General features: G+C 39.0%; 5 protein-coding genes and 3 non-coding genes across 16 annotated transcripts; 6 read left to right on the top strand and 2 right to left on the bottom strand.

Annotated features, from left to right (window-relative positions):
- The first annotated feature begins 10,561 nt into the window (after positions 1-10,561).
- Positions 10,562-18,749, top strand: RABGGTB (Rab geranylgeranyltransferase subunit beta). 5 transcript variants are annotated; one of them, XM_065910863.1, is made up of 9 exons: positions 10,562-10,589; positions 11,599-11,706; positions 12,349-12,546; positions 13,740-13,845; positions 14,663-14,715; positions 14,797-14,907; positions 15,593-15,718; positions 17,463-17,612; positions 18,165-18,749. In XM_065910863.1, the coding sequence occupies exons 1-9, from the start codon at positions 10,587-10,589 to the stop codon at positions 18,303-18,305; spliced, it is 996 nt and encodes a 331-aa protein (XP_065766935.1). In that variant the 5' UTR covers positions 10,562-10,586; the 3' UTR covers positions 18,306-18,749. The 5 variants fall into 5 exon arrangements, with proteins under 5 accessions (XP_065766935.1, XP_065766918.1, XP_065766926.1 ...); XM_065910846.1 differs by lacking the exon at positions 10,562-10,589 and adding an exon at positions 10,685-10,708; XM_065910854.1 differs by lacking the exon at positions 10,562-10,589 and adding an exon at positions 10,685-10,708 and having other exon boundaries at positions 17,463-17,616; positions 18,169-18,749.
- LOC136156424 (small nucleolar RNA SNORD45) lies at positions 11,358-11,436 on the top strand. Its single transcript, XR_010660978.1, has one exon. It is a non-coding gene; the product is annotated as a small nucleolar RNA SNORD45 (small nucleolar RNA).
- On the top strand, positions 11,979-12,061 carry LOC136156426 (small nucleolar RNA SNORD45). Its single transcript, XR_010660980.1, has one exon. It is a non-coding gene; the product is annotated as a small nucleolar RNA SNORD45 (small nucleolar RNA).
- On the top strand, positions 12,695-12,766 carry LOC136156425 (small nucleolar RNA SNORD45). The gene has a single exon (XR_010660979.1). It is a non-coding gene; the product is annotated as a small nucleolar RNA SNORD45 (small nucleolar RNA).
- A 2,028-nt stretch (positions 18,750-20,777) lies between the features above and the next one.
- Positions 20,778-110,391, top strand: MSH4 (mutS homolog 4). The gene is made up of 20 exons (XM_065928287.1): positions 20,778-21,015; positions 31,995-32,177; positions 39,079-39,239; positions 40,541-40,651; positions 43,226-43,341; positions 44,249-44,422; positions 50,238-50,410; positions 55,755-55,822; positions 65,213-65,287; positions 68,179-68,243; positions 69,310-69,479; positions 74,810-74,946; positions 75,944-76,047; positions 77,270-77,394; positions 79,104-79,304; positions 84,185-84,303; positions 85,818-85,946; positions 97,877-98,051; positions 104,487-104,575; positions 107,880-110,391. The coding sequence occupies exons 1-20, from the start codon at positions 20,778-20,780 to the stop codon at positions 108,069-108,071; spliced, it is 2,805 nt and encodes a 934-aa protein (XP_065784359.1). The 3' UTR covers positions 108,072-110,391.
- A 5,559-nt stretch (positions 110,392-115,950) lies between these two features.
- Positions 115,951-130,972, bottom strand: ASB17 (ankyrin repeat and SOCS box containing 17). The gene is made up of 3 exons (XM_065928273.1): positions 130,572-130,972; positions 118,525-118,804; positions 115,951-116,157 (listed from the first exon to the last, which is right to left on the bottom strand). Exons 1-3 carry the CDS (start codon positions 130,970-130,972, stop codon positions 115,951-115,953), a joined length of 888 nt encoding a protein of 295 aa, XP_065784345.1.
- Positions 130,973-320,520: 189,548 nt separating this feature from the next.
- ST6GALNAC3 (ST6 N-acetylgalactosaminide alpha-2,6-sialyltransferase 3) lies at positions 320,521-934,705 on the top strand. 5 transcript variants are annotated; one of them, XM_065910807.1, is made up of 5 exons: positions 320,521-320,684; positions 571,210-571,404; positions 676,720-677,129; positions 911,818-911,925; positions 912,985-915,290. In XM_065910807.1, exons 1-5 carry the CDS (start codon positions 320,667-320,669, stop codon positions 913,169-913,171), a joined length of 918 nt encoding a protein of 305 aa, XP_065766879.1. In that variant the 5' UTR covers positions 320,521-320,666; the 3' UTR covers positions 913,172-915,290. The 5 variants fall into 5 exon arrangements, with proteins under 5 accessions (XP_065766879.1, XP_065766885.1, XP_065766892.1 ...); XM_065910813.1 differs by lacking the exons at positions 911,818-911,925; positions 912,985-915,290 and adding exons at positions 849,262-849,355; positions 855,158-856,936; XM_065910820.1 differs by lacking the exons at positions 911,818-911,925; positions 912,985-915,290 and adding an exon at positions 934,548-934,705.
- A 41,529-nt stretch (positions 934,706-976,234) lies between these two features.
- LOC136148245 (MLV-related proviral Env polyprotein-like) lies at positions 976,235-978,175 on the bottom strand. Its single transcript, XM_065907722.1, has one exon. It carries the CDS (start codon positions 978,173-978,175, stop codon positions 976,235-976,237), a length of 1,941 nt encoding a protein of 646 aa, XP_065763794.1.
- Positions 978,176-1,153,433: the final 175,258 nt, after the last annotated feature.

Here is a 1,153,433-nt window from a genome sequence, read left to right as displayed (position 1 = left end):
ATGTATACCTATGGCTGATTCATGTTGACATATGACAGAAACCAACAGAACTTGGTAAAGCAATTATCCTCCAATTAAAAATTAATGCTGATGAAAGTCACTCATTTGTTTACAGTTATTTGCGACCCCATGGACGGTAGCCTGCCAGGCTCCTCTGTCCATGGAATTTTCCAGGCAAGAATACTGGAGTGAGTTGCCATTTCCATCTCTGAAAAGAATGTTTAAAAAAGATTAAAAAAAAAAAATTAAGCTATTAGCCACTGTAGTCACTGACCTTCAACACAACCTGAAAGGAATTAGGACAGAATGAAGCACTCTATGCTTTGGGAAAACTGCCAGAACAGACCTTCAGATAGATAGGTATTTTCAGGAGAAATTTTTTATGATCCTGGGTTCTTGCATCTTTTCATACTTAGAAAAGCACTAAAGCCATTAACTAAGATATCTGTTCCTCATGACTAGCAGCAATTTTCTATGGAGATGTGTGCTTGGTTGCACATACCCCTTTCACCAAAATAACATGTATACTGACCTTCCTCCTTACCCCTTCAGAACAGTTTCTCAGAATTATTTGAGAGGCTGTCATCTAGGCTATAGTCCTCCGTAAGACACTGAGTAAATTCAACTCACAGCTTTTTAAAAAAATTAATTTAATTGGAGGATAATTACTTTACAATATTGTGATGGTTTCTGCCATACACTGACATGAATCAGCCTTGGGTGCACGTGTGTTCCCCCATTCTGAACCCGCCTCCTACCTCCATCCCCACCCCATCCCTCTGGGTTGTCTCAGAGCACTGGCTTTGAGTGCTCTGCTTCATGCATCAAGCTTGCATCGGTCATCTATTTTGCATATGGTAATATACATGTTTCAGTGCTATTCTCTCAAATCATCCCACCCTTGTCTTCTCCTACAGGGTCCAAAAGTCTATTCTTTACATCTGTGTCTCTTTTCCTGTCTTGCATATAGGATCATCATTACCATCTTTCTAAATTCTATAAATTCCATATAATATACTGTATTGGTGTTTCTCTTTCTGACGTACTTCACTCTGTATAATAGGCTTCAGTTTCATCTACCTCATTCGAACTGACTCAAATGCATTCTTTTTAAAGCTGAGTAATATTCCATTGTGTATATATACCACAACTTCCTTATCCATTCGTCTACTGATGTACATATAGGTTGCTTCCATGTCCTAGCTATTGTAAACAGTGCTGCAATGAATATTGGGGTACATGAGTCTCTTTCAGTTCTGGTTTCCTTGGTGTGTATGCCTAGCATACAACCCAGTGGGATTGCTGGGTCGTATGGTCGTTCTATTTCCAGTTTTTTAAGAAATCTCCACACTGTTCTCCATAGTGGCTGTACGAGTTTGCATTTCCACTGACAGTGTAAGAGGGTTCCCTTTTCTGCACACCATCTCCAGCATTTATTGTTTGTAGACTTTTTGATGGTGGCCAGTCTGATCAGTGCAACTCACAGCTTTTATGTTGTATGTTTTTTTCTGTTGACACCATGAACCAAGTGGTTTAAACAACAACTTATTTCTCACAGTCCTAGAGGCTAGGAAGTCTAAGATCAAGATTTTTGCCCTCTCTGCATTGCAGACAGAATTCTAATTCCTTGTATCTTCACAAGGCAAAATTAGGGTGAGAGAGCTCTCTGGGGTCCCTCTGATAATGGCACTAATCCCATTCCTGAAGACTCTACTCTTATGACCTAATTACCTCAAGGCCCCACTTCCTAATATTATCATACTGGGGATTCAGATTTCAACATATGAATTTGTGTGGGGACAGAAGCATTCAATCAAATACCAAAAACCAAGACTGAGAGCTACAGTTAATTACTATACCCAATAATATAATCAGATATGTTATAATCAAATATATATAATATAATCAGATAGTAAGACAATAATCAGAATAGAAATTAGTGAAAATCTTTACAGTGCATAACTATTTCATAAGAATCTAACCATTACTCCCCCTGAGGGAAATAAGAGCATTGACAAATCTCCAGGGCCTTCTCAATTTTGGACATATTTATATTAATAATATTTTTATTATTTTTATTTAATTTTTATATTAATAACATTTTACCTAGACAACTTTAAGCTGTGGAAGGCTGAGTTGATCTGATATACTTACAAATTTTTCTATAAAGCTCCCTGAGTATGGTGCTGGTAAATACAAAATATGGAGCATATGAAATAAACTTAATTATTTCAAATATCTTTTTTTTTACGAGGTGAAAAAATAAATTTTCTATTTTCCAGTCTCCCAACCCTTCTCCTCCAGGAAATTTCAAATATACATTGAGATGTAAAATATATCCTGAAAGTTTTATTTTTGTAGATTCAATATTTAAGCTTGAAGGCAAAATCAAGAGATGTATATATTTTGAGAAGACAAAATCAATAGATGTCAGAAATGACCTGATTACTTAAGATAGGCTTATAGGTACCTGAGAAAGAACTTGTGTACCTATTTGGTCAAAGGGGAAATAAATAATAAGTACAGAAAAATATAACATGATTGTATGGAACTTTGTTTCTCAAATGAGGAAACTTCATTTCCTTTTTAAAAAACATAAGTAAGACATTAAAATTTCAACATATAGAACACAGAAAATGTATTCTGGTAAGACAAAATCTCTGCTATCTAGGAAGAAGGTAAAGAGGAATATTTTATTTTCCTAAGCAAGTCCCATAAAACCGAATGAACTTTGCCAAAATTTTAGCACCTTTCAGTGTTTTTCAGACTTAAGTATTACACACCAAGGCAAATAAAATTCACAGTCCTGAAGTATGTCTTTCACTATGCATTTTCATATTCAAGAACAAATTCTTACTATGTAAACATGAATTTTTTTAAATGTTTTTAAGCTAGTAGTTTCTATCACAATGATAGTTTTCCTTTGAAGTCTATCTCATGCAAAGCACTACAATTAAAAAATTTTTTCTGTTAATCTGGGGACTAATCCATTTATACAAGTGCCTATTTATCTCTATAAACCAATCAGAACAGAGTTCCTTAATCTGAGGAATAATCTGATTTATTAGTTTACACTGCCCAGAAGTGGGAAGGTACTTCATAAATGTGCAATAAGAGGTCAAAGCCTTCCTCGATTAAATGCATACACATTGAGAACTTAAAAGTTTCAGATTGACAGTAACTTCAGCCACAGGCCAAAAGTAAACTTACCAGTCCAGATCTCAAAGTTGTTGTTTACCTTTTTCTGGGCTCTAAATTCTTATCCGATTAGCTCTGCTTTCACACACAGACAAGAGGGGATAAACAAGGTTCTCTGTTGTCTCTCATCCATGAGAAAATAGGCTTCTATAGAGTAGACCGAGATGAATGGGTCATAAAAACTTTGTCTCAATCATTGCTACCAATGAGATTAAATTATGAACTATGCCTGAAACAGAAACAAAAATAAGACATAAAAGCAGTAAGGCAGGCAAAACCTACATTAAGGTCCAAAACAGTTAAGACCTTATTGCCACATGGAGTGGCTGTGAGAGCCAAGAAAAGAACTGCCCTGGCTTAAGTAGATCTTGAGGTGCCATTCTCAAGCAATGCAGTTTACTTGGCTTTATATGTTCAGTTTACATGGGTATCAAGGCAAATGTATAATTTTCAAAATAGCAAAATCATGATATATATAAATGTAAGATGAACACATCAAAATTTTTATTCAATTATTAATAAAGGAGGGAACCAATAATATATTAAAACTAATTTCCAGCATTCAATTTAAACCTTAAAACCTAGATGTCTCAGTATTTCTTCTTTTATAATTAAGGACAGGATTTTACACTTTTAAATATTTCATCTCCAACTTAAAAGGCTTCTCTTAAATAGCTCCAGAATTCTAGTCCTTATACACTGCATCTTTCCTATCCAGAATTTCTTTTCTTATTGGAACTACTTAGTTAAGAAGCCCTGCAATTTAAAAACTTTAAACAAGATTTCATTTGCTTAAACTGAATCCAAAAAGGGGGGAATAAGAAAATCAGGGATGTCATAAAATGTATACAAGGTAATAAAATTTTGCAAGTGTAATATGGAGCCTGGAGCATGTAATATTCTAGTTCTACATTTGCTATTTCAGAAATAAATGACTCATAGCCAAGACATAGAAGCAACCTAAATGTCTACTGACAGATGAATGGATCAAGATAATGTGCTATACATACATACATGTATATATATACACATACACACACACACACACACGCAATGGAATATTGTGGGCATGCTCAGTCAATCTCATGTTCAATTCTTTGTGACCCCATGGACCATAGCCCTTCAGGATCCTCTGTCCATGGGATTTTCCAGGCAAGAATACTGGAGTGGGCTGCCATTTCCTACTCCAGAGGATAGTCCCAAGCCAGGGATCCAAACCCTGTCTCCTGTGTCTCCTGCACTGGCAGGCGGATTCTTTACCGCTGTGGCACCTGGGAAGTCCAGTGAAAGAATGAAGTAATGCCACTTTCAAGAACATGGATGGACCTAGAGATTATTATATTAAGTGAAGTGAGTCAGACAAAGACAATTATATGATATCACTTATATGTGGAATCTAAAAAGATACAAATGAACTTATTTACAAAACACAAACAGACTCAGACACAGAAAACAAATTATGGTTACTAAAGGGGTAATGAAGGAAGGAGGTGGTGGAGATAAATTAGGAGTTTGGGATTAACACATACACACTACTATAGCACAGGGAACTATACTCAATATCTTGTAATAACCTATAATGGAAAACAACCTGAAAAAGGATATACATATGCATATATATATATATACATACACACATATAAATGTATAACTGAATCACTATGCTGTAGACTTAAAACATTGTAAATAATTTATACTTCAATTTAAAAAATGAACAACGCAGTTACTATGTTTCATTGATTCCAAAGGCATATTTTAAAATTTAATATCTCAGAAATCTGGATAAATTTTGTCACTAACCATTGGCTATTTTTTTTTCTACATTTGATGTCTTGGCAATTGGGGTGTTTCTTATAGTCAGTGAAATCTTAGGTAAAATATGATACTGTTGTTTCCTCGAAACGCTATTCCATGACATTATAAAAACTAGAAACAGTTTATATATTGAGTGCTAACGAAACTATGTCCATAGATGCACCTGCATCTCCTGCGTTTCCTGCATTGGCAGGAAGATTCTTTACCACTAGTGCTTATGTACATGTGTGTATATGTGTGTGTGTGTGTGTGTGTGTGTGTGTGTGTGTGTGTGTGTGTGTGTGTGTGTGTGTGTGTAGACTTCCCCTGGTGGCTCAGATGGTAAAGAATCAGCCTGCAGTGTGGGAGACCTGGGTTTGAGATTCTGGATTGGGAGATTCTGATAATTGGGAGAATTTGATAATTGGGTTGATATACTGGGTTGGGAGATTCTTTGGAGAAGGTAATGTCTACCCACTCCAGTATTCTTGCCTGGAGAATTTCATGGACAGAGAAGCCTGGCAGGCTACAGTCCATGGCCTTGCAGAGTTGGACGCCACACTTTTCTTTGCAGGGGAGATATTTTTACTTTTGAAGAGGTAAAACATACAAAGTTTCAAAAGTATCAGAGTATTCAGTGAAAAATGAAAGTCGCTCAGCCTTGTCTGACTCTTTGCCACCCGGTGGACTATACAATCTGTGGAGTCCTCCAGGCCAGAATACAGGAGTGGGTAGCTTTTCCCTTCTCCAGGGGATCTCCCCAACCCAGGGGTCCAACCCAGTTCAGTGAAAAGTTTTCCTTAAATCCTGTCTACAGCCACACATTTCTCCTCCAGTAGGTAACTCTTTGGTTTGTGCTTTCCCAAATATATCCACACATTTCCCCCAGTTGCCCACACAGGTAGTAGCAAATGGTACATTCTGGTTTTGTTTTCACTTAACATACTTTGTATATCTTTCCAGAACAGTGTTTGCAGAGCTTCTGTATCATTTTTAATGGCTGCATAATGAATACACCATAGTTTATTTAACTTTTGATAGTTAAAATATTTGCAGTTTTCTGTTATTACAATGACTGCTGCTATGAATATTTTTGCACATAAGTCACTTCACACCCAAGGGAGTATATCTTTAGGATAAATAGCTAGCAATAGAATTGCTGAATGTAATTTCAAGAATTGCTAGAACATACGCTCCCTACATATATTTCCATGTTGCTCACCATTGTACTCCCAGAACCTAGAATAATATTTGGCACATTCTATTTGGCACAATACATATTTGATGAACGACTTTGTAAATAGGAAGAGGGTCTTACTTTTCATTATTTCAGCAGTTATTGACTTGATCTGAATGTTACTTTTTGGATCTGATGCTTGTGTTATTCTTATACTGAGCATTGCTTTTCCCAAGAGATTTGACCTCCTCCTCTCTCCCTTGGTTTCTCTCACTCTAGAACACTCCTCTCTGATCTGATTTAGAGGCAAAAGAAAGCTAGAGAAATTACATTACTATTGTGAAATAAAATTCATATAATATGGCAAGACAAGAAAATTTTAAACATAAAAAAATTCTTTGTCCTTTGGCCTCTTCTCTCCTCTCATTGTGTTGTGCCTGTGCATTATGCATTGACCAAACCTCCCCGCCTTAGCAGGCATACCTGCTCAGCCATAAAGAGCAACATTCTCCTAGCATCAACAAGATGACTTCTTAAAAATAACGTTTCCTTCTTGGTCTTGTAAGGGGATCACATGAGCTACCACAACTATGGGTAGACTTGGGTTGAGTAAACTGTCAATAATGTCATTTGCTGGACAGTCATTCATCTCAAAAAAACTTATACAACTGTGTCTAGACTTCTAGCTGAGAAATAGTTCTCAAAGTTTTCTGATATGCTCTTCCTGGGTTGTAATTTGTCTTGAATAAAAATCTCCATAATTAATTTTTCATCAGCATTATTTAACCAAGGCTTCTCAGGTGGCACTTATAGTAAAGAACCTGACAATGCAGAAGATGCAGGTTCCATCCCGGGGTTGGGAAGATCCCCTGAAGGAGGGCATGGCAACCCATTCCAGTATTCTTGCCTGGGAAATCTCATGGGCAGAGGAGCCTGGCAGGTTATAGTCCATTGGGTCTCAAGAGTTGAAACCATTTGGCAGGTATGCACACTATTTAACAAGGCAGACTTTTTAAAATAAAAAAATATTAGGGGTAGAGACAGCCATCACTTAATGAAAAAAGTCTCAACTCATCAAACTTATATGCATTTAGTAAAGAACCCTCAAACTATAAATTGAAATATCACCAAATATCAACAGGGAGAAATAACAAACTCTATTATAACAGTAGATTCAGCACTCTCTCAGTTATTGATAACCCACATATGTCACTGTGTCAGGAACCCTTCTCCAAATCATTACTGAATGAAAGAAATTTTAAGGATGTGGGGGTGCCAAAAGTGCTTAAGTATGACAGTCGTGAGAAACAAGAATTGATAACAGCTGTATGATCACACCTAGCAAAACTAAATTCTGTGGAAAGCTCCTAAAAGGAAACTGGGTGTTTCTTTGTTGAAGGTAAGTACCAAATATTTCAGATACCAGTACCTCCTAAAGAAGTGGGAGGCGTAGGTGAGAGACTCAACTGTAATGGCCAAGGCAAACAGGAGGGGAATGTGAACATTTCATGAACATTCACCCCAAAACATTTACTGAACACTTAACTACAAGATGAAAGTGAAAGAGGAGAGTGAAAAAGTTGACTTAAAGCTCAACATTAAGAAAACTAAGATCATGGCATCCTGTCCCATCACTTCATGGCAAATAGATGGGGAAACAGTGGAAACAGTGGCTGATTTTATTTTTCTGGGCTCCAAAATCACTTCAGATGGTGATTGCAGCCATGAAATTAAGAGACGCTTACTCCTTGGAAGGAAAGGTATGACCAACTTAGACAGCATATTAAAAAGCAGAGACATAAAACAAAATAAAATAAAAAAAAGCAGAGACATTACTTTGTCCATAAAGGTCCATCTAGTCAAGGCTATGGTTTTTCCAGTAGTCATGTATGGATGTGAGAGTTGGACTCTAAAGAAAGCTGAGCATGGAAGAATTGATGCTTTTGAACTGTGGTGTTGGAGAACACTCTTGAGAGTCACTTGGACTGCAAGGAGATCCAACCAGTCCATCCTAAAGGAGATCAGTACTGGGTGTTCATTGGAAGGACTGAGGCTGATGCTGAGACTCCAATACTTGGCCACCTGATGAGAAGAGCTGACTCATTTGAAAAGACCCTGATGCTGAGAAAGATTGAGGGCAGGAGGAGAAGGGGACGACAGAGGATGAGATGTTTGGATGGCATCACCGACTCAATGGACATAGGTTTGGACAGACTCCGGCAGTTGATGATGGACAGGGAGGCCTGGTGTGCTGCAGTTCATGGGGTCACAAAGAGTTGGACAAGACGGAGCGGCTGAATGGGACTGAACTGAACTAACTACATGCAACTCTGTTAATTACTGTCCATTTCAGATCTTCAAGGAGTCTCAAGTATAAACGAGTTCTTAAAAGTTATTCCACTGTTTAAATATTATTAGCTTAGTCGCTTCAGTCCTGTAAGACTCTTTTAGACCCTATGAACTGTATGGGATATCATAATGAGATATGAAAGAAATTAACTACTTCATTCTCATTAGTAATGATCATGACCTACTTAAAACGTAGGTCACCTCTGTCCATGGGCTTTCTCCAGGCAAGAACACTGGAGTCAGTTGCCATGCCCTCCTTCAGGGTATCTATCTGACCTAGGGATCAATCCCAGTCTCTTGTTTCCTGCATCAGGCAGGTTCTTTACCACTAGTACCACCTGGGAAGCCATGTATGTATATGTGCTAAGCTGAGTCAGACTCTTTGCGAGCCTGTGGACTACAGCTAGAAAGTCTCCTCTATCCATGGGATTTTCCAGGCAAGAATACTGGAATGGGTTGCCATTTCCTTCTCCAGGGGATCTTCCAGACCCACTGATCGAACCCAGGTCTCCCGCATTACAGGCAGATTGGGAAGCCCCTCAATTCCTGGTAAGTAAGTGTTAGTTGCTCAGTCCCATTCAACTCTTTGCAACTCCATGGACTGCAGCCAGACAGGATCTTCTGTCCATGGGATTCTCCAGGCAAGAATATGGGAATGAGTTGCCATTCCCTTCTCCAGGTGATCTTCCCAACCCAGGGGTGTAACCTGGGTCTCCTGTATTGCAGGTGGATTCTTTAAAGTAGTATTTCCAGTTCCAGTTCAGTCACTCAGTCATGTCCAACTCTTTGTGACCCCATGAACCGCAGCACACCAGGCCCCCCTGTCCATCACCAACTGCCGGAGTCTATCCAAACCTATGTCCATTGAGTCGGTGATGCCATCCAACCATCTCATCCTCTGTCGTCCCCTTCTCCTCCTGCCCTCAATCTTTCTCAGCATCAGGGTCTTTTCAAATGAGTCAGCTCTTCACATCAGGTGGCCAAGTATTGGAGTCTCAGTGTCAGCCTCAGTCCTTCCAAAGAATACCCAGTACTGATCTCCTTTAGGATGGACTGGTTGGATCTCCTTGCAGTCCAAGTGACTCTCAAGAGTGTTCTCCAACACCACAGTTCAAAAGCATCAATTCTTCCATGCTCAGCTTTCTTTAGAGTCCAATTCTCACATCCATACATGACTACTGGAAAAACCATAGCCTTGACTAGATGGATCTTTATGGACAAAGTAATGTCTCTGCTTTTTAACATGCTGTCTAGGTTGGTATTAACTTTCCTTCCAAGGAGTAAGTATCTCTTAATTTCATGGCTGCAATCACCATCTGCAGTGATTTTAGAGCCCCCCCAAAATAAAGTCAGCCACTGTTTCCCCATCTATTTGCCATGAAGTGATGGGACCAGATGCCATATCTTAGTTTTCTTAATGTTGAGCTTTAAGCCAACTTTTTCACTCTCCTCTTTCACTTTCATCAAGAGGCTTTTTAGTTCCTCTTCACTTTCTGCCATAAGGATGGTATCATCTGCATATCTGAGGTTATTGATATTTCTCCCGGCAATCGTGAGTCCAGCTGTGCTTCCTCCAGCCCAGCGTTTCTCATGATGTACACTGCATATAAGTTAAATACGCAGGGTGACAATATACAGCCTTGACATACTCCTTTTCCTATTTGGCACCAGTCTGTTGATCCAGGTCCACTTCTAACGGTTGATTCCTGACCTGCATACAGGTTTCTCAAGAAGCAGGTCAGAGGGCCTGGTATTCCCATCTCCTTTAGAATTTTCCACAGTTTATTGTGTAGTATTTAGCGAAGCCCTAAATATTACTTAAAACTCTTAAAACTGAGGAGATAATGAGAGGAGAAAATTGGCGCCAGAGACTTTCGGCGCAGGCAGCGAGGACAGCTATGAGCAGTCGATGGGGTCCTAGGGCAGGCGCGGAACTGCTGCTTCCTTCAGGCAAGAACGGTGGTCAGCTGTGTCGGGGCGGAGAGGGGGCCTGAGGAGCGCTTCTGCGCAGGCGCTTGCCTCCTAAATCCGCCCACTGACGAGCTAAGTTCTCTTTTCGCTCTCAGTCATGGTGAGTGTGGACGCGTTTTGTATTGCTGTCTAGATGTGTCCGTAGGAGAATGTATAGGGTAGTATTTAGGCTCTTTAGTCACTAGTGGGTTGTTTTCTTAGTGTTGGAGAATGATTGGGGTAAGACACAGGCCTTGGAAGGTAGTTTGAGGGCTCAGACGATGTGAAGTGTTACTCAGCGTTTTGTGCTGATCTCGCGGGTGCAGTTGCGGCCGGACTTCCTGCTATCGGGCGGGACTCGGTTCGACGACCTTATTTCTTAATCCCACCGCTCCCCCACAAAAGCCGGTTGGTTTTTACCTTCCGTATAGCCATGTATATATGGCTCGAAATCTTTGGAATTGTTGATGGTATGGTCTCGTTCCAGTAAGTTTTAATGGGATATGAAGGAAATTAACTGCTTCATTCTTATTGGTAATGATCTTGAACTACTTAAATGTAGCCTCAGTCACAAAGATGTAGCTGAGAAATGTGCCGAACTAGAGCAACAACAATCATCACCCGGGGGCTTGTTGGAAATACAGAAACTTAAGACTAAATCCGGAAAAGAATCGTTAGCTTGATAAATAACTGTTGGCGTGCATGGAAGGTGCTTTGAAACCTGAGTTTTTAAGATTAATGAAATCTCACTAAAGAACTGAACTGCAAATTATGGGACAGATAGGTTCTTATTTAATGCTTTATCTTGTTTTCTGCCACGTGTAAACCGTAAGTTGAAAATTTTGAGTCTGTTTTACTTTTCACCCGAGACGAGGACGGTAGTTTTTTGGGTCGATGATGAGCTGGCATGTATTCTGAATCTAAAGTTGATTATTACTACTTTAGCTCTAGAATTACTCTGAGACCTGAAGAATACCTGAAACTATGAAAACTTTAGTTCTTTTTAGTCAGCTACTTTTAAACTTGAAAGCTTCTATATATGGCAAGATGAAATAAGATGAAATTGAAATGTATGCTCTGGGGTCAAACATTAACAGATAAAAATTTATGAAATGTCTTGTGTGTGAAAGGGTACACCGCAGAAGGATGTTATCATTAAGCCAGATGCACCTGACACCCTGTTACTGGAGAAGCATGCAGATTATATTGCATCCTATGGCTCAAAGAAAGATGACTACGTATGTATACTTTTGTGTTGAAAAGTTTTTATTTTTTAAACGTGTCAAATTGTTTGGTCAGGATGGTTTGTATTTCTTAAAAATGGTTTCCAACTCCTGCATACCAGGAACTGATGTCTGTGGTTGAGCAGCCATGGGAGTTAACCTTGATTCTTACCAATAATTATGTAGAGGCTTTGGCAGACAAAGTAGATTACCTTCCTGGCCAGATATATAAGAATTTTGAGGTAGCGAATAGATTTCTATTTTTGTAGTTGAGCTAATACTTTCAAGGTCAGTGATGTGTTGGCATGTATTACCTGAGTTTATGGTGATGTGTAATAACACTTAAGCTCTAGAATTAAGCTGAGACCTTGAAAAAGTTTTACCTTGAAGAATGTTCCCAGTTTTCATTTCTCGGAACCTTAGGAAAAACTGAATTAAGCAGCTTAATTAGAAGTAAATATTTTCCCCTATAGTATAGAAAGAGCTGAATTATTTACCATGTTGGGAAACATCTCGTACTAATGAATTCCCATAAATAATTGGCAGCTATGGAGTTGTTAGAGCCATATGACAGTATGGGTATTTAGCTTCTGTGTTGCGTATCTTTAAACTGATATCAGTTCAGACTGACGCACTAAAGTAATTTCTGTGTTTTAGGAATATTGCATGTCTGAATATTTGAGAATGAGTGGCATCTATTGGGGTTTGACCGTAATGGATCTCATGGGACAACTACATCGCATGAATAGAGAAGAAATTCTGACATTTATTAAGTCTTGTCAACATGAGTGTGGTGGAATAAGTGCTAGTATTGGACATGATCCTCATCTTTTGTATACTCTTAGTGCCGTTCAGGTAAATACTAATGAAAATTCAGCAGTCTTGGTAGTGTAGTCTCTTACTTGAGAAAGAGAATTGAAAATAGGGATCAGAAAGGTGACAAAATCCCTATCTATGTAAAAAATTATCCATATGTTTTCAAATGAGATCTGTTTCAAAGCAAGGTCAATGATGTGATGGCATGTATTAGCTGAATCCAAAGTTGATGTAAATTCTAAAATGGCACTGAGACCTTGGATGGTAAAATGTTTATCTTACGTATATGTAAATGTCTGGAAGTCACTAAGTGGAAGATTTTTTTTTTTTGAGCAAGAAAAATTCTTTTGGTGTTAAGGCACTGAAATTTGATTTATTTATTGTACAGCATGACCTACCCTATCCCAATAGATTTGTACCCTATCCCGATAGAAAACATGTAAGTTTTAACCTGATGATACAAAACATTTTTTAAAGCAGGTAGGATATTCTGAAGATTTGTCACTTGGAACTTACTCATTCAGAGAACAGTACATAGCATAATGGATTATATAAACTGCTCGAAGCCTGTGTACAATATGTGTAGATGCCTCCATTCACCTTTTTTTTTGTATTGGTCAGACTTCCTACATGGCATTTGCTTTCTTACATGGCCTGGCCATTTCTGCTCCCTTTGGTTTCATCTTCTCATCTAATTTCTGGAAATGCCAAGCTGCCTTTGGTTCCCTGCTTCTACTCTGCCATTTCATGACTTTGCTCTTTACTATGGAGTTGACTTTTTTCTTTTTTTTTTTTGGAGTTGACTTTTTAAAAATTAAAAAAATTATTTTTGGCCTCACTCTGGCTTGTGGGATCTTAGTTCCCTGACCAGAGATTGAACCGGGGTCAAGGCAATGAAAGCACTGGATCCTAACTGCTGAACCACCAGGAATGTCCATCTGGAGTTAGCTTTGATTTTGATTATTTGTAAAGATTCACAAATAAAATCCTTAAAGTCTATATAAGTTTCATAAATGAGTCTCAGTGTTAACAATGGTTAAAGACTTGTTGGTAATACCTATAATTTTACTCCGTAATAGAATTGCATATTTGAGAAAAGTTTTCAAGGTGTGTAGACAAAAGGACATGCATGCTTGACAACTTAGAAGAACATCATTAGTTGAGAACATCATCATTAGAACAAACTGACCAGTGGCGAGGTATCTGCTTACCATGGTTTGTTTCTGTTACAGATACTTACTCTCTATGATAGTATTAATGTTATTGACATAAATAAAGTTGTGGAATATGTTCAGAGTCTACAGAAAGAAGATGGTTCTTTTGCTGGAGATATTTGGGGTAATGTCATTTTAATCCATGGCACCTAGAATACCAATATAAAAATGGTTTGCTTTGGTGTTTATTACAGTAATAAGCTTGGTTGCAGGTTTTAAAGTATAATGAATTGGGGGCTTTGCTAATAGTTTATAAGGAGATTATAAGTTTTTCATTTTTTCAGGTCCCACTAAGCAGCTGGTCTAACTGGAATTAATGGTCTGCTGGAAGTTCCAGCATGCACTGTGCTAGTTATAGCAGCATACAGGAGTACTGGAACAGAGAGGGCAAGTCTAAAAGATAAGGTAGGTGAAACTTTTTTCCCCAGTATTTGGTGGCTTTGTAAAGTTTTTTAAAAACTTAACTGGCAAGGGGAAAATAATTTTTAAAAAAACTTTACAAAATTACTGAATATTTGAGTGGAGGGGAGGGAGTAGTATTTTACTTGATAAATCTAGATAATCTCTGCTTTAGGGCTGAATACAGTGCAGGCCGGAGAGACCAGCTGCTTCATGGGATGTGAAAATCTACCTTTATATAATAGGGTAAGTTTATCATTCTTAGAAATTGACTAGTTACCTTATCTTTCTGGGCGCTCTGTAAGCAATTAGTTCATAGTACTTTTGACAAAGCCATTTTTAGTACTTAGTTTCCTTAGAAGTAAAGTTAAGTGAATATATACTTCAGATGTAGTTTTCCTCCTGGACAGTCGAAGTACATGTTAGGCATGAACTTTTGGAAATACTACTATGGTAGTTGTACAGAGATTTTTAATTAACTTTATGTAATATGACTAGAAGCCTCTGATAACACATAATGCTTTGGTTTTCTTTATTTTTAGGAGAAATTGATACAAGATTCTCTTTTTGTGCGGTGGCAACTTTGGCACTATTGGTAAGTTTCAAATGTTGTATTGGAAATGATTAACTTTTGATGATTATTCTGGAACTTAATAGGCATGTTTTCTGTTTACAGGGGAAGTTGGATGCTATTAATGTGGAAAAGGCAATTGAATTTGTTTTATCATGTATGAACTTTGATGGTGGATTTGGTTGCAGACCAGGTTCTGAATCCCATGCCGGGCAGGTAATTCATTAATCCAGATTAAAATGGAGTGTCAGTTTTGAAGGGGATGACCGGTGTAACTGGAAAATAGCAAGTTTATTTGACTGAATGTAGAAAATAAGAATTGCTTAATTGCTGCTTGAGGAAGGCATTTTTACAGTTGCTGACTTTGAGTCCCCTGTTGGTGAAATCATCTGGCCAGATAAACATAAGTAGTTTTGTAATTACCAGAAATATATTTTGATTTTCTATTAGTTCTTATGTGTGTGTGTTAGTCACTCAGGTATGTCCAACTCTTTGCCACCTCATGGACTATAGCCCCCCAGGCTCCTCTGTCCATGGAATTCTCCAGGCAAGAAGACTGGAGTGGGTTGCCATTCTCTTCTTAATTTTAAGCAAGCAGATTAAAAACATTCTGTATCTCCCTATCCCGAACACCTGTGTTAGAGGATGTTGTATATGTAAATGATTGTCAAACAGTTTGCTCTTAGCCATGAAAAAACTGATGGTAGTCTTTCATTGCAGAGTTGGATCCTAGTAGTATACTTCAGATTTGTTCAAGTAATTATGTGATGTTTATGTTTGCTATTCTTACTGTCAGCAAATTTTTAGATAGAGAATGGAGCTTTAATAATTAAAGTTTTTTTTAATCAGTGTTACTGTTGAAAAACTATTATACACATGTACTTTATGTCTGTAATTTTAGATCTATTGTTGCACAGGATTCTTGGCTATTACTAGTCAGTTGCACCAAGTAAATTCTGATTTACTCGGTTGGTGGCTTTGTGAACGACAGCTTCCATCAGGCGGACTCAATGGAAGGCCAGAGAAGGTATTGTTTCTTAAGGTTAATCTTTATATTTTATAAACTTGAATGAGGACTGCTTTTTTTTGCCTTTTGTTTTGTAATATTGCTCTTACAAATTGATCATGAGGTTTTTTACTTTAATACTTTGCAAAATTTAGTTGTACCTTCTAAAAATGCTCTTGGCAAAAGTAAAACAAGAGTTGAAATTCCTATTAATCCTGATGTCCATTTAAAAGACAGTTGTGAAAAGGTTGCCTGGTACTTTTTGATTTTCTTTGACAAATACTCTGGACTTTAAAATGTGTTTGTATTCATAGTATAAATTCTTAAAATTTATACTTATAAAATTCCTTCTTAAGGATTCCTTCAGAATTTTATTTATAAAACTCCTTCTGAAGGCCTTGTATTTTTCACCTACATGAAACTTTTCTTCTTTAAACTATACCAGGGACTCACAGTCGTGCATTATGCATATCTGGGAATCAAAGGCCACTATTAACACTTGGATCTTGTATAGAAATCTCCATGCTCACTTACAGATGGGAAAGGATAATGGATTTGCCAAAAGAAAGATTTCTTTTAAAAAACTGGATTACAACGTTTTCATTTAAAATCTTTATTTTTAAAGAAAAACTCAATTCTGTTTAGCTCTCAATGTACTCTAAATTGGGTCTGTAAAGACCAGATAGTATTTTTACCTTTGCCCTATTGGCTTGTTGCAACTACACTGCTGCCCTGAACAACATTGTTGCCAGACAGTAAAAAATGAATGGGTGTGGTTGTATTCCATTGAAATTACTAATGAATTTCATAATGGTTTTCCTTTCACAATACTATTTTTAAAAATCATTTACAAATAGTGAAAGCTATTCTTTGGTTTGGGCCCTTGAGCTAAAATATGATAAAGCATACTGATGCTTTTATTCTGGGTCATTGTATTTTTATGTAATTTTTGTTGCTTGTTACTTCTGAATAAAAACCACGAGTGGTACCTAGTTAAGATCCACTGAAAAATCTGGGCAACTTTTCAATAATTAGGAAATGGGTGAGGGTGGGGATAGCACTTAGAATCTAGGACAGCTTTTAATGTTCTTGGGGATCACCCTGGGATCTAGTTGAAATTCAGTGTAAGGTGGGGTCTTCTGCATTTAAGTTATGATTTAAGGAGCAAGGGTGATTTTATTTTTTTAAACTAAGTTGTATACTTTCCTGGACAGCACTTATTGACAATGCTACCCATGGCAGTGGAACGTATATTGCCATAGTTCTTACAAGCCTTACTACCAGTTTCTTGGAAAAGAGACTGATGTAAGCATTCATTTCCTATATAAATTAAGGTGGATAGATGGTTATCAGTGAATAGTGAAACTGAAACATTTAGCATGGTTTTCTGTGAAATCAAGAATCTGCCTGCAAGGTAGGCAGCACAGGAGGTGTAGGTTCAATCCCTGGCTCAGGAAGATCCTCTAGGGAAGGAAATGGCAATCCACTCCAATATTCTTTGCCAGAAAATTTCTGTGGACAGAGGAGCCTAGTGGGCTACAGTTCATGGGGTTGCAGAGTCAGACGTGACTGAGCATGCCTGCATACTCATTCTAGTTCTGTGGAATGAAGCATTTGATCTCTTTTCCAATGATTATCCTTTAATTCTAAGCAGTTTTTGGATTTCAGTGTTTCAAACACTGCATTGTCAATATATCCCTTGATTCCCCTCCCACCCCAGGTATTTAGAAAACATTTGTGGCAACTTCTGGCTTTTTCCTCCTAGTTACCAGATGTATGCTATTCATGGTGGGTGTTGGCTTCCCTAAAGATAATTGGAAGGCTTCATTGGATTGATAGAGAAAAACTCCGCAGTTTCATCCTAGCATGTCAAGATGAAGAAACAGGAGGATTCGCAGATAGGCCAGGAGATATGGCAAGTATATTTATGACTTAACATAACAGTTAAAATTTTCAGTGTTGTTTTATTCTTAAGAGTCTAAGGGTTCAAAAACTAGGAATTAGTGGGGAACAGATAGTATTTTCAAGTGTTAATTTGAAAGGATGCTTCTAAAATGTCATTTAAAAGTGTACTAAGGTGCTTTTCTGGTGGCTCAGATGGTAAAGAATCTGCCTGCAATGCAGAAGACCCAGGTTCAATCACAGTATCCTTGCCTGCAGAATTCCATGGACAGGAGCCTGGCAGGCTACAGTCCATGGGGTCGCAGAGATTCGAACGTGACTGAGTGACTGACACACACAAAAGAGTATGAAAGATCTGAAACATTTTTACAGTACTTACTGCTAAGAAATGAGTGTGTGCGCCAAGTCCTCTGTTTAAAAGTGCAGTTTGAAACCATTATTTCAGAAAATTTTAAGATAATATTTAAATACAGAGTGCAATGGCCTCCAGTATAATCATTGTTCAAAAGCAGGGTTTTAGAAGTTGTCATTTTGTAATATTCTGTAAATTCTTATTTTTTAATAGGTAGATCCTTTTCATACTCTGTTTGGAATTGCTGGATTGTCACTTTTGGGAGAAGAACAGATTAAACCTGTTAGCCCTGTTTTTTGCATGCCTGAAGAAGTACTTCGGAGAGTGAATGTTCAGCCTGAACTAGTGAGCTAGGTTAGATCCCTTGATGGAGAAGTTGGTTAATATAGTTTTTATTGTGTTTTAACATTGCAGTAGTTGAAGTGCTTAACAAACTTAGTGACTCCCATGTTAATATTTTGTACATGAATTGTGTTAATTTTAATAAATTATATAATTATACATATTGTAAATTAAGATCTTTATTGTATCTTTCCTTCTGGAATGCTGTTATTCTGATTTTTTTTGTTTATGCTTCAGTGTATTTGTTTTCTTGTATGTCTTCATAACAGCAAACTTGAACTCTCTTTAGCTGAAGTCTTATGTTCTGATTTTCCTGGGTACTCCCTTGATATGTTATATATAACTACAGTTAATGTAAATTGGTCTTTGTCAGTGAGAATGTTACTGATAAAGAATTGATGAACTGTATAGGAATTAAAAGATGAAACAAAAATAAATGGCTGAAATTTGGGAATATTTCATGCTTGTGGTTAATGAGTTGGGTTCAGAGTGGTTTAGGTAAATGATGAGAATTCACTAAGATGAGGATTGCAATCAGGACTATACTTTACTCACTTTTTAACATTTTATGTCAGAATGCCAAGGGATTGTTGGCATTTTTTTCATGCCCAGTAAGGAAATACAAGCTGATACTTGCCACAGTGTTCATGTATAACCTGTTTCCACAAAGATTAGATCACACTAATGTTTGTGTTCTTGGTGAAAAAGTATTTTAGTGAGTGTTTTTCTTGATGGACGTTGAAATGTGCTGAAGCAAGTTTGCAATAATAACCCTAACAGTAAACAATTTTACATGTGAATAGTGATTTCTCTTAACACATTGAGCAATGTCTGCTTTTATGTTATTGAAATGTCTGGCATTGTTTCTTGACAGTTCATTAAGTTTGGGTTGAATTACCAGTGTTTCTGAAAGTTTGGAAGTCATTGGATGGAACACAATGGTATCATTGGAAGTTTTGAGTACTACAGTCACTGCACATGGGTGACTGCAATGGTTTCATATTCTATATCTGATTTCACAATTGAGTGAATTCAGCAGTGGACATCTAATGGTATCTAGAGTGTTTTCTCAATCCTGGTTTCTCTACCATGTTGAATTACTGTGTCTGTATTTAAGAGACCCATGGCATCTGGTCCCATCACATCATGGCAAATAGATGGGGAAACAGTGAGAGACTATTTTTTTGGGCTCCAGAATCACTGCAGATGGTGACTGCAGCCATGAAATTAAAATATGCTTACTCCTTGGAAGGAAAGTTATGACCAACCTAGACAGCATATTAAAAAGCAGAGACATTACTTTGCCAACAAAGGTTCCTCTAGTCAAAGCTATGGTTTTTCCAGTAGTCATGTATGGATGTGACAGTTGGACTATAAAGAAAGCTGAGCATAGAATTGATGCTTTTGAACTGTGGCATTGGAGAAGGCTCTTGAGAGTCCCTTGGACTGCAAGGAGATCCAACCAATCCATCCTAAAGGAAATCAGTCCTGAATATTCATTGGAAGGACTGATGCTAAAGCTGAAATATTTTGGCCATCTGATGTGAAGAGCTGACTCATTTGAAAGGCGCTGATGCTGGGAAAGATTGAAGGCGGGAGAAGGGGACGACAGAGGATGAGATGGTTAGATGGCATCACCGACTCAAGGTACATGAGTTTGAGTAAACTCTGGGAGTTGGTGATGGACAGGGAGGCCTGGCATGCTACAGTCCATGGGGTTGCCAAGAGTCGGACACGACTGAGTGAACTGAACTGGGAAATACTAGCACAGAATGTCGTGCGATAAGAGAAATAAGGTGTAGTGGGAATAATGAAACTCCCAAATTGTATTTGGAGGAAGAACTTGCAACATACTCCAGTATTCTTGCAACTTCCATGGAGGGAGGGCCCTCCCGGGCTACAGTCCATGGGGTCACAAATAGCATGGGGTCACGACTGAATACAGACACACACAAATTGGCCCTGAATTCCATTTAGTTGAGGGGGTCTACCTCACATTATGAAAGCGTTAGTTGCTCAGTCATGACCGACTTTTGGCTCCTCTGTCCATGGGGTTTTCCAGGCAAGAATACTGGAGTGGGTTGCCATTCCCTTCAGGGGATCTGGACCCGGGGATTGAATCCAGGTCTCCTGCATTGCAGGCGATTCTTTAGCATTTGAACCAGAGAAGAGATTAAGCTAGACCTCGTATTAAGCTTGACCAAATTCAGCAGTTGACGGGACCGGAACACTTGAGAGTACATTCTCCAGTGTTGTCTTTAAATCATTTTAACAAAAGAAGCATTTAATCACCTGTGTGCCCGGTCGCTCAGAACTGCCCAACATTTTGCGGCTCCATGGATTTGTGGTTTATCAGGGATAAAGGTGGGTGGGCGTGATACTGTGGGGCTCTGCGCCTGCGCATTGCGACTCTGCGCGCCGCGCTTTCGTATTTTCCCCGCGTCGCTTTGCCCCACAGCAGAGTTGCTCTGAGTGTCTGTGAGGATGCTGCGGCCTGACATCTCACCAACGTTTCCTTCTGTCCCTGTGGCTTCCCCCTGCTCACCAGAGGCTCGGTCCCAGGGTCCCCGCTACAATTTCGAACTCCAGGAGACTCCTTTGAGCCGCCCTTCAGCCCAAGCCGCCTCTGCGTCTTCCCCACCAGGCACGTCTGGAGCCGCGGGTGACAGGAGCGGCAGCAGTAGCCTAGCTGGGCACCCGCTCAGCGCCCTTCCGCCTCAAGGCAAGGAGTTGTGTGAACTTCTGGAGGTTCGGGGAACCGTGGTCTCTGGTTAACATAGAAGTTTCAGTTGGTGTCTGTTTGGAATTTGGGAGTGGGGTGCTCTACGAATTGAGTGGGTCTGAGAGATTTAAGGGCTGGACTCCTCCTCACGTTGGTTTTCTTACAAGGCCGTGATGGCGGATGGCTCAGTTTTGAGGCAAGCTGTATTCATATCCCGGGTAATGTGCCTCCCGCCGCGCCCCATGACAGATGAATGAATTTGTGCACGAATTTAGTGATTGGAGTGGTAAACCTGGAGTGGTAAACCACTTGGCTCCTGAACTTACGCCTCCAAGTCCTTCTAGGATGTCTTGAAAACAGATAAGCTTTGAGAACAGACCAGATTTAACATTTTCTTTAATTGAGGTGAATAATACATTTAGTGTGAAAAATGCCCTTTAAGGAGTATTCAACTCGTTTATCTTATAGTCAGTTACTCTCCGTGACAAAACCGTCACCTTTTGCCCACACAGTTTTGCCACTCACTGGTAAGGTAACAAATGCCAAATCCGGAGGTCACTTTTCAGTTCATCTTATGTAAACTTCCCACTCTGTTTAATGTTCTTCACCAGTCTTGTCTTGAACTGTCTTAATTTGATTTCCTTGATTCCACTCTTCCCTGTTTTTCACCTACCTTCCACAGAAATATGCCTACTTTTGTTAGTTTACAAATTATTGACTTGTCCTTAGAGGTTTTTTCTAGGCTACTTCTATCTGATTGTGATTATCACTACAGCCCAGATCTCATCTTTGCCCCCAGATTCCTGTTTCAGACTGTCTTCTGAAGTTTCTAGTAAAGAACGAGTGGACATCCTCACACTCACTATATGATTAATTGAATTCATCTCTCTTCAGCTCCTCAACCTGTTTCTCTTATCTCAATCATTGGGTTTTAAAAATCTTTAGGAGACTTCAATGATTCAAGTATTCCCTCACTCATAACTTCCAAAGTTAACAAGTTCTAGATTTATCTTTTAAATAATTCTGTCCTTTTCTCTGTGCTATTACAGGCCCTTTTATGTCTGAATTATTGCCTCAAACTCTTAATGTTTCTTTCTTCTAAGCTTATTTACAGTGTCACTAGAGTTATATGGAAAATGAAAATCTATGTCCCTTGACACTTCAACCAGTGACTCTATTTGCAGGTAAAAAATTGTACTCTTTAGCAGGATATCCAAGTCCATTTGGGATATGTTTTCAGTCTTTGCAGTCTTATATCTCATCATTTCTTAATAATTACCCTACTTTCTAACTTAATTGACCTACTTGTTCTTCCTCCAAGGCAACATACGTGTTTATCAGTATAATCCCCTTCATAAAATGTTCTGTCACCTATTTATTTTCATCAATAATAACATCCACTAATTAATGAGTGCTCCTCTGTTCTAGCTTCTTACTTAGCAATATCTCTGATCCTTACAGTAAATCTGTAAGATAGATTTTTCTTTTGTCCCAATTTAAGTGGGAGCCAAGACCCAAATTGATGAAATAGTTACCTTAGGTGCTCAGTGCATGCTCAGTTGCGTCTGATTCTTTCTGACCCTGTGGACTGTAGCCTGCCAGGCTCCTTTGTCCATGGATTTCCCAGGCAGGAATACTGGAGTGCGTTGCCATTTCCTGCTCCAGGAGACCTTCCTGACCCAGGGTTTGAACCTTTGTCTTTCATATCTGCATTTTAGATTGTTTACCACCTAGCCACCAAGGAGCTGAGTTATCTTAGGAGCTGAGGATAATAATATTCTGTGCTCTCAAAGAACTTATGGTTCAGTAGGGAAGATAGACTTAAACATCTATAAACAAATTTTTAAAAGATAATTATTTTGAGTTATTTACAGATATTGTGCTTAGTTGCTTCAGTCGTATCCGACCCTCTGCAATCCTAGGGACCATAGCCTGACAGGCTCCTCTGTCCACAGGATTCTCCAGGCAAGAATATTGGAGTGGGTTGCCATTTCCTTCTCTATGCAGATATTGAGGTATTTAATAAGTAGGGGAACAAAGTAACAAAAGAAATTTTGCAGAGGAAATTCAACTTGAGTAAGTGTTGAAGGATAAGATTATGTCAACTAAAGGGAAAGAGGAGAAAAAGAATAAACTTTTCTTTCTCTCTTAAGAAAGAAAAATATGTACAAAGGCGCAGAAGTATGATATAGCATGTTGTGTCTGTAGACTACAAATAATTTTGTTTGGTAGAGCAGTAGGGTGATCTATTTTGTTCTTCCCAAGATAAACTTGGAGTATTTGCAGGTATTTAATCTGGGAGGCAGATAGGTTTTTTTGCCATGCCAAAAACATCTCTGGCTTTGGTGATTGGAATAGATGGTAGCACTTTTTCCTGATAAATGGAATCTTGTAGGAGAAGCAACTTTTAGAGGGAAAAATGGTGAATTCTTCTGTGGACATGTTGAGTGTGAAGAAACTTTGGGGTATCCATACATTCATATTGAGGTAATTGAATATATGAATCTAGGGCTAAGAAAGAAGCCTAGGATAGATATAAAGTTGAGGTCAGAGGGGAGAAGGTAAAGAAAATATAGGAAGATAGAGGTGAAGGAAATTGGAGAAAAACTAGGAGAAGTAAGTTTAAGAAGAAGATTAGAGTCTGAAAGTAACCTGAGATCAAGAGGTTTGTTTGTCTCCAGTCCTGTTTGTCTCCAGTTTCTAGTAACCATCTCCTTTCTTAGCTCCTTTAAGCCTAGGGTTAGTCTTGATTCTACACATTTCTTTATGATGATATTCCATCTACCCCTTTGTAAATATTCCCTTTATCAAACACTCTTCAAATTATACTAGTTTGAATGTTTATCTTTCTGGAAACTATACAAAAATGTTAGATTTTATCCTATGGTGCATATGGGAGACACTGAGAAATTGTCAGAAAGGGAGACATGGTGAAATTTCTTTTTCAGATAGATCACTAGTGATGGATGTGAAGAATTGATTAGAGAGGCATCACGTTTAAGGCAAGGAGAATAATTCAAAGACTTTTGAAAAAGGCCTGAAGAAAATATGTGCTTAAAACTGGCCAGATAGGAGTGAAGATGGAGAGAAATTTTAGTGAGATATCTATCTATCTATATAATTAGATTTGGTTACTGACTGGGTGTCTGGATTCATGAAAGAGGAGTTAAGAGTGACTTCTAAGTTTATGACTTGTATGAAAAGGTGCAAGATGATGTAGTTGACCAACTGGTAGTAAAGAAAGGATAAATTCTGAGAAGTTAATGAGGTTATTCACTTTTAGATATTTAACAGTTCTGGGAAAATATCTAACGGTTTGTATCCAAAAAGTAGTTTTGGATATTTGTATCCAAAAATATAGGGATCTAGAGCCACCCTATCTGTTAGAACTCTCTGTAATGATGGATATATTCTATATTTGTGCTAATATAGTAGCCACTAGACAAGTGTGGTTTTTGTGCATTTTAAATGTGGCTAGTGTGACTGAAGAACCAAATTTTAACTTTTATTTAATTTAAATAGCCACACGTGGCAAGAAGCTCCTATACTGAGCAATGTAGCTATAGATCTAAGAATGGTTTTTGCATTTTAAAACGGTTGGAAAAGTAAAAGAAGAAATTCATATTATAGTATCCAGAACTAAATATCGGAATATCCACTGGAAGTACTGATGCTGAAGCTCCAATACTTTGGCCACCTGATGCAAAGAACTGACTCATTGGAAAAGACCCTGATGCTGAGAAAGATTGAGGGCAGAAGTGGGCAAAAGAACATAAGATGGTTGGATGGCATCATTGACTCAATGGACATGAGTTTGAGCAAATTACAGGAGATACTGAAGGACAGGGAACCCTGGTGTGCTACAGTCCATGGGGTTGCAAAGACTTGGACATGACTGAGTGACTGGACAACAACAAATCCAAAATGAAAATTTCATTGAAATACAGTCACTTACTTATTGTCTGTTGCTGTTTCCTGTGATAATGTCAGAACTGAGTAATGGTAATAGACAGTATGACCCACAAAGCCTAAACTAACATCTGGCTCATTATTTTAAAGCTTGTCACCCTACATTTTATAGTGTTGGAGAGGAGTTAGGGCTGTATATGAAGGTTTGAGAGTTTCCAGGAAATAGATATTAATAAAAGCCAAAATAATAGATGAGATGTTCAGAGGAAATGTAGAATTTTGATTTGAGAGAGAAAGTAAAAATTTTGGAACCATTGGAAGCTAACAGTTAAGAGGCAGATAGAGGAAAAAGGACCTGGCAATGGAAAAAGGTAGTTTAAGGAGAATCAAGCTAGAGAGTTGTTATGGAAATCAAGGAGGAGAGGCAAAAAGGGACCCAGGATTTTTTTTAAAGAACTCCTAATTTAACTTAAAATCTTTTGCACAGCAAAGGAAACTATAAAGAGATGAGAAGATAACCCTCAGAGTGGGAGAAAATAATTGCAAATGAAGCAACTGACAAAAGATTAATTTCCAAAATATATAAACAGCTCAATATCAGGAAAACAAACCACCCAATCAAAAAATGGGCAGAAGATCTAAACAGACCTTTCTCCAAAGAAGATGTATAGATGGCCAATAAACACATGAAAAGACGCTCAACATCACTTATTATTAGAGAAAGGCAAATCAAAACTGCAATGAGGTATCACCTCATACCAATTATAATGTCCATCATCAACAAATCTATAAACAATAAATGCTGGAGAGGATGTGCTTGAGAAAAAGGAATCTTCCTGTACTGTTGGTAGGAATGTAAATTGATACAGCCACGATGGAGAACAGTGTGGAGATTCCTTAAAAAACTAGGAATAAAGCTACCATATGACCTAGCAATCCCATTACTAGGCACACACCGTGAGAAAACCAAAATTCCAGTGTTCATTGTAGCACTGTTTACAGTGGCCTGCACATGGAAGCAACCTAGATGTCCATCAACAGATGAATGGATAAAGAAGATATGGTACATGCTGGACTGTGCTTAGTCGCTCAGTTGTGTCTGAATCTTTGTGACCCATGGACTGTAGCCCACCAGGCTCCTCTGTCCATGGGGTTTCTGCAGACAAGAATACTGGAGTGGGTAGCTTATCCCTTCTCCCAGGGACTTTTCCTGACTCAGGAATTCCTGTACTGCAGGTGGATACTTTACCAGCTGAGCTATTAGGGAAGCCCATAGTACATTATACAATGAAATGTTACTCAGTCATAAAAAAGAACAAATTTGAGTCAGTTCTAGTGAGGTGGATGAACCTAGAGCCTGTTATAGAGTGAAGTAAGTCAGAAAGAGAAAAACAAATACTGTATATTAATGCATATATTTGGAATCTATTGATAGAAAAATAGTACTGATTAATCTATCTGCAGGAAATGAATGGAGATGCAGATGTAGAAAACAAACTTGTGGACACAGAAGGGGAAGGATATGGAGGACAAATTGAGAAATTAGCATTTATGTATATACTTTTATCATGTGTAAAATAGATAGCTAGTGGGAAGCTGCTGTATAACACAGGGAGCCTGGCTTGGCCCTCTGTAACAGTGGCTGACTTTATTTTTTTAGGCTCCAGAATCACTTCAGATGGTGACTGCAGCCATGAAATTAAAAGACACTTACTCCTTGGAAGAAAAGTTATGACCAACCTAGATAGCATATTAAAAAGCAGAGACATTACTTTGCCAACAAAGGTCTGTCTAGTCAAGGCTATGGTTTTTCCAGTAGTCATGTATGGATGTGAGAGTTGGACTATTAAGAAATCTGAAGAATTAAGATTTAAGAATCTGAAGAATTAAGAATTAAGATTATTAAGCGCTGAAGAATTGATGCTTTTGAACTGTGGTGTTGGAGAAGACTCTTGAGAGTCTCTTGGACTGCAAGGAGATCCAACCAGTACATCCTAAAGGAGATCAGTCTTGGGTGTTCATTGGAAGGACTGATGTTGAAGCTGAAACTCCAATATTTTGCCCACCTGATGTGAAGAGCTGACTCATTTGAAAAGATCCTGATGTTGGGAAAGATTGAAGGCAGGAGGAGAAGGGGACGGCAGAGGATGAGATGGTTAGTTAGATGGCATCACCGACTCAATGGACATGAGTTTGGGTGACCTCTGGGAGTTGGTGATGAACACGGAGGCGTGATGTGCTGTGGTTCCTGGGGTCACAAGGAGTTGGACATGACTGAGTGACTGAACTGAACTGAATGACCTAGAGGAGTGGGATAGGAAAGAAGAGGAAAGCTCTAGAAGGAGGGGATATATGGATATCATTATATATATATATATATATATATATATATATATATATATATATATATATAAAATGATGGCTGATTCGAGTTGTAAGGTAAAAACCAACTCAGCATTGTAAAGCAATTATCCTCCAATTAAAAAACGTACACTTATTGGAATCCCTGGTGGCCCACTATGCAGTGGATAGGAATCTGCCTGCAGCAATTCCTCCCTCTTCCTGGAAGATTCCACGTGTCAAAGAGCAGCTAAGCCCATGTGCCACAGTTACTTAGCCTGAGCTCTAAAGGCTATGCACCACAACTACTGAGCCTGTGTGCCTAGAGCCAGTGCATCACAAAAAGAGAAGCCACTGCAGTGAGAAGCCCATGCATTGCCATAAAGAGTAGCCCCTGTTCTAGTAGCCCCTGCTTGCTGCATTTAAAGAAAGCCTGCACAAAGCAACAGAGACCTCACACAGCCAAAAAGACATAAATAAATAAAAATGAACTTAAAAAAATAATGTCTGTGTGCCCACAACATTGTAAATCAACTATATTCAATGGAAAAAAAAAAAAAAAAAACAAAAGCCTATGTGCCTAGACACTATGCTAGACTATTTATGTACATTCTGTCATATTTTATGACAACCCTATAAAAAAAAGTAGTATCTTCACCATATTAACAAATTGATAAAAACCACATGATAATCTCAATAGATGCAGAAAAAATCTTTGACAAAATTCAGCACCCATTTATGATTACAACTCTTCATAAAATGGGTATAGAAGGAACCTACCTCTACATAGTAAAGGCCAAATATGATAAGCCTATGGCAAACATTATTCTCAATGGTGAAAAACTGAAAGCATTCCCCCTATGATCAGGAACAAGACAAGGGTGTCCACTTTCTCCACTACTATTTGACATAGCTCTGGAAGTCCTAGCTACAGCAATCAGAGAAGAAAAAGAAATAAAAGGAATCCAGATTGGAAAAGAAGAAGTAAAGCTCTCACTGTTTGCAGATGACATGATACTGTTCAGAGAAAACCCTAAAGATAGTATCAGAAAATTACTAGAGCTAATCAGTGAAATATAGCAAAGTTGCAGGATACAAAATCAATACACAAAAATCACTTGTATTTCTGTATACTAGCAATGAAAAATCAGAAAGAGAAATTAAGGGATCAATCCCCTTCACCTTTGCAACAAAAAGAATTAAATATTTAGGAATAAACTTACCTAAGGAGACAAAAGAACTGTGCACAGAAAATTATAAGACACTAGTGAAAAAATCAAAGACAACATAAACAGATGGAGAGATATTCTGTGTTCCTGGATAGGAAGAATGGATATTGTGAAGATGGGTACACTACCAAATGCAATCTACAGATTCAATGCAATCCCTATCAAATTACCAATGGCATTTTTCACAGAACTAGAACAAAATATTTCACAATTCATATGGAAACACAAAAGACCTCGAATAGCCAAAGCAGCCTTGAGAAAGAAGAATGGAGCTGGAAGAGTCAACCTTCCTGGCTTCAGATTATACTACACAGCCACAGTCATCAAGACAGTCTGGTACTGGCACAAAAGCAGAAATATAGACCAATGGAACAAGATAGAAAGCCCAGAAATAAACCCATGCACCTATGGGTACCTTATTTTTGACAAAGGAGGCAAGAATATACAATGGGGCGATGACAGCCTTTTCAACAAATGGTGAGGGAAAAACTGGACAGCTACATATAAAAGAGTGAAATTAGAACACTTCCTAACAGCAAACACAAAGATAAACTCAAAATGGATTAAAGGCCTAAATGTAAGACCAGAAACTGTAAAACTCTTAAAGGAAAACAGGCAGAACACTCGATGATGTAAATCAAAGCAAGATCGTCTATGACCCACCTCCTAGAGTAATGTAAATAAAAACAAAAGTAAACAAGTGAGACCGGATTAAACTTAAAAGCTTTTGCACAGCAAAGGAAACTATAAGCAAGGTGAAAGACAACCCTCAGAATGGGAGATGATAATAGCAAATGAAACAACTGACAGAGGATTAATTTCCAAAATACACAAGCAGCTTATACAACTCAATACTAGAAAAACAAACAACCCAATCAAAAAGTGGGGAAAAGACCTAAACAGACATTTCTCCAAAGAAGACATACAGATGGCTAACAAACACATAAAAAGATGCTTAACATTGCTTATTATTAGAGAAATGCAAATCAAAACTACAATGAGATGTCACGTCGCACTGGTCAGAATGGCCATCATCAAAAAGTCTACAAACAAATGCTGAGAGGGTGTGGAGACAGGGGAATGTTTTTGCACTGTTGGTGGGAATGTAAATTGATACAGCCACTATGGAAGACAGTATGGAGATTCCTTAAAAAACAAGGAATAAAACCACCATATGACCCAGCAATCCCACTCCTAGGCATACCCTGTTCAATTCAGTTCAGTTCAGTCACTCAGTTGTATCCAACTCTTTGCGACCCCATGGACTGCAGCACGCCAGGCCTCCCTGTCAATCACCAACTCCCAGAGTCCAACTCCACTGAGCCGGTGAGGCTATCCAACCATCTCATCATCTGTTGTCCTCTTCATCTCCTGCCTTCAATCTTTCCCAGCATCAGAGTCTTTTCTAATGAGTCAGTTCTTCGCATCAGGTGGCCAAAGTATTGGAGTTTCAGCTTCAGCATCAGTCCTTCCAATGAATATTCAGGACTGATTTCCTTTAGGATAGACTGATTGGATCTGTTTGCAGTCCAAGGGACTCTCAAGAGTCTTCTCCAACACCACAGTTCAAAAGCATCAATGCTTCAGAGCTCAGTTTTCTTTAGAGTCCAACTCTCACATCCATACATGACTATTGGAAAAACCATAGCCTTGACTAGACAGACCTATGTTGGCAAAGTAATGTCTCTGATTTTTAATATGCTGTCTAGCTTGGTCATAACTTTTCTTCCAAGGAGTCTTTTAATTTCATGGCTGCAGTCACCATCTGCAGTGATTTTGGAGCCCCCCAAAATAAAGTCTGACACTGTTTTCACTGTTTCCCCATCTATTTCCCATGAAGTGATGGGACCGGATGCCATGATCTTGGTTTTCTGAATGTTGAACTTTAAGCCAACTTTTTCACTTTCCTCTTTCACTTTCATCAAGAGGCTCTTTAGTTCTTCTTTACTTTCTGCCATAAGGGTGGTGTCATCTGCATATCTGAGGTTATTGATAATTCTCCTGGCAATCTTGATCCCAGCTTATGCTTCATCTAGCCCAGCATGTCTCATGATGTACTCTGCATATAAGTTAAATAAGTAGGGTGACAATAAACAGCCTTGACCTACTCCTTTTCCTGTTTGGAACCAGTCTGTTGTTCCATGTCCAGTTCTAACTGTTGCTTCCTGACCTGCATACAGGATTCTCAAGAGGGAGGTCAGGTGGTTTGATATTCCCGTCTTTTCATAATTTTCCACAGTTTATTGTGATCCACACAGTCAAAGGCTTTGTCATAGTCAATAAAGCAGAAATGGATGTTTTTCTGGAACTCTCTTGCTTTTTTGTTGATCCAGCAGATATTGGCAATTTGATCTCTGGTTCCTCTGCCTTTTCTAAAACCAGCTTGAACATCTGGAAGTTCATGGTTCACATATTGTTGAAGCCTGGCTTGGAGAATTTTGAGCATTACTTTACTAGCGTATATCCTGAGGAAACCAAAATTGGAAAAGACATATGTATCCCATTGTTTATTTTCTGCACTATTTATGATAACTAGAACATGGAAGAAACCTAGATATCCATCAACAGATGAATGGATAAAGAAGTTGTGGTACATATACACAATGGAATATTACTCAACCATAAAAATGAATGCATTTGAGTCAGTTCTAATGAGGTAGTTGAACCTAGATCCTATTATACGGAGTGAAGTAAGTCAGAAAAAGAAAGATAAATATCGTATTCTAATGCCTATATACGGAATCTAGAAAAATGGTACTGAAGAGTTTATTTACAGGGCAATAATGGAGAAACAGATAAAGAGAATAGACTTATGGACATGGGGAGAGGGAAAGAGAGGGTGAGATGTATGGAAAGAGTAACATGGAAACTTACATTAGCATATGTAAATTAGATAGCCAACGGGAATTTGCTGTAGGGCTCAGGAAACTCAAACAGAGGCTCTGCATCAATCTAGAGGGGTGGGATGGGGAGAGAGATGGGAGGGAGGTTCACAGGGAGGGGATTTTTGTATTCCTATGGCTGATTCATTTTGAGGTTTGACAGAAAACAACAAAATTCTGTAAAGCAATTAGCCTTCAATAAAAAATAAATAAATTTTAAAAAAGAAGGTAGTATCTTATACCAATAGGTAAGTAACTAAAAAAGGAACTGAACCCAGGTAAGCCTAAATTCTCTTTATACCAATTGCCTGGGAGGAGAGAGTTTCAATGAAGAAGTCAACAGAAGAAAAGAGGTATAATTACTATACAAAGGTGTATTTGAAGCTTAGAAGGTAGTTTGTAATTACCAAGAGTAATCTCAGTGAGCTTGCATAAGAAAAAGCTATATTAGTGAGCACTTTTCTTTATATTTTAGTACGATGTTATTTATGTTAACTTTTTCATAATTTGTTATATTAAAAAATCATTATCAGGTGAAGTTTTTTAGTGATTATAGAGATTTTATACCACACTGCATAATTCTAAACTTTAAATTGATATTAAATTTTTTTGAATTTAGGTTCATATTTTAGAAACAGAAGATCTTTTGCAGAAAACACACATGCATCAAATATTATGCTTGGTACAAGCTCATCCTCTGCACAAGATAGTAATTATCCTCAAATACTAAAATCTCCATTATGTGCTGGAAATCCCCAGAGATCAGGTTGTAAAAGTTGGACACCACAAGTGGGATATTCAGGTAAAGTAAGCGGAATATTGACTTAATTGATCTTTGAAACTTTTAAAGTTTTATAAATTATATATTAGGGTAATTAAGGTAGTATGAAATTATTTGAAGCTAACATGGAAGACAATAATAACTACGTCAGTTTAGCCATATCTGCAATTTGATGCTAGATTAATAACACTACATAGTTTATGATATTGTTTGTTTAAAAATGCAGGTCTAAGTTTTCATCATTCTGACAAAAAAAGTACAAGAAAGAGAAAGCCCTTCCTTTTATACATATTTGCTTAAATCTAAAGTTGGTCCTGTAATACTGTTGAGTGTTTTTTAATATTTAAATTTTAGTATTTACCTAGATTTAGATTTTCTTGAGGGGAAAATGGGCGAAGTAAGTCTACATGTGTAAGCATCATTTAGTTAACGGTATATGGCTATATAATACAGGGAGCCCAACCCTGACCTCTGTGACAACCTAGAGGGGTGGAATAGGGGGTTGGGTGGGAGGGAGACTCAAGAGAGAGGGATATATGTATGCTTGTGGACAATTTTAGTTGTTGTATGGCAGAAACCAACACAACATTGTAAAGCAATTATCATCCATTTAAAAATTTAAAAAAAATTTAATTTAAAAAGGCATATGAATGTGTAGATTTACAAAATAATGACAAATTATTTTTCTAAGTGATTCTACTAATGTATACTCTTACTGGCAATGTATGAGTGTTCTTGTTGATATATATCCTACCCAGCATTTGGTACTGTCAGACTCCTTAACATTTAACAGTCAAGCAATTGTAAAATTCCCTGATAGCTCAGTTGGCAAAGAATCCACCTGTAATGCAGGAGACCCCGGTTCGATTCCTGGGTCAGGAAGATTCCCTGGAGAAGGGATAGGCTACCCACTCCAGTATTCTGGCCTGGAGAATTCCATGGACTGTATAGCCTATGGGGTCGCAAAGAGTCAAACACGACTGAGCAGCTTTCACTTTCACCTAACTATAGTCTGAATTAGCATTTTCCTGGTTATAAATAAGGTTGATTATTTTTCTTAAAATGTGTATCTTCTTTGCTGGACTATAAACTCTATGAAGACAGAGACTGTAGCAGTTAAAATCCAATCTGAAGTAAAACTATACAAGATTTAAACAGGAAAGATTTAATATAAAGAATTATTAAACTGTGATGAAAGAATAACTATAGGGTATAAGAAAACTCTGTGAGGCACCCTAGGGCTGAGGGGGCTCCTAAGAGGTCACACTTGGAAGTGACCCTCGTCTGGGTTCCATTTCCAAGACTGGAGTACAGATCTCTTTGGAGAATGTGAATACTGAATGGCAATTTCAGTAGTGCCTGCAGATTTGCCAGGTCAGAGCTGGTCTGCTGTCCAGGGTGAACAGGAGGCAGGTGGGGTGGATGAACTATAGCTGGTGGCTAGCTATGTAATGGGAGTGGGCTCTGGTGTGGGTTGGAGGCCTGGAGTACACAGTCTCCCTGTTGGGAAGGTTGACATCAAGAGGACTGTGGGAGGCAGACATGAGGAAAGAATGAAAGAGCCAAGGGAATTAGTATGGGGAGGAGGCCTGGAGTGCAGGATATGTGTATTCAGAGGACTGAGGGAAGGTTGTTACTCTGCCATGCTGTAGCTGTGTGATGACCAGAGTACAGCACATTCTGGATGTGTAACTGGGCACATCACCACCAGATGTCCTCATATCTACACTGCTGACCCACCATACTGTAGCGGAAACTGCAGGAGAGCCCGTCATCCTGCAAGGTCCCTCCAGTGCCCTCATTTGAGAAAACTTAACATTATGCACACTTTAAGGGGAAATACTTACAGCGATTCTGTCCATTATTGTAGAACTTATATTGAAGTGTGAATTTGGAGCTGAGTGACAATAAATTGATAGCTGCCATAACTCCTTTGGCTATAGAGCTTTTGTATATGTCATTCTACACACATCTGGATTTTTTTTATAACAACAAAATTACTTTATGTTTCTACCTAACAGGATGTGTACATCTGTACTTACAAGTGAGGGGGTTCTCACTCTTTTCCAAAATAAGAAAATTCGTAGTCCCAACAGTCATTGCATATTAATTATCTCAAATTCAGTCACGGTCCTACGGAATATTCTGTTACTTAAAGACTAAACCTCCATTAACTTGTGAATAAACTTTTTAAAATTGAAAAGAGAGAAAAAAATGGTTAGTTTGTACAAATAAACATGCATATAACAAAGCGTAGAGATAATATCCAAAGCTACTGCAGTTTTTGTTTCTGTAATTGGTCATGATGTTACAATTGATATATTTGGTTTTTTTCTTCCACTACCCATTTTGAATTTCCCTAACTTTCAGCAGTAAGGGTGGAATGACCCAGACCTTCATTCCTGAAAGGTCTGAGTCCTTAGTCATTCTGCCATTTTTGCTTGCTGTAGTTTTCCATTAACCTTTAACTATTGGAAATACTAAGACTTCCCTGGTGGCTCAGACGGTAAAGCATCTGCCTACAATGTGGGAGACCCAGATTTGATCCCTGGGTCGAGACGATCCCCTGGAGAAGGAAATAGCAACCCACTCTAGTACTCTTGCCTGGAAAATCCCATAAATGGAGGAGCCTGGTAGGCTACAGTCTATGGGGTCGCAAAGAGTCGGACATGACTGAGCAACTTCACTTTCACTTTCAAGGGGTGCCTTAGCAAATCCCTGGGGTTCCATTCATAGTCCACTTTGCCTTCTTTGTGTATAGCAGTATAATATTCCCTTCGCAATTAGGATCGACCAGACCATTCATAGATAACTCCCTTTTTTTCTTATTGTTTCAGTAGCATAAATAAGGAGCCTAAAATGGACAGGTGACAATCTCATCTTCCAGTTCAGTAGAATCATTTTTAGGTTACATGGTGGAGCCAATAACCATATGGAGACTAAGATCTCAAAACCAACAGAGCTCAACGTTGCCAGAATGGGATACAAAAATTCTTTGGGTGGGTTGGTAGGCATAATAGAGAGAGTAGCCACTCCTACTTTCTCACATTGATTCTTGAACCTGTGTATTCTAGTTATGAGGAATACAGCATCTGTGATTCCAAGTATAAACTGCATCCTGTAAGAGAGAATCCTATTTACAGGGTGTTGCCTCCCAAATGACATTGAGTCTTCAGTAAGTTATTCTGCCTTGAGATTAAGCCAGGCATGTCTGGATGATGGGTTATGTGGTATGCACAGTTGATTCAATGGGCTGTAGCCCACTGATACATTTTTTTCTTTTGCTGTGAAGTGAGTTCCTTGATCAGATGCAATACTGTGCAAAATGCCTTGATGGTGGATAAGGCATTCTGTGAGTTCATAGATGGTGACACTGGCAGAGGCATTGTGGACCATTTCAAAATACAGAAAACAAATGGATTTTTAAGTGAAGTTCAGTTTTGATAGTAATTTTAAAAAACAAATATTTAGGCCTCAGTTCATTAAAGCAGATGATAGTAGTAATAAAAATAACAATATATTGCAGGAATTAGTAATGATAAGGATTCAGTAAGATTGGTTTTTCTCATATACTGTTGATAGAATTAAAAGTTGGTACAATTATGAAAAGAAATTTGGCAATATATGTGACATCCTTTAAAAGTGGTGGCTTAGCAGAGTCGCGCAGCGGGAGCGTGCTGGGCCCATAAAAGTGGTGGCTTTCCTTTGTTCCATCCAGAAGTAATTTGACTTCTAAGGAGCCAATTTAGGGAAGTAGTATGAGACCCAGAAAAAAGCTTTATGTACTATGATGCTCATTTTAGTATTACTTATATCAGAGAGATAACAGTGCAAATGTTTTTTTAAAGTTTAAGGGGGATGTCTTCTGAGTGTACTGAATTTCCAAGTACTGAAACTTGATATATAGTTTCCAGTTAAAAATGAAAAGATCGTATTTGATCGTAGAACTTAAACTGACTTCTGTAGATCTAATATAAACCCAATCACCAAGGATAACAAAGCCTTCATGGCAAAAAAGGTTTTGAGATTTAGACACATAGATTTTTAAATGAACTCTTAAGTCAACTACTGACTAAGATAGCATAAATGTGTAAATAATTTTGTAAGTGTTATAATAGAAGAATAGAAAAGAAAAAAGGATTCTAGATTAGAGAGGGAAAGGAGGGAGGAAAAGGTACATTGAAAGGTTTAAAGGGAATAAAATACAATTTTGCTTCTTTGAAAAAAAATCTTAGATATGTTTAGTAGTATGATATTTTTAATCCATGAATAATGACCTTATGATTCCATATGCTTTAAAAAGCTGTTCTGTATTACATTGAATTCTTATAACAACTTTGTTTAAAATGTTTGGTATTTAAAAAGGCTAAATTACTTACCTGAATATTTATGATCTGTGAGGCATAAATTTCAAAATCAGTAATATATGTAGTGGTTCAGAGCACCAGGTCTGGATTCAGGCCAGTGTGTACAAATTCTACCAGTTCCATTCAAACTTCAATCTCCTTAGAAGTAAATGGAGAAATTAATTATATCTATTGATAGAATCAAATACAAAAAAGGTCTTAATCATCCAGATAACCTCGATGGTGTAGTCACTCACCTGGAGCCAGACATCCTGGAGTGGGAAGCCAAATGGTCATAGGAGGCGCTACATAAACAAAGCTAGTGGAGGTGATGGAATTCCAGCTGAGCTATTTCAAATCTTAAATGATGATGCTGTGAAAGTGCTGCACTCAATATGTTAGCAAATTTAGAAAACTCAGCAGTGGCCACAGGACTGGAAAAGGTCAGATTTCATTCCAGTGCCAAAGAATGGTAATGCCAAACAATGTTCAAATTATCACACAATTGTGCTCATTTCACATGCTAGCAAGATAATGCTCAAAATCCTTCAAGCTAGGCTTTAGCAGTGAACCAAGAACTTCCAGATGTATAAGTTGGGTTTAGAAAAGGCAGAGAAGCCAGAGATCAAATTGCCAATATCTGTTGGATCATAGAAAAAGGAAGGGAATTCTAGAAAAATCTACTTCTGCTTTATTGACTACACGAAAACCTTTGACTGTGTGGGTCACAACAAACTGTGTGGAGAATTTTTAAAGAGATGGGAATAACAGACCACATGCCTTGCCTCCTGAGAAATCTGTATGTAGGTCAAGAAGCAACAGTTAGAACTGGACGCTGGTTCAAAATTTGGAAAGGAGTATGTCAAAGCTGTATATTGTCACCCTGCTTACTTAACTTCTATCTGAGTACATCATGTGAAATGCCAGGCTGGATGAATCACAAGCTGGAATCAAGACTGCCAGGAGAAATAGCAACAACCTTAGATATGCAGATGATACCACTCTAATGGTTGAAAGTGAAGAGGAACTAAAGAGCCTCTAGATGAGTATGAAAGAGGAGAGTGAGAAAAGCTGGCTTAAGACTCAACATTTAAAAAACTAAGATCATGGCATCCAGTCCAATCAATTCATGGCAAATAGATGGGGAAAAAATGGAAACAGTGACACACTTTATTCTCTTGGGCTTCAAAATCACTGCAGACGGTGACTGGAGCCACAAAATTAAAAGACCCTTGCCCCTTGGAAGAAAAGCTATGACAAACCTAAACAGCAAATTAGAAAGCAGAGAGATTACTTTGCCAACAAAGATCCATATAATCAGAGCTGTGGTTTTTCCAGTAGTCATGTACGGATTTGGGAATTAGACCATTAATTAGAGGAAGGGTGAGCACCAAAGAACTGATGCTTTGAAATTGTGCTGAAGAAGACTCTTCAGAGTCCCTTGGACTGCAAGGAGATCCAACCAGTCCATCCTAAAGGAGATCAGTCCTGGGTGTTCATTGGAAGGACTGATGCTGAAGCTGAAACTCCAGTACTTTGGCCACCTCATGTGAAGAGTTGACTTATTGGAAAAGACTCTGATGCTGGGAGGGATTGGGGGCAGGAGGAGAAGGGGATGACAGAGGATGAGATGGTTGGATGGCATCACCGACTCGATGGACATGGGTTTGAGTATACTCTGGGAGTTGGTGATGGACAGGGAGTCCTGGCAAGCTGTGATTTCATGGGGTCACAAAGAGTTGGACACAACTGAGCAACTGAACTGAACTGATAATGAAACTGAAGCTCCAGTACTTTGGCCTCCTGATGTGAAGAACCCAACTCATTGGAAAAGATTGATGCTGGGAAAGATTGAGGGCAAGAGGAGAAGGGAGCAACAGAGCATGAGATGGTTGGATGGCATCACTGACTCAATGGACATGAGTTTGAGGAAACTCTAGGAGATAGTGAAGGATAGGGAAGTCTGGTGGGCTACAGTTAATGGGGTTGCAAGGAGTTGGAGATGACTTAGTGAATGAACAGCAACAATTGAAAGAATCATGGTGACAAAGCATTCTTAGCACATTAATAAAATATCCAACCTTATACAGATATCTGGTTACTACAGTTTGTAGCTGTATGTTTTATACTACATAAAATACATCTGTGTATATTATCCCATTTGATCCTTTCAGCTACCTCTTCAGTCAGATAGGGCATTTATTACATTGTATTTTGTGATTTTTGATTGCTTATTATGAAATAATTTGCTCAAATTCCTATAGCTTTTAAATGACAAAATAAGATAAATCATGTTTTCTTATCCCAAATTTATTGTTTCTTTATGCTATCATTCCAGTAAAATGCAAAATAAGACAATATGGAATTTATTATTTCTAAATGTGAAGTTAAGTTTTGGCAACATAGAGAATTAACATTTTTATTTGGTCTGGATGTGGAAAGATTTTATTTTGATGAGGAAAACAAGATTTTTTCTTGGATGTTAAAACTCTGCCCTTGATTTGGTGCTTTGAGAGCTTATGAGAAAGAACTACAAAGTATTATGTTTATATATTTTCTTTCAACAATTTTGACAGCTACATCCTCATCTGCAGTTTCTGCACACTCTCCTTCAGTTATTGTAGCTGTTGTTGAAGGGAGAGGACTTGCCAGAGGTGAAATAGGAATGGCAAGTATTGATTTAAAGAGCCCACAAATTGTATTATCTCAGTTTGCGGACAATACAACATATGCAAAGGTAAGTATCCTAGAAAATGGTTCATCTAGAGGGTACTTTGAAGATTTTCAAGGCATTGCTTCTGTAATTTGTTTACTTTTTGTTAGAATAATGGTTATTCATTATTGCACCAATCTAGGTACTCTGGATTAAAAGAAACATTTTTTTACATCTGATTTTAATTTTTAAATATTATTTTGTTCTGAAATAACATGTTTTGCTGTTACTTGAATATTCCAAATTACTATTAATGTTTCTAAAATTAATATCTTCTAATAATTCCTGGACTTATTCCAAAAATAGCATGTGTCATAATGCTATCTCCAAAGGGTTGTTTCCACTGAAATGTATTTTAATTTTATTTTCTAGAAGTAAGGGAGACTAGCATTTTAATTCAGTGATAATTTAGTCCCTCAACTTCTTGCCTTCACTTCCTATCACTCATCATTAGTTTGGGCCACTGGTCTGTTGTCATGGGAATTTGTGTGACTTGTCAGGTACAGGTAGTCTATTCCTAATCTCTATATTCTAAAAAGTTATTTGACTCAAATTCTGTTATGAAAAAATATTAAATACTATGTTATTTTTAATGTTTTATTATTCTTTATTTCTTTCTCTCATTCCCCTTTTTGGTTCCGTAGTATGTAGATCTCCTTTCTCTACGTAATAATTAATTTTTTAATATACTTAACAACTTAAATGATATTAGTACTATGTATCTGGTTATTTCACATTTCTTTGCAATTTAAAAATGATAGGATAAAAGTTTTTTTTTTTTTTAGACTGGAATGTTTGACATATTAAGAATTTTTGTGTCTAGAATAGTTCTAATAAATTTGCCTTACACTATGAAAAGCATCAGTCATAAAACAGATGTTTCTCATCTATGTTTCTGTACTTTTCAGTTTCTAAGCTATACCAGTGTGGCCATGCTGATTGAGTCACCATAGTTAGCTATTGAATGTTTATGTTTTTCATGGAGATGAATAAAATACCGAGTAGATGATTTTATTAAAAAAATTATTTTTAAGGAATACATACTCAATAACTTCAAATTATTTGGGGGCTTACAGCTGATACAAACTATTGTGAGTAAAATACAGCCTATGTTTATGATAATATATTTACAATTTTATAGAATGTATGTTTAACATAGCACCATTAGAAATATGTTTAATTAAAATATATTATTAGGACAGTTGTGATTTTGTATGTCTCTGAATTAATTATAAGCACTTATCTCTCAGAAAAATATGAAACATTTTTGGTTTTAGAGACTCCTAAGCCTACATTTAAGAGATTATTTATTCAAACAATTTTAGGTGATCACTAAACTTAAAATTTTATCACCATTGGAAATAATAATGTCAAATACTGCTTGTGTTGTGGGGAATTCAACCAAGTTGTTTACTCTTATCACAGAAAATTTCAAGGTAAGTGATTTTTTAATTCTCAATAGTAACATTCAAAATCTTCATATTTTTAAAAATCCATTTTATAATATATTAAAGAACAATAATTTGAGTAACTTTATATTTACCATAAAGTACTCACTAAGTACAAGTCCTAAGCTAAGGGACTACTAATACATATAATTAGTAGTGGGAAAGATTGAAGGCAGAAGGAGAAGGGGACAACAGAGGATAAGTTGGTTGGACGGCATCACCGACTTGATGGACATGAGATTGATCTAGCTCCGGGAGTTGGTGATGGACAGGGAAGCCTGGCATGCTGCAGTCCAATGGGGTCGCAAGGAATCAGACACAACTGAGCGACTGAACTGAATACATGTAATAAAAATGATGAGGAATTCACTTATTTAATTTGGTACTCTTGATATGCTTTGAAAAAAGAAAAATGTTTTAGGTAATAAGGGACTTTTCCAGAGTATACACGAGGCAGAAAAGTAACTTCTTCCTTCCGGTGTCCATATATGAATTTGAGAGAAGGACCCTGAACTGTTACTGTTTTGTTCATGCTCCCACATGTTATATTAATCTCTGTTTCTGGGGGTAGAAGCACTATGATTGATTAATCCCTGGTCATTGACTTTTTGCTGTGGGGCACAGAGTACTGTAATTGGCAGTCCTAAATGGACAGAACAACATAGACTGTAGGATAGATGAATCCTCTGAAGGTGAAAACAACATATATCTACTACCCTTGAGATGTAAGGCAATATAGCCTTGTGCTATATGAGCCAGACTGTTGTGGTTTCAAATCCTGATTCTAAATGACTGTATGCAAGTTAAGTTACTCAACCTCTTTCAGTTCAGTTCAGTTCAGTCTCTCAGTCGTTTCTGACTCTTTGTGACCCCATGAACCTCAGCACCCCAGGCCTCCCTGTCTATCACCAACTCCCGGAGTTCACCCAAATCCTTGTCCACTGAGTCAGTGATGCCATCTAACCTCTTTAAACTTCAGTTTTTATTTGTCAGTAAAATAGGGACGATAATAGTATCTACCTCCTAGAGAACTGGTGTTTTATATCTGGTTATCAGAAATAGTCTCATTGGTGAGGTTTCACTTGGGCAAAGTCCTGAAAGGAGTAAGAGTGAGAGAGCCATAGAAGTATTGCATGTACGCTTAGCCACTGAGTCTTGTCCGACTCTTTGCGACCCTGCTGACTGTTGCCTGCCAGGCCCCTCTGTCCATGGGATTTCCCAGGCAAGATTACTGGAGTGTGTTGCCAATTTATTCTCCAGGGTATCTTCCTGAACCAGGGGTTGAACAGTTGTCTCCTGCATGTTCTGCATTGGCAGGCAGATTCTTTACCACTGAGCCACCTAGGAAGTCCTATAGAAATACTGAGTTGGCCAAAATGTTTGGTCAGGTTTTTCCATAACATGAAAAATCCCAACGAACTTTTTGGCCACCTCAATATTTTTATGAAAGAATCATAAGCAGAGGGGAAAAAAAAAAACCCAATGTTATTATTGTTGTTAACATTATTATCACACTTACCATAAAACGACCTCTATCAAGTAAGCAGTATGAAATGGAAGAAACATGAACTTTGTAGTCAAAGAAATCTAAGTTCAAGTCTGAGCTCTGGCATGTGTCAATTCTTTGATATTAGAAAAGTTACTCAGCTTCTCAGAATTTGACTTAGAGGAAAATTGTAGATAAATATGACTTATGTGATAGAGTTATATTGGGAAGATTAGATGAGATAACTGTTCAAGCAGTCTTGAGACCTATCAAATTCCATACCCGCTTGTGACTTTTTCAGTCTTACAACTCTTTCAGAGTCCATTACTAATATATTGCCTTTTTTACCTAATACTTCTCTTCAAAATAAGCAGATCTTTTATTTTGCAACTGCATGCTTTTTTTTAAATTTTCCTCTTTTTTAAAAAGTTTCATTATCTCCTTTTCTTTATTCTATAAATTAAATTCACCTCAAGTAGATAATATTTCATAGATTTGATATCTGGAATTGGTATTTTTTGCTTTCCCAACTAGTATATTATAATATTTACCCTCCCTCAATTATGATAATATATTGAAAAGTGAAAGTCACTAAGTTGTGTCCGACTTTTTGTGACCCCATGGATTATATAGTCCATGGAATTCTTCAGGCCAGGATACTGGAGTGGGTAACCTTTCCCTTCTCCAGGGGATCTTCCCAGCCCAGGGATTGAACCCAGGTCTCCTGCATTGTGGGCGGATTCTTTACCAGTGGCGCCACCAGGGAAGCCCAATATGATGCTGAGTGTAAAACCTTTGTTGTTGCTGTAGAATAAAGTTAGTAGTAGTCAAAGACTCATGTTTTTATTATTGTACTTAAAATTTCATGTGAGTATAGATTAATAAGAGCTACAGACTACTCAAATTCACTTAGCAAATAACTAGAAAAACTTATTTAACTCTAGAAAATAATAAATAATGAAAAATAAGCTTTGCACAATATTTTAAGCCACCTACCCATGTATGAGCATGTGTTTAAGAAAGCAGTTTTGTGCATGAAACTTAAAATCTATTTTGAAATTAAAAATTCTTTTCAGAACGTTAATTTCACTACTATCCAAAGGAAATACTTCAATGAAACAAAAGGACTAGAATACATTGAACAGTTATGCATAGCAGAATTCAACACTGTCCTAATGGAGGTTCAGTCCAAGTAAGTTAAGTATAGGGGCAAGTAGTAAGTCTTTAGTGTGTATTCCAGGAAGGAAATGTCTTTTGTCTGTTTTGTTCTTTGCTATATCCCTACCACTGAAAAAAATGCTAAGAAAATTTCATAAAGCACACTCAGTAATTACTGAATCGTAAAGTATTAACTGAAACTTATACACAAGGCATATTTTGCTGACTTAATTTATATAGAATTTCTCCAAATTAGTCATAATCTATTGCCCTAATCATTGCTGCTCACTTTACTTTGAAATGAAAAGCTTAAGTAGCCAGAGCTACTAGAAATGTGAGGGCACAGAAGTGAAACACAGGTAAAGCTGTGTTCCTGTTACTTCACACCCTTACCCCTTCGAAATGAAACAGGAAATGATACTTTTGGAATGGATATTTTTTAGAACATGCTGAACAGATACTTTCCTTGAGCCAGGTTGGACTATTTGTTCACTAAGTTAATCATGATGACTTTTCTCACCAAGATCCTATACATTTTAGGATGTATATAGGAATGAGGTACATTCCTATACATTATGATCTCCTGACTATAGCTTTTAAGCCCTCAGACTTTCTCAATATTATTTGATGGTACTTAGAATGGTACCATTGAATGTTGAATTCTAACGTGACTTACTGTGAATCCATTTTTTATTCTTTAAACTTATTCTTTAAGTCTCAGACTTCAGAAAATTGTCTGTTTTTATCAACTTTTATGCTTTAAAGATAATTTAACTAGTCATCAAAAATGAGGAACACTTGGAGTGCTTTTTCCCTTTGAATTTAAGCAATGCTATGCAAATATTTATAATTTTGCTATTAAAAGTAAAATAAATGTTTTCCTTTATAGCAATGCTTTTATTACAGAGATTTATAGTGATGTATCATCGGTTACCTTACAGATATTACTGCCTTGCAGCTGTTGCAGCTTTATTAAAATATGTTGAATTTATTCAAAATTCAGTTTATGCACCAAAGTCGCTAAAGATTTGTTTCCAGGGTAGTGAACAGACAGCCATGATAGATTCATCATCAGCCCAAAACCTTGAATTACTAATTAATAATCAAGATTCTAGGTAAGATTATCCATTTTTTATTAGGAAATATAGCAGTATATTGTAGTGTCATATTTTTCTATGAATAATTAATTTATATTTTTTAAAGTTGTTTAGTGGAGAAATATTGAAAATAAATGTTTTTAATACTTGTACCATTGTTGCTGAACTGCTCAAATGTTTTCACCAAGATCAAATTTTAAAAAGATATTTTATTAAATAAGAAAAAAAAAAAAACCTGACAACCATTTCAAAATTAAGCAGAAGACTTGAGCAGACGTTTCTCCAAAGAAGACATACAGAGGTACAATAGGCAAGAGCCCAGCATCACTAGTTGTTAGGGAAATACATGTCAAAAACACAGTTATCACTTCACACTGTTAGTATGGTTATAATCAAATAGACGGAAGATAAGGATGGAGAAATTAGAATCCTAATCCATTTATGGTAGGGATTTAAAATGGTGCAGTCACTTTGAGAAACCATGCGGTGGTTCCTCAAAAAGCTAAATTTGGCATTACCATATGATCCAGAAATTCTGCTTCTTGGTATACACCCAGAAGAACTGAGAGTGGAGATTCAAAGAGATACTTGCACACAAGTATTCATAGCAGCATTATTCACAGTAGCCAAAATGTGGAAACAAACCAATTGTCCATCAACTAGTGACTAATAAAGCATATACAAATAAGATGTATACATATAATGGAATATCATTCAGCTTTAAAAAGGAATGAAATTCTGCCACAAGATGTAGGAACCTTGAAAACATTGTATTAAGTGAAATACGCTAGACACAAAAGGTGAAGTACCTAGAATAGGCAAATTTATGGCAACAGAAAGTAGACAGGTTATCAGGGGCTGGGGGAACTGGGGAATGGGAGAGTTATTGTTTAATGGATTCAGAGTTTATGTTTGGGATGATGAGAAAGCTCTGGAAATGAATAGTGGTAATGGTTGCACACTATTGCAAGTATACCTAATAGCACTGAATAGTGAGCATAATATGGTTAAAATGGTAAAATTTGTGTTTTGCATGTTTTACCATAATAAAAAAGAAGTTACTGTGTGCAGAATACTACAATGCTAAAATAACCAGTTTTGTTTTTTTTTTAAGTTTTTTCTGCCATTTTATTTTTTTTAATTTTTTAATTTTTTTATTTTTCAGTGGGTTTTGTCATACATTGACATGAATCAGCCATAGAGTTACACGTATTCCCCATCCCGGTCCCCCATCCCACCTCCCCCTCCACCCAATTCCTCTGGGTCTTCCCAACCCACCAGGCCCGAGCACTTGACTCATGCATCCCACCTGGGCTGGTGGTCTGTTTCACCACAGATAATATACATGCTGTTCTTTCGAAACATCCCACCCTCACCTTCTCCCACAGAGTTCAAAAGTCTGTTCTGTACTTCTGCGTCTCTTCTTCTGCCCACCGGAAGGGCCTGTAGATATTAAAATAACCAGTTTTAAAAGCATTAAATACAGGAAATTCAAGGGGCTACATAATCGTTTGAGAAGTTGAAGTAGTTGAAAATGATAAAAGTGGTCTTTGTGTATGACTGGATTGCTGGTTTTATTGGTTTATTATTAGCTTCAGTTAGATGAATATTGATGGTAAACATGAATGAAAAGGAGAATGGGAGATTGCTCATGTGTTTGTGCATATGTGTGTGTTTCTGTGCACATGCACAAACACACTATAAACATGAGGTTTTTATAAGATTTCATAATGGTTGAGGTACCTAAATTGGAATCAAAATGTCATTAGAAGATAATGTGATTAACCTGTGGTGGTGTTTATAGTAGGGATAAACTACATAGTTTAATATGGGTTCAATTTGGTACAAAGAATTAGTGAGTAATGGTTTATCTCCTTGAGGAATTATAGTCTAGAGGAGGAGACATATAGTATCATAGGTCATTAACATGTATTAAGTACATCAGGCCCTCTGTAGCTGAGGGACCCACAGTTGGTTGAAATCACAGATATGGAACTTGTGGATATGGAGGGCCCACTGTAGTAGGCCATTTTATATAAAGGACTTAAGTATCCATGGATTCTGGTCTCCGTTAGAGGTCTTGGAGTCAATTGCCTATAAAAAGGGTTGACTGTATGGTAATGAAAATTTGCATAAAAATTGATGGGATCATAGCAGAGAAGGTTAATTTGTCTTAGTTAAGGAGTAAAAGAATTATTATAGAAATAGTTTTATAGCGGGGTTAATACCTTGACTTTTTTTTGTTTTTTAGCCCTGACATGAGTTTTGAAATATAAATAGAAGTTATCCAGATTAAGGAGTAAAAAAAATAGTAAGAGAGTGAATAAAAAAGTTTTGAAGGCATGATTTTCAATATAGTAATATGGTATGTGCAAGGAAACTTAAGCTATTTAGTTTGGTAAAGTGCAGGTTGGGAGTAAGTAAGCTTGGAGTAAAATCACAGCTTTTAGTAATTAATATATTGAAAACCACAGGTATCAATGAAAGGTATAAACTTAAATACAAATTTTATGTACATCTGTGTCTCTTTTTCTGTTTTGCATATAGGGTTATCATTACCATCTGTGGGAGAAGGCGAGGGTGGGATGTTTTGAGAGAACAGCATCGAAACATGTATATTATCTATGGTGAAACGGATCACCAGCCCAGGTTGGATGCATGAGACAAGTGCTCGGGCCTGGTGCACTGGGAAGACCCAGAGGGATCGGGTAGAGAGGGAGGTGGGAGGGGGGATCGGGATGGGGAATACATGTAAATCCATGGCTGATTCATGTCAATGTATGACAAAAACCACTACAATATTGTAAAGTAATTAGCCTCCAACTAATAAAAATAAATGAAAAGAAATACAAATTTTAGTATCAAGAGTATTGAATAGAATAAAGAGTGCTTTAGACAATTGAAGCCTTAAAGTGCTTGTGCCAGTTTCAGAGCTGCAGTGTTTAAATATTTCTGTTGCTTTGTGCGTTCTTATCTTATCTTGGCTTTACTTTCCACTATATGAAATCTCCAGACATATCTTATTTTGTTTATTATTTACTTCAGTCATCAAGAACAGTTTAGATCTATCTAGGTACTGTTGGTACTACTTTTAGTAACGTAGGAATATTACTGTATATAGTACTTTTTGTCATCCATCAGTGTAGTGACCTCTGTACCTTTGCAGTTCCACTGGATAATGGTGATCTAAAATTATAACCTTTTAAAGGAGAATGTAGTTAATAGTAGTTTTTCCTTTCCAGCTTAGTGAATAAGTAATATTTTTTCTGTTGCCTGGAAAAAGATAAAATAATATCTGAATAAACTACTTTGTTGTTGACTTTCTAAGTTAAAATAACATAGGGTAACATAGACAGTCAATAACTAAGGCCAGTAATTATTACAAAGGGTTTTATACTCAGTTTTACTTTGGCACATTTCATAATCATTGCTTGACCATTGTCACCATCAAACATTGCTTGAGTTTCTGCTATATATTAAGTGATAGGCTATTTGACCTCCAAGAGTTCATATTGTAGTTGAGAGGAGAAATTGAGGTCTTTTCCCTGATTTAAACCAAAGAATATTAGGTTGACAGATGAGCATGCTACCTACTGAACTATCTGAATAGCTCTAATGCTTCTATGGACTTATCACTTGTTCAGTATAGTTTCCACCATTGATTTCTATAGCAAATGGCAGGTTAGGTGTGCTTCCTACTTCTCTTGTTCCTGCAAAAGCAAGTTCTCAAAATTGTACCTGTGACTTACCTATGATAACCTTCTCCCGACTCCTAGCCAGGGCTTGATTTGAGTAATTTCTTAAAAATGCTTACATTGACATTACCAAAAATTTGATAGTCTGGTAATTTAAATCATTGTTATTTCCTTTCTTCTCTTAACCCAAATTCATTATGTCAGTAAATCCTCTTGACTCAGCCTTTAGAGTACATTCATATTCTGCGTCTTGTCTTATAATTTCCAAGTCTACAAACTTAACACCATACTTTTACTGCTCAGTTGCTCAGTTGTGTCTGACTCTTTGTGACCTTTTGGATTGCAGCCTGCCAGGCTCCTCTGTTATGGGATTTTTCAGGCAAGAATACAGGAGTGGGTTGCCATTTCCTCCTCCAGGTTATCTTCCCAACCTAGGGATTGAAGCTGCATCTTCCGTGTCTCCTGCATTGCAGGTGGATTGTTTACCTGCTGAGCCACCAAGGAAGCCCCCACAACCCTAATCCATACCTCCATCATTTTAGCCTGGACTACTATATAGTATAATAGCCCCTAACTTGTCTCTCTGTCTTCTTCCTCTCCCTACAATTAGTCTGTTCTCAACCTAGTGGCCAGAAAGTGATCCTTTTAAACCAGAAATTACATCTTGAAACTTTAATGCTTAAAAGTCTTCTAGTGCTCCCATTACCTTTAGAATGTAATTCAGACTCTTTACCATGGCCTACAAGGACTTCTGTGTTCTGATTTCTTTCAACTTCTTTATTCATTTCCCTTAATTCTTACTTTGCAGTGCTCCACCAACCTTGATCTTTCTGGTTCTAGAGCCAGGAAGACGGGTGGTGGTTTAGTTGCTAAATCATGTCCGACTCTTTTACCACATGGACTGTAGCCTGCCAGGCTCTTCTGTTCATGGGATTCTCCTGGCAAGAATATTGGAGTGGGTTACCATTTCCTTCTCCACCAGGAAGACTACCTGGGCTTAAATTGCTGTTCTGTTTTGCCCCTTTAAACTGATAACTCTTTGATTATTGTTGTTCATTTATTTGGAAACCTCAGGCAAATTACTTAATTTCTTTGTGTTTCAGTTTCTTCCCTTATAAAATGTGGTTAATAATAGTATCTAGCTCATACCATGGTTATTAAAATTAAATAATATATGTACATTTCTTAGAATAAGGCCTGGCATATACTTTGTGTTCAATATATTAGCTATTCTCACCATCATTGTCATAATTATTCCCCTCTCATCATCATCTTGGTATGTATGTCTTAATTCAACTGTCAGTTATAAATATAGGTCTTTCTCAACCAACCTAACTAAAGCAACCCTTCTTGTCATTCTCTGTACAGTCCTGTTTGTTTGTAATAGTTTCTGTACCTGATATTATTTTCTTTCTTTCTCTTTTATAATTCTCTAACTTCATAAATTAGAACAGAGTGATGATATAAAATACATGTTTTATCAGTGTAAAGTTCTCTTCCCCCTTAAGTATGTATTATTGATATCTTGTTATTATTGATAGCATGCCATGGACTAGAACATTTTATATTAGTGTGAGTCTTGTAACTGGTCTATGAAAAAAAGTCCTTCACTAATGCAAGAAGATGCTGTAGATCCTGGTTAATCAAAGTGTGCTTCACTGACTGACAGCATACTTGAGAGTTTATTTAAATGTAGATGATCAGACCTCATCAGACTGAATCAGAATCCTCATGTGATTTGTATGAATATGAAAGCTTGAGAATCACTATCGTAGATTATAGGATTATTTTAAAACTATGTGGGAGAAAGCAAGGGTGGGACAATATGAGAGCATAACATTGAAACATGTATATTACCATATGTAAAATAGATGACCAGTACAAATTCAATGCATGAAGGAGGGCACCCAAAGCTGGTGCTCTGGGACAACCCAGAGGGGTGGGGTGGGAAGGGAGGTGGTAGTGGGCTTCAGGATGGGGGATGCATGTGCACACATGACTGATTCATGTTGGTGTATGGCAAAAACCACAATATTGTAGAGTAATTAAAATAAATACATTTAAAAAAATTAAATTACAGTTTTATTGGTTTCTCCTTTGTGTACTTAATGAAATTTTCCTAACTTGTGTTTTTAAAGGAATAGTCACACACTCTTTGGTGTTCTAAATTATACTAAGACTCCTGGAGGAAGTAGAAGACTTCGTTCTAATATATTAGAACCTCTAGTTGATGTTGAAACCATTAACATGAGATTAGATTGTGTTCAGGAACTGCTTCAAGATGAGGAACTCTTTTTTGGACTTCAGTCAGGTAAATATCATCTACTTTTACAAATGCAAATTATTAAAAATATATGTCTTTCTAAAATGATACCAGTCCTGTTGGATTAAGGCTCATCCTAATCATGTTATCTTAATTTGATGACATCTGCAAAGATCTAGTTTCCAAGTAATGTCACATTTGGATACCAGGATTTGGGATTACAAAATTTCTTTTGCGGAGATGCAATCCAACTCATGAGGTAATAGAATTGCCCTTGGCACCTATTCACTGGCATGGCAGTGCAATTTTTTTGTTAAATCTTTAAGTGGAAGGGCAGTTTATCTGCACTGATCCTAGTCTAGTTTCTGGATTTTAGCCACTTGATTTGTCTTCTGTATCCCCACTATTGTTCTGGTGGTTTAAACTAAAGTACATGAAAATCTAGAAGGCATTTACAGTCTTTAGGTTTCTTCAGTCCAATTCTAAATATCTTTTAATTAGTATAATTTCTTCAAAATTCTGACATTATACTGACTGTGACTGCAATTCCAATGTTGCTGAGTAAGTTCATTTTTTTCTATGTATTCCTGTGTATTTTGTGAGGCTTTGGAAAAGGTGTGAAAAGGCTTATTTTTAACTGGTCACCCTTGTGGTCTACAGCAACATCTTATCGCTATTCTACCATTCATCACCTGTTGAAAAACAAATTTTATGCACATACTGTCTTCTCTCATCACCTCATTTCAATCAGTCTTCTTTCTGTGCCCACTACTGTACTGAGACTTCTCTTGTCAAGGTCAGTGTAGCAGACATTGTTGGTTTTCTGTCCGTATCCTCCTGGGTCTCTCTTACTTTTCTCTGCGCTCCTTTCCCTGCTCTGTGTTCTTTGCTGCTAATGGCCTGCACCTGGACTCTCGTTAGTAGTCTACCCTCAGGTACTGGAGGGCTGTGCGCTAAGCAGAGAGGGTCAAATGTGCCTTGTGGGCCGTCAAATGACTGAATAGTGTGGGAATATGAAAGCCTAACTGCCTCACACTGTTTTGGCAATAGCCATGAATGTAACTTAAAGTTCAGAAGTTCTACTACAGCATGAACTGAAGTTACCTTCCATAGAATTTTGCCTGAAATTATGCTTTTGCTTGGCTTTTTTTCCCTTCCTGTCCTCTTCTCTATTGGTTTCTCATGGAAGCAAATTCTTAATCTATTACTTGCATATAAATCCTCATTTCAGAGTCTCTTTTTGGAGAACCAAGCCTAAGACATTTACCCATAGTCTCATTGTTGTTAAATTTAATGGGCACATATTAGTTCTATTTGGGGCTTCCCAGGTAGCTCAAATAATAAAGAATCTGCCTGGAATGCAGGAGACCTGGGTTCTATCCTTGGGTCAGGAAGATCCCTTGGAGAAGGGTGTGGCAATTCCCTCCAGTATTCTAGCCTGGAGAATCCTGTGGACGGGGGAACCTAGCAGGCTGCAATCCATGGAGCCGTAAAGAGTTAGATATGACTGAGCGACTAACATACACACAGTTCTATTTGAAATCCAACTTCTCTGGTACTGCCAAAATCTCTCCTTATTGAATTACTGCCTTTCTTTGCTTCTGTGATTATACAATTCAGTTTTCCTCCTACTTCTTTGGAGTTTCCTTTTTTTAAAGCTCTGTCATACACTTCTTTAAAAAGTTTATGACTGTCCATCTCCCTTGTAATGTTATCTTTATAATTTACAAATAGACTGTGGGACGGTAGACTGTCTTGGAATGTCTTTAGAAAGTTCTGTCATTGCTCAGGTAACAGAGTGAAAACCCCAGAGTCCTTCCTTTCAAATGGAAGGGAGAAAGATTTCTGAGTCTTCTTTTTAGGCTTGTTTTCCTTTACTCATTCCCTGAATGCTATGGTGCTTCAAAACTATGTCTTAGGTTGCCTTTTTACTTTGTATTTTCTTATATGATTTACCCATCTTCTTGGTCTTATAATTATCATTCAGTTCAGTTCAGTTCAGTCGCTCAGTAGTGTCCAACTCTTTGTGACCCCATGAACCGCAGCACGCCAGGCCTCCCTGTCAATCACCAACTCCCAGAGTCTACCCAACCCATGTCCATCGAGTCAGTGATGCCATCCAGCCATCTCATCCTCTGTCATCCCCTTCTTCTCCTGCCTTCAATCTTTCCCAGCATCAGGGTCTTTTCAAATGAGTCAGCTCTTCACATGAGGTGGCCAAAGTATTGGAGTTTCAGCTTCAGCATCAGTCCTTCCAGTGAACACCCAGGGCTGATCTCCTTTAGGATGGTCTGGTTGGATCTTCTTGCAGTCCAAAGGACTCTCAAAAGTCTTCTCCAACACCACAGTTCAAAAGCATCAATTCTTTGGTGCTCAGCTTTCTTCACCGCCCAACACTCCCATCCATACATGACCACTGGAAAAACCATAGCCTTGACCAGACGGAACTTTGTTGGCAAAGTAATGTCTCTGCTTTTAAATATGCTATCCAGGTTGGTCATAACTTTCCTTCCAAGGAGTAAGCGTCTTTTAATTTCATGGCTGCAATCACCATCTGCAGTGATTTTAGAGCCCCCAAAAATAAAGTCTGACACTGTTTCCACTGTTTCCCCATCTATTTGCCTTGAAGTGATGGGACCAGATGCCATGATCTTAGTTTTCTGAATGTTGAGCTTTAAGCCAACTTTTTCACTCTGCTCTTTCACTTTCATCAAGAGGCTTTTTAGTTCCTCTTCACTTTCTGTCATAAGGATGGTGTCATCTGCATATCTGAAGTTATTGATATTTCTCCCGGCAATCTTGATTCCAGCTTGTGCTTCTTCCAGCCCAGCATGTCTCATGATGTACTCTGCATATAAGTTAAATAAGCAGGGTGACAGTACACAGCCTTGACATACTCCTTTTCCTATTTGGAACCAGTCTGTTGTTCCATGTCCAGTTCTAACCGTTGCTTCCTGACCTGCATACATTCACATACCTGTAACTTCCAAATTTACATTTCATGCCCAGATATCTTTACAGACCTTCAGCCCCAAGTATCTTATTGCCTACTGAGCACTTATTAGATCTTTCTTAATCACCTCAGATTTAATGTATCCAGACTGTGCCATCTTTCCTTCTAAATCAGTCCCTTTTGATTTCAAAGGATAGCTCTACATCCAAGCTCTTAACCAAACCAGATGACCAACCAGAAGTCATTCTTGACACTTACCTTCTCTGAAAGTAATCATCAAATTAAAGTAATCATCAAATATAAAGTCTCTTTTCTATATGTTTCTTATAGGTATTAGCTTCTATTCCCAGTGCTGCTGCTCTAGCCCAGGGTACCATTTATCTATAATCTGATTTATTTCTGCAGCCTTCTATTTGGCCTTGTCCTCCAGCTTTGTTCTTTATAGTCTTTTCTCTATATTGGAGCCTGAGTAATCTTTTGAAAATATAAATGTGAACATATTACTCTTTATTAGTTTCTTCCTATTGATGTAACAAATTACCACAAATTTTGAGGCTTAAAACAGCATAAATTAATTATCTTATAATTCTGAAAGTCATAAATCATTTTTACTGGATGAAAGTCAATTTGTTAGTGGGTCCATTTTTCTGGAGGCTCTGGGGCAAAATTGTTCCCTTGCCTTTCCCAGTTTCTAGGCCTTCTACATTCCTTGACTCATGGCTCTTCCTCCGTCTTCAAAACCAGGAGAATAGTTTCTTCTCTATTTTCTAGCTTCCGCTTTTGTCGTTATATCTTCTCTCTTTGACTGATCCTCTTGCCTCTCTCTTAGAGGGACTCTTGTGATAGATTACTTTGTGACAAACAAATAATCCAGAATAATCTCTCCATTTCAAGAAGCTTAAACGTCATCTCATCTTCAAAGTCCCCGTTACCAGATAACATATATAAAGTTTCCAGGGATTAGAATGTGGAAATCTTTGCAGGGCTACCACATACCCACTTGCATAAAATCTTTCAACCTCTTCTATTGCTTTTAGGATAAAACCCAAACTCTTCTGGATGGCTTTCTTTCTCATTTCCCAAAGCACCTCTTGTTACTTGTCACTTTTCATTCTGCCCTCTTCTAGTATAATTGAACTTCTTTTAGTTACTTGAACATATCATATCTCATGTTCTGCTTTAAAACCTTTTTAAAATTTAAGTAGTTAATTAAATTTTGTGGCATGCAGGATTTTAGTTCCCCAACCAAGGTTGAACCTGTGCTCCCTGCATTGGAAGTACGGAGTCTTAACCACTCTACTGCCAGGGAAGTTCCTAAATTTAATTTATTTTCAGAGGGATATGGTTGATTTACAATATTAGTGTCAGGTGTGCAACATAGTGATTCAAAATTTTCATAGATTATACTCTGTTTAAAGTTATTACAAATTTATGGCTATATTTGCTATGCTGTATAACATATGCTTTATAGCTTACTTATTTTGTACATAGTAGTTTGTAGCTCCTAATCCCCCATCGACCTCTTTTCCCTCCTCCCTACTCTCTCGGCATTGGTAACCACTAGTTGGTTCTCTATATCTGTGAGTCTGTTTCTGTTTTGTTATATTTGCTCATTTGTTTTAGTTTTTAGATTCCACATATACCTATTTGTCTTTCTTTGCCTGATTTATTTCACTAAGTGTAATATCCTCTAGGTCCATTCATGTTTTCACAAATGACAGAATTTTACTGTTTTTTTATGGCTGAGTAGTATTCCATTGTGTGTGTATACATGTATACGTGTGTGTGTGTGTGTGTGTGTATCACAACTTTATTCACTGTCTCTTGATGGACATTTAGGTACCATATCTTCACAATTACAAATAATGCTGCTATGAACATAGGGGTACTTGTATCTTTTTGAATTAGTATTTTTGTTTTCTCTGGATATATACCCTGGAGTGGAATTGCTAGATCATATGGTAGTTCTATTTTTAGTTTTTTGGTGAGCCATCTCATCTTTAAAAGATGAGAACAGCTAAAGTTCAGAGAAGTTAGGTAGCTCCTGGAAAGTTACATGGTTAGTGGTTGACCGATGCTTTTAGACTTTTAATCTTACCTTTTAAGTATCATGAAGAAAAGTTAGAGATAAAAAAAGTGGGAAGAAAATTATGATAAGCAACATCTATAAGTCAGAGAAGTAGAGTTTCAAGAAGGAAAGGGGTGATCAAAATTTGAAGTGTCAAAATTTGAAGACAAATTCTGAGTAATCAAAGTTAGGAAAAGAACACTAGAATTTATTATTTTATTCCTGGTAAATGTAAAATGGATGAAGACAATTAAAACTGGTATTTGAAGGTAAAATTGTGCTATATTATTATTTGGGGATAATACTTTATATACTCTATATATTAAACTGTAACATAAAGTTTAACTGCTCATATTTTCTGTTTATTTCAGTTATAGCAAGATTTCTTGATACAGAGCAACTTCTTTCTGTTTTAGTTCAAATTCCAAAGCAAGACACAGTATGTATACATGTTATTTTATTATATATTATGTGATATAACTTGTCTTAATATGATGTAACAATTGGAAAATATGAAAGTCTTTTGGAAAAGTACTTAGTCATTATTATCTGAAATATTTTTATGCCTTTTTAAAGGAAGCTTTTCTCCTTAATGTGTTATCATATATGATATACTTAAAAGTTTATTAATTGAGGAATTGACATATTTCATTTATCAAATATTTATTTAAAGAGTTTGGACATAGTTTTCAAAAACCTTGGATTATAAGACATTTGCTTAATAAACTAGATAAAAATTATGTTAGTTCCAAGGTCCTTTAAAAGATGATCATTATGTAAAGTTTGATTAGTTAGTTTTCCAGTATGCTTAACCTTTAAATATGAAACAAGGCTTTGGATTTTTACAAATTTAAATACTTAGTGCCTATAGGCACATTCTATAAAGAAAATAATAGATGATTTTCATTTCTCTTTAAAGTGAATTGAGAAATATTTACTCTAATGAAATATATTTACAGTTAACCCTTGAACAGTATGGGGGTTAGGGCAGCCTCTTCCCCAACCCCAGTGCAATCGAAAACCAGCATGTAACTTTACAGTCAGCCTTCTGCATCCAAGGGTTCTCCGTCTGCAGATTCAGCCAACTGGATTGTGTTGTACTCTATTTATTGAATAAAATCCACCTATGAGTGGACCTGCACTGTTCAAACCTGTGTTGTTCAAGAATCACCTGCATATTTTTGCTCAGGTGCTTAAAAAGGAAAGAAGTCCTGTATCAGTAGAATTTTATTTGAAATTTGATTACTTTGCAAAACCATTGAAGGCTTATCTATATTTAGGAAACCTTTTCATATTGTAGAGGAAATACTCTTAAGGTTCATTTATAATAAAAACATCATTATATGGAAAAGTTTTGACTGTTGGACAGGAGGAGAATTGGGAGTTTCCTTAAATAATTGAAACACTTTAAAATTCAATATATACAAATGACAGGTAACCTAGAACAACTGAAATCTGAAACAAAATTAATCGATACCATACAATGAGGTTAGAGGCATTCCTTCCCCTTCAGTTTCTCATAGTGTTTGTATATAACTCGTGTTAATATTATTTCTTCCTTAAATGTTTGGTGGAATTCACAAATAAAGCTGTTAAAACTTGGAATTATTCTTTGTAGGGAGATTCTTGAGTATAAATTCAATTTCTTAAATAGATATAATGCTGAATTATTCAGGTTACCTGTTTCTTCTTGAATGAACTTTTAATTAAGGTGTTTATTTCATTTGTACTTAATGAGATTATTGGTATGTTACAATTTAAATCTGCCGTTATGGTACTTTTTTACATTTATCTCACCTATATTCTCTTTTCCTTTTCTTCTGCCTTCTTTTGGTTTAAATGGATATTTTTATGCTCCATTTTACTCCTCTGTTGATTTACTGGCTAAGTTCATTGTTTTTTTATTTTAATGGTTGTTTTCAGGTTTATAGAATATAACTTTAGCTGAATTTAGTCTACCTTCAAATAATATTGCATCACTTCTCATGTGGTATAAGAACCATAGAGTAGTGGCAACAAAAGTAAAAATAACACAAGCTGGGAATACATCCAATTAAAAAACTTCTGCTCAACAGAATATATAGAGAGGGTTCTTCACTTTACTTCTGAATATGTTCTTGTTAACATGTGTCATTAACCTTTATTTTTTAACCTCTGTACTAGTTTAGCAGTATTTTTGGAGCCATCAAATATTTTCAGACTTTCAGAGATTTAAAAATGAGTAATCAATTAATATAAACCCAAAGCACCAGTTAGCCCTTATGATCTTTTGCCAGATGTCCTGCTTTGAATGGTATTTTCAAATGAAAAGTGTCTTAAGTAACAGTTTTACTTATGAATGACATGTTTTAACACAGAAAAAATGCAACTCAATATAGGAATAGGAAATGGCTACTCTGTACTTACAATTAATATTAGTTTCTTGGGCCTGCTGAAACAAATACTATACCCTGCATGGCTTAAAACACTATAATTTTATTGTCGCAGGTCTGGAGAGTAGAAGTCTGAAATCAAGATTTTGGCAGGGCTATGTTTTCTCTGAAACCTGTAGGAGAATCCTTTCTTACCTGTTTCTAGCTTTTGGTGGTTTGTTGGTAATCTTCAATGTTCCTTGATTTGCTGCTATATACATTTAATCTCTCTTTTCTTCATGACATGGTGGTCTCTCTGTGTCTGTGTCTTCACATGGCTATCTTTTTTTTCTTATTTGTTTATTATGTTTTTGGCTGTGCTGGGTCTTTGTTGATGCACTCAGACATTTTCTAATTGTGGTTAACAGGGGCTACTCTTTCTTGTGGTGCATAGGCTTCTCATTGCAGTGGCTTCTCTTGTTGCAGAGCATGGGCTCTAGGGTGTATGGGCTTTAGTAGTTGTGGCTCATGGGCTTAGTTGCTCCATGGCATGTGGGATCTTCCTGGACCAGGGATCAAACCCATGTTCTTTGTATTGGCAGGTGGATTCTTAACCACTGGGCCACCAGGGAAGTCCTTCACATGGCTGTGTTTTATTTGAAACCAGTCATATTGAATTAGGAGTCTACCCTATTACAATATGATGTCAGCTTAACTAGTTATTTCTGTGACCCTAGTTCCAAATAAGACTGCGTTTTGAGGTACTTTTTATCTTTTTTTAGAGGGGGATACAGTTCAACTCTCAGCTGTATGTAAGCAAAGACTTTGTTTCAGTTTTATTATAGGAAAGAATTAATTATCGGTTATGCCTGAGAGCAGTCTCATTGTTGTCACATTGTGTAATGTGTAATGTGTAGCATTACATAGTCATACATATACATGCTTTAGTGTCACTAGCTATAAGAATTAGTAATACACAGTTGACCTTTGGACAACATCACGCTCAGGGGTGCTAACCCCTCTGCACAATTGAAATTCCTCATATAATTTTTTACTTCCTCCAAACTTAACTATCCCTGATAGCTCAGTTGGTAAAGAATTGGCCTGCAATGTGGGAGACCTGGGTTCGATCCCTGGGTTGGGCAGATCCCCTGGAGAAGAGAAAGGCTACTCACTCCAATATTCTTGCCTGGAGAATTCCATGGACTGTAATAGTCCATGGGGTCACAAAGAGTCGGACAAGACTGAGTGACTTTCACTTTCACTTAAACTTAACTATTGATAACCTACTGTTGATTGGAATCCTTACTGATAACATAAGTAGCTACTTAATACATGTTTTGTGTACAGTATGTTTTTATACTGTATTCTTAAATAAAGTAGGCTGGAGAAAAGAAAATGTTAAGAAAATCGTAAGGAAGAGAAAATACATCTCCAGTACACATATGTGTTTATTTTAAAAGATCCGAATTTAAGTGGATCCATGCAGTTCTAAGCTGTGTTGTTCAACGGTCAGCTATACATATTTTTTGTATTAGATCATTTCTGGTTTTATTAAGAAAGGAGTATCATTTTAGCCAATTAGCTCTCTGGGAAATATCTGTGATTAACTAACCAGCTTCTGTAATCAATTTGACTATCAGATTTTAGAAAAGCCAGGGGGTTTGGTATAAGGTAATTCTGCACACTGAGAATCTAAAATCTTTCTTCTTGTCCAGAAAAGGCAATCTGTAACTAGCTCCATAAGGTTATTAAGGGCCAGTGTTACTTATCTTTTTTAGTTTTGGGGGGACCAGTCATAGTTGTAAATTTTTCCTAACCAGCGCATATGTCCTTTGTGGAGGTTTTTTAAAAAAAATACTTTTCAGATGAGATTTACTAACTTTTAAGGAAACTTATGCAATATATTGACTTCATACATAATTCATAAATTTCAGTCTTCCTTATACTGTTTCTCAGTTGATATTTTTCTAACCATCTGGAGATTTATTTAAATGAGACTTTAAAGTAATTTAATATAAGCATCTATATCTTAATTAAACACAATATTTACTAAATTAGTTCAGACTTTTGCTGGCTTAATGGCATGATTTGCTTAAACTTGTGGATGAACTAAGTGTTCTGTTGGTTGAATTTTATGATTGACTTAAACTTCTGAATGAACTCAATATTCTCTGAAAATTTTCAGTGTGAAATTTTTAACCCAAGATGAATTCTTATATTTTCTATTAAGAACATTGATTTTTAGAAAATGCATATTTTCCAATCATAAGTATTTATTGAAAATCAAACTTAAACTTCTTATTTTAATTAATCCAGATGTCTTTTCTTTTTATGTAGTCTTTATAACCTTACTGTTTAATATATTTCATTAAGAATGTCTGTATTTTCCATTATAAAACATCCAAAGTACTTCCTCCTACATTTGAAAACTTTGATATTAAATAATTTTTTCAAGTTTTACCTAAGTTTTAATTTTTTCCCATTGATTTCAGACTGCCGTAAAGAGTATCTAGGTCATGGCTCTTTCTTTAATTAATTCACCAAGTTATTTTACCAAGCACTGTGGTGAGTGCTAGGGAAATAATAAGAAGTAAGTCTCTAATCCAAAGGAATTTAGAATTCATTTTGAGATTTTGTTGTTGTTGTTTTTAAAAGCAATTGCATCATAGTGTTATCAGGAACTGTAAGGGATATGATATTCTACCCTACTTCCAAAGTGATAAGTTAGCCTGACACAGTTTGATAAATGCTGACAGAAGACACAGACTCCTAGATCAGAGAAAAAGGACTTTATACTCATAACAATAGCCACAGCCAGAATATCAACATTTTCTTGCACTGGTTCCCCAAGCTCCATTTCCAACAGGGTGATGTGAAGAGGGCTTTGTGACACCTGCACATGCAGTGTTTTACAGGAGAGAACTGCTGATCTTAGGGAACCTGAATCTTATGGGCAGTAAGCATGTGTGCTCAGTTGCTCAGTTGAGTCTGACTTTTTGCAACACCATGGGCTATAGCCCGCCAGGCTCCTCCGTCCATGGAATTTTCCAAGCAAGAATACTGGGGTAGATTGCCATTTCCTGCTCTAGGGGATCTTCTTAACCTAGGGGTTGAACCATATTTGCCTGGTATTCTGCAGGGAGGCCCTTTATTTTCAAGAACCATGAGCAAACCTGCTCTTTGCCCTAGAAGTAGACAATATATCTTTCAAGTCTATTCACTATACAAATATCCTTGAAAAGTCTATGTTGAACAAAGGCAGTCAGTACCTTTCCTTTGCTCATTAGATGTGCAAAAATGCAAAAGACTAATAGAGAGTTGTCTCCCAATTCTCCTTGGTGAGACTCCCTTCTTCGCTTTGAAAAAGCAAACTGTAAAGAGACTGTATGTGTGTGTGTAGTTGCTCAGTCAGTAAGTTGCTCTAACTCTTTGCAACCCCATTGACTTAGCCCACCAGGCTGCTTTGTCTGTGGGATTCTCCAGGCAAGAATACTGGAGTGGGTTGCCATTCCCTTCTCCAGGGATCTTCCTGACCCATGGATCAAAATTAGTGTTCTATTGCAGCATAACAAATGACCTCAACTATAGCAGCTTAAAACTATACTAGCTTAAAACTATACATATTTATCCTCTCAATTTCTGTGGGTCAAGAGTTTAAGGTCTTACAAACTGCAGTTAAGGTGTCATTTGGAGCTGGATACTCATCAGGAGTACTCACGTAGGGAAGGGTCTGGTCTGCCTCCCTGCTCATGTGGTATGGACAACATTTAGTACCTTGAAACTGTAAAATTTATAGCAGTTTACTTATTCAATGCTATCAAGGTTAGGAGCTATTGAAAAGAGACAGAGAAAGAGACAGAGAAAGAGAAAGAAGAAGCAGTGACGTAAGAGGTTGAGAGAGTACTTGTATAATGCAACTCCTCTACAGTAGAATTTCTCAACTTTGTACTATTTATTTGTTGAGATGCTAATTCTTTTACTGTTCTGTACATTCTAAACATTCTAAAATGTTTAGTAGTATCCGTAGCTTCTAACCACTAGATGCTTCCATGGTAGCTCAGACAGTAAAGAATCCGCCTGCAATATAGGAGACCTGGGTTTGACTCCTGGTTCGGGAAGATCCCCTGAAGAAGGAAATGGCAACCCACTCCAGTATTCTTGCCTGGAGAATCCCATGGGCAGAGGAACCTGGTGGGCTACAGTCCATGGGGTTGCAAAGAGTTGGACACGACTGAGTTTCTAAGCATGGGCCATAGCTTCTACCCGATAGATGCCAGTGGAATCCAATTGTTACAGCCAAAAATGTCTTTAGGTATTATGAAAGTGAACATTCACATGATGACCAGTCAGTGTTCTGCCGGTGCTTCAGAAACTCCCCTTCTGGGCTTTCCTGGTGGTCCAGTGGTTAAGAATCACCTGCCAAGGCAGGGGACAGGGATTTGACACCTGTTCTGGGAAGACCTATAGTCCATAAGGTGACTGAGCCCATGTACCACAACTGCTGAGCCTGAGAGCCACACTGCTGATGCTTACGCAGCCTAGAGCCCATGCTCTGCAGCAGGAGAAGCCACTGCAGTGGGAGACCCAGCACTGCAGCTAGGGTGCAGCCATGTGCAGCAGCAAAGACCCAGCGCAGCCAAAAGTAACAACATAAAAACAAAACAGGGAACTCTCCTTCTGCTTCTTCCTGTTCATTATTTTCTACCTCTTTCTGAAAAGAAGCCACTTTTTACTAATTACTCTTTAAATTAATTTTTCTTCATAACTTAGTTTTACCAGTTCTTTAAAAAACTTTACATATAAGGAATTATTCAGTGTATATTATTTAAATCTCTGGCTTCTTCTATCCAACATTATGTTTGTAAGATTTAATCATGTTGTCACATGTAGCCATACCTCATTTAGTTTCATTGCTATATAATATTCCACTGTATCAATATGCCATTATTTATTTCAGTTGTTGAACTTCTGAGTTGTTGGCAGGTTATGGCAATTAGAGATAATATTGCTTAACAATTTTATATCTGTTTCTTAATAGAATTTTGGACATATTTTTATTGGGTACCTAGGAATGGAATTTCTGAGTCATTAAGTATACCATCAACTTTAGTAGATAATGACAAAATATTTGTCAAAATGTTTTTCAAAATGATTGTATCTACTAATTTACACTTCCATCAGGAGTATATGAGAAGTCTTATTGTTCTTTTTCCAAACCTGATCTTGTCAGTTTAAAATTTTAGCTATAGTGGTTGGTAGATAGTAGTATTTCATTGTGGCTTTAATTGGCATTTTCTGTTAATGAGGTTGAATGTGCTTTCATATGTATATTGACCTTTTGAATATCTGCTTTTGTGAAAGTCTTGCCCATTTTTCTATTGATTTATCATTGTTTTTGATTTGTAGAGTTCTCTTTATATAAACCTGTTGTTAATTGTGTGTGTTGCAATATCATTTCCCATTTTGTAATTGGTTTTTTTTACTTATTATTGTGGAGTAGGCCTTGTTGGTGTGCCACTTACATCCTCTTGGTACTCACTTTTGTGTAAGGTAGGCTTCTTTCTGCAAGTAGCTAAGACTTTCTACCTGAGGACTTTTCTCTGGTCCCAGGGAGACTAGTGAGTAATCAGCTGTTGCCTCAGTGCCCCAGTGATAGGTCTTGACCAGTACCAAATAGGAGTTGATGAATAAATACCCTATTTTCCTTACCTTTGGAAGTAGTTTCTTTTAAAAAAAAAAGTTTATTTTCTTATCTGGATGCACCAGTCTTAGTTATGGCCCTCAGGATCTTCGGTTTTTTTTAATAGCATGCAGAATCTTTAGATACTGTCAGTGCAGACACATTTGAGAAAGTGGTGGCCTTCAATAATTATTTCTGTTCTTTGTGTTCACTTTTTTCTTTTGAAAAACTCCAAAGGCTTGTCTTTTAATGCATGGTGCTAGGTCTTCATGTTTCGAAGCAGTTTTGAAGGTTTCATGGCTTCGTTGAATAGCCTGTTGCCACATATTATACAAAGCAGACTTGGAGAATGAATCACCTGTTGCAATGAACAACAGAAGGACTCTTGGTATTTTAAATGCAGCTTTTTCGGTTGGCAGTCTTATTAGAGTCTTCGGCTATCTCATCATTGGGTCTTAACCGTTTTTCAAAGAAGCTCTTCAGTGGGGTTTGCTTTTTCACTCATCTTGGCTAGGGTTAGCTTGTGGGCTTACCAAAACTGTGATCAAGACAAGTGCACAGTGTGGAAAAGAGGTGTCGATGGAAGTGGTAAATAAAATAATGTGGCCCATGCTTGGACTGAAATAAGAGTTGGATTCTGACTTAGAGCCTGCCACCAGATACAGCTGTGCAATTGAAGTACATCAACTCATTTGCCTCTCTAAAACCTGACACCAGATGCAGCTTGTTGCTTGCTACTCAGTGATAGGGTTTTGATGAATATGCAAGCAATTGATTTATTATGGTGGTTTCCCTGGTGGTTCAGATGGTAAAGAATCTACCTGCAATGCGGGAGACCTGGGCTTGATCCCCGGGTTGGGAAAATCCCCTGGAGAAGGGATAGGCTTCCCACTCCAGTACTCTTGCCTGGAGAATGCCATGAACAGAGGAGCCTGGTGGGCTACAGTCCATGGGGCCTCAAGGAGTCAGACATGCTGCTGCTGCTGCTAAGTTGCTTCAGTCATGTCCGACTCTGTGTGACCCCATAGATGGAAGCCCACCAGGACCCCCGTTCCTGGGGTTCTCCAGGCAAGAACATTGGAGAGGGTTGCCATTTCCTTCTCCATTGCATGCAAGTGAAAAGTGAAAGTGAAGTCCCTCAGTCGTGTCCGACTCTTCGCCACCCCATGGACTGTGGCCTACCAGGCTCCCCCATCCCTGGGATTTTCCATGCAAGAGTACTGGAGTGGGGTGCCATTGCCTTCTCCGAGTTGGACATGGCTGAGACTAAGCACAGCGCATCATGCTTGCTTCATATCATAGATATATCTTCTCTGCAGTCAAACCTACCTGCCAATGATAATCTATATTTGTTGCCATTTCCCAGGGCTAACATCACCACCTCAGCCCTTGCTCAGATCATCAGGCATTGAAATTCTTCTAAAGAGTGCACAACCTAGATTCCTTATACTCGTATTTCACAGTGGTGAACTCCTATGAGAATCTAATGCCACCGCTCATCTGACAGGATTTAAAGCTCAGACAGTAATGCAAGCAGTGAAGAGTATCTGTAAATTCAGATGAAACTGCTTGCTTACCCACCAGTCACTTCCTGCTATGTGGCCTGGTTCCTAATAGGCCATGAACTATTAGTGGTATGGGGCCCTGGGATTGGTGACCCCAGACCTAGGTGGTTTTCCTGCTTCAATTAATAAATAAAAATGTTTGGAAAATGTAGGTGTAGAATGTTCAAAAGGAAAATTCATTCACATATTAAGTATTTATGGTGTCCACTTTTGAATTTTTGTCTGAATAGGTTAATGCAGCTGAATCAAAGATAACAAATTTAATATACCTAAAACATACCTTGGAACTTGTGGATCCTTTAAAGGTAATTTCTGTGTGTGTGTCTTACACAGAACATGTCTAGCATCAGTTTTTTAAAAGTTTTTGTTTTGAAAAAATTTCACATTTAGAGTGTTTTAAGAATAGTATAATGAATTCCCATCTTCTCTGTCCTTCTACACACAGCCCACACACATATTATCTTTATTTACTCTTAATGAACAATTTGAGAATGAATTGCATTCTAAAGTGCATACGTCCTAATGAACAAAGATGTTCTATAGCATCACTACTATATAATTAAAAAATTCAGGATATTTAACACTGATACAATATTTTTGCAGTTGACTGTTCATCATGAGGGTCAGGGCACCAACCCTCTCTGCAGTTGAGATTCCACCTATAACTTATTGTTGCTCTTTATATACTCAGTCCCTTACTGTCCACAGTTCCTCCATATCTGTAGTTCTACATCTATAAATTCATTCAGCTGCAGATCATGTGGTACTATAGTATTTACTACTGAAAAAAATACACCCATGTTGGAGCTGCACAGATAGTTCAAACCTGTATTGTTCAAGGATCAACTGTAAACTATGTATAGCCTATACTGTATTCATATTTTCCCAATTGTTCTAATACTGTTCTTTATGGTAATTTTTTTTTTCAGCCTGATCCAGTCAAGGACCAGGCGTTGTATTTAATGTCATGGTTCTTTATACTTCTGAAAAGTTTTTCAGGCTTTTTTTGTCTTTCATGATACTGACATCTTGAAGTGTAAGGGTCAGTTGTTTAATAGGATATTCCTGTTTGTGTGATTGTTTCTTCATGATTAAATTTGGCTTATATATCTTTGACAGTAGTACTGTGTGAGCAATATTGTATCTTTCTCAGTATCAAGAGGCACATGTCACTTTTTCCTTCCTGGTGATAGTAACTTTGATCAATTACTTCACTAAAAAGTTATAAGTAATCTGTGGAGAGATACCTTGAGACTGGGTAAATTTACTGTTCCTTGTCAAACTTTCACTCCTTGATTTTGGCATTTATTAATGACTTACCTGGCGTAACTGTGATGATTACAAAATGGTGATTTTTCTCATCTGTTTTTAAATTCTATATGGTGTAAGACATTTGAAAAACTTTGAATAAAAAGATGAATCACTTTTTTTTAGAATCACTTTTTAAAAATAAAAAATAATGAAAAGTGTAGGAAAATTTTGTTATAATCTTTATTCTACTACACACACATACAACAATTTGGCAAAATATTTCAAAAGTATTGTCATCTTTCTTAGAATGAAAGAAGTATAATAAAGTATCCCCCCAAACTGATACTTGATGAAACACAAAATTTCAAACTTTGGTATGTCTAAGGCAAAGTCAAAATGACAAAGTTAGGAAAATTTTATCACAAATGACAGAAAATCTTTCTATTATCATAAAACTTATATAATTTTATGAGAAAATACTGGTGTGCCAATGGAAATGTGGAAAATGACAAAAAAATGGAACCAAGTAGTTAACAAGTAGTATCAAAAAATGTTCAACCTTACTACTAGTCAAAGAAATGCAAAAATTATGCATACCTTATAGGAATGCTTTATGACATATATATATATATTTTTTAATATTATTTTATTAGTTGGAGGCCAATCACTTCACAACATTTCAGTGGGTTTTGTCATACATTGACATGAATCAGCCATAGAGTTACACATATTCCCCATCCCGATCCCCTCTCCCACCTCCCTCTCCACCCGACTCCTCAGGGTCCTCCCAGTGCACCAGGCCCGAGCGCTTGACTCATGCTTCCCACCTGGGCTGGTGGTCTGTTTCACCATAGATAATATACATGCTGTTCTTTCAAAACATCCCACCCTCACGTTCTCCCCCAGAGTTCAAAAGTCTGTTCTGTACTTCTGTGTCTCTTTTTCTGTTTTGCATATATGTTTTGATGCTGTTCAGACCATCAGACATCAAAACATTCTACAAATCTATTCAAAAGAACTGTTAAGAAATTTTGACCAATATTTATGTCCAGTGATGGTCATTGAAGCTTTGTTTATATTACTGTACATGGTGTAGAATTCTAATAATTAGGGGAAGTGACTATTTGCTTTCCACAGGTGGAATATTATGACTTATTAAAAATTTTTACCATGAAGGGTTTCTAATGCTTATGATGTAGTATTAAGTGGTGGAGAAAAGGATCATATAATGATGTAAATTTTTGATATGAAAAAGTGACAGGGTATATACCATAATACTTGTCTTTGGAGGTATGATAGAATAATAAGTGTGTTTCTTTATGCTTTTATGAATTACTTTTTTTTGTTGGTATATAAATATTATTTTTCTATTAAAAACCAAAAAAGTTATTATTGCCATTGTCTCATAGAAAACTAAAATAAGGTATAAATCAGATTATCTATATTTTCTACTGTTTTCTGCTTATTTAAAGAGTGACCACACATAGTTTCCATTAAACAAAATAAGAATCCCTACTTTTGTCATATAAGAATGGAGAAGTTGCTCTGTTTACCAACATACAAAACACTTTTTTAGTTTAATGTACATTTAACCTGCATTTTGGTATTATACATAGAATACTCAGAATATATAATGATAACTGTTTAAGTTACTATTGACAATAAGTAGTTTAAAGTTAATGATTAGTTAGGAGACAAGAAAAATAAGTCATAGTAGTAAACCAGTGGATGGTAGTGTTTAGCCATGTGCTCTTTATCTGGAAAATGGACCAAATACAATCTGCTTTCATCTACATACATAAAATATCTTTTATGAGTATATAAATGAGAAAATGAAGCAAGTAAGTACTTGGTAAAATGTAAAGTACTAAACAAGTCTAAATTTTTTGTTTCAATAATGTCATAATTTATTATCCTTAACTATGTTTATCTTATTCTTTAATAGATTACTCTGAAGAACTGTAACACACCTTTATTAAGAGCTTATTATGGTTCCTTGGAAGATAAGAGGTCTTTGTCATTCAACTGTTAATAAAATAGCAGATTATTCCTTTCTTCCTGATCTTTACTGATTTTAAGAACTCTATTTGTATTTTGTAGGACAATTATTTAAGCATTGGTTAACAAAAACTTTAGACTATTTATTAAAAATTTATTTATATATTACATTTTATAAATAACAATCGATAGGGTAACAGCATAATTTTTGTTAGTGGACAATTAGAATAGCATTAAAAATTGGAATCATACAAAATTTTGATGTTTCTCTTTTAAGCTATTCTCCATGGAAAAACTTGCAAGTATAAAAATATATTAGTCTCTTATGTTAAATCATAAGGACCTAATGTAACAAAAATAGTTATATGAATACTGAGTAATATCTAATTACAGTTTAATTTTAGTATTTCATTTAGCAGTGGCACCTTCTTTCTTGACCAAAAAGACTTACGATACTTAAAAACTGTTATTCAAGATTCTCACCTTGTGTGAGGTCACAAAATGAGGTTAATAATATAACTGAATTATTACAGATAGATATAGAACAGAATAAAATAAAAGATTAGGAAAATAGATATTACCAGACTTACAGTTTGCATGATCACTATAGTAAGTTGTTATACTGTCTCACAATATGTTTGGTCTGTCTTGTCCCAACTGAGGGCAAGGACCATATGTTAATTCTTCTTTGACTCCCTGCGCCTGACACAGTGCTCGTGGTATAAGCAAATGTTAATTGAGCCAATGAGCATGAAGCCAGAATTTTATAATGGTGATTCAGGGATATATTTTTATATTTACACAGACAATTAGTATGTATAGTTTGGGAGATCTATTAGCCATTGTAGGATTATCCTTGGTGATGTCATTTTTTTTTTTAGGAAAGTAGTTAGGATTGACAAAATAGTTTAAAATTGATGTAGTCAGAGTCCTAACTTATGTAGTTTCATATATATATATTGGTTATTTATTTGCAAAATAATTTTTAACAATAATTTTAAGAAGATATGGTATTTGCTATCATTAACATATTCAAATTGCAAATTAACTGACTTATTACCTATAATTTGATTTTCAGGTTTGGAATCATACTTGACAAGATTAAAACAGTAATTAATGATGATGCAAGATACATGAAGGGATGCCTGAACATGAGGACTCAGAAGTGCTATGCAGTAAGGTCTAACATAAATGAATTTCTTGACATAGCCAGAAGAACATATACGGAGATTGTAGATGACATAGCAGGTAGTTTAATTACTTGAGCACATGTTTTCTGATTTTTAAAAATAAGGCAAACTGTTTTAGGACATGCTTTTTTTTATTATAATATTAGCCAGGTATATTTTAATTTTATTTTTGTTACCAAAACAAATAACAAGATAAAATGTATTATCATCTTAGGAGCCTTTTAAAAAAAATAAAGATCTCAGAGTGTTAAAATGTATCACTTCTTTTCTCCAAAGTTAAATATAGAGTGTCTTCAAATTTAAATATAGGGTTACATGAAGGCTTGGAGAGTAGTTTTTTACCTTAGTACAATGTTGCATATAAATTACATGAAAAATACTGTCTATCAGTGCTAATGGGTTTCAGCAGAGGAAGAGATATTTTTGTCTGGGAGAGGTAGCATTTGCAAGCTAGTACAGTAATTCATTTAATGAATTTATTAATCTCTGAGTAAATATAGTAAAAAATCCTAGTAAAATCTAGTAAATCTCTTGGTAAAAAATCTCCTAGGTACTGGGGATACATAGTGAACAGAACAAATTCCCTGTCCTCATGAAGCTATAATAATAGTAGAGACAGGTAATAAACACACACATATATATGTATATATATATGTCTGTCCATATTGCTATATAAGGTATATTAATTATATATAGTATATAATTTCACATAGATGTAAGATAAATGAAGGAAAAATAGTAGATTAGAGGGATCAGAGAATGACTGGGTCTGGAGGCATAGAGAATGGAAATGTTTTTAGTACATAAAATAGCCTAAAAAGGAATTCCATCACCCCCCCCCCTTTTTTTGTACTTTATTTTTACTTTAGTTTAGTACAAATTAAAGCACAATGGCCTGAAGAAACCTTAAGGGATGAGTGAGGAAATTTGTTAGGATGGAATAAGGCATTTCCTTACAGAACTAGTAAGAGATAATATGATCAGAAATGTAAACTGGGGATCAGAATTTAGCTTTTGAAGGTCAGTTTGGAAGTTTTCCCCAAGGAGAATGTAGAAGCAGTGAGATATTTTTGCTCTGTGGAGTGAACTTGATCAGGAAGATATGTTGAATGAATTTGAGTGGAGCAACAGAAAGAAGAACTATTTTAAGCTACTACAAGTTAACACAGCAGGTGTATATGAGAAAAGAGAAATACGAAGGTTAAAGGAAGAATTGATAAGAGTTAATCATTGAGTAGATATGGCCATGGTAAAGTAAAGAGAAATGTAGCCACTGGTGCTAATTGAAATGATTAGCTTGAGAATGGTGATACTACTGGGAAAAACAGGAAAAATCTTGGAGGAACCATTTTGAGGAAAAAAGATGTTAGTTTTTTCAAGTAATATTCAAATAGTTAATGGTCATCATGTTAAAAATATAAATTTAGAAATTTAGAACTCTGTAGTGAGTATGCAATTGATAGGAAGATTTGAATGCTTTAGGAATTTTATGTGATAAAACACCTATTTCCTTTTTGGAATATTTTGGTGGGTAAAGTATGTTTTTTAGAGGGAATTTCTTATTGTGAATTAATTATTGCAATAATTTATGTAACTTTTTCCTTTTATTTTCTTTCTAGCTTTATTGAGATAATTTACATACAGCACTGTATAAGTTTACAGTTTACATAATAATTTGATTTATATACCTCATGAAATGATTATCACAATAAGTTTAATGAACATCCATCCTAATATAAATATAAAATTAAAGAAATGATAAAATAATATATTTTCTTGTGATAAGAACTCTTAGGAATTACGCTGTTAACAGCTTTCATAGTAACATGTATGTGTGTCTGTGTATGTCCGTGTGCTCAGTTGCTTAGTGGTGTCCTACTCTTAGTGGACTGTAGCCAGCCATATAGAGCAGTGTTAATTATGCTTATCGTGTTGTTCATTGCATCTTTAGTACTTACTTATAACTAGAATTTGTGCTTTTTGACTGCCTTTGTCTAATACCCCCTCCCCTTACCCCTGCCTCTGGTAACCTCAAATCTGATCTCTTTTTTTCTGAGTTTGTTTGTTTTAGAGGAATAATTGACTTACAACATTATGTTAGTTCCTATTACACAAAATAGTGATTTCAGTATTTCTATACATTTCAAAATGATCACCATGTCTAGTTATGATCTGTCACCATACAAAAATATTACATAGTTATTGACTGTATTACCCACAGTGTACACATTTCACGCTTGTGTTGCACCTGGAGATTTATACCTTTTAATTTCCCTCACTATTTCTTTCCTCTCCTTCCCTCTGGCAACCATCTGATTGTTCTCTGTAGCTATAACTATGTTTCTGTTCAGTTATGTTTATTCAATTGTTTTGTTTTCTAGATTCCACATATAAGTGAAATCATACATTATTTGTCTTTCTTTGTGTGACTTATTTCACCCACTTAATACCCTCTAGGTCCATCCCTGTTATCACAAATGAAAGATTTCATTTTTTTATGGCTGGTGTTAGCCAGATGATAGCATTTATATATATATATATATTCCTACACACACACACAGGCTTCCCTGGGTGGTTTAGTGGTGAAGAACCCGCCTGCCAATGCAGGAGATGAGGGTTTGATCCCTGGGAAGATTCCTTGGAGAAGGAAATGGCAACCTACTCCAGTATTGATTCCCTGTGAAATCCCTTGGACAGAGGAGGCTGGTGTGCTACAGTCTGTGGGATCACAAAAAAGTTGGACACGACTTATCTACTGAACAACAACAAATACACATACCCACACACCACTTCTTTATTCATCTATTGATGGGCAATAAGGTTGCTTTCATATTTTGGCTATTGTAAATAATGCTGCAACAAACCAAGGGATGTGTCTATTTTTTTTTAATACCCAGGAGTTGAATTGCTTGATCATATGGTTAGTTCTATCTTTGATTTTTAAAAATATTTATTTTTATTGAAGTATAGTTGATTTACCTATTTTTAATTTTTTGAGAACCCTCCACACTTTTCCGTAGCAGCTGCACCGATTTACATTCCCACCAACAGTGTACCAGGGTTTTGTTTTCTCCACATCTTCACCAACACTTGTTCTTTGTTGTCTTTTTTGGTAATAGTCATTCTATAGGTGTGAGGTGATAATCTCATTGTGATTTTGATTTGCATTTTGGTGATGATTACTGATGTTGAGCATCTTTTCATGTGAGCTGTTGACTGTATGTTTTCTCTGGAAAAATGTCTATTGAGATCTTCAGTTCAATTTTAAATGAGTTTTTTTTTTATATTAAGTTGTATGAGTTCATTGTATATTTTGGATATTAACCCCTTATCAGATATATCATTTGCAAATGTCTTCTCCCATTCAGTAGGCAGCCTTTTTTGTTTTGTTAATGGTTTTCTTCACTGTACAAAAGTTGTTAGTTTGTTATAGTCCCATTTGTTTATTTTTGCTTTTATTTCCCTTGCATGAAGAGACACATCCAAAAACGTATTACTAAGACTGATGTCAAAGAGCTTACTGCCTGTTTCTTCTAGAAATATTATAGTTTCCAGTTTTATATTTAAGTCTGTAATCCATTTTGAATTTATTTTTGTGCATGGTGTGAGAGTAGTCCAGTTTGATTCTTGTAGCTGTCTAGTTTTCCCACCACCATTTATTGAAGAGGCTGTTTTTACACTATTGCATATTTTTGCCTCCTTTGTCGTAGGTTAATTGCCCATATTATTGTGCATTCATTTCTGGGTTCTCTGTTCTTTTGATCTATGTGTCTGTTGGGCCAGTACCATACTGCTTTGATTACTGGAGATTTGTAGTATAGTTTGAAATCAAGAAACATGATACTTCCAGCTTTGTTCTTCCTTTTCTAGATTGTTTTGGCTATTCCATGTCTTTTGTGTTTCCATACAAATTTTAGACTTATTCTGTGAAAATGGCCAGTGATATTTTGATATGGATTGCAGTAAATCTATACATTTTTTTCAGTAGTATAGTCATTTTAACAATATTAATTCTTCCAATCAGTGAACATGATATATCTTTCTATCTATGTTGTCTTTGGTTTCTTTCATCAGTGTCTTATAGCTTTCTAAGTACAAATTAACAGATTTCTATATATTAATTTTGTATCCTGCAACTTTACTGAATTCATTGGCAAGTTCTAATAGTTTTTTTTGATAGAGTCTGTAGGGTTTTCTATGTATAATATCACACAAGTGAAATAAATATTAAGTAAACTCCAATATTCCTAATATAGAGGTTATGCTCTAGTTTTGGTTTTATTTTTTATTTTGGTTTTGGCAATTTCTTTTACTTTCAGAATATTTATCTGAATGACCATCTTTTTACTATAGTGTTTTTTTCTTAAAAGAATACTTAACCACATATTTTAGATGTTAAAATTGTAAAGAGTTTAAAAGTGTAACAAAGGAGACCTCATACCCTGTTGGTGGGAATGTAAATTGGTGCAGCCATTATGAAAAACAATATAGAGGTTCCTTGAAAAAACTGAAAATAGAGCTCCCATATGATCCAGCAATCATACTTCTGGATATATATCCTGGAAAAAGAAAAACTCTAATTTGGAAAGATATATGCACTCCAGTGTTCCTAACAGCATGTTCCTAACAGACATGGAACAAGCACAAGTGCCTATGTAGCTTAAGAAGATGTGGTATATATACAATAGAATATAATTAAGCCATAAAAAAGAACAATATTGCCAGTTGCAGCAACATGGATGGATCTAGAGAATATTAACCTTAGTGAAATAAGTCAGACAAAGGCAAATACTATATATCACATTTATGTGGTATCTAAAAAACAATACAAATTAATCTGTATGCAAAATGTGAGCAGACTCACAGACAGAAAACAAATTCATAGTTACTGAAGGGCAGAGGGAAGGAGAGAGGGACAAATTAGGACTGTGGGATTAGCAAACTACTATACATAAAATAGATAAGTGGTAAGAATTTATAACACAGAGAATTATATTCAATCTGTATTAGCCTATAATGGAATATAACCTGCAAAAAACCCTACTGAATCACTATGTTGTACACATGAAACTAATGCAGTATTTAAACCAACTGTGTGTGTGTGTGTATGCACATGCGTGTGCGTGTGCACTCTCTGTTGCTCAGTTGTGTCTGACTCTTTGCGTCCCCATGGACTGTAGCCTGCCAAGCTCCTCTGTGCATGGGATTTCCCAGTCAAGAATACTGGACTGGGTTGCCATTTTCATATTTCAGTTAAAAGAAGAGTAATAAGAGCTTCCTACTTGTATATAAAATAACAAAGAAAAGTTAGTGATTTTTTTTAAACATGAAGAGTAATTTATTCACAAAATTGTTTTTGTTTTTGTTTTTCTTGTTTCTGGCCACTAGGAATGATAACACAGCTTGCAGAAAAATATAGTCTTCCTTTAAGGACAAGTTTTAGCTCTGCTCGAGGATTTTTCATTCAGATGACTACAGATTGTACAGTCCTACCCAATGATCAACTTCCTTCAGAGTTTATTAAGGTTCATTTTAGAATTCTGGTTAGGAAATTATTGTTTCTGATTTTACAGAATTGCACTTACATATTTTCAGGCATTTATTGAGTATTACATGATAGATTTCTGACTGTTCTGTATATTACTTATCTTACTTCTACCCACCCGCCTAACAACTTTACTAATCTAAGAGTGATTGAGAAGAGTTTTTAAGAGAAATACCAAACACAGTGTTTCCCATAATTGTGGGAGCTTGATAAGGGTAGTAAAGGAAAATGAAGAAAGAAAATCCAAAAGGAATTTTTGATCAAAGAAGTTTGAAAAGTACTGTACCATTTCCTGTTTTAGGTTGTTATCAGTGCACATCTACCTATTAAAGCTTTAAAAGTCCTAAAATAAAGAAATTTGCTCAATTTTTAAATATCTAGTATTGCCAAATCTTTGGACCAGGGGAGTATTTTATATATATATGTATATGTTAATTCCTCCACAGGATGCCAGTTTGGGGAAGTCTAACCCACTTTAATCTTTCTCTACCTGCAGGGAGTACCTTATGACAAAAACAAACCTTTCAGATCTTTAAAATATATACTATATTATCCAGTAATAAGGGATGGATAAAGTAAAAAAATGGGTCAAGAATTAGTAAAGGGGTTAGAGACTGCGTGAAGTTTGGTTATGAAGTAAGGGCTATGACAGGGGTCACAGATGGAGTGAAGGTTCCTATCTACCATACATATCATTACTTGGTAATGAAGTGTAATATTTTTGTTAACATTTCTACATGGCTACTTTAAGAGCTGTAAAAATAGTCATGTCAGACAGACTAGGTTAAAATATTCTGCTTTAACTTGAGAAGTGATCTTCTTTTCTCTTCTACAAACATTACTTGGGACTTTTTTGATGATACAATTATCTCAAGAATTAAAGTGCTTAACCTAAGTACCTATAATTCTATTGTTTAAAATCCATTTGTTTTACTTCATAAGAGTATGTGTCTTCATTTTTTTTAATCTCCTAGCAGATTTCCAAAGTGAAAAATTCTTATAGCTTTACATCTGCAGATTTAATTAAAATGAATGAAAGATGCCAAGAGTCTTTGAGAGAAATCTATCATATGACTTACATGTAAGAGCATTTGAAATTTTTGAATACTGATTTAAATTGATTTGGTTTGAGATGCTACAATACATTTCATTAACTGACTTTTTTTCTGCTTGCATAAAATTGTAGTTATGAATATTATCAAGGAAAGACCATTTCCTAGAAAAAACAGTTAAAACTTTAAAGTCTGTCATTGTGATTGAGATCACTAAGCCTCACAGAACATTCAGGGCAAATCTAATTACAACTCCCCCCCCCCCCAAATAAATCCATTATGCTGGGTTATAGAAAAAGCTTGATACCCAGCCAAATATCCACATTTCATCAATACTTCACTCATCCTTTTAATACAGTTTTAAGAAATGTCATAATGACATGAGCTTGAAATATCTCTAGTATCACTAATACTTCTGTAGTGTATACTCCATCATAATGTAGAGGTTGGCACATCCGGGCTTATTTGGGACTTCATTCAGTTTATTCTTTTTCTTTAGCTTGTCCTCTCAAATTCTCATGACTTAGTACATATATAACAACATTATAATAGTGCCAGTCTTGTTGTTCATAAAACAGCAGCAATGTGTCTAGAAATAAGAACTAGGAAATTCAGAATTGGTGAGCTGAGGTGATGAAGATAAATGTTGGATTTTCAGAACAATTTCAGAGCATAAACCAAAAAGATTATAAGATAGAGTAAGTTGCAGAACATATTTTCCCATGTAAGGGAAAAACTTTTATATTATGTCACAATATGGTAACTGCCACATGAAAGCATAAATAATTATGTAGTTAGGGTTGTGTATGAGAGAGAGAAAGAGGGAGAGGGAGAGGATGGGTAAGAGAGAAAATACATAATTGCTTTTGTGTTAAATTTAACATTGCAAAAGCAAAATTATTAGTAGATGGGATCTATTGAAGTATAGTGAGGCCTTCATTTGACCTATATAAAATATTTCTATACTAAAAATTTATTTTATTAATATATAAGAAAAGCAGTCTTTAAAAAAAGCTTGGTCTTAATATACCAGAAGATGGATTCTCTTCTACTAAATAACTGTGACCTTGATTATGAACTTCAGTTTCCTCACCTCTGAAATAAGACAATAGAACAACAGACTTTATCTAATGTACAACTCAACTGTCAATGTTATTTTACCTCAGACAATGAATTTTATATTGTTTTACAATTATGTTGTATGCCCCTCTTTTAAAAGCACTGTTTCTCTTATCAAACATGTACTTTCAGGATTGTGTGCAAACTGCTTAGTGAGATTTATGAGCATATTCATTGCCTATATAAACTGTCTGACACTGTGTCAATGCTGGATATGCTACTGTCATTTGCTCATGCCTGTACTCTTTCTGATTATGGTAAGTTATTTTCTTTGGAATAAATAGGTTGCATACTGAAACTTGTATTCCCTTTTATACAACAATTATGAATGTTTTATATTTTTTTCCCTGATATATAGTCTCTTACCTATGATTCTAGACTAAGATTCAAAATATATAAAGTGAAATTACCCTTAAAATTTCTTTTAGAAGTCAAAAGATTATTTACTGAGAAATTAGAAAAAAAAAATACTGCAAGAAACTTTAGAGTCTTTCCTAAAATAAGAAAGACTATAGAGCTGTCTCTTTGGTGAAAATAATGATGATCCAAATTTGTAAATTTCAAGTCTGAAGAAGCAGTGTGATCCTAATATTAACAGACATGACAGAAATAAAGTCTTGAAAGTGAGCAGATGTGAGCATCCGAAGATCAATTATATCACTTATTTTTGTGTCCCAAGTCTATACACAGGTCTTGAATATAAATGTTAAGCAATTTTTTAATGTTAAATGAATACTTCAAGTTAGCTCCCATCCCTTGAAATTTCTTATCCAAACTATCAGTATGCAAATTTGCATAATTTGTATATGACAATTCAGTTGAGTAATTATGAGCTTAATAACATTAAATTTCTAGTTAAAATTAATAGTAGTATTTCCAAAACATTCTGTTAATTAATTTTTATGATGGAAAAGGTATTTTAAAAGATTTTTTCATTTTTGACATTTCTTTATTTCTTATGGAAGTATTAAATTTTTCAGTTGGTATTGTTTAGGCCAAAACTTAATAGTTTTCTCAACTATTAAGATATTTGAGGGATGGGATGGGGAGGGAGGCGGGAGGGGGGATCGGGATGGGGAACACATGTAAATCCATGCTGATTCATGTCAATGTATGGCAAAAACCACTACAATACTATAAAGTAGTTAGCCTCCAACTAATAAAAATAAATGAAAAAAAAAAGATATTTGATGATGTTCCATGTTGAGAAGGACTACCCTAAAACTCCAAACTTATAAGTAGTGAATTTTTGGTATTAAAATGATTTAAATATAGTAGAAATTTTTTATTTACTAATCAACCTCACTTTTATAATGAATACTTTCAAATTTATTCATGTGTTTCCTCGAGAGACATGTAGCATTTTAATTTTTACTTGTCTCTCACCTTCTTTCTCCTCTCTTGATCTTAGAAAGCATCTATAGAAACCTGATCATTATTTCTTTCTACAAATTAACAAAATCTTTTGTGTCTGTTTTTTTCTATCATCTGAGAATACTTTTTAGACAAAATTTCTATAAGTTTGGACATAAAATTGTGTTTTTATTTGGTTTTGCTCTATTTTCAGACCTCATTAGAAAAGCTAAGTATGCCAAATTTGAAATAATGCTTAAGGCGAGGATTAAGTAAATGTACAATTTTAGAGTCTTTGAAATTAATTATTTTTAAATGGCTGGTTGAACCCTTTTAATTTATGCAAATCTGAAAATGTTATGAACTATTTTGGAGCCCTGCACAATGACAGGACCAAAATCTTATATTTTTTCTGAAAAAAAAATGTAAGTTCTGTTGTGATTAGACTATGCCAGTTATCATTTAGAGAGACTGAAGATAAAATAATAACTTAATGATATTGTTCCAGATTGACCCTAGTAAAGTCACTAAAGTATAAACAGTATGTACAGACCACAAAATCTTTAAGTATAAATATATTAATCTTCCAAAACCATTTTATTTTTCTCTTTAGTTCGGCCAGAGTTTACTGATACTTTAGCAATCAAGCAGGGATGGCATCCCATTCTTGAAAGAATATCTGTGGAAAAACCTGTTGCTAACAATACCTATATTACAGAAGGGAGTAATTTTTTTATCATAACTGGACCAAATATGAGTGGGAAATCCACATATCTGAAACAGATTGCTCTTTGTCAGATTATGGCCCAAATTGGTAAGTTACATGTTTACTTTATGGTTTCTATTCTGCTCCCCATTTAAAATATTTCATTCCCAGTATTTTAGATCATATGTATATATATATATATATATATATATATATATATATATATATATATACCATAACTTTTACAATTTGGTATTTATTAAGCACCACCCAGTTTGGGTTACAGTATACTGAAATCTTGTGGGATATAATAGAAATAGAAACTTCTTTATTATAGTTATTAATGTTGTATCAACTATCACTAAATTGAATTTATAATTATCCTGGATTCAAAAACTTTGTTGAGAGAGAAAGTGGTACAAGTAGCAGAAACTACTGCCTTTAATTACTCATGTAAGGTTTTTCCCAAAATTGTAACATTGGGCACAGGAACATTTCCCTTACTTAATTTAAAGTTTACCAATAACTTAGTTTTAACAACTGCTGTGTTACACTTACGTGTGCATACAGTTCAGTTTGGTCGCTCAGTTGTGTCCAACTCTTTGTGACTGTGTAAATGACTGTCACTGTCCCAACATTGTTATGGATTTCTTGGCATCGAGACACAACTCACCCCTTATCTCTGAATATTGGGTTCCTTGAGACTGATGTGAATCAGAGACCAGATGATTTTTCAGTCTGGGATGATTTTGGTTCACCTCTCCCTCTGGAATTGGCAATGTCTGGAGACATTTTTGGTTGTCACAACTGAAGGGAGTATAAAATCCAGTTCAGTTCAGTTGCTCAGTTGTGTCCAACTCTTTGTGACCCCATGGACTGCAGCACTCCAGGCTTCCCTGTCCATCACCAACTCCCGGAGCTTGCTCAAACTCATGTCCATCGAGTCAGTGATTCCATCTAACCATCTCATCCTCTGTTGTCCTCTTCTGCCTTCAGTCTTTCCCAGCATCAGGGTCTTTTCTAATGAGTCAGTTCTTTGCATCAGGTGGCCAAAGTATTGGACCTTCAACTTCAGCATCAGTCCTTCCAATGAATACTCAGGACTGATTTCCTTTAGGATAGACTGGTTTGATCTCCTTGCAGTCCAGGGGACTCTCAAAAGTATTCTCTAATACCACAGTTCAAAAGCATCAATTCTTCAGTGCTCTGTTTTCTTTATGGTCCAACTATCACATCCATACATGACTCCTGGAGAAACCACAGGTTTGACCAAATGGACATTTGTCAGCAAAGTAATGTCTCTGCTTCAGTATGTTTTCTAGGTTTGTCATACCTTTTCTTCCAAAGAGCAAGCTTGTCTTTTCATTCATTGCTGTATTCACCATCTGCAGTGATTTTAGAGCCCCCCCAAACAGTATCTCACTGTTTCCATTGTTTCCCCATCTATTTGCCATGAAGTAATGGGACCAGATGCCATAATCGTAGTTTTCTGAATGTTGAGTTTTAAGCCAGCTTTTTCCCTTTCCTCTTTCACCTTCATCTAGAGGGTCTTTAGTTGCTCTTTGCCTTCTGCCATAAGGGTGGTGTCATCTGCATATCTGAGGTTGTTGATTTTTCTCCCAGCAGTCTTGATTCCAGCTTGTGCTTCATCCAGCCTGGTATTTCACATGACGTACTCTGCATATAAGTTAAATACGCAGGGTGACAACATACGGCCTTGACATACTCCTTTCCTGATTTGGAACCAGTCCATTGTTCTATGTCCGGTTTTAACTGTTTCTTCTTGACCTGCATACAGATTTCTTTGGAGGCAAGTAAGGTGGTCTGGTATTCCTATCTCTTTAAGAATTTTCCATTTTGTTGTGATTCATGCAGTCAAAGGCTTAACATAGTTAGTGAAACAGAAATAGATGTTAATGGAATTCTCTTGCTTTTTCTATGATCCAATGAATGTTGACAGTTTGATCTCTGGTTACTCTTGCCTTTTCTAAATCCAACTTGAACATCTCCAAGTTCTCGGTTCACTATTGTTGAAGCCTGGCTTGGAGAATTTTGAGCATTACTTTACTAGTGTGTGAGATGAGTGCAATTGTATGGTAATTTGAACATTCTTTGGCATTGCCTTTCTTAGGGACTGGAATGAAAACTGATCTTTTCCAGTCCTGTGGCCACTCCTGAGTTTTCCAAATTTGCTGGCATATTGGATGCTGCACTTTCATGGCATCATCTTTTAGGATTTGAAATATCTCAACTGGAATTCCATCACCTCCTCTAGGTTTGTCCATAGTGATGCTTCCTAAGGTCCACTTGACTTGCTCTAGGTGAGTAAGTGATCACACCATTGTGGTTATCTGGGTCATTAAGATCTTTTTTGTATAATATCCAGGGATGCTGCTAAATATTCTACAATTCACAGGACAACCATCTTCCTTTACTCCCCTCCCCTGCCTCAGCCCACACACATGCTCAAGAAAGAATTATGCAGCCCTTGATGTGATTGAAAAAGCTTGATTTAATGTAATGGATTTTAAGGGAAATGCAGAATAGTAATATCGATCATATAGTGCAAATTTCCCTTACTACTGGGAAAGAAAATCAGAAGTGAGTGAATGAATGAATAAATAAAGGGTATATATTTTATTAAATTTAAAAGGCTATCTTAGATAACTTCCCTTTCCTTCTAAGAATACTGATTCATATCTGAGACGAAAATCTTACTTCTGTTTGAGTAGTTATGAGTTCCGTCCTTTAAAAAACAGGCTGTCTAATTTCTGTGTGGTTATAATTGTTAAAACATTCATTATACTGATTTAAAATTTGACTGTATACAACTTTTCCTCATTAGTCCTAATTCTTAACTTCTGTGCATTTCAGAATAATCTATTATATCCTGAGAACAGGCCCTCAGATATTTGAAGAAAATTACTATTACTCTACTTCTCTTGCCACGGTCTTTGAATTCCTAAAAGTATATGTAGTATGTTATAAACTCTGATTATAAAGGAAATAGTAGGATTCGAAAAGCATGGAAGTTGAGAATATAGGCTTTGGAGCTAGATCTAGCATTTGTAGTTACTGGCTATGTGATCTTAGGCAAATACTTAACCTCCTTAGTTTTACTATCTGTAAATGAAAAATATAATAGTACCTAAGTCTAAGAAGTGTTGTAAAGACTAAACTATTCTTTGTTCTACAAAGCCTCTGGACTCCTTGTAGCTCCTTAGGAATATCATGCTGTTTACACACACACACACACACACACACACACACACACACACACGGCTTCCCTGGTGGCTCAGATGGTAAAGAATATGCCTTCAGTGCAGGAGATCCATCCAGGTTCGATCCCTGGTTCTGGAAGACGCGCTGGAGAAGGAAATAGTAACCCACTCCAGTATTTTTGCTTGGAGAATCCCATGGACAGGGGAACCTGGTGGGCTACAGTCCATGGGGTCGCAAAGAGTCAGACGTGACTGAGCGACTAGCGCTCATACATACATACATACATACATATATACACACATACACAATGCTATGGTCTTAAGGGAAGGGTATGAGAGAAAATAGAGGTAAGAGCATATTCTAAAGCACAGGAGCAATAAACAGCGTGATATTTCCAAGTAGCTACAAGGAGTTCAGAGACTTAGTGGTTCTTTTCCTTTGCAGAATAAAGAGTGACTGTGAGAAGTGTCAGGCTTAAAGCTGGAGAGATGGGCATGAGTCAGGTTGTGAAGGGCCTTAGGCATTTAATGGAGGAGAGAGAACCTTATCCAGATATCTATAGGGAGCTATAGATGTTTTAGCAAGAGAATGGCATAATTGGATTTGAGTTTTAGATAGATCACTCTGGCTATTGTAAGGTTAGAGAAGAGCCAGATTAGAAGCAAAATACCAGCCAACAGGCTTCTGTCATATGATAAGATATGTTAAGAGCCTTTTTGGTGGAGGTAAGAGAGAAGGGAAAATATGAACCATATGTACTATATACGCTATAGTCTATACTTGGTACTTTCACATTTATTTTTCTTATGTGATAATTTTGGCAGTCCTGTGAGAATGTTGTATTTATTTGCTCTCTGAGATGTCATCATAATTGCTATTGTTATTATTATTATCTGCATTGATATTAATATTATCTGAACTTTTGCTTTCTCTTCCTGTTATTCTTTATTATGCAAAAGTAGATCCTATTTTTCATCCTTGTCTTTGTTTTAAATCCTGGAATAATCTGGCTTTATTTCTTCACTCCCGTTATTTCATATTTTGTCTATACAGAGTTCTGTGTATTTGACACTTTTTTCATTTAACTATTTGTATATTTTTATCTTCTTATGGTTTTAGAATGCTTTTTGTATCCCATTTTGTATAGTGATAGATATAAATAATCAGATTGACTTGTTTTCAAGAGATGACTATTTTAGGTTAGTTAGCCTGATATTTCTCACATAGAAACCATCTTGTGAATAAAAATTCACCTTAATAAAAATTTTAATGTTTTGCATTCATTCTAATTGTGGATGGTTCTGTACTTTTCTAATAACAACTATTTCTTAATATACCTTTCTATAATGATTTTATCAACTTGAGCTTCATAAGTGTTTCCTTCAGATTTTCATATTTTGAATATTCTATATCATCTGACTATACTATTTAACAATTTTTATCAAATTTATAGCAAATCTTTCTTATGTACTCAAGTATGTATTATCTTTTTTCCACTCCCAAATAACTTTGTACAATAGTTAGGGTAAGCGTTTCCATTTTATATGTGAGGAAGATGAAGCTGAGAGAATTTAAGTGCTGTCCAAGGTTTTAAAATAAATGACAGAGCTGGGGCCATGCCTTCTAATTCCATATCTTGTGGTCTTTCCACCACATTAATCCTTAGATAGGCTACTAAATAATCTGAGTTGGTGGAAAGTGCAATGTGTTTGTAGTGTTTATATTTTATAAAAGCATCTCAGTTTACTTTGACTTATATTTTACAGGATCATATGTTCCAGCAGAATATTCTTCCTTTAGAATTGCTGAACAGATTTTTACAAGAATAAGTACTGATGATGATATCGAAACAAATTCATCAACATTTATGAAGGAAATGAAAGAGGTACCTGATCTCAGCTTTCCTTATGTTAAAAACATATTGAATTATCCTATTAATGGTCAATTATAACATAAGAAAATATTTTTATATTAAAGCTTGCAGATGTGTTTATACTTCTCTACAAGAGCCAGAGGGCAGTCAAAGACAGCTTCCTAATTTCTGTCTTATGTGGAAATGGAAGTAAATGTTTTATTGAAAAATACAGCTTTAAAGAAAAAGCTAGTGTTATTGAATGATAAAAACATGCTTTCATGTTTTTATATGGAATATATAAAAGACTTCAGAAAGCAATGACCTGTTCAGAAACATTTTGCATAGTTGGGCTTGATTTTAAAAGATCACTGTGTTAAAAGGTTTTTTAAAAATCACTTTTTGTGCTCTTGTGGAATTTTCACTTCCTATGCCAAAGTATGTATCAGTACCTATTTTTGATCTGAGCACATGTCAAATAATCTTGAAGGGTTAAAGGAATTCAGTATAGCTCTTGGCCTATCTTTAGTAGGTATGGGTTATTGGATCATTGTACTGTTTACTAACTTTCTTTAGATAGACAGGGAATAAAATGATCATTTGCCCACCATATGTGATATTTATATAATTATTTAGTATGTATTAAATAATGATGGAGGAATATAGCAATAGACTAGGTGCTTGAGGCATATTTTTAAATGGCCCTAGCTCTCAAGGAGCTTAGTCCCATGGAAAGATAAAATGGCCATGATTGTTAACAGTTGTGTCATAACATAAGTCTGTATCAGGCATGATTTAAATATGTTTTACTCAGAAATCAATGGACTTAGATGCTTTTTTCTAAATATTTCTTTTCATTTTTACTGGCTATAGAGATGTTAACTGAGAGATAGTTTAGAGTGTTTATGACAGCAATTGATTCGTCATAGCTCAGTTGGTGAAGAATCCACCTGCAATGTAGGAAACCCTGGTTGGATTCCTGGGTTGGGAAGATCCACTGGAGAAAGGATAGGCTACCCATTCCAGCACTCTTGGACTTCCCTTGTGGCTCAGCTGGTAGAGAATCTGCCTGCAATATGAAAGACCTGGATTCGATCCCTGGGTTGGGAAGATCCCCGGGATAAGAGAAAGGTTACTCACTCCAGTATTCTGGCCTGGAGAATTCCATGGACTGTATAGTCCATGGGGTCGCAGAGTCAGATACGACTGAGCAATTTTCTCTTAAACAAGAAAATGACCATCTTTGTGCTTTATTTAAACATTTAACTCATTGCTTTATTTCACTATATCTGATTCATCAATATTTTAGATAATGGTTATTTACTCTATGCATATGTATATTTATGTACACATCAGCTCTTCTATTGGAATTATTAGTAATGAGATTTTTAGAAAGAAAAGCAATGTGTTAGTTTCTGCTCAGCAGGTTTTCTCTGTCAAAATATATTTCAAATGAACTAATAAAGGAACTGGATTTTTCTTCATTTTTTGCTATAATACTGACAGCTGTTTGGTTGCAATGGATAATTTTGGAATTATATTTTCAGATAGCATATATTCTACATAATGCTAATGACAAGTCACTCATATTAATTGATGAACTTGGCAGAGGTACTAATACAGAAGAAGGTATTGGCATTTGTTATGCTGTTTGTGAACATCTGCTGAGCTTAAAGGTATTCCTCTCTATTTATTTTAAATACACTAATTTTGAGTCCTTTTTTTTTATTGAAAGAAAAAATTTTAAAATTGTATAGTGCCTTACAGTTTTCAAAAGTTTCACACAGATGATTTCATACAATCCTGTAATAACTGCTTTTGTTTTCCCTCTGCCTGTATTTTGCCTCTGCCTCCTTCCCTCTTCTTACTAGTAACTACTAGTTTATTCTCTGTATCTGTAAGTCTGTTCTTTTTATTTACTAATCTGTTGTATTTTTTAGATTTCACATATAAGTGATACCATACAGTATTTGTCTTTGTCTGATTTCATTTCACTTGGCATAGTGCCCTCTAAGTCCATCCATATTGTTGCAAATGGCAAAATTTCATTCTTTTTTCAGACACAGAAAAAAAATTTAAGGTTACCAAAAGGAAAAGTGGGGAAGGGTAAACTAAGAATTTGGAATTAACAAATTAACACTACAAATACAGAATAGATAAAAATAAGGACCTATTGTATAGCATAGGGAACTGTATTTAATGTCTTGTAATAACCTATAATGGAAAAGAATATGAAAAAAGAATGTATATGTTCTCTTGCTATACATCTGAAATATTATAAGTCATCTGTACTTCAATTTGAAATCTTTCTTTTTTTTATGACTGTGTAGTATTTATTTATATATTTGTACATATAAGCACACACACACACACATGTATATATCACATCTTCTTTATCCATTCATCTATTGATGGACACAGGTTGTTTCCATACCTTGGCAATTGTAAAATAATGGTGTTGAGTCCTTTTTTAATGTATCCATTATAGATTTATCTCAAGTGAATTTTCTAGTCACCTGTAGATAGCTCTTTAAACATGTAGATAATAAAAACATATCATAGCATTTATATTTTTGTTACTTTTTTTCTGTTGGAAACAGAAACACTTAATATAATAGTCGTGATATAGAAAAGGAAAGAAAGAAATCAAGAATTAACAATAATATCAAAACTATTCACTTGACTTTAATGAAATTAAATAGCAAAACATGAAGACATTTCAGTTGACTCCATGTGTAATAACATTGACTGTAATGTCACAGTATGAAATAAACTAGGTGTCTGAAGTCACTTTATGGAAAATCTTTACTTAAGATTTCATTCCTTTAGAAAAAATGTTTTTTTCATAAATCAGTTGTGTAAAGCAGACTGTGAATTTTGCTCTGTTAGTAAGGTAATTTGTAAAACAGTGTTTTAGATGATCAATCAAAATATATATTGATATGAAAAAGCTTTAAAATATTTTTATATATTTAAAGTACCTTAAAATATTCCTAAGATAAGTTTCTGTACCTTAAGAGTCCACAGTGATTTATTATATATAGAATGAGAAAAATCATATTTTTTGACTCTGTTTTCTTTTTAAAAACATTTATTATTATTTTTATTTTTAGAACTTTTGGACACCCAGTACGGTATGTGGAATCTTAGTTCCCTGTCCAGGGTTGGAACCCATGGCCCCTGCAGTGGACTAGTGGTATGGTCCTAACCACTGGATCACCAGGGAATCCTCCCCTTTCAAGATTTTTTTTTCTTTTTAAAAAATTTTTCTTTTGGAACTTATGTGGTGGGTTAGTGGTTAAGAATCCACCTGCCAATGCAGGGGACAAAGATTTAATACCTGGTCTGGGAAGATCCCACAGGCCGTGGAGCAGCTAAAGCTGGGCACCACAACTACTGAGCCTGTCGTGCTCTGGAGTCCTGCTCTAAAAAGAGAAGCCACCGCGACGAGAAGCCCACGCACTGCAACTAGAGAGTAGCTCCTGCTCACCCCAGTTAGAGGAAGCCCTCATGCAGCAAAAATAAATTTTAAAAAGTCCTTTTTCCTTCTTTTTTGGAAAAAATCTTATTTCATATGTGAAAAAGTTATAAGTTAAAACTAATGTTCATAGATAACATTAGCCTTTGTAATTCTGAATCTATTTCAGTTGATAAGAATTTTTCATATAAATAAGATGTATATATTACTTATTGAGATTAAAAGCTAATTAGTAATGATGATGCTTAATTTTATATGTCAGTTTGACAGGACTATGGAGTACCCAGACGTTTGGTCAAACACTTTTTTTTTTCTGGGTGCATCTGTGAGGGTGTTGCTGGATGAGATTAGTATTTGAATTAATAGTAGAATGAGTAAATCAGATTGCCCTTTCTAATGTGAGTAGACCCTATCCAGTCTCTTTTGAGTGGGGCCTAGTTGAATGCCTGAATACAACAAAAAAATTAGAGTATGAGGAAACTCCTGCCTAACTGCGTCTGATCTGGAACATCAGTTCTTTCCTGCCTTTGGTTTTGAACTGAAACTTCAGCTCTTTCTGGGTCTTGAGTCTACTAACATTTAGACTAGAACTACACTATTGGCTCTCCTGGTTTTCAGGCCTTTAGACATGGAGCAGAATAACATCATTAGCTTTCCTGAATCTCTAGTTTGATGATTGCAGATTTGGGGACTTGTCAATCTTCATAATCATGTGAACCCATTCTTTATAGTAAATCTTTTTCTTTCTCTCTACAGACAACATACAGATACACAGACACATACACACACGCGCGTGCACACACACACACACACACATCCTGTTACTTCTGTTTCTTTGGAGAACCCTAATACAGATTGTTATCAAGAGTGATTCTAGGGGAACGAATATATAAGAATGAATGTTTTGAGTCTGTTCTAGACTTTCTGGAATTGACATTCTAGTATTATTAGATTTTAACACTAATGACTCCATTTCCAGTAGTAGAGAAAGCACTGGTAACCCATAGTGTAATCTACCAATACAAATGTGCAAAATAACATCATGGATACTCTTAATCAATGCCTTACAAGAAACAAGGAGGATGACTTTGTGAAATGAGGACTATTATGATAGGAGAGACCAAATGGAAGCCACCAGTACTGTTCCTGGATAATAGAAAAAGCAAGGGAATTAAAAAAAAAAAATCTGCTTCTGCTTCATTGACTATGTTACAGCCTTTGACTCTGTGGATCATAACAAACTGTGAAAAATTCTTAAATATAGGAATACTAGATCACCTTAACTGTCTCCTGAGAAACCTGTATGCAGTATAAGAAGCAACAGTTAGAACCAGGCATGAAACAACAGACTGGTCCAAAATTGGGAAAGTAGTATGTCAAGGTTATATATTATCACCCTGATTATTTAACTTATATGCAGAGCACATCATGTGAAAGGCCAGGCTGGAGGAAGCACAAGCTGGAATCAAGATTGCTGGGAGAAATATCAACGACCTCAGATATGCAGGTGATACTGCTCTAATGGCAGAAAGCAAAGAAGATCTAAGGATTGATGAGGGTAAAAGGGGAGAGTGAAAAAGCTGGCTTAAGACTCACCATTTAAAAAACTAAGATTATGGCATCTGGTTCCATCTGCTGCTGCTAAGTCACTTCAGTCATGTCCAACTCTGTGCGACCCCATTCCTGGGATTCTCTGGGCAAGAACACTGGAGTGGGTCGCCATTTCCTTCTCCAGTGCATAAAAGTGAAAAGTGAAAGTGAAGTCGCTCAGTCATGTCTGACTCTTTGCAACCCCATGAACTGCAGCCTACCAGGCTCCTCCATCCATGGGATTTTCCAGGCAAGAGTACGGAGTGGGGTGCTATTGCCTTCTCCGCTGGTTCCATCACTTCATGGCAAATAGATGGGGGAAAAGTGGAAACAGTGACAGACTTTATTTTCTTGGGCTCCAAAATCACTGAAGACAGTGACTGCAGCCACGAAATTAAAGACACTTGCTCCTTGGAAGAAAAGCTATGACAAACCTAGAGAGAGTCTTAAAAAGCAGAGACATCACTTTGCTGACAAAGTCCGTATAGTCAAAGGTATGGTTTTTCCAGTAGTCATGGATGAATGTGAGAGTTGGACTCTAAAGAAAGCTGAGTGCTGAAGAATTTATATATTCGAATTGTGGTTCTGGAAAAGACTCTTGAGAGTCCCTTGGACAGCTTGGAGATCAAGTTAGTCAATCCTAAAGAAAATCAATCCTGAAGATTCATTGGAAGGAGTGAGGCTGAAATTGAAGCTCCAATACTTTGGCCACATGATGTGAAGAGCTAACTCAACTCAGGAAAAGACTCTGATGCTGGGAAAGATTGAGAGCAACAGGAGAGGTGAGTGGCAGAGGATGAGATAATTGTATGACATCCCCGACTCAATGGACATGAGTTTGAGCAAACTCCAGGAGGTAGTGAAGGACAGGGAAGCCTGGCATGTTGCAGTCCATGGGGTCACAAAGAGTCAGACATTACTCAGTGACTGAACATCAACAGTATTGTTCTTATATAGGAAAATAGTAATCCAAGGCAGGACCCTATTCCTAAAGAGATTGGAGAGATTTGTGCCACCACCAAGGACTTGCAGCTCTTTCCCATTTAATGCACTGATTTGGCCTATGCAGAGGAAAGATGGAACTTGGATAATGACAATGAATAATTTTAACCTTAACCAGGTGGTGACTGTAATTGCAGCTATTTGTACCAGATGATGTTTCATTACTTGAGGATATTAACATATCCTCTGGTACCTGGTTTGTGTGGCTAATTGATCTAGCCAATGATTTTTTTCTCCATATCTGTCAATAAAGATCACCAGAATCAGCTTGCTTTCAGCTGGCAAGGTCAGAAATACCCCTTCACTGTCCAACTTCAGGGGTATATCAACTCTCCAACTGTGTCATAATTTAGTTTGTAAGGATCTTGATTATTTTCCTTCTGACAAGATATACTGGTCCATTACACTGGTAACATTATTCTGATTGGACCTAGTGAGCACGAAGTAGCAACTACTCTAGACTTGTTGGTAAGACATCTGCATGTCAGAGGAGGGAGATTAATCCTACAAAAATACAGGGGCCTAAAGACCTGTACTCCAAAAACTGTTAGCTGTGATGAAAGTAATTGAAGATGACACAAACAGATGGAAAGATATACTGTGTTCTTGGATTAGATGAATAAATATTGTTAAAATGAGCATACTCCCCAAAGCAATCTGCATATTCAGTGCAACCCCTATTAAATTACCAGTGGCATTTTCATCGAACTGGAACAAAAATCTTTTAAGTTTATGTGGAAACCCAGAAGACCCCAAATAGCCAAAGCAGTCTTGAGAAAGGAGAGCAAAGCTGAAGGAATCAGACTCCCTGACTCCAGGCTATACTACAAAGCTACAGTAATTAAAACAGTATAGTACTGGCACAAAAACTGATTAATGGAACAGGATAGAAAGCCCCCAAAATAAACCCATGCACTTATTGTCAGTTAATCTATGACAAAGGAGGCAAAGAATATATAACGGAAAAAAGACAGTTTCTTTAATAAGTGGTGCTGGGAAAACTGGACATCTACATCTAAAAGAATGATATTAGACCAGTCTCTAACATCATACACAAAAATAAACTCAAAGTGGATCAAAGACCTCATCCTAAGGCCAAATACTATAAAACTCCTAAGTGGAAAATGTAGGCAGAATACTCTTTGACATAAATCATGGCATTATCTTTTGGGATCTGTCTCCTAGAGTAATGAATATAAAACCAAAAATAAACAAATGGGACCTAATTTAATTTAAGGGTTTTTTTGCACAGCAAAGTGTCAAAGTGGTAGTTGCTCAGTTGTGTCTGACTCTTTGCAACTCCATGGACTGTAGCCTGCAAGGCTCCTCTGTCCTTGGAATTTTCCAGGCAAGAATCCTAGAGTGGGTTGCCATTCCTTTCTCCAGGGGATCTTCCTGACCCAACGATCGAACCCATGTCACCTGCATTGCAGGCAGACTCTGAGCTACCAAGGAAGCCCAGCAAAGGAAACCATAAACAAAACAAAAAGACAACCTATAAACTGGGAGAAAATGTTTGCAAATTGATTCAGTTGACAAGGGCTTAATTTCCAAAACATACAAACAGCTCATCCAGCTTAATATTTAAAAAAAAAAAATCAAAAAAAGGGTAGAAGATGTAAGTAGACATTTCCCCAAAGAAAGCATACAGATGGCCACCAGGCAGATGAAAAGATGCTCAATGTTGCTAATTATTAGAGAAATGCAAGTCGAAACTGCAACGAGTTATCACCTCTTACCAGTCAGAATGACTTATCATTAAAAAATCTACAAACAATAAATGCTGGAGAGGATGTGGAGAAAAAAGAGCCCTCCTACAGTGTTGGTTGGAATGTAAATTAGTGCAGCCACTAAGAACAGTATGAAGGTTCCTTAAAAAACTAAAACTAGAGTTACATATGACCCAGCAATCCCACTCTTGAGCATATGTCCAGAGGAAACTCTGTAATGCTAAAACTTTTAAGAAAGATATGCACCCCAATGTTCATGGCAGCACTATATACAATAATCAAGGCATGGAAGTAATCTAAATGTCCATTGGCAGATGAATGGATAGAGAAGATGTGGTGTGTGTGTGTGTGTGGGTGTGTATATTTTATACATACATACATACAAATGGAATACTACTCTGCCACCAAAAGGAATGAAATTATGCCATTTGTAACAACATGAATGGACTTAGAAATGATCATAGTAAGTGAAGTGCATCAGAAATAGATGTGTCATATATTTATATGTGGAATCTAAAAAAAAATGATACAAATGAGTTTATTTACAAAAGAGAAATATACTCACAGACATAGAAAACAAATTTATCGTTGCCAAAGGGAAAGAAGGGATTGGGGGAGAAATAAATGAGGAGTTTGGGATTAACATATACACACTACTAATATAAAATAGGTAAACAATAAGGACCTCATTTATAGCACAGGGAACTATCCTCAATGTCTTATAATAACCTATAATGAAAAAGAATCTGAAAAAGAATGTGTGTGTGTGTGTATGTGTGTGTGTATATATATATATATTTAGTTACTAAGTCATGTCTGACTCTTTTGTGACCCCATGGACTGTAGCCTGCCAGGTTCCTCTGTCCATGGGATTTCCCAGGCAAGAATACTTGAATATATATATATGTATAATGCAATCACTTTGCTATACACTTGAAACTAATGCAGCACTGTAAATTATTGTTGTTGTTGTTCAGTCGCCCAGTCATGTCCCACGCTTTGCAGCCCCATGGGCTGCAGCACACCAGGCCTCCCTGCCCCTCACCATCTCCTGACATTTTCCCAAGTTCATGTTCATTGCGTCAGTGATGCTGTCCAGCCATCTCATCCTCTGACATCCTCTTCTTCTTCTGCCCTCCATCTTTCCCAGCATCAGAGACTTTTCCAATGTCGTCTGTTCTCATCAGATGATCAAAATACAGGAGCTTCAGCTTCAGCATCTGTCCTTCCACTGAATATTCAGGATTGATTTCCCTTAATATTGACTGGTTTGATCTTGCTGTTTAAGGGACTTTCAGGAGTCTTCTCTAGCACCACAGTTCAAAGGCCTCAATTCTTTGGTGTTCTGCCTTCATTACAGTCCAGCTCTCACAACCACACATGACCACTGGGAAGACCACAACCTTGACTATATGGACCCTTGCCGGCAGAATAATGTCTCTGCTTTTCAGCACACTGTCTAGGTTTGTCATCGCTTTCCTGCCAAGAAGCATTAGTCTTCTGATTTCATAGCTGCAGTCACTGTCCGCAGTGATTTTGGAGCCCAAGAAGAAGAAATCTGTCACTACTTCCACCTTTTCCTCTTCCATTTGCCATGCATTAATGGAGCCAGATGCCATGATCTTAGTTTTTTTAATATTTAGTCTTAAGCTGGCTCTTTCACTCTGCTTCTTCCCCTCATCAAAAGGCTCTTTAGTTCTTCTTCACTTCCTGCTGTTAGAGTGGTATCATCCGCATATCTGTTGCTGTTGATGTTTCTCCCGCCTTTCTTGTAACTCATCCAATCTGGCATTTCTCATGGTGTGCTTAGCATATAGGTTTAACATAGTGACAGCAGACAGCTCTGTCATACTCCTTTCTCGATCTTGAACTAATCAGTTATTCCACATAGGGTTCTAACTGTTACTTCTTGACCCACATACAGGTTTCTTAGGAGACAGATTAAATGGTCTGGTATTCCCATCTCTCCCATCCCTATCTCTTATATATAAATTAATTATGCTTCAATTTAAAACAATTTTTAAAATGAAAAAAGTACAGGGGCCTTCTTCCTCAGTGAAATATCTGGGAGTTGAGTGGTGTGGGGCATGTTGAGATATCACTTCTAAGGTGGAAGATAAGTTGTTACATCTGGTCCCTCTAAAAAGACGCAAAATGCATTGTTACCCTCTTTGGATTTTAGAGGCAACCTATTTCTTCTTTGGATGTGTTACTTCAGCCCATCTACCAAGTGACCTTAGTGTGATAGTCTATAACAGGTTCAGCCTTGCAAGCTGCTCTTCTACTTAGGCCATATGATCAAGCAGATCCAATAGTCTCTGAAGTGTCAGTGACGTATCAGAGGTGCTGTTTGGACTCTTTGACAGGTTGTTTGTAGGTGAATTGCAGCACAGGGCATTAGGACTTTGGAGCAAAGCTCTGCCATCCTCTGTAGATAACTACTTTTCTTTTGAGCAACAGCTTATAGACAGCTTCTGTGCTTTAGTAGAGACTGAACGATTAACCACAGGCCACCAAATTATCATGTGACCTGAGCTACCCATTATGAGCTGGATGTTAAAGTTGGGCATGCACAGCAGCACTCCATCATCAAATGGAAGGGGTATGTACACGACTGGACCAGAGAGGCCCTGAAGTCACAAGTAAGTTCCGTGAAGAAATGGCCCAACTGCTCATTCCTGCTGCACTGCTTTCTCTTTCTCACTTTGTACCAGTTGCCTCTTAGAGAGTTGACAGGGGAGGAGAATTGCCTTGTTTACAGATGGTTTTGCATGACATTCAGGTGTCATCCAAAAGTGAACAGCTCTAGTACTATAGTCCCTTTCAAGTCCCCAAAAAGCACTGGTAAAGGAAAATTGTCTGATTGGGCAAAACTTCAAGCATTGTACTTGGTTGTTCATTTTGCTTGTAACGAGAAATGGCCAGATATGTGAGTATATATAAATTCATGGGCTGTGGCCAGTGGTCTGACTTTAAAGGAACATTTTTAGAAAACTGGTGGCAAGGATATTTGGAGAAGAGGAATGTGGATAAATCCTTGGAATAGATTTAAAAAAGTAAAGATATTTATTTCATGTGAATATTCACCAAAGACTGGCCTCAAGAGAAAAGAATTTTAATAATCAAGTGAATAGGATGACTTGTTCTATGGATACCAGTCAGCCTCTTTCCCTAGCCACCCTGCCATCACCAATAGGCTCATGGACAAAGTGCCACAGGGCATGGATGGAGGTTATCCATAGGTTCAGCAACATAGATTTCTACCCACTGTGGCCAGCCTGGCCACAGCCATCCCTGAGTGCCCAGTCTGTCTGCTGCAGTGACCAAAACTGAGCCTCTGATACATTGCCATTCCCCAAGGTGATTAACCTGTTGCCTATTGGTGGGTTGATTATGTTGGACCACTTCCACTGTGAAAGGGGCAGCAGTTTGTTCTTACTGGACTGGGATACTTATGCTGGATACAGATTTGCCTTCCCTGAATGTATGACTTCTGCAAAAACTGCAACCCATGAACCTAACAGAATGCTTTATCCACTGTCATGATATTCCACACAGAACCGCAGAACTGCTTCTGATTAAGGAACTCATTTCATAGCAAATGCAGTGCCCTGGGCTCATGTTCATGGAATTCACTTGTCTTACGTTCTCCACTATCCTGAAGCAGCTGGCTTAATAGTAAAAATATAATTACTGCTACTTACTTTTAAGGAGCTTAAAGTTAATTATTATTTTCCTAACCTAGTATCTTTACTGCCTAGTACACTTTTTGCAATATAAAGGTTCTGAATAATTATTTGTTAAATCAAATTAACTTGAAATAGAATTTATGGAGTTACTATAATAGATTGATTTGATATATAAAATTTAATAGACGAGGATGTAAGAGCCCCTCTTATGGGGGTGAAATACAAGTATGTCACAGGAAAAGTGTGAGGATTCATCTGGTCGAGGATGTGTGCAGAGCAGGACCCAAGACCAGGGTTGCTGTCAACAGGCTGGCATTTCTTAGAGCAGGCAGCAAAGTCGAGGTGATAAAGCCAGAGGGTCTGATTAAACAGCCCACAATGCTACTTTCCAAAGGGCTGTTGCAGCTTATAATGCCATCAGCAATGATGAGGGAACCAAATTTACTGTCTTAATAAAAAAAAGATATTGTAGTATCTTTAAGATGATACCTCACAATTTCTTTAATTTGCATGTATCTGATTAATAGTATGGGCCTCCCAGGTGGCACAGTGGTAAAGAATCCACCTGCCAATGCAAGAGACACAAGAGATGTGGGTTTGATCCCTGGGTCAGGAAGATCCCCTGGAGTAGAAAAAGGCAACCCACTCCAGTATTCTTGCCTGGAAAATTCCATGGACAGAGGAGCCTGGAGGGCTACAGTCCCTGGGGTCACAAAGAGTTAGACACGATTGAGCAACTGAATATGCATGCATAAAATTTGAGGACATAATTGTTATTATGAACATTGTCTCTAGCTTCTAAATAGTTTACTGGGTTTCTGAATATTTTCTTGGGACTAGCCTGGTTTTCTAGTGGTTAAGAATCTGACTGCCAGTGCAGGGAGCATGGGTTTGATCCCTGGCCTGGGAAAATTCCACATGCTGCAAGATGACTAAGGCCATGCACTGTACCTTCTGAGCCTATGCACACTAGAGCCCGTACTCTGAAACAAGAGAAGCCACTGCAGTGAGAAACCTGTGCACGGCAACTAGAGAGTAGCTCCCACTCACCACAACCAGAGAAAGCCGACAGGCAGCAATGAAGACCCAGCACGGCCAAAAATAAACTTCTAAGAAAAAATTTTCCTGTTGCTTTATAAATTTTGTTTGTTTTATACCCCCTTTTGATTTAATAGTTGAGATTTATTACATATTCTTCTGTCATACACAGAACCATTCCTCCCCTTGCTAACTCCTTTCCATAACTGATAGTCATTTGCCAGTCAAATATTTTCTTCTTAATGTTTTACTATTTAAAATTTCCTCTAATCATATATTTCATTTCTCTCTGGTGTCTTAAAACATAATTAGTCATATCTGCTTTAGGAACTCTGAACACAGGGCAGGAAGCCACTGTGCTGGTCTTAAGTCACTTGAACCATCTCCATCAAAATCACCTAAAGTGCTTAGGGAAAATGCAATTTCCTGGGGCCCTAAGTTACAGTTGCTGGTTGAGAATGTGAGGGGGATAAGCATCAATAATTTGCATCTTTAACAAGCTCCCCAGGGGATTACTAAAGTTGAAGAATCATTGTACTAAGCAGTGTTCTCAACCTTTTATTCCCCCTGTATAAGTACCTAACCCTAACATAAAACAGATATAAAAGCAAAAACCTATGCAGTTTCAAATACCTAAGATAATCCACTGATTTCACTTTCCCTAAACTACTTATATGGGAGGAATTTACTTTTAAAGTAAAGTTTTTCTAAAGTGAGGAAAATGTTATGATTTTGTTTGTGGGTAACTTCTCTAATAAATGATTACCTCAGTTAATAGCTATATTTCTGGTAAACTTCATCCTTTCAATATCTTCAGATTCTTTCTTTTAGGATTTTTGCATTTGTTCTTTTTTCCATAATGTAACATACATGTGTTTGTGTAAACATCATAAGTGTTTCCCTCATTGAACGTAAAATTTCAAAACATTTTTAAGATGAGTTGACCACGTTAGCCTCAAAGTTCACAAGTTTCATTACATTTCTGCGAAGCTAATTAATAAGTTAAAATAAATTTTATGTTTAAATAGTTAAAAATTTCTAGTGCATTTAAAAATACTGATATTCATTATATATTCTAGGCATTTACACTGTTTGCTACACATTTCCTGGAACTGTGCCAGATAGATGTTTTGTATCCTAATGTAGAAAATGTGCATTTTGAAGTTCAACATGTAAAGAACACTTCAAGAAATAAGGAAGCAATCTTGTATACCTACAAACTTTCTAAGGGACTCACAGAAGAAAAAAATTATGGTATGCATATAGAAATTTTATATGTGTATACTATATATATATGTGTATATACATGTGTGTATATGCTGAAATACTATATATTCTTATAAGATAAACTTTCTTTCCTGTTTATTTGACTATCAGTCTAAGCAATTTTATCTTTCATTCTTTTGAATGCTTACATGCTCTAAGACTGTATTTTCTATGTCAAATTCACATTTTTATGTATTAAGCTTGTTTCAAAAACATATTGACAGTAACTATATAGAATTATAATACATGGGAGCCCCAGAAGTATAGTTTCTATACTTAGGAAAATGTAATTTAGTTATACTTGAAAGTTATATACCGAATTGGAAAGTATATATTTCTTAGACACTCTTTTAGTAACAAGGTCCTTCCTCGGTTTTCTTCAAATTTGGAGAACTTGATAATTAAATCTTAAGTCTTAAAATGGAATGTGTTAGCAAATTATGTGTGTTCATAAAATTGGTTAGATATTTTCTATCTAAATCATTGTGATACATGTAAAGTTGACAGATTCAGGGAATTTTCAGTTGACTTTTACATTTGTTGTTGTTCAGTCGCTCAGTCATGTCTGACGCGGCACACCAGACTTCCCTGTCCTTCACCGTCTCCTGGAGCTTGCTCAAACTAATGTCCACTGAGTCGGTGATGCCATCCAATCATCTCATTCTCTGTCGTCCCCTTCTCCTCCCACCTTCAATCTTTCCTAGCATCAGGGTCTTTTCTAGTGAGTTGGCTCTTCTTATCAGATGGCCAAAGTATTGGAGCTTCAGCTTCAGCATTAGTCCTTCCAATGAATGTTCAGGATTGATTTCCTTTAGGATTGACTGGTTTGATCTCCTTGCAGTCCAGGGGACTATCAGGAGTCTTTTCCAACACCACAGTTCCAAAAATATTAATTCTTCAGAGCTCAGCCTTCTTTATGGTCCAACTCTCACATCCATACATGACTACTGGAAAACCATAGCTTTGAATATACAGACCTTTGTTGGCAAATTAGTGTTTCTGCTTTTTAACATGCTGTCTAGGTTTGTCATAGCTTTTCTTCCAAGGAGCAAATGTATTTTAATTTCATGGCTTCTGTCCCCATCTGCAGTGATTTTGGAGCCCGAGAAAATAAAGTCTCTCACTGTTCCCATCTATTTGCCAAGAAGTGGTGGGACCAGATACCATGATCTTCGTTTTCTGACTGTTGAATTTTAAGCCAGCTTTTTCACTCTCCTCTTTCTCCTTCATTAAGAGGGTCTTTAGTTCCTCTTAGCTTTCTTCCACTATGGTGTGTCATCTGCATATCTGAGGTTTTTGCTATTTCTTCTGGCAAACTTGATCCCAGCTTGTGCTTCATCCAGCCCAGCATTTCGCATGATTTACTCTGTATATAAGTTAAATAAGCAGGGAGACAATATACAGCCTCAATGTACTCCTTTACCAGCTTGGAACCAGTCCATTGTTCCATGTCTGGTTCTAGCTGTTGCTTCTTGACCTGCATACAGATTTCTCAGGAGGCATGTAAGGTTGTCTGGTATTCACATCTCTTTCAGAATTTTCCACTGTTTGTTGTGATCCACACAAAGACTTTACCCTTGTCAATGAAGCAGAAGTCGATGTTTCTGTGGAATTCTCTTGCTTTTTCTATGATCCAGTGGATGTTGGCAGTTTGATCTCTGGTTCCTCTGCCTTTTCTAAATCCAACTTGAACATCTGGAAGTTCTCGGTTCACGTACTGTTGAAACCTAGCTTGGAGAATTTTGAGCATTACTTTGCTAGCATGTGAGATGAGTGCAATTGTATTGTAGTTTGAACATTCTTTGGCACTGCTCTTCTTTGGGATTAGAAGGAAAACTGACCTTTTCCAGTCCTGTGACCACTGCTGAGTTTTCCAAATGTGCTGGCATATTGAGTGCGGCACTTTCACAGCATCATCTCTGAGGATTTGGAATAGCTCAGCTGGAATTCCATCACCTCCACTAGCATTGTTCGTAGTAATGCTTCCTAAGCCCGCTTGGTTTCGCACTTTAACATGCTTCCTCTAGGTGTGTGATCACACCATTGTGGTTATCTAGGTCATTAAGATCTTTTTTGTGTAGTTTTTTATGTATTTTTGCCACCTTTTCTTAATATCTTCTGCTTCTGTTAGGTCCATACCATTTCTGTCCTTTACTGTGCCCATCTTTGCACAAAATGCACCCTTGGTATCTCTCATTTTCTTAAAGAGATCTCTGCTGCTTTGCCATTTTGTTGTTTCCATCTATTTCTTTGCATTGTTCACTGAGGAAGGCTTTCTTATCTCTCCTTGCTATTCTTTGGAACTCTGCATTCAGATGGGTATATCTTTCCTTTCCTCCTTTGCCTTTCACTTCTCTTCTTTTCTCAGCTATTTGTAAGACATCCTGAGACAACCATTTTGCCTTTTATCATTTCTTTTTCTTGGGAGTGGTTTTGATCACCGCCTCCTGTATAATATTCTTCAGGCACTCTGTCTATCAGATCTAATCTCTTGAATCTGTTTGTCACTTCCACTGTAAAATTGTAAGGGATTTGATTTAGATCCTACTTGAATGGCCTAGTGATTTTTCCCTACTTTCCTCAGTTTAAGTCTGAACTTTGCAATTAAGAATTCATTATGTGAGCCACAATCAGCTCCCAGTCTTGTTTTTGCTAACTATATGGAGCTTCTCCATCTTCAGCAACAAATATAATCAGTCTGATTTTGGTATTGACCATCTGGTGATTTTCATGTGTAGAGTTGTCTCTTGTTTTGTTGGAAGAGAGTGTTTGCTATGAACAGTGTTTTCTCTCAGCAAAACTCTGTTAGCCTTTGCCCTGCTTCATTTTGTACTCCAAAGCCAAACTTGCCTGTTACTCAGGTATCTCTTCACTTCCTACTTTTGCATCCCAGTCCCCTATTATGAAAAGGATATCTTTTTTGGGTGTTAGTTCTAGAAGGTCTTGTAGGTCTTCATAGAACTACTCAACTTCAGCTTCTTTGGCATTAGTGGTTGGGGCAAAGACTTGTATTACTGTGATATTGAATGGTTTGCCTTGGAAATGAACAGAAATCATTCTGTTATTTTTAAGATTGCACCCTAGTACTGCATTTTGGACTCTTGTTGACTATGAGAGCTACTCTATTTCTTCTAAGGGATTCTTCGCCACACTAGTAGATATAATTGTCATCTGAATTAAATTCACCCAATCCAGTCCATTTTAGTTCACTGATTCCTAAAATGTCAATGTTCACTCTTGCCAGTTCCTGTTTGACTACTTCCAATTTACCTGGAAACACAGGCCTAACATTCCAGATTCCTAAGCAATATTGTTCTTTACAGCATTAGACTTTACTTTCACCTCTAGACACAGCCACAACTGGGCGTTGTTTCTGTTTTGGCTCAGCCTCTTTATTCCTTCTGGAGCTATTTATCACTCTTCTCCAGTACCATATTGGGCCCTCCTGACCTGGGAAGTTCATCTTTCAGTGTCATATATTTGCCTTTTCATACTGTTCTCAGGGTTTCAAGGCAAGAATGCTTAAATGGTTTGCCGTTCCCTTCTCCAATGGACCACATTTTATCAGAACTCCCCACCATGACCTGTCTATTTTGAGTGGTTCTACGTGGCATGGCTCATAGTTTCATTGAGTTAAACAAGTCTGTGATCCATGTGACCAGTTTGGTTAATTTCCTGTAATTATGGTTTTCATTCTGTCTGCCCTCTGATGGATGAGGATAAGAGGTTTGTGGAAACTTCCTGATGGGAGGGACTCCCTGTGTGGAAAACTGGGTCTTGCTCTGATGGGTGGCACCATCCTCAGTACATCTTTAATCCAGTTTTCTGCTGATGTGGTGTGGTTGTGGTCTCTCCCATAGTTTGGCCTCACGCCAAACTATTGCAGGAGTAATGGCAGTTATGGCGACCTCCTTCTAAGGACTTACCCCAGTACAATGCCGCTCCCAGGACTGTTGTGGTCAGTGCCCCTGACCCTGTGGCAGGCCACAGTTGACCCACACCTTCATCAGAGACTGGACACTCACAGGCAAGTCTGGTTCAGCCTCTTACAGGGTCACTGCTCCTGTTCCTGGGTCCTGGTGCACCCAAGGTTTTGTTGTGCCCTCGAACAGTCTGTTTCCCCAGTCCTTTGGAAGTTTTGTTATCAAATCCCTGTGGCCTTCAAAGTCAAATTCCCTCGGGGTTCTCGGGCCCTTTGCCAGGTTCCCAGGTTAGGAAATCTGTTGTGGGCCCTAGAACTGTGCAACAGTGCGAGAACTTCTTTGATATAATCTAAATCTAAGATAGTGGCAGAGTATATCGTGAGAAACACTGGGCTGGATGAAGCACAAGCTGGATTCAAGATTGCCGGGATAAATATCAATAACCTCAGATATTCAGATGACACCACGCTTATGGCAGAAAGTGAAGAACTAAAGAGCATCTTGATAAAAGTGAAAGAGGAGAGTGAAAATGTTGGCTTAAAGCTCAACATTCAGAAAGCTAAGATAATGGCATCCGGTTCCATCACTTCATGGCAAATAGATGGGGAAACATTAGAAACGTGGCTGACTTTATTTTTTGGGGCTCCAAAATAACTGCAGATGGTGATTGCAGCCATGAAATTAAAAGATACTTACTCCTTGGAAAGTTATGGCCAACCTAGATGGCATATTAAAAAGCAGAGACATTGCTTTGTCAACAAAGATCCATCTAGTCAAGGCTATGGTTTTTCCAGTGGTCATGTATGGATGTGAGAGTTGGACTATAAAGAAAGCTGAACACCGAAGAATTGATGCTTTTGAATTGTGGTGTTGGAGAAGACACTTGAGAGTCCCTTGGACTGCAGGGAGATCCAACCAGTCCATCCTAAAGAAAATCAGTCCTGGGTGTTCATTGGAAGGACTGATGTTGAAACTGAAACTCCAATACTTTGGCCATCTGATGCAAAGAGCTGACTTATTTGAAAAGACCCTGATGCTGGGACAGATTGAGAGCAGGAGGAGAAGGGGACGGCATTACCGACTCAGTGGACATGCATTTGGGTAGGCTCCAGGAGTTGGTGATGGACAGGGACGCCTGGTGTGCTGCAGTTCATGGGGTTGCAAAGAGTCGGACATGACTGAACAACTGAACTGTACTGAATGGAAGATAGTGGAGTGGAAAGAACTGCACTCATCTTTTCCTGTGAGAACACCAAAATTGCAACTAGTTGCTGAACAACCATCTATAGGAGAATGTTGGATCTCACCAAAAAAACATATCCTGTATCCAAGGGCAAAGTAGAAGCCCCAACAAGACGGCAGGAGGGATGCAATCATGTTTTAAAATCAAATCTCAGACTCGCCAGAGAGACTCGGAGGGAGTGAACAAACCTTGTATGTACCAGAACCCAGGAAAAGGAGCAGCAAATTCCACAAGAAACTGAGTCAGACCTGCTTTTTGCGTGTTTGAGTGTCTACTGCGGAAGAATGGGACAGCAGTGACCTGCCACAGGTACAAGGGCTCTGGCTACAGCAGACCTGGGGGGCATAGTGTATGGCATAAGTCCTCTTGGAGAAAGTTGCCATTAGCCCCACTATAGAGTCGCCATGCAGACGACCCACAAACTGGACTTTTACAGATAAATTTCCCAAAATTATTTTAGCTATGACTGTTCTTTGTGAGAGTGAAAAAAACATCTTTGCTTTGCTATTTGAAATGGGAAAATCAAATATATAACTTAATTTGTATCAGATGTTTAATCTTTATAAGCCTCAGCTTCATCTATTAAATGGTGATATATGTGGATTTGTGAGGATTAAATGAATTATCAAATATGAACTGGTTACCACAGTGCCTAGCAGTTACTAACTTCTAAATAAATGTTGATGTTGCTTCTATTGCCTCTAAAGCAATAAATAAACTATTAGAATATAATAGAAAATCTGTGAGACACTGATACAATAAAAATCTAAGAGCATGAGAATATTACTGGTATTTGAATTTCCATGGAGTAGTCACTTCTGAGAAATTCCTCTTTCATTGATCTACTAAATATATGAGTACTCAGCTGTAAGCTTATCTGTGACTACACTTTTTTCTATTCTGCAAAACCCATTATGTCCTTTGAGTTATAAACCAACTGAATGTGTAGTTGGAATTTCAATGTTACTACTATTATCTGATTTTCTAATTACCTTTTTCTTTCCCTTTCATGTTTTCTGTCTCAGAGGTATCTTGAGAGGTAATTGATATTCTAATTTGTCTTACATGTCTTAACAAGTTATTAAATCTAATAATTGGTAAATTGTCACTCAGAACTTGGAAACTTAATTTTAAGAAGTAGTTCATAAATACCTAAGAAAGAATGTTTAAATCTGTGAAGAAAAGTTTAATACTGATTAAACCAACATAGCAAAACTACAAGTAATAATATTGAAGTCCCATTGTTTATAATTTTAGGATTAAAAGCTGCAGAGGTGTCATCACTCCCACCATCAATTGTCTTGGATGCCAAAGACATCACAACTCGAATTACCAGACAGATTTTGGTAAGGAAATTTTAGCAATAAGAATTATTTTTCAAATTAAGAAAATACTTTTAGTGTACATGTTTATTATGATCTTGGATCTAAATATATAATAAGGAATAATTAAAACATTTAAAACAAAAACCTATTTCCTAAATAAAGGAAATCCCTTTTACTTCTCAAAACCTTTTTGGTTTGATGTATTATAACTGTCCCTAGAAAATCTACTAATAAGATAGGAGACAAAAGTTAACAGTTCAGTTCCTCTGGTCCTTATTGCTACACTGACTTTATGATAAGAAAAGAAATCTCTTTAAATAAGCATTAAAAATAAAAATCATGGTACTTCTCTGGTGGTCCAATGGTTAAGGCTCCACAGTCCCAATGTAGGGGCCTGGGCTTGATCACTAGTCAGGAAACTAGATCCCAACATGCCACACTAAAGATTCCACATGCTGCAATTAAGATTTGGCACAGCCAAAAAAAAAAAAAAAAAGAAAGAAAGAAAAAAAGAAATACTATGCACAACATTTCATATCTTTAAAAATAGTTTTCAAAGCTCTTGTATCCACTATCATATATAAGCCTCATAATTCTTCATGAAGTAGTTAGGTTTAATTAAAGATAAATAATAAAGTTATCATTTTTACTTACATTTTTACAGCTGAGGTTCACAGAGATTAAGTGATTTGCTAGGAAGCAGTAAATCCAACACTGAATTTACATCTGGTAACTGAAAATTTGGAAATCTTTTATTTTTTTTTTTTTTGCATCAGGTTGCTTTATATTGTTTTAAGAATCCATCATATTCAGTAAATTAAATTAGGTGCAGTATAAATTTTCTTCAGTATTAACCTTTCTTTTATCATTTACTCTTTCTTAACCTGCCTTCAGTTTTTTTTTTTACATCCATCAGTCTTTAGATCTCAACTGCTTTTATGACTTTACTTGCCTAGTTATTCCACTGGAATTTTTCACCAGTGATTTTGGCAGTGGTCCAGTTCTGAAGAGCCTCTTATTACCTAGTTCTTCAGAATTCCTCTTGCCAAATTCCAATTATGGGCAACCTCTCCAGTAGTCTTCCAGTTTTTAGATTTCCTGATGCTGCTCAAAATATATTCAAGATAGGCTAGCTTTATCCACTGCAAATTAATATAACCTCCCTTTAACTGAATATTTTACTGAGTAATTCTCATATTTCTACCTCTTTGGTGATGACTTCTTTCCCTTCTTCACTGGTGCTTTCTGTTATTCCATCTACCAAATAGAAGTATTCCTAAGATTTTACCATTTCTTTGTTTAGAATTCTATACTCTTGGTGATTCTCATCCTTTCCTCAGCTTCCACTTTCATTTCTTTTTGACTCAATCTGTATATTTTTCTCCATATTTCTTCTTAAAACCTTTGCTTATATTTTCTCTTCGATAGGTCCAAAATTAAATTTCTCATCTTTTAAAAAACCTTTTCTTCTCTTCACTTTCATATCTCCCATGGATGCTTAAGAGTCTATGAATTCTTCTTCTTAATTACATCTCATTAGGACTATGCAGTAGGTTCCCTCCCTTTTCTACATTTCTGCCACATTGAGTTACTTGTCATTTCATCATTTTGACCTGATCGTGTATCACATTTTCTAATGTGTTTGCTCTCTCTGTTTCCTTCATCTGGAATATCTTTCCTTCTAGGCTCTTCTACCCATCAAGATTCATTTTATTTATTTATTTATTTTTTCATTTATTTTTATTAGTTGGAGGCTAATTACTTTACAATATTGTAGTGGTTTTTGCCATACATTGACATGAATCAGCCATGGATTTGTATTCCCCATCCCGATCCCCCCTCCCACCTCCCTCTCTGCCTGATCCCTCTGGGTCTTCCCAGTGCACCAGCCCTGAGCACTTGTCTCATGCATCCAACCTGGGCTGGTGATCTGTCTCACCCTAGATAATATACATGTTTCGATGCTGTTCTCTCGAAGATTCATTTTAAATAGGGCTTCCCTGGTGGCCCAGACAGTAAAGAATCTGCCTGCAATGTAGGTTGGAAATAGCCCCTAGAGAAAGGAATGGCTACCCATACTTCATCCTACTGAAGCCTTTCTTGACCCAAACTGGAAGTGAATTTTCTTTCCTCTGAATATTTTTGTATCTCCCTTATGGAACTTTTCAAGATTAATCAATTGCTTGTAAACATGTATGTTTCAGTGTAAGACAGGTTTTTGAGTTCCATTGTCATTTCAGGATGACATTTTTGTATCCCCTGTAGTTGTAAATACAATTTATGGGGTCCGGAATATAGATAATAATAGCTATAATTATTGTTTAAATGATAAATGGATAGTTGATCAATCAGTATATCAGATAGGTGGATGGATCAATGTTCTATCTCATGGAGTTGTATGCAGTTTTTCTATAGTGACAGTAAGAGAGAGAATTCCTGGCTATTGAGGAGTTCCTGGCTACCTAAAATTCCTGGCTATGTAGAAGGAGTTGAAAGGATTGTATTTCCCTTAGAGAACAGAAACCAAGTCTTTACCTAAAAAGTTAATATTGAGAAAAATGCTGATTTCTCTGTCTAGCTTAGGCAAAAAAGTGAATGAAGAATTTTCTAGTTGTACTCCCAACCCTGAAGGGAGGTATTCAAGGACTGAATATCCAAAGGTCTTCCAAAGTATTAGAAGAGTCCCATTTTAAGCATTATTTCTTGGGTATCCTTAAGTATAATTTGTTAAGAATTAAGGGATAATTTTAACTAGCTATTTATGTTGCTTATTTTAAAAATGTAATTTACCCCTGAAGCAGTATTTTCTTTTAGACTCTAGCAATTTCTATATATGAACTCTCTTGAGTGACAGTTTACTGATGACACATTCTGTCCACCAGTTTATCTGCTGGGGAATTAAAGTAGGAGATAGCAGAGTAGTACTCTGAGTGACATTTAAAATTATGAACACTACATAGTAATGAGCAGAATGTTATTTTCCCATAACTTTTCAATGATAAAGTGTTTGTAAGACATAATTCTGGTGGATTTTCTATTACTTTTTGGTGTTGTATTGAGAAAACTTGAACTATTTAGCAGTTTTTTTTTCATTGAAAAATGGTTTTCAAGGATTAAGGATCTGTCATAAAGTAGTAAATACTCATGAGAAATTTTATTCTCCAAAATAATATTTATTTTTTCTGGTATATTATTTGCTAGTTGGATGGGACTGATTTATCCAAAAAAATTGGTTAACCATTGAATTCTTATTATGAAAGGATATAGAATATTCCCAAAATAAGAATCATATTTTAATTTTTATCTGTATTTTTTTCAATAACAGCAAAACCAAAGGAGTACCCCTGAGATGGAAAGACAGAGAGCTGTGTACCATCTAGCTACTAGACTTGTTCAAACTGCTCGAAACTCTCAATTGGATCCAGACAGTTTACGAACATATTTAAGTAATCTCAAAAAGAAGCATGAAGCAGATTTTCCCAGGGCTGAACAAGATTCAGGAAAGACTGAAGAATAGTAACAATTCATGTCTTACACTAATGAAATAATGTCTTAATATGAGGAAACTAGAATTCATTTTTCCTGTGAGCAAAAGAAAATATTTGCTAAATTTTATATTTTAATCGAAAATTACATTATATTAGCATCAGAATTATCGTCTATATATTCTGTATAAGAAAATGTTTGTTATATAACTTAAGAAAGAAATGAGAACTATTTAAAGAACTGATTTTTATGTTAGAAAAAATCCAATGTGACACTTTTCTCTTTTATGAAACTTCATGTTATAAGTTATGGTTTCACATGTTTTCGTATATAGTTTAGCTAAAAGAAATCTTTCTATGTGGGCCTGGAAACTTATGCGAGGTTTTCTTTTACACTCTTATTTGGAACCAATATTTCTTTTGCATTCTTATTATGACTCAATAATTTCTTAATTAATGCCATCAAATTCCAACACTGGATACATCTGAAGTTTGTTAGAATAGCATTGAGAGTTTTTAAGTATTCATTTTGGCATTCAGTATAGTTCTAAAGGTTGAAATTCAGCAAATAGATATTTCATAACGCAGAGAGTATTTCTGGAAGGAGTAGTTATCTAATAGCCAGGTGTTCCATTTTCTACTCACCAACCCCTTCCCTTTTCGAAATTTTCAGTTTTGACCATCTTTTTTAGGTGAATAACCAAGGCAGCAGAAAGATAATATTGATATGTTTGCCTTAATTGTTGATTCACAAGGAAACATTATGAAGAATTGTTTTTGCACAGGCATGTGGCTCACACTACCTTTTAGAGTCTACCCAAAGTTTATTCTATACATGGACAAAAGAAAATGGAAGACTGTCAGTTGTTCAATAACTTCAAAGAGCTTCTCAAAGACCTTATTTCTGCAGTTCCATCTCAATAAAAGACTTCATCACATAATCTCAACCCAAAGGTCTAACATGGGGAAATTGTTAAATAATTTTAAAGTATTTTTGTTAATGTATGCATATTTTATTTTACAAAATGTAATAGTTTTGACTTTATTAAACTCTTGGTATTCTAATTGCATATTAATATCCAGGTATGCTGAAAAGTTATAATCTGAATGATACGTGTTCTTTTTTTTAAAAAAAAATTACTGTAAATTAGTGTTAGTACTTACATTAGATATATCTTAAATGTCCTTTTAGACTACTTATATTTCCTATTATCATGTTTTATAAATAGAGCTCCACAGTATTTAAATTTGACTATTAGCCACATTTTAATTCACAACCTTTGAGATGAATTGTATTTTGTGTGGTCATTCCTAAAAGCAGGTAGATAATTTAGACTTGTGGCAAGTTTCTAGGAGGCATTGAGGAGCAAAAGGGCATCATACACTGTTTAGGAGGGCAGGGAAGAAAAGGAGGAAGCAATAAAAGTCAGAAGGGGAGCAGGGCTGTGGAAGAAAAGCAGGCAGCAGAGACAAGTGCAAACTACTAAATATGCTAGATATCATTTTCTCAGATGTATTAGCTTCCCTTTACATTTAATGCCAAATTAAATTCCACCAGACTTTTAAGAAATTGTTCATCATTTAGAGCTTTTGATGCGAAAACTGTAGCCAACTGATTAATCCGTTTTATTTTAGATTTGAAGTACTGAAATAAAAATGGGTTTATATCTTCTTAAAATTAAATTGCTTTTTGTTCAATCATTTTGTGTGTAGCAGAAGCACATGAAAAAGCAAGTCAGATGAAGATAGAATTATTAAGTCATGGTGCTATAGGACAGAGGTGAAAGGTAGGGAGGCGATCCATTCTTTAATTTTCAGGTCTATTTGCTCTCCTCTTTAGTACCTCTTCGCCTTTGTCTTTCTCTAAAATTATAGATCATTATCTCATAATCCAGTCTTTTAAGATAAATATTCATAATGTTGTAGCAAACTCCTTGATAATCCACCTCAAAGCCATTCTTGTCTGCTCCACCTTTCTCCTCACATAAATTAATCTTTCTCAAGTCTAGGGCTAAGGTACATGGGAGTAGAGAAAAAAGGCAGCTAACCCTCATGCCTGGGAAGTAACATGTATATTTGTTTATTTTTTAATTTACATACAATAAAATTAAATTTTCATTTTAGTCTATTATTTTATGAATTTTGGCACATTTATGAATTTGTGGAACCATTACCACAATCAAGATACAGAACAGTTCAGTCACTACCAGATGATTTCCTCAGTACTAACCCTTTGCAGCCAAATTCTTCCCTGACCTCTGTCTTCAGTGGGAATGGTTAAGGATTTCTTCCCCTTAATTTTGTTTTTACCAATCAGGTAGCTTGTGACCTTTGGAGACTGACTTCTTTTAGTGAGCATCATGTACTTTAGAATTTATCCATTGCTAGTTGGTATTCCATTGTTTGTATTGACTATGTACCATGGTTTATTCACTCACTCACTGAAGGACGTTTAGGCATTTTGTTTTTGACGATTATGAATAAAGCTGTTATGAACATTTGGATACAGATTTTTGTGTGAATGTTAAGTTTTAATTTATTAAAATTTACTTAATTTAGTTGACTGGCTCTGTCATATTGTAAGTATATATTTAACTTCATGAGAAGCTGCTAAACTTTTTCCGAGAGGGTTTATACCATTTTGCATTCTTACCAGCCATGTATGAGAGGTTCAGTTGTCCTACATGTTCTTTAGCACTTGTCAGTTTTTGAAAAAATATTAGCCATTCTAATAGATGTGAAATGAATAATGCATTTAAGATATTTTAAAGTTATTCTGATCATTCTTTCACAAGCAGTGATTTTTAAAACTCTTTTTCCAAAATTATTTTTTGGAAAAAAATAATTTTTTTTGTTTAACCTCTCTTGGTAGCACATTAAATGTTTCCCTTCAAGCGAAAGTTTCAGAGTAAGGTTTACTGTAAAAAGAAAAAAACTACTGAAAAATCTAATTCAATAATATTTACTATGGAACAGACAACATGCTGTGCACTAGGTGCACAAAAGATGTCTGACCGTGAGGTAGACTTCAGGTGTAGTTAAGAGAAAAAAAGCACACCTGGAAGGGTTGGAACACCATGTGGTCAGTACAATAGTAGAGGAAAATAAGAAGGGTAATAGCACCAAAAAATGTTTGCAGTTCTTTGTGGCTCAAGGGAGTTTAAGGGTAGTAAAATATGTCAAGTGCTCAGGAACAAAGAGCATTTTAGTTAAGGATCACCAAATGTAAAAGCAAAAAGATGTGACACCAGAAGCAGTTTTGTTTATCTGGGGGATAGAGTGCATATGAGAGTGGCAAAAGGTTGAAGAAGGTGCTTTATGTAGTTTCTCCGTTAGATGACAGAAGAGTTTCCTGGAGAGTAGAAGAGGATGGTGGTGGTAGAGGAATAACATGATTAGATTTTCCTTTTGAAAGACCATCTGGGTGATAGCATAAATGGTAAGGAGATGTGTGGTTCAAACCAAAAAGATGAGATAGTTTAAGAATATTTAAGTAGTGCAGAAGAGAATTGATGATTAAGAGTAGAAACAGTGAGAATGGAGTGAGAACAGGTGTGTGTGTGTGTGTGTGTGTGTGTTTGTGTGACAGAATGGAGTGAGAACAAGTGTGTGGGTGTGTGCATAACAGTGAGAATGGAGTGAGAACAGGGGTGTGTGTGTGTGTGTGTGACAGTGAGAATGGAGTCAGAACAGGGGTGTGTGTGTGTGTGTGTGTGTGTGACAGAATGGAGTGAGAACGTGTGTGTGTGTGTGACAGAATGGAGTGAGAACAGGTTGTGTGTGTGTGTGTGTGACAGAATGGAGTGAGAACAGGTGTGTGTGTGTGTATGTGTGTGACAGAATGGAGTGAGAACAGGTGTGTGTGGGTGTGTAAAGGAGGAGAGTGGAGATGGTGGATGTCTGATGGAGTAGAGAAAACATTGATTTGAAAGATATAAAGGTGATTTTGTGCTGATTAACCAGATTAATGATTCATGACTTATCTGATTTTTTAGTGAGGGAAAGGTGTTATTGGTTGAAGTGTGTCTTTTTTAAAAAGAAGCATTAAATGTTAACCCCCTGTACCTCAGAATGTGACCTTATTTGGAAATAGGATCATCTCAAGTGTAGTTAGTTAAGATGAGATCATACTGGAGAAGGGTGGGCCCCTATATGACTGGTCCTTAATAAGATTACTATGTGAAGACAGAGACTCGGAGAGCACCATGTGAAGATAGAGGATTGCAGTGATACATCTACAAGCCAAGGAATACCAAAGATTGCTGGGAAACTGCCAGAAATTAGGAATAGACAAGGAAGGATTCCCCTACAGGCTTCAGAGGGAGTGTGGTTCTACTAACACCTCAGTTTGGACTACTGGGCTCCAGAACTGTGAGATAATAAATTACTGTTGTTTTAAGCTGTCTAGTTTGTGTACTTTGTTATGGCAGCCCTAGGAAATTAATACAGGGAGGAAGAGTTAAATATGATTCTAGGTGGTGATTCCATCAACTATGTTGAGAAATATAGAAATAATAATTCCAGTAGAAAGAAATTTCAAGGAATTCTCTTGTGGTCCAATGGTTGGTACTCAACCCTCTGACTACCAGGCTCTCAGATTAGATCCCTGGTTAAGGAACAAAAATTCTGCAAGCTGCATGACCTGGCCAAAAAAGAAAAAAGATTAAAGGTGATTATTTTTTTACTTCATATTAGCATGTATTTTCAACCAAAAAATTACCTGTCTTATATGCTACTGGTAAAATTTTCAAATGTGAATACATTGTGTGTTGTTTGAAGTTCCTGTATATTTATTTATGAGCTTAAAATATGACCAGTCATAATTACATGTAGTTTCAGTTCAGTTCAGTCGCTCGTCGTGTCTGACTCTTTGCGATCCCATGAACTGCAGCACGTCAGACCTCCCTGTCCATCACCAACTCCCGAAGTTCACCCAAACTCATGTGCATTGGGTCGGTGATGCCATCCAACCATTTTATCCTCTTTTGTCCCCTTCTCCTCCTGCCCTCAATCTTTCCCAGCATCAGGGTCTTTTCAGATGAGTCAGCTCTTCGCATCAGGTGGCCACAGTATTGGAGTTTCAGCTTCAACATCAGTCCTTCCAATGAACACGCAGGACTGATCTCCTTTAGGATGAACTGGTTGGATCTCCTTGCAGTCTAAGGGACTCTTCAAGAGTCTTCTCCAACACTACAGTTCAAAATCATTCTTTGGCGCTCAGCTTTCTTTCTAGTCCAACTCTCACATCCATACATGACTACTGGAAAAACCATAGCCTTGACTTGATGGACCTTTGTTGGCAAAGTAATATCTCTGCTTTTTAATATGCTATCTAGGTTGGCCGTAACTTTCCTTCCAAGGAGTAAGCATCTTTAAATTTCATGGCTGAAATCGCCATCTGTAGTGATTTTGGAGCCCCCAAAAATAAAGTCTCTCACTGTTTCCACTACTTCCCCATTTATTTGCCATGAAGTGATGGGACTGGATGCCATGATCTTAGTTTTCTGAATGTTGAGCTTTAAGCCAACTTTTTCACTCTCCTCTTTCACTCTCACCAAGATGCTCCTTAGTTCTTCTTCACTTTCTGTCATAAGGATGGTGTCATCTGCATATCTGAAGTTATTGATATTTCTCCCAGCAATCTTGATTCCAGCTTCTGCTCATTCAGCCCAGTGTTTCTCATGATATATTCTGCATATAAGTTAAATAAGCAAGATGACAATATAAAGCCTTGACATACTCCTTTTCCTATTTGGAACCAATCTGTTCCATGCCCAGTTCTAACTGTTGCTTCCTGACCTGCATACAGGTTTCTCAAGAGGCAGGTCAGGTGGTCTGGTATTCCCATCTCTTTCAGAATTTTCCACAGTTTATTGTGATCCACACAGTCAAAGGCTTTGGCATAGTCAATAAAGCAGAAATAGATGTTTTCCTGGAACTCTTTTGCTTTTTCAATGATCCGGCAGATGTTGGCAATTTGATTTCTGGTTCTTCTGCCTTTTCTAAAACCAGCTTGAACATCTGGAAGTTCACGGGTTTAAGTATAATAAATAAGCATTTCTATAATTCAACCCTGTGATGCGGTTAAAGGATTAAAAGTAAAATGAGAGTAAAAGCAAGTGATCTCATTATATTGTTACTTTGCTATTTCTATTCTGTTGTTAAGAAACTTAAACAATTGTTTTATCTTACTATAAAACTGATATAATACACTTTTCTTATGAATTGTCAAAATTTTGACAGTTCCCAGATTGCAGATAGACACTGAGAATGGATACTGTCTGCCATATCTACTGAAATGGATCTAAATGCAGTGATTAGGTGGGGAACAGGTTCTCATTGCCAAGGACTGTGAAGCACCTAAGATTTTCAACTTACATGCAAACTAGCAGTTTAGTTTCCCGTAGTATCATGTTTGCCGTCAGAAGACAAAAGACTGGGTCGGACAAAGGACTTTATTCCTAGTGGTGAAGCATGAGCTTCTTGTTTGTGTTGGTTCCACATACTCCCATCATCAGATGTGTAGTTGTCCAGGTAGATATGCACACAGTAGATTGGTGTTATAGCTGAAGAACCCCAAGCTTTCAAAACTCTAGTCCTTTAAAATGTAAGCACACCTGCTTGACCATTTATTTCCCCGGAGGAAAACATTGCCTTTATTACATTAGACACCGATCAAACCTGCCCTGTGCTCAGAGCGCCAATCAGTTCCTCTACTCATAACATGAGAGACCTGTGGAGAATTTTCTCCAGTTCTTATCTGCCAACAGTTGACTTCTCTCTAGTTATATAAAGAAGGGTCTAATACTCCAGATATTAAAAAAGCAGAGTGCTAAAAACTGTCATAGAATACTTTTTTTTTTTTTTAAGATAACAAGTTCCTTTCTTACCAAAGAGTATGCAGATTCAACTAATGTGATGCTGGGTCAAAATGGTTTCTTTATTTGTATTAAAATGCATATAATTTGGGGGTGGATGAAATGGGTGAATATGGTCAAAAGGTGCAAACTTTCAATTATAAATATGTCCTGAGGATGTAATGTGCAGTGTGGTAGCTATAGTTAATATTGTATTGCATATTTCAAAAATGCTAAGAGAGTAGGTTTTGAGTTCTCATCACAAGAAAAATTGTAATGGGAGATGATGGACGTTATCTGGACTTATTATGGTGACTATTTCACAGCATATAAATTTATTGGATCATTATGTTTATACTTGAAACTCTTTAATGTTATATGCAACTATATCTCACTAAAAAAACTACTGCTAATATAGTATTCAGAGGTATCATATACCAAAACACTCAAGCTCCATGTTGTAATTTAAAGCTAATTATTTCCAGACATAATACATTTCTGTCATCCTACTCCTAGCACTTTAGTTGACTAATTCTTTGCCTTGTATTGTTTGTGACCATGGCTACTACAGAATTATAAATTCTCTCATGGAAGGGATCACCTATTAATTTAATTAATTATTCCCTACTACCAGGCACTGTATTTTATTTGCAAAGTAACTCAATAAATGTTTGTTATTATGAATACAAAATATAAAATAATATTTACCTAACCTAGGACAAACTGATAGTAAAAGCCTCAGAACTCAGAATAGTAATATAACCAGATTTTCCATGAGTAATAAGAATGCTCCAAGGCCAAAATAACTTTTAAAAATGGAATAAAAGAGTAAACCTAAAATTTTATAAAAATGCATATAATTTGTTCCACCATATAGATAAGTAATGGGTACAGCCATATACTGATTTAAAAGTGATTCATTTAGTATGTTATGTGAAAATATATTTTCTAATGGAATGTTCAGTGCAGTAAAAATTTGTGTGAAGTTAATAGTTTATTAACTTCTAAACCATACAACAGTGAGCATCCTTAAAGAATGCCAAAAAGATGTGCATTAGCTTTCTAAATTCAGATAGTTCTGTAGACGGACAGGAATTAGAAGTGAAAATATTCCATTTGGGAGCATATTGTTGGTTAGTAGTTGAGCCCTGATGGTTATTCTGCAAAGATGTAATAGTTCACATGGATCTTCGTATCTTGTTGAAGGAATGTAGTCCAGCCAATTTGAAATAATTGGACGTCCTCCTAAACTTAGCTCCATCTAAAGAAAAGAGAAATATTTTAACTTTGTAATATTAATCCCTGGATTTGTCCAAATTATAAACATTTTAATTCAAAAAATTGTATCTTAAGTTTATTAACCCTTATAATGCTTTTTTCCCCCAAAACATTTTTACCTGACTCAAGAATTTTTATACCCATTTTATTCACAGAATCACATATAAAGTTTAATGTCTTTTGTGTCTAAGGACACAAAACATTATTTCTTACAACAGTGAATCTTTTTTTAAATTTTAGACAGATCATATACTTATGGTTTATTAGCTTCTCCTCTAGAGTGTTGTCAATTTGACCATAAACTGAAATTATCTAGGAGACTTTAGAAAGTATCAATGCTGAGGTTCTATTCCTAAATTTCTGATGTAGTTGGTTTGGGGTCCCAGGAGGCTCTAGCCAATGCAGTAGATATAAGAAGATGAAGGTTCGGTCCCTGGGTTGGGAAGATACCCTGGAGGAGGGGACTCTGGTATTCTTGTCTGGAGAATCCCCATGGACAGAGGAACTTTTAGAGGCTGTGGTCCTTGGGGTCACAAAGAGTTAGAGATAACTGAAGCAACTAAGCACGCACACACAGACGACATAAACCTGCCAGGTGATTCCAATTATTGTGATGTAAAACTTCACACTGCTGAATCACAACAAGATCTTACAAGAGGTCCATTCCCTGGAAGATGACTTTTTAAGGTTTAGTTAAGGTAACCTTTTAAATATTTAGTTCTAGAAAACAAATGTTATTAGCCTAATACAGAAGTAAAAGACATCTGCTGTATTACTTCTCTACAGATTGTATGACACTAACTTAAATGATATATAATTTTTCATTAGTAAATAATTTTTTAAAGAATATCTTGTGTCTACTCAGCAGTGAGCTTGGTGCTTAGGATAATTGCTAGGCTACACAAAACAGACAGTCTCTGGGCTCATAGAACTGTGGTCTGGAAGTAAAGATATTTATATGTATATTTACAATAAAACTGGGAAGTGTGATAATGCAAAGCAGGTTATTTGAAGTGTTCTTTAAGCTTGTTTTTATGCCGTCTTTCACCTTCTTGCTCAATGCCGCTTCACTTATGAAACTGCAGTTGACTGGAATCCAGCTTTAACTTTGCCATTCAGGCAAAGATTTTGATCAACTCATTCTATCCTACTACTGATACTGTTCTATTTTGAGTGTACTTCAGGAATAGCATTCACAGAGATGGCTGAGAATCAAATGTCCTATAATAATGGTACAAAACTAAGACTGGACAAGGGCAAGCAAATTCCTAAAATTGGTTGCCAACATGGTTTAAAATTGATTGCCAAAATGGTGGTGGTGGTTTAGTCACTAAGTGGTGTCTGACTCATGGACTGTAGCCTGCCAGACTCCTCTGTCCATGGGACTTCTCCAGGCAAGAATACTGGAGTGGGTTGCATTTTTCTTCTCCAGGGGATCTTCCCAACCCAGGGATCTAACCCCATCTCCTGCATTGCAGGCAGATTCTTTACCAACTGAGCTACAATTTGACTAATTTGCCCTCCTTACAATTGGCCCAGGGGTGTTTGATTGATATACATAGTTGAGGCTTAAGAAAATTAAAGATGCAACAGAATTATATTTCTTAGGAGTTCATTTCTGAAGTCACACTTTTAAAGACAAGGGGGATTGCTAGATTCTTTAGTAATGTGACTAGTTTAAATTTATAGGGCTACCTTCTTTATCTTAAGCAGAGTTATTTTTTGAAACTAATAAACTTGATACAGTTTGACGCTAAAACTTGCAGTTCATTTTGACAGGGTGAACATGCCCCGTTGAATGGTTTGTTTGTTGTTTTTTTCCCCTAAACCTTATCAAGGAGAAACTCTTCATATTTCTGAGGGATAGATATTTTCAACTGAACAAATATTTAAAGTCTTTATATTTTCATGCTTAAAATTGTTCAGGAATTTTGAAAAGCAAAATATGTTTCTTGGTATGTGATTTTATGTGGGGAGAAATGCAATTTTCATTTTAAAATGTTCTATAGGAAAATAAGTCTGTTAAAAATTTAATTTGTTGTGATTTTAATAGATATAGAAATCTTAATAAACAGGTTATCATGTAATTAGGATGTAATAATAACATACATCAACTTAATAAATGCTAAAATAAACTATAAATTTAACTTTTAAAAATTATTTCATATTTAGAAGATATAAAAGTATGAACTAAAAAAGTTAATGTTCAAGATAATTTATAAGCATATACTCAGTGATTAATTTTTCACTGGATCCATAGATTAAAAATTAACTTTATTCTTGCCTCACAGTTCTGTCTTAAACTTGATCAATAATTGAGTCAAAATACAAAGTACAATATTTTCCTTACCTCTATTTCCCTGATTGAAATGACAGAAAGCACTCTGGAACAGAGCACTAAACATGTTTTGGCTTCTTCCTGGATGTCTACCAGTTCATGACCAACCTTTATTCTCTCTCTTGAACGGTAGAGCAATATTGTTAACACAATGTCGATAGGGTTTTTTTCTCTTTCTAAGATCCCATATTGCAGGAGTATTTTTAAGATATTGGATTGTCTCGTCTGAGCGACATAAAGTAGAGGCGTGATGCCACTTAACGGGTTTGGACGGTATACTGGAGTGAAAGTTCTGTGGACCAGACAAACAAACAAGACCTCCGTGAATGTAGGATTACGAAATGCAGTAAAATCTTTGTCTTCAAATCATAGTATTATCTTAAATAATAAATATCTTAAATAACTTTAATGGAACTTTACCTTTATATAAAGCATGCCTTAGAAAGAGTTTTCCACTCTGAATCTAGGCCAACTTGAAGGTTAAAAAATAAGAAAGCTCCTACTACATACTTAAAACCCCTTTACACTTGTAAAAACAGATTTATATTGTGTGGAAAATATTTAACTTTAGTGATAGCAATTCTGTTTCTCATTTGAGAAATCCTTACTGATTAGAAGTAGCATTATGAAACTGATATAGCTCTAGAAAATCTAAAATGGAATGGAAGGACAGACTTTTGTATTTCACTTTTCAATAGAACAGAATTATGTGACCCTTTTGATATCTTTTTGTTTTTGTTGTTCTTGATCATGTATCAGGCTTGGGACTGAATTGAGTTTGAAAATTAGACTGAAAAGGAAAAGAGTGTAACTACCTTAATTCTATTTTTTCACTTTAAGAAAATTAGAATTGATATTTTCAGGTTGAAGAAATGTAAATTATGATGAGGGCCATATCAGGCCTCTCAAGGAAAGAATTTAATTTTCCTTCTTCAGTAGAGTTTTGAGAGTTCTCTGAAATCTTGCTTTTCCTGGGGTACTATATGGTGGCTGGACTTGAAAATTTATGCTCCATTATGACAGAAATGAAAATTTTATTTTTTCTAATTGTATGTAGTTCTTGCAGTCGTTTCATTTCATGGACATTTATGTTTGCTATTAAATTGGTCAAAATATGTAGATAGGACATGGTAGAATCAACCATAGGGGATTGTTTTAATTAATTATCCAGCCTTGATTCGTCCAAGTAAACATGGATTTTAGGACTAAAGAAAAGGAAATTTTACTCATAGTTCTGTCTCTGGAAATCTCTCGATTGGCCTAATAAAATACTGATATAGTCCACAAAACCACATACAAACTATAAATATTAGTTTTATACAATTATGCCTATCAAGGAGAGCATTATTCAAAAAGAACTTTAGGATTTCAAATAATTAAAATGATATAATGCCAAAAACAGTAGAAATTTAAAAGTTCTAGTTTCTAGGTTTCAGTTCTCCTAACAAGATGTGTGACATCGGGTAAGTCAGCCTCTTTGAGTCTCCCTTTCCTCATGCATTTATTTATGTGTTCATTTGTTTAGGCATTCATTAGCTAGTTTATTTAACGCTTGTCCAGAGTGTACTAAGTACTATCTATGCAGAGATGAAAGATGCTTATTATGGTCTAGTAAGGGAAATAGGCAACTAATTTTAAAAACTTCAATGCAAGATGATAATTGCTATGATAGAAACATGCTTAAGATACTGTAAAAGCATTGAGGAGAGGCACCCAACTCTACCTAGAATACTCATTGCCTGTAGGTTATCCTGGAGCTAAGACTTGAATGATTAGTGGATGTTTGGCAATGAAAAGATTGGAAAGAATATTTCATTTACAGACATAAACCAACTTTGGAGTATTGTTATGCAAGAACTTGCTATCTAAACTGTATGTTCTGTATTAGATAAGTTCTCTTGTTGATGTGTATTTGGGGTCCTAGAAACCTCCCCTGTGGTTCTTGTCAGGAACTCCAAAAAGCACAGCGTGAAAATTACTAGACCAAAAGTCTATCTTCAAAGCTTCACTGAGCTCTGAAATGCCAAATTTTATGATTAAAAAAAAAAAAGTGCAGTGCAGAATAGCATTTTGGAAATTAAGAAGATTTTAATACTCTGCCAGTGATACTATATATATCCTTTTAATTCTATATATAGTATATACAAACTCTCTCCTAGAGTCATCTCCAGATCAGTATTGTCCTGAACATCTCATCTTTTTCACAAATACTTCTAATACATATGCAAAATTCAATTTCTAAACTACCTCTGTATTCTTTCTCTTGATTATTGGTATTCACTTTCCCAAATCACAGCTGCCTCCAACTTTTCTATGTTTCTTAGATTTGTGTGTTCTTCCCTTCCACTTTCAATTCTGGGACAAGTCTTGCTGATTGTATAAGACTCTGTCAAACAAACTCTTTTGCAAAGTCTTCTTTGATTGCCTGATTTTGTCTTACTCCTTATGGCTCTTTGTACATAGCTCCTTTAAGCCCTTATCATTTTGGACAACTTGCTTAATGTCTCTAATCTTTCATTTTCTTATCTTCAAAATAAATGGGTGGGCAAGGTAAACTATAAAGTTTTAAGTTGTATGGGGCAATGCTTTTTGTCTGTTTAGTATGCTATTATATCCCTAAATGCCTAGAAAAATACTTGGCCCACAGTAGATACTCAAGTATATGTTAAGTGATTTTTTTACTATTATCCTGAAAAACAGTATTAATTTTTAATTAATTAAAATTAAAATATTTAATTTTAATATTATTAAAATATTATTAATTTATTCTACAGCTTTGGACCTAATAAGATTTTTGGTAAAGTGCAATCACTTAGAAATTTCAAGAACAATCTCATTTATTCATCTTGCTAACTCTTAAGATATTTGACTTAAGAGTCTTATAAGTATGGGAATTCGGGGTACTTAGGGGGCAAAAAATACCATAAGTGGCCCTTTTTAAGATTTAGAGATATTAGCTGATTTTAAGATGTTAAGATTAAGATTACCTGTAGAAGATACTTTGGAACAAAAATGTTGAAACATAACTAAAACTCAAATAGGTTTAAAATGAGATTTGAAAGTCTGGTCTGTACCCAGATGGCATATGTTTAATACTCACGTTTAAAAAGCATGTTATCGTAAACCAGAATTTGCTTAATTTGTACTAACAGTTAATTATAATAGTACTTATATGGATGGAGGGAGGCAAGCAAGTAAAGAATCAGTTTTTAAATGTGAGCTTAATGAACTAAACCCTCTGTATCTGAAAACCTGTCATATACACAGTTACAAAATGGGATATAATATTTCCATAGAGATATGCAGAGAATGATTCCATTTTGCAGCTATAATAATTATTTCTAAAATGTTTCCTAATATTTCTCTTTTGGTCTGACTGCCAATTCAATATATGTTTCTTCACAATAATTTTATCTCTGATATTTGACACAGTTGACTTTCTTGAGATATTTTCCCATGGCTCAGTGGGACCATTCTGTTTAAGATGCAGTTACCTCTCAACCCTCTTTCACTGATCCCTCTTTCTCTGCCCTTAACATCTAAGTAAAGTAAATGTGGCCTTTTGACTAATTTCTCATCTGACTAACTGTTCTAAGGCAATTTCATCTGTGACAGTAACATGAATTACTGTCTATTAATTTATTCAACAAATATTTATTGAATGCATACTGTATGCCAGACACTCTTTTGGGTACTTGGGATATATGAGTGAACAAAACAAAGATACCTCCTTCCTTGCTAACACAGTAGTGAGGGGAAACAAACAATACAGAATGAACATAGCAAACAAAATAATTTATAGTATGTAAAAGTTCTGATAAATATTGTGGGGAAAAAGAAAAAGTAAGGCAGGATAAGTATGGAGGTGCTGAGAAGGTACAGTGAGGGCATTTGTCAATGTTATTTTTAATTGAAGTGTGGTTAACATGCAATATTATATTGGTTTCAGGTATACAACATAGTGGTTGATACTTAAATACATTATGATATGCAAAACAGAAAAAGAGACACAGAAGTACAGAACAGACTTTTGAACTCTGTGGGAGAAGGTGAGGGTGGGATGTTTCGAAAGAACAGCATGTATATTATCTGTGGTGAAACAGATCACCAGCCCAGGTGGGATGCATGAGTCAAGTGCTCGGGCCTGGTGCACTGGGAAGACCCAGAGGAATCGGGTGGAGAGGGAGGTGGAAGGGGGGATCGGGATGGGGAATACGTGTAACTCTATGGCTGATTCATATCAATGTATGACAAAACCCACTGAAAATAAATAAATAAATAAAAATTAAAAAATAAATACACTATGAACTGATCACTACAATTCATCATCTGTTACTGTGTAAAGTTATTACAGTATTATTGACTATATCCCCAATGCTGTAATTACATCCCCATGACTTATTTTATAACTTGAAGTTTGTACCTCTTAATCTCCTTTACTTATTTCTCCCAACTCCTAACCCTGCTGCCCTGGAACCAATAGTTTGTATCTATGAGTCTGTTTCCTTTTCTTGTTGTTGTTGATGTGTTTTGTTTTTTAGATTCCACATGTAAGTGAGATCATATAGTATTCGTTTTTCTCTATTTAAATTATTTCACTTAGTGTAATATCCTCTAAGTCTGTTGATGTTATCACAAATAGTAAGATTTTATTCTTTTTTATGGATGAATAATAATCCATTGTATTTATGTGTATATACACAGACATGACTTCATTATCTACTATGGTTACTTACATTACTTCCATATCTTGACTCCTATAAATAATGCTGCATTGAACATAGACATGCATATATCTTTTTGAATTAGTGTTTTCATTTTCTTCACATAAATACCCAGAAGTGGACTTGCTGAGTCCTATGGTAACTCTATTTTTAATTTTTTGAGGAACCTACATACTGTTTTCCACAGTGACTGCACAGTCTACATTTTCAGCAACAGTGCACAAAATTTCCCTTTTCATTAACACTTATTTGTTATCTTTTTGATAACAAACATTCTGACAAATGGGGAATGATCTCATTACAGTTTTAATTTGCATTTCTCTAATATGTGTGCTATGACCAGTGCATTCTCTTGGCAAAACTCTATTATTTGCCCTGCTTCATTCTGTACTCCAAGGCCAAATTTGCCTGTTACTCCAGGTGTTTCTTGACTTCCTACTTTTGCATTCCAGTCCCCTATAATGAAAAGGACATCTTTTTTGGGTGTTAGTTCTGAAACGCCTTGTAGGTCTTCATAGAACCGTTCAACTTCAGCTTCTGTGTTACTGGTCGGGGCATAGACTTGGATTACCGTGATATTGAATGGTTTGCCTTGAAAACAAAGAGAGATCATTCTGTCATTTTTGAATTGCATCCAAGTACTGCATTTTGGACTCTTCTGTTGACTATAATGGCTACTCCATTTCTTCTAAGGGATTTTTGCCCACAGTAGTAGACATAATGGTCATCTGAGTTAAATTCACCCATTCCAGTCCATTTTAGTTCGCTGATTCCTAGAATGTCGACATTCACTCTTGCCATCTCCTGTTTGACCACTTCCAATTTGCCTTGATTCATGGACCTAACATTTCAGATTCCTATGCAATATTGCTCTTTACAGCATTGAACCTGACTTCTATCACCAGTCCCATCCGCAACTGGGTGTTGTTTTTGCTTTGGCTCCATCCCTTCATTCATTCTGGAGTATTTCTCCACTGATCTCCAATAGCATATTGGGCACCTACTGACCTGAGGAGTTTATCTTTCAGTGTCCTATCCTTTCGCCTTTTCATAGGCAATGCCAAAGAATGCTCAAACTACCTCACAATTGTACTCATCTAACATACTAGTAAAGTAATGCTCAAAATTCTCCAAGCCAGGCTTCAGCAATATGTGAACCATGAACTTCCAGATGTTCAAACTGGATTTAGAAAAGGCAGAGGAACCAGGGGTCAAATTGCCAACATTCACTGGATCATCGAAAAAGCAAGAGAGTTCCAGAAAAACATCTATTTCTGCTTTATTGACTATGCCAAAGCCTTTGACTGTGTGAATCACAATAAACTGTGGAAAATTTTTCAAGAGGTGGGAACACCAGACCCCCTGACCTGCCTCTTGAGAAACCTGTATGCAGGTTAGGAAGCAACAGTTAGAACTAGACATGGAACAACAGACTGGTTCCAAATAGGAAAAGGAGTATGTCAAGGCTTTATATTGTCACCTTGCTTATTTAACTTATATGCAGAATACATCATGAGAAACGCTGGGCTGGATGAAGCAGAAACTGGAATCAAGATTGCTGGGAGAAATATCAATAACCTCAGATGTGCAGATGACACCATCCTTATGGCAGAAAGTGAAGAAGAACTAAGGAGCATCTTGATGAAAGTGAAAGAGGAGAGTGAAAAAGTTGGCTTAAAGCTCAACATTCAGAAAACTAGGATCATGGCATCTGGTCCCATCACTTCATGGCAAATAGATGGGGAAACAGTGGAAACAGTGACAGATTTTGTTTTTTGGGGCTCCAAAATTACTGCAGATGGTGATTGTAGCCATGAAATTTAAAGATGCTTAGTCCTTGGAAGGAAAGTTATGGCCAACGTAGACAGCATATTAAAAAGCAGAGACATTACTTTTCAACAAAGGTCCATCTAGTCAAGCCTATGATTTTTCCAGTAGTCATGTATGGATGTGAGAGTTGGACTATAAAGAAAGCTGAGACCCAAAGAATTGATGCTTTTGAGCTGTGGTGTTGGAGAAGACTTTTGAAAGTCCCTTAGACTGCAAGCAGATCCAACCAGTCCATCCTAAAGGAAATCAGTCCTCAGTGTTCATTGGAAGGACTGATGTTGAAGCGGAAACTCCAATACTTTGGCCACCTGATGGAAGAGCTGACTCATTTGAAAAGATCTTGATGCTGGGAAAAATTGGGGGTGGGAGGAGAAGGAGACGACAGAGGATGAGATGGCTGGATGGCATCACCAACTCAATGGACATGAGTTTGGGTAAACTCCAGGAGTTGGTGATGGACAGGGAGACCTGGCGTGCTGTGGTTCATTGGTTCACAAAGAGTCAGATAGGACTCAGTGACTGAACTGAACTGATTGAATATGTGTGCGCACATGCACACATGCTGATATTAGTGATTTGAGCCTCTTTTCATGTCTATAAACCATGTGTATGTCTTTCTTCGAAAAACACCTATTGGGTCTCCAGCGCTTTTTCAAAATTTTATTTTTATAATATTGAGTCCTTTATGTGTTTTTGATATTAACCTCTGATTGGATATATTGTGCATATCTCCCCTTACTCAATAGATTGCCTTTTCATTTTGTTGATGCTTTCCTTTGCTATCCAAAAGCTTTTTTAGTATGATGTAGTTCCATCTGTTTATTTTTGCTTTTGTTGCCTTTGCCTGAGGATATGTATTTAAGAAAATATTGCTAAGACTGATGCAAAATTATGTACTGCCTATGTTTTCTTTTAGAATTGTTATGATTTCTGGTCTCATATTTCAGTTTTAAATAAATTTTGAGTTTATGTATATAGTGTAACAATGTGGTCAGTTTGTGTAGCTATCCTATTGTCCCAACACCATTCATTGAAGAGGCTGTCTTTTCCCCATTGTATATTCTTGCTTCCTTTGTTATAGATTGATTGACCATAAAAGCATGGGTTTATTTTTGGACACTCTATTCTGTTCCATTGATGTATCTTTTTTTTTTTAATGCCAGTACTATACAGTTTTGATTACTATAGCTTTGTAGTATAGTTTGAAATCAGGGAACAAGATACCTCTAGATTTTTCTTCTTTATCAAGATTGCTTTGGCTGTTGATGGTCTTCATGGTTCCATACAAATGAACCAAGGAATGTAGGCAGGCCTTAGAAGTTGGCAAAAGCAGCTAATGCCTCTAGCTAGAGCCTCCAGAAGGAATCTGCCTTGTGACATCTTGATATGAGCAATTGTAGCCTCATTTTAGACTTTTGATCATCAGAAATATAAAATAATAAATTTATCTTGTTTTAAGCTGCTAAGTTTGTGGCAGTTTGTTACAGCAGCAAAAGGAAACTAATACAATCATCAACCAGTCTCAAAATATTTATAAATCTGAAGATTAACTCTTCTTCCTCTTTCATTCTCTACTTCTGATCGCCTACTGTAATTCTGGCTATTCTGTTTAGTAATATCTTTTCTTTTCCCATTGCTATTGTTTCAGTTAAGTCCTTATTATAATTTACCTGGACAGTTGTGATAACAAAGGGTGGTGAGGGGCTGTGTGTGACTTGGTGGTAGTAGAGCAGAATTAGTTCTTCCTCCCAAATTATTATAAATACATGTGTAATCTTAGTTAGCATACTGGGCATGCTGTGCAAATTCAACTTCAAGCAACTCCTCTAACCACCTCCCTCTTTTCAATCAGATGTGTCCCTCAACCTTTTCTACATAGAAATTCTGGAACTGCTGTTGTACGGAGTGATTGAGCAGTCTGCTCACTGGTCTGTCAGCTCCAGCTGCAGCCTTCCTTCCCACAGTCCGGTCTTCAGATGGAAGTTGATTAATTTTTTCATACTACAATCCCGATCTTCACTGACTGGGCATCACCCGTGGTGTAAATTGTAGATTTCTTTGTGTGGCCTACAAAATCTTTCATAGTTTCACTTTTAGGCCTTATTGCTCACTATTACTTGATTTCCATCTCATTCTCTAGCAGTTGCTGAGTTGTCTGTAGTCAATGGATAAAATGTGTTTGTGTCTCTCTTGGCTTTAGTCAGCCTCTCTCTGCCTAGATTACATTTCTTCAAGGGAAAGACAGGGAAGACTCCTTTTTATCTTTTAAAAATCAATTTAAGACATCACTTCTAAAGAGCCTTCTAGATATCTGCTCCTTCCCAATAGTGTTAACAATGTCCTATGTTCTTTCTACCTGTACATATTTCTGTTTCTGAATTTATACTGTAATTATTATTTTCATGGTCTGCTTACTAGTCTATGAGCTCTCCAAAATCAGGAAATATATCTATTTTGTTTTTGTATCCCCAACAAATAACACAATGCCTAGTACTTAGAAAATGCTAAATACTTGCTATTATTTTAACTGAATGATATTATCTCTCTTTAACCACTTACAGTCTGTCATACAGTAGCATTTATTTTTGCTATAATAAATAAACAAAAATAAAATGAACAAACTTTAAGTTCCTTTCCCTCACTAATTCTGTCTTTTTTTTCCCCAGGGTCCTATTTATACACTTTACAATTATATTAGGGAAATTATTAAACTGAAGTGTATACAAGGGGAGGTGACCAAAGAGTGATACTGTTATAAAAATAAAGAACAACAGATAGTAAGAAACTTAAGATATCCTTTATGGGGACATAATAACTATGTTCAAATATTTGAGGGCTTTTCATATAGGAGACAGAATGAGTAGACTTTGTCCTTTATATTTCTGGGGGCAGAGTTAGAGAAATGGAGACAGAATTCAGTGCATTATGAGAAAGAAGAATCTAATAATACTGTATAAAAATTCACTTTTCATCTAATGCAATCTTGATTAACCACTTGCTATGTATCTGGATAGTTCTAGGCACTGAGGATTCACTGTTAAAGTAGTAGTCAAATTTCCTCCTTTCATGGAGCATATTTTTTTTTTTTTTGCCACACCACATGGCATGTGGGAGCTTAGTCCCTCAACCAGGGATCACACTTGCACCCCCTGCATTTGAAGCACAGAGTTTTAACCACTGGACCACCTGGGAAGTTCCTCCTGGAGCTTACTTTTAGCAAGAGTATATAGTGGACAACCAATACATGGTTGGAATATAGTGTTCAAGGAAGAGTGACATAAGAACAGATTTGGGAGGTTGGATTTAGGGATAGATTGTATGGGAATTTTTAAAAATGGATATTGATTTTGAATTTTTTTCTACTGGTAGTGGGAAAACTTTGGATGATTTTAAACATGGGTGGTATGACCTATTTTACATTTTTAAAAGGTCACTCAGGCTGCTGCCTCAAGAATGGATTGTAAAAAGGAAGAATGGAAGTTGGAAGATTTCTAGTAGGAGTCTTTTGGAGTTATCTAGGCAAGAAGTAATGGTGGCTTCACCTAGGTTAGGAACGGAGGAGATGAAAAGTATAACATGTTGGGATATGTTTTAGAGATAAAAAGATTTGCTGATGTGTTGTGAAAGAAAGAGGAGAAACAAGAATAAGTCCTAGATTCCTGACCTGAGCAACAGAGGCTGTCAATCTAGTGGAGAATTCAAGAGAAGGCGCAAGTTGGCAGGCAGAGGGTAACTTAGATCTATACTCTGCTTTGTTTCTGTTAAATTTCCAATGTTGAGCCGATAGCCTAATAAGAGGAGTCTGGGACCCAGAGGAGAGGTCAGGGCTGGAAATAAAGATTTAGGAGTCATTGACATATGATCATACTTAAAGTCGTGGGACTGGGTAAAATCTTTGAGAGGTAAGTGGATAGCTAGGACAGAGAGGGTCCCTGGTAAAGGAATGGTTTGTCTCAGGAAATAGTTAACTCACTGCTACTAGCATTGTTCAAGCAGAGACCAGATGAGCAACAACCAGATATACATTATGGGAGTTGTTGTCCAGGAAGAGAGGCTGGGGGAGGTTTGTTAATGAATTCTTAGGTTCCATTTGAATTTAAAGTTCTGTGACTCTGAAAGATCCAAATATCTGTGGTACATAGAATTGGTCTGTAATGTGTTTTACCTTGAGGATGCATCAAGTCACAACATATCAATCTTAAAACGATTTATCAAAACAGCTGTTAATGGCACACTCTTAATGTCCCACTGTTGTTTCTTTCTCATTTGCTGTTCTTTCTTTTCAGTTTTCCCTTCTTGCCCCTCCACTTCCCTGTTAACCTTTGTTAAAAACTTAATCCTCTCTTCCTCTGTTTCATTTCGTTTTTCTCTCCTATGGGCCTGTGAGGGATCCACAAAGGCATGACTTAGTCCAGTTAGTGATGCTCATTGTTCGAAGCTGCTGATCTCTGCTATAGTTACATGTATAATGGTCCTTAAAACAAATGAAAAGTGCTATTTTGGAGTTTTATTTATTGATATTGCAGAATTCAGCTCTCAGTTTTTGTACTTGGGTTATTATTGGTTATTATTAAGGAAAGTAATCTAGTAGTTCTGTAACACCACATAGGTTCACATAATTCACAATCAAGAAAACAACTGCTACAGGCAGAATTGAAATTGGTTTGGTCTTAAACTGATTTTATCTGTCTTATTTTTCATTACATGCATAGTTCTATCATTGTGCTAAGTACAGTGCCTCATATATAGTAAGGTGATACATATTTTGTTGAATGAGTGAACATATGCACATATATTCTGTTCATTAGATATTCAAATGAATATTTAAAACCAAAAAGTAAATTGGAGTTAGTGCAAACTAAGTAACTTTAAAATATATATTACAGACTATAAAGAGGTCATGTTAGACATTTTATTCTGATAAGATCCTCAGTAGTATTCATTAGCTAGATTGCCATGTTTAGATTATGTGAAAATGTGATTCCATAGCAGATTGAATCAGGTATTTGACTTTCATTGTAGTCAACACCGGGGATTTGATGTCAAATTTGCCAATGATGTTAACATAAAAAGAATTATTATGTTTAATAAGTATTACTAAGTGAATATGCGTTTATACTCCGAATTATACTTTGGAAGTCAGTTTATATACATGATATTACAGGTAAACATTCTCAGTATTCTCAAAAAGAAGACAGCACAGCATTACGAAAGCAATGTCTTTGACTAGTTACAGAAATCTAGGTTGTCTAACATTGCATTATCTTGAGCACTAACATGTAAGCTCTATAGAGCAAACCACTAGTAATTTATTGACACATAATAATGTACATATAGGCAAAATTCTATTGAATAAATAATGAAGAAATGAACAAATGAATGGATAATCAAATCAGGATTCCTTATATAGTCACTATGCATATACATTTTAGAGAAAAAGGAGTAGTATAATCCCTTAAAGAGAAATTTTCTCCTTTTATGTTGAAAACATAAGGAGATTATTACCTCCATATCAGTGCCAGGTCACAACTTCTGTCTTGAACATAGTCTTTTGTCTTCTTGAGAAGCAGCTCCACAAAATCAGGATTACCTTTTCTGGCGAAAACCCAGTACAGAATTGTATTCACACATATTTCATTAAATTCAAAGTTAACATTTAGTTCGAAACGGTATCCTGATTTTTCCACAAATGCAATATAATCTGAGAGTAGTATGTCAAATCCTTCCAGGTCGACGTACTTCAGAATTCTTGCCAGTGTTCTATAAATCCTGGGCTCATAGCAGTGATATCCCCACTGACGCAAAAACTGCAGGGATGGTCTTTTAAGGGTTCTGTCAACGAGACTACAGAATATATTGCTTCGTGGGCAAGAAGTCTTACAACATAATTTAGAAGATTTACTCATTGCTATTTAAGGCAATGATATAGAAGTAAAATCACAGGAAGTCATACTGTAACCCTTCAGTTACATATTTTCTTAATATGGTAGGCTTTACTTCACAAACAGGAAGTGACCTTTAAACTGTAGCCAGAGGAAAAAAATCATGTGAAATATTACCATCAAGTACTGGATGACATCACAATAGATGGAGATCTGTCATCAGTACAGGTCAGAAATTTGGGATATTAAATGTAACTGATGACTTTTGAGAAAGACATATTGGACAGAAATAGCGTGAGGGAGAGGTAAGAGATGATATTTTTAACTTTCTAAGAATTCACTTCAAGCTAATAATAGGTTTATCAAGTGCTAAAACACAGTCTACACATGAGACAAAATAGTATTAATGATCATATTGATTATTCTTTTTAGGCTATAATATAGCAGACAGTGATAGAATGAAAAAGTTCAGTATTATTGTTCTCATGTTCTGCATGAGGACTGCATATTCTCACAATCTTCATGGAATATTTTTCCCTATTTTATAACTGAGGAAGCTAAGGCTAAAATAGGTTAAGAGATCTGCCAATAGGTTCTGTACTCTCAGAGAGAAAAGATGTCATACAATATTAAACAAAATTTGGAAACTTTGTTTTAGAATTATAAGTTTATAGAGATCATTCCTCTATATATTATGTAGAATATATACAGTGGGGAGCATTAAAAGTACTTCGGGTGTATTTTGGCATCCTTGTCTCAGTAAAGCAGAAATATGTTAAGATTGTTTTGTCATTATTTAGTAGTTAATACTTCAGCCACTTTTCTGTTGAATTTAACAACTTTGGGTGTATTTACTAACAATTTTAAGGGTATTTAAGTGTTTTCTTTTTCTTTTGCATATTTTTCTTTACATAACACAAATGATGTCTCTTTAGTGAAGGAAATTATAACTTTAGGCTTACTATTATAATATCTTCCACTAATATTGTATTTTGTAAAATCCAAACTCTCTTTAGCATAAAAACCTAATAACTGTTATCATCTTTCTAAAAACCAAGAGTTTTGTTGTTTTCCTCTACTTTCTTTTTCTTCTTTTTCCTACTTCAAAAAATACATTTTTAACTGAATATTTTTTATTTCTTAGTAATACTACACATAAAGATTGTATTAACTAAAAATTAAAACATTATAGAGCCAGTGAAAGTCCCTCAAGATAAACATATTAGCAGTTTTATATGGAGCTGTTTAAATGTTTTTATGCTTATGTATATAAATAGATGTATTATTATATACTTTGTTTTTTTAATATGGGAAATATTATGTATAACTGGTTCTATGAGCTGATTTTTATTTATATAACAATATATCTCAGGTATCTTTGTAAGACCATATATAATAGTTAACTTTTATGTTCTTGTTACTATGTATTAGGTGCTATTTTAAATACTGTCTGTATTAACTCCTTTAAGCCTTCTAGTGACTGCATTTCACAGATAAGGAAGCTGAGATGTAGTGCTTAAGTGACTTACCCAAGATGTTATGTCTAGTATGTAGTAAATCTGGAATTTGAACCCAGACAAGATTGGGAATGGATTTCTCTGGTGACTCAGATGATAAAGAATCTACCTGCAACACAGGAGACATGGATTCCATCCCTGGCTCAGGAAGATCCCCTGAAGAAGGGAATGGCTACCTATTTCAGTATTCTTACCTGGAAAATCCCTAGGACAGAGGAGCCTGGCAGGTTACAGTCCATGGGGTGGCAAAGAGTCGGACATGACTGAGCAACTAATAATTTTTCACTTTCAAGATGGGAATAGAGGCTTCACTTCTTTCTCCCGCTTCTCCAAAAAAGAGAACTTCCTTTCCATTTTCATGGCAGATTCATGAACAGAAGTCAAGAATCAAGAGCTCTGCAGTTATATATCAAAAAAAATCAATAAACAGTTGGTAGATCAATCCTGCTTTGTAAATAAGTGTTATTATTAAAGGAGTAATGGGTCAGGAAGATTCCCTGAAGAAGGGAATGGCTACCCACTCCAGTATTCTTGCCTGGAGAATTCCGTGAATAGAGGAGCCTGGCAAGCTATAGTCTATGGGGTCACAAAAGAGTTGCGCACAACTTAGTGACTAAGGAAGGAATAATGTATATCTCTGCATGTATAAATTTTGAGTGATTTTTTCCTTTATAATTTTGTTTATGGTTTGAATGTCTGATTATGTTTTTTATAATAAAAAAGTAGTAAAATCATTTTCATTTTGAATGTAATAACCAGACATATTAAGTCAAAATTGATGATGAATTAATTTAAAAATATGTTTAATTATAGCCACTATTAATGGTAAACATCAAAAACAGGTTCAGTGTGCAATCTACTGATTAATAGTAATATTAATAAATAGTATTTATTGAGTTTTTATGTACTTAGACTATACAAGTGCTTTACATGCATTTTCCCATTTAATCTTCCTGGTTCTGTGTTATTTAATCTCTATTTTAAGGTAGAGGAACCTTTGATTTAGATTGGTTAAGCTACTTGCCAGAGTCATGTAGTTACTGAGTAGCAATGATTTGAACCAAGAATGAGTCCACAGTCCATATCTTTTGTCTCTGTGCTCGGCTGCCTTTAGACTTGAGTATAACATCTGTGCCAGAGTATAGCTTATATGTTCTCATTTTCAAGGCAAATCCCTCAATAGAATCATTAGAAGTCAATGACACCGAAAATATGCTCAACAGCTTTTATAAATGTCCCGATTTAAAGAAAAATGTTCCATATGTTATGCACTAATGATTGAAAACTTGTGAGTTTCCAATAAATATCTTACTGTTTTTCATAGTACCCTAGACTTAGATTGCAAGTTGACCTCTCTGTGTTGTGAGTAGGCCAAAAGCTCATAGATCTTAAACGCTACCTAAAACTCCTACTCTGTTTTTCCTTTCGATTTGTACACTTCAGAGCTAGATGTTATCTAGAAGGCTTGGACTTGAAACTTATCACTCATTAATCCTTTAAGTAAACTCATTGTTATTAGATGCCAAGCCTTTAATCTGGCCGGGCTCAAGGCAGCTATATTTTGTCACTTGGGAAGCTTATCTAGAAAATCTTAGAACTATAGATTAAGAATTGGCAAAGCACAGAGAATGTAACACAACAGTACTGGATAGCCGAGAGGTGACTAAGGAGAGGTGCCAAGGACAGACTTGGTCTGCTAACCAGTTTCACCAGAAATAAGTTCTACAGGTAAGTCATTGGTGCCCTCTGCAGTGGAAGGGCATGAATCCAGGTCTTCTGCTTTGTAGGCAGATTCTTCACTGTCTGAGCCCCAAACCAGAGATCAAGCCAGGGTCCTACCACCAGATTCTTATCTGTCAGTCTTCTGATCAGCTATGCAAGGCTCTTTCAGATGAACATATCTAATCTAATTAACATATTTAATAGTACATTAAAATCAAAAGTATACTAAAGTCCAGACTTAACATTTTTGGATGGAAATCACACGAGCTTACATTCCTAAGAATATAAATAAGGATCTTAACTTCCCCTTCTGCAATGGAATGTCACCTCTGCCACTTTTGTGTCTTTTTAAGTTTGTTTGTTTTCCTATAACTTATTTATCTTACTGACTATGCCAAAGCCTTTGACTGTGTAGATCACAATAAATTGTGGAAAATTCTGAAACAGATGGGAATACTACACCACCTGGCCTGCCTCTTGAGAAACCTGTATGCAGGTCAGGAAGCAACAGTTAGAACTAGACATGGAACAACAGACTGGTTCCAAACAGGAAAAGGAGTATGTGAAGGCTATATATTGTCACCCTGCTTATTTAACTTATATTCAGAGTACATCATGAGAAATGCTAGGCTGGATGAAGCAGAAGCTGGAATCAAGATTGCTGAGAGAAATATCAATAACCTCAGATATGCAGATGACACCACCCTTATGGCAGAAAGTGAAGAAGAACTAAAGAGCCTCTTGATGAAAGTGAAGGAGGAGAGTGAAAAAGTTGGCTTAAAGTTCAACATTCAGAAAACTAAGATCATGGCATCTGGTCCCATCACTTCATGGCAGATAGATGGGGAAACAGTGGACATAGTGGTTGACTTTATTTTGGGGGGCTCCAAAATCACTGTAGATGGTGATTGCAGCCATGAAATTTAAAGACGCTTACTCCTTAGAAGGAAAGTTATGGCCAACATAGACAGCATATTAAAAAGCAGAGACATTACTTTATAAGCAAAGGTACGTTTAGTCAAGGCCATGGTTTTTCCAGTGGTCATGTATGGATGTGAGAGTTGGACTCTAAAGAAAACTGAGTGCTGAAGAATTGATGCTTTTGAACTGTGGTGTTGGAGAAGACTCTTGAGAGTCCCTTGGTCTGCAAGGAGAGCCAACCAGTCCATCCTAAAGGAGATCAGTCCTGGGTATTCATTGGAAGAACTGGTGCTGAAGCTGAAACTCCAATATTTTGGCCACCTGATGCAAAGAACTGACTCATTTGAAAAGACCCTGAGGCTGGGAAAGATTGAGAGCAGGAGGAGAAGGGGATAACAGAGGATGAGATGGTTGGATGGCATCACCGACACGATGGACATGAGTTTGGGTGGACTCCAGGAGTTGGTGATGGACAGGGAGGCCTGGCGTGCTGCGGTTCATGGGGTCGCAGAGTTGGACACAACTGAGCGACTGAACTGGACTGAACTGATTTATCTTATAACTGAAAGTTTGTTCTTACTTATCTTATAACTGAAAGTTTGTACCTTTTGACTGCCTTCATCTAATTCCTCCTTCTCCTGCCTGCTGCCTCTAGCAACTACAAATCTGCTTTTTTTCCTAGTTTGTTTTTGAAGTATAATTGACCCACAACACTATGTTAGCTCATGTAACACAAAATAGTGCTTCAGTATTTCAGTATGTTTCAAAATGATCACCACAATGAATCTAGTTTTGATCTGTTACCATAGACACATACAACAGAGTTATTGATTATATTCCCCATACTGTGTATTTCATACCCATGACTCATTTATTTTGCAACTAGAAGTTTGTACCTCTTAATCTTCCTTTCCTCTTTCTTTCCTTCTCCCCTGCTGGCAACAACCTGTTTGTTCTGTATCTGTAACTCTTTCTGTTTTGTTATGTTTGTTCATTTGTTTTGTTTTTTTAGAATCCACATGTAAGTGAAATCATACAGTATGTCTTTTTCTTCCTGACTTATTTCACTTAGACTAATACCCTCTAGGTTCATCCACACTGTGGCAAATGGAAACATTTCATTCTTTTTATGACTGAATACTATTCCATCATGTGTATAATGTATAGTATGTGCATGTATGAGTGCTCGGTCATGTCCAACTCTTTGTGATCCTAAGAACTGTAGCCTACCTGGGTCCTCTGTCCATGGAATTCTCCAGGCAAGAATACTGGAGTGGGTAGCCTTTCCCTTCTCCAGGGGCTCTTCCTGACCCAGGGACGGAAACAGTAACTCTTCTGTTTATTTATTTTTGGCTGTGCTATGTCTTCATTTTATTTTGTTTTCTATATATTATATATTTTTATTTTGATATATTAAGATAGTAACTTTTGTTTCCTTTAGTTTTTTGGCTGTGCTATGTCCTCATTGCTGCATGCTGCAGTGAGTGGGGGCTACTTTCCCATTGCAGTGTGTGGGCTTCTCATCGTGCTGGCTTTTCTTGTTGTGGAGCGCAGACCCGGGCAAGTGGGCTTCCGTAGTTGTGGTACTCAGGATCAGTGGTTGTGGTGTTTGGGCTTAATTGCCCTGTGGCATGTGGGATCTTCCTAAACCAGGGATTGAACCCATGTCCCCTGCACCAGCAGGTAGATTCTTAACCACTGGAACACCAAGGAAGTCTAGAATTGGCATTTGATAAGGGATTGCATTGAAGCAGTAGATTGCTTCTGTTGGTATGGACATTTTAACAATATTGGGTCTTCCAATCCATGAACATAAGATGTCTTTCCATTTATTTGTGTCATTTTAAATTTATTTCAGCAGTGTATTATAGTTTTCAGTGTACAAGTCTTTCACCTTCTTGACTAAATTAATTCCTAAGTATTTTATTCTTTTTCATGATATATTTAAATGAGATTGTTTTCTTAATTTCCTTTTCAGATTTTTTACTGTTAATATATGAAAATACTCTTAATTTTTGTATATTGATTTTGTATCCATCAGCTTTACTGACTTTATTATTTCTAATTTTTTCTTTTATGGAATCTTTTAGGGTTTTCTATATATAAGATTATGTTATCTGTAAGCAGCGATAATTTTACTTCTTCTTTTATAATTGTGAGGCCTTTTCTTTTCCTTTCCTAATTGCTCTAGCTAGCACTATATAGCACTATGTTGAATAGTAGTTGTAAACAAGCATTTTTGCCTTGATCCTGATTTTAGAGGAAAAGCTTTCAGTTTTGTACCATTGACTATGATCTTAACTATGGGTTTGTCATGTAGAAATTTTATGATGTTGAATTAACTTTTTAATTTCCAGTTTGTTGAATGTTTTTATCATGAAAGGTATTAACTTTTGTCAAATATGACCAATTGACTTTTTGTACTTTGTTCTATTTATGCAGTAAATCATATATATATATATATATTTTTTTTTTTTTTTTTAATGTTGAAACATCATTCTATCCCAGGGATAAGTCCCACTTGGTCATGGTGTATAATCCTTTCAATGTGCTGTGGACTCAGTTTGATAGTGCTTTGTTGAGGATTTTTACATCTACATTCATCAGAGATGCTGGCCTGTAGTCTTATTTCTTCTCTTTGCTTTTGGTGTCAGGGTAATGTAGACCTCATAGAATGAGATTGGAAGTGTGCTCTCTGAGACAGACCAGACAGAAACTATCTTTTGGGCAGCCCCTGGAAAATCAGAATGCTGGACACAGCCTCCAACTTTTCCCCTCCCCTAGAAAAGCTAGGGGTTGGGAATTTTCTCCTGATGTTGCTGTGCCTGGGGCAGAGGGGCTCTGGAGAGTGGGTGCCGTGAATTTTTTACTTGATTTGATACAACTGTTTTCAAGCTTTCCTGTGGCACAGGAGCCTCTTAACTATTTTTTGTTGTTGTTGTTTTCTCCTAAAAAGAATTGATCCATGTATTGTTGTTAATTCTTTGTCAGTATGGGAAGGAAAGTCTTGAAGCTTCCTAGTCTACCATCTTGCTCAAGTCACCCCCTATTTCTGTGATTTATATCAAGCATTTAACTAATAAATTAGCATTTTAGAGAATTCAAACATGAGATTATTGGGATCCAGCATTTAACCAGTTGTCAGTTGAGAGCTGATGTTTAAAAGAGAAAAATCTAAGGGACAAATTAATGATCCATTCTTAGGTTATGCTAATGTTATTTTCACAGTCTTAGATTATTAGGAATTAAAGTTTCCAGATCTTTTGTTAAGTTACTTCCATGTGACTCCTTTTGATAATGGACAGTAAGTAGCATAATGCTTAAAAAATATTATTTTTTTTAAATTCAGATATAATTAATATGTCATAATGCTCTTTTAAAATATAATGAACAATGTTTTTGGCTAGAGTTTTGTAACAATCCCCAAACTTTTCAGTGGATATTTCCTATATTATCCTTTTCCCTTCAATTCTCCAAAAAGAAAAGGATATGATACTTATTGATAATTTAATAAAGATCTGTCTGTAACAAGCTTAGACAATATTCAAGTACAGTTTTTTGCAATAAAGCTGAATAACTTGGAAATACTGCCAGTTGCTAAGAATTACTTTGGGGATCAGAACTTTTTTTATAGCCTCTGTGTTCCTGTGTTAGTAACAATTGATTTTAAGTGTTAAAATGTCTTTAAGACTGTTATCCTTCTATTTGAATTATTATTTTGCCTCTCTGTCCTATCTTAATATATGAATCTTCAGTTTGAACATGCATCATATAGAATTTAAACTTCAGTAAGTCGAAGGATATGTGTAGTTTAATTTTTCATTCTTTAAGGTATCATCATTCTTTTGATATTAAGTTCATAAATATCTTTCTTTTCTTTTTCTTCTTTCTTTTATTCCTGTCTCTCTTTCTTTTCTTTCTTTCTTGTTTGACTGTTGATAGTTGGATCAATGCAAAATACAAATGTGAAGTGAAAAAAAGGTCTTTGAGTATCAAAGAAGGAAAAGAGAGCCATTTGTAAAGCTGAAGTACTTTAAAATAGTGGAAGACCCCTAACTTATTATACATAGTGCTAAGGCTATTGAATTAAACTTGGTTATTTGATTTTTTCTCAGGTAATTCTCATGATTGACCTGTTTCTCCAAATTGAAAATTAAATTAAGGGATAGAAGATGAAGTCAAGCAAGTGCCACTGGAAGGTGGCACTGGAAGGGTCTGCTTATATAGGTAGAGATGAAGTAAGTATGTTTCCAATTATTGGAGAGAGGGATTGTTCATTTTGGAGGAAAACACAATTATATTGAAACTTGAGGCTATTTTATACTTTATAATAACTGACATTTATCAATATAATTATATAGGCTCTTTTTGGCAAGTAGGTACATTTATAATTTTGTTATACATTTATAACTTGATTATAATATTAGTTTCTATCAAAGGAAAGGTATAAAGAAAAGGAAAATCATCTGTAATTCTACCACTCAGAGATACTCATGAGCATTTACATATCTTCTTTTTTTTAAAATTATTTGTTATTTTTGGTTGCACTGAGCTGGTGGACTGAGTCTCACTGCTTGTGGACTTTAGTTGTGGTGAGTAGGGGCTACTCTTCATTGTAATGCGGTGATGTTCTCATTGCGATGGCTTCTCTTCTTGCAGAGCACAGGCTCTAAGTGCACTGGCTTCAGCAGTTGCAGCTCGCAGGCTCTAGGGCTCAGTCGTTAGGGTGCGTGGGCTTAGCTGCTCTGCAGCATGTGGAATCTTCCTGCATCAGGTGTCATCTGCTCTACCACCAGGGAAGTCCCCAGATATATATCTTCTTAAATATTAGTATTTTACTATAAATGTATAGTATACGTGCCTGACAATAAGGTTGTTTTTTGGGGTTTTTTTTGTAGTGTAACCACCTGACATTGAACTTTTGATTGTTATGGCATCCATTTCAAAGGCATCCACCTTGAATCAACTTACTGTCAGCTGTATGACACAGCTGCTAGCAAAACAATGTCACCACTTTTCCCTTTCTGCACCCTAATTCCTGCTCTTAAGTTATAAATCTTATGAAGAGTCAACCCATAAACCACTAGAGAACCCATCCTCAACCCCAATAAAGGCAGAATCCCAGATGTACACTTTCTCCCTCTCTTTCTACCCACAGCTTCCTTGTGTGGATCCTCAAGTGTGTGCCGTGTACTCTCCAAGAACTGTGAGTAATAAACCTTATCTTTCCAAAGTTCCCTGATTGCTGTTGCTGGGGTGTATCTTACAGTTATAATAAGAACCACAAGGCAGGTCTGGGCACAGCATTGGCTCTGGTGGGGGAAAAGTGTTGAGGAGAGGGCAAGGCTGCGTTAGTACTACCATGTCCCAAGCAATCCTGGCTAAGAGCATCACTGTCAGTAAGATGAGACTAACGTGAAACCATGTGCATTTTTTTGAAACCAGATGTCTTACAAACTATCTTATTAGTTTTAATCTTTTCTTTTTACATTTCTTCTCTTCTATTTTTTAATTGGATAAGAGTATCATTTGAAAATAAAAATAATTTTGACCCTTTGTGTACAATAGCTATGTATCATATTTTGATTTCTTATTTATTGTACTAGGTGGACATTTTTAGTTAGTGTTTAATAACTGTTTCTAATAGGCTTTCTTGCTTTGCTATTGAGTTTAAAGGAAATGTCTGTAGTGCACCAAAGAGGACTTTCTTATCCACAGTAATCTGTTTTTTTTTGTTGTTGTTGTTGTTCCTTTTTCTGCCTCAGGGCACTATCATAAACCATTTCCTCAAACCGTCTCTTCTTTTCGCCTAAATAACACTTAACAAATCTTTAGAGGTCTCAGTTAAAACATTTCTTCAGAGAGGTTTCCTTGATGCCTGTATGGCTGTTTAAAATCTCCTTAATATCTGTTCTTTCCTTTTCCCATTCTTAATTTTGTGTATTTGTAGTTCTTTTCTATTCATGAATTAAAATTTCTGGAAAATTGTATACTTGATTGTATTTTCTCCCAAGACTTCTTTTATTCATTTATTTACTTATGCTTTCATTTAACACAAATGTTCAAGCTCTCATTATATGAAGATCACTATATTGGGCACTAGAGGTTCAGTGTTGAGATGGTTAGTTATGGTTCATGCCTTTGTGATGCTTATAATCTAGCAATGAACAAATAGTGTGTAATAAGAAATTAGGGAGTGTGGATGCATATGAAAGTGAAAGTGTCAGTCACTCCGTCGTGTGTGATTCTTTGTGACTCCATGGACTATAGCTGGCCAGTCTCCTCTGTCCATGGAATTCTCCAGGCAAGAGTACTGGAGCGAGTTGCCATTTCCTTCTCGAGGGGCTCTTCCCAAACCCAGGGATCTAACCCAGGTCTCCTGCATTGCAGGAAGATTCTTTACTGTCTGAGCCATGGATGCATATACAAGAAGGATTTAACCCACATAAGTGTCAAAGAGACCTCTCTGAAGAAATAAACTGAGATCTCTAAAGATTTAGTAAGTGTTATTTAGATGAAAAGAAGAGACAGGTATTATTGCAGTTTGAGGAAACAACTTATGAAAATGCCCAGAGGCAGAAAAAGGAAACTAAAAAACCACCAGTATGGATGATGCATAGACAAAGTCCTAGTGTTTTCCTTCACTAATCCTTTAATCTCTGCATTTATTAATATCATTACTTTTTTTTTCATTTTTAAAGAGCTTCCTGTTAATTTTTATCTTCTTTGTTATCTCTTTAGTTCATTTTACTAAAAATATTCAAAGCTATACTTTTTTATGAAGTATCACTTTAGTTAGTTAGTTCAGTCGCTCAGTCGTGTCCTACTCTTTGAGACTCCATGAACTGCAGCACGCCTGGTCTCCCTGTCCATCACCAACTCCTGGAGTTTACCCGAACTCATGTCCATTGAGTTGGTGATGCCATCCAACCATCTCATCCTCTGTCCTTCTTCTCCTGCCCTCAATCTTTCCCAGCATCAGGGTCTTTTCAAGTGAGTCATCTCTTCGCAGCAGGTGGCCAAAATATTGGAGTTTCAGCTTCAACATCAGTCCTTGCAATGAACACTGAGGACTGATTTCCTTTTGGATGGACTGGTTGGATCTCCTTGCAGTCCAAGGAACTCTCAAGAGTCTTCTCCAACACCACAGTTTAGAAGCGTGTTATTTAGCCTCCATATGTTTGAATTTTTAATAATTTTTTCCCTGTAATTGAGATCTAATCTAATTGCACTGTGGTCAGAAAAGATGACTGGAATGATTTCAGTTTTTTTTTTTTAATTTACCAAGACTAGATTTATGGCCAAGAATGTGATCTATTCTGGTGAAGGTTCCGTGTGCACTTGAGAAAAAGGTGAAGTTGATTGTTTTGGGGTGAAATGTCCTATAGATATCGATTAGGTCTAGCTGGTCCATTGTGTCATTAAATTTGTGTTTCTTTGTTAATTTTGTTTAGTTGATCTATCCATAGTTGCGAGTGGGGTATTAAAGTCTCCCACTATTATTGTGTTACTATTAATTTCCTCTTTCATACTCATTAGCGTTTGCCTTACATATTCTGGTGCTCCTATGTTGGGTGCATATATATTTATAATTGTTATATCTTCTTCTTGGATTGATCCTTTGATCATTATGTAGTGTCCTTCTTTGTCTCTTTTCACAGCCTGAATTTTAAAGTCTATTTTATCTGATATGAGTATTGTGACTCCTGCTTTCTTTTGGTCTCCGTTTGCGTGAAATATTTTTTTCCAGTCCTTCACTTTTAGTCTGTATGTGTCCCTTGTTTTGAGGTGGATCTCTTGTAAACAGCATATATAGGGGTCTTGTTTTTGTATCCATTCAGCCAGTCTTTGTCTTTCGGTTGGGGCATTCAACCCGTTTACATTTAAGGTAATTATTGATAGGTGTGGTCCCGTTGCCATTTACTTTGTTGTTTTGGATTAGCGTTTATACAACCTTTCTGTGTTTCCTGTCTAGAGAAGATCCTTTAGCATTTGTTGAAGAGCTGGTTTGGTGGTGCTGAATTCTCTCAGCTTTGGCTTGTCTGTAAAGCTTTTGAATTCTCCTTCATATCTGAATGAGATCCTTGCTGGGTAGAGTAATCTAGGTTGTAGGTTTTTCTCTTTCATTACTTGAAATATGTCCTGCCATTCTCTTCTGGCCTGAAGGGTTTCTATTGATAGATCAGCTGTTATCCTTATGGGAATCCCTTTGTGTGTTATTTGTTGTTTCTCCCTTGCTGCTTTTAATATTTGTTCTTTGTGTTTGATCTTTGTTAATTTGATTAATATGTTTCTTGGGGTGTTTCGCCTTGGGTTTATACTGTTTCGGACTCTCTGGGTTTCTTGGACTTGGGTGGCTATTTCCTTCCCCATTTTAGGGAAGTTTTCAGCTATTATCTCCTCGATTATCTTCTCATGGCCTTTCTTTTTGTCTTCTTCTTCTGGGACTCCTATGATTCAAATGTGGGGGCGTTTCACATTGTCCCAGAGGCCCCTGAGGTTGTCCTCATTTCTTTTGATTCTTTTTTCTTTTTTCCTCTCTGTTTCATTTATTTCCACCATTTTATCTTCTACCTCACTTATCCTATCTTCTGTCTCTGTTATTCTACTGTTGGTTCCCTCCAACAGCAATAAGGACCTAGAAGAAATAAAAAAGAGTCAATTAAAAATGAATAATGCAATAAATGAGATCAAAAACACTCTGGAGGGAACGCCACAGTTCAAAAGTATCAATTCTTTGGCGCTCAGCTTTCTTTATAGTCCAACTCTCACGTCCATACATGACCACTGAAAAAACCATAGCCTAGACTAGACAGACCTTTGTTGACAAAGTAACATCTCTGCTTTTTAATATGCTGTCTATGTTGGCCATAACTTTCCTTCCAAGGAGTAAGTGTCTTTTAATTTCATGGCTGCAATCACCATCTGCAGTGATTTTGGAGCCCATGAAAATAAAGTCAGCCACTGTTTCCACTGTTTCCCCATCTATTTACCATTAAGTGATGGAACCGGATGCCATGATCTTAGTTTTCTGAATGTTGAACTTTAAGCCAACTTTTTCACTCTCCTTTCTCACTTTCATCAAGATGCTCTTTAGTTCTTCTTCGCTTTCTGTCATAAGGGTGGTGTCATTTGCCTATCTGAAGTTATTGATATTTCTCCCGGCAATCTTGATTCCAGCTTGTGCTTAATCCATAGGCTATAGTAATTTTTAATTTGATGCATTTTTAAATTTCTGAAATGGTTTCTATTTGTAGTCTTGACTTCCTTTTTGAATTAGGAAATATTTAGTAAGTAGTATAAGGTAATATATGTATTATAATGGCTTCCCAAGTGGCTCAGCAATAAAGAATCTGCCTGCCAGTGCAGGAGATATTCAGGTTTTTTGCTGGATTAGGAAGATTCCTTCGAGAAGGAAATGGCAACCCACTTCAGTATTCTTGCCTAGAATACTGAAAGTGGTATTCAACAGAGGAGTCTAGTGGGCAACAGTCAATGGGGCCACAAAAGAGTCTGCCACAACTGAGCGACTAAATAGCAACAGTAGCGGCTGAGAGGACAGATAACTCTGGCTGCAGGTAGTGGTAGAATATTCAGTGGTGATATCCCTGACAACACCTGTTGTTCCAGCCATTTGTGATATGGTTTGTGCTACAACATTCAAGACTCTCAAGACTACTAGGACTGAACACACACACACACACACATACACACATGCACACACATCTCCCTTAGATAATCATTAACTGGGAATCTTCATTGCTGTCAGTGAAAATTATTTTTATCATACTAATTCATACATATGCTAATATTATACCAAATTATATCAATTATTGGATAACTTTGCAAGTTTTTAGATTTTTTTCAGAGAAAAATTTCATTAAACAAGGTAAATATAATGGACTGTTATAAATATATAAACCATTTTTTCTTTGTTAAATAATACTAAAATTCTTTTCCTTTTTCTATTATAGATGAAAAGAGATGACTTCAGTAACTTTTCTATTATAATTCAGTGTGAAGCTGGCTTTAAGCTATGTTTAAATACAGCTCAATGTGATGTGCCTGCCTGAGGCAACTGACATTTCAAATTGTGATTCTTTTCACCCCAAAAGCAAGAAGTTCTGCTCTTTCCTGTAGTTGGAGCTATTTAAATGAAATTAGCTTGAGAGGTCAGAATCCAACTGTGACTTCTTAGATTCTTTCATTTGCATTACAAATCATTTGAAGGGAATGACGCGATTGACTAAAAAATACTGAAGAAAGACAAGAGTAAAGTATTAATTTGAATTCTCTCAGTTTTGAATATCTGATCATCTAGGCATAAAGAATAAAAGACACCTGGAAAAATAGTTTACAATGGAAATCAATAAGATTTTGTTGTCGTTCAGTTGCTGTCATGTCCGACTCTTTGTGATTCCATGGACTGCAGCATACAAGGTTCCTTTGTCCTTCGCTGCCTCCCAGAATTTGCTCAAATTCATGTCCACTGAGTTAGTGATGCTATCCAACCATCTCATTCTCTGTCAGCCTCTTCTCCTCCTACCCTTAATCTTTCCCAGCGTCAGGGTCTTTTCCAAAGAGTTGACCCTTCACATCAGATGGCCAAAGTATTGGAGCTTCAGCTTCAGCATTAGTCCTTCTAGTAAACATTCAGAGTTCATTTCCTTTAGGATTGACTGGTTTGAGACTTTTTACAGGAAAGATTAAACTAGTCATTAGAACAAACTTTCTAATCAGTATTGGTACCTGAGAAGTAAGTACCAGTTACATGATGCTCAAATAATTTTGTGACTTACAACTCCACCTTTTTTTCCATGCCGAGGAATAAAAGAAGTGAGTATTGGTTATTTGGTCTCAAGCAGTTGTTCTGATGGTCAGCATCACTGCTTTAGTGGAAACTTGAAACCAGATATTGCATATTACTCCCACTTCAACAAAGTGTTGAATTTCATTAGCTAAACTTAGTTCCAAACAGAAATGCTATATTTTGTTAAAATAATCTTTGTATCCACACAACCTTCTCCCCTCTGTATCTGTATGTTAGTGTCTAAATTTTCTTCCTAGAAGGTTATCAGTCACTGGAATACCCTTAGTCCATTATGGTCTTATTTAACTTGACTACATTGATGAAGATTCTATTTCCAAATAAGGTCATTTTCACAGGTACCAGAGTTTAAGACTTGGACACACATGTATATATTTTTAGGGATACAGGTCAGCCTGGAATAGCACCCACCCTTACCTTTCATTTCTTCGACATCCCAGTATCCTTCCTGTTTAAGTATATTCCTCTCAAATGTGGCCTGTTCTTTCTTCTTAGTGACCTTGTCCCAAGTAGCATTTTCCTCTCATGTGTTTTGTAACTTCATCTCTTTTCTGGCAGTTTCTCATCATATAAACATAATTAAGTTATGTTCATCCTAAAAGAAACTACAAATCCTACTTACCTCAACCCTATATTTCTTGTACCCTACCCCTTCTTCCTATAGCCCTGAACATGTGTCTTATATTCATATTTACTATGTTTCCTCTTCAGTTTTCTCTTCAATCAACTGAAGTCTGGCTTCTGCCCCACTGAGACTGCTCATTTTTATCAAGATTTTTAATGCAATTTTTGATATTAAATCAATGGACAGATCTTAATTCTTCTATTATAAAACTCAGTGCCTCATTGGATTTTTTTCAGCACTCTCAACTTCTTCAAACCAGACCCTGCAAATCAGATCCCTTGAGTTCCATGGTATTTCACTTTCCATACGTTTCCTCTCTCTATGAATGCTTAGTTTTTTTTTGGAAGGCTTTTCTTCCTCTATTTACTTTATAAATCGTGATGTCCTCCTAGGATTAATTTATCTTTCTTCTCTCACTTTATAGTCTTTTCTTGGTTAGTTTTACTCCTTGCATATCTTCTGCATCAACTATATGATACTAACCTCCCAAAATGTATGTCTTCAGCCCATATTTCTTTTCTGAACTCTAATCATATATATGCATCTGCCTGTTACACATCACTCTTGAATAACTCACAGGCACTTCAGATACAACAAGTTAAAATTACTCCTACATTTTCTTTCTTAGTGAGTGGCACTACTACCTGGCCAGTTACCATAGTGAAAACCCTTAAAGTCATAGTATTCCATTTTCTCACCTTCACACCAGATTTGTATGTGTGTGTATATATATATTTATATATATATTTTTTTTCCATTTGAAAGACCCTGATACTGAGAAATACTGAAGACAAAAGGAGAAGGAGGCAGCAGAGGATGAGAGGGTTAGACAGCATCACTGACACAAGGGACAGAAATCTGAGCAAACTCCAGGACAGTGAAGCGCAGGGGAGCCTGGTGTGCAGCAGTCCATGGGGTCTCAGAGAATCAGACATGACTTAGTGACTGGCAAAACAATCACCTCCACCACACCAGTTTTCATATATACTATGTCTGTTTGTAATGTCTTCCAAAGAATTCCTCTTTTCTCCAACATCACTTGAGCTGATTTAGGTTAGGCCCCATGGTTTCTTCCTAGATTCTTTAATTGTTACATTTTGTCCAGTCCAAACCATTTTCCATATTGTTGCCAGCTTGATTTTCCAAAGTGCAAAACATAATATTCCATTAAAGAATATTTTTGAGTTTAATCATAGTCTTCAAAATAAAGTAACAAACTCCTATATGTCTATTCTTTACTAATATTTCTCAGTATTTCATCCCTGTGAAAGTCAGTATCAGTTCAGTCACTCAGTAATGTCTGACTCTGTGAACCCATGGACTGCAGCACACCAGGTTTCCCTGTCCATCACCAACTCCCAAAGCTTACTCAAACACATGTCCATTCAACCATCTCATCCTGTGTCATCCCCTTCTCCTCCTGTCTCCAATCTTTCACAGCATCAGGGACTTTTCCAATGAGTCAGTTCTTCCCATCAGGTGGCCAAAGCATTGGAGTTCAGCATCAGTATCAGTCCTTCCAATGAATATTCAGGACTGATTTCCTTTAGGATAGGCTGGTTGGATCTCCCTGCAGTCCAAGGGACTCTCAAGAGTCTTCTCCAACACCACAATTAAAAGCATTGATTCTCCAGTGCTCAGCTTTCTTTATAGTCCAACTCTGACATTCATACATGACAACTGGAAAAACAATAACCTTTATTAGATGGACCTTTGTTGGCAAGGTAATGTCTCTGCTTTTGAATATGCTATCTAGGTTGGTCTTAGCTTTTCTTCCAAGGAGTAAGAGTCTTTTAATTTCATGGCTACAATCACCATCTGCAGTGATTTTGGAGTCTGTCTCTGTTTCCATTGTTTCTCCATCTATTTGCCATGAAGTGTTGGGATCGGATGCCATGATCTTAGTTTTCTGAATGTTGAGCTTTAAGCCAACTTTTTCACTCTCCTCTTTCACTTTCATCAAGAGGCTCTTTAGTTCTTCTTCACTTTCTGTCATAAGGATGGTGTCATCTGCATATTTGAGGTTATTGATATTTCTCCCAGCAATCTTGATTCAAGCTTGTGCTTCATCCAGCCTGGCATTTCAAATGATGTACTCCTTATATAAGTTAAATAAGCAGGGTGACAACATGCAGACTTGTTGTTCTCCTTTCCTTATTTGGAACCAGTTTGTTGTTCAATTTCCAGTTCTAACTGTTGCTTCCTGACCTGCATACAGATTTCTGAGGAGGCAAGTCAAGTGGTCTGGTTTCCCATCTCTTGAAAATTTCCCACAGTTTGCTGTGATCCATACAGTCAAAGACTTTGGCATAGTCAGTAAAGCAGAAGTAGATGTTTTTCTGGAACTCTCTTCCTTTTTCGATGATCCAACAGGTGTTGGCGATTTGACCTCTGGTTCCTCTGCCTTTTCTAAATCCAGCTTGAACATCTCGAAGTTTATGGTTACGTACTATTGAAGCCTGGCTTGGAGAATTTTGAATATTACTTTCTAGCGTGTGAGATGAGTGCAATGGTGCAGTAGTTTGAACATCCTTTGACATTGCCTTCCTTTGGGATTGGAATGAAAACTGACCTTTCCCAGTCCTGTGGCCACTGTTGAGTTTTCCAAATTTGCTGGCATATTGTGTGCAGCACTTTCACAGCATCATCTTTGAGGATTTGAAATAGCTCATCTGGAATTCCATCACCTCCACTAGTTTTGTTCATGGTGATATTTCCTAAAGTCCACTTGACTTCGCATTCCAGGGTGTCTGGCTCTAGGTGAGTGATCACACCATCATTGTTATCTGGGTCACGGAGATCTTTTTTGTATAGTTCTTCTGTGTATTCTTGCCACCTCTTCTTAATATCTTCTGCTTCTGTTAGGTCCATACAATTTCTGTCCTTTATTTTGCCCATCTTTGCACAAAATGCACCCTTGGTATCTCTCATTTTCTTAAAGAGATCTCTAGTCTTTGCCATTCTGTTGTTTTTCTCTATTTCTTTGCACTGTTCACTGAGGAAGGCTTTCTTATCTCTCCTTGCTATTCTTTGGAACTCTGCATTCAAACGGGTATATCTTTCCTTTTCTCCTTTACATTTAGCTTCTCTTCTTTTCTCAGCCATTTGTAAGGCTTCCTCAGACAACCATTTTGCCGTTTTACATTTCTTTTTCTTGGGGATGGTCTTGATCACTGCCTCCTGTACAGTGTCACAAACCTCTGTCCATGTTTCTTCAGGCACCCTGTCTGTCAGATACAATCTCTTTAATCTATTTGTCACTTCCACTGTATAATTGTAAGGGATTTGATTTAGGTCCTACATGAATGGTCTAGTGGTTTCCCTACTTTCAATTTAAATCTGAATTTGGCAATAAGGAGTTCATGATCTGAGCCACAGTCAGTTCCCAATCTTGTTCTTGCTGACAGTATAGAGCTTCTCCATGTTTGGCTGCAAAGAATATAATCAATCTGATTTCGGTCTCGGCCATCTGGTGATGACCACGTATAGAGTCTTCTCTTGTGTTGTTGGAAGAAGGTGTTTGCTATGACCAGTGTGCTCTCTTGGCAAAACTCTGTTAGCTTTTGCCCTCCTTCAGTTTTTACTCCAGGGTCAAAATTTGCCTTTTACTCCAGGTATCTCTTGACTTCCTACCTTTGCATTCCAGTCCCCTATTATGAAAAGGATATCTTTTTTGGGTGTTAGTTCTAGAAGGCCTGGTAGGTCTTCATAGAACCATTCAACTTCAGCTTCTTCAGCATTACTGGTCGGGGCATAGACTTGGATTACTGTGATATTGAATGGTTTGCCTTGGAAACGAACAGAGATCATTCTGTCATTTTTGATATTGCATCCAAGTACTGCATTTCGGACTCTTTTGTTGACTATGATGGCTACTCCATTTCTTCTAAGGGATTTTTGCCCACAGTAGTAGATATAATGGTCATCTAAGTTAAATTCACCCATTCCAGTCCATTTTAGTTCACTGATTCCTAAAATCTTGATGTTCACTCTTGCCATCTCCAGTTTGACCACTTCCAATTTACCTTGATTCGTGGACCTAATATTTCAGTTTCCTATGCAAAATTACTCTTTACAGCATCGGACTTCCGCCACCAGTCACACCCACAGCTGGGTATTGTTTTTACTTTGGCTCCATCTCTTCATTCTTTCTACAGTTATGTCTCTACCAATCTCCAGTAGCATATTGGGCACCTACTGACTTGAGGAGTTCATCTTTCAGTGTCATATCTTTTTACCTTCTCATACTGTTCATGCTGTTGTCAAGGCAAGAATACTGAAGTGGTTTGCCCTATCCTTCTCCAATGGACCACATTTTATCAGAACTCTCCACCATGACCTGTCTGTCTTGGGTTGCCCTACGTGGCATGGCTCATAGTTTCATTGAGATAGACAAGGCTGTGGTCCATATGATCAGTTTGGTTAGTTTTCTGTAATTGTGGTTTTCATTCTGTCTTCCCTGTGAAGGGTAAGGATGAGAGACTTATGGAAGTTTTCTGATGGGAGAGACTGATTGAGGGGGAAACTGGGTATTGTTTTGATGGGTGAGGCCATGCTCAGTAAATCTTTAATCCAATTTTCTGTTGATGGGCAGGGCTGTGTTCCCTCTCTGTAGTTTGACCTGAGGCCAAACTATGGTGGAGGTAATGAAGATAATGGTGACCTCCTTCAAAATGTCCCACGCAGGCACTGCTGCATTCAGCACCCCTGACCCTGCAGCAGCCCACCCCCAACCCACACCTCCACCAGGGACTCCTGGACACTCACAGGCAAGTTGGATCAGTCTCTTGAGGGGTCATTGCTCCTTTCTCCTGGGTTCTGGTGCACACAAGGTTCTGTTTGTGCCCTCTTAGAGTCTGTTTCCCCAGTCCTGTGTAAGTTCTGGTGGCTCTCTTGGGTTAATTGCGACCTCCTCCATGAGGGCTTATACCATACCCAGGTCTGCTGCACCCTAAGCCCCTGCCCCTGCAACAGGCCACTGCTGACCAGTACCTCCACAGGAGACACTCAAGCACAGTTCTGGTTCAATCTCTGTGGGGTCTCTGGGTCCTGGTGCACACAAGGTTTTTTTGAGCCTTCCAAGTGTCTCTGGCAGGTATGGGGTTTGATTCTAAACATGATTTCGCCCCTCCTACTGTCTTACTGGAGCTTCTCGTTTGCTCTTGGATGTGGGGTATCTTTTTTCAGTGTGATCCAACGTTCTCCTGTTGACAGTTGTTCAGCAGCGAGTTGTAGTTTTGGAGTTCTCGCAGGAGGAGATAGGCACATGTCTTTCTACTCCACCATCTTGTAGTCGACAAGGATTCCCTGCTGGCTCAGACAGTAAAGAGTCTGCCTGCAATGTGGGACATCCAAGTTCGGTCCCTGGGTTGGGAAGGTCCCCTGGAGATGGAAATGGCAACCCACTCCAGTATTCTTGCCTGTAGAATCCCATGGACAGAGGATCCTGGCAGGTTACAATCCATGGGGTCGCAAAGAGTTGGACACAACTGAGTGTCTTCACTCTGAATCTCATCCATGCTGAAATATTTGTACCTGCTTGAATGTGCCATGCTGTTTTTTTCTACATGAAAAATCTCCAAATCCTCCCACATTGATAGGAATTATTCTTTTATATCTCTTAAGGCAATAAATTTTCCCTGATGCTAAATCCTTCATATGATTTGGATTTGGTTTCCCTTGATGAATCTTTTATGTGCTCCCCTAGATTATGTGTTAACCTCTACACAACAACACAGATGAGATCTCTTTTTAACCCCTAGACACTGGCACAGTGTTTGGCACATAAAATCCACTCAAAATTTTTTTAAACAAGTCATCAGTATGTACAAGATTAATACAGAGTAATAAGATAAGGTGGCAAAGATTGGATCTTCAGGGAGTATTTAAGAAGTAGGCAGGGGAAGAAAGGGCAATAGAAACCAAAACGTGGTCAAAGATTCTCCAAAGAGAGAACCAGAAGAGAGTGGTAGTACTTGGTCATATATACTGATTTGTCTAGGATAGCACTGAATTATACCTCCTATACTGACTCTTGTCCAGTTTAATTTTGTTCCAGGTTTTTCATGTTTAATGAGATGTTATGAGTATTTTCATTGAGATAAACTTGGGTGTATTTTTAGAAGTAGTCGGTACCAAGTTATGCACCCTGATTCTTCCAGACCAAAGCACTCATCTCTCCAACTGCTGGTAGTGACTGGCAGCAGGCAGGTCTCAACTGGATTCCTCTCTAAATGCTTAAAATTTGTGATCTAGTCATTTAATTCCAAGACTTGTCCTCAGGTAGAACCACATTATCTCATTTAATGCCTGATAAATGCAAGGAGTAAAAGTCCTATCCGCTTCCAATTTTGGACACTTGTAAGATCCACCCCAGCTCCAGAGCTCCCCATGAGAGGTTAAATTTATTTCCCAGGTGGCTCAGTGGTAAAGAACCTACCTGCCAATGCAGAAGACACTTGGGTTCAAACTCTGGGTAGAGAAGATCTGCTGTAGAAGGAAATGGCAACCCACTCCAGTATTCTTGCCTGGAAAATCCCATGCACAGAAGAGCCTAGTGGTCTACAGTCCATGGGGGTCACAAAAGAGTCTGACACGACTTAGTGACTCAACAGCAACAACAGCAGCTGAGAAACAGATAACTCTGGCTGCAGGTGGTGGTAGACTATTCAGTGGTGATGTCCCTGACAACGCCGGTCATTCCAGTCATTTGTGACATGGTTTGTGCTACAACATTCAAGACACTCAAGTCTACCAGGACATTGGTCAGAGTAGGCAGAGTCAGTGGGAAACAAGGAAAATTATTGGTTGGGTGTGCATAAAATATGTAGAAACTGTACATGAAATATGTAGACTATGAAAATAGAAGCTGAACACTCCTGTCCTAGGGTACATAGGATATATTAAACGCTCTTATTTGAATTATTTTATCATTTATTGTACAATGAAACTACTGTATAATTTGATTAACGGTATTGTGTTTTCCAATACTCATTTTCAGCATTAATGATCTAAATAAAGTGCATGCTTTACTTAGCAAAAATTTTTGTTCAGAATTTACATTTCTCAAAGAAATTGATGAGCAGAATGTATTTTGCTTAAAACACTTGGATCAGTATTGTGATGCACATGGGGACCATATCTGGTCACTTGAAAACCAAGAGACAAATCTACTGAAAAAGCAGTACTGTTTGTTTCAAATTAGTAGTTTTTTGAAGAAGACTGTGTCTAAAGTTCATAATTTTACAAATGTACTTTCAGAATATATTATACATCACAGTAGAAGGCATGATTTTTTCATCTAGATCAAAAAATAATTGCTCATTTTTTAATTCAAGCTTTTCATGTGTAGATATGAAAAGTGAAGTGTTAGTTCATTTTATCATAAATAGAGACAGACAAGCAAGAAACTGGGCTTCCCAGGTGACACTAGTGGTAAAGAACCTGCCTACCAATGCAGGAGATGTAAGAGAAATCGGTTCGATCCCTGGGTCAGGAAGATCCCCTGGAGGAGGGCATGCCAACCCACTGCAGTATTCTTGCCTGGAGAATCCTATGGACAGAGGATCCTGGCAGGTTATGGTCCACGGGGTCGTGAAGAGTTGGACATGACTGAAGTGACTTGGCTCACACTCGTGCAAGCAAGAAACAATTGAAGAATGTGAACACATTGGCTTCATCAGCAGAACGTCACAAACAGTCAAGTGTTGCCAATTTTATATTTGTGTCATCAAATGATTCAAAGATAAAATCAGTTCATTCTATTGATGGCTCCATTTTTCATTCAATATATGGAATCACAGTAAAACTTTGGGGAATTTATTATGTCAAAGGTGAATCAGCTAATATTTTGAATGTAATTATAAGTCAGTAATAAATTTTCTCACTAAAAGAAAACTATTGGGTTTAGCAATGATAATATGAAACAGATTTTATGAAGAAACAGCTCTGTGATAAAACAATGTTCTTAGTAAATTGAGACCTATGATATAGAAATGTACTAAGAATTCTGTCTAGAATACATATGATGTACAATTGAATGCAAACAGAGCTCTGATATTTTAAAAAGAAGCCAGTCTTAATAGAAGCTTTGGTTATCAATTTGTAAACATATACGGACAATTGACTTACAAAGTTAATTGCAAAGTTAATTCAACAAAGAAGGTTATGTTGAATTATAAAACATACTTCAGAAAGTATATACTTTCTCCCTTTATCCATAACCAGTCAGACTTTAGAAATACTTGAGCCTTTGAAGAACTATTTTGTAAGTCAGTTTAACCTACCAAATGATATTGGGCTATTTTTGGAAACAGGTACTCCAAATTTTTGTTGAATTTATTCAAAAGTAGCTTGAAATTTTTAATGAAAATATTCAATGAATGGAGCAATCAACACCTCCAGTTTTTAAAACTTTTAGAAAATTTTAATTATTAAATAAAAAATTGCACAATGGAAGATGTTGAACTTTTCCTCACAAGTAAGGGAAGTACTGAATAAATTAAATAAGGACAGGCCATCATATGTGCTTTGGTTTCCAAATTCTCTAAATCTACCTTGTAAAATTCAACTTGAAAGAACTTTTAAGTGGGTAGACTTAAGTTATGTCTGGAATGAATAAAATTTAGCAGACAGTTTTACAGCATCTAAATTTGGTGAAACATTGAAAGGAATCATAGGTGACTTATTTGACAGTTGTAGAAAGGCCTCTGAATGTTAGCCAAAAAGAGTATTTGTGGAAGTTTGGGCTGAAATACTTACATGTTGGTGGTGGCTGTGAGATATGTCTGGCAGCACACCAACCTCAGCTTATATCTCTTCCACCCAACGTTTCTTCCTCTCTCCCTCAGCATTAGACTACCATTGCAATCTGACTAACTTTCACTCACAGTATTTCCTTAAAAAAATTCCTCTCGCATTTAATCCTATGTTGGTGTCTGCATCTCAGAAAACGGGGACTATCACATGACATTTTTGAAAAATTTATATATTTAAGTTAATTTTTATTGGCGTATAATTGCTGTACAATACTGTGTTATTCTCTACTGTACAGTAAAATGAATCAGCTATATGTATACATATATCCCCTCTTTTTTAAATTTACTTCCCATTAGGTCACCACAGAGCACTGAGTAGAGTTCCTTATGCTGTACAGTAGGTTCTCATTAGTTATCTGTTTTATATATATTGGTGTATATACATGACATTTTGTTTTTAAAAATAGAATTGAAAATATCCTTCGCTTAGTATAATTTGCTTTTGCTCTGAGCTTATCAGGTACTTCAGCATCCTTAGAGTAATTTTCCAATTGATGTTATTTTGGCTTTTCTTTTGACTTTTTCTATAAAAAGTCAACCGAAGTTGTCAACATTTCAAATTTCTTAACACAAAATGCTAATTTTTACCCAGATCAGGAGACATTTGACAATGAACAGAAATGCTAAGATTTATATAAATTTTGAGCTTTTTATTTGTAAATGAACAGAGTTCTATCCAAAATTTTTATTTCAAAGTTAAATTCTTTCCAAAAAATATGGAAATAGCACATATTGTTTACATGAAAGCAGAATTATGTCATGAAAGGCCTTTATGTTGAATTTGTAACCTTTATTGTGGTATGAATGATTTGAAAAATATTTCACACATTTAATGTATATATTCTGATGTGTTCACACATATGCATGATACCATCAAACAACCAAGGTACTGTACATATCCATCAGCTCCAAAAATTTCCTTTTTTTTTTTGGTAAGAGCACTTACGTGAGATCTCTCCTCATTATATTTTGCAATGCAGGACACCATACTGTTAACTACAGGTACTATGTTGTACAGCAGATTTCTAGAACTTACTCACTTTGCATACCAGAAACGTTATATCCATTGAAAAGCAATTTCCCATTTCCCCTTCCCCCAAGTCCCCGGCAAACCACCATTCTATTTTCTTTGACTATTTTGGACGGATGTAAGTGAACCATGTGGCATTTTTCATTTAGTGACTGGCTTATTTCACATAATATAATATCTTGTAGATTCATCCATGTTGTCATAAGTGGTAGGATTTCCTCTTTTTTAAGGCTGAATAATGATTTATTGCACATATAGACTACATCTCCAAGAAAAAGAAATGCAAAAAAGCAAAATGGTTGTCTGAGGAGGCCTTACAAATAGCTGTGAAAAGAAGAAAAGCGAAAAGCAAAGGAGAAAAGGAGAGATAGACCCATTTGAATGCAGAGTTCCACTGATAAGATTCCTCAGTGATCAATGCAAAGAAATAGAGGAAAATAATAGAATGGGAAAGACTAGAGATCTCTTCAAGAAAATTAGAGATACCAAGGGAACATTTCATGCAAAGATGGGCTCAATAAAGGACAGAAATGGTATGCACCTGACAGAAGCAGAAAATATTAAGAGGTGGCAAGAATATGCAGAAACTGTACGAAAAGATCTTCATGACCCAGATAATCATGATGGTGTGATCACTCACCTAGAGCCAGACATCCTGGAATGTGACATCAAGTGGGTCTTAGGAAGCATCACTAAGAACAAAGCTAGTGGAGGTGATGGAATACCAGTTGAGCTATTTCAAATCCTAAAAGATGATGCTGTGAAAGTGCTACACTCAATATGTCAGCAAATTTGGCAAACTCAGCAGTGGCCATAGGACTGGAAAAGGTTAGGTTTCATTTCAATCCCAAAGAAAGGCAATGACAAAGAATGTTCAAGCTACCACACAATTGCATTCATCTCATGCTAATAAAGTAATGCTCAAAATTCTCCAAGCCAGGCTTCAGCAATATGTAATCATGAACTTCCAGATGTTCAAGCTGGATTTAGAATAGGCAGAGGAACCAGAGATCAAATTGCCAACATCCACTGGATCATCAAAAAAGCAAGAGAATTCCAGAAAACCATCTATTTTTGTTTTGTTTATATGCCAAAGCCTTCGACTGTGTGGATCACAATAAACTGGAAAATTCTGAAAGAGATGGGAATACCAGACCACCTGACCAGATTTCATGAGAAATCTGTATGTAGATCAGGAAGCAACAGTCAGAACTGGACATGGAACAATGGACTGGTTCCAAATAGGGAAAGGACTACGTCAAGGCTGTATACTGTCACCCTGCTTATTTAACGTATATGCAGAGTACATTATGAGAAACGCTGGGCTGGATGAAGCAGCAGCTGGCATCAAGATTGCTGGGAGAAATATCAATAACCTCAGATATGCAGATGACACCATCCTTATGGCAGAAAGTGAAGACTAAAAACTAAGGAGCATCTTGACAAAAGTGAAAGAGGAGAGTGAAAAAGTTGGCTTAAAGCTCAACATTCAGAAAACTAAGATCATGGCATCCGGCCCCATCACTTCATGGAAAATAGATGGGGAAACAGTGGAAACAGTAAGAGACTATTTTTTTTTGTGGGGGGGGGCTCCAAAATCACTGCAGATGGTGATTGCGGCCATGAAATTAAAAGATGCTTGCTCCTTGGAAGAAAAGTTATGACCAACCTAGACAGCATATTAAAAAGCAGAGACATTATCAACAAAGGTCCATCTAGTAAGGCTATGGTTTTTCCAGTAGTCATGTATGGATGTGAGAGTTGGACTATAAAGAAAGCTGAGTGCCGAAGAATTGATGCTTTTGAACTGTGGTGTTGGAGAAGACTCTTGAGAGTCCCTTGGACTGCAAGCAGATCCAACCAGTCCATTCTAAAGCAGGTCAGTCCTGAGTGTTCATTGGAAGGACTGATGTTGAAGCTGAAACTCCAATATTTTGGCCACCTGATGCGAAGAGCTGACTTATTTGAAAAGACGCTGATGCTGGGAAAGATTGAAGGCAGAAGAAGAAGGGGACAACAGAGGATGAGATGGTTGCATGGTATCACTGCCTCAATGGACATGATTTTGGGTAAACTCCTGGAGTTGATGATAGACAGGGAGGCCTGCCGTGCTGCGGTCCATGGGGTCACAAAGAGTGGGACACGATTGAGTGACTGAACTGAACTGAACTGACTACATTTTATTCATTCATTGTTGATGGATATTTAGGTTGTTTTCCTGGATTCATTGTCCTACTTGGATATGAATGTGGGATTGCAGAGACCTCTTCTAGATTCTGATTTCAACTCTATTGGGAATATACCCAAAATGAGATTTCTCAATTAAAACCATAGTGATTTATAACCTAATGCCTATTAGGATACTTCCCAGGTAGTGCTAGTGGTAAAGAATCCTCCTGCCAATGCAGGAGATGCAAAAGACGTGGGTTCAATCCCTGGATCAGGAAGATCCCCTGGAGTAGGAAATGGCAACCCACTCCAGTATTCTTGCCTGGAAAATTCCACAGAGAGAGAAACCTGGCCGGCTACAGTCCATGGGGCCACAAAGAGGCGGACACTCCTTAGCACACCTATTAGGATGGCTATTATAAAAAAATTTTTAAACTGTTGATTGGCTAGGATATGGAGAAATTGGAACCCTTATATACTGTTGGTGGTAATATAGAGTGGTTCTGACATGACTGAAAATAGTATGGAGGTTCCTCAAGTATTTAAAAATAGAACTCCATATAGTGATTTTTGAACATAAAAAAGGCAGAACAATTATACTTGATATATAGTCACATTCTTCAGTAGTTTCTGAGACTTGTTTGTTGATGATACAATGTTGCTGATAGGTGTTTAATGATAACTATTTGTTCATAGCCGCCACCCAGAGCCCTGAGGGTTGTAGTTGTGGTTCAAGGGTTAGCATAGGGTGAGACAGATCCAGTCGGATGTATCTGGGGACCTGTTCCCTTGTAGTTGAACTGAAGTATCCCACTTCATGTGTTTTATGTACTGTTCTCTTACAATATTTCCTTTTGTAAAATAAACCTGGCTAAAAATATTTGAAAACTACTGGCCTAGTGTTCTCTTTCTTTAAAGTGAGAACAATGTCTAAAAATATTCTACCACTTATATTTTCAACTCTTATAAATAGGCTGGTTTTTTTTATTCTTCTTTTTTACTTTTTTTACTTATTCTACTTTTTTACTCTTCTTTTTCTGAATTAGTTTTGTTTTTTGTACCTACTTAAAGTGCAGGAAGAGGGCTTTGAAATGGCTTTATTAGGGTGGAGACTTTTCTTTTAAAAATAATAATGTGTATTTTAAAATAAGAATATACGGATAATGAAAAGAAAATATGTACCCTTGAAAATTAGCATAGAGACCTATGGTAATATTATTGATACATTCTACCTGAAGAAAATGGCAATACTAAAAAGGAAACAGGCCATAATGTTTCAAAATTTTGTCAAATTCTAATTTCCAAAGTGTTTAGAATAAGAAATGACCTCTATATGCAGAACATTTTAACCAAGAGAGAAATATAATCACAATTAGAATTTTAAAGGGTGACAGGAAATAATGTGAGATTGTAATAATTTTGGTCATAACATTCATAAAAGATCTCTGCTACATAAATTATATCATAGTTATAACTTAAATCTCTGTATTTATAATATAGAGATTACATTTGTAATGTATTTTCAAATATGCTCTTATCTTGTAAAAAAATTTTAATCTTGATTATTTAATAGAGTAACATTTGAATAAAAAAGTCACACAACTTAAAAAAAACCAGCATAAACAATTCAGTCTATATTTTAAAAAATACATGTTGCATATATACATGAATAAAAATAACTAGTAAGGTATATATAGCAAAATGTTAATACTAGATATTTCTTTTTAATATGGTATATGATGATTTTAATTTTCTTTATTGGTTTCTTTGCTTCCTAAATATTTGTCCAATGCCCATGTGTTTCTTTTGTAATCAGGCAAGAAAAGCCAAATTTACTTTTGAAATCAGAATAGTAATTTTTTGGTCATACTGTGGTATATAAACAAATAGAACTGAGGTTAAAATGATCAGCAGTGTCTAGGTGAAGGTAGGAAGAAAAAGAAGTCAGGAAAAGATTGGCCTGGTAGATAATGGGGATTGTATTGCTGCATGGCCAAAGATTAGGTGAAGCAACAGTGAAGAAGAGATCTGGCAGGTCAGAGAGTACAGTATTAACATTTAATGTATCTGAGGTGGGGAAGTTCTTTTGAAGACAAGATCCACATTAGAGCCTGGGAGGAGAGTTAGACTTATAGCAGTTTAGGAGTCCAGCAATTTTATGACAAAGTCATTATATGAATTGCTTCTGTATATGCATAAAGATTGTAAAAGTTAGGGTAGATAAAAAATGTGAATAAAATCCCATAAACTTCATTGATTAAGGAGGTGGTGGCAAGTCTACAGATGATAGCAATGAAAAGTGCTAAAAAGCTTTGTAGTGGAGTGGCTTAAGTTTTAGATGAGTTGATTTGTCATGATATATATATATATATATATACATATATATATATTTATTATGTATAATTATAAAACTTATGTTTATATTATAATATATAACATATACAAATAAACCTCATTTTACTTGTTTTATTTACAATCCAATTTGTAAAATATAAAGTGTCTATATAAATTGTGCTTGGTACAAAACCTTAAGGAAAATAAAACTTACTATTTTGAAATTTAAACTAATCAAACCAACATGAGTACTACAAAATATCTCTTAGGTCCATGAAAAAAAATTACTTGATTGTTGCTTAATCAGTGATATTAATACGTATTTTAAAACTCTTGCCAAAAGCATATAGCCAGCATCTGAAAAATCACACTTTACAGAAACACATAGCAATGAGCACTGAGCATTTTCTAGAGTGTTTTAAAATTTGAATTACATGAGCATCAAGGTCTCTAGGGTCTTTTCTAAGGGACAGGAACTTTTCATCAGATTTCATCAGACTATGTTCCTTGCATAAATCCTTTCTTTGCTCTAATTCTGTGTTAAGCAATCAATTTTCAAACTACAAATTCTCCTTTCAAGTAGTCAATTCTGATACAACACCTGGTTTGAAAATGTCAGCTGATTCCTACATAGTTGATAAACTAAGTAGCAAACTGAATTTACTGTGCATTATGAATTTCAGATTTACTTGTGTGTGATTTTATCTATGAGAACCACTAGATCCACATTCTGGCCACCTTCTGGTCATAATTCACATCCGTCTCATGTGCAACATTGACTCATCTCCTCTCTTAGGATCCCTCTAGTGTTATCTCAGCATGGCATCAGCTTAGCTCATGATTCTTGCTACCTAATCAGGTCCGGGTTTAGATAAGACTCCTTAGGGATGTTTCCCTCTGAAGACTTGTAAACAAAATTATTTATATCCCAGACATGCTCAACATGAAATTGTGGAATATACATAGGGGAACCCCTTATAGATAAAGGAGGAAGATAGTCACTGGTCTACAGCAGTTCCAAAACCCAGCAGGCACATGTGGCCAATTCCTTGAATAGGCCTCAGTCCTACTTCCTAGAAGCTGTTTTCCATGACTATTGGCTGTGCTTCTGGAGTCATGGCTCCACTCCTTCTGCCTTTTAAATCATCCTTCCTTTTCCATAAAAAGTTATCTGTGCTTGCAACAGAGTAAACTTTGCCTGCAACCACTAATTTCTTTTTTTTTTTTTGCTACTCTGGGTCTACACTGATCTGCACAGGGTTTTTCTAGTTGCAGCAAGTGGGCACTACTCTTTGTCACAGTGCTTGGCCTCTCACTGCGGTGGCTTCTCTTCCTGTGGAGCATAGACTCCAGGCATGTGGCCTTCAGTACCAAGCAGGCTCAGTAGTTATGGCACAGGGGCCCAGCTGCTCCGCTGCACATGGAATCTTCCCAGACAGGAATCGAACCCTTGTTTCCTGCGCTGGCGGGTGGACTCTACCGTGCCACCAGGGAAGTCCCACTAGTCTTATATGCGGTGTTTTGAAGCTGGAATTCAGGGATTGGTGAACTTTCACAGGTGTAAATGACATCTGTGACATCATCTGTACAAGTAGGTGCTGGTACTCCAAACACCTTTTTTATTTCTGTCTCTTTCCCTTTCAAGCAAAGCTCGTAAATCCTTTTAAAAACTTTACCGACTTTTTAATGCATCAATTTATAATACACTTATTTGGAAAAGTGGGCTTCCCTGGTAGCTCAGTTGGTAAAGAATCTGCCTGCAATGCAGGAGACCCTGGTTCGATTCCTGCTCTGGAAGATCCATTGGAGAAGAGATAGGCTACCCACTCCAGTATTCTTGGGCTTCCCTCATGGTTCAGCTGGTAAGGCATTGAACTGCAATGCGGGAGACCTGGGTTTGATCCCTGGGTTGGGAAGATCCCGTGGAGAAGGGAAAGGCTACCCACTCCAGCATTCTTGCCTGGAGAATTGTATAGTATAGTCCATGTATAGTCCATGGGGTTGCAAAGAGTCGGACATGACCGAGTGACTTTCACTATTTGAATAAAAGCCACAAATTATTTTAAGATAATCCTTACTTTGGGCTCTTGTGAGATTGTTATGGGGAAAGCACTTTTGACTTTAACCTGGAAGCTACTAGGATTAGAAACAGCTTTATTTTTGAAACTAGTGAATCCTAGATCCTTTATATTTAACAGCTTATTATTTAATTAACCTCTTTCCTTTCATATTTTATTATAGTGAGAAGTCAGGTAGTACTTTTAATATTCTGCCCAGAAATCTTCTTAGTTTTCTTTATTAAATTCCTTATATACATTTTCTATTGTCTTTGTGTAGGGGAGGAGCAAGTTAGCCAAGATGGTGTGATCAGACTCTCTTGCCCCACGTTTTGTAAACAATGATTATGTAAGAGCTGAGCTCATTTATAGCACTGCGCATGCGCGCCACGAGGAACTCACTTGGTCACGGGCTACTTTGTGCGGTGCGCCTGTATAAGCGCCATCAGAGACGGCCTTGCGGGTGTGTTATGGCTACATTATGGCTGTGTCTGCTGGGTGAATCACAAGAGGAGAGAATACAGCGTGTCTACTGCTATGGCTGCTGCGCCAGCCAGGAGAGAATTAATGCATCTACAGTTCCTATGGCTCCTTGAGTGTTCTTCCAGCTCCCTGCTCACACCGTGCCTACCCTGGGTTCAGCGAACACTGTGAACAGCACGACGCTATGCTGCCAAACTTCCCAATAATACATAGAAAGAGTTCCTCTCCTCCAGATCACTGTAACATTTTCCTTACTACCCTTTGGGCAATCATTAAAAGCCTCTTTGAAGCACTCTAGGCTAACTGTCCTCAAATCCATCCAGCTTTTGCTTGGTGCCAAAGTCAGCAGCACATAGTTTATGTTTTTGGTATGAACATCTCCACTTACAGGCTTTAAATTTTGTTCTCCTTATCTATTACTGCATAACCCGCCCCCGCCCCCCCCCCCCCAAAAAAGCCAAGCCTCAATGATATAAGATAACCACTTTGTTATACTCATGAATCCTATGAATCAGGAATTTAGATAGATCACAATTTTTTCTAGATAGGTAGATCACTAATTTAGATAGATCACTGCTATTTAGATAGTAGATGTGGCCTTTCTCTGCTCCTCACTGTCTGAGGCCTCATCTGAGAAGACTGAGAGTGCCTTGATGGTTGAGGACTGAAATCGTCTGAAAGTGTCTTAACTTACATGTCTGGCACTTGACGCTGAGTGTTGGCCAGCAAACCTACACAGGGTCTCTCCCCGTAGTCTGGGCTTTCTTACAACATGATAGCCTCAGCTGTCTTAGATTGTGGCCTAGAGCTCCAAAGGAGAGTGTCTTAAAAAGACAAGTTGGAAGTGAGTGCCATTTTTATGATTTATTTTGTGAAGTCAAATTGTATCACTTTTGTTGTATTTAGCCGATCAAAGCCATAATGCAGATCTTCTTAAGTTCTAGGGGAGGGGACATTGACCCATTACTTGATGGTAAAAGTGTCAAGGTCACATTGTAAGAGGAGCATGTGGGGTATGATATCTATCTGTAGTGTTGTGACCATCTTTAGGAAAATAAAATCTGTCACACCAAGTCAGCCTCAATGAGGGGAAATATGTATATTTATAGCTCCTTCTCTTTCTCCCCAGTCACTTGCTCCTGGGTCCCTTGAGCAGACATAGAAGTGGTTGGGGGAAAAGAGTGGCATATGCCGAATGTCATTTTGTCAACCTGACTATTGGGAACCTTCTCTATAGTGTATGTCCTTTGGTATGCATTCACATAGGATACACATTCACAGTGTTACTATTGCTAAAGGTCTGTTCATTTATTTCTTTCCCAAGCTTCCTTATGGATTAATCTTCTAATCTTATTTCTTTCAGTTCCCTGACAATAAAATCGAACAATTAGCCATTAACTATGAATAGTAGATAGATCTGTATATATGACAATTTTTTAATCTGGATCAAGTGGATAGAACAATATTCAACGTTTTAGCTCACTGGGAGAATATTCTTTCCTCACTGTTCCAGAACACTCCCAAATGGGCTTGTACCGCTGTGAAGGCCCACCTTTTGTTGGTGCTGGCATATTATGTAGAATCACCTATAAATCAGACTTGAGATTCTTTTCCCTCCTAGTCAAGTAGTCAAGCAACGTACCATGAGGACATAGATGTTGTTAAAGGATGATGAGAGCATTATTCAATATTTGGAATAAAAAGACAAAGCTGAATTGATGGCTTACTTTACTAAGAGAGAGTTTGCTGGTCAGTCTCTCTGAGTAGAGCTTAGTTACTTCAATAAGAATGTTGTTGACTACTTGGCACTTATGGGTGAGTTTATTGGAGTCAGTCTATCCCTGATAGGCTGAATTCCAAAAGCAAGGGACTTTCCGTGATTGGCTATATGCCACTATGTTTGCAGAACACTCAGTTTTTTTCTAAGAGCATGAGAACCTTTTTATTTCCTGTTGCCCTTTTAGGTCCTCATTCAATAAAGTTGCAGGAGAGACCAATGAGGATTGTCTGGAGTTTTATACACTGTTGTTGATTCCCCAGATAATTTTTTGTTATGTGGGACTGTCCTGCATTGTAGAATGTTTCACAGTATCTCTAGCCTCAACTTATAATGTCCACAGCTGTGGCAATAAAAATGTCTCTAATATTGAATGGATAAACCACAAGGTCCTGCTATATAGCAGAGAGGACTATATTCAATATCCTATGGTAAATCACAATGGAAAATATATGAAAAAATGCATATATATGTATAAAACTGAATTACTTTGCTATTGTAAATCAATTGTACTTCAATAAAAAAATTTTTTAGAAGTCTCCAGACATTGCTAGATGTCCCATGGGGGACAAACTCACCCCAGTTGAGAGTTACTGACACAGACAAACTTATTAGAAACAAGAAAGCCACTTTAACTGGCCAAATAATATTCTTTTGGACATTATCTTAGATTCCTCAACCAAGAAGAGGCTAGAAAGGGGCAGACTATCAACAACCTGACTATTGTTGACCCCACAATATGGACTAAACAAAGTGATCTTTCACAAATGAAGAAGACAAGTTTTGGAGAGAATCCAGTGAAAATATTGATGAGTTTGTGGAAATGTATCTTACAGAACAGCAGATAAGGAAACAGCTTGTTATAAACCCCTCTGCTTGTAAATTGCCTTTACTAATTAAGCCTACTTTAGTTTTTTTTTTTTTCTTAATTGTATACCCTCTGAGGCTCACATAGCCTAGGTAATATATATCACCAGACTTCTTAACTACCTCTATCTTATGAGTTATTATAATAATGGAGGGGGGATTAAGTTATTTTCAAGGAACCTGGAGTTGGCTCCTTCTCAGTTCAAGTTGGTCAAGACTGATTGGGACCATCCCAAAATTGGGCCTGTGCTGGTATCCTATGAGAGAACTTTTGATATTAGAGAGCCCAAAACTCCACCCTCAGATCATGATACGTGCCAGTTTTTGAACATTTATCCCACGAAGAAGTGTGTAATCCTGATACACCTGAATAAAACACTGATTATGTTACCTTTTCCCTTCCCCCAAACCCCTTTCCTCAAGCCTGAGACCACCCTGCTTCTTTATCCCATAAATATCTCAAGCCCCTTGCCTTTGGGGAGTCAGATCTGAGGCTGTTCTCCCATCTCCTCGCTTGGCTGCCTTCTGAAAGAACTCGTTCTCAGCTACAAACCTCCATGTCTCAGCATTTGGTTTACTGTGTGTTGCGCAAACAAGCCTGTTTTGATAATAATTGCTTGGCATTCAAAGAAGGCTTCTTGGAATCTCTTCTGGACTAGGTGACGTTCAGAAGGGTTTGCAATGCATATTACCATTGATCCACTGAAAAGCTTTAAACTGGTTCTGGTGGCTTCTTGTCACTTCCTGCCTGCCACTCTGTGACAATTTACTTGCCATTTCCCTTAGGACTAAGTCCTTTCTACAAATTCTGAATTCCTCCAATTTTACTGATAAGAAATGTTATCTGTAATTTGCTTCAACACTTTCACCACTTAACACAGATGGGCAGCCATCCTTGCATCAAATCCTAATCTATAAGCTGATATACCACAAAGGATCGGATCATCAAATCATACTCAGATGAATCAGAGATCTTGCCCAATGTCAGGCTTTACTAATAATTTCAAGGACAGAGAATCAAGAAGCAGGTCTGTCATGTGGAAGTTGACTCCTGCTTTGTGAAGAAACTTCATAAGACCTCATGGCTGACCTCTTCTGGATCAGAAGAGTTGAAGGTGTGCTACAGGAGGAAAGTATCTGAGAACCATCCTCAAATATATAGTTTTTCTTTTTTGATTTATTATTGTGGAAAATATTTGAGTAAATTTCTAATGATTGGATTATCTTTGCTTTGTGATGGTATTTTAATATTTCTAAGTGTTCTAAGTTTTGGAATTAAAAATTATTTCTGGATTTATTGTATATTTGTCTGAGAACACGACTCATTCAGTTTTTGCCTTCTGAAATGTCTTTATATCTTTTATTAGCTATATTATTGGCTAAACAATATTCTATTGAGTCACTTCCTTGCTTTGGTGATATAATATATGGCTTCAGATTTACATTGTTGTTATTTCTTTGCAGTATTATCAATGTTATGTAACACTTTTATTTTTAAGTGGTTATCTAAAGCATTACTTCATTTCTTTCAAGTTTTTAATGCTTTACTATCATATTTTCAACAACTATTTAGACAATACATATTTAGCTGGTTTTGGTGCTTTCCATAAGTCTCTTTATATTTTCTCAATTTTAATCCCCCCCCAATCCCTTAAATAAACTTTCAAGTAAATATTTTTTTAGGAAGGTAACTATAGGGTTATATATTCTGTATCTTTGTATAACTAAAAATATTTTTCTCTTATTACACAAATAACAATTTGGTTGTGTATTACATAATCTTTCAAAGTTTGGTGAACGCTAAACAAGTTGTCCTATGGCATTACTCCTGCAGAAATATTTTAGATCAAGTTTTTATTTATTTTTGTATTTTAGTTTTCTAAACATTTGTAGGATTTCTCCTTTATCCTTGAAATTTTAAAATATCATTGAATTATGTCTAGATGGTTCTTTTTTTTTTTTCTATTTTGCCTGATATCTGGTAAGCTCTTTGGATTTGAAGAAACATATCAATTAAAAACATTCTTCTGTTATTACTTCTCTGTGAATGTGTCTGTGGTCTCTTAATGAAGCCTTTATTATATATCTCACTTTTTCCCCTACAATTTTCCTTTTGTTCTAGATTTTAAGAATCTTCGTAAGAGTGCCCTTCACTTCATTTTTTGGTTGAAATCAATCCTCATTGAGTGCCAACTATTCCTCAATGTACTAGGCTTTAAAATAGAATGAGTAAAATAGATATGATGCCTCTTTCCTGGATCTTCACTCTGGGGAGGGGAAGTGTAGAGATGCACAGAGATAGTTCTTTTTTTGCATCTTAAAGATGCCATGTCCTTTAAGGACATGAAAGTAGAATTGGGTCTGATTATTTTACAGTTCTTCTGCTCATTCATTTGTTCTGCCAGGAACCCATTCACATTTTGATTTATTGAAATTCTTCCTGGGCTTCAGCAGACCATAAAGCATCACTATCTTCTTTGTTACTTCATGAAAAATTGGTTTGGGGCGAATCTGTTACTTCTAGCTAACTTTAAACTTTATATCTAAACACTCTCTTACTCCAAAATAATGAGACTTTCCCATATTTTAGTTCTGTTACCCAATGTTCTTTCTTAGTGGATTTGATAATTGATATTTTCATCTCAGTAACAAAAATGAGAACAACTATGATTTGGTATGGCATATCAATTAGATATGACATGTCAATGGCATATGGCATATGATTGATATGACATATCAATCATATCAAATACCTGGGATTCAGCCACGATATGAGAGGCTAAATCAAAAGACAGATTTATGAGATAAATGAGAAATTTAAATATTTGCAAATCTATGACTAATACTCTGAGAATTGTTTATAAAGCCTGTATATTATTTAGACTTCTTGTTTTCTCTTTTTCTGTTTCTCCAGGGCACCTTTAGAAATTCATTGACTATCTAGCAGAGAACATAAACTAAAATCAATATTTTTGGATCCTTTCTTAAAGCTAATTTTGTTTTAAAAATAAAATATTTGGTCAAAAAGTATAATGAAATGAAAAGTTTTTGTTGTGGAATATCACTGCATTTTGTCAATTCTTATCATTTCAGCACATAAATGAGAATTGATCATATATATTTCTAAGGATTATAAACAATTAGAGCTTTCTTTCTCTTTCAGAACAAGCAACTGAGAAAATAAAAATACAAGTCAGTACTTAGTAAACAAGCTTATCTACAGTTCTAGTCAGTCCTCTAATAAAACGAGGGAAGAATTAGAATTTTGTTAATTGTAGTGAACTTTTTCCCCCTCTATCTATGTTTGAATAAGTCTGGTGTGCTCTGAGTATGTGTTCACGTACAAGTGACCATTCTCTCAGTATTGAAGAGAATATCAACTGTGAAGGGAGATAAAGAGACAATAATGGACCTAAACCACAGGAGTTTTAGGCTGTGGATTATTGTCCATCTCTGTTCTTGTTCCAGCATTTCATCATATTTGTATTTCTCTGGGAGGCAGCAGACACTTTTATATTTAGGAGGGACAAAATAGAATCCTTTGTGCTTTCTACTGTGGTTTTTCAGTTGTGGTTTTAATTGTTATATTGGTAGGGAAAAAGAAGGCTTTTAATTTAATTCTAAAGGATTGAAAAGGCAATGAGCCATACATGGATGCAAAAAGATTGGGGCTGGAGACGCTTCCCACTGAGGGAAGAACTAGTCAGTCCTCACACATCCAGCAAATTAATAAACTTCGTTGGTAAAAGATATCCAAGAAACAGCCTTTCCTTACTCCCTGTAGGGTTAGTTATTTTTTTGTTTTCTCGTATAACAAGCAAGATATCTGGAAAATGAATGTTATCCACACAATTTCTAGGTTCTTCTCAAGCTTGTCTCCCAATCACCTGATGCCTAGTCCACACACAGATTTCCCCAAGTCCAAGTTGTAAACTATGTTCTCAGAGCTTTTTCTAAAATATGAGTCCATCAGAAATTTATACCTTGCATTTAATTTTTTGTTTCTGTTTTTTTTAACTTCGGAGTAGTTCCCAAACTCCCTTCTTTCATGTTATTTCCATAATAATTATAGACTATCCTGCATTCTGGGTTTGTGTAATTGCTTGCTCCTACTGAGATTTAACTTCCTTATCTTTTAATATTTTCTATAATCTAACTTCATTATACTCAGTATAACCATTTTTGACAAGATTTTTTAAGTGATACTAAAGTATGTTTTACATCATAACAGAAGGAACCTTATTATCAGATTGTCCCACCATTATTGATGCAAAGTTTGATCCTCAATTATGATGGTATTATAAGACCACTCCATTTTTTTCTCCTCTAGTTCTTAAATTTTATATTTCTTTGACTATCAATGTGTTTATTAGGACTTTTTATACACTGTTGGATTCCCTAAATGTACATGCACCCTATCCATAGTTGTCAAATAGATGTTCTAATCACTTTCAATATCTCCTTGGATCAAGTACTCCCAGTTTTATTATAGTATCTAAAGTCCTTAACCTGATGGTCCCCAAACACCTTTTATTTTACCATCTCCCAGCAAGCCCCCGTCTGCTCCAACCAAATTCATTTTCTTCTGTATATGGCCCTGTCATTCTCATCCTTTCCTTCAGTATCCTATTGCCTTACTCTGGAATCCTGCTTATGATTTGCCCCTAACTTATATTTATCACCCTTTATGGTTTACCTCATGTCACTATAATCATTCTCTTATTCAGCTTTTCTTAGTGATCACATATTAAATTTAAGCATACACTTTTGAAATCTTTGGTACAATTTTTTTTCAACTGAAAGTAATAGTTTTCCAGGACAGGTATTATGTTGATTTAAAGTTATAGTCATTGAAAAAGTTGAAAAAAGTTTATATCATGTGATAAACTTGTTTAAAGAATAACATTTTTCTTTTTATGCCTACAGCCATCATCTATTAGATGAGAAAGTGAGTCAGCATAATAATGGTGATTGAAAGTACTGCTCGTTATAAAGTCAAGGAAGCCACCCTGTGAAACTGGGCTATCATTCAACAGTGTTGTGGAGTTTTCCCATCTAATTTCAGGTAAGCTATGATTTTTATGTGGCCTGTATTTCTTAAATTGGGCAGTTTGTTCCAGATGGAGTTTTTATGGCTTGCTAGGAAATGCTGCCTTGCTTGCTGATCATTCATTCACTGATAAACTGAATTGACTTTCCCATGGACTTGACTCAGTGTTTCACTGCAATGTAGTGAGATGTCGCTGGATTTGGAGTCAAAAGACCTGAGCTCAAGTATCGGTTCTCCTACTTCCTGTGTGATTTTGAACAAACCTTTTAACTCCTTTGAACTTTAATGATCTTATCTGCAAATGAACAAAAATCCTATTATGCCTACTTCATAGGGTTGTTGCAAAAGGTAAATTAGGTAATGTGAAAAATTCCTGGTGACTTCTGAAGCAGCATCCAATTGTAATGGATTATTATTTATGTTTTTCAACTTATTACGATATGAATACCCTCTTGTAGGGAAAAAGTTCTTCTGTCTCAAAATCGTGTAATATTTTTCTTTTTGTCTTACTAGAAAAGGAAGATGTATTTTTAAAAGCATTAAGATTGGAAAGGAAGAGGAAAAGTGTTTTCTTTAGATTCCTTTCTAGCCATATATTTCAATTGCTTTCTCTGTTATGTCCATTCCTTCTACAATATGGTATCATGTCATTTTGGAAATGTTCAGTAATGTCTTGCTAATTTGCTTTTACATTGATCCTGGCTTCAAGGATAGCTTTACCTGGTTGAACAAACCTCTCTATCCTTACATACTTTTTTCTTTTTGACATTTTTGCTGTTAAGCTCAACTGATCAGTCACTCATGCACCAGTATTTATGGCATACCTGCTATAGAAAAGACATTCTTCTGTTAGTAACTTAAAGACTTAAAATGTATAATACCTCTCCTGGTTTTCATTCTTTTGGATAGTAAACACTTTTATCTACTATATAATTAGCTACTTATATTCAAGATATTTTATGGTCATATATTAATGACTCCTATTCTCAAAATGTCTTCATATTATTCTGGGAGACACACAGAAAAACAGTCTCAGCAATAAAATTGTGGCTATGGAGAGGAGAGATGAGGAATTTACAGAGAAGGGGTTATTTATGATGTTGTCTCAAATGAAGGGAGACTATTTATTGTACTGTGTGGTACTTTCAGTTACAGCAGAACCTGACTTTTATTCAGAGAGCATTAGAGACAGTTCTGTGGCGCTACTTGGGATAGAGATTTGTCATCTATTTCTGTGTAACAAATTACCTCAATATGTAGTAGATGTCACGTTTTATCTCTTCTGCTATGTTCTATTGATTAGAAGGCAGTAGCTAAGTCCAACCCACAGACAAAGGGAGGGGAATTGGGCTTTATATTTCTTTTTTTTATTTAAATTTTGTTTTATCTTGGAGTATAGCCAATTATATAACTGTCAATCTTAAAGGAAATCAGTCGTGAACATTCACTGGAAGGACTGATGCTGAAGCTGAAACTCCAAAACATTGGCCACCTGATGTGAAGAACTGACTCATTTGAAAAGACCCTGATGCTGGGAAAGATTGATGGTAGAAGGAGAAGGGGATGACAGAGGATGAGATGGTTTGATGGCATCACCGACTTGATGGACGTGAGTTTGAGTAAGCTCTGGGAGCTGGTGATGGACAGGAAAGCCTGGTGTGCTTCAGTCCATGGGGTCGCAAAGAGTTGGACATGACTGAGCAACTGAACTGAACTGTTAGCTAATTAACAATGTTGTGATTGTTTCAAGTACACAGCAAAGTGACCCAGCTCTAAGTTTTGAAGACAGGAGTATGAAAGAATTTATAGACCTGTTTTAAAACCACCATAATCTGCTTTCCAGCCAAAAATTATTTACTTTCTTCTCACATGCAAAATATACTTAGTTGCTCCCAAGAATCTCCCCAGTCTCATCCTTTACATCATTGGCTTAAACTCTAGCATCACATCATCTACATTAGAATGAGGTGTAGGTGAGGCTCCTCTGGTGTAGTTCCTCGAATACAGTTCTTCAAATGTAGTTGCTCTTGACCTGAAGATGTATGAACCAAAGAGGCAAGTCATCTGACCCACAAATACTTCCCACAATATGCAACGGTGGGATAGGCATAACGTAAGTGCCAAAGACACTCCCATTCAAAAAGGATAAAAACAGGAGGCATACAAGAGTCATAGGTCTATAGAAATTAGTATAGCAGAGCATTAGTTGGCAGTGCCTTGATTGGGACTCAACCCTTGGGAATAAGTCTCTGTACCTCTTAACTCTGCACGCTGGTCTCTTGGTTGCACCTTCTGAGTTATCCTTCATTTTTCATGAAAGGTAGCCAAGGCTTATAGTTGAGTAGTCTTGTAAGCCTGCTTACTGCCTGTAGAAGTTTGGAAGCCCAAAGATCTCTCTTCATTTTGTACTATATTATTCCTTTCAGTCCAACTGGATGTGTTCCTACCATGCAGTTCTTTTTTAAAACTTGTGGGTCTCCTGACTCTTATTGAGAGTTCATGTCATTAAGCCACACCCATGAATATTTTTGAGGTCTACCCTTCCCTACTCAGGCTTCTGCTGAGACTACTGAGAAAAGAAACCATAAACTTTTTGGAAGTCTTATTTTCTAACTAAAAACTTTTCTGAGACACCTTCCTTCATCTTTCTGAGATCTAATCAAAGGACTTTATAGCTACTCCTTCAGTGGTAAAGAATCCTCTTGCCAACGCAGGAGACAAAAGAGACTTGAGTTCAATCCCTGGGTCAGGAAGATCCCCTGGAGAAGGGAATGGCAACCCACTCCAGTTTTCTTGCCTGGAGAACCTCATGGACAGAGGAGCCCCATGGGCTAAAGTCCATGGGGCTACAGGAGTTAGACAAGACTGAGCAACTGAGCGCACATCAGCTTCAACCTTACACATTTCTTCTGATAGTGTTCTGGATTTACTGGGGTCTCTACCTGGGGACATTTCTTAATTTTAGCACAGTTTGACATCTGGAGGGGATGGGAATTTTCCAAACCAACAAGTTCTGACTCTTTTATGTAAAATAATCCTTTCTTTAGCTTATTTATCTTCTCTCATTTGATTATAATCAGTCTGAAGAACGCAGGTGACACCATCAGCAGAATTCCTGGAAATTACCTTAACTAGATAAACCAATTCATTAGTACATTTTCAACTTTCCATGTAGCTGCAGGTAACAGTGGCACTAAGCTTTCTACCGCTACATAACAGGGATTTTCTGTCTTCCAGTTTCCAGTGCCATCTTTCTTACTTTCCTTTGAGATCACACCAGTGGCCTCCTCAGGCTATCAAGATTCTGCTAACACTTTCCTTGAAGTCCTTTCAACTTCCTCTCATTTCTTGGTTCTAAAGCTTCTGCCATATTTTAGGTTGATATTATAGCGTCATACCATTTCCAGTACTAAAATCACCATTAGTTATCTACTGCAGTATAACAGTATCCCAATGTGAAGTAACTTAAAACAAGAGTAAGCATTTATTTATTATTTTCGCACTTTCTGTGGGTCAGGAATTCAGGAGTAGGTAATTCTGTCTCAGGGTCTCTTATGAAGTTGCAGTCAAGATGCTGGCCAAAGTGATATACATGTGAAGGCTTGACTAGGGCTGGGGAATCCATTTGTGAGTTGATACTGGTTGTTGGTGTGAAGCTTCATGTGCTTCCAACGTGAGCCTGTCCATAGGTTGCTTGAGATGATGGCTGACCTCCTCCAGAACGAGCAATTCAAGAAAATAAGGTGGAAGTGAAGATGCCTTTTAAGACTCAGGATTGGAAATCACAAATCATCACTTCTGCCATATTCTATTCATTAGAATCAAGTCACTCTGTCTGATACAAATTCAAAGGGAAGAGAATTAGGCTCCACCTTTTGAAGGGAGAGTGTCAAAAGAATTTGTAGATATACTCTGAAACCACCACAATCAGAATCCTTCTCTTGACCAATAACCCCTCCCAAAGGATCTCCAAAGGAAAGGATACACACACACACACACACTCATCATACCTCCCACCCCGCGCCCTCCGCACACAAATGAGGATACAAGGCAAAGCTGAATTTTTACCCCAAACCTCAGTATATAACCCCAGGTCTGTGGAGACGTTTTTAGCTGAAGTTGGATGGATCTGAATGAGATAACACAAAAGCAGGCCAGAAGCCTCTTAGGTACGCTGCCACTCCAAGACTAATTAACCCACTCCAGTGAGAGAACAGTGGAAGGAGCACCTATGAGGGAGGACAGAGGAAAGCAGGGAGAGCAGAGAGACAAGGCGGATTTCCTTTAGTTCTTAGAGTTGCTTGCATCAAGTTGTTCTAAACATGGGAGTAGCTCCAGGGTTTTTTATGTTTCGGAGAAAAAATCTGGAAAAATGGAAGGAGAAATTATGGAAGTGTCTCAGGGCAGCTGTAATATTCTTTTTTAAACTTCAATTGGTGGATAACTGCTTTACAATGTTGTGTTAGTTTTTCCCGTACAACAATGTGAAGGCTTTCCAGGCGGCTCAGTGGTAAGGAAACCCCCTGCCAATGCAGAAGCCACGGGTTCAGTCCCTGGGTTGGAAAGATCCCCTGGGAGAAGAAAGGGCAACCCACTCCAGTATTCTTGCTGGATAATCCCATGGACAGAGGAGCCTGGCAGGCTATAGTCTATGGATGGGGTTGCAGAGAGTTGGATATGACTGACTGCATGCGCATGCACGTACAACAACATGAATCAGCTATGTGTGCCTGTGTGCTAAATCACTTCAGTTGTGTCTGACTGTTTGTGACCCAATGGATTGTAGCCTGCCAGGTTCCTCTGTCCATGGGATTCTCCGGTCAAGAATATAGGAGTGAGCTATTTATTTATATTCCCATGCCCTCCTTCATGAGAATCAGCAATAAGTACACATATATCCTCTCCCTTTTGAGCCTCTCTCCCACCTATAGTATCCTTATTACTCCAGACTTGTGAAAGAAATAGAAGGAGTGGCCACACATATTTACCTTGTGATGTTTAATTAGCAAAGTGACTCTACCCAAAAATACAATAGTCTGTTGATTGCCTTCAAAACTGACCAGATCATTTCCCCTTTCAAAATGTAGCAACCTAGGGGCATAATATTAGTATTTCTCAAGTTTTTTTATTTTATCCTTTAATCTAACTGATTTAACAAGCATACTGACAGTCAGTCTAGAGTGTGATGGTGGCTCTCTTGGGGGAAAGATTAACGACACATTATATCTGCTGTTTATTCCTTTTGTGGGACTTTAAAAGCAATCTTTACTGCTGCAACAATTGAGATCTAATATAAGGGTGGTTAGCCCCAAGTTTCTTTATGAATGTTGTAATGTCTCTCAAAGTTGCTCCTAGAAGTTTCCAAGATGGATAAAGTCTGGAGATGCAGGTTATCCCATTGCCATCATGTGCACTAGACTGAAATTTCATTCCTCAGTGAAATTCTTCATTCCCTCCTGCCATCTCAAAGATGCTCAACTGCATTACCTAATGAAACAGAGTTGTTAAAAAGAGTACCATGTAAAAACATAGCCCCAAACACAATTACAGGGTACAAAAATTCTCCATATTTGTTGCCTTCATATTAAATTTTAAAAATCTCTTCTCACAATCAATTATTAATTATTTTGTTGCATAGGGCCAGTTTTGAGGGAGCATTTGTACTGACCCACAGGAGAAGCCTAACCCCAGATGTTCACTAGCCAGTGGCAGTGGTCAAGACAAGCCTCAAGTTTGAAATCATAAGATATAATAAGTAACAGTTTAACCAGCAGGTTTAATCAGGCTTTCCTACTGCATTACACAGAATGCCAGCTTCCCAGCTGCGGTCAAGGGGAAACTCATTGTCCACATCTGTCTTTGACTGAGCCAGTCCCACACATCACACATAAATGAGCATGCTTAGTCACTTCATTTGAGTCCAACTGTTTGTGACCCCATGGACTGTAGCCCACCAGGCTCCTCTGTCATGAGATTCTCCAGGCAAGAATACTGGAGTGGGTTGCCATGCTCTCCTCCAGGGGATCTTCCCAAACCAGGGATCGAACCTGTGTCTCTTACATCTCCTGCATTGGCAGGCAGGTTCTTTACCACCGTGCCACCTGGGAAGCCCCAGTCACACATATTAGGATATGTCATTTTTAACACCCCACTGCCAGTTACCTATTTCTATACTAATCAAGACTCTTGATTGCAATTCAGAACCCAAGTCATTGGTGGAATAAGAAAAGGGAAAGAAAACAGAGTTGCTAGTTAATTATACCTGAATCCAGTCCTAATCCAGTGACTGGGAGTCTAATATTGCTTTAAGATCTTACTTTCATCTCAGGTAAATTTTCTATCCTTACCCTCTGATTAGGGTCAATAAAGGCACGATAGGATGCAGCCACCTCCCCCTCCATCTTTCTCCTCCCTGCCTCTTATGCTTATGTCCCTCCAAGGGATGGGATAGGGAGAGAGAGGAGTCCACTTGGGTTGCTGCCCACACCTTAAGGATAAGGAGGTGAATTACTTTTTTTTGTTGGGTAATTTTGCTTCTCTGTCAGATGCTGGTGACATATAGAGTTGCTCATATCTGCAGATCATATCTCCACCTGGATGCAGTGGGAAGTAGCCTACCCATTGTCTGATTGACCTTTGTATAGGTGATGTGTACTCTCGGCTGGGCTCCCCTGATTCAGCTTCAGGCCAGGGAAGCCCGCAGAGGAGGATGCTGCCCTCACTTCAACCTCCCTTCAGGAGAGAGTACCATATACCCTTTCAGGTTGTGGTTTCTTGTTAGGTGAGCAGGTGTCTCAAGGTAGCTTGATATCTCTCTTAACTCATCTCCAAACCCTCAGCATCCAATAACATGGAAACCCCTCTATATTTCCTTCTTGTAGCTACAGCATACTCTGTATGCTTTCCATCAGCTCTATGATGAATCAGTGCTCAGCAGCAACTCCAGACAAGGAACAGTGATCTCAAACCCTGTCTCAAACCCTAACAGATGGTTCTCCTGGGGCTTCCAGTTTTTCCCACAGTGAGCAGGCAGGCAGGTGGGTCATCTTCACTTTTCCACAATCCCCTCTACCACTGGGACAGTGGCAAAATGGAGAAAGACCAAGTATCAAGTTGATTTCTTTCCCAACTCTCTTTTCCCTCTCCCCATTTCTAGCTCTCTGTTCAGGTGATAAAGGAAGGACTGTTTATCAAATAGATTCTGTTAGAAGACCATAGTACAGCAAATCACGTGTAACAGACTAGTGCACTTGAAAGGTGAAGGCTGTCTTTTGTTCTAAGCAATGAGGTGGTATCAAAGCACTTTGCATCATCATGTTGGATTAATATAAATGCTTTATGTTACCCGTCTAAATTCCTGTGCATTACACTGAAGACCCTCCATAACCAGAGCACCACCTACCACTTCTGTGCGACTCCCTCCACTCATCCCCTATGTGAGTCATAAGAAGTTTCTATCTGCTCCCTACACATCGTGCTGTTTCTGTGCTTTGGTGTCTTCTTCAATATGTTCTCACTCTCCCCAAGACTCCTCTTCTCTCCCTTTCTCCTTTCTATCCACCACCATGACCATGTTGTTGTTCACTCTATCCTTATCCTCTACCTTGAGATGAATACTTTTTCCTTTTATCCTCTGCATTGAATGGAACCTAGATTGTGACCTCTTTGAGGACACAGAGCAGGTCTACAGTGCCTGGCTCAACATAAGTGTGGAATACATAGTAAACTGAAATGAGGTTCTGAAGGCAATTTACCATATTGTTCATTGCTCTTGTGAAGACCCCTATATCTACTCTTTTATTTTTACTTGGAAGATTCATTTTGGGAACAGGTCATTTAAAACACCTTCCATCGTATTCTCTCTGTATGCTCTGATTGCCTATCTTTCACAAGAATATTTTATAGACTAATTATCTTGTCACTCTTATAATATAGGTTCATATTATTGTATTGATTGAGTCTTGTATTTATTGAACTGCTATTTTTCTCAAAGATTCTCTTTCTTTCAGAAAAAATACACTTTAAAAGATGAAAAGCCTAAAATATCCATATAGGAGGAAAGTCAAGGAAAAAGAAGTAAATTCCTAATGCTGTAATAAGCCAACTTTGATAGCATTGATTTAATAACTAACCCAAAATAGATCTTAAAATCAGCCAGTCTGTGGTTCCTTTAAAACAAATAATTCAACCAGCAAAGGTATATAAAATGAATGATAAGCAAGGATGATCAATACAGTTGTATTTATTCTGGGTTTTGAGTCCAAGAGAACAACCCTGGGATGTGTTGACTACACAAATGGGCTAAAAAAAATTGCTATGACAATTATTAGAGAGGTAGTTACACAGTGGTTTGTGCTGCCCTATACTGAGCACTGTACTCATTAAATACTTTATTTCATTGTAGTAATTAGATCTTACTACTCTATTGTATTAATCAGAGCTCTCCAGAGAAACAGAACCAATAAGATATATACACACAGAGAGATTTATTGTAAGGAATTAGCTCATAGGATTATGAAGGCTGGAAGTTCACAAGATCTGCAAAGATATTTGGCAGAGGCTCAAGCCACAGGAGAGCTGATATTTTAGTTTGAGTCTGAAGGCAGGAAAGAAGCCTGTGTCCAAAGGCAGTCAGGCAGGACAAATTCCCTCTCACTTTGGGGAGAGTCAGCTTTTGTTCTTTTCAGTCCTTCGACTGATTGGATGAAGTCCACCTACTTTAGGGAGGGCAATCTGCTTTAAAAAGTCTACTGATTTAAATGTTAATATCATCCAAAAACACCCTCACAGAAACACCTAGGCAGGCTCATATTTGACCAAATATCTGAGCACCCTGTGGTCCAGTCAGGTTGACACCTAAAGCTAACCATCTAAGTATAGTAGGTTCTATGACTGTCCTGTTTTTTAGGTGAACCAAAAGAGAGAAGTGATGTAACTCTTGTCATATGCAACTGGTAAATAATTGCATCAACCCAGGTCTGATCCAGTGTTTAACAAGTGTTGGAATGCAGATAGATAGACCTGGGGTTTTTGTGAGAATTACATTTTTTAAAAAATGAATATAAAAGCATATATCGCTGGCATATAGACTTATTGCATGTACTAACATTATTAGTATTAGTAGTGGTACTATCATTAAGAGGATTATTATTAACTTGTTACCATGAGTATCTGTCCTCCTAGAATACTTGGCAGTGAGAATGCCAGAAGGGACTCTGGCATTTTAAAGAAGAGACAAAGGTGTCTTTTGTTAAGTTAATAAGGTGACTTTTGTTTGTTTATTTTTTGGCTGCACTGGGCTTTCTCTAGTTTGGGTGAGCAGGTGCTACAGTCTAGCTACAGGACATGGGCTTCTCACCGTGGTGGCTTCTCTTGTTGCAGATCTCAGGCTCTTGGGTATGCTGGCTCAGTAATTATGGCACATGGGCTTAGTTGCTCTGCAACATGTAGACTCCTCCTAGAGCAGGGATCAAACCCCTGTCCCTTGCCTTGGCAGGCTGATTCTTAACCACTGGACCACCAGCGAAATCTACCAGAATGGACTTTAAATTAAGGAAATTTGACTAATATTATTTTCCATTCTTCTCTTCGGTTTTGTGATATAAAGATTAAAAAGTGTTAAGTTGCCAGATGGTTAATTTCTCAATAAATTCTCTTACAAAAGTCGTATTTCCTTTGGGAGGCATGTAACTTAGTCCTGCTGATGTCATTAGAAAATGGCAAGGTCAACCAAAGTGAGAAATTGACAGCATCTCTGTCTTTCTTATGAAAGACTAAGATGATGAAAGTCAACATCTTTGACTTTATTTTTTGGGGCTCCAAAATCACTGCAGATGGTGACTGCAGCCATGAAATTAAAAGACGCTTACTCCTTGGAAGAAAAGTTATGACCAACCTAGACAGCATATTAAAAAGCAGAGACATTACTTTTGCCAACAAAGATCCATCTAGTCAAGGCTATGGTTTTTCTAGTAGTCGTGTATGGATGTAAGAGTTGAACTATAAAGAAAGCTGAGTGCCGAAGAATTGATGCTTTTGAACTGTGGTGTTGGAGAAGACTCTTGAGAGTCCCTTGGACTGCAAGGAGATCCAAGCAATCCATCCTAAAGGAAACCAGTCCTGAATATTCATTAGAAGGACTGATGTTGAAGCTGAAACTCCAATACTTTGGCCATCTGGTGCAAAGAACTGAGTCATTTGAAAAGACTCTGATGCTGGGAAAGATTGAAGGCAGGAGGAGAAGGGGAAGAGAGAGGATGAGATGGTTGGATGGCATCACCAACTCAATGAAAATGAATTTGAGTAAACTCCAGGAGTTGGTGATGGACAGGGAAGCCTGGCATGCTGCAGTCCATGGGGTCGCAAAGAGTCAGACATGACTGAGTGACTGAATTGAACTGAACTCTCTTGCCAGTTCTTAAGTATTGTCAAAAAAAAACAATAATCTGATTTGAACTTGTCTTTGAAGTGACTTTTTTAGAAGGCCTCCTTGCAAATCTAATGCAGGATCAAAAACAATTGGGAAAAAGAAATCACTTAAGTATGCTTTCTTACTCTATTCTATGTGATAGGAATAAAATACTTACTCACTTTCAATGGCTCAGGTGCTGGTATATTTGTCTCCTTTTCCTAGGGTGGGAGGGTATTGGTAAAGGGAGCTCTAATGAATTAACATACCAGATTTTCCAATGTGCAAATAAACTACATCCTTCTAGGGAATAAATAGTCTTTAAAGACTGTCCCACAGAATACCCAGCCTCATTTACAGAGCAAGACTCCAGGCAGAATTGTGAATTTAGTTGTATGTATTTTTTTATTCTTCCTCTTCTGTCTTCGTTTCCTATCTTCCATCCAAAAGCCTCATGTTCTTTTATTTCCACATTTTGTGTGCTCAGCAAAGGATGTGGTAAATGCATAGCCATTAAGATGCCATAATTTATATAAATTTTTGTGTTCTTTTGACTAATCTTCTTTATAATTTAGCAAGCTTTAATTTTAGGTATCAGTGGGATTGAGGCTTTTACTACAATCAGAGGGCCCTTGCTGGAGTTGGTAAAATCACAATATGTGGAAAACAGGCTCTCCCTGCTTTCTTAGACATTAAGGGCAGTCTTGCCTTTATCTCATTTTCTAGGTAATATGGGCCTAATTCCAGGCACGCTAATCACAGTGCTAGTCACCTTCACCTGATTCATACTAGCGCTTTCTCTGTCCTTTTTCTCCCTTTTTTATTTATTTATTTTGGCCGTCATGGGCCTTCTTTGCTGCATGGGCTTTTCTCTAGTTGCAGGGAGTGGGTATTCCTTGCAGTGGCTTCTCTTACTGTGAAGCACAGGCTCTTGGTTTATGTGTGTTTCTGTAGTTGTGGCACTTGGGCTCAGAGGTTGTAGTTCCTGGGCTCTAGAGCACAGGCTCAGTAGTTGTGGCGACAGGCTTAATTGCTCCATGGCATGTGGGATCTTCCCGGATCAAGGACTGAATCCGTGTTTTTACCGCTGAGCCACCAGTGAAGCCCTTTATCCTGTTTCTGTGCAGTGTATCAATGCTATTGTCTCTGCTTAGAATGCCTTCCACTCCCCTCTCAGGCAATCCATGTTCCTTACTTTAAATGAGCCCAGCTTAATCAAAATTCTCCTCCATTCAAGGAGTAAATAATTGAAAGGAAGAAATCATCCTCCAAAGAAGCAACTGAAAGCATACAAGAAAATATACAACCATTAGCCATTTGTGTTTGGGCTGCTGAAAGCTTCATGAGTAAAACACGATTCTGACCCATGAGGAACTTACCTTCCTGTAACGGACACAGGCAGAAAAGTATAATACCATGAAGAGGCTGCAACAGCAGCAACAGTCACAGATGTGAGGGGACAGAGGAAGGAGGGGACCCTGTGTGAGGGTACGCTGTTGTTACCGGGTAGCCCTTAGGAGCTGCATTCCTTCAGGAGTCAGGCCACACAATTTACTTTCTCTGACTTTGCCTAGTAACCTCTGCATCGCAGTTATAGAAGAAAACATTTTAGTCTAAGAGAACCAATGAAAACACCCATCAGAAACAATGGTTCTTACAAAGGGCAGTAGGCAGACCATGAGCACTGCTAGATCCTCAGCGTTTCAAGCTCAGTGACGAAGGGGCTGCTGGATCACTTTCCTGGTTACATGCATCCTGGCTTCCCTCTTCCTGGTTTGGAAAGGTGCTTACAGAAGATTCTTTCATGCTAGCAAGTCAACTCCTTCTGTATTTGGTATATGTTTGTCTGTAATAGCAACCATATGAAGGGTGTTGAAATTCCTAAGTCATTGAGAGATTATTGGAAAGCAGTGGTTAAGAACCAGCCTGCTGAGGTTTTAGTCCAGGCTCTATCACTTACTAATGGTATGGTTTGACAATGGGAAAGAGGCTTCAATTGTTCATGCCTCAGTTTCCTGGCACATACAATGGGAATAGCTTTACCTCATAGAATTGATGTGAGAATTGATGAAATAATAAAATTAAAGTTCTTCACACTGCACCTGAAACCTTGTATATTAGTTTCCTAGGCTTATTGTAACAAATTACTATAAACTGGGTGGCTTGGAATGATATAAATTAATTTTTTTTTACAGTTCTGGAGATTATAAATCAGAAATTAAGATGCCATCAAGGCCCTGCTCCCTCTGAAGGCTCTAGAAAACACTATTTTGCCTCAGCATCTGGTTGTTGCTGGCAATCTCTGGTGATCCTTGGCTTATAGACACAACACTCCAATTTCTGTCTCTCTCATTGCACATTATTCTCCTTATCTGTCTCTCTTTGTCTTTACACGGCCTTCTATAAAGATACTATTAATTGGATTTAAAGCCAATCTTCATCCAATATGACCTCATCTTATTTTAACTAATTACATATGCAAAGCCCCTGTAAGGTCATGTTCATAGGTTCCAGGTGAACATTAATTTTGGAAGAACACTCTTCAGCCCAGAATACTTAGTAAGCATGCAGCAAGTGTTAGTTAAAACACACTGGGGGCTTCCTTGATGGCTCAGATGGTAAAACATCTGCCTGCAGTGCAGGAGACTCGCTCTCCTGGTGAAGGGAATGGATTCCCACTCCAGTATTCTTGCCTAGAGAATCCCATGGACAGGGAAGCCTGGAAGGCTACAGTCCATGGTGTTGCAAAGAATCAGACATGACTGAGTGTCTAACACACACACGCACATGCACACACACACCCAAAACACACTCACCCATTTTACCACCGATACACACAAACACAAAACACAAAACACATCCTTACTCCCACACACAGAAGGCATTCTGGGAAGATGGTGGCTTCAATATCATTTTATTCCTCTCTATTCCCAACTCTCATCTGTCCATTTCAGAACAGAGTAGTTGGGACTTCACAGAAGGCTCTGAGTGTGGACTGGAGGTTGTTGGATGTTACTGGTGAAGAGAGAGCTGCACTCTAGGCAGTTCCAGCAGAGAGCTGCTCTCAGAATACAGTTTTCCTGGACCCTGAGGAACTGAGGAGTAGCTGAATCCTCTACTCCAGAGAATGAGCAAATGGGAGGAAATTGGGTGCAGAGCTGATAGGATGATAGCCTGACTGGTGCTGTAGCACCTGCCCCAAAGAACAGAGAACAGTATGTCTTAATTTTCAATCTTTGACCGTTTAAGGTATCCAGCAGCTGTATCTCAGCTTCAATGTTTTGGCAAAGGAAAACGATAAGGTCCACCAATGGGCCAGGTAGAGACAGGAGGCTGAGTATGACTCTTGAAATGAACTATTGAAATATAGTTACTGGAGAAGATAAAAAGTAATATGAATAAAACAGTGAAAAGAGCAATTAAGGATATAAAGAGAGCATGAAACAGACTATCTGAAATTAAAATGTCATTTATAAATGGAAACATTCAGTAGATAGAGGGAGAAGAGCATTGATTGTCCTTCCTAGTCAAGAGTTGTGTGCTGGTCTGAAAGATAAAATTTATTAAGACACAGAGCAAACTTTCAAAGAGATGGAACTCATGATGGGAAAGAGAACAGACTTGGAGGAAAGATCTATGAAAAACCTGAGAATTACAGGAACTTTTCCAGCTAAAGGAAAAAAAAAAAAAAAAAAAAACACAGAGGGATGAGAATGCTGAAGAAAGATCTGACTACAGTTTGAAAGTGTCCCAGGAAAGACTGAAAAGACTTATCTGAGCATATCCTGGTAAAATTCCTGAATGGCAGGATAGAGAGAAATCTCACAATTTCAGGTGGAAAGAGAAAGGCGGTTACAAGGGCAAAGTGATCAGACTGGCTTTGGATTTCAGCAGTATCTGAAATGGTAAATTACTTTGAGAAAAGGACTAAAACCTAAGGGTCCAAGCAGAGGCAATATACATAAATTCATGGGTCAGGGTTAAAGAGACATATTTGAGGCTGTGCCCCGCCTAAAGAAAATACATAAGAAGGACACAAAACAAGCAAAGGAACTGGGACAGAGACTTCAATATAAGGAAAGGTGAAGAAGAGGGAAAAGTGTTTAGAAATAGGGAAGGAAGTTTAACTGGTGATACAAAGAGTCTAGGTAAAGCAGAATGTAACAGTTTGGTGATAAATTTGAAAATCTAGAGGAAAGAGATGTTTTCCTAGTAAAGTACAAATGATCTAAATTGGCATAGGAAGAAGTATAAAATCTGAATAGACCAATGCCTGTAGCATATGTTGGGAATATAACCAAAAATCAACTGTTTAAGATCCTGTAACGAACAGTACCTTTTTGTTCTTCGTCAGAAAAGATCAATTTGATGACGGTATATGACAGAATAGTCAAAATAACAGTGGCTTAAACATGATAAAATTTTAACTTTTCTTTTTATAAAAGAAGTCAACAAGAAGGTTGGCGGGGTTGGTATGATGATTCCTCTGAGTCATCAGGGACTTGAGCTTCTTTCAGTTTTCTTCTCCATTATCCTTTGGTATGGACCTCATCCTCACAGTCTAACTGCTGAAGCTCCAGCACTCATATCTATCTCTAATAGCAGGATAGAGAAAGAGATATAGAAAGAAGTACATAAGGAACAAGTCAAGTATATTTCATAACTGTTTTTGGCTGAAACAGGTCTTTGTTGCAGTGTACCAGGTTCTTTTTTTGGTGCCCAGACTTCTCCAGCTGCAATGTCCTGGCTTCCCTTGTTGCAGAGCACAGGCTCTAGAGTGTGTGGGCTCATTAGTTGTGGAGTGCAGGCTTAGTTGCCCCATGGCATGTGGGGTCTTTGCTTCCCAACCAGAGACTGAAACCACGTCGCCTACATGGGAAGGCAGATTCTTAACTACTGGATCACCAGGGAAGTCCCACCGACTATATTTTAATGTGGTTTCTCTGAAATTGGCAGACAGTGGTTTTTGTAGCTCACTGGTATGAGGTCAGCTGCAACTGGCCCTGTGCCCAATTAAAAATCAAAGGTTCAATTACATAAGAAGAAGGAGAGAACAGTTCTCTCTTGAAATAGAGAACTAGCCATCTCTGTGCTGTTTCTTTGGGCAAGAGCAACTCTTGGTCTGTAAGAAAGCAGTATCTTAAAGTAGTAGGAAGAATGCCTTCCCTCCTATGTTGTTCCTTTGTAATGCTAATGTTCATATAATGCTCCTGATTCACATCCTAAATAACACAGTCCAGAGGGAAATCCACTTCTATATGGATGTCAAAAGGCATTTCAAACCTAACATCTATAAAACAGAACACTTAAATCTTTTGGCACTCCCTCTCCAAACCTGTCCCTTCCCCACTCTTACCTGTCACAAATGATACCATCACCTGCCCAAGTGTTCAAACCAAAAACCTAGGAGCCATTTTTGATTCCACTCTTGCTTTCATGATTCCCTCACCCCCTACCATACAATACATTAGCTCTACTTCCATGTCTAGGCCACATCAACTCTTGCTTTGTTACCAAAATTCCTTACCTGGCCTTCCAGTTCCCACACTCAGCACATGGCACTCTCTTCTCCAAATGTAGACTAAGTGATCTTTTTAAAATTAATTTTTTCCATTTGCTATTTTTCAGGTTAAAACTAATTTTATCACATGAAACAATACTGTGCAGATGTGCATAAAGACAAATCTGTTCATTTCCTCTTACCCACACCCACTGAATAATCTGTTTTCAGCCTGATTTGTTTTTTTCATTGCCCAACTTCTAGTAACATAAAGCATAAATGATACAAGCAGAAATGATAGATAGATGGATAATTAGATTTTATTTATGTTTTCACTACTCACCTTGTAAGCTTTTATTTTTAATATAAATTTTATCATGTTAGATTCCTGCTTAAAAACTCTTCAATGGCTCCTCATGATAAGCCTCATGGCCCCTCCTTTAGTATAGTTTATGAAAGGATCACAGAATATTTACTTAACTTGGCAAGTCATTCAGAAATTGTGGAGATAGATTTTCTACCACATCATATATATTCAATTTACTTAAAAAAAAATACTTATCTTTCACTGACGTTGGGGCACATTGTGTTGAGTACTTCACATTCATAAATTAATGCATTCAGCCCCATAATAGTTCACTAAGGTTTGCCCCATTATCACTTCTGTTTTACAGATGAACTTCTGTTTTACTGAGGTTTACAGAGGATGAGCAACTCACCAGGCCTGCAGAAGAGTCAGGCCCTTCAAACCAGCATCTCACTGTGTGACTCATTTCTTGGTCCTTTGGGGAAGAGATGATCTTATTTCTCTTATCCCTGACTGTGCCATTGCAGTTCTTTGAACATATTTAAATACTAGGTAAGTGTTTGTTGGAATGAATTGGCTGAGTGACACTTTTTGTTTGCTTGAAGGGAGGGAGGGAAAGCTTGGGCGTGTTTCAGGGTGTCAAATATGGTCAGTGTAGTTATTGAAGATGTAATGTAGAGGGAGGTATTAGTGTGGATTCAAGGTCAATTAATCAGTTAAGTTTATTGCTTCCTTTTCCTGTCTAGGATATATAGAGAGAAGACAAGGGGTACAGACCTCATAGATAGGAAAGAGTAAACTCCCCCAAAAGATGGATATTTCCCCCCTAAGAGGACAGTGGGAAATAAAGATGAAGAAGTGTGGACATGCAGAGATAAACTGAAAGGCAGGGGAGATGAGGGCCTGCCTACCTTATTATCTGAACTCAGGGGAAATAATTGGGGAAATATTTTCTATACTGTTAAACTATATCTTTGCAATTTAGAAAAAACAGCAACTGAAAAATCTACCTGCTGACAGGACTTTCACTTACAGCTGAGGTCTGGGGCCAGGAATTGATCTGACTAGGCCCTTGTTTTATTTGAACAAGTTGGCTATTCCATATTGGAGTTCATTGGTAGGACATATGCATATAAACCAGCCAGTTTCCTAAACTTTAAAAATGATCGCTGATCTAGAAATAGAAGCAATGATAGCTGATCTGGATAAAGAGGTAGATTTGGAAGTGGTCTGAAAGCCAACAATGAAAAATACTCTTTTTGCTGCATGAAGAGATCTGCGTGACTGTCCATTAGCTCCCCTGGTCATTTAGTGAAGCTAAGCTATTGCCAGTGAAGCTTTCCCTGCAGGGTCTATAGAGAAGCAAGCTGAAAGTTCTATATGGCTGAATGAACTGAAGAGTAGAATTGCCATCATCTCCATGTCCCAATATAATCTGCAATGTCCAGTTTTCCACTTGACCACACAGAAAATGGGTTGGCTATAATTTATTGTTTTAGTGTCAGCAAATAAAGTTATCATGGGCCATATTTCTTTTATATTGGATAGAGAATTTTAAAAATTCTTTGCATGGTGTATTTCTTCATTTTCTTTTTTCAATAAATGCTGGAAGCTTAGAATTACAGCAGCCTCCTTCTACTTAGCCTCTTCTTTTAGAACATTTCCAATTTCCTGCTGCATTTCGTGAGAGTCCTAATATCCTAATCTATTTGCAGTATAATGATTTTCATTTATAGGATAAAATTGTACCCACAGCACCAAATTAAACTCTTTTCAGATGAAATTAGTGATTGAAAACATTAACCCCCTGAACAATAAAAATGTACATTTACTATGTATGTAACAGCTAACATATATTTAATAAATTGTAGTTTATAGGACCTATTTGTGTACATTTTAAACAACCATCACTACAATTCTGTGATGTAGGTGTTATTGTCTTCTTTATTTTGAAGGTAAGATTTGGGTCTCAGGAAGAATAAGTGACTCACCCACAATACATACCATTACCTGGCAGAACTGGAATCACACCTGTCCTCTTTTCAGATTCTAAACGCTGTCTTGTCTCCTCGGATGAAGGGTCCAGTATTGAGTCACTCGTTGTTCATTTATTCACACATTCTACAGACATTTATGAACACAGTGTTGGCAGTGTGTTGGCTCTTGGAATGCAGGGGAAAATGGAACACAGTCTCTGCTCTGATGAAGCCTACGGTCTAATGGGGTAAGATAGTTAAGTAAACAGGGAGGAATGGTACAGGATGACCTGTGCCTTGTTAGGGAAAATGTAGGGAATGATGGGAATCCCATTAGGACAGGGAGAATGACGGGGTGGTTAGGGAAAGCTTTCTGGAAATGAAGTGAAAGTTGTTCAGTTGTGTCTGACTCTTTGTGTCCCCCTGGACTATACAGTTTATGGAATTCTCCAGGCCAGAATACTGGAGGGAGGTAGCTGTTCCCTTCTCCAGGGGATCTTCCCAACCCAGGGATCAAACCCAGGTCTCCCACATTGCAGGTGGATTCATTGCTGTGGATCTTCCTGACCCAGGAATCAAACCTGGGTCTTCTGCATTGCAGGTGGATTCTTTTTTTTTTTTTTTTTAAATTTTATTTTATTAGTTGGAGGCTAATTACTTCACAACATTTCAGTGGGTTTTGTCATACATTGACATGAATCAGCCATGGAGTTACTTGTATTCCCCATCCCGATCCCCCCTCCCACCTCCCTCTCCACCCGACTCCTCTGGGTCCTCCCAGTGCACCAGGCTCGAGCACTTGTCTCATGCATCTCACCTGGGCTAGTGATCTGTTTCACCATAGATAATATACATGCTGTTCTTTTGAAAGCAGGTGGATTCTTTACCAACTGAGCTATCAGGGAAGCTGTCTAAGATGAGACTGAATAAATAAATAGAAATTTATGGGTGGGGACTAGGGAACAATGTTTTTGACTAGAGGAGCAGTATGTGCAAAGGTCATGAGGCAGGACAAATCAGGGTTTGGAAGAAGAGTGTTAAATAGTGGCCTACTAGCTTAAATACTGAATGTAAACATGAGAATCATGAAAGAGTTAGGGGAAACCTAAGCAAACTGGGTCCTGAGCCCATGTTAAGGAGACCAAAGATTTCCAATCTGGAAAGCAATGCGTTGGCTTTACCACTTTAAAAAGATTACCCTTGAAGAAGTGTGGAGAACTGATGAGAGGAAAAAGTGAAACTAACATAAGGAAGAATAATTAAGGGATTATAAAGAAGGGCAGATAAGGGATGATAGTAATATAAAAAGTAATGGATGATAGTGATCTGAACTGTTGCCTGGTGACCACAGCTGGTCACATGGGTGACTGTGGCAATCCCATTTGTTAAATGAAAGGCAGGCCTGCCTGAGCACTGTCTAAGGCTAGTAAAGCAATAAAAGGACTCCAACACTTATAAACAATGACAGTAACTATCATAGGGCCGCATGTAACCAGTTGACAGGCTGGTTAATTTGTCCAGTCTTTGAATTGCTTTACCTCCTCCAAATACAGGCTCACTTCATGGTATTTTCTTCTGCTTGGTTAAAAGCATTTTACTGATATGTGGTGGACATATCAGTACTATTGACTGATTTTACTTGATTGAGCTACTCTGACTGGTTTTATTTGATTGACTTGTGGTTATCTGGGGATTAGACAGATGTTGATTTATGTCATGTTCCATGCCTTGGATTCTTATCTAATAAAAACATTGCCAAAACATTGTCTCCTAAGGTGAAATTACTCAGTGAATAAATCATAATGTGCAACTTTCAGGTAAGCCATACTTAGGAAGTGAAATTTAAGTAGGAGAAATTTAAAAAGGGATAGGGCAAATGATTGTTATTATAAGATAATCATTTGTACCCTCCTGGTATTTGATGTGAGATAGCAATGTAGCAAATAGAAGGGAAGTTAAAATTGAGAGTCTGTTCATTTAAACAGGATATCATTTGTTGATATTTATACTGGATGAAGTCTAACCTCCTCAGCATGGCATGCATGGCCCTTCAGGATCATCTCCTGCCAGTCTGTTCAGTCTCCTTTTCTTCCCACACACATTTCCCTCTTCCTGGAATGTCCCCTTCTTTACCTGTGGGTCAAATTCCTGTTCCCTTTATGTCTCTGCTTGGGCATCACTCCCTCTTTGACTGCTTTTCTGCCTCCTTCCATCCTTTTTCACCAAACTCTTGCCTAGAAACTTTTGTATGTGATCATTTGTTTTTTTAATTGTTATTGAAATATAATTGATTTACTATGTTGTGTTAGTATCAGGTGTAAAGTGATTCAGTTATACATATGTATGTATATAGATGTGTATATATATTTTTTACATTCACTTCCATTATAGGTTGTTACAAGATGTTGAGTATTTTCCTCTGTGCTATACAGTAGGTCCTTGTTGGCTATCTATTATAGATATAATAATTTGTGTATTTTAATCTCAAACTCCTAATTTATCCCTCCCCCCACTTTGGTAACCTTGTTTGTTTTCTATAACTATGAGACTATTTGTTTTGTAAATAAGTTCATTTGTATTATTTTTTAGATTCCATAAATAAATGATATGATATAGTGGAGTATAGCCAATGAACAAAGTTGTGATAGATTCAGGTGGACAGCAAAGGGACTCAGCCATACATATGCATGTATCCATTCTCCCCCAACTCCCCTCCCATCCAGGCTGCCACATAACACTGAGCAGAGTTCCCTGTGCTAGACAGGAGAGCCTTGTTTATTTAAATAAAGCACTGGGCACATGCCAATCCTGAACCCCCATCTCTCCCTCCCAGCAACCATAAGTAAGTTCTCTGAGTCTGTGAGTCTATTTCTATTTATTTGCATCATTTCTTTTTAGAGTCCCCATATACAAGAAGTCATATGATGCCTCTCTCTCTCTGTTTGATGTACTTCATTTCATATGATATTCTCTAGGTCCATCCATGTTGCTGCAAATGGCATTATTTCTTTATTTTCTATGGCTGAGTAATATTCCACTGTGTTTATGTGCCACATCTTCTTTATCCGTTCATCTGTGGATGGACATTTAGGTTGCTTCCATGTCCTAGCTATTGTAAATAGTGCTGCAATGAACTCTGAGGTGCATGTGTATTTTTGAATTATGGTTTTCTCCAAATATATGTCCAGGAATGGGATTGCTAGATCATAGGTAATTCTATTTTTAGTTTTTTTAAGGAACCTCTATACCTTTCTCCATGGTGGCTGCACCAGTTTACATTCCCACCAACATTGCCCATAAAATTGATATTTCCTTCCTCTATGCTTTCCTCGGACCTTGTCTGTGATTCCATTACAGCATTTGCACATTATCCATGTATACACAGTTGATCTTTGTAATTCACAATTCCATATTTGTACATTTTTCTACTTGCTAAGCTGTATCTGTGATCCCCCAGTCAACACTTGTGGCATTTCATGGTCACTTGCGGATACAACTCAGAAAAAGATTTGGGCCACCTGTCATGCATGTTCCTCGCTGAGGTCAAACAGGCAGCCTTCTTGTTTTAGCTCTCACACTGTGAACAGGTGTCCTTTTTGTGGCCTCTTTCAGGCTACGCTTTTCACATTTTTGTTCTTTTTGTTGGTGATTTTGCTGTGTGAGATGTCCACCCCTAAGCATAGTGCTGAAGTGTCATGTAGTGTTCCTAAGTGCGAGAAGGCTGTGATGGGCCTTACAGAGAAAAATACATGTGTTACATAAGCGTTATTCAGGCAAGAGTCACAGCACTGTGGACTCTGAGTTAGATCTTAATTAATCAGCAATATATAATAAATAGTTTTGAACAGAAACACACATAAAATCTATCTATTGGATGACAAAAATGTTATGACTGGAGGCTTGCAGGAACCTAACCCTATTATTTTCTAGAGCAGTGGTTCAGTGTTTGCTAATTTAGCACTTGTCGTGATTTAACAGAACATAACAATGGTGAATTGTGAGAAATGACTATATTGTTCCTTCCTCAAGGAATTCCTTGGGACATGGAACCATCATGGAACCTAACACCTGGAATAATGGTTAAAATTAGAACATTGTGAGTGTTTCATATTCTTGACATTAACAGCAAAGGATATTTCAAATACTGATTTCTTGATAATTATGTATTCTTCCTTATTCCAGGTCCACCAAGGATGCCTGCTTAAAGGTCAGATGATTATAATTCACTTTTCAGTATTAGCCCAGGCATTAACTCCTAAGGAATTGTTAATGGTCTTAAACATTTATTGACTTAAGGGGATTGTGGGATTACTGTGTTGGGAGTTATGTAACTCTAGGAGAAGTCAAACCATATGATGTAGCACACCCAGACAGAAATAAGGCTCCTTTAGACAGAATTTTGCTAAAGTCATGAGTTTCAGTGGTATGGCCTCAGGATTTGGGTTTTTAATAAGGACACTAGTGATTCTGATGTAATGTGTTCACAAACCACATTATGAGAAATACTACTATTCTAGGTGTTCTCATCTGGTTATCCTTTCTGAGGATCCCTAAGGGGATTGTTAACTCAGTTTTTTGAAGATGAATAAAGTATTTTTTTGACAAATGAGTGACTCCATAAGCTATATATCTTTTACTGTGTATGTGCATTTATAATAAACTCTATTGTGTCTACTTTGTCTCTTCTTCATTAAAGAGTAGGTGCTGATCAGTTTGGCTAATGATGAGTTCAGGTTCAAGTTCTTCTTAAGGTGTTTCCCATTGTCCTTCTAACCCTTAAAGTCCAGGTGAGCTTCAAATGTCAGGGCTCTCATAATGCAGAGTTTTAGGGTATGATCAGGATAGGCTAGGTTATGCTATTGTAACAAACCGTCAAACTCTCTCTGTTTAAAATGACAAAGGTTTATTTTTTCTAATACTGTACATCTAACTTGTATTAGTAGGGGGCAATATTCAACAATGGTCATTCAGGGCCTCAGACTGATAGAGGCTTTATCATCTTCAGTTCAGTTCAGTTCAGTTGCTCAGTCGTGTCTGACTCTTTGCGACCTCATGGACTGCAGCACGCCAGGCCTCCCGGCCCATCACCAATGCCCGGAGTTCACACAAACTCATGTCCATTGAGTCAGTGATGCCATCCAACCATCTCATCCTCTGTCACCCCCTTCTCCTCCTGCCTTCAATCTTTCCCAGCATCAGGTCTTTTCAAATGAGTCAGTTCTTCACATCAGGTGGCCAAAGTATTGGAGTTTCATCTTCAACATCAGTTCTTCCAATGAACGCTCAGGACTGATCTCCTCTAGAATGGACTGGTTGGATCTCCTTGCAGTCCAAGGGACTCTCAAGAGTCTTCTCCAACACCACAGTTCAAAAGCATCAATTTATCCCCTTACAGCTTTGCCATTTCAATGTAGGTATTCAGGGTTTGCTGTGACTGAGGAAATAAGCATGGATGATCATGCACTGGCTGCTAAATGTGTCTGCCCAGAAGTGACACATCAGTTTTGTTCATATTCCATTGGCAAGTGCAATCCATTGGCTATGCCTGACTTTAAGAGACATGGAAGTGCAAAATTCTAGTATCCCAAGAAAAAGAGGGGTAGAGAAATATTTGGGAGTAACTTGTAATGACTACCATAATCTGGTAACAAAATGTTAGGTTAATTTTTTTTTCCCTAAACACAGAATATGGTCCCTACCCCCTGTGTCTTAGTCCATTTGGACTGCTATAATAAAATACGAGAGACTGAGTAGTATGTAAAACAATAGATATTTATTACTCATTGTTCTGAAGTTTTGAAAATCCAAGATCAAGATGCTGGCAGATTTGGTGTCTGCTGAGAGCCCATTTTCTGGTTCATGTATGACATAGTTTTGCTGTGTCCTCACATGATAAAAAAGGGAGCTTTCTTGAGTCTCTTTTATAAGGGCACTAATCCCATTAATGAGGGTTCTGCCCTCTTCAACTAATCATTTCCAAAGACCCCACCCCTTCATATCATCACCTCAGGGGTTAGGATTTCAGCATATGAACTTTATTGTTGTTTTGTTAGTCTTTCAGTCATATCCAGCTCTCTGTGACCGTGGCCCATCAGTCTTCTCTATCCATGGGATTCTCCAGGCAAGAATATGCGAGTGAGTTGCCATTCCCTTTGGGGGGACAGAAACATTCGTACCATAGCATCCTGCAAAACAGTGAGCCCCAAAACCTCATGAAACACTGTGAACTATAAAAGCAAATCATCTGTCCCTCCCTCTTGCTCTCCCTATAATGGGGGCAGGATAGCTTCAATAAACATTCATGTTCTGTAAGAGGAAGGATGGGAAACGCAACAGTTCTACAAACTTACTGGCATATGATAGTTCCCTTCCTTGGGAGAAGAGAATATTCCTAGATGGGGCTCCTTTCTGAACCCTAGGAAAGCCTTCAAGCCTGTCAGTCTCCTTTGCCTGGCTTTCCATGAGGTCCTTCCTTCTCTATTATCATCTTTGGTCTCATATCTGAAGTGGGCATTTGGGTGATACTTCCATCTCAGCATATGTTGTCAAGCTTTGCTATGGCAGAAGTGGAGAGGTGCACTTTGAATCTTAAATGCTTCTGCTATGAAGTATATTATGTCATTTCATTGGCTTAAGTAGATCAAGACTAACTTAAATGGGTAGGGTCATGTAACCCAACTGTGTGTTTGGAAGGAAAGAAGAACCCAAAAACACTGGTAAACTTTGGTGGTGTTTGTGCTGTGTGTGCTCAGTTGCCCAGTCATGTCCAACTCTTTGCGACCCCATGGACTGCAGCCTGCCAGGCTCCTCTATCCATGGGATTCTCCAGGCAAGAATACTGGAGTGGGTTGCCATGCCCTCCTCCAGGGGATCTTCCCAACCCAGGGATTGAACCCAGGTCTCCCACACTGCAGGTGGCTTCTTTACATCTGAGCCACCAGGGAAGCCTTTGGTAGTGTTTATCACACTTCATTTCTGTTTATGTACTTGTTCAAAGTACCAAGTTCCAAACTGGGTTCAAGGCTGGCTTTACTTTTCATGAGACCTTATTTAATAAGACCTGTTTAATAATCCTCAGTTTTCTTATCTATAAATTGGAAGAAGAGCACCTTCTTCCCTGGGTGACTCCAAGGGGAATGCTTGTCAAGTCCCTAGCCAAATGCTTGGCATATAGTAACTGCTCTCCAGTGTTAGCTGTGATGTTTGCTATCTTTGGAGCCACAGTGTTCTGTACTGGGAATGTTCTGGAAACTGCATTCTTTTTTGAAGAATATGGATTCTCTGCAGTGGGGACTATAACCCCTCTGCTGGGATATCCTTGAATGTGGCAGAATGACAGAGAAAGATTATAGAAGTCCTTTGGTGAGCAGACTCTTTCTGAGAGCCCTAACTGTGTAGCACGTGGCACTTGCTGCGTGTCATCATTAAACATCTTCCTAGCGTAGTATTTGGGGAAATTCTGTCCATTTGCTTCATGCCCTGTGTCATGAAGGTCACAGATTCCTTCTAGGTACCTGCATTTCATTGCTTGAGTCATTGTACACAGTAGGACAACACACAAAGATTTATGAAAAATGGGTGAATTTCAGTAAATCAAGAGAAATTAAAGCAATGTGTTAATAACACTGTGAGGGAAAAACTCTGTCTTGTGGACATTGTCCTTTGAGCCTTCTGAAAGCTGCTAATGACACCTCTTCCCTTATTATCCAGAAGGAAGATTTCATAATAAAGAATGGTGCTTAATTCCTTTGCACCGATGGAAAAACATCTGTTTTAACTCAGATTGTTATAGAAAAATACCACAGACATATGATGTAAGCAACAAATATTTATTTCTCACAGTTCTGGAGGCTGGAAGTCCAATGTGAGGGTGCCAGAATGATTGGGTGAGGGTCCTCTTCCTGGTTTGCAGATGGCCGCCTTCCTGCCATATCCTCACAAGTTAGAGAAAGAGAGTTCTAATCTCTGCACTCTCTTATAAGGGCCAGTCTCATCATAGGGCTTTTGTTTTCATGACTTCATATAAACCTAATTACCTCCTAAAGACCTCACCTGTAAACACACTGAGGCTTCACAATGTGGATTTGGGGGCAGGCATTCAGTCCATAGCTACATCCAAATGATTCCCACAAAGCACTGTGGACACCCACGTGGTGCCAGGCATTATACTCATTACTGAGTGCATAAGATGTAGTTGTTGCCCCAAGTAATCCCCACTGGGTTGGGTGAGCTGAAAATTCCATACAACATATTACATACTCTCCCATAGAAGAACAAATAAAATGCAGTGGGTTCTCAAATGTGGGAACAACTTAGATCTGCCTGGGGCGTTAAGATCTAGTTTAGTTGCCATGGTAAGTGGGCTGAACTGATCATCAAAGTAAAGTTGTTATTTGTTTTCTGTGACCTACTTATACACCCAAATCATGTTCGCTTCAGTATCTTGGGAATTAAGCCAACCAGATTTTTGGTTCCTGTCAGATTTGTCTTTGTTTTGTTACCTTTTATAACAGTAAGGTGGCCTGTTATTCCTTTTGTTTTGTTTTCTCTCCTGGCTCTGTGTAAAGAACTGTATATAATATAAAATACTCAATTGGTTTTTATATTGGCATCTGGGCACCTCTGATCAAAGACTGTTCATGATTTCACATTTTTAGTGTCTCTCTCAAGAACCCCAGAGATGGATTGGTTAATGTTATCTTTCAGTCTGCCTTTCTTTTCATTAGAAATATAGAAATATATATCATTTTGACATGCTGAATTTGACCTTTTCCAGACCAGTTGTTTTATCTGTCTGGGACAAAGGAAGTAAAAAATGGTTTAAAAAGAGGTCAGAGAGGAAGATTACTGATGAGAAAGAAAGCCTGATTCAGAAGGGAGGTGATGACATTCACAGTGTTTTTAAAGTACTTAAGATATTGTACTCTCTCAAGAGAATCTGTCTTCAACAAGCAAAAAAGAATGTCAGGAAATTGTATAGCTCTTGAAAATAGCTCTCCATCAAAGGGTGATAAGAGAGTGCTCTGAGAGCATGAACCTTATGGAGTGGAGAGCCTCAATAATACCAAGACTATCATCCAGCAAACTTTCTGAGACTTTGGTCATTATCTCAAAGTTGACAAAAAGTAGCTTGAGTGTAGAATTAAAAACAAATCTGGGTTAGAGTCCACCTGTCAGAAAATAAGACAAATATAAGCCTGGTATCTAGTTAGACAGAAGCATAAACTACACCTGGCCAGTCCAGGCTGTGTGGCCACACGTGGCTATGCAGGTTGTCTATTGCACAAAGCATCACATCACAGAGGACATTGTCCACGTCAAAGGTATGGTAGACTGGTGCAGTTATTATTTTGGGGCAGATGGCAATAAGTATCTTATTCTACACATAGGAGGGCAATTTTCTGATAGGTGTATATAGCTGTTTTAAAAAGGGGTTTCAAATTTGAACACACTGTATTGGCAGCAGCAGCTGCTTGTGTAGAAACAAATGAGTTCAGACATATTCCTCAGTACTCTAATGCTTGAGTCCACTCTGACTCAAGGATTGTGCCAGTGGATCTCATCCATTTATTCATTCAAACAAGCAAACAGTTAATTGGACATCTGTCACATGGCAGCCACTGCTATAGGCAGTGAGTCGCAATGGAGAAAAAATTCCCTGCCCTCACAGAGCATTCCCTCCAAAGTGAATTATGAACTAGGGAGTTGGGAAGGATACAGGTGAGGGAAATTTGGTGCAGAGAAACATGATAAAGCTCTGAAGGGGAAAATATCCAGTATTTAGTCCCAGCTCCAGAATGGTGTGAAACTGTGACAAACCTAAGCAACATATTAAAAAGCAGAGACGTCACTTTGCCGACAAAGATGCATATAGTCAAATCCATGGTTTTTCAGTAATCATGTACAAACATGAGAGTTGGACTGTGAAGAAAGCTGAACACTGAATAAATGATGCTTTTGAATTGTGGTGCTGGAGAAGACTCTTAAGAGTCCTTGGATGCAAGGAGATCAAACCAGTCAATCCTAAAGAAAATCAACCCTGAATATTTATTGAAAGGACTGATGCTAAAGCTGGTCACCTGGTGCTAAGAGCTGACTCACTGGAAAAGACCCTGATGCTGGGGAAGACTGAAGGCAAAAGGAGAAGAGGCAGCAGAAAATGAGATGGTTAGATAACATTGCCAACTCAACGGGCATGAATTTGAGCAAACTCTAGCAGATAGTGGAGGACAGAGGAGCCTGGCATGCTGCAGTCTATGGGGTCACAAAGAATCGGACATGACTTAATGACTGAACAACGACAATGGTGTGGCTTTGGGCAACTTGACTCGCCTCACGTTAGTGGTCTACAGAAACAGTTAATAATATTTTCCTCATTGGATTTGTTGGAAAAGTTAAAGATAATATATCAAGAAAAAATTTTAGTGTGGAACTTACGACATAGCAAGTGTATGACTGATGGTAGTGATGGTTATTATTATTATTGTAATTATTATCTAAGTATGGATAATAGCAGGGACAATCCAACCCCTCATCTACCCCCGGACAGTAACATCTGATGCTTGTGGTTGGCCTGAGATGGAGTGAGAGTGTCAGAATGAGAAGTCTCTCTTCTTGTGAATTTACTTCTCTTCCCCACTGTATAAAACTAGTTTTCCTAACCCAACTGAATAAGTCCAGTATAGTGAAAACAGACAGACCTCAAGAGCTATGTAAGAAAAAGAACTTAGAAAGAATTAAGATTATAATAGCCTGTGTGGGAAATGGCCATTGAAATGAGATTCATCTGAGATGGCAAGGTCATGCTTAATTATGTTTCTATATGTTTCCAGACTGGATGAGTTTTACGTGAGAAAGAAATGGAACCAGAGGTGGTCACAGGTCATTTCTGGTTCTGGGAGGCTGACTCTGAGATGGAAATTTGTATTCATGAGGCTTGCTCTGTGTATTCCCAGGATGGGTACCTGAAGGAAGAAAAGATAGCGGGACTGGGCAGAGAGGAAAATTAAACTGTGGTGCCTTGAAATAGAGGTTTCAGTTGAACTTAAAGAAGCTCTAGATCTGGAGTGACCCTTCAGACTTGACCAGAATTGGGAAGAGGGAGCCAGTACTTCATTCCCATTCCCCATCATTGAACAGTCACTGCTTACAGGCTATCTTTGGGAGAGCAGTGACCTTGAGTCAGGTGGTTCTGTTTAGCAGAGGGCGAGAGCCCCGTTGAGGGACTCAGCTAAGAGCTGTCAGCTGTCAACACCCCCAGCAGCTCTGGAGACAAGTTTTTCTGTCCTGGAGGGAAGATCTGAGCAGGATGTCCATGACAAACTCAGGCCACCTCCAAGACAGACCTATCCATAAAGAAACCTGCAAATGAGTTGCACAGCTAAATGGCCACTGAAATGAGATTTGCATTCTAATCTTTTCTTCACTGCAGAATCAAAAATACTATCTTTATATCGCATTGGGATAAATAGATTTGGCTGCTTGTGGCCAGAGGTGACAGGCTCAGGGACTCCAGCTGCCATATGCTCACCTGACAGCCTGAGGCTCAGGGAATTAGGGTTTTACCAAGTTTATTAATAAACCTGAACCTAAGCACACTGCTTGGGAGGTGCTGAATTAAAATCATAAGGGAAGGTTTTGGTGGGTACAAAGCAGGTAGAAAAGTCAAATGATCACTGGTCCACATAAGAAGTAAAGCATAATTCTTCCTGTCACATTTGTATGTCTCACTCTTTGAGTACCTTAATTGTTAGAAAACCAAATCCTAGGCTCGAGCTCACAGGGCCTTCACTTTGAACCCTCCCTTTCCCAAAGGGTTTTGAAATCAATGGAACCTGCCCGGGTCCAGAGATATGAATTTAGTTTCTCTGGGGCTGCCTGTTACTTTGGGACCAGAACACCTCATGGTTATATAGCTCCTCTGTCCATGGAATTCTGCAGGCAAGAATACTGGACTGGATAGCCCTTCCCTTTTCCTGGGAATCTTCCTGACCCAGGAATGGAACACAAGTCTCTGCATTGCAGGCAGATTGTTTATGGTCTGAGCCTCCAGGGAAGCCCTTGCCTGATTGAGGTGCCCCTAATATACATTATTGATTCTTCTTCTCTTTCCTTTTCTACCTAACCAGGAAGAGAGAAGCAAGTAATATTGTGTAGCTTCCATTCAGGATTCATGTTTCTGTGCTGCTCATTATAATATGATGGAAGCCAGAGGGTCGTAATGTGAACAATGGTCATTATCTGACAGCTGCTGCACATCACAGATTCACATATCAGTGCCCTGTTCACACTTATGTTCTTAACCAACATGTCACACATCACAAACTGGGGTTCAGATGTGTTTCTTTTGTCCCTTGTAGCGTTAGTTCATATAGTGTGTATATATTTATTATATATGTATAAAACATGTGATTATATACATATGTATATGTATACACCCATCTGAATGCAAAGTTCCAAAGAATATAAAGGAGAGATAAGAAAACCTTCCTCAGTGAACAATGCAAAGAAATAGAGGGAAACAGTAGAATGGGAAAGTAGAGATACTTTCATGCAAAGTATTTTGCATGAAATTTTCATGCAAAGATGGGCACAATAAAGGACAGAAAGTGTATGACCCTAACAGAAGCAGAAGATACTAAGAAGAGGTGGCAAGGATACACAGAAGAACTGTACAAAAAAGATCCTAATGACCCAGATAACCACGATGGTGTGCTCACTCACCTAGAGCCATACACCCTGGAGAGCAAGGTCACGTGGGCCTTAGGGAACATCACTGTGAACAAGCTAGCAGAGGTGATGGAATTCCAGCTGAGCTATTTCAAGTCCTAAAAGATGATGCTATTAAAATGCTGCACTCAATGTGCCAGCAAATTTGGAAAACTCAGCAGTGGCCACAGGACTGGAAAAGGTCAGTTTTCATTCCAATCCCAAAGAAAGGTAATGCTAAAGAATGTTCAAACTGCTACACAATTGCACTCATCTCACATGCTAGCAAAGTAATGCTCAGAATTCGCCAAGGAAGGCTTTAGCAGTATGTGAAATGAGTACTTCCAGGTGTTCAAGCTGGATTTAGAATAGGCAGAGGAACCAGAGATGAAATTGCCAACTTCTGCTGGATCATCAAAATAGCAAGAGAGTTCTAGAAAAACATCTACTTCTGCTTCATTGACTATGCCAAAGTTTTTGACTGTGTGGATCACAACAAACTGTGGAAAATTCTGAAAGAGATGGGAATACCAGACCACCTGACCTGCCTCTCGAGAAATCTGTATGCAGGTCAAGAAGCAACAGTTAGAACTGGACATGGAACAACAGACTGGTTCCAAATAGGGAAAGGAGGTTGTATATTGTAACCCTGCTTATTTAACTTATATGCAGAGTACATCATGTGAAATGCCAGGCTGGATAAAGCACAAGCTGGAATCAAGATTGCTGGGAGAAATATCAATAATCTCAGATATACACATGACACTACCCTTATGGCAGAAAGAGAAGAGGAACTGAAGAGCTTTTTGATGAAAGTGAAAGAGGAGAGTGAAAAAGTTGGCTTAAAGCTCAACATTCAGAAAACTAAGATCATGTCATCTGGTCCCATCACTTCATGGCAAATAGATGGGGAAACAATGGAAACAGTGACAGACTTTATTTTGCGGAGCTCCAAAATCACTGCAGATGGTGATTGCAGCCATGAAATTAAAAGATGCTTACTCCTTGGAAGAAAAGTTATGACCAACCTAGACAGCATATTAAGAAGCAGAGGCACTACTTTTGCCATCAAAGGTCCATTTAGTCAAGGCTATGGTTTTTCCAGTAGTCACGTATAGATGTGAGTGAAGTGAAGTAGCTCAGTCGTGTCCAACTCTTTGTGACCCCATGGATTGTAGCCTACCAGGCTCCTCCCTCAATGGGATTCTCCAGGCAAGAATACTGGAGTGGGTTGCCATTTCCTTCTCCAGAGGACCTTCCTGACCCAGGGATTGAACCCAGGTCTCCCTCATTGCAGGCAGACGTTTGAACATCTGAGCCACCAGGGAAGCCCATAGATGTGAGAATTGAACTATAAAGAAAGCTGAATGCCTAAGAACTGATGCTTTTGAACTGTGGTGTGGAGAAGACTGTGGTGTTTGAGAGTCCCTTGGACCACAAGGAGATCCAACTAGTCCATCCTAAAGGAAATCAGTCCTGAATATTCATTGGAAGGACTGATGCTGAAACTGAAACTCCAATAGTTTGGCCACCTGATAGAAAGAACTGACTCCTTAGGAAAGACCCTGATGCTGGGAAAGATTGAAGGCAGGAGGAGAAGGAGACAACAGAGAATGAGGTGTTTGGTTGGCATCACCAACTCGATGGACATGACTTTGAGCAAGCTCTGGGTGTTGGTGATGGACAGGGAGGCCTGCTGTGCTGCAGCCCATGGGATCACAAAGAGTAGGACACAACTGAGCGACTGAACTGAACCAAATAAATTACTTGCCAGCATAAAGAAAAAAAAAGGAGATTTTTGAAAAAGTCAAAGAATTTGGAATGAATGTGTCCTTGTTTGTTCCCACATGGCAACAATTGGTTGCCAAGTCCAGCTGAGTTTTGACTATTCCTCCTTGCACAGGGGCATGTGCTTTCTAGTTTGCCTCAGTCCTCACCATGTCCTAATGTCTCCCTATTCATTTTCTTCAGTTATTTATGATTCCTACTGGATTTTCTAGGCATAAGAGTTTGATACTTGATTTGTATAATTTCAGGGCACCTCTTGGAATTCATAAAGGGCATGAAGGAGAATGGTCAATATTAGTTTGGGGGCCAAGATAGGTATTATAATTTGGGGTACAACTTTTATTGATCAGCTAGTGTAGAGCACAGTTCTGGCCATGGGGGCCTATAGGTGTTGTGCACATGAAGGAAGAAGACAGCCAAGTGGCAACTGTTAAAGGAAGATGGCTTTGGAAAAGGTGAGGTAGAGTCATCCTCTAGTGATGGTCAGCCGTGGAGACCCACAGTCAGAAGCAGGAGAGGGACAGGCAGCTTCTGAAAACTCATCAGGAGATGAGTTGAAGCTGGGTTCTAGGAACCAAGAACAAAAGGGAGTAGAACTTGAAAGATACTGCTTGCCCCTGAGGGCCAGGGGCTCCCAAACATCAGTCCTGTTTCCCTTCTGTGGCAGACTCTGCCCATGGGTTTTTTGTTTTTTATTTTTTTAATTTATTATTTATTTTGGCCATGTTGGATCTTTGCAGTGGCATGGGTTTCTCTAGATGTGACATGCAGGCTTGGTTGTGGTATGTGGGATCTTGGTTCCCCGACCAGGGATCAAACCCAGGCCCCCTGCATTGGGTACTTAGAGTCTTGTCCACTGGACCACTAGGGAAGTTCCTGCTCATGGTTTTTAAGAGAACATGGATTTAGCTTCCAACACCACAAGGGAGTTATACAGCTGGCAAACAAAAACCATTTGAAAACCAACATATTTGTTCCAGATAGTATTTCATTCCTTCCTAGTTCAGAAAACTAATTTGCTGACTTTTAATGACCAAAGCAATCTGTTATACATGTAACTAGTATAAGCACAGGAATACTTTAATTTAAAAAAAAATAGGTCATATATGTGATTGGATAACCATTCTAGAACAGCTATGAGTAGAAGAATGCATCAAATCAACCCATTTTCAACACAAATCCCATCAGACTCTATAGGATGTTTGGTGCCCTATTTTTCTTTCTGTACAGCTCTGTGCCTTCCATGAACATAGGAGTTTTAAGTCATGCATTAGGTGGGAATCTGTGAAATTCATAAAATTGGATAGTTTTGCTTTTTACACAAGTCTGCCATTGCTACAAGATGACTCTATACAAGAGGAGTGGGTTCCCTATGTTGGTTCCTTGACAAAGCTGTTACAGAGAGTTTTGTCCTTTATGTCAGTTTTCTGGATGCTCTTTTGTATAAATATGGTCACACTTCTGGGCTCTCTCCCCTCATTGTTTTCGGTCTTCTTTTCCATCTTGCTCTTCCCTCACTAACTCCCCTCCCTTCCTTCTTCTCCTGCTAGTGTTCACCTTCTCTATCTCAGCACTGCCAAAGGGAATCTTCCCCTTTCACTTTTCCTTTCTTTGCTACACATATCTTTGACTGGCTGGCTAGTTTTTGTTTATTTTCTGGACTTGAAGATTCCCTGCTATCCTGTGACCCCCTCTCTCTGTTGTATTCCTTGGATGGAAAAGTCAGCTCTTTAAGTCTCTGAGGAGTTGGAGGGGCAGACACTGGAGTCCTCTCCTCACCACTCTTTGGGGATAAGGAACTTCATCTTTTCTGTGGTCTCCTCACCCCACCTGAGTACTGGGAACCTGTTGCTGGAGTTTTGTAAGATTAGGCTAAATCTGCCAAGTTAGTTATGTTTTGAGCCATTTAGACTCACCATTTTCAGGGAAGGCATGGCCCAGAAGCCTGGGTCACCAGTCATAATGCCCTGCCAAGGGGAGAAGCCATGAGGCTAGAGAGAGGCTGTGGGAGTTTGAAGGATGACTCCATTCCACTGAGCCGACATTCTTGTTTGTATAAGAATCAACAAAAACAAGGTAAAAACAATTTGAGAAAAACTGGGCATAACTGTGAAGTTAAGCGAGAAAGCAAGACTCTATACAGAATGAGAACTTATTTTGAAGAAATTTTGTGGCCTTCTGAGCAAAAGTAGTTCCTGATGTTCCTTCTATTTGTCAGCTAAAAATGACCTTAATGAGAGTAAATAAGAACAACTCCTGATTCACAAGAATAAAGAAAAAAGAAGCTACGATTGCTCGAAGTGTAGATGTATATCTCAAATGATTCCAAGCTTAGCTGCCTATGTGTGTCAATGAGCTTGTATTAGTACAAATTCCCGTATCTCTTTGGTTTCATGCCTGGGGTCCAGTGTGCAAAGTCCTGCCCCACCCACTCGCCCATTCCCTGCAGGATATACAGGAGCCCCCAAGTCTTCCATGGGACAAGGACTGCTATCAGCCCTGGCAGCCTCGCTGACTGAGCCACTTCCAGGTTCCTCTGATATCTTTGTGAACCACTGTGTCTCTGGGAGCAACGCCAGTGCTGGCACAGAGGGCAGATTTGCTCAGTCTTAATTTAGGAAAGCAGGCTGCAGCTCCTTTCCTCTATGATATGTCTGTGTGTGTGTGTGTGTGTGTGTGTGTGTGTGTGTGTGTGTGTTGGAGCCTCACAAAACAGAGTCACTTGGATCTAGGAAAATTACCAGGTTTCATGAAAGAGCTTATACACCAACCATCTCCATCTCCCCACCTGGATGGTGGAGCTGCCAGGGACCACACTGCATTCATACGTCCAATTGCTTCATGGCAGGCCAAGCCAGACTCCTGCCCCCAGGAAGGCCCTAGAGGGTCTTAGTTCTTTTGCTCTCCTCCTCGCCTCTAGCCCCAGCCCTGTGCATGCCTAGTGCTTGCTACCCTCTGTAGGTAGACAGGGTTCAAGTGTTCTTCACTGAAGATGCTCAGCCTCTGTGAAATACGGTGGGTACAAACGTAAACTTGGAGGATTTCCTGACATATCTAGTTCGTATCTAAGTCCTGGCCTTAAAGAAAAGGGCCAGTGGTCATCGTATTTAACAGACTTGAAGAGCAACTTGAGACCCCTTCAAAAGATTCTTGACAAAAAGTATCCATCTAGTTCCCACCACTGTATCTGTGTTTTCACTCAAGCACCATAGTTACAGAGAAAGATTTTAAAATCTGATTTTTCCTAATTTATGTCTTATTTTATCAGCTGAGCAGAATAAAGTAATATCTTAAGGGAATATGGTAGATTCACAGATTTTAGCCTATTGCTTATGCTGTTTGGGTTTAAAAAATTTGCATGGAAACCAGTCATCCTTCATAATATGTGTCAGAAAATGCTCTTGAATTTCCAAACTTACAGATGACTTAGTTTTTGGTAATTAAAGACTTGGTAAGAAAACTATTTAAATTAAATGCAACAATGACACCTAGTCTTCTAGAATGTATGTGAGGAGAGAAAATATTCCCAAAGAAATTTTTTTTCTTTCCAATCTTTAATTTCTCCCTCTCTTCCATCAGTTTACCAGTCTCCTCTTTCCTTAAGAACAAACCAAAACAAAAAAGGCTCTGTCTTAGCCAATTCTGGCTGTTATAAGAAAATACCATAGACAAGATAGCTTATAAATGACATACATTTATTTCTTACAGTTCTGGAGATTGGAATGTGCAAGATCAAAGAGATAGCAGGTTTGGTGTCTGGTGAGACAGCTTCCTGGATCATAGATGGAGTCTTCTAGTTGTGTATCCCCATATAGTAGAAGGGGGAGAGGGGCTCTCTGGGGTTCCTTTAATAGGGGCACTAATGTCATTCATGAAGCCTCACCCTCATGACCTGATCTCCTCCAAAAGGTCTTCCTCCCAAAACTGTCACGTTGGTGGTTAGGTTTCAACACATGAATTTCAGGGGACACAGACATTAGAGTCTATAGCAGACTCTTTGTGATTCTTTGCAGTAGAAGTTCTTATTCCATCTCCTATCTTTTGCTGCTGAACTTCCAGACAGTGGCATCAACATGCACTGTTTCCACATCATCACTTCTTACTCTCTCCTCAACTTCTTGCAATCTGATTTTGCTCTCACCAGTCTATTGAAACTGCTCTTTGAAAGATCAAAATGACTTAATTGCCAACTCCACAAATCACTTCTTATCATCCTCAGCTCCTTGAAGCATTGAAGACACAGTGTTCCTAATTTGTCCTATTTAAATTCCCACTTTTGATTTCCCTGCTGTTGTGCTCTGCTGGTTTTCCCCTTTTATTTTTATCTCTGACCTTTTTTCCTTCCCTGGGTTATTTTGCCCCTTAAGTACAGGTTTTTAAAAAATGAAGTATGTCATACATATGGATAGGGAATAAGAAATATAAAGAATACCCAGCACCCACCATTCAACCAAAGAAATAAAATGTTACAGCTGTAGCTGAAGTCCCCTGTATATGCCTTCTTGATTATTTTCCCCTATTTCCCCATCAAAAGATAACCAGTGTCCTAGACTGGGATTATTTTTCTCATGCATGCTTTTTACTGTTACTAAAAATGTTTGCTATGATACTTCCTTGTCCACTTGAGCAGTGTATGCTTGCATGAGTTTAGTGAGGCTCTGTTTACAAAAGTTAAAGTAGAGACAGTAGTTCCTAAAACTGTGCAGTAGACAGGATGCACAAAGGGAGATGCAGGATATTAATTGTTTTGCCTATTTGAGAGTTTATTTTTATAAATAGTATTGTACTGAATGTGTTATATAAAACCTGATACTTTCCCTGAACATCACTGCAAAATTGGAGGAAAATATACCTTCATTTCTGATACCAACTGCAAATTCAAGGAATCCTCTAACCACCTTCACACTTCATAATTCACAGAAAGGTTGACTGAGCACATTGAAAGTTGTTATAATCCCAGTTATGGCTTAGTATAAGGAAAGCATACAAGTTACAATCAGCCAAGGGAAGAATGCAGGGCCCAGATCTTCTAGTCTTCTTCTCCTTCTGGAATCATGGATGGAGTTACTTTACCAGCAAAAATGTGTGATAACATGTATGTGGTGTTGGCAGCCTGAAAACATCACTCAAGCCTTCGTGCCCAGAGTTTTTATTGGGGCTTCACGGTTGACTGCCCATGTGGCTAGCTCCTAGTCTGCAGCACCTCCAGAGCAAAGTGGATACTGAGTGGCCCAAACCCCACCACAAATACCACCTTTTTTTAAAAATCAGCTTTTTGGTTTTTTATTTTTAATTAGTTAATTAATTTTTGCCTGTACCGGATCTTCGTTTTTGCAGTGGACTTTAGTTGTGGTGAGCAGGGGCTGCTCTCTAGTTCCAGCGCAACGGTCTTCTCATTGCGGGGGCTCCTCTTGTTGCACAGCACAGTCCCTAGGGCAGGTGGGCTTCAGTATTTGCAGCTCTCAGGCACCAGAATGTGGGCTCAGAGGTCGGGGTGCACAGGCTTAGCGTTGCTCCAAGGCATGTGGGATCTTCCCAGACCAGGGATTGAACCCATGACCCCTGCACTGGCAAGCAGATTCTTAACTGCTGGACCACCAGGGAAGTCCATAAATCATACTGTCAGACTGTCTGATAGCCAAGGCTTCTAGGCAAAGAAGGACACTTGAATCACGTATGACATTCCAAAGCCTGGAGATCAACTCCACTAGCCAAGGGCAAAGGACAGGGGTGTCTTTGAGTAAAGTTAATTCTTCATTACTTATTTATGCTTGGGAGATTTTTATTGATATTGTTCCAAGAAGCAGAAATTTGCCCCTTTTCCTCTTGAAACACATTTGGGTAGTTTCTAGGTTTGAGCTGTTAAAAACAGTGCTCCTCTAAATATTTGTGGCTCAGTTGGTAAAGAATCTGCCTGCAATGCAGGACAAGTGGGTTCGATCCCTGGGTTGGGAAGATTCTCTGGAGAAGGGAAAGGCTACCCACTCCAGTGTTCTGACCTGGAGAAAACCATAGATTGTATAGTCCATGGGGTCGCAAAGAGTTGGACACAACTGAGTGACTTTCACTTTTCATGAATATTTGTATATGTGTATACTGTATATTTGTATATGTGTATGCTGTATATTTATTTGTGTTTATCATGTATTTATTTGTGTTATTTATTATTTGTGTTTATTTGTATTTATTATTTATTTGTATATTGTATATGCATATTTGTATATTGTATATTTGTATATGTGTATCCTGATACACATATGCAAGAGTTTCTTTTGGGTATGTATACATAACTAAGGAGTGGATTGCTGAAGCATAGGATATGGGCTTCTTCAAATTTATTAGACAATGCCAAACTGTTTTCCAAAGTGGATACCAATTTATACTTCCACCAACTGTGTATGAAAGTTACAGGTGCTCATGACATCTCTATATTTGCTATTGCTGGATTTTTTTTGATGGGTATGTAATGGTATCTTTTGGTTTCAATTTGCATTTCTCTGGTTACCAGTGAGTTTTTAAGAGAAAGAAGACAATTTTGTTATTGAAGAAGTATTAAACCAGAATGTGATGTACATCACAGGCACTCTGCTAAGAGATTGCAAAGACAAGAGGAAATCTCACCATTTTATGTAGCTAAGTGGATACAACCCATTACATTCTTATTTTCAATATTTAATTGCTCATTTTCCCACATCTTTAAGACTAGAGGTAGGATTTATAATTTGGAGTCAGGTGACAGCTGACAAATTTCCAAATGTCCCCCAGGGAACAATACTGGACCCGGTGAAGTCCACACTTAGGAATGAAATTGCCAAGTGAAATATGAACTCACCTTCAAATCCACTAGGAAAAGTAATGGCTCTTCAAGTAGTCCTGGACATGGATTTACCCTCCAGTTGCTCAATATCTGTACATTCGTGAGCTACTCTTCATATGTTATTGGATTGTCTACTGGGTTTCCTTTTATAAGGATTACCTGTTCATATTCTTGCCTTATTTTTCATCTCAGTTGTTTCTCTCCCTCCTTTATAAATTTGTGTGAGTCTTTTACTATTAGAGTATTATGGACACCACACTTGTGTGATTCTAGGCATTGCAAATACATTTGGATAATCTGTCTTTTCATTTTGGGTTTGTAATTTTTATGTTTGTGTGAGAATCACAAGTACCTGTGGTCAATATATTGTAACTTTCTTGAAAGTTTGGTTTTTTAAAATTGTTTTTTAATCATTTAGAATTTAGTTTTGTTTATAGTGTGACATAGAGGTATACTTTCATTTTTCTGCACAGGGAAAAGTCAGTTCTTTTAGCATGAATTTCTTAAAAAATTTATCTAAGGACTTATGATGCTACATATGTTCTAGATTAGGCTTCTGTACATTCATGAGTCAGTTTCAGGGTCTTTATTTTGTTCCATTGGACTTTAAAAAAAAGTCTGGCTAATATTACATTGTCTTAATTACCACAGATGGGTAATGAATATTGATGTTAGGGAGGACAAATCTGTTAAACTTATTCTTCTTCTTCAAATTTTTATGTTCACTTTTGGTTGTTTCCTTATACATTTTAAAATCAAGACAGTTTTCATAACATTAGATTAATTAATTTCAGGAAAATTGACATCTTAATAATTAGTCTTTTTATTCACAAACCTTGTGTATCTCTCCATTTATTTGAGATATCTATAATATCTTTAATATTAAAGACTTTTTCTTTCTAAAAGTCTCTGTACCTTTAATTTGAATTTATTCCTCATTATCACATACATATACATGGTATGAGATATATATGTATAATGTCTCCATTATATATGTATATTTGTGCTATTATAAATTGTACCTTTTAAAATACATTTTTATGTTGAAGATGTTTAGAAATATAATTCAGTTTTATATATTTATCTTTTATTTTACAAATTTGTGGAAAATTTTATTGTAAGTCATTAGTGACCTATGCATTTTAAACAATTTTGCTATATTTCACATTGTTTGAGAATAATATGCTTATTCTTACTTTATGATCCTTTTATTTCTCTTTCTTGTCTTGCTACACAGGATTAGACCTCTAGGGAAATGTTGAAGAGAAATATCAATAGAGGCTATTTTTGTCTAGTTTCTAATTTTATAAGGTATGTTTCTTTTTTTCACGGCCACTGATTTTTATTATTATTTTTAAATTGGAGGATTGATTGCGTTACAATGTGATGTTAGTTGCCGCTGTACAACAGTGTGAATCAGGTGTGTGTACACATCTATCTCCTCCCTTTTGAGCCTCCCTCCCACCCCTCCCTCATCCCACCCCGGTGCGACAGAGCACTGACCTGAGCTCCCTATGCTATACAGCTGCTTCCCACTAGCTATCTATTTACACATGGTAGTGTGTATACATCGTGCTACTCTCAATTTTCTCTCCTCCTTCCCGCAATGTGTCCACAAGTCCATTTGTTATACCCTGTGTCTCCATTCCTGCCCTACAAATAAGTTCATCAGTATGGTGGTGGTGGTGTGGCCCTAAGATGGTGGAGGAATCGGACGGGGAGACCACTTTCTACCCCCCAAATTCATTGAAAGAACATTTGAACGCTGAACAAATTCCACAAAACAACTTCTGAATGCTGGCAGAGGACATCAGGCACCCAGAAAGGCAGCCCATTGTCTTCAGAAGGAGGTAGGACAAAATATAAAAGATAAAAAGAGAGACAAAAGAGGTAGGGATGGAGACCTGTCCTGGGAAGGGAGTCTTCAAACAGGAGAAGTTTCCAATCGCCAGGAAACCCTCTCACTGGTGGGTCTGTGGGGAGTTTTGGAATCCCAGAGGGCAACATAACCAGGAGAAAACATAAATAAATAAATAAACAAAACCCACAGATTACGTGCCTAATCGCAACTCCCAGCAGAGAAGTAGCCCAGACGCTTGCACCCGCCACCAGCAAGCGGGGGCTGAACAGGGAGGTGTGAGCTGCATTGTTTAGGGTAAGGACCAGGTCTGAATGCACTGAGGGCAATCTGAGGGAACTAATGTGAGATAGCAACCCAAGCTGTGTGATAGCCAGAGACAGAGAAAAAGAGAGAGAGAGAGAGAGAGAGAGAGAGAGAGAGAGAGAGAGAGAGAACTATCCTGTGAAAAGCCCTAACCTAAACACTGCTGGCCCACTCACGGAAAAAAGGGCTGAGCAAATACCAGAGGAGAGCTAGCTGGCTGTGGACTGACCCATCCGCCGCTGGAGGCAGGGAGGCAGGCAGGGGTCAGCCAGCACCAGAAAGGGGCAATCTTGACCCCAGAGATGGCATCCTCCACCAAACTGCATGCAGGCTCCTAGTTGCTAACCAAGACTTCTTGGAATTCTGGATGGTTGACATCCACCGGGAGAGTCGCAGCCAGAGATCAGCTCCCCAGAAGAGATACACAGCACACCTGAGATGGGCGTGCCCACTGCCACCCAGGAAACCAAGCGGCTGGGACCGGGGAGGTGATGAGATTCACCCCCCACCTGGAGAGACTGTGCTTCCCAAGCACCTGCTCGCCTGAGCTGCTCAGACCTGGGAAGGGCACAAAAAGCAGACCCAACAGAGTCTGCGCCTTTGTGGAGTACCCGAGAACCTGAGCGGCTTAGACCTGAGAAGTGCACGCAATCCAGGGCCTGCCTCAGACAGTTCCATGGCAGAGCAACCTAGAGCCTGAGAAGTGTAGACTGGGAAAGCACATACGCTGTGAGTGGGGGCAAACCCAGTGCAGCTGAGACACTGCGAGCACTCCCCACGCATGCCAGTGATGTCTGTCTGCAGCGTTCCTCCCTGCCCACAGCACGACTGAACAAGTGAGCCTAAATAAGTGACCACCTCCACCCCCTTGTGTTAGGGCGGAGCTTAGACACTGAAGAGACCTGCAAACAGAAGAAGTTAAAATAAACAGAGGGGACCGCTTTGGAAGTGACAGGTTCAACAGATTAAAACCCTGTAGTTAGTAGCGACTACATTGGAAGGGGGCCTATAGATCTTGAGAAGTATAAGACGGATCAAGGAACTATCTGAAACTGAACTGACCCCACATTACCCACAACAGCTCCAGAGAAATTCCTAGGTATATTTTTACTATTATCATTTTTTAAATTAAAATAAAAATTTTGTTTTTAAATCCTCTATTACTCCTTTAATTTTCATTTTTGTAATCTATTATTACCTTGCCAAAAAAAGACCCTAGTTTTAAAGCAAACGTCATATATATATTTTATAATTTTTGTGACATTGGTTTTTTTAAGACCATATTTTTGAGAGTCTAACCTCTACTGTAGATTTTTAATCTTTGCTTTTTGGTTTTTGTTATCAATTGTGTACCTTTAAGAATCCTATCTTCAGTACCCATTTTTACTTAGGAGTGTGGTTACTGGCTTGATTACTCTCTCATCCTTTTGACCCTCCTTTTTCTCCCCCAGGTCATTTCTGTCTCCTCCCTCCCCTTTCTCTTCTCTACCCAACTCTGTGAATCTCTTTGTGTGTCCTGGGCTATGGAGAACACTTAGGGAACTGATTACTGGCTAGATCTGTCTCTCTCCTTTTGATTCCCCTTTTTCTCCTCCTGGTCACCTTTATCTCCTTCTTCCCTCTTCTCTTCTCTATGTAACTCTGTGAACCTCTCTGAGGGGTCCAGACTGTGGAGAGCACCTAGGGGATTGATGATTGGCTAGCTTGCTCTCGCCCTTTTTGATTCTCCCCCTTCTCCTCCTGGCCACCTCTATCTCCCTCCCCCCTCTTCTCTTCTTTATGTAACTCTGTGAATCTGTCCAGGTGTCCCTCACTGTGGGGAATCTTTTCATCATTAACCTAGATGTTTTATCAGTGGTGTTGTATGGATGGAGAAATCTTGAGGCTAGTGTAAGAATAAGACTGAAAACCAGAGGCAGGAGGCTTAAGTCCAAAACCTGAGAACACCAGAGAACTCCTGACTCCAGGGAACATCAGTCAATAAGAGCTCATCCAAAAGCCTCCATATCTACACTGAAACCAAGCACCACCCAAGAGCTGACAAGCTCCAGAGCAATACATACCATGCAAATTCTCCAGCAATGCAGGAACATACCATGAGCTTCAATATACAGGCTGACCAAAGTCACAACAAACCCATAGACATCTCAAAACTCACTACTGAACACTTCATTGCACCTCAGAGAGAAGAAATCCAGCTCCACCCACCAGAACACAGATGCGAGCTTCCTAATCAGGAAACCTTGGCAAGCCACCTATCCAACCCCACCCACAATGAGGAACCTCCACAATAAAGAGGAACCACAAACTGCTGAAATACAGAAAGGCCACCCCAAACACAGCAATCTAAACAAGATGAAAAAGCAGAGAAATACTCAGCAGGTAAAGGAACATGATAAATGCCCACCAAACCAAACAAAAGAGGAGGAGATAGGGAGTCTACCTGAAAAAGAATTCAAAATAATGATAGTAAAAATGATCCAAAATCTTGAAAACAAAATGGAGTTACAGATAAACAGCCTGGAGACAAGGCTCCTTTTTGGCAATAGGGAGTTCATGATCTGAGCTGCAGTCAGCTCCTGGTCTTGTTCTTGCTGACTGTGTAGAGCTTCTCCATCTTTTGCTGCAGAGAATATTATCAATCTGATTTCAGTGTTGATTATCTATCTATCTATCTATCTATCTATCTATCTATCTATCTATCTAGACCTATGTATAGAAAACTATAAAACACCGATGAAAGAAATCAAAGAGGACACAAATAGTTGGAGAAATATACCATGTTCATGGATTGGAAGAATCAATATTGTCAAAATGAGTATACTACCCAAAGTGATCTATAGATTCAATGCAATCCCTATCAAGCTACCAATGGTATTTTTCACAGAACTAGAACAAATAATTTCACAATTTGTATGAAATACAAAAAACCTCGAATAGCCAGAGCAATCTTGAGAAAGAAGAATGGAACTGAAGGAGTCAAGCTGCCTGACTTCAGGCTCTACTACAGAGCTACAGTCATCAAGACAGTATGGTACTGGCACAAAGACAGAAATATAGATCAATGGAACAAAATAGAAAGTCCAGATATAAATCCATACACCTATGGACATCTTATCTTTGATAAAGGAGGTAAGAATATACAATGGAGAAAAGACAATCTCTTTAACAAGTGGTGCTGGGAAAACTGGTCAACCATTTGTAAAAGAATGAAACTAGAACACTTTTTAACACCATACACAAAAATAAACTCAAAATGGATTAAAGATCTAAATGTAAGACCAGAAACTATAAAACTAGAGGAAAACATAGGCAAAACACTCTCCGACATAAATCACAGCAGGATCCTCTATGACCCATCTCCCCGAGTAATGGAAATAAAAGCAAATTAAACAAATGGGACCTAATTAAACTTAAAAACTTTTTTACAACGAAGGAAACTATAAGCAAGGAGATAAGACAGCCTTCAGAATGGGAGAAAATAATAGCAAATGAAGCAACTGACAAAGAATTAATCTCAAAAATATACAAGCAACTCCTGAAGCTCAATTCCAGAAAAACAAATGACCCAATCAAAAAATGGGCCAAAGAACTAAACAGACATTTCTCCAAAGAAGATATACAGATGGCTAACAAACACATAAAAAGATGCTCAACATCACTCTTTATCAGAGAAATGCAAATCAAAACCACAATGTGGTACCATTTCATGCCAGTCAGAATGGCTGCTATCCAAAAGTCTACAAGCAATAAATGCTGGAGAGGGTGTGGAGAAAAGGGAACCCTCTAACACTATTGGTGGGGATGCAAACTAGCACAGCCACTATGGAGAACAGTGTGGAGATTCCTTAAAAAACTGGAAATAGAACTGCCATATGACCCAGTAATCCCACTCCTGGGCATAGAGGAAACCAGATCTGAAAGAGACACGTGTACCCCAATGTTCATCACAGCACTGTTTATAATAGCCAGGACATGAAAGCAACCTAGATGTGCATCAGCAGAGGAATGGATAAGAAAGCTGTCCATTACATATACACAATGAAATATTACTCAGTCGTTAAAAAGAATACATTTGAGTCAGTTCTGATGAGGTGGATGAAACTGGAGCCTATTATACAGACTGAAGTAAGTCAGAAAGAAAAATACCAATATAGTATACTAACACAAATATATGGAATTTAGAAAGATGATAATGATAACCCTATACGCTAGACAGTAAAAGAGACACAAATGTATAGAACAGTCTTTTGGACTCTGTGGGAGAAGACGAAGGTAGGATGATTTGAGAGAATAGCATTGAAACATGCATATTATCATATGTGAAACAGATCTCCAGTCCAGGTTTGATGCATGAGACAGGGGGCTCAGGGCTGGTGCACTGGGATGACCCAGAGGGATGGGATAGGGAGGGAGGTGGGAGAGGGGTTCAGGATGGGGAACACATGTACACCCATGACTGATTCATGTCAATGTATGGCAAAAACCACTACAATCTTGTAAAGTAATTAGCCTCCAATTAAAATAAATAAATTTTTTAAAAAAAGAAAAGGGAAAAGGAAAAGGCAAATGGGGAAAATTGCCGCAATTGGGCTCCTGGCTCCACCTGCAAAAAAAAAAAAAAAAAAAAAATAGTAAAGGACTGAGTGTGCCTAAGGCAGAGCTGAGCTGCCCCTCAATTCCCACTGCTTCCCCCTAACTCCATCACCATCCTTCTACCAGGATAAAGACTTTCTCAGATTTTTGGAGGGGGGTGGGGAGCCACAACACTGGATTTTTTTTAAAATAGGAAAATCGCAGTCAACTCATCTCATCCTTTGGGAGAACTGCTTCCACACAAGGCTCAGAGCACACTCTAACACTGTGAAGGGACACATGGTAAAGATCTTGATTGTCCGAGTGGTTCTCTTCACTGTCTTATCTTCTGTCAGCCATTGACTCCTCTTCCTTCTTTCTTCTGGCAGTCACCCTCTTGACCAGTCTTCCTTGCTTATGAGTATTCCTTTAATTATTTAATTGATGCCCCCATCGACTTCCAAACTATGCTGATTTTTGTCATTTATGATCATAAAACTATAAAGTAAAATCCAAAATCTAAATAATAAGAAAAGTTTATCAATACCATTATAAGTACCAAAGTTCCTAATGATATACTAGTATGTTTGCACTAGATATTCTTTATCATGTTAATACATGTCTTTTCCTAGTTTGCTAAGTTTTTTAAAAAGCATAATGAATGGGTGTTGTGTTCTATAATTTTTTTTCTGCATTTGTTTTTTTCTCAGTTAAATTGATAACATAGTACATTGTAGACTTTCCATTGTTAAGCCATCTTTCAACTTCTTGAATAAATCTTAGTTGATCATTTTGTTCTATCTGTTCGTATCTGTTTACCTTTTTACACGCATACATTATAATTAAGATTTGCTAATACTATATTTAGGGTTTTATGTTTTCCTTTTTGATTTCTTAAGTTTTTTCATATTCCAAAGTGAGACTGGCAGGAGGGCATTTTGTCCCTCACTCTCATGTTGCTCTCCAGATTCATCTCAGATCATTTCTTCTGAGTTTCAGGCCACACATAGTAACCTGAATGGTTCATTTGTATTTGCTCAAAGACCATCTCCCACCAATGCTTACTTTTGTTTTTCTAATTTCCTTAACCTAAAAATTACATTTGATCCCTCCTCTTCATTGTATCCAATATCCAGTAGTTTCAGTGGTCTGTTAAATTCTGCCATGTGACATACCTTTTATCCATCTCTTCATTTCCAGCCTGACTGTCACAATCCAGGTCCTCCTCACTGCTTGCCTTATTTTATTGTAAGAGCTCTCTAATTAGTTTTTCTCCCTGTAGATTTGATTCCCTATCCCTATTCTCTCATTTTAGTCCACACGCTGTGCCAGATGATGTTTAAAAAGCACATATCTCATTGTGTCAGTCTTCAGAGCATACTGTGGCTCTTGTTTATACGACAGTTAAGTGCTTCCTGCTTCAGCCTTAACAAGTGTCTCTAGTCATGCTTCCGATCAGCCCCCCTCAGAACCTATCTTTTAACCATACTTCTTGTCCCTAACATGTCCTGCATTTCCAACCTCCAAACTTTTCCCATGTTGTCATACAATGTTTCTCACACAAAATCCTACATCACCATAGCACATAGCTAATTTTTCCTTAGCTCTTATTATGTTCCAGGTAATGATCTAGTTACTCAATGTACATCTCATTTAATCATCACTTCCCTGGTGGCTGATTGTAAAGAATCTGCTCTGCTTGCATTGCGGGAGACCCAGGTTGAATCTCTGGGTCAGGAAGATCCCCTGGAGAAAGGAATGGCTACCCACGCCAGTATTCTTGCCTGGGGAATCCCATGGACAGAAAGGAGGCTGCAGGGGTCCACAGGATCACAAAGAGTCAGACATGACTAAGTGATAACACAGTCACAGTGCTTCTCTGATCATAAAGATGACTACCTTTACTGAATGCTTGCATATTCTAGGCACTGTTCTAATTGTCATCTTGTTTAATCCTCACAACAACCCTGTCAGATAAATTCTGTTATTGCCTCTATTTTACAAATGAGGATATGAGATACAGAGAGATAAATTAACTTGCCCAGGGCTGCACAGCTAAAGAAGGTGTGCAGGTGGCCAGCTTCTAGAGACTCCCTTCCTTACCATTACAGCTGAGGAGACCTAGATGAGGAGAGGCAGAATAACTTGTGCATCTGTGCCAGAGCTTTAGGTACATTGGTTAAGTAAGTAAGTAAAGTCGCTTAGTCGTGTCTGATTCTTTGCGACCCCATGGACTGTAGCCTACCAGGTTCCTCTGTCCATGGGATTTTCCAGGCAAGAGTACTGGAGTGGGTTGCCATTTCCTTCTCCAGGAGATCGTCCCGACCCAGGGATTGAACCCTGGTCTCCAGCATTGGAGGTAGACGCTTTACCGTCTGAGCCACCAGGGAAGCCCATTGGTTAGTGACACTTAAAATTTTTTTTTTATTAATTAATTTATTTTTGGCTATGCTGGGTCTTTGTTGCTGTGCATGGGCTTTCTCTCTAGTTATGGTGTGCCACCTTCTCATCGTAATGGTTTCTCTGATTTTGGAACACAGACTCTAGAGTGCTGAGGCTTCAGTAGTTGTGGTTCCTGGACTAGAGAGCACAATCTCAATAGTTGTGGTGCATGAGCTTAGTTATCCCCTTCCCCCGCATGTGGGATCTTCCTGAACCAGGGATCGAACCCGTATCCCTTGCATTGGCAGGCAAATTCTTAACCACTGAACTACCAGGGAAGTCTGGTTACTGACTCTTTCTCTGATTGTCTTATGTCCTCTTACAGATCTATACTTCTGCAGCTCCTCCCCTATTCTGTGGGAAGTTTAAGTGCTCAACTAAATCCTTTATCCCATAATATTCACAATACTTTGCTTTTCAAACCAAACCCTGACACATTCACAAACTTTTGAGGTTACACATAATTTTCATAGGCATGATCTCATTTACCTCCAAGCTTTCCTGAGAGTCAAATTATTTTTTTTTAATGAGCCTACCTAAACTAATCCTAAACCTCGCAAGAGTGAAAACGCTAAGAGATGAGAGAAAGCGATCTTCCTATAGTGCTCTCAAAAGTCTTAAGCAAGAAAACAGATATGAAATACTGGAGTCACAGTTCACAAGTTTGCCAGATGAAAGTAATTCTGAACTTCCAGATGCTTTTTTAAGAAGGTGGAGGTTTGCAAGTCTGGAGGACAGCTCCTGGAGAGTGAAAATAAATTCTGCCACTTTCCAGGAGAGTTTTATTTCCTCCATATGTTTATACATTTTCTTTCCTTATGTTTGTGATTCATCTCTGGCCCTAGCCCCGTCTATGAGTGGTGCTGGGGAGATTGATGACTAGGAGGGCTGCAGGAATGGTGAGATTGTTGCTACAGTTATGTGATGCAATTCTTGGCATTTGCACAATGATGGAGAGTTCAGACAGCCACAGAGTAGTGGAAATAGCTCTGGGAACCCTGACTTTTACCAAGAAGTCATCTGTTTTTTGCTGTGACTCAAGAATCACAAAAAGAAGACTGGTAGCTAACTTTTATAATGACTTGGAGATAGCCTTGTGTGTGAGGAAACACTTTCACTAGTAACAGCGAGGGTTTTAGCCCTTGGTCAGGCCAATGATGAAGCTCTCTCCTGCTTCTTTCTCCTCTGCTTTCACAGCTCTTGATTAAGAAGATTATGTCTTTCATGGTATTAAACCTCCTGAGTTCTTTCTCAAAAGCTACTTCCCACAGATAACAGAAAGGAGAGGCAGACACTCTAGGTTTGTATAAGGTTTGAATGAAATAATCTATGTAGAGCATTCTGCACGATGCTAGGCTCAAGTACCTAATAAAGTGCCTGCTATGTAACAGGCCCTGGTGAACACAAGGTTTTGTTTGTGCCCTCCAAGAGTCTGTTTCCCCAGTCCTGTGTAAATTCTGTAATCAAATCACACTGGCCTCCAAAGTCAAATTCTCTGGGAGTTCTCAGTCCCTTTGCCAGATCCCCAGGTTGGGAAATCTGTTGTGGGTCCTAGAACTTTCTTCACAGTGCAAGAAGTTCTTTGGTATGATTGTTATGCCATTTGTGGGTGGTCTGCTCGGCGGCTCTCTGGTGGGGTTAATGGCGACCTCCTCCAAGAGGGCTTATGCCACAGACTGCGTGACCAGGTAGCTGCACCCAGAACCCCTGTCCCTGTGGCAGCCACTCCTGACTCGTACCTCCATAGGAGACTCAAACACAGGCCTGGCTCAGTCTCTGTGGGGTCTCTAGGTCCTGGTGTGCACAAGGTTTTGTTTGAGTCCTCTGAGTGTCTCTGGTGGGTATGGGGTCTGATTCTAAATGTGGTTTTGCCCCTCCTACCATCTTACTTGGTCTTCTCCTTTGCCCTTGGACATGAGGCATCTTTTTATGGTGGGATCCAACTTTCTCCTGTCGATGGTTGTTTAGCAGCGAGTTGTAATTTTGGAGTTCTTGCAGGGGAAGATGAGTGCCCATCCTTCTACTCCACCATCTTAATTGTTGTTTTACTTGGGTGTCCCTACATGGCATGGCTCATAGTTTCACTGAGTTAGACAAGGCTGTGGTCCATGTGATCAGTTTGATTAGTTTTCTGTGATTGTGGTTTTCATTCAGTCAGCCCTCTGAGGGATAAGGATAACAGGCTTATGGAAGCTTCCTGATGGGGAGAGACTGACTGTGGGGGACACTGGGTCTTGTTCTGATAGGCGGGGCCAAGCTCAGTGAATGTTTAATCCAATTTTCTGTTGATGGGTGGGGCTGTGTTCCTTCTCTGTTGTTTGACCTGAGACAAAACTATGGTGGAGGTAATGAAGGTAATGGCAACTTCCTTCAAAAGGTCCCCTGCACTCACTGCTGCACTCAGTGTCCCTGACCCTGGAGCAGGCCACTGTCAACCCATGCTTCTGTCAGAGACTCCTGGACACTCACAGACAAGTCTGGATCAGTCTTTTGTGGGGTCATTGCTCCTTTCTCCTGGGTCCTGGTGCACACAAGATTTTCACACACAAGTGTGTGAACACTACTTGAACTGTTGTTCAGTGATTAACTGGTGATTTGCTTCCATCAATATGCCAGCAAATTTGGAAAATACAGCAGTGGCCACAGGACTGGAAAACAGTCATTTCCAGAATGAAAAACAGGACAGTTTTCATTCCAATCCCAAAGAAAGGCAATGCCAAAGGATGTTCAAACTACCACACATTTGCACTTATTTCACATACTAGCAAAGTAATGCTCAAAATTCTCGAAGTTAGACTTCAACAGTACATGAACTGTGAACTTCCAGATGTTCAAGCTAGATTTAGAAAAGGCAGCAGAACCAGAGATCAAATTGCCAACATCCACTGGATCATCAAAAAAGCAAGAGAGTTCCAGAAAAGCATCTACTTCTGCTTTATTGACTATGCCAAAGCCTTTAATTGTGTGGATCACAACAAACTGGAAAATTCTTCAAGAGATGGGAATACCGGACCACCTGACCTGCCTCTTGAGAAGCCTATATGTAGGTCAGGAAGCAACAGTTAGAATTGGACATGGAACAACAGACTGGTTCCAAATAGGAAAAGGAGTATGTCAAGGCTGTATATTGTCACCCTGCTTATTTAACTTATATGCAGAGTACATCATGTACTCTGGATGCCAGTGTGGATGAAGTACAAGCTGGAATCAAGATTGCTGGGAGAAATATTAATAACCTCAGATATGCAGGTTATTCTAATGTCAGAAAGAGAAAAGGAATTAAAGAGCCTCTTGATGAAAGTGAAAGAAGAGAGTGAAAAACCTGGCTTAAAGCTCAACATTCAGAAAACTAAGATCATGGCATCTGGTCCCATCACTTCATGGCAAATAGATGGGGAAGCAATGGAAACACTGAGAGACTTTATTTTTCTGGGCTCCAAAATCACTGCAGGTGGTGACTGCATGAAATAAAAAGACGCTTGCTCCTTGTAAGAAAAGCTATGACCAACCTAGACAGCATATTAAAAAGCAGAGACATTACTTTGCAACAAAGGTCAGTCTAGTCAAGGCTATGGTTTTTCCAGTAGTCATGTATGGATGTGAGAGTTGGACTATACAGAAAGCTGAACACTGAAGAATCAATGCTTTTGAACTGTGGTGTTGGAGAAGACTCTTGAGAGTCCCTTGGACTGCAAGGAGATCCAGCCAGTCAATTCTAAAGGAAATCAGTCCTGAATATTCATTGGAAGGACTGATGCTGGAGCTGAAGCTTTGGCCACCTGATGCTAAGGACTGACTTATTGGAAAAGACCCTGATGCTGGGAAAGGTGGAAGGCAGGAGGAGAAGAGGATGACAGGATGAGATGGTTGGATGACATCACCGACTCAATGAACATGAGTTTGAACAAGCCCCGAGAGTTGGTGATGGACAGGGACACCTGGCATGCTGCACTCCATGGGGATCACAAAGAGTTGGACATGGCTGAGTGACTGAACTGAACTGGTATAACAGGCCATCTGCAGATTAATGGCAAACCCAGAATTAATACCAAGGACATCAACGTCTATCTGATTCCCTTTCCACAATAGCTGTTTTGGTTTTTTAACCAATTAGTTATGTTACACTATGTTTATCCATATAGGGCTTTCATATTCCATGTGGTAAAGCAGATACATGGGATGTAATGCCTCGTGTTGTCTGAGCCTGACTTCTGCTTCTATTCATTGCATTCCAACTATTTGCTTATCCTTCAGACTCCCTTCAATAAGACAATTGGTTGTGCCTGCTTGATACAGACACCAGGTGGTGCCTGACCTCAGATTTGGAGGCGGTTGTCAAGGGAACCCACCCTGTGCCAACTCAGGAGGTGGGCTGGCTTTTCCCCTCTTGGAAAGCTAGTCTAGAAGGGAGAGGTGGTTGTAAGCTGGATGTACTAACTATCAAGAATTTTCCCTTCCTTGTCATTTGGAAAAGAAGGGAATTTTAATTTTTTCAGAAGATAAAGTCTAAATTTATAAGAAAGTTTACTCCTAAATAAAGTTCTATGACACCCGGTTGCCAAGTAATCCAAAATTGATAGCCTCTTGATGTGCATCCAAGGCCTTCTTTGGGAATGACATTTCCAAAAGGGCCCACTTTTGTGGCAATAGGAGGAAGCAGAACATAAGCTCTAATAAGAAAAGCAGTTATTCAAAGGTGAAGAGACTCCAAAGGGAGCTGAACTGCAGTTTTGAATGGGAAATAGTACCATATTTCATAGAAGCTAAGATAGCATCAGTTGTAAGTCTCCTCGCCATTTTATTTGCACTAAGAAATAAATGAATCCTGTCAATTCAATTAAATCATTGATAGTAAGGCCCAACCTAATTCTAGAGATATTAAAATGCAAAAAATTTCATGTCTTTGAATCAATGGAATACAGTAAATCTGAGAACAGTATTCAGAACCAGTTGCCTGATAGATGTCTTAGCCTTCTCTACCCTACAGCACCAAGAAAATGGGATTGAAAACAATGAATGGTACCAGGCTGCCAGGAAAATGGTTCTTGGTTTTAATGAAATTAAATGTAGGCTGATTTGTCATAGTTCATTTGGCCTGCTATAACAGACTACCAAAGACTGGGTAGCTTATAAACAGCAAACTGATTTCTCGCAGTTCTGGAGGCTGGAAGTCTGAGATCATCCTTTTTGAGGTCACAGACTTCTCCTTGAATCCTCACATGGATGAAGGGACTAGGGAGCTTTATAGGGTCTCTTTTATAAAGACACTAATCTAATTCATTTTAAAAACTTTTTATTTTATATTGGAATACAGCCAGTTAACAATATTGTAATGATTTCAAGTGGACAGCAAAGGGACTCAGTCATATACATCCATGTATCCATTCTTCCCCAAACTCCCCTCCCATCCAGGCTGCCACTTGACACTGAGCAGAGGTCCCTGTTGTATTCAGTAGGGCCTTCCTAGTTACTCATTTTTAATATGGCAGTGTGTACATGTGAATTCCAAGCTTTCTATCTGTTCCCACCATTCTTCCCCCGGCAACCATAAGTATGTTCTCTGAGTCTATTTCTTTTTCATAAATAAGTTCATCTATATCATTTCTTTTCAGATTTCCCATATAAGGGATGTCATATGGTATCTCTCCTCTGTCTGACTTACTTCACTCAGCATAACAATCTCTAGGTCCATCCATGTTGCTGCAAATGGCAGCTTCCTTTTTTTTTTTATGGCTAAGTAATATTGCATCGTGTATATGTACCACATCTTCTTTACATTTCTCTGTTGATGGACATTTAGGTTGTTTCCTCTGATCTCATTCTTAAGGGCTCCATCTGCATGACCGAATCACCCCCGAGGGTCCCACCTACTAATATCATCACCTTTTGGGGGGGCTTAGGATTTCAACAAAGAATCTGGATGGACAAAAATATTCAGATCATAGCAGGTTCTTTCCAATTCTCCTTGGAGAGATAAATCAACTTGTAGAGTTAGTGGTGACTCACTGCAGCCACTAGACCAACAATTGGCAAACTGGCTGTTGGACAAATCTGGCCCACTGCCTGTTTTGTAAAAATTTTTATGTGTGAACATTTGCTATCAATTTGATGATAGGAAGCATTGATTATGACCCCAATTAAGTGAAATTTTACCCTCCAAAAAAGAATTTCATCTTTGTTACTAGTAGATTGATATTATAAAAGATTATATTTAGTTATTATCATTACATTTTGAATTTCATCAATGCTAAGTAAGATCCTGAATTTTGCTGCTTGGTCCTTAAGGTCTAAAATATTTGCTATCTTGTCCTTTACAAAAAAAAAACAAAAACCAAAGCTGGTGGACGCTTTTGCTAGATCAATGGGAAATCATAGCTTATTATTAACAGAAGTGCCAGGATATCCAAGGAGAAGTTAGAGTGTATAAGCCAATCAATTCAGTCACTCAGTCATGTCTGACTCTTTGCGACCCTCATGGACTGCAGTACATCAGGCTTCCCTGTTCATCACCAACTCACGGAGCTTACTCAAACTCATGTCCATCGAGTCGGTGATGCCATCCAACCATCTCATCCTCTGTCGTCCCCTTCTCCTCCCACTTTCAATCTTTCCCAGCATCAGGGTCTTTTCCAATGAGTCAGTTCTTCTCATCAGGTGGTCAAAGTATTGGAGTTTCAGCTTCAGCATCAGTCCTTCCAAAGAATATTCAGGACTGATTTCCTTTGGGATTGACAGGTTTGGGATTGAATCTCCTTGCAGTCCAAGGGACTCTTAAGAGTCTCCTCCAACACCAGAGTTCAAAAGCATCAATTCTTTGGTGCTCAGCTTTCTTTAGAGTCCAACTCTCACATCCATACATGAATGTATAAGTCAACTTGCTGCAAATGGCCAAACCCAGTCAATTGAAACATATTAAGAATGTGGCAATAAAGTAAGGAGATTTTAAAACCACTGGAATTTACACATATAATATCAGAACTATTTTACTCAAAGTAGACACCTAAAAGAGACTGTGATTATTCTAAAATTCTCAGAGTGCTCTTCAGAACTAGTTTATGACCCATGCAATGAAATCTATTATCCATTCTGACTAGCATTTCTTGAGAGAGTGCTAGTATTAGACTCTGAAAGGAGTAGAAGATGAATAACATATTCTGGCTAGAAATTTATAGTCATATTTCAGTTTGACCTCAAATAATATTTACCCAATTTTAATCACTAAATTTAACTCTAAATGACTTAGAACACATTTCAAAAATAATATATACCCTCAAAGTTTATAGATTCACCACAAACTAAAGATACTGATATGCTGTGATCACAAAAAAGAATTGTGAAGGAATTTCAGAAATATCTGGAGCAGTGGCACAATTGCAGTCTCCCAATATGATTGGAAGGAGACACTCTCTAAAAACTCTGGAGCATGTGCAAGACTTATATTTTTGATAAAAAGTTTATTCTGATATTTTTATGATCACATTTCATTTACAGTTTATACTGTATATACAGAATATACTGCACTGAACATTTGAAAGGTAGTGAAAAATTTTACTGCTTCAGAATTAATGGTCTTGATTATTTTTTAAAAATAAATTTTATCTTTTAATTTTTATTTTATTTTTGGCTGCGCTGGTCCTTGGTTGCCGCATTTGACTTTCTCTATTTGCAGCACGTGGGGGCTCCTCTTCGTTGTGGTGTGTAGGCTTCTCATTGTGGTGGCTTTGCTGCAGAGCAGAGACTCTAGGCTCATGGCCTTCAGTAGTTACAGTGTGTGGGCCCTCGACCACGGGCTCAGTAGTTGTGATGCATGAGCTTAGCTGCCCCTCGGCATGTGGAATCTTCTTGAACCAGGGATCAAACCTGTGTACCTTTCATTGACAGGTGGATGCTTAACCACTGGACCACCAGGGGAATCTAGTCATGATCATTTTAAATCCCCCAATCTCCAAATATGATTTACAGCTGATTTCCTTCAGTGCAGTTCAGTTGCTAAGTTGTGTCCAACTCTTTGCAGCCCCATGGACTGCAGCACGCCAGATGTCCCTGTCCATCACCAACCCCCAGAATTTACTCAAACTCATGTTCATTGAGTAAGTAATGCTATCCAACCATCTCATCCTCTGTCATCCCCTTCTCCTCCTGCCTTCAATCTTTCCCAGCATCAGGGTCTTTTCAAACGAGCCAGCGCTTCACACCAGGTGGCCAATGTTCAGCTTCAAAATCTGTCTTTCCAGTGAATATTCAGGAATGATTTCTTTTAGGATGAACTGGTTGGATCTCCTTGCAGTCCAAGGGACTATCAAGAGTCTTCTCTAACACCATAGTTCAAAAGCATCAGTTTTTTAGTGCTCAGCTTTCTTTATAGTCCAACTCTCACATCCATACATGACTACTGGAAACACCATAGCCTTGACTAGATGAACCTTTGTTGGCAAAGTAACATCTTTACTTTTTTATATGCTGTCTAGGTTGGTCATAACTTTTCTCCCAAGGAGTAAGCATCTTTTAATTTCAAGACTGCAGTCACCATCTGCAGTGATTTTGGAGCTCCAAAAAATAAAGTCTGCCACTGTTTCCACGGTTTCTCCATCTATTTGCCGTGAAGTGACGGGACCAGATGCCATGATCTTTGTTTTTTGAATGTTGAGCTTTAAGCCAACTTTTTCACTCTCCTCTCTCACTTTCATCAAGAGGCTCTTAAGTCTTTCTTCACTTTCTGCCATTAGGGTGGTGTCATCTGCATATCTGAGGTTATTGATATTTCTCCAGGCAGTCTTGATTCCCGATTGTGCTTCATCCAGTCCAGCGTTTCTCATGATGTATTCTGCATATAAGTTAAGTAAGCAGGGTGACAGTATACAGCCTTGACATACTCCTTTTCCTATTTGGAACCATTCTGTTGTCCCATGTCCAGTTCTAGCTGTTGCTTTCTGACCTGCATACAGGTTTCTCAAGAGGCAGGTCAGGTGGTCTGGTATTCCCGTCTCTTTCAGAATTTTCCACAGTTTATTGTGATCCACACTGTCAAAAGCTTTGACATAGTCAATAAAACAGAAATAGATGTTTTTCTAGAACTCTCTTGCTGTTTCAATGATCCATGGGATGCTGGCAATTTTATCTCTGGTTCCTCTGCCTTTACTAAAACCAGCTTGAATATCTGGAAGTTTACGATTCACGTCCTGTTGAAGCCTAGCTTGGAGAATTTTGAACATTACTTTAATGTGAGCATGTAAGATGAATGCAATTGTGTGGTAGTTTGAGCATTCTTTGGCTTTGCCTTTCTTTGGGATTGGAATGAAAACTGACCTTTTCTAGTCCTGTGGCAACTGGTGAGTTTCCAAATTTGCTGGCATATTGAGTGCAGCACTTTCACAGAATAATCTTTTAGGATGTGAAATAGCTTAACTGGATTTCCATCACCTCTACTAGCTTTGTTTGTAATGATGCTTCTAAGGCCCACTTGATGTCACATTACAGGATATCTGGCTCTAGGTGAGTGATCACACCATCTTAATTATCTGGCTTGTGAAGATCTTTTTTGTACAGTTCTTCTGTGTATTCTTGCCACATCTTCTTACTGTCTTCTGTTTCTGTTAGATTTATACCATTTCTGTCCTTTATTGAGCCCATTTTTGCATTAAATGTTCCTTTGGTATCTCTGATTTTCTTGAAGAGATCTCTAGTCTTTCCTATTCTGTTGTTTTCCTCTATCTCTTTGGATTGATCACTGAGGAAGTCTTTCCTATCTCTCCTTGCTATTCTTTGGAATGCTGCATTCAAGTGGGTATATCTTTCCTTTTCTCCTTTGCTTTTTGCTTCTCTTCTTTTCACAGCTATTTCTAAGGCCTTCTCAGACAGACATTTTGCTTTTTTGCATTTCTTTTTCTTGGGGATGGTTTGCTCCCTGTCTCCTGTACAATGTCACAAACCTCTGTCCATAGTTTGTCAGGCACTCTATCAGGTCTAGTCCCTTAAATCTATTTCTCACTTCCAGTGTATACTCATAAGGGCTTTGATTTAGGTCATGATTGAATGGTCTAGTGGTTTTCCCTACTTTTCTTCAATTTCAGTCTGAATTTGGCAATAAGGAGTTCGTGATCTGAGCCTTGATCTGAGTCAGCTCCTGGCCTTGTTTTTGCTGACTGTATAGAGCTTCTCCATCTTGGTTGCAAAGAATATAATCAATCTGATTTTGGTGTTGACCATCTGGTGATGTCCATGTGTAGAGTCTTCTCTTGTGTTGTTGGAAGAGGGTGTTTGCTATGACCAGTGCTTTAATTTCCTTAGTGGAACCCATATCTGATAGACTGCCCAGGAATCATTAGACAAGTTAATTTTGACTTTTGCAGATCGTGTTTGAAAAAGGAGTGAGAGAGAGATTGATGGCGGGAGAGCAGAGGAGAGAGATACACATACGGGTAGAGACAGAGAGGGGTTGAGAGAGTAGATTAAACAACAACAGAACCCACTGTTCTCAGCAGATGTTCGAGTCAGGAATTGGATTTAAAGTTGAATAAAAGAAAATGGGAAGGGCACTCTACCCTCCCAGCCCTCCCCATTTATCCTTTGTACATAATTAGATAAGCAGCTAGGGATGTAATGGTTTACATCACTGTTTATGTAATTTGACTTGACATACTGATCAGACTCATTTAATTTCTTTCAGTAATTCTCTGTTCTAGTTTCTCTTAAAACTGTGTTTCTGTTTGGAGCAAGGTTAGTTGTACATTCAGGGACCTCTGTAAATTCACTTTTGTTAATTATTGGTTAGGATCTTACTGTCCATAAGCTTGGTTTCTTGTGGCTTTAGCTCAGATGGTAATGTTCTTAGTGGTCTCTGAAATTTCTGTTTTGAGGGTGGGACATATCTATAGAAGATATCAGTATAGTTATATTAAAACAAAGAATTTTGCCAGGCAATTTTCAAAATGATGTTTTGTCATTTATATCAATAAGGACGCTTTTCTTAAGCTTGTTTTTGTCCTTCTTTTAATGAACTGGTGCTAAGCAAGGTCATTTACTGCAAAATCTTATGTTGGTAGATGAAAAGGGGCTAGGAAAATCTTGAAGAGTCAGGCTATGGCAATCTTCAAACCAAAGAGGATTCCTTGGTAAGAGGCAGAGATCAGCTAGTCTTCTAATGCTTTGAGGAACGTGGTGAGATGAATTATTTCAAGGGCTGTCAAATCTTTGACCTTTCTTGAATTTTCAATATGGCAGTATAATCAAGATGCAACCTGGATGAAAAGAGTGAAATCTTGCCATTTGTAACAGCATGGATGGACCTGAGGGCATTATGCTAAATAAGTCAGACAGAAAAACACAAATACCATATGATCATACTTATATGTAGAATCTAAAAAAGAAAAACCTCAAAAAGCAGTCTCATAGATAACAGGAATAGTTTGGTAGTTACCAAGATGGGAGGTGGTGGGTGGGTGGGTGAAAAGGGTACAAAAATTGAAATTTCCACTTATAAAATATATAAATCATGAGGATGCAATATACAGCATGGCAACTATGGCCACCGTATGTACTGCATATTTGAAAGTTGCTAAGAGAGTAGATCTTAGAAGTTCTCATCACAAGAAAAAGAAGTTTAACTATGTATGTTGATGGATATTAACAAGGCTTACAGTTGGTGATTATTCCCAGTGTATACAAATAATGAATCATTATGTTGTATACCTGAAACTAATGGAATGATGGCAAAATATCATTTTAAGCCAGCTTCCATGGGAAGACCCACAATGAATTGACACTAGTCATAAATGAAGTCAAGAAATCTTGTATGCATCATTCTTTCTTTTGCCTTCAGCAAATTCATATTTGGATACCAAATTTCACCAGAGGCAGATTTCATGTCTTATAGCCACCCAAAAGGGTTTCCTGATAGAAATTAATGCTGAATATTTTGTCTTGTGTTTGACTTGTATTAAAAATGTTCTTTGTACAGAGCTGTCTGGAACTGATTGTTCAGTGAAGCATTTTTTTTACATGTTTTTAATGTTCATCCAGAAGATTTAGCCCTGGCTCACTAGATAAAAGATTCCACACACTTATGCATTCAGAATATTTTAATTTTTGCAAAATACAGTTGAAATACTTTTTTTTTTTTTGATCAAGATGCTGATCTGTCATTTTTAACCTGGGAAAACCTTGGATGGCTTTGGTTTTCTAATTGCACATGGATTCTGTACTGTGCCTTCTGTCTGCATGTTACTTGTGATTGCAGCCCCTGGGAGTGGGTGTTGGAGAGTATAGATGTAGTTGGGGCTGCCCCTTGGAGTATCCTTCATGAATGATGAAAAATACTATTCTAATGGATTTGACACTTTTAAAATAAGACATTTTTACTGAAATTGGCATGCAAATGCTTCTGATGACACCTGCAAATGTTAACAGCTATAGAAGACAGAGGAATAGAAGTATAATTGTGGCCATGATTGTCAACTTAGAATATGAAATTATAGCTTATTCTTTTACAAACTATCCATAACCTACCAGCACATTTAAACCTTTTCCCTAATATCACTGTGGAGGAAAGAGAGCTTCATAGTACCATGAGTTTCTTCTTTATTCATATTTCATAAACCATAAAGGAACTTTCTATTCATAACACATAACTATTACTACATGATATTTATGTATATAATTTATTGATTTTGTAGAATCTGCCAGCACTGTTCTAAATATGTTTTTGTTTGTTGACTTTTTTAACCCTCACAATAACTGTATGAGGTATACATGTCCTTTTCCTTCCAGAAAGACAGACACTAATACCTAGTCACATATTGTGTGTGCTCAGTCGTTCAGTTGTGTCTGACTCTTTGCCACCCTATGGACTGTAGCCTGCCAGGCTTCTCTGTCCATGGGATTTTCTAGGCAAGAATATTGAAGTGGGTTGCCATGTCCTCCAGGGGATATTCCTGACCCAGGGATTGAACCTGTGTCTTTTGTGTTTCCTACATCAGCAGGTGGATTCTTTACAACTGGTGCCACCTTTACCACTAGTCATATGCTGCTGCTGCTAAGTCACATACTAGCTAGTGCTAATAACCTCTGGATTTTACTCCTGTCTGGATTCATATTTTACTTTCAAACTGTGCTACTGTGGAGAGGACTCTTGGGTATTTTGAGAGGTTAGTGAGGAGACACAGCAGAGGGACACTCTGGCTATTCTGGAACCTCATCCTCCTCCCTGTCACCTTGGCCATGCACACTGACATGGGTGCATATTTCCTGGTGACTTCAGAGGGTCCCAAACCCTAGCAAAAGCGCTATCAAGTCAAATGCAGCATTTTCTTTGGTTCTTATGCACTTTCATCACATTGCCTATTATAGAAATACTGCTAGATATGGGAAATAAGCATTGCCTACTTCTGTAATTTTTTTGGTAACTTTTTATTGTTTGAATAAAGGGGGCCTTGGAGGCACATAGTGTTAGCATTTCCTGTGATTCAATAACTATGCATTTTATTTGACTAGCGCAGCACTAATATTTTATATTTGGAAGCTAACTATTATTAGGGTGTAATTTAAAATTTTCTAAAGGGTAAAAGTGGTCTTAATGGAGACCTCATCTGCAATCATGTCTATCAAGCAAAAATCATCTCATTCCTCGAGGTCTATTCACGTATTTGAAAATTATACAGGTGAGCCTTATAAATCAATTGGGTGTGTCATGTATTGAATTTTTCAAAGGAAATATACAATCTTTCTTCTTAAGCTCATATTAAGTCAAGACCCCATCTGACAGATGCCAGAAACTGGGTTAAAACAAACAAGCAATTTAACAAATTGTAATGGTAAGAATGGAGGCGAGAAATGTAGACACAGAAGAATTTTTTTCTAAAGATGCTTATTTTGTGAAAGGAAAATCAGAATGGAATGAGTATTGCTAAGAGAGCTCACTACAATGGAGCAGGAGGCCATTAAGGAAGTATGATTTATGCAAGTCTCAGACTGCATGAAATGTGACCTTGGGAGGTTAGATGAATTCATCCAGGATAACTTCAAGACATTCAAGATACTTATAGGAAACTTATCCTAGAGTAACTTATGACAACCCATCTACTTGTGAATTCCTACCATAAAGCAACCTATGACTGCTTAAAGACAGATATTTGCTGTCTTGTGTCAGAGTCAATCACAGTGTTCACCAGGCAAATTTTACCAACCTTGTGGCTTTTTTTTGTTTTTATAAGCCCCTGACTCTTCCTTCCTGGGAACTCTTTTTCAGGGTTACCCAAATCCACGTCTTCCATGTTGCAATTCTTAAGACCCCAAATATACTTTTCTTACTTGTAACTCCCTGCATTAATTTTTTAGTTAACAATTTAAATAAGACAATTAAGTAGTTTGCCTTAAAGGCCACAGTCATAAACATAACTAACCCTTCTATGGTTGTTGGAAACTGAGACTGTAGTGTTCTGAAGAAATAACCATTTTGTTCTTTTGTAAGAAAATGCGTGCCGTTATCTATAAAGGAAAACTCTCTATGTAAGCCCTTCGGTTTTTATAAAAATGCTGTGGTTATTCCGCTAAATACTTTTTGAAGTCGTTTTCCCTTTACATTTTGGACTTTCATTTTTAATTCTCCCTTCCCTCAATTTTACTTCATCCCCTCTTGCCCTGCTGGTGGAAAGGCAAACATTTGTTTATTTCTAATTTTAATGGGATCTTGCTTTCTTAATTTAAAAAAGTAGTTGCTTATGAGTAAGACAATGGAAAGATACAATTTCCCCCCCTCAGGGTAATTTCAGTCACTTCCTTTCCCAATTAAGGTTGAAAGTTCTGATGAAATCTTACTATAAATCAGCAAACTATTTGGTTTGTTATGGGGGGAGGAGGGGGGCAAGCTATAGAAAGTGCTGGTCTGAAGAACTTCTCATAACCCCTAAGATAATTCTAAGGAAGTATTTTTGGCTCTATCTTAGAGGGATGAATGCTACTGGAAATAGCGGTTAGGATATTGATCTCTGGAACTTTAATACCTTAATTTTGTTGTCACTTTATTGCTAACTTTCTTCTGGGCATTATTTTGCCCAGACACGGTGATTCACCCTTCAGTCAAGAAAAATTTAAGATAATAGTTTTTGTAAGGGAAGCAACTTGTTTCCAGGAGGTTTTTTTTTTTTTTAATCATTTTGATTTCTTTAGCTATTTTCAATGGATAGGAAGTGAACAGTATGCAATTTCACTTTCCATCCATTAAAAATAGTTAAAGAAATCAAAATGGTTTAAAAAAATACTTTGAAAAAAAAAATTACTTTGGCCACTTGATGCGAAGAACTGACTCATTTGAAAAGACCCTGATGCTGGGAAAGTTTGAAGGCGGGAGGAGAAGCAGATAACAGAGGATGAGTTGGTTGGATGGTATCACTAACTCAGTGGACATGAGTTTGAGTAAACTCTGGGAGTTGGTGATGGACAGGAAGGCCTGGTATGCTGCAGTCCATGGGGTTGCAAAGAGTTGGACACAACCAAGTAACTGAACTGAACTGAAAATTGTCAATAAAAATAAAAGAAGATTTGCAATCTGTGGTTTTTTAACTGGATCTGACCATTGCTTAGATAGGAGAGATTACTGAGAAAAGTCTTAGGAAAGCCCATTGCATTGTATACAGTTGTTCACTTGCACATCTTTCTACCAGATTATAGCCACTTGAAGGCAAGAATTGTGTTTTATTCATATTTGTATTCCCAGAGCTAGTGTAGTTTTTAGTATCTACTGGACACTCAGCACAGGAAAAAGAATGAGTGAATGTTGAAAGAAGTCCTGGATCATTCTTCTAATTCTGAATAGGACTGCATCCAAAGCATCTAAGGGACGTGATTATAGCCTATCTTAGAGTTTAAGAGTCTTTGGAAAAGAGCAGTCTGTAGAAACATATGTAACATGTGGCGTATTTACACAGTGGACTTTCCAAAGCACTTACATTATCACTTCTAATGATTAGGCAGTGTGGAATCGATCCCACTTAGGCATTGCACATAGCAGGCAATGAATACTTGTTGAATGAGTGAAGAGCTAAAAAATTTAGCAGATGAGGGAACTGAAACATAACTAGACTATGGCTGACTTAATGTCGCAGAGCAAGTTAACATTATAATTTGGACTAAACCCCGAGTCTTCTACCTATAAACATATCATGCTGTCTCTTAGTTCATCTCTGACCTTACATAAATAAAGTGGCCACTTCTTCCAGATACTTGTAAGTTTTTTTGAAGCTCACTAACAGCTTCATTTGGAGGAAGGTCAATATGCGTATGTGTGTGTGTGTGTGTGTGTGTGTGTGTGTGTGCGTGCTCAGTTGCTCAGTTATGTCCAGCTCTTCTCAATCCCATATACTGGAGCCCACCAGGCTCCTATGTTCATTATCCTATGTCCTGGATTATCCAAGCAAGAATACTGGGGTGGGTTGCCATTTCCTATTCCAGGGTGTCTTACTGACCCAAGAATTGAACCCATGTCTCCTATGGCTCCTGCATTGGCAGGCAGATTCTTTACCACTGAGCTACCTGGGACACCCCAAGGTTAATATGACCTACTATAAAATTAGAAGTATGACATTTTAAAAAATGAACTTTAACTTTCTTCATTTGGTTTTCAGGGCATGACTTTCTCAATTTTTTCCCCCACTTTAGTAGTTGAGCCTTTTCAGTCTTCTTTGCTGAGTTGCTGTAGTCCAAGGCTCAGCCTATGATCCTATTTTCCTCTCAATGTGCATTCACTCCCATGGTGATCTCATTCAGTCTAATTGCTCTAAGTACCATCTATATGCTGATGACTCCTAAATTTATATTTCCAACCCAATTCTTCCTCCCAAACTATAGACTTGGACAGCAAATTGCCTACTTATCTCCACTTGGATGTTTCATGGACATCGTAAATTTAATGCTTCCTAAACTGAGATTCTGACCATACTTCCCAAACCTGTACCACTTGGAGAGTCCCCACACCAAGGGAACTTCCTGCTTTCAGTTGCTCTTTCCAAATACTTGGTCACTTCCTTGATTCCTCTCTGGCTTTCAAATTTAGAGAGTCTATATAATTTTTTTTGCGCAAACCAGGGTACTTTCAGAATAGAAGGAAACACTATTACTGATTTGTCCCAGACAACAGGGTTGTGTGTGTTGTGTGTTAGTGGCTCAGTTGTGTCTGACTCTTTGTGACCCCATGGATTGCAGCCCACCAGGCTCTTCTGTGCGTGGAATTCTCCAGGCAAAAATACTGAAGTGAGTTGCCATTTCCTTCTCCAGACAACAGGGTTAGACGTGGAATTTTCCAGGGCAAAGCAGACTTGTGACACCCTGCTTCTACCTTACATCTAAATCATCAAGAAATACAAGTTATATCTTTAGAATTGGTCCAAAACCTACCAATTTCTTACATCTGCCTCTACTACAATCTTGCTTCAAGCCACCTTCATTGCCTCTTCCCTGGATTACTGCAATAACTTCCTAACTGGTTTCCCTGTTTCCAGTATATTAAGTCCCCTACATGTGAAGGACTTCCATTCTGAGAACACATATGTAAGTCCAGTTTGTTTGTAAATCCAATAAAATCAGCCGAGATACACAACTAACACAGTCGACTACATAGTACTGTATTGTAATAGGTTTATAATACTTTTCACACAAATAATACATAAAAAACAAACACAAAAAATAAAGAAAACGTTTTTAATTTTACAGTTCAATATCTTGAAAAGTACAATAGTACAGTACAACAACTGGCATACAGTGGCTGGCATCAAGTGAACAGGCAAGAGAAGTTACTGACTGGAGGAGGGAGTGGAGGTGGGAGATGGTAGAGCTGAAGGATTGTCGATAATAGGAGAGGGAGGGCAAGCTGCAATTTCACTCACGCCTGACATTGATGAAAAAGGTCTAGCAGTTGTGGCTTCTGGGTTCTGGAGCACAGGCTTAATAGTTGTGACACATGGGTTTAGTTACTCTTGGGCATGTGGGATCTTCCTGGATCAGGGATTGAACCCAAATCTCCTGCATTGGCAGGTGGATTATTCACCATTGAGCCATCAAGGAAGCGTTGGAACTTTTTTTTGAGAATGCCCTTCTGTGTCAAATATCCCTGCTTTGTAGCAAATTTCTACTCTTTGAAAGTGAATTTATTTTTAAAAAATAGTTCAAAGTAATTTTGAATTAAGTTTGGTAAATAAAACTGTAACCATGCTGGTTGCTATTTCTTTAAATAACCACAGACTCAGGCAAGACAAGGTAGTTGTTACCAGAAAGAACTGTAAAAAACAATGGCTTAGCTCACTCAGGTTTACTTCCTATGAGCATTGCTTTGATCTGCTATTGAGACAGCTGCACTGGTTACTTTGAAGAAACACAGAGGCAGGAATAAAAAGAAAAGAAAACATGTATTGGTGACTGTCTTTGAAGGGAAAGCCCCAGCTCCATCCTCATCAACATCGCCAATAGTCAGTGAACAATTCTAACAATCTGACTTTTGTTGGCTGGGAGCATTCTATAGAGTGTAGAAAAAACTCTCCCTTTCAAGAGTATAGGAAAAAGTGAATTTAAATTTAAGGGTCATCTCTACTACTTACAAACTATGTAACCTCCATCTAGTCATTCAATCAACCTGAGTTAGGTTTTTCATCTAAGAAAAAGAAAACCTACTGATCTCATAGGGAAGCTGTAGGACTGTATCAAAATAATCCATAGGAAGTTCTTTGTAAAGATCAGATCAAATGTTAGTGGTTAGTCATGAAATTTTATTATTTTGATCACTAGAAAGCTAACACTATCATAATTATTAACAATGATAAATGTTTGTTGTTTATTGTTCAGTCACTGAGTCGTGTCTGATTCTTTGTGACCCCATGGACTGCAGCATGCCAGGCTTCCCTGTCCATCACTATCTTCTGGAGTTTGCTCAAATTCATGTCCATTGAATACCTATTATATTAATAAAGTTATTTGAATAACTCTGCTCAATACTAAATGAATTAAAGAAAAAGTATCATCTCACTCTACATTGGATAAATTTGTACCATTAAAAAAAACCTCTTATTCACATAACCTATTTTTTCTCACACATCCTTTGTAAATTTACTGTTACTAACATATCAGGCCTAGGTAAGACTTTTTATGAAGTTTTATGCATTTTCTACATTTGGATTCCTTTTAAAATTCACGTGTATGTTAGTTTTCTATTCATTTTCTAGGGTCTGAATCATACCTTCATTTATTCACATGATTTTTAAGAGTAGGATAATTTTGTTTACCTTCTTATATGTGTTTTTATCATATATAGTATATATATAGTTTACTATAAATTTATTTATTTTTATTTAACTTTTATAGTCTTGAAACATATTTCAAGTATATGAATTGTTGTAAGTATATTATTTTCATTAATATTATTGTATATGTTGATTTTAAATGCCAGGTATTATCCTTGGCATTTTATATGCTCAGCCACGCAGTTGTGTCTGACTCTTTGAGACCCTTTGGATTGTAACCAGCCAGGGTCCTCTCTCCATGGGATTTTTCAGGCAAAAATATTGGAGTGGGCTGCCATTTCTGAATCCCTATCTCCTGTGGCTCCTGCATTTCAGGTGGATTCTTCACTTCTGAGCCTTGGGGAAGACTTTACATATGTAAATTAACTTAATCCTCACAACGGCACACTTAGGTTGGTTGTAGTAGTATTCCTACTTCACAGATGAGGAATTTGAGATACAGAGAGGTTAACTCATTTGTCCAGCTCCCACAGCTGCTGAGTGGAGGACCTGCCTGGGCTTTACAGCTGGCTCTAGGCTGTTTCTCTAACCAGTATGTAAACTGCCTGTGGATTTCACTCCCGAAGTTACAGAATTCCTTGGGTTACAGAGGAAGATGCGACTGAACACCCAGAAATTCTCTTAGATTCTATTTGGAAGCAAGTATCCTTTTTTTCCTCTCATATCTTCAGAATGGAAGTTAACAATAACCCTCATTCCAGGTGGATTTCTTCTACTTTTGTATCCATCACAAAACTGCTGGTAGTTGTTCCAAAGAGGCTCAAGAAAGGAATAAAAAGAAAATCTTAGAAAAAGAAAAGCAAATATTATATACTAACACATATATATGGAGTCTAGAAAAATGGTACAGATGAACCCATTTGCAGGGCAGGAATAGAGGCGATGTAGAGAACGGACCTGGACACATGGGGAGTGGGGGAGGGGAAAGGAGAGCCCGGCAGGAGCTGAGAGTAACATGAAGGTACATACATTCACTGCAATGCGTACAACAGCCAGTGGGAAGTTGCTGTATGACACAGGGAGCCCAGCTTGGTGTTCTGTGAGGACATAGTGGGTGAGATGGTGGGGAGGGAGGCTCCAGGAGGAGGAAATGTGTGTGTACTTACAGCTGATTCATCTTGTAGTACAACAGAACCTAACACAGCATAGGAAAGCAACTGAACTCCAACTTAAATAAATAAATAAAATAAAGGTCAGTTTGGGGAGAGTTGATATCAGAACAGCTTTCAGTTTTATAACCCAGGAATACAGAAAAAGTTGACATTTATTTAGATATTCCTTAACTTCTCTCAGCAATGTTTTATAATTTTCAGAACAGAAGTTCATCACATAATTTATCAGATTTATTCCTAAAAAGTACCTCGCACTTTTTATTCTATTATAAATAATGATATTAAAATATTTTTGCTTTCCAATTACTGGTTTTTAATATATTGAAATACAGTTGATTTTATTATATTGATCTAAAGCATTTTGAAGCCCTGCTAAACTCACTCAGAAATTCCAGTAGATTTTTGTAAATTCTATTAGCTTTTCTATGTAATAGAGCTTGTTGAATGTCAATAAAGACCATTTTAACATACATATGCATATATATATAAATTATTGTTATATTGGTTTGACTCCAAGACAATATTGAATAAAAATGATGAAATTTAAAAAGAAAAATAATAAAGTCTTCCAGGTAGGGCCTTTCTAATCAAATCAAGCAGATGTCAGCAATAAATCATTGCCATTTTCCTTTTCATCCTCTACCCTTCTAGGCTGGTCTGAGAATTAAATTGATAAGAAACAGAGTTACAGGAGAAAATCAATCAAAAGTTTAATAACATGTAAACATGGGAGGTGGTGCAGTGATAAAGAATCCACCTGCCAATGCAAGAGACACGAGTTTGATCCCTGGGTCAGGAAGATCCCCTGGAGAAGGAAATGGCAACCTGCTTTCAGTATTTTTGCCAGGGAAATCTCATGGGCAGAGAAGCCTGGCGGACAACAGTCCATGGAGTCGCAAAAAGGTTGGACATGACTGAGCAGTTGAGCATGCACACACACCCAAACATGGGAAAGACCCAGGAGAGCTGAGTTTCTTCCCCAAATGGCTGAAACCCTCACTTTAAATGCCATCTTCAGCTAAAGACAAAAGAGGATGTTGGTGTTGTGGTTTGGAGCCTCAAAGGCAGGAAGGCAATTCACACAGAGACAGAAAAGCAGATGTTTGGTAAATAAATACTTGTTGCGCTGTGAAGAGATGATGGGACAGAGAGAAATTTTAACAAGTAGACTTCTTGTTACTCAAGCTTCACAAACCTAGTTCATACAATAGTCATCCATGCTGATGGCTGCCTTCCTGGAACAGGTTCTCTATTTTATTTAGGCAGTTGTGGGGGAAGGTCAGTTTCTTCCTGAATCTTTTGGACCTTGATTATTTTCAGCTCAAAATCATATGCACGCTAAAGAGACATTCTGAGGGTGGCACGTTCTGAGGGTGGCACGTTTTGCTCCCCTGCACTCCAAATCATCAGGGCCCGGATCCTTCCATGGCTTCAGAGTCTGTGTTGAGGCCAGAGGTGCAGATACAGTAAGGTCATAATGAGATTTTCTCTTCTGATGTTAAATGAATGAGAAAATGGTGAGTGGGCTCCAGTGGCAAGCTTAGAGGCAAACGTCAGATCTTGAAATTTTTACCATTGAGGGATATTTTGGACTGACAGAAAATGGTAGAAGCTAAGTTGTGCTTAGTAACAAGATATATCCATTATTGGGTCTATTTTCTAAGCTTGGAAAACTATCGACTTGTCCAATTTCAAGCCAGCTCAGACATCTGTCACCAATAGATAAAACTGATGCTGTGCAATGATGCTGAGTGATGCTTCTGACTTTGGAATTTACTGTCTCTTCTTGGAAAATGTCCCTCGCTCTTATGCATATGTCTTTTAATCCTCCATTTGGCTCAGTTTTGCAAGTGGTAACTTCAGCTGATGATGCAGAAATTCCAGTTATCTCATCCTTAACTGATTTGCCAGTAAACAGAATGATCCTGAGTGACTGCCATGATTTTGGATAGTGGCAGTGGCTTTAAAAAATTTTCAGCAGTCCCAGAGTAGGTCCTGAGAAGGCCTTTTAATTTCTGTTTTTATTAATGAGCTTTGAACTTGAAATAGGCAAGCAGCTGTACTGAATGGAATTTGGCCTATTAAATTTTAAAGGAGGTCTGGATGACATGGTTTCTTGACTTTCGGTTTGTGTCTGTGTGTACTGCAAAGATGTCATTTAGGATCTTCCCTGGGGTTGCATCATGGCTCACCCAGGATCTATACTTTCCAGCCACTATCCACAGAGAGGTTCACATCACCAATTCAGTTGATATTTAATAACACAGTCTGGTACTTGGTCATATGAGACATTCACAGTGTCTCAAACAAATATTTGGATCAAAAAATGTTGTCCAAAAAGCAGTCCTCTAAAATCTGTATTGTGAAGACCTGTGAGAATAAAATAAAGAAGAGCCGTTTTTTGTTTTTGTTTTTTTTTCCCCATGATGAAGCCATGGCCAAGAATATAAGTAAATTTCCCCCCCTTATACTGGGTAAAATAGGATGCTGATAAAGTGCAAGCTAACAGAATATTTCTGCTGAATTTTTAACTAGTTGTCCCTAGCATTAGAAAAAGGGCAGCAGGAGAATAACTAGCTTATATAAAATTCCCTGTCCATATGGCAGTGCGGGTTGTTGATTTGGATCAGAAAGAACTGATCATCCTTTTACAAAGGAGAAAATGATGAAGGCCTAAGTGGAACATTCAAGTAGCCATGGAGGAAGTCTTATCTGTGACTTGAAGCCCATAGAGAATCGGGTTGGATTTGTTTATTTCTTTGGAAGCATCTCTGTACATCCAGCCAATGTTCAAGTGTGCTTGGAGTAGAAGACTCCTAAACAAAATCTCAGCTCACCAGAGGATTTCTCCTGGGATGCTTCAGGTCACCTCAGGCCTCACAGGAGATGCTTTTGGATCCAGTACTCACTTAGCATCCTCAGGGGCTTTAAAGGGTTTGGATGAACCAAATAAATCCACGTGGCAAATTATCCACTGAGGTGCAGGTCTGTACAAACTGAATAACACGAATTGTGAATTGCCATGTTTTCAACCATGCTTCTGATAGAAGAAATTGACTGCAGTTTTCAGCATCAAAGCAATAAAGTACATTAAACACTTGGAGTCATGCCATGACTCCTCCAGATGCTTTGTGGTTAAGGAAGATTCCTCAAACAGCAGGGTGGGAAATCAGCACTCCCACCTGTCAGAGTCACTTCAGGCGCTGGCCAACTTCAGTGTATTAATTAATGCCTTCTTTCACATAGCCTTAGGGCTGAAAGAAGACATGGCCTCTCTTTTCAGAGACAGACTCAAAGAATTCTTCTTAGATACGGTTTTGTTGGAAATAAATGGTGAATCTCAACAAATATCTACAAATAAAACAATTAGATGAGCTTGGGGTTACAAGTCCACAGTGTGGATGCTCATCAATTGAAACTTGAGAGAATTACAGTCTAGGGTCTTACCTAGAAAGCACCCAATCTTACCTGATCTCGGAAGCTAAGCTGGTTTGGGCCTGGTTAGTACTTGGATGGGAGAGAGAATTGCAGTTAACCAGGACTAAAAAGTAATTCCTATATGGTCCTAAAGTGTTGTGGATACCCTGGTTGTCACCCCCATTTCACTTTCCCCCTTCTGCTCCAACCGTGAGGGCTGGGAAGTTGATCTTTAGCTAAAGTGATCCCATTCTTCCTTTCCACAGTTATGGGTTCAGGGTTAGGTAGGTCTGAAGCCAATTCAGGGCAATGAGACAGGACAAAGAATCTTCTAGAGGCTTCTGGGAAAGAATATTGAGACAACACTTCTGGAAATGGCTATCTCTCCTGCTGGATGTGAAAAAAACAGCATGGTAGCATTGCTACCAGTCCCATGAAGAAGCCTTAGGAAGAAGCCAACTTTGTGAACAGGAAAGTGGAGACTGGGGACAGCAACCTGAGTCCTTGATGACATCATTGTGGTCCCTGGATGAATCAATGCTTTGGACAGGGATCGAGAGAAATTAGGGATCTTCTTGAATAGGTCATCAATCAAGGGTGGGCAAAACTTTTAAATTGCAATATGTGAGATTTAAAAGAGGACATAAATGAGTCACCTAGTGTTTAAACATGATCTGGTCTTTGCACAGGAGAGGTGTTTGGTTACAATTAATTTCTGATGTAGTAGGACTTGTAGTCTAGGAACCAGACCCCCACTGTATGCAACTGATGATGGAGAGAGTAGTGTAGGAAGTCTGGTGAGATGTCACTAATTTAAAAATATCCTATTCAACAGGACTTGGGAATAAAGATTAAGGTTGTGACTGACTTGGGGAGATTTGTACATGCAGTCTGGAAAATCTGTACAAACTGGGGAAAGAGGGAGTCACTGAAAGTTCTCCATATGAATACTATTTAGTCACTAGGCTTGCTTCATGCCTGTTCTTGAGTGAATGACACCAAACAATGATCTAATATTTAGGGATGACATGGATATATGAGATATTTGAGCCTATTTATTGCAAAGACTTCTTTTCAAAAGTAGGAAGTGCCAAAAAAGGTTATACCCTTTGCTGGCTCACTCTCTCTCTCTCTTCCCTTTTCCCCAATCTCACTCTCCCTTTTTGTCTCCCTCCATCCCTCTCTCCTTCTGATTTCAGGTGCCTCTCTTTGTTAATCTTTCAGATTCTTAGTTCTCATTCTAGTAATAATGTGGAAGTGAGCAATGTGTATTGATACATTTAATTTTCTTTTCTTTTTATGCTCGGGAATTTTCATAGCATGCTGATCTGATGCTTTATGTAAGACTCTTATTAAATGTTGATTAAATCTTGTGGATTTTCCTGACTCCAGATCAAACCTTGTTAAATTTAGTCATGGTTTTTTGCTTCCAAGGTGAAAACCACTTGGACAAAGTGCATAGGGCCAAACTCCTAGAAATCTTCTCAGTAGCAAGGGGCCAGAGTAGTCAGTGCTCTTGGGTTCTTTCCTTCTTTTTCTTTTGTAAAAATTAGCTCCTTTCCTTTGCTTCTGTTACTTACTGAGACAACTGACTCTTGGTAACAGGAATGAACCAACAAATCTTCTGGATGTTTTAAGACAAAAGCCTTGAATGTTTGCTACTAGGATTACAACAAAGCAATGAGATTATTTTGCAAAGCTCAAATAAAGTTGAAATTAACATTGCTGGACTTTTTCAGTTATTCTGTCCATCTTGAAGCTTTCCTTGAATCTCCCAGTGGTAATTAACCATTTTCTCCTTTGTACTTCTCTCTCATACACCTTACCAGAATCTCTCATCAAAGATCTACATAATTACGATTTGTAATATAGGCTTTGGGCCATATTTTATTTATCTCCATATGCTAGTACCTGGTTTAGAGCCAAATATATAGCACATGTTGAGTTAATACATAGCTATAAGGAAATGGGACATTTAGATCTCGCTTATCCAACAAATATTGAGAATTTACTCAGTACTAAGTATTGTTCTAGGTATTGAATATATCGTGATAAGTAAGATAAGATAGTGAAAGTTTCTGCCTTCCTGGAGGTTTCACTCTAGTGGGAGAGATGACAGTATACAAAGACTATATAATATAATGTCAAGCAGTGAAGTGTTAGCAAAGAAATACAGAATGACATGACATGGTGATAAAGAGGATGAAGTGGGAGGGGGTCGGGGCACAATTTTTAAGAGAACTTGGAGGAGATGACAGATATTTGAAGTAATAACACTCAAAGCAGAGTGAGCAACATGGGCAAAGACCCTGAGACAAGAACAAATTAGGCTTAGCCCAGGAACTGCAAGGCCAATGTGACAAGCAAGAAATGGTTGGAGCAAACGTTGGAATTGGCAAGATCAGATCACATGGGGTCTTGTAGGCCTGCAAAAGCTTTTATTCTGTGTGATGAGAAGCCAGTGAAAAGTTGGGCAAAAGGGAGATATGATCAGATGTGCATTTTTAAAAGATCACCCTGGGTGCAATATCCAGGATGGATTGCATGTGGTACAAGTGAATGCAATGAAATAGACTTGGAGAAAATATCTCCAGTAGGTATAGATTAGAGTATAGGTGATGAGGGTACTGAGATGTGGTTAGATTCTTCATACAGTTTGCAGTTCAGGCTATCAAGATTTATTTTGACATATTAAAACTATCCCATGAGTATGGCTCAGGAAACTCTAACAGGGGCTCTGTATCAGTCTAGAGGAGTGGGATGGGGAGGGAGATGGGAGGGAGCTTCAAAAGGGAGGATATACGTATATACCTATGGCTGATTCAGGTTGAGGTTTGACAGAAAACAATAAAAGTCTGTAAAGCAATTATCCTTCAATTAAAATATAAATTAGTTAATTAAAAAAAAACCTCTCCCATGAAGTCTGTACTTTACGGAAGTGACTCAAAAATGAAGACTGATATTTGACTGCCCAGGCTATAATCTAACACAATGTTTCTCGAACTTTTCCATCTGAAAGTTCTTTATACTCTTAAAAATTATTGAGGACTTCAAAGAGTTTGTTAATATGGATTAGATCTATTGATAACTGTTTTAGAATATGCATTTGTTGATTAATTTTAAAACAATAATAATCAACCTAAAACTAATAAACCCATTACACATTAATAGAAATAACCCATTTTTTGGGTGAAAGTTAACTATATTCTCCAAGATGAAAAATATTTAGTGAGAATAATGCCACTGCTCTACATTAAAAAAATTCGGGGGGACTTCCCTGGTGGTCCAGTGGTTAAGACCCTGTGTTTGCACGGCAGGGGTCACAAGTTGGATCCCTGGTCAGGGAACTAAGATCCTACGTATTGTGTGGGGCAGCCAAAAAAATAATTTCTTTAAAGTCACTTAACAGAAAATAGGGCTTCCTTTGAGGCTCAGCTGGTAAAGAATTTGCCTGCAATGTGGAAGACTTGGGTTCGATCCCTGGGTTGGGAAGATCTCCTAGAGAAGGGAAAGGCTACTGACTCCAGTATTCTGGCCTGAAAAATTTCATGGACTGTATAGTACATGGGGTCGCAAAGAGTCCGGCACGACTGAGCGACTTTCACTTTCACTTCCTTTTCACTTTCAACAAAAAGATAGATAACTGGATTCTCATATCTACTTCCGCATTCAACCTATTGTAATATCACACAACATGTAGCCTCTGGAGAACTCCACTGTACTCTTGTAAAAGGATAGAATTACATGATCAGTAACATCTTTTTTTTTTTTTTTTGGTATAGCCATTTTATTAATAACACTGAAGATGTAAGAAAAAAGCAACATTTTTGGCATGTTATGCTTTAGGATTTCCAGAAAGGCAAAAATGCAACTAAAACGCAAAACAAAGATTTGTGCAGCGTGTGGAGAAGGTACTGTGACGTATTGAATGTGTCAAAAATGGTGTGTGATGTTTTGTGCTGGAGATTTTTCAATGGATGATACTTCATGGCTGAGTAGATCAGTTGAAGTTGATAGTGATCATATCAAGACTTTAACTGAGAAGGATCAATGTTATACCATGCAAGGCCAGTAACATCTTAGTATTATTATTTTTTAAATGCTGATCTCACTGACTCTCTGAAAGTATTTCAATGACCCCCAGAGTTCCTTAGACTACACTTTGAGAACTGCTAATCTAAAGGTGAACAACCTTGGACTACACCTCTGTCTAAAAGAGATATTAGCATTAATCTCATTGAGTTAGATGATGAAGCCATTATAGAATCCCTTTATCACCTGTAATTACTGGCATTGAAGGTATGTAGAAAACCGGACCACAGTTTAAAAACTGCTTTGAATTGGGGGTCCACAACCTTTTAAATCCTGATAACATTAATAGGGTTAAATGTGAAACAGCAAAGATTTAGAGAGAGCACAAAAAAGCAAGGGAAAAAAAGAAGGAATAGTGGTAGACCAATGAGAAGACAGAACTGATTACATAGAAATGGTATACATTGCAGGAACAGGAGACTTATAATAAAAATTGCCTGCTCAGTGGCTTCAGATACCCATTTAACCATTCTGATCTAACCAGCCGACTTTGTTTCAGCCATCAGTTCCAAATGGTGTGCCTGAGACCTTCCTCACAGATGGGCCCAAAGGTGGAGACACCACGTCTCAAGCCATATGTTGGTCTAACATTACTCCATAGTGTACAAAAACAACCTCTGCTTAAGCTTTTCCAACTCAGATGCCAACACTCCATTTCTCCAAGTGAGACTCTGGCTTGAAACACCATTACTGCCATATAATCCACTGTAGGTGAGTGTGACTGAGTGTAAAACTACCCAGCGGCTCATTTGCCTAAATTAGAAAAGGATACAATCAGACAATACAATGAGTGAGAGGAAAAGGAAAAACTTACTTCCAAACCAGGCACCAGGCAAAAAACTCAGCTTCTCCTTCCAGAAAATACAGTGAATCAATAGCAGCATTCATAACAAAAACTACATTAACGCTCAACATTTCTCCATAGGAACCATACGAATCCACATCATTACAAGGCCTTGAACTTCAAGGTGATGTGGGAGACAGAACAAGCTTGAAGGCCAGGCACAAGTTTCCAAAGAACTCCCGAGTCCCACTCAGCCTCATAGAACATAAACCCAACTAATGGTAAAAGCAATGTAGCTCTGAACTTTTGTACCAGGTGAAAGGTAACCCAAGGTTTTAGTGACCTGCTTACTCCTGTTGAGGGCATGGGGTTGGTATTCCGCCATATGTGTGACACCATTGAGAAAGGTTATTTAAGCCCATCGGGAATGCCGGAAAAAAGTCTAAATTCTTACCTGCTTGTGGTTAGAACAGGTGCACCTCACTGGATTATCATAGGGTTATATGGAATCAATTAGATTTTTTTTTAACCTGAAAACTTCTTCTTCTTTTTCTTTTTAAAAATGCAAATGAGAATAGCAATGATGTCTCTGGGCTTTGAGGAGCAGAGGCTGTCTGTTGTGCTGTAAGGCATGACTTAGGGCAACCAGGGGTTAGACGGGGGGGTGTGGTGTCAAGAGTGATGTATTGTCAAGAACAGGGTGTAAATCTGTGAATTCATGACTCCAAAGGCAGAAGATAATCACCACTCATTTCTAACAACTTGTTTTTTTGACACTGAGGTCATTTAAGTTTTTGTAAGCTTGAATAGAGAATGATGTATATAGATTGGTTTCTTTCGGAAAAAAGCACGTCTGAAGCATTCCCGAGATTCTTGTAGCAGTTATCACTTCATCTTATTTGCAGTTCCAGTTTAGCACAAAATAAAACTTGGACTGTCTGTGTGAAGATTTTATGTCAACTTCGTCATCAGGTAAAATTTTGTTCTAGGTTGTGAAAAGAGGCAGGTTGAGAGTCATTAGTCACTGCTGGTGTTTTATCTGTTGTTTTTTTTTTTCCTGATTCACTCTAGTAGCGTTAGAGACAGTAAAATAGGCTGCTAAAACCCCTTGTAGGCAAATTTATAAAGTGTAAAAGAGATTCTCTTTGAATTATTCTTCCTTAAAGACAGTGGATGATGCTGTAGTAATAGTAAGAAGAGTTAATGCCATGGGCTTTGCAATTAGAGAGATCTGTTTCAATTTCTTCATTCAACAGATATTTATTGAGTACCTACCAAGTGCTAGGCTCTGTTTCAGGCATTAGGATGCAGGAGTGGGGAAAAAAGCAAAACACAGTGCTCACCTTCTGGTGGGAGAGGCAGGCTCTATCATCTAGGTGACAAACTCAAGGTTGACTCAGCCATAGGCTGAGATGGTTGGGCAGGTGTCACCTCTCAGCTGCAAATGCCTTCTTTCACACATCACTCTGTGGGGCGGGCTGGGATTCTGACAATTCTCCTTTGCCAGCTGGCTTCCTGTTGTGTGCAGGCTAAGTCGCTTCAGTTGTGTCTGACTCTTTGCGACCCCATGGACTGTGGTCCGCCAGGCTCCTCTGTCCATGGGAGTCTCCAGGCAAGAATACTGGAGTGGGTTGCCCTGCCCTCCTCCAGGGGATCTTCCCAAACCAGGGATCCAACTCCGTCTCTTATGTCTCCTGTGTTGGCAGGCAGATTCTTTAGCACCACCTGGGTTAGGGCCTGCAATCAGGGGCAGCAGAGAGACTGCAAGGATGGAGGAAGGGCCTTTCCCGCCCTGTTTTCCTGTTGCTCCTCTCAGCATCACTCCAGCAATGGCCTTTGTCTGACAGCCGCAGTTGTTCTGGTCTGCAGTCTCCCTTGGCGCTCTCGGAACCAGCCCTTGGGCATGTTCTCAGAATGTCAGCAGCAGCGGGGTCATCCCCTCCTCATCTCTGCGGGGCTCTCTCTGAGCTTCTGAGCTCCGGTAATTCCAGCCTCCTCCCTGGATAGCAGCTGCTCCGGCTGTTGTGTATCAGAGTCACCGCGGTGACCCTGTTGGCCCATTCAGTCTTCTACCATCTGCAAAGCCAATTCCCTGAAGTAATTTCATGTTAAAATTTCCTCCTGTGCTTTTTGTTTTCTTCTCTGGATCCTGACATATATACCATACCAATTCATCTTAAGATTTGTTCCAAGGGTACTGAGGAATACTAATTTATTGATTATGAAACACATCATCCTGGCATAGTCACCATAGTCAATAATGAAAAAAGAGTGAGTGCTTTTATTTGGTTGAATATTTTGTGTGGTTTCAAAGAGGAAGAAGTATAAATGTCAACATTTACTTTCAACAGATCAACATTGAATCTTTTTTAGGACTAGAGGAGAAATAATTTTGTTACTTTTTACCAAAAAATAATTGGCATTGTAAATATATATATGCATGCAGGGCTTCCTAGGTGGCACAGTGGTAAAGAATTTGCCTGTCAATGCAAGAGACGCAAGAGATGCGAGTTCAATCCCTGGGTTGGGAAGATCCCCTGGAGTAGGGCATGGCAACCTACCTCAGTATTCTTGCCTGGGGAATCCCAAGGAGAGAGGAGCCTGGTGGGTTACAGTCCATGGGATTGCAAAAAGTCAGACACGACTCAGCTACTGAACAACAACAATACTCACTTTTAAGCTAAGCCCTTACTGCTTCTTGATGTTAATTGCTAAGTATACAATGAAATGTTCCTCAGATGCAATCTAGTATGTAATGTATTGGACTTTATTTTTTTTTAATTTATTTATTTTAATTGGAGGCTAATTACTTTACAATATTGTAGTGGGTTTTGCCTTACAGTGACATGAATCAGCCATGGGTGTGCATGTATTCTCCATCCTGAATCCCCTCCCACCTCCCTCCTCATCCCATCCTTCAGGGTGTATTGGACTTTAGAAAACCAACTTCTTCATTTAAATAGGATTGGTGTCTCCTTTTCAGATATTGATATGCTTGTTCAGTTCTGTCATATTTCTGTCAACTTAAGAATCTTCAACTATGAAATGAAGATAATGTAGTCTATTTTTAGAAATTAACATCAAGTATTTGTCGTCTATTGGGCTGGCCAAAATTTATTTGGGTTTTTCTGTAAGATGCTACAGAAAAATCCAAATGAACTTTTTGGTCAACACGGTATTTGCCATACCCTTTTAAAGTTGCTTTGATATATTCTGTAAACGAACATTTGGCAAGAAACTATAGATTTGTTCACAGGCCATGATAAAACAAAAAGCCTAAAGTGTACAGGTTCCAATTTCACCTAATTTTAAATTTACAAATAAGGTGCCTCTTGTGAAAGCGAAAGACTATAATGAGTTGAGTTAATAATAAAAATGCTCACTTGATAAGTCTCTGTAAAGCAACTCTATTTAGCTAGAGTTCCCAGGAACTGAAAAGTGAATGGCTTTAATCCCTCAATAACATACTCTTTTACAAGGCAGATTGTTTTCAACTTCTTTTTATCAACAAAACTGAAGAGGACCCCTTTGAATTGTCAGATGAAAGATCATGAAAAAATATTTTTTAATGATAGATCACTGTGTGATTTTTGGCATTTAACTTAGGAGATCAAAAATTGAGTAACACTACTCTGAAGGAACTCTGTTCATTTCCACTGAATGATTCCTCAGCACATAAATGTTGAAGTTTAAGGATTAATAGGATTGAACTGATGTTGAATCATGTTTCATTTCAACACTAAATAATTTTCATTCAAGCTTACATAAATTAATTGAGAAAAAAATCTATTGTGTTGAGGTATATTCCCAGTAACATTTTACTTGTTGTTGTCCAATAATTACTTTTCAGAATTGAAAACATAGATATATCATTTTAATCAACCATCTACAACTAATAATTTTAAGAATAACACTATGAAAAAGTAATTTAACACTTAGAGCTTCATATTTGCAAAAGAAATAGGTTCTTTGTTAATCAATAAAATTTCTTCCAGCATAGCATAAACTTCACAAGGAAAGAAAATGTTGTGAAAATGTCCAACTATCAGAGTGTATTCACGTATCTTTTAAATAGATGATAGTGGGTATCAAGCACTTTGGTATTTAGATTCCATTTTATTTATTAAAAAATGTAATGAAACAATATTAATAAATGCAAATATTTACAATATGCTAGAGATTATGTCTTTGCAACTATTTAAACTAATATTTAAACATTTAGGATAATGGTCAAGAATATGTAAAGGGATAGTTATTTTTTTCATACTTTAGGTTAGGGGACACATGAGCCAGAAAATGTGAAGAAAGACTACTGGCATTAAAAGACCAGAAAGTAGCCAGTTCAGAGTGGAGCATTCAGTGCTTTTGATACCGCGTCTAGCTGCAGGAACGATATACCCATTTGAATGCAGAGTTCCAAAGATTAGGAAGGAGAGATAACAAAGCCTTCCTCAGACATCAATGCAAAGAATTAGAGGAAAACAATAGAATGGGACAGACTAAAGATCTCTTCAAGAAAATTAGAGATACCAAGGGAACATTTCATGCAAAGATGGGCTCAATAAAGGACAGAAATGGTAAGGACCAAACAGAAGCAGAAGATATTAAGAAGATGTGGCAAAAATACACAGAAGAACTGTACAAAAATGATCTTCATAACCCAGATAATCACAATGGTGTGATCACTCACCTAGAGCCAGACATCCTGGAATGTGAAGTCAAGTGGGCCTTAGGAAGCATCACTATGAACAAAACTAGTGGAGGTGATGGAATACCAGTTGAGCTATTTCAAATCCTGAAAGAAGACACTGTGAAAGTGCTGCTCTCAATATGCCAGCAAATTTGGAAAACTCAGCAGTGGCCACAGGACTGGAAAAGGTCAGTTTTCATTTCAATCCCAAAGTAAGGCAATGCCAAAGAATACTCAAACTACCACACAATTGCACTCCTCTCATACGCTAGTAAAGTAATGTTTAAAATTCTCCAAGCAAGGCTCAGCAATACGTGAACTTCCAGATGTTCGAGCTGAGTTTAGAAAAGGCAGAGGAACCAGAGATAAAATTGCCAACATCTGCTGGATCATCGAAAAAGCAAGAGAGTTCCAGAAAAACATCTATTTCTGCTTTACTGACGATGCCAAAGCCTTCGACTGTGTGGATCACAATAAACTGTGGAAAATTCTGAAGGAGATGGGAACACCAGACCTCCTGACCTGCATCTCAAGAAACCTGTATGCAGGTGAGGAAGCAACAGTTACAACGACATGGAACAACAGACGGGTTCCAAATAGGAAAAGGAGTATGTCAAGGCTGTATATTGTCACCCTGCTTATTTAACTTATATGCAGAGTACATCATGAGAAACACTAGGCTGGAGGAAGCAGAAGTTGGAATCAAGATCGCCAGGAGAAATATCAATAACCTCAGATATGCAGATGACACCACCCTTATGGCAGAAAGTGAAGAAGAACTAAAGAGTCTCTTGATGAAAGTGAAAGAGGAGAGTGAAAAAGTTGACTAGAAGCTCAACATTCAGAAAACTAAGATCATGGTATCCAGTCCCATCACTTCATGGCAAATAGCTGGGGAAACAGTGGTAACAGTGGCTGACTATTTTTCTGGGCTCCAAAATCACTGCAGATGGTGATTGCAGCCATGAAATTTAAAGATGCTTACTCCTTGGAAGGAAAGTTATGACCAACCTAGACAGCATATTAAAAAGCAGAGACATTACTTTGCCAACAAAGTTCTGTCTAGTCAAGGCTATGGTTTTTCCAGTAGTCATGTATGGATGTGAGAGTTGGACCATGAAGAAAGCTGAGTGCTGAAGAATTGATGCTTTTGATCTATGGTGTTAGAGAAGACTCTTGAGAGTCCCTTGGACTGCAAGGATTTCCAACCAGTCCATCCCGAAGGAGATCAGTCTTGGGTGTTCATTGGCAGGACTGATGCTGAAGCTGAAACTCCAACACTTTGGCCACCTGATGTGAAGAGCTGACTCATTGGGAAAGACCCTCATGTTGGGAAAGATTGAGGGCAGGAGGAGAAGGGGATGACAGCAGATGAGATGGTTGGATGGCATCACCGACTCGATGGACATGGGTTTGGGTGAACTCTGGGAGTTGGTGATGGACAGGGAGGCCTGGCGTGCTGCGATTCATGGGGTTGCAAAGAGGCAGACACGACTGAGCGACTGAAGTGAACTGAACTGAACTAGCTGCAGGGGACATCTCTTACAAGATTCCCTGCTGGTTTAGGGTACAGGATACCATTTTTCAAAGGTGGACTACTGCATAATCATGAAAACAGCTATAAAATTACATTTAGTATTTTTCTTGCACATAAGTACATTTTTTTGAGAACTGAAATATTATTTGGCATTCTATTTTTAGTATTCTACATTTTTTTCCTGTTGCACTACTAGTGTTGCAGGGATCATCATCTTGGTGTACTATTTTAGTCTAACTCATTGGTGAATTCTTTGTTCTTTGCTTGGCATGCAGAAGATAGCCAATAAATGTTGAGTTTAATTAAAATTAAATAAAATAAAGGCCAATCAATGCTTTATTATTTAAAAAGGTGAACCTTTAACATCAATAAATAAATTTAATTCCAAAGACATAGAGAAAACTGGTGTGTCATTCCATAACTACGACACCGTAATAATGAAGGAAGAAGTAGTGTGCCCACAGCATAGAAAATCAAATTCTACCAGTGGGTATCTGCAACAAAGAAACTTTCCAGGTCGCTCAGTGGTAAAGAATCTGCCTGCAATGCAGGAGATGCAAGTTCAGTCCCTGGGTCAAGAAGATCCCCCAGAGAAGGGAATGGCTACCCACCTCAGTGTTCTTGCCTGGGAAATCCCAAGGACAGAGGAACTTCGCAGGCTACAGTCCATGGGTCACAAAAAAGTTTGACATGACTTAGCCACTAAACAATAGCAAAGGGGTTATTACAGGGCGGTGAGCAAGGGAGAAGGAGACAAGCCTCAGATCCACTCTGTCTTGGTCTTTGAGTTTGCAGTTTTTAAAGGGGAACAACAAAGGAGATGATGAACTATGAGTAAGGTGAAAAGACAGCCTTCAGAATGGGAGAAAACAATAGCAAACGAAGAAATGGACAAAGAATTAATCTCAAAAATATACAAGCAACTCCTGCAGCTCAATTCCAGAAAAATAAAAGACCCAATCAAAAAATGGACCAAAGAACTAAACAGATACATACAGATGACATACAGATGGCTAACATCTGCCATACAGATGGCTAAGAAGACATACAGATGGCTAACAAAGACATGAAAAGATGCTCAACATCACTCATTACAGAGAAATGCAGATCAAAACCACAATGAGGTACCATTTCATGCCAGTCAGGATAGCTGCTATCCAAAAGTCTACAAGCAATAAATGCTGGAGAGGGTGTGGAGAAAAGGGAACCCTCTTACACTGTTGGTGGGAATGCAAACTAGTACAGCCACTATGGAGAACAGTGTGGAGATTCCTTAAAAAAACTGAAAATAGAACTGCCATACGACCCAGCAATCTCACTGCTGGGCATACACACTGAGGAAACTAGAATTGAAAGAGACACGTGTACCCCAATGTTCACTGCAGCACTGTTTACAATAGCCAGGACATGGAAGCAACCTAGATGTCCATCGGCAGATGAGTGGATAAGAAAGCTGTGGTACATATACCCAGTGAAATATTACTCAGCCATTAAAAAGAATGCATTTGAATCAGTTCTAATGAGGTGAATGAAACTGGAGCCCATTATACAGAGTGAAGTAAGCCAGAAATAAAAATACCGATACAGTATACTAACGCATATATATGGAATTTAGAAAGATGGTAATGATAACCCTGCATGCAAGACAGCAAAAGAGACACAGATGTATAGAACAGTCTTTTGGACTCTGTAGGAGAGGGCGAGGGCAGGATGATATGGGAGAATGGCACTGAAATATGTAAATTATCATCTGTGAAACGAATTGCCAGTCCAGGTTCGATACATGAAACAGGGTGCTTGGGGCTGGTGCACTGGGATGACCCAGAGGGATGGGATGGGGACAGAGGTGGAAGGGGGGTTCAGGATGGGGAACACATGTACACCCATGGCAGATTCAAGTCAATGTATGGCAAAACCAATACAATATTGTCAAGTAAACTAAATTAATTAATTAATTAAAGAAAAAGATTAACCATCATCTTGTGACATTTCTATGACATTTCTTTACCTTAGTTTTGGGAGTCAGGATGTCTCAGGTTTATAATTCTCTGACCAGGTGGTCCATGGCTGGGAGGTCTCTTAGGTCATCTTACCCTGTAGAAATAATCTGACTTTGTACATTAACAATGATATCTTTAGCAGCAATCTTGGTACATTAACGATAATGTCAAAAGCAGTGATTTTAGTATGTTAAAGGTGCTATCTATAGCAACAATTTTAGTTGCTGACTCTGGTTGTTCAGTCAGCATAGGATTGAGGTCAGAGGACATAAGAAATGGAATAAAACTGTGGTTAGAGAGATTAAGCATAAACTTGGTAAGCAGGTTTTAGGTGAACTTGATTTCAACAGTTTACAGCACATCTCCAATCTGGCTATATTTGGTTGGTCAAGGTGGGAAAACTGGTTACCTGTCACTTTTCTGTGCCCTGATTGAAAAGACTTGTATGCTTGGTTCTAAATAGGACTTTTCAAGTCTACAGGGTTTGTAGGTTGCTCAAGTTCATGCCAAATGTGTAGCCTCTAGACATAACTATGGATTTTAAGATCTGTGATTATTTTGAGATGATGTGAAGCATGTGAAATTTTGAAATTTCAAAGCATTTTGAAATGCATGTGGAGGTGGAACAACCAAAATTAATCTTGCAATGTATTGAAATGTAAATGTCAACATATCCTCAATTGGGTATGAACATTCACAGACTTGTGTTCAAGCACTGGGGGTGTCTGGAACATTTGAAAAGCAAAATCCTTACTCTAAAAAGCAAAAGCAAAAATGCAAGCCATTTCTTCCTCTGTTTACAAATGTGTTTAGCACAAGTTCCACCAAATCCTTGCTCAGAGAACCCAACTTGAGTCATTCTGTTTAAGTAAGCTGTCAGTGTCCTAATTTTCTACCAAGAAGTGACTGTATCCTTGAAACTGCTGTTATACAAGATTTTTTCCATTTCCTACCTCCATGCACTTTTGCCCTAAAATTGATTCCAAACAGTAGCCAGAAAACATACCCAGGGAAAGTGTATTCTGTGCCAATCCAGCCTTCCTAAAAGCAAGCAATCTCTGTGCTCCCGCAATTCTGTATAGCGACACCATAAATAACCTGCTGCTGATGCCAGTGTGCTTTTCATTTATACTTCTACAAGGTTGGTGAAGCTGCTGTTTGTCAAGATAATTTCACAAACTAGAGGGAGGGGGCCGGGCAGGTCACAGTTTCCTGAATACCTGTCAAGGTGTCTCTTAGTTTTGTATCTAGAGTTAATTCTTATTTTTATTTGTGGTTGCACTGGATTCATAATGCTATGCCTGGACTTTCTCTAGTTGCAGTGAGCAGAGGCTACTCCTTGGCCTTCTCATTGTGGTGGCTTCTCCTATTGCGGAGCACACAGGCTCTAGGCCCATGAGCTTCAGAAGCTGCAGCACGTGGGTCAGTCGTTGCAGCCTCTGGGCTCTGGAGCACCGGATCAACAGTTGGGCACACAGGCTTAGTTGCTCCGTGGCACGTGAAATCTTCCCAGACCAGAGACAGAACTCGTGTCCCCTGCATTAGCAAGCGGATTCTTATCCTCTATACCACCAGGGAAGTCCTAGAGCTAATTCTTCATTTAACTAACACAGCCAAGAAGGGAGTCACAAGGTATGGTAGGAGAAGTGAATACCAAGTTATTTTGTGAAAATGAGACACAGTCAAAACTTTGGATTTGTCTCTGTCTTTTTACGTGCTATCTGGAGAGAGTTCTCTCAAAAGCATCTTTGTGAACACATCCGCTTTCCCAGTACAGCTGAAGGTAGGGTTTAATAAATAGCCTGAATCCAGTACCACTGGTGCATTCAGTAACCTCTATATTCAAGTAACACGTTTCAGTAGACATGTTAGCATTGTTAGAAGACCAAAAAGGGGCAGAATTTCTAGCCCTAAGAAGATGAGAAGAACTCAGTGTTTTTACAGATATATATGAATGATTTTGAGTTAAAAGGTAGAAGAACTGCTCCTTTAATTTACATAACCTCTTGAAGGCATCTACAGGTATACATAATAACTTATGTGTGTTCAATTGTGTCTCTTTTGTGACCCCATGGTCTGTAGCCTGCCAAACTCCTCTGTCCATGGAATTTCCCAGGCAAGAATACTGGAGAGGGTTGCCATTTCCTCCTGCAGAGGATCTTCCCACCTGGGCTCAAACCTGCATTTGGCAGGTGAATTCTTTACTACTGAGCCACCAGGGAAGTCCTATCTATGAGTGTATCTCCTTCTAAATGTTTTACTAGCCAAATTAGAGCATTCACATACACGTTCAGTAAAAATGGATTTTAAAGTCAGTCAGAAGTTCACAACTGTTAATGAGTCAGTTGCAAGGTAATGGAAATCCTTAGCCAGTTTGGTCTTGTTTAGTGAGGAGGTCAGATGCACCGAGTGACCCCCTCTTCAAACGACTGTTAAACAGTGGTAAGATGTATCTCTGAGGGTCCCTTCATTGCGTGTGAGGCCACCAGGAGAATCAATCAAGACTGCAGGCCCTTAACATTTGCTATTTCATCACATGGAGGCTCTAGGAGCTAATAGTTTAAGCTGCTCATCCACTGTGATGAGTTCTGAGTGCTTGAAACTTCTTCGGAAAAAGAAATATTATGGGCATTGATCACTGTACTAGTGAAGAGGAGCATGTGGTTGTGGAGGTCAGAAGAGTTAACAATCTGCTCTGTTAAGGGGGAAGGGATAATAAATTAGAGAGCACTTAATATTGGCACTGCTGGAGGCGGTATGGGAATTGACAGGTCCTGGGGGAAGGGAAAATCTTGTGCCACTACTAACAAACCCTTAATCTTAAAGCTGTCATCACAGAAAGCTTCATGTTTTATGTCTTGGCTGGACACTGGTTCATGCCTCAGTACAAGACTGTCCCTTGAGCCCTGTTCAGTATGCATACCGCAAGTGGAGGGTTGGGGTATACATTAATGTTCCCCATGCACCCCGCTACCACTTCACACAAGCATGCATCTACTCTGGCATAAAACTCATATTCTGGGCAGGTTTACACCAGTGTATTAGTGACCACTACTGATGAAGCCAGAATGTCATTCTGCTAATTCACAGACGTCTTTAGCTTTCGCTATCATTCTCCATGTCAACCCCTGCCGTAATCGTAGGGTGTTTCAGGGCCCTGAAGGATGGGTGAATCAGCTCCCATTGGACCCTCACAAATTCCCTGAACTTTCTAAACTCATTCCACTTCAGCCACCTAGGTGGAAACCTGTGCGCTCTCCTTGATTCTTTCCTCCCTACATCAAACTTTGCCTAATTACCTCTTGATTCTTATATCCATCCTGACAACCATGCCCTAGTTCAGAGTCTGAAGCGTTTCTCCACCTCCTAATATTTTCATCGAATCCCTTTTTTACAAAGTTACCAGTGTGACATATTTTATTCAAATATAACTATGAAAGTGTAAGTGAACGTGTTAGTCTCTGAGTCGTGTCTGACTCCTTGCGACCCCATGGACTGTAGCCCTCCAGGCTCCTCTGTCCATGGAATTTGCTGGGAAAGAATACTAAAGTGGGTTGCCATTCCCTTCTCCAGGGGATCCTCCCAACCCAGGGATCAAACCCTGGTCTCTCACACTGCAGGCAAATTCTTTACCATCTGAGCCACCAGGGAAGCCAAAATATAACTGTATCAATGATCTATTTAAATGCTCCAGCTGCATTTTCTATCAGTCTTCTACAGGATGAAATTAAAAATCCTTATTGTGACATACCTTTCTGGGCCGCTTCCTGCTTATCTCTAGTTTCCTCTCTTCATGTTGCCTTAGGCCTGTAGGCTGCAACACTGAAAAGTTTGTAGCTCCCTGCATGCACTGGCTTCCCTGCTTTTACTGACACTGTTCCTGGCCCCTGGACTACTCTTCATTCTCCATCTTGCTGAACTTCCATTTAGCCTTTAAGACCTCCCATGTGATACTCATTAGGTAGCCTTCTCCCACCTTATGAGTTAGATACTCTTCCTCCAGGCTCTCACACCATCCTGGGCATTTCCCTATCATTGCACTCATTACTTCTGTTCATTCACTTGTTGGAATTGTCTGCTTATGTTTCTCTCTCCCCATCTATACTGAGTTTCTTGAAGTTCTAGTAGCTGCTTATTCATATTTCTATTTCAATGCTTTGCACAAAGTGAGAAATAATGGTGAAAATAGTGGTAATACACTGACAGTCCCTTATGTTCAAGGCATTTAATATGCATCTTTTCTCATTGAGGAGCCTGGCAGGCTACAGTCCATGGGGTCACAAAGAATCAGACACAAGTAAGCAGCTAACACATCTTATTTACTCCTCACCACAACTCTAAGTGGTGGTTATTGTGAAGTCTATTTTACAGTGAGGAAACTGAGATTCAGAAAGATGGTGACTTGGCAAGTGAGTAGCAGAATTACAATATGAATCTGTTTGTCTGATTCCAGAATACACATTCTGTTTACAACAACCACAAGATGAAGGTCATCCTGGAAGGGTGCTCTACTGTCTGAATCATAATGAGATGAAAAAAAAAGTGAAAGCCACTGATAAGAAAGTTAGTGTATTAAGTGTCTGGCTGGTCCCCTCACCCCGGGCAAGTACAGAATGTCCTCATCCCTGCATTTCCAATTTCCTTACCCCGGTCAATCGTGTGGTTGAGGACACTCAGAAATGTTTTACAGAGTGATTTACTAAAGTAAAATAACTTACCATAGAGCAAAGATTGACATAAAGAATATGCCTTTCAGGTTTTGGTTATACAAAGAAACTGAAGGCTTTACAGAAATACAGTACCCCCAGATGCTGTTTAACTCAGTGTTATTTTTTCCATTTGTATGAAAAAGATTTGTATGAAAAAAATCTTAAAAGTATATAAAATAAAGTTACCAACGTAATTAATTACAAACATTTTGAAAAAAATAAAAATATATGGATTGAAGACCGTACAGAAAAGAGAAAATATGAGCATTGTATTTTATGAACCATCCCAGTGTAGTTACAATAAGTATAACATAGATGGCATCTATGCATATTTGAAAACCAAATATCTGTGACTTAGATTAGCATCTGTTGTTGTGACAGCTGCAAACGATTCCCGAAGCTTCTTGTCTTTGTGTGGGGACTAAGCCAGCCTATTAGTCAGCATCAAGTCAAAATCTTTCTCCATGATGTCAGCAAATGGATTTCAATAAATCGAGAAAATTCGACAAATATCTATTGAACATCTGTTGCATAATCTGAGTCAGGCATTGTGTAGGATACAAAGATAGTACATCTCTCCCTTAAGACTCTTACAAAATCATTTCATATTAAAAGTTAAATCAGAATACAAGGTATTGTATTAAAAATGAGTGTCACAGACAGTGGATATTAGAGACTCCCTCATCCTGCTTTATATTTCCTCATTGCACTATTTCCTGGAATTAAAAGATATTAAGTATATCTGTGAATATATAAATGTATATATATATATATATATATATATATATATATATATATATATATAGTTGTTGTTGTTTAGTAGCTAAGTCATGTTCAACTCTGCTACCCCATGAACTGCAGCACTCCAGGCTTCCCTGTCCTTCACTATCTCCTGGAGTTTGCTCAAACTCACTTTCATTGAGTCCATGATGCCATCCAACCATTTCATCCTCTGTTGCCCCCTTCTCCTGTTTCCTTCAGTCTTCCCCAGTATCAGGGTCCTTTCCAATGAGTCAACTCTTTGCATCAGGTGTCCAAAGTATTGGAGTATATATATATACACACACACACACAGAGTGAGACAAAAATTATATATATAATTTGTTGTTGTTAACCCTGGTCTTCTCCACTAGGATTTTAAGCTCAGTAAGAGTAGGAACTTGTGTGTCTCCCTCACCATTGTATCAAAAGCACCTATAACAGTACCTGACTGATGGTAGATACTCCATAAATATCTGCTGAATGAATTAATTTGGAAAATAGGGAAATTGCTATAAGCAGAGTTGACTGAAGAATGAAGTTTGATATAATTCTAAAAGAATGAAGACAATGTGCATAGAATCAGAGAGGCATTTCAGGAGCAAGATTTAAGGATGGCAAATGTTTGGAAGTGATAATAAACTTGCAGTAGATTTGCCTGGGTGGAGGGTATGTTTCCTATTGTGCATGATTCCGCCATAAAATGGGTTGGGGTCGCGTTGACCAATACGTAAAGAATTTCTTCTGGAGCATAGGCACTGGAACTATTTGGGACGCTGAGTCACTTGTGTCAAAGCAATTTCTGTTTTTCTAAGTATGTGGCAGTCTGTCTGTGCTTGTAATTACCCGTTCGCTTCAGCTATACGGGACCCCATGAGCATTGTCTTCTTGCCTATAGCAAACACTAACAAGGCCCGTGTTGAGCCGGCTGTCAGCACTGACAGCCTCAAATGTTACACTCCACTGAAAATGACAGTTCTCTACCAATATACTTTGCAGAAAAATCCTTCAGAGCAAGGACACTGGTTTTTCCAGTATGTTTTAATTCCTATAGTCCCCCTTACCCCCACCCACGTGCTGGAAGATTCATCTATCTTGATTTTGCTTCCGAAGCACCCACAAAGATTGATAATCAGCGATTCAGAGTTCAAAACCCCAGCACATCCCTTATCAATCCTCCAGATACCTCTGAATGAAGACTCTCAGAAGTGTGCCAAGCTGAGTGACTTTGTCATTGAGGTCATCCTCAGTGGGGATACGCTTGGAAATTCTAACTTTGGGTAATCCAAGTAAACTGTATTTCAATATGGAGTGTTATCTAGAAACCAAAAATTATTAATTTCCTGAGTTTTTTACATTTTTTTGACCCTTGGAGTTTTATCAAATTTGATTTTTGCCTCACATTCTTCCTCAAGTTTTAAAAATGAACGGCAGGAAAAGTCTATATTTTACTTATGGAGATAAAAAACTAAATTCCCAGCATTAGGTCTTTGGTTAATTTTTCTTTAACAGAGCCTCTTGCTAAATCCTCAAAGTATCTCTAAGGTATAAAAGAGGAGAGAGCAGCTCTGATTAGGGAAAGGGACCCAGGGCGCCCCCTCCTGGTCACACGCTTTTCTGCCTCTCCACCCTCACCTTGCATGGCGGTGGTTTAACCTCTTAAGTCTTGTCCGACTCTTGCGACCCCATGGACTGTGGCCCACCAGGTTCCTCTGTCCAAGGGATTCTCCAGGCAAGAATACTGAAGTGGGTTGCCATTTCCTTCTCCAGGGGGCATGGCAGGCACCATTCGTGATCTCCACTGAACACAGTTTGATAACCACTGAATGCAAGTGATACGCAAGAATATTTTAGCTGGACCGCTGTAAGAACAGTCATTAATCAAGAGCCCCCTCTGTATTATAGTCGCCCCGATTTACCCATATTCCCTGATGAATTATGCCACCAAGTGTTCTTATTCTTCTGGGAAACTCTTCCTCACTCGTGCTTATTCGCTCAGTCAAGTCAGGCTCTTTGTGACCCTTTGGATTGTAACCTGTCAGGCTCCTCTGTCCATGGGATTTTTCAGGTATGTGCTGGGAATTTAAGCTGATAAAGTACAGTCTGCGTTATGTTCTAACTAGACACAGAGCACTGTTACAACAGTGTAAATGATTATTGTGATAAAAGAAACGTGCAAAATTCTTTAGGTTTTGCATGAACTCTCCACATTTCCGTTATTTAATAAAATTTCACAGTCAGTCCACAAGATAGATGGTGGATCTGAGTTGTGAAATATTAACACGGCATTTTGATGGTCACTGGGAGCTCTATGATAACCTTTCGTTAACATTCAGAACCCCTGTTCATTAGTGATGCTACTCCGACTCCTGCGCAGATGGTACAGTGTAGCTATGCAGGATGCTGTGAGGGGACAGGTCACATCCCAGGCATGGGATAGGCTTGGAGTTAGGCTTGGCTCTTACCCTTTGATCCTCTCTAAGAGTTGTGCTCCTTTCATGTCACCTACAACTGAAAAGTAGCCAGTGTTGCCTGGTGTTAATTATATTTGGAATAATAAACCCACTTGTAAAAATACTAGTGCAAAGTACTCATAAGAATTTACCAAGACAGTATAAAATTAATTAAATTTGCCAAAAGGCAGCCTCAGTCAGAGGCCGTGCATAAGTTGCAGGGGTGTACAGGAAAACATATTGAATGTGAGAAGAAAATATTAGAAAATATTTAAATTTTATAGTATTTTATAATTTTCCTACTTTTATATTTTTTATAAAGCACACATTAAGGTATTATGACCCCACAAGTACATAATTTATGAATCTATACATGTTTAGGTATTGAAGTGTGTGCTGGAAAGATTTTGCTAATAGGATGTGAGAATTACTTCCTATCCCTTTCACAGCAAAAAAGTTAGTGCATCATTTTATTTTTTCAATAGTTCAAATGAATAGAGATCCAAAGAGAGAGGTATAGGAGACAGAATGAAGATTTTGCTACCAAGAGGTCCTGAGTTCAAATCTCAACTGATCACTTACCACCTTGGTCATCTAGGACAAGATTAAATCTCTGAACATCAATTTCCTAATGTGTAAAAAAAAGGATAACAGCCCCCATTATTTTAAATGAGGTAATTTGTTTAAAGTGCATAGTAGATTGCTTGGCACAATAGATAGTACCTATTATCGTTTGTGAACTCCTTTATTCAAGTTGTCATCCTATTTGTCACATTTTTACATGTGTTAATGGAACATGGTTACATTAAAAGCATAAATAATGTCTAGTCCCTTGGGCTAGAGAGAGATAAAGGTTTTCTTGTCCTTTTCAACTCAATCCGTAAAGTGCACACCCTGCACTTATCAATTTGTGCAAGAGCCCTTGATTCTTGTCTTCATGGGCTCAGCTCTGCTCAGCCATAACTGGATTAATGCATGTCCACGTCCACATTACAAGATTCATTAAGAAAAGAAAAGTCAGCTCACACTATGTGGTTAAGGATAATGGAAATTTGCTTATTAGAAGTCTTCCAGAGAGAAAATTTCTTAATTACTTGCTTTCGATTAAAATGAAGGTAAACAGAAGCAATTCTGAAGTTAACCTTGTGATCACGTTTTCCTGAACACAGTGTGGAAGTCTGACAATTAGGAAGCAATTTCCTGCAGTTCTCTTACATTTGTCTGAGTCTCAGACAGTTTGCAATCAAACAAATAAACAGGAGAGTCACCTCACATACTTTTTGGAAGAGGGTGATGTGGAAGTGTGGAGTTTACCAAGAAAAAATTTGCATCAGATCAGCCTAATTCTTTTAAAGGAAAAACTAGACCAGTTAGTCAAGGGACTGCCTTTAGACACAATGTATCTGATTTCCAAAAAGCATTTGCAAGGTTTATTGTGACAACTCAGTAGCCAACATGGGATGTATGGTCCTGACCACATGGTGGTTAGGTATGTAGGATTGTAACCCAGTGTATACATGACAGGGAGTGATTAGGCAGTAATGCCTTGAGTGATTGTTTAGAGGGAGATGGTTAATGATGTAACATTTTTGCACAATAATGGAATTCATTTTTAGTGGATTGGACTATAAGAAGAAAGTGATTCTTCTGATATTAATATTTAAAATGCTCCTCAAATGACAACAGGTTTCAGAAAACACTGGTTGTTTCAGAAACAATGCACACATACAGTGTAGACAAAAAGAGTTCCAAAGTTATGTTGTCATACAACCATTTTATTTCCAGAGAGCAGAGGATCAGATTCTCTCATAGTAATCAGTTGGTAAAAAAAAAAAAAAAATTACCATGGTCAAGAGTGTGAGCAGACTATTAATATTTTTCTAATTAGTGAGGAAGGTCTTTAAGAATGGTGTGCCGGTGAGTGTTTAACAATGTTTGCATATAGATACCACAGAAGTAAATAACCACAAGGTCACTATGGTGGTCACTAATAAACAATCACTTTTATAGTTAATAGTAAAATGTAGTAAAACTGGGAAGTGACATCTTAAGCATTTATTGCCTTTTCAAAAACTTTTTTTTGGAAACTTTAAAAACTTTTAATTTTGAAATAATTTTAGATTTATAGAAGAGTTGAAAGATAGTTTAGAAAGTCCCCACATACCCTTCACTCATCTCCCAATGTTAACATGTTTTAGAACCATTGTATATTTATCAAAACTAAGGAATGAATGTTGGTAAAACTCGGGCTTTATTTGGTTTTCACCAGTTTTCCCACTAATGTTCTTTTTCTGCCCAGGATCCCGTTCAAGGTACTGTGCTGCATTTATTTGTCATGTTTCCTTAGTTTCCTCTGGTATATCATGGTTTCTTAGGCTTTCCTTGTTTTTCTATGACAATTTCAATATAATTCACCTAATTGTCAGTTAATTTTTGAGTCAGTTACTCATAGGCTCATAACTTATTGAAGCACAATACTAGAGTGTGGTTTAGTGGATCAATGTCATGTGGACAGAGGTTGCTAGGGACATAACCACAAGGATTTGTCATTGGTCTTTGCTCTTCAACAGTCTTAATAATGCCCTGAAAGAGACTGTTGCTTCCCTGCAAATTATGGCTTCCCTGGTGGCTCAGGCAGTAAAGAATCCACCGTGCAAATCATATTGGCATGTGATACAGATGCGGGAATGTAACAAGTATGTTGGATTATAGTATAGAACCACAGAGATTACAACATAATAGACAAATTTAGCAGCATAAAATTTTATAGAGATAAATGTATTTTATAACATAAATGTAACCAACATTTGTGTACCAAAAACCACTTCCGTAAATGTGCCTAGGGAGACATGATTTAACAGAAGTTCATGCTAAACACGTGCTTAGGGCTTGGGCTTTGTGGACAGAGTGGGATCCCCAGGACCCAGCAGGAAGTGACTTGGAGGCTTGGCTTCATTTCAGGGGCATGATCTCTCCTGAATGTGAGGAAAATGGGAATATTTCCAGGGACACGTCCATCCAAAATCACATAATTTGTCTCAAATGTGTCATGATAAGTGTGATGTAATTTTCAAGGGAGAGTGTCCAGAATCACAAATAGCCTCTGCCCAGTGAAGGCACTGTGAAAAGAGACCTGGAAAGGTGAGGTCAGGCAGAACTACCCCAGCTCATGATCATGTAGCCAAAGAGGCCTTGTGTAAGGTTCCCGTGGCCAAGGGCGAGGGTGTGCCCTCAGGCTTAAAATGTAGTCTCTTGGTAAGGGCATGGGTGGCTGCAAGTGCTGAGCCAGCGCTGTGATCTGATCGCCAGAGCTTATTCTCTTGCTCTGCGTCTGTAGAAGTACAGTGTCTAGCTCAAATGAGCTAATAGACTCGCTCACGTTTACGTTGTTCAGCCAAATCAGGAGTATTATGGTCAGTTCTGGACATCAGAACTCTGAGCATTTTAAATGAAGGTAACCTGAGTGGTCAGAGACTGCTAACGAATGCCATAGAAGGAGCATAAAAGAAAGTGGGGGATGCTTAGCCTGCTGAAGAGAAGATGTAGGAGAGTGAAGATTACTGTTTTCCAATATTTGAAAAGCTCTCTCATGCAGAAGCACAATTAGACTTGGATAAATTGCTGCACATGAGAGAAGGACAAATTTTAGCTCAACAGACAGAAGAGCTTTTAATTATTAGTGCTCTCTAAAAGGGAGTAAGCTACCTCAGGTAGAAGTATTTAAGTAGAAGCAAAATAAACACTTGGTAGAAATGTTGACTAGAAGATTGTCTATTTTGCTATGACAGTTGTGTGTTTCTAAGCGTGACTTAGTTCATATTCTGTTGGCCACTAGCATAATGCTATCAGTATGAAGTGGGATGTTGTGTTGGATCATTAATGGTTTTCATCAGCCCTTTGGTGTTTTGCACCATCAAGCAATGGTGCAAAGTGCCCTCCCACTGCTGACCGTGGCGTTTCAGCCATGGAGGGGTGCAGTGCAGTGTCCAATGTGACCACACTCCATACTGTGTATTCCAGTTTAGGAGTACATGTGTACTCTCCCCAGTCTTTGTGATTTTCCCCATCAAACATCATCTTTTTTAAGGTTAAGTATTGCTTACTCCTTGGAAGAAAAGTTATGACCAACCTAGACAGCATGATAAAAAGCAGAGACATTACTTTGCCAACAAAGGTCCGTCTAGTCAAGGCTATGGTTTTTCCAGTGGTCATGTATGGATATGAGAGTTGGACTAGAAAGAAAGCGGAGTGCCGAAGAATTGATACTTTTAAACTGTGGTGTTGGAGAAGACTCTTGAGAGTCCCTTGGACTGCAAGGAGATCCAACCAGTCCAGCCTAAAGGAGATCAGTCCTGGGTGTTCATTGGAAGGACTGATGTTGAAGCTGAAGCTCCAATACTTTGGTCACCTGGTGCGAAGACCTGACTCACTTGAAAAGACCCTGATGCTGGGAAAGACTGAGGGAAGGAGGAGAAGGGGACAACAGAGGATGAGATGGTTGGATGGCATCACCGACTCAATGGACATGGGTTTGGGTGAACTCCGGGAGTTGGTGATGGACAGGGAGGCCTGGCATGCTGCGGTTCATGGGGTCGCAAAGAGTCGGACACAACTGAGTGACTGAACTGAACTGATTGTATAATACACATATCTTTTCTGAAGATGTAACATTTTAAAAACCATGCTAGTGTTTTTCTGTTACTTTTCTGTTGTTACTACTTTTGTTAATGCCCTGGTTATCAAGTTGCAGGTGTTTTCTGTGATCTGCCTCTGTATCTATTTTGCCTATAGCTCTGGAATTTTTAGGGTGTTATTTGGAAGAATAAATGGCAATAGGACAGAATTGTTTCTATTGAGTTTGGATTTACAGCAATTGTTCTCAATCCTGACTGTACATGTCAACTCGTGCTTGTGTTCAAGTGCTCAATCATGTCTGACTCTTTGCGGCCCCACGGACTCCCCACCAGGCTCCTCTGTCCATGAAATTTCCCAGGCAAGAATACTGCGGTGGGTTGCCATATCCTTCTCCAGGGATCTTTGCTACCCAGGTATTGAACCCGTGTCTCCTGCATTGGCAGGTGGATTCTCTACTGCTGAGCCACTTGGGAAGTCTTCCTAATCAACTAGGGAGCCTTAAAAATTCTAAATTCATAGGGCCCACTATAAGATCTCCCAGGGGCAGAACCTGTAACAATGTGTTTTTAACAAGTTCATTGCAGTCAGCCTGGAACCAGACAAGAAGCTTTGCTTTGTAATCACTAGACGGATAACTCTTAGCTCTGTAATTCTGCCCTCACCCCCACCTTCCCTGCCATCTATTAAGACAAGACAAATGCTATCCTTGAAATAATGAAGTAGCAAAATAAACATTTCAATGTGGACACGGACATCTGCCAGCACAGCAGCGAACTTTAGGTGTCCTACACAGGGTGTATGTTAGAACCATGGGAATTTTGCAAGATAAGCATCTCTGGTTGAAATAGCCTTCAAATCACAACATTTTTCATACCACTAAAGTTCAGCTCTCAAGAAGGTTGTGTTTATTAGGTTATTTTGAAGGTGAGCTTATCTTTCAGCCAGGCAGTCAGGAGTTTGAACAGATTAGCATCATTATGAGATCAGAAAGCAAGTTGAAAGTCGGATGTCAATTTATGACCATTGTCATCCCAGTGAATTCCCCATTGACTTGGGACATTTTGACATAAATGAACATTTCCACTTGTGAGAGGTGTTATTAGAACAGGAAGGGTGGAGCAGGGAAGCATGGAGGTTTGTTAGCTGTGCAGCTGGTCATTCACTTGGGAGCTGCTCAAATCAATTTTATGGCCACTAATCTCAATATTGCAATTATAAAATATACTTCAAAGGCCATATGTATGGCATCTGCTCCCCATTTTGAGCTTGTCTCTCCCCCTCCGCCAATATAATTCCATAGTGACTGCTTAACAGTTTTAAGCAGGCAAATCTTGAACTTTACATTTGAACTTTAAATTTGAACTTTACATATCAAATAGGGATCTAACTTTCTAGAAAGTTATCTCTCATGGTAAGATGTTTTTCTCAGACTTGGATTAAGCATAAACAGGCAGCTGAGCTATGAGCCCATTGCTGTCGAATCTTGATAAGAGAGATGCCAGGAGGCTTGAAGAAGAGGAATAAGAAAAACCTGAAACAAAGCTGTGCTTCAGTACCCTAGCAAATTATGGCATATTTATAACCCATCTGAGTTGTCTGAAGTGCAAGCAGGCGTATTGCAGCAGAACAGAGATTGCACCCTCCCTTGCGTACTTCAGCTGTTTGGCAAAACAGATTTAAAGCAAGAAGCTTCACTCACAAATCAAAGGTGGAAAAGAATTCATTTAAAAAAAAACCTCGTTTTCTTGAAATGACTAAGCCTGTTCAGCAACTGCGCTCCACGGCCATTGAAGTAGAATCATTTTAGAATGGCAAGGGACACATTTTGCAGCCAGGAGCCTACACTTTGCAGCTGTGGGCCTCGGAGTCATTACTACTCGCCCTGGTTTCTTGCGCTTGTCTTTACAACAGTCAAACCAGAACAGCCTTTCTTCAGTCTTGTTCTAGAACAATGTGGGTACAAAATCATACCTCACAGGCCAGAGGGCTAGAGATGTAGACAGCTAATTCAAAATAATGGTAATAAGAAGAAAGGAGTGAAAACAAGCCCCCAGTAGAAACTGGAATCCCTGCTATCCTCCACCCTAAGCAAGAACATGAGGTAAATGCAAAATTTTTTACTGAGTCCCAGATTCTCTTAAATGAGCAAGACTGAATCAAAACTTTTAATAGTCTCTAGGTTACTTAAAAAAACTTTTTTAATATATTTTATTTTTTAAAGTTTTTATTTGGCTCTTTATTTTTGGCTGCGTTGGGTCTTCGTTGCTGCACACGGGCTTTCTCTAGTTGCAGTCCAGGACTTCTCACTGTGGTCCCTTTTCTTGTTGCAGAGCTTGGGCTCCAGGGTGCATGAGCTTCAGTAATTGTAGTGCACAGGCTTAGCTGCTCTGCAGCCTGTGAATCTTCCTGGACCAGGGACTGGACCTGTGTTGCCTGCATTGGCAGGCGAATTCTTAACCACTGCACCACTGCCAACGAAGTCCTTATTTTATTTTTTTAATTGAAGTATAGTTTGGAGAAGGAAATGGCAACCCACTCCAGTATTCTTGCTTGGAGAATCCCATGGACGGAGGAGCCTGGTGGGCTACAGTCCACGGGGTCGCGAAGAGTTGGACACGACTGAGCGACTTCACTTCACTTCACTTCACCTCACTTCATAGTTAATTTACAATGTTGCCTTAGTTTCAAATGTACAACAAAGTGATTCAATTATATATATATGTATATTCTTTTTCAGATTCTTTTCCATTATAAATTATTATAAGATATTGAGTATAGTCCCTTTGCCATAAAGCAGGTCCTTTTTGTTTACTGTTACATAGTAGTGTGTACCCATTCCAGTGTTCTTGCCTGGAGAATCCCAGGGACATGGAGCCTGGTGGGCTGCCGTCTATGGGGTCATACAGAGTCGGACACGACTGAACCAACTTAGCAGCAGCAGCAGCAGTGTGTACATATCAATCCCAAACTCCTAATTTATCTTACCACTTCTGCCTCTACTATTCCCCTTGTTAAGCATAAATGTGTTTTCTGTATGTGAGTCTGCTTGTTTTTTTAAATAAGTTCTTTTTTATCATTTTTTATTTTTAATTTTTTAAAATATTTACCTTTATTATTAAACAAAAATAATTTGAGAAATGTAAGAGCATCTCATTTCAAAACTACAAAGTGTGAGGAAGAGATAGAAAAAATGAATTAATCAGAAAAATATAAAAGATTCTATAGAATCTTTTATGTATCTTTTTTTAGATTTCACAAATAAGTTACATCATATGATATTTGTCTTTCTCTGACTTACTTCACTTTAATATGATAATCTCTAGGTCCAGCCTGTTGCTGCAAATTGCATTATTTCACTATTTTTTATGGCTGAGTAATATTCCATTGGGTATATATACCACATCTTCTTTATCCACTCATCTGTTTATGGACATTTAAGTTGTCTAGTCTACTTCTTTGTTTCTCTGGCCATGATGAGGGCTCTGCAGGATCTTACTTCCCTGACCAGGGATTGAACTGGGGCCACTGTAGTGAAAGTGGCAAGTCCTAACTATTGGACTAGCAGGAAATTCCCTAGACGACTACTTGAAGGAGAGACGCTAAAGAGGAGCAGTCAAAAGAATGACTTTACAAAAAAAAACCCTGAAAATATAAGCAAGAAATAAGAGGAAGAATTGAGAGGAGGAAAGAGAGAAAGAGAATGGATAGAGAGGAGAGTACTTGGTGTGCTGGGTATGGCAACGTCTTAGAAACACCACTGGGAAATGACCGTTTCTTTTCCAGGAAGTTAAATTAAATATCAAAACATTTGGTTTTTCCATTTCTACTTTAGTGTAAACTCCTCTATTGTGATTCATTTTCTTTCAGAGTATTATCACACACCTAGCACATAGTGCCTGCTCAATTAATTGTGAAAGAGGGAAGGGGTAGCAGGTTAATATTTGCTTTTTTATTTTAAAATTTATTTTATTCTACTTTTGAATAAATATTTTATTACAGATTGAATTGTACCCCCCACCCTCTGCCAAATCCATATGTTGAAGAAAGGTCTTCCACTTTCTTCAACATTGAATTATACCCCCAAATGTGACTATAGATAGGGCCTTTAAGGAAATAGTTAAGGTTATTAAGACGGGGCCCTAATCCATTAGGACTGATGTCCTTGTAAGAAGCAAAGGAGGTAGAGAAGTGCATTCACACCGAGAAAAGGCCACAGGACGACGCAGCTAGAAGGCAGCTGTCTACAAGGCAGGAAAAGAGATATCAGCAGACACCAATCCTGCAAGCACTTTGATACTGGGCTTCCAGCATCTAGAACTGTGAGGAAATAATTTCTGTAGTTTTAGCCACCCAGTATGTAGTATTCTGTATGGCAGCTCAAAGAGACTACTACAATATGGTTCAAAGATTAAAAGATGAAATGAAAAGTCTTCCTCCTACTCTTGCCTCTTTCCCAAATACCCTTCCCTGCCTTTAAAACAGTAGGAAGAATATTACTGGACAATTTTCTTACTGACTCATGACTAATGGGTCTATTAGTAATACAGTGGTCCCTAATGGCTTGTGGGTAGTGATGTCCTTATGATATCACAGGTTATACAGGGCTTTGAATACTTAGTTTGAACACTTCTTTTATCCTCACCTTGTGGTAACTTCCAATATTTTTTTATTTTTTAAGAAAGATTGAGGAACAATCTCTTTGACTGGTTACCAGCAGTGATTGGAAAAGTTTATGTGCTTATCACTAGTATCTGCTCCACTGATGGGTGACTACCAGTTCTGTTAACATTGTTTATAGAATAGGAGTTAGTAAGAGCTGAACAAGAGCTGAACCTTCTTGGATGAGGAAAGCACACAGGCTTTGATCTTTCTTTTACCTTTTCAGAAGTGCTTTGAATTTGTTATCTAGCTTCTGGCTATGTTCTGGTAGTTGGGGTTGCTAGAGAAGTAATTTCCAGTTAGCATTTTGTATTCATAAATGACCATCTGCCTCTAGGATTTCAGTCTAAAATTAATGGCTTTGCCAGGAGCTAACATTGCTTTGCTTGAGAGCTTAGTTATGGGCCTCCCAGTGCTTGCCTGTGAGAGTTTCAAAAAGTCTACCTCTTCTTAACCTATAAATTCATTATTATTCCCAGTCGATGTAAGAGGTGTTACAGAAAACTGGTTAGAGCAGTATATTAAAAACGAAACAAGGAACCCTTTACTTAGGTAAAAGCATTTCCACTAGACATGCATGTGATGTTCTCTGGAAAGTCTCACTGTGGGTGGTGCTCAGGTTGATGGCTAGGCTTTGAGAGCTCCTCTGACCTGCCGCCCACCAAGCATCACCAGTATCACAGATTAAAACAAGAAAAAGAAAAATTGCTCTTTAATACTCTCTCCTAGTATAGGAAGGGAGCAGATCCTTTCTTGCTTCTTAGGTTAGACTTAACTATACAGTAAAATATGAGAAGTTCTCCATTCTTAGTCCATTTAGGAGAAACAGCCTGGCCTGTATGTACCATTAGTTCTTGAGACACATAAGTCTGGAGTCTGATGAACCTGAGTTCAAATCTTGATTCCAGCACTCACTGGCCAAATGACAATGTTCAAGTTTCTTCATGTCTCCAAGTCTCATTTTCCTTTAACGTAACATAGAAATATTATTAATGGCTACCTCATAGGATTGATATGAGGGTTAAATGAGACAGATGGGCAGAGGTTTTTACTGGGGATACTATACTCAATAGTTGTGTTTCATCAGTCCCTCAATATAATCAACCTAGACAGCATATTAAAAAGCAGAGACATTATATTGCCAACAAAGATCCGTCTAGTCAAGGCTATGGTTTTCCAGTAGTCATGTATGGATGTGAGAGTTGGACCATAAAGAAAGCTGAGCGCCAAAGAATTTATGCTTTTGAACTGTGGTGTTGGAAAAGACTCTTGAGAGTCTCTTGGACTGCAAGGAGATCAAACCAGTCCATCCTAAAGGAAGTCAGTCCTGGGTGTTCATTGGAAGGACTGATATTGATGCTGAAGCTCCAATACTTTGGCCACCTGATGTGAAGAGCTGACTCATTGGAAAAGACCCTGATACTGAGAAAGATTGAAGGCAGGAGGAGAAGGGGATGACAGAGGATGAGATGGTTGGATGGCATCACCAACTCGATGGACATGAGTTTGAGCAAGCTCCAGGAGCTGGTGATGAACAGGGAGGGCTGGCATGCTGCAGTCCATGGCGTCGCAAAGAGTTGGACACGACTGAGTGACTGAACTGAACCCCTCAGTGTCTGTGACCAGCATAGATTCACCAGAGGTGAGCGATCTTTTGGCGCACAGACCAATTTAGGACGTATTGAATATTTATGAGCCACTTTAAAAATGGAAACTTAAAATATTTTTAAGTCCTCTGGAAAGAATTTATATCCATACAAATTAAATTACCTACTTTGTTTAATAGACGAGTGATGATAAGAAAACAGCACTACTTATCCACAGAAATTCTGTTATCACGGTACCACTCTCTAATCTTTCATCCTCAAATTAGCTTAAGGGCCAAAAGGGTCCATTAGATCTTGGAACTCTGGAACAATGCTAATAGCTGACATATGATTTGACTAACTTGAATGACCCATTTTTTTGTCATCATCAATAAATTAATAAGTAGGACATAAAACCATACTGTGTATATTCAATATTGTTGTTTCAATTCTCATCCTCTTCTCAAAACACAAAGTATTTTATTTAACAAAATCTGTATCCTTTTTATTAAATGAGTCTACAAGAAATGTCTTTAAAATGGTGGTCTAAGACCAGAATCGCACAAGGTTGTTAAAATGCAGATTTTTGAGGCAGGGCTGGTCCTGGGAATATGCAACATGAAGGTTCCAAATAATGCCAAAGTTAGAGAATTGTTGCCCTAAAGCATACAGAGGTTGGCATTTCAAGCCTCCCTCTTGAATTTTCTTTCTTTTTTCTTGGCATTCAGTACAGAGGAGCCTGGTGGGCTACAGTCCATAGGGTCACAAAGAGTTGGATACGACTGAAGTGACTTGGCATAGCATGCACAATGTTAAGCTAGAACAGTGAATTCAAACTCCAGGCCCCAACTGCTTTTGCTTTCAAAGTGGGATTGAATATATGGAATAAGATTTAGATCATTCTGATGTTTCTCTAGGAACCACTATTTTGGAAATTCTGACTGGATCAAAGTTTTTGTGATTATAAACTAGCTCTTCTGACTATAAGGCAAATATCTTTCTTTTGTTAATTCCTTTTTTCAAAAATAGATTACAGTAAGTTTTATCCTACTGTGACCATAAGACACATCTCAAGTTTTTATCTGATGGAGTACTTAGCACTCTGAACAATAATGAAACATTTGGAACTTTCAAGAACAATCTAGAAATTTCAGTTTTGCAAAAGTTTCTTAATACTCTAGGATCTGGATAAACATATCCTTTTCTCTAGGCTGACTTAAATCAGATAACTCTCCTAATGCACTAATCCAGATAAGTAATTTATGGCCCTGTCTCATTTTCAAAACCAGAGCTTTGGAGAGGCACATTCTAATTTTCCTCAGTAAAGTTTCATCTTTTCCCACCTGATGGAGGGAGCCATCCTCCTTGGCTATCACCTCAGTTGGTTCACTTATTTTTTAAGTTAAATGATTTGGCTTCTCTGTAACTGGAAGGGGCTCAATTATCTTAAAAACTTCACTGGCTTATTATTGAGTATTTTCAGCAATGACATACATTTGGACAAAAATACTTCTCTGAAGAGCCTCAAGAAGGTAGATCTCTTTTTGAATCACCTAGGGCTCAATACTCAACTTCTCAGCAAGGATAGGTGTCCTTCCTGTAAGTGGAAAAGTCAATAGTCAGCAAATGTTCACTGAGTTAGAGTCTGAGGTCTCAGGGAATAAGAATGAATAAGGCCTAGGGCTTTGCTTGAAGTCATGAGTGGGAGATAACTCTTGTTTTAGTGGCTGCAATAGAACACAATAAGGGTCCTCCTAGTAGGTGTTGAACCAGGAGTCATGGGAGCCACACGCAGGAAATGGTTAGTCTGCCTGGGAGGTGAGAATGTGGTAGAGGCTCAGAGCAAATGTAACACGGGAGATGACAGCTGTATTTTGGTTGCAGATGCGTCCCCATGATTGAAAGCATCTTTTTTGTTTCATATTGTGGGGTGAGGGGGAAGGTGTGGTAGGGAGAGAGGTCTACCTGTTCATTTTCCATCTTGGGTGGAGTATTTGACTTCTGGGAGTTAAAAGTTGGCATTTCTGAAGTGACATTTAAGATTAGTCATACGGTTTTCATTTGACAATGATGTGAGACGTCAAATGATCTCTTTTACACTTTGGTTACATGATAATTCAATAGCTACTATAAAATGGTTAAACCACTTGCCAAATTTGAAAAGCAGACCATCAATCCAAAGGAAGTGACATTGAATTTATATACAACCAAGAATTGCAAATGCAATTTCAGCACCGGCTTCTTCATCTAAGCGATTTTCCAGACCCTTTGCATAAATCAATAGTTAAGATTATTTTTAAAGTTCCCCAGTGATTTAATGATGCCACTTTTCCTGTTATTGATTATACATAGACATTGGTAATCTACACAGAGTCTAATCAATTTGTCCAGTTTATATGCTGAGACCCCTAGAGAAGCCCTGGAATTTTCAGAGAAGGGTTATTTCTTTCACTTTCTTTCTCATGTCACCAGATAATTCCTTATGAACTCTATAAGGGGATAATCTATGTGCTCTATCAGGTCTTTTATCTATTGTATCTTGTGACAAAATAACTCTACTGGTTCTGCTCTGAATCATTTTCTGTGAGCTCACTTAACACAGACATAATTCTTTCCCCCTCGAACTGAGAAATGCTCTAAAACTTTCTTAATCACTCCAGGCTGCTATTACTTTCAGGAGAGCACCAGTATATGTGTAACTGTTGCCTTCATGAATTCTGGTTTATCACAGTGGGTATGCAGCAATAACCACCTTTCATGGAGTGGACTGCAATTACCGTGTTTAATGTATACCATTTAATTTGATCTTGCTCTTCACGGATGGCATTGAAACCACAGTGCAAGGGCAGTAGCCCAAGGTTACTAACCAAGTGGGTAGTAAGATTGGGATTTTAACTAGCCTTTGGTTCCCAAAACCTATTTTGATAAAACTCATAAAATAATTATTTGGTTTCACAAAATCCTTTACCTATTTATATTGACCACTTAAAATTAATTAAGTTTATTAGTTAAACTTTTGTGACGGCTACTGATAAAAACCCAACTCAAACTAGTGTAGTCGAAAATGGGAACCTCTTGGGGTTCAATTGCCTGTGGGAGGAAGCAGTGGTGCATCTGAGCCCAGACAACTGGGGCCAGGGACTCCTGCTCTGCATTGCCTCCCTTTCTCTCCATCTCTTTTTTCTTGCACATCAGATAAAAAAATGCTTGTAAGAATATAGAGAGAGCTTCCCTGATGGCTTAGCTGGTAAAGAATCTGCTTGCAATGCAGGAGACCTGGATTAAATCCCTGGGTTGGGAGGATCCACTGGAGAAGGAAATGGCAACCCCCATGGCAACCCCCACCGGTATTCTTGCCTGGAGAATCCTGTGAACAGAGGAGACTGGTGGCCTGCTGTCCATAGGATCGCACAGAGTTAGACACGACTGAAGCGACTTAGCATGCATGCATGCATTGGAGGAGGAAATGGCAACCCACTCCAGTATTCTGGCCTGGAGAATCCCAGGGACAGAGGAGCCTGGTGGGCTGCCACCTATAGGGTCGCACAGAGTTGGACATGACTGAAGCGACTTAGCAGCAGTAGCAACCCACTCCAGTATTCTGGCCTGGAGGATTCCATGGACTGTATAGTCCATGGGGTCGAAAAGAGTCACCCTGCTTCCTCCCACAGGCAACTGAACCCCAAGAGATTCCCATTTTTGACTACACTAATTTGAGTTGAGTTTTTATCACTAGCCATCATGAAAGTTTAACTAATAAACATAATTAATTTAAAATGGTCAATATAAATAGGTAAGGGACTTAATGAAGCCAAATAATTATCTTATGAGTTTTATAAAAATAGATTTTGGAAACCAAAGGCTAGTTAAAATCCCAATCTTCCTACCCAATTGTATATTGTCACCCTGTTTATTTAATGTATATGCAGAGTACTTCATGAGAAACACTGGGCTAGATGAAGCACAAGCTGGAGTCAAGATTGCCAGGAGAAATATCAATAACCTCAGATATGCAGATGACACCACCCTTATGGCAGAAAGTGAAGAAGAACTAAAGAGCATCTTGATGAAAGTGAAGGAGGAGAGTGAAAAAGTTGGCTTAAAACTCAACATTCAGAAAACTAAGATCATGGCATCTGGTCCCATCACTTCATGGCAAATAGATGGGGAAACAGTGGAAACAGTGGCTGACTTCAGTTTTCTGGGCTCCAAAATCACTGCAGATGGTGATTGCAACCATGAAATTAAAAGACGCTTACTCCTTGGAAGGAAAGTTATGACCAACCTAGACAGCATATTAAAAAGCAGACATTACTTTGCCAACAAAGGTCTGTCTAGTCAAGGCTGTGGTTTTTCCAGTAGTCATGTATGGATGTGAGAGTTGGACCATAAAGAAAGCTGAGCGCTGGAGAATTGATGCTTTTGAACTGTGAAGAGTTCAAGAAGTTCTCTTGAACTTCTCAAGAGAAGACTCTTGAGAGTCCCTTGGACTGCAAGGAGATCCAACCAGTCAATCCTAAAGGAAATCAGTCCTGAATATTCGTTGGAAAGATTGATGAAGCTGAAACTCCAATACTTTGGCCACCTGATGTGAAGAGCTGACTCATTTGAAGAGACCCTGATGCTGGGAAAGATTGAGGGCAGGAAGAGAAGGGGAAAATAGAGGATAAGATAATTGGATGGCATCACCGACTCAATGGACATGAGTTTGAGCAAACTCCGGGAGTTGGTGATGGACAGGGAGGCCTGGCGTGCTGCAGTCAATGGGGTCACAAAGAGTTGGACACGACTGAGCAACTGAACTGAACTGAAGAATATGGAGACAAGGAACCCCTTGTACACTGTTAGTGTGAATGTAAACTGGTACAGTCATAATGGAAAGTAGTAAGAAGTTTCCTCAAGAAATTAAAAATAGTACTATATGATTCAGGCTTCCCAGGTGACTCAGATGATAAAGTGTCTGCCTGCAATGCAGGAGACTCGGGTTCGATTCCTGGGTTCAGGAAGATCCCCTGGGTAAGGAAATGGCAACCCACTCCAGCATTCTTGCCTGGAAAATTCCGTGGATAGAGGATCCTGGTAGGCTACAGTCCATGGGGTTGCAAAGAGTCGTACACGACTGAGCAACTTCACTCTCACTTTTCACTATATGATCCAGCAATCCAACTATCAGGTTTATATCCATAGGGAATGAGAACATTATCTTAAAGGGATATCTGCACTCCCGTGTTTATTGCAGCATTATTTACAGTAACTAAGGTATGGAAACAACCTAAGTGTCCATCAAAGAATAAAGAAATCAATAAAATATAGTGTATATATGTAAATTTACATGTATACATAAGGGCCTTCCCAGGTGGCTCAGTGGAAAAGAATCCACCACCAATGCAGGAAACACAGGAGACTTAGGTGTGATCCCTGAGTCAGGAAGATCCCCTGGAGTTGGAAATGGCAACCCACTCCAGTATTCTTGCCTGGAAAACCCCATGAACACAGTAGCTAGGTAGGCTACAGTCCATGGGGTCACAAAGAGTCAGACACAACTGAGTGACTGAACGTGCATGCACATGTATATGTAATATTCAGCATTTAAAAAAAAGATATCCTGTAGTTTGTAATATGCATGAACCCAGAGAGTATTATGGTTAAGTAAAATAAGCCAACAAAGAAAGACAAATACTGCATGGTATCACTTACATGTGGAACCTAAAACAAAAGAGAAAGTCAAGCTCATAGAGTATAAGAGCATTATCAGAAGCTGCAGGATGAGGGAAACAGGTAGAGGTTGGTGAAAAGTTAGAAGCATTCTAAGTTGAATAAGATCTGGGCGTCTAATATATAACATATCAACTATAATTGACAACACTGTATTGTATAACTGAAATTTGCTGAGAGAGTAAAACTTAAATGTTCTCACCAAAAAGAATAAATATGTGAGGTAATGAATGTGTTAAGCAAATGCAAAATGACTTCCACCTCTTGGTCGGAAGCAAAGTCTCCAGCAGTATCTTTGCCTGGTTTGGGTCACATGCTCATCTTTGGACTTGGTCAACTGTGGCCAAAAGAATGGGGTCCTACCACATGTAGCCCTCATTAGAACCTCTACATGTGTGAAGTCATGGAGAGAGAAGTTCCCCAAAAGAAGGAAGTTAGCATTCCCAGAAGGAGGGTGGTATGGCTCCCATGCTGGGAGTCTTAAGTGAGATTACTAAATAGGAAGCTTCAGCCACCTTGTCCCTTTTGGTTTTTTTTCATGGTGTTTTTTTTTTTAAAGAAATATTTTTTTTTTTTTATTAGTTGGAGGCTAATTACTTCACAACATATCAGTGAGTTTTGTCATACATTGATATGAATCATCCATGGAGTCACATGTATTCCCCATCCGGATCCTCCCTCCACCCCTTCTCCATCCGATTCCCCTGGGTCTTCCCAGTGCACCAGGCCCGAGCACCTCTCTCATGCATCCCACCTGGGCTGATGATCTGTTTCACCATAGATAGTATACATGCTGTTCTTTCTAAACATCCCACCCTCACCTTCTCCCACAGAGTTCAAAAGTCTCTTCTGTACTTCTGTGTCTTTTTCTGTTTTGCATATAGGGTTATCATTACCATCTTTCTAAATTCCATATATATGTGTTAGTATGCTGTAATGTTCTTTATCTTTCTGGCTTACTTCACTCTGTATAATGGGCTCCAGTTTCATCCATCTCATTAGAACTGATTCAAATGCATTCTTTTTAACGGCTGAGTAATATTCCATGGTGTATATGTACCACAGCTTCCTTATCCATTCATCTGCTGATGGGCATCTAGGTTGCTTCCATGTCCTGGCTATTATAAACAGTGCTGTGATGAACATTGGAGTGCACGTGTCTCTTTCAGATCTGATTTCCTCAGTGTGTATGCCCAGAAGTGGGATTGCTGGGTCATATGGCAGTTCTATTTCCAGTTTTTAAAGAAATATCCACACTGTTTTCCATAGTGGCTGTACTAGTTTGCATTCCCACCAACAGTGTAAGAGGGTTCCCTTTTCTCCACACCCTCTCCGGCATTTATTGCTTGTAGACTTTTGGATAGCAGCCATCCTGACTAGCGTGTAATGGTACCTCATTGTGGTTTTAATTTGCATTTCTCTGATAATGAGTGGTGATGAGCATCTTTTCATGTGTTTGTTAGCCATCTGTATGTCTTCTTTGGGGAAAAGTCTGTTTAGTTCTTTGGCCCATTTTTTGATTGGGTCATTTATTTTTCTGGAATTGAGCTTCAGGAGTTGCTTGTATATTTTTGAGATTAATCCTTTGTCTGTTTCTTCATTTGCTATTATTTTCTCCCAATCTGAAGGCTGTATTTTCACCTTACTTATAGTTTTCTTTGTTGTGCAAAAGCTTTTAAGTTTCATTAGGTCCCATTTGTTTATTTTTGCTTTTATTTCCAATATTCTGGGAGGTGGGTCATAGAAGATCTTGTTGTGATTTATGTCGGAGAGTGTTTTGCCTATGTTCTCCTCTAGGAGTTTTATAGTTTCTGGTCTTACATTTAGATCTTTAATCCATTTTGAGTTTATTTTTGTGTATGGTGTTAGAAAGTGTTCTAGTTTCATTCTTTTACAAGTGGTTGACCAGTTTTCCCAGCACCACTTGTTAAAGAGGTTGTCTTTTTTCCATTGTATATCCTTGCCTCCTTTGTCAAAAATAAGATGTCCATAGGTTCGTGGATTTTTCTCTGGGCTTTCTATTCTGTTCCATTGATCTATATTTCTGTCTTTGTGCCAGTACCATACTGTCTTGATGACTGTGGCTTTGTAGTAGAGTCTGAAGTCAGGCAGTTTGATTCCTCCAGTTCCATTCTTCTTTCTCAAGATTGCTTTGGCTATTCGAGGGTTTTTGTATTTCCATACAAATTGTGAAATTATTTGTTCTAGTTCTGTGAAAAATACCATTGGTAGCTTGATAGAGATTGCATTGAATCTATAGATTGCTTTAGGTAGAATAGCCATTTTGACAATATTGATTCTTCCAATCCATGAACACGGTATGTTTCTCCATCTGTTTGTGTCCTCTTTGATTTCTTTCATCAGTGTTTTATAGTTTTCTATGTATAGGTCTTTTGTTTCTTTAGGTAGATATACTCCTAAGTATTTTATTATTTTTTTTGTTGTTGTTGCAATGGTGAATGGTATTGTTTCCTTAATTTCTCTTTCTGTTTTTTCATTGTTAGTATATAGGAATGCAAGGGATTTCTGTGTGTTAATTTTATATCCTGCAACTTTACTATATTCATTGATTAGCTCTAGTAATTTTCTGGAAGAGTCTTTAGGGTTTTCTATGTAGAGGATCATGTCATCTGCAAACAGTGAAAGTTTCACTTCTTTTCCTATCTGGATTCCTTTTACTTCTTTTTCTGCTCTGATTGCTGTGGCCAAAACTTCCAACACTATGTTGAATAGTAGTGGTGAGAGTGGGCACCCTTGTCTTGTTCCTGATTTCAGGGGAAATGCTTTCAATTTTTCACCATTGAGGGTGATGCTTGCTGTGGGTTTGTCATATATAGCTTTTATTATGTTGAGGTCACCTTGTCCCTTTTTTATAAGGGTATCTCCTCATATAATTTTGACTTGCATCTTCATAAGGATGGAATGCATTTACCATGCCCCTAATTCTTATGTCCTAACCACACTTCTTTATGTTATATCTCACCTAGCACGATGCCTAGCACCCAGGGGATGTTCAGCCACTATTCTTGAACGTATAAATGCATTTCACCCACTTTACCTTCATACCACTGCTTCACTTGCAAAATAATGTATTTGACACTATTACCCCTCTAAAAGGGCACGTCCCAGGTGGCGCAGTGGTAAAGAATCCGCCTGCAATGCAGGAGATGCCAGTTCAATCCCTGGGTTGGGAAGATCCCCTGGAGTAGGAAATGCCAACCACGCCAATATTCTTGCCTGGGAAATGGCGTGGACATAGGAGCCTGCTGGGCTACAGTTGACAGGATCATAAAGAATCAGACATGACTGAGAGACTGAGTACACACCTCTCTAAAATAATATGTTAAAGTGGTAAGAATTCTGTGGTTTTTCCCCAAGAAAACAACAGTTGTAAATCTAGTTCTAACCCCAGCTCTGCAGCTTACAAAATGACTTCAACCTCCTGACACTGTGGATGACAAGATGTGTATGTAACAGGAATAAAAGTCAGAGCAAGGAATTTCATAGAAAGAACTTTAATCCATCAAACAAAAGTAATTAAAAGCAATTCATATCTTTACTGAAGATTCTTAGAAAATATATAAGCAGATCTAATTTGCAATTCTAACCATATATACTTTCTTCATTCCTGTTGTTCTTAATTATTGAACTGTACTACTAAATGTCCCTATGTGTCACACATGCTTCCAGAGTAGACAAAGTTCCAATGCCCATAAGAGCTTGTATATCTTCCATGCCTCCCCTTGCACTCAACTCTCAACCTTAAACTGCCTGTCCAGTGCAGCCAGATGGGACCCTTGACTTCCATGACCTCTTCTTCCCTTTCAAGATCTGCTTTAATTCTGTGATTTTTAAAACTTTTTTTTTTTTTCCTAACAAGTACCTTGATCTTTACATGTGAAATCTAGTGACTCATAGGCAGTTCTTATCCTCTCTGGGACTTGGTGGGGATGAGGATGGGCAGGGAGAAAGAACTGACCCACAAAGCGCGGCTTTTCCTTAGTACATGGAGCAGGCTGCAAACAGTGTAATAGATTTCATTATCTTTCCTGTTTACTGCATGGCATTTCAAAAAGCATTTTTCTATGGAGAGTGAAGAAAGCGAAACATGAGTTGGGGGAAGGAAGAGGAAAGGATCATAGACAATAAAACAATGGTTGGCCACTGAGGAAATGAGAGCGAAGAGATTCCAGGTAACCTCTCTGCCTCCTGCCCTCTCTTTCAGCTCCCCAAGTGCCGTGTGTGCCAGCCTTCCTCTTCCACAGGCAGCTGCTGTCAGCTGCTCCTCCCACCCCCCTTTTCTCTTACTCCTGTCTGCTGTTGACAGCACAGAATTTAGTTTTGGAAAGACGTAGAGTGGGAGAACAAATGCAGAAAAGTGGCTGAATGCGAAAGGAGTCATAGGAGTTAATCAGGAGAATGTCTTAAAATAATATTCTGTGCTTTGAGGTCATTGACATTCTTCTCTAATCTGTAGGAACCTAATCTGGTAACTGCGTTCGGCTTTCCCAACCAGGCATCTCTTCTCCAAATATACCAGAAGAAAGGAAATTGACAACTTTCAAATGATCAGCTTTCACGTATGCTGATGAAATCTATAGGCTTCACTTCTTGAGGTCCAAGAGTACATATATCAAAAGTACTTTTGAATTCTTAAATGGAGTTAGCTTGTATTTGAAAGAAATACATGTTTAACTTGTTTCAGGGTTAAAGCAGAACTGTCTGTGAGCTGCTGCTAAAGCACTGTGAGAAGACCATGCATATTTTCAAATAAACTTTAAAGAATTCATGAAAACTGGAAGGGGTGTAATAGTACACTGCTTACAGCTGAGCCTCACAAAAGCTTATCACAGGGTTAGAAGAAATTGATGTAAACTCACATGAACATCAGAAGTTTCCTTTTATTGGGAAACTTTTTTCAGTTTGGGAAGTCTTTTATCATTTAAAGACCTGAGTTGTAGTTTAGTTAATAGACATTTAAATCTGGCACTAGAAGTAGTTGAGATTTTACAGTATCCTTGCTAGACCCTCATCACTAGAGTTTCTGGATACCTTCTTATTTTATTTTTGACAGTTGCCTCACTCAAACGGGTGCAGTCTTTTAAATTTCTGCCTAAATTGGACTGGCGTCTTCAGATATATTGGCAGCATTTTCTTTTTTTTCTTTTTTATTTATTTACTTATTTTTAATTTTTTTCATTTATTTTTATTAGTTGGAGGCTAATTACTTTACAATATTGTAGTGGTTTTTGCCATACATTGACATGAATCAGCCATGGATTTACATGTGTTCCCCATCCCGATCCCCCCTCCCGCCTCCCTCTCCATCCCATCCCTCTGGGTCTTCCCAGTGCACCAGCCCTGAGCACTTGTCTCATGCATACAACCTGGGCTGGTGATCTGTTTCACCCTTGATAGCATACTTGTTTCAATGCTATTCTCTCAGAACATCCCACCCTCGCTTTCTCCCACAGAGTCTAAAAGTCTGTTCTGTACTTTTGTGTCTCTTTTTCTGTTTTGCGTATAGGGTTATCGTTACCATCTTTTAAAATTCCATATATATGCGTTAGTATACTGTATTGGTCTTTATCTTTCTGGCTTACTTCACTCTGTATAATGGGCTCCAGTTTCATCCATTTCATTAGAACTGATTCAAATGAATTCTTTTTAATGGCTGAGTAATATTCTATTGTGTATATGTACCACAGCTTCCTTATCCATTCATCTGATGATGGGCGTCTAGGTTGCTTCCATGTCCTGGCAGCATTTTAAAAGCAACTTATTTTAAAGAATATGTGGATTTGATTTAAAAAAAAAAAGCATAGTATATGCAAACTCTTGAATCAGAGTGTTTGGATATGTTCTATATATAGCATTTGGCAGATACCTAGCTGTCACTCAAAAAAAAAAAAAAAATAGCTAGCATTCAGGTTAATCTAAAATACCTACCTGAAGTCTGATTCATTTTTTCCCAAGTTGGTCTGATAACTAAATAGTTTGTATTGATGTGATGGGAGGGAGTGGAATGAAGGAAGTGTTTCCAGTCATTTAATTTAATTGCATTCACAGTGAACATTAGAGTTCTTTAAGCAAATGTTGAATATTAGCCTGCCATTTAACATTAGATTTAATGTCCCCTAATCAGATTGATGCTAAAAAGTACAACAGTCATTCTTAGTAGTAATCAACTCAGGCCCAAATTCATCTTTATTTTGGCCATGAATAATCAAATGCTGATGACCACCTGTGCTGATTGAAGTGGTTATCTTATTCTCTTTGGGTTGCTACAACAAAATGTTAGAGACTGGGTGGCTTATAAACAACAGAAATTTATTTCTTACAGTTCTTGAGATGAGGGAGTCCAAGATGGAGGTGCCAGCAGGTTAGACGTCTGGTGAGGGCCCGCTCTGGTTTGTCCATGGTTGCTTGTCTCTGCACCCTCACATGGTGGAAGGGACTAGGAGCTCTATAGCATTTCTTTTATTAGGACATCAATCACCTCCCAAAGACCCCCATCTCCTAATCCCACCACATTTGGCATTCAGTTTTCAACATGAATTTTGGGGAGATATAAACATTAGACCATAACAGCTATGGATCAGAAGTCAACAGGATTTAGGGGTTTTGAGAGAGAGTAGTTTTGGGAGAGTTTGTAAAAGTCTTTCATGGGATTAAAGCAGAGCAGGGATTCACATTCTTGGTGCTTGAAATTTATCCTTAGTCTATACATGGGGGTTTAGGACAACTGGCTGGAATGGACAATGTTGATTGCCTAACCTGGACATTTTCTTCTTCTCCCTTTTGATCAGAACTTTGATTTTGTTTGGGTATTTCTTCCTTCCCCATATAGTCTTGTGTTTCGAGAGTAGCTGACCCCAACCCTAGCTCTCGGGATGGGCCTCCCTGGCTGACATATCAGCCTCAGTCCCTTTGTTAATAATCTGGTTCAGTGATAGACATGTGGCTCAGCTGTGGACAATGAAACCAGAGGCAAAGTCTGCTTGTGAGGGTAGGAGAGGAGTTCTGAGGAGCATTCCTAAGAAAGAGCTATAAAAAATGTTCCTCTAGTTCTCTGAATGTTATTGTTTCTGTCTGTGATGCCTGGAACAGCTGCAGCCATTTTACAACCATCCTGAGGATAATGCAATACTGAAAAAAACACAGGAATCAAAAAAGAACTTGGGTCTTTGATGACAATGATAAGCCACTGAATCAACTAACTACCTCTAGACTTCTTCCTTTGTGAGATGATAAATTTTCCTATTGTTATGCCATTGGGTTTCTTTTACCACCAGCCAAACAGACCATGACTAATAAAACCATTCAAAGGGAGCCTTGGTTGGAGTCTTGGCTGATTCAGTTGCTGAAACAGCTTTTCTAGTGCCAGAACTTAAAATAATGTAGGCTCTAACTATTCTATCAAAGATGAAAGTTGGATAAGACAGCTTAGTTGGAGTATATGCCATTTTGAGTAAGAATCAAAGCTAGTCTCTGTGATCCGAGGTGATCCAACAAACTTCATTGTCAATTAAATTGGGCTAAAAGCACCTCTATTTCTCAAGAGTGCTTTCAAGATAAATTAAATTATATAGTTTAAAAGTGCATTTAGAAGAAAGATACATCATGAATTCAAATATGATAGCCCTTTTTCATGTGTCTTTATATCTACATAGGAATGAAGGCTTATAACATTTCCTCTCCCGAGCCTACAGGGTAATAATCATACTTGCATGCTATTGTAATTTCAGTGGTAACAGTGAAAAAAAGACGAAGGATGTTCTACAAAAAACATTTTTAGAGATGAACTCCCCAAATCCAAATATCCACACATATATAACACATAAGTAGTGAAAAAAGTTGCCATGCTTTTCTCCAGGGAATCTTCCTGACCCAAGGATTGAACCTGGGTCTCTAGCATTGCATGCAGATTCTTTACTATCTGAGCCACCAGGAAAGCCCCACATAACACATTAAGCATATAGAATTCAGTGCTAGAATTCTGACACACTAGTTGAGTACTCATTCTTTGATATCATATAAAAATCCATAGAATATTTCTGAGGCAAGTTTGAAGAAGTTAAAATTCAATTATTTTTAAGAGGTGAAACATGATATGCTTATGAATTGTTGTTTAGTCACTAAATCGTGTCCTACTCTTTTTGACCCCATGGACTATAGCCCACCAGGCTCCTCTGTCCATGCCATTTCCCAGGCAAGAATACTGGAGTGGATTGCCATTTCCTTCTCTAGGGGATCTTCCTAATCCAGGGATCAAATCCCCATCTCCTGTTTTGGCAGATGGATTCTTTACCACGAGCCACCAAGGAAGCCCATGCATATGGATAGAAGGATTCAAATTGAAACATGCTAAATTTTTGTGAGCAGAAGAATGAATGAATATGTTGGAATATTATATAGCAGGGAAAATCAACAGAATTTACATACATTCACATAAAGAGACTACATACATATATAAGTATATACATATATAACCATGAACAGAAAAAGCAGGTTGCAGAATATATACAATATGATAGTATTAATACAAAGTATAGAGCCATATAAAATGAAATTATTCTTCAGGAATACATACATTTATATATTGGGCTTCCCTGCTGGCTCAGTGGTAAAGAATCTACCTACAAGGCAGGAGACATGGGTTCAGTCCATGAAATGAGAAGATCCCTTGGAGGAGGAAATGGCAACACACTCCAGTATTCTTGCCTGGTGGGCTACAGTCCATGGGGTCACAAAAGAGTTGGATACGACTTAGTGACTAAACAACAATATTTATACAGCAAGTATTAAAAGACTCTCATATTGATGATAATCACATCATTTAGGATAATTGCTTCCTCTGTGTATTAGGAAACGGAATGTGATTGGAGGGAGAGGCATTTGGTACTTCAAGCTTTAAATTATATTGAACATACTTTATTTCTTAAGTTGAATAATGAATTCATGAGTCTTCACTCTATAATTTTTTAAACACTTTTTGTCTGAAATGTATAATATATTAAAAAAATAAAAATCTCAGCTTTCTGCACAATGGGAGTGCTAACAAATTTCCCAGCTTTGTGAGGATAGGATTCTCTCTGTCTAGAAGATTCTAAGTTTCCCATTCGCTGTAATGTTTTCTAACTATATAGGAATGGAAGCTTCTTAGTATCTATACAAGAGAAGTAGACAAACATGCAAGTTTAATCAGATTATCTGATTGATATATCATAATGTATTATTTTTCTTTTAATACATGTCTGATCACTAGATACTATTGTAGCAGGAAGGTGATACTATTTGAATACTCGTCTCCTGGCAAGATAATTAAAATCATCTTTATCTTTTGTTACTATGAGTGCATCATCCCACTGCATCTTGCAATAACTTCTTCAGACTGCACACTACACACCTCTCTTCCACAGCAGTTATATTTATTTGTGTGATTATTTTGTCAAGGTCTGTTTTCCAGACAGGATTGCAATCTCCAAACAGCAAGCGATTATTAGTTTTGCTCACTATTATATTCCCAGAGCTTAGTAAAGTATCTGGCACAGAATAAGTGTCCAATATAAACTGGTTGAATGGATTGAACAAAATAGAACTGCATCACTTTTCCTTTCTCACTGTAGCCTACTAACATTAAGACCTTCTCAAATTTTTCCCAAGTGAGAAAATGGTTTACTATCTTGTTTTTCACCAAATCCTTCCACGTTATTTTTTTTTTAAATAATTCATATCATTACTTAACTATTTTATTTTAGGTTTCCCCAAGCTAAAGCCTGACTTGGGTACAGATGATACCAGGAAACATAGGAAAGACCTGGGAAGAATGAGGCAGCGAAGAAGAAAAGCCAGGGAGGGAGATTGGAGCAATATCTGGACCTGAGGAGAAGGAGCCTGGAAATTTATACCTGCAACGGACACGCTAGTCCTCATTTCTTGCTATAAACTGCATGGGAGAATTGGGAGAGATACTGGAAATTAAGCCAGTCAAGTCAGTCAGCCACTGTCTCATAGCTCATATTGGTTCTGGGGACACAATGTGGCACAGAGGTTGAGATCTCGATTATAGAGTCAGTAGCCAGATGTTTTACTCTTGCCTCCTCCACTGCCTTGGGTTGGGAGATCTAGCTCCCTGACCAGGGATTTCCCCCAGGCACCCTCCAATGGGAGCATGGAGTCTTAGCCACGACACTGTCAGGGAAGTCCCGAGGTGATTCATCCACTTTTTTCCCCAACTGGTTTGAAAAAAAACAAGAAATCTTGGTTCTTTGCTTTTTCATTATCCCTGGTGGTTCAAATGGTAAAGAATCTGCTGGCAATGCAGGAGACCCAGGTTCGATCCCTGAATTGGGAAGATCGCCTGGAGAAGGAAATGGCAACCCACTCCAGCATTCTTGCCTGGAGAATCCCACAGACAGAGGAGCCTGGTAGGCTACAGTCCATGAGGTCAAAGTCTTGGATAGTAGGAAATTCAGGTCTTCTGACAGGATAGTGCAGATGACAATTTAAGCTGGAAAAAATTTCAGTGCCATTCATTTCTAAAGTCTTACGTGTCCATGCAGAGAGTGACCCAGCTATCTGAAATGGTGGGGAGCTAATGGCATTGGAGGGAGGCTTGAGAGAGATGGGTTAGAACTATTTTATTTAACAAACCCTGGATTTACATGGATTTGCAATCAATGTTATTTGAATTTGCAGTTGTATTGATGTTACACTGAATGATAATATTAATTTAGAACCACACAATTCTGTGGAGTAGTCCACATTAAATCTCATTCATGTTGTTTTTATTGAAGTAAGTTGCTCTACTAGATCTGTTCCTGTAGCCCTTGGAAAGGTGTGTCCACTGTATGGGTACTTATAAGTCATTAATCAGAATTTACAGCTATGTAATGGAGGGTGTGATAGTGGGAGGTGTGATTAAGTGATGAAACTAACTTTATTTATGTAGCTTATTGAGAACTATATTTCTTTTATAGCTTTGGCATATAAGAGAGTTAGCTTTAAATTCTTAAGGCTAAAGATATTAAAACATTTTTCTTATAAAAATAATACCTTCATCTTAAGAATCTAGAAAATACAGAAAACAATAAGTAAAAAAGTTGAAATTATCACTAATACCACTAATATTTTTATCTTAGAAAATCTCCCTGTATGTACAAATATAAAAACTAAGATGTTTAAAATTGTTTTAAGCTATTTGGATTGTTAATTTTAACATCTATGATATATAAGGTATAGATATCTGTAACATATACATCTTAATACACATACATTCATCTTTAAGATGCATCTGTATATATATAAATCTCATAAAGTGTACTAAAACACTTTGACTTTTATTTACATTTGGTTAGGTTAGTCAGACAATTTTTCCTTATTGGACATTTTATCAGATTTCTATAAACATTGTTTTCCAAAAAGAAATTAATATGAACTATATATACATTTTATACATTGTATCGACATCTTTGTTTAAATGACGAAGTTATGTCTTTTACCTACAGGTATTAAACCTAAAAAAACCAAATTTCCTTGCAGTAGGGTTTATGTTAAATTGATAGTACTTGTTTTTTAAGAAGACTTACCTGATTTGAAATTGAATGTTTGTTCTCTGGTTTTGCCTTGGGTCATTTGATGTTGACTTGGAGAATAGCTTGCCTGGAGCTTTCCTAACCCACATTGAAACCATTTCTTCATCTGGCGATTTTATGTCAGAAAAGTTCTCTGAACTTGTATAACATTTGCTCCCTGGCACAATGTTACCGTGTTACCTGGGGAGAATGGTAAATTGAATCTCTTTAAACAAAATATAACTCCTAAGCCTAACACTGCCAAGAATATGAAACTTTAAATCCCTAGCCTGTGTAAATGTGTAATTATCTGTGAAACTAGATTTTTTTTTTTTTTTTTTTGAGTCAAAACAGTTTTGTCCCCATCACCTGTGGGTAATTAGTTGGGATTACAGGGTGCATCTGGCCATTCTTTTAGAAATCAGTCTCTGTTGTGCAGAACAAATAAGGTTTCTGAGCCTGGAAACAGCCCCCTACTAACCTTGGTGAAATAGCAGTAGCACTCACAGCAGCTCTGCCTTGATTAAAAATTAATGGTGATGTGAGCAATGGGAGTTAATTATGAACTGTGAAATCTATGTCTGATACATTTAAGAAAAAATGAAAGCTATGGCTGCTCAAAATTGACTTCTTTCAGTACATTTTGAATGTTTCCTTCATACAAAAGAAAAATGTTTAATTGATTTAATAGTTTTCTTCTCTTAACAATGTTAACTACATGTTTTTTCTATGATTTAAAGAAATCTCAAATAATATTTTCTTCCAAATAATTCTTTATAATAAAATTGGCAATGCATTCTTACTTTTGTTGGCAATTTGGGTGCAAGAATGTTTATATCTTATTGAAAGCTTAGGATAATGAGAATGAAATCAGAAGAGGTTTGCTATTTGCTATTCTCTGTTATTTGTTTAATATCAGAATTACATGAAGTATATTTTGCATGAAATATTTCAGTATGAAGGAACAGATGCTGGGGAAGATGTAAAGCAATCTCTTTGCCTTGGGAATTTTTTCTCCCATTTTTCTTGATTTGGTATTTGGTGCTCTTCCAAGGTATTCTAGATACTTAATGAGGTCTGGGAAGAATGAAATGACAGGCTTATTGGAAGCGGTAATTTTTACAAATGGCTTCCTTCAGGATCTGCCCTCCAGATTTCACTACCCTATGTTTTCAAAATAAAATCTTGATGTAAGTTACCTAACTCTGAAATATTTGGGGGGTACACTTTTTTCTCCACCCCCCTTGCCTGTCTGCCTTCCTCTTTTCTCTCCTTCCTCCCTTCTGTTCTTCCTTCCTTCCATGGAAAGGGAATGTTGCCTATCATTTCAGTAAACAGGGAATGTTGTCTGCCATCAGGCCACGAACCACTGCAGTGACCAAATGTGTGCCCCGAGGGGAATTCAGGATGAAGAAAACCAGGAAACATTTGGTGCTCTGGATATTGGCCCTAGATATTTAAGATGCATATGTAAGGAATAATTTCAATAAACCCAGACTCTTGCACCTTCCCATACATAGAAAAGCATGAAAATCACTCAATGGAGATGTCTATTCTTTATGATTAGCAGTAATCTTTTAATGTCCAACTACATGTTTTTTTCAACTACATGTTTTTGTTTTTTTCAACAAAAACTCCTATATATCATCCCGGCTCCTCCCTTATCTCTTTGGAGCAATTCCTCAGAGCTATCTGAGAAACTATCTCCTAGACTATACTTTTCAGCAAGATCCTCAAATAAAACTTAAACTTTAGATTGTGCCTTTTTCTTCAGTAGACCCTCCCTTCTTTCCTTCTGTTCTTCTTCTCCTTCATCTATGTATTCAATCATTTATTCATCCTTCATTATTGATTACCTTCTCGATATTCATTATGTTTAATTCTCTGTGGAAAGTGATCAAATAAAACAAAGCCTCAACTGAGCCCTTATTTAATTCCTCTAAAAACCCTATGTTTAAGGTTATTATTATTCTTGACTACTTTGAAGAAATTGAAGCTTGGAGATATTGTCTTTTTTGCCTAAGGTCATTGAGCTAATGAACAAAAGGTCAGGGTTTTTTCTTCTGTCATTTCCCACATTGCAGCAAACCTTCTCCCAATATATCAGAGATGACTCTACCCAGATCTGTCATTTTCCAGAATGAAAGCTCATTATGCTACACTATTCTGCATTCAGACATAAAGACAGAAAAATGTGTGAAAGAGAAAGTGTTGGCGGCTTTAAACAGAATCAACTAAACTTCAGATGAATCCATGATGACAAAAACTTTGGGAAACAAGAATAACTACCATTTATTGAGTGCTGTTACTGTTTCCATTATTTCCCCATCTGTTTGCCATGAAGTGATGGGACTGGATGCCATGATCTTAGGTTTTTGAATGCTGAGTTTTAAGCCAGGTTTTTCACTCTCCTCTTTCACTTTCATCAAGAGGCTTTTCAGTTCCTCTTCACTTTCTGCCATAAGGGTACTGTCATCTGCATATCTGAGATTATTGATATTTCTCCCAGCATTCTTGATTCTAGCTTGTGCTTCATCCAGCCTGGCATTATACAGAATGTACTCTGCTTATAAGTTAAATAAGCAAGGTGATAATATACAGCCTTGACATACTCCTTTCCTAATTTTGGACCAGTCTTTTCCACGTTCAGTTCTAACTGTTGCTTCTTGACCTGCACACAGGTTTTGCAGGAGGCAAGTAATGTGGTCTGGTATTTCCATGTCTTTAAGAATTTCCCACAGTTTGTTGTGATCCACACAAAGACTTTAGTGCAGTCAATGAAGCCGAAGTAGATGTTTTTCCGGAACTCTCTTGCTTTTTCTATGATCCTGCAGATGTGGCAATTTGATCTTTGGTTCCTCTGCCTTTTCTAAATCCAGCTTGAATATCTGGGAGTTCTTGGTTCATGTACTGTTGAAGTCTAACTTGGAGAATTTTGAGCATTACTTTGCAAGTGTGTGAGATGAGTGCGATTGTGTGGTAGTTTGAACATTATTTGTCATTGTCTTTCTTTGAAATTGGGGTGGAAACTGACCTTTTCCACTGCTGAATTTTCCAAATTTGCTGGCATATTGAGTGCATCACCTGAACAGCATATCTTTTAGGGTTTGAAATAGCTCAGTTGGAATTCCATCGCCTCTACTAGCTTTGTTCGTAGTGATATTTCCTAAGGCCCACATGACTTTGCCCTCCAAGATTCTGGCTCTAGGTGAGTAATCATACCATTGTGGTTATCTGGGTCATTAAGATCTCTTTTGTATAGTTCTGTGTATTCTTGCCACCTCTCCTTAATATCTTCTTCTGTTTGGTCCATACCATTTCTGTCATTTATTTATTCTGTCCTTTATTTTCTTGGGCTCCAAAATCACTGCAGATGGTGACTGAAGCCATAAAATTAAAAGACACTTGCTCCTTAGAAGAAAAGCTACGACAAACCTAGACAGCATATTAAAAAGTAGAGACATTACTTTGCCAACAAAGGACTGTCTAGTCAAAGCTATGGTTTTTCCAGTAGTCATGTATGGATATGAGATTTGGACCATAAAGAAGGCTGAGCGCCAAAGAACTGATGCTTTTGAACTGTGGTGTTGGAGAAGACTCTTAAGAATCCCTTGGACTGCAAGGAGATCAAACCAGTCCATCCTAAAGAAAATCAGTCCTGAATATTCATTGGAAGGACTGATGCTGAAGCTGAAGCTCCATACTTTGGCCACCTGTTGAGAAGAGCTGACTCCTTAGACAGGACCTTGATGCTGGGAAAGATTGAAGGCAGGAGGAGAAAGGGACAACAGAGGATGAAACGGTTGGATGATATCACCCTCATGGACATGAGTTTGAGCAAGCTCTGGGAGATGGGAAGGACAGGGAAGCCTGGTGTGCTGCACTCTATGCGGTTACAAAGAGTTGGATGTGACTGCACATCTGAACAACAACAACAATGAGTGCTGTTAGGTTCAGGAAACTTTCACATTTACCTCCAATTCTTATAGCAGTTCTACAAAGGTTGCCCCCTTTACGGATGGAAAACTAATTTAGAAAGATTATCTTGCTGAAAATCACAGTTTAGTAACAGGTTGGGGATTTGAATCCAGGTTTATTTGATTTATGTTCTTTCCACTACACTACATGATGTTCGGAGAATGAAGTCGGAAGGATCAACTAGGTACTCTCAGACATTTTCTCTCTCTTTTATTTTGTACTCTTTTTAAAAATTTTTTTTTTTAATTTTATTGGAGTATAGTTGATTAACTGTTGTGTTATTTTCAGGTGTATAGCTAAGTTAATCAGTTATACATATTCATATATCCACTCTTGTTTAACATTCTCTTCCTATATAGACCACTACAGGGTATTTCATCAAGTTCCCTGTGCTATACACAGCAGGCTCTTTTTAGTTATCAATTATATATATAGTAATGTGTATATGTCAACCCCAATCTCCTAATTTATCACTTGCCCCTTACTTCCTGGTAATCATGCTTATTTTCTACATCTGTAACTCTATTTCTGTTTTGTAGGTAAGTTCAACTGTACCTTTTTTTCAGTTCCACGTGTAACTGACATGACATGATATTTGTTTTTCTTGTTTGGCTACTTCACTCGGTTTGAGACTCTTCAGATCCATTCATGCAGCTGCAAATGGCATTGTTTCATTCTCTTTTACAGCCGAGTCATGCTCTCTCATTAAGAGCGCATTGAGCTAGTGCTGCAGTGACTGTGGACAAATTCTTCCCTCATGAAAACCTTCTCTCTAGTCCTTCTCATACTGAAGCCAAAGTTGTCTTTAGCCCACTGTCTGTGACAACATTTCTTACGTGCTTATCTATTTTGACTAAAATGGTGCATAAAATAGGGCCACATTTCTGAAGTTATTAATTAGGAGATTAGTTTTCTGTTTATATGAAGGACAAATGTCTTTTGTAAAGACAGGAAAGAATAGAAGTTCAGTGTTTATGGAACACTGCACACTAACCATCACAGAAATGCAGGATGGAAGTCAGCTTTGGTGTGGAGTTCTCAGTTTTCAGTGTTTAGTTAAAAACTTTCTCCTAGTTGTTATGATTACATTTTATTCACAAAGGGGAAAGAGTAAAGGAAGTGACCTAAAGAAACAGTAATAAAAAGCCAACATTTGCTGAGTATTCACTGCATGCATGCTAGGTACAGTGTCAAGTACATACACAGAGAATTTAATGTAAACCTCACAGCAACTCTAAGTGATAACCTTATAGCCCCCATTTCACAGAGGAGAAGACTGAAGCAGAGACAGAGAAGTCTCAATATGGCCAAGGTCACACAGAAGATTGGGAATTTCAATCTAGGCAGTTGATGATCAGGTTAGTTAAATTCACTTAACAATTTATCATCTATCCTTTTATTTTGGTCATGGAAACACAGTATCTCATTCATTTCATTTAATTCAACTGATAGTTTTGCTCTAAGCCCTCTGCAGTATCATAATTATTCACAGTCATAACTATTTATTTAGCAACAACCTCATGCTTGGTGGCCAACATATACAGTGTTTGGTAAAAGCTAAGGTTCACCCTTATGGCAGAAAGTGAAGAGGAACTAAAAAGCCTCTTGATGAAAGTGAGAGAGGAGAGTGAAAAAGTTGGCTTAAAGCTCAACATTCAGAAAACTAAGATCATGGCATCTGGTCCCATCACCTCATGGGAAATAGATGGGGAAACAGTGTCAAACTTTATTTTTTTGGGCTCCAAAATCACTGCAGATGGTGATTGCAGCTATGAAATTAAAAGACGCATACTCCTTGGAAGGAAAGTTGTGACCAACCTAAATAGCATATTAAAAAACAAAAACATTACTTTGCCAACAAAGGTCCGTCTGGTCAAGGCTATGATTTTTCCAGCAGTTATGTACAGATGTGAGAGTTGGACTATAAAGAAAGCTGAGTGCAGAAGAATTGATGCTTTTGAACTATGATGTTGGAGAAGTCTCTTGAGAGTCCCTTGGACTGCAAGGAGATCCAACCAGTCCATCCTAAAGGAGATCAGTCCTGGGTGTTCATTGGAAGGACTGATGTTGAAGCTGAAACTCCAATACTTTGGCCACCTCATGCGAAGAGTTGACTCATTGGAAAAGACCCTGATGCTGGGAGGGATTGGGGGCAGGAGAAGAAGGGGACAACAGAGGATGAGATGGCTGGATGGCATCACCAACTCGATGGGCATGAGTTTGAGTAAACTCCGGGAGTTGGTGATGGACAGGGAGGCCTGGCGTGCTGCAGTCCATGGGGTCGCAAAGAGTCGGACACGACTGAGTGACTGAGCTGAACTGAATGTTGTATCTCTTCATATTCTTTCTGTAGAAAATGGCAAGCTTTCTACAGAATACTAATGAGTTCTTTTTATTCTTGTGTAAGACATAATTAGATTATGGAAAGGGCTGTTTTCATTAGACAAAGTTTAGATCAGTTAGCACAAGCATGTGGGATTCATTCAGGTTCTCATTTTTAGAGCTATCTAAAATCAGTAAGAACTGAAGTATGTCTTGCTTTAAGTTTTTTTTTTTTTTATTTTTTTTATTTTTAGCATTTTGTCTTATGAGATGATCTAGAGTTGACTAAGAATCAAGAAACAGGAAGAAAATATCCATGCCAAGGCAATGCAAGACATTGGCTGTTTGGTTGTGGGCAATCAAATAGTGCTTAAGAAAGGACACGGCTCAGATGGTAAAGAATCCACCTGCAATACAGGAGACCTGGTTTCGATCCCTGGGTCAGGAAGATCTTCTTGAGAAGGGAATGGCTACCCATTCCAGTATTCTTGTCTGGAGAATTCCATGGACATTAGGTCCGCGGGGTTGCAAAGAGTTGGACTTGATTGAGCAGCAAACACAAACATACAAGCGCGCACGCACACAAGCATCACTGTAGCCACCTCTGGCAGCAGGGAGCCAGGTCTACCTAGGGCTGCCTCTTTTTCGGCCATTCCTCATCCTTTGATGTGCTGTGTTGGTGTGCCAGTCCCAGCTCTGATCTCCAGCATTTCATTGTCAGCCATGGATATGCACCCTGCTGCTTCTCACTTCCATCCCAAGGCCAGCCCCAGGCAGACTGTTTAAAAAAATAGCCTGTATTGCTTCTCTGCAGATGGGATATTTGCATGAGAAATAATCCAGCTGATTCTTTTCTCCACAGTTTGAATAAGAATGAACTGGCCTGTGGTTTAGTAGGGATTTGGGTCAGGAATGAGCTATGCTGTCAGAAGAAAAGTCTGTTAAAGATGGGAGTTTGTGAACTCTTTGTTTTGAGTTCCAAATATTGATTTAGATGTAAGTTCAAGAATTTAAGACCCTATACTGTTGTTTATTTACCACCTCTGAGTCCCAGTTTCTTCTCCCATGAACTCAAAAGTTAGTCCAAGAAGTAAAAGAGATGATGCATACACTCTGTTTAGCATATGGCCTGATACGTGTTGAGTGCTCAATTTATGTCTTATTAGTGCTGTTGTTTTAGTTTTTATTTCATGGAGAAGGGAAAAACATCCAACCTCTGTTTTCAAATCTTACCCAGAAGTATGGTCGCCTGTCAGTCAGTCAGTCAGTTCAGTTGCTCAGTCATGTGCGACTCTTTGTGACCCCATGAATTGCAGCACGCCAGGCCTCCCTGTCCATCACCAACTTCCAGAGTTTACTCAACCCATGTCCATCAAGTTGGTGATGCCATCCAACCATCTCATTCTCTGTCGTCCCCTTCTCCTCCTGCCCCCAATCCCTCCCAGCATCAGGGTCTTTTCCAATGAGTCAACTCTTCGTATGAGGTGACCAAAGTATTGGAGTTTCAGCTTCAGCATCAGTCCTTCCAATGAACACCCAGGACTGATCTCCTTCAGGATGGACTGGTTGGATCTCCTTGCAGTCCAAGGGACTCTCAAGACTCTTCTCCAACACCACAGTTCAAAAGCATCAATTCTTCGGCACTCCGCGATGGTCACCTGTACAAAACAGCTAACAATGTTAACCCCTTCACACCAATCCTGTTCCCAGTGAGCTAAGTGACTGTGATTTGCCATATAAGTGTTTAAGACTGTAAAAGGCCCTTCAAATAATGAATGACTTTTTCAGGGAATCCTCCTTTGGCATCTTATTGTAAATTTCGACCCTTCCTCTTTCTCCATCTTCCATATGCTTCCCTACTTTTGGCTGATGATATATCCATTTTCTGAGAGACATGCCTTTTAAAAATTATAGTAAATCCATGGCTGATTCATGTCAATGTAAGGCAAAAATCACTACAATATTGTAAAATAATTAGCCTCCAACTAATAAAAATAAATGAAAAAAAATTTGTTTAAAAATTTAAAATTATATTGTGATGGTGCATTTTAAAGTTGCTCTTGATAATTACATCCATTTTTTACATTAGATGCTTTGTGTTTATATTGCCAGAAGCATGAAAATTAATACTTATATCACTTTCTTGGTATAATGTGCTTCTTGTCATCATGTAAAGTCTCTCTTTACCCTACTGGTACTTTCTGACTTAAATTTTCTTTTGCATGAAATTAATATTAAAGCATCAATTTTCCTTTCTGTAAATGGAGCATTATTCAGCACTAAAAATGATAAAATTACACTTGATAGGGATGAGTCTCAAAAAGATTAAGCTGAATGAAAGAAGCCAGATAGAAAGATTAAATGTAGTAGAATTTATAGAAAATGTATAGAAAGTTATAATTTATAGAAAATTAGAAAAATTCTAATTTATAGTGACAGAAATCAGGTCAGTGATTACTAGGGGACAAGTTGGTTGGAGAAATTGACTGGGAAGAGACATAAGGAAACCTTTCACAGTGAGGGAAACGTTCTGTACCTTGACTTGTAGTAGTAGCGACAAGTTTATAATTATTTGTCAAAGCTTATCAAACTATACTCTTAAGTGTTGTTGCTGTTCAGTCGCTCAGTCATGTCCGCCTCTTTGTGATCCCATGGACTTCCGCATGCCAGGCTTCCCTGTCCTTTACTATCGCCCGGAATTTGCTAAAACTCATGTCCATTGAGTCAATGATGCCATCCAACCATCTCATCCTCTGTCACCCTCTTCTTCTGCCCTCAATCTTTTCCAGCATCAGGATCTTTTCCAATGAGTCCCTCTTCACATCAGGTGGCCAAAATGTTGGAGCTTCAGCTTCTGCATCAGTTCTTCCAATGAATATTCAGGGTTGATTTCCTTTAGGATTGACTGGGATGGCTTTTATGGTATATAAAATATGTTTTAATAAAGTTGAATAATATAAAAAGATCTGATTTGATGATTTCTGTTCTTTACAATAGGAGCTTTTTTGCCTTCATTATGAATGTTGGTTTAGTGCCACGCAGTTTTATGGGTAGATAGTAATTTTCCCTCATACTTCAGATGTGCTATTCTATTACCTGCATATCATTGTTGAGAAGAACTTAGTCAGTCCAGTTGCTATGTCTTCTTTTCCTTCTTCCAATAGCTTTGAAGATTTATATTTTGCTCTAGAAATTGTACATTTTCACTAAGATATATATAGTTGAGGATTTGTTTTTTAATTACTGTATTTGAAATTTAGTTTGATCCATAATAACTTACTTTTTTCTTCAATTCTAGAAAGTCCCTGGACATTCCTTCTTTGCATATTGGTTCTTTTTCATCTTCTCCATTACTTCCTTCTATAATTCTTATCAGATATACATTAGACTTCTTATTTTAAATTTCTAATTTCTTAATACCCTTTTCACTTTTCATATTTTGGGTACTTATATCTCTTTGTGCTACATTACCCAGAATGGTTCTCTTAGGCCTGTCTTCCACTTCAGTAATTCTCTTTTCACCTGTTAAGGACTTTTATTTCAATGAAGGATTTTTATTTTACTCTTAAAATGTCAATTTTTAATACTTTTCAAACCTGTCTGTTTGTTTTTCTACTGTCCAGTTCTTGCTCTGTGTTTTGTTTCTACCTTTATCTCCTTGCACATTTTAAATGTGTTTATTTCTAAGTCTCTTCATTTTCCTTTATTATCCAAGGTCATATTGTGCCATTTCTACTCTCTGCTATGTCTACATCCTGTTTCCCTATATGGTCTGTGATTTTGGATCATAAGTTGATTTTCAGAAGGGTTTGTTTAATGTGTGCATCCCATAGGATCTGGAGTGGTTTCGAGTTTGCCTCTGTGAGGTCCCTAGGGATTTCACTGGTCCTGGCCTAATTTTTAGGTTTAACTTCTTTGCTAGATTGTGTTTCCATAGAGCATCATGACAGTATCTTCCCTCCCACAGGCTCTTTTATAAAGTGCTCTTGCCACTTTATTTAGTTCCCCTTTCCCTGATACCAGGCTGCCCTGTGGCTGGCTGTAACTAATATAATGTGGTGGAAATGACATTTCATAACTTCCAAGACTGGATTTTAAGAGATCCCCAATTTGTATCATCACCACTTAACTTGCTCCCTCTTGGAGGCCAGTCATCATGTTAGATGCCTAACTACCTTGAGACTACCATGCTGTGAAGAAGTCTGTGCTGTCCACATACAGAGGGAGAGGCTGAGAGAAAGAACACCAAAGCAATCAAACATATGAGTGAAGATTTCTTGAACCTTTGCCTCACTCTAGCTGAGTCAACAGATAGATGCAGGCAAGTAAATGACCCAGCCTCAAGTAGAACAGAACCATCTAGCCAAGTTTGACCTGAATCCCTGACTACAAGATCATAAGCAAATAATTTCTTTTATATTGAATTTTAATATTTGAAATAATCTGAAACTATCAAAAATCTTCATCTACATAGTCACATAGAAATGACCAAAACTCCAATTTTCTGTGGCTTTTATATTTCACAATTCTATTTTAAAGCATATTTGCTTTTTATTTTGTTTTTAAGTTGCATTAAACATTGATCAAGATTTGTAGGATCAACTAACCTAATAACAATAAAATTTTCTTCTTGTTTCAAATTTCAAAATAGGAGGTCCCTGGTTGTATCTTTTCCCCTCCAAATTTGAACTCTGCATTAGCAAATAATTTTAATACACCATATATCTGCAGGTTTCTGATTCTTAACTGATGCTTTTTCACTCATTAAGTGTTATTCGCTCAGTCTTGTCTGACTCTTTGTGACCCCACGGATTGTAGCCACCGTGCTCCTCTGTCCAAGGAATTCTCCAGGCAAGAATACAGCAGTGGGTAGCCATTCCCTTCTCCAAGGGATCTTCCTGACCTAGGGATCAAACCCAGGTCTCTTGCATTGCAGGTGGATTTTTTACCATATGAGTCACCAGGCAAGCATAGTATAGGTAAATGGCAAGCTATCTTACCACTGCCTTAGTCTAGTGGATGTAGCCTTTCAAGTCCATCTTTCACTGAGGCCTTTCTATGTTCCCCACAATGACTGGAAATGCATCCTAGCTCATTACGACGATTCTCAATCCCTCTAGGATGACTTACTCTGATCGTCATCAGGAAAAATGAATATTTCCTCTCTCATGCTATTCTTCTACCTGCAACATATAGTAGTTACTAATTTTTTTTTTTTAAATAGGAGGAGATTTTATTTTTTAGGTCAAGATATTTTTATTGAGGACAATCCCATCTTTTCTGTCTCATTGGCCTTTTCCACTTAGGTATATCTCAGTCACACAGAATTGCCTACTCTTCCTGTTCATATCCCATTCTGCATCCTGTTTGTGGAATTGCTCATGCTGTTCTCTTTGTATGAAATACCCAACCCTCTGGTGCCCATAAATAGATCTAACCAATCTTTCACACCCTGCTAAAGTGCTTTCTCTTCCACAAAGACTTTTTTTTGATAGTTCAAGCTATAATCTCTCCTTATCTTGAAGGCCAATGTTTCAATTGGTCTGTAATTGTCTGATTCCTACCTTCTCAGGACTTTAAAGCATAATGGTTTAAAACAGAAGTTGGTGAAGTACAGCTCACCACACATCCAGTAAACTGCTGGTTTTTGCAAATAAAGTTTTATTGGAACACAGTCACACTCATTCATTAATATACCATGTATCGTTACTTTGGCACTGCAATGGTAGAGTTGACTAGTTGGAACAGAGAACGTTAAACCCCAAAAGTCTAAAATATTTACTATCTGGCCCTTTACAGAAAGATTTTTGCCATCTCTGGTTTAAAGCATGAAAACTAGACTTTGTATCATTTTTTAACATTTATCAACTATTTGATCCACAGGCTTGCACTGGAGGTCAAATGATAAAATGAGAATGAACTATTTTGGAACCTTTACAACGTGAACATAGAGTATTTCTATTGCTGTTACCTTTGCTTTAACTTAGACCATATTATAATTTACCTCTAACTAAATAAATCCTTCTCATGAAGAAATGAAAAGAAAGTAGAAAGATCATGGTGTTATGACATTATTGCATTCTTTTCATACTATACACACACACACACACACACACACACACACACACACACACACATGCACACACATATGTGAGGTGCTCTAGATATGAGCTTCACTAAGCAAATAACTAGATTAAGCTTAGAAAAATAGAGGAAAAATTTTCCTTTGTAAGCTCTAATGAGGTATGTTATGACTGCAAAACAGACCAGCACATCTTTGGTTGTTTGTGTAAAATGTCCATCTCAAGATATTTAGAGAGTGAGGAAGTTGATGTTGCCATTTCTTGGCATGAAAGGATCCTTCAGCTTTTGTGTTCTTGCAGAGCCAGATTTTGGAAAATAGAATGTCAAAGATGGTTTATCAGAATGGATAAAATAAGTGAAAGGTCACTGTCAAAAAAATAACCAAAAAATGGATAGCTCCACAATGATGGTATAGGGAGCCCTTTTTTAAAGAAAAATGTACTAGCCAATGGTATTTTAAGAGAAGGAATTATGTTCCACCAGGAAGTTTTGCTTCCTTATCCCTTCTGAAAAAAAAATTATTAAATTTTTTTCTAGGAAGGAGACCCCAGTAAACTATAAATTGTTTTCTTCACTGTTAGTGCAGTGAAAATAGCAAGTGGGAAGGAGTGTTTAAGGAGCCTGGCATTCCACAGAGCATCAGGGCCTCTTTAATTAAGAGAGAGGCTCTCAGAGAAGATGGACAAAGTTCCCTTTGTGAGAGCAACACAGTGTCTTTCAAAATCATATTTGTTTTTAAACTCAGTGGATTTGCATACAACCATGATGAGAAACAGTTTAGATGCTGCAGAAGAATATGAATAAGAGATGTTTGCCTTAAAAAGTATAACAAATAATGATACAGGTCTTGAAAACCAGGAGTTGCAATGAAAGAGTGCTATAAAAAGTTTACTCAAACTTTGAAATTTTCTGGTAAATGAGTTATATCGGCTTGAGGGGGACTATAATACACATGGATACTTTGGATACGAAAATGGAATCAAAACTATTCTCTTTTGGCAGTAAAAGTAAATTTTATGACAGTGGATTCATACCTTTTTTTTTTCTTTCTTGGACTTCAATTTTATGTACATTCATGCAGTAGTAAAATGATATAGATAGTGAAAACTTTAAAACATCTAGAAATCTCTTTGACTCAGACAAAGAAATCAAGAGGGTTTATTGTTTCCAAGTATGTTAGTGATACCAGATTGTCCAAGAAATTCTATCTCTGAGACAAATGGTCTATTATGGCTGGCTACTTAATAGTGTATTTATACCTTAATGAGGTATTTCCTTTAAGAGAAGTGCCCTGGGAATCAGAACCAGTTATTGAGATTCTGCCCAGGTCTCTGTGCATATAAAATGCATTTGTAGTGTTTATTTTTCCCAATGTGCTTTTATTATATGCAATGCTAGATTACCCAGAGTATAAAAAGCAGCAACAAAGTAGGGACATCAAAAAAGAAGCAATTTGAGGTGGACAAAAAATTGATACTGTGTGTGGATGTGCATGTGTACATGTATATTTATTCTTCATCAGTTCAGTTCAGTCACTCAGTCATGGCCAACTCTTTGTGACCCCATGGACTACAGCATGCCGGGCTTCCTTATCCATCACCAACTCCCGGAGCTTGCTAAAACTCATGTCCATTGAGTCAGTGATGCCATACAACCATCTCATCCTCTGTTGTCCCCTTCTCCTCCTGCCTTCAATCTTTCCCAGCATCAAGGTCTTTTCCTGTGAGTCAGTTTTTCCAAAGTACTGGAATATATATTATTCTTCATATATATATGTATATATAAAACAGCAGTTAAAATGAACTAAGAGTTACATAGAGAACTCTTTTGCCTCAATTCGTATGGTTAAAAATATTTCTAAATATGCTTGTACACTTTATAAGAGCAATATTGCAAATAGAGTTAACATTTCTTTGAAAGCTGATATTTTTCAGGGTCACACTTAGCAATTTTAAGTGACTTAGCACACATATATATATATATGCATATATATATATATAGCATCAAAGTAATTTCCATAAAAATAAACAAGAGCTTTGTTGGACTTTCAGCTAATTTGTGTTTTAGTAGGGTTTCTGTGCTGAATTATATGTTGAGGGAAGGGACACCATAATATTTTCAATCAGGACATGATTACATGTCTTGCATCAGACTGGGCCTTTTAGAGGAAATTAAAGATGCTGCCCTTTTCTACAAGGAGCTTGTTACTTATACAAGCATGAAATATATCCAGGAAACAATTAGAGTCCTAGTTATAATTATATTTGTTTGACATTTATTTATTTTGATTATGTTGCTAACTATCATATTGATAGAGTCCCTTATTAAACTGTTAAATACCATATGTCTGAAATCTGAGTAATTTGCAGTTACTGATTAAATACCAAGAGAGATAATCCATCACACTGCAGGTAGATGATCAGAGAGCATCTCTCCATAGTTGAAGTTTGCCCAGCTGTAGCCTAGCAGACTGAAAAGTATGGGAATAAGCTTCATGGGAACGCAGCTAACTGGAACCTTCAAATAACTGAATTTTTCCCCTTGCACTTAGGCTTGATGAAAAAGAAGCAATGCTAGGACAGTAACCAATGAGAGGAATTTTTTCATTGAGTTCCTGAGTATGGTTTTGAATCACTATAAGTAAAGCCCAATTTACTAGCCCATCTCCATGTGTAGTTCTGCTTAGTGAAAACAATTATTGCTGAGTGGCCTTGAAAAACATCAGCTTTCAAAGGAATAATAATTCTGTTTGCATATTGCTCTTGTAAAGTGGACAAGCACATTCAGAAGCATTTTTTTAACCATAAGAATTGAGGCAAAAGAGTTCTCTATACAACCCTTAGTTCATTTTTACTGAAATCACAGTTTTATTTACTTGGCTGTATTCTACCATTGAGGTAACTAAGTTTTATGTGTCTGGAAACGTGTTCTGTGGCCTGACACCCTTCCGAGGGTCTCTAAGGATGGCAACATCGCTAATTAGATCTATTAAAAAGATCCATCAACTAAGCTCACAATGTAATGAAGAGTATCCCAATTACCACATGAGTCAGAGTTACAGGAAAGTCTATAATTTAAGAGAGGAGTTGAATGTTGCAGGTACTTTAGGGCCAGGAATTGTGTTTGCCTTCTTCAGGGCTCCATGTCTAATGCTAGTAAATTTGTTGAATTAAGTATTTCCTATTAGAATGGTCATCATATAGATTGTAGCTTTTGAATTGGTCATTCAGAGATGCTGCTACGAAGAGAAAGAAAGACCTTCTAGGGGAAAGAGTGAGTGGTGAAAAAAATGCAGAGGTGGAAAGAAAAGTGGGGAGTGAGGAGTGGAATTAAAAACTTCATTGAGTTAGAAAAAGTCATTTAGGAGATTATTCAAGATACAATATCAGCTTTAAAGAAATATTAATTCTGTCTCATCTAATGCTTAGACTTGGTGGTGGCATTAGAGAGGTATCATTTTATGTGTGTGCAGTTTTATTCTTCTATACATCATTCTTATCTGTTCCTCCCCTCCCTCCCACACACATTTAAATTAGAAGAAGGATCACTGCTTATTGCTAGGGTCAGCTTGGGTTTTAGCTTTGAAACACCCTGAACAAAATTGTCAACTGAGCATGTCTGCACCCCGAGGTGCAGAGCTAAAAGAAAGTTTTGCGAGATTCCAGAAGTATTTCACTTGACAGCATGTTTTCACTTTCATTCAAGATGAACTCTTGGCTAAATCTCATTATTTTGCTATTCCTGAGTCCATAAAGAAGCCACTGAAGTGTCCCTGAAGGATAGTAGTGTGTTGATTGTTAGCATGGCTGAGTTGGTGCATGAGGCCTTTGGCACTGTGTACCCTGCGGAAATGCCATCTCAAATGCATCATTTTGCTGAGTGCCTCTACTCAATGCCAGCTCTGGTTTATCCTCCGAGTAGGCGTGCTTCCTAGAAATTACCCTTCAGCTGACCCCACAGCGCATCACACATTACACGGTTAGTGATGTCACTCCCATTCCCAGGCTGCAGACAAGAGACGTCTGAGAAGAGGGGGAAGCTTACCATTGAAGGGAAGTGGAAAATGTTTATTTTATGTCTCATCAGAGGCTCGCTGCCAGACACACATTTCAGGGTCCAGTATTCTGGACCTTCAGATGCACATGGACACTGGAGTGTGGAGAATACAAGTGGAATGCAAGACCAAAAAGACATGGGGAGGTCAGAGTGGTGTGTAATGACTTTAATTTGTTGCAAGGAAAATGTCAGTTTTCACATAAAGGAACACGTTGGAGAGATTAGAAGTATTGGAGCTAAGTACCCCTAAAGGATGGTGTAAAATTTCCTTTTCAAATATGACAGATTTTCTCATTTCCGAAATGGATTAAATTAGCACAGTCTTGCCTGAAAACAAAGGGTTAATTCAGATGCTGGCTTAAGACATTTGTGCATCAGTCAGGTCTGTGTGACCGCTTCATGTCATTCAAAAATACAGTGACTCAGCAAATAAAAGCGTCCTCCTATACTTACTTCCTTTAATTCCTTTCTGGGGTGAGCAATATTTGGGTTTGCCGAAAATAAGAAAGAAAGAGAAAAGAAATGTGGTTTGGTGGGGGACTCTATTTAGTAATATGAACACCTTGAATGTTTAACAGAGCATCCATTACTCATCAGTAATTCAATCACCATTCTCTGCATAGCTAAAGCTTTAATGACATTTTATGTAATCTCTGTTTACAAGAAAAATAGAAAGTGTGTGTTTGTGTGTGTGTGTGTGTAGCAGGAAAAACAGAAAGACAATAAAATAAAAGATATTTTTGAAGTCAGTGGGTAAATATTTCATTTTAAAGCATACAGTGATAGAATGTTGATAGAAATATTTGGGGTTGGAGGAGGAATAAATATTTTGAATATGTGTATACTCTAGAATTAGTTAATATCATTATATTTTTACAGACTTTGCTTCCTAAAAAGTTATTTGAAGTAGCTCACATTCATTCAACAAGCATCACTGAATGCCACATAGTTGTCTATATTTGTTGAAAATAGGTAAGGAGTGTCAAATCAGACAAAATTCATAATGCCATGTACAGTGAATGTAATTACTAATAGGAGACAATTCTCAATTTGGTCTTGTAAATTTACGTATATCTTGCCTTAGGGTTTCCCTGGTGGTTGTGATAAAGAACCAATGCAGGAGACGCAAGAGATGCGAGTTCAATCCTTGGGTTGAGAATATCTTCTGGAGAAGAAAATGGCAACCCACTCCAGTGTTTTAATCTGGAGAATTTCACAGACAGAGGAGCCTGGCTGGTTATAGTCCATGGGGTCACAAGAGTCAGACACGACTCAGTGACTAAGCAACAACAGCAGCATACCTTGCCTTTGTTCTGAATTATCTTTTCAAGAATGTTTGTACAGCTACCAGTCTCAGGAGACAAAGAATTTTCTTCAGGAGCAAAAGGTCAGCATGCTTATTGTCTATTATAAAGATCTGAGTTTCCTAAACTCAAGGTTCTTCTACTATTAATAAAGGTAGCCCACAGTGGGTGAAGGTATGTGGTTTTTAAGTTATGTTGTAAGATTTGGGGCTTGGGGATTGGGTGCAAATACTGATACTCTGCCTGGAGTAATTGTTGTGAGTGCTAAATAGTCCTCTTCCTGTAAATTACAGTCCTGTATCTCTGGTCCCAGGATCTTGGCCTTTAGTCAAGAGCCACAGCTATGTACAGATACTTCCTTAGTTTGCATGTAGGGTAAAACCTCAGGCCCTTCACAAATCTTATCAATTACATTAAGTATTTGCACTTTACTCAAACACTTGAGCCAAACTAGTACCTTCTCAAGGTGAAATATCTTCCTTGGTTTTTAATTTTCTTGTTAAATTTAAACTGAAAAACATTCTCAGGGGAAAAAGGGTAAAGGATGTTGCAAACGAAGAAAGAGGTAAAATGGGGTGATGGGAATATAAAAAATAGTGGAAAAAACAGGTCAAAGAAAAGAGCAGGGTGTAGGTATGAAACATTTTTGTAGGTTTAGACAAATGTAGTTTTTAAAAAAAATTTTAGGTTCATCCAATGGCTGTAACTAATAGACATACTTTTGTTGAAAATACAGAGAGGCTAGTTTATCAGGAGAGAGGTGGTTTAATAAATTTCACCTATTTTTAAATGTCAAATTTTAATTACAATTAAAAAATGGAGAAAATGGTAACTCATTTAAAATGTAAGCTGATAAGAGATAAAGGAAGTGATAGTTTTCTAGTGTTCTAATCATGCCATGCTTGTCCTGAATACTGCTGAATTCACCACTTGGAAGAGAAGACTAATCTTATTAGGACTATGTCATAATTTAGAATATGACTTCTTACTATTTCTTAATTACAAAAGTGTCAGTAAAAACTGCAAACTCAGTTATTTAAGTATTTGATACCTTTGAAAATCCAGATCTCTTCATCTATTAGACAAAATGAATTTCTTTATAAGATCTGATTCTTCTCATTTTAATAAAAATAAAGATAAAGTGAAATGAACTGGAAAGAATAATAGTATAAGTCAGAAAGTAATTTTTAATGAGAATAAATACTGGATAAACAGAATGCATTGTGACTGATTAAAAAATACTGTACATAGTGATTTTTTAAAAAGTATCATGATGGAAATAAGGCAGCTTTCATTTAGAGGAAAAGCTTCACTGATTTCTTAATCAACTGAGAACACCCACAGGGGTAATTATAGGCCACTCTTGTCATTAAACATGGACTGCAAAATTCGTCTAAATCAAGTAATCAGTCTGTTGATTAAAAAATAAAAAAGACTAAGATTATATATGTCTTAAAAAGAAATATAAAATGATCTGAGAATATCAAACATGGTGGAAGGATTACTAATACATGCAAAATTCTTTTCTCAAAATCTTTGAGTAGTGTCCAAAATGGTAGGACAGCCTGATTTTTCAGGCTTATAAATTTGGGGCTGTTAACACTTTCTAACTTGGCATTCTTCATTATCTTTTCCTAGTTGCTGTGTTTCCTTGTTTGCAGCACAGAGAAGTGAAAGATGCAAAGAAGAAAGAAATAAGTCAGGAAGCTTGTGATCTATTTGGGAAGTAAGGCCAAGAATAAAAGTCAAAATAGAGATTCAGATAATAGGACAAGTAAATGTTAGAAGAAATGCCATGAGATAGGATGTGATTAACCAACAAAGATTTTTGCAAATTAATTGCTAGAATTCAAATAGGAAAATCTTTGGTAAACTAGGGTGTCCAAAAAGTCACCAATTTGATTCAGTCGTGAAGGATGGTAAAAACTGGCTGCATGAAGAGTACAAAGATTAAGATGTGGTTGACAAACCAGTTTTGGGCTAAATCTGCCTGGAGACTACTTTATATAACCTGTAGAACCAAGAACAAATTACACATTTTTCAGTTCAGTTCAGTTGCTCAGTTGTGTCCAACTCTTTGCGACCCTATGGACTGCAGCATGCCAGCCTTCCCTGTCCATCACCGACTCCCAGAGCTTACTCAAACTCATGTCCATTGAGTCAGTGATACCCTCCAACCTTCTCATCCTCTGTCATCCACTTCTTCTGCCTTCAATCTTTCCCAGCATCAGGGTCTTTTCTATTGAGTCAGTTCTTCGCACTAGGTGGCCAAAGTACTGGAGTTTCAGCTTCAGCATCAGTCCTTCCAATGAATATTCAGGACTGATTTCCTTTAGTATAGACAAGTTGGGTCTCCTTGCAGTCCAAGGGACTCTCAAGTGTCTTCTCCAATACCACAGTTCAAAAGCATCAATTCTTCAGTGCTCAGCTTTCCTTATAGTCCTACTCTCACATCCATACGTGACTACTGGAAAAAACATAGCTTTGACTAGATGGATCTTTGTTGACAAAGTAATATCTCTGCTTTTTAACATGCTGTCTAGGTTAATCATAGCTTTCCCTCCAAGGAGCAAGCGTCTTTTAATTTCATGGCTGCGGTCACCATCTGCAGTGATTTTGGAGCCCCCAAAATGAAGTCTGCCACTGTTTCCACTGTTTCACCATCTATTTGCCATGAAGTGATGGGACCAGATGCCATGATCTCAGTTTTCTGAAAGTTGAGTTTTAAGCCAACTTTTCACTCTCCTCTTTCACTTTCATCAAGAGGCTCTTTAGTTCTTCTTCACTTTCTGCCATAAGGGTGGTATCATCTGCATATCTGAGGTTATTGATATTTCTCCTGGCAATCTTGATTCCAGCTTGTGCTTCATCCTACTCAGCATTTCACATGATGTACTCTGCATATAAGTTAAACAAGCAGCCTTGATGTACTCCTTTCCTGATTTGAAACCAGTCTGTTATTCCATGTCCAGTTTTAACTGTTGTTTTTTTAACCTGCATACATATTTCTCAGGAGGCACATCAGGTGGTCTGGTATTTCCATCTCTTGAGGAATTTTCCACAGTTTGTTGTGATCCACACAGTCAAAGGCTTTGGCGTAGTCAATAAAGCAGAAGTAGATGTTTCTCTGAAACTCTCTTGCTTTTTTGATGATCCAGTAGATGTTGGCAACTTGATCTCTGGTTCCTCTGCCTTTTCTAAATCCAGCTTGAACATCTGGAAGTTCTCAATTCATGTATTGTTGAAGCCTGGCTTGGAGAATTTTGAGCATTACTTTGCTAGTGTGTGAGATGAGTGCAATTGTGTGGCAGTTTGAACATTGACTTTCTTTGGGATTGAAATGAAAACTGACCTTTTCCAGTTCTGTGGCCACTGCTGAGTTTTCCAAATTTGCTGGCATATTGAGTGCAGCACTTTCACAGCACTATCTTTTAGGATTTGAAATAGCTTAACTGGAATTCTATCACCTCCACTAGCTTTGCTCATAGTGATGTTTCCTAAGGCCCACTTGACTTTCCATTCCAGGATGTCTGGCTCTAGGTGAGTGATCACACCATCATGATTATCTGGGTCATGAAGATCTTTTTTGTATAGTTCTGTATATTCTTGCCACCTTATGTTTGAAAAAATTAAAAGAAGAATATTCATAACACTGAAAATTTATATGAAATTTAAACTTCAGTGTCCACCAATAAGGTTTTATTGGCACACAGCCACTATCCATTTGTTTATGTCTATGGTTGCTTTTGTGGTGCAATGCAGACTGTACAATGTACATGTGTACCACAGGTACAGTGTGGTACAATGCCAGAACTGAGTAGTTGTGACAGAGAATAAATGGCTTAAAAAGTCTAAAATATTTACTATATAGATGATTACTAACAAAGCTTGCTGACTCCTGATGTAAGAGAAGAATGGGCAATGATAATGGAAAGGAATATTGGCATGCTTATAGTACACCCAGCTTGAGATGAAAAGGAACCCTTTTTGAATATAGGTTTTGAATATAGGAGGAAGCCAAACTGCCTCTGATTCCTAAACACATCACCTGTGCCTACAAATGTTTGTTAAATCAGAAAAAATGAACAAGAGTGTTTCAGATTCCTAACCCCACTGTTGTTTAGAAATGTTGCTCTTCAAAAGAATGAATGCCATTTCAGCAAAGGCCATCCATGTACCCTGACTCTCTGAGGTTGTCCATCCTAACCTCCCACAAGTGTGCTGTGAGCAACTCTCACTGATTTTGACATTGTTTGATGTGAAACAGTACCTTGTGTTTTGGGGCTTTTCTAAGAGCGTATTTAGATGACTCCTCCCTTTCTTTTCTGGATTGTATGACATTATTTGTCTTCTACTTTTCCTACATAGCTCAGATAGAGCTACAAAAAGTGAGAGTTTGCACTGACACAAAGAATTGACCAAAAAAGCAAACTCTCTCTAGAGGGTTTGTGAGAGCCAGGTCATTAGAGAAAAAGTGGTTCAGGCAAAGACACACTGCAGAAGGAAGCCAAATGTTAGACTACTCCTGTGGGTGTTTGTATCAGATCCACCATGGATTCATTTCAAATACCAAATTTCCTCTAATATTTTAAGGCAGCGTGTCACCAAGCCTTGCTAAGGGGTGAAATATAAGAAGAGTGTAGAGAAACACATGGGAAGAACCTCACCATAAAAAGAAAACAAACTCTGGGAAATGTGGTTAAGAAATATCAGACTCAATTAATAGTGGAGGCTTCAATAACCTTAGAGAAATCCAATACAAACCAAATTCAAATGACATGCCAGTGCTTCTAGCCAAGTTTGCTTTCAGTTGACTATGTTTTAAAAAAAATCTTAGGGGGAATTCTTTAAGGAAACCAAACCTAGTTAAAACCTACATTTTTCTAGGTAATAAAAATTATGTAAAATACTAATTTCACATTTTTCTCTTTTACTTAAAAACAGATATTTGTAAATGAGACAAAAATTTTTTTTGAGAAATGATGGGAATATCATTTCTCAGTAGATCATTCGGTAGAGTAGAGCTGAGATGAAGTTAAGGGAGAACATTGAGAATGAGAAAATATATAATATTTTAGAAATGCAGTTTAAAATAAAAATGCATAACTTGTTTTGGAGCTAATCCCAGATAAGTATGACTATAGTCAGGGATAATGATGAAATCTGGATTAGAACTGTGTAAAGCTTTGAAAAAGCAGTAAGTTCAAGTGTTGGGAATGTAAAATGGGTGAAATTTTGGAATGATCTTCTACCTTAAATGGAGAGAAATAAAGCTTAACTCACAGGCCAATATAGTCTCATAAATACTCACCTGGAAGAGACAACCACAGGATACTTGGATACAAATACAGATGCACACACACACATGGACATGGACAAATAGATGCGCTTTAGGGTATGAAAAAGTTCCTAGGTCAAAATTGTAACAGTGCAATGCATTCTAGAAAAAAAAAATTATTTCCTATCTTGGCTGCGAATGTAAAAAAATGACTTCCCCACAACATTGTATAATGGATCTTCTAGCCGCAGTCTCCTATAGAAGCATAATTTATGTAGTGGATGACAAGAAGAGTTTTATGATATCTGGAATTCATTTAAAAATTTTAGATGGGAAAAACCGAGATCCAATTAAAACCTTAATAAATGACTCTGTGTTGAATACAAATATATTAAATTAATATGTGTGCAAGATGAAATTGGAAAAGTTATGGGAGTCTGAGTTTTAATTCTATTTCTATCAGGAAACATTATAACTCAGAGAATTGCATGGTAATGGGACTGTTTACAATGAAGGCAAAACTGAATTTAAATAGGACATTTTAGCCTATGACTTGTCATAACTTATAAAATCTCAGCCTTAAGGCATATTAAAATTAAGGTGAAAGGCTGGTGAGAAAAAGGCAGATGGACCATTAGAACCCAGAAGAACCCACAGGAGGCTGATGTAACAATAGGGCCAGTTCCCAAGGATCTTACCATGGAGGAAAGCAAGGGCTGGCAGGCTACTATACAGCAGGCCCCACCCACATCATACAACGATGAGAGATACAGCAGTGAGTCTTTGATCAGACGAAATTCTCATGAACAGAGGGTGGTAATAGCTGGTTTTATGGGAAACCTGGATGGGATATGCAATGTCTTTGTTAAAGTAGGACCCAGGAACTAGGGGTTGATAGATACAAGTGAGTATACCTATCCTGTATACTTAGAAAGATAGAACGTATCTGCTTCCCACATACTTACATATTTGCTCTAGGTTTTGTATCCTAATCTGTATCCTGCACGTGGCACGCGTGCGTGCTAAGTTGCTTCAGTCATGTCCAACTCTTTACAACTCCATGGACCATTGCCCACTAGGCTCCTCTGCCCATGGGATTCTCCAGGCAAGAATACTAGAGTGGGTCGCCATGCCCTCCTCCAGGGAATTTTCCCAACCCAGGGATCAGACCCCTATCTCTTACATCTACCTGCATTGGTAGGCAGGTTCTTTACCATTAGCGCCACCTGGGTAGGTCCCAGTATGTATTCTAGAGAGGATATATTCTTACCCTTGGTTTTCTGACTATCAAATCTAAGACAATTAGATTAAATTTGAATGGTGTCAAACGATAGAGATTGGGCTCCTAATCTACCTGGGAGCCAAGTGTAGCAGTTATGAGGGCAGACACAGAAGTCCAACTATCTCGGTTCAAATCTCTGTTGCCTGCTTACCAGCTGAGAATGACAACATTCATATGGACGTCATGAGGATCAAATGGGATATTGTATATAATTGCAGGGTGTCTATGGTTGGTTATTATTATTTTTGGAAACAGGCTTTTGGCTTTAAGTCATGTAACTTGAGACTTGGAAAATTATGCTATATCTATGGACTAAACTAAGCTATTCCTATAGTTTGGCCAGTTTTAAAACAGACAACCAGTACCCACCTGCATATCTGGCTGTGCCTTCATTCCCTAATAGGATTAGAATATGCTTTTATTGCCATCCAACTGCTTTTTTTCTCACCCAACTTCTGTCCAGCTCAGAGTGACTGTTAATATTGTTTTGTAAAACTTTTGGTCCAGACTTACTTTAGAGTTGTTTGAGTTTGTTTTTAGGTTTTTATAAAATATGACAATTCCTGCCCCTATTTAGTTTTAATTTAGGAATGCTAACAAAAGAATAACATTTTGGGAAGTGTGGATATGGGTGGGTGGGAGTTTGAGAGATCCATACACAAGACTGAGGGAGCTAGTGAAACCCTCTTGGCGATGGACCCAAGCCATAGGATGCTAGTTGTTTGCCTGCTCCATATTTGTTTATTTTTCTGAGACACCCAAGAAGAATGGAAATCATCCTATTCTTACTCTCTTTAGTCAACTTTTTTTTTTTTTTTTTTGCTTTAGAAAAAGAGCTACCATTTTGAGAATGTTCATAGTGCCAGAGACTGAGGTGAGTGGATTTACAAGCATTACCTTATTTTTCACAAGGAATTACATATTATTAAATAAATGAAGGATTCAAGAGAGGTTAAGAAACTTGATCAAGGTCATCCAGCAAGGAAGGGCTCAAGGGGGTTGCTCGCTGGAGTCCACTGTGTTGTCTCCCAGAATGGCAAACTTTCTGGATGGAGAAAAGAGAGCTCTGTCTGCTCTTGCCCTTCCCACCTGCCACCCTGTCAGATTCAGTCTCTCCTTATAGCTTTGCTTCCACTTTTATAAAGACCTTGTTGAGTTAGTCACTCAGCCATGTCCAACTCTTTGTGACCCTTGGACTATAGCCATCGGACTCTTTTGTCTATAGGATTCTCCAGGCAAGAATACTGGAGTGAGTTGCCATTCCCTTCTCCAGGGGATCTTCCCAACCCAGGGATAGAACCTGGGTCTCCTGCATTACAGGCAGATTCTTTACCGTCTGAGCCATTAGGGAACCCTGGTTAAGGACCTTATCACATTGTATTATCATATACGTCTTATCTTTCCCACTTGACAAAACCTGAGATAATGTTAGAGACCACAGAAATCATTCTCTCATCTCTGATAGGTCCGGTAGTACTTCAATAAAAGTTTTCTCCTCCAGTTAAAGTTAGCTCAAAAAAATTTTTATTCTTCTAGTAGCATCACAATAAAAGTTTGTTGAATACATAAACAGATGAATTACTGAGTGTTCCTGACCCACTGCAGACCATGAGAGAAAGTGGTGGTTTAAAACATGCAGTCAGGATCAAAGAGTTCTTCCTTGAAAATACAGCAGATCTCTGAAACAGATGGAGGGGTTGGGGGAAGGAGTGGGAGAGTAGAGTCTCCCTCAGGGAGACTAAAAAGAGGAGTTTCCCTTGGGAGCAGGCCAGTTCCTCCACAGTCTCAGCTTCTGCAACCCTTTTCCGAGGTTCCTCCTGCTCTCCCAGAATTTTTCATGCTCTCATCAAGAAAACATCAAATGCCTTGAAAGCCGGGGTTTCTGCATTATGGTTTGTGAGCCAATCTCAGATGTCACAGTCACCACTGGCAGCCCACAGTGCTTTTCCTGACGCCTTGTAGGGAAGCTAGACTGGGCTTCCAGCAAGTGAAACTTATTTTGGGTAAATATCTTGGGCCTAGTTTTAATATTTCTCTGACAGACCAAGTGGTGGAGATCTGTGTATATACACAGGTTGGTGTCTCCCTTTTTCTGCCATGTGTGTGATGTTACTTTCCTTGTAGAAATAACTGTTTCTCTTAGTGAATTCTGGATGGGGAAGTGGGCTTTCCTTGTTGCTTTTCAGTCAACAAGGAAAGGGGGCTTGCTGAAGAGAGGTGGAGAGGGCCCAGAACATGTCTTCTCCCAGATCACCTGCTTCTTAGGTGGAGCTGCTATACCTCACTGTGTTTTAACATCAGAGTATTCAGGTTGGATGGTGAAAAATGGCCTCTCTGGATTTCCAATGCTAATAGAGGACAGTTTAGATCTAACCTTGTTACTGAAATTGCAACAAAATTGTCAAATTAGTTAATGTATATATATGAGAATATACTATATTTTCATATACACATATATTCTATTTACAGTGTATTTATGTATACACACATTTTTCATGGGTTTCCCAGGTGGTGCTGGTGGTAAAGAACCTGCCTGCCATTGCAGGAGATGTAAGAGACACAGTTTTAATCCCTGGGTTGGGAAGATTCCCTGGAGAACCGCAGGCAATTCATTCCAGTATTCTTGCCTAAACAGGTAAGGTTAAAGCAGGAAAGAGCAATGCATTATCAGTTCAGTTCAGTCGCTCAGTTGTGTCCGAGTCTTTGCGACCCCGTGGAATGCAGCCCGCCAGGCTCCTCTATCCATGAGATTCTCCAGGCAATGAAATATCATCGAACCCGGTCTCCCGCATTGCAGGCGGATTCTTTACCGCCTGAGCCACGAAGGAAGACCTTGTGTACTTGGAAACAAAATATATCCTACATAGGCTCCAGTTGGTTGCATCTTTCCCTGATTGACATTTGCGCTCTCTTTTAATGGCAAATTAATATTAGATAAGGCCATCACAGGGTTTTAAAGTAGAATGAAGGCTCTTTCCTTAACCAGCTTAGGGAGAATTTTGCTACTTTTGAAGAATCCTTTGATGTACCCAAAGCCTGGAGAGACATGATTCCAAACCCACTAAACTTCTTTAAAAGTGTGAAGTGTCTGCTATGAGTTCTCTGATCTGTTAGCGAAGACCGAATCGAGGAGAAGAAAAGGCCACTTTCTCTCCCCAGCGGGACCCATCTGAGCTCCCAGCCTGCTGCTGAGCGGCATTATATACGATGAACAGACAGAAGTTTACAGAAAAAAACAGAAATGAAAAAGTAGCAAGCAACGAGAGGCAGCCGCAGGCGCCAGGGCCGGCACGTGACCTGGGGGCGGGGCCTCGCAGGCCGCGAGCCAGTGGACGGGGCCGGGGGCGGGCCCACGACCCGAGGGGCGGGGCCTGTGCCCGCGCAGCCCTCACCGCGGTCCCCTTATTTGGATCTGCGGGAATGTGGGCTGGAGCGGTCCTGCAGCGGTACCAGCCTCCAGCCTGTCGCCGGGACTGCCCCTGACCCAGGCGCGCCCGCTGCTCGGTGGCAGGAGGGCCGGCGGAGCGCCATGGCCTGCATCCTGAAGGTAACGAATCGCATCTATGGCTCGGACGCGTGGTTGGCCAGCCTCTTGCTGCTCAGAGGCGCGGAGTCAACCGCGGTCCCACCGCATCCTCATCTCAGTTGTCTTTTCCTGTCGTTTTTTCTTTTTGTTCCTTTGGCAAATGCATATGGAGGGATTTAGAAACATGTAGCTGGCACGACTTCTCTTCCCACCATTCCTGCCTGCTCGCGCCTGCATTGAAGGAACTGCAGACTGTTGGCTCCAGGGGAGAGCAGTGCTGTGTGCCGAATAATGGGGATGGCAGGGAGGGGAGGGGTGTTCCAGCGAATCCCGCGGCCCCATGCCTGAGGCCTTTCTGAAGCCACGCACAGTAGAGCAAAGGCTGGCCACGGATTATTGGTGCTGAGGAGTAGAGCGCTTTTGAATGGGATGAGAGTGAGCAGAGGGAGTTCTACCTCACATTTGATCATATGAAGACAGAAACTTCTGAGTTTATAGGTAGTCCCTTAGGAATGAGTTTTCTGTGAGATCAGCTAACTCTGTGTGCCCAAAGTTCCACTTCGGAAAAGTTCACAAGAGGATGTATTTATTAGTAGAGAATTTCAAGCCTAACTTTGGCTAAAAAATTTAAACAGTCGAACCTTTCTTTTGCTCACAAACAGACAAAATGTTTTCACTCCCTCTCAGTGTCTGCTCAGGCGCCCCTTCTTTGTTGAGTTTTCTTTCTCCACGTGTGTTCTTAGCCTGGAGTGAACATCTTTCTAGGTTCACAGCCTTGTAGCATCAGGTGGGAGGACTTGGGGTGAGTGCCTCACCTGAGAACTTTTTATTCCACAGGGAATTTTGTTTATTTTTTTCAAATTTTTTCAATTTGTTTGTTTTTTCATTTTTCTGCACGATTGTTTCTACTGGTGCCTAACCTGACTCCTGACTGTATGAGTCAAAAACATTCACAGCATGAAAGTTTCCTGGGCCTTGACTGGAGAGTGTAAAGGCCTAGTCGTTCCAAGTTTGGGGAAGCTGTGTGTGACAGAGGAAAAACACCAGAAATCAATTTGTGTGTGTGTGTAAGTGTGTAAGAGCAATTGTTTTTCTGTGGAGTGATTTGAAGCCAATACTGCTATATTAGTTACCTGAATCCTCTTCCAACATGCCTTGGTGTTAATGATTCAAAAAAGAGGCTAACCTAGTAGAGTTTGTTTCCATTTCTTATAGTTAAGGAGATGAGGTATTTCCTGTGACTTCTCTGAACTTCCTTTGTTTGATTTCGGAACATTATCTGGGAACGTAATGGTAGCAAGATCAAATAATACACTTTTATTATTTACATTTGTACTACAATGTGAGATTTTTACCTTGGAGACTTCTAGCACAAGGACCGAAATATGAATATGAGTCATCTCTACTATTTAGTGGGTAATTAGCCTAAAGGGAAGTTGAATGTGACATTTATTGTTGGCTGTCTTTTTCCCTTTTGATTTCTCCCCTATCTCATCTTGCACATGTTCCAAACATTTTTAAGACATCTCAAGCTACAGATGAATCTGATTCAACTTTGCCTTTCCAGCCCCTCACACTGACCTCAGACATTTGGAACATATCTGATTATTCCTTATTTTTTCTCCACTGAAACCAAGCTGGGGTGCAGACAGGTAAACTGCAAAGAGCAAAGGCTTTGGACTCAGGAAGACCTTGGTCTGGACTCAGGCTCTGCCAGATGCCACCTGTGTGACCTTGGACAAGTCACTTAAAACTTCGCTTAGTCTCAGTTTCCGCAATATAAAATTAAAGTAACAGTACCACAAGGTTGTAATATTCCACAGGGTTGCTGTGGGGATGAAATAATATATGAAAAATATTTCATGGAACAGGCATTCAATATGTTCTAGTTTCCCTCATAAATAATAATAACTGCAATTTAATTAACCTTTAATATATCCTCAGCTCTTTTCATATAACTGTTAATCTTATGTCAAGCCCTACAAGGGGAGTATCATTGTTTAAAACCTCATTTTACAGATGAGGAAGCTGAGGCTCCTGAATTTCAGAGATTTATCCAAGGGAACAGGGTTTAAGGGCAGGGTGAGCCTGGTCTTAGGTTCAGATCTTCCAGCCTTCTTTATATTTTAACTGTGTTCTCTCTACTTTCCCATGTGATGACTTTCTAAGTTGCCCTAAAACTATTCGAGGTCCTTACCACCTTTGAGAAACAAAGTACCTTTTGCAACGATGGTCTTGATGGCCTGTGGTGGGCCTTTTCTCCTTGTCTTTGAAGGACCATGTGTGGTGCAGTGGACAGTCCATACACCTGGATTCCATGCAAGCTTGATCTCCTGCATATATTAGACAGTCACTGCAACTTGGAACCTCAATTTGCCCAGTTGTAGAATGCCTGACAGAGTTTTGTGAGGATAAGATGGTATACTGTTTTTGTTGCTTTTGATGAAATATTTTCTGCCATATCCTGGCCCTGGGCTTGCTGTTGGTATCGCAAGATGTATAAGCTATTGGCTCCATTCTCAACTGGCTTCCAGTACAGTAAGGGGGATAGAAAAGTAAATGAATGTTTATGTTACAATGTGAAGTGTGATAGGTCTGTGGAAGGCATGAAGGAAGCATGGGGAGAGAAAGCAATGAACTCTCTAACTGGACAATCAGGATGGACTTCTCACTAGTATATGAATGGAACTGTAATTTGAAGATTTAATATGATGCAGGGTGATGAAACTTGTGTTTTAGAAGGATAACTTTTGAGGCAGGGTCAACTTCCTTGGCAAAATATAGTTTTCTCAACAGAGTTTAGAGGTAGATCTTATTTTCCATTTTTATATATGAGAAAACTGAGATACAAAGAGGTTGATTAACCTATTGCCTAATAGGCAATACAAAGAGGTTGATTAACACTATTGCCTAAATAGTGACCCTAAATAGGAATCCTTGACTAGCTAAGAGGAGGAGCCTATACTGTCGCAGCAAATGATGGTCTTTGGGGGCCATACAGATTATTCCTTCAAGCTGTTATGCTTAGTAAGGGCCCATTCTGCCCATGTGTAAAGCTGGTTCTCATAATGGAATAATGATTACCTTAGTAATCATTTAATTGTGCAATATAGTAAGGAATATAGTAAGTAACTCCACACTGCATGGACTTTGAAGAAATATGTGGGTTTTGTTTATGGCTCCACCACTTACTATTTGTGCAACCACTAATAAGTTTCTTGATTTCATTGCCTCAGTTTCTGAATGGAGATGATCATGCATTCCTCAATGGGTTATTCTACACGTTAAATGGGAATATCTTCACATTAGTTAGAATAGGCTAGTTTACTGCAGTAAAAAAGTCTTAAACAAAACAAAACAAAACAAAACAAAAAAACAGTCTCAAGTCTTTGTAGGTTCATTTCTTGCCGTGCTCCTGGTTAGGCAGCTCTCCTGGGGAGTTAGGCCATTGTGAACAAGCAAATCAAGGGCCACTCTCTTTCCATAGGGTGTTTTAAAAGTCTTTGAAATTTGGTAGACAAGAAAGATATTTACTTAGTATTTATTTGGTTATTAGTGAAATAAAACTTTTAAATTTATAAAAGTCATTTGATTTTCTTCTTTTATAAATTACAGATTCGTATTGCTATAATGAAAACCTATTCATATTTTCTTTAATGATTTCTATCTTTGGCCAGCAGTTACGTCTTGAGAACAGTATCATGTATACCTTTGAGGTTTAACATATATTTAGTGAGTTGTGTTAAGGGTCTTTTTTGGGATTCTGTGCTGAAATGTTCACTGAGTGGACATGTAGACACAGGACACTTCTTTCTGCCTTGGAAAAGATTATGATTTTGCCAGGTTGCTGAGACTTAGGAACTTGAAGCAGTTAGACAATAGCACAATAGGTGCATGACTAAGCTACTGCTATCTTCTCTACCTGTCACCTGTCCTTGTATGACATTGATCTTTTTTTGGAGGGCCCTGCTGTGAGGCATGTAGGATCTTAATTCCCTGACCAGGGGTCGAACCCATACCCCCTGCAGTGGAATGGAAGCTCAGAGTCTTAGTCACTGTACCACCAGGGAAGTCCCTACCTTGATCTTGATTGATGGGATATTTGATGAGTGTTGATATCCAGTTATGTATGGGCTTGGTGTCTTCTCATTTACTCTTCCCCCTCTGCTCCAGACCTAATCCTTCACCGTGCTGCATCAATTCTGTCTCAGGGAAATCTCTCAACTCTGCACATTATTCTCCATCCCTGTCACCTCTGTCTTGTCCAGAACCTCATATTTGGTCTGTGTTTTGAAATAGCCTCCTTTCCTTCGGGCTCCTCATAAACTCGCCCATCTTCCACATCACTCTCAGATTACTGCGCTGAAGCACAGTGCTCATCAAGCCATTTGTAGGCTTAAATGCTTGTCTTGGCTCCCCAGCCCCTGTAGGATAAGCCCAGCTATTTAGCTTGGCATTCAGAATCCTCCCGAATCTGGCCCCCCTGCCTGCATATCTGGCCTCACTACCTACTACTCCCTTGCCCACGATCTAGATACTTATCTAGATGAATTCCAGATCTTCAGATATACCTCCTTTCATGGCTCTGTGCCTTTGTAGTATAGTATAGGGGTTGAAAGCCTGGTCTCTGATGTCAGACCAACCTATTCCAGCAGTGAAATCTCTAAGCCTCAGCTTCCTCATCTGTGAAATGGGAGCAGAAAGAGTGCTTACTTCTTAAGGTTAAGAGAAATAAGTGAGCTAACTTCTGTAGAATAGAACCTGACACATACCAAGTCCCTGATAAGTGTTTGCTATTAGTTGTTATCATACATGCTGTTTTCTCTGCAGGAAACTCTCTGCTATCACTTTTCCTCCTCTGACAGAGTTCAACTTATCTTTCAACTCCTGTTTTGGTGTCACATCTACAGTGAAGCCCTCCTCTGCCTCAGCAGACTTCCTTTGTGGCCCCATGGCTTGGTTTTTGTCTCTGTAGCGGACAAGTATTACCCTGCAGTGTGAATTAGCTGTTTATATGCTCAACTCTTTTACCATGAATTCATAAAGCCCAGGGACTTTAGTAGGTTGATCAGCTAGTGTTTCCTAAGCATATTGAGGGTTTCCCTGATTGCTCAGTTGGTAAAGAATCTATCTGCAATGCAGGAAGCCCTGGTTCGATCCCTGGGTCAGAAAGATCCGCTGGAGAAGGGATAGGTACCCACCCCAGTATTCTTAGGCTACCCTTGTGGCTCAGCTGGTAAAGAATCTACCTGCAATATGGGAGACCTGGGTTCGATCCCTGGGTTGGGAAGATCCCCTGGAGAAGGGAAAGGCTATGTACTCCAGTATTCTGGCCTGAAGAGTTCCATGGACTGTGTGGTAAATGAATACTGTTCTTGCTGTAAGTAAGACTATAGACTCAGTGAATAGAAAGGAATACCTAGGGTATAGGAATATATGAGTGGTGGTGTTGGTAGTCATGTAATTGAATATTGGGGGCAAGAAAGGTCTTGTCTTATTCAACTTGATATCCATAACAACCAGTCTGATTCTTAGTAAAGAGATTCCTAAATGTTGAATGGGCTTCCCAAGTGCTCAGTAGTAAATAATCCACCTGCCAATGCAGGAGACACAGATTCTGTCCCTGGGTTGGGAAGATCTCCTGCAGAAGGAAATGACAACCCACTCTGGTATTTTTGCCTGGGAAGTTCCGTGGACAGAAGAGTCTGGTGGGCTACAGTCCATGGGGTCGTAAAAGAGTTGGACTCGACTTAGTGACAAAACAACAATAACAATATATTCACTGTGTAAATGACATAATTTTTTTTGAGATGCTAATTATAGACAACAGTCTAACTTGGCCTCTTCTAGGAATAGCTGAATTCTTTCTAGATATAGCGTGGATTTTTCACTCTAACATAAGCAAGTAGGTTGTAGTTTATCAACTAGTTTTCTTCTTAAGTTGCTTCTCAGTTTTGTTTCTTTTAGATCTGTAATTGCTTCTCATATAAAATCTGGAGCCAATTTGAAATCTTCAGGGAGGGAGAACAGAGACCTGGACTTGAAAGGAGAAAGAAGGAAAGTATAGGAGTGACTTATCTCAGGTTATGATCATTTTGGTTCTCTGGGTTAAAAGAAACAATAAAAGCAAAAAACAAAAAACAAACCCTAACATTCACAACCATAATTTTGTGTTTCTCAAATTATGAGATATCAAAGGAAAATAATATGGGTTCACTGAGGCTCGACAGCCACAGAAACGTCACAGGTACACAGGTTGTAACCCTGAATTTCTAAGGTAACCCCAGCATATGGAATAGATAAGGCACTTTGTTTAATAAATCTGCTTTATGACATTTCTTTCTGCTGCCCAAGGGATGCTAAAGTCTCAGTAGCTGCCCGGCCTCATTTTTAGGCTTATGGTGTCTGAGCAGGTGCTTTTGCAACTTCCATCAGCTTACTTTGGGGAATGAGTTGCTTATGTAAAAGCTTTGCTCTTTGGATGAATTGAGAACAACAGCAGCAATAACAGGTGTTCTTTATTGAACACCTAGAGTGTTCAGCCTGGGTCCTGGGCTGCCTGCTTTTCATATATCATCTCATGTAAACTTTTACTGGACTTTCCAGGTGGCTCAGTAGTAGAGAATCCTCCTGCCATTGCGGGAGACACAGGAAATGTGGTCTGATACCTGGGATACTGAGGCTCAGAGAAGCTAACTAACTTGCTCCAGGTCCTATGGTTAGTAAGTGGTGAAGGTCGGGTTGAACCTGGCTCTGGTTGGTGACATAATGTGTATTTTACCTTCAGGGCCTATTCGGTGAATGTTCACAGGGGCTTTAAGTTTATTTCCATCCTCTGAATCTACACAGCTTCCTAACATACTCCTGATGGGGCTCATTTTTAGCTGTGTTATTTTAGTAATCCCTTCCTCAGAGTTTCCTTTGTGACAGAGGAACTAGAGGATATAGGGGGGCCACAGAGAGTGTGGAAATAAGGTTCTAACTCTGCCTCTATCATTAATAGCCTTTTGACCCTGAGCAAGTCGCATGACCAAACACCCCCACTTTCCTGAGAAACTTCTATGTCCCTTTGAAGGTGAGAGTGAAGCAGAGGAATATTAGAGTTGGATTTACTGTTAGGCCAAGCTTCAGGACCCTCCCCCCGCCCCCACTCCCCACCCCAAGGCTCTGAAGAGGTTCTGACATTTTTATATTTATAATATTATATTCATTTTCTTAAAGAGGACCACAGATTATATAAGCTTCAGGGTTCCCAACCAAGATCCCCCTTGGGGTGGTGTTGGAATCCAAATGAGATAAAGCTCATGAATGTACTTTGAAAAGTAGAATGTGCTGTACACATAGGCAAAATGATTATTAGTATTATTAATAATTAGATAACAGCTTGAATCAAGGAAACCTATCTTGGGGACTAGTAAGGGAAAGGGGAGTTTAGATTTGAGGAAAGCAGAGGGAACCCATTAAGCTTTCTGGCAGAGGTCTGAGGAAAGTTATGGTATCTCCTCCCCAGGAGAAAAATTTTTATCAGTTTGTGAGAATTTAACACATACTTATCCCCAGGGTTGGAGATGGGATGAGTCCTCTGTTTTCTGGATTCAGCAAAAAGTGGAGGAAGGCATTTTTCTAATTGAACAGAGTAGATTTAAACAAGTGTTTTCAGGATCCCATTACAGAAAGCTGCAGTTAGCTCCTGGTTATTAAAAGGCTCATTATTCAGTTTGGGGATTAGCCAGACCCTGTTGGTCCCTGGCCACTCTGATCTACACCTTTTATGCGTTTCAATGCCAATTAGCACTCCCTCCAGAGCCTGGAAAGTCAGAGGAGCTAAGCCTCAAATTGGTTCATTCCTTTTCCTGTTAGCAACTTTGTCAAGGTTTGTCAGCAAGAAGGTAAAGAAAAGGACTCAGATGCGGTGAGGAGATTATCCGTGATTTCACTATTGTTTTCTTTCTCCCTCAGCTGGAGAATTATAAGTACGCTCTGGTTCTGATTTTAACTTGATTTAAAGTCACTAAATCAGAGATCTTGGTCTAGGGCATCCAGAGCCTCAGGGTAGGTAACATTGTCAGAGAGCCTTTTGTCCACACCCCATATCTCCAGACCTCTGTCTCATTTCCTGTGAGATGTGGAGGGGTAGGGGCGCACAACTTCTGGTATTTGGGAGACTGGGAACAGTTAACTCCTAGAGAGATTGCTCAGGGGCCAGGAAAAGAGATTCCTTGTCCTAAGTCATTCTAGTGTTTGTGTAAAAAATATGTGTCTCTACATACACATAGTAAATATAAATAGAAATGGGCACCCCCATTTATTCAATCATGTCTTAATGTATCTTGAGGTTTGAAAACCCTTGTATGTAAGATCCTTTTCTGGAAGGGACTTCTGTCTGACATCCAAATCTGTTTCCTAGGGAATTTATTAGCTGTGTATTTACCAGACACAAAATAAAAGGTTCGGTCAGTTCTGAAAACTCTTTTTGCATCTTGCTCTGAAAGATCACAATCACAAAGGAAACTGGAAGTAAAATGTATATGTCCTGCATTGGGAATGGGTTGTAATGTGGGCTTCAACTGTGCATGAGGAGCTCATCTTAGATTTTAAGGATTGGAACGAGCAAACCACTGTCCTTAAACAATTCCCCTCCTTTGGACAAGAGGAGTACACAGCTGCAGAGGGCAGGGCTGTGATTCCTGGTATAGTTGTTTGGTGTTCTTGGCCCCAACAGTGTGCCTGACTTTGACGAAAGAGATAAGAAAGTCTCTCTCTGTGAAAGGTTTGCCTGATCAATCAAGGAAAAGGGTAACCAAGAAAGAAGAGCTGTTCTCTAGGGTGTGGACAGGAAAAAGACCATGCTACACAGACTCCAAGTCTGATTCCAGTTTTGTGATGAGTTTGAGTAATGGCAATAATACCTTTATTTAATATTCTGCAGCAGTACTGTCCAGTAGAAATATAATGCAGGCCACTTAGGTAATTTTTTATTTGTAAGAGCCACATTAAAAAGAAAGCAAAAAGAAGTAGGCAGAATTTATTTAATAATATATTTTATCTAACCCCAAATATTCAAAGCATGTTAATGTTAATTTGGAGTCAATATCAACTTATAAATAAGCTATTTATACTTGTTTCATAAGTCTTCATGTCTGTGTATATTTTGCCATTGCAGAATGTTTTAATTTGGATGATAAAGTTTCATCACAAATATTTGATCTCTATTTAGATTTTATAAAATGTTCAGTTGAAAAAGTAGATTCACATGTCTAAGTTGCTCCAAAGATGCATTTAAGCCTTTGATGAGCCCTTAAAATTTCATCTGAAATGGAGCCCTAAGCTTTTTCATATCCTGAGGCCGATTGGCCCCCCAGATGTTGAGCAGCTGTGAATTCTCCCAGGAGAGGGATGCTTTGGTCTCAGTGAGGTAGGGTGAACTCCTGAAGGCTTTGAGGTCAGAGACAAACTTTATGCACTTTTATTTGAATAGTTCCTTTGCTCCAGGAGGGCGGTACACATATGGCAGCAATTTAGACATACAGAATAAACCACATGTCTTCTTTTAAGTCAGGAGAGGAAGGTGATTGGAGTTCCTTTGTACAGTTTGCTTAGTTTTTGACTGTTTATTTGTGTCTATAAATTCAGCAATATGCTAATAGGTGTATGTCTGGGGGTACTTAGAGTAAATCACTTTGTAAACCTGCAGCGCTGTTTTACTTGCCTGCTCTGAGTTGCATTCCTGCCCGGTTCTGCTAGACTTCCTGCATCATAGAGTGTTAGCATTTTCTCATGCGGAGAATGTTTCATTGTCATAACGACAGCAGGTGCCATTTGTTGAGTACCTTCTCTCTGGCAGACAGCCCGCCAGATATTTTACAGATATTTATTATCCCTCAGCAAGATTACAGGATGGGTATTATTACTTTCATCTGACAGATGAGGAAACTCTAGTTCATATCGTGTAACAACTTTGTTAATGCAAGAACACTAGACCAAGGTCTGCAAACTAATAGCCCTTGGGTCAGATCCAGCCTGGTGCCTGTTTATATGTAGTGTGCAAGTTCAGAATGGGTTTTGTGTTCTAAAATGGTTGAAAACAATCAAAAGAAGAAGATTTAATGATGTGAAAATGTTAAGAAATTCCAATATCGATGTCCCTGAATAAAGCTTTACTGGAATATAGCCATGTTTGTTCATGTCTTTTGTGCTGTAGTGGCAGACTTGAGAAGCTGACATGTAGAGTCTGTGGCTTGCAAAGCCTTAAATATTCACTATCTTTCTCTTTACAGATAAAGTGTGCAAGCCTATGCTGAGCTGTTGAGTTCTTACTCTAAGAGCCAGGGTCAGGGGCAGTCAGGGTACTCACACCTGGGCCTCACATCATGAATATCAGGGATATTTAGTGAATATGAAGCCAAGAACTCCATGTGAAAGAGGAAACTGAAGCCCAGAGAGGATAAGTAACTCCCCAAAGTAATATAGTGGGACTGGGATTCAGACTCCAAAGCTGGATCCCTAAGTCCATTGCTTCTCACAAATAAACTGACCACACTGCTGCTCAACTTGAACTACAGGACCTCCTGAAGGGCTTTTTACACCAGAGATTTGTAAGCCCCACTCCCAGAGTTTATGATTCCATAGTTCTGGACTGGCATCTAAGAATCTACATTTCTAACAAGCCTCCAGGTGATGCTGCTTGATGCCAGCGGTGCTTCAGTTAGCCCTATCATACTACATCCTGCTCAATAAATTACTGTTGAGTTATGAATGGCTTCAAAGCTGTGTGTGTGTTAGTCATTTAGTCGTGTCTGACTCTGTGACCCTATGGACTGTAGCTCACCAGGATCCTCTGTCCATGGAATTCTCCAGGCAAGAATACTGTAGTGGGTTGCCATTCCCTTTTTCAGGGGATCTTCCTGTCCCAAGGATTGAACCTGGGTCTTCTGTGTTGGCAGGCAGATTCTTTACCATCTGAGCCACCAGGGAAGCCCTCAACTACAAGTTTAAGTCAAGTGCATTCTAATGGCCTTTGCAGGCATTGTGATCGTTTGATTTCTGCCTACATTGTTCTCATTAAACCCTAAGCTTTCTGATGCTGTGGGACTCAGGCCACCATGAATGTTGAAATGCTTGTGCCTCTGTGTCTGGTAGCAAGGGACTGGGTCTGAAATGAATCTGTCACTGGTGCCATGCCTCTTGCATTTCTAGAAACTCTATTTCTTTCAAATCAGTTTCAAAATCAGTTTATGATGATTTATAAACCAGGAATTTGGTTCCTGCTGATTATATGTCAAGCACTTTCTCACATTGTGACCCAAGCTTCTCTGCGGCTAACAAGAAGACCTGGGGGTGTAGGAAACAGCTTCTATAGTCAGATTGTCCTGACTTTGGTAGTGGAAGTTAATGGGTTAGTGCTAGAGTTCACTTTCTTAATTATTGACTTAGTCTCATATTTAAAAAGTCATTATTTTAGAATTAGGAATGGGAAAAATGAAGCCTGGTGAAAGATGATAGCTTTTGTTTTTTCCATGTTGATGATTCATAGCCTTGTTTGGGACTTTAATAAGTAACAAAAAGCATTGGAAACTGCTGATTTAATCTCTTATAGGCTTATATTGGCATAAAAAATAAAATAAATCTCTAAATGTTTGCCTTCTCCTGGATCTCCATTTATGTGCCTTTATTGTGGAGCCCATTTTTCTGATTTTTCCACTTTCATCTTTGGCCTCCTAACCTGTCCCTAGTACAGGTGTTAAAGAGATCATTATCAAGTACAGCTGGTATCCAGGTATCCGCCTGTCTCCTGGGGATTGGTTCCAATGCCCATGGTGATACCAAAATCTGAGGATGCTCAAGTCCCTTATATAAAGTAGCGTCGTGTTTGAATGTGACCTATGCACATCCATCCACATGTTTTAAGTCATCTTTCATTGTGTGTTAGTCACTCACTCCTGTCTGTCTCTTTGGGACTGAAGCCTGCCAGGCTCCTCTGTCCGTGGAATTCTCCAGGCAAGCGTACTGGGGTGGGTAGCTGTTCCCTTCCCCAGGGGATCTTCCCAACCCAGGGACTGAACCCAGGTCTCCTGCATTGCAGGAAGATTCTTTACCTTCTGAGGCACCAGGGAAGCCCCATCTTTGAATACTTACACTAATACAATGTACATTTTATGTAAAAAGTTGTAAATACAATGTAAATAGTCGTCAGCACAAGGCAGATCCAAGTTTTTGCTTTTGGAAACTTTCTGTGATTTGGTGGACAGCAGAACTGGGATGAGCAGAAGCCGCAGATGGCAGAAACTGGAAATGGCCAAACTTGGGGATGCAGGAACTTGTGGATGGCAGAACCTGAGTTCAGCTGGCTATGTCTAAAGAACCATCATCTCAGCCTTGTATATCTTCGCTGTACAAAGGAAGCCTTATGGACCTCTGTTTGCCAAGCAAATGAAATATCTTGCAGAGTGAGTTCCCAAGGTTAAAACCATTCCAATAGGAATTCTTTTCTGGGAAACCTGAGTCTTTTCTGTGTGTGCTCAATCGCTGTCGTGTCCAACTCTTTGTGATCTCATGGACCATAGTCCACCAGGCTCCTCTGTCCATGGGATTTTCCAGGCAAGAATATGGAAGTGGGTTGCCATTTCCTCCTCCTGGGGATCTTCCCCTCCAAGGGATCAAACCCTCATCTCCTGCATCTCCTGTATCGCTGTCAGATTCTTTACCGCTGAGCCACTGGGGCTCCTGGTATAGAATCAGTGGTGTGGCATTGATGACAGCTGATGGATGTCATCCCACACACTTTTGCCATGGCCTAGAGGCTGACTTTGCTACTACTTTGCTTTTTTATCACTGACTTTCTCCACCTTGTCCTCCTTTCTTTCTCCCTAGTTCTTGAAGAAAATTCATCCTCCAGCAGTAACAGGTACCTGAGCCAACGACACCTTATGATGTTTTCTTATTTATTCTTTACATTCTTTCAGCTGGGAGTTAGAAAATCTCTTTCTTTCATACCCTGGTTTATGTCACTTAATTATTTGCTCCTCGGCAGGTTTAATATTTATTTAATTCTGCTTGCTGTTTAACCATAGTGACCTGGTTGATGACTTGAACTGAGCCAAGATTTCTACATGTGACTTCTAACTTATTCGTAAATTGGAATTTGTTTTCTTCTCACCCATTTTGTACCCTTGATATTCAAATTTTACTTAAAGAAATGACATCTGAACCAAATACCTCTCAGAGTTCTGTATTGGAGCAATTCTAATTCACTATATATGTTTCCAGATTTGTATAGGTTAAAGGGGTCTGTGTTTGACCTTTCCCCACCCCTTTTTTCTTCCATAAAGAGGAAGTTTATTACCAAGCTGTTAGAGAGGAGTCAAGTACTATGGGTAAGAGGAGGGGCAAAGGGAATGAAGATAAAACAGAAGCTGAAGATTTTAATTTTTTTCGAAATTATGGCCTGTATGAAAAATAGTAATTGTAACAATAATCTACTTTTGTTGTTGTTCAGTTGCTAAGTTGTGTCTGACTCTTTGTGACCCCATGGACTGCAGCATGCCAGGCTTCCCTGTGCTTCACCGTCTCCTGGAGTTCGCTCAAACTCCATTGTGTTGGTGATGCCATCCAACCGTCTCATCTTCTGTCGTCCCCTTTTCCTCCTGCCTTGTCTTTCTCTGCATCAGTGTCTTTTCCAATGAGTCAGCTTTACTGAGTGCTTACAGTTACTGTGTTGGGGCTTTATAGCTTTGTATTATCTCATTTAATCCTTTCAAGCTCCTAAGATAGGTACTATTGTACATTTCCCATATAGATGCGGAAATTGAAGGTTGGAGAGATTTAACTTAAGCTAAGTGACCTCCCCAAGATTGTACCCTTATTAAAGGAGAAGGTAGAATTTGAATTCAGGAGTTCAGTCAAAGAAAATATTCCTATAGCCATACATGGGCAAACCTATTTAAAACTTGCCCACAATAATTTAATAACCTAACAAATAAAATAACATCAATACGCATTTTCTGGGCACTTTATGGTAGACACCGTGTTTAAGGCATATATATGGTTTCCTTTAATATCCAAAAGTCCTATTAGAAAAATACTATTATTATCATATCTGTTTTACCTGGGAGGAAACACTGATGCTTGCAGAAAACTTTAGTTCTTTGCCCCAGGGTCTTTGGCTAGTGAGTGTAAAATTTGTGTAAGCATATTATTTTATAATTATTTGTATTAATTAGCACTTACTATATGCAGTAAGGGCCAGACACTGTTCTCAGCACTTTACACTTATTGAGTCATTTAATTCCTATTTTTCAGATAAGGAAACCAAGGAACAGAGTGGTTAGGTAAGTTGGCAGTAGTGAGAACTGAGCCCAGACAGCTTGGCTCTGGTGTCTGTATACGTACCAAGCGTGCACAAGACTACAGATCTCTTCCCCCGCCCTGCCCCACACTTTGGTGTTCTACCTCCTAATGCAGAGAATTGCTTAGGACTATTGAAATCCACTCCGATATAAAATCATCCCACTTCAAAGGAGCTTGTGGAGATTTTTAAAAACTTTCTTGATGATTGATTGGATAAACTAAACTAAAAAATTCTTTGAGGTGTTTTATTTTATGCCTTTGAAGAATTTTGATTCAGATACATTTAGAAGAGCCACTCGATCAAGTCAGACCTGGTGGCGTTAGTTTCCTCGTGGAGGTGGAATTTCTAATTGAGCATGAGACTGTCATTCTGACTAGATGAGGGACGCCAGGCAATTTTTCCTCTTGACTGGTCTCCCTGTCCTCCCTTCTTCACCTGTTTCCTGGAATAACTCCACAGGGAAACCAAAGTGGTTTTTAAAAAGTAAATCAGGTCATGTCAGTTTCCTTATCTAAACTTTTTGGTGGCTTTCCATTTCACTTTGGATAACAACTCCTTTCCAAGGCTCACAAGTGCACATGACCTGGCTCCTGCGTAATCACCTACATATTGGTCCCCTGATTATTTTTATTCCATCCAGTTCTTGGACCATGCCAAGTGCCTCTGTGCTTCAGAACCTTTGAGCTGTTATCCCTCTGCCTGCCATACTTTGGGCCCAGGTTCTCCTTGAGGCTATTTCTTCCTAACTTTCATGCCCTTAGTTGAAGTTTACTGCTTTGGACAGGCCTTTGCCTGTCCAATTTATATCAATGAAATATAACTTCATGATATTCCCATTATGCTTCCCTATTTATTGTGTATTTAACATTTTCTTAATATATGAATACATGCATATTTGTTTGTCAGTCAAAAGACTGAAAGGGCAGAAATCATGGTTATTTTGTTTGTCACTGTATTCCTAGCATCTAGCATAGTATAGTCAGGAAAAGAATGAATGATTTAATGAATTAATTTCAGGCGAAAAACAGTTGTAGGTGCAAAGATACAGTGGCATGAAGGAACAGGTCATTTTGGGGAACAGTGAAAAGTTGTGGACGATTATCACTAACTTGGTTTTGGGAGCCGGAGGAGGTGATATAGTTGGAGTTAGATTGTGAGTGGTCATGTCGGTCCTTCTAAGTAGTGTGGACTTTTATCCTTTAGAAACGGGGAAACTAATGGGATTTAAATAAATCATTAAATGTGGTAGAGATATTGGGTCAGAGAGAATATTTTATTGTCTTATTTTAGAATACTTCAAGTCCTTGAAGTGACTGTGGTCATTGTCCTTCATATTTGGAAATTACTTGTCCCAGTTATGATTTTGCTACAGTGATTACACAGGCAGAATTTCAAATAGAATGCTGGAAATGTAAATGTGCCAAAGATTTAAGTGTGCTTGTTTATAGCAGAGCTTGGAGTTTTATCTATGAAATAAGAAAAAGCCAATAACAGAATTAAACTAAACATTTTATACAAATAAATTATCAGTTGTTCAGGTTGTTGAACTTTCTGTTTAATGAAGGAATCTTAGATTTGGACATTATCTTGGGTTGTTTAAACTCTGTGTGGTAGAGCTGACTCATGTTCAGTTGAAACTATTGCTCTATTTTTTTTTTCATTTATTTTTATTAGTTGGAGGCCAATTACTTTACAATACTGTAGTGGTTTTTGTCACACATTGACATGAATCAGCCATGGATTTACATGTGTTCCCCATCCCGATCCCCCCTCCCACCTCCCTCTCTACCCGGTCCCTCTGGGTCTTCCCATTGCTTGAGACAAGTGCTCGACACTACTGCTCTTAAGGAAGATGTTAGGTCATTCTGCCCTGTGGGTGATTTTGTAGCAACAGTCTTCCAGCCCTGCCTTGGAAGGACAGTAATACTGTCCTGGCCGCAGTTGTTATTTACTGAACACTGAGTGAATCACCTTACATTATGTGGGGGAAACTTTCCAGCATCTGTTTGAGGTGTTTGTATTCCCATTTTACAGATGGAGAAACAGGCGCAGGAGAGTTGAGTAAATCTCCCAAGTAGGGAAGTGAAGGAATTAAATTCAGATTTGTGTGACTCAGAATGCCCTGCGTTTAACCCTTGGCTTTCCTACCTCTAGAGGAGAGAATCATATAGGACTATTGACAAAACATAACTACCCTTTGAAGGAGCTTTGGAAAATAATTTTGATCTGAGTTAAACTGAATATAAAAAAGTCAAGGAATTCCAAAATAATTTTTTGATTGGAAGAGCTTTTAAACTAGTTTACACTTTGGCAGACATTTATTTAAAACGCTTAGCCTAATTGAGCCCTAAGTTGAGCAGATACTTGAACAGAATCTTGATGAATAAACATGAGTATTATCAGGCAAACTAGCTGGGATGGCCACATTTTATTCATCTGGGCGTTCAACCAGATGTCTCCTCTTCTTCACTTATCACTCTGGAATCAGTTCTTTGCATAGCAGCTAGAAGGAACTTTAAAAAATACATATAAGATGATTTTATTTCCTTGCCTGACTGGTTGTATTCTGGGAGAAAATATTTACAAATCATATGTCTGATTGGTTAGTACCCAAAATGTGTAAAGAACTCATTCAACTCAATAGCACAGCAAACAAAAACAAACAATCCAATTAAAAAATGGACAGAGGATCTGAATATTTTTCCAAAAAAGATGTATAAATGGCTGCCAGGTACATAGAAAGGTGCTCAACATCACTAACCATGAGGGAAATACAAATCAAAACAGTCACGCAGTCTCACCTCGGAGCTGTTAGAATGGCTCTTATCAAAAAGATAAGAAATCACAAATGTTGGCAAGGACAGGGGAAAAAAAGAACCTTTATGCACTGTGGCCACTGTGAAACACAGTATGGCTGTTCCTCAAAGAACTAAAAAAAGAAGTACCATGTGATGCCATGATCCGTGTCTGAGTATTTATACATGGGAAATGAAAATACTGATTTGAAAAGATATCTGCACCTCCGTGTTCACTGAAGCATTATTGACATTTGACATTACTTGTTCCAAATATAGTAGTCTTAATGATTACACAGCCAGAATTTCTATTAGAGGGGTGTAAGATAAAATTTGGCAGTGTCATTTCTGTCCCTGGGTGTGGTGCAATCAGTTACATTTAAGATACATGTTCCCTGAAGTCAAGGAGCTAGACTGGGATCTGGTACTGGATCCATTTTATGTGTTCATGCTTTAATGAGAGTGTGACATCTGGAAAATCTTTAAACTTTGGATGAGCAAATACACCAGTCCATTTGAAAGTGCTAATAAAACTAAAATATTATTGGCAAATGAAGCTGCTGAAATCTTCATTTAGCCTGGGCAGTCATAAGTTTTCAGTTCAGTTCAGTTGCTCAGTTGTGTGTGGCTCTTTGCAATCCCATGGACTGCAGCACTCCAGGCTTCCCTGTCCATCACCACCTTCTAGAGCTTGCTCAGATTCATGTTCATTGAGTCAATGATGCCATCCAACCACCTCATCCTCTGTCATCTGCTTATCCTCCTGCCTTCAATATTTCCCAGCATCAGGGTTTTTTCCAATGATTCAAGTTTTTCGCATCAGATGGCCAAAGTATTGGAGCTTCAGCTTTAGCATCCATCCTTCCAATGAATATTCAGGACTGATTTCCTTCAGGATTGACTGGTTGGACCTCCTTGCAGTCCAAGGGACTCTCAAGAGTCTTCTCCAACACCTCAGTTCAAAGGCATCAATTCTTTGGCACTCAGTTTTCTTTATAGTTCAACTCTCACATCTATACATGACTACTGGAAAAACCATAGCTTTGACTAGACAGACCTTTGTTGGCAAAGTAATGTCTCTGCCTTTTTAATATGCTGTCTAGGTTGGTCATAGCTTTTAGCCCAAGGAGAAAGCATCTTTCAATTTCATGGCTGCACTCACCATCTATAGTGATTTTGGAGCCCCCAAAATAAAGTCTGTCACTGTTTCCACTGTTTCCCCATCTGTTTGCCATGAAGTGATGGGCCCAGATGCCATGATAATAGTTTTTTCAATGTTGAGCTTTAAGCCAGCCTTTTCACTTTCTTCTTTTACTTTCATCAAGATGCTCTTTAGTTTTTCTACACTTTCTCCCATAGGAGTGATATCATCTGCATATCTGAGGTTACTGATATTTCTCCTGGCAATTTTCATTCCAGCTATGCTTCATCCAGCCTGGCATTTCTATGATGTACTCTGCATATAAGTTAAATAAGCAGAGCCTTTAGAGCCTTTAGAAACAGAAGATATTAAGAAGAGGTAGCAAGAATAAACAGAAGAACTATACAAAAAATCTTCATGACCCAGATAATCACAATGGTGTGATCACTCACCTAGAGCCAGACATCCTGGAATGTGAAGTCAAATGGACCTTAGGAAGCATCACTATGAACAAAACTAGTGGAGGTGATGGAATACCAGTTGAGCTATTTCAAATCCTAAAAGATGATGCTGTGAAAATGCTGCACTCTATATGCCAGCAAATTTGGAAAACTCAGCAGTGGCCACAGGACTGGAAAAGGTCAGTTCTCATTCCAATCCCAAAGAAAGACAATGCCAAAGAATGCTCAAACTACTGCACAATTGCACTCATCTCACACGCTAGTAAAGTAATGCTCAAAATTCTCCGGGCTTAACCAATAGGTGAACCATGAACTTCCAGATATTCAAGCTGGTTTTAGAAAAGGCAGAGGAACCAGAGATCAAATTGCTAACATCCGTTGGATCATCAAAGAAGCAAGAGAGTTCCAGAAAAACATCTATTTCTGCTTTATTGACTATGCCAAAGCCTTTGACTGTGTGGTTCACCACAAACTTTGGAAAATTCTGAAAGAGGTGGGAATATCAGACCACCTGACCTGCCTCTTGAGAAATCTGTATGCAGGTCAGGAAGCAACAGTTAGAACTGGACATGGAACAACAGACTGGTTCCAAATAGGAAAAGAGTACATCAAGGCTGCATATTGTCACCCTGCTTATTTAACTTATATGCAGAATGCATCATGAGAAACCCTGGGCTGGATGAAGCACAAGCTGGAATCAAGATTCCTGGGAGAAATATCAGTCTCTTCAGATATGCAGATGACACCACCCTTATGGCAGAAAGTGAAGAAGAACTAAAGAGCCTCTTGATAAAAGTGAAAGAGAAGAGTGAAAAAGTTGGCTTAAAGCTCAACATTCAGAAAACTTAAGATATAGCATCTGTTCCCATCACTTCATGGGAAATACATGGGGAAACAGTGGAAACAGTGGTAGACTTTATTTTTCTGGGCTCCAAAATCACTGCAGATGGTGACTGCAGCCATGAAATTAAAAGATGCTTACTCCTTGGAAGAAAACTTATGACCAACCTAGACAGCATATTAAAAAGCAGAGACATTACTTTGCCAACAAAGGTCTGTCTAGTCAAAGCTATGGTTTTTCCAGTAGTCATGTATGGATGTGAGAGTTGGACTATAAAGAAAGCTGAGCGCCAAAGAATTGATGCCCTTGAACTGTGGTGTTGGAGAAGACTCTTGAGAGTCCCTTGGACTGCAAGGAGATCCAACCAGTCAATCCTAAAGGAAATCAGTCCTCAGTGTTCATTGCAAGGACTGATGTTGAAGCTGAAGCTCCAATACTTTGGCCACCCGATGCGAAGAACTGACTCATTTGAAAAGACCCTGATGTTGGTAAAGATTGAAGGCATGAGGGTAAGGGGGTGACAGAGGATGAATGGTTGGATGGCATCACCGACTCAGTGGATATGATTTTGGGTAAACTCCAGGAGTTGGTGATAGACAGGGAAGCCTGGTGTGCTGCAGTCCATGGGGTTGCAAAGAGTTGGAGATGACTGAGCAACTGAACTGAACTGAACTAAACTTAGAGCCCTTAGAGCATTGACTCTTTTGAGCCATTAGGGCACTGATTAGGTTCAGCTACTTTCTGATACTGGTGAACAATGAGTGCTTGTAATCTTAAACTGTAATTTTGGATGAGTGAGGTACTTCTGGCCCATTGCCCATTAAATGTCTGCTGTTTCCAGGGCCTGACTTAGAGTGTGGTTTCATATTTTTGCCTTTGAGGCACCTGTTCATTTGGTAATACTGAGCTCCAGGGTCTTCCCTGGTGGCTCAGACGGTGAAGAATTTGCCTACAGTGCAAGAGACCGAGGTTCCATCCCTGTGTTGGTAGGACCCCCTGGAGAAGGAAATGGCAACCCACTCCAGTCTTCTTGCCTGGGGAATTCCATGGACAGAGGAACCTGACAGTCCAAGATTTGGATACAACTGAGTGGCTGAACTGAACTGAGTGAATCGCACACACACCTTGAGCTCCAGACATCAAAGTAAGCTCCACATATGTGTACGTGTCAGTGAAAGCTTCAGTATATCTGGGATTCTGTTTTGTAGTCTCCGTGTGAATTTGTATTGTTGATGAGGAAATGTGGATTTAGAGAAATTGCTTGAGGTCAAAGAGTTAGTAGATCTCAGACCAGGGACTCCAACACCGTTCTAATTCCAAAACCCATGCTCTTAACCCCAGCCCTGTCCAAGATGTAAGGTTGTCCTTTAGACAGATCAGGATGTAGGGAGGAACAGAGAGAGATGTCCTTTCCTATAGACTGTAAATAAAAATGTCTTTCAAGCCATTTTGTCTGAAGCCAATTTTCTGCCTTGGGTTCATGTCTCTGATTAGAGATGCTTTGTTTTGCCTGATAAATATTGCAGGCATCAGTCTTGTAAACTCAATCAGAGTTAAATAAAGAAATCTGCTATTTCAAGGATTAGTTAATCCCTTGGTAAAGAATATTAATATTGAATTTACTGTTCATTATTAAATTCAAATAAGATTCATTAATACTGAATATTAATGCCTTAGTTATTCTGTTTTATAACTTGACTCAAAAGAGTAACAATGGCAAAAGCTGATATTTTTTGATATGTACCAGGTTGTCTTATAAGCCCTTTTTTCTTATATGGGATTTTCTAATTTGATCCTCACAACTCTGTGAGGTGGGTGCTATTATTGTGCCAATTTTTCAGAAGAGGAAACTAAGACACATAGAGGCTAGATGAAGGGACAGCTTCATGGCATGTGACATGTATGATCACAAAGCCTCATGCTAGAAGGGCCTACACTTGATTTAATGCTCTGCAATTGCTGTCTAAAAATTCTTCATAATTTTGAACAAAGGGCCTCACATTTTAATTTTGCACAGGGTCCTGCAAATTATACAGTTGCTTCTGCCTAGATGAGCTGTCCAAGGTCACTCAGTGGTCAGTGGCAGAGTTGGCATTCAAACCCAGACTGCCTGGCCTTAAGCTGACACGATTCCATTTACATTCTCTAGTTTCCCATATCTCATGTTTGTAAAGCAAGGTCCCTCCTCCACCACCTTTTTCTTTGGGGCTGTCTTCAGAGGCAGGCGGTTTGATTCATCTTTGTGGAATTCTGTGGATTTAAACTTTGCTGGGCTGAGTGTCTGGTACATACAATTTCCCAGTTAGGTTTGTAGAAGAGCAGTAGGGAAGATCTGAAGATATGGCAAGAATTGTGCATCCTTGCCATAGTGAAAAAATCATAGCCTAAAAATAAATAGGAGTAATGTGGAATTACTGTAACATATTTGTTTTGTATTAATAGTTTTCCTCGGGCAGGAGAAAAGATAAAGAAAAGATAAAGAAAAGATAAAGAAAGCCCTGGTATAGAACAGACTTTTGGACTCTATGGGAGAAAGCAAGGGTGGGATGATCTAAGAGAATAGCATTGAAACGTGTATATCATCAAGCATGAAACAGATCGCCAGTCCAGGTTGGATGCATGAGACAAGTGCTCAGGGCTGGTGCACTGGGAAGACCCAGAGGGATGGGATGGGGAGGGAGGTGGCAGGGGGGATCGGGATGGGGAACACATGTAAATCCATGGCTGATTCATGTCAACGTATGGCAAAAACCACTACAATATTGTAAAGTAATTAGCTTCCAACTATTAAAAATAAAGGAAAAAAAAAAAAAGAAAGCCCTGGTGTATATGAAAGGCAAGCTGTCCCTCAGCAATGCTGATCTGCATGAGATGCTCTATGGACTGGCAACACTTGATTACCCCATACAGTTTTATGGACTGTTTTATGAGAAGCTACTTTTTAGCCTTTCATGGACTACTTTAAAGGGAAATAGAGAAAGACAGAAGAGGACTTCTATCAATTTGGTAAAAATTGTACCTCCATGATCTATGCCTAGACCTTGAGACTACCTGAATTCCCCTCTCAACATTTCTTGAAAACTTTCTTTGAAGAAGTAGAGGCCAATGAGACACCAGTGCTTGGAGATGGAAAAAAAGAGTGACTTTGCGTAGTCACCTTAGGGTACCTGGGGCTACAACAGAGGCAGGCATAGCCACAGGAGTCCCAGGAAAGCAACTGACAAAGTCAAAAGTATGAGAAGCTCAGGAGAACTGTCCAGGTGGAGAACTGAGAGAGTGTTCTAGACAGAGGGAACAGTAAGAACAAAATCGTGGCGGTGAAGGAGAAAATAGGGTGAACTGCAAGCATTTGGCCTTGGCTGGAGTGTTAGAGGTAATTTTGGACAGGTAGGTGAAGACCAAATATTGATGAAGTTTGTATGGTAAGTTAAGGAGTGTGGATTTATAGCCCAGGGTATTAGGGATGATAATGATAATAGCCAACATTGACTGAGGGCTTCTTCATTAATTATAACTCTCTGTGTGGTTGCTGGTAACGTGTGCCTGTTTGAGTGATGCGTGTGCACGCTCCTTGGTCACTTTTAGTACATGAGATGATTGTGCACTCAGGTCAGTTAGGTCCTCACTTTACTATTTACAGCCGTTGGATCTGGGAGCAGGCAGCAAATGTTCTTGAACCTTTGTTTCAATCTCTAAATCATATCTGGTTTACTAATAATTGCTGGCAGGAACAACGTGAAGTAAGACCGCATACTTTGGATAGACACAGTTTATTGTGTAAATTGTCTCTAGGGTAAGAAATTTTATTTACTACTTGTACTTTACTTTTAGGAGGAGTATCATTCATGGCAGCTTTATGTATCATTTCAAAGCTGGTGAGTTCCTGGTTCTAGAGGTGGACTGTGGTTAACTAGTTGCTTTTCACTAAGACTGGGTGAGTCATTGATAAGTTTCCTTCAGGCAGTGGGTCAGACTTCTCACTAGAAGTCTGGGGCATGTCACTTAACCTCTCTGAGCTGCAGTTTCCTTTTGGAAAATGAAGACAAAGCTGCCTACTTAAAAGGACTATTGTGAAGAAGAATAAGTGAGATATTGGACATAAAGTGCTTGACACATAGCAGGTGTTAAATAGTAAATATTATTTTTTATCCCTGAAAAGAAAGGAGTTAGTGGTTCAGTGTTGAGTGCTAGAAGAGCAGGGCACAGAGTGTAAGAGGTGTTGATATACTTTCCTTCCTCTTCTCCCGGTTGTCCCCTCCTCCCCTCATCTCCAATCTTTTTCTCCCCTCAAGGTGGAATGAAATTAGATGTCTCATAAATATGGTGCAGCCTTTGTTATAGTGCCCTCAGACATGCCCTTCTAACATTTGGACAAATGAATCAAAACGTGAACAGCCAAGGGCGGTTGGTTGAATTTTCTAACTGTTCATCCCCTCACGAGCGAGCTGGGTTAGTGCCAACACTGCCTGGCGATCTCAGCCCAGACAGATTGAAGGAGCTGGCACTTCTGGGAGAGGGCTTGGTTACCTAGGAAACATTTACCTGTGCTGACAACAGAGGGGCCCTCCCCGCCACCTGACTGTGCGGACGTGTATCAAGTTATGCGGAGATGGAAAGAAACAATTTTCTCTTGAAATGAGGTGGATGCAGGCATTAATTTCTTTTGAATGGCAGCTAACTTTTTGTTTTCAGAGAAGCAGGATAAAGCTTAAACTTTAACTTCTGGCTAAAAATACTCAGCTTGTGAACCTGGCAAGGCCTCTTAAGGGAAAAGAAAAAGCAGTCCTGGCACTGGATTGTTAGGCTTCCTGTCTTTCAGCAGCTTATTGCATTTATTTTACTGCTTTGGGGGATTAGAAAATAGTCTCCAAAGGCCATTTCTTTAATGACTTGGAATATTAATGTGGAAAATCCGCTTGTTGGATAATACAGTGAATGCTATAGTTTTTGCCTCTAATTGGCTATTGGGTCTTTCACTCCCCAAAGTCTTTTCTTCTTGTTTAATGTTTTCTTTACTGTGAAAGATAGCGTAGACTATGAAAAGTACATGAAACAGTAAGATAACCTAATGATTTATCATAAAGTGGATATCTCTGTGGGGCTTCCCAGGTTGCACTAGTGGTAAAGAACCCACCTGCTAATGCAGGAGAAATAAGAGATGTGGTTTTGATCCCTGGGCTGGGAAGATCCCCTGGAGGAGGACATGGCAACCCACTCCAGTATTCTTGCCCAGAGAATCCCATGGACAGAGGAGCCTGGTTGGCTACAGTCCAAAGGGTTGCAAAGAGTTGGACATGACTGAGCAACTTAGCATGTACACGCGAATATCTTTGTTAATTAAAAATGTTACCTGCCATATCAGTAAACAAAGGATGTCACAGTCATCAAGCCATCACATTTCAGCCACCCCTGAAGGTGAGCCCAGAAGGGACTTGAGGATGGAAACGGGATGCCCACCATCAAGCCATCAACAACTGCAGCCTTTCCCCAGCAGGGCACCCTGAGGAAACTCAGGGCAGGAAAACACAGCAGACTGGCCCCAGATGCAGACTGGCCCCTTGAGGCTGCACATGAAAGGAATGATTTCCATGAGCCCAGCCTTTTGCATCTTTCTATACATAGAAAGTACTTCCCTGGTGTCTCAGTGATAAAGAATCTGCCTGCCAAGGTAGGATGTGTGGTTTGATTCTTGGGTGGACAAGATCCCCTGGAGAAGGAAATAGCAACCCAGTCCAGTCCTCTTGCCTAGAGAATCCCCATGGATAGAAGGGCCTGGTGGGCCACAATCCATGTGGTCACAAAAGAGTTGGATATGACTTAGTGACTAAACAACAGCAATAAATACATAGAAAAGTGCTAAATTCACTAACTTGAAATGTCTGGTTCTTTAATTAACAGTAATCTTTTGCTATTCTGCCTACCTGTTTTTTTTTTTGTTGTTGTTATTGTTTTTTGGCCACAAAACTCCTATTATCCTGACTTCTTGCTTCCCTCTTCAGAACAGTCCCTTAGAACTATCTGAGAGCTATCTCCTGGGCTTGAATTCCTCAGAAAGTTCACCAAATAAAACAAAACTTTCAACTTTGAGGCTGTGCATTTTTTTTTTTTTTTCAGTCGACATGCTTATGATTGTCACTGGTACCGAGGTGTTTTAGAAGCACTCCTCCTATTACTTTCTCTCACTCCCAAGGAGATGACTGCCTTAACTTTGTAAAGAAAAGCAAAGAAATTATTACTAGAAGTTTTGTCACCTAAATGTATATTTCTAAACACTGTGGTTTAGTTTTGTGTTTGTTTTGAATTTCATACATGTGGAGTCATACAGTAAAATATTGTTTCATGTCTGGCTTCTTTTTTTCCCCAGCGTTATGTATCTGAGCTTCTTCCCTCTTGTGCTACATAGCTGTTATTCACTTGCTGAATTTTATTATCTGAATATACAATTTCTTTATCCATTTGGCCATTGATGGATGTTTGGGATGCTTCTGGCTTTTAGCTATTGTAAGTAATGATGTTATGAGCATTCTTGCACATGTCTCTTGGAGCACAGATGCACATGTTTCTGTTGGTTGGGATTGTTGGAGCATAGAATATATGTATATTGGGCCCTAGTGGCATTAAAGGATACTTTTTCTTTAAAGTAAAATCATTACTATGATACAAATATAAAATGAAGATGTGTCAAAGATTTCTTTTGACACATCAATTAATGATAGAACCAATAAGATATTACAACTGGTTACAACTGCTTCAAAGGAGAAGACCCACGCATATATAGGTAACAAAGGATGCTGAAATGAATTTGAATAGATGAAAAATGAGTCTGTACATAGTATTATCATCCATTGAAGTCTACCAGACACAATTCATTTGCATTTATATAGATAAGAAGCATTGTGTTATTAGAAGTTTTGTATAACTTAAGTAGATGTGGAATAGCTCAAAGTCCATGAAAGGCAGGATAACATGAAAGGGCACTAGTTTTGACCCTCAGTGTATTTTTTTCTCCTATTCAAAGTCTTTCACGATTTTTCCTGGCAATAGATAATACCAAATTGTTTTCCAAAGTGATTATTTCAAATTACTCTCTCACTAGAAGTGTACCAGAGTTCCTATTGCTCCATATTCTTGACAGCAGTTGGTGTTGTCAGATTTTTAACTTTTGCTGTTTGGTAGGTGTTTAATGGTGTCTCTTTGTAATCTTAATTTGTATTTCCCTGATAAGAATAAGATTAAGTATTTTTCACGTCTTTATTAGCTATTTGACTATCCCATATTAGTGGGACTATTCCAATCTTTTTTTGCCCATTTAAAAAAATGAGTTACCTGTCTTTTTCCTTTTTTATTTGGTAGGAATTCTTTATATATAGTCTGTACATTAATATGGGAGAAGGCAATGGCACCCCACTCCAGTACTCTTGCCTGGAAAATCCCATGGACGGAGGAGCCTGGTGGGCTGCAGTCCATGGGGTCGCTGAGAGTCGGACATGATGCTGAGCGACTTCACTTTCACACATTGGAGAAGGAAATGGCAACCCACTCCAGTGTTCTTGCCTGGAGAATCCCAGGGATGGGGGAGCCTGGTGGGCTGCCATCTACGGGGTCGCACAGAGTTGGACACGACTGAAGCAACTTAGCAGCAGTAGCAGCAGCAGTACATTAATATATTATATATTTTCCAATTATATGTGTTGCAGAGATCTTCTCCCACTATTTGCTTGCCTTTTTCTTCTTTTACTGGTATGTTTTAATGAACAAAGCAATTCTAATACAACCCAGTTTATTACTTCTATTTATGGTTAATGATTTTTTAAAAATCTCTTCTTAGGACGTCTTTGATTACCTAGATTTCTTGAAAATATTTCAGTGTATTAACTTTTAGAAACTATATTATTTTGCTTTTCAAATTTAGATTAAAAAGCCATTTCAAATTTATCAGTTTGAATCAATTTGAAACCAATATCAAATCAATTTGAAATAAAGTATCAATTGCCCCTCCCCCAATTTGGTACCCAATTTTCCTGGCACCACTCCTTAAAAAGAGTGTTCTTCCATTCCCACCTAGCAGAGGCATCTTGGTCATATACCAAATATTCATATAAGTTTGGGCCTATTTCTGGGCCTTTTTTAAAATCCCATATATTTGCTTGACTGTTTTTACACTGACACCACACTGTAGTGTTTTCATAGTAAGTTTTATAATGTGTTCTTTTTCTAATAGAGCCAGCCTTTCTACATGTTCTTCTTTAAAGCTAATTCTAACCCTTATATATCCTTTTGAATTTTAGAAGTAGTTCATCAAATTCCACAAAAACTGTGGAATTTTATTTGTGGTTTTTCAGACTGCATTGAATCCCCAGAAATTTTACTCCTAGGTGTTTATACTAGCGAAATGAAAACATATGTCTATGAAAGAGTTGTGCATGAATATTTATAGCATTTTATTCAGAATTTCTCAAGACTAGGAAGGACCAGTGTGTTTGTATAAAACTACCAACAATGAAACGGAGGGAGCTTCTGATACACCCAACAATGTGGGGAAGTCTCAAAAACAGTGTTTTGAGCAGTAGAAACCAGACCCAAGAGTACATATTATGCAACTACATTTGTAAGAAGAGCTAATCTGGTGGCTCAGATGGTAAAGAATCTGCCTGCAATACAGAAGACCTGAGTTTGACCCCTGGGTTGGGAAGATCCCCTGGAGAAGGGAATGGCAAACCACTCCAGTATTCTGGCCTGGAGAATTCCATGGACAGAGGAGCCTGGCGGTCTGTAGTCCATGGGGTCCCAGAGAATCAGACACAACTGAGGGACTTTCACTTATAATAACCACAACTACTCTGTAGTGATAGATATGAAATCAGTGCTTGACTGGAGTGGAGAATGGAGGAGACTGGTGAGGGGAATGAGCTGCACAAGACATATGGGTGCTGACTCTAGAGATGTCCCTTTAAAAATTTCTGACATTGGTTTTTCCTAATTAGTCATTCCAAGGGTTTATCAATTTTATTAATCTTTTTAACATTTCCCTTGGTTGATCCTCTGTATTGTATTGTTGCTTTTATTTAGTTTAAGCTTGCTGATTTTTAAAAATGATTTCTTGAAATGAGGTGCTTTATTCATTGATTCTCAGTTTTAATCCTATTATATATATTTAAATAATAAATTTCACTTTAAACATTTTTATTGCAAAGTTTTATATGAAATCATTTTATTATCATGAGATAATTTCTAATTTCTAACATAATTTCTAATTTCCAACATAATTTCTAATTTCCATGGTCTTCTAGCTATTATTTATTATTGATTTTTAGCTTCATTGCATTGTGAGCAAAGAACATGCTCTGATTTTAGTACTTTAAAATGTGTTGAGACTTGTTTGGTTTCATAGCATATGGCCCATTTTTGTACCTGTTTGCTGTGATCTTTCAAATGTGTATTCTTTAGTTGATAGATACAATGTTCTGTATGTTTATTTGGCCAACTTTACCGTTTATGTTGTTCAACTTTTCTCTATCATCTACCCATTTTTTTTTTCTTATTTGTCCCATAGGTTTCTGAGAGAAATGTGTTCAAATCTCATACTTTGATTATAGATTTATCTTTTTTCTTCTTGTACTTTTATTAATTTTCCCTTTGTATATTTTGGAACTATGTTAAATAAATTTGAAATTTGTAGTTGCTATATCTTCCTGATGAACTTTTTGACACTACAAATTGACTCCGCGTACACCAAAAATGGGTTTTTGCCATACATTCTACTTTGTTTGATATTAGTAAAGCCACACAAGCTTTCTTTTGGCTAATATTTGCCTAGCATATCTTTTTAAAAAATCCTTTTAGTTCCCAAATTTCTGTATCCATATGTTTAAATGTGTTTCTTGTATTAATACATACAGTATATTACTGGATTTGACTACTTTTGTCTTTAAATTGGAGCATTTAGTTCACTCACTTTTAATATAATACACACAAAGTTCGGTTGAAATTGCTATTGTATTGAAAAAAAACACATTATAAAACTTACTATGAAAACACTACAGTGTGGTGTCAGTATAAAAACAGTGAATTTCTTTAGTCCTGCTTGTTTCATGTTCCTGTTTTTTTTTCTTCTTTTGGATTGAGTTTGTTTACCATTCCACTTTTTCTCTCTGTTAGCTTGGAAGTTTTACATTCTTTTATTATTACTTTAATGATTACATTAGACATTTTAGTATGTATTCTTGATTTAGGCCTTAGAACTTTTTAATATAATTCATATCTCTCTTGTCTCTTATTATTATGCTGTATTTTCCTTCTATATATTTCAAATGCCCAAGATACTGCTATTGTTCTACGCAATCGTTTATTCCAATTTACTCATATATTTGTTTTTCTCTTTGCTCTCCATTTATTCTTGTATCATTAATCTTCCATCTGGGATCACTTACTTTTTGCCAGGAGAAGAAATGTCCTTTAGTATTTCCTCTATTGTAGGTCTGCTGGTGACAAATTCTTTCAGTTTTTGTTTATCTGAAATGTCTATTTCACCACCATTCTTAAAGGTATTTCCTCTGGGCATAGAATTCTAGGCTAGCAATTAGGTTCTTTCATCACTTGGGTGCACCTGGAACATCTAGGATAAACTCCTCCTTGCAGCACCTGTATTTAATCATACCTTTTACCACATAAGGTTATGTTCACTCCTTTGCCATACGAAATAATATCCACAAGTCTCAAGAATTAGAACATGAATGTATCTTTTAGAGGGAGCCACCATTTACCCTACTGTACCATTCCATGCTGAAATTTTCAAGTAAACTTTTAACAGAAAGTTTCAAGTCATTCCAGATATGAAGCCCTATAGATCTATTTCTATTTCTGTTGTTTCTGCTACTTTGTATTTATATCACCTTATCTTCTCAATTGCTGGTTATTTTTAATTGTGTGTGAGATACTATATTTGCACAGTTGTTTACAGATATAATTTGAGGTCTATGTTATCCAGCTCTAGACGGGATTATATTTGCATCTGTGAGTACTTGGAGCTTAGTACTCTAGAAACAGCTTATTTCAGTTTCAGAGGCTGAGGTGGTTTGAAGATAAGCTGCAGTCCTGTAGGGACCTGTTAGCTTTCTGTTCTTCCTTCCTGCTAGAGCATATCTCTTTGGAGATCCTAACCCAAAGCAAATGATGTGCTCAGATCTTTTTACCCTGTTTCCAGCAGACTGAACATAAATCTCTATTCTCCTGGCTCTTCAAGCATCTGTAAAGGGAAAACAGGTGCAAAATGCCATCCCTTTTCTCTGGACTTCCTTTCTTCTCTTGATTCTTATTTAAAGTGCCCCCCCCCCCCTGCCCCGCCATCTTGTTGACTGGGATATTTTTAAGTGTTTCATAAATATTTTGTCTATCTTTCCTTCTTGTCTTTGGTGGAAAGGTTTATCTGAGAGATCTGGCATATCTAGTGGGTCATTCTCAGAAGCAAAAGTCTCCCTGAAGCTTTTCTCATCTATCTTGAATTTTTGTGATGAAAAATTTCTGACATCACAAAGATAGAGAGAATAGTACAAAGAACTAGGGTCTGTACCACCACCCCAATTCAACTATTTATCAAGATTTTGTATGTTTGCTTGGATATGTTCATAATGTATAAGGAGAGAAAATTAGAAAGCAAGGCAGTATTTAAACCCTGACTCATCCCTTTACCTCTTTGTTGCATTGGTCGCTCATGTGTCTGACTCTTTGTGGCCCCGAGTCTCCTGGATTGCATACGACTGTTTACCGTCTGAGCTACCAGGGAAGCAATTTAAGTCCAGCATCAGACACAGCACTTCTGCCCTGGTTACTGCTGTTCTCTCAGCTCCTAGCACAGGCTAAATCTGGTGTATATGTTGCAATTTGTGAGCTCCTGTTGAATGAATGAAATATTCTGTAATACCACAGGCTGTTGAAGCTGCAAGAAGCCTTCACTTACCATAATGAACCTCAGTTTATAGAAGGAGATGCCGAGATCCTGAGGTCTGAAGGTGTGTTGAAGGTCATGCAGATGCATAGTAGAGTTAGGCCAAGGTCCTATAGCTCGGGGCTCTTTACAAATTCTGTACTTCTTCCTTACTTTGCTAGCTTGTTTAACCACCACTTTTTCTTCTCTTCTGATAACACTGAAATTTAAGGGCATTTCATTATAAGTATGATGATATAATATGGCATTAAGACACGACAAGGCAAGTTTTATTGGCCATTACTACATGCCTCAAGTGAGTGGTGAAGCCTTTGACCACTCAAGGCGTATATTAATAGCTCCATAAAATCCATCCTGGATTGCTAGTGCTATTATCATCTGGCTATTATATTTCCTAAAGTTATTGTACAAATACCACTTTAAAGAATTTTCCTTTTTTTTTTCTTTTTAACTGGGAAGGTTAGCCTTTTTTTATGAGGGACAATTCTTTATTGCTTAAAGAAACTAGAATTGTCAGTTAACTTGGAAATTTCTGAGTATGAGCTTTAGAGTCAGACTTGTCTGTGTTCATATACTGCCTTCTTATTTACTGGCTCTGCAACATTTAGGTAACTTTGCTAACCTCTTTGAGCCTTAGTTTTTTCTCTCCCGTCAAATAACAACAAAATACCTATCTTTTAGAATTCATATGTGCCAAACACCTAATACAGTTCTTTGAACATACTAAGCAGTCAATAAGTCATATATTGTCATTATTATGATGTTTAATTATATGATGTGATGATGAATGCAAAAGAGAGTTTTTTCCTTTGATTAGTCTATTTGTAAGATTAAAAAATGTCTCAGAGCAATAGCATTAACTTTATTTTAATTTCTTATCAATAAAAGAGCTAATATGAGTTGAATATTTGCTCTGTTCCAGAATATGCACCAAGTGCCTCTGTACACTGTTTAATTTGATCCTGGCTTTATGAGATAGATGCTGTTATTATCTTCGCTTACAGGTGGAGAAATTTAGAAGTTAAATGATTTGTCTGGGATTTTCAAACTGGTAAGAGACAGAGCTCATGCTAAGCCTGGCATTCTCCTTGCTTGTGATCTTAACTATTCGGATGCACTGCCTCTATCCAGGCCATCCTGAGCTCACAGTGATTCTGAGGAGTTCAGTGAAAAGAAAACACGTCTGAAAAAAGTGCAAATTGAGTGGGGAGAACTGGATCAGGAAAATGTTGCTAATGCGAACAGCTCTTGTTAATTCAATGGACATGAATTTGAGCAAACTGCAAGAGAGAGTGAAGGACAGAGAAACGTGACATGCTGCAATCCATGGGGTCTCAAAGGGTCGAACACAGCTTGGTGAATGAACAGCAGCAACTTGCTAATTTGGAGGCTTGTAATTGTAGGGCTTGGATCAAAGTCTACACTGGTGCTAATTTTGAAGGTAGTCATGGTTAAATAAATGAATCATGTGAACAAAAGAAATGTTCCTGTTTAAGTAAATAGATTTTTCCCAAGCATTTTACCACCTTTATACATGCAAAATTAAATGCAGTTTGTCCTAATGTGCTTATGATTGTAAATCCTTCATTTGTTCTCTGCTTGGTACACTTTTGGACATTTGTTGATTACTTTTTTGTAATATCCACCTTCTTTTTTTCACAGCACCTAGATAATTCTTTTGGGGACCACTTTATACCTCATTTAGTAGTAGTCACTTAATCTGGGAAGAATGGATTCTGATTGGCAAGACCCATCTTTCAAATACCATCCTCTTGAGGGGTACTGGTCAATCATTACTCAGTCAGTGCATAACATTTTCCCTATCTATGTTGATGAGTTCAGCACTAGGCATGTGATCTGAATTGGATAAGTTGGTGTGATGCCTTGAACTTTTGTTTGAGAAAGAGAAAATTGTTGTTTCTCAGGATGGTTTGGGTTGCCCATGTGAGGCCTGGTGCTGCTGCAGCTATTTTGCTTCCATGAGGGAAAGCAGCCTAAGGATGACACAGACACAAGGAGTAGGGAAAAGGTGAAAGAAATGCAGAAAAGCTTAGCTAGAGCAATGATCAAATGACCTCTAAGGTTTTTCCTGCTGCAGGACTTTTGTTACATGAATTAATGTTTCCTTTGTTGTCTAAGCTAATTTGAGTTTCCTGTTTTACGCACTTGACATTTTATTGCATTGTATATGTTGTTGTTGTTCAGTTGCTAAGTCTTGTCCAACTCCTTGCAACCCCATTAACTGCAGCACGCCAGGCTCCTCTGTCCTTCATTATCTCCTGGAGTTTGCTCCAATTCATGTCCACCGAGTTGGTGATGCTATCCAACCATCTCATCCTCTGTCATCACCTTCTCCTCCTGCCTTCAATCTTTCCCAGCATCAGAGCCTTTTCCAATGAGTTGGCTCTTGGCATCAGGTGGCCAAAGTGTTGGAGGTTCAGCTTCAGCCTCAGTCCTTCCCCTGCATTGTATATATACATTTCCTATGATTTGGGTTTTTATGGTAATAGAGATTGAATCTCTCTATCACTGATTGGGATAAACAAAATTTAACTATTCAGGCAAAACTCCCTGGCAGAAAGCAATGCTGTCCATGTTCCTGAGGGCCGTGTAACCTCTTGAGATGCCTTGGCAGGATTTTAGATGTATCACATTATAGATCTTCTCTGTAAGCCTGTCTACTGTGGGTCAATTTCTTCTTTACCCAGTTATGTGATATCTCTAACCCTCACTTTCCACATTTCTAAATTCAGGATAGTAATAGTACCTAGCTTATTTGGGGGCTGTAAGGCCTAAATGAGCTGATCTGTCTAGCATAGGGTCTGTCACATAGTGAATACTTAATCAGTGTTAATTGTTTCTGTTATTGGTATTATTGTTGTTGTTATGCGTTTTCTTAACACTCTCTTCCAGAGCAGTCTTTGTTTCCTCTGTAGGCCTAATCCCTGAAAAACTGAACTGAACAGTGTTGATTAGAGCAGAGGGGCAGACAGAACCATTTTGCAAAGTCTATAAAATGACCTTGAAAACTGTCAGCTGTCTTCCTATGCTATGCTTCTGAGACTTGGAGCTCTGTGAGTGAGTCCTGGCCTGTGCTTTGACCTCAGGGGTATGCCTTGTGCTTGGGATGCTGTGTCCTCCATGTGATTCTGCTGATGGCCTGCAGGGCTCTGGGCAGGGATCATGGGACTGCCAAGTTCTTCACAACCTGACCAGCCCTGTTACTTGGTGAGATGGGGCAGAGCAGTAGCAACGAAATACTTTTTTTTCCTTTTGAATTAAGCAAACAGAAAAATCCATTATTCAGATATGAGGAATGTTAATTTTTAGATGGTCGAAAGTGGACTTATAATAACAACAGCAGTCTGGGATAGAGAATGATGACTGAAATCAGAGGGCCGGAGTACATAAATAAATCAGATAGTGGCACTTCCTGAGCATCTTTCTTCCCACAGGCTCACTGCTGCTCTCATGGGAAAGACGTGTGTGGCAGCATTCACTCTGAATTGGGAACACAGATATATGTATATTTCCCTTTGTCTGAGATGTGTACATTCTAAAAAGCCTAAAGATGATTTTTTGCTATCTTCCTGAGAAATTAACTTCTGTCTTTCCCTTCCTGTGAGCGAGAAGAATAGTCATCACATGCTACCCACTCATGACTTAATGGAAAGAAACACAGGCCTCATTCAGAGTCCTCAACAACTGGCAAGCGTTTCATTGCTCATAGAGGGAATTTTCTCTGCTGTCATGCACACACATTTCACATCTGAGTGGAGTTGGCCGCTCTGCTGACTAACTTTCTTCTCTGACTAATCTCCTGAATACAATGGCTAATAAGAATAAAAACAACTATTGCTAATTAAGTATTCATCTAATACATTATCTTTAAAAGCATTCTCATTTTGTCCCATAATAATCAATAACCTAGTGTTGTTATTGGGTTAATAACATTACTAACCCAATTATATTGGGTTAATAACAGGACAGGATAAATACCTGTCCTGTTTTTATCCTCCTTTCACTGAGGAGGGTTTAAACAGAGGCTTGGAGGGTTCAATAACTTGCCTAGGATATGATCTTAGGAAGTGCAGCTCTCTGCTCAACTCCAGATTGGTCTGACACTCGAGAATGTGTTCTTAACAACTATTCTACTCTCCTGTGATACCATGATGATTTCCTTGCACTGTAAGTATTCTTGCATGTAGTGTTATGCTTGTATTCTTATTATTCTTGATGTAGAGGCGCCTTTATGCTTGCTCCTGCTCCCAGTTCCTTTCTGTTTAATCAATATGCACATCTTTGTGACTGAGCCTCTTTTTCCTCTCACCCTACTCTCTAGCCCACCTCATGTTTACAGACAGTCCTATGGGTGGGCAAGAGTGGGTAGCCCATGCACACAGGCTCTCAGGGTGATGCACTGTGGAGAATAATGGAAGCTCCAATGGCAGATCTAGGTTCTTTTTTCTACCTCCTCCTTCTTTCTGCACCCCAGTGTATTTACTGTCTTTGTCCTTTTGCACCCATATTCCTTTCCATTATCTTTGGAGCTCCCACATTCTGACATTCTCTCAGGAGACATTTAGATCTCCTGGCATCTAGGTTACAAATCCCTAATACTTGAAGCAATTTTCGAAAGTGGGGAAAAGAGCTATTATTTTTAGCTGTATATTTGGACTGTCTGTAGTTGACAGTCATAAAGAGTAAAACAGTGTTTGGTAAAAGAACTGAGGGACAGAGCAGCAAGTCGGTCAGAGCCTGGCTCTTACATATGTGATAATAGCTCAACATCCCCAATTTTCTTTCCACCATCTTCAAGTGCTTCCAAAGAAGGTTTTATCATGGGAGGGTTATAACCAGTAGTAAGCTGGTTCTCCCTGAGTTCATTTATTCAACGATGAGTTATTGCCTGTTCTCTTTAAGTTTCCTAAATTTCATTGGCTCACTAACCCTTTTATCAAAAGCTATGGATTCTTTTCCCCTAAAAATCCACAGCTTTGCATGTAGGACTTGAAGTGATTCATGGACCTTTGAAGTCCATCTGAAGACTCCCAGCTAGGAACCCCAGCTTTGTGATGTACCACCTTTCTGGTTTAATCGCATTCTAATCTCCACATCAAGTCCTTCTTCATGTATGAATATTTAGAGATATTCAACCCAGATTCTTAGATGGCACTGTCCTCAACCAAGTCCTGTTTGTTCATCACTGAAACTTTACAAGGCTGTTAAAAAAGAAAGGAAGTAATTGTGCAGAATTGCTCATAATCAAAGCGATGTCCTTAGCAAAGGCATCATCTTCATCTAGTCAGCCTCCTAAACCTTGGTATGTAGGGTCTCTAAAATGTTTTATGGAGAATTTAAACACTTTGATTGAAATAAAGACCCTAGGAGAGTGGAAAAAGAAAATCTCAGTTATGGTTAGACATTGTGGGTTAGGTAAGTCTCAGTCATTTTGAAAAAAGCAATACCAATACAATGAGTTCTCAAATCTGTAGATGTGTGTGTGTGTGTGTGTGTAATGTCTGAAGAAAATGATAATTTTTATACCAAAAAGAAAAGAGCATCTTCCTTTGGGGTTCCTTAGTCCACAGTAGTATGACAGCTAATCAGAAAGCTGCCACTCTGTGAGGGGTTTCATTGACTCTATTTTCATATTATTTTGCTGGATGATTTATAGTTTCTCTGACAGGTCTGCTGCAGCCTTTGCGTTCCTAGGAGAAATCATATATCACTCAGAGTCCTAGAATATAGGAAGAGAACAACAGTGCCTGGGCTTCATTGCTGCCTTGGTTTACATTGACTTCCATCATAAACAGAAGTTGACTGATTACAAAAAAGCAAATAGAATTTTTTGCTGACTTTCTGGTTACACACTTACTGCTCCCTCTCCAGTAAGCGTAACAGGAGAATTCTCAAGCTGGAATGGTATTGTGTTTCCCATACAGAAAACCAAAACCTCCTATAAATTGAGATGAGGTGGAAAGGGCATGAGATTCAAGGGCTGGACATTTGTCTTCCATTATTAGGCTTTCCACATTTCCACATTATACCATATATCATATGCTATGGTATAATTGATCAAAGGGGCTCATTATCTAGAACTTCCCATCCATCATTCTGGAATGTTCCACTCAAAGGAGAAGACGCACAAGTCCCATCTTCACTGTCTGGTCAATGGGTAGTGTGTTCTGCTCAGTACCAGAGTAACTTGCTGTAGCATTTTTGGAGAACCCGGATTCCTCTCTGGCCTGGCAGATCCCATCTTAGGCTGAGCGCAGAGAGGCTGCGGCCATATCTGCATCGCTCGCCACGGCACCACGCAGAGCCTGGGTGAAGTCACTCTTCCCTGAAAACCGAGCCGGGAAATTTCTTCTGACATATCGGAATTGACTGAGAAGGTTAAGAAGAGCCTAGCTGAGAATGAGGCTGAGGAAGGTGTTCTTTCAAGTTTAGAAAGGGATCACATTACTCTTAGGTCTATAGTTTCCTCCACTAAGAAATTATTAAGATGAATTTCCACTGTAAAAAAAAAAAAAATGGCCATTTGAAAGTATTTGAGAATGTGCTAAATTAAACATTCATTTTTAAAACTGTAAGGCACACTATGTATGAGATCAGGCAGTGCACTCAGGATTATCATTGAAGTTTAACTTGTCTGTTTGCTTATGGGTATCTGGATGGAAATCAGTGGGGCTGGCCATGCTCATTTCCTCTTTCTCTACCTTCTTCCCAAAGGGCCTCATTATAATTTCCTTTTTGTCCTCTTAGTTCCTTCATGTTCTTTTCTCCACATCCTTTTCTCCCATGGAATCTCACTCTCAGGAAAGAATCTGATCTGTTATCTATACCTTATAAACCTTAATGTGAATGCAAACGTGGAAACTGATACTCCTGGGGGAATTAGAATGATGTCACTTGTTGTGAAATAGAAGACTTGCTTCTTTCATGAAGGAGCTAGTGACCGGTACCTAAATACATTTCAAAAGTAAACTTGAATATTTACCATGCAGGGGAGGTACCATGGTCACAAGGTAGTTTTCCCATGGTGAGGCTCATCCATTACATTTGGATGTGCTGAGCTGTCTAGTTTCTCCCAATTGTGAAAAACCCAATCGCATACTTTGTCTAAATTAATGCCGAGTGTAACAGAGATACCAGATGTGGAAATAAAATCCTGTAGGCGGAGTTTGACCAACAGAACATAATCACATATAGAAATTTGCAGAAATCTAAGTGAGAGACTTGTATTTCTATTGGGCATGGAGTTGAGGGGGTTTCTAGCCAGTCTTGAAGATCTGTCTAGATCTTAAAGGACAGATCAGGTGAAGCAGTTCCCAAATGACATTGTTATAAGATCTTATCTGTAAACCTAAAACTCTGATAAAGTCATGGTGGGGGAACAACTTATTAAGACCGTAGAAGGAAGAAGAAGAATCTGAAATGTGTTCAAAATTTCTGCTTCTGATTATACCTTTTGTATTATGTGATGACCTCATCCAACAGTCAACAATGGCTTCCTTTTGACCAGAGGTTATTTGACTGTTTCAGAGAGACCTAGAAAACAATTTTTTGGTTTCTTCTGTGACCATTTGCGACTCATTGATGGCTACTGTTGTTTCCTGGGAATTCTTAGGGAAATTCTGAGATGGATAACTCCTTTGTCTGTAGAAATTAGCTCTGGAAATGACAAATGAAATTTTTATCTTCAAATAGTACACACTAATCCCAACTGGATCAAAATGTATGTATATTTACCAGTTTCTCTGAAAAAGTATAGGAAGCCTTAGCATTAAGATGTTAACTAGAGTAAGGAGTCCTCCTACAGTTTTCATAGCATCCTATCCTGTTTTTTGCCTTGTAGCATTTATCAAAATTGCAGTTCATTACTTGTGTAATGGTTGGTTATCAATTCCTTTCCTCAGACAAGGACTCTGTCTTATACCAGGCTCAGAGTAGTGTTAACTAAACTGAGTGATGGAATAAGAGGTGCTTATTTTCTAGTTTCTGCTTTTCTCTAGTTTTACAGCTTCTACTGTGAGCATACTGTATTCCTCATTACAAAATGCAAGTCTTACTAAAATGAAGGGTACATAATTAAATATTCTCTATTACTTTTAAGAGAAGATATTTCTGCAGCTGAAGAAGAAACCTACATGGAAAGGACTAGCAAAGAAACGGACACATTGAGGAGTGTGTGGAAATGGTAGGTTTCCTCCCTTGGATCTGAGAGCTTGTTAAGTAGAGGAGATATCCTAAAGAAAGCACAGAGTATGCCAAGATCAAGAGAAGTCCATCCCCACAATAGCAGATAATTGACCTGGTGGCTTTATCTTCACTTAAAATAATGACACAGTTCATATTTTGTTCTTTACCCTTTAGCATTGGGCTTGCTTTTTCAAGGAAAAAAAAAAACATGAGACTGTTACTGCAGAATCACTTGTTAGATGTATTCTGTTTCAGGATACATTTCTAGGCACTTCATGGTGGAAATTTGGGCCTTGGAGCTTAGGCTTGGTTTTCATCTATTTCCTACGTCAGTATATTTTAGTATGTCTTTAAGTAAACTAGGTAGCAAACTCTCACCCCCAATAATTTATGACTGATCGGAATAGCTACAACTTTTTTTTACTGTCAGAAGAATTTAAATTTACTACATGACAGTCATATTCCACAGTCGCATTTAGTATATTAAAACCACAGGAGAAGTTATTTACACAGAACACGGGCAGTAGGTCTTCAGCAATGGTCGTTTGATAATGTATCTTTTGATTTTAGGTTGAAAAGAACCTTGATGTTTTGGGGTTTCTGATTTTCAGATGAGTGGCTAATAGCCCATTTTCAGAAAAGCATTGGGGACAGGAACATGTACTTGGCTTCACTGAGTGCAGAGACTGCTTCTTGGTGGACCACGGTCTGATTTTGTGTTCAGAGTTGCTTTGGTAGAACAACGCACCCTTTATGCCTCCGCAGTTGTCCTTGCCAGCCATCACCTGCCAATTGGTTCTTGTCTATGGAAGTGTTCTGAGTTGGAAAATGAGGTGAGAAATATTTTATTTAATTCTAGGCTACTCCTACCTTTTGGATACCATTACATTTGAAAGTTTAGGATTTGGCCTGGTTCACTTGCTCATTTTTTCACTTGAAAATGTGCATTAACTCATTTTTGCTAATTTGCTAACTAATTTTTAAATTTGCTATCAGGGTACTATGCTAGGCACTGTGGAATTAGATTCAGAGAGGAGAGAGAGGCTGTGTTCTCATTAAGTTTACAGAATTAGAGACATAAAAACATCAAATGAAGAGCTACTCAGTCTTTTAATTTTTTTTTAAATTTTAACTTGGAGTGTTGTTAATTAACAATGTTGTGGTAGTGTCAGGTGTACAACAGAGTGATTCAGTTATACATGCACATGTTATCTATGCTTTTTCCAATTCTTTTCCCACTTAGGCTATTACAGAGTGTTGAGCAGCGTTCCCTGCGTCCTACAGTAGGTCCTTGTTGGGTAACTGCTTTGACTAGAGCAGTGGCTACACAGCCTTTTAATTGCAGCTGTGATCTGGTCTGCTGTAGGTATTATGAGGAAGTCTAAGTGGAAGATAGGAGTTATTCAGAAGGCCATGACTTTATGTGAAGGCCTTGCAGTAAGAAGGCGCTTCTGTCATCACAGAGACGCGGTGGCTGCCGCTCAGTGTGGGAGGGTGAGTGGGCCCACAGAGAAGATAGAGCAGAGGTCAGGGGGCAGGTCGTAAGGCTCCTACCCACGCTGAGAACTCTGGACTCTGAGCTCTGCGCTTTCAGCTTATTTAAATGTCTCCTTTAGGAAGGATGTGTAGGGAACCCATTTCATTTGCATGTAGTTTGGCCACCCCTCCATTAGCCCCCTCGCTGTTTTGGAAGTTGCTTGCCTAGCGTTCTATCTCCATGATTATCATGGAGACAGTGGTGTTGCATTAGACCCACTCTGTGTCTCAGCCACAGTGGATTTATCCAGGGGTTTTTCTTATTTGATCCCTTGGGATATTGGAATTGACTCTGAGAATGAGAAGTTAGTTTCTTTCCTGATGGCTGAAACAGTGGACCACAGTGAAACACTGTTAGGAGGCTGTGTTCTATTGGGTGGCCTGAGACCAGAATGTAGGAATGGAGAACTGGAGGTGAAATCAGAGGCAGAATCCATTCATGACTCCCCCACATGCTCCAGGCCCTGATTCTCGACCTTTCTAGAGAAAAGCAGAAACAAGAAAATAAGCATCTCTCATTCCATCTCTCAGAAGTTTAATTAACACTACTCTGAGCCTGGTGTAGGACAGAGTCCTTGTTTGAGGAAAGGAATTGATAACCAACCATTACACAAGTGATGAATTAGAATTCTGATGAATGCTACAAGGAAAAATATAGGACAGGATGCTATGAAAACTAGAATGGAACTCCTTACTCTAGTTAAAATCTTGGTGCCAAGTCTTCCTATATTTTTTCAGGGAAACTGGTAAATATACATATACTTTATCCATTTGGGATTAGATAGTGCATACTATTTGAAGATAAAAATTTCATTTGTCATGTCCTTTAGCCTTGGATTCTATAACATAATAGTATTCCTCTAAAAAGTCTTCTCACCCCACTTTGTGTTAAAACTAGCCAGAGTTAGTTTCAGTGACTAATGTAAAATTATTTTTTTTCTGTGTATGAAGATATTTATAGATGTATTACAATTTTGCTTTAGGCCCATCTTCTGATTGTAAGTGGGCCTCAAAGCTTGTTAAGTCATGGAAAGTCAATTATCCTCTAGTATAGTTTGAGGATAGAAGGGAACAAGAAAAGTTCAGTTCATCTCACATTTCCCAAAAAGGAAAATGTGTTCCAAGGAAACTCTGCTGCTTAAGCAGAAACACTTTAACAGGATAATTTATGGATCTGAGTGTAAAACCTTAATAAGAAATGATATTTTACCTGTAGTATTCTCTCTCATCTGTGTCTTTACAGCTCACTCAGGTCTTATTTCTTTTTGAAGGTGATATAAACAGCAGTACTATTAGCATAAATTAAAAATGTGGTTTATTTATAAGCATGGCCAACTGCATTTTCTGATTTCTGTCTTTGCTGCACTCTCAGCTCTTGGAGTGAGCAGCTTTGCTAATGGAGGGTCACTCGCATTGGTCTGGCTTCTGGGTCTGCTGGTTTGAACGAACAGCCTCTGCCAACCACTGCTGAGATGTGAGAAAATGCTACTCTGAAAATAGGCAAATTAAAGACAATTCTGCCATGGTGTGATTACCAGTTGCTCCTCTTACCTAGTTACTGAGCTCACTGTGAAACTGTACAGAACAGTAGAGAAGAACGGGATCTGTGGATTCAGGTCTGTGTGGAAACCCAGCTTCTGCTTTTCTCACACTGAGTCATTTCCAGCAAGTTACCTAATCTTTCTAAATCTCAACTTGCTTATCAATAAAATGGGTTACTAATAGTACTTACTGCATCAGAATTGCATGCTTCAGTAAAATAATACTTATGAAGCCATAATAAACTTTTAGGTACTGCTGCTGCTGCTAAGTCGCTTCAGTCGTGTCCGACTCTGTGCAACCCCATAGACGGCAGCCCACCAGGCTCCTCTCTCCCTGGGGTTCTCCAGGCAAGAATACTGGAGTAGGTTGCCATTTCCTTCTCCAATGCATGCACGCATGCTAAGTCACTTCAGTCGTGTCTGACTCTGTGTGACCCACATTGACTGCAGCGCACCAGGCTCCGCTCTCCCTGGGATTCTCCAGGCAAGAATACTTGAGTGGGTTGCCATTTCCTTCTCCACTGCATGCATGCATGCTAAGTTGCTTCAGTCGTGTCCGACTCTGTGTGACCCACATTGACTGCAGCGCACCAGGCTCCTCTGTCCATGGGATTCTCTAGGCAAGAATACTGGAGTGGGTTGCCATTTCCTTCTCCATTTAATTACTAGTATTGCTCATTATATTATGACCGTTATTATGTAAAGCAGTTACCACCATGCCTAGAATTTGATAAATGTTGTGGCTCTTTTATTCTTAAAATGTACATATCCATATCTTTAAAAGCTCAGTGAGTAAACATCTCACCTGGCCTTTCTGTCCCTGCATAGCAGGTGAAGAATCCCTGACTCATTCCAACATCTCATCTTATAGGCAGAGAGGCTGAAACCCAGAAGTGTGGCAGTTTCTTAAGGTCAAGCAGTGCCTGGCAGAGCGGGTCGTGGAACTCAGGGACCTCTTCCTTAATTCAGTTTTGTACACACAACGCCGCCTATTTCACGTACGGAAGATAGCACATTCTTTGGCTTCCTTGATATGTATATGGAGGGCACATGACGTTTGTGAAAGACACTGTTTGAGGCCATCCCAAACCTTCAGACTTGTGAATATGGAAATGTTAATATAGATCCCTGTTTGTCCCAAATCATATTTCTGTTAGAGATCACTTGTTTCCTGTGCAGAGCCTTATTTACTAAAGTATCTTCCTTGGCTTGGTGGCAAATTTTCATAAGAAATCTGTTTGTAATCTTTTCGCAGGTATTATTGCACCCAAGGACAAGGAGGGAATCTCCAGGTTTTATTGCTAGAAAGATGCTGGGCACCTGGATTCTAAATGATTGTCCCAAACACTGCTTGCATCATCCCATGAGTTGTTTGTACTTCAGTGAAATCTTACACTAGAACATGTCATGCATCTTTGGGATTGCTCATGAATAATTGAAGCTATGATTGTTAAGTCCTTTAGTTCCAGACATTTACTCTATGATGATTCTGTTATACTTGACATTGGTCAGACTACTGCGTTGCATGGAAGGCCATATTTTAAGAGGACTGCAGCCAAACATAGTACACATAGGAGCAAGCAAAGAGGATGGGAAGAGTTCTAGGAGTTGAGTTCTGTGAGGGAGGGTAAATGAATTGGGTTTATGTGACCTGGAAGAGAGGTGAAGAGGGGTAAAAAATCTGCCTTCAAGTAAGTTCATCTGCATCACTCTTTCTAGAGTCCACATATAAGGGATGCCATATGATATTTCTCCTTCTCTCTCTGATTTACTTATAGTATGACAATCTCTAGATCCAGCTGTGTTGCTAGAATGGCCTTATTTCATTCTTTTTAATGGCGAAGTAATATTCCATTGTATATATGTACCACATCTTCTTTATCCATTCCTCTGTTGATGGACATTTACATTGCTTCTGTGTCCTGGCTATTGTCAATGAACACTGCAGTGAACATTGGGGCTGCTTGTGTCCTTTTGAATTTTTGTTTTCCCTGCATATATGCCCAGGAGTGGGATTGCTGGGTCGTATGGTAGTTTTATTTTTAGTTTTTTTTTTAAGGAACCCAATACTGTTCTCCATAGTGGCTGTATCAATTTATAGCCCCACCAACAGTGCAAAAGGGTTCCCTTTTCTCCACACCCTCTCCAGCATTTACTGTTTGTAGATTGTTTAATGACGGCCATTTTTGACAGTGTGAAGGGATACCTCGTTACAGTTTTGAGTTATATTTCTCTAATAATTAGTGATGCTGAACGTTGTGTCATGTGTTTGTTGGCCATCTGTATGTCTTCTTTGGAGAAACGTCTGTTTGAGTTTTTTGACCTAACAGAGCTCCTGATTCCTATTCCTTCCCCAGTGCTGTCTGTCTCAATAAATGGCATCATAGTCAACTCAGGTATATGAGTTTCCTATTGCTGGTGTAACAAATTACTACTAACTTAAAACAACACTAAATTTACGTCACAGTTCTGGAGGTCAGCGTTCTAAAACGGGGTGACAGGGCCACGTTCCTCCTGGAGTCTTCGTCTCATTGCCTTTTTCAGCTTCTGGAGGCTGCTTGTATTTCTTGGCTGCTGGTCCTGCATCACTCTGACCTCCGCTTTCATTGTCACATCTCCTTGTCTGACTCTGACCCTTCTGTCCCCATATTTCCTTTCTGAGGACCCTTCGGATACATTAGGCCCACCCAGATAACCCAGGATAATCTCCCCATCTCAACATCCTTAAACACATCGGCAGGTTTCTTTTAACATGGAAAATAACATGTTCACAGGTTTGGAGATGAGAATACAGATAACTTTGGGAGCCATTATTTGGCTTACTACATCTTCCCTGGTGGGTCAGATGGTAAAGAATCTGCCCACAAGTGCAGGAAACCAGGTTCAATCCCTGGGTCAGGAAGATCCCCTGGAGAAGGGAATGGCAACCCACTCTAGTATTCCTGCCTGGAGAATCCCATGGACAGACGAGCCTGGTGGGCTGCGGTCCATGGGTCACAAGGAGTCAGACACGACTGAGCGACTGACATTTTCACACCAAGTTCTAGGGCCATAAGTAAGGTGCTTCCCTCTGTTTTTCTTCCATCCAGTCCACCAACAAGTCCTGTTGGGATCCCTACCATTACCCCCTGACCCAGCACATTTTCTCACCTGCACCATTGATGCCTGGGCCTTTTCATTGATTCCCCTTTGTCTGCCCTTGCCTCCCTCCTGTTTGTTCTCCTCACAGAAGCCAGAATGGCTTTTAAAAATGTGGGTCAGGTCACACCACTCCTCTGCACAAGCCCTCCAGGAAGTTTATATTTTACTCAGAAAAAAACATCCACATCCCTTTCCATGGGTTATGGGTCTTACTCTTTGGCCCACTCACCCTTGCATTTCTGACCTCCTGTCCTCTCTCTGCCTCGCTCTCTCTGCTCCAGCCACACCAGTTCTTTTGCTGCTTTTTAAACTTGCCTGGGACATTCTTCCCTCAGATATCTGCATGGCTCCTTTTCTCCCTTCTTTCATGTCTCTGCTCACATTTTACCTCCTCAGAGCACTAAGAAGCATTGCTGTAGGGAAGTAACAAAGACGGTAAGCAGATAGTTACTGTATATAGCTCTGATGAGTTAAGAATGGGCAGAGTGGGAAGTACCAGCTGCCCAGGGAGGGGCATCAAATCTGAGTGAGTGTGTGAGTGTGCTTCAGTTCAGTTCAGTCGCTCAGTCGCGTCCGACTCTTTGCGACCCCATGACTCGCAGCATGCCAGGCCTTCCTGTCCATCACCAACTCCCGGAGTTTACTCAAACTCATGTCCATCGAGTCAGTGATGCCATCCAACCATCTCATCCTCTGTCGTCCCCTTTTCCTCCTGCCTTCAATCTTTCCCAGCATCAGGGTCTTGTCAAATGAGTCAGCTCTTCACATCAGGTGGCCAAAGTATTGGAGTTTCAGCTTCAACATCAGTCCTTCCAATGAACACTCAGGACTGATCTCCTAAACGATGGACTGGGTGAATCTCCTTGCAGACCAAGGAACTCTCAAGAGTCTTCTCCAACACCACAGTTCAAAAGCATCAATTCTTTGGTGCTCAGCTTTCTTTCTAGTCCAACTCTCACATCCATACATGACTGCTGGAAAAACCATAACCTTGACTAGATGTTGGCAAAGTAATGTCTCTACTTTTTAATATGCTGTCTAGGTTGCATATATATTTATTTATTTTTGGCCGTGCTGGGTCTTCGCTGTTTTCTGTGCGTTTTCTCTAGTTGCGGTGAGTGCAGCCTAGCTCTTTATTGCTTGGGCTTCTCATTGCAGTGGCTTCTCTTGTGGAGCACAGGCCCTAGGTGCATGGGATTCAGTAGTTTTGGCACACAGGCTCGGTAGTTGTGGCTCTTGGGCTTAGTTGCTCCGTGGCATGTGCAGTCTTCCTGGACTAAGGATAGAACCCATGTCCCTTGCATTGTCAGACGGATTCTTATCCAGTATGCCACCAGGGAAGTCCTGTGAGTGTGTGTTTACGTGCGGCACTAAAGGGTTTGGTAGAGTGGCACTGACAAAAAGCCAGCAGAAAGAGGTAATAGCTTAGGTAAGCTTTGAGGAAAGGAGCAGGGATTTTAAGAAAAATAATCATAGCTACCATTTATGGTAGTATGGCATTATTACACACCTGTAGTGGTTAATCACAAAGAGTCGGGCATGACTGAGCAACTATCACTTACTTACTTAGTGGTTAATAAGTAATAGTGATCACTTTTTCTTCTTAGCGTGTTTCAGGGCCAGTGGTACTCATTTTAATTTCTATTTCACTTATTCAGTGCATTACCTCATGTTAATCCTCACACATCTCTGTGAGGTTGGTATGGTTATTCTCCCCATTTTTCAGATAAGTTGTAGAGGTCATTTGCCAAAGGTGACACAGCTAGCAAATGTCAGTCGTGAAATTTGGACTTTTCTTCAAAGCCTAACCTATTAACTATACAAACACTATTCTGCCTCTCCTCTTAAGGGGGGGAGGTGCATGTATGTGCGTGAGAGGGAGGGGGCCCACCAACTGTGTGTTACTATTAAAGTATACAATAGGAGGTGGGGAAAATAAGGACATATGAGACACAAGGCTGGCAGGGTAGGCATGGTTCTGCTTCCATTTCCTAGATTTAAGTATCAGGCTTTTCCTTTTTCCTCTTTCCTCACCCCCCAGGGGTGAGAGTTTCTAAGTAACAACTTTTGGAGTTATCCAAAGAGAAAAAGAATGCTCTTAGTTTCAGGTGCAGCTGTGAGGCCTCAAAAGCTGAAGTGAAGCCAGCGAGTTGAGCTGGGCTCCTGACTGTGATTGCTGGAGTGCTAGGAGATCCTGAGCTGGGCAATTCAATTCACCTCCATCCACCCTTCCTCTCAGGGGGCCTGTCTCACTGATGATGAGCTCGGGGTGGGAGGAGAGCCCGAGCTGAGTCCCGTTGGTGTTCCTGTGATGAAGAAATCACGCGCACCCTTTCAAGGTGATGTGAAGAGGCGGCTAAACAATTTTGAGAAGCTCCAGCTGGAAATCTGATTAGATGACATTGACTGGGCCAGTGAGGGGTTGGTTGCAGTCCCCCACACCTGACCTTGCATAATGTAACATGTCTCCGGATGGTGACGTGCAGTACTCCATGTACTGCGTATCAAAAAGCTGTATTGACTTATTCCTCACAAGGAACCAGCTCTGACCTGCATTTTACAGCAGCTGTCTGCTGCACTGTTCAGTTTCAAGCACGAGGTCAGCCTGTCCCAGCGTCTTTTCCTTTTGTGACAGTGTTAAAAAAAGAAAACGTTCCTTAATTGTTCCCATTCTCCCTCATCTGGGTTTGATATCCTGCTTGCCACCTAGGCCTTTAAGAGAGCTCCTGTTGATCACACCCTTCCTCAGTCTTTATTTGTTTAAATGAAATATGGAGAAAGGTAAAGTGTGTGTAAAGTGCGAACCTGCCTTGTCCATTATGGCAGCTGCTAGCTACATGTGGCTCAAGTGGCTAGTTCAAGTAAGATCTCCTCTAAGTGTAAGATACACAGTAGATTACAAAGGCTCCATACCACAAAAAAAAAGAATGTAAAATACCTCATTAAGAATTTTTATTTTGATTACTTAGTGAATGACAATATTTTGCTTTATTAAAGTCTGATACTAAAGGGTTTCCCAGGTTGTGCTAGTGGTAAAGAACTTGCCTGCCAACACAGGAGATGTAAGATGCGGGTTTGATCCCTGGGTTGGAAAGATCCCCTGGAGAAGGGCGTGGCAACCCATTCTAATATTCTTGCCCAGAGAATCCCATGGACAGAGGAGCCTGGCAGGCTACAGTCCATAGGGTCGAAAAGAGTCTGACATGACTGAAGTGACTTAGCCTGCAGATGAAACTAAAGTTTATTTCCCTATTTGTTTTTTTACTTTTTGAATGTAACTATGAGAAAATTTAAAATTATAAGTGTGGCCTACATTTGTGGTTTGCAGTATAATTTTGTGGGACAGCCCCTCTCAGCGTAACGAGATATCTGTCTGCTGTAATCCATTCTTGGAGCAGAAGATCAAGTGAATTAAAAATTTCCCATCCTCTCCTCACCCTTTGACTTTGTGGTTCTGGATCCACTAATTAAATCCTGTTCAGGTATTAGGCACTGGGAGTATTGATCACCAGGTGGCTGCTAGTTGATACTTGGCCTCATTTTTACCATCCTCAGGCCTTTCTCTGGGCTCCTCAGCAGACTATTTTCAATCTGCCAGCCCTAATTGTGAGCCATCTCACAGGTTTGACCTCAGCCGTCTTTCGCTTCCCTCCCCTTCTACACTTCTCTTGGTTGATTCTGTCCATGTTCATTGTCTCATTTACCATCTTCACACTGATGATATACAAATTTGTGTCTTCTGCCCCAACCCCTCTCCTGACATCATTAATTCAGCTGCTGGATGGATGACTGCAGTGAGTTGCCCTGCAGGTCCCTCAAAGCTCAGCATGTCCTCAGTGGGACTCTGACTCTTTGTCCCGTGTTTGTTTCTGTCCCATTTTGTCTTCAAGTCTTAGGAGTCGTGGTGACATCCATCCATTTCTCCAAGGCAGGTACCCAGGCAATAGCCACCTTGGTGCCTCTCTCTTACATCTCTACGTCTAGTCAATGCCCAGGCTCCATCAGTTCTGCTAAATCTTTTTGGATCCACGCTCTTCTCACCACATTCTCTGCTACTGCCGTAGCTCAGGACACTGTTTTCTGTCTATCTCTGTGTGCCTTAGTTTCCCCACTTCCTTCCTCTTTGCCTCTAGTCTTGCTTCCCTCCAGTACAACCAAGATGATCTTTGTAGGACACAAAAGTCCTTGCTTTTAGGATCAAGTCATATTCCTTTATATGGCCTACAAGGACCTGTGTTTTCTGGATTCTGCTAGCCTTTCCAGCCTCCTCTCTTGCTTTTCTCCCCACCAGCCTCAGTTGCCTATCCACTAGCCAAACCAGACTTTATAACTCACAGGACTCCCTCCCTTTCTTTGCTGGCTTTCTCAGTTTAGGTTAAGCATCCCCAATGTGCTCCAGGCTTCCTCTCCCACTGTTCTGAAGCTGCTGCCGGACCATAACTGTTGCTTTAATTGTCTTTCCCTACCCTTTAGTCTGTGAATCCAGATCAGGGAGTCTGTCTTTCTTGTTTATTTGTATCACAAGGGCCTGTGCAGTGTCTAACTCATGCCAAGAACTTCAGTAAATCTTTGTGGAGTAAATGAATAGCTAATTCAACTGTTGGAGGTGGTTATAGCATTGGATGAACTTCCCAGGTGAATCAGTGGGTAAAGAATCTGCCTGCAGTGCAGGAGATGCAGGTTTGATCCCTGGGTTGGGAAGACCCCCTGGAGGAAGGCATGGTAACTCACTCCAGTATTCTTGCCTAGAGAATTGCATAGACAGAAGAGCCTGGTGAGCTATAGTCCATGGGGTTGCAAGGCGTCAGACACGACTGAAGTGACTGAGCATACATGCATGCATAACATTGGACAGGAAGTGGAAGTTGAACTCGTATCCCTTGGCTCCTTGCCTGTGGGTGGGGTATGGGCACAGCCACTCAGAACAGTGCTGGCTGGCCACCACGCTGGACTGGCTTCTCCTCCACCTGCTAGCTGTTCACTGTTTAGTGACTGGATTGTGGGGAGGCACAGAATCCTAGCAATCATTTGTGAAGTAAAGTGAAAGTTCAGTTGCTCAGTCAGAGTGGGTTGCCATTCCCTTCTCCAGGGCATCTTCCTGACCCAAGGATTGAACCCAGGTCTCCTGCATTGCAGGCAGATTCTTTACCTTCTGAGTCACCAGGGAACAGGCACATACTGGTGAAAGATCTGGTGGGGGAAAGAGTTCACATTTAATGACTCAGAATAATTTTTATTTGTGTCTGTGTGTATCTGGGACCTTCATTTACCTGTTTTGCTCTTACCTGATCTTCCTAAGACCCATTGGCAAACTTGGAACACTTTATGATTGAAATGTACATGGGATAAGATCCCCGTGGGAACCCTTCTCTTCTGTCTGTGCAGCATTTACCTGGCACTCCCAGGAAGGTGTATTTAATTTTCAGACAGTTCCAAGCAACAATGGCCAAGTGTGAGATGGAGATAGTTACACAACATGAAACATATAAATGGGCTTTGTTTCTCACCTAACAGTGTACTTCACATCTCCTTGAAGATGTGATTTAGAGGTGTTCTCTAAATTAAATAAACATTTAGTGTCCAACCCATTCTCACTTCCTTCCTCTGCAGGAAGACACAGGTGGCCTCTCACTGTGCTTCTGGGCTGTGTTTGCACTGCGTCTGCACTGCATCCCACCCAGTTGCTCACAACTTTGACACGTTCTGAGATTTGACAACGTTTAGGTCTGGATACAGCAGAATGATGAAACAGGGAGTGCTGGTGATCAGAATATGCGTGGTGGCTTGGGACTCAGCTTCACACTGAACCCCTTTCCACTCACAGTGCGAGAATCTGTGGTCCACCTGGAAGGAGCCATAAAGCTTCTTTTGTCATCTTGTGTCAGTACCTAGAATACATTCAGAAGATCAGAAGTGGGTTTCTCTGTACAAAAAAACATGTGTTTCCCATCAGCAGACAGCAGACTCCTTTGTAGCTGGATTCAGAATCTTTGTTGTGGATTGCTCCTGGCATTATCTCAGCTTTTGCAGGTCTGGGGGTGACTCCTTTTCATTTCTCTGCCTTCTCTTTAACAGCAAGATCTGCTTCATCCTGATATATTTTTAAATACCAGTCAGGGTGTGACTTGTTCCCTTGCGAAGGTGTTCACTGATGCCCACCACCCCAATCTCCTACTTTAATTCCCAGTTTATGTGTTAGAATGTTATTTAGATAGATGGAGCCAATTGAGTGGGCCCTGCTGAAGAGCCATGTTCAGTTAGTGTAAATCTTCCTCCTGGAGTTGGAAACAGCAAGGTCTCCTGGGATTTTGTTGGGAAATCTTATTGGATTTGCAAGACTTAAGTTAATATAGAAACCCTCCCCAAATACTAAAGGGCCTCATTTCTTTGCCTTGAAAGATGTTTTCAGAGTCTGTCTTAAGAGTCTTGTTGATAAGGAAGTTACTTCTAATATTTCAAGAAAAACAGAACACACAAAGCCTTCTATTTTCTTAATACTTTGCCTCTCCATGCCCTTCATCTCTTTAGTGTCATTTTTATGCTTTTACTCTACATTTCTTTCCCTCTTTCTCTTACTCACTCATTAACCTTAGGCCTCTGTTTCAAATGGACTTAATTGGTAACCCTGAAACTTGGTAGTAATGCCCTTAAGGGAAAAGTCTTTCTTCTTTCATTTTATCCCCCCTTTGGCGAGCAGTGAATGTCTCTTACAGATGTAAGTGAATATGTTTCATGATGAAGTATGTTTTTTCCTAATCAAGTGAGCATCTCCTTGCTGATATAAAGGGTACAGTTCTGTTGCTCTGAGAAGCAGCATCTAACAGAAGAAAGAGTGTTGACTTTGGAGTCAGAACCATTTAGAAGCCCTGCTCCACCTTTATTTTGAGCATATTATATCACTGCTCGGTATTTCTATTAATTTTTCTGTAATACAGGGATAATAATATCTACCATGCCATGTTAACAGTTAAGAACAGTATATATACTATAATAAGTACCTAGCATACAGTGGACATTCAAATGGTAGTTCTAAACAACTGCAGCCAGGATCTTTGATAAATATCTTCTTCCAGCCTTCTTGAGTCCAGGGGCCTTTGTAAACCTTCATGCCTTCAGCAAACTATATCTTGTGTTTCAAAAACTCAGACATGTAAAACAGTGGTTAAAACAAAATCCAGAGTTTCCCAGGTCTTCAGTGATGTTTTTAAAAGGGAAGTTTTGAGGCAGGAAATAGATTTCTGGAATCATCTTTAAGATTTTTGTGTACTCATGGTAATTAGCTTCATAAAATGCATGTCCTCAAAGATGTGGGTGGATGTATAAACAAGGAAGCTGGTGTTACAGGAACCCACGCATCATGGAAGGCCCAAACGACTCCCTCTGAGGAAGAATGTCCCTGGGACTTGGGCTTTAATCAACATGAGAAGCGATCATGGGGGCCCAGGCCATTAGTAATATTTCTATTGGCGGCAGAGTGATACTGTATCTGCTTTGGCTGAAAAATAAGGATTTTCTACTCTCTTAGTAACAGATGGTGGTGAAGGGGTACATAGTGTCTGTTATGGACTGCATGTTTGTATGCCCTCCAAAATTCATATGTTGAAACCCTAGTCTTCCGTCTGATGGTATAGGGGATGGAGCCTCTGGGAAGTAATGAGATCTGAGGGTAGACCCTGCATGATTAGATTAGTAGCCTTATAAGAAGAGATGGGGAGGGCGTGTTTCCTCGCTGTCTGTCTCTCTTTCTGGCTTTATCTCTCTGTCTCTCTCTGTCCTTTGTCTCTGTCCTCATCTCTGTTTCTGTCTGTCTCTCTCCTTTTTCTCTTGGCCCTGTGAGGATCCATCAAGAAAGTGGCTCTCTATTCACCAGACAACGGATCTGCAGCACCTTGGTCTTGGATTTTCCAACCTTCAGAACTGTGAGAAATAAATATTTATTTAAACCACTGGTCTATGTTATTTTTTTTTTAGCAGCCCAAACTGACTAAGACAGCAACGAAAGGGGCTGTGGCAAGTAGTATGTTATTCAAATAAAGTATGTAGACTTTATTGCAAATCTGAAATGGAAATAAAGTCAAGAGTCTGCATTTATTTATAATAAACTTTGTGTGTTAATGGGCTTTTCTGTTCTCATGTTTTACTGTGTGTTGAAATAATAAACATTTATGATATTATTATGGCTTGTATTATTTTCACCATTTTATGTGGATTATCTTATTTATTCTTCACCATGGTGCTGAGGAAGGTATTATTATTTTCAGTAGCATCAAGAGGTTAGAATAAAGATTCCACAAGGGCACTTGGTAATGTGTCAGTGGTCTCTGTCTTCTGAGATTTCAGTATTTCAGTGATAAAAGGCCTGTCTGCTCATTCAGGGAGACAGCCTCCTGTTAGTGTTATGAGCCATGGATTGTGTGCCTGGGATTCTCCACACAGGTAGGTGACCACATGCACACCTTCCAGCTGTTCCCATTATCTTAGAACATCCACAGTCTTTATCACATCTGTAAGACCCTGTATGGTTCAACTTCATCTTTTGTAATTCACCCCATATCCATCTTTTTCCTTAACCTGCTTTGTTTCCGCATAGCAGGTGTTGCTATGTTTAGAACAGGAAGATCCAGCTACAAGCGCCAGGTGAGGAGTCTTACCACATGGATGATGGCAAAGAACGTGACAATGCCAACCCACAGACCTTAGCTCACTGCAGCACCTTTGCGTTCCAAGTTTCCAAGGAGGACTTAATACACAGAGTTCTGGTTGGAACAGTGCTTTACTTAGAAAGGAGAAATGATGCAGCAGAATCAGCATCTGTGGCGTGTCCTTGTCTCTCATGGCCAGCGAGTCACTCCTGATAAGTGACACACAGGATGGACTGCATATGCCCCGCTGAAGTTGAAGACCCCATTCTCTTCCCGTGGAGAGGGCAGAGGGCAAATACACTGGTGGAGCTCGCCAGGTGCTGAATAAAACACATGCTTAGGCAGTACAAGGAAGTTCACTGCCTCCCAGAACAGGGGATGATTTCTCCTAATGAGGAAGACTGTCAGGCCAAGTAGCAGCTTGGCACCTGGCCTCCATGTAAGGGACTGTTCCAGGCCCAAAGCACCCACTGGCAATCCTGAGGAGAGGATGCAGGTCATGCAGTGGCTGCTACCCCAACAATCCACCCCCTGCCCTCAGCGTGATGCTAGGAAAAGCAAAGCTTGTCACACTCAGCAGGATCATTGGCCAACCTGCGCATGAGGCAGAGAGATGTTCTGTGTGGTTCGTGCCCCACAGAGCCCCACAGAGCCTGCCCAGTGGAAACAGCAGGTGGTCAGGGCCACTAACAGGAGCTTCTGAGGTGGTCAGATTTTTTTGGGAGTATGACACTCAGCCAAGAGCCCCAGATGTCAGAGTTTAGCCAGCTGGAGAGGTCAAAGTGAATGTAAAGGAAACTCTGGATTTACTGATGATAACCATCTGCTTTGGCATGATTTTTCTCCACCTCGTTCTTTACTTTCCCCAAATTGTTGATGTACATGCAGCAAGAGGTGTTGGCTAGAACACCCTGTTCTGCCAGCAGGTGACCTCACAGTGATCTGGTTATTCATCGGCAGCTTGGCTGGTGAGTTCAGTAAGCCCTGTTGGTCCTGAATGGCCTGGATGGTGGAATTAGCCATTTCTGCCATGGTCAAGGAGAGGGTGGGTATCATCATTTCTAGGGCCTGTGTGCTATCCTGGTATTTAATTTCAGACAGTTGAGTGGAACCAACTGTCTTCCCCTTGGGAAGGATGTCACCTGCCACTCTTCGATGGGCCAGCAGAGTGGGACCCTCTAACCTGATATGCAGCTACGCACCCAGATGGTAGGTCTAAGACCCTGAGGCAACAAGACTTCTCCAGGGGAAAGGCCACAGCCCATCAAGAACCACAGAGAAGCATATCTCAAGTGAGAGCCACTGACTCACACTAGGGAGTGGTTGTTATATATCATGGACTAATGCACTTATACCTTGTCTCTGCCTCGTGTTGCAGTTTGTGGCTTGAAGAGACAACTTACCCTCTGCCCAGAGCCTGTGGCTCCCTGCAGAGTCCTTTCCAATTGTTACAGGTGCCATTAACAGAGGACAGTGGAGTGATCCTGCATCTGAACTCGGATCAGTAGAGTCACTCAGCGGACAGATCCATTGATGGCCCATGTCCTTAAGTTTCGGCCAGGCCACCAAGGTGGGAGTCTGAGGCAATAGAACCCTCAGTCCTGGGTGGCAGATACAGCTTTGTTTCAAGGCATCTTCCTTGGCCATAGCAGTGCTGACTTTGATGAGGGTGTTGTCAATCTAGGCATCACCATGGGTCTTGGGAAGGAAGAGAGAGGTCAGTGTCCCAACCCCTCAAACCCCATACCTCCCAAGGCAGGAGACACTCCTTTTGTCACTTGAAGCATGGAGTGTCTGGGGATGGCCACTCAGGCTGTCTGTCCTAACCCAGGGGCAAGTACTTCCTCAGGAACCTATTGTTCTTGCTGTTGCCTTCAGTCCTTTCAACCCATCATTCAGTCCAGGCAATGAAGTTATTTTCTGTACAAACTTGGCGTGTCCTATAGCATCACCCGTACAGAGGGGTTGGGAGTTCCTGATGCTGCCAGGGAATCCCAGTACTGTGGTATTCTGTGACCACTGCCCACCGCCCTCCCCCACCCCGCCAAACACCTTTAAGAGCCCAGGGCACTCCATCAGCTTTCAGTTTGGCAGAACCATTGTTCAATCAGTCCATGCCTTTGGAGGTGGTCCCTGGGTGGCTAGGGGAGGGGCCAGGGCATCCCTGCAGACCACTCTGTTCACGCCCTCATGGTGGCTACCTGCTCAGGTCCTGGCTTGGCTTGGTTTGGGATGATAAATTGGTAGAAATAGGGTCACATGTCCTTCGATGGTGAGAGATTTCATTTTCACCAGAGTCCAGCAGCAGTGAGAAGCTTCAGTCCAAAGTGTGTGTATTGGGCAGTGGCTTCAGGCAGCTTGCAGGTCAAGAGTCCAAGAGACTGGCACCCCGTGTGGTCGCCTGCTGCCACAGGTTGCAGTCAGCAGTGTGTGTGGGTGTGTGGGCATTGAGGCCACCTCAGTTCCACAAACCTCGCAAGCCCTGTGGTCACAAGGCCAGCCCCTGGCCTCAGCTTGTTGAGCAGCTCCCAGTGCTTGTTGTTGAGAGGAGTCCTATTCTAAGGCGGCTTCCAGAAGGACACCCAGAGGGGGTTCATGCTGTCCCCAGTATCTGGAGAGGCCCTGGGCTTCCTCTTTGTCAGTTGGTGCAGCCAGCGACCATGACCTCTTCGGCCTTCTCAGGAATACTCCCCTGACTCTTGTTTGTGAGCTCCTGACGATGAGGTGTGGCCACTGAACTCTGGCTGTGGTTAGTATTCTACTGGCTGCCTCGAGAAAGTATTAGTCTGTGTTCATGTCATAAAAACCACCCTGCTTCAGAAACACTGTTTCTTTAAAGAAACTCTGAGTCTTAGTAAGTAACTTTGAACTGTGGTGTTGGAGAAGACTCGAGAGTCCCTTGGACTGCAAGGAGATCCAATCAGTCCATCCTAAAGGAGATCAGTCCTGGGTGTTCATTGTAAGGACTGATGCTGAAGCTGAAACTCCAATACTTTGGCCACCTGATGTGAAGAGTTGATTCATTGGAAAAGACCCTGATGCTGGGAGGGATTGGGGGCAGGAGGAGAAGGGGACGACAGAGGATGAGATGGCTTCATGGCATCATCGACTTGATAGGTATGAGTTTGAGTAAACTCTGGGAGTTGGTGATGGACAGGGAGGCCTGGTGTGCTGCGATTCATGGGGTCGCAAAGAGTCGGACACGACTGAGCGACTGAACTGACTGACTGACCTGGTGGCTCAAATAGTAAGAATCTGCCTGTAATGCAGGAGACCTGAGTTCAGTTCCTGGGTCGGGAAGATCCCCTAGAGAAGGGAATGGCAACCTACTCCAGTATTCTTACCTGGAGAATTCCATGAATGGAGGACCCTGGTGGGCTACAATCCACGGGGTTGCTAAGAGTTAGACACCACTGAATAACTAACACTTTTACTAAAACAGTAAAATTTTGCCATTATAAAAGTAACATTTTCTTCTTTAAAGAAAATTTGGGAAAAGAGAGAAAACTTAACTCATAATCCCTCCAGTGCAAATATAGAATGGTTACAGTTCTAGTACATTTCCTCCTACTCTGTTTTGTATATTTGTTTGCTGCATGGCACAAAGCTGTGTTTATATTAATGCTTTGCTTTTTGAACTTAATATATTTTCCATGTTGTCACATGACTCGCTTTAAAAATGAATCGAATATTGAGTATCTAGTGATAAGACAGAGAAAAAATGTGAGTTTCTATATACTTTACTACAGCATCTAATGAGGTGGATATCACTGTCCTTATTTTGCAGTTGAGGAAATGAAGGCTCAGAATGTTTCCATCACTTGCCCCAACTGTAGAGCTAACAAGGGCCAGCATCAAAATTCATCTGACGTGGGACTGACTCCAGGAACCTGTGTTCTTTTGAGACTTCCCTGGTGGTCCAGTGGCTAAGACTCAGTGCTTCCAATACAGGGGGCCCAGGTTCGATCCCTGGTTGGGGAACTAGGTCCCACATGCTGTGACTAAGAGTTCACCTGCTGCAACTAAAGATCCCTCGGGCTTCAACTAAGCCCTGGTACAGACAACTAAATAAAAATATTATAAAAAGAGCCTGTGTGCTTTAATGGCTATTAAGTATGCTATCTGATTGTACTGTGTTGTGAAACTGAACCAGTGAGAACCATGGTAAGGCTACCTGCCACCTGAGACATCCCTCCTCTTTTTGGGGAAAGTCTTGTCTTCCAGGCCCAACCCAGCACATGGGCATGTGGTAGAAAGGTGACTACTTTCCTTCCTGGTGTAGATGTCTGTCCATGGGGCTCTGCTGTGTTCTTGGGCACATCTGATTGGTTCCAGGTGTCACACATGTCCCTAGTTGTGTTGTGGCAAAGGGGCCCCCACAGTAGTGTTCTTGAAAGGCTCCACCCCTTCCTAGAGTTGTACCCCCGAATCTGTGACTTGGTTGCACACCCCAGACTTTTCTGCTTCCATTTTCTGGTTCCTGGAGCTCTGTGTGTGGAGTGGGCTCTTGTGGGGTCAGGCCTTTGGTGGTGGCTTGTCTGCAGTCTTCTGGAATCCACTGTACATGGATGGGAAGCAGCGCTGCCTACCACAAACAGGCTTGCAGTGGAATTTCATTACAGGTGCTTTGTCTGAGAAGTTTATATCTTGCATTGTAAAGAGCTAATAAAAAGAGACAGCTATATGCCATTTATAGATGTGCTTCTAAAAACAAAATTCAGAGGGTTTACTAAAAGGCAGGAACCTGGTCAACAGCTGTTTTAAATGCATTTACTTCTGTTGGGAGGCAAACTTTCTCCAAAATAGCTTCGTTGTCAGTAGACTCTTCCTTCTTTGATGTGTGCCTAACAAATACATTCATTCATTTGTAGGACTTGCTAATGTGTGAGGGTTTTGAAATTAGTGGTAAAATTGCAATCTATAATGTATCATCTAGTCATCTTTGATAGACTCAGTTTTATTTTCTTTCATAGGTTCTACATTTTTGTTTGTTTCCATGTGCTATACAATAGGATGTAGGATCAATTTTGAGTGGTGTCTTCTCTGATTCTCTGTAGAGATCATTAAGCTAATTCTATTCTACTCGGTTTTCACAGGAGAAAAAAATCCCCAAGAGGACTGTCTACTAAAGTGTGTGTGTGTGTTTGTGTAAAATACTCTTTTTAGATGAATAAGTCCCAGATGCTTGGTACTAAATAGCTTTCACAACTGGGTAAGCAGCAGAGGTGGGAAGGCCTGTGACTCCTGCATGCCTATTTCAGAAACCTTGTTATTGTTTAGGAAAGTTTGAAATATTTGGGAAGTAATGTCTTTCTTTTCAATCCCATGGTTAGGATGGCTTGGAATCGTAATCTTGGTCACTAACCCTTTGATGAGATATTTCCCCCAAAGTCTGCTGAACTCTGTAGGCATTAGAAATTGCAATTCTCATACACATCCTGGTACTTACTGATGCTAACCATTGTTTATCCAGTGTCAGCTCTAAGTGCTTGAAAAGTAACATCCTACCTAGTTTTATAATAGCTTATGAAGCTGATATTTTTAACTTACTTTTTTGATTGGAAAGCCAAAACTCAGATTTGTTCAGTAACTTGGTCAGAATTTTACAGCAGGAAAATGACAGAGGAGAAATTGAAAGGGAGGTTTGCCTGTCTAGGAATCTGTTTTCAGTTCACTCTATTGCCCTATCCTCTGCCACCCTGTCTGTTTAAGCAGGGAAGAGGTTAGTGCAAGACTAAATGACTACCTGGGAGAAAACTCTGTGAAGCTGGTTCTTTCTATTATATTATATCTGTCTGGGGAAGCCTGAGGATTTACTGTATTCTCAACATTTTTTTAGGCATCCTTAGCTCCTAGCTGTTGTGTAGATCTAATGTTTGCCAGAGTTTTGGGGAACTAACAATCAGTTGTGTGAGAATAAGATGATTTTTAAGACCTCCTCCAAATAAACATGCTCAGCAGTTGAAGTGGTTTGGTAGAAACATGTTTCTGGGAGGCAGGTGATCCAAGTGATAATGGTCAAGAAGTATGAAATAGACAGAGATAGGACCCAAACAAATGCAATGAAAGTTCATGTTATTTTGTCCAAAGTAGAAATTTCCAGTGGAGAATGACCTTGCCCTCCACCTCCATCAGTGCAGAAAATTTTGACTTGATAATTGTTTATGTGTAATCTTCAGCATGTGAGCTCAGTCATGTATGACTCTTTGAGGCCCAATGAACTGTAGCCTGCCAGGCTCCTCTGTCCATGTGATTTTCCAGGCAAGAACACTGGAGTGGGTTGTCATTTCCTTCTCCAGGGGATCTTCCAAGCCCAGGGATCAAATTCACATCTCTTGCATCTCCTATGTTGGCAGATGGATTCTTTACCATCAGTATATTTGAGCAAAAGACATCACTGGCTTTCTTTCTCATCCAGTTAAGGTCATGTCCCCACAGGGGAAATTGTGGGTTACTGTGGGCCCCATGATGGTGATTGTCTAGGCTAGAGATCCTTCTAAAGGATTCAGTCCCTTATCTAGGGCCAAACTACTTGTCTGGTTCAGCAGGAAATGTCTACTTGAATATGCTTTTCTAGCTTTTAACTGCTTGTGACTCTGAATTCACTGGTGCCCTGGGGAAGTCTTCCCCAAATCTTTGACCCAATACTCCTTGGTAAGCCACTGGCATGGCTTAAATGATTTGAGTCATGTTGTAAATACTGTTGCTTCACCCTAAGAACAAATCTTCATGCTTTTGTGGTAAAACTTGTTTCTGTGGTATTCAGACATATATTAGGTAATATCTCAACTCAGTTAAACATATGCTGTGCACCATGGCAGGTTAGGGATATGGAGGAAGAAATACATGGTCTTTGCTCTAAAAGATTGTGCAGTCTAGCGAAGAAGACTGCAGCGTCAGAATGTAAAAAAGTGTCAATTGAAAAGACGTCACTTTTTATTAAACATAAGAAAAGGTAAAATCATTTTCAGAAGGGCTTGTGAGGGGGAATTTTCTGGTGCTTTAGGAAGACAACCCATTGATGGTTGTCAATGAGCAATGGTCCCCAACCTCTGGGATCTTATGTCTGATGATTTAAGGTAGAGCTGACATATTGATAATAGAAATAAAGGGCACAATAAATGTAATGCACTTGCATCATCCCAAAACCATCCTCCCCGTACCAGTCCATGGAAAATTTGCCTTCCACAGAAACGATCCCTAGTGCCAAAAAGACTAGGGACTGCTGCTTTAGAGGGGGGCCAAAGGAGAAGGTCCTGGGGTGATGTGTCCTCTTTCAAGCTTCTTCGTGAGGGGATAGTGTAGAGTGCCTCCTGAGGGCAATATTGATATTGCCAGTCTGGTCATGTGGAGACCAGTTAGGAAGTTTCAACAAATGCATTAGCCATGGGGCCAGAGTTTGTTGCTTGACTCTTTGTAGCCCACATCACATGAGCTCTTATGCTCTTTGTGGACACCTCCCTAAATTGGTCATCATGCGTAGATACAAACAACCTTACAAGTAAAATACCACTGTTTAGCTCAATGAGTTTCTGTGTGATTTCTTTCTAAAATGGAGAGGAGTGAAACCTAGTATTTGTTGGTTTGGTGTACCATTGCTGCTGCTGCTTCTTTTTCTTTTTATTATAATTCAATGTTTTAACACATTGAGTTATAATTAGCATTTAATTGTATAAGTTTGAGGAATACAGTGTATTGGTTTTGTACATTATATATTGCAATACAATTACTACAATAGCGTTAGCTGACACTTTTATGAAGTCACATAATTATTGTTTCTTTTTTTGTGTTGAGACCTACTAAAATCTAGTCTCTTAGCAGCTTTTTGAAGTTTCACATATTACAGTATTGTTGATTGTAGTCACTATGCTGTGCATTAGATCTCCAGAGCTTTTTAACCTGTTGGTTTCAAGTTTGTACCCTAAAACAAATCTTTCCAACTTCCCCATCTCCCAGCCTCTGGTAACCAACATTCTCCTCTCTAGTTTCACAAGTTCAGTTTTTTTAGATTCCACATGTAAATAATACCGTATACTAGTATCTGTCTTCCTTTGTCTGACTTATCTTACTTAGCACATTGTCCTCAAAGTCGATTCATGTTTTCACGAATGACAGCAATTCCCTCTTTCTCTTGGCTGAAGAATACTCCCTTCTATATATTTCACATCTTCTTTATCCATTCACCCATCACTGGGTGCTTAGGCTGTTTGCATATCTTAGCTATTATGAATAATACTTCAGTGAACATGGGGTACAGCTGTCTCTTCAAGATATTGATTTCAGTTCCTTCTCATATATAGCCTAGGAGTGGGATTGCTGGATCATATAGTACTTCAAGTTTTTTTGAGAAACTGTCATGCTGTTTCTCGTAATGACTGTAACAATTAACATTCCCACCAACAGTGTACATGGGTTCTCTTTCTCCACACCCTCATCAACATTTGTTATTTCTTTCAGTAAAAGCTATCCTAATCATAGCTTCTCATTTATCTATATCTATATATATGTGTGTGTGTGTGTGTGTGTGTGTACATTTCTTCAGGCTTTTATTTGCTCTTTAGTAACTTTTTCCATCTGCCAAATACTAAAAAGGGCTACTAGACAGGTTATCCGCCAGTAAGTATCCAGTGAGAGAGATTCGTAGTTTTGTAAACACAGCCCAAACCAGCAGAATAAAGACTCCTATTTCCATTTCCTTCTCCTCCCCTCCATGATTATATGATAGAGTTAAGAATATATACATAAATATATGCATATTTACATATGCGTGCATGCTTAGTTGCTCAGCTGTGTCCGACTCTTTGCGAGCCCATGGACTGTATAGCCTGCCAGGCTTGTCTGTCCGTGGAATTTTCCAGGCAAGAATACTGGAATGGATTGCCGTTTCCTCCTCCAGGGAAACTTCCTGAGCCAGGGATTGAACCCTGCTTTCCCGCAATTACATATACACACAATCAAACTTGTAATCACATATATATGCACACTGCTATAGACTAAATGCTTTTGGTGCCTCTCAAATTCTTATGTTAAGTCCTATTACTCACAGTGATATTGTTTGGAAATGGAGCCTTTGAGAGGTGATTAGGCCCTGGGGGAGTGGTGGAGCTGTTGTAAATGGGATCAGTACCCTTGTAAAAAAGACCCAAAGGTCCCTGTCCCTTCTACCATGTGAGGACACAGCCAGAAGACAGTCATTTATGAACCAGAAAATAGGCCGACAGCAGACAGTGAATCTACCGGCACCTTGATCTGGTACTTCTAGCCTCCAGAATTGTGAAAAATAAATTTTTGTTGTTTATAAGCTACCCAGTCTATGGCAGTCTGTTACAGTAACCTAAGTGGACAAATACATGCAAATTCACCAACGAGACCGTCACACACACACACACACACACACACACACACACACACACACACACGTTCACAACTCTTAGACACACATATGCACATATATAGCACTGTTGCATTCACACACAGATGCAAATACACGTAAAAACATATGCATGTATATACACATCTAAAAACACACATGTACGCTCTCATGAATGTCTTCTGTTTCCTGGGAGGAAACATGTATTTGGTGACAGTGGTTTTTTTTTTGTTTTTTTTTTAGTGTTTGCAGATCCACTCCTTGGCCTTCATCCCTGTAGGAAGCCAGGCTCAAAGCTTTTAAACAGGGACAGCTTTTGTCCTCATAGCTATGTTTTTGTGACATAGATACTCAAGAGAGAGGTATTACAGGAAAAAGGTCTCTAAGTAAAACATAATCTTTCCCAAATAAGTACTTGTCTAGTGTCAGGCTTCTGGGCTCAGAGTGGATTAGTGGGACAAGCTCTTGAGTGAGTGTTCAGGGCCTGAGTTCTAATTCCGGTTTTGTCACTAACCAGCAGGGCAAGGCACTTACCTTCTCTGACCCCAGATTCTTTTTTTTTTTTTTTTTAATTTTATTTATTTATTTTTTCAGTGGGTTTTGTCATACATTGACATGAATCAGCCATATAGTTACACATATTCCCCATCCCGATCCCCCCTCCCACCTCCCGCTCCACCCGATTCCTCTGGGTCTTCCCAGCGCACCAGGCCTGAGCACTTGACTCATGCATCCCACCTGGGCTGGTGATCTCTTTCACCATAGATAATGTACATGCTGTTCTTTTGAAACATCCCACCCTCACTTCTCCCACAGAGTTCAAAAGTCTGTTCTGTACTTCTGTGCCTCTTTTTCTGTTTTGCATATAGGGTTATCGTTACCATCTTTCTAAATTCCATATATATGAGTTAGTATGCTGTAATGATCTTTATCTTTCTGGCTTACTTCACTCTGTATAATGGGCTCCAGTTTCATCCATCTCATTAGAACTGATTCAAATGCATTCTTTTTAACGGCTGAGTAATATTCCATGGTGTATATGTTCCACAGCTTCCTTATCCATTCATCTGCTGATGGGCATCTAAGTTGCTTCCATGTCCTGGCTATTATAAACAGTGCTGCGATGAACATTGGGGTGCACGTGTCTCTTTCAGATCTGGTTTCTTCAGTGTGTATGCCCAGAAGTGGTATTGCTGGGTCATATGGCAGTTCTATTTCCAGTTTTTTAAGAAATCTCCACACTGTTTTCCATAGTGGCTGTACTAGTTTGCATTCCCACCAACAGTGTAAGAGGGTTCCCTTTTCTCCACACCCTCTCCAGCATCTATTGTTTGTAGACTTTTGGATAGCAGCCATCCTGACTGGCGTGTAATGGTACCTCATTGTGGTTTTGATTTGCATTTCTCTGATGATGAGTGATGTGGAGCATCTTTTCATGTGTTTGTTAGCCATCTGTATGTCTTCTTTGGAGAAATGTCTGTTTAGTTCTTTGGCCCTTTTTTTTTTTTTTTTTTTTTTTTAGTGGTTTACCTATTTTTAATATGCATAGGAAAAATATAACTAAGCACATCAAAAGTGTGACTTCATAGATGTTTCTGCTTCAAGTTGATTGAGGTGTTAGGCTCAAAACAATTTAAAGAAAAACATCACAGAGATAATAAACTGCACTGGTAGACAGTCAAGTAGGGAAACAGGTCTTCCGCCATCCTGGGCTCACTCTGGGGGCAGATTAAAGCAAGCAAGAATAAAAGGAAAGGATGAAACAGAAAGAAGGGGGAACGGAGGAAGCCAGAGGAACAGCAGAGGTGCAGAGTCCTGCCATGGTCCCCCCAGGTGACTCAGCTCCTGCACAGGGACCCAGGGCCCTGCAGCGGAGGACAAAGCGCCTCCTCCCCCCGTCCAATCCCCCCACTCCTGTCGAGGTGACCCAGCCTTCGCTACACCCCAAACATGCTAAGGTCCAAACACCAAGTGCCAGCCCAGTCGGGGGAGTCAAGGTCCTGCATCCTATGGACCCCCCATTCAAGAGACTACTGTCAAGGTGACCTCCCTGTTCCCTACCCCAGAGCCAGCTGTCAGTGTCTGAGCCTTTTCTCCCCTCGATGACGCTCCTTTCTCCTCTGCTACAAAAGCCCTCATTACCAGGCTGCTTTGGTTTAAAGAACAATTCGGGTTCACGAGTCTCCACGTCAGCATCAGAGGCTCGGAAGAGCAGCCAGAAGCAGTGCAGGGCCGAGGTGCCCCCCCGAGTTCCATCTCTCCCCACCCCGTGGGTCTGATGACTGGGATTCTCGTCTAAAACTGCCAGGGAGGGACTTCCCTGGTGATCCAGTGGCTAAGAATCCACCTTCCAATGCAGGGGGTGTGGGTTCAATCCCTGGCTCAGGAACTAAGATCCCACATGCAACTAGGACCCCAAAGAGGCAAATCGATAAATAAAATACAACACACAGTGGCCCATTTTTTGATTGGGTCATTTATTTTTCTGGAATTGAGCTTCAGGAGTTGCTTGTATATTTTTGAGATTAATCCTTTGTCTGTTTCTTCATTTGCTATTATTTTCTCCCAATCTGATGGCTGTCTTTTCACCTTACTTATAGTTTCCTTTGTTGTGCAAAAGCTTTTAAGTTTCATTAGGTCCCATTTGTTTATTTTTGCTTTTATTTCCAATATTCTGGGAGGTGGGTCTGACCCCAGATTCTTCACCTGTAGATGAGGGACTGGCCAGGTGATCTCTAAGATTTTATCTCGGAAATTCCATGCTTGTCTCTTTCCCAGTGATAGAGGAAGTAAAAAGCAGAATAGGATGGAAATAGTATGTGACTAAGATCTGAAGATCTGAATCCCCACAAGTCTTGAGGAGGAATAAGATCAGTCCTCATTCCAGAATGAGAGATCTTCTGTACTTCCTCACTGCTGTGCTCAATGTGCATGTTAGATGTATCTGTCAGTCACTGCTTTATACAGGTGGTGCCTCTCACTGTGAAAACTAGGCTCTTGAACGATGTAATTGATCTAATTTTGGTGTTCTGATGCAGAAGTAGATGCTTCCCCTGCCTGTCCCTTGTCTCAGCTTTTATTGATTTTGATGGTGAAAGGGATTCATCTGATGCTCTGTGAAGTAGCTATCAAGATTCTTTGAGCAGATATATTCAAGTGGATAACCAACAAGGACCTACGGATAACGCATGGAACTCTACTCAGTGTATGCCAGCCAGGATGGGAGAGGAGTTTGGGGGGAGAATGGATACATGTATATGTATGGCTGAGTCCCTTGGCTGTTCACTTGAAACTTCTGTGACATTGTTAATTAGCTATACCCCATTACAAAATAAACAGTTTAAAGTTAGAAAAAAAATCCTTTGAGCAGAGAGTTTTGCCTTCTGCCTGTTTGGCATCTACCAGGTATTTCCTTCATGCTGCGGGCAATTCATGCCCCTTTTACATTTGGCTACCCTGCAGTACTGGTGAGGTTGGGAAGGCCTGCTTCTTGCCAGGTGAGGAACCAAAGAGGGGTGGCTCCAACACCCACCTGGGGCCTGATGGGCATTGGGTCCATCTCAGGGCCCCTGGTAGTCAGATGGCCCCCAGCTTACCTGCCTGTCCTCGTCTCTAGTCGCTCCCACAGGTTCCTGCACTTCCTTTAGCATAGTGCTTCTCAGATTATATTGAGATCTGTTTATTTCTGCCTCTTTCAGGACTGTGAACAACCTTGAGGCTCTGTCTTATTTCTTATTGTATACTCAAATGACTTGCCTATAGTAGGGACTCAACTCAATAAATATTTCTTGAAATCGTTAATGACGTGTTAATCTGGATGCAAGCGGAAGTGAATGGAGGAGGGGATAACCTGGAGACTTGGTTATTGGGGGGTAGCCTGGAGACTTGGTTTTTGGGTGCAGCCTGGAGACTTGGTTTTTGGGGGGCAGCCTGGAGACTTGGTTTTAGTGCCCCATGCTGGGATGTCCCTGGCAGCTCCTACTGAGCTGGCACCAGCCAGTCTCCTTTGTGGCAGGCCTAAAGCATGTTTTTATTGGCCAACCTGGCCTGTTTTATAATGCTGCATTGAAACACCCTGCATAGCCAGCAGAGACAAGTTTTGAGAGCTGTCCCATTCCTGACTGAGAGAGTCCTCTTGTCTGTAGCACAGGGAAGAAATGAGCTTGCACGTCTGTCTACCTCTGGATAGCCTGAGAGGTGACCACAACTACTTGAATGCCAGACTGAAAGAGTCTAATATTCCAGCCAGACTCTGAAGCAAATAGCTCCTCCTGTGTCCCCCATGGCCCCTGTTCAAGCCGCTTGAAGAGCTAGAGAATCCAGGTCAAATCTGGGGAGTCAAGATTCAACAAAAGATAGCATTCATTTTTTTTTTTTTAAACGTGAAAGACTGAAGCTTATCTTTTATGCAGATGGTCAGCATCATGTTTGCTTGTGGCAGAAAAAGTCTGGAAAATATTTGGGGATATTTGTAGTTTAAAACATTTATTAAAATTGCTATTGCATGCCAGTTCTATAACCATGTTTTGGGAAAAATAGCATGTACAACTCATCTTGTCTGGAGATGAAATGAAGTAAAATTCTTCAGGCATCTTCATCATAATAGATATTTTAGGGTGCTTCATTCTTGTCAGAAGGTCTATTCCTTCATGTCTTCATGGGAGGGGAAATGTGGTATTTTAGGCTTTTCTAATGAGCGCTGAAGAATTTATGCTTTCGAATTGTGGTGTAGGAGAAGACTCTTGAGAGTTCCTTGGACTACAGGGAGATCAAACCAGTCAATCCTAAAGGCAATCAACCTTGCTATTAATTGGAAAGACTGATGCTGAAGCTGAAGCTCCAATATTTTGGCCACCTGGTGCAAAGAGCCAACTCATTGGAAAAGACCCTGATGCTGGGAAAGATCAAAGGCAAAAGGAGAAGAGGGCAGCACAGGATGAGGTGGTTAAATAGTACCACTGACTAAATGGACATGAATTTGAGCAAACTCTGGGATACAGTGAAGGACAGAGAAGCCTGACACTCTGCTGCCCATGGGGTTGCATAGAACTGGATACAACTTAGTGACTGAGCTGACTCAAGTGGAAAAGAGTTTCCGTGCAATGCAGGAGACCCAGGTTCGATCCCTGGGGTGGGAAGATCCCCTGGAGAAGGAAATGACAACCCACGCCAGTATTTTTGCCTGGAGAATCCCATGGACAGAGAAGCTGGGCAGGTTACAGTCCATGGGGTTGCAGAGAGTCAGACACAACTGAGTGACTAATGCTTTCACTTTCACGTTAGTGACTGAACAGCAATAAAAATACACTGTATTGCCCCACTCAGGGAGTGATGAAGGGATACATTCATGAAACAAGTAGGTTCCATTCCAGTTAGTACCTGATCAAGTGCCGAAACTTCAGATTCAAAGGGCAACAGAATCTCCAAGAAAGAGGGATCTGTTAGTGGAGGAATCTGTAGAGGGGAGAGAGGAGAGTACATAGCCCTTGCAGGATGAATACATTTGGTCAGAAAGAGGATGCCCCAATCAGGGGCAGGTGTCCCCAAGAGCAAAGACATGGAGATGGGAGGGAATGTTGGGAAGGCTGGAAAAATTCTATATTGGTTGGGAAAGAAGTTCCAGATGAATGAATTCATTAAGGGAGAGGGTAAGCTATTGGAACAGAGATTTAAAAAGTCAGGGACTTAAATCGAAGTTTGTTTCTCCTTCATGAGACAGTGTAAGTGTAGCTGGGTGTCTGGAAAGGTTAATTAGCTTTGTGCAATATGTCTTCCAGACACAGGCTTCATTTATTTCGGTGCTCCACCGTCTCTTAGAGCGTTATCTAAGTGCATGTGGTCACGTCTGGTTTGCCAGGGCTTCCCAGGTGGCACTAGGGTAAATAACCTGTGTGCCAATGCAGGAGACACAAGAGACGCGGGTTCGATCCCTGGGTTGAGAAGATCTGGAGGAGGGCATGGCAACCCACTCCAGTATTCTTGCCTGGAGAATCCCATGGACAGAGGAGTCTGGTGGGCTACAGATCGTGGGGTTGCAAAGAGTTTGACATGACTGAGTGTATTTGCGTAGTCATTGGGAAGAGGAAGAAAGGCTTTTCATCCTTTTCATGATAAGACATGAAGTTATATGGCATTCTGAAGCACAGAATTAAGCTGTCTGGCCGTGCCTACCTGCAAGAGTGATGATAATGCAGCCTCTAATACGGTAGGGGGACAAGGTCTGTTGCTAAGAGAGGAAGGGAGACAGTCATCTCGGCCACTGTGCAATAAGTAAGATGGGAATAAAAACTGTGAAAGACTTTAAATGCCTTATCACAGAACTTGTAGTCGTTCTAAAGATATTGAAGAATCATGTTTTGAACCTTTTTAGCCAGTGAAGGAGCGGCCAGCTTTGGCTTTAAGCCGTCTGGTGAGGGCAAAGGGCAGAACTTGCTGGTAGTGGCCATACTTCACTGTCTCGAAAACCTGATTTTTTTCTTTCCTGAATTTTGCATCTACTTCTGGACTACATTACTGCAAGCCACATCGAGTCAATTCACATGGAGGATTAGACCTGAGTACACCATGTCTTTTATTTCTTCGGCTTTGTTCTATTTGAATATGTTGGCCTGTAGCCAGAGCGGGGAGAGGATGTGGGAGAGATTACTTTCCTATCACAAGGAAATCAGATGCCTAAACTTGTGATACAGTAATTTTTTAAAAACCAGTTCTCAGGAAAATTGAACTACTCTGTTTACCCTTATGGTAGGCTTTCTGGGTGGTGGGGAGGAACCTATTTTTATTTCATGAAATCCATCTTGGCAGTAAAAGGTTTAAAACTAACTTTGGATTTATTTAAAAAGTAATCTCCTTACCACTAACTTGTCTTCTGTTCTTAAAGAGAGGAGAATGTTTTCAGTGCTTACAGAAGATGCAGTTCCTCTCCAGTTGTATGACAGTCTCATTAGCAAACTCATCTGTCAAAGCCTTGTTAAGTGATAATGAAAATACTAGCCCAGGACCCAATCAATGTGGACTTTTAACCAAGCTGTGTGTGATCTTTGTACATGTGTGTGTGTGTCTGTTTATATGTAGGCATATGTATGTCAGTGTCCAAGTATATGTGTGTGTGTGTCTGTCCATCTGTTCCTGTGCTTATTTGAAATGGGGTGTTTATTTAGGACATGGTGATGAGATAGATGTACAGTATCCATTTTTTGCCAAGTAGTCCCTCTGATAAAAGGCTGTATCCAGAAGAGGACTTAAAAGATGTGAAAGAAAAAGTAGATTGAATGGTTTTGTTAGAGTATAATACCAAACACTATGGCTTTTTTCCCCTTGCCTCTTCATGTTGGAGAATGCATAGCAGTTTTCAGACAGTTCAATAAATTACTCTTCAGTTCGCTCCCAAGTTGAGATAAGAACTTCTGGGGAGAGAAGCTGGTATCCAATAGCAATATCGAGGCTTCCTTTGAAAAGAAACAGACTGCCTTTCCTCCTGAGGCAGATGGGATCACTGCCCCTCATGTCAGGTATCAGACACGTACTTGAGATGAAGACTGTGAATCTGAAAGTGTGATGTCCAGGGCCTGCATGCAGTGCAGTATGGTTTGATTTTGGAGTAAGGTTAGGAGAATGGCTTCTACAGACAGATTGCCCAGGTTTTAAGCTCACCTGGCCACTTCCTAGCTGGCTGACCTTGGGCAAGTCCCTAGCCTCTCTGGACCTCAGTCTCCTGGTCTGTGAAATGGTGTGATGTCCCCTTGCACAGCTGCTACGAGGACTAAATGATTAGCACCAGTAATGTGCTCAGAGAAGTGTCTAGCACATGGAAGCACTCAATAAATGAACCAGGTTTTTACAACTCCAGAGCCCATGCTTTTCTCACTTTACCACCATCCCTCCCAAGAAACAAGGGCTTGGGAATATAGTAGGCTCTTGGGCACAGAATGAGAAGGTGAGGAAGCATCCTGCTCAGCCCAATGGATGGAGGAGGGTCACTAATGTTTACTCAGAGACCAAGAAAATGGAGGGGAGAGGAACAATCAGAACATCAAATGTCATTAAGCAGGAAACTATAGCTTTCTTTCCAAAGTATTATTAAGAAAACAGATCTTAACTGCTTGTAGTCAGGGACTTTATCTTATTTATTGATATTTTTACATCTACAGTGCTTGGCCCCTACTAGGAGCTCAATAAATGATGAAATGTGTTGGCCTCTTCCTCGATCATTCATTTATTCAGTCAATAGATAAATATTTAAGTATTTATTATGGACTAGGCACTGCTTAAGGATCTTGGTGATCAGCAGTAAGGAAAAGAGACAGGGACCCATCCCCCTGCCCCAGTGGAGCCCTCATTCCAGCTGGACAGTGAGCCTGTGTTGGCTCCTATGTTCATCACTTCTTTTAGTAAGTACGATAATCCACTTTCCTTCCCCCACCCAATTTTGTTAAGCAAACTAGTCTGCAGTTCCTGATATTTTTATTTCTTGAAAGTTTGACATCAGTGTTTATCTCAAATGTTGGTTACCAATGATGGTTTGGGGCTCCCCTTGGCATGTTGTATAATTTAGAGGAAAGAGCTTCTTTTTCTTTGGTGTCAGGAGACCTCCTGGAGTTGAATTCTAGCTCTGTTATGAGTTGGGTGGACTTGCATATCTTCTGTGTTTCCAGTTTCTTTATTGCAAAATGAAAAGAGTGCTGTGTGTGTTAGTTGCTCAGCTGTGTCTGACTCTGAGACCCCATCGACTGTAGCCTGCCAGGCTCCTCTGTCCATGGAGTTCTTCAGGCAAGAATACTGGAGTGGGTAGCCCTTCCTCCTCCAGGGGAATCTTCCTGACCCAGGGATTGAATCTGTGTCTCCTGCATTGCAGGTGGATTCTTTACCAGCTGAGCCACAAGGGAAGCCCAAGAATACTGGAGTGGTTAGCCTATCCTTTCTCCAGGGAATCTGCCCAACGCAGGAATCGAGCCCAGGTCTCCTGCATTGAAGGCAGATTCTTTATTGTCTGAGCCACCAGAAGAATGCTTGTCTCCCAGTAACTTATCTAGAACTTGTTTGGTCCTAAGAATCAGCTGAGAATTTATAAAAATCTGAATCTTATACATTAACCCAGACTAACTTAAGAATACCTCTCGTTATTATTCTCAGCAGCTCAGAGTGCAGAGCCTTGCACCAACACCACACTATAATTATTCAGTTCAGTTCAGTTCAGTTCAGTCGCTCAGTCACGTCCGACTCTTTGCGACCCCATGAATCTCAGCATGCCAGGCCTCCCTGTCCATCACCAACTCCCAGAGTTTACTCAAACTCATGTCCATCAAGTCGGTGATGCCATCAAGCCATCTCATCCTCTGTCGTCCCCTTCTCCTTCTGCCCCCAATCCCTCCCAGCATCAGGGTCTTTTCCAATGAGTCAACTCTTCGCATGAGGTGGCCAAAGTACCAGAGTTTCAGGTTCAGCATCAATCCTTCCAATGAATATTCAGGACTTATTTCCTTTAGGATGGACTAGTTGGATCTCCTTGCAGTCCAAGGGACTCTCAAGAGTCTTCTCCAACACCATAGTTCAAAAGCAACAATTTTTCGGTGCTCAGCTTTCACAGTCCAACTCTCACATCCATACATGACCACTGGAAAAACCATAGCCTTGAACAGACGGACCTTTGTTGGCAAAGTAATGTCTCTGCTTTTTAATATGCTATCTAGGTTGGTCATAACTCTCCTTCCAAGGAGTAAGCGTCTTTTAGTTTCATGCCTGCAATCACCATTACACTACACTATTATTTCATGTTTCTCCTTTGTGTTCTTCCAAATTTTTCACATATGATTTTCTAACCAGAGCTTTCTGAGTCTAACCAAACAGAAGGGGAGGCAATATGTTTATAGAAGGTTCAACAGAAATCCCCAGGCAAACCAGGAAAACAATTCAGTTGCTTTTACCCAGCTTAATTCATCTAACTACACTGCCTCCCCTTCAGCCTCAGCCCTGGAAGATGGTCCATTCACTTGTCTCTCAAAGAGTCCTGGATGTACAGCATTACAGACATCTCTGGAGTTAGTTAGACATGTGGAATCCCAGACCCCACCTCAGACCTACTGCATCAGAATCTGCCCTGTAATAGGCTTTTCACATTACTGTTTGAGAGACACCAGTCTGTTGAATACCTCTGGCTCAAAATACTCTTCAGGTATATTGTTCTTTTTAAATTATGGTAATAGTTAGTGACTTGAAATTCACTACTGATGTAGGATTGCATGGCTCTTGATTTTTATTTGGAGCATTTGTTTTAGAAAATTTATTTATTTATATGTGACTGTACTGGGTCTTTGTTACTGCACATGGGCTTTCTCCAGTTGTGGTACGAGGGCTTCTCACGATGATGGCTTCTCTTGTTGCGGAGCTCAGACTCTAGAGCACTCGGACTTCAGTAGTTGCAACTGGGGGGCTCCACAGCACAGGCTCAGTAGTTGTGGTACACAGGCTTAGTTGCTCTGTGGCATGTGGGATCTTCCTGGACCAGGGATTGAACCCGCGTCCCTTCTGTTGGCAGGCAGATTCTTAACCACTGGATCACCAGGGAAGTCCTGCATGGCTCTTTGAATAGATATATCTTTATAAAAGCTGTTGCAATGACATCACAGAATTGCTGGCATTTTATGAGCTAGAGAGTAAATTCTATATGTGTTGAAAAATTAGATAAATTTGACTTTCACATGCATAATAGGGGCTTTAAAATTTTAACATGTATAAATTAGCTTCTGCTTTCTCAATGGCTTTCCTGAATAGTGGTATCAGAAAAGAAATTTATGTTATTCTGAGGTGTTTTTTTTTTCTTCTTCAATGTAGACTTGTAAGTGATTAAGTGATTAATTTACAAATTTGTTCTCTTATTAGGTGGTGACACTGATAATCTGGATCTGTACTGGTTTCCTAAGACAACCTGGTACATAAACAGAGATTGCTTCCTACGTCTTTGCTGTTTAAGACTTATTGCCATCCTAAAGGTGTAAAGGCAATTTAATAAATACAGACAACCTGCTAAGCTGCCGAGGAAAAGGAGATGCTTAAATTATACATGTCTGTGTGAGTGGACAAGATGTGCTTTTCAAGACTGATGATTTAAGATGTTCTTTACATCCGTAGCCTGATTAAACAAGGTTTAATTCTAAACAACACTTTCTTCTTTTCTTGCTTTTTCAAAATGCGCTGTCCTTCTCCATCCCTTCAGGATTGATTGCTGGGGTGATCTAGGATGTTGCCTGTCTGAAGCCATAACTGACTTTTTCTAAAAGGAAGATTACCCCTTTCTCAATTCCTTGTTTTCATTGCTGTCAGATGAAGAGCTTTCAGAAGAAGTCAGTTAGCATTCATAGCACCTTCCCAGAAGGTGGCTCAACTTTTGATTGAGATGTTCTTGAGGATTCTGTTTTAGTGGCATCTTGGCCTCCTCCTGTCCTCTTTGACTTTGACGGCTCCTCCCTCCCCCTCCTCCCTGCTCTCCAGGCTACTTCCAATCAGATGTTTGCCTTGGCCTGTCATTCAACTCCTTCTCTCCCTTTGCAAATCCATCCTTTTAAACGCAGTTCTGTTTGTTGATTGAACCACAGGACAACTCAGAACCTTTAATATGCTTCCAGATGGGGGTTAAGTAGTTGGGTGTCTTAGTCTGAAATTTCTTTCCTGGTAGCACCCTCTTAGGAAATATTTAGCAAGACCAGTACTCAGTGAAATGTACTTTGGGACCTCTTTGGTATTTCTCCCACGTACCTCTCTCTAGCCTATGCTATGTCTAATGACTGCATGTGCTGCTGCAAATTTAGTATTCTCGAATTTATCTCAGTAGCTAACCTCTATTGATCATTGATTTCACTGCCAAGACATTACAAGCATTTTCTCAGAAAAGCTCCTTTGCCTCTTCAGAGTCTGTGAAATCAAATTCAAATAACTTAACCTGAAATTCAAGACCCTCTGTGCTCTCGAACCAACCAACTGAAAACCACACTTCTCCTTCCCCTAGCGTCCAGTATCCTCCATGCTTTGTTTTTCTTTTTAGTCCTTTGTTGTCATTGTTGTTTAATCACTACGTCGTGTCTGATTCCTTTGCGACCCCATGGACTGAGCCCGCCAGACTTTTCTGTCCATAGGATTTCCCAGATGAGACTACTAGACTGGGTTGCCATTTCCTTCTCCAGGGGATCTTCCCCACTCGGGGATCGAACCCAGATCTTCTACGTGTCTCCTCTTTAACTTCTGCTTCATTGGGGTAGCCCCATAATAGACTGTACCTTTCATTTATTTAGTTCATTGCCTATCTTCCTCAACTAGAACATGTGCTCCATGAGACTAGGATATTTGTTTGGTGCATATCTATCCCAAGTACCCACAAGTGTCTAGTAAGTGGTAGGTGTTGGTAAATGTTTCAAATTATGAATGATGAAGCATTCATCTTAAGCCTATGCTCAGTGTTGATTCTCTGCTCTTTCCTCATTCTTGTTCACTTCTTTTAGCCCATCGTCTTCATCTGACATCATCTCTCTATCCCCTTCAGAATCTACCTCTCTAAGTACTGTTTCTTCCAAAAAGTCTTCTCTAATCATGGCCCTTCTCTCATTGTAAGGATCCTTCTCTATGGAATGCTGTTGTTTATACCTGTCTTGTCAGTAAATATAGTCAACTTTTCGGTAAAGTTACTTTTAAGCTGAAACACGATCTTGGGGTATTCCCGTTTTTCCTTTTACAGCACTGTGGAACATGCTCAGTAGATTTACAAATGAAGGGAACAGACCCCAGCTTGTGCTTCTTGTAAGGTGAGCCCTGTTCGTGTCTGGGCTGCCCAGGGTGGGTGCAACAGTGTTCGCACGCCTGCGTCCTCACTTGAGCCTTCCACGTGAATGCTTGACATCCTCAACAGTTGGTTAATGGGAAATTTTGCTTCCCCCAAGTTTATTTTTCCCTAAAAGACTTCTCTTTGGTACGTTATAGAGCTTGCGTTGCAAAAATTTCAATTGCTCATCACATTAGGAGAGGATGGTCTAAGAACTGAGAGATGGGGAGGTGGCGAGGGGCTGGAGTTTATTTTCCTTTTAGGTTTCATTTGCCCATTTCATTCATTTTTCCCTCTTTGAGGCAAACAGGTTTCCCACTTCAGGGCAAAACTGTTTAAATGTTTTTATTTTTATCTTTATTTCTCTGTGTCTTTGTTTCTCTCTCTCTTGTTATTTCCTTCCCCTCTCTTCCCTCAGAGAGAATTCAGGCGCTCCCACAATGTATAAACAAATGCTGGGAAACTGCACTGCTCTTTTTCACAAAGTACATTTTCCTAGGCAGTGCTCAGCCCCGAGTGTGTTCTAAGGCTGCTGACACGGGATTTCCACTGAGCCACAAGAAAGCGTGTCATTCTTTCTCTTCCACAGAGTGTCTCCTATCCCCAAGGCACTCAGCGGCAGCCAACCCATAACTTGTCCTCTGGCTCATCAACCCTCTCTAATCCCGCAGGCCTTTTCTCATATGGCTTTTCCATTTATTCATGATCACTGACTTTAATTTGTTCTGTTTCAAGGTGGGGGCTAACCAAATGAATGAATATATGTGTTTATTTGGGACATGGGATAGCAAAGGCTTGGAACCAGGCAGACTTTCATCCTCAGATTCTCATGGACTAGTTGTATAACCATAGTTATTTTCCCTTGCTAAGCCTCAGTTTCTTCATCAGTGAAATGGGGTAGCATGCCTGCTTTATAAGTGTTGTGGCAAGAATCAGATGAGATAATTCACATGAAATTTGGAGCACGGTGTGTGGCACCTGGTAGGTACTCTCTAAATGGCCAGCGTAGGGGACTACCCTTGCGGTCCAGTGGTTAACACTTTGTGCTCATTGGGCGCTCAACGTGAAAGCCAGCCCCCCAGGAGGTGACTCCTCATTGGGAAACTAAGATCCCACATGCTGTACAGTGCAGTCAAAATAAATAAATAAGCAAAAACAAATTAAATGGCCAAGATATAATGCTCTCAACCTTTCTGGCGTCTAGGGTCTTAGGGCCGGAACCCTTTTCAACCTCTATGCCTGACACATAATAGTCAAAGTGTTTTTGTTTCCAAGAAAAACACCCAAGATTTTACCTTCACAAGCCATTCAACTAAGTAAAGTGAGGAACAGGTTATGGGTGGCTCAGCCTGTGGTATGCAGGCATTTAAAGCGGAGGCTCGTACATGAAGCACAGTGGAAAGGTGTTTATTTCCTGGGAGTCTGGCTTCCCTGTTAGTCTGTAAGCAGACCTGTAAGCAAAGGAGGGCCTTTATGAGCTGTTTAGTATTTGGGGTGACATTTCCTGGATGATATGGTGAGATTCTTAAGTAGGAATCTCGTTTTGTTCACAGATAAATGAATGGAACAAACACTGGGGTCCAGTAAAGCAAGCCCCATTTGTGTCACTGGCTGCGCAATGTCAATGGCATCAGTGCTCCCCAACTGTCTCGCTTGTGCCTTTGAGATGAAAGCTTGATGTCCTTCCCTGGAGTGTGGAGGTGACCTGGCAGAGGTGCTGGGAAGAGCTCTGCTTGGGAGAAGGGGGTGTTCTTCCCATTCCTGCACACAATCCTGCAGGCTTCTGGGTTGTACTTCCTCCTCCAAAGGATGAGGAGACTTGGCTAGATTATCTCTAGGATCTTCTAGCACTGAAGATGACATTTTTCAGGCCCTGTTAAAGAGCTTCTTTATATTTTCTGAGGGCATCTTCACCAGTCACCTCCTGGGGGGCTGGCTTTCACGTTGAGCGCCCTGGTGTGAAAGGCATACAACTTTCAAGCTGACCTCAAGCTTTCCTCTTTCACCTTTTCTGTTCCTGCTTCCACTCTTCTTTCAAGGTGTCAAGTAAAGCCAACAGCGATGACTCAGATTTCCTCTTCTTTTGGGGATGTAGAATCGGTGAGTGGAGAGGTTTTGTCTGGTCTCAGTGTAAGTAGACTCCGTTCCGTTCTCGTGGCCATGTTTCCTTTAGATGGTCCATGTCTCCCTTACTGAAATTTCCTTGGAGTTTGAGCATATTCTGTCTTCATCATGTCTTTCTCTTTGTGGTCTAAGATTTTCTGTAGATAGTGCCATTTTCCTGCAACCTGCCATGGAAAGTAACTCTGCTTGAATTCACAGGTTTGAGCAGATCCCTTGGGAGTGTGGCTTGTGCGGTGGTGATGGTGATGGTGGGAGGTGATGGTGGGATGCTGTGAAGCATCTACAGAGGCATGAGGATGGAGATGGGTAAACAGTGATCACTCACCGCACGGTTTCCATCTGTTGTATCTAGACAACGACAGCGCCTCAGACTGGGTGCAAAGATTTCTCCAGTGATAGTCAAAAGGTGGCCTGAATATCCAGCAGGTTGGGACCCAGAGGGACTATTTCAGCAGATCATGGCTTCAGCTGAGCCTGTTTCTGCCAAGCCAGGGGCTGTCTTGGTTTCAGTGGATCTGGGACTTTTGTAGCATTGTTATAGCTGGGGCTGTGATCCTGACATTTTAACCTCTTGGACACTGAAGGGTGGTTGTGCCTTGAGTCTTCAGCCACAACTCTCATTCAGCTTGCTCTGTGACCTGACATTTCTGACATTGGGGCCCCTTTCTAAATGTATAATAACACATCGGCGGTCCCTATCAGAGAGGGAGCAGTGAGGGTGGGAAGTGGGGTAGAGGCCCTATGTTTTGATTCCTTTAGATCATTGACCTCTGTCTTTGTTGGGGATTCCTGGGTTAGGACCCCTCAGTATTGGGAGGAGCCATCAGAACTGCCCTGAGTTGTTAAGGGCAGATTCACAGCTAAGCTGTGTCACCTTCAACTTTTGTATTCCTGTCTGCTCTGGAGAAAATTGCCTACCTCTTACATCAGAAGGAAAGAGTAACCATTTAAGAAAGGCCATTTGCAGGGACTGAGGCCCTGATAGAAAGATACATAAACCCCTGCTCTAGTTTGAGTTTCCACAGAAGCAGGACTTGAGACAAGAATTCCAGGTACATTAGTACGGGGGGATTATGCCAGAAAACAGTGCTGGGGACATGAGGAATGAGATAGGAGAAAGGATGTGTTAGCAGACAAGCCATCCTTGTGGACAATTGGCAGTGGATCCCACAGGGGAAGTGGGAATACAATGTAGCACAGACAACTTTGGGTTATTGTACCTCAGGTGTGAAGGATCTGCTGGCCAGATAGCTTCGGGGAAAGAGATGAAAGGGCGCAGTAATAGAGGCCATGGCAGCTCTGTTCCAGTTGTTATCCCACATTCACCTTCCAAAGGATCATAAACAGGAGCTTAGTCATTTTCTTTCTTTTTTTTTTTGGCCTCACTGTGCAGCATGGGGGATCTTTGATCCCCAACCAGGGATCAAATCTGTGGCTCCTGCCTTGGGAGCACAGAGTCTTAACCATTGGACTGCCTGTGAAGTCCCTCATTCATTATCTTCACAGAGAATGAATCCAAAACTCAGAAAAGTGACTGAACCCCAAGGTCGCAGAGCCGGTTCTTGAGATTCAAGGTCGCAAGGATCCAGGTTTCCTGACTCAGGCTCTAGTGCTCTCTCCACTTGGCTACTCAAGGTAGAATTCTAAATTTGTAATGATTTATGAGGTGTATGGTATCTGATTAATGGAACAATATTCTCTTTCCATTGTGGATTTGTTAGTCTTCTTCTAAGTGAAAAATTGTCGGGATTCAATCCTGAGAGCCAGAAAAAGAGCAAAAAAGAAAAAAAGCCTGAATGTGTAAATAAAGTCTCCCAGGAAGATTATATTTTTGAAGGCATTTATTATTCATGTCTCTCTGTCACTGTCATGTCTTAAGTGTTTACTTGGGCTTCGAGCTTTTTGCTTTTCCAAGGACACGGATGATCCATTCTAGAAAAGCCTGAAAGCCATCACCTTAACAATGGCTTATTAATATCCAGCTTATTTAAGACACAGAAGAAATACTTATCACAGAAGAGCAGCTTCTAAATATGTCCCACCAGGTGCGATGACAAAAGTGACTCGTGCATATCACGCACTGTGGATCTCCTCTGATTGAAAGGGTCGGGATTGTTTATAAAGCATCGTGCTAGGTGAGAATCGGCTCACTTTTTGAGTCTGAAATGCCCACAAGCCTTTGGTAATGCTGACAGAGTGAAGCATCTATTGATTCCCAAGGCTAAACCAGAGGCTTTAATTAGCCTGCACCGTAACCAGCTCCACCAAGGGGGACACATGCTGAGGATGCTGGCCATGTCCTCGGACAGAAACAACATCCCCAGCAGACTGGAAGTGTTTAAATTGTAAACAAAATGCCTGGGTATAACTCTGAATCCATGGGACTAGCTAGAAACATGAGCTTTGGGCTGAACTTTGGGCTACTCATGGGGTTAGCAAGTGATGGTGGTAAAGTGGAGAAAAGGCTTGGAGCTTCCATCTATACTTATGTCTAATTCTTGGATGTATTTTGGTTGTTGAGTTATGTCTCCATTTTCTTATTTATCTGAAGCCAAAAGTTTAATGCCCATTATGTGGTCATTTATAAACTTTTAAAAAAAGGGATCTTTCATATTCAAAAAGCTTGTCCAAGACTTCCTTTAGAATTCCCGGAAGGAAATTGCTAGGTCTTAAGGTCAGCACATTTTTTAAGGCATTTGGGCGCATCTGGTGTCCAGAAATGGGGAGACCATTTTTATACTCCCGTTTCTAGTGTGTTTTGTTGTTTTTGGTTATCTCTTCCCTTAGATCATCTTCAGTAATGAATGTGTCATTCTTTTTAATTTTGCCAACCTGATAAGAAGAAAATGATAGACCATCATTGCTTTAATTTGCATTTCTTTGAATATTATTGTGACATTTTTTTCTTGTGACTATTGCCTATTTACATTTCATAGGAAGTTGCCTAGAACTTAAAGGACACTGATAATGCTCTCCTTCTCTGCTCTACCCTTTTCTGATGCAAGGATAACTTCAGCTAAGCCAGACATTCCATTGCTGCTTCCCCTGGGTCCATATAAGCTATAGGCTAGAGGGCAACTGGGAGCCCCTGGGGAGACGGACCACCCACTGGCGCTGCTCCCAGCGCAGGGCATCACCCACGTGTGTGTGAAATTAGACCAAATGGTAGCATCTGGCTGACAAACCTGTTTGGCCGAAGGGCTTTCAATCGAGAATTGGATAATCCTCATTCTCGTCACTAATGCATGGAATGAGTCCAGGTAAGGAAGTCCACTTTTTAGCCTCTAAAGTCAGACCTTCCTGTATTTTGTTGTTGGTGTAGCTTGTCCCATGTTGCCACCGTTTGAACACAAACTGTGTTTTGTTTAAAACAATAAACATGGCTTTCTTTGAGCGACTTGTTTTTGCCTTCTAATGAAGTGATTGGACGGAACAACCATATTCACTGTAAGGACTTTTACTTATCATTTTCCTCTATCTGGGATAGTGCTCTGGGATGCTGTTTGTGAAAGTCTGTTAAAGTGAAGAACACCCTTGATTTTCACCCTTGTGGTGTTTGCCCAGAATTGGGCCCCTTGGAAATCATCAACTTTTCCCATTTGGATGTTTCTTTAAGACCTTTCCTACTGGTTTAACAAGTTGGCTCCGTCATTATTAGGGGTGATGAGATGTCAGCCGTCGGTGTTAAAGATGTAAGCCAGTGTAAAGATGTAAGCCAGGTAGATGCTGGCTTTCGTCAGGAGAGAATTGAAGCTGAACCTGGCCCCATCCACCTGAAAACAGGTATATTTATTTCCCCCAGGAATTTTCTTGTGTATGGGGATGACCTATTCTCTTGGAACACCACCACGATAATGAAAAGGAGAAAGCAAAGCGCAGGAACCAACAGCATGAACGGCAACCTGTAGTGACCAGTTTATCGAGATGTCTGGACAGGCTTATACCCTGCATGCAGGACTCTTTCTATCCCACTAGAGGGCACTCTTGTCGCTCTTAAAGCGATAGTACCTGGGAAAAACTAGTTTTTCAGTTAAGAAGTCCCCAGAAACACATTGCATTTAAGATGCTACTCTTTGTCGCAGCTTCCATTCTCAAGGTATGTTATGAATATAACACTCTCCAGCCCAGAGAGGAGTGCCAAGATTAGTGTCTGGAAACTTTTGTGAAAAATTAAGCACAGTCCCTGCTTATTTGTGTTTCATTAATGAAATGTGATTGCAGCCCTGGGGCTTTTTGACACTTGCAGAAGCAGCATCCACATTTGAAGTGCTGTACATCCAGTCTGCTCTTCTCCTTGCCCACCTACTTGGTATAAACGTGACTGCAGCAGGTCTGTGTGCAGGTTGGCGGAAGATGAGGACTTGGTCCTCTATGTCGATCCTGTTTATTTTGGGAGAGATGGGGAGTGCCCATGGTTGGTGTGGGTCAGCCTGACAGGAGATTTTCCATTTAGAGAGGACTTAGAATTTCAAGCAAGAGAAATCCAAGTCATACTTCACTCACTCAATGCATCAGGGAGCACTACCATTGAACAAAACCACCGTTCTGACTTCTGGGGTTTCTAGGTCATCTGGCAGCTGCTGTGTGGAATTGGTTCCTTGATCTTTGGTCTGAAGTTCTTCTGGTTTACAAGGCGTTTCTTTATTGACATCTTTGCATTTCCACCAGTCTTTTTTTTTTTTTTTTTAATTTGTCAGCCTTGGAGGAGGTGTGAGGTGATCTGCCCTTTATTTGCAGGACTTGGGGGGGTGGTGGTGACTCCTCCCTAGAAAGCCACCAGCATTAATCCATAGGGCTGCTGGCAGTGCTCTTCCTCATGAGGGTGTAGGTTTTGGGAGGGGCTGTTACTTGGTGACTAGCTTAGTGACAGCTTATTTTCTGGATCCTTTAACCTGAATTCCCACAGGAAGAACATAAAGGACTCATATAGCAAGTATTCCTGCGCTCTACCCACCGACCCATAACTACTGCTACCGGCGTCATTCTGGTGGTTCAGTTGCTAAATCATGTCCACCTCTTTTGTGACCCCATGGACGGTAGCCCACCAGGCTCCTCTGTCTATGGGATTCTCCAGGCAAGAGTACTGCAGTGGATTGTCATTTCCTTCTGCAGGGGATCTTCCCAACCCAGGGCTCGAACTCGGGTCTCCTGTGCTGTAGGCGGATTCTTGACTGACTGAGCCATCAGGGAAGCCTCATCAGCACTGTCAGTAGCTAATAATTACATAACATTACTGTGCCCCAGCATGATTTATTTTTGTTTATTTTAATAAACTTTATGTTTTAGAACAGGTTTAGATTTACAGGAAAACTGTGAAGACAGTACAGAGAGTTCCCTAGCGCCCTATACTCAGTCCCCACCCCCGTTTTTAAATTAACAACTTAAATTAGCATGGCACATTTGTCATAGTTAATAAACTGGTGTTCAGTTCAGTTCAGTTCAGTCGATCAGTTGTGCCTGACTCTTTGTGACCCCATGGACTGCAGCACGCCAGGCTTCCCTGTCCATCACCAACTCCCTGAGCTTCCTCAGACTCATGTGCATTGAGTGGGTGATGCCATCCAACCATCTCATCCTCAGTCATCCCCTTCTCCTCCTGCCCTCAATCTTTCCCAGCATCAGGGTCTTTTCCAACATGTCAGTTCTTCGCATCTGGTGGCCTAAGTATTGGAGCTTCAGCTTCAACATCAATCCTTCCAATGAATATCTAGTACTGATCTCCTTTCAGGCCAAGGGACTCTCAAGAATCTTCTCCAACACCACAGTTCAAAGCATCAATTCTTTGGCACTCAGCTTTGTCTATGGTCCAACTCTCACATCCATACATGACTACTGGAAAAAGCACAGCTTTGACTAGACAGACCTTTTTTGGCAAAGTAATGTCTCTGCTTTTTAATATGCTATCTAGTTTGGTCATAACTTTCCTTCCAAGGAGTAAGCATCTTTTAATTCCACGGCTACAGTCACCATCTGCAGTGATTTTGAAGCCCAAGAAAATAAAATCTGTCACTGTTTCCATTGTTTCCTCATTTACTTGCCATGAAGTGATGGGACCAGATGCCGTGATCTTAGTTTTTTGAATGTTGAATTTTAAGCCAGCTTTTTCACTCTCCTCTTTCACTTTCATCAAGAGACTCTTTAGTTCCTCTTCACTTTCTGCCATAAGGGTGGTGTCATTTGCAGATCTGAGGTTGATATTTCTCCTGGCAATCTTGATTCCAGCTTGTGCTTCATCCAGTGTTGATACTTTGTTATTAACTAAATGCCATACTTCATTCAGATTTCTTTGGTTTTGACCCAATGTCCCTTTTCTGTTCCAGGACCACATCATATTAATTGTCATGTCTCCTTAAGATCCTCTTGGCTGTGACAGTTTCTCAGACTTGACTTGCTTTTGATGACCTTGGCATTTTAAGAATGCTAGCCAGGTATTTTGTAGCATGTCCCTCTATTAGAATTTGTCTGAAGTTTTCTTATGATGAAAGTGGGGTTATGGACTTTTGAGAGGAAGACCACATTCTCATCACATCCTATCAAGGACACATATCGCTCACATGATTTGTCATGGTTGATGCTGACATTCGCCACCTAGCTGAAGTAGTGTTTGGCAGATTTCTTCCCTGTGAAGTTACTAACCCCATCCATACTGTACTCTTAGAAGACAGTCACTGTGTGGCGTCTACCTGGAGGAGTGGGGAGTTATACTTCACTCTCTTGAGGGCAGAGTAGCTACACAAATTCTTTAAAGTTTCCTGCCTTTTGTCTCTTCTCACCTTTATATTTATTTATTCAATTGTTTATTTACATCATATGGATTCATGATTCATTGTATACTTTGGGTTATAATGAAAGACTACTTTGTTTCCCTGACTGTTCCAGCTTTGGCCATGGGGAGCTCTATCCATTGCTCTGTATCCCTTTGACCTCCTTCTCTCATTGTGAGATGGTGGTGGTGGCGGTTTTGAGTACTGTCTTATTTTCTGGCACAAGATACTCCAGGCTAATCTTGTACATTTCCTGCCCTAGTCCTCAGTTCGGTTCAGTTGCTCAGTCATGTCAGACTATTGGCAACCCCATGGACTGCAGCATTCCAGGCTTCCCTGTCCTTCGCCAACTCTTGGAGCTTGCTCAAATCTCATATCTGTCGAGTCAGTGATGCCATCCAACCATCTCATCCTCTGTTGTCCCCTTCTTCTTCTGCCTTCAGTCTTTCCCAGCATCAGGGTCTTTTCCAATGAGTCAGTACTTCGCATCAGGTGGCCAAAGTATTGGAGTTTCAGCTTCAACATCAGTCCTTCCAATGAATATTCAGGACTGATTTCCTTTAGGATGGACTGGTTGAATCTCTTTGCAGTCCAAGGGACTCTCAAGAGTCTTCTCCAACACCACAGTTCAAAAGCATCCGTTCTTCAGCACTCAACTTTCTTTATAGTCCAACTCTCACATCCATACCTGACTACTGGAAAAACCATAGCTTTGACTAGATGGACCTTTGTTGGCAAAGTAATGTCTCTGCTTTTTAATATGCTCTAGTCCTAGAATCAGTCATTTCTCCAAAGATGGTATTTGAATCAAGATCTGGACACTAAGCATCCTTGTTGGTACAGGGTTGCTGTTGCATATAGGCTCTCTCAGAGGACAGAGCAGGGAAATATATGTGTATGTATTAATTTCTAAGTTTATATGTGTTTAACCATCTGTATCTGTATTAAGCTACACATAAGCATACAGATGTCTCCCAATCAAATTAATATCCACATGAGTCATTTTCACCTCCCCGCCTTGGGGATCTGTGATTGCTTACTCCCAACAGTGGGGTAAACTTGGCTCCCACCACATGCCATGTATTTACCTAATCATTCAGTTCCCGTACATGTGTACAGCAGTGTCAGAATTTTCAACCAGACCCCCATGGAAAATAACTTTGTCCACTAGAGTAGAGTTTCTTATGTAAAATTTCTTTTGCCTTTAGTTTTACAGACTCCTCATTTTCAAAGTTACTTAGCACCTTTTTTTCCCCCATTACTTCAGTGAGGTTGTTTCATATATTTATAACACAGATTGTTTTGTCACATTCTGCATTTCATCTTGAGATTCCCCTAATCCTTTACATGATTTAAAAAATTGCATATCTAAAGATTAACTCTTTGTGCTGTATATTTCAGTGGGTTTTGACAAATCCAGGTATCCCCATTACAGTGTTATAGAGAATAGCTTTATCACCCTATGAACTTTCTGTTCTTCACCAATTCACCCTATTTGACCCTCCCCTAATCCACTGATTTTTAATTATCTCTGTAGTTTTGCTTTTTCCAGAATGTCGTACCATATAGTTGTAATAATATAGAACATAGCCTTTTCAGATTAGCTTCTCTCATTTAGCAAAATGCATTTAAGATTTCATGTCTCTTCGTGACTTGATAGCTCATTTCTTTTTACAATGTTTCATTCTATGGATATACTCCAATTTGTTTATTCATTCACTTATTTAAGGACATCTTCCTTGCTTCCAATTTTTGGTGGCTATGAATAAAACCTGCAGGCTTCATTTGCCTTCATTTGCCTGCAGGTTTTTATGTGGACATAGTTCTGAAGTCAGTTGGGTAAATACCTAGGCAGGTGATTGCTGGATTACATGCTAGGACTATATTTAGCTTTGTAAGAAATTGTCAAACTGTTTTCCAAATTGATTGTGCCATATTTTATTCCCACCAGCAAAGGATTCAAGTTTCTGTTGGTCTTTTTCCTTGCAAGCAATTGGTATTGTCAATTTTTTTTAAAAAAATTAACCATTCTAATAGGTATGGCTATTAGGTATGCTGTGATATCTCATTGTTTTTTTTTTTTTTTTGTAATTTCTTAATAATGATTTAAGGCTTCTCAGGTGGCTCAGTGGTAAAGAATCCACCTGCTAATGCAGAAGATATGCAGGAGATGTGGGTATGATCCCTGAGTCAGGAAGATTGCCTGTAGAAGGAAATGGCAACCCGTTCCAGTATTCTTGCCTGGAAAAATCCCATGGACAGAGAAGCCTGGCGGGCTACAGTCCATGGGTCACAGAGTTGGACATGACTGAGTGACTGAACATGCATGTAGTAATGATTTAAAACTTTTTTTCATATGCTTATTTGCCATCTATATGCCTTCTTTGGTGAAATCTTTGCTCAGATCTTTTGTCCATTTTTATTAGGCTTTCTTATTGTTGAGTTTTATGAATCTTTGGATACAAAGTCCTTTGTTAGATATGTGTTTACAAATGTCTACAAATTTCTGTGGCTTATCATTTTATTCTTTTAACGGTGTCTTTTGCAGAGCAGATATTTTTAATTTTAATAATGTTCAATTTAGATCATGCTTCTAAAGACTCATCTCTAAACTTATGGTAAACTGGATTTTCTCCTTTGCTCTACAAGTTTTACAGTTTTGCTTTTACATTTAGGTTTGTGATCATTTTGAGTCAAATTTCTATGAGAGATATAAGGTCTGTGTTTAGCTTGCTGTTTTTTTTTTTTGTTTTTGCATCTGGATACCTAGTTGTTCAGCACTGTTAGTTGGAAAGACTGTCCTTTCTCCATTGAATTGCTTTTGCCCATTTGTCAATGGTCACTTGACTATTTGTGTGGATCTGCTTCTGGGCTCTCTGTATTCTGTTCCATTGATATATGTGTATATTCTTTCATTAATACTATGCTATTTTGATTAGTGTAGCTTTACTGTAAGTCTTGAAATCATTTAGTATGATTCTTTTAATTTTTTTTATTCTTCAGTATTGCGTTTGCTAGTCTAGGTCTTTTGTTCTAGGCATGGTTTTAAGTCCTTTACATATATTAACTCACAATCCTCATAGTAACTCACTAAATGACCCAAAGGAGTTGAGAGCCCTGTTAAGAATCACAGAGCTAATAAGTGGAGGATGCAAGTCTGGGTGGTATGGCTGCAAAGGCTGACTCGTAACCACCCAGCAGATGGCCTCTGAAGGTAATGAAGAAGGAATCCTTGTTTATTTTGGACAACTTAGTGATAATACATATGAGGCAGTTTCCTAGACCCTTTTGTTGGAAAATAGCCAGTATAGTGGGGAGTTTCAGAGTTCTTGCTTTAATATCAGAAACTTAGGTTGACACCTGACTCCACCAGTTATAAGCCCCAGCTGGACCTTGAGCATACAAGGCTCCAAGGTTGGAGTCTTTTCGTATAAAATGAGAACATAGTGGACACATTTAATGGTATCCCACTGGCTTACTAAACAGTTCTCTTTCTCAGCAGCCATGGGGTGTCTGTGCAGTGTGGTTCTGATCCCTGGTCCCAGCAGCTGGTTGAGTCAGGCCAATTAACTTCTCTAGTCTAGGAGTCGGAAACCCAGGAACGGGGATTTTTGGTGTTCAGGCACCTTTATGCAGTCTAGAGAGCAGGTCTGTCAACATTCACTGTTGCAGTCTCCGAGGTTGCCCCTGGTGTCTACCCGGCCTGGGCTGATTGCTTTGTGTTTGAGTCATTATTTGAGCAACTCTAGTGCCTTAAAATTTTTTCTTTTTAATTTTCTCCTCTTCTCCTTCTTCCTCTTTTCTTTCTTTTAGTTTTTTAAAACTTAAGTCAGGCAGAATCAGCTCCTTTTGCTTACGCGTACCGTAGTTAGTACAGGAATAGTGGTAGCTATCATATTGCTTCAAAGGATTAAATAAGATAACTTACAAAGTATTTAGAAGAGGGCCTGTCAGTAAGTACCTGGTAACTAGCAACTTTTCTGTTATTTAATAATAACTCTTGATACTTACCTAGTGCTTTATAATGTAGATTGCATATTCTTTTGTTGCTTTATTATTCTAACAACTGGGTGGAAATGACACTCACATTTGATGGATGAGAAAATGGTGATGTTGAGGAGCATTCTTAGGATCTTGAGGCTGGCAAGTGGCTGAGCTGGGAACCCTACCAAGGTCCTTTGCTGGCAAGTGCAGGGATCTCACCATTGTTTCAGGCTCCTTTGTGATTTAAGCAGGGACGAGTGATGATGGAGTGGAGAGGTAGTTTCCTTTCCCACTTCCAGGGAGTAAGCATGAATATGGGAAAGCCCAGACCTTTCTAGCAGACAGGGTAGAACACTCTAATTGAAGATGGTGTCTCCTTCTGTGGTTATGATGAGCTGGGTTGGGGAATTTAGGCCTGGAGTCCTTTTCTGAACTGCCTTCTGAGCCATGGTCAGTGCCTGGAGTCAGCCTGTTTCTAGCTTCATCCATCTATATCCTGCTGTACTTATTGAACAATCATTTTATTTAGTGCCTTTCATGCACCAGACACATGTAGTAGGGACAGAGATGAAAAGATAAATGATACTCATTAAAACTTCTATCTTTTAAAAGCTTACAATATATTAAAGAAATCAGACATGAAAATAGTTAAGCATTATACAATATAGAATCAGAGAGATGAAAACAATTGTCTGGCAACACAGTAGTTTTATGGACTGTGCATGCATGCTAAGTTGCTTCAGTTGTGTCTGACTCTTTGTGATCCTATGGACTGTAGCCCACAGACTCCTCTGTCCATGGGATTCTCTGGGCAAGAATACTGGAGTGGGTTGCTACGACCTCCTCCAGGGCTTCTCCCCAACTCAGGGATCGAACCCATGTATCTTACATCTCCTGCATCGATAGATTGGTTCTATTGGTAGTTCTATCGATCTACCACTAGCGCCACCCGGGAAGACCAATTTATGGAATACTTACTATTAATATATGGGAGGCATTGTGCTAAATGCTTTACATGAGTTAGTTAACTTAGTCTTCACATCAGTCCTGTGAAGGAAGGAGTCATTGTTCCTGTTTTACGGATGGGGAAGCTGAGGCAGGAGATGTTAAATAACTTGCCCAGGTTTATACAGATAGGAATTATGAAGTCAAGTTCCAGAGCCTGCTCTATTTATGGCACTGAACTGCTCCCACAGAAGGTCTGAATGTATAGTTCTTTCTGGGATAGTTGTTGAGACCTTCAGAGGAGGCATTATGTGAATGGGCTATTAAAGGATGAATTGGAGTTTATAGATGAATTAGGGAAAGAGTATTTCAAGTAGAGGAGACATGGGAGTTAAAGCATAGAAGGATGAAAGTATGTAATGTGTTCAGGGAATGCTTAGTAATCTCAGGGGTCAAGGGGTGGCAGGGAATGGTTGGCGATTAAACTCAAAGGGTTAAAGCTAATGCAGCAAGCCTTGGGGTGCTCTCAGAGGAATTTAAGCAGGGGAGAGTAGTTACCTAGATATGTTTCAAAAAGTTTCCTGTAGCGGCAGTGTGGAGGCTGGCTTGGATGTGTGTCAAAACAGTTTGAAGACAGGGGCACCTGCTGGAAGGCTCTACAATAGTCTAGATAGGACAGTGCGTCAGCTCCTGAATGAGACAGTGGATGTGCCTGCATCTGGTGGTTTGGGGAAGTTGTATTTCACCGAGTGAAGGAAGGATGTTACAGGTTCATTTGAGTCCCTCTGGGAAATGCCACCTTATGTTCTTGAAGTAGCCCATCAGGGAACTGTTTATTACTGTTCAGACCAAGAGAAGGGACTTGCACCAGGATGTAAATCAATGCATTGATTCCTTCGTTCAGAAAGTCTTGGTGCACACATGTGTGTGCATGCACTCACACACATACATACACACAGTAAGCTTCTTGTGTGTGCAATGAACTCTGACATAATCAACTTATGACAAAGTTGATTTACCTTCTAGAGCAAGCTTCTATCTCCTAGTAGCCTGATAACAATTTGTAGACCTTCACTAGACCACAACTGTAATTAGAGTAATTTGTTATATAATCAATTTATGATATTTCTTATATGTAGGTATTATCCTTTAAGTCTCGTTTTCTCTATGGTCAAAACTTGCATGTAGAAAACATGGTTTCAGCATTCTAAGAGTCTTCTTTTTATTCTATAGGCAAGCCGCTTATGTCAAGGACTCCTCTTTTTTTGGAACCTTACATGATCACTTAACCTCAATTGGTAATTAATAACTCTCTTCGTAGAGATGGGCTCATGACCTCTTCCTGTTCTCCAGTACTGTTAAGAGCTAGTTGCTGTTTAGACCTCAGGTTTTCTCCAACCTTCAAGACTTGGGTTATGATTCCTCTCCAGGATTTTCAGAAGTGATAGAGCCCTAGAGAGGGGCTGGGAGTAATGGTTTCTCTATCACTTGAGTGTAAGGCGTAAACTGAATCAACACTTAGCAGTGACGTAATTAAAGATATTGAAACATCGGTAAAGTATCTGAATTCACAGACCTTAAAGATTCTTTGTGACCCTGAGATTTTTGACTTGACTAAGGTCACAGAACTTATAGCAGAATGGGGCTGGCATCTGGATCTCCTGACCCCCTGTCACACTGCTTCCCTGCTTGATTCCGCGTCTCCTCCCTTCAGTCCTTTACCAAGAGCAAGAGAAGAAATGACAGGCTCCTCAGAGGATGAAGCAGTTGCCAAGGGTCTTCATTTAACCATGGGAGCTTTGGAGGCTTTCTTTCTACTAATTAGCACAGCAAAATGATTTACATGCTTTGTGTGTGTGCTAAGTCGCTTCAGTTGTGTCCAACTCTCTGTGACCCTATGGACTGTGGTCCACTAGGCTCCTCTGTCCATAGGATTCTCCAGGCAAGAATACTGGAGTGGGTTGTCATGCCCTCCTCCAGGGTTTACATACTATATTGAGATCTAAATTTAGGTAGCAGATGGGCTGACATTGATGTTCTGAAGTACACATTGGGAAGATAATTCCCAGTCTCCTGAGGAATGAGGTGTCAAAATCAATTTTACTGAGGAGCTTATCTATAATTTGGCTCTTCCAACGCTGGTTTGCCCTAGCAATGAGCCACATAATTTGCCTTGGAAGGCCACCCCTTGATTTGAACACAGTCTGTACAGATGGCAGCTTAACAGAGTGCCTAATCTTGATTCTCTGCATTTTTATTGGTTTGCCTTTTCTAAATTCTATTTAATTATAGTGGTGCCCATTGTTGTTTCAGTTAAATATTATTGGACTTTCATCATAAACCCTTAACTGAAGATCAGAGTTGTTCAGAAAGTTTTTGGAAACAGATATTTGTCAGTGTCAGTTCATCAAAGGCTTAGCACTTAGTTTGGGGTACAGGACTGGGGTTAAAAAAGAACTTCAAAAAGAGTGCGCCAAAATTCTCTGAAATCCACTGTGGGTTCACCATTGTCCAGACTTACAGCTCATCACCTTAGCTTTGCTGCTCAGCAGCTGTGTGGGTGGGCATGTTACTTAGCTTCTCTGAGTCTGTTTCTTCATTATAAAGTAGAGATAAGCCCAAATCCGTGATATGATTGTGAGAATAAACACCTCATGTCAGAGGTGCTCAGGCCACGTTCAGGCAATTGGCAGGTTGCCAGTAAGAGTTTAACTTGAGCCTGTGGCACATGCATTATTCATTGTACCTGTCTCTGTGGACCATGTGATGCCATTTAATTTCTGCCTCCATGGTTTTGCCTGTGAGCCAGAGTTGGGTATGGCCTAATGTTTAATGACTTGGTTTTGATGTCAGGCCATCTGGCTGGCGTTTCAATACTCTGTTGTGAGACATGGTGAATTAACTGACCTCTTCAAGCCTTAGTTTCTCGTGTTGATAAAGTGGGAGAAGTAATGGCCCCCACCTTCCTGTAACATAGTCAGGATTAACTGAGGTGAGGCGTGTGAATGCTTTGTCAAGATAACCATGAGTCCGCTTATTGAGTGCCTGTTTTGTGTTAGTCCTGGAGATAGAGTGGTAGGCAAACTGGATAGTACCTGCCATCATGAAATGGCCAGGTCTAATGAATGTATAAGTATACGCAGTTATAAATGTGGGAGTAAACAGTTGCAAGTAATTAGAGGGATTCAAAGTATTCAAAAGAGAAAAAGTGCTGTGGGAGCACTTAGAGGGGGACCCAGCCGAGTCTGGGAATCACATAAGATTTCACTGATAATGTGGTATTGAAGGTTGGTGTGAAGGATCAAGGGCAGGTAACTGGATCCAGAGGCAGAGAAAGATGGTTCCAGGAAAGGGAATAGCCTGTGTGTAAACTCAGAGGCAGGAGAGCATGTGGTATGTTTTGAAGGAGTGAGAAAAGTATGAACCTGGTGTAAGATGCTCAGTAAATTGCCATTGCTATTATCCTAAATTCTCTCTAAGGCGACTGAATCCTAGCTCATAAGTTGAGGGTTTGTCTTAAGTCTTATTTTACCTTTTTCTTTCATGAAGTTATCTTTGACCACCTCAGAACTGGTTCTTTTCTATTCTAAAAACTCATAGCATAGTCTGTGCTATATATTTCAATACTTATGTTCTTTAAACATGTTCTTAAAGTTTATGTCTCTTTCTTTAATCAGACTGATGGAAAGTCCCTGAGGAGAGAACCTTGATTTCATATTATCTGGGTCTCCTGAGGGCTGAGCATAATGCTGAGTCTGCAGTGATCAACAAATATATAATGCTTGATATTGGAAATAGTCCACTGAAAAATTTATAGTATACCCTGTAATGTAGGGTACAGTGCCACATGCTAAACTTGGAAGTGCATGCATTTTGGATCTGAATAAGTGAATTTGAACCCTGACTTCGCCATTTTGCATATGTGTAATCTTAGATGAATCACTCTTTCTGAGCCTTAGTTTCCTTGAAAAAAATGAGGATAATATTATACAGTTCATTGATTTTTAAGACTCATTTTTTTCCTTCACATTTTAATGTATCTAGAACTTACATGTGTCTTACATGAATGACATTATAATTGGCAGTATTCTTTTCTTCCTTGTTGGTGCATAAAATAATGGTGTGTCTTAACATTCAGTGGCATTTTAAGATTTGATGAAGTACAGTAACTTTTACTTTTTCTAAGATTGCTATGAAAATTTGAGATGAAGTACACAATTCATCTGATATTTACCTGATGCTTCCACGACAGATTGAAGACTGTAAAATCAGACCAAGACTCAGTATGAGCTTTGCAAACTGTCAAAGTTAAAAACTGTGACGGCCCATGCTTAGTGAAGCATTCCAAAGTTCAGAGCCACCTACCCTTAGCCTTTATACCTCCAGATGTATTTTGCCAGTTTTAATATCATTAAGGTTCATGGCAAAATACTCCAGATACTGGGGTCTTTGAGAGGCTCTCTCTCCTGCCCAGGTTTGAACTAACTGAGAAATAAGATGAAAGAACCAGCAGAGGGAGAACCAGAATGTCACTAGTTCTAGGTTAAAGTATGTAGCTTATATCTGTGGCTAACTAGGCTCCCTGGTACTGCACCTGGAACTAACTGCAGTCACGGGTGCACCAGCAGGGAAGGTGTGGAGGGACCAAGGAGATGTGGGTGCTCTTCTCCAGCAGAGAAGGGAGGAGGAAGGAGCAGCTAGCACAGGAGGCTCACAGATAAGATCAGTCACTCTCCAGGCCAAAGAGGAACTCCAACAGGGCCCCAACCAAGGAAAGGAGACTTTTGGAGTCAGGTAACACATTGTATTGAGTAGGTAGAAGTCAAATAATTAGGAAATAGAAAAGAAAGGATGATGTTAGTCAATAACAAGGCTGATGTTGTGGAATCAGAATGAAAAAGTATATTTGATTGAAAAAAGTGGGCATTTAAAAAATGTCCAAGACTTTAAAAAATGCAGAAAGTAGTAGTAAATTGCATTGCTGAAGAGAGGGGATAAAAATGTTTAAAAGAAAATTATTTCAAAGGTTTATATTGGATTCTGTCAAGCCTGGTTCATTAGTAAACTGTTCATCACTTCACCCACCAGGGAGTTGGCATGGAAGAGATCCATGGTGCTGAGAAAATGCCATGAGTGTGTTTTGCACTGCATATGGTTTAGCTTTGTTTTTGTATCAGACAAGCTAGTTTAATTTACAAATGGAGTTTTGATACACTCAGGACTCCAAATAAGTGTTGGGTGGGTAGGGGTTAGTTTGGTGAAAGGCAGACAAACCACAGTAGCTCATTTCCTTTCATTGATCCTAGCCCAAAGCATTGCTGTTGCACCTTAGATACTAAAATCCTTGATTCACATAAGAATAGTCTGGTACAATCTGGAAGGATGTTGTCATGGTCTCTCAGAAGTAAGTAATATGAATTTTTAAACACTCCCCAGGAATAATTAACATGATCTCAGGTATTCTAAATCATAAGGATGTACAGTATTTCTTACAGTGGAAGAAATAGCCAAATATTTTGAGAAAAGTATGAAGGTAGAATTGTGTATTTTTAAGGACTAAATCTTTCTTCTGTTTGTTCTTAATTCACTGAGGCTATTGTGTGTGTGTTTTGGGGAGAGTGTTATCCTAAATAAAAATATACAGAGATACTCTATAATCTCCTACTTAAGAAACTTTCCGATAGATTCTACCTCTTATCCTATCTTGGCATTTCTCTAGTAGAGCTATGGATGTTACTGTTGTTTAACCACTGTTTTCATTTTTATGAGTGACTTCCTAATATACACACAACTACATTAAAATTTTTGTAATTATGTAATTTTAGGTATCATATATATAAATTTTGGGATCCTCAGGTGGCTCAGTGGTAAAGAATCTGCTTGCCAATGCAGGAGATGCGGGTTCAATTCCTATGCCATAAATATCTCATGGAGGAGGAAATGGCAACCCACTCCAGTATTCTTGCCTGGGAAATCCCATGGACAGAGGAGCCTGGAGGGCTACAGTTCATGGGGTGGCAAAGAGTTGGACATGACTCAGCAACTGAGCATATATACATTTTATATGTATAAAGTATATGAAAAATTTTATGTAAGTAAAATCATATGTAATTATATATTTTATTGTATATGTATATATCTATATAAGATAGTTTACTTGACAATGTTAATATATAAACTTAGATCATACTTACACATATTTTAATATATATAGTTATATATCTTATAAAACACATTTATGTGTTTGTAGTCTGCCCATTTCTCTTTTGGAGAAGGGAATGGCAATCCACTCCAGTATTCTTGCCTGGAGAATCCCATTGACATAGAAGCCTGGCGGGCTGCAGTCCGTGGGGTTGCAGAGTCAGACACAACTGAGCAACTAACACACATACATTTCTCTTTTATTTAGTAATAAATCATGAAGACTTTTTTTTTTTTTTATCAATAAACATTTCTATAATGTGCTCCTTAATGGTATCCATGTATTCCTTTGTATGAAATCTGATTGTTTACTTACCAGTCTGCCTTTAATGGACATTTAGGTTTCTGATTTTTCTCTGTTGTATAAGCGACATCGTAAACATCTTTCCACATTCTTTTTTGTGCACATCATTGATTGCTTCCTTTGTATATCTTTTAGTGGTTTTTTTTTTTTTTTTTTGCTGGTTCAACATAATTCTTAAAATGAAAGACTTTGGACAAAGCGTCTTCCAGAAACGTTGAAATTTAAGCTTACACTACACTGGAGTTTCTTGAGTGTGCTTATTTTTCCATATCTTCTCACACCAGATAATCTCATTATTTTTAATGTCAGGTGAGACTATACAGTTGGCCCTTGAACAACATGGGAGTTAGGGGCACTGACCCTCCATGTATAATCTATAGTCGGTCCTTCGTATCTTCAGTTCCACATCAAGAGATTTAGCCAACCATAGATCATGTAGTACTGCAGTATTTACTGTTGAGAAACAATTCACATATAATTGCACCCATGCAATTTAAACTCATGTTATTCAAGTGTCAACCGTGTTTTCATTTTTTATTTGCATTTTTTTGATTTTTTGATGCTAAATACTACTAAGCTATTACTTTAGAGCAATACTGAAATCATGAAGTCTTGGTTTGATTCCTTTGCTTTGAATCCCTTGGAGTCAGCTGCTCCCAGGCATAGGTTTTTGGGGTAGGCCTGGCCAGGATGGGGAACTTGATGGGAAAGGAGTGAAATAAAGGAAGTTTGAGAATATCACTTATCACTTCCCTCTAAGAGAAGTACCAAAAGCTGAAAAAGAATTACAGAGAAATTACAGGGAAATCAAAGACTTAAAAACAACAACAACAACAACAACAACAAACAAGATTCTCCTTGAGTCTATTCTATGGAAAGAAAATTTCTTTCTCCCTGTTAGTTACCTTACCCCTTGGTCACTATTCCAGAGCTTGAGACAGACTGTTTGTCCTATACTTTGACTAATGTGGGTGAAATGATTTTTGTGTGATCTTTTAAGACTGTAGATCCCAATCACATCTTTAATATTGCATCTGCAGAAAAAATGCTTTCTACGTTACTAACTTTGGGAACATAAGTTATTGGTCATTTGGGGAACTACTTACCCTTTTATTTTTCAAATTTAAACATTAACCAAGGCAATCTGAGCTTTGCCTTTTTTTTCTCCTGGGTAACTTGATTCCCCAATTATGAATAACGATTATTTAATGTCTGTTAATTCTATGGCAGTTTAGGGTGAATTCTAATTAGCCTTTTCCCTACCATATGTGGTTTGTGGCTTGAAAGGCTTTCTAATGCCTCCCCACCCTGAAACTAATGACTCAGAACCAAGACTGACACAGATCTGCTATTGCTCCAGAGAGTGCCCACACCCTTTTGCAGCTTTGCTGCTCCACGGTAGTTAATGCCCCCCACCAAGCTCGTCTCAGTATGGTTCCTGCTCTGCAATGCACCCAGAAGGCTTGGCTTGACTCACATGATGCTCAATTCTGGGGGGTCACAAGCACTATTTCTTCACTGGAGTCCTAGGTAGTCATTTTTCCTAGTGCTTTAAAAAGATTAAAATGCGGTTTTATGGATAATCATCTCCCAGATTTTTGTGAAAATGTCTCTGATCCTAATTAGTGGTATCAACAGATTCCAAAAGAGTAAAGAAAGATGTCTGTGGCTTCTGATTTATATTAGTCTATCTGTATTGATTGGTCGTTGTCTTAGTCTGTTCAGGCTGCTATAGCAGAATGCCATAGACTGTATGACTTACAGACAACAGAAATCTATTTTCGCAGCTCTGGAGGCTGGAAGTCTGAGGTCAGGGTTCTAATGTCAGATTCTGGTAAGAGCCCTCTTCCAGTTTACAGACTGCTGACTTCTCGTTGCATCCTCACATGGCAGAATGAGAACAAGCTCTTTTTTAAGCCTCTTTTTACAAGGATACTAATCCAATTGAGCCATTATATTAGGGATTAGGTTAGGTTTCAACACATGTATTTTTGAAGGACATAAGCATTCACAACACTCACCAGCATTGGTATGTAGATGAGAAGAATCATGCTCAGTTGTGTTTGACCCTTTTTTTGACCCTATGGACTGTAGTCCACTGGGCTCCTCTGTTCATGAGATTTTCCAGGCAAGCGTACTGGAGCAGGTTGCCATTTCCTCCTCCAGAGGATTTTCTTGGCCCAGGGACTGAACCCTAGTCTCCTGTATTGCACGCTGACTCATTACTGCTTGAGCCATCAGTAAAGCTCTGGTGTGTAGATAATTGAAGATTAACTACTCCTTTCTAGAACAAAATAACAGTTCTTCCTGAGCATAATGTATAAACTGGGTTTAAAAGATGAGTTAAATCATAAAAAAAGTTGCTCCTAATTTTATCCTATATGACATGTCATTCAAAATATTTAAAGAAGGGAAAATTCTGTTCAGTAGAATTTTTGATTGAGTTAAATAGAGGGAAGTGGAGAGTTATTGCTTAATGAATCAAGAGGTTCAGTTTCAGAAGGTGAAAAGGGATGGATGGTGGTGATGTTTATACAACAATGTGAATATATTTAATATCACTGAACAATGGTTAATGGGGTAAATTTTATGTTATTTGTTTTTCACCACAATTGAAAAAATAATATGAGATTCCTTTTGGAGAGCTTTTTGATCCATGTTTTGACTTAGTAAATATGGGAGGTTAAATATAGCTGTGTGTGGATCCTGGTTGTTTGAGACTCATCGTTCTGCATGCAGGCCTCATTTTATAGGACTGGAGAGGCAGAGTGTGTTTGGATCCAGGACATCTTTGAGAAGGAGTTTAAAATTTTTCTTATATTGCTATGCATTCCTGTAATTTGCATTCTTCTCCTAAAATGTACAGAGAGAAAAACAATTTGGATCCCAATTAATTGGGCTCTAATTGATCTTTGTTTTAGGCTGTATATTAAAAGATCAGCCACCTAAGGTATTTACTCATAACTGATCTTGTATGTAACTGCACAGGAAGAAGAAGTTTAGGTGCAGCTTTCTTCACATTCGTGCTTTCCCTCAGCCACTGTGCTTTGTGTTCTTGAGACCCAGTGAATTTTTTGAAGGTCAGCTGTGGTGCAGAGGAGAATTAATATTAAAATGCATTTAATAAATAAGCTGTCAGATGATTCCCTATGATACCATAGCAGCTGAAAACCTGCTTTCCTTTTTCTTTCTGATCACTATGTACAGGGGGGATGATGGGCAATATAGAGTCTCTGTTGGTGTCTCATGATGGGCCTTCAGTAATCATGTCTATCCCAGTCTTGCTCCATTGATGTCATCAGTCTTGAGTGATGGAGCAATTTTCTCACAGAAGACAGCCCCTCCCTGGAAAGGAGAGATACTCATCTACCAGTGTAACAGGGGGAGAATAGAAACAAAATCACAGATTTGGCAGAGAAGGCCTGCATTCTGACCCTGTGTTCCTGGCAGTTTGAATGAGGTTTTGGTCTTTGGTTTAAATTGTCATGATTATTTAATAGCATGTTACAGGCCCATGATTTTGAACTCTGGGCTCTTCATGGGCTCTGCCTCAAGGCAGAAACTCAGGAAGATTAAACATTAATTAAAGTATCTAAAGCAACTACATAGGAGAACAAAAAGTGTAAGAAGCAGAAAAATAACTGGCCTCCCCACTAGGGAAAGTCATTTTTAAAAGGAAGGTCTCGTATTGTACTTTAGAGATGAATGTAATAGGGCTTCGCTAAACCCAAAGGCATGAGTAATTTCTCGGGAGAGTGTTCTGCCTCTGATTCTTTAAAAAAAATTGGAAAAGCTCAGCAGATTTTGGGTCATCTCAGGGGCCCTAATGGTACAGAGAGAAAGGAAACAAGACCATGTTCAAGTTGTAACTGTATTTGATATTTATTGAGAAACCACAGAGGGTATGGGAGACGGGGTTCCCAAGCCTGACAGGATGCCTTTCCTTCCTGGAGATCCCAATCCAGTATTTTGGATGTAGACCTAGGAGTTTGTATTTCCAAAAGATTCTTGGTGTGCAGCATGGTTTGAAAACTACTGTTCAAGGTCAATAGATTTTATGAAAATGAGAGAGAGGGTAGTAATACAGAGGGAAATTGACAAAGAGAAAGAGGGAGAAGTTTTGGAAGCCTTTGTTCAAATATCTGAGGAAGAGGAATGTGTAAATCCATCCACAGCAGAGCTCTGCTGGCTGAACTGGAGGCAGGAGACCTTTCTTAGTTTCCAAGGTCTGAGCAAGGCAGATTTACTCCTCATGCACCGGACGGTGTGATGTCATTTCCTTCTTACCTTCTGCTGCTCCACCTTCAGCCTCCCTCCGCTGCCTCTTCCCTGTGGATCAACACTTCATGCCCTTGATCTGCACTTGCAGTGATCTCTCCTGCTTCCTGTCTGTTTTCTGTTTTGGCTCAGTGGGCTCACAAGTGAGGCTGGAATTCAGCATGACACAGGTCTGCTTCCCCAAAGTACTAGAACCTCCACTTTCCATGTGGTGGGGGAGCCCAGCCTGGTGGACATGACTGGACACTCAAGATGGGTCTGAATTAAATTTCAGACTAATTCTGATAGAAAGTGCACTGTGTGAAACAGCACGGTGATTTTAAGAGAGCATGGACTTCAAAGGCTGGTAGACTTTCTGTAGGCTTCTTCTCAGTAAATGGCCCTGTGTCTTTCTATTTGCTAAGGACAAAATCCTTTGAGCCACCCTAAGGACCTTCTGTCTTTTATACCCCACACGTAAATAGTGATATATCCAGAATTCATTTACTCTCACGGTCTTTATTGTTTTTTTAATTTTATTTTATATTGGCGAATAGTTGATTTACAGGGTTGTGTTAGTTTCCGGTATAGAGCAAAGTGATTCAGTTATACATATACATATATCTATTCTTTTTCAGATTCTTCCGCCATTGAGGTTATTACAGAGTAATGAGTAGAGTTCCCTGTTCTCCATGGTACATCCTTGTTGATTATCTATTTTATATATATAGAATATATGAATATATAGAATTCTATATAGAATATAGAATATATAGTATATGTCAATCTCAACCTCCTAATTTATCCCTCCCCAACATCTTTCTCTTTTGGAAGTCATAAGTTTGTTTTCTAAGTCTGTGAGTCTATTCTATTTTATAGGTAAGTTTATTTGTATAATTTTTAAAGATTGCACATATAAGCAACATCTATGATATTTGTCTTTCTCTGTCTGACTTACCCTGACTTAGTATGATAATCTCCATGTCCATTCATGTTGCTGCAAATGGTATTATTTCATTCTTTTTATAACTGAGTAATATTCCATTGTATATAAGTACTATATCTTCTTTATCCATCCTTCTCTCAATGGACATTTAGGTTGCTTTCATGTGTCGGCTATTGTAAACCCACTATATCTATTCTTAACATCTGGTCCAAACCGTCATTGCTTGTCTGGATTATTGCCACAGTCTTCTAACTGGTCTCACTGCTTCTGCCCTTGTTCCTACAGTCTTTTCTCAACACAGCAATCATGGTGGTCCTTTCAAATATCCTTTAGGCTCGCCCTTCTTTGCCCAGTCTTCCCTCTCAGCGTCAGAACAGAGGCTTTACCGTGTCCTACCAGACACTCCATGGTGTGGTTCCCCATCTCAGTTTCTCTCCCCTCATCTCTGACTTACCAGTCCCTTGATCTCACTGCTCTAGCCATAGTTTCCTACTTGCTGTTTCTCATTTGGCCAAGCAAATTCCTCTCTCTGGGTCACTGCCCTTGTTTCCTCTGCCTGAAGCATTTTTAAACGAAATATTTATATGATTCTCTCATTTTCCTTCAAGTCTACCTATTTTTTGCTTTATATAATGTCAATTTTGGACAGCTCATATAAAAATGGATGTCTCCTTCAATGTAGGAGACACAAAAGACATGGGTTCCATCACTAGGTTAGAAAGATCCCCTGGAGAAGGAACCCTCTCCAGTGTTCTTGGCCGGGAAATCTCATGGATGGAGAAGCCTGGCGTGCTGCAATCAATGGGGTTGCAAAGAGTCGGACTCAACTGAGCAACTGAGCACTCATGCAATTCATTTCACATTTCTGCTTTGTTTTTCTTCATAGCACATTTCATCACCTGACATTGTTTATTTTGTAGTATTTGTCATACAATCTCTATGAGGGTAGGGCCTTTGTATTTTTTTACTGCTGATCCCCAGGTCTAGAAAAGTACCCAACACATAGTAGGTGTTGAGAAAGAATTTGTTGACCAAATGTATTATTAGTAGATCTAGATTTTCAGTTTTATCACTTATTATTAGCTTTATCACTTTTTATCTGTGTGACATTCAGTGTGTTATTCTTCAGAGTCCAGGTTTTCTTATTAAAAGAGGAAAATGCAGTTGACCGTTGAATAACATGGAGGTTAGGGGCACCAATCTTTCAACTGGTTAAAATCTGCATATAATTTATAGTTGGCCTCCATATCAATTTGGCTTCCCATGTGGCTCAGCTGGTAAAGAATCCACCTGCAATGTGGGAGACCTGGGTTCAATCCTTGGGTTGGGAAGATCCCCTGGAGAAGAGAAAGGCTACCCACTCCAGTATGCTGGCCTGGAGAATTCCATGGACTGTATAGTCCAGGGGTTTGCAAAGAGTCGGACACGACTGAACGACTTTCTTTCTTTCTTTCCACATCAATTGTATCTTGGTGCCCTGAGCCCCATAGCTGTGGACTCAGCCAGCTGTGGCTGGAGTAGTCCTGTGCATTTACTATTGAAAAAACCCACTTATAAATGGACCCTTGCAGTTCAAACCTATGTTGTTCAAAGATCAACTATGACTTTTTTTTTTTTTCCATTTATTTTTATTAGTTGGAGGCTAATTACTTTACAGTATTGTAGTGGGTTTTGTCATACATTGACATGAATCAGCCATGGATTTACATGTATTCCCCATCCCGATCCCCCCTCCCACCTCCCTCTCCACCCGATTCCTCTGGGTCTTCCCAGTGCACCAGCCCCGAGCACTTGTCTCATGCATCCAGCCTTTGGCTGGTGATCTGTTTCACCCTAGATAATATACATGTTTTGATCAACTGTAACTTTTATTTCATGGGGTACTTTTGCAGAATAGAACTAATGTGTAAGTTTCCAACAAAAGTGTTAGATCAAGTTTGCACTAAAAATATAATAGCCCTTATTATTGTTGCTGTTGTTGTTAGTATTTATTGAAGCCTGATTTAAAGAACTGAATTTATTCAGGCATGGATTGAATTTCAGTGAAAGTGGGATCCAGTAAGTGACTGCAATCCCGTAGGACAGTTTTGGTTGCTTCTATTCCACGTCTCCTAAAAGAGTATAGGCTACATGCTAATAGTTCTAGGGTTTTTGCTTGAAGGATCTTTGCATAAGTGAGAACTTCCATGGTGTAAATTTTCCTATTGTTCTTAAGCAAATCTTTAAAATTAAATACAACTATAGAATGGAGACCATTCAATTTTTTCAGTTACATCGGGTTTATGAAGGTTTTTCAATTGTATAGAGTTCATACTGTATCTTTTTATACTTAATCAATATGCAATATTTTGAGTGCCTGTATCATTCATATCTTAAGGAGATAATTTCCATGGTAACCAACTCTTTTTCACGTTAGCCAAAAAAATATGGTTAGTGCTCGATTCTGTGAAAAGCATGCATGCAGATAGTTTGCTCGTTAACCAGGTTTGGTATCATTCACACACTTACACTGTTAATAATTGCTAGCTATTAATATTGTAAATTTAGTTCAAATACTGTAAATGTCTGTTCTTTCAAGACCGAATGTTAGGATTGGAATTTAGTACAAGTATGTATAAATCATTTCAAATGAAAAAAAAAATGAATGCAAATCAGATACCAGCTGGAGGGAGATTTGCATGATTATTTTAATGTTATGACAGGACACGAACGCTCAGAAATTCGAATCAGAATGCTATTTCTTATATCTGCAAGGTTTGTTGAATGTCTCTTATGATGTGGCCAAGTACCACCCTGTGTTATTAGCAGATCCTACAGATAAAAATTTGAGAGTCCAGTGTCAAGCTCACTCTGCTTATATGTTTTCTCTGTAGGCTGGGTTTGAAGATTGAAATGGAATAAGCATTTTCATCAGAGTAAGCAGTGCTTAGCACTCACACTGGTATTCCTTAGAATGACTCCAGGGTTTTTCAAGAAATAAATCTTGCCATTTGACTATTGGCAATCATTTGTCCGCTCAGCATCCTAGTGCAGAATGCCCTCTGTGTGCTGTATAGCCACACTTAAGACAGAAGAAAGAGTAACAACAATGCCATTTTTTGCCAATGAGTCTGGACATTGTCTTTTCTGTAGCATGGCTGATTGGGTCTTGTTGCAGATCATTCCTCATAAATGTGTTAAATCCTTTACTGATATTCTTAAAACCTCATAATGATGACTTCCTAGGAGATTCTTTTCTTTTTTGAGACGTGATTATCTATCTGCTTTTAGTTTACTCTGTTGCACTAGAAGTGTGTGTGTGTGTGTGTGTGTGTGTGTATGTGTAACGTCCTCTAGCCTTTTTAGAAATGATTCTCATTTTAATTATTCTAATGAATTGCTGATTAAAATAAACTTTGATGATCATCTTTATTTTAAACGTTGAAGATGATTCTGCTTTAAAAAGATAGCTGGACAAGTATTTCTTAAAATCAATAAGTAAGGTTATTTCTCCACATAAACAAAGTAATTTTTTAGAAACAGAACACTTTATATATTGCTTGATGCTTCTGTCTGGTATGGTAGTTGAAGAGCATAAAGTTATAACAGAGATTTTCATTTTAATGGGAGAGTTGTAATACCCTCATAATTTTTTTTTACTTCTCATTAGTTTTTACAACCTATGAATTACCTAAAACAACTTCAGTCATTTGAAGTTTGACTTGCCACTTATTTTCCTGTGAGCGAAATTGTCATTTGAGAAATAGAGCCTATATTTATGGCATTGGTGTCTAAGGCTATACGTGAGGAATATTACAGAGTTTGCAGATGCTGGCGTGTGTTCTAATGCTGTCTACTTGGGGCTCTGTTCAATATAGGATTATGGAGAAGAATGGCAAAGAATGACAATGAAGTAGTAGTTACTGTCAGTCTTATGGTAATATAATGAGAATTTAGGAGGCTTTTCTATACACTGGTTTAGCTCTACTATTTTAGACTTGTCTGGAGGACATTTTGTATGATTTACTATAATGTTATTTCTTCAGTTCATTTATTCATTGATATGTTATTACATTATTATTTACCTATAAAAAAGGTCAGCACAAGACTTCAAGTCTTAGTGTCCTTTTTGACGTTGCTGTTGTCTATAATAAATTTCAATAATGGCCTTTTTAGGGGAGTGGGTAGAGATGAGAAATAACTATATGTACATATATATCTCATATATGTAATTGAATATGTATCATATATGTGTTTTGGAAGGGTGGAGACAAGTAATGCTTATATGTGCATACACATGTTATTGACTGTGCTATATATGTTACGGAAACCTCAGTTCATTGTCACATACTACATGTGCATTGAGACACAGTTCAATGTATGCGTCCATATGAAATTATAACTGTGGATGTCATTTAGTGTTTAGTTGCTCTTGTTTCTCTCTGCCTCTTCTCCTCTCCCTCTTTACTCTGAGTCTATCCAAGTAACCCATTTTAATACCTATTTTTATAATCCTTCATCATTTTATTCCTTTAGCTTGTTTCCAATCGTTAACTGTGTTATATGATCATCCTTATGTGAGCAAAATGCATCTCCACGGGAGCATTTCTCTGAGAAAACTGTTTCTGCTTCATTATAGATAAGCTAGCTTATCCGGGTCACAAAGTTCAGAGAGTTCTAGCTTTCCCAGGTTTGCCCAGTTACTAAAACTAGGAATACCAAATTGACCATTGACTGTTTGAGCAAGGTCATGTGGAGCAAACCAACTAATGAGACCCATCAGTGGGAGGTGATGCTGTCTGGGCTTGGGCTGGAAATCATGCTCACTCTAGGGAGATCATTGTGATAGATCAGGGGATGCTCTGTCACAACAACACATTGTGTTGGCTGGGGTGGGGTCTCCTTTAGACCTGGTTATCCGTGAAGGAGAGTTCTTATGTATCCATGTCTTATTTTGAGTTTAAAGCTTTGCCAGTGAGGATTTGCTCATTTTCTCCCCACACTTTCTAGCTGAGCACAGCCATGCTCTTGTCCCTGATGAGGAATGACAATGATAATGATCCTGAGCGTGATCTGAGAGCAACTGGTACCACTTCCTGATCGCTAGGTGCTCTACTTTGCACTCATCACTTTAAGCAGCCTGTCTCTTAACCCTCGTCACAACCCACAACCCCATGAGCTATGGATAACCATTCTCTCCACTTTACAAGTGGGGAAATAGGATCAGAGAGGTAAAGTCACTTGCAGGTGGTCATCAGGCTAGTGAGGGGTTTAGCCGAGGTTTGAATCTAGGGCTTCAGTTCTTCCTAGCCCAAACCAATGTTGTTCTGTGCTTCTGCTTCTCTTGATGCCTGACTTTGAGTTCAGTTCAAAAGCTACTCACTGTGCCCTTCCTGTGGGTCCACAGGGACTGTAGCCAGCACTGCAGAATCAGAGATGACCAAGAAATGGGCTTTGCATGGAGAAATTTACAGACAAATAGAGGAGATAGACATGTAAATCACTTTACTGTAACATAACTGTGTAGCACTAGGATGCAAGCTCCAGGAGAAGATGGCATTTCTTTGTCTGTTTCATTCCAAAGCACTTAAAATAGCACTTGGAACATAGTAGGCACTCAAATGCATGTATGGATATATCATGGAGGGAGGCGCTTTTTGCCTTGTCTGTGGTTTTCATTTGTGCTCTCTCTCTGAACCCTACTCCTGACTCCGGATCCCTGGATAGCCTTGCCCACCAGCTTCTGGCACACTACTGCCCTTCCATTGCACAAATGCTTTATGGAACACACGCAATGTTCCAGGTATGGCTTTGGCATTAGGAACATAAAGATGGACAGACCAGGCACAGGTTCTCTCCTCATGGAGGAATACTCTTATACTCAGACAGTCCGAATTCAACTCAGCTCCTCCCTCACACATGATCCTCTGCCACCCTCCATCCCCCCATCGCTGTGTCATTAGCAGGATTGATTCTCATGGCAGAGAAGACCTATATACTACAAATCTGACTTGATCAGATGCTGTACCCAATAACTTTCTCTATAAAGACTTCCTGCCACAGATTTTCACATGAAGCCTACTTCTTTATTCCTATCTCATTATCCACGGAGGAAAGTAGATCAAAATAAACTTGTTGACCATTGAGAAGACTGTTAACAGGTATGAGTCCCCTACTATGTGTCAGGTAATATTCTGGGCATTTCCTCTTTCATTTAGTTTACAAAGTCACCCTGAGAATAAAGTGGTATTTTCTCTGTTTTTCCAGATAAGGCCCAGTGAGGTTAGTAGGGTGTCCAGGCTCAGAGGAGCAAAGGAGTGATCAAGTGGGGATGAGGAATGAAGCTCAATCTCCCTGCCAACCTGTTTGTCTGGATCCGTGGTATATTCCTAAGGCCATGAGAAAGGATCCAGGAGGGCTGGAGAGTGAGTGGCCCTCTGGTGCCTGTTTATATCAGTGCCCTGAAAATTGTACCTGTAACTCATTGCTGCCATCGTATTTTCTGTAGCCTCATAGTGGGGGCATTTCTCATGTTCCTCTGTAGATTTATGAGCTTGTGTATGGTACTTCTACTCTACGGCAATCTTTAAGAGTTCCCCAAAGATTCACGTAGAGATCACAATTATTTAGGTTCTAAATTACCCTTGTCCAGTTTTAAGCAGATGAGCAGTATTTTCACCCTCTAAACAATGATTCCTAAGGCTTATTGCTGCAATAATATCACATTTAGTTTCCAAGGAAACTGCATATCCATTCCTTCTCTCCATCCCTTCCCTCCCACTTTCTTAAGCCTGAATTTTTTTTATTTTAAACTCAAAATGTGCCATTGTAGCCTCCTGCTATTGTTAAAGTTTTGGTTCTGGCACCAGTTCCAAAGAAATTACAGTTTTATTTCTGATCTTCTTAATGCTTTGGATGCATCTCTGCAGAATAGCCATGCATTCTAAATGGCACTGAAACAAATTACTACCTTCATTATAACTTACAATAGATGAATGCATCACACTTTAGAGTCACAGCTTCTTTAGCCAAAATACCTTGGTTATTTAACATACTGTAGCTCTATAATTGCTTACTTGGTATTCCATTGTGAGGCTTGGAAATAAAAGAAAGGTTAGGCTGTGATATATATTTTACTCTCAGTGCATATCTATAATATATTCTGGTTAACTTACTGTATAGATTCAATAAATTTGCAACTTCCAGATGAATTAATTACTGCATCTAAGCATCACTTTTTCATCGATTATGCTAGTAGTGACTAAAAAATATCCTTGGACATTCCATAAACCACTGGATATGTTACTATGAAAGGCAAAGAAGTATGTACTTACTGTGTAATCCTATGGGAACGCAGAGGGTAGCCACACAGTGCCATAGGATGCAGGCATGCAGATCCACTGCTTAGGCATTTGAGCTTTGTTGATTGAAATGTTTCTCTCCTGTCTCTTCAGTTTCCCTACCCTATCCTATGCTACACACACACACGCACAGACACACACACACATACACACACACACTTGTCTCCTTGTAGAAAACAGCAGAGAACAGCCCTGTGTTTACAGAGCCCCACTTGTGGCTGTATGCACATGTGTATAGCCGCTAACATCCATTCACTGGGTCCATCCTGGGGATTGCATTGAGCCTTGATGCTTTCCTGAATTCTCTGAGTTTTTCATATACAGACCTACACCTTTGGAGTTTTTGTTTGTTTTTTTTCTTAAAATTGCTCTGAGACTTAGCTCTTGGAGAATTCGGAACTTGGGATCTGATCTGTCTTCAAATAAATGAGTGGTAATTAACAGCCTATGAGTGGATAACAGTGGAATTGGTAATTGTATGTATTTTGTAGATGAGGGCAAATGTGACTGTTAGGGTGCTTTGGGGATTTGGAAGGAATTAGTTTATATAGGGTTAAATTGTGAAGCCAGCTAACCGATTGTTGTACATGGAAAATGGATCTTCCGTTTACCTAGTCTTTTAAGCACTTGGGTTTAAGCCTGGGGTTCTTACCAGGTACTAGCTTCTGGTAGGCAGTAGGTCCAGACCAGTCTCTTCTGAAGAGTTGGTTGGGACCAAGAGGATGTAAGCCTCAAAGGATAATGGGAAAGGGAATTTCTTTAAAGGATTCTGGCTTTGCCAGACTGTGTGATCTGATAGAAGAATTTGTTCCTCTACTGGAAGAATGCACTTTGTGTGCCCACCTTCATACAGGTAAGTTCTTAAATTATTTTCTTATAGTAAAGCAGCTTGTTTTTTTGCCTCTGTCTGTCACAACAACCCCTGTGTTGAGTCTATAATGTCCAGAAACCCAGAAATCAACCATGGGTGCGTAGGGCCTCTCTGGCTCTTTTGTGTCCATTTCTGTGTGGAATCACCCTGGACTTCTTGGTGTCCCCTTTTTGTCCTGAGCTGAAGCCTACAGGTCAGTACACAATGGAGTGAAACATGGACAGACTCAGTTCACTTTGGTCATTGTGATTAGTGAGTTTAGAATTTTCAAAGCTGAGATGAATACACTTTATGATGAACAGTGACTAGAACGACTAATCAGAAATCAGAAGTCTGCAAAAAGTAAAACCACTACTAACAGAAAATGGTCTAGCTTTGGAAATTTCCTAATTTTAAATGGAAATGCTGGCCTAATTTGCAGTTAGATTTGTCCTCTCACCCCTTGTGGAAATGGAGAGAGAAAGGCTCTTAGGGGAAGTAAGCAGCATAAATGGAGAGTTAAAGGACCGAAACAGGTAGAGGACAGGGCTAACTGGAAAAGGGTCTTCTGGTCCAGGCTAAGGAGTTGGAGCATCACCTTGGAGGCCTGAAGGGATCCTTGAGGGCTGTCAGGTGGGGGCTGACATTGCAAGAACCTGCCATGCCTGGCTGGAGGCATGAGTTTCTAAGTCATTGGATTATAGAATGTGAATTCTGAGAGTTCTGTTGTAGCATATAAAGGAAAATTTATCTGATAGATGCTCTTTTCCTTCTGACTTTGGGATAAAGCTTAATAGTCCTTGCTTTAAGACAACTTGTATCTAATTGGTAATTAATGCAACAATAGTATTGTAGTTGCTCATGATATTCTCCAGTAGAGTCATTTCTGCTTGTTTGTCCAGGAGTGTTCTGTGGTAGTGATAAGACCCAAGGATTATATTGTCTGTGTCTGTGCTAATAGATTATAGCATGAGAATCAGGATAAAAGATAGGAAAGCAAAATGTTTGGGAAGCAGTATAAAATTGTTATAAAAGTACACAGTAGCACCTTTCTACAGGGGAGTTTACTTCAGTTCAGGTGCTCAGTTGTGTCTGACTCTTTGAGACCCATGGACTGTGTAGCACGGCAGTCTTTCCTGTCCATCACCAACTCCCAGAGCTTGCTCAAACTCGTGTACATCGAGTCGGTGATGCCATCTAACCATCTCATCCTCTGTCGTCCCCTTCTCCTCCAGCCTTCAATCTTTCCCATCATCAGGATCTCTTCCAGGGAGTCAGTTCTTCACATCAAGTGGCAAAGTATTGGAGCTTCAGCTTCAGCATTAGTCCTGAATTGAATATTCAGGACTGATTTCCTTTAGGATTGACTGGTTGGATCTCCTTGCAGTCCATGGGCCTCTCAAGAGTCTTCTCCAACACCACAGTTCAAAAGCACTAATTCTTTGGTGCTCAGCTTTCCTTATGGTCCAACTCTCACATCCATACATGATTACCAGAAAAACCATAGCTTTGACTATACAGACATTTGTTGGCAAAGTAACGTCTCTGCTTTTTAATATGCTGTTTAGGTTGGTCATAGTGTTTCTTCCAAGGAGCAAGTGTCTTAATTTCATGGCTGCAGTCACCATCTGCAGTGATTTTGGAGCCCAAGAAAATAAAGTGTCTCTCTTTCCATTGTTTCCCCATCTATTTGCCACGAAGTGATGGGACCAGATGCCATGATCTTTGTTTTCTGAATGTTGAGTTTTAAGCCAGCTCTTTCACTCTCCCCTTTCAATTTCATCTTTAGTTCCTCTTCGCTTTCTGCCATAAGGGTGGCATCACCTGCAGATCTGAGGTTATTAATATTTCTCCTAGAAATCTTGATTCCAGCTTGTGCTTCATCCAGCCTGGCATTTCTCATTATATACTCTGCACATAAGTTAAATAAGCAGGGTGACAATATACAGCCTTGATGTACTCCTTCCCCAATTTTGAACCAGTCCTTTGTTACATGTCTGGTTCTAGCTGTTGCTTCTCGACCTGCATACATATTTCTCAGGAGGCAGGTAAGGTGGTCTGGTAGTCCCATCTCTTTAAGAATTTTCCATAGTTTGTTGTAATCCGTACAGTCAAAGCATTAGCATAGTCAATGAAGCAGAAGTAGATGTTTTTCTGGAGTTCTCTTGCCTTTTCTATGATCCAGTGGATGATGGCAATTTGATCTCTGGTTCCTCTGCCTTTTCTAAATCCATATTGAACATCTAGAAGTTCTTGGTTCATGTACTGTTGAAACCTCACTTGGAGAATATTGAGCATTACTTTGCTAGCATGTGAGATATGTGCAATTGTGCGGTACTTTGAGCATTCTTTGGCATTGCCTTTCTTTGGGATTGGAGTGAAAACTGACCTTTTCCAGTCCTGTGGCCACTGCTGAGTTTTCCAAATTTGCTGACATATTGAGTGCAGCACTTTCACAGCATCATCCTTTAGGATTTGAAAAAGCTCAGCTGGAATTCCATCACCTCCACTAGCTTTGTTTGTAGTGATACTTCCTAAGGCCCACTTGACTTTGCACCCCAGGATGTGTGACGCTAGGTGAGTGATCATACCTTGTGGTTATCTGGGCGATTAAGATCTTTTTTGTATAGCTCTTCTGTGTATTCTTGCCACCTATTCTCAATATCTTCTGCTTCTGTTAGGTCCATACCATTTCTGTCCTTTATTGAGCCCATCTTTGCGTGAAATGTTCCCTTGGTATCTCAAATTTTCTTGAAGAGATTCTCTATCTCCATTCTATTGTTTTCCTTTATTTCTTTGCACTGATCACCTAGAAAGGCTATTTTATCTCTCTTTGCTATTCATTGGAACTCTGCATTCAGGTGGATATATCTTTCCTTTTCTCCTTTGCTTTTCGCTTCTCTTCTTTTCTTAGCTATTTGTAAGGCCTCCTCAGACAACCGTTTTGCCTTTTTGCATTTCTTTTTCTTGGGGATGGTTTTGATCACGGCCTCCTGTACAGTGTTATGAACTTCCATCCATAGTTCTTCAGGCTCTCTGTCTATCAGAACTTATTCCTTGAATTTAATCTCCAGGGAAAGCCAATCCCTATTGAGGCATGGCCAGTTGAGGAAGAATTTATTGCCATAAAGAAAAGAACACAGTAAAAGAAACTTTCAGCCTGGTCACTTCTTGCTGCTCAGAAATGGTTCCTATTTCCTTCTTTGTAAGCTTTGAGACATATGACCAACTGTTGGAAGGGTTTAGCTTACCTTATATTGAAAAATAAAGCAAGCCAAGCAAACAAAACAGCATCCCCTCCACTCCCACTGGTAAATACAAATTAGGTTATTTGGTGAGGTAATTAAATAAAAATCAGCTTGATGTACAGAAGTGGTTCTTGCTTCTGGTTCACAAGGGGTCTGGAATTTAACCGACTCTGGCTGATCAGATATGTAAACTAATGGTTCCATCACTTGCTGAAAAACTTTATTTGTTATTCAGAATATTTGTAGTACACAGAGTTCACCTCTTCTTGAGATAAAGGTTGTTGGTAATTCAGTCTAAACCCTGGCATTGACATGCTATTTGCCATTGTCCTTATGCATATATATGTATTGTGTATGTGTGTATTTGTGTATTAGTGTTAGTTAGTGTTAGTCAGTTAGTTGCGTCTGAATCTTTTATGACCCCATATACTGCAGTCTGCCAGGCTCCTCTGTCCATGGGGATTCTGGGCAAAGATTCAGGTAAAGAGTCAGTCTGCAATGCATGAGACCTGGGTTTGATCCCTGGGTCGGGAAGATCTCCTGTAGGAGGACATGGCAACCCACTCCAGTATTCTTCCCTGGGGAATACCCATGGACAGAGGAGCCTGGCAGGCTGCAGTCCACGGGGTCACAAAGAGTTGGACGTGACTGATACACACACACGTATATATGATAAATAAGGTTGTGCTATATTTATTTGAGGCCCTCAGGAGAAAGATGCTCTATTCAAAGGACTTGTGAGTAGAATCAGGCAGTTTTCCATCCCCAGAATCCCGTGAAAAAAAATGGATGTTGGTTCTAGTAGCATATCTAGCATGAGTGAAACTGGAGTGTAGAAACTTCTTGAGTGTGTCCTACTGACCAGAAGCATCAGCATCACCTGGGAACTTGTGAGGAATTTAGAATCTTTGGTGCTTCTGCAGTCTTACTCCTCAGTTGATTGCATATTAAAGTTTGAGAACACCTGGTGTGGACTACTCTTTCAGGAAGGCTAATTGTGCAGAAAGTAGAATAGATGTGGAGGGAGAAGGTTCTAGCTAGAGGTAGAGCGTTGTCTCATGGCATTTTTGAAAATTTGGACAAACCTTGAGTATGTATGTCCTTGTACAAAAGGAGATGTCTGGGAATGAGAGTTTTAAGTGAAAAGTGAGAAGTGGCTGAGGTTCTTGAGGAGTTGGAGGAACAGAGACTCTGGTGTCCAGGTTGGGAGTTAGGCTGACCTGGGTGATTGACTCTTGTTCCTTTGAGGTGGGAGGGAGAGAGGAAAGGGTGGAGGTGTGTATGAATTAGCTTCTCTGTTGAGGAAGAATTAAGGAAGGAAGCTGGAAAGTTGAAAATAACAAAAAAATGACAACTTGCTTTCATTGACAGTGGAGATGAGGTCATTTTCTGAGAGGGCAGGCATAGTCATGGGACTTAAGGAAGTCCCGGGGACCCTTGGAAAACCCTGTATAGGGGGGGAAACCCACTATAGGGGGGAAAAAACATAACTGAGATTAAGGAGGAAATAGCTTACTTTGGCCATTGCTCTGACAATTTAAAACAACTTCCAGATGTCTGTAATAGAACAGTTATTCTAGATCTAAAGATATTAAATTCCAGCACTAAATACCATACGGGCTTCCCTGGTGACTCAGTGGTAAAGAATCTGCTTGCCAAGCAGGAGACATGGGTTTGATCCCTGGGTCAGGAAGATCCCCTGGAGAAGGAAATAACAACCCACTCCTGTATTCTTGCCTGGGAAATCCCATGAGAGGAGCCTAGCAGGCTACAGTCCATGCATTCACAAGAGAGTTGCAGACTACTTAGCGACTAAACAACAGAGAACATCATACAGATCTTCCTCAACTTAGGATGGTTAAGTGCGAAGTCACTTCAGTCATGTCTGACTCTTTGTGACCCCATGGACTGTAGCCTGCTAGGCTCCTGTATCTGTGGGATTTTCCAGACAAGAATACTGGAGTGGGTTGCCATGTCCTCCTTCAGGGGATCTTCTATAGGGTTGCCATTTCCTACTCCAGGGGATCTTTCAACCCAGGGATCAAACCTGCATCTGTCTTCTATATTGACAGGTGGGTTCTTTACCACTAATGCCACCTGGGAAGCCCTAGGATGGCTACAGTCCCCAAAAATCCACCATAAGAGAAAATGCATGTTAAAAATGCATTTAATATACATAATCTACTGAATATTAGCCTAGCCTACCTTACACATGCTCAGAACACTCACATTAGCCTAGAGTTGGGCAAAATGATATCTCACAAAGTCTTTTTTACAACAAAGTGCTGAATATCTGTTGCTTACCCTCATGATTGCATGGCTGAGTGAAAGCTGCTGCTTCTGCCTAGCATCATAAAAGAACATTGTACTGCCTATCACTAGCTGGGAAAAAAGTCAAAATCCACAACTTGAAGTATAGTTTATATTGAATGTGTATCCCTTTCAAACTATTGTAAAGTAGAGAAATCATTAAATCCAACCATCCTAAGTCAGGAACTGTGTGTATACTTAATGTAGTGCTGGTCTAATATGTAGTCCTGTGTTGATTGTATTAATATTTACTTCTAAAAAGTCAGAGCATCTTTACACATGATCTGATTTTCCTCAAAGGCCATTATCCTCATATGAAAGATGGAGGTTCTTGGGCAAAGATAGGGGACAAGTTTTTTCCATAGTCACAAAGTGGGATTGGTACCAGGAACTGCTGGCTCCTAGCTTGAAGCTCCTTCCACGAGGCTATTTACAATTCATGATTTATCAAAAGCCTGCACTCTATTTGAGCTGGAAAAAGAGTTTTTGAAGAGTTCTGCTCTCACAGAACATCTGTGGGAATGCTGAAGGAAAAGTTAAATTGAGACACACTTTAATATTAATATTTTATTATCTTGACACAGTCAAAGAGGTCCCTTTTGCCAACAGGAAGTCATAGCGGTTTTTCATTCTTCTGTTGCCTGCTTGTTGCTGGGGCCTGTGTTTTGGTCAGAAGATGTTTTGTTTCTGAGGCCAGGTAGTTAAAATAGACTGGCTTAACAGCAATATTCATGGCTATGTACTTCTTAGCACAGTGGATCATTTCTCATATCTTTTCACTGCTTTTGCTCTTTGATCAGGAAAAATCACTTAACAGTGAGACTGGAGTCTCCTTTCATAGACTCCCATGTGTCCTTGTTTTCACCTGCTGGTCTTTGCTTCTCTGAAGAATTTGACCTTATGAATTAAATTCTTTCTGATTGTAACATTAGTCAGGTGAATTGAGTAACTGGGGACTTTTGTTTATTGATCCTTTCATCTCCTTTTTTTTGCCCATAAAGGTCATTTTTCAATTTCCCCAGAAGGCAATTCTACTTCTACTAGTAGTTCTCAATGAACAGTAAGCTTAGGATATTAAAATAAAAGCCAGAATAAACATTAAGCTTAGAAGTGTCATAAAAAAATCCTAGAAACAAGCATTTGTGCTTCTAAATGTAGCTTAAATTAGATAGAAAAAACTCTAATAATCAATGTAAATTCTTCCATGCTGTGCAAGGTCCACAGAGGCCCCTTCTCTTTAGGAATCTAGACTTGAAGACTTCTCTTCATCCTTTGTGAAATCATAAATGTAATTTTCTAAAAGATTACAGAAAACTAACCAAACTGATCACATGGATCACAGCCTTGTCTAACTCAATGAAACTATGAGCCATGCCATGTAGGGCCACACAAGATGGATGGGTCATGGTGGGGAGTTCTGACAAAATGTGGTCCACCGGAAAAGGGAATGGCAAACCACTTCAGTATTCTTGCCTTAAGAACCCCATGAACAGTATGAGAAGGCAAAAAAAGATATGAGACTGAAAGATGAACTCCCCAGGTTGGTAGGTGCCCAATATGCTACTTGAGAAGAGTGGAGAAATAGCTCCAGAAAGAATGAAGAGGCTGAGCCAAAGCAAAAATAACACCCAGTTGTGGATGTGACTGATGATGGAAGTAAAGTGTGATACTGTAAAGAACAATATTGCATAGGAGGGGGAATGTTAAGTCTATGAATCAAGGCAAATTGGAAGTGATCAAACAGGAGGTGGCAAGAGTGAACATCAACATTTTAGGAATCAGTGAACTAAAATGGACCGGAATGGGCAAATTTAATTCAGATGACCGTTTTATCTCCTACAGTAGGCAAGAATCCCTTAGAATAAATGGAGTAGCCATCATAGTCAACAAAAGAGTCTGAAATGCAGTACTTGAGTGCAATCTCAAAAATTACAGAATGATCTCTGTTCATTTCCAAGGCAAACCATTCAATAGCACAGTAATCCAAGTCTGTGCCCCAATCACTAATGCTGAAGAAGCTGAATGGTTCTATGAAGACCTACAAGACCTTCTATAACCAGCAGCAAAACAAGATGTTCTTTTCATCATAAGGGACTGGAATGCAAAAGCAGGAAGTCAAGAGATACCTGGAGTAACAGGCAAGTTTGGTCTTAGAGTACAAAATGAAACATGGCAAAGGCTAACAGAGTTTTGTGGAGAGAACGCACTGGTCATAGCAAACACCCTTTTCCAACAGCACGAGATGACTCTACACATGGAAATCACCAGATAGTTAATGCAGAAGTCAGATTAATTATATTGTTTGCAGCCAGAGGAGGAAAAGCTCTACATAGTCAGCAAAAACAAGACCAGGAACTGACTGTGACTCAGATCATGAACTCCTTATTGCCAAATTCAGACTTAAATTGAAGAAAGTAGGGAAAACCACTAGACCATTCATGTAGGACCTAAATCAAATACCTTACGATAATACAGTGGAAGTGACAAATAGATTCAAGGGATTGGATCTGATAGGCAGAGTGCCTGAAGAACTATGGATGGCGGTTTGTGACATTGTACAGGATGTCACAAACCAAACCATCCCCAAGAAAAAGAAATGCAAAAAGACAAAATGCTTGTCTGAGGAGGCCTTAAAAGAGCTGAGAAAAGAAGAGAAGCAAAAGGCAGAGGGGAAAAGAAAAGATATACCCATCTGAATGCAGATGTGAAAGTCACTCAGTTGTGTCTGACTTTTGTGACCCCATGGACTATGCAGTCCATGGAATTCTCCAGGCCAGAATACTGGAGTGGGTAGCCTTTCCTTTCTCCAGGGGATCTTCCCAACCCAAGGATAGAACCCAGGTCTCCCGTGTTGCAGGTGGATTTTAAGTCACAAGGGAAGCCTATCTGAATGCAGAGTTCCAAAGAATAGCAAGGAAAGATATGAAAGCCTCCTTAAGTGGTTAATGCAAATAGAGGAAAACAATAGAATAAGAAAGACTAGAGATCTTTTCAAGAAAATTAGAGATACCAAGGAAACATTTCATGCAAAGATGGGCTGAAGAAAGGATAGAAATTGTATGTACCTAACAGAAGCAGAAGATACTAAGAAGAGGTGGCAAGAATACACAGAAGAACTCTACAAAAAAAGATCTTTATGACCCAGATAGCCACAAGGTGTGGTAACTCACCTAGAGTCAGACATCCTGGAGTGCAAAGTCAAGTGGGTCTTAGAAAGCATTGCTACAAACAAAATTAGTGGATGTGATGGAATTCCAGCTGAGCTATTTCAAATCCTGAAAGATGATGCTGTGAAAGTGCTACACTCAATATATCAGCAAATTTGGAAAACTCAGCAGTGGCCACAGGACAGGAAAAGGTCAGTTTTCACTCCAATCCTTGAAGAAAGGCAATGCTAAAGAATGTTCAAACTACTGCACAATTGCACTCATCTCATACACTAGCTAAGTAATGCTGAAAATTCTCCAAGTGAGGCTTCAACAGTATGTGAAACAAGAACATCTAGATGTCCAATCTGGGTTTAGAAAAGGCAGAGGAACCAAAGATCAAATTGTCAACATCCGTTGGATCATAGAAAAAGGAAGAGAATTCCAGAAAAACTTCTGCCTCTTTGACTATGCTAAAGTCTTTGACTGTGTGAATTACAACAAACTGTGGGAAATTCTTAAAGAGATGGGAAGACCAAGCTAACTTTCCTGCCCCCAGAAATCTGTATGCAGGTCAAGAAGCAACAGTTAGAACTGAACATGGAACAGCAGACTGAGAATAACAAAATTGGGAAAGCAGTACATCAAGGCTGTAATTGTCACCGTGCTTATTTAACTTATATGCAGAGTACATCATGTGGCATGCCAGGTTGGATGAAGCACAAGCTGGAATCAAGATTTCCAGGGGAAATATCAATAACTTCAGACATGCAGATGATACCACCTTAATGGCAGACAGCAAAGAGGAACTGAAAAACATCTTAATGAAAGAGGAGAGTGAAAAAGCTGGCTTAAATCTCAGCATTAAAAAGATGAAGATCATGGCATCCGGTCCCATCACTTCATGGCAAATAGATGGGGAACAATGGAAACTGTGACAGACTATTTTTTGTCAAAGAGTCTCAGACACTACTGAGTGACTGACCTGAACTGAACTGAAAAGATGCCTTCCTAAATGTCTACTTTCTTTCCAGTCTACATCAGTTGTCCCTTTTATATCTTCTCTTAACATCCTTGACTTACTCCATAGCTTTTAACACACTATCAGTTCAGTTCAGTTCAGTCCCTTGTTGTGTCCGACTCTTTGCAACCCCATGGACTGCAGCACACCAGGCCTCCCTGTCTATCACCAACTCCCGGAGTTTACCCAAACTCATGTCTGTTGAGTCGGTGATGCCATCCAACCATTTCATCCTCTGTCATCCCCTTCTCCTTCTGCCTTCAATCTTTCCCAGCATCAGGGTCTTTTCAAATGAGTCAGCTCTTCACATCAGGTGGCCACAGTATTGGAGTTTCAGCTTCACCATCAGTTCTTCCAGTGAGCACTCAGGACTGATTTCCTTTAGGATGGACTGGTTGGATCTTCTTGCAGTCCAAGGGACTCTCAAGAGTCTTCTGCAACACCACAGTTCAAAAGCATCAATTCTTCGGTGCCCAGCCTTCTTTATAGTTCAACTCTCACATCCATACATGACTACTGGAAAAACCATAGCCTTGACTAGATGGACCTTTGTTAGCAAAGTAATGGCTCTGCTTTTTAATATGCTGTCTGGGTTGGTCATAACTTTCCTTCCAAAGAGTAAATGTCTTTTAATTTCATGGCTGCAGTCACCATCTGCAGTGATTTTGGAGCCCCCCAAATTAAGCCAGCCACTGTTTCAACGGTTTCCCCATCCATTTGCCATGAAGTGATGGGACCGGATGCTATGATCTTTGTTTTCTGAATGTTGAGCTTTAAGCCAATTTTTTCACTCTCCTCTTTCACTTTCAAGAGGCTCTTTAGTTCTTCTTCACTTTCTGCCATAAAGGTGGTGTCATCTGCATATCTGAGGTTATTGATATTTCTCCTAGCAATCTTGATTCCAGGTTTTGCTTCATCCAGCCCAGCATTTCTCATGATATACTCTGCATATAAGTTAAATAAACAAGGTGACAATATAAAACCTTGACGTACTCCTTTTCCAAATAACTGTTTGTTTAAACGTGGTCTCCCCTCACATTTTACCTTCTCCCCAAGACTATAAGTTCCATGATGGCAGGAAACTGGGAAACTGTAGTAAACACTAAATAAATATTCATTGAATGAATAATAATAGAAATAACAAAGAATATTTATTGAGCTTACTGTTCACCAGGAACTGTGCTAAATGCTTTACTTTTCTTATCTTCTTAATCCTTTGTCTGCTCGGCTCCCAGGGTGGAGGTTTTGTTGCACAGTCGTGTCTGACTCTTGCGACCCCAAGGATTGTAGCCTGCCGGGCTCCTCTGTTCATGGGATTCTCCAGGCAAGAATACTGGAATGGGTTGCGATTTCCTTCTCTAGGGTATCTTCCTGATTCAGGGATCAAACCCAGGTCTTCTGCATTGCAGGCAATATCTTTACCAACTGAGCTACAATTTGACCGGCTCGGCTGCCTTAACAATATACCATAGGTTAGATGTCTTAAACAACAGAAATTTATTTTATCATCATTTTGGAGGTTAAATGTTCACGATAAGGTCTGGCTGATTTGGTTTCTAGTTGGAACCCTCTTCCTGGCTTGCAGACAGCCAACTTCTTGCTGTATTCTCACACAGTAGAGGAAAAACTAGCTCTCTGCTGTCTCTCCTCTATGAACCCTAATCCCATCAGATCAGGGACTCACATTTATGATTTCACTTAACTTTAATGACTTCCTTACTCAAAATACAATCTTTAATGAAGCAGGCACTATGATTACTTCTGTTTTATAAATGAAGATACTGAGGCTTAGAGCAAGGAGCTTTTTCAAGGTTACACTAGTAAGTGAACTAGCTAGGTTTAAGTCAAAGGTATGATGTACTCAGACTGGGCTTATATAGGTATAAAGATCTGAACTATGTTACATATACAATTTAGGTTTAAGTAGAGGTGTGATTATAGTTAGTTAGGTATAAACCAGGGAGGACTTTTGGAAGAGAAATAATCTGAGATACCAACTAGGATTTTAAGGAACTATATACAAGGAAAAGGGTTATAGACTAAAGCCATGTTCTCAAATTTTGTGTCTTAGGGCCTCCTATATTCTTAAAAAGCATTGAGAATCTTAAAAACCTCTTGTTTGTATGTTTCATCAATTTATATTTATAGTTGCTGTTATCGTTGTTATTTAGTCATTAGGTTATGTTTGGCTCTTTTGCGACCCAGTGGCAACCCCTATAGTCCACCAGGCTTCTCTGTCCATGGGATTTCCCAGGCAAGAATACAGGAGTGGGTTGTCATTTCCTTCTCCAGAGGATCTTCCTGACCCAGGGATCGAACCTAAGTCTCTTGCATTGGCAGGAGGATTCTTTACCACAGAGCCACCAGGGAAGCCCTAATACTTATAGTATTAGAAATAAAAACTGGGAAGATTAAAAATATTTGTTAATTTATTTAAAGTAATAATGATAAACTCATGCCATGTTAACACAAATAATATATATTTATGAGAAGTAGATGGCAAACTACTCCAGTATTCTTGGTGGGAAAATCCCATGGATAGAGGAGCCTGGCAGGCTACAGTCCATAGGGTCCCAAAGCGTTGGGCATGATTGAGGGACTGAGCATGTACACAGATAAGAAGTAATTATATTTTCCAAAAAAATTAGTGAGAATGTTAGCATTAAAACTTTTATTTTTGCAAATCTCCCTAATGTCTGCCTTAATAGAAGACAGCTGGATTCTCATATCTTCTGCTTTCAGTTTGTTGCAACATGTTGTGCTGGTTGAAGTATATGAAGAAAATGCTATCTTACATGGATATTGGAAAAGGGAAGAATATTTGAATACCCTTTTCTGATAATTAGGGACATTTTGCTTTGGTACTATAGGAAAACTCCAAGTGGTAATTTCTTAAGGATTAGTTGCAGTGTGAAATCTGAAAGTGAATCAACAAACTTTTCATATTCTGTTACATTAAAATTCCCTGTCTAGCTTGTACTCTGAGTGAAACTTTTACCTATCTATGATTTTGTCACATCTTGCATTGGTCATTTGAAAATATTGGTTCACTGAGTTACTGAAGATCTTTCAAATAATGACACATTTTATTACACAATAGCCAAATATTACATTCCTTAATATCACTTCAAATATCTCATCAGAAAAATCCTTTAAGTACTGGAAAGCTGTCAGCTCATGTTGGCAGATATAAGTTTTATAAAATCTTAATTTTTGTTTGAAAACTAAATTTTTATCACAGGCATCAAGTACTGTTAGTTGCTTTTCTGTAAACTGTAGGATCACTTCCTTCATTTTTCAGAAAAAGATCTGCCAAATGCCCAAATAATCAGGCTTTGTTAGTTTTCATTTCAAGTAAAACTTGTGTGTTAGGGGAAAAGGAACTAGCTGAGCTCTTGACCCAAATAGTTGGACACGTGCTTTTCCTTGTAACAATTATATTTACCTATACGGAAGTACTTTTGGCATTTCCCCCATTTCATCACATAGAATATTAAAAGGAAGTGTACTCGAGGTTTAGCAAGATTGATAACTCTTACTGGTCCATTAAGAACCCTCTTGATTGAAACCACTGTTTATTTTATTGCAAGCGCATGGCCTTGAGGAACACAGTGACTACCAGTGCAGTTTGGTGCCACTGCCTTAATCACACTAAGGCCCTAGCACTTTAACCTACTGCCTTTAATCTACCTTTAACACTGTAACGTCCTATGTTGCTTTTATATCTGTGATGCCAATGCTGACAAAGCAACGAAGGCAAGTACATCTTGTTATAAAAGCAGGTAGTCCCCTAATGGGGCCCCAGGGACCTTCCCACCCTCAGGATCTGTGGACGGCACTTTGAGATCAGCTGGGCTAGAGGAATGGTCTTGTGAGAATGGGTTCCCCAAGGGAAGCCAGGAACAGGCATGCACTTGGTTTGAGTATAAAGTTCAAGGATTAGCAGGTGTATCCTTGTAGTTGCTAGATGGGATTCTGCCCTATCCATTAAATTACCTCATAAGGATCAAGGATTAGCAACTCTGAAAGGAGTGTGGTATGGGTGACAGGGCAACCCTTAAATGAGGCTGATGAGAGGGAGAAAGATTTTAGCAGAGTCGTAAAGCTCAGAAGCTCAGATTCTGTGGTGTTTGCTCTTCAAAGAATATCAGAAGTTTCTATAATTCATAGGAACAGAATGCTACTGTACATTTCTTTCCTTATCTGCAAAATGGGAATGTAGTAGTAGAATTGTGTGAATTAATGTATAAACAGCTAAGAACAGAGTCTGGTACATAGTAAGGGCTGTATAATGGAGTTATGGTGAAAATGGAGTTTGGAACTAATTATAGGATGAATCAGGGAGCTGTTCTCGAACTTCAGTTGGCAGCAGAATGCCCTGGAGCACTTGTTAAAACACCCATCGCTAATCCCCACCTCTGGAGTTACTGATTAGGGATTTCCGAGGTGGAGGCCTGCTCTTTTGTGCAACACATTCCCTGAAACCCCGAGTCAGAGGAGTCCACTCGGTGTCCTTTTCTTTCCTGGTTACTCAGCAAGTCGTTGCCTTTTAGTTGATATCCTTGGATGAAAGGTAGTATCTTCTTATTCTTCCTGTTTCGTTTGTTGGTTTCTTCTTTCATTTAATTTTACCCAGGAACTGAAATTTCCATGTGTGTGTGTGTGGTTTTTCCTTGGGGACAGTACTAATTTAGTGTTTACTTTTTAAAAAACTGTGCTGTTTTGCCATATGTAAAGTCACTTTAGTCATGTCCAACTCTTAGCGACACTATGGACTGTAGCCTGGCTGGCTTCTCTGTCCATGGGATTCTCCAGGGAAGAGAGCTGGAAAGGCTGCTATGCCCTCCTCCAGGGGATCCTCCCAACCTAGGCATTGAACCCACGTCTCATGTCTCCTGCATTGGCAGGTGGGTTCTTTACCACTAATGCCACCTGTAAAGTCATGCCTCATTTTTATTAAAGCTAGATCAGATGGTTAGGCTCCATAAATTCACCTAACTGATGATAACAGTTTTACTCACTTCCATGGTTTTCAACAGCTTCTAAATACCTTGTATAATGTTACGGGTATCTTTGTCACTTTTCTAAGCTTACCAAAGCTTACTTTTTTTCAGGACTTAGAAGTAAAGACAAGGCTTCTGATTTAAGATTGCTGATGAAGATGTCCTCCATGAGGAGCGTTGGTAGTTTGATGATTACCAGTGATGTTAATTTCAAACTGTATATCCGTTTATTTTGAATTGTATATTCATTTAACAGTAGGCAAGTGCAAGTTGTGTGAAAGGCTTTGTGCTAGATGCCAAGAACTAAACAAAAGGGAAGCTAGGCATGGGCAAGTCTAGGTCACTGATAAGCCAGCCAACAGTTATGAAACAGGCAAAGACTGGAACTGATTGGGCTGAAGGGGCACCTACTTCATGGGGCTAGATGTGTTCCCAGTATAAGTGATATCAGAGCTGAAACCTTTAGGGAGACTATGAATTAGGTAAAGAAAGCAGGCCCACCACATGGGCAGTATTCCCAGCTGCATAAATAGTGTGCATGAAGACGTTGAGGAGCATGAGATTACAGTGTCTTTGGGAATAAGTTTAATTTGACTGGTTCATTGAGATTAGGTCAGGGGGATGGTGCAGAAGGTAGAAAATCACAAGAAGATAGGAAGGCTAGGCACAGCCCTCTATGCCTTTTGGGTTTCCCAATCTCGGCCCTCTTGAATTTTGTGCCAGATATTTCTTTGTTGGGGTGGGGCTGTGGACTGTCCTATGCATTATAAGATATTTATCCATATTTCAGGTCTCTGCCAACACCCTCCCCTCCAGACATTCCCAATGGCCTCTGAGAGTGGGCAGTAAAATTGTCACTGAGAGCCGCTGTTACCAAGTTTTACCTTTAAGAGTGTTGGAAGGCAGTTGTCACGTTTTATTCCGGTGAGTGATGTGAGTCAGTGTACACCTCTGGCCAGACACTGTGATAGCATTGTGGAGAATGGCTGGGAGCTGGCAAGACTGGAGACATGGGAATGCAGTGCTGTAGCAGTTTGGGTGGAAAATACCAACCATTCGATCTAAGGTGGAGGCTGTAGGGATGGAGAGAAGTATGTAGACATGAGATATATTTAGGTGATCGCATTGACAGGTGACTAATTATACATGAATAGTGAGGGAAAGGGAGGAATCAAGGGTGTTCTTACGGATTCTTCTTGGGCCCTGAAAAAGATGGTGGTGCTCCTCCCTGATGAGGGGAGCACAGGAGAAGCAACAGATTTCGTTTTTAAACAAAACTTTTTTAATGTTACAGTACAGTACCTTGAAAAGGACAGCAGTACAGGCATACAGGGGCGGGTACTGAGTAAATAGGCGACAAGACTTACTGACTGAAGGAGGGAGAAGAGGTGAGAGATGGTAGAGCTGAAGGATCATCAGCTATGGAGTCAGCGGGCAAGCTTCAATGCCTGACATTGATGGCACAGGTTCTGGTTCTCATGCTGGATTAAATTCTATTTACCCTCTTGAAAAAACAATCCAGTGATGTCTGGGTTGTTATTTAGTCACTAAGTCGTGTCTGACTCTCTTGCAACTTGATTGACAGTAACCCACGAGGCTTCTCTGTCCATGGGATTTCCCAAGCAAGAATACTGGAATGGGTCACCATTTTTTTCTTTTTTTCTCCAATGGCTCTTCCTGACCCAGGGATCAAACCTGTGTCTCCTGCTTGGCAGGTGGATTCTTTACCACTGAGTCACTCGGGAAGATGTCTAGGTGTATGCTGTGCTTGGTCACTCAGTCATGTCCGACTTTGAGACCCCATGGACTGTAGCATGCTGGTCTCTTCTGTCCATGGGAGTTCTCTGGGCAAAAATACTGGAGTGGGTTGCCATGCCCTCCTCCAGGGGATCTTCCCAACCCAGTGGTCAAACCCTGGTCTCCTGCATTGCAGGTGGATTCTGCACCAAATGAGCTACCTAGATGTCTGGATAGTAGATTTTTTTTTTTCTCATCATAGATGACAGAGTAGCCCTGAATTGCATTCTGAATGGCTGCTGCAACCTTCCTGCATCATTCTTCATTTGGGTCCTATGCCTCACAAACTAACAATGCTAGGAAGAAGAACAGATTTATTGGGGAGGAACAGGAGAAGATGTTGGGGATTTTGGATACATCAAAATGGAGATTACTTATGAGAACCAAGAGGAAATTTTCATCTGTAAGTGGAGTTTTGGTTTTGGAACTTAGGAGAAAGATCAGAGCCAATAATTATGTGGAAGTTGAAACTTTAGGTAAGACTGAGGGAGAATGCATTGAATGTGAAGAGCAGGATACTCAGGGCAGATCCTGGCAAGAGTGGGAGGGGCTGATATGGAGAAGGAAAAGCAGGATGTGTCAGTGCCAGTGAGGTTTAGAGGAGCTTAGTTCCATGAAAGGGAGCTGACTGTGTGCCCACGTGTGTCTTTCCTTCAGTGGATTTAAGTTTCATGTGGTTCCAGATGCTCATTAGGGTCATTCTACAGTGACCGGAAACTCCTAGATATAGAAGGGTGTGACTGGTTGTGGAGACTGCCACATTTACTCCTGGTGTGCCCCAAATAGATACTGTGAATCAGTAAATCCAGAGTTGAAGACAGAAGCTACACCTCTCCAAGGACTGATGCTGGCCTCGACTGCTGAATTATATAGTGGGCTTTTGTAATGTAGACAAATCTCCCCATCCTGAGGTTGCTTGCCCCTTCCAAAAAGAGAAATCTCTTTGGGGTTGATGAATATCAGAACTGTGTTTCTGTTTCATAAAAGCCACTTTTGATGAAAAAGTAATAACTTTAATTTAGAGATTGTGTAGCTATCACTGAAGAGTTATGATGACATATAACCAAGTCTCCAGAATCATTGGTGTATGATATTATATGATTTTTATTCCTGAGTGGTAGGCCCTCCAGATACCTGACCTTTGAAGGTACAATGTATTATTTACATGAAACTAAGAGCTGGTGCATTCTAAATAACTATGGTTTATCATGACTGTTTCAGAGTTGGATCCTGTGGTCGTATGCTAATTTGACTTGAAGGAAATTCTGTGCTGTGTACTTGGATTTCATGCTTAAAATTTTCATCAATAGTTTCAAAACTCTATTAATTAAAATAAGATGCTTCAAAACTTTTTCCCACATAATACGGAATACACTGGGTAGCTCATATTTGAATTAAAACCCTTAGACGCTTTACATTTTCTGGTCTGACAGTCTTTGTTTTTCTAATTTATGTGTCCCATTTGTCCAGAAGGAGTTGGGAAGTTGAAATTTACAGCCATCCCAACTGGGAGAGTTAAGACTCTTGATTAAATGAGATCTTGTTTGTGTATTCAAATGGAAAACTGTGGTTGGGCAAAATAAAATTTGCAGTAAATTTTTAGTGAATTATCTCCCAAACTTGGTGGAGTGTCCCATCTCCTGGTAGTTCCACCTACTCAACTCTGTGTGGTGACTATAGGAGAAACCATTTTCGTATATACAACTTTTTAGTAGTGACTGATTGGATCAAAATTGAATTTCAGTACTAAGCTAAGCTAACCAGCCCCTGCCTCTGGGACTTTGCAGTTGTTTCTACCAGATTCCCAGCCTATCTTTGGGTGTGGCCATTTTCTGTTGTGTAAATAGTGAAATTGAGAAATCAGATCCACAGACACAGAAAGATGAAGGATAAGGAGCAGAGACAAGCAACAGAGAGAAAGAATTCCTAGGCTTCTGGAGCATCTCAGTCCCCAGTTCCAGTAAATTCTCAAGATCCAGCTCATTCCTGCCTTTGGGGGTCTCTCACAGATCCCCGAATCCTTTGAATAAATAATCCTAAACCAGCTCACGGCTTCCTGTGCACAAGAGCAATGAAAGGGCTACACTGCCGAGATTTCCATGTTCCCACTGGATGCTTGTAATTATGCTTTGTTTGTATCCTACAGCTAGCTTTCTTGTGAACTGAGCATCGTTTTATGGCTTTAAGTTGAGCTAGTCTTTGGTTTAAATGTTATTGATATTTTCTGAAAAATGTAAGAGTGAGTATAGGAAATGTAATAACACACACATATTTGAAACCAGATTCTTAAAACAAAGGAAGGTGTGTGTATAAGCAATGGTTGGTTCCAGGTCTAGAAGTCAAAGCCTTTTGAAGTTTGATGTTCAGACAAGGAACAGAGTTCTGTGTCTCATTTAGGAGACTTTGTTACTCACTTTTTGGTCTTATTCCTCTTTGTTGCCTGAAATACATACTTTGAGATCGCAGCCTAACTGGGACCCTCTGATTGCCCAGTGTTTTTAATGATTGGGAAGTAAACTGCTGTTGCATCTTTGACTTTTGAAGATTCATAATAATAAGTAGCCTCACAGAGTTCCTCTGTCCATAGGATAGTAATGCGAAAATGAATTGCATCCCAGTGTATCTAGTGTGTTCCTTTTTTAAAAATATTTAATTTTTATTGGGGTATAGTTGCTTTACAATGTTGTATTTCTACTGCACAGAAAAATCAATCAACCATACATATAAATATATTTTTTCCTCCCTTTTGGATCTGCTTCCCATTTAGGTGACCTCAGAGCACTAAGTTGAGTTCCCTGTGCTATACAGTATGTTCTCATTAGTTGTTTATTTTATACATAGTATCAATAGTGCATATGATAGTTGATATCCCAACCTCCCAGTTCCTCCCACCCCCCCCCATATCCATACATTTGTTCTCTATGTCTGTGTTCCTTTTTTATTATCTGAAAACTGTGACTAAATGTGGATTTATATTAGTGTATATATGAATATAAACATATATTTGTATGCAGACATATGTACTTGAATGTAAAGCTAGATATGTCTCGGTATGTTTAGAAAGATATTGTGATAGATAGACCCCAAAGAGTTACAATATTACTTCTGGGAAAGTGGGGTTGACAAAGCAGAAAAAGAAACTTTCACTTATTTTACCTTAAATTTTTTTAAAGCAGTGACATTAAGACTGTTTAACTTTATATGCATTTTTATTACTATAAAAACACAATTTTAAAGTTACTTTGTGATTTGCAGTCATTATAATGAGAGGTGAAAAGCCAACAGGTGCTTACCTAAATATGATTACCTACTAATTAGGTTGTTAGATCTGTGTGTGTGTGGGGTGTGTGTATGTGTATGTGTGTGTAAAGTTATAAGGAAAATTGATAATTGACTTCTAACTATAATAGATTGGAAAATTCTGATTTCACATATAAATTTTTTAGATAAGTGAAAGTTGTGAGTATCCACTTTCATTATTATTTAATTTTCAAATTATTTATTAACATCAATTGGTCTTTATGTGGCATGTTGCTATTTTAGAAATGCCAGTTATGTTCATTTAAAGACACCTTTTCACAGTCATTTTTATAATTTCACATCATCTCATCCTGGTTGTGGACTTCAGAATCCCAAAGTAAGTTTCTTAGAAACTTCTAGGTACTTTTACTGAGTATTTATAAGTTAACATCCTGTCATCAGTGTTTATGTAAGTGAGGGTGTATGGGAAAATGTTTAAGGGAAAGGGGAATTTGAGAAACTTGTGCAAGTATTATTCAGTATACATGTAAATGAGCAATATTTCTTGGTTTTTCTTGGAATGAAAAAAAAATTGTTGCAAACATGATGATAAAGAATCATACTTCTTGAGTCTATTACTTGCTGGATCTTTGATTTTGGACAAGTAATTTAACCTTTCAAAGTCTTAGGCTTTTCATGTTCGTTTATTCATTCATTAAATATGGCACAATACCATGATAATTCAAAAATTCCTCTCAGAACTTACCATCTACATTGCTCCTAAAATTTTAGCAAGCATCAGCATCACCTGTGGAGTTCAATACAGATAACTCCATTATGCTTCCAAATTTCTGATTTAGTCCGTCTCGGGTGTGAGCCCAGAATTTCCATTTCTAACCAGTTCCCAGGTGAAACTGATGCTACTGGTTCCAGAAGCACACTCTGAGGACCACCACTGTAGAGTTTGCCAGCATTAATCAAACTTGTCAAATTCCAACTTTCCGTTTAACTTCTAAGTAGTATGAAGAAGAAGGACCTGGTGCTACAAATGGGCATATGAACTTTGGGAGTTCAGATAAGATTTCCCTGACTATGTGACTCTTGAGCTGAAGGAAGAGAATGAATGGGTGGGTGAATGAACAGTGAGGCTGAATAGAGGTTCTGAGAAGGGAGCCTGGAACATGCTGGGAATGATTTAGCTGTTATGCTGAGAACCAGGGAGTTGGGGGTTATGAAATGAAACTGGATGGACAGGTAGGGCTAGTACAGAGCCATGCTAAGGATTTTGTCCTTTACTCAAAGGGTGGTGGGAGAGCGCTGATTTTCCTATGGAGAGAAACAGAGAGAAGGTGGTAGAGTGGAATGGGAGGCAATGATGTGACCTATTAAATGTTTCAAGACAAGTCTCTTTACCTTTGACTGCAGAGGTGAGAACATGAATGTGGGGAAACAAGAAAGGAGATAATGTCAACCTCCTGGTGAAAACTGATGGCACCTTTTAAAATAGGGTTAATAATTCATAAGGTTGTTAAGATGAAGAAGTAATGATACACATAAGATGCTCAGTGCTGGCATAGAGTAAGTACTTAGACAAAACTATTTACTATTATAATTAATAAAAACAAATATTTTGAGGCCCAGATGCACTCCGGGCCATGGAAATTGCCATTAAAATGTCATCCATATTTGAACTTTCAGGCTTCTCCTACTTTACCCCAGGAAGAGTTACCTTTGAAAATATGATAGTGAGCAAAAAAGAAAAAAAAAGGAAAAAAGACCCAAATTATTGAATCCTTATGTTGAGACTGAGAATCTGAAAGGGAAAGAGAATTTATCATTGGGAGGAAACAGAACTGATAAGTGGCTGTATGGCTAGTTGGCACTGATGTTAATTGTTTGTAGTTCTCTTGTGTATAGGAAAAATTATGGCTTCTCAGGAAGTCGGTGGTAGGGCGAAAATATCTGTTCAAAAAAGGAAGACTACAACGAATAAAGTATATTTCAGTTGAGCTTCCAAATTAAAAAAAATAAGAGGGGAAAAAAGATAAAAAGCTGGGGAGATTAAAAGCAAAAATGACAAAATAACATGTAAGGGTAACTCCGATACAGTTATCAGCTGATTTCTCAACTGAAACTCTGCAAGTCAGAAGGGAATGGCATGATATATTTAAAGTGATGAAAGGAGAGAAACTACAACCAGCAATATTCGACCCAGCAAGACTCTCATTCAGGTTTAATAAAGAAATCAAAAACTTTCCAGAGAAGCAAAATTTAAGAGAATTCATCACCACCAAACCAGTTTTACGACAAATACTACGGAAACTATTCTAGGCAGGAAACACAAGAGAAGGAAAAGACTTAAACATAAAATAAACCCAAAACAATTAAGAAAATGGTAATAGGGTTATACATATTGATAATTACCTTAACTGTAAATGGATTAAATGCACCAACCAAAAGACACAGACTGGCTAGGTAGATGAGAACATATGCATATATACACTTCCACTTACCACATCACTCTATTTAACCCCTCAAATTGTATGTAGTTATTTTATATTGTTAGGTTAATCATGTTTCTGTTATGGCTTGCTGTTGTAATTATGTTTTATTTTTTGCCTGGCTATTGATTGTGAAAACTGATAAACATCTATTACTGTTGTGATTATGTAACTATTATTAGTTTAACACCATTGTATCATGATTGGTCAACAGAAAATAATAGAATTCTATATCACAAAAACTACCATTTAATAGAAAAAACTTGTAATCACTTTTTAAAATTCAGACGCATAACAGAATTATCTTGGAATTTTTTGAGAAGTACAAATGCCCAGGTATTGCTTTTTTCTCCAAAGCTCCAGGTGTTTCTAATGAGCAACCATGTTTAAAAACAATTGGACTATATGATGATCTCTTACTTTTAGCTAGTTTGTTTCACTTTTTCTGTTTCATATTCAGTGCTCTCATTTCATTTAGTTCTTTTTTTCCAACTTCATCATCTCGTTTTGTTTCGTTGTTGTTCTTTCTCAGACCTTTATCAAGCAGAGTAGGAAAGCTTCTTTATACATATATATGTATAAAGATATATACATATATATGTACATATATTTGTGTGTATATATATATATGTACATATGTATATACATGTATTTTAGCAAAAAAGCAGGGGAGAATCAGAGGCCTCAGCATGAAGGAGATAAAGAAGGGCCTTGGATAGAATCATTTGGCATTCTAACAGGAAGACTTGCAACAGGGCATGAATCTGTTCTTGGATGCAGAGTGTCAATTTCTAGTTTATAATGACTCATAACCCAATGTACATAGTGTTTGGCATGTGCAAAATATATTGGCAAATGCATTAGTAAAATTTAACTATCCAAAGCTCTGGGAGCATTGACTTGGTAAAATAACAGAATCCATTAAAGTAAAAGTAATTAACTGACTCAGCACTTCTTCCGGGTAAAGTGGCAAGAAGTCAGGGATGACTGTGAAGGACACAGAGGGCAAATTGGGAATTTTCTGACTACAATAGAAGGATGACACATAAAGAGACAGAGCCATTGCACACACCTTTGACTTTAACTCAGAAGCACTGTTCCTTATACAGAAAGCAGGGGGGAAACTGTTAGTTGATGTCATGGCATCTTGTCACATAACTTCATGGCAAATAGATGGGGAAACAGTGGAAACAGTGGCAGATGTTATTTTTTGGGCTCCAGAATCACTGTAGATGATGACTGCAGCCATGAAATTAAAAGACACTGCTCCTTGGAAGGACAGTTATGAACAACCTAGGCAGCATATTAAAAAGCAGAGACATTACTTTACCAGCAAAGGTCCATTTAGTCAAGGCTATGGTTTTTCCAGTAGTCATGAATGGATGTGAGAGTTGGACTGTGAAGAAAGCTGAGCACTGAAAAATTGATGCTTTTGAACTGTGATTTTGGAGAAGACTCTTAAGAGGCCCTTGGACTGCAAGGAGAGCCAACCAGTCCATCCTAAAGGAAATCGGTCCTAAATATTCATTGGAAGGACTGACGTTGAAGCTGAAACTCCAATACTTTGGCCACCTGATGGGAAGAGCTGATTCATTGGAAAAGACTCTGATGCTGGGAAAGATTGAAGGTAGGAGAAGGGGACGACAGAGGTTGAGATGGTTGGATGGCATCACCGACTCAATGGACATGAGTTTGAGTAAACTCTGGGAGTTGGTGAGGGACAGGGAGGCCTGGCATGCTGCAGTCTATGGGGTCACAGAGAGTCAAACACAACTGAGTGACTGAACTGAACTGAAGGGAGTCCTTTAAGGATGTATGGGTAGACTGTGTGTGTGTTTATGTGTGTATGAATGTGTATGTTCATAATTAGCTCCAAGGCTTTAAAGAAACTCAACAGAAGTATTTATTATGAATCTTTGTGTAAGGCCTCTGGAAGGTTGTGGAGGTAATACATACATGGATGGAACCCTAAACTCTGCTTTCAGAAAGCTGAGCATTAGAGGAAGGTGAAGAGTGCCCCCACCTCTACCCCAAGTCCTCCTGCCTCATCCGCTTTGAGTCCTGGCTCTGTTGAAACTCTACATGGGACCTGATGAATGTGCACAGTGAGTTGTTGGAAAGGGATGTAGAGGTGATACTTAGACAACATCAAATGAGGGGAGTGAAGAGTTTGTAATCAGAGACTGCCTATTTTATGCTGATGAGACCAGTTAGTCTTAGGTGTTGAGATACATTTTTTTCCAGCGGAAAATCTGCCTAGAGTCTTTAAAAATTTAAGCTTGTCATCTATATGTGGCCTTAGTGCATTGCATTTTCAAATTCCTGGTTTTATTAGGTGTGTATTGATGTGGCCTCTGGGTGTTGGTGTTAAGAAGGGAGATCTGAAAGTTCTTCAGTTCATCTTAATTGTGAAGAAATTTTCTGTCAAGGAAGGAAATTCTTCCTCAGATAATCAGGTCTGTAGTTTTATAGGATCCAAATATGGTCACTTTTAATATATAATTAGACTTTATTATTTCTCATTAATTTGTGGGAAGTTGTTGAATCAGAGTTTAGAAAATTTTAAATGAAATTTCATTATATTTTGAAGAAAACTTAATGGCTGTCAGCCATATGCAAGTACCGTGCTTGATGTTAGGATATGTGTCAAAGAAATTGTTTGTTCTCAGTCTCAGCTTCAAAGTAGAGTCACCTGAAGCTTAAAGTCTATTAAGAAAATTTGGGAGACCCAGGTGAAACTCAGATCAAGGAAAGCTTCACTCTGGTCAATGGAAGCAGCACTCAGCTAAATGAATGAAACACTCAGGTCAATGAAGGACACACTCAGATAAATGAATGAAACACTCAGGTCAATGAAGGACAGAGATCAGTGAAGGCAGTGCTCAGATCAATAAAGGGGGCACTTAGATCAATGAAGGACACACTTAGATCAATGGAAGCTGCACTCAGGTCAATGAAGGTAGAAGTCACATCAATTAAATCAGAGTCTGTGGTATGTACCTAGGTATCACTAGTTTAATAAAACTCCCCAGGTGATTTCACTGTGCAGCCATGTGTGAAACCTCAGTCAAAGCTCTGGAGAGTTAAAAGGACCCAGTATCAATTAAGTAAAACCTTTGGGGATTAGGGTGGTCTTTGGTAAGTTTTATAGGCTCCCCAGGTGATTCTGATACACATTGAGGGTTTCAAATCAGTGGAATGGAACCGTGCCCTCCAGAAGATATAGTAAAGTGAGAGAAAAAGGAAATTTACATGTGAACCTGTTCCTTAACAGTTTCCTGTACAAAAGTACAAGAAAGTCTATCTTCAAATACTGAAAAATTTGAATAAAAGCCAAGGAGTCACAAGAAAACATAGGCAGTAAATATTTGATAATTAAATGATTTATACTCAGCATGTTGTTTGGATGGAAATTGTGTTTTCAAAGTGTAGGAATTCTTGGAAATCCTTTTTTCCATCATACATTTTCACCATTTAGTCTACATTATGGATAAAATCTTGATCCTCTCACCTGCCAGAATTACTCTAAATTTTAGAGTGAAAGAGCTGGAATTGACACTGCCCTTTTAATCTGATCTCTAAACAAAGCCTAGTGTCTGTGGAGAAGAGTAGGATGGAGCTGGGTGCCCTGGGAGAGCCATGAAGGTATAAGTTCTTTTTATCCTACTGTGTAGGTGAGGTGTGGCGGGGAGTAATTGTTAGCCTGGATACCTAGGAACATGTTTCTCCTAGGTATCCAGTGAACAAATGTGCACTGTTTAGAATAATCCATATCGCAGGATATGTGTTTTAATACTAAGATCAGGTAATAGCAGTGCTTTTCTATGAAGTGTAGGGAGATTTGATGGAATTTTCTCAAGTTTAATTTTATTGCTGTAGGGGGTGGCAGAGGATGAGATGGTTGCATAGTGTTACTGACTGAAGGGACATGAGTTTGAATAAGCTCTGGAAGACAAGGGAGGAAAGAGGAGGCTGGCATGCTGTAGTCCATTGGGTTGCAAAGAGTTGGACAAGCCTTAGTGACTGAATAAGAACAGGTTTTATACATAGTGGTGTAAACACAGATAGCTAATGTGAACCTACTGATGAGCACAGAGCACTCAGTGCTGGGTGGTGACCTAAATGGAAGGAGCTCCAAGGAAGGGGGATTCATGGACACGTGTGGCTGACTGGTTTTGCTGTACAACAGAAACTAATACAACACCATAAAGCAATTACACTAAATAAATACATTTCACTGCCATAATTTTTTAGCCCTTTGGTAACTGCTTCTTAGAGTTTCTTAAGAAAGCTCGACTGAACGACTGAATGGAAGTGAGGGATGATACGGGAGATTTCTTTGGATTTCCATAGCACTCCATCAGAATGCCAGTAGCCTTGGAATCTTGTGTAGAATTGTACCTTACTTTATAGGAATCATATATAGACTTAAATGAATTGGTATATGTAAATGCACTTACTGCAATGCTGGGCTCCTGCCAAGCACTCAGTAAATGTTCAGTTCAGTCGCTCAGTTGTGTCTGACTCTTTGTGACCCCGTGGGCTATATCACACCAGGCCTCCCTGTCCATCACCAACTCCTGGATTTTACTCAAACTCATGTCCATTGAGTCAGTGATGCCATCTAACCATCTCATCCTCTGTCATCCCCTTCTCTTCATGCCTTCGATCTTTCACAGCATCAGGGTCTTTTCAAATGAGCCCAGTTCTTTGCATCAGGTGGCCAAAGTGTTGGAGTTTCGGCTTCAGCATCAGTTCTTCCAATGAATATTCAGGACTGATTTCCTTCAGGATGGACTGGTTGGATTTTCTTGCAGTCCAAGGGCCTCTTAAGAGTCTTCTCCAACACCACAGTTCAAAGGCATCAATTCTTTGGCACTCAGCTTCTTTTATTGTCCAACTCTCATATGCATACATGACTACTGGAAAAACCATAGCTTTGACTAGACGTACCTTTTTTGGGAAAGTAATATCTCTGCTTTTTAATATGCTGTCTAGGTTGGTCATAACTTTTCTTCCAAGGAGAAAGCATCTTTTAATTTCATGGCTGCAATCACCATCTGCAGTGATTTTGGAGCCCTCCAAAATAAAATCTGTCATTGTTTCCACTGTTTCCCCATCTATTTGCAGTAAATGTTAGCAATTCTATAACTTCCTCAGTACTAGAGTTACTCCCATCATTTGTTCCCTGGGCTGTGGGGACCTTGAGGGCAGGCTAGATCTCTCCCTCGTCTTTACATTCCCAGCCCCATAGCACAATGCTTGGCCCCAGAATCATGACTCACTAAATGTATGGTGAGTAAAAGATGGGCCAGTTTAGATCTGAGTGGCCAAAAGGACTTGTGCAGTTTTTGTAAGTGTAGCATGTCAGCATTTCAGTTCTACCCGAGTGAAGAGCTCATGCTCTGTCATCTTAGCACTGTGGGGAATGACTGCTTTAGAAGAAAGGGCAGTCTTTGGTTGTATACTCACTGCTTTACCGTCTCCCTTTGCCTTCTTAATGTGGAGACTCCACTACACCTCCCTGCCTACCTCTCTGCCTGCTCAAGGTTCCCCTGATCACAGGTCAGTCCCCAAGTCATCATGCCTTATGGAAGACTGACCCCAGGGCCAGAAGAGTGGTAGAGAAGATGTGGAGAGGGAGAGATCCTGGTGATGTGCCTGCTGGACATCTGAGCCCCATATCAAAAGAACATCTTGTTTGGTCCCAACTGGCAGTCTCTGAGGGAAATAAGTGTGTGTTTGTGAATGGGACCCTTGCTGCTACGATTTTTATGTTGTCAAGGAGGAGGGAAATCTACAGTAGAATTGAGAAAAAATGAAAGTGAATATATATATTTTTTTCCTCCCAAAGAAACCAAAAGCATTTCCACAGCTATATTATCTGATGCTGCCGATTTTATGCTTCAAAGAATTGAGAATGAATACCTGGCAGCAAGTACTAAATCTGTGTGTGGTGACTGACAGATTAAGCACTAAGGACGTTAAAGGAGATTAGACCATGGATTCCCCAAACAACAAATGTCAGTGTTCCTTTCCATCTTGGAATTGAACGAAGTTGCCTTTATGTTTCTCAGTATAGCCAGTGCCATTACATCCTCCCAGTTTGGTTCTTACATAATTTCTCTCTTTAGAACATCACTCATTTATTCAAATAGTGGTTTCTTGAACTGCTTTCATGTAATGGCTTGGTTCTAGCTACTGAGAAGATATAACAAAACATGAGGACTTGTCTTTAGATTCTAGAAGCTTATAAGTCAGAAGACAGAAAAAGGAGGTCGTAAAGAAAAACAAGACCATAACATAATCCCATGAAATCTTACATGATGCAGTTTTATGAAGCCATGTTGGAGGAATGCTTTCAAGTGAAGAGAGAACAGCACAAATAATACCACGTTCCGACATTAATATAATCTTTCTTCATCTGTTGTCAGCCTGAGTTAACTGAGAGCTGCTGGCTTTTAATTTTCTTCTAGGCTGTGGAAGATGGTGGGATGGCAGAATTAGGAGTATGGTCATTTGAGTTATTTTTGGATTTGAATCCTGGTCCTGCCAGTCTTCCATTGTAGGACTTTCGACTGGTTGCCTGGGCTTCCCAGGTGGTGCTAGTGGTAAATAGACTGCTGCCAATGCAGGATACCCAAGAAATGTGGGTTCAATCCCTGGGTCAGGAAGATCCCTTCGAGGAGGGCGTGACAACCCACTCTAATATTCTTGCCTAGAAAATCCCATGGATGGAGTAGCCTGGTGAGCTACAGTCCATAAGTTGCAAAGGGTTGGACATGACTGAAGCGACTTAGCATGCACGCACACAGACAAGTTACTTAATATTTCTGAGCAAAACAAAATACATCTATAACTTTCAGAGATGTAAAAAGAGTAGCACTAATGCTCACAGCAAAGTACTGGCACTTAGAAGGCATTCAGTAGGTGGTGATGGTTATTAACAACAATTGTAGCAGTATAAGTATTTCTGCCGGGTCACTAAACTCACACATAAGTGGTTCCTTCCTGCAAAACAATTCCACTTACCTTGCTCAGGTTAACCTGTCTTTCTTTATATGGCAGATTTAGTACTTTTCATTCCCCTAAATTAGCAGCATTAGACAATATATCATGGAGTGATGCTTGCTTTCCTTGAGGAAGCAATATGTTTCTTTTTCATTTTTTATTTCACTGACATTTCTTAAGAATTCCCAAAGACGGAAGCCTCAGGTAGTTTCTACCCCATATTAAGAGAGGGTTGTAAATCTATTATTTTTGACTTCTGGTTCTTCTATCTTTCTGTCTTTTTAGTGGTAACTAGTAACAATAAGTTTTTTCCTCTTTATATTTGTGTCACTGTGTTGAATATTTTACATGATTAATCTCATTTAATTCTCCTAATAGTTCCGTGAGGTAGTTGTTAGCCCTGTTTTATAAATTATGAAACCAAATCCACAGCTGGCCAGAGAGTGATAAGGTGGGATTTGAATTCTGGTAGTTTTGCTCTAGAACCCATGCTTCTCCGCCATGGTGCCTGGCTGTCTGCTCGCTCTGCTTTTTGTGCTTATGGGGTTTAGCACCATTTGGGAAACTACACAGTAAGGGTAGTTATCTGCCCCCCCACCCCCATTTCAAACTGATGCTAAAGGATGGATGTTAAATTAATCTCGTCTCTAGTGTTGATTCTCCACAGTCCATATTCTTTACTAGCTGTTCAATTTTCACCTTGGATGCTCCAATGTGCCTATCATATAAGTTGACCTTGGAACCTCCTTCATGAGGAAGCTATACTGTCCTTAGACCTGGGCAAGAGGAACTGGATTCCTCTGCACTGTCCCTGTGCTTCAGAGAGAAACACACTTTAGTGGTCTATTCTGGCTGCTCCCACCCATGGAGTGAGAAGTCCTCACAGGCAAAGTGATGAATTGCCTGGGAATTATACCACCCCTCTGCAACACAGGGACCCAGGACCCCAGAACTCTCCACCCCATCTCAGGACCTTCTGGGTCCTTTTCTCTGGGGCATCTAAAAGAGTTCTGCAAATGATAAAGTATTATCTTAATCTGTTTAGTCTCCTATAACATAATATCATACAGACTTGGGGGCTTATCAAAAAACAAAATTCTATTTCTCATAGTTTGGGAGGCTAGAAGTCCAAGATCAGGGTGCTGGTATGGTTAGATAAGGGCCCTCTTCTGGGTGGCAAACTTCTCACTGTCTTTTTACATGGTGGGAGGGGAAAGGATCTTTCTGGACCCTCTTTTATAAGGGCACTAATCCTGCTTGTGAAGGCTCCACCTCATGATTTAAGCACCTCCCAAAGGTCTCATTTCCTAATGCCATCACCTTTTGGGGGGTAGAATTTCAATATATGAATTTTGGTGGAGACACACACTGTCAGATCATAGCAGGTGTTATACAAGGTTAACCATCATAATCTTATACCTGCTTGAGCAGAGAAAGCTCAGGATTACAACCCAACATTTGATTGGAGAATTAGTCTATGAAAGGATTAGCAACAGAATCTACTGGAAGGAGAACAGAGACTCAAACCATCTGCTTCTGTCTTCCAGAACCTTGGAATTGCTTCTGTGGATGAAATCTAAGGACTCTGAGTCTAAAACTTTCTGAGGGAAGCAGTCAGGGAACTTTTTAGTACCAAGCCATTGAGTCAAACCTCAAAGGCTGAGGATGGGCTTGGAAAAGGTAGGGTGGGCTGCCGTACCTGCTTCTGACTCATCTTCGACTAGGATCTGAGTGCCCTGTTATACGTAGCAGGATTCTCTTTCCGTTTTTTTTTTTTTTTTCTCTTTCCGTTTTGATGATGATGTTTCTGACTTATTGTTGATTCCCCCCGCCCCCGCCTTTTTTTTTTTTTAAACATCTGCCTCTACCATTTTCCAATCACATTGTACCCAGAGTAGTATACATCATAAATCTTTTTCACATTAAATGTTCTCTTCCACTGGGTTGCCTGTATTCTGTAGGCTTTTCCCCCCCACATTTCTCTGGATGATTAGTGTTGGTAAGGATTTTATTCGCCTCTTTTTATCTCTCTCTCTGGTGTTTTCTTTCATTCTTCTTGGCCCAGTTTCAAGTTTCTTTGGTCTCCAGAAACCTTCCATGCTTCATCTTTAGAGATGAATTTGTCTTTTGTACTTCTAAAAGCTTTTGTGTTTAGTGGCTTATTCTGCATATATGTTGGTGATTTCTCAGGTCTTCTATTACTTGATTCTTCTCTTTTCAAAGGTGTCTAAGAATTTGCTGGGCTGATACAATTGACTTGGTGAATTCTAAATTGCACTTTCTGGAGAGTAGGTGTGTGATGTGCCATCATGATGACTGCTTCTACCCTGTGTTCATTGCACTCGGGGTGCTTCTTGTAGCCATTGAGCTTGTGCTGGGATAAAGGCATGGACTCTTTACTTTTGTGAGTGCAGTGGCTCATGAGGCTTTAAAAGCTCTATCTTTTACATCAGAGCATCTCATAGTCATGCAAACTGCTTCCTGCTCAAGCATGCTGGCCCAAGGGCACAAATGGGGGCTGACTGCCAGCCTCTGTTTTCCTTACTGAGCTTTGCCCCTGGTTCAGGGCTGCACCCTCAAGGGGAACCCTTTTTCTCATACTCGAGAACATGTCATGTGGGCTGGCATCCTATCTGCTTTAACTTACTTCAGGGGAGAAGCTGGAAGAAGAGGTAGTGGTGTTTCTTGTGGGGAACAAAGATCTGCTTACTCACCCAGAATCCTGAAGTACCCCCAAATAAGGGAAGTTGTTAAAGGCCAAAGCAAGCTATATAAAAGTTGGTAAAAAACCACATAGCACATCTTGTGTTTTTCATGCCCAGAATGATTTTTATGTTCCATCAGTTATTTAATACTCAGTGGGGGTCTTGCAGTGAGAGCCACCGTCTGATTTCAGCCTGTGTAGCCCATTGGTCACCCTTACCTGCTATGTCCTACTCTCCCTAGAGAATTGCTGCCCCCAAATTGTATTCAAGCAGCCTAGCTCTTTTAAGATAAACTTGTCCCCAGGGTCTTCCATTTCCCACTTACTTTGGTCAATTCCTGGAGCAGCCCCACTTGGATTTAGGACTACGTTTTCTACAAGTCAACAACTCAGTTACTTGGCAGCCTTTGCCACACTGTAATTGCATCTGAGAGCTGCACATACCTTAGGTATTTCATTTTTTCCCCTCATATGAACCATAGCTACCCATTCTCTGACTTGTATGCTGAAGGGATAGTACACTTCCTTAGCAAATATTTCTTGATGTTGCCCTTTGTTCTGAGATCTGTGACTCAGACCTTATCTATAGTGAACTGAATTTGTTATCTTTTCTGGACACCTGTTCTAACATGACCTGAGGCTTTCTGTATTCATCCTCCTGTTTAGTCCACTAGGGCTCCATAACAAAATGCCACAGACTGTGTGGAGTAAACAACAGAAGTTTATTTCTCGCAGTTCTGGAGGCTGGAAATCTAAGATCAAGAACCCAGAAGGGCTGGTGAGAACTCCCTTTGGCTTGCAAATGGTGGCCTTTTCCTTGTGTGTGTATTTGTGGTGTCTCTTTCTTTTCTTATAAGGATATCAGTCCAATTGAATTAGGGTCTCACCTCTATGACCTCTTTTAACTTTAATTAAATGTCTCATCTCCAAATACAGTCACATTGGGGTTACGATTTCAACATGAATTTTGAGTGGACACAATTCACTCCGTAACAGCCCGCACTTGCAAGCCTTTCTCATTTAAACATATCCAGTAGACATTAACATTTCATTGATACCCTTTTTTGCCCATTTGGCCTCATGTAGCCATATTAAAGACTTCATTTCCACCCTCAGAAAAACACTCCATATCACAGTAATTACACTTCGGACCTTGCCCCTTAGATGGCGTCCTAATAGTTGTTTCCAAAAATCTAAGCCTCATTTTTGGAAACTGCTCCCCTATGTTGAATATAGTGAAATGTTTCCAGACAATCTCATTTTGTTAAAATTAAATTGGTGTTCTCTGGACCATATTTGTCCCATAAGCAGCATTTTCAAAGGGCTCAGCAGGCTGGAGCCTCCAGCCTGTGCTTGTAGTAATCATATTGATTTTTAATCAAGACCCTTATTTTGGCAGGTTCTCTTTTTTGATCATTTGAAAAATGCTTCTTGATGGTTTGCACTTTAAATTCACTGAACTTAAAGAGGTGCTGGATCACAGAGAGAAATTTTTCCTGGGAAAAAAACACCTGCCTAGTGTATAGTGCATGCATGCATGCATGCGTGCGTGCTCAGTCGTGTCTGATTCTTTGTGACCCCATGGACTGTAGCCCACCAGGGTCCTTGTTCATGAAGTTTTCCAGGCAAGAATACTGGAGCAGGTTGCCATTCTCCTTCTCCAGGGACTCTTCCCTACCCAGGGGTCAAACCTGCGTCTCTTGCTTCTCCGGTATTGGCAGGTGGATTCTTTACCACTGTGCCACCTGGGAAGCCCCTAGTGTGTATAGTATTAAGGGTCAATTTTGTTAATGATAGTAATGGGGAGGATTTGATCATCCACCAAGGATTTTTAAAAATTTATGGAACATTGCAATTTATTTCATATCTCTCATGCAATATTGAAGAATTCCACAATTTGATTTTTTTCTATTTTTTTCTGGGCATAAGAGTTATTTCCATGAGAAGAAGCTTTTTTTTTTGAGACCATTTTGAAATGCAGGTGCATGGTTAAGAAGTACAAATTCTTTGGGGATTAATCATGAAATGTTTCAGGGTTGTTACAAGGAAGCTCATCAGTCTAGTGAAATTAGGACCACTTTCTTGGTTCTGAATTTTCATTTGCACTATATGATCAGTTACTCTCTGGGCTAGATAGTATCTGTGGGTACCACTGATGGGTCTAAGACACAGGAAGGGAAAAAGAGAACATCTGAGGTTTATATGGTAAAGCCTGATCTGTTCTGTGCTGGAAACAGTTAGTAAATAGCTACATCTGTTTCATGTGCTTAAAATGAATAACTCGATGAATAAATGAATGACTTCATTAATTCAGGATGGACTGTTTCTTAAATAATCCAAATTAGTGATAAGCAAAGACAATGCTATGTGTTCATCAAGCCTGTTCCTCCTGGGCACATGGCTAAAATTGCATTTCTCTTTCTTGTTGTTGGGTAGGGCCACGGGATTGAATTCTAGCCAATGAAGTTTGGTGGGAATGACATTTGGGACCTCAAAACCTGTTTCCTAAAAGTCCTCTTTTGTGATCTTCAATGTATTGTCTCTTAGTTTGTCCAATGATTGGATTCAGAGGGTACGGTGGAAAAGCTTAGGGATAGTGGAGCCAGAGATGGAAGCAGGCTGGTCCCTGAAACACTGCGTGGAAAGAGTCCCCCATCAACTCATATGAAGCTGTGACATTATTTGAACAAGAAATAAATCTTTATTGTGTTGTAAGCCACTTTAATTTGATTTTAGGGTTATGTTACAGTCGCTTGTATTATAATAATTATAGTGAAGTTCCATCTTGGTTTTGTTTCTCAGTATTATTGTAATCAAAAGTGGGGTCCATCAGCTTGCTACTCAAACCAATAAAGAGACAAGTTTGGTGGAAAGGAAGTTTGCTTTATCTTGAATGTTGGCAACTGTTGGGGTGGAGGGATGCCTCTCCCAAGGTCGACTCCTCCCCACTAACTTTCAGAGGGCAAATGCTTTTACAGGTGAAGGGAGGGGGTGGCTACATGCAGGAACAGTATAGTCAGCTCTGACAGTCATCTTGGAATTGGTCATTGGTGACCTGACTAGCATCGTCTTGATTAAGTACAATTAATCTCCAGTTCCAGGGTCAGTTTGTTTCCATTTCCTTGAGGCTAATTCTTGGAACTGTGGCAGCTTAAATCATGGCTATAGTCTGGTCATCACATAGTTAACTTCTTCCACCTGGTGAGGGTTTCAGTCTCTATAAAGACAGTTCACAGGATATGGCTCAGAATGTTATCTGTAGCCCTTGAGGGGGGACTAAAGGTCCTCGACTTTGCTTAGAGAGATAGAAAGAGAGATTCTCTCAGTCGTGTCCGACTCTTTGTGATCCCATGGACTGTAGCCCGCCAGGATCTTCTGTCCTTGGCATTCTCCAAGCCAGAATACTGGAGTGGGTTGCCAATTCCTTCTTCAGGCGATCTTCCCGGCCCAGAGATTGAACCTGGATCTCCTGTATTGTAGGCAGATTCCTTACCGCCTGAGTCACCAGGGAAGCCCTTGCTTAATGACTAAACTATCACTATTTGGTCTCCTTTGACTGTTCTCCTTTGATTCCACAGTTTCTCACTTGTCTGATTAAACTTATTATTTAGCTAAAATTTTTCCACAGACAAAAGACAGGCTGAGGACATGGGGTCAAGGACCATATGATCCTGCTCTGTTTCATTATTTATGCCAAAAAATATTTGACCTGAAAGCAATGAACACCACAACAAAATGTACCTATATCAGTTTCTGCCCTATTAAGACCATGTTTTTTTGCTGTACTTATTCCAAGTAGAACCGCAGGGATGTGCTAATTTAGAGGCCTATTGAATACTTATCAGAGGTCCTGTGAAGTTGCATCTACATTAAAACAAACTTTTAGAGAGGGGAATAGCATCAGGTGTTATTCTTCCTCTAAAATCTGTTGAGGAATCTGCCTTTTCTAGACATAGGCCAGCAAGCGAGGGTATCTACCTCTGGTGGCCATCACCATCTGATTAAGGGAAGGCAGGCACCAATTCAGGCACATGTTCTCAATTGTGAAAATTCCACAAAAGAGATGCATTTGCAGGGACACAGCACATGAGTTCCATGTATGATTTGTTGTTGTCGTTTAGCCACTCAGTTGTGTCCAACTCTTTTGTGACACCATGGGCTATAACTCACCAGGCTTCTCTGTCCATGGGATTTCCCAGGCAAGAATACTGGAGTGGGTTACCATTTCCTTCTCCAGGGGATCTTCCCAACCCAGGGATAGAAACTGGGTCTCCTAAACTGGCAGGGGGATTCTTTACTGCTGAGCCACCAGGGAAGCCCCCATTAGGTATGATTATTACCTAATTTATTTTAGGTCAGAAGTGAATGCTTACTTTTTAATGAATGCAATAATGGACTTCTTGCCCCTCAGAATTGTTTTAGGAGCAAACAATTAAATGTCATTGAAAGAAACCCAGGAAAAAGCAATAACCAAGGGCCATAAAGATTGAGTTTAGAAATTTTTTTGTCCCCCTCTCAACTTTGAGAAGTAGTCACTTCATATCCTAGCTTCCTTTTTACAGCTGTGTGATCCAGTATGGCAGCTGTTAGTCATATATGACTATTTAAATTTAAGTAAAAATTAATTAAAATTAAATGAAATTAACAGTTTATTCCCTTAGTCACATTAGTCACATTTTAAGCGTGCAGTAGCACAACTGAAGCGACTTAGCAGCAGCAGCAGCCACGTGAGGCTAGTGGCTACCCTATTTGTCTTATTTGGACAGCTCAGATGTAGAATGCTTCCATCAGTCCTTAGAGTTCTATTAGCCAGGACTGGTACAGAGAGCTAGCTTTTGTATTTTCCTTCTTTCATGGTGCAACTAAATTTCCAGATTGTCTCACTTCTCCTTTATTTAAAAGCACTGTTAAAAACAACAGGCCCCAAATGGAGTCATTTATGGTAAGGCCAGTGTCACCAAACTGAGACTTAATTACACTTTTGCCTCTTTCAGAAATGGAATACTAAACCAATCAGGAATCATTTGATCAGCATTAGTTAGGTAATCGGATTGATTTCTGTTGTTTTTGTTCAGATGCTAAGTCATGTCCGACTCTTTGCCACCCCGTGGACAACTGACCAGGCTGCTCTGTTCATGGGATCTCCCAGGCAAGAATACTGGTGTGGGGTTGCCATTTCCTCCTCCAGGGGATCTTCCCGACCCAGGGATCGAACCTGCATCTCCTGAATTGGCAGGCGGGTTCTTTTCCACTGAGACACCTGGGAAGCCCAATCTGTTTGATAAACCCTTGCTATCCCTAAAGGAAGTAACCTTGCAAGAACCAATCTGCTTTTTTTTTGCTCAGTGCAACTTACCCATTCCCGCTCCCTTCTTTCTATAAAATCTCTTGCCTTTTATAGCTCTTTGAAGCTCCTTTCTGTCTGCTAGTTGGAATGCTGCCTGATTCATGAATCACTGAATAAAGCCAATAAGATCTTAAAATTTACTCAGTTGAATTTTGCTTTTTTAACAGCACTATGCTATTTTCTTTAAAGCACATGAGATGTTTTTAAGATTGTTGCAATATAAATTTTGGAAAAGTTTCTAGAACAAGTCACAAAAGGGTGATTTCCGAGTACTCATAAAAGAAATTTTGACAATTAGAAGCCATCAAGGGTTCACAAGTGAAATTATGACAGATTCCTTTCATTTTCCTCTGTGATTGGCATAACAATATAAACTTCATGAAAGAAGACATTTTTTAATCTGTTTTTCATTGCTGAGTTCTCATATTTTCATTGCTTATAGCGTAGAAGGTATTCAATAAATATCTGTTGAACCACAATTAGAGGAATAAGGTGGATGCAGTTAGTTTATCAAGACAAAGGAAACAGTTCTTATGCTATTTATTAAGCAGTCATTGCTGGGTAATAAGATACTTGGGTGAGTTGCTAACTAGTTAAATAACCACGAGAAGCAGCTAATGAAAAGAGCTTTCAACTTGCAGTTGGATTTAGAGTTAGCTTCAATTCTTGGCTCTTTCACTTAATCTGTGTGATCCTTGGCAGTCATTTCACTTCTCTGAATCACTGGTTTCTCATCTTCAGATTGTGCATAATAATTTCGACATTATGAGGTTGTTGTGGGTGTCAGATGTGGTGATATAAAAGGCTAGTGTGAACACAGCATGAAAGGAGGTCTCTAGTAGAATTTTAAGGGTGAATCTTCACTTCAATCTAGCTAATGTTCATATCTCTGATATCCATAGGGATATATTGATTGGATTTGTGTATGACCTAAGCTGAACTAAAAATCAGAATTCAGAGGGAACTTAATAGATTGAAAAGATAGTTTAAATCTAATCCTTTAAGGTGAAATCAGGAGAAATACAATGATTTACACTTGATTTAAAGAAATGTTGCAATGGTCGTGGACAGAGTTTGTGGCTTACAGTGTCACGGCCCATGTGCTGTGGCTGCCAGAAGTTAGTTTTACCGATAGGATAAGACACCCAGGGTTGCACATTGGAACTCCTGGGAAGTTAAACATGCTGATGACTGAGTCATTGGCACGGTTTCTCATTTAATTGGTGTGGGACTCAGTGTTAGCACTGGGATTTTTAACTTCCCTTCCCTTACCCCCAGTGCTTCTGAAGTGCAGCTAAGTTTGGGAACTACAGGTCTAAGCTGAGGGAGTCTCTCCATATGTTCACTCCATATTTACAGTCTTTCATATATTACTTGCATGGAAAAATGCCTCCTGCAGGAAGTTCAGAATGTCCTACTTAGGCTTGCAGTGCCTCCAGGGAAGATGTCAGGACAATGGGTGGACTGGCAGTTCTAACATTCTGAGGGGAAGTTGAAGGAAACAAAGCCCTTTGTTTGGAGAAGAGGTGGAAGAGGTAAGAGTCTTGGACAGTGCTTGCTTGTCCTGTCATAGAAAGCTAAGCTTAGTTCCTCTCTCTGGCATTTCAGAGGGTAGAAAGAGATCCTCTGAATAGAAGGCCCAGGAAAGGAATAGGAAAGTGCTTTGCTGACGGTAGTGCATCCTGGAGGTGGCTAGGATTGCCAGGCTCTGGAAATTTACAGAGACCTCACAGATTTTATGGTGAATTTAAAGGCATTTAAACAGGCTGGGTGATAGGTTCAACTACCTCCAAGTTTTCTTTCATCCCCTGCCTCAGGCATACTGGTCTCATTGCTGTTCTTCGAGCCCTGCCCCCATGCTTTCCAAGCACCTTTTCCATCTCATGGTCTCTGAAGTTGCTGTTTCTTCCTCTTGTAATACTTATTTTCCAGATAGGTGCACAATTACTCTCACTTTAGGATTTTGCTCAAATTACAGTCTCTCTTTCTACTCTTTATCTTTATTTTTCTGTCGCCATCTGAAATCACACACACACACACACACACACACACACACACACAGATGTATCTGTCTATATCTATAGGGTTTCCCTGTTGGCTCAGTGGTAAAGAATCCACCCACAATGCAGGAGATGCGAGTTCAATCTTAGGTTGGAAAGATCCCCTTGAGAAGGAAATAGCAACCCACTCCAGCATTCTTGCCTGGAGTATTCCATGGACAGAGGAACCTGATGGGCTACAGTCCATGGAGTCGAAAACAGTTGGACACAACCGAGCGACTAAACAACAGAAACCATTCCTTTAACAGACTGTAAGCCTCACATGGTCCAGGACTTTTGTCTGCAGTGTGCACTGATATATCCCCAGGGCCGGAAAAGTGCTGGGCTTACATAGTGCTCAAGAAACTTCTGCTGTTGCACCAATTATGTTTCCCATTTTCTGTTCTGGCCTGGATAAATTCCCTGGAAGGAGGTCACCTAATTTATATCTTTGAGGGATAAATTTAGTAATATACAGGTAGAATAACCACTTTCAAACTGTTTTCCTTTTTTTTTTCCCCCTTTTCCCCCCATGTCACATGGGAATAGCATTTTCTAAAGACAAAACTTTATTACTGATTAGTAGTTTTGAGACAACCAGTGAATGAAATTCAATGTGAAAAGGAAATGTGAAACTTTACTGCAGTATAATTTGTTTCTTCTGTACCACTTTGGGTACAGTAAAGGTCAATAATGCCCAGAAAATCTAGGTTTAATGTCTTTGATATGTAAAAATTAGTGCTTTGTCATCAATTGCAGATGCAGGAGGACAAATCACTGGCACATTAAGTTGCTCCTGCTACATAAATTACAAATCTTGTTAGGAAGAAAGTATTAGAATCATCCCTTGTTATTTTAAAAATGCCAGCTCTGATAAACAGTCAGCCTTGGGCATATATTAAAATGCTTGAATTCTCCTAAAATAAATTCAGCCTTTTAAGATAACACCTCATTTTAATTTCATACACGATTAAATCTATCAATTCAGAAGTCTTTTAACATATAAGTTTTGAAATCATAATAGTACTCTTTAACTCCCCGTGGAAAAACTTAAACCTCTCTCGGCTTCTTTAATAACTTTCCTTTATTGACAGAGAATTCTCAGAAATCCTCAGTTACTTTGTTTTGTGTTTTTGTGTGTTTTTCTCAAGGAGAAGAGGAAATTAAATTGTGATCCTAAATCCCTTTCATTTTTTGAAGCAGATTTTTCTTTTAATCATAGTCCAGAAGGAGGTTGAAAAAGCTCTGTGAATCAAGTATTTTATCTCTCTCATGATGAGATGGTCTGAATTATTGTCTTAGATCCAGCAAAATCTTTATTCCTACATCCAGTGGAACTTTTGAATTTCTCATTGTTAGCATAAATAGTGCCTCCTCACTGCTGCTCATGGTGACTGCTTCTTTAGCTCTTTTGTAACTTAAAGGTGCTTTGCAAACATAAATTTGAGAAGACCAAAGGTCAGGGCAGGTTCTCACTGCCTGACCTGGCCCAGGAGGCTGTCTTTGGACAGAGCAGCACCATAGCCTTTCCAGAAGGTTGCGGCCTCCTGTCCAGCTTAGAGACCTTGGAGGCTTGAACTCATTCTGATGAGTACCTCCGTTCTCATCAGAATCTCCTTTGAGAGGAAACTCTGTCAACAAGTATTTATTGTTATTGAGAACTTGTGCCTGTCAGAGTCTGTGCTTGGGGCCAGAGGTACAGTGGTGAGGAAAGCAATCTGTTTTTCTCAACCTAAAGAATGAATGCAGCATGTGCATATTGCCTGTTGGAGATAAAGAAAAGCTGAAAAAAATGTTTATTTTCTGCATAAAATGTTATATATATATATACACAATATATATATTCATATATATCAGTATTTAGCAAATATTAATTTACTTTTTCTTTCCCCACTCCTTCCTCTTCCTTCTTTCTCCCTTCCTTCTTTTCTCCTCTTTCCTCTCTCCTCCCCCTCACTATACCCCCCATTCATCCATTCATGCATCTTGATTCTTACTACCTAAGTACTATACTGCAGATAGAAGAATTAAGAATAAAGCCTTCAGAATCAGAATGACCTACATTTGAATTCTAGCTCTGGCACTTCATAGTAATATTGTTTTATTTGTTGTCACTACTGCTGTTATCGTTGTTGTTATTATTTTCAGTATAGGTAACAATTGGGTTTCCCTTGTGGCTCAGCTGGTAAAGATATCTGCCTGCAATATGGGAGACCTGGGTTCGATCCCTGGGGTGGGAAGATCCCCTGGAGAAGGGAAAGGCTACCCACTCCAGTATTCTGGCCTGAAGAATTCCATGGACTATATAGCCCATGGGGTCACAAAGAGTTGGACATGACTGAATGACTTTCATTTTCACAGTTAACAATTACTTCTGCTGCTTGTACCTGTCACTTACTGTATCAGACCCCCAAGGGATTTGCATGCATTTTTGTATTTAATTCTTTCAACAGTCCTATGATGTAGGTAATGCTATGGTCCCTATTTTATAGCTAAGGAAATTATGCCTTGAGATTTTCTATAATATGTTGCTCAAAGTCACATCATTGTTAAGTAAAGAAACCGAGCCTAGCTTTGTGATTTGAACCTTCTGAGATTTGGTTTCCTCTTTGTAAAGCAGAGGTGCTAATTCCTGCCATGGAAACTGCTTGGATGATTCAGTGAGATGAATGGTTTCACATTTGCAGTTTGGTTCTTGGCACATGATAACAGAAGTGCTCACAAGGCATATGGCTGATATGGTCTGCCTTCAGTGGTCTGTTTTAAGACTGAATAATCTACTTCCTTTCTTCTGTCTTCTTAGTTACTTCCTAGCCCTTACTTAAGTTTGGACTTTGTTCTTGTCATCATCTTAGAAAACCCGTGATGCCTGAAGTATTGAGAACTCATGAAATGTTTTTGAGGCCCCATGTGATCCTATGATTAATGCAGAATGGGCACAAATGTAAACCTCCGGGCTCATAGACGGGACCCCTCTGCCTGGTGCTTTCTCCTAGCCTGTCCTACAGCCAAGCAGGTGCTGGGGGCCAGTGGGTCTTCTTCTTCCCCTGTGCACAGAAGTGAGCCCTCCCTAGAGGCACCACATGGGGGTTTTCCTGGTGACAAGGGCCCTGAAGAGTGAACGGGAGGTTGGGCTTTGGCCATATGTTATTAAGTGCATGTTGTGAGTGGCATGAGGCAGCGGTGGGATAGGATATGATGAACATGTCATATGATGTATGAAATGGCATTATTTGATAGTCTGAAATTTTCTCACTGTAACTGAACAGAATTCTGTGATAGAAATGACCCATTTGATGCATAGATTTTGCATCCTCTAACTCTGTTTTAGTTCTGTGTTAAGCCAGTTGGGGTTGGAGAATTGGATCTCTAGAGATCTATAGAATGGTTCTAGATCTTGCTCTGGGCTCCTGATCTGTAAAGCCTGCCATAGCCCTGCATCATTCCTGTGACTCATGATGGTTCTTACAGAGAAAGTACTTATCAATGAATGAAGAAGAAGCTTGTTATTATTTGTGAACACCATTTTGCTTGAAAATCTATAATGGCAGACTCTTCTGAAGTAGAAGCTTTTTTTCCCCAATTAATTTCTTTTTACTATAATTTTCTCAATTTTTTTGAAGGTTCTTTAGTTCACATTTCAAAGAACTTACTTAATGATCTAGTAAATTTTGTCAAAATATGCGCAGAGGGTAAAACTTCTTAACTTTTTGCCCTGAAACTTTGGAGTATGATTATAAATAATTTCTTAAAAGCCTATCTATACTATCAGTAGTTTTGTATTTTGGGGCAGACATTAAAGACAGAAAAAATTAAGTGTTGAAAGTATGCATATTACACAAGTAAATTCTCAATTTTTATAGTTATTCTTTAAATGCATGTGTTTTACACAAACTAAAAATGTTTTAGTAGTTTGGTTCACTTTTTAGGATATCTCATATCTGTATGCATGATTAATTGTCTTATTCATTCCATTTAGTTAATACTTGAGTGTCTACTATATGCCAGGTAATGGGACTACTTAAGCTTTCACAGATCCTGTAATCTACTGACAGACAGATATAAATAAGTAATCAGATCATTACAATTTAGGGGGAAGCACCACGGAAGCACATAGTAGAGGTGACCTAACTCTGACATGGGGAAGTTGGCAAGGGCTTCCTCCTGAAAAAATTAGAGTTAAAAAAAAAAATTGAAGGAGCTTTGAAAATTAACCTGGTTAAGCTGTTGGGATGGGAAATGGAGTTTGGACTGAGGAAATAGCTTATTCATATGCCTGGAACTGGGAGTATAACATGGTGTTATTGGAGTCTTCTTCTCAGAGATATTTATGAGAGCAAGAGCTTCAAATTGTTCCTAATTGTGACATTTGCAGTTTCAAAAGTATTGCAGAAACTTGGTGAATACCATCTCAGTCTTGACAGGTGCAGAGTCTGATATGTCCAGAGATAACACCTCACCCGGGTGATGCCCTGCCCCTGGCTGGGGCACAAGCTTTAGCTTTCTGCAGTTTATTCTCACCCAATGGTCATGTTGGCTTTGAACTGATTGGTACAGATTGATGCAGCTGGTGTATGGGTCCTCCTGGGGATGAGGTGGGAAATCCTTGTAAATCCAAGATTCCAGGACCGTTTCTGTTGGGAATATGGAATTGATTGGTGTGAGATGTAAGAGTAAATATCAAGAAACTTTTCGTGTTCTGGAACCCCTAATGAAAATAAATTTTAGAGGCTCATGGATCATTAGTTCTGAAGTATGATTTGATTAATCTCCCAAGAATCCAGATCATGTTTTATGATGCATAGAGTTCTGAATTTGAGAAGAGTCCAAAAGGTCTGGGTTCTAGTTCCAACCATGTATCCTGGGGCCAATTATTTAATAACCAGCAGCACAGCTGTTATTGTTATGTGCTACTGCCACAATCGGGAACATCCCTGGAGAAGGGAATGGCTACCCACTCCAGTGCTCTTGCCTGGAGAATTCCATGGACAGAGGAGCCTGGCGGGCTACAGTCCATGGAGTCATGAAGAGTCATACACGGCTGAGCGGTTAACACTTTCACTTTTTACCGCCACAACATGGATTTGGCTGTAAGGGGCCCTAAAATCCTATAGGATCAACTGTGGCTGTCACCCAGCTGTAGCCTTTTCTGGTCTTCATAGCATCTGTCTCCCAGTGCTTCCTGGAATATATTTTGTTGTATGCTGTTCAGATCTTCTTCCACCCATCATTCCAAGTCCTAAATTCCTGACTAAGTGATCAGCACTGAGAACGTGCTACCCTGCTTTTTCCTGTCTTCCCTCTTACATTTCATGTGCTCAGCAATTCAAAACAAGAGAGGAAAACAGTATGATATGCATTTCTCATTGGATTTGAATGTAATCTTTGGAATAGGCTGCTTGTTCCTTGTAACAAATGGTAGATTCTTCACTTAATTTAACTTAAGTGAGCAGACTATTGGTATAAGGATTATTGAGATAAAAACACTTTGACTCAAGGAATATCTCTGCCATTTCACACTCCATGCAATTTTGTTATCCAGCTCTTGGCATGAGCTTTGTGTTGAAAGAATCAACTTGTGTTTCTGACTGTAATGTGAGTGATGAATAGAATGATTGCTCTGTTGTTGGGGGGCCACCCTCATGAAGAAGAGAATTCTGAAATTCTCTTTTCATCTCTTTTACTTCCCCTATTTTTGGTCTCATTGAAAACTCTCTCTCTTAAGTGTTAAAACTTAAATATTTGAAATGTACTTTTGGAAGTATAACAGGCCAGAGCTTATAAAAAACCCATGTTACTTTCTTGATGTTGGCCAGTACAATTAAGAACCTGTGCAGTGGTGTTTTCTGCACTATTTCAACACCTTTTTCCATTGTCCAGACTAGTAATTCACTTTTCTGTTCTGCTTATTGATGCCAGGATGATTCCCCCTCCAGCTCCCTAACCAAAATAGTAATAATAATAAAAAAACTCAATTAAGTAAACTTTCTGGCTAAAACCTCTCTAGCATTGCTGCTGCTGCTGCTGCTAAGTCGCTTCAGTTGTGTCCGACTGTGTGCAACCCCATAGACGGCAGCCCTCTCTAGCTTTAGGGATTCTTAAACCCGCCTCTACAAATTGCAGTCAGGAAATTGGTGAACTCTCTGAATATGTATGCAAAATTTTATGTGTAAAGGATCCAGAGATTTAGTCTAAGTCTCGAAGGCGTTCTTTTTTTTTTTTTTTACTACTTTATTTATATTTAATTGAAGAATAATTGCTTTACAGAAAGGCATTCTTGATCTACTTTAGAATATTGTAACTCTTTAAAAAGAAACACACCTGTCCAACTTCACGTGCAACCTCCAGACATCATGTGATGGTCCCCTCATATTGACCTATTCAATAGTTCTGGGCCCTTTTTTCCTCCGTACATTCCTGCTTTTGGCATTGATGATCATTCTGTTGTAATGCCTTTTCTTCATCCTTGGCTTTGGTGAACTTCTATTTCACCTTCACGATTTTATTCAAGTGCCACCTTCTCTGGAGAGATTTTATATCCTTTGTCAGGAACAAAATGTTATTCTTTCATTTGTTCACCTCTCTTATAATACTCATCACATTTCTCCCCTAAGTTTGAGGATAAGAAATGTATTCTGTTCATCTATGCACATCCAGCCTAGAAGATGGTGTTGGCACAAAGTGAAGTGAAAGTGTTAGTCTCTTAGTCATGACCGACTCTTTACAATCCCATGGACTGTAGCCTAATAGGCTCCTCTGTCCATGGGATTCTCCAAGCAAGAATACTACAGTGGGTTGCCATTTGCTTCTCCAGGGGATCTTCCTGACCCAGGAATCAAATCCAAGTCTCCTGCATTGCAGGCAGATTCTTTGCTGTCTGAGCTACCAGGGAAGTCCAGCTCAAAGTAATTGCTCATTAAATATTTGTTTAACAAATAGGCAAATGGTTGGTTGGAAAGCACCTTCTTTGCTTGGATGGAGTTGAGACTGCCTTACAGAGCTCCAGTGCTGGAGTCAACATTGCCATCTTGCTGGTCAATGGTTTATATAATCTAGAATCAAGCTGCCTGTCCTCTGGATGAGGTATCATGGTCTCCCATGTTAAATAATTTTAAGTTGATTCTCTGTTCAACACAAACAGGTTATAACTGATTCATCTAAGTTTCATAAAACAAAAGATTTCTGGTGTTGGAGATTGATTTCAATACTTATGAGCTTCTCAGTAAATCTTGAAGGGGACAGAAAGCCTAGGCAGATAGAAAGATTTCCCCTAAATCAGCTGGATTAAAAAGTTCTGCATCACAGGATAGCCTTTGTCTTGCATTGAAATGCACTGTTTTCTCACCAAGTGACTTTGGAAGGTATGTGAATCTCTTATGAAAAGAGAGATCTGGTCTGGAGTTGTGGTCCCCTGGAGATTTATATTGTGGGCATCTGATAACAACAGAGAACCCAGAAGTGTCAGTTTGATTTATTTCCGAATGCATGGATGCTAACCTGGCATTACAGTATGGGTAGCTACCTAAACATGTGGCCAGTTCCTGACTTGTGGATCAGGAACAGGGGCTGAGGAGCGGTCAGTGTCATGATTCTTGCGATGCTCTTCTTGAAGCCATCTTTTATTTTTCATCTACTGAGAAACCGAGCACCTACCTGTATATCTATGAGACAAAACCTTCCTTATTTCAAAGTATGTTCAATATAATCAAAACCTACTATTTGCAAAGACTTAAAAGAGCCTCTAACTTCCCTGAAATGAGATTTAATCTGATATTGAATTTTGTGCCTTCTGTCCAAAGAATAACCCTTCCTCAGCTCCCATTCCTGTGTGTGGATGCTACAAATTTCATAATTATAAACTTGTTACTTTAGCTTAAAGTTTGGTCCCCTGTGAAGTATGCATTATGCTTTTTATGTAATGTGTATTGGTTTGAGGAGTTTATCAGAGTCTCCTTTTCCTGAAATTAGACACTGATGGAGGTGAGAAAATATTATAAAAATGAGGGGAAAACCAGACCCATTAAAGAAAGAAAAGAACCTCCCACCCCCACCCCCCCAGCCAATAGTTGCATTTAAGGCCACCAAAGGTAACGTTGCCTCTGTCACTATTTATCCTGGAGGCAGTTTCTAACCTACCATTAGATTCACTGGATTTAGACAGCCTAGTTAAATGCCCTCTTGTTTTGTAAGGAAATAATATTACTTAGATAACTGCTCACAGAAAAGTGGGGAAAGTGTTTACTAAGAAGTTGCATACAATTACCCAGTGGAGAGAAAATAATGACAAATTGGGATGAGAGGGCAGTGAATGGAAATCAAAGATTTAAGCTTTGAAAGGAGCTATTTTAACAGCCATTTTCTCTTTCTCTACTTATCTTAGGACACCAATTATTACTTATTTGTTTCATCCTACCCCACTCCACCACACACCCACACATCAGTAACCCAAAATATCCCCAAGTGTTTTCTTTGAATGTTATTTTTGTGTTTAATCCTCAGGAAGGTTAATAAAGTCTTCTCTCTCTATGTGGTGTGAAAGCATAACCGATGACTTTATTGGTACAAATATATTATGGCTGCTTTGACATTTATGTTTTCAGCCCTGATAGATGAATGATTCCAGTGAAAGTAAATCAATTGTGCCCAGACTATGGGTATAAAATACCGCACTGTGGATTTTCTTCTTGTCTGGCAGATAGTGGAGAGCAAGAAATATTGAAATTTGACTTAATACTGTGTGTTTTTTCTGAAAGAGAGAATTCACTTTGTTTTGTACCCTAAAGCACATCTGGGATTAGTATTTGGCCTGGCATTTAGTGCCAAAATAGGGACGAGTGTCTCTAATGCTGAGGCCTCTTTGCTCTCAAGGAAGCCTAGCCGGAATGACTTCTTTTTGTTACCAAATGGTTGCATTCAATGAAAAATAGTTACAAATATAATTATTAAGAATATTGTTAGAGATAGCAAATAGAGTTTTACTAGAATCCCCACAAATGGAAATTGTTGTTGGTTTTCAGTCACCTAGTCATGTCTGACTCTTTGCAGCCCCGTGAACTGCAGCATGCTAGGCTTCCCTGTCTTCCACCATCTCCCAGAGCTTGCTGAAACATTCCAGGGAGTTATTCCAGTTTCTGGGTTTGGTTTAACTGACTTTTGTGATAAAAAAGAGAAATACTTATTTATCATGCAGAAATACAAGTTTGTTTTTTGCTTGTTTTTGTTTTCTCAAAAGTAATTTGAGTTTACAATGGGATTAAAACCAGATGCAACTGGAAATGTCAGCTGAGGTGCAAACTGATAGGTAAATTCAAGAAGCGTTATCCCTATTTTCTTTTTGTTCTGAACCCTGGAATTCCTCCCTCCACTATATTCAGTAGTACCATCGCTCTGATCAATCAAAGTAGACTCTGGCCATAAATATCCAGTGTGGTGTTGGTGTCTAGGCTGAGTGGCAGCCTTCCAAGGTCCTTACTGGAAGAAGTTGTTGCCTTCTCATTTTACATGCCTGGGAACTTCAAGATCAATCTCTCTTGTGGCATTTATCACATAGTATTAAAACTATTTGTTTGTTTGCTTTTCCATCTGAGTTTATCACTAGACAGTGAAGTCCTGAGGGCGAGGGCTGTATTTATCTATCTTTGTATCTTCATCACCAATTTGATGCATAGCAGAGACAGCATTTAGTGAATATCTGAAAAATGCATTAAAATTATAGAGGATGTTTAGAGTTTAACAGAAGCAGAGTCACAGAGGTAGAAAATAAACATATAGTTGCCAGGGGACTAGGAGAGGAGAGATACATTGGGAGATTGGGGTTGACATATGTGTGCTAAGTTGCTTTAGTCGTGTCCAACTCTTTGGGACCCTATGGACTGTAGCCTGCCAGGCTCCTCCATCCATGGGTTTCTCAAGGCAAGAATTACTGGAGTGAGTTGCCATGCCCTCTTTCAGGGGGTTTTCCTGACCCAGGAATCAAACCTTTGTCTTGTGTCTTCTACATTGACAGGCAGGTTCTTTACCACTAGTGCCTCCTGAGTAGCACATGTGTTAATCACTCAGTCCTGTCTGGCTCTTTGTGACCTCACGGACTATAGCCTGCCAGGCTCCTCTGTTCATGGAATTCTTTAGGTAAGAATACTGGAATAGGTAGCCATTCACTTCTCTAGGGGGTTTTCCCAACCCAGGGATCTAACCCCAGTCTCCTACACTGGTAGGTGGATTCTTTACTATCTGAGTCATAAAGGAAGGCCAACATATACACCCCACTATTTATAAAATAGATAACTAATAAAAACCTGCTGGGAACTCAACTCAGTACTTTGTAATGACCTATATAGGAAAAGAATCTAAAGAAAAAAGAGTGGATATATGTGTATGTATAACTAATTCACTTTGCTATAAACCTGAAACTAACACAACACTGTAAATCAACTATACTCCAAAAAATATTTTAAAAATAGAAACTTTAAATAAATGCAAATGTGCCTTTGTCTTACGTACATTTCAGGATTTAGATCCCACTTACTGGAGTGCATTTTAGCAGCAATTTAGGTTGTCAGCCTGATATTAACTGGGTGAATTTCTGACCTATATTTTAAAAATATTTAGAGAAGAAGATGCCAAAACTTCCTTGATACCCTTTTTAAAAGTTCTATTATATTAATAATCAGTATCTACTGAATATGAGGGTATGTCTAGTATGATTTGCTCTCATGTGACCATATAGTATATGATTAGAGTGCTGCAAAAGATTTGCAACTGGACTATACTAAAACCTTGGAAAATACTGTGCTAAACTTTTTTTGTAAGGGACTGGTTTCTAGAATTTGTGTTTGGGGAAAAATATCTAAAACCTGCAAGTACTCATTTGTGGAACATTTAATTTCATTAGTTTGTTAACAAAGTGTGTTTCTGGGGGTAAACACCAATCAGCTACAATTATGCTTCAGGCTCAAGAGAATTGAGGTTAGGATGTCAAGGCAGAAAGATGCATATTGTAGCAAAATACATTTGCTCTAGATGAGGATGGATTTTCCTATTGAAATGTTGGAAATAAACCATGTCATAGAGGTTTGTCTACCATTTAGGAATTTTCAAGAACATTATAGTTCAAGAGTGCCAAATTTTAAGCAAAGCCTTGAGATTTCAGTAATACTGTGAATCAAATCATGACTGCTGTGAAAATAAGCTCTCTGACCAAGGTTGAGCTTTCTTCTCTATCTTGCATTAACCTGAGAAATTTATGGCACAAATTCAATTCTTTTCCTTAAACACGTGCTAACCAGGTTAATTCATAGGTGATCTGGTAACCCCAGAAAGAGAGGTCAGTTTGAAACCAGTGCATACGAAGTTTTTTCTGATTCATCTTGGCTCTATTTTATATTTGACTTAATCCACCACATTTCTGTGTCTATGCTGTGCTTTGGGTCAGTCTTGCTGCACATTTAAAAACCCTGTAGGAAGTGGGTCTCAGAACTCTGACAAACTATTGTGTTAGTCTTGCAAATTATTTTTAAATTGTCTGTTCCTCGGTGTCCCACTTGGTTTACTTCTGGAAAAACATTATCTCTGTAAATAAGACATGCTTCCTATTGTAAGAAAGCATAAAATGTGTCACCCTTTTAGTTTTCAGTTCAGTTCAGTTCAGTCGCTCAGTTGTGTCTGACTCTTGCGACCCCATGAATCGCAGCACACCAGGCTTCCCTGTCCATCACCAACTCCCGGAGTTTACTCAGACTCATGTCCATCGAGTCGGTGATGTCATCCAGCCATCCCATCCTCTGTCATACCCTTCTCCTCCTGCCCCCAATCCCTCCCAGCATCAGGGTCTTTTCCAATGAGTCAACTCTTCGCATGAGGTGGCCAAAGTGTTAGAGTTTCAGCTTCAACATCAGTCCTTCCAATGAACACCCAGGACTAATCTCCTTTAGGATGGACTGGTTGGATCTCCTTGCAGTCCAAGGGACTCTCAAGAGTCTTCTCCAACACCACAGTTCAAAAGCATCAATTCTTCAGGGCTCAGCTTTCTTCACAGTCCAACTCTCACATCCATACATGACCACTGGAAAAACCATAGCCTTGACTAGATGGACCTTTAGCTGTGAGTAAATTTAGATCCAAATTATTTACTCTATATCAGTTTATAAGGTTGAAATGAAGCAACATAAACAATTGTTTCTACCTGGAGAAGTTCATTCTAGTTAGAGACAGAGCCCTGTGTGTGTATGGTCATTCTCAGATGATAAATGTTGATGGGTATCTGAATAGAGAATAAAACAGCTTGGGGAAGGAAACTGCCCTTCAGACTGGATTTATCCAATTCAAGTTGGACCCACCAGGCCAGTACTCCCTGCACCTGCTTAGGTTTCATTTTGCCCTGAGAGACTGAATATTCAAACAGTGTGCCAGACCACATATAAAAATAGAACTTTGACCTTTGACCTGCAGCGACCTGCCCAGGAAACCAACCGCTTGTCTACAATAAATAGCCCAGGCTATCTTACTGCTGTAAATTAGACTTTTGGAAATCATTCTACTATCTCTAGTAACAACACAAGAAGTTACATGATAATTTCTATCACAATCAGGCCAGGCCAGGACTTTATTGATGATTGTCAATTTCTCTACTTCTTCTTACCACTTCTAGTTTAAAGAGCAGCCAGAGAAAGCTAAATAAGCTTATCTCACCAGTCACATAGGATGTCCCATTTCTAGTTAGCCCGCCTCCAGCTTCCTGGTGCTGGTTCTGCCTCCTTCAACAATCAGAGCACACGTGAAGCCTTCCCTTTTTCCCCCTATGACGCTTCCCACTCCTCTGCCTGCCTTTGAGTCTCTGCCAAAACACAAGCAACAGTGGCTGGACGTCGCCCTCTCTGTATGTAGTAAGTGCTGAATAAATAGCCTGTGCTTGTTCTCATTTGGTTGGTCTTTGCTTATTTCCACAAGGCCTAGTTGGGCAGGGAATGATATTACCCAGGAGGACTTTTTAAAATCTCTGTAGGTGGGTGATTCCATGTGGATGTTGCTTTTAGCATTTCCTGGCTCTGGAGGAGGCTGTGGCTGGCCTGAGAGAGATACACCATGCCTCCCCCTCCCCACCCCACCGGTTGCCTTTCTCCGTGTGGAAAGGGCAGAGCAGTAAAGCACATTACTAAATGTCACGGCGAGCATTAGGTATTACTATTCAGCGGAGGACTACATTCTCATGGCACCGAGTGGGGAGGTACAGAGGGTTTCTTTGTGACAGAGATCAATGGCCAATGGCTTTTTTTTAAATGTTAAAATATAAAGGAAAACCTTTTCAAATATTATCCTCAAAAGATTTGGAAATAGGAGATCTGAGTTTAGCAGGTCACCAAAAGGCTAATACTTGCTTATAGATGAGTTGGCTTAGACGCTCCAACTTCCCCATACTCTTGTTTTGACCCATAATAGGACCCAGTGTGACAGGACTGAGAAACAAAAGCCAAGCTATTACTTTTTCTTTTCCTAATGAAAATTCAATGACATTTCAACAGTGACCTCTCCTCAAACCTGGAGTACATTTGAGTGTTAAGATAAGAGTTGAAACAATGGCCTAAGAGCCGTTTGAAACCATATCACACCTTATTTTGTTATTGTATTTGGTTCTTTCAGAACTGAGTTCATTATCTGTGTTCATTCCCTTATTACTATATTTAAAAATTGCAATTATGGAACTTTAAAAAAACAAAAGAAAGGTACAAAGATACTTAAACATTGTTCATGATGAAAGATATACATTATTTTCACATTATCTTTTGTTAGTTGAGCTTGTAGCCTCCTATGAATATATACTAGAGTCTAAGTGTTCTTTCAAAATAATTTTCTTCAATTATTATCAGGTAAATGTAGTGATTGTATCAGTTTATAGAAAAACTGCAACATTAGCATTATTAAATTTCATATTTTAGCTTTGGTTTGCCTTTTTAAAAAAGACTTTCTATATAGAAAGTCATTTATCTCTATAAATAATATATATCTTGTATGTTTATATATATATATGAAGACTGAGATCTACATGCCTATTAGCAGCTGATGACTTCCTCATCTCTGTGATCAAGAGAAATACATTGGAAAGATACCAGCATCAACTCTAATTTGTCAGTTGGCAAACATTTTTGGAATTTGAAGAATGTAACTCTAACAAGCATAAAAACAAAACATAAGAGCCCAGTAACTATATTGCTGGTCACTGTCCTTAGCATTTTACTCCCATCACCTTAAGTGGTAATTTCTTTGAGAAGATCGTTATAATTTCTTCACTACTTATGCATGTACATTTGCAATCTAGATTTGATATGTACCCTTCCCCACTCCTGGAGGGAATCTATTTTTCCACTCTTGGCATCTAGGATAACTTTGTGACTTTCTTTGACCGACTGACTATGGTGGAAGTGACGTTTGCAATTGCAAGTCAGGGTCTTGAGAGGTCCCACCTCTTCCTCTTTCACCCTGGGAACACAGGACTAGGATGAAAGACCACATAGTTTGGGAGGTCCAGCCAAGAGCTAGCACTAGCCTCTTGATATTGCAGTGAGGCTATAACAGACTGGGTTCTCCAGAAAAATAGAACCAGTAAGATATATCTAGATCTGGACTTATAAAGATATTTATTATAAGGATTTGTCTTACGCAGTTGTGGAGGCTAAGAAGTCCTAGGATTTGCAGTTGGCAAATCCAAAAACCGGAGGCCCAGGGGGGAGCTGATGGTATAGGTCTAGCCTGAGTCTGATTTCAAAGGTGGGAGAAGACTGATGTTCCAGCTCAAACACAGATGAACAGATATGGAGTATATCTTTATTTAAAATTTAACAGATGGGCAATTAAATGGTATGTCTAAAGAGGATCCTTTGTTGTTGTTTAGTTGCTAAGTTATGTCTGACTCTTTAGCGACCCTCTGGACTGTAGCCCACCAGGCTCCTCTATCCTTGGGATTTCCCAGGCAAGAATTACTGGAATGGGTTACCATTTCCTTCCCCAGGGGATCTTCCTGACCCAGGGATCAAACCCACATCTCTTGCATGGCAGGCAGATTGTTTACCACTCAGGCATCAGGGAAGTCCAAAGAGGCTCCTCAGGGCATTGGTAAAACCTTGTAATCAAAGTTCTGAAACATTTTAACTGACCAGGACCTTTCAGAGCCTTCCCTGGACAGGCCTCCCTCCACATCCTCTGTTTTGGTGGTGGTTTAGTCGCTAATTCGTGTCCGACTCTTCGTGAGCCCATGGATAAGAAGCATAGCCACCCGCTATTATTATTTTTTTTTATTAAATAGATGTGAAAATGTAGGTAGAGAGGGAGGTTAAATACTTTGCCCATTAACACAAAATGATTAGGTTTTGGGAGTTCTGACTCAGACCCACATCTGTGGTGCCAGAGCCTGTGCTTTTATTCACTACCCCACACTGCCTCCTGGCGGCTTGCTCTGAGGGTGGGGAAAGAACTTTCTGACCTTCTAACTTTCTCCAAGTATTTTCCTGCTTCCCTTCCTCCCAAATCCCTGTATGCTGGCCTGGGACCTGTTATTTCTTTCCCCTGGTAGGATCTGAGATCCCACCTCCTTGGCATCACTGTTGGCCAGGAAGTGCTCCAGGAGAAATTTTGGCTGCTGGGTTAGAGGAATGGATATTTGCATTTTGATATTATGCTGAGGACTTGCCCAAAGTTAGCAATTTGAAACTGTGTACTTTGTGTTGAAACTGAAAGTGTTAGTCTCTCCGTCACATCTGACTCTTTGCGACCCCGTGGACTGGACTGTAGCCTGCCAGTCTCCTCTGTCCATGGGATTCTCCAGGCAAGACTACTGGAGTGAGTTGCCATTCTTTTCTCCAGGGGATGTTTCTGACCCAGGGAACAAACCCAGGTCTCTTGCAATGCAGGCAGATTCTTTACTGTCTGAGCCACCATGCTCTGTGGACCCACGCAAATCATAACAGAAAGCAGATGCTTGTCTCTGACCGACGCCTTGTCAGCCACATACCTTCCTCTGACCCTCTTGACTAGAATATCCTGCTGCTGTTTTATAAACTAGGCTCTACACCTGAGTTTCTCTGTGTAGCAATTCCAAGAACATTCAATCTTCAAACACATTTCATCGTTAACAGAGGCAGCCAGGAGAAACACTTTGTAGTCTCTGTGAAAGGTTGTTGCTTTGGAAAAATTGAGTAGACAGTCTCAGCTTTTTAACCAGGGTTTCTAGGATCAGTTTATCAGGAATAAGATTTCTTTTTCTTCTTCCCAGAGGGCCCATGGATGATGAGGAATTTAAGCAATAATAGCAAATCTATCAAATTTACCTTTAAACGCTTCCTTCACAAGAGCACCCCAGAGGGCCCTACTTAGATAATCAGATACCAATCGCCTACCCTTTCCTCCGTCCAATACAGCCCACCTCTGGTCAGAACCAGGAAGGATGGGCTTCAGCTTCTCCAGAGATCCCCATGTTTAAACCTGAGGGATTGGAGTCCCAGTGTGGGCACCCTCTGTAGGGGGCGCCAAGAGGTAATCCCTCAGCTGATGGTCTCTAGCTCTCAAGCGAACTGTTCAGAACCGTTGTTCAGAAGAGAAAAATGGCTACTTCCCATGTATTTAGTACCCAAACTCACACATGTGAGTAAATACCTTACCTACCTGGGAGGTCTATCAAAGCCAGGATTATTTTCTTAGAACAATAAGTAAATAAGTGTCCCTTACGTGATAGAATAATAGTCTCTTGTGCCTCAGTTCCCCATCTTTAAAATGGGGATCAGAAGAACACCCACCTATATTAGTTTCAAGGGCTGCTATAACAAATACCACAAACGGGGGCTTAAAGAACAGGGATTTATTGCGTCACAGCTCCGGAGACTAGAAATCTTAGACCAAGGTGTTGGTAAGGTGGTTCCTTCTGAGGTACCTTGATGTCTTAGTGGCCGTCTTTGGCATTCCTGATCTCTGCCTTTATCTTCACATGGTTTTAGCCCTATGTGCAAGTCTATATCCAAATTTCTGCTTTTTATAAGGACACTGATCATATTGAAATAGGGGCCCATCCTACTCCAGTATCGCCTCCTCTTAACTAATACATCTGCTAAGAATACTAAAAATACTGGAGTGGGTTGCCATTTCCTTCCCCAGGGGATCTTCCCAACCCAGGGATTGAACCTGGGTCTCCTGCATTGCAGGCGGATTCTTTACCACTGAGCCACTGAGGAAGCCCAATATGTCAGCAGTGACCCTATTTCCAAACAAAGTCACATTCTTAGTTACTGGGGTTTAGAATTTTACCATATAAATTTGGAAAGGGACACAATTTAACCAGTAGCACCACCTCATGGGGTTATTGTGTGGATTAAAGGAGTAGTAGATAAAGTGCTGGCCTTCCCGGTGACTCAGCAGTGAAGATTCCGCCTGCTAATGCCAGAGCCGTAGGAGAGGCAGGCTTGATCCCTGAGTCAGGGAGGTACCCTGGAGGATGGCACGGCAAACCACTCCAGTATTCTTGCCTGGAGAATCCATGGACAGAGGAGCCTGGCCGGCTACAGCTCATAGGGTTGCACCAAGTTGGACATGACCAAAGCGACTTAGCCCACTCACAGGTAAAGTACTGTGTGAGAATTTACTCTGGTAAGCAGATATAGGATAGAATACAATATAAATGATTATTATTGCTATTTGAGGCCCTACTGTGTGTCAGGGACTATATTGTTATACTTCCTTCTAATCCTTATAGTAGTCTTCAAAGTATGTTCTTTATCTTCAGGATTCCCAGTTTATAAATGAATAAATTGAAGCTCTGTAAATGAATAAACTGAAGTATAGCCAAAGCTCTGGTTTTTCCAGTAGTCACATATGGATTTGGGATTTAGACCATAAAGAAGGCTGAGCAATGAAGAATTGACACTCTCGAACTGTGGTATTGGAGAAGACCTGGGACTGAAAGGAGATCAAACCAGCCAATCCTAAAGGAAACCAAACCTGAATGAATATTCATTGGAAGGACTGATACTGAAGCTGAAGCTCCAATACTTTGGCCACCAAATGTGAAGAGCCGACTCATTGGAAAAGACCCAGATGCTAGGAAAGATTGAAGGCAGGAGAAGGGGGCAACAGAGCAGGAGATGGTTGGATGGCATCACCGACTCAATGGGCATGAGTTGGTGCAAACTCCGGGAGATGATGAAGGACAGGGAAGCCTTGCATGGTGTAGTCCTTGGGTCACAAAGACTGAGCAAGTGAACAATGACAACAAAACTGAAGCTTATAGAGGTGAAATGATTTTGATGTGGTTGAAGCCTCCCAACTTGTTTATCATTGTAAATAAGACTGTCATCTCAACCTGATTGTGCAATACTTTGAGTAATGGAAATAATGGAATTCTTAAAAATTTTTAACTTCTTAGTTCCTTTATATGTAAATACAATTTTCCATGTAATGTATTGAATTTTCATGATCAAGGTTCTGCCACAATTTTCTATATAGAAAGATCAGCTGCCACATAAAAACTGTTATTTAGACAAACATAAAATAGTCATTTTGACTTTGTCAACAATTTCTTTAAAATAGTGATGGTTTCCTGATTTAGTTGACATTCGGTGAACAGGGTCCCTGATACCATATTAGGAATCTGCAGAGCAATAAAACATGTCTCTTGCCTTCAGAGGACTTGTGTTGGGTTCCTGAGTGTACTGACGGGGGTGAGTCATTGGCCAGATTTGGGATTGGCCGAGCTGAGTTCATGGTGAGGGTCATGGTAAGGAAGAGTCAGAGTGATGGTATCTGGGGGAGGGATGTAGAAGGTCACATGGAACCCATGCATCCCTTCAGGCACTCTGATACTTATTTTCAATAAGTAGAGAGATGGGGACCCACTTCAGTTGCACATTTAGCCTCATTGAAGGAGCCAGTCAGCAAAGCTAAAAGGTCTTCTATACGCTTACTTACATCAACCCTTGCCTGATTTCCCAGAAATGTAGTAGAAGTTAAATGGTCTTTAGCTCAGAATTTATCAGGTAATCAGTGTAAGTGAAAATAGGAAACTAGTTTTTTTTTTTTTTTTTCTCTTAGGGCCATCTCCCATGGAAATTCAGATGAGAATGAAAGAAAGTTATTTAGAGGGCATTTAACACTCACTTACCCACCAGGACTTCTGACAAAATGAATATGTTTCTGTATATGAAAGTGCTGTTTGGTGCCTTATGCAAAAATGCATATGGCATGGTCCTTGCTTTAGAAGAGTGTATGGTCTAGTTGGAGAACAGAGTCACTCCAAACTTTCCTCCTCCTTGGTTTGAATATGAAACACTTCCTGCTCTTGGATGAATTATGTTGATTAATGATAATGGAATAATATCACTTTGCATTTGTAGGATGCTTTTAACTTTTCAAAGTGCTTTCCCATACTCTTTTTCCTGCCAGACTCATACAAAAGTGCAGATGAATAGGGTTCGGGCTAAGACCAGGACTGGTATTTTGGGACTCTCAGGAGCCTGGCTGCCACTCTTGTGAGGGGAATGGCCCTCCCTTCCTTGCCATTCTTTCTTAGCTTTGGCTTCTTCCCTTCCTTCTCATTGCTCATACTGTGCTGTCACTGTTCTGTCTTTCTTGCTGTTGCCTTGGAGTTTTCTACATATCACACTGTGCTCTTTGGAGCAAAACTATTATAGAAATCTAATAAATAATAAATTTCAGTGCTCAGGCAGATCAATAAAATGCATGATAAGAAGAGGCCATTATGGCAAATGAAAAATGCACTAGAGGATGCCCACAGCATGAATCAACTTTCAGCCAGGAGAAGCTGATCCTCTTGAAACAGCAAAGACATAGGTATCCTGGAGGCATTTTGAAGTGCCTAAGTCTCTCCATTCTTAGTTCATCCAAAGAAATTTGTTGAAGATCTGTGATCTGCCAGACTGGGGTGCTGGAAATTAGATGTGCAGAAGCATTCTGTATCCAGGAGCTCAACAATTTAGCCAAAGAGATGGGTGATGCAGCCATGGCTAATTGTAATGCAATGCCATTGCCTCTGTAGACAATAAACAAAGATACCTGGAGAGCTCAGAGGAAGAAGAAACCAACTATGCAGAGGACAGACAGGCTTTCATAAAAGTGATGACATTGGATTTCAACCGTAAAGGATGGATAGGAATTTTTTTCTGGTAGAAGAGTTGAAATAAATGAGTGAGAATATTTGCTATGAGTAGGAAATAGCATGTGCACAAATGCTGGGTTGAACATATACTGACACGTCTAGGGATTTTTTTTTTTTTGGTCCAGACTTTTTATCAAAACATTTAAAGTCTTTCTTAGTCTGGGACAATGCAGGTAACCAGCCTATCTTTTTACTCAGCTTGCTCCAGTATTTTGGATTTTTACTGTTTAAGAAAATATAAGGCCCAGTAAGCAAGAAGTAAGCACAAGAGCAAGGGTGCTCAGCCTCTAGCATGTTGGCAGAGCTGTTGGGGGCCACCAGTTATTTCCTGTGGTTCTCAGGTTGGCTCAAGAGAGGGCAGCATCTGAAGGATGCCTTATTATCACCCTGGGCAGATGGAGAGAACATATGGAAGAAGGGGCATTTTGCCTAAGTGATGCTCTTCTTTCTAACTTTCCAGTTTCCTAATATGTGGTCCGAATCGTCATCCTGAACTTGATCTGTCAATAACCCTAATCTTCTTCCATGGGGGAGAAGAGGAGGATGTGGAAATAGGAGGCTTGATTTCTCCTAGAAGGAAACAACTTTGTTATGAAATCTGATGCCAGGCTGAGATGAGATGTGAAGAAAGCCCTGTGCTAGTAGAATGTTCTGCTATCAGCAGCTTAACCTTTTTCTTCTGGATTCTCCTCCTACTCTTTAGGAGGAGAATCTTAGGAAAAAAACCTTCCTACTCTTTATTTCTACCTACTCTTTATTTCTATGGTGTTTTACATAAAAGGAGCTTAAAATGCAAGCCTTTCCTCCTCTTTCAAGTCTATATTTAATTTACAGATTAACTCAGTTTAATCTTTGCTAGTATTCTTCCTTGGTTCCTTGCAGAATTATATCTAGTTAGCCATGCTGAGCAGTAACTTCTGACTGATCACCCCAATCCATTCTCTTATTCTTTTTTAGTTTGACCATCTTCTCTCCATCTCCCAGCTCTGTTTGTAGTTAAATGTGGCCATCTGACAAAGTGTTTACCAGCAGAATGTGAGTGCGGGTGATATGTGCCACTTCCAGGCTTGACCATCAGCTTCCTACAAGTATCCTCTGTGCTGTTCCCTCCCTTCCAGACCACTGAGGTGCATGACCTTGAAAGGCCAGAGTGACCTTCCAAGGCCAGAGTGACCTTGAAAGCCAGTTAGCTAAGTTGCCCTCAACTTGCATCCTGGAATAACTACTAATCAGAGTAAACTCTCCACCATCACCACTCACACACACACACACACACACACACACACACACAAACACAGAGAAAGAAAGAATCGGAACATTTTTGTTCTGGCAATTTAGCTTAACTTGATAATATTTTTAAAATTCGATCTCCAAGTTTAAGTGAGAAAGCTGGAAAATGTCACATTGTAAAGCACTTTTGAAAGAACACTGACAGAAAAGTAGAACTGAGTTTGAGACTTGATTTGCACCTAACAGCTATGTGATCTTTTTATTTGCTTATTCAACCCTTCTTTTTATTAAAAAAAAAAAAAGTGATGATAGTTTATATGACTTTTGTAGACCATTTAACTTTTTGGGTCTCAGATTATTTACCTGCAAAATATGTCACAGGGTTACTGTGAATATTAATTAAGAATATGCATGTCATAAATTTTAAATTTATAGATCCCTATTGAGATTTCCTGATGACTCAGATAAAGAAGCCACCTGCCAGTGTAGCAGACACAGGTTCGATCCCTGGGTTGAGAAGATCCCCTGGAGAAGAAAATGGCAACCCACTCCAGCATTCTTGCCTGAGAAATCCCGTGGGTAGAGGAGCCTGGCAGGCAACAGTTGAGGTGTTTGCAATGATTTGGACATTACTTAGTGACTGAATAGCAACACAAATTGAATATTATCACTCAAAAAGGTAGTTGATACTGAATACTTGAAATGCAGCTAGTCTGAATTGGGATAATTTATAAGTGTAAAACATATGCTGGATTTTATAAGCTTGGTACAGAAATTTTGAAAAATGAAGGTCAGTGGCTCAAAGATTTTATTTGTTGATTGCTCATTGAAGTGGTGATATTTTAGATATATTAGGTTAAATAAAATGCATTATTGAAATGAATTCTCTTTTGTGGAATGTGGAAGCCCACTTTCACTAGAAAATTTAAGATTATAGATACAACTCACATTATTGGACAGTGCTGCTCTGAACATTAAAGTTATCAGATATATATTTAGCATACTCAGATATCCTCTAGTATCTCTGAAGATGGGACCTGAGTAGTGGGAAATGGAAAGCAAGTTTTCATTAAATGAAAAGGGTGGTTCTTATCTTGCTGGGCTGTTTCTGGGATTGAAGATTGTATATGTACAGTGCCTGGTGTATAAAAGTTGTTCAGCAAATGGCAGTTGTTGTTCTCCTACCTTTTTGTTTCACCCAAAAGCAGCTTACACGCTCATCAGTGACTGGCTTTGAATTTTCTCATTAAGGAAAACATTCTTTTGTTTCCTCTTTTAAAAATGCTTCTAAAATGTATTCGCATTATCAAAGCTGAGACTGTTTTTGTTCTCCTTTACAGCTTTTTTTAAATGTCACCATCTCCCTAAGTATGCAGTTATAACAGCTAACCTCTCTCTGGATCTAATCGAAGGAAACTGAGAGCAATTAGCTTCCTTGGAATTAAGGAAATGGGTTTCAAGTCTAGCAATCCCTATTTAAAGCCCCATGCTTAGCTAATGCTTTTCTTTAATCAAATCACCACCTCAATTTTTAAAAGAAGGGGGTGGAACTAAATGGTTATTATTCTAAGCCCAGAAATGTTTTATTTTTCCTTGATTTTGGTTGATGATCCATAATTTGGACCAAATATATGATGTACATATTTGTAAGTTTTCTTTTTTCCTTTTTAAAATAATAGTGATATATTTACTTTTTGTGATATAGAGCTTCCCTGGTAGCTCTGCTGGTAAAGAATCCACCAGCAGTGCAGGAGACCCTGGTTTGATTCCTGGGTCAGGGAGAGTCCCTGAGGAAGGGATAGACTACCCGCTCCAGTATTCTTGGACTTCCCAGATGACTCAGTAAAGAATCTGCCTGCAATTCGGGAGACCTGGATTCGAACCCTCGATTGGGAAGATCCTCTGGAGAAGGGAACGGCTACCCACTCCAGTATTCTTGCCTGGAAAATTTCATGGACAGAGGAGCTTGGCAAGCTGTACAGTTCATGAAGTCACAAAGAGTCGGACACGACTGTGCGACTTTCACTTTTTCACTTTATGGAGACATAATTCACTTACTATAAAATTTATCCTTTTAAAATATACAATTCGGTTGCTTTTAGTATTCTCAAAGAATTGCACCATCATTTCCTAATTTCTTCATTTCTTTGATCCCCCCCAAACAAGTATGTATTAGCAGTACTAATAAATACTCCCTAAAATCTCTGTTTTTAATCTCTCTTGATTTTCCTGCTCTGGAAATTTTCTGTAAATGGAATCATACAGTATGTGGCTTCCTGTTACTGGCTTCCTAGCATAATCTTTTTGGGGTTCATTTGTATTTAAACTTTTGTCAATACTTCATTGTTTTTATTGCCAAATATATTGCCTTCTCTGAATTTACCACCTATTGTTTATCCATTCATCAAGTGTATTTACTTTTGGGCTATTATGAATAGTGTTGCTATAAACATTTGTGTATAGGCCTTTGTATGAACATGTTTTTAATTCTCTTAGGTATATACTTATGAGTGGGAGTGCTGATCATGAGGTAACCATGTGTTTAACCACCAAACTGTTTTAAAAAATGCCTATATCATTCTGCAATCCTACCAGAAATGTAAGAGGGGTAGAATTTCTTTACATCCTTGCTATCTCTTGTTATTGTTTGTCTTTCTGATCTTAGTCATCCTAGTAAAGGTGAAGAAATCTTGTGATTTTTGAACTGCATTTCTCTGGTGATTAGTAATGTTGATTACTTTTTGAGTGTTTAGTAGCCATTTATATGTGTTTTTTGGAGAAAGCAATTTTCTAATGCTTTGCCCATTTAAAAAATTGGGTTATCTTCTTATTGTTGAATTGTAAGAGTGCTTTATATATTATGCATACAAGTCCCTTATCAGATGTATGATTTGCAAGTATTTTCTCCCATTCTGTGGATCATCTTTTCTCTTTCTTGATGGTATTCCTCGAAACATAAAATTTTAATTTTGATGGAGTCCACTTAATCTATTAACTGTTGTTGCTTGTGCTTTGAGTGTCATGTCTAAGGAATCATGACTTAATTCACAAAGATTTTTTTTAAGGGTTTAAAAACAGAGACATAATGAAGAAGACAGTCTAGTTTATAATTTCTAACCTGTCCTTGTCAGGCCTCACTGGCTTCCAGACAAAGTTTTGGCTGTGCTATCAAAGAATTGTTAAAATCTTATTGTCATAGCAGGTCAGTGGTGCGAGGAGGGCGCAGCTGCTAGGCATTTGGACACTGAAGCAATTGCCTTAATTGGGCATTCCTCACTTCTCCAGTCTGGCTTGTTAATGGCTTTTTAAGTGAGATGCACCAGCCAAATGAATTAGACTATTTGGCAAGTCAATTCTTGCTCACTTGGAAGCGTTAATCCATGGAAAATAAGCAGAGGCCTTCAGCCAGGAGGAAACCTGAATCACACTGCAGAGGTGAAAGAGAAAGAGCTGTTGTGTGCAATCTCAGGAGCTTCCAAGTACACTTCCAAGGGCTGTCTGGAAAAAGATCGTCTTCTCTAACTACTCTCTCCGCCACCGTCTTCTCTAACTACTCTCTCTCCAACCACTCTTCCTTAATTCAGCAGATGCTTATTAGTACCTGTAACATGGCCATGAGGCATGCAAGGAAGGTGTGTCATGATGTCTGCCCTAAAGGGCTTCTACTCATTGGAAGGAATAGAAAATACACACATGAAATGGTGAGAAGGAATTCACTAATAATGTAAGATACTTTCCATTCTCTCAACTTTGTGTATTCTGGCTTCAGTCAACACTATACACAAATTTCTTTTCTCAGAGAACAAGGAAAGTCACCAATAACCTGTTGTTGTTATTGAGTTGCTCAGTCAAGCTGAACTCTTTGCAACCCTGTGGACTGCGTGCAGCATGCCAAGTTCCTCTGTACTCTGCTATCTCCCAGAGTTTGCTCAAATTCACATCCTCTGAATTGATGATGCTATCTAACCATCTCGTCTTCTGCCGCCCCTTCCTTTTGCATTCAGTCTTTTCCAGTGAGTGGGCTCTTTGCATCAGGTGCCAAAGTATTGGAGCTTTAGCTTCAACATCAGCCCTTCCAGTGAGTATTCAGGGTTGATTTCCTTTAGGATTGACTGGTTTGATCTCCCTGCAGTCCAAGGGATTCTCAAGAGTCTTGTTCAGCACCACAACTCAAAAGCATCAATACTTTGGCTGTCAGCCTTCTTTATGGTCCAACTCTCACATTTGTACATGTCTACTGGAAAAACCATAGCTTTGACTATAGTGACCTTTGTTGGCAAAGTGATATCTCTGCTTTTTAATATGTTATCTAGGTTTGTCCTCTGGTGAGCAATTAAAAGAGCAAGCATCTTTTAATTTCATGGCTGCAGTCACCACCTGCAATGATTTTGGAACCCAAGAAAATAAAATCTGTCACTGCTTCTACTTTTTCCTCTTCTATCTGCCATGAAGTGATGGGACTGGATGCCATGATCTTAGTTTATTGAATGTTGAATCCCAAGCCAGCCTTTTCACTCTCCTCTTTCACCCTCATCATTAGGCTCTTTATTTCCTATTGCTTTCTGCCATTAGGGTGGTATCATCTGCACATCCAAGGTTGTTGACATTTCTCCCAGCAATCTTGATTCCAGCTTGTGATTCATCCAGCCAGCATTTCACATGATGAACTCTGCATGTAACCTACTGGTTGCCAAACTTGATAAATTCCAAATTGGTGTTTACAGCCTTGACCATTCTTCTGGGCTCCACCCTGACTTTCCACTTGTCTATCACAGATTTTTACCTGGAAGTCTTGGCAGTACAAGTTTCAAATGTCTAAAATTGAACTTCTCTTCTCCCTTTTTTCTCACTCCTTCTACCTTCACTCATCTACTCTTTTGATTATGGCAAAATCACCTACCTTGTAAATTACCAAATTCTACTATTTTTATCCCAGTGTCCCGGTGCATGCTGAGTCACTTCAGTTGTGTCTGATGACTTTTTGCAAGCCCCTGAACTGTAGTCTGCCAGGCTCCTCTGTCCAAGGGATTTCCCAAGCAAGAATACTGAGCACGTTGCCATTTCCTACTCCAGGGGATCTTCCCAACCCAGGTAAACCTGAGTCTCTTGTGTCTCCTGTATTGGCAGGCAGATTCTTTACCACTGCGCCACCTGCGAAGCCCCTCAGTGTCCCTGGGGCTGCTGCTGCTAAGTCACTTCAGTCGTGTCCAACTCTGTGCGACCCCACAGACAGCAGTCCACCAGGCTCCCCCATCCCTGGATTCTCCAGGCAAGAACACTGGAGTGGGTTCCCATTTCCTTCTCCAATGCATGAAAGTGAAAAATGAAACTGAAGTCACCCAGTCGTGTCCCACTTTTAGCGACCCCATGGACTGCAGCCTACCAGGCTCCTCCATCCGTGGGATTTTCCAGGCAAGAGTATTGGAGTGGGGTGCCATTGCCTTCTCTGCTCAATGTCCCTAGTTATAGTCTATTATTGTTTCTTCCTTTCCAACCCTACTGTCTTAGTTCAGATTTTGATTATCTCTTTCCTGAACTTACAGTATAAAGCTACTCTTCACTAATATATTCTCTAATCATTTGTCTACATTTCTACCAAAATTATTTTTCAAAACACTGAACTCGATTCTGCCAATGGTTTGCTTGCATCTCCAGTGACTCCCACAGCCTAACGTATCAACTCTTTGTTAAATAGCTTATATAGACCTGTTAATTCTTACCTCTGCCTCCCTTTCTAAATCACATAGTTCTCACATAGCTCTAAATTCCTCTCTGTTCTCCAATCACACTGTGGGCTGCTGGACATTCATGCCTCTGTCCACTTTCTTTCCTCTGCCTGGAGTAATCTTTCTCTTGCTTTTCTCCTCCATGAACTCTTTGTTTTTGTTTAGCTGTTAAGGTGTGTAGCCCACCATGCTCTTCTGTCCAATGAATTTCCCAGGCAAGAGGACTGAGTTGTGTTGCCATTTCCTTCTCCAGGGGATCTTCCCCACCCAGGGGCTGAATCTTGCATTAGCAGGCAGATTCTTTATTCCAGAGAACTCCATGAACTCTTACTCACCTTTAAGTTCCAAGACCCAAAATAAACCCTGGGAAGCCTTCCTTGAGACTCATGTCATCTCCCATTGGCTTCTGTTACAGTTCTTGTCATACTTCTGTCATTGGTCACAAACTTCTCTCTTGTCCCAGTCCCTCTCTCTGACTTTGACCAGCGCATCCTTTAATAATTTGCTTTCCTCTCTCTCTCAATCTTTCTGAATCCCCAAACTCCACTTACAAACCTATCAGCTCCTGGAAAAGCAGAGACTACCTTGCTAGAGCACCTAGACTTGCTAGTGCCTCACTCAGAAAAGACGTTAGGTAAAGGTCCTCATGAATGAGTTTGCCAACTCAAATATGATTACTCCTCACCCACCTAAAGGCAAACATGTCCAAATTTTGAATTAGTCCACAGTATATTTTTCATGTATTAATCGGCTTTGTTTGGGTCTTTTGGATGGTGGGAAGAGTTATAATATAAGTGTAAGAAAACCCAGCTTCCCAGGTGGTACTAGTGGCAAAGAACCTGCCTGTCAATGCAGGAGGGCCTAAAACACGTGGGTTTGATCCCTGGGTCAGGAACATCCCCTGGAGGAGGACATGGCAACCCACTCTAGTATTCTTGCCTGAAAAATTCCATGAACAGAGGAGCTGACTGGCTACAGTCCATAGGGTCACAAAGAGTCAGACAGGACTGAAGCGACATACGGAAGGGACTTAGTGCACGTGCATGACAAAACCCAGGAAAACCAGTGGGAGAAATTTAGTGATGCTAAATTGGTCATGGAGGGCCAGGGGCCAAGCCTGGAGTGGCTCATCTGGTCCTGTATTGATTCAGCAGTTTCTGTAATGTGGCACACAGTCCCACAGAGCTGGTTTAGTGGCTGGGTGGCATTGGAGTATAGCAGTTATATGGACACTGGGATTGGAATCCAGGCTTATAGGCCTCATTTGAAGTCATCTGCCCAACTTCTCTGCACCTTGGTATCTAACAATGATAAGAAACAAGCAACCCTCTCAAAGTTTCTGTAGGAATAACTAGGATAATGTGTGTGCCAAGTCGTTGCATGTGGTTGTCAAATGGGAGCTATTTCATATGTATGTTTGAAAAGGTATGTATGTATTATTTAACTAGTCTGGAAAATGTATAAATGATAATTTCTAATACACCTGACCCAGTTTCCTTATGTACTATCTCTTCATAATTTTTTGAACCGGGGACTAGGCTCAGATTCCTGAATGCTACTACTGGTCCTGAGAGAGATATGCAGTTAAAGCCAGTGAACTGAAATTGTGCAAGGTGGAATTCTTCCTAGAATTTATATCCTTGGGGATATTTAAATAGCAATGTCCAAGGCTGTAAACACAGCTGAGAAATGCTGTTATTGCATTTAAGAATCTCTTTTCTGTAATATTAAGACATCTTGATTTAATTGGTAAGCTGCTCTGTGATAGCATTCAATTTAAATGAGGTTTGTGGAGTGGGAGATCATAAGGCAATCTTTCATGGATCAAAGACTGCTGATGAAGTCTACCTTATTGCCATGTGTCAGAAATTAAATCACTGTCTACTGTCATGAACCGATCGATCAGATTCTCTTTTTGATGGTAGAATGCTAGTGGGGGCGGGAGGAGTAGTCAAAGTGAGGATATAAAATAGAATTTTACGACTTCTGTATTGTGCTGCTTACTTTATAGATTGGATAGGTTCTGTCTTACTGTACTGGGGTATTATCAGTCAGTGTTTTCATATGAAGCAAAACATACTAAGAAACACACTTATAGACGCACAGACACAGGCATCATCCCAAGGCTGGAAATCTGAAGAAAATAGAATATAGACAAAAGTATAATTTTGTTCTACAACGAGCCTTGGGTTTCTGTGTTTAGAATTATTTTCAATTTTGAACTTTCTTCTGCATTGTCCATCTATTAGTAAATTGACTAGAGATTCCCTTCCTTTAAAAGAAGGAGAGATAAGTTTTCGCTGAGTTCCCTGAAATCCTGGATTAAAAAATACTGTCATTGATATCTTTGGGCTTGGATGAAGATGGAGGAGCTCATTTAAAAAGTGAAGCCTTTCAATATTAAAATTTCACATGAAGCTGAACTGATGCAGAATCAAAGCTTTTTTGAGAGCATGACAGAAAGAGATTGATTATGTCAGCACCCCATGTCTTGGAAATGTTTGCAAAGCATCAGACTTCCCTGGTTTATATCATGACCCTGCTAGGATTCATCTCAAATTTGGTCAAATTACTGAATTGTTTTCTGTTTCTTTTTTAAGATGGGCTTAATTGGAGCATACGTCCATGGAAAATTATGGATGCAATTACATTAATCCTCGTCACCATGGTGACATATACTGATAAGTCTGGTTGAAAATACCGTCAAGGCAGGCATACTGGGCATCATTTACTCTTAGCACAGGGGAACCTCTCTTTGCAGAACATCCTATTTTTAGTTTCCAATATCCTAGCAGATGGCCTAGGTTCTTGGAGTACAATCAGTTCTCTGTGTGCCGACGCACATCTTTCAGTGGGATTCTGTGGAAAGATGGTGTGTGCAGCACAGATCTTGGGATTCTTCAAAGGATTCTCAAAGCCCTCAGTAGCCAATCAGTACTTAAGGGGGAAATGGTGGTAAATGAGGTAGAAGCCCTCTGTGGATGAGATAATGGTCTGTAAGGGGCTATAAGTTTGGATTCTCATTCTGTTAATTTTCTCTGTGACCTTGCCAATGACTTTTTCTCTGCCTTTGCAGAGAAAACTTCCCTGCTTTTATAGGAAGGAATCATGCATATGGTCATCCACAACACTGAAACCACAAAATGCTATAGAGATGCTAGATATACACCATCTAAGATGTGATTTTCCTCTGCTCTTAGGGCAGTTATTATTTCTAGGCTCAAGTGGATCAAAGGAGAATAGTATTCTGATGCTCTAGGAAGGAAACAAGTGTTAAGCTGGGTACTGGTGTGCTTAGCTACAATTAAATAAGTTGCTGTGGCATTAGGGACTGTCTCACCCTTCATCAGAATGGCAAAGCTGTCTCATGTCGGATTTTTGATTTTCCTCCCCTATTCAATTTGTTAGAAGTTTCTCTTTTGTGATAGGAGAAAATGACAATTATCTTCCTCTTGTGTTGTTTCCATTTTTGGTAAGCAGTGGGCTGAATTTTCATTGGATAGAATTTCAAAGGCTATTTTTGTGAAAAATCATTCCCTCTTGACACTGACAAAATGGTAGGGGAGAGACTAGAGTTGGCTTTCATTTCACCAGGTTCAATCATCTCCAAAGGCTAATTCAATGACTGTCCCATAATTATTGCCACAATCTGCTTGTGAATGTCTAGCTTTAAAGATGTACTGAATTTTGCATTACACTGTTTTTGTCCTGTGATGCTGACTACATTCCAGTGTTGATTTCATTTCCTGTGTCAGTTTCGTCGACCTCCTCCCTTATACCACTGAGTTGTCTGGGCTTGGGAGAAATACAAACTATTCTTAACGCAGGGTTAACTTGAACAAAGTATAATAAAATAAATAATAAAATTTGCAGGAAGAGAAGTTCATATTGAGGACATGTGTATGCAGATTTTGGATTATCTGCTCTTTTATTTTATCTGTTCTATAGTACTTTTGTATTGGTGCCAATAAGAAAGGACCAGTTGAACTTCCTGTTTGGAGGGAGATAAAACAAGGTGGGAAATGCAATCTTGCCAAGGTTGCAAACTGGCCCTGTAAAGCTGAATCCAGCCCCTGTAGATATTCTGTTTAGTTGTTTTAAACTTAAATACAACTGCATTTAACTGACTTTCTAGCGTAGTTTGCTATAGCCCCCATTGCTCCTTAATGTCTTATACTCCTGTCTCACCAGCTTTATTACCTCCTGCTCCCTGAATGAGTTTGCTGTCCCTGTTGAAAGACTCGTTGCTACCGGGAAGCTGTATGTGTCCATGCTAAGGGCTTGATCTGTATAGCAGGAAAGGATATCTATGTATTGTTATTATTTAGTTATTAAGCCATGTCTGACTCTTTGTGACCCCATGGACTATAGACTGCCAGGCTCCTCTGTCCGTGGGATTTCCCAGGCAAGAATACTGGAGTGGGTTGCCATTTCCTTGTCCAGGGGATCTTCCCACCCCAGGGATTGAATCTGCATTTCTTGCATTGGCAGGTGGATTCTTTATCACTGCGCCACCAGGGAAGTTCATATCTATGTATGCCAGAGCAATAATTGGAAACTGAAAGGGTAGAAAGGAAGCAAAGACAATAAAAGGCGATAGAGGGGAGAGAGAAATGGAGTGCTGCTTTCAATAGGTATGATGTTTCAGTTATGCAAAGTAATTAAGTTCAAGAGATTTTCTGTACAACATTGCATTGTGTCTGTAGTTGACAATACTGTGTTGTATACTTAGAACATTGTTAAGTGGGTAGATCTCATGTTAAGTGTTCTTACCACAATAATAGAAAAAAAAGCAAAAGGCGATATATAAATGTCAGTAAAATAATGATATAGGGAAAATAAAATAAAAGTCAGTTGCCTTTATTTCCATGAGAACTCCTGTAAAGGAAATGGAAAAAACAAAGTATAATGATATAGGGTAAAAATAGAATTAAAGAAGTAAAAAGAATTTTAATGGTAAAACACACATACATGGTAAGATATAATTAAGAAAAGCTATAAAGGGGCCCCAAATCTAACTTGTTTAACTAGTGTGGAAAAATACAGGTACTTATAATGTAAAAACTTGGCAAAATTGAAGCTATCTAATTTTAAAGGTAAAAATGAAGGTACTTTAAAATAGTTTAAAAATATATTTCTACTTCATGTACATTTCACTTGTTATAACAAGTGTTAAATTACTTTTGTAATTTAAACAGGGAAAGAAAAAAGGTAATAGTCTTCCCTCTCTCTCTTCAAATCTATTTCTTTGCAACAGCCATTGTTGAATACATTGCAAATCCATTCACTGTTTGAAATTGCAGTAATTTTTAAAGACAATTTTCATGTTAGAGAAGGGCAACTATTTGGAATATTCCCTAATCTTAATGAAAAGACACTGAAACTCAGAGGCAGCAAGAGATGACCATAATGGGTGCAAAGAGTAGTGGTAGAAAGAAAAGAAGGTTCCTGAACAAGCTGTTTTCCAGATGGATTGTTGTATATTAAAGTGGTATCATAAGTGACATTCTATTGCTTCCATGAGTTTAAATTGTATCAACTAAAAATAAAAGACATTTAAAAAAATTAGAATTTGGAGGATACATGTGTATACGTTAGAACTGGGTCTGTGTTTTTGTAAGTAAGATTTAAAAATATCTCCTTCTGGTATTTATTATGGGTTCATAGGATGGCTGTAGATATCTCCAGTGGAATGCTTTGGAGTGTTTCATAAAGTTCTGAAAACAAAATTGCTTGGAATTATTTTTTTTTCAGTCTTCAGGAAACTTGAACAAGTGCTGTGTAAGTTATAAACAGGACACCCTGAATAGTGATTTCACAAGAATGAGAAAAAATACCTCAGCCACAGAAGTTAAAATTAGAGTAATCTGAGGCATTCACAATGCTTTGAATATCCTGTCCATATCCAGGGCTACTGATTATATTTCTAAAGAAACTTACAAAACCAGATGTCTGTCTGGCAATTGGTTTTGATGAATCTCCAAGTCTTAGCAGTGAGAAAATTTGACAGTTGTCAAAAGCAGCTAGTTATTATGAGTGAGAGAGGAAATTTTCTTATCTGCAAGTTTAGAACTATTATGGGAGACTTTGCATTATAATGTTGAGTTTATAGAGAAGATTTTGGAGCATATCGTTTAACCTCTAATTTTAGGAAGTGACAATTAATTGTCTGCGATGTTGGGAAGTATTTTAAACCTATGCTATGAGAATGTAGAGAAGGAAATGGCAATCCACTCCAGTATTCTTGCCTGGAGAATCCCATGGACAGAGAGGCCTGGCAGGCTACAGTCCATGGGGTCACAAAGAGTTGGACACGACTAAGTGACTAACACACACACACATGAATGTGGTTTTATTATCACCAGTCAAGGTGCCTTCATATTTCTTAATTTAAAGAAATTCATTTTATGTTGCCAAGAATTTATATTGTGACAATGATATGGCTTTTAATAGTGGTTCTGAAGGTTGTGTATGCCTGAGAATAATTTGAAGGGATTTGTGAAATATACAGTTGCTTGGGTCCCTTCCCACTCTTGGGGATTCTGATTTAGTAAATCTAGGTGGAATTTCAGTTCAGTTCAGTCACTCAGTTGTGTCCAACTCCTTGAGACCCCATGAACCACACCACGCCAGGCCTCCCTGTTCATCACCAACTCCCAGAGTCTACCCAAACCCATGTCTATCGAGTCGGTGATGCCATCCAACCATCTCATCCTCTGTCGTCCCCTTCTCCTCCTGCCCTCAATCCTTCCCAGCATCAGGGTCTTTTCAAATATAGTCAGCTCTTCGCATCAGGTGGCCAAAGTATTGGAGTTTCAGCTTCAACATCAGTCCTTCCAATGAACATTCAGGATTGATTTCCTTTAGGATGGACTGGTTGGATCTCCTTGCAGTCCAAGGGACTCTCAAGAGTCTTCTCCAACGCCACAGTTCAAAAGCATCAATTCTTCGGCACTCAATTTTCTTTATAGTCCAACTCTCACATCCATACATGACCACTGGAAAAACTATAGCTTTGACTAGACGGACCTTTGTTGGCCAAGTAATGTCTCTGCTTTTTAATATGCTGTCTAGGTTGGTCATAACTTTCCTTCCAAGGAGCAAGCGTCTTTTAATTTCATGGATGCAGTCACCATCTGCAGTGATTTTGGAGCCCAGAAAAATAAAGTCAGCCACTGTTTCCTGATCTATTTTCCATGAAATGATGGGACCAGATGCCATGATCTTAGTTTTCTGAATGTTGAGTTCAGCCAACTTTTTCACGCTCCTCTTTCACTTTCATCAAGGGACTCTTTAGTTCTTTCTCGCTTTCTGCCATAAGGGTGGTGTCTTCCGCATATCTGAGGTTATTGATATTTCTCCCAGCAATCTTGATTCCAGCTTCTGCTTCCTCCAGCCTAGTGTTTCTCATGGTGTACTCTGCATATAAGTTAAATTAGCAGGGTGATAATATATAGCCTTGATGTACTCCTTTTCCTGTTTGGAATCAGCCTATTGTTCCATGTCCATTTCTGACTGTTGTTTCCTGACCTGCATACAGGTTTCTCAAGAGGCAGGTCAGGTGGTCTGGTATTTCCATCCCTTTTAGAATTTTCCACAGTTTATTGTGAGCCACACAGTCAAAGGCTTTGGCATAGTCAATAAAGCAGAAATAGATGTTTTTCTGGAACTCTCTTGCTTTTTTGATGATCCAGCAGATGTTGGCAATTTGATCTCTGGTTCCTCTGCCTTTTCTGAAATCAGCTTGAACATCTGGAAGTTCACGGTTCGCATATTGCTGAAGCCTGACTTGGAGAATTTTAAGCATTACTTTACTAGCGTGTGAGATGAGTGCAATTGTGTGGTAGTTTGAGCATTCTCTGGCATTGCCTCTCTTTGCATCTATATTTTCAGCAAGCCCCATGGGCAATTCTGAACCACAGTCAGTTTTGAACAGCACTGGTTTGGGTAGCACCTGAATTAGCTCAAAGAATTTTCAAGTGTCTTTAGCTATGCTGGGCAATCCTATGGACAGAGGAGCCTGGTAGGCTACAGTCTATGGGGTTGCAAAAGAGTTAGCCACTAAACAACAACAAATCAGCTGCTTGCTGTTGCTGTTGCTAAGTCACTTCAGTTGTCTCCGACTCTGCGACCCCATAGATGACAGCTCACCAGGCTCCCCTGTCCCTGGGATTTTCCAGGCAAGAACACTGGGGTGGGTTGCCGTTTCCTTCTCCAATGCAGAAAAGTGAAAGTGAAGTCGTTCTGTCGTGTCCGATTCTTAGCGATCCCATGGACTGCAGCCTACCAGCCTCCTCCGTCCATGGGATTTTCCAAGCAAGAGTACTGGAGTGGGTTGCGATTTCCCTCTCCACCTACTGAGTGTAGGTTCCAGTAAATCTTCCCCATTTGCTTGTTAATTACCTTACTTGTGTCTCTGCTTATGTGCTGTCCCTAAATCCACTGTTCACTAATGAAAACCAGTAGCTTCTGAAATGGGCTAGCTCACAATTGATAATCAGCCTAGAAAGAATGACAGATAATTCTGCTGAATGAAATTGGGGAAAAGGAGTGTGAAAGAAGCCTAAGGATGTTATTTTATTTTATTTTTTGTTCAGTATCTTTGCACTTTCAGGTTTACTTTCATTAGATTGAATCTCACGCAGCATCTTGCTCTAGAGAGCAGATGATTGTGGAGCTGTTTGGCTGGCAGTCCTGCTCCTTGCACCTCCCTCTGACTCAGACACTGGTGTTCATGTGCCTCTCAGGAGCCTCAAAACTGCTGTCACCTTTAACCTTTTGTGTCCCATCTAAAGGCAATAAGTATACTGCCATGGCTTTGTCATGTTTAAGTTGTCTAGTATAACTAGTATGTTCTCAAAGTAGAATTTGTCCTTGATTAAAATGTTTTGTATAGAATTTAAAATGCCTTTTTATCATAAACCTATCTCCAGCTTTTAGCCTGAGATTCGATTGTAAAGTAGGATGAGGTGTAAAGTTTAATTTTTTTGGAAGAAGACATTCATTCAATAAATATTTTTAAGCACTTTGAATGTATGACACAATTCAGTTTAAGGAGTGCTATTGTACTTCCTTATAAAATTGCATGATCTTTAAATTGGCAGGCCAGATATTATCATTTAAAATTGCTTCTTGAGGTCTTAACTTTCTTAGCTTTTTAAAGAAGTCAGCCCCTTTAGCACAGATGGGTTTATATCTAGATGATAATTCCAGAGCCATCAGGACTTTGGGTTGCTGTGGAAGGAAATCAATTTATTGTTCACATGAAGGCTCCCCTGGGATGGAGAAATATTGGAGGAAGCGATGCAGTTTAGAGTGTCGACTTTTCAGAGGTTTGGGGTTTGCTTAAAAAATAAATGATCTTGGACTTAAACTTCTTTTGAGTGCTGGCTATATATATAAGATTCTTTGGGAGGGCTGGGTGTACATGGCCTTGTAAGATGTGGCTCAGCTCACAAGGGGCTTGCAGTCTAGCTGGAAATAAAGATCTGGCAGAAAGAAAACACAGTGAACCCAAATAAAGGGTTTGCACTCTGCATACTGCATGATGCATAACGTGGTAGAAGAAATAGAAATCACAAGGTTACACATCAGACCTAGAAAAGCTGATAAGTTGTTTTAGACATACTTGTGATCCTCAAAATTTACTTCCTCAAAAATTTTCTAGTGAAGCCAGGACATTGAAGAACTCTAAACTCTCCAGTGTGATTGGGGTGTCTTGTTTCTATGAGAAGATGTATAGTCTTCCTGCCTTTTCAATGCTGTTTTTCTGTCTTATATGCTAGAAACAAAATCTTGTTCAAGAAAATAGAAGATGAATGCATGCTCTGAAAAATATAGTATTATGACACTCAACTCAAACGGCCATGATTTCTTTTAAAGGATGAAAAAAATTAAATATGTAGGTGAGAAGCATTAAAATGAAATGCTCTAGGTTACTATTTGTTTACAAAAAATTAGGAGCAGCAATGGAAACTTCAAATGGCAGAAAAAATCAAATACCAGACACTGGAGGGACTAAGGACTGTAGACACCTAAATGGAAGATGATGTAGATTGAGACCTTGCGCTCAGAAGAGTGACTGCCTAGGTCTAAACTGTGGGTCATCACTGCGTGGGAGTGGTTACCTAACCTCTTCTAGTCTATTTCACGTGATAGTATTTATTACACGAATTGTTCGGTAAAGCATTCAGCATAGTGCCTGGCACCTGGTCAGTGCTCAATAAATGTGAACTGTTAATACCACCACCACCACCACCACCATCACTACTATCATTCTTCCTTTCTCTCTTGAATAAGTCCATAATCTAACACTAGCGCCTCCCTTTAAATAGTTTTAAAACATCCAGTACTCCATAGATTGCTGTGGGGAAATTGGAAGTGAAGTGGGTGCTATGACCTAGATGGTATTGGCAACGACGCCTCTTTCTCTATCAATATGTAAACACTACAGAGCTGAGTATACACACTCTGGAGCTGAATTTAATCAAACTTGGGCAGTGGCATTTTTACTATTGGTAAGCTTGTCTTTATTTGCTCTGGTTTACAAGGCAGCTGGGGATGTCCAGAAATTTAAGAATCTCTTTGCAAATTTAAAATCTTTCTCCTTCCTTCCTACAGTTGCTCTAGAACCCACAGCAGCACTCCAGATGGTGAACCAGGAGACGGGTTCATCTGTCCTTTCTCATTCTCTTGCCCTCATTTTTCTTTTTTCTTTCTTTTTGCATCTAGAGCATGAAATAACTGGGCTATGTTCATTGAGCTAATTAACCTCACCTACTTCAGGGCCTTATATCCCAAAGACCTGTGGGTGATCTGTGATCATGGCAAACAGGAAGCTTTGGGAGCCATGCTGCACATTTGAAATGATTCTGGTTTGAAAATGTGGGAGGAAAGCTGAGCAGCTAGAGAGTGGCATGTAGCTGCCTAATCAGAAGAAGTTGAAATGGAAAGATGTTGGAATAGAAAATCAAATGTCATTTATTCATCCGCCCACGCTTTCACAAGTACCTTCCTGGAAACCTTAGTATATTCTTTGTGGTGGTGGCCTTTTAAATGTCAATCTGCAGAAGGATTTCTGTTTTTAGCAAAGGCTGATTTTGAAGGCAATTAGATGATAAAGTAAGAGCCACCACTTACTGAGCACTTGCTATGTGCCAGCTACTGTGTTCAGCACTCTCTTTGCCTTATCTCATTCAATCAGGACAATAGTCCTAGAAAGTGGGATATTATTAGCATCATTTTGGGTTGAGGCAGCTGAAGTTTAGAGATAAGTAATGTGCCCAGGGTCACAGGTAGTAAGTTGCAGAGATGAAATATGGACCTGCATTTGTCTGATTGCAAAACCTGTGCTCTTAACCACTTTTCTATGTTTCTTCATGTCTGTTTCATGGGGTACAGTTTCTACTAAAAGAGTATTTTGGTTTGCAGGTAAATCATAGAAAATTAGGTACAGACTCAGGTTAAATTCAGTGTGTCCAGCTCTGTCTGATTTCCCTTGGGCTCATTTTTTTTCACTTAACATTTTTTTTAAGGGATTCTTTAAAAAAAAAAAAAAAACTTAAAAAAATACCATGAACATCCATCTAGGTTAATACATATCTATTTGAGTTTTAATGGCTGCATGATATGGTTTGGACATACCATAGTTTATTCAATTATTCTTTTATTGGATTGTATGCACCATAATTTATTTAATCATTCTTTTGTTGATGGGCATTCAGTGTATTCCAGATTTTGCCAATTAGGTAAATTTTCCACTTGAAAGCTGCTGCTGTCTGTCTCTCAGCTGCTCTATGATAAAAAGGGAGTATTGGCGATGCTTGGGCAAGCAGGAGACATAAGTCCCATAGGGAGCACCTAGATGGTCGAGTAAGCTAGATCCTGGCCACCTGCTGTGTGACCTTGGACAAGACATCCAGTCTCTCTAAGTCTCAGTTTCTTCATGAAAAATTAGAGAAATATTGTTGCTCTCAAAGGATAACCCAGAGGACCAATGAATACTGTGTGCAGAGGGCTTAGCACAGAGCCAGGCATGGAGTAGCTGCTATACAACGGGGGCAATCACATCACTAGGACCCAACAAAATGTTCTCTGATTTGAACTAGAGCATGAGTTCTCTGAGGGCAGCACCATGCCTTTCATCTTTAGGCTGGCAGCATAATAGAGACTCAATAGATTTTTGTTGATCAGAGAGGTTTGAAAACATTACTGTTCTGGGCCTTTTTTTTTCTTTCTTATATCTTTATTCTAACCATTGCTGGACCACAGTTCAAGAGTGTCCAGGATGGAGAAGTTAGCGGTTTCAATAGTTTTACCAAGAAAATATTTTTCACGTTGAAAGAAGACAGGATGAAATTTTTAGAGACCTTTACTCACAGTTCTCATGTGCCCAAACCATGTGTTTATGACTCCTATGCCTGAGCTCTTAACCACTAAACCACAGTGCTGTAATAATCATGATATGCTGATAGCCAGCACTTACTGAACGCTAGTCATGTGCCAAAAACTGTGCTCAGCACTGTCTCCAAACTATCTCCTATCAGCACAACAATCCTGTGAGGAATATACCCTCATTATGCATATCTTATGGGCTTCTCTGGTGACTCAGCTTTAGAGAATATGCCTACAATGCAGGAGATGCAGGAGACACAGTTTCAATCCCTGGATTGGGAAGATCCCCTGAGGGAGGGCATGGCAACTCACTCTAGTACTTTTGCCTGAAAATCCCATAGACTGAGGAACCTGCTGGGCTACAGTCCATAGGGCCCCACAGAATTGGAGATGATTAAAGCATGCATGCATTCCCATTTTGTAATTAGGGAAATGGAGACTCATTGAGATATATCGAATTTGCCCAGGTTGGTGGGGCCAGAACCCTAACTCAGCTCTGCCCAACCCCAGAGCCCACCATGCTAATCCCATGCCATGCAGCGCTAACTGTGAATTACTGGCTCAGTTTTTATGGAAATCTGTATTGGTAAAGATATGGAAATATTTATTAAAATACATACGGTATTAAAAGAGGGATATACAAGGGCTGATACAGGAGGGTATTGCTTTGTCAAATTTGATGCCTCTTCTTTGATGCTAACAGATGGGTTGTCTAAGCAATCAACTTATAATCAGTTTGTCAGCTAAGTTGGGATAAGATGAATAGAATATTCAAGAGCCTGGTCTGGCTGCTTTGTGTAGATTGAGGTAGAGGTGATAAACACTGGAAATGATGAAAGCAGCTAAGAGACTGTTGCATCATTAGGCATGAGGCAAGGAAATCTGGGGTGAGAAATGTTGATGGAAATAGAAGCAAATCAGCAAATGTGAAAAATGTTTGTAGTAGGATTTAACACTGGTAATTAGATCTTCATCCTGGAGTGGATTGGGTAGGGGGACATGGTTCATCATCCTTCAGGAATGTCATCTGTTCCTGGAGTTTGGAAAGATGTGCCTTAGTATTTCCTAATTCTCATTTCAAAACTTTAGGGAATATTCACAGGTGGTATCTCCCAGGCTCTCAGAGTGATGACTGTCATGTCTTTGATGAGGAAATAGCAATAGTTCCTTTTATCTGGGGCTCATTGGGACCAGGGTTATGTGGTGATTGAAGGCCATATGTGTGAGGATCTTGTCTAAGGGTACCTCAGCCAAGAGTTCTCAGCAATAGTATCTTAGCTGGCCACCATGGTTCAGACCTGATCTTCTGTCTAATGAGTATAGAAAAAATGGTTATCTTTAGGTCACCCAGTTCAGTCTCTGCCTCATGAAAGCTAAATTAGAAAAGCAATATAAAGGTTATGGATCAAGTCCTTGCCACTTTTAACTGTGTTCAGTTCAGTTCAGTTGATCAGTCATGTCTGACTCTTTGTGACCCCATGGACTGCAGCATGCCAGGCCTTCCTGTCCATCACCAACTTGCAGAGTTTACTCAAACCCATGTCCATTGAGTTGGTGATGCCATCCAACCATCTGATCCTCTATTGTCCCCTTCTCCTCCCACCTTCAATTTTTCCCGGCATCAGGGTCTTTTCAAATAAGTCAGTTCTTCGCATCAGGTGGCCAAAGTGTTGGAGTTTCGGCTTCAACATCAGTCCTTCCAATGAATATTCAGGACCAATTTCCTTTAGGATGGACTGGTTGGATCTCCTTGCAGTCCAAGGGACTCTCAAGAGTCTTCTCCAACACCACAGTTCAAAAGCATCAATTCTTTGGCACCCACCTTTCTTTATAGTCCAACTCACATCCATACATGACCACTAGAAAAACCATAGCCTTGACTAGATGGACCTTTGTTGGCAAAGTAATGTCTCTGCTTTTTAATATGCTATCTAGGTTGATCATAACTTTTCTTCCAAGGAGCAAGGATCTTTTAATTTCATGGATGCAGTCACCATCTGCAGTGATTTTGGAGCCCAGAAAAATAAAGTCTCTCAGTGTTCCCACTGTTTCCCCATCTATTTGCCATGAAATGATGGGACCAGATGGCATGATCTTAGTTTTCTGAATGTTGAGCTTTCAGCCAACTTTTTCACTCTCTTCTTTCACTTTCATCAAGAGGCTCTTTAGTTCTTCTTCGCTTTCTGCCATAATGGTGGTGTCATCTACATATCTGAGGTTACTGATATTTCTCCCGACAATCTTGATTCCAGCTTATGCTTCGTCTAGCCCAGCTTTTCTCTTGATGTACTCTGCATATAAGTTAAATAAGAAGGATAACAATATACAGCCTTGATATACTCCTTTTCCTATTTGGAACCAGCCTGTTGTTCCATGTCCAGTTCTGACTGTTGCTTCCTGACCTGCACACAGATTTCCCAAGAGACAGGTCAGGTGGTCTGGTATTCCCATCTCTTTAAGAATTTTCCAGTTTGTGGTGATCCACACAGTCAAAGGCTTTGGCATAGTCAATAAAGCAAAAATAGCTGTTTTTCTGGAACTCTCTTGCCTTTTTGATAATCCAATGGATGTTGGCAATTTGATCTCTGGTTCTTCTGCCCTTTCTAAAACCAGCTTGAACATCTGGAAGTTCATGGTACACATACTGTTGAAGCCTGGCTTGAAGAATTTTGGGCAGTATTTTGCGAATGTGTGAGATAAGTGAAATTATGCGGTAGCTTGAGCATTCTTTGGAATTGCCTTTCTTAGGGATTGGAATGAAAACTGATCTTTTCCAGTCCTGTGGCCACTGCTGAGTTTTCCAAGTTTGCTGGCATATTGATTGAGTGCAGCACTTTCACAGCATCATCTTATAGGATTTGAAATTGCTCAACTTGAATACCATCACCTCCACTAGCTTTGTTTGTAGTGATGCTTCCTAAGGCCCACTTGACTTTGCATTCCAGGATGTCTGGCTCTAGATGAGTGATCATACCATCATGATTATCTGGGTCATGAAGATCTTTTTGTGTACTTCTTCTGTGTATTCTTGCCACCTCTTCTTAATATGTTCTGCTTCTGTTAGGTCCATATCATTTAACTGTGTGAACTTGGGTAAGTTACTTAATGTCTCTTAGCTTCGGTTTCCTCACACTAACATGGTATCTTGTAAGATGCTATGTTGATTGAATGGACTCATGTGTATAAAGCACTTATAGTAGTGCTAGGAGCATAGCAAGTTCTTGATAAACACTACATACTGGTATTATCATGACTGATCAATAAGTCAGAATTAACTTATCATGTGTGCGTGCTTTCTTGTGTGCTAAGTCGCTTTGGTCGTATCTGACTCTGTGTGTCCCTATGGACTGTAGCCCGCCAGGCTGTCCATGGCATTCTCCAGGCAAGAATACTGAAGTGGGTTGCCATGACCTCCTCCAGGGGATCTTCCCCTATTATACAGTATGCTTTATATATAAATTCATATGTCAAGGACTCTCTGTGCCCCACTGCTTATCACTTCTTCTGTCCTCCACCCCCATTCTCTTCTTAAGGTTACTGGGGAGCTATATCAGTAGCCAGATGGTAGCTCAAGGAACATGGAGTCAACACAGAAAAGAGGTCATTTAGGCATACCATACTAAACCTCTGGAAAAGTGACAAAATAGCCGAACCTCTGAATGGTGGTTATCTATCTGGTAATGGGATTGTCTTGGTTTTCTCAACTCCAATGTCTCATCTCATTCTTTTGGACACTGCTACGTAAGGACATTTGCCCCTCTGAACATCATGTTCCTCTAATGCTAATCCCTGGCAGTTGACATATTCTTTCTGTTGATGTGTTAGCATTATTCATTAAACCAAAGTCAGGGTCATCCTTCTTGTGGACCTGGCAAGTGCTCTTTTTCTTTTCTTTGTCTGTTGATTATCTTTCATGGCTGAATGGTATCTTGCAATGACATACCATTATAATACCATTGTGACTTTGTGCAACATGCAGAAATCATCGCACACTCATGGAGCTGCAAGGAACCACACAGATTACCTCCGTCCCCCTCATTTTACAGATGAGGAACCTTCCTTAAGTAATAGCCTGAAATTCTATTAGAACCAGCAGAGAATGTGTCTGAAGGGAGTTGGGGTTAGCTCAAGGCAGCCACATCAGCATAATAGTGGTAACTTCAATTTTTCTTCATACTGCAGTGGATTCATTAGTTATAATGAACCTATCTATCTATATATATTATAGCCATCAAATTATCTTCAGTAACTAGATAGGTGTTATTAGTTTAAACGTTTAAGACCCGTGAAAACACGTTGGTTCACTGAGCACGTCTGCCATATGCACTTAAGGAGATTCTTCACTGAATGGTAATTGTAGTAACTGCTGCCCTACTCTTGTAATATCTTCTATAAAAATAATAATTTGTGCTTCAAATGTCTCTTTCTGTGAGTTGCTCTAAGTACTTTGCAGGAATCCCTTACTTAAATCCGTCCTTTGAGATGGAGGGTGGAATAGCTTACTGTGGAGTAGCTCAGAAGGAGGTGGGGAGGAGTCTCAGGAGCTGCTATAATCTGGATCAAAACCCAGTCTTGTTCAGATGACATCCTTCTTAATCACATTAGAATAAGAATTTAGGTGTCCAAGACTATTTCACATTTGTTGAATTAATAGATTCTCATTAAACTCCTCTGAAATAATAGCAGTAGATATTGTGTCAGGTGATTAAAACAAGATTGTGCTCAGTTGCTTCAGACTCTTTGAGACCCCATGGACAGGACTCCTCTGTCCATGGGATCTTTTCAGTAAGAATACAGGAGTGAGTTGCCATGCCCTCCTCCAGGAGATCTTCCCAACCCAGGGATCAAACCTGTGTCTCCTGTGTCTCCTGCATTGCAGGCAGATTCTTTACCTCTGAGCCACTGGGGCAGTCCAAGATAGGGAAGACTTATTGGGCCCTAAACTGATTATTGATAAAGCCATACCCCATGACTCTTAAATATAAATCTAAGGCTTTGTCTGCTGGATTATATTACTTAGAGACTTGTTTTCCACTTTTAAAGAAGTGGCCTTTACACCTCTAGATTACAAAAAATAAATTACCTATACCTCATTATATGAAGCAAGTTAGCTCTTTCAGGAATGTCAAGAGAGCATTTACACAGCCTGTAAAAGATAGCACTCAATGCCATTTTGCTCTGGGAATGTTTATATAGGTAATATTTGACTCTGGCAACTGCTTTGAAGAAAGAAGAAAAGCCATTTTGGCTAGGGGAAGGACAATTAAAAATCGACACATCATCTTTAAGGGTGTAATGTTTTCAATCTTTTGAAACCAATTATGGTTACCCTGAACATCAAGGTTACCTATAGGCAGGTCACTATAGTTATGTGGGGGTGGCAATACTAGTACAATGTCATGATTAATGTATGTTATAGGCTAATAACCCAGGATTGCTAACCATCTTAAATCAAGGCCATGAAATTCAATTGTAACATTTCACTTCAATGCACAAACATCACATTGCTCATCTGTGTTGCTATTTTCTTTCCTCCCTGTGTTTTTCCTGCCTCTACTGCTCCTCATGTTCCTAGGCTGTGAAAACATGAGTGCCCACAAATGCAACTACTTTTCCTCTTAGGTCTTTACTATAAGCATATACTTTCATCAAAATTAAAGTGAAGGTAGACTGAAAATGAGGCATAGGACATTCTACTTACTATTGGTTCTGTGGCCAATATTCATTGAACTTATTCCTATGCATAAGAGCAAGGGTTTGGGATTTTCGCAGACCTAGGATGAATCCCAGCTCAGCTACTTACTGGTTGCATGACCTTATTCAGGTCAGTTTCCTTATCTATAAAATGAGGAGGATAATACTTGCCTCAGAGCATAATTATAAGGATTAAAGAAAAGTGTGTATGAAGTCTCAAGCTTAGGACCTAGGATAGAGGGGTTTTCAATAAATACATCTTTCTGTGTGTTTCAAATCATTGTATGCCTGAATATCACCTGCAGTGTGTATGAAAGCTTCAGATTCTTATACTCACAGCCATCCCCCTCCAAGGCTTTGGGAGCAGTAAATCTGATTAAAGCCCAGAAACCTCCAGTTTCACAGATAGATGATCTGAGGATCATAGTTAGGAAAATCATGCTTCAGGTTCTAAGCAAATAGGCTGTATAATGAGTTCTTCAAACTTTTCTGGGTTATGGTCAAATTCCCTGTTTTTCAGAGGCAGAAATTATAACTTTCAGGGGTCACTTCACTGACTGCAATAGCTAGTAGTAGAAAATTGGGTGTTGTGGGATGTATTCACTAACCACATGTTACTGGTCACCTTCTCACTGGCAAACCCTCCCCTAGCTGCAGGCAAATCAGGGACAGACAAGGCAGGCATGAAGGTGGAGCACTCAGTGACCACCTGTCTTTTCTGGGCATCCAGGGCCCCACTTCCTAGGACAGCTCTTTTTTAGCATCATGATGACTCTGTAGTAGGTCTATAGATTCTTTCAAGTCCCCACTTTCTAGGACTTCTCCTCTTGCTTCACAAATAAGCTGTATCTTGAGAGAAGCTGTATCAGAAAAGAAGAGCTGGAAGTCTCCACTTTGCTGGGACAAGACCCTGCTTTTTTGGCTAGGACCAGGAATTTACTTGTTCTTATCATCCAATATGGGACAACAGGTGTAACCTCTCACTTCTGAGGTTGCACCTTTAGAGGTGAAGCCTTTTAATGCCTAGAGGACAAGGTCAGGTCTCTAGAAACTAAAGAATAGTTGTTTGAGGGCACATCTCATCACTGGCTCAGTGGGTGTTATCTCCAGGTCTCATCTTCCTGTTCTATCTTGATTCCAGCCACCCATCTGAGTTTCCTGTGGCCACCTTCCCTGTGAGTGCACCAGTCACTAACCACACTCTTTTCTTCCACTTGAGGCAGGGATAGTGCGGCATGTTGGCAAGTTGGAAGCTATCAGTCTTGGCCTTTATTTGACTCTCCAGCCATGTTTTAAGTTTGGTGACCACATACAGTCTGAGGCTCAGCTGCTCTGGGGGCAACAGTCACAGTGGCCCAGGGTTATGTTATCATTGGATTGTGTCCCATGGAGAGTTGTGCTCAGGCATCCTTGAGAGAGAGCACCGTAAATGGTGAGAGAACTGGGCTAGGGGTCAGTCCTGCTAGTGAAAGCACCCCTGCTCCAGGCAGCTGCCCCACCTTGGCCAAGTCCCCCATCCTTCTAGAGATTTCCAACTCTTCTTCCAGTCCAGACTGCTGTCGGGCAGGAGCAGACAGTGTCTGCATTGAGATCTTTTCCTACACACTTTGACTCAGGTTCCTGAGCCCTTGTCTCCAGTTATGGATCCTCAAGGTCTGTCCTCTTGATCATGACCCTTTGGTCGATGAACCTGTGGAACTATCCGCCTCCTTCTTCCAGCTTGCACTGACCTCTCTTTTCCTGGGCTTGGTCACTGGTCTCTTTAGTGTCTTGATAGATCATCTGCTCTGTTGCCTGCCTTCCCATCCCACCCAAGCTCTGTCCCACTGGAGTCCAAAGTCAGACAAGACAGAACTGCATTCCTCTCACTGTCTTCCCCTCTGCCTCTCTCTTTTCTCCTTTGTTCCAGAGAAGAGCACCTGCATCCACCCCCCACCCTCCACCAACGTGCTTTACCGCCTTTTCTGTAGGGCCCCACTGAAAATCAGATAAAGATTCTGAAGGGAAATATGTCAGTACTGAGGTTGAATATAAATCTGATCTTCATAATTCTCAGATCTGAAAATAATGTGTATTTTCTGAAGAAAGTAGACCATTATCTTAATTATCACCTCTGTAAAATTGCTAGCGGTCAGAGGCCCAGGAAATGACTTTGCTGTGACTGTGATATGCAAATGTAGTGAATTCATGGCTACTGAGACCCCGGCTTTAAAATCAGCTCTTTGTGAATCAAAAGCAGCCAATATTCTGTAAATCCTCCCCAGATAGGGTTTCTTACAGAAATACTGGCAGACTCTGTAATGACTGTGGCTGCTTTGATATGAGGATGTAGTCAATATCTCAGAAAAAAGACTTCAACTTTCTACCTTCTGCAGTGTAGAGAGGAGGGGAGGAAGTACTCGATGTTCTCATGTCCGTCTGACTCGGCAACCAAAATGCTTTATAATTTTTTAATTGTTTTGTCTGGATAGAGTCTGCTCCCTGTAGAACTCATAGATCTACATTTACATAGGAGAGAAAATTGTAGTCATATCCCCACGGCTGCTTGACATTCCATTATTGATGTGATGAGCTCTTTGTTCCCCATTTTGATACAGAGAAGATATTGACTGAGGAAAATGCACGAAATATATCTTTCTCCACTAATAACCGAGAAGTGGTAGTGGTGCTGTTTGTTAATTCAAGATTTGTTTTGCTTTGCCAAATGGATTTGCTATTAATTTCACTCAGGTCATGCAAAACTCTCCATCAGCAACATGCAGAAATAGAGGTAAAATTGTCGAGTGGTTGCCAGAATTTGTCTTGATGCTCCTTGATGCAGATTTAAGAGAGAGAGAAAGCAAAAGCAATATATTATGCTGGGGCACCGGAGCCATCGGCGGGGAAGGGCGCTCTGAGCTGACCCTTTCTTCCCTGAGCCCAGCCAGCTGACCCTCAACTTTCCCTTCAGTTCCCACACCCAACTAGTCAGCAAAACCATACACGGGTGATCTTGATTTGAAGAGAGAAAGAAATTGGCTCTTGAAGTCTCAGAGCTGAGGTACTTATGCAGTAAACTCTAAGAGGCATTTCATTTTTAACTAGCTTCATGTCTCCCTTGGTTTCACAACAGCTCAAAGAAAATACTTCAGGAAGAAAGCAGAGCTGCTAGAAATTATGGGCAGTACCTGTCGACTGCATGAACTTGACACAGCTTTTTTCCTATTGTTTTGACAGGATTGCGTTTCGCTTTATGCAGCTGGTGGTATGCTCTGCCTAACTGTGATGTTCCTGTCTTTCCCTGGCCCAACCAAGGGCTCCTTTGTAAGATCACTTTGTCACCAATACTGCACATTTTGGCACTTTGTGTGGCCTTGTATTGCTGTTTCATGTTTAATAGCTTCACAGGATTTAATGTTTTTACTATAGAGAGACTGTATTCCACCAAAGGGAGATTATTTGACTTTGTTTGGTTTTAGACTGTAAGCTGCAGTCAGCTGTGAAGAAGTTGGAAACCACATTTGCAGCCTACCTCCAGCTAAATGGATAGAATCGTGTGGTAGACACTGGGTCATGGCCCTAGTCCTGGCTTTAGAGTGTGCTTTCTTTTTCTTCCTCTCCTTTCTCCTTGTTGTCTGTCTCTTCTAAGCCTCTTTCAATCCTTTTAGGGATTAGGCCGAGTGTAAATAACCTTCCATACGCTAAGCCAGAGGTCAACACAGGGGCTTGAAGCCTCCAGGTGGGTAATGAAATGACTCAGCCCAGGGAAAAGGGCATGGCCTGTCTCCTCATAGCACCTGGCAGCAGTGGCCACACTGGAAGGAGGGCTTGTTATTTCCAAGTTTTTAGATGTTTCAAAACAAGTCAGATAGAATCTTAGGTAAACTCCACAATTTTTAAAGATAGCAATTCACGTGTGTATATGGATGTTTTATATATATATTCCTAGGTGTATCCCGCACGCCGCCCCCCACCCAGTATTTAGCTGTCATAGTGTACCACTGGTTTGCATTATCTGCTTTAGAATTTTATTTGGTAGCTACCCAGTTGTAATAGGATTGACTGTCCTACCGTGGCTCTCTGCCTATAAAGCCATGCATATCTGGTCACTTGCCAAGTGCTGTTTGCTGATCAGCAAAAGCTGTTGAAGGATTCTGAAAGAATAGAAAAAAGGAAAGCTAATTGCTTAGTTCCATAAAGCCCATGGACTGTCACATTCGCTATGAATATACCTGACACAAAATCCTGGACCTTGCTAATGAGTGCTGTCTTCTCTCCCAGACTCTCTAATTGCTCTAGAATGTATGTGTGTCTGAAGCCCTGTGAGGCATTAGCCATCTCGCCAGTGTCGGAATCCCTCTGAGACTTTATCATTCTAGATAAGGGATTTATCTAGATAAGGGGGCATTTACAGAAGTGCTCTCCAAATGCTGGCTCCTGAGAAAATTTCTCTGACCTATAGCTGACACTGTGAGAAAAACCAAGTATTGCATGAAGTTAAAATTTTTAAACTTATTTTGACATTATATAGTTGTTATTTCCCCAGAATGTGCCAAAACACCCTGCTGAGAAGGTCTTTTTAGAAAGAGTGCCTTTGCTCCACATAATGAAAAATTGACAACCTTAGAACGGTTCCTCCCTTCCCTCTTTCTTTCTAGATTGTGTTCATCTCTGAAATGGAGAAGTCTTTGACCAGACCTGAGCAAAGCCTTTAGCTGATGGAAGGTGCAGAGAGGAGGGGAGAGGGGCAGGGAACTCCGGTGCAGGAGGACCACATCCATTCTTAATGAAAGTGATCGCATTTGTGAGGGGGGCCTGTCCTCATTCAGTCTATGCTTGGAAGAAATTTACCTGAAAGCTGTTGCAAGCAGGTCAGGGTTTTGTTTTCTTGTTGGCGGGGGCGGGGAGGGGGGCCACTGGTGGTACTGACCTTTTCTAGTTTTGGAAGGAGAATGTATGACTCTTGAGAAACAAAAGATCTTATTGTCACGTGTTTGAATTCAGCAAACACACCTGGAATGGCCCCATCCAGGGATGATGGGCTCAAAGAACATGGATGATACCATGAAACATTGACCTGTTTCATGTGAGAATTGCCGAGCCTGCTTTTTGGAATTTGCTGCCATGTTTGCTTTATAAATTGATCCTCGTATCCATTCCTTAATTGATGGCTGTGGAAGAGAAGTCTCCCTCTTGTTTATACTCATGTCTCCGAGGGGACATAAGGATCAACCTGCTTATCAAATACGAGTATCCCTAGTCCTTGTTGACTTGGCAAGTTACTTTCTTGCTGAGACTTTTGCAAGCTGTAGAGTGGGTGTAAGGTGGTTTGCTATAATGGGAAAGGTTAGAGAAGAGGATCCTATGTCCAGTTTTAAAAACATTACTCATTTGTCTGCACCAGGTCTTAGTTGAGGCATGCGGGATCTTTAGTTGCACCATGTGAACACTTAGCTGCAGCATGTGGGATCTAGTTCCCTGACTGCGGATTGAAGCTGGGCCTGCTGCATTGAGAGATGGAGTCTTAGCCCCTGGACTTCCCTATCTCCATTTTGAAGTGATACTTATGTCGCTTCTTAGAACCAGAAGAACTTATTCTTGGACTGAGAAAAATTATTTGTAAATTCAAAATTATTCACAGTAATTTACTGAGAACTCCTTTTATCCCAGGATCTATTCCACGCACTGTCGCTATAAGCAATCACTAGATAAAACAGACCCAAAGGCCTGTCCTCAGTGATCTTATGCTCTAGTGGGACAAAACAGACAAAAACAAAACAAAATCTACAACACAGGAGTACTATTACATAGTATGTAAGGAGGAGGCAATTCTATGTGCAAAATAGAGCCAGTTCAGGGTGATTAGAAGCATGGGAAAAGAGAATGCTACTTAAAACAGAGTGGTCAGACATACAGATGGCTAACAAACACATGAAAAGATGCTCAACATCACTCATTATTAGAGAAATGCAAATCAAAACCACAATGAGGTACCATTACACGCCAGTCAGGATGGCTGCTATCCAAAAGTCTACAAGCAATAAATGCTGGAGAAGGTGTGGAGAAAAGGGAACCCTCTTACACTGTTGGTGGGAATGCAAACTAGTACAGCTGCTATGGAGAACAGTGTGGAGATTTCTTAAAAAACTGGAAATAGAACTGCCATATGACCCAGCAATACCACTTCTGGGCATACACACCGAGGAAACCAGATCTGAAAGAGACACGTGCACCCCAATGTTCATCGCAGCACTGTTTATAATAGCCAGGACATGGACGCAGCCTAGATGCCCATCAGCAGATGAATGGATAAGGAAGCTGTGGTACATATACACCATGGAATATTACTCAGCCGTTAAAAAGAATTCATTTGAATCAGTTCTAATGAGATGGATGAAACTGGAGCCCATTACACAGAGTGAAGTAAGCCAGAAAGATAAAGAACATTACAGCATACTAACACATATATATGGAATTTAGAAAGATGGTAATGATAACCCTATATGCAAAACAGAAAAAGAGACACAGAAGTACAGAAGAGACTTTTGAACTCTGTGGGAGAAGGTGAGGGTGGGATGTTTCAAAAGAACAGCATGTATATTATCTATGGTGAAACAGATCACTAGCCCAGGTGAGATGCATGAGACGAGTGCTCGGGCCTGGTGCACTGGGAGGACCCAGAGGAGTCGGGTGGAGAGGGAGGTGGGAGGGGGGATCGGGATGGGGAATACGTATAACTCTATGGCTGATTCGTGTCAATGTATGTCAAAACCCACTGAAATGTTGTGAAGTAATTGGCCTCCAACTAATAAAATAAAATTTAAAAAAAAAAACAAAAAAAAAACAGAGTGGTCAAAGCAGATGCACCTGACTGGGAGACATGGAGTGGCAACTTTATTTTTGCTTTAATAAGACTGCTTCTACTGAGAACAGACTGCATAAAAGCTAGGATGGAAGTATGGGGGACCCATTAGGAGGTCAATGCAATAATCCTAGTCAGAGAGGCTAGTGACTTGGAGCAGGTGGCAGCAATGGAGGGGTAAGAAGCAGTCAGATTCATACATTTATATGATTGGATACATTTATGACGTATGGAGGGACTTTAAGGACTGTTTAGACCTCTTCTGAAGCCAAATAGGGAACAGAAGTGACTGAAACTAGCTGCATGACAAAGGAGCTTTTTAGAAACAGAGTGCCACGCCCTATTACATTTAAATTTAAAACATCATGTGAATCGAACTAAACATATTTGCACAATTGGGCTGTGAACTTCCAAACTGCATCCTGCAATAGTCAAGCCCTTCATTTAACAGATTAATGATCCAACGTCCCAGGAACTCCATTGACTTGTCCAAGGTCATTAGAGGCAGAATCAGGATTGGAACCTCAGGCTTCTTTGTTTCTAGTCTAATGTTCTTTCATTGCATCTTTACTTGAACTGTGAATAGCTTTTCCACCTTCATGTCACTCTCTGAGTAAGCGCCAGTGGAGTAGAATGCTTTTTTTCCCCCCACTGAGGCAGCATAATGTGTTCATTTTACTGTTCCTTTCATCTCTATCATCAAGTGTTATCTTCTTAAACCTGCAAGCCCTCTCCTGTCCCAGCCCCCTACAGAACTCCCTTGGGACCGACTGTGTGTGCCCTCAGGATTGTGAGTGTTGAGAGAACAGGGGTAACTAAGACGCTCACTAGTTTGGTGGGCACTGAAGTGAGGTAAAGAATAGCAGAGAGAATCTATACAGAATGGGGACAGAGGGCTGTACTTTGTTTTGAGCGCTTGGTGGATGTATCAATGTTTACATAACAGATAAAAGAGATTGTTGTGGGGAGAAGAGAGGCCATTTATAAAAGTGTTCAAAGGTTCACTTATCGTCCTTTCAGTGATGTGAGGTTTGTTGCATTTATAAACTTAAAAAATTGTAGTCTTTTCTCTTATAAAAGAAATACAACCTGGTGTATGGAATGATGTATTTCGTAAAGTAGGCATTGTTAGGAAAAGAATGTGGAGAAAATTAGATATCTGGGGAAACATCAAGTTATATTTTCATCTCATATTGTAGACAGAAATAAAAACCTCCAAAGATTAGATATAAATGAAAAAAATCATAAAAAAACTCTAAGGAAATTTAATGGGTTTTTATTTGCTCTCAGAATGTAGAAGGATTTTGACTGCGAGGAAAAATAGAAAAAACATAGCATTTATTACATAAAAATTAAAACACAACCAGAAAAATATTCATAATACATATTTAAATAAAGGTTAATAACCTTAATGTAAAAAGTTTATGTGCTAAGTTGTTTTAGTCATGTCCAGCTCTTTGTGATCCTATGTAGTGTAGCCTGCGAGGCTCTGTCTATGGGATTTTCCAGGCAAAAATACTGGAGTGGGTTGCCATCTCCTTCTCAAGGGGATCTTCCCGACCCAGGGATCGAACACATGTCTCCTCTGTCTCCTGCATCGCAGGAGAATTTTGCAATGACTAAGCCAAAGTTTATGTGTATCTTGAAGGAAAAAACCCAAACATTAATAGATAATTGAGAGGAAGAACTCAAAATTCACTAAGGAGGAAATCTAAATGGCAAATAAATTTACAGGAAAAGCTTTCACCTTCCTAGTATTCAAAGAAGATGAAAACTCCTCTGATGTCATTTTCTGTTTGTCAAGTTGGTAAAGGTAAAATACAAGTTTTAATGCTTAAAGCTAGGAAATTAAGATAGACCCATTTGTGTCTTCCTGATAGAAATATTTACTGCTATATCAGTCTGGAAATCAATAGGCAACATGCACTGAGAGCCTTAAGATATTAATATTCATTGACTCACTAATATTACTTTTATTCTTAAAAAGAAAAAGCTAAAATTTAAGCAAAAGATTTACATCACAACCATATTTATAATAGGGAACAGTTGGAAACAATCTAAACATCTGCTCAAGATGTGTTTTTGCTACACCACACATGCTCTGTCACTAAGTCATGTCTGATGCTTTGAGACCCTGTGGACTGTCACCTGCCAGGCTCCTCTGTCCATGGAATTCTCCAGGCAAGAATATGGGAATGGGTAGTCATTCCCTCTTCCAGGGGATCTTCCTGACCCAAGAGTCGAACCTGCATTTTCTGCATATCCCGCATTAGCGTGGATTCTTTACCACTTTGCTTGGGATGGTGGAATGCTATTTCTGGAAGTTCACCTCACCACATACAGTCCTTATGCCACTCTTGTGCTTTATATACTATGGAGGCCTATTGTTAAGTGTCTCTGGCCGTTTCCAAAGCCAGTAGCACCTCACTGCTTTATTCAGTGGGAACATGTTATATGGCTTAGAGATGAGAGTCTCATTTATCACAGAAACTGTGGAACATAAAACTAAAGGAAAGAAAAAGACCAGTCATAATCATAACTTCCAAAGTCAGACATATTTTGGTATTTTTCTTTTTTTAATATTTGTAAAATGTATTCATAGTTAGAGGGAATTTTACTTAACTGTCATCTGTCAATAATGAACAACTCCTTTAAACTATGCATAGATTATATATGTGTGTACTTGTGGATTACATATATATTATGTATATACGTGAGCAAGTTTCATTCTAATTCTCTAACTTAATATAGACTCTGAACCTATTCCAATTTATATTAATTTTTTAAAGCTTTTATAAAGATTATAATTTACCCGCAGCCTTTTAAAAACACAGCCTGCTGTGCAAAGTGAAGTTGGAGGACCCAGCTATGAAATCTGTCTCTGTAAGTCTTTTAACCACTCGGTGGCCTGGAGGACGCGTGGGGCGGGCTTTCATGAGTTTGCCCTCAGCTCTCCCAGTCTCCAGTAATACAGCCTTATCTCTGATCGTCCTCTTCTCCCATTACTCATTATTTCATGTCAGGAATCCCCAAGCAAGCAACTCAAGGACCTTGAGTGAAGCATGAGTTAAAGCTATTTCCATGGCCCATATTTCTTCAATCAATAAAAGATTGCCAGCAGTTCTATAGCCAGAACTTAATAAATTCTAATTTTATTCTGATATTATTTTTAAAATGCTGGTCTCAGTCCTCCTTGTCTGACTTCTAATCTATGAGGCAAACAGTAAATGCAAACATAAGCAGTTTAAGGAATGCTTGCATGGTAAGTCGCTTCAGTCGTGTCTAACTCCTTGCAACCCTAGGGACTGTAGCCCACCAGGCTCCTCTGTCCATGGGATTCTCCAGGCAAGAAGACTGGAGCAGTTTGCCACGCCCTCCTCCAGGGGATCTTCCCGACCCAGGAATCGAGCCTGCGTCTTTTATGTGTACTGCATTGGCAGGTAGCTTCTTTACCACTAGAGCTACCTGGGAAGCCCCTTAGTTTAAGGGGACAGGCATGGAATCAGGATGCTATTGCAGGATGCTCTTACTTTTTTCTTGACAAAGTTGTGTGATTCAACAGTTACTGGTAGAGACTCTCATCAACAATTTGTTACTATGACAGAAGCAGCGCTCAAATACAGAGAATGTTGAGCTTTACCTTGTGGTGAATTCAAACCTGACTAAAAGCCATTGCTTCACTAGGAGATGGAAAAATGTCACTCTTTAAGACTGCATTAAGTGCGGTCTAGAGTTCTGCTTTATATCCTGAGTGAGAGTATAATGACATGGCACCCTGGTAGGTAGATTGACCTCCTGTCCATATGGAGACAGTGTTTTTCCAAAATGTGTTTGGTGCAGTTATAGTTTCTTAGCTTGTGGTAGATGTCCCTCTGGAAAAGTTCATTGCTCAAATGAGTTTAGAGAAAGATTCATTGCAGGACTTTAAAATTCGAGGGTGCACTGTGAATCAATATGAATAGGTTGCAATATACAGCATTTCCTAAACCTATATGAACATGAGCCCTTTGTTCACGAGAGAGTGTTTTCTAAAGCTTACTTTGGGAAATTCTATCTCGGGGCCTTGTAGGTGCAGCAGATTTGAATCTTGGTCTACAAACTGAGACATGTGAGGATTAGCATTTTTATTTTTAGAAATATTAATTTTTAATTTTAGAACCCACTGCCTTTAAAATCAGAATTTTAATTTAAAAAATCTGTCCCCCTACCTATTAGTGCTGTGCCAAAGTTCTTGCTCATTTGTCTACCCTTGAGCAGCTTTCTCTTGTCCTAGGCAGTGCCTAGTAACCATCTTTCCTGGTCTTTCCTGGACAATACTTTAGTTACACATAGGGATGTAAGTTTTCCTCCTCTTCTGCTCTCTCTCTTTACTCCAAATGTGTTTTCCTCCTTATTCTTTTTTTTTTTTTTAATTTAAACATGATTGATTTACAATATTGTGTTAGTTTCAGGTGTATAGCAAAGTGAATCAGTCATACACGTATATATTTCTTCATATTCTTTTCCATCATAGGTTAGTACAAGATATTGGATATAGTTTCCTGTGTTATACAGTAAATCCTTGTTGCTTACTTATTTTGTGTATAGTAGTTTGCATATGTTAATCCCATACTTCTGATTTATCTTTCCCCTCCTTGCCTTTCCCCTTTGGTAACCATAAATTTGTTTTCTATGTTTGTAAGTCTGTTTTTGTGTATCTTCCATTAAGTTCTCCTGTTTTATTTTTTCCTTAATTGATGGTTTCTTAATAAAATTATCCCTCCAACACTTACATACTTAAAATAAACAGGGGGGTATATTGACTTATATGTCTGGATGGTTCACTGATAATAGATCAGGACTGGTTTGATTCAGCAGTTTAATAGTATCATCATGGCACCAAGTTCATTCTTCCTTTTGAGCCTAAGATGTATTTCTTTGTTGGGAGGAGAATCGCTAAGGTGATTCCAGGCTTCATATTTGCATACCATATCTTCCAGAAGTAGAGACTGTCGACTTTGGGTAGCTTCTGAGAATATAAAAAATCCTTCTCTCACAATAAGCGGTTTCCCTGGTTGCAGTGGTAAAGAATCTGCCTGTCAAGGCAGGGGGACCCAAAAGACACAGGCTCCATCCTTGGGTCAGAAGATCCTCTGGAGGAGGAAATGGCAACCCACTCCAGTATTCTTGCCTGAAAAACCTCATGGACAGAGGAGCCTGGCAGGCTACAGTTATGGAGTTGCTAAGAGTTGGACACAACGGAGCACAAGACAAAACTCTCCTGTAATAATACCCATCAAACCGCAAAACATCATACTGGTCTTCACTGGATCCCATAAGTCCATTAACATCATTTTATAACTTTAAAATATATATACCATATAAGATACATGGAGAATGGTGGCTTAGTTGCTAGGTCGTGTCCGACTCTTTGCCATCCTGTGGACTGTAACCCATCAGGCTCTTCTGTTCTATGGGATTCTGCAAGTGGGAATACTGGAGTGGGTTGACCTTTCCTTCTCCATGGAGAATAATGCAAACTCTTGGAGCTACCATCTAGTTTAAGAAATAGAGTATTACCAGTTCTATTGGAGGCTCCTTCTAGACCTCCCTAGTTGTGCCTCCAACATTCACTGCCTGAACTAAGGTTTCTTTGTGTTTATTAATATCTTGCTTTTTAACATAACTCTACTCCATAGATATATATTCCTAAGTAATATATTGTTTAATGTGTGATTTTGAATTTTTTATTAATGATATAATTTACATATATTCTTCTGCAACTTGCTTTTTTCATTCTGCATGGTTTGTGAGGTTTGCCTCTGTTGATGGACATTTTTGCTGTGATGTAGCATTTCACTGTGTAATTAAACCACAGTTTATTCATCTGTCTACCCTTGAGGAACCTTTTTTTTTTTTTTTTTTTTTGTTTCAGTTGAAGGCTGTCATGAATAATGCTTCCATGCAGCTCTCTTGTACATTCTGGTGCCTACATGGAAGGACTTCCCAAAATATACATATGGATAGTTAAGAATGACATTGCTGAATGAGATCAGGCACAATGTTTAATGTTACTAGATAATGCAAAATTATTTTCCAATAAGGATTAAAATGATTTTCAATATGCATATAATAGCAGAAATCCTGTTGTTTCACATATTTTTTTCCATACTTGGTTTTGTCAGAATTTTGAATTGTTACCAAATTGGCCTGTGAAGATTACATTTTGTGGTTCAGTGTGCTTTTTTGACAAATTAATTATGTTGAGAAGATTTTCATTTGTTTATTGGTAGTTTTATTTCCTCTTTTCTGAAATATCTTTTCATATCTTACCTATTTTGCTATTGTGTTGTTTTATTCTTCTAAATTGATTTGTAGAAGTTCTTATATATTCTGCTTATAAATCAAGTGTCAGTTATTTATGTTGCAGTTTCTGCCCTCATTTTGTGATTTATAGTTTCACTTTTTGTATTTTTTAAAGTAATGTCTGTTAATAAATTTAAAAAATTAAGATGATTAAATATATCAAATTGTTCCTTATGGTTTGTAGGTTAGTGTGTTATTATTAAAATTATTCTCCCCCAAATTACTTCCTAATCCAGCCAGCTTCATTATACACACACACACTTACTCATAAATACTGCAGCTTTAATTGATCTTGCATGAAAAAGGAGCACTGTTCCATTTATTTTTTGAATATGATTGTTATATGGTCTCAGCACCACTTATTTTCCCCAATGATCTGCAATGACTTCACTGTTATCTACCAAGTTTCCATATGTATGTGGATTCATTTCTGGACTGTTGTGTGCCATTATCTGTGTGTCTGTGTCAATATCATAATGTCATTGGCTTTTATGCCATCATAGTAAGTTTCAAATCTGATTAGGCATCACCTTCCCACCTTCTATACCTTTTTCTTCAGGAGTGCCTTGGCCATTCTTGGCTTTTTGCTCTTCTGCATAAGTTTTATTATTGGTGTGGAAGTTTCCAATATTTTTATTGAATTACATTAAAATTATAGATTTGAGGGAGACCTGGCATCTTTATAATTTTATAGTATCGAATATTTCTATCTGTAGCTTTATCTATTCATATCTTTAACCCAATTTAGGTCTTTGTGTCCTTAGTTGCTATTATAAATGATATCTTTCAACATCACACTTTCTAATTATTGCTAGGCATTTTTCTCACTGAACTTTAGTGTTTATATAAGACAAGAACAGCCTTTGATATCTGCTTACCTCTACTTTATGATGAGCACAAATCCATGTGTCAAAGAATGATAGAGTTTACTTTCTTGTCAGAAAGGGAAGGAATAAAAAATTTTTTTTAATTTAAATACAATTTAAAAGTAATTTAATTTGTCTGCCATGCCTATATGATTTTACCCTCAACTCTCAGTGAAAGTGTTAGTGAAAGTTAGTGTCTGACACTTTGCGACCTCATGGACTACAGTCTAACAGGTTCCTCTGTCATAGAATTCTGCAGGCAAGAACACTGGAAGTGGATAGCCAGTCCCTTCTCCAGGGTATCTTCTGGACTCAGGGATCAAACCCAGATCTCCTGCATTGCAGGTGGATTCTTTACTGTCTGAGCCACTAGGGAAACCCACCCTCGCCTCTCAAGGTAGATGTTATTCCTGTTTCAATGACAAGGAATCCAGGGTTTAGAGAAGCCAAGTAACTTGCTTGAAGTTAATGTGTTTATGGCAAAGCCAGGATTTAAAAGTAAGTGAATTTCACTCCAAAGTGGTTTTACTCATCATATTGTGCTTTCCCTCAGGCAAAAAGTATGTTCAGAATTTTCTAAGCGCTGAATACAATGACTGGAATGAATAATTCATTCTATAGCCCAATTATGTGACATTCCACCCCCTCCCCAAAGTCAGCAGAGGTTTGATAGCACTCTATTCCATTCCTCTTGTCACCCTTGCTGGCTGAGGAGACCAACTGGCCCCTAGGGAAGAGTTTTTACACACCTGAGGAAGCAGATAGCAGACATCACTGGCATGCTTCCCTTAGACTGCTTGTCAATGTGCACAGCCAGTCTGGGGAACTGCAATAGTAATGTGGAAGTCTGTGTGGAGTCTTTTAATATTTTCTTAAACAGTCAGTGATGGAAGACTCCGATAACAACTCAAGTAAAAGCTTACGGCTGTGAAAAAATCTCCTCTGTGGATTTGACTGGGAAGGATTCTCTGCTGAATATGGCCTGCATGCCTGAGCCCAATTTTCTTTGGTGAGAAAATTACCTCGAGTCATCTGGCCATCTGTGATCCTCATGGGTGAAATCATCCGCTGGAAGACACAGTTGTTATCAATCAACCTGCACTATTTAGCAGGCCTCGGGAGCTTTGGTGGGATGTTGTTACAGAAGATACAGGAGGAGCCTTTGTGGGGAAGAGATGACTAGTGATCTTGATGGCTTGTTAGAGACAGGTAGTGGCCATTATCAAGTGAGCGCAGCATATGAAAGTGCTGGGTTCAGTTCAGTGCCTGGGGTAATGTCTGCCAGCTGTCCAAGGCAGAAGTGGAGTCCAGGGGGGCCATGGCCTCAGTCAGGCTCCCTGCTTTTTAGAGCCAGAGCACAACTGTGATTCCTGTACCAGCCATGCTGACCTCAGGTGCCTCACCTGGGTCTCCTCACCTGTGTCGCCTCAGCATCCAAAAATGAAATAGGAAGAATTAGGTGGAAAGTTTCCAGAACTGAATAGAGATCCTCTACATAGAAGTGACTTCAGAAACATGGTAGATATGTTATTTGGCCAGAAGAGTTCTAAATGTTTTCCTACCATAAAAGCTTTTGAGAAAACAGATGGTCAGAAATCATTTTTTTTTCTGTTTCCTTTCCTCTCTTGCCTCTCCTCACCCCTTCTCTTCTGCCCATTCTCCTGTCATCTGTCATTTTTGCAATTCCTTCCCTCCCACCATTTCTCTTTCTCTTTCCTTTTCTTGCCTCTGTCTCCTCTTTTCTCCCCTCTATCGTTTGTTATGTTCTAAGTCAGTAATGCCAAAGTAGAAATTTGGGAACAATATCAGAAGTCCTTTTTATATTTATTTCATCAGGGGTTTAAGTCTTTGGTGTGAGTACACCAAGGATATGTTCTTAAAAATGTGTTGCTAATAAAGAAATACTGGAGACTGCTGCTCACAAATGTCTCTGTTTTCATTTTAGAACTACTGAGTCCTTTGCAGTTTGGATACATGAATTATGTTTTAGCAAATGGATACCTGGTGTGCTATTTTGGGAGCTAAATTCATAATCATTTTGAACAAGGGTGAGGACTGTGATCTTTGGTTGGCATGTCCTTCATTGCTGCCACCAGTAACAGAAGATTGAGTTGGCAGCATCATGGGCAGTGGCAGGGGCTGGTCCTTTGTACTATTACTAAGAATTCTTGTAGGAAAGAAGTGAAATAATGGGCACAGAATTGAGAATGAAGTAAATGGTAGCTGTTATCACCATTATTAATGTTATATGCATGGTGTGGTACAAAGATTTGGATTCAGATCAACCTCTTGTTCAAATTCCAACTCAGTCACGTGCTAGCAAGTCACTTATTCTATTTGAGACTCTATTTTCTTTTTTGTGAATTGAGATCAAGAACACGTTTATAGTTTGCTCATAGAGATGAGTGAGATCATATATGAAATCATCTAATACAAAGAAAATTCTCACTGGAATTGCCTTTTTTCTCCCCACCTAAGATGATGTGTTTTGTAGATTTGACTCTTTAATATCATAATAACCATTTACTGTTATTATGTTATTACCCAATTTTCTGGGCTTCCCAGGTGGCTCAGTAGTAAAGGACCCACCTGCCAAGGCAGGAGACACAAGTTCGATCCCTGGGTCAGGAAGATCTCCTGGAGGAGGAAGTGGAAACCCAATCTAGTATACTTGACTGGAGAATTTCATTGACACAGGAGCCTGGAAGGCTATAGTCCATTGGGTTACAAAAGAGTCAGACACCACTCAGCGACTAAACAACAATAGCCTTATTTTACAGAGAGGGAGGCTAAAGCACAGAGAAGTTTAATAACTTGCCTAGATCCACAAGGATAGTAACTGGCAGAGCCACTGTTACTTGTGTGAAGGTACCGGATTGTGAGCTTTCATCCTTTTAACTGAAGATGTTATTACCCTGAGACATTGCCTAGATTCAGTTGGGAGTTTTCTCTTGAGTCTGCAAATTTTCCTAGGAATAAAACAACATGAAACAAAAGCACACTTAACTATGACTTTATTCTCTGCATTAATGGAGTGAAAGGGTGAGTGGACTTTGTTTCATCCCAGTCTGAGAGAGGCAGCGGATTGCAGCCCCGGCGCTTGTCAGTGGTGAGGCTGGCCAGACAGTGACGCCTGCAGCCTGTGGGGCAGGGCCGGCGCCAGCTTCTGCAACCACGTGGCCGCGCTCCTCATCTGCAGAGAGTGCGCACCGTGTTCAAAGGCACACAGATGGGAATTCAAGTGGGGCCAGGATCACTGGGAAAAGCATCAGAGAGTGAAGCCAAGCTAACAGACAGCACCCTTCTGTTTAACCAGAACTCGGGAGCCAGGTCCAGAGGATAATGACTACAAACTGGCTGTGGTTTGGGTTTATTCAGCATCTTGTTCTCATTTTCAAATGTTTGGTCCTTGGGAAGGCCCCAAACCTCACTTTGCCACACAATTATACTGCCGATTTAGGAGCTTTCACAGAAAATAGCCCACATTCATTATTCTTGAAGATCATTAACATGTTTTTAGGCACAATTGACAGTAAGAAGAGGGAGGAAGGGGCTGTATATTGAGCACACACCAGGTGCCAGCTGCCTTGATAGCATTTCTACTTGTGTTCGCTGAATTGATGACACGAGAGAAGCAGAAATATCTTCAGCAGTAATGGAAAACGAAGGAAAAGGTTAATGGAGAGGGTAGGATGCACGGGAAGTGGAAATGGAAAAGGTAGGATGCCTCTAAACCTTTTTGATTCCAAAATTCATGTTCTCAAGTCATCTGAAGTGATTAGAAACAATATATAACCACCTTGTGTGAGAAGACAAGAATCATATTATGTGTATTTTTCATTTTTTTCTCTTTTTCTGCTTGCTGAAGGAGTTCTGGCTTTATTTATTCAATTCCTTTCCTTCTTTTTGTTCTGCCTTGAGATACTAGTGTTATTAAGCTTTTGTATGGATTTCAGGGTAGAGGGAGACAGCAAGAGGTTAATGGACACAAATACATATTCATATTGTATTTCTACTTTATATAACATAAGTATATAATTTCATACATGATATATACATAGACAATATAAAATGAGATTATACCATATTTAATCTTTTTTTAAATCTGTTTGAATTTTCAAGTTTATTCTGAACATCTTTCCATGTGAAAATGTTTAAAACTACACTATCATTATTAATATTGCCTAAAACTCTATACTAACCATATGCTAAAACTTGATTATTGGATATTTAGGTCATTTCCAGTTTTTAGCTTTATCAACAGTGTTGCAAGAAAAATTTGGAGAAAAAATTTTTTAAATGGCACAAATTCCTATTTTTCAGGGAAAAGTTTTATTTATTTTTTATTTTAAGTTAGCAGCGTTATCTGTATTTTCAAGTTAATTTTTTTTAAGTACTAGAACCATTCTTGCAACAATGTTTTATGGAAGAAGGGCTGTGTTGAAATCATAGAAATGGCACCTGCTCTCCTGGATTTTCCTCTGCCCTGTAGTGACCCCTGAGCCTCCTCAGTACCTCAGAATGCTCCAGGACACTGAGCTAGGTAGTAACTTTGTTTTCTGTGATGTTAATATTATGCTACACAGGACTGAAAATTTGCTTTTTCCTTGCAAAGAAGAAAGTCTATTTTCTAACTCACATTGTTTTTTTTTTAATGTTTATTTTTATTTATTTATTTATCTGACTTCACCAGGTCTAAGTTGCAGCATGTGGGATCTTTATTTGTGGCATGCAAACTCTTAGGAACTCTTAGATGTGGCATGTGGGATCTAGTTCTCTGATCAGGGATTGAACCCGAGTCCCTTCCATTGGGTGCGTGGAGTCTTAGCCACTGGACCACCAGGGAAGTCCCTTCACATTGGGATGACCCTGAGGGATGGGATGGGGAAAGAGGTGGGAGTGGGGTTCAGGATGGGGAACACATGTATACCCGTGGCTGATTCATGTCAATGTATGGCAAAAACCACTACAATATTGTAAAGTAATTATCCTCCAATTAAAATAAATAAATTAAAAAAATTTTTATTGGAGGATAATTGCCTTACAGTACTGTGTTGGTTTCTGCCATATATCAATATGAATCAGCCACAGTAAACATATGTCCCCTCCCCCCAGAACCCCCTTCCCATCTCCTGCTGTGCCACACACCAAACTCCCACTTGGAACAGGTTGAGTTTTGATGTACTACTTAACCAAACGCATTAATAATAATCATTTTTATATAATAGAGCCTGTATATTTAAACAAATTCAGACATGTTCAGGCAGTCTGGGGTAGAGCTCCCTGGAGGATTGATATGTATGAGCGGAGCAAGAAGTCCATTCACTTTCTTTTGTCCCATCAATTTAGGAGAGGGCACAAGGGATCAGGACCTTTGTGTCTCCTGAAATCAGCAATGTAAAGAAAATGGCTTGGCTGGTGCAACTAGCCTTCTCCAAGTCTTTTCTTTTTTTTTTTTTTTTAAATAATTTTATTTATGTATTTATTTTTGGCTGTGCTGGGTCTTCATTGTTGTGCGGGCTTTTTTCTAGTTGCTGTGAGTGGGGACTGTACTCTAGCTGTGGTGAGCGAGCTTCTCACTGCAGTGGCTTCTCTTGCTGCGGGGCACATCTTGGCCTTTCAGGCTTCAGTAGTTACAGCTCCTAGGCTTTAGAGCATAGTTTCAATAGTTGTGGGCCATGGAATTAGTTGCTCCAAGGCATGTGGGATTATCCTCCATCAGGGATTGAACCCATGTCTCCTGCGTTGGCAGGCAGATTTTTTTTACTACTGAGCTACCAGGGACGTCCACTTCTCCATGGCTTGCCCTTTTTGACCTTCTGAAGTTTGGGTTTGAAATGTGAACCCTACACATCTTGCTGTGACTTTAAATAGATTATTTTCCTTTGCAACAAGGTCCATTTTCTCTATGATTTCTATGTTTCTTTGATGCCACTGAGATGGGGAGGAGTCAGGAAATATAATACAGGCATCCACTTTTGTGTTTTCATTGCATTTCTTTTGTATGTGTCTTCCAAGGTGAACCCGAGTGTGATCACAGTTAGCTAATAAATAAGAAGTTGTCATTCTTTCTTCAGATACTGAGATTTAAATTTCTTAGAAAATCACGTGTTGAGCCTAACTTACAGACTTCATGTGACCATGCAAGAGGGAACCTTTATGAATATGTTATTAGGAATGTGATCTCTTTGTCATTCATCCTTTTTGTGTCCTTGCTTGTTGGAAGATGGGAATTTTGTGATTGGTTTAAACCAATGGAAATGTCAGAGAACTGAGTTAGATATGCATAGGATATTGAAAGGACAGAAATTTATGCCTTAAGGTATTACCATTATTAGATTTATAATTTTAATTTTTCCTCTCATCTTTGATAAGGTGAATTGTTGACAGGTCTCTGAGACGAGAAGGAAATTAGAAGGTAAATGTGTGTAGGTAACACTGAAGGATCAGAGAGAGAAACCCATTAGCAAATATAAGCGAATAGGAAGAGGGCATTATTGTAAACAAAACAGGTAAAAAAGGTTCATTTTTTAGGGCCAAGTGATTCTTTGAAAAGCAAGAAATCTTTTTAAAAGACCACATTGGACCTATTTTTATTTTACTGGAGCCAATGGAAATAAATAGAAAAGTACAATTGAAACAGGTGGGATTTAGTTGTTTTCTCAAAACTTTAACAAGCAAAAGAGGACATCTTTTGGTCCAATTAGTAGCATTAAGATAAATTTAATGTGCTGGCTTCCTGGGATTTGTGCCTCCAATTTATAAGCTTTACTGATAAAGAAGAAAATCAATTTCATTTTATTCTATTTCCCAAGAAAATAGCAAAAAGCTTAGGGATTTGGGGAGGACTTTTTAATTAGGACTATTATAGAAATGAGTTGAAGAACCAAATAGCACACCTGAAAACTATCTCTGGGGATAGCGTGTGGATGATGGTTAGGTTTGGAGGCAAATGATTATTCTCAGTCTTCATGAGCCAAGGTGATCAAATTTGCTTGCCCCTACATACACCATCGGAGAAGGCAATGACAACCCACTCCAGTACTCTTGCCTGGAAAATGCCATGGACAGAGGAGCCTGGTAAGCTGCAGTCCACGGTGTCAAGAAGAATCAGACACGATTGAGCGACTTCACTTTCAGTTTTCACTTTCCTGCACTGGAGAAGGAAATGGCAGCCCACTCCCAGTGTTCTTGCCTGGGGAATCCCAGGGAGGGCGGAGCCTGGTGGGCTGCCATCTGTGGTGTCGCACAGAGTTGGACACGACTGAAGTGACTTAGCAGCAACTTAGCAGCATGCATACCCTATGTTGCTACCCTGCTAGTTCTCTGAGAAGACAAATCAAGCTTTATTATGTGAGGTGCCGAGGCATCCTCAGATGATGGCGGTATGAGTTGTGTCATCATGGGGCACCAGTACATGGTTGTGGATAGGAAGATGCATGGCTGCACACCCTTCTGCCTTCATCCAGCCAGGTCTCCCAGTAGGAGAGGCAGGAAATGAGGTGAGGAAAGGAGCATGTGATCCTGCTGGAGCTTCAGCTGTATCCCCAAGGCAGATGTCTAGTGGAGTGGACCTGGCTTGCATGAAGAACTCCTTGCACCTAACCTCGAACTAAGCGTGCAGGAACACCCACTTTGTTTCTATCTTGAAGCTCTCACCAGAGGCTTCAATCTTAACCTTTCTGGATAAGGACAAGACAAGTGTTACCACCCTAACTGCGAAGTAAAAGAATGTACAGAAACAAAATAACTTTAGCCTCAAAGCTTAGAGGAGAAGTAAACTAAACGGTCTTGCTTAGAACTTTCTAGGCTGGAAATGCAGGACCCCCCTCAACCACCTATTTGGAAGGGTGTGGTATATGTGTGCAGAGGTGTGTGTATAAATAGAGAAAGACTCTGACTGCAGCCTCACAATAATTTTAGGGAATCTATAAAATATTTAATTTTCTTAATCAGGAGAAAAGCTAAATGTAATGAGTGTACAGTTTTGAGTCCATCCTGGATTATATTTGCCTCTATGCCAATGCAATCATACAATGTGTTGTAATTTTTTTTTCATACAGGAAGGAGCCCATGAAGGCAAAAGTGCTGGGCCTGTGAAAGTCATAATGCAGCCCTGGTTGACTGGACAACCGTGAGAGTCATAGATGGACTTGCATAGACAGACTGTCGAGGGAGACAGAGACAGAACAGAGAGAGAAAGAGACAAGAAGGACGCGCAGACCGAGAAAGAGGGAGACAGGTAGAAGGAGATAAAGGACACACACTTGGAGGTGGAGACAGGCGGATACATGTGCACATGCACGCATGCACACACACACATACTCAGAAATAATCTGACAGCTAGAGAGAGGCAGGGAGAGTGAAATAGATGGAGACCCAGGACAGACATATTGAACTAGACAGACAGACACAGACAAAGGTATCATAGGAAACATTCTGCTGAAAAGGGGCAGCCATCACCTCAGTGTGATGTTTTCAACATCCTGGGAGCAGATGTGTCTGAAGAGTCACAAGTCTCTCTGACCACTCCCTTGTTACAGAGAATCGAGTGAGAGAAAAGGGAGGGCCAGAGCCTCTTTGTTCCTGTGCTCCTGGGTACATAGCAGTACTGAGAGGAAGGTTTATGTCAGTCCTTGGCTTTGACCTTGGGCTTTACTCCTCTCTGTGGGTGGAATGAGATTCAGTGGCCTGGCCCTTCCTCCAAAAAGTGCCATTGTTGATGCTACAAAGCCACCAAGCTCATGGCTCTGCTTCCGCCAAAGCAGATGGGAATTGCAAAATTCAGGTTGGTCTGGGAATTGTCTTTCTGCAGCCTGAGCCCTGGGACGGCTGCCTTGGTTGTGAATGTACCAGGAGAGTGGGACAATTGGAACATGAAGACCTTGTCACTGACTGAAAGTCACACAGTTCTTTTTCACTTATATTGTCTCTGGAAAATAGGGTTCGAGGTTGTTTATAAAAGATCCAGTGAGATATACACCATTTGAAGTGTCCTATAAGAAACTCCAGTGAAATGAAATAATTTACACTAAAAAGTGTGTATACTTCAATCTTCTCTGAAATCTGATCTTCTAATCTTGCCAGGAGATGGTTGTAGGAAGAAATCAATAAAGAATTAAAAAGAAAGAAGTTATTAAACCAGGACAAGCTTGGCCTTTATACCTTATAGGGCCAGAGAGGAGGTGATAGGCAGTGATACAGTGCCAGTCTTGAGGCAGAACTGCTCACATGTGCTTGGTTGTGAAAAGTGTTTTGGAGTGAAATAATTGCTTATTTTGCACAAATGATCACAGTATGTGTCTATTTGTAAATTCATTCATAGCCAATGTCCAGCATCATTATGAAGATAATTTGCTTAGTTAAGAGAATAAGGACAGTTGAAGTTATAAGTTTGCCTTCTATTCATTGAAGGTTATTTTTCTGCCATTTGCTGACACCAGTGGAGTGTGGGATGGGGCATAAATCCCATCAGAAATGGAGTTATAGGATCACACTGAAGCCTCCCTCCCCCTTCTCAAGCCAATAGCTATTATTTTGGATTCATTTTGGTAGGTGTGAAAAGCTCATCCGTTTAGAAGATGAATAGTTTATCTAGGATCATCTGGTAGCAGCAGGTTAATTAAAGAGTGACTTTGTCATCTCTAGCCCAGATTGTAGGTGCTATAAAAGCCAGTTTGCTTTATACTCTCCTGCAAGAAATGTACACAACAATGCCCAATGAGTTTAAGCATTGTTAAGAGTTAGTCCCTTGGGTGAGTTTGTTCTTCTTCCATATTATACAGACATAAAGAGCATCTGCTAGTTTCTTCTTTCCTGATTATATGTACTTTTTATTGTATAAAAGTGCAAACAGTAGTGTAGCTAACAACACTCTTTTAAGTATACCATATTTGTTACCACAGTCTTTGAGGTGAGAATACTTTATTAGCTCTATTTTCAGGCGAAGAAGCTGAGGCACAGAGTTGTTCAGTAAGTTTTCTAAGGCTTCACAGCTTGTGGGCAGAAGAGCTGGGAACAACAATCAGACTGCTTTAGGAACTAGTGCTCTTATTGGCTACACTCCATGGCCCTTCTCAGAGGTAGCATTATTTGACTGAGAGGGCAGGCCCTTTTGCTCACTAGGATTTTTATCTGCTACCTTTTTAGCTTGTGGGCCAACTCTGTGACTATTGTCTAGAAGTTTTGGGTTAAAGGAGATAAAATCATTGTGAAAGCTTGAAGTGAAATGGTGATTATTTTATCCTCCTCAACTTTATATCCAATGTTAATGATTTTTGTTTGTTTGTTTTTGGCTACACTGCATGTCGTGAAGGCTCCTAGTTCCCCGACCAGGGACTGAACCTATGTCCCCTGCAGTAGAAGTGCAGAGCCCTGATCACTGGATCATCAGGGAATCCCCATCCAGTGTTAATGTTTTTTTTAAGTCCCATGGTCCAGTGTCTGCTTTCAGAGTGACCAAGACAATATCTTTCCATACCCCTCTAAATAGATGTTTTGGTATGCATATTGTAAGCAACAAACCACATCAGACCCCAGTTCCCCAAATATGCCAACCCATCGGTCTCTATTTGCTGGGCTCTGTGGCAAGTACCTAGAAGTGTCAATCCTAGCCAGGCCTTTCTGCCAGTTAATGATGGTTGCAGAGAGAGTGGCATGCAGAACCAAGCCAACCCTTACAGCAAAGAGCTTCAGATGAGCTGTGTACTCTTTATATCCCAGGAAGCTCAAACAAGTGACAAATCAGATCTAGCTGGGTAGGCAGGAATCTCCAAGAAGGCAATAGGATGTGGGCTTGTTTTAGATGGGAAGGAGATTGGGTTTGAGGTAGACCCTCAGAAGCAGTTTGGACTTGGGTGACTGGAGAGAATGACATTGCCTGTGCAGCGCCTCTGGAAATGTGAGAAACAGGCATGGCCAGCGCCAGGGAGGGAGAATTGTTTTAGGAGTCCTAGGAGATGAGGTTGAAAAGATACCTGGTGACCCAGGCTCTCCCACAGGGAGGAGGAAAACATATACTTTGCTCACTGGTGTATGAAGGCTTGAAGCTCAAAAAGCTGATTTTTGTGTATGGCAAGTGGAACCAGTCTTCACCCTCCAAAGGGGTCTCTCCTGCTAGTGTGTGTTCTCTGCTTGTTCAAGAAGCTTTATTTTTAGGTGCCACAAACTCTAGTAAAAACAGGTTTGTTTGTCTTTCTACTTGTGTTCTTGAAACCTGTGCTTATAGGACTCGTTACTTACACTCCGGGTGTGTTACCTTTAATCTCAACCTCTGTGTGCTGTAAAAATGATGGAAAAGTGACAGTTTTATTTGGAATAAACTCCATTGATCTCTGTGAAGCATTTGGGGGCACATTTTTTTCTGAGAAGCAGCATGAACACAGAAGTAAGTCAGACTGTCTTCCTTGGTCAGACTGAGTTTGGACCCCAGGTCTGACAAACAACTGTGGAACCCACGATGATCACTTAACTTATCTGTACCTCCGAATTCTCAGCTCATGTGGATGAGTAAGTATGTCCAATCAGGTGCAATGCTTTAAGCAGTACCTGGTACCTAGTAAAGAGTAAATAGCTGAAGTCATGCATCCTCAACAGGCATGAAAGCGTTCCCACAAGGGCAAAAATTCATGAATGGTGTGATTAGGGGGGAAAGTGCCCTTTGGCAGGGCCTGGGATATGTGTGTGCACAAAAAAAGGTAGTTAAGAAACTCTGATTTAAGTCAACTCCTTTAAATTAGACCCAATGAAGCACTGACAAAAAAAATCAAAAAAGTAGTCTAGATGTACTTTGAGACCTAATACAACAGAGTTTTTAATTAATAGGCATCTAATGAGGGCCTGTTGGAAGCCCAGTCTGGGGTCCACTTATTCACTTTTTGGTCATATACAAAGTGAAGTAACCAAGGGGAGTAACCCTCCTTCAGTTGGGTCCTTCCTTGGAGTCAGTGGTGGTGGAAGCCCTGAAATGAGGAGAGAGTGAGTTGCTTTGCCTATCTTGTCCAAGAGGAAGGTGGCCAGGACGTGGGGCTTGGCCTGGGCAGATTAAATAGGAAAAGTTCACGTCTACCAAGCATTTTGTTTTGTGTTTTCCAAAGTAGTTTCATGCACATATCTCACAAGCACTCTTTTCCTTTCAAAATATCTTTTAATTAATTACACACTCAATAAAGAAACACAATCTCTAATAGGAAAATTAGCATATTATAGATAAGAGTAAATATTCCCTTGGGGCAGCACTTCTGGTCTCAGTTTCTTGCTCCCTCCACAGGGTTGGTCACCATTAATAGTGTATCATACCCAATACAGTTTTCTATACGTGCAGAGTAAATATAAAAAAAGTACAATGTTAACTTTGTATTCTTTTTACGTTAATGATAGCATACCGTACATGATTTCTACTACTAGCACTTTTTCTTTTTTAGCTCATGATATGTCTTGGAGATGATTCCATTATAAAACACACTGATTTGTCTCATTCTTTTAAACTGCTGCTTGCCCATGGAATGAATATTTCATTATTTACTTGCCCACTTCTCCTTCTGGGAGATATCTTTCTTATTTCTGGTTTTTCCTTTCACTGCATCTAAGACTACAGTCTCTTTGATTGATGTATTTCTCGAGCTGGTCTTTGAAGCAGATGTTGTCTTACAGCAGAGGAAACTGAGTCCCAAGGGGTGACACAGGAGGGGAATCCATGACTTTTTGTTCCAAATTCAAGTTTGGTGGCTGTTCTTCCCCTCCACTTCCAAAGCCATCTGACATTCTCCCAAGACTGGGCCCTTGGAAATCTATTTCCTCATAGTAGTGACATTGTAGGGGTGTCCCCAAACATTGCTGCTTCATTTTCTCACTCAATGATAGACCAGCTACTGCAAGTTTCCTGAAGGAAGGTGGCTTTCAGGAGATGGACAGCTCTGTGTGAGTAAAGAGGGGGTGGAGGAGATTGTGCAGACTCTCTGACCTGGCCTATTTACCAAGCTGTGGTGCCAAAGTAGGCACGGAGTTATCCATCCATGGCTGAATTTGAAAGCTCCAACCGAGAAATGTCAGAGTGAAGTAATTCCTAAATTATTAAGGAAGAGGATACCAAAGAGGGTGAAGGACAATAACCTGTGGAGACTGGCTTATTTTGAACTGGAAAGGAAGAGATGGATGTTCTAATTGACTGCTTTACTTTAAAATAAAAAGGGTTCCTAGAGCCTACTAAGAAAGTTTAAATTTCAGAGAATTCTGAAATTTCAGAGATTCTTTTTGATGAGGCTTCTTCAATATTTTATAATATTGTTGAAAGAGTTTCTTGCTTAATTAAAGTCCCCCAGGATGTCATTGGAGAGGGTGTAGGTCAGGATGGTTGATATCAGCCCTCTCTTCTCTAGCCTGCGGTACCCCAGGCCAGGGTGTCCCCTTCCATCAGCTCCCCCAGCCCTGGGCAGGCCTGCAGCCCTGTCAGAGAGGATTCCAGGTGGAGCAGATTCCGGCAGAGAGCATGGAGCCCTGCGAGTTCATCATGGCCTTGCTGCCCCAGTCCATCCGGACACTCCCCTGGACCCAATTAGCAGATTAGAAATAGCATCCAAGTGTGTTGCATCCACTAAGTTAAAGAGGAATAGCAGACATGAAAGAATCAAGTGGGAAAAGAACATTTTGGATCCTGAAGGAGCACGTTGCTTGTCAGAGATTTAACGAACCGAGACAAAATAAGTTGCTGCTCCTTAAGCCTTTTTTCTAACACCGCTGGGGTTCATTAGCTTGGGGAAAAGCACCGAAGTTGCAAAAGAGAAAAAGGAATGCTTATTGTTCCCATGTTCAATTTCTTATTTAATATAACTTTTCTTGAAAAAAATATTTAATAGAAAATGGAGGGCATCATTAATTTTAGAGTCTGCAGGAAATGAAAATAAAAAATGATCTGCTGATTAGTGATAGCAATTTGTTCCTTGAATATCTTCAATAATGTGTGAATGTCACATTACGTAACACTTATAATGATTAAACCAGAAGATGAAATAAGATAGACTAGATCTTGTGTTCTTCCCTTCACTAGTGGACAACTCGTCTCATTAATCTCTGTGGGTTTGCAGCATTAAATTGAATAAGCAGTGTTATTGAGGGGAGATTTATAGTCAGAAGACAGCAGTCTCACCAAGGAAATCTTACAGTCCTATTTTGAGAGCTCTTCAAGACAATTGTGGGGATTTATATTCATTGTAGCCTGTCATAAAATATCAGCTGAACCAGTAATGAGTGAAACTTCTTGGGAACTTAACATTATGATATTCTGACAGCAACACTGGAAATGGACAGTTGGCACCCCATGTCATGGGAAGTTAAAATATTCTTGATCCCAATTTATTTTGTTAGAAAAGGTGACTTCAGTCTAGTGGGAGACTATCAATGATATTTCTGGGTGCTGTGGAATGCTCATGAAAAACCAGTGAGTTTTCAACATCGTAAGGGCAGATTCCCACAGAGCAGCTTTGAGGAGACCTTATGAAATGTTTGTTGAAAGAATGAATCAACTGGTTACCATGAGTCCTCCTCTTTTCATTTAAGTACTTGCTGTGACTAAAGTTCTGACATTTGGAATATTAATTGGATTAAGTAAAATCAGCTTACTAAATACAAGTTTTTTTTTTTGGCATTTCTTTTTTTTTTTTTTTTAATTTTTATTTTTCAGTGGGTTTTGTCATGCATTGATATGAATCAGCCATAGAGTTACACGAATTCCTAAATGCAAGTTTTAAAGGAATTGCCATGTCACATCTTGGACCAGTAATATAGAATTAAAATTGAAAAGAAGTTTCATTTTTCCACTCAGTTTTACTGAGGTATAATTGACAAATAAAATTGTATATATTTAAAGTGTACAGAGTAATGATTTGATATACATATACATTGTGAAATGATTAGTGTAATCAAGTTAAACAACACATCAGTGACCTCACACAGTTACTCTGTGTGTGTGTGTGTGTGTGTGTGTGTGAGATAATGATTAAGATCTATTCTCAAAGCAAATTTCAGATATATATTACAGTATTATCTACTATAGTCATCATGCTGTACATTAGATTTCCAGAACTTTTTAATCTTATAACTGAAGGTTTGTACTCTTTGATCAGTATCTCTTCATTCTGCCCCTTCCTCAGCTTCTGGTAACCACTATTCTACTTTCTGTTTCTGAGTTCAATTTTTTTTTTTTTTTTTAAGATACTACATTTACATGAGATCACAGAATGATTATTTCTTTGTCTGGCTTATTTCACTAACATAATATCCTCTAGATTCATCAATGTTGTTGCACATAGCAGGATTTGAACTTGAACTTTTTTCTTTCTCATAGCAGTATAACACACACACACACACATTACATTTTTATCTGTACATCCATTGATAGACACTTGAAAAAGCAGTTTAACTTAACAAATCACCCAATACAAGATTTCCCTGCATACAACCATATTTAAAATGCACAACCAATAAGGGCCTTATCTTCATGAGCCAAGTAATCACGATGGTGTGATCACTCACCCAGAGTCAGACATCCTGGAATGTGAAGTCAAGTGGGCCATAGTAAGCATCATTATGAACAAAGCTTTTGGAGGTGATGGAATTCCAGTTGAGCTATTTCAAATCCTGAAAGATGATGCTGTGAAAGTGCTGCACTCAGTATACCAGCAAATTTGGAAAACTCAGCAGTGGCCACAAGACTGGAAAAGGTCAATTTTCACTCCAATCCCAAAGAAAGGCAATGCCAAAGAATGCTCAAACTACCACACAATTGCACTCATCTCACACGCTAGTAAAAAAATGCTCAAAATTCTCCAAGCCAGGCTTCAGCCATACGTGAACTGTGAACTTCCAGATGTTCAAACTGGTTTTAGAAAAGGCAGAGGAACCAGAGATCAAATTGCCAACATCTGCTGGATCATCAAAAAAGCAAGAGAGTTCCAGAAAAACATCTATTTCTGCTTTATTGACTATGCCAAAGCCTTTGACTGTGTGAATCACAATAAACTGTGGAAAATTCTTAAAGAGATGGGAATACCAGACCCCCTGACCTGCCTCTTGAGAAACCTGTATGCAGGTCAGGAAGCAAGAGTTAGAACTGGACATGGAACAACAGACTGGTTCCAAATAGGAAAAGGAGTACGTCAAGCCTGTATACTGTCAGCCTGCTCATTTAACTTATATGCAGAGTACATCATGTGAAACGCTGGGCTAGAAGAAGTACAAGCTGGAATCAAGATTGCTGGGAGAATTAGCAATAACCTCAGATATGCAGATGACCCTTATGGCAGAAAGTGAAGAAAAACTAAATAGCCCCTTGATGAAAGTGAAAGAGGAGAGTGAAAATGTTGGCTTAAAATTCAACATTCAGAAAACTAAGATCATGGCATCTGGTCCCATCACTTCATGGTAAATAGATGGGGCAGTGAGGACTTTATTTTTTTGGGCTCCAAAATCACTGCAGATGGTGACTGCAGCCTTGAAATTAAAAGATGCTTACTCCTTGAAGGGAAAGTTATGACCAACCTAGACAGCATATTAAAAAGCAGAGACAAAAAAAAAAAAAAAAAGCAGAGACATTAGTTTGTCAACAAAGGCCTGTCTAGTCAAGGCTATGGTTTTTCCAGTAGTCATGTATGGATGTGAGAGGTGGACTATAAAGAAAGCTGAGCACGGAAGAATTAATGCTTTTGAACTGTATTATTGGAGAAGACTCTTGAGAGTCCCTTGGACTGCAAGGAGATCCACCCAGTCTATCCTAAAGATCAGTCTTGTGTTTTCATTGGAAGGACTGATGTTGAAGCTGAAACTCCATTACTTTGGCCACCTGATGTGAACAGCTGACTATATTTGAAAAGACCCTGATGCTGGGAAGGATTGCGGGCAGGAGGAGAAGGGGACGGCAGAGGATGAGATGGTTGGATGGCATCGCTGACTCAATGGACATGAGTTTGGGTGAACTCCGGGAGTTGGTAATGGACAGGGAGGCCTGGCGTGGTGCGGTTCATGGGGTCGCAAAAAATTAGACACAATTGAGTGACTGAACTGACTGACTGACTATATAGCACATGGAAAGAAAAGAAATAAAGGAAATGAAGTTTCTCAGTTGTGTCTGACTCTGCAACCTCATGAACTGTAGCCTGCCAGGCTCCTCTGTTCATGAGATTCTCCAGGCAAGAATACTTGAGTAGGTTGCCATTTCCTTCTCCAGGGGTTCTTTCTAACCTAGGGATCGAACCTGTGTCTCCCATATTTCAGGGAGACTCTTTACCATCTGAGCAACCAGGGAATCCCCTATAGCACATGGAACTCTGTGCAATATTATGTGGCAGCCTGGATGGGAGGGGAATTGGGGGAGAATGGATGCATGTACATGGATGGTTGAGTCCCTTTGCTGTTCACTTGAAATTATCACAACACTGTTAAATGGCTATACCCCAATACAAAATAAAAAGTTAGGAAACAAACAAACAGACAAAAAAAAAAAAAAAAAAAAAACTCACCAGTAACCCTTTGCATGAAGGCTGCTTCCTTTGGAGTGTTCATCTCACCTCAATACTTTGAGAGGAAGCCTGTTGCAGACTTGAGTCTCAGCCTATCTCTGTAGCCCCATATCTTGATTATGCCTGGGAAATAGTAAATACCCTAGAAACAGTTTCTAATATATGTATCAAAAGTTATCATTTGTATGAAGTCAAAACCGACCTCCCTGAAATTCCACTTGATAGACCTAGTTCTCAGAGTGCTCAGTTGCTTCCGTCGTGTCCAACAACTTGCAGCCCTATGGACTGTAGCCGCCAGGCTCCTCTGTCCATGTGTTTCTCCAGGCAAGAATACTGGAGTGGGTTGCCATGCCCTTCTCCAGGGGATCTTCCCAACCCAGGGATTGAACCTGCGTTTTCTGTGTCTCCTGCATTGCAGGTGGATTCTTCACCACTGAGCCACCAGAGAAGCTCCCCCTAGGTCTATACTCTATTCAGAAAAGAATGTGCCAACTTCTTCTTTTGAGTGAGAGTATTTTGATGTTTAATCACTCGTCAAGTTTTCCCTGCTCTAGATTAATCCTTATTTCCCTCAATTAATTATTTTCTTGAGCAGCTGTGTCAATCATTTTGAACTTTCTGGTCAACTAAAACCTTAGGCCTTTTTTTTCCCTTCTAGTAATATCAAGGAAACATTTCCCCCCCATCTTTTATTGGAACAATGCTTCCTCTCCCCACCCCCCCCCCATTTGTTATCTATCCCATTTATCATTGTATTATTTAATCATATTGGCTTTCCCCCATCTTTCTACCTTTTTGAGAATTTTTAAATGCTTATTTTGTCAACAGCATTGTTGCTGTTGTATTAAATTTTTGAAGATTTGATCAATATAGTTGGTAACAGATAACTGTGGGTATTCATACTTTGGTATATGCCATTAGGGTCTTTTTTCCCTTTAGGGTGGCACTAATTCATCATTTACCTTTCTCATTTGTTTATTAGGCCTACAAAATTTCCACACTATGCTAGAAGTGACTTTTGAAAATATCAAATGTATGATTTTCTTCTCCAGTTTTTCGTATCAGGATACTGAATCCCAACAAGTCCAAAGTTACATAGCTGGTTAGTAGAAACACCCAGATTAGAACCAGGGCCAAGTGACACCCAAAGCAGGTGCTGTTTCCTTTTTATTGCAGCTACTATTTTTTTAAATAGACTTTTTAAGTGCAGTTTTAAGTTTATGACAAAATCAAGCTGAGCGTATAAAAATTTTCCATATACTCTCTGTCCCCACTCATGAATAACCTCCCCCACTATCTACAATCCTCACCAGAATGATTGCGACTGATGAACCTATTATTATCAACTCATCATTATCAATACAGTTCATAGTTTAGGCTTCATTACTGGTATTATACATTCTATGGGTTTGGAAAAATTTATAATGATATATATCCATCAATGTAGTAACATGCAGAGTAGTTTACTCCCGTAAATATCCTCTGTTCTTCACCTATTCTTCTCTCCCTGTCCCATAACTCCTGGCAGTCACTGAACTTTTTTTTTTTTAAACTATCATTATACTTTTGCCTTTTCAAAGTGTTACATGGTTGGAATCATGGTAAGTAGCCTTTTCAAATTAGCTTCTTTTGTTGAGTAATATGCAGAGTTCCTGCATGTCTTTTCATGGTTTGGAATGCATTTCTTTTTAGTGCTGAATATTCCTTTGTCTGGCTTCCTGGTAGCTCAGTGATGAAGAATCTGCCTGCAATACAGGAGATGTAGGTTCAGTCTCTGGGTTGGAAAGATCTCCTGGAAGAAGGCATGGCAACAGATTCCAGTATTCTTACCTGGAGAATCCTACGGACAGAGTATCCTAGTAGGTTACAGTCCATTGAGTTCCAGAGTTAGACACAATTGAAGTGACCAAGTAGACATATATACATGCATTCCATTGTCTGAATGTACCTCAGTTTATTTACCTATTCACATACTGAAGGACATCTTGGTTGCTTTCAAGTTTTGGCAATTATGAATAAACCTGCCATAAACATCCATGTGCAGGTTTTATGTGGATATGGTTCTTATCTCCTTTGGAGCATGATTGCTGGATCGTATGGTAATAAGATGTTTAGTTTTGTAAGAAACCACTAGACTATCTTTTGCAGCTGCTGTTCATATCATTCTCAAGTTTAACACTAGATAGACATTTAATGTTTAAATGTCTTCTTGAAATTTCCTAGTCTATTAGGTGAAAGTCATATACTAATGTTAATTTGGAGATAAAGTGGTAGTCTTTCCCCCTTTCTTTTTCTGAGACCATCAGTAAAATTCCTTCATTTCTAACAACTGGTACATTATAGGTAGAAGCGTGTGTGTGTGTGTGTGTGTGTGTGTGTGTGTGTGTGTAGGTAGGTGTGCATAGCTCAACACCACAATTAAAGACTAGGAGAAACAGGATGATTTACTGGTCAGTGAAAACTTTTCACATAAAGGCAAACTGGTCATTTATGCACAGTCATTTGGGGTGAATGTAGCCTTGCTTCATGCTCACTAAGGGAGCTCTCTCTTTGATGAGAGACTGTGCATTTGTTCAATGGAAAGAAAATAGCTCTTTGTACCTTGCTGGCTGAATTCCTAACTATTCTTCAGGTCTCATTGTTCCCATTATTCAGTATTTAAATACACATAAAGTCTTTACTACCATTAGTCAGTATTTCCAAAGACCTCTTTTTCTGAAATCTCTGAAATCCAGGACCAAAGAACACTTTTCTCTTAGGTGTATTTTATTATGGGTTACAATAGAACCATCCATAAATTTTCAAAGTCAAAAAACAGTAAGAAAAAGTTCCCCTAAAAATCTTCTTGGAACTTAGCTTTGGTATTAGACAATGTTTTTTTGAAAAAGCACCTTTAAAATGTGTTGTTTCATCAGAATTGTTTGTAAGGAAAATGTAAACTCAGTATTGTTTAACTGTGGTCCAACAGAGGACTATCCTATTGCACTTCTAATCAAAAAATAAATTGAACATAGTGGTAGGCTTACAGAAAGAGAGAGAATTAGATTTGATTAGATTAGCTTTAACCTGCCTGGAATAAAACTGTCTGCCTTTCCTGTTATTTGTTAGTGTTTATAGCAGGTTTTGTCTACAATGCTTTCACTATTATTTCCAAGCGGTAAAAGGCAGTCAAGCAGAAAAGACACTCATAAATGTCAGAAAAGAGTAAATTTTTTTGCATTTCAAGGGCTTTGAAGGTCAAGTTCAACCCACTTAAGGGAAGCAGAGTGATGGGTGTGTGTTGCATGTTGTTAGCTGGTGTATTTAGGCATATAATTTATGTGAAATTAATGTATAGATCTATTATTTGAGAAAGGGAAATATCCTGGGAAGATTCTATTTGTTGTATACATTTCATTTCCCATTATAAGGTAGAATAAACCAAATTTCCATAATTTGGGATGAGAAAGGTAAGATGTTCAATTTGTAAAAAGTGATCAGGATTTGGAGCACTGTAATTCTTTACTTGTTCCTCCCACTACAATCTGATTCTTCTTCGTGGCAGCTTCTCCACTCCATGCTATGAAAAAAGCTCTGTCAAGAATTTTTGCAAACCAGTGAGAGATTTTTTTTCCTCCAGAAGACTTTATTGAGATGTTTTCTTTCTCTGTATGAGACTTTATTTTTTTTTCCCACCAGGGAGCCTGAGCAATTATAGTTTAAAGCTACCGAAAATAGGTATATTCTTTGATATCAAAAAGCTTCTTGAAGATTTTTCCAACTAAGGAGACCCAAAGGTTGTATTTCAAGGTGCTACTAGCATGGGCCTTTGTAGTTTAAATCTCAGAATGTTCTACCAAGTGTATTATTCTCTGGAGGCGTTGGACTTTAGTCTTATTGTGTTTGGTAAAGGTAAGGTATTTGAATCTCTGTGTGTGTGTTATGTGTGTTCCCACCTCTGAGGAACTGAGACTTAGAAGTTACATCATGTTTCTCTCATGATGTAGGATGAATAGAGAGGTTAGGGAGTAGGAAACAGAAGAGACATTTACTGAATACTCACTGTGTGCCAGTAATATAATATATACTACTTATTACTTTTTCAGTCCTCAATGTTACTGTCAGAAGTGATAGGTTACTATCCTACCAGATTACAGATGCTCAAATGCATAATTTTCCAGATTACAAATGCAGAGTGGTAAAATGAACTTATCTGGAAGCAAACTTAGGTTTCTTTAATGTCCATAGTTAGAGTCTTTGGAGTCTCCACTTGGGTAGGCTTCAGAGAGGAAGAATTATACATAGGGAAGAATAAAGCCTGGAGATCAAAACCAAAGTGTGTGTGTGTGTGTGTGTGTGTGTGTGTGTGTGTGTGTGTGTGTGTGTGTGTGTGTTTATATGTTAGGTGAAAGGAGGAAATACATTTTCAGGGAGTAAAATACTTTGAGAATTGTAATATCAGTAGTTGGCGAAAATTCATTATTTCCTAAGGAAATGTCTTTTGGTCACTCCAATTAGAACCTGGCTTTTCCCTACTTTCCTGGACTTGTTTTCAATTGGCAAACTCCTGTTGCTTTTCCTAAATGGAAAATTCACTTCTCTATTAACTGTTACCCTCAATTTCCAGACCATGTCTTATCTTAGAAACCCCAAGTGTCCATGATAGTATTTTACTAAACAATGAGCTATGACTGTGTATTCAATAAATGTATCTTGAGTACCATCTTTATACCAGCTATTATATGAGGATGATGTAGTACCAACAAAAAGAGAAATAGTTCCCACCCTTTGTAGAATTTCAACCTAATAAGAAAGAATGACATTAAATTATTTTATAAGAAATACATTAGTTTTTCTTCTTCAGATTTTTTCTGCTATCACCAACTTTCTTATTTTAGGAGAACAGACTAAACTCAGACCCTGTATAGACATGGTGTATGTATATATGTGTTTAGTTACCCATATATATGACTCTTTGCAACTCTATGGACTGTAGCCTGCCAGGCTCCTCTGCCCATGGAATTTTCCCAGCAAGAATACTGGATTGGCTGCCATTTCCTCCTCCAGGGGATCTTCCTGACTGAGGGATCAAACCAGTGTCTCCTGCATTTCTTGCATTGCAGACAGATTCTTTACTACTGAGCCACCAGGGAAGCTTCAAAAAAGTTAGACTTGGTACACCATGCTCAATAAGTATGCATTGATTTGTAGAAAATATTAAATGTTTTAGCCCTCATCATTCTGCTTACAAAAGTATTATTTTAAAAATAAATAGTTCTTAAGGAAAATCATCCTCTGTAGTTGACTGTCAAAATCAGTCAACATTTGTATGGAAATTAGGTGTTTATGAAGAAAGGGCTTTTGATAGCCTTTGATCCCCTGGAGAAGGGCATGGCTACTCCCTCTAGTATTCTTGACTGGAAAATTCCATGGACAAAAGAGCCTGGTGGGCTGTGGTCCATGGAGTCACAAAGAATCAGACACACACTGAGCAACTAACACTTTCTTTCTTTTTTTTTTTTTTTTCATTTATTTTTATTAGTTGGAAGCTAATTACTTCACAACATTGCAGTGGGTTTTGTCATACATTGACATGAATCAGCCATGGAGTTACATGTATTCCCCATCCCGATCCCCCCTCCCACCTCCCTCTCCACCCGATTCCTCTGGGTCTTCCCAGTGCACCAGGCCCAAGCATTTGTCTCATGCATCCAACCTGGGCTGGTGATCTGTTTCACTATAGATAATATACATGCTGTTCTCTCGAAACATCCCACCCTCGCCTTCTCCCACAGAGTTCAAAAGTCTGTTCTGTACTTCTGTGTCTCTTTTTCTGTTTTGCATATAGGGTTATCATTACCATCTTATTAAATTCCATATATATGTGTTAGTATGCTGTAATATTCTTTATCTTTCTGACTTACTTCACTCTGTATAATGGGCTCCAGTTTCATCCATCTCATTAGAACTGATTCAAATGAATTCTTTTTAACGGCTGAGTAATATTCCATGGTGTATATGTACCACAGCTTCCTTATCCATTCGTCTGCTGATGGGCATCTAGGTTGCTTCCATGTCCTGGCTATTACAAACAGTGCTGCAATGAACATTGGGGTGCACGTGTCTCTTTCAGATCTGGTTTCCTCAGTGTGTATGCCCAGAAGTGGTATTGCTGGGTCATATGGCAGTTCTATTTCCAGTTTTTTAAGAAATCTCCACACTATTCTCCATAGTGGCTCTACTAGTTTGCATTCCCACCAACAGTGTAAGAGGGTTCCCTTTTCTCCACACCCTCTTCAGCATTTATTGCTTGTACTTTTGGGTAGCAGCCATCCTGACTGGCGTGTAATGGTACCTCATTGTGGTTTTGATTTGCATTTCTCTGATAATGGCAACTAACACTTTCATTTTTCACTTTCATAAGAGTTAAACCTCATAAATTTTTGAGGAAAGGGCTTTTACAATCTCCATTTTACACTTTAGGAATCTGTAGATAGGAACTAATTTGTCCACTGTGGAGCTAAGATTATAGTCTTGTCTCCAAATCATCTTTTGACTACATTGCCTCTTGAAAATGATTAAAACGAAGCATCAGGATATGTACAAGCATCTCAGTTTCCACTTATAATAACTTTTTTTTTCATTTGAAAAGCACAGAGGCAAATTATTGCATTCATTTAATTTACTGATTCATCATTTCTTTCTTTTTCTTCACCAACATTTCTTGAGCACCTTGTATATGCCAAATAATGAGTTTCCAAAACTGTGTCCAAAATTCAGTCTTTTCCTTCAAAGTATTATAGTTAATTGAAGTAGACAAAGATACAACTTAATAAATACAGAGCTATGAGATAATATATCCTTACTTTGCCAACAAAGGTCCATCTAGTCAAGGCTATGGTTTTTCCAGTAGTCATGTATGGATGTGAGACTTGGACCATAAAGAAAGCTGAGCACTGAAGAATTGATGCTTCTAAACTGTGGTATTGGAGAAGACTCTTGAGATTCCCTTGGACTGTAAGAAGATCCAGCCAGTCCATCCTAAAGGAGATCAGTCCTGGGTGTTCATTGGAAGGACTGATGTTGAAGCTGAAATTCCAGTACTTTGGCCACCTCATGCAAAGAGTTGACTCATTGGAAAAGACCCTGATGCTGGGAGGGATTGGGGGCAGGAGGAGAAGGGGATGACAGAAGATGAGATGGCTGGATGGCATCACCGACTCTATGGACATGAGTCTGAGTAAACTCCGGGAGTTTGTGATAGACAGGGAGGCCTGGCATGCTGTGATTCATGGGGTCGCAAAGAGTCGGACACGACTGAGCGACTGAACTTAACTGAACTGAGGTATGATGGAAAGATCACTAGATTCTTGCATAGTCTGGTTTAGATCTTGACATCACTACTTATTAGTTCTTATCCTGGGACAATCATTTCTCCCCTTTGACCAGCAGTTTCCTCAACCCTAAAGTGTGGGATAAAAGTATTTATGTGTATTTCAGTTGTAAATATTAGAGGAAATGTGTGTAAAGGGTCTAGCACAATTCCACACAAGTAATAGGTGCTCAATTAGTGCTACTACAATTACAACATGCTTGAACCACTGCAAATTATAAATACATACATACATACATATATATATATGTATATATTGTTTTTATGTCTCTATTTGTAATTTCTCTCTCTTTCTTTTCCTCTCATCTGGCTATGAACTCTGCAAGATCTAGGGATGGATTTCCTGACGAGGCAGTAGAAAGGCTAGAGGAACTGTTTGAAAGGAGGTAAAGTTTTTTAGAGTGTGAAGACAGATTTTTTTTTTTTTTTGGCTTTGTTTTGTTGTGGGTTTTTTTAACCCCTGAACTGAATTTTTGGATAGAAGTAATTACGCCAATGTATGGAGCTATCAAAAAGCATAGGGCCTTTCAAGAAGCACAGGATGCTTACTGTAGCCAAAGTATGAAGAATAGACTTTGGAATCCTGAGAGCTAGGCTGGACACACAGTCACATGTCAGGTCATAGAGGGGTTTGTATGTCATGCTAAGCCACTGGGCTTTACTTACCATACAAGCAACTTCTCACCTAAACAGAAAAGGACAAGCCTAGAACTAAAATGGTTGAAACAACTTACCTTGGTTTGTGGAGTTCTTGGTTGCATAGAAAAGAGAGGAAATCTATTCAAATGCAAAAAAATGCATTTGAAAACCCAAAAAATGATGTATATTGAATAAGAATTTTTATAATTGGTGGATAATGGAGAGGTGAGAGTTCTAGTGAAATATACCATTAGAAAGCATGTTAAATCAAGTCCCAGAAGAAGCACATGGTGTTGAAATGTTGCAGGCCGAAGCACCCTGGGGCAAATTTTATCCCTTACATAGCAAGTTCTAAAGCAGCAGAGACAGGTTCAGAGTTTCTGGACCCCAAATAGAACACTTACCTTTTTTCCTGAAAGTCAACATAAATATTTGATAACATTTCCCTTTCTGTGAAGGGGCCCTCTCTCAGTGGGAGTGGTATGTGGTATCCCTCAGGAAAGCAGATTTATTTGTTTTCTTAAGCTTTTCTTTATGTCCCAGAGGTGGATTCTAAAAGCTCCTAAAGTATTTTGATTTTGAATTCTCACAGAAGTATTTTTTCCTTCACAGTAATTCAATATAAAAGGCAATAAAAGTGATATATTCAGAAGTATTCAGGACCCGCTATCAGTGTCACACGGGAATAAACTATCTTGCCACTTGCTCATCCCACAGGAGAAAAGACTCACAATTCACATACAGGAAATATTGCATGTATTTGCCTCCGTTTTGCTTGTATTGTCTGCTCTGCTGAAAGGCAGATTTTTTTGCAGATAAAAGCCGCCCTGTCTTGCTGAACTGTTCATCTGTTTTGCTCAGGAAGAAAAGGCTTTGTTAAAATCAAGAGCAAAGCCCGATGTGCAAAATATCGCCTAAAAATAACAAATCACAGAAAAATGTCAAAATATGCTGACTATGGTCCAACTTCATGCTTTGGGAAATTATCGAACAAAATCAGCAAATATTGTTTTTTTAAAGTGAACAGGAATGATGTGTTTTCTAAGCACCATCCTAGTCATTGGTGGTTAGGTGGTTAGAGAGCAGACAAGCGCATGGAGGTGGCCTTGCCCTTGTAACTGACTTTTTGTTGTTTATTCGCTGAGTCATGGCCAACTCTTTGTGACCCCATGAACAGTAGCCCACCAGGCTCCTCGGTCCATGGAATTTCCCAGGCAAGAATATTGGAGTGAGTTGTCATTTTCTCCAGGGGATCTTCCTGACCCAAGGATTGAACCCAAGTCTCCTGCATTGGAAGGTGGATTCTCTACTATCTCAGCCGCCAGGGAAGTCCTGTAGCTGACTGAGACTAGTAGACATGTGGTTAGAGAAGATGATCTGTGCCACACTCAGGCAGGCCTCCAGAACTGTTTCCAGATTCCTCATGTGTTTTGGAGGAAGGCTGCTGGCTTGGCTGCTTTTGCGAGTGGTGAAGCACTGGTGAACATGAGAGGTAGAGCTTTGGTTTTTTAAGAGTCCATTGTCCTGCAGGAAGAGAGATGTTAAGCTAGTCATTCCAACAGTGAACAGAGACACTTAGTAAATAGGAAGTTCAGTGTTAGGGATGGTGGTAAACCCTTTAGGGGTTGTGAAAGTTTAATTATTGGGACCTAATTCTGTAAAAGAATACCCACCTAGGCAGGGTCTTGGGCACCAGAGCTGAAATTTTAGTTTAGCTATTAAGATCTAGCACAGTCTTACCTCTCATCCACTGAATCTGCTTCTAAATCTGGGGAAATGGCATTTGTCTCTTCACAACTATTTATTGGTAATTCTTTTCCTGAAACTACCATGGTGTATATTTTTATGATAATGTTTACTGAATAAATCTGAATATTTGGCTCATAGAACTAATCTCCAGAGAAACCTCATCTTTAATGCAGTCACTTATAAGATACAGTGGAGAAGGAAATGGCAACCCACTCCAGTACTCTTGCCTGGAAAATTCCATGGATAGAGGAGCCTGGTAGGCTACCGGTCATGGGGTCACAAAGAGTTAGACACGACTGAGTGACTTCATTTTCTTTCTTTCTATAGTTCCTTTTGGAGAGGGAACTGGCAATCCATTCCAGTGTTCTTGCCTGGAGAATCCCAAGGATGGAGGGGCCTGGTGGGCTGCAGTCTATGGGGTTGCAAAGAGTCGGACACGATTAAGCAACTAACACATACACACACATAAGATACAAAAACAGATATTTTTTTCTTATTTTAATAAATATACATAGAATTTAAAATGTTCAGACTCTCTTTGCTTTGATATCAAGTTTTCAACAAAATAACTCAGTGGACATTTAAAATTCCTGTTGAGAGGGCCAGGGCTCAGTGGAAGTGGTTTGGCCAGGGGTGTTAACCTGATAGTGTCCATATACATGTGAAAGACTGAACCTGATCCTATTCTATACAACTGGGTCAAATTACATGGAAACTTCTTTTCAGACAAGGGTTAAAAAGGAAATAATCTCTTTTGCTGCAAACTTTTTCTCAGCAGGTACAAAATAGCTGCAATCAGGTAGGCTTTGGTAAGTGACAGCTGCTATCTACCAAGTTGAAAGTTCACAAATTCTCACCGCATTTCTATTTCAATTACGTAGACACCAGGTTCAATTTTCAAGTGTCTGAAGGCGTGCCTAACTCTGATAAGAAATGGGCCTGGACACAGAGTGGGGGCCTTGTGCAGAGCTGTGCTGCAGACCTTCCTTGAACTGACATCAGTTTTGATCAGTCAGGGTCCCTGGTCATCATTACAGTGTCATTAGACTTGACCACCAGCTAGTTTCCTAAAAATAGTCTGTCATACAGGTGAGGAAATCAAGACCTAGAGAGGATAACAATCATATCTGTGGTCACGTGGGTTATAGACTATCAAGACATAGCCTCTGATCTTAAGTTGCTACCTGTTTTGTGCCACAGAGGTAAATATACCAGACTGATTTATTAGCATTGCTACTGCCTGGATCATTGTGTTGAAAGGGTTTTGAATTTGCATCCTTACTCAGGGAGAAATGATACTATGGTTGATTAGTAATGTCTGTCTGGGGAAAAAGAATGTGGAGGCATAGTATGCTATATATTTGCAGAATTTGGTTGAATGATGAAGGTTGCCTGGTAATTAAATAATTAAATAATTAAATAACATAATTCATGATGAATTATCTTCATGAATTATGCCTCAGAAAAAAGTGCTCTGAAATCTTCAAGGGTGGTCAGGATCATTTTGGAAGAGATGATCTTTTGGGTTTGGTCTCAAAGAATAAGTATCAGTTTTCTGACAGAGGCTTGCCTTGTGGCTCAGACAGTAAAGAATCTACCTGCGATGGGGGAGTCCTGGGTTCATTCCCTGGGTGGGGCAGATCCCCTGGAAAAGGGAATGGCTACCCACTCCAGGGTTCTGGCCTGAAGAATTCCATTGAGAGAGGAGCCTGGCAGGCTACTCAGACATGACTGAGTGACTTTTTCTTTCTTTCACTTTCACTTTTCTGACAGAGAAAGCAAACAAGACATTCCATGGAAAAATGACAGCTTGTGTAGGGGACTGGTATGTGGAGAACAGAAGGAAATTAACGATCATTTATTGCCTGCTATGTGCTCAGTCCTAAGCTTGGTCCTTTATGTGTTTTCTCATTATTTGATTTTCATAATGATTCTATGATTTTATAGATGAGGAACAAGGCCAAAGAAAATTAAGATGCCCCATGTTATGTAGCTACTAAGCAGAGGTGAGATTTTAAGTACTGGCACTCCAAAGTGACTTTAATGGCAGCTACTCAGAAGCGCACTGTAGATGAGGAAGAGAAGGTATCATTAGTTTGGATTTGTACTACTGCTATCGAATTTGAGTTACCTCAGATGTCCAAATAGAGATAGCTAGTAGGTTATAGGAAATACAGCACTGACTGATCTGGTTATGATAAAAAATATATCAGGAACTCACTGATGACAGACATTGTGCATAACAATGGAGGTCTTTCTGCCTTTGCTATTTTAGCACAGGAAACTATAAGTAATAAACTAATAGACTTTATGTTTCATGAGCAATTCAAATGACTGTCAATGCAATGTTAATGTTAAATCCAGAATTGATAGGAAACCTGTCTTACTTAGAAATTCGAATGTTCATGGCACAGTACTATTTATTATCATAGTGAAACTTATGCTCTGGCAAAACTCTATTTCTGTTCATAAAAAGACTGTTTAATATGTATGCATTCCTCTGCCAGGGTTCAACTTTGACCTCCAAGAGCATTCTTTAAAGAGATACTAGGAGGTGCAACAGTTGATATCGGTGCATGGAGATGGGGCCCATATGCAGATGTGTGCAGGGTAGTCTAAACATTTTCCAAAAAAGAAGGTAATTTTTTATTCTTTTAACTTGTGCAATCTGGATAAGAGGAAGAAAAAAAGCCCTTGGGCATTTTTACATTTGTGAATTCCAGTGTCCTGGGAAGTTCCAGGATTCTGTCAGACTCTGTGGATTTGTGGTTATGCTTCCTTTAGAGTTTAGAGTGAGGGACAGGTGTTTAAAATAGTCCAAGCTCCATTCCTGGTTCTCTTTGTTCCCTAGGATGACGATGATGATAACAATGACACCGGTAACAGCAATACCAGCATTGCTCAGTCGCTCAGTCATGTCCGACTCTTTGTGACCCCATGGACTATAGCCTGCCGGGCTCCTCTGTCCATGGGATTCACCTGTCAAGAATACTGGAGTGGGTTGCCCTTTCCTTCTCCAGGGAATACCACCATATTTCATTTATTTAAAAATATCTTTCTATTTTTTTTTGCGTCTCTGAAAATGAACAGAGTCTTATACACAGTACCTTGCATTTGCTATTTGCCTGCAATAAAGTTTAATTCATCCAGTTGGGATTTGTGTGTTGTTTCAGATGATCATCTGGGGACACTACCATCCAGAGACCACTTTAAATTGAATTATTTACTGACTTTTTCCTTGAATCACAGTGGTAGTGTGAACTTGTATCAGAAGGCTGCTTGAGAACCTGACTGTGGTTCAGGTTTTTGGGGGAGATTATTTTTCCTTTCTGTCTTCTTGCTGTGCCTTTTGGATGGCATCTTTATTTCTAGAATATTCTAACTTGAAAGGAATAGCACTTTGGTGTCCGCTCCCACCTTGATTTCCTTTCTCAACATATTTAGAGTAATATTGTGATGAACAATGGATGGTGTCTTAGATCTGATGAGATACTCTAACAATAAAAGCTAGCATGTGTTAAAGCACTTTCCTCTTGCCAGGCAGTGCTGTAATGCCCTTCATATGTAGTAACTCATTTAAACCTTCAACAATCACATTAGGCAGGTGCTATCCACCCCCGCCCCCGCCAATTTCATGTAAGAAAACAGAAGCACAAACAGGTTATACAGCGTGCCCAAGGTTACCTATATTGGCTCGTTTGGTGTGACTTGACCACCCTGAGTCTACAGATAGGCTGCTGGTGAGAATCTAATTTCATCCCTATAAGGTTCCTGGCGCAGTAGCTGGCACTTGCTGAGCACACAGCTAACAGTTGCAAGTCCCCGCTCTCAGAAAATGGGCCAGTGTCCTTATTAGAAGGACAGGCTACTCTTTTGTTATTCACTTCTCACTCTATGATGTGGGATTCCAGCTTTAAGCATTTTCCTCGGACAAGAGCCGGTTTTCTTAAAAATGTGAATTATTGGAAGTCTTTTCTTTATGTGTTGTAAAAAGGATGTTGCTCTAAGCAGATATGTGAGTTCTATCAGAACTTTGAAGCAATGCTCATCGAAAAGTCCAGTTTAACAAGGACAAGAATTCTTCCCTCTTAATATTCCCCCATCCTAGTGTTCCTCCCTTGTCTCCTCTCTATGCCCACATCAAATCTACACAGATAGTTTTAAGTAAAGTGAATTATGAAGAAGAAAGAAAGCAAAAATTTGTGGGTTTTCCCCTCATTTTTCCCCCTAATGATCCTAAACTATAACTTTTTGGATGATTTACTGCCTATATTTAGAAGAGAATAACTTTGAATCCATCCATCCTTTCTTCACTCTTTTATTCTTTTTTTTTCTTCAACAAATATGTGCTACTCATTCTTTTAAATTCAAGACACTGTGTTTTATGCTGCCTGAATGAAAGATGTTTCTCAGACTTTGTTCACACCCTCGAGGAATTTTTATAAACAGAATTATAGAAAAATCATTCCCCCTCCCTTCCTCACTCTGCATTTCTGCTAATCTCTTTCTTCTATCTTCTTTCATTACCCAACCCACCATTATTTATGAACTGGGAGTCAGGGAGAAATAGAGAGCTTTAGGAAGATTATATGATTTAGGCTGAGTTATACTTGAACTTGTGGAGATGGGGGTGGTAGAACACAGCAGGGAAACAGTGGGGAGCAGTCCAGACAAAATCACAGGAGCTGGCTAGCCAAGGGGCGTTGGAGCATAGTGAGAAGTCCAGCTGGAAACAGGAAGGGAATGAAAGGACAGATGGGAGATGAAACTTTCAAGCATCCGACCATCCCATCTTATTTCACTGGCTATGTGGAGAATCATGTGAGGTAGTAAGTCTGAAAGTGCTTAAAGGTAAGTGCTGTATACTGTAATGCCATATAGATTCATCCTTGTCATTCTAATCTTTATCATGATGCTTCTGGGCAGGACCCCTGCCCTAATGACATTAGGACCACCAGAATTTATCCTTATGCTCCTCTTCTGTGTCCTAAACACAAAATGAGAATTGGATTCTAAAAGACAAACTCAGTGGTTTAACAGTGAAAGATGCCAAGCTGATGTTTATAGAAACCTATTAAGGTGAATGAAGACTATGTGTTGGCTGAGAATAAAACAAAAACATTTGGTCTGCTGACCTAATTATCTTCATCACCCCTGGTTAGTTAGCACCTCTCTTAACTCAACAGAATGCCAGGGGATAGGGAGAGAATAGCAGGTAGACTGGAACATATTTCTTCTATAAGTACAAAGATTTAAGGAAAAAAACACAACTTTAGGTTCATTTGCCCCAATCTCTGATGCTCTCACCGTGAGAACCAGCCTTTTGGATTAAATCTCTCTATGTCTCTCTGTACAGCCACACTGAGAGATTTTGGTTGCTGGGTCCTTCATTTTACATATTCAGTATCCATCTTCACTTCTGTTGTGTTTCTGAAGAACTTTGATTTCTTTCTCTATATGAAAGGATATATGCTGAAGCAATATTTTAATATGAAGAAGCAAAATGATATAAAACTGGTTTTATATACTTTTACAAAATAAACTCAGTGAATGTAGCCATGATTGTTTTCATTTGATATTATAGCATTTGAAAATCAAATTAGGCCAGAAAACCTAAATACCCTCCTCAGATAAAATAAGAAAAATGTGCAGGCATATTGAAAACTCATTGACATTTTTCATTAGATTTTAAAATAAGTGTTAGAAAGTTCAGTGTGATGTCCTAACATGCCATCTGATACTCATAATGTTCATGTTAACTTGAACTTCTCTATAGGCTTCCCTGGTAGCTCAGCTGATAAAGAATCCACATGCAATGCAGAAGACCCTGGTTTGCTTCCTGGGTTGAGAAGATACACTGGAGAAAGAATAGGCTGCCCACTCCAGTATTCTTGGGCTTCCCTGGTGGCTCAGACAGTAAAGAATCTGCCTGCAATGCAGGAGACCTGGGTTTGATCCCTGGGTTGGGAAGATCCCATGGAGAAGAGAATGGCAGCCCACTCCAGTATTTTTACCTGCAGAATCTCATGGACAGAGGAGTCTAGCCGTCTACAGTCAATGGGGTCACAAAGAGTCAGACACAGCTGAGCAACTAAGCACAGCACATAGTGTTTGAAGCTGCAGGAAGTTTCCTTTGGAAAAAAAAAAACAAATCCCTGAAGAGATTTTCAGTCAGTTCAGTTCAGTCACTCAGTCGTATCTGACTCTTTGCGACCCCATGAACCGCAGCACGCCAGGCCTCCCTGTCCGTCACCAACTCCTGGAGTTTACCCAAACTGATGTCCATTGAGTTGGTGATGCCATCTAACCATCTCATCCTCTGTCATCCCCTTCTCTTCCTGCCTTCAATCTTTCCCAACATCAGGGTCTTTTCAAATGAGTCAGCTTTTCACATCAGGTGGCCAAAATATTGGAGTTTCAGCTTCAACATTAGTCCTTCCAATGAACACCCAGGACTGATCTCCTTTAGGATGGACTGGTTGGATCTCCTTGCAGTCCAAGGGACTCTCAAGAGTCTTCTCCAACACCACAGTTCAAAAGCATCAATTCTTTGGTGCCCAGCTTTCTTTATAGTCCACCTCTCACATCCATACATACCCACTGGAAAAACCATAGCCTTGACTAGACAGGCCTTTGTTGGAAAAGTAATGTCTCTGCTTTTTATATGCTGTCTAGGTTGGTCATAACTTTCCTTTCAAGGAGTAAGCATCTTTTAGTTTCATGGCTGCAATCACCATCTGCAGAGATTTTGGAGCCCCCAGAAATAAAGTCAGCCACTGTTTCCACTGTTTCCCCATCTATTTGCCATGAAGTAGTGGGACTGGATGCCATGATCTTAGTTTTCTGAATGTTGAGCTTTAAGCCAACTTTGTCACTCTCCTCTTTCACTTTCATCAAGAGGCGCTTTAGTTCTTTTTCACTCTCTGCCACAAGGGTGGTGTCATCTGCATATCTGAGGTTATTGATATTTCTCCCAACAATCTTGATTACAGTTTGTGCTTCATCCAGCCCAGTGTTTCTCATGATGTACTCTGCATATAAGTTAAATAAGAAGGGTGACAATATACAGCCTTGATGTACTCCTTTTCCTATTTGGAACCAGTCTGTTGTTTCATGCCCAGTTCCAATTGTTTCTTCCTGACCTACATATGGGTTTCTCAAGAGGTAGGTCAGGGGGTCTGGTATTCCCATCTCTTTCAGAATTTTCCACAGTTTATTGTGATCCACACAGTCAAAGGCTTTGGCATAGTCAATAAAGCAGAAATAGAATTTTGGCCACCCGTAATTTTCCTAGCATTTTCCATAGAATAGTTTATGACAGTGGGGATGCCCATGAGAACTCTACTGCTTTGGTTTTTGTTGATTGGATTTGTATTTCTTATTGGACTGTACCCATGTCTGAAAGTGACATGTTGATGTAGCTCCACATTCTTAAAGTAGCTCACCATATTGAAGATATTCTACAACTTTAAAAAAACCCACTTTAATGATTTGAATTTATTAACTTATATATTTATGTGTACATTTATTTAAAGAAACCACCAATATTTTGCTGTTTGGCTTCATCTTCATTGAATAAAAAGATTATGGAATTGTGGAGCTGAGAAGGGCAGAGATACCCATTCAGTCATGTTGGTTCCTGTAGACTTCTTTTTTTTTTTTCCTGTAGACTTCTTGAATTAAGACTCCACACTATTGATTGACTAAGGGTACCTAATATTCTCTAGCACAAGTGGAAGAATAATTGCTTTATTTTCCCTTAGAGCTAATGAATGGTCCCTTGTAGTTGTATTTTTAATACTGGGATTAGAGCCAGAATTAAATTTGTCCACAAATTACTGATTTTAAAATAAATATAATTGCCATGCTTCAGATCAGTCTCTTAATTTTCCATATGAATTAGGTATTTTGCTTATTGACAAAATGTATTACAAACTCTGCTTATGGTTAGTACCAGTTTTTAAAATTTCTGAACCAATCCTATAAGAGTGTTCCTCTTGGTATGAATAACAATTAACAACTTAGTTAATTTATACAGTAAAAGACAGACTCTAGAGTCAGAATATCTGAGTTCCGTAGCTGTCTTTACTATTTTCTTGCTCTGTGACCTTGGACACATTACTCAACCTCTCTATATCTCTATTTCTTAGTCTAGAAGGTAGGGATTACAGAACTATTTCTTCAACTAATAACACTCATTAAATGTTATCTTCTGTTAAGTTTATGATGGTTATTCACCCATGTCTGCTATGTCTGGACTTCATTCCCATTGACTCTTCTAGGAAAAGAAAAGCCAGTCACTGAAAGTAATAATTGCAGTTTTCATATTGAGAATTTTTCATGTCTATTAGTGATAGACACTATTAGTGTCTATCTAGATAGAAGAAGTAGTCCATTGTTGCCTTTTTTCATTCATTGTTGTCTTTCCTGAAGGGTCTTTCCAGCCTGTCCATTCACTTACTACACCACCTCCAGAGTGAGCTTTCCATGATCAAGTCTGACCTCTCTATCCCACACTTAGACCCCTTCTTCAGAGTCTATAGTGCAAGTGCAGACTCTCTGCATGATGTATAACTTCCTCTAACCAAATCCCTCCCTACTTTTTTTCACTCTTCTGCCTTCTCCAGAGCTTGCTCTCAAAATGTATTGCTTTTTCCTATCACATTTTCTTCATTAGCCTCCTGGTTTCTGATGTGCTGCTTATTCTCCCCTGGTGACCTTGTTTGACATTCACTACTCTCTTCTTGATGACCTCAGTGATTCTATTACCAGCTAGCTACCTAAGGCTGCCCTTGATAAGCTCCTGTGTGGACTCCACCAGTCTAGGATTGTCCACTTTTTCTTTTTACCCTCTTTTTCTTGTCCCCCACAACATATGAGTGAGATTTCCCCAGAGTTCACCATAGTTTAACAGTCAGGATCCAGTTTGTTGATTCAATAAATAAAATGAAACAAATGAAGGTTTTATTTATATACCCTAAGCTTTGCTAGTTCATCCTTATACAAAAGGGATGAAGCTTTGTTGCATTCAGGGAGACCAGATTTGGAGCTTGGCCAATGGCATAAGGTAGAATTACACTGAATATATAGCTTCTTATACAGGAAAAAAAATTGTATTTGATAAGTCACAAATAAGCAATGAGTAGGTTCCCATCACTGTGTGAGGTTACTGAGTAATGGTATAAATAATACAATTGACACTGTGTTTCATACTTATTATTGAGTAAGTGATAGCATATGGACAAAAGTGTGCCATTTTACCACATAAGTAACTAATTCAGTCATTAAATAATACAGTTTAAGTAGAAAAATATAACTTTATACTGTTGTCTATCATTTACAGAAAATAAACCAAAAAAAATCTAGCAACCAACTAATCTAAAAGTTAAAGAGCATATTCTGTGGATAAAATCTGTGATAAAAAGAATAAAAACATAAAAATGCTAATATGGGTTGCAAAATTGCTAGGTCCAGATCTCTGCAATTGTTTTCTTCCTAAATCATGAATTCTCTGTGGGTTTTACTTTGAAATAGGTATTTCTGCTATAAAGTCTGATAAATGATATTCCTACTCTAAAGAGCAGGCAACTGGAATGCCACATTTTTGATGCATATTTTTGCAGCACAGAGGGGATTAAATTCTAAATGTCTCAGCTGTTAAAGGCCCCTTCAGACTTGTGCAAAAGAAGGAGAAAGTTTTCCATAAAGCAATTCATCAGATCTATTTGGGCATGGTGACATTCTCTCAGAACTTGCGTGGATGAGTTGTGTTGAATGTTCATGTGTCTGCAGCTGCTTGGGATATTTGAGAAAAAGGTATCTTTTGGCTCTTATCATGTGTTCCCATGGGCTAGCCTGTGCTCATCACTGGCTCATGTCCTCCAAGGACTTCACAGTTAGTGCTCATATTATAGTGACATCTTCCATTTTTGGGTGTTCACTAGGTTCCCCAACCTGTGCTTTGCTTTTTCCACCTATTATATCATTTAGTGTTCACTGTGTGAGCTTAGGGGAACGACTCATTAAATTTATATCTGTTTTCTACAGTGTGAAAAGTTTGTTGAACTGAATCTTATGCATTATTAACTTGACAAGTACTTACTGTTGCCTTCTCTTACCTAATTGTTGGTTGTTGAATCTGGGGGAATGCTCTGATTACTTCAATAAAGGCAGCAGTGATCAATTTCATAAACAAATCATTAGATGTAAAACACATGTGTAAACAAGTAGAGTCACTTGCTGACTGTTGATGGACTCAAAACAGTTAAAAGAAGAAGCAACTGATAGGATAGCTAAAATCAAACAACTGGAAACAAGTTGTGGTATGTTAACTGGCAATTTGTAATAAGATAAAGTGATGGATACATTTTCACTTGATTGGAAAGTGAAGAATACTTTAGAGTTATAAAACAGCACTTTATGCATTTATCTTTTCATTATCCTAATGTACGGGAAGTGGGACAAGTAAATGCATCTGACTTAATGCATTTAGTTTATTTTTTGTTATGATTTGAACCTTGTCCACTTCCTAGCATATCTCCTACTACATATCAAATGTATTCTTCTTATCGAATAACTTGCATGTTTCTGACCAAATTCAGGCCTTTAAAAAACTTCTGTGCCTTTGTCTAAACTGTTCCCTCTGCCTGGAATGCCCTTCTTATCTCCACTTGTCTAACTTCTCCTCATTCGTCAGGACTCCCTTTGAACATCACCCCTTCAGACAAGCATTCTTTAAATTGTTTCATGCATGGCTCCCCCCCTCTTCCTCTGGAGTACCACACCACCCTGTGCATACCCCATTTAATATATGATATTCGAATTTTCTGTTCACTTGCCAGATGCACTAAGTTGTGACTCTTTGCAAGCGTGGCCTGTCCATCTTCTGTAGTTTTATTTCTGCTTTTCAACACCTCGCCAAGTCTAAACAGAGTGTGGACTCAATGTGCAGTTGTGACTTGGAGTAAATATATTCATGTATATCATGGATGCACATCTCTGGTGGCTCAGCAATAAAGAATCCTCCTGCCAGTGCCTGTCAATGCAGGAGACATGGGTTCAATCCCTGGTCCAGGAAGATCCCCTGGAGAAGGAAATGGCAACCCACTCCAGTATTTTGCCTGGGAAATCCCATGGACAGAGGAGAGAGGAGGCAACAGTCCATGGGGTCGCAAAGAGTTGGACACGACTTAGCAACTACATGAGAACAACATATCCTGTTGGTATTTTGTAACTTCCCCAACTCCTATGTCCCTATAGAGACACACATACATATCCTCACTGCATTCTGGTGTGTGGAACTTTGAGTAGCCTCACTGGGGTTTTGTTTTAGCTGTTGAAACTCAAGGTCATGATCTGGCAGAAGGGACTACTAGAAGAATGCACTCCACATTAAGTCCTGTTGTCCTTGAGTCCAGAATATGCTTGTAGACCTTTTCTAGTGAACCATCAGGGTGTTTCATATTAGCACTATGGGAATGAGCTTATGTTAAACAAGAATATGGAAATATGTAGGAAGGCAAAGAATGAGGGTCAGACAATGCAACAGAATCGAGGCTGGAAGCCGGAGCCCTGAAGGAAGCCTGTCTGCCCACTGCAGACTGTGATGCAGGTCCAGCGCAGAGGAGTGAGTGTCTGCTTTCACTCCTCATTTGCCCGCTTCATCCTCTCTGTGCTCATTACTTGGTTCCCTTTGATAGAACATGGGAGACAGACATGGATTGCTAGGTAGCAGGCGTTTACAACTATGATTTCATTGCATTTTGAAGTTTCTCTCAAAATGGCTGATTTATTTTCCCCTCATGGGTGGATTATGTATGTGTTATTTTGTGACATCAGTGAATTCAGACAGGCCCTCCACGCTTTTGTCCTCTAACCCCAGCCATGCAGTGCAATGCGGCAGCTCAGAGACGCAGAGAGCCACGTTGGGCTCTGAAAGAGACAAAAGCACAAATCCCACCTGGTTTCCTTCAAAACAAGTTACTGGTTTGCAACAAACTACCGGACGGTGATAAAAAAGGTTCTTACCTGTTTACTTAATGGGTGACTGGCCCCTTTGCTTTTATTTAGCCATCTGTTCTGGTCTATGTCCCTTTAAACTTGTAAGATCCATCACCTCATTTAAGCTGTTACCTTGACACATTGCAATGTTGTGGACATAATGATCCCACAGAGGAACAAATTAAAACAGTTTTTCATGATTAGAAGGTTAAATGAGGTAAGGCTATGGTAGTAAGTAGTGAGATAAGGGGTTTTGAGGAAGCAGAACTCAAGGGACTTTCAGGTGATTGGAAAATTAGGCTGGCTAGACAGAGGGATGGATGGGGCTTTTACAAATTCTGGGAGCTGGGCAAGAGAGAAGTCTTCCTTTGGGTGTCTGACTTTCAAGCCTTATTCTGTTGCCCTTTCAGAGACTGTGACCACGGGCCCAGGGAGGATTCAGGGGCCAGCCTTGGGCTTCTTTTCTTCTTTGGGACATTCTGTGAGGAGTAAAAGGAAGCTGACTCTACCAGAAAGTGGCAAGCTAAAAACAACAGCACCACCAGCAAACATTCAGTCTTTCCCAGAAAGTTATTTGGTTTCCCTTAAGTTTGAAGAAGAGTCAAGGGCAAAGCCCCTTCTTCAGGAAGGAATATTTCATTGTGTCTTCACCCTGGAGAGAAGGCAGTGTGGTTCCTAACAACTGTCCTCAGCTCTCTTCTTTCTTCTTACTCTAGACTTGATTTTCTGCCTGACCCCATGATGACCCATTTGTCCTTGAGAACTAGGCCTTAGAAAGTCAAGCTCTTTGTCCACTTAACTCTCTTAAATCATTTCCTACCCTGACCACCCAGGCTTCTCCTGATACGATCAGTGTTATTGCAGCTACCTGAACTCAACATCTCAGGCATCTCTGGATTTTCTGTCTGGCACTTCTGTTCAGTCAAAAGCCAAGGTTTCTGTCTTCCACCTAAATTGAGTTGCTCATGTCTTTCCTCACCTTTTTATTCCCCCCTGCCACTGTTCTCACTTCCATCCTGCATTACTTCTGTCCTCGACAATTGGAATATCTCCTAACTAGTTGCTGCCTATGTTTGGTTTCACTCTGCTCCAAAGTGCCTCAAACACTGGTGACTGATTATAACATAACAGTCACATTTCAAAAATTAAATAACTAAACAAAAAATCTCCTTCAGTTTTCCGTCATCCAACAAACTCAGTAAAGACTTCTCACCTTGGTATCTGAGACAGTCTATAAAGTTATCATCTTTATTTTCAGCTTTTTCTTCTTCTCTGTGTCACAGTAAAACAAAATGCTATGTGGCTATGAATAACCTCATGTTTTCTTGCCTCCTTACTCTGTTCCCTCTTCCTAGAAAGCTCTGCTCACACATGTCTAGTGAAAAATGCATGCATTTTATCAAGTTTGAGCACAAATACAGCTCTCCTTTCCCCATGGCAGTCTGATGCAGTTACTCCTACTCTGATTTGATGACAAACCCATTTAGGGGATGTTCTTATGCTGCTTGATGTGGTTTTTTCCCTACTGTTAGCTTTTTTGAATCTTACTTTTGCATGTCCTATAGCACAAAGTTTCTTGCCTATAAAGGGTGCTAGATAAAGATACAGAATAATGCTTTATAATGAGACTGGGAATACCAGAATGCAAAATCCATTTATTCGTTCACACACATGTTTGTGGGTGCTTACAGTATGTATTGTGTAAAGACCTAGGATACAGGGCAATATGGCATAGTGCAGCTCAGTTCTCCAGAAACTCAAAATTACATGAAAGAAAAGTCATGTAAGGAATTATGCCATGAAAAATGCACAACAGGAGAAGGGCCTTCAAAGTACTGGAGTGGTGGGACTTCTTGCCTCTATTAGAGTAGATAGGTTGGTGGTGAGGGGACGATACTGAGGAGGAAAATGAACAGACAGGAAAGGCTTCCTATAGATCGGAAAGTCTGACTCGGGTTTTGAAAACTGCATAGGAGTCACTGAGGATGATAGGAAGGTAAGGCGAGATAGGAATGGGATGGAAATATAATCCATACTCAGTTTGTTTTCAGAGGCTCAGGGCATTAGGACAATCTGGGCACCAAATAATTGTTTTCTGTCTCCAAGTGAAACATTCTTTTTCTGAGACTGTTTTTGATTGAAAGTCATTCATTCTTCTTTTATTTTAATGTTTTGTAGAGAAAGTCTGTGATTGCAGTGAGCTTCATAGCAGCATTCCTGTTCCTGCTGGTGGTGCGCCTTGTAAATGAAGTGAATTTCCCATTGCTACTAAACTGCTTTGGACAACCTGGTGCGAAATGGATACCATTCTCCTATACATACAGGCGGCCCCTTCGAACTCACTATGGATACATAAATGTGAGGACGCAAGAGGTAAGACCTCAGAGGGTCACGTAGGGTTTGAGGGTGTCCGTGGTAACAACTTTTCTTTGGGCGCGAGGTGGCTTCCCATCACTGAACTTCCTCTATGGCCCAGTGAGCTTCTTTGGGTCCCTGACATTTCCTGTTTTTTCATTCTTAAACACTTTCTGACACATGTCTAAAGTCTGCTGCCCCCTCCTGCATCAGATCTTCTGATTCACTGGCTTCATGTGGAGTTGAGGAAGCAATTACTTGTTTTCCTGGTGGTTTGTGGCATAACATACATATCTTTCCATTTAGAAACTCTGATCAGCAGTCACCAGCTGGAGAAATGGCTGGCTTTATTTCCTGGAGGTCAGCTGGTTGGGGACAGCTCTTTGTAGAACTGCAAAGAGGCATTTATACTCTTTAAAACTCTGTAATCCTTAGACCTGGAGCTAGAAAAGGCCAAGCTGATTTAAAAATTCTCAGTGGCTGCAGAGATAATGGGATTTAAAGAGTTTCCAAATTTAAAGGGGTTAAAATCATTCAAATCCTATAATCACTGAACCTCTAAATCTTTGTAGCCCATTGGTGGTACAGAAGAGGATGGAGGTATATTGACAAGTAGAAAGTGCACACTGTGCTAGCATTTTTGCAAGCGAGGATTTGTGTCATGGAGTGAAGTAAAAATAAAAAACCTCACAAAATGTATGCAGTGTATAGAACTGATTAATATAATTGTTTTCACTATTTGTTTCCATGGAGTGGGATGTGTGAGATTAATAGTCATCGCTGCCAAGTCCAAGCCTTTGGAATTTGTTGGTGACAAAGGTACAAATCACGAGTGTGTCTACATCACTGGAAAGAATTTTGGATCAGATCCCACTGAAAGGTCATTTTTGCAAAAATACTAGAGAAGAGAATTACCCACAGAATGCAACTCCCATCCCAGGAATTATTCATAGCGTCAGTGAGGGATGTTGAAAACTGGCTTTGTCCATCCCCTTTTGTAGGCAATATCATGCCTGAGTCATTGCTTCTGGTTAATTTGATTCTTTGAAAATTGTTTCTATATATGCATGATTTATAGGCTTTTATTAGACTTTATAGTTAAAAAGAAAAAGGCACCATTAATAGCATATAAATTCTTGGAGCCTTGCTTGATATTTATCCTTTAATTGGCTTTGAATTAATTTTTTAAAGTGTCTATTGCTTGAATTTGTTGAATGTCCTAATAAATTGATTACTTATATAAAAATGTATCTCTTAGAGAATAGTTTGTTTCACTTTTGTCTTTTGTTTCTTTATTTCAGACTGTCATTTAATATTCTATAACTCTACTGGATTGTGTTAATCATTTCACAAGTGCCTCTCATGGGTAGAAAATGAAACATGTGACTGAACTGTCTCACAAATTACTCTCATGAGAGAAATCTCACCAAATATCAAAGAACCTTTCATTTGTTTATATAATAATGGATTGGATTTTGGAGTGTTAAGAGGAAAACTGACCTAGGGCTGCAATTATTTAATTACTCATATTAACTAGCCACTTTTGAAATTCTTTTGGTGTGATTTGTAATACAATGACTTTGCTACAAGATTTGATCATTATTTTGATCCTGTGAAGGTAATTTCTTGAGAGGGAACATGATTACTGGAAAGAGTTTTTAGACTACAGATGCACACAGGCATGATTTGAGTACTAGTTCTCATTTAGAAAAACAAGATCAACTAGCAAGTTATGGAAATGGCAACGCACGCCAGTATTCTTGCCTGGAAAGTCTCATGGACAGAAGAGCCTGGCGGGCTTCAGTCCATGGGGTTGCAAGAGTCGGACACGACTTAGTGACTAAACCACCACAGCAAGTTATTATGAGGATTAAATAGGACAAAGTACATGAAATGCCCAGTTCCAAACTGATATTCAATGAATGAATTTCTTTTGCTTGCTTTGTACTTATCAGTTATATCATGAAATGCCTAGTATGCACAACACCAAAATATAAAATTTTAGAGTATGAAATTTAAAATTTTAAGGAATCTGGATTCAAGGCAGTAAATAAATGAAGGGGTGAGTTCCTAGTATCATTAGAAATCAAAGTTTTGCAAATTTAAAACCACAATGAGAAGGAAGAAAAAAGCACAAGGAGGTGAATGCTCACTAAAAACCAGACTGACCAAAAAATCAAGAGTCTGACAATACCAAGTATTGGTGATGATGATGTGGAACAATAGGAACTCATATACTAGTAGAGGGAATAATTACTTTGGGAAAAACAGCTTCCCATTTTCTAGTAAAGGTGAAAATCTGCATATTCTACATCCCAGCATTTCTAATCATCCATGCATTCAGTTGAGACATGCATGAACACATGCAGTGGGAGGCATAGATGACATGTATAAGAGTATTATTCTAGAACCTGGACATATCTCTTAGTAGGAAAATGGTTAAATGGTTAAATCAATGGAAATGAGGAAATTGCAGCTATGTGTGACAACATGTGGGCTTCCCAGCTGGCGCTAGTGGTTAAGAACCCGCCTGTCACTGCTGGAGACCTAAGAGATGAAAGTTCGATCCCTGTGTCAGGAAGGTTCCCTGGAGAAGGGCATGAGAATCCACTCCAGTATCCTTGCCTGCAGAATCCATGGACAGAGGAGCCTGGCAGGCTACAGTTCATAAGGTCGCAAAGAGTTGGACACGACTGAAGTGGCTTAGCATGGGCACACATGACAACATGTATGGATCTTAGAAAAGCATAATTTTGAGCAAAAGATGCAAAAGTAAAAGCACACAAACCATGTGATTCAATTTATAAATCAGAGGAAGACTTAAAGCTAAGTGGTATTGTTTACGGAAAGGTATAGGAGGTGTTCTTGCCTGGAGAATCCCAGGGATGGGGTCGCACAGAGTCGGACACGACTGAAGTGAAGTGACTTAGCATAGGAGGTAAAAACTAAAAAGGGAAAAAAAGCAAGGGAATTATTGTATAAGTGAGAAGAGCAGTTACCTCTGAGAGAAACTTGTGGTTTGTGATTCATGTGAGTTTCTGAGATATCAGCAACACCCTATGTCTTGAATCAGCTGGAAGTTATATGTGGTTCACATTCTGAACATTTGTAAAATATGTCTTCGCATTGTATGCACTGTATATCTATTTTATAAAAAAAAGTTATTAAAAGCACATTTTGAGCCCAAGTAGGGTATTAATTGATGAAGAATCACACAAAATATTTCATCTACTTTAACAGCAAGAAATAAAAGAAAGAAAGAAAAGCAATGGTATATTAACCTATATAAAATAAACTAGAAATATTTGAAATAGGCACATTTCATTTTAAGCAAAAACTAGCATATATCCAGGTTATTTATTCCTCTAGCGTATGCAAGATAGAAAGGGAGGTCCTATGCTGAAACATTAGTGCAAGTAATAAGCAGAAAATTTTGCACGGAAGCTGAAAAACAATGTATAACACCCCAAAAGAATGACAGATTTTCCTCCAAACTCTAAGGCTAAATCAAGAGGAAGACAAAATTTGGTGACTCTTTACCTCCATCCTCGTTATTTCATCTTTCTCAAAATTCTTCTCTTCCTACCACAAGTCTTCATTCTCTTACTCCCAAATGCTCTGTGCATGGGTCCTCACCGAATAATGGCTTTAAGTGCAGGCCTTCCCAGAGATAGTTGCATTAATCTATTAGACTCAGAAAGAAAATTCTTCAGGAGTTTAAGTAATACAGCAAAAATGATAAGTGGTGGATTTTATGTTCTAGGGCAAATAGCTATAATAGTGGCCCTTGAATTTTGTTTCAAAGGTAACCACACACTCCTGTGTTCCTATTCACTCTATTCTAATCTGGAAAAAGAGTCAATGGCTATGGCTGAGCTGAGTTAAGTGGTGGCCAAGATGATCTATTTATTTCAAGATCTTGGTCCTTGAGGTTTTCTCAGAAGTTTCTCAGAAGAAAGCACATGCTTTCTAGACACCACCAGATGTCCAAGAATTTTTTGGACATGTTGACTTGCCAGCAATGATTTCCAGGCTCAGAGCAGCTGCAAGCATGACATTGTCAATGATGGTTTTATTGCCCAGTGTTTCAGTTGAATCAGACATTACTGCCACTAGACTAAGATTTTTAGAGCAGAAATGTTTACAGGAAAGGATGTCTCTCCACTACTGTCTAAATAAAGATGCGGGATGGGAGTGGCAGAATTAGGTTGAAGATTTTGTGGACACCAGAGAGCTGAGTTGCTTGGGAGCAAGCTGTGATTATTTTGTTATCTTTAAAAGTGAGCTGAGTTCTGGTCCTTTAGGCTTGGCACAAGTGGAAGTATAAGCTGTCTCATGAATCTATGACAATCTGTCATGAAGAACTCTCATATAGTAAATTATACCCAGTTGAAGCTTGGCTTCATTTGCTCAATTCACCTAGTTTTTGAACAATCTATTCCCCAAGGAAGTACAAGAAGTAGAAGTATAAAGAACACAAGAGAGAGAAATAGATGGACTTGCTTATATTTCATATGCTGTTGTTCAGTTGCTAAGCTGTGTCTGACCCTTTGTGACCCGTGGACTGCAGCGTGCCAGCCTTCCCTGTCCTTCACTATCTCCCAGATTTTGCTCAAACTCCACTGAGTCAGTGATGTTATCCAACCATCACATTTCGTGTGGTTGGAGTATTTTCTTTTACTGGTCCAGATCCATAAAAAAGGAATATGTAGTGAAAATTATGAGGGCCAGTCTAGAGGAGATAAATTGAAAGAATTAAAATACCCATCCCACAATAATAATGGCAGTCTAAATATTGGCTCCCATCTTTTGCCCTGTTCCCCTTCCCTTTCTTAATACAGTTAAGAAATATAAAGTTCTTATATTTGGGGAATGAGAAATCTTGAGAAGCAGGGTAACAAAATGAGTGTCAACTAACCTGGTGAGTGATGAAATTCAGGAAGCCCCTGCTGACCAGAGAACCCAGAATTCCTCATCAATACTTGTTTGAGCTGACAACCACCAAGAAGTAGTGCCATACTGAAGCTGAGACCAGGAAAGATTTAGATTTTACAATAGGTCCTATAGCTCCCCTGTGTCCCACCCCTACTTTAATCCCTGACCCCCGAGCTGCTCACACTTGCCCTCTCATGTCACTATTGATGAAGAATGCAACCTTCTATTTTAATAGGACTGAATTTGAGAAACTCCACCTATAGCTTTATGGCAGTTCCTGAATTATCATTTGACCTTGGACATAGCAAAAAGCATAAAACACCCATATGTGTTTCAAAAAGACATATCTATGCTTGTCAATATCATGGGAATTCTCCTCCTTAATGCAGATTTTACTGATTCATTTTGTGGCAGAATAAAAGGTATAAAAGACTAAGGGACTGCAGGGCTTGGTTACAGGTAATCATTGTTTCTCCCTGTTGAGATCATGGCAGATCTGGAGGAAAAGGAGGGAAATGAACTCTAGGCTAGATTCTTTTTGGAATCTCCAGACCATGGAATCTTGTCTTTTTGGTTGGTGACCTGATGTGAAGACATTGTTCAGAGAAAGCAACCTGTGAGGTATTTGCATTAACTACCAGATAAGAGAGTCAAGCTCTGGGGATCAATAGGATGCCACAGCCAGATCTTCCTGGTACTTGGGAGGAAGGTGACAGGTATCTCCTTCAGATCTGATAAGAGAGTCCTAACACACTAGAACTGCAGAGGATTTTAGGTGTTTGGGGAAGAATGCCTGTTCAGATGGTGCTAAAGATGCACCAAGTGAAGAGGAGCAGGATTTCTAGAACATAGCAATCAAGTCGTAGGGCTGTATATTGATTTAACAATTTAATGAGGCCGAAATATGTCTCTTTAAAAAATGAGGACATTTTAAAACCTCCAGTAGACTAAATAAGAATACATAGGATCAGTTGCTGTGACAGGCCATACTAGCCTAATTAAAGATGTGCATACCATATTGATGTTGTAATAGAATTTCCCAAATTGTGGTTATAGCAACAATTAAGAAACAGAGCTGACTTTCTTGGCAATAAAAGCACACACTCGACACAATCAAATAAATGTACACATGTAACTAAAGTTGACATGAATAGGCTTTCTGTTTTTGGGAATATGAGCTTTGGATTTTACAGAAGTATACTGAGAGCAATTATATGCAAATATATGTTCCAGAAGTTTAAAACTCATCAATTTAATTGTTAATTAAAATCTGAACATTGCATTTGTATAGCCGTAAAGTAAAATAACTTTCAACTATTAGATTGTTATAGAAAAGGAAACAACTAAATTAACATACAGCAAAGATGACTTCTTTGGTGTGTGCATATTGAATTTTTCATTTGGAAGATAATTTATCTTTTTCCTAAGTATAAGGACATATATTTATTAAGTGGAGAAAAGATTAAGTTTCCTAGTCTGGTTGTGAAATAGCAGCTCCCAAACAGTGGCTGATCTCAAGGCAATCTCAAGGGCACCACTGCCCAAGGAGAGGGTCAGACCTTGCTGTGGGTTATAATTCCAGGAGGCTTTGTTGGGGGGTGAGACACATGCATAGGGTAAGGATTTGGGTGGGATAGAGAAAGAAGAGAAAGCAGAGTTGGGGAAAAGAGCTAAAGCAGAAGGTCTGAAGGTGAACTGTCCATGTTCCTTCAGCTCCTACCACTCCCAATAGGCCAAGGGCTCTACACAGAAGCCGCAGTGAACTCATGTTTGCGCTAGGAATCCCCACCACCTCACACTGTGCATTCCTTTCTTACTTCCCTCTGGTTCCCTTACCCTTAGCTCTTACCTTCCAGCTCCCCATATTGTTTGGTTGGTTATGCAGTCTTGGAGTATTCATATCTTGGTCCTGATGCCACGAGAACTACATATAAGGTCGCTTTTAATAATGCTTCCTTCTGTGTACCCCTGACTTGAACATGGCACCCCATGCCTATGGGGCTCCTGGGATACTACTTTAGGCCTGCATGATTCTCTGACTTTCCAAAAGAAGGAAATCAGACACGTGTAGGGGTAATAAGCAGAGAAAGTAATGGCACCCCACTCCAGTACTCTTGCCTGGGAAATCCCGTGGACGGAGGAGCCTAGTGGGCTACAGTCCATGGGGTCACGAAGAGTCAGACTCGACCGAGCAACTTCACTTTCACTTTTCACTTTCATGCACTGGAGAAGGAAATGACAACCCACTCCAGTGTTGTTGCCTGGAGAATCCCAGGGACGGGAGCCTGGTGGGCTGCCGTCTATGGGGTCGCACGGAGTCAGACACAACTGCCGTGAGTTAGCGGGGCCAATAAGTAGGCCAATCGGCCTGGAATGCATTTTACTGTTGGGGATAGAAGATAGAGGATACAGTCACTGGGTAGTTATGATCTGGGGATGTAAATGGGATCCCTGGAAAAGGAAAACCTACACTCTTACTTGCAAAACAGTAATACATGTGTACAATTTATGCATTCATCTATATTCATGAACTAGTATATACAGATATACAGAAAATACATACATATTCACGTATATAAGGACAATGTTTGTCTTTAAGAAAGTCTTATGTTTGTCTTTAAGAAAGTCTTGTGACTTTCTTAAAGACAAACATACATAGACTATATGCTGCTGCTGCTAAGTCCCTTCAGTCGTGTCCGACCCTGTGTGACCCCATAGACGGCAGCCCGCCAGGCTTCCCCGTCCCTGGGATTCTCCAGGCAAGAACACTGGAGTGGGTTGCCATTTCCTTCTCCAATGCGTGAAAGTGAAAAGTGAAAGTGAAGTTGCTCAGCTATATAACTATATTACATAATAAAATGATTAATATATATAATTACCTGATTAAGTGTATGTAGTGCCTTTTATGCTTGCCACTGTTTCATTACAAAAACAATCCCTTAGCTTCTGGCTAAAGTGGGGAGCAGAAAATTCAGGCCAGTGTTTGACCAATGACGTGATGGTTCAAGGGGTGGACACATGGCCCCAGATGAACCATTCTTAACCCTTCCAAGAGTTTACTGTTCTTCTGTGTAACGCTGTGAGAAAGATGCTCTTTTCTTTTAGGGAAAGAGATGTTGAGATAAGACTGGCTGTCAGTGGCTGTGTTTCCTGGAGAGAATGAGACCAAGACATTGAGAGAAGCAGAGCTCAAGCAAGGGCCTGGACAGTACTCTAGTACTGAGACCAGCCGTTCTTGAAGCCTGCCCGCCCTCCTCTGTGGTTTGAGTGTGAAGCCAGTAAGTTCCTGCCTTTTGTCTGCAGGTTTGGGTTATGTTTGGGTCATCCACAACCGAAAGAGTCTAGCTGGTACATACATTATATGTGATAGATGTTTTACAGCAATAGAAACCAAACATTGTGAAACTCATCTTTCAACGAAGGGTTGCCTGGAGGATGTGAGGATCTATCCTTGCAAGCCCATACTCCAAACCTACTGGGAGGCTGAGCATAAGAAGAAATATCTGTCAGCCCATCAGTTGGTTCAGGTGTCCACAGAGATGCATACTGTATGTCACCCTGATCAGGGACATGTGTTTAGGAAATTAGCTTGTGCTTTTGAGGGAGAAGTGTGAAGCTCACAATTTCCCCAGATTGTGAAGCCAAAAAAATGGCCCAATAAGGTTCATTATTTACTGAATTTCTAGTCTTACTCAACTGATTAATCATATATTTTTATTGTAATTATTCAGATGAAATCTTCCGTATTGCTAAGAGACATAATCAGTCTAAACATTGATTTTCACTTTACAAATCACATCTGTTATTGAGGAAAGATCCAGTGTTATCATAGTTTTCAATGTAGTCATTGATTCCCCAGGAAGATAAAAGGGAATTTTATTCATTATCCTACCTTAGAAAGATGCCATCTGCCAATTGTGATGTTAACAGTCTTGAAAAAGGCTTATCAGGAATTCAAATATCAAACTGCCTCATTCGTGACAAGCAAAGAAAAACAAAGCAGGGTAGCCACAAAGGCCACCCTGAATTTAAAGTTGAAAAAGATCATAGAACTGGGGCTCCAATGCTACGAGTTTTTGTTCATCTTTTCTCAAGTTCCAGCTAATAGCCTGACAGAGTGACCAGCACAAAACTATTCATCAAGTGGAAGTTTAGTCACCAAATATTGAGTACGTCCTTGTTCAGTTCCAGACAATGCGCTCAGGATCAGCAATGAACTCTATTTAAAGAAGAAATTAAGATTGGGGTTTACTAAGGATGAAACTGGAGGAAGGCGTGGCCACCCACTCCAGTCTTCTTGCCTGGAGAATCCCATGGACAGAGGAGCCTGGTGGGCTCTGGTCCATAGGGTTGCAAAGAGTCAGACACGACTGAAGGATTTAGCATGCATGCACACAAGAGGAAGAGAACCAAATAGGGTTGATGCGATCATAAATATCTTGGAACAACACTACCTAGACAGCACTGACATTTCAGCATAACAAATTTATTCTGTTGCTGTTAAGAATAGGTAGCATTTGAGTCATTTCAACTAAACAATTGTATTCAGTGTCTGGAAGATAATTTGTCACTAAGTAGATGGCACCAAATTGTGATTTCTCATTTTCCAGAGTAGGCTTACAAAGACTTACTTACAAAAGAAAAATATTTATTAAGGAATTTTTATTTCAAAAGTAACTATATCATGCCTATATCAAATATTATTCCACAAGGCTTGGGAAGTGGTATGCCTGGTTAATGAAAAAATCTGGCTAATAGAATATTTTAAGTATTTAATAAATAGGTTGTTTATTTAAAAGAAAAATGAAATTAAGAGTTCTGGTCTGGCAATATGGTAGACTAAGAAAACCTAATGACTCTGCTATAACCCAAGGACATGTTGGATAAAATAGAAACTGTTATTTAATGCTCAGCTGACTTTGCTAGAAAGAAGGGAAATCGTCTGGCAGCAGAAACTGAGGATTAATTGAAAGAGAGCTATAAGCAGGAAAACTGATGGTGTTGTTTCCTGGGAGTTTATCAGCATCAGTGACTGAGGGGATGGGTAACATCCACCCTATAGGTTGGAGGGCAGGGCCTGGGTCCAGCAAAGGCAGAGAGTGAGAAACTCTTCCTCCCTTCCAACCTAAAGCTGGGCCCTTAACAAGCTTTCCCTAAGTGAAAAGCTGGGCTAGGAAGGAAATCATAAAAACTGGCACAGATAACAGATAAGGAAGCTTATTTATATCTTTGGCCTTTAGATAACAAAAAGTTATTCCTGGAAATGCAAAATGCCAGTCCTGAATGCTGGTGGGTCTTTTAATTTTACAAGTTGGTCCCTAGATGGTAAGAAACTGAGGCTGAAGGAACTGGGACTCCTCTAGAGTCCAGCCACAAGGGATTTTTAGAATCTACTTTAAAAAATTATAAAACAAGGAATTGGTCTATTTATTGTGATTATTCACTTACATAGGAAATATGACTGTTTGACTACAATGCGTTTCCTTGTGCCCAATCATGGTGTTTCATAATATATTACACATTTGCTCTAATATCCTCCTCAACTGAAGAATTCTGAATTTCAAAATATACCTAGTCTTTTGGGTTTGGGGTAAGGAATCATGGGCCTGTGTGCTTAAACACTTCACATACCATTATCTTTTAGTCCTTACAAACTACACACTATTTCATTGATTTAACTCATTGTCCAAGGCCACAAATTGGTGATGCTATGCCTGTGACTTTGGTTATCCTGTGAGGGCAAAGGAAGAGAGGAAGATTGCTTTTGTCAGCAAATTCCATTAAATTGTTTCATGGAGACTTCATCCGTTCAAGTCAGAAAGCTCATTGGATCACATTTGCTGAAGTCACTTCATGCTGGGCACTATGCTAGGCTCTGGAATTGTAGAGAAGAAAACACTCAGTCTAAAAAAAATACAGACTAATTTTGGTTAATGTGAAATGGTAATAAGCCAGATAGAGTAGTATATGTAGAGGGTTATTTTAACTCTAAATGTAGACGTAGAAAGATGATTTGACGATAGTGCCTCAAAATATTAACTTTAGTGGTCTATGGAATCTGCCTGCTAATGCAGGAGACCCAAGAGACGTGGTTCAATCACTGGGTGGGGAAGATCCCCTGGAGAAGGCAATGGCAGTCCACTCCAGTATTCTTTCCTGGGAAATTCCAGGGACAGAGGAACCTGGCGGGCTTTAGTTCATGGGGTCACAAAGAGTCAGACACGACTGAGCAACTGAGGACTGCAGCACTGTCTGAAGTGGTACATTTTAGGTGACCTTTTGCTTAAATGCATTTTCTAGTTTGTATACAGTAAGCATGTGTTATACTTACTAGAACAAATTACTAGAATTAAGCAGTTTATTTTTGAAGCAGTATCTTTCCATGAAACACTCTGTGTCTATCAAAAAATAGAATTTAAATGTCTAGATAAATATATTACTTAGAGCACTTTTAGAAGTGAATATTCTTTTACTCCTTTGTGGGTAGCTTATAGTGACTCCCTTCCAAAGAGTCCAACATGGAAAGAGAGAAAAAGTAATTTTATAGTGGAGAAACCTGACAAACACTGCCTCAGCCAGGTGAACAAGGTCAATATCAATAGTGATAAATCACGTTGGTAGCATGTTCCCTTAGGAGGATATGATGAAAATGGCACTTTGCCTCTGTGGTCTTCTATCTCCAAACCTGTAACCCCTGTCTAATGAGAAAAAACTAGGGAAAACAAACAAACAAGCAAAAAACAGAAGGAAAATCTGAGAAACTGCCAAAGCCAAGAGGATTCTAAGAAGATATGTCTACTAACTGTAGTGTATCCTGGATGGGATCTTGGAACAGAAAAAGTGCACTAAGTCAAAGCTAAGGAAATATCAATCAAGTATGGACTTTAGCTAATAGTAATTTACCAATATTGTTTCTTTCACTATAACAAATGTATCATGCCAAAATATCATTTCGATAATAGGGGAATCTGAATGTGGGGCATATGGGGAATCTGAATGTGGGGCATATGGGAATTCTGCATTGCCCTCTAATTTTCTATAAATCTAAAACCATTCTAAGATAAGAGAATTATTTTTAAAAGTGGATTTAGGTTTTTGACAAGTGTGTCTGGAAGGTCAGAATTGTCATTAACTGAGATGGAAGAAGTCCACAGAAAGAGTGGTTGCAAATAGTTTAAAATATATACTAGTCCAGCTCCATAGAGAAGGGATGCATAAGACAAATGCATTGCAAATACGTCATTGTTTTAATTTTGCATACTGAACACAACATACTTTCAGAGAAAAATTAGTATTATATTAATAGAAATAATTCCTGCCTTCTCCTCAAAAAATTTTTGAAATACAAGTTCTTCAAGAATTCCCCCAAGAATGCATGTAGAGGTCAGTGTGAGTTTTAAATTCCTTCTAGCTATACTCATATGCTTGAGCAGTTTCTTTTATTATACTGCAAACCACTTTTTGGCAATGTAAATTATCTGTGGAATTCTTGGGAAGAAAAGGTACGAAGTAAACAACTTTTCGGTGGATCCATGTGGTATCATATTTTGCCAATAATTCTTTCTAATAAAGTTTAATAATATTTGCTAGATTGAGAACACTTAGCTATTATTCACTCACCTTTCCCAAAGCTCACGAGATGATGTTTTCAGCTGTCTCCAAAAGATGGTAACAGTAACATAACAACAGTAATAATAGAGATGTTACAGGTGATAATAAACCAACACACATGGTGCTTATTAGGTATCAGACATTGTTCTAAATGCTTTACATGTAGTAATTTATTTAAGCCTCATAACAATGCTTATAAGAAGGTATTATTGTCATCCCATTTTTCAATGAGGAAATGGTCAAAGAAAGGTTAAAAAAGACTTGCCAGAGGTTACATCGTCTTTAAGTGGCATTGCTGAAAGTTATACCCTGGCTCCAGAGTTCCTGCCCTTGACCACCACACATACCACTTCTTATAATAATAGCTAACATTTATATAGAGTAATCACATTTCAGCTGTGGAAGGGCTTGTAAAATTTGAAGATGAAGAGAGGGATTATTTTTTCCCTCAAAAATTGCCTCTTCCCCATTTCTTATATATGCCAGAGTTAGACAAATGCTCACAGAAGCATTTTGATAATTTCAAAATATCCTCTATGGGTTATCTTGACCATAGTTTTAGTACATGGAAATACGGTGCACAAATGTTATATTTTTCTGGGTCTTATTGTTTCTCCCGAAAACAGTTGAGACAAATGTATTTTCATTTAAATATGCTGTTATGTAATCATTCTCTATATATTCTTTCTCTTTATGTACACATATTTATGAAATTGTAATTGTGTTGTATGTGAAAGTTTGCATATTTCTTTTTACAATACTAAACTACTTATCATTATCCTATTCTACAATCTTCTCTATCCCTTTGTTTTGGGAAGCCTATTTCATATATATTTATTGTTATCATTTGATCTTCATGAACTGTGAAATGATCACCAGAGTAGGTTCAGTTAATATCCATCTTCTCATATAGATACAATAAAAAAAGAAAAGAAAGAAGAGGAAAAGGATCATACTAATTTTAAACACTTTTCTGAAAAGTATCTGTTTTGCCCATAATTTTTCCCCATTTTTTAATTGAAGAATAGTCACTTTACAATATTGTATTAGTTTCAGGCATACAGCAAAGTGATTCAGTTATATCTATTTTCCATTACAGATTATTACAAAATATTGAATATTGTTTGTTGTGTTATTCCTTGTTATTTCTGTGTTTTATGTATACTAGTTTGAATCTGTTAGTCTCATAATCCTAGTTATACCCTCTCCTCCATTTTGGCTACCATGTTTGTTTTCTATGTCTGTATGTCTCTTTCTGTTTTGTATATAGATTCATTTGTACTATTTTTAGATTCCTCATATAAGTGATATCATATAATATTTGTCTTTCCTTATCTGACTTACTTCACTTAGTATACTCTAGGTCCATCCATGTTGCTGCAAATAGCAGCGTTTCATTATTTTTCGTGGCTAATAGTCCATTGTGTGTCCATAGCCATACACATAATACTCCATTGTGTGTATGGCTAAGTAATAGTCTATTTTTTAATGGCTAATTAATAGTCCACACATATATGTATATATGGGTTTCTCAAATGGCTCAGCAGGTAAAGTACCCATCTGCATTGCCAGAGATGCAGGATATGTAGGTTCAATCCCTGGGTTGGGAAGATCCCCTGGAGGAGGGCATGGCAGCTCACTCTAGTATTCTTGCTGGGAAAATCCTATGGACAGAGAAGCCTGGGGGTTACAATCCATAGGGTTGCAAAGAGTTGGACATGACTGAAGCAACTGAGCACGCATCTATATAAATTCACCTCTACATCATTTAGTTGAACAAAATAGAAACTCTTGGTTGTATCACACAACTATATGCATAACAGTGCTTGTAACAAATCACCCCCAAACTCAGTGGCTTAAACAATAATCATTTATTCTTGCTCACTCTTCTGTGGGTCAGTGGGGGATCAACTGGGCTTATTCTCAAGTCTGCAAGTTGGGTTCAGGTCTGCTTTCTGCATCACTCTTCACTGATGAACTCTGAGCCAACTGGAGTATATTCTCATGAGAAAGGCAAAAGCACAAGAGATTAAGCCCAACTTTGGAGGCACATTGCCAGTTTCTACTGATTTCATATATGCTGACATCTCATTGACCAAAAGTAAGTCACAGAGCCAAGCCCAAAATGAAGAGGCTAGAAAGTACACTTCACCCACCATGAAGCCAAGGCAAGTTACATGACCAAGGCCAACATCAGTGGAATGGAAATTGTACTCCTATGGAGGTGAGAGTAGAGAGAATGAATATTTGCTCCAAATAACTTCACCAACCCATGCTAGTAAAATGTTTATTAGAATTGCATTATATGTTAACTTAATAAAAACAGACATTTTAATAACAGTTGCTCTATTAAGAATATATTATCTATACAAGTAATTTTTAAGTAATTTTCTGAAAAAGAGCATGCATGTACCTTTTAATCAAAGTTCTTATGGCATCTAATAGAAGTCCAATAAATGTTAGCTGAACCATTTTACTTTTCTTATCTTTAGTACAAGTTTAAAATCATATTTATAGCCATTTAATTTTTGTATGCAGAAATGATATTAATTTTACATATTTGTCTTACATTTGTTTGCTATACTGAAGAACTCTAGTTAAGGTGTAGAAGTTTCCTTTGGCCTGTTCCAGTCTGCAATCTCAATGTTTTTAAATGATCTTTTTCTCACTTTTTTTCCCAATGTTTATTGCATTGACCAGAGCTTATCAAAATTTACAAGGAACAGTTTCTGAAGAGAATTTTTTAAAAGAATGCTTCTAATGTTTGATCACTCAACATAATGTTAACCTGACTCTTTACCATATTAAGGAAGAACTCAATTGCTTTTAGAATTATTTTTTCTAAAATTGTATCTATACCTGTTGAATTTTATCAAATAACTTTAGGGCTTATATCATTATGACTATGATTTTTCTTTTGAGATGTATCAAGATAGTACTTTCTTGCTTTGAACCATCTTTGCCAATTAATTTTGTGTTTTTCATGATATATGTATTAGTCAAGGTTCTCTAGAGAAAAAGAGCCAAAAGGATGTGTGTATATAGAGAAAGCAGTTTCTTTTAAGGAATTGGCTCCTGCAGTTGTGGAGGCCTGATGAGATGGAAAATAGTTCACTGTGCTTGAGACTCAAGGAAGAGTTGCAGTTTGAGTCCAGAGTCAGTTGGTGTGTCTTTGTTTAATTAGGATTTCAACTGTTTGGATAAAGCCCATCATGTTATGGAGAGTAATCTTCTTTACTCAATTTAAATGATACTTGCATCCAAAAATCAACCTCACAGAAACATCCAGGATAATGTTTTACCAAATACTTGGATATCATGATCTAGGCAAGTTGACATTTGAAATTAACCATAACAGTGTGTAACTCTCTTAATGAATCACTGAATTTGAAAATTTCCCACGAATAGTTATGAGTTATGTAAAATTATTCTCCTATATTGTAGATAAGAAAATTGAAACAAGAACAGATTATACAGCTTGCTCCAGGTTACATCTGCTCAAAATGGCAGGACTGAGTCTTAAAATCCAAACTCCAGAGCATCTAATGCTTTGGAACCTTATTCTTTATACTGACCCAACTTCATTTGCTCAGGGGTCAACGGCCTAGGTCGTTCATATGTGACTTAATCTTGACTGTTTTTGTTGAGCCAGATGATGAGTGTAAGGGTCGTGATTTTTACTTACTGGTATAAGCTGACATAAGTCGATTATCTTGGTGAGGTCCACATCTGGACTGAGTGCAAAAGTGAAGCCCACCTCCTGACTTTTTACTGCATTGTTCTGGTAGGCATACCAACCACAAGACCACCATTCTTGCTATCTTGTGATGAATTGACCTCCTGTTTGTCTCCTTGCATTTTTCAAAAGAAACTGCTGTTTTGTGAGTTACTTAAGCACTATTTCAAAAACAGTATGACTGGATGCCCTGAACCTCTTAATCCTATAGTTTTGAAACAGTATAAACTTTCAGACAGGATGTGTTCAAAACAGCCTTTCAGAGTGAATATGCTGACTTTCTCAAATTAAAGAACTGGGGTAATATGGTAATATAGTCTCTTGATTTTAAATTAGGTGGAAAGTGATATTGTTTATCAGAAATCCACTGAGGATGAAAATGAGGCAAAGTTTTAGGTGCTGAGCTATTTGGCAAATAGCCCTTGTGTTTCTTCCTTGAATATCTACTTCAAAGAGGCAGATTTGTCTGATATACCTGGGAACCACATGAATATGAACTAACTCCAATTGCTCTCATCATCTCCAGAATTTATTTATTTATTTTTAGTGCATGGGTCTGTGGTCAATTTGCTTATTTGCTTCTCAAAACCAGCATGATCATTATAACTCTCCTTTTTACTAAATAACCCACTCTCGGCCTGTTTTTATTATCCCACTTAGAAGCTGGGAATGGAGTTACCTAACATGAGGTCATTCATCTCTTCAGTGAGTGGTGTGCCTGTGTTAAAAACACTTATGCTGACAAAACCATGGGAATCATGGCAACAGAATAATATTCACCATCTAAGCTACCTTGACATTTTCCTGCTAGCAGGAAGCTTTCTTTTTTCTTTTTTACTTTTAAGATAGAAGAATACCTCAAACTCTATAGGCTACATAATCATGCCCATGAGCTTTCTCTTTTCAATGCATCCTGCCCCCATGACTTGTTTTTCCATAAGTGATGTTAAGTATGCAGAAAGTCATTTAAAAGATTGCATTTATGATTTCTTCTCTTACTCATTTCTCAAAGCTTATATGGCCTAACTACTCAAAAAAAAAAATGATGTTAAAAGGAAAATAATGTATTCTATATTGGCCCTTCCATTTCTCACCTTCATGCCTTAGTTCAAATTGGCAAGGATCTCTGTGCTATCTTCACATGTAGAAAATCTACCCTTTCCTCAGAGCTCAGTCCAAAAGCTACGTCCTCCATGGTGGTTTGCCTGATTCTCCGTAGAAGCCATGACTCCTTCCTGTGACCCTCTTCAGCACTTTTTGTTGTAACTAATAGTGATAAACACTTGTATAGTTCTTTATGCTTTACAAAGCTTATAGACATATTATCCCATTTAATAATTTTGTGAACTTGAGATATTCTCCACTTTGAATTGAGAACACTAAACCAAAGAAGCGCAAAGAGGTTAAGTAATTTGTTAAGTGCTGCACAATTGTCCCCTGTGTTCTGACATCAAATCTCTTCCTTTGTCAGCTATATTCAATTGCTCTCAAATCACCATCATCTTAGCTAGTCCTTGCTGAGCACTTCTTTTCACCAGGCATTCTTCTAGGTAGGTATATGCAGCAAAAGTAATACCTAACGCCTCCTTTTCAGATTCTCACACAGTCTTCAAAGGAACTCTGTGCAATATTATTACCCTGCTATTTATAAACAGTAATCCAAAGAATGTTCAAACTACCACACAATTGGGTTCATCTCACACGATAACAAAGCAATGCTCAGAATTCTCCAAGCTAGTCTTCAACAATACGTGAGCTGAGAACCTCACAGATGTTAAATCTGGATTTAGAAAAGGCAGAGGAACCAGAGATCAAATTGCCAACATCTTTTGGATCATAGAAAAAACAAGAGAATTCCAGAAAAACATCTTCTGTTTCATTGACTACGCTAAAGCCTTTGACTGTGTGGATCAAGACAAACTGTGCAAAATTCTTAAAGAAATGGGAATACCAGACCACCTTACCTGCCTCTTGAGAAATACGTATGCAGGTCAAGAAGCAACAGTTTGAACTGGACATGAAAAAATGGACTGGTTCCAGATTGGGAAAGGAGTACATCAAGGCTGTATATTGTCACCTTGTTTATCTAACTTCTATGCAGAATACATCATGTGAAATATTGGACTGGATGAAGCACAAGCTGGAATCAAGATTGCAGGGAAAAATATCAATAACCTCAGATATGCAGATGACATCACCCTTATGGCAGAAAGTGAAGAAGAACTAAAGAGTCTCTTGATGAAAGTGAAAGAGGAGAGTGAAAAAGTTGGCTGAAAGCTCAACATTCAGAAAACAAAGATCATGGCATCTTGTCCCATCACTTCATGGGAAATAGATGGGGAAACAATGGAAACAGTGACAGATTTTATTTTCCTGGGCTCCAAAATCACTGCAGATGGTGACTGCAGCCACAAAATTAAAAGATTCTTGCTTCTTGGGAGAAATGCTATGACAAACCTAGACAGCATATTAAAAGCAGAGATATTACTTTACCGACAAAGTTCCGCATGGTTAATGCTATGGTTTTGCCAGTAGTCAATGTGTGGTTGTGAGACTTGGACCATAAATAAAGCTGTGTGCAGAAGAATTGATGCTTTTGAAACGTGGTGTTGGAGAAAACTCTTGAGAGTGTCTTGGACTGCAAGGAGATCAAACCAGTCAATCCTAAAGGAAATCAGTCCTGAATATTCATTGGAAGCTGATGGTGAAGCTGAAGTTCCAATACTTTGGTCACCTGATGTGAAGAACTGACTCATTTAAAAACACCCAAATGCTGGGAAAGATTGAAGGCAGGAGGAGAAGGGGATGACAGAGGTTGAGATGGTTGGATGGCATCACTGACTCAATGAACATGCGTTTGAGCAAGGTCTGGGAGTTGGCGATGGACAGGGAGGCCTGGTGTGCTGCAGTCCATGGGGCCTCACAGAGGTGAACAGGAGTCAGCAACTGAACTGAACTGAATCCAAAGGGCAGGGGTTTTCCTGGTGGCTCAGTTGGCAAAGAATCTGCCTGCAACGCAGAAGACCCAAAATCGATCCCTGGATTGGGAAGATCCTGTGGAAAAGGAACTGGCAACCCCCTCCAGTATTCTTGTCTGGAAAATCTCATGGACAGAGGAGCCTGGAGGGCTACAGTCCATGGGGTTGCAAGAGTCGGATGCAACTTAATGACTAAACCACCACCACCACCAATCCAAAAGACAGTGATACACAACTTATTCAAGGTCAGGTAACTTTGAGAAGCTACTGGGAGTGTCAGTATTCCACATCACAGTGTGATATCTAATTAATGAAAAAGCTACAGGTCACAGCTGCCAGAGGCTACCCTTCAGTCACCCATGCTACAGGAAGATTGAGTCCCAATTCAAAACTTGGCAGGAGTGCATTCCATTACCAGAATCTGCATGGCATCCAGGACTCTAGTGGCCAGGAAACCTGGGAAATGTAGTTGTGAGTTTTCCAACTCTTGCTATGTAGGATGGGGGGAGAGCATAGCAGGAGGTAAAAGACCAAAAGTCAGTAGCTAGCATAGCTGTGATAATTATGTACAGCTATTGGCCATTCCTTTTGAAAAAGATGCTGTTAAGATGTTCATTGAATATTTAGTAAGTCAAATTTGCAATGGTTTCACCCAACCAAAAGAAGGAGATGAACCACTGCATAGTTTGATGTAAAGAACAGTTGTTTTTTAACAAGTAGTTTAATATAGGATGGAGAAAGGGGTGGATGTTTCCTGTAGCTCATGAAGAGAAACTTATTCTATCTTTATTGGAAAATTAATAACAGAAGCAAATGCTCAGAAGGCTGTATCTAGATATATACTTTTGCAATCACTCAGTGAATATGTGACCAACTAAATGCCTCTTTAATCCTTCAACTTTCTAAGTAATGATTGAATAGAAACTCTGCTCCCTTTTCCTGCTCAAATGCTCTGTCATTAGCATTACTTTTTGCCCATAATCAATTATTTTCTAAATATTCTGCAACTTATTGATTTAACTACTGGATAGATTGCTATCAATTCCTCATCTGACCAGCCACTCATTTCACCAATTACTTGTGAACTCCTATTCTGGTAATGGTCTTATCATGAAAATGTCTCATGACTGTCTTTTCCCAGTGACTTCCAACTGATTAGGGAAAAGTTGGCTCTGATGAGTAAGTGTCTCAAGTGGGTCTTTGTTTGAAAAAGTGTCACTACTTTTATGGGGAATTAATGTAAACGTAGACATTTATTTACCAAAGAGTCTGGACTTGGGAATTAGTAGCTAATAATCACCCCACTTGTCATTGTCTTAGGTCTTTTCTGATTATTCCTCTCTTTTTATAAAGAAACCTGCCTACAATATCTCATGGATTTTCTCCCTCAAGCATACTCTCAATGAAGTTTCCTGGAGGATTGATTGGAACACAAGGATTTCAGTTCATGGCATCCTGTTACTCAGCTCAGATTTGTTAGTCATTAGTGCTATAACTTCTCTTGTGCTCACTTTCATGATTTTCTAACCTGGAGTTAATTCTGTAGCAGTATATTAATGTGGACAGTGTACCTTTCACTGAATGAGTGTTTTTAATAGATGTTCCCAGGTTAATGACAATGGGGATCCCCAGAGGGAAAACAAGGCATTTGGTTCAGATGTCTTGTGGGATCTGAACCTACTAGAATGCTCTTCTAGGGGTCTCATCACCAGTTGGCCAACAACAGGAGCCTGCACCTCATCAGTTCCTCTTCACTGAAACTGTGGGATGTGGTGCAGTTTCTTTATCCAGCCATTTCCTTTTTCTCATTTTCTAACTCATGAAAGAGATCTGGAAACATTTGGAAAACTTGGACTCAGCCAATTGTGAGATTGATTTTCCTATGTTGTTCCCATAGTGTCCAGATTGAGATGAGGTACTTCACTTCGCTGACCTCTAAGTTACCTTCTATAGAACAGAGTCAATACCACTTCCTTGGAAAGTAATAAGGCTGTGATGAGTCAGATGTTTACCATGTAGTCTGCACTAGGTGTCTCAGGGCTACTGGCATCACTTGAGGTAGTGGACAGGGTGGCGACAAGGTAGAGCCTGTGTTGTCAATCAATCTATTAGTCCTTAAGACCATTTGAGGGACTTCTCTGGCAGTCCATTGGTTAAGAATCCGTGCTTCCACTGCAGAAGAACATGGGTTCGATCCCTGTTCATGACACTATTGTACACACACACACACAAAGAAAACTATTTGGTCTATAAACTCTGACATCTTCCTGCCTCTCAGCTAATCATTCATTGCAGGCACCTCTTCCCAATGGTGCTCAATGCTTTGATTATGATCAATCACTTTGAATTCCAAAATATCCTATATATTCATATCTTTCTGACTTTAAATATCTGCACCTCCCCTCACTTACCTGGTGAACTACTCACCCTCCAGGCCTTTTCTGATTACCTTATTCTCCTTGGAGTGCTTGGGTTCCTAATGTAGCTTCTACTTATTTCTGTTAGAGCACCTATAAACATTTATTACCCTTAGTTGTGTGCAGAGCTGACTTCCTCTATATTCCCATAATCTCCTTAAAGGTAGGATCCTCTTTATGTCTCAAATCCCCTCTATTCCCTTCCTGTCTGTAGTGATGCCTCCAGAGAAAAGCACATCCAGAAAACATTTTTAAATTCTGAGTTAAGAGGAAATATTTATTTCAACCCTAACAGAGAAACAAATTAGTTTTATCAGAAGATGTGGCTCTCCTCAGTTGTAATATGTTCAGTGGGTGTGAATTCTCAGGAAGATTTGTATTTCATAAGAATCACAGGAAGGAGGACAGTGATTGGGAGTTGTGAAGGCACATTTGAACTCAACATATATAATAGCTTTCTGGGCATTAATACTCTTCAGAATTTGAAATGTGCTATGTTGTCAAATAATGAGGTCTCAATGAATGAAAGTATTTGTACCAAGGCTCACAGATATGCTACCAAATATATATTTTCCCATTGATGTGGAATACATGCTTTGCCAAGTTCCTTTCTAATTTTAAGATTCTATTTTTGTCTGTAATTTAGTTCAAATACCATTAAGTTCTCATAATTGCTAATTATGGATTTGACATCCATCAATGTATCTCAGTCTTCATTTAAAACTTTTAATTAATCAAAGTCAAGAAAAAATATCTTCTACCTCATTTTCCAATGAATCCAGCTGTCCCTGTTTATGTGTGTTTTTACTCCTTGTCTATATGTATTATAAAATTCCCAAAACTTTTCTGATATCTTTCAATTTAAGAAAGCAAATACCTGAATGGGCCAGGTGCAGCAGGAGATAAAAAAAGAACATATTATAATGATTATGGTAGCTAACATTTATCAAGTGTTTACTGGTGTTTTACACATAGAACACATTTGTCACAACATTCCTATGTGGTTGGTACTATATTTCTTCCCATTTTGTGAATTAGAATACTGAGGCACAGAGAGAGTTACTAATATGCCCAAGATCATAGGGTTGCTAGGTGGAAGAACCCAAGCAATCTGATCTGAAATCTAACCTATCACCAGTAAGCATTGTTGACCTTTGGTCAATAAATTTAATAAGATAATATCTCTTACTTCAAAGATGATTTCATCTGGTAACTTCTACTACATGTGTTTATTATACACTGGATAAGGCAGTCTTTGCTAAAGATTTCTTCTTTGAACCTTCTCTTTATTGTTGTTGCTTTTGTTGTCTCATTATATTGTTGTTATACTGACATTGGCTAACTATAACATTTATGATTTTCTAAATTTGCTATCTGACTATATGTCTTTATTTTAAAACTTTTTTTATTTTAAAAATTTTATTGGAGTATAGTTGATTTGCAATATTATGTTAGTTTTTGGTGTACAGCAAAGTGAATTAGTTATGCATATAAATCTACCCACTAGATTCTTTTCCCATATATGCCACTCCACAGTACTGAGTAGAGTTCCCTGTGTTGTACACTAGGTCCTTATCAGTTATCTCTTTTATATATAGTAGTGTGTATATGTCCATTCCAATCTCCTAATTTATCCCATCCTCCCACTTAACTCCTGATAACCATGTTTGTTTTCTACATCTGTAGCTCTATTTCTGTTTTGTAGATAAGTTCATTTGTACTCATTTTTAAGATTCCACATATAAAGTGGTATCATTTGATTCTGCCTTTTCTGTCTGATTTACTTCACTCAGTATGACAATCTTTAGATCCATCCATTTTGCTGCAAATGGCATTATATCATTCTTTTTAAGGCTGAGTGATATTCCATTGTATATATGTACCACATCTTCTTTATTCATTCCTCTGATAGATATTTAGGTTGCTTCCATGTCCTGATTATTACAAATAGTGCTGCAGTCAACATTGGTGTGCACGTATCTTTTCAAATCTTTAGTTTGAACTCACAGGATGTGATTCTATTTTCATGATTATGTTAATTATCCTCTGCTGAGACTTCTCCATTTATATTTTTGTTTCTGTGGAAACCAAAATGGTATCAAATAATGCAATGACAAAGTGACTTTTTCTATAAGCCCACCCAAGTCCCTGGAAAGATTTAGAGAAGCAATTTTCAAGCTTTAACATATATCAGATTCACCTGAAGGATTGCTAAACTACTCATTTCTGGGCTCTATTACAGGGTTTCAGAGTCAGTTGATCTGAGGCCAATTTCAAGAGTTTGCATGTGTAACATATTCCCAGATAATGCTGATGCTTCTGGTCCTGGCACCATACTTTGAGAGGCTAGACTTTTTAGAGGTTAGGTGTGTCACGGATATCATGCGTGCTTTTAGAACACTTCTAAAGCACACCCAGGAGTTACACACATTCACAGTATTATTCCAACTCTCAAAATTTTTGAGTTGCTGCCATTCAATCCTCTACTGACTGTGTTGGTTTGGTCCAGAACACTACATTTTTAACTATTTGATAACATGTCTGCATCTACGTGGTCTGAAAAGTCATTTGGGAGTAGAAATCTGCCTGATGCCTACCTAGGAAAAGACCAAGCAAATAATGGAGACTGTTAATACCTCCTTTTCCAAATTATATTTTGCAGTTTTCATACAACATATAGCAGATGCTCAAAGAATGTTTGTTAAGTGAATGAGTAGCTCTTATGGGGAAACCTTATTCCACGAGGCTAGACTGACTTACCACGTATCTCTAACCATGCCGGAGTAGGGATAACTTATTTCTGATTTTAAAAAAATCATCAATTTTATTGATCCAAAAGAGTCATGTAAAATCATTTTTCTCTTCTTACTTGTTTCAGTGTTTTCAATTTGGACTTAGACAGCAGTGCCACAGCTGAATGGGCGGCATGGATTTTAATAAGGACTCCTATTTCGAGGAAGGATAATAAGTGAGTCTGGAGGGCAGGGTCACACTTTCAAAGCCTGCCTGACATGAGGCAAAGATTAAAAGGCTAGGGCAGGCTGAGAAGGCTGAGAGGAAGATGCAATTTCTCACTGTGGATTTCCTCGGAGTGCCATTAGTTTACCAAGAACTGGAGCTAGATTACATTTACATAAAAGAAGCAACGTGGGGCTGAGTTACCTTAATATTCTTTTGGCATCATTTCAATTATTTGTTAGAATAATAGGAATTTGATCTAAAACGTGTTTTCTAGTTTTCTAGTATCATATTTCTTAGCATGGCAAAGCACAGGATATTTTCTGTTTTCCTCTAATGATTGTCATGTATGCCCTTCCATTGACCATATAAGTGAATCCCAAGACACTTAAGTACAGAGATCTCCAATTCTAACCGTAGCGTATCTCTGTTGCATAAACAAGGCTGTTGTGTCTTGCTTGGCATCAATGATGGAATCTTAGCATTTGGGGCAGCTTACAGCAATCATACACAGATTGATCTCCATTAGAAATTAATGAGATAATCCTTGGGATTTTAGCCGCATTATATATGTATGGAGACTAAGTCACTACAAGTTTAAGTGATTTGTCCACAATAAACAACTTTCAGTGGTGAGAGCTGTGACATCTCAGATTTATTTGCCCCTGGCTCAATGCCAGATTCCAGACACTGCACTGCCCCGCACCTCTGTAACGCGTAGCTTCTTTTATTCCCATTTCTCTGATGAAGAAAAATATGAGGCAGGGGCAAGATCAGGGTCAAAGGGCAAGGCTGATGGGGTGGTGTGAGCATGGGTGAAAGCTGATTCATTGGGGAAGTGCATCTCCTGAATCTAAGTGAAAATGCATTCCACCCTGCCATGTCAAAGGGATTCCTTAGTCTCTATCCCTTCCTCCCCTCTTAGTCTGGGCTGCTGCAGGTTTGTGAACAGCCGCTGCATTAGCCAGTAGCCAGGGCTCCCTCCAGATGAGCTAATGTGCCGCCAGAGTGCAGACTAGCAGGGCTCCCCTCGCAGACCAAGAAAGACATCTGCATTTGCCTTGCAGCCCCAATTATTCAAATCTGCCCACACCTCTGAGCTGCCCAGATGCCGGTTGGATCAAGCAGAGGCCAGCCTCTGTTCTCAGGACTCTCCTTTACCAGCTCTGTCCCCTCCCGCCGCTTAAGCAGGGGCCAGGCTGTACCCCCTTGGACGAGGAGCACAGTCATTCCCGCAGCCCCCAAGCCCCCTCTGGCTGCTCTGTCAGCGGTTGAATGCTTGCCTGGGCTCTGCAGGACTCTGGAGTCTGGAGCCTGTTAGCCCGGAGGCAAGAGGGCTGCCAGACATGCTTGCAACCAAATGGCGGAAGCTACTGTGCAATTACAGTGATACAGAGATGAGCTGGGAAGTTCTTTCCTCATCAGGCTCGGAAAGCAGAGTAACTGAGGTGAAACTAGTGTACCAGTGGCTGTATCTGTTCAAGGATGTCTTCCTCTCGGAATGAGGTCCTTTTCAGGGTAAGGGATTTAAAAGCAAGTTGTTAGTATTTGATACCGGAAGTGTGACCTGTAGGTTACCATTCCTTGTAGGTGCTGGTTAGATACATGAAATTCCAGGGCCCATTCCACACCTACCTAATGAATCAAAACCTACAACAAGATCTACAGAGGGTATGCTAGCATGTTTGAGAAGCCCTAACCTAAATAACACTGAGGGCCCTGGGGAGAATCCTAGGGGCTTGCTCAGCACTTGGCTGTGACATTTTCTGTGTACTTTCCTAGCATAACTTGGTCACATCGAATGGGGTTTAACCTCCATTACTGGGGTGTGGGGTGATATTAACCCTTCTGTGCTTTCTGGCTCAGTGTGACATTTCCAGAGGACTGTGTGAAGTGGTGATGTCCAGACAAGGAATTAGTAGTTGCGTAAGGACTGTATGGCTTTCTCCTGGCAGTCCATGAGGGCATGGCCCTCTGTGGATCAGCCATTCATAGCATCACACCTTACAGTCAGAAAAACCCACAGTAGCCCTGGTGAGGGCAGCTATATAGTTAATGGAGGAAAAGCATACTGAAAATGATGTGGCTATTAACATTTTTATGGGTGGACTGCTTTGCAAAGCAGAGGGAAAGTATTACTCTTCTAGGATTAATATTTGTAACAAAAAGTCTGCAGGAGAGGAAGCTTTTGCTGATAAATATAATTCTGCTGCTGATTTATCTAGTAATGGAGACTTGAAATTACAGGAATCAATGTGTATGTGAAAGCCATTGTCATTTGGTTAATTATGTTTTGCCAGCAGTATTGGGGAAGGACTTTATGCTTGGTGCAGCCGAAAGTATTTCAGCCAGAATTCTGTATTGTAAGTGATGGAACTAAATGTAGATAAAGAAAATGACACTTACAATTTCAGATTCCTGGACACTTGATGCAGTTGGAGGCTTGATGTCCCTGCTCCCTTGCACCTGGGCTGTGGCATTTAGATGTGTTTCCTCTATAGCAGTGGTTCTTATTTATTTATTTTGCTTCTTTTTAAAAAAATTATTTATTTTTAATTGAAGAATAATTGCTTTACAATAATGTGGTGGTTTCTGCCGTATATCAACATTAATCAGCTGTAGGTATACAAATGTCCCCTCCCTCTTGAACTTCCCTCCCACCCCATCCCACCCCTCTTGATGTCCTACTCCATTCACAGGATATGACCCACTGTAAAATGGACCTTGGTCATTCATTCATTCCTTGAGTTGTTTAACAATTATCCTGATTACCTGTTACGTATCAGGCTCTATTCTAAGCCCCTGGGAGAGAGCAGTGAACAACACAGACTGCCTCTAGTTCTAATCTAGTGACAGGAGCCAATAAACTAGCAAAATATATATAAATGTTTAAGTGATACATAAGTGATAAGTGGTATGAAGGAAATCTGAAGCAAGAAAGGGAGCTGGAGTCTGGTTTATTCATAGGAGGTGTTTGGGGAGGGATTTTGTGAAAACGTGACATGTAGCAGAAACCTCAAGAAAGTGAAGGAGGAAGTCCTATGGATACCTGGAGGAAGACTGTTCTCAGCAGAAGAAAAGGCGAGAACACATGGCCTGAGCTGGGAGCTTTTCTCAGAGATTTAAAGTACAGGGAGGGGTCAGGGTGGAAAATGATAAGATTATCTCACAGAGCTGCTGCGAGAATCCTGGGCAGCAAACAGGGAAACACTGGGTGAATTTAAAAACACCTTGCAAGTACTCATTATTTTCATAACTGTGGCCCCTCAGAGTGTAATAGTGGAGTGACTAACCTCCAAGTGACTTGGAGGTTAACCTTCATTTTTTGTCTCTACAAAAGCAAAGAGGGAACAGCTGTTGGCCCCAGACTCTGGTAATTGTGCACAGAGGCCCAGAAATAGGAGTATTTTCCCAACATGAAGCTGATGACAATTCTATGTGTGCCCTTCAGATTGACAAGTCTTTTAGGCTGGTGAGGACAGAATCAATGGATGGAAGATCACTGTTGCTGTGACCAGTCTCACCTCATACACCTCTCTGGTTCAGGAGGGTGCTCACCACAAGCCAACTGAGGCTTCAAGTGAGCAACTGGTCTCTCACAAAGGTACCCAGCTATACTGGGACAGAAATCATTGAGGAATTTAAAGACCTGGTCCCTGCATGGTCAGGGGCCAGGGAGAAGCAGTTAGGGCAGCCTCTGGCAGCCCAGGCTTGCCAACAACTAATAGCCAGGAGGAATCAAGCTCTGCCAAAGGATGAAATTGAAATATTTGAAATATAATCTGCACACTTTTTTTCCCAAGGTAGGTAAAGAAATGGTCTATTTTTTATAAAAGGCTGAGAAAATTAAAATGCTGAAAGGCTTTGTGTTTGGGAGTAAGACTTGGCAGCTGGGGGCAGGAATTGGAGAAGGCACCCCAAAGGCCCTGGGAGTCTAGACCTGGCCTGTCTGCCTACTCATTAACATCTTAGGTTTAAGGGGGCTTTTTCAATGCACTTTGCATCTCTAATCTCGTAATGACGATGACAAGGTCATAGATGATGTGTGTGTCTTCCATCCTCCTTTAGCGGAATAAGCCACTTGTAGCTGAAAGGCATTTCAGTCATTAATTTGATTATCCTGTTAGATTTTTTCCCTCAGTGAGTTTCACTAAGCTGCCTTTCGCCACTTTTTGATAGATAAATGACGTATCTTCAGAACTGAAAGATTAATTCTTGTGCTTTATCATCTGAGCTCCAAAGCTTTCTCCTTTCAGACACACAGTAACAAAAGTGAAATAGACATCTTCAGCTTTACCACTTTTCAGGGACAGGGCCTGTTATATAAAACTTATGCTTTAATATAAGTTTGTTCTGCAGTCTGGAGGGATTGTTAAGGAAAAAAAGTAGGGGAATGGGAGGCTAAGCATAAAGACAACTCCAAACCAGGATAAATGAATATAAAAAATGTGAGATCAGCATGTTCTCTGAGTTCTATGGGAACTGAATCTACATCCTAGAAGGCTTGGGAAAGTAGTCCAGACCAGACAGAAACCAGGCACACAGCCAGGATGAGCAGCTAGAAAAACTCCGCGACCCCAGGGCCTGTCAACTACTGGTATGAAGGGGGCTTCCCCTGTCTTCAAGGTCAGAACAGATACCTACCTTACTTCTTCTTTCTTCTCTTCGACACCTAAAGCAAACCCTACAGACTACAGCGGAGAAGAGAGGACCAAACACCTCCTTCTAACTTTGAAGTGCTTCGATATTCTTTGCCTTTTATTTTCTTAAAGCCTTGATTTTGTGTTACTGCCATGGAATAGCAGGATTTCCTTACATTATATGATAAATGTGCTGGTGAAAAGTAATTGTAAAACAACAGGTTTTTTACAAAGGAATTAAGGCTATCCATGAGGATTGCTAGAAGGGTATATTCATTCATTTTCACAGAGTCTTCAGGCACTGAGCTGAGCGTTGGATGTGGGCAGGTGTGGAAAGACCTTATCCTGGCCTCCTGCTCATAAATATAAATGGGGGAGACAAACATGCAAATAAATAAACATGCAATTAAATTACAAGTTGTAGAAAGTGTTATGAAAGAAATAGATGTGATATATGCTAGAGAGTGATGACTGGCTGGTAAATGATGAGGCAACCAACTTTGTGTAGCCGGAACTGGCCTGCCTGAAACTTGATCTGAGACCTGAATGATAAGGGAGAGCAAGTTATATAGTAATAGACCAGGGATGGAAACAACTTTTCTCTAACTACTTTGAAAGACAGGAAAGCCTGTCAAAAGGAGATTTTGATTGACAGAGTCACATGATCTAAGAAAAACTTGTCCTCTTATGCCTCTAAGGAGACATTATCTGGTCCCCTCCCCACCTACCCCTTGTCTTTTGCAAGTACTATTCCCTTTCTCAGCATTTTTTTCTCTCTAGCTATCACTAATATCTGACATACTTTCTAATTTGCTCATTTATCTAATTTATTGCCTGTATACCCCTCTAGAATGTGAGTCTACAAGGACCTGCATTTTGTCCACTTTATTCACAATGACTGTCTCTGGTTCCTAGAAAAATAGCCAGATGAAAACCATTTCTACTATACTAAGCTAGTTCTTTTGCCCCTAGAGAGGTGTATGGTTTGGAAGAAAGATCAAGAATTTTGAGAACTGCCAGATCTGGAATAACATGCTATACTTAAGGGTTACTGTGAGATTTGAATGAAGAAAATATATGTAAAAATGAGTCCCATGCTGGTATATTGTAAGGCCTGAGTAGTCATCATTCTCCAGTGGTTCTCCATCTCTCTTCTGGGGGTGAGAACTGTAAACACTGTGAGGTAGAAGAAGGAATTGAAGTATAAAACATCTTTCCATTCTCTGGTTTGGCTACCCTAGTATTTTTGAGTGCTTTTCTCCAGCCTTCTACTCTGTCACACACCTCACGTGTCTGTACTCCTGGGCCCTCAGGGCCTTTGGCTCTGGTTTTCAAGGGAACAGCTAGTTAATCTGCCACCGATTCCTACTGAACCCCAAGCTGATGACTGCTGTCCCGGGAGCATGCCAGCCCTCTTTACCTATTCTGCGTACGCATGGGCAAAGCAAGCAGACACCGTCAACCTGCTTGTGGGCGCTGCTTCCCTCTCCCCTGGCAGTGAGGAATAGACACTGCACCTGTGAGCTTCTGCCTATCCACTTTCTTGTTGCTAACTTTTTAAATCCCTTTTTGCACCCCTTTTCCTTAGAGTCGAAGCAGGGGAATGAAGCAGTATGGAAGGATGAGAAAACAAGGCTAGAGAGCAGAGACAACGAGAGAGGGCAGAGAGCAGAGAGGTGAGGGATGAGAGGGGAAGACGGGAGATCAGAGAATGAATGAAAGAGTGAAGGGGAAATGAGGCAGGGGGCAAACAATCCTGCTTTACGTATATAAGCATATCTCATATCCACGGAGAAGATTTGACAGCGAGGTCCATGATAACCCTATCAGGGTAGTATCTCCAACTTAGAATATTATTTCTATAGCTAAAACTAATAACGCAATAATATTCATTAAACACAGTGCTAAGAGTTTTATATACATTGTCTCCTCTACATGTTCCTTTCAGTTGAAGGTAGATTCTTGTCATTCCTGTGCTCAATATTCTTCAATCATGTTCCATCTTAAAGTAAACCCCAATATATTTATGGTATCCACTCCCCATCCTCACCTCTCAGTAGCATCAGCTTCTCACCCCCATGTCAGTATTTCTTCTCATTCTCTCCCTTGCTCACCTTGTTCCATCCACATTGGCCTCTTTTCGATTCTTGAACTTGTCCTGCCTCAAGGTCTTTGCACAGGTTCTTATTTTTCCCAAAACAATATTTTCCCAGATGTCCTTGTAACTTTCTCCCTTGATACCTTTGGGACTCTTCTTCCTTTGCTTCCTTCTTCCTTGTAAAATGTTAGTTCCCCATTGCCATCACATCCTCTTGCAACCCATTTTCCTCACCTTGTTTTAGTTTTCTCTGTACTACTTATTATCACCTGGCATATAATATTATTTTGTATCAGTTGTTTGTCTTTTGACTCTAGACTGTGAATACCAGGACTATGTCAGCTTTCTTCTTGATTCATAGTAGACTTTCTTGGACAATAATGAATAGAAAAGTATGGGATGCAAATCACTACCATCCAATAGAAAAGCAAATTATTTCTAATTGTAGAGAAGCTAACCCCAAAAGCCTCTTGATGAAAGTGAAGGAGGAGAGTGAAAAAGTTGGCTTAAAGCTCAACATTCAGAAAACTAAGATCATGGCATCTGGTCCTATCACTTCGTGGGAAATAGATGGGGAAACAGTGGAAACAGTATCAGACTTTATTTTGGGGGGGCCCTAAAATCACTGCAAATTGTCATTGTAGCCATGAAATTAAAAGACGCTTACTTCTTGGAAGGAAAGTTATGACCAACCTAGACAGCGTATTTAAAAGAAGAGACATTACTTTGCCAGCAAAGGTCCATCTAGTCAAGGCTATGGTTTTTCCAGTAGTCATGTATGGATGTGAGAGTTGAACGGTGACAAAAGCTGAGTGCCGAAGAATTGATACTTTTGAACTGTGGAGTTGGAGAAGACTCTTGAGAGTCCCTTGGACTGCAAGGAGATCCAACCAGTCCATCTAAAGGAGATCAGTCCTGGGTGTTCATTGGAAAAACTGATGTTAAAGTTGAAACTCCAAAACTTTGGCCACCTCATGCAAAGAGTTAACTCTTTGGAAAAGCCCCTAATGCTGAGAAGGATTGGGGGCAGGAGGAAAAGGGGATGACAAAGGATGAGATGGCTGGATGGATTGACTCGATGGACATGGGTTTGGGTGGACTTCGGGAGTTGGTGATGGACAGGGAGACCTGGCATGCTGTGGTTCATGGGGTCACAAAGAGTCAGACATGACTGAGCTACTGAACTGAACTGAACTAACCCCAAATGTTTGGGTTTTCTTGCTCTCTAGACCATAAACAATTTTGGATATATATCTTAGAAATGTCATTTCAGCAATCTTTTCCCCATCTATCTCTCCATCCATCTACCCGCCTGTCACCCTACCTACCTACCTTCCTGTCAGTTTCTTATATTCTCTTTTGAATTAACTTTATTGCTTTCTGGTTCTTTCATTAATGATTTTAAGCATATCTTTGACACAGGCCTAATCTGTATTTGTATGAGATTAATTATGTTTTTAACTTTGTGATATATTAAATAGACTAGAATAGAATTGAGATGGAATGATAATATAATATAATATGGTCTCCTAGCAAGGAATTGGTGGTATTTGAACTATTTAAATCCTGGTGAACCCTAACAACTATCTAGTTCTCATGGTGCTACCCCCTGATAAAGTTGACTACTTATAGCAGAGTTTACTATACCTTTGCTTACTAGGTATGAGAAAGGTAGATCATAGTGGTTAGGAACCAGGGTTTTGGTGCCAGACTGCTGGCATTCAAGTGCTTGCTTTAGCATTTATTGGCTTTTGTGATTGTGATGGTTAATTTTGTGTGTCAACTTGATTAGGCCAACTTGATTGGTTAACTGTTGTTTCTGGGTGTGCCTGTAAGTTATTCTTGGGTGAGATTAACATTTAAATCCGTAGCCTAAGTAAAGGAGATTACCCTCTTAATAGTGGTGAACCTCACTCACAAATTCTTTCTCTCTGCTTGTCTTCAAGTTGGATTTTTAATCTTCTCCTGTCCTTGGACTTGGACTGGAACTGGAACAATACCATCAGCTCTCCTGGGTCTCCAGCTTGCTAACTGTAGATCTTGGACTTATCAGTCTCCATGTTAGTCAATTCCTGATTTTAAAGAATCTTTTTGTATATTTATCTCTACATCTCTAAATGTATCTATCAATCAATCTATCGTTCTATTTAATCTATCATCTATCTATATCTGTCTATTTATCTATCCATCTATTCATTCACCCATCTTATTGGCTGTGTTTCTCTGGAAAACCCACACTAATACAGTTTGAACAAGTTCAAGTTGCTTATCTGTAGGGCTTTATTTGTATGTTTTATCTCAGAAGGCATTTTTAGAAGTACATTTTAAATAGTACATATAAACTGTTTAGTATGGTGTCTGGTACATGGTTTAACATATAATAGTTATTATGAAATGTGCTTGATGCTCATCTTAGAAACTTAAAGAAAATGAAACTTTACAAATCTATTGACAGCATTTAATTATAATACTCTCTCTGCAAACATGGCAGTAATTGTATAATGAGACAACTTTCTCCTGGTTTTCCAGAAGCCTAGCCTATGAACCAGTAGCTCTGAGAACAAGTTTTTATTGTAAAGGATGTTCTATTCTTAGAGAACCCCACAAAACAAAACCACCTATGCTGAATGCACTTGAAAAGTAGCTTGTTATTTATTTCCTAACTTTCTATATACCCTGTGTTACAGAGTCAACTTATTATTTAGCACTGACTGTCTAGTCTGTAGTTTTATTGTCTTGTGCACTTTTCGACCCTATTGATTTACCCTGAAAGTCTAATTTAGTGTGAGAGACCACCTGTGATTTTTGTATGTTTCAGAATGTGGAAGTATCCTTCCCAGCAACCTGTGCATTCTGATTTTCTTTGCACATGAGAGTTGATGTGGAAAAGGCAGCTGAGCAGAGGTTGGCAACCTTTCAGAAATCCAATGCCAAGTTTTCATTTATTCACTCTAATTTATGGTTTTCTGTGCCAAAAAGAACCTCCTCTCCTCTAAACCATTGGAGACCATGAAGTTCCAAGACAGAATAAGGCATAAATTGAAATTATCAGTGAATGATAGATTTTTCCTTTTTTTCTTTCCCAAATAACAAGAACTTTGACAAAAATGATGCCAATTTTATGCAATTCAAGCAAACTGATCATAGATGAAGTGGTTGGTGAGACACGATTATAGTTTTGAAATTTTTGAAGTTTTTCTCACATTTGCTATTTATGTTGAATATCTGTGTGCATGTACTGAGCATTAAATTAATATTGGGCCCTTACCCTTATATATGCAATACTTAATTTTTTAATAATAAGGAATAGAATGTATTTAAAGCACCTACCATAGTGCCTGGTTTATAGTAGATATTCAGTGGTAAAAGCCAAGTGTTTTAATCTTCTTAAAATTGTACAAAAGTAATAAATGTACATGTAAAGAATCTAATAGTACACAAGAACAGAAATAAAAAGCAAAAATACCCTGTGTTTCTTCAGTTCTTTCCCAGTCTTTTTTTTTGAGTCTTAGTTTAAAAACAAAAAATCAGTTCTTCTGATAGTTGCCTATATAGCATTAAATGATACAGGTACCAGTGGTTATACATTTTCCACTGAGCTCCCAAGGAGAAATTCCCTGCTGGGTCAATCTAGGTTCACCTGGGTCAGGTGCAAATTTCCTGCTTACTCTTTTTCAGGTGGGGGCCTTACAAGGGTTCATGATTGTGGAACCCTAGACCTGTTGTCCCGGAGAAGGCAATGACACCCCACTCCAGTACTCTTGCCTGGAAAATCCCGTGGACAGAGGAGCCTGGTAGGCTGCAGTCCACGGGGTCGCTAAGAGTCGTATATGACTGAGCAACTTCCCTTTCACTTTTCACTTTCATGCATTGGAGAAGGAAATGGCAACCCACTCCAGTGTTCTTGCCTGGAGAATCCCAGGGACGGGGGAGCCTGGTGGGCTGCCGTCTATGGGGTCGCACAGAGTCGGACACGACTGAAGCGACTTAGCAGCAGCAGCAGACCTGTTGTCCAGGTGGATGGATTGGTGTCAAGTAGTCCACAGTTGAGGACAGCTCATCTGAATCCTTTCTGCACTGCTTTCCAGACCTCGTGGGAGCTGGTCCTTTTCTGTCCCTCCAGGATATCTTCCACTTCCTTTCTCTGTGTTACCCCTCACCTTCTCTCATACTTTTCTCTGCATCCAGTCTTACTCAGCCTCTCCTAGAGGAAAAACCCTGCAAATCTGAGTCTGGCTCTTTGAATCTTTGTTTTCCCCTTTGGTATAGTCTGGTGGTAAGAAGGAAGGAGGGAAATAACACTTGGGGAACAAATAAGAGAAGATCTGGAGAGAAATGCACAGCGAACAGCTAATTTAGTATTTTGAGATAGGACCATCCTGACTTATTTCTTGATTTTGCCATTGCTTGACTTATCAACTTTAGACATAATTTACTGATTTCCCTCTATGAACAGGGGGGATTTCACTCATCCTTTCTCCCTACATTTCTTCTCCTTCCCTTCCCAAAGTTTGATGGCTGTGTTCATTTCTTCTGCTAGTTTTCTTTTGGCTCTTGTTGTTTAGTTGCTAAATCATGTCTGACTGTTTATGACCCCATGAACTGTTCATGAGATTTTCCAGACAAGAATACTGGAGTGAGTTGCCATGTCCTTCTCCAAGGGATCTTCCTGACTCAGGGATTGAACCCACGATTGCAGGCAGATTCTTTGCCACTGGGCCTTCTGGGAAACCCTGTTTTCTTTTTAATTTTAAATAATAAACTTAGATTTTGATCTTTTTTCCATCACCACTAGGCAGCCTGTCTTGTCTCCCCACCAAGATGAGCATGTTGTCTCCCCTGCTCTTTTCTCCCTTTTTACATTGGCAAGGTTGCTAGCATTCTGTTCTGTAATCATACTTGAAGTTTCCAGGTTTTATATATAATTTGATTATAAAAGTTGTAAACTAATAAGCAGGATTTATAATACATTATGATTAGCAAAAGTGGAAAATGGGCTGTATATTAGAAAAATTACTGTTTAACTATTAAATTTCCTCATTTGCTAAATATATTGCGTTTAGAAAAGGAACCATCATTATACTTGCAATATATATGATGAAGGGTCCAGAGGCATGCACTGTGTTTTCAAATACTTTAATAAGAATATGTATATAGGGAAATATAGAAAGATTCCTAGATGGATAAAGAGATGAAGTAAATGTGGCAAGATATTAACAACTGGTGGTTCTAAGTACAGAAGATATACATGTTCAGTCTCTTACTCATGTAATTTTGATGTTGACTTAAATTTTTCAAAATAAAAACTTGAAGGAAACAAACCAGTCTATTTCAAATTCCAGAAATTTGAACAAGTTTAAAAAGATGAATGTATTAAATGCTTATATCTCCCTCACAAGATTTACCAAGTACTAAATTAAAAAAGAGAGATTTTAAGCCTAAGTTTTTAAAGATGTAACTACTGAGAATTAATAAGTCTAAGAGAAAAACTATGAAAATGTCCTTTGAGTGACACATTTTAAAAGCATTCATTAGAGTCAGATTCTTCAGCTCAAGTGCAATTAATAGTCTACTAAAAGGATCGTCAATAAAATAGGTAAATGTGTGAACCGTGTCTTAGATTTTTAAACCAAAACAGGTTGAAAATAAACACGCATTTTCCAGCTTCTTAAATAAGCTTTCTATTATACTAACTCTGTGACATGGATTAAAATTATGATAATGGATTAAAAGTATTGTTTTATCTCATCTAAAGCATGAAATATTAGTGTCATAAAATCTTTTAGTACTTACACTAATATGGGGACTGACAGTTGTGAAGCAAACACTAGAGTTACAGGAGCTTTCCTAAGCATTATTATTCTGATATATGATCACACTATTTTAAACACCACATCTCAATTTTCTGACACATTTTTCACTTTTATAGTTCCAAGGATTTGCAGCATCACATTCTTCTCTAACTTCTTGCTCCTGTGACTAGGAAAAGTGTTAAACTAAGTACAAAAGTTCAGAGTGTAACTTAGTGCTGAGAAGTAAGACAGATTTTTGTCCTGAATCATGCATATTAATCAGCTTGTGATGGTGGATTAATTTGCTAGAATTTCTTTGGATGTGCATGTCTATGTTCATATGAGAGGCTGGACTACAGTTTTCTTCTTTGTATTAACTGTCAAGTTTTGGCATTAGGCTTATGCTAGCTTTATAAAATGAATTGGATAACTTTCTATCTTTTTGTTCAGCTTGGAAACATATTATGTAGCATATCATTATGTGTGTTTTGAAGTTTTCAAAGAATATTTTTCCAAAGAAATGTATGGCCTAAATTTATTTTTGAAAATATTTCATTGATGACATTTTAATGTCTTTCATGATTACCCGTGCTGTTTTTAAGTCATTCTTGAGTTCATTTAAAAAACTTATACATCCCCCCTTTTTATCTAGACTTTCAAATTTCTTAGTATAGAATGTATATAGTTTTCTATGACACAGTTATTTCTATGTTTTATGTTATTTTATAACTTCTAATTAGATTTGTTTTCTCTTTTTTGTCTTGTCTTAGATTTTCCATATTTGCTTTTTTTTTTTTTTTTTTCTGACAAGCCAGCTCTTAGATTTATTGATTTGTCCATTTTAGAATGCATGTATTGCCAATTTTATCTTTGCAGTCTATTTCAGAGTTCATGATGATCTCTGGATCACACATACCAGTTTGCCTGGGACATTTTGGTGTTTGCCTACAGTCCCAATACATTTAGCAGTAACACCCTTTCCTTTCAAAAATGTATCAGAAAAGTGAAAGCCGCTCAGTCATGTCCGACTCTTTATGGAATTCTCCAGGCCAGAATACTGGAGTGGGTAGCCTTGTCCAGTTTTTGTGTGTGTGTGTGTGTGTTTTGAACAAGAGTGATTATTGCAGAAATTTGACCATAGTTTTAGTTGGGTGGCTCCATATGATCTGGATTGGGGCCCCTGCCGGGGCTGGGCAGGTGGGACAGAAACGGTTAGGAAGAGGGCAGCTGGATGCGAGCCTTAGAGCTGCAGGAAGGTGTTGGGAGCCAGGTTGTAGGTGAGGACTTTACTCTTGGGTTCCAGGCTCATGGCCTTCACAATGCTGTCATCTATTGCCGTGGAGAACCTCTTGTATCATTTATCTCAAAGAGTGGCAACAGAGAATTATCTAGTAATAGATCTGTCCTTTTTCCATAGGCCATATAGGGTTAGCTAGGAGCTGAACATTGCCTTGCATATTGTGGGCTCATCCCTACTTTCCAGTCACAGAGATATTGACCCTCAGACATGGGCCCCCTTGGCCTTTCCAGCCCCATTCTTTTCCACAAACCCCAGCAAGTAGATCTTGGGAAATCCCAGGCTCAAGACGCCCTTCTTGCCCATGTACAGCTCTGCCAGGTTCACCTGGTTTTCAGGCTCTCTTCAGGCCACACCAATGCCAGGGTGACATCTCCCACCTTGACAGTGTAGAGATGCTGCTGAAACTGTGAGTCCTGCCATGTGCTCACCTTCTGCCTCCTTCTGGTAGCTGTCCTGCTCCTACTGTTGTCATGACTACAGACTCACAGAGGCTGGCCCAGGGAGAACAAATCAGTTTGACATCCCGCCTACCCGCTGGGCCACCATGTACCTCTACAGTAGCCTTGGAGTTTATCCTAGCTTGGGGCATGGCTCCTTTTTTCCTGTTGGCCTTTCACTTCCATCTTATCACCTCCACAGAAGAGGGGATCTTGTTGCTTCTGGTAAAATGCACCCTCAATAGCTAGAACAGCACCAGCCCCTCAGTAGGTATCAATATTTGTCTCGTATTTTATATAATGAACTTTTGGCTTAATTCTCATAGATCCAAATAATGAATTTTAAATTATTAAATGCCAAGGCTGTGCTGTATTAAGAGGATGATTGATCTGTCAGTTTGAAAATCAAATCAATTTTTATTTATGTGAAATGTATACCTATGTTGCTGGGCATATAGAGGAGAGGTTTCTTTTTTATTTCCTTCCAAATGATTAGTTATGCTTTACCAGTATTGCTCCAGAAGTTCTATGAATGTTGGTTTGGGGAATGTAGCCAGTATGAGTTCTATGTTTATCTATATTTAGCCATCTGGTTAGTTATTTATGTTTTGGTTTCTTTTTTCATTATGGTCCTTTAAAACAAAGCAAAGCAAAACAAAACATTTTTGTAGACTTTTTATTGAACTAAGAAGGGAAATTCTGAAGTTAAACAATATAAATTATTTGAAATAATCTTTGGATGCAGAGACTGACTTCATGGACTAAAACAGCATTTAAGAGGTATCTATGAATTTAATATAATTTAATATATTTAGCATCTCAGCAGGGTGATTAGAATTGCCTATGGTTTAGTCATTTCAAAACAATCAAGTGGATTCTTTTTTGTTTAAATTCAAAATGACTTGAGTTGATATAAAAAAATCCTCTTCCCTCCCCAATTAATTTCTTCTTTTGGTGGAGATGGCAAGCTGGCAGAACTTTTTTTTTTTCATTTATTTTTATTAGTTGGAGGCTAATTACTTTACAATATTGTAGTGGTTTTTGTCATACATTGACATGAATCAGCCATGGATTTACATGTATTCCCCATCCCGATCGATCCCCCCTCCCACCTCCCTCTCCACCCGATTCCTCTGGGTCTTCCCAGTGCACCAGGCCGGAGCACTTGTCTCATGCATCCAGCCTGGGCTGGTGATCTGTTTCACCCTAGATAATATACATGTTTCGATGCTGTTCTCTCGAAACATCCCACCCTCGCCTTCTCCCACAGAGTCCAAAATTCTGTTCCTGACAGAACTTTAAAATGACCCATGAGCTTATTGTCAAATGGTTTCAAGCCAGTGATCTGTCTTTTAAATCAACCTGTTTTTAATTTTTTTTTCAACTTGCAGAGTAATATATATTTATTATAAAGAAATAAAAAGAAAATATACATATTCCCAGCAAAGAAGTTTTCCATTTGAGTGTATTTCCTTTCAGTCCTTTTTCTGGTATATGATCTTTTTCTCTTTCACTTTGAGCTATGCATTGTGATTTCACTTTGTGATAAAGAGGATAAATCTGCTGGCTCATTTCCTTTTATAGACTGCCACTTTCTCCACCAACCAAGAAAAAGTGTATTCTGGATTCTGCTTGGTTTGCAGCAATTTATGCTAGAAGAATTATAAAATGTAGAATCTGTAATCTGAATTTGGCCCATTCTGTATCAGAAAAAATAGCTTCCATCACAGGCTGAGAGGAAATTTTACGTATCATCCAGAGAGCCAATGCTTTTGATACATATTTCATGATCACAGCTGAGGCTTTTCCAAGCTCAGAGTTGTATCGTTCATTCACTCTTTTAAACTACAAGATTATTTTTGGCTCTTTGTGTTGGCATTCAGGACTCCCATTCCTGATCTGCATGAACCATTTATCAAGACAAGGGTTTAATCTATCAAAGTCAGAATTTCTCTTTTCTGCTCTTCTCTCTTGGTTTCCCATATGGTATTGTAAATGTATACTGTTGGCTTAAAGAAGGTTGTTTGGAATGCAAGGGTTTACCATGTTTCTCTGCTTTTTCAAAATAATATATTATGATGCAAAGTGATATTTTATAGGAAACAATAATACTGTTAGTTTCTAGAACATCAGTCTCCAACCCAGCTTCTTTGCTAGTGTTACTGGTTCCATTTTTGCCAGGAGACCCTACTTTTTCTACTTACTTACTCTGGAAACTTGAATTACCTTTGATTTCTTTTTCTCACCTTTTCCCAGTGTTTATTGAATTATCAAATCCTTTGGATTTTCTACCTCCTGGATATTTTTTGAGTCCACCCATTCAGTAACACAGCATACCTGTGTATGCCAAACTCTATTCAAAGCTCTAGAGAAATAGCAATGAACAATAGAGTAAAAAACTTTTTTACCTCATGGAACTTACATTCTAGTGGGGACCAGGGAGAGAGACCAAAAATATAACATAAGTATGTAAAATGTAATATGTTGGAGGTTGTTAAGTGCTACGAAGAATTGTAAACCAATGAAGGGACATAAGGAGAGCTGGGGTGGACAAAGAAGGTATTAGATATAAAGCAGGTAATGGAGATGATAATGAAATTTAATGAAAACTTACAGGATGTCATGGAAAAAAGAACATAGCAAAAGGTTATAGACACAGATGGAAATTAAGAATAACATTTGGTGAACTCAGACTGCCAATGGGAAATAGTCTAAAATGTTTAGCCTAATATGCATAGTCCTCCATCAACTAGTTTTCCAACCTTTTCCCCTAGTACTTCTGTTCACACTCCTTAATGCCAATCTTCTGATTTCCTTCCTTGCTGTCTTTTTTTTTTCCCTAGCTGGAAGACCTTTTTCTACCATCTCTTCAGTTTATTCACCCTACTGGACCCTGCTGAATTTTTTTTTTTCTATAAAAATGTAAACAATGACCACCTCTTCCAAATGTTAATAACAAATTCTTTGGGGGCACTTTGCATTGAGTTTACTTATACATCAGTGTGCCTTAACATTTCTGTTGGACTGAAAGCTCTTTGAGAGTAAGTGTCTGCCCTGACTGATCTTGTATCATCCCTCATCCACAGCAAGTGTGCAGCAGGGATGAGGGAATGATTCACAAGACTGCTCTCGGGCATATTCAAGGAAAATATTGTTATAACAGAGTGCCTTTGGATGAAGGCACTGGAAATGGAAGAATGTTGTGATATGCTTGATAGATGAAAGACAGGAGATGTTTAGGTTTGAGAGGAGAAAAGTAATGACAGATAAGTTTTTAAATTATTTCCTTGCTTCTTCTCCTCCTCCTTCCCTTTTCTTTTTCTTTCTTTTCTTCCTTCTTTTTCTTAGCTGAGATTCTGGCAATATTTTTTGGTGTTTACCACTCCTAGTTTTTGAAACATTTTCTTCCCTCTATATCCAAGGTATTAACTGGCTTTTCTTCTCTTAGCTGGTGTTTAAATGTTGCAGTTTAAGCTTAAACTAGTAGCTCAGTTCGTTAAGAATATGCCTGCAATGCAGGAGACCTGGATTCAATTCCTGGGTCAGGAAGAGCCCCTGAAGAAGGAAATGGCAACCCACTCCAGTACTCTTGCGTGGAGAAGACAGAGGAACCTGACAAGCTATAGTCCAGGGGACTGCAAAAAGTCAGACACAACTGTGTGACTAAATTTCCTCTTCAAACTTAGTATCTTAGGTACTTTATTCTCCTCATTTTTTACTTGCTTATGCAATTGCAATATATACGGTGGAGATCTGTTATTTATCCATTGCGGACAAGGCTCTGAACCTTCATCTGCCAACTGAAAATTTCCTTCAAGGGCTTCTTAGACCCAACATGTGCAAGCAGAATTCATGAGCGTTTTCTGCTCTTTCCAGTTTTAATGTATGGCACTATTGGCCTTCCATGTACCCAAACCAGAATTCTAAATGTCATCTCTGACATTCCCTTCTCCTGACTCCTTATAAACAATCCACTTCCAATCTCAGTTTTTACCTCCTGACATATCTAGAATACACTTAGAGACTGATCATTTCTAAGCAAAAGAACACCATCATCTCTTGCCTGGACCATGCACATAGCCTCAAACTGGGCTTCTCTGATCCACATTTGCCTCTCACCCTTTGTTCTTCACAGCTATTTACAGTAATGAGCATGATTTGTAAGTTTTTAATTAATTTTTATTGGAGTATAGTTGCTTTACAATGTTCTATTTTTGCTCTACAGCAAGTGGATTAGCTATAGGTGTACATATATCCCCTCTTTTTTGTATTTCTTTCCCATTTAGGTTACTGCGGAGCTCTGAGTCCCCTGTGCAGTACAGTAGGTTTTTAACAGGTGTCTGTTTATACATAGTAGTGGGAGCTCAGTGGTAAAGAATCCACCTGCCAAGCAGGAAAGCCGGGTTCGATCCCTGCATTGGGAAGATCCCCTGGAGAAGGAAATGGCAACCCACTCCAGTACTCTTGCCTGGGAAGTCCCATGGACCGAGGAGCCTGATGGGCTGCAGTCCATGGGGTCTCAAAAGAGTCAGACTTAGTGACTAAAGAACAAGTGTATATATGTCAATCCCAATTTCCCAGTTCATCCCAACTTCCCTTCCTCCCTGGTATCCATACATTTGTTCTCTATGTTTGTGTCTATATTTCTGCTTTGCAAATAAGTTCATCTGTATCATTTTTCTAGATCCACATATATGCAATATTATACAATATTTGTTTTTCTGACCAGGGTGATTTTTTAAAATGTAGTTTTTATTAATTCATTTCCTGAGTGAGACTCCCAGTGTTTGCCTATGCTTTCTCCACAGTCCTGTGGATATGGCCTGCGGGACTCTTGTTTTATTCAGCCCTCCCTCCACTCCAGCCTCATCTCATGCCATGTTCCCCTCACCTCCTTGAGTCCCTCCTTTAAGCATGGAGGACAAGCTACTCCTTCTATCCAGGATGCTCTTCTCTCCCTACTTCAACTACCTACCCTTCAGATATTTCCCTTCTCAGATTAATCATCACATCCTTGAGGAAGCATTTTCTCATCTCCCTGATTAGTTCAAATCTACTATTAGAAAGCACATATTACTATTGTAAGTTTACATTTATCATTGATGATATCTGGGAGAAAGAATATATAGGGAGAAAGAGAGTTCCAAGAAGTAAAACAAGAGAATCTTGGGGCTGGATTATGAAGAATTTAGTAAAACAGGGATTTTATCTTAGAGATAGTGAGGAGCCATTTGACTATTTGAAGAAAAAGTGACAGTATCATATTTATATTTTGTAAGTGTAATGAGTTGAATTGTGTCCTCTCCATCCCACCCCTGCCATTCATATATTGAAGTCCTAGCCCTGGTACTTCAGAATGAGATCTTATTTGAAAATAAGGTCACTGCAGATGTAATTAGTTAAAGTCAGATTGGAGTAGGATGGGTGCCTATTCCAATATGACTAGTGTCTTTATTTTTTAAAATGTCATGTGAATTACTAGATATGTACACAAGGAGAATGCCATGTCAAGACTGGAGTTATACTGCCACAAACTAAGGAAGTACCAGAATCTAGGAGTGAAGCCTGGAAAAGACGCTTGCCTGGTGACTTCAAAAAGGGTGTGGCTTGACTGTATCTTGAAATCAGCACCTTGATCTCAGGCTTCTAACTGCACAACTATAAAAGACAATAAATTTCTGTTGTCTTGCCACTCAGTTTGTGGAACTTTGTGACAGCATGCCTAACAATCTGATGGAGTCAGGATAAACCTGGATGCAGTATGGAGAATGGTTTGGAAGTTTGCAAAACTAGAGTACAGAGAGACAAGTAAAATAAAAGGTGATACTGATTTGGGGAAAGATTAGAGAGTTCATTTTAAAGTAGAATCAACTAGGACACATGAGTGATTGGTCTTGGTTTGTTGAGAGAGAAGAAAAGTTTGAAAAATGATGAAGGATTTCAAGTCCTATTTATTCGTTGATGACTCCCAAATGAATACCTTTAGTTAAGACCTCTTTCCAGTCTTCCAGATTTTAATACCCAATGCCAGGTGAGCTCCCCCTGGATTTCCCACATCTACTTTGATGATGTTTGATTAGATAAATAATTACTAATAATTAATAAGGGTTACCATGTAGATAAATAATCCATCCTTCCAAATAATTGTATGCTGAAGGAAGATATACATCATTTTACCTAAGAAAAAGTTTTTAATCAACCAGAACTTCCCAAAATGGAATGAATGCTCTTGGGAGGTAGATTTTTATCTCTAATATCTTTGAGCAAAGTCTGACAATAAGTCTATGACTTCAGTTTATTTTTCTCTCTTCTGAACTCCTGTAGTCCTTTGTTGTTTGTTCTTATATTGTTCTCTTTACATTTTAATTACATAGAGGCCTAGCTAGATTCCTCATTTTGTTATAAAAGCTCTAAAAGCAAGGACTATGGTTTATGTTGCCAGTACCTGTACCAAACACTAAGCAATATAGCTTAAAAACTGCTGCTCTGTGGAGAAGGAACAAGTTTGAGCCCTGATTTCAAATATTCTCTACCCCAGCTATTTCTATCAATAGCTTAATAATAAATATACTTGTCTATTTCCTTACTTAATCATGAAAATGCAAAGTATTGAGCTGAAATATTTCTGGTGGCTAATCAATATTCCTGTTATCAATTATCCATGCGAGAGTATATTATGCATTAATCTGATTCTGTGCTTTGCAGTCTGTGGTATGTGTATTGTGCAAAGGCATAATTGCTTGTGTTCATACATAATAAGTAGGTTGGGGAATTTGCCTGATGGTATATCTTAATTGTTAATAGTGATCATCAAGTGTACATTTCAAGTTTAGAACCTCATTGGCCTGCTGGTGTCAGAGTCTCAATTTCAAGGAATATTTAAACTTTTCCGTTCATGTATGCTTGTTCATTTAATCCTGTCAAAATAAGAGATTTTTGTCTTAGAAAAAAGAGCTAGAGGCTAATTAAAGGACTGATGGCAAGGGTTTCAGAGCCTTCTGATTTCTCTGCAAATGAGTGATGAATTAATTGTAAATAAGTCAGAAACATACCTTGGGGGTGTTTGGTTGTTGTTCTTTTTTAATTGTGGTAAAAATATGTAGCATGAAATTTACCACTTTAATCATTTCTAAGTGTACAGTTCCAGTAGTGTTAAGTCCCTTCGCATTAATTTTTGAATAGCTCTCCAGAGCTTTTTCATCTTGTAAAGCTGGAACTATATACCAATCAAACAACTCCCTTTCTCCTGCTCCTGCCCCCATCTCGTGCTGGCTGCCACCCTGCTTTCTTATTCTATGAATTGAACTACTTTAGATAGCTCTATAAGTAGAATCATGCAATATTTAGTTTTTATGACTGGCTTATTTAACTTAATATAATGTTTTCCATGTCCATCCAATGTGTAGTGTATGACAGGATTTCCTCCTTTTTTAAAGCTGAATAATATTCCAGTTAATGCATATACCACATTTTGTTTATCCATTTATCTGTTGATGGACATTATTTCCACCTCTTGGCTATGTGATGTTTTAAAACTAAGTGTATTTGAAAATATAAAGTACTTAGATAAGACTTGTTTTCAATTTTCCCTTTGTAAAACTGTAGGAAGAATATTTTATTTAGTACACTAGAAAAATTCTCAAAAGTCTTTAAGTCTGCTTATTCTAGATTGTTATTTTTTGGCAATAGTGGTACCAAATATTTCTTTAATCAGAAAAATATTGTGAAACTCAGTGCAAGGAACATTTAAAATTCTAAAAAGAGATATTGGATGTTTTGACAAATGAGTGAATAGACTCTGGAAATGAATGACTCTTGACCTTTTGAAGGCTCAAGGGGACTGGACAGAGTTATTAAGAAAAACCTGTCCCCTTTAAAAACTCTAAAAATTAAATTCTTTTCCACTGTTACTGAAGACAAAGCTATTGTTTTTGTTTTAAAAGGGTAATGAGTAGAATTTTATGTGATATTTTAAAATAATTTCAGAGTGTAGTGTCTGTAACTCTGAGGTTTGTTCCAGTGAAAACCAATGTGTCATCCACATGATTAAGATGTTTTCAAAGAAGAATTCACAAGAGCTTTGAGTAGGTATATAAAAATAAGTCATAGAATTCTTTCAAAATAATGACAAGCATAACCTTTCCATTTTTTATGTTCTTAAAATTGATAAAGTAACATCATATGCACTGTCTCTATTTTCTGAAGATTATGTTCATTATTTTAATTCACTGTTCTTGTGTCAACTGCAAGAATATATGCATCTATAAATATAATTTTCCACTTTTGGAAATTTTGGTTTGCTTTTTCTCTCTTCTTTACTCTTTCCTTCAAGTCCTTATATTAGCCACAGCCCCCAGTAAAACATGCATTAGGTGTGAAATTGCAGAATTGCCAGCATCAGAAAAAGTTATTGCCTTACTACTTCAGACTGAGGCCCTTCTGTTTCTTTGTTCATATTCCATGGTTTCTTTATTTTCACATTTAACATCTTGAATTTCTTTTTCTCTAAGCTGATTCTTAATATGTTCAGAATTCCTTTCAATGCATTCAAAATGCATTGTTTTCTTTAGAAATCAATCTGTGCATGAAATATTCAATTTTTAGCCCAGCTTAATTTTGTCCAATGCACTTTTTCTTTTTTGCTTTCAAAGTCAGAAAGAAATCTGTGAATTCAAGTCCATGCATCTTCTTTTAAAAATTTGATCTGATTAGCCCCTCCAAATTCTTTTCCCTGACTTTTCATTTAGCTTCTAAAATGAAGTATCTACTGCTTATATTTTTAAGACATTTGAAAGTAGATATCAAGTGCAAACAATGTGCACAGTCAATTTTACTTGATTCCTCAGTTTGTTGAAACATCACCTATGAGGTTTTTTTTCCCCTCCACACATTATCTACTTCCCCAAAGAAGTAAATAATAATAAATATAAGGACACAGGTTGCAAAATGACTGCCTTGTACCATGATCTTTCTCCCACTTTGAATATCTTACTTCATTGAGAAGCTCTAGGGCTTTCCCTCTTGGTTTGATTTCTTCTGTGTGATCCTGGATATAAAATGATTAAACAGGAACTTCTCATCCAGAAAATATCAAGGTGACCCTGATATCATAACTTGAAATCAATCAGAAAATCACTTTTTCTTCTGGGTAATAACTACCTCTCATCTCCCTGGTCTGGCAGAAGGCACAAGTGCTGTAAACAGAAAACTATAGGAGATAAATAGTACCATTGCTAGGCATGAAATTTGGAAGATAGCACTTTGCAGGAACAATGGGAATAAACAAAACTCCATAGAAAAGCAGCTCATTAAATCTTTGTTATACAAAAGAGATTGAGAAGACTTCAGAGTAGATATTAAAAATTCTGACATAAAGAGATATCTGTTCTAGCAGATCAGTATTAGAAAATGGCAGTGTAGGACTCTGGGGCAGAGAATCAGTGGGACTGCAAAATCTAGACAAAATAAAATAGAACAAGTTATAAACGACACCAGAAAGCAGAATATTCTCTGAGCAACACCTGGGTAATTCCTCAGTGTGAGGAAAATGGTGGTTGATACCAGAACCATATGGCTCATTATTCATGCAATTATACTTGTTACCTAAAGAGTGAACTATATGTAAAACTCATTTCAGAGCATTAATTCAATCAATATTGGTCTTTCCTTTTTCATTTATACATTAAATAAATATATATTGAGCACCCACCAATGTTTTAGGCACTGACACAGTGGTGAGAAAGATACAGCATTGCCCTCAGAGATCTTGCAGGAATGGGGGTGGCGGCAGGAGAGAACTGTTACTGTGTGTGAGCACAGTGCATGGTGGGAACAGGAAGTGGGGATGTTTGTCTGAATCCTTCTAGGCAATGAAAATAAATGTAACTAAGAGCCAAAGATGGTAGGGTTACAGGAGAGTAAGGGAGATGGTTCCAGGCAGAAGCAGACACTAAATATTGAAAGTGCTAAAGTTCACTGAAGCTTTTGTTGTCTTCCTAAAATTCCAAAGTAAACGTTTTCTGCTCATATATTATTGATAGCTCTCTGAACTGGATGACTGTCAGCTGTGATTTTAGAAAAGGACTGACGATGTGACCACACTGGGTATGCCACCTGCCTCCAGCATTTCATCTTAAGAGGACATGTCAGATAGTTTGTCAGGTAGTGTGTTTATTCTGCATGTTGCTGGCAATTTGAGGCTATCGTCTAGAAATGCAGTTTTTGGTCTCAGCAGCATGTAATGAGTTAGGGCCGCCCAGTAACTTGGATAAAAGTATGTCCTGTGAAACATCTACACAAAGCGCAAATGTAAAAACATACCACAAAAGACCTCTTTCTTTCAGAGTGCCACAAGAGCATTGCTTCAAGTTTGACTTGTAACCTGCACAGAAAAGTGAACCTGTCGACATATTCCATTTTGCTTTATGCTACTGTCCAATCCAACATCAGAAAAATGCTGAAGGAAATTCACTGGGAGAGAGAGCTCACCACTTTGCCACTTGCCCTGTTATGCTCTAGGATTTTTTTTTTTCTATAAAGGTCTACATAGTAAATATTAGTCTTTGTAGACCATACAGTCTCTATCACAACTACTCAACTCTACCATTTGTAGCATGAGACCAGGTAGAGACCAGGTATAGTATGTAAAGGACTGTGCCAATAAAAGTTGATTTATAAGAACAGTCAGTGGCCGGTGGGCCACACTTAGAATGGTTCTGTAACACATGGCATCTGGACCCTGGTCCATGCTATTGCCATTGCTTAGAATGCTGCTCCTCCCTCTTTTTGCCGAGCTGGATTGTAGTTATCCTTCAACTCTTTGGCATAGAAGTCATTCCTTCAGTGAAGAAGCCCTCACCAGTGCCCCAAGTCCAGGCTGTGTGCCTCCATGAGCTCCGCCAGCACTGTGTACCTTTCCCTCCAGAGAAGTGATTGATCCTAGTCATCTGGGGACTGGTCTCTCCACTCCGTCCACTCCAGACTGTGAGCTCCGTGAGGGCAGAAACCTGTCTGCCTTGTGCTCCTTGTATCCCTAGCACCTAACACACAGTGCTTGGGACATACGAGGGGCTGAATCAGTATTAATGCTTGTTTAATGCTTGAGGAATGAAATTATTTATGCCTTCCCTGACTTTGTTAGGACTGTACATCTAGCAGGTGAAATTTCTTTCTGGTTTTATAGTTTATGAGCCATGTCACATTTTTAGTCTGTATTGTAACAAAGCAACTGTTTACCTTTATCTTGGTTCCTATGGCATTCAGAGGGCTGTGGACATCAATATTTTTAGCTGAGTGCCATTTGGAGTCTGTGACCACTGAAAATTTGTCCTTCTCCCCTTCCCCCATCTAGACTACTGCTCTCCTGAAGTGGAGAAGAGCACCTCTCTGCGCCCAGTATTCTCTACTCCTTAGAGGGGGTCCCAGGAATGTGCTGTCTGTGCTCCACTGTTTAAAAGGATTTTAGTAAAATCTTCCCTTTTTAATATAGCTCATTATCTCTATAGAACTGAATAAGTCTCTTTGACTTATGAGACAAGCCTGGAGTCAGATCAGATGTAATCAGAATAATTCTGTCCTCCACAATGATCGAGACTTTTTTACTGAATCTAAATCGTGAAGCTTAGCCCTTGGGAAGAATTCTTTGCCAGGAAACTCCTCTAGCCCTTACAGGCACACACTTCAAAAAGTCCACCCCCAATTTGTCAACATGCCCAGACATCACTTTGAAACCTAGCCAGAGCAAGCTGAGACCTTGGCCACAGAGAATCTCTTTTTTTTCCTTCTTCTTCCACTTGCAGGAAGAACAACTAACAGATACTTAATGGGGCTCACTAGGCACCAGGCATTCACTATCTACAGATAGTAACTTATTTAACCCTCATGGAAATTCAATTGCAGTATCTTTATTTTGCTAAAAAATTATAGCACAGAAAAATTAGCTGCATCGTCCAAAGTCACCCAGCTGGCAATTGTGGAACTAAAAGTTGAACTTGGATAAACTGGTCCTGGGTTGGTGCATTCAGTCATTTCACTGATGCTATGATCATTCACCTTTTAGCCTTACTCTTTCCCACGGCATATATAGCCTCAATTCTAATGTTCTTTTAGAATTTCAGAAAATAAGGATGAAGAAGGGGCAGGAAACAAATAAGCGTCCATGACTTAAGCTAGAGGCTGAGACAAGTGGAAATGTTCAGAGACCACATTAGAAATCAGGCAACAATGGCTCTACAATAGAAGGAAAATTCCAAATCAGGATGTTGTGAGCCTTGAAAATCAGGAAGGAAATGAAAATGCCCTTGAATGGCTAGGCTGCTTTCTCCTTTCAAAGGGCTTGCTTGGAACACTGAAAAGATGTTCTTATTCACTAAGTGTTTTTCACGAAGTTTGAAGTAGAGTTTTAACCACAAATAGATGTTTTCTCTAAAATTGAAATCAACTTATGAAATAATGTAGAGAATATAATGCTATTTTTCCTAGTGACAACACAGCAGAGACCAAGCATGAGAAATGTAGCTGCCTTATTGGACCAGGTACTAACTCCATCTATAGAATGGTGATGCAGGAAATGATTCTCACCATTCCATGTTGCAAAGAAAAACTAGTGAGCTTAATAACAATAAGCTTAACACACTCTCATGTGACACAGAAACTGATCACTAAGGATCTGAAGATCTCAGATCTCAATTGCTTTGTGAAAACTATCTTCGTGACAGACTTGGTTAAATTAGCATAAACAGATATCCATTTTTCAATGTAAAAATCTTCCCTTTTTCTTCCAAACTTTTGCCATCTCATATTTTCATCTTCAATGGTTAGTTCTCATTTGGGGGGGAAAAATACATTTCTTTTTTAGGAACATCCACAAACTAAAAGATGCTCTTTCTGACCCAAAGAAACTGTTTCTTCATAAACTCATGGGCATTAAAATATTTTTTACAAGGTCACCAGAAGTAACTTGTGCAAGGGCTTTTGAAGTCAGTTTAGCAATAAATTGAAAAATCAGATTCTCTGTCCTCTGTTTTTCTAAAGTTATTGTGTATGAGATGAACCATCACTTTTTTTTTTGGCCTGAGAAACTGATTTATATAGAGAGTAGAAAATGTTCTGGGAAAGTTTATTTTCCCACTGATAAAGACAGTTTTTCACTTTGTAATCCATCCATCTACCCACCCGTCCACAACTGATTTAGTTTGTTTATTCTCTGCCTCACACTTTAGAATGTAAATTCTATTAGGTCAGAATGCTAGTCCCCTTTGTTCATCGCATATTCCCAGCACTTAGAATAGTACCTGGCAGTAAGTGATGATAAATGTGAGGTCTGTTGAATGACTTTTTATTATATAAATATTTATTTATCATCTTCTACTGCTCCAAGTACTGGACTGACAGTCTAAAAAGATCCAAGGTGAAAGAGATACGGATCTCACTCTTAAGGAGTGAGATGAATAAGTCATCATCACAGTGTATTCTTTTAATAGCATCACTTTACAGGGGAAAGTAGTTGTTACCATACGAGAAATGACACAGAAGTGCTATATATGCTTCTTCCTGAAAGAAAGACTTCCCTGAGGAAGTGACATGTGAGCTAACCGTTGAATTGGAAGGGGGGACAGGGATTTGGAAATGGGGAGTTGTAGTGGAAGCACATTCTAAAAAAAACCCAGATAGTAAGGATTAACAAGTAGAGGTGGGAAATACAGGATATATAAGAGATGGAAAAGCAAGTCATTCCAAGCAGAGGAAGCTTGGAGACCTGAATAGCAGCAATGGAAGATCTCTTTGGAAAGAGTGATTGGATCAAATTATGGAGAATTTTGACATCACTTGTTGGCAGTGGTGAGTCCAAGCTTCTCTTTCTCTGTTTTCTGAACCTCTCTATTTCATCTACATTATAGCTTCTGAGTGACTATATTCTGTGTTCCAGGTTTTGGGTTTCAGATCAACAGCTTCGCCAACCCAGTTCCTAGAGCCTGGGAGGAATCTTGTGTGAAATGCAGATTTGGTCTTTGATCTACGTTTTGTAGGTCAACAAGCTCACTCACTTGGCAGTGATTACAGGGCTCACAAGGATGTTGTTCCTGAATAATTTATCTAGTATATTAGCCACAAACAAGCTTTCACCACTAAGTAGCTCACCACCCTTGTTCTTGTCTTGCAGGAGGGAGCTATGTATTGTCCACCCCCACCGCATTACAAGAGGTTACTTCAAAGTTGATCTGGGGTATGGATTTCTATGTTCACCAGTCTTCCAGCCCTAGAGCTGTGAATTACGGAAAGTATTTCCTACTTCCAGTAGCATTTAGGAAGGACACCAAAAAGTGTTTTTCTCTTGGCATGTGAGCTTCTTGAGTGTGTCCTTGCTCCATAAGTGTACTTTGGCACCAGGAAGCAGAGGCAGCAGCTTTCAAGTGATAGGAGAAGCAGACTGATTAAGAGCTCTGCATGGCCAGACAGTACCAAAGCTTCTTGCAGAGTCCTTGCCTAACAGTTGGTGGTTTTAATGGAAATTTTTCCAATTTTGAATCTTTTGAGTAGAATTTATTATTTTCTCCTTCCCAGTTTCTTTACTTCTAAATTTCTTGCCTCTCAATGAATGCCATGACTGTCCTATCTTTCTAGGTACTCAGATTTGAAACTTTAGTGTTAGGAAAAACTGGTAATAAGATAATTTACTGAAATAAATTTAAATACTTTATTTATTTTAAAAAATAGATGAGAACAACTTATTTAAATGAACAGTGAAGACCTGAGCTGATTTCCATGGCATGGGTATTTGTTCTTTCAATTCATCTTCTCCCACTATTTTCACCACCTATCTCTTGAATGCATTCTGAAATGAAAATAATGTCAAGTGCTAATCCATCTGAGTGTGCCAGTTTTCCTACTCTGTGGGATGTAGCAGAGCTGTCTCCTCAAGAAAGCAATCAAGGTCATTTTCCCGGTGACTTCCCTGATCAGACCAGCCAGACATACACCTGACCTCCTCTCCCTTTCTTTAATGATAAAAGATTGTATTTGTAATGACACCATACTTATTTTGCATCCTCTTGAGGCTCTAATGATACGACATTGAAGTGTTATCACTTGTGGAAAGACCTCAGGTATGTGGCCAGGCAAACCTGTGTTCAAAGGTTTGCATTTTGTCAAAGCATTCCATAGCCTCACCCTTCCTATCCCCAGCATTCTTTTCTTCTGGTACCTGGTCAAGATTACATTGAGACGTGAAGGAACACTTCAAGGTACCCAGCTGCCCATATTCAAGGGCCACAGTTGCATTTCTCAGATTTATGTAGTCTGTGGTTCGACTACAACTAGTTAGAGAAAAGGAAACTTCTCACATTTTGTAGTGAGCCAGGGTAAAAGAGAACTCTTTTGTCAAGGTAATAATAACACTTTGCAAGTATATAGGGCTTTTTATCTTCAAAGGGCTTTCTAAACATTAGCTAATTAAGAAGTCTGCTCAATGTGCAGCAGCTGTTGAAAAAATAAATGTGATGCTTGGGTATATTAAAAAAAGGAAGCAAAAACACGAGGACATCCTATATCAAGCAGCTGTGGTGCTCTGTCTTACTTGTTTGCTTCACCTGGTGGAATAGATCAGATGTTGAAATAGTCCTGCCCCAAAGCAATAATGGTTAGGGATAAGGCAGAGCTTGCACATACTGGAATACTGCAAAGGTTACAGAATATTTACCTGGAGAGGGAAAGTCAAGGAAAAGCCTCATCACCACTCATTAAGCCTTCATATGCAACACTAATGAAACAAACATCTGACAAATAGGTAAGATGCACTAAGAAAAATCATTGATATAAACAGGTATTCTCATGTATTCATTCAAATTCACTCAGCAAATATGCACTGAGCACTTACCAGACATTGGAGATGTACATTTAAAAATTACATGGGAACAGTTTTAAAACAACTATGATTCCATCTTGGTATGTCATTTATCTATTGTGCCTTAATTTTACATTAATGTCAACACACACTTGCATGCACACAAACATATTCAGTTCTATCCACATTTTCCTTTGTTGATTCATTGGCAGAAATGAACTAACATACCAGTGCATGAGCTGAACTCTGACTTTGGTTATGAAAACAAAATAAACAAACTACTAAAAATTGCTTTTTGTTGTGGTTTTCCACACTTGGCTTTGGGAAATGGCCACATTTTCTTTTTGTCTTCCAAGTTTTTTTACAGCAAAAAAATTTATTTTTACTAGAATATTATGTTTGTTATTATTATATATTACATATATGTTATACTGTTATATAGTTAATATTATACATAGGAATTTATAACTGCCACCTTTTTAAAGTGTCTATTTGAAAGATTTGAAATTCTGCAAAGGTGAGGTGAAGTGATACATGAAGAGGAAAGGGAGAGGGATCGTATGATGTCAAACTATGAGTTTGTTCCGCATTAGCATGCACAGTATGCTATTTATACCTGGCTTCCCTGGTGGCTCAGATGGTAAGCATTTGCCTGCAATGCTGGAGACACGGGTTTGATCCCTGGGTCAGAAGATCCCCTGGAGAAGGAAATGACAACCCACTCCAGTAATCTTGCCTGGAGAATTCCAAGGACAGAGGAGCCTGGCAGTCTACAGTCCATGAGGTCACAAAGAGTTGGACACAACTGAGTGACTACCACTCACTTTTCACATGCCTGTAAAGCACATTAGAACCCCTTACTTCTCTTGTACTCAAGGAGAAAGGGCAGTTATACTTTTGATTGAGCTGCTTGTCAGATAGGGGTTGTGGGAAAAAGCAGTTGCTCATTTAAGGGGGACAAGTCATGGCAGAGATGGCAGGTAGGTGAATAAACAAGAGAGAGTGCTCTACGTCTGGGGAGGCAGTCTAGAGGAAAGTGGAGAAAAATGTTCTTAAAGTGGAGAAAAATTTCTACAGGAAATTATAAATAGGTTCACTTTTATCAGGAAAAAAGTTGTAAATCTAAAAATAAAGTAAGAAGGAGAAGCTGAGTGATGCAAAGCCAGGGACATGGCAACAAAGATAAATAAGCATCTGCTTAGTGCCTGTTAAGTTCAGTGCATAACACGATGTGAAGAGATGAAAAGATCTAGAGCTGACTCCCGAGACCGCAGAACGAAGGGTTGTGTGTGCGTGTATAGGTAGGACTGATGTGGCTAGAAAAAAATTCAGTGCTCACTGGTTCACCCTGAAGTGTTATTTATAATAGGAACTAATTAGAAATAAACTAAATACTCTTTTTTGTTGGATCATGTTTTTCAACGAAGAAAGGATTGATGAAGTAAATCAAGATTTATCTGTAGGAGGAATACTGTTTACCTGTTAAAACAAGGTGCTCTATATACTAAAGGCTCAAAGATAAATTGATAAAGCAATGTGGGTGGTGGGGGAAAGTATATATGATATTAAAGCCTGTGTTAAAACTGTGTAAAAATCTGTGTGTTCATTCACACAGATTTCTATATAGAGAGACTGCAGACTATCTCTGGAAGGATAGGTAAAAAAATAGCCACAGTAATTACTGTTGGGGAAGAGAATGGCGGGATTGGGAGACAGAAGCAAATGAGAGCCTTCCTTTTCAGTGTATATATTAAAAGAGAAAAACAATTTTTTATTTTGAGATAATTGTTGATTCATGCAGTTGTAAGAAATAATACAGCGAGATTCTGTATACCCTCACCCAGCTACATTCAGTGGTAGGTAACATTTTGCAAATATATAATATCACAACCAGAATTTGACAATTGATGCAGATCCATCAAGCTTATTCAGATTTTATTGGCTTTACATGCACAGGTGTATGTGTATGTGTTTATGTCTATGCAATTTTATCCGAGGTGTAAGTTTGCTTAACGAATACCACAGTCATGATAGAGAACGGTTACATCACAAGGATCTCTTGTGCTTCCACAGCCCTTTCTTAGCCATAGCCACCTCCCTCCTTTTCTCCTCTTCCTTACTCTTGGCAGCAACTACTCTATTTTCCATATCTATGATTTTACCATTTTAAGACTGTTATATAAGTGGAATCACATGGTATGTAAATCACTTTTGAGATTGGCTTTTCAAACAGCATAATTCCCTTGAGACCTATCCAAGTCATTGCATGTGTCTATTCTTATATACAGCATATTGTTGGATTGTTATTTTTATCCACTTTGCAAAAAACTCTGGCTCTAATTGGTGTTTTTAGACCAGTTACATGGGAGGTATTTATTGATATGCTAGGGCTTAAGTTTGCCATTTTATTGTTTGTTTTCTGTTTATTTCCTCCATTTCTCATCCTGTTTCTGTTATATTCCTGAGGGTTATTTGAACATTTTTAGGATTCTATATATATATTAATTTATAGTGTTTTTGATTGTATCACTTCATACACTATTCTTAGTGGTTGTCCTGGGTATTACTACATACAAATATAAATTTGCAAAATCTTTTAGTATTATATTTCTTTATTAACTTTTGGAAGTTAGTAATGGAACCAAACTCATAGAATGGTTGTGAGGGTTTGCTAGGAAAATGTATGTAAAATTCTTCGTATCATATCTAGCACATGACAAAAACTCAAAGAAAACATTGCTATTGTGTAACTTGTCCCCTCAGTGCCTACTTTGGCTCAGTTTGCAGTTGTAGAATGACATGGTGCCATTCCTCAGGACGAGAAGATAGTGCCCCCAGACAAGCCATTTTGTATTTTTAATTCCTCTGATGGCATAGATGGCACCATCTTTTGACTTTACTCACAAGGCCAGATTTTACTATATGTTTATATGTGTGGGGATGATAAGAGCATCCTCCAGTCCTCATGGCTCATTTCTTACACTTAGACTGATGATCTTGGTATTGAAAAGAGCAGAGGATAACAAAAAGATAGACATAGATTCATAGGCTCATACTTGGGAGGATGAAAAGATGTCAGAACTGGCAGCATTGTCCCTAGCAATAGGATACATGATCAGTCTTTTCCAACTTTCCATGCATCTTTGTTGGAGAAGGCAATGGCAACCCACTCCAGTACTCTTGCCTGGAAAATCCCATGGACAGAGGAGCCTGGTAGGCTGCAGTCCACGGGGTCGCGAAGAGTCGGACACGGCTGAGAGACTTCACTTTCACTTTTCACTTTCACACATTGGAGAAGGAAATGGCGACCCACTCCAGTGTTCTTGCCTGGAGAATCCCAGGGATGGGGGAGCCTGGTGGGCTGCTGTCTATGGGGTCGCACAGAGTCGGACATGACTGAAGTGACTTGGCAGCAGCAGCATGCATCTTTATTGACAGATCTTTGACTAGAATCTCTTGCAGGGCATCAGTGATGCTTAGTTATTTTATTCAGGACCCAGAGTATATGTAAATGTCTCTTAGAGCTCCTTTTTTTGTGTGTTTTCTGTGGTATAGAAGATCATCCAGGTCTGTTAGATGACACATCACACAATCAGAATGTGGTTATTCTAACCATACAGAGCACACTTCCCTGAAATGATTTTTATTTTCCTTATTCCTAACTTGATACATACATTTTCAGACCAGCAGAAACGTAAAAATGAAACATAAAAATATTTTTCTCCTCTTGTGACTCTTTCCTTTATGGACTCTTATCCTTTATTTAAACAATGTCTGATTCATTTTGATTATCTGTACATTTTTTCCCTAGGGCTTTTATCTCATATATCTTGCCAATGTCCCTAATTCCATTTCACCCTTCACCAGATCCTACTAAATCTCCCATCGTCAATTTTATTCCCAGATTAGAAGTTTGGCCCCATCTCCCCTTCGACCGAGCAAAACTGAAAAGAGATTAAGACTAAGGGCAGTTTAGAGTCAACAAGAACTGAAAAAAAATTGCAGCTGGTGGTACCATCTGTGCTTGTCAAACTGTGGCCAAATAGTTTTCCATGGTGGAGAAAGACGGAGAATCTGATAATGACTTTTGGTTTGAGGTTACTGAGAAATGAGGAATACTACCCTGGAGAAAGATTAGGAGAGCTGGTAGGCTGCTCATTCTCTTTGCAATGTGTGGCTCATCTCCCAGAAAAACAGGCTTCTCCTGGCAAATGGTCAAATTTGACTTCCGAGACTGCAGAGTGGTCTCCTGTGTGCACTCCTTCTTTTGTAGTCCATCTGCAGAATTCAGTTAGTGCCAGGTGCCCAACATGGCATAGGAAAGTAGTAGAGTCATGAGAGGAATTAAAAAAAAAAAAAATCTCATAGAACTTACAAAAAACTTTTAAACAAACATTTTCCAGGCTTCTGGTGATGCAGGAGCAGGAGGATGGTATAGAGTGGCAACAGGGGAGGAAGCAGGAGGATTCCTGCTGGCTGCATCCCAGGCTCTCCTCTGTTGGGGAGAATCTGAGTCTTGGATGGAGTGAAGAAGTAAGGAGCAGAGTGTGGCAGCCACAAAGTATGATCACATCATCTTGGTGAAGAAAATAAATGCAAGAAGGTGATGGGGCAAGGAGGGTGTCGAATTAACCACTTGGGCTCCTGGGAAGGAAAGAAGACTTTTGAGAAGTGTTCTTAAACTAGGTAAGAAACAGAATGGGCACTTCATGAAAGAGTGAAGGATAGTGAAATGGATAATAAATGAGTGGAAGGATACTCAACCTCATTACTCATCAGGATAATGCAAATGAAAACCACGTGTGTGTGTGCTCAGTTGCTTCAGTCAAGTCCGACTCTGTGACTCTATGGATTGTAGCCTCAGGCTGCTCTGTCCATGGGATTCTCCAAGCAAGAATACCAGAGTGGGTTGCCATACCCTCCTCAAGGAGATCTTCTCGACCCAGGAATCGAATCTGGGTCTCCTGCATTGCAGGCAGATTCTTTACTGCTAAGTCACCAGGGAAGACCCTATTCAAACCACAATGAAATAAAAATATTATCAGAATGACCAAACCAAAATGACTGACAAATCCAAGTGTTAGCAAGGATATGCAGGAATTTGAACTTTTTTATGCAACTGGTATGAAATAATTGACATAACCCCCATGGTAAACTGTTTATCACTCTCTATTAAAATTGAACATATTCATACAGGCAATCCTTGTTTTACTATGCTTCTCTTTATTACACATTGCAGGTATTGCTTATTTTACAAATTGAAAGTTTGTGGCAACTTTATGTCAAGTAAGTCTATCAGCACCATTTTTCCAACAGCATTTGTTCTCTTCTTGTCTCTGTGTCACATTTTGGTAATTCTCACAGTATTTCAAACCTTTTCTTTATTACCATTCTATTTGTTATGGTGAGCTGTGATCAGTGATCTTTGATGTTACTATTATGACTCACTGAAGTCTCAGATAATGGTTAGCAATTTTTTAACAATAAAGTGTTTTTAAGTTAAGACATGTGCATTGCTTTCTTAGACAATGCTGGGTACACAATAGACCACAGTAGAGTGTAAACATAACTTTTATATGTACTGAGAAACCAAGAGGTTTGTGTGACTTGATTTATTGCAGTGTTTGCTTTATTGCAGTGGTCTGGAACTAAACTCCCAATATCTCTAAGGTATGCCTATATCCTATAAGCTAACAATTCTACTTCTAGATCTCTACTCAAACAAAATGAGTACATGTGAGCATTGAACATCATGCATATAAATGTTTATAGCCACTTTATTCATAATAGCTACATTTGAGAATGATAAAAAGGTCCGTCAACAGTAGAGTGAATAAGCAAATTGTATATTTATATCGTGAAGCAATATATGGTACTGAAAAAGAGAGAAATATGGGTGAGTCTTACATAGATGGCCTTCCCAGGTGGCTCAGATGGTAAAGAATCTGCTTGCAATTCAGGAATTGCAGGTCGATCCCTGGGTTGGAAAGATCCCCTAGAGGATGGCATGGCAACCCACTCCAGTATTCTTGCCTGGAGAATCCCATGAACAGAGAAACCTGGCAGGCTACAGTCCATGGGGTCATATAGATAATAAAAAAAGAAACCAGATGTTAAAAGCTACATACTGTGTGTTTCATTTATATAAAATGTAAATGTAGATAAAACTAACCTGTGTTTGGTTTTGTGGTTGTCTTTTGGGAGCAGACAGGACAGTAATTGAGAAAGGACAGAGGGGTTTATGAGGTCCCTGTAACCTTCCATTTCATGGCTTTTGGTGGTAGTTACATAACCATGAGCAATTTCAAATAATTCAGTAGGTTATACATTTATGATTTCTGCCTTTTTCTTATTCTGTACTTTGAAAAGTTTTATTAAAAAGGAGGAGGAGGAGTATTGGATTATGTCTCACATCTCATTTGTTTATTTAGCTATTATTTATTTTTAAATTTATTTTTCTTTTTAAGTGGTTATATTTTCAACTCTCTTCTTTTAACTGTGCCATTGTGCCCAAACAATATCACATGCGGCCTAGAATATCTACCCTTCTGTATAATGTGTTCAGTTGCTCCTCTTTTTGCTTTCTCCTTCCTAGCACTTTCACACTACACTTTCCTTCTCTGTGGGTCTCTTCTAGCAATGGAGAATCTGGTATTGACATTTAAGCCTTCTTGAGTCAGAGTTGTTTTTGATTGTATGTGATAACTCCGCTGCCTCATCTAATACTTGCTTATTCAGTTGTAAACAGACAGAATACTTAGGCCATGATGTATATTTAGCAGACAATGAAAGAAATACATAAGAACTTGAGTGCTGACGAGTACTAAGGAGGTGGTGGTGGTGGTGGTGGTTAGTCGTTAAGTCTGACTCTTGCGACTCCATGGACTGTAGTCTGCCAGGATCCTCTGTCCATGGGATTTTCTGGGCAAGAATATTGGAGTGGTTTGCCATTTCCTTCTCCAGGGGATCTTCCCAACCCAGGCATCGAACCCAGGTCTCCTGCACTGCAGGCAGATTCTTTACCAATACAGCTACCTGGGAAGCCTAAAATTGACTGAAAAGGCAAACAAAGCAGAGTGATGAATAAAATTCACTAGAAATTTTGGTTGAGCCATGCAGGGCCTTTCTATAGTGGGACTTAAGGAAGATAAAACACTTGGCAATGTTTTCAAAATTTGGCATTAATATTTGAGGATTATTTTGTTGGAAGAACTACAGTGTCCAGAAATTGTCACTGTGGTAGCAGTTTTTAAACTGGGTTCCTCAGAGTTTTGGGGCTCTAAGACTATACAACTTAGGATTATTTATCTCTCCATCTGTCAAGGGGAAGGTTGAGATAAAAGTAATCAGAATAGGCAGGTATGGATGCATTTATTGGGAATCTACATAAAATTTGTTTGAAAATAGTTTGGGCTACTAAAACCAAAAATAAAACCAAACAACACACAAATATACACCCCTTTATCAAATTGTATAGGACTTCATAGGACATTTTATGGTGATACAAGATTACCAGGCATCAAGAAAATCTGATATTATGTAACCTAAAGGCAATATATATGCACTTGCAATGCCAGGGGCAAGTGTTGGAATAAAAGCACAAGGAATTGGAAATTTGGAGTAAGAGTTCCCAGGAACATTAACTAAAAGATGCCCCTGAACTAAACAGCAGCTAATATGTAGAGCTCTTGACAGTATGGATCACAACAAACTGTGAAAAATTCTTAAAGAGATGGGAGTAATAGACCATCTTACCTGTCTTCTGAGAAACCTGTATGTGGGTCAAGAAGCAACAGTTAGAACCAGACATGGAACAACAGACCAGTTCAAAATTGGGAAAGGAGTATGACGAGGCTGTATATTGTCACCCTGCTTACTTAACTTCTATGCAGAGTACATCATGTGAAATGCTGATCTTGACGAATCCCAAGCTGGAATCAAGATTCCTGGGAGAAATATCAACAACTTCATATATGCAAATGATACCATTCTAATGGCAGAAAGTGAAGAGGAACTAAAAAGCCTTTTGATGAGAGCAGAAGAAGAGAACTGGCTTGAAACAGCATTCAAAAAACTAAGATCTTGGCATCTGGTCCCATCACTTCATGACAAACAGAAAGGGAAAAAGTGGAAGCAGTGGCAGATTTTATTTTCTGGGGCTCCAAAATCACTGCAGATAGTGACTGCAGCCATGAAATTTAAAAATGCTTGCTCCTTGGAAGGAAAGCTATGACAAACCTAGACAGTGTGTTAAAAAGCAGAGACATCACTTTGCTGACAATACCCATATAGTCAGAGATATGGTTTTTCTAGTAGTCATGTACAGATGTGGGAGTTGGGCCATAAAGAAGTCTGAGCACTGAAGAATTGATGCTTTTGAATTATGGTACTGGAGAAGATCTTGAGAGTCTCTTGGATAGCAATGAGATCAAACCAGTCAATCCTAAAGGAAATCAGTCCTGAATATTCATTGGAAGCTCTGTTGTTGAAGCTGAAGCTCCAATACTTTGGCAGCTGAGGTGAAGAGCTGACTCATTGGAAAAGATCCCGATGCTGGGAAAGATCGAAGGGAAAAGAAGAAGGGGGTGGCAGAGGAGGAGGTGGTTAGATAGCATCACTGATTCAATGGACATGAATTTGAACAAACTCCATGAGATAGTGGAGGAAAAAGGAGCATGGTATGCTATAATAATCCACGGGGTTGCAAAGAGTCTGGCAGGATTTACCAGCTGAACAATTGCTGCTGCTGCTGCTAAGTCATTTTAGTCGTGTTCGACTCTATGTGACCCCATAGACGGCAGCCACCAGGCTCCACCATCCCTGGGATTCTCCAGGAACAACAACAAAGGGATAATAATAACAGTAATAGTGATTAAATATTTACTATTATTTAGTGATGTTAACTATTTTCTACAATATTTAATCCTGTAAGCAGACTGCTTACAGGAGTAGCTGGTATCAGACTTATCCTTCCACTAAGAATCTGGGTCAATTACTGTTTGAAGGCTTCAGAGCACACCTAAAGAGGCCAGAATTTGAGGGGTCAAGACAAATGAAAAAAGGGAATGTGAGCAGGATCTTTTCTGTCGCTCTCCCCCACCTTTTGATGCATTTGCAATACATAAAAGGGGCAGAGAGCTGAAGAAAAGTAGTGCCCTAGATCTCACAGGAATTTCAGTGGAACTAGAAGAGAAAAATTCATATTCAGGAGTACTAAGATAGCCGTAATATGCAGGATCAAGATGCCATGGAAAAAGGAACTCAGAGATATCTGAGCCAGCATTCTGCATGCAACTTTCCCTAGGAATTTGTGGACTTCTGAACTATGCACAAGCAGAGTGAAAAATTGAGAAGCCAAGAAGAATGCAGCAGTTAAGAGACCAACAGTCCAAACAGGGATTTAAGCATTCCATGGAATTTAAGGGCAGAAATTAGAGTTCAGAGTGGAACCCCCAAAGAAGAAGGGCCCTGGTAAAAATGGAAAACTCTCAGTTGAGACTCAGAAGAACTAGATTCTAAAAGAAAAGAAAAACTGGAAATAGACCATTTTCTACAGGATCAAGATAATATTTGTATACTGTCTTATAGAAGAAAGTGAAGTCCTCTGTGTAGGAAGATATCACCTAAAGCTTTAACATCCTTAAATGTATAATAGTCAATGGACATGTCCAGGGATGTCAGGAAATAAGACCGAATAACTGAATTTCAAAGACAGTGATATACTACAGGTTACTGACGATTAACTAGGCTGATGGTACAATAGAAGGACGTGTACTCATCTTCTCCTATGAGAACACCAAAATTCAACTAGCTGCTGAACAACCAATGACAGGAGAATGTTGGAACCAACCAAAAAAATATACCCCATGTCTAAGGACAAAGGAGGAACTGCAGCAAGAAGCAACAGTTAGAACTGGACACGGAACAACGGACTGGTTCAAAATTGGGAACAGAGTGTGTCGAGGCTGTACATTGTCACCTGCTTATTTAACTTCTATGCAGAGTACATCATGAGAAACGCGGGGCTGGAGGAAGCTTATGCTGGAATCAAGATTGCTGGGAGAAATATCAATAACCTCAGATATGCAGATGACACCACCCTTCTGGCAGAAAGTGAAGAGGAAATAAAGAGCCTCTTGATGAAGGTGAAAGAGGAGAAAAAATTCACTTAAAACTCAGCATTAAAAAAATCAAGATCAAGGCATCCAGTCCCATCACTTAATGGCAAATAGATGGGGAAACAATGGAAACAGTGACCGACTTTATTTTCATGGGCTCCAAAATCATCACAGATGGTGACTATAACCACAAAATTAATAGACACCTGCTCTTTGGAAAGAAAGCTCTGACCAATCTAGAGACAGCATATTAAAAAGCAGAGACATTACTTTGCCAACCTAGGTCTGTTTGGTCAAAGCTGTGTTTTTCCCAGTGGTCATATATGGATGTGAGAGCTGGACCCATAAAGAAGGCTGAGCACTGAAGAACTGATGCCTTTGAACTGTGGTGTTGGAGAAGACTCTTGAGAATCCCTTGGACTGCAAGGAGATCAAACCAGTTAATCCTGAAGGAAATCAGTCTTGAATATTCTGGGAAAGACTGATGTTAAAGCTGAAGCTCCAATACTTTGGCCACCTGATGTGAAGAATGGATGCATTGGAAAAGACCTTGATGCTGGGAAAGACTGAGGGCAGGAGGAGAAGGAGGTGACAGAGGATGAGATGGTTGGATGGCATCATCTACTCAATGGACGTGAGTTTGAGCAAGCTCTGGGAGATGATGAAGAACAGGGAAGCCTGGCATGGTGCATTCCATGGGGTCACAAAGAGTCGGACACTGAGCAACAATAAAAAACAATAGGTTATTGACATATTGGACTATTAGACAAATTTAAAAATAACTATGATATGTTTAAGAAACGTAGATGTACAATTTGATTATTTCACAACTGGAATCTATAAACAAGGATCAAATGTTAATCCTAGAATTGTAAAACAAGTAAGAATGCAAGAGATGGGTATAATAATACATTACACATAGTAGAAGAGAAGGTTAGTAAAGCAGAAGATGTTAGCAAAACATAATAGATTGAAGCAGCGAGAGGAAAAGTGTGAAAGATAAAGAAAAGAACATAATAGTCATGAAATCCAGTGGGGAAAAAACTAACATAGTGCTTCTCAAAGTATAATCCTGAGACTACTTTTAGTATCAGTCCCTGACAAGACAAGTAGATAAGGATAGAGTATTTATAAATATTTATAACAATTAACTTTCCCACAGAATCTTTAATGTATTTTATGACAGAATCAGTCTATAGGAGATTAGAAATAAAAGGAAAAAAATTCATTACAAATAGTTGGAGAAACATTGTTATAATATATGTGTACATGGAATCCCAGAAATCAAGGAGATAAAGAATGTGGCAAAAATAGCATTTAAAACTGTATGGGCTAAGGATTTTTCAAAACGTTAAAGACCTTAAGGTACAACTTCACGAAGGTCCATGAACCGTAAAGAGAATAAATACAAATAAAGTCATACCTAGGAGCATCAGAATGAAGCTGTTGAAACCCTAAAACAAAGGGGAAAAAAATGAAGGGTGCCTGAGAAAAGGAAAAAGAAAAACCTTCAAAGGCACAATAGCAAGACTGAAGCTGCTTTTTCAGTTGAAATGGTGGAACCCAGGTGACAATGGAACGGCATCTACATGGGTGCGGAAAGAAAATATTAATTATTAGGCTGCCGACCTAATTCTACACTGAGTGAAAATACCCTTCAAAGTAAAGATGAAACAAAGCTATTTGCAGATGAACAAAAACGTAATTTGGTGTCAGCACACACACTGAAATATTAAAGAGAATTATTTAGGTAGAGAATGAACCGATATGGAAGCACAGGAACAAAAAAATGAATGAAGAGCCAGAGGAATGCTTAATATGAAGGTAAATATAAATAAATATTATGCAAGACAAAAATAGTTATGTCTAATGAAATTAAAATACATGACAATAATAGTAAAAAATGTAGGAGCAGAGTAAGGTATTGAAGTGTTGTAAGATCCTTGCAGTGTTTGGGAATTGATGAAAATACTAAACTATACGCCAATAATTCAAGGGCAAATAATGTAACTTCTAGGGTAATAACTAAAAAAAGTAATACAAGAATGTAGAGTAACAGGTCAATAAAGAAGAAATGGAAAAAAATTAATTACTTGATTAATTTTTTAAGAGATGAGAAAAAATATGAAATAAATGAAAATAGGAAACAAACAAGAAGATGGTAAATTTGAATCTAGATATATCTGCAGTTTGTTAAGTATAAATGGTTTAAATATCCCCACTAAAAGGCATATTGCTCAAACACATAAAAAATGGATTTTATGCTACCTGAATAGACACACATTAAATATCAGGCCTTGGAAAGATTGGAACTAAAAGAGGAGTAAAAGATAAACCATGCAAACACTTATCAAAAGGAAGCTGGTATAACTATACTGATATTAGATGCTGTAGATTTTAAGGAAATTAAATCATACTGAAAATGAAAGAAGCCATCTTATGGTGATGAAATGGAATTCCAGGAATTTGAAATGAAATGGAGTTTGGAAGGAATTTCAATAATCTCAAAAGATATGTATTTAATAGCACAAAGTGTTTGAAGCAAAAACTGAAAGAACTTAGAAGTGGACAATCTGACAATCATAGTTGAAGATTTTAGTAAAGCTTACTCTCTCTTTAATTGTTGGCATTAGCAGACAAAAATATGACTAAGAACATATCATATTTGAAAACACAGTTAACAGATTTAACTTAAATGACATATATAGACCTCTACCTCCCAAAGCTGCAAAATACACATTTGCATATAAATATGACATGGGCGATAAAATTGATTACACACCAATTAATAAAGGAAATCTTCAAAAAGTTCAGTGAAGTTACATGTAGTATTTCCTCTGAATACAGTAGAATTAGGCTACAGATCAATAGCAAAAAGATACCAAGAACATACATACATCTTGTGCTGTGCTTAGTGACTCAGGCGAGTCAAACTCTTTTCCACCCCATGGACTGTAGCCCACCAGGCACTTCTGTTCATGGGAATTCTCCAGGTAAGAATATTGGAGTGGCTTGTCATGCTCTCCTCCAGGGGTCTTCCCAACCCAGGGATCGAACTCAGGTCTCCTGCATTGCAGGAGGATTCTTTACCATCTGAGCCATCAGGGAAGCCTAAGAATACTGGAGTGGGTAGCCTATCCCTTCTCCCGTGGATATTCTCAATCCAGGAATTGAACCAGGGTCTCCTGCATTTCAGGTGGATTCTTTACCAGGTGAGCTACCAGTGAAGCCCACATATATCCTATGACCCAGTAATTCCATTCCTGGATATGTAACACAAATGTGTACTTTTGGCAGGAAGGGAAATGTGCAATTATGTTCATGAAGTCTAAAATAACCCTTTGTCTATCAACAGTAAAATGACAAAATTATGTCATATATTTATACAATGGAATAATGAATGAAACACTCCTATATGTACACAAAATGAGTCTTGCAGATGCAATGATGAGCCAGTCAAGTCAGACACAAAAAAACATATCACATGTGATTCTACTTATAAATTCCAAGTGAAAGTCACTCAGCCATGTCTGACTCTTTACGACCCCATGGACTATACAGTCCATGGAATTCTCTAGGCCAGCATACTGGAGTGGGTAGCCTTTCCCATTTCCAGAGGATCTTCCCAACCCAGGGATCGAATCCAGGTCTCCCTCATTGCAGGCGGATTCTTTACCAATTGAGCTATCAGGGAAGTCTATAAATTCCAAAACAGGTAAAATTAAGCTATAATGATATGTCAGAATAGTGTTTTCTTTTCTTACTATATATATAGATATAGATATAGATATAGATATAGTACTTCTTTAAATGTGTCTTTTAATAAAATTCCCCCAAACAAAAAAAAACCTCAAGATAAGAAAGTGAAGTGCCTTCTCCCTGAAAACGGTGGGCAAACATTACAAACAGGAAATTTCTTGGGTTCCAGTTCTGTATTTTTCATGAATCGTCCTCCACCTAATAAAATGTCTTACTTTTTTAAAACTCCATTAGCATTTTCATTTATTATTTATTATGGAAATAAACATACCAGCTAATGGTATTATTTGTCTCAGATCCTTGGGGCAGCATGATGTAGTGGTTAAAGAGAAAGCCCTGGAGACAGACTATTTGGTTTAAATCTCAGTTTAATACTTGGACAAATCCCTTGAACTCGCTATGTCTTAGTTTCTTCACTGTAAAATCATGGTAGCAGTAATACCTATGTCATAGTGCTGTTTTGAGAATTAAATGAGTCAATAATTATTTCAAACAGTGTCTGGCACAAGAGTAAGCTCTCTATAAAAGTTTGTGATTGTCACTATAATTACCTTAGGGGACTTGACTGTTCTTTATATTTGTTTTAAATTCATCTAATACCTAGAACTGTACTCAGCAGTCAAGAAGCTGGGATTTCCGGAAAGCTAGAGGCATAGTTACTTTGGGAACTGACTCTGTTTTCTGTCTATGGATGAAGATGAACTTATACTGATGACAAGGTTGGCTCATGAACCAGAAGCTTAAATAGAGCAGCATAAATTAGTCTAAGTGTTAAGAATAAGATGAGAAGAATTTGTTTTCTTAATCCTGGCAGGACTCTACAACCCAGGAGAGGGTCGCGAGCAGCTTGGCACTGTGTTAGGGACCCAAACAGTAAGTGCAAAGACAAGTGACATCAGGCCCTTCCTAAAGCACTTACCTTGCGTCCACTGCTAAGAACTCATGGCTAAGTAAGTTGGAAACTTACAGCAATGGCATGCATATATCAGTTTCTGCAAATGTGTCAGATTCCTGAACTCTGAGAACCTACATATTTGAAAAAAAAAATTGTGATTTTAATTGAATTAAATTATATTAATTTGAACTGAATTGAATCTTCAGAGGTAGTAAGAACTAGTTGAGTGGTTTAACTCATAGACTTTGGAGTCAGATATATTTGAATTTATCAGATATGTGAATTTTCATAAAGCATTTAATTTCTCAGGGCCTCAGCTTCCTCATTTGTAATATGTGGGCAGTAATTATAGGAACCACACAGGGTTGTTTTAGGGATTAAATGAGATATGTTTCTGGTACATATATTAAACACTCAGTAAACAGCAGTTATCATTATTGTAGATGTTATTTTCTTAATTACTCTTAGCCAAGAGTCTAAAACCAGGCTGACCTGATTTATGAAAATCAGTTTTGATCTTTCCAAATGTTTCATTTCCCTCTTTCTTAAAGTCTGTTTTATTCTCCTAGTAACCCTTGGTATGGATAGGGAGGGGCTATTATCTGCAATTGGCATAGGCGATAACAGAGAGAAAGTGATTTCCCTAACAATTTCATAACTATTGCTGTTAGAGATGAACCTAGAACCCAGGCCTCCTCAATGCTAGCAATGAGATTTTTATTCCTTCCTATTTTTCTACATTCTTATCTCCAGATGCCCAGTGAGATAATAGCACCTATGTAAAGGCTTCTTGAAAGAGAGGGATATTATCCTAAATTATTAGTCCAAGAACATCCCATCTTTTCAGATGTAGTAGTTAGGTGGTTGACGTAAGTCAAGGAAATTTTAAGAGGTTTGATACAGAAGCTTCATTTAAGGATGCTCCCACTTTTAGGACCCAACATTTTCACTCTTCCACACTATAGTTCGTTTTAGCCTCAACCTCTCTCTGGAACAGCCTTTCATCTTTCTGAATTCTTCTTGTTCTCAGGTGAGATTTTTCTATTCCTCTACTTCCCAGGCTAGAGATGATTATCACACCATGGCTCCTACATTTGTTGCTCCTCATTTAAAACCATCAACTCAGCAATGAGTTTTTATATTGGAGCTCAGGGTTCGCTTGAAGAAAATTTAGGTCAACAGGCATTTAACTATTTTAAAAAACTAACATATTTCTAAGGCTGCGGGAAGCATTCTAGAATTCTACCTTCCCTCTCAGCAGTAACTGTGAGCTTCCTGAGAACAGTCTTTGTCTCTTTTTTTCCCTGCAGAATCCCCCAGGGCATGGAACGTCACAAAGACTCATTCAGTAGTTCCTCAGAGAATGAATGATGTTCTGACTCAGAAACCCTTCACATTTTAGTTGATTTCCTATCTTTTGTATCCCTTTATCCATACCTTTCAAATTTTTGGTTTAGATTCTGATTGAATGCTTTTGGAATTTTGGTTATGTTGCCGAACTCAGGCCTAGCTGCTTGGTGCTCAAAGGCCAATAATTTGAGAGGCAAATATCAGCAGAAAGGAAAGGTGTTCTAGTCAGAAGAGCTGGAAGTCTGAGGAAAAGGTGGACCTGTGTCCAGAGACCAACTCCAAAGATTCTGCTTAGCCATGACAGTTTTCAAAGGGGAAAATGAGGGGAAGAATCTCAGTGAATCTCTGAGGCAGGAGGTTGGGTTCTGCATCATTCTCCATTGCATACGGACAGGCTGACTCTCTTTTCATGTGTTATCTTGCCCAGCTGTTCTACCTGCAGGATTCTTTAGGGGACTGGTAGGAGTAATGAAAGTAAAGTATGAGTCACTCAGTGGTGTCCGCCTCTTTGCAACCCCATGGACTGTAGTCCACCAGTCCATGGAATTCTCCAGGCAAAAATACAGGAGTGGGTAGCCATTCCATTCTCCAGGGGATCTTCCCAACCCTGGGATCGAACCCGGGTCTCCTGCATTGCAGGCAGATTCTTTACCATCTGAGTCACCAGGGAAGCCGGTTCAGAGCAGAGAGCCAATCATTATTTCACTACTTAATTCTTCATTCTTTTCATCTAGGAAAAGAACTGACAGGTTAGGCAAGACATGGTGTTCATTCAGGAAAGCGTAAGTCAGGAGTTAGTTTCAACTGACTAGTGATCTCATCCCTATAGCTAGGTTTTTAAGGTTAGAGTGAAACAGAAATGGGTAAACAGGAACGGGGCAAAAGAGCTGCTTCCAGTTATTTGGAAAATATGTAGAATTGCTTTATATTCTAACTGAATTTCAAACTTCCTGGCTCCTTAAAGTAGTGACTTCTACCCATACCCTGGTCCAAGTGTCTATGGCCATGAAGTTACCTGCTTTTGAATATTAGATTTCTTAGTAAATGAATAAAAAATGAAGCTATTAGTTTGTCTTAATTAAATTCTAGCACTAAGTTATTAAGTTATTAATACTTGGAAAATTTCAGATATAAGTTTTCTGATGATTAAGATCATAGGATATTCTCAAAATTGGCTTTTTGTAAGATGTTGCTTTCCACTTTCATTGCCAGAGCACATAGAATCGCATTTTGCTGCTACAAGCCATATTTGATTTTCTCTAATAAGACTTTTAATAGTCTTTTCTGACCAAACAAACAAATAAACCTGTGAACAAATGAGCACCAAGTAACCTCATGTAAGCTAGCCTGTGCTGGGTCTCCAGAGGAGTCTCTGGTGCTCTCTGAACCAGAAATGATGAGTTCCTTCAGACTCCTGGGCCTGCCTAAGGCTATGCAGGGAGCAGTGGAAGGTTTGTTCAGCTTCCCTTTTGTGCCCAGGCAACTGGAGACACTTTTAATCCACTGTATTTCAAACAGTTGCAAGCAAAGAAAAAATGTCATGGGAATATCCAGACTTGGGCAGATAACAACCCTGCTCTTTATATCCCACTTATTAATCCATAGGAAGGAAGGGAAGAAACGGTCTTTGGACGGTCAGCTATCCATGTGCAGTAGTCGGATGCTGAGCCCTTTTCAAATGTACTCAGAATAAAAATGAAACCCTACTACTTGTTTTGCCCATTAGATAGCATTATCTCTGTGGAACGTCAATTCATATCTCTCTGTGCTGTGTGTGGTTCTCACATATGGGATTTTAATAACCTCCATGCTGGGCTATGAATTTATAAGCAGGGCCGATAGAGAAAAAGCACCACAGGACTTTATTTTTTCATTATTACTCTTTTGACAAACAGGGTCTGTCTCATTTCTATAAGGTTCTTCTGACAGCACTGGCAGTGTTGCGGCTAGAGGTATAGTGTTACCATGGAAAGGAATACGCTTTTTATTTATTTGCTATCTGTTTTTTCTGGGTTCCATTTCCTACCCTCATCCTGCCTTTAGCCCCCTCTGTAATATCCTATGGCATTGTACTTGCAGCTTCAGTGAACTGATTGCACAGAAATAGGCCCTGCTCTCTAGCTCTGTAGTTCATCTTACATTCTGATATTTTTTTCTGCAAATCCTTTTAAATGTGGTTGCATTCCTCCTCCATACAGTTCTGCAGGTCACAAAAACCTATTTAGTATGGTGGGTAGGAGAGCAGACTCTGTAGCCAACTAGTCCTGGATATGAATGCTAGCTTTTCTCTCAGATCTTGGAAAAAAATATTTGAATTGTTTTAATTCATTTATAGAATGGTAATGATACACCTTCCTCCTAAGGTTGATGGGATGGTTAATTGGTATATTATTTATGAGTTATTTAGCACAATATTTGACAGAGTGTTAATAGAGGTTGCTATTATTGTTATTATTCATTTAGCAAATATTTACTGATTGCTACTAGATGTCAGACACTATTTCAGATGCTGAAGTTATACAAAAAATGAAACAATTCCCTTGCGTTTATAAAACTCACTGTCTAATTAATAATCATTAAAACTGCAATTGAATATTACACTTTATGGTCTTTTCAAATAGCACTTAAAATCTGCCTTTTTCTTTTCTTAAACGTGAAGGTTAAACTTGTTTTATAGTCTTAAGTATAGATGAATAATCCTACTGTATTGTTAGTTTTTTATTTATCTTGCTTTCAAACCCTTCTTCTATTTTCATGTTGTGTCCATCTGAACTGATCTGCTCAACCAAGAAAAAAAATTCTGTGATTCTGGCTTCTCTAGCTATCATTACGTTTTTATTATAGATTCAAGTCTGTTTTAGATTCAATCCCTCTAACTCAATATGGTACTTTATCTGAAATTTCATATTAGACCTCTTGGATGTTACAGTAAAATGTAGGTTAAAAAAGCAAGTTTTGAAAAGTGAAGGAGAGGAAAGAATTCAGGAGCTAAATCATCACATATCTTTATCAAGACAGTGTCCGGCAGAGCTGAGTGGGCCTCTGTTTGTCGGTATATTTTGACATATGTGCACACATGCTCATGTACATAAGGACATTTATTTGTGTGATTTAGACACTGAGTACATTTTATATTGTTTCCCAGTTCAATAAGTAGTTGGTGAACTGTATATCCCAGTAGTACCAGAAATCTCCACATTGTTGGAGAATCCTCAGAATTCACTGCACTTAAAAAAAAAAATCAAAGACTTACGTTCTAACAAATCTAAATAAGGCAGAACCCTATTTAACATTGATATTGGGTAATGGTTTTAAAACCACCCTATCAGTAAACATCACAGATAACCAGTGTGATATTTACAGTTCATCTGAGTCTGTTTTTATACATTCAAATATTTATTAACACCTGCTCTGGGGAGGCAGCTTGTTTGTGTTGTTGATGCAGTGGTAAACGGATTGTTCTGTTCCTCCAAGAAATTTAGGGTCAAACAAGAGAGACTGATAATAAATGAGTAAATGGATTCATAAGCACATAAGTAAAATTATGGTAGTGTCTCTGAGGGTACAATATTGTATGCTATGAAAAGCTCTGATGGAGAGGATTTACTTTGAGCTGGATGACTGGTCAGGACAAGACTTCTTTGAGAAGCTGACATTTAAGCTAAGTCCTGCTTGATGAGAAGGTACCTGCAAAAATAGCAGGGGACATGGAGGGCAAAGTATTCCTGGACAAAAAGAAACAGAATAGTCCAAATTTTGAGACTGAGATGAGAATATGACCTGGTCAAGAATCTTACAGAAGTTAAGTTTGCTGGCTGATTATGACTGGAGTCTAAAGCCATGTGAATAGTTTGGAGTTTATTCTACATGCAGTAGGAACTTTGTTGATCTGGGGGTTAAAAGAAATAAGAAAGCAGTCTCCTTACGGAGACATTTCAAATAATGCCAGCCGACAGTATCTTGCTTTACGGAGTCTGTGTTTGGATTCATGGACCCATGTGCCTTTTGAGAGTGTGAAATATGGATTCCCAAGCTCAGGATCTCCATGTTTATTTTGAATGCTAATTACCACAAATATGTTTTTAATTGGTAACTATATCTTAGCACACTTCATTACACTTAACCTTTTAGATCACTTCTAATTCATCCTGTTAAAAAGTTTTCTATTAAGAAAGTATGGCACACATCAACCACATTTTAATTACTTTTTTCCTGGAAGACATTTGTGTTGGGCAGAATTTATCTGTCAAGGAGGAAATGAAAAAATGATCATACTTTGAGAAAATAATGAAAATAAGATCAAATGCCAAACATCCCACTGCATTTATTTACTAGATGATTTAGTATGCTGTTTTTACATGTGTGATGTGTTTGCTTAGTCTCAGTCATGTCCAACTCTTTGCAACCCTATGGACTGTAACTTGCCGGGTTCCTCTGTCCGTGGGGATTGTCCAGGCAAGAATATTGGAGTGGGTTGCCATGCCCTCCTCCAGGGGCATCTTCCTAACCTAGGGATCGAACCCAGGCCTCCCACATTGCAGGTGGATTCTTTACCATCTGAGCCACCAGGGAAGCATTCTGTTTTTGCATAATACTGTTTGTACATTCAGCCTAACTTTTTGGCACCGTTTATTAAGAATGTACATAATTCAATTTTTTGTAATAGCCAGTGATTTAACACAGCTAGATATTTGCTTTCTCTCCCATCAATGGTCTGCTACCACTTCCTATCATTATATCATACCGACCTTTAATCCAGCATTTACATACAAAATCAGTTTTATGCATGCTTCTTATTTTAATGGGTTTTGATAGATTCCCCTGTGCTCATTTATTTATAGAAATGATTTATTATTTATATTGTTTTCATGGTACTTTTATTTCTGTGTTTCATTTTGTTTTGGAGGAACCACCTTGTATTCTAACAATTCTCTGTGGGGTATACATGAATTTTAGAAAAGTTGTTCCATATAAATAAATATTAATAATTCTTTCTACCTGTATCTGCAGCTCTTATTATCTTTAATTTCCACATTAAAAAAATATTTAAAGGAATTTATTGAATTAGATGAGAAGGACTTTAGTGTTAACTAATAGAGATGGCTGCTCCTCTCTGGCATCTACATTATCGATAATTTATTGACTACTGAACTTCTGTAACACTAGCATTCATCAAATTTCAAAACTTAGCTATGATTTATTAAAGATTCTGCTACTGGTAATCAACCTTTTAGCTAATGGAGCATATACTGGGTTTTTGCAAAGAGAAGGATGGTTCCCTCCCAAGGGGTTTTGGCTCCAATGACAAAGTGTTGCTTTGTGGCTTTGGCAGCCATCAGAGGAGCCCGGCTGCTGGGAACTGAAATGCTCAGAGCTTGCCAGCCCCAAACCACTGTGTTCTTCACAGCTCTCTAGTGCCAGGAATCTGTGTGCCAAGGAAATAGAAACCTGTCTAGAAAATAAACTGTTTTCTCTTGACTTTTCCTCTAGGAAGACTAAGAGAGGCTGAACCTATAAGTTGCTTTATGATTAAAAAAGGACTTAGGACTTTACTTTGGAAGTTTAATACTACAATTTCATACAGAAACAAAATGGTGCATTATTTATGCTCCCCCAAATTATTTTATTCCCAATTATCAAAATGTCTGTTAACTTTTTAAGTGATTAATAAAATGGTGGTGGTGGTAACAGTTATTTCAGCTCTTGTACTAAGGCAGTCCCTGTGTATGAAAGGTCTGAAGTGTAAATGGTGATGTGAGCTTGTGACTGGGTGGAAATTATTCCAGCAGGGTGATTGTGTATACATGAATATGGGTTATATGGGCAAGTAATGCTTATGATATTGGTAGCATGTAAATTCACTAGCTAACAAAACCTTTTGCAGGATTGCATATTCTTTAGAAATAAATTACAAGGCTATTTGGAATATACATGTTTGACCTATAACATTGGAATTGACTTTACTCACTTTTACTCAACTGTCCCTGTCTCTTCTTATTTCCTCTCTTTCTATTATTTCCTATTTCTCCTTCAATACATGCTCTTCTCCATCTGATTTTCATCAGAAGGAAAGTTTTCTACTTAAACTAGCACATGACTGAGATGTAAATGTGGGATACTATGACGTTAGGGCTTGAGCTACATTCAGTACAACTAGTATTGTTCTAAGAGGGTAGACTCTTGTGAAAAACTGGTAAAACTTGGAGCACAGAAAAGATTAAATTCATAGCATTTGTATGGCTTAATTTTATTAGACCTACTGATAAGCAGTTATTAGGATTCCTTGATTTCTTTTAGACCTGAGATTTTCAACCTCAGCAGCATTGACATTTCAAAAGAAAGTTGAAAGTGAAAATTGCTCAGTCGTGTCCAACCCTTTGCGACCCCATGGACTATACAATCCCTGGAATTCTCCAGTCCAGAATACTGGAGTGGGTAGCCTTTCCCTTCTCCAGGGGATCTTCCCAACACAGGGATCAAACTCAGTTCTCCCGCATTGCAGGCAGATTCTCTACCACCTGAGACACAAAGGAAGGCCAAGAACACTGGAGTGGGTATCCTATCCCTTCTCCAGGGGATCTTCCCAACCCAGGAATCAAACCGGGGTCTCTTGCATTGGAGGTGGATTCTTTACCAACTGAGCTATCAGGGAAGCCTTAATGTTGGCCTTGCTATTGGGCTTGCTATATGGCTTCCCTTGTACCTCAGCTGGTAAAGAGTCCATCTGCAATGTGGGAGACCTGGGTTTGATCCCTGGCAAGAATACTGGAGTGGGTTGCCATTTTCTTCTGCAGAGGATCTTCCCAACCCAGGGGTCAAACCCATGCCTCCTGCATTGGCAGGCAGATTCTTTACCACTGAGTCCCCTGGGAAGCACATTAAGTGTAGTTTTTTTAAAATCTATTTTTAAAGACTGGATTTCCACTTGTCTCATTATTTCTAACAGCATTTCAAATTCAAAAGCTTATGCCCAATGCTAACAAACCCTGAATAGATAGAAAGTAAGCATCTTCCTTTTTATTAGATAAGATGTCCAGCAATGAAAAAGGATTAGCTTCCAAACTATACAAGCAGCTCATACAACTCAATTCCAGAAAAACAAACAACTCAATCAAAAAGTGGGAAAAAGACCTAAACAGACATTTCTCCAAAGAAGACATACAGATGGCTAACAAACACATGAAAAGATGCTCAACATCACTCAATATTAGAGAAATGCAAATCAAAACTACAATGAGATATATCACCTCACATTGGTCAGAATGATCATCATCAAAAAGTCTACAAACAATAAATGCTGAAGAGGGTGTGGAGAAAAGGGAATGCTCCTGCACTTTTGGTGGGAATGTAAATTGATACAGCCAATATGGAAGATGGTATGGAAATTCCTTAAAAAACTAAGATTAAAACCACCATATGACCCAGCAATCCCACTCCTAGGCATATACCCTGAGGAAACCAAAACTGAAAAAGACACATGTATCCCATTTTGCATTGCGGCACTATTTACAATAGCTAGAACATGGAAGCAACCTAGATGTCCATTGACAGATGAATGGATAAAGAAGTTGTGGTATATATATACAATGGAATATTACTCAGCCATAAAAAGGAACAAATTTGAGTCAGTCCTGATGAGGTGGATGAACCTAAAACTTTTTATACAGAGTGAAGTGGGTCAGAAAGAGAAAGATAAATATCATATTCTAATGCATATATATGGAATCTAGAAAAAATGGTACTGAAGAATTTTTTACAGGGCAGCAATGGAGAAACAGACATAGAGAATAGACTTATGGACATGGGGAGAGGGGAGGAGAGGGTGAAATATATGGAAAGAGTAACATGAAACTTACATTACCATATGTAAAATAGATAGCCAACGGGAATTTGCCGTATGACTCAGGAAAGTCAAACAAGGGCTCTGTATCAACCGAGAGGGGTGGGGTGGGAAGGGAGGTGGGTGGGAGGTTCAAAAGGGAGGGGATATGTGTATACCTATGGCTGATTCATGTTGAAGTTTGACAGAAAACAAAATTGTGCAGAGCAATTATCCTTCAACAAAAAAATAAAAAGAAAAAATATCTGTTTTTAAAGACTGGATTTCCCCAACTTATCTCATTATTTCCAACAGCATTTCAAATTCAAAAGCTTATGCCCAATGCTAAAAAAGCCTGAAGAGATAGAAAGTAAGCATCTTCCTTTTTATTAGATAAGATGTCCAGCAATGAAAATCCCTAGATATAAAGAACTTGTTAAGATATATTATGTCAGATGAAAGTGCTATTTTAATAACTGATTGTTATTCTTAGCATGGATATTTTATTTTAGAAAAATGGATAATTAGCATTTGGCTTATCACTTTGTCTCCATGAATACAATTAATTTGATAGACAGACAACCAAGAGAGGCTTCATTAAATAATAGTTCTAATCATCCTGGGACTAGAGTAAATTAGAGGTTAGACTTCCAGCTTGAGAGTTGGAACTCAGAGTTTGGTGGCAATGTCATCTCATTCATCCAGGATATTTCTGTGGATCGACCTTATGTTGTAGTCAAAAATGAGAGCACAGGTCAATTGGCTAGAAATAATAGTCAGAATTCAGCTTGGGAAGCCATAGGCTACACTGCATTTAACTTGCAGCTGGATAATTGCAAGAACACATTCAAAGCATAACTACAAGTCCTGTGGTGTTTGGACTTAGCACCTTCAATTTCTAAATAATGGTCCATTATTGATGTGGGAATATTAGAAAGTTTTTCAGGGAAAAAAAATATCAGCCTGGAACCATTCCCCTTTGCATACATTATACACTTTACTGCCATCTGTGGTTATCCATACTATACATAAAACCTAAGTACTTTTCCAAAAAGACTACAAATAACACTTTATTTTTTTGAGAACAGTCTTCCTAACATCCAGCCAGGAATCTATTTTGAAATTAATTTAAAAATAGTTTAACTTATCCTTTTATTTAAGAAACAAAGCCCAAGCTGTTTGATTTGGGACTATCTGATTGTCACTCAGAGGAGACAGACAGCCATTAATGGAATTTTCCTGCCTTGGTCGTCTTTTGAAGCTTGCAGTGCAGTCTTAAGAATGGGTGACAATTGTTACTTAGATTTCCCCTGTGGGACAATGGGAGAACTTGGGTCTGAGAAATTATTCTCATCATGAGATGGAAGAATGATTTTATTGACCATTCATGCTCTACATACATGATCCAACTCACACAGAAGCCTTCACTCTGTGTGTCCTTAAGTCGCATCTGACATTTTACCTCCTGATGTTTTTAAGTAGCATTTTTCTACCAAGCAGACTTGTGTGGGGAAAAAAAAATGAAGGTAACAAGTGTATGCTGCTTCTGAATCACATTTATCTTTATTTCTAACATCTCAGAAAAATTACAAAGCACCAAGCCCAAACAGAAGTAATTTATAAGTTCTGAGGGGAATCCTCATGTGATATAATGCAGGAAATAAAACGCCCTTATTTCCCCTTGAAAATGTGTGCATGTGTACTTTTATTTATTAATCACAAGATTTGTTATTGATGTATCTCTTAGGTGCGAAACTTCTTTCTCACCTAAGAAAGGTGAAAAAGTGAAAGTGGAATTGTTAGTTGCTCAGTCGTGTCTGACTCTTTGTGACCCCATGGACTATAGCCTACCAGACTCCCCTGTCCATGGAATTCTCCAGGCAAGAATACTGGAGTGGGTTGTCATTCCCTTCTCCAGGAGATCTTCCTGATGCAGGGTTTGAACTCAGGTCTCCTACATTGCAGGCAGATTCTTTACCATCTGAACCACGGAAGCCCTCTAAGAAGGGTGGGTCCTGACTGTACTTAGGGCACTGGGGAGTGCTAGGTGTGAGCATTCAAGCCTGAAGAAACCCAGAGAAATACACTGCTCTGTAAAAAAAAAAAATAATAATGGAGATATATTGGACTTCCTTGGTGGTCCAGTGGTTAAGAGTCTGCCTGCCAATGCAGGAGATATGGGTTCAGTCCCTGGTCAGGGAAACTTCCACATGCCACAGGGCAACGCAGCCCGTGTGCCACAGCTCCTGAAGCCCACGTGCCTAGAGCTCGTGCTCCACAACAAGAGAATCCGCCACAGTGAGAAGCCCATGCCCTGCAAATAGAGAGTACCCTCCCTCCACTTACTGCAACTAGAGAAAGCCCACATGCAGCAATGAAGACACAGGGCAGCCAATAAATAAATAAATAATTTTGTAAAAAATGGAGAGATACAGAGTCTAGGGTATATTGTTTGGAAGAAATGGAGATCTGGAAGGGAGGAAACTTTTCCACATTCCCAGACCATTTTCAACTAAATTTCCATTGTCCAGTTAGACTCTGTGGGTTTTTCTTTCTTTTTTTTTTTTTTTTACTTTTGATGACTAGTTGTATTGACTTTTACTCAGGTTTGCCATAGGGCAAATACAGAGGTTGCTCATGGATAACTAATAAATGACTTGCACAAGTTAAGAAATAGAGTCAAGAGTTGAAAAATCTTTGCTAAAGTACACAGATAGAAAGGATCAGAGAGGGAGTTGAATGCAAGTCTGATGAAAAGCCAATGCTTAATTTTATTCTACTATGCTGCTAGGAACTGTTTCCATTATAACATTCCTAAAACAGCTTAAATTCTTTAAGATGAGCTAGAAGCAGAATATGATTAAAGGTTGATGGTATTGAAGTAACTTTATAAAATTATATGCATTTATATATATAAATGTTTGTATATTAAACTTTCGAAGCCTTGATAATGGCTTTTATTTTACATTATGTCTTCATTGTTTAACCCATTTTGGAAAAATGGTTTATAGGCAAATGTATGCTTTTGGAAACAAAAAGGTATAGAAATGGTATGGCCATGGTATCATAAACTTCTTGTCTCCTTTAACAAGAAATAAACATTTAGTTGGAGCAAATCCCTTATTTTGAAGTGTCACCTACACTTTGCCTTTTATAAAATTAGCACTTGTTTGTTACAGTTCAGTTCAGTTCAGTCGCTTAGTCATGTCCAACTCTTTGTGACCCCATGAACTGCAGCACGCCAGGCCTCCCTGTCCATCACCAACTCCCAGAGTCCACCCAAACCCATGTCCATTGAGTCGGTGTTGCCATCCAACCATCTCATCCTCTGTCGTCCCCTTCTTCTCCTGCCCTCAATCTTTCCCAGCATCAGGGTCTTTTCAAATGAGTCAGCTCTTCCCATCAGTTGGCCAAAGTATTAGAGTTTCAGCTTCAACATCAGTCCTTCCAATGAATATTCAGGGTTGATTTTCTTTAGGACTGACTGGTTGGATCTCCTTGCAGTCCAAGGGACTGCCAAGAGTCTTCTCCAACAACACAGTTCAAAAGCATCAATTCTTTGGCGCTCAGCTTTCTTTATAGTCCAACTCTCACATCCATACATGACCACTGGAAAAATCATAGCGTCGACTAGACGGTCCTTTGTTAGCAAAGTAATGTCTCTGCTTTTTAATATGCTGTCTAGGTTGGTCATAACTTTCCTTCCAAGGAGTAAGCATCTTTTAATTTCATGGCTGCAATCACCATCTTCTTTGTTTACACATACACAAAGTGTTTTCATAAAAATTAGAACTAGAAAAATCATCTGACTCTTCACACCCCCCCTCTCTGCTTCACCCACCTCATTTCCCCAACCTTCTACTCCCCACCAAATGAATTATGTGATACTGAAAGTTTATCTGTTTTTATGATAATCTGCATGCCAGTGTGCTAAGTTGCTTCAGCTAAGTCCAACTCTTTGGGATTCATCGACTGTAGCCCACCAGGCTCCTCTGTGGGATTCTTCAGGCAAGAATACTGGAGTGGGTTGCCATGCCCTCCTCCAGGGGATTTCCCAACCCAGGGATCAAACCCAGGCCTCTTATTGGCAGGTTGCTTCTTTACCATTAGAGCCACCTAGGAAGCTCTATGATAATACATATCTACCTAATTCATTAGATTGCTAATTACGCACTGTGTCTCAGACATGCAGCTACAGACTTGAGCCCAGGTCCAGGGCAGGGATGCTGGAACAAGGATTTAAATGTTACTTATAGCATGCGGCCAAGACTCTTGCAAGGTTCAGATTTCTTTTAAGGTAAAAAGGAAACCCATTCTCTTCATGGCCTCTCAATAAACTTATATTGTAAGTGAAACAAAAGTTAAAAATTTGTTTCCATTTTGTATTGGCTATGCTTTAACATTTTATAGCAATTGATCTGGTTTCACTTGAGGGCTTTTTTTTTTTCAACTTTAAAATATGTAAGGTTGCTACAATATTCGATGCCTATGAGATGCTCAGATGAGGATTTTTCTATGGCGCTAGTGGTAAAGCATCCACCTGCGAGTGCAGGAGAAGTAAGAAAAACCAGTTCGATCCCTGGTTGGGGAGATCCCCTGGAGGAGGAAATAGCAACCCACTCCAGTATTCTTGCCTGGAGAATCCCATGAATAGAGAAGCCTGGCGGGCTACAGTCCATGGGGTCGCAAAGAGTAGAACATGGCTGAAGCGACTTCATGTGTCTGCACAAGCAGGAGATGCCCAAATTGCTTTTTATCAAAATGATCTCATGGAGAGTTCTAAAATCTGGTTGTGTAGATTTTGGGGAGACACTAAGAAATTCTGAGGCCAAGATGTACCATAGTTTTCAACAAAGTATTCTGGTTTACTCATCCTTCTAGTAATTGTTGTTTATTGTTGTCATTTGATCTTTTGAGGCCTGAGTAGAGTCTTTAATTTGTCTGGTTTCTACAATCTTGGGTACTGGAAGAGTGGTAATTTTCACTTTTAGCTAATTGCTATGCTTTACATGGTTGTGCATTTTAGAAATCCACTTCATTAATGCATTAAAATACTGTGGGCTCAGTAATTTCATTTACTGGGTCAATAACCCATGATATCTAGAATAAGACTTAAAGTAGTTTAAAAATAATTATTCAAACAAGAAAGGGATTTCAAATTATAATTACCATAGCAATAAAGGAAAAAGAGACTCCAAAGCAAGCATAACTGTTATATTTAATCTTAATATCAGATTCCTTAACTCAAAGGGTTTAGCTTGTTCAATAGTAGATTACAAGACCTTAGATCTGAAATAAACTTCTGCAAGCATCTAACATGGATATAGAAATTCAAATGCTTATTTTTCTTAAAAACTACTTATAATTCTGTATACAGACAGCTTATTCATTCTTATATAAGGTGCTTATTTTTCTTAGTGCATTCATAAATTTCATATTCAGTTTTTTCCCTTGGTATTTTTTCATGTTGGTTGCTATTGTATATTAGAGCTTTTTTTAAATTCTAGTTTTGTTTTCCTGATGGTTCTATTGGTCATTTTGTACATTTGCGTTGTAACTGGCTACAAGTTTTTTTAAATCTGCTATTAGTTCTAACCATTTTTCTCTGATTTATTGTGCTTGCAAGAAAGATTATCATATCACCTACAAATAATGATGATTTTTCTCTTCTGTTCCGGTACTATCCCTCCGCAACCCTGCCTCTGGGCTTTAGTTATTTCAGTGAACTCCAATTACTTTACTGAACTCCAGAACAATGTGAAATAATTATGGTATCAATGGGCATTCACATCTTGTTCCCAGCCTTAAAAAAAAACATATCTTGTGCAGAGTTTCCATACTATTTTCCAAATTCTTACCCCATAAAGTATAAATCAGTATCCTACCAAAAAAAAAAAAAAAATGAGATGAGGTTTCCAAATAAATTTTTGAAACTGAATTAAATAAAATGAGACAGATTTTCCTAGTGAATGACTTTATATAAACTTTAGTATTTAATATGCATTGGCAATCTTCAAGAGGTGGAGAACGTATGTGACATTTCTCAGCATGTCCTGTGCTGTGTTTAATCTTTCGGTCATGTCTGACTCTTTGTGACCCCATGGACTATAGCATGGCCATGCTGCTCTGTCCATGGGGATTCTCCAGGCAAGAATACTGGAGTGGGTTGCCATGCCCTCCTCCAGAGGATCTTCCCAACCCAGGAATCCCCCCGGGGTCTCCTTCATTGCAGGTGGATTCTTTACCAGCTGAGCTACCAAAGCACTGTTTTTGAAGACCATTGGCTCAGATCATGAACTCCTTATTGCCAAATTCAGACTTAAGTTGAAGAAAGTAGGGAAAACCACTAGACCATTCAGGTATGATCTAAATCAAATCCCTTATGATTATGCAGTGGAAGTGAGAAATAGATTTAAGGGACTAGATCTGATGACAGAGTGCCTGATATCTATCAAAATAAGGATAGAAGTTCATGACATTGTACAGGAGACAGGGATCAAGACCATCCCCAAGGAAAAGAAATGCAAAAAAGAAAAATGGCTGTCTGAGGAGGCCTTACAAATAGCAGTGAAAAGAAGAGAAGCAAAAAGCAAAAGAGAAAAGCAAAGATATACCCATTTGAATGCAGAGTTCCAAAGAATAGCAAGGAGAGATAAGAAAGCCTTCTTCAGTGATCAGTGCAAATGGAGGAAAACGATAGAATGGGAAAGACTAGAGATCTCTCAAGAAAATTAGAGATACCAAAGGAACATTTCATGCAAAGTTGGGCACCATATAGGACAGAAACAGTATGGACCTAACAAAAGCAGAAGATATTAAGAAGAGGTGGCAAGAATACACAGTTGAACTGTATAAAAAAGATCTTCACCACCCTTCAATCACAATAGTGTGATCACTCACCTAGAGCCAGACATCCTGGAATATGAAGTCAAGTGGGACTTAAGAAGCATCATTATGAACAAAGCTAGTGGAGGTGATGGAATTCCAGTTGAGCTATTTCAAATCCTAAAAGATGATGCTGTGAAAGTGCTGCACTCAATATACCAGCAAATTTGGAAAACACAGCAGTGGCCACAGAACTGGAAAAGGTCAGTTTTCATTCCAATCCCAGAGAAAGGCAATGCCAAAGAATGCTCAAACTACTGCACAATTGCACTCATCTCACACGCTAGTAAAGTAATGCTCAAAATTCTCCAAGTCAGGCTTCAGCAATACATGAACCGTGAACTTCCAGATGTTCAACTGGTTTTAGAAACAGCAGAGGAACCAGAGATCAAATGGCCCACATCTGTTGGACCATCAAAAAAGCAAGAAAGTTCCAGAAAAACATCTACTTCTGCTTTACTGACTATGCCAAAGCCTTTGACTATGTGGATCACAATAAACTGTGGAAAATTCTGAAAGAGATGGGAATACCAGACCACCTGATCTGCTTCTTGAGAAATCTGTATACAGGTCGGGAAGCAATAGTTAAAACTGGACATGAAACCGTAGACTGGTTCCAAATAGGAAAAGGAGTACATCAAGGCTGCATGTTGTCACCCTGCTTATTTAACTTATATGCAGAATACATCAAGAGAAATGCTGGGCTGGATGAAGCACAAGCTGGAATCAAGATTGCTGGGAGAAATAACCTCAGATATACAGATGACATCACTCTTATGACAGAAAATGAAGAACTAAAGAGTCTCTTGATGAAAGTGAAAGAGGAGAGTGAAAAAGTTGGCTTACAGCTCAACATTCAGAAAACAAAGATCATGGCATTGGTCCCATCACTTCATGGAAAATAGATGGAGAAACAGTGAAAACAGTGGCTGACTTTGTTTTGGGGGGCTTCAAAATCACTGCAGATGGTGACTGCAGGAAAGTTATGACCAACCTAGACAGCATATAAAAAGCAGAGACATTACTTTTCCAACACAGGCCCGTCTAGTCAAGGCTATGGTTTTTCCAGTAGTCATGTATGAATGTGAGAGTTGGACTATGAAGAAACCTGAGCGCCAAAGAATTGATGCTTTTGAACTGTGGTGTTGGAGAAGGCTCTGGAGAGTTCCTTGGACTGCAAGGAGATCCAGTCAGTCAGTCCTAAAGAAAATCAACCCTGAATATTCATTGGAAAGACTGATGTTGAAGCTGAAACTCCAATACTTTGGCCACCTGATGGGAAGAGCTGATTCATTGGAAAAGACCCTGATGCTGAGAAAGATTGAAGCCAGGAGAAGGGGATGACAGAGGATGAGATGGTTGGATGGCATCACCAACTCAATGGACATGAGTTTGGGTGAACTCCAGGAGTTGGTGATGGACAGGGAGGCCTGGAGTGCTGCGGCTCATGGGGTCGCAAAGTTAGACACAATTGAGTGACTGAACTGACTGACTGACTATATAGCACATGGAAAGAAAAGAAATAAAGAAAAGGAAGTTTCTCAGTTGTGTCTGACTCTACAAACTCATGGACTGTAGCCTGCCAGGCTCTTCTGTTCATGAGATTCTCCAGGCAAGAATACTGGAGTGGGCTGCCATTCCCTTCTCCAGGGGATCTTCCTGACCCAGGGATGGAACCCTGGTCTCCTAAATTGCAGGCAGATTCTTTGTCATCTGAGCTACCAGGGAAGCCCTTAAAAAAAAATCCTATTTCTAGAGTGTTATATACATAGAATCTTTTACTATGTGCTCCTTTGTAGCTGGCTTTTGCTCTACATAATGTTTTTAAGATTCATTCATGTTCATTTGTTTTTGATGCTAGATAATATTCCCTTATACAAGTTTGTTGATGAAAATTTATGTTATTTGCATTTAAAGGTGTTATAAAAAATGCTCCTCTGAGTATTCTTGTAAATGAATCCTGGTACACAGGTTTGCATTTCTTAGGATAATAAAAAGAATGCACTTTCTTAGGATATACCTAGCAGGAAGTAGGATTTCTGGATTTAGGGTATATACATATATTCAAGTATATAGGATCAAGCTACAGTTTCACACTCTTATCAGTTATTACTTGAGATTTCCTGTACATCCTTTTTAACACTTGGTATTGTCAGACATTTTCAGTACAGGCAACCTGGTAGATGTACAAATACCTTTCATTGTTTTAATTTGCATTTTTCTGATTCCTTATGATAGGTACCATTTCTCATATTTGTTTGTTGTTTGAATTTCCTCTTTTATGTAATGACTGAATGTTTGCCAGTCTGTCAATTGCTTTGGCTGTCTACTGTCTTTTATTATTAATTTGTATGAATTCATTATGTATTTTGTATGTTAACTCTTTCTGGGATACACACACACACACACACACACACACACACACACAACACACACTCACAGGTGAATGCGTGCACCTCAAGGAGAGGGAGAAAGTATATACAGTGGAAATATATACAACAAGAGGCTTAGATGTACTAACCCTCCATGCAGTTGAAAATTCAGGCTTAATTTATAATCTGTTCTCCAAAGACATGGTTCCTCCATATTCCTGGGTTCACATCTGCGGGTTTGACCAACAGCAGACCATAAAGTACTGTAGTATTTACTGTTGAAAATATAATCCCTGTTTAAGTAGAGCCTCGCAGTTCAAACCTGTGTTCTTCAAGGGTCAACTTGATGAATTTCTCTGTGGCCTGCCTTTTCACTCTTTAGTCCCATCTTTCTTTTGATGAACAGGTGTTCTTAAGTTTAATATAGCTTATCAGTCTCTTTCCTGTTAGTCCTTTATGTCTTAAGAAAAAATTTCCTATTCTGATATTATAAAAGTTTTCCTCATTTTTTTCTTTTTTAAAGCTGTTTGTCTTTCAGATACAGGTTTCTGGTTCACCAGAAACAAATATTTTCATATAATCAAGAGTCTAGATGTACTTTTTTTTTTCTCTATAAAATTATCCAGTCCTTCCAGCTCCCCTTTTTTTAAAGCCTGACTTTTTTCTTCACTACTCTGCTTGGTGCTTTCATCAGAAATTTGTGGGCCCTGTACTGTGCTCCTTGGGTATTGTTGTTCATCCTTGTGCCAGTAACAACCTTGAATCTCTAGACCAATTCGAGGAGAATGTACATTTTTACTTACTAAGTTTTCTGTTCCATGCCCATGTTATAACCCTCCATTTATATAGAGTTTTTAAAATGTTTGTTGATAAATTTTAGTTTTTTCCACAGAGGTCTAGCCCATATTTTATGAGGGTCATTCCTAGGTATTTTATATTTTGATGTCATTGTAAATGCTTTACTTAAAAATTTTTTTATTGTTGCTGCTATATTGAAATACAATTGATTTGAATTCTAATTTGTATCTAATAATTCTAACTCTAATAAAAATGATAACAAACTATAGGTGGATTATTCAAAACCATTTTAGGGGAGGAAAAAATTTTCCCTTCTTTCTAGGTTCTTTGGCCAGACTAATAATTAAACTGATATAAGACAGATTAACAGGAGAAAAGCAAACTTAATTTTGTACATATAGCAGTTCATAAAAATATGGGACTCAAAGAAGTGACCAAAGCAGTCAGCTTTTATACCTTTTAGAAAAAGAAACAATGAATTTCTCAAGTAGCTTGGATTCAAAATAATCAGAATGCCAAGTGACATATTTTGGGGTGATTTGCCCTAAACACATCACCATTGTCATCTGTGAATAATTATATTTTTGTTTCTTCTTTCTCAATCCTTATATAGTTTTCACTGTTTTGCTTCAATGGCTAGGACATCAGTATAATATTGCATAGCAATGTTGATAGTGGAAATCCCAATTTCAAAGAGTCAGCTTCCAGCATTTTACCAAAAATTACTATAGAATTTTTGTTTTGTAGAAACATTTCATTAGGTTAAGGAATCTCCCTGTAACTTCCCCTTAACTGAGAGTTTTTAATCATTAGTCGGTGTTGAATTTTATCAAATTCTTTATCTGCATTTACTGAGATGACCACATGATCATATGAGTTTTCTTTTGAGGTAATCATGTGATTTTATTATTAATGTTGCAAGTTATATTGGTTTTTCTTCCTAATACTTTTATTATGAAAAATTTCATAAGAGTTGCAGGTTTCACTGAACATCATTTTTACTTAAAATAACAGCCAAGACTCATAACAGCCAGATTATGAATATTCAGATTTAGGTATTTGGCAGACATTTTCTCACATGAATGAAATGAGCTTGTCACTTCAAGAAAATAACAGGCAGCATATTTAGCTAATGACAAGAATTGAACTTTCAAGTCAAAATTAGCATTTTGGAAAATTTCTATTTGTCACCATCAGCTTTCTGGTTTTCCAAAACCTAAAGGCTTTTCTGATGAATTCACTGGTAACGTCAATTAATGTGTTTAAAATATACATTGGGAAATATCAGTGTTTCAAATATCTGCGTAAGTTATTAGACTCATATTTCTTCAAATTAGCAGTGTATGATGCTATAAAACCATACACGAGTTAAAGGTGTATGCAAGATGCTAAACAAATGAATTCTAATAGAACAGTAGGCAATTTTATTGATATGGTTTTAGATTTCATATTGCAAATAAACTTTAAGAAATTGCCTCATCAAATTTTGGTATAAATTCAAATACAAATATCCACAATTATCTCCCTCTTCCTACTATAGATGTATATATCATTGTGAAACTTGATTTTCTTCATCTACTTCAATCAAAACAGCATATTTTAATGGATTGAAAGCAGAGAGAGTTGTGAGAATCTAGCTATTTTCAATTAAGCTAGACATTAAAGAAAGTTATAAAACTATAATATAAATAATAGTATTATTTTCACTATTTTTGTGGAAAATATGGCTATTTTTCATAAAAATGTGTTATTTAAGTTAATATGAAATGGTCATATTATTGGGATTTTTAATAAATGGATATTCAAAGTTTTTTCATTTTCAATTTCTAATATGGTAAGTATTGATGTATATTCAGCTCACATAAACAGTACATCCTTAGAACACTCAATAATTATCAAAACTGTCTATGGTACCTGAGACCAAAAAGTGTGAAAACTACTGCCTAGGAATACCCCCAGACATCTTAAGCCTGGAAAATTATAATGTTATCCTCTTCCCATTACAATATAAGAACTTAGATATTTTTACTCCATTTACCCCCATCTCAAATTATATGCTATTTTATGGTCATTTTAATTCTGAAATTTTCTCTTTGTTTTTGTTTTTATGAAGCATCACTGTAATATGTTTTGATGTGAATTTATTTTTATTTATTTCTCCTGGGAGGTATCAGCTGAGCCTTTTGACTTTGGAGATTCTCATAAGTTTCAGGAAATTCTCATAAGTTTTAGGGAATTCTCAACTACTGACCTCTGTCCATTCTATCTCTTTCCTTCTTTGGTATTTCAATACAGTTGTGTTAGGCCTTTATATTGTATTCTCTGCATTTCTGTCTCTCGTTTTTTTAATCTCACATTTCTTTCTGAACAGTTGCTTCTGTCTTCTAGTTCACTAATTCTCTTTAACTTTGCTGGCAAGTTTGTCTAGCTAATTTGGTGTTAAATACATTCATTGAACCCTTTATTTCATGCACCATATTTATCAGTTCTAGAACTTCTAAGTGGTTCTTTTTCACATATGGTCCATCACTTTGTATAGTTTTCATTTCCCTGCTGGCATTTTCACTAGGCTTTTATCTCCTTGAACACAGAGAACATAATTGTTTTAATCTCTGCCATGTAATTTCAAATGTGGAGTTCCTATGGGACTATTTCTGTTGGTTTCCTCTAATAATGCTTTTGTCTTTTCATATGTCTGGGGTTTTTAGATTGTGTGTTGGGCATTGTATTTGAAATGTTATTTGTAGCAATAATTTGAGGTCTAGGGGTGCTTTATCTTCCCCCAGGGAAGAATTCCTTTAATTTTTCCAGGTATCCAAGGTCATTTAGAAGTTTAGGATTATATAATGCAATTTCCAAAACAGGTTTTCAGAACCAACCAACTGACATTAAAGATGACAGATTTTTATAAGACTAGTTTCTTTCTTTCTTTTTTTTTAAAATTATTTATTTATTTATCTTTTCAGTGGGTTTTGTCATACATTGATATGAATCAGCCATAGAGTTACACGTATTCCCCATTCCAATCCCCCCTCCCACCTCCCTCTCCACCCGATTCCTCTGGGCCTTCCCAGTGCACCAGGTCCGAGCACTTGACTCATGCATCCCACCTGGGCTGGTGATCTGTTTCACCATGGATAATATATATGCTGTTCTTTCGAAACATCCCACCCTCACCTTCTCCCACAGAGTTCAAAAGTCTGTTCTGTACTTCTGTAAGACTAGTTTATTTCAAATTTATTCTTAGAATACGTCTTAGGCATCCTCGTTCAAAGTGGATGTTGATTTACTCTTTTTGGGCTCTGGATTGTGATCTGTGTCTTCCTAGACCCAAGAGGCTGACAGAAGCAGAATCTTGCTAATTATTCCAGAGCCACAAATACCTCCAGGGCAAAAATACTCCATAGTGTTGATGTATCTCCTAGAATTCAAGACTTCTCCAGGCTGGCAATTCTCCACTATCTTGTTAGTTCTTGGATAGTCTTCAAGAGATGGTTTTTATTTTTTTCCTAGTTATTTTAGCTATCTGCCATGGAAAGGGTGGTCTGCATTTTGCAGGTTAACATACTGAAGCAGAATTGGTTCTCATTCTAGTTCTTTCTTCATTTCTGTTGAATAAAAGATTATTTAAATTCCATAGTGCTTTGCAGTTTTCAAAACTTTCACACACATGATTTCACATAATTTCATAATAATCCTTTATTCCCCATCCCTATAATGCCCCTCCCTCTTCCACTCCCTACTGGTAACCACTAGCTTGTTCTCTGTAAGTCTCCATTTTTTAAAAATTTATTTCACTAGTTTGTTGTATTTTTTAGATTATACACATAAATGATATCAGGCAGTATTTGTCTTCCTCTGTCTGACTTATTTCACTTAACATAATGTCCTCCAAGTCCATCCACATTGCTCCAAATAGCAAAATTTCATTCTCTTTTATGGCTGAATGATATTCTGTTGGATACATACACCATGTTTCCTTTATCCACTCATCTGTTGGTGGACATTTAGATTACTTCCATGTCTTGACAATTGGAAATAGTGCTGCTATGAACATTGGGATGCATGTATCTTTTCAAATAAGTGTTTTGATTTTTTCAGATATGTACCCAGAAGTGGAATTCCTGGATCATATGATAGTTCTATTTTTAGTTTTTTTTTTGAGAAACCTCCATACTGCTTTCAACAGTGGCTGTACCAATTTGCATTCCCACCAATGGGCTTTCCTGGTGGCTCAAATGGTAACAAATCCACCTGCAATGCACGAGACCTGGGGTTAACCCCTGGGTTGGGAAGATCCCCTAGAGAAGGAAATGACTGCTCAGTGCAATATTCTTGCCTGGAGAATTCCATGGACAGAGGAGCCTTGCAGGCTATACTCCGCGTGGACACAACTGAGTGACTAACACTTTCACCTTTTCATGGTAGTTCTATTTTTAGTTTTTTGAGAAACCTCCATACTATTTTCCATAGTGACTGCAACAATTTATATTCCCACCAATAATGCACAAGAGTTCCCTTTTCTCCACATTATCATCAACATTTGTTATTTGTAATTTGATGATAGCCATTCTGACAGATGTGAGGTGATATCTCATTGTGGTTTTGATTGGCTTTCCCCTGATGATAAGCAATACTGAGTATCTTTTCACATGCCTGTCAGTTATCTGCATCCCTCTTTGGAAAAGTATCTATTCAGGTCTTCTTCCCATTTTTTAATCAGACTTTTTTTTTTATATTGAATTGTGTGAGTTGTTTATATATGTTGGATGTTAACCCCTTATCTGCCATATTATTCACAGATATTTTTTTCCCATTCAGTAGGTTGACTTTTTGTTTTGTCAATAGTTTCCTTCACTGTCCAAAAGCTTTCAAGTTTAATTAGGCCCTATTTGTTTATTTTTGCTTTTATTTCCTTTGCTTTAGGACAGAAGTCCAAAAAATACTGCTACAATTTATTTCAAAGAGTGTTCTGCCTATGATTTGCTCTAGAAATTGTATGGTTTCTTGTCTTACTTTTAGATCTGTAATCCATTTTGAACTTATCTTTGTATATGGTTTTAGAGAATGTTCTAATTTCATACTTTTGCATATAGCTGTCCAGTTTTCCCAATGCTACTTATTGAAGAGACTCTTTGCTTCATTGAATATTTTTATCCCCTTATCATAAATTGACCATAAGTGTGTGGGTTAATTTCTGGGCTCTCTTTTCTGTTCCATTGACTCATGTGTCTGTTTTTGTGCCAGTACCGTATTGTTTGGATTCCTGTAGCTTTGTAGTATATTTTGAAGTCAGGAACATGATTCCTTCAACTCTTTTCTTCTTTCTCAAGATTGTTGTGGCTATTCGGGGTCTTTGTGTTTCCATACAGATTTTTAAATTACATGATTTTGTTCTGTGAAAAAAATGATGCTAATATTTGATATGGATTGCATTGCATCTGTAGACTGCCTTAGGTTGTATGGTCATCTAACAATATTAATTCTTTCAATGCAAGAACATGATACTTTTTAACTATAATGAATTTGAATATTCTCTGTTCTTTGGTTTTTGCATTTCCAAACTGGAAGGAATGACTTACACTACAGCTTCTTTCCTGAAATCTTTCTCAAATGAAATCATGGGCCTTTAATTTAAAGCCTAAATTAGCCACATTTTTCTCCTTATTTCCCAAATAAGCATAATCTTAGAGTATACGATGCAAGCATCTCTCTTACTATCTCCACTGAATGAATATAACCCCACTAAGACATTCTCGTTTCCTTATCTCTTCCACTTGCTCATTTTCCTACCATTTATTTCCTTCCACTATCAGCTTGAAATTTATATTATTAGTGCCCATAATTATTTCTCAGTGTCAAGCTTTCAGTATACCACTTGCCCCAACTTCAGCCCTGGATCAAGTCTGGATAAACTCTCTTCATCCTTGCTTCTATACCCCTAAACAGTACTTAGAAAGAATACAGAATCTTACAGTATCAACATCAAAAATATGTAATTTCTAAATTCTAACTGTGGCATAATTGGCAATCCTTTTGATTCTTGCCCAAAAGAATCTTTTCAAAAATTCTTTCTCAAAAATTCATATCTCTCCTTAATCCTGTTTACCTTACCTCTAAGTTTCTCAATTAACCCTTACTTGCTTTATAGAAATATAAGGGAATCTGAGGTAAACTCTGGTTGTATTCCACTCTTGTAAGGTCACAGCTTCTTGTCATTCTTAGTTCTTTTTTCCTGACAGGCTTCTCTGTCCATGGACTTTTCTAGGCAAGAATAATGGAGTGGGTTGCCTCTTCCTACTCCAGGGGATCTTCCCAACCCAGGGATCAAACCCACCTCTCCTGCATCTCCTGCACCTGAGAAACCCATTTTATATAAAGTAATATGTATTTGTTAATTCCATACTACTAATTTATCCCCACCCTACCCATTCCCCCTTTGATAACCGTAAGTTTGTTTTCTATGACTGTGAGTCTGTTTCTGTTTTATAAGTAAGTTTATTTATATTATTGTTTAGATTCCACATATAAGTGACGTCATAATATTTGTCTTCCACCGTCTGCCTTAATTTGATTTAGTGTGATAATTCCTAGGTCCATCCATGTTGTGGCAAATGGTAATATTTCATTCTTTTTATGACCAAGTAATATTCCTCAAGGGCTTCCCTGATGGCTCAGTGGTAAAGAATCCACCTGCCAAATGCAGGCAATTTGGGTTCAATCCCTGGGTCTGGAAGAGCCCCTGGACAAGGAAATGCTAACCCACTCCAGTATTCTTGCCTAGGAAATCCCATGGACAGAACAGCCTAGTGGGCTATAGTCCATGGGGTCACAAAAGAGTTGGACATGACTTAGCAACTAAACACCATCAGTAATATTCCTTAAGTTATTGACTCCTATCTTTTCTAGGTTCTCACTCCATTAGTGGGCCTTTGTCATGTATTTGCAATTTCTCATCCCCACCAGCCCTTTCTCGCAAACTATAAACCCACTAAAGCTTTCTTCAGCTTAGAAAATAGAGCAAGATTAAAAACAAAAAACAAAAACCTTGTGTTGAATATTCGTCAACACATGTTCAGTTTATCGCTAGCTTTATATATCTGGCAAAAATTCTACATGACAATTAAGAACATTTATGAGGTAACATGAGTTTCCTAGGTTCCAAAGTAAATTCTAGCCAGAACATAAAGGTGTTTAATGCTATCTAATCAGCAATAGCTATATGGAAATATAATCCAGAGGTAAACTGGCCTCCAATACTTTGGCCACCTGATGCAAAGAGCTGACTCATTTGAAAAGACCCTGATGCTGGGAAAGATTGAGAGCAGGAGAAGAAGAGAACGACAGAGGATGAGATGGTTGAATGGCATCACTGACTCAATGGACATGAGTTTGGGTGGACTGTGGGAACTGGTGATGGACCAGGAGGTCTGGCATGCTGCAGTTCATGGGGTTGCAAAGAGTCAGACACAATTGAGCGACTGAATTAACTGAACTGAACTGATCTGAAACTAGCCTCAAAACTAGTCAAATTTTTTAATGACCTGACAGTGAGAATTACTCCCATTTTCTCAGTCTATAGATAAAAATTCATTTTTGGTTTGAAAAGACTCATTTGTCTTCTAGTCCAGAGAATGCAAGGGGCTTCCCCAGTGGCTCAGTAGTAAAGAATCCACCTGCAATGAAGGAGCTACAGCAGTCACAGGTTTGGTCTCTGGGTCTGGGCAGGTCTCTCGGAGGAGGACATGGCAACCCAGTCCAGTATTCTTGCCTGGAGAATCCCATGGACAGAGGAGCGTGGCAGGCTACAGCCCATAGGGTCGCAAAGAGTTGGACACAGCAGACGTGACTTAGCACACATGCACCAGACAAAGCAAACTGCTGTCATTTGGCATGCCTGCATGATTATACAGATCCATTTTTTAAAGGAACTTCCAAATGAAGAGAACACATCATCTATGGTGAATGAGAAACAGAGTTTTATGTTGCTGGTTTTAGAATTATCTCTTGACATTAACATTTTTATGCACCCCCCTGTTAAGTTTTATGCTTGGATATAATGCCACCATATAGGAATCAAGGTAAATGCCATATCCCAAATCCACAGAGAGCCAGAGCCAAACCGTGGGTTAGCAAATCTGTCTTTTTATGTGCAGTTACTCATACTGTATGATTTATACACACTGCTTTTGAAAGCTGCATTAACTGAAAGAAGCAGGATTGCGGAGGGGCAAAGAAGTACATATATAGGCTGGCTTGGTTGAACTGTGTTGAATTCTCTTTAGAACAATCTTTACAAGTCTTTGCTCACAGTTAGAGGTCTGCTGAAAGTGACTCAGTGTGGATGAAAACAGCTTGCTTAATCATTCCTGAAACATGGGAAAAATTAAAATACATTTTTTTCTTTGTCAAGCAATAAAAACAATGCCAGATTGTTAATGCCTTTTTTGTACCTTTCACTTGAAAGACCTCAAAAGAACATCAAGGAGAATAAAGGCAAAATCTATTCCCCAATGGCATCATTATACATGTTGAAGCCTCTAAAACTAAAACTCTAAAGACATTCAGGAAGAGTAGAGAAATAAATGACAGCAAACTGAAGAGTGTGTCTCTGGAGCTTTGTTCAACCTGCTTTGTTCAAATTCATTCAAATTGCATGATGAAAAGCAAAGATCTCATTTGTTTCAACATTAAAGTAGGAAATTAGTGAGTGGTGGATTTGCTAATTGTCCTGTAAAGCATTTAAGATGCCAGGAGTGCCCCATTGCTAATATTTTAAATTGCATTCTCATGATTGAAGTGAAAGCAACCCTTAGAGTGGTGTAAAACTATGTTTTTAATAATTTAAGCTGGTTCGATTCAAACATGATTTTGTTCTGAAATATTTATCGAAGCTCCTGTTTTTATTTGAGATGAGCAAGTTTCATTTTAGACTTCAAGACATCAAATGGAAATTCATTTTGAATATGGGGATAAAATAGGGAGATGGATTAGTTCCATCCAGTGTATGTTTCATCCCTGGCTGTGTCTGCTTGCTTCAAAGGATGTGGAATTAGCAGGTTTGGTTAAATTTTAGTTGAGTTTTTAGTGACCTTTTCTAATCCTGACTATTTCATAATTTAATGTCTTGACCTTCGTTTTCCATGGAGCCACCACAGTGATAAATGCAGAGATTTAATAACTAGAACTAGTTGACAGGTGACCTTTCGTACATGGCCATTTCTCTTTGCTGGGGAAACCACACTGTTTTGCAAGTTTTAATTCACAGATTTTAATTATCTATTCTATTGTCTATAAGCCTATTCATGGAGGAAAAAGTAAAGGTTAAATATTTCATTCTTCTTACTGATTAAAATGTAAAGTGATTGGCAGTTGTCCCAATATATCATTCAAAAAGGATAGGGCAATTCGTCAGTTTCTTACCCAAAGAACAGAGAAGGGAAATTTTCCAGAGTGGTTTGCTTGGTAAGGAGCAGGATGGAAAAAGTGGTTAGGAGAATGAGCGGTCTCATTTGCAGGATAAGGGTGACTCTGTGTGTGTGTGTGTGTGTGTGTGTGTGTGTGTGTGTGTGTGTGTGTGTGTGTGTGTGTGTGTGTGTGTGTGTGTAAATTTAGAGCAGAGAAACAGAAAGAAGTCTTTAACTATATGTGTCCTAACTTGAACAGAAGAGTGACTGGACTCAATAAAAGGTGAGACTTCCTGATCAGAGTGAATGACCCGTTAGTTTTGGTCATTTTTTTTTTCAACCAGACAAGGATCAATTGAGCATGTCATGGTTAACTGGTTTCTAGAGCCTACCTAAATAATGTTTAGTCACAAGAAAATAAAGCTAATTATTAAAATACCACAGACTCTTCAAAAGAGATTAGAATAGCCACATTGTCCTCTCTTACCTCCATAGTATCAAGGATTCTCTTGCACTCATATTCTCTGGCATTTGTGCAAGCAAGAATTCATTTCTGTGCTGAATGCCCATGCTTATGAAAAAAAATAAAAATCCACATGACTCTAAAATGACCTAAGGATGAGCATAGTACCTAGGCAGTCAGTGTCCTAGAATCTTCATACGGATGGAGAGGGGAGCGATTCAAAGTTAGAGGAGGGCTTGGCATCTCAGCTATCTTTGCTACCCAGGGAGTTGAAAGTAGCCACTGTAAGCTTCTAAAGTGAATTTACCTCCAGGAGACTTTGCACTGGGGAGAGGTATTCCCTTAGCCACGGAGACTAGCTTATAAAAGCATCTATCATGGCTTTGTGCTTTTTCAGATATGGACTGTAATAATTTAATGTTTCAGAAAGAAACACAATTCACTCCCGTTACAAAAAAAGTTTGAAAAGCAAATTGAGTAAAAAAATGTGGAGGACAATTTTAAAACTAATAAAATCAGTCATGATTAGTTTATCTTAGACTGAAATTTCAGCCATATTTTAAACTTAAAGATTAAGAAAAAATATCCACATAATTTCTTATGCTTTCATAATGTCATTGCCAGAAAGGAGAGATTATTTCTATTCCCATACGAAACCCTAACACTCCTGAGGAGACTTTCATCAGTTAAGAAACTTTGTCCTCTTTTGGTGAAATTTTTGACCACCAACATATTTAAAAGCATTGATTTATAATTTAATGTAGATAGTTTTAATATAATACTGGGTAAGAGTTGATGTGTTTGCCTACATGCTTATTAGGGATAGTGCAAATTCATAATAAATATTTCTCTAATACCTCCCACTTCTTATTAGTGCTATGAGTGCATTTCACAAAAGATAATATGTTCTGTCTTTTTAACCTGAAAGATGTCTAGTATTCACTGGACTCAGGTTCATTTCAATTTCAGTTCAATAATATGAAATAAAAACTAACTTTTGAAGAATTTACTATGAGAACTGAATGGAATAATGTAATGAAGTGTTGGGCAGGATGACTGGCCCATATTAGGTATTTAATCATGTTAATGTCAATAAATATAATACTCCATATTTATATGTTTCCATCACACTGTTTCTTACCTCTCTCATCCTCTCCCTGCATGTCAGATAGGGATCAAATTCTTTTTCAAAAAGGAGACAAATGTCAAGATTTGTTTTAGCAGAGGAAGGACTTGGTTTTCAAGGCAGTACATTAGACCTTTAAAACATTGGCTTAGCTAAAAGGTTCATTCAGGTTTTCATCAGATGTTATGGAAAAACCCAAGTGAACTTTTCAGCCAACCAATAGTATATGAATTGACCCTAGTTGATCATAAAACACCCCCACCTACCTCAGAGCTGTATGCTGAGGTTAAAATTCACACTGATTAAAATCCTAAAATTATTTTAGGATTAATTAACAGAGCCTTGCATGGAACAAGTGCATGGTAAAAATTACTTGGTTGTGTCGACTAGAAAAAAAAAAAAAGATCTACAGCTTGAGAGTTGTGAGTTAGTTTTATTTGGGGCAAAATGAAGACTGCAGCCCAGGAGGCAGCACCTCAGATAGCCCTGAGAGACTGCTCCAAAGCAGCAGTGGGGGAAAGTCAATATACAAGGTTTTGGTGAAGGGGGAGTTCAATGCCATGAAGCACTCATTTTGCAAAAGGTTTTTGTTACTCATGAGGATCTGATGTCATCGTGACGGGATTTAGTGCTTCTCTAGATATGACGAGATACAAGGATTGGGATCATAAAATCTGTTCCAAAAAACATCCAACTATCTGAAGACCTGTCCCACCAGATCCCCTGGAGTACAGAGCCCCTCACTGGACCCTAAACTCCCTCGGGGATTGTTGAAGGTCAGCAGCTATAGCAGCATGGGGTTCAATCTCTGTAAGGGCAGACGACAAATGCCTTTGTTGTTCAATCGTTGACAATGCTCTTGGTAAGTGCCAGTTTGTAGTTGACAATTGTTTACTAGATACCACTGAATAAACTTCCCCAAGTTGAGTATGTATTACCAGATATGCAGCTATAGAGGTAGTATATTTTGAAAAGGGAGAAAATACCCAAATCGAATAAGGCAAACCTTGAAAATATTGCACGTTCAGTTCCAGACCACTGCAATAAAGTGAATATTGCAATAAAGTCACATGAATTTTCTGGTTTCCCAGGGTATATAAAAGTTATGCTTACACTATACTGTAGTCTGTTAGGTGTGCAATAGCCTATGTCTTAAAAAAGTACATATATTAACTTAAAAAATACTCTATGGCTAAAATATACTTATCTATCATTTGACAAAACAGGATTGCTGCAAACCTTCAATTTGTAAAAAAAAAAAAAAAAAAGAAAGAAAGAAAGAAAAAAGAAAACACAGTATCTATGAAGCTCAATAAAATGAAATGCAGTACAGTAAGATATGCCTGTATAATGATGTTACCCCCGCCCCCAAATCAGTATCTTAGATTTCAGATGAAAGGAAGCATTTGACATTTGTGAGATTTCTCTTAGGAACACAGCTGCCCAGATGGTCTGCTGAATATTTGTGGTAATCTCAGTTTATAGACACAGCCAAAGCTCAAGCAAAGCATTTGGCTTGATGATGTTTTGAGTGTACAAGAGAGAAAGACAAAGAGGTCAAATTTGTTTTTAATGGGAAGAAATTAAAAATAGGGACAAGTCAACTGAAAAGGAGAGTTCAAAATTATGATAGGGCTTGATAAAGTGGAGTCAGATAAATCTTTCCAAAGGTCTCAGAAAATCCAGGGCCTGTATCTAGAAAGAAACTGCTTACTGAGGCAGAACTGAATGAGTGGACACACATGGAATAAATTTTCAAGCAAAAGCCCCGAATCAAATAACATAAATGAGCTCAAGAAACAGCAGGACATTTTAACAAAGAAAGTTGAGATCACAAGATGCAGTGATAAAGCTAATAAAAGGAACTGAGATAACCAGATGAGAGCAGCCCTTGGGTCAAACCATCCATTGGTACCCAGGTGTGTCTTTCTTTTTATCACGGCTTACTGTAGTTTGAAAGTGCCTTCAAACATAAAAATGAGTCCCTTGTGCTTTAACAAGCTCTTCGTGCTACCTGAAGCCTCTGATTATGATTAGGAATGTTTCATTCATCTAGTCCTGCACTCCTATTATACTGTAAAGATGGTTCCTGCAACCACGTGGTAAATAGAACAGTCACCCCTGCAGCCATGACTCCTGGTACCTCATTCAGGAAGCCAGACGGCTAGGCAGGTCTGAGACCAAGCAGAATGACATCAGGAAGTCTTACAACTCTGGCCTTGGTGACAATATGGCCAAGTGAATAGCATAAAAGAAAGGGGCAATTTAAAGATCACCGCCTACACCCAAAGGCATTATATTCACAGCACCCTGCCGAATTACATACATGCCATATAAACAAGCGGAGAAGGCAGTGGCACCCCACTCCAGTACTCTTGCCTGGAAAACCCCATGGACGGAGGAGCCTGGTGGGCTGCAGTCCATGGGGTCACTAAGAGTCGGACACGACTGAGCGACTTCACTTTCACTTTTCACTTTCATGCATTGGAGAAGGACATGGCAGCCCACTCCAGTGTTCTTTCCTGGAGAATCCCAGGGATGGCAGAGCCTGGTGGGCTGCCGTCTATGGGGTCGCATAGAGTTGGACAGGACTGAAGCGACTTAGCAGCAGCATATAAACAAGAGGCCATTGTTCCCAAAGTTTGCCCTCAAATTATTAGTCAGCTGCTAACCTCATATCTGCACAGCTGATATGTTGTCATGAGACAGACTGTGATATCTTACTTGATCACTCTCAGAGGTTACAATTGTCAAGTGAAACCAGTGTGCTGATTCTTATTAGTTAAATGAAGCCTTGTTGCAGCAGAGCCAGCTAATACACTTTAATGACTTGGAAATCCAATGCAAATTGCTGTATGTTGGGTATTAGAACATCTCCAAGGCTTTTCCTTTATATCTTTTTTATTTTTTTTTAATGTGTGGAGGTGGTACCCCCAAAATGCTTTTAGTATACAGGGAAGCAACTTCTTGGAACACTAAATGGAACCTAACCTCCTGGCACCATATGATATGCATTTTGGTGATAAGTTGGAATGTGTCATGTGACAAACAAATTAAATAAGGCGTTGACCTGTGTGACTGAGTTTGGAGGACTCAGCTAAGTCTAATAGATGTCAGGAAGAACATTGTATTCTTCCTTACAGTCTTCCCAAAGATTGCAGGGAAGGGGCTTAAATGCACGAGAAAGGGGCTTAAATCAATGCCTGATTCTACAAGGCATCCCCATGTGCCTCCATTTGCCCTTTGGTGAGGTCTTCACTATGGCACCAACCTAGAAAATCCCATTGCCAAGTGCCCTAATACACTCACCCTCCTTGAGAGGAGCTATTCTGACCTGTTGCCTGGACCACCTTAGTTTAGAAATCTTACTGAAGCAGGAGCAAAGGACAGTCAGTCCCTTTCATAGCAGACTTTTAAGGCACTTCAAAATGGACCTTTGTGGGCTGTATAAGTAAGGTTTTTAAAAATTCTTAATTTTGACATGTCAGATAAATAAATTCACTCGCCTATATTGAACCTGTGGATATGCTGATGGGTTTCTTCCAGATTGCTTTTCTCTTTTAAACTAAATCAGCAATTCTAGATGAATTGAAAAAGTCCTCTTCTTTCCTATGTTCAGGGTCCTAATAAATTCTTTTCATTAAATTGCTTTCATTTCCTAACTTGACCACTGTATATTTGAAATACTATAGTATTCCAGGGATTTCTGAGGAGTGGGGTTAAATGAAGACAGACATTGAGCCTACTCTTAAGGAGTTTGCTTTCTAGTGGACAGACATTATTAAATAATAAATTGTAACATAACTAATACACAGTGTGGTAGGGGCCACTGACCAATAGGCACCAAGAAATCTGGGATCACATATCAGATATAAACGTAGAATCTCACAGAAAGAAAAGAAGAAAGGCACGTATCAGCAAAGTGCATTGTCCCCTTATCACTCACTGTTTAAAAGTTCACTTTTCTTTATGTGTGGGGGAATCGTAAAAGGAATTTACAGTCATTCCTCCATACCCAAGGGGGGTTGATTCCAGGACCCCAGTGGATGCCAAAACCGCAGATGCTCAAGTCCCATGCCAAGGCCTTTCCATATGCTCCAGTTCTGCATCCGCAGACCCAAGCAACCCGGATGGTGTGGTATTTTCCATCCACAGAGTGTCGACTGTATTTGGCTTGCTTGCCAGTATGCTAAGTCGCTTCAGTCGTGTCCAACTCCTGGCAACCCCATGGACTGTATAGCCGGCCAGGCTCCTCTGAGAATCCATGGGATTCTCCAGGCAAGAATGGAGTGTGTTGCCGTCTCCTCCTCCAGGGGATTTTCCCGACCCAGGGATCGAAACCGTCTCTTCTTTCTCCTGCATTTGCAGGGTCTTCTTCACCACTAGCGCCACCTGGGAAGGAAAAAACAAGCAGAGAATAAGGGAGAGAGCAGTGGGTTTAGGGTTGACTCTAGATTTGAATCTACCAATGCAACTTTATCACCTGCCAGCCCTGAAAGTTGATGCTTCGTCTCTATGAGTCTCTGTCACCTCATTGGTTAAAGTATGTGGAATCTAGAAAAATGGTATAAATGAATCTATTTGCAGGGCAGGAATAGAGATGCAGACATAGAGAATGGACGTGTGGATACCAGGCGGAGTCAGGGGGAGGGGAGGGTGAGACAAATTGGGAGATTAGGATTGACATATATATGTTATCAAGTGTAAAATAGATAAATAGTGGGAACCTCTAGTATAGCACAGGAAACCCAGCTCAATGTTCTGTGATGGCCTAGATGGGTGGGACGGTGGGGAGAATAGGGGGAGGGAAGTCCAATAGAAAGGGGATGTATGTATAGGTATAGCTGATTCACTTCATTGTACAGCAGAAATTATCACAGCATTGTAAAGCAATTAAACTCCAATAAAAAAAAAGGATGGTGGAGACAGTCTGTGTACCTGCCTTCCCTGAGTTCTTAAAAAGAAGCCTTTTCTATCCAACTGGAATAAACAAGAGCACGATGGTTATTTAACCATGGTGATGCAAGGGAATTTTTTGAGTCTCTATAATATTTTTGCTAGCCTGAAATTTATCTTCAGTAGTTCTGGGTTTTGAAAATTCAGAATCTCATCATTTGCTGAAGTTTTTTGTATTTTTATCAATCGCTATATACATATAAGTAAACTTTAGAATTGATGCCTATATATACTTCTTTTGCATTTCTTTTTTTAGCCACCATCCTTATTAAAGAGAGCAAATCTTTCTGTATTTCCTTATTTCATTTGAAATTACAGTTTTGAATGAAAAGGCATCATATAAAATGAGAAACAAATGACTGCTTTTTCATTGAATTTTAAACCAACACAAGAAAGAGAAATGAAAATTATTTCTTAGCAATCCATATTCAGTTTTTAAATGGAGGCATGCCCCAAGCTTGATATCCTGTGGAGCTAGTGTTGGATTAGTATAAATATATTTCAGAGATATTCCCACACTCAGCAATGATATACAATATCTGGAATTTCTGTCTTCCCAGAAGAACTTGTTAGGATATGTGGAACTTTCTAATTTACACATTTCTCCCCCACCCCTGCCCTGTTTCTCTTTCTGTTTTTCAGCCTTTGCAACTGGACTGTAATCTTTGTGCCATTGTGTCAAACTCAGGTCAGATGGTCGGCCAGAAGGTAGGGAACGAGATAGATCAGTCATCCTGCATTTGGAGAATGAACAACGCGCCCACCAAAGGCTATGAAGAGGATGTTGGCCGCATGACAATGATTCGCGTTGTATCCCATACCAGCGTTCCTCTTTTGCTGAAAAACCCTGATTATTTTTTCAAGGAAGCAAACACTACTATTTATGTTATTTGGGGCCCTTTCCGCAATATGAGGAAAGATGGCAATGGCATTGTGTACAACATGTTGAAAAAGACTGTTGACATCTATCCCAATGCCCAAATTTATGTGACCACAGAGAAGCGCATGAGTTACTGTGATGGAGTGTTTAAGAAGGAAACTGGGAAAGACAGGTGAGTCCTTTGAGAAGTGGCCTTGTTGTTGTTCATGCTAAGTCTTTGCAGAGTTCTTTTGCCAGTTATTAAATGAACAGTTATTTTTCAAACCGGTTGTTACATGTTTTTGACTATTATGATTACTTGATGAGCCAGCAGTGAGGCCTCCTTTGGTCTACCTGCACCAGCCTCTCTCTTAATTTTGATTGGATCGAAGGCCCTCCCCACCCCCACCCCCCCCCAAAAAAACACTGACTGCTTCCCCAAGATATCTTTAGGTTTGTTCTTATTTAGTTCAATTTGCTATTGAGTAAATTGGATATTAGCTTAAAGAAGTCTACACATTTTTGTCTCAAAATAGAAGTGTTAAGGAACTTTAGGACCTAAACTCCTTTGGAAATTGTGGCAAAAATTTACTGAGACTGCAAAACAGAACAGGCTATTGATTCTGTAATAAGGTTGCAGAGCTTCTTGCCTGCAAATAGGCCCTGCGCTTGTGAACTTGTGATCACCATAACTTAGCATTTAACATGTTAAGCAGAATATCATGTTGAAATTAAGCATTACTTAAAATCATTAACAGTGGGTTCTTGACGAGAAATGAGATATATATATACCATTCACTCAATTAGCTAAAAACCAATTTGCATATTTTTATTACATCTGGTTTTCTGCAGCATTCTGTAAACCACCTTTCCCGATGTCTGCTTGTCTTACTCTTCTCCTGCTCCTTACTTTTCCTGCTTCCTCCCCACTCCCTCTTCCTCCTCCTCTTCTCCCATATAACTTACTTTTTTTCTTCTTCTTTAGAAAGGTAACCAGTATATGAGAGAGAAGCAGAGTTGTAAATCAGTCTATCTTTTATTTTAGTTCATATATCTAGTACTGGTAAAGACCTGCTGAAGGAAAAATATTGAAACTGATTGCTAAATTTGAATTACCACTGAATATTGCTTACTTGTGCAATATCATGGATAAATTGAGCATTGACTATAATTCCAATATTAAAATTCTGATATACAAGGAAGGGTATACATCTCCTCAAGACATATATCTTTTATCCTTTATTATTATCAAATTTAAACCTTTAACTGTATTGGGGTATGTGTTTGAGAAAGGGAGTTTCTAACATCTCTGGATAGAGTTTTAATGCTAGTAATTATTTTAAAAATCTTGTGTGGACTAACTCTCCTATTGATAATGTAGGTCAAATTTAGTGTTTTCTACTTCTGAGCACCAAAAATACATAGCTCCTAATGAAATGCAAGATAAATAGCCATTGATAGTGGCCCCTTACACTTCAGAGTTAGTGAGAAGATTCCCAGTGTTTAGATTTGAATCAGTGTAGCATAAGTGGTCCAAAGAGCCAGGCAGTAAGGATAAAAGGAGGAGGTATGTGCTTCAAAGAAATATGGTCACCTGTATCATCATTTTATATAAATACGATCATTCTCAAGTGACTTTGGAAATTTCTGTTTTTTCACTAGCCCAGAGCAATGCAGTTTATTATGTATAGTTAGTTTTTCGTTAGTAATGGTTTGCCCTTGGGGTATCACCTAGTCATAACTATAGGCCCTTGAATAATTTAGGGGTATCAGAGGAGAACTCAGCATGCTGTCTGTCCCCATGTGTTTTGCTTGTATCATGTTGGTTTTGCTGTGAGCTTTCAGAGACAGCACTGTTGCAGATCTGTGGGCTGGGCAACAAGTGCTGGGAAAGAATAGCTTTGGGAGGTTCATTTTCCTACTGGCTGTAAGGAGGAAAGCTGTTTATATAGTAGGAAAAAACTCAGTTGTTAATTTTGCAGGTATCATTCATTTCGTAGAGTTACCAAAACAGAAGTATAAAAATCAAGCCAAAATGATTTTATGATACTTTGTAGCTGTTTTCTCCCCCAAATCTAATCCTGTCTAGTGTTTCACTGAATACTGCAACCAGACCAAAGAAGACAACCAAATAATAGAAATGAGCAGAATGGATAGGTTTGGTAAAACCTATTTGAATGACAAAAGGCTGACCAAAATGATCTCAAGGGCTGCTATCTCCACTGTGATTTTAATCTGTGTCCTAAATATAGCTATGTTGATTTGATTGTTAAAGATTCCCCTTAGTGACCTGATGTTCATTTCCACATTTCAAACAGAGACATTTTTTAACTTTTTATGAAGGGAAATGTCACACTTAGACTAATCCTGTAATGAACTCCTGTGTACCCACAGTTCAGATTGAATATTATTAACTCATAGCCAGTCTTGTTCCATTCATACCTCTATTTGCTTTCTCCTTTCCCAAGGTTTGTTTTGAAGCAAATGCCAGGCATCATATTATTTTCATTCATAAATATTTCAGCATTTATCTCTAAAAGATAGACTCTTAAAAATAAACACTGTGCCATTGCCTCACATAAAAATCAGTATACTTTCTTAATAACAATATATATTTAGTCTGCTTTCAAATTTCTCCAATGATCTCATTAATATTTTTAACAGATAATTGACTCAGGATTAGTATTAAGGTCTGTACATGTTCAAATAAGGATTAGCATTAGTCTATACATTATAAATAATTGATATGTCTCCTATATTTTTCTTAATCTATGGCTTCTTTTCTCTCACTCTCACTTTATTATTGAAAAAAATCTAGTCATTCGTCCACGATCTATATTTTGCTGACTGCCCCCCTATATTACTTCTGCTTTGATACCTCTGTACAGTAAGTCCCCTACATCTGAATGAGTTCCATCCCAAGAGTGAATCTGTAAGTCTAATTTTTGTTCGTTTAAGTCAAACAAAGTTAACCTACGTAGCCAACTAACACCATTGGTTATATAGTACTGTACTGTAACAGGTTTATAATACTTTTCACAGAAATAATACATAAAAAACAAACACAAAAAATAAAGAAAATGGTTTTCATTTTAGAGTACCTTGAAAAGTACAGTAGCACAGTACAATAGTTGGCATTTCTTAGCAGTACCAGCCACATCACCATTGGTTTCACCCTTGCTTCTGGACATCCTGGGCTTGAAATAAAGATACTGTACCAGTACTCTATACAGTACTGTATAACCACTTGCAGAGGATACACACACGGCAGTGTATGCCAGACACATGAATAATTTATTTAATTGGACATTCAAACACATGTTCACATCTTTGAAAGTTTGCAACTTGAAGGTTTCTATGTAGAGGACTTACTGATATTGAGGATTTATTGGATTTGGGTCTAATTTAAAAAAAATTTTTTTAAATCAAGATTATTAGGTGATACTTCTATCAGAATGAAGACTGTTTTCTCTCTTTTTATGTTAATAGTCATTAATGATCATTGTCTAAATCCAGTAATTCATTAGAATTATGGTGCAAAATGGTGATATTTCATGATTTCTTTTTCACTTATTAGCTGATATACATTATAAACTTGCTGTCATCAACCATTTGGTTACTGTGAGATGGAAGATAGTACAAGTTATTTCTCCTAATTTACTAGTTTTAAGACATTGACACCATCATCCTCGAAAAAATGACCAGTAAATTTATTGTTTTCAGTATTTACATATTGACTTAGATACTTAAACCTATTTAAATACTTTAATTCATTAAAATTATGTTCTTATGCTTAAATCGTCCTATTTTGAGCTATGGGAATGTCTTCAAATTGGCTTTTGCATCCTTTTGACATGTCTTTAGTAGTTTTGTAAAACAAAGTTTTGTAAATTCTTTTTGTTTCCTATTATTAGATGATGTTTAAGGCTTTTCTTGTACATATCCTGATGCATGCCAAGTCCAGACATTTTTCCCAAAGAACTTTGGCCCTTTTATTGATAGTATTGAAGAGAGCATAATCTTGGCTCTTCTACAGGTACTCATAACTACTGGATTGGTCTTTGTTTCTTGGTCTTTCCATTAGCCTGAACTAGTATATTAACAACATATGCTGTGTATACTGTTTAAAGATATAATCATTATGAGTTCAAATTGAAACTTCCAGTTCAAATTCAGGACTATCAGGTTTTTATTTTACCTCATCTGTCTTATGTTTGTCTTCTCTCTGCTTTGCTGGCAATCACAGGTTCTAGAAAAACCAATGTAAATACTCATGTGCTTTATCCCACAGTATACACACAACACTCTTAGAATTAAGAGTAACACTGCAACCAGAAATATGATTACTGTAAACATTTTAAGATTATTCTGCATCAAAGAAGATGTTTTAATACAAGCATTTGTGTGAGTGCATGCTCACAAAGTGTGTATTAGTTATATCCTAACAAAAGTTTAAAAATTTTTCTCCTAAGTAAATAGAATTAAGTGGAATACATCATTGCAGGTATGAAGGGGTGAGGAAAAAGGAATATCCGTATAATTTGACTTTTGTGTAAACTATTTGGTTGATTTGCCTGCACTTTCTGGAGGTAAGTGCTAATTTTCATCATCAGGTTTTTAGTGGCGACATTATGTCACCGTTATCGTGTATAATTCATAGAGTTAGAAAAAAAAAATGTGTCCCTAGTCATTAAAGTGATTCATGATAGGAAAATGATTAAATGGAATTCTTCAAAGAAATATTTGCCTCTCAGCTTGTTTCTTCAAATTATCAAAGTCCTTTTAAAAAATATAAGCCCCCTCCTCCATTTACAATGGGCATCTTTTCATTTTTCCAGCGGTTTTAATTTTTATCTCAAGGAATTTGTTATTGAGAAAACATGAAGTAATAAAAGAAATATGTACCCTGTTAAATTTCTTAGAATGAATTTAGACCAACTCATACACATATTGGAACACTTTTTCAAACCAAATGAAATTTAATTTGCTGTCTTATCAGAATAAAATTATTTGGCCTGTCAATTAGGGTGACCTTGTGGGAAGGACTGAGAGAACAAAAAGAGAGGTTGCTTGCCCTTTCTCTGTTCATTTCTGGGGCTCAGTTTTCTTTGGAATTCTAGGGCCTTTGGGTAGTGGTCACCGTTATATCTTCACTTACCAAATGTTTTTTTTCTGGAAAACAACCACCTTCAACAAACCAGGAAACTTTGGAATTAAAGGCCTTGTAGTAAAAATATAGCAGTGGAAAACTCAGCAGTGACCACAGGACTAGAAACGGTCAGTATTCATTCCAATCCCAAAGAAAGGCAACGCCAAAGAATGCTCAAACTACCGCACAGTTGCACTCATCTCACACGATGGTAAAGTAATGCTCAAAATTCTCCAAGCCAGGCTTCAGCCATATGTCAACCGTGAACTTCCAAATGTTCAAGCTGGTTTTAGAAAAGGCAGAGGAACCAGAGATCAAATTGCCAACATCCGCTGGATCATTGAAAAAGCAAGAGAGTTCCAGAAAAACATCTATTTCTGCTTTATTGACTATGCCAAAGCCTTTGACTGTGTGGATCACAATAAACTGTGGAAAATCCTGAAAGAGATGGGAATACCAGACCACCTGACCTGCCTCTTGAGAAACCTGTATGCAGGTCAGGAAGCAACAGTTAGAACTGGACATGGAACAACAGACTGGTTCCAAATAGGAAAAGGAGTACATCAAGGCTGCATGTTGTCACCCTGTTTACTTAACTTATATGCAAAGTACATCATGAGAAATGCTGGCCTGGAATAAGCACAAGCTGGAATCAAGATTGCTGGGAGAAATATCAATCACCTCAGATATGCAGATGACACCACCCTTATGGCAGAAAGTGAAGAAGAACTAAACAGCCTCTTGATGAAAGAGGAGAGCGAAAAAGTTGGCTTAAAGCTCAACATTCAGAAAACTAAGATCATGGGATCCGGTCCCATCACTTCATGGCAAATAGATGGGGAAACAGTGGAAACAGTGGGTGATTTTATTTTTCTGGGCTCCAAAATCACTGCAGATGGTGATTGCAGCCATGAAATTAAGACAGTATAATAAATAAATATAAATAAAAAGAGGCTTACTCCTTGGAAGGAAAGTTATGACCAACCTAGACAGCATATTGAAAAGCAGAGACATTACTTTGTCAAAAAAGGTCCATCTAGTCAAGGCTATGGTTTTTCCAGTAGTCATGTATGGATGTGAGCGTTGGACTATAAAGAAAGCTGAGCATAGAATTGATGCTTTTGAACTGTGGTATTGGAGAGGACTCTTGAGAGTCCCTTGGACAGCAAGGAGATCCAACCAGTCCATCCTAAAGGAGATCAGTCCTGGGTTTTCATTGGAAGGACTCATGCTGAAGCTGAAACTCCAGTACTTTGGCCACCTGATGTGAAGAGTTGACTCATTGGAAAAGACCCTGATGTTGGGAAAGATGGAGGGCAGGAGGCGAACAGGATGACAGAGGATGAGATGGTTGGATGGCATCACCAACTCAATGGACATGGGTTTGGGTGAACTCTAGGAGTTGGTGATGGACAGGGAGGCCTAGAGTGCTGTGGTTCATGGGGTCGCAAAGAGTCGGACACAACTGAGCAACTGAACTGCACTGAGTGAAAATAATCTGAACCAAAATAGATCTCTTTTCCCCCTTTGAATGATGGGTGTGCATACATAATACTAGCTTGCTGACATTTACACATTTGCATTAATACATCTTGAGACTGAAATACCCTAGAGGTGCTGTGGGGCTGACACTGGCACATGCTGCTACTTTCAACATTTGAAGAATGGGATTATGTGCCTGGCCATGTACAGATGCAGAATGAATATTAACTCTCCTGGAGAGGTAGCAGAGCCTGTGTGAGACATTCTGCTTACTTATGGACAGATAGGCAGTTGCAGCTTGCCTCCCACTTTATAAATACATTAGCAAATGTGGACACATTATTGAATTAAGTAACAACTGAGAAAGCTATATTTCCTATTAAAACTGCAAAGCTAATTCAGGCCTGATAAAGGGCCCTGAGCTGCCCTAAATAGGTCTTCATTAAGTGGACACAAATGTGGCTCTGCCTTCAGGAATGGATGAAATTAATGAAAGCTAGCAGCAAATAGATCAATGTTTCAAGATGTTACTGCTTCAGGTTCAAAGGATGTGAAGGGAAGGAGTTACTTTTAAAGCATTTAGAAAACAGGATATACAAAAGTCACTTTCAGAAGACACTGTCAAAGTGAGAAACGGATTGGTAAGTATCAACCATGCATGGCTAGTCTTTGTCCGTGTGCTCCATCCATTCCCATTCAATCTTGCAGAGAGAAAAAGAAACCAGCAATGTGTGGTTTTTCCCCATCTGATGTTGGAGATGGTTTTGTCATCCGGTGTGGGTTTTAAGTGCAGCGCAGTGGGTTTTAAGTGCAGCTTCGCTGTTTTAGCTATCGACTAAAAAGATGTACAACTTGAGAGTTGTGAGTTAAGTTTTATTTGGGGCAAAATGAGGACTGCAGCCAGGGATAGCTCTCAGATAGCTCTGAGAGACTGCTCCAAAGAGGCAGTTGGGGAAGGTCAATATATAAGGTTTTGGTGAAGGAGGAGTTCCATGCAGTCAAGTGGTTACTTACAAAAGGTTTTCTGCTAGCCACAAGAAAGCTCATGTCAGTAAGAAGGGATTGAGTGCTTTTCTAGATATGAAGAGATGCAGGGATTTGGATCATGAAATCAGTTTCTGAAAATATTTAACTGCATAAAGACCTGTTCCAACAGAATCCCTGGAGCAGAGTGCCTCACTTCACCCTAAATTACCTAAGGGGGTGTTGAAGGTCAACAGCTGTAGCAGCACAGGGTTCAACTCCACAGAGGCAAACGCCCTTGTTGTGGTTGTTCGCTGGCAAATGCTCTTGTAAAGAGCCAATTTACAGTTGACATAGCTTTGACCATTTTGAAAGTTTCTTGTGCTACTGTGTGATCGATTTTAGGGATTAAATTGGCTCACATCCCTTAGGTTTGCAAACTTTAGTAGTTCCTAGAGTGGAAAGAGGTTTCAAGCCTCTCCCTCGAAAATTTGGGAACTCCCTGAATGTCCCCCTTTGTTGGGACACAAAACAGGGAAACTGCCTCAACAAATGCAGTACAGCAAGGTTGGGGGTAGGGGCAGAAACAAAAATCAGAAACTGTGTTAGCCAGAGAGCCAGCCACAAGGCACAGACCCATGCCTAGTTGCCCAAAAAGGTACTGTCATTCTACCTGGACTTCAAAAACAAAGTTACCTAATTGTTTCTAACGCAGGATAAATGGGTACTAATCTCAGGAAAACCTGGCCCCCCAAAAAAATAGGCACAGTAGAAAAATTCTTGGATTGAGAGACAGAACATAATATTAAAAACAGTATTTTTCCTTTAAAGACGATCTTTGCAAATATAACATCTCAGCACTTTTTTCAGGAGCAACGTTGACACATCTCTGTTAACATGAATTAATGTTCCCACCCCAGCTGATGTATTTGGCAGAAACAATGAGTTCACACAGCAGTTATGGCAGACCCATAGGACTCCTGAGTCAAAAAGCATAATAAGGCATCCAGGGCTGTGTTTTCATGCTAACAGGCATTAGGAAACAGGAGACTTCCTTTTTCCCATTATTCATGATGGCATCTAGTGACCTACATTAAGCCTCCTCTATAATACACATGGACTGGAAATTAAAATTTCAATAAAAAGAGGGAAGAATCTATTTTATTAATGGGAAGATGGAAGGGATGTTTGTAATTTACCAGGATATCAGTACTGAATTGTTTCATGTTCAAAAATACACACATTTGGGCAAAGGTGCAGGCAGGTACATACTAGGTGAAACTATATTTGACATGACAGTTTAGTTTAGGATTAAAACAAGAGAAACATCTTTAATTCAGTGACCATATTTTTAAAAGGAAGTGTATCAGACTACTGGTAGTTGTAGAAATCAAAACTTGCAACCAGTCTACTTTGGAGACTGGTCTTCTCCTGGGCCTTAGGATATGACTTGACTGAATAGCTCCATACACAGTGAGATTATGCTGTGTAGAAAGACATCCCAATAGACAATTATGCTGAACACTCCCTCAGTATAAAGGCTTTTGAACACTACAAAGGGTGTGAAACTCAAAGACAAATAGGCCTTCAGTCAGAAGATTCATTAGAATATACCTACACTTTTAACTTTATAAAGGCTTTAAAGTTCTTGTTTTCATTTTTTTTTACTGTTTATTTATTAATTTAAAGCCATGGGATTTTTCTTTAGGTCATAAGATTTATCTCTTCAGTTGTTTTACTTTCTACTATAATTTGGATTTCTCCTCCTTTAAAAAAATTTTTTTTTCATTTCTATTCAAGTTTAGATAAAAACGAAAAAAATTAAGAAAGATTATATATTTGTCCATAAAATATATGAACCAGGGGCAATTTCTTTTTTCTTCAATTCTTGTGTGCCTGGACTCAAGACAGAGTTGTTTTCTTGAGACTTTTCAATCTATACCATGTCCATCTGTACTACTAGTTTTTAATTGTTTGGACAGCCATTTCAAAGCAACTTGCATAGTATCTGAGATGTTGTAGGAGCTCTACACATGTTTATTGAATTGAATTTTTACTTCTCTGGAAACAAACATGAGAGATTTTATTAGATGTGGTATTATTGATGGACTTACCTTCTTAGCTTTTTGTTCTGAGAAACGAGTCTTCTTTGTACAGTACTTTTCTTTCTTTCCTTCTTCCTTCCTTCCTCCCTCCATTCCTTGCTTTCTCTCACCCTCCCTCCCTCCCTTCCCCTCTTTCTGTTTAGTATAGTACTTTTCAGACTTGAGTGTGCTTTCAGTCACCTGCTGATTGAGGTGATTTGAAGTGAATCCTGAGAGTTTGCATTTTGAATAAGCTCCCAAGCCAGGCCAGTGCTGTTAATCTCCAGGTGATACTTTGAATTGCACTATTTGAGACTGCTTTGAATGAAGAGATGGTATATTTCACCGTCCCTTGAATCAGAGAAATATATAAGGGAAGACTAGCTATTTTTCAAATAACCTTGGTAACCTGCTTGTAATTGGATTCCAATTTTGTAACTATGACCTGTTCCCGGCCATTTAAACATAGTGCCCTGAGGTCCTTAAGAATTCAATGAAGATATTTATCTGACCTTACTGAGTTTATTTGTCTATTTCTCTCATTAGACAACACAATTCTTAAGAATAGGGATGTTGCTTATGTCCATTTTATTTCCAGACCTAGCATTTTATTTTCAGACCTAGTACAGTGTTGGTTTACCATCAAATAGCATACAAATGCAAAGAAGGCAATGGCACCCCACTCCAGTACTCTCGCCTGGAAAATTCCATGGATGGGGGAGCCTGGTAGGCTGCAGTCCATGGGGTCGTGAAGAGTTAGACATGACTGAGCGACTTTACTTTCACTTTTCACTTTTATGCATTGGAGAAGGAAATGGCAACCCACTCCAGTGTTCTTGCCTGGAGAATCCCAGGGATGGGGTCGCACAGAGTCGGACACAACTGAAGTGACTTAGCAGTTAGCAGCAGCATACAAATGTGTTTTCACTCTACTTCTTTCAAGTAAATGGCCCACAGATATTTCAGGATTCCTTGAAATGGCCTCAGCCAATTACTCATTTTCTTTCTTCTATCATTACCACAGTGCTGGTCTAGTTGAAGTCTTCGCTTCTCACATGGGTGACCATGAGTACCATCTTGCCCTTATGCTTTTGTAGAAATTGCTCCTCTGTCTAAATTTTACTTCCTCCCATCACCATGCACACAAATGCATTCTTTATGAGTAAATTAAATATTACCTCTTCCATGAAGCCTTTTGAAATACCTCTAATTAGAACTCATTTCCTACTCTTAGAGTCCACAGACTTTGGACTTTTTAAAAATAAAAGCCATCATTCTCTATCATGCATCATTGTCATTTATGTCTAATCTTCCAGGTAGTCCATAAACTCTTTAAGAGCTGATATATCAGCTCTTATATATTTGTTTCCCCACCACCTGATACTATGTTTGACTCTAATAGGTATTTGGTAAATGTTTAATAGGTGAATGAATAAACAAGTGAGTAAAAGAGTGAAAGAAATAATACCAATAGTCTTTAAGTTTACAAGTCCCTTTGCTACTTGTTGAAGTACTTGTGAATTTCCAAACACTTTTCTTCAGTATATAGGGGTCACAGTAATACCAAGTGAGGCAAGTTATAGAAATGGATTTTGATAGAAAAGTTTCCACAGTTCTACTCAGACAGGCCACCCCTTGCTCTGTCTTACCCAAAGGTTGGCAAGACTATTACCTTTTCTGGTGATTTTGTAGCTGGGCACTGGTTCTTTAATAAGTCAGTGACAGAGCCATTCTTCAAATACAGGTTTCCATTTTAGTTTCACTTCAGTGACAAAGCAGTTTCCAAGACTTCACTCACAGTTGTTTGCTGTCAGTTGCCCAGTGAAAAAACAATTCCTAGGACCCAAGGTTGTACTCTTGGACCTTAGGCAGCAAACACAACAACTGCCACAGAAGGCAGAAAAGAGAAAACCCAAGGAAAGAAAAACTGATCATTGCCCAATTTACCTTCTAATTATTTTCTAGATAACATTTTCTTCACTGACAACAAAGAAAGTGAATTGCCTTAGTGAAAATACTTTTAAATAACTTCAAGAACATATAAGAAAAAAAATAGTAACAGTGTCTTTTAATCTGCTTCATGAATGGTTGATGAAATTATATATAGAGGAAAACTGATAAGTGCTTTGGCAGAATTCAGATCATGTCACTCTTCTTCTTAGTCCCCTGTTTCTCTTAGAGTAAAAGCACAAGTTTTTACAGTGACTTATAATGCCTTCCAGGGTGATCTGACCTCTTGTTTCCTCTCTGACCTCTATGAACCAAACACACTGGGCAAGCTTCCTCCTACAGGCCTTCATCTCAGCTCTTTGCTGGATCACCTTTCTCTTCCTATATTGCATAATCAACTGATCAACTCCTTCAAGCTTTTGCTCCTGTCACCCACTCAGTGAGTCGACCATGATGCTATTTAAAATTGAAATCCCCGCACCTCATAAGCAGCATTCCCAGTTCGCTTTACTTTGTTTAACTTTTTTCTTTCCCCAATAGCATTGTTTACCTTCTAACAGTTTATATACTTATGGATTTTATCATTTATTATTTTTGTCATTCTCCCCTACCAGGATGTAAGCTCCTTCAGAGCAGGAATCATTGTCTGCTTTTGTGACTTATATATCCCAGCACCTAGAATAGTGCACAGCATATAGTAGATACTTAATATTTGCTGAATGAATGAGCAAGGGATGGAAAACCAATTAAGTAAATAAAGGATTCTGGCAAACTTGCAAAACTTGTCTCATGGGGTCTGCCAAAGTAGGTTAAAAACTTAGCTTAAAAGGAAGAAAATACATGTGTTCATAAACCATGCCGTTAAGATACAGATTTTTAAATTAATTTTTAAAATTGCAGTATAGTTATTTTGGAGAAGGAAATGGCAACCTACTCCAGTACTCTTGCCTGGAGAATCCCATGGACAGAGGAGCCTGGTGATCTACAATCCATGGAGTTGCAAAGAGTCGGACATGACTGAGTGACTAACACACACATAGTTGATTTACGATGTTGTGTTAGTTTCTTCTATATAGCAAAATGAATCAGTTATATATATATATACATATCTCCACACTTTTTCTATTCCCATATAGGTCATAACAGAGCATGAAATAGAGTCCCCTGCGCTATACAGTAGAGAGTGTGTATAAGTCAATCCCAATCTTCTAATTTATTCCTCCGTCCTTTCCCCCTTAGTAACCATGAGCTGTTTGCTATATCAAGGTACAGGTTTAAGGCAAATTGGTCTGCTTTTGTTCTACAAAAGGATACTAGGATGGCAGCTCTCTTGTTTGAAGAGATCATCATGTTACTCAAGGAACCAGTTTGACTGATCTTTATTGTTTAGCATGTAGACCAGCTGTTTAAACAGAATAGACCAAATTAGCTAATTTTTTTGGTATCCAGCAAAAATCTCTTACTCTTATTTGGACTTGTAAAGCAATAGCTCTCAAGCATGAGCCTACACCTGAATCCTCTGGAGGGCTAGTTCACAGATTGCTAATCCTAACTTGAGAGTTTCTGAGTTGATGGTCTTGGACAAGATTCTGGAGTTTGCAATTCTGACAAGTTCCCAGATAATGTTGTCATTGGTGGTCCTGGGACCACACTTTGAAAGCCACTGGATACTGAAAGATTCTGAAATAGCAGGAATCATATTCAATTGTTTTGAATACATTTGGTCCTATAATCTTTATACTGTTGGCATAGTGTTCTGTCGGCATCTAAAGTTATTTTTATTATGATTATTTTTAATGGTGAGGAATATTTTAACCTCCTGTGAAAATCCTGCTGCAGCTCTGTCATTTTACTCTTCCCTTTCCTAAGATCTTGCTCCTCTGTAATCATGCCAGATGGTGCTACTCATTAGCTTATGAAGAAGTGATGCTTTATCATTCTAGACAGAGACACAAATCATTCTGTTCTCTGACTCTGAGTCAAGAATCAACATTTGGGTGTATGTTCAACCTACTATTTGCTTTACAATTTTGTTCATTAGATATTTATTACCCTGACAGTATATGAGCTAGTCGTCATCCCTCTGTCATGTATTTCTCTCAAATTATATTCATTTTGAGTTCATATCAGCACTGTTTGACAACAGCTATCATCATAGCATTATCTCCACTAACATGTAATTTCTCTTTTGCCTGAATTATCTGGATCAGGTGGTTATCTGGGGAGTATATCCATAAAATTAAGATAGTGGATAATATTCCATTCTCGGACTCAACATTCCAAAGGGATAAGTGAGATAATTGCTGTTGCTAATTTGTGAAAAAACATAAAACCTAAGGACAGTAAGTTATGACGATTGTCATCACCTTTTTCATTCATTGTATGTTTTTCTTATGAGGAAATCAGCAGGAAGAGACTATATGATTTAATGAGAAGTATATATTGGAGAGGGAAATGGCAACCCACTGCAGTATTCTTGCCTGGAAAATCCCATGGACTGAGGATCCTGGTAGGCTATAGTCCATGGGGTCGCAAAGAGTCGGACATGACTGAGCGACTTCACTTCACTTCACTTCACTTTCACTGTAAAGGATGAGGAGCTTCCCAGCTGGTGCTAGTAGTAAAGAATCCACCTGCCAATGCAGACGTAGGATATGTGGGTTCCATCCCTGGGTCAAGAAGATCCCTTGAAGGAGGCAGGACAACCCACTCCAGTATTCTTGCCCGGAGAATCCCATGGACAGAGGAGCCTGGCAGGCTGTAGTCCATTGTGTTGCAGAGTCAGACACGACTGCAGTAACTTAGCACACACCCATGCATAAAGGATGAAATGGTTAGATAGCATCACTGACTTAAATGGGCATGAATTTGAGCAAACTTCAGGAGACCGGAAAGAAGAGGAGCCTGGCGTGCTGCAGTCCATGGGATCGCAAAGCGTTGGACATGACTTAATGACTGAACAACAGTAAAGAAACGAAACTAGAAACATTTAGTGAGACTGGCAATGTGGATGGAGAAGCTTGTCTCATGTGGTGTGAAGAACTAGTTAAAACTCCAGATATGGAAAAAAATAACGTACTTGTGCTATTCGATTACTGGAGCAAAACCACATTTTTAAAAATTGGTAATTTTCTCTAAAAGGATAATTCAAGTTAGTGCTAAATAATGCATGAAAAGTGAAAGTCGCTCAGTTGTGTCCTAATCTTTGTGATCCCATGGACTATCTGGTCCATGGAATTCTCCAAGCCAGAATACTGGAGTGGGTAGCTGTTCCCTTCTCCATGGGATCTTTCCAACCCAGGGATCAAACCCAGGTCTCCCAAATTGCAGGCGGATTCTTTACCAGCTGAGCCATAAGGGAACCCCAAGAATACTGGAGTGGGTAGCCTATCCCTTCTCCAGGGGATCTTCCCTACCCAGGACTTGAACTGGGGTCTCCTGCACTGCAGGTGGATTCTTTACCAACTGAGCTATCAGGGAAGCCCAGGCACAATTACCATGTAACAGTCTCTTGATGTGGATAGGTCATTTATTCTCTCCAAGAATGCTTCTCCACAGAGTTACAATATTGAACGTGTCAAGTTTTCTTGAACTTTTGTTGATTTGGATGTAGGAAAAAGAGAAGGGGATATAGTTGAAGGCTTCTGGGAGAAGTTGTCAGTCTGCCTTAATTCTTCTAGTTGAGAATAGATCTTCGACTATTAGATCTTTATTAACTAAGATATTCGTATTACACAGCATAGTCGTATCATTGTGGAGGTGCTGAAGCACTGAAGGTAAGTGCAAAACAAAGTATGCTTGCTTTTTCAAGGTGACTTTTCCATGATGCTTTCGGTATTTCTACTAATGTTATGCAGTCCTAATCTGTCAGTCCATAACAAACACAGTTGGGTTTACTTAGTAGTTCATTAAATTTTCTTCCATCAATGGAGCAAATTTCACTTATTTTTCATGGCGACCATAATCAATTTGTTCTTTATCATCTACTTTGCCCATAATTCATAGTTTACCATCCCACCTTAATTAGGAGACAAGACCCTTCCACAGAGTGAAGCATTGGCAACTCTGTCACCTGGAAAGAATTACATAAAATATGTTAAAAACAGAAATGACTGCCTAACTGGTTCATCATATTCTCTTTAGCAGGTGGATTCTTAGTGGGTAGAGTGTGTGTTTCTGGTGCTTTTACTTGCCAACCACATTGTGGGTGTTCAATAAATATTAAATAATAGGTAGAGTTTCCTAATTAAGATGAACATTTTCCTCGATTAAGCAGATGGTGCTCAATAGGAGTAGCCCATTATTTACAAGTATGACACAAGGCGCTGGCAGTTGTCTAGGAAAGGTGGCTCTCACCTCGTATGCTGATTAGATGTTAAAGCAAACTTTTGTGACAAGCAGCTTGATCAATATTAGTTAATGTTTGTGATAAGAACTGTGAATAGGGATGGAATTTGTGTGTATGGGTCTGTAATTTGGCTGCTTTTATTATTACTATTGGCTTCAACTATAAAATGTTTCTTGCTGTTTGCTGCAAGGCAAGTCTTGGCAAATCAGGGTCGATCTGAATTTATCCTGTAGGCTGGCCAAATGATTAGGACTCTCATTATTGCCTGATTTCTAAAGAAATTTTTCTTAAGTCCTTTCAGTCTCTCTGGGTTACTAACACTGGATGTGAACACCTCTGTGATATATGCAATGCTTGTATTAGTAGCTAAGACCTCAGTGGAACTAACGAGAGTTAATTAAGCATTCCCAAAATATACATCATTTTATGATTTTGCAGATCACCCCAATGAAAATAAGTCTAATTTTGTCAAGTCATATAAATTACAGTGAGAGGGATTATGAGAGGAGGCAATTCTCAGTTCTTTGAAGGAGTTAATTTTGTTGTCAGCACAGTCACATTTCCAAAAATCACAAACCACAGGCAGAACTTTCTAGCAAAAGTGAGATTTGGTAATCACATACTGTTTCCGTTTCTAACTTCTGCCTTCTATATGGTGTCTATGCAAATGGGGACTTTCAAGGATGTAAAACTCACAGCTTCCTCTATTAGGAGCTCAGTGAGCAGCTGCCAAGCTTTCTCATAAAGGATCGAAAACATCCTGTTTACTAACATACCCACCCACATACACTCACACCAAGCTCTGCTATTTAAGCAGAACTTTTATTTTGGTTTGAGATAGGCAGCTAGAGTAGAACATTATTCAAGTCTCTTACAAATGTTTCATTCATTCTTGGAGCACATATTCCCTGGGTGTTAACTAGGTGCCAGACATTGTCCTCCATGTGGGGAATCCTCTGGCATTTGAAACGTGTTCTCTAGTTTTACTGGGAACTCATCAGAGAGTCTGGCATGTGTTGGCAGGTTCTTTGCATCCCATCTCACCTCCTTATTTTTAATATTTATAAATCATGCTCATCAGGTTGTCAGTAGACAGGAAATGAAAGCAACTAAGAAACCTTGCCAAGATAGAAAAATCCCAGAGTGAACTAAAAATATGTTGACCACAAGAATGTGCAGTAAACCAACATGTGTTCTTGAAGCAGCAAAAATAAGCATTGTGCCAAGTCCAGGTTTTACCTTATTGTTGGAAAATTGATGGCCTAGAGATTTTACCTATGCTATATACAAGCCCTGTTAAGAAGTCTTGATCATGTGCTTTTCTAGAAGCCTGGAGTCTGCCCAAAACATTAGCTTATAAATATGTTAAAGTATGGCTTATGATAATGTAAAAGATGAATCATCTTCCTATTTTGAAAAGCATATATTCTATAACTCAATAAGTGTGGAGATCTCCAAGGAGCTGTATCATTTTTCACCTTCAGTTACTTTAGGTCTTGATTCAAATGTTGCCTTATCAGAGAGCCCTTCTTAGACATCACACTCCCTCTGATCTCCCACCATAACGTGCTTACCAAACTCTATTGTCCTTCATGTCACTCTTATGGTTTGTTCTTGTTTTCCCCATCCCTGCATCTAGACTGTAAGTAACAAGAGAGCAGGCCTGCGTTTTACCCAGTGCTATATCTCTGTCCCCTCACATAGCACTTGGCACACAGGTGATGCTCATTATGCAGTTATAGAGTGGATAAAGTGAGTCTGTTTGGAATTGTTAGTTTCTTCATTTAAGAGGCAACATTAGATGAGAACTCTTAGGGTTGGACTGGAACTTAGAAATGTCTATCCCACTGTGTCCCAACATTTATGCAGTTTTACCCGTGTGGGTTTTATGCTTTGAAATATGTGATCTGCAAAAAACACACATTTCAATGGCATTCCCTTCTCTATTTTTATAAATCTGAGACTAATAAAGCTGCCATTAAAAATTCTGATGGCCAGAGGTGATATAGTTCCAGCTGAAAACCAAAACAGTGGATGTGTCAATAAGACTTTGTGTTGGATAAATAAATGTCTCCTAATTGACCTTTTGAAACTTTATACATAGTTCAAGAATTTCTCTTGCCAGTTTCATGTATCCTTATCCAGAGATTTCAGTAAGGAAGCTCCAAAATGAGCCCAACACATACATCTCACAGGTGAGGAAATCTGAGACCAGGATAGGTTTAGTGACTTTTTCAAGGTTGCACCCCTTATTGTATGAAGCTTTGATCACAGAGTCTTCTGAATCCTAAACAAGTGTCATGTTTACCAGTTCACATATGTATCCCATGGACCACTTGTTTCAGAATCTTCTGGAGGGTGTTAACAAAAACATAGCCTGTTAGCCCTGTATATTCATAATCTCCATGAATAGAACTGGGGGCCCTGCATTTTAACTAGGTCCCCAGGTGTGTCTTATATCTAGCAATGTTTAAGAACCAGTAATCTATTATAATCCAGGATTCTTGATTCTCCTTCACTTGAACAGAAAAAATAAACCATTCAAGTCTTATTGCCAAACTATATGGATACATATTTATTGAACACTTGAATCAACAGCTTTTCTCAGAGAGGGATGCTGGGACATGTTAAAATCTGTTTCTTTTTACCATCAAGTTAGATAATATGAGTTACGAGTTACTTTGAAATTTGGGGTTTAAATCTAACTAGTTCAATAACAGAGAAGGCAATGGCACCCCACTCCAGTACTCTTGCCTGGAAAATCTCCTGGACGGAAGACCCCATGGTAGACTGCAGTCCATGGGGTCGCTAAGAGTCATACTCGACTCTTAGTGACTTCACTTTCACTTTTCACTTTGATGCATTGGAGAAGGAAATGGGAACCCACTCCAGTATTCTTGCCTGGAGAATCCCAGGGACAGAGGAGCCTGGTGGGCTGCCGTCTATGGGGTCACACAGAGTCGGACATGAAGGAAGTGACTTAGCAGCAGCAGTTCAATAATTTCCTCCACAACATTTGTAGAGTCCAAGGGAGTCACAAATAATTGAAACAGGCCCACTGTAGTTAAGGGAGACATACATGGTTTTAGGGGCTACAGGGAAGCCCTGAAGAGTGAGATGTCTCCATAAGAGGCCTCAAGTCCTACACCAGCTAAGGCTGAGGGGTTAGCAGACCATTTCTAAATCTCTTTGTAAACTGCTGGGTATCCCTCCAGGTCCCCCAGATAGTGTCAGTCTTCACAGAAAGAATAATGAGTTCTCAGAAGTAAGGGTTAGAAGCAAAATCTCTATTAGCTTATTAATATTGTTGTTGTTATTGTTAGCTTCAGGACCCATGATTACTGCTGCCATAATCAGCTGCCCAGTCACACTGCCCTTGGCCTTTGTTCTCATAAATGTCTCCCATTCTTCATCATCTTGGGGGATGTATCATACAGTTCATCAGCATTTTACTTCTTGACATACAACTCTGAGACTGAACAATTCAAAAAATTTCTCAAAATGGCTTTGTGAAATGTTAATTTAATTCTCTGAAGGGTGAAAACTGTGTAAGACATTTTTTAGAGGTTAGGCTATTGAATATTTCATACCATGGAGACTGTCTGGGAGAGAGTTGGAGAATTAAGGCCACAAAAATTGAAGGAAACATACTTGAGGAAATCTTATAAACTAGAACTTCTTATAAGAATATTAATATATTATTTTTCTCCATCTTGAAATTTCCTCAGGCATATGTTGAATGAGCTGACTTCATAGTTGTAGCTTTGTTGTTCTTTCTATGTTACTTTGCAATTCTCCCTGTGGCCATCATATTGATTTCAACACTGTGGTCATCATTATAGGAAAATGAAGGCATTAATAACTTGGTCTCCATGGACAGATTGTAATAGAAAATCTTATAAATAATTGCCCACTAATGGGAAAATTGAAAATATGCACTGTACTATAGTGGTCATAATGTAATCATTAAAATTATAATTATGTGACAATGAAAGAACTCATTATGCATTAGTTTATCTTTACATAATGTTAATAGCTAATGAAAGTGTGACAATTACATCTAATTAAGTTTAACAACATTTCCGCACTTCTTGTAAATGGACTACAGTTTGCTTGAAACAGTGTGTATGGAAACATTAGTGAAACCAAGGTCCATCATTATTATGAGTTTTGAAATGCAACCATCAGTTCAAGCAGAGACCGTAACTTAATGCCATTTTGTTAAATGAACTGCAAATGTGAGTTCTTACTAAAGGTAGCTTTATAAAAGAAATTTCTTGGATTATGTCTTTGATATAGTTAAAATACCCACTAGCCCTTCCCCACCCGCAAATGTGTGTGTGTGTGTGTCTGTGTGTCTGTGTTTGTATGTGTTTGACTCAGATCTGTGTTTTATCTCTAACTATAGACTAGCTTTACTAAATTTTCAAGCTAGAAGAGGTTTGCTGAAATGGGGGTAGTGTTGATTCTTTGCTTTAGATTATAGCACATGAGTGTCCCCAATATCTAACCCATGTGACTAAGGCCAGGAGTAACACTCTGTTTCCTACATGTAAAGTAAAGTTGGAATAATAATATCTGCTGTTTGTACTTCTGTTAGAATCAAACTAATTAATATTTATAAATGTCATAGTTAGAGCCCAGCACATGGTAAACATTAATAAAGATTTGTTATTATTATGAGTTATTTTACATCCATGTTACAATATCAAGAGAATAATTCCAAGCTAATATCACTTTTCCTCCAACATTTTTTAATATATAAAGTATAGGAAAGTCCTTATATGTATCATAATGAAAAGAGCATAATGGTCCATGATATGCAATCAGCACGTTCTCCAGAATGGAGTTTTAAGACACTTGAGCTCTGGAAGACGTTGGTCAGGTCACCAGTGTTTCCAGCTATTCGGGTTTCACTTTCAGAGTGATGGACCCTTGGCCACCGTCATCAGTCTTTGGTCATTAGGAAGCAGAGGCTATTCAACTCAATCCAGGTAGAAGTTGGTACACTTGGTCAGTTGTTACTATACAGCCAAGAAGCTGTAACACTGGTCTTTATTTTTCTTCTGATCCCTTGATATGTTAAGCACAAATGAAATGTTCTGTCCCTGAGAGAACTCATTCAATTTCATAGTGTTGACCATCAGTGTTATATGTTATCTCTACACTGACATCACTTCTGAACACTGGTCTCTTAAATTATATCAGTTATTATGCAATTCCTAGGTGAAACTTAATATGTCTAAAACTTGGCTTATCTTTCCAAACCAAGCTCTGATTTAATTACCAAGTCTACCTGGCACCCCACTCCAGTATCCTTGCCTGGAAAATCTCATGGACAGAGGAGCCTGGTGGGCTACAGCCCATGGGGTCGCAAAGAGTCAGGCATGACTGAGCGGCTAACACTAACACACCATGTATTATTTTGTAATACTGATTATACGTGCTGTGCTTAGTCACTCAGCTGTGTCTGACTCTGCAAACCCAGACTGTAGCCCGCTAGGCTCCCCTGTCCATGGGGATTCTCCAGGCAAGAATGCTGGAGTGAGTTGCCGTGCCCTCCTCCAGGGGATCTTCCTAACCCAGGGATCGAACCCAGGTCTTCCACATTGCAGGCAGTTTCTTTACCATCCGAGCAACCAGGGAAGCCCACTGATTATATGCTTTGCTTCTATTTCAAGGTTCCCATCATCTCATGTTGAGACTACTAGAATTTTCTCCATCTATTCTCTCCTTCCCATCTTTTGTCCTTGAATCCACATTTTATACATCTACCACATTAGTCATCTTAGATCACGTCTACATTTCATTCACCTACTCACAAATTTCTGTTGGTTCCCACCTACTCACAAATTTCTGATGGTTCCTCATGCCAATAGTATCTTTCATCTGGATCATTGTCCTAAGAGTTTTATCCTGTCTTCTGTCCAAGTTTGTCACCAATGCCTTTACCAATATTCTCTAGCCCAACCAAATGAGTCTGCTCATTACCAGCATGCTCTGAGCTTTGTATCTTTGCTGATACTGTTTCCCCAACTGAAATGCCCTTCCTTCTGTATCCTTGTCATATAAATTTGTTCAGTCACAGTTCAAGAGACAACTCTTTCATGCAGCTGTTTTTAACAACCCTGTTTGTCTCTCTCGCCTATGAATTTTCAGGCATTTGTTTTTCCTGTCCTATATCTTACACTTTATTCAGGTTGCTTTGACTTTTTCTTGTCCTTTGTGTATGATTCTGGCTGGCCAACGTGATTGGCCAGATTGGAAGTCCCCCACCCCCACCCCGAGGCTGTCTTCCATCTCTCTGTGCAGAGTACCAGGTATATTAGATCCTCAACAAACATTTGTTGATGAGAATGTCAATTTTGTAAGCACTTGGGGACAGCATTCAAAAGCCTTTTTGCGACTACTGGAATCTGCCTGGAGCCAATTTCATTACTTAGAAGGAATGTTTTCTGAGCCTCCTTCTTATAGGAGTCTTGTGAAACCTCTTGGCAGAATTAAGCACAATCCCCTCTGCCCTGAATTCAAAAACCTTCTCCTTGGGGAAGTATCCATTTAGCTGAGAGTTTGTGAGAACGGACAGAAACACACAGATCAGCATCACAGTCCTGGTAGCCCCTCTCTGCCTGAGGGCAGCTTTCTCAATCTCCCATCTTAGTGGGACCCTTAACTTACTTCATTTCTGAAAGAGCAGGGGCTGGATCATCTGTAGCTGAGGCCACTTAGCAAACCCCAGAAACAAAAGCAGGTGAATGCCAAGTATTCTTGCCTCAACTTTGTCACTAACTAACTGGGTAAACCTGGAAAAGTCACTTCCCATAGTCTCTAGCCTTTATTTCCTTCATCATAAAATGGGTAAAGAGCTTAAACATTAAAATTTGATGACTTTTTTAAATTTTTAATCAGAAGCTGGATAGATCCAAATGAAATCACATTTTGGTTAAAAAAAAAAAAAAAAAAGTAAAATTCAAGACAAAATCACCTGATTTTTTGTAGCTCTTCATTTCATAGAGGCAAATCTATCTCAAATTCTCTCTTCTCGGTCATTTTCTGCCTCTCTGTCTTTCTCTGTCTGTCTCTGTCTCTGTCTCTCTCTCTCACACACACACACATAATTCTCTACCAAGTCAGTTTATTCACAGGTATCTCTTGCACCCTAAGTTCTCTTCCATGTAGAAAAAGCTGCCAGTGAAATAAGATATGGAAATAGGATAAGAAAGTGATTTCCTTTTAGCATGTTTTATATCATACACTGAAAAATCCCAGCTAAAGGTAGCTAAGTTACCTTCGTTAGTTTTTCTTCTTTCTCTTTTATAGTGCTGAGTGATTTTGTTTTGTTAGAAATATTGACTGTAAGTAGAAGTCATTTTCTTTCATTTGTACTGTCTAAAAACATTTTTATGGTTTAACAAAAAGCCAAAATAGTTGGGTAGCTCAAACTTGCACAGGTGGTTTTCAAAGGTGAACTGTGTGTGGGGGGTGGGGGCAGCGTTGGGCATCTTTATTCTAATGATGCTTTTCTTCCTGTGGTGACGTCCTTTGCCTTCCCCGCTTCTTCCTGCCTCTCGTGTTCACCCTCTCCTTTGGGTACCTGCTCACTGTTCCCTCTGGATCTCTCTATGTCCTTCCTCCGAGCTCTTGACTGCTACTTCGTGCTTTTCCGTGCCGTGGTTTTATGAGACAAGCTGATCTGATCACTGTCTTTTTTCCCCTCCCTTTAAAAATTTTTTCTGTCCTATGTATCATCCAGATTTCTAGTAATGCTTATCATTCTTGTAGGGTTTTTTCTTGTTTTGATTTGATGTTCAGTGACGTTTTTCTTTAACTCTGTAAAAGAAAGATTTTATTCCTCCTCTATTCCAGGTTTTCTTTTCTGCTACATTTTGTAATTTGGAGATGCATTATGCCTTAACGTCTGAGAAATAGTTAGCAGAGTGGGTGGTGGGGCTATGCATGACTTCTACTTTCTTCATTATAGTTTTATATATTTTCTGAAATTGTTTTGTGGTACATGTGTACAAATATTTATTGTTAGAAAGAAATGATAATGAAGCGATTTTAATTTGGGCAAGGAAAAACATCGTAATGAGTGCCTGGCTTTGGGTCTTGCTTCTAGCGTTCCATCAAATCTCCCTTTTTGTGTCTGTCATCACCACCAAGCGTGACTACAATGGCTGGCTGAGCTGGAGATGGACAGCAGTCCACAGGAATTGTGGAACTGATCCAATGGCCTACATAACTGCAAGTCATGGGTCACTTCCATTGAATTCCCCAAAGCTAGATTCTTGCTGCCAACTGTTCTTAAATGGAGGAAATGGAAAGAAATAGCACTGACTACCTTAAGAAATCCGGCACCCTTTGTTAAATATGACAATTATTTTTGAAAGCTGCTGATAATAACACATAGAAATGACATGTAGTGAGACATTCATTATAATAGTATCACACTGTGATTGCAGAGGTTTTTAAAAAAAATCTTTTATCTATTTATTCATTCATTCATTTATTTATGTTAGCATTCTTATTGATTGCTCTTATTGATTGCTGGGTGCTCATTTAAGCTGCATGACCAGTGCTACTGCTTACTTACCCCTCACAGATAACAACCTCAGAAAGCAAACCAGGGCAGGCCCCCAGGAACCAAGGTGGTAGGGCTCTGGATAAAATCCGGGCTCCTAGATTTCCTTCTAACTGATGTGATCATTGACGTGGGTTAGAACTTGTCTTAGGTGGAAAGAATCATAGGCAGAGATAATTTTTGGCCAGAGAGCAAGCCCATTTTACACGCCTGTAAAACTGCCACCTTTCACTGTGTACATGTGAACATAGACATGGTATTTCATGACTATAAACCGGAATGGTCTAAGCACTTTGGTCTATCAGGCTGTTAACTAAAGAGAAGCTTGTCCTAAGGAACCAGCTCACATAGTAAGACAAGTAAGCATTTTATCTATTTATGCCACAAGATTTATTGAACATCTACTATGGGCTAAAAACCCTGCAATAATGAATAATGTAGAAATGTTTTAAAGCACTTCTTCTAGTGAGGGATGCAGACATTTTAACAAATGAATGCAAAGCAAGATTATAAATGTATTTTAGAAGAGGTAGCTATTTACAGGACACAGAAGAGAAAAAAATTAAAATATAGTAAACTATTTTTTATCATTATGTGTATAAATATGTCTTTGTATTGAATTAACTGCAATTGACTGATATATGTGTACAACTTCACACAATGAGCTGTCACTGGAAGATAACTTTTTATTGCTATCTTGTATTTTGCTTGAGCTTCCCTAGTGGCTCAGTCAGCAAAGAATCTGCCTGCAATGCAGGAGACCTGGATTCCATCACTGGATTGGGAAGATCCCTTGGAGAAGGGAATGGCTACCCATTCCAGTATTCTTGCTTGAATGCCCATTGACAGAGGAACCTGATGAGCTACCGTTCTGGGGGTTGCACAGAGTCAGATAAGAGTGTGTGGCAACTAAGCACGCAGGCATACATGTTTTGGTAATTCCTATTTAGTACTCTCATTTTCTCAATATCTAATTGTCTTTACTTATAAAGTAGAGTTAATAATTCATGTATTCAATGTGCAGTAAGTATATAGGTTAAGGATATTAAAAATATATATCAAAGAGTTGATTGAAAATATCAAGACTCTGAATCTAAAAGCAATTTAAAAAATACATACATATATATATATATATATATATATATATATATATATATATATACACACACACATACACACATAAGATAAAAGATAGTGTAGCTGTTATTATTAGGCTATATATGGGAAAAATAGGTAATTAAATAAATATATACTTATTTGTGGAAGACTAGTTTATGAAAAGTATCACTGTAGCAAACAGTGAGAAAAATCTAGTATCTCCTTTTTCAGAAATAAGGGACATTCTTATTTAGTTTCTATAGCAAAGGTTAAAGGAAGTCTTAGAGGCCTGACATTCCCATGTTTGAATGAGACATCATAGATAATGATTGTCCTGAATGCTGGGTAAATAATTGAATAAATCTAAAATGTTTGGTCAAATAACATTACTCAGGGAAAGAATTACCAAGGCCTTGGTGCAATGCAGTTCACATTTTTAGATTTATTCAGTTATTTGACCAAAGCTAAAAAGACTCAGGGCTCCCCTTGTAGCTCAGTTGGTAAAGAATCAGCCTACAATACAGGAGACCCGAGTTTGATTTCTGGGTTGGGAAGATCCCCTGGAGAAGGAAATGGCAACTCACTCCAGTATTCTTTCCTGGAGAATCCCATGGACCACCAGGCTCCTCTGTCCATGGAATTGCAAGAGTCAGACACGACTTAGTGACTAAACCACCACCACCACCTAAAAAGACTTAACTATAAATCTCTTAAAATGAATACTTTTCCTTGCTGAAAAAGTAGTTTCTATAGGATTCTGGTTAACATTTCAGTATAACTTTAAAATAATATTAGTTTTGTTGTGTTTGTGGTTGTTTTGGCAAACTATTTTCCATTGATGATTAAACATCATTGATTCAGAGGATATCAGATGACAACATACCTATTGTCTTATGCTTCACCCTTTTCTAAAATTCCTCAAATTGGAGTGAAAACCAAAATCACTTTCTTTGTTTTTAAAACTCCTTTGAATGAAATCTGTAATCCAATCTCTTTTGCATTAAAACATTTGACTGCAAAAAAAAACTATAAATTTTCTGTGTGTCAATATATAATTTTCTAAATTCACTTAAGTTCAGACTTTTAATAATCAAACAAGACAGAGTTCTAAGCTAGATTAAAGGATAGATGACTGAGGATGGTAATAATTCCCCAAGGACTTGGAAGTCCATCAGAATATCACATTTGAGAACTGTTGGCCATTAAGGCTATGGAGTTGTAAATTTAAGCTTGAAGCGATGTTGCTTTCTTTTAGAACTGAATTGATCAGTGTTACTATTGAGTGATACTGGGATCTGGTCCCATCACTTCATGGCAAATAGATGGGGAAACAGTTTAAACAGTGGCTTACTTTATTTTTCTGGGCTCCAAAATCACTGCAGATGGTGATTGCAGACATGAAATTAAAAGATGCTTACTCCTTGGAAGGGAAGTTATGACCAACCTAGACAGCATATTGAAAAACAGAGACATTAGTTTGCCAACAAAGGTCCGTCTAGTCAGTGCTATAGTTTTTCCAGTGGTCATGTATGGATATGAGAGTTGGACTATAAAGAATGCTGAGCACAGAAGAACTGATGCTTTTTTTTTTAATTTATTTTTATTAGTCGGAGGCTAATTACTTTACAATATTGTAGTGGTTTTTGTCATACATTGACATGAATCAGCCATGAATTTACATGTATTCCCTATCCCGATCCCCACTCCCACCTCCCTCTCTACCCGATCCCTCTGGGTCCTCCCAGTGCACCAGGTCTGAGCACTTGTCTCATGCATCCATCCTGGGCTGGTGATCTGTTTCACCCTAGATAATATATATGTTTCAATGCTGTTCTCTCGAAACATCCCACCCTCGCCCTCTCCCACAGAGTCCCAAAGTCTGTTCTGTACATCTGTGTCTCATTTTCCTGTTTTGCATATAAGGTTATCATTACCATCTTTCTTTTTTTTTTTTTAATTTTATTTTATTAGTTGGAGGCCAATTACTTCACAACATTTCAGTGGGATTTGTCATACATTGACACGAATCAGCCATAGAGTTACACGTATTCCCCATCCCGATCCCCCCTCCCACCTCCCTCTCCACCCGACTCCTCTGGGTCCTCCCAGTGCACCAGGCCCGAGCACTCGTCTCATGCATCTCACCTGGGCTAGTGATTTGTTTCACCATAGATAATATACATGCTGTTCTTTTGAAACATCCCACCCTCACCTTCTCCCACAGAGTTCAAAAGTCTGTTCTGTACTTCTGTGTCTCTTTTTCTGTTTTGCATATAGGGTTATCATTACTATCTTTCTAAATTCCATATATATGTGTTAGTATGCTGTAATGTTCTTTATCTTTCTGGCTTACTTCACTCTGTATAATGGGCTCCAGTTTCATCCATCTCATTAGAACTGATTCAAATGAATTCTTTTTAATGGCTGAGTAATATCTGCAGCACCAGATCTGAAGGAGACATGTGTACCCCAATGTTCATCGCAGCACTGTTTATAATAGCCAGGACATGGAAGCAACCTAGATGCCCATCAGCAGACGAATGGATAAGGAAGCTGTGGTACATATACACCATGAAATATTACTCAGCCATTAAAAAGAACTGATGCTTTTGAACTGTGGTGTTGGAGAAGACTCTTGAGAGTCCCTTGAACTGCAAGGATATCCAATCAGTCCATTCTAAAGGAGATCAGTCCCAAGTATTCATTGGAAGGACTGATGTTAAAGCTGAAACTCCAATACTGTGGCCACCTGATGCAAAGAGCTGACTCATTTGAAAAGACCCTAATGCTAGGAGAGATTGAGGGCGGGAGGAAAAGGGGATGACAGAGGATGAGATGGTTGGATGGCATCACCGACTCAGTGAACATGGGTTTGGGTGGACTTTGGGAGTTGGTGATGGACAGGAAGGCCTGGCGTGCTGCAGTTCATGGGTTCGCAAAGAGTTAGACACGACTGAGCGACTGAACTGACTATTGAGTGATCCTGAATCACAATTTTTTCATTAAATGAGGAATCTTAGGAACCAGGGTCAACATTTCTGTTTTACCTGTTTGTGGTATTTCAGTCATTACTTAATAAATTCAGTATTGGAACTAAGCTCTTAACCAAATGCACAGTGGATATTTTAATGTTAGGGCTTCATTTTAAAAATTTATATAACAAATCCTTAGCTTTGTACTGGACACTGTGCCAATTATTCTTCTCATATTATCTCATTTAATTCTTACAGTAATTTCGTGAGGAAAAATATTCCTCTCCTACACACGCACCCATTTACCTGCACACACACACACACACACACACACACACACACTCAGATAAGGGAATGGAAACATTAGGACCTTACATAATAATCCAAATTTATTTTTGTCTAAAATGATTTATAACATATTTGAAGATTTTTTAATTAAAAAATTGTCCCTATTTTGAAAATTGACCCAACTATTGATTACAGCATTGCCAATTTTAGGAAATGAACCATTACATATTCTAAGAATTTTATCTCCAATCCCCAATCCAGGTGGCATGATGGAAAGTGAACCCTTGCTCTGACCAGAGGTTTAGTATGGATGAGCTTTGCTATGCATTTGGCTGACCTAGTCTTACTATTGTCAACACTGTGTTCTGAAAACTCTTTTTCACCAATGAAGTGAAGTGAAAGTGGCTCAGTCGTGTCCAACTCTTTGCAACCCCAGGGACTATACAGTCCATGGAATTCTCCAGGCCAGAATACTGGAGTGCGTAGCCTTTCCCTTCTCCAGGGGATCTTCCCAACCCAGGAATCGAACCCGGGTCTCTGTCCCCACACACAACAGAAAGTGTAATACACAAAACAAGGAAGACGCTTCCTAACCTTGTGTTAGGTGTACATCATTGCCTTTTGGCAACCCTGTTCAATAGGATTTTCTATTACCTGATTATTTTCACAGATTACTCTTGATTTCCAAAGTGAATTTTTTCTCTGATAAATATATCTTGGTTTACTCTTAAATTCCAATGATGCCTATTTTTTTTTAACTTGCTGAATTTCTTATTACAGGAAGGTTGCATGTAATATTGTGTTAATAATGATTGATTATTTAGTTTCATTTGGAACTTTTTCCAGTTTTGTATTTTCTTAATTTCTTAAAATCACTTTATATATGGCAAAAACCACTACAATATTGTAAAGTAATTAGCCTCCAACTAATTTTAAAAAGAATTTTCTTGGCTAATAATAGGCTCTCAATCAGCATTTATTTTAAAAATTAATACCAAAATATAAAGAACTGAGTATTCTAAGTGTGGTCAAAGCTCATATAAGCTTATTTTTGCCTAGGATAATTCATTTTCCAAAGTTTTGAACTAAACCTGAATAGTGATTTTTCAAATACTGATGACTTTGGACCATTTAAATAACCTTATGATTTTCCTTAAATTATCAGTTCTAATCATCATTACATGATATGCTATCAAACAACATATTCTGATTTTGTAATAAATCATTTAATTATATTTGATTCCTACAGACCTCCTCCGACTTCTTCCTTCACACTTAAGATTCATGGCTATAGCCTCTGCCTTCCTTTTATGTAGTAGGAAAAATCTTTTTTATGATCCTCTCCCGCCTCTCTCCTCCTTTTATAGTTTTAGACACCCTATGCTCCAACAAAACAATATTTTAAGATTCTCTTTTTGCCTTTAAGTTTATAAATGCTTTTCATCCTACCTGTAATTGTGGTCCCAAATTTGCATCCTCCATACTTTCCTACCAGGTCAAGTAGGGTACTTTCCTGAGGCTCAGAAGTGGCACCTCTTCAAGGAACACTCCCTGCTCTAGCCCACACCTAGGCAGGGTGATTCCTTCTTTCATCTGGACTCTGATACTTATTAAGTTCAAGCCAGATTATAGAATGGAGTAGCTATTTGAGTATATGTTTTCCTGATCTGTTAGAAGTGAGCTTTCTTGAGAGGGAAGGGCAGTTTTATGCTTTTTTTTTTTTTTTTTTTCATATCTGTAACATTGTGCTCAGTAAACTTTAACTTGGAAATAAGAAAAGCAGTGATTCCATAAGCTAAGTGTCCCATGGTTTATTTTTCTTCTTTGAAATAAAGACACAGTTGCTCTTTGCCACCCACCTTTCTTAAAGGCTAAGTGGATACTGAGATATCTTTGGAAATATCTGAAAGTTTTCTATAATAACACAGTAACTCTTCCATAGTAACTCTCCCATAGTAATTCTTCAGCTAAACTTTGGTCAAGGTAAGTGATGCCCATGGAGGGCATGAAATATCATATATTATCTGTTTTCTTGTGACATTTAGTGGGAGAAGTGAGTCCTGGAGAAATGATGTAGTAAAAAAGTCTTTGCCAAAGAGTTACTGTCAAAACTAAACTAAGCTTTTTCAAGAGGCTCTTAACTCTCCCTAATATGTATAGCTTAATATAAAATCTAATGGATAGAAATGAAAAAAGGACATTTATTTTAAAAGGTTTGGGCTTTGAAAAGCTATGCTTTATGTTTTCAATTTCTCCTTATATGCTTCAGAAACTCTTCAGGATTTAGGAGAGTGTAAGGCATTGGGTTATTGCTGTAGGCTGAAGCATGTACTTTTACAAAAGCATACCATCTCTGAAACTCATTATTTCCTCTCATCTACACACTCTCACTTCTATTCAGTTGCCACTAAACCCATTTTTGAAACCCACTAAAGATGCAATAGCATACATGATGTTAGGGAGATCTGTAGAGAGCATAACTATATTTTTCTTATTTGGATTCATGCAATTGATACCCATTAGACAAGCACTGACTACATGTAAAAGTCAGCTCTGGACACTGAGAATCCGAAGGTAAACAAGAAAAGGAGCTTGTAACACATCAGACTGTAACAAGCACTGAAGTGGCAGTATAAACAATATCCTAAACTAGGAAAGAAGACAGAATTAAATCTAACTGATCAGAATTAGCTCCTTCTTACCAGTCGTGTGACTTTGAACATATTACCTAAACTCTGTGTACCTCACTTTTCTGTAAATAGAGATGGTATTAGTACCGACTCATCCAATTTAGTAGAGATTGAATTAACGTTTATGTTGTAAGTGCTTAGAACAGTCCCTGATACCCAGTATGTGCTCAATAGAAGATAAATATGATTGATTTCACAATGGATATTTTGGACTTTTTAGGAGGGAAGATGAGAAAGGACTTCCCAGGCAGAGGTAATAGCTTGAGTAAAATCACAAAAGCATGAAGTTAAGAAGTATGCTGGGGAGGAGTTCAGTGTTGGTAGATCTTTCTTTTCATGAAAAATATTGAGAAGACGTCCAGGGAGTGAAGTTAGATGCCAGAAGAAAAAGAGCATCGTATGCTAGATCAAGAATTTCTGGGGAAAAAAAAAGAATTTCTGAGCTTAATGTTTATATTTTCAAAAAATGAGTGTTGTGGCAGAGAATGATGTTTTATAAAAAGATACAACCAAAGATCCCAGTGAGGTCCATAACTGATTATTACAACAGCCCAAATTAGAGGTGGTGGGGCTAGGCTGTCCATGGTAAGGCAATAAACACCTGGTTTTGAAAACAGAGATTATACCAAGGGAAAAATACCCACTACAGGTATATCCCTTCACTTTTCCAGAAAATAGAATTGTGTTTGATAAAATCTTATTGTTCCTTATCAAATTCTCTTTCAAATTTTTGCCTTCAAACCACCCAGGAACATTATAGCCTCATATACTATAATTGATTAATTTTATGACTCTCTATTTAAAGTAAATGGAAATTTTAAACTTGTTTTTTTTATTGTGAGAGTCCTTGTCTGGCAGTAACTACACAGAGGAAGTAAGATAAAAGATGTACTTTTTTTCAAGAGCTACTGAATAGAAAGGGAGCAAAAAGCAATGTGGATACCAAATCTTGAGGAAATATGAGAGCATGTGAGCTTGCTCAAATCAGGAGGTTGAATAAAGGTGTGTGGACCTATGATTTTTATTTTAATGATAATAAATATCATTTGTTGAACACTTTCATGCATGCTTGCTAAGTCGCTTTAGTCATGACTGACTCTTTGCGACTCTATGGACTGTAGCCTGCTGGGCTCCTCTGTCCTTGGGATTCTCCAGGCAAGAATACTGGAGTGGGTTGCCACGCCTTCCTCCAGGGGATCTTCCTAATCCAGGGATCGAACCTGTATCTTTTAGGTCTCTTGCATTAGCAGGAGGGTTCTTTACCACCAGCACTGCTGAACACTCACTTACTTATATATGCCAGACCCTGGGCTGTGTATACATACATCATTTCATTTGATAGAGTCTCAATAACCCTATGAGACAGACAGTGTTAACTTCATTTTACAGGTAATGAAAATAAGCCTCTGAAGATTATGTTACTTGCCTAAGTCAGCAGGGGGAAGAACCATAGCGGAGAAAACGTGCTCAAGGCAGGATTCCAACACAGATTTAATCCTAGAACCCACACATGTACCTGTCCTATACTAAGAGGGCCCAAAAAAGCATTGCAGGAAACACAATGTGAAGAGCTAAGCAATTTTAAATTGAGACAAATGTCATTATCCTTCATCAAATAGGCTCTTTCTCTGGCCAAGGTCTCTGAAGATGTACTTTGGCAGGAAAAGCTTCCCCCGATGCCCGTCTCAGTCATAAAGCATTTTAATTTCTCTAAACAGCCCTTTGATGATCTCTCATTCATCAGTTTAGAAGAGCTTTTTGTCAGTGCACTTATATTCTTCCAGTCCACTCTAAGTATTACTGTGCAGATGCATGGAGTACGTAGTAGGACTGAGTGGGAAGGATGTCAGAGTCAGAGGTAAGGGACTTCTAATTTTGTGGTCTGGGTCAGGTGAAGTAACCTCAGCTGTAGTTTCCCCTTTCAGATAATGAGTTGATGTCCATTCCCATTTATAACAGAATGATCCATTAGCTCTAAATTTGCCACCTGGAATTTATCTACAGAAATACTCCATTCCATGCTGATTTATTCCTCCTACATCAGTTGTCTTCTCTGCCAGTTGATGTATATTTAGAGGCTAGCCACTAATTTTCACATTTCCACAAGCAAAACACAAGCACAAAGATAAACATGATGACTCTCAAATAATACAATATTTTCTATAAACCCAAGTAAGGGATTTTCTGATTTTATACTCTGTTGGGTTATCCATGCCACTGTTTTCTTTCATTAGCATGACAGAGTACAGAGTTGACTGGATTGGTTTTACTCCACGCACATCCAAGAGCTAATCTATCTGTGTTGTGAAATAATTCATCTCAGGATTTATTGAGCAATGATGTGGACTAGGGAAAAACGTATTAAGTGCTTTCTTTTTTCTTTTTCATTTTGCTCAGTCTACCAAGAACACTTGCCTACTTTTTCCCCATCCGTTCGCAGACTAGATCTGTTATGTGACAGGAACTTCCAATTTGTACTCAACCTGGCATTAGTCTAACACCCCAGCAAGGGACGCAACTCAGTGGGCATTTTGACACCACTCTTTTTAGGATCTCTCTTTTGACTTTCACCAGCAGAATGTGACTGCCAAACCAAAAGTCTACCTTCATGGAATTAAAGACTCTGAAATCTGAGTGGAAACAACTTGATTCTTCCTCTTTCATCAGACTCCTGGGGAATGCAGCCCTCATTTCTTCACACATAGGACAGATAAGGAAAGTCAAAATGGTCTCCTACTGTGTTTTAGATCTTTCTTTTTCCTTTTTTCTCTTTAAATTACTGACTTTCTATAGCTTCCTTCTGTGATCTCTGACATCTATAGTATCACAATTATGATTGCTCAAGATTTCTCTTCCTTGAAGTCTCAATTTCTGAAGTCTTGAGAGCACCAACTTGGTTTTATTTCAGCACATTTACTGATATACTTTTGAATTATAAGATCTAAGTGTCTTGGCCAGACCAAAGCCAAAAGCAGAGCTATTATTGTTAATTCAAACAGTTTCTGGGACAAGTTAAAGCAGTGCTATTCAACTTGGCCTTAAAAAGTGATGGCTCTATCAGTTCATTTAGCCTGGAATTGGGAGGGCCCTGCCTCCTGTCTTCTAGAAAATGTTGCAGAGTACAAAGCAGGACGTCTTAGAAGTCTTGATCATGGAAGGGAACTCATGGCCTTTTGTAATTCCTAAGCATTTCCCCCCTTCCCTAACATATGCACATCAAGAATTTCTACACCAAAAAGTATCTTACTTCCTGTTTTCAGTAACTTTGGCTAAAGTGTGAGGGAGACTATAGTTTAGCTTTCTTGACTTTGTCGTTTTTAAAGCACAGTCTGATGCTCTATAAAAATTATGTTATGAAGTTTGAACAAAATGATTTGAAAATGAAGATACTATGATAGAAAATATCCTCCTGATCTTTTTAAAAAGTTTTATTGGGATACAGTTGATTTATAATGTTGTATTACTTGCTGCTGTATGGCAAAATGACTCAGTTGTACATATACATATATCCATACTTTTTTAGAGTCTTTTTCCATATAGGCCATTGCAGAGAATTGAGTAGAGTTTCTAGAGCTATACAGAAGGTTCTTATTAGTTGTCTATTTTATATATAGTAGTGTGTATATGTCAATACCAATCTCCCAATTTATCCATCTCCCATGGAAACAGTGACAGACTATTTTCTTGGGCTCCAAAATCACTGCAGACGGTGACTGTAGCCATGAAATTAAAAGACACTTGCTCCTTGGAAGAAAAGCTATAACAAACCTCAGTTCATGTTCGACTCTTTGCAACCCCATGGACTCCAGGCTTCCCTGTCCATCACCAACTCCTGAAGCTTGCTCAAACTCATGTCCATCAAGTCGGTGATGCCATCCAACCATCTCATCCTCTGTCATCCCCTTCTCCTGCCTTCAATGTTTCCCAGCATCAGGGTCTTTTCTAGTGAGTCAGTGCTTCACATCAAGTGGCCAAAGTATTGAAGTTTCCGCTTCAGCATCCGTCCTTCCAATGAATATTCAGTGTTGATTTCCTTTAGGACTGACTGGTTGGATCTCCTTGCAGTCCAAGTAACTCTCAAGAGTCTTCTCCAACACCACAGTTCAAAAGCATCAAATCTTCTGTGCTCAGCTTTCTTTATAGTCCAAGTCTCACATCCACACATGACTACTGGAAAAACCATAGCTTTGATTAGACGGAACTTTGTTGGCAAAGTAATGTTTCTGCTGTTTAATATGCTGTCTCTAGGTTGGTCATAGATTTTTTTTCCCAAGGAGCAAGCATCTTTTAATTACATGGCTGCAGTCACCATCTGCAGTGATTTTGGAGCCCAAGAAAATAAAGTCTGTCACTGTTTCCACTGTTTCCCCATCTATTTGCCATGAAGTTATGGGACTGGATGCCATGAGCTTAGTTTTCTGAATGTTGAGTTTTAAGCCAACTTTTTCACTCTCCTCTTTCACTTTCATCAAGAGGCTCTTTAGTTCTTCTTCATTTTCTGCCATAAGGGTGGTGTCATCTGGATATCTAAGGTTATTGGTGTTTCTCCTGGCAATCTTGATTCCAGTGTGTGCTTCATTCAGCCCAGCATTTCACACGATGTACTCAGCATATAAGTGAAATAAACAGGGTGATAACATGCAACCTTGATGTACTCCTTTCCCTATTTGGAACCAGTCTGTTGTTCTATGTCCAGTTCTACTTAGACAGCATATTAAAAAACAGAAACATTACTTTGCCATCTAATCAAAGCTATGGTTTTTCCAGTAGTCAAAGCTATGGTTTTCCCAGTAGTCATGTATGGATTTGAGAGTTGGACCATAAAGGCTGAGCAACAAGGAATTGATGCTTTTGAACTATGGTGTTAGAGAAGACTCTTGAGAGTTAATTGGACTGCAAGGAACTCAAACCATCAATCCTAAAGGAAATCAGTCCTGAATATTCATTGGAAGGACTGATGCCAAACCTGAAGCTCCAACACTTTGACCACCTGATGTGAAGAGCTGACTCATTAGAAAAGTAGACCCTGATGCTGAGAAAGATTGAAGGTAGGAGGAGAAGGGGACAACAGAGGACAAGATGGTTGGATGGCATCACCGACTTGATGGGCATGAGTTTGATCAAGCTCTGGGAGATAGTGAAGGACAGGGAAACCTGGCATGCTGCAGTCCCTGGGGTTGCAGAGTCAGACACAGCTGAGTGCCTGAACAACAACACTTCCCCCCAGTAACCATAAGATTGCTTTCTACATCTGTAACTCTATTTGTGCTTTGTAAATAAGTTCATCAGTACCATTTTTTGGTTCCATATATTAGTGATATCATGTGATATTTGTCCTTCTCTATCTGGTTTATTTTACTCAGTATGACAATATCCCTAAGTATAGTCACTACAGAGAACAGTACAGGGGTTCCTTAAAAAAACTAAAAATAGTGCTACCATATGACCCTGGGCATATACCCAGAGAAAACCATAATTCAAAAAGATGAGTGCACTCTTATGTTCATTTCAGCACTGTTTGCAGTAGCCAAGACATGGAAGCAACCTAAACGTCTGTTGACAGAGGAGTGGATAAAGAAGATGTGGTACATGTATACATTGGAATATTATTCAGACATAAAAATGAATGAAGACTGCTATTTGCACCCTTCTGATCTTGACTTATGCATAACAAAGATGTCAGGCTCTCACTCAAGAGATGGCAAGAGAATTTATATTTCACACAAATGTTGTTTACTCTCACTCTCTCGGACACTTTGTAATGGGTACTATTTGACATCTTGACAGCTATAGGAAATAGTTATTCCAGTCATTTCTTAACAGTAATTTTCATTAGAGTAGTTTTACTGGAGTAGTTCAGACCAGTGTTTCAGGTAACTGGAATTGACTTTCTACTCTTCACAGAATCAGAAGCAAAGAAGTTGGCTTCTTTCTAGAGAAGGAGGGTTGCTCTTAATTTATGCTAGACATGGCCAACTAAAGGTGTCATCATATCCAGAGTTCTTCCTTTTCCAGTGAGTCAACTGATAGCTACTAGCATGACATCTAATCTTCAGCACTTATTTCTCTAAAAATCAGTCTGATTATAGATCCTTTGAGTTAGTTAAAGGGATATTAGAAGGTATTTTTTTCAATCTATCCATTTTTCTGGGGCTGGATGTTCTAAATGTACTGCCAAATTCTCTCACACAGCTTCTACAATATTTGCTTGCCATTTATTTGACAATTTTTATGCAGTACCAGTTCAAGGCTATACTGTGTGCTAGGCACACAGTCCAATGAGAAGCAGGCAAATTCATGAAACACTGTAGTGAAGTCTAGTGAAGTGTGGACAAGTTTTCAGAAATCAGCTCATGAAGAGACTCAGATTCTAATCTTGAAAATAACGTTGAAAATTCCTGGCAGATGAGCATGACCATAAAGTCATAATACATTTACAGAGGACCTTTATTTTCTAAATTAGTTTCTTGCTTTTGATGTCAGTGGAAATCTATGTCCACTCTGTGAAGTAAAGAGAGGGGATCTTTCTATCTCCTGGTAACTGATAAGAAAACAGAGACTTATCCAAGATCACTCAGCTAGTGAGAGAGAGGGCAGCCATGAGGAACCAGACTGTGGCTTCCCAAATCAGAGACATTTCAGCAGTCAACCTCTGCTTAAGCACTAGGAGGGGAGGGAGTGGTATTCCCACTAATTACCTGTTTGTTCATGGGCAAGTGCTGCTGTTATCTGGAAGATAACTGGGTCATCTCTGCCTCCTTGCCAGTGCTCATCACAATGCCTTCAACCTAGTCGATCCTCAGTAAATGACTTTCTGTGTGATGTATTATACACAGTCTGAGTGTCACATCATAAGTCTCCTTTATTTTTGTCCTTAGGAAATAATATAAATGTGAAAAAATCAATGAGGAGAAACTAGCTGGCCAACATGTGAGCAGAGACTGGTTTCTTTTTTGATGCATTCTTATCAGTCTAAACACCTGGGGATGCCCTTTCTGTTGCAGGGACTATCAAGGGCATAGAATCATGTCTGAGCTCTGGTAGGAGGTCCTAGTGTTGGTCCTTCTCCAATTCTCCACTGTTCCCTCTGCACTGAAAAAATGATCAGAGGAACAGCATCCAACACGAGCAGAGCAACAGCAGGGAGTAGTTCTGACTCACCCAATTGGTGTGTCTTGAGTCCTTACCTTATTAGACTAAATTAGGACTTCCTTCCTCTTATTTTTAAGGACCCCAAACCTACTCAGGTCCCTTCCAGTCAACCCTAGTTCAGAAGATTTTGGTCATCAAACTATAATTCTTAAGCAATACTGTTTTTGTAATAAAGACATAGAAAATGCTAAGCACAGATGTTGATTTGTCTGAAATGACCACTATTGACTAAAGAATTCTAGTCCCAAGCAGGGAGACATGATGCTAGTAGGTAGTATGTACAGTCTTGTCATTGGTAAATCCAGAATTTATGGGAAGTTTTGTGAGCAGTTGAAAATGATTTTCCAACCTGGTGAGAATTTCAGAAACTATTTACAGTTGGAACCATTTACAATGTGACTTGGGAGCATCTCCTCCAGGAAACCTGTAATGCCTGTGCTGGTCTCAGTGTATCAGAGAATCCTACACATAACATCAGTGGTGTTCAAAATGTGCTCCAAGGCCAGTAGCATCAGCATCTCCTGGAAATGTGTTAGAAAAGCAAATTCTTGGCTCCCACCACAGATCTGTTCACCAGAAACACTTAGTGGAACCCTGAAGTCTGTTGAACCAAGCCCTCCAGGTTATTCTGATGCATGCTCAAGTCTGAGAACCCCTACATCTTATGGGAAAACACATCATATCAACGCTGTCCTCTTTTATGTGTGCCTCCATATTGGACTAGAAGTTGTTTGAGGATAGAGACTATTTGCTTTTGTATCTACAGCAGCTATTCACTGTGTGTGTCTGTGCATATCCATGTTTTACAAAGTTGGAATTATACAAAATAGACTGTTGTATCCTACTCTTATTTTCTTCTCAACAATATATCATGAACATTCTTTTTTTTGGATGCAAATTTTTTGTGATATGGTATTTGATGGCTGTATAACACCTTACTATATTGGTTATATCAAAATTCTTTAATTCTCTATTATAGGAAAACATGGAGTTTTTTTAAAAATTTAATGAAAATAATATATGCATATTTAAAACTCTGTTTAAAAACAGCAGCCCACCCACTTCTCCCCACTTCTTATTCTTACCTCTAGTAGCATTTACGTCTCCTCTGTGGATGATGCTATTTATATCCATGTTCCTAAATAACATACATATATTTCTCTGGTGTCTCAACTTTAGACATGTCCTATTAAATTCCTGTGATGGCAGTTGAGAATTTTTCTCTCTCATATCCCCACACACATTCTGCACCTATTTTCCCAGTAGAGCTTTAAGATAATTTTTAGTTAAAGCAAAAGTTTAGTGTTTAAAACTGTATAACTTATGTTTATTGCAAAACTAAGAAATATGCTGATTATGTTCTTGAAATTTTTTTTCCAGTGGTATTAATTGCCTTGTATGTTTGCTTTCATAGTTTTCTAAACAGTCTATCAACACTGCCATATGCACATCAGTGTTTTTACCTGAACATTCAAACATATGTCCTCCAGGTCAATCGCACGGTAGACTTTGTAGGATCACCACATCACATTGTTGTTGCTGCACAACAAACGTGGTTCCTACTCTCTCTTTGTTGGTAAATCTCTTATTTTGCTCTATGACCTCTTCCAGGAACTTCCTAGGAAAAAGTGATAAGAAAGATAGGGGTTGTTCTTGCATTTTTTCCCCCCTGAATGAGTCTTTATTCTAACCTCCTACTAGATTGATATTTGTTAAGAGTAGCATTTAGCTAGGAAATCTTTTCCTTAAGAATTTTGGAGGAATTGTTCTATCATTTTATAGTTGGAGGATCTGATTCTATCTTGATTTTTTGCTCCTTTGTGCCTGGTTTTTTCTCATTAGGAACCTTAAGAAATTTTCTTCACCTCTGGAGTCATGATATTTAAATGTAGTAGGCTAAAATGTATATCCTCTGAAATGAATTGTGCTCGACTTCAGTAAACAGATTGAGCATGGAGATTCCAGTTTGTTCTTATACTCTGGGAAATTTTCTTGAATTATTTCTTTGACAAATTCATCCTATTTATTTTTTCAGATCTCTTTCTGTTAATCTTAGATTAGAGATATGCCTTTATTCTCTGGGTTTCTTTTCTTTTCACATTTTATTCTGCTTTAGAGCAGATTTACTTAAATGTATATAAACCAGTGATTAGGTTTTTAATATTCTGCTTTAAAATTTTCCTCTTCAAGAGTTCTTTTGCATTCATAGGTTATTTCTGTCCCATAACAATCTGTTCTATTTTATCTGTTCTATTTTATGGATGCAGTATCTTTTTTATTTATATCATGTCATTCCATTTTTATGTTTCCTGCACATATTATGTATGCATATTATTTCTTACCATTTCCTTTTTTCTGTTTGTTTGATTTTTGGCTTTCAGTTTGGAAGCTTTCCTCAATTTATGGCGTCTTCTGCTACTGATTTATATTTAAGAATAACACAAAGAATAAAAGCTGATTGAAAGTTGCATGTTGGGTGGAGGGTTTGCATTCACTGGAACTTGGTTTTGCTGATCCAGCTTTTTGAGGACTCTTAATTTTTTCTGTGTAGGATATTTAAAAATAATTTTATTTATTTATTTATGTTTGGCTGTGCTGGGTCTTTGTTGCTGCACAGGCTTTTCTCTAGTTGTGGCAGGTGGGGGCTACTCTCCAGTTGCGGTGCATGGGCTTCTCATTGAGGTGGCTTCTTTTGTTGCAGAGTATGGACTGCAGGGTGCTCAGGCTTCAGTAGTTGGGGCATGGGGCCTCAGTAGTTGCAGCCTCAGGTTCTAGAGCACAGGCTCAATGGTTGTGGCCTATGGGCTTAGTTGCTCCACAGCATGTGGGATCTTCCTGGATCAGGGATCAAACCCATGTCTCTTGCGTTGGCAGGTGGATTCTTTACCACTGAGCCCCCAGGAAAACCCTATATGTTGGTTTTACTCTAAGGAGACATGATTTCTTTAGGGAATTGGGATATAACCTTGGTTTTGGGGATGCTTAAGATCTTTTCACTTAGTGTGCATATTTGGGGGTTTTAGTTACGAGATTTTACCCCCACTTTCCATTGTACCACTGCTCTCTCTATTTTAGTTACTCTAGATGAGAACTCTGCCTCCCCTCTGAAGGATAAATGCAGTTGCATCACTGTCGTCTAACTACTGACTTTGAATCAATTCTCCATCCATCTTCATCCCGATGTTTTGCTTTGCCTTTCAGTGTACCTTGAATTGTTAGTCTAACTATTACTACCCCTATTGACGAAAGTTGCTTAAATTTTCTGAACTTCCGTACCCTTCTGTATAAAATGCCAACCTCACAAGACCATTGTAAGGACTGAGTGAATTGCATATGTAAAAACACTTTGTGAACTAACTAATAATTTTGAGTTGGCCAACATGTTCATTCAGATATAAATCCGAGTGAACTTTTTGGCCAGCCCGGTATATTTCTGAAATAAGGTTGTCACTTTTCTGTGTGGTGTTAGGTGAGATCCTCATACTTCTGCACCAGCATGCCCCATGCTGTGTTGCCAAAATTTTGTTTGGTTTGCTGCAGTTTACACAGTGCTTTTATTTATTTCTGAAGGCAGAGGAGAATAAACTTGCTCCTTCAGTGATGGAAAACTAGTGAGAAATTTCAGTCTTGTATAATGTTAAAAATACACATTTTTAAGATTACACTTCTTGCATATTGCTCCATAAAATATCTGTTTTAATATAAAAATAATGTTCTTAGATCACTTATCATGGAAAGAAAATGACAATTCAGGAAGATGTATTGTATTATTTCTTGTATTTATATAGTCCCAGCATGTCAATTAATATTCCAAGGAGTAAACATACTTCTGCTTAAATTGTACAGAAACAACTTCTAAGCTATCAGTTCTAAGAAGTTGGGTTCCTTCCTTTCCTTGTTCTTAAACTCAGATTCAAGATGGCCTGAAGAATCAAAATAGCATCCTTAGACAATAAGGTGTCACAGTCTAATAGAGAGAAATATGAGTATAGAATGCAATTGATTGTGGACTGCTGGGGGGAGTAGCTTATTACAAGTATGTAAACATGCTTGTAATGTCATGTCACTATACAAATTGCAAGGGGAGTCGAGAAGAAAATTATCAGCATTTCCGTATTACCGGGGAGAAAAATGGTGATGCTGTGAGCAGAAATTATAGGCTATGCTCATTTAAATAAATACAGGTAACAAAATATGAACTTGGTTGAATGCACATCTATTTTACTTTCTGTGGATCCACTGCAAAAAACAGCATCTCATATTTGACTATTTAAAAATGGAAAAACTGGCTACTTCTATAAGATGTTTTCATATGGGTGGTGCTGTGGAATACTTGTTTCTTCCTTCCTAAATCTCCTTCATCCTCTTACTACCAGCCAGTAATTAGGATTTACTTTAAGCCTAAATAGATATCCATTTTAAGAGAAAGCTATGTTCATGCTTAGTAAACACAGTTTTTTGATTCTTTTATTGAAATATGGTTGATTTACAGTAATGTGTTAGTTTAAGGTGTACAGTAAGGTTATTCAGTTATATGTATTTTTTTCAAATTATTTTAATTATGGGTTATTAAAAGTTTATATTGAGTATAATTCCTGTGTTATACATAAATCCTTGTTATCTGTTTTATGTATGGTTTGGTTTAACAAGTTGTGTCTGACTCGTGTGACCCATGGAATGTAACCTGCCAGAATCCACTGGCCATGGGATTTCCCAGGCAAGAATACTGGAATGGGTTGCCATTTCCTTCTCCAGCGTATCTTCCCAACCCAGAGATTAAACCTAAGTCTCCTGCATTACACACAGATTCTTTACTGTCTGAACCACCAGGTAAGCCCCTTTATATGTATAGTAGTTTGTATCTGTTAATCTGATACTCTTAATTTATCTCTCCTACTATCTTCCTTTTCCCCCTTGGTAACCATAAGTTTTTCTCTATGTCTCTAAGTCTCTTTCTGTTTTGTATGTGAATTCATTGTATTATTTTATAGCTTCTACACATAAGTGATAGCATATTTGTCTTTCTCTGTTTGACTTACTTCATGTGTGTGCGCGTGCATAGTGCTCAGTGATATCAACTCTATGTGACCATATGGACTGTAGCCCTCCAGGCTCCTCTGTCCATGAAATTCTCCAGGCAAGAATACTGGAATGGGTTGCCATTTTCTCCTTCAGGGGATCTTCCAACCCAGGGATTGAACCTGTGTCTCCTGTTTCTCCTGTATTGACAGGTAGATTCTCTAGCACTGCTCCACCTGGGAAGCCTAACTTCACTTAGTATGATATTCTCTAGGTCATCCATGAGGCTACAAATGGCAGTTTCATTCTTGTTTATGACTGAGTAATATTTCTTTATATATATATATAATATTCCATTATGTATGTGGCTATAGTATTCTATTAGATATATAGTATATATGTATGTATGTGTATATACATATATATATACATATATATATATATATATAAAGCTTCTTTAACCAATCATCTGTTGATGGGCATTTGATTTGTTTCCATGCCTTGAATATTATAAATAGTACTTCTATGAACATTGGGTCACATGTATCTTTTCAAATTAGAGTTTTCATCTCTTTTGGATATATGCCCAGGGGAGGGATTGCTAGATCATACAGTAGCTCTATTTATAGTTTTTTTAAAGGAGTCTCCATGTTCTCCATAATGATTTACCAATTTACATTCTTACCAACAGTGTCAGAAGGTTCTGTTTTCTTTATACCCTTTCTAGTATGAATTATTTGTAGACTTTCTGATGATGGCCATTCTGATCAGTATGAGGTCATACCTCATTGTGGATTTAATTTGTATTTCTCTAATAATTAGTGGTGTTGAGCATCTTTTTATGTGTCTGTCATCTATCTGTATGCTTTCTTTGGAAAAATGTCTATTTAGGTCTTCTGCCCTTTTTTTTAATTAATTTTTTTAATATTTTAATAAAGCAGTTACTCCCTATTATCCCTTCTCTAGACCATGACATTTGCTCATTAATCTGCTTTCTGTTTCTATGAATTTGCTAATTATGAATATTTTGTATAAAAGGGATCATGCAACATGTGGTCTTTGTATTTGGCTTCTTTCACTTCGCATATGTTCAAGATTTGTCCATGTTTTAGTGTGTGTCAGTACTTTATTCATTTTTATGTCTGGATATTCCACATTTTTTGCTTGTTTGTTTGTTTATCCATTCATCAGCTGATAAATACTTGAATTGTTTCTACCTTTTGACTATTGTGAATAGTGGTGCTATGAATATTTTTGGAAAAGTCCTTGTTGGAACATTATTTTTCCGTTCTTCTAGGTATAAACTTAGGAGTTGAATTGCTTCATCTTATGATGATTGTATGTTTAACTTATTGAGGAACTGCCAAACTAGTTTATGGCATTGCAAAGAGTTGGACACGATTGAGTGACTAACACACACACACACACACACACACACACACACACCATAACTGCACTATTTTCATTTCTTCTAGCAATGTCTGAGGGTTCCAACTTCTTTATATCCTTGCCAACACATTATTTTTTCTTTCTTTTTTTAATAGCTATCCTAATTCTTGTGAATTGGCATTCATTGTGGCTTTGGTTTGCATTTCCATAATGACTAATGAGATTGAACACATTTTTATGTGCTTCTTGGCCATTTACATATCTTTGGAGACATATCAAGTCTTTTGCCCATTTTAAAATTCACTTACTTTTGTGCTATAATATTTTAAGCATAAAATTCAAGACAAAAATTAAAGCTTCTTGGTTATTTTATTAAGAATTATACAATTTGGAAAAGTCTCAAGGATAAATATTGCTAAGTTCTTTGTCCACCATTCACTAAGAAGTGCCTTTCTTATTTCTTTCCCTTTGATCACTGGTCCCCCGACTCCATCTGTCAAGAAACAAGGCAACCTTTGATTCCAGCAAATAAATGATGCACTGCAGAAGAAAGTCTCACTTTTGCACCTGGTTTTATCACTGTGGGTTTCCAGGAGCTGGCATTGCCTTCAAAAACAATTGTTAAGTGGGCCTGACTTCATTCTTCTTCATTTGCATTAGCAACTACTGTAAACTGGACCAAGATTATAACCCAAACCAGCATCCTGTTATCATTCATTTATTTGATTTAACACATAGAGATGGAATCTTTTAAAGAGCGTTTACTTCTTCACATCATCAAAATCATTCTCAATGGAAACATTTAGCCTGATAATGGGGATACATTCCTTTTTAGATCCAGTGACTAAGTTGGTGACTCAGAATTTCTGATTCTGTTTAAGTATTTTGGGTAAGTGGGTAGAAGAAGGAATGGTAGCAGGTTTTTACCATGGTTGGGTCAGAGTTCTGTAGTGAGATATATACTAGTAATGTTTGTGATCATTTTATTTGAATGTCTTATTTATTGAAGTAAGATCAGAGCATAAAAAATATAACTTAGGAAACATGGAAGTGGAAAATGAATCTTGGCAGTCAAGATTGGTCATTTTCTTCTTTAATCTGGCTCTTCTTCTTTCTTCTCACCTACAAAATTGTTCTTCGTAATATCCCATATCTACTGGTAATTCATATTCGCCATGAGTCCTCTAACTATGCAAAGCACATAGTGATCAACGATCAGTTATCATTTGCATCTTAGTTCAATTTAATGAGTTGGGCTTTATATTTAAGTTGTCTCTTCCCTGGTGGTTGCTCATGGCAGACTTTGAAGTTTGATAGCTACTCACTCCTTATTTTACATTTCATCTCTAAGTAATTATACCATGTGCTGTTAAGCCCCCAAAGCATCAGGATATTCAAAATCACACAATTAACCTATTCAAACAACAGTATTAAAACTTCAGGAAAAGATACTCCGGACCAATGATGCTTAATGTCGGATCCTTTATTCCACATCCTTCTCTAAAGACTTCAGGCCATGGTCTCTGTCTCGGCATGGACAACTGCCAGGCTTGTACAAGTTCAGGAGGATGCAGCCTCAGAAAGTCCAATCATTCGGGATACCATTTTGCAAGGGAGCTTTTAGCTTTGAGGGAGAAAGCAGAAGGATGAGTTTGATTTTGACAGTGGTAGTGATAGGCAGTGAGCATATGTTGGATTTCTGGTACAAAGCTAAGGTCCTTATTGTACATTGTCCTCCTTGATCTTTATCACAACTCCTCTAGGTGGGTATCATTAACTTTTCATTTTATAAATGGAAAGACTGAGGCTCAAAAGATTGTTCAAGGTCACTCAGGTAGTAAAAGACAGAATAAGGATTGAGACCTTGGTTATCTTAACTGAAACCCTGAAAAAGCAACCTGGGCAGGTTCTTGAGGTTACCTATCATGTCTTTAGCATGGCCTCCTGTGGACAGTGTACCTAACTTTCCAGTCTTGCTGTCCACATGACCTTCTGTTTACCTGACATCCTGTATGTCTATAGCAGCTGATGTCATCTGTACTACAAGTATCTCCATACTTGTCTCCATCTTCCCAGATTGTGAACTTCTGGAGAGTACTGGTACTGAGTCTTCTATCTCTATATATAGAGAGAATAACACAGCAGGAACTCAAAGTCTGTGGATGAGTGGTTGAATTAATGGAAGAAAAATGTGTGTGTGAATGAACTAATAGATTATTTCCTGAGTTCTGTCCCAACTCTTAATGTAAAATGGGCCCCGCCATCTCCACAGGTCCCTGGATAAGTGATCCTGTTGTTTTTCTCTTTAGTTTCTCCAGTTCCCATCATAGTTTTTGTTTTAAGGGTGTCTTGTAGTTTCTTATTTTTCACAATTGACATTTATATATAAGCTAAGTCAAATCAAGTCTTTTAACATTGGGGGTCTCTATCTATTAGTGGGTCTTGAAATTAATTTAGTGGGTAGTAGTCAGCATTTTTTAAAGAAATAAATAGACCAGAAAAGAATACAGCTTATCAGCATGCATGGCAAATAGAAAGACACAGTATTTGTTTCAGATGGATGGATAAATAGATTTCATGTGTGTCAATAGTACTTTTTAAACATCATACATTAAGTCATGTTTTAAACAGAGCAAATGCCACACTAGCATTTAGGAAAATGCATTTCAAAATGTTTGACCACTGTCTATACTAAGAAAAACATTTTGTGTTGTGATTCAGTATATATCTGAGTGTGTACTAGATTGCTGTGTGAAGTCTATTGCTTACTCTTTGAAATACACTGTCCTAAATGACATCCCACTGTGTGACCTGTGACCCAGAATCACCTGTCCTGCTTAAACAGTTCCTAAAGTTTTATATTTAGTCAGCTTTTGTAAAACTTATGGTCAAGGCTTAGGAAGTTTCACCCTAGTACAATTATTTTAACACTGATTTACCAGATGGCACTAGAGGTAAAGAACCCACCAATACAGAAGACATAAGAGACATGGGTTCAATCCCTAGGTCAGGAAGATCCCCCGGAGGAGGGCATGGCAACCGACTCTAATTTTCTTACCTGGAGAATCCCATAGACAAAGAAGCCTGGTGAGCTATGGTCTGTAGAGTTGCAAAAAGTTGGACACAGCTGAAGTGACTTAGCAAGCTGCATGATCAAAAATAAAAATACCACAGAGAATCTTAATAGGAAAAACATAGAAAGTTTTAAAAAATGTAATGGTGGAAGCTTAACTTTGAAATTCACAGAATTATTTCATTTTTTTACTCTTCTTTAAATTTGCTTCTCCAAATGTTAACCTAAATGTACTGCTGCTTTAGTTAAATTGTGGGGATCCATTTACATCAGTCAATAGCATTATTATAGGATTTAAACTTCAACTTGCTGGGAGGGAGCCAGACTTCGCTGTGGAATGCATTCATGTGCAGAGCTGCCTTGCACAGCTCATTGGAGATAAGACAGTTTTGACTTCACATGCCAAACTTTTGTCACTTTGTCTATTTTCCTATTTCTCCATGACTCCATAGAGATAAGCTTTTGATCACTTTAGTAGCAAATTGAAAATGTTCTTCTTTAAAAAAACGTCCAATACTGAAGTGAAGAATACCCAAGTGACACCACTGTACCTATAACAAATATTTGTTGAGTGCTTACTCTGAGTGAGGTAATTGTTGGACAATAAGATTACAAAGTGAACCAGATGCAATTCTTTCTATGAAGAACCATCTGGTGTATGAATTTTCCCACTTTATACACCATGGAATATTACTCAGCCGTTAAAAAGAATTCATTTGAATCAGTTCTAATGAGATGGATGAAACTGGAGCCCATTATACAGAGTGAAGTAAGTCAGAAAGATAAAGAACATTACAGTATACTAACACATATATACGGAATTTAGATAGATGGTGGCGATAACCCTATATGCAAAACAGAAAAAGAGACACAGAAATACAGAACAGACTTTTGAACTCTGGGGGAGAACGTGAGGGTGGGATGTTTTGAAAGAACAGCATGTATATTATCTATGGTGAAACGGACCACCAGCCCAGGTGGGATACATGAGTCAGGTGCTCGGGCCTGGTGCACTGGGAGGACCCTGAGGAGTCGGGTGGGGAGGGAGGTGGGAGGGGGGATCGGGATGGGGAATACATGTAACTATATGGCTGATTCATGTCAATGTATGACAAAACCCACTGAAATGTTGTAAAGTGATTGGCCTCCAACTAATAAAATAATATTAAAAAAAAAAAAAAAAAAAAAAAAAAAAAAAAAAGACTTAGTTTCATCTTGCCTGGGTCTATGGGTAGACTGCAGGTCCTCCATCTGCCCTGCAAGCCCACACTATGACCTTCACCTTGCTCTCTGCCCTGGGAGACTGGCCCAAGATTGCAAGAACTCTCTTGCTCTCTGCCATCTGGTTGGGTTTAGCCAATGGATGCCCTAGCAGAAGATCAGAGGGAAGAAGGACAGTGAAGAAGGAGTATTTATTCTCCCTACTTGCAAGGTCATGCCAGGCAGGCTCTATTGCTATATTGAAAATCAGAGCTCCTTTCAGGCTTTCTCTCCACACAGTTGTTTCTGTCTCTGCATTCCAGTAACCACTCCCTTTCTTGTTCCTCCAATGCCCCTCTTTTGCTAGACCTGGGGTACAGCATATCACTATGGTTTCTCTACCCTGATCACATCTTTCTAGATCACCTCTTTGGCATTGTATGCCTTGACAGAGCTCCACTTTTACTTTCATATTTCCCTGTAAGACCTTCCAGCTCTCCTGACTTATGCTTCAGCTAATCTTATGACAGACACATTTGAAACAATTTCAAAAGAGTTATTTATTTTTATATATGTTTCCAGGAAGCTATCTTATTAATCAATATGGAAAATTATTTAAAACCACAACCTCTGGTTCCTACATAGTACTTTATCTCTATCTAATAAATACTTGAAAAGCTCAATAAAAATTTGTCATTGTGGGTGATGTTGATCATGACCCATGAAGTGGTCATAGCCTTCCTTGTTAATTACCCTTCACTAGGCTTTGTAGTAAGTATCTTGGGAGGAAGAGTCCTGTGGAAGAATGAGCAAACTGACCACCTTGCTAACAACTAGCCCCCACTTTGTAAGTCCAAGTTGGGTATTGTCTGTCATCTGTTCTCAGGAAAGAATGCAACAACATGGGATGATAACTTAAACCTCTGGCAGAAGCAATGACAAAGCCTGTGGCTGTCTATTCATTGCCTGCTGTATGCCAGGCTTTTTATATGACAGGCATCATACCAAAATCTTTATATTATCATTGAATTTAGTCATTGCAATCACTCTACAAGGTGTCTCTTAACTCCATTTTATAGATGGAGAATCTGGGAGTTAAAGAGGATAAGTGACTTGTCCAGGATTATACAGCTAGTTTTAAGACTAAGGGTCAAACTCCAGTCTCATCTAATTCAGAAGCATTCTTTTCACTACCCTATCTCCCCAAAAGTCTCTTTGTTTTTGCTATTAACTTTGCCAAAAATCTCATTTGCCATCATATCTGATCTTCTTAAATATTCAAACATGTTTTAACAAGCAGGCATTCTATAAATTGAAAAAATAATAAATCTGATTGGATCTATGTCTTCCCTTCAAGTGATAAAAGACTAAAGAGCATGGAATTTGAAGGAGAAGGAGGAGGAATAAATGAACTGTATACTAGAAAGAGATTTTGGAACTCCTCAAGTGAATAGCAATTAAGCATTGGATTTTCTGCACTTTAGATGTTGAGTCATTTGCCCCACAACCCAATGAGACTTTCTCCTGAACTTGTGTCCTTAGGGAATAAAAGGCTTTACCATTGACCAGCTGAGTCACTTCTATGTGGTTTTAGAAGAACCCTATGTACCCTCTATTCCCTTGGAAGCAAGAATTTCCCAGAGTTTCTATGCTAAGATGAAGGATTGGGGCTAAAAGAAAAGAGAAAGCCAAAATATCTGTCTGAAAACTGTCAGTATAATCTCACTTGATGGGGAGTTACGGTGTTTTGACTTCAATGAAAGAGCAAAAGAAAGCAAACCAGTTGGTTATAAATTTAATTTATGAAAAAACTACCACAGGCCTAAAGCATTCAACAGTACAGCCATTGATTCTTCTTTCTTGTTCCTTGGGGAGCTGTTGCTATATTTGATATGGTGAACTTCAAATTGTCTTACTTTATCATTTAAATGTTAGAACAGCCATACCCTGAAAGCAGCTGAGGAGCTGTACACTTACTGGGAAAATACAAGGGAGTGTTTTTCACTTCTTTTAGGAACAAATATTCCTTGGTTGACAGATTTTCCCTGTTAGTGAGGAATACTATTTTTCCCTATTCTTTTCTCTCCTCCTTTGTTTTCACCACAATGCTGTATTTCCTAGTTCCATATGAGGCACTGGAAGAGGGTAAATTATGATGTTCCAGGTCTGTGGTCTTGCTGGTCTTTTCTTAACCTCTGGGATTATTTTCTTTAACACAGTTGTTGAAAAGTCAGCTGTTACCTGCCAGAAAATAAAACAACCAATTTTTTATCCCATGGGAAATAAACATCGAAAAATCACCATTGTACAAGGACCATTAGCTTATGTATCACTGTAAAATGTATTATGACTCTTGGCATAAAGGATGCTCATATAAAATAAATTGTGTTGTAACAAACATTTCTCTCTGTCATGTTTTGTAATAGTCCTAATATCAAATAAATCTAAGTTGAATATTGTTAGTCTCCAGAAAAACTGAACTTCAGTTTCATATAGTTGGGTTAAATCATTGTGATGATGAAACTGACTCAGATATAAGGCGATACAAACTTGTATCAACTCCAGAGACCATCTTTTATTTAGAAGGGATGTCACAATGAGCTGAACTTGCTTTGGAGTGACCCCTTTTATTTATATATCGGCTTATTCCGACTACCACTTCACCAAGTAAGAAATCTACACGTAGTTCCCTGGGGGTTCAGGAGAGAGCAACCCATAGAAATACCAAAATATTTTGTCGTTGCTTGTAATACTTGAGATCTAGACCCCTATCATTTGAGACTGAGGGACTGTAGAATTCAAGTCGTGTACAATGTGCCAGGGTAGGGGGGTGACAGTCCATGGGGTGGCAAAGAGTCTGACAGGACTGAGGGACTAAGAATTCAATTCACTTTTATTTTTATTTTTTTATTGAAGGATAATTGCTTTGCACAATTTTGTTGTTTTTGTCAAACCTCAACATGAATCAGCCATCAGCCAGTTCAGTTCAGTCGCTCAGTCATGTCCGACTCTTTGCGACCCCATGAATCACAGCACGTTAGGCCTCCCTGTCCATCACCAACTCCCGGAGTCTACTCAAACTCATGTCCATTGAGTCAGTGATGCCATCCAGCCATCTCATCCTCTGTCGTCCCCTTCTCCTCCTGTCCCCAATCCCTCCCAGCATCAGGGTCTTTTCCAATGAGTCAACTCTTCGCATGAGGTGGCCAAAGTGTTGGAGTTTCAACTTCAGCGTCAGTCCTTTCAATGAACACCCAGGACGGATCTCCTTTAGGATGGACTGGTGGGATCTCCTTGCAGTCCAAGGGACTCTCAAGAGAATCAGCCATAGATGCACATATATCCTCTCCCTTGTGAACCTCCCTCCGATCTCTCACCCCAACCCACCCCTCTAGATTGATACAGAGCCCCTGTTTGAATTTCCTGAGGCATACAGCAAATTCCCATTGACTATCTATTTTACATATGGTTATGTAAATTTCCATGTTACTCTTTCTATACATCTCGCCCACTCCTCCCCTCCAATGTCCATAAGTCTATTTTCTATGTCTGTTTCTCCATTGCTGTCCTGTAAATAAATTCTTCAGTACCATTTTTTTAGATTATGTATACATACATTAGAATTTGATATGTATCTTTCTTTTTCTGATGCACTTCACTCTGTATAATAGGTTCTAAGTTCATCCACCTTCAGAACTGACTCAAATGTGTTCCTTTTTAGGGCTGAGTAATATTCCATTGTGTGTATGTAGCAAAACTTCTTTATCCATGCATCTGTCGATGGACATCTAGGTTGCTTCCATCTTCCATTGTAAATAATGCTGCAGTGAACAATGGGATGCATTTGTCTTTTTCAATTTCGATTTCCTCAGAGTTGATGCCTAGGAGTGGGATTGCTGGGTCATATGGTGGTTTTATTCCTAGTTTTTTTTTAAGGAATCTCCATACTGTCTTCCATAGTGGCTGGATCAATTTACATTACCACCAACAGTGCAAAAGCATTCCCTTTTCTCCACATCCTTTCCAGCATTTATTGTTTGTAGACTTTTTGATGATGGCCATTCTGACTGGTGTGAGGTGATATCTCATTGTGGTTTTGATTTGCATTTCTTTAATAATGAGCAATGTTGAGCATCTTTTTATGTGTTTCTTAGCCATCTGTATGTCTTCTTTGGAGAAATGTCGGTTTAGGCCTTTTCCCCACTTTTTGATGGGGCCATTTGTTTTTCTGGTATTTAATTGTTTGAGCTGCTTGTATACTTTGAAAATTAATCCTTTGTCAGTTATTTCACTTGCTATTATTTTCTCCCATTCTGAGGGTTGTCTTTTCACCTTGCTTATAGTTTCCTTTGCTGTGCAAAAGCTTTTAAGTTTAATCATGTCTCACTTGCTTACTTTTGTTTTATTTCCATTAATCTAAGAGGTGGGTCACAGAGGATCTTGCTATGACTTATGTCATCGAGTGTTCTGCCTATGTTTTCCTCTAAGAGTTTTATAGTTTCTGGACTCACATTTAGGTCTTTAATCCATTTTAAGTTTATCTTTGTGTATGGTGTTAGGAAGTGTTCTAATTTCATTCTTTTACATGTAGCTGTCCAGTTTTCCAAGCACCATTTTTTGAAGAGGCTGTCTTTGCCCCATTATATATTCCTGCCTCCTTTGGCAAAAATGAGATACCCATAGGTGCATGGGTTTATTTCTGGGCTTTCCATCTTGTTCCATTGGTCTATATATCTGTTTTTGTGCCAATACCATACTATCTTGATGACTGTGGCTTTGTAGTATAATCTGAAGTCAGAAAGGTTGATTCCTTCAGTGCCATTCTTCTTTCTCAAGACTGCTTTGGCTATTCGGGGTCTTTTAGGTTTCCATATGAATTGTGAAACTTTTTGTTCTAGTTCTGTGAAAAATGCCATTGGTAATTTGATAGGGATTGCATTGAATCTGTAGATTGCATTTGATAGTATAGTCATTTTCACATTGTTGATTCTTCCTACCCAGGAACATGGACTATCTCTCCATCTGTTTATGTCATCTCTGATTTCTTTCATTAGTGTCTTATAATTTTCTATGTACAGTTCTTTTGTCTCCTTAAGTAAGTTTGTTCCTAGATATTTAATTCTTTCTGTTGCAATGGTGAATAGGATTGATTCCTTAATTTCTCTTTCTGATTTTTCATTGTTAGTATATAGAAATACAAGTGATCTCTGTGTATTGATTTTGTATCCTGAAACTTTGCTAGATTCACTGATTAGCTCTAGTAATTTTCTGATACTATCTTTAGGGTTTTCTATGTACAGTATCATGCCATCTGCAAACAGTGAGAGCTTTACTTCTTCTTTTCTGATCTGGATTCCTTTTATTTCTTTTTCTTCTCTGATTGCTGTAGCTAGGATGTCCAGAACTATGTTGAATAACAGTGGTGAAAGTGGACACCCTTGTCTTGTTCCTGATCTTAGAGGCAATGCTTTCAGTTTTTCACCATTGAGAATAATGTTTGCTGTGTAGGCCTATCATACATGGCCTTTACTATGTTGAGGTAGGTTTGTTCTATGCCCATTTTTTGAAGAGTTTTAATCATAGATGGGTGCTGAATTTTGTCAAAGGCTTTTTCTACATCTTTTGAGATGATCATATGCTTTTTATAATTCAATTTGTTAATATGGTGTATCACATTGATTGATTTGCATATTTTAAAGAATCCTTGCATCCCTGGAATCAACCTAACTTAATCATGGTGTATGAGCTTTTTGATGTGTTGCTGAATTCTGTTTGCTAAAGTTTTGTTGAGGATTTTTGCATCTATGTTCATCAGTGATATTAGCCTGTAGTCTTCTTTTTTGTGTGTTTTCTTTGTCTGGTTTTGGTATCAGGGTGATGGCGGCCTCATAGAATGAGTTTGGACGTGTTCCTTCCGCTGCAGTTTTTTGAAAGAGTTTTAGAAGGACAGGCATTAGCTCTTGTCTACATGTTTGACAGAATTCTCTTATGAAACCATCTTGTTCTGGGCTTTTGTTTTTTGGGGGAGATTTTTTATCACAGCTTCAATTTCAGTGCTTGTAATTGGGTTGTTCATAATTTCTAATTCTTCTTTGTTCAGTCTTGGAAGATTGAACTTTTCTAAGAACCTGTCCATTTCTTCCAGGTTATCCATTTTATTGCCTTATAGCTGTTCATAATAGTCTCTTCTAATCCTTTGTATTTCTGCTTTGTCTTTTGTAACCTCTCCTTTTTCAGTTCTAATTTTGTTGATTTGATTCTTCTCTCTTTTTTTCTTGATGAGTCTGGCTAAAGGCTTGTCAATCTTGTTTAATCCTCTCAAAGAACCAGCTTTTAGTTTTATTAATCTTTACTATTGTTTCTTTCATTTCTTTTTTATTTATTTCTGCTCAGATTTTTGTGATTTCTTGCTTTTTACTAATTTTGGTGTTTTTTGTTCTCCTTTTCCCAGTTGGTTTCGGTGTAAAGTTAGGTTGTTTATTTGATTTTTTTTCTTGTTTCTTGAGGTAGGATTATATTGCTATAAACTTCCCTCTTAGAACTGCTTTTGCTGCATCCCATACATTTTGAATTGTTGTGTCTTCATTGTCATTTGTTTCTAGAGATATGTGATTTCCCTTTTGATTTCATCAGTAACCTGTTGGTTATCTAGAAACGTGTTGTTTAATCTCCATGTGTTTTGTTTCTTACAGTTTTTCGTTTTTTATTGTAATTGATATCTAGTCCCATAGCATTGTGGTCAGAGAAGATGCCTGATATGATTTCAATTTTCTGTAATTTATTGAGATTTGATTTGTGACCCAAGATGTGGTCTATCCTGGAGAATGTTCCATGTGCATTTGAGAAGAAGGTATATTCTTCTGCATTTGGATGGAATGTTCCAAAGATATCAATGAGATCCATCTCATCTAATGTACCATTTAAGACTTGTGTTTCCTTATTAATTTTCTTTTTTGATGATCTGTCCATTGGTGTGAGTAAAATCTCCTACTATTATTGTGTTACTCTCAATTTCTCCTTTTATGTCTGTTATTGTTTGTTGTATGTATTGAGGTGCTCCTATGTTGGGTACATAGATATTCACAATTGTATGTCTTCCTAATTGGATTGATCTCTTGATCATTGTGTAGTGTCCTTCCTTATCTCTTGCAATCTTCTTTATTTTAAGCTCTATTTTGTCTGATATGAGGATTGCTACTCCAGCTTTCTTTTGCTTCCCATTGCATGAATATGTTTTTCCATCCTCTCACTTTAAGTCTATATGTGTCTTTAGGTCTGAAGTGGGTTTCTTGTAAACAGAGTATATATGGGTCTTGTTTTTGTATCCATTCAGCCAGTCTATGTCTTTTGATTGAAGCATTTAATCCATTTACATTTAAAGTAATTATTCATATATATGTTCTTATTGCCATTTTTTTAATTGGGGTTGATTTTGTAGATATTTTTTTCCTTCTCTTGTATGTCTTGAACTATATAAGTCCATTTAACATTTGTTGTAAAGCTGGTTTGGTGGTACTGAATTCTCTTAAACTTTTGCTTGGCTGGAAAGCTTTTGATTTCTCCATTAATGTTGAATGAGATCCTTGCCAGATACAGTAATCTTGGTTGTAGATTTTTCCCTTTCAGTACTTTAAATATATCCTTCCATTCCCTCTGACCTGCAGAGTTTCTGCTGAAAGATCAGCTCTTAAGCATATGGGGTTTCCTTGTATTCTATGTGTTGCTTCTCCCTTGCTTCTTTTAATATTCTTCCTTTGGGTTTAGTCTTTGTTAGTTTGATTAGTATGTGTCTTGGCGTGTTTCTCCTTGGGTTTATCCTGTATGGAACTCTTTGTGCCTCTTGGACTTGATTGACTATTTCCTTTTCCATGTTGGGGAAATTTTCATCTTGCAGCACAATCTCTTCAAAAATTTTCTCATAACCTTTCTTTTTCTCTTCTTCTTCTGGGACCCCAATAATTTGAATGTTGGTGCATTTGACATTGTCCCAGAGGTCTCTGATACTATCCTCAGCTCTTTTCATTCTTTTTACTTTATTCTGCTCCTCAGAAGTTATTTCTACCATTTTATCTTCCAGCTCACTGCTTCGTTATTCTGCTTCAGATATTCTGCTATTGATAACTTCCAGAGTATTTTTAATTTCAGTAATTGTGTTGTTTGTCACTGTATGCTTATTCTTTAATTCTTCTAGGTCTTTGCTAATTGATTCTTGCATTTTCTCTATTTTGCTTTCAAGGTTTTTGATCATCTTTACTATCATTATTTTGAATTCTTTTTCAGGTAATTTGCCTATTTCCTCTTCATTTACTTGGATTTCTGTGTTTCTAGTTTGCACCTTTATTTGTGTAGTATGTCTCTGTGTTTTCTTTTTTTTTTTTTTAATTTTATTTAACTTATTGTGTTTGAGGTCTCCTTTTCCCTGGCTTCAAGGTTGAATTTTTTCTTCCTTTTGTTTTCTGCCCTCCTAAGGTTGGTCCAGTGGTTTGTGTAAGGTTCCTATAAGGTGAGATTTGAGCTGAGTTTTTGCTTGTTTTTCTTCTGATGGGCAAGGCTGAGTGAGGTGGTAATCCTGTCTGCTGATGATTGGATTTGTATTTTTGTTTTGTTTGTTGTTTAGACAAGGCATCCTGCACAGGGTGCTACTAGTGGTTGGGTGATGCCAGGTCTTACATTCAAGTTGTTTTCTTTGTGTGAGTTTTCACTATTTAATACTTCCTAGGGTTAGTTCTCTGGTAGTCTAGGGTCTTGGAGTCAGACTCCAATGGCTCACAGCTTGATCTCTGGTCAGGACAAAAATTCCACAAGTGGTTTTTTGTGGCTTTAAGTGAGATTCAAACAAATGTCCAAAATTGAGAAACCAAAGATCAACCCCAGACAAATGGCAGTTGAAAAATCAGGCAAATAATAATTAAAATAATGGAATATACACATATACACATACACCTGTGAGCTAAGTCAAAACTGTCCATCAAAAATAAAGTACAGCAGATTGACCCGGTGAACAAAGGAAATCATGTTGAGAGGAAAGGAAAGAAAGAATAGATATGCAAAGTTAAATAGAGGTAGATGAAGAAGATTTATATACATTAAAGATTAACTGCAAGGGGAAAAGAATAGTAAGAAAGGCAAATAAAGGAATAAAAGTAGAAAAATATAATAGGTTTAAAAAATTAAAATTATAAGGAAGAGAAAAGAAAAAAAAATGGAAGAAAAAAGAAAAAAAGAAAAAAGGGAAACACCACAGAACTGCAAAAGCCCAAAGAAGAGGCAGAGTTTTATAAGAACAACAAAAAATGTGACTGAATATACAATATACATATACACCCATTATCAAAATCAAAACAGTCCAACAAAAATATAAAGTATAAATGCTTGACCCGGTGAAAAAAGGAAACCAAAAATTATATCTACCAGACCAAAACTAACTAAAACACAAACTGGAAACAAATCTAAAGTAAGGTGCCAATTGGGGAATAAAACAATGAAAATAAAACTAATAAACATGTTGAGAGGAAAGGAAAGAAAGTAAAGAAAGAAAGAATAGATATGCAACTTTAGAGAGAGGTAGATAAAGAAGATTTATATATTTTAAAGATTAGCTGCAAAGGGAAAAGAACAGTAGGAAAAGCAAAGAAATAAATGTAGATAAAATAATAATAGGTTTAAAATAATTTAAAAAAGATAAAAGAAAAGGAAAAATCCACAGAACTGCAAAAGTACAACATAGAGGAAGAGGTTTATAACAACAATTAAAAAATGTGACGGAGGAAACAAAAAAAGCTCAAAAGCTTAATTAGATTTCATAGTGCCAATAAAATTGACAACTACAACAGAGAGGGGAAAGGGGGGGAGAAAAAGAAAAATAAAATCCAAAAGAATCTACAGAACAAGTCAAAAAAACAAGAATAATAAATGTTTTCTTGAGTCACTGCTATCAGTCCTTTTGATCGCTGGGAGTCACAGTCTACCTTACCTCCCTAGGATGTCTCCAACACTGTGCTGATCTCTGGGCCTACTGTGGGGTAGTTCAGATTCTAATCTGGTCCTACTCCCATGTGTTCTTGTGTCCAATGTCCACAGGTATCAGAACTAGTGCGTTTTCTTTTGTGGGAGCTCTCAGTGTCCTTTTATATATTCCATAGACACAGAGTCTGCCTAGTCGATCGTGTGGACTTAATCTGCAGCTTGTACAGCTGATGGGAAGGTTTTGGGTCTTCTTCCTTAGCCACACTGCCCCTGGGTTTTAATTGTGGTTTTATTTCCACCTCTGCATGTGGGTCGTCCCCTGGGGTTTGCTCCTGAGGCTGCCTTGGAGGACTTGGGTTTGGGCCAGGTGTGGAGGTGGTGCTGCTGCTTGGGTCACAGGGGTTCTGGCAGCACCAGTTTCTCAGGGGAGTTGGTGGCTAGGGCAGCAGGAAATATAGTGCTCTAGAAGGGTATGGCAACCAGTATTGGCCAACACACTCCAGTATTCTTGCCTGGAGAGCCCCCTTCCCTGACAGAGAAGCCTGGCAGGCCACAGTCTACAGGGTCACAAAGAAGAGACCGAAGATACTACCAAAGCGACCCTGTGAGCTTAGATGCAAGACTTCTTTTTTGCCCGTGGCAGCCCTGCCCCAGGGAGAGGTGAGCATGAAGGTGACACAGCTGCATGGCTTGCAGGGACCCTGGTGGCGCCAAGTGTGCAGGGACACGGACTGCCTCCACCGCAGGAGTTCTGGCCCTATCAGAGTCTTTTTTCGAGCCTCCTGTAGCTGGCAATCAGAAGGCTTCTTTGGCCAGTCTTTCTCCGTAGCTCTGCCCATTCAGACACTTAGAGGGCTTCCTTGCCTGGGGTCCTTCTCTGTTGTTCAGCCCGTCAGGCACTTAAAGGGACCCCCCTGGCTGGGAGCAAGGTGGGGGGGGGGTCTGTAAATTGGCACATCAGGCACTTAGAGGGGCACCCTGGGTGGGGTCCTGCTCTGTAGTTCAGTGGTCAGGCATTAGATGAGCCAGCCTCTCTATTGTTCAGCTGCTAATGCTGGTGTGTGAGGAGAGGCTATGGTGATGGCGCCATCCTCTATGCTTGACTCAGCTGTATTGTCTTGCTTCCATGGCTGCTCAGTTTTCCTCCACAGGCATTTCCCTCCAAAATCTCCTCCTTCACATCCCCTTGCTCCATCTCTCCACAGTCAACAGCAGCCCTTGCCCTGGGTTTGCTCCACAAGCCCTAAACTCCAGCTCCCAGCTGCTGAGCCTTCCAGGGGACCAGCGTCCCTGTCCAGGGTATGTATGACTGTGACAAGGACTGTCTGATTCCTGTCCCATTTAGGCTGCCACAGATCAACTGTTGCCTTAAATGTTTCTCCTCTGATTCAGACTGTTGCCCCGATGTGGGGATTGGACCCCTGCTTCAGTTTCCCCACCTGCCAAGGGTAGGTCCAGTCCTACTAACACTCCTGTTTTTACCCCTAGTTCCTTCATCCTACCGAGTTTTGCATGGTTCTATATATTTTTTTCCTCTGGTCAGATACTCCTGTCCACTCTCAGCTGGTGTTCTGTGTGCACTTCTGTGTCTTAAGGTGTATTCCTGATATATCTGTGGAGAGAGATGTACTACACGTCCACCCACTCTTCCACTATCTTGTTCTCCTCTGCACTTCCAATCAATAGCAAAAACTATGGAAATTTCTGCTTAACTTTTTATTGATTCTGTGTAAATATTTTTGAAGTAGAAAAAAAGAGATGGCAAGAACAGAATGAAGGAAGCAACAGAGAAAGGAGGAAGGTAGAGAGATGCTCTGGCATCACCTATGAAAAAATTGTCTTTACTTGATTGCTGTATTTGCAGATGGGGTGTTTTCTGCTTCAGTCGTGTCTGACTCTTTGTGACCCATTGGACTGTAGCCCACCAGGCTCGTCTGTCCATGGGATTCTCCAGGCCAGAATACTGGAGTGGGTTGCCATTTCCTTCTCCAGGAGATCTCTCGACCCAGGGATCAAGCCCACAGCTCATGTCTCCTGCATTGGCAGGTAGGTTTTTTTTTACCAGTAGTGTCACCTGAGAAGACTTGCAGATGGGGAATCATCACTTTTTTTTTTTTTTTTTGAATCATCACTTTTTATGCCTCAGTATATAAAAGAGAAAATCTCACAAGGGATGAGTTATTGATTATCACAATATTATTGTGATAATATCACAATATTATCACAATATTACTTCCCTGGCAGTCCAGTGGTTAAGACTCCATGCTTCCAATGTAGGGGGCCCAGGTTCTATCCCTGGTTGGGGAACTGAGATCCCATATGCTGCATGGTGCAACCAAGGAAACCTCCCCAAAATCCCCCAAAACAAAAGGCAGTGTTATTAACTAGGTAGTAAAGGATTATCTATGCAGGAGACAATTACTGTGTCCATTTCTTTTAAATTCCTCTGGTTATGTGTTGCAATGATTTAGCCTGGGGGTTACCTAAAATGTTGGCTTTTTTTTTCTCCCTAACAAAAGACTTTTTTCCTGACTGTTTATTGCTACTGTAACACCACACACCTCCTCCTGTTTCTTCCTTCATGTCCTCATTATTTACATTTTTGTCACTTTCTTATGAATTTGAGGGATGATATTTAATAGTACCAAACATCAGATTGCCCCAGGGTCCAGCACAGTGTCTTGCATAGTGTAGGCGCTCAGTAAATATTGAATAAATTCAATTCAGAACCTTGGGGGAAAGAGTCACAAATTTATCAAATAATTCACAAAGAGACATATACCTGGCAGCTAATCCAGTTAACTGTATTAAGGGAAGCTGAATCCAGAACATGTTCCAAATCATTTCTTTTCTCATAAAAGTTTTGTTTAGTGGCTGGAATACTTGTTTCTCAGTATGTTGATCAAATGTGACTTGAGCCAGAGGGATTCACAATAAATAACATGAGGAGGCTTATGAATGATGTATAAAGCCCACCAATTTAATGACAGGTGAGGCAGAGGAGAACAGTTACTTTATTTCAGAAAAGTCAAAGCCAGCCTTGGCAATGTATTGCTATCGTGGGAATACCGAGTATCTGTGACCGGTTTGTAGTAACCACCTAGAATGAAAAAAGTTTGAAATGTTCTGATGGGTATTTGACTTATTTTTCTATATTAAAGAAGCCATTGCTTCAGGTGATCAGAAATGAACATGGCCCATGTTGAAGTTGCTATATAAAAGGGAGTCCAGCTTGGTGCTCAGTGTTCCCGGGGGGGTAGGATGAAGGGGAGGGGAGGGAGACTCAGGAAGGAGAGGATGTCAAAGTTCCTCAGTTGTGCTCAACTCTGTGTGACCCCATGGACTATACGGTCCATGGAGTTCTCCAGGCCAGAAGACTGGAGTGGGTAGCCTTTCCCTTCTCCAGGGGATCTTCCCAACCCAGGGATCAAACCCAGGTCTCCCACATTGCAGGCAGATTCCTTACCAGCTGAGCCACAAGGGAAACTGGGAGAAGATATATATATGTGTGTGTGTGTGTGTGTGTGTGTGTGTGTGTGTGTGTGTGTATATATACATATATATATATATAAAATTACGATTGACTCATGTTGTTGTATGGCAGAAACCAACACAACATTGTCAATTAAAAATTTAATAATAATAATAAAAAAGAAAGTTGCCCCACTTGTTTTCTCTAGCATTTGCCTAGTGGTCATTTTTCAGGCCAGCTGAGTGGCATTTCCAATATTAATCTCTTTTTACTTGCTATGACACTATACTTTTTTTGAAAACAGTATCTTTCATGACTTGTTTTTTCCCTAAAGCTTAGGTTCTGCAACAAATCAATCAAAGGGTTTATTGCATTGCTACTGTGTGCCTAGTACTGTGATTCTCTGTGACTGACTTTAAAACATCATAATATTGTTGGGAACAATATTGTTAGAAACAAATTATAGCTCATGGGTGAAAGATTCCAACATGACATTTTAGATAGTCTAACCAAAGACTGGTCTCCTCTTCCACTAGATCTTTTCTATTTCTGCATATAAAACCAATCGTCCTTTCTTAAGTTTATTCATTAAATGAAGGTTTTATTGTACCAGTCAGGATCCTTTTTATTTACAAGTTAGATGAAAATTTCAGTTTAAAAAGGCTTAGTCAGCTTAGGAATTATTATATCACAAACATAAAATATACTCTTCCCTAAATTGTCTCTGTTTTCAAACAGGTTTTTCCCTCATACATACCCAAATCTAATGGGGGGTGGGGAAGAAAATCAAGTGATTTCTTCCCCAAGAGTTTGGGCAAAAAAATCAAGCTCTGATTTCTTTAGCCCAAATTAGATCACATGTCCATCTCAAGAACTCATCACTGAGGCCGAGGTTTTGCCTGGGTGGACTGTTCTCCCCTGGAGCTAGTATCAGCTCTAACTAGGCTGAATATGGGACAGGAATGATTTACTCAAGTGCTTTTACCAGAAACAGGAACTGGATGCTGTAACAGATGGCAGATGTCTACTCCACTGACTGATAGCCAGGCATTGTGCTGGTTGTTGATAGAAATACAAGCATGACTTGGTTTCTTTCTTTCCGAGGGAGAATCTCATCCCTCCTATCCATGTTAATACCACATTGCCAATTGAGCTCCTTAACTCAAAGTTCTAATCCCTTTCTACCACTCCTCAATAATGTTGCTGATTCTTTTTTGGGCTTCCCTGGTAGCTCAGATAGTAAAGAATCTACCTGCAATGCAGGTAAACCTAGGTTTGACCTCTAGGTCAGGGAGAGCCCCTGGAGAACAGAATGGCTACCCACTCCTGTATTCTTGCCTGGAGAATTCCATAGACAGAGGAGCCTGGTGGGCTACAGTCCACGAGGTCCTATTGATTAAAATACTAATTCCTTGGTTAACCTCCCAATTCTGGCAAAAGTGACTGGTTACATATCTTTTGGGTTTTCCCGTCTCTGTGGCTTTGCCCTGGAACATTTTTCTCCCTGCCTATCTACGGTAGTCTGAATCTCTTTCAGGTCCCAGTTCAAATACTATTTTCATGAAATGCCTACCGAGTTCCTTATTTTAGTGTCTATAGCACGTAACATGAACTTATGTTATAACAGTTACTGTTTATTTAACAAATATTTGTTACATGCTTACTATATGCTTATAGCCGTTCCAAGTGTTTAAAAGTATTTCTCCTACTTTGTTTTATTGTTCATGATATTCTTGTTTTTTTCTCCTAGTGATTTATAAGCTCATCAAAGATTACCCATCATGGGCACTCAGCATATGCCTCATGAATGAATAAATGTTCACCAGTTTGCACATACAGTGAGCACTAGCATTTAAAGCCAAAGAAGAGTAGGGCCTGTTGGTTTTTTTTTTTTCCTCCTCTCTGCATAGAGTATGGCAACATGCATGTACTTAGGATTCAATAAACATATGTTGACTAAATGAGCTAGAAATGAAAAATATTCAAATATCTGAGAATGAACTATTTCCACTTTGTTTTACATTCTTCAGTCTTTTGGCATCATTCTTGAAAGTTTTTGTTGTTATTGTATTTTTCCAAATAGTGTTTATAAGAGTGTCTAAGGACTTCCCTGCAGTCCAATGGCTGGGATGATGTCGCACTTTCATTGCTGAGGGTCCAGGTTCATTCCTTGGTTGGGTAACTAATATCCCACAAACCATGCAGTGCGGCCAAAAGAGAAAGAAAGAAGAATGTCTTAAGTTCTTTTTTCAAACTTGAACCAGAATGAAGGTTATTTTTCAAACAATGGGGACTTTTTTCAGTATGGCACATACTGACACTATTGACCAACTGTTAAAAGATGGAGTTTAATGAATTTCTAAGAGCTGTAGGACTTTGCAGGTCCATGCTCTGTGCAGGTGTTTGTGAGTAAGGGTATTCAACAACCCTAGCAAAATTAGTGTTTAAGGAGGCAAACACTCGATTTGTGGGGTCACTTAAAAGTATAATGAGCACTTGCCTTCATTTGTGAGTTTGTGATTTGAACTGACTAACATTTCAGGTGTTTCCATGTAGAAATGTGTTCTAAAATACATAAGCCATAGATGGGTGGGAGAAAAGATCCATGTTCTTGGTCTCAGCCATGCTGGACAAAGACCTGCTTTCCCATCCTCTGCCCTCCCACCTGGAGAGGAGATGGAAAGTCTCTGCTTTCTTCCTTTTCTGTTCTTTTCATTTCATTCTTCCTCATTTCTCTTCGTGAGTAATTTGTCAGCTCCCAGGAGAAGGGAACGGCTCCCCACTCCAGTATTCTGGCCTGGAGAATTCCATGAACTTATAGTCCATGGAGTCGCAAAGAGTTGAAAACAACTAAGCAGCTTTCACTTTCACTTTAGATGAGTACCAACAAGTGTCCACTGAAACTGGAAATTAGCATGGCCGTGGTGATTTCATAAGAACAGTTTCAGGGAAGCAGAGAAGGCACAAGCAGATCACAGTGGACTAAAGCAATGAATGGTTGAGTCAATAAAGTCTGATGAGTGAGTCTACAGACTCTGAAACTGGACTGTCCAAGTTCAAACCCAGATTCTTCCATTCACTAACTGTTGACTATGGACAGATTACCAAATATCTCTGTGCCTCGATCTCCTCTTCTGCAAAATTATAATAAAAATAGAACTATTTCAAAAAAAAAAAAATAGAACTATTTCAAAGTTGTAATGAAGAGTAAAGTAGACAAAATGCTTAGAACAGTTCTTGTTTCCTTACACATCCTCAGTAAATATTAACTGTGGTTTTCAAAGTGTCTGCAAAGACAATTTAAGGTTGCTTTTGAAGGCTGACCATGAAAACTGGACAGAAAATGAGGTTATAGTTTGGCAGGGGGCAGAGGTTAGGAATTTTATTCCAAATAAGTAAAAGATGGATATTTTTTATGCTGGAGGGAAAGAAGCAGTTTTCTAAGAGTGAGGATTGAAGATGTAGAAAAATTAGGGATTAGTTGATGGAATAGTACTGCTGAGAAGATGAATGAAGACAGAATTTAGAGAAGAGGTGGATGGATGGATGAACCTTGGATAGAGGGGTTTCTTATTTCCTAAGGCTATGGCTAGGTTGGGGGTAGTAAAAAGGGGCAAAACTAAGAATAATATCTTTGTGAGTGGGGAGCAGAAAGCTGAAAGCATTTAAGACTAATAGTTGGTTGTCTCTGTGAAACAGGAATAAGCTCATCTGGAGGGAGAAAAGAAGTGGCAAGAGTGAGGAATGGAGTAGGACTGATAAATGAAGTAGTTACACAGGAGTAACTTCCAGAGACAAGATGACACTAGCTAGAATGTATAGTCTGACAAAGGAGTGAGGATTCTGGTCTGATAGAAACTGTGCTCACAGTGACAGTGGTGTTTGCTTCCACCGGTGGAATATTTCCAGGTGATGACAAGTCTACATGACTGTGGCCCATAGTGTGAAGTTAGAATTTATAATGATTCTCCACCAGAAAAAATGACTCTTCACCACAAATAAATGATCGATTATATCCATACTTTTCTTGCTTCATTGAGTCAACTTTTTCCTTACAAATTTGCAACACTACTCGAAAGGTAGATTTTAGAGTTGGATTAGATCTTGCCCCTGTGCCTCCCAACATGTTCTTGAATATACTTATACATGGGAGATTTTTCTTTAGGACTGACCATTGTATTTTTTAATAGACTGGAATCCATTAATGTAGAAACATATGTGCTAGAATATAGATTTTGTCTTCTTGTGATGGTCACACAAAAAGCCTTCCTACCCTATACGCCCTTTCACAATGCTATTTTGTCACTTTTCCCAACAAGAAGTGGAGTTCATTCCTTGAATCCGGGCTGTCCCCTTAACTCTGGGCTAGACTTGTGAACTGAATGAAGTAAAAGTGACTAGTGTGACTTCTGTGCCTATGCCCTGGGAAACATGGTTGTTTCCTTTTCTGCCCTCCAGAATTCCTCAGCTACCATGTAAAAATGTCCAACTTCCCTGGCCTGCTGGAGAGAGAGGCAGGTAGATAGAGACCCTGGGGGTGAAAAAGCATGGGAAGAGATAGGCCCAGGCAGCCCCAGCTAGCTCATCCATCCCAATAGTGTCACCAAAAGTGTCAGTATTGCCAGCTTGATTCCTGCAGCCTCAAGTCAGGTTGCTCCAACCAACAGATGTGGAGCAAGTCAAGACGTTGCCACTGGTCTCTGCCCGCATTACAGAAACGTGAGCAGCTAAATGGTGGTTTCCACTTTAAGCCTGCAGATTTTGAGAGCTTTATTATGCTGCAAAGGAACATGAAGGAAAAGATCTCAAGACAGGAGGTCAAATTAAAAGCCCTTGGAGATAATCCAGGTGTCAGGTGATGAGCTGCCAAGGATGGAAAGAGAAGTAGGGGAAAATGTGGGAGAGCAGTAGGCGGGCAGGTTCAGTATGACACGATGATTGGATGGGGAGCAAAGGAGAGAGGAAAATAAAATTATTATGAAACGCTATGTCTGGGTTGTGGACAGCAATCTGTCTAGGCAAAGAACTGGATTCTTGCGGGATGTAAGTCAAGTTTATAGTTAATTTTGATATGACAACACATCTTCCCTTTAAAAGTGTTCCCATAGCAGCTAGACTCGCAGGCTGGAGCTGAGGGCCGAGTCAGGACTAGAATTGTTAGAGGTTTCAACCAAAAGATGCAACTAGCTGTTCTTCCCTTTTGTTCCAGCCTAAAGGGTGTTTTCTAACTCCTTTTTCCTGTGTTAGTTGCAAAAGCAGAAACATCAAGCAGAAGGCAGGAAGAAAGGAGAGGGAGAGGACACACAAGAGAAAACAACAGCGTCGTATCCTGTGGGATTGTACCTTATTTTAGCTACACCTCTTGGAAGGCTACACTGCTTAAATAAGTAAGAAACACGACATACACACTCCACTAAAATTATCATATTCACAGATTCTCCCTTTAAATAACCTCAAATGAAAATAAGAAACTCTAACCTTAGCTTTTTAAATCACAATGAAATAACAAGAGATGTTTTCCTTTTATGAATTCTTAAACCTTCAGGAAGGGTGCCTTTGTGTCTTATGTAGGATGTCTGTGGTGTGTGTGTGCACGCGCATAGGGAGGAGGCTGAGACCCTGAGGCCTGAGGTTTCACCTAGCAGGCAATGTCATGACTTCCCATTTGCCAGGCTGTGCAGTATTTGTGGGGAAAAAAAAAGAAAGCGAAACACTAAAGCATACCGCATCTCTTCTAAGGGAGTCAGTATTATGTCAAGGTTCTATAGTATAAAGATTATGTGCCTGTGCTTCACAGTCAGCAAGAATGGAGTTCAAGTCCGTGTCCCATCGCTTACTAACCTTGAGGCTTGGACACACTACTAACCCCTCTGAGCCTCGGTCACCGCAGCTGTAAAATGAGGAGAATGCTGTCTACCTCATGGGGTTGTTTTGAAGAGTCAATGCTACATTGTAAGTGAAGCACTTAATCTCTAAGGACACAGTAAGTGGTGCCTATAGCCATTAGACTTAGTGCAAATTTGGGGCTTTTTCATTTTAGGCCTATTGAGACAATTTTTCAAAAATGTTTACAACATAAGGAAATGAAGTCTGAGTGCATTTAGTCAATTATTTAAATGTAACACTTGTTTAATATAATATTATTTAATTACAGATCAGTTATAATTTATGTGTCTTTATGATTTCCCTCTTGGGGGACAGTTTCTATTGTTTCACAGAATCTTTGTAAATCTTTAGGCAAACCAAAACTACTATGCTGGTTCCTCATTATTTCATTTTTCCTAATTTTGGATGTAAGAAAGCAAACAATGTTCTAATGCAGGATTCAGCAAACTTTTTCTGTGAAAGACTAGACAGGAAATATTTTCATCTTGCCGGTGTCTTATAATCTCTATCTCATATTCTTCTTTGTTATTTTTTACAACCTTTTGAAAGTATACAAACCATTCTTTGCTCATATGGAAGCAGGTTACTGGTTGAATTTAACCCATAGGTTGTAGTTTGCAGACCACAACTCTAGAGTTAATTTGTGTTATTTATTGCTATGGTATTTATGCCAATGAATACTTGGAGAAAAGAGTGAGAAAATACATTAAGTAAATAACATGTAAACAATTCTGATTCTGCTTCACACACATATTGGCTTAAATAAGACCAATGATTATGTTCCTTGATGGAACAGGGCCATTTTTATTGAGAAGCAATGAGCTTAGGTATGATTTTCAGGACTGGAAACCATTCAACACATTAATTCTGAACAATATCCTATGCTTTGCACAGATTTATTTTTCCTCCTCAGAGGAGAAGTTTAGATACAGGGTTTTATGGCATCAGGCACAAGCAGCCATTAAAACCCTAAACTGAAAATCGTGTTGCCCTTTATGAAAATGAACAGCTGGCCCAGACCATTGGCTGCCAACACATCTATTTGTGTTGTATACAAGTAGCTTGAATATCCCTTCATGATGAGGGGTTTTTAGGACATGTTTCAATCAGCCAGTGGGAGGGAAATCCTCATTGGTGGATAGTATCTCTTTCAGTCACTGCACCTGCCTTGGCTCCTGCCTCTCTGTGACCCAGGAGAGAAATATTCTCCTGAAAGCCATACTCTAGGATTGTCTTGATCTTTTCTTTTCTGGCTTACATTCCAAGATGCTTCCTTGGAGACACCAGTAATGTCTTTCCCCCTCTCTTTACCCTGTTATTGTGCCTGTCTTTCCACTTCCATTGACTACAAAGAGAAAAAGGAGAAATATTTTTAAAACACAAAAACTACTCCCAAATATTTATCACTGGCCATGCTGAGAGCAGACCCTATTGCTGTGTTTTAATCAAGCATGTTTTGATGAATCCTATATTATATGAACTGACTGATATTATATGTTAAAGAGGCAGATGGAATCATGGCCCACTGCTATAAGTAGCACCTCAGCTGAGGTATGGTCCCCTGTGAGCTGGGCCGGACCAGCAGAGTTCTTTTTGGGTGGCTTGATCTTGGTATAACAAAGAGCCTGGAGCAAATTAGGGCAAACAGCTTCCTTTCTTCCTTTTACCCTAAGCCTACTACAGAGCCTGACCTTTGGCATCTCATCCATCCAACAGGGAATGAAGGCTGAGTTGGGAAGAACACATTTGTCAGGGAAGAGAAGCAGCTTAAGAAAGAGCCCAAGCATGTTTGTCCAGTGTCCACATCAGAGCTGGCCTGGGCTGCCTCCCCCAGACTTCTTGGGGCCCTCTGCTCCAGATGTTCTCAGAACAAGAGTGTACCAAGAGAAAGAGAGCCTCCAACCTCCAGTCACTGCTTCATTCTATCATTAATCCACCCAACACAGATTTATTGAGCAGCTTCATGCACTAGACACTCTTCTAAGTCCTGGCAATGAAGCAGTGAGTATGAAACAAGATATCTCATCATTTTACTCCATACCTAGTTCTGAAGATACCATTTTTCCTTAGGTCTGTCTTTGATCACTTGTGCTCAGCACTTTGACACTTGTAGGCCAAAGAAAATGTCCTTGAACTGGACTAATCCACGGCATGGTCCTTTTTGGAAGGGTTGGTAGGGAGAAGTAATGAAAAGGGAGTTGTGAGTTTCTCCTGCCTGCAGGTCATGGTTTCTTTGTTTGTTTGTTTTGGTTTTTTTACTGTAGATGATGATCTTTCGTTCTCACTCCTGCCCACCAGGTCTCAAGAATAGGTGCAGTCACGTGAGTTTCATCTCTTAATTTCATCTGATCCTGTTGTGTTTGCTTGGTCTGGGCTAATTTCCCTTTACATGACTTTATGGTCTTTAAGTCTCAGTCTATGCAGGTCCATGGCTGTCACCTTGGACAAGATGTCACCTTGCAGGTGTCATCTCTGACATACCCTGTGGTCAAAGGTTGTTTGGTTTGGGGTAGGGATGTTTCTTCACTGGATGCAGGCCCCCGTCCCAAGTCTTTGCAAACACATCCTTTTCTGTTTTGTGGTGGCCCTTTTGGTTTACTTTCTGAGAAAATTTTGTTGAAGCCCATGTTGAACCAATGTTTGTTCTTTCTTTTTTGTATCCAGGCTTTTCTGTTCTGACTGATCTATTGTTGGTAATTTTAGAGAGACTTCATTTCCTCAGTGGACTTTGGTTCCTTGACATCAGGCCCAGTATCCCTAACTCCTATTCAGATAGAGAGTGGGCTTTTAATTCCCAGAAGACAAAGTGAATTTTTTCTGTTCTAAAATCAAGATACTCCCAGTACCATATATATATATATATTTTATAGTCATGTGGCTCTAGATTTTTTGTAATCTGGTTGACCTTCTTCTCCTTCCCATTTGTGGCTGTAACCCTTCCTCTATTCGCTAATTCATAGAACTCTCTGCAGCACAGTATCAACATGCTTAAAATGCTACTCTGTAGACATACAGCACAACTGAAATACTTCCCAGTCTACATACATCTTCACATCTTAGAAGAGGCTACTCCAGGAAGTGGGTTGGGGAGGACAGTCGTTGGAATGTACAAAGTCAACAATCTTCTTTTTTCCCCAAACCTCACTTAACATCTTATAGTCAAACAAGAACCTGATATATAGCCTGTAAGGACTTCCTTGAGTATGTGAGTGTCAAACCCTCATTATCCAAATTTTTTATCCTTTTACCGGTCAATCCACCTATACAAAAAAATCACATTTTTTAATATAGCATACTGACCAGAATGTAGTGAAATTGTCTATTGTTGTTGGTTAATAAGAGCAACAAAACTGACAACTCCCATGTCTGTAATTAAATGTGTGAAACTAACAAATGGAAGTAATAGAGAAAGATTTTTTTTTCTTTACTAGCCATGTTGTGACATCAATTTGTATTAAATAATGAGAGTGAGAACTTAGAGGGTTTGCTTTTCATTATGATGCAAAATTAACACTCAACTACTGATCTGAAATAGATTTGCATAAGTTACCACTATCAATAATCATTTAGAATTCATTTTACACAGATAAATTAGGATCGCCAATGATAACAAGCAAGGCTTCTCCTCTGTACTGCTGAAAGAAGATTAAAATAATAGCTTTTCCTTATAACTGGATCTTGAGGTTGGACACAAGTCTTGTATATGTGCCTTTCTCTATCTGTTCTTAGGTTTCTTTTCACTCCAAACATGAATTAATGCTTCATAAAACTAAGAAAGAAAGATGGAATTCAAAGATAATATTGGATAGGAAAAAGTCAGGAAGTCATAGGTAGAATGATACCAAAATGTCACCTACTCCATTCCCCTGCATGGGATATCTCTAGCAACTCTTATACTTAATTGAACTCCAGGAAGAAAGAGGAAAAAGATCCTTCAGCAATCTATTTAAGAGTCCCTTTACTCTTGACCCAAATACTAGTCCTTGAAATCCTTTTTATAACAGTAAATTCTTATGTGTGTGTATAGTTTAAAATGGCGTATTTGTTAGAGATGATAAAGGTAATGATGAGCAGTAATCACTGTCCTTTTTTATTACCCTGCAAATATGGCATATAGCTGTAATATCAACCACAATCAAAATATCACATAGAGGTGTGGTGGGTGTTTCAACAGACTAGACACTCTTTTGAGTCCTTTAAAAGCATCACTCCAATGCTATCCAATGTTGCTACTTCTCTAAAGAATATACTATTATTTTAAATCCACACACATTAGGAAGGTAGTTATAACTTACTGGTGATTAAGAATTTGTTGCTAGAGGAAGTTGTACAATTTTCTCTTCTGAAAATCTGAAAGAAAAGCATAGATAAGGTTTTTAGAAACTCTGACTTGGACCCCAATTTCCTGATTTTGGCAATGAACCGTTTAGAATAGGTGATCTCCCTTGGGTCCCCAGTCCTAACATCCTGCAAGTCTATAACTTCAGATGAGGATTGGATGTTTCAACCTTGCAAGGTCCTTTTTAGACTTCTGTTTTTATACTTGAATGATTCTTGCCTCTCTTTGGTTCAGTTCCCTTTCTTGAGTCTCTTTCAAATGGAGATCTCATAAAAGCAATTATTTAACAGGATCCCAAATGCACAATGTACAGAATTATATACAACTGTGCCTTTAGGACTTCAGCAATCAGAGTTCATCAGCACTGTCTATTCGTTCTCCTATTTGATTAAGGTTAAACAACAAGATGATATTTCCTCATTGGGTAGCATTTTAAAGTGCATTGTGTATGTGACAGATGGGATCTTATAAATGCATTAAGTATGCTTATTTTAATATCTAAGCATATGCAAAAGTTTTAGAAATATTTTACATGCAAATGTCTGGGGCTTTGCAAGGGCCTATAATAGAAATCCATACTCTGACTTCAAAGCCTTAGTCTCGACAACTAATCACTTGGCCATTTCCAAATCAAATTTCTTCAAACAAATCAAAGGCATTTGTCCTACCCAAGAACCAAGTTCTGTGGCAAGTTTGACATTTAAAAATCAAGCTGCTTATTGAGATATTCATGCACTGAAAAAGACACCCAGAATTTCTTTCAAGGGATGAGAAACACTTTTTTTCATGCTCCAATGACTCAGAAATTTGTCAAAGAAAGTTTTATCAAATTTTCTTCACACACAGACATACACACACCCCTCACCTTTGCAGTAGGAGCCAGCCTTTGGAATTTTAACCTAAAAGAGCTTTCATTTTCTGAAAGGTTATGAGCCACTGAGATTTCAATCCTCTTGGAGCCATAATCACTGTGTTGCTTCTGAGTTGTAACAATAACACTGATTAAGAGGGAAAAAAGAGAAAATAGCCCACACACCAATATTAAATGGTTTCGCAAAGTAGGAATATTTTAAACACCACAGCATCTGCAGTGAGTAGAATAAAGTGTTCAATTTCCCAGGGAGCAGAGCAGAAAAGAAACAAAGAGAACAATCATGATAAATGACTAACGTTTATCCAGGGCTTCCAGTGTGCAAGGAACTGTGCCAATTCCTTCACACGCATTGTTCCATTGAATCTACTCAATAGCTCTCCAAGGAGGTACTTTTACTATAGCATTTTCACCCATGAGGAAACTGAGATTTAGAGAAATTAAATAACTTGACTGCAGTCACCTAGACAAAATTCAGGGTCTTTCCAAGTCTGTGTTCTTAATTGTTCAACTATGAACTGTCTTCTCTAAGAAAGGAGTATAATAAGACGCCCCAGCAAGAAAAGGGAACTAAGGAATAAGAAGACCAGGGTGAGTTTCCAATGGACCATTTCCAAGAGCCCACATCCCAGAGCATACAGGCTGGCTCAGAACCAACACAATAAATATTTATGGAATGAATGACTAAATGAATGAATGAAAAGCAATGTAAGACAATTTGCAAGCATTCTGGCCTTTGACCCCCACTAAACTTCCCCAGTCATCCATTCTAGCTCATTCTGACATCTGTCATTTGTCCATGATTGCCTATCAACCCAACTTCTGCTCCTAGAATCAGTGCTGCACAAATGTGTGAAGAGAGCAAAATGCCTGTTTGGTAGCCTCTGCTCTTTCTTATTCTTTGCTGGTACTATTATTGCCCTGGCCCATGCTGTCCTCTATGCTCGCTGCTTGCTGCCCAGAACTCAGCAAGCCCAGGGAAAATCCCACTCATGGACTTTCCGTGATCATTTTTCTTCTCCTTTCTCTTCCTCCTCAGTCAAAATTTCAAGATTTCTGCAAACAGTTGTTTGTCTGCTTATCTGTCTTCTCTCTTGGAACAGTGAGACTTATAATAAAGGCAGGAGCTGCATCATCCAAGTATCTCCACTGCCCATCATGGTACCTGAAATAAAGAAGTTGTTTAGTCAACATTTGTTGTCTCAATTAGTGAATGAATGGATGAATGCTTTCCACTGCAAACCCTGTTTATCAAGATTGCAGGGAACTGGGTACTACCACCTTTAATAATTATTGTAACATTGTACTTACATAGAAGTATTACTATAGGAAACTTTAGTTTTCAGAGTTGCAGTGTGTGTGTGTGTGTATACATACACACATGTATACATACATGTGTATACATATATGTATATACACACACACACATATATATGTGAAACTAGCTTGCTATTCATTTATTCAACCAATAAATATTGAGTAGCTCCTATGTGCCAAGGTTTTTCTAGCACTGGGGTATATTGTTAATTAGCATACAATCAAACCTGGAGGAGGTCATGGCAAACCACTCCAGTATTCTAGCCTGGAGAAACCCCCTGGACAGAGGAACCTGGCAGGCTGTAGTCCATGGGGTCGCAAAGAGTCAGACACAACTGAGTGATTAAGTGTATACAATCAAAATACAACTTTGGTTTCTACCATCTTTTTACTTATTTATTTATTTATTTATTTTTGAGAAGGATTCTCTTTCCTTGATCCTGGATGAAAATTTATAATACACTTCATAATTCCTCTGCCTACTCATAGGTAAAATGGCCCTAAAATGTCTTGAAGTCACAAATACAGTCTCAATTCAATAACTGTAATATCCGGTTCTAAGGAATAACCAAAACTCTGAACCTGAGTTTGCATTTGATCTTCTTCCTTCCCCCAAGTGGAGCTCTGCAAGCAAACAGGGGACCACGGACTTAGGTCCTTGGTCTGCTCTCCTTTGCTCGTCTCTTCATTTTCTTCAGCTGCTATTTCAGATCACCTCAACTCAGGGTTGAACAAGAGGTGGGAGGAAGGTTAAAGGGGATAGTACCTCAGCCTTACTAGTTCTTACTTGACTGTTAGTTCTCTGAGCCTGCAAATGGTTCAAAGTGATCTGCCTGATTGACGAAGCTTTCATGGGCCCTTCAGAGTTTCCCCACTTGGGCCCCTTCTGACGATTCTCATCCTGAGCATGTTTCTGAGCATATTCTTGTCTAGATGCACCCCTATGGGTTTTTTCTCAGTCCTTAGAAGCTGGATGGTACATATCCTGGGTGTGAGCCTTCTAGGCAGACTTCTTAGGGATGATGCAGGAAAATCCCACACTTGCTCTCTCTCCTATATGAGAGAGCATCTCTCTCCGTGGAAACATGCATATCCTTCCCATGAATGATTCTGGGAAGGTAGGCTGGTTAGTCAAGGGTTGGTTAGGCATCAGTCTTCTCTAGCTCCTGATCAGGAAACACAGCCCACAGATCTCCCAGTGATTTTCCTCCTGATCCCCTCACCAGACTTGGGGTAGAAGTGGGGAGGTGGAGATTCAACAAAGCAAGAGCTTTCCCATGAAATTCCTTCACCTTTTTTCTTCTTGCACCACTCTCTGGACTCTCTTGGATTTTCAAAGTGGGGATTAAATTCTAGGATCCAGGAACAGTTTTTTGAAAATCTTCACATGATGGGTTGACCTTAAAAGTTCCTATATATTTTATATTGCAGTCTCTGCACACACTTCAATTTTTAGCATAATATTATGCTAAACATAAATATGCTAAAGAGTATGCATTCTTGCCTGGAGAATTCCATGGTCAGAGGGGCCTGACAGGCTACAATCCATGAGCAACTAACTCTTTGCTCAACTCTGTCTGACTCTTTGTGACCTCATGGACTTTGTAGACCCCTCTGTCCATGGAATTCTCCAGGCAAGAATACTGGAGTGGATTGCCATTTCTTCCTCCAGGGATCTTCCCTATCTAGGCATTGAACCCAGGTCTCCTGCATTGCAGGCAAATTCTTTACTGTCTGAGCCACCAGGAAAGCACTACATGTAGTATATATAATACAGCATATATGTTATATATTTTATGGTACATATGTTTACATATACATATGTATAGTATGTATGTATACCTAAGTACATTGGAAGCAGTTTGTGAAATGTAATGACAAAATTATTTTGTCACCTCTCTCTTTAAAGTATTTTCAGTTTTTCCTCTGCTGTGGATGAAACCTCAGCTTGAATATACCCATGCCTTTTTCTGATACCTCTTAGGAAATAAAAATATTCTGATCACTTTAAGTAACAAAATACTGTCACAATTTGGTACTTGAAATATCCAGTCCCATGTAACAGTCAAACCTTCTAACTTCATTCAAAGTTACAGCTCTTCTCTCTCTTCCCAGTGGGCCCACAGCCTGGAAATGTAATGCATTTGGTTTCTTTTTACGCTCTGGCTTCCCTCTGCACTAGCTAGCTGCTATTTATAGACCACTTGGAATTGGAGCAAGAGGTGAGGAGGAGAAGCAAGCTCTTACATGGCCATTTCTGCTGGATGTTGTCCTCAGGCCCTCTGGGCCTGACCTATATTAAAGCACTTTTTCCCAATGAACACTTAGAGTTCCCCTCCCACCCTCAGCATTGGGAATCTCCCAACAAGACAATTCTCTTGATGTAGGCTATGATTCATTTTCTTCTAGTTCCTTACTCCTTCCATAGTTCCAAGGAATTAGGGGTGGGAGGATGAGGCTTAGCTTCTATTTGATGAGTTTTCCCACCTCAAAGGCCCTATTGAACAGAATAGAACTTAACACAACCTCATTCCGGTCCCCTTGTTTATATGGGCTGTGTTTAATCTAAGACACACGCTCATACAATTTTTGTCTCAAGAAATTCTGGGAGACCCTTCTCAACTTATTGTTGCCACTGAATGTTAGATGCCATTTTCACTACATCTCCTCTGCTGTAGGGAACAGATACCACATTTCCAAGTGGCCACATCAAAGATTCTTCACTTGATTGGATGTAAAGGGGTGAACACCCCTTTGGGGAAGGGGCCTCATAGTGTAGCTCACACTGAAGTTCCCACACATTTTCTTTCCTGTCTCAAGCTTCTTGTATTCTCTGTGACTGACTTGCTTAAGATTATGAAATTGGTTTTAGTTGTCTCCTTGTCAAATCCTGCAGGTTGGTCTGTCTGATAAATCATTTTGGTATCTATTGTCAATGAAAGCTGAATTTTCAGCCAAAACTTGTAATTTAACATCCTGATATGAATATACAGTTCAATGTACACTGTCCCAAGGCATTTGGAGCATATATTATTATTCCTGTTTGACAGACAAGTAAACTAAGTTTCAGACAAGTTAGCAACCCACACTGTGGCTAGTTAGATTTTCTCACGCCATTATCCTTGCTCTTTCCCTGCCAATGAATTAACTCATTGCCCTTCTAAGAATGGACTGGAGGCCCAGTGAGTTAATGAATAGGAATAATTTTATTGGTGTTCTTTAAGCCTACCAATTATCAAGAGAGCCTTACACTGGATAAATAAAACATAATTAATGAGAAGTAAAATAAAATAGTAGATTTAATGATGCTTTAGTGTAAGTAAGCTTATATGAGAAAAATGACTTACATCAAAAAGAAACAAAAAAAAATCCAAAATGTATGAGCTTATTAAAAATTAAAAAGAAAAAGCAATCTGTTATTGCAAACTAGCTATCTGATTATTTGATGATAAAGTTTAATGTAGTTTGAAAGAAAACTGATTAGCAGTAGTTTATCACTAACATTGAACCCCACCCATTCCATACAAGGTGTCTTAGGAAACCAAGCTACCCTTGGGTAACACCATGGTAACATAAAGTATATATGCAAACTTAACTTGGGAATGGAAGTAAACTGTCGTATAGGACTACCTAGAGTACAGTATAAGCCACTCTAAGGGAAGTACTGAGCAGGAATCTGCTGCTGCTGCTGCTGCTAAGTCGCTTCAGTCATGTCCGACTCTGTGAGACCCTATAGACGGCAGCCCACCAGGCTCCCCGTTCCTGGGATTCTCCAGGCAAGAACACTGGAGTGGGTTGCCATTTCCTTCTCCAGTGCATGAAAGTGAAAAGTGAAAGTGAAGTCACTCAGTTGTGTCCGACTCTTAGCGACCCCATGGACTGCAGCCTACCAGGCTCCTCCGTCCATGGGATTTTCCAGGCAAGAGTACTGGAGTGGGGTGCCATTGCCTTCTCTGGAACAATAATCTAGGTAGACTCAAAATAAGACAATGGATAAAGGGAGAAGTTGGGATTAAATAAATATGTAAGATTAATAAGCAGATTTTATTTTCTTGGGCTCCAAAATCACTGCAGATGGTGACTGCAGCCATGAAATTAAAAGACACTTGCTCCTTGAAAGAAACACTGACAAATCTAGACAGTGTATTAAAAAGCAGAGACATCACTTTGCCAACAAAGGTCCATATTAGTCAAAGCTATGTTTTTTCCAGCTTTGGAAAAAAGTATGGACATGAGAGTTGAACCAGAAAGAAGGCTGAGTGCCAAGAATTGATGCTTTTGGGTTGTGGTGATGGAGAAAGACTCTTGGACACAAAGAGATCAAACCAGTTAATCCTAAAGGAAACCTACCCAGTTCACAGGGAGGACTGATGCTGAAGCTAAAGCTCCAATACTCTGGCCACCTGTCACAAAGAGCCAACTTATTGGAAAAGACCCTGATTCTGGGAACGATTGAGGGTAGGAGAAGGCGATGACAGAGATGGTTGGATGGCATCACCGACTCAATGACATGAGTTTGAGCAAACTCCAGGAGATAGTGAAGGACAGGGAAACCTGGTGTGTTGCAGTCCATGGGGTCACGTAGTCCGTGGGTCACAAAGAGTCGGACATGATTTAGCAACTAAACAACAACAATAAGCACATGGATTTGGAAGTTTGGGGTACTGTAGATCTGTTGCACAGTAATGTCATTCATAAGCCATATTTCATCACCTGTTCTACTAACTAGCTGAATTTCTGTCCTCTCCTGGGGCCCTGTGATTGAATTGCCTCTAACCTTACACACTTACTTCACCCTGAGGGCTGGGCCTATGAAAGAATGAGTGGTTAATATAGTTGATATCTTCTTGCATATGTTGACTCATTTTTAAAGTGCCACTAGAGCTACTTTTGGGCTTTCCAGGTGGCACAGTAGGAAAAGAGTCCACCTGCCAATGCGAGAGGCATGGGATCAATCCCTCGGTCAGGAGGGTCCCCCAGAGAAGGAAATGCCAGCCCACTCCAGTATTCTTGCCTGGGAAATCCCATGGACAGAGGAGCTTGGTGGACTGCAGTCCATGGGGTTACAAAAAAGTCAGACATGACTTAGATACTGAAAAACAACAAGACCTACTTTTATATATCATTTTACTCCCTGTTGAGTTTAATTTTATATTCTTTTTTCCTCAATTGCTTATATCATTCAGTAACCTTTCAAAACTGAATGCTGTCTTTGGAAGTAAAGAATATCTATTATAAAACAATTTGTGCCAGATGTTTTTCAAGTGGCTGAAGAGGTAGATACTGCTGGGTAGAGTTGGCAGAGTCCAGAAGCCATGGCCTTGGTGCACACGTAGAGAAGCAAAGAGAAACCAACAAGGAGACAACACAGGAAAATAGCCTTTGGAGTAGGACTTGGACAACAAAGGAATTTAGGGGACGCCAGAAGTAGAAAGGTGAACTTAGTTTGAAAAGAAAGACAAAACTACCACTGTCGTCTCTTCAGCTCTGGTGTCTCTGCTGAACCTTACCCTTTGCTCCTGATCTTGCATTAAGATCTCTACGTAGTTAATTGACTCCTGACTTTGATTATCTCTCAAATGCTCCCTGTTATCTTGAAATCATCTAGTTTTCTAAAATGTGAGCCTTCTTGAACTATCTAAAAGGAATGCCTATCTCCCAGCATTGAATAAGAGAACATATAGGTGTGTTTTCAGCTCTTTAGAATAAAAGACAGTGCAGGACTTTAATATGCTATCTATCTTTTTATTACAGTTTATTCTGATTTCAAAACATGTTCAATGTGTATTGCTTTATTTGTTTGGTCCACACTATCCTTTCAGCATGATCATTAAATAAGAAGAGGGATTGAATTTGGTCATTCAGAACTGTTTCAAATTGATATCAACAAGCTTATCAGGAATCTCCATAATCTGAAAATATTCCATTGTACAGGGCCATTTCCTCCTGGACACAAGCAAGTTCATGGAGATATTTCATCTCTCCAAATGTGTTCCCCTTTCTCATCTGAGTGCCCTTCTCATCTCTGCTCAGGCTCCTAATAGAGTCTATGTTCATATCTCTATAAGGTTCTGCAACTCTGATGTTTTTCAAATAGTAGAATATCTGTCAAAATGTCTTGGGATTTATTACAACGTTGACTCAATCTTGGTAGTAGCATATCTTAACACATATTTCTGGTTCCACTTTCCTAATACATTCCCTGTCCATTTTGAGGCCTAAATGATATCTTAACCACATCCTATGCTTCTTAGGGTCCATACCACCTTAAATATTTAGAAATTTTATTTCTGATGTTCTACTGGAGAATCCTGTTTTTAAGTAAAGTTGTTTTTTTTTTTTTTTTGGAAGAAATTTTGGCCTTATCAGGTCTCTTGAATTAAGTTTTCTAATCCATTTGTTCATTTACAAACAATCATTGGGTATATATTAGAGTTCTTCAGAGAAATAGAACAAAAAAGATGGAATATATACATACATATGTGTGTGTATATACACACATATATATGACTTACTTTAAGGAATTAGCTCCTGTAGTATGGAGGCTGACAAGTCCCAAGATCCACAGTTGGAAAATGGACCCAGGGGAGCCAGTGATCTAGTTCCAGTCCAAGGGCTTACAGGCTGAAGGCCTAAGAAGCACCAATATTGAGTTCAAAGGCAGGAAAAAACCCAATGTCCCAGCCAAAGCAGTCAGGCAGGGGGAGTTTCTTCTTACTCACCAGAAGCTCAATCTTTATTTCTCTCCAGGTCTTCTACTGATAAGATGGGGCCCACCCACATTAGAATGGGCAATCTGCTTTACTCAGCCTGCTGATTCATTCATAGTCAGTCACACTGGAGCACCCTGTGACCCAGTCAAGTTGATATTGAAGATTAACCCTCACAGAATGCTCACTGTGTGTATGCTAGGTGCTCACTTAATAGACATTTTTACTGGCATTAGAAAATGGAGAGAATAATAGAAAGAGTAAATTTTACTATTATTAGGAAAAAGTGCTAAAAATTACAGTATCCTTGTCATATCTTGTTGCAGATAACTTGTGAGATGCTGAAGGGGGGAATTTCTTGCTCTGCTTGACTTGCTATCCTATGGTTGACTTTGTAATCCCAAATAATGGTGTGTAAATTCTCATTTGTTTGATAAAGTGTTTGTCAAGGTAAGTAATGCTACCTTACTGTCCTGTAACAGTCAGGCCTGGTATTATGCTAGCTTAATAAAAACAGTTACTTCTCACTTACATCATAGTCTGATAAAGGTCTGGAGGCTTTCCTAGGTCATTCCTAGGTCATTGTAATTTCCAGTTGTAGAATCCTTCCATATGTTTGTGGTGGTTTAGGCTTCCCTCGTGGCTCATCTGGTAAAGAATCCGCCTGTAATGCAGGAGACCTGCATTCAATCCCTGGGTTGGGAAGATCCCCTGGAGAAGGCAAAGGTTACCCACTCCACTGATCTGGCCTGGTGAATTCCATGAACTATATAGTCTATGGGATCACAAAGAGTCAGACATGACTGAGTGACTTTCACTTTCATATCACCTGAGGCATATGAAGCGTATCCATATGTTTAAATATAGATTTTTAAATCAATGTGTATCTCACTGTACTTTGAAAAGAAAAGAGATATAAAATCAACTCCAAACATATATTTAATTGATTACTGGCTTAGAAGTTGCATAATTTTAGGTAGGTAACTTTTCTCCATTGATGATCTCTGTGGAACCCAATAGGAAAAGACTATAGATTGAGATAGTAAATTAAGCTTTCCAAAAGTTTTATTATTTGAGAATCTTCCATTGCAGGGAATTTTAGAGATAAGGGCTTGTTAGGATGTAGCTGAGGCAGCCCACCAACTGAGTTGTAGATACAAGTACCAAACTATCCACATCAAGCTGGGTAACCTAGGCAAATAAGTTAACTACTCTGTGCTTTAGTTTCCTATTTTAAAACTTTGGATGTTGGCCCCATGTATGTTTCTAAAATCACTTCCAAATCAAAATTTCAACTATGTTAATTGGACAACCATCCCTTTAGGTTTAAGGATGAGTTCTACTTGGAAGTGAGGCGAGGGAGTGAAAAGATGTGAAATGGTTCCTCTGTTCATATGAAATAATCCTGAGATGCAGATAGGTGGTATTCAAAGCCTTAAGTTCACGGAGCATCAGCTGTGGTCCAAAGCGTGCTTTGTGCAAGCAAGACTGAGTTCACAGATCTTATTTACAGAATATTAGCTGCTTGTTAGTCACAATGTACCAGAGACTTAGCTGGAAAAGCTGAGGCAGAGGCAGCTCTGTAGATCTGTCACGACAACAGAGGGATGCAGAGGACCCATACCAGGCATTCTGGCTTTCAGTTTGATATCATTTCTGGATTAGACATCCTCATTTTAGTCTTTATTCATTATTTCAATTTGTTAGCATTGTTATATCTGAGCTTCACCCAGAATGCTGATTTGCTCAGACGAATTCCCAAGAACTTGTAGCAGGAGCACTTAGAACCATCCTGGGCAGGCCCCAGCTGTGCCTGACACATGCACTCCATTCTCAAAGGGTCACACAGACACTGCCTCTGAGCCGCCCCACCCACAACCACACTGCTTCAACCTCTAGAGAAACCACCCATCTCCAGAGGTTTCCTTTCCTGTGAAGCAAGAGGTATAATTAGATTGTGTCCCAGCAGTGAAGATTCCTTAATGACAATGGGCCAAAACTAATTGTATTGATTTGTTTATTACCGGCTTAGGAGGCCCATCAAACAAATGGACTGAGACTATTGCCATATTCTTATCTGTTGGGTAAATGAGAAACAAATGACCTCTCCATATGTCTGCATCCTGAAGTCGCTGCCCTTGAAGGCTGACTTCTCTGTGGCCTCAGATGGGAGCTTTCTCCAATGCAGGCCATTCTGCCATCTGCCTCCTTCACATGGGTGAAGAAACTGAAAAGTTTGGTTACTAGTTCTTTATTTTTAACTTATTTGGGGGATTCATTTTTACAATTTGGAAACTTACCAAAGGTACCGGATGGTCTGCTTTCTTCAGGGTACCTGTGCATGCTTGCTCAATTGCTTCAGTTGTGTCCGACTCTGTGACACCATGGACCATAGCTCGCCAGGGTCCTCTGTCCATGGGATTCTCCAGGCAATAATACTGGAGTGGGTTGCCACATCCTCCTCCAGGGAATCTTCCTGATCTGGGGATCAAACCAGTGTCTGCCTACAGCTCTCGCATTACAGGGAGATTCTTTACCCATTGAGCCCTGGGGAAGCCCTCAGGGGACCTAGTCAGGCATAGTCAGGAGTATTAATAACCCTAATTCGGAATTCTCTGTGGAAGGGAGGGGGAAGCTATAATATCAGAACGGTGAGAAATGATGAGTCATTGACATCACATGAATTCAAAGAAAGGGACTCTCCATTTTCTGTCTGAGAGCGAGGTGTAACTGTGGGTGGCTTTGGAGGGGCCAGGGGAAGAGAGTCTGTTATATCTGTGTCTGTTGGATCTTCTTGGTCTTCGGGAGCAAATCCATTTCCCAAACTGTTGATCCACAAATTAAGAGAAATGGAGAGGATTAAAGAAGAGTTCTGAAGGCGGCCATGATAATATCAAAGTCTGGAAAATTTGAGCCCAGGTGAAAGAGGATAAAAGAAATGATATTGTTTAGCTTCAAAGATTAATCTGTGAATCACTAAGGTGAACGAACAAAACTAAGCCTGATCCTTATAAAAGATTTAGAGGATACAGAAGGAAAACTAACATTTACTGGGTCTACATTCTGCTCCAGTTACTCTGCTAAGTACCTTACGTGTATTCTGTATTGAATTCTCTCCCCTACCCTGGCAGGTAGGCATTCACGTCCCATTTTAGACAGGAGGCAGCTAGGGCTCGGGGAGTTTAAGTAACTCGCCTAACGGTACGCAGCTAGCATTGGTTGATTCAAAGCCAAGACTGTCCACCTCAAAGCCCGTAATCTTAAGGGGTGAATACTGATTTTTCTCTCTCTCCTTCTTCATGTTTATGGTAGAAGACAAGGTTCCATTCAGCACCTTCTCAACATGCGCAATATTTTTTTAAAAAATGGCACTTCTCCTCTCTCTCAATGTCCTCTCTCTCCCCAAGGGAGGGCCTTGTCCAAGAGGGGCGAATGCAGAACAGTGGGAGAGTGCCGCATGCCTGAGGGTCTCTGAGCAGGCTGGGTCACCGGCAGGACAGCAGAAACCCGTTGGCTGAGCTCTCTCTTGCCCTGGGCACTCATCTGGGATGGTTGGGGGTGCTTTGATCAATAAGAGAAAGAAGCCCTCATAAAATCCTCTCTTTGTCTTGCTTGAATTTTATACAGTTGATCCCACAAATCTGAATTACTTTTTCCTAATTCTAGGGTTTATTTTTGAAAAATTCAATTTCTAAAACTAGGTCACATTTTGTCATCCTTAATTTGCAGGCCTAAACTACTTTACCACTCATATAGACTGTGAAGGGTGAAAAACCTCTGATAAACTTGACCTCATTCAATTCTCAGGGCAGCAGAGAGAAACAAAGGGAGACAGATGATAAAGTTTCCCTCTGTAGAGGTAGAAAATTACTGACGTTTATGTGACTTTTCCAAAATTATTTGCCTGGTAAGTGGCTAGAATGAAATTCTGACTGCTTTCCTGTGTTCTGATGCATTAACCAGTTAGCATTAAAACACAACAGCACTTTACAATGGAAGCTGTAAGGAAAGCAATTGGTAAATTTGATTACTTGATAAAATAAATCTGCACAGAAACATTAGTGAATTAACAACATAAAAAGACACATAATAGAGTAACTTGCCCCACTTGATGGACAAAGGATTAATCTCCTAAGTATGTAATAAACTCTTTACATATTAAGGAAAAAAATATAAACAATGGGAAACAAAGGAAAAAAAATAAACACAGAAGAAGACAAAGAATTGGTTCATGACCAAGAAAAGATGCTTAAACTTATATTGGTTGCCAAAAAGTTTGCTTGGGTTTTTCTATAAGATGTTAAGGAAAAACTCAAACAAAATTTTTGGCCAACCCACTATATAAATAAATATTATTGGGATATTATTTTTCACTAATTGGAAATAATTTAAAAGTTTAATAATACAAAATATTGGTGAGGGTATTGGGAAAATCTATGTGGGAGTAGAATTTGAAGCAGGTTTTCTGGAGGGCAATTTGGCAATATTTATTATCACATCTTAGTCATGTTCATCATATTTGTCAGAGTGTCAAGGTAGAGTCCACTTTTGGAATTGGAGTATTAAAATAACCCAGAGGTTATGTTTGCTAGTCTTCTTAACTCCCTTATCAGACCACACAGAGTCCAACTCAGATGAAAATCAGGGAGCCTCTGCTCTAATCTTTTTTTCTATGTCCTTTCTCACCTCCTCTTTTCATAATTCTTTCTCTCCTCGGAGGGTCTTTTTATCTTTGAGTCATCCTTCAGATTTTCAGTTACCAGATTCTCAGTTCTATTAGGTCCTCCCCTGCTGGGATCCTGCTTTGTCCTGGGCTTAGTGGAGGGGAAGAGGCCGTATGGACTTCAAAGTGAAAATGTATAAGGTCAGAAAGCATTTCCCTTGCTGATTTTGATTGCCACAAACAGTGTAACTCAAATGCACTGTACTATTAGAACTCCTTCTTGTAAGGAAGAGAGAAAATAGAGAAGAACTAGAACATTCTACTCAACTATAATATAAATTGACCCAGAAATTGCACTTGGAGGAATTTATTCCATAGACATATGTGCAAGAAAACATGAAGATTTGAGGAATTTGATTGCAATCTTGTTTGCAATTGAAGAACATAAAATAGAAATGGCTATCATAGACAAATGGCAAAATAAAATATGGTGCTTCTCTATTAGAGAGTACTAACAAGCCCTTAGACTTCCCAGGTGGCTCAGGGGTAAAGAATTTGCCTGTCAATGCAGGGGCCACAGAAGATGTGGGTTCAATACCTGGGTTGGGAAGATCCCCTGGGAGGAGGAAGTGCCAACTCACTTCAGTATTCCTGCCTGGGAAGTCCCATGGACAGAGGATCCTTGTGGGCCATAGTCCATGGGCTTGAAGAGAGCCCCACGTGACTGAGCACACACCGATGCACTCAGGCAGCCCTCAAGAATGGGAGATGAGAGGGAGGTTCAAAAGAGAGGGGATATATGCATACCTGTGGCTGATTCATGTTGAGGTTTCATAGAGAACAAAATTCTGTAAAGCAATTATCCTTCAATTAAAAAAAAAAAGAAAAGAAAAATGGGATAGATCTTCCACTACAACTCTCATAGAAAGTTGCCTAGAATGTAAAACAATCTCATACTCTTCAACATGAAAATTATTTTTTTAAGGCTTTGGCTAACTTAAGTGTATATGCTTTCAGTATTATAAATGGAATAGTCAAATGTCTATTTATGTTTAATTTATTAATCTAGTTATACAGTTACATTTAAGATCACACATCATGTAACATATTAGTTAATTTGGAAATGTTTCTACTTCTTTGCTTTTCTTAAATCATTATTATTTATATTATTTAAATATTAAATATGCTGGATTTCCTTTCTGTGCCATCTAACCTATAATTTCCAGAGTATGTGCATGCTAAGTCACTTCAGTCTTGTCTGACTCTGTGACCCTATGGACTGTAGCCCACCAGCCTCCTCCGTCCAGCTTCTCCAGGCAACAGTACTGGAATGGATTGCCATGCCCTTCTCCAGGGGATCTTCCCGACCCAGGGGTTGAACCATCTCCTGCAGCTCCTGGATTACAGGCAGATTTTCTACTGCTGAACCACCAGGGAAGCCCCTAATTTCCAAAGTAGGTTTCACTTATTTCTATCTATTACTTGAGAGACAGCATTTGTTGACCAACATAGGACACAGTCACTCGAAATTTTATCTGAGACCTCAGATGACTGTTCATATAACATCAGGAAAATAGTTTTATCATTCATTCTGTAGAGGTGTATGTGGGATTTCACATCACAGCTACTTATTCTGTTACTTATTAAATGATCTTTGAAAGGCTTATTTACACAACGTCAAGCTTGATATTTTGAGTTCTTGCCCCCAAGAGTAAAAACTAATCTGATCAATTGATCGATTTCTTTGCCCTCCTTTTAATCAATTCCACCAGGAAATCTCAATAAGCATTCAAAATTACTGTTGAATGAGGTTGTTGTAGGCTGATGCATCTTTCTCAAATAGCAATCTTTTGTTCAGAATTAATGAGGAAAAAAAAACAAACTTAGGTTTACCAAAGGAGAAAGGTGGGGGGAGGGATAAATTAGGAGTTTGGGATTAACATATACACACTACTATATGTAAAATAGATAATCAACAAGGATCTACTCTATAGCACAGGGAACTCTGCTCAATACTCTGTAATAACCCACATGGGCAAAGAATCTGAAAAAGAATGGGTATATTTATAACTGAATCATTTTGCTGTATACCTGAAACTAACATAGCATTGTAAATCAACTATACTCCAATGTAAAATAAAAATTAAATTAAAAAACAAGCAGTGAGGAAAGCTCTCCATAATCTGAGAGACATTGCAAGGACCTCAAAATAATTATCCTTCTTTCTTGAAGGATAATTTTGGGAAAGCAATTTCACCATTTACTCACGCATTTATGGAATGTATGCAGATATGGGAAAATATCCAAGATGTATTTTGAAGTAAAAGAACAGGTTACAGAATAGTGTTTACTGTGAACCCATTTATATAAAATAAAAAGGCAATAGTAGTAAACATTATCTCTAATTATATGTGACTATGTATTCATAAACCTTTTCTGGATTAATGCATAGTGATTACTCCTAGGGTAGTGGGGGGAGGATTCCTGGAGGAGGAGGAAGACATATTTTTCTCTTTTTCCCTTGTTGCAGAATCGGCAGTAAGGTATTAAATGGAAATTAGTTTAAAATGTGCTCCTTTCCTTATCCTCTCTGCCTCCTCATCCAGGCCATTTCTCATCTGGATTTCTGCTTGCTATTACCTTGGGCCAAATTAAACCATTGACCTCCTCCTGGAAAAGGCCAGAGCCTGCTCGATGATTCCAGTCTCTTTCCCATCCATTCTCTACTGCAGACACTCCTCAAAGCCTGGGGCATGGTCTATCTATAATTTGTAAATCCCCAGATGTATACATGATGCTTTATAAGGCAAACCTTTCAAAAGGCAAGGTCCTTATCCCAGGAGATTTTAATCTAAGTCACACAAACACCAGGGAGACTAAACCATTTTGTTGAGCTAAAACAGCAGGATAGGAGGTCAGTTTAGGGGGAAAAATTGACTGAGGCGAATAAAGGAAGAGAAAAGAATAAAATATGTTTATGAACAAGCCAAATACAGTTTTTCCAAGTTAAGGATACCAAAGATTGAGAAACAGGATATGCAGGCAGCCTAAAGGAGTAAGGCTGAAAAGGCAGAGTGGGGAGGAAAGCTACAGAACCTTAGACAGAACAAGGGGAAAGGGAACCCATGCATGATGAGTGCACATTATGAAATAGTAGCCTTGTTTCTTCAATTTGAGAATACCTGGCTGAGATGCCCAAACAGTAGAAATTTCTTTTTCTTACATAACAAGCAGTCTGGATCCAGGGAGTAGCTGGAGTTAATTCAGCCAATCAATGAAATCAGAGTTCCTGATCAGCTCAGCATCTCTGCGATACTTTTGGCCTCCACAGTGTTCCCACATTCTGAGACATCAGTGTCAAGCATCACATCCTCCCACAGTCCACTTCCAAGCCTGAGACAAAGGGTGGCAAGCGGCCGTGCTTCTCCACCTGGACTCTCTTGTCCGGGAGCAATATCCTTCTCAGAACCCCTCACCCCAGCAGCTTCCCCTCACATCTCCTTAGCCACTGCTGTGTCACCCTATCCCAAGGGTTGCACCCACATTTCTGAGACCAAGGGATCTTTTCCCAATACCTAAAGAAAAGTGGGAGCTCTGTTAGCAAGTAACAAAAGGTGCTGGTCTTTAGGCAAGTGACCAGCAATGCTGACACATTAATGTTCTCAAACGACCTTAAGTACTATTAGTTTTCTAGGGCCGTCATACCAAAGTACCACAATGTAGGTGGCTTAAACAACAGAAATTTTTTGTTTTGTGGTTATGGAGGCTACAAGCCCAAAATTAGTGATGGAGGACTCTGAGGGAAGGATCTCTGCCAGGTCTTTCTCCTTGGCTGTTTTTTCCCCTAGGTCTCTTCACATCACCCACCTTCTGTGCAAATCTGTGTGTCCACATTTTTCCTTTTTATTAGGGTATCAGTTATATTGTACTGAAGCGACACAACCCAGGGCCCACCTTAATGAACCTATTTTAGTTTGATTACCCCTGTAAAGAAAGACTTTATATCCAAATAAGTTAACATTCTGAGGTACTTGAGATTGGGACTTCAACATACACATTTTAGGAAGGGACAATTCAATCTATAACACCACTGAACGGAAGAAATTTAGGCCAGTAAAGATTAGATAACTTGCCCAAGACCACAACAGCTCCAAACCTAGGTCTTTTTTTAACAATAAAACTATCACAAGAAAGCTAATGAATGAAAAGAGTGAATGAGTAGTATTGTGATATTTCTAATGTAATGTATATGACAGAATGTAGGAATATTATATGTTATGTTAGTAAAATAAGCATTTTCAGTTAAAACATCTGAATCTGTATCTGATCATGTGTGCTGTGATTAGTCGCTCAGTCATGTTGAACTCTTTGTGACCACGTGGACTGTAGCCTGCCAGGCTCCTCTGTCCATGGGGATTCTCCAGGCAAGAATACTTACTGGCCAGAAAACATGAAACAAAACCTAAACGTTTAGTATGTTTAAGCTCCATACACTAAAATAAATGAAGTCAGCAAAATAATTCAAGAATTTGGGGGTAGAAAGAAAAACTGGCATGGCTCAGTTGGTCTAATTTGAGAATTTCATTTCAGTTCCAAAGAGGGAAAGACTTCAGTAGGTTTGGATGGGGAATCACTTCTACATCCCCCGAGAGGCAGAGCTAGTCCCTCTGACTGTACGTGGCTTGAAATGCAGCATTGTGTATTAAAAACATTGGAAATAAAGCTCAGAATGGAGGGCCTGCAGCTGCACTATCATGAATCTTTCACCTTTGCTGATCATAACAGCCAGAAATAATTTTGAAATGGACACATGGAGGGGCTTGTGCATGGGAGGAAGAAGTGCCACTTAATTTCAGTGCCAGGCTCAGTGTTGATTTGACTGTACTTGTCAAGAAAGCCGCTGAAAGCAACCTTCTTAGTTAACAGCAGAAGGAAAATAAAATATGTTCAGCTCCTACCTTGAGACATAATCATTATTTAATAATGTGCTGTATATGAAATGTGAGTTTTATTTGACACATCATATGCCAATAAACTTCAGAATGTTGCTGAGTCCCATGGAAATGGGGCCTGTGAGATGCAAATAGTCTTCTGCTTTCATTAGGTAATCCTCTGCACCCTGTTGAATCTTGGGGCTCTTGCAAATCTTTATTAGCTGATGTATATCCAAGGGGAGAGAGAAGCTACTTCTACTATCACTGAAATATTACAGAAGTTCAATAGTAGTAGAATAATACTGTACTGAAGTGGAATAAAGAAGGAAGACTCTTGTCTCAAGACAAAAAGGAGTCTGGGCCCATCCCAGGCAAAAGTGTGAATTAAGTAAAACAATCTCTTACACAAAAACCTCATCTTTCCTTTAATGGTCCTTTTTTCTCTTTCAGTGACCCGCTTGAACAGATGTTCATTGCCCTGAGGCTTTCCCTGGCTCTGTGCATCTTCCCAGGGCTGAAGTTATCAACATAGCAAAACCCTCCTTAGACTGTGCTGCTTGCTCCATACCTTCCCAACCCATTCTTTAGAAACATTATTGAACAACTGATTTTGTACTGGGGTAAATATGTGGGGGTATATCATTATGCTTTCCTTTCCAAGGCACATTTATAGTTCAAGGAGGACTTCTGTGCCTTATTCCAAAGAAGAGATAATAATGGGGGTTTCACGTTCAAGACAAGAGATTAGCTAGCTAGTGAAAAGGGAATACTGGAGACACTTTGGTTGAGGAGGCTTGGAGCAGATGACAACACTCAGATCATGTCCTAAAGGCAATCAGCCATCACCTCTCTTTGGAGGTCAGGCCCTGAAGAAATAATTAGAAATCAGCAGAAGTAAATACACATGAATGTTGACATAGTGGAGTGAAGCCTTGGAGCATACATGGAAGGTAACTGAAATAAATACTTAAGGTGAACATCCCTTTGGAAATAATAAAGTATCCCATGCAGTTGGACTGTGGCAGGAGTTTTCAGGAAGAAACCAGCAGGATTAAGCAGATGCCCCCGTGTCATTCATTATTTCACAAACAAAACAAATATAAAATTCTGGCCAGTTCAGCACCGTATCTCTCAGGAGCTGCTGTTGATTTTGGTTCCATAAGTAAAGAGAAGATGGGACTGGAGGGAGAGGTGGCTGGAGGGGGTAATACGGCTTATGCAACTGATGCAGCTCAGGATATAATTGGGTGGGAAATATTCATTTGTTCCACTTCTCTTTTTTATAAAACAGGTTTATTAAGATATAATTGACGTGCCATATAATTGACTCATTTAAACTGTATAATGCAGTGGCTTTTAGTACATTGGGAGTTACACAAGCATCACCGTAATCAATTTTAGCACATTTTAATCACCCCAAAATGAAACCTACCCCCTTTAGCTGTCTTCTCTCAGGTCTTCAACCCCCTCTAGCCCTAGGAAACCACTAATCCATTTTCAATCTCTATGAATTTGCTTCCTTTGAGTGTTCCATGTAAATGGAATCATACAATGTGTGTTCCTTTGTGACTGATTTCTTTTAGCAAATGTTTTCAAAGTTCATCCATGCTGTTACATGTATCAGTACTTCACTGTGACCCCATGGACTGTAGCCCACCAAGGTGCTCTGTCCATGGGATTTTCCAGGCAACAATACTAGAGTGGGCTGCCATTTCCCTCTCCAAGGGATCTTCCCAACTCAGGGATAGAACCCACATCTCCTGCATTGGCTGGCAGATTCTTTACCACTGAGCCACCGGGAAGCCCTGAGGTAGTGCTTGACTGTTGCTCAAGTAGTTGCATCATTTTACTTTCTAGCCAGTAGTGTGCTGCTGCTGCTGCTGCGAAGTCGCTTCAGTCGTGTCTGACTCTGTGCGACCCCATAGACGGCAGCCCACCAGGCTTCACCATCCCTGGGATTCTCCAGGCAAGAACACTGGAGTGGGTTGCCATTTCCTTCTCTAATGCATGGAAGTGAAAAGTGAAAGTGAAGTTGCTCAGTCATGTCTGACTCTTCGTGACCCCAAGGACTGCAGTCCACCAGGCTCCTCCATCCACGGGATTCTCCAGGCAAGAGTATGGAGTGGGGTGCCAGTGCCTTCTCCAAGCCAGTAGTGTATGAAGGTCCAATTTTTTAGCATTCTTACCAATTACTTGCTATCATCTATTGATATTTTTAAAAATATATCTATCCATGCATCCAACCTGGTTGCTGATTCATGTCAATGTATGGCAAAAACCACTATAATATTGCAAAGTGATTAGCCTCCAACTAATAAAAATAAATGGAAAAAAAAAAGAAAACTAAAAATACATCTATCCAATGGTTGGGAAGTAGTATACGCCATTATGATTTTGATTTTGATTTTCCTGGCTGCTAATAATGTTGAGCATCTTTTTATGTCCTTGTTGACTCCTTTCACTTTGATTGATGGATAAACATGCCTTAGACAGATTTGTAATGTAGAAGAGTTTCACCTCTGATGTCTGTGGACTAAAGAGCCCCTTGGCTGTCTATAGAAAGACTCAAAAAGCTGCAACCCACTTGAAGTTTGTCACTTGAGTCCCAGTATGCTGAAGCATGATATCCAGAAATCTGCCACTAAAGCCAAGTGTTGCTGAGCAAGGCATGTCGAGGAGGCCCTAGAAAGGGGAGGGAGAAGGGTTTCACAGAAGACACCAGTCAGGGGCTGAGCTGAACCCCAGGCTTCTAGGTGAGCATACCCCATGGCCTCCTCTCATTCTCTTCACTTTATGCTCTAAAATTGTAAAGATTTTGGAAAACAGAGTCACTTTTACATTAATGAAAAGTTGACATTGATGTTGAGTCTGAGACACTGAGCATATTTCTCATTTAAGAGCCACTAAAAAAGGTTTTTATTGTCACATGAAGAAATACCAAAATTGCCAGAATAAAAGAGTTCATGAGCATAACAGTGACAACTTAGTAAGAACAAATTACATTTAGAATAAATACATTACCAAGTAGGACAGAATTTTCTAGGTCCCAACAGCTTCTAATATAAAAGCCCATGACTTGAACAGCTTGTTACTTTTAAATGCATCAAAAAATGGAAATGGGATTATTTATTCTGGAAAGACCAGTAGAGTTAGTCTTCGATTATTGGTATAGTGTGAAATGATTTAAAAGCTGGTGGTCTAGGGAAGTATCTTTTATTACTCAGTTCAATCTAAGAAAAAAAAATAGGTAAACAAATAAGCTAACATAAAATGGAAGTTGGAAGCTAAACAAAAGGTGTGTACTGACTATAGCTGCTATAGAATTTTCATTCAAAGAATGATTCCAAAAATATTAGCAAAAATTCAAGAATGCTGGCTTGGGTAAAATTGACTTACATATTAAGACTAGATGGAAATTTATAATATTGGGACTGTTTGAACTGATTCTACAGCAATATCTTGGTTAGAATCATAAAAAGAATGAAGAGCCATGCTTACTCTGACACTTAAATGTAACAGCAGTTCTTGAGATATTGGAACTACATCAAAGGGAAGACATAAACTGGATATTGATTGTACCAGTAAGATTCTAGTTAAGGGAATATGTTAGTTTCCCATTGCAGCTGTGACAAACTACCACAGAATTACTGGTTTAAAACAACACAAATTTATTTTCTTACAGTTCAGGAGTTAGAAGTTGAAAATGGATTGGCAAGGTCCTTTGTGACTGGTCCTTCTAGAAGCTTGAAGAGAGAATTTTGTTTCCTTGACTTTTCCAGCAAGAAATGCAAGGTCCTCCTCATTCCTTGGCTTATGGACCCGTATCATTTTAACCTCTGCTTCTATTGTCATATCTCCTTTTCTATCTTTCCTGTCTTCCCCACCCTTTTCTTTTCCCTTGTAAAAAGTCTTATATTAATAATTACAGTGAGAATGATTGTCATGATAATTTCTCCATCTCAAGATCTTTAATTACAATTGCCAAGTCCCTTTTGCCATGTAAGGTAAGAATTCACAGTTTCAGGAATTAGAATGTAGACATCTTTAAGGAGCCATACTAACTGGGAAGAAGGGATTGTCTCAATTATTTGAATATCAGCCTTACTGTGGTAGAGAAAATGGTTTTGTTTTGTTTCGGTTTTTTTGTGAGGGCTGAGCCCAGCTCTCTAAAGCACCATTAAAACATGGTGGATTGTCCTGCATTGTGTCATTTGCTAATGATGAAATCAAAGCCTTGAATGACATAGATTTTCCACATTAGAATGATAGATCATGACACAAATACATGGGATGATTTAACCTGCAACATACTAGGAGCTGTGGACAGGAACTTTAGTATTCAGTATGGTGTCCATACTGAATTTTATTTACATTTGGAGGCATGATTTTGAGCTAAAAATAGTATCATAAGATGTTTTGAGCTTTGGTTCCTACCCTTCACCAAAAATATCTTGAGGACCTTGAGTAAGACAGTTATGCTGGGTGCTGGGGAAGGCAATACAAATGAGATATGCAGATGTCAGTCTAGCAGCTCTCAGCCAGAGACAGCACATGAATGTGTCATGATAGGATCAATAGAGTAAGCTATGCGACCAGACGGGAGTGCCACTAGAGGAGGATGGACCAACAATTCAGAGTAGAAGGTACTGCAGAGCAGAGAACATAGGAGATTGAAGAATAACATCAATAATACCAAATAGTTTACTATGTGCCATTCACTGGTCTCAGACCTTGTATGTATAAATTCATTTAATCCTCACAAGTCAAGTCTAGTAAATTAACCTTCTAGACAGAGTTTCTCAGACACATGTCCATTTCTCCTAACTGCTGTTACCCCTTTAGTTCAGGACATCAGAATATTTTGCCCATGTTTCCTAATGGGCTCCCCAAGAAGCACTGGTGGTAAAGATCACACCTGCCAATTCAGGAGACAGAAGAGACACAGGTTCAATCTCTGGGTCAGAAAGAACCCCTGGAGTAGGAAGTGGCAACCCACTCCAGTATTCTTGCCTGGGAAATTCCATGGACAGAGGAGCCTGGTGGGCTACAGTCTATGGGGTCACAGAGAGTCTGACACGACTGAAGTGACTTAGCCAAGCTTCCTTCTCTTATCCTACGCCATAGAGATCCATTTGTAAGGTAAGTCTAAATGTGATTTAAAACCTTTCATATCCTGTTCAGTATAAGGCATAAATTCTTTAACTCTCCATTCAAAGCCCTGGAGAGTCTGACTTGGGTCCACCTCTTTGACCTCACCTTCACCCCTCTCTTTCCCCATTCACTCTTACTATTTACAGTCCAGATACAGTGGATTCTATCTCCCCATAGACAGTTTGTTTCACACCCTTGGGCCTGCCTTTTTACATTTACACCTCCTTCCCCCAGGTCAGTTCAGTTCAGTCACTCAGTCATGTCCAACTCTTTGCAACCCCCATGGACTGCAGCACACCAGGCTTCCCTGTCCATCACTAATTCCCAGAGCTTACTCAAACTCATGTCCACTGCGTCGGTGGTGCCATCCAACCATCTCATCCTCTGTCATCCCCTTCTCCTCCCACCTTCAATCTTTGCCAGCATCAGGGTCTTTTCAAATGAGTCAGTTCTTTGCATCAGGTGACCGAAGTATTGGAGTTTCAGCTTCAACATCAGGACTGATTTCCTTTAGGATTGACTGATTTGATCTGCTTGCAGTCCAAGAGACTGCCAAGAGTCCTCTCCAGCACCACAGTAAATCCTGTTCTTGTTCTCCCCTGAAATGCTGGCTCCTCCTCAGAATTATTTGCCAGTCCCCTCCTCCTCTACCTGAATGTGGTGCTCCTTACTCCCCTTCCCCCTACAACACCTTGAGCACAGCCCCAGCTTACACCTCTCTTCTCTCCTGTAGATCTGAGGTGTCTTTAGACCAAGACCTCCCCTCTCCAGCCCTTGCACGATACTTGGTATACAAACGTTTGTTGTATTCAACTAAACTGAGCAAAAACCCTCCCCCTCTATAACTATGCCTTATTGCACTCAGAGAGTAGCAGTACAATCGTGGGTGACTCAAGGACACTTACAAATGGAAAGGGCTTCAATCGAAGGCCTATTGACTGCAATGAATATCAAAATCAAAATGCCGCTCAGTTTAGGGATATGAATAAATGATTTCCAATGAATTGAATTTTCCTCTCAACTTTAAGTGGTGGAACAACATGAATTATTAGGAAACATATTTGAAGTAATAGCTCTCTCCTGACTTCTCCTACAATTTGTTTTCACTTCTCTTACAGACCTCTGTACTCCTGTCACGGCCACCTGAGAAATATTTATCTCCCTTAACCTCTCAAAGGGCAGGGACTATATCTTAGGTTACAGATTCAGGGTTATTTTCTGGAATTAGTTTCTTCTTTTTCTGTGCAACCATAACATCATTTCTTCCTTAAATGATTCTTATTACATGAGAAAACTTCATATTGGAGTATGATTTTTGTAGGGGAAAAGTTTAATAATATGTAAAATAGAATTCAAAAATGTGAAAGATTGCCTCCATTTCTCCTTTAAAGTAACCTCTAGTAAGAGACTAGCTCTTTTTCTATGTGTATACATATACTCGCACACACCTTGCATTTATGTGGTATTTGTTCTTTCTGCTGCTTTTTATTATCAGATGGAATTATACATTATCCAGCCACTTGAGTTCTTTTTTAAATGTTCTTTCACAGTATATCTTGAGAATATTTCTATATAGATAGACATACATATATATTTACATATAAACATATATGTATATACAGATTTATGCATATCTATTTACATCTATAAATAATCATATACATATATATATCAATTTTCTTTCTCCTGTGGTTTGCTTTTAATGGATATATGATTTTTCCTTTTTGTTTTGGTTACTTTTTGCTCAAACTAATTGAGCTGGGCTTCTATAAATGGCAACTGAAAAAACTCCTCTCTACTTTTTTTCTTCTGCTATAAGTATATGAGTATATATGGTTTTTGGATAAAAGCAAGATTTTTGATAGAAGAGATGCCTAGAAGTGAGGTTGCAAGGTCAGGGTCTATATGCATTTTATGTTTGGTAGCGACACACTGACAGATTTCTTCAAAAAGAGTATATGCCTGGATAGTATTTGAACTTGCTCTTTTCATTACAGTGTCAAAAATACTATCAATTTTTTCTACATTTGAAATCTAATATATAGTATCTTATTGTGATTTTTATTCTCCTTTATTAGCGAGATTGATGAATTTTGCCTAAATTTTTTAGCCACATGCACTTCTTTTCCTGTTAGTTATCCTTTGTTGAGATTTGTAATATTTTGTCTTCATAAATTTTTCAAAGAATTTTGCATAAAATTAATAATAAACCATTGTATGTTATACATGCTATAGGTATTTCCTCCTAGTTATCTTTTAACTTTGCTTATTGTAACTTTTTTAATATAGAAGTTTAATAACAGATTTTTAATAAAAGCATTTAGTTTTTTCCTTTATTTTTGCTAAACCCGTTTATCATTTTATTTATAAATTTGGTATCTGGTGAGATAAATCCAAATTAATTATGGTCTAATTTCAAAGTTTTCTTTGATATTCTTGAACATGATATTGTTCTGCATGAACTAAGTAATTGCTTGTTTAAATTTATAAATAACCATGGGAGTGTGATTGAAATTTTATTAACTTTGTAGCTTTATATTGAGAAAATCAACAATTAAAATATGAGCTTTTCTGACCCCAAAATATGATATATTGCTTCATTTATTCAGGTCTCCTTTTATGTCTTATATTAAAATTTCATCATTTTCTTCATATAGATCTTGCATATTTTGTGTAGATTTATGTCCTTGTGCTTTATAGTTTTATTGTTCCAGTGAATATAATTTTTAAGTATGCTCTTAATGTTTTATTTTTGGCATATAAAAAAGTTAATTACTTCTTATTTTTACCTAACTTGTCTCACGTGGTTTTTTATTAGACTTGTCAATTTTTTGTAGATCTTCTTTACTCTTGGAAAGAATCTGGTTTAACTATGATTAATCAATCTCATCTTTTTAAAGTTTACCTTCAATTATTGCTATGGTGTTTAGTTTCTACTTTTATTAATGCCTTCCTTTAACATTCTTTCGTTTGCTTTGTTGTTTTTAACATTATCAAGTTGATAATTTAATTATTTCCTATATTCTTTTTGTTTTTAATTGGTGCATTTAAAGGCCACACTTTTAAAATTTATTTTACCTTTAGGTTAGAGTTTTTGATATGTAATCACTGCTATTCACTTCTAAGCAGATTTTGATTTTAACTTTGACTTCTTCTTAAAGTCAAGATTTATTAAAAGTAAAAGATTTTTTGCATTTATAATTGGAGAGTTATCTTGTTATCAGTTTTCTTTGTTTTGTAGGAAGGGATGGCTTGTTTTTCACTCTATCTAGTCAGAAAACGGAGACTGTAATTTCTCCTTTCCAAAATGCATAACTTTTTTGTAGTTTTATGTAACCAGTTTTTAAAAATATTCTATGGGTATTAAAACTGAGTCATTAGTTGATATGAAGTTTTAGCTGTATATATTTTTAAATACATGGTAATTTTTAATATAAAAAATCTGAATTCTTGTTTACTTATGACTACTTCAGTTTGCTGATTTTTCAGAGAGATATAATTGCAGTGTCTGAATATATTTGTAAATTTATTTCACCTTATATAATTCTAATAAGTTTACCTTATGTTGTTTATTTTATATTTTAAGTACATAATCATTTTAATTCTTTTCATTTAAACTCAAGCACATTTATTATTGCTAGGGTTAGTCTTGCTTTACTGGTGAAACCTTATGTTCAACTTTTCTGTGCCATTGTAATATAGGTTTGACTACTGTAAAGATCACATAGCTGAACCTATTTACATGTCCTATACAGCATCTATTTTAAATAAAGTATTTTAATTAATTCACATTTATTATAATAACTGAAATATGTATTCTGCATTGATGTTTTCTTATTTCTCCTTTTCAATATTTAGTTGATTTCATTGAGTTTTTCTTCATTCCTTCTTTAGTAATTACACATTCCATTTTTTCATATATTATATGTTTAAATACACTATGAAAACCTACAATTTCAAATTCAGTGTTTACATTAAGTACTTTTCAAATTAACCTCCTAAATTAGATTCTTAGTATTTTTTCAATTTCTCTCCACCTTTCTGCCCCTTCCTATATTTTACTGAAATGATCAGCAATTATATATTCAGTTTATCATTTTTTTAAAGAGCTTTCTTAGTAATTATCCATGGAAACTGCCTTAAGTGTCACAGCATTATTACCAACTGTTTTCTGGAGCATACCCTCAAGTGCTCCCTTCAGAAAGAACCTTTAGGATAATATATCCTGAGAATGGGTCTTAAAATGTCAATTTCATTTTCACATTTGCAAAATAATTTAAATGTAAAATTCTAGGTTGAAACTCATATTTCCTTAAAACTTTGAAGACATGGTTGGTTCTACAAGCTTTATGCATCCAAATGTTCTGAAGAGACTGACATCAGTCAGTTCCTTGTTATTCTGTAAGTAATCTTTATTCACTGTACTGTCCAAAATAGTAGCTGCCTGTGTCACTTAGGATAGTGAGCTTTTGAAATGTGGGTAGTAGGTAAATAAAATGAATTTTTAATTTTATTACATTTTAACTAAATTAAATGTAAATTTAAATAGCCAGTTATAGCTAGTGACTATTGTACTAATGCAGCTTTATAATCATGCAGATATAGCTAGTTGTTTCGTTAATCTTGATTAATAGTCAGTATGGCCTTCCATTCTCCAAGAGTCATTTTTTCTTTCATACTCAACTCTGTCATTTATACTGTTTTGTAGGAGAATCTCTCATTTTGATCTTCTAGTTCATTATTCAATTTTCAACTATTCTTCTGATAGTGAAATGCAGTGAAGTTGCTCAGTCGTGTCCAACTCTTTGGAGACCCGATAGACTGTAGCCTACCAGGCTCCTCCATCCATGGGATTTTCCAGGCAAGAGTACTGGAGTGAGTTGCCATTTCCTTCTCCAGGAGATCTTCCAGACCCGGTGATCGAACATGGGTTTCCCGCTTTGCAGGCAGACGTTTTATCATCTGAGCCCCCAGATTTTGATCTATTCTGCTGATAAGTTTATCATAATTCTGTTTTTAATTTCCAAGAACTCTGTTCATTTATTTTTCATAGCAGCTAGTTGCTTTTATCACAGATAACATATTTTTAAAATATTTATGAGATTTTAAAATGTGTGTATCTCTAATATACATAGTTTTTTCCTTGTTTCCTTTGTTAACCTCTGTTTCCTTGGTGATTACTTTCTCTGTTTGTTGAGTCAGTGACTCTTCATGCTGTTGTTTCCATCAAATGTTTAGGAACTTGTGCATGTTTGCTCATGTTCAGTATCTGAGGATCTTGATTGAAAAGTATTGATAGTGACGTTTATTTAGTCAGCACAAATGAGAATCTCTCTATTGACCTAGCAGCAAATACAGGCTCTGATAATAGGAGCCTTTGTCCCCTGGACTATGCAAGGGAAGACAGACGTATAACTAGACAGGCCCCTCTTTAGAGACAGTTCACAGCCTCTTATCCTGGCACTCTATCTTATCATAGCCTCTTATCTTGGCACTCTATCTTATCATAGCCTCTTATCTTGGCAGGGGATCTTCCTGACCCAGGGAGCCAGCTCAGATCTCTCACCGTGCAGGCAGACTCTTTACCATCTGAGCCACCAGGGCATCCCTATCTTGGCACAGGAGACCATAAATTGCCAGAGGCACTTCTCAGAGCTCACACTTTATATAGCTTTGTGTGTGTATCAGTATCTTCAGTCATGTCTGACTCTTTGTGACCCTATGGACTGTAGCCCACCAGGCCTTCTGTCCATGGGATTCTCCAGCAACAAAACTGGAGTGAGTTGCCATGCCCTCCTCCAGGGGATCTTCTTGACCCTGGAATTGAACCCACGTGTCCTGCAATGCAGGTGGATCTTTACCCACTGAGCCACCTGAGAAGTCCCTTATATGGCTATACTTAGAGCTTAATCCTAGAGGCAATCATTGGAGTTGGCTGCTCTAAGAGCCAGGGGTTGACATAGTGGAGTACGTTCACACACACACACACACAGAACAAAAGTACCTGACCAGTCACCCAGTCTATTACTTCTAGCCTTCATCACTACTTCTAATCTTTTGGTTAGTTGAGGTTCTTCTGGAAATTTTCACTTATTTTGGAGGCCCTCACGTTATCTGTATGGCTTATAAATTCTAAGTTTTTCTTAATATCAGATACAGTTAGATTTAGAATTATTTTATCTTCCTGGTGGGCTGGTGTTTTATTATATGACCTTGTTTAGTCCTCGTAATCCTTTTGGCCTTATAAATTTTGGGGCTGATATTGGTATAGCTATACCAGCTTTCTTTGGTTAGTATTTACCTGGTACATAGTACCTCCTTATTGTTGTAAGCACATGTAAATTTTTAAGATCCAGCCTTTGAAAATATTAATGTTTAACTTAAACTGTTTTGTCCATTTATAGTTAATGTGCTTATGTATTTGGGTTTACAATGACATTCTTATTATTTAACATTTGGCTCCTCTGAATGCTTTTTTAAATGCCTTTTACTTTTTTGTCTTCTTTGGGATTAATCAAGTTATTTTTGTCATTCAATTTTTTTCTGTTGAATATATTCTCAGCTTTACATTTAAAATAATTCTTTCAATGGTTAAGAGATCAAAATATTCATCCCTGACTTATTACAGCCTAATACAAGTGATTATTTTTACCTCTTCTATAATAAAAGAATTTATCCCTTTTGTATTACTGTTGTCACACGTTTTAATTCTACATATATTTTAAGTTCCTTAAACACAACATTGTTTTTTTTTAATTAATTTACTTTTATTTGAAGGATAATTGCTTTACAGAATTTTGCTTTTTTCTGTCAAACCTCAACATGAATTCTGTGCCATTTATATTCAGTTTTATCTACCCACATATCTCTATGTTGCTCCTAATTTCTTCCTCCATTTCTGTATTTTCCTCTATGATTATACGCTTTTGGCCCAAAAACTTTCTTTAATATTCCCTTTAGTACAATCCTACTGACAATGAATTATCTTAATTATTTTTTCTAGTAATATTTTTGTGTTTTTTTTTTTAATTTTCAGGTACATTTTCACAGAGTAGAATGCCATATTAACAATTATTTGGAACACTTCTAAGGTATTATTCCATTGTCTTCTGGCCTACTTCATTCCTATTGAGAAGTCAGCTGTTTTCTTCCTGGTATTCCTTTTAAGACAGTGTCTTTTTCTTCCCCTGAGTGCATTTAAGATTTATTATTTTTATTTCTCTTTTTAAACTCAGTTTCTTAATGATGTACCTTAATGATTTTTTAAATTATTTATTCTGCTTGTAGTTTGCTGAGCATTTTGAATTTGTAAATTAATGTTTTTCTTCAACTGGAAAAATCTTGTGCTCTCATCTCTTTAAATATTGTTTTTTTTCGGTTATCCCTTCTCCTTGTGATTTACCAATTACATACATGTCATAATATTTCTCTTTTACTCTGTTCTTCTCCACACGGATTCTTTGATTTCTCTCTGTGTACTTCCATTTGGATCTTTTCCCTTGATTGTCTCCAAGTTCACTATTTTTTTCCCCTCAACTCTGTCCAGTTTGGCGTTCTATGCATTAATCTAGTTCTTATTGTAATATAAGACACTATTTTACTTCTGCAATCTCCATCTAATTCTTCGTATAGATTCTTGGGTGGATTTTTATTGTGTCGCTTATGCTAGGCTGAACAACATTTCCGAGAATTCTCTTGGTTACATGTTTTTAGTTCACATGCACCACAATAGACATTGTGTATGGGATTTGAGGTTGAATTGAAGCAGTGGCCATGTAGATTTACATTGAGAAGGTCATGCAGTGACATCGAAAGCCACTGCATCTCACACATGTCGTCACTGGTCTGTTCTCCTCATTGGGGTTGGGTGGCAGTCAGGTGTTCAGTCACTACTCCTCTTTCAGTTCTCTAAATCCTTAGCCAAATGTGTGTTCAACTGTGTGATGAAGGGTAAGAGCTTCTTCTGCATGACAGTTGCCACTGAAGTATAAATACTGAGTATAAATATTGAAGAGGTCCCAGATATTGTGATCTTGCTTCAGAAAAGGATTAATTTTTCTCCTGTGAGATAGAGTGAAATTGTTGGTCTCTCAGTCATGTCCGACTCTTCATGACCCCAGGAACTGTAGCCCACCAGGCTCCTCTGTCCATGGGATTCTCCAGGCAAGAGTACTGCGGTGGGTTCGCATTCCCTTCTCTAGTGGATCTTCCCCAACCAGGGATCAAACCATCTCTCCTGCATTGCAGGCAAATTCTTTACCATCTGAGTCACCAGGGAAGTGCCAAGTGAGGGACTCTTCTAAATCATTTAGGAATCAGCCAGTGTGAGGGCTTTATTTAAATTTTTATTAAACTGAAATAAAACTTAGTCTATTGCTCTTATCTCCTGCCTCATCCGGAGACCTCTATGCTTTCAATTAAGAGCCTGCTCTATTTACTAGGCCCATTAGCCCTAGCAAGTCTGTCTTCTCAGCATAGGAGATGACAGGTTTTTCCACTTTACATCTCAGAGTTTGTAGTTTATCTCTCCAGTCTTCTATCTTGTATATTTCAAGAGTATATATCTTGAGGGGGGAATCACTTCTGACTTGAAGTTCCCCAGGTATCCAATTGTGAGTCCATTTCATCTAAATGCCAAGTATCTGCTGGCTTCTTTGTCTTTAGTAGTGGTTTCTGCCCAGTGAGACCCCTGGTTCCCAGCCTCCCCTTGCAAGAATCGGCATGTTTCCAGGGAAAATGTCACTGAAGATGATTATTACATCCTTCCAAGAGTCTTCTCTTTCCACAATTTCAGCCTCTCTGGTCCTTATTATTTCTGAAGCTATATATATAAATATTTAAAGAGAGGATTTTTGTGTTTATTCTGCTTTTTGAAAAAAAAATTCTCAGTGAGTGAATTGGTCTACTAAAAACTATGTTAATCAATTAACACATGGGACAGAAAGATCTGTCAATCTATTTTTATTTATTTCTTCCCAAATTCCTGTCAGTGTACTGATCTGCTGTTAGGATGGCCAGTTTTCCAGTCTTACCATGCTTTTTTTTATTTCTTTTTCTATTTTCTGTCCATGCCACACAGCATACAGGATCTTAACTCCCCAACCAGAGATCGAACCCATGCCTTCTGCAGTGAAAGCATGGTGTCTTAACCACTGGACCACCAGGGAAGTCCCATGCCGTGCTTTTATATTGGTTAGCTATAAGGTCACATCAGAAGTAATTTGAGAAGAAAGGCAGTACCTACAGTAAGTCATTTGAACTAGAAATCCCATAACATTTTGAACCTTCTGCCCTATATTATCATTACTTCATTATGTCTGTCCCTATGACTATATTATCCTTTTCTTAAAGGTAAGAACTATACTTCATGTTCGTACTTGCTTTGAAAGTGAAAGTGTTCGTCACTCGGTCATGTCCAACTGTTTGTGACCCAATGGACTTTAGCCACCCAAGATCCTCTGTCCATGACATTTTCCAGGCATGAACACTGGAATGGGTAGCCAGGGGATCTTCTCGACCTGGGATTGAACCCAGATCTCCTGCATTGCAGGCAGATTCTTTACCAGCTGAGCCGCCAGGGAAGCCCCCGTGCTTGCTATAACACTTGGCATATGTAATCACGCATAGTAGGTGCTCATCATTTACTTGTTAACTAAATCATGAAGTAAATGAATAAATAGCCCTGAGATACTCATGGTCAGTGACTTTATTGATATCTTTCACATTTTGAATAGTATTGCTTTTAAAAATCCAACATATTGTATGAATATTAGAGAAATAGAGGCAAATATTTTGTTTCTTTAAATAATGTGGTATAGTTGATGCCCTTAAACAAAACTTAAACAATAATTAAAAGCAATTTGTCTCTAGCTTCTAAGATTTCTCAATGAGAATTCTTTAACGATGTGGGACTTTTATCATCTTGTCCCTATAGATTTTATAGTAGTTCAAAAAATATAGGAAAAAGAAATCCTGGTATATATTTAATTTCTCTTCTAACACACATTTCCCTTTAGAAAAGAAAAAAAACTCATGAAAATGAAAATTGAAAAGAAATGTTACCTAACACATAAAAAGTCATACTTTTCAAAGATTATATTTCCATTTCTACATAATATGCTCTCATTATGAAATCATCAGTGCATTTTTTTAGTCATAAACAAGCACTGAAAAGAAAATGAATAGCAATGTAAATGGCTTTCCAGAAAGTGACATCTATTCCAATCTCAGAAAAAGATTAAATTTCTGAAATATTAATTGATCATAATGAGGAGGCCAAACTTTAGATAAACAGAGGAGCCAGGGAGTATTTCCCAGAGGCCTTAAGCTTGTTGTGAAGACACCTATGAACACTGGCTTTGAATTTAAATTTAAAGTAAATGAAAATAGATCAGAGTATCAAGCTGTCAACCTGAAGACTTCAGCTGGAAACGCCATGCTCTGTCCCTTTGCAATTCAAACACAGAGAAGGAAGAAATACGAGTAGATAAAATTGCCATGATTCCTGGCCATTAGAAAGGAATTCCATAAAGATAAGCCTCTGTTTCTTTAATCTCTAAATTAGAAATAGATATGGTATAGGTCATCCTGTGAGCCAGTGAACAAACACCCAGTTGTTTTGGCAATATTCAAACTTAATTGACTATTAATATTGAATATTAATATTCAAATATTAATGTAGAGAGTACATTCATCTAACACCTTTTTCGTAAATGGTACAGGAGGCAGCACTGCTAGCTACACACTTCCCAATCCCTTGTAATCATCACATTCTGGACTTCTTTGACTTTACACCTGAATATTTCATTTTCCATGAGACTACTGCTTATATAGCTTGTTTGCAAGGAATAAGACAACTCATTCAACAGAGTTCCTTCAAATAGCAAGCTTTCATTACTAGAAGCTTCCAAGTGGACATCTCTCTGGAGTAGGCCAAATGTGTGAATTAAAAAATGGAAGCAGACTGTCCAGATTCAATCTCAGGAACAAATGCCAAAAACAATGACAGATGCAGAAGCTGTGCAGTATGGTAAAGCATTCAGAAAGAGATGCCTGACCTTTCATCATCTTTCCATTTTGTCCTCAAGTTTGTGCCGCTGTATTTGGAATAGCATAAATTTAGAGGAATGAAGGCTCATCTGTGCCCTTCTTTTGCATATCTTTCCATGAAGCTAGAACTTTCCTTTCTGTCCAGCATGCACCCTGTCCCTGGAGTTGACAACCCTCCAGCTCTTCTCGGTGGCTTCCTGGGCACACAACTTCCATTTCCAGCACTGTTCGTCAAGCAGTGAGCTATAGAACCAAAATGAGGAAAATTTGTTTTTTAGAATCTGGTCTCAGAAACCTGTGATTACAAATCCTGTGATTACAACTTCAGATAGTTTCATGCCCAGAGTGAGCTGCAGCCCTTTCCAAATGTTCATGCATGAAGTTCATTAATAATTTTCTTCTTTCAGTAACTGAAGATGAATCCTTTAATTTGAAGTGGCCATAACACTAATGAGTCATGTCATTACTCTGGAATCTTTTAAGTTGATTTTTTTTTTCCTTCACTGACTCAGTGAAGTAGAAATTAAGGACGGCTCCTATTAGCTCTCTATATGTCTGGAAGTATTTGCTCATGGTTGAAAATTGATCCATCGTAAATATTTATTTGTCTGTAAATGTCATGGAGTCAAAACTTCACTTTAGATTTTTCTTTTTTTCCCCAACACAAAATTTCTTGTAAAAGTTCTATCATAGCATCATTTACAATTTAAATGATTTAAAAATATGATCTTTCCTGCTGTGTTTTTTAATACTTCTTTCATATTTAATTGCTGAGGATACTTTTAGTTCCTAATTAAACTTTATTGTTTATAATGTTGCAGTCATTAATAGACATGATAGTGAAAAAGAAAACAGCTAGTTCTAGCAAATTCTCTGCAAATTCTAGTCTTAATACTTTTCTTAGATATAAGGAATTCACAAGGCATAAAGGAGGATGGGTAGAAAGTGAGACAAAAGCAAGTACACACTTCATGTTTTTGAGGATTAACTAGATATTCTGGAAAACAAGCTTGAATTGGACTTAAATTGAATCGGACTTTTTGATTTGTAGGGGAAATTACTTTAGAAATAGCATCTCAAACACTTGCAGGATGAACATCCTCATTTTTCAAGGCTCCTTTCTCCATCCTATCTCCAGGTTTTGCACTGGTAACAGAGAGGAGCATATATCGCCCACACAGAGCTTACCTCACCCTCAGAGCCTTAAAAGACTTTTATTGTGAGGTAATGGAGACACTTGATGAATCCAATGGTTTTGGTCATAGAAAGATTTGCTATGAACCATTTACACCAAGGTTGAAATGCCCAAGAGGCTGACAAGCTTATTGCCCATTTCAGAGATTAAATAGTTTCAGAAAAATTTTCTCCCCTGGTGGTTGTAATTGTGTCTGTGAAAGAAGTGTTCATTCCGCTTGAGCAACGTGGTTTGAATGCTTCCTTGTTATGTTCCCCCAGTGGATTGATTCTTAAAAGATCTGCCCAGATTTCCCTGTAACAATGCAAATTAACCCATGAACTTGATAACATCTCCCTTGCCTTGTCCTATGCTAATGGATAATCAGAGGCACCATCAAGTGCCTTTATCATGCATTATCTTTGTAACTGTTTGAAGGAAGGGAAAGAAGTTGAAAAATCTTCCAGGTTAATAATGTGGTAATAGAAAATGAACAAAAGTTACCATCAGTAACCTTGAGAGTCCTAAGCTGCGCTGCTGGCATAGCACTCATGAGTAGGTACAGTGGTCATTTAGTTGTTGGAACTTCCAAGGCATCTGGGAGGGCTTCAATTGCTCCAAATAAAATAGGGTGAGGATAACATCTCCAGAAGAGGGAACAAGCAGAAAAACACAGGCTCACCACAGACACATCATCTATTCCTGACTTTGCCCAGGGTCAACATTGCATATTAGTTTGCTAACTGCTGGCAAGGATCTGACCTTTGGGGTGATTTAGAGCATTTTTGTTTCTAGTCTGGGTAGATAAAAATGACTATGTGTTAACACAAACCACAGCATATTCTTTCTACATATTCAGTCGTTATCTGTATCTATAAATATGATATCTATAAATATCATATCTCAGAATTGAATGTGAAAACATCAAAGAACTCTGGAGACAGTTAATAATCTTGATTTCTGAGCATTCAGTAAATCCCTGGCACTGGGCTAAGCCTGTGAGTGAACTATCTTATTTAATCCCATAGTAATTTTACCAGGTGGGTATTACCCTGTGGAAACTGATACCCCAAGAGATTGAGCAACCTGCCTGAGATCACACAGTTAAGTAATTAGTTTAATCAATTTGAAGTCAGGTCAGGATGAGCTCATGCTAGAAAATGATTGTTTACTGACCAAGATTGTATGCTTACCTGCATTCAGTCTGATTTTTATGCCATTCTATTAAGGGGATTGCCTTCTCAATAATTTTTAAAGTATTGTTTATGGCTCCAAATCCTCTTAAGATGGTGTTTAACCCTATTACCTTGTTCAGGTACCTTTCTCTCTCTACTTTTTTGGGTTGTCAGTGGTGATCAGCCTCCAAAACTGAGATGTACAGTAGTCACAGTATACGAGTGAAGAAGCAATGGCCGAGGGCATCTTTGTTCAGGGGACTGGCAGGATTACCTCAGCAACTCATGCTGTCTAAAAGTAACTCTTAACCAGGTGACAAGAGAAATGAAAGAATCTATACTGAACATAGCAAAAACCATACCAGATGTTAACATCAGGCAGATCCTTTTTGAGAAAAATTGAATTGGGGTGAGAAACAGGATATGGAATGTACACATAAATATATTATGAAAATTCATAGAGAGAAGCAAGCTTAATCAATGGAAATGATTCAACAATAAGATTAAGTGATTGATGTACAGATATTTGAGGTGTGTCGATTGCCCTTCTCTTACATTTTAACCAATCAGAGGTGAATAATAATTATTATATGGATAGAGTATGTTTAAAGTGTACGTGTCAAGGGCAATCCTCTAAGTCAGAGGATATTCTTTTTGCATTCATTGCCCACATGTCTCTGTCATTCTTGGTTTTATGTGTTTCTTTCCTTACCTGGTTGATCTGAATTTTTTTCTTCCTTCATTTATCCACTGAGTATTTAGATACCAGCTAGTAGGAAGATTAGAGGCAGGTCAGGAGCCTTCCCTGTCTCACGTGGATGTTGTAAGGATTAATGAACTAACATATTCTAGAATGATTTTAAAAGGTGAAGTGTTATATGAGTGTCACGCATGATTAACTAGCAGCCAAGTTATTAGGCACCTGAATATTATGCATCTTTTCTTAATTTCAGGAAAATGGATGTACATATTCATTTTCAAAAGCACAATTATTTGAATGATATTCAGACACTCAAAAGTCTAGCCCAATCTTATTTATCTCTACTCATCTCATACCAGTCATGTAGACCTTAAGTGACATATTTATGCAACTGTGAGTAGGATAGACATAATTACCAATCTCACGGAGCTTTTCCAGCACAGCAGGAAAAAGTGCAACACAAAATATTAGTTGCTTTTCAACCTATATTCCATACTCCTAGTGCAAGAAATATTGAGATCTTGTGGTTAGGAGTGTGAACTCTAGCTCCAAATTTCCTGTGGCCAAACCTTCACTCCACTGCTGGTTAGTTAACTTTGGACAACTTGCTTTACCTCTCTTTACAGTAGTTTATTTGTGTAAAAACTGAGGGCAATGATAGAATCTACTTCATAGTTGATATATGTAAGGTGCTCAGAAGAGCAGTTCCTGGTTTTCAGTAACTGTTCCTTAAATGTCAACTATTAAGTGTTGTTAATACTTAAACAAGTTCCACACTCAGAGAGAGAAGTAACAAATCAAATTGGTAGTTAATTTGCTAAGACTAACATTTGACATTTGGCAATTTACTATATCCACATAATATTAACCCATGATTGTTCAGCACTTTTGTGAGTGCTCACCACAACCTGGTGAGATGGGTTTAGGATAGGGTCAACTCTATTCCTTTATTTACTCAGCAAGGTTTTGATCCTCCTTCTTCTGGTAATTCAATCTCGCTACATTCTTTGACTCTAGGTATAGGAGCGGGCACAACACCATGCCAGTTAATCAAGCTTCTTGTCCTAAGGTTAAAATATGAACCAGGGGGGCCTATTTCAGGCCTCCTCTGACAAACCAGAGAAGGATTCAGTTTGAAAGTGAACAATAAAGTTATGCCTCTGGACTCGTGATGCTGAAAGAATGTGAAATTAGGATTAAAAGTGACCAAGTTCATTTCAAGTTGAGGAGGCATGGCTAAAATGGGAAAGAATGAAGTCAAACAGAGCTGAGTCAAGAGATGGTGGAGGAAGTAAGTTTGATGGTTTTGAGTTCTAATCGAAGCATTTGAGGACCAAGTTCCCATCCCTTGACTGGGTCAGATAACCCAACATCCCTCCCAGCCTTATGAGCCAGCAGACTTATTCTTTCTGTTTCTCTTCAGGTCAGTTCAGCCGCTCAGTCATGTCCGACTCTTTGCGATGCCGTGAACCGCAGCATGCCAGGCCTCCATGTCCATCACCAACTCCCAGAGCTTACTCAAACTCATGTCTATTGAGTCGGTGATGCCATCCAACCATCTCATCCTCTGTCGTCCCCTTCTCCTCCTGCCCTCAATCTTTCCCAGCATCAGGGTCTTTTCAAATGAGCCAGCTCTTTGCATCAGGTGGCCAAAGTATTGGAGCTTCAGCTTCAACATCAGTCCTTCCAATGAATATTTAGGGCTGATCTCCTTTAGGAAGGACTGGTTGGACCTCCTTGCAGTCCAAGGAACTCTTACGAGTCTTCTTCAACACCACAGTTCAAAAGCATCAATTCTTCGGTGCTCAGCTTTCTTTATAGTCCAACGCTCACATCCATACATGACTACTGGAAAAACCATAGCCTTGACTAGATGGACCTTTGTTGACAAAGTAATATCTCTGCTTTTTAATATGCTGTCTAGGTTGGGCACAACTTTCCTTTCAAGGAATAAGCATCTTTTAATTTCATGGTTGCAATCACCATCTGCAATGATTTTGGAACCCAAAAAAGTAAAGTCAACCACTGTTTCCACTGTTTCCCCATGTATCTTCCATGAAGTGATGGGACCAGAGGCCATGATCTTAGTTTTCTGAATGTCGAGCTTTAAGCCAACTTTTTCACTCTCCTCTTTCAGTTTCATCAAGAGGCTCTTTAGTTCTTCACTTTCTGCCATAAAAGTGATTTGAATTAGGTTTCTGTCACTTGCAACTTAATCCTTACAAGACAAATGCTGTAATTCACCCATTTTATGCATAAATAAATCAAGGTTCCAAGAAGTTAAGTGATTTGTTCATGAAAAGAACATTGCCAGTGATTTTCAGAATTTCATGCCCTATTTAATAAACCCAAATACTATATTCCAGGGAACAGATCAAAGTTGAAGAATTGGAGAGGGAGCTGGTTATTAAGGAAAGGAGCAGAGAAGTTTTAGGACACTCTCAGGTCACAACAATTTATCTAGTTAATTCATTCACTGGTTCATTAAATATTTGTTCAGTCACTAAGAAACAATCTAAGGCAAGTTGTTTAGGTAGAGGAAGTGAGTGGTCGACAGGTACCTTCAGCTCTCCTGGCTGGTTGTCAATTCTCAGCTGCTGTCAGCACAAGAAGTGGTGAGACGCCGCAGAGACAACCCACCTGAGTTTTTCAAGCTGCTATTCCAGTGAATGCAATGTATGCAGAACATGTCAAACGCTGGAACCTCTCAGAAAATTGATTATGAAGCTTGCCCCTTCCTTAAAAAGCAAGCTTTTGTTTTTATTAGCATGTGTAAATATGGAATAATTTCTGAATGCAAATATGGATGACATTTTATTTTTCTGACATATTTGGAAGCAGCCTGGGGCAAGGTGGCAGAAAATCAGTAAACATCATGGGTTCTACGCTGGGAATTCGTCAACTGTGCACAAAATTAATGGGCTTATGCCATATGTTCCATAATAGCATGTTTGCTAACATGGGATTGGGCTGCCTGGTTGTATGACAAAGCTGCCACGTCAGTTTCTTGATGTATAGAAACAGGCTCTGCTAGCCAGATGTAGAAATCGAGCAAGGTCATTCCAGGAGTGATTTCCATTTTGTGTGCTTTTTTTCCCCCTCATTGACTGTAAGAGAATGTGATTTGCCTCATTACAATGTGATTCCAGGTGCATAACACAATAATGACCTTTATGCCAAAGTCTGAAGTTCACATAATTGATTAGATAGACTCATTCAGCAGTGCTAGAAACCATTAGCTGGGGCAGGAACCGTGTTAACTTCTTGGCATAAGAGGTCAAAGGGTCAAGGTGAAAGCCCACATCTGGACACAGATGAAAGGAAAACAGAGCTGCCTGGCATCACTGGGGTTTGAAACCTTCCCTCTGAGACACTCAGTGTATAGTAAGCTAAGGGGAGGCCACTCCCCTTGGCATGTGATGAGTTAAGAGGAGGCCTGGGGACCAAGGTGGGAATTGATAAAAGGGCAGCAGATCCCACTCCACAGTGACGGCCTTGAGTGATGGGCTTCTCCAAGCAGGAGTGCTGTGGTAACTATCATGTCCGTTCTCTTTTCAGGTCTTTACTGATAACCTCTGCTTCACATCTGACCCTAAAGTATGCCATGTATGTAAAGATTTTTTGGTTGACGTATGAGTGAGTGAAGTCGCTCAATTGTGTCCGACTCTTTGTGACCCCATGGACTGTAGCCTACCAGGCTCCTCCGCCCATGGGATGCCATTTCCTTCTCCAAGTTGACGTATAGTTGATTCAAAATATTGTGTTAGTTTCTGGTATACAACAAAAGTGACTCAGTGATATATATATATATATATATATATATATATATATATATACATATTGTTTTTTATATTCTTTTCCATTATGGCTTATTGCAGAATATTGAATACAGTTCTCTGGGCTATATAGTAGGATATTGTTTACCCATTTTATATATAATAATTTGCCTTTCCTAACCACAGACTCCTCCTCCATCACTCTCCCACCCCGTCCTTGGCAACCACAGGTTAGTTCTCTATATCCATGAGTCTGTTTTGTAAATAAGTTCATTTGCATCCTATTTTAGGGTCCACGTTATCAGTGACATCACTTATGTTTGTCTTTGTCTGACTCGCTTAACTTAGTGTGATAATTTCTAGGTCCATCTATGTTGCTGCACATAGCATTATTTCATTCTTTTTATGGCTGAGTAACATTCTGTTGGATGTATACTCCACATCTTCTTTATCCATTCCTCTATCCAATGGACATTTAGATTGCTTCCATCTTTTTATTCTCTTAGATTCTAGGCTGTTGGTGTTTACATGGGAAATCAGGGATTTCTTGTGGAGTCTTTGCAATAACTTGGGAAATCTGAGAATTCCACTTTCACTCACCCAGGAATGTGTTTCCTGCCAAAACCTTCCTGACTTCTGTCTTTTATTGAAAATGGCCAAACAAATTAAGTCTTTCATTGGTGATTATGGCAGTATTGACTGCCAGTTAATTAAACACATTTACAAATGGCAGCAGAATGCTCAATAAGGCTCCAGACCTCAGGACCCCTGCTGTTCTTTCTCTTTCTTCTATTTTCACTCTGATGGAGAATGCAGTGTTTCATATCTCCTGCAAATTATAAGAACTCTTACGTAAAAAATGGGCAATGAAAAGAGAAAGTGAAAAAGAACATGTTATTTGCAACCTGAAGCTTGTAAACAAAGAAAGAAGTAATAACCAGATGAGAATGCATTTGGTCAGAAGGAAAAAGAATGGGAGCTTGAAGGTGTTAAGCAGAAGAAACAAGATGCTTAAAATGATAAATAAAATGAATTGTTTGTTTATATTCCTGGAGTTATATGTTTCTCTGTCTGACCATTGGTTAATAGTTTTTTAGTAGGAGTCTATTGTGTGTTTTATCAGTGTTTGATTTCCAAAGCTTTTAATTCAGTGTGAGACAAAGGCTCTATCTTTCACTGATGCTCATAGATGAATAATACCTTTGTAAAATATTGCCAATTCTACTGTCATTTCAGAACCCCAGAGACTCTGCTTAATAGGATGGCAGGCAAGCGAAGAAATGAGTTGGGTACAGAGGTGGCAGGGGTTAATTTCATATTTGTCTCGAGATCTTGCATGATTTCCCTAAAAGATATTTAATTTCCACTGGGCATAATAACTTGCAGCTGCCGGAATATGCTGTATACTAGTGGTGAGTTCTTGTCTTCAGAGATTTATGCAAGTCGTTATTTAAAAATAGAGATCCGGGAGTTACAGCTGGCTAATTAATCTACCACTAAGGAAAGCTAAGCAAGTGACCCACTTAACTGTTTTCAGGAGCTGTGGCTACACTGAAGCAAACTTTCAAAAACTGTCCTGCACAAGGAACCAAATTAGTATATCCCTGTAGCATTTCTGTGGTCAGATTCTCACAGAGTGTGTATAGAGAAGAAAAGAAAGGGAGATGAAGAAGGGATACACAGTCTGTACCTTGCATGGACTGGGTTTCCATGCCTTTCTTCAGGGGGTCTTCGCAACTCAGGGATCAAACACACATCTCTTGTGTCTCCTGCTTTGGCAGGCAGGTTCTTTCCCACTAGCACCACCTGCGAGGCCCCTTTTTCTTCTGTATGAACACCACCACCCAGCCCTGAACCACTCACACCTGAATGTCCCACAATTTGAATTCCTAGGTGCTTCACCATTGGGGTCCTTTCTAAAGATGCTGGTAGGCTCCGCTTCCTTTGTCTCCTCTTTCTCTGCATCCCTCACCTACTCATGTTTTCTAACATCAGCTCTGAGGCTCCTGCCTGACTTCTGAGGGTCTCCTAAGAAATCCAAACCATTTATCTGCGCATGTTTCCCCCACTCCCTCCACATGTACCTTCCCCTTCAGGCATAAAGCTTTTTCATAGTGTTTCCTCACCTAGATCACATTTTCCATTCCTCTCTCAGCCTAAACATGGTCTATTCAGCCTACAAAATTCCACTGTATCTGTCCCAGTCCACCTTGAGTTTTTTCCTTGGGCTTGATGGCAGAGAGTTGACTTAACCAGATCATGATACAATTTTATCATGGGTTTGTGAGGGACCTGATCTTATTTATTATGTAATCAGTGAATTAATGGTTTTGTTTATTCCTATTCTCTTACCTTTCTCTGTATAGACAGGCATTCTATTACATTTTACATGCATAATTCTTTATTGCATACACCTTTACCAAAAAATTTTTTCTGTTACATGTACATTTATTTTACATAACACAAATATTAAATTTCATGTGTCTTCTAGTTTTTCACTCAGGCTTATACCTTTAAAGCTCCTCCATGTCACTAAATCTGGCTGTTGCTTACTTCATGGTAGGCAACCATCATCTTCAGCTCTCTGCTTTCTCCACTATGTACACACCCACATCCCTCCCACTCTCTGGATTTTCCCCTTCTCTGAAATTCCCTGGGCTACATTTACCCCACAACTGGGCTCTGTATCATATTTTCCTACCAGTATTTCATTATTTTTCTTTGTCTTTTGTGTAACTCCCTAGACATCAGGGAATATTTCTTGTACTCTTCCCTCCCTCACTCTACTCCCCATCCACCTCTGCAGATCTTCGGAGCTTGGTGAATAATTGGTACTCAGTAAATCCTTGTTTATCTAGCGAATTGAAGAACATGACTCCATGAGAGTAGACATTTTCTCTGTCCCTAACCATATCTCCAGGGTCTAAATTGGTGCCTGGTATGTTGTAGGTGATCAGGGAATATGTTTGACACAAATGAGTGTCTCACTTTTCACATAAGAAAAGGAGTAAGAAACAGTAGGAAATATAGGGGTCAGGATGCAGTGTTCTAGTTTCTAATCTGCCACCAAGTAGGTGTTCGACACTTAGCACATCATTTGCTGCTGCTGCTAAGTCGCTTCAGTCGTGTCCGATGCTGTGCGACCCCATAGACGGCAGCCCACCAGGCTCCCCCTTCTCCAGGCAAGAACACTGGAGTGGATTGTCATTTCCTTCTCCAATTCATGAAAGTGAAAAGTGAAAGTGAAGTCGCTCAGTAGTGTCCGACTCTTCCTGACCCCATGGACTGTAGGCTACCAGGCTCTTCCAACCATGGGATTTTCTAGGCAAGAGTACTGGAGTGGGTTGCCGTTGCCTTTTCCAGCATCATTTAGGTCTTGGTTAAACGGAATTATTTCTTGAGTCTTTGCTCACCCTAACTTGCTAATTTTCTGTAACTTCAAAAATTTTTTTTCAACATGAAGAGTCTATTTTTTTTATTGTTTATTTTATTTTATTTTATTTTTTTGCCATTTCCTGCTCCATATATATATATATTTTCATTTATTTTTATTAGTTGGAGGCTAATTACTTTACAATATTGAGAATCTTTAATAGGAAATCATCTCATGGAGTACAGTAATCATATGCAAGGCTCTCCTGGGTTGAGGTGTTGGCTAAAGGTGAGAGCATGTCCTGTGGCTTCTGACTCTAGACTCCCAGAATGATAGGAAAAACAAAATGAGGATTACCTGTAAAGTTCTTAGAAGAGTGTCTGACATATAATAAGTGAAGTCTACGTATTCACTGTTATTTTTTGTAAATTTAAGAAAATCTACTAGCATTTGCAACAATCTCTTTTCTGACATACGGAAATCTAGCCTTCAAGCTGATGTTAGTATGTGCCCAGAAAATGGCTCCAGGAATTCCAATATCATTGCTGAAATTAGTAGCTTTCTTTTATAGGACAGTAATCATCAGACAACAGTCTGATTTCTTTTAGGCCTGTTCTATTATCTTTCTGTTAGTGAGAAAGTTCTAATTTTCATAGCTTTTTAAAAGTACAGCAAAGGAATATTGTCCTTTAGGATCATGCAGCAGTTAATGAAGATGTTGGGACAAGATTCTTGAGTTCTGCATTTGGTATCTATCAAAAACAGGGGTTTCCTTTATAGAGCAGTCAGTTAGAAATGGAACTGAATATGAATGTGTTCATATTTTGTGCAGATGATATTTGTCCCTTTAGTGGGGAAGAAGTAACTAAATAATGTAATTTGCTTTCCTGTATCTTTCAAAAAGTGACTTCAAATATTGAACAAACCATTATTAAAATTCTGAACATCATTCAAATCATGAGCTTTGTTACTAGATGGCTTCTTTTTCTCTTGGTCAAGAGGTAAAGCTATTTGTCTTTTAAAAAAAAAAGCACTAAATGATATTAGTAATGGGTCATAGGTATATTAGCTTCATGAGCAAAAGTAGCATTTGATAACTATTTTATTCTACTGGGCAAATGAAATCTTAAACAATGCCTCCGTTTAATGCTTTTACATACAAAATCGGATTTGTGAATTTGCCTAAAACTTTTTTTTTTTTAAATCAGGTAAAAATACAAAAGAAGAACTGAGGACTCTCTATGAGCTAGAAATTTTTGAACCAAAAATGGGGTACAACCTCTAATTAAAAGGTTGGAGAAGTAAGTAGGTAAAATATTCAGTTACCAACAACAGCACAGGGAAATGGCTTTGGATCATTTATTTTAGAGAACAGAAACACTGGAGTAGACTGTAAGAGTTACATGGGAGTGGCAAATGGGGATTTTTTTTTTTAAACCTTGTGCTTTTGTTTCTGAATCTTTCTTTTGTTTGTATGTTTGTTTTTTTCTTTTACTCATGAACTTTATTTGAAGGAGTACTGTAGTTTCCTATTGAAATAAAGACAGGCTGTGTTCTCTTAACATCTTTCTCAGGTAGTTCTCAGATACAGCTGCAATTTATTCCCATATGGTATAAGAGGAAATTTTAAAAATATACATTTTGAATAGTCAAGAAGGATTGCCATGAAAATTAAAGGAGGTATAATATGTTGGAAGGTGCTCTGAAATACTAAAGTCCTATACACATATTTCTTTCTGTTTATTGTGGCATTCAATAAAAATCAGAAGAGTGCCTACTTTATACCAGGAATACTTTAGGCACTGAGGATTCAGAAAAATAATAGTACTGATTTTGCCTTCAAGGATTTGTAATTAGGTTGTAGAAACAGGCATTATAAACAGAGAATGTCAATGAGTTATGGTAATGACAGATGCATACCAGGTACTTGGGAGCATAGGAAGGGATCCCTGACTAAGTTTTCAGAGTTAGGGAGGTCAGAGAAAGTTAGGGAGAGGAGAGGAAGAGAGTCCCAGGAAACGAAGATGGCATGAATATAGCCTCGAGGTAAGAAGAGAGAGTGTGGTATATTCTGAATCAGTAAAGTGATCAATATGACTAGAGATTAAAATATCAAACAGAGAATAGCAAAAGATGTGTCTTTTTAAAATTTATTTATTTTTTATTGAGGGATAATTGCTTTATAAAATTTTGCTGTTTTCTGTCAAACCTCAGCATGAGTCAGCCATAGGTATACATATATCCCCTCCCTTTTGAACCTCCCTCCCATCTCCCACCCCTTCCCACCCCTCTAGATTGGTACACAGCCCCTGTTTGAGTTGAAAAATGGTACTGAAGATATGTCTTTGAGAGGTCAGATTTACGGCAGGGCTGTATACTATGTTAAAGGTTCAGATTTTACCCCATTGTTGATGGAAACCCAATAAAGCCAGGATATAAGGTGGTCACTCTGGGGGATGAAATGTGGATTTCAGGGTCAGGGAGAGCAGAGAGGAGGGTATTGCTGTACTCCAGGTGAAAGACAGTGAGAGTGGGAACTTAAGCAGGGAGAGTCAGATAGAACAAAGAGCGTAATATGAAAAATAGTGAAGAAAGGTAACATAGAGTGATTAATTTTATGAGCTGGTGAGGATGATCCTCAAGCCTACAGTTGACTGACTGGATGTTTTCTAGTAGTTTATGTACAGAATACTGAGGGAGACTTGGATATATGGCCTAGGATACATGTTCATTTTTTTATAGTGTTTTTCTCAAGGTTTTTGTTAAAGGACATTGGAGTGAAGGTGTCCAGAAGGCAACTGGATATATGGTCCTGAATTGTGAACAGCAGATCTGAGGAGGAAATTCAGATTTGTAAGTCATGAGCATTTTAGTGGTGATTAAAACCCTCAGAGAAGAAAAGCGAGGACAGAAACCTGGGAAGAGCAGAGTTTAGAGAGTAGGCCAAAGAGAAAGCTGAAGCCCTAGAGGGGACAATGAGATGGTGTGAAGGGACTCGATAAAGCATCATAATGCAGAGGCCAGAGGGACAGAGGATCAGGAAAGTGGTGGGACACAAAGGAGAACCAAAGCAATAACATTCAGTATAAGGACTTAAGAAGACTCTTTTAACTTTAGAAAACTGTGACTCCAGGTGACTGCATCAAAGTGATCTCACTGCAGAGGTGGCAATCAACTACAATCAACTGAAGAATAAATGTGGGGAGAGTGAGTGCAGGTCTTTCTTTGCAGAGAATTTTGGATGAGAGGGAGGAAAGGGAATTCAGGGGCAGGAGCAGGTTATTTCAGGAGGAGAGAAATTAAGGTAGGAGGATGAAGGGTCTCCCCAGGTGGCTCTGGTGAACCACCAGCAAATGTGGTTGATATAGGAGACAGAGACGCGGATTTGATCCCTGGGTCGGGAGGATCCACTGGAGAAGGGCATGGCAACCCACTCCAGTATTCTTGCCTGGAGAATCCTGTGGACAGAATAGCCTGGTGGACCATGATCTGTAGTGTCACACAGAGCTGAACATGACTGAAGCAACTTAGCATGCATGCACAGGAGGATGAAGGGAAGGAACCAATAACAGGAAAAGTAGAAATAAATAAGAAAACAGAAAAAAAAAAAAAGGAGGTGGCATGTCCCCAAATGAAGTGGAAGGGGTAGAGGGGATGGGATCCACAGGAAATGTTGGCTCTGTGCAGGAAGGACTCTTATACATCCGAGGGTGGAAGGAAGACAGTGGGTGATGAGGAAGTGGAGAAGGATCTTGCTTCATGGCTTCAGGACAAGGTCATTAGTATTTACTCATTCTCCTGAGGACCAAACCCACTGATTTAGCAGGTGAAATCATCTTCAGAAGCCCTTCATTATCCTCCTCAGGTTGCTCTCACACCAGCCATTAAAGCTTTCCCCTTCTGCACCCTTGGCTCTTTTGCTGCTCCTCTCCCACCTCTATGCATAAGCTTTTCCCCAGCAGTGCTGTGTTAGCCACACCCACGCACACATACACATTGTCTTCCCGTTAAAATATCCCTTGGTTATCTGCCTTTGAGTATATTAGAAACTACTTCATTCAAAGATATAAAGATCTGACATGCAATCAACTATGCCCGACTTCCTGGAGGCATTCACCCTGAAGACAGACATTTGGACTTTCAGGAGCCTTGCCATATTAAACACAACCCAATCTTCAACATTTCTTCCCATGCTCCATCAATAAGCACCCTCTGCTGTAGTCACACATAACTCTTCCTTTTTTCAGATAGTGAAGCACATGGTAGGAAGGTCACATGGTTGGAATCATAATTAGGACAGTGAAGATTTTCTGAGGTGTTCCTATTATCAGGTATGCCATGGGCACTTCTGTAAAGCAAGATTGCTGCTGCTTCTTACTTGGCATCTTCCGATATATGTTACTCCCATTCATTAGAAGTTTTAAACTACAGACTCGAAGTACTAAGTACTATTTGCCCCTTCTGTTTAGTAGAAAGTTAGGAAAATTTGAATTGGTGCTACTTTTAAAAATCAGGCTTTACTGCTATCTGCTAGTTAGTGTTGCAATCACAAAAGAAAAGGTTAAGCCATTTTCTTCTTGAAAATAGTGTTTTCCATTATGTCCAAACATTATGTCCAAATGAATGGAAGGAAAAAATACCCACAGGTGCTCCTTCAGCTCAGTATCATGCCTAGATACCTTAATCCCAGATATACTGGCTAAGTCCAGGCTGATAGCATGACTGGGATAATCATAAAAACAGCCCAAAGGCTTTAATCTCTGTGGAATCTGTATCTCACATGTACAGTTTTATGGTTATTGGTACTGGTTTTAGAGTCATACTGGTTTGCTTCCTGATTACCACATACAAGCTATGACACACTTCTGATGGAGCTGTGGGGATTAAGTGTGATCATGAATTTAAAGGGTTTAGCCTCATTGCTAGTACATAGTAAGTTCTCAATAAATGGAGATTGCTATTGAATTATTACTCTTAATAATTCATGTTTTGACTTAAGAAACTTCCTGGTTTAACTACCTCCAGGCAGAGGCTGCTTTCTCATCCCGCCTCAGTTATGGCTATAAAATGGTGAGTTTCCTCTTCAGATGTGCACACATACTTACTTCACTCTCATCACTGACGCCTACTCTCTGTAGTCAATGAATATGATCAGTCACTTAGGCTAATCATTTCCTAAGAACCAAATGTGCTTACATTGAGTGGCACAGACTGTAATACTATTAATTTTTCCAATAATATTCTTCTAGCAGATAGGCATAGTATAAATGAGAAGCATAATGATAAGCTACCTCCTGTTTGCTCATTTTGAAAAGACTCATTAGGGACAGTGGTCCTCAATGTTAATGAAATGACACGGTCTAATTAGAGAATTTGCAGTTATACACACTAGTGTCAGCCAGAGGAATTGCTACCTGGAAGGCGATATCACTGTCTGCCTCTTGCTTTTGCCTTCCTTTAGGATGCTTCCACATTAGTCTGACCTTATCCTTTCCTTCAGCCTATTCAACCACCTTTGGAATGCTAGGAAAAGCCTACGTTATAAACAGCTTGCTATTCGGTAGGATGATTCATGCCTGAAAAAGTTGATAATGATTTCAGAATTTCTTTTAATTGAGCTTTTAATTACAACACAGATAGCCAATATCTTACTCATGTGAAATTTTAACAGAGATGACAAGCAATTTCATATTCTTTGGAGATCATTTGACAAGTGTGGGAGCCTACAGTTAAGTACAAACTGCCTTATTTTGGGACAAGAGTACCTGACAGTTACTCAGGGAAGATCAGAAACTGGAGCATCTGGATCTCAATAAATTATCTGATAGAACAATCCAACTGCTGTAACACAACCTGCCGCAGGGAATGTAAATCTGATTGGTTGGCTCAGAATCTTGCTTTTCTAATTTATAGTCCATGGGCTATGATTTGAGACACTGTATAGCTAATTGGTGTATGGATAAGATTATACCATAAATAAATTTTTCTATCTTTAGACTTTATCAGCACATTGGGTAAGATTTACAAATAAACTTTTCTAAAATGCAGAGCTTAACCTTGAGATGGGCACCATGTTTCTTTACTCCTTTTCTCTTTTGATATTTACTTAAGACTTCGAGAGCCTAAGCCCAGACTTTCAGAACTCCAGAACTAGAATTAGATCAAAGAAATTGCCATCTCAAAGAGCAGAGGACCAACCCCACTTTGGCTTCTCCTTACTAGCACCTCCCACAAGCTTTTAAAGGCTGTTCATGTAGGCCATTATATCCAGAGGTCCAAGCTGAGCTATCTTTTTAACCACAGAGCAGTAATTCTCAGATCTTTGAATTTCAGAGACTGGGAGAAGGAGGAGGGTGCAGGAAGGATCTGCTTAATTGGAATCCTACAAAGGGTGGTAGCTTTTTAACTTTACCAAAGATATTCACATTTTTTTCTTCCTTTTCACTCATTTGTGAACATTTATTGAGCACATGCTACCTGCAGGTATTAGAGTATGCCCTGGGAATTCACTGATAGACATAATCTATGCCCTCAAGTGTCATATAGTCTGGTGTGGGAAGTAGTTAGTTATTAATCAATTACATTAAAAGATATGAAATTCACAGTGAGGAAGGTGCTATTAAGTAAATAACTGTGGCCTGCTGACAGCATCTTACACATAATTTTATAAGGACAGCAAGGGTCAGGGCACTCCTCTTCTTTAAAATTGATGTATGGACTTAATAGGTCTTAGACTGTACATGGCCTTGTGGGCCATGATAAGGAATTTGAACTTTATGCTGAGAGTAATATAAAGCAATTAAAGATTTTAAAGCAGGATTTATGTTCTGTTTTTTTTTTTTTAGGATTTATGTTTTTAAAAGATTCTTCTGGATACTATTTGAGAATGGACTGGAGGGATATGGAAGTGGAAAGAGTAAGATCAGTTGGGGTGAAATTTTAGTGACAATAGATATGACGAGGGTGACAGCTGTGATGATGGTGAATAGTTGGGTTTGAAGAATATTTTGAAACTATAATTGCTGAAATATATTGATAGATGACTGGGCTTTCCAGGTGATGCTAATGGTAAAGAACCCACCTGTCATTGCAGGAGACTTAAGAGACACAGGTTCAATCCCTTGTTTGGGAAGATCCCTGGGAGGAGGGCACAGCAACCCACTCCAGCATTCTTGCCCGGAGAATCCCATGGACAGAAGAGCCTGGTGGGCTATAGTCCATACCATCGCACACAGTCAGACACAACTGAGGTGACTTAGCATGCACACATTCATTTTATTGTGCCTCACTTTATTACATATACATATATATATATATATATATTTACAAATTGAAGTTTTGTGGCAACCTTGCATGAAGAAAATCTATCAGTGCCATTTTTTCAAAAGTCATTTTCTCACTTTGTCTTTCTGTCACCTTTTGGTAATTCTCACAATATTTCAAACTTTTTCATTATTTTATTTGTCATGGTGGTCTGTGATCAGTAATCTTTGATGTTGCTATTATAATTATTTGGGGACACCACGAACCACACCCATATAAGAAGGTGAACTTGATATTGAAATGATGACATAGGATTTAGAATATTACATAAACTTAGTTGATAAAGTAGAGTTTGAGAGGGTTGACTCCAATTCTGAAAGTCCATGGCATCTCGTCCCATCACTTAATGGCAAATAGATGGGGAAACAATGGAAACAGTGATAGACTTTATTTTCTTTGGCTCCAAAATCACTGTGTATGGTGACTGCAGCTGTGAAATTAAAAGATGCTTGCTCCTTGGAAGAAAATCTATGCCAACCTAGGCAGTGTATTAAAAAAGCAGAGACTTACTTTGCCAAGAAAGGTCCATCTAGTCAATGCTATGGTTTTTCCAGCAGTCATGTATGGATGTGAAAGTTAGACCATAAAGAAAGCTGAGTATTGAAGAATTGATGCTTTTGAACTGTGGTGCTGGAGAAGACTCTTGAAAGTCCCTTGGACTGCAAGGAGATCAAACCAGCCAATCCTAAAGGAAATCAGCCCTGAATATTCATTGGAAGAACTTATGCTGAAGCTGAAACTCCAGTACTTTGACCACCTGATTCAAAAAGCTGACTCATTAGAAAAGATCCTGATGCTAGGAAAGATTGAAAGCTGGAGGAGAAGGGGACGACAGAGGAGAAGATGGTTGGATGGCATCACGAACTTAATGGACATGAATTTGAGCAAGCTCTGGGAGATGGTGAAGGACAGGGAAGCCGGGAGTGCTGCAACTCATGAGGTTACAAAGAGTCAGACACAACTAAGCAACTGAGCACCAAGAACCCCAGCTTTCAGCAGCCACCACTTTGATCATGGAGGCAAGATCCTCTGCCAGCAAAAAAGATTACAGCTCACTAAAGATAGTTAGCATTTTTCAGCAATGTATTAGGCATGTTTTTTTAGACATAATGCTGTTACACACTTAATTACAACATAGTGTAACCATAACTTTTGTATGAATTGGGAAACTAAAACGATCTGTGACTTGTTGCATTGTGATATTCACTTTGTTGCAGTGGTCTGAAATTAAACCTGCAATATCTCCATGGTGTACGTGTACTCTATGATTCTAGAAGCCTTTTGAAGGGCGATGATTGTTTTTACATGATTTGGAATCACTCACAGCAACCTCACATAATTCCCAATAAATGTTTGGAAGGTTGTACATGGGTTTAAAATTAGCTGAAAAACTCCTTTAAACTGAGAATGTTCTGAGTGCTGCTGGAAGCGGACAGGATAACCACTGAAGGATTAATAAGTGCTGCCTGATCCACTGTTGGCACAACTGTGGGTCTGACTCTTACTTACACATTCTTATTCATGACCTGGATGGAAAAAGGGAAGAGGCTGCATGTTTTTGGAACTCACTAATGGTTCCAATTTGGAAAGTATTGTGAGCAGCTCAAGTAACAGAAATAAAATGCAAACGACCTTTGAGACTTGAGGGATGTAGGCTGGGAATAATAACTTTGCAAGCATTTGAAAAAGGCAAGGCAGTGAATACACCTGGGGGAAGAGAATCCAAACATAGAGCTGTTTTCGGGGAAGGCGACACCAGAACGCAGCAATGCCAAAGTAGACCCAGGGGGCACAGTGGTCGCAAATTAAATTCAGGGCAGCCAGACAGTCTGGCAGGATGAAAGGGAAGTCCAGGCTGAGGCTGCCTGTGCAGAAGGGCACGGAGTAACATTTCCTCCGTGGCCAGTTCTATCTGAGCAGCACCTGGCCCCTCATGCTGTGTTCCCGCCACCTTGGTTCCTAGGGAGGCACAGGCAATTTGGAAGAAGTGCGGAGAATAACAAGAGTGAATGAATCCAGGAGCCAGAGGAGAGGACTCAGATGAAAGAGTAAAAAGATTAGATAGCTAGAGTTTAGTTGCAGAAAGCTGAAAGAGGAGGGAGAGACCCAGAAACTAATAATAAATATACAGGTCTATTCGAAAATAGCCAAGTGGAAACTTGCAGAATATCTGTCAAATTAAGACTTTTCAGATGAAAATGCACATTTTCTTCCAAGCAATGGGCTTCTTACCTGAACCAGCACTCTGCCTACCCAGGTGCGCAGTAAATGCTGTCTTATAAAATAACCTTCATTTGTTACAAAAGTATAAGATTCTGGAAATAGACCAGTAGGAAGCACATTAGAAAATAAGCCAACCCTTTCCTTAATGCCCAGGGAGGACAGGATTAAAGCAACTAGAATTTTGTTGTGTAGTTCAAGTCAGACTCTTGTCGACAATGAAGTTGCCTCTTTCCATTCAGACAAATACAGAACAAAATGGAAACCTTTGTAGCGCGGGGAATGCCTGAGACACGGTTGGCTAGGTTCTGGTTAAATCCTATCATTGCAATTTACTTTATGTCAAGGGGACTGGGAGTTGCTAATTTTTTTTTCCCTCTCCTAGGTGGTGGAGGAAGGGGTAGAGGAAGCTGTACCTCTGGATTTAAGGTGGACTAGGTAGAGTTCACTTTAAAAAATTCAAGCATAAAAATTCAGGCAAAATGATTAGATGCTAATTCTTTGTTTTATAGAGAGGAGTCTCTAAAAACAGCAACAACCCTCATCTTCGTTTGTAGATCAACTGCACTGTTTTTAGCCTGGAACCTGAGTCAAGCATTCAGATTCCCAGTCAGTTGCAAATTGATCCGTTTATCAAGCTCCAGTGTCGGGAGCTTTCCTGAGTTCCTCATACAGGCCTCAAACGTGTCCCTCCTCTGCTGGCCTTGTCACCCTCCCCCTCCCCATCCCACACTCCTTCCTGCAGGGCTTGCTACCTCTCATGCCCCTCCTCTCAACGTCAGAGTCACATTCTTCTAGAAGGTAAGTATTTGGAATGATTTGGGCTGCAGAAAGAAATCTTATTAAAAATGGCTCAAGTCAGTAGATCTTTATAACCTGCTAAAATGAAGTTCAGAGTAAACAGCTCACGGCTGGTACCTTGACTCAGCCACAGCATCAAGAGCCCAGGAACCTGCCCCTCTGCTCCACCCCCAGAACATATGGCTTCCATCTTCATCATGTCAAGATGTCTGTTCCATGCCCAGCATCATATCTGTGCTGCAGGCAGAGTGGCATGCAAGGAGCTAAGGGAGCAGAAGAGCTCTCTTCTTTAGGAAAGGCCCCTGTCCCCAGAGTCCCCTAAATATATTTAATTGGTGAGAACTGTGCTACATGCAAGGGAGTCTGGAAAATCATGATTAGCTTCCCAGCCTCTATCGTGGAGGAGGGAAAGGAAGAAGAGGGCATGTGAATAATTTCTGGCAGCCAAACCTGCCACAGCATGTGCCTGTCCCACAATTATGCAGTCAGAGTTCTCTGCTCTTCCCTTCATGGCATTTATCATGATTTGCAGATGTACATTTTTAATCCCACTGGAGTATATATATATACTCTCCTTGGTTGGCTCTCTCACCACTGTATTGCCAGGACCTCGCTCTGTGCCTGATAAATGGCAGTTCAGTTCAGTTCAGTCACTCAATCATGTCCGACTCTGACCCCATGGACTGCAGCACGCCAGGCTTCCCTGTCCATCAGCAACTCCCAGAGCTTGCTCCAACTCATGTCCACTGAGTCGGTGATGTCATCCAACCATCTCATCCTCTGTCATCTCCTCCTCCTTCTGCTTTCAATCTTTCCCAGCATCAGGGTCTTGTCTAATGAGTCAGTTCTTTGCATCAGGTGGCCAAAGTATTGAAGCTTGCAATCCAAGCGACTCTCAAGAGTTTTCTCCAGCATCACAGTTGTTGCAGATAAATGGCAGGCATAAAATAAATATTGCTTCACTCATGATCTGGTTGGCTTCTCAAAGAGAGAAGCTAGCTCTGAAATCATATAATCACAACCTCCTGGGAAACTAGGACTCTGGTTGTTAAAATTGTATATTTAAAATAACTCCTTTTTATTTATTAAAATATTTCAAATATAAAGAGAAGTATAATTGAAATAAAATACTGATTATCCAAATACTCACTACCCAACTCTATCAGATTCACAGATTTTGCCATCTTCCCTTGTGGTCTGTGAAGGTTATTGCATTTTGACAAATGAAACATCTCACGATTGAAGTCCCTGTGTCCTTTTCCCTAGTATGTGCTCCTTCCTTTCTCTTACTGGAGTAAATTAGTATCCTGAATTTGGATTTACCCATCTAGTATGTTTTTATGCTATGACTAAACATATATCCAAGGCTTCCACAGTGGCTCAGAGGTAAAGAATCCACCTACAATGCAGGAAATGCAGGTTTGATCCCTGAGTTAGGAAGAACCCCCGGAGAAGGGAATGGGAACTCAGTCCAGTATTCTTGCCTGGAGAAGCCCATGGACAGAAGAGTTGGTGGGCTACAGTTCATGAGGTCACATTCTGACCCAACTGAGTGACCGAGCGTGCACATATCTATATCCATGAGCAGTATAAAACTATAGGATAGGTATTATTTTACGTTTTCCAATTATATATAAATATTGTTTAATATATTGGTTTGGCCAAAAAGTTTAAGTTTTTCCATAAGATCTCCTTTTGGTCAACCTGATACTATGACTATTACATATCCACAAGAACTATTATTTTATATGTTTTCTAACTGTATATAAATATCTTATGATGGGCTTCCTGGGTGGCGCTAGTGGTAAAGAACCTGCCTGCCAATTCAGGAGAGATAAGAGATGCAGCTTCGATCCCTGCGTCGTGGAGAAAAAATATCCTGGAGAAGGGCATGGCAATTCACTCCAGTATTCTTGCCTGAAGAATCCCTTGCCCAGAGGACCATATTATGTTGCATTTTAATATTATTATATTAATGAATTATGTGAATATTAAAAGTGTTATTACTCAGTATTTCTAAACTATCATGTTATTGATATTTAACCATATTTTTGTATGTAGCTCTGGAGAAGGAAATGGCAACCCACTCCAGGGTTCTTGCCTGGAGAATCCCAGGGACGGGGGAGCCTGGTGGGCTGCCGTCTATGGGGTCGCACAGAGTCGGACACGACTGAAGCGACTTAGCAGCAGCAGCAGCAGCAGCAGTTGTATGTAGCTCAGTAGTGTTTCACTGTATAAGTATACCACAATTTAGTTTTATTTTTTCTCTCAGTAAATATTTTGATTGTCTTGGTCTTCTCTTATTTTTATTCCAAATAATGTTATTCATGACTAATATTCTTCTACATATTTCTTTGTCACAAATGTGAGAATTTCTTGTTCTAAGGTATATATACCCAGAAATAAAGTTACAGGGTGAAAGAGGTATATTTTTTCTATTTTCTTTGTTTCGACAAAGTTCTACAAAATTTTGTAGTGGATGAGAGAAATTGTGTCTGTATTCAACACTTGGTATCAGACACTGATTTTTGTCAGTCTGTTGGTGTGAAATGGTGTCTCATTGTTTTATGGTGTATTTCCCTGACAATGGGGAAGGCTGAGGATCTTTCAAAAGGTTTGTTGGGCAATCAACTTTCTTTTTATTACAATTGCTTTTTCACACCCATTGCCCTTTTGAGGGGAACAGGGAGCTGAGTTTTTCCTAATGTTGTTTACAATGTTGCTTTATGAATATAAATATTACACTGTAATATAGTAAAATATACCAACAGTGACTCTTGTGGTTTGGGCTTTTTATGTCTCTTGCAAAAAGATCCTTCTTTTTACCTCTAAAATCTTAGCTATTGCATCATATTCTCTTTTGTTAAAAAGTTCATTTCTGTTTCCCTATTAGTCCAGGATAATAATGGAGCTTAAAGGAATCTTATTTTACATTTTTCACATGGATAACTAACTGTCTCAGTTGAATGCTTCCTTTTTGGTCACTGATTGATACCGAGTTTCCATTTATGCATGGGTCACTTTCTGGTTTTAGTATTATGTTTCAGTGTCTGTTTTTAAATCCCTATGTCCCTGTGTATCACCATAGCTTTATGGACTTTATTGCTTATGGTTAGCGGCAGGGCTCAGGAGCTGCTTGAATTTGGATCCTAACTCTGTCATTGCCTCCTCACCTTGGTACCTTGAGAGAAATCCTTAATTCTTTATGACCTCATTTATTTCTTAACTGTAAAATAGTGACAATAATTGTACCAAACTCATAATACAGGAAAAGATTTTGCCTGGCATTTAATAAATGTTCAGTGAAAGTCAGTTGCTATAATTTTTAGTTGTAGCATCACTATTATTATTACTAATTGTGATATCTCATAGTTTGGGGCACGTTGAGCCTTTTCTTCTTGAAGATGATCTTCACTATTACTGACTTTTTGTGCTCTTTCAAATGGATTTGAAGTCTGGCTTATAATGTCTCATGAAAAATACTGTCAAAAATTTGAATGTCATTGCACTTATACATGAATTAATTTGAGTCTTCTTATCCATAAACTTGGTATACCTCTCTGTCTATTCAGTTCTTTCAGTCAATCAGAAAGTACTTTCATAATTTATTCCATAAAGATCAATACATATTTGCTATATTTTTTCTTAGCTACATTTTAGTTTGCTGTTATTATAAATGAGGTACTTCTAAATATTATTATTCTCGAATGAATTATTATTGCTGTGTAGACATCCCATCATTATTTTTAGGTTAATCATGTATCTAGCTACCTTGCTGAACATTGACTAATTTTAATGGTCTATAGATTCTCATGGATTATTTATGCAAACAAACTGATCATTTATAAAACAAAAATACAGTTTTGTTTCTTTCCATTATATACCTCATTTTTTTTTAATTTTCTAACTATGTTGACAGAGACCTCCTAAAAGTATTAAAAACAGGTAGTGATAGCAGGCATCCTTGTTTTGAAAGTGAAAATTTCTCAGACCTGTCTGACTCTTTTGGATCCCATGGACTCTAGCCCACCAGGCTCTTCTGTGTATGAGATTCTCCAGACAAGAATACTAGAGTGGATTGCATTCCCTTCTCCAGGGTATCTTCCCAACCCAGGGATCAAATATGGGTTTCTTGCATTGCAGGCAGATTCTTTACCTTCTGAGCCACTGTGTTACTCTACCTCTAAAGGTAACTTTGTTAAGTTTTATTGTTAAGTCTGATCCTGGCTATAGATTTTTGATAGATAATATTGATCAAGTTTAGAAAGTTCCCTTTTATTCCAATTTACTCAGTTAAACACAAATGAATATTAAATTTAAATGCTTTTTTTAGCATCTGTCAAGATTCTCATGGATTGTTTTTTCTTTATTAATGCTATATAATATATTAATAGATTTTCTAATGTTGAGACATCTTTCACTTCTTAAAATAATATATATTGGTTATTGAGAGTATTTCAAAGAGACACCTGGGTCTTTTCCTAAATTGCAAGAAACCTTAAGGATTTTAAGGAATTATTATGCTTATTTTACTTTACATACATTTCTTTTTAGATCTTGAGTGTTTAGTCCACAATTTCTTTATTTCTTTCATTTCTCCATATTTCTACATTTTTAAAATGAAATATGTAAAATGTGTAATAATAGCAAAAGATATGAACAGTGGGAGATGAAGAGGGTAGAAGTATTAGTTCTGCTTATTTTGGACCGTGAAATAAGGGGATAGGAGAACTTCCAATCAGTCAGGGATTTCTGAGGTAACTTGATCCAGTGCCATAATGACCTTTTTTGCTAAGTAGGTGACTCATACTGGCCATTTGCCTACAAACTTGGTGAGACCTATATCCAGAGTCATTTAGGAAATAGGCCCTTAATTGCTCCAGGTAACTGGGTACTGCTCGTGACCAGGAGGGCTTGTCTTCCTAGAAGCTGTGTTGGGTAGAGCTGATGGTGGAGAAAAATGTAGCTTCTTTCTCCCTTTTTTTTTTTTAAAGAGCTGAATTGAAATTGTATTTATTTTTTTTTTCCATTTATTTTTATTAGTTGGAGGCTAATTACTTTACAATATTGTAGTGGTTTTTGCCATACATTGACGTGAATCAGTCATGGAGAATGTAACTTCTTTTATTCCCTTAGCACCACTTTTGATTTTTCCTCTGTTTTTATTCATCTTAGGTAATTGTATACTTTTTGAGACTTATATACATGTAAAACCTTTTGTAGTTATGATGCTCAGAAAAGAAACTTATTCTGTTCAATAATTAGAGCTTCTATATTACAAAATAATTTCAATGTAATTGCTCTTGGTGGTAAATGTCAGGTCAGGGTAGAAATATGGTTGTAATGGTTGCTGAGCAGTCCTGCTTCTGAATATCAATCCTAATTATATGCACATATTCATACAATTATGGAAAAGTTACTGTACTAAGAGAACTGTACACAAACAGTAACAATAATATGATGTCTTGGTCTGTTAGCTTTAAAAAAGATTTCAGAAAATGTTTAAAATAGTTAATGATAGTTTCATAGTTTTGTGAATCAAGTACAGTATACCAATTGGCAATGTGTTAGTAAGAGAATATTCGTATCACCCTCTCTCCTCCCTCATCATATAGAACATAGGGAGAAAAATGCCAAACTCCTGAGAATTATAATATCTCCTTACTTAACTATGGAGTAATAAACACAGAGAAACAGCAACAATTTATGCAAGTAGATACTATATCTCCACCTTTATGGCCAGCAATTGCAATTGTCTTTATATTTGACAGATAAAGTGCATCTGTGAATGCTAAGTTTCTCAGGATACAGTTAAGATATGTAATTAGATTTCAAGATATACTTCTTCCCCAAAACTTCTGCTACAAGGGGGAAAACCCAATTAATCCAGCTTTACTTAGCTTCAAAACAGAAATTCAATGTGAAAACTGGTGGAAGAAGTTAACTAATGAGGACACCTCTCCCCCCTAGAGCATGCTACTGCTTGATGGAGGTAATGCTACCTGGGGACAGAGGCTTTTCCTTCTCTGATGCTGAGGTCAGGATGTTAATTGGTTAACAAAACCAGTTCCATTAGACGTATGAAATGATGCAAGGACAGGTGAAAATTAGCATCTCGAACATTTGTTGCATGTAGTTTATACTTAAATAAGTTCATACTTATTTAATGAAAGTTATCTGAGAAACTGTATTAATTCAAATAGACCAGTGGACAGCAGTTTCAATGCTCTGAAACAAAAATAAATTCCAACAGTGTAATAATCTTTGGGTTGCTAAGAACTCATTCCAGGCTAGAAATACTTCCAGTAATCATAAGGACTATGATGATAAAAATAACTAATATTTCCTGAGCAGATGCCACAGTATTAGGGAGTTTTTAAGTACTCCCTAAATATCAATAAGCATTAACTTATACTCATGAAAAACATACATGATTAATATTCTGTCATTTTATAGTTAGAAACTGAGGTTCAGAAAAGTTGAGTGATTTGTCCAAGGTTGCCTAAATGTCCCCTTTGAGAGGTCAAATTCTTTCTCTTCTGTATAATGGAAACAGACTACTTGATTATTCCCTCTTATAAAATAGTCTTAATGACCATAAAATAAAAGCTTCCTTGCATAATGTAAGAAGGGAATTCAGGAAGACATTGGAAATGTCAACTTATTAGGTTAAACATATATTTGATTGTTAACAGGCATGGACAATTCATGCAAAATGAAGTTACTGTATATCTTCAAGAAGACTATAATCTAATCAGGCAGATAAATACATGAAAAATCACATGAGATAATTTTTAACATCAATAAATACAACAATGTATTATGTGAGATAATTTTTTTAATATCAGTAAATACAGCAGTGTAAAGTAGACAAGTACTTGGAATTGAATTGTTTCCTCAGTTGGAATTGAATTGTTTCCTCAGGACCTCACTTGTATCAGCTGTAAAATGAAAATGATGGAGTTGGTGTAGACAACTTCTTCGCTTCTCTTAAAATGTTCTTCCTGCTTGCAAACTTAAGTTGGTGATTCTAATGAGCAAATATGAACAAATCATATGCGGAGATTTCTATTCTCCATGAATGTGGAGAACACAGCAAGGACCCACTGAGCAAAGCAAAGAGGGGCTAGTCATTTAAGTTCTCCTATAGTTGTCATTTGAATCAGATCCAAAGAAGGTAAAACATGTTGATCTGATTTGGGTGAGCGAGAAGAAAGATATTGAACAACTGGAGAAACAGTGAGAAGAAAACAGGTACAAAGAAGGAGCACAAGTGGTAGACCGAATAAATTTTTCTAAAGTAGATGGATCAGGAAAATTAAAGGAAGAAGTTGATGAAGTACACACTAGATTTACTAGAGATCTATTATTTTTAAGGCCAATGAGCCAGAACAACTGAATCAGAAACTCTGGGAGTAGGTTATTGCTAGGATTTATTGAGGTGTATAGTTCACCTTGGGCTTCCCCAGTGGCACTACTGGGAAAGAACCTGCCTGCCGATGCAGGGGTCACGGGTTCCATCCCTGGGTTGGGAAGATCCCCTGGAGGAGGGCATGGCAACCCGCTCCAGTATCCTTGCCTGGAAAATCCCATGGACAAAGCAACTTGGTGGGCTGCAGTCCATAGGGTCACCAAGAGTTAGACACAATTGAAGTGACTTAGCATGCACACATGTGTAATTCACATACCATAATTTGCCCATTTAAAGTACACAATTGAGTACTTTTCCCTCTATTTAGAGTTGTGTGGCAATCACCGCAATCAATTTTAGAACATTTTTTATCATCCTCCAAAAGAAATTGTACCCATTAGCAGTCACTCCAATACCCTCAATCCCTCTCAGTTCTAGGCAATCACTAATCTATTTTCTGTCTGTATATATTTGATTATTCTGAATCTTTCATATCAGTAGAATTATATAATATGTGGTCTTTTTGACTGTCTTCTTTTACTTAGCCTAATGTTTTTAAGGTTTATCAAAACATAATCTGCATTGGTACTCTATTTTTTGTGACAGAGAAATATTACATTGTATAGATATATACCAATACATTTTATTTATTCATTTATCAATCAGTAGACATTTGGATTGTTGATACTTCTTTGACTTTTGTGAATAATGCTGCTATGTGCATTCATGTACAAATTTTTGTGTGACATATGTTTTTGTTTCTCTTGGATCTATACCTAGAACTAGAATTGCTGGGTCATTTGCTAACTCTATGCTTAACATTTTGAGAAACTCTCAGATTGTTTTTTGGAGCAGCTCTATCATTTTATATCCCCAGCAGCAATGTATGAGCATTCCAGTTTCTACATTTTTGTCAGCTTTCATTATTATCTAACCTTTGGTAATAGTCACACAAATGGTTATAAAACAATATCTCATTGTGGGTTTGATTTGTACTTCCTTGATACCTAATAATGTTGAGCAACTTTTCATATGTTTATTGGCCATTTGTGTATCATCTTTAAAGAACTGCCTATTCAAATCTTTTGCTCATTTTAATTCAGCTTTTTATTATTGAGCTGTTATTATTCTTTATATATTCTGCATACAAGTTCCTTTTCAAATATATAATCTAGAAATATATTCTCGCATCCTGTTGGGAGTCTTTCTACTTTCTTAACAGTGCCCTATCAAGCACAAAATATTTTAATTTTGATGAAGTCCAATTTACTGATTATTTCTTTTGTCATTTGTGCTTTTGGTGTTATATCTAAGAAACCTTGCCATAAGCCAAGGTCAGAAATATTTACTTTGGCATTGCCTTTTTAAGAGTTTTGCAGTTTCAGCTCTTACCCTTAGGTCTCTGATGAATTTTTAGTTAATTTTTGTGTATCATGTGAAGAACTTCATTCTTTTTTTTATGCAGGCACCCAACTGTCCCAGCACTGTGTGTAGAAAAAAACTGTTCCCCTCCATTGAATTGTGTTAGCTCTCTTGTGAAAAATCAATTGATATAGCCATATGGAACAAATTTTGAAACCCAAAAGTATGAGTTCTCCAACCTTCTGTCCTCTTTTTCAAGAGTGTTTCCCTTGAATTTTCATGTGAATTTTAAGATTAGCATGTCAGTGGGACATGGAGTTTTTCAAACTACCCAAGTGATTCTATGTGTAGTCAGGGTTCCAAACTACCAGTACAGAACTATGTATGTGTGTGTGTGCGGCGCTCAATCATGTCTGACTCTTTGCAGCTTCATACACTGTAGCCCACCAGGCTCCTCTGTCCATGGAATTTTCAGGCAAGAATGTTGGGGTGGTTGCCATTTTCTACTCCAGATTATCCTCCCAACCCAGGGATTGAAGCTGCATCTTTTGCATCTCCTGCATGGGCAGACAGATTCTTTACCACCTGGGAAGCCCTAACTTAGGGCTGAGAGGCAGGCAAATGACATTCACTAATCTACTACCATGCATCTAACTTTTGCACTGGATAGCTTACATTTTTAAAATCATTTGATCCTCACAGTAACTCCGTAAGAGAGATTGTATTATCTTTTATTATAGGTAATAAATCTAAATCTAAGAAAGGTGAAATCTTGTCCATAGTTAATAGTGATGTTGAGATTCCATTAGGTTTTTGCATTGGTTATCCTAACTCCCTTCCCAAGAAATGTAGATCAGATAAGCTAGAAACTAACTCTTGCACTCCTGTGGCCTTTTTATCACTATTACACCATTAAACATGTATTAGAGTTTACATGTATGCTTCTGCCATTTGGAGAATGAGATTGGGTGGGGGCATTTCTAGTCAGAAGCAAAGAAGATAAGAAACTAAGTCATGTTTGTTCAGTATGGCTGCATCATAAGGTATGTAGGAGGAACATGACAAGAAATGAAGTTTGTCAGGCAGGAAAATTCATGATGTTTCACAAATGATAGACTGTGGTAAATATTTTCACCAGTACATAGCAATATAAGGGAAAAAAGGCAATCTGCTGAGTTTTCAATAAAGCTAAATTTACTTAAAATATTTGACTTCTGAGATTATTTTCTTTCCTGATGTGTACATCTATAAAAACCTATTCTTGTTAAATTATGTACAGAAAGTATAAATACTATTTACCTATTGCTCTCTTGAATAATACTAAAAAGCTTGCAACCCTATCTAAGTCTTCCAAAATTATTTTACTTTGCTGGTTCATGGGCTCCAAGTCTAGAAATCACTACTATATTCAACAGTGAACTACTAAAGAATTTTGAGTGTGAAATGAAATGAAACTATTATACTTATGTTCAATAAAGATCACCCTTTCAACAAATGGTTCTAGAACAACTGTATATCCACGTACAAAGCAATGAATTTGAACCCTACCTCATACAAAAAACAAAAATTAACAAAGTGGATAACAGACTTAAACACAGGAAATAAAACTATAAAATTCCTAGAGAAATACACAGGAATAAATGTTCATGATCTTGACACCAGAAGCATTAGCACCAACAACAGCGAAAGAGATAAACTGGATTTCATCAAAATTAAAACTTTTGTGTTTGAAAGGACACTGTTAAGAAAGTGAAACAACAACCCACAGAATGGGATAAAATATTTGCAAATTATTTATCTATTAAAGGACTTGTAGTACATATGTACTTGTGGTACTGGCACAAAGACAGAAATATAGATCAATGGAACAGAATAGAAAGCCCAGAGATAAATCCATGCACCTATGGACACCTTATCTTCGACAAAGGAGGCAAGAATATACAATGGAGAAAAGACAGTCTCTTTAACAAATTGTGCCAGGAAAATTGGTCAACCACTTGTAAAAGAATGAAACTTGAACAATTTCTAACACCATACACAAAGATAAATTAAAAATGGATTAAAGATCTAAATGTAAGACCAGAAACTATAAAACTCCTAGAGGAAAGCATAGGCAAAACACTCTCTGACATAAATCTCAGCAGGATCCTCTATGACCCACCTCCCAGAGTAATGGAAGTAAAAGCAAAAATAAACAAATGGGACCTAATTAAACTTAAAAGCTTTTGCACAACAAAGGAAACTATAAGCAAGGTGAAAAGATGGCCTTCAGAATGGGAGGAAATAATAGCAAATGAAGCAACAGACAAAGAATTAATCTCAAAAAAATACAAGCAACTCCTGCAGCTCAATTCCAGAAAATAAATGACCCAATCAAAATATGGGCCAAAGAACCAAACAGACATTTCTCCAAAGAAGGCATACAGATGGCTAACAAACACATGAAAAGATGCTCAACTTCACTCATTATCAGAGAAATGCAAATCAAAACCACAATGAGGTATCATCTCATGCCAGTCAGAATGGCTGCTATCCAAAAGTCTACAAGCAATAAATGCTGGAGAGGGTGTGGAGAAAAGGGAACCCTCTTACACTGTTGGTGGGAATGCAAACTAGTACAGCCACTATGGAGAACAGTGTGGAGATTCCAAAAAAAAACTGGAACTAGAACTGCCATACGACCCAGCAATCCCACTCCTGGGCATACACACCAAGGAAACAAGAATTGAAAGAGACACTTGGACCCCAATATTCATCGCAGCCCTGTTTATAATAGCTAGGATGTGAAAGCAACCTAGGTGTCCATAGGCAGATGAATAGATAAAAAGCTGTGGTACATATACACAATGGAATATTACTCAGCTATTAAAAAGAAGGCATTTGAATCAGTTCTAATGAAGTGGATGAAACTGGAGCCCATTATACAGAATGAAGTAAGTCAGAATGAAAAACACTAATACAGTATCAGTTCAGTTCAGTTCAGTTGCTCAGTCATGTTCGACTTTCTGCGACCCCATGAATCGCAGCACGCCAGGCCTCCCTGTCCATCACCAACTCCTGGAGTCTACCCAGACCCATGTCCATTGAGTTGGTGATGCCATCCAGCCATCTCATCCTCTGTCATCCCCTTTTCCTCCTGCCCCCAATCCCTCCCAGCATCAGGGTCTTTTCCAATGAGTCAGCTCTTTGCATGAGGTGGCCAAAGTATTGGAGTTTCAGCTTCAGCATCAGTCCTTCCAATGAACACCCAGGACTGATCTCCTTTAGGATGGACTGGTTGGATCTTCTTGCAGTCCAAGGAACTCTCAAGTCTTCTCCAACACCACAGTTCAAAAGCATCAATTCTTTGGCACTCAGCTTTCCTCATCGTCCAACTCTCACATCCATACATGACCACTGGAAAAACCATAGCCTTGACTAGATGGACCTTTGTTGGCAAAGTAATGTTTCCGCTTTTAAATATGCTATTCAGGTTGGTCATAACTTTCCTTCCCAGGAGTAAGCGTCTTTTACTTTCATGGCTGCAGTGACCATCTGCAGTGATTTTGGAGCCCCCCAAAATAAAGTCTGACACTGTTTCCACTGCTTCCCCATCTATTTCCCATGAAGTGATGAGACCAGATGCCATGATCTTAGTTTTCCGAATGTTGAGCTTTAAGCCAACTTTTTCACTCTCCTCTTTCACTTTCATCAGGAGGCTTTTTAGTTCCTCTTCACTTTCTGCCATAATAACGCATATATATGGAATTTAGAAAGATGGTAATGTTGACCGTATATGTGAGACAGCAAAAGAGACACAGATGTAGAGAACAGACTTTTGGACTCTGTGGAAGAAGGAGAGGGTGGGATAATTTGAGAGAATAGCATTGAAACATGTATATTATCATACGTGAAATAGATTTCCAGTTCAGGTTCGATGCATGAGACAAGGTGCTCAGGGCTGGTGCACTGGGATGACCCTGAGGGATCAATGGGGAGGGAGGTGGAAGGGGGGTTCAGGATGAGGGACACATGTACACCCATGGCTGATTCATGCCAATGTATGGCAAAAACCACTACAATATTGTAAAGTAATTAGCTTCCAATTAAAATTAATTAATTTACAAAAAAAGAATGATTACAACTCAATAACAGAAAGACAAATTTCCCAATTTAAAAATAGACAAAAGATATTTAAATAAACATTTTTCCAAAATTTATATGAATGATCAATAGCACATGAAAAGATGTTAAACATCTTTAGACAACAGAGAAATGCAAATAAAACCCACAGTGAGATACCACTTCATAACCATTTGGATAACTATTATCAAAAGATAGATGAGAGTTGGCAAAGATGGAGAAACTGGTATCCTTTTACATTGCTCCTGAGGATGTGAAATGGTACATGTTGGGATGTGAAATGGTACAGCTGCTCTGAAAAACAATCTGACAGTTTCTCAAAATGCTATACATACATCTGTATATGATATCTCATCTCACTCTAATATAATGAAAGCTTATGCTCCGTGCTCAGTCGCTAAGTTGTGTCCGACTCTTTGCGACCCTGTGGACTGTAGCCCGCCTGGCTCCTGTCCATGGGGATTCTCCAGGCAAGAATACTGGAGTGGGTTGCCATGCCCTCCTCCAGGGGATCTTCACAACCCGGGAATCGAACCCAGGTCTCCCTCATTGCAGGCGGATTCTTTACTGTCTGAGCCACCAGGGAAACTCATGAATACTGGAGTGGGCAGCCTATCCCTTCTCCTGGAGATCTTCCTGACCCAGGAAATAAACTGGGGTCTCCTGCATTGCAGGCAGATTCTTTACCAGGGAAGCCCAATGAAAGTGTACTTTAGCACAAAAACTTGTACATAAATGTTCACAATAGCAATGTTCATAATAGCCCCAAAGTGGAAACAACTTAAATGCTTATCAATTAATTAATGGATTTTTAAAATGTGGTCTATACATACAATAGGATATTATTCCTCAATAAAAAGTACAGACCAATGCTACAACCTGGGTGAACACTGTCAACGTTATGCTAAAGTCAATCACAAAAGGCCGCATTATGTAATTCCACTTATGTGGAATAGCTAGAATAGGCTGATTTACAGAGGCAGAAAGCAGATTGATTAGTTGTCTCCTAAGGCTGGGGCAGGTATGAGGAGAGACTGCTAGTGGGTACAGGATTTCTTATGGGGCTGATAAAAATGCTCTAAAATTAGGTTGTAGACACAAAATTGGCACACAACTCAGTGGATGTACTAAAACTCACTGAACTGTATACTTTAAATGAATGAATAGTATGATATGTGAGTTATATCACAACAAAGTTGTTAAAAAAAAAAGAAGAAAGGTTGTTAAGTGTCAATGTGGAAGACAGGTTGTCAGAGACCGAATTATAGATAAGCAAACAAGCTCAAAAATGTAGATAGAATTCTAAGACATGATAAGGAGGGCTTGAACTAACATAGTGGTAATGGGGATGGTACAGTGGGAACAAATGCAGGATTATAAAGGGGTAACCAGGCAGGCTCCCCATCATCATCCCTGATGTTTGGTTAAATATCCCTCTATTTTGAAACACCCAGAGCTGATGCCTCTGTCCATCACTTATCCTCCTGCTGGCCTAGTTGGAGAATCATTTTAATCCATTTTACTGTTCTGAAGCAAAATTTACTTGTCTGCCTCATCTACCCATTGTCTTTAATTCTGCCTAAAAACAGATATTTTGCTGTTATAACTTTGGAAAACTTTATTTCCCAACTATCAGGATCTGTTTTGGATTACAGAATGTATACATGTTTGTACAATAAAGGTCAGAGAGATTAATTCTCTAATTAGAATTCTATTTTTAAAAAACTAAGCTGCTCATCGGATGTGCAGATGACAGGATCAAACCCCCATGTGGTGCTCGCCCAGCTCTCTCACCATGAATACCTCTGGGCTTCGCATAATGGGCACAACAGCCCCCATCCCACGTGGGACTTTACTGACGGCATCTCTCTGGAATACTAAGAAGGTACTATCGATACTCCTGACATTCAGCTTAATCAAGAGATGACCCTTTCAGGCAGTCTAACAATATGTTTACATTACACAGACAGAATTTTTCTCTTAAGATTCCATTAAATATTTAACTAACCCCACTAAGGGAAAATATAGCCAGCAACCTAGCTGTATCAAAATGGGAAATCAATCAGTTTTCAATCTTGTTTGGTAATCTGCTCACTAAACCAGGCAGGTAGGAGGGAAACCTCCAGGAAAGGGAAGAAGGGATCTTAGGCCTTGAGCCAGAGATGAAATTAGATCTTGTTGGCCCATCTATTTTAAAATCTGCATCACTTCCATCAATTCAATGGACAAGAGTTTAAGCAAACTCCAGGAGTTAGTGAAGGACAGGGAAGCCTGGCATGCTGTGGTCCATGGGGTCGCCAAGTCAGACACGACTGAGCAACTGAACAGCCACAAATCATCTACCACATGCCGACAAAGGGACAGACTGAGAGAGGCAGATGTCTGATGTCTCTTTTGTCTGGAGAATCAGGAGGTATCCTAGAAGTCAGGCCTATTGTTTACAGTACTCTCTTTAAAATGTTTCTCTTTTTACCCTTGCAATTTGCTCCAGGATTCCTCAAAGGAAGATAGTTCTTAGGATTTCAGAGTCCCAGCAATACCCTAAAGACAGAGTTAGGTATATTTAGTAACCAATTTAACTTTCATACCCCAAAGCAGTAGAAATAATAACAATAACAAGCATATTTTGCATTTATTTAGCTTTGTGCAGTTATAAAAGTACTTTGTGTATATTGTCTTACTTAATTTACCCAGTGGAGAAAACTGTACTGTTTTGACTATGAAATATATGCTTTGTTTGATATTATTATGAAAAAATGTGAAGCAATAAGTTTTCCTCCATAGAAAAATATAAGCCATAGAAAGGATCTTAGCACAGCTTCCATGAGAGTGTTCAGCCATGTTCGTTCTTCTTTCTGCTCCTGCAAACTGCAGCCTTGAAATTAAAAGATGCTTGCTCCTTAGAAGAAAAGCTATGACCAACCTAGACAGCATATTAAAAAGCAGAGACATTACTTTGCCAATAAATGGCCATATAGTCAAACTATGGTTTTTCCAGTATCATATATGGATGTGAGAGATGGACCATAAAGAAAGCTGAGTGCTGAAGGATTGATGCTTTTGAACTGTGGTGTTGGAGAAAACTCTTGAGAGTCCCTTGGACTGCAAGGAGATCAAACCAGTCAAACCTAAAAGAAATAAGTCCTGAATATTCATTGGAAGGACTGATGCTGAAGTTGAAACTCTAATACTTTGGCCACCTGATGCAAAGAACTGAATCACTGGAAAAGACCCTGATGCTGCGAAAGACTGAAGGCAGGGGGAAAAGGGGACGACAGAGGATGAGATGGTTGGATGGTGTCACCGACTAGATAGACTTGAGTTTGAGTAAGCTCTGGGAGTTGGTGATAGACAGGGAAGCCTGGCGTGCTGCAGTCTATGGGGTCACAAAGAGTCAAACACAACTGAGTGACTGAGCTGAACTGAAAGCGTCTTTTGTTAAGAGCCAATGTTCTTAATAACCTTCAGCAGAAGAAGAAAGTAGTAATTTCTTCCATTTTGTGAAGGAAAGATCCACTAAGTATCCTATGTCCAGGGAGAAGTAGATAAGTGGTATGGGAGGGAGAATACAATGAACTAGACAACGTTCCCCTTTCTATCCCCTTATTGGCCATTCATAGAAAAAAAGTAACTACCTCTTCTGGTCTGCTGGTTTGCCTGTAAGTAGACCATAGACATGGGCATCCCAAGTGGTGAGAGTGGTATAGAATTCTCCTGCCAGTGCAGGAGACAAAGAGGCTTGGGTTCAATCCCCAGTTTGGGAAGATCCCCTGGAGGAGGGCACAGCAATCCATTCCAATATTCTTGCCTGGAGGATCACATGAACAGAGGAGCCTGGCTGCAGTCCAGTGGGTCGCAAAGAGTCAGACATGACTGAAGTGGCTTGGCACGCATGCACAGAGGTCATAGTCTTGAACTTGCAGCATAAGTTCTTATAGAAAACAGGGTAACATACTGGTATAAACTGAGAGCCAGAGATTTAGCATGAAGCTAAAGAAGCTTGGGCATCAGGGTTCCCTTCTTGCATGGAGTAAAGAAAAGGAACTAAACTTCCATGTCTTCAATAATTTGCTGTGATTTATTTGTCCCTTCTGTTTCCTTTCATACCTAATTTGTGTTTGTAATTTTATTTTTTTGTAAAGACCTTCATGGCCCCAATCATATCAGCTTTAAGCTTCATATCACCTGGATCCATTCTTGCAGAAAATTTAATTCAAAATAATTATTCAGAAACTGCAACAAATGACTGCAAATTTCACAGGCCAGATGTGGATTAAATGCCAAACTAGTGGTAGATCCGTTGGTGATACCAAACTGGTGAGATCTAAAGGTAACATGCAGATTCAAATATGCAAAGTAAAGATGGCATGTTTATTTTTCTGAAGTTGATCTAATCTTCATGAGTTTTTACCTTCCTTCTGGGTAGGAGAGAAACTTCACCTTGACAATTCTGTTTCTTCTTTTTCTTTCTATTTAAAATACTCCTTTCTAGGAATTCCCTGGTTGCCAGTGGTTAAGACTTGACACTTTCACTTCCCAGCCCCAGGTTCAATCGCTGGTTGGGGAAGTAAGATCCCATTAAGGCCAAAAAAAAAAAAAAACACAACAACAACAACAAAACTTCTCCCCAGGAAAATGCTTGACCTTCTCAGAATTTTTACTTTCCCTCTTTCTGTTCCCAAAGATGTGGTCTGGGAATATGGGGGTGAGGTGGAGGGTCCCCCGTTCCTGGTTTGGGATGGGGGGAGGACTCCTCTGATCTCATTGATGATGCTGGCACTTTATTCTGGACTCTCATTGGGTAAACTTCACCAGGACTTGCCACACTGGGAACAAAGTAAATCCAACTGAAAGCATTCCTGCTTCAGAGCTTATCACACAGCCTCCTTCTGCTATCTTCCAGAGTATAGGAGGAAGTTTCTGGACAGCGTCTACATCAACATGAGTTGAGGAAGATTCTGGAGAGCTGAAATGGGCCCTTTTGCTTTGGCAAGGCCACCATGGCAGTCTCCGCCCAGAACACAGTGGTCTCCCAGGAGACACCACGGCACACACGTTCCCATCAGTTTCCCCTACCACTCTCCTCCTCTTTCTTCCCAGTTCCTCAGAGAAAGGGAAGGCCCTTCCATTTTCTCTTCCTCCCTTGAATTACCTTCTTCTAAGTCGTGTCTTTCTTCCTGGAACAGATAACCTCACAGCTTAGCTGAAGTGTCAGAAAGGGTGTCCTCTCTACGCTACAGAAAAAACCACAAGCATTTCTGATTTGTACCTCAGGCCCCGTTCTTGATGCATTCATTGAAGCTAACAGATTTTAGAAAAATCCTTCTCATTGTCAACAGAGTGTGTGCTTACTCATGCCCAACTCTGTGATCCTATGGACTATAACCTACCAGGCTCCCTGGTCCATGGGATTCTCAAGGCAAGAATACTGGAGTGGGTTGCCATTTCCTTTTCCAAGGGATCTTCCTGACCCAGGGATCATACCACATCTCATTGACAGGTGGATTCTTTACTACTGTGCCACCTGGGAAGCCCATTTTCAACAGAGCTAGTTCTTTAAAATTATTGCTTTGCCATCTGTTCCAAAGATCTGAATATCCATCTCAGCTTTCCCCTAATTTTTGCAATCTTGTCCTAAAAATAATCTTAATCCTCTCTGGAGCAAATGGATGTCTCTGGAACAATATAGGGGATATGCACAAAGGAATGAAGAGGAAAAGAGCCCATTAAATCATAATTGTTATGTCTCTCATTGGATTATGAAAAGTCCTTTGTAAAAAGACTTTCTTGTGAAAGTATTTCTATTTTGATCAGTGTTGTATTTTTATTTTATTTCAGTTATTGTTCTAAGTGAGAGTTTGGTATTGTGACATACTTAGAAACTAGTCAAGTGAGTTCATGTTTATATTTGGCTAACAAATAATTTTGGTTTTAAAGAAAAGATGACTTCTTTGGATAGTCTGTCTATCTCATGGGCAGAGTAGGAATGAGGTAATAGTAAATGACAGTTACCATCAAGATCCCTAAAGGTTAAATTCCAAACAACAGTATCTCCCCAATTCTGAACCAAAATAGTGATGTGCTATATCTATGTATTTATCTATTCATCCATCCATCCATTCATTCATCCATCCATCTAACGATCTCAGTCTGGCTTGATATATAAAATAGCTTTCAAAGGGGTGTGGCTCAAAAATTAGAAGGTAGAGAACAATTCATACTCAAAACATCCCAATAATAGAGGGACTATGGCAAGAACTTCCTAACTAGTCTTCCTTCTACCCTTTTTCCCTATGGTTTACTTTCTAAACAGAAGCCAGAGCCTTTCTTATAAACTCGGATACTCCTCCAGTAGCTTCTCACCAGACTCAGAGCCAAAGCTCACCTTATTATAGATGTCCCAGCTGGTCCCCCATCTCTTACTCCGTGCATCCTCTCACTCCATTCCAACCACACTGGTTTCCTTCTGTTCCTCCCATCCTTCCACCGACTCCTGCCCCAGGGCCTTTCCTATTACTGGAGTCCTCATCGCCTCTGCAGTCCTCCCTTATTTCCTTCCACCTTGTTGAAACGTCACCTAACCCAAAAGTTTTTATTAGACTTCCAGAAATAAAATGAGTCTTCTCCTTGCCTTACCCATCGCTTCCTCTCTTATCCTATTTCATTCTTTTTCCTAACACTTACTTGCTTTGTCAGAATTAATCTTTGGTCTCTCTTCATTGGAAAATACACAGCGTGAGATGGAATCTGCTTTATTTATTACCAAATGCTCAGCACCAGGAGTAGAATCTGAACAGATCAGGCTAGGCGCTACTCTAGGTCAATTAAGAAACCACCTCATCCCAGTTTGCTTGGAAATTTCTGAGGGTTATCAGTGAAAACTTTACATCCTTGGAATCCATTCTGTCTCAGGAAATCTCAGACAGTTGGTCACCCCACTCTCAATATGTTGAGCTGAAAGAAAGGAAATAAAAGGAAATGTTGAATGAAAGAAAGGGAAAATAGGGGAAAGTGAAGACAGGAAAGGAGGGAGGGAACTAGGAAGAAATGGAGGGAGGGAGGGAGAGAAAAAGAGAGAGAAAAAGGATATTAATACTTATTTTTGTGGAAAGGTAAAAGAGGTGTTTTTGCACAGTTTTTAGGAGATGCCTGGATCAAACTAAATATGTTTTTAAAGCCTTGAGACCCTTTTTTCTTGGTTTTGATGCTTCACAGTACCATAACACATCTGATTGGAATTTCAATTCCAGGTTTAATATACTATGCAAGCTGGTGTAGGTTCTATAATTATGCATATTCATGAGCACAATCATGACCTTACTTTTGATATGACTGGCAAAGTAAGGTACCAACAAAAGAACAATAATCAAAGAAACAGGGGAAGTACCAATTGTTATTTACCTCTGACATTTTACTAGAAAAACTCAAGCAAAATGAAAAATCGTTTCTGATGATGTATTAAAACTAACAAAACAACATTATAAAATGCCAATTTTTGTCCTTTTGCACAATAAAACATTTTAAAGCTACACCACTAGGCAGTCACTCCGTAAGACACAATAATATCCAGATGTGAGGTAGTTAATAATATTACAGCTTTAACTCCTCTGATATTTCACAGATATCCTTTGAACCCCCCCAAATCAAGTTAAACGGGTACTTATGGAAATATATATTTCTCATGAATCCTTATGCTGTGGCTCTAAGAACCTACTGTGTGTCTGTCTCCTCTGGGTGCATTTCAGTTATTTACCTTGACAATTTTCCAGTCACTCTTGTGTGGGTGTTAAATCTGTAATCAGTTTGTGGCATGTGATAAGGGAGGACCTGCCTTCCTCGGCTTGGGACTGTCAGTGGAGTATCAGGACCACGTGATCTCTATGGAGTATCTGTTTTATTTGACTTGAAGCAAATAGTCGTATATCTCTCAGTGGTTGCATCGGTTTGGTAAAAATAAGATTATTGTCCCTTGAGGTCTTATGACAATGAGAGAAGATGCTTTAGAAATTAAAGAAAAAAAGAAAATACTTGAAACTCAAGACAGGAATCACATCTTATCATTTTGTATCCCGGGTACCTCACAGAATGCCTGGATAACTCACAGTGGGTTTCAGGAAACTGCTTACCTGAAATGTCATTCCATCCTGTAAGCCCTCCTGTGAAGTGGGTGTTACCACAACCTCCTAAGAAGCTCAGAGAGGTTTGGCGCCTATCCAGATCTCAGATGCACGTAAAAAGTAGAGGCACAATTCGAACCCTGTACTTCCAACCATCATCTAGTACACATTCCAAGGCACCAGTACACCTCCAGCAATTGAACTGATTGATATGTTAAGAGTTTCACCTTGTTTTAACACACCAAAACTCATGTACAAAAATGTTATGGAGGGTTTGTGCCCAAGCCCGCTTCTGTACTGTATGCGTACCTTCAGCCTGGCACTCACTCAGGCCATCTCATTCCCAGCATGAGAGTTGTCTATAAACCCTGTGCGGTCGCATTGTAATTTGGAATCTCTGCAGGAGCCTGACTACATTGAACCGATGCATGGATTAACACCTACTTCAACACACACACAACCATTCCCCACCTACACTGGCAGTTTTTACCCAAGCAAACAATGGCAGATTGAGGCTCTGCATATGGAGAGGAGACGATGGAAAGGCACAGTGAAAACGCTAACACACTGTACATCACTTAGTGTGCAGGGGCGTTAACGAGCCCTGCCTCAAATCCCAGCTTTGCCAAGAGTCTCTTGCTCATGTATCAAAGCAGTCATCTTGGGTGTGAGTGGAAATGTTAGTAATGTTCATTCCTGCCTAAATATTTCCTGGAACCCATTACAAAATGTTCATTTTCCAAATGGATTTTGTTAATTTAATTTATTGTGTTCCTGTTGGAGCTGGAAACTTAGAGGTAAATTGAGAAGAATAAAATAGGTTAAATTGCCCCAAGGGAGTTTGTCGACGGAGCATCCCAAGTGTACTGAATGACCCTTAATGAGTACTGCTTGTAGAATAATGTGATATGCATCATACAGAATAAAATAACTCTTTTTTTTCAGTTGAGAAACCATTCTCTAGGGAATTGAATGAAGAGCATATACTACTCTCTCTGCTGCCCAAATATACACTCGTTTGAGGTGAAGGCAGCAAAAACAAGACAATAAAAAATAAAATATGGGTTTCTCTATTTTCAAGCTACCTTTCCCTTCCAAGACCTATTGTATCAGTACTAAACATGTTCCGTATTTGTAAGGATGAGGATGGATTCCAGCCTGAAAAGGGATTTCATTCTGGCAAAAAATGAATTAATAGAAACATGGTAAGTCAGTTATTTAACCCAGTCCAGGGGCTGCCAAGTTAACCCTGTGTGAGCTGAGACAACTAAAGAAAATTCTGTTTGTTCTGCTGCAAAATTAGCCCAGGCAAATCAAAACAAGACTCCCAGGCAAATCAAAATGACACTTTCAAAATAAAATCATGTTAATATGGGCTGCAAATGCAACTTTATTACCAAAGCAACTTTGGAAGTGCAGTCTGAATGTGAAAACCTGACTGCTTGAGGGAAAAAAAACAAATAATTACTATCCTAATAAGACTACAATTAAGATCATGTAGGACAGCATTTAGGGAGCTTCTTCCTGCTTATTTTCACCCTGTATATTATTTATGCCTGCAGGTTAGGTTATATCCCTAAATATCATATTTCTCACCAGAAACAGCGCTGAGTAATTGGATGCTGCAGGGCTTAATGTTCAGTACTGACTCATTTTGATTAGACCCATATTTTATCACTTGTGCTATTAGCATCAGAGATTTTTTTTTTAAGTCATGAAACTTCTGTGTTCTTGGATTTGATGTCCTTAAAGTTAGGGAAATCAGTTCCTAACATCTCAAGAAATCAAGTGACTTACTGTCTCAACCATGTCTAGGTGGTTCAAATCATTGATCATTTTTGGTCTGAGGTTAATGTAAACTGAATCCACTTTCTGTAATGAAGCAGCCCTTAAAGAAGGGCTGAGCTATGCTCTGAACTGTGGAAATAATGGATCTAATAGTTAATTCAGTCATTTCTGAATAGCGTGCACTTATATTGGTTGAGTTAATAATGTCCATCTTAAATCAATGTGAAATTTAAACCTTTATGGACTATCTTTATAAAATATAAACCTTTATGGGATATCATTAAAATGTATGTGTAGAAATGGACAGTTCTTCTGTGCTTTGGATCCTCTGCCCTCAGGCCAGGGATCCTTATTTTGCCTCCCTCCATCCTTCTCTTCCTTCCTTCCATTCCTTCCTTTCTCCTTCCCCACCCCTCTTTATTCCTCTTATGCTTTCAATTATTTCTCTGTACTACTGATTTTTCTCCATACAGCCCATAAAGTTGCTTAATTCCTTTCATTTTCCTTATTTTTTATTTTCTCAATCTCATATTCTCCTGGGTTTACTGTGATAAACCTCTAAAATACTTCATATTAAAGTACTTCAAAGAGGTGTGTACTTTCAATGTTCTCTCCCTAAGTTTTCATTTACTCTGTAAACCATTCAGCTGGTTTTTCTTACTGTCACCCCAATACGCTTACCAATAATGTTGTATGTTGCCAAAGTGCATAGACATTTTCTTTTGTTTATTTCTCTTTCTGAGGCATTTTACACATTTCCCTTTATCAAAAGGCTCTCTTCTTTTGCCTTAGAGGACATCACTGTCTTTTCCTCTCCTTTGTTCTTTTGTCATCTCATTCTACAGATTTTCTTCTTCTTAGTCTAGAAATAGTCTTCCTAGGACTTTATTTTTCCTTGGTTCTCTTCTCATTTTCTGTGTAATCCTTAGGTGAATAAGGATATGCTCGTGGCTTCGGGTACCACTTAGATATTTGTATTTTTAGCCTATGCTTTCTGAGACCCAAGCATCAGTAATCTGCTATATGTCTCTATTTCAATACTCTTGAAGAAAATTCAAACTTCCTAAAACTGAACATATTCTCTTTTCTCCCCAAAATGTCCTTGGCTTATTTTTCCAAAAGAGCAAAGATAAGGCACATCCTTGGTGATGAACAAGGCTCCATTTTTTTCAGGCTTAAAGTGAGAATCTTAGTTATTTAAGATCCTTCTTCTTTGTTTACCACATTCAATGTTACATCAAACCTTATCTGTCCTACCTCATTACTGGTAATTGTTCTGTTCAGATTTTTTATTTCTTCCTGACTCAGTATAAGAAGGTTATATATTTCTAGGACTTTATCCATTTTTTCTAGACTGCTTCTTCTTTGTGTCCAGAAACATGCTCACAGACACACCTGTAAATGATCTGTATCCAGTTAACTGGGCACCCCCTAGTCCAGTCAAATTGACACATATAATTAACCATCACACTTACTATATCTATTGTATAACTTCTATGGACATTTTCTTTGCAGTTACCATGGGGTTACATAGAATATAAAAATCTACTTTAAGCTGATAATAACTTCACTTGAACACAAAAACTACACACTTACCTCTCCCCCCACGTTATGTGTTACTGATATCACATTTTGCATCCATTTTTATTGTATATTCATTAACATAATTTTGTTTAGAGCTATTTCTGATACTTTGGGTTTTTCATCTTATACTAGAATTAAAGGGGATTTATCCGCCATTCTTTCAGTAATACAGTAATCTGTATTTTTTTAACATATTGACCTTTACCGATGAGTTTCATAGTTTCTTGTGCTATCTTATTGCTGTTTAGCGTTCTTTTGTTTCAATTGGCAGAGCTCCCTTTAGCATTTCTTGTTAGGCAAGTCTAGTATTTGCCTGAGAGAACCTTTTTCTTTCCTTTATTTTTGAATAATTTTTCCTGATAATTCTTGGTCAGTAGGTGCTTTTTTGTTGCTTGTTTTCAGCACTTTGAATATATCATCTTGCACCCTTCTAGCATGTAAGGTTTCTGCTTAAATCTGCTCATAATCCCATGGGTGTTCCCTTTTATATGACAAGTCAATCTTGTCTTGCTGTTTTATCTCTTTGTTCTTGATCTTTGACAATTTTATTATACTGTGCCTTGGTGTGGATTTGGTGGGGAGGGGGATGTCATCTTTTTTGGGGGGTAGATCTTTTGAGAATCCTAGATCTAAGTGTCTATTTCCCTCCCCATATTTGTGAAGTTTCCAGCCAATATTCTTTAGAATAAGATTTCTTTCTCTCTTGCTTTCTCCTAAATAATAAACACATTATACACCCATAATATGTACACTGATTTGCTTATGGTATCCCATAAGTCCCTTAATCCATTTTTACTCCTTTTCTTTCTTTTTCCTTGGGTACCCACTGTTTCTAGACTCCAGTTTAGCAGATGAGACTTTTCTTGAACTTGTCCTGAACTTATCTCCAACCTACCTGGCTCTCTGCTGTCTCTGCTGCTACAACAAACGACATTTACTTTCACACATACATTATGCTTTTATTTTATTTTATTTTTCCCAGTCTCTGTCTTCTTTATGCACTGGAGAAACTTCCTGTATCCCACCCCCTTTCTCTTATAGCTATGTCCTACTAATTCTTCAAACCTTGGACCCATTATCACCTCCACTGGGAATCTGATCTACTCCCCTCTCCACTTCATGTATCCTTCTCTTAGCACTTACCACATTTTGCTGCAGTCATTAATGATAATGTTCTATTTGCCTTCATAAGCCTTGAACTTCTCATGCTACCTACCTCTTGCAAGATGTTCAATAAAATATTTTAGAAAAAAACGAACAAAATAAAGTGAAAAGTTAATAAGTGACTGAGCCCTTCTTCATTCCTTAGATTAGAAAATGAGGGCTACTTCTGTAGCCATCTGCTTTTAAAAGAGGTAGCAGCCACATTTATAAAAGCTGGTAATCCTTTTACTGCAACAATACACAAAAGAACTATACCAAAAAGATCTTCATGACCCAGATAATCACGATGGTGTGATCACTCACCTAGAGCCAGACATCCTGGAATGTGAAGTCAAGTGGGCCTTAGGAAGCATCACTACAAACAAAGCTAGTGGAGGTGATGGAATTCCAATTGAGCTATTTCAAATTCTAAAAGATGATGCTGTGAATGAGCTGCACTCAATATGCCAGCAACTTTGGAAAACTCAGCAGTGACCACATGACTGGAAAAGGTCAGTTTTCATTCCAATTCCAAAGAAAGGCAATGCCAAAGAATGTTCAAACTACCACACAACTGCACTTTCTTCACACACTAGAAAAGTAAAGCTCAAAATTCTCCAAGCCAGGCTTTAACACTATATGAACCATGAACTTCCAGATGTTCAAGTTGGATTTAGAAAAGGCAGAGGAACCAGAGATCAAATTGCTGGCATCCGTTGGATCATTGAAAAAGCAAGAGAGTTCCAGAAAAACATCTATTTCTGGTTTATTGACTATGCCAAAGCCTTTGACTGTGTGGATCACAACAAACTGTGGAAAATTCTTAAAGAGATGAGAATACCAGACCACCTGACCTGCCTCCTAAGCAATCTGTATGCAGGTCAAGAAGCAACAGTTAGAACTGGACATGGAACAACAAACTGATTCCAAATAGGAAAAGGAGTACATCAAGGCTGTATATTGTCACCCTGCTTATTTAACTTATATGCAGAATACATCATGAGAAACGCTGGGCTGGAAGAAGCACAAGCTGGAGTCAAGATTGCCAGGAGAAATATCAATAACCTCAGAAATGCAGATGACACCACCCTTATGGCAGAAAGTGAAGAAGAACTAAAGAGCTTCTTGATGAAAGTGAAAGAGGAGAGTGAAAAAGTTGGCTTGAAACTCAACATCCAGAAAACCAAGATCTTGGCATCCAGACCCATCACTTCATGGCAAATAGATGGAGAAACAATGGAAATAGTGACAGACTTTATTTTGGGGGGGCTCCAAAATCACTGCAGATGGTGACTGCAGCCATAAAATGAAAAGACTCTTGTTCCTTGGAAGAAAAGTTATGACCAACCTAAACAGCATATTTAAAAGCAGCGACATTACTTTGCCAACTAAAGTCCGTCTAGTCAAAAATATGGTTTTTCCAGTAGTCATGTATGGATGTGAGAGGTGGACTATAAAGAAAGTTGGGCACCAAAGAATTGATGCTTTTGAACTGTGGAGTTGGAGAAGACTCTTGAGAGTCCCTTGGACTGTGAGGAGATCCAACCAGTCCATCCTAAAGGAAATCAGTCCTAAATATTCATCGAAGGACTGATGATGAGGCTGAAACTTCAATACTTTGGCCACCTGATGCAAAGAACTGATTCTTTTCAAATGACCTTGATGCTGGGAAAGATTGAAGGCTGGAGGAGATGGGGATGACAGAGGATGAGATGGTTGGATGGCATCACCGACTCGATGGACATGAGTTTGAGTAAGCTCCGGGAGTTGGTGATGGACAGGGAGGCCTGGTGTGCTGCAGTCCATGGAGTCACAAAGAGTCTGACATAATTGAGTGACTGAACTGAACTGAATCCTTGTACAGTTGAAGGATATTCATAGCCATGATTTTTTCAAGGTTGTAGAACTGAATCCTCTTTCTTAAAAAAAAAAAATGTGTTTTGTTAGAGGACTGTACTTAATTCTCCACTTCCATTAACCTCTGTTTTAAAACCTCAGAGGAGTAGAAGTGTTACTGTCTTAGAAATGCAAAAGTTTCTTCTCCTTGGCTAGAACAATAGAAAAGAATAGCTAGAATTTTATATAGGAAAGAAAGGTCCACTGTGCATGAGTGAGTTGGTGCTCTTTATTTACTGTATATAAAGGGTGACTGAATTATCATCCTATTATGTACATTTTAATTCAAAACCATTGTGGCTCTCACTATGTAGTTTATACTATTTGGTTCTGGTAGTTTGTAAGGTAATGATCTATGCAAATTTCACATGGGTTTTCTTAATTCTCCTATTAAGGGGAAAGAGGGAACATTTCTATGTTCTCTTGTAGTAACTCTCATAGAAGAAATTCTTCCCTTTTTAATAAAAATACATAATGATAACATCACTTTGTGTCTTCTACTATTATCATGTTCAACTCAGTTCAGTCACTCAGTCATGTCCAATTCTTTGCGACCCATGGACTGCAGCATTACAGGCCTCCCTGTCCATCATCAACTCCCGGAGTTTACCCAAACTCACATCCATTGAGTTGGTGATGCCTTCCAACCATCTCATCCTGTTAGGCATTATTTCTCATCATGCTAGGCATTATTTGCTAAGAAAGTTATATATTTCTCATTGAAAAATGATTCTTTTCAACAAAACAATCATCCAGAATTTTTACTGTAATTCTTTACTCTTCTTTTTTCATTTTCATTTTTAAATTGAAGTATAGTTAACATACAACATTATATTAGTTTCAGGTATATAGCATAGTGATTTTACATTTATATATAGTATGAATTGATCACTACAATAAGTTTAGTAATTGTCTATCACCATGCAGTTACTACCATATTATTGACTAATTCTTCATGCTCTGCATAATGTCTCATGACTTTATTTATTAATTTCAATTTAATTTTATTTTTTTCCCACACCATGCAGCATGTGGGATCTTAGTTCCCCAACCAGAGGTTGAACCCATGTCCCCTGCATCAGAAGCTCAGAGTCTTAACCACTGGACTGTCAGGGAAGTCCCATGACTTATTTATTTTATAACATGAAATTTGTACTTCTTAATCCTCTACACCTATTTCACCTATTGTGGTTTTGATTTGCATTCCCTGATAATTAGTGATGCTGAGTATCTATTCATATGTCTGTTGGCCATTTGTGTATTTTCTTTGGAAAATGTCTATTTAGGTACTCTGCCAATTTTTTTAAATCAGGTTATTTATTTTTTGATATTGAGTTTTATAAATTTTGTATATTTTGTATATTAACACCTTGTCAGATATGTAATTTGCAAATATCTTCTCCCATTGAGTAGGCAGCCTTTTTGGTTTACTGATAGTTTCCTTTGCTGTGCAAACACTTTTTATTTGATAAAGTCCTATTGTTTGTTTTTGTTTTTATTTTCCTTGCCTGAGGAGAGGTATCCAAAGAAATATTGCTAAGAATGATAATGAAAAGTGTACTACCTGTGCTTTCTTCTAGCAGCTTTTGGGTTTCAGGTCTTACATTTAGCTCTTTAATTCATTTTGAGTTTATTTTTATGTATAGTATGAGAAACTAGTCCTGTTTAATTCTTTGCAAATAGCAGTCTAGTTTTCCGAATACCATTTGTTGAAGAGGCTGTCTTTTCCCTATTGTATATTCTTGACTCATTTGTTACAGATTAATTGACCATATAAATATAGATTCATTTGGGGGGTCTCTATCCTTTTCTATTGTTCTGTATGTTTTTGTACTAGTGATTGCTATAGTTCTGTAGTATAGTTTAAGATTCAGGGAGTGTGATATCTCCAACTTTGCTCTGCCTTAAGATTTCTTTGACTGTTATCATTAGCATCCTGATAGGGCTTGCATTGATCTGTAGGTTGCTTTGGGCTTCCCTGGTAGCTCAGACAGTAAAGAACCTGTCTGCAATGTGGGAGATCTGGGTTTGATCTCTGGGTTGGGAAGATCCTCTAGAGAAAGGAGTGGCTACCCACTCCAGTATTCTTGCCTGGAGAATCCCACGGACAGAGGAGTTTGGTGAGGTACAGTCCATGGGGTTGCAAAGAGTCTTTGGCTTGTATGAGTATTTTAATAACAATAATTCTTTCAATTCATGATCACAGTGTCCATCTTTTCATTTTTTGTGTGTTATCTTTATTTCTTTCATCAATGTCATTGTTTTCAAAGTACAGATTATTTACCTCCTTGACTAAATATATTTCTAGGTATTTTATTCTTTTTGATGCAATTGTAAATGGGATTTATCTCTTAATTATCCCTCTCTGATAGTGCATTGTTAGTGTATGGAAAAATAACAGATTTCTATATATTGATGTTTTATCCTGCAGCTTTACTGGACTCATTTACTAATTTGAATAATTTATTTTAATAACATATTTGATGGAGTCTGTAGGGTTTCTGATATATCATGTTTTTGGAAGATAGTGATAATTTTATTCCTTTTTTCCAATTTTGATGCCTTTCATCCCTATCTTGTCTGACTACTACAGCAAGGACTTCCATTGCTCATTTTGCCTAACTCTCTCTGTTTTCATATATAAAGTTTATTAACTATGTCCCCCAGTCCTGAAAGAGAAACCTTATGTAGAAAGAGTCCTGAGGGGCCCAATGGCACAATTCCCCTGGTCTCCAGAGCTTGGTGCTCCAGGGGTATCTCCAGTGTGAGTTATTCTGTTGTGATTAGGCTGTAATTGCTGTGAGCCTGCTGGGGCATAGGGTTGTTCCCCAGGCAGGCTGTCTTCAAGGTCCAGCTGCAACTGCTGTGAGCAGGCTGGCCCCCCCAGAGCAGGAGCTGCTTTAGAGGGGTACCAGTGCTGGTAAAGCTAACTGCTGAGCAGGCTGGGACTCACCCTCCAGAAGAGGAGTCACTTTGTAGGGGCACCAGTGCCAGCCAGGGTTGTGTCCCAGGTTTGGTGGGTTGGTGGAAGGAAGCTTCTTTGAAAGGGCTGGCTGTGGTAGGTTCTCAGGAGAATTCCAGGGCAGGGTGTATGATGGTAGGTAGGTTAATGGGGAGTAATATAAATGGCACCTACCAGCTCTAGGCCAGCTAGGTGGAAGGAAAGGGGGGAAAAGTCACCCACCAGTGCTTCTGTCCCCAGAGAAAGTTCCACCATATCCCTGTATCTATCAGATCCAGCATGTGCCCTAGCAGTAGCCAATGAACCTCCATCTCAGATGACCTTGGTGCTTTGCAAGTCATTGCATATGCACCAGGACTGGAGACAGTGAGCTTGTGAGCAAGCCCTTCAATTGCAGAGTCTCGGGTTCCCACAGTCCTCTGACTCCCCAGCATAAGCCTGCTGGTTTTCAAAGCCAGATGTTTTGGAGGCTCATCATCCCAGTGCAGGTCCTGCAGGATGGGAAGCCCAGTGAGGGACTCAGATCCCTGCCCCTCAGGGAGGACCTCTGCCTGTAATTCTGATATCCCTCCCACGTGTGCGTTGCTGCCCTAAGGCTCTGGGTTTTGCCTAGACTGCACCTCTGCCCTGATTGCTTGTCTCTATGTGGACTTTTTTAATATTCTTAGTTGTAAAAAAATGATATCTGTTCTACTAGTCTTCAGGTCATTCTCAGAGATAGTTGTTCTGTGTATTTGTAGTTTTATTGTGTCCATGGAAGAAGGTAAGCACAAGACCTTCTTACTCCACCATGCTGATCCAGACTCCCTCTTTTTAAAAATGTTGTGCCCAAATAACCAGTGGATTGATTGGCTCTACAGTTTTTTAACATGAACTTATTTTTTTTTAACCTGCTCCAGTAATAGCCCAACACCTAATTTACAGTTTAAACAAAATTAAGATTTTTTTAGCCTTATAACATACCTTCTCCTCTTTGTATAATAAAAGAAAATAGGTGGCTTTGAGGTGGCTGAAACAGTGCCTGACATATGCTCAAAAATGTTGTATGAATGGATGAACTCAAATCCAGGATAAAGAACAAAGAAAAAATCAGAATGAGGCTGTAATTAGTTTCTTTGTTTGTTTTCATATCCATCACTTCTTGGTAGTTTCCCAAGAATGGTTAATTGTCCATGTGACAAGAACTTTATATCTTATGTCACCTGCCTCTACTCCCTACCCCCACCAGTTTTTGAAATAATTTTACCAGACCACCAGATGCACTCTTAGCTACTGAAGAATCTCTTGTCTGTCTCTTTAGCTTCTCCATAAATACACACATTTCTTCATTTGTTTTTGAGGCAATGCTGTGTGTGTAATCATGTGCAAATCTTTATTGAACACTTATGGAATGAGCCACCTGTTCTTACAAATTAGCCGAGTTCTCAAGAAGGCCCAAATTAGTGAATTAGTTGATGAAGGAAATTTGTTGCAGAGAGAGCAGGCAGCTAAAGAATTTTTCATCTTGTCAAAAGTATTGTTAGTCTCATAGCTTGGCAAAGAGACAAGAAGATACCATTTTAAACAACCCTAGGTAGTGGCTTAGTACCTTCAGCTCACCAGAGAAGAAAATGAAATTGCTTGTCTTATCAGTTAAGAGAGGCTTGGCTGATTTCAGACCATACCCCAGAAAGTTAACTAAGTTTTGTAGAAGTGTATAATCTTTTCTCAGTGATCGATGTGGCAAGAGTAGAACTGTGTTGCCAGGGGAGCTATGGGGAAATAGGTTTCATTGTTTTACTTGTACTTCTGGCTGAAGGCAATGCTGAACAAACCTTAGAAGTCACTTGGCCAGGTCTCATCCATGGAGCATGCAAGGCATCTGATGATTTCTACAGGCACTTTTTAAAAGTAATTGCCAGTCTTTGTCAGTGAAACTGCCTTTCAGGTCCTCTCACAAGCATCCAGTTACTTGTTGAGGCGTCAAAGCAATACGAACCCTCTGACATTCCTGCCTCCTCCTTTCACATTACAAATCCTGTTGTTGATTGGCAGGCAGCAGCATCCATCACACATATTTCAAACACCCAGAGGCAGTGTTCTTATTTTCAAGGAAGCAGGGCTCTGCATGAAAGTTGCACGGTAGGAGGCAACTCTAGACTGGACCCTGTCCTGATCCAGGGAACCCAACTGTACAGCTTGTCTCTGCTCACACCTTTGTGTGACTGTAAACTAGGTCACATTGCCTGTGCTTCACTGACAGAGAAAGAGGGAAAACATCCTCCTGACTCCACGTTTACAGAGATGCTGCCCAGATTTGTTCTCAGGCATGGCCAGGGTGGGGTCTTTTTCCTGTTCTACCTCTTTTTATTTTTGGGTCACACTGGTAATAATTGAAGAAAACCCATTAAAATGAAAAAGCATAAAGAAAGACAAACATATTCATAACATTCATACTGTTACCATTTTGTATTTATCATCTGGTCTTATACTTTTAGGAAATAATGAGTGATCTGATCATGTTCTTTGAATATTTAATAGTTAGAGCAATTATGTTCTCTGACTATTTAGAGGACTGAGTGGCTGGTATAAGCAGTGGAGAAGGATACAAGGAAAATATTTGCTGTAGACAGATACCTTTATCTTTTTTGTCCACTCTTGTGGGTAATAAAATGTTCATCATTTAATAAATGATAATTGAATGCCTACTATGTACCAAGGACTGTTTTGGATACTGAAAACAATGCAGTGAATAATGTAAAAATGCCCTTGTAGATGTTATAATCCTCAGAAAGTAAACAGGAAAGGATAAAAGCACTCAATGCAAAACTTGAAACTTTCGTAAATAATTTTCAGCCAAACTGTTCTAAAAAGTATTTGCAAGACCTGGTATAGGGAAAATTTTGAGTGACGATGTGTTAAATTCATGATCAGTATATTATTTGTGTGTCTAAAATAGCGTATTCCTTGGAAGGAAAGTTATGACCAACCTAGATAGCATATTAAAAAGCAGAGACATTACTTTGCCAACAAAGGTCTGTCTAGTCAACGCTATGGTTTTTCCAGTAGTCATGTATGGATGTGAGAGTTGGATGGTGAAGAAAGTTGAGCGCCGAAAAATTGATGCTTTTGAACTGTGGTGTTGCAGAAGACTCTTGAGAGTCACTTGGACTGCAAAGAGATCCAACCAGTCCATCCTAAAGGAGATCAGTCCTGGGTGTTCATTGGAAGGACTGATGCTAAAGCTGAAACTCCAATACTTTGGCCACCTCATGCGAAGGGTTGACTCATTGGAAAAGACCCTGATGCTGGGAGGGATCGGAGGCAGGAGGAGAAGGGGACGACAGAGGATGAGATGGCTGGATGGCATCATCGACTCGATGGACATGAGTTTGAGTAAACTCCAGGAGTTGGTGATGGATAGGGAGGCCTGATGTGCTGCAGTTCATGGGGTTGCAAAGAGTCGGACATGACTGAGCGACTGAACTGAACTAAACTGAAAATAGTGGATTACATAAAAATGAGCTAGTCATATCAGTCTTATTTCTAGGTGGTATTTTATAGCCTTTTGACAGTTACTTAAGCCTGCACATAGAATTTATCATAACTTGAGCCATATCTATGAGGTTCATAGAATCTCAAAGATGGAAAAGACTTGAATGTTATATGGTTCACCCTCTTTGTTTTTACCTGCTCTATACTCCGAGTGGCTGAATCCTCTCCCCAGCATATTAAACAGTGATTATTCACTTCTCATTGAAACCTTTAGGTACAGGAATTTCTCTGCTTCCTGGGGTAACCTATTCTTCCAGCCATTAGCTCTAGTTTTAAAAATGATCTTCCTTCTATGAAGCTGAAATCCACAACTGAGAGTTTCTTCTGTTGAAAGTCATGTGCAAGTCTCAGGAACTATCTCCAGCAGTGAAGTTGAGGCAGGAGCAGATTTCTTTCTCAGGCATCAAAGGTCAAGCAACCAGAAAACGCTTTGAAAGTGTCCAGGTGCTAGATTCTCTCCATAAAACAAGTGAGGAAGATCATGGAGGGAGTAAGGAAACCCCAGTGGGATATGGAAGCTCTAGAACTGAGGTCGTCTGGCTTTGGCATCTGTCACCCCTTTGTCTACAGACCTGACTTTATCTGTTTAATTAGTTGGAAAGGTGACATCCTCCTCCCTCACTGGTTCGTGTATGACCTGCCTCACGCTGTATCCCAAGGCAAAAGAGTTGATCTTTTTAAGCTCTATCTGGACTCCTCTTTGGTCAAAGGTATCTGAATAACTGTGTTATTTTAGTGGAAACTCTGAATATGGAATTGCAGTTTTAAGCAGCCCAAATATCTATTTTTATAGCTGAGAAGAGACTCTAACATGCAGGGTATGTCATGGAGAAGCCAGTGATGAAATATCTTGGTTTAAGCCATAACAACTGTTAATCTTGATGTGCAGGGGAAATTAAAATCCATTATAATTATCATTGGAAAGATAATCATTCTTAGGTTTCTTTTCAGCATCCATCACAAACAGACTAACAGTTTCAGTGTAAAAATAAAACAATTGAGTTTTTTCTCCATCTTGTGATTTTAATAACACCTTATAACTACTGTCATATCCACTTATGTACCTTGTGGCCAATTAGGAGGAGGGAAGACTATTCATTAATTGCATCATTGATTCATTCACCAAACATATTGAGAACCTAGACTGTGTCAGACACTATCATTGTGCTGAGGATTCACGGGCCAATCAAACAGAGCATTCTCCCATCCCCCAAAGGAGCTCAAGGAGAGAGACAAATAAACAAGTTGTTTTAGAGAAATGAACAAGGATATGAAAAACATCTACAAGGCATGTTCCAAAGGACAAATCAGAATCACTTATTAATAGAAAAACAAAGGGTAGGACATTCTGGGCATCATTGGCTTGTGCGTTATCTGATGGTAGAGGAGAGCCACTGAAGGGCTTGGAGGAAGGGAATAATAATAGAACATTTGCATTTGGGAGCAATCATTCCAACTACAGGGGGTAGAAACAATTAAATAGGAATAAGGCTAAAACAAAGAGGGCATATGGGACCAAGAGTGGATTGCCATCAGTTTAATTCCAGTGAGAGTCTAAAATGAAGTAGTAGAATGTGGGTGGATTGGAGTAGACTAGGTTAGAAGATATCAAGGAGAGAGTTTTGATGATAACAAAATATAGGAGTGAGGAAGGTTGCAAAAGTAACTCAGGTTTCCGACTCAGAGTGTTAAGGGGATGATGGTGCCCCCACTGCATAAGTGAGGAGTCGTGAAGCAACAGCGTACTGATGTAGACCTACAGGGAAAAGGCTGTGAGCCAAGGCGTGTTCACCGATCATAGTATTCATGCACCAGGACCCGGAAACTTTTCTTTAGGTATGGAAGCCCAGGCTCAGTTGCGTGGTGGACTATGTGATGAATAGCTGGTATCTTTTCTTTGAAGCATTGGTTTTCATTTTTTAAATAAGAGCTCCTGGTTAAAAGTTGTATGTCAGATCCCATATGGGGACTCTAAGATCTAATTTTACATAAGGACTCCAAGGCACAGGGGCTAGCCAAGATTCTGAGAAGATACCAAATAAAAATCTTGGAACCTATGGAAAGCAATTTTCATAATTAGGAGGAACACAGAACCCCATATATCATCGTTAGTCTGAGACAAGGAACAGAAGGTTGGAGGGGGGAGGACAGTTTCTTTAAACAGGGAACAGGTGGCCAGTGTAGTCAGGCCCAGCTCGGGAAACCTTAGGCAACTCTGCTCAAAGAGTTTCTCTGCTTCTCCCCTAGAGACTGTCAGATGCAGTGGAGAACAGGATTATTAGCTATTGGCAAGGGATATTTCTCTTCATGATGGTGTTTTTATTCTTACAGCAACACAGGGAAAGGCCAAGGGATAGAACTTAATGGAACCCACAGACACTATAGAAAATGAAATGTTTTTGTATCTCCAGATAAACAAAACTTTATGTCACAGAATGTCCAAAAGGAAATTTGGCCCTCATTTAAATTGCTTCCTGCAAAGTTAATTGTTTGCTCCCAATCCATAATTGATGATAGCTTTTCCCTTGCTGCAGTTAGACCAAGGACTCTTGGCAGCCTCGTGCTGTGGAAGCCAGACACAAACAGGTAATAATGCCCCCAAGAAGAGCTGAAATATTAGTCTCCTGAGACACAGGCTGTGCAAATTTCTCTGACTTAAGAAAGAGACATAAGTCACACCTTAGAGCCTGTCTTATAGAACTTAGTTTCATAAAAGTTGTCTAATAACTCTGGAATGTACAGATAACATGTTAAAGAAAGGCCAGAAGGATGAACTCTGAGGAGCCTGATTAACCCTTTCCACAGTTTAACCTGGTTAACCATTTCCACATGGAAATGAGAGTATTCTCATAGCTGAACAGTAGGTTTGCATGTGTCATGAATTCCCTTCAGTCTCTTGATAGAGAGATAAAAAGATGATTGATAGATAGATGTAAATAGATTGGCGGTACATAAATATAGAGATAAATCTATACATAAACAGATGTATTTCTCTCCCTCTCCATATGTATATACCTATATCTATATATATAATGTGTATTTTTCTGAATCTACCATACACAATCATTTTCTGGAGGCCAGAAACTCCACCACTCATCTAGTGCTCCATTACTCCGTTAGTGATGTAGGAGGATCTCTAGCCTGGGAGGAGTGTCCCTTCCCACTGTAACCACAAAAATCCTACTCTCTTCGGTGTCCCATTCAAGCCTCTACTCCTCATCTCTCCTTCACGGAGTCCTTTCCTGATCACTATGAATGTCCTTGATTCCCTTCTCCCCCAACAATTTAGAGTCTGTAACATATCACAGTGTCATCATCCACTCTGACAAACTGCACTTCAAGGGTTACTCTCTCCTCCTCCCTAGACTAGACCTAAACAGGTTCTGAGATTACTTCTTCATTCCCACAATATCTAGCACAGAGGAGCCCATGCAGTGTTGCCTGACGGAACAGTAACTGCCGACAGCGGCAGTAGAAAGGAAGAAGGAGAGAAGGAAAAGAGAAAAAGAAAACATATTTCTATCCATATGGTTCAAAGGTTAAAACTGCATCTATATAAAGTTCTTATTTTCCTTTGTTATTTGATGCAAAATTATTCAAATATGATGGCCAATGTTTTTTTAATTGATTTATTTTTTTATTGAAGGATAATTGCTCTACAGAATTTTCCTGTTTTCTGTCAAACCTCAACATGAATCAGCCATAGGTATACATATATCCCCTCCCTTCTGAACCTCCCTCCCATCTTCCTCCCCATCCCACCCCTCTAGGTTGATACAGAGCCCCTGTTTGAGCTTCCTGAGCCATACAGCAAATTCCCATTGGTTATCTATTTTACATATGGTGATGTAAGTTTCCATGTTACTCTTTCCATACATCTCACCTCCTCCTCCCCTTTCCCCATGTCTGTAAGTCTATTCTCCATGTCTATTTCTCCATTGCTGTCCTATAAATAAATCCTTAAGCACCACTTTTCTAGTTTCTGTATATATACATTAGAATATGATACTTATCTTTCTCTTTCTGACTCACTTTGCTCTGTATAATAGGTTCTAGGTTTATTCACCTCATTAGAACTGACACAAATATGTTTCTGTTTATGGCTGAGTAATATTCCATTGTATGTATGTACCACAACTCCTTTATCCATTCATCTATCAATGACCATCTAGGTTACTTCCATGTTCTAGCTATTGCAAATAGTGATGCAATGAACAATGGGATACATGTGTCTCTTTCAATTTTGGTTTCCTCAGGGTATATGCCTAGGAGTGGGATTGCTGGGTCATATGGTGGTTTTATTCTTAATTTTTTAAGGAATTTCCATACCATCTTCCATAGTAGCTGTATTAATTTACATTCCCACCAAAAGTGCAAGAGCATTTCCTATTCTCCACACCCTCTCCAGCATTTATTGTTTGTAGACTTTTTGATGATGGTCATTCTGACTGGTGTGAGGTGATATGTCATTGTAGCTTTTATTTGCATTTTTCTAATATTGAGTGATGTTGAGCGTCTTTTCAAGTGTTTGCTAGCCATCTGTATGTCTTTTTTGGAGAAATGTCTGTTTAGGTCTTTTTCCCACTTTTTGATTGGGTCGTTTGTTTTTCTGGTATTGAGTTGTATGAGCTGCTTGTATATTTTGAAAATTAATCCTTTGTCAGTTGTTTCATTTGCAATTATTTTCTTCCATTGTGAGGGTTGTCTTTTCACTTTGCTTATAGTTTCCTTTGCTGTGCAAAAGCTTTTAAATTTAATCAGGTCCCACTTATTTACATTTGTCTTTATTTCCATTACTCTAGGAGGTGGGTCATAGAGGATCTTACTTTGATTTATGCCATCGAGTGTTCTGTCTATGATTTCCTCTAAGAGGTTTATAGTTTCTGGACTCACATTTAAGTCTTTAATCCATTTTGAGTTTATCTTTGTGTATGGTGTTAGGAAGTGTTCTAATTTCTTTCTTTTACATGTAGCTGTCCAGTTTCCAAGTACCATTTATTGAAGAAGCTCTCTTTTTCCTATTGTATATCCTTGCCTCCTTTGTAAAAAATAAGGTACCCATAGGTTCTTGGGTTTATTTCTGGGCTTTCTATCTTGTTCCATTGGTTTATATTTCTGTTTTTGTGCCAGTGCCTTATTGTCATGATGATCATGGCTTTGTAGTATAATCTGAAGTCAGGAAGGCTGACTTCTCCAGCTCCATTCTTCTTTCTCAAGACTGCTTTGGCTATTTGGGGTCTTTTGTGTTTCCATATGAATTGTGAAATTTTTTGTTCTAGTCCTGTGAAAAATGCCATTGGTAATTTGATAGGGATTGCATTGAATCTGTAGATTGCATTTGGTAACATAGTCATTTTCACAATGTTGATTTTTCCTACCCAGGAACATGGAATATCTCTCCATTTGTTTATATCTTCTTAGATTTCTTTTAGCATCTTATAATTTTCTGTGCACAGTTCTTTTGTCTCCTTAAGTAAGTTTATTCCTAGATATTTAATTCTTTTTGTTGCAGTGGTGAATGGAATTGATTCCTTAATTTCTCTTTCTGATTTTTCATTGTTAGTATATAGAATTGCAAGTGATTTCTGTGTATTGATTTTGTATCCTGAAACTTTGCTAAATTCACTGATTAACTCTAGTAATTTTCTGATACTATCTTTAGGGTTTTCTATGTACAGTATCATGTCATCTGCAAACAGTGAGAGCTTTACTTCTTTTCTGATCTGAATTCCTTTTATTTCTTTCTCTCCTCTGATTGCTATAGCTAGGACGTCCAGAACTATGTTGAATAACAGTAGTGAAAGTGGACACCCTTATCTTGTTACTGATCTTAGGGGGAATGCTTTCAGTTTTTTACCATTGAGAATAAGGTGTGCTGTAGGCTTATCATATGTGGCTTTTCCTATGTTGAGGTAGGTTCCTACTATGGCCACTTTTTGAAGAGTTTTAATCATAAATGGGTGCTGTATTTTGTCAAAGGCTTTTTCTGCATCTACCGAGATGACCATATGGTTTTTATCATTCAGTTTGTTATTATGGTGTATCACATTGATTGATTTGCATATCTTGAAGAATCCTTGAATTCCTGGAATAAACCCAGCTTGATCATGGTGTATGAGTTTTTGATGTATTTCTGAATTCTCTTTGCTAAAATTTTGTTGAGGATTTTACATCCATGTTCATCAGTAATATTGGCCTACAGTTTTCTTTTTTTGTGTGTTGTCTTTGTCTGGTTTTGGTATCAGGGTGATGGTGGCCTCATAGACTGAGTTTGAAAGTGTTCCTTCCTCTGCAATTTTTTGACAGAATTTTGGAAGGATAAGCATTAGCTCTCTTCTAAATGTTTGATAGAATTCTCTTGTGAAGACATCTGGTCCTGGGCTTTTGTCTTTTGGGAGATGTTAGATCACAGCTTCAATTTCAGTGCTTGTAATTGGGTTGTTCATAATTTCTATTTTTCCTTGTTCAGTCTTGGAAGATTGAACTTTTCTAAGAATCGGTCCATTTCTTCCAGATTATCCATTTTATTGCGTTATAGTTGTTCTTAATAGTCTCTTCTAATCCTTTGTATTTCTGCTTTGTCTGTTGCAACCTCTATTCATTTCTAATTTTGTTGATGTGATTTTTCTACCTTTTTTCCTTGATGAGTGTGGCTAACAGCTTGTCAATTTTGTTTATCTTCTCAAAGAACTAGCTTTTAGTTTTATTAATCTTTACTATTGTTTTTGTATTTCTTTTTTCATTTATTTCTGCTCAGATCTTTATGATTTATTTCTTTCTACTAATTTTGGGTGGGAAGTTGGTTTTATTCAGTTGTTTTAGGTGTAAAGTTAGGTTATCTATTCGATGTTTTTCTTGTTTCTTGAGGTAGGATTACATTGCTATTATCTTCCCTGTTAGAACTGCTTTTGCTGCATCCCATACATTTTGAGTTGTTGTGTCTTCATTGTCATTAGTTTCTAGAAATTTTTTGATTTCCCTTTTGATTTCTTCAGTAACCTGTTGCTTATTTAGAAACGTGTTGTTTAATCTCCATGTGTTTGTGTTTCTTACAGTTTTTTCTTGTAATTGATATCTAGTCTCATAGTATTGTGGTCAGAGAAGATGCTTGATATGATTTCAATTTTCTTAAATTTACTGAGGTTTGATTTGTGACCCAAGATGTGGTCTATCCTGGAGAATGTTCCACGTGCACTGGAGAAGAAGGTGTATTCTGCATTTGGATGGAATGTCCTGAGGATATCAGTGAGATCCACCTCATCTAATGTTATCATTTAAGCTTGTGTTTCCTTATTAGTTTTCTGTTTTGATGATCTTCCCATTGGTGTGAGTGGGGTATTAAAGACTCCTACTATGACTGTGTTACTGTCAATTTCTCCTTTTATGTCTTAGTGTTTGTTGTAGATATTGAGATGCTCCTATGTTGGGAGCATAGATATTTACAATTGTATGTCTTCCTCTTGGATTGATCCCTTGATCATTATGTAATGTCCTTCCTTATCTCTTGCAATCTTCTTTATTTTAAGGCCTATTTTGTCTGATAGGAGGATTGCTACTCCAGCTTTCTTTTGCTTACCATTTGCATGGAATATATTTTCCCATCCACTCACTTTCAGTCTATATGTATCTATAGGTCTGAGGTGGGCTTCTTGTAGACAACATGTGTATGGGTATTGTGTTTTCAGCCAGTCTGTGTGTTTTGGTTGGAGCATTTAACCTATTTACATTTAAATTAATTATTGATATATATGTTCCTATTGTCATTTTCTTAATTGTTTGGGGTTAATTTTGCAGATCTTTTTCTTTTCTTGTATTTTTTCTTGGGCTATATAAGTCTCTTTAACATTTGTTGTAAAGCTGGTTTGATGGTACTGAATTCTCTTAACTTTTGCCTGTCTGAAAAGCTTTTTATTTCTCCATCAATTTTGAATGGGACCCTTGCTGGGTACAGTAATCTTGGCTGTAGAGTTTTCCCTTTCAGTACCTTAAATGTATCCTGCCATTCCCTTCTGGCCTGCAGTTTCTACTGAAAGATCAGCTGTTAAGCCTATGCAGTTTTACCTTGTATGTTACTCAGTTCTAATGAGATAAATGAAACTGGAGCCCATTATACAGAGTGAAGTAAGCCAGAAAGATGAAGACCAATCCAGTATACTAATGCATATATATGGAATTTTAAAAGATAGTAATGATAACCCTATATGCAAAACAGAAAAAGAGACACAGATGTACAGAACAGACTTTGGGACTCTGTGGGAGAAGGTGAGGTTGGGATGTTCTGAGAGAACAGCATTGAAACATGTATATAATCAAGGGTGAAACAGATCACCAGCCCAGGTTGGATGCATGAGACAAGTGCTCAGGGCTGGTGCACTGGGAAGACCCAGAGGGATGGGATGGAGAGGGAGGCGGGAGGGGGGATCAGGACGGGGAACACATGTAAATCCATGGCTGATTCATGTCAATGTATGGCAAAAACCACTACAATATTGTAAAGTAATTAGCCTCCAACTAATAAAAATAAATGAAAAAAAAAAAAAGAAAAAATTTTTAAAAAGAGAGGAAACAAAAAAAAAAAAAAAAAAAGAAAAGCTCCACAGAACTGCAAAAGCCCAACATAGAGGCAGAGGTTTATTAAAAATTAATAAACATTAAAAATTGTGACAGAGGAAAAAATGCTCAAAACTTAATTGGATTTCTTAGTGCCAATTAAACCAACCACTACAATGGGGTGGTGGGGGGGAGAGAAAAAAAAGAAAAAAGAAAAGAAAAAAAATCAAAATGAATCTACAGAACAAGTCAAAAAACAAGAATAATAAATGTTTTCTTGAGTCACTGCTATCAGTCCTTTTGATCGCTGGGAGTCACAGTCCCTCTCCCCTCCCTAGGATGTCCTCCAACACTGTGCTGATCTCTGGGCCTGCTGTGGTGCCAGCTCATATTCTAATCTGGTCCTACTCCCATGTGTTCTTGTGTCCAATGTCCACAGCTATCAGAACTACTGTGTTTTCTTTTGTGGGAGCTCTCAGTGTCCTTTTATATATTCCATAGACACAGAATCTGCCTAGTTGATCGTGTGGACTTAATCTGCAGCTTGTACAGCTGGTGGGAAGGTTTTGGGTCTTCTTCCTTAGCCACACTGCCCCTGGGTTTCAACTGTGGCTTTATTTCCACCTCTGCATGTGGGTCGTCCCCTGGGGTTTGCTCCTGAGGCTGCCCTGGAGGACTTGGGTTTGCCCCTCTGAGGACCAGGTGAGGAGGTGGTGCAGCTGCTTGGGTCACAGGGGTTCTGGCAGCACCAGGTACCCAGGGGAGTTGCTGGCTAAGGCAGCAGGAAATATAGTGCCCTAGAAGGGTATGGCAACCAGTATTGACCAACACACTCCAGTATTCTTGTCTGGAGAGCCCCCTTCCTTGACAGAGAAGCCTGGCAGGCCACAGTCTACAGGGTCACAAAGAGTTGAACACAACCGAAGCGACCCTGTGAGCACAGACGCAAAACTTTTTTACCTCTGGCAGCCCTGCCCCAGGGAGAGTTGAGCATGAAGGTGGCGCATCTGCTTGACTTGCGGGGACCCTGGCAGTACCAAGTGTGCAGGGACACGGACTGCCTCCACCGCAGGAGTTATGGCCCTATCAGAGTCTTTTTTTGAGTCTCTGTAGCTGGCAGTCAGAAGGCCTCTATGGCTGGTCCTTCTCCGCAGCTCCACCTGTTCAGGCCCTTGGAGGGCTCCCTTGCCTGGGGTCGTCCTCTGTTGTTCAGCGCATCAGGCACATAGAGGTGCCCCCTCACTAAGGTCCTACTCTGTAGATTGGCGCATCAGTCAAAGGAGAACCCTGGGTGGGGTCCTATCCGTAGTTCAGTGTGTTGGGTGTTTGATGGGCCAGCCTCTCTATTATTCAGCTGCTGATGCTAGGGTGTGGGGAGAGAGAGGCTATGGTGATGGCTCCACCCCCTACGTGTGACTCAGCGGTATCGCCTTGCTTCCATGGCTGCCTGGCTTTCCTCCACTGGCACTTCCCACCACGATCTCCTCCCTCACATCCTCTCGATCTGTCTCTCCACAGTCAACATCAGCCCTTGCCCTGGGTTTGTGCCACAATCCTTAAACTCCAGCTCCCCGCCACTGTGCCTTCCAGGGCACCTACGTCCCTGTCCAGGGTATGTATGACTGCCACAAGGACTGTCTGATTCTCATTCCATTTAGGCTCTCACAGATCAGCTGTTTCACTCTCAGCCGTAAATGTTTCTCCTCTGACTCAGACAATTGCCCTGATGTGGGGATCAGACCCCTGCTTCAGGTCCCCCACCCATCAGGGCAGGTCCAGTCCTACTAATACTCCTGTTTTCCCTCTGAGTTCCTTCATCCTGCTGAGTTTTGTATAGTTCTATATATTTTTTCCACACTGGTCAGGTACTCCTGCCGCTCTCAGCTGGTGTTCTGTGTGCACTTCTGTGTCTTAAGCTGTATTCCTGATTACCCATGGAGATAGATGTACTCCATGCCCACCTACTCTTCCACCATCTTGTTCTCTGGTCAATGTTTTTTTAAAGGAGGGAAGATTGTCCTAGGAAAATATTTTTGAAGGCTTTCTTTCTTTTCTGATCTGTCATGCTTTATTTAATTTGTTCTCATTTGAATCTTATCTAAGCAAAATTTGTTCATCTTCCCATTACTCTGATTTTGCTGACAAAACTGTAGAATGGAATGCATTTTGACCCCTCCAAGGGAATTGTTTTATAGAAGGGCCATGCTAGGTTTCCATAGCCACTGCACCCTTCAGCTGGGAAGGTAACCTTTAGTGAGAGCTATGGCTTCTTAATCTTTTAGTGGTAATTTCTCTTGTGAAAATGGGGCCTGATAGAATCTTGGCTCACTAATTCATGCCATGTGGGCCAAAATTGAAGCATTAAAATTTCATAGATATAATATCATTTATAAATCATGTCATAAAAGCATTCATTTCCTGTAGACCTTGAAAACTAGGCATACCTTACTCCAGCTGTTGCTTAAGAGTTCATTACATACATGCCAGTAATTGTGAAAAATAAAGCTATGGTAAAGGAGGGGGATATTTTGTATCAACACCCTAAGATCATCAAGGTACTGTCTTTTCCCTGTAAACACACTGCTCACATCAGTGGTGATGTAACCTGCAAGCCTGCCTCCATGCAATGATAGAGCACCACAGAGTTGTGTTCATAGGTCAAGCAATTCCAAGAGGGCAGCTTTCTCATTTTTTATGACCGTATTCTGCTCAGATGGAGAAAGAGACTATTTATTACTTTCCTCAAGTTTCTCTCCTATAAAATTTCAATATGTTTAGTGGTAAGCACAGTAGACTAATTAAGTAGATGGTCAACATTTGTGACATTTCAAAAAATGACAGACACTTCTTTTTGTTGTAGCAGATGGGAAGTTGATAATCATTTAAGTTACAGAAATAATTTGCCCTAGTTTACTACTCAGTTTTTTGAAAATTATCTTTGGCTATGCCTGGATAAAAATCCCTTTGTTCTTATAAAATAGTGGAAATTAGGAAAGTCACATGGAGGTGTTTCTAGGAGGTGTATGGTACATGTTTGGTTGACTTGCAGATGCTAATGGATATATAATCATATTTGCCAACCATAAAACCTCAGTTGGTAAAACACTTTCAACTGCAATAATCCACCATTCTTGAAGCGTGCTAATTTGCTCTAATAATGCAGACGCCCCTAAGAGTTTCTACGTTGTATAAACAACTAGTTGTGGTAAGCAATCAGATGCAAGAGGCCATTATATAATAATCTGGGTTTTGCTGCTTTTCAGAAGTTTAGGGAGTGGTGGTGTTTACTTGCTTGTGTTTCCTTTTAAAAATTTATTGTGTTAGCATTTCATAGGTCAGTATTAAGATGGATGCTTTGACCTGTGATATGAAAAGTTAGGTGAACCATCTTTTTATTGCTTGATTTGTTGGAAGAGTCTATATGTATTCAGTTTTAAAGATTAGCCCCAGGAAGCTTGGAGCTGCTCTGCAGTGTGAATTCCTAAATCTAGTGCCTTTTCTCCAGGCTGGAATTGACCTAGACACAAATATTTGGTAGTGTAGAATTCCCTTCATCGTTGATACCTGTTGTTCACAATCACATGGACACACTTTATATATGCTACCTACCCATGCCTCATTTGTCTAGTACATAATCTGATACGTGATTTTGTGCTAATTGGAATATTGGTATATTTGTTTTCAGCCTGATCTCAGCCTTCTTCAACAAGATGAAATACATTGTCAAGCAGAATATATCAAAATGATGTATCTCAGGAGTTATCTATGCATACACATATTTGTGTGTACAGGGACATAAACATTTTATATATTCTACACAATACACTTTGAGAGAAATTTCCTCTTTTCTTTCTGTCATGTTTACATATATTCATGTACTTCATGTGGTATACTTTGGCCCTGAGAAAACCAGACCATTAGGTGTATGTTACCTTGACTGAAAAACTTGATCTATTAATAGCTTAAAGTAGCAACTTCCTGGTGGTCTTTTGGGTACATGCATTTTTATGTCTACTTATTTTTTTCCTCTTTATTGTGGAGAATTCCAAACAGACACAAACATGAACAGAATATTATAATGAACCTCTGCATATCTATCACTGGCCCCCCAAAACATCAGCTAATCAGTTTATCCTAACTCATCTTCACCATTAGTCACATTTCCCAAACTCACTTTGTATTATTTTGAGGCAAATCCAGGGTCGTATACTTTCATTATTTTATTTCTAAATAGTTCAGTTGTTGTTGCTTAGTGGCTAAATCATGTCCAACTCTTTTGCAATCCTGTGGACTGTGGCCTGCAAGTCTCCTCTGTCCATGGGATTTCTCAGGCAAGAATACTCTTCTGTCTGTGGGATTTACCAGAAAGAATACCCAGGCAAGATTTCCGAGGCATGAAATGGAGTGGGTTGCCATTTCCTCCTCAGGGGACCTTCCGACTCAAGGATCGAACACACTTCTCCCGCATCACAGGTGGCTTCTTTATCATTGAGCCCCCAGGGAAGCCCCAAGTGGTTCGGTATTACTTCTAGAAGATAAAAACTCAGTTTTTATATATGGCCAGAATACTAATACCACACTAAAAAATTAAATACATTAAAATAAAATAAATAAATTAATTAATTAATTAAAGATACATGTTTCTATCATAAAGTATCCAGCCAATGTTTATGTCTTCAACTATTTCATGTGTCATAAGTATTTATACCTTTAAAAAAGCTGGATCCAAATAAAGTTCATATATTACATTGATTGATATGTCTTTAAGATTCTTGGAAATAGATACATACTCCTCTCCTTTTTTTTTCATTTCAGTTCATTTGTTAAAGATACTTGGTGTCCTACACCTTCTCTCAGTCTAGCTTTTGCTGATTGCATCTTCACAGTATAGTTTAAACTGTCGTTTGATCCTGTTACTTCTATAATTGGTAGTTGGATCTAGAGATTTGACCATGTTCAGATTTGACTTTTTGGATAATATAGCTACATATCTGATATTGTCTACTTAATAAAAAACAGATATAATAGGTCCCCTACATATGAGCTTTCAAGTTGAGAACTTTCAAAGATGTGAACACGAGCACTCATGTCCAATCACTTAAGTTAGTTTACGTGTCTGTCACACATTGTCATGTGTGTTCATCCTTGACCAGTGATCGTGCTTCTGTGTTCCTTACAGTACTATATAGAGTACAGTAGTACAGTGTCTTCTTTTCAAGCCCAGGATGCCCAGAAGCAAATGTAAAAGCACTGATGATGTAGATGGTACTGCTAAGAAGCACCAAGAAATAGCAATGGAGATAAAGTGAAAATAATTGAAAGAGTGGAGTAAGGAGGAAAAATGGTAGACATCTGTCATTCTTATAACATTGAGCTTCTTGCTATGCAACACAAGGAGCTTGCTAATGAAGACCTGATAGAATTAGAGGCCCAGAGAAAGGAAAAAGAGAGACAAAAAGAAGTAACTGAAGAGCCAAAGAGATTAATGATGCAGGAAATGGCAAGGAGGTTTTATTTGTTTGAGGAGGCATTGTTAGTTTTTCTGTGTGTGCTTTTTAAAAAAGATTTACTTATCTATTTTTGGCTGCACTGGGTCTTGCTGTCCACAGGCTTCTCATTGTGGTGGCTTCTCTTGTCCAGCATGGGCTTTGTTGCTCTGTGGGATGTGGGATCTTCCTGGACCAGGGATTGAACCTGTGTCCCCTGCATTGGCAGGCATATTCTTAATCACTAGACCCCCAGGGAGGCCCCACTGTTAGTTTTTGAGGCACAGGATCCAAAGTAGAATGGTACGTGAACATTGCAGCAGCTGTTCAGAATCCAATCCAGGACTACTGTGTCATCTATGATGAGAGAAGAAGTGTCACTACTCAGACATCACTGGATTGTTTTTTCAAGAGGTTGATAGAACTGAGTTCAGCAAGTAGCGAGAACCTGTACCATCAATGTCGGACGTGAGTGAAATTGCAGCTTGCCCTCCATCTCCTATTCCTGATGATCCTTCAGCTCTACCATCGCCCATCTCCTCTTTCTCCTCCAGTCAGTAACTCTTCTTACCGGTTCACATGATGCCAGCCTCTGTGTGCCAGCTGTTGAACTGTACTACTCTACTTTTCAAGATACTATATTAAGATTAAAAATATTTTACTTTTTGTGTTTGTTTTTATGCATTATTTCTATGAAAAGTATTATAAACTTATTACAGTACAGTACTATATAGCTGACTGCATTAGTTGGGTACCTAGGCTAACTTTGTTGGGCTTATGAACATGCTCTTAGAATGGAACTCATTCATATGTAGGGGACTTACTACAATGAAAGTAACTTACTACATTGTTTAAGACACTAAAAGGCTTCCCTGATAGCTCAGTTGGTAAACAATCCGCCTGCAATGCAAGAGATCCCAGTTCGATTCCTGGGTCAGGAAGATCTGCTGTGGAAGGTATAGGTTACACTCTCTAGTATTCTTGGATTTCCCTTGTGTGGTTCAGCTGATAAAGAATCTGCCTGAAATGTGGGAGACCTGGGTTTGATCTCTGGGTTGGGAAGATCCCCTGGAGAAGGGAAAGTGTACCCACTCCAGTATTCTAGCCTGGAGTATTCCATGGACTATATAGTCCATGGGGTCACAAAGAGTCTGACACGACTGAGCAACTTTCACTTTCACATACTTAAACAATTTCTAGTTGTTTCTTCGAAAGATGTTAACTGTTAGAGTTCAAAGCCCAGATCCACTAATTCATTAGAGATTACAAATTAGTGATTTTCGTATTTTCTTATTCATTCTTCATTTATTAGATGTAATATTTCTACAATCAAAAATATTCCCCTTAATTACTCTTTGGGTAACAGTGGTACAGTTAGTGTTGAAAAGAGACGATAAAATTTTCATTCCTTTATAGTTTTCAAAATAATGACTTAGCTCCCTGGCATTCTTTATCAGGGCCCATTATGTTTTTTATATCATGAAGAACACAAGCATTTAAAATTTATTGAAGTATTTCTATCCGTTATAGTTATTATCCTTATTGATGCTCAAACTGTCCCATCTTTGCCCAGTAGGAGCTCCTTAGAATTGGCTATGCTCTTTTGACACATTTATGTCTACTATTCACTCTCTCGCAATTTTGTGTCTCAGAGATTCTGGAAATGGTCACTCCCTCCCCATTTTATTCAACCTGCCCTATCCCATTTTCAGTTTATTCCAGGTGTTCTGCCACACGATTTCAACTCTGGGATAGCTTCTCAAGGAGCTAGTTTTTAAATGCAAATGACTGAGATACACAAAAGTGCCAGAACACATTAGTTTTCAACAACATGTCTTATTCTTCTCACATTTTCATGTTATCTTAGGGAAGCAAATTCACCTGGTGTTTAGAATTCTTATTTTTTTTTTCTTTTGTTGATCTCTCAGTTCCAGACCGCAAATTGCTATGGTCTTCTGTGTCTCCTTCATCACTGCCTGCACCTGGTAGCCACCGCAATACTTGTTGAATGAATCAATGATGAAAAAACAGATGAAAAAGATCCACAGTCTCCTTTTACTTTCAGGAATAAATTCAGCTTTAGATATTGTGCTGTGAAACTGAGCACTGTATTAGCTGGTGAGAGAGAGTTGATACTACATGAGCAGGATGAGAATGGATTTCCTGAGCCATTTGGCAGGAGGGCTTCAACAGGAAACTGTCCCTCGTAGGAGAAACATTCCCTGTGCAGTCTTTCAGATGCTAATTTTGACGAGCACCAAAGCAAGACGCATGCTTTGGAGTGTTATGGGACTTTGTGCCAAGAGGTTGAAATAATTTAGTGAATCTGAAGGGGGTGGAGATAGAATAGAATTATGGTTGCTTTATCCATTTCTTCTGCTCTGTTTAGGTGATTTATCTATTCTGATTTCCCTGAATTGTTCAGTGCCGAGATTTCATGGAAATAGGTGTTCTAAAAGCCACTAAATATTGTTTTTTAATTACCTCACGGCCTCAAAGGAACAAGTAATCCTCATCTTCTTTTTATTGGCACTAAAATTCTCTATAACCACTATCTCCCATAAAGATCATTCTTTTTAAAGCCTTGTTTCTTCCTAAGGAATGTTGATTTTCTACATAGATCACTGCAGAATGGAGTCGGGCAAAGAATAATCATTGTCATTCAAGTCAGGGCTTCACAATATATCCGGGTGCTAAGAGCCACTCTAATTGGAAAGAGTCCATGTGTCATAATAAAATCATTTATCCCCCAGACAAAGATAGCAATAATTTTGTAACACGTCATGTGTCAGTGCTTACATATAAAGTTGGAGAGCAATCTTGAATGGTTTCCTGTGTACTTACTAAATCCATGCTTATCATACATCTTATTCCTTAAATCTGTACTTTACAGACAGATTTTTATTGCCTTCACTCCGAAGGTAAGTGATTTTTGAGCATTTAATCTCAACAAGTTAAGTTAAACCATCTATATGAAATGGACATTTTATTGGTCCAAGCTATTTGAACATTTGAACATTGGCAATTTTCTATTTTTTTCAACCTGAGTGGACTTTCATGAGCCCTCAGTCACCCTGGAGATAAGTAGGACCTAAAGAAGAGGATGGTTGATGGCTCATAAGGTAAAGAATCTGTCTGCAATGCAAGAGACCCAGGTTCAATCCTTGGGTCCGGAAGATCCCCTGGAGAAGGAAATGGCAACCCACTCCAGTATTCTTACTTGGAGAATCCCATGGCCAGAAGAGCCTGGCAGATTCACGGCTGAGCAACTAAGCGTGCATTTATATCTATTATTTACAAATACACACATATATGCTATGATTGCTAATATACCAAGGCACAACTCTTAAGGCGAGGGTCAATAATATAATGGGTATAAATCTGTATTTTGTATTTGCTCCCAGTTTCTAAATTGTTTAGTTAGTTCTGTTCAGATCATCACAGCTTTAGTCCTGGCACTGTGACTAGCAAGAAGCTTGACCTTGGATGGGGATGTGTCAGTTCTGTCCCGTTTCTGCTGCATGCTTGTGTTTGCATTGTAGTATTTGTGTCAATCTGTGGTTTCTTTGCAGGTATATCTTTAAGCCCATTGTGCACTTTCATAGGGCTAATTAATAAAAAATTAAATATAAAAATAAACGTATAACCCAATTTGAGTAGACCACTTAAATCAGAGTGTGTTGCAGTATGCTGAATGTTAATATGCTGACTCTCTGACATATGGATGCGTGATGCTGCCTCCGTGATGTAGAATGTTACATTTTAGTAGAACTTCATTTCTAATTTTTCAAATAAAAAATAGATATAAATGAAAGGTTAAATGTAATCAGAATTTTTTCCACCCACATGCGATCTTTCCACATGGCTTGGATTTCTCACAGCGTGGTGGTTGGGTTCTGAGAGAGACTCGCAAAATCAAGCATTCCAAGACCACAGGCAGACGCTGTGTGACTGTGATCTGGCTTTGGAGGTGATATAGTATCACTGCGACCATCCTTTGTTAATTAAAGCAATGACAAGTCTACCCAGATTCAAGGAGAGAAATATGGACCCCTCCTTTCTACGGAAGAAATGCCAATTTGTCCAGTTGCCAATTTGTGGCCACTGTTTATAAACCACCATGCTGCCCTGTTAATGAGCCCCATGTATTTTGTCTGTAATAAACAGTCATCCAAGTTTACTACCTCTCGTGATAAGAAGCTCATTATTACAGAAGACAAACTATTCCTTTTTTGGATAGTATGAAATTTAGAAAACTTTTCTCAAGTTAAGTGATAATATACTGTTTCATAATTATCAGATTTTAGTCCTCCTTCTGCCCCCTGGAACTGGGCAGAGCTTGTCAGTTTCCTTTTTAGTTTGAAAGTAGATTTCAAATAAACCTTTTTCTTTGGATGCTCACATTCTTAGTTGCCCTAGTTAAGTTTTGTATTTTTCCCATGACCTTTAATCAACAATAGTTTATTCTTAACCCTTTTTAAAATGCAGCTAAATTTGAACACATGTTTCATTTAGTATTTGCCCCTTGCTACAAAGTTATTTGCATATGAACTGGGTTTCCCAAAGAAAACATATGTATTTATTGAAGAATTAATTAAAGCATATTGCTAATACATAATTTTTAAGATCCTTGGAATGCCAGCATACTCCAAGCCAGTGAGAGCTGGTGTGGCAGACTGTTCTATATGCTTCTAGGAGCAAATATTCGTGCCCCATATGGCAAATAATCTCAGCCAGCGAACATACCACAGCATCATATTGAGTTGAAAGTGTTCAGCAATGTGCGTTATATACCCCTCCGAAGCCTCTCCTTTTGCCATATATTTTTGTGTTCTGGTGAATGGCTTCAAACCATAATGGCAGACAAAACATATGCAGGTCTGCTGCGGATGAGGCAAAGAAACAGGAAGAGTATCATACTGGGTGTTAACAAGCAGGGCTTCTAGCAACTTGAGGAGCTTTTGATGAAAAGGTCAAGGTAGCAGATGGTAAAGATCAGCAGGAAATTAGGGATTGGTGTAAGTCCTTTTGACATTCTGAAGGGCACTGTAAAGCCTCCCTATAGGATTGACCAACAATTGTCTGAAATATCGCTAGAAGAAACCAAAGCTAGAGCATGTCATAACTCCTAGTGATTTAACAAAAATGGAAGACTGCTTGCCTGCATATAATGCTAAGAACTCATCTTCATAGGGCCTATGTTCTTAGGAACATGTGTGATTCAGTTGGTAATTTATTTTCAGAAATACAGGCCTCACACCAAAAAGCATAATTCAATATTCTAGGTGAGTTTTGAACAGAGAAGGCTGAAGGAGAATTGACTTTGCTAAAATATTAATATTTTCCATCTATTATTTCAGTTGGATTTAAGTTTTTTAAATAGCTACTTTATACCGTTGACCTATCATGAATTTTTTCAATGAAGACCTCCCGATCCTTTTCAGATGAAATTCTGCAAAGCCAGATTCTCTTCCTCATCCCTGTTCTAACATTTTATGTGATTGTGGTGGTGATGAAACCCAGGACTAATGTTTATTGGGCATTCATCATGCTCTAGGCACATTTAAGTGCTTTCCACTATCTCAGGAAATCTTCACAACAAACCTATGAGGCAGCTACTTATATTCTCCCCACCTTGGTATGGAGAAAGTTATAGAAGCCAGGCAGATAGGTCTTACAGCCAGCAAATGGCAGAGTTGGGATCAGTATAGCACTTGTGGTGATATCAGATATTGAACATGCCATTTATGACATCAACTATCCCTCCCAGTTTGGGTTGTATTTGTAAACTCCAGGAAGACACGACTTTATGTGGGACACTTCTTGCTTGGTTGACAGAAATGTTCAACAAATGAATGAATGGATATGTTATGAGTCAGTCAACCACGAATCCACTGAAAAGCATATGATAGTCCAGTTCCTCTTGATGCAAACCAAGTGTGTCACTCTTAATGTGTAATGAAAATTATTTATTTTAATCTGTGATTCTATAATTATGTTGCAGTTTAGTCACCAAGCCATGTCAGACTCTTTTGTGATCTTATGGAGTATAGCCTGCCAGGCTCCTCTGTGCATGGAATTTTCCAGGCAAGAGTACTGGAGTGGGGTGCCATTTGCTACTCCAGGGGATCTTCCCAACCTAGGGAATGAACCCACATCTCCTACATTGGCAGGTGGATTCTTTACCACTGAGCCACCTCGGAAAGTGAAAGTGGCTCAGTTGTGTCTGATTCTTTGTGACCCCCGTGGACTATACAGTCCATGGAATTCTCCAGGCCAGAATACTGGAGTGGGTAGCCTTTCCCTTCTCCAGGGGGTCTTCCCAACCCAGGGATTGAACCCAGGTCTCCCACATTGCAGGAGGATTCTTTACCAGCTGAGCCACCAGGGAAGCCCTTCCATAATTATAAAATTCCATAAAAACATCCTTCTGGGAGAGTCAGTAGCACTGAGGCAGAGCAGTCCTCTTTTTCAGGGCATGTTAGATGTCTCTGCTTTCCAAATATTTTAAAAGCTAGCAGCAACCTCAGGCATGAAATTATTTAATGGGCAGCCCTAAAAGAAAAATCAAGCTTGAAAAAAAGAGCATACAAGAAATCCTATTTCCGACTCTCAGTGGAAAGCGCCATGGGTCCTGCCAACTTTAGAGAAATAAGACACCCATCACTGAAATTATGTGTCAGAAGAAACAAAACCAAATTACGCAACTGAGCTTTCTCAAGGGTGGAGTGAGGAAGGGAATCTTAATAATTAGTTGTAGTAGATTGTTGAAAATATTGCCACTCCTTCCTATGGGACACCTCTCTTTGGAAAGATGATACATCCCCCCACCCCCATCCCACTTCTCTGATATCCAGTTTGGACACTTGACTTTTTTGAGGCAGTGGCATGTACACAGAAGTGATGCGTGCCACTTCCAACAGAAAGTTTTCAGAATCCTTATGGAGCATACTGTCACATGGCCTTGTTTTCTGTGACAAGGTCAGCAAAGTCCTAAATATGAGGATTCCAGTAGCTTGAGTCCTGGAGTAAAGAACACATCTAGCAAACCCATTATGGTCATGTAATACCAGCAAGAGTTGTTAAGTTGTTACAAGTCACCCAGCACTTGAGGCTGTTTGTTACCACCTCATGCCTTACCCAAGATGATGGATACTTTAGTGCCTGTGCTTAAGGAGATCTGAACTGATGCTGGAGAAACATGTTAGGCATAAAAGAAGAACAGCACCTTGCTGTCCCAGCCACATTCAGCAAAGGAAGGACCCAGCACAGAGACCATCTCTGAGGGCAGGACTGGACAGCCTGGGGATCGAGGCATACGCAGAGCAGATGAACTGCCAAGATCGGAGCAGGCCCAAAGCTGAGGGCCTGGGAACACTGTTAATGAAGTTAGTATCTTCCTGAGGAGTGGCAGAAAGTAAATAACATTTATTTCTCCTAATCTTATTGCTTCTTTGCTATTAATCAACTGATTTCATAGACCTTCCTTTGAAATACAATAGCTCTCTACCACCTGTGAGCACCTCAAAATCACCACAATACCTTAAAATCAATCAGATACCAGATGGATTTTTATTTTACTTATTTGTGGTTAAAATAGTAGATTTAGGTTTTGCATCTGAGAGTTGGCTGCAGCATTAAGAAGTCAAAGGTCTGGAGCACCCCAAGGCCCCCTCATAAATCTATAGGTCGACTCCACTTCAATCCACTTCAAATATTTGGCTACTAATTAAATTTCATTGTACAAAAGATTCTGCAACCAAAAATGTATAGAAAACCACGGCCTCAGAGAAGGCCATGAGATTATTTCAGCTATGTGAACTGATTATCATCAGATTCTGCGGACTCTGTTCTGGTCTCTCCTAATCGCAACCCTTCTTTTCTGAGCATGTGACAGAAGAATCATCGCTGCAGAGATAAATATTCATGTGTGTTGCATTTTGCTCACAGGCACTGTATAAACTATATTTAGAACTCTGAATGTTGAGATGTACTGTGTCAACACTGAAATTTAATTACTGAGATGGACTTTAAATCCATGTACCTTCTTGCACTGTGGAGTGAATATTACCTCCTGTGTTTATTCATTCTCCTTTATGCTTCCGGAGGAAAGGGTTGCAATCTGTTTAACGAGAACACCCACCTGCCCTTCTCTTCCTAGTAAATGAAATGAGCTCTCAGTTTCACGACTCTTTTATCTTTGTATTGTGAAAAAGAAATATTGTCTTGCTAAACTCTTTGGACACTTCCCAATATGTGATATCTCCTTGCCACTCCTATTATCACTCATTCTAGTAATAAATGATAATGTTCATTGCTAGGATTTGTAAAGCTCTGTCAGTTAGCCCATTATTTTAAGCTCAGGTTAAGGTAAGGAATTTAGATTTATATGAGCCTGGTGCAGTTTCATTAGGAACCAAAAGCATTTTAATTTTTCTCTCACTCTATGCAAGAGACTTTATACATCTTAATGTTATATGAATCAGTGTTTTAATATTTCTTTCAAATGTATCTATTCTCTGTTTGCTATTTACTGTCTTTGTCAAAGTCAATGAGCAGGAAAAAAAGTATCTACATGGTAACTCAGGAACTACTGCCTTCTTGGCCCTTATATAATAGCTAAGTGAATGCTTTTAAAACTGAAACTTTTCCTATCCCTGTATAGGATTTTTATTTTTAAATGAATATCATAAACCTTAGGTCTGAAAACTAACAGAATTTTTGCATTTACCTGATGGCCTGTAGCCTTTATGTTAGAAAGTATGTCAGTTTGCTTCCAGTTGGTTAGATGAAGCAATTCTTTAAAACCGAAATGGAAAGATTTCTGTTATATTTCAGCAAGCGCCAGATACGAAGGCCAGTTTAGGTGGATTATTATTAGAATGATTTTATATTAGTCTTGAAACATGGGACAAAATAAGCTGTAGGAAGTAGATACAGCCCCCTAAATGAGAAGAGACAAGGAAAGAAATGTATTTGATTATCTGACACCAGTTCATTCTGTGAGATGGAAGGCTGATTAGAAGTCCCGGCACTGGGAGAGCATATTGTGTGAGTCCCGGTCAGTGCACGGTGGGCATGCACATGCCACTGGCTGGCAGGTGTCCACGAAGGCCTTCCTGCCCATCCAGTTCTCCTCAGCTTCCCTCTGCGTATGGCGCTGTGGCTGGCTTTGAGAAGGCTGGTTAAAGGGCCACATTCCTTAGGCGCTGACACCTGGTGTAAGTGAGGAGCAGCCTGCTGCCCTGCTGCTCTCTTCTGGCCCTGGGCTGTCAGAAGGTGTAATGGAGCATGTGTTTGGACACAAAATTCAGTTCAAATCACACCTCTCTGACTTACCAGTTGGATGACTCTGGGCAGACAATCTCCGAATCAGTCTCTTCATCTCTAAACTGGGGGTTCCCATGACGATTAAATGAAATAATCCAGAAAAAGTGTCTGGTCCAATTCCAGACATACAATGGACTCCTGATAAATGGAATTCGTGAAGACACCCCAACCCTCTGGCAATGAGATTCAGATCTAACTGAGTTTCAGCGGCACAAGAGAAATGGCAGGTGGGCAGGAAAGGGAGGCTGGGATTAACAAGAGGCAGGCTCTCAGCACCAGAAGATGCAGACAGAGCCTGTTGCTGGTTGTGGCAGCCTGAGCTCATCAAGAGCATCCACCAAGGATGGTTTACCTGGGCCTCCAGGAACCTGGAAAGCATACCAGGGGCACTGTGCTCCGGCCAGCCTGAGGAATGCCAGAGAGGGATGGAGGTAGGGTTGACTGATGCGGCGAACACATTTTGTTCCTCTCCATTTTTACCTATAGATATTCTGCTCCTTGCTAGACACTGATCCTAAAAATGAAGGATGGACTTGGTAAATGCTCAGTGGTCATTAGTACCTTTTTTGTTTTAAAGTCTGTCAAAAGAAACAAATTTAAACAATAAAAATAAAACATTCCCCTATAATTTTTTTAAAATGAAACTATAGTCAAATAAAGTGCACAATGCCACCGTCTTCCACTTTTAGTACCTCCCTCTTGATCTCTGCTTTTCTATCACAGCAAACTTCAGCATCTGTGTGTTAAACAGGACACAAGAGATAGGTCAGTAATAGTCAATAGACATCTAAGGAGAAGAGAAAGTTAACTGACTTGCAAAGCTGATAGCACAGAAGGAATGCGCTTGACACTTGCCATGGGTGGGAGGCTGGAGTGCAGCACGTGTGTTCTGGTTGGCTATTTGCCTGTTTGTCCTTAGGTCCATTTCCCTCCCTTCCCTGCTTTACTGTTAATCACAGGAAACACCTTTTTTCAGGTTCCCTTGACAACCAAATTCTGGGTAATTTTCATCAGCAAGAGGTACTAGCAGAAGACTGGAGGATGGGAGGACTGAGAAAGCAAGGTATTTCTCCCAGTGCCTTTGGGGGTATTTCCGGTAGACGCTGTTTCTCCTTTAGCTCTACCCACTCCCCAGGGGACAGCCCTTCCCTCCGTGGCCTCCAGCTTCTGCTCGGCAGCCTCCATAGTGGTACTCGTTCCAGCCTGAGTATACTGATTTCTGGAAATATCACTTCCTGGGGGTATTGGCTTCCTGCTGCTGCCTATATTTGGGATGTCTCATCTTCCCTTGATTGGCTCTTCATGTCTTTCTGTGTAACTAATTCCAGTGTTAAATTTTCTCTACTTGAAGTACAGAGTGGTTTCTTTTTGTGTCTAGGCCCTACTGATACATTACACATGGTGATAGGAACCTACTTCTGCCCACAGTGATTCCATTAGAATGGGAAAGCTAATGTAGTAGACGTGTGTCTACACAGCTCTGAATAAAAGCAAAAATGCATGAATAATGCACCAAAACGTTCCATCATAACAAAGCACTGCTTTGGTCTCCAATATTCCCTGCCATTGGCAAATATCTATTTGTTATTCTGAGGACTTATCATTAGGGCTAAACTCTTTCACATGATAGTCAGACACTTCTACAGGAGCCTGTAAGAAGTCTGTATTTTTCCAGGTGAGGAAAGCAGCCCTGAACTGAGGATTCCTTTCACCCTGTACTTTCTAACATATAGTTCATTCCTACTCACCAGAATGCCCGCCCATTGCCCTGGTGTAGAGGTTTTGTCTGGTGGGCAGGACAAAGTGCCCTGACCTGGTTTTCACTCTCTCCTTCTAAGTGAGAAAAACTGGAGATTTTTATCAAGTGATTAGGGGAAGAACTGGGTAATTTTTGTAAGAATTCAGACAGTAGCTGATAAAATGGGCCATTAAAATAATTCATGTCTGAAATTCAGCATTAATATGAAGCAACATGTCAGGTGGCTAGGGCTGACGTTTCAGAGCTCTGGTCCTAACTGCACAGTTGCCTGAATAATATTCAGAGAATCCACCTGAAGCAAAGGGAACTAAAGACTGGCTTAAGGGTAGATTAAATTATTATTGAAGATAGCAAAATTCTACCAGAAACAGATAAACTGGGCATTCAGGTATTTAATGACTTAGAAACAAGTTCTTGCTTGATGACCAGCGCTCCTGCATGCATAGAGCTTTTTGTCCACACCAAGTTTGGCAACAGGGAGCAACAATACTCCTTACTTTCTCTTGGAGGGGTAGCAGGTAGATTCCAGTTTTATTCTTATAATCCATTTTGTATGGTGGCACCTGCCTTTTCACTGGGCTAAGTACCCTGAAAACTGGGCATGTATTTTAGTCATCTCTGGCTGAATCCAGTGGCAGCTAAGAGCAGGATCAGCAAAGCGACCTTGGAAAATGTATTCAGTGTGGCTAAGTTATATTATGGGCTTCCAAGGTGGGGCAGTGGTAAAAAACCGACCTGCAATGCAGGAGATGCAAGAGACGCGGGCTTGATCCCTGGGTTGGGAAGATCCCCTAGAAGAGGAAGTGGCAACCCATTCCAGTATTCTTGTCTGGAGAATTCCGTGGATAGAGGAGCCTGGTGGGCTACAGTCCATGGAGTCACAAACAGTCAGACAGGACTGAGCACACATGTCTCACATTCCTCACATCAAGTCATGTCATGTGGTACGTCTGTACTCAAGAGGTGCCTCTATTTCCACCTCCAATTCCCTAGGGTTTGTGGAACCCTGTGCAATCAAGACCCACACTTTACTGAGGTTCTGAGCAACTGCTGAATGTGACCATCTTTCACCTGCCATTATGTCTCAATGCCTTGTACTAGCAAAAGACCTATCCATTCTATAAAGGAATAAGATTAGAATTTTAGGAAGGCTATAAAATATTGCAACAATAAATTTTTCAATACCCAGTTGTCAGATCTGTTTCACTACATTGCAAATACCAGATTACTTTTTTAATTATTTCAAACTCACGCTGGGAATTATACAAGAACCATACATTAGGGGAGAAAATAGGCTTACCTTTTCTATTGTCAGACTTCAGGCACCCACATGGATCTTCATGGTGGAGATTTTAGCAGCTCTCTTAATACTGAATTATTTCCAATCAGGGTTGAGAGATTAAAAAAGATGAACTCTCTGTGGATCCACTCAATTTTTTAAAAACTCATGTTTAAAATTAATAATTTTCTTGGGCATTCAACATTGAATAATAAAGCTGAGCTCATTCACTTCAAGTTTTTAAATAGCTCTAGATTAGTTCTGTGATACAGGAAACCAGTAACTGTCCCAGGATTTCATCCCTGATTGTGTGACCTTAGTCAGGTTATTGTTCTCAGTGTCTATTTTTTTCTGGAAAATGCAGGTGATAATGGTGTTTACCTTGAATAATTATTATGAGGATTAAACTAGATCATTTGTTTGTCATTCAACATCTCCTACATAACAGGCATGGAGCCTCTCCTTGTCGAGCTTATGGTTTGGAAGAGGAAATAGAAATTAGTCAAATGATTGCATGAATAAATATGATTACAGGTAGATAAAGTCTAAGAGGATAGCTGATGCTATAAGAATACATGACAGGGGGCCTTTGCTTAATCTGGGGAGAGGTGGGGCTTAGAGAAGATTTTCTGAAAACATGCAAATGAGTGAAGATATGGGGATTATTGAGTTAACTAGATGGAGTGTCTGTGTGTCTATGTGTCTGTGTGTGTGTGTAGGGGAGTGATATTTCAAGCCTGTGCTCATGTTCCCTCCCACCCCCCTGAGAAAACTATTATTTTCTTTCTAGATTTGTTTATTTTTATTTTTCACCAAAACAAATTCTATTTTTATCTGGAAATTTAGGGTGTCACTTTGACAGTAAGTGTTTATGTGGGTCCTCTGGTAATGGGTCTGTACTTTGTAAAGTGAGAGGCTGATGTGCATGAAGCCCATGTATCCTGGACACATATGATGGACAGTATTTGTCATTCATTCAGAAAACATTTTCCAGCCATCTACTCCTGACAGCCCCTACTCCATACGCTGAAGATACGGAGATGAAGGACACACAGCCTTTGTCTTCAAGTACTTCAACCCTAGAGTTTAGTGAAGAAAAGAGATACCAAAATATGTATTTATAATATGCCATATCAGAGCTATGTGTGTTTGGCAATATATTCGGTAGCACAGAAAGATCCTGGCTGCCTCTGCCTGAGAGAGTCAGTGAAGACTCCCCAAGACATGCATTCCAGAACAGGTTGTACAAAGATACCACAACTGTATACCCAGAACCTGGAAAGTGTCTGGTGCTTTGCATCTAAACAATAAATGTCAGTTTAATTTACAAATGGCACAATACGGAGCTCTATAAGTTATTCTAAATGGTTCATGTATATCATGTGAGAGTCAACTTCTATGTATGAGGCCAGAAGTGTAAACAAGAGTAAATTGGTGAAGATTTTCTTAATACAATGTAAAGAATACTAGCCTTGGTTCTCTGATTTTAGTGGTGGAAAGCAATGGAAGTATTGTAAGCAAAGATAATGACATAAAAGCTTTGCATTATAGAAAAATCACTGTGGCAGCAGTTTAGAAGATAGATACGTAGGAGAAAAGGTTGAAAGCAGAGAGACTAGTCAGGAAGTGATGATAGTTGTCCAGAACAGGGATGATGAGGTTCTAAGTGAAAGACAAAGAGGATGAATTTGAGAAACAAAGAAAAATCCAGCAAGAGCACGTGGAGTTAAAGGAGAACAAAGAGATGGAGATGACGAGGAAATGCTTCTGGCTACATGAATGCTGAAAAACCTTAACTGAGATGAGGGTACAGAAATGCAAAAACAGTTGAGACAATACACAAAGAACAGTTCAGGGCCTGTTATTGATGAGGAACACTACGCACAGGAGAGATTATAAACTTACATATTTATTAACTCCCTTACTCACTTAGGGAAGGGAAGGCATCAAACAGAACCTTGGAGCCCTCTGTCTCTCGCTCCATCCCCTCTCTACTCTTCTTCATCTCAGACCTCCTGGTCCCTCCTTCTGAGTCACTGGAGACCTTGTGAACTGGCTCACAGCCTTTTTTCAGCCAAATTCTTGCTATTACACAGCCATTGTCTTCAGACAAATTAGTTACTATGTGTTGACCTTTTCCAGACAGGAAAATCAGAATAAGTGCTATGTGACATCTTGCCCCTGCTGGCCATCCACCTGGGGATGTAGAGAAGAGGGAGATGTGCCTCATGTAATCTGGCAAGGCGGGAACTGAAGTATCATGTCTGCTCAGTTGCTCAGTCATGTCTGCTCTTTGTGACGCCATGGACTGTAGACTGCCAGGCTCCCCTGTCCATGGAATTCTCCAGGCAAGAATGCTGGAGTGGGTTACAGTTTCCTACTCCAGGGGATCTTCCTGACCCAGGGATCAAACTCATGCCTCCTGTGTCTCCTGCATTGGCAGGTGGCTTCTTTACCACTGAGCCACCTGGGAAGACGAAATATCAGACAGAGAAGCAAAAAATGTTTTATACAGCAGATTTCCTTTTAAAAGAACTACTCATTTCCTCACATGCAAAAGATTTAAATTTTGTGTGTTGTCCTCATTCTTTTTTTTTTTTTTAATGTGTATCCACTCACAGTTGCTAAGTTGCTAAGAATTAAAACTGTCAACATGATTTCTTCTAAACAACTCTCTGGGAAAGCACTTAAAGCTTCCATTTATAATCCATGTGTAACTTAAGGACAAGAATGGAGGAATTATTTTTGAAAGAAAGTAATCAATGAATCATTTATCAGTTCTCCTGCCCCTTGCATAACATATTGTAATTAGTATGATGTCTTTGTTGGCAAGTGATTATCAGACGAAATGCAGTATAGAAGCAAAAGAAGATTCTGTAAAGAACTGTATTGTTTTGCAGAGCTAATGGTGATGCTATCGCTGGAATTTTATGTGATGACATTGTTAATTTTTAATTTGATCTCCTTACTAGCAACAGGGTTATTAGCTCCTACCTTGAGTTCTTACTGCCCAAACTAGATAATGAAATCATGGCATGGTGAGCGTTTTGAAATAACTATTCATCTTATTTAGATGAATAAAAAACGAAAATAAAAAGAGATCCAAAGCTCTGCTGGCCTTTAACAGGGCACGGTGTTAATAAATTAAACTTGGCAGAACAAAGTGATATTTTATAAACTATCTTTCTAAACTACTTTTATATTTTCCTTCTTCAGTAAAGAACAGTAACCACACTGTCCAGAGTTTCAAGATCACCTCCCAGACACTTTTTCTGAGACTGTTTGCTCTACTTCCCCAAAGTATATTTTCATTCCAATAATTAGTTATTGAATTCCTACCAGTTATGATACTTATTGGGGAATCAAAGGTAAATGGGACCTAACCTCTGCTCTCAAGGTACTCATACTGGAGCCTAAGGGAAAAAGAAATAAAGTTCATTTGCTCAGTTGTGTCCGACTCTTTGTGACCCCATGGACTGCAGCATGCCAGGCTTCCCTGTCCATCACCAATTCCCAGAGCTTGCTCAAATTCTTGTCCATTGCATTGGTGATGCCATCCAACCATCTCATCCTCTGTCATCTCCTTCTCCTCCCACCTTCAATCTTTTCAGCATCAGGGTCTTTTCAAATGAGTCGGTTCTTCACATCAGGTGGCCAAAGTATTGGAGTTTCTGCTTCAGCATCAGTCCTTCCAAATGAATATTCAGGACTTGTTTCCTTTAGGATGGACTGGTTGGATCTCCTTGTAGTCCAAGGGACTCTCAAGAGTCTTCTTCAACACCACAGTTCAAATGCATCAATTTTTCGGTGCTCAGCTTTCTTTATAGTCCAATTATCACATCCATACATGACTACTGGAAAAACCAAAGCTTTGACTAAATGGACCTTTGTTGGTAAAGTAAGGTCTCTGCTTTTTAATATGCTGTCCAGGTTGGTCATAGCTTTTCTTCCAAGGAGCAAGCATCTTTTAATTTCATGGCTGCAGTCACCATCTGCAGTGATTTTGCAGCCCCCCAAAATAAAATCTGTCACGGTTTCCATTGTTTCCCCATCTGTTTGCCATGAAGTGATGGGGCCACATGCCATGATTTTAGTTTTCTGAATGTTGAGTTTTAAACCTACCTTTTCACTCTCCTCTTTCACGTTCATCAAGTGGCTCTTTAGTTCTTCTTCACTTTCTGCCATAAGGGTGGTGTCATCTCCATATCTGAGGTTATTGACATTTCTACCGGCAATCTTGATTCCAGCTTGTGCTCCATCCAGCCCATTGTTTCTCATGATGTACTCTGCATATAAGTTAAATAAGCAGGGTGACAATATACAGCCTTGACATACTCCTTTCCCAATTTGGAACCAGTTTGTTTTTCCATGTCCAGTTATAACTGTTGCCTGTTGACCTGCATACAGATTTCTCAAGAGGTAGGTCAAGTGGTCTGGAGTCTAAAGGAAATATAGCCCTTAAGTAAATGATTTCATTACAATGAAATAATTGTGCTGATGTCATAGGTCATAGGTCGGTGCCTTGATGGCGAAGAGAGGGGACTTACTCTTATAGAACACTAACCACTTACCTGCAGAAATCTCTTAAGATTTGTCCTGATTCACACAAAGCCCATCACAGTCAGCGTAAGAAAGAATGTGGAGTGGAAGATGCCCTCATGATGCCCCTTCACCCTGCATTTTATCCAGAAGGGCCTCCTGGATTCCCTTAGGACATGACTGTAAATATGGGTCACTGTATGTGTGGTAAGTCACTTCAGTCATGTCTGACTCTTTGTGACTCCATGGATTGTAGCCTGCCAGGCTCTTCTGTCCATGGGATTCTCCAGGCAAGAATACTGGAGTGTGTTGCCATGCCCTCCTCCAGAGGAACTTCCTAACCCAGGGACCAAACCCAGATCTGTCTCCTGCATTGACAGGCAGATTCTTTACCACTAGCACTGCCTGGAAAGCAGGGGATAACTTTCAGTGGCTGCTGAAGTCATTATATGGCCATGTGATTTTAATTATGATTCTTGGAAATAAATATATTTTTCTAAGAAATATAGAAAATGTAAAAGTACTGACATACAAATGAAGCTATTTAAACAGCTATTTTTTAAACACATCTAGAACTGATTTTGTTTTTAAATAGAAAGCTAGCAGTCCCAACAGTCAGTATTACAAACATGATATCCCACAATTTCCATTTGTAAGATGATTTATGGATAAACAGAAAAGAAGAAAAACATAACACATGTATCTAATTAAAAAGTTTCACTCTCCTCTTAGGGAAAAAAAAAACATACTTCTCCCTTAATATCCTTGACTTTTGGGACCTTCAAAAGTATGAAAGATGTATAAAACCTTCTTGTTGCATCTAGTTTTTCAGAAGACCTGAGTTATCAAATTATACCCCATAATAAATTGTTCTGAACTATGTCCTGATATTGTCTTCTCAGAAAGGGAAACCTCAATAGCATTAGGTAAATAGATTGATGGAATGGATAGATGGATGGATGCATAGGTGGGCAGATGAATGGATGAATGGATAGGTAGATAGATGGATGGGTGGATGAATGGTGAATAGATGAATGGACAGAAAGATAGATAGATGGATGGATGGATATGCCCTTGTACCCTTTACTTTTTTTCTTTGATTATCTTTGACTTAGCTATGATTGCACATAATTTGCCTGAACAGTTAACCTATACTACCACTGATCTTTGCATTGATGTGTGCAACCATTTAATAAAAGTGTGAAAGTGGGCTTGGGTGTCTGAGAGAAAATATAACACCATTTCTCATCTATCTACAGCTTCTCTGAGAAGGTAACGATGCAGACAGTCAGTGTCCACCAGGCAGTGTTCTTCTAACAGACTGACAGTTCTCCCAGAATCTACACTTGACAATTTAGTTGCTTAGAAAACTACAGGACACGAAATGCAGCCTGCCAGAAGGGCAGCATCAGACTTTCCTCTCAGGGGACATCTTGCAGAATCCATACAACTATCTAGAAGCTATCCTCTTGGCATCCAGGTGACAGTGAAGTATAAGAAAATAAGCTTCATGCCAGGCAGATGTGAGAGGTACCTTGGTCTAAAAGCCTCATGCTTCACAGGAGCCTCTATCTCCTATAACAACATCATAGGTATAGCTTCCAAGACCCCCACAAGGGTCATGCCAATTAGAAGGAGTCCCCACACTCACACACTCAAGTAAACCTAAAGCTATGGCTTCCCATAAGGTGTTTATAGTTCTCCCAACTGAGATGTATTTTATCAACCAGATGACATTTTTATCAGAAGCAATGTTGGCCTAGTGACATAGCTGATATTCTACCTTATTAGGCTACAGGGGAAGAGAACTGGAAAGTTAGCTGAAGTTCAAAATCTCGTGCAGTAAATATATCACCACGGCGTACTTAAAATGTTAAAAATCTACTCAGGATAGGTTAAATGAGACAGAAATCATTCTAAGTACTTATAATCCCAAAGTATTTAGTGTGTAAGAATCTTCAGGTCCACACACTGATTTATAATTCTCAAGGCCCAGTAATCATCAATAAACATCACGTGAGTGAAATGAAAGTCGCTCAGTCATGTCCGACTCTATGCGACTCCATGGACAACATAGTCCATGGAATTCTCCAGGTCAGAATACGGGAGTAGGTAGCCTTTCCCTTCTCCAGGGGATCTTTGATCTTTGATCCCTTCTTCAGGGATCAAACCCAGGTCTCCCACATTGCAGGTGGATTCTTTACCAGCTGAGCCACAAGGGAAGCCCAATAAACATCCTGTATGAGTATTAAGTCACTTTAGACCTGATTTTTACAATGAGTGCAGTTAGGTATACAAAAGTGAAATTGTGTAATTAAGACCTTTGGCTTTTATTGTATTTTCTATGTATTTCTTATATAGAAATATATATATTTCTAGTCCACCTTCCTTCAAAAATAATGGTCCCCTTGGCTTAGGGCAAAGAAGCTGTCTTGTAGATGTTCACTATGGAAAAGTAGTTCTCAGTCCTAGTGATAATTTGCATCACTTGGAGAAATTTTTATATGGGATAGGTGACTGAAGCTTACCCCAGGGACTCTGAATTAAATGATTTGTGTAGTCTCCTTATCCCCATTTTTAAGTGCTCCCCAGGTAATTCTAATACACAACTGAAGCTAAGAACCACTGCATTTAAAAATGCAAAGTTTATCTTTTTAATTTATATAAACATATGAAATGTGAGCTTTGTTTATTAACATGAGGCCTGGAGGACTTTTGAAAAACTCTCCAGTGACTTCCTGCTTTGGCTTTTTGTTTCCCCTTTGCCTCCCCAAAGAGAATTAATTATTCCCTCCTTAATAACTTATGCATGCCTCTTTTATTTTATTTATCATGTGAAGTTATATTTTAATGCCTATCTCTCCAGTTAAATAGTCAATCTCTGAAGTAGAGGCCATCTACAGTCTATGTGATGTATACTCAGGTTTTAACATAGCTCCTGGCACATAATAGTTGCTCAATAAGAGTTCTAGGAATTGAAATGTGTGTCTGTGTTCAGTTGTGTCCAACTATTTGAGATCCCCTGGACTGTAGCCCACCAGGCTCCTCTGACTATGGAATTTTCCAGGCAAGAATACTAGAAAGGGTTGCTATTTCCTCCTCCAGGAATTTTCCTGATTCAGGGATTGAACCTGCATCTCTTGTGTCTCTTGTACTAGCAGGTGGATTCTTTACCACTATGCCACCTGGGAAGACCCTAGGAAGTGAGGGTGGGTGTAAATCTGGAAAAAAAAAGACATAAAGTATTGTTTTATTATTAACTGAAAAAATTCTTCTTGGACAACACTGATTTCAAATTCCAAGAAATTCAATATAGACAGATCTGCACTTCTATTGTCATTGATAATTATAAGATACATGGCAGTTATCAAGTCTTTTATTTAAATAGTTTAGCCTATCATCTCATTTTAAAAAACAAAGAAACGTATAGTGACATAGGAATTGCTAACAAGTGAATAACTAATTCCATTAAGCCACAACAAAACAGAAATAACATCAGCCCAGGACTTTCCCCCTGCGTTTCATGTCAGAATATTTGTTATAACTGATGCTTTCAATGAATCGTACACTCGGCCAGCCACAATCTGGATCTCCACACACTGAGATGTTTGGGATGCTATTAGTCAGTCTCTTTAGAACTGAATTCAATTTTGATTGAACATGTTTATACTTGTAAGCTTATAATTATCCCTGAGTTCATTTTAAGAGATGGTTAAAAAGGTTTCTGTTTCTTCCTTCTTGCTAACAACTGCTGTGTTCTCAGAGAGATTTACTAGTCTAAAAGATTTCTGGGGACATTAATAAAAGAAAGAATAAAGAAAGAAAATCCATAGTTTAGTCTGAGTCTGGAGGCATAAAGCAAAGAGATAGTAGGCAGTTTTCTACTGATTAGTTTTCCCATTTGATGTGTGTAGGAGGCCTGCCAAAGACACTCCTACCCAGAACTTTCAGGGCATGGGGAAAAGCTCTAACACAGCAGCAGAAAGTCTAGGTATTCCAGTTTGACTAATCATTCGAGTCATCTTCTCTTCATTTATGCAATAAATGTAAGTTGTTTATTTACCATTTGCTGGGTCCTGGTCATGGCAGTGGTGAGTTTCCTTCCCTTTCTAATGGAAACCTATAGATACACACAAACCAGACACACACACACACACACACACACACACACACACACACACACACACACACACACCCTACTTGACTTCACATTTTCCATATAAAGCTGGGGAAGTTGCTGATAAAACTACTCCCCTGTTCTGAGAATGGTCCCAAAGGTCAGTAGACTATTCAGTAGCCCATCAGGCCCCTCTGTCCATGGGATTCTCCAGGCAAGAATACTGGAATGGGTTGCCAAGTCCTTCTCTAAGGGCTCCAAGGGATCTTTCTGACACAGAGATCAAACCTGTGTCTCTTAGGTCTCCTGCATTGGCAGGAGGGTTCTTTACTATTAGGGCCACCTGGGAAGCCCATATGAAGAAGTGGACTTGGCACTGAGTGTAGATTCTGGAGAAGGCAGTTTTCCCTCTAACAATTGTGGGCATCATTTCTGGTGGGAGGGCAGTGGGGAAATTGTATGCATTTCTCTCCAGATTTGCAATGGGCAAAAGGATTCTATTTTTTAAAAAGGTGCCCTGATGTCAGTGTATGGCAAAAACCACTACAATATTGTAAAGTAATTAGCCTCCAACTAATAAAAATAAATGAATAAAAATAAAAAGGTACCCTGATAATACAAGAAGGAGAGAAAATATTCCTGGTTTTCAGCTTTAAAGGATCAGCTTAGACTGCCATTTTAAAAGGAATTTAAAAGTTGATTACTTTGGTGCTTCCTTGGTGGCTCAGATGGTAAAAGCGTCTGCCAGCAGTGCAGGAGACCTGGGTTCAATCCCTGGGTTGGGAAGGTCCCCTGGAGAAGGAAATGGCAATTCACTCCAGTACTTTTGCCTGGAAAACTCCATGGACTGAGGAGCCTGGTAGGCTACAGTCCATGGGGTCGCAAAGAGTCAGACATGACTGAGCAACTTCACTTTCACTTTCAAACAAGCAAATGGATCTCTGAACAGCTGTTGACAACCTAAACTATTAGTAAGTAAAGGGTTTTTGTATTTTTATTGTCTCTTTACTAATGAAGAAACTTAGACTTAAAGAGATTGAGTGATGCATGCAAATTCACATTAACCAGTGTCAGAGTTGGGATTGAGAACCCTGGGATCTGTCTGGCTTTTTCTAACATAATGCTACTCTGCTCTCTATGCTCTCACCCTCTCTCTTTGCTCTGTCTGGCATACCTCTTGTCCCCCGGGCCCAGATTTCAGTCATCCAGGCTCAGTTTAGGAGCACATAACCAGAGGCCTTCACAAAAAGGATGGGAGACTCTTCATGTGAAAGTGAAAGAAAGTGAAGTTGCTCAGTTGTGTCTGACTCTGCAACCCCATGAAATGTCGCCTACCAGGCTCCTCTGTGCATGGGATTTTCCAGGCAAGAATACTGGGGTGGGTTGCCATTTCCTTCTCCAGGGGATCTTCCCAACCCAGGGATCGAATTCTGGTCTCCAGCATTACAAGCAGACACTTTACCGTCTGAACCACCAGGGAAGCCTTAAGGGTGCCAATCAGACTCCCCAAAGGCAAGGATCCCATGCACTCCTGCACATCTGTCCACCCCATGGTATGTATCCAGGGCTTTCAGAAGGATAGAGTGTCCCTGGGGACCAAAGGAATAACTGGGGTCAAGCTTACAAGTAGAACTGTTTTGCAAAATGTTGCTTACAGATTCAGAATTTAAACTGATGATGAGGCCTTGGGAAAGAAATAAAAATTCTAATCCTATTTCAATCTTTCTGGATCTAGAAACTTTTTGTATGGACTCCACTGTGTTCAATGATGGAAAAAAGTAAAATACCTTTTCAAACCTCCACTAATCCTTCTGATCTCTACTATACCCTTGATTCAGGAGTGCTTTTATAAACAAGCACTGAGCTTCACTGTTCATTCCTGCCATAAATACTTCACAAAATAAAAAATAAATGGGCAACCTCTGTCAGACCAAAAGAAGGATTGTTTCTACTAAGTGTTTAAGTGAGAAGAAATTAGGACATTTTTTCAATAATACTAATATCTACTATATACTTCTTTCTATACCTATACAGAAAATAAATTTCTAACAAAAATATGTGAAATCTAAGTATATCTGTTTCAAATTGCATCTTTGTATTCTTCATGGAAGGCAAAATTACTTTATGGAACTGAGTATTAAAATATTTATTTTTCAAAAAATAATCCATCTTGATTAGTATACTTGTTTTTTCACCATGGTTTTAGGTTCATTGCATCACTTTTTTCTTACATATATTTTTACAATTGCTTATTGCCATAAATTTGATAAAAGAATACCATTAATATTTCTCATTTATTTTTCCTTATCTATTTGCATTAAAATAAATCATCTTTTGTCATTCCCCTATGCATAAAATAATTGACTTGTTTAAGATTTCCTTTTTCTTTTTTCAGTTTTAGAGTATGAGCTTATTATAAAAGAACAATTATAGAGTAGACATTTCATGGTGAAAAAGAGCTGAGTGCTATGTCTACATATGAATATCCAAGAAATTATGTTAAAATAGGTTATTTCCTTATTGTATTACCTTTTCCATTTTTAGCTCAGTGTGTGTGTGTGATAGGAATAGTGTTGCTTAAAAAAAACTTCCATCTCTCTATCATATTTTATTATTTTTGGTAGTGTTTATCAGTGAAATTATGATCATTTATGCAATTTTCAGGACACAGAATTTGATAACCTATGTGCTGTGTTCTATTCTCTACATCTGGAAAAATGATTTTGTGGGAAGAGAGAAATAGGTAGGAATTAAAAATCTATTTTTGATCAAAGGTTAATTTAAAGGTATACTAATCTGAAAAACAAGACCAGGAGCTGACTGTGGCTCAGATCATGAACTCCTTATTGCCAAATTCAGACTTAAACTGAAGAAAGCAGGGATAACCACTGGACCATTCAGGTATGACCTAAATCAAACCCTTTATGACTATACAGTGGAAGTGAGAAATAGATTTAAGGGACTAGATCTGATAGACAGAGAGCCTGATGATCTATGGATGGGGGTTCATGACATTGTACAGGAGACAGGAATCAAGACCATCCCCATGGAAAAGAAATGCAAAAAGGCAAAATGGTTGTCTGAGGAGGCCTTACAAATAGCTGTGAAATGAAGAGAAGTGAAAAGCAAAGAAGAAAAGGAAAGATATTCCCATTTGAATGCAGAGTTCCAAAGAATATCCAGGAGAGATAAGAAAGCCTTCCTCAGTGATCAGTGCAAAGAAATTGAGGAAAAAAACAGAATGGGAAAGATTAGAGATCTCTTCAAGAAAATTAGAGATACCAAGGGAACATTTCATGCAAAGATGGGCTCAATAAAGGACAGAAATGATATTGACCTAACAGAAGCAGAAGATATTAAGAAGAGGTGGCAAGAATACACAGAAGAACTGTACAAAAAAGATCTTCATGACCCAGATAATCACAATGGTGTGATAACTTACCTAGAGCCAGACATCCTGGAATGTGAAGTCAAGTGGGCCTTAGAAAGCATCACCACAAACAAAGCTAGTGGATGTGATGGAATTCCAGTTGAGCCATTTCAAATCCTGAAAGATGATGCTGTGAAAGTGCTGCACTCAATAAGCCAGCAAATTTGGAAAACTCAGCACTGGCCACAGGACTGGAAAAGGTCCATTTTCATTCCAATCCCTAGGAAAGGGAATCCCAAAGAGTGCTCAAACTACCACATAGTTGCACTCATCTCACATGCTAGTAAAGTAATGCTCAAAATTCTCCAAGCCAGGCTTCAGCAATACATGAACCGAGAACTTCCAGATGTTCAAGCTGGTTTTAGAAAAGGCAGAGGAACCAGTGATCAAACTGCCAGTATCCGCTGGATCATCGAAAAAGCAGGAGAGTTCCAGAAAAGCATCTATTTCTGCTTTATTGACTACGCCAAAGCCTTCGACTGTGTGGATCACAGTAAACTATGGAAAATTCTGAAAGAGATGGGAATACCAGACCACCTGACCTGCCTCTTGAGAAACCTGTATACAGGTCAGGAAGCAACAGTTAGAACTAGACATGGAACAACAAACTGGTTCCAAATCGGGAATGGAGTATGTCAAGGCTGTGTATTGTCACTCTGCTTATTTAACTTATATGCAGAGTACATCATGAGAAACGCTGGGTTGGAAGAAGCAGAAGCTGGAATCAAGATTGCCGGTAGAAATGTCAATAACCTCAGATATGGAGATGACACCACCCTTATGGCAGAAAGTGAAGAGGAACTAGAAAACCTCTTGATGAAAGTGAAAGAGGAGAGTGAAAAAGTTGGCTTAAAGCTTAATATTCATAAAACTAAGATCATGGCATCTGGTCCCATCACCTCATTGAAAATAGATGGGGACACAGTGGAAACAGTGTCAGACTTTATTTTGGGGGGCTACAAAATCACTTCAGATGGTGACTGCAGCCATGAAGTTAAAAGATGCTTACTCCTTGGAAAGAAAGTTATGACTAACCTAGATAGCATATTAAAAAGCAGAGACATTACTTTGCCAACAAAGGTCTGCCTGGTCAAGGCTATGGTTTTTCCAGTGGTCATGCATGGATGTCAGAGTTGGACTGTGAAGAAAGCTGAGCACCAAAAAATTGATGCTTTTGAACTGTGGTGTTGGAGAAGACTCTTGAGAGTCCCTTGGACTGCAAGGAGATCCAACCAGTCCATCCTAAAGGATATCAGTCCTGGGTGTTCATTGGAAGGACTGATGCTGAAGCTGAAACTCCAGTACTTTGGCCACCTCATGTGAAGAGTTGACTCATTGGAAAAGACCCTGATTTTGGGAGGGATTGGGGGCAGGAGGAGGAGGGGGCGACAGAGGATGAGATGGCTGGATGGCATCACCGATTCGATGGGCATGAGTTTGAGTAAACTCTGGGAGTTTGTGATGGACAGGGAGGCCTGGCGTGCTGCGATTCATGAGGTCGCAGAGAGGCGGAGACGACTGAGCGATTGAACTGAACTGAATCTGAAAATGGGATCACCTTCACCACTCTCAAATGAAGAGTCTTATTTCAACCTACTCTTATTATTGGGCCCAACATCCTCTGAGGACCTACTCTGACTACATACATTCTTTGGGGAGCTAGGGATATAAGGATCCCGGATATACAGGGATATAAGGGTCTCTGCTCATTTTTCTGTGTACCCTTCCCCACCAGAAATTCCTGGATCTCAGTTTACATCTAATACAGCATATAAATCTATTTTATTCAGTATATAATCTCATCCAGTATGTAAATCTCTTCCACTTCTGTGGTATTTCACTGTGCTGAGACTGTGCTGTGCTGTGTCTTGAAGATGTCTACTTGTATGTTTTAAATCATGTCAGAGTTCTTCTCAAATAAGTGCATCAAAACAACATTCTTTTTGCCAACTTTCAACTTATGAATACAGATTAGCCTTAATAATCAGATTAGAGCACTACTTTAGAAGCTATTTATCTAATGTATTTTTCCCAATTCCATTTCACTAAAAAATTGCCTGGCAATGGTCATCTACAAAATGGACAAATATTGAAGCCACCTTCAGGTTTGTTTTTTTTTTTTTTTTCAGGAAAAAAACACACATTAAAGTTCACTGGTTTCAGTTATTTTTACTTATTTTCTAATATTCACTGAGATATGACTGAATAATTAATAAAAATAAAATGGGTAGTGGAGTTTGAGGAAAATGTATAATAGAACAGCCATATGACCCAGCAATCCCACTGCTGGGCATACACACCAAGGAAACCAGAATTGAAAGAGAAATGTGTACCCCAATGTTCATCGCAGCACTGTTTATAATAGCCAGGACATGGAAGCAACCTAGATGTCCATTGGCAGACAAATGCATAAGGAAGCTGTGGTACATATACACCATGGAATATTACTCAGCTATTAAAAAGAATTCATTTGAATCAGTTCTAATGAAGTGGATGCAACTGGAGCCGATTATACAGAGTGAAGTAAGTAAGAAAGAAAAACACCAATATATTATTAACACATATTATATTGACACATATATATGGAATTTAGAAAAGTGGTAACAATGACCGTATATGTGAGACAGCAAAGGAGACACAGATGTAAAGAACAGACTTTTGGACTCTGTGGGAGAAGGCGAGGGTGGGATGACTTGAGAGATTAGCATTGAAACATGTATATTACCATATGGGAAATAGATCACCAGCCCAGGTTTGATACATGAGACAGGGTGCACAGGGCTGGTGCACTGGGATGACCCAGAGGGATGGGATGGGATGGGAGGTGAGAGGGGGGTTCAGCATGGGGAACACATGTACACCCATGGCTGATTCATGTCAATGTATGGCAAAAACCACTACAATATTGTAAAGTAATTAGCCTCCAATTATAATAGATAAAAAAAAGAAATGGGCGGGAATAAGGGGATTACCACAGGCAGTAGTGAAAGTGACCAAATGAGGGAGGCAGGAGAGTGCAATTGTATACAGAGGAGAAAATGTGAGGAATAGAGAGATTTTGAAGGAATAGGAGGAAATCTAACTAGAGGTTGGCAGGGGCAGGATCCAAACACCAGATCACGAATGCAATGGGAGATAGCTCTCTCAATCCAAATGAATGAAAACAGATACCAAATGAAGAAAGTTCAGGAGTGGGAAAGATAGGGAGAAAGAAATATTCAGAGACTTAACCATCTCTAATTGCTTTGAAAAGAGATGAAATCATCATCTGAGGACATTAATAAGGCATGTAGAAAGAGAAAAAACACTGTCAAATGTACTTTGACTGCTGAAGAAAAATACAACATAGTTCAAATGGGTCAAAATTTAGACAATAAAGTACTACTTTGATGTGGGAATTGTCATAAGGCTGTGTTGAAGTGACAACTATATTGACTGGCCACGAAAATGGATTTGTTCAGCCATTTGCATTAATGAGCATTTAAATGTAACAAGTATAATTTCGAGTGACTTAAGATGAATTAATAAAAGTCAAGGCTCTTGAATTAAAAAAATAAAGAATGAGAGAAAAGGATTGCAAAAAAAATGAATGGCAACCCTGACTACTGACAGCTTGGTTAAGAGTTGCGCATAGCAAGCACATATAGAAACAAGCTTAAGTATGAGAGTTTGATGCTGGCAGTGCACCCAAATTATGGCTGGGGACCACTTCAGTGGCATGGCAGTTCTGGGGTGAATCAGCAGGAAAAGAGACAGAAAGCTACACTTGAGGCTGCCCAAATCATTTTGTTTGTAAGTTGTTAGTATAAGTCCAAGTGTAATAACAGGTTTGTGACTTTTAAATGTAAGGCAAGCAAAGGAAATGTGCTTTTTAAAAATCTTAAATTAGATATCCAATTAGGAATGGATTTCCTAAAAACAGCTTCTAAAGCACAAGCTGTAAAGGAAAAGACTGACACATTTGATTACTCGTATTCATTCTATTAATTAATTAATTGATATGCTAATTTTATCTTTTAAAAGTTTCATCAATTTACCTGATTACTTTTAAGTTTAAATGTTTCCAAAGGGAAAAAAGTAAAAAGATAAGCCACAGTGGTGAGGGGAGATACTTGTAACACATACAGACAGGAGGAACATAAAGTATTAGTAAAAAATCATTAAGAAAAAGACAACCCACTGGAAAATATAAACAATAATCTGGACAGTTTCACAGAAGTGGAAACATGGATAGCTGATAAACATGTGAAAATATTCTCCACCTCATTAGTAATCAGAGCAATGCAAATTCAAGTCCAAAATAAATACAATTATACACCCACCAAATTGGCGAAAATTTTAGTCTGAAAATATACAGTATTATTGAGGATGTAAAAGAGCAGCAGGAACTATTATATGCTATTGATAGGCATAGAAATTGGTCCCAGACTCTAGAAAACAATTTGGAATTACCTTGTAGTTGAACATTTGCTTACATTTCTACCTAACAATTCTACTCCCTACATATTTCCCTAGAGAAACACTAGTACAGGTGTGTGAATGTTCATCGTAGTAATGTTTGCAAAAGGAAAAAGAAAACTGGAAACATTTCAGATATCCACTGACAAAAGAATGGATAAATAAACTGTTATGCACTCATAAATGAATTTTACTATAATAATAAAAATGAATTAATTATACCCAAAAGCATAGCAGAGATGAGTCTCACAAACAAAATGTTGAATAACAAAGACAGGTCACAGAGAAATACATGCAAAATGATGCCATGCATTATATATATATAATATGAAAAGTTGAAAAACTCACAAAAACAAATAATGTTCTGTTTGTGGACACATACAGGTAGGTTAAAACTATACTAAAAATAATGGAGTAATAAATCCTAAAGCCAAAATAATGGTTACTCCTGCTAAGATTGGAATACTAGTGTCTGAATTCTTAATGCTGAGTTTTTTTAAGCTTGGTAGTTTATTATTCTGTGCACTGATGAATACATTACCTTTAGTCTTTCATCTATATGAATTACTTCATAGTAGTGGATGTAGATTTGGGACAAAATTAAGTTGGAAATGAAAAATCAAATCTGTAGGAAAAATTTGGTATTAGTCTATGAGCATACATGTTTGGTTTAATGTGTAAATTTTTGTGACTTTCACCATGAACAATATAAAGAATTGACTGGTCCTAGCAAAGTCACAGTTCTTTGAAAGAGAGATTGACTATTTGAATTATCAGGACAGATCAGTGTTTAATTTTTAATTGGTAAGAAGTACTTTATTATGATAAATATTATCAATTTAATATCTGTACATAACACAAAATTACTAAAAATATATAGTATGCTTTTTCCAGAATATGTTATATGAAATCTCAGAGGTTAAAGTTTCTGTAATCAGATGTGTTCCTCAGTGATCAATGCAAAGAAATAAAGGAAAACAATAGAATGGGAAAGACTAGAGATCTTGTCAAGAAAATTAGAGATATCAAGGAAGTATATCATGCAAGTAATGAGCACAATAAAGGAGAGAAATGGTATGGACCTAACAGAAGCAGTAGATATTAAGAAGAGGTGGCAAGAATACACAGAAGAACTATACAAAAAACATCTTCATGACCCAGATAATCACAATGGTGTGATCACTCACCTAAAGCCAGATATCCTGGAATGTGAAGTCAAGTGGGCCTTTGGAAAAAGTCGGTTTTCATTTCAATCCCAAAGAAAGGCAATGACAAAGAATGCTAAAACTACCGCACAGTTGCACTCATCTCACACACTAGCAAAGTAATGCTCAAAATTCTCCAAGTCAGGCTTCAATGCTACATGAACTGTGAACTTTCAGATGTTCAAGCTGGATTTAGAAAAGGCAGAGGAACCAGAGATCAAATTGCCAACATTCGTTGAATCATGGAAAAAGCAAGAGAGTTCCAGAAAAATATCTACTTCTGCTTTATTGACTACACCAAATCCTTTGACTGTGTGGATAAAAATAAACTGTGGAAAATCCTTGAAGAGATAGGAATACAGGCCACCTGACCTGCCTCTTCATAAATCCATGTGCATATCAGGAAGCAATGGTTAGAATTGGACATGGAACAACAGACTGGTTCCAAATCGGGAAAGGAGTATGTCAAGGCTGTATATTGTCACCCTGCTTATTTAACTTATAGGTAGAGTACATCATGAGAAACAATGGGCTGGGAGAAGCACAAGCTGGAATCAAGATTGATGGGAGAACTATCAACAACCTTAGATACGCAGATGACACCACCCTTACGGCAAAAAGTGAAGAAGAACTAAAGGGCCTCTTGATGAAAGTGAAGAGGAGAGTGAAAAAAATTGGCTTAAAACTCAACATTCAGAAAACTAAAATCATGGCATCCAGTCCCATCACTTCATGGCAAATAGATGGGGAAACAATGGAAACAGTAACAGACTTTATTTTGGGGGGCTGCAAAATCACTACAGATGGTGACTGCAGCCATGAAATTAAAAGATGCTTTCTCCTTGGAAGAAAAGCTATGACCAACCTAGACAGCATATTAAAAAGCAGAGACATTACTTTGCCAACAAAGGTCCGTCTAGTCCAAGCTATGATTTTTCCAGTAGTTATGTATGGATTTGAGACTTGTACTATAAAGAAAACTGAGCACCGAAGAATTTATATTTTTGAACTGTGGTGTTGGAGAAGACTCTTGAGAATCCTTTGGACTGCAAGGAGATCCAACCAGTTCTTCCTAGAGGAAGTCAGTCCTGAATATTTGTTGGAAGGACTGATGCTGAAGCAGAAACTCCAATACTTTGGCCACCTGATGTGAAGAACTGACTCATTTGAAAAACCCTGATGCTGGGAAAGATTGGTAGAAGGAAGAGAAGGGGACAACAGAGGATGAGATGGCTGATGGCATCACCAACTCAATGGACATGAGTTTGAGTAAATTCTGGGAGTTGGTGATGGACAGAGAGGCCTGGTGTGCTGCAGTCCATGGGATCACAAAGAGTCAGACATGACTGAGTGACTGAACTGAACTGAACTGATACTTATTCTTAGAAATTCAGAAGTAAACACCTAATCTGACTGCTATATTAATTTTTCTGTTAAAAACATTAATGAAAAGAGCAATATGCACAATTTAAATATGAGAAATGGAGAGAGAATATAAGTGTAATCTCTAGCCAAGTCTAAAAGGATCATGCATCAGATGACCTCTGATGGTGTCTTCTCCATCTCTGTCTTCAACCCCTTGCCCTCTGCCAACACTTCAAATGTTAGAGTTCCTTAAAGATCCATTATTATTCCTGTTCTCTCCTTAATCTCTTTTCTTCCCTTACAATCCATTACCTGGTTATGTCAAGACTTCTCTATCTAAACCTGATTTGTCCAAACATTCTAAATTCATTTTGGAACTTCCCAAGCTCAGGTCCCAGAGGTATCTCAAATTTAACACATCTTTACCAAACCCTGTTCAATTACAGCCTAAAATATTGTTGCCTCAGGATTCTTCATTTCCACTCTCCACTCTCTACTAGGTGGGTATCATCATCCCACCTAGTTTTTATGTTAGAAATACCTTCAACTGACTCTTTGCTGCATCCTCATATATTCATTTTGCTATTCTGGAATGTTCTTTAGCTCTAGTCGCTCTTCTCTTTAATTCTTTGTCACACCTTAATCACCATCTTTATTATGTCTTAACTGGACTTCCTATCTTGTCATTTTATCACCATTATTTCCCAAATGTAGTTCATAGTTTGCACAGATTTATCATAAAAATCTAATCAAGTTATTTCCTAGCAAACATATGTTAGCTCTCTATAGGTTAAAATGTACAATGTAAACACACAAACATAGCAAAGAGGCTCTTTTACAGTTCAGATTTAAAAATTTACTTCTTTCGCCTCATTTCCTGCCACTCTCTTGTGTATACTCCCTTGTGTGATGATAGTAACTCTTTATCCCCTGAAAGTGCCAGAGTTTAATTTCTTTGTCTTTTGTCATATACTATCTCTCTGTCAGGAATACTCTCACCTTTTTCATTCAACAAACAAACTCCTATTCATACTTTAATACCCAGAAATATCACCTTCTATAGAATACCTTCTTCAACATTCCCAATTTGGACCTCCATTGTAACACCTAACACATTGTACTATCTCCTCAACTAACTCCATCCTCCTTGTATTTTCCGTAGCACTTGAAGGAATCTCACTAAACATATGAATTCATGAAAAGAAGGGTAGATGGTACTTGTGTGTTAAATTTTTCTTATCAATCTTACCAAACTTAATTTTGGATGTAAAATTATTCAGGGTCTTTTTCAAGGTCATGTTTCCAGGATTGTTCTCACTTTGGTCTCTATTTTTATGTTTATTTTTAATTTAAAAAAGTTTTCGGTCAATGATTTAATGATGTAGAAAGTTAAGCAGGTTTTGTTGTTGTTGTTGTTGCTGTGCAGCAGAAACACAACATTGTAATGCACTTATGTCTGTATTAGTCTCTCAGTCCTGTCTGACTCTTTGCGACTCCACAGACTGTAGCCCACCAGCCTCCTCTGTCCGTGGGATTCTCCAGGCAGGAATACTGGGGTGGGTTGCCGTTCCCTTCTCCAGGGGGTCTTCCTGACCCAGGGATGGAACCCTGGTCTCCTGCACTGCAGGCAGATTCTTTACCTTTCAAGCTACAGGGAAGTCCCAAGCAGGTTTTTAAAGCAGATTTTATAAGGGAATTCTACAAACAGGGAGGGGCTTTAGACCTCTTATTTGACTTCAGGCTTTGGAATAACAGGTTCTTAGTGGAACGGACTCTTAGAACCTATCCATTTCGATCTGTTTGTTTTTAAAACTTTTTTTTTTTTTTTAGTTAAGCTTATTGGGATTTATTAAAATGAAGCATTTTGCTCTCCTAACTGCTAATTAGTGGAAGCTCTTCCCAGGGCTCTTTTTTTTTTTTTTTTTTTTTGACAACAAATATTCTATCTGTGGATTCGCTGATGAGTTCCTTTTTTCTCTGCCTTCTGAACTGGTCCTTAAATTTACTAAGGAAAGTCTTCATTATGCGTAGACCCAATGCTATCATGAGTGAGTGAGTAAAAGTCGTTCAGTCATGTCCCACTCTTTGGACTCCATGCACTTATACAGTCCACGGGATTCTCCAGGCCAGAATACTGGAGTGGGTAGACTTTTCCTTCTCCAGGGGATCTTTCTAACCCAGGGATAGAACCCAGGCCTCCCGCATTGCAGGCAGATTCTTTATCAGCTGAGCCACACGGGAAGCTAATGCTATCATATCCCCTCATTACAGAATAGAAAGGTGCGCCCTCTAGGTGAGGGAATATTGAAGGGCATCTCTTTCTCCGGGCTGATGCAGCCAGAACCAAAGCATGAGTTTTAGCAAGCAGAATAAAGGCTGATTACAGGCCCCACATGCCCCAGCCTCCCTCCTGGCCCTGTGCCCTTGTGCAGGGGACAAGCTGTCCAGCCATGACCTACAGCTCTGGTTCTGACTCAGCAACACTGTACCTTATATGGTCCCACGACTGCCCTAACCAAGCATAACACTTGCCTAATTAACCCTGACAGCCAGCCTGCTGCTAGGTAACAGGCCTCTTAAACTACCTCGTTTATAAGAATCTTCTGATACACTGAAAGGAACCAATCAGCCAACACAAATGGGAATTTTCATAGGCCTGTGACGGATTTCAATTGAAATGTGGTTTGTACCCAAAGCTTTAATGCCCTGCTTCATATAAAGTACAGTTTTATTGCAAAATAGCAAGTCTAGCCTAAGCCAATGAGATAACCCTAACTACATGAACCTAAGGCATGAACATACTGATATGAAAGAAAAAGGCAGTCACACCTAAAACAAATGAGTCAAATCATCCTATGAATTTAGGAAATACTTAAGTAAATAGAAGAGACTAAATGATATTTATTCATTCAATCAACAAATTATTGTTGAGCCTCTGTGATATAACGAGTACTCTAGACCCTGGGAAAAGCAGAAATTAACCAAATAAAAAACATTTATGGAATTTACAGTCAAATGGGAGGAGAAGAGGAAACAAGTCTCTACGGGCATCTGCCAGGTGGTGATGAGTGGTGTGGAGGAGAATGAAGCTGAGTGAGGGGACTCGGGGTGAGGGATGGTCAATTTGCTATTGATACAGGGTGGTGAGGAGAAAGCTCGCCAAGAAGGAGCATTTGTCAGACAGAAGGCCAAAGTTTGTGAGCCAGAAATGTGTGAACATGGGCACTTGTGCCCATTTTCTTCCATGCTTTCCTTTTTTCAATCACTTTAAAGAGAAGTTTTTAAAACATTAGCCCTTTGTGTTCCATATGTGTCACCAATGTTTTTCCTCCACTTTGTCAATGTGTTTTACTTTTGTGATTATTTTTGCACCAGAGGAATTTTTTTTTTTGAAATATAGTTGATTTACAATGTGGTATTAATTTCTTCTCTAAGGTAAAGTGACTCAATGATACATATACACACATTCTTTTTTTATATATTATTGTCCATCATGGTTTATCACAAGATATTGAATATAGTTCCCTGTGCCATACAGTAGGACCTTGTTTTTTATCACCCTATATATAGTAGTTGTATCCTGTAACCTCAAACTCCAATCTGTCCCTCCCCCAACACCATCCTAGGCAACCACACATCTGTTCTCTATGGCTGAGAGTCATTTTTTGGTAGATAAGTTCATTTGTGTCACATTTTAGTTTCCACATGTAAATGATACATGGTATTTGTCTTTCTGCCTTACTTCACTTAGTGTAATAATCTTTAGTTTCATCCACGTTGCTGCAAATGAGATTGTGTCGTTATTTTTTATGGCTGAGTAATACACGACATCTTCTTCATCCATTTATCTGTTGAAGGCCACCTAGGTTGTTTCCACGTCTTGGCCGTTGTGAACAGTGCCGCTGTGAACACAGGGCACATCGGTGGAGTTTTGATCAGAATCGCATTCAAATGTGCTGATTTGGGCAGAATAGACATTTTTACAGCCTTCAGTCTTCCCAGTGAGTGAAACTGGTAGTCCAGTCCTGAATTCCCCACAGGTTTTAATTAAGATTGTTGTTTAGTATTTTAAAAATATTTTTGCAGTTATTATGAATTTTAGCAATATTTTAGTACATTATATTTTCTACCCATTAGTTCTGGTTATTAGGTAAAACAACTATAAGATAAAACTTCTTATTTTTAAACATTAATAAATATATTGTATTTGATCATTTTTTCAAATGCTCTTATTTTATTAGCTTTTAACTTCCTTCTTTGTTTCTTTAAATTTTATTTTCTTTATTAACATATAGTTGACTTATAATGTTGTATTAGTGTACAGAAAATTGATTCAGGTATGCAATAAATTGATTCAGATATAGATATGTGTGTGTGTATATATTCTTTTTCAAATTATTTTCCCTTATTTTAAAGAATACACACACACACACACACATCAATTTGCTATACACCTGAATCAATTTGTTCTATACCTTAATCAATTTGCTGTACACTAACACATTATAAATCAACTATACTTCAAAACAGAAAATAAAAAATTTTTAAAATTGTAGAAGGAAGCTAAAAGCTATTAGAATAAGAGAGTTTGATAAAATGGTCAAATACAATATATATTGATTCAGATGTACAGAAGATTGATTCAGATGTCTATGTGTATGTATATACATATATTCGTTTTTAGATTCTTTTCCCTTATAGGTTATTAAAAATATTGAGTATAGTTCCCTGTGTTATACAGGATGTCCTTTCCTTCTATAAATTTTAAACAGTTATTTCATGTAAGTATAAGAGCTCTGTTTCTTCTTATCATTAACATTTCATATCTTATTCCATTCTCTAAAATTTCCAGAACAATGTTAAAGAAAAAAAAAAAATAATAGCATACACATTTTTCTTATTCCTGATCTCAGCAACACATTCCTTTTAGTATTTTACAATTACTTATGATTCCAGCCCTTAGTCTAAGAGAGAGGGTTTTTATTGTTGTTGTTATTATTACCTTAAGGAGATATCCCTTTAGTTGTAGATTAAAACAATTTTAATTGGATTGAATGTTGTATTGTATCGAATTCTTTCTAACATCTCTTGAAGAAATGATACGGTATCTCCTTGAATGATTGATACAGGGCATTAAATTAATATAGGATCCACCAAAGATGTTTCCTAGAGAACACATTTTCCTCAAGCTGGTTCATCCAAAAAAAAAAAAGTGAGGGGAGGAAATTGTCATCTGGTCAAATAGCTTGGGGAAATATCGCCTCACATATTCACTTTTTAGAGACATATTAACTCTTATCGTATGGAAGATGATAAATCCAGCAGTCAAGAAATTCGGCATATATATATACATACCATAATGCTGTAGGGTAATTCTGTATTTGCAAGTAGATCCTAAAAGTTCTTATCACCGAGAAAACCACATGCTTTTTCTATCTATTTGAGATGATGGATGTTTATTGAACGTATTGTGGCAATCTCTTCAAAATAGGTATAAATCAAATCATTATGCTGAACAGTATTGTGTGTGAGTTATATCTCAACATAATGGAAAAAAGAAATTCAGTTAACTGTTAAACCCACCATTCCCAAATATTACCTGTCCCTCTTTCCCTCATAAAATACTGGTTAGTATCCCACTGATTTAGGGTTCAAAATAACACATTTGAGAAGTGTCACGTTAATAGTTTTCCTTTATTAAGTTGTCCTTGCCCTCCTGGAACAGAACCTGTTTGGTCATAGAGTATGTCTATTTATTTTAGTGCTATGATCAGTTGGCTGGGTTTGTTTGTTAGTTTTAATATTTATTTATTTATTTGGCTCTGCTGGGTCTTAGTTGTGGCACATGGGATCTCTTTGTGGCATACGGGATCATTTAGTTGTGGCAGGTGGGATCTAGTTCCCTGAGCAGGGATTGAACCAGGCCCCTGGTATTGGGAGAGATGAATCTTAGCCCCTGGACCATTAGGGAAGTCCTATACTGGTTAGATTTTGATTGAGGATTTTTGGATCTGTAATTATAAATTACTGTCATTTTCCACCCCGACCCTCTTTTGATTCTTTCCTAGCTTTCATTACCAGTGTGATGCTAAATTGGTTATACGAACTGGGAAATTTTGTTCCATATTTTGGGGGAGTTATAAAACAACTTATGCAGCATAGGAATTATCATGGGATTTTATTTTCTTCACTTGAAATATTTTCTATGAAATAGCCAAAAAGAGATGAAGCCAAACACTGCGCTAACCGGTTCTCAGCAAGCTTGTAGAATCCACCCCCAGCCCGCCCCGTTAGCTGTGCTTTCTCTACTGATGATGCTTCAGGCGTCTCCATTTTTCCTCACTGTGAGTAAACATGATTGCCCTTTGCTCCGGAGGGTTAGCGGTTCAGACAGCCTCCTCTGCTTAGAAGCAATAACTCCTTGCTCTTGTCACTCCGGTTCACCATAGAACAGGAGGGCATCAAAGACAGGTCAGAGAAGCAGGAAATGATAGAATCCCAGCCACGAGGATCAGACTTCTCCATGAGCACCTTGTTCCTGATGCTAGGAACAAAGTGAGGGGACAAGGACGAAGCCTGACGAGGGGGAGAGGCGAAACAGAGGGCTGGATTGTGAGGGGCTAGGATCCCTAGAAGAGCATGACGAGTATCGATCCGGTGTTTAAAACCACTCCCTCTGAAGCACTGTCGGGACAGTGTTGGACACTCACGGTCTGTAGGGGAAGAAACGGGGTGTGAGGTTCCCTTTTGAGACCAGTTCCTCACCCAGCCATAGAACCCTTTATTCAGAGAAATGCCAGACTTTTATAGAAAAATACTTCACCGAGCTTCTAAGGGCTTGCTCATGAAAACACACAAAGATGTTTATATGTTTTCCTTCCTGATACAAGAATTGCTCAACATCAAAAAGCAAAATACCTTAGCTGCTCAGGGCCGTGCTCACGGCAGGCAGCTTGCTGTGCTTGGAGTTTGTGGAGTAGCTGCATAGAGCTTCTTCAATAAATGCATGCGTGTTGTCTTCCCGTTTTTATGCAACCGATGTGCTCCTGAAACAATGTGGATCATAAATTAAATTGAGAAAAATGAATCTTTTTTTCCAGGCTTTTTTAATGTATATACACATATATCAAATAACTCCTTAGTGCTAAACATATATTGTTTTTCAATCCTTCATTAACTGGTGCATTTCTTAGCACTGGATCTTCAAATTTCAGTTTTCTTTCTCTCAGTACTTTCAAGGTGCAATAATCATTTCAGATATTTCAGCATATTCAAATGAACTTAATATTCAAAAATGATTCTTTCTAAATAAGCTAGTAAGTTACCAATTTTTTTTTCTCTTTATATTTTCACATGCTGGGTAGCTAAAAATAAAACTAGTGTACCTTTGTGTAAAGCACAAATTGCATGAGATGTAATTCTTTAACCAAATCCTGGATGTATTTCTTTTAAGACAAAAAGAAACTGCTAAGATCACATATCCTTGAGTTGCCCTCTATAATGTCATGAATGCCAAGAAAGAAAGTATGTGTGTTAGAGGGAAATAATGGTTGGCAATAGAAAAATGGTTCCTTCTCCATGCTCCATCCCACTCTTCACAGAAGCACGTTTGTCTAGGTGACTTGTTGGGAGGAACTAATTCATCTATTCATACACTCAAATTTCCTTCCACTTAGTGCTCAGCCTATTATGTTTAACATGCTTATTAAATGCTGTTACTTTTGTATTAGTGTACAAAGGAAAAACTGATCATAATCGAAAGAAGTTTTTGCTGGTATGTTGTAATATGAAATCAAGACTTGAATGGTCGTGATGTTTTAACCAACACTGAGTTCTTTGAAGCGCCTTGATTAAAACAAAGCTAGAAATCATTCCTTACCCTTAATCAGAGAAAAATCTGATTTTCCTTTGCATTGCCTTCTTGAAAGAAATGATGAGGGCAAGTGCCACAGTGAAGAACTGAAACCGAATCAAAGAATATTGATTTTGTGTCTAGCCCAGCTTGTGCTTTTTCAGTTTCAACACCTCACCAGGAAATACAGAGAGGCTGTTTCCACAATAAAGTCACCAGTGACTAGAGAAAATTATTGGGTAGGGAGACAGGAAAACATATCTTTCTCCACAGCAGTGCTTAAATGTTTCCCTTTTTAAAAATGTTGCCACTGTCCCTGCTTCCTATTTTTTTGTGATTATAAAGAAAATGCCAAGATTGTGAAGGGACATCTTGCTTGGTGGTGGTGGCTCCCTGAGGCTGCATTTGTATCCACTGTTTTGCCACCAGCCCAGCCACTACCTCATTCCCTTCTGTTAAATGCACACACAGCTTTCAGAGATGTACCACGGTGGCTCGCTGTACTAATCTGAAGCCTACGTCTAAGCTGCTTTGTTACCCAGGGTTTCAAGGTAGTGTGTTGTCGTGGTCGCTGAGTTGTGTCCAACTCTTTTGTGACCCCATGAGTCATAGCCCACCAGGCTTCTCTCCATGTGATTTCCTTGGCAAGAATACTGGAGTGGGTTGCCATTTCCTTCTCCAGGGGATCTTCAAAAAATCAAGGTATGAAACCAGCATCAACTGTATTGGCAGGCAGATTTTTTTACCTCTGAGCCACCAGGGAAGTCCTTTAAAGTAGTAGAGAGATACAAAGAAACAGATGTGAGAGAGAACATGAAGAGTTAACACAACTCAGTAACTAACGGGATGTGAAAGATGAGGGAGAGAGCAGAGTCAAGGGTGATGCACATATCCTGGAGAATCATAGAGCCATCATCCAAACAAATTAAATGAGATAATTTGGGAGCTGGAACCATCTACCATCTGACATCTCTCTTGGCGGTGTTAATATCACCATTAATTCTCAAAGCACGAACGGAAGGAAACAGTACTCACAATACCACAGCTTTGAGCACTTAGATTTTCTTCTCTTACAATGTGCGAATCAGCCATGGAAAGCTTGGGCTTTAGAAAAGTGTCTCAATAAGGCTGGACACCATCCGGCATGCATTATCAGTCCTATTAGCAGCATGCTAGTTATGTAGGATTGCTAGCTACAAGCGCAGCCCGAGGTGAATGGCGAATACTCTTACAGTCAGGGTTGCTCGAAGTGGCAGGTCCAAAGCCATTTAAAACCTGGAAAGTGGCCTCCTGATAAATAAAACGGCACTTCTGAGGCTGAACGTCGTTGAATGAACTTTATGCTGACAGGAAGGCTGAAGCTTGCATACTGCCAAGGGGAGGGCAGTATGCAAATGTCACTTCATGGACTTTGTTGATTGCAAAACTGGTGGCAGCAGTGACAAGAGGGGTTCAGGATGGCGGTCACAAGTAGGGAGGAAGAGTCTTCCCTGTCTGCAGAATGACCTAAGACATTAATTGCCAGGAGATTCCGTTAAGTATGTGCTTTATAACCTCAGGAAGGTACAGATGACACTTAATTTTCTGAGAGTTTGCTTTGCAGTGAAAAATTCAAGAGACTGAAATTAACTTAGGTAACTTGATATGTTATGTCATGATTGCCGGAATTTAACAATGACTACACCCCTTGATGTTGATAAATCTACTGTGGGTCCCATCAATTGCAAAAATACATATTCCCACCTTCTGGAGCCCCATATTTGCTTATTCTCTTTTCTTTGGAACACCATATATGGCCACCCCTGTGCTATGATTTGTTATTTATTAAAAAAAAAATACAGAGCACACTTTAATCCTGATAGATGAAATAAGAATTTTTTGTTTAGCTATGGTTCAACTGACTGAAAAAAGGATTTTTTTTTTTTCTATCTTAACTAAAGATAATTAAGAACTGGGGATCTAATGTGCAGTATAGTAACTATAATTAACAATACAGTATTATATACCTGAAAATTTTTGAGAGAGTAAATCTTAAATGTCAAGCACACACAAACTGTAATAATATAAAGGGATGGAAATGTTACCTAACCAAATTGTGGTGATCATTTTGCAGTGTGTTCATGTATCTAATTATTACATTGTACACCTTAAACTTTCATATGTTATGTGTCATTATTGTGGTTTAGTCCCTAAGTTGTGTCCGTAACTTCTGTAACCCTATGGACCAAGGCCCACTAGCCTCCCCTGTCCATGGGGTTTCCCAGGTAACAATACTGAAGTGGGTTGCCATCTTCCTGATCCAGGGATTAAACCTATGTCTCCTACATTGGCAGGTGTATTCTTTACCACTGATCAACCAATTGTCTTTAGTATCTCAATAAAGCTGGGAGGAAATCTGATTCTGGAGGTAAATAGATACAAGAGGTACATATGAGTTTTATCAAATTCTGTGTGATAATCTGGGTTGTATCTCTGACATGTAATATTCTCAGATATATCAGTAAATATTTTATGGACTTCCCAGGTGGCTCAGTAGTAACGAATCTGCCTGATGATGCAGGAGATACCAAAAACGCAAGTTCAGTCCCTGGGTTGGGAAGATTCTCTGGAGTTGGAAATGGCAACCTACTCCAGTATTTTTGCTGGGAGAATCCTAGGGACAGAGGAGCCTGGCAGTCCTTGGAGTCGCAAAGGGTTGGACATGACTGAGCGCACATACGTCTCTATTATATCATCAAAAAAATTATTGGTAAACTATTTAAAGTACCATGGGGGAAAATGTTAGCAATTTATTACTTAGGAACAGCTTGCATTCCAAAATTATTCAACTAAGTTGAACCAGTTGAGTGCCTACGGTCAGAGACATCACTTTGCCAACAAAGGTCTGTATAGTCAAAGCTATGGTTTTTTCAGTAGTCACGTATCAATGTGAGAGTTGCACCATAAAGAAAGCTGACTGTCAAAGAATTTATGCCTTCACATTGTGGTGTTGGAGAAGACTCTTAAGAGTTTCTTGGCCTGCAAGGAGATTGAACCAATCAATCCTAAATGAACTCAATCCTGAATATTCATTGGAAGTACTGATGCTGAAGCTCCAATACTCTGGCCCCCTGATGCAAAGAGCTGACTCTTTGGAAAAGACCCTGATGTTAGGAAAGACTGAAAGCAAAAGGAAAAGAAGTAAGCAGAGGATGAGATGGTTTGATAGCATCACTGATTCAATTGCCATGAATCTGAGCAAAGTCCAGGAGATTGTGAAGGACAGAGAAGTCTGGTGTGCTGCAGTCCATTGGGTTACAAAAAGTCAGACACGACTTAGTGACTGAACAACCAAGTTATTACAAATAATGGCTGTAATTCAATGAGTATTCAGGGTTGATTTCCTTTAGGACTGACTGGTTTGATCTCCTTGCAGTGCAAGGGACTCTCAAGAGTCTTCTCCAGCATCACAATTTGAAGGCATCAATTCTTCAGCATTCAGCCTTCTTTATGGTCCATGTCTTACATCCATACATGACTATGGAAAACCATATCTTTGACTATATGGACCTTTGTCAGCAAAGTGATGTTTTTGCTTTTTAATATGTTGTTTAAGTGTCATAACTTTCCTTCCAAGGAGCAAATGTCTTTTAATTTCATGACTGCAGTCACCATCTGCAGTGCTTTTGTAGCTGAAGAAAATAAAATGTCACTACTGTATAACTTTAAGTGGAGTATAAACTAGAAAATATTGAATGACTATGCTGTATACCTGAAACTAACTAATATTGCAAATCAACTCTACTTCAATTAAATAAATAAACTTTTTAAAAGGTCAAGATATTTTTGGTGACCATCGTTCCTTCACTGGCAAATATCCAGTCAGTTTGCAAGTCAGCTATTTATAAATTGGGAAACATTTTCCTAAAGAAACAAATTTTTTAAATAGTAGTTAGATTCTCAGGCTAATCCTCAAAAGCTAATTTAATTCATAATAAATGGAACTCAACTTCTAATAGAATCCCCAAACCTAACAAGCATTTATAGCAGTGATTTTCAACACACATCACATTATAATCACCCAGGAAAGCTTTTTTTTTTTTTCAAAAGGATTTTTCCTAAGTACAACTACCAGACTTTACCCTTAAGACAATAAAATCAGAATCCATTATCAGTAGCAGTAGTGGTAAATGGAGCTTGGGAAAAGGTGCAGACGATGAAAGCAATGCCTGTACAGAGAGTGGAATCAGTGCTGTGTCTGGGAAGTGGAGTCAAGGCTCTGGGGGTAGAGAGTGGGACCTAAGTACTAAAGAGGAAGAAAGGATGTCCCTGGGAGAAGAAGAGATTGGATTGTGGTAGTTTAATCACTAAGTCATGTCCAACTCTCGCAACCCCGTGGATTGTAGCCTGCCAGGCTTTTCTGTCCATGGGATTCTCTAGGCAAGAATACTGGAGTGGGTTTCCATTTTCTTCTCCAAGGAATCTTTCTGACTCAGGATTTGAACCCAGGTCTCCTGCATTGCAGGCAGATTCTTTACTGACTGAGCTATGAGGGAAGCCCTAGGGATAGGATTTTGGAGTCAAAATCATCACATCAGAGATGTTGGCCTCTGATGACAGGAAAGAGTTTTTCAGAATGAGAGAATGGTGGAGGGGTCTGGAATGCTGGGCTCTAGCAGCCCAAGGATTGGGGCTGTGATGATGAGGGGGGAGCTAGTAAGAAGCCAGTTAGTTGGCATCACACACCACTTCCTTTTATCTGGTTCATGAGGCAGGAAGGCTAAGTTCCCTTCAATCTACTTTCTTATTTTGGAGTGAGGTTTTCACAAAATTTCATGCCTCATATATCTTCTCTACAAAAAGCAACGATGTAGTTCTTTTCATCCTCTTGGCATGATTATGGACACTTAAGACTAAGCAGAGGGAAGGGGAAGAGAGGGGGGATGAAGGGAAGCCAGTTTGTGGGCTCCTAAAATAGGAGCAATTCTGTTCATCTCCTGCTGCTCTTCAACAACCTTCAGAGTTCAGTAGCTCTTCTATTCATTTCTTTGCAGCCCCTTTAGTTAGAAACATAGGCACAAAGTGTTATCACCAACTGGTGAAAGCAAAGAAGCAAGGCAGAGGAGCTTCTCAACTGCTTTCCTATGTCCTTCTCATTTTTATAGCGAGGCATAGAGATTTCTGACATTCTGTGATTGTTGCAATGTAGGAAAGTCTGTGGAGAAAACAACACTCACATTTTAATCAGATGTTCTCAAATGAGAGGCATTTTCTAAGTTCTATTTCATATTTCTTTTGGCATTTTCTAAGATCTATTGCTTTTGCTCTGTGTTCTAGTTCCCACTTTATGAAATTTTGTCTACTCTGGATTCACAAAATCACTGAGCTTAATGTATACACAAAAGAGAGATAGACAAACAAACTTGTGGTTACCGAAGGGGAAAGGGAAGAGGGGAGGGACAAATTATAGGTAAGGGATTAGCAGATATGAACTCCTGTATGTAAAATAAATCAGTAACAAGAATAAAATGCATAGCACAAGGCATTATACCCAATATCTTGCAATAACTCTCAAAAATACTGAGCCATTATGCTGCACTCCTGAAACTAGCACAATATTGTAAATCAATTATACTCCAATAAGAAAAAAATTACTGGCCCAGAAGAATTCCAGAGACACATAAATGTCATCTCTTCTGCTGGAAAGAATGGAATTATTACCATTATCTTTTCTCTGATCAGAAAGTTGGTCCTTAAATAAAAAGACCCAGTACAGGAGAAGTTGTGGTATGGGGAGGTTGTGAATAGAAGTACTTCTTCCCAGGTACAAGCTTACTGTAAGTAAACACAACAAACACACAGCTCCTTTCTTCACAGATTGCCAGCCAACCTGTGTATCAACACTATGGGGAAGACACACCTCCGTGAAACAAATTCTTCTCTTCATGAAGCAAGGGGTCTAGCTCAGTTGGAAAATCTGCATAGACTTCAAACCCTATCCCATCTCAAGGATACAGGAGAAAATGGATTTCTTAGGACTAAAATTCCTGGGCAGAGTTAAATTGGAATAACATTCTACTTTAGTGGACAAAAATCTTGTTTAGCAAGCGAGACACCATTAGCTCTGACTGTTTAAAGGACGAGTCCATCACCAAGTCATTTGACTTCAGGGGTTCTGCTAGAGCAGACAGATGCCCCTCTTAGGAATCCCTGGGTGCTGGAGTAGAAGAATTAGATCAGTGTGCCCTTTGACACACTGCTGATAGCCTATAATTTGGCAAAGATACTGTGCGTAATGTAGTCAATGAAAGTCAGCATATTGGAAAAATGACAAATAAAACCTCCTTCTCTAAGTTATATACTTAAATTCTCAATCCCTAAAGACCTATGTGTCAGTTGTTGCTTCTGACCTTTTCTAATTGAATTGTCCTTCTTTAGTGAGCTACATAAAAGTAGTTTAATAGATGGGAGCAAAGGGGTACAGCATAACTTTTCCTATTAACAATAAATATGTGTGCTCAGTCATGTCTCTTTGTGACCCATGAACAGTAGCCCACCAGGCTCCTCTGTCCTTGGGATTTTCCAGGTAAGAATACTGAGCAGGTTGCTATTTCCTACTCTTCCTGACCCAGGGATAGAGCCGACATCTTGCAAATCCTTCATTGGCAGGCAAATTCATTACCACTACGCCACCTGAAAGAAGTTAAAGTGAAAGTCACTCAGTCGTGTCTTGCTCTTTGTGACCCTATGGACTGTCCATGGAATTCTCCAAACCAGAATACTGGAGTAGGAAGCCTTTCCCTTCTCCAGGGGATTTTGCCAACCCAAGGATCAAACCCAAGTTTCCCGCATTGCAAGCAGATTTTTTACCAGCTGAGCCAAAAAGGAGGCCCAAGAATACTGGAGTGGGTAGCCTATCCCTTCTCCAGTGGATCTTCCTGAACCAGGAATCAAACCAGGGTCTCTGGCATTGCAGGTGGATTCTTTACCAACTAAGTTGTCAGGGAAGACCGCGCTGCACCATCTGAGAAGTCCAATATTCCCCTCAAAATAATTCACCTCAGGATTTATTAAGCCATGTTACTGAGAAAAAGTAGATTCAGATAGGCAGGAAATTGCAGCAAAATTCATCATTTTAACCCGAAGTTCAGGACTGCTATGTATTTTTGAAATTGCACTTTTGTGTGTAGCTGGTTGCTTGACTGTGGCTGGAGCTGACTTCATGATGATCCCAGTGGTACTGGAGACCTTAGCAATAAGCTTGGATTCCCAGTTCTCCTTCACTGGGGTGAAACCAGCTCAAGTCTCTGTCTTAACCCTTGTTAAAACTTTTAGTTGTTTAAAAATTATTTTTTAAAATCTGTAACTATGTGTGGTGGCAGATGATAACTAGACATTGTGGTGATCATTTCAAAGTATATAAAAATATCACCGCATTATATTGTACAACTGAAACAAATATAATGCTTTATGTCAGTTATACCTCAACTTTTCAAAAAGTTATTTTAAACAGAAATTTTCACTTTGAAAGTGAGACAAGGCTCAGAAAGCATTTTTATCAGAAGCAAGTTTGAGTCTGGTTCTGTACTAGAACTATTTCTAAAGGAAAAGCTTGGCTTAACTCAAGTTCCAACTAACTTAAAAAACTAAGGGAAAGTGAGACAGTTCTTTTCTCTTCTAAAAACTCAAAGTGGTAGGAAAAAAATATCTTATCTACTTAGATATTCTCCTACCTGATTATAATCTTTCATTTTTTTTTCCCCTGCCTTAGTCTTAAGGAAAGTATATGCAGAAGGAATTGCTAATAAGAGAACTAGGAGAGAAAGTGAAAACCTTCCCTTAATTACCTTTATCAGGTTAGTAGGGAACAGGCACCTATGCCTTAGGTAAAGAAAGGTGATTAGCATTCAGAATACTAAAGACTACATCAATTTAGGAAGGGCATGATTTCAAGATAAGTTGAAGGGTAAGTTAGAAAGAAGCAACTTATTTAAGCTTAAGTATAGAACTAGGATCAGATCAAATAATGATTGCTAATAAGAATTAAGGATTTGGTAGCACTGACTCTCTAATTATACCCAGAGTATTAAGTAGACTCATTATGTTCGAAAGGATCTTGGAGGTCAACCAATCCAACTTTAAATCTTTGGTTGCAAGGAACAGATGCCTCCTTCAGCTGACACAAGCCGAAGAGGACAATTTATTAAAATGTTACAGGACCTAGGGCTGAAAGGAAGCCATGCCTGGGGAATGAAGTAAACCTAGAAACTTGATTATTTTCAGGACTTACCCCTTTATTTCTTTTTAAAGTTGATGCACATATCCATGTCAATGGCCTAAAGCCATTGTTTGAACAGGACCACAGCTGAAATTCTAAAAGGTGGTTTGAACAGTAAAGCTATTAACATATCTGTAAAGTGGTAATAATAACTCTTGTGCTAAAAATACAGCTAGACAGTTATAATCTCTCTAACATGGATTAGGTTATTACATACAACAACATTACAGAATTTTAGTGATGAAAGACCTAAAGCCTACCTAGGCCAATCCTCTTATTCTGCCATCAAGAAAAAAATAATGTGGCCCAAAAAGAAGAAGCAACATGTTCAAGATTTCCTAGATAGTTAACAGTAGAACCAGAAGACCTGAGGTCTTTTGATGGCTGGTCTGTCAGACCAAAATCACTGCAGATGATGACTGCAGTCATGAAATTAAAAGACACTTACTCCTTGGAAGGAAAGTCATGACCAACCTAGACAGCATATTAAAAAGCAGAGACATTACTTTCCCAACAAAATTTCATCTAGTCAAGGCTATGGTTTTTCCAGTAATCATGTGTGGATGTGAGAGTTGGACTAAAATGAAAGCTGAACACTAAAGAATTGATGCTTTTGAACTGTGGTATTGGAGAAGACTCTTGAGAGTCCCTTGGACTGCAAGGAGATCCAACCAGTCCATCCTAAAGGAGATCAGGCCTGGGTGTTCATTGGAAGGACTGATGTTGAAGCTGAAACTCCAATATTTTGGCCACCTGATGCAAAGAGGTGACTCATTTGAAAAGACCCTGATGCTGGGAGAAATTAAAGGCAGGAGAAGGGGATGACATAGGATGAGATGGTTGGATGACATCACCAACTCAATGGACTTGAGTTTGTGTAAACTCCGGAAGTTGGTGATGGACAGGGAGGCCTTGCATTCTGCAGTCCATGGGGTTGCAAAGAGTCAGACATGACTGAGCGACTGAGCTGAACTGAACTGTCAGACATGTGATACCTCCGGCAATGCTAGAATGATGGTAAACAAGAGAGAGCTTAGTTAAGAACCTGAATTCTCTGGTATGACAGTCTTTGGGCAAGTCCTTTTTACGTTCCCGAACTTTCATTTGTATATTGGAGATATTAATTCTCCCCAAAGGATGGGATTGTTGTGAGAATTAAACAAAATGACCGATATATTACCCTTAGCACAATGTCTAGTACATATAAATTCTCCATAAATGATAGCAATTATTATTTATCAAAAAATATACTTAACATTTTGCTGCTTATCAAATAACCCTGAAACTCAGTGGCATACAAGAATGTTTATTTACCACTCATAGATCTGTGATCAGCTATAACTCCTCTAGATTTCAATGAACTTAGCTCTAATTTGGGGCTCAGATCTGCAGCATGGGACCCAGATTGAATGAACACTCACTATGTAGGATGTGTTGTTTTCATGATGGAGGGAAGAAATGTAAGAAACAGGAAGCATGTAATACTTAAAATCTCTACTGAGAATTGTCTCCTTGTTCACTTCTACTAATAGTTCATGAGTCAAAGCAAGTCATTTGGCCAAGCCTAAAGCAGTGAGGCAGGAAAGTTACTGACGCATGAGCAAGCCATGTTCAAGGAGGGAACAATCAAAACAATCTCGCATAGGAAAGTTGATAGAAAAACTATGGTCATTGAGACAAGGGCCTCTATGGTAGCTTGAATGGTCTGAAACTAGAAATCACATGGGCTATCCATAATACCTCACATCTTCAAAATTATGGGCCCTTTAGAAAGACCAGAGGTCCAGGGAAGGCAACAGTTATTCAGAATAGAGATTGGGCACATGATGTAATCCTGTCTCTGAGAAGCTTCACAGAGCAGAGGAAATGTTGCTGTAGAGAATGTATAGTGCAACGTTTCTTGACCAGAAAGCAACTGCAAAGGGTTCATGTCTTTAAAGCAGCAATGGTATCCATTTTCATATGTCCAATAATAATAATTTAAAAACCCTTGACAAGTTAAATGATTATGTAAAAACTGTTTTCTTTTTAAGTGGAGCAAGTTGAGAGCCTTTGGGTGTATACTGAGGAAGTCTGCTTGGAAACTACATGGAGATTAGATGCATTTGTTCATGACTTGTGACTTAGTTTATAACACAGATGAACACCACTGGATACCTCCAATAGCCTCACACATTTTTAAATTGTTTTTATTCTTCGTCATATATTGTTTACATTTTCCTCAGCTCTGAATTAATGAGGAATTTAATGAGGAAGAAAAAAAATATAATTCTCCCATTTTTCCCCTGGATACTTTCACCAGATCCATAAATTTCCTTCAGCCAAAAAAACTAGGTATATAAAACATCAAGGTATCTCTAATATTTCAAAACATAATGTAAGGAAGATAAATAAATCAGCATTACTTGTGCATCCTGCCTCTAACCAATAATTTATTATGGAAATTAAGTACTGATGATGCTTTGCTCCAGATTAGAGGGCAGAGCAGAACTATTCTGTATGCTGGTTGCTCGCATACCTTAGCACGATCTCGTAGCCAGTTCCCCCTGCCTGAGAGGTCTTCTCCTGTTCCTTTATCTGCTTGATCTTCTTACGCTTAGTCTGCAGCTCAGCTCTCACCTCCTACCTTCCCCAGTTCCCTCCAGCAGGAGCTGTTGCTCTTCCCTCAGTATTCTCATGGCAGCTGTAAGGGGATCACTCTCTCGATAGCCCTATTTTTGAAAACAATCTGTTTTCAAAAGAGTCTGTTTTCAAAGAGTCTGTTTCCCCGCCCTGACCTTGAGTTGAGATCAAGGGCAGCTTGGTCTTTCCCGTGCCTGGCACAGTGGCTCACACCTATCGTGCAGTCACCAAATCTTTCTTGAATGGATGAGGGTGAGCAGAATCAAAGCTTGATAAGATTAGAAACTAGAGAGGATATAGGGGGAGCATTTCAGGAAGATGGAAAATGTACACAAGTCAAGAGAAACAAAAGGCAGAATCTGATAGGTATAAGATGTACTAAGGAGCCATAAATGGACCCATGTGACTAGGCTTGGGAGCTCAGAAAGAATTGGGGGGTCATGTTTGTTGGGGGAGGGCCCCAAGAGATACCCACTGTCTTAGTCTGCTTGGGTTCCTGTGATAGAATACCATACTCTGGGCGGTTTGAAGAATAGGAATTCATTTTCTAATAGTGCTGGAAGCAAGGTGCCAACATGGTCGGTTTCTGGTGAGACTCTCCTTCTGGCTTGTGGCCTTCCTGCTATGTCCTCGTGTAACATGAAGGGAGCTCTGGTCTCTTCCTCTTCATATAAGGACAGTGGTGCCATCAGTAGGACCCTGACTTCATGACCTTGTGTAAAGCTAATTACCTCCCAAAGGCCCTATCTCCAAACACCATCAAAATGAGGATAAAGACTTAAGCATAAAAATTTGGAGGGGATACGATTCAGTCAATACTGTATGGTTAAGGATCTAGTCCTGCTTTAATGAAGTGGTCCAAAGAGACCTCCACTATCCATCCCTGTCATTCCTGAGGTTCCATTGTTCATTTAAGAAATTGAATGAAATCCCAGAAATCAACATTTCCAGTTGAAGGGGCTTTAAAGCCCAAGGGCAGGAGCAAAATAACCTTCTAATTTCTGAGATGAATGAACAAAGTAATTTTTGTGAGTGGTATCTTCTAGTTCTACAGCAGCCATAAATCATACTTTTGGGAGCTGAACCATTTTACTTTTAAATGTACATTTTGCAAAGAACACAGTCATTTCTTATTATGCTCCTTTTGTACAATTTTGTTGTATTCATCACTAGTCAGAGTCTTGTTGATTCTATGGCAGGAAAACTATTTGTTATATTTATAGTCCAAGTGTCTACTGATTAGCTCAGGCATTTTTGCATTAGCTGATCGGGATGGTAGTACAGCCTTAAAAGATTTATGGCTTTCTCCATTTATCCATGGTCCATATTTCATTATTTTCCAGACCTAGACTCCTTTTGTCCAGTGCATTCTTTTAGGAATCTTCCACAGTATGACATTTTTATCCATTTGAAAAGTTTATGCCCATCTGTAAATGATTCAAGCCCAGATGGAGAATTCTGCTACCTGATTTGCAGAAAGTTGTTGCTGCCTAAAGATTTGCTGGGCTTGTCCCATTGATAGATAGTACAAATATATAGTGCTAATATAATGGGCAAACTCCAGAGTATTACCATAGCTCCCAACTATCGAATGATATACAAAAATATATGACTTGGGGACAGCTGAAATTGTTTCCACACTTTGAGCTCTGCTTCCATTAGACTGGTTCACAATATTAGATTGAATCCCAAGGTGCTACTGATAATCATCAGCTATTTTTCCTGGCCAGTCTCTTTGTTTAAATATATTCTTTCATTATCCATGTGCTTTTGAAAAAATAGTAGAATGTTTTTAATTGAATAATCTGTATTCTGCCAGATACTCCTTCTCCCTAGGAAGGTATATAGAAACTTACTTTACTATTTTTATTTATCCTGCCAGTGTAGTGTATTGATGAGAGAACTGAGGTCCAATAGTGTTAAAATAAGACATGAAATATTGATTAAGTCTTTTTCAAAATTCCCTTTTTGCTCCTGAGTATAGCAGATTTTAGCAGAAACTGCTGCCACTATTGTACTCTCCAATAAACCTTCATTGTTGGAAGGGTTTGGATCCCCTTTGGGCTTTGATAAATGATTATTATGCTTTTGAAATTTTCACTTGGAATGCCCTGGGCCTTGTTTGCATTGGATCACAGAAGAAATGGATTAGAAGCAGTAGAAACGAAGGCCCCCAAAGGAACCATTCTGTGAAGAGGCGGCAGCCACAGGGATGGAGGCAACTGGACTCCTATCCTTGTTCCCTGACACTGGTTTCCCTTCCCCATTGCACAGTCCCCATTGTAGGCTAGAGACTTCCCTTTGGGTTTAGGCCGAGTGAGTATGCTGATTCTTAGCGCTGTGTTGCAAGGTAAGATAATAATTCAGTATACACCAAACCTGAATGGCTTCAGATAGACTTGTCAAGATGCTTGGCTAGGTAAGGAAAGCCAGTGGGACAGTGAGCAGAAAGTATGGGAACTGTATATAAGGAGAGCCTGGAGAGCCTGGATTTGTGCTCAGAGACATCCCCATGGCAAATCTCTCTCAGCCAAAGACCATGCACCAGCAAGTCAAGAAGTCTACTGTCCTCTTAGAGATCAGAGGAGCTTGGAACAGAGAGGAATCTGGTGAAATATGAAAGAGAACTTATTACACAGTGCATACACCACAACAGAGAATTATCGCATCTAAAACAGCCAAGATTTAAAAAAACCCTGATTTAGAGAAAGTGCTATTATTTTGCCCATCAAAGTATAAGCTTCTTGAGTTCAGAATCCAAGTTATTGAGCTAATGGTGCTCAATAATTAGAGCATCCTATGTGTGTGTGTATGCTTAGTCACTCAGTCATGAGAGCATTCTGTAAATAGATAAATTCAATGTAAGTCAGCTTTCTTTTGAAAAGTAACCATTTCTGTTTCCTCAGTTCCTCCTCCGAAATTATCCCAAAGGGACATGTCACTCACTAGAAAGTTCCAGCTTGCCAGGCATTAGGAGAAAAATGCTTCGTAGTATGTTTCCACAAATGAGAAGATGAGGGAACATCCGTAGAAGCAAGGATGCAGGTGAATGAAGAATACTGACAGCCACAGATATTGGGATTGGTAAAAAAGAAATAAGGCTAGCATGAAAAACAACATACACCTGTGACCATGTGATGGCCTTTAGCATCAAGGAACAGGGGTAAACATCAAGAGGCATGGTAGCTTATATTTTATTGGTAATAAAGTAGATGAAAAATCATATTTTAAATGATATGCCTTCAAGTATGTGCTACATCAAGGTGTTGACAGCATCATTTTTCCAAGAGATGAACAAGTAAATTTCAGCAGTTTCCAAGTGGTAAGTATCTTGATTACTAAGGAGCAGTGGGATGCAAAGTTGGCCGGTGAAAACAAATGATTGATAGCTTCCTTTTAACACTCTTCCTTTTTTCCTCCCCCCTGTGTGGCTCATTATTTTGTTGCATTAATTTAAGCTTTCCTATTGTCCTGAATTAGGGGCTAACATTCTCTTATCATCCCTATGGGAATCTTGATTGTTTATTTGTAGGTGACAATAATCGTTTTTATCCATCCCCAATTGTGGAAGGTATAAAAAGTGTCATGGCTGATGACCAGCTGGTACATAGTGCTATGTGCATGACTGACAAATTACAAGACAATATTTGGCCCAAGAGGTGACCCTTTCAGAATTTTTTAAGGCATCTGATAGTTATGCCTTAAACTAGGTCTCTCCAAGCTAAGAAGCATAAACAGCTTCACATATATCAGCTCAAGTCTTTGTCACTGATTCTATTGAACCTCCAAAAGGTCAACTGGGGTGTAAAATTTATACTTCTTCCTTTCTAGTACACCCACACAGCAGGAAAGTTTAGAAATGGTGCAGCTACAAGAAAATCCAGATGCAGTGCCATCCAGGCCAGCAAATTCCCTTAGGAACCCAGATCATCAGGGCATTTATTTGGAGTGAAGTGAAAGTCGCTCAGTCGTGCCCGACTATTTGTGACCCCATGGACTATAGAGTCCATGAGATTCTCCAGGCCAGAATACTGGAGTGGGTAGCCTTTCCCTTCTCCAGGTGATCTTCCCAACCCAGAGATTGAACCCAGGTCTCCCTTATTGCAGGCAGACTCTTTACCAACTGAGTCACAGGGGAAGCCCCTTTATTTATTTGGAAGAATTCCTCTATTAATCCAGCAGCTGCCATTCTTCCACTGCAAGTATCATTATATGGATATTAGCTGGGAGTATTGAGAAGGAACCACTTTGCTAGTCCAGGCAAGTATTATGGGTAGAAAACTTCATATGATTTTACATCCCAAATATGTCAGAGGCACCGGGGGTGGGGGGAGGGGGCGGGAAATGCAACTCTTTAATTAAGTGATGATTGTAGGACAGGACACTTGGGCAGTATGAACCTCCTAGTCTGAATCAAATGCAACACAGCTTGCTTGAAGAGCTTTTGAGCTAATTATTATGCTGTCTCTCCAGAGACAAAATAAATCAGTTGAAGCTTAAAAGCCATCGATTTGGAAAAAAAAAAAAAAAAGCCATCGATATCAGAAATGGGGTAAAAGTTTCCTTATTAGGTGGACAGATGGAAAGATCTTTGACCAGAGCCCAAACCCTGAAATTTCTGACCCTCTTTTCCTGTGGTAAAGAGAAGACAAACACACAGAGAAATCACTTTGACAACTGTACCCTATTTATCCTTTGAGGGTTCTGCTAGGAAAACCTGGCTGTTGGACTCTCAGAAACAACTATGTGAGTTGGACCAGAAAGAGCCAGGGGAGCTTATTTTGCCGAGTAGGGGTCTCACGAGTGATCCTCCCTTTGTCTCGGGGCTCTGATGCTATCTTGGTCCTTGACAGCAACTATGTGGAAGGACCAGCTCCTAGCAAAACACCTAAAAAGAAAACCGATTTGACTTAATTCAGATTTTTTTTCTCACTCAAATTAATCTTTACCCTCAGTGGTATGGTGGTGCCTTTGGTTTTAGACAGCCCTTCCAGCACCTTCCAGGAGCAATTGTGTGAAAGAGAAAAATATGGAGCTTTTCTCTCCAAAAGTTGAGGAAATGTAGCCACCACCACTGCCAGATAAAACTGTACACCCTTTTTATATACACCCCAGGCACTCAAAGGCATTTCCAAGTTACAAACATGCATTTATTGCGACCTGACCAATTGTGTTATATGCTTGTTAATTACACACCCTACATGCATGGAACATGGAACTGCCATGTGGATAAAGATGAAAATAGATTGACTATCATGGGTGATGATCACAGAATCATTTGATTTTAAAATGAGAGTAAACCTTAGGTAAGCCTTAAACTATCTCATTCTAGGGAAAAGGAAGCTAAGATGCCCCAAAGAAGCTAAGTTGTCCAAAGCTTCACGTTCCAGTCATGTCACAGCTAGAATGGGAAACCAGACCCCCTCACTCAGTTCTTTACTATGCTTGGTACTAACTCTGAAACACAGGTTCTGCTTTGCTACCCTGTATTGTGATTAATTGCTTTAACATGTGTGGCCTTCCCCACTAGACAGTGTGCTCTTTAAGAAAATATTCATCACCAACTTCTAGCATAGTCAGTAGCACATAATAGGATCCCAATGAATGTTTGTTAAAAAAAGGTGAATAAGTGGGTAAATATGTGAGACCCATCTTTTCTCATCATGTGCAAACAAATGCTGTAATTTTTTATGATCATTACTAATGCTTGGTCAGCCTAGTAATGAAGAATGGATAGGGAGGATTGGAAGGTATAAAAGTAGAACGAAAAGGCAAGAAGAGGGAAAAAATACAACTCAACAGGAAGAAAAACTGGAAAAAAATATCAGTATGTAGATAAAATTTCTAGATTTGATTTGGGAGCTTTTGGTCAAGACTCTTTGTCTCTTCTGATCTCTCCCAATTTTCAAATGACTTTTTCAGCAGATGGTGCTTTAAGCACTTCCTGTCATTGCTGCTCCTCCTCAGACACCAGAATTGCAGGATTGACTGCAGGTTGCACTGTATTATGGGCAAAGTTGCTCTCTTATATCTTCCCCTCCCTGTGGTGTGTCTTCCCACCCATTTGGCACTTGTTCCTAACCCATGCTGCTGCAACTGTTCCTGTCACAGAGGAGAGTGCATGTAACTCGATGTGGTACTGTTTCTGGAATACTTTCCATTTAGAAGACACACCGGGAGATACAAAGGAAGTCATTTTACATATTGGCATTTCAGACTCAGTGACAAATAGGCAGAGAGGGTGGATATAGATGCTCTGGGTTTGTTTCTGTTTGCAAATCAACCAAAGTTGATGAAAATAAAGGCTAAAAATCCAGTTATCAACACTCGCTGTGAGTTCCTTGCTCCTGAAATGCTTACCTGTTGAGATCTGATACTAAGTGGTGACTGTCTATGGAAGAATGAAAGGATTCAGGGTCCTAACTGTAACACACTGATGACTTGGTCCTGCAGAACTGCAGCAAGGGTGTTGGACATCAGTGGGAAAAGCTGCTGGTGGGAGTTCTGTGCCGGTGGTGGAGTGCAGGAGGAAAAGAGATGACAGCACGCCAGCTTACCAAGACATCTAGGTGGAAGATTGGAAATTTGGTCTTTTTTAGAAAGTGGTGCTACACAGTTGCCAAACAACCTGGGGTGACCCAGATGCCCCTACGGAGGAAGTTTTAAGGAGATAGGCAGTCATCTGCTTTGGGTGGATTGGGTTATCTTGGCCAAAGACGAATATGGAGATCCAGCTTTTCATCCAACATTCCCTTGAACCATTTGCAACTTGACAGACTCCTCAAATCAGCACTTACCTAATTACTCTACCCCTTCAGTTATTCTACTTGCCATCTCTTTCTTAAACATACGGAGAACACATCCTCGTATCTGTGATATGGAACACTTCCTGGAACACTCTTCCCTCATATGGTCTGTTGAGCAAGTGGCATCTGTTGCTCATCGCCAGGAGTAGAAGTCCAAACACTTCTACCCATTGTATCTTGGTATTGGAGTCACCAAAGAAAACACAACAGTCAAGCACTGTGCTTTGGAGCTGTAAGAGTGGACTCAGTCCACAGTCAGCAGGTCCCTGCCAGCAGCTGACACAGGACTGCTGGCCTGCGGGCAACCCTCTTGTGCCACAGAACAAGGGACCCCATCCCCTTTTTGCAGGGAAGAGTTATAGCAGTGAGGTTGGCCAGGTGCCATATGTCACATAGGCAGAGCAAAGGAGTGCACATTGAGTGTGAAACGGAAGAGGCTACTCCCACACAAGGTGGTGAGTCCAGCACAGGCTGTGAAACTCCTTGGTAAGGAAGTGTTCCAGGCCCAAGGCCTATTCTTTTTTTTTTTTTTCATTTATTTTTATTAGTTGGAGGCTAATTACTTTACAATATTGTAGTGGTTTTTGTCATACATTGACTTGAATCAGCCATGGATTTACATGTATTCCCCATCCAATCCCCCCTCCCACCTCCCTCCCTACCCCATCCCTCTCGGTCTTCCCAGTGCACCAGGCCTGAGCACTTGTCTCATGCATCCACCCTGGGCTGGTGATCTGTTTCACCATAGATAATATACATGTTTCGATGCTGTTCTCTTGAAACATCCCACCCTCGCCTCCTCCCACAGAGTCAAGGCCTATTCTTACGTGACCAAGAGGGGGTTGAAAGACTGCCCGCATGAGGCTGCCTTCCCATGAGGCTGCCTTTCCAGTAGGCCCATATGGTTTCTTCCCTCCTGCCCTCTCTTTTCCCCATATCTTTGATGGGCACTTAGTAGGTGCTCAGTAAAAAGATGTTCAGGAGGTTGGTAACACAGGTCTTATAAAGGAAAAGTCTTGTCTCATGATGCCTGGAAAACAGTGAAGGAAAAGTTTTCAAATGCTTTCACATACCAAGTCATTCACTTATACTGCATCCAACTTTCACTTAGAAGCCCATCAAGCATCCCAAGAAAGTGATGTGTCCAGGTAAGTCAGAAAACACCATTATCATTCAACTCCCATCAGGGCTCCAAGCAACTTGAGAAAACCTGTCCTCTGATATACAGCACTAATTTGTGTCTTACGGAAAGTCAAATAAATTATTTTTCACCTGAAGGGAGCACGATTATTTGACTCCAGATATTTGCCATATGGCTTCCCTTCCATACAACATAGCTTCTAGGCTTAAGGTAGTAAGAATGAAAGCATGCCTATAAACTATTCGGAGATAATTCAAAATAAGTGTGTATCTTTGACAGATTGTCAAGTTTCCTTATGTTTTTTCCTGATAACAAGTGCTGTGTTTTTGATAAAAGGTTGCTCATTTCTCATCACACTTTGCTGTTGCTCTGTGTGTGTCTTCCGTGTTGTTTTGTTTGTTGTTTGTTTGTTTTCATTCCCCCTACAGAGTCCAGTCTGGCTCTTACCTCAGCACGGGGTGGTTCACCTTCATTCTGGCCATGGATGCCTGTTACGGCATTCACGTCTACGGGATGATAAATGACACCTACTGCAAGTAAGATCACAGGAAATTATTTTTATGCATCTCCAATCCTGATATCTTGTCAAAATATCACAATTCATTTTAATACCATAAATCTGAGACACGGATAAAGCAACAATTATTTCCTGGCATTCTTTGCTGACATGACATTTTATTGTCAGTGCATCAAGTTGTGACTTTCAGGGATGATAAAAAGAAAAATATTTACCACAGTCTAATGTCAAATGTCAGAAGGAACCTTTTTCCTTTAGTCTGTGGCATATCAGGGACTTGTGGCTTGAAAATACAGAACAAGTTCAATGGTTATTTAATTTGCAGAACAGGTTTGTTGTTTCTGCTGCTCGAATGGTTGATGAATGGCTATCTACTCAATGGTTATATTTGATCTTGAAGGACAAAATGTCCTGAAGCCTCAGAGAGGCTGATACCTTAACAAGAATTCCTGGAAATTATATTTCACTGCTAAGTGAGTAATCTGTCAGATCCTTATTTGAAATGCATGTGTTTATCCACAGTATATCCCTGCTGGTAGGATAGTTTCTAATTAGATAATAAAACAAACCTTCCATGTTTCATCAAGGTAATGAAATAGATTTCCCTACCAACAATTGGCACAGTATCATTCAGAGAATGTTTTAATCGTATTGTCAAATGGTACCTAAGCCACAGTCTTCATAATCAAATATTTCTACTTTAACTATAAGCATAATGGAGCACAGATGAACCAAATATCTTACTCTGAAAATCATTAAGCCTCTTCAAACTCTGCTAAAGCAATCAGGTTATCCAAAGTTTGTTTCCATTATACACCATTTCCTCCCTCAAAGAATGGCTCTATGTTTGCATATAATTGGTGTGATGCATAAATTTTATTTGATTTATTAAAGCACTAAGGATCTGGTGTGTCTTTCTAAAAGCTTTTGTGTATAATAGCTTTTAACTGAGTTCATGGACAAGAATCAGGCATGGGTTTGCAAGTAATGCATTTACTGGGCACATAATGGATTCTAATAAATGAGTGCTTCATTTTTCATCTCAGTCTTTCTCCCCTTTTCTTTTTTTCTTTTCTAGGACAGAAGGGTATAGAAAAGTCCCCTATCATTACTATGAACAAGGAAGAGATGAATGTGATGAATATTTTCTTCATGAACATGCCCCATATGGGGGGCATAGGTTTATCACTGAAAAGAAAGTGTTTGCTAAATGGGCCAAGAAACACAGGATAATATTTACACACCCAAACTGGACAGTGTCTTGATGTTGGCTTTTCTGACCTTGCCACACCAGTTGACATGATCATGATGCTGAGATTGTGATGTTAATGATGCTAATGCTGATGATGGTGATGATAAAGACAACAACGATGATCAAGTTTCTGTACATTCTCAGATATGGATGGTGATTCTACCTGTAATTTGAACTTGGGATTTTGTGGAGGCTGGTTGTGCTCATTATGTTCTTTCTGAAGGTTCAACATTACATATTGCACTTTATAATTTAACTGGAATTGAAATGAAGGCCAGTAATATGACAACAGTGACCTAAGAAATTGGAAGATTATCCTTCAAGATAGCTGCCCAGGATTCTTGGACGGTGAATAACTTCCAAAATCCCTGGGATTTGACCTCATGAGGCAAGGTTACTGACTCTGGTCTCTTGAGCCTGAGCAGCTCCACCATCTTGAAGAATGGTTGATTGTCAAACACTGACCCAAGAAATGCTCTCTGGGTAAACTTGCCACAGTGACAGTTTGGCCTTGGGGCAGGGAAGAAATCTCTGTCTGACTTACCATCTTCCTACAGTACCTCCAACAGATAAAGCCTCAGGCCATTTCCTTACTAACGAGGAAGATACCATGGACACCCTACCCATCAGGATTACTTGACTATCTCAAACACTTCATTCAGAATGGGCCAACTAGCAAATCTTGATGAATTTCTACTCTCATCACTCCATTCTTACTACCTGACCCCCCAAATATAGCTAAACATATTACTAGAATGATCTGTATTAATGTTTAGTTATTTTTGGTCAAGTCCTAAATATTTCAGAAAGCTATTTAACATATAATATACCAACACTGTAATAACATATACTGTGAAAACATTCTTAAAACATAACCAAAAGGGTTTCCTAACTCTACTACAACATCCAACAACGCAAAATTTGATGCTTTTTAAAATCATGAAACAGGGAAAGCAAAGCATATTTTTACATCAATTTGTATCCTACCATACTTCATAATATATATTTGTATATTCAAATTTCTATTTTATAGGCCCAAGATGTGTCTCTCCACACATTACATTATCATTGCCAAGTGCCAACTGTTAGACATGGAGAGGAAATGATTTCTTGTATTTAATTTGACTGGAGCCTTTGCCTTCTTGGGGGTTTATTTTCCCCAGAGTGTATCGATTGCTATACCACAATAACACAATAATAATGACCTTGATGTCCAAAGTGTTTTGTCATGTAGAGTCTTTCACATATGCTGTCTCATGTGACACCCGTGACCACCCCACTGGGCTATTGCCTACACATTCTGACATATTAGCAGATGATCTATAATTTGTTAGTTGCTCTAATATATTCCAGATTGCTCCCCTTGCTAATATTCGTATAGAATAGCATTTGTGTAGACTAGCAACCAATTGATTTCAGTGCCAAATAAATGTATTATATCAAGATTATGCAGAAAGTATCCCAAGGATGGGTCTTGGCCATAGACTAAGACCCCTGTGAACAAAGGGTACTTTTGATTTTTTTCCCATGACTCCACTTAGGTGGGGAAAAGATGAGGTAAAGGGACAACAGGAAGGAATAGAAGCAGAGAAATATAGTTTCTTGTCTCCATCTTAAGATTACTTTGTTCTTCAGACACTCATTGCTTGTCAAATATTAGAGGGTTAAATTACTGAGAGAGGAGCTCAGAGACCAAAGACATCCTTCCCAGTATTCAGAGGACAAAGCTGGGCTCAATTCACAGCCTGTTTCAGAGGCTGGAAGTGATGATACTTTTCACCTCAGGAGCTCCTGTAGGTCTCTACCAGTGCTAAGTCCCACCATTAGCTATCCTTAAAATGGGTCCTCTTGTGCAAAATCCTCTTTCCTGTTCTCTTCTGCCATTTCAATACCTCAGTCCTCACATCCATAAAAATTACCAAGTGCCACTTTCATTGTTGAAACTGTTATTGTTGTTTTTCTTTTGCTGTTTCCTCATGTGACTTTCAGTTGTATATATGTTAGTTTTTGCAAGCTAATGATGGATAGGAATGCCCACTCAAAGGAAAATAAACAGATGAAAATGTCACGGTTGTAATACAGACTGTTTTTTCCCCCTGTTGTGATACAGAAGTTCCACTTTTAAATAAAAAGGAAACCTTGGTTATCAGAATGTTTCAAGGAATGACATAATGTAGTTGATTTAGTTTTCTGGTAAATGGAAAGCCAACCCTGTTTGTTTTACTGAGAAACTTCAAAACATATCCGTGTTCTCCTGCCTCACTGTGGTGCTCTGTGATGGAGACTTCTGCAACGCCACTCTGTGTGGTGGTATATATGTGTAGAATAGGCAGTGTTTCCTTTGGAGGGGTAAGGGGGGCCTCCCCTTCCCTTTTTTTCCCTTAAACTCCAGTTTTACACTTTTTATTGTTGCCTCTTATCTCCTTTTTCCACTAAGATTGGGAAACAAAAATCAGATTATTCTCATTGTGTAGGCCTAATTGAATGACTTCCAGTGCCATCATCATTTTGATAGAAGTATGAACTACACGACTTAATTTTCTTTGCGGTCTTAACAGTCTCTGCTTCCATTTCCTGTTCTTCTTTTTTAAATTATTTTATTATTCTTATTGTTATTTTATTTATTTCTACTTTTTGGCTGTGCCCCATGACGTGTGGGATCTTAGATCTCTGACCAGTGATCAGACTTGCATCCCCTGCATTGGAAGCATAGAGTCTTAACTGCTGGGCTACCAGGAAAGTCCCATTTACCCTCAGCTTTCTACTGCTAGTGGAAATACAAAGTCTAATTTGTCCTATGTTGAGAAATTTTCCACCTAAGGTTTACTGATAAAGAAACAAATGGTAAAGGAGCAAAATTCAAGGACAGAACTTTTTGTGCAAGTTTCTGGTCCACATCACAGGTTCTAGTTAACTAAAAAGGAATTCCACGCAGCATCTAAACATTGAAAAATGTGGCTAAACTCATTTATCAATGATATGTATGTATCCCAGAAGTTAATTAATATTTGTAAAAAATAAAAATATTTACATATCATCCAAGGCCCTAGGCACATGGACTCTGGCAAACACCATGATTTTCTGAAATGAACATAAAATTGTGCAAGCTAAAAATAATAAAGTAAATATTATTTTTAATTCTGCAGAATCCTTGATGAAAAGCAAGAAAATTTTAAAGTGGTTTTTAAAATTAATGTTTGAATCCTTTCTAAGTTAATCTAGTGATAAGTAGTAGTTATTTGTATTTTTATGGTACTAATGTGAGTTAGAAACCTTTTAAAATATGTGATTTTACATTGTTATCAAATCTATCAAAGAAAAACAGTTTGGAAGGATGTTTGTATATATGCACATAGAATCTCTGTGTATATATGTATATTCATGTGTGTTTGTGTGTATACAAAGGTATACATGCAAACCTGTATTCTCACTGATGTGTATGAATTATAGAAAATCTAGTTTAGACTTGATCTGAAATTTGTTGGGTTACATTTTGAATCTTGAAGAAAAAAGAAGAACCAGATTAAATGTACTGATTGCTAAGAGTATGTAAAACACAATCAGCAGCTGGCCAAAAGAATAAAGCTAGAGAAGCTGCTAAATCCAGAACTGAGGACACAATTATATGCCACGGCAGTCACAAATCAGACCTGGAAGTACAGCAATCTGTATCACAGGCTCTGCCGATTGCAGCTCAGCTAAAGTCACATTGAGAAACATCGCATCAAGCTCCATTCACACTGATGTGAATGAACACTGGTCCCCTTATTCAAATAAGCCTGTCTTTACCATAAGCAAACTGCGATTTGCATGATTTTTATTATATGGCTAGAGAACTGTGACCATTGTGAAAAAGAGGAAATTATATAAGGAGACTGCTCCTGGAGGATTTGGAATGAATCAGCTCACGTGGGAACAAGAGTCTGAACTGGGGACCTCATTGACCTTTCCAGACGTATAAAGTCACTAGAAGAGAATCACTCATCACTTCCTTAGAAAAAACAAAACAAACAAACAAAAAAAAACACTAAAGTACTTTCACCTGGTGGTGTTAACTGGACATTAATTATAAGCTCAGTTTAACTTCAATAAGCATGAAAATATAATCAGATGACTCATTAAAAAAAAAAGTAGTGTTTAATGTGGCATGTCAAATGCAAAGAACAAATTCTGTTGTCCAGTGTCAGTTGCTTGCATGTCTTAGCACAATAAATAATTTATAGTCCCAGGGCCAAGAGGGGAAAATTCTTTTTCCTTGACTGCAGTTTTAAAAGGCAAGACCTCATCATTTTCATGGTATACATAGATCCCGTGACTGAAGGAGCCAGTGCCAGCCTTTGTACATTGTCTGGACTTGTAAAACTGCAAGGGGCTTTAGAGACCAAACCATCCAACTCCTGCATCTTGGATTTGAGGAAATTGACTGGTGAAGGTGAAGCGACTTGCCAGTGGCTATAAACCAGACTAATAGCAGTACTGAGACGTAATCTCATGTCTCTTTCTTTAGTACTTTCTCCATTACGTTGTTTATTTGTTTTAGCACAGAACAGTAGCTGGAAAATGCATACTGACTTATTGGAAGACTATTCCTGGAAGCCAAGGGCTCCAATTAATGTTGATTCTATTTATGATCAAAATAATTCTTCCACTGAACTATAGAAATATTTGCATAATTGAAGTAATAGCTCAGTAATTGTTGATACTCTCTGTTATCTATATGGGCTTCCCTGGTGGCTCAGATGGTAAAGAATCTGCCTGCAATACAGGAGCCAGTTTCTATCCTTGGTCAGAAGATCCTCTGGAGAAGGGAATGGTTATCCATTCCAGTATTCTTGCCTGGAAAATCCCATGGACAGAGAAGCCTGGTCCATGGGGTCACAAGAAGTTGAACACAACTGAGCAACTAACACTTTCTATCACCGATGTTTGTTGGTAACTCTAGGCCATGTCCTATTGTCATAAAATTTGAGGATTAAAGAATGGATGGATAAAACTCAATGTCATCTTTTGTTATTGAGGATGATAAAGTCATTGATACTCTTAAGGGCTGCTGAATACAAAGGTTACCTGGTATAACTGGCAGGTCCTATTGTTGAACTGTCCCCAGAGCCTCATCCTGGCAGCAAATCAGCTGCCTGGGTTAATGAAATAAGACATTTGCAATGGCAGGTGAAATGCTACCCTTTGGTTTCACACTCAGCTCTACACTGCACATGATCTTTGAGTCTGTGTACTCTTCGGACAGTAAATCAAATGCCCCACAAGACTCAATCACCATGAAGATTGAAAGGTTGTTTTTGTTTTCTTATAGCCCATTCATGTGATATTGTTAGAAGAGGAGAATTTTGAAATATATGCACCAGGCTCTGAAATGGCTCAGAGATAGCATATTGTCCTATTGCTTATTGTTGGTTAATCTTAGAGAATCCACTAGAGTAAAATTCCACGTAAATTGCTAAGGCATCAAATCAGAACTGTCCTTGGGCGTTGTAACACTGCAGAATACATCATTTATTTTGGTTGTTCTTAACTTTTTTTTTTTTTAATGGAGTAAAAAGCTCCTCTTTTTCCACGGATACATTTCCTTTTGTTCCTGCCTTGGAGACTTCAGAAAAATAGAAGCTCACTTTCATAAAAGTGAAGAACACCTTGACAAATAAATAGCCAATATTTGCCTACCTAGTGAGCAGTTTCTTCTAAGAAACTCCAAAGGGACCAAAAGCATGGCATTTCATGGTTTCTTGTTATCTAACCTACAAAGCAATCACTTCCCTGTGTTTAACTTTGTTGGTATTGCTACTGAGTAAATACCCATTTCTATTACGTACAGTATATTTTATGCTTCACTCATTTTTCTGAGTTCACACAATTTTTGCTGTAGTCTTTCATTCACTTTAAAAACCTGTAATCTTCATCTATTTATAGAAGAAACTGTAAATGCACAGTTGTGCATTTGGTGAGGTTTTATTTTTCCTTGGCATCATATTGCTTTATTTATAAGCATCATGCCTTAGAACAAAGCTTACTAAGTGGCAGAGGACTACTGGTATATTTCAGTTTGGTTTACTTTTATGACAAGACAAATGAGGAGAGGTGAACAAAGCCAGAGAATATATGTCACTGAAGGTGCGGCGGAGTGGGTGGGGGGGCGAGGTTGGGGGGGGGGGTTTGAGTGGCAGTGAGGGAGAGAGATTCAGTACCCAAGGCAGAAAGACTTCTGGGATACTACTGTAGACGATGGCAAGAGAAGATGTCGCTCAACCTCCAAAATTTGCTTTGTCAACATTAACTATCTGATGCTGAGGTATATTGCTTATCTTGCTATGTTAGACCTGTTAGCAAAGTTGAGTTAGTACACAAGCTGCTTAAAATAGAGAAGCCTGCATCCTCTCTTCCCTCTCTCTTTCATTACTTCCTTCTTTTCCTTTCATTTCTTCCATTTTCCTTTATTTTCTTTCTAGAAAACTCAGCAGTCTTGAAGTCGAATATCATATATGAATAGTTTCTCATTTTACAATTTAGCTTAGAGTACTCTAATAAACCTATGTAGCGGTCCCCAACCTTTCTGGCACCAGGGACCAGATTTATGAAAGATCATTTTTCTGCAGACTAGGGAGGGGGGATGGTTTCAGGATTATTCAAGTGCATTATGTTTATTATGCACTTATTTCTTTTATTTTTACATCAACTCCACCATAGATCATCAGTCATTAGATCCCAGAGGTTGAGAATCCCTGCTATAACAGACCCTTATTTGAATATGATCTTAAAATGAGAATCTTTCAAGGAAAAAAGTAATAATAACCCATGCTTATATGTCAGGTTTGTTAAAGGGCTGTCATATTGCATTCAGTAACTACTAGAATACACTAGAAGGTATATAATTTTACTATAATCATTTCACATATCGGTTCAGTTCAGTCACTCAGTCATCTACAACTCTTTGCGATCCCATGGACTGCAGCACACCAGGCTTCCCTGTCTACTATCAACTCTTGGAGCTTGCTCAAACTCATGTCCATCCTGTTGGTGATGGCATCCAACCATCTCATCCACTGTCGTCCCCTTCTGCTCCTGCCTTCAATCTTTCCCAGCATCAGAGTCTTTCCAATGAGTCAGTTCTTTGTATCAGGTGGCCAAAGTATTGGAGTTTCAGCTTCAACATCAGTCCTTCTAATGAATATTCGGAACTGACTTCCTTTAGGATGAACTGGTTCGATCTCCTTGCAGTCTAGAGGGACTCTCAAGAGTCTTCTCTAACACCACAGTTCAAAAGCATCAATTCTTCAGCACTCAGCTTTCTTTATAGTCCAACTCTCATATCCACACATGACTACTGGAAAAACCATAGCTTTGATTAGATGGACCTTTGTTGGAAAAGTAATGTCACTGCTTTTTAATATGCTGTCTAGTTTGGTCATAGCTTTTCTTCCAAGGAGCAAACATCTTTTAATTTCATGGCTGCGGTCCACCATCTGCAGTGATTTTGGAGCCCCCCCAAAAATGAAGTCTCTTACTGTTTCCATTGTTTCCCCATCTATTTGCCATAAAGTGATGGGACCAGATGCCATGATTTTAGCTGTCTGAATGTTGAGTTTTAAGCCAACTTTTTCACTTTCCTCTTTCACTTTCATCAAGAGGTCTTTTAGTTCTTCTTCACTTTCTGCCATAAGGGTGGTGTCATCTGTGTATCTGAAGTTATTGATGTTTTTCCCGGCAATCTTGATTCCAGCTTGCGCTTCATCCAGCCTGGCATTTTGCATGATGTACTCTGCATATAAGTTAAATAAATAGGGTGACAATATACAGACTTGTTGCACTCCTATTCTGATTTGGAACCAGTCTGTTGTTCCATGTCCAGTTGCTTCTTCACCTGCATACAGATTTCTCAGGAGGCAGGTCAGGTGGTCTGCTAGTCCCCTCTCTTTAAGAATTTTCCACAGTTTGTTGTGATTCACACAGTCAAAGGCTTTAGCATAGTCAATAAAGCAGAAGTAGGTGTTTTTCTGGAACTCTCTTGCTTTTTCAATGATCCAGTGGATGTTGGCAATTTGATCTCTTGTTCCTCTGCCTTTTCTAAAACCAGTTTGAACATCTGGAAGTTCATGGTTCCTGTAGTGTCGAAGCCTGGCTTGGAGAAATTTGAACATTACTTTGCTAGCATGTGAGATGTGTACAATTGTGCGGTAGTTTGAGCATTCTTTGGCATTGCCTTTCTTTGGGATTGTAATGAAAACTGACCTTTTCCAGTCTTGTGGCCACTCTTGCATCTTTCAGATTTGCTGGCATATTGAATCCAGCAGCACTTTCACATCTTTCAGGATTTGAAATAGCTCAACTGGAATTCCATCATATCCACTAGCTTTGTTTGTAGTGATGCTTTCTAAGGCCCACTTGACTTCACATTCCAGGATGTCTGGCTCTAGGTGAGTGATCACACCACTGTGATTACCTGGGTCATGAAGATCTTTTTTGTACAGTTCTTCTGTGTATTCTTGCCACCTCTTCTTAATATCTTCTGTTTCTGTTAGGTCAATACGATTTCTGTCCTTTATTGTGCCCATCTTTGCACGAAATGTTCCCTTGGTATCTCTAATTTTCTTGAAACGCCCTCTAGTCTTTCCCATTCTATTGTTTTCCTCTGTTTTTTTTTTTTTTTTTTTTTTTTTTGCATTGATCACTGAGAAAGGCTTTATCTCATCTCTCCTTGCTATTCGTTGAAACTCTGAATTCAAATGGATATGTCTTTCCTTTTCTCCTTTGCCTTTTGCTTCTTTCTCTTCTTTTCTCAGGTATTTGTAAGGCCTCCTCAGACAACCATTTTGTTTTTTTGCATTTTTTTTTTCTTGGGGATGGTCTTGATCAATGCCGCCTATACAATGTCACAAACCTCCGTCCATAGTGCTTCAGGCACTCTGTCTATCAGATCTAGTCCCTTAAATCTATTTGTCACTCTCACTGTATAATCATAAGGGATTTAATCTAGGTCATTAGCTGAATGGTCTAGTGTTTTTCTCTACTTTCTTCTATTTTAGTCTGAATTTGGCAATGAGGAGTTCATGATCTGAGCCATAGTCAGCTCCCAGTCTTGTTTTTGCTTACTGTATAGAGCTTCTCCATCTTTGACTGCAAAGAATATAATCAATCTGATTTTGGTATCGACCTTCTGGTGATGTCCATGTGTAGCGTCTTCTCTTGTGTTGTTGGAAGAGGGTGTTTGCTATGACCAGTGTGTTCTCTTGTCAAAACTCTGTTAGCCTTTGCCCTGCTTCATTCTGTATTCCAAGGCCAAATGTGCCTGTTACTCCAGGTGTTTCTTGACTTCCTACTTTTGCATTCCAGTCCCCTATAATGAAAAGACATCTTTTTTGGTTGTTAGTTCTACAAGGTCTTGTAGGTATTTATAGGACCCTTCAACTTTAGCTTATTCAGCATTACTTGTTAGGGCATAGACTTGGAATTACTGTGATATTGAATGGTTTGCGTTGGAAACAGAGATCATTCTGTCATTTTTGAGACTGCATCCAAGAACTGCATTTCAGACTCCTCTGTTGACTATGAGGGCTACTCCATTTCTTTTAAGGGATTCTTGCCCACAGTAGTAGATATAATGGTTATCTGAGTTAAGTTCTGCCATTAAAGTTCATTTTAGTTCACTGATTCCTAAAATGCCAATGTTTACTCCTGCCATCCCCCGTTTGATCACTTCCAATTTACCTTGATTCATGGAGCTAATAGTCCAGGTTCATATGCAATATTGTTCTTTACAGCATCAGGCTTTACTTTCATCACCAGTCACATCCACAATTGGGTATTGTTTTTGCTTTAGATCTGTCTCTTCATTCTTTCTGGAGTTCTTTTTCCACTCTTCTCCAGTAGTATATTGGGCATCTACTGACCTGGGGATTTCATATTTCTGTGTCATATCTTTTTGCCTTTTCATACTGTTCATGGGGTTCTCAAGGCAAAAATACTGAAGTGGTTTGCCATTCCCTTCTCCAGTGGACCATATTTTGTCAGAACTCTCTACCATGACCTGTCCATCTTGGGTGTTGCTAAATGGCATGGTTCATAGTTTCATTGAGTTAGACAAGGCTGTGGTCCATGTGATTAGTTTTTTGAGACTGTGGTTTTCATTCTGTCTGCCCTCTGATGGATAAGGACATGAAGCTTATGGAAGCTTCCTGATGGGAGAGACTGTGGGGGAAACAGGTTCTAGTTCTGATGGGCGGGACCACTCTCAGTAAATCTTTAATTTAATTTCACATATGAGAAAATTGAATAACAGATAAGTAACATGTTCATGGATGCCTCACTAGAAATGGAATGAGATCTTGAACCTGGGCAATTTGACCCAGAATCAATACCTTGTTGGGGCAGACTAATCAGTTCAGTTCAGTTGCTTAATCATGTCCAACTCTTTGTGACCCCATGGACTGGAGCACACAAGGCTTTCCTGTCCATCACCAACTCCCAGAGCTTACTCAAACTCATGTCCATAGAGTCAGTGATGCCATCCAACCATCTCATCCTCTGTCATCCCCTTCTCCTCCTGCCTTGGGGAGGCAAGTTGGGGCAGGCTAATAGATATAATCAAAATTGCTCAAATTTCAGTGACAATAAAATGTTTTTTTCTCTCTAAAACATGAGTCCCCTATAGATGATCTGCTCTAACCAGCTTGTCTCCAAGGGTTACTCAGAGAGAGACACAGGCTCCCTCAATCATGTGGTTATGCCCTCCACTGCATACTTAGAGACCTCCGTATGGGCCTGCCAATGGGGAAAGTATGGGGTACTTGTTTTACAGGCAAGTCTAGAAGTGGTGTACATAATTCCATCCACATTCTATTGGCCAGACTCAACCACATGACCTGGTAAGTTGTTTAACTATGTCCCCAAGAGGAATAAAAAGGACATTCAGCAGTCTGCCATAATATTCATACACATGTTGATATATAGCCTTTAAAAAAATCACTCTGCACTGCCATAATATTCATAGACATGTTGATATATAGCTTTTAAGAAAATCACTCAGTTTTGTGAAGATATATGGATGACTCATTTATGTTGACAATCCTTATCAGGAACACTTAAAAAAAAATTTCTTTATATGGATGTCAGTACCCACACCTCGGACAAAATAAACTAGGGAGCAAAATGCTGTTTTAGATTCTACTATGCCACAAGAGGATATGATTTCCTTTTCCAGAGGAAGTGAAAAGAAAAACTAGTAAGTAAGGAACACATCTAAGTAACTTTACCAACAGTAGAAGAGACATGACTTTTAATGTCTTAATGATCTGTAGTTAAAATAATAGGGATTGATCCTTGCCTTTGATCATCTCATCTTTTGGGGCACCTATTTCCTTTGCAAAGATTAGCCTCTGTTTTCAGTTTTCCTTTGGTCTTCAGATCTATTCAGTGCTTCAATGATATGTTAAAATTTTTTTAAAAATGAAACTGCTGGTTCTAATATTTTAAAACGACAAATATCTCTCTCATATCTTCCTCCCATTCTCTGTTCACATTGGCATGTGAACTTGTTCAAGGGAAAAGGTCCAAATATGCCATAAAAGGGTTGTCCATCACCAAAATGGCACAGGTATATTCTCATGGAGAGAAGCCCCTCAAACAGTCTCTTCAACTCCCAGTATCTCTATTCCTTTCCGAGTACTTTTTATCCTTTGATGTTAGTTTCTATAAGCCACATAGAAGCCTTTTCCTCCTAATACCAACTGTATTTCACATTCCAAAATTCTTTCTCATTTAATGGGAAACTGTTCACTGTCTTGAGAAAAAATACTTCGCAAGTTAGCATATAGATTTTCCTAGTTTGTCTATCAAGGCAGATTAGTTGAGGCTCTGAAAACAAAATAATTAGAGAAGAGAATCTGCCAGTGTTTACCCTCTTCTGGGTCAATATGAAATTCCTTTTCAGAACAAGAAACTATAGCACCTAGTTGGTAAACGGCAAAAGTTTTAATTTCTAAAAGTTGTAACTGGTGATAAGAATACCTTGAACTGCCTGACAAGAATACAATAAGATTCTCACTAATCCTAATCCCATGACTAAAATTCTTGAATAACACAAGTATAGTGTACACCAGTAGCATCTTATACCATGCGCTCTTAAGAGTTCTTGCACCTAACATTGGTAAAACTTTTCAAGTATACTATGTTCTATGCTTATGAAATCACTGTAATCTCTCTAAATTATTTTCCTCCAAATTCCTGAATTTCCCCCAAAGTATAACACCTACAATGAAATAAACTCAGATTGGTCTTCCATCTTTCGTGGCAGTTTTGCTTCAAATTAAAATGACTTGTCCAACATATCTTTTGGTGATAATAATTATAATAGGTTTCATCTCTAGTTAAAAAGGGCATATACTATGCTACAGTCTTTGATGGATAAAAGGATGTTAACGTTGGATGAGGACATTAATACTGTGCAAATGCATCTGCGGATCATGCAGAGGTGTAGGTGGCTCTTCCATATGGGGCAATAGAAGAAACAACAACAAAATATATATATATATATACATTTAACAGTCCAAAGTATGTGTTCAATGAAACCAAATAACATCTAACAGGAACAAACGTAAAACCAGGCACTTAGGTTCAAAAGATACAGGAGCATGACTTAACAATAGTATTTATAAAAAATATTTAGAGGTTTTTGAAGAATCTAAGATGTAGCAATTTTAAAAGGTCATTAAGACCTAAGATGTTAAGAGAGTCTAAGAACAAGTAGCAAGGTTTAGGATTAATCAGACCACTTCTGAAATAATTTTAAAACTCATTTTTACTTGATTTCTAATTGGACAAGAAGTAAATTTCCACTGTCAAAAACATTGAAAAGACAGAAATGTATGATATTCATTATCACACTTCTTGGTATTTCTCTGGTACTTTTCTATAGATACTAGATAAATTACATAAATATAAAATGTGCTATTTAATATCCTGCTTTGCTCCTTAATAAGAAATCACAAACATTTTCCCAATGTCACTAAATTATCCTACAACATTTTCAGTTGCTACATTTTGCCATAATCTATTTAACCATTTTTCTATTGTCATTTTTTTCTATATGATTAATAAGTTTGTTTTTGAATTTTTGAACACTCCTCTGATTTTTTAAATTTTATTATTCCAGCATATAGTGGTGTCTTCTTCCCTGCATCCTTGTCAAAAATTGGTATTTTTTTCATCTTTGCCAATTTTATCTATGCAAAAAAGGGTGACTAGCTTTAATTAGCATTTAATTGATTATCATGGAAGGTAAATATTTTTGCACATTTTTTGACACTTTATATTTTTTCCTTTCATGAGTTAGCCCTTCCAATATTTGTCTATTTTTCTATCACAGTGAGAGTCACAACACTTTGAAGATACAGACAAATAAGAATCCATTCAAAAGAGAAGAACCAGGATCACTTGAGAACTGGAAGTCATATCACACCAGGAATTGAAAACATTTATCTGGATTGATAGAATGCTTAAAGGAGAAACTAAATTCAAACATTTTAAAAGTATTAATGGAGGTGCAAGATTAGTGTTAAACTCTGTGACTCCATTGGACAGAACTAGAGCCAATGAATGAAATTTCAGATTATATCTCAGGAGAACGTTTAGAAGAGTCCAGAAGTAAAGTGTGGATTTTTAGAATGAGTGGATTTGTGTGACACCTTTTCAGATAGATCAGACCATCTCCTTGTTCAGTGTTTCACGCAGTTAGAAATTTGGACTTACTGACTCTACCCCAGACCCCTTAAGAGACCACATTCTGTGAGATAGGATGCAACTCTGAGTGGGAAGTTTTCACACTGCAGCTGTGAAAAAGTTAGCCTCAAGTGGGTGTATTTTGGGAGGCCCTTGCTTTACCAGGACTGTATTCAGAAGACATTTTTTTAAAACAAATTATTTCTGATGATGGCAAACGTCGCCAAATTCATGTTCAGAGTTGACTCTTGAATTCTGCGGATACATTCCATCGCTGCTAGGTACACACACACAATTTCCCTGATAGTCCGATTGTTAAGACTTTGACGTGCTTCCACTTCAGGGGACACAAGTTTGATCCCTGGTCTAGGAACTAAGGTTCCACATGCCACAAGGCACAGCCTCTTCATCAAAAAAAAAAAGTTAAAAAAAAAAAAATCTGCTTTTTGGGCTTCTCTGGTGGCTCAGACAGTAAAGAATCTGCCTGCAATGCAGGAGACCTGGGTTTGATCCCTGGCTTAGGAAGATCCCCTGGGGAAGGGAATGGCATCTCATGCCAGTATTCTGACCTGGAGAATTCCGTGGACAGGGTAGCCAGGTGGGCTACAGTCCATGGGGTCGCAAAGAGTGGGACACAACTGAATGATTTTCACTCTTTTCACTCACACATACCCTAACAGACACACCCTACATCACCACCACCCCCAGCTTTACAACTGCCTAACACTGACTTCATTCTTGTAACACTTCACAAGGAACCATAATTTCCTTTGCTTCCCTGTGAGGGAAATTTGTTCACATTTCATATATCCACGTTTTTATATACTTGCTATTGTGCTAAATCTTTGAAATGTAATGACTCAAGAAAATTACATTTAGTATCATAGCATTCCTCATGTTGGTAACTTATTATAATGGATATCACTGTAGATTTAGGAGTCATTTATATTGTCCACCTTTTCCTATTACTGCTAGATTAAATAAATTTTTCATATTGAATTTAGTTACATTTTTCAGTTTTCTAATCTGTAGCACTCACTTTCAGTATATTTATAGTCCTTTTGTCTGATTTTGTAGTTTCAAAATAATGCCCTAGATATTTTAAGTTTTGAACTATCAATGCCCTTTTCAAATTGCCCTCTTAAGATTTTTGTAAAATAATATTCTCCATAATACAACTTTAAATTACCTGCCTTTTCCTTTACTAGACTTAATCCAAGAAGGCTAATTGAACATTAAGCATTTTAATCATCCCACACCGTCAAACCTGTCTCCTTGTTACTGGGACCTGAATAAGCCATGAGCTTAACTGTGTTCCTGGCAATGCAACTAGAGATAAACGTCGATAATATAATTGGTGTATAACTAAGGAATTAGTCCTGATCTTTAGTATCTATAAAAAAATTATTTCAACAAATATGCATTGAATATAACCAAATTCATGGTACTTCATTAGAGCTTTGGAAAATACGGAAATGGGTAGACTGTAGTATTTATCTTCATGGAGTTTACTGAAGAACTAGAAACATAAATCATAATTTCTGGTAATACCTGATGGCCCAGGACAAGAAAATAAACAAAAGAATGAGGTAAACAAAAATATATGTCTTATGGAAGAATAAGAAGTATAAGGAAATGATGATTCAGATATAAAAATTGTCATTGCATTATAAGTGCAGGTAATGTTCAAATACATCTATAGGGTGAATATACCATGTGTTATGACTATATCATGTTAGATCTCAGGAAGTGCATTTTGAACCACTATTAGCAATGCCTTTTGGAAATCATTAATATAGGAGATAGTCATCAAGACATAAAGATGCTTTCATCTAAAACAAGATGAGGCTTCTTGATAGCAGTATCTTGTAGATTAGCAATGTTTATTTGAAAATGTAGGGGTTATTTTTGGAAAATGAAATAAATATGTCCACAATACAGTACAATAAAAATATCTTTTCCCCTGTATTATCTGAAATTTGCTAGCCTTGACTCCAGTCAATGCTTTGGTACTATTTTTAAATGTATTCATTTAGCAAATAACACCTTTAAAGGACATTTCAAAGTAAGCTGTAAATTCAAATAACATCAGATGTGGAACCAATGTAGGTAAATATGGATCCATTTTATCCTGTTTATCCGTGTAGATCAATTAGTCTTGTGTTATTATTCTCTATATGCATTCACTCTCAGCTTTAGGAGTTATCATGAATGTGAATTACCCTGATTATGCTTTTTCTCATGATGGTTTTATATATACTTATCTACTGAGCTTGAATGAAAATTTTCTAATGTAGTGATATGCATCTAATTGAAGACTTAAACAGAGCTAAGAAACAGACTGGGAAAGCAGAAATCATAATATGCACCTGTCCTGATTGTCAGTAGTCTACAGTTTCCAAAGAAAATCTAATGAAGGAATCACACTTTTTCCTTTGATTAAATAAGTTTCATGACCTAAATAACCTACTTACTCTGGGAAACATTTCTGTCCTGTGCAGTAGTTACCTTGAATGGGGAATAAGGTAAAGGGAGAGGAGAGAGGTAGTTGCAAGATCAGATATTAGTAATTTTGTGTCTCTTCTCAAGCTCTGTGGTTATCTTACATTCTTTTTAAATGGTTGGTTCTCCTTCTCCATTACATACCAGTTCTCATGAGTTATGGTCATTGAGTCCACACACAAAAAAAGATTCACATATATTTGGTCAATTGATTTTCATAGAGATGTCAAAGTAACTTAATGGAAAAAGAATAGCCTTTTCAACATGCGGTGTTGAAATAACTGGATATCTACATGAAAAAAAAAAAATCTCAATTATTTCCTCACACCATACAAAAAAATTAACCTGAAAAGGATGATTGATCTAAGCTTTGAGGATAAAGCAAACAAACAATTTTAGAAGAAAACAAAGTATAAAATCATCATGACTTTGGGTTAATAAAGATTTTTTAGTATATAAAAATCATAAAAGAAAAATATTAATTAATGAGACACAATCAAATTTAAACTTTTTTTGGAAAGACCCTGTTAAGAAAATGAAAATACAAGCCACAAAGAGGAAAAGATACTTGCAAATGACTCACTCTGAATAGATATGAATTCTTAAAACTAAATAATAAGAAGACAAACATTTGATTTTAAAATAATTTAAACATATGCCTCACAAGAAAAGATATAAAAATGATCAATAAACACTTTAAAAGGTGTTTAACATTACAGTGAACAGGAAGTATCAATTAAAACTGAACACTTTACTAGGGATGAGGGACATATTAGTAAAAAAATTCAACATAGTTCTTGCCTTTATGGAGTTTATAGTATAATGATAGAGACAAACAAGTTAATAGACTTTCACAAACAATTGGATAAATGCTGAGATAGAAAAAATACAGGTGCTTTGGAGATGATGACAGAGGAGATCTTATTGCAGACAACAGATTGGACAAAAAGATTATCAAAGCAAGCTTTCTGATAAAAGTGCATTTAAGTTGAGATCAATAAGATGAACAGAAACAAACTGAATAAAAGGGGTATGAAGAATATAAGCATGGATGAGGAGCGGTCTAATACAGAAAATCATGATGAAGAGAGAAAGCAAAAGTTCAAGAATCTAAAGGAAGTTTACTACAGATGGTTGGAGAAAAACCACAGGGGTGAGAGGTAGAAGGTGTCAGTAAGAGATAAATGAGCAATTCAATCAGATATCAGATCACGTAAGTCTTCATATCTTGTCCTATGATATTTTATCTTTATTATGAAAACAGCATATGGAATGCATAGAAAAAAAAATCCAAATTTGAAAGAAGTAAAACTGTCACTATTTGCAGATGACATAATACTATACACATAAAATCCTAAAGCTGCCACTAAAAAAATTAGAACTAATAAATGAATTCAGCAAAGTTTCAGGATATGAAATTAATATACAGAAATCTGTTGTAATTCTATATACTACCAACAAGCTGTCAGAAAGAGACATTACAAAAACCATCCAGCTTAAGATTGCACTAAAACAAATAAAATACCCAGGAATAAATCTAACTAAGGAGGTAGAAGGCCTATACTCAGAAAACTCTAAGACATTGATGGATTAACTTGAAGAATGAATTGGAAGAATTAATATTACTAAATGACCATATTGCCCAAGGCAATCTACAGAATCAATGTGTACAGCATGGGGAATATAGTCAGTAATAATGTAATATGGAATTTCTCTTGTGGTCCAGTGGTTAAGAATCCACCTGCCAATGTAGGGGACACAGGTTCAATCCTGATGCAGGAAGATTTCACATGCCATGGGTCAACTAAGTCCCTGCACCACAACTACTGATACCTATGGACCTTAAAGTCTATGCTTCGTAACAAGAGAAGCCACTGCAATGAGAAGCCTGTGCACTGAAATTAGAGAGTAGCTCCTTCTCACTGCAATTAGAGAAAGGCCATGTGCAGCAACAATGGCCCAGCACAGCCAAAAATAAATAAATAAATAAATAAAAATTTTTTAAAAAGTTAAGATGAAACATGCATCATGAATATTAATGTATAGAAGGAAAATTGTAAGATCTCAAAAAAGACAAAAAAGTCTTTGATATTTGATGTTCTGAATGAGCAACATTTATTATTCATTTAAAATCCATTTACTTAACAAATTTTTACTAAGTAATTGTTGGAAGTTTAAATAAAAATAGTCTGGGGCATTTTTAAGGTAGGAAAATATAATATTTCAAATTAGTACTCAAGCCTGGTGCTAGGTTATCTATATCACAGCTGGAATGTGGCAAAGGGACAGAAAAAAGTAGTAAAGATCTTTCAGATCTATACACGTATGGCTAAAATAAAGTTGAGATTTCTTATCTGGCTCTAATGATAGAAAATATTCCTGACTTGGGGACACAAAGTGACATTTCAGAACTCCTGGCAGAAAGAAGAAAGTTAACTTTAGAATATATTACTATAAGTAATAATTTCAGGAACTTATCTGATTGTTATCCTTCTCAAAGGAAAAGCTTGAGGAATGATATAGGTATGAAACTGAAGAAAAAATAAGATACTCAACCAAAAGAAAAGAAAATTACATCAGGTATAATATTGGGTTCTCTTATTGCCCACTGTATTAAGGTTGGATAGCTGTTCTTTTTCTTTTCTCAACACACATTCTTTTCTTGTCCCTGTATATTCATCCAGTAACAAATCATGATCATGCAGGTAGTCCAGGATGGGCCTGTTGTCCACAGTGGGCCAAAGTTTGTTCTGTATCACATTGGCCATGATAATTGGTTTGGAACGGGTATCTATCCCAAGAAGAAGCCATCAGATCTCTTTCCCATGACTGATGCATAGATTCTGGGAGAACAAAATTAACTCTTCCCAATGGCATTACTGCAAAGTTATGCTAACAAGCTCTCTGGCCAATAGTTGTTGCCTCTTTGATGAGAAAAATGCCCGTGTTGCATACAAGAGGAGATAAAAGTTTTCTGGTTGGTGATACTTTTGAACCCTCAAAAGTCATAAATGATGCCATTCCAGTATGTTTCTCAGGATTACATGAGTCAATAAATGCCTCCCTATTCTCTTTTGCTTCTGAGAAACTGTCTAAAAACAAAATTTTACTTTTGCTATTTTGTTATTTGTTGTTGAACAATCTAGGCTAATAAAATCTACCAACAATATGAAGGTCACATGTTTTGAAAGATACTGTCTACTACATTGCACTTATTAAGTAAAAGCATTTGTTTTACATTTTTAATAACTGAGAAATTTTATATCTATTATAAAATTTTAATAAGAATAAGAAAACAAAAATTACTAATTGAGCTGACAAAATTCCAACTAAAGGAAATAAATGTAATGCTTCACTAAACTTTGAAAGCTTAATTAAAGGTAAATATACCATTACTGTGAAGTTTTTCAAAATATCACAAAAGTTTTGGGATCTACTTGACTATCTTCAAAGTGCTTGAGATTCCAGACACTCCACTGTGGAAATTATGCTCTCAAAGATAAATCTCTCATAGCATTTATAATATAACAGTGTAACACATGATTTCCATGCCTATATCCCCCATCAGACCTTCAAATTTTTGGAAATAGAGAGTGGTTCAAAAATCGCCGTCTTTCCCCTAATATATGCTTTTTCCAGTCTCCCATAATGACAGGGATTCTACTTTTTGACTGGGAATATAATCACATACCTTTGCAGATGGGAATAAGCATCTTAAATTCTGGTCAATGACATGTAAGCATAGATATTGTATAAGCATGAGGCTGATACTTTCTTTAAAAATAGCTGACAGTCTTCTAATATCATTTAAGGAGTAAACACACTCCACTCTACCTCCCACTGATTAAAACTAAAATGATACAGCTACACCAGAAACACCTGGGCTATTTCTAATAATGTTAAGCATGTAACTACTTTATGATCTAAGCATTTAAAAATGAAATTTATTCAGAACAAAAACATATATGTGAATATTTATATTAATATTATTTAAAATCACCTCAACTGGATTAATTGCGGTATATCTACACAGTGGGATATTGCTCTGTAATAAAAAGAATAAGCTATTATTCACACAAAAATAGGATGGATTTCAGTTACATTATATTATATCAAAGAAGGAGCTTCCTAGTTTGTGCAAGTTGTAAGAATCCACCTGCCAATGCAGGAGATGCAAGAGACGTGGGATCGATCCCTGAGTTGGAAAGATTCCCTGGAGAAGGAAATGGTAACCCACTCCAGGATTCTTGCCTGGAAAATTTCATGGACAGAGGAGCCTGGTGGGCTACAGTCCATCGGGCCACAAACAGTCAGATATGACTGAGTGACTGAACATATAACATGTAAGAAACCAAAACTAAAAAGTTGAGTGCTTTTATGACATAATTCTGTTTATATGACATTCTGTAAAAGGCAAAACTATAGAAATAGAGAACAGGCCAGCAGTTGCCAGGGGTTGGGTTTGTTGAGGAAGCTGATTACAAAGAGGTAGTATGAAGAAATTTGGGGGCTGATGGAATTACTCTGTGTTTTATCTGTGATGGTGAATCTGAGCAGGACCCTTTGGGGCTCCCTGAAGCCCTTCAAACAGTTGCTAATCTAGAAAGGGAGTAGCAGCCAAGGAACAATAGAGCACCCTAGGGGCAGAGTCCTACTTCCACCTCAAGGGATACACGTAACATTATCTCTGAGCTTTTTACAGAACCAAAACCCCCACTGAATGGAAGACAGTAGCATTCTTCATTGCAGAGAACTAACTCAGCAAGAGACCACTTGAGGCCAGATTCAAGGAGTGCAGACTCTGCACACACCCTGATTCTTATCAGCAAGTCCCCCCTTCAACCATTGCTATAAAACTCCTCACCAAATCTTCCCAGTTGAGACACACAGTTTTGAGGGACGTGAAACCACTTTCCCTGGCAAAGCAGTAAAGCTATTCTTTTCTACTTCAGCCAAAAATCTGTCTCTGAGATTTGATTCAGCACCAGTGCACAAGAGGCCGAGTTTTCAGTGGTGGCTACCCAAAACTACATATGTGCTAAAACTCAAAACTGTATGCAAAAAGTTGATTTTTCAATATGTAAACTAAAATAATAATAATTAAAAGGCTTTTAAAACTGGACAGCTGATACGCAAACTTTGTCCCTTCTACTTTGTCCTAGGAACACGAATGTCAGTTTGGACCATGACAACATGGATGGTGGAAATTACCTGGAAACAAGCGATATACTATATCTCTACTGCATATTATTTTGGAATTTTCTGTTAGCAGCAGTCAAACTATTCTAATTAATATAGTCAGTATCTTTCATTTAATGATCCCCCCAAATCTAATAATGTGTGCACTCGGTAAATAACTATTGGGCAAATAAAGATTACTTTATTTTATTTATTTATTTTTTTAGTTCAGTTTCTTTTTTTTTTAATTTTTTTTATAAAGATTACTTTAAATGAAATGTTACCAATTAATTATCAAAATACTGTATTCCTCAGTTAGGCAAGCAATAAAATATTGTTAAAACCATTTCACTAATGAGTTGAAAGAGAAGTGTTTATCATCATATTCTTACCTGGTAAGATGACAAATTTAGTTGAGTCTGTCCTAGATAAATCAGGCATTATATCTATGGAACCACCATATGAAATAATCCAGGTAGCTAATTTAAAGCTATTCAATCTAAATACAACTGTCAAACTCTCTCCTGGCTCAGGTTTCCAGGACTCTGACTGGTGTTATCCCTGTCCACATTTTCCTGGACTATTCAATTTATAATAAAATTCTTGTTTTGGAGATTCTGAATTCCCAAACACTCCATCATATATATCAGATTCTAATACTGCAATTTGTTGGAGTATTAGAATGCCTTTTTATATGTAAAAAAAGGCAATACTTCAGAGGTGCCTTTACTTTGAAATAACCTTTGCTAAATCCTGTGAACAAGCACCTCACATTTAAGAATTTCCTGTAGCAATGAGAACAACACTTCAACAATTTTCTTGAAATCCAGTTGCTCATTCAATAATTATGCATTTTCCACAGTAAGGATTAAATCTGGAATTTGGAAGATGCTCTGGTTTCATCCTGTCTAGGCTGTCAACCTTTTTCATCATATATATCACCACATGCACACACACACACACACACACACACACACATGCCTGTCTCTCCTATTTTGGAAATAAGTATTCTTTTCAATACTTTTCATATCCCTGTCTGCATCTACCTAGCTCTAGTATTTGCAGCTTCCCTGGTGGCTCAGAGGGTAAAGCGTCTGCCTGCAATGAGGGAGACCTGGTTTCAATCCCTGGGTGGGGAAGATCCCCTGGAAAAGGAAATGGCAACCCACTCCAGTATTCTTGCCTGGAAAACTCCATGGATGGAGAAGCCTAGTGGGCTACAGTCCATAAAGTCGCAAAGAGTCGGACATGACTGAGTGACTTCACTTTCACTTTCACTAACATTAAAACATTTCTTAAAAAAGTAGCAATAATAAAAACCATAATTCAAAAGACTAGAAAAGGAAAAATAAATATTCTTATAGCGAGTCATTGAACAAAGGGAAAGAAGGAAATGGATAGACATTTTCAGCAACACATTTATCAGTTGCTTGCCCCTCTCTGGGCCTTTGGTGTATGTATTTATGGTTCCTCTGGTGCCATAGCTGCTGTTGGACTCTAGAGATTAGACCTCTTTTCTGCAATGTATCAAAATGTGATTATGGTTTTGGATCAAAATCAGAGGAGCACTTTGAGGCCTTAAGGCTCTGAACTCTGACAACACGAGGATGTCAGATCAAAGTGTCAGTAGCAGAACACCTATTTCGTGTAGGATGAATAAATCCTGGGGAGTTAAAGGTGTTCAGAATTTCTGTGTCTGACTTTTCTGACATTATTTTAAAACTTTGATGTAGTTTAGCTGGCTCACTTTTCTGAGTCTATAGCCACCTATCACAATAACTCTTCAATAGCATCTTTATGGGAAATTTTAACTCGAAGAAAATGAGTTTAATATTTTTTTAATTGGGAGACTCTCAATAAAAATTTATTAATTCAGCCAGTCAGAATTAATACAGTATATACATATGTATATACTATATGTAGGGAGAGATGTTATAAGTAAAAGATCAACCAGTCTTTTAGGAGTTTATCACCTATAGTAAAGATAAAATATGTACATCAAAAATTACAATTTGAAAAGCACAATAGGTTCTGACTCTAGTGACGGCATGCTAACTTGTACAGGACTAACTTATACTACCAAGAAAAACTTGGAAGGCTGAATAAAATATGAACCAAAAAAAAGGGGGTTCTGTTAGAAAACATTGGGAAGCCATCAAGGGAGCAAGATTCTTAGAGAACGGAAGTACAAAGAGAGAAGCCTGACACTTGGCTCTGCTTTTCCCTTCAAAGCATTGGCTGATTTGTAGGCAGGCTTTGAGAGGCTGAGAAGCTAAGCAAAATTTTAGACTAATAGGGCTTGGAGTAAAGAAATTCAAGTTTGAGGCCCTCAAAGAGAAGAGACCATGGTAAACATCTAAAGTTTCCAGTTGATATCTTTGAAAGTATCACTCAGGAGAAAAAAGGTTAACAAGAAATAGACCAGCCCCATATGAAACGAGATTCCAATCATCCCTATTCTCAAAGTGAATTAAAGTAATTTATCCCCAGGCTAACTGCCTTCTAGCAGGAAAAAACAAAAACAAAAACAAAACCTCTCAAAGAAAATATTTCATATGACCCTAAATCAAATTATAACGAAGTTTTTTTTTTATATGTAAGCTCCAAAAATTTTTTATTAAAAATTTATTAGGCAAATCAATAGAAGAGACCAATGAGGGAAAAAAGTAGATAACAGAAATGAACCTATGGAAAATACAAATATTGTAGTTATCACATATAAAACAAAAATATCTATGACCAATATATTCAAGAAAAATATGTCAAGATGAACAGTTCAACAGATAAATAAAAAATTTGAACTGCCCTGGTGATCTAGTAGTTAAGACTCCATGCTCCCAAAACAGGGGGCCTGGGTCAGTCCCTGGACAGGGAATGAGGTCCCTCATGACTATAGGCTACAACTAAAACCCAGCACAGCCAAATGAAAATTAAATAATCAATTTTTTTTAAGAAGGAAAACAACTCAGGTACAGAAAGAAATATTTGTGTCCAAAGAGTGAAACTGAATAATGCAATCACAGATCAGCACCACTCGTTCTTCCCCCCACCAGAAAAAATCAAATAGAAATTTTACAAGAAAATTACAAAAACTGAAAATGAAACTCAATAGATGAGTTCAATAGCAGACTGGACTAGCTGAAGAGAAGAGAGACCAGTGAACTGAATGATAGGTTAGGAGAGATCCAAGTTTGCACAGGAAAAATTTAACCTGCATGTAATTGAAGTCCTAGAAGGAGAAAAAGAGTGCACATATTTGAAGAAATGTGGTCAAAAGTTTTCTAAAACAAGAAAGATATCAAGCCATGGATTCAAGAAACACTTTAAACTCCAAGAAGGATAAACACAAAGAGCGCAACCCTTAAACATCTCATAATACAGTTGGGAAAAAAGGAAGGGAAATTCTTAAAAAGGGTTAAAAGGAGAAAAAAAAACAAAATAATCAGTTCAAAGGAGCAACAATAACACTGACAGATGGCTTCTCAATAGAAGTAATAAAACCAGAAGATAATGTAATGCCATTTTCAATACTGCCAACTTCAGATTTTCAACCAGTGATAATATCCTATAAGTATGAAATCAAAACAAAGGCATTTTCACAAAAATGTATTTTTCACCAGTAAACCTAGGATGAAAAAGAGATGAAAGGATTTCTTATGACAGAGATAGAAATCTGTCCTAAATGGAAACAAAGAAATATCAGAAGTAAATAACACAAAACAATAGAAAGATTTGATGTGTAAGCAAATACATATTGATAGCATATGATCAAGTTGTGAAATTTAAAATATGCTAAATAGAAATATATGACACAAAAACTAATATACATGAAAAGGATAAATAAAGTTTTTTAAATCCCTTATACTAATCAGGAAATGGTAAAAGTACAGATTCATTTCAGACTTTCATAAAAGAAGGATGGATTGAAATCTTGAGCTAACCACTAAAAAATAATAAAAGATGATATAACTAACAAGTACTAGAAATAGAAATTATGATAAGAATACTTAATGAAAAAGCAGGCAATAAAATATAGTGAAGAAGTATCAAACATATGAAGCAAATGGAATCCAAATAGTAAAACCTACTCTCTTACTATCTAACATATAAGTGAATTAATTAAATGAGGTGGTGGTGGTTTAGTCACTAAGTCATGTCCAACTTTTTGCGACCTCATGGACCGTAGCCTACCAGGTTCCTTTGTCCATGGGATTTTCCAGGCAAGAATACTGGAATATTCTTGTATTGTTGCCATTTCTTTCTCCAGGGGATCTTCCTGACCAAGGGATCAAACCTTCAGACCTGTATCTCCTGCATTGCAGGCAGATTCTCTCACTGCTGAGGCACCAGAGAAGCCCTGAGTTAAATGTACTAATTGATAAATAACGACACAAGTAAAATAAGCTCTTTATAAGAGATACACCTTAAATATATACAGAATAACTGAACATTAAATGATAAAAGCAGATAAACTGTACAAACACTAATCAAAGAAAGCTAACACATCTGGACCAACATCAAAGCAGATTTGAAGGCAAGAAGCTTCACTAAAGTAGGACATTTCATCATAAAATGGTCAACTCACTAGACAGATATAAAAGTTTCAAAGTTGTGCTCACCTAATAATAGAGCCTCAAAGTATACATAGCAAAATCTGACTGAAATAAACTGAGAAGTGTGGGAAAAAAGCACAACTATATTGGGAAATTTTAACAAACTACGCTCAGTAACTGATAGAAAAAAAAAAAGCAATTTATAAACAGCTAGGAATTTAGAACTTTTGATTAATGTAAATAACAAAGTTATCATAACTGGAATACATGAAACACGGTACTCCAAAATAACAGAATATATATTTTTAAAAGATTTTTTTTTGAGATGAACCATTTTTAAAGTTTTTATTGAATTTGTTACAATATTGTTTCTGTTTTATGTTTGAGGTTTTTGGCCTTGAAGCATGTGGGATCTTACCCCTTTGACCAGGGATTGAACTCGCACCTGCCTTAGAAGGCAAAATCTTAACCACTGGACTGCCAGGGAAGTCCAAGCACCCATTCTTTTAAAGTTCACATGGAAAATTTTTCCAAAATTGAGCATATGATGAACCACAACACAAGTCTCTAAATATTTCAAAGGAAACTCTACCAAGGGTTGCTTTCTCAGAGTGGAATAATGCTACTTTTTAAAAAATTTAGATGCCTAGAGAATTATCAAGCATTTGGAGCTTAATTAATATATGTACATTTCCAGATAACCCATGGGTAAAAGATGAAAGTTGCAGTAGAAATTTAAAAATATTTTAAACTGGATGATAATGAAGATATGACATAATAACATATGTAACTCAACTAAAGCTATCCATAGAGATAAATGTGTTGTTTCAAATGTATAGATTATTAAAAAAAAAAAAGAGAGAGAGATGCTAAAAAAATGTGAACTTAGCATCCATTTCAGGAAGGTGAGAAAAAAACAGCAAAAAAAATTAAAGGAAAGCAAAAGATTGGAAACATACCTAACCCCAAGACCCCAGTTGGGAGACAAATAATTAAGCAAAATTCCATTTTTTATAAAATCCATGCTATTTGACTCTCTCTTTGACTGTTTCTTCTAATTTTTGTCATCCTTTGGCTGTTAGGATTATTTGGCTATTAGTAACCCCTCATCACTCACAGAACATTAATGCTTCTATTTTCTTCTATCCTACCTATGGTCATAATGATTTGTGATGTTGAAGTAAACCATACATTGAATAAGCAATTTAAGATTATGAGTAACACACAGTTTTGTGCTACATACAGTCCCTTTAAATTTTATTAAATGGTGGTGAGTTTTCTATTAGATAGGAGGAAGAATTGAAAATTTCTGATCATTTCCAGGTACTATAACACCACCTGGTCACTTATGTCTTTAAAAACAAGGCTCAAATCAGAAATGAAAATACTTTGTCCCATGTAACAATGAATATTCTGAATATTGATTTAGGAATCAAGTCTTCTCCCCTCCTCAGCTCTTGGAGCTTTAGGTTAGAGGCTTCTACTCTCTATTCTTATTAGTCTCCTCACCCATTTGCTATGCTGTTTGGCTCCCCACTGGAGTCTTGGCGTTGGGTATATAAAGGGAAGAGGAGTAAAGAAATAAGCCTGGGTATATAAAGGGAAGAGGAGTAAAGAAATAATGTGGCTAGGTAGCCTCCAGAATGTAGGTTTGGGGGATGGGAACCAGCTGACTCTCCTACCAGAGTTCTTTAAAGGTTCCCACAAGGTCCCTCTCTCCTACAGCTCTTTTGTCCTGGGATTGATAGATCCACATTCTGGGCAGCTCCTTGACAAAGGTTAAGTGCTATCATAATTCCCCCGTTACAGATGGAGAAAGTGAAATTCAGGGAAGTTAAGAAAGTTGCATAATAAGCAACTGAGCAGAATTTTATTACAGATCTGATGGATGGCAAATCTTGAGCTGTTTTCAAGTTACCAGGGAGCATAAGGTCTAGAGGGAGAGTTAAGAAAGCACCTGGAGGGACAGAGAAGAATCAGTTGAGCTTGAAAGATGCACAACATAAGTTGTGAGTTTAAGTTGTATTCAAGGTCTTGCTGAGGACTGTACCCTGGGAGACCTGCCACTCAGCTTTGAGGAGACTGCTCTGAAGAGGTGGGGAAAAGTCAGTTCATATGTGATTTTTGGCAAGGAATAGATGCAGTCAAGCATACAACTTGGTTAAAGGCTACTGCTAATTACAAAAAAACAGATATCTCAAGGTAATGATTTTAGTCCTTTTCTATGTATGGGAAGATGTAAGAATCTGGGGTCACTAAAATTCTTCCTGAGATATGCATCTAATCATTTAAGGTGCCTACTTGTCCAAAGCACAGAGTGTCATATCCTGATATCATCTAACTTCCTCTCAGAATGCACTGTTATTTGGCAACTGCAGTAGGTAACAACTTAATCCTTGTAGAACTGGGTGGTGAGCAACACTCTTTGTTTTAGCAATCCTGATTCTTCTGCTTACTTATGCCAAAGAGGTACATTTTGGGGTGGCAATCTCTTCCCCTTCAGTAGACTAGTAGTGCATCTGATCTTTTCGTGTTTTCAATTTGACTGGTATTCACAGGAATTTCTGATGGCATTCCATACATTCCACCTTGGTTGGCAAGTCATCCACTTGTTTGTTCTTAGCACACTATCTTACCTCAGGTTTTGAGTAGACAAGAAAAGCTTCTAGTGAGACTTTCGTGAAGAAACCAGCTCCTCTGAAAACCATGGATCCCTCTTCTATGATTCTATCAAGCCTTTCTTCCTTTAAGCTTTCCTGTTGTCAGATCTTCCTGCCAGGGGTTGAAGCCATGCCTCTAACCACATCAAAGCCTGTATGAATCAGCCACTGGAATCAGAAGACTTAGTTTTCAAATCCAGCCTCCAACTCAAGTGTGTGGTCTTGAACAAAACACTGAAGATAATGAAGGTGATGCTTACCTATCATGCATTGGGTGCTCACTCTGTGCTAAGCACTGTAGCTAAGCACTTTTCACACATTACCTCACTTAGCACTAACAACTCAAGAAAACTCGATAAGTACCTATGTTTTCAGACGAGGATCTGAGGCTTTGCAGATTCACTACTCATATAATGCATGACTTTGAGCAAGTTACTTAATCTTTCTACACCTCATACACAAAAGCTAAAATATCTAATTTCTGTAGCCTTTAACATAATTAAATAGGGATGCATAGAAAGAACTTGGCTAGAGTGAGCCAAATAAGTATTATCTGCTAATACTATCATTACCCTATATACGACATGAAGAAAGCAAAAACTTATATTAACTAGTTCCAAGAGATGCAACCAAATTGAACTATTCCAACCAAAGCCTTCATTTTCATGACAGTTGAAAATATCCACTTTTATGAAAGCAGCATTTAAGATTTAAACATATGAGGTTAGGTGTCAGGTTAAAGATAAGCACAAAATCTGGGACCACTTTAAAAAATACCAGAAAGGCCCTTGGATCATCTAGTGATAAGTAGGCAGACAGATGTCCCTTCCCACCTGCTTCCTCACCATCTTCACATTCACATATTTGAGAAAATTCCAGATGCCTCAGTTCCCAGCCACTTCATCGTCTATACTATGTCATATCAAGTAACCCAAGCTCAGCTTCCCCTTTGAGCTGCGCTCGCTGAGTGCGGTCCTTCGTTTATCACTCTGGCATCTATGTTCTCACACCTCCAGAGGGAAGAATCAATGCAGTCACTGTTCATTTCCATCTACCATGACACCTCAAAGGGATGTCCTTCACAATGACACCATCTTACTCTAATGCTTTACAAAATGTATTCTTTTGTCTCATTAATGACTTGACTGATGATAAAAGATGCCTTGAGAGTCAGCTTGCCTGTCTGTGATCCTGCTGTCTGATAATTCCAATTTTGTCCAAATGTTTTCCTGCTCTGTCTACTTCTAGACCTACACAAAGGAAAATAAAAGCATCCTTTATTTTATTTTTTATTACTGATGGGGTAGTAGTTTCAGAAAATATGATTAGGTCCATGTTTTCATGTGATTTTTGGTTTTGAATTCTTATATTTGTCATTAAAAAAGTCAGAGTATTGGCCAGCACACATGCCAAAAGTGGATTTCCATGATCAATAAATGACAGAAATAAATTCAAGCCAGCTGACCTTTCTTCTGATACATACATTAACAAATATTTTTCTTTGATAAAGAAAAATTTAAAGACTTCCTCTTCTATGACAAGGAAAGGCTGAATACAGCTTTTTGCCTGAAAACAACCAAAAAGATAAAACAAATATATAAAACCTTAGTTTTCAAAATACTGTATACTAAGCAACAAAGGACAGTAACTCTCTGGGAAATGGGAAATAAATGAGATGAGTCTTATGACTGCTCCAGCTTACTACTTGAGAGTTTCCAGTCTGTGTCTCAGGGAGGGGGAACTGAAGAAAAATCTGGGGAATGCCATGAATAGAGAATAATCTGGGATTCCAGAGAGACCAAGGTGACTAGAGGGGGAAGGACAGAGTACCAGAAAGGAGAAGGATGCATATGAGAGGGAACTTCAGAGATTTGCAGAAGCCCCCCTAGGGTCTTCAGATAGCTATGGACACACACCTTTGAAATGATGGCTCAGCGGTAAAAATTCTGCCTGCAATGCTGGAGACACAGAAGATGTGGGTTCAATATCTGAGTTGGGAAGATTTTCTTGGAGGAGGTAATGGCAACCCACTCCAGTGTTCTTGCCTAAAAAGTCCCATGAACAGAGGAATCTGGTGGGCTACAGTCCACAGTGTTGCAGAAGAGTCAGATGTGACTAAGTGATTATAAAAGTACTAGAGGAACAACTGCGAGAGTTCACACAGGGCCATGAATACTGCCCACTCTCATTAGCAAAACTGGAAAATCCCACTATTAATAGAGCTCTGAGTATGGTATTTGACGGAAGTTCTTGACTGAATAGTGAGGAATAAATGTTGCTGTTGCTGTTCAGTCATTAAGTCATGTCTGACTCTTTGTGACCCCACAGATTATAGCCCTCTTGGCTCCTCTGTCCATGGATTTCCATAGCAAGAATACTGGAGTGGGTTGTCATTTCCTTCTCCAGGGGCTCTTCCCCACCCAGGGATTGAATCTGTGTCTCCTGCATTGGCAGGTGACTTTACCACTGAGTCACCTGGGAAGCCCTTGGGGAATAATTAGGTCCCACCTAACAAATCTTAAGAACAGGATCTGAATGAATTAAGCTAAAGGGCTTTCCTGGTAGCTCAGCTGGTAAAGAATCTGCATGCAATGCAGGAGACCCCAGTTCAGTCCCTGGGTTGGGAAGATCCCCTGAAGAAGGGGATGGCAACCCACTCCAGTATTCTTGCCTGGAGAATTCCATGGACAGAGGAGCCTGACAGGCTACCGTCCATGGCATCACAAAAATTTGGACATGACTGAGTGGCTTTCACTTCACTTCACTTCACTTTATTAATAGTAACTTAGCTATGTCCCAAAACAAAGCTTGAGAATATTTCTAGAAATACAAAGATGTCCATTACCCAACAAAGTAAAATCTGCAATATCTGGCATTCAACAAAAAGTTACTAAGAATGCAAAGAAATAGGAAAATATGAAATAAAATTAATCGACTAAAACCGATCCAGAATTGACACAGATGTTAGAATTAGCAAAGATATTGCCTAAATTATTATAGCTGTTTTCCCTATGCTGACATTTCTAGACATGAAAACTTCAGTGTATGGGATTAAAAATACAACAGGATGAAATTTTTAAAAAATTTTATTGGAGTATAACTGCTTTACAATGTTGAGTTATTTTCTACTGTACAGCAAAGTGAGTCAGTTATATGTATACACATATCCCTCTTTTTAGATTTCCTTCCCATTTAGATCACCACAGAACAAAGAGTTCCCTGAATTATACAGTAGGTTCTCATTAGTCAGTTATTTTAAATATAGTAATGTATATATGTCAATCCCAAACTCCCAATTCATCCCACTCCCCTTTCCCCTTTGGTAACTGTAAGGTCATTCTGTATATCTTTGTCTTTATTTCTGCTTTGCAAACAAGTTCATCTGCATTATTTTTCTAGATCCCACATATAAGGGAAATTTTATGGTGTTTTTCTCTTTCCGACTTACTGCACTCTCTATGAAAGTCTCTAGGTTTACCCATGTCTCTATAATGGCACTGCTTCATTCCTTTTTCACAGGATGAAATTAACAGTAGATAATTATGGAAGGGAAATTAAAAATTAGTCAACTTGAAGACATAGCAATAAAAGCCATCTGAAATGAAACATGGAGAGAAAAAAATAAATAAAGGGGTGCTCAGAAAGGATCTCACTGACTTTTAAACAAAAAATTTGAAGGAGGCAGAAACATGATATGCAAAGGAAGACTACCCCAGGCATTACTGGAAATGATGGATGCAGAGACAGAGATCATCAAGTATTTAACATAATATTTAGCATTTAACAAGCATTTAAGAGATTAAATTTATCATTGTTAATGTTATCAGTCCTGAATGTGCATTGGAAAGACTGATGCTGAAGCTGAAACTCCAATACTTTGGCCATCTGATGCGAAGAACTGACTCGAAGGAAAAGACCCTGATGCTGGGAAAGATTGAAGGCAGGAGGAGAAGGGGACAACAGAGGATGAGATGGTTGGATGGCATCACTGACTCGATGGACATGAGTTTGAGTAAGCGCCAGGAATTGGTGATGGACAGGGAAGCCTGGTGTGCTGCGGTCCATGGGGTTGCAAAGAGTTGGACATGACTGAGTGACTGAACTGAACTGAACTGAATGTTATTATTGTCCTTGTTAAACATTGTGAGTCTGAGAAGGGAATGCATGCATATAGGGGCTTCCTTTTGATGGAATTCACCTAGGTGTTTTCATATATATATATTACTTCGCAGGTGGTAAAGAACCTGCCTGCCAATGCAAGAGACATGAGACACTTGAGTTTGACCCCTGGGCTGGGAAGATCCCCTGGAGGAGGACATGGCAACCCACACCAGCATTCTTGCCTGGAGAATCCCATGGACAGAGGAACTTGGTGGGCTACAGTCCATGGGGTCACAAAGACTTGGACACAATTGAGCAATCAATAGTTTCACTTTTCACAGGTAACTTCATTTTATAGAGAAGAAAGATACTTTGGGAAATTGAGATATTTTTGCAAAGTCACCAAGAGTCTAAGTGAAAGTGAAAGTTGCTCAGTTGTGTCCAACTCTTTGTGACCCCAATGACTATATATTTCGTGGAATTCTCCAGGCCAGAATACTGGAGTGGGTAGCCTTTCCCTTCTCCAGGGGATCTTCCCAACCCAGCGATCGAAATCAGGTCTCCTGTAATGCAGGCAGATTCTTTACCAGCTGAGCCACAAGGGGCTTCCTTGATAGATCAGTTGGTAAAGAGTTTAAGACAGGACATAATTTGACCTCAGGCTTCTTTGACTTCAAATCTTAGACACCTCCCATTCCTCTACATGGAATTTGCAAGCTTGAGGAAGTTAAGTGTTCCACGTTCTCACGCACTTTTGTCTTGCCCAGGGGATACAAATTCAAATAGAGCTACCATGACAGTGATGTGTATGGGAGGAAAGGCAAGTTAGCAGCCACTATTCAGTCCTGAGTTAATACAGATAAAACAGAAGGTAGACAAGTGCTGTTTGGGCTTCTTTGTAAGAGAAATCAGATATCTATGATATTTTCTAATTTTTAAATTATTTATAAAGTGTCTTTATTTTAAAACTTTAAATGTGGGCCTTTCAAAAGATGATTTATGATCCTAAATACAGATTTGGAACAATTTGTTTGCCAGCTTTGGTCTAGGTAATTAATTAATCCACATAACTATAAGCATATTGTTTTCTCTGATTATAAAAATGATGCATATATGTGGTCAACTAGGTTTTGAATAAAATTAGAGGGTATTACATTGAGTGAAATAAGACAGACACAAAAAGATAAATACCATATGATCTCACTTATACATGGAATCTACAATAGTCAAACTCAGAAGAACACAGACTAGAAGGGTGATTATAAGGGGACAAGGATAGGGGAAATTGGGGAATGCTGGCCAAAGGGTACAAATTTTCATTTCATTCTGGAGACCTAATGTACAGCATGATGACTATAGTTAGTAAGAATGTATTACAAACTGCACTTGAAATTTGCTGAGAAAATAGATCTTAAATATTTTTACTGCACACACAAAAATAACTATATGAGTTGATGAATATGTTAATTAGCTTGATTGTAGTAATCACAATGTATACAAATGCTCTGATGTTTTGATCACTTTAAATATATATAATTTTTATTTGTCAATTATACCTCAATAAAGCCAAGGGGGAAGAAAGAATACATAATGAATGAAAGAAATTTGCTATGTGTTCTCACCACACACACACACACACACACACACTCAAATGGAAACTATATGAAGTGATAATGTGTGAATTACTTGATCGTGGTTATCATTCTCACAAGGTACAGGCATTTCAGATAATCACCTTGTATTTCTTAAATATATGTAATTTTTATTTGTCAATGATACGTCAATAAAGCTAGGAAAAAATTTTAAATGAAAAGGAAGAAGTACATAGTGAGTAAATGAAATCATTGCTGTCATAGTATCCGTAAACATCATACTATCCAGTTAATTTACCTTGCAGCCCTCACATATGCCCTGAAACTTCTCACACTCTTACTTCCACATTGACCCTGGGCTAATATCAAAGCAATTCACTCCCCAAGATGCAACTCAAAGGTCATCTCCACTATGAAGCCTTTCCTCACCCCCTATTCTGTTTTGAAAATCATTGCTAGGCTTCTCTACCTTCTACTAGAATCATTTGCCTCATCCTTCTTACAAAATTGTCATTTACCTAAAAATAAACCAGCCTTGTTTTCTATAGCTTTTCTTTTATCCAAAATAGCACATAGGAAAATCTTCTAAGAAAGTTTTTATTATGAGAAATTTAAAATATACACAAAGTATAAGGAATTGTATAATGAACCATTATTATCTATCACCCAAGTTCATCAATTCCCAATGTATTGCCTAATCTGTTTTACTGTACCTCAAACCTCAAACCTTTTGCCGATTATTTCATACAGCTTTATTTAGATACCATTGGTATACTGTAGGGCGTCCCTCATAGCTCAGTTGGTAAACAACCTGCCTGCAATGCATGAGATCCCAGTTGGATTCCTGGGTCAGGACGATCAGCTGGAGAAGAGACACCCTACCCACTCCAGTATTCTTGGGCTTCCCTTGTGGCTCAGCTGGTAAAGAATCTGCCTTCAATGTGGGAGACCTGGGTTTGATCCCTGGGTTGGGAAGAAAGGCTACCCACTCCACTATTCTGACCTGGAGAATTCCATGGACTCTATACTCCATCGGGTTACAAGTAGTTGGACACTACTGAGCCACTTTCACGTTCACTTTCTATACTGTAAGGCTTCCCAGGTGGCGCTAGAGGTAAAGAACCCGCCTGCCAATGCAGGAAACATAAGAGACTTGGGTTCGATTCCTAGGATCAGAAGATTCCTTGGAAAAGAAAATGGCAACCCACTCCAGTATTATTGCTTGGAGAATTTCACGGACAGAGGAGGTTCATGGGCTTATAGACCATGGGATTGCAAAGAGTCAAACATGACTGAAGCAGAAAATTCACCCATTTTAAGTGTAGAGTTCAAAAACTTTCAGTAAATTAACAAGTCCTGCATCATCATGGTACAGTTTTTCAACATTTTCATCAGCTTGACAAGCTTCTCCAGGATCTTCTCTTGCTACCAGTTCCAGACAACTAATGATTTATGTTCTGTCATTATAGAGTTGCTTTTTCTGGATATTTCATGCATAATGTCATATGATATATAATCTTTTCTGTCTGTCTTTTTTAATTTAATATACATTTGGGGCATTCACTCATGCTATATTACATACCAAGAGTCTGTTTCTATCTACTACGAAGTAGCATTGCTTTGAAAGCATTTACCACATTTTGTTGTCCATGGTCAGCTGATATACATTTAGACTTTTTCCAGTATTGGACTGTAATAAGTGGTGGTGCTCTGACCGTTCCCATACAACTCATTGTGTTGTATGATTTCACTTTGAGGGGGAAGATAAATTTTTAGGAGTGGAATTGTTGGGGAATCTGATGAATTTGTGTTTATTTGAGGAACTACCAAATGTTTTTCAGGTGGCTGCCTTATATTGCACTTCAATTAGAAATGCATGAAGGTTCTGGATTTCCCCCATCCTTCCTGACACTTGATATTGTCTGTATTATTGATTGCAGTCACTCTGGTGCGTGTGTGGTGGTATCTCATTGTGTGTTTTGATTTGCATCTCTCTGATGAAGATCAATGTCAATCTCTTTGCGTTCTTTTTAACCATTACATATTTTATTAGATGACATGTCCATTCAAATATTTGGTTCATTTATAAAGTGTTTAGACTGCATTGAGAAACTTCTTTATATGCTTTAGATGTAGGTCCATTTTTGGATATATGGTTTGTAAATGTTTTCCCACTCTTTATTTGTTGTAAGTTATAGACCTAAATCTAAGGTCTAAAACTATAATAAATCTAGAAAAAAAATCCAAAAAACAAAAACAAATGATGCATATGTGTTATAAAAATATTCAAAAAAGTACAAAAAGAATAAAAGAAAAAGCAAAATGTACAGAAATTTCTATAAGTAAAAACTACTATGCCCTTTTCATACATATTTTTCTGTTGCTAATAGATCTTGTATTAAACAACTACTACTGCATTAAAGAAAAGGCTTGAATAGACGTTCCTCCAAAGAAGACATGTGTGACCAATAAGCACATGAAAAGATGTTTGATATCACTAGTCACTATGGAAATGCAAAAGGGAAAAGTGCATCAAAACCAACAGTGAGATAGCACTTCACAACCAGAGAGAAAGCTATTATAAAAAGAGAAAAGAAAAAGAAAATAAATGTTGGTGAGGTTGTAGAAAACCTGGAACCTTTGTGTATTGCCAGTGGGAGTGTAAAATGGTCCAGCAACTGTAGAAAACAGTATGGAAATTCTTAAAAATGATTCATATTGATGTATGGCAAAAAATACCACAGTATTGTAAAGTAATTAGCCTCCAATTAGCATAAATTAATCAAAAAATGTTAGTCACAGAATTACTGGATGATCCAACAATTTCACTCCTGGATATATAACCAAAAGTTGAAGTAAAGACTTAAGAACAAGAAGCCAGTCTACACTCAGACATAAAGATATATTTGTGTAGATTTACCTAAAATACATCCTGTATATCTAGTTCATTCTTGGTAAGTCACGTAATTGAAAGAATCTGGTTCCTAGTTTTAAAACTTTCAAAGCCCACAAAGTTTACTATTAAACTTAGACATAAAAAGAGAAATACTTACCGCTTCTTTCACTTTTGGTAAAAATCTGAATTTTTTTTTCTTTTTTTTTTGTTACTTTGCACCTGTGAGTTTCCCCAGAGTTCAACCACAATACTCATGAATCTAAATAGTGATACAAGTAACTTAGAAAGTAAATAAGGAACACTAAGGAACAGGTGTCATTAACTTCCCAGAACCTACAAAGATATATTAGCCATTTAGGGAGAGAAATGATTTTCAGACTCCATAGGGCCCTAGATGAGATGGACCATGCAGAGGAACTGAGCTGTAATTTGAAGAGATCCTAAAATCAAGAGTGCTCCATCCCAAATGAAAGGACTAGTCTTTTTTTTTCTTTTTTTTGAAAGAAAGGATTAGAAAAAGAGAAGCATAAAATTCTTTCCTTAAGAAGGGGACTTCCATAAAATGTTTCCATTTGCCCAAGGTCACAAACAAAGAGAATCTCAGATCTAGTATCAGTCAGTTCAGTTCAGTCACTCAGTCATGGGGTCTTTGCGACCCCATGAACCGCAGCACGCCAGGCCTCCCTGTCCATCACCAGCTCCCGGAGTTTGCTCAAACTCATGTCCATTGAGTCAGTGATGCCATCCAGCCATCTCATCCTCTGTCGTCCCCTTCTCCTCCTGCCCCCAATCCCTCCCAGCGTCAGGGTCTTTTCCAATGAGTCAACTCTTTGCATGAGGTGGCCAAAGTATTGGAGTTTCAGCTTCAACATCAGTCCTTCCAATGATTTTGGCCAAATAAGAGCCTCTTCAAGCCTGAAATATTTATTTTTCACCTAGATTTTCAGTCAGCAGGAGTTGGAAAAATAAATCATATGTCATCAAATAGCTGTGTTTCTATTAAAACACAATGTAATGTATTGATAAAACGAAGTTCCAGACTGTGATCTGCTAAGTGTCTGACCTTTGTCCTGAGGGTTATTTTGAGGAACAATATCATTTTATAATAGTGGTGGTACAACCCCTTTATTCTCTCAGTGCTTTGGACACAAAGACCATGGGATTAATTATATACTGTGAGCAACAATTCATGAATATTTAACACACTCATCTATACTTAATGAATAAATTTGCATCTTGACACTATTATTTAATGTGCTTTAAGGAAATACTGCTCATTACCTTTCAATTTTGTAGATTAGTTGAATGTAATCAGAATGATAAGGCAGGAGAGATATAGTATTATTTAAATAACATGGTTTTTTATGACTGCTTCTGCTTCCCTGAGTTTCCCTCACTCTTTTAAGCAACTAGGTTTATTTCATTGTATTTTGGCTGTTCTATATTAATCATTTTGTCTCCATGCTCCTTGCAGAAGGGAGTTTCTTTAGATTCATGGAAAAACAATGCAAATTAAATAATCAGTGTTTTGCTTCCTTCTGTGTGTTCTGTAACAGGGTATTCTTTCACACAAAATGTCCCAGTGCAATTGGCAGTGATTGCGTCCTGGGCTGGCAGGCTCAGTGAGGTTGCTACAACCTGCACAGTGAGCAGAGGGTGCTGCGTGATGAATGGCAATGAGCAGAAACCTCTAAACTTTCCTAAAAAATGTAGAATCCCAAGGAATCAGTCCGGGCTGCAAAAACCCAGTTAACTGGCAAGGGTGCAGTGGGAGATAAGCTTTTCTGTTTGTTTGTTTGTGAATTTTTGTCTCATTGTGAGGAACTTTTTCTCATAAGGGTTCTTTGTGAGACGGGCATGGGCATCTAATCTACATACCCACTTTAGGGAGTTTGGGCTTGAGAATGCACCTTTAGGAACCTTATTTGCATGCAGGTTCCAAGGTCTTTCCAAAAGGAAGAGGACTGGAAATCAAGAGTTAAGACTTCCCAACAAAGATGAAGGACAAAATTGGACAACAGCATGTGAAGCAGAAAAGGAAATAAATCTAGATGCCAGACACTGTGCTAAATATCTTTGCATATCATCTCACTTAATCCTTTATGAGATCTCTGTCATCATCATCACCATATCATCATCACTTCCACTTTACAAATGCAGAAATTGAAGCTTTAGATAGGTTAACACAAATATTGAAAAACAGAGCTAGGATTTGAATCCAATTCTGTCGGATTCATATACTTTTAACAGTTCTCAAGTAATTGGAACTTTATGTTTGCTTTACTAGTAAACATACTGGAGTTGAGTTAAAATAAGGAAGCCTTCCTCACCCTGCAGTTCTTGGTTGAATTCTATGTTGATTACAGAATATATATATATGTGTATATATACATAATGCATATCCCCTCCCCCCCACCATGCCATAAGCTCTAAAAGGACAGGGACTCCCATGTGCTCAGCTCTCCATCCCTGGCACCTTGCAGAGTCCCTGGCCCAATGCAGTCATGTATGTGTCTGTGTGTGTGTCTGTGTCTGTTTCTCCATCTATAAAAATGTGGTGAAAATACCTACCTCATGGTGAGAGTTAAATGAGATCATTTATGTCACGTGACTATCACAGAGCCTAGAAGATAAAGTATTCAATAAATGGCAGTTTAAAAAATTAAAGATACGTAAGCTACTCTGAGGCCTTGGGAAAAGGATGAGGCCAGGTTTTGAATCCCGATGACAAAACCAAGGGGCTACAAGTCAAATACAGAAGCTCTCAGTAGTCCCCAAGACTAGTGTGACCCAGGAAACCAAGAGGAGAACTCTAAAGAATATAGAAATAGCAGATATGAGAAAAACTCTTACCTTAGGGTGAGATGCAAACATATGAGATAGCATAAAGAGTAATAACGACCAGATTTGAACTCGCAGTCTTCATGGGGCCTGTCCGGTTGTCACTGTGTCCCACAACCTGATTTCAGAAATACAAATATAATGGAAATGGAAGAAAATGTTTACACTCTCTCCCTCAGCTCACTTCACAATCCTACTACTTTTTTTTTCAGGTGGTAGGACTCCAGCTTTCTGTGTCAGCTTTAAGGCAGCATTAACAGCACTTTGGAACTGAGGACTTAAGAAACCAGAAAAATGTAAAAAACAAACAAACAAACAAAAACAAAAATCTATAAAAGGGAATGCGTAATGTAACCAAATAGCATGAAAATGTCTTCAAAATTGTGATTCATTACTAAAGACAATCAGAACTCAATCAAGAATTGAGAGAAGGTAAAGAACCTGCCTGCCAGTGAGGGTTTGTCTCTTAAGTCTCCTAAAGAGATCTTAAGGAGTCTTAAGAGATGTGAGTTTGATCCCTAGGTCAGGAAGACCTGGAGGAGGGCATGGCAATCCACTCCAGTATTTTTGCCTGGAGAATCCCTTTGACAGAGGAGCCTGGCGGCCTATAGTCCATAGGGTGGCAGAGTTGGAGACGAGTTGAAACAACTTGGCACACATACACAACTGAAATTTGAGTGAAAATATAGAATTCCTGTTACCCAAATCACATGAAAGAATTGGTAGAGGTATGACCTTCAAGTTCCTCATTGACATAGGGAATAATTTTTTCAAAGGACTAAGTGTATCTGTATATGCTTCAGAAAGAATGATTTGGGTGAATTTAGCCCCTATATCTCCCCTGTGGTTTCAAAATCTTGATCAATAAATAAGACTGGGGACTTCCTGGTGGTCCAGTGGGTAAGACTCAGCACTCCCAATGCAAGGGGCCAGGATTTAATCCCTGGTCAGGGAAGTAGATTTCACCTGCCTGTGGCATCTTAAGAGTTCTCACGCAGCAACTAAGAGTTTGCGTGCCACAAAGGAAGATCTCACCAGCTGCAACTAAGACCTAGCACAGCAGATATTATATATTAAAAAAGGGTAAGGCTATTTCCTGTCTAAGTTGGTATAAGAGTGTAACATGAATGTGAATTACTGACACAATAACCTTAGTTAACTAGAGATTAAATTGTCTCATAGCTAACTAAATATCTTTTCCACTCTGGGAAGGTTTGGAAATAAGTAAAGAATAAATAAACAACTCAAGACTACAGTGTAAATACTGCTGTCTAGTTCAAGTTAATCCACATTTTTTACTTAAAATGACCATATATATATATACTGAATCATTACATTGTGCATTTGAAACTAATATAATGTTATATGTCGATTATTCCTTGATTAAAAGGTTAAAAAAAGAGTGTACTAGAAAAAAAATTATAGTATTTAAGATAATTGGAATATCATATCTGGAAGATTAGCCTTCTATAGCCAAAATTAAATTAGTAATTGATTTTAGAATTATGATTTAAATTGAAATCTCTACAAGAAGTTGGCTATCAACAAATCGAAATGCTTATGTGAATTCAAAATTTCCTATACAAGTTTAACTTATTAAATTTATAAGGATTGCTTAAGTATTTGAGAAGATTTTGCTGGTTAGGATTTTCAGTTTTCCCTATCAGGCATTTTAAAGGTTATAAAAGAAAATTAAGTGTATTCAGTATACAAATGTAGTTGAAAAGTCTAAGCATATTTTAGTAATTAAGTCTGTAAAGAAGACTCCTTGTTTAAAAGGGCATGTATTGGTCAGGATCTAATCAAGAGAAAAAATTCGTACAGAAATTGTTGCAGGCAAAGTTTAAAAGAGTTATATCTACAAAGGAAGATTGAAGATGAGATTGTCTAGTAAGAAGGAAAAAGCACCATAGAAGAATGAAGGAATAGTACATATAGGAAGCAGTCTTATCCTTTGTTGTTGTTCAGTCACTAAGTTGTGTCTGACTCTTTTCAACCCATGGACTATAGGCCACCAGGGTGAATAAGATCACACTGGAAGAGGCTTACTCTGGGTAGAGATCCAGACCTTGGTGAAGAAGTCTCACTGGATGGAAAAGAAGTCGCTGTGGAGCTCTACTGGTAAAACTTTCCAGAAATTCACTCTCTAAGATACCAGGGAAAGCTATTTACAGGGATATCTTACCAGAGGCATCCTGCTAGGAAACCTGAGGGGCCTCTGAGGAGAGATGTTGGCTTCCAGGTGTACACAGCAGGCAGCAGGCGCTGGAGGAACCACCCAACCTGGAGGAGCTAGACGTGGAGAATCAATCTTCACAGAAAGTTGGACTTTGGAGAAGCCACTCACAGCACAGTAGTTGGGCACATGGAGAAACTGCATTTGTGCAGGAGCCTTTCAAGAGGAAAAGCTCCTTCCTGCTGCAGCGCCTCTGCAGAGCCCACCACTGATGTCAGGCCACTGGCAAAAAACACAGTATTTCAAGAGTTCATTTAGGATTGATTTTTGTAGAGCAAGTGATGAAGAATGGAGTGGTCCAATTGACAACAGTCACAGCAAATTTAGTCTGTTATCCTGAGTTAATGGACACTGATAAATTGTTTCTATTTTATGCCAAAATTACTAAGTTAAAAACTAGAATAACAAGACTTGCTAGTTAAAGGCTGAAAGAAAACTGGATTTTAAAATTATGACTGATTTTAATCAACTAATAATTAGTTTAAAATCCAAGTAAATATAAATAAAACCAATTTCTTTCTATGCTCAAAAGCCACCATTGGATACTAAAAATTTCATATGGACACTCAGGTCTTATTCTAAAGAATCCTATAAGTCGGTAGAGGAAAAAAAAAAAATAAGAGAGACCCAAAAGGCAGGCAGATTATTGATGGAAGCTGATATTAGAGACTGGTGATTTAGGTCTACTGGCCAAGTGGGTCTTGTCATACTTTGTCCTGATTTAAACAGACTTATCAGTCCACAATGGCAACCCACTCCAGGATTCTTGCCTAGAAAATCCCATGTTCAGAGGAGCCTGGCAGGTTATAGTTCATAAGGTCACAGAGTCTGCAGGACTGAGTGACTAACACTCCCTTATTTATCCGTACACAATCATTGGAACTGATGAATAGCCACAGGCTTGTCCTAGAAGGGAGGAGCCAGCCAGAGCATAATTTATACATTCAGTCACTTTCAGCCTCCAAAGACCCCAGGGAGAGGAAGGAACTTGACATTGTGAGCTTAATGCCCCCAGCTGCATTGATTAATTGAAGTTTCATCCTACAGAAATCTGAAGCTGGAAAAATTAGTTTCTCTCTGGATATTCCCTAACCTAAGGGTCGATCAGGGCTGTGGTTATTCCATGGAAGGAAGAAATCACCCTTTACCAACCACTAGTGGGCAGTTTCAATTTTGTTCCAGAAAACTCTGAAGTTGGCTAGAACAGAATAGGAGAGGACAGTACAAAGTCATTCTATACCCTAGGCGATTTGCTCTGTCATTTGGTTCCCCAACCTAAATAAGTTCTATCACCATGGTTAATTTAGCTGTTTACTGATTCTACAACCTAAAGACTCTCCGGTAAAAAAAAAACACTGCCACATATTTGGACTTAAGCCATCTCCCTTGTGAATTCCCAAGGAGAAAGTGAACCTCAAAGAATAAAGTCCCAAAGAATGATGGACTGCAACTGAGCATTAAAGGCTCTTACCTCTTCCCTGCAAAACAATAAGCATGGAGGAACAAAGCAGATTGTGTACTTCCTGAGGGAAGCCAGCTCTGAGAGAGAGAGAGGAAGTGCTCAGTCATGCCTGCCCTGCTCTTCCCAAACTCACTAGCCAGTGAAACTCCAGCAGATGTCCCCAAGGAAGGAAGCAGAAGTACTCCTCCCCTCCACACACACACAACACATTACAGTAGACCAACCCCCAGAAGGGCTGCAGCAAGACTGCTATTTTATACATAGGCAATAAAGATAAGTTTATGATTCACGTGGAATTTTGCATCTATATGGATAGCTTTTTCTTGTTTTTATAAAATACTATCAAAGCTCTTACTGCACCTGGGCTTTTCAATATCTTTTGAGAGAAAGTTAGGTAGAAGGGGTACTTTCAAGCCCTTTTGACATGAGGAAAATTTGCATCCTTTTAGAAAGAGGCAGATCTGTGTTCAGAGCCCTTGACTTAGAACCTCTTCCTCAGAAACTGTGAGCTTCATTCCAGAGCTTGGTGGGCTCTGATTGAAATGCTAAGTCTTCTATTGTGGAAAAACTCCATCCAAGTTTCCCCAGGAGAAACTCCTCTCCAAAATCACAGAGTTCTCCATCTGCTTATGCAGACCTCGACACTCATTTTAAATTCACTACTATGGTTACTGCTTGGAAGGAAAGTTATGACCAACCTAGACAGCATATTAAAAAGCAGAGACATTACTTTGTCAAAAAAGATCCATCTAGTCAAGGCTATGGTTTTTACAGTAGTCATGTATGGATGTGAGAGTTGGACTATAAAGAGGGCTGAGCGCAGAAGAATTGATGCTTCTGAACTGTGGTGTTGGAGAACACTTTTGAGAGTCCCTTGGACTGTGAGGAGATCCAACCAGTCCATCCTAAGGGAGATCGGTCCTGGGTATTCATTGGAAGGACTGATGCTGAAGCTGAAACTCCAGTATTTTGGCCACTTGATGCAAAGAGCTGACTCATTTGAAAAGACGCTGATGTTGGGAAATATTGAAGGCAGGAGGAGAAGAGGACGACAGAGGATGAGATGGTTAGATGGCATCACCAACCCAATAGACATGAGTTTGGGTAAACTCCAGGAGTTGGTGATGGACAGGGAGGCCTGGTGTGCTGCAGTTCATGGGGTCACAAAGAGTCAGACACGACTGAATAACTGAACTGAACTGAACTGAACCATGTAAATACTATTACATAACATCACCATCTCTAAGTTTGTAATTTAAAAAATTATTTACAAAGCAATGAGATCTCTTTCTAAACTTTCAATTTCCTTTCCAAACTTCAAATAGCAGTGAACAGCCCTAGAGAATCCAATCTCTCTCTACTTTATTTTACCACACAGTGTGGCATGTGGGATCTCAGTTCTCTGAGCCAGGCCATGGCAGTGAAAGTCAGGAATCCTAACCACAAGGCCATTAGGGAACTCCCAACCTATTTCTATTTTTATTCTGTTGACAAAGAAAGAAAATTACATCAGGGGATGCATGATCTTTCTTTAAAATATTTTTTATTGGAGTATAATTGATTTAAAATGTAGTACGTTTCTGCTAAAAGCAAAGTGAGTCAGTTATTTATGTACATCCACTCTTTCTTCTCACTTATTTTTAGATTCTTCTCCATGTAGGTCATTACAGAGTATGGAGAAGAAGAGTTCCCTGTGCTGTACAATAGGTCCTTACTAGTTATCTGTTTTATATATAATAGTATGAATATATGTCAATCCCCATCTCCCAATTTATCCCTCAATGAATAACCTTTGATTCAGCCTAAATTATCATTGGTGTTCATCAGACTTACCTGGGGAGACAAAAGTGCAATGTTACCCCAGTTTGTTCTACTGTGTTTGAGCAAATGCTCCCAAGATCCAAGTAAAGGAACCTAGGTGAGACAGATGGTCCATTTTGCTCCTTCTGCTGGCAAACGAAGCTATAGAATGTGAAAAAGTTGTAGCATTCCTGCAGATACTACCCAGAATCCATTTTTCCAACCTTGTAGATGTTGCAGACAAGTGTCACAGAGATGGCCAAGGCAGGAGCGCACCAACTGCAATGATTCTAGGTCTAGAACCCTGGATCACAGGAGACAAGAACATGAATTCTTTCCTCCAGTGATGGTAGTGACCCTGGGAATCACTGGAGAATGGTTTGAGAACCCTTTAGAACCTTCTAGTATCTGCTCCATAAGTCCTTCTGAGAACTTTGAAAGGAACCAATTCTCCATCTTAAATTCCTTCTTGCTTTAATTATTTGAAGAGTTCTGTCTCCTGTATGAATCTCTGACTAACTCATGATTAGCTCTAAAACCACATAGTTCACCCAGTTATCTCTCAGTATAAGTCAGCCAATCATTATTTTCTTGGAATCTCACTTCTGTTTTTGGACTCAACACTGAGCACTGTTTATCATCCAGTTTCATTCGGGGTTCTAGCAGAGTAATCTTGCAGTGTGATACCCCACATCTTGGTGCAACAAGGACAGGGTCAGAAGTGATTTTGCTGACCTCAAAACAAGAATGCACTTCCCACCATACTAAGCATTCAGGATGATCTGGAAATTCTTTTCCCCAGAAAAGGAATTATAAAACTGTCCATTAAAGAAATAAACTTGCAAGGCAGAACAACTTGTTAGCAAATGGCAATTATAAGTTTTAAAAGTTTGGTTAATTTTGACCTTATTCACAAAAGCATCAAGATGTAGAAACAACCCAAATGTTCATCACAGATGAATAGATGAGTACCGTGTGGTATACACATGTAATGGTATGCTATTTATCCATAAAAAAGAATGAAGTTCTGATACATGCTACCATATGGATGAAACTTGAAAACATTTTGGTTAGTGAAATAAGCCAGATGCGAAAGGACAGGTGTATAGTTTCACTTACATGAAATATCTTCAACAGGCAAATTCAGAGACAGAAAGTAGATTAGAGGTTACTAGAGACTGGGGTTGGGGAGAGGAAGAATGGTAAGCTATTGCTTAATCATTAGATATTCTATTTAGGGAGATGAGACATTTTAGAAATTGATGGTTACACAACATTGTGAATGTAATTAATACCACTGAATTGAATTGTACCTCAAGAATGATCAAAATTTCAAATTTTATATTATACACATTTTACCACCACCAATACAACAAAAGTTTAAGTAAATGGAAATTATGGAAAAGCAGTATTTAATACCCTAAAAGTTTCTGGTAACAGTTTTGGGGAGTATTGATAAAAAGCAGTTTTTACTAATCAGGGGGGCAGAATATTGGGAGGTCATCTCTAACACAAGAATTCTCTTAGAGATTTCTTTCTGTTTTCTTGTCTAAATGTTCTACTTCTTCGTGCCTCCAGCCAGGCTGTGTCTAACTCTGCTGTTCTCCACTGTCTCCTTGGGTCAACATTCTTTCTCTTATGATCTTCTTTATCTTGTTGGAGATTCATATTTTCTATCCTTGGAAATGACCCTGAGCACCTTCAGTCTTCTTTCTGATTTCCTTAGTCTGATACTGAGGGCCTAGAAAGAGCTAAAATGGAACAAAGGAGATATCTTAAAGGACCTGGGGAAATTATCGGGAGATCTCACATGGGTACTGGATGCATTGCTGGTTTTTATGTCCCTCCTTTAAAAGGGAGGGAAGTGAAGAAGAGGAATAAGCTCACAGAGATATTAACAGCCTACAACTCCAAGTTACTGCACTTCAGATAAGGAAGTTGCAGCTATAACACCTTCCTTCATGCTCTCCATACTACACAAGCACTCTCCTGACACTGACTCCAAATATGAGTTCTAACCTCATTCAGTTGAGAAGGGAAGGGCAAACCACTCCAATATCCTTGCTTTGAGAATCCCATGAAAACTATGAAAAGGCCAAAAGTCCAGTCCCATCACTTCATAGCATATAGATGGGGAAAAAGTGGAAACAGTGACATATTTTATTTTCTTGGGCTCCAAAATCACAGAGGACAGTGAGACAGAAAATTAAAAGAAGCTTGCTCCTTGGAAGAAAAGCTATGACAAACCTAGACAGCATATTTAAAAAGCAGAGATCACTTAGCTTCATATAGTCAAAGCTATGGTTTTTCCCATAGTCAGGTATGGATGTGAGAGCTGGGCCATAAAGAAGGCTGAGTGCCAAAGAGTTGTGGTGCTGGAGAGAAGACTCTTGAGAGTCCCTTGGACTGCAAGGAGATCAAACCAGTCCATTCTAAAGGAAATCAATCCTGAATATTCATTGAAAGGACTGCTGTTGAAGCTGAAGCTCCAATACTTTGGTCACCTGGTGGAAAGAACTCACTCATTGGAAAAGACCTCAATGCTAGGAAAGATTGAGGGCAAGGAGGAGAAGGGGAGAACAGAGGATGACATGGTTGGATGGCATTGCTAATTCAGTTGACATGAATTTGAGCAAACTCCAGGAGATGGTGAAGGACAAGGAAGCCTAGCCTGCTGCAGTCCATGGGGTCACAAAGACTTGGACACGCCTTAGTGACTGAACAGCAACAACCCGATTCAGTCACCCAGGGCAGGGCCAGAGACCCGCTCACTCCCAGCTGGAAGAAGCACCTTCTTGTGTATCTCAGACAAGGCTTTATTTTAAAAGGTTGTACAACTTAAGCTGAAAGGTCATACATGTGTGTCAGAAGCAAAAACCAGGGGGGAAAAAGATCGTTGCAGAAGTCAGTCTCATCAAGTAAAAACCATACCACTAAAAAGCTTTTCTAAACTTATAATTGGCACCCAAAATAGGCTTCAAAAGTGTAGGAGGAGGACAATTCATTCAAACAAAAGAAACTTAGGAGAATTCTTTGCTTTAGAAAATGTCTTTCAATCTCTCTCTGATCAAAATACAAAGCTTGATTTGCTTTCTCGCCTACGTCTATTTTTCTTTCTTAATATCAGAATAACATAATAGCTCTCATATAAATCTGTCTCTGACAAACAGCTTTATCATTAGATATGCCAATGCTGGACCACACCATAGCTCCTGGAATATTTGCATCTCAAGGTTAAGTAGCGTGTTAGTCATAGAATTCTAAAAATAAGAAGGGTGTTTCTTGAAATTCATAATGCTTTTTGTGCAGCTGAAGGTAATTTTCTCCAAATTTGTAAGCCTCTCTAGATTGGTATTCTATTCACTGGCCTTATGCCCCACCAGTAACCTCTGGGCTGTAGGGTTTGTTGTTTAAACTATGAAGATGGCTCTAACCAAGATGATGTTTTCTCCACGTGACCTGTTCATGTGGGACATGGTTGAAAATGCATCACCCACAAGCTGTGGGGTTAATGAGGGCAGTTCTGCCTGGTTCCAGGGAAGATCTAGTTTTCACCTAGCCCTCCAGTTCATTTACAGAATAAAATTACCTGAATGTGGCTACTGAATTGTCATTTTGAAGTCTGTGTTTATAACTGGTAATAAACTGCTCAAAAAAGTGACAATCTTAAGAAATAAGTTCCTTGCCAGAAACTTCTTTTTTGCTTAAATTGGTAATTTTTTAAAAAAACTTTAAATTTTATATTGGTGTATAGCCAATTAACAAAGTTGTGATAGTTTCAGATGGACAACAAAGGGACTCAGCCATACATACACATGAACCCATTGTCTCACAAACTCCCCTCCCATCTAGGCTGCCACATAACATTGAGCAGCATTCCCTATGCTATACAGTAGGTCCTTATTGGTTATCCATTTTAAATATAGCAGTGTGTCCCTGTCAAATTTTCTATAACACTTCTCAACTCCTATCTTCCTTTATACACTTCACAAACCCTCACATACAACTACAACCTAAACTAATTAAGGAATTATTTTACATCCTATCCTATTGAGAGAACTGTATGCTTTTCTATGACAGAGACACCATTCAAATGCGATATGTGACAGCACTTATTCCATTTTAAGTTGCTAAAACTTATGGGTGGATGGGAGCTTTAAGACAATAAATACATACAAGGGAAAATCAGAGGCGCTGTGTTGGTGATGGATGCTAGGCGAACAGAATAATTAAAATAATTATTATCATAATTTTAAATTTTAAAATATTTTAAATTTCAAAATTTTAAATATTTTAAATATTAAAATAATTAAAGTCACACTTCAGGCTCAGTAGGTTTTTGAAGAGCTAGAGAGACCTTGGAGATCTTTTAACACTTTAGACCAATTCCTCCATTTTAAAGAAGAGGGATGCTGAGGCTTGAGAAGTTGAAAAATCTAATCCCAGTCTGGACCAGACCACGGCTGTCTGTGACGAGTCCCTTCATGGATACAGGCCTCCTGAGATTGCTGCATCACTTGGTCCTGGCCCCCAACTCTGTGCTGCTTGCTGTTGCCTATGTGATGCCATAATGAAAGGAAGATGGAAGGAAACAGAAGTGGAATGAAATGGAATCCTCCTCTCATCTGTCAGAATTAACACGTCACATTAGAGCTGTGATGGCCTCTTGCCTACCTACATGGTTTAATAAATCAGTTCTGACCTGGGAAGCAGAAACATAGATTTTGGGCATGTTTCTGGCACCCTCTGCCTCTGTCCATTCATATGTTCTCTGTCAGAGTTTTCCCCACCTCAATTCCCCAAATCCATAGGCAAGTCAGAAGACAAGTAGGTAGTAAAGCATTTGCCTGCATTCATAAGAAACAAATTTTATTCTCTTGTTCAAAAAGATGAGGAGAAAAGAGACTGCTACTGAAATAAACCAAGGGGAAGAAGTTTATAAACTTTCAGTGGGCACAATGGCTCCATTTCTTGCGTAAAGAATTACGTGAGAGACTCCACTGACACAGTGAGCTCAAGAAAGAAAACAAGAGGGGGAAGAGAAATAAAAGGTGGGAGGCAGAAAGACTGAGTAAGACAGAGAAATAGGAAGGAAGAGAGAGGGAGAATTTCTCAGATTTTAAAATGCAAAAGAGACTTTATTGAGCCATTTTTCCCCTATTAAATAATAAGCAGAGTGCTTATCCAGTGATCTCCACCCTTGCTCAGGGCCTGCCTTACTAGTAAACAAATTCTCTTACGCTACTTGATTAAGGTAACTTTCTTGGAGAGGTTATTTAACTTTATGCTAAACTCTAAGCTGTGGCAGGTTGCATTAGAGTGATATTCAACGGTGGTCAGTGGTCTTTAAACCATGGAGCATCCTGAATTAAGTTACCTAATGAATCTCAGGAATGAGCCCACTCAATTATGAGTTGTGTTTCCCTATCTGATCACACTGCTCTTCTTAGCATGGAAAACTGACACTTTGGTCCATATAGCATACTCACAGCAACACAATCATTTCAAGTGGGATTCTTACCCCCCCCTCCCCCGCCCAATATTCACTGAAACTCTTTTTATACTCACTTGTTACTCCATTGACAAAAGTAAAAGAAATTCCAGGCCAGCTGTGGCCTGCTGTTTACCCATGATGGGGAGGGGGCTCAGACTGACAAAGTTCCTACCAACTTCATACTAGCATGGTTCTGATGGAATTACTCACTATCAGAATGTGACATTTCTGTTTCAGACATAACATGGAACATTAAGAATGCCTTTTCTCTCAATGCTGATTAATGAAAGACTTTTAAGATGGAACCAGACACTATCCAAATGGAAACAACATTGTCCTTGGAATGGAAAGTTGGGTTTGGACTCTGCTTTTCATTCATTCAGTAACTATTTACTGATAGTCTACTGGTTTTCAGGCACTATAGTAAGAACTCTGACACTTACCAGTCCCATGACCTAGGCACATTATTTAATATGCTCATACTTAATTTAGTTTTTGCAGTGCCAAACTGCCCACCTTTACATGGCAGCCGAGTCTCAAAACCTATGATGCTATCCTTTCTGCAAAGATGTATGCGTTCTTTTGCCATTGTCACACATCTGAAAAGTAAACACAGGCACAGTCCTCAAGGGCATTTCCTGCTAGTAAATCTCTCTTTCAAACTTCCCAATACATCCTATAAACACATGGAGGGTGGTTCAAGATGGAAAGAAGGTTGAATCTTATAGCCGCTAAACATCTAGAATCCATGTCAGTGTTTCCTGCTTTCATTTATTTGTTTTTAATTGAAGTACCCTGGTGGCTCAGGCAATAAAGAATCCGCCTGCAATGTGGAAGATTCAGGTTCAATCCCTGGGTCAGCAAGATCCCCTAGAGAAGGAAATGGCTCCCCACTCCAGTATTCTTGCCTGGAGAATCACATGGACAGAGGAGCCTCGCGAGCTACAGTCCGTGGGGCAGCAAAGAGTTGGACACAACTGAGTGACTAACACTAACAGACTGTCTATAGCTGATTTACAATATTATATTAGTTTACAGTATACAGCGTAGTGACTGAGTATTTTTGTAGATCATATTCCATTATAAGTTATTACAAGATAATAGATCTAATTTCCTATGCTATACAATATATCCTTGTTGCTTGTCTGTTTTATGTATAGTAGTTTGTATCTCTTAACCCCATACCTCACATTTGTCCTTCTCCCCCCGCATTCTCTTCCCCTTGGGGAATCACAAGTTTGTTTTCTATATCTGTGAGTCTGTTTCTGTTTGTATTACTTTGTATATTTCACATACAAGTGATATGATACAGTATTTATGTAATATTTTTTCTTTTAAAAGTTAGTCAGAAAAGCAATGGGGCAGGAAAAATTGGGAGTGAACCAATCTCTACATATGTGAAATTCTTGAGCATTTATTCTCAACAGGAAATTTGTCTCTCTAGTACTGGGGCCATTTACCACATTTCCCTACCAAGTCATTTAATATCCCCGAGCATCTATGAATTTTATTGATATTATCTTCATTGTCTTTTTCATCCTTATCTGAAAAAACATGGTTGGGAGACTCTCCCTTCAGGCTGTCCAACACCCTTTGTGGGTAGGTAGACTGCCTGGATGGGGTGAGAAACTCCATCTTTCACCTGTGTTCTCTCAAACATGGAAAGGCTGTCTGTCCAGTAGAAGTCTATCTGTGTGACTGCCTTCCACAACCAATCCAGACATTTAGGAATGAAAGGAAGTCATAGCAACCTTAGACAATCAGCCTTATAGATCCACAGAGCTCCTCATCCTCATTCTTCTTTTAATAAACACAACTGGGCTGGTCACTGGCCTTGACAAAGTAACAGGAGCCCCCACTTCAAGACTGTCCTGAAAGACCCAATCCTCTGGCTGTAAAATGAGAAGTTTGTTGGGGTGAGGTGGAGGTGAGGATGAGTGCTTCCTTGTGCTTCAGATTCTGGCAGGAAGCTAATAGCAGAGTTCCAAACTCCACTCTCATCCAGAGAACCTCTCGTGGGAGGCCACGTGACTGTCCTAGTCCTGGAGCAGCTGTACACTCAAGCGATGCTGGCAGCTCAGTGCCCAGAGGGAGAACATTTTCCTTTCCCATCTCTGTGCAATGACACAAAAATTAATTTTTCTAAAAAGATAGTACCAGGGGCATTGAAGTTCAGAGCAGGGAGTCCTGGCAGCCCCTGTCAGGCCAATGAATCCTGTACATATAATATGGCTGGTGAAAAAGGTTATAGCATTTCCTAGGTTATAGTGATTACTTGCTTGGCTTTGCACAGCCAAAAGGATATTCCTGGGAATACTAGGTCATGGTTTGATGTCCAGTTCTCACCACTAATAACCAGGAAAGGCCTCTAGAAGAACTGAATCTGAGTTGTGTAGCTGGTTACCAAAGGAGGGGTGTTATGGAGTAGGATCCTACATTGTTCTATACTTGTGTGAGTTTATACCCTGGGCAGCCTAAGCCTACATGATAAAACGTGTACCATGAAACAGCTCTTACAACTTAATGGGGTTTAGTGTCTGGACCTCTTTTTGACACATTAGAAACCAGTTTGTTAGCCTTAAAAATAAATTAGGCTGACAAAAAATATTTTAGATTGATAGACAAGATGAAAAGAAAGATTTCAAGTGGGAGATTCAGTAACCTACTCAACCTGTCTGTCTCAGTAACAACCTTCTGCTCTTTGAATAAACAATGATTCTAAAAGAGACTGCTCGGCAACCCACACACATAACATGCTCTTGCCTATGGCAGGTACCATTTAAAATGCCTGTGCCACCCAATCCCCTTCTCAGGGAATCTGCCCAACTCCACACACTCTATGGGTCCAGCCAGGCTCTGTACCACCTCAGAGAGGTACCAGGAGTAAGCATCTCTCCCAAGGGCAGTCCAAAGCAAAGTGGACTTTGTGTGACCCAAGACTTGTGTGACCAGCATCGAAGTGTTTAGATGAGGTGGGCCAATGAGGTTTCTCTATAAATATTTGAAACTGGAAAGTTGAGCGACTCATTTTGTTATGTGGACCACCACAAATAAAATGACCCAGGTTCAGGGCAAGCCTAGTGGGATACACACAGTCTGAGGTAACAGGGACTGAAACACGAGTAAGCAAAGGAAGATAATGGTGGGAGAGGGGCCCAGAGCAGGTAAGAGCAGAAACAGAATGCCACCTGGAGGGAAAGATCAAACAGAGGGAGCCCTGAGCTATTCTCCTCCCTGCCATTCCTGACCTGCATGTGCTCGCAGGCAACTCCTCTCTTCTTGCCACTAACACACATAAATGCTGAATTTACAATACCCCTCTGGTCACTCCAGGGACAGGCTGGCATTTGCCAGGGGGTGTGTCAGGGTGGTCCACAAAGGCACATTTCTCTTTCCATTCTCAGCTAAAGGGAGTGTCCAGTCTCTCGTAAGACATGATTTCCCCCCCTTTTCACAGGCAGAAACGCTTTTGCTTGCACACTCTTGATATTAAATACATCTATTTCATGTACCTGCGTCCAGGTCAGCTGGCGGAAAGTGGCAGCCTTTACCCAGAAACCGATTGTTTGATCACAGACTTATTAAAGCTGGAAAACATCCCTTTTGCAATGATTCTTTACTGCAGTCTTGACAACAGTCTCATTTTTCTTCCTGAGGGACACATTTGAAAGAGCCAGATGGTACGTATGCTGCAGCAGAACTGTCTGTGTTCTCTCTCTCAGCCCCTTAGCTTAGCTTCAAACGCTTCCTTTTTATTCAGAGAAAATATTTATGCACATTTGTTTGGCATTATCCAAGATATTTCATTTGGTCCTCAAGCAAGGAGATGATGGAAGTACAAGAGTTATTATCTCACAAATATAAAATTAGAAAGAGATAGTGACTTACAGAAAGTCACACAGCATTGGCAAATAGAGCAGACACTTGGATCCAGGTCTTCTGATGTATGTCCAGTGCTAGGACATCTCTAATTTTTAAATTTTTTCTTAAATTTTTTTTCAGTCAGAGTTTTTCCATTAAATTAATACTGTAAATAGTATGATTAGGTTGAATCAAAAGTCCTTTGCCTTTGGACAGAATAGCCTTAGGGTACATATGTATGCAGCAAAGAAAATACACACTGGATTTTTGCTACTCATCTGCAAAAACCAATGACGCTCAACTGCCAATTGAATCAGAGTGTTCATTGTATTCTTCCGATTATTCATATATTTAAAATGCACTTACTGAGTGCCTGCTAAGTGCCAGCCGTTACTGTATCAGCTAGAAGGAAACATGAATAAAATGAGATCAAGTCCCTATCTCAATGGAACTTGAATTTTGGAGGGGAGATACATGGTAATAAAGAATTATACCTGAGGCCGATTCATGTTAAGGTATGGCAAAAACCACCACAATACTGTAAAGTAATTAGTTTCCAATTAAAATAAATAAATTAAATTTAAAAAAAAGAATTACAGAAAGACATATACTGACAAATGTTATGAAAGGAAAAAAAAAGCATAGTGAAAAAGTAGTAAATGACAGGGGAATCATAAGGGAGTCAGACAAGGACTGAGGAAAAGATCTTTGGGTAGTGACCTGAGTGAGGTGCAGAAACAAGTCCTGCAAAGATGTGGGGAAGAGTTCCAGCAAGAAGGAGCAGCAAGTGCAAAGCCTTGCGTAGGAAGAATGCTCGATGCCTCTGGAGGAAAACAAGGAGGCTGGCGTGGCTGGAGCTGCTTATCTGAGGGATGAGTAGTAGGAAAAAAGGGCAAAGGGTGAGTCAGGCAGGATTGGATGAGTCGCGACAGGGCCTTTGATAGGAAAGAGAGCATGACATTACTTGATTTATGGTATAAGAGGATCATACTCAGGGGATATTTGGAGAAAAGACTATAGGACTGCAGATGTAAGAAAACCACTGCAGTGGTCAAGGCAAGAGAGGATGGAGCTGTACGATGCTCCCAGTAGCTTACAAATACACTGCTATTCTTTCCATTCCTCTCAATCTCCACATCCCCAGCAACCATTGCCTGAGTTCTCTGCTCCTCTTTGCACCAAATCTCTTCCAAAGCAAAGAAGATGCACTGTCTTCACTTTCTCTATTCTTGCTGTCTCTTAATCTCCTAACATTCATGTTTTTATGACCACCACTCCTGTGAAACTCCTCCTCAAAGTCGCTCATGGCACACACATTGCTCCATTCAGTGCTCAGTTCCTGGTCCTGATCTTACCCGTCAGCAGCAAGGGTGGCCATGTACAGTTGTGCAGGTGGTGCCTATGCAGATGCTTGGAAAACAGATGGAGGGGTGAAATTGAACCCACACAGCAACTGTTTAGATGCAGGTTGGTAGGAGCCCAGCTCCCCGGATGAGCTTCCCACAAGGCACTATCTTGATTAACAGCAATAAGCCTGTTAGGGTAGTTGATGTAGTTAATTGTGCCTTCTTCCTTTTTATACTTTTTTCACATGGCTTCCAGGACCCCACATGCTTGATTTTTCTCTCAACTCACCAGTTGCTCTTCTCCATCTCTTTTTACTAACTCTTCACCTTCTCTTGGTGGATGTACTACTGTGGGAATGCCTGCCAGCATTTTTTATTCTCTTTTGTTTGCACACTTACACTGAAGCGAGCTCAGCCAGTCACTTGACTTTAATGTTATCTTTCTGTCCCTGATACCCAAAATTACAACTCCAATACAAACTCATATTTCCTGCACTCTCACTGAATTCTAAGCTCTTAAATCCAACTGCATCTGCAGAGTTTCCACTTAGATGTCTATAAACACCTCAGACTTAACATGGACCCACCCTGAATCCTGGCCTCTGCCCCCTGAAGCCTGCCCACCCCCCACTCTGCCCATCCTCATACAGGGCAGCTCTGCTCTTCCATATGCTGCAACCAAGCCCCTCGAGTGACTCTCACACAGCTCTTTCTCCTGCACCCCCATCTCACCCATTAGCACATACTGCTGATGCCACCTTCAAAGTCCATCTAGAATGGATTTTCTCAGCTTTCACCATCCTACCCTGCCTGAGCCACCTGCACTGTGGCTGCTTTACTACGCTAGCCTCCTAACTCATTTCCTTTCCCACCTTTTCCCCATACATTCTTTTTTTTTTTTAAGTATTTTATTTTTTTGAAGTATAGTAGATTTACAATGTGGTACCAATCTTTGCTCTTTTTAAAAATTATTTTCCATATAATTTCCCTTATGGTTTATTACAGGCTATTGAAAATAGTTCCCTATGCTATACAATAGGATCTTACTGTTTATCCATCCTATATATTAATATAAGAGTTTGCATTTACTAATCCCAAACTCCCACTCCATCCCTCCCACGGCCCTTCTCCCCCTTGGCAAACACAAGTCTGTTTCCGATTTAGCACTCAACAGACCCTGTGAAAAGAGAGGTCAGGTTGTGACTCCTCTGCTCAAAACACTCTGGAAGATCCCAATTTCCCTCAGAGAAAAAGCCAAAACTCTTGATCTTCCCTCTTTGCCTCTCAGACCATGTCCTACTCCCTTCTGTCCAGCTAGGCAGCTGGACCTTGAACATGACAATTACATTGTGACCTCAGGGCCTTTGCATTGGCCATTTCCTCTGTTAGAAACATTTTCTCTAAAACATCTTTGTGACTAACTCACTCTCCTCCTTCAAGACTTTATTTCAACTTTATTTTTTTTAATTAATACTCTTTCCCTGATTCCCTGATATACTCTGTCCCCTTTATTTTGCTTTATTCTTTTCCACAGTGCTTATCATCCTCAAATATTTAGCTCTTATGCTTGATTTAGTGGTCTGTCTTCCCCAACTACAGTGTAAGTTCCTTGAAGGCAAGAGTTTTGTCTCTTCCCTAGTGAAGTCAAAGTGTTTGGAATAGAGTCTTGTGCACAGTTAGTGTTTAAAAAATATTTATTGAATGGGTGAAAGAAAGAGAAGATGCTACTAAATGTTGACTTATTTTTACCCTAAAGGTGTTCCCAAAGGTAGCACCAAGGAATCGCATAAACTGTTAGAATATTTAATGACTTGGAAAGCTATTTATGGTCTAGTACTAAAAGTTTTATGATCAGGCTTCAGGAAAATAGGTACAATACAATCTAACTTTTATTTAAGCGATGTGTGTGTTTTCATTAGAGAAGAATGGGAGGAAATATTTATTTAACCAATATTTCTGAAATGCCTACTATGCACCAGGCATTGTGCCTGTTAACTCTCCCTGGGGTGAGATGATGCACTGATTTTATTTCTTCTTTTTGCTTCTCTGTATTTCTACACTAGCCATTTATTAATTTTATATTAAGAATAAGCTGAGGGCTTTTGTTTGTTGATGTGCTTTAGTGGCTGTTTTTAGAAAGCACATTTTCAGAGTACACGCACTGTGTGCATACTGGTTTACTATAGTAACCATGGGAAGGCTACAAACGGAGTTTCTTCTTAAATTCCACTAACTAGAGAGAATCCCAGATCTCATTGCCTGTTCAAACAGCTGCAAGGACAGCTATCACATCAGCAATCAACATTCCTCCTGCAGCCAAGGAGATATTCTGAGCAATTTGTAAGCTCCTGGGATAAGAGCAGACATTTTCCCATTGCCCACCAGCCCTGGTCTCTCGCATTTTAATTGCTTGTTAGTAAGACACTTTGGAAAGTCTTGAGCATGAGAGAGACAACACACTGTAAATTTCAGTATAATTTTCTTGTATTCATTAAATCACTGCCAACTTAAACACGATTTCCTTAGCACAGAGGGTGTGCTATCATTTCTAAAAACAGTAAATTCTGTGTATAGGCTTGAAGAGCAAACTTTACCTGGAGTTTATTCCCTGTAGGTATTTCTATAATATGCTATTTGAAGATTCCTCTCTTCCAGTTTTTAAAAACCTCCATCTGCAGATGCTGTCCTGGGCAGGGAAATTCTCAGGATCCAAGTGGGACAGATGTGTCCTCATGCGGATTTTTTTCCACCATCACTGTGTGCTTTGTTATATCAGTCAGATAATGAAATGCTTAAGTAGCTCTCTCCTTTTGCCACAGGATCATTTTATAAACCAGTAAATTAAGAGCTTTGAAAATGAGACATTTCTATGTGGCACAAAGGTATCAAAGTTCAGGTGTGTCCTTTAGCTACCTTTGGCTAGTTGAAATAATCACGCAGGGTTGCTCCTTGTCCCACATGGGGAGACGGGCTTCTCTTTAGGCATGGATTGTTGGGGACAATGGCCACACCAGCTCTGCTTCCTGAGGAGCCCAAATATCACTTACTTTATCTGTGAATGACCAACTGAGGCAAATCACGTGGAGTCATTCTGGTTTCTGGGAAAATACTTCCAGTGAAGTTCATTCTCGGCTACTTAGATCTGTCTCTCAGATGACATCGACGGTGAAAGTCTTCAACCACCTTGACCACACCATGGTGAGCAATCCAGTTGGAGAGTCAGTAACTTTTCTTTCTGGAGGGTTCTTCTGCCCCCCTAAGTGCAATTCACGTTGCCAGGTCTAACTTAATCCATTGACTGCTCTAGCGTTAAAGAGAACTTACTGCTCCTCCCTCCACTCAGCCCACCTTGTCACCCCTGTCCTCTGCTCCAGTCTGCGTTTTCCTCCTTACACAAGTGATGTGCTCAGCCAGCCATCTGCACGTTTCCTTTCCTCTTCAGCCTCTTTGACCATGTTGTTTAGTCACCAAGTCGCATCTGATTCTTTTGCGACTCCATGGTCTATAGCCTGCCAGGCTCCTCTGTCCATGGGATTTCCCAGGCAAGAATACTGGAGTGGGTTGCCATTTCCTTCTCCAGAGGATCTTCCCAATCCAGTGATTGAAGCTGCGTCTCCAGCATTGGCAGGCGAATTCTTCACTGCTGAGCGACCGGGACACCCTCTTTGACTTTAGGAGGGAACAAAGGTGTTTTCTGAACAAGAGAGTATTTTATCTGTGGTCAAACTGGAATTTCCAGTGTGAGCTTTGTTTTTTTTTTTTTTTTTTTTTTCCCTCTTGGCTGGCTTATATTTGCTCAGGGAAAAGCTAGCAGGCAAATCAGCTGACATATATTGCCTGAGGTGTCCAGTCGAAAAATAAGACCTTCTCAGGATGTTGCTAAAATTCCTATTTTCAGCCAGAAGAGACACCCTTTCTGCTAGGAAGGATGACAATTTGGTTGGTTTAGGAGGCGCCATAGGAAACAGAGCTCAAGGCTGATCACCATTATGCAGACCTGGATGATGGCTCACGCATGACCAGCTGATTGCATTAATGTATCAGTGCATTCATTTAATGTAGTCAAGGTCAAGGAGGTCTGCTTCTCAGTGGTGCTAGACAGGAAGCTCAAAATATTATGTATGCCGGCAACAAGTGCCATGATTGATTTTTGTTATGGAATTAATCTGTCAAGAGTTGCAGTTGCAGGTTTGCTGCCATGAATTATATCTCTGGTGCAGCTGGAAGACAGTGCTGGAGAAAAGGGCTAAGCTGTCTTTGGCTATTTGCCTTAATCGCAGGTTTGTTAAGTGCTTGCTGTTTCTGCTGTTGATAAGAGAGGTAGATATGAGGACTGAGGCCAACCATACTTCCATTAAAACTGCAAGGAAAAGAAACCCCCCTCCCCCAACACACACACCCCATGTAGTGGCAGCCAGACCAAATATGGATGGATGATTGGTTTCAGTTGCTTAACCTGTGGGTTCCTCTGCAGAGATTCTGGTTTTGTACATCTGGGTGGAGCCCACAGAGCCACCATTAACAGACACTACAGGGGGTCAGCTGGAAAACAGGAATTAAGATGCGGAGACTTCACCATGGTTGCTGGTGAGTCACTAGACAAAGAATTTACATGTCATCCCTTAGACGTGAGGGAAGCCAGTGAGAGGTATTAGGTAGATATGAATTGGCATTTTATAAGGAATATTCAAGCAGTAATACACAAATGGATGGGAACAGGGTAGTCAAAGAGAATGAGAACAGTGAGAAAGCTGCAATGCCAAAGGGAATTATTGCATTATCTTAAAGTGGGGACACACATTAAGGCTACCATCCTAATCCCCAACAAAGCTCAGTATTCACAGTAAAGGGATGTATTCACCATGACCCAAGGCAATCATCCTTCATTTTGTATCCATTACACTGTAAAGTCATTGCATAAACTGGTCTCTTTTGAAATGAATTTGATTTTGACACCCATTTCCCTCTTCTTTCCATTTCTATCCCTGATGCTCCTAGGTGCCCAAATGCTGGTTTGAGGAAAGCTATTTTTCATTTGAGAGTCATAAAATAAATATGAGCAATTGTTCCAACATACTATTCATTAATATTCAAGCAAAGGTGGTCAAACTGTTTTAAAGAATCATGAATTGCTGTTGTTTTTGTTTTGTTTTTCAACAAAGTCTCAGTCTATGCTCAACTGATTGGCAATTTTAACCCCTTAAAGATAGGGAATATAGAAACACGGGATCCTGGAATCTCAGAAGGGCAGATCCCTTATTGATTGTCCAATGAAACTCATTTAAAGCATGGGTTTCTTTTACAACAATCTCTCCATGAAATGCTACTACTAATAGACTAATTATGTCTAAAATATTAGACTAATAATGTCTAAAACTTACATCACACTAATGTGCTTTACATTTGTTAATTATTTAATCCTCACAACAACCATATGAGGCAGGCACTGCTTTTGTCTCCATTTTGCACTGAGGCACAAAAAGGCTCAGCTTGTCAGGGACAGAGTTTGGGACTTGAACCCAGGAGATCTGTCTCCAGGAGGTGTCTTTACTCATCACTCTCTCCAGCCTTCAATGCAGGTTTTGCTAGACCACTTGCAGGAGTGGGGAGTTTACTAGTCCCAGAAACAGCCTCCTTCATTCTTGTCCTTTATGGTGATTGGACATGTCTTCCAAAGACTCTAATATTTCTACCCATTGAGTTCTCTGGAGTAAAGAAATGTTTAATCTGTCTGTTGTTACAAATCTTTTCCTGGAAATTCAAATTTCCCCTCTGTGACTTAATCTCCATTAACTTTCTCTGTGTTGTAGTTAAAGCTGGTGTATTTTTTTTTTGTTTGTGAATTCTATTTGTCCCACTCCAAGTGTGTGTTTAATTACCACTCTATTTGTGTGTTTGGTGATATAACTTTTTAAAATCATAGGAATAGAATTTTATATTTCCTTATTAAATTTCTTTTAAAATTGAGCCTATTTGCAGCAACCTATTGAGATCTACTGCTGGTTTCATGTTATTAAATAATAAAACAAGAAGAAATCGAAGCTTAGAGAGATTAAGATACCCAAGGATTTAGAAAGTGGAATTTGCACCCAGTTCTCTGGTCTTCCCTGGTGGCCCAGCTGGTAAAGAATCTGCCTGCAATGCAGGAGACCTGGATTCAATCCCTGGATTGGGAAGATCCCCTGGAGAAGGGGAAGGCTACCCATTCCAGTATTCTGGCCTGGAGAACTCCATAGTCCATGGGGTCAGTTGGACTCAACTGAGCAACTTTCATTTCATTTCATTTTCATTTCTCTGTAACCTATATATATATATATATATATATATAATATATATATATATATATATGTAAGACCCAAATGTCAGGTCTCTGTTCCGGAGAGGAGCTCCCGCGACTCAATAAACAGTCCAGCAGATGCAATATGCAAGAGGCTTTATTGTCGGTTTGCGCAAGCCGGGCGACTCTAGTCTCCTCGGAGGCAGAGTCGCACCGTATAGCAGTGTAAGCTGACTTTTATAGGCAGAAGTCACATTGTCAGCACATCCAGTACAGTGAATGAGTAACATAAAAGTAACATAATGTGTATCATATGGGGTCATCTTATCTGTGAGTACAGGTGCTTGACGTCAGTTGGTTCCGGAAAACAGCAGGCTTGTTTGTGCAGTTATTAGGAAACCTATAGACGTTCCGTTTACATTTCTCTATCCTTATTTTGCAAACGGAAAATTCTGCGCAAGTGGAAAATTTACACAGGCCAGGGAATTTCATGGTGTTTTTCAGATTCTTTCATTCCCCCCTTTTCTTTGTCATTAGTTTTAATCTTAAAACTCAGGGCTCTTGTTGTTTTAACATTTGATATTGTTGGGTGAGCACTAGTGCTTGGACCACCGATAGCCTATTTTTGATGAACTGTAATAAGCGGTTTAAAATGCAAGGCCCGAAAGTAAGCAAAAGCAAGAGTATAAAAAGGGGTCCTATAAGAGTAGAGACTAGGGTAGTTATCCAGGGGGACCTGTTGAACCATCCCTCAAACCAGTTTTGTTGTGCGTCTCTATCTTTTTGCCGCTGGTCTAGTCTATCTCTTAGCTTTGCCATGGAATCTTTTACTACCCCAGTATGGTCAGCATAGAAGCAGCATTCTTCTCCTAAGGCAGCACAAAGGCCTTTGTCCTTTAAAAATAGCAAATCTAGCCCTCTTCTATTTTGGAGTACCACCTCCGACAGGGAGGTAAGGGATTTTTCAAGCAGGGAAATAGAGTTTTCAATTGCTCTAAGGTCTGTATCTATGGCAAGCTGTAACTGGGCTAGCTGCTGGCCTCCTTGTATTAAGGCGGCCGTCCCGGTTCCGATCTCCACTGCAGTTCCCCCAAGTCCAAGCAAGAGAGCTAATGTCATAACCGGTTCTCTTTTTTTTCTTCGTCTATGTTCAAGAGTATCTAACAAGGCTTCTTTAGAATGGTAAAGAATACGAGGCATCACTTGAGCGAGTACACAGAAATCTTGGGTTAAGTCCATGACAGCGGCTGACACACAGGGCGTGAGCCCGGTGTTACATGCCCACCAGGTATTGTTGGGGGGGACCAGATAGTATTCTCCCGGGTCTACCATAACAGTCTGATTGCATAGCCCGGCATGGTCAGCGGGGACCTTTCCAATACAGAGTCCTTGTCCCCCTACCTGAGGCAGAGTGAGCCTGTGTAGGCCGGGATTGTTGCATTGGTCTGGGGCCCGGGTGGTGTTGGAGAAGTTTCCCAATGTGGCCAGTCCCTCATAATAGGGGGGGGGTGTGGCTAGGCAGAGCCCGCATCCCTCAGTGGCAGCTGGGTTGGTGGCGTTCAGGGCCTTGTAAGCTCCTTCTACGAGACTCATTAACCGATCTCCTGAGCCTGGGGGTTTAGTAAGAGTAGGGGCTACAGTCATCTCGGGATCTCCAGTCTCTTCTCCCTTGGAGGCGTGGGTAATATAGGGAGAGGGTGGGGCAGCGGCTGCTTTGCTGGTTTCGGGTCCGATCTGAGTAGGGGCCTTCTGATCCGATAATACTAGATTCGGCCCGATCGGTCTAAGGTCACTTACTGGGGCAATGGTCCTGGATATGGAGAATAGGGTGAAAGGATCATAGCCAGCCCGATGTAGTCTTAGCCCCCAGGTTTTTAGAGTACTCCAATCTGCTGTTTTCCCCTTGCTGGTAAACTGAATGAGTAGGGGATTACACTTGCCCCCGGGGGTTGCCCCAGTGATATTCTGTTTTTTGATATCATAACAAGGCCCACAGTCCTTTTTTTGTCCAGTCTTTCCACAAACCCATGGCCCCGGCCCTGTATAGCCACTAAGCGGCTTTCTCTTGACTGTGATTAAATCCCGGGCTGGATAGGAGGGTACCCAGTGAGCTTCTCCTGTTGTTTCACATCCCCAGGCCTTGCAGTATCCCTCTGGGGGCCCTCCGCACCTCTGGACTTCAGGACGGGTCCGTGAGTGACCCGGACATACATAAAAGTCAAGTGCTCGGGTTTTTACCCGCCACCCAGGGTGTAAGCATCCATATCCAGGGAAGGGCTCTTGGGGATTGGGATCCCAGGTTTCTCCCACTATGTCACACAGATCTACAGTCAAACTGGGGAAATACATGGAGACTGGGGCTACACCGGCAGTTTCAGTTGCTGTCTCTCCGGTTTCTGTGTTGAAAACTCTCCAGGTGATACGGTACACCTGGTGGGGGCTCCCGCCCTCCTGAACCGAGGACGAGACGCCCCGGACAAATAGCAGAATCATTATAAGCGAGAAAGTCTTAGCTTTAGAGGATTTTGAGTGCGGTGGAGTTTCCATCCGTGTTCTGGCGTCTCCTTGCAGCAACGGCCGGGTGCAGCTTTTACGTGGGAAGCGTGTATCCATGCTGCAATCCCGTCTACCTTTAGTGCGGTAGGAGTGGTCAAGAGGACGGTGTAGGGTCCTTTCCAGCGAGGTTCCAAAGTCTTGGTTTGATGTCTCCGCACCAACACTGTGTCACCGATCTTAAAGGGGTGGGGACAGGAAACAGGGTTATCCACACGGTATGCGGCTGATACGGACTTCCAAATTTCTTGTTGCACCAGCTGCAGAGCCTGTAGGTGGGCCTGCAGGGTAGGGGAAGTCGCAAGGACATCAGGGTCAAAGAAGGATGTAGCTGGTGGGGGGCTTCCATAGATGATCTCAAACGGGTTGAGCCCGTGTGGGCCAGGGGTATTTCTGGCTCGATATAAAGCCAGTGGTAGGAGTTGAACCCAGTCTCTAGTGCCAGTCTCCAGCGTTAATTTGGTTAAGGTCTCTTTAATTGTTCTATTCATCCTTTCTACCTGTCCTGAACTCTGGGGTCTGTAGGCACAATGTAACTTCCAATCAATCCCCAATGATTTGGCCACCAACTGACTTACCTGGGAGACAAAGGCCGGACCGTTATCTGACCCGAGTACCTTAGGTAAGCCGAATCGGGGAAAAATTTCTTCGAGGAGCTTCTTGACCACAACTTGAGCTGTTTCTTTCTTTGTGGGATATGCTTCTACCCATCCTGAGAAGGTATCTATGAACACTAGCAAATACTTGTTATTATATAGGCCTGGTTTAATCTCGGTGAAATCCACTTCCCAGTGGACTCCAGGCCTATGCCCCCTGGCTCGAACTCCGGAGGGGAGTTTTAGTCTGCCAGCGTTTACTTTTGCACAGGCCTCACAACCGTTTACAATTTGTTGTATCAGTAAGTCTCTCTGAGGGATGTAATAGCCTAATTTATTTTCATTTAGGAGGTCAGCCATCTTTCTTTTTCCCAAGTGGGTCAGTCTATGCAGGTGAGTCAAAAGTCTCTTGGCAGTGCTTTGAGGCATCACTGTTTTCCCTTGGTATATCCATCTGTTATGGACCTTATCATAGTCCGCCCCAAGTCCTTGAAGGAAGTCTAGGTCTGCTTCACTATAAACAAGTGCCGCATCATCATCATTTTTTGATGCTGACTCGAGTGAGACAGTTAGTATTTGGGGGCCTAATGCCGCTTGTTTAGCAGTTATATCTGCCAGCCGATTTCCCCGTGCAATGGGTGTATCTCCCTTTTGGTGGCCTGGGCAATGGATTATCCCTAGTTTCCTTGGTAAGAACAAGGCTTGTAGTAAATCTAATATTTCTCTTTTATTTTTTATTTCTCTGCCTTCTGAAGTCAGCAACCCCCTCCTTCTATATATTTCTCCATGTACATGTGCTGTGGCGAAGGCATACCGGCTATCAGTGTATATGTTGGCTTTCTTACCTTCCGCCTTCCTGAGTGCCTGCATGAGGGCGATGAGTTCGGCCCTTTGGGCCGAGGTTCCCGGAGGCAGAGCGCTGGCCCAAACGACGTTTTCTCCATCAACTACTGCAGCCCCGGCTTTCCGCTCGCCCTCTAAAAGGTAGCTGCTCCCATCCGTAAACCAGGTGATCTCTGCGTCTGCCAGTGGTTGGTCGGTGAGGTCTTTCCTGGTTCCATGCACTTCTGCCAGGATTTGCTGGCAGTCGTGTGGGGTCCCTTCTTGGGGATCCGGGAGGAGCGTAGCAGGGTTGAGGGCGGCGGCTGGACCGAAACGCACTCGCTCCGTATCCAGCAGCAAAGACTGGTAGTGAGTCATTCGGGCATTTGAGAGCCAGCGGTCTGGAGGCTGGCGGACTATAGTCTCTACAGCATGGGGTGCAGTTATTTTAAGGGGTTGGCCCATGGTTAATTTGTTAGAGTCTTTGATAAGCGTGGCAATGGCCGCCACCATCCGTAGGCATGGTGGCCAGCCTGCCGCAACATTGTCCAATCTTTTGGAGAGATATGCGATGGGCCTCTTCCAGGGTCCTAGCTTTTGAGTTAGTACCCCCTTAGCAATCCCTTGTTTTTCATCTATGAAGAGCTCAAAGGGCTTGGATATGTCCGGGAGCCCTAGGGCTGGGGCACTCAAGAGGGCCTTTTTGATGTTATCAAATGCTTCTTGTTGGGCCTTTCCCCAAAGGAAGGGGGTGTTTTGCTTGGTTAGGGGGTAAAGGGGTGCTGCCATTTCTGCGAACCCGGGAATCCAAAGCCTACAGAATCCCGCAGTGCCTAGAAACTCTCTCATCTGGCGGGGAGTTGTTGGGGGCGGTATCTGTGATACCGTTTGTTTCCGGGCTTCTGTCAGCCATCGCTGTCCATTTTCTAGCTGGTACCCCAGATAATTCACTTTAGTTTGGCAAATTTGGGCTTTCTTTGCCGAGGCGCGGTACCCCAGTTCTCCCAGAGTCTCCAACAGGGCCCCCGTACCTTTGTTGCAATCCAGTTCCGTGGGGGCCGCCAGCAGCAGGTCATCTACATACTGCAGAAGCACCAGGGCAGGGTGTTGTGTCCGAAAGGCAGCCAGGTCTTGATGTAGGGCTTCATCAAACAGGGTGGGGCTATTTTTGAATCCTTGCGGTAGTCTAGTCCATGTCAGCTGCCCCGACAGGCCAGCTTCTGGATCTCTCCATTCAAAAGAGAACAAGGGTCGGCTTTGTGGACTTAGCCTCAGGCAAAAGAAGGCATCTTTTAAATCCAATACCGTATACCAGGTATGGGAAGGGGGTAGGGTGCTAAGCAGATTGTACGGGTTCGGCACTGTTGGGTGGATGTCTTCTACCCGCTTGTTTATTTCTCTCAAGTCCTGCACTGGCCGGTAATCTCCCGTACCTGGCTTCTTGACAGGGAGTAGGGGAGTGTTCCAGGCTGATCTGCAGGGCTCAAGGACGCCCAGCTTGAGGAGCCGTTGTATATGGGGTCTGATTCCCTTGTAAGCCTCCTCAGACATGGGGTACTGTTTCACCGAAATGGGGGTAGCTGAGGATTTTAATTCAACGACAATGGGCGGCTGTCCCATTGCTAGCCCCATTCCTGCAGTCTCTGCCCAGGCTAGAGGGTACTTCCGTATCCAGTCTTGGATGGGACCCATTGGCAAGGTTTTGGACTCTAATAATTTGTATTCATCTTCTAACTTTATGGTCAAAATTTGAAGGGGGGCCCCTCCGGGTCTTGTAATGGAGGCCCCCTTTTCATGAAACTGAATTTGGGCTCCAACTTTAGAGAGAAGGTCCCTCCCCAACAAGGGGAACGGACAGTCCGGAACATGGAGGAAGGAATGAGTCACCTTACCGGAGGCCAGGTGCACCTTCCGTTCAGTAGTCCATCGGCACAGCTTTCCTCCTGTAGCTCCTTGTACCCACGCGGTCCTGGTGCTCATGGGTCCGTTGGTCTGGGTTAATACAGAGTGCTGAGCTCCTGTGTCCACCATAAAGGTCACTGGCTGCCCCCCTATTTTTAATGTTACCCGGGGCTCAGGGGGGTGCTCCTGGCCCTGACTGTCCTAATCTTCATCCAAGGACAAGACCTTGGAGGATTCTCTTCGCAAATCCCGTGGTTTCTTTGGGCAGTCTTTTATCCAGTGGCCTCTTTCTTTACAGTAGGCACATTGGTCACGGTCTATTCTCGGTTGCCTATTGCCTCCCAACCTATCTCTCCTTCCTGGCTCTGACCTAGGCTGAACTACGGTGGCCAAAATTCTGCTCAACTCTCTGTCACGCCTTTTTTCTCGTTTCTCTTCTTTTTCTTCCTGTTCTTTTCTCAATCTCTCCTCTCTCTCTTCTTGCACTTTCCTAAGCCTTTCTGCTCTTTCTTCTGGAGTTTCTCTCTTATTGTAAATCCTTTCTGCTTCTCTCATTAGATCCTGCAAGCTATAATCTTGAAGTCCTTCTAACCTTTGTAATTTATTTCTAATGTCCGGCGCCGACTGCCCTATGAAGGCCATGGAGACATTTCCCCTATGCTCGGGGCTACTAGGATCGAAAGGGGTATACATACGGTATGCCTCCATGAGCCTTTCAAGGAAAGCCGCCGGGGTCTCCTCCGGTCCCTGTGTTACTGCTCTTACCTGGGCCAAATTGGTGGGGCGCCTCCCGGCACCCTTGAGACCCGCAAGGAGAACCTGGCGATAGAGACGGAGCTGCTCCCTACCGGCAGGGGTGTTGTAGTCCCAGTCCGGACGCGTCAGGGGGAAGGCTGCGTCAATTTCATTTGGAAGGGGAGTAGGGGCCCCGTTGGGCCCGGGCACGTTTTTTCTTGCTTCCAGGACAACTCTCTGTCTCTCTTCTACGGTCAGCAGAGCCTGCAAAAGCTGTTGACAATCATCCCAGGTGGGCTGATGGGTTAGTAAGATGGACTCAATTAACCCCGTGAGGGCTGTTGGATCTTTAGAGAAGGGTGGGTTATGAGTCTTCCAGTTATACAAATCAGAGGCCGAGAATGGCCAGTATTGGACTTGGTTTCCTGGTCCCCCCACAGTCCTCAAGGGAAATAACTGGGACCTCCATTCTCCCGATCCTCCCTCTCCCTGATCTCTTCGTTGGCGCAACCAGGAGGCAACGGGGGATGAAGTATTAATCTCCCCGCTGGTCGCCGCTGGGCCGGTGGTGTCAGGGGAGCGGGCCTCAGGGGAGGCGGACGGGGGCGGCCTGGCCAGAGAACCTGGTACTGGAGGGGGTTGATAGGGAGGGGGAACTTCAGACAGGAGATCAATTAGAACTGGATCTTCCAGCGGGATGACTGGTTTCGTTTTGGCGGTCAATTTTTCTTTTTCTAAAATGGGGTAAAGAGAGGACTGGGCTGGTGAGGCCGTGGGTATATCGGCACCGGGAATCTTCGGCTTTTCTGCCACGAAAGGTGCCACCCAGGATGGCGGGTCCTGGGCCAGACTCTCCCAGGTAATTATGTAGGGGACTTGGTCAGGGTGTCCATGAAGTCCTGTGTCAAACACCCGTTCTTTGATCTGCAAAATACAATCAATGTTAAAACTGCCCTCCTGAGGCCATCCCACATTGAAGGCTGGCCACTCGGAGCCGCAAAGGGTTTGCCACTTTTTTCTCCTGATTTCTACTGACAGGTTACTGGCTCGTCCTTTGACGTCCTTCCAGTGCTCTAGAGTCAAACTTAGGGGGGTGGTTAGTCTGGGTCCCATGCCGGAGGGAAGGGGGACACAAAAGTACACCAACACACAGACAGTACAGACACACAGAATGCAGACCAGAAGCCGCGCGGCACAGTATCGGCGCCAAAGTTCAACCAAAGAATCAGACGGGGGCAGAGGCCGAAGTCGTTGACCCCCGGGGTTGAGGACGGCCTGCTCGTCCCCAGCCACTCAGAACCCCCCCGGAGCGTCCTCCAGGGTTGAAATTCGGAAGGCCTATGACCCGTCGGTCCGCTTCACGAATTTCTACTAAGCCCGTACCGTACGGGTACTAAACACAAAGCACAAAGGACAACAGTCAACACAAACTCACTGCCGGCCGGACTTACCTCCTGCTGAGGTCTGGTATTGAATCCGGGGTCTCCTCCATCCCGGACGAGCCCCCAAATGTAAGACCCAAACGTCAGGTCTCTGTTCCGGAGAGGAGCTCCCGCGACTCAATAAACAGTCCAGCAGATGCAATATGCAAGAGGCTTTATTGTCGGTTTGCGCAAGCCGGGCGACTCTAGTCTCCTCGGAGGCAGAGTCGCACCGTATAGCAGTGTAAGCTGACTTTTATAGGCAGAAGTCACATTGTCAGCACATCCAGTACAGTGAATGAGTAACATAAAAGTAACATAATGTGTATCATATGGGGTCATCTTATCTGTGAGTACAGGTGCTTGACGTCAGTTGGTTCCGGAAAACAGCAGGCTTGTTTGTGCAGTTATTGGGAAACCTATAGACGTTCCGTTTACATTTCTCTATCCTTATTTTGCAAACGGAAAATTCTGCGCAAGTGGAAAATTTACACAGGCCAGGGAATTTCATGGTGTTTTTCAGATTCTTTCATATATATGCATATATATGTAAATAAACTTATTTACAAAATAGAAACAGACTCACAGACTTAGCAAACAATCTTATGGTTACCAAAAGAGAAAGGTGGTGGTAGTGGGGATAAATTAGGAGTTTAGGATTAACATATACACACTACTACATATAAAATGGATAAGGAACCAGGGCCTATGGTACAGCACAGAGAACTATACTCAATACTCGGTAATAAGCTATAATGGGAAAAGAATCTGAAAAAGTATGGATATACGTGTATGCATAATTGAATCACTTTGCTATACACCTGAAACTAACACAACATTCTGAATAAACTATACTCCAACATAAAATAAAATCTAAATTTAAAAAATGCATGCAAATCCAGGTGCTCACGCTTGCTTCCAGATCTGCTTTTCACTGCATTTGTTTCTGACTTGCCTCCTGCTCAAGCCCTGGTCTCCACACTAATGTGAAAGGGGCATGACTGCAGAGGATTGCCTTGTTTCAGCAGCCACCTCACTCCCTATTCCTCATTTTTATTTGACTTGAATTGTGAAGAAAGATGTTGTCCTGATATATTGTCTAATAATAGTGTAGCTTTTGGCTTGATAGTGACTCTTTTTAGCCATCTCAACTGTATCATCTGTGATGATGGTTTAAAAAAGCTTAATCAAAGCCATAATGAAATTAATTCCCTGTCAAACTAATAATGTTCAAAAAAAATTATTCCAAAGGCCAATGTGAATAAGTAGAATGTGAATAAGAAAGCTCTGTTATTGGTCTAGGGGATGATACAAAGTCAAAACTGCCAGCATTATTTTTTCAAGACTGCCTGATGCTTAGCAAGGTATTTGCAAGTTGTATAAACCAGATAGAAATATGCAACTGTCAAGTGGTATGACAGCCTGTACTAAGAGGGGAGGGTGTAGTGACAGTGGAGATCACCTCAAAGATCACTTTCAATCCTAAAAATAAGGACAGTGAAAAGGGAAAAAATAGAATTCTCACTGCAGGATCTTGAGATAATTTCTAATCTTCTCCAATTTTTCTCTCCTTTCCCCCTTACCAAAATATATCTATGGACACAAGACATTTGTTACCAAGAAGTACTGAGCTCCATTTCCATCTTAAATCATGTTTTTCACATCTTTTCTTCTTTAATCAACCTTACAGGGTATTATCAGAAACCAACTATAATCTTACAACTATCCAAGTTACACTGAAAGATTCATCGAAAGATAGCCACACTATTCTTTTCAGAATTTTAAATCAGTTGGTAAAGCAGACTACACAGAGAGGAAACATCCCTCCTACTGATATAGTCAGTATATCTTCCAGGACAGAACCCACCATGCCTGATACATATGGTATATGAATCACATAATTTATACATTTATCCTAAAGACATCCAGTGAATGCCTGTATGTGTAGGATTCTGGAGGAAGCCTGGAGAAACAAAGATGATTCAAATACACTCCCTGACCTCAGGGGCGTGAATGCTACTGAGAGACAGAAACATAAACAGATGATCAGAAATCACCATGCCATGATCAGAAATCCAAGCTTTTTGTGAAGCTGGGAAAGATGGGTAGGGTTTTACTTGACGTGGAGGAGAAAGAGCCAGTGAGACGATACAGTTCAGTTCAGCAGGAGGAAAAGAGAAATATAGGAGGATGGTAAGGCACGCAACCTGGGGAGGGAAGTGGCTTTTTATTTGGAGGGGGGTTGCATAGCAGAGGAGTGAAAGCCAGCCTGATTCACAGGCCCACCTCAGGGATTCAGCAGTTACGGTGTTGCTAGGACCTTGTGTTGGGAAAACTTGCAGCAAGAAGTTGTGCCTCACTAAAAGAGACCCAAAGTGGGGACTTTCCTGTTGATCCACTGGTTAAGAAACCAGCTGTCAATGCAGGGAACATGGGTTCCATTCCTGATCCCGGAAGATCCCTCATGATTTGGGGCAACTAAGCCTGTGCTTCACAATTACTGATCCTGCAGGCCTCGAGTCTGTACTCTGCGACAAGAGAAGCCACCGCAGTGAGATGCCTGTGCACCACAACCCCACTCACAGCAACTGGAGAAACCCACACATAGCAACAGAGACTCAACACAGCCAAAAATAAATAAGTAAATGAATAAATTTTTAAAAATAATATTTAAAAGGATACCTAAAGCATTTATTTTTCATAACTTTTATTTTACATATTCTTGCATTGTTTTGTGACATTATTTTATATATACACCAGCCCTAATAATATACTTCCAACCCTTGTACTCCAACCCTAATATCTATAGCACCCAGAGCAAGTAATACAGTATGTTTAAATATTTATAGTTCATAAATCGATGTAACAAAATGTCAAATGAAAGTTGTCTTATCTTTCTACCTTGATAAATATAACTTCATAACAATCTGAAAGATCAACTTTGAACTTAAGAGTTCTTGGTACTCTCCAAGTTCCGTGCTGGAATTTGGTGGTTGGGAAAATCTCATCAATAGGCTACTGCTCACTCTTCCCATCCTTGACTCCATCCCACACTGCGGGATGGTCAAACATATCTGAATACCTCTGTCTGTTGCCAAGCTCCATTGTACCTCCTCCTCCACCAAAACCAACCACTCACTGGTCACACCCAAGGCCTAGAAGGATCTTCATCTGAGGTTTGGTCCACTCTTGGGAGGACATTCTGCATAATATCAAGGAAGAATTCTGCATAAGACTTAGTAATGGGCTTTGAGACATGGATGATGAGTCCCCAGTAAGCAGCCTAGGAGTCAATGTTTGAGGATATGCAGGTTCTTGGTGGGCCTGTTCTTTTGTCCCTGGTACTTCTTCCCAGGGTAGGGAAGAGTAAAGACACACAGGGCCAAGGTTAGGTTCCCTAAAGTGCACGATACAGGGGTGAAGGGTAGGGAGATCTCTCTCAGTTCTAAGGGTGGTATTTTCCCCAACCCACCTTGCAGTGGTTGAGTTATCTTGAGTCTTTTACCTTTCTAAGGACAGCACTGATGGTGAGAACTGAAGATTTTCTATGCTGATGTTACTAAAGTTTCCAATAAGATGGCTCCTTCATTCAACTGTTACATTTTAATCTCTCCCTAAAGGCCTCTTTGAGGCTTCCCTGGTGACTCAAGGGTAAAGAATCCGCCTGCCAAAGTAGGAGACACAGGAGATGTGGGTTCAATTCCTGATTCAGGAAGATCCCCCAGAGAAGGAAATGGCAACCCACTCCAGCATTCTTGCATGGGAAATCCCGCGGATAGAGGAGCCTGGAGGGCTACAGTCCAGTGATCAGAAAAGAGGCCGACACAAATTAGCGACTAAACAACAATGACAACAAAGGCCTATTTTTGCAACCATCTTCCTCCAAGTAAGAGTTAACAGCCAGTTTGTGCATGTATGTGTGGGAAAGAAGAGTGGAATGGAAGATTCAGCTTTCTTACAGGCCAAACTAAATTATTATGATAGATTATTAGTTACCAAGTTTTAAGCACTTTCCAAAGTCCTTTAGCTCATAGTTTACCCTGTGTTTCTCCACTAGTGCAGAGAACCATACTGTCTTTTACCGCTGAGACTGGACAGGGAATAAAAGAATTCAAGTAGACAAAGAAAAAGCCTTGTCTCTTCTGTGCGTAAGGAAGATGGGCAGGAGTCCAGCAAAGCAAGGAGGGGGGTTGGCAGTGAAAGCGTTGTGCTGTGAGCTCCACCCCAGAAGGAAGGGGAAGGGCTTTGGATTATGGACCAGAACTCTGAAGGCACAAAGACTGCCAGCCCACTCTCTCTATAGTAATGTTGAGGAGCCCACTTCAAAGGCTTGTTCTAGCCACAGTGGGACTGGCCCCGTCATAGACGGGCAGAAAGGTTAGCAGAAAGGGGCAGCCTGAATGTTCTTATCAGACTCCCTTTTTCCTTGGCTCCTTGACAACAGGACAAGACCCCAGTGCCCTGAATACTGGAATCTAGCAGTAGCAGGTTTTGGTCTCATTCATTTACATCTTCTCCCATCAATTGAAATATACAATCACTAGATCCTTTGGGTTTGTTGTTCAATTCTTAGTCCTCATCTAACTTAGTAACTTTTGACACAGTTAATTAGTCCTTACTCCTTGAAAAGCTTCTTTCACTGAGCTTTCAGCAAGTGATTTTTTATTTTATATCCTATCTCACTAGTTTCTTTCTTTTTTTCAGTCATTTTTCTTGTTCTTCCCCATCTCCCTATCCCATAAACATTAGAGTTCCCCTTGATTCAATCCTCAGAAGTCTACTCATCTTTTTTGTTTTCAATCTTTGTGTGATCTCATTCAGCCCTTTGGCCCGAAAGATCACATATATGCAAAGATTCCGAGATTTGCATTTCCACATTGGACCTCTCTTCTGAACTGCAGGCTCGTGTAGGCATCTGCTTACTCGAGAGTTTATCTGAAAGTCTATCATTACATTAAAATTGGATATTGACAATTTAGGAGGTAAAGTGGTCTTCCCTGGTGGTTCAGATGGTAAAGAATCTGTCTGCAATGCAGGAGACCTGAGTTTGGTCCCTGTGTCGGGAAGATCCCCTGGAGAAGGAAATGACAACCCACCCCAGTATTCTTGCCTGAGAAATCCCATGGACAGAGGAGCCTGACAGGCTACAGGGTTGCAAAGTGTTGAACTCGACTAAGCGCACACACATACATACAACGCATACACACATGGATGAAATTTAAATAGCACACTGAATGTTTTTTTACCCTCCAGCTCCGGAACACATTTTTCTTTGGTACACGTGGTAAAATCATGAAAATTAGTGATGTGCTAGGCCATAGAGAGAGCCTCAATACATTTTGAAGAATTAGTACCAAGCGTAGTTTATTTCCTGATTACAACACACACAGTTAGAAATTAACAACAATGAAAACAAAAATTAAAAGAAAGACTAATTGCTTGGAAATTATACTTCAAGACAATTCTTAGTAAGGCTTCCCTGGTGGCTTAGACTTTGAGCTCCCAATGCAGGAGTCCTGGGTGTGATTCCTGGTCAGGGAACTAAGATTCCACATGTTGCAACTAAGAGTTCACCTGTGATGACTAAAATTCCCAAGTGCCACAACTAAGACCCAGTGCAGCCAAGCAAGCAAGCAAACAAATAAATATTGAAAGAATTCCTAGTAAAAAAATTGCAGTGGAAATAAATATTTATAATTAAATATTCTTGAAACAAGAGTTGTCAAAACTTATGGTGTGCAGCTAATGCTTATACTTAGAGAATTTATACCATTAAATGCCTTATTAGAAATAAGAACAACTGAAAGTCAACAAATTAGGTTAGAAACAGAATCCAAGGTAAACATTAAAATAGCAGAAGAAAAGAAATAATAGGGATAAGAGTAGACATCAATGAAATGGAGAAGAGAAAAGGCTACTTTAAACAGTGGGAACAAACCAAATATCTGTTCTTTCAAAAAGGCATTTTGCCTCTTCTTGAAAGAGGCAAAAATATGGAAAGAATAAACTGAAAGACTGCCTAACAATAACTTTAAGAAGGCATTAGGTTGTATAATAACACGTGGAGAGATTAGGAAATAAAAAAGAGAATATTTAGATCAACTTCAAGCCAAAAAAAAAAAAAAAAAAGGAAATCCAAGGTGATTTAGGCAAATTCCTAAACACTTATAACTTACTAACTTGACTCACAAATAAATAAGAAAATTTAATAGTCACATAACCATCAGTAAAACAAGACCAGATTTTTTTGCTGGTCTTACTGATATTTCTGTAAAATATTAGAGACAAATTGTTATTCTAATCTCACACAAAATATCTCCAGCAAAGAGAAGAAAGAGTATATTCTCCTTTTAATTTATTAAATTCATACAACTTGGATATAAAAATTTGATGATGATTGCACAAGAGGGAAAAGTTACAGTCTAATTTTTCTTATGAGCACAAATGTAGAAGTGCTATATTACTGGCCAACCAAATACAAACATGATTGACCAAGTTGTGTTTATCTCAGAAATTCAAGATTGACTTAACACTGGAAAACTGATAAATATGATTCACCACATTAACAAACAGAAAAAAATGATATGGACATCTCAATGACTACAGAAAAAATTTACTTTGATGCATTTCAATAAAGCAAGAAACAAAATTAAGACTTTTAAAGATAAAATTATAAACTCTTATTGAGAGACATTAAAATAGTAAATAAAATGGAAAACTTTACCATGATTATGAATAAGAGAATTCAATATCAAAAAGTTGCCTATTTTTCCACAAAGGGAAATTAAGACTAGATTCCTAAAATATATTTTTTAAATGTTTTATAAAACTATAGCAATTATCAGGTTTGTTTTGGCTTACGGATAGGTAAATAACAGAGCAGCAAGAGTCTAGAAATGAACCCATTTAATATAGAAACACAATATATGAGAAAACTGGCATTGCAGATTAGTGGGGACAATGACAGATTATTTAATAAAAGGCACTGGGACAATTGGTTCTTCATTGAACAAAACATGAAATTGGATTCTTACTTCATTCCAGATACAAAAATCAACTTCAACTAATCTAAATAACTACATGTAAAAGGAAAATTATAAAACTTTTAAAACAGAATGTAGGAAAATTCCTCTAGGACCTTGGGGCAATAAAGATTTCTTAAACAAAACTTAAAACTCAATTTATAAACTAAAAGTAATATAACTCATCAAATGGAATTCTTAAATGCTTATTCACTAAAAGATACAATGAATAGAGATATGAGACTCCAAGGACCAACAAAAAGATGTTTATTACATTTATCCAACAATGGATTAGTATCCCAAGTAAATAATAGGAAAATATCAAATGTTGATGATGTGCAACAGTGAGAACTCTCAGACACAGCACGTAGGATTATAAATTTGTATAGCCTCTTTGGAAAACTCTTTGACTTTACACTGTGAATTTGAACATCTACGACCATTATCTGTGACCAAGTATTTTCTACATGTAATCAAGGAAATATTGTATTTGTGTATGAGGAGACAGGTACAAGAATATTTATAGTGGCAAAACCTAGGAACAATGCACTCTCCATCAGCAGCAGAATGGATAAATTGTGATAATTGTATTTCAAATAGAAAACAGTATATAGTAGTTAAAATGAGTGAACAGCAGAAATACATATGAACATGGATGGTTTTTAAGAGAACAATTTGAATGAAAAAAAAATAAATCATTGATAAGCTTTATTATCACACGTATGTAAAGTGCAAGCAATATGGAGAAGGAAATAGCAACACACTCCAGTATTTTGCCTTGGAAATCCCATGGACAGAGGAGCCTGGTGGGCTACAGTCCACAGGGTTACAAAGAGTCAGACCCTGACATGACGTAGCATGTGTGCAAGTTAAAGTTTATCTCAGAAGCAGGAGAAAAGTGAGTAGCCTGTTGGAAACGGTAATCAGTAGGGCTTCTAGGATACAACAAATCTTATATTCCAAAGCTGAATGGTAGGTGCATTTTAAAACTGTAGATATATTTTGGGTTGGCCAAAAAGTTCATCTGGGTTTTCCGGTAAAATTGTATGGTAAAACTGAACAAACATTTTGGCCAACCCAATATTTTTATTTTTTTGATGCATTTCACCATACAAGAAAGAAATGAATATGAATGTCTTGGAAAATCTTGTTAAAGATAAATGACATTTAAAATGACTATCAAATTAGATGTGGGAGAGACAACTATAAAAGGGAGTTGGAAATTTGTTCCTTTTTAAGAAAATTGAAACTTAAAAACACAGACGGTGTACTTTATGCAAAAAAGATAAAATTTACTTGAATTAATAATCCACACACAAATGAAAGTCTTTTAATTTATATTAAAAGCTAGGCAAAACTACAGCTATTTATATGTTTCAAGTTGCAATCCTTAACATAGTTATGATTCTCCTTTTGTGATTTCTTGCTTTGCTAAGCTTTTTCAAATAGCCAACCAAATATGGATAATGAGAACATCAGATAAGAAGGCTTCTGTGGTATTATATCACTCAATTGAACTAAAATCTAGTTTCCTTTCTTTTTCCTTTACCAGTGGGTGGCAGCTTGGGAAAGAGAGTGAATAGCTAATAGATAACATATATATCTGTGTATAGTGTGAATAAAAATTTTAGTCCTCTTAACATAAGTATCTTACATGCTCTGGGAATTAATAATTTATAAATACCATGTCTACTTAATCTATGGTGACTATTGTGACAGACACTGCCTGCTTTTCTCCTCCTAAAATAATTGCTCAAAAACATTTCCTGATCTCCCTTAAAACTGGATATGGTTGTAAAACTGAATAGTGGGTAGTAGAATATAGGTGGGAGTGATGTACACAACTTCTAGGTCTATGGAAATTTTACTATAAGAACCTCCCAGGTATAATATTACTTATATACTCCCAGGTATCCCAGGTATAATATTGCTATAAGAACCTCCCCTTACAGCTGACTTGAATGAAGGTGACCCCACAGTATAACCTGGACACATAGGTGGGAGGCAGGGGGGCTTTAAGATGGAAAGAGCCTTAGTCACTGTGACATAGTTTGCAAACAAGCCTACCTGACCAGAAGCATCTGCACTGGATGCCATGAGTAAGGAATGAGTTCAGTGATAAAATACTTCAAAGATGTTGGGGTTTATCTGTAATGTTAGAATTTATCCTAAGGAGATCAGTCCTGGGTGTTCATTGGAAGGACTGATGCTGAAGTTGAAACTCCAATACTTTAGCCACCTCATGAGAAGAGCTGACTCATTGGAAAAGACCCTGAACATGGAAGCAACCTAGATGCCCATCAGTAGACAAATGGATAAGGAAGCTATGGTACATATACACAATGGAATATTACTCAACCATTAAAAAGAATTCATTTGAATCAGTTCTAATGAGATCGATGAAACTGGAGCCCATTATACAGAGTAATATAAGCCAGAAAGATAAAGACCAATACAGTATACTAACGCATATATATGGAATTTTAAAAGATGGTCACGATAACCCTATATATATATATATATAACATATATATATATATATATATATATGTATATAACTTTGGGACTCTGTGGGAGAAGGCGAGGCTGGGATGTTCAGAGAGAATAGCATTGAAACAAGTATACTATCAAGGGTAAAACAGATCACCAGCCCAGGTTGGATGCATGAGACAAGTGCTCAGGGCTGGTGCACTAGGAAGACCCAGAGGGATGGGATGGGGAGGGAGGTGGGAGGGGGGATCGAGATGGGGAACACATGTAAATCCATGGCTGATTCATGTCAATGTATGGCAAAAACCACTATAATGTTGTAAAGTAATTAAACTCCAACTAATAAAAATAAATGAAAAAAAAAAAAAAAAAGGAAAAGACCCTGATGCTGGGAGGGGTTGGGGGCAGGGGGAGAAGGGGACGACAGAGGATGAGATGGCTGGATGGCATCACCGACCCGATGGACAAGAGTTTGAGTAAACTCCAGGAGTTGGTGATGGACAGGGAGGCCTGGCATACTGTGATTCATGGGGCCACAAAGAGTCGGACACGACTGAGTGACTGAACTGAACTGAACCGAACTGAATCAATATTAGGAAATTTATTTAAGGGGAAAAGAAAAGGACGGGCTTCCCTGGTAGCTCAACCAGTAAAGAATCTGCCTGTAATACCGGAGACCTGGGTTTGTTTTCTGGGTTGGGAAGATCCCCTGGAGGAGGGCAGAGCAATCCACTCCAGTGTTCCTTTCTGGAGAACCCTTTGGACAGAGGAGCCTGGTAGGCTACAGTCCATGGTGTCACAAAGAGTTGGACATGGCTGAGTGACTAAACATAGCACAGCACAAAGGACAAGGCAGCAATTGGATCTTTTTCTTCTCTCTAGAGAAGAGATCTAGAGCAGTTCCATGTACATCAAGTGGCTGGGCAAAAGTCTAATGAAGGAAGAGGCAACTCTGATCCTTTGCTACCCAATGAACTTTATAAACTGTGGCATAGCTGTCTGTTACTAAAGTTGTATTATCACAGTGGCTAAACAGCTGACCAGGGATAAGATGCAAGTTTATGAAGTGTTTGAATTGAATTGAGATAAATTCATGGATTCAGCAAAAGTATTTATTGAGCAATTACTATGTGTTGGAAACTGTAAAAGTTCTAAGGATACAGTGTTGTAAAAGTACCTTCCAAAGTGGAAATGTCCAGTATTATAACATTGGAATTATTGAATGTCTAGAATTCAATAATTAATAACAGACTTCCCAGGAGGCTCAGACAGTAAAGAATCTGCCTGCAATGTGGGAGACCCTGGTTCAATCTCTGGGTCAGCAAGATCCCCTGGAGAAGGGAATGGCTAAGCATGCCAGTATTCTTGCCTTGAGTATCCCATGGACAGAGGAGCCTGGAGGGCTGCAGTCCATGGGGTTGCAGAGTTGGACATGTCTGAGTGACTAAACACTACACTAGAATTCATTAATCCCCTAAACCCTCCATACTCTTGAGAGGAAGGGCAATTTCTTCACCTTGAACTTTCCTTTTCCCTGCTCTCAATAGAAATAATTCTATTTTTTTTTTTAACTAAATGGCTGAGAGTGTTGTTATCAAAAAATATCCTCACTCACAAAATGAGCTTCACTGTAGTTTTCTGTCCTCATGTATTTTGGAGGGTGCATGTGACTAGTTCCTGCTAATGGAAAATGAAAGGAAGTCTGACTCCTTTCCAATCTGAGGCAGAGAAGGGCCGATGTGCCCTCTCAACATACTTTCTCTCTCCAACAAAGAAGCCCAAAGCAAAGGATTCTGGGATTCCCCAGTTGCAAGATGCAAACAGTTTGGTCCCCGAGTCATAGCTCAGATGAGAGCCACACAGGATTGCCACATGACCTGCATTGAACTGTGCCATGAGTAAGAAATAAACATTGATTGTATTAATTTAACAGCAATAGACTGATTCCAAGTCAGGAAAGGAGCATGTCAAGGCTATATATTGTTAACCTCCTTATTTAACTTATATGCAGAGTACATCATGTGAAACGCTGGGCTGGATGAAGCACAAGCTGGAATCAAGATTTCCAGGAGAAATATCAATAACCTCAGATCTGCAGATGACACCACCCTTATGGCAGAAAGTGAAGAAGAACTAAAGAGCCTCTTGATGAAAGTGAAAGAGGAGAGTGAAAAAGCTGGCTTAAAACTCAATATTCAGAAAACTAAGATCATGGCATCTGGTCCCATCACTTCAGGGCAAATAAATGGGGAAACAATGGAAACAGTGTCAGACTATTTTGGGGGGCTCCAAAATCACTGCAGATGATGACTGCAGCCATGAAATTAAAAGATTCTTGCTCCTTGGAAGAAAAGTTATGACTAACCTAGACAGCATATTAAAAAGCAGACACATTACTTTTTCCAGTGGTCATGTATGGATGTGAGAGTTGGACTATAAAGAAAGCTGAGCACCAAAGTACTGAATGCTTTTGAACTGTGGTGTTGGAGAAGACTTTTGAGAGTCCCTTGGAATGCAAGGAGATCCAACCAGTCCATCCTAGAGGAAACCAGTACTGAATATTCATTAGAAGGACTGATGTTGAAGCTGAAACTCCAATACCTTGACCACCTGATGTGAAGAACTAACTCATTGGAAAGACCCTGATGCTGGGAATGATTGAAGGTGGGAGAAGGGGATGACAGAGGATGAGATGGCTGGATGGCATCACTGACTCAAAGGACACAAATCTGAATAAGTTCCGGGAGTTGGTGATGGACAGGGAAGCCTAGCGTGCTAGTCCATGTGGTCGCAGAGTTGGACACGACTAAGTGACTGAACTGAACTCAACTGAGGGCTTTATTTAAAGAGCTGATTCCTTATAAATAAAAAAGACTGTGTACTATGTATTCAGAAAAAGGAAAACAGTAAAAAGTGAATGCAATTTATTACAAGATTAGAAAGGAAAACATAGAAAAAAGTACAATCTCAATCTCACTTGTATATTCCTGAAGAGCCTTCTGTTGAAATTGGCAAATAAAGGTGAGGGTTCCCAATCCCCTCTTAACACCTCAGTGGTTTGCTCTTCCTTTCCTTATGACTGATCAAAATAACATTGAAACATATACATTGCCACCTGTAATATAGATAACCAGTGTGAGTCTGATGTATGACACAGGGTACCCAAGGCCAGCGCTCTGTGACAACCTGGAGGGCTAGGGTGGGGAGGGAGGTGGGGGCGATTTCAGGATGGGGGAACACATGTATACCTATGGTCAATTCACACTGATGTATGGCGAAAACCATCACAATATTGTAAAGTAATTATCCTCAACTAAAATAAATAAATTAGTTAAAATAAACAAAAAATGCCACATGTAGAAGCTGAAATGGAAGATGAGCTGTTACAAAGGGCTTATTTATTTACCACATCTCGGTGGAAGTCTGAAACTCCAACGTTAACATAATTGGAAAATTTTGTGAGTCGATGTGGAATTACTAATGATTTCTTTCTAGCACAAGGGAATTGATTTAACTGGGAAAGAGAATTAAAATACTTTATTAATGTTGCTAATGTAATTATCATTAAATATTATTAATTTATCAGTAGTGATATATGCACTGATATGCCACTGGTAGAATAAATGAGAAAACAATAAAGGCTTTGCATCAATTTGTAGATTTGAGAGGGTAGAGCTATTCCCTAGTGCAGGAATTTTGGTATTGTGTTTGTAAAAGAAAAATGTTCCTTTCTCAAAGTCTGCTAAAGAGAGTGAAGTCAAGAATAGAGTACATTGGATAGAAACAATTGCTTTCTTTACCATGAACATTGAATGCTGCCAAAGAAAATATTGAAAAGATGATACTACATAGTAATACACAAGTTTCTGTCCTTCTCTTTTTTTGTAAAATACAGTTTACCTAGAGTGGCATAAGCTGGAAGGGTTTCTTCTGAAAATTTTCCCTTACTGTTTTTCAATTCTTTTGTCAATAATCAGCAAAGCTTCACTACTTATTAAGAAAGAGCTATGTTTGTTCTTTAAGTAATACATGTATTCTCTAAGAATTCTGCTGCCATCAGTCTGCTGATAGCTGCATTTCTGAGCCAATTCAAAATCCTAAATATTTGCTTCTGATATTAGCTACAGGGAGTACACATTCATAAAGATATGTTCTTGCAGTATAATTTCCTCTTTCTTATTAATCACCTTTCTGAGCTCCTTGTTTGCCAGACTTTGGCTGTCTTTTTGTATTTTCTAATCAGTGAAATGCACTTCCTGAAGAAAATAGCTTGTTGCTGTTTCTGCGTAGCAAGAAGGCACAGTTGCTTGGTGCTTTCAACCAGCTCCCACTGTGATACGATAAGACATGTTTAAACATGTAATCATAATCTCCAGAGGTAGGCTAAGGCTGGTTTCAGACTTAAAAATCTCATCATGGCAATCTAGGAAGGGACCAGGTTCTGGGAAGAAATTTGCATAAGTTCCTTAATAATCACTAGCCTTATTTCTCCAATCGTCCCTCAAACCAAGTTTCTATTACCTCTGTAATGACACACAGAATGAAAATAAGCTGTTGATGTATTCGGTAAAACAAAGACTTCACAATTGTAGACATGGAAAGAAATATTAGTTTGCTTGAGCAATGTTGATACAGTGTACTCAGACAGCAAAATAAATAGGATGGAGTTTTTGGGTCATATAGCATCATACTGAAAAATAATTAAAATCATAGAATCACAAACATTTAGATCTGGAAAACATCTCTTATACTGTCATCATTCAACGCCTTTATTTTCAAAGAAGGAAACAGAGCTCAGAAAGGTAAATTGATTTACTTAAAATCACACAGCTAGCCAAAGACAGATCTGGGGCTAGAAATTTAGGTCTTTCAAATAGTCCAACATTTCTTTTGTGCATGCAATGCAGAGGGTTGACAAGACAAGTCATGAGTGAATGGAGGCTCATTCACTAGCCAAGTGATTCATGGAGATACCTGTAGGCAAAACTATTCATTGATTTGCAACAGACATTGCAGAGGAACTTGAAAAAATACTGATCTCAGAACTTATTCACTTGAATTCAATATAACAAATGCTTAAGGAGAATTTGTGAAGTCACAGAGACAGGGAATTTTGGCACTTCCCTTTTAGCATCTAATAAAATCCTTGAGGATATTTTCAATGAAACCACATCATAGCCTCTGCACATTTTAATTTGCATATAATCATCATCAGGCAATAGAGAGGGAGAGGAGCATTTCAATTTTTTTGAGAAAAAATGGAAAGGACAGCAGGTAAAAGGTAGACTAGGTTTCTTCTGCATCTAAACTATAAGTCAATTTCTATTTTATTTTTTCTCTATTCCCAATTTTCTCTTCCCCTCCTTCCCCTCTTCTTTCTTTCTCCAGGGCTTCTCAGGTTTCAGGTATTTCTTGTCTTTTTTTTTTGAGGCTCTAAGTACATAAAAATTAAAAAGTGACAAATCTAGACATAAATGTTTTCATTTAAAAAATTGACAGTTTTCACACACATGCAGCAATATAATTGCACTATTCATAAGGTAATTATAATATTTTTCAAGAATTATTTCAGAGCACTGTGATCTGAAATAATGCACAAGCGTCAAACTGTTAAAAGGCTGCCCTCTTTCTAACCTGAGTTTCTAACCTCTTTCTAACCTGTCTTATGTGAGAAGCCAGAAGTTTAAATTTGAAGACTTCTGTGTGCATGTCAACTGAGTACCCTCCTCCCTCTCCCCCTCTCCTCTCCTGTCTTAATAATCACCGTATAATTAATAATCACCTAACAGTTCCCCTTTCTCCTGTTGCCTGTCCCCACAAATGGCAGAGCCTTGTCAGGAAGCCCAAGTCAAGGCCACTCAGGCCCTTCTCTAGATTGCAGAGGTAGGAGGTGGGGACTGCACACCAAAATAAAAGATCACTCAAGGAAACACCAGCAACTATTTCAAGGGAATAAAATCTAACAGCAAATCAAGTCAAAGAGTAAATGGGATAAGCATGATTTTATTTTGAACCCAGACCCAGACCCAAACCCCAAGTTAAAATTTGAATGACAGACCAAGGTGTGGGCTGAGGAGGGCAGTGATTGAAATTAGAGCAGGCACGTTAGACACTGGAGTTTGCTCTGCAAACTCTACAAAGGGAGACGTGTCTTTTCAGCCCATTTTCTTTTCTTTCTTTTTTCAAGTTTTGGCTGGGCTGAGTCTTTCTTGGGGCCCACCGGCTCAGTAGTGGCGGCGCTCTGGCTTCTCTAGTCATAGTACGCAGGCTTAGTTGCTCCACGGCATATAGGATCTCAGTTCCCCAACCTGCATTGGAAGGTGGATTCTTAACCACTGGACTGTCAGGGAAGTCTTTGCCTATTTTTATAGCCCCTCTGGCATCAGACTTAAAATGTCATTATGACAATCTTTCCATCATATTGAACCAGAATGTGGAGAAGTTTGGTTCACTGGTGAGACCAAGAGTTGGAAGAAAGCCATTCTCTAATCTTTCAGTTCTTCTCTATCTTAAAACTAACAGTTAATTTTCAATACTCAAGAGCTGATTATCTAAAATTCTCTCTGTGTCCACACACTAGACATTTGCTCTCATTGCTTCTCCACCAGTTTAAACATGGAAAGAAAGAGAGGGAAAAATCCAAACCAGTTAGAATTTGGCTTGGTAAGAAGGCTAGGAAAACCATTTAGTTATACTCATTTTTTTTTAATTACCTTGATTTTATTTCACCATTATCACTGGCTTCATTAAGTCAAATGTTTGAGAACTGGCAATTGCATACGTTTTCCCTGGATAAAGGACTTCTCTGGTGGTTCAGACAGTAAAGCATCTGCCTACAATGCGGGAGACCAGGGTTCGATCTCTGGGTCAGGAAGATCCCCTGGAGAAGGAAATGGCAAACCACTCCAGTATTCTTGCCTGGAAAATCCCACGGATGGAGGAGCCTAGTGGGCTATAGTCCATGGGGTCGCAAAGAGTTGGACACGACTGAGCGACTTCTCTCTACCTGGATAAGGGGTTGTGTAAATTGATAATGGCTGCTTCTTATGTATAAGTCTCAGTCTAGGACTGCTAGCTGCCTACTAGGATTCTATCCCTGAAATTTCATGCAAAACTAGTATGTCTGTGCATTTTCCTGGGGTGACTGTCTACAGATTCCATTAGATCCTCAAAACAGGTCTGTGACCTTAAAAGTATAAAAATATTTTGTTGTTTTATAGCTTCACATACATTCCCTGCCCTAAGCAACTTTCTTCCAGGTCAAAAGATAATTTACTTTGTTCATTTTGCATGTGTCAGACATCAAAATGGTCCTACATCAGAAAGACTATACCATTAAAAACAGTCTCTTCCACATAAGCTTGTTATATAAGGCATAATGAGCACAGCTGGCTTGCAGCCCCAGGCTGGGACCAGACCAGATTGTTGGAAAACAGACTGGAGTGGGTGGGGCTTCTGTACACATCAGTTTTCCAGGAAAGTTGGAGTTCAAGTCCTGGTTATTGTTCAGTCATTTAGTTGTGTCTGACTCTTTGTAACCCATGGGCTGCAGCATGCCAGGCTTCCCTGTCCACTCTCTCCTGGAGTTTGCTCAGTCTCACGTCCTGATTACCATGCTTTAATTCTGTTCTATAAAACTACAGGACAGGAATAGGAAGAGGGATCTAAGTTTGAGTTTCATGTAGACTTTCCCCACAGAGATGCAGGTGCACATTTTTTTTCATCATAAGCACCAAGTCTTTGAGTCTTCTCCAGTGAAAGACATAATGGAAAATGTTTACTAGCTGTCTTAAATGACTTAATGATGGTCCTGCCAGTAGGCAGAAGGATGGAGCAAAGGACACCCCCCTCAAGGATCTCTTAATTTCCAGCATTCTGTGAAGCAGAGATTTCTATTTTGTATTCCTTCAATCTACCTTGAAAATAGCCAGAAAAGACACCTTGTTACAAGAATCCAAAATCTGTCTCCAGGCAGGTCTCTGGGTCTTGAAGGGCTGAGCCTTCCCTCCATTCTGTCAAATGCACTTAGGTAGGACACTTTTCTTATACTTTAACTGCATTTCAGTGCCTGACCCTTTGTTTAGATTATTGTTTTCAGCCAGCCCAGCATTTGGTTGACTCCTGGGGTCCTGGTAACTACATTTGGAAGGGTGTATCTGAAAATGGAGAAGGCCATATAAATTGTACTTAGAAGTATATACATTTTAAGAACTTCATGAGACACATCTGTCATTCCTGGATACCAAAGTGATTTTATAGATCATGTAATTGTTCTGAACACCCTCTCTTTTCAACCCTCATTTTTGAACTTATAGCTGTTTCATTTATTACAGCTATTTGGATCATTTAAAATTATTCCACTTTTCTTCAGGTGATGTATGTTGTGTTTATAAGTCTATTTTGACATCTTCTTCCATTTCTTCCACACACACATAAAAAATCTCAGCCTTACAATCTGAGTGGAGGCATCATTTACAGCTAGAGAGGCATATCTTGAAAATGCATTACCTTAAGATAGTAGAATTCATCATATCTGAGTTCATATGTCTGATAGCCAAAAAGCCCCATTTCATTTCAAAAGAAAAATTGCTTCTGTCAGTGTAAACAGAATGCATTATCCTCTTTTAATAACCATTCTTAAGTATGCCGCTGTATTACTTTCTCACAGCTGTATTCCAATAAGCTGTAGAGTAATTGCCAGTTCTCCTATCTAATAGGTTCATTATTCTTTTGCCATAATTGCAGCCATTAAGTGTTCAATTGTTAAATTTCCACTCCTACGTTTACTTAGTGTTATATTTTATAATGGGGCATGTCATTACAGCACCCCAGTGACCATGGCTGTTGTTCAAAGTATTTCTAAAAGTCAATGAGATCTCTGTGAAATATGTCTTCATTTTCCATTTGTTCAGCTATCCCCCCTTCACCCTGCTCCATGACCTTCTTTCCCCTTTGCAGACCTCCTAAATAGGCTCTTAGAAATTGGTAGATTTTACTTGAAGTTTAAGGACCTGACCTAGGCTGGGAGACATAAAGCTAAGTCCTCAATGTCTATGAGCACCATTTTTTCACTCTAATGCCATGATTCATGTATAACAAGGTGAACAAGCAAAGATGTCACTAAGGAAATGAACACTTATGACTTAATGCTTTTCTCAAGAGCTCTGATTTATCTTTTATCATGTTAAATTTGTGGGGCTTTTTCATCAAATGAAAGACACATTGGTCAGAGGTTATAGGATTGTTAACCCTGGTCTGCAACATTCATGGTAATAAAGCAAATGTCTTCCCTTTATTGCTTGACATTTCCAGATGTGCCACAACCTTGGGTCAGGGTTCACCTATTCCATCTGATGCAACGGACTGTGTTACTTTGGGAAGTTATGCTGGTGAAAACTGGATAGGGAAATGGTAAGATATTTTAACTTAATCACTGTGTATAGTCCAGTGTCTCCTGACTTGTTTGGCTTTGTTTGTTTGTTTTGTTTATTTGCTTTGGGGTTTCAGAATAAGGCTAAAAGTTATTTATAAGACAACTTGTGCTTCTTAAGTACTCAAATATTAGCCACAAACTTTGATCTAAGTCATAGTTCATTTTAAAAGACTTTTCTAATCATCTATTCATCAGTTACTCATCCTTTTCAGGATAATTTTATTTTACTTCTATTCATTGCATTAACTTTTATTCCTTCAGAAGTTGAAAATAATTTTTACAGCCAGTGGGGTAGCATTGTAATTTTGTCAAACTCATTTTTGCTCTATATTTTTTCAGGAATCTTCTATGATTTAGAGTATATTTCGGATTTTGGTAAAACAACAGAAGGCTTTTTAATAACATTGTTTATGGTATTAGATGTGGTTATACCCTTCACACCACAAACACCATTATCCACACATCTACTTCCTTCACTCATTTGCCTCAATATTAGTAAAAATAATAGCTACATTTGTGAGCATTTTCTCTCATCCTGTCTCTGTATTATATGATTATTTATATTTTCTCATTTAATCCCTGTGAGGTAAATACATTTATTATTCTCATTTTACACAGGAAATTGAGTCTAGAGAGGTTAAACAACTTGCACAAAGTTATAGCTAGTAACTGAGTCCAGAGCACCCATGTTTTACTTCTACTCAATATTATTATTAAGAGAATATTGCTATACCAGTGAAGAAAACTTAAATGTATTAATGAAGCAGCAAATGGAAAACAACTCTTGAGAATTCTGTCACCACCCTAGGCAGACAGTTTGGGAACTTACTAAAAGTTACAAGGCAAAAGAGATACCCAAGACAGAATTTTTCCGCCCTTGGTTCTCCTACACCAGTAAGACTGCTCATAAAATAGATTAAAGAAAATAACTATAAAATTGACCTTAGAGTGGCTTACAGTTTATAGTCCCACCAATGCTCCTAAAAAAGAAAAAAGTAGGTACAGCTTCTTTAGCATAGATACATCCATCCTCAAAACTCTATCCAAGTATCCAGGCATTCCTGTTTTTCACATATCATTAATATAAATTTTGTAGTAAGAGTTCAGATATAATTTTATTGCTGATGAATAAAACTGAATAAGACTTCTTTTTCTTTTCCCTGACTACACTGGCTTTGCAACATTCCCGAAAGGAAACATTTGCTGTTGTCAACAACGCAGTCAGTTTTGTCAGTTAGGGAAGAGATATATGGAGTGGGATGGTATTATTTGGACAATCCCTTTCTTCCAAAGCTATACAATAAATGTACCTTATTTTGCTCATTTATTCACAACACAATGGCCAAGATGGAAAAAGAAAGAGCACACATAGTTTGGAGTCGATAAGAAAGCCATACAGTGTGATTAACAAAAAAAGACACACTACTTGATGAAGAAAAAGGCATCATCCGAGAAGAATGACTACAATGGCTGCAAGAAAAATTGGAGAGGGAGTGAAAAGATAAGCATCCCCATGTCTGAAAACAGATTTCTTACCAGTCTCATTAGGCAGGTGATCTTTTCTTGGTGCCATATTTTAGAAAACGGTCAGCTACAAAAAAAATAGAAGTCACAAAAGATTTGCCAATCATAAAATGGCTATCATTAGAGTTTATTTAGTGCAAGATAAAATTGGCTGATCAACTCCTGGAAACTTTTTGAAAGGATTGAGTATAAAGCGGTTTTTTAAAAAGTGTGTGTTTTCTGCTCAAATTCTCTTTAGATTTGAGATACACAAGAATTGACATAACTAAAGAAAATACATACAAAATCCATCACTCTACCTAGTATAACATATTTAAAAGCTTTTGTCAGATCTTGAGAGTCTGCTCCAGTAACAAACCCTGTGCTAATAAGTGGCAGGGTTTGGTAAAAATTACTGTTTTCAGGTATATATGTATGAAGATTATAAATTGTGAAACAGAGAAAGAGATCAAACAGTGATTTCCCCCCTGTTTTATAGAAACATTGAATGATTTAAAGACCTCTCATATCCTGCTTCTTAACAGAATAAAAAAGTACATAAATATGAGATATTTGAAGAGGTTTAGAAAGTGTAAGTGAAATCTCTCTATTAGATGGAAAACTTACCCAGATGTGATTCCACTCTCTAAATCTAATCCAATCCGGCAGTCATAGAAAGTCATGGGGCCAAAACATTGTAAGAGCATTGCAAGGAGCCCCCGGAGAAACAGAGTATGCTGGGGCTGGAAAGGGGCAGGAAAGCCCCTGTAGGAGAAGCCGAGCGGGGAGGTGGGGGAAGCTTTCTCACAGTGCATTTTGCTCGACATCATATTGCCGTTTGTAGAGCAAAAACTCAGCGACTCTAACCCAACTCCCTGTGTGTTTTGTCTACTACTGGTAAAGAAATAAAACTTTGTATGTTGACCTTGTATCCTGCAAACCTGCTAAAGTGTCTTATATTTAAGTAATTCCAAAGAGTATTCTTTTGCATATTCTAACATCTCTGGTATGAAAATGTATCTTATAATCAAATTTATAATTACCGTTTTCTAGATAGTAGTCATTGTTGCTTCTGGATAGTGAGCTTGGTGATAGCTATTGTCATCTTTTCAGCTGAATTGTGTATATATGGTTATTACTTTGTGTGTGTAATTGTCAACTGAAATGAAATGTCTTTAAAACTATTACACTATTATTAAGATGTTGGGATTTTTTTTTTTCAGACATGCCATGCAGCTTGTGGGATTTCAGTATCCTGACAAGGGAAAGAACCAGGTAACGGCATTGAAAGTGTCAAATCATAACCACTAGACCACCAGGGAACTCCCTATTAGTAAGTTTTTGAAAGAAAACTTATTGAGTACACAAAAAGGCAGAGAAACAGAGAAATATGGCATAAACTATATATTAATGTAGTATTCATTATGAGAGATATAATCATATCTAATGGGAGGAAAATACTATATTTTCTTGCAAAACAAAGTGCTATACAGAAGAAAACAAAGGAAAATGTCAATAAGCAGATGGAGTTGTGTGATAGGTTTTACTGTAATTAGTGAAAAATAATTATCTGCCATATATCAAGCAATAAAACTGAGAGGAGAACCTCCCTAAACACTGAAAAGTTCAACAAATCCTTCTGTACAAATAAAGACTAATTCATGCAGTGTGCAGTACTATTGCTGAGGCAATGTCAGAATTTAATTGGCATATTTCATTTCTTTCTTAGTAGAAAATAATGATGAGTCTTAACAACTAAGAAGAAATTACAGGCTCAATGTGAAATAGTATGAATTCTAATAATACTCATGATCATGATATAAAATGACAGCTGCATTTCTTTATAACTCTTTTATTTCTTTTTCTTGTCTTATTGTGCTGGTTGGAGTCTCCAATAAACACTAAAAGAAGTGAAGATGGAAATCTTTCGTCTTTTACTGATGCTAAAGACAAAGCCTTAAAAATTTCACTTCAAACATGAGGTTTTAAAAAAGTCATTGCAATTACTTTAATGGCTTAAGAAACTTTCCTAGTTTGCTTAGAGTTTCAATCATAAATAGATGTTTTGTGTGTGTGCTCAGTTGTGCCAACTCTCTGTGACTCCATGAACTGTAGCCTACCATGCTCCTCTGTCCATGGCATTCTTCAAGCAATAATAAATAGATGTTAAGTTTTTTCAAACAATTTTTCTAAATCTATGGAGATAATTATGTGAATTTTTTTCTTCCCGCCTGTTGATGTGATAGCTTACATTCATTAATTTTGCTAATGTCAAATCTATCCTGAATTCTTCAGTTAAAAGCAAAATGACCATAATGTGTTATCAACCCTCATATTTTGCTGGATTTGATTTAACATTTTGTTTGGGGTTTTTGCATCTAAATATATAAGAGGCCTGTTTTCTTCCTTTCTTGAATAATCTTTTCAAATCTTAGTATCAAAATTAAACTAGTCTCATAAAGTGAGTTTGAGAGGTTTCCTTCTTCTTTATATTTTTTTCTTCAATCATTTGCTGAGGATTAGAAGTAGCTTCGGGCATCCTCAGTGGCCCGGTAAAGAATCCATTTGCAATGCAGGAGACATAAGAGACTTGGGTTTGATCTCTGGGTCACTAAGATTCCCTGAGGAGGGCACAACAACCCACTTCAGTACTCTTGTCTGGAAAATCCTATGGACAGAGAAGCCTGGTGGGCAACAGTCTGCAGGATCCAAAAAGCTGGACATGGCTGAAGCGATAGCACAGCGCAGCATAGGATGAAGTGACTTAGCGGGTGCGCACTGAACAACCTTTTCTTGAATGCTTAGTGAAATGTGCCAGTGAAGCCATCTGGTCCTGGAATTTGCACTATGAGAAGAATTTTGGCTGCTAATATAATTTCTTTAGTAACTATGACTCTGTTGTTTTCCTGTTTCTTCAATTTCACATGCTAGTCAGGTAATGCTTTAAATTCTTCAAGCTAGACTTCAGCAGTACATGAACCAAGAACTTTCCAATGCACAAGCTGGATTTAGAAAAGGCAGAGGAATCAAGATCAAATTTCCAACATCCATTGGATCATAGAGAAAGCAAGGGAATTCCAGGAAAAAGTATCTGCTTCATTGACTATGCTAAAGCCTTTGTGTGGATCACAACAAACTGGAAAATTCTTAAAGAGGTGGGAATACCAGATCACCAAAACTGCCTCCTGAGAAACCTGTATGCAGGTCAAGAAGCAACAGTTAGAACAGGACATGAAACAACAGATTGGTTCCAAATTGGGAAAGGAATACATCAAGACTGTATATTGTCACCCTGCTTATTTAACTTACATGCAGAATAGTAGTAGTGTTAGGTGATCAATCATGTCAAATTCTTTCTGACCCCATGGACTGTAGCCTGTCAGGCTCCTCTGTCCATGGAACTTTCCAGGCAAGAATACTGGAGTGGGTTGTCATTCCCTTTCCAGGGGATCTTCCTAATCCAGGAACTGAACCCAGGTCTCCTGCATTGCAGGCAGATTCTTTACTGTCTGAACTATAGGGAAGCAGCATATCATGCAAAGTACTGGGCTGGATAAAGCACCAATTGAATCAAGGTTGCCAGAAGAAATATCAACAACCTCAGATATGCAGATGATACCACTTTAATGGCAGAAAGTGAAGAGGAACTAATAGTTTCTTGATGAAAGTTAAAGAGGAGTATGAGAAAGCTGGCTTAAAACTCATTCAAAAAATGAAGATCATGGAATCCAGTCCCATCACTTAATGACAAGTAGATGGGGGAAAATGGAAACAGTGTCATATTTCATTTACTTGGGCTCCAAATCACTGTGGATGGTGACTGCAGCCATGAAATTAAAAGATATTTGCTCCTTGAAAGAAAAGTAATGACAAACCTAGACAGTGTATTAAAAAGCAGAGATGTCACTCTGCTGACAAAAGTCTGTCTTGTCAAAGCTATGGTTTTTCCAGTAGTCATATATGGTGGTGAGAGTTGGACCATAAAGAACACTGAGCACTGAAGAATTGATGCTATTGAACTGTGGTGCCTGGAGAAGACACCTGAGCATCCATGGACAGCAAGGAGATCAAGCCAGTTAATCATAAAGGAAATCAGTTTTGAATAACTATTGGAAGGACTGATGCTGAAGCTCCAATACTTTGCCTAATGTGAAGAGTCGACTCACTGGGAAAAACACTGATGCCAGGAAAGATTGAAGGCAGGAGGAGAAGGGGGCAACAGAGGATGAGAGGGTTGGATGACATCACTGATTCAATGGACAAGAGTTTGAGCAACCTTGGGAAATGGTGATGGACAGGGAAGTTTGGCATGCTACAGTCCATGGCGTTGCAAAGTTGGCAGGGCTTAGCAACTGAAAAACAATGTCAAAAATGGTGAATATAACCTATTACAGAACACTATTGTATTCATATTTCATGTTATATTAGATTATAACCTCTCTCATCTGTATTTCTAACTTATTTCTGTGAAACTACATATACATTAATAAAATTTTATTTTCTCTAATGTCTGAAGCTTCTACATTTTTACATTCTTAATACAGTTTGTTATTTTATTTTATTTTTTTACACTCTCACTCAACAGTTCAGTTCAGCTGCTCAGTTGAGTCTGACTCTTTGAGACCCAATGGACTGCAGCATGCCAGGCTTCCCTGTCTATCACCAACTCCCCGAGCTTGCTAAAACTCATGTCCATTGAGTTGGTGATGCCATCCAACCATCTCATCCTCTGTTGTCCACTTCTCCTGCCTTAAATTTTTCCCAGCATCAGGGTCTTTTCCAATGAGTCAGTTCTTCATATCAGGTGGCCAAATTATTAGAGTTGAAGCCTCAGTCCTTCCAATGAGTATTCAGGACTGATTTCATTCAGGATTGACTGGCTTCATCTCCTTGCAATCCAAGGAACTCTCAAGAGTCTTCTCCAACACCACAGTTCAAAAGCATCAATTCTTCGGTGCTCAGTTTTATCTATAGTCCAACTCTCACATCCATACTGACTACTGGAAAAACCATAGCTTTGACTAGACAGACCTTTGTTGGCAAAGTAATGTCTCTGCTTTTTAATATGCTGTCTAGGTTGGTCATAGCTTTTCTTCCAAGGAGCAAGTGTCTTTTAATTTCATGGCTACAAACACCATCTGCATGATTTTTGAGTCCCCCCAAAACAAAGTCTGTCACAGTTTCCACTGTTTCCCCATTTGCCATGAAGTGATGGGACCAGATGCCATGATCTCAGTTTTCTGAAAGTTGAGTTTTAAGCCAGCTTTTTCACTCTCCTCTTTCACTTTAATCAAGAGGCTCTTTAGTGCTTCTTTTCTTTCTGCCATAAGGGTGGTGTCATCTGTGTATCTAAGGTTGTTAATACTTCTCCCGACAATCTTGATTCCAGCTTGTGCTTCATTCAGCTCAGCATTTCTTTTGATGTACTCTGTATATAAGTTAAATAAGCAGGGTGATGACATATAGCCTTGATATATTTGATATATTCCTTTCCCAATTTGGAGCCAGTTTGTTGTTCCATGTCCAGTTCTAGCTGTTGCTTTTTGACCTGCATACAGATTTCTCAGGAGGCAGGTAAGGTGATCTGGTATTCCCATCTCCTTAAGAACTTTCTACAGTCTGTTGTGATTCACACAGTCAAAGGCTTTGATGTAGTCAATAAAGTGAAAGTAGTTGTTTTTCTGGAACTCTCTTGCTTTTTTGATGATCCAATGGATGTTGACAATTTGATCTCTGGTTCCTCTGCCTTTTCTAAATCCAGCTTGAACATCTGCAAGTTCGCGGTTCATGTCCTGTTGAAACCTGGCTTGGTGAATTTTGAGCAATACTTTGCTAGTGTGTGAGATGAGTGCAATTGTGCAGTAGTTTGAACATTCTTTGGCATTGCCTTTCTTTGGGATTGGAATGAAACTGACATTTTCCAGTCCTGTGGTCAGTGATGAGTTTTCCAAATTCACTTATCAGTTTGTCAATTATATTTGTCCTTTCAAAGAACAGTTTGTCTCTAAAATTGTCTATATTTTATGTTTTAATTGTATTAATTAATTGCTACTTATAGTTTTTATTTCTTTTGTTCTTTGAGTTTATTTCATGGTTATTTTCTAAGTCTAGTTTGGATAATTAGCTTATCAACTTTTTAAAAATTTTTCTACCTTTCAGTGTCAGCATTTTCCATTATACTGCTACACAATTACCTCTAGTTTTTGTTGAATCCCATAATATTTTATATATGGCCTTTTAATTCTTGTCAGTTCCAATGGGATTTTTTTTTTAATTTCAAATATGACTTCTTATTCATGCTACTACTACTACCAAGTCACTTCAGGTATGTCCCACTCTTATGACATGGACTGTAGCCTGCAAGGCTCCTCTGTCCATGAGATCCTCCAGGCAAGAATACTGGAATGGTTTGCCATGTCCTCCTCCAGGCGATCTTTCCAACCCAGGGATTGAACCTAGGTATCTTGCATTGCAGGCAGATCCTTTACCATCCTAGCCATCTTATTCATGGGTTTACTTTAAAAATACATATTCCAAATATAATTTTAAAAAATTAATACCTAAATTAATTGCATTGTGGTTAGATTCCAATATTTGATTGGATTCCAATATTTTGATTAGATTCCAATATTTATATGATTCCAATATTTAGGTATTTGTTCAGGTTTGTCTTGTGAACTAGAAAATGTTCAAATTCTCCATGTAATTGAATAGAATGAAATGTATTTTATGTAGTTGTTGAGTATAATGTTCTATATGAGTTCATTGCATGTATTTTGGTAATAATATTACTTAATCTCCCCACAAAACCAAATATCATAAGTGTAATGTAATTGTCATTTAATAATTAAGCAATATGGCAAGGACTAAAAGTGGTTTAGAAACCATACACATATAACATTGTTCACACTCTAAAGTAATGAGTTCAGTCTTTACCATAAATGTTACAGAATTATTGTTAAAAAAATGATGTTGGTTGAAGATGTAAAATAGAACATTTAAATCATAAAATATAGAGGTAGTAGCAAGAAAATATAGATTTGGTTTTTTTTAGAACGTGTTTGAACTTCTATGGCTATGTCTAAGGCAAACAAAGGTCCGTCTAGCCAAGTTATGGTTTTTCCAGTGGTCATGTATGGATGTGAGAGTTGGACTGTGAAGAAAGCTGAGTGCTGAAAAATTGATGCTTTTGAACTATGGTGTTGGAGAAGACTCTTGAGAGTCCCTTGGACTACAAGGAGATCCAACCAGTCCATCCTAAAGGAGATCAGTCCTGGGTGTTCATTGGAAGGACTGATGGTGAAACTGAAACTCCAATACTTTGGCCACCTCATGCGAAGAATTGACTCATTGGAAAAGACCCTGATGCTGGGAGGGATTGGGGGCAGGAAGAGAAGAGGACGACAGAGTATGAGATGGCTCGATGGCATCAACGACTCTATGAACATGAGTTTGAGTAAACTCCAGGAGTTGGTGATGGACAGGGAGGCCTGGCGTGCTGCTATTCATGGGGTTGCAGACTCGGACATGACTGAGCGACTGAACTGAACTGAACTGAACTGAAGGCAAACAGATGTAGTAAAGGCTTAACATACTTGAAAAACAGGGTAACCACAAATCAAAAACATACATTAGATTCACAAAAATCAAAAAGAAAGAGAACACAAGCATAAAGTAAAAGAAGTCCACAATAGAAACCACAAAAAGAAAGGGACATAGAAGAAACACAGAAATCAACTGGAAAACAAAATTTTAAATGGCAATAAAAACATATTTATCAATAATTACCTTATAGATCAATGGACTAAATGCTTCAATCAAAAGACATAAAGTGGCAGACTGGATTAAAAACAGGAGCTCACAATATCCTGTCTACAAGAGACCCACTTTAAGGCAATGGACATATTAATACATAGATTGAAAGTAAGAGGATGGAAAAAGATATTTCATGCAAAAGGAAATGACAAGAAAGCAGGGATAGTAATACTCATATAAGACAAAATAGACTTTAAAACAAAGTTCATAAAGAAAGACACTATATAATGATAAAAGAATAAGAGGGTCTTGCACTCATCAACATGTATTCACCTGAAATAGGAGCATCTAAATACACTAAACAAATACTAAGAGACATAAAGGGAGAAAATGATGGCAATACAATAACAATAGGAGACTTTAATACCCCATTCACATTAATGGACAGATCTTCTAAACAGAAAACCAGTAAAGCAGCAAAGATCCTAAATGACAGAATGGAACAGGTAGACTTAAAGGATATTTTCAGGACAATACATCTAAAAAAATGAGAAATACACATTCTTTTCAAGTTCACATGGAACATTCTCTAGGATTGACCATGTACTCAGGTACAAAACAAATGTAAATAAATTTAAGAATATAGAAATTATTTCAAATATCTTCTCTGCCCACAGTGTCATGAAGCTAGAAATCAACCACAGATAAAGAATTCAGAAAAACACAACGACATGGAGTCTAAACAACTTGCTACTAAAAAATCAATGAGTCAACAAAGAAATTATAAAGGAAATTTAAAAACACCTTGAGATATTACATTTAGAATGGATAAATGATAAGATCCTAATGTATAGCACAGGGAACTATACTGAATATCCTGTGATAAACCATGGAAAAGAATATAAAAAAGAATATATACATATATATATATGTATATATGTGTGTGTGTATATATATATGAGTTACTTTGTTGTACAGCAGAGATAAACACAACATTGTAAATCAACTATTTTTCTATTAAAAATGTTTTAATATACCTTGAGACAAAAGAAAAAGAAAACACAATCATGCAAATCTATGGGATATAACAAAAGTGGTTATTATAAGGAAGTTCATAGCATTATAAGCCTTCCTCAAAAAAACAAGAAAAATCCCAAATAAATGACCTAAGCTACCACCTAAAATTACTAGAAAAAGAACAAACAAATCTTATACTCAGCAGAAGGAAGGAAATAATAACAACCAGAGAGGGAATAAAACAGAGATTAAAAAATAGAAAAAAATCAATCAAACCAAGAGCTGCTTATTTGAAAGGGTAAACAAAACTGATAAACCTCTGGCCAGGTTCACCAAGAACAAAACAGAGAGAACCTAAATAAGCAAATAAGCAAAATAAGAAATGAAAAAGGAGAAATATCAACCAATAGTGTATAAATACAAAAAACCATAAGAGAATTCTATGAACAGCTGCATGCGAACAAATTCAACAACCTAGACAATGGACAACTTTCTAGAAAAGTACAGCCCACCAAAACTGAAGCGAGAAGTAATTTAAATAGACCTGTCACTAGAAGTTAAATAGAATATATAATTTATAAAACTTCCCACAAACAAATATCCAGGACCAGATGACTCTACAGGTGAACTCTACTAAACATACAAGGAATTTTATCAACGCTTCTCAAATTCTTCCAAAAGACTGAGGAGGAGAGAATACTCCCAAAGGCATTCTATGAAGCTGCAATCATCCTGATAACAAAACCAAAGATAACACCAAAAAAAAAAAAAAGAAAGAAAATTACAGGCCAATATCTTTGATGAATGTAAATGTAAAAATTCTCAACAAAATATTAGCAAACTAAATCCAACAACACATAAATAGATCATACACCACAACCACATGGGATTCATCCCAAGTTCACAAGGATGGTTCAATACACACAAATAAATCAACAAAAGAGAGAACAAAAACCACATGATCATCTCAATAAGTGCAGGAAAAAGATTTGTCAAAATTCAACATCCATTCATAAAAAAAAAAAAAAAAACCCCAGAAAATCAGCCTCTATATGTTTAAGGAAACAGCAACAAAGACATTAATACTATGCACTGTAATGAATGATATCAGTAAAGCAGCATATGCTAGCACACACGAAATAATGTATTTGCTATAAGCTGCTGGAAAAGCAGCCACACTCATGTTCCTTGAAATGCAAGTGCTTCTTACCTGCACCTGCTGAAAAACATTTCTCCCATCATTCTACTCTAAAGAAGAATCTGAAATTATTGTGTATTCAACAAAAGCTGAGATGTAGATGGAAATCTTCACGCTTTTTTTAAAAAATCTTGAACGTTAACCACATTGTTGCATGGCCTCATTTCTAAATTCAAGATTTAAAAACATTTTTATTCCTCAGTTTGACTGTGTGGAGGAAAAAAATTAAAGGCAAAAGTATCAGAAATTTTTTAAAAAGTGAAGGTATTAGCTTTAAATCTACTTCAGAAAATAGATATGATCCTTTTCAAGAAATACTCAATGCTTTGGTTTGCTTCAGTAAAATTGCATTATCACAATAGACCAAATTTTCAATTTCATGAGTTGAACTGGAGTTATGTCTTGTACCTAATTAGCTTAGTGCGGCTAGCCTCCTACCACTAGGAAGAGAGGATTGCATAATAATCACTGATGCCCATATCTTCCTCATAGATAGAGCCCTATCCTGGCAGAATGGGTGAAATGATACCTTGTTTCTCCCCGGATTCTAATTCAAAGTAAGTATCTATTGTAAAAGTGCAGTATGGTGATCATAGTTACTGACAGCACTGCTGATAATCAATAGCATTGAGAAATAGTGTGTCATTTCAAATCTAAAATTTAATTACTAAAATTTTTAACATTTAAATTGCAACAATTACATTTTCATAAAATTTCAGATTTTATTCTTGGGAAACAATTCCTTTTACTAGGATGATGTTAACATTTGGCCCCAACTTTGGCTGCTTGTGTGCTTAGTTGGGTCTGACTCTTTGTGACCCTGTGTAGCCCCCCAGGCTCTTCCGTCCATGGGGTTGTCCAGGCAGGAATACTGAAGCGGGTTGCCATTTTCTTCTCCAGGGGATCTTTCCGACCCAGGGATCGAACCCATGTCTCCTGTATCTCCTGCATTGCAGGCAGGTTCTTTACCTGCTGAGCCATCCGGGAGAGTTGAATATTGATTTGTAAACCCTAGTGAAATGTACATTTGGTATATTTCCAGAATATAGCTTAGAGAAACTCCTGAATGTGTGCATCCAGAAACGTGTCCAAAATTGGTTTTTGCAGCTCTATTCATAATTTAAAAACTGGAAACACAAACACCTATCACCATTACATTGAATAAATAAATTTTGCTCTATTCACACAATCAGATATTACTTACAGGTAATAGCAAACAAACAAGAGATAGCACATTAACAGGGATGATTCTTATAAATATAATTTTAGTGAAAGAATCAAGTCCCTGAAGAATGTGTGGTATAACTCCATCCACATAAATAACCAGACATAATTAAACATTATGAGGAAGGGGAGAAGGAAGACACATACATTATTTCTAAAAAGGAAAGAATAACACCCAAGTCTGAACTCTGCGTACCTTTGGGAAAGAGGCTGTGGATCAGGATAGTTGAGAAGCACTTAGGAGGTACGTGTTGAATTAGGTGATGAATTCATGGTTTACCATATGATTAAGAAAAGGGATAAAAATAGCCATCTCTGCACAGAATGATCATAGTAATGTGCCATGAACCAAGAGTTGTGACTAACAATTCTGTGCGCCTGGGACCTATGAGAAGAAGCAACAAAATCAAGGAATGGTTATCGCGGGCAAATCAAGGTAGTATTTCCTGACCTTGGCTACCAACGGTTCATGAGAGAAGGGGCCGTGATTGGGAGCCTCTAAGGTACTGGCACGGAGAAGGCAATGGCACCCCACTCCAGTACTCTTGCCTAGAAAATCCCAGGGACGGAGGAGCCTGGTAGGCTGCAGTCCATGGGGTCGCGAAGAGTCGGACATGACTGAGCGACTTCACTTTGACTTTCCACTTTTATGCATTGAAGGAAATGGCAACCCACTCCAGTGTTCTTGCCTGGAGAATCCCAGGGACGGGGTCGCACAGAGTCGGACACCACTGAAGTGACTTAGCAACAAGGTACTGGCAACATTCCAGTTTCCAATTTAGATGGTGGTTATACAAGGATTCACTTCATACTTATTTATTAGATAGCATTTGTACATTTCTTATATTTTCCTGTATGTATAAAATAACCCATAATTTTTAAAAGGTAAAGGCAATGACATACACACAGACGCACAAACACACACAAGGATACATTCATGTTACATATTCACTTGCATATATTAAACACACGGAGGTAAGTTTTGGTGGGAGTGGTCAGTGGCACTAGTCACTGGGAATGGGGAATCAGGAGTCAGCAAATCTGTTTCTGATAAGTTAATGTTTTGTCAGTTCTGCTTACACTCCACCTCTATAACTAATGAGTGTGGAAAGACACCCAAATGCTTAATGCCAAGGCTTAGAACAGCTCCACTGGACTCACTTCATCTGCCTGAACATTTTTATTATGAAAGGTAAATTACATTACACATTCTCACCGTTATTTTCCTCTGCTGAACTAAAGCAGCAAAATTTCCACAAGCATCAGCATTGCCTTATATATTATCTTTGCCAGTTTACTTCATTATTTACTATTTTTATCAGTCTATTGCCACTGTACTTCATTAAAATATATCATTTCTTAAGGCCAGTTTTGAAAAAGAAAATAAATCAACCCTAAGTCCACCAAACTAACATAACTCTATTGTGCACATTTTCTTTCTACTCACATACATATTTTGAAACAGATGCAATCATAATGTACCCTATGTTTTAGTTCAGCTTTTTTCTCTTAACATCATAGTGGAAACATTTTTCCTTGTTTTTCAAGGTCTTCATAATTATAATTTTAATGGCTGAATAATATTCCATAGACTTAATGTTCTATAATTTACTAAACAATTTCACAACTGTTTTATACATATATTGTTTCTCGGAGACACTTTTGTAGTTATTATTATAAAGCTGCTACAATGAATACTTTCTTGCATGTAGATGTTTTGCTTCTGCGGAATTATCTCCTTAGGACACATTCCCCAGGGTGAGATTCTGGGTTAAGGGCTATGACTTTCTACAGTTGTCACTTTGTGTTTCCATATTGCTTTCAAGAGAATCATACAATTTACATACAGTTTACAATTGTCATCGGTAATGTACCAAAGTGCCAATTTGAATGTAAGCAGCTGCCATTTGTGGGATTAATCATTGCTGCTATCAGAAATTCTTTCCCCAAGATAGAAATGTTTGACTCTTTGCTTTTCTTTCTTTTTAAAAAATTAAAACTTCCCGAACTCTGGCATGTCCAAGGTTTCTTCACCAGCTAGACTGATCGCCATAGAAGTTTTAATTTGGCACAACTTAATGGATAGTCACGCAGGCTTTCCCTCTCTACCAATTGCCATTTCTTCTGTAACAGGAACTCATACCGGCTGAAACCAGGCAGAAGTATATAAGGAATATGTGAGGAATCTGTATTGCCCGAGGTTCCCACTTCACCCAAGTATATCTCAGTAGTTTCTGGAAGATATTTTTAATATCTTCATTCGCAAATGGATTTTCTATTACACTGGATAGCTTGCTTGTTTGTGTGTGTGTGTGTGTGTGTAGTGTGTGTTAGTTGCTCAGTCATGTCTGTCTCTTTGGATCCCATGCACTGTAGCCCACCAGGCTCCTCTGTTCATGGAATTCTCCAGGCAAGAATATTGTAGTGGTTAGCTATTCCCTATACCAGGGAATCGTCCCCACCAGGGATTGAACCTGGGTATCCTGCGTTGCAAGCAGATTCGTTACCATCTGAGTCACTAGGGAAGCCCAACATGCTTATATATCTCCCTAAATCTTGGACCTTTACCTTATCTCTGCTGCCTTTATCATGTCCTGTTTAATTTTTTCTTTTTTGATCAAGCATTTCTCTTCAAAAGAGTTATTTCCTACCAGTCTTTCAACATGGGCTGGAGCTGTTTGAAATTAAAGTCCTGTCATTGTTATTTTCTGTCATCTACACTTCAAAACACAAGAATTAGAGGCTAGAACAGTGATGTATTAAGTAAGCCCAGCCCTAGGCTCCTTCATTCCAGTGGGAGCCCCATCTACTGTCATTCTGGTGAACTCAGTAAGCCATTCCAGGGCTTACCCAAAACACCCCATCAGTGAATCCACATGCCTGCTAGGGGAGCATAGAGAGAAGACACTAAAATTGACACCAGAAATTCACAGGCAATTTTACCCTCTTCTCTAAGGTTAACTCATAAGTGTATATGCTCCCATATTATCTTGTTTTATTCTTCCAAGCTCTTTTTGCATAGTCTGTGCTTCCAGAGTATATAGCTGGACTCGCAACTCGTTCAGAGACCCTAAAGGAAAGAGCAGTTCCTTCATAAATAAATCCCGGGGACCAAGTTCTTCTTAAAACCCGGAAAGAGAGGTTTCCCAAAGACCAAACATTGCCAAAAGGAATGGCCCCTATAAAGTACTTTTAACCACTCCCACTGTTGTCAAACTTAAATGAATATCTATCTGGAAAGAAACTGTTAGTCGTTCAGTCGTGTCCAACTTTTTGTGACCTCATGGTCTGTCCTTAGAATTCTCTAGGCAAGTGGGTTGCCATTGCCTTCTCCAGGGGATCTTCCCAATCCAGGGATCAAATCACAGTCTCCTGCACTGCAGGTAGATTCTTTACTATCTGAGCTACCAGGGAAGCAGGCAATGGATATCCAGCTGGGTACATTTGTCCAGACTAAAATTTTACCTCCAGAAACTTCACAGGTCACAACAGAAAAACAATATATCTGTGAGCCAGTGGAAGAACTGAGATATCTATTCAAAAGACAGGAATCATTAACAGACAAGGTTCATGGCAAATAGATGGGGAAATAATGGAAACAGTGAGAGACTTTATTTTAGGGGGCTCCAAAATAACTGTCGATGGTGAAATTAAAAGATGCTTGCTCCTTGGAAGAAAAGCTATGACCAACCTAAACAGCATATTAGAAAGCAGCGACATTACTTTGCCAACAAAGTTCCATGTAGTCAAAGCTGTGGTTTTTCCAGTAGTCATGTATGGATGTGAGAGTTGAACTATAAAGAAAACTGCCTGCTGAAGAATTGATGCTTTTGACCTGTGGTGTTAGAGAAGACTCTTGAGAGTACCTTGGACTGCAAGGAGATCAAACCAGTCAATCCTAAAGGAAATCAGTCCTGAATATTCACTGGAAGGGCTAATGGCTGAAGCTGAAGTGCCAATAATTAGACCATCTGATGCAAAAAGCCAACTCATTGGAAAAGACCCTGATGCTGGGAAAGATTGAAGGTGGGAGGAGAAGGGGATAACAGAGGATGAGATGATTGGATGACATCACTGACGCAGTGGACATAAGTTTGAGTAGCCTCCGGGAGTTGGTAATGGACAAGGAAGCCCGGCGTGCTGCAGTCCATGGGGTCTCAAAGAGTCGGATACGACTGAGCACTTGAACTGAACTGACCTGAAAGTCATAAAGTGGGCAGGCTCCTATTTGGAGCCTTTATGGTACTTGGGGCCTCTCTTGTTTCCTTGATTGATGTGGTTCTTGACGATTGCTTGGCTCTTGTTTGCATTCATAATTTTGGCAGGGGCAATGTTATCTCCCTTGTCTGGTCAACAGTTAAGGAGGCCAAAGTCGATCCTGGTTCCTTTCCTTATGTGCTGAGTAACTCAGTCAAGTCTGACTCTTTGCAACCCCATGGACTATAGCCCACCAGGCTCCTCTGTTCATCGAATTTTCCAGGCAAACATATTGGAGAGGGTTGTCATTTCCTTTTCCAGGGGATCTTCCTGACCCTGGGATTGGTTCCTTCCCTTTAATGGCTATTGTTGTTCTCCTTTTTAGCCCTTGTTTGATTAACCTTTTGGTTAAGTTTGCATCTTTTAGGCTCCAACAGTTTGAAGTAAAGCTCACAATGGCTCAAGAAATTCAGCCCGTTCCAGTAGAGGGTGGCCCAGGTCTTTACAGGTCCTTGAAACAGTCAGTAAGGTACTTCTACACCTCTAGGGTAGGTCAGGGTCTGCGGCCCCTGTTCAGCAGGAAGAAGTTTCAAAAGAAGAGACCTTCGCCCCCTTACCCTTTAAGAATAAAGGTGCAGTGTCTCTTGGGTGAAAATGAGACAGGCTGGGATCTGGGACTCTGCTCCAATGCTTGCATCTGGACACACCTCTCCTAGAGCAACAAAATCCAAAAAAAAACAGCATGGGATTAAAAACAACTGGCTGAATGCACAGTTGAGGCAAATTCTGGATCCAAAAGCTACAAAGAGAAAAAAAAAAAACCCAGCTGCCATTTTTTAGGAGCCTAGAGCAAAAACAGGATGCCAGGAAAAAAAGCAGGGTACTGTACATGCCACCTAAGGGGTGGGCAAAACCTCCAGCCTGACCCCTGAACATACCCCTACCCTCACCCCATAAGGTACAAGCTCACCCCTCCTTGCAGAGCAGGCAAGCAAGGGAACCTGCGGTTTGTTCTCTTTCTCCATGCTGCAGCAGGGGACCCGATCAAACCTTGCTGGGGAAAAAAAAGACAACCCTCATAAACTTATTTTAGCCATAAAGTTATGTACTTGGCACTGAAAACAGTTTGTTCTGTAGCCATAGAGAGAAACATAGACCAATGTTGTTGATGAAAGTATCTAAACGGGTACTTCATTGTACACAATGTTAAAAGCCCAGGAGAAATTAACTTACCTCTTCTAGCCTTCCAAGTGCCTATCAAACCTCTGTCAGAATATGCTATAGTACAATGATATTGAAACTTGCATCAGAAACCATATCCTTACAAAAGCATCTATCCCAGATTACATCCTATCTCTTTTTCCCCTTCTCTGCTGAATGTCTAGGAAAGGAATAGCCTTTTTTTTTTTTGTCAATCCTGTGAAGCAGATGCATTAGGTTAAAAACACACACACAAAAACAAAACTATTCCTCCTGCTTTTAATCAGCAGCCATGGTCTTCCATAGGCTGGCTTCAATTTAGTGACATTACATAATTTAATAACAATTCATGAAATGAAAATGAGCATTGCAATGCTCCCTTTAACACATTATCACCTCTAATATCTTTCTTTTGTGCACATATAAACCTGAAACTAATTTTCACAGGCTATAACATTTACCAGCAAGTGTGTGTCACGCTGATATTGGAACTTGAGTTTTTACCTGAAACATTTTTCTTTTGCACCTAGCCGCAAAGTTGATATATATAATTTCAGAACGTTTGTATACTGAACTGTAAAAAGCTCTAAGTTTTAGCAGATAATTCTCTGAGCTTTTATTCTTTATATGGAGAATAAAACTTTTAGACTATGTTTCTAGATAAAGCAGATGACTAGTAACTAAACAAGCACATGCTTATTTATAGGACCCAGAATATCCTACAAAAGCAGGCAAGAGTCACTGGCAGGCTGGATGAGGAAGTTCAAAGAAATAAGGAAGACAGAAATAAAAGGCAGGCCTGAAGCATCAGAGAGAGTGCATAGGTGACTAGGAGCTCATAAAAACTAGTAGGGGAAAGCCTCATTTATTCACAGTTTTTCTCCATTTGCCAGAGTTTTTAAAATATCCTTCTATATCCCCCTACTATCAAAGCAATTGACCTTTTGGTTCATAGTGCTAAGTCAATTTAGTTGTATCTGACTCTTTGCAACTCTATGGACTGTAGCCCACCAGGTCCCTCTGTCCATGGGATTCTCCAGGCAAGAATACTGGAGTGAGCTGCCATGCCCTCCTCCAGGGGATCTTCCCCACTCAGGGATCATGGAACACAGGCAATTCTGAATTCTAAGAAAAAAAAAAAAAATTTGAAATGCTTCTAAAGAGAAAAAAGAACAATCAACAAATTAGTATTCGAAACCTCATGTAAAACACTAGATTGTGGAAAATAATAGAGAAATGTCTTTAAGCTATATCAATTTTGAACACAGATTTATTTGCCAAGCCAACAAATGAAAGAATATAGCTTTAGACATGCAAAGGTTCAGAATGCATACTACCCAATAATTCCTTCTGCCAGAATATACTACTGCAGCACAAAACAAAATCTAAGCAGGAGGAAGGCTTGGGATGTAAGGGGGAAATGGTGATAAAAGGACCAATAAGACAAAGAACTATTTACACCTGTGTTAATTAGGTGTTAACAACTGCTTCTTTTTCTGGTCATGACAGAGTATCAGGGACTGGATGAGAAGTCCTATTTTAAAATACTGGAAAACCAGTTAAAAGAGATGATGACACCTTGGTTTTCATTCATTGAATAATAGGCAACAAGTTGAGTCCTGCCACTTTATTAATTTACTGCTTGGGATAAGTTTCCAAGCCTCTGTGCAGAGAGGGAGAAGCCAGATATCTCAGCAGTTGCAGAACTGAGCTATGTCATATTACCAAGATGTCAAATGACAAGTGATGTCAAAGGGCAGAACACCTGGGATGAAGGAGCAGCACGAAAGACACAACTCTGGAGATCTGCAGAGAGGTCCCCTTACGTCTGAGTTGAATCGGCACATGCATGAGAAAAAATTCTCCACATCTAGAGAAGCCCTGGAAGGGAATACATAAGTTACCTGCATATGAATGAGTTCCATAACCAGAGTATATTCATGAGTCCAATTTGTTCATAAGTACAGCAAAGTTAGCCTAGATACCCAACTAACACAATCAGCTATATAGTACTGTACTGTAATAGGTTTATAATACTATTCACACAAATAATACATAAAGCAAACCCAAATAATAAAGAAAATGGTTTAATTTTACAGTACCTTGGGAAAGTACAGTAGTACAGTAAAACAGCTGACACAACCCTGGCATCAAGTGAACGGGCAAGAAAGATTATTGACTGGAGGGGGGAGAGGGGCTGGGAGATGGTGGCGCTGATGGAGGTCAAGCTGCAATTCGCTCATGCCTCACACTGATGGCATAGCTTCTGGTTCCTTGCTGGAATCAGATGTACATTCACATTTTTGAAAGTTGAGAACTTAAAGCTTTGTATGTAGGGGACTTATTGTAGATGGAACAATCTCTGGAGCTCCCACAGGGAGGGGAAGGGTCTGGGTTCAAACCAGGAAGGATAGAAGATCAACCAAATATGTAAAGCATTGAGTAGAGGAGAGTGTTAATTAGTAATTAATTAATTAGCCCTTAATTAAAGACTGCTCTGGATCCACCTTCACAGAACTTAAAAATCTTGAAAGAAAGGAACTCATTTCAAGTAATTTAATGACATCCCAGAACAAAACCCAACATTATTTAAAGAAATCCAGCATCCAATATTCTAAAACTCACAGTGACTAAACTCTACTAAAAAATTATGAGGCATATAAAGAATAAAGAAAATACAACTCTTCAGCAAGAAAAAAGTCCACTATAGGAAAGACATCAGCAAACATGGTGGAGTCAGGAAATCTAAATTCAATTTTTCCATAAAGATAATGAAAAAACTGTTAAAAACTTTCAGAATCAACTTTTTAAGAACTCTGAAAATTAGCAAAAGCCTTGCAACAGTCGGGATATCACTTAGTCAACAAAAGCAGCTGAGTCTCAGTAAGAACAGAGAACTCTGTGGCACTTTAGCTTGCACTAGTCCCAACCCCTGCCTCTCAGCTTAGCCAGTAGCCATGAAGATAATAACCCTTATTCCCCATACCAGAGGGAACAAAGGGCCCTCATTTGAGAGACTTGCAATTATTTGCTCTGATTTTGGTGGCTCCCTGGAAGACAAGCTCAAAGGCTTTGTCCTTATCACCTGGTCCAATGCTAAAGCTACTTCCCATAAGGCATTTATTGAAAATCTTTTCAGGCTAATGTTTTAGTTGCTGCTGCCTAAGGTACAGTTGGAACAAACAATAAACTAACCAAAAAACTTGGAAGGAAAACCTAGAAAATGAGATATCTATTTGGGCTTTGAAAAACTCCGACACATTCCTGGGAATCTCAAAGGCCATGGTGCATGCTCTAGGCTGTGTGTCAGGAGAGCAGAGGACCTCAGGGTCTCATCTCCTTCTGACCTTAAGGCTCTGCGAGAGCAGAAATAAAGCCTGCATTAGATTTGTAATCTACTGGCTGAGTATTGAAGGAGGGTCCAGACAGACACACAACCTCAGCACAGTTTGCAGTCTTTACTGGTTCCCAGAGTTCAAGGAAATCTCTATCCAATCACCAGTTGACTATTAGACTAAAGAAATAGAGACTTCTGGAGACAGATTCAAAGTTGGAGGATCTATATCATCTGATTGCAAGATTTACTATAAAGCTACAGTAGTCAACGTAGTGTATTGGAACAGAATAGAATGTCCTGAATTAGACCCATGCATATGTGGTTTTCTTTGTGTGTGTGTCTGTGGGTTTTTTTGTTTGTTTGTTTTGAATGGGAAGGAGGTTGGTTGTGCTGCCCACCTTGCAGGATCTTAGTTCCCCAACTGGGGAATGAACCTGGGCCCCATGTAGTGGAAGCACAGAGTCCTAACTGGACTGCCAGGGAATTCCCAGTCACTTCATTTCTGATAAAGCTATCATAGAGAGATGATGGATGAATGGAGAGAATTGACTGCAAAGCACTCCATAAGAAACTTTTAGGGTGATGGAAATATTCTACACAGGCTTACTGTATTTATTGCACTTCACATTATGGCACTTCGCAGATATCATGTTTTTGACTCAGAACTAACACAACATTGTAAATCAGTCATATTTCAACAAAATTTTTAAAAATTTAAAAAAATTTTCTTCATTTTAAAAATTAAAAAAATTAAATTAAATTAAATGTATAGAAAAAAAAATTGAAGGTTTGTGGAAATCCTGTTTGTACCAAGCAAATCTATTGGTACCATTTTCCTAATAGCATTTGCTCACTTTGTGTCTCTGCAGCACATTTTGGTAATTCTCACAATATTTCATACTTTTTCATTATTACTATGCTTGCTATGGTGATCTGTGATTAGTGATCATTGATGTTACTATTTTAATTGTTTTGGGGTTCCATGGACCGTGCCTGTATAAGACAGTGAACTTTATCAATACATGTGTATGTTCTGATGGCTCCACCGACAGACCCTTTCCTTATCTGTCTCCCTCTCTTTGGGCCTCCCTATTCCCTGAGACACAACAATATGGAAATTAGATCAATTAATAATCTTACAACAGCCTCAATGTGTTGCAGTAAAAAGAATAATCACATGTCCCTTATTTTAAATAAAAAACTGTAAATGATTAAGGTTAGTGAGAAAGGCATATTGAAAGCTGAGATAGGCTGAAAGCTAGGCCTCTTGCACCAAACAGCTAGCTAAGATGTGAATGTAAAGAAAAAGTTCTTGAAGGAAATTAAGAGTGTTTCTCCAATGAACAAACAAATGATAAGCAAGTGAAACAGCATTATTGCTGATATGGAGAAAGTTTTATTGGTCTGGATGAAGAACAAACCACACATAACATTTTCTTAAGTCAAAGCCTAGTACAGCACATAGCCCCAACCCTCTTCAATTCAATTAAGGCTGAGAGGGGTGATGAAGCCAAAGAAGAAAGGTTTGAAGCTATCAAAGCTTGGTTCATGAGGTTTAAGAAGTCATCTTCGTCATATAGACGTGCAAGGTGAAGCAGCAAGTGCTGATATAGAAGCTAAAGTAAGTTATTCAGATCTAGATAAAATAATTAATAAAGCTGACTGCATTAAACAACGGTTTTTTAAACTGTTTTTTAACAAAACAATCTTATTTTGAAAGCAGATGCCTTTGACAAATGCCTTTGACAAAGTGACTCTCTTGTTAGGAGCTAACACAGCTGGTGACTTTAAGTTAAATCCAAAGCTCATTTACCATTTCCCCAAATTCTAGGTCTCTTAAGGATCATGCTAACTCTACTCTGCCTGTGCTCTATAAATAGAAAAACAATGCCTGGATAATAGCACATTAGTTTACAACATGGTTCACTGAATATTTTAAGTCCATTGCTGGAAATTACTGCTAAGAAAAAAAGAATTCTTTCAAAATACTGCTCACTGACAAAGCACCTGGGCATCCAAGAGCTTCAGTAGAGATGTACAACCATATTAATGTTGTCTGAGTGTGTGTATTAGTCACCCAATTATGCCTGACTCTTTGTGACCCCATGGACTGTAGCCTGCCAGGCTCCTCTATCTACGGTATTCTTGTCCAGGTAAAAATACTGGAGTGGCTAGCCATTCTTTTCTCCATGTGCTCTTCCTGACCCAGGAGTCTGGGTCTCCTGCATTGCAAGCAGATTCTTTACCATCTGAGCCACTTACATGTCTGCTAACACATCCATTCTACAGCCCATGGATCAAGGAGTAATTTCTGCTTTCAAGTCTTGCTATTTGAGAAACGCATTTGGTAAAGCTATAGCTGTCATGGACAGGGAGTCCTCTGACGGATCTAGGCAAAATAAATTGAAAACCTTCTGGAAAGGATTCATCATTACACTGGGATTCATGGGAAGAAATCACAATACCAACATTCACAGGGATTTGGAAGAAGTTGATTCCAACCCTCATGATGAAGTTGAAGGGTTCAAGGCTTCAAGTGGAGGAGTTAATTGAACATAAGGTGGAAATAGCAAGAGAACTGGAATTAGAAGTGGAGCCTGAAGACATAACTGGATCTCTGCAATGTCATGATAAAATCTTAACAGATGAGGGTATGTTTCTTCAGTTCAGTTCAGTTCAGTCACTCAGTTGTGTCCAACTCTTTGTGACCCCATGGACTGCAGCACGCCAGGCCTCACTGTCCATCACCGACTCCCGGAGTTTACTCAAACTCATGGCCATTGAGTCGGTGATGCCAACCAACCATCTTATCCTCTGTCATCCCCTTCTCCTCCTGCCTTCAATCTTTCCCAGCATCAAGCATCACTGGACTTTTCCAATAAGTCAGTTCTTCACATCAGGTGACCAAAGTATTGAAGTTTCCGGATGAAGAAAAAGGCGGTTTCTTGAGATGAAATCTGCTCCCGGTTAAGATACATTGAAGATTCTGAAATGGTAACAAAGGATTTAGAGTAATACAAAATTAGTTGATAAAGCAGCAGCAGGATTTGAGAGACTAGACTCTAATTTTGAAAGAGGTTATACCATGGGTAAAATACTACCAAACAGTATCTCATACTACAAGGAAATCATTCATGAGAGGGACTGTCAATCAATGCAGCAAACTTCACTGTTGTCTTATTTTAAGAGATTGCCACCACCACCTAGCCTTCAGCAATCACCATCCTGTTCAGTCAACAAACATCAGCATGGAAGGAAGACCCTCCACCCTCAGAAAGGTTACATTTCACTGAAGTCTCTGATAATAGTTAGCATTTTTTAGCAAAAAAAGGATCTTTAAATTAGGATATACTCATTGTTTTGGTTTTCATTGCCTTTTGTTTTTCTGTTCATTGTATTTTTAGACATAAAGCTATTATGTACTTAATAGACTATAGTATAAGTGTTTTCAAATTGTAGTGCTGAAGAAAACTCTTGAGAGTCCCTTGGACTACAAGATCAAACCAGTCAATCCTAAAGAAAATTAACCCTGAATATTTATTGTAAGGTCTGATGCTGAAGCTAAAGCTCCAATACTTTGGCCACCTGATACGGAGAGTCAACTCATTGGAAAAGACCCTGATGCTGGGAAAGATTGAAGCCAAGAGGAGAAGAGGGTGGCTGAGGATGAGATGATTAGATGGTATCACTGACTCAATGGATATTAATTTGAGCAAATTTTGGGAGATTGTGGAGGACAGGGGAGCCTGGCATACTGAAGTCCATGGGGTCACAAACAGTCGGACAGAAACAGAAACAACAATAGTGTAAACATAACTTTTTAGTGGGGAAACCAAAAAATTGTGTGATTTCCTTTATTGTAACATTCACTTTATTGTGGTGGTCTGGAACCAACCCATAATATCTCTGAGGTAGATATGCCTATATCTTGATTTTGGTTGTGGTTTTACTTGTTATACTTGGCAACTATTTATACTTGTCAAAACTTATTGCATTGCAAATTAGGGATATGGAATTAACAGATACAAAATAATAAGCAACAAGGATATATTGGATAGCACAGGAAATTATAGCCATTATCTTGTAATAATTCATAATGGAATATAACCTGAAAAAATACTAAATCCCTATGTTGTACACCTGAAAATAATATAATGTTGTAAACCAACTGTATTTCAATATTCTAAAGAATGTATTGTACTGTACTTAAAATTGATTTTTATTGTGAACCATACCTGGATAAAATTAATTATAAACATGAAAGAAAAAATATATTAAAATAGCTAATTTCCCTAACATAGAAATTTGAAATTTGAGTAGTATAACTACGTATAAAATTTTTTCTCTTCATTTGTCAGTTTTCCTTAATGTTGCATATAAGTGTATCGTGAAACTTAAGATAAATTTAAAGTATTGGTTTCCAAAGATAATACAAGATTAATGGAGACAAATAGCTCTCTAGAACTAAATCCCAAGTTTTTTCCATAAAGCATGGGAGAAGCTAGGGAAGTTGTAAAGCATGCTAAATATCTTGGATAGACTTAGGAGGTATAGAGATTAAATGCATGTAAGAAAATATAAAGTTAACCCCTATAAGGAAAGAGATAAGATGCATGACTTCAAAACTCCTGAGGAAAAAAGCAAAGAGAACAAAGAAAAGCAATCCAGATAAACATAAAAAAGAATTATAATGAATTCAAATGCATCAAATATCCCCATTAAAAGATCCTGAGATTAGGTGGGATAACAAAACTCTGGTAGGTGCTATTTACAAGAGACATACCTCAAATAAAATTACATAGAAACATTGAAAATAAAGAGAAGAACAAAGTTCTATCAGGCACACACCAGCAAGAACAAAGCAGAACTAGCAATATTCACTTCGAACAAAATAATTCAACATAAAGAACTATAAAAGATAATATATAATTATGATTTAAATTATTTACCATAGCCAGAAGGGAATAGAAATGGACTGTGTAGCTGGAAAGGCTTCAAGTAAGATTGAGTCCCTGAAATGAACCATATTTGTGGTGATTGATGAGTAGAGAAGAATTGGGAAATTTCTATACAGAAGGAACCGAATAAGGAAAGTGTGATAGATTACGAATACGGCCATACAGCCCTTGAAGCCCCTATGAAGATGTGGAGTCTACTTCCTCATCCCATGAATATTAGTTGACTTTATAACTTGTTTTCATGAGCAGAAAATATCAGAAAAGCCACTGTGCAAGTGTCCAGCCTTGGCCTTGCATATTTGCTTTCAGGACAGGGACTTTTCCATCTCCATGCAAACAAGCCCGAGCTAGCCACTTGGAGGATAAGAGACGTTTTGAAGGAGGACTCCAGTGGTTCCAGCCCTCCCAGATGAGGCCCCAGACATTTGAAGGGGTCAACTGAAAATAGGCAAGCCCTACCCGGACCAGAAGACCACAGTCCTGAGTCCTGTCAAAATTACCAACAGAACTGTGAGCTAAATAAACCATAGTTTTACACCCCTTGGTTTTGGGGTGAATAACTGATCTAGAGAGGTATTTTGTTGGAGATGTCATTGGATGAGACCACTCTCCCTAAGCAGAAGGAAAAACTCTTCTGTGAAAGTATGTCTCAAACACCTACTGGTGATGATGCCTCATTTAAGGCATAACCACATGTCTGGAGGGACCATTTGTACCGAAGGTATAGGGGTCCCACGTCATACTGTTCAATTTCAGTCTCTTACCCACTGGGTCGCTTCACCCCACAGCTTTCTTTGCCTCCAGCTGACAGTAGTGCCAAAGACAAAGAAACACCATTTAAGTCTTACGGCCACATTCAGAGGATTTATTTAAATGCGGCTTTAAGTGTCACAGAACACCTTTTGAACTGAAGTTCTAGAAATAGTGCAGCCTCGGTGATGGAAGGACAGGATAGGGAAGCAGCATGGTGAGATACAAAAATGGTGGTCTTTCAAAGTCAAGGAAGCTTGGTCTGAATTGCAGTTCTGACTCATCATAGATGCGTGACACACATCCATGTCTCTAAGCTTCAGTCTCCTTATCGGCAAATGAGAATTAAATTATGCACCCTGAGGGGGCACCTTGAGAACAAAACATGGCTGAAACTTTAGGATCTGGAGCCAGAATGTCTGACGTGGGCTTGGTATCAATCTCCCATACCTCAGTTATCTCATCCATAAAAAGGGAAGGATGGTAGTAGCTACATAAAGTTCTCAGGACACTGCCTGGCACGTAGTAAGTGTTTAATAAAATGTTACTTCTTGCTCTTGCTTTCCCTTCCCTTCTTGTGTGTGTTTGCAAGTGAACAACCTAACAAAGAGCCCTGAAATCCTACTTTATAGAGTTATTTTCAACATTAAAAGACAGAAAGCACGTTGTACAGTTCTTGGCATCTAGTGAGCAATCACCAAATGATACAGAAGAAGAGGCAAGGGGAAGGAGCCGCAGCCATGAGATGGGGGACAGAGAACAAGCAGGTGGGCTGGTCACGAGGGCCGTTTTGAGTGTGTACAAACTAGTGCGCCCCTCTCGGTTTCAGAGTCTTGTGAATCAAGACAAATCCTAGGGGCTTCCCTGGTGACTCAGTGGTAAAGAATCTGCCTGCTAGTGCAGGAAACACAGGTTCGATCCCCGGTCCAGGAGTATCCCACATGCTGGAGCAACTAAGCCCATGCCCCACAACTCCTGAGGCTGAGCTCTAGGGCCCAGGAACCACAACTGAGCCCATGCGCCACAAGTACTGAAGCCTGTGTGCCCTAGAGCCTGAGCTCCAAAACAAGAGAAACCACTGCAGTAAGACTGCACACCACAGCTAGAGAGCAGCCCTCGCTGTCCACAACTACAGAAAAGCCCTCTGCAATGAAGATCCAACACAGCCAAAAATAAATAAATTAAATTATAAAAGTTACACATCCTAGAAAGAGGGTAGACTTTGCATCCAGATAGCTTTTCATCCAGCAGATCTCAGGCATGTTATTGAAAAATTTAATTCACAAATGGGAGATCATTGTTCTTCTCTTTTATGTGCTTTAAAGGAATATTTAAACTGTATATAAAATACCGAGAACAAAGTATATTCTTAATAAATTATAGAGCTATTTGTCCTCTGAGATTGGGAAAGCAGTGTTACTATTCTTATAACAAAACATCAGAAAGTGCATGGGATTTGCCTGTGAGCACACAGCAAGCAAGTGGCAGCACTTAAGCCCAGATCTCCTGACTCTATCGGGCTTCTATTGTGTACATGGGTTTATACCAGACAATCCAACATTGTGGCTACTGGCACAGATTTAGAGTTAGGCTGCTTAGGGTCGATTTCAAGTCATCCCCTATATAACTTTGAAGAAGTCATTTAATTATTTGGTGCATCAGTTTATTCATCTGTTAAAGGGGGAAACTGAGAGGTTGTTGAGAGGATTCATGCATGTAAAGTGCTTGGCATGTAGTAAGTACTCAAGAAATGTTACCTTTTGTTATTGCACATTATTACACTACATGGCTCCATCAGATTTACCTGGATGGGTCCTTTCTGTGGGGTGTTTTACAGTCACCCTACTTCCCAGTAAGTATTTGGGAGGCTCAGGACCATTTCACTACAATCAGATAATGCTGATTTAAGAACAAGGAAACAGAACCAAGATTATAAACCAGTTCTCTTCCTCTAGTTGTGAGACTTTCTGGACACGTGAGGCATGTGTTCATCTCTAGACACCATCAAACCAGCCTTGTATAGCCTTGTGCTGAGGCCAAAGCATTTTCTTGGGCCTCCACTTCTGGGCAGTTTTGAAACAGGCTCAGTCATCAACAGCTTTTCACCTCCCTGATGATTCAGTGTTTAAGTGTAATTAAAAGTGTAACTACAGGAACTTTCCTGGCAGTCCAGTGGTTAAGACTGTTTGCTTCCAATGTGCGTGGCAGGGAGTGGGGGGGTGGGGGAGGGCGTGGGTTCGATCCTTGTTCAGGGAACTAAGATCCCACATGCCCCGAGGTGTCACCAAAACATAAAATAAATTAAATTTTAAAAAAATGTACCTATCTTCTCTTAACATCATTGGGGAAAGGGGTGGGATTTTGAAAAATTCTGTCCTTTAGCAGTACAGCTCAGCACAGTCTTGGGGCTAACATAGCTCTTGATGTGTAATTATCCTGTCACCTAGAGGAACTATTAGTTTCCTTCTTACTCAAAGGATAAATGTGAAACACCAAAGCATCCATCAAGATGAAGGATTAAAAATATTTTAAGAGGTGTCATTATTTACATACTACGTGGCCCATAACCAAACTGACAGGTCTATACTGTGGTCCAATGAGCAGGCAACTTGAAATCCCACAGCTTCATCTGCCAAAGAACGACAGTAGGATTTCGTGGACAAGAGGGCAGGTGGCAACAGAGAGAGAGGCAAAGAAGGGTTTTGTCCTCATATGTGTAGATGTGTCCACATAGAAAGAGACCAAGAGGAAGGAGTTTTGGACTGGGTGTGTCCCGAGCAGTGGAAAGCAATGAAGAGGAGATAAGGACTGTTTGATGGGTGGGTGACACTTTTCACCCACCCAATAGATATGAATAATCATATCTATTCTTTGCAACAGCTCTACAAGACAGGTAATCCCATCTCCATTTTCCAGATGACAAAACCAAGAGCTCAAGAGAGGTTTCATAAACTGGCAAGATCGCAGAAGAGATAGCAGGCCCAGGATTTCAAGCATGATCACCAGGCACCCAAATGCTTGCTCTTTCTATAACTCCTGTCCTTTTTTTTTTTCACATTAAGCAGTTATTCTGTGAATATGTTCCCAATTGCAGCTCAGATAGTTCAGACAAAACAAGACTTCCGCACACACTGCCCATCTACAAGATGTTCATTTAAGTAAAGATGAAGTCATTTAGATCCGAAATCTCTCTCTCTCCCCACTCCTCTCCTGCCTCCACCCTACTAACCAACCACACATGAGAAGAGATAAAGGCACTGATGAGAAGAAAGGGTGTGTGAACAAAGTAGGAGAAAGTGTGAAAGTCAGGTTCTCTACTTATAATTGGCTTCAATTAGGACTTAAGTGCATGAGTGCAGGCATGTATGCTCAATTGCGCAGTCGTGTCTGATTCTTTGGAATCCCGTGGGCTGTAGCCCATCAGGTTCCTCTGTCCATAGAATTTTCCAGGCAAGAATACTCAAGTGGGTAGCATTTCCTACTCCATAAATGCATGAGAGCCTAGATTAAACCATTTATGTATAATTATCAGGAAAATGATTTTGAGATCCTGAGATGACATCTTGTTACTCTGCATGTCTGCTCCTGCCCGAGACCCTGTGCTGCTTATTTTCATCTTTTAATAAGGTTCCATCACAGTTTAGACAACAGAACCCTCATAGCTGTGAATAATCCCCTGGATTCCATCATTCTTTGCAAATTCCTAACAAATAGCTAATTTTACTAATGACACAATGTTGAAGGAGGTAGATGATTTTTCTCGCAGGTGCCAAGGAGTAGAAATTTCTAATGGCCTCACCACTCACAACTGATTGATGTCTATTTTTCTAATTTCTCCCCTTGGTGCTTTCCTTTCTTTCTCTCCCTTTTTTTTCTGCTCACATTGTCTTATTCATCTCTCTTTCTCTCTCTCTGATATCAACCCTGCTGGTGGCACTCAAAGATAAAGAGTTTTCTTGCTCCTGATTAAAATATCCAAAGATTCATATGTGTTTCTCTCTTCCCAAGAGCCTACTGGGGGATTCTGTGCACACATTACCTACCTTTGGAATAACTTAATACCATTAGTTGGTATGAACAAGCTTCCTGTAGGATAATGGCTTGAACTCCCTGGTTCAATTCATTATCACCATTCTGCAGAACCACTTTAATGACCTCTTTTACATGATATCCCTAGTTACAGTCTATCACCCCTCTCTGCAATCCATTCTCACTCTGCTTCTAGGAGAGTTTGGGGTGGGGTGTGTATGTGTATGAGAGAGTGAGACTTTAATACAAATCCATTCATGTTACTCCCCTGCTTAAAATCCTCCAGTGGCCCTGATCACACAGAGAAATAATTGTATAGAAAGTTGCAGGTCCCCGCCTCCCTCTCTACTTCAATCTCTTACTCACCTTCCCTACCTCACCCACCCCAGCAGCAAGGACCGTCTCTTTGTTCCCACAGCTTGTCAATCTCCATCTCTCTCTCAGCCCTTGCACTAGCTGATCTCTCTATGTCCTTCTTCAGATCTTCTCATACCCGGTTGCCTTTGTCATTTGATTCACTGCTTAATATCATTTTCTGAAGGCAGGGCCCCTCTGCCTAGCCAAACAAAAACACCCCCCAAGCTCCATCTATCACATCTGCCTGCTGTGTGGTCATTGCATCTTCTTATGTCTTTATTTTCTCTTCTCTTCATGCCTCCACTAGAATAAGTCCTCCATGAAGTCTGGAATTTTCTCTTTTCTTCACAAATCTCCATGCCCAGAAGAGAGTCTGGCACATAACAAATGCCTAATAAATGAATATATATTCACAATATGTTTTCAGCGGGAAAAATAAGCTATAAAATAGGCACACCTGCATTTTTGTAAATATGTGTATAAGTGCCTCTGTGGTGTGTGCACAGAAAGTAGCAAAAATAGGGTCTTCCTGGTGGTCCGGTGGTAAAGAATCTACTTTGCAATGCAAGGATTCCTGACCAGGGAACCAAGATTTCACATGCCATGGCGCAACTAAGCTCATGCTCCACAACTACTGAGTCTACCAGCTCTGGAGCTCCAGAGGCATAACTAGAGAGTCCATGTGCCTCAGGGAAAAAACCTGCATGAATCAACAAAGACCCTGCCTGCCGCGTCTAAGGCCCATGCATCTGTGCTCAGTCCGTCAGTTGTGTCCATCTTTGCGAACCCACGGTCTATATAACCCACCAGGCTCCTCTGTCCGTGGAATTTCCCAGGCAAGAATACTGGTGTGGGTTGCCATTTCCTTCTCCAGGGGAATCTTCCCAACTCAAGTGTTGAACCCGCACTTTCTGTAGCTCCTGTGTTAGCAGGCAGGTTCTTTACCACTGAGCCACCAGGGAAGCCCCTAACTAAGACACACTGCAGCCAAAAAAAAAAAAAAAAAAAGTAGCAAAATTAGAAATAGTGGTGGTTTCTAGGTGACTATGAACAGTTTTCATGTCTCTTTTTGTAAAATGTCTATAACTTCTGTGTTTGCACTTATCATGCATTTGCACAGGATTAGCAGGTCAGATCTTACTTCTCAACATTTGTACTGAGTCTGTCCAGCCCTCTGCTGAGTCTGAGCTAACCACTCCATGGAGCTTGCAGGTTACTGCACCTGGAATTTCAACTGGCATGTCGTCCCCCTCAGTGTATGCTTTGGGTGAGCGTGTAGATGACACAATAGCACACCACGACAGCCAAGGCGTGGAGCAAGAAATCTAGCTGACAGTGAAATGCCTATCCCAGGAAACATCCCCATGGCACTTTCAAACACAAACAGAAACAAGATGCATACAAATCACATGAACCTGTGCTCCTAGCAGAGAGCTTGAGACATGTGGACGCTCAATAAGCCTCTTCTGAATAGAATGGAATATTACAGGGTTTATTGTTCACAATAAAATAAGAGGCAGAACACACGGCTTGATGTTCCCATCTTGGAGCAACTCTGTGGTTCCTGCCCTTGGCAAAATGACCTCATCAACCTGTATCCTTTGTGATTTGAAGAGGATGGAAATCACAAAATGAAAGTACAGGTAGCCATGGCCTTGGTAGCATTTTGCTGTCACTTCCAAGATATCTACTTCTCACTTCACAAGGAGGAGCTGGCAAAACGGCTCATCTGGAGAGAATTAGATGCTTTTGGGTTTCACCTTCCTGAGCAGTTCTTCGGGCGTCTGTGGCATTCAGCGGCAAACCACTGTCATTTTCCCTTTTGCAGCAATGACAGCCAAATGGGGTCTGGTTATGTAGCTATTGGTTATGCAAAATCAATTTTTTAATGCCATAATTATCAGCTATTCTGAAGAAATTGAGTTTATCGATGATTGTCAGCAAGTCCTATGCATATGATATATCGAGGTGAGAGCATCGCTCCATCTGCTAACTGCTCAGTGAACAAGCTTGGGTGTCTGCAATTTTCATTATGAAGAATTGTTGACCCAAGATAGATTTTCTGACCTGTCCGCTATCATATCTCTCTACTAGGGCAGTTCCACTGCCGCAATGGTGGCTGTTACTGAAACTTGAATGTGGAAATAAAGCTAAACATTAGCAGGCTAAGGCATAACATGTTTTCAGATCAATAATCAGCACTTGGCAAGTGAGGTTGGAGTATATAGAATGAGCCTCTCTGATCTGTTTTTATTAAGGCAAAGTGGGTTTTATTGTAGCTGTTATGATCAATTGAAGGCAAATAAAGAGAGGAAAATCTACACAAAAGAGGGAAGGGGTGTCTCTCAAGGGCAGCTAGAAATCTATCACGTTGACCTATTCATACCTGCCACACTGTGATCCTGGTGATTCACCAAAGAACTTTCCATCAGGACACCAGCAAAAGAAACAGTGTGTGGCTTTGTGAGCTTCACAATGGCTGAAAATGCCTAGTAAATTTCTCATCCCCATAATCTTACTTAAAACTCTCGTGTGAGGTAGCAAAATGAAAATTCTTATGGCTGAAGCTGGAATCATAATCACATGTTTTCTACTCAGGTTCATTAAAATTAAGCACAACTCTGCCTATGGGAAAAGAGGGGCGGATCTGCAAATAAATGCTCCAGATTCACAGAGTGAAATTGAAAAGCAGATGGGAAATGTATGAATATTTGCACAAACATGTCGATGAGGTACCAATAATCTGCGTGACTCCAATTCTCTCTCCTTCAACATTTGTGCCACCTCAGCTCTAATGTGTTTGCAGAGGAAGTAAGTGATCGTGACAGCAACAGCTTAGTGCAGTAAAGCCTCATTAAGTCCATCGTCACTTATTTGAAGTTTTCTGAGCTCCAAGGCACTTGGTTTTGACAGTCTCTTCCCATCCTGCAATGCCTTGCTTTCTGGCATGGCCACACGACTGTTTGTGCTGCCCGCCCCTCCACTGAGAATGTGTCCCCAACCCATGGCCACCTATCACTGTCCTGCCTCACCTGTGGGCTCCACTCCTTCATTCACCTCCACGTGGCTCTCTCTGGGCTCCTCTATCAGAGCTGCCCCTCTCTGACACACACCACACACACCCACATTGCCCTTTGTCCTTGCTCCTCACTCCAGGTTCCGCCCCACCCCTCACAAGCCATAGACAGCTATAGACTGACTTCACCTCTCAGCTCTTCAGTAACATGGGGAAGATAACAGTACTGTTCTCAACAGGCTATGTGAAAATCAAATAAAGCGATGCACTTTCAACATCATATCTTGCAAAGAGTAAACACTCACTAAACATGGTTACTATCTGTTTTATATGAACATAACTTTTTGTTAATTTCAGTGTAGTCTATTTACAATATTGTGTTCATATCAGGTACAGCCGAGTGATTCAGGTACACACATACATATATACACCTATATGCTTTTTAAAGTTATTTTCCATTATTGTTTATTATAAGATATTGAATACAGTTCCCTGTGCTATACAGTAAATGCTTGCTGTTTATGTATTTAAATATGGTAGTGTATTTCCTTACATATTCTAATTTCTTTTAAGCAATCAATTTCTTCCCTTTCAATGCATGTGGCTAAGGTGGAGGTGACAGAGAGCCCCCATTCATCCCCTCCTTTTCCAGCCATGAGCACATGACATAAGGTGAGATCAGAGCATCTGTCTCACTGGCCACAGCGATCAGCACAGGGATTGGTAGGTCACTTCAGTTTACAAGGGACTATTAGGGAAAAGAAGGTTTCTTTCTGCTTGGTTCTCTCTCTCTCTCTTTTTTTTTGACTGTGCCACATGGCATGTGGGATCTTGCTTCCCCAACCAGGGATCAAACTCACGCTCCCTGCATTGAAAGTGTGGAGTCTTAACCCCTGGGCTTTCAGAGAAATCCCTATTATCACCATTTTAAAAATTATATCCCTACTTGACAGCACTGCTGTAGAATCTAGATTTGAAGATATGGCTTTATTTATTTGGTTGCATTGGATCTTATTTACCTCATGCAAATCTTTCCTTGTGGCACATGGAGTGCCTCTAGATGAGGCATCCAGGCTCAGTAGTATAATAGTTGTGGAGCACAGGCCCAGTTACTCCAGGGCATGTGGGATCCTAGTTCCCCACCCAGGGACCGAACCCAAGTGACCTGCATTGCAAGGCAGTTTCTTAACCGCTTGACCACCAGGGATGTCCCCACTGCGTTTTCTGGGTGAGAAGGTGTAAATTTGGGCTGTTGATGGCCACCAGAAAGAGATAACTATCCTGCAAATGAAGCCAATATGGGTGAAATATTTAAGAGAGAGAGAGAGGTTGATTCCTAGATGACAGGGCTTGAGCACCTGGGTCCAGCTGTGCCTAGAAAGGGTCACACCCAGGGACTGGCAAAAGACAGAGTCCTAGATAAGTTTCTCTCCTTTCTCCAGGATTTTGAAATCCTAGTGGGCAAGTCTTGCCCTTCCACAACAGCACCCACCATTGTTTACTGTGCAAAACAGGTGCTCAATGCCTTTTAAGCTAATTTGTCTTTAAGTCACTGCTAGCTCCAACTGACCCAGTACCTGGAGCCCGATGACCTCAGCCACCTGGTGCTCTTCCACCAGCCTTGCCCTCCTGCTGGGTCAACCCCCTCTGTGCAGGGGAGAGAGTAGTGGTCTGGAGACCACATTTTCTCCCATTCCTAGTAAGATGCCCCTTCACCGCCTCCCCACTCATGGAGCTACCATGGATGTTGAGCTGCTTCTGAGGAGGCCCCCGGCCATCCTCCAGGTCCACACACCATTCTAAATAATAGAAGTGACCTGGACCATAAAGCCTTCCCTGACTATCTTCCTTCCATAGACAACGAGAGCTGACCCCAGGAGAGCTCACATCTCCGATTTCCCCAGGCACAGCAGATAGCCAAGTTGATGGTTTTCATTTATTATCTCACCCCGTCTGTTCTTCTAAAACTTCCAGATAACCCTCTGATGTTCAGTCTGTCACCAACCATCTCCCCAGTCTCTTCTCCAAAACTGGACCTAACCTTCTGGCTCTAAGTCAGTGGGTTCTCAGGGTGTAGTCTGTGAACCAGCAACATTGTCTGCAAACTTAATATAAATGCAAACCCTCAGGCCCTACACTAGACTTATAGAATCTGAGGCTCTGGAGATGGGACCCAGAACCCTCTGTTTTAACAAGTCTCCAAGAGGATTCTGTTGTTCTACCTGGAACTAGGATTTCCCTCAAAGATGCTGCTTTCCCAGCAAATTTCCCAAAGATGATTTCCCACCCCCATTTCTCCTAGGCCTGTATCTTAGGCATAGGAGTAGGGTATGTCCTGCCTGCTCCAATTTGCTGTTCCCAAAGCTATTATTCTCCTTCCTCCAAGAGCCCTTAAAGTGCAAGTCATCAAAATGTGATTCCAGCCCTCTTTCCTGGTTGTTTTCATCCACAAACACCACATCCATTCTCCTCAATTATGGCAGCTATAGCATCTGAGCCTCTGTTTTCATCTCCACCTCTGTTCTAAGTGACTTCCCATCCAGAGCGAGGACCAGCCATTATTCCTTGACATATTATCCTCTACCCTCAACTTCCATACCTCCTTCCTGCGACCCTAATTCAGGCATAAATCCCACAGACCACCAGACTCCTCTATCCATGGGATTTTCCAAGCAAGACTGCTAAAGTGGGTAGCCATTCCCTTCTCCAGGGAATCTTCCTGACCCAAGGATCGAACCCAGGTCTCCTGCATCACAGGCAGATTCTTTATCATTTGAACCACCGGGAAAACCCCCAATCCCACCAATAACACACACAAGCTCCCAATTCATCCTGCCCTCAGAATACTCCTTCTACAATTCCAGCTTTCTTATTCTGGTCCTCCCAATCCAGCAGTCCGTCTACTGACCCCTCATCACTTCACTATCCTCATGACTTCCAAGTCTACATCTCCAATCTTGACCCTGCCATGAATAATGGACATAGATTTATGACTACCCATGAGATAGATTTATTTGGATGTCTAAAAAAATTGCTCTAAATTTAATGTCTTAAACTAAGCTCTTGATTTTGTCTCTCAAACTTGCTCTTTTCCCAGTGGTCCACATTTCAGTGAATGGCAACACCATCCAGGAAGCTGTTCAAACTAAAACCCTAAAATTGCCATCTATGTTTTTACTCTTTTCATTATAACCTTCATTCAGTCCTTCAGCAAATATTGTAGGCCTGTCTGTCAACATTTGCATGCTAAATCATCTCAGTCGTGTCCAACTGTTTGAGATCCTATGGACTGTAGCTCACCAGGCTCCTCTGTCCATGGAATTCTCCAGGCAAGAATATTGGAATGGGCTGCCATGCCTTCCTCCAGGGAATCTTTCTGACCAAGGGATCAAACCCTTGTCTCTCATATCTTCTGCATTGGCAAGTGGGTTCTTTACCACTAGCTCCACCTGGGAAGATCTGTCTGTCAACATTTATCCCAACCTAATTACTTCTCTCCAGCTCATACTTCTAAAGCTTCACTTAGCTCTTGCTTAGACTAATGCATTAGCTCTTGATTTCCTGTTTCCTTTTTTTTTCTCCCAAATCCAATGCTCTGAACTGCAGCCAGAGTGATCTCATGCTTACATTAAATCACAATACCCATGGCACCCAACACCCACTGTCTTTCCATAGCAAAGGTATCAGGGAAGGCTTACTCTCCTGCTGACCTCATCTCCTCACCCTTCTCTCCTATATTCTAGCTACACTAGTCTTCTTTCTGTTCCTTGAACACATCATTTTCCATCATGTCTCAAGATCTTTACACATGTTCTCTCCTCTGTGTTGTCCTCTTCCTCCCACAAATTAGTTTGACTGTCTTTCTGTCATCAAGGAGATTTTAAACCAAGTAACTTAAACTTCAAGAGCTCCCCTAATACTCTAAAGTAGTCCCCATCTCCCCAGAAATGCTTTATTCTAACTCCCTATTTAGTGTGTTTGTTGCACTTTGTGATGGGCGTTCCAGATGGCGCTAGTGATAAATAACCTGCCTGCCAATGCAGGAGACATAAGAGACAAGGATTCAATCCCTGGGTCAGGGAGATCCCCTGGAGGCATGGCAACCGACTCCAGTATTCTTGCTTGGAGAATCTCATAGACAGAGCAGCCTGGTGGGCTATAGTCCATAGGGTCACAGAGAGTTGGACCTGACAGAAGTGATTTAGCATGCACGCAGAGCACTTTGTCATACAAACATGTGTTGTTAGAACAAATCTATCTCACCATCCCATTTACCAAAATAACTGAAAGTTGTATGAAGTCAGGAACTTGGGACATATAGTTTAGATTATGTCTCTCAAGACCTAGATTAGACCTAAATTAAATTGAGAGATGGCCTACAATTTAATTTTGTACTAATAGAGATGAAGGAGTGTGCTTCAGAACAATGAAATGTATGAAGGGAGTTTTCAAAGAGGATGTTTGGCTGCATCATAGAACAAAGTCTTTAACCACTTTTTGTTGCTTAGTGGCTCAGTCATATCCAACTCTTGCAAAACCCAATGGACTGTGGCCCTCCAGGCTCCTCTATCCATGGGATTTTCCTTGAGTCCTGGAGTGGGTTGCTATGTCCTCCTCCAGGGTATCTTCCAGACCCAGAGATTGAACCCAAGTATTTTGCATTGGCATATGGATTCTTTCCTGCTGAGCCACAAGGGAAGACCCTTAACCACTTACAGAGGCAGCCATTTTCATAATGACCTTGTGATCAGCTAAATGCTCATGCTGCAGCTTTGACTTAATAGCCATAAATATTTTTTTTTACTTCTGTGTTAGGGCAGGACAGCTGTCCAGCAACATGTCGGTTGGCACAATTTCTAACACAACACAGAGCAAGCATCATGATGTTCATTATTGTTTTAGAAGAGCCCACAGTTCAGACATTTTACTAATTATGCCAAACTAGAACAGTTTAATTAGATATGATCTTTGCACTGTACGCCAATGTGACAAGGTTGATTTTAAGTAGTCAACAGTGGGATTGTTAAAGGAACATTGCAAGGATGCACATCCCACCAAGCTGATCCAGGATGGCAGCCAAGTATTTGTGAGCAGCCACCAGTCTTCATCACTGTTGTTTTTTAAAAACACATGTCTATAGATACATAAAAAATGGCTGATTAATTACTGGAAATCTTTAGCTAACAATTGATAGAGCTTGACCAGAGCTGCACACAGACTGAAATCGTACTGTCTCTGTGTGTGTATGCTGTCTCTTCAGTTGTGTCCGACTCTTTGTAACCCTATGGACGGTAGCCCACCAGGCTCCTCTGTCCATGGGATTCTCCAAGCAAGAATACTGGAGTGGGTTGCCGTGCCCTCCTCCCAGAGATCTTCCCTACCCAGGGATCAAACCCTGTGTCTCTTATGACTCCATGCAGGTTCTTTACCACTGGCATTACCTGGGAGGCCCCTGCACTGCCTCTAATTGTTCAAATGTACTCTGTCCTGAGTTTGTTTAAGTAGTACCAGGACACACGTGACAGGTTTCATTTTGTTTGGAACCTGAAGAAAATGCAATAATACTGAACAGAAGGCAGTTGCCACTTATAGTCAGAAAGGTTAATTCCTGTTAAAAATCATATCCTATAAAAATAGGATAAAACTGCCCCTAGAGCTTTCTCCTATTCATTCTCTGATTCCTTTACTCCTAATAGTATTCATCATCATCAGGTCACCCGGGATGAAACCTTGGTGCCATCAGAACTTGTCATTCTCTCCTTCCTGTTGCCTCTTAAGCTCAGATTTCTTCCACTCCGTTGGTTCCTACCTGTTTTTTTATCTAGCATTGAAGAAATTGCCTCATTAAACTATCTCCCTGCCTGCTGTACCCAGTTCTTTCTGTTTCCAGCATTGAGGACTGGGGCGTGGGTGCAGGGAGGCCTGCTGAATCCCTGAAGGCAGGCATGGGAATTGTCAACTCCCTCTTAGCCTCATTACAACAGGGAGGTCAAAGGACCCAAAGAGAAATGCCTTTGCTCTTGCCCCGTGCAATTCATCATTGGATGATTAAATCATCCATGGCAAGTAATCCCTACTGAAGAAAAACTTTCTGAAACAGAACAGAAGCTGTATTGATACACCATCCCCACTCCTGTGGAGATTAGGTACCGCTCCTCCACACCCCTTCAGCACCTGGGCACAGCTTGGTCAGGAATCTGACGGCCACATGTATGGAGCTTATATAATTAAAGCTTTGTCTGACTCACTTGAGCTCCTAAGATCACATACTTACATTATCACCATTTTATCCCTAGTACATATTACAATACCTAACAAAAAATAGGACCCTCATAGGAGTCATGTAAAAGGCATACAGTAACTCTGACTCAATGGACATAAATTTGAGCAAACTCCGGGAGGTAGTGAAGGACAGGGGAGCCTGGCATGCTGTAGTTCATGGGTTCACAGAGAGTTGGGCTTTTTTTAGTGACTTTAAAAAAAAAAAAAAAGCCAAACAATTCTCTAGCTAGGGCTTCCCTGGTGGCTCAGTGGTAAGGAATCTGCCTGCCAATCCAGGAGATGCAGGTTTGATCCCTGGATCTGGAAGATCCCCTGGAGAAGGAAATAGCAACCCATGCCAGTATTCTTGCCTAGAAATCCCATGGACAGAAGAATCTGACAGGTTACAGTCTGGAGAGTTGAAAAGAGTTGGACATGACTTAGCAACTAAAAAACAGATCTCTGGTTAACCAATTAATTAGTTATTGCATAATTGACTGATTAATCAGGTTGTCCATGGGCTGGAGGAGAAGGCATTAGGGGTTTAGTAATCTGCTTTGAATACACAGAAGATGTGGCATCAAGAGCTGCAAATAGACCTTGAGCAGGTGATGATCTCAGTGCTATACTGTGAAAGAAAAAAGTTAATCTTTTTAAACTCTTCATTTTTATATGTTAGGAAACACATGCTCCCTAAAGTAAGGTCTTAATTCTCTGTGTTCATTCTATACTTCTTCAGAGCTTGTGGATGGTACTTTGCACCTGGACTTTGATTCAAGCAACTGTACTTGAAAATCCAAGGTTTCTTAATAAGCCAACAGAAGAAAGATATTAATTTCTCTACATTCTCATCACATCCACCCATGGTTCTTTTAGAAACATTTTATTCAGTACATACTGCATGCCAGGCACTGTAGTCATCCTTTTCAGTTCAATTCAGTTCAGTTCAGTCGCTCAGTCATGTCCGACTCTGCGACTCCATGGACTGCAGCACAGAAGGCTTCCATGTCCATCACCACCTCCTGGAACTTACCCAAACTCATGCCCATCGACTCCATGATGGAGTCCAACTCCAACCATCTCATCCTCTGTTATCCCCTTCTCCTCCCACCTTCAATCTTTCCCAACATCAGGGTCTTTTCAAATGGGTCAGTTCTTCGAATCAGGTGGCCAAAGTATTGGAGTTTCAGCTTCAGCATCAGTCCTTCCAATGAATACAAACAGGACTGATTTCCTTTAGGATTGACTGGTTGGATCTCCTTGCAGTCCAAGGGACTCTCAAGAGTCTCTTCCAACACCACAGTTCAAAAGCACCAATTCTTCAGCGTTCAGCTTTCTTTATAGTCCGTCTCACATCCATACAGGACTACTGGAAAAACCATGGCCTTGACCAGACGGACCTTTGTTGGCAAAGTAATGTCATCCTTTTAGATGCAGCAAAGCATTTAATCACTGTAATATTCCCATGAGGTGAGTTTTATTATCATCTAGATTTTACAGACAAGAAAACTTGAGTTTTAGGAAAGCTGAATGCCTAAGGTCACAAAGCTAGTAAATACAGAGAAAGAATTCTAAGCCAGTTCTGTCTAATCCCTAAACGATGTCCTAAGCACTGTGATATTCTGCTTCTGCACGGAAGATGAAGGTAAACATGGAAAAGAGAGGGGAGACAAGAACCTGTTTTCAGAGCAGTACTCTGATGCAGTACCAGCATCAGCAGACAGGCTAGGGTTAACTTCAGGTCACCCACAGGAGGACAGCAAGGCCCCTTCACTGGGTTGTCAGTAATGAGTCATATATGTGTCACTGTGTAGGCCTTGAAGGTGTATGTGTGTGCTGCAGGGAACAAAGGCAGTGAGATATGACGCCTGTTCTAGAGAGTGCCTCAATGTGAAGATGAGACAAAGGTATGTTCTCAGAAATACTAGGACCAATCATGTGGTCCAGTCTGAAATCTGGGAAGACTTCCTGGAGAAGCTGATGCCCGAGTTAGGTATCAGAAGAAAAGGAAGAAAGGGTTCTAGGCTAAAGGAACAGAACTCACAAAAATTCAGAGGGTTTAAATCACTTAGTAGATAGAAAAACCTGAAAATATCTGAGAGCATAAAAGAGAAATTAGGGAGTGAGCAGAAGAATGGGGTGACTATATGCCTAAATTTTCCTGAGATGGTAAGGTTTTTGTTTTGTTTGTGGTTGTTTTTTAATTTTTATTGGGGCAATAATTGATTTACAATGTTGTGTTAGTTTCAGGTATAAACCAAAGTAGTATATGAATACATTTATCCACTCTTCTTTAGATTTTATTCTCATATAGGCCGTTACAGAGTGTTGAATTACAGAGTCCCCTGTATTGTACAGTTTTATACCCAATGTTCCAAGAAAGTTAAGTTGTGATCATTATTTTACCCTCAAAAGTATGCTGGTTTGTGTGATAAATTATATGGCCATCCTACAATCACCCTACAGAGGAAGCTACAAAATGAACATGGAGGTCTAAGCATAGAGAGTCATTGATTTCATACTGAGAAATTTCCAAAAGTGTAATAGGTTTATTACTGATATATGGAGATAAGTTTAGGAAATAAACAAACATTAAGAGAATCATTAATAGTTATATGTGTTTCCTGATGTATATTGGGGAGAAGCATAACTAGACCATCAAACTTCTGATTTCATGAATAGTATTGCCTTGAATAGATTAAAATAGTTACTGCTCTGATGATCACTTATGTTACCTGGGCTCATAAATTTCAGGCCCAGTGCTTTTCTTTCATTCTTTTTCTTTTTTTTTGGCTGCTCTGGGTCTTCATTGTGGCACTCAGGCTCTTCATTGCAGGATGCAGCATGCAAACCTTCTTGCCCTCTGGCATGTGGGATCTTAATTCCCCAACTAGGGATTGAACCCAAGTCCCCTGCTTTGGAAGGCAGATTATTAACCACTGGACCACCAGGGAAGTCCCAGGCCTGGTATTCTGGCAAGAACATTTCAGACCCTGAGTAACTGAAACTCCCTTAACAACTCTTTGGAAGGTTGGAAAGAACACATGATATGGGTTGGTCTTATGGATTGTCCAGTACAGAACATCGTGGGTATCAATGTATTCTTCTCAACAGTACACCAAATATCACTTTCAGTGGTGTAGGACTCTGGCAACAAAATGCTGAAAGCCAGGAAAAACTGCAGTTGGGGACAAGGAGTATGAAGAGTTCTAGACCAAGGATTTCCTTGGGAATCTCCCTATTTTATGCTCCTACTTTTAAACTCTTCTCTCTGGTCCCAGGTTAGACTTTAGGAGGTAATGCTGAAAGGATAAAATCTAGGTGGGAAATTATTTTTTAATTCAGGTAAATGATGGTGAAGACTTAAAATTATAAATGTAGTGGTGAGGTGGAGAAAAGGCAATATTTTGAGATATATTTAGGAGCTAAACATAAAGAAGACCTGAGATTGATCAGAGGCAGGAGAAAGAAAGGGTCTAGTATGACTCCTACATTTCTGACTCAGGCAACTGGGTAGAAAGTGAATCCATCAACCAAGGAATGGAGGAGAAGCAGCAGGTTTGAAGCAGAAGATGGTGAATTCATCAGTTCTCCGGCTGACAACATGGAAGTGGGAGGTAGATGAGATGTTCAGAAAAGAGCATCACATTTAGATTAAGAACTTGTTTAAATTTCAGTTTTGTTATTTACTCCTGAAAATATGCATAATATAGTAGGAGGTTGTTGTGAGAATTAAATGAGAGGCTATGTGTGAAAGCACTTTGTAAATTGCAAAGTGTCAGTTGTTATTTTGAAGTAAATAAGTAGAAGTGATAATGAATTCTAAGTGTTTAGAGATTATAAGGCTCAAAGGCACATTTGAGGAAGTTGACCACATGGTCTGCCCTTGGTTTGCTGCACTCTCACAGATGAGACGCCAGCTTATTTTTAAATCCTATTGAAAGTAACCTTACTAACCCATTTCAGAGTTTTAAAGTTTTTGCTATTTAACATTACCTGGACACGAATGAGTGACTTCACCTTCACGTTTCACTTTCAACCTTAGAGAAGGAAATGGCAACCCACTCCAGTGTTCTTGCCTGGAGAATCCCAGGGATGGGGGAGCCTGGTGGGCTCCCATCTATGGGGTCGCACAGAGTCGGACACAACTGACGCGACTTAGCAGCAGCAGCAGCAGACTAATTTTATTGTGCTTCAGCTCCTTTTGTCTATATGTGTTTGGGTTCCTTATATTCTTGAAAGCCCTTCAAGAAAGTCTTCAATCTTTTCTTCCAACTTAATGATACCTCATCTATTAAGCTATCTGTAAGCTACTGAATGTATTTCTCAGGGTAACTAGATTAAAAAAAATCCTCATCTCCTTAAATCCTTTTTGGAAAAAAATACAGGTTATAAATAAGGAAGACGTCTTGCATATTTTTTTAAGCCTAAACACTAAGTTTTACCACTTATAATTTTTTTGAATTTCGATCAATGACAAGTCATTCTAGCCTGAGTTTCTCAATCTGTCAAAAGTGGTTGCAATGATGCTGCCCTCACTCTATTTCTTGCCATAAAAGAACATTGACAAACATCACAGAACAGCCTAGACTTTGGCCTGCTTTCTCTACTACGTTAGCAATTTGGGAGTAATGAAGGAGAATAATCTATGACAATTAAGAATTCTAAACTGAGTTCTTTAAAATGTCTATCAATAGGGCTGCTAGATCACAACTTTAGAAATAACATAGACATCACTAGGGGGTTGGGTGGTGTGTAGTCAGAATTGCTTCCTATGTGCTTTGACTTTGTTTGTATGATGTTCTCCTGCCATGATGCATGGAGTTTGTATACTGACACACCTAAGTATAGGTGTACATGAGCTAGTAGAGACATAGTATCTTAGAACAGATGCCTACATAGTCTGATAATGGGGATGCAAAACAGATTCTTTCTGAGATTGGTCTATTTGTATGTGTCTAGTCACTAAATGGTGTCTGACTCTTTGCGACTCTATGGACTACAGCTAGCCAGGATCCTCTGTCCGTGGGATTTCCCAGGCAAGAATACTGGAATGGGTTGCCATTTCCTTCTCCAGAGGATTCCCAACCCAGAGACTGAACCCAGAGTCTCCTTCATTGCAGGGGGATTCTTTACCACTAAGCCAATAGGGAAGTCCCTCAATCTATTTACGCAGAGGTGTAGATTCACACCATCTGGACACCAACAATCAAGCAAACTTCAGTGTCTTGGTCCTGTTGAGATTTTATGGGAAAGAGAAAGGAGAATCCCTATCAGTGGACAGATAAAGGCTTCAAGTTTCTTACCACTACAGGCAAGATGTGGAGCAATCTGCTGGTGGACATTTTCCTGAGAGCCACAGATCCTCTCTCTGAGCTCTGGATCTCTTAGTCGGTAAGTCCCAACTGGTACAAGAGGAGCAGCATGGACTGGCTAAGTGTCCTGCTGATGCAGGCTGTCCTGAGAATTGGCTGTAGTACTCACCTCTTCTAAGCCAGGTAGGAGTAGCTCTGACCTGAGGAAGCAGCAGAGCATGCAGACATCAGGCTCCTAGTTTCGACAGTGGTAGCCAGGCATACACATGTTGCACTGACAGGCATCAAAAGTGGCCAGACACTCAAGATATGAAGATTTCAGTCTAAAGTAACTAATTCTCCAGTCTTTTAAAAACATATACTTAAAAGCCAATCGCACATTGCTTTTCAAAAACAGATTTGGCACCAAAGTTTAAGCTAGTGTATTAAACTCTGATTGAAGCAGCCGCCTTTATCTCCAAGGCCTAGGAACTTTTTAAAAAAACTAGTCTGGGGTCAATTTGATGAGAAAAAAGAGAATCTCTATACCTTCAAGACCTAATAAAACTTAAATAGCATTGAATAGAACTTTTTCAGATTTCCTACAATGTAAGGAGCCCTTACCCCAAAATCAGAGAAAAGGTTCCATTTATTCAACAAGTATGTACTGCATGCTGATTTTATCAAGCCTTGTGCTTTTAATACATCAACTGTTTATATGGTTCATTCTTCGCTGTACACCTAAATGTTTTGCACTAGACTGGTCGATGTGGCAAGTTTTTACCATAGCCTGAACTTCCCAGCCAGCCAGCATGCTTCCAGGTCACGTCTCTTCTCCAAGAACTTCTTTCCTCCTGTCTTTCTCTCCTTCTAGCCAATTCAGTCGGTACCAAACATCTTTCCAATGCAGATGGAATACAAACTAATTTTACTATTAGCTTAAGCAAAGCAAATAAGATGTAAATCCTCTGCCAAAGAAGTCATGCAGTGCATTTCAAAGCCCCGTTTTATATGCAGTTTTAAGATGATCTACTGTTTGGCATGATTCATGACACTGTTCTCCTTCCATTAACTCACAGTTAATTACGTGACCTCTTCTTTTCACCAGCTGAGATTTCCAAATTGAATCCAGCATTTTAAGAGGCCCTGTTTCTCTTAGCAGCCACCACTATTGTATTAAAATACACAGCATAAAAAAAATAAAATAAAATAAAATAAAATACACAGCATCGAGCATCAGAAGCCCTCCACCACCATCCCATCAGCAGCTTGTTTGGTGCTTATATACCACCCACAAGGACTAAATAGAGTTCCCAAGACACTAGCAACTTCCTGCATCATTGAGTCCATGTATCAGCACAAAATTTCATGAAAACTTTAGGTGAAAAGATGGTAGAGTAGTTCTGAAAATAACATTGTAAGTGCTCAAATTAATCTCTGGAAGTAGACATTTCATAACCCAAAGCTTTTGCCAGGGGATTCCTTTTGTCCACTTATACTTCACTACCTTACCAAGCTTTCCCTCTCACTGAGAGGTTTGGTTGTCTGCAGTTATTTTTCCCAGGCATTTGTTTTCACAAACATTTTCTTTTTAGGTTTGCTTTTCTTTTTCTCTCCTGCACCTCTTCCTTTTCATTTTTCTTCTTATTCTTATCTCTCATTTCTTTAATTTGCTTGCCTTTGCTGCAAATGATACTTGCTAGTACTCTCAATTGAAGTCCAAAAGTAAATGTAATTTCCTGTTTCCTAATGGTAAGTGCAGAATGCTGCCGAAGTGTCTCACTATCATGTAACTGGTCATTTTACTCTGCTGCACCAAATTCTTTGATTGCACTTATTATGCCCTTAACATGAAATCACACTTCTTTATCGAGGTCTTCATTTATTCATTCAAGCAAGCAAATCTGTTTTTAACTAACTTATGTGCCAGGCAATGGTTCCAGTACACATAGATACAATATTTAACAAGATATCATAGACCCTCATGAAATTTACATCCTAGTGTGAGACAGTGAGATAATAAAAAAAATGGGTAATATAATTTTGGATATAAACTAGGAAGAAAATAAAGAAGGATAAGTGAGAGAGGGAGGGTTCTTTAGCTAGGATGGTTAGGAACCCTTTCTGAGGGCTGACACAGGCCTGAAACCTGAATGACAAGATTAAAATACTAGTTGCCTATGGAATTCAGTAATAAGAATTCAGTTCAGTTCAGTTCAGTCACTCAGTCGTGTCCGACTCTTTGCGACCCCATGAATTGCAGCACACCAGGCCTCCTTGTCCATCACCAACTCCTGGAGTTCACTCAAACTCATGCCTATTGAGTCAGTGATGCCATCCAGCCATTTCATCCTCTGTCGCCCCCTTTTCCTCCTGCCCCAATCCCTCCCAGCATCAGGGTCTTTTCCAATGAGTCAACTCTTCACATTAGGTGGCCAAAGTATTGTAATTTCAGCTTCAACATCAGTCCTTCAAATGAATACCCAGGACTGATCTCCTTTAGGATGGACTGGTTGGATCTTCTTGCAGTCCAAGGGACTGTCAAGAGTCTTCTCAAACACCACAGTTCAAAAGCATCAATTTTTTAGCGCTCAGCTTTCTTCATAGTCCAACTCTCACATCCATACATGACCACTGGAAAAACCATAACCCTGACCAGACAAACCTTTGTTGGCAAAGTATTAGTCATTCTCTTGTATGTGAATTTTACTTTATAAAATTACTTTGAATAGTAATCTAACTTTGTCTATTTCTACATATTGTTTCTTGTAAACTAAACTTTTGTACTTGTATGTGCCTTTTTTTTTCATTTATTTTTATTAGTTGGAGGCTAATTACTTTACAATATTGTAGTGGGTTTTGTCATACATTGACATGAATCAGCCATGGATTTACATGTATTCCCTATCCCGATCCCCCCTCCCACCTCCCTCTCTACCCAATCCCTCTGAGTCTTCCCTGTGCACCAGGCCCGAGCACTTGTCTTCATGTCCCCAGTGTTCATCACAGCATTATTTATAATAGCCAGGACATGGAAGCAACCTAGATGCCCATCAGCAGATGAATGTATGTGCCTTTTAAATGAATAGAATTTAACAGTTGGAGGAAGTGCAAACTCTCTTCCAGTTTGTCATGCTATTGCTTAAAATATGAATCTTATTAGGCTTGAAAGCCCTGAGTATTATGAGACCTTGAGCAATGGGGCTTCCATATCAGATAGAAAAATGAGAGCATCTAATATCTAAGACTCCTTCCAAGTCTAAAATGTCTAAGATGCCATGATTCCATTTCGAGTTATATGTTTATGATCTATTAAAACCTAGTACCTAGGCTGACGAAAATCTAATAATCTATGAAATAATGTTTTAATGGCCCACAAGGTAATTAATAAAAATTGATGGATTTACCATGTTTCAAAAATTAATTTATGGCTTAACTTCTAAATCCATTATGTATGCTAAGACCTGTAGATGCTCCAATGTTAGTGTTTTAATTCTTTTTGAATTCCAATGTTTGTAATTTTAGTAGACTGTCTAAGGAGTGGCTTTGTCTTTGCAATTTTAAGATATACAAAAAGAAAATTGGGTAATAATAGCAAATACTTATTAAGGTCTTATCAAGAACCCTGCTTTAAGTCTTACATGTAAATATTAACTTGTCCTTTTCAATAACACTGATATAGGTTGTGACACTCTTTACAGAAGAGAAATCAAAGTATGGCTCTTTTAATAGTCCAAAACCATTAAATGGAAAAGCTGGGATTTGCTCCCAAGCAGTCATGTATCAGAGGCTATACTTACAATTACTATACTACACTATATTCTTATGCCTTGCATTGACGACCCTAGATAAAGGCAAATTTGCACTTAACAATACAGCTATGAGCAGAGGGGGAGGGAATCAGAATGGTTTTCATAGTCTTTAAGTTAATACAATATCAAAGTGTGGTCTAGAAGTTACTCTTCTCTGAGAATCCTTTGAAGGACCTCTCTCCACTTAAAGTAATGATATCCACTTTAGAGTATAAGGCGAGTATATTATATATGCCCTTTGGCAAGTCATATGGGCTCCCCTGGTGGCTTAGTGGTAAAGAATCTGCTTCCCAATGCAGAAGATGTAGGTTCGATCCCTGGGTCTGGAAGGTCCCCTGGAGGAAGGAAATGACAACCTACTCCAGTATTCTTGCCTGAGAAATCCCATGAACAGAGGACCCTGGTGGGCTACAGTCCATGGGGTCGCAAAAGAATCAGACACAACTTAGCGACTAAACAATAACCTATAGGTGTGAAGAGGCATAGGCATGGAATTCACATGCCTTTTTAAGACCACAGTGTAGGGGAGGGATCAAGACCACAATGAAACCCACAAAGCAAATGCATGACAATTCTGATAATTAGCTTTACAGATATGAGGTAAAAGGGAAAGGAGTTCAATTCATGTTCATGCCAAGATTAACTAGGTCAATTTCAGGTTTGATGGGCACAACTTCGTTAAGATTTGCTCACTAGGCTTGGATCAAATAGCAGTGAAATGTGACCTTAGGTATCATATTATACATAAGTCTTATAAGCATAATAAAATTAGACTGACAGTTATACCTGTATAAGAAATGGATGCAAACTTCATATATGATTTTCCCTCACACACACACAGAATGAATGTAAGATACTGAGAAATAAAGACTATTATCTAGAGCACATGCTGCTGACTCTAGGGGCTACTTTTCTTTCTTTAACAGGAAAAGAAGCTTCTCTCCACTCTGCTGAAAAGGGGGAATAGCATTAGGTCCATAACTCACTAGAAGACCCAGTGAGATGCAGACTATTATTGCTCAGTGAATTGACTCTGATGGAAGATACTGAGAAGAGTGATTACTATCATCATCCTAGCTATTACTGACCAGTGGCTGGACTTGTTAACAGGCCAAGCCTCACGGGGAGCATTTCACTGAGTCCTGACCACTGGAAGTCATCCTTTAACTCTTCCTGCCTCCCAATGTTTCTCAGGGCTCCACATTCTACTCTTACAGGTGGGTTTATCCCATGCTATTTTCTTGTAGCTATGAATGTACAGCTTATTTACAACCTTCTAAAGTCAATTTTATAAATAACCTTCACCATGTGCAAGGCATTTGGGACGCAGCATTAGCAGAAGGATAAAAAGATGGATAAGATGTAGTCTCTGCTCTCAAAAACATGATTTTAAAAAATCATGCAAGGGACTTCCCTGGTGGACCAGTGGTGAAGGCTCCCCAAAGTCCAAAGCAGGGGGTGTTGATTTGATCCCTGATTGGGAAACTAAGATACAACATGTGGGTTTGTGTAGTCAAAAATAAATTAATTAATTAAAAAACAAAACATGCTACTATAATACAAGGCAAAGTGAAATTCATTCTAAAGGCATTCCAAGAAAGAAACTATAGGAGGACAGAGTGTTACAAATTCTTAAAATTTAGTATAGAGCTAGAAATTTCAAAGCCATCAATCAGCTGCAAGCAACAGACAACAGTTCCATTAATATGAACAGAAAATGAATTGAATAAAAGTGCATTGGGTAGCTTGCAAAATCTCTAAGAGAGGCAGGTATGGAGGCTTAGCTGGCAAAAGCAGTGTATCACATATCACAAATCAGATATGTGATGGCAAAATCACTTATCACAAAGCAGGTCTGATGAAGACACCTATGCCACAAGAGCTGGGCACAGATTCCACGACTTGGGCACCGAACCACAGCTGCATTCTGTCATCTCGGAAAACTGCATGACACTGCTGCCACTCTCACAAGAGCAGAGTCCACACAATTCCGGCTTCTCCATCCTGCCAGCCTCCGGCTGCAAGCCTATCTCTTACTGCCAGTGACTGGGTCATGTGTCTACACCATAATTTCAAGGGTCTGGGAGAACAATCATGTTTTCAGCTTCTCAGGTAGGATCCAGCTCTTTATAATCTGATGTGGGAGGAAGTGGATCACAAACATATGAAAGCGCATTGCAATATCCACTACATCAAGCAAGCTATACTGGACACCCAGTGTAAGGGGAGGAGATCTGTAGGCAGGCCATTTTGGCTTTCATGTCCTTCTTCCTTTTTACAATGAGATAATGCTTTTTATCACTTGCTACCATTCTGCCTTCCCTTTTATCTTGGAGCATTTTGCAGTCTCCCTGGTGAAATAGTCAGAGCTGGGACTCTTAGGTTTTATTCAATCGTGGTATTTTCATCTATGGTCAGGATTATAAACAAGGTTATACTGAAGGGCCAAATGCTTAATTAAAGGAGAATATGATAATTATTTTAAATCAAGTGATGGTATGGAAGTAAAGTAGATATTATTATAACTCGTACATTCAAAGAGACATTGGAAATGACTCATAGAAGTGGATAGCTCATCTGACAACCAAGGAAAGTTTGAGACTGTATAAGCAGAAGTAACACCATCAGTTCTTTGTTTCCTGACAATGAACAATATTCAATACAATACATTTAAAGTTGCAGAATGATTTCAGGTACAATAAAGGTAAAATCTCACTCAAGCATTTAACAGGATAACATGGAAATGATTTTCCAGTGCGTGCATGTTAAGTCACTTCAGTCGTGTCCGACTTTTTTGACCCTATGGGCCATAGCCCACCAGGCTCCTCTGTTCATGGGATTCTTCAGGCAGACTACTGGAATGGGTTGCCAAGCCCTCCTCCAGGGGATCTTCCTGATCCAGGGATCAAACGCAGATCTCTTATGTCTTCTGCGTTGGCAGGCAGGTTCTTTACCACTAGCACCACCTGCAAAGCTCTAATTCACTAACAGATGCTTCCCTGAATTCCTCTGACCTTTAAGTGAAAAACTTTTCCTAACTAAAAAGAAATGCAAATCAAATGATTACACAGCACAAATGACTATTTAGAAGATTCAAGGAATTCCCTCTAAATTTCATAGATACAAGTGTCCCCAAATACATAACCCTGAACACCCCACCAAAAACAACTGAATTATATTAGCATCTCACCAGTTTTCATTTCTTACTCGGCAATTGAAGCTGTTATATGTCTGGGCAACCAGTCAGGAGCTAGAACATCACAAAACATCTTCCCCAACTTACCCTCCAATATCTCTTCAATCATAATATTTCTCAAATTTTATACCCAAAATATGCTTTCAGTCTGCCTGTTTCTGCCAGTCCTCATCACCATCATCCCAGGTGAAGGCCCCGTCAGCCCTCACAGGAACATGGCTGTGTGCTCATTCTTGCTCTCCTACCCTGGACCTGTTGTACTCAGAGCCTCCACCCACCAGTCAGAGGCCTTCTGAAACTCAGATCTCATCATGGCTCCTTCTTGCAAGGATTTTTGGATTCCAAAGAATACACTTTTGAATTCTGACTTCTTCACTTATTAGTAACGTAGATTAGACAAATCACTCAACCGCTCTAAGCCTCAATATCTTCATTTTAAAATGAAAATAATTCTTTTTTCAAAGGACCTTACACTAAGGATTATTAATAAAAAGAAAATGTGTGGAAAGTGTCCTACCCCAGTAGCCAGCATAAAATAAATCTTTCGATGAAATTTTCATTAATCATTAAAAAAGAAAGTCTTGTCAGTGTAGAGTCACCATTAGAGGAGACTTTAATACAAATCAGATTTTTTTTCTTGTTGTTTAAATAAAGAAGCAGAAATAACAATGGATAAATGATTATTTGCATGCCATAAGGAGTGCCATGTAATAAATGACACCCTCGGAATCTCCTAAGGGGAAAGAGGGTTGTTTACTTCTCAGTGGGAAGACTGTGCCAATGCAAAGAAAAAGAAAAATGAAATCCACTAAGATGCATGAGGAGTGACAGCAGCAACAGCTGCAGCATCGTTAAATGTTTTCCAGGCATTTATTTATTCATTCATGTATTCAACAAACACTTATTAAGCACCTATCATGTGCCCTATACTTCTTGGTGGGAATACCAAGGAAAGAATTCAATGTGTGCTCTTAAGGAAGCTCACAGTTTAACCCACATACTTAATGTGTTTTATATGATAATGGACATACACTCCATGTCCCTTGAGATCTGTTAGGACTTCCATCAAACAAGGGATGAACTGAAGGGAGTGACATGGGTAGGAGGCAAGAGAGGGGAATAGAAGGCCAGAGTGGCACAATGACAGACATGTCATGGGAGAGATCCCAAAGGATGAGTCAGTGATGGGTCTTTGAATGTGGTGGAAACATGTGAATCTGGGTGTAGCAGGCTCATGCTTGGTCCTGGGACATCAACCTGGGACAATAGTAGGTTTAGTACTATTGCCTCTGAAGCCTGGGATCATTTAAGGTGCCTCCTTGATCACTGGTTTCTCCTTCATCCAAGTTTAATTCATTCAAAGGCCAATACTCCATCAACTCCTTCTCCATCAAAAGGCACAGGGGAGTGAAATCCTTTCTTGGCTACTCTGTCTTCTTCCACCTGATCAAGTTCTCTGAAAGATGCAGTGGCTTAAGTCTTGCTGGAGAGATAACAGAAGCCAGGAGGAGAGGAATCAAAGGCCACATTTTAATCACTTAAGTCATGTCCTTGGCCAAACAAGGATTTTCCATACTCAGTGCTTTACAGGGAAGGAAGTCTAGAGGACTCCCATTCGACTCTGATTCTCATACTCCCTCCCTCTCATCCCTCACTCTCTCTCCCTATCTCTTGCCTGTCCTTTCTTCTCCATGCCACTGTTTCATATCTCTGTTAAAACACCCAAACTGTATTGCTCAAGAAAACTAAAATCCTTCCTATCAAATTTCTTTCTGCATGTTCCTGCCTCAGTTGCTCATGGCATTCTCTTCAGCCCAGTCATTGAAGACCCCAGAGAAAGAAAGGGGGAATATCGTTTCCTCAATAGCAATTTTATTTCCTTCTCAATAAGACCCGTGTTTCCCCTGACTTCCTTACTAATGCTGAAGTCATGTTACCCAAATTTGGATCCTAGTTCCAACTCCATCTGCAAGACTTTTGAAGATTTTCTTAATCACTCTGTAAAATGGTGAGAATCATAATATCTACCTGATGCTGTCTCCTGATTAAATGAATTAATACATTTGAAGTATTTAGAATGTGCACGTGTGCTAAGACACTTCAGTCGTATCTGACTCTGTGACCCCATGGACTGTACCCTGCCAGTCTCTTCTGTCCATGGGATTATCCAGGCAAGAATACCAGAATGGTTTGCCATGCTCTCCTCCAGGGGATCTTCCCAGCTCAGGGATCAAGCACACGTCATCTGCACCTCCTGCATTAGCAGGTGGGTTCTTTACCATTAGAGCTGCCTGGGAAGCCTGGGATTAAAATAGTGCTGGTATATAGCAAGTGGTAAATGCTATCATTAATACCAATGAAGTAAGCACAGTTGAAGAGGTGTTCATTAATCCTCCTCATGAAAAAGTCCACATCTTTGGAGGAGAGGATATTTTGCTAGTTGGTACAGTGTTGGCTTGGCTTATAGCCTTGTCTCTGATGTCTCTGCCTCAGCAGGTGGGTACTTTTCCACTAGCACCACCTGGGAAGCCCTGGAGTGGGTAGCCTTTCTCTTCTCCAGTGGATCTTTCCAACTGAGGAATCAAACTGGGGTCTCCTGCATTGCAGGTAGATTCTTTACTAGCTGAGCTACCAGGGAAGCCCTGTTGGTTAACTACCCCACCTCACACTGAGAAACCCTTGGCTGTTACTGCCTCACATGAGTGTGGCTGTGGCATGAGACATTTATTGCTCCTCACTGTCCAGCAGGGATGACACCAGCTCTTATGCTATGGTGCTGTGTTCTCTCAGAACTGATTCAAAATTTCCCCAGGACCAATCATATGGTCTTTCCTGGTGGCTCAGTGGTAAAGGATCCTCCTGTAATGCAGAAGATGTGAGTTCGATCCTTGGGTTGGGAAAATCCTCTGGAGAAGAAAATGACAACCTACTCCAGTATACTTGCCTGAAAATCCCATGGACAGAGGAGCCTGGTGGGCAACTGTCCACGGGGTCACAAAAGAGTCAGACACGACTGACCAATCATATGGGACATACCAGGGGGTTAGGATTTTAACCCCAAGGCAATGGGTATCTGCTGAGATTCTTGAAGGAAAAACAAGAGATGAAGTTTTCATTCTAGAAAGAGATTTCTGGTAGCAGTTTATGTAGCTATGTTGGGTTGCAGGTAGGAAAGATTGAAGGCAGAAAGACCATATAGAACACTGTTACAGTCCAGGAAAGAGATGATGAGGGGCTGGCCCCAAGCATGGCAGAAGAAATGGATTTCTTCTGAAATAGACATACTGAAACATTGATGTGGAAGGGAGGAATAAGTTTTTGACTGAGACAACTGAGTGGATAGTGGCACCGTAAATTGAGATAGAAATAGAGAAACTTGAGGGAGGACAGTGAGCCCAACATGCTACGTTGGTGTTATCTCCGGGTGAAGGTGTATAGTAAGCTGTTGGATATATGGATCCATCTCTTGGTAGAAAGGTCCAGGAGATAAAGACCTAGGAGTCATCACCATCTAAGTGAGGGCTAAAAGTCACTAAAATAGATGAGGTTGCTGAAAGCAAGATACAGAGCAGGGGAGAAAGAGGACCAAGAACAAAACTCTAACATCCAAGGTGGATGAAGAAGGTCAAGTGCAAGTGAAGGAAAGTGGGGTCAGGGAGGCCATAGGAAAGCCAGAGGGTTTGGCATCACAGAAGTTAAGCAATGAAGGACACTCAATGTTGTTAATTTAACCCAATATTTATAGAACATCTACTATGTGGCAGGTACTGCCATATGTACTAAAAATACACCTGCAAAAAAAGTATTGTCCCTGCCCTCAAAAAAATTATATTCAGATTCAGAAACAGATCAGGAACAGGTAGATAGTGATACATGCTATGAAAAAAATATAAAGCAGGTTAGGGAATTGGAAGTGATGAGGGAAGAGGGTGCTGTTGTAGATACTTGTTCAGGAGGGCCTCTTTATTCATTTTAATTTTTATTGGAATTTTTTATTGGAATTTAATTTTTATATGTAATTGCTTTACAGTGTCGTGTTAGTTTCTGCCACACATCAACATGAATCAGCTATATGTATAATTATATCCTCTCTCTCCTGAACCTCCCTCCTAACCCCCTGCCCCCATCCCATCCCTCTAGGTCATCACAGAGCACTGAACTGAGCCCTTGTGCTACTCTGCAGCCTCCCAATAGCTATCTATCTTACACATGGTGGGGTATATATGTCGATGATAGTCTGTCTTTGAAAAATGACATTTACATAGAGATCCAAATGAAGAGAAGGGGAGAGCCATGCAAATATCTGGGAGAGTCATGTTCCAGAGGCAAAGGCCATGAAACAGCAGTGCTGGCTTGTTTGCAGACCAGTAGGTAGACCGATATTGCTGCGGAGGGGTGAGTAAGGGGTATGCAGTGGGAATGAGGCGAAAGAGCTGGCCTTGGGCCAGACTGTGTGGAGTCTCACTGAGAGGTCAAGCATGATGACTGAGAAGATTCTATTGGAGTCAACAATTAAGAGGCCATTGATGACCACTGGGAGAGCAATTCAGTCAAGTGTTGTGGAAAGAAGCCAAATAGAGGCAGGAGTTGAAATGTCGGTTGCACAAGAGAAAGAAGTGACAGCCAGTATCAGCTCTCTTTAGAGATATGTGTTGATGAAGCAAAGAAGAAAGGGCAGGAACCTGATGGCGTTATAGGTTTGAGACAGGAGTTGGTGCTATGTGGGGAAAACTGGATGAAAAGGAAGATGCAAGAGAGAAAGAGGGGGAATCATGAAGAAAGAAAGGCCATGTAGAAAAGGGATGAGATCAGAACAAGCGCAGGGTAGCTTGGGGAGGAAGGAAGAGCCTCTGCCCATGCGCTGCTGTGCACACACAGTGGGGTGAGGGGCGCTTGGGAGCCGGCGTGCACTGACCTCTTTCTCCTGAGATTGAGGAGGTCAAGTCCTGTGCTGACACGAGACAACGGCACACGTGGGAGCCTGGGCAGGTTGGGACAAGGAGATGTGTGAAGGGAGTGGCCTGGAATCAGAGGAGGGGTTGGGAGTGCCTGGCCATGCTGACGACACTGACAAAGGCAGGAAGCCCACGAGAGGATGTGACAACCCCTGCATCCCCATGCCAAGGAGGGCCAGGGCAGAGCCTTGAGGGTTGGAGGCGGGCAGTCTGGCCAGAAAGGACCCCAGGGGGTAAAAGGGAAGAGATGAAGGAGGACTAGGAGACATCTGGGAATCTGATGGTTATACACTAGTGCCAACCACTAGTGCAAGGAAAGAGGCAGTTAACAAGGAAAAATCCACACTATACAACCTCTGTGCACTTAGCAGTGCTTGATTTCAGCTAGTTAAACTATTTCCTTTGTTTCTAAAGTTATGGTAAAACACATCTTTCAAGTACGGTTGATAAATACTTAAAATTGGAAGGATCTCAGTGTCAATTATCAGGATATTATATAATATTGGCCGAGACCATTGTCTCTGACACCAGACTGCCTGGGTTTGAACCCCTCCTCTGACACCAGCTCTGTGACTTTGGGCAAGTTTCTCATCCTTACTATGCCCCGTTTGTCTGAGCTATAAAATGAAAATCATAATACCTACCCTCACAGGGTTATTATGAATATTTATAAATCATTTTAGGATTGGGTCTAGCAATATAAACATTATATAAATATTTGTTTAATAATAAAATTATCTTTTGGTCAGTAATAATGTTAACCATTGGAGATGAATTAGGCCAATCCTTTAAAGACTATAAGATGGGTTTTATTGTTCCCATTTTACAGATGAAATAGAATTAGGAGGGTAAATGACTTTCCAAGATCACACAGCAAGGAAGAAAAAGATCTGGGATTTGAACTCATATTTATCTGCTCCCAAAGTATGTTCTCCTTTCACTAAATCACAGTACACTGTGAAAGTTTGTACTTACAAAAGATTTCATCAGTATGGTAATTTCCGGCTACAAAAGGCCATCTATATACTTGATGTTGTTCCATTTGAATGGCTTATGTGGGCTGTTTTCATATGCACCTTGGCTATAGAATTCTGCATGCACACACATACATGCACACACAAACATGCGTGTACACACATGTACAGCCAAGTTCAGCACTGAACCACAACCTAGATTGTGAGGTTAAGTTTAAAGTATATTAGTCTTAGTTTATTGTTCTAAACCTTTAATGATATTTGATATGTTAGCTTGCTGCCACCCTGAATTATTTTCAAAATGTCAGCTGAAATGATATATTTGTACTCACCTTTTTTAAGGTGGCTCAAGCCCTACCACAAAATAGAGATGCCTGATTAAAGAAAAATGAGCTGTTTCATCTGTCTATGTTAGGAATTCCCTCTGTAAACAGCACAGTGCATTTCAGTTCTGGGTTCCTTGCTGTCATGCAGCTGCGTGAGGCTTCCAAACTGCCAGTCCAGACTGTTCTGTGGCGATGTTATCACAGGTATGCAGGATAATGGGGAAAATAGAATAAAAACATCCACACACACTCAATTTGTGGGTTTCTTTTTCAGGAAGAACTGTATTGTTAGAGACAATATCATACAATATTCACAATCGCATCATATACTCTGGAGCTAGACTTATAAATTCAACTCCCAGCTTCACTACCTTCCAGAGGGTGATCCTAGGCAACTTTTAAACCTGGTTCCTCAGATTCCCTTCTTATAAAATGGAGGTAGTCGTTTCAACCTTACAATTTTTTTGTGAGGATTAATTGAGTGCACACATATAAAGCATTTTGAATATGCCTGGCACATAGTACTCAAAACACATAACCCACCAATATCATCATCATATTTTGTCCTTTCTACCTTTTTGGTTTGGGAAGCATAGTTTTGTAAACAGTATCACTAGTGCACCATTGTTAGAGATGTTGGTTTGGAGTATTTTGGCTTGGTAATTGGTTGTCGTTTTAATATTCTTACTTGGAAAAATAAAAAGTTTAAATGATGTTGCTAGCACACAGTGACTGTTCTTTTTCATTTTGTCATTTGTTGCTGTTTTAATATGTTTATTTGACCAAAGAAAACATTTATAAATCTATGTCAGTCCTTAATTTTAAAAAATTTACTAGTCTGTGAAACCTCCAAATTTGGGTATCACTATTCAATCTCGGGAATTCCCTCAATAAAATTGCTACATCACCAGTTCTTGTGCAGCCACAAATTGTAGGATGTTCCATTTTAATTCAAGCCCGTGGGAAATAGCAATACAATAAAGACAGCTACCGCAACTCTTGGGACACTTTTGCCAACCCATCTAATTAAAGTCTGCTGCAGCTACTGAAGCAAGGCAAAAGATTATCATCAGCTTAAGTTAATGAAACTAGTTTTATAATTTGAGCATTTGGGGATATCAGAGGGCAGTGTGCCCATTTGCTTTACAAAATATCTGGTATGGCTGACCTAAGATTTTTCTTTTAAATATGAAATAACTTCAATGTAGCTACAATTAACTTTACTCAAAAATATACAGAAATTTTTAAGTTGAGCCTTAAACTTCTGAAAATCTTAAACTTCTGAAAATATGTTCTTTGTTGCTGTTGTTCAGTCTCGAAGTCGTGTCTAACTCTGTAACCCCATGTACTACAGCACCCCAGGTTTCTCTTTCCTCCACCATCTCCCAGAGTTTGCTCAAATTCATATCCACCGAGTCAGTGGTACTATGTAACCATCTCATTCTCTGCTGCCCTCTCCTCCTTTTGCCTTCAGTCTCTCCCAACATCAGGGTCTTTTCCAATGATGCGCTTTGCATCAGGTGGCCAAAGAATTAGAGTTGCAATTTCAGCATCAGTCCTTCCAATGAATATTCAGGGTTGATTTCCTTTGGGATTGACTGGTTTGATCTTGCAGTCCAAGAGACTCTCAAGGGTCTTCTCCAGCATCACACTTTGAAGGTATCAATTCTTTGGCACTCAACCTCTTAGACTGATATAATTGTTATTCTGTTAAGCTTGTTTAGCAGCATTTCTCAAGGTAAGTTCTTCAAAGCAAGATTCCCTTGAATACTGTATTATTTTCCTCGGGCTGCCATAACAAAGTACCACAAGCTGAGTGGTCTAAGCAACAAATATTTATTCTCTCATAGTTCTGGAGGCTAGAAATCTGAGATGGAGGTGTCACCAGGGCCACAGTCTCTCTGAAGGCTGGAATTTCTTCAGGCCTGGAAGAAGAAAACTAGTTTCAGGGGCACACGGCCCTCTGATAGCCCCAAATGCTCAAATTATAAAACTAGTCTCAGGCTTCGAAGAAGATTTCTTCCAGGCCTTTCTCCTAGCTTCTGGTAGTTTTTTGGCTTGCAGCAGTATAACTCCAATATTCACATGGTGTTCTCCCTATATGTATGTGTCTCTGTTTACATGTCCAAATCGCCCCCTTTTATAATGACTGTAGTCATATTGGAATAGGGGCCCAGCCTACTCCAGTACAACCTCATCTTAAACTAATTGCATCTTCAATGACCCTATTTTCAAATAAGGTCACATTCCAAGGTGCTGGGAATTAGGGCTTCCAGACTGAATGTTTGTGTCTTCCCAAAATTCAAAGATCAAAATCTCTTCCCCAAAGTGATGATCTTAGGAGGTGGGGGTTTCAGGAGGTGACTAGATCATGAGGGTAGAGTACCCAAAAGTGGGTTAGTATTAGTGACCTTATAAAAGAGCCCCCAGAGATCTGCTTTGCCTCTTCCACCATGTAAGCACAGTGAGAAGACAGCCATCTATAACTAGGAAGTTCATCCTCACCAGACATGGAATCTGCCAGTACCTTGGTCTTGACCTCTCCAGACTGCAGAACTATGAGACACAAATCTTGACTATGCCACCAAATCTATGGTATTTTTGTTCTCGCAGACCAAACTAAAACAGTGCCTCAGTATATGAATTTAGGGAAATACATTTCAACCCCTAATATTCCCCCCAAATAGGGTTCTGAGGCTAAAATAACTGGGAAATTTTGTCAACTCTATCAACTGTTTACAATCACAAGGCATGTCAACCTCTTAAAAATACTGAGTCATAGGCTTCCCTGGTGGCTCAGGGATAAAAAATCTGCTGGCCAACGCAGGAGACAAGAGTTTGATCCCTGGTCTTGGAAGATCCCACATGCCATGGAGCAACTAAGCCCATGTACCACAACTACTGAACCCGTGTTATAGCCCCTGCTTCACAACAAGAGAAGCCCAAGCCCCGCAACTAGAGAGTAAACCCCACTCGTAGCAACCAGAGAAAAGCCCACGCAGCAACAAAGACCCAGCACAGCCAAAATAAATAAATAAATATGTTGTGTCTCCGTACAATAAACAAGAATTGTACTGTAAGAAATCTTTGTAATACCCAGTGTTTCTCAAGTTTAGATGATTTGGGAAGCTATTTTCTTAAATGACTTTCATATATGTCCCACTAATATCCCCCAGAAGATGCAATTGGATTACAGGCAGAACTGCCCAAGGCAAAAACCAGGGTCATCATCTATAACAACTACAGAAACAAATTCCAGGGAAAGCAGCAAGCCTTGGACAGTCAATAACCCTCTGGCCTCTTTCTGTCTCTTAGGGAGGAGCATGGGAGTGTCACAAACTCCTGGACTTAGAAGCTTTTTGTGGCAGTTGGAAATGGCAAACCACTCCAGTACTCTTGCCTGGAAAATCCCATGGACGGAGGAGCCTGGTAGGCTACAATCCATGGGGTCGCAAAGAGTTGGACACGACTGAGCGACTTCACATTCATTCATTCATTCATGATAGACCCAGTATCAGGTGGCCAAACGGGATGCCACTATGAAAGGTGGAGGGGAAAACATGATGCTGACATTCTGCCAAAATTCTGTAAATGAGACCACGCACTTGAGCGCACAGGTGATTGCTGATAATCGGCAGTACAGGAAGATCTGGTAGGAAACTAGAGAGCAATGTAGAGGCTGTTTTCAAAAACTAGAGAGCAAGGTAGCAACTGTTTTCTGAGTAGGGAGGAAAAGGGAGGCAGTGGGGACTAGTGCCAGAACTGCCCTCTCCTCTGGCCATAATCAGATCCACAGCCAGCTTCCTGGAGCAGGTGCTCAGCGGGCCCGGGGCCCCACGCACATGAGGGCCAAGCTCCCTGACCCCCCTGGCAGCCGCAGAGCTATGGCTGGTTGTTCTCCTAATCCCACCCTGCGCATCCTCCTGCTAGACAGGAGCAGGAGAAAAGTCACGAGGCAGGGACTGATGTGCCTTCCTTTTCAAGCAGATGCTGCTTTACTGGACACCTGACTTTGTGATTAACTTTGGCTTATTTTTGCCATATGCCTTTCCCAAAGCTGCTTTAGTTCCCGGTGCAAGCTGAGCCCTTGCGATTTCATTAATCCAGTACTGCCTCTGCTGTCCACAACTGGCTCACCGCTGGGTCTGCAACTGGCATTTTGCTTGCCTCCTTTGGCCTGGCTAGAACAATTGCTGGCCTATTTGTCTCAATAGGCTCATTATCGATTTAGCCCGTAGACTCATATCAGACACTGCAGAGCCACTGTCTTTATTCGGAGCGGAAAGAAAAATATGCTAAAGATGACAACACCTGTGGTGTCTTTTTCACCCTGATTTGGAAAGGGGAGACATGAACAATTGTAATGCACAGAGGAGGAGGACAGCCAACCAGGGGCGTTTCATTGGAAAGCAAACTAGCCTCTGATATGTGAACATGTGGGAAGTGACACTCGAATTTTGATGAGAAACAAATACTGAATAAAACATTTGGAAACAGATGGGGGAAGAACATGGAGCCCACTTTTTAAAGAAAACCCACTCAACTGAATTCACATAAAAGGCGATGTGATCTGGTGATAAAAAGGCAATTGGCATCCACTGGTTAAAAATGTGGCTTCGAAAGCAAACTTCCAGGACTTTCAATTGTGGCCTCTGAATCCCAAACATGGGCCTTTATTCATGTGAAACAATTGCTTGTCAGGTGAAAGATTAGCTGAAAAGGAAGATCAGAGAATGACACATTCACACGATGCTAGTATCATGAAACCCAATCAAGTGGGTTCAGGGAGAGAAACCTGAGCTCCTATTTGGTCATTATTTGAAGCTGTAGAAGAAGATCCATTGTCTTCCCTATTCCCACATCCCAGAAGATTCAGGTACACACACATACACACAGGCACACACACACACAAACAGCTGGAAAATCTGCTTCCCCATTTAGGAACAGATCTGTATTTGCAACCTGCTCGCCAAGGGCATACATGTTTACCAGCCTACCCCATCCGTTCTATCTTAAGGGAGGACATGGAACAAGATAAAAGTGAACGTATTGGAGAAAACTGCGGGAAAATATGACTTGGTTCTCCTAGTGAGAAATGGAAACCCAGCAAGACTTTTGGATAAAATGCAGTTGTTCTTCAGTCAGCAGTACATTGTAAATTCTTCCTTGGAAACCAAATGGAAGGACTGCAGAAAGCTTTGAGATCAGGAAAGAAAACGAAACACAGTGGGCGGTTAGTGATTCCCCACAAGTGGTCTGGGAAGTTCTTTAAAACCGCATCATTACAACAGGCTCCCTGCAGGCCTTTTTCTAAGCAATTCCTTCTAAATGCCCTCAGAGTGCAAACATGTTATAAGTTCAAGGAAGAATGAATTTCTGAGATGGAATATGCAACCTCTTTGGGATCTGTTGAACCAGAGGGTGCTGTGGGAGGGCATTTTGATGCTAGAATTAGAATTGCTACAAGAGATAGGTTGCTACAGAGTGGGAATACAACCCTGCTTTGGCAAAGCTTGTAATATTTTGCAGTTTTCACAAGCCAAAAGAAACTCGAAGCATTTAATTTGCAGCAGTGTTGCTCTCTTTCCCACCTCAACGATGCCCATTTGTTGTTTCCACTAATAAATCATTCTAACAACAATAGAGAAGCCCTGAGATGGTGACTTTCTATTCAAATGCACTTTATTGTCATTGAGACTAATATAAGGTGTGTCCTTCAATGCCTTTCAGAATGGTTTCCTCTAACCCAATGTTCTTGATCTTGGCTGAATATTGGTATGATCTCAGAAACTTTTAAAACTGCTAATTCCTGGACCCTCTCTCCCCAGAAATTCTGATTCATATCTAATCTGGGATGCAGCATGTCACTGGAATTTTTAAAAACCATACGTATATAAGCTTCTAGATGGGATTTAGTGGAATAGGAGATTCTACTGAATTGTAATTTCCTGAGTCTCTGGGAAAAATCTAGTTGCTTGTGAGGGCTTTGAAAGAAGATCCATTCTATACTTTCCTCCCAGCTTCTGGTGATTTACTGGCATTTGTCAGATGGCCAATTGTTCCTCCAAGCCAGTGTTCTTGGCTTGTAGATGAATCACCCTCATCTCTGCCTTCATCTTCACATGGCATTCTTGCTGTATGTGTGTTTGTTTCTGTGTTTAAATTATCCCTTTTTACAAGGACCCGAGGAGCTTCCCTGGTGGTTCAGTGGTAAAGAACCCGCCCACAAAGCAGGAGACGTGAGTTTGCTCCCTGAGTCAGGAAGATTCCCCAGAGAAGGAAATGGTAACCCACTCCACTGTCCTTGCCTGGGAAATCCCATGGACAGAGGAACCTGCTGGGCTACAGGCCATGGGGTTGCAAAAGAGTCAGACATGACTTAGTGACTAAATAACTAAACAACAGTAACAACAAGGACTTAATCAAATTGGATCAGGGCCCACCCTAATCTTCTCTTCTTTTTTTATTTTTTTTTTAATTGGAGGATAACTGCTTTATAATATTGTGTTTGTTTCTGCCATAAATCAACATGGATCAGCCACAAGTATACATATATCTCCTTAACTTGAAAATTTACAAAAAATCTACTTCCAGATAAAAGCACATCCAAAGAAACTGGGGATTCAGACTTAAAACATATTTGGTGGTGGGAGGACATAGGTTAACCCATAACATAAATATATAAAAAATGTATGATAATGACAAATGCTAAATAAAGAAAAGTGGTTACCTCAGGGAAAAAGGGGAAATGTGTATTCAGGAAGGGGTTAACAGAGAATTCAACTGCTGTGGGAATATTTTATTCCTTAAATTGACCATGAATGCACAACTGTTCTATTATTCGTTGTAATTCTTTTGATGTCTACTTTGTGATAATTGTAAAATATGCATACCATGACAACTGAAATACCTTTCTTCTTCTTAATGTAGGTCTTCAAATTACATTAGAAAATCTATGAGGGCAGAACACCTGTATTACAAGCCTAGCACAATGCTTGGTGCATAGTAGGCATTCAGTAAATCCCTGAATTAGTTAATGAGGGATATTATTATGCTACTTGAAGATGAGTATATTGAAGTGCAGAGGAGGAACCTGAGGTTATAACTGTATCAGTGGATGCTCAGCAAAGTCAGGGCTTTAATTCAAAGAAAGGGATATCTGTTCTTGGTAAGTAGAAGGAGAATTGAACACCCCAGAAATTCAAACAGCAGTTTCATTTACTGTTGTCTTAGGATGCTCAACAGCTAATGGGGCAGAGACACTCAGATATTAACAGGCCGCAGCATCTTTAATGAGTTTAGAGACCAAGTCGTTAACGTGTGAGATCCATGGCCTGCCAGTATGTGAGTCTGGCCTGGATGTAGGTGGATAGCCTTAAAGAATTACAGTGATTATCTCTTCCTTATGGCAAAAATATATAAATAATGAGCTGAAAGGGTCAAGAAGGAAAAATGTGTAAGATACAGCATGTCTCTGAGGATACAAATACCTAGTAAGTCTGCCCATATTCCAGACTGTTTCCCCTTTATTTGAGAATTGTCTCTAGGTCCACAGAAGTGCATCCTGCCATCAAGTTGATATTACATGTCCCCACCCCTCTTGTTATGGTTTATTAGACCAGAGGTAAGCACTGGACCAAAGCCCACCATTTAGATGGGGTATAAAACTGGGATTGATGGCAGTGGTCAGTCTCTGCAGCTGAACAAAATAGTAACATGTGAACTTGGGTGCTGTGGGGCGGTCACATCCCACCTGATGGACCAGAATCCTGAGAAGAGGGTCTACAGAGAAAGACAGAGCGAGGGAGATAGACTCAGCGAGAGAGAGAGGGAGAAAGCCAGTGAATCCTGAGACTCAGAGGAAAGGGATAAAAAAGGAAGACAGTCGAAGACTTATTTCAGATCCTTCCCGAGGTCACTTGTCCTTGGCTTCCATGCCGGATCCCTGTATACAGACCTAAAATAAACGTCCATTTTATTTAAGTGAGGTTGTTAGTTCCTGCTACTTCTAACCAAAGAGACTCAACTAACAGGGCTTGGCAGATGGCGGGGACCAAGCGCAAAAGAGAAGGGGATGAATTTCTCAGCCTACCAGGAGGCAGGCAGGAGGCACCCAGTCCTGCTTTCCCAGCCTCGCCCACCTGCTACCTTTCCATCCCACTCAGCAGACAAATTTCCATTTTTTGGAAACCATAATGGGAAACAAATGAAAGAAACAAAACCTTCTAAATTATTATCACAAGCCAAATGGAGCTGGCCAGCCTCCAGCTACCCACTCAGCCACCCTCGAGCAGCTGTCTCTAACCAGCTAAATGGAAACAGCCAAGCCAATAGGAACTCAGCATGGGGAGCAGGGAGGAGCCTATCCCAGCTCTTGGGGGAGGGACACCGGGGTGGGCTTGGGAGTAGGAAGGGGCTCCAGGGCTGAGAAGTTTGAGTGACTGATGCAAGAACTGGAGAGAAGAGAGAGTAGACAGGGCCACCAGACATCTTCCTTAAGCTCTTTAAGGGCCACGTGAGTCACTATCAGATGAGTCAGGAATAGTCTGCAGTCAAAAAGTAAAAGAAAAGAATTCAGACTCATTTATTGGAATGTTTCCACGTCTACCAGTTGCCCCACATGGGCAACAGACACATATTAGATGAACAGCATCACCTTTAAGGAGGTAGGCAGAACTCAGAAGCCAAGTCTTATTCAACTTCGTGTCACTGGTAATCAGCCTGGTGCCTAATTTAGAGCTGGCTCTTGAATCAGGCTTGGAGAAATTAATTCAATTGGATTGAGTGTGCTCAAGATTATTAGTATTGGTTCTGATTGATCAAGTTGGAAATATCCTCTTGGTTAGTGCAGCCAGAGGTGAAGGCCTAATACTAACACATATAACCAGTGATTCTGCCCCCAAGGGAGAAAATCAGAAAGCTGCTTTTCTACCAAATAAGTTCAAGACAAGGTCCCCTACAATGTAGCATAATCAGGAAGACAAAGCATAGAAAGAGGGACTAAAGCATCCAGACTATAAGGCCAGAGCTTCGGCTCTAAGCTCAGGCAGAGAGTGAAGCACTCTTCACTGAGCTAGTCTGGTTTCTCTGCTGTGCAACCCACCCACATTCCCTCACCCAATGCCAACACTCTATCAGCGTCAAACACTTTCATCATTTAATCAAGGGAGCTTAAGAATGTCCCAGGCTTCCCAGGTGGCTCAGTGGTAAAGAATCTGCCTGCCAATGCAGGAGACTCGGGTTCGATTCCTAGGTCAGAAAGATCCCTTGGAGAAGGAAATGGCAACCCACTCCAGTATTCTTGCCTGGGAAATCCTACAGACAGAGAAACCTGGCGGGCTATAGAACAAATGGTGGCAAAGAGCCAGACACAATTGCAGCAACTAAACAGCAACAGCGTGAGTGTCCCAGAGGGGTTGAAAAAATGGAGGAATGTCCACTTGGGCAGTAGATGCAACTAAATAAAGCCTCACTTCTGGTGCACAACTCACAAACAGGTGTGCCGGAAGCCATTACTAAAATCGCTCCACCAGGCATCACGGACACCATGAAGAATTTACGTGGATTCTTAGCTCAGATGTGGGTAGTACTTCTCATTATGCTGGTGGATGGTCTGCAGGGTTGGTCTGGCTTCCACAAGCCCCACCCTATCATGGCTCAGTAACCTTCTGCTGTTGACTTTGTATCCTTCTCTGTGTTTCCCTTAGAGGGTCCCCCACCCCTGCTCCTTCTCCAAATCCATGCCCCATCCTACCACCTACTTTCCTTCAGGTCTCAAATGCTAAAAGCTTTACACATATTAGCTCAGCATTTGCATCATTTCGAGGCCCTGGAAGCAATTCATCTGAATCTTTTTGTTTCCCTTTCCAGTGTGATATTCTTGCACAGTCTTTAGGTCCTGCATGCTTGAGGGCTACCTTTGTGATTCTCAAAGCCTCTCCTTTCATAATGAACATCTTCTAGTTTAAAAGTTTCACCTTTCAAAACTTATTTCTACTGTGGGCTCCAATAGCCTATAGTGAAAGTCAGAAAGCCTCCACTTGACTTTTTCCTCTTTGCATTTCTGCGGCAACAATTCTCATTCTTTTCAAGGCAGAGTGGATGCCTCCAAAAGGCTAAGGAACACATCAATCATCTTCAAGGAAGTGTAGAGGACAAAAGTGCACATTTCTTGCCATTATTTTCATGTATCATCTTAACAAAAATCAGGTGGCCAGCACTTTGCAGTCTTTTGGAAGAGGAAAACTTGATAATATTATTTCTAAAGATTGTATCTAACAGCAGCTAAAAGCAGGGTTCTAAATAGGGAATTTAAAAGCTGATAGTTCTTTCTCAAGTTTTATAGCAAAGAATTGAAGGCCTGAATTCTGACTCCCAGCTAAGCTTCTAATGGATAGAGGCCCAGTAGAGGCCCCAGGAAATGCAAGCTCGTCACTAGCTAGGCTTTTGCTCCACTTTTCTTTTCTTTCAGGTCTTCCCCGGGTAAACTGAGCTAGCATTTGTGAGACTTGCAAGAATGCTTTAACCTTTTGGGCTAAAATCAGGGCTACAGACAGACTGCCCTCCCACCTTCCCCTTGGGCCCCACCTTTGACTTTTCACATGATGATGAAGTTAATAACTCAGGGGTCTCCTGAGGTCAGTGCTATATGAGACAGAAGGAAGAATGAAAAGGAGAAAAAGAGAAGCAAGAAAAAATGGGAGAAGGCAACTCTTTAACCCTCTCTCTCTCCTCTCCTCCAATTCAGTTACATTCCTATAAGAGAAATCCCACTGCATGTAACTCTAAGATTCTATGTTGTCATTTATCCTTTCTCAAGATTTGTACTGTCCAATATGGTAGTCACATGTGAATATTTAAATTTTAACTAATTAGGATGACATAAAATGAAAGATTTGGTTTCTTAGTCACACTAGACACATTTTGAAGGATCAAGAGCCACTTTAGTATAACTAAAGGATACTCTTTAGACAGTGCAAATACAGAACATTTCCTCTATTGCAGAAATAGGCAGCTGTAAATCTAGACAATGGAGAGAGAGGAGGAGGGGTTGGAGTTCTTAGAGTTTAGGGAGCATGACCAGTAAAGGTGACATCACAAAGTGGACTCAGATAATGTATGGTGGTCATGGTAATAGCATTTATTAAGTATCTACTCAGGTGGATATTGGAATTATTCCCACTTCACAAAAGGAGCAGGAAGATTACAAAATATTCTCAAGTTTACATAGCTGTCAGGCAGGGAGACAACTTTGGATACAGACAGAGAATGGGTACAGAGTCCACTCTCTCAACCACAATGTAGGATATAGAAAAGGTTCCTCTTTCATAGAACCTGAAAGAAGAGTTCCTCATCGCAGACAGATGGAGCCTAATAAAGAAATGTTTGAAAAATGAGTAGGACTGAGCTTTTGCAGACACTGGCTATAGCTTTCCATCAGTTATTCAGAGGGAAGAAATGGGGCATCAGTATCAGAGCCTAATTGTGCATCATTTGTGTGTATATTTGCAGATGTTGGTGGAATGTAAAATACATGTTCGTTATTATTCCATGATCTCAAATAATACTTTAGCTGTTATCCTAATCTTCTCAGGTTATAGGCTCCATGGAGGAGGATCATGTCTGTCTTTCGTATGACTGTGTCACCAATATTTAACACAGAGATTTTAGTAGTCTCCCAATATATATTTTTTGCCTGAAAAATGAAGAGATAAATAAAAATAATCTCTCCAAAGTTTGTTATACATAGATATGTGGACTGGTGGGAGCTCCATAATCATTGAAGTCAGGATAAAGAATCATTCACATACTTTGATGGTACAGATACTCCCTTTTCAGAATGTCTCTCCTATGTAATGGGCAATTGTTGGTTTTGCACTCAGCTTGAATTCTCTCATCCTGAGCTACAGTACCCCAATTTTCAAATTGAGGAATGGCTCCTTCCTATTGTGTGCAGTCTTGGAGTACTGTCAGTCAAGGTGACCTGCTCTTCTCTAGCCATGCAGCAAGTCAAGCTGGACCAATCCAGCTTCCCCTCCAGACTGAGACATCCAAGGACAGTAGCACAGGAACAGCCAGCCAGTTGCAACAGATTCACACCAGCTGCAATAGCCTCAAGACTGTCCCTTGTTTCCTGAACCCAGATCCCTGGAAATTTCTGATTTCTTCCTGTTCTGAACATAATTTATCAGCTGTTCTTACAGTTTTGTGAGTATCCTGCATCCTTCCCAAACAAAATAAAGGAAAACAAAAGTGTTTTTTATTAAGTTAGCAAAGATAGTTTTGCTTTCTTTAAACCAAAGTAGGCAACCAGTGCATCTAAGGTTTTTCCCTATTTGCCCCTGCTTAGCATCTCATGACCATCATACCACCCAGGGCTAGCTACTTCACTTGTGAGCCCCATGCAAAATGAAATTGTGGGGCTCCTTATCCAAAACAGGGAAAAGTGTCTTTAAAGTTATTTAAATATAAGCTTTTCCTTTCTTCTGTGGTCTGTCTATCAACTAATCATGGAGTCTGTTTGTTTGTTTGTTTAATTTAATGTTGTTCTAAGTGAACTTCCAGATGTTCAAGCTGGTTTTAGAAAAGGCAGAGAAACCAGAGATCAAATTACCAACATCTGCTGGATCACCAAAAAAGCAAGAGAGTTTCAGAAAAACATCTATTTCTGCTTTATTGACTACGTCAAAGCCTTTGACTCTGTGGATCACAATAAACCATGGAAAATTCTGAAAGAGATGGGAATACCAGATGACCTCACCTGCCTCTTAAGAAAATCTGTATGCAGGTCAGGAAGCAACAGTTAGAACTGGACATGAAATGACAGACTGGTTCCAAATAGGAAAAGGAGTACATCAAGGCTGTATATTGTCACCCTGCTTATTTAACTTATATGCAGAGTACATCATGAGAAATGCTGGGCCAGATGAAACACAAGCTGGAATTAAGATTGCCGGAAGAAATATCAACAACCTCAGATATGCATATGATACCACCCTTGTGGCAGAAAGTGAAGAAGAACTAAAGAGCCTCTTGATGAAATTGAAAGAGGAGAGTGAAAAAGTTGGCTTAAAGCTCAGCGTTCAGAAAACTAAGATCATGGCATCTGGTCCCATCACTTCAGGGGAAATAGATGGGGAGACAGTGGAAGCAGTGTCAAACTTTATTTTGGGGGGCTCCAAAATCACTGCAGATGGTGATTGCAGCCATGAAATTAAAAGACGCCTACTCCTTGGAAGGAAAGTTATGATCAACCTAGACAGCATATTAAAAAGCAGAGACATTACTTTGCCAACAAAGGTCCGTCTAGTCAGTCCATGGAGTCGCAAAGAGTCGGACACAACTGAGCGACTGAACTGAAGTAAAAAAGAAATTAAAAATTGAAATTATTATGAATTTTACTGTTTATATTTACATTGTGCAATGTTAGTTTCAAATGCAAATATCAAAGCATTTAACTGATAGATAAAATCACCAGAATTACACAGTTCATATTTTGTAGCTCATACATATGTGTTTTGTTGTTCCAGGAGAATGAAAACACTGCACAAAACTAACCCAACTGGTTTTATGTCACTTTTCGGTACATGCACATTCCACGTTTGACTTACTCATGAGTGAGGAAGGACCAAAAGGAGTAAGAATTACAGGAACCTTCCTTTTATTAATAATTTTCAACATATGTTTCAAGGAAGCAACACAAGGGAGAAAGGATCTGATAATCTTCCTTGGTCATTCATGTTTCTTAGAAATCACTGCCTTCTTCCTGTATGCAAAGCAAGTTCTGGTTAGCATGGAAAGCATGGCCCCCTGGAGGCTGTCAGCACTGAGTCAGACAGGTACCACCTGATACTACCTTCATGAGAGTCAGTGAATTCCCACATTGTGAATCCACCAGACTCTGGGCCCCTGGGGCACTGGAAAGGCTATATGCAAATGAGGTGACAAAGAGTAGTAGTGAGCATGCATATTGTTGGAGAAGGAAATGGCAACCCGCTCTAGTGTTCTTGCCTAGGAAGTCCCGCGGACGGAGGAATCTGGTGGGTGCAGTCCATGGGGTCGCAGGGAGTCAGACATGACTGAGCGACTGAGCAAGCCCATTGCTTGTATCTGCTCCATTATCCCATTGGACTATAAAATATAAGTTAAAGGATAAAATTTTTAAGAACTGTACCAGGTGAAAAGGCGCATCCCTTGTGGGCAGGGGCCCCTGTGTGACTGCACAGGTCAGATGCCATGAAACTGACCCTGACACCATGAGAACTTGCATTTGGAGCAAGAACTGTCACACAGCCTACCCTCCCATAAGCTTCAGCCCTGAAGTCTGCCTAGCCTGCAGACTTCCCATTATAAGGAGGTGTCTCCGTATAGCGCTCACTCCAGTGTCCTTTCTATAGGACTCTGGAAGTATAAGAGGAGGTAGAGTTTCAAATAATAATTTTAAACTTTCCTACAGAGATGCATTTCAAAGAAGCCTCTATAACCATACTTAATAAAAAGGTAAGAAGAAAAATCTCTGAATATTCTACTACTTCCTGCAACTGCAAATGAAGGGAGATTTTTACACAGCAGGAGAGTATCCAGTAGTGACCCCTACTAGAAAAGATGCAAACATTGCTGAAAACATCCTCAGAGAGAAGCCTGGACAGTGACCCTCCTTGTTACCAAAGCCCCAGTTCTGCGCTCCTGTTGTTTCCGTTCCGATGTGATAACACTGGAGCCCTGAAATTACAACAATTTTGAATTGGAAGCGACCTTTGAAGTCATCAGACCCAATTCACTTTACAGATGAGATTAGATGACTTCCTGAGGTCGCAGCACTATCGAGTAGCAGCACCAGCCACAGATCTTAATTTCTAACTTGTATCTTTATCTTCAGCCACAACATTCTTTCCCCTAAAGACAAAAACAAAAGATATGCTGATGATTCTAATTACATGATGTTTTTTAAATAACAAACTTATAGAAATGGGGGGGTTAACTTATATGCAGAGTACATCATGAGAAACACTGGGCTGGAAGAAGCACAAACTGGAATCAAGATTGCTGGGAGAAATATCAATAACCTCAGATATGCAGATGACACCACCATTATGGTAGAAGGTGAAGAGGAACTAAAAAGCCTCTTGATGAAAGTGAAAGAGGAGAGTGAAAAGTTGGCTTAAAACTCAACATTCAGAAAACTAAAATCATGGCATCTGGTTCCATCACTTCATGGCAAATAGATGGGGAAGCAGTGGCTGACTTTTTTGGGGGGGGGGCTCCAAAATCACTGCAGATCGTGATTGCAGCCATGAAATTAAAAGATGCTTACTCCTTGGAAGGAAAGTTATGACCAACCTAGACAGCATATTGAAAAGCAGAGACCATACTTTGTCAATAAAGGTCCGTCTAGTCAAGGCTATGATTTTTCCAGTGGTCATGTATGGATGTGAGAGTTGGACTGTGAAGAAAGCTGAGCACTGAAAAATCAATGCTTTCGAACTGTGGTGTTGGAGAAGACTCTTGAAAGTCCCTTGGACTGCAAGGAGATCCAACCAGTCCATCCTAAAGGAAATCAGTCCTGGGTGTTCATTGGAAAGACTGATGCTGAAGCTGAAACTCCAGTACTTTGGCCACCTCATGCAAAGAGTTGATTCACTGGAAAGGACCCTGCTGCTGGGAGGGATTGAGGGCAGGAGGAGAAGGGAACCACAGGGGATGAAATGGCTGGATGGCATCAACGACTCAATGGACATGGGTTTGAGCAAACTCCAGGAGTTGGTGATGGACAGGGAGGCCTGGCATGCTGCAGTTCATGGGGTCACAAAGAGTCGGACACGACTGAGTGACTGAATTGAACTGAACTGAACAGAAATGGGGAGTAGATTAGTGATTGCCAGGGGTTAGAGAAAGGAGAGTGGAGGAAGAGGATATGGCTGTGACAAGAAAGTTTGGAATTCTTGTCAGACCTCTGTCTTGACTATGTCAATATCAATGGTCTGGTAAAGATGTACCATAGTTATAAGAAGAGCTCTTTGGGGAAAACTGGGTAAAATTTACACAGGTCTCTTTGTTTTACTTTTATAACTGCACATCAGCCTATAATCATTTCAAAGCAAACTTTTAATTTAAAAACTAAAGAGAGCTTCCCTGGTGGCTCAGTGGTAAAGAATCCAGAGACGCAGGTTTGATCTCTGATCTGGGAAGATCCCACATGTGGGGCAACCATGCCTCTGAGCCACAACTACTGAGCCCATGCTCTAGAGCCCAGGGGACGCAATTACTGAGCCCACATGCTACAACTGCTGGTAACTACTGAAACCCACATGCTCTAGAGCCCAAGCCCACAACAAGAGAGGCCACCACAATTAGAAGCCCACGTAGCACAGCTAGAGAGTAGTCCCCACTCTCCACAACTACAGAAAAGCCCGTGTAGCAACAGAGACCCAGCACAACCAAAAACAAATCTAAAAATTATTTTCCAAAATAAATTAAAAAAGAAAGAGGATATTTGAAGTTTAACTTCAATCATTTAAGCTGAATAATAAAGGAGTCAAATACTAGATTGATAATCATTGAAACATTGAAATGAACCTTATTCTCTAACATAAGTGACATGAGGGTATGCCCAAGCCATCACAGGAATATGCTATTCCTGTCTTTTCATAATTAATATCTCAATTTTAGCAAGCCTTACTCTTCAAAGATTTTCTGTCATAGGCTATTGGTCACCACTCTTCAAAAAACGCCAGCAGTCACTGTTCCAGTATACACACAATGGAGATGATATTGATACCACTGGTAGCTAAAAAATATTTATGTTGTTTAGAACTCAGATTACAAACATCATGTTGTACCTCTAGATGTTGTTGCTTCATCTCTTCAGGATGTCTCAATTAAAGGAAGATAAATCTTTAAAATAATGTCCACTGAACAAAAAATTGCCTAGCAAAGATTATTGAGGCCATGGGAGGCTGTTAGAGCCCATCCCAAAAGAACTAAGAAGTACTAGAGTGCTCCAAATTCATCAGCCTCATCTCAAATGCTACAAATTGCTAAATGATGGTCTCAACTCAGCCTTCTGTCCTAACTACCATTAGAGAAGAATTATTCATTCATTGGTCAGATAATATCCTCCCTAACAGGTTTTTTGCAATATAAGTTTAAAGAAAGCAGGAAAGAGAAAAAGGATAAAGACATTAAAATTCACAATAGGAATAATAAATTAGCTTCAAAGGAAGTTCTAAACAGGGGAGCTCTTTGTTCTACAAAATTCCCAGTGGGTCCATGTTGATTGCATTTCAAGGTAAAGCTAAAACACGATCACTAAGAACTGGAATATATTCAAGGGTGGATGTGAATTGCCTTTTTCATAGACATGATTGCTTTGTTAATAATCATGAAACAGAAGTCATGTGTCCTTAGGGTCCTTAGGAGTATGAATACATAAAAAATATCAGTGCACTAGTTTGGGCATTTATCCTGATTTTGACTTTAGTCCAATATTTGAAACAAAATAAATGTAGTTTGGCAAATTTGGACTTCTCATTCTCTTAAGGAAAAAAAAAATCTTTTCCTTCTAAAGGAAAAAGAAAAAAACGCTGTACTTATCCATTCATTCTTCTAAAAAATAGTATTCTATGTGAGTGCTGTCCTAGCTAGGTAGTGGGGATACGGCTGTGAGGAGTAATTATAGCAGCCTAGTTTTGTCTAGTTTATAAAGACACCAGGCACCATTAAAACAATCATTAAATCATGCAGTTTTTCTAACAGCCCTGTGAAGTAGGTATGACTGTCACCTTGCTATATAGCTCAGGAAACTGGACTTTCCCAAGGTTACAAAACTAACAGTAGTGAAGCTGGAATGTGAACACAGTAATCCTAGCTCCAAAGCCAAATTCTTAACTCCATGGTGCCCAGTGGTAAAGAACTCGCCTGTCAACACAGGAGACATAGGGTTCGATTTCTGGGAAGATCCCCTGGAGAAGGAAATGGCAATCCACGCCAGTATTCTTGCCTGGGAATTTCCGTGGGCAGAGGAGCTTGGTGGGTTAGAGTCCATGGAGTCGCAAAAGAGTCGAACATGACTTAGCGATTAAACAACAACACTCACTATGCCTTACACAGAGATTGATAAACCCGCATGGAGCTTTTCAGTTTATCAGGAGAAACAGACATTAAACAAATGACTTAAAAGAATACTGAGAACTGGAAATGCAGGGTCTGGTGAGGGCAACCCAGGGGGAAGTGATCATTTCCTATTTTCTCTCCCTGAGTGTTTTATTCCTCCTCCTCTCTCCAACACGCTCGCTGTGCTTCTGGGTCTTCTTTACTGAGCACGGAGCAGCCACTTGCCTTGCACTGGATCCTGGCTATCTTCAGCATGATGCGTATGGAAACTTGTAAATTCTCCAGAAGAAAAATCATCTCCGGTCCACGGTAAAGAGCAAGGCTGAAAACGTGCTGGCAATCGAGTGTCAATTTCCCAGCTCCTTTCTGTGAGCATTTTTTTTTAAGTGCTTGCTGTTAGTATCTTATATATCTAGCTGCTGATATTTCCACTGAAAATAATTTTATTAATGTGAGAATTCAAAAGGACAATGTGAAAGGAAAATTAGCTATTTTTTTTCATATTACAAAACCTTCATGTGGGAACTGATGCTGAAAGCTCAATCTTCTTTGCTCCTCGGGGCCCACAAGCCTAATTAACACTGGCTCGCAATCAAGGCTATTATTCTAGTGGCTACTTCCTCCACAGGCCTGCCACCATGGCACTTCTGACCCTACTTCTTGTTTTCAAGTTCACATAATAGATCTTTTCTAGAATGTCTCTTTACCTTTATGAGATGAAAATGGTGGTATTAGCTCTGTCCCCCACTGCTTTTCTTTGCGATTCCTTTTTTTTTTTTTTCTTTTTTTTTATTCCTAGGGTTCTCTCTGGAATGAAAGCACTTTTTCTATTTGGCAAAGGCTTCCTTTCACACTAGAAAAATTGGAGTTTGCTACTAAGTAAAGTGGAGGCCCTCTGACAGTAAAATGATTAGAAAGCACTTTGTTCAGAATTCTAACCCTCTGCCCCACTGTGAGCACAGGATTACTCCCCAGAACACGTTCGAAGGGTCCTGCAGAGAAATGGAAGGACACAGATTTCAGAGTCAGCCAGATTTAATTTAGAATTCCAACTCCACCACTTTCTACCTGTTTGACCTTGGGCAAGCAAGCTGAACAATGCAAGCCTCAGTTTCCTCATTTGTAAAATAGAGATAATAACATTTACTTTGCAGAGTTGGTTTCAAGATTCTATAAGAAAAGAACAGTGCCTACAGCAAAGTGAGTCTTTTCTTGGGAGAAGGGGGATCAAGATCAGGGTATAGAAGCATCAGATAGAGAAATAAAGGAAGACAGAAGAGGGACTTCTGTGGTGGTCCAGAGCTTAAGAATGCAGGGGACTGTAGTTTGATCCCTGTTCAAGGGATTAAGGTCCCACTTGCCCGTGAGCCACAACTGCTGGGCCTGTGCATCCCAGCAAAAGGTTCTGTATGATGCCACGAGGATTCCACGTGCCACAATTAAGTCCCGAGGCAGCCAAATAAATAAAAATAAAATAAATAACAAACAAACAAATGGAGGCCAGAGAACAGTATTCAGAGCTGGGTCTGAGAATCAGCAACCATGAGGAGCGCACCCTGTCCGGGGGAGCATCCAGCGAGGATTCAGCCTGGGATCCTCCAGGCAAGTGACATGCATGGTTCCCAGTCAGACAGACCTGGGGTAAAGCCAATCCTCACCACTTACTGATATGTGTTCTCTCCTTCTCCTGTAATTGGGGAAATTAATTTTTGTTTCAAAACCTCATGATAAAGATTAAATTAGCTAATATTTGCGAAGTGTGTAGCCCAGTGCCCGGCACATAGTAAGCTCCCAATAAGTGATAGCTGTTTTTATTCATCTTGGTAGCCATTAGCTGTCAGTTTTACTTTAAGCACCTTTCTAAATTTTTCCAGGCCTTAGTTTTCTCATCTGTAAAATAGGTGTAGTAGGAGGTACCTCATACAGCTATTGTCAGAACCCAGACAGACCATTTAGAAACAGATGGCAACATACTCGCCCCCTAGTGTGTAATCAGTACTAGTTTCCTCTCTTGACTGTTCAGCTAATTATAATGCTAGCTGAACATTACTCTCTCGACTTTCTGAAAACATACCTCCATGAATGAATATTCTGTTACTTATACCTCTCATAGCTTCTCTGTTAGTATTTCTCTTCAGCTCTTTGAAACCTTGGTTTTTTCCTGTCATTTTTGGAACTGTTCTTGGGGGGAGATCCTTGCTGATTACCTAGGAGATATGTCTAAAGTTTCCCAGGAAGACACACTTTCCAAAACATGTCCCTACTAGGGATCCACATTTTTTACCGTTAGCAATTTATTTCACCATGTTCTTTGTAAAACAGAAAATCGTATTTACACTTCAGCTGGAGTAAATGAAAACTTTCCTTCTTAATAGGAAAACTAAATATCTTGGAAGAGATTGGGAGACAAGGAAAATGAAGGATGTGGACACAAAAGATAAAGCTTTTAATGAGGCAGAGGGGAGGGCCCTCAATAGTCACCATCCTCATATTTTTCACAGCACTTTAAGGAATGGTCCAAGGCTTTTGAAAACTAGCTTCTGTGCTTTCTCAATTCCTCCCCCACTCCCTCTTCTGTCTCCTTCTTTCCGTCCCCCTCTCCTTCCTTCCTTTTCTGATTCACAGTTATTTTTGTCCACTTAAACAACTGTCCTTGCTTTCTCTTTTTCTATTCAGAGTGTTTTAAACTGTTTCCCATTTTCCCTTCTCCGTTTCAGATACTGTTTTTACTGCATTTGCAACCCGTGTGCTGACACAGCACCATTCCCCTCCCTCCCTTTTCCCATTTATATCAAATACTGTGCAGAAAATTCATCCTGCTCAGTGTCAATGCCAGATCCACTTTGGATATGCATTATTTTTGTTCAAGGTAGGTTTTATTCTGTCTTTCCCATAACCCTCACAACACAGACATACACACTCTCACACACACGTTCCCCATCATTACCTGACCAGTAAATCAAGAAACTGTCTGCTCTTTGTACCCTTTAGAAATGTGTGGAAATATGAGATGGTGAAAGCTGGATCAGTCCAGAGTGAACTAGTGCCCAAAAGCTAGGAAGCATGGAAGCTTATCTTATCAGATTTCTTCCTTTTTTTTTTTTCTGTGAAACATATTGGCTTTTGAATGTGTAAAAGTGAATGAATAATTTGGTGAGAAACAGATCCCTGAGAAGATTTTCAAAGACTTCAACTTCTCTTTAGGGCTGAATTTTCCTAAGAACACTCTTTCCTTCTGACAGTTGAAGAAATTCAGGTCCAGGGAAGAAGACTGGACTCACAATTGAGAGACACACAGCTGGAGGAAACACATATGCTCTTAGAAATCTTAAGTGAGTCTGCAGTCAGCAACGTACATTTGAGTGCCATGTACTCTGAATACAGAGATCACTGTTTATTCTGGTGGCAAGTTTCAGTAGATCTATGACCAAAATGACTGGAGAAACCCCTCGCAGCAATGCCTACACAGTCAGACTCCAAACAGCTAAATTTTTAGGGATGCCAATAGCAAAATGCTTTGAACTATAATAATTGAGGTCCTATGCCTATCTACACCCACTCCAGTCTCTCTGAAGAAAGGTTGTATTTGTCTTACTTATTTTCTGAATCCTTGGTCCTCTAGCACAGTACCCATGGCATGTCTTCTATAAAGACTTTCTGAGGCAAATGGAACTCAGTGGATTTTAACTAAGCCATGCTTAGTGAGTGAAGTGCAAGATGAAGAAACTACTTTCAGCCTATAGCAACAAACCTGTTATCACATTCCACAGTGTCATCCCAACCAGATTCGACACAGATCTAGGGTCAACTTAAAGACAGAGCCTGTGACCAGAGAGAGACTGCCTTTCTCCCAGGTTCTTGTTTGTTTTTTGTTGTTGTTTTTTTTCCTTCTTTGGTAACAGTGCTATGCATGTTTCATTTATCTGGCTCGTTGCTTCACTGAATTGTGCATGCAATCCAGTAGCACCAGACTGTGAGTTGAGATGATCAATTTATATGCAACCAGAGAGATCTGGGGAAGCACTCATGTTGCACTGAAACCATTTTGTCCTGGCAGGAGGCTATTAACAACAAGCTCATCACTCCCAGAAAGATTTACTTTTCTAAAACCATAAGACAGCCATTCATTAGAGCATCATTTTTCATAGAATCTTGGAGTGGGAATGAGGAATTCTGGTTTCCACTTCTGTCTCTTCTCACACTTGGCTTTGGCACCATAGACAGATCACTAAACCTCTCTAGACCTCCCCAGCTGCACCTTGAATTTGTGCTTTTATATATGTTATCTCGTGTTTGTCTTTAATTCAGTTTTGTATGTTACATGTTGCTATGCTTGTTCTACAGGTTCAATAGCAAACGCTTGTTGAGCACTAAACTATGTGCCCTGTGCTGTTCTAGGTGCTGGAGATGATCAAACATATGGCCCCTAGACCTTTCATAGTAAGGCCACTGCCTAGAAATTTCTTCTAATGATGTTGTTCAGTCATTTAGTCATGTCCGACTCTTTGCGACCCCATGGATTGCAGCACTCCAAACTTTCCTGTCCTTCACCATCTCCCAGAGTTTGCTTAAACTCATGTCCATGGAGTTGGTGATGCCATCCAACCACCTCATCCGCTGTCATTCCCATCTTCTAATGATGGCAACTAGATAATTTTAATTAACCCTCAAACTGAACACAACAAAAAAGAGAGATGAAATAAAAGTATCTCTTAAAAACACATAAGAACTAACAAAACCCCAAGAATAATGGGGCCACAGTCTAGAAGTTGCTGAGGATCCAGAGAAGCAAGTCCAGCATCCAAAGTTGTTTTGTGCTGGGCACACTTACCTAGTGGGAAGGAAGAGCTGACAAACTAAGTCGTACTTCTGGTGGCCTTGAAAAGAGATGGGAAAACAACCCCCAGGACCTGCCCATCTGGAGAATCTGACAATCCTCCTACATTAAGGTGGGACCTCAAAGGGCTACAGACTCAAGAGTAAACCAGAAATAAACAGACTCTTACATCTCAGCCATATGGCAACTAGTAGATCTAAGGAACCACAATCTTGAACTTACATTAACATTTTCTGAGATTAGTATTCCTCAAGCCCCTAGCAGAGGCCAGGAAAAATCCTTCTTGGAGAAAAGTGTCATTATCCTAGGCTCCATTTTTTTGAATTATAATGTCAAGTACAGAAATATAATTAGACAACTAGGAGACATAAGTCAACAAGAGTATCTTCTCTATACATAAAGAATTGATATGCTTGAAATAGATATAAAAAATAAAGCAATACTTTATTCACTATATTTAAAGGAATAAAAAGCATGCTATAAACTCACTTCAGTTCAGTTCAGTTGCTCAGTCATGCCTGACTCTGCAACCCCAGGAACTTCAGCACACCAGGCTTTCCTGTCCATCACTAGCTCCCAGAGACTACTCAAACTCATGTCCATCACATCAGTGATGCCATCAAACAATCTCATCTTCTGTTGTCCCCTTCTCCTCCCGCCTTCAATCTTTCCCAGTATCAGGGTCATTTCCACTGAGTCGGTTCTTCATATCAGGGGACAAAAGTATTGGAATTTCAGCTTCAGCATCAGTCCTTCCAATGAATATTCAGGACTGATTTTTCTAGGATGGACTGGTTGGATCTCCTTGCTGATGAAGGGACTCTCAAGAGTCTTTTCCAACACCACAGTTCAAAAGCATCAATTCTTCAGCACTCAGCTTTCTTTGTATTCCAACACTCAAATCTATACATGACTACTGGAAAAACCATAGCCTTGACTAGGAAGACATTTTTTGGCAAAGTAATGTCTCTGCTTTTTAATATGCTGTCTAGGTTGGTCATAGCTTTTCTTCCAAGGAGCAAGCGTCTTAATTTCATGGCTGTGGTCACCATCTGCAGTGATTTTGGAGTCCCCCAAAATAAAGTCTCTTATTGTTTTCATTGTTTCCCCATCTATTTGCCATGAAGTGATGGGACCAGATGACATGATCTTAGTTTTCTCAATGTTGAATTTTAAGCCAACTTTTTCACTCTCTTCTTTCACTTTCATCAAGAGGCTCTTTAGTTCTTCACTTTCTGACATAAGGTTGGATGTCATCTGTGTATCTGAAGTTATTGATATTTCTCCTGGAAATCTTGATTCCAGTGTGTGCTTCATCCACCCTGGCATTTCACATGATGTACTCTGCATAAAAGTTAAATAAGCAAGATGACAATAGACAGCCTTGATGTACTCCTTTCCCAATTTGGAACCCGTCTGTTGTTCCATGTCCAGTTCTAACTGTTGCTTCTTGACCTGCACACAGATTTCTCAGGAGGCAGGTCAGGTAGTCTGGTATTCCCATCTCTTGAAGAATTTTCCATAGTTTGTTGTGATTCACACAGTCAAAGACTTTGGTGCAGTCAATAAAGCAAAAGTAGATGTTTTTCTGGAACTCTCTGGCTTTTCTGATGATCCAGAGGATGTTGGCAATTTTATCTCTGGTTCCTCTTCCTTTTCTAAGTCCAGCTTGAACATCTGGAAGTTCATGGTTCATGTACCATTGAAGACTGACTCGGAGAATTTTGAACTTTACTTTGCTAGCATGTGAGATGAGTGCAATTGTGCAGTAGTTTGAACATTCTTTGGCATTGCCTTTCTTTGGGACTGGAATGAAAACTGACTTTTCCAGTCCTGTGGCCACTGCTGAGCTTTCCAAATGTGTTGGCATATTGAGTGCAGCACTTTCACAACATCTTAGGATTTGAAATAGCTCAACTGGAATTCCACCACCTCCACTAACTTTGTTCATAGTGATGCTTCCTAAGGCCCACTTGACTTCACATTCCAGGATGTCTGGCTCCAGGTGAGGGATCACACCATCATGGTTACCTGGGTCATGAAGATCTTTCTTGTATAGTTCTTCTGTGTATTCTGTCACCTCTTCTAAATATCTTCTGCTTCTATTGGGTACATACCAATCTGCCTTTTATTGTGCTCACCTTTGCATGAAATATTCCCCTGGTATCTCTAATTTTCTTGAAGAGATCTCTAGTCTTTCCCATTCTATTGTTTTCCTCTATTTGTTTGCACTGATCACTGAGGAAGGCTTTCTTATCTCTCCTTGCTATTCTTTAGAACTCTGCATTCAAATGGGTATATCTTTCCTTTTCTCCTTTGCCTTTTGCTTCTCTTTTTTCCTCAGCTGTTTGTAAGGCCTCCTCAGACAACCATTTTGCATTTTTGCATTTCTTTTTCTTGGAAATGATCTTGATCATGGCCTCCTTTACAGTGTTATGAACCTCCATCCATAGTTTTTCAGGCATTCTGTGTATCATATCTAATCCCTTGAATCTATCTGTCACTTCCACTGTATAATCATAAGGGATTTGATTTAGGTCATACCTGAATGGTCTAGTGAGTTTCCCTACTTTCTTCAATTTAAGTCTGAATTTTACAATAAGGAGTCCACGATCTGAGCCACAGTCAGCTCCCAGTCTTGTTTTTGCTGACTGTATAGAGCTTATCCATTTTTGACTGCAAAGAATATAATCAATTTGATTTCAGTAATATGAAACTATAAGAAGTTACATATCAGAACTGAATAAAAAATTAGTACAACTTCTAAAACTTAAATTACAATAACAAATTAGAAACTGAGTGGTTGTATTGAAATTACATTAAATCCAGATAAAGAGAGAACTGGTGAGCTGGAAGACAGATTAGAAGATAGTGTATAGAATGTAGCACACACACACACAAAAACAAAATACAAAATATAAAAGAGAAAATAAAGTACATAGAAGATACCGTGAGAATGTCTAACACACATTTAAATCAGATTTCCAGAAAGAGAGGAGAGAGAGCATAGGAAGGGAGCAATATTTGAAAAGTCAATGGCAGATAATTTTCCAAAAATGAGGAATTAAAGTCGGGACTCATAACCTTAAATTGTATGCTTTTCCTTGTGTTTGGAAGAGTCATGGAACTCTTCATCCCAGCCTTCTTTATTTTTTGATATATACCCTTTGCCTTCATTTACTCTTATCATCTGTATTTGCTCTGGAAAACTTCTGTAGCATCTCTGATCCTTAGAAAAAAGGTGATGATACAGTTCCCCATCTCTTATGCAGTAAGAGTGAGTGACTCAAAAAGAGCTCATTCATAATATCAAAGAATCAGTGCTAGAGAAATGTGTTTTTTTAAACAGTGCTGTGGGGATCATAGAGCGAGAAACAACTAACTCAGTCATGGGGAGTTTGAAAAGCCTTCATCAAGGGGATGACACTTCAGCTGGATTATAAAGATCCTTGAGGGATGAATGGGAGTTCGTCATCTAATAAGGGCTTCCCTGATAGCTCAGTTGGTAAAGAATCCACCTGCAATATAGGAGACCCCGGTTCAATTCCTGGGTTAGGAAGATCTGCTGGAGAAGGGAAAGGTTACCCACTCCAGTATTCTGGCCTAGAGAATTCCATGGACAGTCCATGGGGTCGCAAAGAGTCAGACACCACTGAGCGACTTTCACTTTCACTTTCAAGGTGGAATGGCCACTAGAGGCAGAAGGAAGAAAATATGTACTTACATCAAGATATTATTATTCATGGAAAGTTTAAAAGAGAAACAATTGATGTGGCTGAAAGATACAGTATATGATAGGAGAAGAGGAAAGGTTCACTGAACAATTGTTTGCTTGTTTTTTAGTACCTAAGCTGTGTCCAACTCTTGTGACTCCATGAACTGCAGCCCACCAGGCTCCTCTGTCCATGGATTTCCCAAGCAAGAATACTGGAGTGGGTAGCCATTCCTTTCTCCAGAGGATCTTCCCGATCCAGGGATCAAACTTGTGTCTCTGGCATTGGCATGTGGATTCTTTACCACTGAGCCACCAGAGAAGTCCACTAAACTGGAATGAACACCCACTTAATGAATTTGGTCTCATCCTATAGGCCAGCTGTCATCTACGGTTTTTCTAGTAGTCATGTATGAATGTGAGATTTGGACCATAAAGAAAACTGAGTGCTGAAGAATTGATTCTTTTGAACTATGGTGTTGGAGAAGACTCTTGAGAGTCCCTTAGACTGCAAGGAGATCCAACCAGTCCATCCTAGAGGAAAGCAGTCCTGAATATTCATTGCAAGGACTGATGCTGAAGCTGAAACTCCTATACTTTGGCCCCCTGATATGAAGAACTGACTCAGTGGAAAAGACCCTGATGCTGGGAAAGATTGAAGTCAGGAGGAGAAGGGGATGACAGAGGAGGAGATGGTTGGATGTTGTCACTGACTCAATGGACATGAGTTTGAGCAAGCTGTGGAAGTTGGTGATGGACAGGGAAGCCTGGTGTGCTGCAGTCCATGACGTCACAGCCAGACACAACTGAGCGACTGAACTGAACTGAACTATAGGCCAGTATTTCTCAAGCTGGAGTACATGGATAATTGGGGTGGACACTCTTGAGATGCAAAAGCTTTCCTTCCCCCATTTTGATAAGGATCTAAGCAAAACAAAAGCAAACAAACAAAAACTCTAAAATGAATACAGATATATTCTGGATCATTTTGATTGCTAGCATGCTTGTTGTCCATGGTTACACTGTCACCTAGATCCACTGTGGGAGTTGAATACTTAATAGATTCCATTTTGCAAATAAATGATCATGCTGGCTATAAACAATCAAGAGTAGAAGGGTCCATGGTATATTATAGACTACATACCTCATTTTAAAAAGTATTCAAATATGATGCTAAAAAAAAAAAAAAAAAATCTGTGGCATTCAAACAAGCCATGGTACCTGACCTAAAGTAGCAGTTTTCAACTTTTAATGTGTTAGTAAGTGTATTTGATTGCATGGGGTTATATCAACACATATTAATGGCAAAATGACAATGGTCCTGCCCTGAATTCATTGTATCTATGTTGAATTATTTCATCAGTTATTATGAAAAAAATGTTTCTTTCTCATTGACAATTGAAATAAAACACATTTTACTAGAATATGATTTTTGTTAAGTTAGACAATAAATCGAGACTCTGATGTGAGACCGTGAAAACAGCATTGCAAGGGGAATGATGGCCCCTTCAAGTGTTTCTGGCTTATGACAAATGATCAGAGACAGATTTATTAAGTAAATGCTTTGTTTATGCCAAATAAAGGCCCAATAACATCATGGGACACCATACAAAGAAGGTTTTGTTTTAGTTTGAATAGACTTTCTTCCAAACTTCAGACAAAATGGAAACAATGATAGAAAACTTGATTTATAGTCAAATCATTTCAAAATGGTCTGAATAAATCAGACCATTATTTACTGACATTTTTTCACTAGCTCTGTGTTGCAGCCATGAATATTTCTTCAAAATATATAGGAACCAAAAAATGACTTCAAATGTTATTTTCCCATTCACAAGTCCAGTAATAATTGGATTAGGTAATCTTTTAATGCAAATTTAAGTATGCCATAATAACAACCTTATCTTCAAGTTACCAAGATAGCCTCATAGGGATCAAGAGACAGCTCATTAAAATTGGCATTTGATGATTATTCCACAGAATAATCTGGGCAGAATTAGGATAAGTAGGTGGTCTGAATATCTTTAAGTAGTAAATAAACCTGTGATGTTACTTAATACCTTTATCAACAACATTCTTAAATAAAAATATTGCCCTCCTCAGTATTTTTAAGATACAGAAATAGATTAAAGATAGAACATGAAAATAGAGAAAGATTTTGTTTTATCTTTTTACTATTAATCTTTCATATTAATTACTGTTGTTAGTATGAATTGTATTGATTTTATAGTTTTGTTTATATTTAATTGTATATTTCTTTGGGGATTTAAATTTGAACATAATCTATGAGAAAAAGGAGTTGTCATATCTAGTCTTATGTGTCCATAGATTTAGCTAATATTATACTAAATAATTTAAGTCAACACTAGGTATCTGAAAGAACATAATTTTTTTAAGGAAAAAAAAAAGCACTGTTATAGGCTCTATGTGGCTACTGAAAGATTTAAAAGAGTGAATAGATGATCAGATTTTCATTTTGAATTTGCCTTCAGAAGATGTGTGAAGATTAGAATGAGAAAGAGCAAGACCCCAGGCAGTTCAGTCAGGAATCAGTGGTCTACCTGAGACATAATGAGGATGTTAACAAAAGATGTTGTTGTAGAAGAGAGATAAACTGTGCCATGCCAAGTGGGTCCCTTGTGGCTTATCTCCTGTTGTGTACAATGGCATGGGGTATATTTGAAAATGTCATATAGCAAGGACTTAAAAATATATGTTTTTTGGGGAAAAGGATAACTTACAACCTGGATCCTGGAAAAGGATAACTTAAAGTAGATGGGGAAACAAGGAAAGTAGTGACAGACTATTTTTTTGGGCTCCAAAATCACTGCAGATGGTGACTGCAGCCATGAAATTAAAAGACGCTTGCTAATTGGAAGTAAAGCTATGGCCAACCTAGACAGCATATTAATAAGCAGAGACATTACTTTGCAGGCAAATGTCTGTCTAGTCAAAGCTATGATTTTTCCAGTAGTCATGTATGGATGTGAGAGTTGGAATATAAAGAAAGCTGAGCGCTGAGGAATAGATGCTTTTGAACTGTGATGTTGGAGAAGACTCTTGAAAGTCCCTTGGATAGCAAGGAGATCAAACCAGTCCATCCTAAAGGAAATCAATCCTGAACATTCATTTGAAAGACTGATGCTGAAACTGAAACTCCAATACTTTGGCCACCTGATGCAAAGAACTGACTCATTGGAAAAGATTCTGATGCTGGGAAAGATTGAAGGCAGTAGGAGAAGGGGACGACAGGATGAGATGGTTGGATGGTATACCAACTCGATGGACATGAGTTTGAGAAAGCTCCAGGAGTTAATGATGGACAGGGAAGCCTGGTGTGCTGCAGTCCATGGGGTCACAAAGAGTCAGACATGACTGAGCCACTGAACTGAACTGAACAACCTGAATTAAGAAGCCAGAAGGAGGTGAGTTCCTCTAGATCTTAGCATTATTTCACAGAGGGCATGCTGGGGTCTAAACCTGCTGGACATACGTCTTGGGTCTATGTTCCAAGGGAAAGATGTCCCCTATTAGCTATAGGTCTGTCTGTTTGTAAGACAAGCTTGAAAAACCTGCCTAGCTGTTTCAGGAACACATAGGCTGCTTAGTATAAGGCTATCTGAATTTGAGGTGCTAGCAGTCTGGGAATGGACCGGGAGTTCTGGTTCTTCAAAACCTGAAAGTTTGGACCCATGAAATGATGAGGTTGACCCTACTGAAATGAGCACACCTCTTGGCCCATGGAAAGTGGAGCTTGGATGCAGTTCCTCCCTCTGGGAGAAGTCCTTAGTTCCAGCTAGTTCACTGTTCAAATAATGAGCACGAGCTTCCAGCATCACTTTTGGGCAATTCCACTCATCAAAACACAATAAGGCTTCCCTGGTGACTCAGTGGTAAAGAATCTGCCGGCCAGTGCAGAAGATAGTGGTTCAATCCCTGATCCAGGAAAATTCTACAAGCCACAGAGCAGCTAAGCCCATGCACCACAACTATTGATCCTGTGCTCTAGAGCCTGAGCGCTGTAACTCCTGAAACCCATGCACACGAGAGCCCATACTCAGCAACAAAGGAAGCCACTGCAATGAGAAGCTCGTTCACCACAGCTAGGGCATAGCCCCTGCTCATTGCAACTAGAAAAGCCCTCGAAGCAATGAAATAAATAAATAAAATTATATATAAAACACAATAAAAGAAGTTATTTTATGGAGAGAATATATCAAACTTGGTGACTGATTTGATTTGGAAGAGTGTGTAAGACCAGGAAAAAGGAGTTTAGAATTACTCTGTGATTTACACCTTGGTTAACTGAGTATATGATGATTCCACTGATGGAGATAAGGATGCAAGAGAAGGAAAGTCCTTATGGGTAGGGGAGAGGATGCATTCACAAGTGGATATATTGAGTTTGAGGTATCTCTGATGCATTCATGTGAAAGAAGTGGAGGCTAGGGAACACAGATTTGAAAGTCAGATGCATTAGTTATGCCTGAAACTTGGGAAATGAATGACAATGACATCTTTCTATGTAGACTGGGAAGAAAGTGGAAGGGAATTTTAAGATTTAAAAGGCAGTTCAGAATAGTAGAGCAATTGTTGAGTGGGGATCAGGCTGAGGGTGGGAAAAGAAAAAATATATTTTAGAAGCCTAAGAGCTATCAACATAATGAACCATCCAGAAAATGTGAAAATTTTTTGGAAAGTGGTAAAAGCATATTTCGCCATTGTTTAAGAAATGCTCGAGTTTAGGAAGCAGATGACTTTTTTTCTCAAGAAGCTTGCTGATGAAGAGAAGAGAAAGAGGAGAGATGGATTAGGAATCATAGAGAAACCATAGGAGAGGGTGATATTATTTATTATACTATAATATCATATTAAAGAAATACCTCCAAGGCTTTGGGTTGACAATATAAAAGATGCATGGGATAAAGTTGGATCATATTTGTCTACCTGAAGTTTTTTTTAATGATAATTATTTTTAAGGTATTTGCCAGAAGAGATTTTAAGTATAAAGTGACCTGGTTGAGCACAGAAGAACAGACACTTTCAAATTGCAGTGCTGGAGAGGACTCTTGAGAGTCCATCCCTTCAACTGCAAGCGGATCAAACCAGTCAATCCTAAAGGAAATCAACCCTGAATATTCACTGGAAAGACTGATGCTGAAGCTGAAGCTCCAATACCTTGGCCACTTGATGTGAAGAACTGATTCATTGGAAAAGACCCTGATGCTGGGAAAGATTGAAGGTAAGAGGAAAAGTGGGAGGCAGAGAATAAGATGGTTAGACAGCATCAATTCAATGGACATAAGTTTGAGCAAACTCCAGGAGCCAGTGAAGGGCACGGAAGCCTGGCATGGTGCAGTCCATGGGATCACAAAGTCAGACACAACTTAGCAACTGAACAACAACAAATAAAGTGATCTGCAAAATACTTTATCTATTTCAACACCTTTCTATTGCTCACCCTGCCTTCATTTCCAGCCCTTCTGAATCAGCCCTCCCTCCAATTCCCAAGACTATGGTAATCTATCAAAATTACAATCTACCAGCATGTCATATCACTGACCTGCTCATGCTTTTCATGATCTGGTCCCTGCCCAAATTCAAATATCCATTTAGCATGTATTCATTACATACCTCTATGAGCAGTCTGGTATGGGACACAGGCATGTAAATGAGTGATCCTAATACAGCATGGTACCTTGTAAGATAGGGAGGCCTGGAAAACAAGATTCAGTTAGTTCCCCAGCTTGGTGATGACTGAGCTGAGTCCTAAGAGAATGTCAAGAGCTCATTGCACCTTTCGTAAATGCTCCACTTAACTCTGGCCTTTTGGTTTCAATGTCTGTGCCTTTGTATATGCTGTTCTTTCCAACTGAAATACCCCCCTCCACTTCCATCAGCCTGTAGAATTCCTATTTATCTTCAGGACTTCACATGCATATCATGTGATGCTTCTTTTACATTCCTTCAGGACTTCATATGCATATCATGTGATGCTTCTTTTACATTCCTCCATTGGGTTAAGTGCCCTGGTTTTACAGTTCCAGAGGACATTGCACTTACTTCTGCAGAAACACTTGTCTCCAATCTACCAATATGTGTACTCTCTTTCAAGGCAGGATATGTCTTTTATCTCTAGCATCCTTCTAGTATATTGCCTGGCATATAGCAAAGGCTCAATGAGTGTTTGGTAAATGATTGAGTGAATAAAAGATGCTTACGAAGTGAATTATCTAATTCTAGAACTTTTTAAGATTTAGGGCAAGAGGGTGCTCTGACCTTTGAAAAACTCCAATATCTCTGAACTTTTCCAGCTTTCTGTTTGGCCGTTGATCACCAAGGTCCCTTATCACCATAAAATCTTGTTACTCTATTTGATTCTGTGTTTACGAGTATAATATGCATAAGATATAATTGCTCAAACATGTCTGTTATTTGTAGAGTCTGATAGATTATGCAATTCATTTGACATTCAACCAATATTTATTAAACACTTACTGCATACAAAGATCTGTTCTCAATGTAAATAATAACCATGCAGTTAAAAAGGCCTTGCCTTCATGGAGTTTATGATCCAATAAGGGAAATAGGGTAAAAAAAAAAAAAAAAAAAAAAAAAAAAAAACACCAAGCTTGTATATAAATACAATTTGAGGTAAAAGTTATGGAAGAAAAATAGCATGATGCAGCAAGGCAGACTAAAAGGAAAGGACTGCTTTGAATTATGGGGTCAGAATAAATCTACATGGAAAAGGAATATTTAAAGCCAAAATCTAATGGGTGTATGGGAAGTGAGGACAGTGGGCATTCCCTTCCAAGAAGAGGCCTTTGAGGATGTGTTTTGACAGTGAAATTGGTATGTTCAGAGCCTGGCAAAGGTGGTTGTAAGTTCCTGGAGATAGGGTTGGAGAAGTAAGTAGAGGTCAGATCGTGTGAAAGACTGTAGAATTACTTCTACAAGTAATGAGAAATCATTTGAATGGTTTTGAATAAGGGTATTATATAACCATTTTCATTTTAAAAGGTCCCTTGTCTTTGGTATAGGAAATAGATTTGAAGGGACAAGAAGGAATATGAGAGCCCAATTAAAAGACCTTTTGGTTAGAAACTTGAATTTGGTTGCTTATAATAGAAATCCCTAGAGAACAATAGCTTATAGGCTAGGATCTGAATCTCCTTCTTTGTAAAAGGAAGAGCAAACTAGGGCTGGGGCAGAGGTGTCTATGATTATGTGGGCTTTTCTGTCATGGCATGGTCACAAGATGGCCACTCAAACATCCACCTTTCAGACAGGAAGGGGAAAAAAAGCTCCAAGGCAAAAATGGTACAGGCACTCAAGAATCTGTCCTCATCCCCTTTAAAAGACCTTCCCAGAATCCACCCAAAAATTATAGTGTTACTCATATTTCACTCTCACAACTGTGTCATATGGCCAATATATTGGCAAGAAAGCTGAGAAATGCTGATAAAAAAAAAAAAAAAGCAGGATCTGTTGTCAGCCCAGACAAAATCATCCTTACAAAAGAAGAGATAAATGGGCATTTGATAGGCAAAAAACTGTCTCTGCCTCTGTCCACCTTTCTATCTCTTGAAGGGAGGATGAGCATGATCGACTTATATGAGAGGTGGCTATACTAGATTAGGCAGAAGTCAAGCCGTGTTTATAAGCTTAATGATGGGATGAGAACTGTGCTTGAATGTCCAGTTCAGTTGCTCAGTTGGGCCTGCCTCTTTGCAACCCCATGGCTGCAGCATGCCAGGCTTCCCTGTCCATCACCAACTCCCGGAGCTTGCTCAAACTCATGTCCATCGAGTCAGTGATGCCATCCAACCACCTCATCCTCTGTTGTCCCCTTCTCCTCCTGCCTTCAATCTTTCCCAGCATCAGGGTCTTTTCCAGTAAGTCAGATCTTTGTATCAGGTGGCCAAAGTATTGGGGTTTCAGTTTCAACACCAGTCCTTCCAATGAATATTGAGAAATGATTTCCTTTAGGATTGACTGGTTTGATTAATTTGATCAATTTGAATATAGAAGGGCACAAAAAGAGGCCTGGAAGGTACTGCAAGGTGGCTCACTCAAAACCCATTCAGCTTTCTTTTAATTTGCTTTCCTAAACTAGATTCCTAGGCTCCACTGCAGCTAGACTGCTCCATATTTTCTAGCTTACACACATCGTAAAAAGTCTCCCAAATTTGGGATGCAGATACAAGCCATATGTAGTGGTACTTCAACACTTGTAGAGACATGAGCTTTTCTGGCAAGCATATCTGTTCTGCTTGTGCAGTCAGAGGTGCTAACAGCCAGGGGTGTGGTTGAGTATTTGGTCTGAGTCTGTTGTCCTGGCTGTGTTGTTCCTGGCTATGCAGTATCCAAAGCTAACTCTCTGGCCAACTAATAGATTTTTTTAGTTAACTGGTTTTCTTTAACAAATACTCTCTTGCAACAAGCAGTCTGAGTGGATTCAGTTGTCTACAACTAAGGACACTGACCAGTATCACAAGTACTAACCCATGAAACAGTGTATAGACAGACAGTTTCTTACACTTTTGTGAATATACAACATTTATATAATATGATGAATAATACACACCATTTTATTAAAATTTGACTGTATACCAAGTGCCCACTTAACTCGCCTTTTGGAGATCTCAAATATGCCCCACATTCAACATGTCCTTATCAGAATATTTGTCTTTCAACCTTGGTCTTATGGCTTTGGGTTATGCAGTCCAGAAATTTAGATTTTCCCCTCAGTGCATACACTCATTCCATAACCAAGTTCTATTGTGCCTCCTAAGTGTCTCTGAATTTTATCCACTTTTCTGTATTTCCACTGTCACCATCCTAGTTGAGCCTGTCTTGATCTCTCTTCTAAACTACTAAATTAACCTCTTAGATGACCTAGTTGCATATTCTATGGTTCCCCTCTAACCCAGTTTTTACAATTCTGCCACAGTTTTCAATATGGAATATTGTAGATTAAGACACTTGATTAAATCATTCCAAAGCCTTGCACAGTCTGGCCCTTTCCCACTTCTTCTGGGACATTTGTCCCCTGTCTCTTGCCCTCTGTCTCACTGACCACACTCCCAGCCGCTACACATGCTCATTCTTCATCTAGATGCTCCTCTTTCCCTTATCTCCCTTGGGAGAGGGAGAGTTTACACATCCTTTAGATCTTGGCTTAAGCACAACTTTCTACTTGAGTAGGATCATGAAACTACACTTTATAGTTTTTATCACAGATAGTTATCATGGATAGCATTTATCACAGTGGTAATTTTCAGTGTATTTGTTTTATGTGATTAATGCTTATCTAAACACACTAGACTGTCAGTTCTAAGTAAAAAGGAACAATGTCTTATTGATACTATATATATTACATATTGTTTTAATTTATATTTCTCTTTGCTGAAGTTGAACAAGTACAGTGCCCTTTTAAAAACATTATTATTAATTAGAGGATAATTGCATTGCAATGCATTGGTTTCTGCCTTACAACAACAATTCAGTCATAAGTATACATATATCCTCTCCCTTTTGAGCCTCCCTCCCACCCCTCTAGGTTGTCACAGAGCTGAGCTCTCTGTATTACAGAGCAACTTCCCACTAGCTATCTTTTTACACATGATAATGTGCATCAGTTCAGTTCAGTCATTCCGTCATGTCCGACTTTTTGTGACCCCAAGGACTGCAACATGCCAGGCTTCCCTGTCCACCAGCAACTCCTGGAGTTTGCTCAAACTCGTCCATTGAATCAGTGATGACATCCAACCATCTCATCCTCTGTCGTCCCCTTCTCCTCCTGCCTTCAATCTTTCCCAGCATCAGGGTCTTTTCCAATGAGCCACTTCTTCACATCAGGTGACCAAAGTATTGGAGTTTCAGCTTCAGCATCAGTCCTTCAAATGAATATTCAGGGCTGATTTACTTTAGGATGGACTGATTGGATCTCTTCCCAGTTCAAGGGACTCTCAAGAGTCTTCTCCAGCACCACAGTTCAAAAGCATCAGTTCTTCGGTGCTCAGCTTTCTTTGTAGTCCAACTCTCACATCCATACACAATTACTGGAAAAATCACAGCTTTGACTAAATGGACCTTTGTTGGCAATGTCTCTGCTTTTTAATACGCTGTCTAGGTTGGTCATACCTTTTCTTCCGAGGAGCAAGCATCTTTTAATTTCACGGCTGCAGTAATTTTGGAGCCCTTAAAATTAAAGTCTCTCACTGTTTCCATTGTTTCCCCATCTATTTGCCATGAAGTGATGGGACCGGATGCCATGATCTTAGTTTTCTGCACATATTTCAGTGCTACCCTCTCAGTTTGATCCACCCTCTCCTTTGCCTTCTGTGTCCACAAGTGTGTTCTCTACATCTGTGTCTCTCTTCATGCCCTCCAAATAGGCTCATCAGTACCATTTTTTAAACTCTGTATGTATGCGTTAATATATGATATGTTTTTTTCTCTTTCTGATTTACTTCGCTCTGTATAGCTGGCTCTAGGTGTGTCCACCTCAAATCAACTGACTCAAATTTGTTCCTTTTAAGGCTGAGTAATATTTCATTGTGTATATATATATATATATATATATATATATATATATGTACCACATCTTTATCCATTCACATGTCAGTGGACACCTAGGTTGCTCTCATGTCCTGACTATTGTAAATAGTGCTGCAATGAACATTGGGGTACATGTATCTTTTTGAATTATGATTTTCTCAGAGTATATGCCACGTGGTGTGATTGCTGGATCATACAGTAGTTTTAGTCCTAGTTTGTTAAGGAATCTCCATGCTATTCTCCTTAGTGGCAGTATCAATTTACATTCCCACCAACAGAAGCACAGTGCCTTTTGAACCATGAATAAAAGAATGAACAAACAAGATCATTGCATATGTAATTAATAATTTTTATATCGTAACTGCAAAGTAAGAAAACTCTCAATTTACAAAACAGATTTCATAAACAGTAAGCAGCAAAGGCAGGACTTAAGTCCAGGCCTGTCTAAATCAAAAAAGCCTGAATTGTTTCCCTTTCATCATCCTGACTTCTTCTTTTAACCAAGAGAGGGAAGGTAAGAGCATTTTGCAAAAAATATTAGTGAGGGCTGGGTGTTTCTATCATTATCATCTAGGCTGAGAGAATAAACAAAGGGCAGTATTGCTGCTCACCATCAATATGAGATACCAAATGATGAAGAGAAATCTCTAGCACACCCTGCTTGCACAGAGTCACACTGTCAGCATCCTTGCATTTTGGTTTGCTTGGCAGTCTCAGTAATTTAGTATTTTGCTTAGGTGTCTTGTGATACCAACCACTAAAAACACAATTCATCTTGATTATTAATGTCTCTTGAATATTTCTATAATAAATATAGTGTTCTGATCTGAACCAGATAAAACTAAGACTTTATTCAACTCTCCCCATCTTAGAAACCCATAAGTCATCAAGGATGTAAGGTTAGAGGCAAAGAACAAAGGGGTAGGAAGATGAGTACAAAGGAAACCTACTCATCATTTTCTTATCTCTGAGGAATGTGCCCTCCCTGTATTTCTGACCAACTCCAGACAATTACGTTGATTTGTAGCTGAGAGCTGGTAGCCTGCATGTCTGCTCCTTCTACTTAGCAGAAGGGAAGGTGCATAGTTCCTTAGAATCTCAAGGGGACCCCGGTCCTGAGGGCAATCATGAAAGCAGGCTGGGACTGGGGGACCATTTCAAGAGCAAGAGGGGCAAGAACTTTGAAGACAATAAATGTCACAGCTTATTGATGATCAACTACTCCAGTTCCTCACTTCAAATGAGGACAGGAAGGAAACAAAATCAGGACAGTTTTTTTTCAATATATTCCACATGACCAAACAACTTGTAAGAGGTGATAAATAGTATGAATAATGCTCTGGTACATTGCTTTAAAAAAAATAACCTTTATGACCTTTATTATTTTGCTATTGAGGATGTGAAAGAAAGGTTAATGTAAGAAATAGAAAGACTTAATTAAAAATTAGCCAGTAACAGTGTTACCCAGAAATAACTTCTGTTAATTTTTGATCAGACTTATTTACTTCCAGTATTTTATATGACTATTTTCATGTAGCTGTTAATATCTAAATATATAATTTTATATTCTTTTTATAAGATATTATACTATTATCTTACCATGTCATTAAAAATTCTTCAAAAATATAATTTTGAGTCAACATATTTATTTCATTATAAAGATATATTTAACCCTAGCTTAATTGAAGATATTTTCTTTCTTCTTTTATCATATGGCACTTTAATAAATATTGTGTCACATAATATGTGTGTGTGGCACACAATAATAAATTTGTGTCACATAATAAATATATGTGTCACTAAATTTTTTTATATATATGTCATTATTTCCTTAGACCAGATTCTAAAGTGGTGATTTTTACATTAAAAAATATGAAGAAAAAGATTTTAAACAATATTTCCAAATTGTTTTCCACTGCCAGCATGAGTTCATTTGACCATATTTTCATCAGTTTTAAGTATTAGCAATTTTTAAAATCTTTACTAATCCAGTAAGGAATAATAATATTATTTTAATTCGTATTTGACTGCTAATGAAAGTCAATTAGAATATTTTATTTATTATTTATATTTCTTCTTTTATAAAATATGTTTGCATACCCATTTTTCAATTGGGCAGTGCTCATTTTCTTAAAAATGTATGTGTGTCCCTTATTTGAGGATGAATATAGCTTCATAAGATAAAGATCTGTGAGTAGAGGTTTTTCCTGAAATCAAGAGAGCTTGGCAATTCAACTGGCTCTACTTCACATGTTATTACTAACATTTTAGAAGATGGTCAGAGAGATCATAAAGATGGAGAAGACTAACAAGCAAGCATAGAAATTTTATGCATAATCAGTGATCTTTATATGATAAGGGATCCAGTAAGGCAGACATTTTTAGAAGGAGAAACGTATCCCAAAGATTCTAATGGCCTCAAGGGAATTACAGTATTTGCTTACAAGTGAAAAATACTGTTTGACTTCTTACCTAAGTGGTGACTGACTATAGGTATTAAAACCCACTGATCTACAGATAATCAAATTAAGATGATAAGAGTTATAGAGTGCCTTCTATATAGCTTTATATTGTTGGAATGATGGATTCCTAGATAATATAAATTATCCAGGAGTTGAGTAATAAAAATATTATAAATGTAGAGAAAAAAGTAAAAGCCAAACATTAATAATGACCTGGAAGATGGGAAGTGAAGTGTCCTTTATTTCCATTCCTATGTTTTTTTGTATTTTTCCAACATATATGTGCTATTTATAATCAGATGAAATGATAAAACTATCCCAAAAAATGGCCCAGACTACTGGCAAGTTCAACAAACTTAAAATAAGGGTAAAATAAAGAATTAAATGGCATCAAAATTGGAAGGGAAGAAGTAAAACTATCACTGTTTGAAGACAACATGATACTATATGCAGAAAATGCTAAAATGTCCACCAAGACACTATTAGAACTAATAAATAAACTTGGTAAAATTGCAGGATACAAGATTAATATACAGAAATCTGTTACTTTTCTACACACTAATAATGAACTATCAGAAAAAGAATTCAAGAGAACAATTCCATTTACAACTGCATCAAAAAGAATGAAACACTTAGAAATAAACTTAACCAAAGAGGTGAAAGAATTTATACTCTGTGAACTATAAGACACTGATGAAGTAAATTTAATTCAATACAAATAAATAATAAATATATATCATGTTTATGGATTGGAAGAAATAATATTGTTAAAATGTTCATGGTTCCCAAAGCAATGTACAGATTTAATGCAACCCCTACCAAATACCCATGACATTTTTCACAGAATTAAAACAAATAATCTTAAAATTTATATGAAACCATAAAAACTGCAAATAGCCAAAGGAATCTTGAGAAAAAAGAGCAAAACTAGAAGTATCACACTATCTAACATCATACAATATTATATAGCTACAGTTATCAAAATTGCATGGTACTGGCACAAAAACATACACGTGGACCAATAAAATAGAATAAGAAGCCCACGACTAAACCCATGCACTTATAATCAATTAATCAATGACAAAGGAGGCAAGACTATACAATGGAGAAAGAAAAATCTCTTCAATAAATAGTGCTGGGAAAATTGGACAGTTACATGTAAAAGAATGAAATTAGAACATTTTCCCACATCAAATATGAAAATAAACTCAAAATGGATTAAAGACCTACATGTGAGACTGGAAACCATAAAACTCCAAGAAGAAAAACATAGGTAGAACACTCTTTGATATAAACTGTAGCATTACCTTTTTGATCTATGAAAATAAGGGAAATGAAAGCAAAAATAAACAAATAAGACCTAATTAAACATAAAAGCTTTTGCATAGCAAAGGAAATCATTGACAAAATGAAAAGACAATCTACTGAATGGGAGAAAATACTTGCAAATAGTATGACCAGTAGGGCTTTCCACGTGACACTAATAAAGAACCCACTGCCAGTGCAGGAGACATAAGAGATGCGTGTTCAATCCTTGGATCAGGAAGATCCCTGCGGGAGGGCATGGCAACCCACTCCAGTAATTCTTGCCTGGAGAATCCCTTGGAGAAATGAGCCTGGTGGACTACCGTCCATAGAGTCAGAAAGAGTCACACATGACTGAAGCAACTAAACACACACACAGAGTATGACCAGTAAGCGGTTAATAGCCAAAATATATAAATAACTCATACAACTCAACATAAAAAAAGAGACAGCCCTATTTAAAAATGGGCAGAAGACCTGAATAGACATTTTTCTGTTGTCTACATAGAAAACATACAGATGGCCAACAGGTACATGAGAAGATGGTCAACATCACAAATCAACAGAGAAATGCAAAGTAAAATAGCATTGAGATACCACCTCACACTTTTTAGAATGACCATCAACCAAAAGTCTATAAACAACAAATGCTGAGGATGTGGAGAAAAAGGAACTTTCACACACTGTTGGTGTGAATGTAAATTGGTGCAGTCACTATAAAAAATGATATGGAGATGTCTCAAAAAACTAAAACTATAACTGCCATATGATTGGGCAAATCCATTCTAGGAATACATCAAAAGAAGTTGAAAATTTGAAAATATGCTTATACCCCAATGTTCAGAGCAATATTTATAATAGATAAGATATGGAAGCAACCTGAAAATCCATCAACAGATGAATGGATGAAGACAATGTCTCACACACACTCACACACACATGCTTGGCTTTTTTACTCAGCCATTAAAAAAATAAATGTTATTCTTCCATTTGCAACAGCATAAGTAGACCTGAGTGTATCATGCTTAGTAGCAAGGACATGATAGGGGTAGGGGGTAAAAGGCATAAGCTATTATGTATTAAAAATAAGTTACAAGGATATGTTGAATAACACAAGGAATATATCCAATATTTTATAATAAGTGCAAATGGAATATAATCTGTAAAAATTTTGAATCACTATGCTGCACACCTGAAAATAATGAAATGTTATAAATTAACTGCACTTCAATTACATAAATGCGTGTGTGCATGCTAAGTCACTTCAGTCTTGTCTGACACTTTGCAACCCTATGGACTGTGTAGCCTGCCAGGCTCCTCTGTCCATGGGATTCTCCAAACAAGAATACTGGACTGGGTTGCTAATTCCTGCTCCAATTATATAAGTAATGAAGTAAATTGTATATGTGCATGCTCAGTCATGTTCAATTCTTTGTGACCCTGTGGACTGTAGCCTGCCAAACTCCTCTGTCTATGGGATTTTCCAGGTGAGAATAATGGAGTGGTTGCCACTTCCTCCTCCAGGGGATATTCCTGAGCCAGGGATCGAACCTATGTCTCCTGCACTGCAGGCAGATGCTTTACCAATGAGCCACCAGGGAAGTCCTGAATGAAGTAAATTAATAAATAGATAAATAAATACTGTGGAAAATTCTAAAAGAGATGGGAATACCAGAACACCTGACTTGCCTCTTGACAAATCTGTATGCAGGCCAGGAGGCAAGAGTTAGAACTGGACATGGAACAACAGGCTGGTTCCAAATAGGAAAAGGAGTATGTCAAGGCTGTATATTGTCACCCTGCTTATTTAACTTACATGCAGAGTACATCATGAGAAATGCTGGACTGGAGGAAGCACAAGCTGGAATCAAGATTGATGGAAGAAATATCAATAACTCCAGATATGCAGATGACACGACCCTTATGGCAGAAAGTGAAAAAGAACTAAAGAACCTCTTGATGAAAGTGAAAGAGGAGAGTGAAAAAGTTGGCTTAAAACTCAAACCTTCAGAAAACTAAGATCATGGCATCCAGTCCCATCACTTCACAGCAAATAGATGGGGAAACAGTGGAAACAGTGGCTGACTTTATTTTTGGGAGCTTCAAAATCACTGCAGATGGTGACTGCAGCCATGAAATTAAAAGATGCTTATTCCTTGAAGGGAAAGTTATGACCAACCTAGACAGCATATTAAAAAGAAGAGACATCATTTTGCCAACAAAGATCTGTCTAGTCAAGGCTATGGTTTTTCCAGTGGTTATGTATGGATGTGAGAGTTGGACTATAAAGAAAGCTGAGCGCTGAAGAATTGATTCTATTCAACTGTGGTGTTGGAGAAGACTCTTGAGAGTCCCTTGGACTGCAAGGAGATCCAAAACTAGTCCATCCTAAAGGAGATCAGTCCTGGGTGTTCATTAGAAGGACTGATGCTGAAGCTGAAACTCCAATACTTTGGCCACCTGATGCAAAGAGCTGACTCATTGGAAAAGACCCTGATGCTGGGAAAGATTGAAGGCAGGATTAGAAGGGGATGACAGAGGATGAGGTGTTTGGATGGCATCACCGACTCGATGGACCTGAGTTTGGGTAAACCCCAGGAGTTTAAGCTCAGGGAGTTTAAACTCTCCCTGACTTTAAACTCAGGGAGGCCTGGTGTGCTGCAGTCTGTGGGGTTGCAAAGAGTCAGATAAGACAAAGTGACTGAACTGAACTACAGTCATTCCCTCCAAAAAAAATGAGACTGGGGAATATTACCACAAGGGCTATAATAAGTATATAAGATTCCCTCTGGAGTGAAAATTTAGAAACGGCATTCCCACTAATACCAAAGAAGGGGTACATGTATTAAGTGATGAGATAAATTCTCTTGCAGTTGCAAAAGGACCTGTGAAGACATCATCTTTTGGAGTAACACAGATCAGTAAATGGAATAATGTCATTTTTATTTCTATCACTGAGACCTGAAAAAAGACTTTTTATTCCCATTTCCCAGATAAAGACATTGGCATTCAATAAGTTTAAACAACTTGCCCAAGAGTAGGCTCATGGTATAAGAGAACTGGACCAATGTATGTTTTGACTTCATGGCTATGCTCAGAACCACTAAGGTATTCAATACATGGTATCTGAATGAAGGAATACACATTGAATGGGAGAAGATCCTCAAAGTCAATGATGAAATCAAAACCCCTATATTTTTTTTCTCCTGGAGGGTTTAAAATTCTAGCTAGGAGATAAGAAGACTTGGGGATCCACAATTCATTTTTTTAAACTAATTAATTTATTTTAGTTGGAGGCTAATTGCTTTACAGTTGTTGTAGTGGTTTTTGTCATATATTGACATGAATCAGCCATGGATGTACATGTGATCCCCATCCTGAACCCCCCTCCCACCTCCCTCCCCATCTCATCCCTCAGGGTCATCCCAGTGCACCAGCCCTGAGCACCCTGTCTCATGCATCGAACCTGGACTGGCGATCTGTTTCACATATGATAGTATACATGTTTCAATGCTATTCTCTCAGATCATCACACCCTCGCCTTCTCCCAAAGAGTCCAAAATTCTGTTCTTTACATCTGTGTCTCTTTTGCTGTCTCACATATAGGGTCATCGTTACAATCTTTCTAAATTCCATGTATATGCATATTACACTGTATTTGTGTTTTTCTTTCTGACTTACTTCACTCTGTATAATAGGCTCCAGTTTCATCCACCTCATTAGAACTGATTCAAATGCATTCTTTTTAATGGCTGAGTAATATTCCATTGTGTATATGTACCACCATTCGTCTGCTGATGGGCATCTAGGTTGCTTCCATGTCCTGGCTATTGCAAACAGTGCTGCGATGAACATTGGGGTGCACGTGTCTCTTTTAATTCTGGTTTCCTCAGTGCCACACTGCATTTTAATTGCTTTTCCCAACAAAAATTTATCTCTGTAAGAAAAAGGAGCACACCAAGCCACACAGCATTCCACAGGGTGTTAGGTATTAGAATTTAGTTGTTAGAGGCAACTTCGGGAAAGACTATGTCTGAAAGAAAATTCGGTAACCAGACCAAGTGCTTTAAACTGAGAGGTGGGCAAGAGAAAAAAGAGACAAAACCACTGAGCCACATTCTATGGAGGACAGTAAGTGTGACATAAAAAGGTGCCGTCACGAGAATACAACTGACAGTTCTCAAAGAAAGAGTGTGAGGAAGTGAGTCAGTCACAGTCCTCGAAGCATCTGCTGTGCTCCCAGGGAGGTGGTGAGGTGTTCCAGGAAAAACAACCACTCATGTAATGGATGCAGGCAAACTTGTGATACAGTAAGGGAATGATGAGCAATTCAGTATAGCTGGAAGGCAGGAAGTATGCAAGGAATTACGGAAGGGGGAAGCAAGACTCATGGCAGGAATATTTAGTATTGCATACTAGAAAATTGGAGAAGGAGAAATATACTGAAGGAGAACAGGAGCCTGGGTCAGATTTTAAGGGAAATGAAGAGATCAAATTTAGTATCTTTTTTTTTTTTTTGGTTTGTTAATTTTTAAAGTTCATTTTTATTGGAGTATAGTTGCTTTAAAATGTTGTGTTAGTTTCTACTGTATAGCAAAGTGAATCAGCCATACATACATATATATATATATATAAATATGTGTATATATATATATGTATATACATATCCATATATATCCCCTCCATTTTGGATTTCCTTCCCATTCAGGTGACCAAGGTTCATTAAGCAGAATTCCCGGAGCTCTATAGTAAGTTCTCTTTAGTTATCTATTTTATACATGTCCTCACTAGTGTATATTTGTCAATCCCAGTCTCCCAATTCCTCCCATCCTCTTACCCCCATGTATCTTTTTACAGAAACTGGAATGGAATGAGACCAAGACAATGATATGGCAATGGCTAGGATGTAATTGGGGAAAGAAAGTATGACGTCCTGAATACAGTGTCCTGCAAGCAGGGGAAAGAAGCAGGCTGCCTTACAATTAGGGAAATAAAAGCCATAGACCTGGCTTGCATGGGAGACAGGAGAGAGAAGCATTGCAAATGACTCATCAAATTTGAAACATCTGCACTTATGTCTTTTCTCTTTCCCAAGTCTCAGTTAAAATGTCATTTCTTCAAAGCAGTCTCTGACTGCCTTAACAAAAATAAAGTCCTTCCCCAGGTTCTGTCTATCCCATCACCCTGCTAATGTTCTTCATAACAGCAATCTCAAGCAAAAATTATTTTACCTATTGGTTTACTAGTTTTTGTCTGACTCTCTCATTGCATCATAAACTCAATGAAGAGAAAGAACTTATATGTCTTCTTCATCAGCATGGGGCCAGACACATTCTAGGGGTATAAGAAGTGTTAGCTGAGTTCATGTTTTCTAATTTGGGCAACTGAAAGATGGTGGTGTCAATGACAAAGTTAGAAAATACAGAAGAAATTACAGAATTTTGTGGGGATGGAAGAGGAAGAGAAGGAATTCTGCTTTGTATGTTTTGAAGCTTTAAGTATCACTTTTAAGTTTTTGAAGATGCGTGTGGAGCTTCAGGCACTGATGCAGGCTAGAAATAGGGACTTAAGAGCCACCTGTGTCTGACAGCAGCACAGGAAACCAGATAGAGTTCTCCAAAAGAGGTACTAATGCGATCGCAGGGGCTAGGAGGATATACTTGGGACTGGACTCAAATGGTTCTTGATTAAGGGGCTTGAACATGTCTGATAAGGAAAAGCTTGTCAAATTGGAAGCACTCTACCAGGATACAAGATTTAACACCTGACAAGGACTTTGGAAGATAATGTGAATATGCTACCTGAATAATATCTAGAAGCATGGTAAAAATGATGATCCATGCACAACAGATATTTTTAAAAGGAGGGGGAATAAAAGACTCAGAGAAGGGAGTCATAATATAGTGGATGTACTATCAGTTCAGTTCAGTTCAGTCGCTCAGTCGTGTCCAACTCTTTGCAACCCCACAGACTGCAATACGCCAGGCCTCCCTGTCTATCACTAACTTCCGGAGTTTACCCAAACTCAGGTCCATCGAGTCGGTGATGCCATCCAACCATCTCATCCTCTGTCGTCCCCTTCTCCTCCTGCTTTCAATCTTTACCAGCATCAGGGTGTTTTCAAATGAGTCAGCTCTTCACATCAGATGGCCAAAGTATTGGAGTTTCAGCTTCAACATCAGTTCTTCCAATGAACGCTCAAGACTGATTTCTTTTAGGATAGACTGGTTAGATTTCCTTGCAGTCCAAGGGACTCTCAAGAGGCTCTCTCACTGGGAAGACCCAGAGGGGTGGGATGGAGAAGGAGGTGGAAGGGGGGATCAGGATGGGGAACACATGTAAATCCGTGGCTGATTCATGTCAATGTATGGCAAAATCCACTACAATATTGTAAAGTAATTAACCTCCAACTAATAAAAATAAATGGGAAAAAAAAGAGAGTCTTCCCAACACCACAGCATCAATTCTTCGGTGCTCAGCTTTCTTTATAGTCCAACACTCACATCCATACATGACTACTCGAAAAACTATAGCCTTGACTATAGTTTTATATATTGACTTTGTTGGCAATGTAATGTCTCTGCTTTTTAATATGCTGTCTAAGTTGGTCATAACTTTCCTCCAAAGCTGCAAGCATCTTTTAATTTCATGGGTGCAGTCATCATCTGCAGTGATTTTGGAGCCCCAAAAAATAAAGTCAGCCACTATTTTCACTGTTTCCCCTTCTATTTGCAGTGAAGTGATGGGACCAGACACCATAATCTTAGTTTTCTGAATGTTGAGCTTTAAGCCATCTTTCTCACTCTTCTCTTTCACTTTCATTAAGAAGTTCTTTAGCTCTTCTTCACTTTCTGCCATAAGGGTGGTGTCATCTGCATATCTGGTGTTATTTATATTTCTCCCAGCAATCTTGATTCTAGCTTGTGCTTCCTCCAGCCCAGCATTTCTCATGATGTACTCTGCATATAAGTTAAATAAGCAGGGTGACAATATACAGGCTTGTCATATTCCCTTTCCTATTTGGAGCCAGTCTGTCATTCCATGTCCAGTTCTAACTGTTGCTTCCTGACCTGCATACAGATTTCTCAAGAGGCAGGTCAGGTGTTCTGTTATTCCCATCTCTTTGAGAATTTTCCTCAGTTAATTGTGATCCACACAGTCAAAGGCTTTGGTGTAGTCAATAAAGCAGAAATAGATGTTTCTCTGGAACTCTTTTGCTTTTGCGATGATCCAGCAGATGTTGGCAATTTGATCTCTGGTTTCTCTGCCTTTTCTAAAACTAGCTTGAACATCTGGAAATTCATGATTCATGTATTGTTGAAGCCTGGCAGGAGAATTTTGAGCATCGCTTTACTATATAGTTCTATAGGATATTCTATGCAGGGCTGAAAAACCAACTAAAGGACTACGTCCCACCAGAGAGCCCAAACGATACACCAACACCAAAGTGATAAAGAACATACTGGTGAGATGGGTGTCAAGATCACTAAGAAGTTCAGTGGTGCCTCTCTTCTACAGGCCAGAGTGATCTGGAGATTCCATTATAATACTAGATTCACAAATAGCAAGTGGATGATAAGACTCTGAAACAGGGCCAGATGCCAGAGGCCTAATGGATGCAGTTATGGTGAGTGACAAGGTCAGAAATGCAAGCAAGGGCCCTGACCTGCAGAGGATTACACGTGCATGCTCAGTTGCTCAGTTGTGTCCAACTCTGCCACCCTATGGACTGCAGTCCACCAGTTTTCTCTATTCATGGGATTATCCAAGCAAGAATAATGGAGTGGTTTGCCATTTCCTCCACCCGACTCAGGGATTAAACCTGCGTCTCCTACAACTCCTGTATTGGCAGGCAGATTCTTTACCACTGAGCCACCTGGGAAGCCCACAGAGGACTATGAAGATGGTTAACTATATTTGGCATCCCTGAATGGGGAGGTGAAGAATAAATGAGAAGCCAGTAAGGGTACTAGTCAATATACATAATCAAAGATATTAAGGATAGATGAAGTGATACCTTACAAAGGTTAAAATCAAGAAAGAAGGCAGTCACCCAAAATTAAGACCACAATTTCTCACCCAGTTTGTGGGTCTGAGCCAGGTTTGAGACACAGAATCCATTAACTGATAGAGAGGGTGGGCCCCAGGAAGGAGGGTCTTCTGACACCATGCAAGTATACATAATAATGATTCTCCAAAAAGACCTATAGCCATTTATTTGTTTAGCTGAAAATTACAGAAAGATGTTTACCCATTGAGAGCACTCCTGGACATAGAGTATGAGCTGCCATTGACACCCAAAGGTGGTATGGTCCCTCATTAGTATGAGCATATAAAAAGGCTAGGAAATAAATGAGCCCTGGACTAGGTTCAGGTCACAGTGGATCCGCTGAGTCCATGGACCCATCAGTATTCACTTCTCAAGTCCCAAAATATAGTAGTCGACACAACAGACACAGATAGTGCTTGGCCTGTGTGGCAAGTGATATCACAGTGAGGAAAGCCAAGAAGAAACCTCTGAGATTGCTCCACACTCCAAGCTAAGATGAGATAAAAAAATAATGTCACATCTCAGAGAAAATAGCAGAAATTAGTGCTACTATTACACCTAAAATATGTAGGGTTGATGATTCCCATCATAACAGCATTTAATTAATAAGTCTAGCCCCTATAAGGAAATAGATGGATTCTGGAAGATGATAGGATGCTATTCTATTGAAAACTCAAAATGTAGGAGCCCCAGTTGCAGCTGCTATGTTAGATGTATTATATGCCAGAGCAGATTAACACAATCTCAGATACATGCTATGAAGCTATTGATCTGGCAGATGAATTATTCTCCATCTCTATCAGATAAGAGGATCAGAAATAGCTGCACTCACTTGAACAAACAGCCATGTATGTTTGCAGTCTTGCCCCAGGGCTTTGAAAAAAAGACAGATCATAGAACATCAAATGGCCATACAGCTAGAACTGTCCACCATGACCTGAGTTTCATCAGGCCCATCAAGTCATAAAATTGGATGGGCCCAGCAGCAATTCATCTTAAATTGGAAGTGACACAGCCAGGATTGAGCATGAGCGATTCTAGAATACACAGACAAGCTACAAAAAGCGTTAGGACAGACCCACGTGTCAGCCACCACTGTTTTGCAACAGCAGTTTTCTCTTACCTGCACTTCAACATGATGCTCCTGGGAGATCCCTCATGATCCATTAATGGAAAAGAACCCCCAAGCATGCTTCATGGGGAGGTTAGTTTGGTATAGGAATGAAAGCTACACACCAACAGTCACAGCAACTCCATCTCACTCAGAGGTGTCCTTGGTGGGCAATGAGAGGAAATCCTATCCACGGGCAGAGCTTTGGGCAGTTTACAGGGTCATTCAATTTGTATGCAAAGAGATGTGGCCCACGGTAAGATGTGGCCATGGGCTGACTTGGTTGGCTGGTTAGCTCAGGCCCTGAAAGGTGCAATATGGGAATCCCAGGAACAAGGAGTTCTAGAGAAGAGTGATGGGGTAGTGGGCCCCAAATGTTTATAATTTGTTAAGATTATAGTGCAGCTTGTAGTTCCTCAGTCCAATCCTTCTTCCCGCTTTCCCTTCCCCATGTGTTGAACCCATGCATATAATCTAATAAACCTCCAGTTTAGGGTCTACTCCCTGTTAAAAACCACCTGTACACATTACCTAAAACACTGAAATCATAACTGTTTTCTGCTTTCTCCCCAGTGCTAGCTCTGCCTGACACATTCGATTCTTAATAAATACTTGTTGAATAAGTGACTAGATCCCTGGGATGCTAATCGGACAAAGTTCATGACAGAACTACCTCTGAGTTGTGTTGTTGTTGCTAGTTAATCGCTAAGTCCTGTTCGACTCTTTGCGGCCTCATGGACTGCAGCCTGCCAAGCTCCTCTCTCCGTGGAATTTCCCAGGCAAGAATACTGGAGTGGGTTTCATCCCTTCTGCATGGCATTTTCCTGACCCAGGGATCAAACCTGTGTCTCCTGCATTGGCAGGTGGATTCTTTACCACTGAGCCGCCATGGAAGCCACTCTGGGGTCCGAACCCTCATGCATAATAAATTCTGGCCTTCTTGGCTTTACCACAGGTTTGAGTAGGCTGAGGAAGACACAAAATGATGGGAACAAGAGGATCATTCCTGCTATATTTTGTCATCCCCCACTTGTTACGACTGCAAACACACATCCCTTAGCTCAAACAGACACACCAAAGCACACATTTTGTTCTGCACCTTATTATAGATATCCAGATTGCATATTAGTAATTTTCAAAACCATCAATAACATCACAAATCATTATTACACAGCAGTTATTAAACTTCTATTCTCAGTAAATTATCTTACAGAAAAAAAGCATTTCATAGAGAATTAGAATTTTTCACACACCTACACAATAAGTCACTTGTTATTCAGTATTCCTGCTTAAAATTCTCATGGATGTTCAAATGCAGCTCAAAAGTAAAGCTGAAAATGTGATTCATACTGTAAAAACTACATCTTTTCATATTTAAAAAAAACAGAAACATAAATAAATTCTGTTAAAATACATGTGGTATTGGTTGCAAGGTCATGCTCCAAAGAGAAAATTAGAAAGGAGTTTGAAGCATGCTCTTGGTGAGATCAGATGTCATGCATAATAGCCTCCTTTCTAAAATGTGAGGAATTTACCTACTTTTTATTAAATTCTTTTTCTAACTTGCTCTCATACTCTACTTTCTGAAAAGAGAAAGAACTGTTAAGTTCTGCTTGCACCGTTTGTGGGATAATAAAAATTCTAATTTTTATCAAAATACTTTCCTATGTAGATGAACCTAAACAACTGGAAGAATATGAAGTTTAGAGATTGAATATTAAAATTCTCATACAGTTTAATAGAAATGTGTTGACCCAGACTGGGTATAGGAAACTGCTAGTGACTTCAGAAATGTCCAAAACCTGTGGTGGCGGCAGCAGCGGCAGCCTGACTTGGTATCCTAGTGAGACAGTGATCTGGGACATTGAGGTGACAGCATTTTAGCAGTCAATTGTAAGTATACCTGAGGGAGTATACATAGTATACATATCCCAAAATTTTTGGTCTAAATCACTAAAATTTTAAGGTAATCTTTATCACTGGTTCATGTTTCATTTATTTGTTTAATTGTTAAGATATTATATCTACCATGTAATAAAACATATATAAATGTCCTATAAAATAAATGCTAAAGTTATAGTCCTCCCCTCCCCTTCCCATTTCAATCTATATGGCATCTTTATGAACAGGTAATGTAGTGTATGTGGGTAAAGATATATAAATCTTTTTTGATGCATTGATTTTTATATAAATGAGTCATAAAAGTCATCTGGATTTTTGTGCCTTTTTTCAATCTTTGACTAGATGGTCTGTATTTTGGGTACATTTTGTCTTGCAAATTTTCACTTCCTCTCTGCTTTTTGTTCTTCTGGGTATTGCTTCTGTAACTACACAAAATGTACATATGTCTCCTTGTCTTGGTCTAACAATGCTGCACTGAATCAGTGAGACTCCAGTATGAAAGTGGAAGATAGTAGTGCATATTCATCTCTCACTTCTCTCCACACCCTCACCATCTCACACCGCAGGTTTTGTCAGTTGTGTTATTACTTTTACCTTGTCAAGTATAACATTTACATTGTGGTCCTCAACCTTGATTGTCATAGTCTATGAAGATATTCTTTCTTACTATGGTTTCCCAATGCCAAAGCTCTTCATTTGATGCTCATGGTTGGCTTGATTTCTTTATCATCTATAGCTTAAATATTTGAGAATCTATTTCCTCCTACCTTTATTAATGAACAGTTTGACTTAATTTACTCTCTTCTAAGACCACTAAAGATATTGCTCCAATATCTCCAAACTTTGAGGCCAGTCTGATTTTTTCTCTTCCTGAGTGCCTTTTGCTTTTTCTACCTAGATAACAATAGGGATCTTTTTTAGTTTTCTTGAGTTTTGCTACTTCAGCATACCATGCCTTGGGATATTTTATTTTTTATATCTTCTTGTTGTTATTGTTTCTAGAACAAATGTATGTGAGAAAATAACTTACTCTTCTGGAGATCAGAAAACCTGGATTCTAGAACTTGAAGTATATGGATGACTGGATCAGTCACTGAAGTTCTCTGGGACTTAATTTCCATACAATAATGTAGAAGGAAATATTATATCATCCCCAGCAAATCTCTTAGTTTCCAAATTAAATGATGATGCAGATGCATCATCCAAATGCAGATGCATGGCTTTATATAATATATTCTATTACGCCACTACAATTCTTGATAAACTTTGAATATTATAAGAAACAAGATGATTATAATAAAGAAGAGAGCATAGATGTGGATATCTCTTTAACTCTTCCTACTTGATACATGTTGAATCGGTTACATCAAACATAATAAATAAATGTTCATATATGTGACACTATGAAGCTGTGGGAGATTTACTAACAGGGGAAAAGAACAGTCAAAGCCTCAGGCTTCATTCTCAGGTTCTGGGTTCATTCTTGCTTGGAGGCAACATAGTGAGTTAGAAGAGCACTGAGCTATGAGTCAGAAAACCCAGGTTCTGGTCTTATTAATGTAGCTGATTCACTGGTATGAGTTTGAGCAATCAATGCAGATAAACTCAGGTTTGAATCCTAGTTATGCCATTTTCTAGCTGTGTGACATTTGGCAAATTATAAAGCCTCTCTGAGCCTCTGTTTCCTTGGATATATGATGACAATAACTAGTTCAACTTTCTAGTTATGTCATGGTTATTAAATGAAGCAAATTTATTTAAATGGGTGTTTAGCTCTCTACCTCCCAGTCACTTTCTCTCTGAGTTCTCTTCCCATGCTCACATTCTCTGAGTCTAATTAAAATTCAGATAATATAATATATGATTCATTTTCCCTTATTTTGCTGTGATATTTCTATAAGGCGCTTGCCATTATAGCTTGGGTGTAATATCTTTCTACTACTTGGAAATCTCATTTTTAATGAAATATTTGCTGAAGACCTATTTCTAGTCCCTAATTAGGCATGACAGATGGGTATCCCTGTGACCACCATTTAGTAGCTGCAAAACAGATATCATGAAAATACATAAAGAGGAACAAAATTGCCTGAGAGCAGCCAGATTCTCCTCATTCCTCTACCTAGCAGTTTCATTAGATTGGGGGAATTCTCTGAGGTCAAAGAGAAATTAGGTATGTGAACAAGAAATTTGACATTTTATTTCCAAACAATCCATCTGCAGACTCTGAATCTGATATGAAATCTTGCTCAATTAAAGAAAATAACAAGATAAATATAGTTGTTTGCAAATAACAAACAGGTGTTGGTATATGTACTGTATTCTGATTCTCTTAAAATGCAAAAGAAAAATAAAATATATGTTTTACTGCTTAAACACTTTTACTTTTGCTTCCTGAAGCCATACATCATCTGGCTAGATGATTGATGATATCATTTAAATTCAATGCTCTCCCCCCCAAAAAAAGTGATCCATTAGGTTGCAAATAAAATTGTCATATTTTCCACTTACAAGAAAGAAAAGGTAGAAGATGAATAAATTAGTAGTCTAACATCCCCCCTCAGGGAATCTTGTATTAATCTTTTTAAAGTAATGAACAGTGTGATGGAATCAGCACGGGAATCAGCACTATTTACTAGCAGCCTGATCTTGGGCAAATTGCTCAGCCTCCTCTGGCCTCATTCTCTTCATCTATAAAGTAGGGGTAAAAACAACAGCAGCAACAACTCACAGGTTTGTTTTGAAGACTTGATTAAGATAGCAACTCTGAAATGGCACTGTAAACCAAAATGACCTTCCCAATACTGGCTAACAAAATTAAATTCTGGCATCTTTCTTTGTTTGTTTTTTGTTTCACTTCTTCATAGCCAACCCTAACTCTAAAACATTTTTATTTCTCTTCTTTCTCCCAATGTGTAAGGGAAAGTATGAGTTTTAAGAAACCATCATGTTCCTCTAAATTTTACTTCCAAACTTAAAGCCTTAGTAAGGGCTTCCCAAGCAGCATTAGTGGTAAAGAACCCTCCTGTCAAAGTAGGAGATGTAAGACATGCAGGTTCAATCCCTGGGTCAGGAAGATCCCCTGGAGAAGGAAATGGCAACCCACTTCAGTATTCTTGCCAGGAGACTCCCATAGACAGAGGAACCTGATGGGCTACAATGGTCTATTGGATTGTAGAGATTCAGACGTGACTGAAGTGACTTAGCATACACAGCATAAGTACCATCTAATCAAATCAACACATCTTTGTTGAGCCTCTCATGCATGCAATACATTGCATTAGGTACTACAAGGACAGAGGAGACAGAGGCATGTTCACTTATGGTACTTTATGAAATAGAATCACATTAAGCAAAACCTGTCTTCAGTACAAATGGTGCTAGATACTTAAGTCAACCTGTTAAAAGGATTGATACTTCTCTTTTTCTCTACCCAATATGTTGGATTCTTTTTGGGGGGTGGGCATGTCAAATTTATTTTTTTGTTTATTTATTTTAGTTGGAGGATAATTGCTTTACAATGCTGTGGTGGTCTGTGCCACACATAAACATGAAGCAGTGATAATTACATACCTACTCCCTCTTGGACCTTCCTAGGCTCAAGGTCCCACACCTCTAGATCCTCACAGATTGCCAGGCTGGGCTCCCTGTGTGATACAGCAGTTTCCCACTTGCTATCTGTTTTACACATTATAGTGTGTATATGTCAACGCTACTTTCTCAATTTGCGCCACCCTTTCCTTCCCCTGCTGTGTCCACCAGACCATTCTCTATGTCTGCATCTTCATTTCTTCACTGTAAGTGGGTTCACCAGTACCGTTTTTCGAGATTCCATAAGTATGCATTAATATACAATATTTGTTTTTCTCCTTCTAACTTACTTTCCTCTGTATAACAGGCTCTAGACTTATCTACCTCACTACAACTGCAAATTTGTTTCTTCTTATGGCTGAGTAATATTCCATTGTGTATATACACAGCTTTTTAATCCACTCATCTCTCACATCTGTCAGTGGACATCTAGGTTGCTTCAATGTCCTGGCTATTGTAAATAGTGCTGTAATTAACACTGGGATGCATGTGTATTTTTGAATTGTGGTTTTCTCAAGGTATATGCCCAGTAGTGGTATTGCTGGGTCATATGGTATTTTTATTTCTAGTTTGTTAAGGAATCTCTGTATTGTTCTTTTTAACGGCTGTACCAATTTACATACCCACCAACAGTGCAGTAGGGTTTCCTTTTCTCCACATCCTCTCTAGCATTTATTGTTTGTAGTTTTTTGAATGATGGTCATTCTGATTGCTGTGAGGTGATACCTCATTGTAGTTTGATTAGCATTTCTTTAATAATGAGCAATGGTGAGCATTTTTTCATGTGCTTATTGACCATTTGCGTATCTTCTTTGGAGTCTGCATTTTGCTTCCACAGACCCATCTCTCTGCTTTGGATCATGTTCTCAGCCCTCTGGAGGTGGGTCTGTCTGGCTTCATGGTGGACTGCCTGGAGGAGTTCAGTGAGTGTGCAGAGGAATGGAGGTGGGAGGGAGGTGATACTGTGCTTTTTCCCAGCTCTTCCTGTGGGGTACTCCCGCTGAAGATCACAGCCTCATTTTTGTTTCTATTCTGGCGATTACTCCTTTCTCTACCCTTGCTAATCTAAGGTGTCCATGGTATCTGGACACTGTACTTCCTTTATGGTTTTCCTGGGCCCGGAGCACCTTTGGAAATACTCTGCAGTAAACTCTCCTCAAATGACTCAATTTAAATGTCCTTCTATTTGCTGACAAGAAGGATACACCCACCTATCTCCACCTCCCTCCCACCTGTACCTACCCCATACCTACTTCCAATTCTAGAAACTGCTTGGTTTAATGTCTCTATACCAGTGTTTCTCAGACTTAGGAACTTGCAGACCTCTGAAAATACATTTACGAACTCCAGGAGTCCACAAACATGAGTGTGAAAAGCCCTGGTTTGTCCAGCATTCTATCCCCACACCCTCAGTAAAAGACCCCAACGGGTTAACTCATTTTCTGTTTAAAGGAATCTGTTCTTGTTGGAAAGAGGTCAAAATAACAATTATATATCATCATGTGCCTTTTGCTGCATTGGGTCTTCATTGCCGCACACAGGGGCTACTCTAGTTCCAGTGCTTCGGCTTCTCATTGCAGTGGCTTCTTTTCTTGTGGGTCACAGGCTCTAGAACACAGACTCAGTAGTTGTGGCTCATGAGCCTAGTTGCTCTGTGGCATGTGGAATCTTCCTGGGTCAGGGATTGAACCCATGCCCCCTACAAAGGCAGGTGGATTCTTAACCACTAGACTACCAGGGAAACTCTGTCATTTGTTTTTATAATTTATTAGATATTACAAAATCCCAGTGGTGTACAAAACCTAATATTTTAGGACTAAAAAAAAATGAGTTTAATCTAGTACTTTCATTTTATAAATAATGAACCCAGATTTAGAGAAGCTAAGTAATTTACCTGACACCACACAGTTTTCATTGGCTAAAACTACAATCAGTCTCCTGATGGAGTTCCAATTCAGTGTTATATTCTGCCCAACACGATACCCAACTTTCATTATATTATAGAGAAAACAATGAGAAATAAAATGTCGTGCACCTGAACAGGAAAGCTTCTAACACTCTATTCCTAAAAGCTGGGGGAAAATACAGATTGTCAAGATATTAGGTCTCGAAGATACTTTCAGCCTCTCCCTGAGTCTATAGGCAGGGAATCTGAGCCCCAGAAAAAAAAAATCAAAATATCTTGTTTCTCTTGTTTCCTGAAGTGTTTCCATACCATTTTCTCCACCACTTTCTGGATCTCTAAGGGGACTTTTAATCATTTCACGTGTAGAGTGTCTTCATAAATCTGTCATTTTTTTTTTCCTATGAGAGAATTTTAAGACTCAAAGGGGCGGTAAGATAGAGAATAACGAAAAAGTGAAATATGCCATCTGATGGAGAATATCTTAAGAGCTAACCTGTAAATTGAAAGACGAGTTAGTTAGCAGTTTCCTTTATACTAGTTTGATGGAAGCTGACAAAGGCTCTCTGAAAGAAGACACTCTTGATTAGTGAGCCCGCTAAGTCAGGGTACCTATGGTGATGAAATGTTCCATCAACCTGCACACTGACGCTGATGTTTGTCCAGGACGCCACCACCTGTGCAAGACATTCAGGATGAAGTTTTCAATCTCTGTCCGAGGAAGGAGCGACTGCCATTCAATCCACAGGAGCACTTTCTCCGCGTCAAAAGATGCTGTTAACTCTGAGCAGGCATCATTTTTCATCTTAAAGAGGATATTAAACAAGCACAGTAAATTCATACAGGTGAGCCAACATGTGCTAGCCATAACACAGCACATTGTTCAGGCTGAATTCTTTTATTAAGGCTTATTCTGGGAGGCAATTGGCCAATAACTTTGCCAAACTGTTAAGATCTATATTGAGGAAGCCTCCACCGTGATAAAATCGGCTCCAATTTTCTTCTTCTCCCATTACAGAGTGGTATTTTGGAATTGAACAGAGATACCTGAGTTTTGTCCTTAGATGTCCCTTTCAGACACTGCAAGGCTACTCATCCCCAAAGTCTTGTCATCATCCTTTGCTCACCTTAGAACAGGATTATCTCTTGAACACAGGCATTTTGCTGAGTCAGGTAAGAGCTTCTCTTTAATAAAACAAGAGATGAGAGGGAGAAAAAGGTGAAGTGACTCCAAGTCAGACATCCTATTGAGGATATTCAAGGACTGAATGATCCCCAAAATCCTTTCATACTTTCTAATCCTCTGGTTTAGGACCACAACAAATGCCTCTGCTATGGTTTGCAGATTGATTTCAGCTGGATGTAATCCATGGTGGTTTGCTGCAGAATAATCTAGGCTTCTGAGTCTCATTCCAAAGTATTTCTCCCCCTCCTCCCCTACTCTACCCTCCATCCCAAATGGGAGTGCTATGATTTTCTGAGACTGACATGGCCAAGAGAGTGTCCTCTAGGATGGCAGAGGATTTCTCAGGCTTGTCCTTTGGTTTGAAACTCCCCCTAATCGGCTGCAAAGCTATGAGAGTCCAGAAATAGAGCCCACAGAGTCTGCTGTAGTGTTTTACCCAATTTAGTATAGAGGGAGGCCTTGAATTCACAGTCCTGGACCTGAATCTTGATATAATCTTAGCCCAACTGAATAACCTCTCCAAGTGTTACCCCTAGAAAATTGAGTGTAGATATTTATCCACTGGGGTGGATAAAGGATTAAAAGAGACTCTACATGAGCCTTGCATTGAAGTTCATCTTCACCCTTGGGGTTTAGTCAAAAAAATATGGTATTAGCCATGTTTGGTTTAGCCAAAATATGGTTTAGCTTCAAAATATAGCATTAGCCTTGATCTTTGGAAGGTACTAACAGATAGTTTACCTACTTCATCATCATTTCTGGCATCCCCCACCTTGAGAGTCGTCAATAATTGCATGCTGTCATCAGCTACACAATATCAATATGATACACAGCAAGACTGGCAACAAAAGCAAGGGTTTCTATTCAGCCTCATCATTAATGTGCGAATATTCACCCTCCAGTATAGGTGAGCTATCCCTGACCCTGCTTTATTTCTCTACCTGATCCTCATGACTACCTGACTGGATAATACAATATCTATGCGCTTTCTATGCATTGTGTGTCTCCCTAATTAGTATTCAAACTGTACCAGAGAAGGAATTTCTTTAATTTTGTTCACTGCAGCATCCCAAACATCTAAAAACTGTGCTAGCCACTTCACAGGCACTTAATAAATTATTCTTGAATGAGTGAATATGCAACAGACCTTAATCTCTATCCTCATACTCAATTCTGCAAGAACAATTATTTTCTCTATTTTTCCATAACTGAATTTAACTGTTCTTCACCAGATTAGCAGTGTAAGATTCAGCTCCATGTTTCTGTGGTGGGGTCATCCATCACACCTAAGATCTGGGGGACCTTACGTAATTTTAAGGGGTTGAAGAGTTGGCAACACATCCTCCCAGGCGTCTTTCCATGGTGACGCCCACAGAACCATGCCCTGTACTTACCTCTGGGCTATCCCCCTCCCTCCCCCTCACTTCTCTGGGTTTAGTGGCACTTTTGCTGTCTCTCTGCTACGTCTGGGCCACTCCTGGGCACACATTCTGGACCATCATTAGGCAGTTCCCAGGCCCTACTGGAATTCAGGGGTATTCTCAGTATTTAAAATCCATTCCACCTACAGAACACAATCACTTCTTTTCTGGAGCCTTGTCACTTACCCAGAACCCTACCTAGGAGAGGGCTAAGAGACCCTCTGTTTTCAAATCTGGGTTTTCCAGTGGCCTCACATACCTTGGCCAGAGGCCAGGTTCAGAGAGCAGAGCACTCAGAATTTCTTTTTAGGGACTCATCCATGCTTCTTGTCTGACTGTCTTCTATCTCCAGTGACCTACTTTTTTTCCATTCTTAGTTGGAGAGTCTGAAAACCTCATCAGAATCTGTGCTTTGAAAACTCAAAAGCCAGGAAAAGATTTCCTTTTTGCTGCCTATGGAGCCACTTTCTCTTCTGTGCCAGTGAACATAGACTGGTTTAGTTGATCAAAATGTGGGATAAGGGTCAAGACATAAAAAGAAATATGAGAAAACAGTTATTAACATTTCCAAATCATCACACACACACACACAGAGTAAATTTAAAAAACCAATCCAGTAGTTGAGTTGTTTAAGCCTCTCAATGAAAATCTCCAGCTCTCTCTTTTTTGGGAAATGGCAGATCAATTTATATAACAGCCTCTCAAACCCTCTTTCCAGTAAGTTTGCCTAAGGCAGGCCAACAGTATCTAGAAATACCAAACTCCTAAAGTCTAGGCACCTCACTGGGTAGCAGACACCCTGTTCATCTTCTCCAGTCTGCTTAAGTATCACCTTCTCTGAGAAGCCTTGTCTGGCCCCCCCATAAAAAGTCCTCCTTCCCTTGGTAGCGTCCTTCACTGTATCCTATAGCATTAATAATAATTCAGTTAAGACAGGCTGGAAGTGGCAGAAAACGCAAAAGTATTAAAAAATATATATGTTTACTTTTCCTCTTATGAAATTTGAAAGTGAGAACCCCAAGGCTGGAAGCTGACTTCAGGAGCAGCAAGGATCTAGGTGGGGGGAGAAGAAATCTGCTTAGCTATTGCCCCCACTCCCTCCCTACAGGACCTTCTCCTTGGGTACAAGATTGTAGCTCACACTCTAGCTACCGCGTTCCAGGTAGCAGAAAAAGAAAAGCAGACAGTAAAGAAATGACTGTCCCTTAACCTTCAGGGAACATCCCAGATGGCGCACCCGGAGCTCCTGCCTATCTCCCATTGGCTGTTAACTTAATTGCAAGGCTGTTACTTAATTGTCAAGTGGAGTTTGTAAAATAGCATTGTAACTGAATTGCAATGTTCCCAACAAAATTTGGGGTTCTCATATGCAAGAAAGGAGAACAGATGGGTACTAGAAGGCAGCTAGCAGTTTCTTTCACTCCTGCTTGTAAATAAAATGGTTACCGCATTTGTTTACCTGTTTTCTTAAGGACATGGTAAATTCTTTGAAAAAAAACAAAACAGTGTCTCATTCATCTTTCTTCCCCAAATTCCACCACAAGGGCAGACTGGAGTTATACTCAATGTTTTTTAGTAAAGGAGAATTTGAAGCCCCTGCAATGGAAGGCACTTGATAGATATAAGGGGCTTTCCCAGTGGTTCAGATGGCACAGAATTTGCTCACAACGCAGGAGACCTGGGTTCGATCCCTGGGTTGGGGAGATCCCCTGGAAAAGGGAATGGCAACCCACTCCAGTATTCCTGCCTGGAGAATTCCATGCACAGGGGAGCCTGGTGGGCCCCAGTCCATGGGGTCGCAAAGAGTCAGACACAACTGAGAGACTAACACTTTCACATTTGTGGAAGCTGTGAGCTCTAGTTCTTAATTAAAATACCAAACAAAAACCAATAAAGGTATGTTTAAGAACCTGCTTCTGTTCCATTTTATGAAAAATAGGAAACAGGCTCAGAAATACTAAGTAAGTCACACAAGATCTCAGGTCCCGTGAGTGGCAGTGAAGTGACGTGAAGTTCACTGTCATATCCGACTCTTTGCCACCCCATGGGCTTTTCAGTCTGTGGAGTTCTCCAGGCCAAAATACTGCAGTGAATAGCTGTTCCCTCCTTCAGGGGATCTTCCCAACCCAGGGATCATGCCGTGTGAGTGGCAGAGATTGGACCTAAAGCGCCGCCTGACTCCAGAGTCACACTCACTGTATTATGTGGGCTCGCCTACTGGCTGCTTCTAGCCTTTCCTTACCTACCACTAATGTGCCTCTAATGAACCTTGGTTTATTCATCTGTATCATAGATACACCACTGGATAAAACGACTAATAAGAACAGTGCATCCTGGCTCTTGAGGATGAATGTATGGTACAACTCCTTAACAATAAGTCCCTACATATGAACATTCAAGTTCAAATTTTCAAAGGCGTGAAACATGCATTCCATCCATATCAGACTTGAGTAAAACTGCAGCTTACCCTCTGTCTCCTATTGCTGATGATCCTTCAGCTCTACCATCTCCCACCTCCTCTATATTCTTCAGTCAGTAGCTCTTCTGGCCTGTTCACTCAATGCCAGCCCCTATGTGCCAGCTCTTGTGCTGTATTGTTGTACATTTCAAGGTACTGAACTGTAAGATTTAAAATGTTTTCCTTCTTTCTTTCTGAGCCACCTAGAGTGCTTAAAATGTCCCTTCTCAGCCAAGAGAACCCCACTTCATAAGGTTCTGATTGCTGTTCTGGGCTCTCACCATAGCTGTGGTCACAAAAACAGACATTCTCACAGCTGCCTCCTCTCCGTCTTGATAGTACCTTCAAATACTTTACTATCTAAAAATCTATTCCCCCAATCCATTGATTTAGTGTATTCTATTCTTCATATAACACAAATTATTTCCAAGCATATGTAGCCACATAATTATATCCTTATAAACCCTCTAACAAAATACATTTTTTTCTTTTTTTTTTTTTTTTACAAAATACATTTTATATGCTTATTAATTACACTAACAAAATTCCCAATAAAACTTCAGACTGATCCATATTACACATCACATCATATTATTTTACTCTCTGATAGATATGCGTAAAAGCACTTTATCATATGACTATACAACTAGAATTGGAGAAGGAAATGGCAACCCACTCCAGTATTCTTGTCAGGATAATCCCACGGACAGAGGGGCCTGGTGGGCTATAGTCCGTGGGGTCTTAAGAGTTGGACTTGACTGAGTGACCAAGCATACAACTAGAATGAGTCCAAGATCAAGGTTAGAATGTAAGGTCTTTGGAGACTTGGACTAACTTACATCTTAAATGTCTAAACTCTCTGGCCTTCACCTTGCTGTGCATCATATCGGCTCTCATTTATTTCTCAGGCTGATCCATATGGGAGAGTCCAGTCTAGAGACAGGTGAATCGGGCTTCAACTCTAAATGTCCATTGGATTATTTGCAGCAACAAATTATGTTCTCCTATGAACAAGCAATATTATAATATTATAATCAATAATGCTGAGTTCTTTGTCTTCTTTCCAAAACAAATCTTTTCAAGAAACCAGTATGACTTAGGAAAAGAGGGTTTTATCCACTCTTGGGTCCTACATTTTCTGATCAAGCCAGGTGGTTAATGAATAGCATTTTTTTTTTTAATTATTTTACCAGAATAGCAAACTGCCCAAGGAGGAACATTTCTCATTTTCCTCAAGAACTGTTTATGAGAGCCCTGCCAGCATCTCACCAACCTTGAATTACACCCAGCGAGGGACAAGTACCAGCATGACTGGCATCCCTGAGGCTCAGAGTTGAGGCCCAGAATATCAGGGGGTTTCAGGGGACTTGAACTTGGACTAGATCTGCAAATCTTAAATTGTAGAAGAAGAATTTTAAGCCATAAACCAATTCTATTTTAACTAAATTCAAGAAATAGGTACTGAGTGCCTACTACACAGCAGGATCCATACTAGGTTCCAGGGACACATGGAAATGAGAAGACACTTTTCACCCTCAACAGGTTTACAAACTAAGGAGAGAGACAGAGCTAGACATAATTAGCTGATGCTTGTCACACTGTGCCATGTATCCTGATAAAGCCTGAGGAATATTAATAATAACAAAAATAAGAATATAAATACAAATAAAAGAATGACTAATATTTGCTGATGCCTACTGTCAGCTCTAAATGCATTATCTTGCTTATTCCTCATGGCAACCTATAAGATCTAAGTCACTACTCCCCATTTTGCAAAAAAGAAATGCTATGGGGAAGAGCAGAAGGAAACAACAAAGTCTGCCTTCAGGCATTGGGAAAGGCTTCATGGAGAAAGTAACATTTGCTGGAATCATCAAATCTGGTTTCTCATACAGCCCCCAGCATGCAGCGATGGAATTTCATAATAAAGTCACTAATAGAAATTACGTACTAGGGGATTTCCAAAGTAATTGCTAATGGGGAAACTGCCTACACTAGATGACTAAATATGTTGTTCTGGGTCATTAAAACTGTATTATGCATATGCTGAGGTTGGGATTGGCTAAAATGTTATAGAGAGCCGCTAATCTGATCACCAGACCATGTTCAGTAAATTTGTTCAGGGATGAGCCAAAGTTAAAAGTATAAATCCAGCTGTAAATAAGGAAATAATTGGACTGTCTGCCTCGGTTGATGAAAATCTGTGGCCAGCTGGAACCTTTTTAAAATTTTATTTTTCATGAACTATTTCATAGATTCAAAAAATTACATCTAGGTAATAGCTAAAGTATAAAGAATGCTTGACTGACCATCCATTTGACCAAGCCAGCTTAAGAAACAGAAAGTGATTAATTCTGGCAAAGCCCCTTTCCCAATAGTTTTTCTTATTTCCCTTCCTCCCCACCAAGGATTATGTCTTTTTATAACAGTTTGTTATATATGCACATAAACTAGAAATACATGCCACTTATTTTTGTACATTTGAACTTTATCAGGTTAACTCCGTGTATCCTTCTGTGATTTGCTTTCTTATTTCGGCATTGTGCTTTGATTCTCATCCATGTTGAAGCATGCAGTTGTATTCAATCATCTTCATTGCTATACTATGCAAATTATTGATCCATTCTCCTGGCAATGGACAATTGCACAAACATTTGTGAGGACACAGTATGAATATTTTTACACACTACACTCATGAGAAAGAATTTCTCTACAGTATACACCTAAGAAAGAAATTGCTAAGGAATGGGGTATGTTTTTTTCAAGTTTAAAAAATCATGACAAATAATTTTCCAAAGTGTTTGTGCTGATTTATATTCTAACAAGGTCTATGTGTCTCACATTCTCATCACAGCTAACATTGTCCAGCCTTGCTAGTCTGATGGGTATAAGACATGAATTCATTGCAGTTTTAATTTGGATTTCTCTGGTTGCTAATTAGGTCTAATATTTTCTTCATATATGTTTAACATCAGCGGTTTTTTGTTCTGTGAAATGACTTTTTCATGTCTTTGGCTCATTTTCTTTTGAGTTTTATTTTTATTTATCTGCCTTCTGATAAACATAAAATTTTATGCTAATGTCATCAATTTCATTTCCTTTTCCTTTGTGGTTTCTATTTTGTGTGAACTGTTTCAAAATGCTTCTTCGCCACTTGGGGTAAAGATTTTATCCTGTATTCTATTTCAGAAGGTTTAAAGATTTCTTTTCACTATTAAAGCTTTAAGTCACTTGAACTAGATTTTCTGTAGAATACAAGGCCTAGGCCCAACTATACTTGTTTGACCAGAGAGCGTCAATGGTCCCAACATAATCACAGCACAGCCCATCTTCCTGCTTGTCTGCCCTGTGAGCTCTGTGTAAGTCAGGCTTCTGTGTATGGGTGGGTCTGTTTCTGACTCCCCTGTTAAAGTGATCTCTTTATGTATCCATACACCAAGCTAATGAAAGTGAAAGTCGCTCAGTTGTGTCCGACTCTTTGCAACCCCATGGATAGTCCATGGAATTCTCCAAGCCAGAATATTGGAGTGGGTAGCCATTCCCTCCTCCAGGGGATCTTCCCAAACCAGGGATCAAATCCAGGTTTCCGGCATTGCAAGCAGATTCTTTACCAGCTGAGCCACCAGGAAAGCCCACATCAAACTAATACAAAGCATTAAAATAAATCTTTACAGTTCTAGGTCAAGTTCCCCCACATTTTTATTTTCAAACTGTTCTTGGCTGTTTGCTTGCCTTTTCCCCTTTTCTTTACACTTTAGATGCTATCTACTGAGTTTTACCAACAGCTCAATTGCTATGTTAACAGAGTATGGGAGACCTGATCTTTATATTAGCAACATGTCATGTCTCCATTTATTTAGGTCTTCTTTCTACATAAAAGACAGACATCTTTTGTTAAATTTATTCCTCAGTATAAATTGTTGTTGCTATTTTAAAACATTTTATACAAATTAACACTTTATAACTATTGGTTACTATTGTGTTACTATGCAATTGACTTTTAAAAATCTTACAGCTAGCAGTCTTCCTAAACTAGCCTAATATGTTGTGTGCGTGTGTACATGTAAATACAGTAGGTCTTCTACTTGAACAGTTTTCATGTCATCTCTGAATACTCAGTTTTGCTTATTTCTTTCCACTCATGGCAAGTTTTATTTCATTTTCTTGCCTTACTCCAGTGGCCAAAACCTCCAATAAAACCCTGAGTAAAAGTCATAACACATGACTTCCAAAATGAAAATAAATCAATAACTTCTTGCACGGGAGTCATGCTAATATTTCTGAACTCATTCCAGGGTTGGTATACGTGCTGCCAAACTGAGACACAGCTCAACTCTGTGGCCTCAGGTAGCATTCGGCCCCTCCTGGGTGCACATGCAAGGACCTGAGGAGATGACTCCACAGGTGAGCTCTGCTTTCTGAGGAGTAAGAGGCTGTTTCCAGGGCAACAAGTTGGAGCCTTTGGACCAGAATCATACCTTTAACCCCATCTCCCTTTAGCCCACCTCCTTGAATAAAATCTCATAAGAAGCCATGACATTTTTCTGTTTCCAACTACTTTGAAAAAGTGAGGCATCACTTCTACCACAAGGTGAGCAGTAGGAGATCCCAGGCAAACACATTATCAATCCTCCAGAGGACCAAATTTGCATTAGGCACTAATACACTTGATTATCTTGCCAGCCCCAGATGTGTCATCTTTATTACCTAAGTAACAAAGTGAATGTGCTAAGGATTTTCAGCATGCAGTCTCTTGCCTTTCCTTCTAAATTCCTATTAGACAAATTGGACTTTCAGCAGCCAGTGGCAGATTTTGGTCCATGTTACTCTTTTCTGGTTTATGAAAGTGAAATTGAGCATTCGGTTTAAACTCCGCTGGATAGTTAATCTACAGCATAAACTGGGACATTGACAGTGAAAATGGGTGCTAAATAAATTAGATGTCTGGGCAGAGGTCTAAACTGCTATTCTCCTGAAAAACCCAGGGCATCTAACCACTTCAGCTACGCCACTTTTACAAGTGTCCTTTCTTTCCCTAGCTCCTCTTGCCGTGATGTTTCTTCCTGTCATGTCTCATGCCTAATTCAAATGTTTCTCAGTTCTATTTTGCAAGGGATTCACCCAACCAGCAGCCAGCCTACACAGTCCACTTGTAAACCGTGAAACCGCAAATGAGGTGTAGTTTAAGTACCTCATGAAAAATGATTTCAAAGAAACTCTGATTGACCTCAAATGCTGTGTTTCACATCCTTGGTAGTGTTGCAGATAGGGCTCTAATCTTCTCACCTGTACTTTACTTTTCAAATTATATTACCCAAATTTCCTGTTACAATGGACAGCATGCATTATTTAACACAGACACACACACATAAAATATAACATAAATGATCTGTTTGTCCTTGACCAGGGAAATCTGCTGTAAACAGCACCGAATCTAGATGCTCTTTGGGATGCTTCTGTGCTTTACTGGTGATGCTCAGAGTTAGGCATTCAGCTGTTTTCAAAGAATATTCAAAGGGGTTTCTGGCTTACTCTGCCAACCTGACAGGCCTCCTGGGCAGCTCCGTTTCTGAACGCTTCTGCCACAGTTCAACATCATCCTACGCCAGAGTTATCATTTATGAATTGCATTTTAATCAGTTTCAGCTATTGCCAGCTAACAGAGGAGATGACCATCAAGTGTGGTTAGACATTAACTGAAAAAGAATAGAGTAGGAACTACTCCAGTTGAAGAACTGGCTTATCTGAGACATAAAAAATTCTTGATAAACCACATTTCTTGATACTCCAAATAGTCTCCTAATGGTCCCCAATTTTATATTTGCATTAGAAAATAAAATGTTTATCTGTCAAGAAAAATCGATCTAAAGAGCTGAATTCAAGATGAGCACTGAGTCAAGTCTTACAGGTACATGGAGAATAAGAAGCTCATAAGATGGCAAATGGTAATAATAATTAGCATTTGTTGAATTCCTATGGTATGCTGGGATCTTATCACATCAATAGCTTAATAGCTATTATCTCACCTAATCTTTATGACCCTGTGATGTTGGTACTAATGTTATCTCCATTTAACAGATGAGAAAACTGAGTAACTTGATTGAGGCAGTAACATGGAGTGATAGAGCTGGGATTTGATGCCAGAGGTGGTGCCCTTGAATAACTCAATATACATAAGGCTGGTTTTATGTATGCACTGAGTACAGATCTCTGATGTTTGCCTTCAGAATATCTTGCAACCAGCTTCTGCACATGTACCCAGCATGACTAAGGCATGCTTTACCTGTGCCCATGACTAGAGTAAGATGCAAACATTTATAATCCCCACAGTGATTCATTCACCAAAAATAGACATTGCTACAGTTACACAAAGGAATCTCACTTGCAGACTATGACAATAAAGGAAAATTTCACACGGGAGGTTACAGTTGACCTAGTCTTAAAGTGAGAATGGGAATCATTCAAAGTTAGAAGAAATAGAATGTGGCAAAATAGAGTTTGGAAAGAAGAAGGATTGCTTAAGAAACATGGTAGTTCAATGGGGACATAGCATAAGACACTGTGATAGAAAATTCATTTGGAAATGTAGATTGGGCCAGATCATAGAAGTTATAAGATTAATTCAGGCTGCCACACACATCCCAGGAAGACTGATGGTTCCTTAGAGTCAGGGACAGTAACTCATGTTAGTGACCTCCTCTCCCACACAGGACATTGCCTGGAGTCTAGCTCATTAAAGATATTTACAAATATTATAAATAAAGAAAATAAAGTATCAGTCTTTCCAAGGCAACATGCATGCTAAGTTGCTTCAGTCATGTCCAACTCATTATGGACTGTAGGCCGCCAGGCTGCTCTGTTCATGGGGATTCTCCAGGGAAGAATACTGGAGTGGGTCTTCCCAAGTGAGGGATCAAACCAGAGTCTCTTGCATCTCTTGCATTGGCAGGTAGGTTCTGTACCACTAGCGCCACCTGGGAAGCCCCCAAGGCAACAGGCTTTTTTTAAAAACATGAATCAAAACCTTAAGTGAGCAGAAGTCACTCAAGTGGTGCAGTGGGGCTCCCTTAAGAAAGTAAAGAAGAATTTAGGGAGTTAGCAGCATCTCACTAGAATTCCTAAAACTGCATGAACTTATAATAACTAATATTTTCTGCGCTCTCACTGTGTGTCCACCTGTGTCCTTGCTGTTACATTCATCCTCTCACTTTACCTCCACAAACCCTATGAATACAATTATTATTCCTGGTGTCCATCCAGGGATTCTGAGGGCTATTAATAATCTTTGTCACATTGAACTAAAATTAATGTGTAAGCAAAATTTACAGAAGTCTCAAAATCAAAATTCTATTAAGTCTGACCACTCTTCAAGGTTTGGCAACACTGGAAATCTTATTCTACATGAAAATACACATAGTTAAAACTCCCACCGTTTAGAGGAGGAAAGATTGTTATTAGAATATTATTAGTGTCCTGAAAGGCAGTGCAAAAGAAATACTAATTATACAGTGCTCACCAACCACTCCTGACATTATTATAGTACATACTCGTCTGTTAATTTCATTATTGCCTGGCTTCTGCAACATAATACAAACACCACGAAAAGAAAAAGCCCTTGTTTGGTTCACAGCTATGTCCTTAGCACCTAGAACAGTGGCCGACACATAGAGGCCTGTCAATAAATAGGAACAAACTGGCTAAAAACAAAGTTTGTCAGTTGTTCTGGGACTAACATTGTGTTAACCCTTATGTGAGGAGCAATGTTGAGAGCAGTGGTTTTGTAAATAAGCAAGAGAGTGTTCTTTGTGATACCATGTCTTTTTACCCTTAATAAAAGCCAGAGATATCCACATGGCATGTCTCAGAAAGGTGGTTCAGTGAAGAACTAAACAGGCCATTTCTAATAATCAAATTTGATCAAAGGGCCATAAAATAGGAGAGTTCAATATAATGTTTGTGGCAGGATCAAGGTGGTGGAAATGATGTCAGTTTTGCTGTGAGTTTGAAAATGTCCTTAATTAAGTGTTTGGAAAACATCCCTCAAAAAATAATATTATTAGTGTGTTCTTGATCGATCAGAGTTTTCAACAGGTGCTAGGCTTGCTTTTTAATTACTGTTACTTTAGTTCCCTTATTTCTAATTCAATGTTTCAGTTCAGTTCAGTCACTCAGTTGTGTCTGACTCTTTCTGACCCCATGGACTGCAGCATGCCAGCCCTCCCTGTCCATCACCAACTCCCAGAGCTTGCTTAAACTCATGTCCATCAAGTCGGTGATGCCATCCAACCATGTCTTCCTCTGTCCTCTCCTTCTCCTCTTGCCTTCAATCTTTCCCAGCATCAGGGTCTTTTCCAATGAGTCCAGGGTCTTTACCAATTCAATGTTTATGGACTAATAGCTCTAAAATGGATAATGACTTTGGAGGAACCTATAATTTTTTTGGTTTTTTTTTTAAACTAACACGAAAGAGTTTGAGTGTAGTGCTTATTATTTTGTTTTCCTCCAAATTTTTGCTGCCATAGAGTTGTTTTTTTAATACTAGGAAGTGGGAAGGGGTAAGACAGATGAATCAAAGACTCTTTTGCTCCATATAAGCAGGAGGCAGTCAAAAAACAAAAGGGAAAAAAGTGACCTAGAAGTGTGTGTGTTTGTGTGTGTTCAGTTGTGTCTGACTCTACAACCCCCTGGACTCTAGCCATCCAGGCTCCTCTGTCCATGAGATTTCCCAGACAAGAACACTGGAGTGGGTTGCCATCTCCTACTCCAAGGGGTCTTCCTGACCCAGGGATCAAACCCTGGTCTCTCACATCTCCTACATTAACAGGTGGATTCTTTATCACTGCACCACCTGGAAAAGCTAACCTAGAAGAGCAATGCTAAATTAATGTCATTGGATAATCCTTGCCCTCTGCTCTCAGATCTGACACCTCTAGTCAGTCATGACACTTTCTTTCACTGAGCTAAGATGCAGCTTCAGAATCCTTCCTAACTCAGCATTCCAGATAGCATGTGGGCAGAGGAATCAGTCCCTATTTGCAATCTGTCCTATAGCTATAGTTTAATCTTTGATTGGAAACGAATCTGCAGCATAATTACTCCTTATAAGTTTAATGTTTTGGTTGGCACACACAGGACCATTCAACAATATCAATATCAACATCAATATCAATATCATCAATATCAATTCAACAATATCAACATTGTCACTCATATAGCCATCTTTATGCATCATGCTAAGGGTTTTATAGATTATCCCGCTTCATTCTCACAATAACCATCTGAGGTAAGGACAATGGATCCCTATTTTGTGACACCCCTGTAATCTAGAAGGTGAATCATATTTCCAAGTGACTGACTTGCTTGCCCCCCAGGTCTTAACAACCAATGACACCTTAGTCTTTGAACAAAAAAGAGAAGTTTCTAGAATAATGCTCTGGAAAAGCTTTAAATGACAAATATTTAAGTGATCCTGAAATTATGTGAATGCTAGTGTTATGAACAAAGTGTTCTCATAAAAGATAAGGAGGCTGTAATAGTGGAAATTTTTCAAGGTGGACAAGGTTAGGACTGAAATTAAGACTATATAAAATATGAAGTATATTCTACAAGAGTATGTGTTAGGGAATGTGACAGTTACTTTCACCATGTTTATTGTCCACAACTATGGGAGGTGAGTGTTATTAATTAGTTCTATGAAAAACAGTATTCAGTGAGATGAAGTTACTATTTAAAGTCTCACCTCTAGGAGCCAGGATTCAAATAGCTTATCTGAATCCAAAGCCTGGACCCACCCTGATGAGGCAACCTGAGGAAAAAAATCAGTGTCAGCTTTAAATGATGTTTGATTGGGCTCAGAAAGCACTGACACCAAAATTCAAAGCCACTGGATCCTATACTGGAGACAGGGCAACGTCTATGATGGACTCAAGAATCAGATATAAGCAACTTTTATGGTTAGGTACAAAAATGGAAAATGGGCTTCCCAGGTGGTGCTAGTGGTAAAGAATCCACCTGCAAGGCAGGAGACACCAGGGACATGGGTTCAATCCTTGGGTCAGGAAGATTCCCTGGAGAAGAAAATGGCAACCCACTCCAGTATTCTTGCCTGGGAAATACCAAAGACAGAGGAGCCTGATGGGCTACAGTCCATGGGGTTACAGTCGGAAACAACGGAGCACACACACACACACTGTCACCACTGAAATGGAAAATGGAGTTAGCCACACATTTGAACACTCTTTTACCCAACAGCTTTTCATTTCAATCAAATATTTCTTCTCTCCACTAGGGCAAACTCTTTCCTTTCCTAACCCGATGTGCAGGTGCCCCGGGCTGACATCATTCATTTTACACCATTGTAATGTCATCAGGCAAATCATGCCTGCCATTATTTCTGCTCACTTGCCAGAGAAAATGCATCAGCAAATGTCAGCCTTCCATTTCTCATCTTAAGGACGACGGCATTAAACAAGAACCGAAATTCACACAGGTGAACCCATCTGTGCTAAGCATAAACTCACACAGTTCTCAGGATGAATTATTTCAACGTTTAAGTTTTTAGAGTCACATGACCAACTTGGTCAAATTATTAACATGTTGACTGTTTTTGTTTTCTCTCAGAAAATGACAGTTCAGAAGAAAGTTCTATCTTATGCCCTCTTGGCATCTTGGGTTTCAACAATTCAGAGTTTCCTAACATTTTGAAAGCAGTTGGTGGCTGGAGAACTTCCATCCTTTTTCCCTCTTGTCCTTCATTAAAAAACATGTATTCTCCTGTTAATCCACCAACCATTAAACAGTTCTTAAATCAAATGTGCTTTCTCATTGTTCTCCCATCCACCTGGGATAATAACATAGGTCAAGCTTCTTTGAAATCTCATTTAGTTGATGGTACAGATATTGAAGGGACCCACAATATCTTGACCCAAGGGTCAAGATTGGGAAGCTGTAACTTTTCTTATGGCTCACTTTGCCTTAATCTAAAAAAACAATTCAGGGCAATATCGTTCCCTTCACAAAATATTTATTCAAATGGAGCATGATTTATATACTAACAAAAAATTTGTAAATTCTTCCCCTAACAAGTAAATGAAAAATAAAATTATTTTTATAAGCATTTGAAGAGCATATTGCTAAATTTTCATTTTAGTTTTAGTCATAATAATTAATACCAGCCTTTTCAGAATTATTTGTTGAGTCTTTCATTTTATTTCCCATGGACAGAGGAGTCTAGAAGGCTACAGTCCATTAGTTTGCAAGAGTTGGACAAGACTTAGTGACTAAATTACCCACCACTGTTTTATTTCATGTATAATAAGGCTCAAAATTAGGAGTTTAAAAATAAAAAATTAGACTTAAACATAATTACCCAACTTCTTATCCCTTAAATAGATACATTATTTGATTATTTTTCTTATCACAAGAGTGATGCATGCTCCTTTTATGTCTTCTAAGTTTTTCTAAAAGCAAAATAAAACATAAAATTCACCCAGAATCTACCATCCAGAGTTAAGCTCTGCTAATATTTTAATGTAGATGTCCCTAACTTTCATCTTTCCCCATGAATTAACATATAGATTACGTATTTATTGGATGTGGGCTAAGGAAACTTAATTTAAGGAATTAATGCAAAAGGGGGGATTTATAATAAGCATAGTAGGATGCCTCCATGAACTCAAAAGAAGGAAGGCAGCCAGGTCTTAGACACAGACTAAAACATGGCAGAGAACTGGAAAATTTTCCTCTCTACATCCCTCACTCTGTTTTCTCCCCCTATGGCAGAAAATGACGCAAATTAACATTTTGTGATTTTCAGTTTCCTCTATTCAAGCAAGCAGCCAGACAGAGACTGGACATCCTTGGTCACAGTCCCAAAGATCACTGGGAAGGGCATCAGGACTCTTTAAAGAAACAATCACAACCCAAGGGGCATGCTTATGTCCTAGCAATATGGCTGCTTCCATTGTAACTGCAAGTTTGGACTGAAGGACAGTAACGAGAAGGGAGGCATCACTGTGAGGCAAAGAATCTACTAGCAATAGCTGTTATTTTTCAAAGGTGAAAATAAACCATATGTATTGTTCCATAACTTGCCCTCTCACTTAATACATTATTGACCAATGTTTAAATAGGCTTCCTTTATTCTTCCTTTATTTTTGTTATTGATGAGACTTTCTCTGCATATTCATTTCCCTTAAATAGTTCTTTCCAACCTTTTTTACATTATGACATATGTGCATGGAAAATAATACTTCTGTTGCACACTCAGGAAACTGGAAGAAATATGAAGGCTTGGTACAAAATATTTTTCTTTATATTATGAAATTATGATTAAAAATAAAAAAGTAAAATTGGGGAACATTTAAAATACAAAATTTAGGATGAAAACCACAGAGACAAACCCACACACCTGTGGTCACTTAATCTATGACAAAGAGGCAAGAACATACAACAGAGAAAAGACAGTCTCTTCAATAAGTGGTGCTGGGAAAACTGGACAGCTACATGTAGAAGAATAAAACTAGAACACTCTGACACCAAACACAAAAATAAACCTGAAATGGATTAGTGACCTAAATGTAAGACCAGATACTACAAAACTCTTAGAGGAAAATATAGGCAGAACACTCTTTGACATAAATCCCAGCAAAATCATTTTTGACCCACTTCCTAATGAAAATAAAAACAAAACAACAACAAATGGAGCCTAATTAAACTTAAAAGCTATTGCATAGCAAAGGAAACCATAAACAAAATGAAGACAGCCCTCAGAACGGGAGAAAATATTTTGCAACCAACAAGGGGTTAATCTGCAACATATTCAAACAGCTCACGCAGTTCAATATATATATATTGTATATATTTTATATATATATATATATAGAATAACCAATCAAAAAATGAGCAGAAGACCTAAACGGAGATTCTCCAAAGAAGACATACAGATGACCAAGAGGCACATGAAAAGATTCTCAATATCACTAACTAATCAAAATTACAATTAGGTATCATCTCACACCAATCAGAATGCTCATCAGAAAATTTACAAACAATAAATGCTGGAAAGGGTGTGGAGAAAAGGAAACCCTCCTACACTGACCATGCTCTAATTTTCAGAAAGAGCATACGCTCTTGAAGAGGCCATCCTGAAGCTGGCTGAGTTGCCACTAGAGAGGCATGCTGACCCCAATGGGCATATGCTTCCAGATGTATGTGAAAACAGGGAGCCGTGACCCCCGGGCACCCCTACACTGGGCCAGCGTCACGTGGAGCTAAGTGTGGTTCTCCAACTCCAACTGGTGAACACTGGCTGCTGAAAGAGGGGGATCCAGGATGCCCAGGTGCTTCCTCACCTGTGCCCTGGCACAGCCCCAAAGAGCAGAGGGAAGATGTAGAAAGGCGTGGCCAGCCTGTGGGGACTGAGAGGCACCATCAGATCACTTCACCCGTCAGGAAGCCCTGGACAAGGTAGCTCCAGGTCAAAGACTATGGGAATCCAACAGCCCCAGGCTTGCTCAGCCACCCCACAGTCAGAGGAGATCATTATCTTGAAGCTGGAATCCATGCATAGCACCTTGGCAAAAGCTGTGACATGGAAGATGACGTGGAATATTTATTCATTCTATCTATTAAGATAATGGTTTTCGAATTTTGCTCCATGAGCTCCAAGATTTTGTTCCAGGGCCTCTGGGTCCTCAGGTAGATAAAAGGGAAGCCCAGGGGTCACAGTTTTGAGTACGTTGCTCTCTCTCAACCAGAGCAGGCATCACTATGACCTCTTTTATATTTAGGTGCCTGGGTGTGTGTAGAGGGAAAGAGGAAGATTTCAACTACTAAAAGCAAAAAGGTGTTAAGCTACTATATTGGGGTTCATCTCTGAAACTTTTAAAAAGCACATATGAGGGGCTTCCCTAGCAGTCCAGGGTTTAAGACTCCATGCTTCCAATGCAGGGGAGCACAGATTTTATCCCTGGTGGGGGAACTAAGATCCCACATGACACACAGTGCAGCCAAAAAATAAAATAAAAAAAATTTTTTTAAGTTAGCTACTTTTTAAAAAATTTATGAAAACATATATTTCTATTAACATCAAATGTGAAACAGTATACTTCTTCCTATAAAATGTGACATTTTTGTTGGAATGATCTAGTACTTTAGATTTCAATCTTTTCAGTACTTTTTTGACATTATGTAGCTTCTCTTTCCCTTTATTTTTGACATTTGCAGTAAGTTTCATAACTACATTAGCAGTAATAATCTAAATTTAATGCTATTTCACTGGCTTCATCTTTCACTACATTTTCTTTTATAAATCCTCTTGATTTCTAAATTCTTTATTATGATTAATTTCTTGGTTCACTGGAGCACTTATTCAATACTATTTTTCAGGAAAGGTACACTAACAGTATGTGTTTTGAAGCCTTGCACATTGAAGATTGTTTTCCTTCTACCCTCCCATGTGAAGGCTAATGTGTCTGGGGCTAGAACTCTGGGAACACAATGTTTGTGCCTCAAATTTGCTTCAAAAAAAAAAAAAAAGAAGGAAATCTGTACTGTTGTTACATGGCCAGTGTTCCATTGTTTTCTTCCAGTGTTTATTTTTTAAAGAAGAGTTCTGATGCCGGTTGGATTGTTTTCCATTATAATGAATATTTCCCTTGAATCTGCATGCTTTAAAACACTCAAAAATCACTGAATTAAGAAACTGTGCCCTGATGTAGCTAGACATTTTAATTATCTCAACTCTAAGAGTCAAATTTTTCCTCCACGTAAAAATATTTTTCTTTCGCTATTTCCTGCACCCATAATGTCCTCTCTGGAAAGCATTTCAGCTATATGATTATCAGCTCTCTTATTAATAGATCATGTCACATGTTTCTTTGCTCTCAGTGTTTCCACTCCTTTCTTTCCCTTACTGTCTTGGGATAGTTTATCAGCCTTACTTTTCATGCATTAATTCCATTTTCTCCTGAGTTCAAATCACTGGCTGCTTCTTCCACTGAATGAATTCAGAGTTGATGTTCTTCATCTCTAAGATGAAAACTTTCAACAGAAATAGACTCACAAACTTAGAGAAGGAATTTATGGTTGCTGGGGGGAAAGATGGGGTGAAGGGATAGTTAGGGAGTTTCAGATGTACATGTACACACTGCTAGATGTAAAATGGATAGCCGACCAAGTCCTACTGTCTAGCACAGGGAACTCTGCTCAATGCTATGTGGCAGCCTGGATGGGAGAGAAGTTTGGATACATGTGTATGTAGGGCTGGGCTTCTCTGGTGGCTCAAGAGTAAAGAAACTACCTGAAATTCAGGAGACTCTGGAGATGCAGCTTCAATCCACGTGTCTGGAAGATCCCCTGGAGGAGGGCATGGCAACCCACTCCAGTATTCTTGCCTGGAGAATCTCATGGACAGAGGAGCCTGGCAGGCTACACTCCATGGGGTCGCAAAGAGTCAGACACTACTGAGCAACTGAGCACACACACGTAGGCCTGAGTCCCTTTGCTGTTCACCTGAACATATCACAACATCATTCATCAACTCTACTCCAAAATAAAATAAAACGTTTTAAAAAAAGATGAAAGCTTTCAGACTCCTCCCTTTTCCAGATCACCTGCTTTTTCACCATAAATGCAATTTACTCTTATTGAGATTGCAAATAAGAGGTTGTCTGAGAGTTTTCCTTCTTCTTCCTGTGACTCCAGGGTGACACCTGCCCTGTGGCCTGAGGATGCCTGCTGGCTCTAGAGCTGCTGCTGTTTTAGATCGCATGCCCACTCAGAAGAGGAACAGCTATGTTTACCCAGCACTGTTCAGGCAGAGTCGGCCACAAAGACTGTGGGTCTTTGATCAAATATTTCCAACAATATTAGACACATGTTAAAAAAAAGAATATTTGGATATACTGTAGTTTTACTTTGTGAGATTAGAAGGATGGCTGCTCTCTGGGAGGGGCCTTCCTGGTGACTCGGCAATAAAGAATCACCAGCAGTGTAGGAAACGCAGGTTCAAGCCCTGGGGAAGATCTCCTGGAGGAGGGCATGTCAACCCATTCCAGTATTTTTGCCTGGAGAATCCCATGGACAGAGGAGCCTGGTGGACTAAAGTCCATTGGGTCACAAGGAGTCAGACATGAGTGAAGTGACTTAGCACGCACGCACAGCCCTCTGGAAAGTTTGGAGAAAGCTGCAGTCCAGGTCAGTCCCTTCAGGGAACTTCATCTCTATGCAGTGGCTATTTTCCACAGGTGACTTGGCAACCAGAAAGTTATCTAGGGCTCCAGGCGTCCCTTCTCTAATGGATACAACCACCTTCCCTGGGAGCCCACACAACTTAACCAACTCATCATCCAAGCAATTACAAACTCAGTGAGTGCTCTGAGGGCACTAGTTTCCTCACACATAAGAGGGGTTGCTAGAATTGAATACTTGCTTCATGATGGTAAATGAGGATTGGATGGAGACCTCACACACACACGCACGCATCTGCCACATCTCCTGCCCCGGCCTCTTCCTCACCTCACAGCAATCTCAAAGCTGGAAAGCGCTTGACTCGGTCTGAACTCACCATCTTTTCCAATTGCAATATTTTGTTATGTTCAATGAGAATTTGAAGGAGGGAGTAAGTTCTTACCCCACTCCAACAATATCTGGCACAAAGTCAGATATTTTTTATTTATTTATATTTATTTATTTTATTTATTTTTATTTGGATAATTGCTTTACAGCACTGTTAGTTTCTGCCATACATCAACATGAATAAGCCATAGGTATATATATATGTCCCCTCCCTCCTGAACCTCCCTACCACCCCCCACAAAGTCAGATCTTAATTTAGATCTGCCGAATGAAAGGCGATTCATAGCATCAGCTCCCCCTTTCAATTCTAAAGCTGTCCTGTTTATAAGTATGAGAAAGTGACCTAATGTCACCTCCAGAATGTCAAGGCTTACTGAAAACAGTTTTATCACAGTTGGCAGCAGCTGACACCAATCAAAGTCCAATTAGTTGATGAGAATGTCGGAGAAATGATTTTAGAGCCCTTTAGGGCTGGGAGTTGGAAAGGCAATCGGTCAGTGGTGTTAGACAAGAGGCTTGGAAATTTACAGAAGAGTTTTTAAAGGAGTTGGAACACCTAAATGAACATATCCTAATCAAAGATAGACCGAGCAGCTGAAGTCTGTTCAAAGGCTTTGAGAGCTTCAACACTGAGCTAATTTTAATCACCGTCTTTAGATAAGAGAGAAATAAGCAGGTCACTTTGGCGCATTTAGAAATTCTATGTGAGGTTTGAGGCTGAGAAGTGAGGAAGGGGAAGGCATAGCATAAAATTTATCCCCACACCAAGACCGCAGAGCCCCAAATACATCAGGAGACTGACACTACTTCACAGTTTCTGGAATAAGTTCAAAAGAATATTGGATTTGGAAAGTAGAATTCATTTTGGAGCAACCAAATTAATCCTTCTTTAATGACGAAAAACATGGTGCATCCATGATCAAAACGAATTTCAGAATGGCAAGAGTCAAACTATATAAACACACTAAGAGGATTTGCAGTACAAGAAAATAACAATAAAAATTCAGACCTTCATGAGGCTTCCTCCCAGTGGATTTGGTTGTACATGATACAAAGGGACATTGGTCAGATAAGTTCAAAGCAATGATAGTGCATGACAATTTTCCTAGCAATGCCAAACAGCAGGCTGTATCCTAAAGAAAATGGAGCTCCCCTCACCCAACCCTAAAGGAGAGCTTTAAACTCTTGTTAAGCCACTAAGAAACAGGAGTTTATTTCTGCAGTATCTTCTACTTTTACTATTAGCTTTCACTAAGGTATGCTGTGAAAACAACCACAAAATATCAGTAGCTTAGAACACTATTAGATACTCTCACCTTAGATGTGTTTGTGGATTGGCTGTGTATCTGCTTCATGTGTCTTCCCTCAGGCATTTAAGGTGAAGAGGCAGACCTAGCTGGGATGCTGCTATTCTCGTAGCAGAGGCAAGAAAGTGGGAGGACCCATGAGATGGCTTTTAAAGCTTCTGCTCAGAAGTGGCACAGGATAGATAGTTCTGTCCCCATTTCATTGCTCACACCAAGTCACATGGCCATGCTTACTACAAAGGAGCAGAGAACTATAATCCCTCCACAGAGAGGAGTAGCAAATAATTGGGAACAATAATATTAATATAACCTACCATAATACCTTACCCTGGCTAATACACATATTGAGGACAGAAGCAGTGAGCTATCACAAAATAACAAAACAAAAACAAATCCCCCAGAATTATAATATGTGGCATTGGTCCAGCAGTGAGATATTGAGAAGACTGATTTCTGAAGTTAGAGAGATGGAGATCCATGTATCATATTTGGTAAAACCACCTTCTGAGACAACATGAAAAGCAGATTGAGTGTCTACTGAGCAGGCATTTTTAGATGGAGAGATAGGAAAACGGAAATGTAATTTTATGTATGTTGTTACTGGCTCTGTTTGGCAATATTACAAGACAAATAATACCACATGGGGGAACAAATGGCAATTTCGATCAGAAACAAAGTAAATAGAGAGTCTGGAAATGTAGGGTATTACAGAAAAACTAACTTCCAGACCCCACGTGATATATGAGATGTCAAAACAACTTTAAGTGACAAACTAAAAAATGAAATTTGATTTTTGCAACACAACTTAGCCTGGTCCATCCATCCATCCAATTCTGGACTAATATATGAAAGATAAACTTCTATCTTATTTGAGGTAGTATGTTTTGGGGGTATCTTTGTTATAGAAGCTTAGCTTGTACCCTGACCCACAACAGTAAAGTCTCTTTATCATTGCTTCCTAAATTCAAATGTATAGGCTGTCTCAATTATCAGAACAATTATCCAGCACTGGTGACATCTAACATGACCTTGAGTAAATTCTTGTTCATTTAGCCTTTATAATTACCAAAGGAAAGAATCTCATCTAATTCATTTCCCACCTACTATGAAGCATCACTCTTAGGGAAATATCAAAGAATTCAAAGCACTGCAGGAAATTATAATTTGGTATAATTATTACAATCTGGTATAACTATTACATTCTGGTGCATGTGTACATGAGTGCTAAGTCACTTCAGTCATGTCCAGCTCTGCAACCCCATGGACTGTGGCCCGCCAGCCTCCTCTGTCATGAGGTTCTCCAGGCAGGAATACTGGAGCGGGTTGCCATGCTCTCCTCCAGGGGATCTTCCCAACCCAGGGATCAAATCCACATCTCCAGTAGCCTCTGCATTGCAGGCAGATTCTTTACTACTAAGCCATGAGGGAAGCCCGTTATAATCTGATCTAGTTATTATAATCTGACGCTGGAGAAAACTCTTGAGAGTCTCTTGGACTGCAAGGAGATCACATCAGTCAATCCTAAAGGAAATCAATTCTGAATATTCATTGGAAGGACTGTTGCTAAGGCTGAAATTCCAATATTTTGGCCACCTGATGTGAAGAGCCAACTCACTGGAAAAGACCCTGATGCTAGGAAAGATCAGGGGCAGGAGGAGAAGGGGGTGATAGAGGATGAGATAGTTGGATGGCATCATCAACTCAGTGGACATGAATATGAGCAAATTCCAGGAAATAGTGGAGGACAGAGGAGCTTGGATCTCTGCAGTCTATGGGATTGCAAAGAGTAGGATATGACCGAACAACAGTAGACTTAACATTGAATTTAAAGACCAGTGAAGATGCAAGGTCAAATCTAGGTACTGACATTCTCCCCAATTCAATTCAGTTGCTCAAACATTTATTGCAGCCACGGAGACTGAGAGATAGCCAGTTTTTGCCCTCAAGAAAGTTCCTATTGACTAAGAGAAATTATCAATATGCAGAAAGTTGTAATATGGTACAGTGGATGCTACTGCAAAGGAAAGTAGGCATGGAGTGCTACAGGGACACAGATGCACAACACCTATCTCAGCTGGAGGCAAGTGCTTAGGGCAGGTTTTGCAGAGAAGGAGATGCCTTATCAGAATCCTAAAGGAAAAAGTGAAAAAATATCTTTACAAAGGGAAAAAAATAGTATTAATATTATAGGCAGAAAGAGCCAAGTCAAGTATGTGAAGGCAATAGCTTTATTCCTGTTCCAGGATCTCCAACTGAGTATTTTATCCAGCTCTATCACTCTTTGTTGAGCACCTGGCCACTGGAACTCAGGAAGTTACCTCTTGTGCTTGCCATTCTTTTATTGGGAAACCATTTCAGATGGCCAGGCTGGAGAGTGTCCTTACACACTTGGTCATGTGTATAAAGTTGCTAGGGGCTTAATAGTCTTTCTCTCATATGTTGGTTGACAATTCTCCATTGTGTTTCTGTTTTTCTTATATCAGCTTTTGTTCCACACTGTTTTTTCAAGGTTGCCTGTGTAACAGACAACCTTGGAAGACAGAGATAATATCTTCCTCTAGGACAGAAAGCACTTTAGCTTCATGACCCAGGGTAATGAAGATGATGTCTGCTTCCAAAGATTATCCCAAGTTTGGGTAAGTTTACTAGAATCACTCTTTCAAAAACAGGGATTTCCTCAACTGTGATGCACAACTTCACCTAGGTCCCCAGTGAGACCTGGGAGCAAGGGGAATCAATGTGAGCATGAAGCTCATGCAGCCTGCAAAGCCATAAGTATCAGAGTCCTTTGTCTCTAACACAGAAGACACCTGTCTCCTACTAGCTTGTGTGAAATTGTGGCAGGCTAGCTTGCTAGCTTGTGAGTAAATAAAATCTCAGACTCCTCATAGTTCTTGACATTACAGGGATATTTTCTTTTTGGATTAGAAAACATTTCCTTAAACTAAGAGGATGAATTTCTAATGAATTTCTAGACACTAACAACAGATAAAGAAATATTTTTTCAGCAATGAACTCTCCCATGGTCACCACCATTCCCAACTGTGTGTTAGGACAGCCTTGAGTGGTTTGGAACTGGCTCACCCTCTGAAATGAAGAAGTGGAAAGTCAAGGTGAATGGAGCCTTCAAAAGGAGATGCTTTTCAATGTATATGAAAAGTGTGCATATGTGTGTGCTATACTCAGCCATGTCTGACTCTTTGGGACCCCATGGACTGTAGCCCACCAGGCTCCTTTGTCCACAGCATTTTCCAGGCAAGAATACTGGAGTGGTGGTGATGGTTTACTCACTAAGTCATGTCTGACTCTTGTGATTCCATGGACTATAGCCCACCAGACTCCTCTGTCCATGGGATTTTCCAGGCAAGAATACTGGGTGAGGGGGAGGGGGGTTGCCATTTTCTACGAAAAGGGATCTTTCCAACCCAGGGATCGAATCTGTGTCTCCTGTATCTCCTGCATTGACAGGTGGATTATTTACCTACAGAGCCACCTGGGAAGCTCACTTTTCAATGTACTGCAAGAAAAATTTCTTTGGAAGCCTGGAAATGATTTATAATCTGTGAGTATAATGTGTCATGTTCTAGAGTGTGGAAGCATAACTAAATCAACTTTGTGTGAAACCACACATGTCAAAATCCTTCCTTCTGAACTATAGGAGCTTTGTCATCTCCTGGGAAGTGGTCCTAGTTATATAATCAAGGCTGTCTCAGTAGCACCCATGGAGAAGCAGAAAGTGAGCATATGGAATTTAAGCAAATTTCTCTAAGTGGCATGGAAGTTGCATACTTTTCTACTCATCACCTTTGGGAGAACTTGTTCATATGCCACAATTAGCTGCAAGGGGAGCTGGGAGATGTTGCCTTGGTCTATGTTGCCTCTAGTTTTGTGCCCTGATAAAATCTGGTGGTGCTGCATAGCGGCTATATGAGTATAGAAAGGAGAGATCTAACACTGGAAAAAAGATAGCTGTCTTTTTCACAGACTGAAAATATGATCACTCACTGTCTTGTGCATTCTTGCAATAAATCCACTTATCAGAGGTAATGTGGATGAGTCAGTTCCTTAAAATGTCCAACTCGTGTATGTGTGGGTCTTCAACAATGTTTCTTATTTAACCTGGTGAGATAAAGCAGTGCTTTCGCTTTATTTCTGCAGCGTGACTACAACAGCGCCTGTTGAGTGTCTGTAATAGGTCCAGAGTGAGGCCCAGAGCTGATGCACCCATAGAAATGAAAATCTCTTGTGTACCTGGCCAACTGCAGTTACCCAGTGGAGAGAAGTCAACATCCCTTATGTTAGCGAGCAGTAGAAACATCTATGTTAGCACATTACTATAGATTAAAAGCCCTTGAGATCCCATTCCTGGGCATATATCTACAGAAAATCATAATCTGAAAAGATACATACACCCCAATGTTCATTACAGCATTATTTACAATTGCCGGTACATGGAAGCAACCTAAATGTCCACTGACAGAAGAATAGATAAGGAAAATGTGGTATGTATATACAATGGAATATTACTCAGCCATGAAAAAGAATGAAATAATGCCATTTGCAGTAACACGAATGGACCTAGAGATTATCATACTAAGTGAGGGTAGGTCAAACAGAGAAAGACAAATTATCATATGATATCACTCATATGTGGAATCTAGTTTTTTAATGATACAAATAAACTAATCTACAAAGTTGAAACAGCCTTATAGATATTAAAAACAAACTTTTGATTACCAAAGGGGAAATATGAGGGGGAGAGATAAATTAGCATCTTGGGATGAACATACACACACTACTATATACAAGACAGATAATCGACAAGGACATACTGTATAGAACAGGGAACTCTATTCAATATTCTGTGATAACTGTTATGGGAAAAGAATCTAAAAAGAATTAAGGTATGTACTTGTATAACCGAATCACTTTGTTGTACACTTGAAATTAATACAACACTGTAAATCAACTATATGCCAACAAAATGGGGGAAAAAAGCCCCAGTGGTGGAGGTGATGGGGATGTGGGGTTAATCGTCTCTTTCCTTCTGGGTGAGTGTGCTGGGGGTAGACACAATGAAAATAGAAAAGAGAGGGCAACTCTTTCTTGCCTGGACACAGATTGTTCTAGAATAAAGAAGAGATGCAATGTCTGTTAGGAGAGATCTGTTTTCTTAGTGGATTATCTGAAATAATTCAGCAATGTATTTTCTTGCTTGATGTAGACGATGTAGTTAAAAAGGTGCCAACCAGCATTTTATTCGCTATTTGTAAGAATTTGGAAATGAATTGCTAAATTGGTTTGGCCCCAAGAGTGATTCAAATACAAGTTAAAAAAACAACAAACCAACAAGCCCTCCATCAGTATTTATGTGAGTTAAGTGAAAACACACTCCACTAAATGAAAACTAAGTTGGGAGCCTCGTGTGATCAGCACAGTCTCATTAGCAACTCTCAGCCTGAGGGAGACACCTCTCGCAACGAAACCCTTCCACAGACATCACATGTGCCACTAGAATCTGAAATCAGCTGTGTTCACAGTGTATTTTCACGACTTTTAGTTTGTTGACTCTGTGCAGTCAGTTCTAAAATGGTCCTCCATCCTGTGTTCTGTCTGTCACATGTTCTTTCCCTTTCTCTTTCCTCTGGATCCTTCTATCGTCGCTGGAATAATCCTCCTAAAACACATGCCTCACCATGTCACTCCCTGACTTTATTTCCTTCAGGGGCTTCTCAGGGCCAAGAATATTGGCCCTCAATGGCTCAAGCAGATACTAGCACAAATATTTGTCAAGGGAGCCTTACGTACATGTTCCCAACAAGACATCTCATTTTATGAGGGAAAAACATAGCCAAATAGCATCTTTCCTGTAAGAGGAATTTCAACTTTTTCCCCCAGGACTCTAAGGTTATTCCTACCTCAAGGCTTTAGCATCCTCTCAACTGTTCATGTGGCTGGTGCTCCTTTCTTTCAGCTTCTGCTCTGTTGCTACCTCCTTAGGAAGGTCTTCTGTGATGGACCCCAGTCAATGTTATCTATTTCCTTACACTCTGCATTGCATTGTCTTAATTTCTTCTTCACTAAATTTATCATTCCCTGAGGTTTTTATAGCATACTTATTCATTTCTTAATTTATTTTCTCTCTCTATTAGGAGACTATAAGGTCCCTAAGGGAAAGATCTTTCTTGCTTATTGCTATATTCCTGGTAACTACACGAACAGTGCATAAATATATTTGTTGAATGAATGAATAAATGTTGAGGCACTGCTCATTGTTTCTTAAGCTGGAATTACTTTTACATGCAAACTTGTTATTAAAGCATAATATACATTCAGAAGACTATACTTACATATCCTAAATATACAACATATTAAGTTCCATAGATGGAACACATTTGTGTAGACAGTGCATGCTAAGTTGCTTCAGTCATGTCCAACTCTTTGCAACCCTATGGACTATAGCCCACCAGCCTCCGCTGTCTATGGCATTTTCCAAGGAAGGATACTGGAGTGAGTTGCCATTTCTCTTCCAGGGGATCTTCCTGGCCCAGGGATCAAACACACGTCTCTTATATCTCCTGCTTTGGCAGGTGGGTTCTTTACCACTAGCACCAACAGTACTCAAACTGGAGTCCATTATACAGAGTGAAGTAAGCCAGAAAGATAAAGACCAATACAGCATACTAACACATATATATGGAATTTAGAAAGATGGTAATGATAACCCTATATGCAAAACAGAAAAAGAGATACAGATGTATAGAACAGACTCTTGGACTCTGTGGGAGAAGGCGAGGGTGGGATGTTTCGAGAGGACAGCATCGAAACATGTATATTATCAAGGGTGAAACAGATCACCAGCCCAGGTTGGATGCATGAGTCAAGTGCTTGGGCCTGGTGCACTGGGAAGACCCAGAGGGATCGGGTAGAGAGAGAGGTGGGAGGGGGGATTGGAATGGGGAACACATGTAAATCCATGGCTGATTCATGTCAATGTATGACAAAACCCACTACAATACTGTAAAGTAATTAGCCTCCAACTAATAAAAATAAATGAAAAAAAAATCAGATCTAAAAACATAACAAGACCAACTATTCCAAAATTCCCTCATCCTCCTTCTGTCATTCACTCCCACCATAGATAATCGTTATCATGACTTTTACAGCATAGATTAGTTTTATCTATTTTTGGACTTCATTGAAATGGAATAATGAACATATTATCTTTTGTGTCGATCTCTTTTATACATGACACTTGTGAGATTCATACATATTTTTATATGTAGTTTCAGTTTTGTTTTTTTGTTGTTTTTAAAAGCACTTTTACTGAAACAGTTGATTTATATTGTCGTTAGTTCCGGGGAACAGTAAAGTAATTCATATATGTATATACATGTATATTCTTTTTTAGGTTCTTTTCCCTTATAAGTTAACACAAGCAATTGAGTATAGATCCCTGTGCTATACAGTAGATTTTTGCTGATTATCTATTTTATATATAGTAGTGTGTATATTTTAATCCCAAACTCCTAATTTATTCTTCCTCCCCCTTTCACCTTTGGTAACTAAGTTTGTTTCTATGTCTGTGAGTCTATTTCTGATTGTAAATAGGTTCATATGCATCATTTTTTAGGTTGCACATATGAACGATTCCAGATGATGTTTGCCTTTCTCTGACTTACAACATTTAGTATGATAAACTCTAGGTCCATCCATTTTGCTGCAAAAGGCACTATTTCATTCTTTTTTGTGGCTGTGCAATATTCCATCATATATATATATATATATATATGTATATATATATATACCACATCTTCTTCATCCATTCATCTGCTTAAAGACATTCACCTTACTTCCATGTTTTGCCTGTTCTAAACAGTACTGTTATGAACATTAGGGTGCATGCATCTTTTTCAATTATGATTTTCTCCAGATGCATACCCAGGAATGTAGTTATAGTTTATTCACTCTCATTACTGTATAGCTTTTCCACTGTAGGAATATTAATTTATCTTTACAATGTATTGGTGGCCATGTGCAAAGTTTCTAGCTAAGGGTTATTATAAATGGTGCTGCTATGAACATTCCAGGACGCGTTTCTGGGGCACATATACATGTACTCCTGTTGGATGTGTACTAAGAAGTGGGATTGCCAGGTCTTAGGATTTGCTATAGGTTCACTTTTCACAGACACAACATTTTCCCCAAGTATTTGTACCACTTAACTTCCTACCAGTGGTGTGTGAGAGTTCTGGATGCCTTTGAGCTAGTCATAGTTTCAATGATCATATATTTTTTTCCTAAGCATTTCTGATTGATTCTGATTATGTCCTATTCTCTTGGTTTTTAAATTTCATTTCTAGTTCACACATAGGTATGTTACACTCTATATCAGATAATACAAATACCTGAAGTTTATTGAGCCCAAATCTTTGATTGGTTGTTTCTGCTGCTTTTTAAACCTAGTGGCTTGTTTTCTCATGTGTCTGACGTTTGGGGGTTTTTTCTTTAGCCGTGAGCTCATATTTGACTGAACTTAATTTTCGGAAATTTAAGTAGCCTAGGTTTAAAATGGCATTCTCCAGAGAAGATCTGCAAAGGCTCCAGACTCCAGAACCAATTTAACTTAATCTAAACTTGATGTTTGCCTGGCCACAGAGGTGGTCTAAACTTAAACTCTAGATATCCCTCGAGAGTAGGTCTACAGTAGCAAATTCTTAGGAGACACTTTTGTGTTTCTTGTTGGAAGAAGTACACCAGTTTCCCTTTCAATGTCTAGCCCAACTCTTGGTGAAGGTGTGGCTCCTTATACTGCCCAGACATCTATGGGCTTGGGCTATCAGCTGTCCACACTGCATAGACATCAGGCATAGTATTTCTTATCCCTGGATCAGGCATCAATCCTCGAAGTTCTATTTTACTGGGAACTATATTTCCCTCCCCTTTCCCACTCAGGACAGCTCAGTTTCCTGTATCCACTTACCAGTCTGGTTTCAGCTCTGAATCATCATGATTTTAAATTTTATTTTATTGTGTTGTTTGGGGTTACTTACCTTTGAAAATTTGTCTTACTTTTTCCACATTTAGTAATATACTTAAAACATTTGTTGTTTGATTTTTAACTTATCTCTTGTTTTTAACTTTATCACTTAGGTGTTTTTCAGTGAGAGAACTTTTCAAAATATCTAATATGCCATGTTCCCAAAAGCCTAAGTCTGTGCTTGACTTCTTAATTTAAAAAGAAAGCACTTCCTCTTCATGTCCACTTGCTTCCCCTTCCTTTCCTCCCCACTCCCTTGGAGAAGCAGCATGGATGGTCTAAGGAAGGGAGTGGCTGAAAGGCAGCAGGACCAAGGATGTAGCTGCAAGGTCAGGGGACCAAGGAGGCAGTGGTGTGAAGAAGGTATTTGTGGGACCAAGAAGGCAGAAACAAGTCCGTGGAAACAGCAATGAGGCTGAGGATCAAAAGGATAGCTAGGATGCTCTAGCCATTGGTGACATACAGTGGGATTGAACAAATAAATAAATATATTCAAAATAATGGAAATCAAGTTTCTCACTATAGCAAGAAGGATTAAAAGTATGAAAAAGGGGAAGAGTAAAAAGAACTCCAAGGTGTTCAATTGGAATTGCAGATATCAGTGTGAACTCATGGTGTTTTAATAAACATATAATAAATATTAATGTATATGTATAAAGATATATGTATGCATCTTAGCTCTGTCCACTGACCCAGTGCATCACAGCAAAATCTTGGTTTCTAAATTCTATCCTACATTATAAGGAAACAGGACTCCTTGGGGAGATAACTAATTCCAAAGGTGAGACAAGAAAAATATGAGACAAACCTAGAATATCTTATTGGACCATAATTGAAGGAATGCTCAAAGAATAACAAAGATTAATCAAAGGGACAGAGGAGTCAGCTTGAAGAGACTTCTACTGTTCAAATCTGGGACATTATAAGCATCAAAATAAACACTGATAGTAACAGATTAAAATGAATGGATGAAGGGGAAAGAAGAAAAAGCTGTTCCTTACAATAGGAAACCAACTAATAAATATAGAAGAAATGATAGAAATAGGAAACACCATCTGGTAATCAATATACTGGTAATTGATATAGTAAGAAATTGTCTTGGAAGTAAAGGTCGGTGGATGATGGTTTGAAGAGGAGTAGGATTAATATTTATCAACTACAAAAGGAAAAAATGGTGACTTTGTAGTACAAAAACCTGAACAACACTATCATGTGCCATGACCAAGGATAACATCGGCAGTGATGTCAGGTCAACACCCTGGGCCTCCTGATATGACAAACCACAAAGGGCACAGCTTCCCTTCGGCAAAGAATGCCTGCCTGAGTCTGGTCTTGAGGAAGAAATAGGAGGGCCCCAACTGCGAGTCACAGTGACAGTGACTGCCCAGTAAGCTGGCGATGGCTGCATGTGGCTGCCACGTGCTTGGGATGTGACCAGTCTTAACTGAAATGCGCTATATTTATACTGGGTTTCAAAAACTTTTATGAAAAAAGAACATAAATAGACAATTTTTGTACTGAGCACATTTTTAAAATGATAACGTTTTGAAAACAATGGGTTAAATAAGTATATGTTATTGCTGTTCAGTCGCTAAGCCATGTCCAACTCTCTGTGACCCCATGGACTGTCTGTCAGGCTCCACTGCCCATGGGGTTCTCCTGACAAGAACACTAGAGTGGCTTGTCATTTCCTTCTCCAAAAATAAGTAAATTATTCTTATTAATTCCTATTAATGGATCATCTTAGTTAATGAATTCTTCCTTTCTTTTCCTAATGCTAGAAAAAAATTCCATTTCATTTTTCCACTAGAAAATTTTAAAATATATACTTACTGCATGTATTGAACAATGCATGAAAGGCCTGCACTGTTTAAAACTATT

The sequence above is a fragment of the Muntiacus reevesi genome, chromosome 1 (genome assembly GCF_963930625.1).
Source record: "Muntiacus reevesi chromosome 1, mMunRee1.1, whole genome shotgun sequence".
NCBI classification, from domain to species: Eukaryota; Metazoa; Chordata; class Mammalia; order Artiodactyla; family Cervidae; genus Muntiacus; species Muntiacus reevesi.
The sequence above is the reverse complement of the archived record's forward strand: the minus strand, read 5'-3'. Positions and strand labels throughout refer to the sequence as shown.

Excerpts from the sequence above, each read along its gene's own strand:
- ST6GALNAC3 (XM_065910807.1), top strand. Across the intron at positions 571,405-676,719 it reads TAAATGTGAGGACGCAAGAG|CCTTTGCAACTGGACTGTAA; the intron begins GTAAGACCTCAG and ends TCTGTTTTTCAG. Across the intron at positions 911,926-912,984 it reads ATAAATGACACCTACTGCAA|GACAGAAGGGTATAGAAAAG; the intron begins GTAAGATCACAG and ends TTTCTTTTCTAG.
- LOC136148245 (XM_065907722.1), bottom strand. The coding sequence starts at position 978,175 with ATGATTCTGCTATTTGTCCGGGGCGTCTCGTCCTCGGTTCAGGAGGGC.
- MSH4 (XM_065928287.1), top strand. The coding sequence starts at position 20,778 with ATGCTGCGGCCTGACATCTCACCAACGTTTCCTTCTGTCCCTGTGGCT. Across the intron at positions 39,240-40,540 it reads ACAATACAACATATGCAAAG|GTGATCACTAAACTTAAAAT; the intron begins GTAAGTATCCTA and ends AAACAATTTTAG. Across the intron at positions 68,244-69,309 it reads GGTTCCTTGGAAGATAAGAG|GTTTGGAATCATACTTGACA; the intron begins GTCTTTGTCATT and ends TTTGATTTTCAG.
- ASB17 (XM_065928273.1), bottom strand. The coding sequence starts at position 130,972 with ATGAGTAAATCTTCTAAATTATGTTGTAAGACTTCTTGCCCACGAAGC. Across the intron at positions 118,805-130,571 it reads GACCTGGCACTGATATGGAG|AACTTTCACTCCAGTATACC; the intron begins GTAATAATCTCC and ends TCTGGTCCACAG. Across the intron at positions 116,158-118,524 it reads TTTCAATCAGGGAAATAGAG|ATGGAGCTAAGTTTAGGAGG; the intron begins GTAAGGAAAATA and ends TCTTTTCTTTAG.
- RABGGTB (XM_065910846.1), top strand. Across the intron at positions 12,547-13,739 it reads ATACTCTTAGTGCCGTTCAG|ATACTTACTCTCTATGATAG; the intron begins GTAAATACTAAT and ends TTTCTGTTACAG. Across the intron at positions 15,719-17,462 it reads TCAATGGAAGGCCAGAGAAG|TTACCAGATGTATGCTATTC; the intron begins GTATTGTTTCTT and ends TTTTCCTCCTAG.